At 40.9% G+C, this 1,153,433-nt stretch overlaps 2 protein-coding genes, 3 non-coding genes and 1 pseudogene across 7 annotated transcripts in view; 2 read left to right on the top strand and 4 right to left on the bottom strand.

The window, feature by feature from the left end:
• Klf5 (KLF transcription factor 5) overlaps positions 1-3,107 on the top strand; it is a 16,803-nt gene extending 13,696 nt beyond the window's left edge. Inside the window, exon 4 of the mRNA XM_057786182.1 lies at positions 1,307-3,107. Coding sequence (XP_057642165.1) covers positions 1,307-1,485 — 179 coding nt within the window. The 3' untranslated portion in view covers positions 1,486-3,107. The remainder of the gene's footprint in view (positions 1-1,306) is intronic.
• Positions 3,108-55,828: 52,721 nt separating this feature from the next.
• On the bottom strand, positions 55,829-55,987 carry LOC130885371 (U1 spliceosomal RNA). The gene has a single exon (XR_009058141.1). It is a non-coding gene; the product is annotated as a U1 spliceosomal RNA (small nuclear RNA).
• A 72,592-nt stretch (positions 55,988-128,579) lies between these two features.
• LOC130885213 (serpin B6-like) lies at positions 128,580-129,553 on the top strand (annotated as a pseudogene).
• Positions 129,554-316,133: 186,580 nt separating this feature from the next.
• On the bottom strand, positions 316,134-316,240 carry LOC130885376 (U6 spliceosomal RNA). The gene has a single exon (XR_009058145.1). It is a non-coding gene; the product is annotated as a U6 spliceosomal RNA (small nuclear RNA).
• Positions 316,241-353,765: 37,525 nt separating this feature from the next.
• Klf12 (KLF transcription factor 12) lies at positions 353,766-899,697 on the bottom strand. 3 transcript variants are annotated; one of them, XM_057785991.1, is made up of 10 exons: positions 899,429-899,697; positions 838,411-838,564; positions 741,579-741,668; positions 670,147-670,693; positions 629,960-630,095; positions 589,063-589,125; positions 550,574-550,731; positions 471,605-471,701; positions 354,194-354,290; positions 353,766-353,847 (listed from the first exon to the last, which is right to left on the bottom strand). In XM_057785991.1, the coding sequence occupies exons 3-9, from the start codon at positions 741,642-741,644 to the stop codon at positions 354,212-354,214; spliced, it is 1,146 nt and encodes a 381-aa protein (XP_057641974.1). In that variant the 5' UTR covers positions 741,645-741,668; positions 838,411-838,564; positions 899,429-899,697; the 3' UTR covers positions 353,766-353,847; positions 354,194-354,211. The 3 variants fall into 3 exon arrangements, with proteins under 3 accessions (XP_057641974.1, XP_057641972.1, XP_057641973.1); XM_057785989.1 differs by lacking the exons at positions 353,766-353,847; positions 354,194-354,290; positions 471,605-471,701 and adding an exon at positions 523,512-524,512; XM_057785990.1 differs by lacking the exons at positions 353,766-353,847; positions 354,194-354,290; positions 471,605-471,701; positions 899,429-899,697 and adding exons at positions 523,512-524,512; positions 899,172-899,312.
• Positions 428,489-428,676, bottom strand: LOC130885372 (U2 spliceosomal RNA). The gene has a single exon (XR_009058142.1). It is a non-coding gene; the product is annotated as a U2 spliceosomal RNA (small nuclear RNA).
• Positions 899,698-1,153,433: the final 253,736 nt, after the last annotated feature.

The following is a 1,153,433-nucleotide window of genomic DNA, read 5'->3' as shown; positions in this document are numbered from 1 at the left end:
GTCTCTGCCTCTTGAGTGCTGGGATTAAAGGTGTGTGCCACCTTGCAGAAAAAATTTTGATAACCTTAGTGGAACAACACCTAAGGCACAAGTTCAATAATCATGTCAGCAAATGCTAGGGTGTAGACAAGGGCTCAGTAGTGTGGCCCTTCCTTGCCTGCCATGCTGAAGGACACAGGTTCGAGTCTCAGCACTCAAAACAACAACAACAACAAACCTAAATGGTCTGACCCACCCGGTGATGGTGGTGCACCCCTTTAATCCCAGCACTAGGGAGGTAGAGGCAGGGAGATTTCTGAGTTTGAGGCCAGCTTGGTCTAAAGAGCAAGTTCCAGGACAGCCAGGGCTGCATAGAGAAACCACACACACACACACACACACAAAGAGAGAGAGAGAAGTTCTGACTACCAGTGCAAATTTATCAATACCAGATTCTGATTTGCTTAAAGAATTTATTAAATACCAAAAGCTTTTCTGGCTTGTTTTGCTTCAGCCTGCACAAAGCATATGCCAAGGTATGTGCTCGTGTGGACATGAAGACAGCATACTGAGGAGATCAGTGTGTTAGCACACTCCTGTAGTCCAAGCACTTGGGAGGTAGAGGCGGAAGCTTCAGGAGCTCCAGGTTATCCCCACCTAAGTAATTGGAAACCTATGAGATACTTCTAAAAAAGACACAGCCTGTGGGTCCCGGGCTCTACACTGAGAACCCAGGAGCAGGGGTAGGCTAAACGGTGGCACATGAGCTTCGTGGTGAAGGCGTGATCTGAGCAGCTGGCGCCCTCACTGGCATACGCCATTATTTTTGTTTGATCACAGAGAACCTTTATTTGTAAGATGACATCATCCAAAGGCACACACTCACTTTAAAAATGCATTGGTTAGCTACAGAGAAACCCTGTCTCGAAAAACTGAAGGAAAAAAAAAGTGTATTGGTTTAGGGGGGTACCCCAAATAGAGACACTGATTTATTTTGCCTTTGCCTAAAATTTCCATTTTTCAGCCTCCCTCCTCTTCACCTCCATCTCAGTAATGTATTGCTAGATTGCTTCCCACCTACTATGTAGACCAGGCTGGCACTGAGAGCTGCAAAAGGCAAGGTGGCCCACGCCCAGCTGATTCTCCAGCTTTTGAAAGACAGAGATTGTCCTTTTCTTGAGGGTTACAGGTGGCATCCTCCATGGAAGGACTTGAGGATACTCTGAGGGGCAGCACCCTTCAGTTCTCAGGGGCGTTCAGAGCGCGGGCTTTGCACTTGGTCTTATGGCAGACCCAGACCCTCACCTTGCCTTTCTCTTCCTTGCAGGTGAGAAGCCCTACAAGTGCACCTGGGAGGGCTGCGACTGGAGGTTTGCGCGGTCGGACGAGCTGACCCGCCACTACAGGAAGCACACGGGTGCCAAGCCGTTCCAGTGCGGGGTGTGCAACCGCAGCTTTTCCCGCTCTGACCACCTGGCGCTGCACATGAAGCGACATCAGAACTGAGCGCTGCGCCGACCGCCCGACGCCTCGCAGTCCGCTCTGCCACCCTTTAAACCGCAGACCTAACTTCATATATAAAAAGAGGAAAAGAAAAGAAAAAAAAACCAAAAGAACTGGAAATGTATATTTTGTATATTTGAGGCCACAGGGAATACATTGTATTCATACCAAAGTGTTTGGTTATTTTGAGAACCTGGAAGCTTGCTGTCATGCTCACTGCTGGCTTTAGTCCAGCAAACTTCATCTCCGGACAGGCAGCCACATCTCAGCATGGGGAACTGGTGGGGACGCACGGGGTGCGTATGCTGTTTCTCTGCAGATTGCACACGCTATCATTGGTGACATTGTTTAGTATAAACAAACCAGTTGACAGGCATCCGGACAGATTGTCAAGATTTTACTTGACATGGACTTGTTTTTTTTTTTTTTCTTTGAGATTAGATTATTTTCATAGGGGAGGTACGCAGTGTACCTGGCAATTCACAGATAGCCATTGAACAAATGTGTTTTGTTTTTGTTTTGTTTTTTTTTTATATGAGTTGCCTATATTTGCTATTCAAAATTTTGTAAATACACAAATCAGCTTTATAGGTTTATTACAAGTTTTTAAGGATTGTTTGGGGGGGGATATCACACTTCTTTTGAAAATAACTATGAATACATGTAAAGGTAGAATTTGTGGTTAAGATACCTCTCAAAAAAGTTACCAAATCCATTGCTTTGGGGAGGGAATAATCATTCGAATGAGTAAAATGCAAATTTCGCTCTCTGATTGAAATAAGATTGTTTATTTTAAATATGAAAGATTTTTTTATATGAATTTAAACTGAAGAGCTTAAAGATAGTTAGAATACACAGACATTAAAGGTCTTACCATAATTTAAACAGTATCATTGGAGTAGGTGAGGACTGGTGTGGCTGTCACACCTTGTTGACCTTCGGGCTCTGTTTGCACTTGGGAAAGCGTTGAATCTCTGGTGCAGTTCATGTTGACTGAGATGTTTGCTTCCTGCAGAACTGTTGGTTAAATGACAATTTATGTGGATTTTTGCATGTAATATCCAGTGAGACACAGTAATTTTTATTGAAATTACAGTGCTGTGTAGTTAATCTGTTAATACTGACTCGGTGTCTGCCTTTAATATCAGTGATATGTTGAAAGCTTAACAATATGCAATCTCATAGGAATGTGACGTTGATGCTGTTAACCAAAGGGCAGAAATCATAAGCAAAATGCCAAAAGCAGTCTTAATTGAAATTTTAATTCTTGTTTTTAAAATATTGTTTATCATTATTTATTTTGTGGTAATATAGTAAGTTTTTTTAGAAAACAATTTTCATAACTTGATAAATTATAGTTTTGTTTGTTAGAAAAGTTGCTTCACTGTGTAAATAGGTGACAAACGGTGTAAATAGTTTTGTAAGAGGCTTCGAGATGTTTATACGTGGACACACCTACATCAAAAGCGTAAATCGGCTGCTGTTTTGCTTCTTTGTCCCTTATTTTTGTATTGTGGTCATTTCCTATGCAAATATCGGAGCAAACAGCTGTATAGTTGTAGAATTTTTTGAGAGAATGAGATGTTTATATATTAACGACAATTTTTTTTTTTTGAAAATAAAAAGTGCCTAAAAGATTTCTGTGGTGCCTTCTTTACTTTCCATAGCAGAGAATGAGCATCCTAATCCTGGAAAGACGTAGAGGAAGCCCCCCGAGACCTGTTTGCAGGCCTGTAATCCCAGTCCCTCCAGGCTGAGTCAAGGACATAGTGAGGTGTCTGCAAAGGAAAAACCCTTTGAATCACGCCTCCTTAAAGACGTAGCAGCAGTTACTTAGGAATTGAAGTTTAGACTGGGTGTGTATCTTGGTTGATAGAGTGGATTGCCTAGCAAATGTGCCCAAAGCTTCAGGTTCCAGCCACAGCCCTGGGTTCCAGCCATAGCCCTGCGTCAGCCAGGCAATGAAGGTGCACACTCATGCAACTCTGGAGACAGGAGGATCTGAAGTTCAAAGTTAGCCTTTGCCACAAAATTCACAGCTGTCCTGAGCTACATGAGGTCCTGTATGAAAGCAAACAAAACCATACAAGGTGAACTCATTCATTTCTGAGCACCTCCCACACACTGAACCCTCAGCCTTGCCAGTTGGAGATGCTGCTTAAGCTCTTGCTACTTTGAGGGATTAAAGGTGTGCGCCACCACACCCAACGAGGAATTTTTTTTTTTTTTTTGGTTTTTCGAGACAGGGTTTCTCTGTGGTTTTGGAGCCTGTCCTGGAACTAGCTCTTGTAGACCAGGCTGGTCTCGAACTCACAGAGATCCGCCTGCCTCTGCCTCCCAAGTGCTGGGATTAAAGGCGTGCGCCACCACCGCCCGGCCCAACGAGGAATTTTTAACTTTTTTTTTCTACAGTGCTAGGGCTCCAACCTATAGCGTGATGCATACAGGTGTTGATAGTTGGGTGACAGTCATTGCTCTAACAGACTTATCCAGCAGCAGCAGTGAAGTGTTGATGCCTAATGTGAGCACTTGGGACTTCTTAGAGAAATGATAAACTCTAGGCCTGCCACAGAAAATAGCCAGCTGGGTCTATAGAGTTCCATAACGCAGGGTCTCGATGGAAGAAAACCCTCCATTGCAGGGCTGTGTCAGAGTAGCAACCTGGCTGTGCAATTCGGTTGTAACCCCAAGAGTAAAGCTCCCCATGTCCAGGCCTAGACCTAGTAGACAAAAGAATATGCAGAATAATTCATCGCGTAGTTACTCCATCTTTAAGAAGGGAACCCAGTGTACTCAAATGTAGTTTGCAAGACTGGCTTCCTTCTGTGAGGAAAGAAGGGCAGGGGATGTCTACAAGTGGAGAAATCTGTTGACACTACCTGGGCCAGGGGACCAAGTTCTACACCAGCAGTGATAAGTGATCGTGACCTGATAAAAATAAAACTTGCCCATGTTGTCTTAGGACATATATTTCCTATGTTATGAGAGGCAACAGGCAGCACCTATAAAATACTATTGAGGCCGGGTAACTCTGAGGCTATTGGTAAGGCCTGATATCCCAAATCAATGATGGAGTAAAGACTGAGGGAACTGGGCATGGTGGCCAGGTACCAGACTCAAAAATGAGGTAGAGGAAGGAAAGACCAAGGAAACCCACAAAATCTTCAGTGTGCCAGTGTTAGTTCATCCACTGATAATTGTATCAATTAATGTATACTTTTTATTGTTTCTTTTGTGTTCCTAATGTATACTTTTAATAATAAGGCAAAATGGGGGTAGGATTGTAAGAATTTTATTATCATTGTTAAAAATGTTTTGTCTTGAGACAAGGTCACTGTGTAGTTCTTGGTTGTCCTGGGACTGACTTTGTTGGCCTCAAACTCACAGAGATCTGCCTGCCTCTGCCTCCCAATGCTGGAATTAAAGGCCTGTGACACTATGCTTGAACACTATGCTTGAAGTATAAGGTGCTGGATCAAACCCAGCCTTGGACTTCAAGGGAAGCAATGGAGCAGCTATGATACTTTCCCCAGCCCTGGCCACTGGCTTCTGGGAACAAGGACGTGGGTAGTTAGTTGTAATTTATAATTGTATGAAGTAGCCCCCACCTTACACCTATGAACCTCGTTCTTGATTTGGTTCCCAGAACTCACTGGTATTGAAGTTCCTAGCATTGTAATACAACTTGTCCCTAAATGACAAAACAAGCCATTTCTGCTTCTTCCTGTCACTTACCTGTTCCTCTCTCCTCTTCATAGGCTGCTCTTAAGCGGGTCCTGATCCACACTGACTGACTCTTTCCCTTGTGCTAGCTACATGCTTGAATTCTTGTCCACCATTCTTGGCCACAATCCTGTTGTATTTAGAGACATACAACACTTTAGTATTTGAGTCATTGTTCCAACTTTGATTGGTAGTCTTTCCTGTATGTTTTCACCTTCAGATTTTCAATTTTTAAGATAACGTATTTATTCTTAGTGCGTTGGAGGGTATGTATGTCAGCTTGAGAATGTCAGGTCTTAGAACTACAGACAGTTGCGAGCTGCTGTGTTGGTACTGGGAATCAGACTTGGATCCTCTAGGAGAACATCCAGCTCTCTTAACTGCTGAGCCATCTCAACAGAACCCCCAGATTTTTAAATTTTTTGTTAGACCATTTCCACTTCATTGGAAGAATTTACCCATTCTTGTATTACTGCTCTTAATTAATAAAAAGCATTTAAAAAGATAATTACATCTCAGTGCTGTGTGAATTGGCTTAAATCAGTGCAGCAACTGAATAAGTCTACTGCTGGTCAGCTTTTTGTTTTGGGCTGTGTTATTGATATAGCCTTTGGTGTTGGATTTTTGATAAGGTGATAATGTGAAACTAGGGTTATAATGCAAGCAACACGTAATAGCCTGCTGATATTTAAGCTTTATTAGTCTTTAAGGGAAATATAATTTGCAACAGAAGTTCACTCAGTGAGTTTTCAAAGCTACAAGGAATTTAATTGCTGGTCACTGTTGGGTCCACTAAATGATTGTCTGGGCTCCAACATGTCCCAAGTGTTTCTTCTTAAACAAAGCACGGTCGTTTGATACACTTGTAACAGCACACCAGGTTCCAGTTGGCCAGGTGTGGCTATATGACTTGATTTCCAATGCATCAACCTCTGAGTTTTAACTGTCCGCTGCTCATTCTCCCTCCCTTGATGCCGAGTTGGGTCCTGTCATCTCCATTGGTTGTCGCCTTCTTCCCTTGTGTCTTGTAAGAAGGGTACCACTTCCTGGCCCCCATCATGGACTTCTTAAACGAGCAGTCCCTAGCTGCCCGTACAGAAACAGTTTATGCCAGCGAGACCATGTTTCCTCTCTCTAAGCCTGCTAGGTCTTTTGGATTCCTCGGGAGCCGTACCTCCATGAGATGAGGACTTTTTTTTTTTTTAAACCGTTATTTAGTCTGTTCTCTAGTTTGAAGGAAACTGGACTCCATCTTTGGTGAGGGGCAGTGCTCTAGTGTAATCTAATCAGTGGGAGACATGTTTTCTCCTTCCTTTCAGTTCCTCGGAGCTATGGGTGACAAAACATGGAACTTACTTCATGAACACGTTCACAGTGAGTACTAAGAAAAGCAACTGTGTACATGTTGGTGCGTGCCTGTGATCCCCACACATAGGAAGCAGAGACAGGAAGGTTATCAGGGTGTAGATGTTTTAGTCATTCGTTCAGTCATTCGTTTGTTTGTGGGTATCGGTTGGGGAGATATGGGTCATGGGGAGGTCAGGGGAAATCTTGCTGGAGTTGGTTTTCTCCACTAAAGGTGGATTCCAGGCATCCACGTCCACTCTCTCCTTTCACAATGACTTCCGGAGCTTGAACTCACGTCACAGGTGTAGCACGAATTCTAATTGGTCTCAATAAATAAAAATTCAGAGTCAGATGTTAGGGGGTGAAAGCTGAAAGATCAGAGAAGCAGTATAGCCAGTCACTAAAGAGACATTTCATTTCTACCAAATCCACGAATTGAAGGGATGCTCCTGTCTCTACCAATTCTCAGACTGCCCTGAGCTCCTAATTCCTCCCTCTTTATATTCCTCTCTCCGCCTAGCCATATTCCTTTCTGTCTCCACCTTCCTAGTGCTGGGGTTAAAAGCATGGGACTCTTAAGTACTGGGACTAAAGGTGTGAGCCTCCACCGCTTGGCCTCTGATGACTTAGCTCTGCACTTGGATCTTCAGGCAGGCTTTATTTGTTAAAACACAAATGAACTATCGCTACAATCAGGCTTGGCACCGAGCACATTCACCCGCTTAGTCGCGCCATTGGTTCCTATTCCTGCATATTTGAGGTCAGGCTACTTATTTAGTGATGGGCGCACTAGTGAAATCCTAGGGAAATTTTAAAAAAAATGGGAGGGGCTATAGAGAAAAAGAAGAGAAGGAAAGAAGGTCAGTCAGCAGGCTTAGCTGGTAAAAATCACGAGCTGTATGAATCTGACCACGGGAGGTTGAGCAGAAGGAAGGAACAGATCCTGGAGGTTCTCCTCTGCCTACACAAACACACACACACACACACACACACTATAATATGTGTAAAATAATTTTTAAAAGCATTACTAATGCCTTCAGATATTATAAAGCTATAACTGTGAAGCAATCAGAATACATGAAAGACAAAAGATTGTCATAGACACTATAAGGGCCGAAGGAAAAGAACATAAAGTCACAAATTTGCGAAGCCTCCGGAGAGGACAGTAATCGCAAGACTGAAAAACTTTCCAGATGTCCTTCACAAGCTGGTGTAGGATAGGCGTGTATCAGTGCGGGATTTTCTACTAATCCTGGGCCCAAGATGCTTTTACCCTTGCCAGAAAGCGAGGAAAAGTTCCCTGCGGAAGCAGCTCCTCTACTTCACACTTCTCATTCGAGATGGATGCTAGAATTGAGCGGACTGCAGAAATACTATCATTATTCTGAAGGCAAATGGTTAAAACTGCCTGAGCCGCCTTCCCAGCCTTACACACAGATCTTTAACTGAATCTCAACCCATTGTCAAAATCAGAGGTCACTTGAAGAATTAATAAAAATGTTCTATACATACATATGTACAGAGGTCAGCAAACTTTGTATGGGAGACAAATTGTAAATATACTGTGCCTTGTGAGCCACACAGAATTCCAATATACACATAAGTATTCATAAGTCAATGCAATTTTTAAGAATGGTGGGTGACGTCTGAAGGAACCCAAGGTTGACTGTCCTCTACACATGTCTACCTACACGTATGTGTGAACCTGTACGTGAATATTGCACACATACACAACAAAAGCCAAGCCATGGTGGAGCGCTTTTTCAGTCCTACCACTGGGGAGGCAGAGAGGCAGGTGGAGCCCTGAGTTCGAGGCCATCCTGGTCTACAGAGTGAGCTCTAGGACAACCAGGGCTATACAAAGAAACCCTGTCTCAAAAAAATAAAACAAAGCAACAGCAACAACAAAAAGCAAACAAGAAAAGAAAACCAATGAAAAGAGCCTTCTGCCTTCCCCTCCCAGGTGCAGGATCGCAGGTGTGTGCCGGCTCCCTGGGCTGGATCCCAGGAGCAGATGCATGCTGGGTAAGCGTCCTAACAGAGCCATGCGTATAACTACTATACACTCATGCGTCTCCAATTCTCTTTTGGTTGTTGTAAAAATCTCCTCCAAGTGAATTTTTCATAAAATTGAAAGAGCCAATGGAGCACTGAAGACGATCTTCTGATCAGCATTCCAATTATTTCTCTGTTGAAGAGGCTAAGTCTTCTGCCCGATAGTGGGGAGGCTTTGAAACTACTGGCAAAGTGAATAATGTTTTGACCAAGAATGAAATGAATGTTTTTTTTCCCCCAAGTTTCTTTTTTAAAAACCACTTATGATCCCAGTATGGCATCAGATCAGTTGGGTCTAAAGGAGTAAACATTACCAATAATACAAGTTAATCCAGCTCTTTGTGGATAAGAAGGATCAGTACTATGAGGTGCTAGCTGCCAATGGTCAGGCCTTTTCTGCACTTTATGAAGAATGTTTTCCTCAGAGAAATGATATTTTAGCAATGGTAGCTTTTTCTATTAGCTTAGAATTTCTTGGTGTCTAAAGGAAAAAAATGACCACATCATCTGTAGGGTCTCTATGCACAACAGTAAACAAGGGGATGGTGGCTGTGGCTGCAGGTGTTCTGCGATTTACAAGAAGCAGAAGGAATAGTATGGACATGGTTCAAACGTGACGTCACAAATCACGTTAAAGTGTTTCTCCAGTGAGATACCAAAGGGCTGTGCAGCCTCTGAGAGGTGTGGCCTATCGGGCAGTGGTTGGCCGCTGGAAGCAAGGCCTAAGACGTGACTGGTGTAGGTTTCTTAGTCAGCTTAAGAACGTCTAAACTAGTTTGTCCCCAGTCTGTGGCTTCCTCTGCTATTGTAATGCCTTCAGTCGTGAGCCCCACAGGAGCCGAACAGAAGCTGTCTCTTGAACTTCCAGAGCTGTGAACTAAACGGACATATATGGCACCTCATGTAACCCAGGCTAGCCTTGTTCTTACTATGAGGTGAAGGATAACTTTGAGCTTTTGATCCTCCTCCTAGATGTACACCATTATGCCCCCTGCTATATGGGGCTGGGAATAGACCCTAAGGCTTTGTGTGTGGTAAGCAAGAAGTTCACATGAACTTCTTTACAAAGTACCCAGTCTGAAACATTTTATTACAGCAACCGAAAATGAACAAATACTGCAAAAGAAACATTACTATAGTAAACACCGAATTCCATTTGTAGCCCCAGAACAACGCAAAACAAAGCCCAACAACCCAAAATAGACAAACACAGCTGAAGACCAAGAGACAATTTTAATGTTTTTATCCTTTATTATAATATTATCATTACTACTATTATTTTAGACAAGATCTCTGTATGTAACCGTGGTTGTCCTGGCCCTCACTATCTAGACGAGACTGACTTCAAACTCAGAGATCTGGCTACCTCTTTCTCCCGAGTTTAAGATTGAAGGCATGTGTCATCACATCCAGCTTCAACAAACATATTTAAATAGAATTCTGAAGAGGAAAGAAAATTCAAAGACCGTAAAAGAAGTCAGAGGAATGGGAACAAAAAACAAACAGTAAAACGAGTATCCTAAGTCTTCCCAAAGCAATATTATATTAAGCGGTAATGAAGAGACAAACAAGTTACAAGAAGGCTTTTTTTCGAGACAGGGTTTCCCTTTGTAACAGTTCTAGCTGTCCTGGAACTAGCTCTTGTAGACCAGGCTGGACTCGAACTCACAGGAATTTACCTGCCTCTGCCTCCCAAGTGCTGGGCTTAAAGGTGTGCACCACCACTGCCTGGTTCAAGTAGGCTTTTTAATGGTAAGTATTTAAGGTTTATTTTTATTCTTATTTGTGTGTGTGTGTGTGTGTGTGTGTGCATTCACGCCATTGAATAGAGGTTCGGAGTATGACTTAGATTCCTACAACCGTGTGTTGTTCCTCTCTTCCCATGGTGTGAGTCAGATTTGACAGTAAGCTTCTTCACCTGCTTAGTCTTTTTGCTGGCCCTAGTTTATTGTGTATTCTTTAACACCATCCCCCCCAAGTACCCATTAATTGCCATAGTTCCCTGGTAACAGAGAGGACCTCTTCCTCCCGTGAGCTCTTCCCCCATACAGGATGTAGTGGTGATAGGCCAGGTCTTGTACAGTCTTGTGAGGGTAACCATGACTGACGTGAGTTCCTGAATGTAATGGCTATGTCATGTCCACAGGACACGATTTTGCTGCACACCTCCCCAACTCCTGTTTCCTGCTCTTTCTGTGATGCTCACTGAGCCTTGGAGGGGATGATGCAGATGTCTTACTTAGGGCCACACCTACTGTCTCTACATTGACCCTTTGTGAATCTGTCTTAGCTGCCTCCAGCTTGAGAAGGAAGCTTCTCTGATGAAGGCTGAGAGCATCACTAATCTAGGAATATAAACATAAAGTCAGCTCAGCTTTTGAGTGCTTCCCTGCTTTTGTAGGGAGAACCTCCTCTGGAGAGCCCAGTTAATTACATGGATAATATTGCAAGAATATGCCCATGGTTCTAGAGGGAAACTGTGGAATTAGTCATCACTACTAATACGACCCTAGCTCAGGGACAGAGTCTTTATCAGAGCCAGACACCCGCGGGGTATTGAGTTGGAGGGGCTGGATTGTTGCGGAATCTGGTACCCCTGTCTCAGATCTTGGGATGATATGAAGTGGAGATGAAAGTGATGGAAACTTTCCTCTTTGAAAAGTCCAGCACTTGCTCCCCTTAACTCTGTCCCTAGATGTACTGTAGGAAGCACAGTCAACACCCAATTGCCACGGACAACAATGCACCATAGATCACACTGCACACTGTGATTTAGAAAAGCAAAGGGTTGTTAAAATTTGCAGAAAAAAAAAGACATTTTCCCCAAAACACTGGTCAAAATGAATGAGATGCCAGGCAGCGAGATACAATCTTGGCAGTTTGGTGATCACATGGGAAAACTGAGCAGTTTTCCAGATCTAACAATAATAGTGTGTGCTCTGAGCTCACCTTGTCATTTAACATCCATTACCTGCCTTCCCATAACCCTGCAATGTGCTTATGAGGATGATGGTGGAGATGATTATTTTACATTTTAGACACGATATCACTATGTGCCACAGGCAGGTCTTGGACTTGTACTCCTCCAGCCTTGGCCTCTGGAATGCTGGGATTACAAGTATGTGCCACTATAACTGACTATAATGTGTTGTTCTTTCTCTTTCCATTTTCATGTGTGTGTGTGTTGTGCATGAGTGTGTGTGTGCATGTTTTGTATGTATATGGTGCACTGTGTGCAGGCTCATGTGTTAATATGCTAGTCTTGCTTGTTAGCCTGCTATGAGGATCCTCTATATCCATTTCTGGGCTGCAATTACAGGTGAATGCTTTGCCTACCCAGAATTGTGTGGCAAGCCCTTCAACCCCTGAGCCAACTCTCCAGCCCAGTGTGTTTATTATTGCATTAATTTGATAAAAGAAGAAAGAAAATGCAAACCAGTTGAAATGACGTCCTAGTGGAAATGTAGCAATAGAAAGCCAAATATTCCAGGCCTTTGATCCAAGCACTTGGGTGCCAGAGACAGGCAGATCTCTGTGAGCTTGAAGACAGCCTGATCTATAGAGCGAGTTCCAGGACAGCCAGGACTACACAGAGAAATCCTGTCTTGAAAAATTACAAAGGGAGGAAGGAAGGAAGGAAGGAAGGAAGGAAGGAAGGAAGGAAGGAAGGAAGGAAGGAAGGAAGGAAGGAGAAAGAAAGGAGGCAGACAGCCAAGGGTTCCAACTTCAGCTCCACAATGTTTTACATGTATGGGTGTTCCCCCTTGCAGGGCATCCCATCATAACCAAGGAACTAAGGAGACTGGACCCAAAGTCAGTTTTCAGTTCCAGCACAGGCTCCCTCAGGCTCCCTCTGTGTTCAGGAAACCCTGGCCAGCTTATAGATAACATCCCCAAGAAGAGGATGGCAAGTGGATTCATCTGCTTAGCGAAGGAGCTGCAGATCCCAGCTCTCCCTCGAGGACCCATGGAGAGGACCTGAGCTGTCAGGCAAAGGAAGAGACCCCAGAGCTGGCATGGCCACCCAGGAAGTACTCTGTCCACCAATGGGGAAAACCTTGGAGCAACAGAATGGCAGGTAATGTTTCTGACGCTCATGGCAGAGAAAAGGCGCACGTGAAGGGGAAGGGAGAAATGTGCCCGGGGTCTTTGATCTGCTTTAGAGGTGACAGGCCCCCCTCCCCCACCTGAGACTTCCTGGGGCAGGAAGTGGTGATGTCACCTTGGTTTGTCCGCACTCTTGGGCTCTGAGTCATCACGTTGTTGGCATAGCGATCCCTCCGATTTCCAAGCTCTAACAATGACCAGCTCGCATCAGCCTTTAATTTACTTGTCTTTCCACCTGCCTCCTGCTCCCCAGCCTTTTATTATTTAAAGGTACATTTCAACCACTTTATTGTTTCATCCCCAACTATTTCAGTAGGGATGACAAGAGTTCTGCATAAAATATCACTACAGTGGGAAGCTCTCTGGCCTCTGCTTTGGGAACTGTAGGCTTTGCCTAATGCCTGCTTCTCAGTGGACCACCAGCCTTCCACTGAGTGCAGAATCCTTGAAGTGCTCGCTAAGCTTTGTCAGGCTTAGCCTGCATTTATTCCTTCTACGTTGGGAGTGGCGAGGTCATAAGCGTAGTGACTGAACACCAGTTCCCCGTACCCACAGCCTCGGTGTTAGATGTGATTATGGTTTCCAGCTATTAACTGTCACAATGCCATAAGAAAATCTGCTCTACTGCCAGGCGTGGTGGCGCGCGCCTTTAATCCCAGCACTCCGTAGGCAGAGGCAGGAGGATCTCTGGGAGTTCAACAACAGCCTGGTCTATAAGAGCTAGTTAGTTCCAGGACAGACTTCGAAGCTCCAGAGAAACCCTGTCTCGAAAAACAATAAATAGGTAGATAGCTAGCTAGATAAATCACTAGATGTGGAAGAGAGGCAGGCAGCACGGGTATAAACATTTATGGCTTTCAGTTTATATACTTAAAACATTTTTTTGTTATGAAAAACCTCAAACTATAAAAGGAGAATGGCATAATGAACACTTACCCTCTGTATGCAGCTTCAACAACGGCCAACTCACACCCAAGTTTAAGTTAGATGTCCCTCCACCTGCCCCCTGAGTCTTACCTACCCCTTTATTGTTTAATGCTCATCTCAGACACTTTGTTATTCCATTGGTAATTATTTAGGTAGCTATGGCAATGCTTCCTTTTAAAAGGTTATACATCAAAAAGCCACTTCTGCAGTGCGACACACAACTACCTCCACATGCAAAAATACTATTTATTTCTTTGTTTTGTTGGCCTCACGAATGATGTGTAGCTGAGGATAACCTTGAACTCCTGGTTGCATGCAGACATGTGCCAAATTTCCTGATTTTGCGCCTAGCTAAATCTTTTTTTTTTTCCTGCTTGCTTTGTTTGATTTTGGTTACAGATAATTATCAAGCCTCATTCACGCTCGACTGGCCCTCCACCACTTGGGCTACATTTATCCAATGTCTTAAGCAGAACATGGTGACACATGCCTGTAATCCTAACACTTAGGAGGCTGGGGCAGATTGGATGACATAGTGAGACCCTGTCTCGAAAAAGCAATCCTTATTATCAAACGTCATCTTAAGTCTGAACAGGTTCTCAGAAATGGTTCAAACCCAGCCCTGATTTATCCTTCCACCCACAACACTGCTCTTGAGGGCAGACTTCTGGAGAGAGGCGAAGTCCACAAGGAGAACTCACGCAAGCAATGTTTAGACGTAAAGCTGAGTAGAATTGTCACCGAAAGCCGGGCAGGCCCAGCCCTGGCTTGCTTGCTTTTAGCCCTGTGATAGCAGTCTTGAATAGCAGAGGACATCAAAAGGCAGCTGTGCCCGTCTCAGAATAAAACAGCTGAGCTAAACAACCAAATCCAAACAGCTGTACCGCCTTTGGACTAAGCATTGCATTTGGACTTAGCGCTACATTAAAATTAGATGTTTTCTGTCTCCAGATTTTTTTTTTCCTGGCAGAAAAAAAAAAAAAAAAACTCAAACAACTGAACATTTTCCTTCACCTAAAAATGTTATGTTTAAGTCATTTGCACACAGCCTGAAGTACAATGTTAGTTATTGTGGCAATCTGACGGATGAGTTGTCCGCTATAAACCCTACTGTTCTCATCATCCAGCGCTACTTCAATATTTATGATTTGCCTGTGCACTCTGAATGCCATATTTGGTCCAGGAGAGGAAGCCCGGTAGCAGATTTTGTGGATTATTTTTGTCAAAAGCACTAAAACACTACAAGGAATGACTGAAACTTTTCTTTTGGGCTCCCCCGACAAACTCTACCCCAAGTCCTTTGTGCATCCCGTTCTATTTGGTGACAGAATCTCACAAAATCTGCAAAGCTGGCATCCACCTGGAGAGCCTCCCCTTTCTGCCCTCAGAGCAGCTGAGGTCACAGGCGTGTGCCACTGTCACCTTCATATGGGACATTGGAGTCTCAAGAGGAAGAACTGAAAAGCCCTTTGTTCTATTTTTCAATAATTGAATTATTCACTTATTTAGGTTTTCTGAGATGGGATTTCACTCTGCAGTGCACACTGACCTGGGTCTTACTGTGTAGCCCAGGCTGGCCTTGAACACGTGACAACCCTCTTGCTGTTTGGTGCTGAGTTACAGGCAAGTGCTCCTATTTGTGGCTTGCTTTTTTTTTTCTTTTCTTTTCTTCCTTTCTTTTCTTTTTCCTGCTTGCTTTATTTAGTTTTGATTACTAGATAATTATCAAGTTCAGGAAGGGGTGGCACATGCCTTTAATCCCAACACTTGAAAAGCAGAGGCAGTTGGGTTTCTGTGAGTCTGAGGCCAGCCTAGTGTATGCAGAAATTTCGGAACCAGCCTGGGCTAGGTGATGATTAAATCCAGGGCCTCATGCATGCCAGACAAGTGCTCCACTTCCAGCCTATTTAGAAACTATTTTGTTATTTTGAGAGTATCTTTTTTTTTTTTTTTTTTTTTGGTTTTTCGAGACAGGGTTTCTCTGTGGCTTTGGAGCCTGTCCTGGAACTAGCTCTTGTAGACCAGGCTGGTCTGGAACTCACAGAGATCCGCCTGCCTCTGCCTCCCGGGTGCTGGGATTAAAGGCGTGTGCCACCACCGCCCGGCATTTTGAGAGTTTCTTGTTCTGTAGCCCTGGCTGGCTTTGTAGTCCAGAGGGACCTTGAGCTTCTTGAGCAATCCTGTGGCCTCCGCTTCCTGGCTACTGAGATTATGGTGTGTGCCACCATGATGGGGCTCTTTTTTGAGTCTAGTTCTCACTAAGTTGCCCAGGTTAGCATCAAGCTTGGGATCCTCTTGGACCCGCTACAGTAGTAAGAGTTGCAGGAGCCTCTGCCTTTCTAGGGCAAAGCTAATGGAGCCGAGTGTGGTGGTGCACACCCAGGACTGGAGGGAGCTTCTAAGGAGGTGGAGGTAGAGGGTCCTGAGGCGTTTCAGGTTGGTCTGGTCATTTATTTGAGATTTATTCTATCTCAGAGAAAGTTTACACTCTGTGCTAATTTTTTACACCCTGAGGTATTGTGTACATGCTATACAAAATACAGTGAAGATGAGCAAGGCAAAGAAAGACTCACGGTTCTACCACTTAGTTCTCAGATGCCAGGCTGCTACTCTTTGGCAGGGTCCCCTAGGAAAACCCCCGTCCCTGCTCTGCCACCCCTAAGCATCTTTTGCAGATTCATTGCTACCTGGGACACACTTTCTTAATCTGCTTTGTTCCCCACATACGTCATCATAACCTTCCTTTGTCATTAAGTATTTTCCTTAATTTTTTTTTTGTCTTGACACAGGATCTTGCTATGTAGCCCCAGGCTGGCCTCAGGCTCCAAATCCTCCTGCCTCTGACACCGAGTGCTGTCTTACAACTGAGCACCGCCATGTGTACTGTCACGGATGGCAATCCACAGAAGGGGTTTAGCCTTTTTCCTCTGTTCTATACAAGTGCTTTTTGGGTTGGGAGACTGGAGCCAGAAAGAGAAAAGACTTGAGACCAAAGCTTCTCAGTTCTCTAGGATAAAACACCAGTTCTCAAAGTTTCTAAAATGTTGTGTCGTGAGAGTTTTGGGGGAAAAAAAAAGAAAATTCTCTAATACAAATATTGTCAATAGAATATTAAATATTTTATAGAAGGGAATAAGGGTATGCAACCTTTTCTATTAGTAGAAGAGTTAACATAAAATTGCCTATGAAATTGACCTATAAGCTTGTGTTTATTCTCAATGAGTAGGACCCCTCTGGGACACTTGTTTACACCAGTTGGGAGTTCATCCCGACAGTAGACATTCTGATCTCTTTGATGACAATTAGTGCTGGAAAGGTTAAGCAATTAGCTGAATTTTCTAGTTGAGATTAGAGCCAATAAACTTGAGCTGTCCCTCATTTTTCCCCAAGAAGAAGGCCCAGGAGGGACCTGGGATGAGTTTCATGGAAGATCATGGTCTGCCTGTGAGATTATTCTACACATGATCGCGGTTCCATGTTAATACATTAGTGTAAGAGAAGACTGTCATTCCACCCTGCCTGCCGCACAAACAGGATTTCCACTCTTGTTTTCAGTAGGATCGGGTGTTTCCAGCACCATAAAGCATCCCTGAAACCAGAGACTAGACCATAATTCCAGCATTTCAGAGGCAGAGGCAGGAGTAGAGGTGCAAGTTTGGAGCAGGTCACGTGTGACACTTTGTCTCAAAGAAAACAAATGAGAAGGAGGAAGAGGAGGAGGAGAAGGAGATGGCAGGCAGTCATGGAGGTACGAGCTTGTAATCCCTCGCAGCACTTCGGAGACAGACACAGAAGGGTTGCAGCAAGTTTGAGGTCACCCTGGTTTACACAGTGAGTTCCAGGCCAGTTGGGCTACCAAGAGAAACACTGTCTTTAAAAAGTAGAATATAGAGTGGGCAGTGGTGGCGCACGCCTTTGATCCCAGCACTTGGGAGGCAGAGGCAGGTGGAGCTCAGTGAGTTTGAGGCCAACCCGTTCTACCAAGCGAGTTCCAGGGCAGTCAAGACTGATACACGGAGAAGCACTGCCTTAAAAAAACCAAAAGCCAATGAAACCAAACCAAACCAAACCAAAGCGGGATATAGTCTCAACAAAACAAAATAAAAGTGGGTATAATTAAGCTCCCGCGAGAATAGAACTTGATGAATGCTAGCATTGCGGGTCCTGCATGTGGACCACACCCAGGGTGGAATTTTAACTTCTGTGTCTGTCGTCTCCATAAACAAGATAATGAAGTCATCACCATAATCAAGATAGTGAATGCATCCAGTGCTCCAAAAGCCTCCTTAGGCCTCGAAGGAATTGTCAGAATTGTAGCCTTTGAAGATCCTGTCCCTTCCCCACTTCCAGGCAGGCTGTTTTCTGTCGGTATAATTTCGTTTTCCTTTTAAAGGATCTGTTGTCAATGGCATCATGCGATTTGCGCTCTTTCCTCCTGGCTTCTTAGAATCATTTTCAGTATTAGCGATTGTTTTTCAGATCTCGTCAAGTGCAGCCTAGACCCACACTTTATTCATCTGACTGCTGGCTGGGCTCCACGAAGTGCCTCCTCCACAGCTTTCATTTGTCTGGCTTGTTCCATGTTCTTGCTGTGCGACACAAAGCTTTTGTGAACGCTTGTATACACGTTTTTATGTCAACGCGAGCTTCCTTTTCTCTTGGTTTCGCACCAGGGAATAAGACGGCTGCCTCAATTCTACTTATTCTGCAGGGGAGTCAACACCTGACCAATCTTCCTGTTTGCAGTCATTCGGCTGGGCTAGAAGCAGGTTCTCAGTGGGCTCGCTGTGCCCTTCTCTACTGAGAAACGGTGGACTCTTGCCAGCTGCTTTTTAGCCACCATTGTTGATTCAAAAAAAAAAATCCATTCAAACCTTTTGCTCACTTACAATATTCTTTGGCCAGGAGTTCTGCTGCACACCTGTAATCCTAGCACTAGAGAGGGTGAGACAGGAGGATCACTTTTAGTGCATGGCCAGCCTAGGCCACAGTATGAGACCTTGTGAAAAACAAACCAAGGGACCAACAAGAGGACCCACCAGGTGAAGGCACTTGCTGCCGCCTGGCAACCAGAGTTCAATCCTTAGGCCCCACTTGGCAGAAGGAGAGAACTGATTGACACTGGATTTCTGCCTAGCCCACCTCCATGTGCGTCTACACATAAACGAAGTAAACAAGCAACATTTAAAACGAAGAAATAAGCAACAATAACTCAAACAAGAAAAAAAGACATTGTTTAAGAAAGAACTGTATTGCATCTGAGTTCTTCATGGGCTCAGATGTAACTCCGTTATCACATATGTACTTTGTAGGGTTTTATTCTCCCTCCCAATCAATAACCTTTCGATTTTGATGAATGGATTTGGAAAGCTGCCATTGACTCTAGGAGGCTAGCCACCGCTAGTGAGAAACCCAGGTCTAGAATGAGAGGGGAGAAAGGCAACAGAATTGATTAAGGCAGCTGTTGATAATGTCTTCCTTCATCACCTGGAGATGGGAGAGGAGGATCGGCTGGTGTGATGGAGGATGGAACACCTCTGACTGGTCTCAAGGCCAGAGACCACTGCAGGCCTCCTGACCTGTCTCACGATGTTGGTGTTAACCTCAGGAATGTAGGGAGATAAAAGGCAGAGAATGTATGTGCTGAAAGCAGAAGCTGAGAAACTCAGAATTCCTGAACTCTGCAGCGGTTTCTGACTGAGGATGTCTAGGCGGTAGATAGTTGGCCAGGGCTATCTTCACTGGATGTCGAGGAAGAGGGGCTGGCCGCCTCGTGGTTCTGCATACTAAAGGTATTGTCTCTTGACACCTGTAGTCACATGCACAAGGTTTCCACTCCACACTAGCGTAGCTTCAGAGTGAGGAGGCCTCTTGGGTGACCTGAAGAGTGAGCCAACCCGGTGGCATGTAGATGTCGAGTCTCGTGGTAACTCCTGTCCTTCTGCCCTCTCCCATACTCTTCCCAGGTAACTCCTGTCCTTCTGCCCTCTCCCATACTCTTCTCAGGTAACTCCTGTCCTTCTGCCCTGTCCCATACTCTTCCCAGGTAACTCCTGTCCTTCTGCCCTCTCCCATATTCTTCCCAGGCAACTGCACAGTCAAGTAGATGAGTTCCATTCAGAAGTCAGCAAGCCACTGTTATGTATGTGGGATCCTACCACCTTGGCATTCTTCATCTGCTGGACCAGAGGGTTGTTTGTTGGGCCCTGTCTCTGTGTTGTATGATCTTTGGCAGCATCCTTGGCCTTGGCCCACTAGAGGCTAGCAACTGGACTGTCACTGAGAACTCTTGGTCTAAGTCATGTTTGTTTTTGTTTTTCTTTTCATTTTTAGTTCCCCCAAGTGGCATGCCCCTGTAATCAGCCATAGGTGGTGGCGGCAGAAGAATTAGAAACTCAAGTTCAGCCTTGCTTGCAGAGGGAATGGAAGGCTACACTGGGCTACATAGTGAAACGCTAAGTCTGTCTCAGGAGGCTGCACTGTTTACTGGACTCCATTTCCCCAAAGTCTTGTTTATGTATGCATTCACTCAGTGTCATTTCTGTCCTGAACATTTGGGGCTCTGTCCCTTCTTTCTATTAATTTCTGTTCATGTGGGCCAGTGCCTAAATCTACTTATTAAGAACTGACCTAATCGGGAAAGCCAAGAAGTGACATGGCAAGAATTGTCGGGACACTAAGGTGTCAAAGCAAATGGAAATAACTTGGTTCAGCCTTCAGTTTGTGTTTGCACCTTACACAGGATAGTTATTAGATAACTCATTGAAGGAATCTTTAACAGAATTTGAAGCAGCGATGACACGTTCAGACAAATATGTGTAGAATGTAGGTATTTTTGTCCAGTGATTCCATTGTACAGCATTGGTCCTGGTCTGATCAAACCGTGGGTAAATCATCCTGCATTGTGAGTTGTAAGTCATTGCCTTCTCCTGTCTGCTGCACAATTTACAGAGGTAGGGAGGTAAGCAACACCTTACCACACAGCAAAGACACCGAGGAGCAGTATTCTTCCTTCAGGATCATTGGGACTGTGCAAAGAAGTCAGTCACATTAACTCCTGAGAATGGAGCTCAGCGCCGAAAAATGGTTCCAGAGCGTCAGCCGATGTTAGCTGCTCTTCAGATAGAAACTGAGTTCTGGTTTTGACAGAAGCACTGTGCAGAGGGATGGGTGGGATCTAAGGGAGCAGGCATGAAAGCTGTGTTAGGAATTACTCCTGCTGTGGTAGCCGTGGTTCCCATTTACTGTACCCATAGAGCTACCTGCTGGGGGCCTTGTCTTGATTCACTTGGCTGTCACAAAGCTCTTGCACAAATAGATCTTAAGGGCCTCACTTCATCGATCAGAAAATAGATAGTTCCTGCTCCTGCGGTAAGAGAGGGGACACTCAGTAGGTTCTCACACGTTTTGTCTTTCCTTTTCTTTAGCCCACATGGAGAACTCCATCTCACTCTTTAGTTTTAGCTCTAAAGCCACTTCTGTTGAGGATGTTCTAGCTAACCTTCACCCCAACCCCAGACATGCTTGGTCCTTCTTCAGCTGCCTAATACTGGAGTACACGATTGTACTCACAAGATCTTGTGCTATTGTGGTTATGATACTCAGATGCCATTTTTCATTTTTTAGGAAATTTTTTTAATCTTTTTGAAGGCAGGAACTCTGTTTTATTTCCCTGTGTTCTCAAGGCTCATCGCATTGCAAGAACCCAAAGAATATCTTTTTAAAAAGTTTCTATCCCAGCACTTGGGAAGCAGAGGAAGGCGGATCTCTGTGAGTTCGAGACCAGCCTGGTCTACAAGAGCTAGTTCCAGGACAGGCTCCAAAACCACAGAGAAACCCTGTCTTGAAAAAACCAAAAAAAAAAAAAAAAAAAAAAGTTTCTGCGGCCATGGGGTTCGAACCCACCATGTTGGGTGTGCTAAGTAAACATTCTACACACTATATTCCCAGGCCCCTAAATATATCTTGAGTAAAGGAGTAAGTGCAGAAAGGGATGCTGGGACAGCCTTGGCAAGTCATGATGTGCTTAAGTCCTAAAAGGAATCTAGACACCAAGTTTGCGTAAATCAGTCGTTTCTACAGTCTATACTAAGGAGCCATGGAATGTTTTTGAACATGAGCTACTACTCTTGGGTTCTGGGTTAAAGTCTGGAGGAAGGGCCAGATTTGGGGTTCCTAGGAGGTACTATAAAAACATGAAGAAGCCGGGCGGTGGTGGCGCACACCTTTAATCCCGGCACTCGGGAGGCAGAGGCAGGCGGATCTCTGTGAGTTCGAGGCCAGCCTGGTCTACAAGAGCTAGTTCCAGGATAGGAACCAAAAGCTACGGAGAAACCCTGTCTCGAAAAATCCAAAAAAAAAAAAAAAAATTAATAAATAAAAAAATAAAAACATGAAGAAAGGTCATGAAGACCTAAATTGGGCTATGCTGGAAAAATTATTAGGTTTTACTCATTTTATTTGTTAGCCTCTCTCCCAGCCCCCCTCACCCCCAAGGAAACCTAGAGCTTAAATTAAAAAGTCCAAGGTTCAGCCAGGCGGTGGTGGCACAGTCCTTTAATCCCAGCATTTGGGAGGCAGAGGCAGGTGGATCTCTGTGAGTTCTAAGCCAGACTGTTGTTCTACAAGAGCTAGTTCCAGGACTGCAACGCTGTTACAAAGAGAAACTCTGTCTTGAAAAACAAATAAACAAACAACAAACAAAATTCCAAGGTTCAATCTGACCGTGGTGGTTCACGCCTTTAATCCCAGGCAGGTGATCTGAGTTCAAGGCCAGCCTGGTCTACAGAGAGCTTCCACTACTGACTACTAGGAAACCCTACCTCAAAAAAGAAACAAAATCTAAAGTTCTAAAGTTCTCTTGGTGATCTTCTGTAAAAACAAAGACAAAAATCAAAATAAAACAAACAACAAAAGCATTCCATTGTTCCTAACTGGTAGCAGAGAAGTTCAGGATGCTTTTTCTCCAAAGGGATGAGACACAGTGAGCCTTGAAACAATGGCCCTGGAACAGAGCTCAGCCTACCGCTGAGGACTACAGCTAAGTGCGAAAAGTGCCCGCCTCTCAGCTTTGCGGTGCTCAGTCTAAGGTCTGTTTGTAATTACGTCTGTGTTCTTCAAACCCACCTCACTGTCCCCATTCAGAAAACAACAACAAATCCCTGAAGTCTCTCTTTCCGGTGCTTAAAATTCGGATGATGTCACTTATCCCACCAAAAGAAACCACTGAACATCCTTTAAAATCAGATTTAATTTATCCTAAGTTTAGTTTTTCCCACCTGACTTAGTATTTTTGTTTGATTGGTTGGTTTTCTTCCATGACAGAGTCTCAATGCAGTCCTGACTGTACTGATCATGCTACGTAACTAAGGATGGTCTTGAACTCCTGATTCCCCTACCTCCACCTTCCAGAGCTGGGTTTACAGGCATGAGCCAACAAGCCTGGTGCCCAGCTAAATTTAATTCCCTACCTTCTCCTCTTCCTATGCTTCTGAGCACCTACTACAAACCACCTTAGCTAGACCTAAAAGTTAAAGCTGTTAAGTTGTTCCTGGCCTGCGTGTGAGAGGATCCTCAGAGCAGGACAGTGTTACACTGTGTTTCAGACAAACTCTAAGTGTCCCAGGCTGATCTTGAACTCTTGTGTGGCCCCAAAGGACCTCATTTCAGTAAGCTTAACTCAGCTGGTAGACTCCATCACCACAGACAACTGGAGCTTGGCTTTTAAAATAAGTTGTGTTGAGTCGAAGACAAGTTGTTGGCTACTACTTCAAAGCCAACAATGTGAGACCCTATCTCAAAAAAAAAAAAAAAAATCCAGCCGGGCGGTGGTGGCACACGCCTTTAATCCCAGCACTTGGGAGGTAGAGGCAGGTGGATCTCTGTGAGTTTGAGACCAGCCTGGTCTACAAGAGCTAGTTCCAGGACAGGCTCCAAAAGCCACAGAGAAACCCTGTCTCAAAAAACAAACAAACAAACAAATCCATGCCTATCTAGGTCCTGTGTCTTAAATCTAGTGGGTGAGCTTCAAAGGCCTTAGGAATTTGGAATTCCAAGTGTTTTAGTCAAAACTCTTGGCTGTAAATTCTGGTGAAGACTGGGAGAAAGATCACGTGCTTTGCCCAACTCTGTCCTTCAGCCTTATCTATATCTATGCATTTTCTCTCCTATCTAGAGCTTCTGGGGGCTTACTCACAGATTGACACCGGTAGTCTAGGGTCTGTTCTATCATTTCTATCAAAAGCAAGAATTTCCAATTTGAATTCCTTTATCTTACAGTCTTGGAATTGCTATCAGCCTCAGAGGTCATTCCAAGGGACAAGAAACAGTCGTGGACTACCTTCAACAACCAGAGGGTAAGCAAGGATATCAAGATTAGCATTGCTCAGAATGGCCAGTAAAGGTCACATGTCCCCATGAGATACCCAAGGGGAGAGAGAAGGCTGAAGCGGGGGGGGGGGGGGGGGTTGGGGGGGAGCGCACACATGGGGACCCACCCCGGAAAAGTGGAGAGACATCAGAATGCATACGGAGAGGGGGGAAGGCAGGTGCGGGAGAGCCACACAGCACAGCACACTGCCCCGAAACAAGAGGGGCTCATTACTTCTTGGACAGCTATGACTCATCCTTTTGGAAGCCTGATCTGAAGCCAGCACTGTCCGGCACTCACAAGGCCTCAATCGAGTGGCAGGGCCAGATACACTTTACAATGGAGCGTCATAAATCTAACAATACAGGGAGGCCCCGAGAGTAACTTCACAATGTGTTGAAATATGTTAGCACCGGTGACGTTCGTTTATAATGACCCAAGGGTTTGTGGAGACCTTACACTTTTTAGAACTTAAAATTTTAAATTACATTCATCCATCCATTGTTTTTTGCTTCTGCATGGGGCTGGGGAGTGGAGAGCATGTGTCACGGTGCCCAAATGGAAGTTGCCAAAGGACAACTTGCAGGGATTGGTTCATTTCCTACTACCAAGTGGGCATGGGGCCCTAACTTGGGTGCTTAGGTTTGTCAGCAAGAGCTTCACCTGCTTAGCCAACTCACAGGCCCTCCTTTTTTTTTTTTTTTAATAGTTCAAGATACAAGTGTTAAGTGGAAATGCATGAGCTAAGCAGAAAGCCAGTTCTTTCTGAGTGCTGCTGTTAGTGTCAAGCAGATGTTTTCAGGTTGCTATGGTGAAGGATGTAATAGAGAGAAGCTGGGTGTGGGTACACATGACTGTAATCCTAGCACTTAGGGAGCGGAGGCAGGAGGATTGGCAGTCCCAAGTCATCCTCAACTTTACAGTACGTTTAAGAGTTCAAGACCAGCCTGGGCTAAAGAAACACAAGTTTTACGTTGAAGGAGAAAAGCCTTCTGTGAGCTGACTTGATGAATAAGTATGTGTAGTTAGTGCAACACATCAAAAGTACTTTTTTTGTTTTTGTTTTTTCGAGACAGGGTTTCTCTGTGGTTTTTGGAGCCTGTCCTGGAACTAGCTCTTGTAGACCAGGCTGGTCTCGAACTCCCAGAGATCCGCCTGCCTCTGCCTCCCGAGTGCTGGGATTAAAGGCGTGCGCCACCACCGCCCGGCTTTCAAAAGTACTTTGTAAATATCTAGGGAAAGGGGAGCACAAATTACTTTGTTTTGATGATGATGGGCTATATCGATTTACTGAGTTATGATGGGTTCCATATAATTGTGCATATAAAGTTAAAAGTGAAACTTAACTGCCAGGGAAATTACTCCTTTGGTAAAGGGGCTTTCTGAGAGGACGTCCGCCTGGCTCACTGACACTAGGTCAAAGGGGAAGGAAGAACCCACAGCACAAAGTTGTTCTCCGACCTCCATATGTGCTCTGTGGCACATGAACGCACATAAAAAAAAATAATGGAAAAGAATTGCTTACAAGAGGCAAAACAGGACCAACAGGCTAGCCAGGAGGGTGGGTGACTCATGCCTAGAGTTCCAGCACTGGGGAGACAGAGGCAGGAAGATCACTACAAGGTCCAGGCCAGTCTGCTCTACAAAGCGATTTCCAGGCCACCTAAGGAAGCTCAGTGAGATCTTGTCTCCAAAACAAAACAAAATACATAGGGATAAACACCCTTGGGGCTAAGATGAAATCTGCTCAGATTTCTTACATTTTTTTTTTTTTAATTGGCTGGAGAGATGGCTCAGTTGGCAACGTGCATACTGGACAACATGAGGACTCCTCTCCCAGAACCCAAGTAAGAAACCAGGCATGCTATTAGGAGCCTGTAAACACTAGTCTTGGGGGGAAGAACCGAAACAGGCAGATTCCCTGATGCCCTCTGGCCAGTTAGCCTAGCCAAACTGATGAGCTGCAGTTTCGGTGAGAGATCTTATCTCAAAAAAAATAAAAGTGAAAATGGGGCCCAGTGCACCTGCCTCTAAATCCAGGCGCTCAGGAAGTAGAGGCAGATGGATCTCTGTGAATTCAAGACCAGTCTGATCTACAGATGGGAATCCAGGCCAGCTATGGCTCCGCGGTGAGACCCTGTCTCAAAACCACAAACAGACAGTAACAACCAACCAACTCACCAAACACACACACACACACACACACACACACACACACACACACACACACAGTGCCTGAAAAATAACACAAAACATTTTTAACAGAGAGACAGCTGTAGTAAGCAACTATCATAGTTTAAACCTAGTGAGAGAAGAAAAGGAGCTGGCAGGGGTGGGGAGGGTGGGGGTGTTACAGGAAGTGTTGTAGGCGATGGCGCCACTGCAGGAAGCCAGAGATACTAAACTTCTCACAGTCTGTGAATAACAGCTAAATCAATTAAAAGTGCAGTAAGTTTTAGGTCGTCAATAATAAAGCTCACCTGAAGGATATCCAATACTTAAAATCCTATTTCAGTTCAGTGGAATGCAGATTCGGCGGGTAGCTTCAAATGCAATGTTAACAGTACTCCTGTTTTCCTCAGTAAGGTGCTTATTGCCGCAGAATTCTAAGCCATTCTTCGGAGCTTTTCATTGTTCGATGTGTGTTCTCTCCCTTTTTAGACACAGAACTTTATTGGGATCTCAACACCTAGAGCATGTATGTGGTGAGGGGTGGGTATGTGAAACGGAATCTCCCAAGTTTGAGCTAGCCTTAGCTCCTTCTGTAGCTGAGGCTGGACTTAAACTTCAGAGTCTCTGGAGAGTGTTGGGATTACAGGCTGCACCATCAGGCCCAGGCCTACAGTTTCTCATCGTTAACAATCAGGTTGCGTCTGGGCAGATTCAACTATTTGTAGCTGTTTTATAACTGAGACTTCTGTGATACCAGTCTTCCTTTCTCATTGTTTTCTGTTTCCAGTGAAAGCTAGGCATGTACTAGGCATTCAGAAAGTTCTTCTTGACTGATGACAACCAGGTCTCAATATGTGAAATCAAATAAATAATTTTGATGTCTTGTAGAAAGAAATTTAAAAAAGCAATTCAGTAATCCATCGCTATTTCTAAATATATATACATATATATGTATGTGCACACACACACACATCCAGGAAAATATCTTCTGAACAGATTTTCTCTGGTAAATTAAGATCCAAATTCACAGTTATTAGAATTCAAGCTCCAGACTTAGATTACAGGAGGATACAGGATACATGGGGTTTCAGCCAGGTAGCTGAAGATGGTTTCTGGAATGCATCAGTGGGACTCTGGAGTGTAGGTGGCTTGGCCTAGGCAGCCTGGTGAGCTAGGACTCTCTGCATGCAAACAGCAGCAAGGGGTGAGGCGATTGTACATACTGAAAATTCAGCTGCACGTGTATTTGCAAGTTGGATTCTGAGGGGGAAGCTTAAGCAAATCCTTTTGAAAATGAATCCCTCCGAGGAGTGAGGAATAAAGCAACAAGAAGAAAGGTGACAATCAAAAACCCGTTAAAATCTAATTTCCAGAGAAGATCCTGGGTGTCGAGTGACATTTCTGCTTTCATAGCAAGGTGTTTAACAGTCATCTCGTGTCAGCTGCTTCCTTCATAAATGCCACGAGGCAAGATTTTCAGCTCCCTATCCTTCGGAAATCACAGTGCCAACCATTCTGAAATGTTCGCCTCCTGGCACAATCTTTGCCCTTCTGCCTTTCTCTGTAGAAACCCACAATGACCGATTGGTCCCCATCACTAATACATGAAGCCAGCCACTGCCGGTCGTTCACTGGTTCATGATGCTCAGCTTTTATTCAGTTCTCAAATTCCTCAAAATTATGATCAAGGAAAGGCTAAGGCAATCCGTCATTTAAAGGCTTTAGAAGATGGTATAGCAATGAAACTGTGTCTAAAGAAAGACATTTAACTCACTTTTGGCCCACATTCCTGGATGCATCCCTAAGGCAGGGGTGTGTGTGTGTGTGTGTGTGTGTGTGTTTCTACTGTTACTTCCTCTGTCTTCTCTACTGATTTTACCCCATTTGTTCTGCTTCATTCTGAACCCCGTTTACTCTTTCAATCTCTCTTCTTGTATCCACTGATACAAGTGAGACAAAAGAGCCATAGCGACAAAGACTCAGAAACAGCACAAAGTTCGATCTTCCATTTTGGTCAGACTGTGAACATGAGGAGGGCTACAGGTGACCATGCTGTCCCCCTTCATCTTCACAGGTCAAGCAGCTCAGGGTTCAGTACCTTTCTTCCCCTCCAAGGAAAACAGAATGACTTAAATTGGGAAACCGTGAAATTGCCCAGTGTGAACATATCAACTGGTTTATGAAATACTCTGAAGTGGTCTTGTTACGACTGGGTTTAAACAGGGAGGTTGTGATTTTATTTGATTTCTATCGGATTCTATGAATTGTGGGCAGTGTCACCTGGTAAAAATAAATGCCCTCGAGAGATATGTTTTCTGAATGGACCACTAATGTTTGACTCGTGGGTTTCTGATTGGGTGCGCACACAGAGACCCCTCCTATGTAAATATATACATTCTAAATGTACCTGAGCATTTCAAGCAGCTCTTAACACCGTATGACAAGAGGAACATTTGTTATTCAGAGAAATTACAACCTATTCATACTTGCTGTTTGATTATTCCTTTGCTGACCTCTGAGGTCCCATTGTTGATTGAATTAGTTATAGTAACTTATATTTATTTTAGCAACCAGCTATTCTGAATGCAAACCCTTCTTATCACCAGATGATTGATAGGCACATTAAGAAGCTGTTGAACAGGTTGCTTGGTTTGAAGAAAGGCTTAAGTCCTGATAGATTACTTTCCCCCCTTCTTTTATCAGCCCAGACTGAAACTCAGCCCAGATAACTCCATAGTAACAAAAAATTTATTTCCAAAATAAAATGTTGTCATTTCTTTAAATTTGATTCTGCGGAGAGAAGACTGTATTGCATTCTAGAAGTATCCTTTTGTGGATGGAAATGTGTTTTGGGAAGGTGAAAGTGGCTGCTTTCTGGGTGTTGCCCAGAGAAGAGCTACTGGGAGATTATTGTGAAGCCCTCTGATGAAGCTGCTTACGGGACTGACTCATCAGAATTTTTTTTGTGTGTTTTCTTCTTTCTATTTTGTTTTGGTTTTGCATAAAGCCTCCATTTTATAAAGGCTCTCAAGCGAGCAGAGTGGCATAATTTAGCCTCACAAATGCCTGACATTTTTCCTGCTGGCATAAAGACTGTTTAGATTTTTTTCTTTATAAGAAAACATGAAGCACAGTAGAGTAAATTACCCATGGTTCTCTGATCGGCAAGTGAGCAACAGGGTTCGAAGCTTCTTTGTCAATTTAGTTTTTGACATACAGGCCCATGAGGGCTCGTTCGCCAGATCTGGTAATCATTTTGTTTCATTAATTTGTCTTCACGAGTACACAGGTATCGCAAGGTGCACAGAAAATGTCGTCACAATGAGTAAGTAAGAACTAATGACTGAAACGATTTGGAAGAAAGCTGAATAATGTTGCTAGAAAATTCTGTTGTGTAACCCTTCAGCTTCCAAACGGTGTCTGCTGCTGTGTAAGGGCATTTCAAAAGACCTCGAATGCTGAGAGGGAATTTTTATGTAGAGTGATCTTTTTGCCTCAGCTTCCCAAATGCAAGGATCACCATGCCTGGCTTTTATATAGAATGATATAATCTCAAATTAAAAAGAAATTATTATGATTATTGTATGTGTATGTATGTTTGTGTATGATGTGTGTGCGCACTGGAATGCATGCATGTGCTTGGTATTGCACACACGTGGATTTCAGAGGACAACCTTGTGAAATTGCTTCTGTTGTTCTACCTTTCATGAATTTTGGAAGTAGAATTCAGATCATCAGGTGTGCTTAGCAGGACCTGTTGAGCCTCCTCGGTGGGCCCGAATCGTACCATCTTATACACAAAGGGCAAACAACCCAGTGATACATCGCTGTGTATGGCAGAAACTGAGGAGCTGTAGAAGGGGAACAAGGGATGATGACTTCCATATCCTGAGGATGCAACTGGCCAAGATTCTTATAGGCTGCTGTGTGCATACCCTGAACCTTTCATCTGCTGGGGAAAGGATGGTGTGGATCGCAACAAGATGGTGGAGTCTAATTATTAATCGAGTCCCAGGCTCTTAGCTCTCTCCCCCTCTTCTATCTGTTTCCTTGGAGACAGCTCCTTGTCATTTTCTTGAATTACATTAATATTAAACTACAAGCTTGAATCAGAAAGAATGCAAAGTCTCTGAAGAGTAATATTTATATCTTCCACGTGACATTTTCATCATGTGGATCAATGCTTAAAAGATTCCTGAGAACATGGAAAAATAAGGAAACAGAGTTCAGAAATATAGAACTTGTTAGACTGGTTTCTGTTTAAAACTCGGTGGATTATAGCTCTTTGTTTCAAACCATCAGAAGAGCGATGATTAAATATCAGATTCCTCCCGGCCCCTGGTTCCTGCTGGAAAGTTTTGATGAAAGCTGTGTTTCTGAAGCGATGCTCGGCACCCAGCCCTCCTTCAACCTGTTGTTTCCCCCTGGTTTGCTTTCTCCATTACCTGACAGTTCCCAAGATTTTTGGGAAATCAACCCTTTCCTTTGGTCTTAACACACCACAGAAGGCAAGAGACAGTGTGACTCCTTCAAAGCAGGTGTCAGGGGACATGGCTTCCGTTTTTGACTCCGACATGTGACTTCAGATAAATCAATGAATTCATGTGTCTCAGTCTCCCTGGCCACATAATGGGAATAATAGTGTCTCTGAGTCCACCTACTTCACAGGGTGGTGGGTTTTCTGTACAGTTTAAAGGACTAATTAGTTAATGTTTGTGAACCTCTCTGGGCTCCTTTGATAAAACCCAAAGAGTCATTATTTATGACAGTAATAATAGTGTCTTGTACACGCAGGTTTCCTTTCATCCAAAGATTCCAAAGTACTTGAGCACTGGGATCGTAATTTACAGAGGGTTACTGTGTGGTGGTGGCTGGCTCTGGGTTTTCACAGGAGAGTAATTAAATCTCCTACTGATTTCTTTCATCATTTGCATAAACTTCGCAAGACCAAAAGACCAGCTCTCCTCAGAGATCTGGGAGAAACCAGCAGGTTTGTATCCCTTATCACTACTTCTGATTGAGTCTCAGGGATTAGGAATGTGGAAAGTCAGTGTTTCCAAACCCCTCAGTCCCAGAACAAGTTCCAAGGTAACTCAGAAACGGCAGTGTTTTCAATCCCCTGACCTATTCCTTGGAGGCTAGGTAATGCTTGGAATATTTAGACAACAGGTAAGTTAGGTTCAATTGAACTGTACATGTTCCAAGTGTGGGTTACTGGGGTGTACCCCTTATATACAAGTCCTGAGATCTCTCTTTGGTCATCTGCTTAGATTTTCAGCTACAGGACGAAGATGATGTAAGTGCCTATATCAGAAGCATGTCTAGCGTTACTAAGAAGGAAAGTCTAGCATGTGGTCCCCTACCTTCAAGTTACTTACAACCTATTTGAGGTAATGAAACTCAGACACAGGAGCCAATGAACAGAGGATGGAAGACAGGGTTTAATCAGAGGTAAACTGTGCTCAGACCCCAGGCCACGGAAGGAAGCTAGTGATGATTGTGGGTCCTGACAAGAGTTCTGAAAGCTTCTTCAGAAGGTGACCTTAATGTTTCCTGCAAGATCACTGGCCAAAGGACCCTGTGATTGTGTTAGGATGTGAAGTGGGTGAGACTCAGCAGGAAGACGGGAGTTTTGGTGACCCTGGGAGGGAAAAGGAAGTTCCCACAGGATAGGGACTTGTATAAGCAGGCAGAGGAGTTTAGACTTAATTCACTTAAAAAAATCATTATTATTAAGCCTTAGGTACCGAGGGACATAACGAAAGCTGTACTGTGGAATCCTTCTTTGGCAACTAGATGTAGCAATCACGGAAGCAGGAATAAGAGCGTGAGCCAGGAGCCTGGCTGGAATCGGATCCACTAATCCAGAGGGAGTGCGAATCTCTCCAGAAGGCTTGTGCTGGAGATGGACAGAATAGTGAGCACGGGTCTCTTGGTGAGCTCTTTCTGTGTGCTGGGGTGGTATCTCATCCTACAGCCACCCAAGGTGAGATCAGCATCAACCTGCATAGGTGTCAGTTTTCTGCTATGGTGCCTGTTAGACCCCCGACTGAGCAGTAGAAATCCTAATCTATCATTTAAACTTGATGTTTTTTTATTAATTATTTTTTTCCCCCAGACAAGTCTTACTACAGAGATCAGGCTAGCCTAGAACACGTGGTCCTTCTGCCTCAGCTCCTTGAGCACTGAGATTCAGGGGTTTGTAATTATACCGGGCTAAATACTGGTCATCATTATAAGTGTGCGTTGTGCGTGATCTGTGTGGGAGGGCAGTGCATGTATGGAGGTCATGTATGGAGCAGGCTCTCTAGGGAGTTCACCTGCCATCTCTTCAGCCTCTGAGCCTATTTATTTATTTATTTATTTATTTATTTTTCCCTTTGAGACAGGGGGCCCACGGATCTCTGGCCTCAAACTCATCAGTCTCAAAAACGACCTTGGCTTGATCCTTCTGGTTTTGCATCCCAAGTGCTGCGATTACAGGTGTGTGGGTTCATGCCTGACAAGATGGGATTAAAACACGTGAGCAGAGAAAGGCTATTCTGCCTAAAGAGGACGATGCTGGTTCTGCCTAGGATTAAAGCAGTTCGGCCCCTCTTCCAGCCTTATTGCGCTGCTGTACACAGTGCGCCTGCAGGATTCAGTATGAGGAGCACACATTCTTAATGGAGTGGCCACATTTGCAAAATACCCGCTTGGAGCCTTCCTTTGTCAGGAGAGCAAGGTCCAACCAAGATTGGGAATTCCAGGGGGAGCCAAACTGAGAGAGAGTATTCCATTTTCTACCAGAGCCTGGCAGTTAGGATCAAGATAAACAAGATCCGGATATGAAAGACACAGGCACGGGAGGCTGTCATTAGCCCGCCAGGCCAGGCTTAGAGACTGTTCGAGGAATCACACCCGGAAGGCTTTTAGGCTTCAGGCAAATTAGCTGAAGGACGACGTGATCCTCCCTCGCTCCCCTGCCTCAGTTTAGCTGATGTCGGTTTGCCCTGTCCCAAATTGAGTTTCTTAGAAGGCCAGGACTGAGCCAGGCACAATGGTGCATGTCTATAGTCCCAGAATTGGGATGCTTAGGAAGGAGGATTACGCCAAATTTGAGGCCAGCCTGGTCTACATTGCTGCATGATCAGTTCCACGCCAGCCTGGGTTACAGGTTGAGACTTGGTTGCAGAACAAAACAGACAGCAAAGACGGTCGATGCTCTTGGTGAAGATTTTAAAGAAAGGAAGGGGTTGAGCAGGGGCCCCAAAATTAGACTTCAGGCTGGAGGAAATTTGTTATTACCCTGGAAGTTTAGGGCTGTACCGCGTGCAATTCAGATTGATTCTGATGAGCACACAGGGGCTGGGGAAGAGGATTCTTGCTGCCCGCTCCTGCGGCTTTGCAGAGGGAAGAGGTTCCAGCTAAACTCCAGCTGAGGTTAAAAACCTAGGATTCCTTAAATGTTGGCTGGCTTAAAAATCCTGCCGCGCACGACCAGAGTGTTAGGCACCCGGGCTAAAGCTTGCAATTTGACTTAGGAGCCTACACACTGATTACATTTTGGAAGCATTCGGCAGCCAGAGTGGAACAGGAAATCATTACTGGATAAAAAGGGCCACACAGGAGGAAGTTTTTATTGGCAAATAGCAACTTATGTATTCACAGAATCCTATCATCATAGTACTAGAAAGAACTAACGCTGGCCTTAGATAGGCTTCTGCTAAAAGGTGCCCAAAGAGATAACCGTCTGTCTTCTAACGGCTGCCCTCGAAGATGGCTTCCAAAGCCATCATTGCTATCTTATTAGTTTAAATCCAGTTTTTTTTTTTTTTTGTTATCTCCTCTGTGAACAGGGAAAACAGTTATCATCTTTCTTTCAAAACCCTCTTCACATTTTAGAAGGCTATAATTACACCTCCTACAATTTTCTCAGCTTCAGATGGAATCATACACGGGGGTATTTCTGACATCTGTTGACTTTTGGGATTGTAAAGGGCACCAAGAGTGTCACATAAATTATCTTATTTAGCCCCGATGAAAGGCTGCAAATCGATGGTTTCTAGCCCCAATTTGAAGGATAAGGAAGTTGACACAGGGTTCAGAGGTTGACACTTCCCAAATAGTTGGAAAATTAGCAGAGCCAAGGCTTTAAACTGAAGTCCTTAATGGGAACACACAGACCAGGTTTTCCAGCCAAAGGGTTTGCTCTCCTTTCTCCTATGAGTCCCTTTGTCCCCAAGATCTCCTTTCTTTGCCCACCCAATTTCTTTGACTGTGCCCGATAAAAACCTATTATGGGCCAGGCAGTGGTGGTGAACGCCTTTAATCCCAGTACTTGGGAGGCAGAGGCAGGTGGATATCTGTGAGATATTTGATGTCTCACCATTCTTTGCTGGACTCACTTAAAATAGGCTGTCTGGAAGGGTGTGATGACCCAGTGGGTACAGGCCACTTCTGCCGAGCCTGAGGATCCGAGTCTGACACGGACACACCAGGGGAAGAATTGATCCCACAGACTTATAGCCACTGACTTCCACCTGTGTGCTGTGCCATACATACACACCCGCCCCCTAGAAATACACAAATGTAAACAATTTGAAATATATACTATTCCGGTCATTTACATGTCTTAGAGTATTCTAAGTGTCATACAGTTTTCTGCTCTCTTGCTCGCTAAGATAGAAATGTCTTGCACGTTGGAACTGTGACTTTTTAATGCTGATTTTATTTATTTATTTATTTATTTATTTATTTATTTATTTATTTATTTATTAATAATGTGAGACAAAAGCAGTCCTGTGAAGAGGAAGACGGGAATTTCCTGGCCAGAGCATTTCTCCCCACTCTGTGTCCTGAGTGCGTTGTGTGTCAACAAGCCATGAACTGCACGGGCCCAGAAAACTGGTGTTAGAATCCTGAGATTTGGGGGCCAGAGAGATGGCTCAGCAGTTAAGAGCACTTGCTGCTCTTCTAGGGGACCTGAGTTCAGTTCCCAGCATTCACATCAGGTAGCTTACTACCACCTGTAACTCCAGCTCCAGGATATCTGATGTCTCTGGCCACGATGGACACACATGCACATACCAACACATGCACACACAGAGACACATACGCACACTTACACAGATTAAAATAATAAAAATGTATATATATATATATACATACACATATATACGAAAACATATGTATATATGAAAATAAAAGCCTGAGATTTGCCAGTTAACCTGTCAAAGTTGCCGTCACTTTGCAGCCCCATCTTCTCTGTTAGCTGGGAGTGATATGAATATCTCATGGGGCTCTTAGGAGGACCAGGGAACATAATTAGGTGTCTGCTTTGCATAGATCTGGGCGTATGTAGTAGCTAGCATGACTATACCTCTTGTAACTATTCTGTTTGCTATAAATGTATCACCCCCCCCCCCACCCATATGCTGAGACAGGGTTTCGGGTTTCTCTGTGAAGCAGTTCTGCTGTCCTGAAACTCACTATGTAGACCAGGCTGGCCTCTAACTCTTATATATCCACCTGCCTCTCTGTGCACCAGCACTGCCCAGCCTGTAATAGGTTTGCATGGGATATTTTCACACATAGTTCAACTTGATCCATCCTCTTCCCTCCCAGCTCCTGTCTCCCTACTTCTACCAGCCATGTATTCTATTGTCTTCCCCATTCCCTGACACAAAACCCCTTCTTCCTCCTCCCATGGCCTATCTGCACACATATCCCCACTTAAGCACATGACCTTATTATTTATTTATTTATTTGGTTTTCCGAGATAGAGTTTCTCCGTAGCTTTGGAACCTGTCCTGGAATTCCCTCTATAGACCAGGCTGGCCTCAAACTCGCAGAGATCCGCCTGCCTCTGCCTCCCATGTGCTAGGATTAAAGGCGTGCGCCACCACCGCCTGACTGTGGTCCTATTTTTTTATACACACCTTTACTATGTAGCCCAGGCTTGCCTCAAACTCTTGGTAATCCTCCTGCCTTAGCCTCCTGAAGGCTAAGATTACAGACACGAGCCACTATACCTCACTTACATTCTCTCATCCTTCATGTTTATGATCACTGTGCTCCTGGGTCAGCCCAGTACCTGCTGTAGGGACCACGGGTCTACCTCTCTTCCTAGGGCTCATATTGAGGATAGCTTGCGGTTTCTGGCAAAACATCTCTGGCAAAACATCTCGTTTGTTCCTGTGCTCCCTCTGCCCCCATGGCAGTTAGCTATAGGACCGTGTAAACACTCCATCTTGGGCCTGGTAATTTCCCACCTGCCTGGGGGGATTTCCATTGCACAGCAGCTAGGTATATAAGTTTTTTCCTAAGCTTGAATAAATGGCCTTCAGCATTCTCTCCTCACGGATGACCCACGTCTCTCGTGTGTTCTTTTAATCTCCAGGTCCTTGCCTGGCTCACGAACGGTACAGTAGTGCGAACTTTACCGTAGAGAGTGATGTAAGCCTTACAAGTAGCCTTTAACCTCCGACCTCTCTTCCTTCTGTTGGCATCCCTGGCCCTCGGGCAGATGGGTGGGTGCCGCAGTGCACACCTCTGGTATCAATCCTTACCTCCCACCTTGTTTGAAATGGGGGCTTCTGTTGCCAAGCTCCCCCAAGCACAAGTACAAACCTCATAATGCTTCAAGAGCTGCAGATATTCCCAAATGCATACTAAAGTGTGGAAATGAGGAGAGGATTGTAATTTTGTTTCTAGAAATGATAATAAAGAGTTGGATGGTCATTTTTCTTTTTTTTTTTTTCTTTTTTTTGTTTTTTGTTTGTTTTGTTTTTTTGAGATAGGGTTTCTCTGTGGGATAGTCCTGACTGTACTGGAACTCATTCTGTATCCCAGGCTGGCCTCGAACTCACAGCGATCCACCTGCCTCTGCCTCCCTAGTGCTGGGATTAAAGGCGTGGACCGCCCGGCTGGATGGTCGTTTTGCAGAAGCACGAAGCTCATGGGCCTTAGAATGCAATGAGCCTGAGCGCTGTTGTATTTCACCTGGCAGTTACTCCATCCTCACAGACTCAGAGGCTTCTGCCCTCCATTTCTGCTTTTGCCGTTTGGACTGGCAGCCACTTCTTCGCCTCCGGTTTACTTGTCTTCCTACTGAGAACACGATTGTTGGCATTTTTGAGAGGCAGGAGTTAGCCAGCTAATGACTGTTTGTAATTATTACATGGGAAGAACTTTCACGAGAGCTCAAGGATGGGGGCTTCCGTTAAGGACGTTAACTGTGTGTGCAAGCTCATAGCTCTATTTGAATAAAAATAGAACCTTTAAAAATAAATTATAAAACTTGGGGGGCGGGTGGTGGTGGCACATTCCTTTAATCCCAGCACTCGGGAGGCAGAGGCAGGCGGATCTCTGTGAGTTCGAGACCAGCCTGGTCTACAAGAGCTAGTTCCAGGACAGGCTCCAAAACCACAGAGAAACCCTGTCTCGAAAAACCAAAAAAAAAAAAGGACTTTAACTGAGCACAGGCAGGTTTTATAAACTGTACTCTGCTCTAGGTCCTGACATGGGGCTCAAGTAAATGTTCCTTACACGTCCTTAAATCTCCTGGAAAGCCTAGGAATATATTCCTGTTTCTAGAATTTCATTTAGCTCCCTTTCAAACACAGACACTCCCCTCCCACGAGGTCCTGTCCTTGCTTTATGAATCCTCTTCTTTCTTGAGCTCTGAATTTAAAGTCCCTTTGTGTGTGTGTGTGTGTGTGTGTGTGTGTGTGTGTAGCCCAGGCTGGCCTCGAACTCACGATCCTCCTGCCTCTGCCTTCTTTAGCAAATCCTACCAGCGTGGCCACCACAACCGGCTTAAAGTTCCTTTCAAATTGTTCTAGTGTCCCAGGCTCTCATGTAGCTAATCTGTCCTTTACTTAGATTGGCACATTCTTCTCTCCGTAGGCATGTCAATTGCCTCTTTTTCATAGTAAAAAAAAATTATTATTTTTTTTGCTATATTTTTCATAGTAAACTCATCTTCAAGCGGGAAATGTCACAGGATGTGACAGTTTAGATGGGGGGGGGGTTTCCTGCTTGAGCTGTGATTCTTCAGGGAAAAAAAACAGATCAAGAGTGATGTCCCGAAAGATTTGACTGGGCAGGGAAAACACGCATTGAATATGTGACCCTACCTCCTGAGCTAGGGTTCCAGAAAAAGAGAAGGAGATGAGACTGCCACTGCTCATCGCACACTGCCTCCTCATTGCTCATGCCAAGTGACCAGATCCAGAGGGGCTGCTCTGCCTGGGTCCCGCCAGCTCCCCTCCCCCACCACGATAGCTTGCACCCCCACTTGGGAGTGCAGGCAAACCCTCCCTGAAGCTGACTTGGTCGAGTCTTTTGCTACAACAATGAGAAAAGTAACAAGCACATCTTCCCTCTGTTTTCTGGTCCTCTGGCAACAGTCCCTTATCAAATGTTCCGCTGATTCATTTGGAAGGTATGTGCATTTCAGTAGATAACCGTTGCAGGTTGTGGCTGCAGCCAGCCTTCTCGGCTGCTATCTGCCCACTTCCTGCTCTAGAACAGAACAGGATCTCCCTCGGACCATTCTCAAACTCCCACATGTCCCATCTCCTCACCTGTCCTACTCTATAATTTGCTCTAATCCTCAGCATCTCCCAAATTGGAACCTCGTGGCAAAGTGAATCTTATTACACCGGAGTTAGGTAGCAGACACAATTGTTTTCCCTTCTTCAACTATTTAGAAAAGGTCAGTTGAGGACATAACTGCCTTACTCTTACAGTGTAGTCCAGGCTGCCCTTTCACTTCTGGCTTAGCCCAGGCTGACTGCAGTCTTGCATCCATCTTCCTGCCTCAACCTCCTGGTGCTGGGATTGCGGCATGCATTCACTACCAACCATGCCTAGCTTCTTTGTGTGTGTGCACACATATGTGTGTGAGTGTGTGTACACACACATGCACTCTCACGTGTATGCATGTGTGTGTGAGGCCGTCATTTCCCTGGTCATTCTTTAGTTGTTGCGACAGGGTCTCTCACTGAACCCGGAGGTTTGTTGAACTCCAGGAATCCTCCTGTCTCTGCCCCTCCAGCTCTGGGGTTATAAAAGTGTGGTGCTGGGCCCAGCTTTTTATGTAGTAGGTGCTGGGATCTGAACTCGGGTCCTCATGGCATGTGGCGAGTACTTGACCCACTGAGTCACGCTCCCTTCCAGCCCCTTTACCCTGTTCCTCCATTTCTGGGTTTCCTCGGCTCTTGTCTACAGTGAGCTTCCCTGTGAGGACACTCCACGGCTTCAGAGAGTCTGTACCTTCTTGGACAAGTCTCTCTCTGGGGTCTCTGAAGCTGCCGTCAGAGTCTGTATTTCTAGAACACAACCATCAAGCTGAGCCTTCACAGTATTTCTTGTCCCTTTGGCATCTCCCTTGAGCTGACTGACTACACAGTCTCTGATCTTCTGTCTTGCCTGTCTCAGTTTGGTGGGGAGGCCTTCTTGCAGGAGCATCCTGAGCGGACCTCCATGGGTACAAACACAGCAGAACATCTCCAGACCTTTACACTCTAGCCATTCATCTTCCTGTCTGTTTTTACCATGAACCCCCGTTCTCTGCTATACCTGGGGTCCTCAGTTCAGGGACTCAGCATCTTTTTCATTTTGAGCATAAGTCTTCACTTTTCCGCCTGAGAGTGGCGAGGTGGAAAAGGCAGTAGCTTCCCCTTACAGGAGCAAGGGGCATCTTCTGGAGTGTGTGTGTATGGTGTTGACTTCTTTTAAACAGATTTTCAACGATTCTATTTCACTTTTATCCCTTTCTTGGCACCCACTGCCTGCACACTGATGTCAGGTCCGAGACTTCTCTCATGCTGGGCAGGGGCCCTCCACTGAGTAACACTCCAGGCGCATGCATGGTCACTTTTAAAGACGAAAGGAAATATTAGGTTCTGCTGCCCAGGGTGCAGCAACATTGGTTGCCCATGGGCTCTGTCAGTTGCTGGTCTTAGGAAGCAGCTCTCTCTGGCTTGGACGTCTTTCTTCATAATTCGCTGTCTCCAAACACACAAACGAAAAAAACAAAAGACAACTCGCTAATTTGATTTCTGCTTCTCATGGCTTCCTCTAGTGTTCTTGGATGTGTATTCTGCAGTCTTTGATGTCTGGAACTCAGTCAAGATTAACTTGGTTGTCTTTCCAGTGTGGACTAATCTAGAACCCCTGCCCCAATGGCACATCCAGATTGATATGTAACCCTAGAGTATGAACGAACACAAGAGAACCTCATTTCTTGACTAATTTCTGGTATATTTCCTAACATAGGCCTTATCACCACCACAGCTGCTGCTGCAGAACCGACCAATGCACAGCTGAAGGAGCCAGCACATTCGACACTGTTGGGCAAGTGCTACGGCTGAACCATGTCACTGATCCCTTATGTTTTACGGTATTGCTTGTGATTTTTGTCTTGTATATTTTTTCTTTCCTTTTCCTTTTCTTTCTTTCTTTCTTTCTTTCTTTCTTTCTTTCTTTCTTTCTTTCCTTCCTTCCTTCCTTCCTTCCTTCCTTCCTTCCTTCCTTCCTTCCTTCCTTTCTTTCTTTCTTTCTTTCTTTCTTTCTTTCTTTTTGGTTTTTCGAGACAGGGTTTCTCTGTAGATTTGGAGCCTGTCCTGGAGCTAGCTCTTGTAGACTAGGCTGGCCTCGAATTTACAGAGATCCGCCTGCCTCTGCCTCCCAAGTGCTGGGATTGAAGACGTGCGCCACCACCGTCCGGCTGACTTGTATATTTTTTCTTACAGAGGCAAAGAAGATGAATATTATAAAATCCCACTGTGACAGTCTTGGCTTTCTTTTACTTTTTTTCTGGCTCTCCAACCCCCTTGTCAGGTAGCTAAGCTTAGATAGCTGAGAAAATTAATGCCTGCAATACTGAAGTAATTAAAACATGATAAAGGGGCTAATTGGTAGAGTGATTGCCTAGCACACATGAGGTGCTGGGTCCCCAGCACAGCATAAAACTGAGTGTAGTACTTAATTGTAATCCTAGCCCTGGGGAGGTGGGATCAGAAGCTCAGGGTTATCCTTAGCTTTTTTTTTTTTTTTTTTTTTGGTTTTTCGAGACAGGGTTTCTCTGTGGCTTTGGAGCCTGTCCTGGAACTAGCTCTGTAGACCAGGCTGGTCTCGAACTCACAGAGATCCGCCTGCCTCTGCCTCCCAAGTGCTGGGATTAAAGGCGTGCGCCACCACCGCACGGCTATCCTTAGCTTTTATAGTGAATTCCAGGCTAGCCTGAGCTGCATGAGTCCTGGTCTGAAACATGGAAGGAAATAAAATACAGGCCGGGCAGTGGTAGGGTACATCTTTAATCCAAGCACTTGGGAGGCAGAGGCAAGTGGTCTTGATGAGTTCGAGACCAGCCTGGTCTACAGAGCAAGTTCCAGGACAGCTAGGGCTACACAGAGAAACGCTGTCTCGAAAAGCTAAAACCCAAACCAACCAACCAACCAAATCACAGTGTGTCGAGGAGAGAACTCTGAGACTGAAGAATTCTGCAAAGAGCCTCCTGTCTGAGGGTCTATCAGAGTGAGTTTCTCTCCCACTGAACCTTTTAATGAGGAAGTAGAGAACAGTGGCTTGGAACACACACACATACACACACACACACACACACAGCCACGGAGACTTGAATTTAGCGTACTTGCTAATGAGAATTCCTTACATAAGGTCGTTAGAAACTCACATCCCTCCCTTGTCGAGTAGGGAGAGTTAGACCTGCCCGGCAGCTTATTGTAAAGATTAAGTGTGATCGTGTATGGAAACACTGAAAACCAGGACTGGCCCCGAGGATGCTCTTCCAGGTAGTGACTGGTATTTATGAAGCCTTTTTCTTTCAAGATAACAAACATCTGGCATCCTCTGCATTCCAGAAGTTCCGATATTTTCTTGCTGATTGTATTGGGCAGTGAAAGACCTCTGACCCACATCTTAAGTATTATTTGGCAGCCTGGAAAGATTCGTTGACGATACAGACTTTTTGTTTAGCTGTTTGTTTTTTGACATGATGGGGGTGGAGGATGAGGATTGGAGAAGGCTTACTCTGTAGCCCAAGCTGGCCAGGAACTCACAACGTAGCTCAGGCTGGCCTCAAACTTCAGGCAGTTTTTCTACTTCAGTTCCTCAACTCCTAAGTGTGTGGATTACAGGTCCGAGTCACCACACACAGCTACAACAAAGAAACATCACAGGGTAAAACCCTGAGCAGCTGTTAAGATGCATATCCATACATAAGCCAGTATCTTTCCTCACCCCAAATGCATCCCCCTGCTCAAGATAACTTTCAATCGTCCGGGGGGCAAGAGCACAAAGATTAGAAATTCAAGGTCATCCTTGACTACTTAGAATTTGAGGCCAGTGTGGGGTACCAATTTAAAAAAAAAAAAAACGCAAGAAGGAAACCTATTAATTGTTCTCTTCGAAGACCTTTAAGAGAAAATGGAGGAAAACGTTTTTTTAGAAAACCAAGCAACTTAGTGCCAGGGCCTGTCAGATTCTCTTTATTATACCAATGGTTGTCTGTTGTCAGCTGTGTGTATTTTCGTGAAATATCACACACTGAAATGTCAAGCAGGTGCTTGAAGGGAGATAAATACACAAGCTGGCATCTTTCCTTCAAGACAGAAAAGTGGCCAGTATAATTCCATTATGTTGTTTTCTCTTTCAAACCCTCCCCCACCTCCTTGCTTATGAGGTGGGGTGGGACAGAAGGCCTTGAACAGCTAAATGAGGTAAGGCGGAAAGGCTGTGTTGGCCTAGTTTGCTTTAACTTCCCTACAGGACTCTGCTGTGCGGTAAGGACCTGGAAATACCTGTCCTGTCACTAACCTGTCATTTAAGGCAGTCACAAACGGCTTACTGGCGATTTAATCGCTCCTTCCCTCCTCCTAACATCAGAGTCTGCACTTGCTATCATGGCTTCTTATCAACGAGAGACACCAATAAATGCTTTTGACTCTCCCGTGCTTGGGAAACTCTTGGCATGTAGCTGCCTGAGGACCGAATCCACAGACCCGCATTCTTTCCACACACTTCCTGGAGGCGACAGGCGCTTGGTCGGCTAGCTGTCTCTGACCCAGTAGTGATGTCTTGTGCCCTGAGTCTCTGCTTCTGGGAATTAGGTTCCATCAGATCCAGTCATGTGGGCAGTAAGCTGTGCAAGGGAGACAGCTCAGGCCCACAAACAGCACTGGGGTTTTTCTGCAAGGCGCAACTCAAGAATGAAAAGCCCTTCTCCCTTCTCCCCCTTTAGCCCTTCATCCTGGCCCTGAAGAGAACCACAGGGCAGCGAATAGCTGGTCAGAGATTGCCTCTGACTTTCATCCTGACCCGCATGCCAAGTGACATCACTTTGTGTATCGGGCTAGGATAAAGTGGATGCTTTTCAAAACTCTCAAGTTAGAAATTAAGGCCAAGAATATAAAAGATAAACTTCTACTTTTCTTTCTCTTTGCTTCACAGAATGGGAAACACTAGCACTCTTTATTTAGTGTGTTTGTGGCTACAAACAAAATGATACTGAGTCGGGGAAAATTTATTCTTTTGTATGTGTGTCCGCCATTGTGTCCAGTTGAAAGATTTTGTTTTGAAAGAGCTGCTTTTCTTTTCTTTGCTCTTTCTTTTCTTCTTTCTTTCTTTTCTTTTCTGCCTTCCTGACGCTGGATCCTCACAACGCATGCCTGCCTGCCTTTGTTGTTTTCCTGGTATATAGGAAGAAGTCCCCTCTTTTCCTGTTTGATTACAAGCCATATGCTTCAGCCTCTCTGGTTTGGGACCTCTTGGTTTGATTCCTTCAGCTGTTTGCCCTGATTACCAATGGCAGTGCTATGGGGTCTGGGGACCTCGCCTGGGTCTTTCAAGTGCGCTCTGAGTCAGCAGGCTCTCCCGTCTCAGCATTTAATTTGGGGGCTGTAAGAACAATTCAATGCCCCAGTTTTGAAATTTGATGCCTGCTTCTAGTCACTGTCTTTGCCTCTCCCATGTGCCCTCCCTGAACTCTCCCATGACATGAAAAGGAGCCCTGCTGAGGGGACAAAACTTGCAGTCACAGGGACACTCTGTCAGCATTCTGAGTTCAAATTGGGATTCTGTTTTATAAGGCCGCGTCTTAGGTTCTGTTTTTCTTAGAGCCCAGCCCATTAATAAATTATACCAAGTGGAAAAGAAGAGCTAAGGAGAAACTGGTTGACTACATTACCAAAAACTGCCCAGCAAAAGATGGAGCAGTGGCTACTGTGACCTAGGCGTTCCTTCCAGGCATCTTGTTGTAAGGATACAGATGTTTTACTTGGTTTTTTTAAAAAAGAGAACTTAATGGTGTATGAAGAAATGATCATTCAAACCAAAAATGACTGGACTACATTTAAGAATTGTTACTATTCTTTATGCCCCCCCTTTCCTTTTCTTTCTTTCTTTCTTTCTTTCTTTCTTTCTTTCTTTCTTTCTTTCTTTCTTTCTTTCTTTTTTCCTTTTGGTTTTTCAAGATAGGGTTTCTTTGTGTAGCAGCTCTGGCTATCCTGGAACTTGCTTTGTAGCCCAGGGTGGTCTTGAGCTCACTGAGATACTCCTGCCCCTGCCTCTTACGAGTCCTGGGATTAAAGGTGTTTGCCACCACACCCAGCCTATTCTTTTTTTTTTTTAAATTTATTTATTTGTATTTCAAGTACACTGGTGTTTTGCCTGCATGTATGTCTGTATGAGTGTGTGAGGTCCCATGGAACAGGTGTTACAGACAGTTGTCATCTACGATGTGGGTGTTGGGAATTGAACTTAGGTCCTCTGGAAGAGCAGCCAGTGCTTTTAATGGCTGAGTCATCTCTCCAACCCGAGAATTGTTACTATTCTGTGGAAATTTTTTTTGATGTGCATGTGCATGTGTGTGTGCGCGTAAGCATGTGTGTGTGTGTGCACACGTGCGTATGTGTGCATATGTGTGTGTGTGTGTAGGCCAAAGGACGTCTTTGAGGAGATGGTTCTTTCCTTTCACTCTGTGCTCCAGAGATGGAACTCAGGTCACCGTGCTGCTGTGACAAGTACTGACACCTTCTGAGTCACGTCGATGCTTCCTCCTAGGCTGATGCTTTAAGCAAGAGCCCAGGGTTTAGATAAACACATTCTGGCTTAACTCACAGACAGCCATTGGAAAGAGAGAGAGGGAAAGCATTATCCTTTCCACTGAAAATAGCAGAGAGGGCATACGTTAGGATCTCTGAAGGAGAGAGCAGGAAGGGCTTGGGTGTGAGCTGTGGCCTTGATTCACCCCTCTCTATGTTCTTCCTCTCTTTAAAGGTCAGTTAAGTCGGATCACAGAGCATTATGTTCCCGCCCCAGGGGTCTGTGCTAGTGGCCTGTCTCTGCTTAGGTGAGAGTTTCATGCCAGGAGTCCTCAGTTTTCTCAGTCCTGAACTAGGATGTAAACTTTCTGTCCCGTGACTTTCTGTGTTTCTTCTTACGTCACCTTCAGAAGGATAACAAAACAAGTGAGTCCAGCACGGTTCTCAACCTGTGTTTTTGGGTTCCTGTTTTTGGACCATTGCTTGGTTTCTTTGGAGACAATTTCTCACTGTTAGGCCAATTTTTACAAAGTTATGGATATCTAATCACAACATGTAGTTAATATTCAGCTTTATTAGAATTTTTTTCAAAACAAAGTCTCAGCTGCAGAGCTGTGCTGGGAACATGTGACACTCACTGCCTTCCAACAAAGACTGCTTTAAAGGAGCAAAAAGCTGAAGTGTTCATAGTTAGTGATGGTGGTGCTCCTTCCCCACGGCCGCTGCTTGGTATAGAACTTTCTAGATTAAAAGCTAGATGGAAAAGAATCTGTGTTCAGTGGCAGAGTGTTTCCTTAGCATGTATGAAACCCTAGTTTAATTCCCAGCTTGCCAGCAAATAATCAGACAGATAAAGCTAAGTAAAGCAACACAAAACAAAAAACCCAAAATTTAAACACAAATGATGACAAGTACATGAATAAGAGAAATGTGCTTGCTATATAGAAATTCATTCAATCATGCCAAATATCAAAGCCATTTTGTAAAGGACTTTGCACACGGGCTGACTCAGAGGGTAAAGGCTCTTGCCTCCAAGCCTAAAATCCTGAGTTCGATCCCCACATAAGAGAAGGAGAGAGCAGACTCCTGAAAGTTTCCTCTGACTGCCACACACACGTTTGCCGTGGCGGGCAAATGTGTGCCTACACATGCTCTTAGTAAAATGTAAAATAGGACTTTGGGTGGGATTATTGTAAAATTTTGTTCTTGCAAACTGAATTCATTGTGTACCATCTCATTTTAAAAGTATATGTATATGTGTACATATGTGTATTATATGTAAGTATGTATATGCATATTTGGTTTTTTGAGTCAGGGTTTCTCTGTGTATCTTTGGCTGTCCTGGAACTCACTCCGTAGACCAGACTGGCCTTGAACTCACAAAGATTCACTGGCACCTACCTGAGTGTTGGGATTAAAGGCCTGCCCCAACATGCCCTTTTGCCTAGGGAGCATTGCTTTTTAATTTTTTTCCTTTCTCTCTTTCCTTCCCTTTTTATTTTTTTTGAGACAAAAACCTCACCGGCTTGGAAGTCCTAGCTCAGTCTTATTGTGTTGGACTCAACACGCATGTTGTTTACATGTTTCTAACTTCTGGACGTGTGTACATTTAAGGACTCTGTGGAGGCAAATGTTTGAAGGGGAAAAATGTGCTTTTAAATTTTGTTTCTTTTTTTCTTTTAAAAATAGTCTCAAAATAGCCCAGCCTGGTCTCAAGCTGTCTCCGTAGCTGATGATGGCCTTGAACCTCTGATCTTCACACTACTTCCTGAGTGCAGAGATTATAGATAGGTATCTGCCCTCACAGTTTATTTGTGTGAGCAGGGGACCAGACACAGGGCTTAGAGCATTCTAAGTAGGCACCCTAACAACGGAGTTGCACCTCCCCAGTCCTCTAATTTTTTTAATAAAAATGTTTCATAATTTTGGCTTGCTCATTTCTTTATAAAAATAACTCCCCAAACTGGAAATAAAAGTCATCTGACACTAAGACAGGAGACTTGATTTTCTTGGATGTTTGTTGATCTGCAGAGTTGGAAGGCTCTTTGAGAGGAGAGGTCCTGTAGACCTTTTCACTCCTGCACGGCTAGCCCTGTATGCGGCATAAGCTTTAGACATGCTTCGTTATTGGCCATGTATATATATATGGTATATATATATATATACTGTTTCCACATATATATGTGGAAACAGTACAGTGCTTTGGTGTAATGACTGCTGATTAATACAGACCGAAATAGTTTGAGCCCCATCTTCTGTCGCTATGCCTTATTGTATTTTCTTCCAGGCAATTGCCTGTCTGTTCCCCGCCTCCCCACCCCCCATACTGTGTAGTTGGAATGGATCCAAGACCCGGGTCAGAGGTTTTCAATTCCGGGCTGTTTTGCTAGCCCAGAGACCCCGTGCTGATAGGGCTGGTTTTGTAGGGTCTTAATGGCAAGTAGGGTTTCAGAAGCTGCAGCGGTTTGAATTCTGTAAATGCTGTACTATATATTTTCCACTTATGACATGGTTTCATTGCAAACCAGGGAACACCTGAATCTTTATTATTTGTTTAGTAATTTGTGTGTGTGTGTGTGTGTGTGTGTGTGTGTACCCATGGTGTGGAGGAGGGCACTCGTGCTGAGGCGTGTGTGTGTGGGTCAGAAGACAACTTCACAGGTTGATTCTTTCCTCTCACCTTACCTGGGTTTGGTGTATTGAAGACAGATCGCCAGGCTTGTACAATAAGCTCCTTTACTTGCTGGGCCATTTCACGTGCTTTTTTTCTACCCTGTTTAATGGTAAAGGCTCTGTGTAGCCTTCGTGAGGCCCTGGTTGGAGCCCAGCATTCCACCCATGTGCATTTAATACATTTATCTTACTAACGACCACCTATCAGAAACATGTTCAGAATGCTTGACTTTCCTGACAGTTGGGCACCACATTGTGTGTGTATGTACGTATGTACGCATGCATGTATGTATGCATGTACACGTATCACCCTTCAGATCCCTGTGTCAGGCAGAGATGGACAGGAGAGAGTCACGGCATGGTTTCCACTGAATAAAGATCACTTCTTTCTTTGGGTTGTGAGAAGTATAAGCCAAATCACTGTCTGTTGGGAATTGCCTCTATTTCAAATGGAGGACCCAATCAAATATACCTGTTACTCTGTTCCAGACTCGGAATGACTCAGACATAGAGTCCCATCAGGACACAAGTAGTAGGTAATCCCGCTTATCTCATGGATAGGGAGATTTCTCCACGTGAGATTGAGAAGGTGACAGTTGACGGGCTCCTAGATTAACTAGAGGGAAGGAACATAAAAACTGGCCTTTGTAGTAGTTAAGAACTGATAAGTAATCAATGCGCAGGTTGATCATTTAATGAACCGCTGATAGCTTATGGCTAAAGGGCATTGCTGGGATAATTTAATTATGTGTGATTTAAAAGAGAGGATAGATTTGAAATGACTGTGGTTTAGTGGCAGAGGAATAAAAAAGAGATGACAGCACATTTATAAAACAGTAAGGTGTCCTTGTGCGTGCAGGGTATTATGAAATCCTGTCTCCTGGACATGCCATGACCGTTGCACTCGCGAGCCACTGCGGCTATTGTTACCTGCCCCAGGCTGAGCCAAGACCAGATAACATTCCATAGGGCACACTTAACTGAACTCAGTACACACACACACACACACACACACACACACACACACACACACACACACAGGCTAGGGGTAGATATGACCACGGCACATTATATACATAGATGAAATTGCCAAAGAATGAAGAAAAGATGCTTTTCTTTTTCTTCTCGTTTTATTCTTCTTTGTTTGGTTTGGTTTTTCGACATAGGTTTTCTCTGTGTAACCCTGGCTGGCCTGGAACTCTGTAGACCAGGCTGGCCTCAGACTCACAGATCTACCTGTGCCTCTGCTTCCCTAGTACTGGGATTAAAGGTGTGCGCCACCACCGCCCAGCTAGAAAAGATAGTTTTAACGAATAAACCACCGGAATGCTTTGAAAATGCTTTTGTGGTTCTCTAGAAGGTGCAGAAGTGGTTTGGCCCTGGGTCCTCAGGGTCAGGGTCTGCATCCATCTGCTGGGTTCCTGATTATTGAATCCATCAATAACTTTTTATTAAAACACCGAGTGTTCTACTGGGATGTGTGTGCCTTACTTTTTCTGGCTTCTAAGGTGAATGACCAAGTTACCAGGGAACTCAGCTGAATTGATTGATGGCCTTCCATCAATATGTTTTCCCAGCCATGCTTGCCTGGCTTTGCCTTCCTTATTCAGCATCACACGGTGTGTTTCACACACGCAAATATCTTCATGGATGGCAGCCAGTTTCATCAGAGCAGCCTCGCTCTTTGCGAGAAGCACACCACTGGGTAATCCAGTACCTAATGGTCAGCCCTGCCTGACAACATACACACAAGTAACTGAGCAGGCTGTACTCACCTATTTAGGCCATGATTTTGAGAAAGAGCAAGGAGGAAGATAAGGGGGCATTTTGCAGGAAGAAAAGAAGAAACAATGTAACTATATCATAATCTCAAAAAATAAAAGAAAAGCCGTGGGGTGGTGGTGCATGCCTTTAATCCCAGCACTTGGGAGGCAGAGGCAGCCCGGTCTACAAGAGCTAGTTCCAGGACAAACTCCAAAGCTACAGAGAAACCCTGTCTCGAAAAACAAAAACAAAATAATAATAATAATAATAAAACATTTAGCATGTCAAGTTTAGCTAAGTGGTAACTATAAAGTTACTTTGGGTAAATTGAGTAGTTTTATATATATCCAAACAACCAATCAAATGAAAAATGCTCCAAGAGATAGCAAACAGAATTATACCCACTTGTCATTCATAATGTGAGGTTAGGACATTAAAAATGCTCACTCTTACGAACTTTCTATTTTTTGCCTGTTTAGGAGAAATGATGGTTGGTACAAATTTAGTTCCTGCTTTTCAACTGACGTGTTTTTCTTCACGTACTTAATTTTTCATGCAAAACGTATTAAATGTTCTTATGAAACCACCTTACAAAGCAGTGTGTGTCACACATGAAATTGCCCTTTTCTGAAATGTCACATCAGACATTCTCAACCCTCTTGTTCTTGATAAATACAAATAATTCCACCTATTTTAAGTTTCATGAGAGAGCAAATCACATATCTTGTTCTATAATTTAATGTTTTCACTTGGCTCGCTCTCTCTCTCTCTCTCTCTCTCTCTCTCTCTCTCTCTCTCTCTCTCTCTCTCTCTCTCTCTCAGTGGTAGTGTTAGGGATTGAACCCAGGGCCTTCTCCACACTCTGTAAGAGCTGTACCCCCAGGCCAAACCCTCAGCTGTTCTAAGCTGTTGCAAATTAGGTAGCCAATAGCATCCTACTCAATGCTTTCTTAAAAGTCATCTTCTGTCCTCCTGTGAATCCTTCTGCTTCCCCATTTTCCTGTTCTAATGGGCCTCCTGCCCACATTTCTTCACGTACTTCCCTTTCCTCTAATGAGTTACTTCTGGCACCTGCTGCCTGCTTGGAGTCTTTTGTGTTGACTGCCGAGGTTCGGAGGTGACACACCAAGGTTTTCCCTTGCCGTAAATCCTGGAGGACCACCAGCTCCAGTTGAGCTGCTGAGCTATCTCCATCGAGATTTCCTATGCGTGTGAGGGCCAGTGACAAGATGATGATGACAAGAAACTTGGAGATCCCCCGCTGACTAGCTCTCATCTTCAGAAGCCACACCTCCACTATAACCTGATCTAGCTCCAGCCTTGCAATCCCTGAGCAGTCAAACTTTGCCAAAGAGTAACGGCTGAACACTCAACCCCTGCGGTGTGGACCATGCCCCACCACAGCTGCAACTCGGCAAACAGCTCCTTCAAGGCCTTGTGGTTGTCACATTTTGGATAGATTTCAGGCCTTTCATTACCTACTTTCCGGGAAACACTCAAGAAATCTTAGGGATTCCCACTCCATTCTTCCCTTGCCCTGGGTCTCAGCATGCTTCTCTACCCATCAGCTCTGCTTGGGAAGAAACACAATTCAACTCAAATCTGGTCAAGCTAGGAGACTTCCTATGGTTCTATCTCAACCTGTTTCTGCAATTTTTTTTTTTTTTTTTGGCTTGGCTTGGCTTGGCTTTCCTCCTTGTGTGGGCTTCCTTCTCAGACTGGCAAGAGAGGGCTGAGTAAGACTATAGTTATCGGACGCCATCAGAAGGAAGGTGAAGTATTATTCCTAAGTATTATTCTGAAAAGATAGCAAAGAATTTATCTGGCTTCCTGTGATGCTTTACTTCTTTTTTCTTTTCTTTTTGAGATAAGGTCTCACTGTGTAGGTCCTGCTGGCCTTGGCCTTGCAAAGATTCACCTGCCTCTGCCTCCAGAATCTTGAGATTAAGGTACACATCAAAGAGGAAGCCTCAACTTCCTCTTTGAAGTCATCAACAGGGCTGTTCTGCTTTGGAAGCTCAAGGCCCCAAGAAGATAGGATTATGTAAAATAAGGAGAGGAAGAGAGCCAGAAGCCAGCTATGTTCAGAAATCACAACAGCATTCTTCCGTTTTTGTCTTTTTTTTTTTTTTTTGCTTGTTTGCTTTTGTTTATTGGTTATTTTTTTTTTTTTTTTGGTTTTTCGAGACAGGGTTTCTCTGTAGCTTTGGAGCCTGTCCTGGAACTAGCTCTTGTAGACCAGGCTGGCCTTGATCCGCCTGCCTCTGCCTCCCGAGTGCTGGGATTAAAGGCGTGCGCCACCACCGCCCGGCTTGGTTATTGTTTTGAGACTGAATTTCACTTTGCAACCCTGGCTGGCCTGAATTTGAATAGTATCTTTGCCTCCATCTGCCTCTGCCTCCTAAATGCTGGGATTATAAACACACACTAACAATACCCGTTTTGAAATTTTGTATTTAAAAAATTTCATTTATGCCTGGCCCTGTGTGAGTCTGGTACAATGCTGTGCTGTAACTAGGAAATATGTTGCGTGGCCAACAATAACAACAGAGTCGTGAGTCACCTAAAAGCCACGCAGCCAATTATTTCATATAAAACTTATTATTTTATTTTATTTTTTTTTGGTTTTTCGAGACAGGATTTCTCTGTGGTTTTGGAGCCTGTCCTGGAACTAGCTCTTGTAGACCAGGCTGGTCTCGAACTCACAGAGATCCACCTGCCTCTGCCTCCCAAGTGCTGGGATAAAAGGCGTGCGCTACCATAGCCCGGCAAAACTTATTTTTAAAACTTCATGACTGGCCCTCTTCAAAGACACGTCTCTTTGCCACAGAAACCATTACAGAAAACCACAATCTATCAGAATGGAGATGCGTGGAGCCCCGTCCCAAACGATACACCAATAAACACAACTTCTACATCGACAGCTCAGGAATCATTGTGGGAGAAGAGGGAGGGAGATGGTAGGGGCCCGAGGCACTGGAAGTTTGCTGTAAGATTCTGTCTCCTAGAAAAGTCAGAGAAGTCACAGCCATGAAATCTCACCAACATGGCTTCCTAAACAAGCCTGGAAGAAGGACAACACCGGCAGACATGCTAGGGTGGAAGGAGAAGACCTCAGTGAGGCTTCAACCCCAGGCAGAGTCACTGCTACCAAGGAAAGCTGTGAAGGGGAGAAACAGTCTTTCCCAGGAAAGAGCACGCCAATTGGTTATCCAATACCAAATGGTCAGCTCTGAAATAATCATATGCACACAAGTAACTTATACAGACCGAGCAGGCTGTATTTACGTGCGTTCATAAAAACAGTTAAAGAAAAAGAGGCCAGGGATTTGAAAGGTGGGACGTACATGGGACAACAGGAAAGAAGGGATGGGAAGGGAGAAGAGATGGAATGATATTATAATCCTTCAGAAAATAGTATTTAAAAAAACGAACCAGGTGTGATGGTCCTTTCTTTTCATCCAAGCAGGAAGCAAGCTGATCTCAGGGAGTTTGAGACCAGTCTGCTGTACATAGCAAGTTTCAGGACAACCAGGGCAACACACACACACACACACAGTGAGTCACGACTAGTTATTTGAAAAGCATTCCCTCTTGAGTTTCAGGGAAAAGAACTTCCTGTCTCAGAGGATAGAGCATCAGTAGCAAGGCAGACCCGTTTCCAAGCACTGAGCTTTTCCCTGCACATCTGCTCTGAACCCTTTTCTTGTGGGCTGGGGACATGGCTTCATCTTCACTTTCATGCAGAAGGCTGCAAAGCTCGGCCAGTCTGGAGGAGAAACATCATCCCTCATGAGCAGCCATTTTACGCTGGTCATGTTCCTTCCTTCCTTCCTTCCTTCCTTCCTTCCTTCCTTCCTTCCTTCCTTCCTTCCTTTCTTCCTTCCTTCCCTTCTGTCAGTTCTTGTCATGCTGAGTCTTTGTCATGTCATCTCTATTTCTGGATTGTTTTTACCATTCTCTTCTGACCCATATGTTCAACGCTTTGCTTTCTTCAAATAGATCCAAGGTCCCAAAAACATCTTCATACTTCCCAGCTAACTCATAGCTGTGTGCTTGCTGAACAGGCCTCACTATCCAGTCCCGGGGTGAAAGGAGAATGTTGACTCCCACAAGTTGTCCTCTGACCTCCCGACTTGCTCACTGTGGTGCTCACGCCACATCCACTCAGCCACACTCAAAACAAATGTAATGCCTAGTTTTTCATTTTAGTGTTCTCTGGCTGTTTTTCTTGGCCCCTCTTCTGCCCTTTTTTCTCAGTACAGGGTACAGAGTCTCCAGAAGGCCACCTTGCTTTCTTGTCCCATCACCTCGTATTATCCTGGAGCAATTCCTTCACTCAGACACCTGTGTATGCTTGCGTCTCTCAACTCCACAAGTCTAGTTCATGGAGTTCTCTCCTCTAGTCATGTTGGACATGACCTCATATCTATCCTACACACATCTCAGACTCCTTACAGCCCAAACTCAATTTGCCAACATAATCAAAAGGCCAGCGCATCGTCTTGAGTTCCCAAACCCAGGAAATGGAAATTCAAATATTATTTTCCAAGTCTTTTTAGTTTTTTAAGATTTATGTATTTTATTTTATATGTATGAGTGTTTTGCTTGCATGTCTATGCGCAACGCATGCGTGCCCAGTGCCTCGGGAAGTCAGAAGAGTGTGTTGGGTCCAGAAGTGGAATAACAGGTGGTTGGGATCATGTGGGTACCGGGAATTGAAACCGGGTCCTCGGCAAGACCAATAAGTGCTCTTAACCTCTTAGGCTACTCTCCAGCTTCAGCCTCCAAGTCCCTGACCTTGGAGCAATCATGGAGTCAGGTTGATCTAAGTCATTGACATTTCACATTGACTTGACAACCAGGGAGGAGTCTTTTCTCCCCATCCTCTCTTTCCGGTTCTCCTCTGCTTCTGTGTGATTTCTATGGTACACCACAGATGTTCTGTAAGACCATGTTGGTCGTTCCCTCCCTTCATAACTATAGGAATCTCATCTGTGGTTGTTAAAATGCCTCATTTTTAGTAGAGAACCTTGAACGCAGAGTTCATGACGTGTGAGATGTTATTGATGAGTCTTTGAAGTCTGAACACCAAGTAAGCCAGAATCATTTCCAGTCTTCTGAGGTCAAATGCTCTTCCTTGACAGACTTGGTATGCAGTTGCGGTGGGTGGAGTCTGTGGGAAAATGCCAGAAATTGTGCCCTACGGCTGTGAATGCCAGGTCAGGGCCAGGGTAAACAATTGGAAAGCAGGTCAGAGATCCACAGAGGGCTGGATAAATCGAGGAAGCTAAGGCAGGAAGCCAGTTGGGCTAGTGTTTGTATTTGTGAAGAGCCTGTCTGGAAAAAAAAAGTCTTGGTGTTAATCTCAGGTTCATGAAACATATTACAGGGTTTGTCCAGAAAGGGTGACACAATGTGTCAGATTCCCAAGCAGCTCAAAGAAAAAATAAAATGAATGTTTCCTAATGCCGTCAGCATGGGGTTTATTGGGGAGCAGATGTGTGGCAGAAATTTACTTTTTTGTTGCTTGTTTGCTTTTTGTTTTAGTTTTTGGAGATAGGGTTTCTCTGAGTAGCTTTGGAATTTGTCCCAGAGTTTTCTCTATAGACTAGGCTGGCCCTGAATTCATAGAGATCCACCTGCCTCTGCCCCTGAGTACTGGGATTAAAAGCATGTGCCACCACTGCCCAGCCAGAAATTTACATTTTAACGTTAAGTGACAATAAGTAAATGGACAGCATCTCTTTGGGGGAAATTTTGAAGATGCTGAGGTACTCCTAGTGGTGGGAAGTTGACTATTTTAGTTTTGATTTTTCTGCTGGTTTATTTTTATGGACAATACCCCCAATTTGGCATTTATTTCCACAAATATTTTCTGAAGCAAGTTGGTTTTTTTCTCTGTTCTGAAGGGTTCTGTGAACCATGGTTTCCCCTCCAAGACTCATAAGGCCAGTTACCCTAAACACATTTGGTAACTCAGTGCCAAATTCAGTGCTGTCGATATCAAGTGATTTCCTTTCTTCTACATATCAAGGATGATGTGTGGAAGACAGAGGTTGACTTGTGGGAGTCACTCTCCTTTGGGGTTCGGGTTGTTGAGTTTGGCAGCAAAGGACCTTTCCCTGTCTTTTCTCTTGAGAGGGACTTTTTTCCCTAAGAAGAGGGTGTGAACGCAGTCCCTCACTACCGCTAATGACGCTGTTGAGTTTCCGAAGGTGAGGAAATCACAGGGGCCACACATCCAGTGTGCAATGAATGAGCTTTGCCCTGGGAAAGCACCTTTGTGTTCACGGCATTTCCCCGGCCCAGTGAGTATGAGGTGACCTTTATACAGAGAAAGATTATTTTCAGAATTTAGTTCAAATATATGATAATTGATTTCAACATGTTAAAATTAAATTAATAATCTATATATCTAAATCATGAGATTTCAATTCCTGGTGTTGGGTAATTTTTTTTTTCTTTTTTCAAGATAGGGTTTCTCTGTAGCTTTTGGAGCAAGTCCTGGAACTCGCTCCGTAGACCAGGCTGGCCTGAAATTCACAGAGATCCTCCTGTCTCTGCCTCCTAAATGCCTGAATTACAGGTGTGCACCACCCAGCTTGTTTAAAACTTTTAATTGTTGTTCTTTCTTATTCCACCTATTATATATATATATATAATATATTCATATTTTATATATATATAATGTTTTTAATGCTGGGGTTTGAACTCAAGGCATTGCACATAGCTAACTACCACCAAGTTTACTGCATAGGCCTTTTGCTTGGGATCTTTCTGCTTCAGCCTTCCAAATACCTGGGATTACAGGCCTGTGCCACCAAGGCTGGCTGACGCAAAGCAAATCTTAACTTTAAATAAAAAATTTCTGTTTGTTTTTCTTAATATATGTCAAGAACATTCAAACTGTGAGCTGGATTATGCCATGTATACAATATACTTTGTGTATAATATACTTTGATCAAATTCTCTCTACTCTTTTTCTGTGCTTTATTTTTCTCATATGCATGTAGATCAAGTTGGCTTTGAACTTGCTGTGTATCTGAGTAGAGTATGTCCTTCAGCTTCTGATTCTCTTGCTTTTACTTCTTGAGTTTCTGCACCGTTATGCCTGGTTTTACACATTCTAGAGATGGAATCCAAGGCTTTATGCATACTAGATGAGCTCTCTTGCAACTGAGAATGTCCCCAACCTTACCCATTGCTCTTTTCTGTCCCCTCCTCTCCTCAATAATTGTTTTTTTTTTTTTTTTTTCCTGTGGTAGGGTTTCTCTGACGCTTTAGAGTCTGTCCTGGAACTAGCTCTTGTAGACCAGGCTGGCCTCGAACTCACAGAGATCCACCTGCCTCTGCCTCACAAGTGCTGGGATTAAAGACCCCTTTCTCAAAAAACTAATAATAATAATATTAACTTAAATATCTGGATGATCTTGCCATGGTGGGTATAATGCAAAAGGTCGGCAAACCTGAGACACGTACACAGCTGTATCCATCAATGCACTGTTCACAGACGCCTACTTATCGGTTGATGAGCAGATAAAGAATACGGGGTCTGTATACACAATATCCCTTGGCCATGTCAAGTCCCAAGACAGCCAGAACTGTAATACACAAAAACCCTGTCTTGAAAACAAAAACTTAAAAGGAAACAAACAAACAAAAAAACCCCAAAAGTAAAAAAATAAAACCAAAAATCAAATAGACAAACACAAATACAAAACAAACACATAAAACAGAACAGAAAACAAAAATGAAGTGAGTACTGAATGGTAGAAAGGCCTGGGTTTTGTCCCCAGCTCCGGGGACAAGACATTCAGATCGGCTCTGTTACCCTGAGTGTGTGCTTATGGGCTGTCCTGTCTGTGCACTTGAAGAGGCAGGGTTCCGTGTGGGCGGAGTGTAATACATAAATCTACTGTGTACCGTAATACAGCTGAGGCAGTTGTCGGGGGGCTGTGCCACATTTTCTAACACTGGTTAGATAGACTCCTTTCTGTGGGGAGAGGGTTCTGATTTTGTTCTACTGATTACTGAACGAGAGCCTTGGGGCTCCAACCCAAACTGTTGGTTTGGAAATTTCTCATTTCCATTTCTGGCAGGTTACTAATATGACCTGAAACTCCGTTGTTGGTACGGACACATTTTAGAGACGGATCTTCAGGGTTGAAAGTCTTCGTTACCCTGTAATGTGTCATTTTTACCTCTTGAGCTGTTTCTTGTCCTAACCTCTGCTTTGCGATTAATATGACTACTTCAGTTTTTTTTTTTTTTTTACATTTAACAGTTTAATGTGGCACAATATAGCCCTTTCTATTAAAAAAAAATTTAAAAAAAAGAAAATTAACCAAGAAAGCTGGGAGTTGGTAACACACATCTTTGATCCCAGTACTTGAGAGGCAGATGAAGGCTGATCTCTGGGTTTGAGTCCAGCCTGGGCTACAGAGTGAATTCCAGGACAGCCAGGACTACACAGAGAAACCCTATCTAAAAAAAAAAAAAAACAAAAAACAACTAGCTAACCAACTGATCAATCAACCAAACCAGCAAAGGAGTTCTTGAAATAAATAAAGCAATCTGTGATGATTTTATCAGCTAATTTATCTCTCCCAACAGAGTACAGTGCAAGCTGCATGAAAAGGAAGGCTAGCATTTCATTAATTAAGTATTTTATTTTGAAATAATTTCATAGCAAATTGTGGAACTGTACACTTGTAATCCCAATGGCTAAGGAGTTTGAGGCTGGTAGGTCATGAGTTGGAGGTTAGCCTGGGCTACATAGTTAGATCATAATTTGGAAAAAGGAGAAAGTTTAGGGTCATAAGAAGTACAACAATAAAAACAGTTTTATGTACTTTGTATCCAACTCTGTATTTTTCAAAGAATAACACTTTTACATAATTATCAAATATCACCAAATCCAGAAAATTAATATTGGTGCAATATCAGTCTATTACAGAACTGGACAGGACTTTTACCAGTTTGCACACACGTGTGCATGTGCAGATACACAAGTGTAGTTCTAGGAGCTTTTGCCCTGTGTGAGGACCCTTGGAACCACTGATAAGTTGAACTGTGTTTACTCAAGCTGCCTCTGCACACGCTTTAAGATTGTCCCAAAGTTGTTTCCATGTAGAGAGAATCATAACCTAATTGTAAGTGGACTGCATCAGTTAGCTAAGACAGCCAATCATATCAGCCGATCTCCTTCATCCACAGCCCGCCACTGGTCCTTGTTCTTGTCTTGTCAAATACCAGGCATCAACCAATGCAAATGGCCAATTAAGGTATTCAAAAGTACATTTGTTATAGCTTCCTCTTCGAATCCCACCACGACAAGGAATCAGGACTGTTCCATCAGTACCAAGACACAACTTTTCCCATTCGATTCTGAGGACCTGTCTGTTCTGTTCTCTCTTGCTGCCCCTCCCTCACCCCACAGTATCTGGTACCAACTAAGTTATTCGTGAATGTACCTGGTGGAGACCAGATATCACAGAGGGGTTTCCTAATTTGTTTGAAGACAGAGTATTAATTTGTTTGCTAGATTTCAGTTAATGAAGAGATATTTGAAGGAAAAAAGATATCATAAATTCTATCTCAAAGTGACTGAGTCACAGGAAACACAAAAAGTCTTTAGCTACTAAATCTCATAGCATACACCATGGATTATTTGAGTCATGTAATAGAATTTTGCCAATATACAAAGCCTCAAAAGCTTGACAGGAGGCCTCAGTACATACTCTATGTGTGTGTGTGCATCACACATGTATGTTTCAAAATTTGTGTGAAATGGCATTTTGACAGCCTCTGGGATCCAAACTGGCTTGACTGAGAACACTTCACCTGCTTCTGGCCTGGTTCTGTTCCTGGTTCCGATGACTCAGACTGTCCCAGGGTAAACAGAAACATGACCCTCCATAAACTAGCTTTTGACTGACTACAATAAAACCTCCCTTAATGGTACCAGGGGGGAAATTGACTACTCCTGAAAGATATTTGCACATTGTTGGAGTTTCTTGACCTTAAGATATCTTTTTTGGAAGCATTTAAAGAACTGAAGAAAAGAAATTGCCCTTTAAGTAGACCTTGTGACAGAAGTAGGCAGGAAAGAATCACACTGCATTCCAGCCCTTACCTTTGCACAGGATAACCCCATGACAAACGCTAAAGCAAACACGCTGTAAAAATGCCATAATATTCCTTCGCCTTCTTTCTGATAAGAAGGGCTTATGAATTTTTATATCTTGAAAGCCTTTGTTTTGCAGGGTTTGTTTGAACACGTTACATCGTACTGTGTGTGTGAGGAGACAGAATCATTTTAGAATCTGTTTACACGGGGTTTCGAGGCCTAGCGTTTAGTGGGTTTCGTGTAAGAATCCACAGGTAGGACCTGTTTCTGTAAATGATTTATTTCCATGGATCTGTTCCTTTAATTGATTTGATATTTACTTAAGAAAGTTCTTTTCTTTGCTTGCCCTGTCATCTCCCTGAAAGCTCTTGTAAAGTATGAGGCCCTGGCAGGAACTGCCTGGTTCCTTCTCACACGGCATTTCTCTGAGGGTCATATGTCCTCACAGGGGCCTGGCACCATTTCGTAAGGATCTTTCTTTAACGTTTCTTTCTTTTTCTTTCTGTGTTTGGTTTTGATGTTGCTGGCTGCAGTGGTACCGGAATCGAACTGAGGGCCTTAGGCATAGTAGTTAAGTACTCTCTAAGGGGAAAGAATTTAATTTCTCTTCTCTTTTTTGGATATAGACTGTGTCCTGGGAAGGTGTTAACATGTACCCAGCCAACTATACAATCCCCACAACAAGCGTAATAATAATCATAACACCCACCTTGGTGACTAATGTTCTTGATTTTATATAAATTATAAATAAAAGCATTCTTAAGGAAGCTTTGCTAGTTGTATCGATTTACGAATTTTATCTATAAGGAAAAAGTGATTATATGAAAATTTAACCTTTAATCTCAGCACTCGGGAGGCAGAGGCAGGTGGATCTCTCCAGCCTGGTCTACAAGAGCTAGTTCCAGGACAGGCTCCAAAGCTACAGAGAACCCTGTCTCAAAAAAACAAAAACAAAACCAGAAGACAAAACAAAAGAAAACAAACAAACAAACAAAAACCAACCAAAAAAGAGAACTTAACTTTGGCCTAACCTTCCAACCACACTATAATTCTGAACCTAGGCGGGACATAGACCGCAAAGCCAGGGCACCTGGGTTCTCCCTCTGTGTAACAGGAAGCCCAAGATCTTCAGGTGATTTGTTTCAGCTTGGTTCAGACTGTGGAAGAGAGGCAGGGGCAGAGCACTCTCCTTGCGTCCAATTTCCAGTTCAGTGGAGGAGCCCAGGTCCAGGGACTTGAACCTACCAACAAAACATCTGACCCCTTTCTCAGCAGCAGTGGGAGCTGTTCTGATCCTTTATTTGCACTGTTCTCCTGTTCTCTTTCTCTCTCTAATATGTAATGCATCATTGTGCACGAAGAAACTTCCAGAAGCTCCTTGTTAAAAAGGAAGCGTCATTTTTATATGGAGAAGCAGCTACAAGCTCTCCGGGTGAGCAGCACAGAAGATATCTAAGGAGGAGAACTTCCATGGCTTCCAGCCACCAGACTGAACTTGAGTTCAGAGCTCTTAGTGCAAGATCACTGCTCAGCCCGTCTGCGTTAGCCTTCCAGTTGGCCTTGAAGGGAATCATGGAATTCCACCCTTGCTTAGGAAAAACCACACTGCGGGGGAAAGCCTGTTTGGTGTCCAGGGGACTTCCAGGCGGCAGATTGGAGGCTGCATGCATCACTTGCCCGATGAGGCGTGCCTTCCAGACGGCTGTTCTGTTTTGCCCTTATCAAGGAGCCTGTTTGCCCACACGTTGTTTTCAGCCCAGGAGAGGCGACGAATGTTAGGGGGGTGGGGAGGGCAGAGAGCTGCTCGTTTTCCTGCATCATGGAAAAATATATGTGCAGGAAGCATACCCTTTCAACTGGCTTAAGCCTGTCCGTGAGGCTCATTTCTAGGTGCTCCATTGTACTCAGTCCTTGTGAGAGCACGGTAAAAATAGCACACCGAGGAGGCTGTGTCTATAGACCCAGAGTGAAAGGGAGAGTCGAGGCAATTGTCCAGATAATCCAAGCAAAAACAAAACCAAACAAAATAAAACCATCCACCGTTGAGAAAAACAGACACAGGAGCCCGAATGGTACAGCCCCGTTTTCTACATTGTTCAAATTCATCAGCTCTGCGTGTATTTACCTTTTTGACGTAGATGGGGCTTCAGTTGCTGAAGGATTTTTCTCCCCCAATATTATCTCAAGTACCAGCTCAAAATATGCTCGTGCTTTAAAGTATCCCTAGCTGCCCTATTTCCTTGTAAGAGAGCAAATTTTGTCATGGTCTTATGCATTAAAAAAAAAAATACTAGACAGGTGTATGGAGACGAAATGGTTCAGAAGTTGGGAGGGGGTTTCTCTCTTCATTCGGCTCTGTGTGTGAATGAACCCCCTCTAACAGGGAGCTGAGGGCTTGGGATGGTCTATCTGTATGCTCCCATGTGTTAGGCCTGTGGCTTTATGCTTGGTTAAGTGCCTGTCATGTGTGTTGGTTGCCGGTACAACAGCTTGGCTCATTTAGGAAGAAGGTAAGGAACCCAGTTTCCTTTGAGATAGCAGCTGGTAATATTCCACTGGAGCCAGCTGGCAGGGACTTTGTCACTTGGAGATGTTTGCTTGGCCAGGGACGCCCCCAAGAACTGGCTTTCCGGGTTGGGTGTCATTGGCTTGTCCCTTGCTCTTGTTCTCTTGCTTGTTTTGGGTTTGAGTTACCAAGGGTCCTACTGTGTGGCTGAGGTGGGTCTCGAACTTGCAATCTTCTAGCTAGCCTCAGGCTCCTCAGTGCTGTGATTACAAGTGTGCAGTGCCATGTTTGGCGACCTAGTTTTGAGAAGGGTGTGACTCTTGCTCACCATCCTTCATGCCTCTGATTGGTCCTTTAGCCTCTTTCCGACTATCACAGTTATCAAGAACCATGGATCTTTCTTTCCCGGGGTTTTCTTTATTCCAGTCTCACTTTTCCCATTCCTCAAGTTTGAATTCTTATTTTCTTATCCCTCTTAATAATCCCCTTGCTTTTTCTCAGTCTTGCTCATTTCTAATCCATCCTAAGTAAATGCCAGACAGCCTTCCCTGAAGCTTTGCTTAATTGAATTGTATTTCCTTGTACAAACATCTTCAATAACTCCCTGTGGCCTGAAAGATCTCACTCAAATTCCACAGGCTGGCATTTGAAAGCTTTTGTCAATTTGGTTCTGGTGACTTCCCAGCCTTGTGTGAACAGTCAGCTTCAGGAAGACAACTCGTTACCCTGCAGGAAGGGACCTTTATCTTCCGGCTCTGCAGTGCCTCTCCAGTTGTTGCCTAGTGCTAGAAGGGACACATTTATTCTTACAAGAACACTTTACAAATCATTTTAGAGAAAATGTGGCCCATCTTGGAAATGGAGTAAAGGAATTTCAGAGCTGAGAGACAGCTCAGAGACGGCTCAGTGATTGAGAGCACAGGCTTCTCTCCCAGAGGGCACAGGACTGTGTTGCATTCCCAGCGTGCAGGTTGGGCCCCTTAGAACTGATTATAACTCCAGCTACAGGACCCGAGGTCTCTGGTCTCCAAGGGCACCGGCACTCATGCATGCACATGTAAATGAACAATATATTTTCTTCTTGTTTTGGTTTTTCGAAGCAGGGTTTTTCTAGCTGTCCTGGAACTAGCTTTTGAAGACCAGGCTGGCCTCAAACTCACAGAGATCCCTCTGCCTCTGTTTCCTGACTGCTGAGATTAAAGGCGTGCGCCACCACCGCCCAGCTGGACATCATTTTTTTTTTTTTTTTTTTAAAAAAAAAACATCTTGGAAGACGCCAAATCCAACTTCTCGCCCCATAGCCCACCTTTGACTGCTGCTTGCTCATGGACAAGATGGGGAAACACACAGCAGCTCCTTGCTCTTTTTGACAGTTATTGACAAGAACGGACTCCCCCACACACCATACCATGAGATGGTCGCTCCATACTCTGTCTTTGATCTGTCTTTAAGAACAACAAACAAGCAGGGCGGTGGTGGTGCACTCTTTTAATCCCAGCACTTGGGAGGCAGAGACAGGTGAATCTCCTATGAGTTCAAGGCCAGCCTGGTCTACCAAGTAAATTCCAGGATAGGCTTCAAAATTACAGAGAAACCCTGTCTCAAAAAACCAGACCAAAAAAAAAAAAAAACAAAACAAACAAAAGTTCCCCCTTATCAATGGCCGCAGAACACATGATGGTCACTATCATAGCTATCTTGCTTTATCTGTGATTTGATTCTAACGTAAGTGTCATGGATTCTTGAATTTTAAAAAATACATTTAAAAGTTTAATTTTCTTTCGCACATATTGTGTTTTGCTTGAATGTGTGTCTGTGCACCACTTGTGCACTTGGTGCCCTTGGAGGTCAGAAGAAAGCATAGGATTCCCTGGGAGTGAAGTTTTAGACAGTTATCAGCTAGCACGTGGGCGCTAAGAGTAGAAGCTAAATCCTCTGGAAGAGCAGCCAGTGACCCTTTGTTTGTATTTTGTTTTCTTTATTTGTATTTTGTTCCAAGACAGGGTTTCTCAGTGTAGCCTTGGCTATTCTGGAACTCTCTCTGTAGGTCAGGCTGGCCTCGAACTCACAGAGATCGACCTACTTCAGCCTCTGAGTACTGGCATTAAAGGTGTGTACCACCACTGCCTGGTGCAGCCAGTGATTTTAACCATGTAACGATCTCCCCAATCTCTCTCTCTCTCTTCTCTCTCTCTTTTTTGTTTTGTTTTGTTTTGTTTTCTTTGGTTTTTCGAGACAGGGTTTCTCTGTGGCTTTGGAGCCTGTCCTGGAACTAGCTCTGTAGACCAGGCTGGTCTCGAACTCACAGAGATCCGCCTGCCTCTGCCTCCCAAGTGCTGGGATTAAAGGCGTGCGCCACCATCGCCCGACTCCCCAATCTCTTGAATTATTTCTCATATCAAAATGTTTTCTAAAAGTGGGACCCAAAATTCCACCACTTGGTAGGCGGAGACAGGAGGATTCCAAAATGCAGGTCGGTCTGGGTCACATAAAGGAAAACCTTGTCTTAGGAGGCTATGACTGTAGACCCAGAGCAAAATGGCAGTTGTCTAGATAATCCAAGCAAAGAGAAGACCAAGCAAAATAAAATCATAAATGAATAACAGTACTTGTGAGCTGAGACAGGAGGATTACCCAGTTCAAGGCTGGCTGCAGAGTAAAGTCCTTTCTAAAAACCAAAAACTTCCACCACCAAAACAGAACAAAAACTGTTTTAAAGAGAGCCTTTTAAGTGGCCATTTTGTCTGTGAGTAGTTTTCGAAGGTGTAATAGTAACCTTAAAATGTAGACACCAACAGGCTCCAAAGCCACAGAGAAACCCTGTCTCGAAAAACCAAAAAAAAAAAAAAAAAAAAAAAAAAAAAAAATGTAGACACCAGGCAAAACATGGCTTCCACGATCCACAGCTTTAATTTCCGAAAACCTGGGGTATTTGTATCACCTAATCTAGCTCATTATGCACCGTGGTATTTATAGTGGATTTTGTTTTGTTTCTCTTGATCAATGAAGGGAAGAGGGATGCTTTTCTGGGCCTCTGTGTTTTGTTTGTAAATATGGTAGCTCAGCCCCTAGAAAGCCAGGTCTCTGACTCACAGCCTGCTGTTCCTTCAAGGGAGCCCTGCTCCTCCTAGCAACACGTCACTGGATTTTGTCAACACTAACCTCAGGTTATGCTATGGGCGAGTGTGACATTCACTTGTCACCTCTCACATGATTTGATCTGTTGCTGACAGTACTGATGCTGGCGATTGCATCCTTTGGTTTCCATGACAGTCAACTTTGAAGGCTTGCTGTTCAACCTTTTCCATTTCCAGAAATTCTTTGTTTTCTTGGGTGTTGAAGATCTGGTGTACCTGAAAAAACTGGAAGGAACAGTTTTGTGATGGCTCATAGACATGGTCATTACAATTCAAGCCCTCTTGTAAGCCCTTCCTCATCGGGGTCTCCTCTAGTCTACGCTGCAGCTCTTAGCAGGACACTTAAACAGGGCTTAGGATGTTAGAAAAGTTCTCAATATAAAGTTGTCAAATGAATGACTGCATTATTATAGGTTTTTTTTTTTTTTTTTTTTTTTTTTTTTTTTTTTTTTTTTTTTTGGTTTTTCGAGACAGGGTTTCTCTGTGGTTTTGGAGCCTGTCCTGGAACTAGCTCTTGTAGACCAGGCTGGTCTCGAACTCACAGAGATCCGCCTGCCTCTGCCTCCCGAGTGCTGGGATTAAAGGCATGCGCCACCACCGCCCGGCTGCATTATTATAGTTTATTGTGATATGCTTCAAGGTATCTTTTTAGGCAAAGGGCAGAGGAAGCTCAGAAATGGTCAGGAGAAGAACCTAATATCTTGCTTTGCTATGTAGAATTGTAGCTATAAAGCAGAAGGAAACAGAACCAAATCCCCAAAATTGAACAACAAAAGAACGAAACTTAAGTTCACTGTGGCATTATGTAAACACAAGAAAAGTGACAGAGACATGCAGAGCCAACCAGTGAAGTATCTACTGAGCATCTACTGTGGACAAGGCTCTATTCTTTAGGGATGTATTCATCCTATATCCCTGTTTTCTAAGGAAGGACTGCATGAACTGCTCTGGGCAAGGTATTAAGTAATCACCTACCTCTGGGTGATGAAAAAGATTCCAACTCAATTCAAGAAGAAGGTTGCTCCATCACTGTTACATGTGAGTTGGAGCCAGCTGTCATTCATGGGCCAACTTGGGCCTTTTATGAGGAAATAAAGTCATGGATACTGCCAAGCAAAAGAAGTAACCAAATTTAACACCTTCTCTTCCAATAATTTCCAGAAATCTGTAAACGAAAGGCTTGGTGGCTAACAGGAGTGTAATACGAAATCATCTTCAAGATGTCATCATCATGTTGTTTCTTGTTTGCATGAAATATAGACCATAGGAATCATCCTCCGGAGCTAGGCATTGCAGTGTCTACCTGGAATTTCACACCCAGGAGGGTGAGGCAGGAGGGTTACAAATTCAAGGCCAGTTTGTGCTATGTAGTGAGATTCTGTTTTTGGTCCTCCCCACCCCCCCACATTTCTTGATGTTCAAAAAAAAGGAGCTAAGGAAGGGACAGATCTCTCTCTCTCTCTCTCTCTCTCTCTCTCTCTCTCTCTCTCTCTCTCTCTCTCTCTCTCTCTCAGCACTGGACAGGTACTGTGGAACACACCGAATTCTAACACATAGAAAACAGAAGTGGGAGGATCAGGAATTTAAAGTCATTCTAGGCAACATAGTGAGTTTGAGTCCAGCCTGGCTACAAGAGATAGTTTTGACTCAAACAAATAAGTGACCAAAAAAACCAAACAGCACCCCCACCCCAAATGAGATACTGCTGCCAGAGAAGGAATGGGTTCTACCCAGTATGGATGACCCTTCTTGCAATGAGCATCGACACGGGTGGGTCTGCACACTGCTTGATTTTTACCTTGGAAAAGGACAGAAAAGTTAAGGGGCTGCTGGGTGAGGTGGATAAAATATGTTAACACTCTGGCCAGGCAGAAGCCTGGAAGGTAAAGAGAATGCTGGACACCTACCTGAGAAGTCGTGACTGAGGAAGGTGGCTGTGCGCATGCGATGGGAACAGCACGGAGTCTGATGATATGGAAGATTTCTTTTACATGAGCTTAGAAAGCAGCTGCCACTCATGCTCAATAGAAACAAAAGGTTTGATGGTAACAGGGCGGTGCTGCTTAGGACCAGCTGACCCCTGTGTGGGCAATCACGGGAGAGGGAGAAGGGGGCCTAAAGAATAGCTCTAAAATCTTGGCTTAGGTGCGACTTGGAGAATCACCTTTGTTAATCAGTGGGAGTTGCCCAGGTCTTTCAAACTGTGGGTTGGGAGAGAATTTGGAGATCTCTGTGAGTACCCAGTATGCTAACTGTTTGGCTATTCTTCACACTATGTTTTTGGAAGCGAGTCCCATGTAACCCAGACTGGCCTTGAACTTGTTATATACTTGAGAACAACCTTGAACTTCTGATTCTCTTGCCTTCACCTTCCAAATGCTGATATTATAAGCATGTACCAATATTCACACCCCCCACACCTGTGTGTATATATATACACACACACATACATATATATACTCACACATACATGTATGGTTATAAAGATTGTGATTGATACTAATGACGTACAGATTATTAAAACGTGACTGAAGTCACAACACACACGCACATACACACGCAGACACACCCATCAGTCGTATGTGTGAGTGTGGTAAGAGTTCAGCAGAAAATGGCTATGGTGGTGCATGCCTGCAGGGCCAGCACAATTTCTTGAGTTTCTTGTCAGTGTGGGCTACAAACTTAAGACAGAAGTTTTGGAAACAGAAGGGCGAGGACCCTGGTCTGGTTCGGCATGTCCTTAGTTCTTTGTTCACTTTCCTGTGTCTTTACTGCTTCGAATGTTTATGTGTCTAAAACATTGAATGCTCCTGTAGAAATGGCACATGTCTTTCACTTTTTCCAGATCTGGTGAGACAAAATTGACATATAATTATATATATGGAGTACACGATGTGATGGCTTAATAGAAAAATTTCTCTCTTAAGAAATCCCTGGATCCGGGAGAACCAATGTGCAGTGTTGCAGCCGTAGATAACAATGCTATGTTTTATTGGGCGCTTGACATCTCCTGGGAGAGTGGATCTTAACCTAAACAAAATGAAGGACAAAAGGCAAAACTCTAAGGCTATTTCAAGATTGGAATTTGAAGAGTTTACATGTGTTTTCTCTTGGAAGATGAGAACACAAGCAGCAGGCAGACACAGAGGACGTGTTTTGAATGTTTGCTATGCTGGGGAAGCTGTGGACAAAGGCAAGCTGACTCATCTTCGAGAGGACTGGGGTTGGTCCTTGTGACTAATAATGTACCTATGTTCTCCCTCATGGCTGGCTTGTCCCTCTCCTTCCTGGATCAGCATGACTTTATCCCCTCTTAGTATTTAAGGATGTCACTGTATATATTTTTATAATGGCTTCTTTCATTTATATTGTTAATTTTACATTATTAAATTTCAGTTAAAACCACCCTTTCACCCTTTCCCCTTATTCCTGTATATTCAATGATTATCAATCTATCTTCTATCTATCAATTGTCTATCTATCTTATCTATCTGTCTGTCCTATCATCTATCTATCTATCTATCTATCTATCTATCTATCTATCTATCTATTATCTATCTATCTATCTATCTATCTATCTATCTATATCTTTTATTATCTATCTGCCATCTATCTATTCTATGATTCATTTTCATCCTTTGTGGCCAATTTCTGAATTTTCATCCTTGGAAAGAATGCTGTGATCTACAGTGCCATGGAGGCATGTGATCCCCTGCTCCAGGAATTATTCTTATGACAGCAGGCAGCTCAGTATCTTTGAGTGTTATATTCCCATCCTCTCTGCCATGAACTCAACATGAGCTCTGGAGTTGAGCATATGACTTAGGCACAGTTAGTAGTCATTTCTCAGCCACAAGGACGGGCTCAGTGATGAGCATGTGATCCACGCAGACCCAATGGCGTGCCTGGAGGGTTGAGCTGCAGGTTTACTTCTGAGAGACTGACACTTTGTCCTAGAAGGGTTTCCAAATAAGACATCTTAAAATTACTACTGGAAAAACCATCTTGTCCCCATAGGGTGCCTCAGAGTGACACCCATAAGGAAATCAGAATGGAACCAAAAGACAGAAGCAATAGAAAAACAAAGCAAGATGAGTTCTGGCAAGCTCATCAGAGCTCTGTGTCAGCCTCGTCTGCACCTGGTCATTTCATTAGCTGAATCAGTCCCGTACCACTCCATATAAGCACACGCAAACACCCATCTGTAGATGCATGCACACACACACACACACACACACACACACCCCATTCACTTTTGGGTCTGTTTCCACTCACTGTACAAGTATCTAGAAGGAGCCTGCTATTTTGTAATTGTCTGTTCTTGACTCTTCCATGAGTTCTTAGACTATAACACACATATGGAGTGAGTATTCACTGGTATGTACGAGGCCCCATCTTGCAGACTTTAAATAGGTGTCAACGGTTGTGTGAAGTAGCTTCTGTTACACCCGTCCATTTTTCACAGCACCAAACTGAAGAGTGACCTGAACAAAACATAAAATCTCTTATGTGACTGGTAAATGGAAGATTTGGGCCTTAGTCTTTGATTCCAGAGTCAAGGCGATATTACAACTCACTGTTTTGAGACTATTTATTTATAGTTTTTTGGTGTGTATTGTGTGAGTGTGTGTGATGTATTTGTGTGACTCACACTTGTGAATGTGCAGGTATGTACTTGGAAGGCAGAGAAAGATGTCAGGTGTCTTCCTCTACTTCCCTGCCAGGCCCTTTATTGCCTTGAGACAAGGTCTCCTACTGAAGGGGGAGCTCATTGTTTCAGCCAGCCTGGCTGACCAGTGAGCTCTTGGGACCTGCCTGTCTCTACCCCCGATGTTGAGGTCCCAAACATACAGAGCCACACTCCCAGTTTTCCCCTTCAGTGCTGGAGAGTCAAGATCAGGTTCTCGTGCAGAAGGAACAGATACACTATCCCTGAGCCAATTCTTCAGACCCCTTGTTGTGACTCTGAATTATCTTCATTCATTCTAAAAGTCCAAAATGTACTTGGTGGGGTATCAGAAAGTTCTGTAGTCTCAGTGGCAGACGACACCTGTAACCTTAATAGCACATACCTGTAATCTCAGTGATACACACCTGTAGTCTCAGTGGCACACACCTGAAGTGACAGTGGCACACACCTGTAATCCTAGTGGCATACACTTTGGAGGTGGAGGCAGGAGGTCAGAAGTTGAAAGTCATTTTTATCTGCATAGTGAGTTTGAAGCCAGTCAGAATCACATGACCCCCACCCCCCAGAACCCCCCTTCAAATTATTTCTAAAGCAGAATTTATTTTCTTTCATTTCAAAACTTCCCCTGTTTGATGTGGTGGCACATGCCTTTAATCTCAGGATCTAGGAGACAGAGGCAGGTAGATCTGTTAGTTAAATGCCAGCCAGGTCTACATAGTTCAGTCAGAGCTGCAGAGCAGGACTCTGTTTCAAAAAACTTCCAATCCCCCAAACCCAAACTAAAACCAACCAACCAACCAAACAAACAAACAAACAAACAGAATTCCTCTTAGCCATCTCTATCTCGGCTCGCAGTATTGCTGTCTTCTGTTGTCTACGTTGGAAACATCGGAGTCTTCTTGGCTCTTCCTTCGCTCTCCCTTTCCCTGTAGATCCAGCTCACAGTTCTGCTTGTCACTACGATACTGCCAGCCTGGTGCTGGGTACATGGGAGAGGAAGGTCTGGCTGAGCAGCTGTCACCAAGGCAGTAGCCCTGGAGCCTTGGGGCTGTGATGCCTACCTCTTCTAGAAAAGGAGTTGGGTGGCCAAGAGCTAAGACGGAAAATTTGTTTTGGCAGCCTGTCCTGCCAATAGCCATAGCCCTGCCAGAGCCAACAGGCATAGATTTCTGTCCTTTCTTCTCATCTCTAGTCTTACATATAAGATCGGTCACAGCATGGTGGAGTAGTTCTGGAGGAGAAGGCAACCATTACTGTTTTGTTGTCGTCGTTGCTGTTATTGCACTGGGGTTTGAACCAGCATCCTACAGCATGGCACTACATCACTGAGTTACACTCCCGCGCTCCCCCTCTTCTGATTTTTGATATACAGTCTTACCATATAAGACCCAGGAAGGCCTTGAGCTCACTATATACCCCAGGCTGGCCCTGATCTCAAGGTGATTCTCCTGCCTCAGCTTCCTGAGTGCTGGAATTATAGGCGCCTGTACTACAACGCTTGGCCTGAGGTTCAGAAATGGTTTCAATAAGTTGCCCAGCCTGGCCTTGAACTCATGGTCCTTCTGCCTCAGTCTCTTGAGTAGCCAACACTATAGGCATGTGCCATCGTGCCCAGCCCATTTGTACTTCTTGAAGAGTTATTTTTGCCATCTTCTTATGGGCAAAACTAGTTTTCAAAAGTGTTTAAAACATTCAAAATTGTGCAGGCCTGTAATCCCAGGTCCTTAGGTAACTGAGGCAGGAGGTTTAGTGTACTTAGGCTATAGCTACAGGGAAGGCTTTAGGCTAGCCTGTGTAATTCAATAAGACCCTATATCTCAAAAAAAAAAAAAGAAAAAGAAAAAAAGAAAAGAAAAGAGAAAGAAAGAAAGAAAAAAAGAAAGAAAGAAAGAAAGAAAGGAGTGTAGCTCAGTGGCAGTGAGCTACTTAGTTCAAGGTCTTGAGTTCAATCCATAGATGTGAAAAAGGAAGATTTTAATTGAGGATTTGAATCTGCTAGACTATATTAAGAGTGCGCCACACAGTCACACACAAGTATCCTGGAACGTTTTAGCCAGGCACACTGGCTTCTTTTTGGTATACAGTAAAGCCACAGAAGTTGGAAGTCACAAAAGAGCCTTAGTTTTCCTTTCACCGTGTTCCAAAGACAACTTATCTTTCCTGCTCAGTCACAGGAAAGGAGCCAAGAGACTTGAGCTTCGAGCAAGCACTTTGGTCTTCCAGGCCTCTGGAGTGAGGAAAACACTCCTCTCCACTGGAACCAGAGCTAGGTGGATCTCAGGCGCGAGGATTCTACCTGAGTAGATGCCTTGTCTGCACGGTAGAGGGTAGGTTTCAGTTCTGGCTTGCTCCTTGGGCCAAGTGCCTTTATACAATGCAGGAAAAGTCCACGGGCTCTGCTATTTCTTCCGGGTTTTAGCTATTACCCTGACATAAGTAAGTTGTGGGATTTCCCCTCTGCTCAAGGTTTCTGCAACATCGAAGGGTAAGCCCTGTTTCCGAAGCTAGGTACCAGAGCAGCAGTCTGGGCTCAGTCTTAGTCACAGTATGACTTTGAGCAAACCACCTCTTCTCTGTAGGTTGGGAAGCTGGAGATTTTCTAAGCCCCTCCTGGATGGAAAAGGCTTGGATGCTGCTCTGCTTCAGAAAGCCTCTGATGCAGGATCTTCAGGCTTTGCAGTGGGGTTTGCTTTTAACAGTCTGCCACTCTCTTCCTCCTTATTGAAACCCAGTCAATTAGGCAATTCCTCTGCTTTTTCATTTTGTTCTATTTGCCAAATGGAGATAAGAGATGCCTTAGAGGGGTCTGGGAGCATAAACTAATTAATGGTCATAAAGTCCCAGTGACTATGTGCCCGCTAAGTGATCATGACTCAAAATAGATATTTGGGGCTTCTTGGCTGCTATTTCCTGAGCACCAGACATCATCTTAGCATTATTTATAATCTTCCTCTCTTTCTCTCCCTTCCTTTCTCCATCCTTCTTTCTTTCTCCCTCCCTCCTTCCCTCCTTCCTTTCCTACCTCCCCCCCCCTTCTTTCTTCCATCAGACAGAACATCTAGGGTCAAAGGATGATGCGTACTTATAGTGACGACCAGAACACTGGCTGGGGGTAGTTGGAGATGGACTGAAAGCATGAGTTGAGGGAAGAGGCAAATGCATAGGACAGACATCTACGGAATAGAGATCAGGAGGGCAGAGCTCCTGGAAGTCGGTAGGATTAGGAGTGGCAGAAGCTTAGCCCAAGGCTAGCAGAGGCACACTCTGCCTGTTGTGATCCTCCTGGTTTAGGGGTCCGTGTTCTCTCCTCTTATTTACCAATGTGAGGGAAAGGTAGGATCACAGCTGTCAAGAAGTCAAAATACGCTTCCTTCAGTGTTCTTGCTGGGGCACTGAAGGTCCAGACCAACTCATTAAAAGTATCTATTTACTCTTTTGCTTCTTAATCTAAACTGTGCCCTGGGTAGTCCACAACTCCAGATCCTGGATAGCATATTTTAGAATAAAATGCAGGGAGGCTGAGAGCAAGGCTCACTGGGTAGAAACACTTGATATCCAAGCCTGAGGACCCGAGTTTAAGTTTCCAGGTCCCAAGAACTGAAAGCTGGGTGTGGCCTCACTTGTCTGCAACCCCAAAGTTTGAGGGCAGGGACAGGTAAAGAAGATGATGGAGATTTTGGATAGGCCATCCTGTGGCTTTGGGCTCACTGAGAGAGCCTGTCTCAAGAGATTAAAGCAGAGAACAACAGTGCAGGATATTCAACATCCTCCTCCGGTTTCCCTATGTGTGAGCAAGGTTAGACACCCTTTCCCCAATGCGAACAAGACATAAATATGAGCTGCTATCATGTCCACGTTTGGATTCTTCCTTGCAGCCTTTTTTAGATCTTCTCAGTGGAAATCAGCTCCTTCCTATTATCTCTGTGGTTCTCTGTGCCAAATGGAGCTTTCTAGATTGCCATACATTAGACACATAGAACCTTCCAGGCTCCCCAGTAAAGGCTGCCCAGTTGTTTGCTGAGCAGGAGCTGCTGGGGCTAGAATTTCTGTCCAGGGTTAAGATGTCCCAGGAAGAATGGCTCAACCTCTACCTATCTTGAGGAAGCGTCGAATTTTGGAATTCTCATGGGTCATGTGTTTTTCCATTGTGGCAGGAGTCTGGTTCCTACCATCCTGGTAGAACCTCCATAGTGGCAGCTTCACAAGTAGTAGTTTCTGCAGGGACTGGAGATCTGGCAGCAGAGGGAGTGGAGCTCCTACAGGCCCCATAGGTCTATGCTGCCCAGTGCCCTCTGTACCTTCTTGGGATCTCCTTACCTTACAGGTATGCGCTCCACTCCCAACTCCCACTTGGGCATGGTATGGTGTCTTTGAAGATCACTGCCTTCTTCGGGAAACCTCTGGCAACAGGTCCAGCTGGTAAGCCAGTATATTCTGGAACCTCAGACTGGGTGCCCAATCCTTGGCCTCTCTGTAAGCAATGTACAACTTAAGTGCCTCAAAGACAGGCAACGTACAACATTCATCTGCAAGGTCTTTACAAGTCTCAATAACACTTGGAGCATACGGTTTTCAATAGCTACTCAGAAAAACGGGTTGTACCACTTATTATGAGAAAGGAATATGGAGAATTTCAGGATGATTTTTCTTCTGCATTTATTATACCACTGTACTTTCTTGATGGAGCCTCTCTGTGAAGCCACAATTTTCCTTTTGACACAAAGGCATGGGATTAGCTTCTTTTATAACTTAGTTATGCCACCGGGGAAAGCAGATGGCAGCAACAAAAGAGGAAAAAGTGCAATGCAATTAGGTTTGTTTGGCGCAGGGGAGGGCCAGGTCCATTTACAATGGAAGGTGGTGAATAACCCGGCAGAACGACGGAACAATATGCCGTGTGAGTTGACCCTTGGGCAGATTTGAGTCTGTTCTCTGCCTCAGATGGGTCTTCTCATCTTCTCAGAAAGTCCCTGGCTGGGGAACAGCTGAAGTCCTTGGCCACATTATCTTACCAAGAACACAACAGTAAACAGTGATCTGTCCTCTGATTTGGTTGAACTTTGGCTAATGATGTGGTCGTCAGCAGATCGTTTGGCTGCAATTCTTACCATATAACCGGCTAAAGAATACTTACCTTTGCACTCCATGTCGAGTGTACTCCATGAACCCACACAGGGGAGGTATATGGCTGCGCTTTCATGCTTTTTAAGGGCGAAAGAGTGTACTGACCCCTGAGTCATGCGTTTTCAGCTTAATGTGGGAAAATATGTGGACTCAAAGAGCTGAAGCATTCTAGGTATGTCTTTGCTTCAAGAAGTTGTCACACCAAGTGTGGTAGCCCGTGACGGGAATCCCAGCATGCAAGAGGGAGAGACAGGAGTTTCAGGAAGCTAAGATCATCTTCAACTCCGTAGGAAGTTTAGGGGCTTCAGGAGACACTGTCTCTCAAACTGAAAACAAAACTGGAAAAGAAGCAGAAGCTGCCACATCCCCCTCTCCGCTCACAGGTGAAAATATGGCGGCAGGGAAGTTGGGATAATATTAGCTCAGGTTGATCTTGAACCGCCCATCCTCTTGTCTCCTCAGTGCTGGGCCATCACACCCTGCTAGAGGGAGCATTTCTGCTTCCACTTGGGTTTTGCTTCATTCTGTGTATCCTATGCATTACATCAAAGGAAATCATTACAGTTCCATTCAGCCTCGGCTGATTACTGGGATCTGTCCTGATGAGGTACCCACCATAGAGATGTGGGGCTCTTCCGGTGCTAGAGCCCATGGGTTCTAGAGTACATAGAGCCCATAAACTCTTAAAGGGTCTATCTTGGTAGAGGAGAGGATTTCTTAGAAGGGTTGAATCAAAAATATGAGATACCAACCCTTCATTGTTAGTATCTTGTCAGGAAGGAATGCTTCATGTTATAAGTATGCTGATTAGCTTCCTTAATTAACAGAGACAATTATCTCACAAGCAAGTGGCTGAGCAGACATTCAGTGATGTCCGTAGCATCCAAGTCTCTAACTTTCTGCTCTGTCACCCTCAGAGAATTAGCATGCAGGCTGATTGTCTCAAGGTGGCTGTTTTGTTACTAGGCAACCACAAGGAGGATAGGTCAGAACTAATGACATTTATTTATTTATCTTTCTTTTTCAAGGAGATACTTTGTTTTGGGAGCTTCTTTACCTCTTCCCTCCAACCTAGAGAGTTCTTACATATTTTCTTTCAGTCACATAGTTATGCGTGTCTGAAAGGGTACCAGAAAAATGCTTAAATAGCTTTTTAAGCTCTCAGATGAGAATGGACAGAAATAGTAAGTCAACCGAGGTTGATTATAACGCTGTTCAGGAATATGTGTATGAGCACATTCAGTGTTATTCTGTACTGATGTATTCTGTTTCATGGTTTTCTCCTTCTTCCTAGGTCACAGGGAAGGTTGCTCTGTGTAGAAGGCAAGAGAATTCACTGGTGTGGCAATGTAGCCATGTTGAGAGGAACATTAAAATTATAGGTTAAGTAGGCCAGTTGGCATCATAATATTGATGAAAATGGGTTCTTTGAGGAGAGAAAGCAGAGCAGAGTGGTTAAGGTCATGGGCGTTTGGAAGCAGGTTGTTTTAGATGTAGGTTCTGGCTCGGTCATTTCTTAACTGTGTAACTTTACCAAGTTACATAAGCTCTCCACATCTGTTTCCTCATGAGTTAATGAAGATAATGATACCTTATTCACGGAGTTGTGATGAGTTATATTTCTAAGTTCCCGAGCTTAGTCTCTTCTGGCTCATTGTAAGTGTTCAGTATGATGGTCATCATTATCCCCATCAGCACCATCATCAGCATCAGCATCATTCTCACCATGGTTATGTCACAGCCGTCATCCAAACGGGAAATGTTTGAATACAGACGTTAGGAGCTGAGTTAGAGTGAAAAGGAACAGCAGAGTCTGAGAGGTGAGAAAGGTTTAGTAGGAAAACAGGAAAATGCAAGAATAAATTGTGCAACAAATGTTCCTCAGTGGGAAGGCAGGTCCTCTTTTTATTGCTGTGATAAACACCAAGACCAAAAGCAACTTGGAGCCGGGTGGTGGTGGTGCACGCCTTTAATCCCAGCACTTGGGAGGCACAGGCAGGCAGATCTCTGTAAGTTCGAGGCCAGCCTGATCCACGAAAGCTAGTTACAGAACAGGTTCCAAAGCTACAGAGAAACACTGTCACGAAAAACATACAAGCAAAAGCAACTTGGAGAGGAAAGGGTTTACTTCAGCTTACAGACTATCAAGAAGGGAATTCAGGGTAGGAATTCAAGGAAGGGACCTGATGGCAGGAATTGGAGCAGAGGCCATGGAAGAATGCCCCTTACTGGCTTTCTCTCCCCATGGTCCATTCAGCTTGTGTTTCTAGATGACCCAGGACTACCTGCCCAGGGGTGGCCATGCTCACAGTGGATTAGGCCCTCACACATCAATCATTAATCAAAAAAATGCTCCACAGAGTTGCCTACTGAAGGCCAATCTTATTTACCTATTTAAATTAAAATGTTTCTATGTAATTTTCTCCTCCTCCCTTTCTTTCCTCCCTTGCTGACTCCCCCTTTTTTTGATTCCTGTCAAATTCATTGCCTCTTTTTGTTGTTGTTTTGTTTCTTGAGAAAGGGCTTCTCTGTGTATCCCTGGCTGTCCTGGAACTCAGAGATCCACCTTCCTCTACCTCCTGAGTGCTGGGATTAAACGTGTGTGCTACCAAGCCTGGCTTCATTGCCTCTTTTTAATCATTGTTATTGCACACACACACACACACACACACACAAATACAATTAATGAGTACATTTAGTGATGCTTGACTATATATTATTTCAAGACTGACCATGTGGTATTGGATAACCAAATAGGGCACTCATCTCTAAGGAAGACTAATTCTCCTGATCTCAGCATTCTCTAGTTGTCCTGTAGGCAAATCTGACTGAGGCATCTTATTTTATTTTTTTTTAAATTAAAGCTTCCAGTTCTCAAATAATCCTAGCTCATATCCAGTTGCCAAAAAAACTGACTAGCATGAAAAGCTAACTAGCACAGTGGGCTACCTCAATTAACGAGATGCTTACTCATATTTAATAATATGGATGAGTCATAAATGGAGATTTATTTTTAAACTTGTACCTTAAACATATCTCCTGGAAGGAGCCTGCTGATTCTAGGGTAGGGAGATAGAATGGCGGAAGGAAGAAATGCCTGACCTAAGTTTCTGGGGAGCAAGGATGGGGTGGGATTCTTCTGGCTGTGAATGTCAGGGTTAAGAGTCCCATAGATCTACCAGAACCCTTCACTATAAAAGCCCATGGAGCACTAGCTTCTCACTTTGATCTGCGCTGACCTGCTTTGATTGCATGTGTGGTATGATGTGTATAGGTGTGTATGTTCTGTGAGTCACTGGGGATGCCCATTAGCAGCTCTCATTTAGAGAACAGTAGCTCTAGCTTGGATAAGCATTCGGGTTCACTAGCTCATGTGAGCCTTAATCCACTGGGACTTGGGATTTCAGATGCCATAAAGGTGCAAAAGCAAAATCGAGATGTTTTTACTTCCCTAGGCTGAACAACAGCTAGCTACCAGGTAGAGGCCACTCACTATATCAACCGCTGCTGGTTGTCTATTATATGGATTTCTCTTCTCTTGGGAAGACATCACGTGGTGAAAACATTCAACATGTAGACCAGATGTTGTTAGTGATACTAACAACTCAGCCCACAGAACAGCCCAGGGAGTACGTTACAATGGTCAGTCCCACTTCCACAGAAGAGGAACCTGAGTCAAGCATCTTATAAATGCATAAAGAGAACTGCTTTGGGAAAGACATGGCTTGTTCTAAATGCGTGTGGCTGGACAGTGCCAAGAGCTATGATTTCAGAAAGGCTAGGCAGTTGGTTTCCTGGCATTGTACTTACAGAGAGCTTCCTTCTAAATTCTCCATAAAGAAATGGAGTTCGATGAAGAGCTAACCCTTCTCTCTCAGTGCTTACATTGAACGAGCAGCTCATGCAACACACTCCAAACAATTAAAAGCACAAATCCAGCTATGTACCAAAGACAGAGACAGTTATTGAAAAGGTGGCTTCCTGGGGAACTGACATTAGGATAAAGACTTAGATGGCCCTGACTAGGGAAGAAGAAACACGGGGAACATTCCAAGCAGAAGGAATTTTAAGAGGAAAGATGCTGGGACAGGAATAAGAGACCGGTGAGGACCGTAACCAGGGAGCATGGGACAGACAAGCGGCACTATACTGAACTAGTATTTCTGTTTATGATTCTAGGGTCAAGCTAACTCATTTGAAAACCTTTTAGAGCAGCTGGGCATTGCTGGAGCATGCCTTTAATCGTAGCACTTGGGAGGCAGAGACAGGAAGATTTCTGAGAGTTTGAGGGCGGCCTGGTCTACAGAGCGAGTTCTAGGACAGGCTTCAAAAGCTGCAGAGAAATCCTGTCTGCAGAAACAAAACAAAGAGACAAAAAATTGAAGCAACTGCTACTGCGAGCACATCTTTAGGGGAAATCCCCCTCCTCAAGCTTGCTTCACTGGGAGGCTGGAGAGAAGGCTCAGTGGTAAAGAGCATTTGTTCTTGCAGAGGACCTGGTTGGGTTCCTAACACCTACAAGGTAACTTGCAATCATCCATAACTCGAGTGTCAGGGGGGTACATGTGATTCCTCTGTTGAGAGTTCTCTGTTTAGGTCTGTACTCCATTTTTTTAAATTGGATTATGTGTCCTTTTCATGTCCAATTTCTTTTTTGTTTTTATTTTTTTTTTTTTGGTTTTTCGAGACAGGGTTTCTCTGTGGCTTTGGAGCCTGTCCTGGAACTAGCTCTGTAGACCAGGCTGGTCTCGAACTCACAGAGATCCGCCTGCCTCTGCCTCCCGAGTGCTGGGATTAAAGGCGTGCACAACCATCGCCCGGCTCATGTCCAATTTCTTGAGTTCTTTGTATATTTTGGAGATCAGACCTCTGTCTGACATAGGATTAATGAAGATCTTTTCCCCTTCTGTAGGCTGCCGTTTTGTCTTGTCGACCATGTATGTCCTTTGCTTTACAGAAGCTTTTCAGTTTCAGGAGGTCCCATTTATTAATTGTTTCTCTCAGTGTCTGTGCTGCTGGGGTTATATTTAAGAAGTGGTCTCCTGTGCCAATGTGTTCAAGTGTACTTCCCACTTTCTTTTCTATAAGATTCAGTGTGGCTGGCTTTATGTTGAGGTTTTGGATCCACAAAATAAATAATTCTTAAAAAAAAAGTTTGTTCACTGCATTTTCATTTTCAGAGTCTTGTTATGTAGCCCAGCCTTAAAAAGAAAGTAATTTCTCTAAAACTTAATATATATCGTCTGTCTCTATCAATATGTTTTTCTTAGTTATCACTTCTCTCAACTTTCTCCGTTTGATTTTCTTTTTTCCTTCTTTTTTTCTCTTTCTTTCTTTCTTTTTCTTTTTTTCTTTTTCTTTTTCTTTCTTTCTTTCTTTCTTTCTTTCTTGAGGTAGGGTCCCACTATGTAGCTCTGACTGGCTTGGAACTCACTATGTAGTCCATGCTGATCTCAGACTCACAGAGACCACCTGCCTCTCCCTCCCGCGTGCCGAGATGAAAGGTGTTCATCATCACACTTAGCTTTTGCAACTCCTAAAGAAACAACATCCATTTCTGGTGTATTAACGGCAACCTACAAGGGCGGGGGTTCGCTGCTGATTTTAAGTCCTTTGGCAGCCGTGAATAGTTTTTCTCTGGTTGTTAGTAATTAAAACAAACAAGCAGAAAGACTTATATTATTCTATCCCACTGCCAAATTGGCTATTGCTCAACTCAAAATTAAATGTACACACACCCATAAAACTAGCCAAACCGGCTATTAGAATTACATAAAGTTCCTTGTGTTCATTAGCAGGCAGCCTTTCATGGGTTTATCCTGTTTGGCATAAACATCAAAGTAACAGTCAGAGAGACTCCTAAAACAATTTGGAGCACGTAGAGGTGGAAGCATTTTTAAGATTTTTTGTTTGTTTGTTTGTTTCCAGTTTCTTTGGAAAAAGTAGATAGTGTTGTTATTGTGATACATAGCTTAAGGGCCAGGCATAAATTCTTGATATTTTGTCTAACTTGGTACTGTTAGGTCCAGGTAACCTTAAATGTGGCAGATTTGATGCAGCTTTGTGCATCTTGGGATTGTGTCAGAATATGATCCTTGGTCTCCCTGGCGACTGATTCGTTCTCTAACGAGCTTAGTTGTCTGAGGGACAGCCATGCTGGCCATTAATGCAGACTTTTAGAAGTTTCTTAGGTTCATGGCTCTCTGGACACATTCATTTGCACTCAGGCTAGCTTAGTGGCTCTGTGGATACTTCCGTTTGCACTCAGGAGGGTGGGTGCAGATCTTCTCTTCTTGATTCTTAGCAATTTTGCTTCAGCTACAAGAGCGACTGTCGTCCCCCCCCCCTCGCTCGCTCGCTCTCGCTCTCATGAGCCCAGGCTGGTCTCAAACTCATCACGTAGACAAGGATGACTTTGAATTCTTGATCCTCTTACCTCCTGAGTGCTGGTGTTATAGACATGTGTCACTGTGCATCGTTTCAGGTGATGTTGGGAGAGACAAATTTGGGATTCTGTATAGGTTAGGCACAAAATGAGCTGTACCTCCAGTCTAAAACACAGTTGTTTTCAAGGCATGGCCTCCTGTAGTCCAGGCTGGCCTCAAATATGATATATAGAAGAGGCTGGGCTTTAACTTCTGATCCTCCTACCTTTATCCCGCAAGTGCTGGGATTTCAGGCATGCATGCCCATACCCATCTTGGAACATTTTAATATAAGGCATTTAGAAACATTAAGGCAGGAAATCAGACTTATTGTCGTATGATTGCTTGTTGACATTTCTGTCCCTGCGAGTGGACTGTGAGCTTCTTGGAGGACAGCTTCCTTCACCTTTCTGTTCTCTTGTCTGGCTAGGGCCTTGTCCAGATGTTGGAAGTGATATGGTGGCCCAGATCTCCATGCCCCTGACACAGCTAGTTTCACCAACCAGTGAGAGAAGAGACAGTTATAGCACGGGGAAGGCATCGAGGAATTCCCTTTGCCCCATTCTCTCCTAAAGGAAGCAGTGCAGAGGGAGAGCCAAGCAGAGACAGTGCAGAATGACTGGATCCAGGGGAAGGTTAGGTTTCTACCCAGAGGCTACCCAGAGGCTTCTTTCACCTCACATTTGGTTGGGATGCCTGCTTGAATGTACAGAACAGGACAAAACCACAAAGGGAAAGGTCTGGGCTTGCCTCTGTCATGGGACCTACCCTCCCTATGGCCTCTTCTCACCCTCCTCCAGGCCTTGGTGCTTTGGAAACACTGGGGTGGAAAGTTTTGCCCACTTCGACTTCCCTCACTTTTTCACGTGGGTGTGCGTTGTGTGCCTGACTCGTCATGAGGCGCACAGGTCGCTGTACCTGCTGTTGAGTCTCAACACGGCGAGGCCTGTGCCTGTGGTTACAGGCCTGTGCTGGGAAAACTCGTCATACTGGATATGGAAATTGTTCAAGCAAAGTGGGTGGCTAGGTTGTCTTATTTTCATGCGGATGCTTAGGTTGCTTTCCTGGTGGAGAGCAGGACCACAGGGAAACCATTTGCATGGCTCACTCAGCTGGCAGATGTGGCGACCTCAGTCAAGAGCATCATCTTCACGGACCAAGGGCATTAGAACGGAATATCTCTGTTAAGAACCCACTGAGGGAGGAGAGAAGCAGAGGTGCTTTCCTGGCACCATATTACAGCTATAACCGCATCCTCTCCATTATAAACACTTTTCCAGCCTTTTCAGCCAATTTCTTTCACATTTTCTCCTTTTTGGCCTTAGTAGTTTGTCTCCTCCTTTCTCTCCTCTCCCTCTGCCCCTTCTCCACCCACCTCCTGGGTTTTTTGTTTGTTTGTTTTTGTTTGGCTTCTTTTTTTTTTGTTTGTTTTGTTTTGTTTTTTGTTTTTGTTTTTTTTTGTTTTGTTTTTTGAGACAGGGTTTCTCTGTGGTTTTGGTTCCTGTCCTGGAACTAGCTCTTGTAGACCAGGCTGGCCTCGAACTCACAGAGATCCGCCTGACTCTGCCTCCCAAGTGCTGGGATTAAAGGCATGCGCCACCACCGCCCAGCTTTGTTTGGCTTCTTGAGACGTGGTCTCGCCACGTAGCTCTGGTTGACCTGGAACACACTATATAGATGAGGCTAGCCTCGAAGTGACAGGTCCATCTGCTGGGAATAGGGTGTGTGCCTCCTCCTGCCTTCGTCCCTTTTACTCTCATCAGGATGGTCCTCTGACTTGTCCTCCATCCACAATTTTTGAAGAACTTACTTATTTAAGGCTCAGCACTGGCGTGAGACGAACCTATTGTAGGGAGCAGAACTGATTTCCCTAAAGCCCACACCTGCTCCTGTCAATGGACGGTGTTTTTTTCTGGTGTAATTACACAGGATTAATGATGAGCAAACACCGATGTTAGGACACTTGATTTGGCTAAACATTATACAGTGTGTCTACCTAATCGGAAGCTTTATCTCAGCCTTCGTTTTCTCTTTCTTTTCCTTGTGGCACGAAATTTCCAAGAACAGGTGGCTATGTGCTTCTTGGCTGATTTCCTTGTTCTGAGCCCATAGGACATCGTGAGACCAGCATTCTTGTGATACTTTGGTAACTTCCACTTCAGGTGAAACAAAGAGGAACTAGATACATGCAAATCTAAAAGCAAACCAGATATTCAGAGGGCTGACTTCATACCTGCCCTCTCCCCTCAAGGAAGTTTCTAGATCAGGTAGCAAAGGCTCATTATAGCCCTTTGTCTATGAGATCTTTTACCCTGGACCTCTCAGGTCTTTGGGAATCCATTTTTTTTTTTTTTTTTTGGTTTTCTGACATGTATATGAGACACACCTATGACACACACAAGGTTTTATAAATCTTCCCCAAAGAGCACGTGTGATCGGCAAAGAACCAGCCATTGTTTCTGGGCTCCCAGGGTGATTTCTAGCTTGCGTGACACAGTCTTGTGTCTTCATGCTGACTCCGTGGCAGCCAACATCCTGTATTCTGTTCCCGAATCTTATGATTTTTATCTACAGACAGGCTCATCAGGCTGCCCCATAAACACCAGAGAAAAGCAATTTGTTTTGTGAAGTTCTTATTTGGCTAGGTGATGAGAGACTTGATCAAGAAAGTACGGTTCCCGTTGGGGAAGACAGGTACACTCATTTTATGGTTTCTGGTGGTTGGCTATTTTCTTTATTCAAAAAAGAAAAAAAAAAAAAAAAAGAAAAAAAAACGCCTCTCTCCAGAAGCCCATCTGTTGTTACATTTCACGGGAATTACATGCACTAGAAAATACTGCTAAACACACTTCGTTCACATTTCCCCCACCTTTGGACTGATACCAGCCATAAAAACCTCATCTCGTATAGACAATCTGTTAAAGTGAGTTACTGAGAAACCCGTGCAGGTGTAAAGGTCACCATGAGTGTGAGCGACCTCCCGTTTTGCTGTGGTTATAACCAAACCCACACTGACTGAGCTGGTGTTTTATAGTCCGCGCTTTGCGTTATATGGCTGGCAGCCGATGCCAGCAAAATCCTGCTTCCGCCTCGGGAACGCTCGTGCGAGGTGGCACATAATGTCACGCTCTCATTTCGCTGAGAACCTCCGAGTTTGCAGACAGGTTGTTTTAAACATTACCATCTCCCCCAAGGTGTACGTTGGAAATAGATGAGCAAGGGGGAGTGAGCCAAAGGGGTGGGAGAAACAGGCCATAGAACAAGCTGGAAGGAACTGAGTTCCTGGAGAGGCCGAAAAAATGGTATTCCATGACAGGAAAGGCATGTAAGCTGAAAGCCTGAGCAATTGTACGAAAGGCCGCTCTCCTCTGTCTTTTTCTGGGCACTGTTGATGCACCATGCATTTTGTTCAGTTCAGGTCTTCACAGACATTATCTCATTTAATCCTTGTGGGTTTCAGCAGAACAAGCCCTTGGCATGAGCAAGGCCCGTGACTGGCTCAAGATCGAACAGTGAGGAATCATGTGACACAACATTCTAGTTGAGTGACATTTGACTATTAAGGCAGCTTGTGCTGGAAGTCACCCTTCCTATTCCTGGTCAGCCCCCTCACCCCTCCAGTTTTATGTGATAACAACAGGCAAACAGGAGTGTATGTTTAGATTTCACTTGTGTTTTCAATGAGCAGGTAAGAGTGCCGAAAACTTTGATGTTCTCTATAGACTCAACTAAGGCAAAGAGCTGTCGTTTTCATCTTGATAGAGAGAAAACACTCTGCGCATGCTCCTCTGGCCTCCCTCTGCTGCTGAGCAAAGGTGAATCATCAGTTTGATAAAGTCGGAGCTCACCTATTGTTTTTCCATGCGCAGAAACACCCATTATTGTTTCTCACAATCTACCCTTTATTTCTAATTTTTTATTGCATCTTGTGTGTGTGAGCATGCCACCAAGCAGATCTGATGCCAGAGTTCAGTTTGGGGAAGTAGATTCTCTCCTCCCATCCTGTGGGTCCTGGGGATCCAACTCAGGTCCTCTGACTTGGCAGCAAGCACCTTTCCTTCTGGTCTTGCTTATATTTGAAACAAGTCTTCACCCTTCTTCCCCTAGGAGTAGAAATGTTCCTTTTCTCCTCCAATCTTAAGCCTGAAGACAAAGGATTCTTCAGAACTTGACCTGAAACTGCTTTAGCCGCCCCTGGCTGTTTCTTTACCAATGCTCTGCTCTGACACTGCGTGTCTGAGATGTACCATCACTCCGTCACTTTCCGGAAGTCATCTGGGCTATTTTTTTTTTTTTTAATTTTGAGACAGGGTTTCTCTGTGTTGCTTTGGAGCCTGTCCTGGAACTAGCTCTGTAGACCACGGTGGCCTCAAACTCACAGAGATCCGCCTGCCTCTGCCTCCCGAGTGCAGGGATTAAAGGCATGCGCCATCACCGCCGGCCAGTTATTTATTTATTTTTTCTAGTTAGAAATTGGTCCCAGGTGGCTAGGGGAGCTGGCTCAGTCGGTAGTGCGCTTGCTTCCCAAGGATGAAGACCTGGGTTGGGATTCCCAGAACTCCCGTAAAAAGCTAGGCATGGTGGGACATCCCTGGCATCTTCAGTGAGACTGAGATGGGAAACAGAGAGGCAGAGCCCTGGAGACTTAGGGGTGTGAAGTACGCGGCCAAGTTCTGTATCAAACCTAAGAGAAATGGTGAGAGGCTCCTGAGAACTGACCCCAAGGCTGTCATCACCTGGCTCAGCTACATATGCCCCTCTCCACGGTAACACAGGGATATGAATGCATTTAGCTCCTCTCCTCCAAGCAAACTGGACCTGCAGGAGCATGGAGTTTAGTTGGGAATCATGCAAAGCCATATGGTTCTAATTATTGAACATGGAGGAGCAGAATGACTGCAAGCAGGAGTGTGTTTCGGTGGGGATGGGCCGGTGGGCTGGTTCTTCACCGCCACCTGGGAGAACTGGAGTGTGCGAGTAAGCCAACCTTTGCTCTAGATCTCGATGGAAGCAGGTGAATTGGGTTAGGTAAAAATGGGCGAGGAAGGAATTCCAGCACAGCAGACAGAATATAACAAGAGAAAAGCCCGAAGACAGGACTGAAGCTCACATGTAGAAGGGACATTAGGGGACGCTGGGAAAGATGAAGAATATATGCTTGCTGTCAATTGTTGGTGCTGAACTCTTGGTTTTCCTCAGCAAGAGTTTTCTAGGCTTGCTTGGTGAAAGAAAGGGGTCCCGGGAAGTCCACTAGCTGGCTACCAGCAAGCTGTGGAAAAAGGTGCATGTTCTTTCTCTCTCCCACTTCCTAGGTCTGAATGAAGGAATGTATGGATGGTTCTCCACACTCTTCTTGCTGAGCACAAAGTGGACAAAAGGAGCTGCGTATTCTGGAAAGATAACGTGACTAAGATGGAGACCTTCAGCAAAAGCATCTCGAGGTAGGAAATGATTGCCAGTTAGCCCTGAAGGTTTCTTTATGGTAATGTGAGGTCTGTCCTGTGAAGTGAAAGGTGATTTATTTGCACCCCGGCTGCCCACTGGATGCGAGGGGCATCTCCCACCCCTCTGAGACTGCCTCCACTTGGAAAAACCAAAAGCATCTCTAGATATTGCCCAGTACTCCCCTGAGTGATGGGGCAGCACCATGTCCACTCGAGACTCTCTGCTTTCGAGCAGGTAGAACAACCTACTAACAAGCGTGGTTTCTTTGCCTGGGGACTTGTTAGGTTGAAGTAAAAATCTACGACCTGAGAAAAGGCCTGGAACTTGAGAAGGCACTGATAGGCATTTTCTCTGAATCTTCTCCCTAGGGTCCAGCACACTTCTTCAAACCTAGAAAACAGTTGATAAGTGTTGAATAAATGTGTTTTCCTGTTTTGTTTTGTTTTCTTGCTTGGCGTCTCAGCCCGCCTCTTGTCCATAGAGGAGAAATCATACGGTCAGTGGCTATGTACTCGTAACTCTAACTCTCGCTGGCTTATTGTGTTCTATTCGAGAGTCGCTTTAATATTGCCCAGGTAACCAAGGATACCGGAATGATCACGTGAGCAGACATATGGGGAAAGAATAGAACAACAAATGTCACAAGGCCTGTTTTTCAGCTTTGTTGCAGAGCGTAGGGTTTGGAAGAGTGTATAGAAGAGGGCCGGAGCCTCTCTCAAACAGGATTTTATTTATAACACCCGACCTTGCTAATTATTAGGCTAACAATGTCTCTTGTCCTTGAACATTGTATTTTGTGCTGACCAGGGAAGGGCAGGGTTATTCTTCCCTGTCTAGGAGGCCGATCAGAAAGTCCGATTCAGAGACGTGCTGCTTCGTCTTACTCATTAATTTAATTTGGGACCGGGTCTCCCTTCATGGCCTCAAACTTAGAACCCTCCTGTGTTTAGTTCTCCAGTGCTGGGATCACAAGCACGAACCCACTACATCATGCTGGACTCCTAGCTTTTCAGTGAGGGGCTTGTCTAGGAGGGAGATACCAGCCTATGGGCAGTGAGCTTAGCTTGACAAGGATGTAGGTGACCATTGTCCTTCTGACCACAAAGTAAAAGATAGTGAAAGATAAAATCAAACAGGCTCACTTTTCTCCTCTCAGGGCTCTTTGGTTTCCCCTGACTTTCAATTTCTTTTCTTTTGTAAGTAGCGTGTTCTCTTTGTATTTAACATATTTCCTATGATTAACGATGAGACTAGAAGAATTCCCGTCAGAGGATTTAAGAGAGCTCCCTTTTGAGGCATTTATGTAAAAGATCTTCAGTGCTGTGTCCTCCGTGACAGGCAGCTTTCCGTGTATCCTCTGGGACAGCAAGGGCAGGGTCACTGGTTCCCGGATTCTCCCCTAGCATCTTCTGTATCCCAGACTCAAGAGCTGAGATGAAATCTCCACTATTGGCAAGCATCTCAGACATAACATATTTCACAACAAGTGATGGCCTACCTTGCCTCCAAACCCATTCCTGTGTCCTTATCCATCTCCTTCGAAGGCAATTTCCACTTTCCTGGTGGCTAAGGACAAACCTTCATTTTTGACCACATTCTTTCTCTCTCTCACTTGTCCCCTTACCATAACCAACCTTGGTGGCTTTACTTTAAAAGTGTTTTTAGGATCTAAATATTCTTTTGCCACTGTGTTGCTACCAGGTGGGTCTGAGTAACCAAAAACCTCCACATTGTAGCAAGATCATATTTGAAAGTGATAGTTAGATTTGTGCTCCTTCTCTGCTCAGAACTTCCCCCAGTTCTCTTATCTCATAGTTAAAGAACAAATTCCTCATGCATGGCACTGCCTCCCGTCCTTCTCTACTGTTGTTCTCTGCCCGCATCCCACCCTCCCCTTGCTGCTCCTAAGCCTTTGAGCTGCGTTCTGCTTACTCCTGACGGATGGCTTTCTCCAGGTAGTTGTGTGATTTAATTCGCCTCCTTTGGATCTTTCCGAATCATCCTGTCTTGATGATGCTACTTAAATCTATAGTTTTTCAGACTTAATTTTTATCCCTTGATATTTAAAAAATAGCAGAAGTTAACTCGTACTACTATTTCATTTCATGTTTGCTGCATTCGTCTTTTGTCTTGTTTGCTAACCTGGAAGCCTCACAAGGACGGGGATCTTTGTTTATCCAAAAGTCCACAGCATCTTCTGTATGGTGTGTGCTCATAATGCTGTGCTGTTCAATCAATACCTCTTTTGGAGCAGGCATGTTCTCACTTCATTTATTTAGTGTGCTGTCTTGACTCAAAAATGGCTACTGGAAAATTTTACATTGTCATGGTCAGTACCATTCTCACACAAAACTTCATCTGCCCTTATACAAGCTTCATAAGATTAGTATGAGAAGCCATTTGATAATACAATTGTAGAAACTAGGGAATGGGCTATATTTTATGTGCCTCCCTTCTCTTGTAATCAGCTCCATGGCTGGCACAGTAAGGGGTGAAGGAAGCATTTGCGACAGTAAACACCTAAATGGGTGGATTTCAGTACGACTAACCCAACCATTGGTTCACATGTCTAGCATAAAAGGTTTTATTTAGATTAAGATTTTATTTCATTTTTTAACCTGTTTATAAGTATGTCTCTGTGTGGGTATATGCGTGAGTGTGCAGTGCCCACAGTGACCAGAAGAGGGCATCAGATGGCCAGAGCTGAAGTTACAGACCCTCATGTGCTGTGTCTCTTGAGCCATGGGAACTAAACTTTGCAAGAACAATAAACACTCTTAACTACTGAACCATCTCTCCAGCCCTCTACTAAGCTTACTTATTTTTTAAACATTTTATTCATTAGGTTACAATTACTACCTTTCTTCTTTTTAAAAATAGATTCCTTCTATTCTCCTCCCCTCCCTCCCTTCTTCCCTCCCTTCCTTTCTCCCTCCTTCTCTTCCTTTCTATCCCTCTCTCCCTCCCTTCCTCCCTCCTTCCCTTCCCCTCCCTCCTTCCCTTCCTTTCCCTCTCTCCCTCCTTCTCTTCCTTTCTCCCTCCTTCTCTTCCTTTCCTTCCCTCTCTCCCTCGCTTCCTCCCTCTTTCTTTCTTTCTTTCTTTCTTTCTTTCTTTCTTTCTTTCTTTCTTTCTTTCTTTCTTTCTTTCTTTTTTCTAGACAGGGTTTCTCTGTGTAGTTTTGGCTGTCCTGGAACTTGCTTTCTAGACCAGGCTGGCTTCAAACTCACAGAGATCTGTCTGCCTCTGCCTTCCGAGTGCTGGGATTAAAGAACTTTGCCACCACCACTCTAGGATTTCTAGGTTGAGGGCAATGTGATGGGGTTCACCCAAGAGTTCACATATAGATCTATTTGCATTTTATTATATGCTTATTGAGATTGTGTGAGGATGGCATGATGTTCTATTACACTTCTAATCTATGAATAAGGATAAAGGTCAGAGCCATTTACCCTTTTCTCAGCAGTACCCTCCCCCACAGAGACAGAATTTCTCTGTTACCTGTCCTGGCTGTGCTGGCCCTTGCTCTGTAGACCAGGCTGGCCTCTGCCTCCTGAGTGCTGGGATTAAAGGTGTGCACCACCATGTGGGGCTTCTCAATAGATCAATTTTATTTTTTTATTTTTTATTTTTTGGTTTTTCGAGACAGGGTTTCTCTGTGTTGCTTTGAAGCCTTTGGAGCCTGTCCTGGGACTAATTCTTGTAGACCAGGCTGGCCTTGAACTCACAGAGATCTGCCTGCCTCTGCCTCCCGAGTGCTGGGATTGAAGGTATACGCCACCACTGCCCAGCTTCTCAGCAGTTCTTAATACATCATGCTGCTACAATGTACCATGAACATAAACTCATAACAAAGGCTGCAGAGCTGGATAAAGATTTTTCACAGCCTCTTTCTTATTTTGCTATATGGTGGTGTTACATGTGAGTTTTTCTAATGTTCTTGCCTTCAGCCATACCCTTTCTATCAAACCGATTTATTTTACCTTCTGTGTTTGTATTTATATGCTAGCTACATAAATATATTTGGTTTTTAGGCTTATTTAAATTTTTAAAAAATTATATGTATATTGTATGTGTCTGTGTTCATGTGAGCTTAGGTGCTCTCAGAGGTATTGGATCCCTTGGAGCTGGAATTACAGGCGGTTGTGAGACCCTGATGTGTGTACTGGGAACTGAACTTGGGTCTTCTGGAAGAGCAGTGCACACTTTTAGCCGCTAAGCCATCTTTGTAGCTCATCATAAATATATTTGAAATACCCACCTATGAGGGTTATTTATATTGGGCACAGCAAACTCTCTGAAATAAGTCTTGCAGGTTAAAACAAAAATGAAATCTGTAGCAACAAGGACTCGGAAGAGAATCCTCAGCTGTTTTGACTTCTACATCAGTGAAATCTAAGCTGGCTTCTAATTTCATCACTTAACTAATGTCGCAAAACTGTGCTCCGTTGGCCGACAGCGTGCTGACGACTCTGCCCTTCACATAGGCCCTGCTCCTGCTCACCGTCTGCAGCATTCCACAGGCTCACTTCCTCCCTGAAGCAGCCTCTGACTGGGGACTTGTGGGAGGTGCCATCCTCTTCTCCCCTCCCTGGCTATGCTGGCATCTGGCATCAATGCTTCCTATTTTCCTAAGCTCCGTCTTTGGCTACCTTCTTGCTTTATGTATTTATTGCCAGAAGCTAAGTTCATGCTTCACCCATATTTATGGGGTTCTAAGGGTCTGTATTTTCCATTTTGTATTGAGTTCCTGGCTCCTGATCCCCACTCCCAACAGTATCTTAGTATGGATCAAGCGGGGAGGGAGGGTCGTCTTTGAGTAGCCCTGTCTTCACTTTTCCAAAGCACATCTATATACTTGCTGCACACTTCCAGGATACTAGATCTCTGGTGTCTGAAACACCCGATGGTCTTTGGTTGAACAGTCTGTCTTTCTGTCAGAGGGGACATATTAACACCTCAGAAGGTTGGTGATGGCAAAGTCCATGCAATACTGATGAAAAAATCATCAATGTTAAACAATTATTCACTGTGTTGTGAACTTTCTGGTTTACTTCTGGGCATGTGCAAATGTGCAAAGCCGAGAGAGAGAGAGAGAGAGAGAGAGAGAGAGAGAGAGAGAGAGAGAGAGAGAGAGAGAGAGAGAGAGAATTATCTTTGCCTCTTCCACCTGTAGTGTTAGTGTTTACATCTTCACTCTGAATACAGGTGCCATGGTACGGGGTAACTAAAGACTGACTGCTGCTTGGTGCTTTGCCATCCAATAGCAGTAGATAGATGAGCGTCTGGCCTGAGGAAGCAGCCACTTGAACTAAAGCAGACAGACAGTTTGCTTATTCTGTTCCTGAGCATGACACACCTCTGCTCTCCAGTCTCTACAGATCTCACCCTCTAGAAAGCCTAAACAAAAGGTACACATGTTTTAAATCTTCATGAAGTTGGAAAACATCTTCATGGCATTTAAAGTGAGTATAGTCAAACTCAAGGTAGCATGCAGGTTGGAGGGTGTGTGTGTGTATGGACTTGTCTTAAATCCTTCCTGGAGTAAGGTAAGTAGGCATGAATCAGCCAAAGAGAGGAAAATGTGAAAACTCTTGATTTAAAGTTTTGACCATACATCTACTGTGATGAAATGATGAAAAAGAGTGGGTTGCTTTATGGCCTTGTGGCCAAGAATTAGTTGAAGAAAACCTTATAGTGAAATCTAGGTTCCCCTGGTGATGGGAAGGTCTGGCATTTTATGTACTAAGGCAAATGTATATGAGTGAAAGTTCTTGAAGGATGTTATTATCCAATGTTAAGTATGGATGCATTTAATAAAGTCCAAATATATACTATACCTCAAAAACTGTAACTGAGAGCCTTTTGCACGCTATATAATATGTGTTGTCAACACAGGTGTATAACTGTGGACAGGATGAAAAAACTTTTCCTTATGACCTAGAGGGCTCCCTATCTGCCATGTACTGTCTTTGTTTCTATGTATCCGAAGTTTGACAAACAGACAAAGCTTCATTTAGTGCACCCGTGGCATAGATTGTCATCATCTTTATCTCACGATGATAAAGATGGGGCACATGGGTCCTTAGAATATTGCCCAAGGTTCGTGCTGCTACCTGCAGAGCCAGCCAAGAGTTGTACTTAGTATTTTATCTGTTTCAAAGATGGCAAAAAACCTAGGCAATGGAAGCGTCAGTAGTGATGGTGAGTGTTTCTTCCTGGAATGTCAGTTCACGAGTGGTTTCTAGTTGTAGCTTATATATAAAGTTGCCAGTTAAAAATACCAGAAGTTATCATAAATGCTGTTGCTTGTTGTTTCTAGAGCTTGTTATCAGCTCAGTTATAACTGTCGAAGGAATGGATTCTTCCATTTGGATTTTTGAGGTAGCATCCTATACCACAACCCAGGCTGGCATAGAACTCACCCTGCAGGTTCAGGCTGGCCTCACATTCATAGTAAACCTCCTGCCTCAGCTTCTCAAGTGCTGAGATCACATGTATGAGTATCTTGCTCAGAAATTCTCTTGGATCCTTAGAGTCTTATATGCCATCTCTTAAAGACATAAATGGCTGAGATTTAGTTCAGTTTGTGGAGTGATTTCTAGCATCTACAAAGTCATGGACTTGCTCTCCAGGAGTGTGTGAACTAGGTGTGGTGGTGCATTTCTGTAACCCTAGCACGGGGATGGGGGTTGCAGAGGCAAGAGGATCAGAAATTCAAAGTCATTCTCAACTACATGGTGAGTTTGAGAATACACTGGACTCCATGAGACCTTGCTTCAACCCTTGTACTCTCTCAAAGACATATTAAAGTCCCAAAAAGGATTTGTACTTGCATTCAGAGTATAATAAATACATTATCTGTCACCACACTATATAGAATGCTCATACCTGATTAGATTTGTCTATTAAAATAAAGCTCAATGTGATGGCTGAATTGCACTGTAGACCAACATGCGGAAGCCCAGAGACCTGACGCACCACTGGGGAATGCTGCAGAGCACAGTTCTCGATAGTAATGTATGTCAGTGGCCTTTGAAGGAAATGTCACAGGTTTCACATCTGCAGTCCTCTCAGCTGAGACTCATGCTTGTATGCATCCTTAAGAAAGACCGACTTAATCCGTGAATAAATAACCCAGTAACTGAGATGACAGGGACGATGAGGTCACAAGCAGGCCAGTCAACTTTACTCCATGACTGGACACCACGCCCCTGTCCAGACTAGACCAGCCAGAAAGGTGATTGTGGACGGTGACTAGTGAAGATCCACACACCACTAGGAAAACAGTTTTGGTACTAGGGCAATAGCCACGTGTGGTGATCCTTTAGCATTCCCAGGGCTGAGGCAGGAGCATTGCCAAGAGAGTACCATGCTAACTTGGGCTACAGAATGAGATCCTGTCTTAAACAAGCCAAATGAACACACACCTTCATGATAAAACTAGCTCATTTATATATAGAAGACAAATTAATATAGTTCCAGAAACCTCAGAAATCCTCAGTTGTTATATGGTTTATGAAAAAAAAGCTTTTTAATGCTTTCAAGTCAACTTCTTTATTTGCTTATTCCAAGGTCAGACATGCTGATTTAGTTATATCTGAAGTCATGGTAGATTTCAACAAAATGTCTCAGGTAGGATTTTTTTTTAAAAGATATTTATTTTCTATTAGTTTTGTCCTAGTATGGAATCCAGGACTTTGTTTAGATTAAGCATGCATTTTAACACTTGTCTAAACATGGAGCCTCATGGGAATTGTTCTAACTTCCTCGTATACATTTCAAGATGTGAGACTATTAATATTGATAAACATAGCTTAGAATTATTCTAAAATCAGTCCCTCCTTTATTCTAGACAAACTGGTTAGTCTTATAAATAGAGACAAATTTTTTTGTGTGTCTGTATCTGTATGTCTGTCTGTCTGTGTACACATTTGTGGTTCCTAGAATCTCTTACCAATAGGGTCAACAAATAAAGAAAATAGGGATTTATCCAAAAAAGAATGGCAAGTTGGGCTGATGGACTATTGGTGCAGGTAAAATTAGGTCCTCCAAAAAGATGTGATCAATTTTTAACTTCTATTACCTATAGGTGTGACATCACTTAGAAATCAGAGCTTGTAGGAGTAATCAAGTAAGATGAAGCCATACTGGAGTAGTGTGAGTCCTAAATGTAGTATAGTTGGTTGCCCTGATGCAGAGAACACAGAGAAGAGATGCACACAAAGAGGAGAAAGCACATCCCACACCAGAGTGGGGGAGAGAAAAGCCACGGGAATTCACAAATGTGAGAGGCAGCTCTATGGTTGTCTAACTATAAACCAAAGAACAGCAGATTGCTGGCAACCTCTGGAATTGAGCAAGAGGCAAGACCGCATTCTTCCCTCGAGCCTTCAGGGAGAACATGACTTGGGATTTCTAAAACCTTCAGAGCTGTGAGCAGATCACTTAGGATTTCGAGCTTTCAGAACAGTGAGTGAAAGCATTTCTGTTGGCTTTGTCATGGCAGCCCTGAGAAACAAATACAGTGTGTATCAGTGAAGTGTGGATGAAAGAGGACACTGGGACAATCTCAGAACGAATCCTGAAGTGTCCGCTGCTATGAATATTCTAAGCACGTTCAGTTTTCTGGGCTAGCATAAGTCTATCCGAAGGCCTGCCTTTATTACCCATATAATGGTGCCTGTTTGGATTCCCTGAGTATGTGTGAGGGACCTGCCTGACATGCTCTTATAAACCCTAAGAGGGGGAGGTAAAGTGCTGTGAGCACTATTTTGACCTATTACTTCCACTATGGGGCACATCTGTAAATTCTGTCATTAGGATGGAGGGAGGCCAAGCCAGCAGGTTTCTCTGCTAAAAGGGCATTTTATAAGCGAGCAGTGACCACCAGCTGTCCCAGGATGAGTGAGGGCATCCTTATAGCTCTGCCTTTCTTGGCGGCCTTTCATAGGTAAGGGCTCGACTCTAGCTAGCCAAAGAGGGGGGGTTGTCTCTGAAAGTGGAGCTGACAGCTACAACCTGTTAACTGATCATACCCCTGTATCTAGGTAGCAGATTTCCTTTGTAGAGAGATTGGGTAGTGTTTGTCTCTGCTACAGGTGGTGGCCTCTTTGGATGACATGGGCCCTGAAGCATCTGAAGGATGTCGAGGAGAATCTTAGTATTAGAATTAGTAGGGAACCTATGAAGGAGTATTCTAGATGAAGAATATGGTCAGCTGTTAGGTAGATTGGTCATGTTGTACACAGGAGATAAAAATATAGTTTCTTTTCCCCAGAACCTTTTCTTTTGATGTGTACCATCTGATTTCCTTGGAGTATGGATGTGCACAGACAAAGAAAGCACCGGACAATTCAAAGTTAGCTATAAATTGGGATATCAGTGAATGGATTTGGAGAGCTAGAAGATCTCAGGTAAAACAAGGAAATAGAGATAGGCACCAAGAGATAAAACGGTTCTAACGTAGACATCTCCATCATTAGCTGAGTCTTGGAGAAAGCCTCACTCTGCTTCCTGTAACCATAGTGAAGTTCCTGAAATGGCGTTTTATAAGGAATCACAATTCATTTAGCTCATGGTCCGGGAGACTAGGAACCCAAGGCCGTAGTCCTGGCATTCATTTGTAAACTAAAGAGTGCTTCTGTTGCATCATAATATGGATAGCACAGTAGAGGGCGGAGCCAGTGTGCTAGCTCGTGCTCCTCCTCTTCTCGCCTTCCTCCTTCTCCTCCTCTAGCTCTTCATCCTCTCCGCTCCATCCCTGCCCCTCTTCCCCCCTCACTTTCTCCTCCTCCCTCCTCCTCTTCTTTCTCCTTCTCATCCTATTTCATTGTCAGTCTCCTTATACAACCCACACTGAACTCTTGCTTCCCACCTTCTGAGTGTTGGGATTGCTGAAGTATGCCTCCACAATGAGCTCTTCCTCATTCTATAATGCCCTTAAATGTCATTTGGGGGCCTTTGATGGTTTGAATAAGAAAGCCCCCATAGGTTCATCCCTTGTGAAGACTGAGTCTCCTTTCAACAATCACTAATTGCCTATAATTCTTCCATTAGGGGTGGAGCCTTGTTGGATATTTCCCATTCTCATTGGCATGTCAGCTGGTGTCATTATGTTCAGCCCTAAAAACACACATGTGAGCAACAGTAAATGGCCTCAGCAAGTTGTATTTGTATGTTGTTTCTATACACTTAACAATGATAATTAAAAAATAAGGCAACTAGCTAAGTTCATTAGCGATTTTGGAGGGAAACCTCAACATAGTTGCATGTTGGATTTCTAAAAGTAAAATGGAGTTGGGGTAAATGTGTTAGCAATGGAGGAAGGGTGGCTCAGAGTATGGCTTTCAAAGGCTCTCGTCTGAAGGCTGTGAAGTCTAATTATAATTGATTTATATGTATCTAGACACGAGTGAAAGGCTGTGAAGGAGTTGCACAAATATATAAACAAATACTTATATATGCAAATGTGTATAAATAAGCGTATCCTTTACAGCCACTCGTGTTTCAGTGCCCAGGAAGCAGGATAGGAGAACCCGGAATAAGGAAGAACATCTAAGTCAGCTAGAAATAACCTTCCTGCCAGGCTGAGAGCCCTACGTTCTATGTCCCATAGATGGAGCATGTAGCGTGTAGGTGTCACCAAGCTCCATTCCTGTGACTAGCTGGACATTGCAATTGACCATGGTACTTTTCATTGCTGGACTTAGGCGTGAACTCATCAAGTTTTCAGTATAATAGGATACTCTGGAAATGACTAATGATTATCTTGAAACATTTTATACTTTGTTCTAATCGTATTGAACTCTCCACAGCTTTCTATGACATCACGCTGGGATTCGGCCACTGAGATCAATAGAGTGGAATTTGCAGTTTGAAAGTTAAAATTCCAGTTTCCCACTCTCTCCTCTCTCTTCTTTCATTGTCTGCCCCTCTCTCTCTCTCTCTCTCTCTCTCTCTCTCTCTCTCTCTCTCTCTCTCTCTCTCTCTCCTCTCTCTCTCTTTCTTTCTTGACGCAGTCTCACTATTTAGCACAAACTGGCCCCAGAGGATCATAATTCTTACACATGTGCTTCCTGAGTGATGGGATTACAAGTCTAAACCACCACACCTGCCCCTTAGAATTTCAATTTCTCTTTCTCCTCTAAATTATGCCCAATGTCCCAGCCAGCAAGTCCTTTATCCTATGAACTAAGAGCCATATTGTCATATTTAGCCTTTAAGTACATATTTTAAAAGACATCCATGGCAGCAGGTCAAAGTGGCATATATTAATAATACTAGCATGAGGGATGTTTGAGGTAGGATTGCCTTGCTGTGGCCAGCCTGGGCTACAGAGTGAGATCCTGTTTCAGAAAACCAAAATGAAACCAAACCAAAAAGAAGAAAGAAGGCTGGAGATTTAGCTCAATGGGAAAGTAATTGCCCATTAAGAACACCGGGATCAATTCAGAGTACCACAGACTCAATAAAGTAGGGATAGGAAGGGGAATAGAGACAGAGAGACAAGAGATATAGAGACAGAGAGAGAGACAGATGGAGAAAGACAGAGAGAAACACACAGAATGACAGAGATAAACAAAGAAAGATAGAGACAGAGACAGAGAGATAGGTGAGAGAGACAGAGAAAAGAGGAGAGACACAATTGGCTTTCAGACTTAAAAACGAACAAAGAAGTTGAAGACAAGACCTCCATAAGTTGTTAAAGTTTATTTCTTCAAACCTTAGAGAACATTTGAACATCATTTGTACAGAGTTCTATCCTTACAGAAAGATTTGTCAGGGCTGGGTAGAGAGTTCTTTGGTGAAATTGCTAGGAAGGGAATCCAGGGTCTCACACATGTCAAACTCAAATTCTAAGCCTGCTCCTCGCTGGCCAGTAAAGTTTTCAGCAAACAGTGTGTTCACTTGAATAAGTATAACGTTTATTGAAGTCCAGTGAGCACACCCAGTAGTAGATCCAATTTTTACATCCTCAACCTATTGCTAAAAGATTTCCAAAGCCGATAGGCATTCCTTGGCTTTTCGGATCCGGGTAGGGTCTGTTACAGAAGAATTTTATTTGTAGCATGGCTGAAGAGAATGTATGCTACAGGGGAGTGTACTGATAATACCCTGTTTTGGTGCTGTCATTTTCTCAAGTTTGGAGATGTTATCTTTCTGGGTTTTGCAGCATGTTTGGAAGAAGGAAGGACAAGCTGTTCTCACCTCACAATGAAGTGGAGGTGAGCAGATGCTTGCTCTTGTTTAAGACAGATTCCCTGCAGACGTGATAGGAACCAGTTCCCTGGTACATTGTGATGCTCGGCCACTTCTTGTAAATCTCTTTTCTTGTCTCCAGTTAATGACTACAGTCTTGATTCCTGCTTATCTGCTCCAACGGAAAGAAGAAGATCAGGGCATCGTCTCCAGTGGTAGATGATACAAAAATACCTCGGATTTGGCCATGGAATATGTTTTTGTACTTGCGCTGGAACCTGGGTGTGTCTAGAAATTTATAGCATTCCAGTCCAACTGAAGAAACTATGCAAGGGGACCCAGGGTGGGGACTGTCTCTGTGCTCCTAGTTTCTCTCTCTTGTCTCCCAGACAACCCCCAGCCCCTCTCAATCTCCCTGTGTGGAGGTTAGGCCAGATGTGTTATCTCTGATTGGTGTGTCAAACCAACTGAAATAAATAACCTCGCCCTCCCAACCTCATTAAAATTATTCATTTTATCCTTTCTCTAAGAATGGGAGAAGTTGGTATCTTACATTAAAATATATTAATCATTTCTCTGGCTTCCCCCTACTTTTTCCTGTTGTGCTGGGGTTTGAATTCAGGGCCTTGTTTCCGCCACCCTACATGGGGTCCTACTCATGTTTTCTTTCTGTTGTGTATGAACAAATCCAGAAACGCTAACAAATTCGACACATAAGCACTTCAGTACTGAGTCAAGCAACCCAGCCCTATTCATAAGTTTTTTTTAAACTTTTAAGCTTTTTCTTCAGATTTTTAAAAATGTGTTTGCATGTGTGCCCTGTAAATATGGGTGCCCCGAAGGTCCGAAAAGAGTATTGCACACCCTGGAGCTGGAGTTGCAGGTGCTTCTGAGCCACCCGGCCTGTGTGTTGGACCTTAAATTCAGGTCCCTGGGAAGAACAACAAGTGCTCTTCACTGCTGAGTCATCTCTCCAGTCCCCCTTTCCATTTGTTTTAGATGATGCCAAAAGGAAAGTTAAAGCAAAATTTTCATAAATATATAATAAGAAGAATGTAAGAAAGACATTGAAGGTTGTGTGACTTCCAGGGAGTGAAGTGTACTCAAGACCTCAAAGGGAGGTGAAAATATTCTATTCTAAGTCTTATGATGAACGAGAATAAATTCCTTATTAAAATTTATTTGTACATTCATTCAAAAACCTAAGCCTTGCTTAACAGGTACTTGATGCCAGGAACTATTTATGACTAAGTTGATGACAGGAACTTGCACAGGAATCAACCCTAGGAGTTTAAAGTTAAAGTTGTTACATAAAAGCCAAAGAAGGCCATTGTTTTGGAGTAAGCTCCTGCACTAGCTTCAAAGAATAGGCTAAAAATCAAAATGGAGTCACTCACGCTAAAGATCCACGTCACCAGCTGGAACTAAGCTGTTTATCTGACCTTCCCAGAAGCCAGGATTAGTGAGATGTCATGGACTTTCCCAGTAGGGCACTTTCAGTAGTTGGGATAATCAAGTTCCCTTTGCAGTAAGATAAAAAGGCAAAACAGTAACCTGATGCTAACAGAACCTTACCTTTCTATTGTTCTGGCTCCCTGGGCTCATCCTACAAGGGAAGTAGTTTCAAAATGGCCAGTCTTTTTGTTTCTGCCTTTCCCCTAACCCTCTTCTCTTGTCAGCCACCTCTTCTTTTTGGATGGAACATTTACTTCAGGGGACAAAGTGTCACCTGTTCCTAGACTAGAAAGTAAAACCAATTAAAATACTAAATCATCATAATTTTGTCATTTGTTCAAAAGATAAATGGAGTAAAATGCATTGACCCCTGCCTATGGGTGTAGCATTTAAGAGACAATGAGCTCGAGGCCATTTCTGGTTACGTGTGAGTTCTGCATCATGTGCATGTGTGGAGTGCATGTGTTTACATGGGTGCATATGTGTGTGCATGAGCATGTGCATGTATGTGCATGAGCATGTGCATGTGTGTGCATGAGCATGTGCATGTGTGTGCATATGTGCAGAGTTCGGAGTGTATGTCATGTGGATTCCTCTTTAGTTCTCATTGCTGCCTTGAGATGGGGTCTCTTCTCATGGGATCGCCTCTTTCTGGCTTGGCTAGACCGAGTGGCTTTCAAACTCGTGCCCTCATGGTTGTAGAACCAACACTGTTACTCCCTGAGCCATCTCCCCGGCCCCCTATATCTAAATCATTATTTTTATTTTATTTTTTTTGGTTTTTCAAGACAGGGTTTCTCTGTGGCTTCGGAGCCTGTCCTGGAACTAGCTCTGTAGACCAGGCTGGTCTCGAACTCCCAGAGATCCACCTGCCTCTGCCTCCCGAGTGCTGGGATTAAAGGCGTGCGCCACCATTGCCCAGCTCTAAATCATTATTTTAGAGTATTTTTTTTTCTACTTGTACAAGTGGTTTACTATAAAATCCAATGCCATGCCATGCTGCCAGCAGCCTCCTGGAGCTCATGTTTGTGTACTGATAATGGATGATGATAGCACAATGAGAAAATCTCTTAACACATTGCACAGGGTATACACAGCCTTATCCATGCAACCAGGACTATGAATCTACTCTGTCACTTTGAAGTTTGAAAGCATCTTCTCCTGCCTTCATATTTAGTGTTTTGTTTTTGTTTTCTGTTTGTTTGTTTGTTTTTCTCTTCTCACAATGGTTTTCTGGGATGGGAATCAGATTCCTGGAGAATTTTTAACACTTTTTTTGGATTGGCGTACTATGTTGCCCAGGCTTCTTTTGAGCTTCCACCATATCTCCAAGAGCTGGTGTCCTGTGTGTACATCAAGATGCCTTGATCTTAATGGAATGTATTCATTTTTTGTTTGTTTCTTCCAATATTTTGCCTAAGAAGCTCAATGTCATGCTGACCGTTGATTCTTCATGTAAAATGTGTATTTCTTTTTCTCTTTAGAAAGTTGCAGGATCTGTTTCAGGTGTTAGTGGTTTGTAGTTTCACAGTGGCGCTGGACTGTACCATCCGCTGGGTTAGACATACAGACGTCTGGTCAGGAAGCCCTTGTCTTGCAGTTCAGGGCAATTTCTGTGGATATTGGGTGAGCAAGCTGTGGTGCATGCATTTTTCTCATTTTGGAAATTGCATTGTGTGGATGGTGGTGTCATGGAGAAGTCCTCTAACTTGCTGCAGATCTTCATTTTCTTTCTGCCCTCACTTTGCTTTTCTTTTGGGGTTACTAATTTCAGTGGGACTTGGCAATATTCTCTGGAGTTTTTTTTTTCTTCTTCTCTTTGTTTTACTTTTAGTTTCCAAAGGCTTTTAAAAATCCTCACCTCTTAAGACTTTTTTTTGTTCCCCCAGAGAGGATTTCTTAGCCCAGATTGCCCCCAAACTCTATCCCCCTGCCTCCACTCCACAAGTATTTTGCTGGTCTTCCAGACGACAGCTGACTCTCATTTTTTTCTTTGTTATTACTTCCCCACCCTGGAGATTTGTTTTCTTTTTTCTCCTTTCTCTTTCCACCATTTCTCCTTCCTTCCTTCCCTCCCTGCCCAGCTTTACTCTTCCCCTCCCCCCTTTCCTTGAAGCAAGGTAGTCCAGGCTAGCCTGGAACTCACAACCCTCTTGCCTCCACTTCCTAAGTGCTGAGCTTGCCACTCTGTAGCCCTCTGCCCCCTACCTCTCTCCCTGAGGCTATTCAGATCACTTTTGGCAAACGGAAACATTGGAATATCCTGGGTTACTTGAAAAGATGTTGCTTTCCTTACTGTGATACAATTTGTAAGTATATAATTCCTTTCCTTTGAAAACTTTCCCCTCATCAGGCAAAATATCTACCTCTCAAATGTTTTGAAAAAAATTATGGAGGGAAAAATATGTATGTGTGTGTGTATATATATATGTGTGTATGTGTGTTTATGTGTGTGTTTATGTATGTGTGTAGATATATGTGTATGTGTGTTTATGTATGTGTATGTATGTGTGTGTATGTGTGTTTGTGTGTTTATGTATGTGTGTAGGTATATGTATATGTGTGTTATGTGTGTGTATGTGTGTATATATGTGTGTATGTGCATTTATGTGTGTATGCCTGTATTGTGTGTTTATCTAATTTTATTTAGAAGCAGAGATGATAGCCTGTTTGCAGGAATCACTGGCACAGAATAGTTTTGAAGTTTAGCTTGATCATGTACCACGCCTTCTTTGGTGGCTATATCCTGTGGGTTTTCCTGTCCCTCTGGACACTGAGCTTTAGAAAGTTGCCATTCTTCCTACAGCACTGTGACAGTTACAGATTTACAGCTGAGTGACTTTTTAGCCCGCATCACTTTTCCTGAACTTTGGTATCGTCTTATTTAAGACAGTTTTCTGTCATTTCCATGGCTCTGTAATGATGCTTTTGCACTAAACTTCTCTTGAGATCAGTGTGAATGTTTTTTCCTAATATATGTTCAAACTTATTTCATTTGGCCAAACACGTATCCCCACATTTTTTTTTTCACGTAGACACTTCTATGTATGAATTAGAGTAAGGCATATGAGAAACAACTTTTGGATTTCTAGTAGATTTCTAGTAGACTTTGAGAATTCACCAAATTTAGAAACTTGTATATGTCTGTGGCCCATAAAGCTATGTGATCTATTCTTTGTTTTGTTTTGTTTTTAATTACATTACATTATAGTAGGGTAAAAGAAGATCACTTTTGGTACTATGTCAACTGGTAGCATTGTTTGTTTCCTTTTTGTTATGTCCGTGCTCTCTTGTCCTTTTGACACGTGTTTCAAGTGTCTGAAATCCTTGGTTGTCTCGCCATCTTTACCAATGGAAAAGCAGATTGGAATCTCAGAAGACATGGAACTTTCAGGGCCTCACATGTTGACGCTTTCCTTGTATCAGGAACTTCCATATGGTAGGAGGAGATCATGATAAGAAACTCAAAACCTTTAGAAACTAGCAGTATGTCAGCCGCAGTGGTGCCTGACTGTAATCCAGTCACTAGGGAAGCAAAGGCAGGAGGAGCTGCCTTGGTTGTTTATTAGGAACCTGTCATAAATAAATAAGCAAACAAGCAAACAGAACCTACACACACACACACACACACACACACACACACACACACACCATGTGTGCTGGTTAGTTTAAGGGCAAAAACGTCAGAGGATTAACACTTGGAGACTGGTTTTTATCGGACCTTCACATTGTAGACTGGTTCTTATCTGTCCTTTTCCTTGTTATTCAATGGTCCTGTGTCACCAGGATACCCCAAACCACAGATGCTCAAAGACCTTCGAGTAAACAGCAGAAACCCTGTGACCTATGTGCAGTTCCTTGTACACTTGTGTACCTACTCTCTAGATTACTTCTAATCTAACACAGTGCCCAGACTCTGTACATAGCTGTTACCCTAGATTGGGCAGGGGATAATGACAAGAATAACAAGTCTGTATGTTTCTAATTCAGTTTTTGGTCTGTGATAGTTGACTCTGCCAATACAAGTCCTGCATACGCAGAGGACCAGCGGGCCACTGAGACGTTCTCTCTCTTTTTTTCTTTCTTCTTCCTTCTTTCTCTTCTTCCTCCTCCTCCTCTTCCTCTTCTTGAGACAGAGTCTCTCTATGTGGTTCTGGAGCTCCTTAGGTAGACCAAGCTGGTCTTGAACTCATAGAGACTCTCTTGCCTCTACCTCTGGAGTGCTAGAAGTAAAGGCATACGCTACTGTGACTAATCCACAATTTCTTTTATATTTATTTAGTGACAGTCTTATGAGAGAAACCCCAAGCCCCAATTTATTTTTAACAGAAACTTGCTATCCAGTTAGGCTGGCCTCAGATTCACACCAATCTTAATGCCTCAACCTCCAGGATGTAGGATTGCAGGTTACAGGTGTGTGCTACCACACCCAGCTGGAGAGGTGTTACTGACCTGTCTTCTGAGGAGTAAAACACTTGCTATCAGTACGTTAGAGCTGCGAGAGAAGGCTTAGACAGAGTCTCTTGTACTTGGCACACATTCACTTAATCTCTTTATTTCCAGAATGGTCCCTCTTATGATTCGAGCATAAAATGTTCCCCCTGTACTCAAACGTTGGATACTTGGTTCCCAAATGGTGGTATAACTCGGAACCAGGAAGTAGGGCCTTATTGAAGGAAGTGGGTCACTGGGAGCATTGCTTTGAACATTTTACTGGTCCTCAGTCTCTCCTTCACCCTGCTTTCTGTCCACCATGAGGTAAACAGCTTCCATCTGCTCACGTCATCATGGAAATGAATGTCACTCAGTGACAAAACAAAGACTGTCCTCCCCTTCAGTTGTCAGGATTTCAGTCATGGCAACATTACAGCCACAGCTACCTAAACGGAGTGAATACAGTCCCATTGCTGTAGTAATAGGAGCGGCGGGGCTGCGTCCCCGGCACCTGGCTGCCCTCATGGCTTTACCCAAAATAATTACACGGAAACTGTATTCTTTTAATCACTGCCTGGCCCATTAGTTCCAGCCTCTTATTGGCTAGCCCTTACATATTGATCTAACCCATTTCTAATATTCTGTGCAGTACCACGAGCTGGCTTACAAGGAAAGATCTTAACCTGCGTCTGTCTGGAGTGGGAGAATCATGGCGACTCCCTGACTCAGCTTCTTTCTCCCAGCATTCTGTTCTGTTTACTCCACCCACCTAAGGGTTGGCCTATCAAATGGGCCTAGGAAGTTTCTTTATTAATTAACCAATGAAAGCAACAGATCAATACAAGACCCACCTCCATCACATTGCCCTTAATTTAGCTTGTGTCTCCTGGCTCATAGATCCTCTCCTTGTTCTCTCCAGAGAGCAATCCTCAGGGTTCTCCAGCAGTAAGGTGGGGAAGGGGGAGTTTGATGGTTCTTATTTTAATGAACATTTTCTTTTACTCTTGGAGATATATATTCCTTATACAATGTGTATTGATCTTGTCCCCCTAAGTCTCCTTTGTGCCCTCACCCCGTCTGCGTCCCATCTTTGTGTCCCTTTTTTATTTCTAAGTTTTGTTATCAGTATCCCTTAGTCCAATTAGTGCTGCCCATACACACAAGGATGTGTGGCCATCTAAGCTGTCTACTGCAGCCACATCCCCAAAGTAGAGTGAGCCTCCCTTTCTCAGCATCCATCCAAAGCCAACAGCTCCATGGATGGGGTGACCCAGCCATCATCCAGTCTGGGATGTTGATTGGCTTGATCTGGTGCAGGTCCTGTGTGGGAAAGCACAGCTGTTGTGAACCGAGGCCTGCAATATCCATGTCATGTCCAAAAGACAGCACCACTCCACTTCCCATCTGTTAGATTTAAATCACATGTTTTGACAATGTTTCAGGGATTTTTGTTTTGTTTTAGACTGCTTCACTTCCCATTTAAGAGTTACTTCATGTTGTCATTTCCCCCAAGTGTGGTGACTTTTATGGTATAATCTGTTTAGTTCTGGCTTTCCTCACTGCTTGTTTTCTGAGGGGGCTAAGTCACCCCCATCTTTCTGTTCTTTAGCTTCTAAAATCTATTAGCATTAACTTCTTTTTGTTGTCGTTTTGCTCTTGGATCTAAGCAGGCTCCTTTACTGCTATTCTTGTCGATAGTGGGGTTTGATCTACATCTCTAAAGTGATGCTTATAACAGTTGATAATTATTATTAGTCTGCTAACTGCATGATGCAGCGCTTCCTTAGGTATCCTACAACTCAGCGATTCATGGAGAGTCTCAAAGGAATATTTATTGCCCTAATAGTTGATGTGAGGGGAAGAGGCTAGTGCAGATGAACTTCTAAATAAGTCAATGGGTTTGGTGTAAGAATAATTGTATCTCTACACTCAGTTATCTAAGAATATATTAAAGTCTTTAAAATTGTTCTAAGTAAGGCCTGCACATTGAATAAAGAGTAATTTAAAAACAAGGCATAGCTTCTGAATATTTAGCATGCTTCTGTTGATAAAAGAGGATGTCTTTGACCCAGCAAAAGGAAGACTTCATAAGAGAAGCGGTCTTTATTACCCAGATAATATTTTCCCCGCAGTTCTTTGCCCAGAACTGTTTTCCTAGACAGTTAGATACTATATGCCATTTTAAGACAGAGTTGTGCTTTATGTTTCAGGCTGACCTTGAGTTTAGCTTGTAGCCAGATCAGCCTTGAGTTTAGACAATCCTCCTTCTACCTCTTGCCTTCTGGGATTGTAAACATGCACCATAATATGCCTGTTGATGGAAACATCAACAAGAAAGCACATGGATCACAGTATTCAAGACTTGGGAGAATCCTAGAATACCACTGAGAAGAGAAATGTGATATTAGTATGAGAATAATAGTTAGCCATCAGCATGAAGATCATAGGCATATTTGGAGAAAATAGTCCATCATTTATTCTACCTTGATGAGTTCAAAGCTCTGTACCTAATTTGCTTTCTATTATAACTAAACAAAATTTTAACTATAACTACCTAATCTTCAACTCCTTCAAAGACTCCAGAAGGATATGTTACTTGAGTAAACAGAAAGTGCATGCAGTATAAGTCATTTCCAAACCTATAGAAATGACAGACATCTGGTCACCAAGACAGTCATTCAAGGTTCTTCAGCAACGGGCATCCAATCTTCAGCTGATAGGCCTAGAACATCTGGCAGACTTTTATGAAGCAGGAATTTTGAAGGACTGTCCCGCCTTGTCTTGACAAAATTCAGCAGTCACTTTTTTGTGTGTCTTGTTTGTCCAATGTGGACAGCATCCTGTCAGCAGCCTGACAAGGGCAGCTTCCTACCCTTATGTGGAAATGTGTGCTCCATGACGGACATCATTAGTAAGTGGATTTTTGCCTGTACTGCCAACCAGTTCCCAAATCAGGACACAGAGACTTATTAATTATGAAAGCTTGACTGATAACTTTCTAACTAGCTCTTATAGCTTAAATTAACCCATGTCTTTTAATTCATGTTCTTTTACATGGCTCATTTACCTTAACTCTGTACTGCTCATGCTACTTCCCATCCATCTTGCTGGCAAATTTATCTTCCCTATTCTGAAAATCCCTGCCTAGCCATTGGCTGTTTACCGTTTTATTAAAGCAATTACAGTGACATATCTTCACACAATGTAAAGGAATATTCCACAACAATCAACAGTCCTCTCCCTTCCTCCTGCCTTCTGTTACTTTTCCTCTCATTTACATATACCCACCTTATCTCTACAAGCTCAGTTCTCTTTTTTGGCAGTCTGGATCTTTGCTTGGGGCTGGGGGAGGTAAGGGCAAGAGCAACACACCTAGAGATGGTTCTTGACTTAGTGACCTGAGAAACAAGAACTTCCTGTCTTGGCAGCAGCAGCAGAGAAATTCTGAGAATATTCCCAGTAGTCAGTTTTGCTTGATTCAGGTGTCTATTCTGGAGCCAATCAGTCAGTGACCAGGAGGAAGTGAGATGTCTTAGTGAGTCCCTTAAGACTGTTGTGGGGTTGGTAGCATCTGCCAACAAGAGGAGGAGAGCAGGGCATAAGTCTCAATGGTGGCTCACATGTCTAGCAGTCAGTGTGAAGTCATGGGTTCAAGCTATAGCATCCTCCCCAAAAGACTACAAATGAGATCAAAAGAGAAAATTATGGACTGAAAAAGTAATAGTGCCTGGAATCGTAATACGCTCCTGTAGTCTTAACACTTGGAAAGCAGTATATTTAACTCAGCAGAAACTGTTCTAGTTAAATAAAATCAATCTTCATAGTCACTGACATGCAATATAATCCTGTTTTTTTTAAGACTTTTTTTTCCTTTAAGTAACGAAGTGACTCATACGTTCAGAAAATATTTTCCGGTACAGGTAAGTCTGAGCTTAACATGAAATATTCTGAATATTTCTTCTCCTTTCAAGGTGACAATTTCCAAAACAGCAGCTCCTTCCTGGAAGGTGTAACTGCCTTTTGCTAGGAATGTTACAACTGACTGTCCTTTTGTGGAATGTGTTCCAAAGCAGCTAGAATATGCTTTTTCCTTTCTCTGTCAAAACCCTACTTGAACTGGGGCTCAGTTCAAGTATTGCCTCTTTAATCCAATTTCATTTTATTTTTAGACATTATCAGTCACCCATTTCACCTGTTTTAGAAAGGGTCTATATCTCACTTAATATATGCTATAGCCCAGATTAGCCTGGAACTCACCGTAGAGTAGGGACTGGCCTTGAACTGGGATTCCAGGCATGAGCTACCATGCCTGGTTTTCCCTTTGCAACCTAACAGTGTACTTTGTAAGTAATGAATGGGTGAGCATATTTAATTTCAATTATTTTTAAAGTTTAAATACATTTGAAGCATAATACATGATAGTAAGTTTTAAAAAAAAGGCCATAGAAGGCTTACAATGAAAACTAATATTTTCCACATTTTTCAACCAAATGCTTGCTTACAAGAGACAATAACATTTCATTTCCAATTATTTTTGTTGTATATTACTTTGTTTAAGTTAACTACATTTCACTGTACAGTATACTTAATTCTTATGAAATTTGAGATATTTTCTATAAATTTCTATGTATAGAACATGGCCATTAGGAAACACGAAGATTTGTTTTTCCAGTTCTTTCTTGTGTACGCCCTGCCTCCTCAGCTCAGACCAGAGAATCTTCTAAACCAGGTCTACCAACTTTATCTCATGCTTAAACTGCTTCTAGCTCTCAAAATTTTATCCAGTTCACGGAACCAAGAAGATATTCTTGGAGACTCTCTAGGAGCCCAAATTGCCAGCTGCAAACCGACTGACAGTTCCTCAAGGATGTCTTCGGGACTCCTTGTTCTAAATCTTGAACCTTCTTCCTTCTGGCTTTTCTCTTCCAGGCTTTGTGGGAATACCTTCGGAAACTTTCTAAGAATGATGGGGAGAAGGGAGCTGTTCTCCTGGATTTATTCTCGTTTTATAATTTTGTTGGAGAGAAGCTTCTGGTTGTGGGTGCTGCCCCTGAAATCTGCACTGGGGCGGCTCTCATTCCTTTGGAGATGGAAATCTCTGGAAGACTTTTCAATCCTCCCTTTATCCCTGGGGTTTGGAAATTTCCCAACGAAATGCTTTAGGTGAGGAGGACACTTTTAATTCATTCACCGGGTCCTCGAGGGACACTTTCCAAATAGAAGATTTCAGTTTTGGCTTTGATTTCCAGTCTTTGGAGATGCAGTTCGCATACTTTGCAATTCGTGTGTTTGGAGTGCATAATTCAAATTAAGTGTACACATCACAGAGCCACCACAACTGTGGCATTTTAGAAATGTTTTGTTAGCCCCGTTAGCACTCCCTAGTCATCTCCTCTTCCTTGTTGGAGTCTAGGAAGAGATGTCAGGGCCTCAAGCACACTAGGCAAATGCCTTACTGCTGTGCCACACCTCCAGTTCCTTAAAAACATTCATTTTGTAGACAGAGCTCTTGCTCAATTGCCCAGGCTAGCCTCAAATCCAGGTTCTCCCTAAACCTCAGCTTCCTGAGAAGCTGGGATTAAGGGCATGTGCCCCCATGCCTGGTATTGCAGTTCTATCTGTGATGGACTATTTCCTTCTATGGACATAACATATTGTGCTTATTCATCGTTTGGTGGAATTAAGTTGCCTCTACTTCATGGCTATTAATTAAATAGCCTTGAATAATATTGCTATGGACTACTTCTTTCCCACTTCCCTCTCTTCCCCTCTTGCCTCGCTACTTTCTCCTTGCCTCTCCTGTCTCTCTTGTCTCCTCCTTCTCTACTTTCTTCTCCCCCTTCCTACTCTTCTTCCTCTTGGGTCTGGGTCTCAAACCTAAGATTTTAAGCATGTTGGACAATTGCTCTAGCCCTGAGCATCATTTCCAACTCAGCAAGAATTCACACACACACACACACACACACACACACACACACACACACACACACACACATTTTAGAGTGCTTTTCTCTTGGGTATACACCTACTCAAGGACTGCTGGATCACACAGCTGGGGCTTATATGTTAATGCCTATTCATTCCATCACATTTTCTTAGTTCTTACTTTTCAGAAGATCTTACTTCCACTTTAGATTTTAATATATTCTTGAAAGGGAGAAAATGAATTCATTTCATTCATTAGCAATGTTTGATCTGGTTTCTGTTTCCCAGAAATCCAGGGAAATCTCCTGTTCACTGGTGTTCGTTCCCACCTCTTCTTCCTCTTATTCTTTTGAGCTTAAATTTGTAGATTTGTTTAGCAAAATTTTATCACCAATCCCTCATGTTGATTCGAACCAATAAAGGTTTCTTAAGTAATGATCCACATTGCTTCACAAAAAGTCCACATGTTGCCGGGCGGTGGTGGCGCACGCCTTTAATCCCAGCACTCGGGAGGCAGAGGCAGGTGGATCTCTGTGAGTTCGAGACCAGCCTGGTCTTCAGAGCTAGTTCCAGGACAGGCTCCAAAACCACAGAGAAACCCTGTCTCGAAAAAACCAAAAAAAAAAAAAAGTCCACATGTTGTCTTCCTGCCTATTTTTTATGTAATAACTACGGAATGCTTAATTAAGAACCTCAACTATTAGAGAGAGGGGGTAGAGCTCTGTGACAGGGTATATCCTCAGTGTGCACATGGTTATAGGCAGTTCCCAGTACTAAATATATAAAATATAAAAATCCAAAACTGTGGGAAATTAACATGGAGAGGAAACTACCATTATAATCATATGTGTGTTATCAACACCTAAGACTTTATTACCCTTAGTTGGGTATGGTCTTGTATGCGTTCCTAGTACTCAAGAGGCTGGGGTGGGAAGATTGCTGTGAATTCAATGCCAGTATGGGATCCATGGTGAATTTGGGCCAGGATTATATAGTAAGAGCCTGTCTTAAAGAAACAAAAGCCCCACCAACCACAAAAACACAGAAGAACTTATAACTCTAGACTTCTCCTTTGTCCTCAAAAGAGCAGCTGAAAACCTTCTAAGAATTTTGCAGGGAAAGACTGATTGTGGTTTGGATAGGGAATGGTCATCCCATAGTTTAGATGTCCTTATAAAGGTCTTGGTTCCCATCCCTGAGAGGTCTAATTTGATCATGAGGGTAATGATGTCATTGGAGGATCAATTAACCTGTCGGTAGCTTTAGAGCCAAATAGGCTGTTAGGAGGAGGAGCCTCACTTGGATTGTGAATCCTTAGAGTAAATCTCAACTCTTTACCCTTTCTCTGCCTCTCTGCTTCCTGGCTGCCATGGGGGCAAGTACCTGTGCCCTCCTATACCTTCTCTGCCATGATGCTTTGCCTGACCATTAGCCCAAGAGCAATGGGAAGAGTCTACCACTGTCAGAGACTGCTGGTACCATGAGTCTAAATAAACCCTTCCATCCGTAGGTTGTTTATCTCAGACATTTTATCACAAAGGTTATGAGTTGACTAACACACTGGGAATTGAACCCAAGCCCTTGAGTATTCTAGCCACATGCCCAATAAATGAGCCATGCCCCATTTTAAAAAAAAAATAAATAAGTAATGTATGTAGTCTATTCTTTGACAAATATATTTAATATATGTGGGCCATATTCACCCCATTAGGTTCTTATGCACCTTCTACAGAACCCCTTTTGTTTCCTAATGAGTTTTTTTTTTTTTTTTTGATTTTTCGAGACAGGGTTTCTCCGTAGCTTTTGGTTCCTGTCCTGGAACTAGCTCTTGTAGACCAGGCTGGCCTCGAACTCACAGAGATCTGCCTGCCTCTGCCTCCCGAGTGCTGGGATTAAAGGCGTGTACCACCACCGCCCGGCTCTGGTTTTTTTTTTTTTTTTTTTTTATTTAATCCATTGAGTTTAATCATGTGAATACGGGTCAGGGGTCATTTACTGGCAGCTACACCGCCATAGGAAATCACTCACCCTACCTAGTGATCAGTGACTGCCAATGACTATCCATGAAACGGTGGGGCATCCCCCACCCTGCCCTTACCCGTAATGGAATGCTGACAGGCAGAATCTTGAGCAGGTAGTCACAATTACTGTGACTTCGTGAATGGCTATGACAGGTCCGGAAGACTTTTTATTTGCACAGAATTTGCTACTAGTTCGACCATGACCAAAAATAAACCATTTGTTAACGGTTGGGAAATAATAAACAAGTCTATATGCAAACAAATCATGTAAACTAATATGTTTTTCCTATGTAGAGAAGTACACAAGTCTGTCATGTCCTTGCGCTCACTATCATGTCTTTTCTTAGGTGTAACACTCAGTAAACAAATGACAGCATGTCATACTGTTTGCCATGAGGGGAAGGTTTGCCCACTGATTCCTTGATATTTCATGGCTTGTGTTGCCACACAGCAGCATTGGTCAGTAAGCTACAAGGATAGAGTCCTTCCTGGAGTTAGTTGGGCTGGGTTACTTAGTGGCTGAATGCCCAGTGCTTACATGATACACTACTAGATTGGGCGTGCCCCAGAGGGTTTTCATATTGAATGGGTAAACGAGGCTGACGAATACAGTGTGATTTGTTTCCCCAAGGTTGAGCACATTTTCTGTAAGGAAGCTACATGGTTCTATGAGTGATCTTATTCATGTCAATTCCCTCATGGACAAACAGAGATCCTAGGGCAACTCATTAGAGTCATTGAGGATTGATGAAACAAGAAACCTCAGGAAAGAGTGCTGTGCATGACTGTATTGTTAAGACTACTGTGTTTTGGGGTGGTTCTCATGCACACACATGCGCACACACACACACACACACACACAGAGAGAGAGAGAGAGAGAGAGAGAGAGAGAGTTTTGGTGTGAGGCTTCATTCTTTTGCCAACCTTAATAGCTATCATTGCATTCCAGACTCTATGTTATTTAAATTGATAATGAGTTCCAGGCTTAAAATGACACACTATGAAATGACTCATTATGCACAGGCCTATTTCTATCATCTGAGTGGGCTTCTTTTAATTAGGGACTGGGGAAACGTAAGGGTATAGATTCGTCGGCCTTACCTCTTCAAGAACAGTCCTTCCTCGCGGTGGGCATTGAGTTGAGTCGCACATGAGGTCGGTTGTGGTTTTCCCCAGTGAGTCTCACTTCCTTTATTTCCGATATGGTGTTGTTTGATGGAGCTGCTGATTGCCATTTAAATAATCTTAAATTGTAAACTATAGTGACTTCCCAGGGGGACTCATCTGATTTCCTTATGTGTGAGTTCATCTAGAAAGTTTGGCTAGGAATAAAACTTGGGGGTGTGATATCTCAAGCCTCAAGTGCTTCTTGAGACAGAATTTCTTGGCAATCTTACTACTCAGCTTGACTTCTCCCACAGTCCTTTTAATAATTGCTTTCTGTTTTTTTTTTTTCTTGAAACTGCTCGTATGTGGCCCTTAAATGTATTTAAACCTCAGGATAGAAGGTGCTTTGCGGATCCTGTGGGTCACGTCCTGCCTGCAAACGAGAGCAGGCCACGTATGCATCTCACACCTGTATGGGCTTTCGTCTAATCTTTTTTTTTTTTTTTATGTGAATGTGTGTCTATGTGTGCTCTGGAATGTGTCTATGCATGCATATGGTGGTCAGAGGTTCGTGTCTCTGCTTCCCCCAGTGCTGCCATTGCAGGCATCTCATTTACATGTGAGGCCTAAGCATGGCATGCACATTAGTGACTGAATCATCTCTCTAATCCCTATTCATGTGTCTTATGGTGCATGTATGTGTGGTGTGTATATGTTTATATGTGCTTGTATTGTGTGTGTGTGGTGTGTATGAGGTGAGGGTGTGTATGTGTGTGTATGTGTTATGGTGTATGTGTCTATGTGTGTATGCTATGGTGTATGTGTATGTGCATGTTATGGTATGTGTGGTGTGAGTATATGGGAGTGCATATGTGTGTGTGTGTTATCATGTGTGTATGTGTGTATGTTATGGTGTGTGTGTATGTGTTATGCTATGTGTGTATGAGCGTGTTATGATGTGTGCATATGTATGTGCTATGGTATATGTGTGATTGTTACAGTGTGTGTGTGTACGCAGACCAGAAGTCAACATCAGGTGTCTTCAATCACTCACCATCTTTTTTTTAAAGCATGGTCTCTCACTGACTCTGGAGCCCACTTATCTGCCAGAGTGGGTAGCCAGGGAGTTCCAGCGATCCTCCTGTGTCTGCATCCAACGGCCTCTGCCGGTCCTTGCTTTTTAGGTGCGCGTTGGAGCAGTAGCTTTCTACACTGGGCTGGGGATCCTAATTCAGGTCCTCCTGCTTGCACAGCAGACACTTCACAGACCAAAGCATCCTCGAGTCTCTCTTTTTACAGTTTTGAGTTGGGAAATGATCCCCGCTGTAGGCTAAATTCTTAGACACCGCATGCATGTTGTCTATTAACCACTGAGTTTTAGTAGGGTTATGAGAGGGCAAAAATGATTGCTCTTATGAACTGGCTGGGGAAAAATAGCAGGACTCTAACTATGTTCATGGAGAAGCTTAAGGACTTGGACAAATTCAGCTCGGTAATTTCTCCCATATACACCCCTCGCCAAGGCTCCCAGCTACTGAGGTGTCCCACTTGAATTCTTTGGAGACCGTGTTGATAGTCCACATTATATCACTGTAACTTTGGTGCTTGGCAGGCAGGCATTTCTTTAAAGAAAAAATTTAATATTTGCTTGATTTCCTGATAAGAAGAATACTACAAAAGAATATTGCAAAACCTTGAAGGCTTGGCAGACTTTCCCATGTGGGTGGAAAAATGTTGTTCTGAAGCCAAGTTGGAATTGCTCGTGAAATATAACATAAAAAAGTACATTAAAAAAAAGAACATTGATCTCAGGGAAAAGACACAGATATAAATATATAAAACAACAAAGCTTGCAGGCTTTATCAGTGTGTGCCATACAGACACAAAGACAGAATGATGATGTTATGAAAATCGCAGCTCTCTGATATTAGAGATGATTGGAAGCTCTTTATTATGCTGATTTTAACCTCTATCAGATTCCCAATGTGTCTGGGATCTGGGTTTGGTATTGAAATCTTTCTGTCTTGCTCTACCCACATTCCTCCTCAACCTTTGTCATGTGACCTCTCACAGCACAGATCTCTTCTGAGCTGGAAAGTTGCTTAAAGCTGGAGGACTTGAGTAGATGCTGTTGGGTCACACTCTAATCCTACTGCTGAGAGGTGGAGACGTAAAGATCAGGAGTTCAAGACTAGATCGGGAGCTGAAGGCCAGCCTGGGCTACACCTGTCTAAAAAAATCAAAAGAAGAACAAAATTAATCATACAACCATACAACTTAAAAGCGACACTAGGTTTGCATTATTTTTGTCATGCTTCTAAAACTTCAAGAAAGGACATTTCTCAATTCCAGGACCAGAATTTTTCTCTCACGTTGGTTTTTCTCTTTGAACCCCTCTTCTGACCTCTTTCTTTCTTTCTTTCTTTCTTTCTTTCTTTCTTTCTTTCTTTCTTTCTTCCTTCCTTCCTTCCTTCCTTCCTTCCTTCCTTCCTTCCTTTCTTTCTTTCTTTCTTTCTTTCTTTCTTTCTTTCTTTCTTTCTCTCTCTCTTTCTCTCTTTCTTTTTTTGTTATTTTTTTCTTTCTTTTTCATTTTCTTTCTTTCCCTTTTTAATTTTTTCCTTTTTTGTAATACAGGCTTTTTTTTAAAAAGCTTTTTATAAAAAGAAAACAAACTATCTTTTCCCATACCCATTATACATATCCATCCCAGTTCCCATTCTCTCCCCTCCTCCCATCTGACTGAATTTCTGTCTTTGCCTTTTACTTACACTTAACCGCTTATAAAATCTCCAGCATTCTAATGCCCTCCGCTTTGTTCTAGCCTATGGATACATGGGACAAAGTGTACTACAAAAGATAACTAAAAGCTAGATGGTTGAATAAAAGTTTTGCAATTTTCCCTTGGAGATTTATTGTTGGCTTCATTTTTTAGTTCAAAGAATGTAGATTAAAATGTGTACCCAAAACATCATCCCATGGCCATTATCAGTCACTGGTCTTTCCCAACTTCTGTCCACCTGGTTTTACTACAGAATCCTGCTACACAATGGCTGTGGGTTTAGGAATTTTCTATGAAGAAAAGGTGGCTGACATCAGCCGCCACGTCTACCTTATCTTATCCTCCTTAACACAGTGTGTGTGTGTGAATGGTGTTTCCCTGAAATGCAAGTAACCATTTCTTGCTAAATAGGAGAGGGGAAAAAGCTGATGTCATGGGACAGGTTGGAGATTATTTCAAACAAAGGGTATACTGTAACTTAGGAAGAGAAGTGGGAGACTAGATGAACGGTACTTAATGAGTAATCAACAAAGTGCTCACCGAGTCCTTCCTTTATCCCCAAAGTGAACTAACTGGTATGAGAATCAATGCCGTAGTGTATTTCCATAAGAGGAAGTCATGATCTTATTAGGCAATGTGTGTTTTACATATTGCATGAAAGCAACATGTTTCATGGAACTGTCGGAAGCACAGGCAGAATGTGAAGAAGCCAGCTGCAGAGATACCTAGATAAGCAAGCAAAAGCTGAAGGAGGCTTATGATGGACACTGTGGAATTTTTGGTGGTCCTTTGAGCTTATTGGCTGGAGATCCAGCATGGATGGAGCTTAGTGGAGAGAATGTGCTTTGACGCGTGGGGGTATTTATGGGAAAGGAATGTGGAATCTTAGATGATTGAAGGCAGGTGTCTTTAACCTTGAAGTGAAGGGAAGTGATTGTGGGTTCCTAACCAAGTGCCCTCTGGGAAGCCCAACCCCTCAGCAGGGCACAGGGTGGAATGGCACAGGGTGTGCCGGAAGGTTCCAACTTCCTCAAAGTGTACTTATAAAAATGATTGGTTGGGCTGGGTCCAGGTAGTATGAAGCTGGTGATTTAAAAGTCAACAGACCAGTGGCATTGAACACATTCACAACATTACCCAGCTATCTCTGCTGTCCGGTTTCAAAGCATTTCCATTCCAAAGTGAGACTCTGTTCTAATGAAAGGATTGTCTCTCATAGTCTTTCTAGTCCCTGGCTTCATCAGTGTGCATCCAGCCTTTGCGGTTAGTTCATACAAGTGGGATCATATAATCTGTAATTTTTGTGTCTTTTTTTTTTCCAATGTAGTATGTATCAGGACTTCCTTATGTTTTGCATCTAAAAAATGTCCTGGAGATCTATTTTTAAATGTTTTAAAACAGTTTTTATTCTATTAATTTATTTTACTTTCTGTATATTTGTGTGTGTGCATAGATGCATCCATGCACACATTTGTGCACATCCATGACACGTATATGGAAGTCAGAGAGCAACACTCAGGAGTTGGTTATCTCCTTCCACCACATCATCAGAGGGATTGACCTCAAGTCAACAGGTCTGACAGCAAGTACTTTGCCAGCTGAGCCATCTAAGTAGCCCTGAAGACCTATTCCTGACCTGTGTGGAGACAGATGAACTGGTTCACCTAAACTGCATTTTGATACAGGGGATAATTGTTAAATCTTATAGTTCCATTGTGTATGTGTGTGTGTGTGTGTGTGTGTGTGTGTGTGTAAGGCAGCTATCTTGAGTAAATGTAGTTGGACAAGCCCTGTAGTGCAGGCCCAAGTCCCAGGTTGTTGAGAGGCTCAGTCAGGAGAATCACAAGTTAAAAGCTAGCTTGAGCTACTGAATGAGTTAAATCCTATAAATTCTCCTTGCCTGGAAAATTTAGCCTGTTGTTAATGAAATGTGACAATAAAGAGGTCGGAGAATACTTCAGCGGTAAAATATTTCCCCAGCATCCACGAAGTCTTAGTTTTAGTTTATAGTAACACATGCAAGTGTGTGCATGTTCACACACACACACACACACACACACACACACACACACGAATAGTCAAAGTGATTAATTTTAGGCACTAAAATCTGAAATGTAGTGTAAGAGCAAAATTTATTAGTAGTCACACTGGACAAAGGTCTCAAATTCAGAAAAGAAATAGATACTAGAGGTCTTTTTTCACATTTGAGTTCTTCTCTTAAGTTGAGACAGGGTCTCCTGTGGCCCAGACTGACCTCTAACTCTGTATGATGCTGAGACTGCTTTTGTATTTCTGTCCCTCTGTCCCCGACTTCCGAGTGCGGAGATTACAAGTGTGTGCCATTTGATGACTGAGCTCTGTTTTACAGAGGCCTCTTGTTCATTTCCTGGCTGCCCAGACTCCCAAAATAATCACACAGAAACCATATCATTTAAATCACTGCTTGGCCCATTAGCTCTAGCTTCTTAATTGCTAACTATTACATCTTAATTTAATCCATTTTTTAACATCTGCGTATCGCCACAGACTGTGGTTTACCAGGTAAATTTCCAACATCTCTCTCTCTCTAATTCATAGAGAAAAATAAGCCAATAACAGCAGCTCTTAGCTTTGAAGAAGGAATTTGCTCGTCTTAGAGTAATGTATTGCCTTTTCTTGAATCTTTATTTCCTTTTACTGTGTCGCTTCCTAGTTAGTTTTTTACGACTTCCTATATATAATTATTGCTTTTTGAAATATGTCTACCCCATTCCCAAGCCACAGCAGTGAAGGAATCTACTGCTGCATCTCCTCGGAATGACAGAAACCCCTTTCTGTCTAGTGACTCTTCCCTTATTTCCATCTAATGTGTTCGCCACTTAGGAGCTACAGCGAACTCTTGCAAGCTTGAGTTTTTCTTCAAACTCGTCACTGGGCTCTCTTCTTCTCAGAGTGAAATTCCCCAGAATCTACAGCCCCTTCATTGTAAGAGTTCTGGGGTGTAATTTCCCTTCCAGGTACGGAGATGGAGACGGGTTCCTGTGCACTCTTGAGCATCTCCTGTGCTTGAGTCCTACTAATGATTCAACAGTTCCTGCCCCTATTCCCACCGTAACCTGCTGGTTTCTGTTCAAGATGAGAGGGAAGAGACACCTCTCTTTTCATGGTTAATGTCAGTCTCCTGGCTCCATCCTTTATCAGCTGTGTGACCATGGGGAAGCTGTTCAGATCCTCTGTGTCTGTTAGCGCATGAGTTGCAAGCAATTACAGGAAGTGAAGTGCTTGCATCAGTACCTGGCAACAGAGTGGGCTTAAGAATAGTGGTAGCTAGGCTATAATCTCTTCTGTGTCTTTGTAGCACTGAGCATAAATGCAATGAGTGCATTATATAGATACCCTGGGGTTTCTAAAGTCTTACACAAATATTTGTTGAATAACTGCTCTTTCCTTTGTTTGGAATGTGTTTGCACTTACTCCCGTGTAGCCAGCAATATGTGTTCCTTGCTTAAACCTCAGCTCTGGGTTTAGTCCTATGGAAGGCCTCTCCTAGTTATGCCATCTCCATTAAAGCGGATTCATCTTCCTGCTGCTAGGTGCCCACAGGTCCCACATTGCTAGAACTTCCCGTTCTACTTATTAGCCCGTAAAATGGGTGAGAGCTGCTTGTTCAGAATGGTGTTGATTCAACCACTGATCATCTCATTGGTGTCCGGTGTCCTCAGGATCACTGTTCTGTCCTGGGGACTCTCTAGTAATTCACTGTAATTTCATACCTAGGAAATCCATCTGAAGTTTCCTAAGGAAAGCGAAATGGTTAAGATTCCCTCATGTGGGCCCAAAGAGGGATGCATGAGTTTCCCTTGGATGGGGGGGAATAATAGAAGAGATCTCCTGGTAAACTGGGGGAGGTGGTGGGTGAACGGGATCATGAGGAAGAGGGTTGGGTGGGCTGCGCAAGGGAGACGGGTTGGGGGCTGGATGGAGGGGGAGAATAACTTGATAGGGTTCATCATTTGTTGGGGGCAGGTTAGGGAGAAATCTGGTGCCAGGAAACCTTCCAGGAATCCACAAGGCTCCAACTAAAACTCCTAGCAAGAGAGGAGAGGATGCCTGAGCTGACCATGTACTGTAATCAGACTGGTGACTACCCGAATTGTCATCAGAGAGCTTTCAACCAGTATTTGCTGGAAGCAGATGCAGAGATCCATGGCCAAGCGCTAGGCTGAGCTCCTGGAGTCCTCCGGAAGAAAGCGAAGAGGTATTGATTGTAGGAGCCAGGGAGATCAAGGTCATGACCAGAGACCAGACACAGACAGCTGACCCGAGTTCATGGGAGCATATTGACTCTGGACCAACAGTTAGGGAGCCTGCAAAGGGCTAACCTAGGCCCTCTGCATGTGTGCGACAGGTGTGTAGGTTGGTCTATTTGTAAGGCTGCTAGCAATGAGATCAGGTTTTGTCCCTGGCACTTAACTGGCTTTTGGGAACCTGTTTCCCCATCCTGGATTACCTGGCCCAGCCTTGATGCCTGGGGAGGAGCTTGGTCCTGCCTCAACTTGAGTACCACATTTTGTTTGTTCAAGCCCATGGGAGGCCTGCCCCTTTCTGAAGGTATTGGTGGAGGAGTGGGTGGAAAAGGGGGGGGTAGATGGGAAGGGGGGTAGATGAACTTAAGGGAAGGGAGGAGCAGGAGAGGAGGAAGGAACGTTGTGGTCAGTCTGTAAAATAAATGAAAAAAATGTTAATAAAATAAAATAAAAAGATACCTTCATGTTATATTACTGTAGTTACAGACTTAGCACTCAGTGATAACAGGGTCTTGGAGCACAATAAAATAGAAATGTATTTGAAAACTTTTCTAGGTTGGAGAAGTTTAATGGGCAGGCCCTGTAAATACAATGTCTATATTCAAATACAATCACCCTGGGAACAGGTAGGGTAAGCTTCTTAAGGCTGTTTCCTCTTGAATACCTCAAGCTATTTTGTATGGTGTTGGAACACAATAAATGCTTAGAGATTTATGATGAGCACAAATTCACACCAGAAATGAAGAAAGCAGGAAAGCCGCAGGGGCACCTGATCAAAATCCATCATGGTGAATGAAAATTATCACTAGAAAGTTTCAAAATGAGTAAAAAAAAAAGATTTCTGTTTCTGAGCTATTATTTAAAAACCTAAGTGGTGGAGGCAGGAGCAGAGGTGATTCTCTAAGCTCAGACAGAGTATCAGTGGATGATCAGATTTCTAGGTCCCCTGCCCAAGCAGCAATGGGCCTTTTGTGGTTAAATGATTAAGTCCATTCAGACTTTCTAATGCTCTGGGATGACCAGCTCATTTCAGACCACACCTGACAGCCTAATTTACCTCCTTCTCAGCTCTGCCAAATCCCCAACCTCCTATGGAGACACGCAGGAGTCACACTCGAATTGGCCAGGTGAACTCTTGAAAATTATATATATTTAGGTTTACTCAGCCATAGAAAATCAGACTCAAATTATCGCCAAGTAAGACCAAAATAATTTGGAGCCATCTCTTAGTCATTTTCCATTGCTGTGGAGAGACTCCATGACCAAGGCAACTCTTAGGAAGGAAAGCATTTAATTGGGGACTTGCTTATAGTTTCAGGAATTTAGTCCGTTGTCGTTATGGTGGGGAGCATGGCTACAGGCAGGGAGGCACTGGAGTTGCAGCTGAGAACTAGGGTCTGATCCATAGGTGGGGGAAGAGGGGAGGGGAATGGAGAGTGGGGAGAGGGAGAGGAAGAGGGAGAATGCCCGGGGCTGGTATGAGCTCTTGAAACCTCTAAACCCCCCTCAGGATGCATACTTTTTCCAAGAAGGTCACACCCACTCCAACAAGGCTACACCTCCTAATCCTTCTAATTTTTCACCAGTTGTGCCACTGGCTGATGGCAAAGCATTCAAATACATGAGCCTATGGGAGTCACTCATTTTCTTTTCTTTTCTTTTCTTTTCTTTTCTTTTCTTTTCTTTTCTTTTCCTTTCCTTTCCTTTCCTTCCCTTCCCTTCCCTTCCCTTCCCTTCCCTTCCCTTCCCTTCCTTCCTTCCTTCCTTCCTTCCTTCCTTCCTTCCTTCCTTCCTTCCTTCCTTCTTCTGTTTTCTTTTTTCGAGACAGCTTTGGGGCCTGTCCTGAAACTAGCTCTTATAAACCAGGCTGGCCTCGAACTCACAGAGATCCTTCTGCCTCTGCCTCCTGCGTGCTGGTATTAAAGGTGTGCACCTCCACTGCCTGACTTTTTTTTTTTTATACAGGATTTCTCTATGTAGCCCTGGCTGTGCTGGAACTTACTGTTCAGACCAGGCTGGGCTCAAACACAGATATCCACTTGTCTCTACTTCCCAAGTGCTGGGATTAAAGACTTGTACCACTATTGTCTGGCAAGAATGGGAGGGCATTCTTATTCAAACCAACCTAGGTCATTTTTTTAACAGGCTACTTGTAGAATATACAAACTCAGGAAACAACAACCTTACATTTGTGGTACTGATATATCAAAAAAAAAAAAAGATGAAGAGACTAACCAAATTCTTGTTAGTAATATGATCTTTTATTTTGCAACTAGGTTACTAAGACAAAGTATGTATTCATGAAAACAAAAATAAAACAACTGAGAACCTTAAAAAATTCAATATAAAAAGTACACCTCCCATAGAAAGCAAATCTTGAGCGTTGAAACCTCTGTGTTTGTCTCATCTGCTGGAATGACAGAGGAGCAAACCATTGCTACTGGAGTTCTGCTTTCTGGTGAGCTCTCCGTGAGAACAGAGGTACTCACGTCATGCATGCTGACCCAACATGATGATGTCCAGCATTTGGGTTATGTCTGAAGGATGGAAACCGGTCTGCATAAGTGAGCGAGAGTTACAGCGTCGTGACTGTCATTTGGTGCAAGTGGGCCACTGCAGCCAGGTTACAGAGAACTTCCTTTCAGGGCAAGACCAGCCTGGTAGTGATGGTACCCAGAGGATAAAGAACATTTTTCGTGATAAGAGGCCGAGAACTTGACTTCTGAGAGTGCCAGTTCTCCCAGCAGGACGGCAAGGAGGCCATATTGAGCTTGATCTTCTTTGGAATACTTTAAAGGAGAATTTGTATCTACCTGAGGGGCTTAAACCTGATTGAACACCCTTGAGGTGTTCTCCTTGGTTACAGAACAAGAAGATTTAATTGGGCAAGATAATGGGGTCAATTTTGCTAATTCTTCAACTATTACCGTTTCTTCTCTTTCTCTGTCAGTTTAGGGGTAATTAGAAGCCAAAGAAAAAAAAGTCAAGTTTACAGACTGGAGTCTGTCCAAGCGATTTCAGTTCCGGGAAGGTGTGACTGGGTATCAGAAGGAAACCTCAAGGTAGAGAATCTTCACACAGTATTGAAAAAAAAATTCTTACACATTTCTCATTTAAATGCGAAGATCTACAAATTAACTTTTGTACAGTACTTAGCCAGTAATTTACTTTTGAGCACATGGATTCTTGAATCAGATTGTCAATTGTCACTGTGGAGTTTTGGCCCCATGATAAACTACAAAGTTGGTTCATCTCTCATTCTTTTGGATATATAAACAAAGGGATTTGTTTCTGTGTTGTTTATAATAGCAAGAAATTCGAGCCGGGCGATGGTGGTGCACGCCTTTAATCCCAGCACTCGGGAGGCGGAGGCAGAGGCAGGCGGATCTCTGTGAGTTCGAGACCAGCCTGGTCTACAGAGCTAGTTCCAGGACAGGCTCCAAAGCCACAGAGAAACCCTGTCTCGAAAAACCAAAAAAAAAAAAAAAAAAAAAAAAAGAAATTCAAACACTCCCATTACCCATCAATAGGCAGTTAATAAAACAAATTCATATAATCAAGTGGTTTAAGTATAAGATACCTACCATACGCTACCCATTAATCTCATTAATTCACTCAAATACTTGTCTTGGGTGTCAGTTACGTATATTCAAGGTGCTTCTGTAAAGGACTTGGAGAGAACTGGTTGGGGGTGGGAGGTGGGGGCTGTGTGTATGTAGTTCTGTTCACGTGGAGGCAGAAGCAGGAGGATTGTTTCTGCCAAGCAGTCAAGGGCAGCCTAGGCAAAATAGTTAGACACAGAAGGGAGGAGGAAGGAGGGGAGGAGAAGAGGAGGGAAGACAGGGAGGGTGGGAGGAGGAGAGCATGGATGAACAGAGACTCTAAGGATGGAGGCTTTGAAATGAATGGTTCTCATGGAGTTAAGGAATGGGAGAAGAATGAAGAAGATAACAAGAAAGATGATTTCAAATATTTGTGTTTTTAAAATCTAAAGCCAGGCAACAAGCAGCAGAGACTGACTTAGGCAAGGAAGGCCTGAGATGCAGCTCGGGTAGCAGGAGGACGGGCTGCAGGGTGGTTATTCCAGGCAAACAGAACTTAGGAAAGGATGCTCCCACGTGGCACAGTGCACGCATGAATGCTGCAGCCTATGCAGCTGGCTCCCCTTGAAGCTGGAGATGCTCAGGTGATCAGGTAGGACTTTGCAGGCCACACTGAAGAATTTATGTGGATCCATTGAGTGGATGGAGCCATCAGAGATCCAAGCTGCATGCTCTGAGAGATGGTATGCTGGGAACGGATGGATAGAAGAATGGACGCCGGACCACTCATGAAGTCTGAACTCCGAGCTTCAGTGAAAGAGGATGAGGGCTAGGACCACGATGCAGGCTTTGAGGGTGGAGAGTAGGGATTCATTCAGGTTTTCTTTCAGAAGATAGTGCTGTTCAGACGGGCGGTTTCTAGTCTCTTGATATGAACTTGGTTTAGCTTTGCAGTGGTTCTCAACCTTTCTGAAATTTCGACAATTTAATACAGTTCCTCATGTTGTAGTGGCCCCCACATTGAAAATTATTTTCATCGCTACTTCATAACCATAATTTGGTAATTGTGAGTATGTTTTGTAAATACAGTTGTCCCTTGGATACCAAAAGCTGAGGCTGTTCAAGTCCCTTATATCAAAGGCAGAATTTGCATGAAACTTCTTACACACATCCTGCAATATACTTTAACTTGTCTCTACCTTGCTTACATATACCACAAAATACAATGTAAATGCTCTGTAAATACTTGTTAGCTATACTGCGCAGGCAGGAACAGAAAAGCCTGGAGCTGGGGCTGGAGCTCAGGGGTAGAGTGATTGTGGAGCGTGGGTAAGGACCCAGGTTCTACCTGTAGCGCTGGGAAATAACCAATGGCCTGCACATGATTAGTTCTTGTGCATTTCTCTGCTGCCCACTTTGGAACCACAGTTGGCTGCGTAAGACATTTCCACAAATCCAGAGAGCTCCCGTAGGAAAATATCACCACAGTTGGAGTTTGGGGCTCCTTCCATTTCTAGTATCATAGGGGTAGTATTGCCCACTTCAGAGAAATTTGTCTAGACCTGTCTTCTTAATGAGAAGCAGATAAAATGTATCATGGTATGTCAGTCAAAGTAGACAAGGAGGTGGAACTGGCCAGGGGACAGACTGAATGAATAATGACGGGTTAATTGGCTAACACACTGCTGTATTAAGTGCTCCAAAGAATGAAGGAATCAAGTATTTCCCGGTCTATCTCTGTCGCACTGGTTAGTCTGGAGGGACTTCATGATGCCAAGATTCTCCAGGGCCTGGATTCCTTGCTTGTCAATCAGGACACTTTCTCTATTAAGCACTAGGGGAAAGGTTGGGAAGCGCCAGACGGTCAGGCGTTTAGTAATCACCGTGTTTCCTAATTGGGAACCGGCAACAGCCTTTGAGAAAATCCTTCACTCCTTGGGCACTTCATGAGAACCAGGAGTTGAGGGAGGGAGGGAGAGCATCTGTGTTAGCTGAGTTGTTGTGACATAAAATACACGGTGTGAAACAGAAGTCTGAATGGAGACAGCATGCCAACTCGCTTAGCAATTGTCGGGTTGCCTTCTAGCAGTGGATGCTGAATGATATTCAGTCTATGTTTTGCAAGTAGTATGGAGTGTGATCTGAAATACTCCTACACCCATGTTTGGGCCGAGGGCATAGAGAACGTATAGAAGAGGGACAGGTGCTTTGTTGCTGTTGTCTGCTTGTTTTTATTTTTTAAGATAGGTTTTATTTTAAGATAGGTCTTGTCAAGTAGCATAGGCTAGCATTGAACTCACAGTCTTTGCTTTCTACTTTATTTCTCATTATTATTATTAGTATATGGATTATGTAAATGTATGGGCTTGAGTGTCACAGTACACTTGTGGAGGTCAGAGGACAACTCTGTCAAGGCTGTTCCCCCCTTCCACCACATACCTAGATTCTAGGGATAAAACTTAGGTCGCTAGGGTTCACCAGATTTGGACAGCAAGTACCTTTACCAATCTATCTCACTTGACTCACAACTCTCCTTCAGCCCTCTCCAGCTCTGCTGTTACAGACATGAGCTGCTGTGTCTGGCTGTGGAGGGGGTCACGTAGTGAAAAATTCTCCTCTGAGTTATATCTTCTCTGGGGGTTCATATGAAGGAGCGGATAAGAAGGACATAAACTCTGCCTGCTCAGGGATGTTTTATAGATCCAGAGACCCCATTGTACATTTCTGTTGTGAAAACCTAGTTGATTGACAGTGACTTCGACCACTGGCATTGATTGTCTTTGAGTTCCATCTTTGCTTGGTTTCACTGTACCACTTGCCAGCTCTCTACCTTCAAGCACTGGCCCGTGAAGGTAGCTAACTTGCTGATGCCCAAGCTTGCTTTCTTAGGGGAAAAAATAAGCATTGCCCCTCCTGAAGATGTGTTCAATAATAATAAAATACTCTCTCTGAAAAGTAGACAGAAATGTTGCCACATGCCAATGTAGTTTTGGCTTCGTGCAATTCAAGGACCACTGAATATTTGCATCAGTACTGAACATGCAGACTCTGGGTAGTCTTTGGGAGCCTTTTTTTTTGTTCTACTATGTATTTTTAGCATGTGAGAAATAGCAACCTTCCATATAAAACAGATGTGAGCCTTGCACAGAATCAACAGACTTGGCCTTGTGAAGCAACATGGAAACAGTGACAGAGTATTGCAGCTAAAAGTTATTCTCTGCAGTGCTAACAAGTCAAGTGAGAAGAATGCTCTTTGCAAGCAAAAATATTGATTCATTAAGAAACGTATTGACATCTGCTCTGCTTGCTACTGGCTGGGGAACCCAGTGTCCCCAGATTGCCATCATGGATGGCACTGTTGCTGTAAACCTTTTGACAACACGGAGTAAAGAAAACATGAAAATATGTTTTCTCCTGCGAGGATCTCTTTAGCCCCGGCTGTAGGGATATAGCCCCACCCATTGGGGGCGTGTTCACCTTGGGCTAATGTTTACTGATAAATCTGCTGGGCGTGATCCCAGCAGCCCCTTTTTTTGCTCTGCCTTTCCTGTCCTCTGCAGGAATCTATGGTCCTGTAAGTCTATTTCCTTATTAAAGCTGTATATATTTTTATAATCTTTCTGCATTCATTTATGCCGCCACATTTTGGCGCCCAACGTGGGGCACGAACCCACGACCCTGAGATTAAGAGTCTTTCTGCATTCATTTACGCCGCCACACCTGGCCATAGTCTTTGTTGGGACAAAGAGAATCAATGCAAGCCAGAAGATCCAGGAACTTTCTCTGAATAAATGTAGTGGCGATGGAGATGGAGTTGTCCACCAAGGCTTCCAGTCACATCTCAGTACTTACTTGCTTGAAACAGCCAAAGTATCTTCAGGAAAAGACTTGTGATTGTTTAGCGTCTTTTAAATGTTTGTGCCTCAAGTTCTACCAAGCAGAGATGTGAGAGCTGGACTTTACCGGTGCTACAGAGCAGTTCTAAAACCACATCAATGCTCAGGTAGCCAAACAAACAGACAACTTAGAAGACAAGATCAAAGAGTTGCTGTCTTCAAGGATAGTGAATTCAGATACTCTGAATGCCATCTACTTCAGTGGAAACTGGGAGAAGCCGTTTAAAAAAGAGAACACTCAGGAGACGCCTTTCAAAGCCACCAAGAATGAGGATAAATATGTGCAGAGAAGGTTTAAGAAATCTACCATTAAGATGTCCTATGAGAGAACTATTACCCAAGGTTCTGTAGCTTCTCTATGTTGACCCTGAGCTAAATGAGATCATCATGCCTCCAGAAGAACATGTTGATCTGAAAATGGCGGGAGAGGAATAACTTAAGAGAAATTCATAGAGTGGACAGGGCTGGTCAAGATGCAGAAAGAAGAGGTGGAAGTTCTCCTCCTGGGTTTAAACTGGAGAGGAATTAAGACATGAAGGAAGCCCTGTGCACGCTGGGCATGTGATACCTTTGGGCATGGCAGGGCAGATTTTGGGGACTATCATCCACTAAGGCTTGTGTTTGTCCATAGTCGTACCTAAGTCCTCCGTGAAGGTCGGCGAAGAGGGCACAGAGGCTGCCCCCACTACAGCTGCCTTCATGACAATGAGGTACATGCAGTCCACTCCTCCTTCTGGGACAAACATCCTTCCATTCCTTCCTTCAGCATGTGAAGACCAATAGAAGTCTGTTTTCTGTCCAGTTCCCTTCTCCTTGAGGAAACAGTGATGCTGTGTCAGCCTTTTCCCCATTCTCTACAGCGTGCCTGTGACCCAAGCGACCTTATCTGTAAGTGCGACGAGAGTCTTGAAACTAAGTGTTTTATGGCTGCCCCCCAAAAGAAACATGTCGAAGCAGACTTGTTCATGAGTTATTATCACTCGTTCCCATACAAATATTTTCTGTTTAAACTCAAAGCAACATTCTAAGGGGAGAAATGTCTTTTTTTCATGTCCCATTTAACAATACAATAACTTTGTTTTCAAAATCTCATTTTATTCCAGCTGGATGATATATGATCTCATTGTACAAAGCCATATTATTGGAACATATAGCTCTGTGTTTCTGTAGAGAATGTGAGACATAACCTTTGTCTGTTTAGACTACGTGCTGCTCAGCAGAAACCTCATCTTGAGGAAGAGTCTCTAGAAATTATTTCAATAAAGCTATCAACAGCTCATATGTTACAACATTTGTAGCTTTTGACAGATATGTCATTTACATTCTTCCATAATGAGACTACTACACAATATTGTTAATTAGCAGTCAGTCCAACTGTGTGTGTTTGATAAAGAAATAAGGAAATGTAGAATTTGTGAGTAAAATTGCAAATGGGTTTTTGGAAAAGAGTGTGTCTAAGTTTTGACAGGTGACCCTTACAAAACCATGTGACGCGTAATTCCATCCAGTCACTTGCCTGAGACTCTGTGGGTATTAGCAGCGCAAACGCTTCTGGCAAAAGATATTCAGCAGCTGGGTCCTGGAGATGTTCTCCTTCTGAAATGCCCATTCTCTGCCATTCTGGAACCCAGTGCTTGTCAGTTACTTGCCTTAGATCTTGCCATAGATGCTCTTTCCCTGAGAATACCTGGAGCTCCCTAACCCTCCGAGCATTCCCAATTGGGTTGAGTTCTTTTCTTTGAATGCCACATCTTGGGCTTCTCCATTTCTATCACCTCACGAGCCTGCTATTTTTGTTGTTGTTGCTGCTGCTGCAACCCTTCAGGAAAAAGTTATCTTAATAGCTCCTTCCTTCCTCCTTCCTTCCTTCCTTTCTTCCTTCCTTCCTCCCTCCCTCCCTCCTTCCTTCCTCCTTCCTTCCTTCCTTCCTTCCTTCCTTCCTTCCTTCCTCCCTCCCTCCCTCCCTCCTTCCTCCTTCCTTCCTTCCTTCCTTCCTTCCTTCCTTCCTTCCTCCTTCCTTCCTTCCTTCCTTCCTCCCTCCCTCCCTCCCTCCCTCCCTCCTTCCTCCTTCCTTCCTTCCTTCCTTCCTTCCTTCCTTCCTTCCTCCTTCCTTCCTTCCTTCCTTCCTCCTTCCTTCCTTCCTCCCTCTCCCTCACTCCTTCTTTCTCTTCCTTCCTTCCTTCCTTCCTTCCTTCCTTCCTTCCTTCCTTCCTCCTTCCTTCCTTCCTCCTTCCTTCCTTCCTCCCTCTCCCTCACTCCTTCTTTCTCTTTCTTTCTTTCTTCCTTCCTTCCTTCCTTCCTTCCTCCCTCTCCCTCCCTCCTTCTTTTCCTTCCTTCCTTCCATTCATTCTTTCTTTCCTTTTGTTCCTCCCTCCCTTTCTTTATTTCTTTCCTTTTTTCTCATTTTCCCTTCCCCCCTTGTATATTAGTGTTTTGCCCATATTCTTATCTTTGCATGACACATGTCTGGTATCTGGGAAGACCAGAAAAGAGGGCATACAGATCATCTGTAGGAACACATGCTCTCAATGGCCCATCCATCCCTCCAGCCCCTTAGCTGACAGTTCTATGAGAGGGAAGGCAAAGAGTTCCATCAATGAGGACAGGAGCTTGTTACTTTATATTGGGAAGGGGCAGACCCAGGAAAAATAGATGACTACGCTATGCTTTTAAAATGTGGTTCACTTAAGTGTGGGTGAAAGTTTGTTTATGGGATCATGGGCACTTTACCAGTGGTTACATCACTGAAGAAAATGTTTCTTCCTCCCAGAAATATGGCTGGTGTAAGAGAATGGGAGGATGAAGATCAAGGGGAGGAACAGCAGGAATAAGAGGAAAAGGAAGAGTAGAAGAAGAGAAGGAGGAGAATGAAGAGAAGGAGAAGGAAGGAGGAAGGAGAAGAAGGAGGAGAAAAAGAAGGAACATACAATTATATACCTTTCAGTCCTTACTTGGTAACCACACTTTATAAAGATCCTACTTAATAGCAACAACTTTAGTAAAGTCTGTTTCTCATCTAGGGTGGGACCTGATTGAGGGTGCTGGATGCGTTTAGACTAATCAAATAGCTTAAGCAAAAGTTAGGTTTGCCTTTACCATTTCATGATTCATGTATAGACTGTTGGTGCCCACTCATCCACTCTCGCTCTTTCTTCTCAGTTATGTTAGCAGCGTTACTCCCCCCATTCACTTCCTCAGCTCAGTCTTGTTATCTTTTCCCATTAGGTTTGATACAACAACTTTATGTTCCATGTTATGACAGGAAGTAACCGAAGGTGACAGGGCTGTCCTCATGTCCATTTCCTAGCTGGGGGACCAGCGCTCCTCCACAAGCCAGCAGCCAGGCTGAAGTTACTCTTGTTACAACTCAAAACCTTTCTCCAGAATAGATGAGGCAGCTTTATGATGGGAAGTCAAGGGTCTCCTTCAATGCTGTTTGTTTTGCCCTTGTCTTTGCCAGAGAGTGAATTTAGAGTATCTTACGAGGTGCAACACTCCTGGGTTTTCAGCAAGTGTCTTTCAACCCGTCACAATCAAAGGGAAAGCTTGACTGTAGGAAAATTCCATGACTGCAGTGTGGCTCAGGCCAAGGTGGGTCTGAGTATGAGACCCTTTGTGAGAAAAAGTCAGCTCGAGTCAGTGAGGAAATCACGTTAATTGGAAGAACAAGGATTCCTATGGAACTTATTGGAAAGGATTGGGCTTCAGAGTTAGGCACAGTCACTGATGGGCTCTGAATCCCCCACTAGCTCCCTAGGAAGATGATGTGCACTCTTCTAAATAGGACCAGGAGGCTGATGAGGGAACTCAATGGCTGAACACTTGCTGAACCTGTGGGAAACCCTGGGTTCCATTGCTAGCACAACAAACACAAAACAAAAATCCATCCAGGACTGGGGAAGGTGGAGGCAGAGCCAGCAACAGGGGCTGGGAGGCTACTGGCTGGACTCAGGCCACGAAGCAGGCCGGGAAGCAGGAAGTTAGTTCTGAAAGGCACTGGGGTCTGGTAAGTTCCGGGAGGTTTGGTCACTAGCTACAGCACCCTCAGCTGCTCCACCCTGCCCAGGAGCCGCGGGAAGGCTCACAGTCATGTGCCTGCTCCTCGCTTAACCACAGACAACGGGAACAGGAGAAACCTGTGCGATGAAAAGGGCCAGCCCTGGTTTCGAACAAAGGGCTTTTTAACAAAACCACGAACTGGGTGAATCACTGCCCTTTCAGCTTTTCTTCTCCTGTGTAAATTTAAGCCTCCTGTTTGTCCGGGCCAATCTCATCATTGGTTCCTATTTGTCCAAACGAACTCAGATTCAGTAAAATATCAAACTAATTTCTGTCAATAGTAAACATATTCTTTCAGGTTTCCATATTAGACATATGTATGTTGCCGGTGGCAGCAATGAGAGGCTGCTCAGCCATGGAAAGACTCATGGATGCTCAGGACACTCCCAGGTGATTTTTCTTTGCGGCTTCTCGATGATAAGATCTGAAGTTTTGCATGGAAAACTTTGTGGGTGCAGTTATTGTATAGAAGAAAACTCTACAGTGATTAAATGTTTTACCTAAAGTGTTTTGACCATAGAGTCTGAGGAAGGGTGACAGACGTTGACTGGCTAGATTAGGACAGGATTGTCGCTCCTGAAAACATCCAGGCCACTAATTTAATTTGTTTATCAATTTTTTTCCAAATCCTCACTGACGGTGATATGGGTTGGGCAGATGGTATTTACTATATTGTCAATATGTGACATTAATTTAATCAGCAGTTGATGCTATATTTAAAGCTTGATGTGTGGTAAAGTGTATTTGCCCTGTATTAGTCGATACGGTAGACCTGGTGGAAGAAAGTGAAATTCTAGGTTTTACTATAGTACAGATGGAAGAAAGATGACTAAGCCTCCTTATTTGGAGTCCAGGAAGTGGTTGAGGACTGAGATCCAAAAAGTTAACTTTGTTTGATGTTGCCAGTGGTGACCCGCCTTGATGTGGCTTCCTGCGATGCAACTCGAACCAACAGTTGGGACATCTGAAGTGGTGGGAGAGTTTGAGGAACATGATTAATTAGAGCTTGTCACCTGAAATTTCAGCCTATGAGCTCACCATTCCCAGGGCGAGTGACTGGCCTTCTGCTGGCTGCATTTGTCAGATCTGAAGAACACGAAGAGTCGGTGCAGACCATGAGTGACTTGCAGCAGCTACCTTCTTAGGCTTCTTTCTGAGCTGTGAAATCTCTTTGTTTGGTGTCTGGTTCTTCACCCCATCCAGACAGCAATTCTGTTCTTCCTTCTCCTTGAGTGAATCCTGGGAAAGCAGCCTGAGGGGCCAATGTGTATCAGTCCCATCTGAGGTTTTAACTCCTGGTGTCAATGGGGCTCAGAGAATCTACTTGGAAACTGCATGGTTTTTCATAAACCTTAGAAACTAGGAGCTTATCATTTCTAGGATAGGACCCAAGACTGTATGCATGAGTATCTGCTGGTAGTAATTGTTTTTGTCTGCAGGCGCTTGTTTAAGAGACCTTTCTTGACTGTTTCTGCTTGCCTAAAGAATTCTTTTAAAGGAATGTGATAACTCTGGGTGAAAGAGGAAAACAGTATTTTAGTCATTTCATTAGCTCTCAGTTCACGAAGCGGGAAAGCTGACATGGAGTTCAGAGGATTGGTTTCTCCGAGGCCTCCTCCTTGGTGGTCAGGTATCCCCCTTTTAAGTAATCATCCCTTCTATCCACATGCACCCCTGTTCTCCTCTGTGTCCACATTTTCTCTTTATATGGACTCCAGGATGGTTAGATCAGAGACCACTCCACCACCTCATTGTAATAGACTCAATGGCTTAAAGGTCAGGTCTTCTAACATTCTGTGGAACTGGAGCTCAGGACTTTAGCATATGAATTCAGGGAAAACATGATATTATATTCCTCTCATAACATCGTATAATGCTGAGGTTGTCAACCTAGGGACCACACCCCGAGACCTGCTGTTCTCTACTTGGCTGACTACATGGGAAAATGTCTTCTGGCCAATAGCTTAGGCTTGTTACTATCTTTCTTTCTTTCGTTGTACTTTATGATCACGTGATCCTCATGTGACTGTCATTCAGCACTTTCCCACAAGCCTTTGCAATTAAGAGACTTAGGATGAGGCTTATTCCTCCTAACCTCATACTCTGCATCAGAGCTTCTTAGTCTTTTTTTGATTCGTAGTACCCCTTTGCTAGAGAAAAAGTTACATGACCCCAGGTATACAGACAGGTATGTAAGACAGATGCAGTAATATAGGTCTGTAATTCCATCCAACTGGACTTCGGCAGAAAGAGCCTAAGTCCAAGGCCAGCTTAGACAATATAAGGAGATTCTGTACTAAAAACAGAAAAAGAACAGAACATATCAGCAATTCACTTGTGAGTTTGCCAAATAATGCTTACATAGACACTGTATTCTAGACACTGTATTCTAGAAAGACACTGTATCCTAGAAAGACACTGTATTCCAGAAAGACACTGCATTCTAGATAGACACTGTGTTCTAGACAGACACTGTATTCTAGAAAGACACTGTATTCTAGAAAGACACTGTATTCTAGATAGTGTATTTCTATTAAGGGAACCCAGACTTCACTATACATTTAGAGTATTAGGAAAAAGCATTATTAAGTTTTCTATTGACTTTTGTTAGACTGTTCATGAAACTGTTGATTGCTTTTTCATGTTTTCTAGGCATCGTGAGCCCACACTCTCTCTTTGCAGTTGAGTTCTGGGTGCAGACATAGTTCTCACACTCATCTCGACTAAAGAGCATTTTCCATTTTATGTGACCCATTGATCCAGGTGCTCGAGATCTTGCTCGAGCCTGAATTTTGCATCTCCTCTGCATGTTTTTGTGGCCAGCTTCATTTTTTTTTCAGCTAACTTGACAACCTTTACTCCACACTCCCCAAGCACAACACTACTCAATTGGACGGACGTCTGGCCAGACACTGGTGACACTTGTCTTCTGGTGGACACAGACTCCTCAGGCAGAGCCCGCTCAAGCCAGCACTTGCCAACCAGGCCACATGTTCTTGTGCCCCTTTGGATGGCCTGTTTGATGGTTAATCTCCATCAATCTGATGAGCTCGGGAATCACCTGGGACATGGGTCTCTAGACAAACCTTGTCTTGATTGTGTTCATTGACAAGGCGAGTGGCACCACTCCCTGGCTGGGACCCTGGACTGTGTAAATGGAGAACAGATGCAGAAGGACAGCATGGCTTCATCGCAATGCTTCCCAAGTTTAGATGTGACATGACCTGCCAGGCGGCCTCCTTGCTAGTCACACTGCCCTCCTGGATGACAGCCCTGTCTTCTGATCACGATGGACTGTGTCTCTCTGGAACTGACAACCAAAACCACCCTTGTCCCTTAAGTTGCTTTTCTCAGAGTATTTCCTCCTATTCACTCTAAGAGTAAAGAAACTACTATGTTTTCCTTTTTAGACTACCCTAGATTTTTTTTTTCCATTTTCAAACTTTTGATCAGCTTAGTGGTTCTACCACGAAATGGTTTAATCTTCTCCTCAACCTTCTCAAACGCCAGATGGTAGTGTTTGGAGACTGCCTTTGTTGTTCCACGTGGGGAGGCGGTGTGGGTATCTGTCTTGTGGCTAGACATTCAAGGTTCTCCTAAGCCTCAGAAAGTGTATTGGACGAGCCTGCACCCCGAATAATTATCCAGAACAGCAGAGGGGCTCGTGTGGAGTCACCCTGTGTTAGACTGGCCACACAAGCTTAGGTTGACTTTGCAGAAGGGCGCGTCGTGTGATTAGCTGCATGCTAGTGGGAGGTTTCCCAGCTGCCGACTTTCCCTAGGATGAGTCCATCCACAGTCACTCCGCCTTGTTGCAGGAGAGGGCTCTTTCTAGTCCTGGCTCCCTTTCTGAGAGCAGAGGACTGCAGGTGAGTGAGCAGGTGACACTGTGGGCATAATGAAACTGACTCCCCAGACTCCAGCTGAAAATTAGTTTTATGAGTTTCTGGCTACGTACATACCCTATAAACATGTAGGGCTTTCTTTCCTTTCATTTATGGGTCCTTTCATAAGGATATCTGGAGAAAAAAGAGATCGTGTAGGTGAAGGGTTTTGAACTCGCTGGACGGGAAAATGACTGCAAAAGCATTCATTGCAATAATAATTAGTGGTGGCAGCCTGCTGCGTGGGGGAACAAAGGCCTGTGTATACAGCGCTTCCTACTCCAAAGAAAAGAACCAATTAAAGCAAACACGTTGTTCGGGTCTTAACTACTTTATATGGCCACAATTGGTACCCTAAACTCTGAATGTGTCTTCCCACTCGGACCTCAGGAGACCCTGCTGGGAGTCAGCCCCTGACTCATCACAGGTGCCCAAGTCTAAGTTGGTGAATGAGAAAAACAAGGAAACAAGCACCAATCTTGAAAGAGACACAAGTGCTTCGTATTACTGTTTAAGATGGCAAACTCTCTGGATGTAGGAAGCAGCCCTTTGAGAAGCTTAGCTCATTTCCCCTGTTTTCTTGCATGGCCTTAAGAGATTTTTATACATGTACACCTACTTAAGATATCTCTGAGCAGACACAGCATGGCTTGACCCAAGCATGTGTTCCTTTGGCACGCAAACTCCTGTCTCCATGCCACCTGCCTGCCTAACCGAGCATTTGTCTATGTCCTGTGGCTCTTGTGTGGTTGGCATCCACCCCCACGCTAGTGCGCCAGAAGAGAGAATGAACAATGGGATACCCTGGCACTGGCGGGTGTTCTAATAACTGTGGAAAATAAGGAATTTGCAGATGCATGATTCAAGTTCCCACTTCAAAGGTCCCCAAGAAAGCTCGTCCTGAGACTAGAAGCAGTGCTGCTGAACACAATGCCACCTTTTGCATGGCTGCCCAGCAGCGCTATAAATCTGCATGTGCCGGGCAGGCTTGGGAAAGTTACGTGACTGGGAGACAGATGCCCCACTTTCATCTGGAATTTGTGCACGCAACTCCATGGGCAACTTCTGCCAGGGAAATAGGAGCTATGGGACAGGAAGCAAATTTGCTTTCCATGGGCAGTCAAAACTCAAGACAGCTTGACTTGATTGACCGGGGAATTAACGCTACGTGGCTCTATCCTTCCCAGCCTGAATGGTTTCATGCTGGTCAAAAATGCCCTTTCTTTCCAAGCTTGAGACATCACCAAGAAAGTTTCTCATGTTTTAGTCATTTCTTGGTGTCTCCTACTTCCTTTGCTACTTGTCACTAGCCTTCCAGCATTTATGTTTTAGTGGATCTAGGTTCCCAGCCGTGTTCCCCTTGTGGACCTGTGTTACTATACCTATCAAATGTATCCTTCCTTTTATTAATGATTAGTCTCTCTCATCCACTGTTTGGCCCCTACTGCACCTCCTCATCTGTGGAGATGGCTTAGGGGCTAAAGTGCTTGCTGCCCAAGTGTGAGAACCTTAGTTAGACTTCTCCGGGACTGATGTTAACATAAAAGTTGAATGGGGCTGTGCATATCTAAACCCCTAGATCTGAGAATGAGGCAGTTGGTTATCTCTAACCCTATGGCTGGGTATGAGGCCACCACAGGCTGTCTCTGGGCACGCAACGGCCAACCAGTGTAATGGAAATGGTTCAGTGAGAGATCCTGTCTCTAAAAGCTAAGGTGTGCATTCATAGAGTAAGACATGTGATGTTGACCCCTGGGCTCCACACATCCATGCAAGGACACCCCTATCTGCCCCTCCGCATCTTATTTGTCCTTGATAGACATTTTTGTCTCTATTTTGCATATGAAAGAATGAACTCTATAGTCCTAGCTTGTCCAAGGTAATACAAATAGAGAACGACACATTTTAACCCAGATGTAAAGGCTGAACTCACCATGTGCTTCCCCTCCTCTATCTTTCCTTACGACTAGAATATGTATTCCCATTCGTTCAGATTACAGCCACAATACTATTTCACAAATCGCGTTTGTATTTTAGGATTTTCTCAGTGCCTGAATAGAAAGACCTGATTGTGAAAGTCGCCTTTTCCCACACTGTGGCAAGCACTGAAGGGCGGGCGGAGTCCTTTGATTGTCTACCAAAAATACCACCCAGATGAGGAGACCTGTGGTTTGCTAGCTTGATTCACACAGTTCATGATAGCGTTTCGTAACTGTTACAACCAGACACAATCAGTTCTGCCTAGTAATTAGCGCCTTTCTATTATTTTTCCATTTTTTGAGAGAGGGTCTTGCTATGTAGTGCAGGCTGGGCCTGAACTTGAAATACTCCAGCCTCTACTCTATCAGCTGCTAGGTTGAGATTACAGGTGTGTAGTGCTATACCCAGCAGGCATAGCAAGCCAGTCTTTTCCCATTTCTCTTTCTGAAAAACTAAGACCTTTAGGTCTTAGCTGTGTGTTTTTCTTCCTCCCTCCCTCCCTCTCCATCTTTCTTTCTTTCTTTCTTTCTTTCTTTCTTTCTTTCTTTCTTTCTTTCTTTCTTTCTTTCTTTCTTCCTTCCTTCCTTCCTTCCTTCCTTCCTTCCTTCCTTCCTTCCTTCCTTCCTTTCTTTCTTTCTTTCTTTCTTTCTTTCTTTCTTCCCCTCTCTCTTCTTTATAATTTTTGAGATCAGTGCCTTGAACTTGTGACACAACAGATGCTACTCCTGAACTTTTGATCTTCTTATTTTTACTTCTGGGGTGTTGCAGTGTTGGTATTATTGGTCTGTGCCCACATATTCAGCTCAAGTGTTTTTTCTAGTCACATTCTTTATTTTGAGACAGGGTCTTGATTCATAGTCCAGGTTGGCATTGAACCCAATCTGTATGCTGAATTGGCCTAGAACTTAAAGGAATCCTCTTGTCTCAGTCTGCCAGAGAAGAGAATGCAAGCAAGCAGCACCACACACAGATAGACACTTCTTCAATAATGTGTCTCTTTGAGACCAACACTATTGTGAACTCACAGCAATGAGAGGAGCCACAATGTGGTCCTCTCATCCTTGCTGGAAAGCATTCAAGAAAAGGATCATAGTTTTGCTTTTGAGAAAACTAAATGCAGAAACAACCCACTTTAGTGATCTCCCCATCTCTCCACCCAAAGTCAGAATATGGAAATGAATGTGGACTGGAGATTGCAATAGAAGCAAAAGTAGGAGTTTAGTTACGGTGGGTGGAACACAATTCATCACAATCTTACATGCTCCATAGTTACGAGCTGGGCAGTTATGCATGGCTGACTGTAGTAGAGATTGATGATTGTGCAGTTAAGGATCAAAGGAAATATCTTCCCGGGTCTCTACCCATTCATATTGTTTTCAGGAAAGCTAAAAAATTTCTGATTTTTCTTCTTGTTTTCTCCTTTGTCATGATAAGTGTAAGCCAAGAAAGCTCTGGAGTGTGACTTTGGGAGTCCCACAATATGTCAAGGCTACTGTTGTGTCTCCTGGAGCTCAAGGGAGACCGAAGTGGGCGAATGAAGCTAATAATCATGTTGTGTGCTTATTACAGATGATTTCCACCTTTCCTCCCATATTTTGAAAGTTGTAAGGAAGTATAATTGTCTTTAAACTTCTGCTTTGACAAAAAACATTGTTCTTCTGTATTTTTTAATAACTCCTGGCAAGACTTCCAGTGAATTCTATGAGTTATTCCCATTTTTTCCCCAGGTAGTGATGATTTACCCCAGGTATTCTTTTATGTGTGGTAAATATATATCAGCAAGTTATCACATCCCTACTCCATACAGCTGGATTAAGTTTTAGCATTTATTTTTGTATTTAAGGTCAGATTAGATTGTAGTGCAGTCCAAGAATGAAGTCTGTATGCCCAAATTCTCCAAAGCACAATGAGATGGACTTTAGGACGTGTCTTTTGTTTATTTTAATAAACTTCCCCTGTGTGTTTCAGAAAAGCATGTTTTCCCAAATGGTTTGATTTAGAGTTTTACATCTGTCCATTCATGAACTTCAGTGATTTGATTTTGTTCTTAAGATTTATGTTTTAAAAATAGTATTTGCTCATTTAGCTCATCAATAAGCAAGATGTCGCAATCCTTCCTTCCCCAGCTTGGACCTCACAATGGAGCTACAGCTGGCCTCAACTGCATAATCTCCCAGCCTCAGCATCCCACATGTAGAGTGACGGATGTGTTTTCCGGCCTCAGCCTTGAAAGCTTCTACTGTGATGACAGATAAACTAATTTGCCAGCTCATTTGATTTTGCTCATACATTTTCAGATTTATACTTTATCCTTGTAAACAAATTCAGAATTATTATAACATTCTGACTAATGTATATAAATCCATGTTATAGTAGACTCCATCTTTACTTTCAGTAATGAACTCCTCCTTCTCCTTCTCTTCTTCTTTTGTCTGTTCATAACACAGGGTCTCTCCATATAGCCCAGTCTGACCTCCGATGGAAGAGCTTCCTGCTTGGCTGTAGAGTGGAGTGTTGGGATTAGAGGGAAGTGCTTTAACCAGCTGCTTTCTTTAAAGTCTATTTTATCTCACGCTAATTTTATGGCCCTGTGTTTTTTGGGTTGGGTAGCATTGTCTACATAGTTCTCACTTTTGGTCTTTTTATATCTCTGTCTTGTGCAGTTGGAACTCTTGTGGAGAATGTCTTTATAACAATGGAGCAAAAGATCAGATAATCTTTGCCTTTCAATGGGTAAGTTCAATATTTTTTCTTTTTTTAAAAATATATATTCCATGTGATTGGGAGACATATTTTATCTTTTTCTTACCCCTCTGCTTTTACATATAATTAATTTTGTTTCTCATACCCTACCTTTATTCTTTTGGTAATAACACTTGAAAATTTCTATATTTTAAAAGATAATGATTTTTATGTTTGGAAGGATAATTTTCAAATGTTATGTATATGTATGGGTTTGGGCGATGCCTATAGAAGCCAGAGGTGTCAGAGCCCCTGAAGGTGGAGCTACAGACAGCTATGAGCACTTTGATATGGGTGCTGGGAGCAGAACTCAAGTCCTCTACTAGAGAAAATCATGCTCTTAAGTGCTGAGTCATCTCTCCAGACTCCCTCCATATTTATATTTTAATAAGTTTTAATATGCCACTGTGATTGTGATGCCAAAACGCATTGACAAATCTAGCATCATTATCATCTTCATCAACAACAACAATACATATTGAGGTCCTGATTGTTTCTTTAGCAAAAGCTTTAACTGGTGTGCAATAGAGCTAGATAAAACTGTATCTGTTCATAAGTGTTTCAATTAATTGAACAGCTCATATAAAGACCGTTTAGCTCAAGAAAGCAAACACAGCCGGCACCCAGCATTCTTTGCTACTCCAGTTGTACCTTCCTTCCCCAAAGTCGTTCTTACTCCAGCTTAGAGGATGGGGCTAGGTTCTCTGGCATCAGATGAAGCACTCATGAGCTCGGTCCACTCTACTTCAACACTAGTTTGACCTTTGTTTTCATTGCATTGTAACACTCCATCACGTGACTAGACAACTGTGTTTTAATATTACACTGTTGATAAGCCTTGTGTATATTTTCATTTTTATTTTCTGACAGGCTAGCTTTGAACTCAGTATATAGCGCAGGCTGACTTTGAATTCATGGCAATCCCCTTGGTTCAGCTTTCTGAGTGCTGGGATTTTATGTCTGTGTCACTACGCTTGACTTCTTGACTTCAGGATGTTTTATACTTTTACAATAGGAGTTTTAGTTCACTAGATTTATTTTTAGGAATTTGACTGTTTGGAATACAAATATAAACAAAATCATCTTGAATTTTTATTTCTGGTTGGTAGAAATCAAATCAGTTTTTATATTGATCTACTCATCAATTCTTAGAATATGACTTTGTACGTGACCTTGCTCAATCTTATTAATTCTAATAATTTGCATATTTTCTGTCCTTCCTGTGGCCTTCTTTCCTTCCTCTCACCTTACTGCCCAGGACATGTAGCAGTGTTAATAGAAGCAGTCACTGTGGCTAGCTTTGTCTTGCTCCAAATTCCAGGAGCATCTTGATTTCTAACACTGCTAGAACACAATCATTTATTAGTAATAACTGATGGATACTGGGCAGAAATTCTAAGCTTTTAAGTAGTTAGAACCTTGTATCATGATGTGTTTGTTAAATTATGAAAACGTAATCTCCCCTCAAGCTGACATGAGGACCCATTTCCTCTCCTTTCTTTTGCGGCACCATCTCACTGTTGAGCCCAGTCTGGATTTGAACTTGCAATCTCAGTCTCTTGATCAGCTGGTATGACACATGAGCATCACTGCATGCCTTTTTGTTTGTTTTATTTCTTGTTCACAATTTTTCCCCCTCTAAGCTTGGATTAGCTCCTGGATGCCCAGAGTTAAGAGAGCATGCAGTTTGTGAGCAAGACTACAGTCGCCTCTCCCATCTGTGACTTCACTATCACCGTCTTCTTACCAGCATTGAAGCAGCAGCCACAGCAATGTCACAGCCCTTAGGAACCAAAATGATGATGCAAAGTCGTTCAGGGGTTGGAGAGATAGGTCAATGATGAAGAGTACCTGCTGCTGCTCTCCCTGAGGACCTGTGTTCAATTCCCAGCACGCACATGGCAACTAACGACTGTCTGTAACTCCAGTTCTCAGGGATTTGGTACCTTGTTCTGACAGTCTTAGACACCAAGCAAGCATGTGATGCACATATACACATACAGGCAAAGCAACCATATGCATAAAATAAAATAAATTATTGAAAAATCATAGATAACAAATAAGGCAGAGCAAAGTTTGGAGACTTGTGTGGGGCTGTGGATGAGGGAGATTTTTTTTTCTCTCTTCAAGACAGTTTCTCTGTGTATCTGGGTATCCTAGAACTCATGTTGTAGACCAGGCTGGCCTTGACCTCAGAAATCTGCCTGCCTCTGCCTAAGTGCTGGGATTCAAGGCATGAACCACCACTGCCTGTCAAGATTTTTAAAGTTTATGGGAATTTTCATCATCAGAGACCAACATTATCACTGTACATCCTATCTTCTTCCTATTGCTTCATCTCCCAATGCTCTTTGATCTCCTACTTATTTACTGTGCTTCACACCCGACAAGTTACTCCTGGTCTGAAGAATCCCGTGTCACAGCTTAGTCAAGGGTTGCTCAGTGAGGTTATGAAATCAGTAAAACTTTCCATCGCTGACCAAGAAGCATGTTTTTAGAACTTGATGTGGGAACGAAAGGTTGAAGTTGTGAATGGAAAGGGGCCATGGGAAAAGATTTCTTTCCAGATACTCTTTCTGGAGCTGAAGTATTCAGAGACTGAAGCTCATCTACTTACCGTCGAGGTCTTATCAAATTCCTCTTTCATACTCATGACTATGCAATGCAATGCTGTTCTCTGTTGGTGAGCTGTAGTGCCAAATCTCCATATCAGCATCCGAACTTCCTACCTGTGGCCAAGTGCATCCTCAAGAGATGCGGTTGGCCTTTACCATGCACTGAAACAGGTTGTTAGAAGACAAGCGGGACTCCTGGGGCTTGGATACTAACACTGGTGAAGACCACTCTTGCTTACATCTATGGTCCTTGGGCTGTCTCCAATTATTTTGTTAGTTTTTGCTGCTTTGGGAACTCATCCTTTCAGGAGTCAGGGTTGGGCAGTGAGCGGACTGAGCAACTCATGACCTGAGTTTAATCTCTGGAGCCCACGTGAAGGTGGCAGGAGAGAACAGATTTGTTGTCCGTTGACTTCTACACTGCACACACATCCCTGTGCGTGGTTATGCAAGTGTGCACGTGCACAATCACACAATAATAATAATAATAATAATAATAATAATAATAATAATAATCACACTGATAAAGCAAAATAAAAAGTAAAAACTAGCTTTGGAAAATGAGGATGAGAATTAAACATACAGAACAGGCTGCTGTATACTAACGTGCGCACACTCACACAGGCTGCTGTATACTAACGTGCGCACACTCACACAGGCTGCTGGAGAAGGGCTAGCTTCTAACTGTGGGTGGACTTGGTCATAGCCCTAGAAAATAGAACCTGCAGTGAAATTTCTCCTTTTCTCACTGAAACGAATCGCACCGGGGCTGCAATTTTCTCAGTGGCAGTGATCCAGAAATAGGCACCAAGGGTTGAAGTTTTCTGTATGTAATTTGATGTGCACCCCCAAATTGTCTCTCCTTCTAATGCAGATTTTTATAAAAACATAGCATACACTTTGCTACTGTTCTTGATGGAATATAGTAGATATATTTATTTAACTTCTTCCAGATTGCTTGGGCCGTTATTAGGCATTTCGGTACTTTTCATCATAAACACACAATGCACACGGTGTTATTGAACCCTGTGGAGTTTTAGTCCTTAATGAAGAACTCTGAAGACTAGAGTTATGAGGTTTTCCTTACCTGATGCCCATTTATGTCTTGTGGCAAAAATGACATTTTTATTTTTAGTTCCTTCCCTAATTACCATGCATGATATTTACTGTTCAAGATGACAGATTGTGGGCCATTATAGAGCCTAGAAAATGTTTACACAATCCTTATCCTGTTCTTTCTACTTGGGTTATATTTGAGTACTTCCAGGGTAGATTAGATAGATCAGAGGAACAATTTAGCTAACAGAAGGCTTAAGGAAGATGGCCCTTCTTAAATATAGCTACAACAATCTTCTATCCCACATCATTTTCTTTTTTAAAAAATAAAAAAGAAGAAAGGGTTCATTTTGCTTCACAGTTTGAGGGTACAATCTGTCATGGTGGGAAAAGCACAGCAATAGGAGTGTGAGGTGTCTGGTTACCTGGTGTCCATAATCAGGAACTGGAAAGAGACAAATGTTGGTACTCAGCTCTCTTGATCCAGCCCATAGGATGGCACTAGCCACATTCATGATGTCCCCTGCTTATCGTCTGCTAATTCTTTGTAGACACCTTCACAAAGTCTTCCAGAGCTTTGTTTTGTATTTTAGAATGCTGGAGGGAGAAGATGAAGAAGGGGTTAAGTTCCACTATCCTTTCTTTTTTAAAATTTATTTTTTATTGTTTTTACCGAGCTATATATTTTTCTCCACTCCTCTTCCTTTCTCTCCCCTCCCCTCCTACCCTCTCCCATGGTCCCCATCCTCTCAATTTACTCAGGAGGTCTTGTCTTTTTCTACTTCCCATGTAGATTAGATCCATGTATGTCTCTCTTAGGGTCCTCATTGTTGTCTAGGTTCTCTGGGATTGTGAATTTTACTTTATGTATAAAAGCCACTTAGGAGTGAGTACATATATTTGTGTTTCTGGGTCTGGCTTACCTCACTCAATATGATGTTTTCTAGATCCATCCATTTGCTTGAAAATTTCAAGATGTCATTATTTTTTTCTGCTGTGTAGTACTCCATTGTGTAAATGTACCACATTTTCCTTATCCATTCTTCGGTCAAGGGACATTTAGGTTGTTTCCAGGTTGTGCTATGACAAACAGTGCTGCCATGACCCATGTCACCTTCTAACCCATGATGTGAAATCCCACCGAGAGATGGTCTATATTGAGAGGTGGGTTTTCCACCTTGTCCCCCTTCTTCTTGGACTGGTTTGTTATATGGAGGAAGTGATCCAGTTTGTCTTGAAAGGCAGGATAATTTGTGCTTTGTCATTCTTTTTGAGTCTCGGAGTATCAGGCAAGAGATCTGACTACACAGAGATGCTAACACCGTCAGGGAGCCCAGACAGCTCAGAGGGGACATGTGTAGGGTAGGCAATGTCTTCACTGAATTCCAGCTGCATGCTCCACTTTCTGCTACATGACTGGACACCCCTCCAGGTGATTCCTTCATTATCTTGTTATTTGTCTCTGAATCCTTTCTGAACCCCCTTCCCTCCAAGAGTTTTCCATGCTGAAGGCCTAGGCAATATGGAGATAATGGTCTCTCCATGATCCTTTCCAGATAACTGACCCGCTGTACAATAACTGGAGCAAGCCCTCGGGGGGCTCTTCTGAAATGGAGACTAAAGGTTTCAATTCATAATTTTTACACACTGTTCTGTGGTCTTATGGTTAAGGTTTTCCATTCTGAATTAGGTCTAGATTCAAATCCTGGGTCTAGCAGCTAGTCCATTCTAACCAAGTTCTTTGTCCTCCTTGAACTTCAACTTCCTTATCTAGAAAGCAGGGACAATCCTCATGTTCGGATATGGATTTGGGATGATAGCTCACTGGATTTAAAGGTTTTGGCAAGAGCCTAGCACAGGAGTGTCCGCTCCTGTAATCAGAATCTACTACCCTCTCTTCTTTCTCTCTGGTCTAACATCTCAATTCCTCCCAGTTACTGCACTCTTAATTCTCAGATATGTCTAGACAGTTGAGGCACACAGACAGATGTTACATTTCATTTCTGATAAAATTTGATCATGTCATTTTCATAACCCAAAACACGGAGGGAAAATAACTGTGTGTTTATACAGGAGAATAAGTTAGTGAGTGTAAATCTGAGGAAGGGAGTGAGCATGCCATCTACCCTTTATTAGTCTCCTGCCAGAGACAAAGAAGGTACTTGATAAATACTTTCTGTGACTTGTCATAGATCCTACTTATGTACTCTTTGTCTTTCAAAAATTCTGTGCATCAACTCATTATTTGTTTATTTTGGGGAAAAGTAGATGGAATTTCTTGCTGAGAAAAGTCTACCTACCCAAAGGCCTAAAATATAATAATTTCCTAACAATTTCCAAATAACTTAATTTTATTTAGGGTCATGAAAACACACAAAATATTAAGGTAATCATTTTTTATATATTTGTAGACCAAAACAATTTCCTTTGTGTAGTTGGGATATTGTGATAGATATTAAATTCTTTGAGAAGGGGTGAGGGCAATGCATTTAACACAACATGCTTCCAGTTCTAATTTTTGTGATTCAAAGGCCAAAAAATAATGAGTTAGTTTTGCAATTTAAATTAATTATAAGCTTAAACTTACTTCATAATTGCAAATCTCACCAAGGGAAGGCTCAATTTTCTTGTCACAACATACAGAACATGAATTAGAGTAGAAATTATGAACCATTGCAAGGGATTTTGCTATAATATAGTAACCCAATTTTTATAATACTTTTTTATTTTTTGAAATTACAATATAATTGCATCATTTTCCCTTCCTTTTCCTCCCTATAACCCTTCCATGTATTTCCCTTTTTTTTCAGATTTATGCCCTCTTTTTCTTTAATCATTGCTGTATGTATTTATACACATACATATAATACACACACACACACACACACACACACACACAAGTCCTGAATATTTAACTACAACCTGCTCATTCCTTTGGTTCTTTGTCTGTATATATTTTCAGGGTTGACCACTTGGTATTAGATAACCAATTGGGAAGCTCTTCCCTGGGGAAGATCATTTACCCTGCTCTAAAAATTCCTTAGTGACCTGCAGTTCTTTGTCACTTGTTGAGGCCTCATGAGCCAGCCACGTTTTCAAGTCTGTTGGTATTGTCATTGTTCAGGTCTTGTTTAAGCAGCCATGTTGATGAGACTTTATGAGTATAGGTCCTCTGACATTTTTAAGAGACACATTCTTATAACAAACTCCATGTTTTCCTGGTTCTTATTGCCCCCTTTTTTTCAAACAATCCCTGAGCCTTTGGGCAGGAATTGTGTTGTAGATGTATCAGACTGGGCACCATAATATCTCTTGTTTTCTACAGTTTAATTGGTTATGACTTTTTTTTTCTGTGATGGTCTCCATCTGTTGCAAAGAAACATTTCTTTGATGAGGGGTGAGAACCATTCCTATCTGTGGGCGTAAGGATAAATATTGAGAATGTCATTATGAATTATGCTGCTTTAGTAAAATGGTGGTTGTAGGTTCTAATCAAAAATCCCTGACTTTTCATCTGCATTGGTGGTATAGTGGTGAGCATAGCTGCCTTCCAAAATCCCTGACTTTTCTAGGCCCTCAGTAGTTGTTCAGGTTTCTAGTGCTAGGTATGATTTCTTGCCTTCTGAGTGGGCCTGGAGTCCAGCTATGGAGCAGTTCAGACATGCTGAATCTTTCCCAGTAAGCCACAGCCTCGTGGTGGCATACAGATTTTTAGAAATGGGTTGAATCAAGATGTGAGAGTTAGCCAATAAGAGGTTAGAACTAATGGGCCAGGCAGTGTTTAAAAGAATACAGTTTCTGTGTGATTATTTCTGGTGTAAGCTAGCAGGGTGGCTGGGAAGACAAGCAGCCCATTCATTCTTGTTACAGATTGGCTCAAAGCAGCCCTCTCCTCCGCAGCTTCTCACTCCACTTCACCTTCTTCCTCCCAGCATTCAGCTTAGTTTTCCCCACCTACCTAAGTTCTGCCCTATCAACAGGCCAAGGTGGTTTCTTTATTAACCAATGGTATTTACAACATACAGAGGGGAATCCCACATCACCTCCCTTTTTCTGTTTAGATAGAAATAAAGGTTTTAACTTTAACATAGTAAAATCACATATAACAAAATAGGTATCAAGTAAGAATTATAGTTACAATATTTATATCTACTTTATCTTTTATCATAATTAAGGAAAATTATAACTATCAATTCCTCAACTCCATCAAAGACTCCAGAAGGATATTCTGAAGGTCTCTGAAAGAATTGAAGAATACCTATCTATCTGATCTCTATATATCTAGAAAACCTAATTAACATGACTACAAGCTTGACTATTATAGATGATTATCTATTAACCTATATTTCTTAATTATGCATTATGTTTTTAAATGAGGTACATAAACACAATACCTTAATCAAGAGCAGAAATATACAAAAAACAAAATTGACATTAAATTTGTATCAATAAGACAAGATCTATACAAATACAAATTATTTATATCTATAGCATATCCCCCTTCAAATATAAACAAAATTTATAAACAATATTTGAGAATATAGGTGTAGTTCTTCCAAATTGCTTCCTGCTTTTTATTGGGTGAAGTAATTTTTTGAGGGGTGTTCAAGGCAACCTTTTAGGGGTTTGGTTCATCAAACCACATTAGTCTAGAAGAAATCCACAGGTCCTCATCTTCTGTGGAAACAAAAGAAGAACCACTTTTTCAAATCAACATATCCTTAAATCCATATTTTAAAATAAAAATACGTTTGAAGTACATATGTTGGTTACTTAGCTTCTTCACAGTCAAAAAATACAAAGAAAACACAATAATATACACAATCCAGACCCTGAATTTTCCATCTTTACATGGCTTATTTTTCTTTACTCCTTTTAATTTATGACAGTCTGTACTTTTTTTCTTCTCTCTCCCTAGCCTACATACATTTTAAAACATACTGGGTCTCATTTAGAGGTCTTTTTTATCTGGATTTGTCGTTATTGCATATCTATAATTATTTTCTGACCAGAAGCACTTCTTAAAATGCTAAATGCTTCTTAAGAATCTAAATGGCACCATTTCTAGGATATATATGGAACTTCCTGCTTGCTCTGCCCAGTCCAACATGGTGAAAGTTCACTTTGGTAAAATTCCATCAAGTGTCTGTCTCCTGCAGGGCTACATGACTTCTCACTCAATCTGCTTTCTTCCTCCCAACATTCAACTTAGCTTTTTTCGTCTACCTAAGCTCTGCCCTATCAACAGGTCAAGGCAGTTTCTTTATTAACCAATGGTATTTATAACATACAGAGGGGAATCCCACATCATGACACCTTCTGATTTTTTCAGACACATTTACCCCCTTCCTCCTTCTGTATTTATCTTCTCCTTCAATATCCCCCTTCAAATCACTGGTATCTTCCTACTGCCATTTCTATTGCTTCTCTCCTCCCATTGTCCCTTTTGACACTTTCCTACTTTCTGCTAAGCTCCCTGTTTTATATTTACATCTAAGAATTTTGAGTTAGAAACCACAGATAAGAGAGAATATGTTGTTTGGAGGGGGTAAGGGTCACCTTACTCAAGATGATCTTTTCTAGTTTAATCTATTTACTTGGAAAGAATATGACTCTATTTTTTAATAGCTGAATAATATTCCATAGTGTACATACACACCACATTTTCATTATCTACTGATTAGTCGAAGGACATATAGGCTGTTTCCATTTGCTAAATCTTGTGTGAATAGAGCAGCAGTGAAGATGGCTGAGCAGGTATCTGTGCAGTAGGATGTTGAGTCTTCTCTGCATATTGTGTGGTATTGCTGGGTCATATCATACATTTATTTTTCGCTTTTTGAAAGTTCTCTACTCTGATTTCCAGTGTGGTTGTAGCAATTTTAAATATCAGTAACAGTGAATGAAGGGTCGTTGTCCCTCCATCTTCTCTAGCATTTGTTGATTATTTTGCCATTCTTACTGGGGTAATATGAAATCTCAAAGTTATCTTGATTTGCATTTTCTTAATTACTAGGGACAAAGCATTTTGGGGGTATTTCTTAGCCATTTTTATTTCTTCTTTTGAGAACTCTCTGTTCAGAGTCCATGCTCATTGTTTGAATGAGTTGTATTGACTACTTGGTTTTTGAGTTCTTTATAAATATATATTAAAATTTGAATTCTTAGCCAGGCGGTGGTGGCGCACACCTTTAATCCCAACACTCTGGAGGCAGAGGCAGGCAGATCTCTGGGAGTTCGAGGCCAGCCTGGTCTACAAGAGCTAGTTCCGGGACAGGCACCAAAGCTACAGAGAGACCTTGTCTCGAAAAACCAAAAGAAAAAAAAATTGAGTTCTTTGTATATATTAATATTCTGGATATTAATCCTCTGTCAGATGTATAGCTATCAAAGATTTTCTCCCATTCTACAAGTTTTCTCTTCACTCTGTTGACTCTGTTTTTAGCTATGTAGAAGCCTCTTCATTTCCTGACAACCCTCTTGTCAATTGTTGACCTCAATCCCTGGACAAATGGAGTCCTGTTCAGAAAGTCCTTTCCTAGTTCTACATCCTGTGGGAACTGTTGATGTTTTCTTTTAGCAGTTTCGATGTTTCAGATGTCACATTTAAGGCTTTGATTCACTTGAGTCAGATTTGTACACATGAATCTAATTCCACTCTGCATATGGATATCCATATTTCCTACCACCATTGGTAAAAGGCACTGTTTTTAGTCCAGTGCACGCTCTCAGTATCTTTGTCTAATATTAGATGACTATAGTTAGGTATACTCATGCTTGGCTCTTTGGTTCTGTTCCATTGACCTACATGTCTATTTTTGAGCCAGTACCATATTGTTTTTACTGCTGTGACTCTGTATACCTTGAGGTCTGGATGGTAATCCCTCAAGCCTTGTTCTTTTTTGCTCAGAATTGTTTTTGGTCTTCTGAGGTTCTGAATTTCTAGCCTAGTTCTAAAGGAAATGCATCATTCTATTTTTATTTTATTTTGCATTTTTATGAAACAGGCTATGAGTTTTCTTCTAGGAGTTGAATATTAAAATATTTATTTATTTAGAGACAGGGTCTCACATATTCCACACTAGACTCAAATTCTCTATATACCCAAGTTGATCTTGAACTTCTGGTCCCCTTGCTTTCAACTTCTACATGCTAACTATAGGTGTATGCCACTATTCCAGGTTTATGTGGTGCAAGGAATGGAACCCAGGGATTTGTGCATTCTTGACAAGAGTTCTGAAAACTCAGCTGCCTTTTAAGCTCTAGATTTGTCATTTTTTAAAAGAGAACAGTATAAAGCCCATAAAGGTAAACTCCACTTCTCAAGATCCAAAGTTACTGTAACTTCTGTGTAGTGAAGAGCATGCTGTTTTAAGAACTCAAAATTTCATTTTCACATGAAATCCATTGTGGGTTAGGTGACCCGTTTGGCCTTGGGTTAACTGTGTTGATGATGACAAGGAAAGACAAGTAGAGAAACATCGATCCTGGGTGCTTCTGCTTAGCAACAACACTAACTACTTCTGTTTCATAATTCATTATCCAAGATAAGTTGAATAGCTGTGTTTCACTAGATTGGAAAGAGTCAACATCCTAAACAACCAGGAATGGGAGGAAGAAGAAAAATATTGGTGAGTATGTTCCAGCAAGGAAGATGATGGTTGTAAGGATCTGGTTTACTATTTTGGGGGGGAGGGAAGAGAAATTTAATTTTTGTTCCTTGAAAATAGCATTAAACAATGAACTCTTGTTTCCCAAGGTTATCAATGCAGCTTCAGGTTCGGTACAACTGGCTTCAGAACTAGAGGTAGCAGGTGGTGGTTTGGTGTTGGATTCTTTCCAAGGGGCAGATACACTTAGTGCTGGAATTGCCAAAGGGACTAGTTACAACATCTTCTTGCTGAGAATACAGTTCTGCAGTAGGGACCTAGAGGATGATCCTAGAGGGAGCCTCTCATTTAATTATCTCCCCAGGTGAGGCACTGGGAGTGAGATCTAGCTTGCAACGTAACCACAGACACTGAAGCAGCGTATTCCCGATTCCAGATCATGACTGTGCAGATTGAGTGTATCTGCCTTGCTTTTTTTTTTGGTTTTTCGAGACAGGGTTTCTCTGTGGCTTTGGAGCCTGTCCTGGAACTAGCTCTTGTAGACCAGGCTGGCCTCGAACTCACAGAGATCCGCCTGCCTCTGCCTCCCAAGTGCTGGGATTAAAGGCGTGCGCCACCATCGCCCGGCTGCCTTGCTTTTTCTAATAACTGCTAGTAACCATGTCTACTTCTTAGAGGTCTACTTTATTTCAGTATTTCTTGTGAATACTCAAAAGAATATAAAAATCAAACGGAAGCCTTATGAGAGCCAGTTGGCAAGGAGTGCAAATTCTGTATTTTCTTTGTCCTTCTCAAACGCATCCATGGTATATCATGTATTTGCTGCTTCTTGAAGACTGGATGGTATCTCTTTTCAGAATTTGCTACTCTTTCATCTGGCTCTTCGTCCATTCTTTCATGTCAGCAAAAGCTTTGCCTTCATGTCAACAAAAGATAAGGCCAGCTTTTGATGAGTAGGCTTTGGTCCATTGGGGTTTTGGTTTCCCCTTGACCCATCCTTGCCACTGAAATGCATCAAGGGGAAATCTTACCCTTTGTGTGGTTTCTATACCACAAACGGAACTGCACATGTTATCTCTTGGTGCACTGTTCCTCTCCTATTAACTCTGATTTAACTCCTGAGAGCGCTGGGGTGTAGGATGGTTGGCACTGTGTTGAAAATTCACGCGAGTACTCACACTAAGCAGCAGGCATTGAAGAAACAATCTAAGTCTGAGAAAACACTTGAGGTTTGGTACTGGTCCACATTTTCCATTGTTTCCTTATTACCACGTAAGCCATTTTGATTTCTAACATCATTTTGATAGTTTTCTGCTTTCCTATGAAACCAGGGTAGTGCCCTAAAGCATGGTTTCTTGGAATGGGAGTAAGGACAGTATCTGTTTAGCAGGTACCCAGACAGAGCACTGGTGTCAATATTGGGAGAAAGAGCATCAGTGTCCTGGCCCGAGGGCACTGTGGCATGGACTGTTCACTAGGGTGGTGGCCCTTTCTAGGACAGGGAAACCAGGGGAAGGTGTGTTTCAGTGAAAGCAATCTGTTGGCTGTACTCAGAGGAGAGGGTAATTAGAACTTTTTCTTAATCACGCTTGCAATTTCTTTCCCCAATGTGTGTTTTCTCAATCTACGCTCATCCAATACCGTACATAATTTTGACTTCCTTTTATCAGTCAACAATCACAGACTGATGGCTGGCTGCCGGACAAAAAAAGGTTAAGTAAAAGGACCAAGAAGCATGACCTAAGAGCGCTTGTTGTAATTAGGAAAGGCCCATAGGTGAAGCTTTAGAGATAGGGTAGAAAGGTAAATACCGTGAAGTGGGACCAATAAAAGGCCCTCTGTAAGCTTGTAGAAGACAGGGAGCCTGGAGGAGAATTACCCGAGGTCTCAGTGTTGAAGGAGAGGCTGAAGTAGATCAAAGGGGAATGTTGGCTTCAGGCCGGGGAAAGAGCTCAGAAACTTCAGTCCTCAGACTTTTGGGTGGTCAGCTGAGGAGAGATTGTGGCAGAAGGTGAAAATTGTGATCAACATCTGGAAGTCAACCCATGAACAGGACTCTGGTACCCTAGCAAGCAGTCTGGGACTTGGAACTTGATCCTAGAGGTGGTAGGATCCACTGAAAATTTGGGATGTGAGGGATTTGGATTCTAGTAACAGACTGTTCTTTCATTCCCGGCCACCCAGACCCAAATAATCACACAGAAACTATATTAATTACAACACTGCTTGGCCTATTAGCTCAGGCTTTTTATTAAGTAACTCTTACATCTTAAATTAACCCATTTCTGTTAATCTGTGTATCACCACGAGGTTGTGACCTACAGGTAAGGTTCTGGTGAGTCTACATGGTGCCTCCCTGATTCCACTTACTCTCTGTCTATATCTCTTCCAACCTGGCTATATTCTACCCTGCCATAGGCAGAAGCAACTTCTTTATTAACCAATGGTAATAAAACATATTCACAGAGAGTGATCAGGGACTGGGCAAGATACCTGAGAGGCTCAAACAGAAAAAAAAATTCTCCATGAAGCTGGACGTGATTGCTTATCCTTGTAATCCCGGCCTTTGGGAAATTGAGGCAGGAGGATCATGGCATATCTGAGGTCAGCTTGATGTCAATTGGTGCACGATCCTGTCTGAAAATAAGACAAGGAAACAAAACTTGACGACAGTGCTGTGGTTTGAATCTGAAGCCTCTCCCATAGGCTCGCGTGTGAACTCTTGGTCTTCAGCTAATGGTGATATGTTGGGGAGGTTGTGAGAACTAGGAGGTGGAGCCTTGTTGGAGGAAGCGGTAACTGAAAGCGATTCAAGATGTTATGGTTCAGCTCCACACCCCATCATCTCCCTTTCACCAATGTATTAGGTGGCGAGGAGACCCTGGTGGACAGCTCTGCTGTCAAGCCACGCCTCTCCCATAATGTACTGGGCCCTCAAACTGTAGGTCGTCTTTCCTAAAGTTGTTTCAGGGCAGATATGTGGTCAGAGCCACAGAAAAGGAGATAATGTTCACAACAGACTTCTCCACAAACTGGAGGAGGTGAGAGTGATTACAAGATACACCACCACTAGTGAATTTCCAAGATTATTTAAGAGAAAACAATGAGACTTCATAGTCACATACCTCTCTGGGTGCATTAACATGACTTAAAATCACCAGAATATACTTGTTTAACACAATTTTTTTAAAGTAGTTGTTAAAGATGCAATACCAAGCACAGGGCAGATGAGTGTTGACGAGATGAGGCTTCGGAATTTTCAGAGAGGTGACTGCCGCACAGTGATCTGTTTTGAGCCACCCGCTCCTGCCATTCCTGAACACCAGTGCCTTTCCTTGTGTAGTTTGTGAAGTGACAAGTGGAGGAAACACCATTGCCATGAGAATGTGCAGAAGCCTGGGTGTGGCCCTGTGCCCTAAACTCAACAGTCTGCAGTCCTGGGAACAGCTGGATTCCTTACCTGTGGGCAGGTGTGCATTTGGCCACTTGCCGCTCCGTGTTCAGCAAGACAATGTTCCTCAGTAGGTGACTCAGTGCTCTTGGATTTGGTCCTTCTGACTCAATAGCAACATATTTGCTTCTCTGTCACAACTTTTCCCTTTCTTTTCCCCCACCTCCTCCTACCTCCTTCTTCCCAGGAGGATCAGTTCCTAATTGGGGGAGTAGAAAGGGACTGTAGAGAGTGTTGCAGGCAGAAACGTGGCTTGCAGAGATGCCAGGGAAATCGGCAAAGAAAAATCTGGGGCCTGGTGCTCTTCTTGGTGTAAGTTCAAGTCAGGCCAAGAGGTTAAGCTGAGAATCACAGCAGAGAGGAAGCTAAGACTTTCATGACTATGTGGGTTGCAGTTAAACATGTGCAAACACACACACACACACACACACACACACACACACACACACACACAGAGGAAGATTGGGAAGAAAGACAGATAGAGAGAATGAGAGGGGGAGAAAGGAGAGAAAGAAAGAAAGTGGGAGAAGAGAGAGGGAAAAGAGAAAAGAGGAAAGGAGAGAGACAAGAACAGAGAGAGAGCAAGAGTGGGAGAGAGCAAGAGAGAGTGAGAGTGGAGAAGATAGATGATAGATAGATGATAGATGGATGGATGGATGGGCAGACAGATAGACAGACAGACACACAGAGAAATGCTTTGAAAACAGGGCACTGAAATAGCCGGGGAGAGAGGACTGCTTAGATTGTCTGTCTTCCTGAAGGGATCAGTGTGCACAGTGTCGGGAGCAGAAAGGCAGTTTAACCCAAGCACATGCTAGTGAGTACTTTTCACTCCATTTGTTGACAATAAACAGAACAAATAGAGGAACCAGCCAACAGGTGGTAGTGGGAGAGCTTTTGAGGAAGGGAGCCTTGGTGTTGGAGAGGAACAATTCCCTAACTTCTAATTTGCTGGGAAGAAACAGCTACTAGCTGACGTTTGAATCTGTAGCAGGTCCTCCATCCCACTCCAGCTGAATCATCTGCAGTGAACTAAACTTAAAGAGAGGTGTATTAGTTTGTGCTGGATGGGAAAGGCTTGTATTGGGAAGAATTCAATTTGCATCTCTTTCACTATTGTTGGCTGTGTATAACTGTCCTTGGATTTTAATCCGCTTTCTCCTGTGCTCTCCTCCATTCCTCCAACAACTCATATTAAATAGTCAGATTAGCCGAGTGATAAAAACTGCCTTCTATAAATCTTTTAAACAGGAGGTGGCTCGTAAATACATTCCAAGATAAGCACAAAGAGCAAATGTACCTACGCCATCTTAGATAGTGCAGGAGCAGTCTCTTCCTCTTTTCTGGAGAAGGGCTTGGCAGTGTTGGAGCTTTGAGACACAGGGGGGAAAGCATAACAGTTTCCCCGGCAGTGAAAGTGACAGCAAATACTCGGGTAAGCGACGCCCAGGTGGAGTCTGTGGCAGTGGAATCTCCAAGCGTGGAAGAAATTCTATTCTATAGCTGCAGACAGGAACCATCGAACAATATTTTTTATTCTTAATGGGAAAGTTTAAGTTTGTCTCCTTGAGTCCAGAGGTAGGCAAGCTGGGCTGCACTTTGGCGTCTGCCCAGTGTCACCAACCATTCAACTTTCATTTTTAGGGTTGCCAAGCAGCTGCTGGTGTGGCCAGCAATCACATTCTTGACTAAACTTCTGAACCTGTTAGCCAGCCCCAATTAAATGTTTTCCTTTACAAGAATTGCCATGGTCATGGTGTCTCTTCACAGCAATAGAAACTCCAAGACACACGTACAGCAGACACACACATGCACACACAGACACACACACACACACACACACACATGGCTAAGAAAGGTAATTTTCTGAACTCTGTACTTGCTTCTTTCTCCCGTAGTTAAACTGATAGGCAAGTAGGGAGAATAGTTATTCAGTAAGACCTTGTAGACTTTCTCATATGATGTGAAGTGGACAGCAGGGGAATTAGCAGCACTGAAGGAAAGCAAAACTTGTAGGTTTTCCCATTCCAGTGAGGGTCATGTGTTCAGACATCAGAATGAGAACATTGCTTTCTTTCTTAAGACAGGCTTGCTGTGCACACTAAGTGACCAGTAGCAGAACTTTGCATTGTGTCTACACATGGTCAACGATTACAGATTTGCACCTGGCTGATCTTACCATCTCATTGGTCTGTCCTGGTGTGAAGGTCACTGTCGTCTATGTTTTGGATGGGGTCTGAGAGCAAGGACGTGAATGCAGAGCTGGCTCCATGACTTTACGGGACGTTTTCAGAGAGCGCTCCACTATCCGGTTCTGCCTTCCTGCATCCCATTATAGGTCTTGTTTCACGCTCAATGGAACTAACCCAAGCGCAGAGGATAACCCTGCCCAGTTACCAGAGAGCACAGCCCAATCTGAGCTGCTTGTTGCTTCTGCTGACACAGTGACCTCAGGGTCTCTGGAGTGTTCGCTCTCCAAAGTCACTGCAGCTTTTCCAGTGGATGGTGACTGTGCCTTAAACTTTGGTTTATTTAAGGATGTGGCATTTGTACTGTAGGGAAATACAAACTTTGTGCATGTGTGTGTATGTGTGTGTGTGTCTGTATCTGTGTGTAGCAGTTTGAGTTAGTATAGTGGTCAAAGGAAACCTTCAGTGTAATTGCTCAGGCATCCTCCACCTTATTTTTGGAGACAGAATCCCTCAACGGCCTGGTGCTTGCCCATTTAACCAGGCTGGCTAGTCAGTAAACTCCGGGAATCCTCTGTCTTGTCTGCTACCAGGGGACTACAGGAGCACACCACCATGCTGCTGTTTTACCTCCTCCCCCTCTTCTCCTTTCTTTTTCTTTTCCTCCTCCTTCTCCTCCTCCTCCTCCTTCTTCTTTTTTAAGACAAGGTTTCATCATCTAGCCCTGGCTAGTATCAACCCACCAGGTCTGCCTTGGTTTTTTAACATTTAACTCATCAGGTCTCAGGTTCTTGGCTTTTTAACATTAGTTTAAGAATTGCTCTCAGGCCCTTGTACTGGCCTTGCTGACTGAGCTCTTTTCTCAGCACAGGAAATGCAGACTTCCCATGTAAATTCTGTCTTCTGGCAATCATTTTTCTCTCTTTTCACAAAATGATATACATATGCTTCCTGCCCCAAATAAACATATACTCAAAGACTTTATGAACATCCATTCGTGGGGCTGGAGAGATGACTCAGTGGTTCAAAGTTCTGGCTGCTCTTCCAGAGGACCTGAATTCAATTCCCAGCTCCCACATGTTGGCTCACAACCAACTGTAGCTCCAGCTCCAGGGATCAGATGCTTTCCTGGCTTCTGAGGGTATTAGGCATGGACATGGCACACAGATATACATGCAGGCAAAATACCCATGCATATAAAAGGAAATGAATTTGCTTTAAAAAGCAAAGTTAGTTCTAATATATATGTTCACGAATATATATATATGTATTCAAAATGCCCAAATGCCTTTAAGTTCAAGCCATACTGTAATTGCACCAAAGGACCATCAGGAGGCGCTATCAGCAGTGCACAACTCCGCGGCACCTCTTCTTTCTTGGGTACCCTCCGGAAGCAAAGAGTTGGGTTCTGCAAAGGCAGTTTCTCTAAGTGGTCTCAGCGGTCTAGAACATACCCCAGAAGAGCTGCTTAAACTGCAGCTCCCCAGGCGACTGCAGACAATCACCCAGCTTCGGTTAGTCCCACTGGGGATGAAAGAAGGTGCAGAATCCACTGTCCTTTCCCTTTCCGGGGGCACTTTATCCACAGCCATATGCCCGCCGGAAAAATAGAAATTACTCCCGATTCTCAAAGAGAAAACCAAAACAAGGAAGAACGACACCGAAGTGTGTGAACACGGAAGGAGGCAAAAGAAAGAAAATAATTCTATGATATTTGTTTTCCAACAAGGGCTTACATCTGTTTCTAATTCACACATTATTGACACATCTGGATGTTTGGCCTTAGAAGCTGTACGTTGCTGCGGTGGCATTTATGTTTGTGAATCAGCTCTCCAGACCACCCTGGAGCTTCAGCAGCTTGACTGGAGAGAAAGCTGAGGTCTTTTAAATAAAGTTACCTCCTGGCACTCCGTGACCACCGCAAACGCCATGCTGTCATCTTCGGTTTTATAAACGGTGCCTTTGCATTTTTGACACCTGCAGAAGAAAGGAAGACCAAAGCCAAAAGCTTAAACGGCTTTGACAGTGACAAATTATCATAGTCAGATCAAGCTATCAGGGGGACACTGGAGATGGGTGTAAGGTTAGCCACGATGGCTGACTGAGGCCGCCCTAGATTTCAGGAGAAACCGAATACCAAAGGGCTCATGATGAATGAAGAGGCGGCTCTAATGGGTTGCGATGGGAATGCGCCTTCTATCTCGGATGGCTAGAAAGGAGCTGTGATTAATAGTTTACCTCTTGGACTGATTCCTTTTGTAATCAGAGGTTAACTTTTCTCCCCATGTGGTCTGATTGCAGTAATTTATTCCAAGGGAACGAACAATAGGAAACTCTGGAGTTGGCCTTTAAGAAGTTTTTAGAGAACAGCAACGCTTCTTTTATGGCACGTATTTTCTCAAGTGAGTAGCATGGTTTTATTAAAAGCAACAGATGATCTACATCAAAAATCATATTGTAAATTGGCAAAACTCAAATAAAAGCCTCCTATAGTTACTTAGTCCGAAGGTACAATAGAAATAATTACGTGCAGAATGTGGCTTGATTAGCCTCTTTGGGGATCTCAGGGCAGGATTTTCTTTCTCTCATTTTCCTCTCCTGTCACAGCAAACCTCAAACTCCTCTCCTGTTGTTAATGGCGTTTCACTAGACTGGGCAATGTGGCATTGTGAACTGATGTATGAAAAGAATCACAGAGATATCTGACTTTAGAAGTCGTCAGAGACAATCACGCTATTCAGCTTTGAAAGGGGAGTGATCACATTTAGAGAAGATCTGCTCTGTCTTAGAGACAAACCCGTCAATGTTGCTGACGTTCCTGTCTTCATCATTGTGTTTTATCTGCTTTGTTACAGAGCAGATCTGCCCGGCGTATCAGTGCCCACGACAGACCTACGGTGGGAGTGCTAGGAACAAGGTGCATCTGCCTAAACCAGTATGTAATGGGCAGTGGAGTCTTCCTTCCAGAGTTTTAGTGGAGAAGACAGAGAGTGAATGAGAAAGATCCCACCTTGCACAAAAGAGTAATGTAATTAACAGTGTTCCTGACTGTTTCAGCTCGCTCTTCTATTTTAAGAGGCTATTAGGCATCCGTTGGGATCAATTAATGGCCATTGGGAATAGTTTTATTGCATCTAAATAGGGTGTTGTCATAGTATTATACAATGTTGACCTGGATAATTAAAAAAAAAATCACTTCTAATGTCACCCGTAGTCCTGTCATTTGCAAGCTTTTTAGTTCATGGATGTGAGTCACAAAGTTATCCTGAAAAGTGTAGTTGAGCCATAGCGTCCAGCTTTTGATCAAGGACCAATGGTCCTTGAGTAGATGCTTTGACAGTGGGAGAGAGGCATGGACATCTGCCTTCCACATAGAGGACAGCATCATGCCTGAGAGAGGCATGGCCGTTCTTCCAGCCAGACATGAATCCGAGGTATTTCCCAGGAAACAGTGATAGTGGCTAATGGTGGAGACGAGTGATCCCATGTCTTTAATGTCTGGTTTCTGAAAATGCTCATGGACACTAAAAGCGCCCCAGTGGTAGAACTGTGTCCCAGACCAGGGAAGGGTGCTATGAAGGAAGCAGAAGTCCTCTTCCCAGAAAGCTTCTTTCTGTGGCTAGGCTGCTCCACTAAACAGGTCCTCCTGGAGATGCATCTGAGGGGAACAGAATCAGGGCCCAGAGGAGATGGGATGCATCAAAAGCCAATTGAGAGAGAAGAACAAGGCGGGTGGTGGTGGTGGGGCGACGAGGGGCAGGAAGTTGATCTGTTTTCTCCAGTGTTCATGTCTATGCTGTGCTGTTCCACAAAGGCTTCCCTTCCTACCTCTAGCTTCTGACTGTAAACAGAGAGCTGGACACAGTCTTGGGGCACAGAGATGCCATTGGGTCCTTAGCACAACCCAACCCAAGAATGTTAGAGCTTAGATCCCCTTCCATCTTAATCTGTTTTTACAGTTATTTGCTTATGTGCATGCAAGTGTCATACATGGGGGTGGGATGGGGTGGCATACGTGCCACAGTTCACATCTTTGGGGGTCAAGGACAACATCCCAACATCAGTTCTCTGCCACCTGGTGGGTCTGGGGATTGAACTTAGACTTTTGAGGCTTGCATTTGAGCTCCTCCCTTCTACCCTCTCCATTCCACTGGCTTCTCCTTCCCTGTAATCTCGATGAGGGGTTGAGGCCCGGAATAGAAGACTCTCTAAGTGTAACCCAAGTGAACACGTGGGCTTTGGTTTTCTGATTTTGCCTAGAAGGAAATATTTACCTAAATGATCCTGATGATTTACTAATCTTTCTGTTGGCATTCCCTGGCTGCGCACAGCCTACCCCATGCTGATCTAGATGTGAAGGGCTGACCACATTCAGTTGGCAGATACTTTGACACCTACAAACCATGTGCTCAGCAATGGTATGAGCAAGACAGGACACGGATGTTCGAGATGTGACAGTGATTGCTTGTCATTCAAGAAACGAAAGGAGTTGTCCTTTGCAGCCTTCTGGCTTAACAAGCTGCCTGGACCTCACATAGGAATCACACCAAGCCTTTGCATTGGGGTGGGGGGGGGTCGGTCCATCGTGCACCCAGTGAAAAGGCTGTCCTCTGGTTGCCCGTGGTTCATTGAGCTGAAAGAGTTTTCTCCCCACAGTGACTCCAGAAGGCCTCTGTCAGCACAGTGGGAAGTCTTGAGAAGGCTGCTAATCTTCAGGAAGAACTCTCATTAGTAATATCATTATTTCCTCCTTCCTTCTTCTGTTTTCTCTTGATACCACAGTGGCTCGAGGCTTTCTAGAAGTTTTATTCTGATTTCAAAATCTTTTGTCCATGATCTTTCCTAATGTTTTCACTGACTGCTTGGATCGTATTCAACTTTCATCTTGGTTACCAGAAATTCCTTTTATTTTGACTCATTGATTTCCTTTCTCAGGAAATAGTATAAAAGGGCCACTATTTTATTAAGTACATAATCCTTAGAGTTTTTTTTTTTCCCTTTTCATCTCATCTTTATTAATTCATCTTTCCTGGTGCTTTTCTGGGTTAAGAGCGCTCTACTTCTTTGTTATTTTAGAAGTTGATGGTTGTTTATACTCTTCTTTATAGATTAATTTGTTACACAAATCATGAACATTCCCCCTTCAGCGTGTTAAACATTATGGTTCCTGGTAGCATTAGCGTTGTTGTACAGGAAACTTGAAGTACCGCTTTGTATTTCCAGGCTTGGTCTCTAACTATCTCTGATGAGAGAATATAGTCTCGGTATCCGAAAGGCACTGGTTGGGATCAACCTGTCCACGGAGGTTTGCCTCAATTTCTTTGCCCTCTGTCTTCCCAAATGTCTTAGGGAACTGAGGAAACAGTACACTGTTGTTGCTTCTCGGTCCCATTCACCAGTCCTGGGTTCTTCTTCTTCCAATCAGTTCCACTCATGGCGTACGCACAGCCTGTGCTGTCTTCTGTATCCGCCATGCACTCACACTGGACATTGCCCTAGTTCTTTTCTGCCCTCTAAGGTTGTGTGTAAGGAGATGCTCGCTGATGTTTCAGAGCAATGGGATTGTTTAGTTGAAAGAAGTTTAAAGTTAGGGTTGTTAAAATTAACTATATATTAGCTGAGTGTTGGTGTGTGCTTGGAATCTCAACACCCAGAAAGCTGAGGCAGGAGCATTGCCTGAGTTTAAGGTCAGCTTGGGCTACATAGTAAATTCAAGGCAAGCCTGGGCAACTTAGTGAGATCCTGTCCCCTAAACTGAAATTGCTTCTTAATTTACAATGGGCTTACATGTCAGTAAATTATAAATTGAATTATTATTATATTGGAATGCAATCACCGTACATTGTTGTATTGACTGGTTTTGTTTTAACTTGACAGAGGCTAGAGTCATCAGAGAGCAGGGAGTCTCAGTTGAGGAAATGCCTCCATGAGATCCAGCTGTAGGGCATTTTCTCAATTAGTGATTGATAGGTGAGGGCCCAGCTCATTGCGGGTGGTGCCATGCCTGGACTGGTGGTCCGGGGCTCTAAGAAAGCAGGCTGAGCAAGGCATGGGAAACAAACCAGTAAGCAGCACCCCTTCATAGCTTCTGCATCAGCCCCCACCTCCAGGATCCTGCCTTGTTTGAGCTCCTGTACTGACGTCCTTCAGTAATGAACAACAATGTTTAAGTGTAAGCCAGATAAACCCTTTCCTCCCCAGCTTGCTTTTTGGTCATGGTGTTTCATGGCAGCATCAGTAGAAACCTAACTAAGACAGCAGCCCATCTAGCTTCGTAGCTTAGCAGTGGTAACCTTCAGAGCATCATTTGTTGCTCTCTGTGACTGCATGACTGACAGTTGTGGCTCCCTCTCACCAAAAACTGATAGTTTAAGAAAAGAAAAAAACTCAAAACTTGACTTTTACTTTCTATTGATGTGTCAGGTGCAAAGCTGAACCATCACACATCATGTACTATCCGTGCTCCTCTTTGTTACAGCCCCCCACCCCACCTCATTTCTCTCTGGTCTCACTTCCATCTCCATGTCCTGTCTTGGCACCTCTTCTCTGAGTAAGTCCTGACTGCTTCCAGAGTGTCTCTTCTGAATCTCAGCTCACACCCAGTTCTTTCCCTACACATATTGCCAACGGAGACACAGCCCCCTTTCCACCAGGAAGTACTTTGTCCTCTGTTACAACATCTTCCAAGTAAGGTGAATTTAAATTGCAGAAAGCTCTTCCCCTTTTGAATTATACTCTGGTGTATCGTTTGCTTTTCTTTTGTTTTACAAGGCAGGACTTCTCTGCGGAGCTCCAACTGTACTGGTACTTGTTCCATAGATCAGGCTGGCCCCGAACTCAGAGATCTACCTGCCTTTGCTGGGATTAAGGGTGTATGTTACCATGCCTGGCTACTTTGGTGCATTCTTAGTATTTTGAATGCCTTGCCTCATCTTATTTGAGGAAAAGATTTTAAAATTATGTATACCTTACATAAAGAAATTCGCTGAAGGAATCATGGAAGTTATATCTGTTTTTAAATTGAAAGCAAAAGGGAACCATGTAAAAGTTGCTTGCCATTCATTATTTAAAAAAGACATTACCGTTGGAGCTGGGAATAGTCATGCTGAGTGAGGTAACCCAGAACCAGAGAGATAAAGTTTGTGTATTCTCTCCCATATGTCAATGTTAGCCTCCAATCTTTAGTTGCCTGTATGTTCTTGGGAATACCCACAGAATGAGGGGACTAGGAAGGACTCATGGGGGAGGGAAGTTTCCTTAAGAGAAGGGAGATTGAATTCTGTGGGATAAAGGAAGGAAAGAGAATAATAGAACCAAAAAGGTTAAATGGGATGAGAGATGGGGGGGAGGGAGGGCAGCATAGAGGAGGGAATAAGGAGAATAACTAAAGCTAGAATGTTTCAGACAAATTCATAAAGAAACTACCAGAGAAGATCCCTAAAATACATACACTTACATATCTAAAAACAGGTTAAATGGAGTTACCATATAATGTGGACACCACATAAAAATCCCAGTACTTCTTTATGAATTTTTGGACAGTGAGATCCTTCAGTCTCTTAAACATTAGAAGCTATTGTCATGACTCTTGGTAACCCTCCAGAAGATGACCGTAAGACCCTATTGCTGGAGACATCCCATACTGGAGTCATAGAACATAAAGAAAGCAAGCTGATCCTGACCTGCTTACTGGCTGGTTTCCACAGTCCTGAAAGGTGTTATGGAGGCTCCCAAGGAGAAAGGTAATCCTCAGTATTAACCAGCTGTGAGTTATAATAATGACTGTCCCAGAAAGACATGGCCTTTGTGGCATGACTGTCATGAAAGCAATCAACAACTTTCTGATTGGTTATGAGACCCACTTATGAGATGGAATCCATATCTGGCACAGTTATTAAAATCAAGAATCTCTGCTTAAATAGGCCAAAGACCCTAGAGGAGAGCCTTGCCACAATGACTCTGCTAAATGAACATGGCATGAAATCAACGCCTAATGATTTATAAGCATACCCATAGATTAATGCATCTCTCAGCCCTCAACAGAGAAGCTTGGCATAGACTCTCATTGCCACAGAGACACACAACTAATCAACATGTGGAGAACAGGAGACTTTGGCGTGCTCAGCCCTAAAGGGGACATCTAAATCAGACTCCTTCCCACAGAGTTCAGGAATCTTCATGGAAGAGGGGATAGAAAGATGTTAAGAGGTCAGAGATGGTGGATAACTACAAGAAAACAATGTCTGCTGGGCACAATAGAGCAGTTGCATGTATGAACTTAGGGTAATTTTGACACCATGCGTAAGGCCTGTTTAAGTGTAAGCCAGACAAAAGCCCAGCATGAGTGGACATGAGTGTGTTATCCCACCATTAGATGAGTATCTGTTGGTGATTGATAACTGTCAAGAGAGGAGAATCAGTTTTATTTAAGGATATGACCCATGGTATGTAGACCACATTCAAGAGCAGGCCTTGCTACCAACTATGGGCAAGACTAATTGGATTTGATGGTTTTAAAGAAAGAGAACAGGAAGTTGGTTGGGTATGGAGGTGTTTTGGAGGATCTGGAGGAGTTGGGGGGGGATGTCATCAAAATATTTATCATATGAGGTTCTCAAGGTATTAATAAAATACATTGTTTAAAATATTTTTTTTTACCTTCAAACTTAGTTTCCTTCTTCTAGTGATTTATAATTATATACTACGCTTCTACCTTTTTTGGTTAGGGCCATTCACACTTCTCTACTGACATTAAGAATTAATAATGGGTACTGCTTCAATTCCAATCTATTATTAATCTGAGGTTTTAGTTCCATATTCATGTTTTATAATATAATTTCAAAGACTTCTCATCTTTTCCAACTAGCGCGTCAAGTTTCACGATTTTATTAAAGCCATTGTTTGAAGTTAACTGTAGGATCTGCCATCTGCATCAATCAGAGCTCTTTCATTTATGGGACGTCTTTGCCTTTCTTGCATTCTTTATTTTAACACCTACTGTTTTATGTCTGCCTTGAGTTCCTAAAGCCCACAGGGCTGCCAGTTCCCCTTGCCTTGGCCAGCTCTGCCTTCTACACGTAGAAACCGCCAGTCATGCAATGGGAAATCTCCTTCTTGCTTGTGCAGCCTGACGCTGGATCTGAGGTCTAAACAGATTTGAGATCTGTTCCTCTCATACTGTGGCGCATCCTCATCTGTGGTTCTCACCTGATCTCAAGTCTTGGTCATATTTTCTGGAAGATGGAGCCACTGGGGTTCTCTGGAGGGTGGTTAGAGAGCCAACGCTTGACATCACAAGCACTATCCTTTATATTTGTTGGTGAGACAGGGGTCACTGTGTAGCCCAGGCTAGCCTCAAACCCAGATCCTCCTGGTTCCACCTTCTCAGCGCTGGAATTATCAGCATCCACAGCCACCTGTACTTTATCCTTGCTACAACTATGACGGTCTCCACCATTGTCTTCTTTCGCATCGTTACAGCAGCTACCAGCGTTAGGTTGTGCATTGACTCAGCACTCACATTGACACTTTTTGTTTTCCTCCACTTCTCTTTGATATGTGTGGATTGTTTTTCTCAGTGTGGGCTAAAACACATGCACATCTGGTCTTGTTCTTTTAGCCAAAGACACAAGGCATGGGATGTAAGTAAGCATACATGAGGATGACTCTCTAGGGCCTATGTCAGAATGGGTAAGAGCTCACAGTACAGCTTGTGAGATCTGATGGGTATCCAGGGGACAGTCCTGGAATGGAAAGAAAAGGGGATCTTTGTTTTGATGATATTTGCCCTTCCCCTCCTCCAAGATTCACCCACGCCTATCCAATTTCCTTCCTTCCTTCCTTCCTTCCTTCCTTCCTTCCTTCCTTCCTTCCTTCCTTCCTCCCTCCCTCCCTCCCTCCCTCCCTCCCTCCCTCCCTCCCTCTTTCTTTCTTTCTTTCTTTCTTTCTTTCTTTCTTTCTTTCTTTCTTTCTTTCTTTCTTTCATTTTCAACCCATCAAATCCAAGTAGTGTTGCCCAACTAATCCCTGTCTAACAAGCAGTGCATGGGATCTCAAGCGTTGGCTCACCAACCACCCTCCAGAGAACTCCTGCGCCTTTGTCCATGTAGAAAAGCCAGGTTGCCACTCCCTCACTGGTCACCACAAGAAGCTAGCTAAGTCCCTTAATTTCTCCAAGTCTTATTTCCAATTTTCTTGGGATAGAACACATTTTTTCATTAAGAATATGGAGAAATATAGAGAAGGATAAGAAGTCATTGTTACTAACTCGAAAGGCAAGATAAGCAACTTCAAATAAGAAAATCGGTGTCCAGTGTGACGAGCAATCACCCCTGTGAGGTTGGAGAAAGACATAAAATAGTAGCGGAGCAGAGCTGTTAACTGACATCAAATGAGTTCAGAAAAAATACACAGTCAAGTATTTGTTTGGATCTTTGCTCTTGGTTTTAGTGTAGCAGTGACCTACAAGGTTAGCAAGAGAGAGAAAGTAGAGTACTGGGGCAGGCAGGGTGGCCATCCAGGCAACTGGCCAGTGTTCACTAGCCATTGGATATGTGACATTTAGTCACCGAACCTACGCAATTCAGCCATCAGATGGATGGAGCCTTACCTCATTCAGTGTCTTCCATATGTCTCAAAATATTGACAGCCGGATGAAATAATGTGAAGGGTAAATAGGAGCGAGGAAGAGCGAGATTACTCAGGACAAACAAATGGATGGAGGCCAGCTGTTCTCCATTTTTTTCTTGAGGACAAATAGTTCCCTTCTGGGAACTGTCCCAGCACAGCTTCTTCTTCCACTCACTCAGCTCTTAATGTTTTGGATTGTGGCTCTTTGTGTAGGAGGCTCATCTTCTCTACTCAACCATACGCTGGACCCTTTCCGTCTTTGCAGCCCCTTGGGATAGGACATAGCACTTAACAGGAGCTCAGTGGCCATGCATTCAAGACACAAAAGGGCTCCCAGTGGCCATAGCAGGGACTCAGTCACATAGAGGAAAGGACTGTTTTCTCAAGGTTGTTCAGTCAGTGAATAATTTGCCGAGAAACCGTTATCTCCTCTAGTTATTTTTTTTCCTCCTTGTTCTTTCTTTGCTTTTTTTAAAAAAATATTTTTTTCTAAAGAAAAACATAATCTCATCAATTTGAAATGATTTAAATATGGTCTTGTGTGTGGCCATAGCATATGATCTGCCAAACTCCCAGGACTCCATCTGGAGCTCAGAGCTCTGATTCTGTGGTGAGATTTATCAGTATCTGTCATTTTCCTCTAGTCTCTTCTCCCTGCCCCTCAGGTTGCTCGAAGCCACATGAGAGTGATGAGCACATCTTAGGACTTCTGCACCCCTTCCTGAAAACTTAGACACATCTAGGCTGGGAATTGTTTGCTGAAACAAGGCCCAGGCTTCATCTGCCTCCAAGGTAAATCTCTATTTCAGAGACAAACATGATAGACAAAACACTTAGGAAGAAATCAGATGCTGGTCTGCACTCCTGGATCTGCTCTGGCAAAAATGGGGGCCATTCATAGAGTGAATATTGTTTGGATATGTGGTTCCCCCAATTCTGGCATGAAGATTTTCTTAAAAGTATCCAAGTTTCTCCAGTTGGCCATAGATGCTATCTCCTGTGCCAGCAATCATATGAAGAGTCCAGGGAGGGCCTCCCCCACACCCACCTGTGAATCTGTGGTACCCAGTGACCCAGTGACAAAAAAAGCTTTTGTGGAGGAGCAGCCATTCTCCATTTGACAGGGAAGCCATCTTTTGGTCTAGGGGCTTCCTTAGGAGAAGTTTGGCCTTCCAAGTTTAATTTTCAGACACTTTGGAACTGTGGAAAGTTTAATTTCTCATTCTGTTTAGACTCCAGAGAATCTTAATTTGTTTATATTTCTTAGAATTCCCCTTCAAAAGGAACAAAAAACCACAACGATAAAGAATGGATACCCTAGGTGCTTGGTCAAGATCAAGCTCTTTAGGGAAAGCGGAGCACAGTGGTTTGTAGTTGAACTACAGTGTCTGGGGTTCTTGCCCAGGCCATTCCTTGGTGTGTGGAGCCAGTAGTCACTCCTGCATCACTCCACTTCCTTGAGACCTCACAGCTCCACTGATGTCAGAGGTGTGCCCCAGAAATCAGGAAGGCATGTGGAGGCAGTCCCTTGGGGTCCCTGCAGGACTCACTGTTTTCTGGGAGTGTGTGGTGTGCAGATCCGTGTTCTATGCTATGACATCACTGGTCACACACAGCTATTGAGCACACGAAATGTGTGAAAGAACTGAGGTGTGCTTCACATATAAAATAAACAGACCAGTCTCAAAGACGTAGTGTGCAAATAGAGAAAACTGACTGGTGTGTTTTTTTTTTTTTTTAAATCAAGAATGTGTGGAAACGATAGTATTTTGGATATATCCAGTGAAATGTTATATGCTTTCAAGTGTTTTCTCTCCTCTTTCTGACTTTGTCTCTCTCTGTCTTCTCTCCTTTCCTTCTCCTGCTTCTTCCTCTTTCATTTATTTTCTTTTCAGTGTTGTTTTCTTTTTGAGGCAGGGTCTCCCTACGTTGTCCAGGCTTCTTTGGAACTTTCTATTATGTTTGTCTGTATGAGTGGGATGGTGCTGCTCTAGACATAGATTGAGTAGGAACAGGGTAGTTCTCACTGGATTTTTCTCTTCTGCTCTACTTCTTGTAAGCACGAGAAATGTCAGACTGGCAGCGTCACTCAGTCGCCCTGGGAGGTGGCCATGCCTTCTCCATGTGTTCCATGGTTGTTCTGATGAGATCATAAGTATTGGAGTCCCTAAACCATAGTGTCAACAACCCATAATAAGTGATAACCATTGAGTCAGGTGTAATGCTGGGTTGAAGATTTTGAAACTGAGTAAATCCTGGCCATGGCCTTGGGAGCCTTTTGTCTAGAGATAAGGCAGGGAAGGAGTCAGCTGGTACAAGTGCCATAGAGGACCGAGCACAGGCCCATGAGGTTCTCAGCACGGGCATTGGGACCTGGAGGAAGAGGCCTTCCGTTGAGCTACTTAGGTCTACAATCTCTCCATCACTACCCAATCATTTATATATATAAGTAGGTTTCTTATCACGTGAGTAAAATGTAGTTATTATTTTATAAAAAGGAAATAGCGATAAAGCAGAAAACGCAAACGTCATAGTTGACACTGTTAACATTTGGATACGATCATTTCCAGAACAAAGTTTGTCCAGAGTGAGGACCGAAACTCAGATTAGACACAGAAAAGGGCATTTCCAGCTTCCCAGTGGCTGTATCCAGAAAGGCAAACGATCACCATCTACCATCCCTTGATGGCTCCATCTTTCATGCTTGCTTTGTTCAGCCTGGTTTTATAGCCTCAGTCCCCATAGGCCCTGACTTTCTTCTCATTTGGAAATACAGACCCTGACAGTTCACAGTTACATCATCCATGTGCCTGAAATATTGAATGGGAGGGAAGAGGGGAAGAGAGGAAATGAGAATGGATCCCACTGGGTCAATCAAGGGCTAATCTGTGATTAATCCATTTAACACAATGGATTGTGAGGAAGAAAGACTAATCTGCATAGAGAGAGGAGTAGAAAAGGAATAAAAAAGATGCCTGTCTACTCCTACCTATTATATATCGATCTATTTATGTCTGGCATAATAAGCTATTTGGTGAGCTGAAGGGAATGGGAGAATGCCTAAAACCTACCTTGAAATGCAGGTTCATTTTATTGAAATGCACAGGAGCTAAGCCAGGCACCAGGATGTGTAGCTTTGACTCAGGGACATTAGACTCATGTTGGAGGAAGGCCTCTTGTTGTTTCCTGGCTGCCTGGCTAGCTTAGACCTGAAATAATCACAAAGAAACTATATTATTTAAATCACTGCTTAGCCCATTAGCTCTAGCTTCTTATTGGCTAACTCTTACATATTAATTTAACCCATCTCCATTAATCTGTGTATTGCCATGTGACAGTGGCTTACCAGCAAAGTTTCAGCATGTCTGGCTCTGGCAGTGGCTCCATGGTGTCCCTCTGACCCCACCTCCTTTCTCATAGTATTCAGTTTTGTCTTCCTCACCTACCTAAGTTCTACCCTGCTGTAGGTCCAAAGCAGTTTCTTTATTCATTAATGGTAATCACAGCATACAGAGGGAAACCCCACATCATCTCTACTTTTCTGTTTAAATAAAAAGGAAGGCTTTAATTTTAGTGTAGTAAAATTACATATAAGAAAACAGTTAACAAACAAGAATTACAGTTACAATATTTCTATTTACGTTATCTTTTATCATAACTAAGGAAAACTATAATTATAATTCTCTATCTATTCTTCAACTTCATCAAAGACTCCAGAAGGATATAACATTACCTAAGCAGTAAATAGGAAGTACATTGTAAGCAACTTCCCAAACTCTAGCATTAACAGAGGCATCTTGCTGCCTGGACAGTCACCCAAAGTTCTTCTGTACCATTGGGGCATCCATCTTTAGCCTACAGGGCCATAGTATCTAGCAGACTTTTCCATGATGCAGGAAATTTCAAAGACAGTTCCATCTATACTGGCAGTTTGTTAGTCACTTTTTTCTGTGTCCTACGGAATATCTAGCAGACTCTTTCATGAAGCAGGAAGCCTGAAGGATCATCTCACCTTTAGGCAAGTTCAGCAGTCTTCTCTCTGTGGGACCTGCATGTCCAGTTCATCAAACTGTCTAGGCAAGAGCAATTTCTTTATTCATTAACCAATAAAAGCAACACACTATGACAAGGGCAGTTTCTTGCCCAAATGGCTAACAAACTCTATAAGGAGCCTCTTTGATGCCCATCTTCCTTTTGAAGTAGCTTGGTGCTACCAGGATCAGATGTGTCTCACTATCATAAAAAGTCCTAATTTTTAAAAACGTTTAAATGCCATATTCTGATGGTCTCTGAAAGATTTGAAGAATACCTATCTAACTGAAGCATATCTCTAAACAACTAGAAAATCTAACTAATATGACTACAAGCTTGACTACTACAGATGACTATCTATTAACTTATATTTCTTAATTATACATTATATTTTAAATGAGCTACACAAACAAAATACCTTAATCATGATCAGAAATACATATACATATAACAAAATTGACCTTAAATTTATATCAATAAACCAAAATCCATACCAATGCAAAGTATTTTTTCCCCTTGAAAAACTTCATGGCTCCTCTTGGTGAGGCACACTTCCCTCTCCTTAGCTGACACTTTCAGGAAGGAAGCCAGGTGATGCTCTCAGAGTCTCCCTACTCATGTCATTTGGGAGGTGGCACTACATCTTCTCACTGTTTAACTTGGAGACTTCATGACATTAAGCTTGGAGGTGTCACTTGGTTTTGTAACATGCACAAAGTTAGAAACAGAACCTCCTGTGCTATTCCCCCTCCCACCCTCTGTATGTGTGTGTGTATGTGTACATGCATGTATGTAAATGCATGTATGCAGGCAAATATGTGTGCCTGTGCAGAGGTCAGAAGGCAATCTTAGCTGCCACTATTCAGGCACCATCCACCTTCAGGTATTGTGAGTGCACGTGTGTATACATGAGTGGGTGCACAGGCACATGTGCACATGTGTGTATGCATATGTGTGTTTGTGTAGAGGACTGGGTATCTTCTTTACTTGATCTCCATTTCAGGTTTTGAAATATGTTTTTTGATAAACCAAGCATTTGGCATTCCCGAGGATGTTCCTGCCTCTACCTCCCCTGAGCAGCATTACAGGCATGTGTGTCTGCATCCTGCTTATTACATTTTTGTTTGTTTGTTTGTTTTGGTTTTTCGAGACAGGGTTTCTCTGTGGTTTTGCAGCCTGTCCTGGAACTAGCTCTTGTAGACCAGGCTGGTCTCGAATTCACAGAGATCCGCCTGCCTCTGCCTCCCGAGTGCTGGGATTAAAGGCGTGCGCCACCACCGCCTGGCCTATTTATTTATTTATTTTTTTCCGAGACAAAGTTTCTCTGTAGCTTTAGAGCCCATCCTGGGACTCACTTTGTAGACCAACTGACCTGTAACTCACAGAGATGCTCCTGTCTTTACCTGCTGAGTGCTGGGATTAAAGGCGTGTGCCACTACTGCCTGGCTTCTCTGCCTTTTTTTTTTTTTTCAAAGGAAATGCGGCTAATGGCAATGAAACTTGGGGTTTTTAGCTTGAAAGAAAAGAACTTTTCTGTTAGAGCCACCCTCTAGTACCTCACATTGCTTGTTTGGGTTGTAATTAAATTATTTTGTTTATTTATTTTGTGTGTGGACATTCTGTGTGTTTGCATGTTGCGCATTATGGGTGTGCCTGGTGCCTGTGGATGCCAGAAGCAGGTTTTGGCTTTCCTAGGACTGGGGTTACAAATGACTGTGATCTGGCATGTGAGTGTCGGGAGTACATCCCTGGTCCCCTGCAAGAACAGCCAGTGCTCTTAGCTGCTGAGCCATCTCTAGAGTCCACACCATGGCTTTTTTCTGACAGCTTCTTCCACTGGCCAGGGCTTTATCAAGTGGGCGGGGCTGTCTGACCAGTAAGCCCCAAGAATTTTGCCTATTCTCACTCTCCCAGCATTGGGTTTATAAATGTGTACTGTTAGACTTGGCCTCATGGGCCCTGGGGGTAAAACTCGAGTCATCATGATTTCCAGGCAAGCACTTCATCAACTGACCCATTTCAGCATACCTAGTGTTGCAAATCTTAAAAAGAATCTGGAATGGGGCCCCCAGTTAAGGTTAAGACTCCTGTCAAGGCATCTGGAAAAAGACCGCTTAGGAGAAAAAGAACATTTTCAAGGGACAGAGTAGCTGCCCAAACTTAAGACTAACAGAGCTTTCTCTGAGGTCAAGGAACAATGTCATCCCTATAGTAATCTTGTTTGGGTTCCTTGTCCATTACGGTTTCAAGGTGGAGCTGACTCTGCAGTAACTACCACAGATTGTCACTGGATTGGCCATGTTCTGAAGAAAGAAAGGCCACACCTACCTCCATCTTCTTTGGGGATCAAATAGAGAATCGATGTCAACCTTGAGCAGAAAAAAAAATTCTAGAGACTCGTGTGGCAACAATGACCAAGAAGACTTCCAAATGTGGATGAAGGTACAAACAAATGTGGGCCTCTGACCCTCTTTTCTGCTGGAAGAATTAGTGACCTATACCTTCGGATGGAAGAACGGGACAGGTACTTTCATTTCGACACAATTCATGCATTGTTCGGGGGCCTTATTGTTGAGTGCTTTTCATACGGTGTGTTCCTAGGAAGATGGCTATCTCATCATGATATCTTACATGCGGTCAACCATTGACCGTATCATCATTATGTCGCACATGACTGTATATAATCCACGTCCCCTGGAAGTGTCAGGATGACTCTCCTGCACCTGCGTTGCACAACTGTGGTCGATGGGGTTCTCTCCTGCTTTGAGAGCTGGCAAGTTCTAGCAGAGAGGAATTAGGGTTCCTCCTCCCAAACATGAGTTCCTTAAACAGGGGCACAGCTCAGACCCTGATCAAGTGCTTGCCTGAAGGCACCGTGAAAAGGCAGCACCCTGCTTGGCACCAGACTCCTTCTGGCTCCTAATAAACCAGAGAGCTTGTGTTGACTGTACAAAGGTTAAAAGCTTACAAACAAATACTGGGTATTCACATGGTACAAAGAGTCACCTTTGCTCCTAAAATTGATATATTACTTCTTAATCTGATCATGTAGAACATGGCTTTTAAGCCAACACAGGACATGATAAAACCTGATACACAGAACAATGTACTTTGTAAAATAGATGATTGCAAAACACTTTGAATGTGTACAGCACTATATGGGTGCTTAATGATCACAGCAATTATTTTACAACTTAATTGTGGGAAAATTAAAGGAATAAAGTAGCTTAACAAGTTCAAGAATTTATCAGACTCTGGAGCACGAGGAAGATAAACTGGAGAGTTTGTAGCTTAGCATTGCCTCCTGCTACTGTTAGACCCACGGTTAGACTTCTTCGTAGTGTTAAAGCTGGAGACTGGGGACTGCATGCTCACTAGGCAAGCATTCTACCAACTGAAATGTATCTACAGCATGGTGGCGCCTTTTGTGTTGAGGATTTCTAAAACTGTAGTCATTGGATAACCGTGCTGGTCCTGGGCATTCTGTGAAGTGGACTGAAGGTAAGTGGATTTTGAGCTTTACTGTATTTGCCTGCCAAGTCTATTAAAGAAATAGCTTACCATACTGTTCAGTGAGAGTGCTTATGGCCTTGGGATTTTTATACCTTTGGTCTTTGGCTGCAATAGTTCATACATAATAAACTGAGATTAAAGGTGTTTCTTGTTATGAGATGAATAATATTTAACGCAAGGATTCCTGGTATCTACCTGGTAACCTTTGACTGAATCACTGGAATAATTTTTTTTTATTAGAATTTCATTCTTCTTGATGTGAGTTGATTCGCTGCCTCCAACTGAAGGTTTGAAACATGTGCTCAGGCAGAAGTGCCTGGCATAATTTACCGAAGGACAAAGCTTGAACTGGGTCTGGGGGCACAGGCCTGTGGACCCAATGCCTGGGGGAGACTGAACAAGAGAATGGAAGTGCAAGCTGTGCAGGTGTTTAGGCAGTTCAAGGCAAGAGCGAGTTCAAGACTAACCTAGGCTGAGTTGTCTCGCTATGTGCGTCTCTCACACACTGTCTTATAATAAAGATACTGCAACAGAAAGGCCGCTTGTTTGTCCCAGGCGCCCAGAACAGAAATAATCACACAGAAACTGTATTAATTAAATCACTGCTTGTCCCATTAGCTCTAGCTTCTTATTGGTTAACTCATATATTAATTTAACCCATCTCCATTAATCTGTGTATCGCCAGGTGACAGTGGCTTTCTGGCAAAGTTTCAGGGTGTTTGACTCTGGCGGGGCTACATGGCGTCTCTCTGATTCCTCCCTTCTTTCTCCCAGCATTCAGTCCAGTCCTCCCCGCCTAGCCCTGTTCTGCCCCACACTGCTCTGCTATAGGCTCAAAGCAGTTCTTTATTCATTAATGGTAACCAAGGCATATAGAGGGAAATCCCACATCAAGGTACAAAAAGGATTGGGGCCTTAGTTTTAATTTAATCTTCAGCAGGAATAAAAAGATACATAAAAAGTACCTCCCAAAAGATGATAATTAAATATTCCATCACATTTGGAGTTCAGATTTGCTGTCTCACAATCCTTTGCATTCATCCACCCAATGCGTATCCCTTTGAGGTAAAATCCCATATCATTTATCACTATTTATACACTAAAATTAAATGACTGAATTTACAGGACATTAGTTAAGAAAACATTTGATATTTCATCCAATCCCATGCATCTGTTTAGAAGTACGTTTGAGAGGCTGTGTTGATGGGCACTATTATCTAGTTAATGCACTCACTTCCTGCTTGCCCTGGAATTATAATTGCTAACTGTTGTTAGTTAATCTAACGAAAACCCTGGGCCTTTATCAGAAGCGTTAAGAGTTGGAGAGTGTTGGATGCCTTGAATTTCCTCACAGTCAAGCCTTGTGAAATTTAAACACACTTGGAAAAATCTGAATGTCTTGTGAAAGCCCACTAATAACCTGTAATGGAAGCTTGAATCTAGTAGAAAAAGAGGGAACCAGCTTTCAGAGTCAAAGAGTAAATATAAGAAAGTCTGGATGTAATAATGCCCTTTGGGGTGGCAGCTGCTAGTTCAAACTTGTACCCACAGCAGTGAAGAGTGTGAGTGTGAGTGTGTGTGTATGCCCATGTGTGTGACTGTAGCTATATGCATGTGTACACCATGTACACATGCAGATATTAGCTCGATGTGAGGCAGCTTTTTGGATTGTTCTGGAAGAGCGCTGTGTTGATTTTTTTTTTTTTATTTTTGTTTTTGTTTTTAACCAAGAATGCATGCATGCACAACACTCCTTGGAAACCCTTGTTTGAAGAGCCTCTTGCCTTATTCTGTTTACTCCCTCCTTCCTTGCTCCCAGGATTCTCCTAAATGCCCAGGCATTTCTTCCTTTGCCCATCTAAGCACACGGGAGCTGGTGCCCAGCACAAGCAGAGGCTAGGCAACAGCTGTTGCCAGGTGCACATTTGTGACAACCCCACCAGCTGAAGGAACAGAGTCACCTTAGAGATGTGCCATTGATAACCAAGGAACAATTATTGCCCCAGATGGCCAGCCAGCAGGAGGCTCTGTGTTTCTTTTCTGTTTGACCAGATGCCAGTGGGGAGCCAGCTGTGTCTGGAACAGGCTGCATTGCAAAATACAGCAGTGCCCCAATGGCATCTGAGGTTGCAGGACACTTGCAGCAAGAGTCGATCTAGGTGTCAGTGGGGTTGGTTTTCACACCCATACTTGAGGTAGATACTACATCTCAAACTTGACAGCCCTCACGAATGGACACCTATCAGGGGTTAAACACCCAGATCAATTCCATCTTGTTCCAGGATTCTGAAGGAAGGCATAGCCCCCAGAAGTCTCTGTTGTTAACTTCAGGACTTTGTAATGTGCAGGCAGCCAAGGGAACATTCTCATTTATTCCAGTTCTTTCTTGTAGCTCATGGATGTGTGGTTTGTGCATAGAAGCAACCCACTCAAATTCAGCAGCCAGGTATCAGAGAAGAGAGAGGTGGGCTGGACCTGAGGGAGCATGGTATGGTACCCTGAAGGCTAGGCTGGGGGTTACTGAAAGAGGCAAAAGGCTTGTTGCATATTGAGGTGCATGACTCTAATCCCAGCACTTGGTGGGAGGTGGCTGACATGAGTGGATTAAGAACTCAAAACCACGATGGGCTACAGGGTGAGACCTCGTTCCAAGAACAATAAAATCAACAACAGCAAAACTGGAATGAAAATGAAAAGAGTCAGTATTGACGAGGACCAGGACTGGGTCAGCTTGCTATGAAACTATTGCAGAGTTGTTTAGATAAAACTGTCTTTGCATTCAGGAGCATTTCCATGTTTCCAGACCCAATATCTGAAGGCTTACATAGCATGAAACTTTAGTAAGTGGAGGTACATAGGAGGATGTGTGCAGGTTATAGGCAAGCACCCACTTGGCCTACCCACAAGGGACCCGAATCTCTGAGGGTATTGATATATGGAGTCAGGGAGAGCTGGCACCAGTTCCCCATGGACACTGAGAAATTACTATGAATATATTTTATTATATGATACACCCTTCCATGAATTTTTTTTTTTTTTTTACAAATTCTGTTGAGGTACAAACTACATGTGGAGACCAGAGGATAACTGGACATTCTTTCTCTTCAGACACCACCACCTTGTCTTTAGAGACAGAGTCTCTCATTGGCTCACATCTCACTGTGGCCTGTGAGATCCAGGTTTCTGGTTGCTTCTGCTCCCCCAGCTGTGGGATCCTAAGAAGGGGCCACCAAGACTGGCTTCCTATGTGCACACTGGAGACTGAACTCAGGTCCTTATACTTGAATGGTGAGTGCTTTCCCTAGGCCCCCTATTGGCATCTTGGTTTGGGTTTCTCAGCCCTGAGAACTGCGAGAAATTGACTTCTAGTCTATTATCTTATAGTGAGCCAAATTATCTAAAAAAAAAACCATGGATGCTGAGGTATAATGGTCATTCTTACTGAGCATATTCTCGACAAAAGGCTTTGTCTCAGTGCCATTGAGAATAAACCACAATGTGATTTTGCAACTTTACACGTCGGATTGCTAGAAAAATCTCACAGACCAGCTTAGCTTTCTTCTAATTCCTGCTTCTTCCCCACCCTCTAGATACTCCGGGCCTCTCAAGACAGTCTCATCACTAAAGAGCCCGGCAGTGTTCAGTCTTGCCTTGCCTCTTCGTGACAGAACGTCCCTCTCCGAGAGTTGCCGCCTTGGTCAGGTTCCCCCTCACCCCCAAATCCCAGTCCGTTTGTACTAACAAATGTCAAGCTTGATTGAATTCTGAGAATAATCAGAAAAATGAAATTGGTGGAAGGGCATGGACTTTACCCATGACTTCCTTATGAGAATAAACCTTTACCTGTGAGGCCTATTCCTACCCCAACCATGGGATGGATAATGAGCACCCGACTGAAAATCCTTCTTATCAACTGAATGCCGTGTATTTTCATTTTATGCTATTTTTATTCCAAAAACCTCTCCCCATCCCCATCTGCACTGCTATAACCCTCATAAAGAAGGTTAAAAAAAAAAAAAAAAAAAACGGGTATCCAGAAGCCTCTCATTGTGAGAAGCACCAAGCCCTCACCGTTTCCTTGAACACATGCTGTATTTTCTAAGATGAACTTATAAGCATTTTTTAGTAGATTAAGACTTTTTTCTTTTGATTTGGAGGCACATAATTTTCTGTTTGGACGCATCCACTTTGCCCTACCTAACTTTCGAGTTGGAGATCCATGGAATCGGTTCTCAGAATGCTGCGGGATAATTTTCTTCTCTATTTTAGCCCATCTCCATCTGAGACAATTATCTTTGACGTCTGGAGCTGGAGTCCATCTTTGCTCAAGAGGACTAGCCCATCCTGGAGGAATTTTAAGTGTTCTGCTGGATACGACTTGTACCGACACATGTTTATTTCCACAGCGCACCTGTTCCTCCGGCAGTGGGACCTCTCTGCTCAAGCCAGCCTCAAGCACAGCCTAAGCACAGCCCCACGCCTCCTCCTTCAATAGAGCAAAAATAGCTGGCATGTACTAACAGCTTATCAAGAGCCCCAAACTATCCCAAGCGTTTTTATGTACATTGTCTCATCTCATCCCCACAGCAGCTTGGTAAAATAGCGGGAAGAGAAGCTTGAGGCTTGGAGAGACAAAGCCACTTGCTCGACATCACGCTGTGATGAAGCAGAGCAAGAAGGAAGCCTAGCCATCTAAGTCCAGGGGACTGAGTTCCTGCTTAAAGATGGCGACTGGTATTTGTGTGGTTTGAAGGAGTTGAGGGCATATGGATGAAATCAGGTCTTTATAACGGCCAAGGCCTTGATCATTTCTCTATTACTGTCTTCTCCGCAACAGTGAGGGGCTCACCATGCTAGGTTGTCTTCAACACCAATTACACAATGGCACTTCCATAAGGGGATATGATAGAACATAATGTGCTATAGAACCTTAAATCTATGACATCACCGGTATGATGTGTTTGCCTGCACACATCCATTCATGTCTATGTATCATTCATATGTATATGTTCATGTGCATGTATATACATATGAAGAAAATTAAATTTCATTCAGGGATCTATGAAACCAGATGTAAATGCTGTCTTTGAAGGGGGCAACTTCCTGATAAGACAGGATGCTCCTGACTGCACACTGCAAGTCCTCTGGGAATTTGTGTGTGTATGCATGTATGTGTGTGCACATTTCCACGAGATTAATTCTTTTTCTTTCTACTCACAGCACCGTCCTCACAAATCTGGGATTCACAGCAGGAATGCAGCCCGGAACTTCTGCTATGTAAGCAGCTGTAGATGCTTCGAATACCACTGGACATGTGATCCCGGGCTCACTATAAATTTACCCCTAAAAATAAAGCCACAAGTGACCGAACGGCACTAAGAATTCGTCACTGCAATGCGTGAATGGAATGTGCCAGGCTCTACCTCAAAATTCCCTTTATAAAAAGATGGTTATAATTAAAACCTGAAAGAAATACCTGAAGATGCTGTGTTGGAGTCAATGTGCTGGAATTTTTGTGAAAAGAATGCTATTGTTATTTTATAGGAGAGATAGACAGAGAAAGGACTTCCATCACTTCTATAGCATTGGAAATAGGGTGGCATTATTACATCACCGAGGACTGCATCCTATAACGGAATTTCAACTGGACTCAGGCTTGGTACTCAGGGAGGGTTTTGAAGGCCGAGAGGCTCTTGGTTAAGCTGTTTGCCATAGAGAGAAAGAAATTCACGTCTAAAATTTGCCTCACAGCTTGTGGCAGAGATTAGCTTGGCGATTCAGAACTGTAAATAACCTTGCAAGAGTGTCGTGCATCTCATGCTTCCAAAAGTCGGTGTCAACTATGAAACTCGTGAAAAAGCAAAAACCCAACGTAAGGGGAGAATATGGGAATCCTGAAGGCTGTAACTTTGTGTGACCTGCCCTTTCTTCTATGTCTGGAGCATGGAGTTCAAGTCCAAGGGCCACTTTCCCTGTAACAGTCTAACATGAACAAAAGAAGGAAAATGTGGAAGAGAGGAAGAGATGGAAAGGGAGAGGGAGATGAGAAGAGGGAGACTGAGGGGAGTGACAGAATGGGGACAAAAGAGAAGGAAGAAGAAAGGGAAAAAAGGGGAAAATAAACACTAATCAGCACTTCTAAAAGTGCCAAGCAGCACTTAAAGGCTTCCATGGTGCTGTTTGAGAAGAAGAAGGGGGCCAGTGGGAGTAGGATGGAGAAAAGGGAGGGAAATTGAAAGATAATTATCATCTAAATAGGTTAAATGCATGTATGAAAATATCTTTTTTGTACAATTAATACACACTTTAAAAAGAGAGAGAGAAACTTCCTGATTCTGAGTACACCCCAGGTAAAAAGCTCGGCCCATCAGAAAGAAAATTTGATTGAAGATCAATTTTTGGACATGGGAAAAGTGGGGAAGAGTTCTTAAAGCCACTTGTATTACTGGAGATGAAAGGTTAAAAGCCTTAAAGACCAAAGACTACATTAGCAACTGAACAGCAAACACCATCAACAGAAACTCGGAGAAATTAGCAGAACGAATGTTTAATCTCGAAGAGCAGGAAAAGGAATTCATTTCAGCGGCCCCAAAGATTTCCTTTTCTCTGTATTCCAAAATCAATTGTTTAGTAGATGAGAGTACTAATGGGTAGTTTCTATTCCGTTCTTTAAAACAAGCACACAAACCGCTGTGGGCTGCAAAGGGCAGAGATCAAAGCAGGTAGATTCTTGAGAAAGTTACCCAGAGCTCTGCACTGTGTCAGGAGGTGTGAGTGCTTCTACGAGGAATGGGGGTGCGCTCTGATCTGCATCTGCCTTAATCTCTCATGAATCAGGTTTAAAACCACATACCAGAAGTCTGGCTTCTGTGGCATTCTCTAGTTTCTAGTAGCTGTGCAGCAGGGTGAACCACTATAATGGTGAGAAGCCCAGGCGGTTATATTTATTAATCTAGCATTAAGGGGACCTTTCCAGGTAGTGAATGATACTCCTTTTCATTATGTCATTTGCAGGAAAAGGGAATGAAACCGGAGCTCATCGCATTACGTGAAATAAGCCTGATTCAGAGACATATGTTTTCTACCATATGCAGAACCCAGACTTAAAATATGTGTGTGCATAAGATATAAAAGTAAAAAAGGGGACTGTGCAGGGAAAGAAAGGGATCTAAAGTCAGCGGAGAGGGAAACAAATGAGGACGCGAGAGGGTAAAAGCACAGGCAAATATTGCATGTTCTATCTTACATTTTATACACACAAACACACTCCACGAGAGCAGGAGGACTGCTGTTTGAGGGGAGGAAGCCAAACAATGGGAGGGGGAAGGGCCAAGTTAATGTAAGGGATAAAGATTAGAAGGGCATGCCACACATACATGCAAATGCCATAAACCAATATTTTGTACATTTAATAAAAATTTTTAAACCATTATGTACTTTCTTGGCATCACAGAGTAAGAGGAGTATGGTTTAAACCTCTGTAAATTCCAGAGCTAACATGATACTTAGTGGTGGTAAAAATGAAGCGTTCTTTCTACAGTCAAATCAAGACGAAGATGCTCACTTTTTACCATGTCTATCCTGCTGCTGTTGGGAGTCTTCAGGACAAGTAGGTAAAAAGAAGAAAGAAAAGGCATCCCTCAAATGTAATAATTAATGATCAGATTTAGCAAAGTTGCCGTATCCAAAACTATTACTCAAAAGCAATTGTGTTTTTATGCACTAATAATGAATAATCAAAAGAAAACCAAGAACATGATCCCATTAAAGACAGCATGAGAAAGAATATAATACTTAGGAATCAACTTAGCTCAGAAGACAGAAGCATTTGATAAAACACTGCTGAAAGAAATCAGGGAAGTAACAGATGAAGACAATCCAAGTTCTCAGATCGAATTAGTTGGCATTGTTAAAATGTTCACACAGCCTGAGATAATACCAGTTTTCAAAGAGTCCCTCACAAGATGCATGTTTAAAGACATAGGAAACAGTCCTCAAGTTCATATAGAATCAATGGTCTTTATGTTAAGTGACCAAAACAAAACAAAACTGAGACCTCAATGCATCCTGATTTCAAAACTTACAAATAGACTATAATCCAAACAGTTCCATATTGGCAAAAAGGTGGGCGTGTAAGCCAGCAGCAGAAAAGCCCAGAAATAAACCCTTATGTATCAAGTTAAACGATTTTCAACAAAGGTATTCAGTCTACCCAAGGTAGAAAGAATGGTCTCCTTTACAACTGGTCCTGGGAAAATTAGAAATACGAAGTCAAATGAATACTATTTGTGCATACTACAGGAAAAGTATCTCAAACTATATTACAGTACTAAACTCAAGCTTTGAAATCACAAAGCTCCTAAGAGGAAGCAGTAGAAAAGATTCAGAACATTATAATCTTTTTGGAAAAGACACAGGCAACCACATCAAAAATAGACAAATGGGACTCTAGAAAACTTGAATCTGTGCAGCAAAGGAAACAATACAGAGGAAGCCAAGCTACTGAATATGGGAAAGCATTTGCAACCATGTATTGAATAAGGTCTTGTCTAGCATATAGGACAGGCTGTTATAACTCAACAACAGCAACAAATAAACAACAGCAACAAATAACTTCATACAGAGCTAGCAAACAAAATACAGCAAACTGATACAGCCATTTTTTTCTAGGAAGTCACACAAATGGAGTCTGAAAACATGGAAAGAAGCTGAGTTAATGAATGAGAAGGGAATTTGTATTCTGAGCATAATAGGACTGCTACACTCATGAACTCATGGTAGCCATGGCTGCCGGCACAAACCATGGTTGCCGGCAACAGATCAAGGCAATCAACACTCTAGTGGGGATTGAAGAGGGGCTTACAAAGTAAGGTGGAGACCCTTACTTGAGAAGCTATTGACAGTTGATGGGGGTCTGGTTAGTTTTCCTTAAGGGTGTGGCCCCTGGTAGGTTCACCAGGCTTCAGTGGATGGCCTCACACCAATAAAAATATGAATAGTACAAATTCAACCTGGTGGGTTAATCAAAAAGAAAAAAAGAAGAACACAAAGTTGGGAGTGAGTGAGCAGTAGACCTGGGAAGAGTTGAAGGTGGAGCTGGGAGTGGATGTAATAGAAATACATCATATGCATGTATGAAATGCACAAAGAATTAATAAAAGTATTGTATTTTTTATTTTTACATCTCAATCAAAGTTTCCTGTCCCTCTTCTCTTCCCAGTTCCTCCGCACTCCCTGTTACCCCTCCTCCCGTCATCCCCTTCTCCCCTCCTCCTCTCCTCCCCTCCTCCTCCACCGTGTCTCTGTCTGCGGATACAGGCGTCCCTCCCATGGACATAATTCAGCCATGGTACATCAAGTTGCTGTGAGACCAGGTACCTCCTCTCCTCCTAAGGCTGAATGAAGCCATCTGTAGGAGGAATGAGACCTAAAAGCAGGCATCAGAGTCAGAGACAAGCCCTGCTCTCACTGTTAGGAGTCCCATAGGAAGACCAAGTTATACATCTGTATGTATGTAGAAGACCTAGGTTGGTCCCATGCAGGATCCCTGGCTGACAGTTCCGTCTCTGTGAGTCCCTATGAGTCCAGGTTAGTGGTTTTGTGGGTTTCCTTGTAATGTCTTCGCCCCTCTGGCTCCCATAATCCTTGCTCCCCCTTGTCTGCAGGATTCCCTACCTTTGCCCAATGTTTGTCTGTGGGTCTCTACATCTGATCCTATTGTTGCTGGGTGCAGCCTCTCTGATGACAGTTGGGCTAGGCAGCAGTATTTGAGAGCAGCAGAATATCATTAGGAGTCATTTTATTGACTTTTTTGTCAGTTGTGTTGATCTGTAGCCTAGGTCTCTGGGGAACCCTGCATCTGGGTCCTGGCACCCAGGGGTGAGCTCCCTCTCAGGGTATGGGTCTCCAGCTGTGCCAGTCATTAGTAGGTTACCCCCACAATTTGTGCACCATCTTTACCCCAGCACATCTTCTAGGCAGGACAAATTGTAGGCCAAAGGTTATGTGGCTGAGTTGGTGTCCCATTCTCTCCCCTGGAGGTCTTGCTGGTCATAGGAGATGGTCAGTACAGGCTCCACATCCCTCGTTGCGAGGAGTCTTACTAGGGTTACCCGCACAGATCCCTGGGAGTTTCCATTGCTCTAGATTTCTTTCGAACTCACCCCATAGATGCCCTTGATTCCAGGTGTCTTTTCCAGTGTTCTCTCCCTTCATCCTCTCCCCTCCTGATCTCTCCTGTTTCCATCCTGCTTCCAGGTTGCTCTCCAATTCCACGGGCAATGTCCATTCTATTTCCCCTTTCACGGTGAGATTCATGTATTCACCACTTGAGCCTTCCTTGTCACTTAGCTTCTCTGGATCTGTGAGTTGTAGCATGGTTCTCCTTTACTTTATGGTTAATATTCACTTATGAGGGAATACATGCACATTTACTCCTTCTTGGGGCTGTTAGTTAGTGTTCTGACTTTTGCTGCTCTCTGGTTTCTAATCCTGTCCTAGTTAGAAAACAGTGTTTGGCTAAATGACCCGTACCTCTTACACATTTATGAGCGTGCATACAGCTGATGGCCTCTCAGTGGCCCACTTCCCTACTCATTCATATAAACACACTTCCGGGGCCTGCGATCATCAAATGCTTGGCCTTGCATCCTACATCGGATATTAATGAGCCTTCTGCAATTTTCCCAGAGAGTGAGGATACCTAATTAACCAGATAGTTGAGGACTGGCTCTTGCCTCAGGCCAGAGGAATTCACAGCTCCTTTTTTTTTTTTTTTTTTGACAAGACCTTTTTCATGTTTGACCTAACAAATGCAACAGTCCCAATTCAAAAAGACTTGTCACTACTCAGACACTGAAGCCTTTTATCCAACTTAGTGAGATACAGACTCTTAAGTTCTTGCTTTGTCCGCCATATTTGGATAGTGATGACTTCATTTCCTTTCTGGTAGATAGCATACCCTAACAAGTCACCTCTTCACTTTGTGAACTAGTTGAACTTGGCTTTTAACTTCCTTGTTACCTTTTCTTGATCTTGGTTTGCTTTACAGAGGCGAAGTTCTTAACGGTTGTTCAGAATCATAACATTTTTATTGTACAGAGAAGTTTGTTTTTTCAAATTATAGAAAGATCAGAGTGAAACACTATCCAAAAATATTTATAATCAAAACCACAAACTCCCCCGGTCCAGTCCTCAAGACCTGCTTTGCAGAGTCAATCACTGTTGGCCAACAACAGCTACGATTGTTTAAAAATTTTATGTATGGTTTCAGAGATACACAAGTTACATGCACTCATGAGAGAATACCATAAAGTCATTCTGTATTCTGCTTTCTTCACTGAAAACATTAGACATTGGATCTAAAGTTCCACAATGATCTATTTAATGGATAAAATAAATTAGTGTTCTTTTGATGTATATTAAGGTCGTTTGCATATTCTAGCTATCAGGGGCATTTAGAATGTAATTTAAAAAGAAATTTCACATATGACTCAAATGCATAAAACATATCGAGGAAGCAATATGTAAATTTATCCTCAAAATCTAAGTCAGATATATTGAAACCATTAAAATATAGAAACCCCTTCTTCGTTCTCCTCCTCTTTATCCTTCCTCTTTCTCATTTTCCCTCTTAACAGGGGTTCACTACATGGTCCCCAGATGCCCTCAAACTCAGCCAAGGCGGCTTTGAACTTTCAATCTTGTCTCAGTCACTTAAAAAAATGGGATTAGAGCCTGGACCCACTACACCAGCTGTTGGAACTAGCCTTTCTATATTGGGAGTTTGCATATTCATGACGCAGGTGATCTGGGCCCGGGGAGATGACTGTGACTCCTGTTGAGAATAAATGGTCCAAGAACAAAGTGTGGGCACCTGAACCAGCTTTAAAAAAAAAGACACAGAAAAATTGGTAAATGTATATACATTCAAGTATATGCAGAAAAATATTAGCAACAACTATTTGTAGGTTTGTATAGGGGAAATGAATTGGTTACAAATATGTGATTATGATTGATTTTTCTCACAATTTGCAAGCACTGAGAATGGGGGCTGAAGAACTAGCTCAGGGGTTAAGAATGCCTGCTGGTCTTGTGGAGAGCCTGGGTTCAGTTCCCAGCATCTACATGGTGCCTGCAACTCCAGTTCCAGGGGATCCAACATCTTTAACCTCGTGGCCTCCTCCAGGACCACGATACACCAGCATACACTCAGGCACACACACATACAGTAAAACAAACTTTGGCTGACACCTTGTAAGGACACTGGCCACAGCTGTGACCAGGTGGGACAGAAGAGGTTATTTTGTCGCAGCCAGTGTTTCCCTCTGCAGCACAGGAACCCCATCCTTGGAGCAGCGAGTTCAACATGTGACACCTTAGTCCCTCCTAGACTGGGGCTCAAATTGTGTGCATTTTAGAGCTAAAAGGGCGGATACTACATAAGGCCTTCATTATATAATTTTAAAAGTAGAATATAATTCTATTTTGACTCTTAAATTATGATTTAGAAGCATGAACTTTATAGATACGTTAAACAGAAAAATCTTCATTTCCCAAACAGAAATATCCTTGACGTCGTGGTAGAATGATTCTTCAAAGTCTTCTAAATGTTTATTTACTTGTTTATTTTTGGCTTTTATGTGGGTAAGACCATACTGTCTATGTAATTTTATTTCCTGCTCAGACAAGCCAATGGTACACTCACTCATCTGAGGCCTATGCTATAATAAAGATGCCAGGGGACCTGGACCATTATCATCATTAAGAGCTACAGGCAGCCCAAATAGCCATTCGAGTCCTCAGAAAGGGGGACCACAGATCACCAAAGGTCTGCTTTGAGAGTCTCATTGGATCTGTGGTTATAAAGGTTAAATATAGGGCTGTGGAGTGTTTAGCTTACTGTACGTGGTACTGTCTCAACTTGGGAGAGGGAGAAGGGAGACTAATAGTCACTTCCTTACTGTGCATTCTCTCAGCCAGAACTCTTATTGACCTGGTAGAGCTCCTCCAGGGAGGAAGAGTGTCTGCTCATCTGGTGTGGTAGACTCCAGTCAGGAATGTCCTGATTCCAAATGACAGAGAACTCAGCCAACAGTGGGTTAAATCAACAGAAACTTAGTTTTCTCGCATGGTAGATAAGACTTGTGGAGATGAGATTCTGCTGACTTTGTCGCAATGGCGGATAATGGTAGTGACAGCCCTTTTGGTCCTGCCTCTTAGCCAGGAGTGTATGGGCCCATGTGGAGGCCCAGAAATGTGAGCCTTTTCCCACATTGACCAAAGGTCAAGGAGTTGGAACTTACTTCTAGTTCCTTCAAGGTCATTATGCTTCTAACTCAAACAAAGGTCCCGTCCTAGAGGTAGGTCAGGGAGTTCTGCTCTCTCAAGGTTATTGTCAACAGGTGTGGCTAATAGCCAGCCCTTGTGCTCCAGGAATAGGGAAGCAGATTGCTCAAACCTCAAGCAGGAGCCCAAGGATCCAACTAAGTTCCAGACCCCTCTATGGAGATAACTTGGGATTCCACCAAGAGAGGTGGTTTGCCTACAGAATTGTTTTTTTGTTTGTTTGGTTTTTTTTTTTGTTGTTGAATCTTGGTTTATTGACACAAATTTAAGATCAACCTCTTCAATGCCCATCACCCTCTTGAAACAGATTGATGCTGCCAGGAGCAGATATCATGAAAAATCCTTAGTTCTTAAAACATTTTAAATACCATATTCGCCTACAGAATGTTTTGATCTAGTGTGTGTATGTATGTGACTTGTTTTGTTCTAGCAATAGAAGGTTTAACTGTGAATGTTGCCCGCGACCTTCAATTGGTCTGTTCATTTCCTTGTATCATGTTAATGCAGTCTTTTAGGGTCAGGGGTATTTTAAGCAAATGGAAATTAAGGCAGGCAAATTTTTAGCACTCACTGGAATTCCCTCCCGATACTATCCTATTTGTTTCTCTGTTTTATTATTTTCATTCGTGTCTTCATATTCTTTACTATATTTCTAAATCCTCACGCCTCTACCCTGGCCAGGGGTATTTTTGTCGAGGCTGGTCCCCGACAGTCCAAGAGCTATTTCTGATATAGATTTTTTTCTTTATGAAATTTAGAGCTCTCCCATAAGGCCTTCCCCAGCACCTGAATATTTCTTACTCACCTAGGTTGTAGGAAGAATGAGGAGAAAAATACTTGACTGGCTGAAATGTTGTATCACTCAAAAGACGGGTTCTATTCTGGAGGGAAAAGGGAAGGTTATATGCTGTGCAGATAACCCATGCTGTCTTCCCATAGGACAATGCTTATCGACCTCTGATGCTATTTTTTTCCAAAGGTGCTTCAGATAGGTCCTTCCTTAGTCTGTTGCCTTATGGCCAGGTACTGTTGACCAGCTTCACTGGGAGCCTTGAATGGCTTAAGGACAGGCTATTAAAGGAAAATGGACATTCTTATTGGCCTAGAGTCACTCATGTATTACTGACTCTCCAAAAAGACACCATTGTTTAGGGGAGTGGCCACTTCATGCCACACTGAGTCCATTTTACTCTTGTGTAAGGGCCTATTTATAGACTTGAGCATTCTGGAGGCCACTACGGTCATCATGAACAGCCACAGAAGAAAGCCATTTTCCTTCTCCTCACTCATCCTTTGTAGCCCAGCACCAGAGGAATAAGCTCTGGGGAAAAGAAGAGACTGTGATAAAAAGCAAAGTGTGCTCCTCATCCCCAGATCACGGAAGCTACAGAATAGACTGGGTGAGAGAGGCTTAGAGATTATATATAATTACATCAATGGGACCAAATCTCACAACCCCAAATGAAGATGAATGGATGCGTTGGAAAGCCTGATAACCTGTGGAATCAGACTGGGATCACTAAGGATGCTGTTAACTTGGTAATGCAAACCCTAAACCCTAATACTTGTCAATGTGACCATATTAGAATAGGGAGAAATTTAGCAAAAGCAGACAAGTTGACGTAAGTTATAGTGAATCAATACATTAGTTGTGTTTCTTATTGCTGTAGTAGAATACCGGCATTTTAAGGGATTGGGGGGGGGGGGTTGGCTCACATGTGAACATAGAAAGGAAGCCATGGTGGCAAGTGATAGGTTTAAACTCTAGACAAGTGGGTAACTGGGGTGCCTATTTAACACATCAGAGAGGACCTGGTCTTCACACTCTCCCAGCATCCCTCATAACCCATTACAGAGTCATCCTGGCTGGCATGCTCAGCCCCTTCCCCGGCTTCCTTCCTCCAGCTTCTCTGTTCCTATATAACCCAGTCATTTGCTACCCTGGTCTCTTGCTCTCTTGGCCGTTGCTCTTGGTTCCCAGTCTCCTGACCTCTTGACTTCTGGGTCTCCTCCCTGCATGACCTTGTTCAGTTTGCTGGCTGTGTTTACTTTGGACCCTTCTAGCTGGTTCTGGCTATGTTCTCCCTCATATCTACAACAAACCTTCTCCATCGTACCTAGGATTATCATACCCTCATTTCATTTTTGCAGTCATCAAGAACTTGGGGCAACTGGTCACACGGTAGCCCCTGTCGTGAAGCGGAAATATAAATGGTGATACTCTCCTTGTTTCTCATTATTTATTCAGTCCCAGACCTCAGGCCTTGGGATAGCCATACCAACATTCAAGGTGGCTCTTCCTATCTCAATTGACTCGATCTAGAAACTTCTTCACAGTTGTGCTCAGAGGTTTGTCTTTTAAGTGACTGTAGATTCTGTCAAGTTGTCAAACAACATTCACCCTCACAATGAAAGGAAACTCTAATCTGATATGCTTGGAGTCCTTACTGAGAGAAATAAAACGGGCCTAGGAATACACAGAAAGTATGATGTATAAAGACAGAAACTCTTGCCAAGGATTCAATGTATCCTACCATACACTAGGAAGGGGTGGGAATGTTTACATCTATGGTCTTAGAAAGAACATGACCTTGCAGACACTTCAACTTTGGACTTTCAGAGCCATAAGACACCAATTCATGATTTTAAGCTCCCCTTTACTTTGTTATAGCAGCTATAGCCAACTAATACAGCACAAATGAAACTTAGAAAGTTGTTTTACATATAGATTTTTAATGATGTGAGACTGTTTACTAGACAAATAAAGCATATAATAATTTGGGTAGGGGTGGGTCAATAGTTTTGCCATGCTATTTTCAGTGGCAGAGTCTTCTTTTTTATGTGGTTTACATAGGCAACTGTAGCACCCCTACTTCATCCGACTAGTAAATTAATTTGCATATCTGGCCATGAAGGGGGATGTGGGGCTTCACAGCACGTCTTGCTGTATGTATTATTTTATTTGGCGTTTTCTGACTAACCTTTTTTCCATATTTTGCAACATGACCCCCACAACTTACACAACTTTAATTTTTTCCCCTAAATGTTGTAAATCATATTTTGACAGAACAGAACTTGGCAGTTATCAGTGCTTTTGATGCTTTCCTCACATCTCCTTTTACTTTAGAGAATACTAAATCAAATTTTAGTAAATTGCTTTTGAATTCCTCCACAAATGCTATTTTTTTTTCATGGAAATGTGATGAATTCTTAAGTTATGGTGTCCCAAATATTTGGTTTTAAAGATTTAAAATCCTTGGTATTTCATTTGTTTAAAATAGTCTTCTAATTATATTGGTGTATTCATGCTTTAATGTCTATGTCAAGGCAATCTATTTGTTACTTTGAAGATGTTTGAGTTATTTTCTCCCATTGACATATTCTAATTGGCAAATATAAATAAATACTACCTGTTAAATTCCCAGTTCTTACAAAATTAAAGTTAATATTCAACACATGAAATGGAGTAAGAAATAGAGAAATTCTCACTGATAAGTTCTCACCATTAAATAGTGCTTTTAAAGTTTTCTGAACTTCATGTGAACCTTTCTTTTCATTCAAGTTCCATTAAGGAATTTGAAAGGGGAGTGGCAGAAGCGCACTTGAATTTGTCTCTAAAGCTACTTTAACCCTCTGAAAGTCTGCTCCAAGGCGAGGTAGTAAGCAGTGGCTCCTGGGAGGCAAAAGATGGGCTTCTGAGGCAGCTATTCCTCCTGGAATTTCTCCCTTCCCATAAGACAGCATAGCTTGAGGTACACAGGATCCCTGGGGACAGACTGAGTGGTGAGGTCTGTCAGCAAGCTGTGGAACACACAAGAAGAAAACCATGCGTTGTCTGACCTCCTGGCTCTTCCCTTCTCTCTGTGCTTGCACTGACCTGTGACCCCAATCACAAGCCTGGGAGAGTCTTGCATGATATTACCTCTGCCTGTCCCCCATGTCCGCTCTTCAGTTTCTGGGTGTGATGCTTCTTGCCTTGCATGTGTGACTTGGTCTCTTCTGCTATATCCTTTGGAATCCTTCACACAGACAATTACGACATATGCTTAAATGGCGTTCTCGCTTAGGCTTCACTCCTGCCACCTGATCTTCATGCCAATGCTAGCGAAATCCTATCCATTGTAAAGGAGATCATCTTGGGTTCAAAGGCTTCTCACAGTCTTTAGAATAAACCTTAAGCCCCAAAGCCCAGCCTTATTTTTCCCTCTGGTCATTTACATCTTCCCCCATCTCACTCTGTGTGATGCGGTCCCACGTACAACTATATGTAGGACTGTTCCCAGTATCTGTGTGGCGGAGGTTCTTTCTGCCCTAAATGCCCTTCTTTGCCCTGTCCTTTATGATGCAAACTTTCCTGAATGGGGCTCTTCTTTGAGTTGTATCTCTAGACTGCTTCTTATTTCTTTCATATACTCCACAGAACTCCAGTGTCGAGTGTTTGTTTCTCTGCTTCTCCACCCTTTTCCCCTCTCCCACCTCCCACTGATGCTGAAGAGCCCTGAAAAACAGAAGCTGCCGTATCTTTTTGGATGTTCAAGATACTGGATACCCATGCATTGCCTTGTGTAGCTGTATTTCTTTGTCGGGATTACCAGCCTGCAAATAATGACAGGGAGATATTATTAACTATGGAAGTTTGACCTTAGCTTAGGCTTGTGCTTGACTAGCTCTTATAACTTAAATCAACCCATTTATATTAACCTATGCTCCGCCACGTGGCTTTGACCTCTATCTCATTCTGTGTGTCCCATTTGTTCCTTGTCTGGCTGGCGTCTCTGCCTCTCCTCTTCCCAGAGTCCCCTCTGTGCTTGTAAGTCCTGCCTATACTTCCTGTCTAGTGACTGGTTATTTAACTCTTTATTCAATCAATCAGAAGGTGCCTTGGCAAAGGTGCATCTTCACAGTGTTCAAGAATATTCCACAACACCTAGGAGATAGAGGTGTTTGATATTTGGTATACATGGTCCAGGACTGAATGTGTCAGTGCAAGTGAAGTAAATTTGGCGTAGGCAATTCTGGTCTCACTGCTTGTACTGTTTCTTTGTGGATATTTTTTTTAGGTGCATTTCTTTCTGTGGTAGCCACCCTCCCATCCTAGTGGCATCTGGCTGTGCCCACGGTTTTCTGAGTGATTTGCCAATGACTTCTGTATCTAGCAGGAACTGGCTTTCCCCCAGAGCAAGTATTATCTGCTCTCTTGTATCTTATTTCCCTTCCATCAGTAGGGCATCAGCAGGCATACCATGGCTGCAGCGCAATTGGCAGCTGTCAGAGTCAAAACTCATTAATAAAAAAAAATGATAATGCTTCAAAGAACATTACATTACTCCTTCAAAGTCTTTGTGAACATTATCTTATTAATCATCACAATAGCTCAGGGGAAGATAAACATTGTTGGTTATCTTACCTCAGTCATATTTTGAAGAACCTTTTTTCCCCCTTCTTGTTATTGTTTGATTATGCTATGAAATCTGGGTAGCAATTTTCATACAGGCTATTTGGATATAATTTGATATGCTGATGTAAAATTTCCCTGGATCAGTAAGGTGGCTTTTATTTTTATTTTAGATGCCATACCAGAACTCTTGTAGAATTCTTTCCAACGAGCTGAGAATGGAATAACAAGCAAAAGACTCGGCTATTTCTACCCAAGGATTGAGATTTTCTGGATGGCTTGATCCTCATTAAACTATTGGTTCATGAAGTGACAATCAAGAGACAAATCATCCTAACACAGTAAATGTCTAAGTAATTGTCACATGACACACTGAGACATTAATTCATCATCTGGATATTTGAAGGGTGTGTTCAGACAGGAGAGGCAACATCACGGTCCAGGATGACTTTTATAAATACCAAATAGCTAAAGGAGACTCTTCTAGGAAAGGGATTGCAGCAAGAGGCTGGTTTGCTGAGCTTTTTGTTTTCTTGTTTGAAGTGCTGGAATGGTACCCAAGGAGCCTAGGTTTTAAAGCCCACTTCCCCGCCCCCCCATCCTCATTGTGCACCATCATTTTCTAGTTACTTTCCTCAGAGCACTCAACACATGCTCTAATGTGTTTGTTTACGACTTAGTGTCTCTCCTGTAGGAAGAACCACTGCTCTCTGTATACCTGACATATAAGGGAGCCTGACTGAATTGACAACCAACTAGAGAAGAAAAACTGAAAGGAACAGGCTGGAGACATGATGGCTCAGTGGTTAAGAGCATGTCCTGCTTTTACAGAGGACTGAAGTTCATTTTGTGGTGCTCTTGTTGGATGGCTCACAATTGCCCTATGATGCCAATGTCAAGGGATGCACTGACCTTTTCTGGCCTCCCAAGGCACCTGTTCTCATGTGCACATAGCCCCACTCGGACTCACATGCTGACACATAATTAAAAATAAAATGAAGTCTCTTTTTAAAAATTGAAAAGAGGATAGGTTCAATTTCCAAATTATACAAAGGGATTATTGGATGTCGGGTATCCTCAGTGTGCCTTCTGTGAAGACTTCGAAATCGCCCAGTGGCTTACAGCAAACCATGTGTTCTTTGGATGATACTCTTCATTTAAGAGGTGAGCAATGGCACATGACTGTAGCATTCTTTGTCCTCTATAGTGGGGGTCAAATTTTATGGGAGTGTTTAGGATAGAAGGAGTATCTAAGAACCTCTACCTAGTGTTGCTCAGTTGTGTGTTGGGGTAAGTCTCCCCGATCTTTACTTCAACCTCCTTTTTAAAAGATGTATTTTCTTCTTCTTCTTCTTCTTTTCTTCTTCTTCTTCTTCTTCTTCTTCTTCTTCTTCTTCTTCTTCTTCTTCTTCTTCTTCTTCTTCTTCTTCTTCTTCTTCCTCCTTCTTCCTCCTCCTTCTTCCTCCTCCTTCTCCCTCTTCTTCTCCCCCCTCTTCTTCTCCCCCCTCTTCTCCCTCCTCTTCTCCCTCCTCTCCTCCCTCCTCTCCTCCCTCCTCTCCTCCCTCTCCTCCTCCTCCTCCTCCTCCTCCTCCTCCTCCTCCTCCTCCTCCTCCTCCTCCTCCTCTTCTTCTTCTTCTTCTTCTTCTTCTTCTTCTTCTTCTTCTTCTTCTTCCTGTGCCCAACACATACTTTCTGAAAACTCCTACAGTGTGAAAACACTCTTGACCCATTGCTAAAAATGCTCAAGCAGGACCCATGGGTGTTTATATACTACTGTTTAGAATTGAAAGATATAGTACCTTTCTATTTTTAAAAGCTCTTGTCCACTCTATCTTTTCTCTTTCAGTAAGGAAGTGGATGCTGACATCCCTTTATAGAGCAAACATAGCTAGGAGAATTAAAAGTAGTTCTTGTGGCCTAATGGTCTAACTCTGCACACTAGGGGGAACAATCAGCCAATGGCATTATAGAAAAAAAATACATTATACAGAAACTGCAAATCCTTTGTAAGTGTATGTCCCTCAGCTTTGTGACCATGTTCATCTCAGCATCTGCTACATTCTTTCACAAAACAGCATTGTTTGGATGACAATGTGTGCTGTGGTGGTTCATGTTTTACACAGCAGTTTTAGATTGAGCATTGTCTTCATGATTGCCATCTCGAATGCTCCATTAAGCATGCATCTCTTAATGTGGAAACTCCTCTCTGGCATTTTGTATTGTGAAGAACTCTTTGTGAACTTGATATCCACTGGACTTTCTAAAGCAGCAAAGCTCTGTCTTCAAGAATGGTCTCAAGAGCAGGTCATGGTTTGGGTGAAGAAGCCCAGGATGTTGCTGATACCAGGTGGGGTAATCATCCCTGGCTTCTTTCCACTTGCATTCCCTCCTCTGGATGATGTAGCTTCTTTCCTGAGGTATGGAATATGTATCTGACCGTGAAGTCACATAATGCAGTGGCCCTACCAGGGTAGTTTGAAGGTATGACAAAGCTTCACCTCAGCCTTAAAAAAAAAAAATCACCCCATTCCAGATGTTCTGAAGTATTACCGCGAGAGACTCAAGTTTAAATATTATTCTCTCCAGCATGGTCCTTAGACAGATAACACATTAAGTCATTAACAAGTCATGTGAACTGTTTTCATTTTCTCCATGACGGTAAGACCTGGAGAAGTGGGAACGCTCTGTGGTAATGGGAATGAGGATCCATGGAAGGAAGGGGGGTTGAGCTGTTAATACCAAGCCAGAAATAATGTTTCCAGTATTAGATGCGTTTATGATCATGTGATCAGGTTCATCTTTGAGCACTTGGTCCTCAGTTTCTCTGCCTGCTGGGTCTCAGTGTCTGCCTGTGTAGGACATTGTGAAAACTGAATTTGAAATTGTGTAGTTAACTACTGTATACTAGGTCCTCACTAAATAGACCATTGCCTGTTATGTTATGATGGTGACCACAGCTGGATTTTGAGATCAAATGTTCCGCTCACCTGTTGGGAAACAAAGCTTGAATAGAAGTCCTGTATCCAGTGATAAGCAGACACCTTGCCACCTGAGGAAAGACTTGTTTTATCTCCATCTATGCCTGTGGCACAGTGGGGCACGGGTGCCAAGAAGTGCTTGTTTTCTGATCTTCACGCTGCCTCTGGTACCTTTGCCTGGTAGCTGTTTGGTACTGTCTTTCAATGTAGAAGTGGGAAAGGTCTTTTGAAATAGAAAACGCATGTTAGAAGCTCATTTGACTTTCTTCAGTGAGTAAAAACCATGTTTTTTGTTTGTATGGTTGTTTTGTTTCGATAGAGAGTTGGTTCTCTCTCTCCTCTCCTCTCTCTCTGTCTTCCATTAGAAAAGTCTTTTTTGACAGCTTGCACAGTTTATTTTGTGGAAATAAGAGTCTATTGTTCCATCAGGAGAAAAAAAAAAGATTCCTACCACAATGACCATTTAAGACAAGGAGAAGGAAGGAAAGTATTTTGGAGAAAAATAATTCTTTTCCCATATTTCTCTTAAGTTGTATATCTTGGAATGAGTTTTCCATTATCGGGACCTTGCCTTTTGTTTATTAAAAAAAAAGTCTCTGGAAAGACAAAACCCAGAGGATTTGTCTTTTTTTTTTAAGCTAATTTCAAGCACAATGTAGTCTCATCATCAGCAATCTCTGTTTGCTGTCCTTCCCAACAGAAAAATATTTCCGTAGGTGCTACAAAGTATGTTTAAAATATACACTAAAAAGCTCTATTTCAAAAGCCAACTTCCCTTTGAGAGGTTTAAAATCAGATTTTTAGAAGACTTTAATCTCAAATAGCAGGTGAGAACCTTCCTGGCAAAGGCTGGTTTGATCCGGCTCTCAGACAGTGAGATGAGGAGAGAGGAGAAAAGTCAGATGGTGCCACCAACTCGGGTTTTAGTCACAGCTCCCCCCTTCTGTTCACCGCAGAAAAGCTTAGATTCTTTGAAGACATTTTCTCCACTCAAGGGCTATTTGTAGAGAAGAACACCAGTTAACATCCCCCCCCCCCCCGTATGTTTCAGGTATGTTAGGGGATATTTTTCCCTCAGTAATGCATGCTAGGAGCTGGGAGACTATGCTTTGAAATTTCCCATGGTGCCTCTGTAGCGACCCCATAAATTCTAGTTGTCCTTTTATTGGTTATCTGTTAATCTGTAATGCACTCGAAAAGAAAAAAAAAAGAGGAGCTTGAGATGCTTTCTTTCAACTCAGTGAGCTTACAGGGAAGAATTTGGAAAAAGAAATATTCATTTGCTTCCCCGCCCCCAGTCCCCTTCCCTCCTGACTAGAAATCAACTATTTGCAAAGGAAGCCAAGATGGCGGAGCTTGATGATGCCGACCGCCATTCAATGAGAGGAACGAGTTGGTCAGGTGTTCTTGAATTGGACCTGCGATGGCATCTTCATTACACCCTCATTAGCCTGTAAAGCAGACAGATAGATGCAGCCCTCCAGTGCTCTCGGGTCATGCTTCCGTCTGGTAGAAGATAAGAATTGCCCGCGTGTTTCTCCTCTGTTGGCTCTGCTTGGATTCCACTCTGAAAGCAGGACCTAATCTCACATACTTATCAAGGTTAACTTGCAGCAGGCAGGACGGCAGATTCTCAGATCAGGCGCAGCATCTGACAATGAAGGACACTCAGAGAACTCACATGGTCTTTAAGGCCAAACAGCCAGCAGGGAGCAGGGTCAGGTGAGATTCAGGGCGATTCTGTGGTCAGGCTCTCACATCTGTTATCGTTGATAAAGAGATGCAGAAACCAGGGACATCTATTTTTCTGTTTTCTTCCTCCCTACTGAGATTGGCTTTTCCTTTTTGTATTGGGACCCATGTTGCTTCCGTCTGAGATGAAGACATAATGGTAACGAAAGCACTTGTTTCTTGTTCCTGCCTGCAACTCCGGGGCTTTAATGTGGAGAGGCAGGTAAAGACTTAGGCTTCTTAGCAGAAATTTTCCACATAAAGCTTGTTTTTGAGGTAAGGAGAGGGAAGAAAGGACGATTATGCGGAAAGATCAAAGAACAAGCGTCTACTGTTCTGTCCTCTCTAGCACGCGGTTGTAAGCGCCCGCTTTGTGCAGCCACGCACTCCCAGTTTGAAGGAGATGCATAAGAAGCAGGGGCCGAGGAAACCAGAGTGCAGGCTTGTTATTGTTCCCGTCGTCACAGTTTGAAAGGTGTGGCAGGAGAAAGCGAGCAGAGAATCTCAGACGAAACACAATATTGATCTTTGGCATGCTTGGATGATTTTCCACCCAAAGATATAAAATCACTTTACCCACACTAATTATGCCTCGCCACGAGGGCCAGGCCTTGGCGCAGCCTGAGAGTCGCCGGCATTGACTTTGGCACCTCTAACCCCCTTCTTTTCTTTTGGATGCCACTCTTAAGATTTATCAAAGCTGGCTCAGGGAGCATCTGCCAAAGAACTCTTGCCATCTGACATGAACGAGGTGGATTCCTGGGTCCTGTGCAGATCTACTGAGTCTGAATGTCCGTGAGTGGAGCCCAGCAATGTACATATTTAGCAACCCCTACCTGCTAAGACTTCATGAACCAGACTTTGGAAACCTCTGAGCTAATGATGATCAATACAGCCTCGAGAGAGACAGGTTCAAGAGAGATAGGTTCTATTGCACAAATTCATTCATTTAAAGGGCACATGGGGGTGGGTCATAGCACAGTTCACAGAATACTTGCTCAGCATGCTTGAAGCCCTGGGTTCAATTCCCGACCTAAACCTATTAAGCTAAAAGGAGGCATTTTGAGAAGTAATTTGTTGGATTCCTGCACTAACTCAATTCAGCAAGCCTGTACCATGGTTCCCCTAGCTGGCTGGGCGCTGGGAGCACACTACACAGCACAAAGGTGACAAGGATCTTCCTTGTCCTCGTGCTGTTTACACTCTGGCACGCTGATTCGCCCCTTTCCAGTCACCTGCATGGGCTACACCTGCGTCCTAAGGGAGTATTGCTATCAGAAGAGCCGCAGTTGGCCAGAGACAGTCGCAAAGCCAGCTGGGATAGGATACGAAGCCAGAAGGACTGGGGTTTATACGACCCTGCAGGCGCTCTGTGGATTCAGGCTTCAGTGATTTCTGGACACAATGATGTTTCTTTGGATATTAGATTTAAGTGCTTCTCAGGGAACTGATGGTTGACACATTGTGGGTAGGCACCATTGGGTCCTCAGGGCTGGAACAGAACCGGAAGGTAGAACAGGCTTGAGTGTGCTCTCCTACAGCCTGACTGCGGGAGCTGAGGGAGAGTCGGTCTTGTTCTGTGTTTGATGCTGTTGGTTCCCAGATATTCACAATTATGCCGAATCTACTAAATCCGCTGGTACACAGACCTTTGAATGACACCGTTTGTTCCCAACTTACCGGAGGCCGAAACGGACTTTGTAGCTTCATGACTGCTCGAGGCAACCCTTAGTGTAAATCTCTAGATCCATGTATCTGGGATATATAAACACAGCAGTGAGATTTAATCCAAGTAAATTTGAGACTAGCTGTCTAATACTGGTATCTACCATGTAAGAGAACATGGATTTTTCCCTATAGGTATTTAAACTCCCAGTGATTCTGGTGTAATCCCTACCATAAATATTCACTCATTAACTTAACAAAATAATATTTGAGGCAAACGATGGCAATATATGTATTGAAACCTCCCTTTCTATTATATCAGCATGAAGGAACTTAACATTTACAGTGACTCACTTATTCATTAACCAAATATTTATTTGGCATTTCTTGAGGGCCAAGAACTACCTATAATAAATATTATATTACCACGATATTGCTGTAGTTACAATACTTGATCAGAAAATGACTGGCAGGCACAGTTACTAGGAACTTATTACAAGTGCACATTGCTTAAGCTAATCTGAACTTTGTGCTACTACTGGTTTAGCTTTCTGAGACCGGAACTGACTGTGTGACCCATTGTGACTCACACCTGTCAACCTCCTGCCTCAGCGTTCTAAGTGCTGGGACCGTATACATGTACTCCACAATCATCTCCAAACTGATTTAGCATATGAGCTGTCTGCTCTTTTAGTGACTGTAATGGTGTGGAGACCTAGCGACCTAGCCACACCCCCACGACTGGGGTAAAGGTTGTCTTAAAGCGATAGAGTGTCTGACCGGATGTCGAACTGAATCTTATCTGATTCATTGGAGTATCATGAAAATACAATCGTCATTAGCCTTTTTCCAAGGACCTTCCAAACCCAGTTGCCGTGGGAACAGGCTGCCCATTGCCCCTCGAGCATCAAGGAACATTTTGAATCTTCCACACCGTGTTCCACAGAAGCCATAGAAACCACCCCTTCCTTATGCAGACATACATCCAACCTTGGTGTTCTGAGAGCTATTCATTGCTGACTGACTCACACACACACTTGAGCAAGCCTCGTCTTCCTCCCTAATCTGTCTGTTCTCAGGTAACTCGCAGACTCCCAAGCATCAGATCCAAGTGGGCAGAGGGAATGTTTTTAGCACCTTTTGGGCCTACTGATTCACAGTAACTGTCAGTTTTTAACAGTGCAGTTCGGTGACTCGAATTGCATTTAAATGTTAAGTAGAACAGCTTTTCCCAGTGATCATGCTGATGATAGCACATCCCAGGGACCATATCAACACAGCTGGTTTGAATATTGACAGATTCATTGCTGGCTGTGTAACCTCAAGCAAGCAGATCAGTCTCTCTCTCTCTCTCTCTCTCTCTCTCTCTCTCTCTCTCTCTCTCTCTCTCTCTCTTTCTCGGTGTGTGTCTCAGTTTTCTCATCTGTAAAATGGGCATGAAAATGGTTCTTATCTCCTTGTACACATCCCACACTGATGCTCTCAGAATACTAGTTATCCACTGGCTTCAGATCCTTGCTTAAGGGGGAACATGCACAAATTAATGCCTGTCCTGCGACACCCAGCTCGCTCCTATACAAAGACCCCGATGCGTGCGTCCCTCTGCATATGTTTTCCAAGTAGTTTACAGCTTCTGAACATTTGGGACTCACTGTAGAAAGTTGTAAGGCCTTTGAGTCTCTCAAACCAGCCTAAATGTCAACCCACTTTGAAGGGTCCATTAGCAATGCAAACGTGAAGCCAACAGTACTGTGACTAATTATAATCAAGAAAGCAATTACGGCCACTAAATGTCACTTGCAGGCCATTTGGGTTCCCTGAGCTGGGCATTGATGATTTTGAGCGGTGGGGGGGGGGCAGCAAAGAGAGCCACAGTTGACTGTTTCTAGGCAGACGGCACAGAAGTTCACAAGCGTTGCTTGTCTGAAGTCACTCAACACATCACTTTCTCCACAGTGATTCCAGCTAGCATTTGTTGATCAGTTACCAGATGCCGGTTCCTGCTTTCCTGCTAATCTTTCTGGAGACCTTATCTCACCTGACCTTTAGTGAGATCTAGTAAGAGCGGTGTTATTACTTCCAGTGAACTAATGAGGAAATTGTACATTGTCAGGCTCACACCGTGTGCCGAAATTCCTGGGTCTAGTCAGGGGGAGGGTCTGATGGCTGACCCTGGGAGTCTTGAATCCCACAGCCCAGGTTCTTAGCCTCACCTTTGGCAGCAACCACGTTCTGAGTGTTTATAATCCTTTGGTAGAGCTTTTGAAAACTCACTTTGGGTCACTTCTTTTCTTCCCTGCGTCTTCTTCTCCCCTGCCCCTCTAATCTGCTTTTTCCTTCCATTTACTTGAAATCCAGGTCTTATTACGAAGTCCTGGTTAACTTGAAGTTTCCTCTGTATGGCAGGCTGGGGCTTCAGACTTAAGATGGTCCTCTTGCCTCTGCCGTCCACGTGCTGGGATTACAGACATGCCCTTACTACAGCCAAGTAAAGTAAAACTTTGTATCACTCTATTCTATTCTAGCCTCTCTTATCCTATCCCATCCCAAACTTTTCTGTGTGTTCTCCCGGAGACCGAATCATAGCCTCATGGACACACAATGTGTCTTATTGTTGAGTTATAGCTTCAGCTTGGCATCAAATTTTATGAAGTAAAAATATTAAAATCGGGCATACATGGATGTCTATGTATGAGATGCAAGCATGTTAAAACCACAGTGAGTTTGACAAAGGCTCCTCCATTTTGGTGAGCGCAAGGATACCAGGGTTCTTCTTGTTGGCACTCCTGTCCTCTTCCTTTGCCTTCCTCTGCTAACGACCAGACAACTCTACTTTAGCCCTTCCTCTTTTCCTTTTCCCCTCTCCTCCCCTGGACTACTTCACACAAACACCTAAAGGGGCATGAGGCCGATGCTACCTCTTCTGGTAGACCGACCTGACCCTTGGATTGTCCCAGCGTTCCCGATTGTCCCAGCGTTCCCACATTGTGGCTGATTTGCTTGTGTCTTTTTTTTATTCCTAACAGAGCCTCACAGGGCTGTGATTCAAGCACACACGTTTGTTAAAGGAAGGGTGAGTTTGCCTTTCCGGTGCTGACTTGGTTCTCTTCCCCTTGATGAGTGTGAGCTCTCTGAATCAGCTCCCGTGCCCTCTGTGGGAGGCGTGTAACCCAGCACACATCTGTGTTGAGTCAGAGGTGCTTGGTGCTCACGTTTTGTTTCCTTGGGCTAGTGAACACATGAAAGTCTGTCACGCACGCTTTTTACTGAGGCCCCACAGCCTCTGCACCAGCAAGGGCTGGTTCCTGGGAAATGCCAGCAGGAGGACTCACCGGGAAAGGATTCACACAGGGAATCATCTGCAGTTAAAGGATTCTATTTCCTCTTAAGCGGTTTCATGTTTAAATACTGCTTGGGGGTAGGGGAGCCAATGGTGCTTTTGAAGGCAATTCTCTCTCTCTTTCTCTCTCTTTTTTTTCCTGCCAGAAGAGGTGATGCTGATGATACCCAGAGACCATGATTCTGATATGATCAGCAGAAACCGTGAATGACTAATTTGGATTCTGCTTGTTACAAGAACATCTGTGTGATTTCTTTTTCTGATAAGCACATCTGATTTTGAATATTCTAGAAGATTCTGAGCATTACATTTTCATGCTTCTGGTAGATGCTCGGTTAGTGTTTATGGAGAGCAAAGTTCTGACTAGATACTGGGGAGAGATGTTATTTAAAGAAAAGACACCTCGCCATGAATAAAGCAGAGGTTTGATCCTAGAAAGGGTGTATGACCTGCGGGAAGAGACAGCTCTCTCTCTCTCTCTCTCACACACACACACACACACACACACACCATAAGGCTGGGAAAGTAGAGTCTCCAGTGCAGGCTACATTTGTGAAGCTTGCCAATTCACTTGGCCACCTGGCGTGCTGAGGTTTGAATGATGGCTGCAGGCACATTGGATCTTTTAGAAATTATTTTATTATATTATGTAATATTGTGGGTGCATGTGTGTATCCGTGTAGGAATACACGGCAAAGCGTGCTTTTGAGGGTTAGAGAAAACCTTGCCGGAGTCAGCTCTATGCTTCCACCCACCCTCGGATCCTAAGGAGCACACTCATGCCATAAGGCTGGGTGGTGAGGGCCTTTACCCTTAACTCACATTCGTTCGTATCCGTATTCTTTCATGTCTGTTAATTTCTTGCATCCATTCAGAAATCACGCTTTATACACCAGTCTATGTGGGACTGATATTCTCAAGTTAACTGGAACCAATAAAAACGGGACGGATTGCTGGTTCTGTTCCCTAGGACTGGGGCTAGGTTAGTGTGCATCCTGTTGTGAGCAGTAGCTCCCTATGTCTTTCTTTCCCTTCTTCATGCCTCACTGGGAAGGTATGAGGGAGCTCCTAAACTCAGCATTAATGCAGGGGAGAAATAGAGCTGCTCCAGGGTTCACCATCACAAGGGAGAGAGACACTTTCTCGATACATCTCTATAGACTCTCAGGATCAAGAGGAAGTTTAGGGATCCAGCTGGATAGTCCTCCAATAAAAATTCTCCTTCTAATATCAGATAGTTGCTCGAATGGCCGCCAAAGCCTCAGTTACTTCACAAGGCTTCTAGATCTCTCTTTTGACATGTCCTAAACCCACTCTGGACAAGATCTTCTTAAATGCAAGTGGAGAAGGCTGATTAAGCATAGCGTAAGCAGAACTCGCATCTTTGCTTTTTGTAAGTGGGGAGACATTCCACATATTGTTGTTTGGTACCTTGCCTTTTTCTGTCTGTGGGCTCCTTTTCAGACATCTCCGGTTGTGACGTTTATAACTGCATGCGGTTACCAAGCTTTTGACTAGCCCATTCAGTGAGATCGTAGTGATAAACCAAAGTATTTTCCTTGAAAGTTGAGGTGGGGACCCCAGGGAGAGTTTAGTTGGACCATCTTGGGTGATGTGTCCATGTCTAAGTCAGGGAGATGGGTGGCGGGCCTGAAGGATCTGCTACGTCTCACTTGGACTGTAGTGATTTCAAACAGGGACAGAAATGTTTCCCAAGGCGTTTTCGTATCTCAATAAGCACGTTTACCACACATGTCTAACTCAACACAACTACAACCAAGTCCTCTGTCTCTATTTTTCAGCTTTGCTTGCATACGCAAGTGCGTGCGGAGGCCTGAGGCTCACCTCAGTGATTGCTCGGAAGCATCCGTCTTGGTTTTTCTGTTTGGCTTTGGAGACAGGTTTCTCATTCAGCCTCACAGTCACTGTTCTAACTAGACGGGATGGCCAGGAAGGTTCTGGGCCCCCCTTACCTCCGCCTTCCCAGTCCATGTCCCAGCGCTGTCTTTTTTATCTGACTTCTAGATATCCAGCTCAGGTCCTCTTCCTTGAGGGGTAAGCCTGTTACTCTCTGACCCATCTCCTTATCCCTGCCCCTGCTGTAATCAACAACACATTTACAATCTTTATGTTGTGTTAGCCAAACCAGAACCTAGGAACATTCTAGATTCCTTCCCAAACCTCTGTATTCATTCACCAAGTCTTTTTATTTTGACTTTACTTTCTCAAAGCCCTCTACTTCAGCCAGACTGGACTTTGTCATCCTCTCTGGATTTTCTCAGCCTTTTAACGGATCTCTTGGTTTAAAGGGCACTGTGCAACCTAAACTCACTCCTTCACAGCAAACAAAATGATGTCCTCAAAGCCTAAGTCTGATCATTTTGAGGCTATTCTGAATATTCTCTGTGGCCTTGTCCCTGCGTTTAAGATAAAACACAAAACTCTGTATGTCTAAAAAGGTCCCTTATGATTTGAACGTTGTATGCCCACAGAGCAGGAGCATAAGGTTTTGTTTTGCTTATCAATTCCTTTCGCAGTATTTTAGAATACTGGATACGCTACTGTTGTATCCGTGAGTTTAGGGGACCCATCTGAATAGTTTTCAGACAGAGTGATGGAAGGGGTAAGTGGTGCCCACAGGTGGCTTGCTCTCTTCTGCTAGGCAGGAAGATGACTTGCCTCCCTTAGGTTGGTGGTACTTTGCCTGCAGATGATATGTCAGATACAAAGGCTTCCAGAACACACAGCCTTTTTTGCCAAAGTAATTTACAATAGATCTAACAGCGACTTTTCCACAAGCTGGGGTTTTGGAGTATTAAGAACTCTAAGTGGACTCTCCAGGACACTTATGATGGGCAAGAAATAGAAGGTGGGAAAGAGAGTTCCAAAAGCACTTCAGCCAATGGTGGGGCTGTTTGCTGCCGAGGCATAAACTAGTCCATCACGCCTGAGGAAAGTAAGTCTCCCCGCCAGTTTCAAGAGTTAGTTTTATTTATTCTTGTTGTTGGAAGTTCAGCTAACTTTGGGAAGTATTGTTTGACGGCATTTAGTTTATGCTGTGTGGATATTAGGTGCTTGGTAGTATTTCTAGAAGTGAATTTGTTCTATCTTGAATGGACTAGATGGAGGCTCTTCTGAATTTAGGAAGCTGGGTTTCATACCCCTTTCTCTTAAGATAGGATTCCATGGAGACCTGCATAGTCTTGAACTCATTGTGTGGCTGGGGATGCCCTTGTGCCTCAGATGGCCTTGCCCCCCCCTTAAGTGCGGGAATTATAAGCATGTATCTTGACTACCATCATATATTTTCCTTTCCTGCCTTTCCGTACAGTGATGGCTGTGAGTGAGTTATTAAAACGACCAGCAAGTCACTATGTCTCTATATCTTCCTCCTCAAAAGGTAAATATTAAAATACACAACCATAACTTTAGCCTATCCACCTACTAGTTAGAAGTAAACATCACAGATCTTTTCTGAGTTCATATTACAAAGGCATGAGACATTTAATTTATCGCCTTTCAAAGTGTTTTTTTTCCCACGGTAGAAATTAGATATGGCCGACTCCGAGAAGACAGGAAAATGGCTGCCAGCAGACCTGTGCCTTACACACGCATTACAATGTCTGTGTTTGAAGTTAATCTTTCCCAGAACAGATTTAAGAGAGGCCTAAATGAGTGCTTGTAAATTTGAGTCAGTGTTGGGGAACAGTAAAAAATAAGCACGGAAGGAACAGATTTCCACAAGATAATCCTTTATTGCTATAAAATGACTATGTCCACCCCACCCCAAAGCTCATTGCAGTAGTCGGCTATGGGACTCATAAAAGACTAAAAACACTCACATTGCACTAAAGAAACCCTGAAATTAACAGTGCCAAGGCGGACCATAAAATTTCCAGGGGCCAGTCAAAACCTCTGCCCATCTCAATGAAGAGTTCACGCTGAGGTTGGTGTGCGTTTGTCCATGACAACTGAGCCTCCTCTAATTTTGCCTGATAATAAGTACACATTCATTCACGGAACACAGACTCAGGATTTCAGAGACAAATCTTTTTTCCTCATTGAGTGCAAGGATTTTTATCAGGAAAGGCCAAGTTCTGTAAGGATTTGAGTCTGCTTTTCATGTCGTTTCATTATCACTTTGTAATAAATGCCTTTTCAAAGAGTAATTCAGAGGCTGGGGAGAAACTCTGGGGGTAGCTTGCTTATTGCTCAAGCACAGGGACCTGAATTTGAACCCCTGACATCCATGTAGAAGATAGGTGTGGTGTCACATGTCTGTGACGTCGGAGCTGAAGCATGGATTCCAGCAGCCAGTGGCCAGCTAGCCAGACTAGTCTGAGAGGGCCGGGTTCAGTGAGAGACTCTGGCCCAACAGAGAAGGCACAGAGAATTAAAGGAGACCTCTAGTTTTACATGTGCTAGAATGGGAGATCACCACCCATGCAAAAACTATACATCACACACACACACACACACACACACACACACACACACAAGCAAAAACAAATGGCACAGTAAGCAATGCCTTGTTTAACTGTGTATAATTTTTATGTATAATTTTGATTATAGGGATGTTTAGTTTTAATTACTTTTTAATTTGTTTGGTGTATGCATGTATATGCTTTATGTGTGGGCACACTTATATGTAGTGGTCCAAGGACAATTTCCAGAAATCACCTTTCTCCTTCCACGACGTGGGACCCAGGGCTGGAACTCTGGTTGTTGGCCTTGGCCATCCTCATCTTTACCCACTGAGCTGTCTTGCTGGCCTGGCATGCTTGTATTGCATCATTTCATGAATAGAAATTTAGATCCAGAGCAAAGCACCCATTGCTGTTCATTTGCAGCAGGGGCTCCAAGCACAAGACTTTCCTTAAAAGAGCTCTCCCCATGAATTGGGACCACATCTAAGCTGACTAAGAGGACAAAGCCCGAAGCCTGTATCTCCTTCGTGCCCTTTCCCTATCTACATAGCCACACCTAGTGGATATATAGAAAGTCATTTTAACCTAAGTGATTTAGTGGATTATATACCATTAAGAAGGGGTGGTCACATGGTGGACTTTTCAGGAAGCTTGCAAGTTTTCTAAATAAAAATAGGCTTTTTGTTTTTCTTTGTAGTCTACCCAGCATGGCTTATGACATATTATCTTTACATCAAAATGACATTGTAGGGGCTTGAGAGACGATTCAGTGGTTCAGAACACTGGCTGCTCTTCCAGAGGATCCAGATTCAACTCCCAGCACCTTCATGGCGGCTTACAACCAACTGCAACTACAGTCCTAGGGGATCTGATGCCCTCTTCTGGCCTCCATGGGCATTGCACACTTGTGGTTCACAGACACATGCAAACCAACACTAGTACACACAAAACAAAAATGAATAAAATCTCAAAAATATTTTAAGTGACATTGTGAAGGCTCTTCAAGGCAATTATTTTCTGACCTTCAATTTCATAAAGTCTAATAAACATTTTAAGCGTCTTCATATTTTCAGGATTTTATTTATTTATTTTCAAGTGTGCATGTGTGTGTGTGCTTGCACAAGTTCATGAGTACCAATACTTGCAGGAGCCTATGGAGGTCAGAGGAGACACTGGCTTCTTCTGGAACTGGAGCTACAGATGGGTGTGAGTCATCACGCAGGTTCTGGGAATCAATCCCAGGTCTCCTTCAAGAGCAGTGCATGCTCTTAATCTCCAGGCCATGCCTCCAGCCCAACAGTCATATTTTTAAATTAAATAGATTATTCCCATGAAGCTTTCTCGGGTAACATAGGAGCCACTCATTTGAAGACTAAATTCTTATTACTTTAAGTTCCACAAGGGCTGAATTTCCACTGGTAATGGGAACAGGAGGTACTGCACATAGCATCTGGTTAGTATAGACACTGCCCATCTTTTTTTTTATTTATTTTTTAATTTTATTCATTTACATTCCAACCATAGTTTTCCCTCCCACCTCTCCTCCCATCCCCTCTTGCATTCCCCCCCACCACACCCACCTCCCATCCAGAGGATAAGGCCTCCCATGGGCAGTCCATAAAGCCTGGCACATTCAGCTGAGGTGGGACCAAACTGCAACAAGTTTGAGCAAGGCATCCAATCCATAGGGAATGAGCTCTAAAAAGCTACCCCGTACAACATGGATAGATCCTGGTCCCACTGCCAGAGGCCCCACAAACAGACCAAGCTATGCAACTGTCACCCACATGCAGAGGGCCTCGTTTGGTCCTATGCAGGCTCCGCAGCTGTTGGCCTAGAGTTCCTAAGTTCCCACGAGCTTGGTTCAGCTATCTCTGTAGATTTCCCCGCCATGTTCTTGACCCTCCTTGCTCACATAATGCCCCTTCCCTCGCTCCGACTGGATTCCTGGAGCTCAGCCTGGTATTGACATTGCCTGTCTTTTGCAATAGGATGGGGAGGTTCATAGACTGGAATGGTCTTGCATCAAGACAGGTAACCAGGGGCTTCAATGTCCGGAGAGATGTAAAGCTAAGTCCAAGACAGTCTGCTCTTTGTTCGGAACGTGGGCCAGCATTTCTAAGCTACTGTGGTAGTTTAGATTCCACTTCTTTGGGGTACGTATTTTCAAAGGGTTCCCCTCACCTGATCTTGGCAAGTGGATGCTTTGGAGCATACTTTCCGAATGCACTTATATTTTATTAAAAAAGTAATTTTTGCACTCTTGAATGAGCTATAATTTCAAAAAGTTAAATCATCTCCACAAAGGAACCAGCTTTGTCTTCAATGGGTGATGAGAGTCATTTGATGCCATCCTGGGCCCAGAAGGCTGAAGTCCTCAGGGGTGGCCTTTCAGTGGCGAAACAAGTCGTCACCATTCATCATCTTCGGTGTCCCTGCCCTGATCTTCTCTTCTGTTTCTGCCTTTCTCTGAGTGGAGACAATGGCACTTGTGAACTAAAGATAAGCGAAGGTAGCCGGCTTGGCCTGGGACTCTGTCCACAAAGAACACATGCCTGAGTAATTAAGATATCAATACATCATTTTTATAGTTCTCATAATGTGTTTGCCTGGGACATTGCTACAAATTATTCACAGTGTGTGATTTGGCTTCATTGAAGACATTGCGCCAACAATCATAACAATGTTCTTTCTCTCTTACAATTACCCCATCCTTTATTATGCCTCTTAATATTCTGGAACTGTGCAGGAAGACTGAAAGCAGTAGAGAGAGGGGTGTTTGGGATACATTTATTCCTCGTTTTTAAAAGAAAGGCAATGTTTTACGGCTGAAACGATTGCTTCTGGATCCACCATGCACTAATTATGCGGTAACTTTCAGAGAACACTCTTTAACCCCCCTGAACCCACACTTCCTAGCTGAATGGAGAGAGTGCTAATAGCTTACTTACTTTCCTGTGGGGTCCGCTGTGAAGGGCAAGAGAGACAGTGTGTGGGAAAGGGCTTTGAAAACTCTGAAGCTGAGTTTACAAACCGGAAAAAGTCCACAGGAGCCAAGAGGCGACCCTAGTGTGTGAATCAGGCTCAGCATAGCAATTAGAATGGGCGAGCCGGCAGTGGGGCTGGAGAGTGGGGGCCATGACGAAAGCCATCCAGTGTGCTTCTTTATTTCATAAAGTGTGCAGTCAAGCAAGGCAAGCTAAGTACCACTGATGGCTCTAAGAGTTACTTCGGCTGTATTTGCAGGGTATATGGTATGCTCAGATCCAGAAACACAAGGATGACTGAAGAATGGATTCAGATTAATATTAGGGAAAACTTCCCAAATAATTAAACATATTATCTATCATCTTATCAGCTTGACATTCAAATATGGTCCCAACTGTCCATTGGCAGAAAGTCCTATATTTTGTTCTGATCTCAAGAGGAACCGTGCATGGGTCAGGAGGTGAGAGAGAGGATGGATGGAAATTGGGACTCTTCTGGTCCACACTGTGTTTTGTCTTGTGGCAACAAGTCCTGTGCACTTCTGTCAGCCTTTATCCACAGGCCGTTTTGCTGTGTGCTGCCTGTCTCCACACCCTCTAAACATCTGAGAGGATCTACGCAGCCCAGGCTGGCTCCACAGAGGACTCAGGCTGCTGCTGGCTCTGCCACCCACGCTCTGGATTGCAGATACGTGCGACCATGCTCCGCTCATCCTTGACCAGCAGCCAGCAGTTGTGTTTTTCCACCGATAAACTCAACTATCTTTCCTTCATTTATAACTGAGTCAAGTACGGTGACTCTTAGGCAGAAGTTATCGAGACAGGGAAAGAATGCAGCGGCGAATGGGCAGGAAAGAGTCACCTGTGAGATAAGGAGGAGTCTTGGTGAAGGAAAGCACAGATGCAAGAATCCGAAGGTTTGTGTCTCCCATCCAAGTTCCCATGCTGAAGCTCGATCCCGGAAGTCGTGGGAGGAGATTTGGGCCTTTAGGACCTAACTAGGCCAGCAGGGCAGAGCCTCCGAGGGCGGGATTAATGTCCTTATAAAGACCTCAAATGTTTCTTGCCTCTTTGCCATTTGAGGACAGAGTGAGAAAACATCCTCCCGTGAGCTGGGGAGTTGGTCCTATGCAGACATGTTTCATCTTCTTTCATATGTGTATGAAATCAGCTTTGAACTGCTTTGTCCTCTTTGTTATACTGAGATTGATTCATATGTCTGTATTGTCTCTTGGCCCTGTGGAATCTTCAATGTGTAAACTTTGCTTTAGATTTCAAAGCCATTCACCTTCATTATTTCCTTCACTCTTTACAATGGCCCCTGCAAGAGGTATTTTATTCATAACACCCATCTTCCCTTTCAGACTAAAAACATTTTGACATTTGATAGTATGTTTTCTTTTTTCCTTCTTTTTTATTTATTTCTTTGTAGAATTTGTTCTGATTTTTGTTTGTCTGTGTGTTTTGGTTCTGTCTCAGTGCTGAAATCAAAGCCCCAGCCTCATGTGTGCTACTGCCATTACTCTATAGCATCAGCTGGACATTTTGTTAGCATTTTGATAAGAATGAGGAATATATACATACAAACACACACACACACATACACACGTATTCAAAGTGATGCTCACACTTTCAACTTTCTTTTCCTGTGCACAGGAAACCACCAATGGGGGCTGGAGAGATGGCTTACTGGTTAAGAGCACTGGCTGCTCTTCAGGGTACCTGTGCTCAGTTCCCAGCACTCACTTCAGGCAAGTCACAACCACCTGCAACTCCAACTCTAAGGGATACAGTGCCCTCTTCTGGCCTCCAGGGGAATACATACTCACTCGTGGCAAATACACATACATATATGCAGAAATGTAAATTAAAACTGAAAAGAAATAATTAGTTATATACTTAAAATAACTTCTTTCATTGGTATTATTGGAAGTTGTTTAGCTCTGTTTTGAGTTCCCTTAACACTGTCTATAACCCCTGAGTCATGGTGGTGGACAAATTCTACATGGCACAAATTCGGAATCTTTACATGATTTGACCAGTTTTGTTTTTCTTCAAAAATAGTTACCTTATTTCCTTTCAAGAACTGATACTCCTTACCTGAAACCCATTCTCTGACAAAGATGAAACAGATCCATGTACTTACAGATGACTCCAATTGCTGTTTTTAAAACTTCATACGTGAGTACATCATCTACATTCCTCCTGCCCCTTATCCCCAAGTCCTCCCATGTTGCCTTCCCAATTTATAACCTCTTCTCCTCTCTCTCTCTCTCTCCTCTCTCTCTCCCTCTCTCCCTCACACACACACATACATACACACACACACACATTCAACCTATTAAGTCCATTTAGCTTGCCCATGTGTACATATGTGTGTCTAGGATTGATCACTGGAATTAGGCAGCCTGTGTAGGAGCTCCTCCCTGGAGGAAACTGATTCTCCTCTCTCAGCAGTTGCTGATCATCTGCATAGCTCTCCACCTCCGGGTAGGACCATGTGCAACTTCCCCTTCCATATCGCCATGTCAACTGGTGTCATATGCCAGTCTTGCCTAGGTGACCATATTGCTGCGATTTCCTGAGGGCACTATTCTTGCTAAGCCTATGGGATGGTCTCCAGCAGTACAGTTTCTAGTCCTCTGTCTCTTACAATCATGCCATCCACTTTCCCATGGTTTTGTCTGAGCCAGAGTGTAGGACTTGCATTGCATACATATCAGTTAGGGTTGGGTCATTTATTCTCTGCATTTTGACCAGCTGTGAATCTCTTTAATCCTTTCCGTCTGTCGCACAAAGCAACTTCTGTGAAGAGGGGTGTGAGCTACCCTTATCTAGCTGGGTCAGTCACTAGCTGTGTCACTAGAGCTAGAGTTCCAGTTTTTTAGCCTCTTCTTGGTCTGTGAAGTATTATTACATGCAGTGATGTGGGTGCAATCTCATGTTAAGATGGGCTTCTTGGGCAGGATCTTTCTCAGCCTTGGGGCTAAGGGAGTGCCATCAGGGCTCCCTTACTTAGTTCTTGTTGTGGTTACTTTTGGGCCCAGCTGAGTAGCTGTACCCAGGATGCCTGTTGAAGCTATTTTTTTTCTTTACAATGAATTCAATATCCCCAGTACCACACTTTCCAAGTTGAATAGAGCAAGAGGATATGGATAGCACAAAATGATTTATTTAAAATCGAATGATAGAGGCTGGGGAGATGTCCCGGTAGTTAAGACACTTACTGATCTTGCAGAGAACCCACATTGGGTTCCCAGCATCCACTTTGGACAACTTACAACTGCCAATAATTCCACCTACAGGGGAGTTAGTGTCCTCTTTTGGCCTCTGTGGCACTACATACATTCACACACACACACCCCCTCTTTCTCACACACACACAAATAAAATGATAAAGACAACCTTTGACTATTTGATGAAAATTTTCCACATTTTGATCTTGTTTCTTTAGTAACTATAAAAATGAAGTTTCCAAATTTATTACTTCAAACTATGATTAGTGAAACTTCCAGAACAGCTAAATACACATGAATTGAATTGTGCTGTTAATTTGTTACTTCATGACAGTAAGTTCAGTTTTCTTCCAAAGTTCGCTATACTTCATGCCCTAGGTGGTCACGTCTTGACTTAGTAGCCCTCCCTTGCTCCAAACTCATCCAGATTTTCCTTCTTGGCATTGGAGTTTGTCTAAATAATGTTCCTTGATTGTTTTGTAAATCTCCACATAGCTGAAAACAAATTCATTATTTTTGCTTTATGATCCTCTGGTGGGCTCAGCCTTTCAAAGCAGAAAGTGTTCAGGCTGTATCCACCAGGAATGTTGGAGAATGCACTCTGCACCAGGGAGCTGCTGGGGTGAGCCTCTGATATCCTCCTAAATGCTTCAGATTTCGTGTCTGAGTGGTGTTTAAGGCTGAAACAACGAACCAAGGATGGCAGGCTCTTGCCTAAGCATCCTCCAGGTATTTTATGTCCATTATCTCTAATCCTCTAAACAATGTGGTGAGGTCGGTTGTATTATTCCTGGTCGACAAATGAGGTCATAGAGACTCAGGTTCATTTAATTAGTGCGTTGTTTATTGGGGATACAAAATTAGGTCATTTGGCTTTCGGAGTTTATAGTCCCTGTGGTATTTATACTAGGCACCTGCAGGATCCTGGGAAATTACCAAGATGTCAAAGGATACAGCTTAAAAGCAAAACGCATATAGGATCTGCATGTGAGAATTCCTTTGTTTTTACCTTGAGGCTTCCATCTAGATGTTCTCTCCTGGCCCAGGACTTAGGAAGGCTCTATTGTATTAGCATGGGAGATATTCGAGGTTCTGGTGTCATCAGCTGTCCAAGCAGTAACACGGGTCAGGAGATAGCCAATGGACAGCCAAGAGTATTGGCCTGTGCATAGGCTCCAGGACAGAAAGTGACCGTGGTACCAAGAAGGTCCTGTTTAGTGTCATTCTATACGTTCCTTATAAGCCCAAGCCATACTCGCTTTGCAAATACATTTCTGAATTTCTCATTAGGTTTTCCAGGGATGATTTTAGATGGCACTATCTTGGTTTTGCCTTATTAGGGGCATTAACTGGGCTCCATATGCACCTGGTCATTATCATTTAAGTTAGGAGGTCTCAAAAGAGACTTTACTGAATTTCAGGGAAGCACAATTCCAACATTCTAATTCTCTTTCTGGAAAACCAAATGAGACAGAGTTTATCACAAGAACAGACAATAGGCAAAAAAGAAAAGAAAATTCCTGAAGATAACAGATGTACTCAACCTATGATTTCTTTGCAAAGAAGAACACGTTCTCCTTTCAACGGCATTGAAAGAACACATTGCCTTTGAATGATGGAGGCCAATATCTGTTTTAACCTATCAGCTACACTTATTGTTTCATAATCTCAGTACATCATTTTATGTCTCTGAGCCTTTGTTCCTTGTCTGGTAAGCGAGCATAATCATTTTGGCCTTCCGCGGTGGCGTGAGCGAAAATGGAAGCTGCCTGTGAAACCTCTAACCCTATGCACGGCATCACATCCTTGGTAAATGCGTGGCTCCCTCCTTTCTCCTCTCCTTGAGCCCACACATTAGTCTAAGGAAAGGTCAAGGTTGAAGGTGAGAACTTCCACTCTTCCCACTCATTTGAGAGCATCACCTAATCCTCGGCTTTTAAGGACCAGGATTGTTTATTGCATGAGTTTTCAGAATAGCCATGCAGGAAACACAATTATAAAAGGATAATCTAGACATTTCCATGCGCGTGCTATGAAAGGGATGGAAATAAATACCAGGAAGTGACAAGGAGCGTCACACCGTATGTATTATTTATAAGCAGGGACACTTTCTACACTCGCACTGCAGGCACCCGTGACTTTGTACCTTGTATTTTCTTCCTTGGAGTGGGACAGCTTAAGTCAATGATGTGATTCATTCTCCTTGCAATGTTTTATTTATGTTTTCTTTTAAAGGGAAAAGAATAATCAAGAACAATGAGATGCTTATTTTTGTGTGGAATAAGAGAGGGAAGGATGTTTGCGTCTGTGTAAATTCTCCCATGATTTAGACTCAGGGTGACTTTTATCCATATCAGCTGCAGGCTTAGTTCTACAACCTTTTAGGTATGTTGAAGAAACTGAACTTAACATTATGCTAAGGACAGGAAATGGCAGCCCCCCCCCCAACAAGACAAACAACAAACAAAAACAAAACAAACCACACACAATCACCCCTAAAAAGCAAAGAACCCTCCTCCCCCCAGATCCATAGACTTATCTGCCGAGACCTAGCCTTCCCTCCTGCTTCCATTTGTTTACCTCTGGGGAATGTGCTGTTCCTTGGAACAAATCAGCTCTGAAGAAAATAAGAGAGGTTGGAAAGTTTAGGACTTGGAAAATATGTGGCATGTGCTCTCGAAGTAATGATTTGTATTTTTCTTTTGCAATAAATATGACCAATGACCCAGATAGGATGATGGCAATTACTTAATGAATCAAGCTTCAGAAACATAAAACCACTTCTCAATAAAAATGAAAGCAATAATAATAGGAAGCCAAGCTAAGTAAACAAGCCCAATGCTTCGTGTATCTATGAATGTACTTTTATAAAATTCCAAAGCTATGACTGTAGAGGGGTTTGCCATTCCAGGGACCCCAGTGTTCTTGGTTCTTCCTCCTTTTGGCCATGATGACGCACCGTGAGGACTTCCTGGGCTATCGGTGAGTCAGTTAGCTTGGGGTCACCTGTATGAGATTGCGAGTTAACAACCCCATGTCTCTGGCAATCATTGACTTTCCTGCAACTCACTTTTGGCCCTAATAGCCCCATGCATCTCAAGGGAAATCATTTCCAAATCTGGTATATCCACTGTAGAAATATCTCCTTTTGATTTTTAATTTGGTGGGTTTTCTTTTCTTTTTTTCTTCTTAGTTATGTATTTGAAATCTGCATGCCGTAAGAAGCTTTCCTCAATGAGGGACTGTTACCTTGTTCTGTGACATGGGACACATTCTCAAGCTTTAGAGAAGAGGAAAAAAAAGGTTTTGCCCCAGGAGTAGTTTAGGGAGGAGTAACTCTGGCTGGGGAAGATGTTTCAGGAGCATCTTTGTGGAGGCAGCAAGCTATAAACTCTTTATCTTTGAAAGGAAGGGTTTGTAGGCATTTACCCCAATGCTTATGTAAAGCCAGGGATAAGGAAAAAGTTGCATCTTGTCTTACAAAAAAAGAGATTGGATGCTGTGTAAATGCCTGTTCAGCCCAAAGACAGCACAAAAGCAGAAATGTTTTTGGTTTGGATGCTGTGTAATAGCCTGTTCAGTCCTAAAATCCCATGAAAGCAAGAAACGCTTTCAAGGACAAAGACTAATTTAGAAAACAGGAGTGCTGTAGTTGTTAACAGACAGCAACAGCCACCATCCCCCAGAAAAAGGCATCAACGGTAGCTTTGTTTGCCTCTCTGGTCTCCATGGAAATTGTAGTTGATAGGACATTAGGATTGGAGGGAATCGGATGACTCTGTCCACAGCCGCGGGCTCTTTCCTGTATGCTAATATTAATGTGCTGGTCACCTGGAAAGTCAGCCAAAAACACATTTGTAAACTTCTCAAACCTGGAGATTTGGATTCAGTAGAGGGAAGGTAGGCTCCCAAACCAGTCCCCTCCCTCCCTTCCTCCCTTCCTCTCTTCCTCCCCCTCCTTCTGTCTTCTCTCCCCCTGCTATTTCTCCCTTCTTTTCTATTTATATTTTCTTTAAAAGAGACTCACTCTGTATCCTCTTCAGCATTTGCCTACCAATATATGCAAAACACACTTCACATTTGGTATGTGTTTCTCCCCCCCTCTTTTCCTCTCTTTCTCTCTCTCTTTCTCTCTCTCTCTCTCCCTCCTCTCCTCTCTCTCTCTCTCTCTCTCTCTCCCTCTCTCCTCTCTTTCTCCTCTCTCCTCTCTCTCTCTCTCTCTCCCCTCTTCTCTCTCTCTCTCCTTCTTCCTCTCTCTCTCTCTCTCTCTCTCTCTCTCTCCTTTTGGAACTCTTTATGTGCTTAGGCTGTTCTTGAACTGGACCTACTGCTCGAAGCAGTGTCCATCAAGAACTAGAGTGGTAAAGACATCTCCGAAAATCCTAATGCAGGGGCAATGCATCACGAATTACTACAAATTGCAAGGGAAAAGAGGAATCTTTCCGTGTATTCTCCCAGTACTATGTAGCTAAGTGAGGGGAAGGAAGTCCCTTAACAGTCAGGCCTGGCTAGAGAGGCTTGACATTACAGCTGTAAAATCTATGGCCTTCCTTGTGTGGATTGAGGTTGAACCACTGCCAAATACCCTTGGTCAGTTTCAATGAGAAGCAGTAAACAAAGAAACCTATAGAGCAAATAACAGTTGGTAGGAAAGGAGCTCCAGTGTCCAATCCATTAGCAGAAAGGAGGGAATTAAATGGGAGAGCATGTAGAGTTCTTGCTACATTTCTAAACTGCAAAAGACATTTATTTGACACATTCTCGCCTTTAATTCGTATGGCTGATTGTGAGCAAAGAGGCAGAGTTCATTTGTAAATGGAGAACCCGAGGCTGATGGAGCCAGCAGTTATCAGCCAGCCCACACATTAGAATCGGTTAGAAGCAGGTAGGTGGGCTGTGGAAAATTGCTTTGGAGTGACCCACACCTCTGGAGACAATGCTTTTACTTACTACTTGAGCACTGATATCTTTAGAGAATCTTGGAAATGGACAGAGAGGGGTATCACGATTATCATCGGCCAAATTCATAGGATTAAAATGAGTGCCAAATCTCAGTGCGTGTCCTTAGAGTCACAAGGTGTCTAAGAGTTCACAAAATTCTAGCCAGTCTTTTGAGGTAGGACTGTTGTTTGAAGAACTGATATTTTAGAATATGCCTCACATCCTAGAGAAAAAATCCTCAAAGGAAAATTTTGCACACCAGACTGAGCCTACCTTGTTTGGTCCTTCCAGTGATATGGAAAGTCTTTCCTACAGGGCACAGATAGGCCGTGGGATCTTGTGGCTTTCTCATCTTCTTAGGACTAAATGCAGATTTAACTCAAGCTCGTAGAGGCTTTGGAGCCTATTAAACTTGGGTCCTGCAGCATCTTTATCTCAGAGTTATCTCAATTGAAATTAACTTAAAAGTAATTATACTTTAACTCCTCCAGGCAGTGAAAAACAAAAGATCTATTTCCAACCCCCATCCCAATAAAAATCCTCAACACATTACCTGCACTTATAGAAAGATTATTTAGGTTCCGGAAGGTCTCTTAGACATGAGCAATGGCACCAAATGTCTTTCGAGATACCATGATGATAAACAAACACATTTAAATTCTTCTGGGAAAAATCCATTTTACACAGAACATAAAGGAAGGGGAGATAATCTCTAGAATACACATTAGTATTATAACCACTTGTTAGTAATGAAATAAAAATTAATTTGTCAATTGATTTTAGAAGCAGGAACATGAAAAGTTAACACTTGCTTTCCTTCATGTATCCAATTTTCTTGTGAAGAAGCATCTAATGTCTTTTTTCTGATTTTTATTTCTTTTATTGAAAATAGCTTTTTATCTTATATAATGTATCCTGATTACAGCCTCCCCTCTTCAACTGTCCTTCCATCTAAATCCATTCTCTTTCTGTCTCTATTAGAAAACAAGCAGGCTTTTAGGAAATAATATTAATAAAATAAAATGTAGCAAGATAAAATAAAAACTGATACATCAGAATAGAAAAAAAGAAAATAGAAGAAAAAGAATCCAAGAAAAGGCGCATAAAACAGATAAAGACGCAGAGACCTCTTGTTTACACAGTCAGGAATTCCATAAAAACACTAAACTGGAAGCCTTAATATATATATATATATAAGAGACCTATAGAGTAAATATAGAGAAATATATACATAGTCTCTCTCTCTCCTCTTTTACTCTACAGTCTTCTTGGAGCTGTAGGACCCCATCTGGTACAGACCCACGCAGGCCCTGCCCATACTGCGTCAGTTTCTGTGAGTTCATATGTACATAGATACTGTTGGATTTCTAGGGCCTTGTTCCTTTTTTGTCCTCCATGCCCTCTGGCTCTTATACTCTTTCTGCCTCCTCTACTGCAGGGGTCCCTGAGCTCTGAGGGGGAGACATTCCACTTAGGGCTGAATCTTCCAAAGTCTCTCACCCTCTACATCATGACTGGCTGTGGGTCTCTGTATCTGTTCCCATCTGCACAGGAGGAAGCTTCTCTGGTGATGGAGGAGCAAGGCACTGATCTCTGAATATATCCGAATGTCAGTAGTAGTCATTTCACTGCTACAATTTTTTTGTTGTTGTTGGTGGTGGGAGGTGTTTTATTTTTTTTAAATGAAAACAAAAACAAAGAAAAACAAATAAAAAGCCAGTAGTGTTTGGTTTTACCTGGGCTATCTAGTCTCAGGTTCTTTGTCACCCAAGTAGTGTAGTGTATGGATTGTATCTTATAGAGTGGGCATTAAGTCAAATTAGATATTGGTTTGCTATCCTGTTGGAGGAGGGTCTTGTTGGTTCCCAGCCACTTAGCTCCAAAATAACCACACTGATACTGTATTAATTAAATCACTGCTTGGCCCATTAGCTCTAGCTTTTTATTGACTAACTCTTACATATTAATTTAACCCATTTCTATTCATCTGTATGTCACCATGAGGTCGTGGCCTACCAGCAAATTTTCAGCACATCTATCTCCTGTGGCGGAACCATGGCATCGCTTTCTCTGCCTTCTTTCTCCCAGCATTCAGTCCAGTTTTCCTCACCTACCTAAGTTCTGCCCTATCAACAGGCCAAGGCAGTTTCTTTATTCATTAACCAATAAAAGCAACATATGAACAGAAGGACCTCCCACACCACTCTTCCTTGTGCCTCTTTTGAACTAGCACATCTTGCAGGCAGGATACTATTGTAGATCAAAGGGTTTATGGCTGGTTTTGGTATTTACATTTCTCCTTTGGTAGCTGCAGAGTACCTTCAGGTGCCAAAGATACTAGCACATAGGGGTGAAGGGTTTATGTAGGCACCAGCTCATTTTCTTCATGTTTAATAAGCTGTCTTCAGCAATGGGGCCTTTCTGTAGTTTTGTGGAGAGCAATCTATAGTCTTGGCAACAACTTGTGTTGTTTGGGGATTCCCATGGAAACCCTTTGGCCAACAACTCAATTAGACATACCCCATTCTGGATACTGGAAGTTTCACTGGTAACAAGAGATGTCCAGTTGGGGCTGTCTTCCCCATTATTTGGAGATTTTATTTAAATTCCCTTAATTTATGTATATATTTTAGGAAGTGTCTACTGTATTAGGTTTCCATACTACCTCTCAAATGAACCTCAATTTTAGCTATCTCACCTTGTATCTCTCCTTTGCCCCCTTCTTCACTTCCTGTTTCCACTTGATCCTCCCATTCCAGTGCCCTCCGATTCATCCATAATTATCTATTCTATTTCCTGTTCCTAGGGAGACCTAGCTGTCAACCCATAGTCCCTTACCCTATACCCAGTCTCCGTTGTTCTATGCATTAGCTTGGTTATCATTGACTTATCAGCCAATATCTACATCAGATATTGTTTTGTCCTTCTGAGTCTGGGTTACCCCACTCAGAATGAATTTTTCTACTTCCATCTATTTACCTGTGGATTTAATTCTTTTTAATGGCAGAGTAATATACTATTGTGTAAATGTACCTCAATTTTTTAAAATCTACTCCTCAGTTGAGGGACATCTATGTTGTTTACAGTTTCTAAAATAGAGCAGTAATGAACATGGCTGAGGAAAATGTCTTTGTGTTAGAATGAGGCATCCTTTGGGTATATGCCTGAGTATTATAGCTGGATTTTGAGGTAGATCAATTTTTATCTTTTGGAGAAACCACTACACTGTTTTTCCTAGTGGGTGTAGGTGTATAAGTTTGCATTCCACCAGCAATGGAGGAGTGTTCCCCTTACTCCACATCCTTGTCAGCATGAGCTGTCACTTGTTTTATTGATCTTAGCCATTCTGTCAGGTGTAAGATGAAATCTCAAAGTACTTTTGATTTACATTTCCCTGGTGGCTAAGGATTTTGAACATTTCTTTAAGTGTTTCTCAGTCATTTCAATTTCCTCTTTTTGACAATTCTCTGTTTAAATATGTATTCCATTTTTTTTAATTGGGTCATTTGTTTTCCTGATGTCTAGTTTTTTTGAGTTCTTTAAGTACTTTTTGGATATTAGCTATCTACTGGATGTAGAGTGGGAAAAAAATCTCTTTCTATTCTGAAGGCCATCCCTTTGTCTAAATATTGGCACCCTTTGCCAAACAGAAGCTTCTTGGTTTAATGAGGTCCCATTTTTATTTATTTATTTATTTATTTATTTATTTATTTATTTATTTATTTATTTATTTTTTTGGTTTTTCGAGACAGGGTTTCTCTGTGGTTTTGGAGCCTGACCTGGAACTAGCTCTTGTAGACCAGGCTGGTCTCGAACTCGCAGAGATCCGCCTGCCTCTGCCTCCCAAGTGCTGGGATTAAAGGCGTGTGCCACCACCGCCCGGCGAGGTCCCATTTTTAATTGTTGATCTTAGTTCCTGTGCTAACATTGCTCTGTTTAGAAAGTCTTTTCCTGTGCCAAGGAGTTCAGGATAGTCTCTACATTTTCTTCTTTTTCAGTGTATCTACTTTATGTTGAGGTCTTGAACTATTTGGAGTTGAATTTTGTGCAGGGTGATAGGTATGGGTCTATTTGGAGTCTTCTACATGCAAACATCCAGCTTGACCAACGCTATTTGTTGAAGATGCTGTATTGTTTTCAGCATATGTTTTTGGCTTCTTTATCAAAGATCAGGGGTGCATAAGTGTTTGAATGTATATCTGGGTCTTCAATTCTATTGTATTGATTAAGGTGTCTATTTTTGTGCCAATACCATGGAGTTTTTATTAGTATAGCCCTGTTGTACAACTTTCAATAAGGAATGGTGATGCTTCTAGCAGCTCTTTTATTATTCAGGGTTGTTTTGTCTATCCTGGTCTTTCTGCATTACCATATGAAGCTGAAAATTGTTTTTTCAAGATTTGTGAAGAATGGTGTTGGAATTTTGATGAGGATTGCAATGAATCTGTAGATTGCTTTTTGGTAGGATGGACATTTTTATTATATTAATTCTATGGATTCATGAGCATGGGAAAGCTTTTCATATTCTGATATCTTCTTAAACTTCTTTCTTTAATGTCTTCATATTTTTATTACAGAATTATTTCACTTGCTTGGTTAGCATTACCCCAAGTTACTTTATATTATTTGTTAATTTTGTATTCATCTACTTGATGTGGGAAGTCCTTCTGTATATTTGTTGCTTTTATTGGTTAATGAATAAGGAATCTGTCTTGGGCCTGGCAGGGCAGAATAGAGGAATGCTGGGAGAAAGAAGGTGGAGTCAGAGAGAAGTATGTATCTGCGACAGGGGAAAGATGCAAGCTGCCAGCTGAAACATTGCCAGTAGGCCACAAGCCTCATGGAAAAATATGAAATAATGGAAATGGGTTAACCAAAGATATAAGAGCTAGCTAGCATTATGATTAAGTGATTGGCCAAGCAGTGATTTAAATAATATAGTTTATGAGTGATTATTTTAGGGGTCTGGGCAGCCGGGAACAAACAAGTAGCCTCCTACAACATCTACCTTGCTGAAGGTGTTTATTAACTGCAGGAGTTCTGTGGTAGAATTTTTAAGATCATTTATGTATACTATTATATCATCTACAGATAAAGATACTTTGACTTCTTCCTTTCCAATTTGTATCCCCTTGATTTCCTTTAGTTGCCTTATTGCTCTTGTTAAAACTTCAAGTGTTATATTGAATAGGTATGGAGAGAGTGCACAGCCTTGTCTTGTTCCTGATTTGAGTGGAATTGTTTTGAGTTTTTTCCATTTAAGTTGATGTTGTCTATTGGCTTGCTATCAATTTTCTCTATTGCTCTGAGGTCTGTTGCTTGTAACCCTAATCTCTCCAGGACTTTTATCATGAAGAGGTATTAGATTTTGTCAAAGGCATTTTCTGCATTTAGTGAGATAATCATATGGTTCTTGTCTTTCAGTTTGTTTATATTATGGACTACATTTATTGATTGACATATGTTTTGAACCATTCCTGCATATCTGAGATGAAGTCTGGTGGATGGTCTTTTTGATGTGTTCTTAGATTTGGTTTACAACTATCTTATTGAGAACTTTTGCATATATGTTCATAAGAGAAATTGGTCTGCAATTCTCTTTCTTTGTTGAATCTTTGTGTAGTTTCAGTATCAGGGTAATTGAGGCCTCATTAAATGAATTGGGCAATGTTACTTCTGTTTCTATTTTGTGGAACAATTTGAGAAGTATTGGTATTAACTCTTCTTTGAAAGTTTGGTAGAATTCTGTGATGAAACCATCTGACCCTTTGTTTCTTTTGGTTGATAGAGTTTTAATGATTACTATTTTGTTAGGGGTTCTGAGTCTGCTTAAATTATTTTTCTGATATAATACCGACTTAACTTTGGTAAGTGGCATATATAAGGAATATTATTCATTTTTATTGTCGCTGTTGTTTCATATTTTCCAATTTGGTTGAGACAGGTTTCTAAAATATGTCGTTATGATTCTCTGGATTTCCTCAGTTTTGTTGTCGTGTTTCCCTTTTCACCTCTAAATTTGTTAGTTTGAATATTCTCATTCTGTCTTTTAGTTAATTTGAATAAGGGTTTGTCAATCTTATTGATTTTCTCAAAGAAATAACTCTTTTTTTCAGTGATGTTTTTTGTGTATTTTGTTTGTTTGTTTCAATTTTATTGATTTCAGTCCCGATTTTATTTCTTTCCATTTATTCCTTTTAGATGTGATTTTTTTTTCTTTTTGTACTAAAATTTCAGGTGTGCCTTAAGTTACTAGTATGAGATCACTCCAGTTTTTCTTCTGTTGTCACTTAGTGCCATGAATCTAGTGTCTTCTTAATGATGGGATCCTAATTAGTTGTGTCTTTCAGGGAAAGAATGAGTAAGGTTTTCAGACAGGGGTGTTGGTGAGTTAGGGGCATTCCAAGCAGAAGAGTATGATCAGGAAGAGAACTAGTTACATACTATTGTAATATGGAGTATGTATGGGAGGGTGACAGGGCCTGTGGCTAGGAAGGTCAGCAGGCATGGATCCAAAGGGACATCACATCTCTGCCTTGCCTTTTAGATCTACAGATCCGCTACAGTAGCCAATAATAGTACGTGGAAATTGAGTTCCAGAAACGTGGTTATAGTAAAAATGAAATCATGCTGTTAAAATAAAAGACATTTATTTACTTTTGCTTCTTTGTTTGAGAAAGAGCTCTCTGTGTAGTTCTGAATGTCCTAGAAATTACTATGTTGAGCATGCTAACTTGGAACTCACAGAGCTCTGCCTGCCTCTGCCTCCAAAGTACTGCCTTCTAAGATCATGGGCTAGCACAACTGGCTGTTTATTTATTTCAGACTGCCTTGCAGATTAATGGTTTTCAGTATGGTCTCTTCATACATACGTATCATTATACATTGTTCTCATTTGTTCCCCTTTATACATTGATTTTCAAAAGTTAATATAAATCATGGTAAAATGTCTAGTACTATGATGTTTATTTTATATTCAGTGATACCTGTCATTGAAACAGTTCACTTTGTCACCATTTTTTAATGTAGCTGCTTGCAAACCTAGAATTACACCTGTGCCTTGCACTGACTTTCTGGTGGTCACGGCTGCTCCGGATCGGCTGTCAGCCCACTACAGCCTAGGCCTGGGCCTTGGAAACAGTTGGCTGATGTCGAGACTCTAGACCCATCCTACTCTAGTCATTGTCTGTGGGCCAGCTGTATGGATGTCACACAGGACTTTGTCATGAATGCAGGACTTGGGTCTCTATTCCATACCTACTGAGATAGAACTGTCATTTTAATAAGCTCCTGGGTGACCCAGACATGCAAGATGTAAGAGGGCATAAAGATCAACAGAAGTTATACGAGGAGATGACATATAGATGATTTTTTCTATGAAAATTCTTAGTCAAATTATAAAAGTATTTTGTAGTCATTTCGGTAAGAACATGAAAACTACTATTCTTGAAAAAAATTGGCTGAATTGCACTTTTGTCTGGGCAAAGTGAAGCCTGTATTAAAGAAACCAAGAACTGAGGATAGTGGTACAGACTTGTAACTCCTGGTCAGAGTTCTAAGTTCAAAGCCCCACATCCAAACTCTATCCCAAAAGTTGCTACACACCTACAGACATATACACATGCACACTCAGTGTTTCTGTATCTCTTAATGATTTTAAATGGTTTGGCTATCAGTGAACTACAGAAAGAAACATCAGCAGAGAGAGCTTTCCTGCAGAAGGCCCAGGGTCCACACTGCAACCATTGACAAGTAATCTTGGCTGAGATGTGGTTTCTGTGTGCAGTGTGACACCATCTGAGGCATATTAGAGAGTTTGTACAACAGGTCTGAGAATAACATATACAAACAATCATCAAGCTAAGAAAAGAATGCAGAACCAAACTGAACCCTAGCCTTGCCAGGGAGGAGACATCACAGCATTTTGATCTACCCTGGAGACTCAGAAAAGCAATAGACAGTAAGAGAAAACACCAGCTGGGACCCATGCTATAACTCAGTGGTAAAAGTGCTTGCTCTCGAAGCACTGTGGTGTGAGTTTGGTCCCTGGAACCTGCATAAATGTGAGAGGAGAGGACCAACTCCATGAAGTTATCATGAACCTTCTCAGGTATGCCACGAGACACAAAAACCCCAAGGCTTGTGCATACACCCCCCAAACAACAACGATAAATAATTGGAACAGGCCAGTAATTTTCAAAGCCATATTCTTGTTTTTGGCATTATAAGTCGATAGATACAGCTTTCTGTCTTCTAAATTCAACTTACACTGAGAGTAATTATGAAATTACAGAGTGTTTTAGTTTCAGCTCAGAAAACACTAACTCATAGTTTTGGTATTATCTGAAGATACTTTTCAGGTTAGTTTCTGAAATATCCTTGTTAACAGAATACAGAACATGGAGTTAAGTCAACACATTTTCTGTCAATTGATTTTCTCAAAGGAGCCAGGGACACATAGTGAAAAAGTACTCTTTTCATTGGGTATGTTGTAGAAAGTGGTTATCTGTTTGCAGAAGGATGAAGCTAACCTTCATATTTCACCACATACAAATTCTACTCAAAATGAATTAAGAACATGAATGTCAGATCCAAAATTATTTTAAAAAATTGCTAAAAGAAAATGGAAGCAGTTCTATATGGAATGGTGATAGGCAGGGGCTTTTTGAGTAAGACTTTGAATGCACGGACAACAAAACTAAAAACAGACGAATGAGATTACATTAAACTCAAAGGCTTTTGTACAACAAGCAAAGCAACAGGCTGAAGACAAAATCTAGAAAGCAGAAGAAAATATCCCTGTGTCTTATAAGGGTTCAATATCAAGATATATAAAGAACACAACTCAATAACATTAGCTCAACTACCACAAAAAACAAATAGGTAGGAAAAATGATCAAAAGACAATCTCAAAGCAAAATATCTTTATTATATTAACTTGCATTGAGATTTAACTGGAACATAATTCTAATATTTATTAAAACCCAGATATTTTACAAAATTACTGTTTTGTGATGTTGAATATTTCTAACTATGTATTTTTTGGTGTTTTAATGTAATGTAGCTTCCCCTTGTATTCCATATGAAAATGTTAATTTTCTTCCATCCAAAAGTAATACAAAATGGGAATGTCATTGAGGAATTGACATTTGCATATTCCACGATTTTTAAAATGCCCAACTTTACTACTAGCAATTATGGGAGCTCTGCCATATGCAAGGGATGCTGGGAGCTGTGGTATGTGTGAAAATTGCAGACTCTGGTTCCCTTGTCTCTGAGCTCTCACAGGGTGTAAACAGAGCCGGTAAGTACGTGAGCTGAAAAGCACTGTGAAGTAAGTCATTAGCAAGCAAACACCATCTTGCTTATTCCCTCAGTACCTTTGGCTAGACTCAGTTTCATCTTTCAATCAAGCATCTTAGTGTGCCTGAACTTTGGGCAGCTTGATGAAGAGTCAAAGTGTAAAATCAAAAAGAAGAAAGCAATCTATTGAAAAAAGCATAGTCTCGAGTCAGAACCTCTTTAGTGGGAAGAACTTTTTTTTTTTTAAAGCTATTTCCAGCAAGGTTCTAATTTTGAATAGAAGAATAGCTTTGAATGAAATATTGAGGAAAAAGATTATTCTAAAAATTCCAAACACATTGGTGTACATATATAATCCCAGCACCTGCGAGGTGGAGGAGAGCTGCATTTGAGGCCAGTCTAGGCTACATAGTAATACCTTATCTCATTTAAGAGAAAAGAAAAAGATTAATAAAGTAGGGCCTGGTTTCTGTCTCCAAGGGCAGTGTACTCCTTGCCACAAATTGCATGGCTGGGGAAGTACACAGCCCAGTGTCCTCAGGTCCCATGAGCATGGAGAACTCAGGGGAATATCAACTACTTAGACGTTGGATCTCAGTTTAGTTTACAGCCTTCGTATTTATGAAAAGCCTGAGGATCTGTGTCACGTAAGAGAGAAGATGATTTTACTTGGTTGGAAGAATTCAAACATCTGCTTATTTCCTCTGAATACCTTCTGATTTATGTGCCTGTACAAACTTGAGCACTATAAAACCAACTAGCAATGTAGTATTTGGAAATTATATTCTCTCTTTTGCTTTAGGGAGCTCCAGAACCTAGGAAGTGACTAATGATATTGCACACATAGATTAACTTAATTCTTTCATCATCAATTTTTGTTTGTGACTGCCTGGTAACGACTTCAAAAATAGAGACTAAGTGCTCGCTGCTTGGAACGATTCTGTTTTCTGTTCGCTTCAGGATGATGCAGCTATGTTCCACAATTTAAAGAACGTTTCTCTCTTCCCTTGGCATCACGATGACTCAGCAGTTTAGCCGTATGCCATGGAAGCAAAAGAAGAGAAGTGGACTATTTGGACTCTGGCTTAGTGGGTATGGGTGAGGGGCTCCCACACCACGCCAATTCAGTCTTTACACTCAATGCCACCCCTTCACTGACAGCTGCAAGATGTTTGAAGAATGGGTTCTAACCTGATAGTCACTGTTTTGTCTCCACAGTAGAGGATCTTAAAAGAGAAATCCTTCACTCTTTCTGCTCACGCAATGTCTTTAGCCTCTTGCCCTTATGGAAAGAATGGCTTCTATTTGTCCCCATGCTGGGACTTCAGTGACCTGCCTTGAAAAACCCTTCTTTCCATCTTGGATCTATTTTCCTCGTTAATTGTGAGTCCGGTGTTTCGTAAGGCTGGAACCTGATTGGAAGTCATTTCAGTAGCTATGATTTCCCCCATTCTTTCTGCCTGTCACCCTGTCTCTCGCTCTTTCCTTATTCATTCTGAGGTGGCTCCTATGGACTTTCTTTAGTTAAGCGATAATTTAAGTCTGATTTCATAAGCCCATTACTGTGGCCAGATGACAGAAGAGCCTCTCAAAGGGCACACTTAATACAGGAAGTGAGGTTAATGATTCAGTAGTCGAAACTCTGACTTGTGACTCACCGTAGTGTACCACCTAATAAAATGCCTTGGTCACAATGGAGCTTTAGTAAATGTTTGTGGACTGATTACTAGACCGCTGATAAATCCTGAGTGTCAGGAAAATGTCATGGAGAAATCATCTATTTCAGCCCTAAAGATTAAGACATAGAGATGGCAAAAATAAAACGGAGGGCCTGACACAGTATGTAAGGGGCTTCACCGTGGAAACAGTCCTATTAATGGCTCTACTTTATGTCTGTATGTGTCTTTTATGTGCCCCTGTCTTTCTTTCTCTTTTCTTTGAGATGCAGTCTCCGTATGTAGCTCAGATTAGCCCCAAACTCACAATTCCCCCCTGCAGCCTGCTGAGTTTGGTGGACATCCTAAAATTGTACAGACGTATTCAGTCCCAGCATTTTGCATATATTTCAGCAAGCTTTTGCCATATCTCCTGGTCTCTTTGTTGACACTCCATGTAACCATGGAGAGAAGCAGAACAAAAACCAAAAGTCTCTGGCTTAGAGAATCAGGGGACACATCTACCCTGGTATGCTGTTTGTTTGACTTTTCAGAGGAGAAGGGACCGTGTTGTTAAATCTTTAAGTCTATTTTATAGAACACCAGAGAAGCATTTTCTTTAAAACTTGAAAGTTTAAAACACTGTGAGTTTTGCCCTATCGGTATAATGTTCATGCTAGAACTTGCAATTTTTTTTCTTACTTTAGATGTGACTCATAAAGTTAGACTTCCATCAAGGTTCACATGATGATAATTAAGATCATTTCCAGTTCTAGAAATAAGAATTCAGGGAGTCTAAAAGATGGGAATGACTCTATTTGGAGAAGACAAAGACAGGAGAATCTGATGGGCTCAAAAATCTGATTATGTAAATAGGATTATACCAGAGTTCAAATGCAGCCACTTGATATTCCTATGGCTGGCTTTGTGCTCCATAGGCTGTGAGATGATTGTGGCAGAGACTGTGTAATAATGTAGAACTCAAAGTATTTTCACGTGGCTCTTAAGGAAAAGTATGTTGACCTTTGTTCTATAGTGTTCCAATTCCCAACTTCTCAGACTTAACATCATTGATATGTTGGTCTGGATAATCTTTCTTGGTGTTAGGAGACATCTTTTGTATGGTAGGATGCTGGCTTGTATCTCTGGTACCCATCAGATGTCAGAAGACGCACCCCTACCTTCATGGTGACAAGAAAAAAGGCATCTAATTATCTTCCTTCCTTCCTTCCTCCCTTCCTTCCTTCCTTCCTTCCGTCCTTCCTTCCTTCCTTCCTTCCTTCCTTCCTTCCTTCCTTCCTTCCTTCCTTCCTTCCTCCCTCCCTCCCTCCCTCCCTCCCTCCCTCCCTCCCTCCCTCCCTTCCTTCCTTCCTTCCTTCTTTCCTTTCTTCTTTCCTTCCTTCCTCCCTCCCTCCCTCCCTCCCTCCCTCCCTCCCTCCCTCCCTCCCTTCCTTCATTTCTTTCTGGTTTATTCGAGACAGGGTTTCTCTGTGTAACAGTCATGGCTGTCCTGAAACTCAGTTTTGTTGACCAGGGTGGCCTTGAACTCATTTAGATCCACCTGCCTCTGCCTCCCAAGTGCTGGGATTGAAGGTGTGCACCTCCACCGCCCGGCATCCTCTAGTTATTTCTAAATGTCTGCCTGGGCACTTCTATTCTACCTAGAGAGATGTACTTTGTATCTAGGAACCTAACTTCATGTCTTAAGCATCTCCTCTCCCATGAGGAAGCTCTTCATTTTCTTTCAAAGAGGAAAATAGTTTTTATTATGGTATCAACTCATTTCTCTTTCAACTTCTTGGTGAGCATGACCACATTCCCATCCTCTCTTTTAGATCTCAGTAAAGACGAATGTGGTCTGCTAACCTGAGTTCGATCCCTGGAACCCACATAAAGGCGGATGGAGAGAACCAACATCACCATGCTGTTCTCCAGTTTACCTGTGTGTGCTATGGCGTGCACACTCCCATCCTTCATTCATACACAGTAAGAAGTGGACATTTACAAGGTGCTCTAAAGCAGTAAGAACGCTACTGATTCTATCACTTGTATAGAGGTACCTTTGAAAACTTTATACTTGCTACAATACCAGACAGGTACCTATAGCTCAGATACAAAAAACAGTTGGGATTCTGTACTATAGACAAAGAAACGGTTGTGTAAAAGCAAGCTGTGCCACTCCCCTAGTTCCTCTGACTTAACTGACATAATTCCATTAAGAAACTGATCAGGGGACCAGAGAAATGGCACAGCAGTTTAATGTACATATTGCTTTTGCAGAAGGTCTGAGTTTGGTACTCAGCACTCATGTCAGACAGCTCACAACCTCTATAATTTCAGCTTTAGGGGTTCCTATGTCTCTGGTCTCTGAGGGCTCTGAGCGTTCTTGCATACACACAATTAAACACACAGATTTATCTTTTAAAAAATTTAATAAATTGAATAAGTGAGAACTATTGTGGACTGACACCCAATCATAGGAGCATCAGCCCCTAAGAATGCAAATGCACGCTTTCCGAAGCCTGCAATCAGCTTCTTCTGCTACCACGAGACCTGTCATGTAATATTGCAATTACTTTTCTTTTCATGTCATGTTTTTATGTCAAGGCCTTACTGATATGTGAAATTACAATGTCTCTTCCATTTTCTTTAAAACAAAGGACTAGCTTAGAAGGAAAACTGACTTTTTCTGTGTGATCTATATGTGTGGATAGTGTTCATATGTGTGTGTAGTTGCATGTACCTGTGTGTGTGTAGGCCAGGGAATTATGTTGTGAGTCCTCTGTTCCTTTTATATTATTCCTTTGGCACAGGGACTCTCACTAAACCTGCATCTCCCAATTTTTTCAGATAGGCTGGTGGGAGGCCAGTAAGTCTCAGTGCGTCTCCACTGTGCACCCCCACAGCTCTGGGGGTGAATGATGTGCATGGCTACTCCTGGTTTTCTTACCTGTATGTTGGGGATCTTAGTCCTCCTGCTTGGGCAGCAAGCACTCTTATCTGTAGAACTCTCTCCCCAGCCTTCTAAAAAACTAAGTTTAATCAAGTCGTTGTTGTTCTTTGTTTGTTATTTTAGAAGCTGCCATCGGAGGAGAAAAATCTATCTTTACTTTTAGGTAGATGAATTTTAACCACCTAGATAAACTTAATGACTCTGAGGCTACTCACACTTTTTGATCCAAGGAGATATCTGTTTTAATATTTATCGTGAGAAGATATAAGCAAACTGACTTTCGATATCTTGCTGAAACCAGACAAAAACCTTTTAGCTGTTCTGGAGTCTACTCTAAGACTGATGATGTGTTCATAGAGAAAATCAAGCTGTTTTATCAGTCCAGAATAGCTGACATGATGTATTACTGCAAGTAGGTTACAATGAGAAACCCACACACCTTGAAAACAACATGAAATTTAGAGGTCAGGGATGAATTTATGATTTGGAAAAATGAGAAGTGAGCTTAAAATGAATTCATTAACTCCTTGGCTTTCATGACCTGCAGCTATGATTCCTGCATCTTACCTGATGAGGTAAATATGACCTAATGTTCTCGAAGCGTGTTCGGTATGTGTGGCAATTGTGACGTCGCCATGGATTCAAGCAAAATATTGTTTCTTTGGCTAGGCTTCTGTGAGTACTGCTGTTATGTAAGCTTACTCATCAGAGCCTGGATTAGGGAGCCAGCAGAACTTGGTCAAGGTGATGTAAAATAATCCCGTGTTTCAGTTACCTTTCTGTGTAAAATTTTGTCGGGGGAGTTTTGATTCTTTTTTTTCCTTGGGTATAAGAAATCACTTTCAAAGTGTAGGGAAAACAAACATCCCATAATGTTTCCTCTGAGGCCAGTGCCAAGGGGATCAAAGTTCCTCATGACATCAAAGCTGGAAGCATGCGTTGTTTTCTTTGTTTTGTCCTTAGTGATACAAGGTGGTCTCCTTTCTTTCCTTTTGTTTAATTAATCAAATTTCCCATGCCGGAAACTATTACTGTTTCATACTTGGGTGGATAGTCACTCTGACCTTCTTACACAAAGAATTAAAAAAAAACGTTAAGTCAAACCCACAAACCATTGTTTTTATTTGGAAGAAAAACAAACTTTTTGTTTCCATGAAAAGAAAAAAAAATGAAAGAAAGAAAGGAAGGCAGACCATAGCAATTGCTTGCTATTCACGGTTATGGTGGTGATTATCCAATTACATGTGGTTTGTCCTGTATCATCTTGTCTGTATATCTTATGGGTGTTATTCTGTTTATTTTTGCTTTGATTATTTTAGAAGAAGTGCAACATAGAGGGTGCCTGAGAGTAGAAGCTACTTTCAGGCCCGATCTTGTCAATCTCTCCACCCCTTTCCTACAAAAGCTTCCAGAGGTCACATGAAGGGGGAGGAAAGGGTGGGACAGAGGGAGGGGGAGAGGGAAAGAGAGAGAGAGAGAGAGAGAGAGAGAGAGAGAAGAGAGAGAGAGAGGAGAGAAGAGAGGGAGAAAGGAGAAGAGAGAGAGAGGAGAGAAGAGAGAGGAGAGAAGAGAGAAGAGAGGGAGAGGAGAGAAGAGAGAGAGAGAGGAGAGAGAGAGAGAGAGGAGAGAAGAGAGAGAGGAGAGAAGAGAGGGAGAAAGGAGAAGAGAGAGAGAGGAGAGAAGAGAGAGAGAGGAGAGAAGAGAGGGAGAGGAGAGAAGAGAGAGAGAGAGAGAGAGAGAGAGAGAGAGAGAGAAAGAGAAATGGGGAAAGGAACAAATGGTTTAGACGGCCTCAGGGACAAGGGTAGCAGGCACACACACACACACATTGGCCATTCATCTTTGTCTTTATCGCAACAGCAGTACAATTTGCCTAAAAGATGAGACAGAGCGGGACAAGCAATATGTAGGCTTTCTCCTCCTGAGAGATGAATCTTTCTTTCTGGTGCTAGGGTCCTGCGGGTGGCCTCAGGATGATATTTCCTGTAGGAATCCCAAATCCTCGCACCTGTTCCAGGATCTGGGCCCCACTTTGACTGCTGTAGGGCACTGCACCTGGGAGTGGAAGGGCTAGCCTTCAGCGCGTCTGTCTAGGCCTTGGAGGAACGCTAGGGCTTTTTCACAACACCACACATTTCATCTCCCCGTCAACAATGGGCAAGGAGCCCAGGTTTTTCATGACTTTTCAAAAAATTTAAATAATAATCTTCCTAGTGGGTATGTCCACAAATTAATACAACTATTATTAGAATATGCTCATGTATTTCCATTATCTTAATATAATGTGGCTCTCTTGTTTCTGAGCACAGTTCTGAGGGTTCATCATAAAAAGAACTTTCTGGAGGAAAGTGCCTACAGTCGAAGCTCAGAGCCTGCTCAGGATACTTCTTGTGGTGGTACTTCTTGCCGTGAAATACAGCTCCTAGCATTCTGAAAGCATATGTAGTTTAGGACCATCTAGTCTTCGTCTGGATGGAAACTAAGTACTTACAGGGCATTCTGCGAAAAAAAAAATAGCAGTTGAGTTTGTGGGGTAAATTTGCAGGGTAAATCGGGAAATCATGGGTTCCTAATTTCTTTATGTGAATCACACCTCCATTTCCTGCTTAAAACACAAATCGGGGGTGGGTGACTCTAAAAACAATTAGCAGCAGCCCTCATAATTAAGTACAAACCTAAGGCGAAGAATGTCCTCCATCCACGCGCTGCTGGCAGAGGCAAGGGTCCAATCAGACAAGGGCTGAAGACAGCAACAGGAAGCTGCCGTCCTGCTCTCTTCCATCCTTTCTGGCTCATGAGATTTACTAACGAGGGAAAGAAAGCTGTGTTTTCCGTAAAATGTCCAATGCAAACAGAATTTTTAAAAATGGTTTCCTTTTCTCCCCTTCATTTAAGGTTTTTGACACTGCCAGAAAAATCACCTGGTTCTAGTACAACAAAGGTTTTCTGTTGCCCTATGTGTGCTGGGAGAACAGACTTTTTAGCCAAAGAGGGGGAAAGGGCATTTTATATATTTCATGCAGATTGCATTGAAAAAAAAATTTCCTAAAATTATTAAAAGTAGGGCTGAATATTTAATTCTGGGTAATTGCCTTCCAAGGGATGTTATTGGTAAACTTAGAATTTGCTTCAATTTTTAGGTGGATGCCCATGTGTCATGGATGAGAGAGAACTCAAGGTGGTTTGCATTAGAGAATGTTTAGTCTCATGATCCATACTTTTGAAATTTTATTTTCCTGTCTTGGCAATCAATATTTAATAAAAATGTAACTTTAAATTATAAGATGAATTGAATGCCTCACCAGTGTTTTAATTAAAATTAAAATCTTGTTTGAGAATCAAATAGTAGTCAAATCTCTGACTTTCAAAGGTGTAGCATCTTAATCAACCCATGTTAATCAAAAATCTTGTAAGCTGAAAGTGACTTTAATACATGCCAGCTACAGAATATCACAGCTTAGTCTGGTTGACCTTGGCTATACTCCCTGCACATATCTTAACCCCAGCTAACACAGAGTGGTCTATAGTAAAAGTGTGAGTCAGAAGAAGAAACATCTTAATTTAGACCTAGAAGTTTAGAGATATGTTCTGGTTTGCTTTCTCTGTGCTGTGTTAAGTACCCTAACCAAAAGTAACTTGGGAGGAAAGGATTTATTTCAGGTTACAGGTTACAGCGCATCACCAAAGGAAGCCAAGGCAGGAACTCAAGGCAGGAGACTGAAGCAGAAATCACAATGAAACGCTACTTTCTGGCTTACTCCCAGGCGTTTGCTCAGCTACCTACCCAGTAGGTACTGCCCAGTCCCACATGCCAAGGACTAGTACTACCCACAGTGGGCTGGGCCCACTATATCACTTAGGAATCAAGAAGATGCCACTCAGATGTGCAAACAAGCAATTCTGATTAAGGCAGTTGTTCAATTGAAGTTCCTTCTTCTTAGGTTTGTCAAGTTGTCAGCCAAGAATACCTATCAGAGGAGACAAAATGAAAATTTCCAAACTATTTAATATTATACAGAGGGCAGTATTTGAAGAGATTATCAAAAATTCCTTACGACCAAAGAAAAAGATGCTTATTTTTAGGTGCTATTTGTAGGGTCAAGATTGAGTCTTACAAGGTTATTTGCCTCTTAAGCAACTTAGACTCATCCTCTGTACCCAGAGTTGCTTTTCTATGGTGTAGGAGGTCCTTCTGTCTATGTGTTGATTTTATTGGTTAATGAATAAAGAAAACTGGCTTGGCCTATAGCATGGGAGGAAGAAGGCAGAGTTAGGAGAAGCCATGGAGCCACTGGAGATAGACGCTGTGAACTTTAGCAGGTAAGCCACTGTCATCTGGTGATACACAGATTAATAGAAATGAGTTAAATTAATATGTGAGAGATTAACCAATAAGAAGTTAGAGCCAATGGACCAAGTAGTGATTTGATTTATACAGTTTATGTGTGATTATTTTGTGTCTAAGCTAGACGGGCAGCCGGGAATGAACAAGCAGCCCTTCCTCCAGCATTTCTAGACTGAAGTATGCAGTCCATCTCTAGGCTCTTCAACTGCACTCACATGTGCCCTGTCTGTAGACTCCTGGTCTACTTCCCTCCAGAGGGGGGCTCCTGGAATGGCAAAGGTGATCCCTTGGAACAGCAGTTTCTTTGTTGGGTAGAGTTCAGTACTAGGCTTCTCAGTAGCCTTGCAGGAACAGTGAGTGATCCCTTCTGAGGACAGTGGAGATGAGATCTGACATCATTACATAGACAATTACAGGTTGTGACTACAGGTAGACATTTCTCCACACAATGAAACCAAAGTGCCCACTGATCTCCTCTGGCTGGTGCAGAGTATTTGGAAATGTCCATGGCTAAAATGTTGGAAAACGGATGGAAATTCAAGGAACCCTGTGTGAGAATGAGTATTTTTCAAAGTATAGTTTAGAGCTTTATTTCACTAATACCATCTACTGAGAGATGGACAGCTTGAACATCTTTGAGAACTTTCATATATTGTATGTTTTAAATTTATATTTTTATTGTCCGCTCTGAGCCCCCTGGTTTCTTACCGAAGCCTGAGTTTCCATCATCAGTCCGGGATGACGCATTCACCACAGTCCGCTTTTCCCGCCACTCACTCATCCCAAAGGCTTTGGGGGACAGTCTTGTACAGAGGTGTGTGTGTCTGTGTATATGTGTGTGTGTGGGGGGGGTGAGAATGTGGGAAAGATACTACTATTGAGACATTTTCTTTTGTATGGGAAGGAAGGAATTCTTGAGTTACACTTTTCTCAATGGCTTGTTAACCTTCTTGTCTCCATTTATTCAATATGTTTTGTTCTTGTCAAAGACTTATTTTAGGATTGTTTGCACATCTGTACTGCATCTCTGCTAATGATGTTGGACTTGATGCATTTCATTTCCTGTATTATTATAGTCATGAAAATTTCCCAGCTAATCCTGAACTATATAGGTTCAGGAGAGAGCTTCATTAAAAGGATGTTGAGTTAGAAAGATCAGGTGCCTCATAATGACCTGTCAAAGTATAACCTTATCTTTGTATGTTATATAAATAAGGATGTGGTCTCCAAGTAAAAGTGACTAAATAAATAATAACATGAAAACATTTTATTATTTGAATATATCACAGTCTAGGTATGTCCATGTGGACATTTTAATAAGTCATAGCTAATGACTCCAGAATACATTTAATTTAATGATGGAAGACACAGCTAATCTTGTATGAACCACTTCTGTGGTATTTGCCATGTGAGTATCTATCTATGAGGGTCCAACTGCTTTACAAGATGGCTTGTACAATAATAATAATTAATCAGGATAATGCCTTGTTGAATGTTCTCTATAACCATCCACTCTCTTATAAGGAGTCACATGTCTATGTTACTTGGTCCTTCCCATCACTGTGTAGGTGATGGGCTTTAGAATAATCTCTTTGTACACTGTATGAATATATGTCACTGTCATTGGTTTAATAAACAATCTGACTGGCCAAGAGCTGAACAGGATAAAGTTAGGCAGGAAAGCCAAACTGAGAGTGATAGAATGAGGAAGAGTGAAGTAAGAGGAGTCACTAGACTCAGAGGGAGCAGGGGATGAACATACCATGCTAATAAAGGTACTGTCACATGGCAGAGCATAAATAAGAAATATGTATTAATGTAGAATGTGAGAGCTAGTAATAATAAGCCTGAGTTATTGGCTGAGCAATTGTAATTAATATTAAGCCTCTGAGTGATTATTTGAGAGCAATTGCAGGGCAGGGAACTCCACCTATGGAGATGTCTATCATCACTGTCTTTCAAAGAAGGACACAGAAGTGTAGTGGCTTTTAAGGACTTGCTCATGGTCAGGCTTTGGGTGAGGAGTGGAGCTGGGCATTGAACTCACTTTTAGAATAAGTTTCTTGCCTGAGAATCCCCTAAAGGCACTCATATGTTGTAACCTTCCTTTCCTTTTCACCTTACAGAACACTTACTTTAACCTACATATGGAGTTCGGTCAGATATGTTTGATTCAGGCTTACCCCAAATCCATGCTGCCCATAAAGTTCCAGGATACCAGGATATGAAAGGAAGAAGAGAAAAGGTTTGCCTCCCCATTATGGAATATGTAAAAATAACAAAAGTTCACCAAGAAAAATAAGCTCTCTGTATACATTGACTTCTCCTATCCATTTTTTAAATATTTAAAGTTTGTTTAGAGTTTTTACAAGAGTCATGTACAGTTTTTAAAAGAATGGTGGGTTTTAAACTTAATAAAATTTGGCTAAGAAACTTCACAATATTTAAGAAGAAAAACTAATAAGTTTAAACTCTGTGTGTGTTTACATATACATAAAACATAGATTTGCATGCTAGGCAAGCACATCACACATCTAGACTCCCATTTATCGATTTTTTATGTAGTTGCCCATGCTTTTGAAATTTTCAGGAACAAAAACTATCACTACCAAATAATTCTTTCCTATATCACTGGGAAGTTTCTCTATATTTTCTTCTAGCAGTTTTATAATCTTGGGTATTATATTTAAGTTTCTAGTCCATTTTAAGTTGGTGTTATTTTTTTAAAAAGACACGATCAAAGAAGAACCACAGAGCAATATGGTTGTCAATATTAAATAAAAAACTCAGCAAAAAGCTAAATTAAAAACTACAAGGGTTATTTAGAGCCTTGAGTAGACATATGTAGAAACCCTCTCAACAACATGCTATAGTCCATACGTAAAGCACACAAAGCAAAGAAATAACATTAAAAGTTACAAGGGAAAAATCCCAACTCTTCTTGAGAGGCATACATTCCACAATGACATTGGATCTTTCTTTCATGTCCCTCACAGCCAGGGAAGCATGTTACGTTTCAAGTCCTAAAATAATTGAATGCCAACCAAGATGACTGTACCCAGTAAATTTATCTTTTAAAAGCAATGGAGAACTATGCTAGTGAGATGGCGTGCTGGGAAAAGGTGGGGGCCACACAAGTGTGGCCACACAAGCAAGGTCTCCAGAACACGTGTAAATAGGTGGGGAGAACAACTCTGCAAAGACAACCCTGTCTTTGGTGCAGAATTGTTCTCTAGCTTCTCCGTTTGTGCTGGCATATGCAACTCACACACATACATCTGCACACACATATATGCATGCCTACAATGCCGGGAAAAGAATTTTCAGATAAACACAAATGAAGGTGATTCATGACACCAAACCAGTTTGTGGAAAATAAAGGAATCCATGCACCAAAGAGGAAGAATGACTGTCTTAATCACGAGAAAGATTGAAGAAACTTCATGAGAGGAAGAGATGAAGAAAGGAAAGCCAAGAAGGAACCTGCCATGTCAGCATAGCAAGCTAGCAACCCACTGACCCTGATAGGGAGATGGTAAAGGACAAACAATCTAACTCCCATAAAAGCCATCAATGAAATTACAGGAATTAAAAATATATCTTAACAAATACCTTAACTGTAAATGGCTCAACTTACCAATAATGAGATTCAGACTGGCTCCCTGCATTAAAAAATTGAATACAGCTGTCTGTGTGCACAAGAAGTGCATCTCACTGATGAAGACACAGTCTGAGAACCGAAGGACGCATACCAATCAGGCATAGAAGCCAGAGCAAGTTGGTAAAGATGTCCTACATCTGATAAAATGAACTTCAAATAAAACTTAGTGAGGAATGATCAATAAAGCCACTGAATATTAGTAAATATTCATCCATCAAGAATATGTGAAAATATGTGATAATTATAAATAGATGTGCATTGACCATTGGGGCTTCTGGTTTCATAAAACAAACATTATGGTTCAGATAGATGCTGATAGATGCTGATACAATAATACTGTGATTTAAATACTCCACTCCCATTGTTATTAGAAAGGTCATCCAAACAGAAAGTCAACAAACCACAAAGTTCAACAAAACCATAGATCAAATGGACTTGATACAATAGTTCATTCAACTGACATAGAATGTATACTCTTCTTAGGAGTCCATGTACTTGTCTAAAACGTCACATTCTAAGCCATAAACCATGTCTTAGTGAATACAAAAGAATCAAAATAGTTTTTGTATCTGATCAGATCATAATGCCATAATCTAGAGATAAATAGCAAGACAGACTACATTAACTACAAAATACATGGAGACTGAAAAATACACTCTTGAATGCCCACAGGGTCTTTGAAGAAATAAGAAATTTAAAAATTTGTGCAAGCAAATGAAAATGAAAGCACAACTTACCAGGAACTTTGGAATATTGTTATGACAGAAGATCCCAAATAAATAACCTAATTATGCATCTCAATGTCCTAAGGGGGAAAAAAGAACAATTCAAGCTTCAAAGCAGTAAATGGCAAGAAATGAGAAATATCAGAGAGGAAATTAATAAAATGGTGACTAAAATCGCAATGCATTGGATTGGCCAAATAAAGAAGAGGTATTTCAAAGAAGAAATAGATAAGAGTCACCCTTTTCACAAATCTCTGTTTACTATTTACTCTTGTGTCTCATGGTTTCCTTTGGGATTGTTGTTTCTATCTTTGAGAAGCATCTTTACAAACTGCACTATAGTATGCTTATCAGAGATGAATTTTCTGGTGGTTTCTGGGTCTGAGAATGTTTTGAATGCCTCAGTGGAGTGTCTGGCTTAACAGTTCTCACTCTGTTTTCTTGCTTCCATTATCACCTCGATAAGTGAGCAGTTAAGGTAATTGCTGCTTTTCTGTAGGTAACAGAAAACAAAACAGGCATTGCCTGTTCTTTTCAGGATATCTGTGTTTACTCTTGTTCATTTTAAGGCTTTCCCACTGTCTTAGGTATTCTGTAGTTTAATTTTGATTCATCAAGGTATAGCTGTCTTTTTGTTTGCCATGCCTGGCATTTTTTGAACTTCTAACATCCAATTGTTTTTGTCTTTAATCTGTTCTGGAACGTTTCAGTCGTTTTTTTTTTTTTTTTTTTTTTTTTTCCCTCAGTTTATCTCATTGTAATCTGGGTAAGACTGTCTTCACCTCTAAAATAATATTTTCCTTACTCTGCTTAAAAAGCAAATGGTATTGTATCATTGTATTGTAAATATATTTATTGATGCTTACTGTTTACTCATTTATTAAATAGCATTATCTAACAATAACTCAATATTAATGTGTCAGATTCTCTTCAAGGTGCTGAACATGTTATCGAATAAAAAAGTTAGTGTGGTGCAGTGAGAGTGAGGGCAGTGAGCATTTCAGTTACCTCTTCCTGTAACCCACGTGTGCCTTCTGGGCAGTCTCAGGCAGAATCACGAATGCATACATTAAGATGATTTTAAATAACACAAAGAAAACAGAGACCTGTTTTACCAAGCCTCTTGACCTGTCTCAAAGTCTTACTATGCCTCCCAGGCTAGACCAGAATATGCTATCAGGCTCTTGGGAGCTGACTGTCCCAAACATGGGTTTTAACTTCCCTTTTTTAGAGGTTCTTTGTTCAGCCTCAACGCTGTTTTGCATATAATGAACAAATCTACCACATTTCTGAAATAACTTTAATGTTTTTCCTTTATTTTGAGTTCTTCTAAACAATGTTAGGATAGTTAAAACCACGAAGGGCAAAAACGTAATTGTGGACCTGATTTAAAGGCTGTAACAAAATCCATAATTGTGGTGTTTTGTCGAATATCTAATGGGAGATGAGAAAGTATATAAATGTGAAATTCTTTCTGTAATCCCTAAATCTTTTTCCTCCTGGTACTTGGGGAAAGGCACAAGTGGCCTCACACAGTGGTCTTTGAGCTAACCTAGGCTTTCCTTTGAAGATGAAATATTTGCCCTGTGTTATCTTAAGGAACAATGTGGAGATTTGCATGTGTGTCTCCTTTGAATCAGGCATGTATTGATGTGACCTGTTTGGCCCTTCCCAGCATGTGCAACCATGAAAAGATCACTGATTTATGACACCAGAACTTCAGGGGAGTCATTGGTCTTATCTATCAAACATTTAGCTGAGCAGTAATTTACACGAGAGACTAAGAAACAAAGCTATTTCTTTACGGGCACCTGGATTACATACTATGTTAACTATTTTTCTCATCTCCATGAGCAATTACCTAACAAGAAACAACTTAAAAAAGATAGGGCTTAATAAACCCCAGAGCTTATAATTTAATAAGGGAAACCGTCCATCACATTGGAGAACACATGGTGGCAGGAGCCTCATGTCACATCATAGCCACTGTAGGTACGTGAAAGATTGGGCAAGATACGGTACCTGGGTATCCAATGTCAAGACCTGACCCCTATGACTTCCTCCAGCAAGGCTCCTCTTTCCTAAGCATTCAACGCCCATCCCAAAGCAGTACCAGTAGATGGGGGCCACGTGGTCAAACACATGAACTAGAGGGGCAGCTCCTGGTTTCGGTCCACTCACATGATGCTAGTGAAGCAGAGCTTACATACAGTACATCTCAAGCACCTCCGTGCCGCACGTCTTGACAATCGCTTAAATCCTCTCTCTTCCTCCACCTCCTCCTCACTCTCCAATATAGTTATCAATTCAATTGGTTAGATGTTTTTGCAGGTCTCAGCTCCACCCCGTTCCTGTGACTTACTGTCCCGGAGCAGATCCCCACGTCTAACTTGGGTCGTTGCAGCACCCCTTATCTGCCTCCACTGCCTCTTCTTTTATCCTTCTCTGGTCTCCACCCTCCTGTTAGCATTATCTTTTTAAAGCCAAAATCTGATCCAGTACTTCGATCCTTAATCACCATTGTTTATGGGAGATATATGATCTTTGATCCCTAATCTGATTACATGAATCCCCTTAATCCCATTTTCCACTTCTTTCTCCATTCCTCTCTGAACTTCGTCAAGACACTGTTAACATGTTGTTCTCTGTCCCCATGTTCCATGCCTATTCTCCATGTCCTGGCTTACAATGCTTTTCCTCACTTCCTGAGTCTTAATTGTTATTAAAAAATACTTAATAAACTCAGATTTCTCCAGAAAGATTGAATAGCTTTCCCACGGTAACGTGTGTATCAAAGCGCTAGCTATTACCATAAAAATAAAATATATGTTCCCACATATCCCGCTATAGAGTATGAGCTTCTAAAGCAAGTGTCTGCAAACAGCCTTTAAGGGCCATGCAGGCCAGGTGGATCCCATTATGTAAACCTCTCAACTCAAGCATCACACCAAAAACATTCGTAAATTAAAAAAAGTAAAATTCACAGATAAGAAAGTAAGTGACAAAATCCTTGTTTCCACAAAAGCGTACAAATACGAACAGTTGACTGTAATATCATTTTTATATCATGACATAGTTCTCTTCTTTTCCTTTCCGTACAACCATTCAAAACCTTAAAATGATTCTTAGTTTATGGATCATGCAAACATGACCTTATTCTATGTTCTGCATTTTGATTGCCCCTTTCCAAATGACAGGGTTGTTTCATATTTGCCTCATGTTCATACTTCCTGCACCACTGGTAACTATCAACACATCCGGGACTAAATGAATGCCATGAAATTCAATGCATGGACCAAAATTGATCATTTTATTGTATCTTCCATCACCAGCTGTGGTGATGTGATAAATTAAAAGTATTAGTTAGAAAACCATTTTAAATTTTATTCCCTGTGCACAATCTTTCTGAAGTGTGTTATTCTGTCCTAGTAAGTAAGGCTTAGTGAATATATTTGATGATTTTAGTACAATGGCCCAGGTTATGATTAATGACAAGAATTCTTGTGTTGCCAGGTAACAAAGACGGAGAAGCTAGAGCAAACTGAACCCCAAATGCCTACAGATGGGTGACTACAGAAATTGCCTTTTCTGACGCAGAGTCTCTCTCTCTCTCTCTCTCTCTCTCTCTCTCTCTCTCTCTCTCTCTCTGTCTCTTGTGCTGCACAGGAACTGAATGAATACAGAAGAAAATAACTAATCTTATTGGCTGGCTCCAGGCCCACTGCTCCTAACTCAGGGGTCTGCACACTGGCGTTATAGATTTCTTTAATTTTCTCTCCTCACTCAACGGAGTCAAAACTGCACTGCTGGCCAAGGACAAAACCCTGGAAAAAGACAAATTTACAATATTAACTTTAAGGGGGAAAATGTAGATAGATGTGCTATGAATGTTTGGTTTAATGACTTAATTGAAGGTTTCTCTTAAACTCATATCAAAGTAAACATTCCAAAGTGCACCATACTAGATCCTTCTAGAAGTCTGTCCATGTGTCAGGAGCACAGAGCTTTTAGCTCCTTTTTTTTTCTTTCCTTCTAGTCATAGCAAAAAGTTTTCTTTTCTCAGCATGGTGCCATGGGAAGAGCATTCATCTAATCAGATAAGCTCAATTTCTATAAGATCTTTTAAAACTAAAGTTTTTATTCCCTCTTGGAAATTTTCATACAAGTATGCAGTGTATTTTGGTCACATGCACTCTTCGTTCTCTCCTTCCAACTCTCTTCCCCGGATACCCCAACCGGTCCCTCTCCCAACTTCTCATCCTCTCTTATAATAAAAACAATAATGATTATTAATAATAAACTTGAGTCCAACTCTTAGTGGTGACACACGCACATCGGTGTGGAACCATCCACAGGGGAATGAATGGCTTCCCAGCCACCACGGCCCTAAAAAAGAGTGACTCTCTCTCCCTCAGCAACCAACAATTGACAGCAACTCCTACTTTAAAGGTGGGGATTGGGGAGCCTCTCTCCAAAATGCAGGAACTTGACCATGCTTGGTCTTGCGCAGGTCTTAGGCAGTCAGGCACAGCTGTTGGTAGCTGATGTGTGCCATAGGCAGGCTATGTATCCGGAAGACAGCACTTCACGGCTCTGTTCCCACCCTCTGCTACTTACATTCTCTGTAATGGAAATTGTTAAAGAATGCTCATATGAATCCCACAATACTGCAGTAGATTTAGGCAACACACATTGGCTAGGTCTGCACAGATGGAGTGCTTAGCGGGATGAGCATAGCAACCTACTCTGGCATCTAGTTATCTACATGCGCAGAATATGGCTTCCTCTTTTACGTTTTTCGTTATTGTATTAAGGAAAGACCTCAGAAGATGATCTTGCTGCACCATTGCATTGTGCTTCTGTTTTTGTTTTGTATTTTTTTTTTTTTGTTTTTTTGTTTTTTTGTCAACTACATCTTTAGTGAGAGAAGAAAATTAAGCAAAGGGTCCTGTATGATTCTGTATTTGAAGCATTGGTTGCTGGATTCCCATCTTGCCATCTTGAGGGATCTGCTATTAACAGAAAAATCTGTTTGGTCAGTGAATTCTTGAACAAAATATATTCAGTGCAGGGGAGTTCTAGACAAGTGCAGGCCTGATCATGTGGAAGCTGCCTGCTGTTCACAGCACAGGGTGTGAAAACCCATCCCGATGGTCACCTGGGTAGCAGGCTTTGAGAGGCTGCTGATGGGTCCTTTGATAAACCCACCTTATCCTAAGTGCTACCGCATTTGAGATTTCATAGGAATTCAGCCTTCGGGGTTAAAGAGCCCTTACCGTACCGTGTGTTATATATTCACTCTCAGGCATCTATCGAGAGCCAGTGATGTGCAAAACAAACAAACAAACTCCGAAATAAAACTGCCTGAGCTATTATGGTGTCACTGGTCTCCCAGAGATGGAAAACTATTAATGGCAATACCAACTGACACTCATCATCCCTTAGATGCCATGCAGAGTAATTTGTAGGTATTTTCACCTGCTTAGCATAATAAACATAAATGACAAACATTAGGACCTACCTTACAGCTAGAAGCCTCGTCTCAAGAAGTGGACAATGTGTAAGGGAATGAGAACAGTTTTGGTTATGGAGTAAAGTTGGAGAATCAAAGATTTTGTAAAAATCAGCTAAGAGGCATGGGGCCTGTCCTTAAAAATGCTTTGTGAGACTCCATTGGATAAAACTGGTCTTTCATTTGGGAATGGTTACCAGCTGGGAATCCCCGGCTTAGGGGTGGGGCTGTGTCCATTCTCCTAACTGTGCTGTACCACATCTGCTGCAGACTTTTGCGGGTGCTGCACATTTTGCCAGTGTCTTTGTGAGTTCAAATGTGCATTGGACCTGCTGTGTTTGGAAGGCTTTGTTTGCTTAGTGTCTTCCATCCCTTCTGGCCCTTACAATCTTTCTGCCTCTTCTTCCTCAGGGTTCCAATCAATATCTGATTGCATTTAAGCCCCACTACCTGACAGGGAATCCATGCCCGACATTACTCAGCTGTCTAAGAATCTGAGACTAGATAGACCAGGGCCCTAGGGAAAACCCAAATACTACTGGTTTAGTAGAAACGTAGCAATACAATGACACCTGAAACATTCTGCTATATTCATAGATTAGTGCCTTGCTCAGTCATCACCAGAGAAGCTTCCTTCTACAGCAGATGGGAACAATACAGAGACCACCAGTCAGCAATGTGGAGAGAGAGAGAGACAGAGACAGAGAGACAGAGAGACAGACAGAGACAGAGAGACAGACAGAGACAGAGAGAGACAGAGAGACAGAGAGAGAGGAGACACCTGGAAATATCGAGATATTTGGGCCATGTTTGCCAGTTTTTGTTTTTACCTCATAGGTCTTTGTGTATTCCAGTTTTGAGTTTTTATGGGATAGCTATGTGTGTGAATGTGGGTTTCTGCATCTATGTTTTTCTTGTGCTTTTTCTTTACTCTTTTTCTTCTGTTTGATTTGTCTCATCCCAATTTGTTTTATCTTATTTTATTTCACTATTGTTTTCTGGGTGCCCATTTGTTTTCCAATGAGAGACAGAAAGATTCCAATGAGAGATTCAGACGGGAAGGGAAGTGGGAACAATATGGGAAGAGTTGGGGAGGGACCATAATCAGAACATTTTAGACAAAAATAATACATTTTCAATGAAAAACATAGAAGAAAAAAGTCATCTAAGAGTTACCTTAGTAATTGTTATTTGTTTTTTTTATTTTTATATTAATTGCATTAAATTGATTTGTGTGTGTGTGTGTGTGTGTGTGTATGTGTGTGGTCTTGCAAGCTATGGCACACGTGGAAGTCAAAGAACAGCTTGTCTGAGTCGGTCTTTCCTTCTACTTGTGAGTCCCGGAGACCAAGCTTAGATGAGCCAGGCTCCGCAGCAAGTGCCTTACCCCGCTGTGCCATTTCCCCACACAGTGGCCGCTGTTCTTCCTATTGCTTGCCATTTCTCCCCTTCTCACCAATTTCACGCTGTTGCAATGTTCCAGGGCATGGTCCTTATCTTCCCTTCTCTACTCTCTGTTTCTTCTTTGGTACGAACACTTGGTCCAAATTTTGGCATCTGAATACATCCTGACAGTTCCTACATTTGCTGGTCTTGCAAGACTTGTCTCCTAAATCCTAAAGGTACGTATTCAGTTCCATACTGGAAACTGCTTCTAGACCCAAATCATATGTGTTCACGCGGGAATTCCTCTCTGCCCCATTCCTGCATCTCTCACAATTGATAAATTCATAATTCCAGCTTTCATAATAAAATGCTTAAAGTCATTATTTGACTCCTCTTATTCTCTTGCTCCTCATATTTTAATTTGTCAAGAGATATTGGAAGCCAGCACTACCGGTTAACAAGTACATTGACATATTCTGCTGAGATGTATTGAAGACCTACAGAGTTTCCACAATTTCTTGCTAACCATCCTGTTCAATATCATGAGGAAATATAAAATAAATTCAAACTATTGAGCATGTTACAAAACACCTGACTGTTACTCATCGAAAGCGCCAGCCATGTGATGAGGAAATACTGAACATCCCTGTACACAGATTAGAGGAACTAAGGGGGCATGACCCCTAAAGTCTGTGTGAGATCCTGGAAGAGAAGCAGGTACTGGAGAAGTATACTGGGGGAAAACAGGGAACAAAGAGAATAATGTAAGTTAAAACTGGAGGAAAACCAAATATGATCTATAATTTATGTTTATGAGCATTATAAAATAGGTATAGCAGCTAATATGGGGGAAACTTGTGAAGGACTTGGCGAACTCTTTCTATATCTTGCTTGGAACATTTCTACGAAGCAAAAACCATTTCAACAACAAAAAGATATCTTGGGGGATCCTCCTTCACAATATATGTAGAATTAGACCATATATATCTTTTTTTTTTTTTTTTTTTTTTTTTTTTTTTTTTTTTTTGGTTTTTCGAGACAGGGTTTCTCTGTGGCTTTGGAGCCTGTCCTGGAACTAGCTCTGTAGACCAGGCTGGTCTCAAACTCACAGAGATCCGCCTGCCTCTGCCTCCCGAGTGCTGGGATTAAAGGCGTGCGCCACCATCGCCCGGCTAGACCATATATATCTTGATGACAACCAATTGGATTACGCTCCTAGTATCCATGAGGCCATTATAAGCTTGACTGCCATCTCTCAGAGGGATTTATCTGTCTCTTTGCCTAAAATTTCATCCACTGTCGTTCCTTGTCACTGGTCAACAAGCCAAGATTGATTTACGTGATACCCAAGGGGAGGTTTTCTGTAGAGAGCAAGATAGATCCATTTGGGCTCAAGAGAAGTGAGTTTGAGAATTGTCAGTATGTGTTGGTTTTTGTAACAAAGGTTGAATGTGTGCACCAAGTAGAAACTATGACAGAGAAGCGAAGAAAAAAGACTGAGTCATGCACACTGCAACCCAGTGATCTTCCTTTTCCCCTCATTACTTTCTCAGCTTCCAAGAAGCTGTCTACATTGTTTATTTGTCGCCACCACCACCATCTTTATGAGTGAACTCCTACAACTCACATGTGAACTTCAGCATGTAAGGGATTCACCCGGCTTTTTTTTTTCTGGCAGTGTATCCCTCGAGTTGAGACTACTTCTTGGCATAGTGTAGATGCTCTAGGAATACTTGCTGACATGTTGAATAAGAGGTTGGATAGATAAGAAGTGGGAAGTACTTTGGTAGGAAGAGGAAAGCAGATAGGGTGACTCCACAGCTGTGGACGCAGTGATAATGACCACACTGTAATCTATACAGAAAAACTAGATGGAAGGGAAGAGAGGTGGTGAAACTTCCTGTGAAGATGTTCAACGGTAAGTTCACTGCGTATCTCTGCAACTCAGAGGGTGTGTCAGGGATGGACAGAGAAAATTGAAGGTCTCTGGTATTTGTGGGCATGAGAAAAGTAACAAATGGAAAGCTGCTTACAATATATACTATATATATTCATGATTCATTCGTTCATAGTATATATGTGTATATATGTGTATATATGTATATATATGTATACATTTTTATCATGACAGGTGGAAGCGTGTGTAGGTGAACTCCTAGAAGACAGGGGATGGGGTGATTGAGGTGGGGGTGTTGATTAGGCTGTGATGGGCACAGTTTAGAAACGAGGTCACTGCATGTTAGATATGTACTATGGCTCCTTCAGAACCTGACAGAATGCTATCAGGCTTATGGGGAAAGGGAGGGAGGCTTAGAGAACACAGATATAGTTCCTCTTCGTGAAACAGAAGCGGGGTGGTGGAGCAGAAACTCAAATGCCAGTTCCATACAAATCAAAGCAGTCTTAACATAGGTGACATCATCCTATTGTACCTGGGGCAGGGGACGAGTGTGCCAATAGTGAGGCATAGGGACACTGGCCTCTTAATTTTGTGAATGCCAGCAGCTGAGGGGACACAGTGGCATTTCTGTTGGCCTTCCTGACTATCACCTTGTCCTTTCTTTGGCATGTAATTTTGTCATTACAGTTTGCGCTTGGCACCGATCTGATTCATCAGGGAAGGCAGAACTCTGTGTTTGCATGCTTTAAGGAGAGATGAAGTCTACTTTGGCAAGGCCCACAAGGAAAGAGAGAAAAGAAAATAAGAGCCATAAATCCTCTGGGGGCTAGGACTCAGGATTAAAGACACTCGATCTATTTTGGAGAGGACGCAGGCATGTGTTTACCCAGTGGCAGCTTCCTCTCCTTTCAGACTCTGGTCCAGTCCCTTTCCATCAGTTTGAAATGTGGAAGTGACATCTTACATGAGGGAGTGCTGTGGGGGATAGAGAAGACTCCGTTATTCCTCCGTGACCCTCCTGGGCCTCCTTGTGTTTAACTAGCTCCACCTTGGAGTCTTTCTCTTTCTCGTGTGTGTGTGTGTATGAGTGTATCTTCAGAAATAATAAACACTTGAGACTTAACCCCTGCTGCTCTGTGATAGACAGAATCAAGAAGGCAGGATTCCCTTCTTAAAACTGACCTGATCCTCTTGATGCCACCAATACCATGCTCCTGAAGTCTCGGTGAAAATCGTTTCTAAGGGAGCACACTTTTATAGAGGCCGAGACAATTCTTTTTAATGAATTCTGAGCTTTTAGATCTGTGTTCTCTGAGACTGAACTTTAGTGAACTTTTCTTCCCTTCGAGATCGCCTAAGAGCTGGTCTCCACCTCATCGTTAGTCACCTCGCTAGTTCTTTCTTGTTGGGTTTGTAATAAAATGCTGCTGATCAAGTCTGTGCTGTCGCTCTACATTCTGTGAAAAAAGAATATGTATTTTCCCAGTTAGACCTCAAGTTAGAACTGCAAGATTTACTTGTCATTTGCTCTTAAAGACAATTCTAGCAGGAACCGGGCCAGACAATACCGAGCTTTACTTCTCAGGGCTGGAAGGGTGTCTTACATGGATTCATCAATGCCCATTTGAAAAGGAAGGGGCTTGAAAAAGAGGACCAGAAAGATGGCTCCGTGGGTAAAGACACTCGCTACCCAAGCCTGGTGACTTAAGTTTAATCCCTGGAACCCACCTAAAGGTGAAAGGAGAGAACTGTCTCCACAGCGTTGTCATGTAACCTCTTCATACATTGTGACATGGGAGACACCCTCCCCATAGTGCACATGTGTGCACACACACACTCTATGAAAACATTTACTTATTTAGAGACAAGAAAGCGAGTCAATGTTTGGAGACCCTGAAACCCTTTATGCTGTAGTTGAACACAGTCAAAGGCAGTCTTCAAATAATGGCTTGCCAGTTACTTGTTTGCAATTAGAATGTGTTTACTCGGAGTGGGAGAAGGTGGCCAGGGCTTCATCTTCCAGTGTTTCCAGTGTGACGGTGTGACGATGCGGGGACTGAGGAGCTACATGAACCATGAGTAAATATTTGTGGAATGAGTACATCAGTAATTAGCCAAGGATGAAGCGTCTTATTGGATTCCAGGGACAAGGTGTGTTGGGGGGGGTCTTTCAAATGTGTTCCCCTATCGTTCACTGGAGCTGAGGTCATACTGATAGAGGAAACAGTGACAGGCCTACCCCCTGGAGATTCCTCAATCTATCACCAGTATGCGGACAGTGCCCCTGCCTCTTCTTGAACACTACTAAGAAAGAATCACAGTCCAGTTGGGAAGGGGACAGTTAAGGGTTACAACTGGGTTGTCTTTCTTGGATACTCAACCTTCCTTCTGGACCACAAACCTCATCTAGCATCTTACCAACTACCTACCGGAAGAGAGTCTCTATTAGCAGCCCCCCCCCCCCAAAAAAAAAAGTTTGTGTTAAAGTGTGAACTTCAGAGCATCTGAGGTTTGGAAGGGAAGGTAGTAGCAAAAAGGGGCAGAATTTTGTCTCCACTTTTTTATAGCTTACACAAGCAACATGGCATCCATTTTCAGACCTTTTAACGAGCTTGAAGTCTGCCCATCATCGTAGTGAAGCCTGGGATTCTAGTTAACCCCTTTAATTTCATGAGCTTCAGAGACAAAAGTTAAATCTCACTTGTGGTCCTGGTTCTAGTCATCCATGCCAGGCTCTGAGAAGCTTGCCTTGCTTGGACTTAGCCGTGCCTAAGTAAGTCAAAGACGTGGTTGGTGCTGCTGTTGTTTCGTGACTAAGCAGTGAGACTCACGTTTCTATGGTGCATTCGGTTACTTTGTGTCAAAGGGATTTATTGGCATGAGAAATTTTTGCAGCTGGAAATATAAATCGCATGCTTCAAGGTTGCATGTGGAATAAGGGATTTTTTTTTTTAAATTAAAGCTTCAGGGCAGATTGGATTCACAGACCATACATGCTAACAACAGTCAGCCCCGCAGCCTGTCATAAGGGGCTACAATCAAGAGTTGAGGTCAGTGGAAACCTGGGTTCCGAGGAGCCCTTGTGATGGCAGGCAGCTACCAGGCGTTAGTGCTGAATAAGCAGAAAACAGAAATCTGGTCCCTTTTTTCCCTCTCACGTGAACAGTCAAGTCTTGGGGTGGGGGGCGGGGCAGGGAGCAAAGCCTGAGAAGTCTACATGCAGTTTGAATCGTTACACTGGAAATCTGAGAAGATGAAAGGTGAGCGATTAAGGCGGTTTCGGTCTAAGCTGTTGTGAGTGTTCAGCCCTCTTTTTGGCACAGCTCGATTAGCCAGAATCGTTACACCCTTCCCCAGGCAGGGCTGGAGGCTGGAAGATTAAGGGCAGTGCAGGTCAAAGGTGAGCTACGGCGACTTCTCTTTTGGGAAAGTAGACAAAAGCCCTTGTTAACCTTGGCTTTTGGAGGCTGAGCTGTCAGTCCCTCGTGTTCACGATCACATTTTCATGTAGTAGTGTTTTCGAGCAGTCTAGTATCGAAATCAGATCTGTGTCTCTCAGGTAGAAACATGTTGCCGTGCACAGTGCCCACAAGTGCCCTTAATGCTATGTGCGCTGGCAGCTTCCTCCTGGAGATACCTATCATGTGAGCTATTCTTTTGTTCCTATAACTTTCGTTACTATTTTAGGAAAGAAGGTAATTTCTTTTTTATAAAAGATGGAGTGCAGCAAAAAGTATTTGATTAATTTTTAAATCCTTCTTTAATATTTTTAAAAAATTTTAACCTTTGGGCTCCCTAATGTTTTAGGGACATACCTATCCTCCTCTCTCCAAAGGCTGAGTGTCTTTTTCATATCGGGGGAACATAGCAACAGACCATTATTGTTTGCTGATTGCTTCTCCTATGAGCAGGCAAGCTGCCTTAATGACAGCTTATGCAACAACAGACCGTGATATATAGTACTTACCTGGATGTAGCAACAACTGTGCTGGAAGCCAAGAAGAAGGGGGGAGGGGGGTAGTCAGTCCCTTGTGCGTGAGAAGCTTGCAGATACCCCGAGGTGACTTCATATAATTCTAAAATAGCAGGTAGCTTCTTGCATAGCTAATCAAGGTATCAGTGCCTGGAGCAAGTGGAGGTGGCTGACAATGTACTTTGGTTTCAGATGCATTCAGCTCTTTTTGAGTGATATGAGCTTAATTCACATTCTAGTTTCTATACACTAAGAGTTCATGCATTCGGCTTTGGCAAAGGGCCTCCCCAGGAACTTGACAGCTCTGAGCTCTGACGAAGTGGCTGACCTTAATATCTTACCTGGTGTTTGTTCACTCTACGTGGAGGGAAGGGTGATAAAGCTCAATAAAGGAACATTTGGACTGTCTGTTTTGTTTTCTTCAGGTGTGTGTATGTGTGTGTATACATAGTTTTGCTTATTCTTTTTCTCTGTCTCCACCCTCTGGTTTGCACTCATTGCTGAGCAGGGGACATGGGTGGTTCACCTGAAGAACTCGAAATTCACACTCCAGGAAGGAAGAAAGAATTTAAAGAGAAAAAAAAATTCACTCTGCCTTGTAAAGCAGACAGATCATTCCTGGGGAAAGCAGTCCCCGGGTCAGAGTGAAGGTCACGGGCTGACAGCCATGGGTAGTTTCAGTTCCTGTATCTACAGATGACTTTTCTATTTTTTAAAAATCGTTTCTTTCTTTCTCTCTTTCATTTTCTTTTCACATATCCTGCTTTGCCTTAAGCTCTCTAGGTCATAAGAGGACAACTTTGAATTTCTGATCCTCCTGCCTCCGCTTCCTAAGTGCTGAGATTACAGGCATCTGGTTTCTGCAGTGCTGAGGATGGAATCCAGGCAAGCACTCTGCCAACTGAGTTATATTCCCCCTCCCAGGGCTGTCTCTCTGATTCTATGAGGCCCTCTGGCTATGGCACAAGGAAACAGTTTTTGTTAGGACCCTCTGCGTGAAGTATACCTGTCTGGTTAAATGGAAAGCTCCGAGTCCATTTACTGCCCTGGTGTTCAGGAACTAAGTTGAAAAACTCCATGTGCAAAGAGCCCATAATTTTACCCAACTAGATATTTAGCAGCTTATGAAAAATAACAAGGGCTGCATTCACCCAGGCGCCATCCAGGAAGATGCGGTGGGTATTTTACATTCCAGTCTACGAAAGGAAAAACATAATTTTTCATACTCTCCCAAGATATATGGATATTTTGGTATGCAAAACGATAGCACCTTGAAAGCTAAACCGAATTCGGCTCGGCCCAAAAGGATTTATTGCTGTCAGTATAATGCGGGCCAGTCAATCAAGGTGAATTTTTCTTCTGAATCAGTGGATGAGAGCTCGCTCAGGCAGCTACTTGCTTTCCTGCTTTGTTCATTCACACAGTGTTTGGTTTTCCTGTGCTTAGCTGACAGGCACGACACCCACCAAGGTGAACTCTCTACCTCATCTCTCTGTGCCTCTCTATTGCTTGCTCTACGGACCCTAACTCATCTCTATCTCGTCTCTCTGTGTTCCTTTCATGCTCATACTGCCGTCCCCCCTGGACAGTTTGAAGCTCTCATGGACTTCTTTTCCACACATTCAAAATTCACTGTGACTAAGCAGAATCCATCCTTTTTCCTCCTCCAATCTCAGACTCTGTCTGCCATGGAGTGACCTCCCCAGCCTGTATTGTCCACTTTCGATCCCTCTTTAGTGCCCTCTGTGCATCCAGATCAGATTACTGCCACATAAGCAGGAGTATAGGGCAGGGCTTCTCCCAGCAGGGGCTCATGCTCTGCAGTTAGCACCGGTGGGAGGCACATCCTTCTGACTTAGCACTTAGGGTGTGAGTTCTGTCACTACCCTGTAAGGCAGTGACAACGAGAGGACTTTCCTCGTGCGTCCAAACACAAAATGTACACACTCCTTGACTAACGATTGCTCAGTTCCTGTTCTGATGCTTCTCACTGATCTTCCTTCTCTTCCATCTTAACCCTCCCACAGTCAGTGCGGTTGTCTTCCTTGACCTAGGAATTCGTCCAGACCCTACATTCTTCAGCCATCATTGTCCTATCAGTGGAGGCCTTGGCACATACCCAAAGTCCCTCCTGACACCCTTCAGTCCCAGTCTCTGCAAGCATCTGTACCCTGCCGTCCACCCCAACAGACATCAGTGCTTCCCAGTCCGTGCTCATTACATCCCTGTGCCTTTGCTTTCTTTCTCTGCCCCTTGCTAAATTCCACCCATTCATTGAAGGCCTCGTCAAATGCCCTCACCTCCACGAAATGTTTCCATCTCAGTATGCTCCCGAGTCTTTCCTGGCTGTCTACATAGACTGAATTTCCTTTGACCACAAGTTTCCCCGTGCTTTGCTTGTGCATCTCGTTAGACTCATTTTATTGTATTTTGGAATAGAGTCTGTTGTTTGTATCTGCCTCCTTCGTGGAATTCTAAATAAGTTTAGGGAAAGAATTCTGGCTTAAAACAATTCAGCCTCCACTTAGTCTTATGCAATTGATAAATGTTTTAAAATTGAATTGAAATTGAGTACTAAATGCCTTTCAATATGGATGGCTGAGCTGGGGCCATTAGTCTGGGTACATGCATTATAGACTATAGTCAGCATGACTTTGGAAACATGATAGTTCAGGGAATGGAAAGAAAGGCATGTCCCAATCTCTTTGACCTACAACAACAGAAATGGTCCTTATCTGTCCCAGACTGTGATCATACACGGAGAGGATAGGAGTTTCCTTTTCTACCAAAAGGATGGAGAGAGATGTGGGAGAGAAGGGGAGAGATGCTAAATAATCCCCAAAATGTGGTGAAGATTCCTTTTGAGATTATAAGGAGTTTCCAGATTGTGCCAACATCATATGAGAAGGTTTGTTTTAGCACAGCGTGGAGCATACATTCTCATTAGCTGAAAAAACTGCCTAATTGTATAGATGAGGAAGGTGTGCAGAATGTCCATGGTGAGGATGCCTCTCAGCCACTAAAGCTACTTCCCCTCCCTTTCCCCCAGTAACAGTCATAGCTGAGATCTGATTGAGTGCCTAAGTTGACTATAGTTAATAGCTTCCCTTGCAGCTAGATCCTAGGGAAAACAACATCCTCAATGTATGTAACTTCCTGTTCACATATTAAAGAACAATTACTGATGCTAGAACTGCTTTTGCCTCTCTTCCTTTGACTTTGCTGAAAGTTGATACTGGATGCCAGTTGTGGAGTATGATGGATCTGTGTCTTGGCTCCCTGAACACCTGAGTAAAGGAAAGTTCTGTTGGAATTGGAACAGTGTCAGCCATTGCTTTGCATTTGTTTTTAGCAACTGCCATTTATTTGATATAGTGTCTGTCCCTTTTTCTTCCACATAAAACTAGCAATGAACGTCTATTGAACATTATCTTAAGCCCTGGGGATATAAAAACATGAATGAATGTGTCTCAGTCCCTGACCTTAAGGCGTTTATAGTCAGATTGAAGAGATAAGACACATAATCATAAAATGAACTTTACAAGGCAGGCTGTCACTCAAACCACAGAGAATCCATAACAGTGCAGAAAGGGTTCTTTAGGCTAACATGAGCAAAAAGGTCTCAAGAGGCAGTGAGTCTTGAGACAGAAGGAAAAGTATAAGGCTATTGGTTTAGAAGGAAAGAGCAGCATTTTTTGTTCATTTGTTTGTTTGCTGGGGGAAGGGGGTGCTTTGTTTGTTTTAGATACTGGGATAGGTAATAGTGAATTCATCCTAGTTCAGGATAAAACAGCTAGTTCACATCAGAACATGGTAGAGTGACCTCTGGGGAGGTTGTTGGGATATGTCAGAGGTGAGTCTTGAGAACCAGCCTGCCTAGGAAATGCATTTCTCTCTTCCAGACACTGGTGAGCTGTTTCAGGCAGCATTATTGGCTGCTGTTATGACTCTTCCATGAGAATGTAGCCTCCCAAGCAAATGTTGTTCAGAAATCTATTTCCCATGAGATGTTTGGCTTATAGACGTCTTTCTATAAACAGCTGATCCTTGGAGCAAAGGCATGAGGCCATCCTGCAGGACAAACTGCAGAGGGGCAAATACGTGGTTACGTGTGCCACAGGCTCAGCCTTTTTCTTTTAACCTCGCCTTTAAAGCAAACTTCCTCTCGTCTTCCTGGTCTCCCATTTTCTGTGCCAGTGAGTTCTCACTGTACCCATCTTTGTGTAATCACTTCTATAAAAAAGAGTGCAGGTAAACTCCGCACGTTTAAGCCTATTCTTCTTACCTCACTGACTGGCATTTATTGATTTCCTTGTCCCAGAAGTCATGCTCAGACTTGGTTCCTCCATAGTCAATCTCGTTTGTTTGTATTTATCAGCCACCTAGCAACACAGTCCTCGAGGGAGCTCCCCCAAACAATTGCTACCTACATGCATTTCTACCGTATTGTGGAGGTTTTTCCAGCTACACAAACTCCTCTCTCTTTCCATCCAGTGGCAATTATCACAAAAGTTGAGAAAGGACTATTGCCTCGTCTTTCGCCCCTGGGAGAACCAGGCCTGTGGAAAAGTTGCTGCTAGGTGTTTTTCCTTGTTTTCTCTCTCGGGTTAGACTTCTGTTGTCTGGAAAGGTGCAAAGGTTTGGATAAGGGACCTCAATTGCAGCTGGCAACATCTGAGTACTATCTTTCAACTTGGGCGGGCTGACATTAACTTCAGTGCATTCTCTCAACATGTGAGGTTGGAAGGCTAAGATGCCGGAACAGTTCTCTGTGACCCTTTGTCCTGGACTGATCTTTCCTGAGTTATTGAATCAGAGGAGGGAGCAAATTGTGTGAACAGAAGAAACCTTCCTGTCTTTGAAAGCTTGAGCTGTACACGATATTATTCCTGACAATGTCATGGAACATGTTGGATAAAGCTGCTTAGCAGCTCAGGACTGGAGACACCTTTTGGGATGTAGTGAAAGGACCTCATCTGGGAGCTGAAAGCCCAGTGCCTAAGTAATGAAGTAGTCTGGTTTAATCAAGAGAACTGTGGCAATAGTCCAGCAGGAGAGCTTCCTTTTTGTCTTCTCTGACAAGCTAGGTTTACATAGGTTGTGGAATAGTATCCTTTAAATGATACCCATATGTTTCCTACTTGTAGGACACATTCTATCAGTTTGAAAAATGGGCCTATATTGGTTTCCTGGGATATATGGAGGTGGAGTTATCAATTTCCCTATTTAGAGTTTGCCCAGACTCTTATGACATTTCTTGTGTTTTTCTATCTCTTCCTGTCAATTGCTATTGCTTCTTTAGCTTCTCTCATTTAGTCTTCCATTTTACTTCCCATAGTTCTTCCTTTGTGTTTGTGAAGTTTGCAGTTGGGGAAAGAAAGGATAAGTAATGTTAGATGGGAAAGAGATTGCTTTCCCATAGTTAAAAATACATTCTACAATTGACTACGGTGCTGTAGAAATACAGTAGATATTTCAGTGTCTTTGGTTCTACTTTCTGGGATTTCAGTCACCTGTAACCAAGCCAAGTATTGAGAGAAAATTCCAGAAATGCAGCTCATAAATTGTAAATTGTGAGCTATTCCAAGCTTTCTGATGAACCTCTAAGCCCTCTCTGCATTTTCAATTATCTTCTACCTCTCTGTCCATAATATATATGCTACCTGTCCACCTGACCCTTACTAGCCTTCATGGCTATCAGACTGACTGTTGCTATATGATAGTGCCTATATTCCAGTTGCCTTTATTTCTCTTAATGACTCAGGTGCAAGACCAAAAATGCTAGAAATTTGAATTTGCCAAAGCCATGGACAGAGTGCTTCCTTTAAGTGAAAATTCTGGGCTTAATAAAAAAGGAGGCAAGTGTATGTTAAAGTTTTTAAGATCTAGAGTAAACCAACTTTGAACTCTTAACTTGATTTGCTTTGTACATTAAACTGTGTCATGGCTATGACTACACAGGACAATTCATAGTATATAATACAGTGTTTGATAGTATCTTCAGTTTGGGTCATCTACTGGAGAACTTGGACTGTTCTCCTTCATGGAAAATAGTAAAATATCACCTATAACAAAAACTTAAAGGTACACTGTGTGAATTTTATTATACATATTTATTTATATGATAAATTATATATATATATTCAGAGTATATATTTATATAAATAACACATTATATGTTTATTATATATTTATAAAATAAAATTCACACATGTGTACCTTTAATTTTTTTAAAAATTGTTTTTATTGAGCTATATATTTTTCTCTGCTCTCCTCCCTTCCTCCCCCCTCCCCTCCATCCCTTTCCTATGGTCCCCATACTCCCAATTGACTCAGGAGATCTTGTCTTTTTCTACTTCACATGTAGATTAGATCCATGTATGTCTCTCTTAGGGTCCTCATTGTTTTTTTTTTTTTTTTTTTTTTTTTTTTTTTTGGTTTTTCGAGACAGGGTTTCTCTGTGGTTTTGGAGCCTGTCCTGGAACTAGCTCTTGTAGACCAGGCTGGTCTCGAACTCACAGAGATCTGCCTGCCTCTGCCTCCTGAGTGCTGGGATTAAAGGCGTGCACCACCACCGCCCGGCTAGGGTCCTCATTGTTATATAGGTTCTCTGTGATTGTGATTTGTAGGCTAGTTTTTCTTTGTTTTATGTCTATGAGTGAGTACATATTATATTTGTCTTTTTGGGTCTGGGTTACCTCACTCAATATGATATTTTCTAGATTCATCCATTTGCCTGCAAATTTCAAGATGTCATTTTTTTCTGCTGTGTAGTACTCATTGGGTAAATGTACCACATTTTCCTTATCCATTCTTTGGTTGAGGGACATTTAGGTTGCTTCCAGGTTCTGGCTATGATAAATAATGCTGCTATGACCGTAGTTGAGTACATGTCCTTATGGTATAATTGAGCATCCTTTGGATATATATCGAAAAATGGTATTGTTGGGTTCTGATGTAGGTTGTTTCCTAATTTTCTGAGAAATCGCCATACTGATACCCAAAGTGGCTGTACCGGTTTGTACTCCCACGAGCAGTGGAGGAGTGTATATTTAATTTTTAGTTTTAGGTGATAGTTTCCTATTTTCTATGAAGGAGAACAGTCCAAGTTCTCCAGTAGATGACCCAAGCTGAAGATTTATATCTATATGAAATTTGTTTCAGAACTTAAAGTTTAAGCTAGCTCCCAGGAGACATTTTCTGTTTTTGCGTGGCCAGCACAGCTTCTCATTGCTGTATTCAGAAGTTCATCATGATATGAGGTTGCCATTCTTTTTTAAAGATTTGTTTATTTTTAGTTTTACATATATAAACATTTTGCATACATGCATACATATATACATACATACACACACACACACATGCATACATGCTCAAGGGGGCCAGAACAGGGCATCAGCTCCTGTGAAACGGTCCTGAAGCACCATGTGCATCCTGGAATCGAACTACAATTGTCTTTAGTAGTTGCAGGTGCTCCAAGTCACTGAGGTGTCTCCACTGCCCCAAGATTTCTGTTTTTAATATCTTCCAGTTCTGCAGGTTTTATTCAGCCGTGCTAGAGACTTCCCCATGTGTAAGGGGGTATCCATTGTGTGACAGCATTGCCCACCAGGCAGCAATACCATGGCTATATTAACATTTAATAACAAATTTCTCTTATTTAGACCCAATTGACAATTTCTTTCATTATAAAATGAAACTTAATGGCTATAATGTTGAAGAGCTTGGGTGTTATTTTCCCTCACATTTGCACACATGTACCACTTCCAAAAAAAATAACTGAACCTGGCATGCATTTCATGAGGATGCTTTGGCAATGATCATTGCTTTGGGTCAGCACCTGTTGCTATTTAAAAGCAATGCTCTTTTTCATGCCTAGATCAAGTTCTAGCACTTCACAGAACATTTGATATGTTCTTTATCCCATTTCTCCAGTTATTGAATATTCATATCTTTCATAGGCAAGTCTATTACACAGAAATGTATTTTGGAACTTTTTTGATTTTGCTAATAAAAACTCAATGGGTCACATGGCTAATTTTTACCCAGGTGAGATAACTATCCTGTATTATTAGAATCAGATTCATTCCTGAGTTGGGTTGATGAAAGTTGAGATTCAGATAATAGCACAGTATTTAACATATCAAAGTTCCATTTTGTGGCCTTTCTGCTTCCATTATTGTATCCTGTCATCAGCATTAGCAATCCAATGAGGCGCCTCCTAGATCATTTGCTGTATACATATGAACAAATACGCAAGCTTGCAGAGGTTTTTGTTTCATTTTTGATAAACAGAATAATTTTATGTAGATAACTGAACTACCAGCCTCTTTGAACATACATACATACATACATACATATGCAGAATTACATCTTGAAACTGAGATATTTCTTTTAATGCCTTTGTTGTAATTGATGGTATGGAAAAGTCTTTCTTTATTTCCTTTCTCATCTTATTCTTTGGTGTGGGGACCCAAACCCAAGATCTCTTACGTACTGGATAAGCAACCTACCACTAAGCTACCTCAATCCTCCGTTGCTTCCTTAACCATTCTCCTTTGAAGGGTATTTAGATGTTGTGCTTTTTGCTCTAAAAGCCAATTCTCCTATTAATACCTTTCCTCCTGGATGCTCCTTTGCAAGCATTTCGAGACATGTATCTATTATGAAGACCTAAAAGGAACATTGCTTAGGCAAATAAAAATTATGCTAATGTTTGGATAGATGCACTGTAAGTGTTTTCTTAGCTTCCTCTGTTTCCAGTGACAGAGCTGTCACTTAGGTATCAGCAGCTGCATTCTTTGATTCTTATTAAAATCACAATAAAAGTATGAGAATAGAGGGGGAAAAGACCGACATGAGAACTAAAAAGAAACATGAAATGGCAAAAAAAAAGTCATGACATAAATGATATTGTTGCTTTCCAACTTTTTCTTTACTACTTTATTAATGCTTTGAGAACTTTATACAATGTGTTTTGGTCATATTTATCCCCCCAAGGTTGGAAGTGTGTGAAGTCCTAAGTGAATGTATATTATCGCACATGTGTATGGCCATATCCAGGACCCTGATGCCTCAGACCCACGGAACTGGAAAAGCTTTCCTTTGGGTGAGGCTCAGAGGGATGGCAAAGCCTTCCTCTGGCCTAGGTGCCAATGTTGAGCGTGTGTGCAGAAAATGTCCACCATAGCCACTTCTCTCTAAATGTTTGTGGGCTGGAGACTGCCCTCTGCAGAGATTGCTTTAGCAGAGATGAGCTAAGATGTGTATATTAACCCTGCCCCTTTGTTCATCTGTCTACAATAGTGCTGCCTCCTGTTCAGTCGTATGCATGAGCCCTGCCTCTCTGTTAAATGTACTTTAATAAACATGTTGAGCTCTCGGGAATGCTATGGCTTCTCTGTCAGTCTACCCAATCCCTGCTCCTCCATCTATGCGTGAATCTGTCATGTCTTTGTCCCCTTGGAACGTGAGTCAGGTCAATCCCTGAGACTGTACAAAGCCATGGCACCCTACTCTTCCCCTGGGTTTTACAATCCACCCAGCCCTGCCTCCCTGACACCCAACTTCATGTTTCTGTGTTTCTTTGTCTCAATTATCCACGGACTCCAATTTATGCTGCCTGCATGTTCCTGGGTATGGGGCCACCCAGTGGGATATGGCTGGCCCTACCATGAGTCACACCGTTAAAGAAAGCCATCAACTGTCAACAGCTCCCCAGGGATGGGGGACTCATGATCCCCTTCCCACTCCATGCTAGAATGCTGTCAATTGACATGATCTTGTATGATACTTTCTGTTCTTATCAGCCTTTCATGCAGATATGTCAAAATACACTCTGCTTTGATTCATTTGTCAGGTTCATCACGCACCATGCTGAGCAAGGCTTTGGCAATAGTGGTAAAGAAAGTAGAAAAAGACACAAAACAAACCACAAAACCTTATGTTTACAGGCTTGACCTTATAATGATTGAAACAAATAAACAAATATATTTTTTAAAATATTTAACACTAGCTCTGCTAATAAGGATGGAAGGAAAATATTGTAGAATTTGTCTAGGAAAGAGTCACGAGAGAAGTTGCTCTGAGAAGGCATCATTTCAGGCAAACCTGAATAATGGGAGAAACTCAGACATGAAGATTCACAGTGGGGCAAAGCAGTGCACTGTCGTCATACTTGCGATGGACAGTCACTAGGACACATGGAGTGGAGGCATACTGTAGCTAAATGTATAGCTTCAGAAGAAGATCCACAAACCAATCAGAACATTGTTAATATATTCTGCATTGGGGGGCAATGCTTGATCTTATTATGGTAAGAGCAGTAGAGATGCAAGAATTCTTGATTTGGGAGATATAGCCCAGTGCATGTATCTTTTATGTTTTCTGTTGCCTATCACTGTGGCATACACAACAGATGTCTTGCTGAATGAAGGTTTGCAAAGGACTGTTTGGGATGAAATATTTAAGCAACAACAAAGAGCCAGTGAAATATTGATCTTTGATGGCAGGAAATAAAGACTTTTACATTTAGGAATAGTAGAGTTCCGTTAGGTGTCATTGGGTTGTCAGAGCCTGTTATATCAGTAGAGATAAATCAAGGGTAATGCTTTTGTATGTCACTCTTCATCAGAAAGTGATGCTGAAAGAAAGACTTTCATCTGCAGTTAGAGAGATGGTGTAAGGGAGAGTTAGGGAGGGTTTGACTTTGATATCTATTACTGTGTCTCCTCACCCTGGTGCTGTTCAATGAGTTAAAACACCCTTTCTAAAATTCCTATACACAGCACATAGAGAGACACCATCCGTGGACTAATGTTCATTAGGGGCGCAGAAATGGACATTATATGATATAAGGTCTATTTTCTGAGCTATCCATTTCACTACTTAATACACAAAGAGGCCTCCAAATTCAAAGACAATCATTTTCCCTGTTTGGGTGTCTTCTTTCCTGGAAATTAACTGTGTCACATGAGGCCCAGGCATCTTTTCTGGGAAGCAGCTGGCATGGAAGGGAAAGAGCATGTCCACGAGATGTCAGTTTATATTCCAGTTCTGTTTCTTGAGCAAAACACATCTGGCTTCAGTGTTCTCAGCTACAGCATGATGGAGGAAATATACTACTTTAAAAACTAACTACAATGAGTGCTATTGAGGGGTGAGATATCTTACCAGAGGTAACTGGAAGAGCAACCTCTTTGCTCCTTCCCCCAGCCCCACTTCCTTTACTAAAAATGCACATAGCTGTCCGATATCATTTTACTGCCGGTCTGCATTCCTGTGTCATGAGCACAGAGGAGCCATGGGTTCTAGGCAAAGGCTCAGCATGGTGCTGAACTGGGTAGAGAGCGCTGGCTTTCCTGCAGGTCGTGCCCAGCTAGCTAAAGCAGCCAAGGATTAAGTGAACTGATGGGTTTCTGTGATTAAGTTAGACTCTCAACTAATGGTAAAGATATACGACCTGGGAAAATGAGCAAGCCAAAGCTAGCTGTGCTGGTGTATGATTGGACAAAGGCTGCTGAGAAAGGAAAGGGCCGGCTCTCTCTTCAGATGCGAGTGTTTGACTTGATTACATTTTGTTTCTACTCCAAGCTGACACTTGATTTTCAGCTTTCGAATGAAGAGCAGGCATTTGCTTTTGTGACGTGACAACTATGATCACTCTCTGGAAAAGGATTATGGAACTTTCTGTACCTAGTGTTTATGCATCTCACAAGCACAGTTGTTCCCAAGCACACTGAATACCTTTTTGTACTGGGACGTCTTTCTACCTCTGCATCTGAATTTTGTACCTCCGTGTCTGGGGAGCTTGCCTCTGTAGCTTCACAGAGAAATCTGACAAATGGTAGTAATTTGTTCTCAGTAGGGCAGAGATGGACAAGTCCCCCAGGAGCTTGGTGAACACACAACAACCACCTTGCTGTGAACCAGGGGTCTTTCTTTCCTAAGAAAAAGATTTGTAGAGGGGGAATGGTTCTTGGATCATACCAAACTCAGGTACAGGGAGATTCAGCCACAGCAACACATGCTGGAGGCTTTCTGTATCTAGTGTTTATGCCAATAGAGAAAGACCTGCATGTGAATTTGCACCTTTAACTGGACTTAAAGGTTTGAAGATGTTTTTGTATCAACAGTCAAATGATGTCATTGTAGAGGGCAATGGCAAGCAATGACTTGGTAATAAGACATGCCTAAGCTTTAAAAACCTAGGCATGAGCAGGAAAATGTCATGTGCAAAACAATGAGATTGGGGAGAAAAGCAAGAGACAGATGTCAAAGGGCTTGCTGGAACAGCCCCCAGGGCTTAACTGTGTTTGGAAGAAACTATTGGAAGTTGAGGAAACCATGGAGGGGAGGAATCAAACGGAGGATGTTAATTTTAGAGATTTAATTTAGAAAGGAGTCTACTGCTGGAATTCAGTGGAGGCTTGATTTTGAGCAGTGCAGTCTAAAGGTGGGGAGACTGGGTGAGGCTTCAAAGAAGACTCAAGGGGAGGAAAGAAATTGTGAATTAAGGCTGCCATACCAAAGTGGAGACTAAGCACAGCCTTGGGTGAATAGCAGATAGATGAAGAACAAGTAGCAGCATTATAACAATTATTAGAAGACACGATCAGTTTAGTCTCTTGGCCAATATGTCAGTCAATAGACTACTGATGACTACGCATGCACACACACCCAAGTGTACAGGGCTCTGTATGTGCCTATAGGTAAAGGCCAACGTTGATATCTTTTTCTTTTCTTTTTTATTAATTTAGCCTTACCACCTTACTTTTCTTGCTGAACCCAGGAGCTCACTAATTTAGCAAGACCAGCATCTGTGAGCACACACATATGTATACACCCACACAATATACATAAATAAAACAATATTATTTTGAACTGGGACTTTAATTAGCTTTAAAGAAATAAAATTGACAATTATCTCCAAGTTGGGAAATGAGAAAACAAAAGCCATTAGAAGGAACTTAGAATAACTTCTAGAATCGGTCTTTGGATATCTTCAGGAGCACACAAGAACAGCCAGTCTCATGTCTAGTACTGTGGGGTAGACGAAGGCATAGTAACAGTAACGTATCGGCAAAAGCATCAACATCTCATTGCAGAGTTTTAAAACAGATTAACAGAGCAATGACAAATTCAAGGTGGTTGGAGCTGAAGAGAAAGGCTGCGTTCCGTGATGAACTAGTCCATGAAGCAGCAGGAAAACTGGTGTTTCCTGAGCAATTTAAGTGGAGAAATTAGGAAGAAATGAATGGCAGTAAGACACAACACCATAAAATGTTTTGTCAAGCAGTATCCAGTGGGACTGGCTAAGAGTGCACTCAGAAAGGTTATAGAAGTGGCCCAGAGCAGAATAAACTCTTAAGTCACTCAATGAGAACATGACATGACAGTTTGTAAAGAGACAAGATGTCCAACATGTCAATATTTTATCTCCAAACACTCTCAGTTAGCTAATTGACCAACTGAACAAAATGTTGGACAGGACACTGTGAAGCGAAACTGCTGGCAAGCCAAAATAAATACTGTCACATGTGACATTTCCAAAAGACAAGGCTTCAAGAGGATAGGAGAGGAAGAAATCCACACCAGTGATGAATGGGACTAGAAACCCTGGGATCTTTAAGAAAGACAAGCAAATCCAGGTGGGGTGGCTCATGTCTTTAATCCCAGCACTAGGGAGGCAGAGGCAGGTTGAATCTCTGTGAGTTTGAGTCAGCCTGGTCTACAAGAGCTAGTTCCAGGACATGCTTCAAAGCTACAGAGAAACCCTGTCTTGAAAAACCAAAAGAAAAAACCAACCAAACAAAAAGGAAGGCAGAACTTACAGCAGTAGCGGTTTAGGGGCATGGATTGCATCTTAGAAAGCCTATCATTGTCTCATTCTTTCTGCCAGAAGCTCTAAGGCCATGCATGCCTGGCAGTTCGGGAGAAATCTGTTGCTTCAACTGCCATTAGGACCCAGACTGCATTTTCTCTTCTACAGAACACATGGACTGAAATAAATAAAGTAGATCAGTTCTAGGTTTGCATTTCTGTGACAACTAATGCTCAGGGAGATATTTTCATGTACGAACTTAGGCCCTGTCTACTATCAGAGAGGAGATTACTACTGCAGGGACCCTTGAGTTCCAGAGCTAATGGTTCTGTTGTGGTCTGTGGCAAGTCACTCACTCATGGCCTCAGTATCACATGTTACTTACATAAAATAATAAGTCAAGTGTTCATTAAGAGCTTTAGTATATATAATAATCTGTTGTATAGTGGGCCACCACACTGGGAACTGTCTAAATAATCACTCCCCCCACCTAAAAAAATATCCAGATACAGAATCAACTCTGTTGTGGGTGCCAGAGACTGGTTTATCTTCTAGAAAAGAAATGCTTCCCACAAGGAGATCTGATATCTAGCCGTGAACATGGCACCCAGTGGCTGCAGTAACAGGGCCTTGCAGGAGGAGGGGTTGTTGGCTTTTTGGGGTTGGCTGCCAGGTTGTTTCCATATGGTGTCCCTAATGCACAATGGATATTGTTGCTATGGTTGTATATAAGAGTGAACTTTTGGTTGGTTCCTTAAGTGGCCATGGTTTTCATGCATATTGGGGAGGCTTAATGATGGCTTTCCATACTTTTCAGAAAGAGTATATATATGTAAAAAGCCTTAAGGTCTTTACTATATATGCCAGTGGTTCCTTGAAGCTGTGGAACAACCAAACCTCACTTTCTTGGCCGATCACTGATTTATCTAGGATTTTGAGGAAGAATAAAGTATTTATAATATTAAGGTAAAGATGGATGCTGTAGCAAACACCACAATACACAATCATACAGTCACAGAGAAATTTCACCTCACTAATGTAATAGAGAAACTGGCATACAATTTTCCTCCACGGGACCTTTCAAGAACCATGTTATGGCTCTGTCATTTACAGTATAAGGTTTCTAATATTGTGGATGAAATCAACTGAAGTGGAAAGGGCCTAGAGAATTGTTTGAAAAACACTCTAGCAAAGTCATGAGTATCATTGACTAGTGTTCAATCACATAGTCCCATGAAACTGAAGACCAGGAAAGGTATCCTATCATAATAAAAAGAATAAAACAGGCTTGGGACAAGCCTTCTGTCTTTTAACAATATACAATAACTCAAATGTTATTAAGATATTATTTTCTATCTTAAGAAGTATATATATGATATAAGACACAAATTCACAGTTCTGAGTTGAACTGTAGGCAAAATTCAAAGAAAGTATTTAGATAGCTTCAGCTGCTTGGTACTTCTTATACTCAAGATCCTCAGGACTATGTAACCTGTGCTCCCTAGTTAAAGATTATGAAGGATCCAAATTCTGTATTGCTTCATTCATAGCAGGCATTCGTTGCATATGTTTTAAAAAAATAACTCAGCTAGTAATGTTTTGAAATGCCAAAAGTAAACCTTACTTGCTTGATTCACAGGAAGCAAATGAATATGTCAGAATGGTCTAGCTTCCTTCTGAAAATATTATCCTTGGGCCAGCTTTCAGGCTACCTGGTTTATTTTAGGAAGTCTTACTAAAAAGGTAATGTGTTATTAGCCATTAATAGCTCATCAAGTTTTAAATTTTAACTTAAGGGTGAAAATTGGCTAAATCAAGCCTTTGAAAGTGGAAAAAGTGGCGAGGTATCTAAAAGTAGCAGGCCTTAGGTGGTGTATTTGGACACCAAAATGTCAGTCTCCAACTCTAATTAAGCATGTAAATAGTGTTGATTCCATAGGTAAATTACCTGATTGGGTAATCCTGGGATGAGGCTAGGAGATTGCATTTTAACCGGCCCACTCCATGATTCTGCAGAATATGATCCAGGAAACATAGCCATGTAGCTGTATAAAGAATGCCCACCATACTGAGTTCTTGAAATTCTTAGTGAGTTCTCATCAAGTGGTCTTCCAATTTTCCTTCTGTTGCTGTAATAAAGTACCCTGACAGAAGGCAACATGAAGAAGACAGGATTTATTGTAGCTCATAAGGCCATGTTATAGCTGGTAATCACAGGTAAGTCAATGTTATGGGAAGCTGAACTAGCTAGTCACATCACATCTACAATCAAGAGCAAACAGAAACAAAGCTGGACATGCTTCTTAGTATGCTGCTTGCTCTTTGTACTTACACACTCTAAAAGCTTCAGCTCATTCAGATGAGTCTTCCCACATCAATAACGTAGTCAAGACAGTTTCTCATAGACATGCGTACATGACAATCAAGACAATTTTCCATAGATGTGCTTACAGGACAGATAATCTAGATATTCAGAAAGGTTCTTCTTCCCTTCACATCCCAGCAGGCTCTGCCTAGGCCTTTCAGTGTATAAAGGAAGCCAGCCATCTTGGTCCTCTAAAACTCTCTATACATAATCAGTTAAGTATCTATGAGCATTCCTTGGTGGACCATCTAGTTTATTCAAATTTGTGGCCTATTCTTATACAATGGTTGTTTTAAGCCCTTACTTTTTGGGTAGTTTGTTAGGTAGTTTGAGTTGCTCATTCAAGTAAAGTAGATTTGTCTTTGCATTTTGACAATGTGTTAGCATATAGGTGTTATTAAAGCTGTATATTTAACTATGGTATTAAAGCCGTGGAATTAAATAAGGTAACATGGTGAATGTAGATTAGGAGAGATGTAAACACTGAACTTGGCCTCTTGATCTTTAAAATGATGAAGGCCTAACCAAGGAGTGATCTGTGAGATCATAGGTGAACCAACGGGAAATTGAACCCCATAAGCCAAGAGAAACAAGCATCCTAAGGAAGGTGACAGGATCAGGTCTGTCAAATGGTACTGTTCAAAGGTAAATGGTAGCTGAGAGTTAGCTATTGGCGTTGGTAAAGTGGTTATTGATGATGCTGATAAAAGCAATTCCATGCTGTAGGGACAAGGGCGCTATTATGGTTTTGATTTCAAGTGTTCTCCTAAACCACATATGTTGAAGACTTAATTCCTCGCTGCTTGGGAGGTGGTAGACGTCTAGGAGGTGAGGCCTAGTGAAAGGAAGGTAGGTCTTTGGGCATGTGTTCTTAGAATCCAGGTCTTTTATCTATTTCCTTTTACTTCCTGGCTTTCCTGGAGAGCAGCTGTAGCCTACAGGACTGTGATCTTCTCCCTTGCTACTTCTGTAAAAACAGTGGGGCCGACTGACCGTGAACTAAGCTTCTGAAACCATCTACCAAAATTATTTTCTTCTTTTAAGTTGTTTACTTTGCGTATTTTTTTTTCCAGTGAGACAAAGATGACCCAGATCTGACTGGAGTAAGTTTAGGAGAGAATGGCAAATCAGAAAATCGAGGTGGGAATAAAAGACACCCTCTCAATGTCCTTTGCAGCAGTTACAGGAAACAGCAGCACAAGAGACACAGGGTCAAGAAGCTGTTGTTTTCTTGCTCAGTGGGAATGAGAATGAAGCAGTAGAGAGAAAGATTGAGATGGGATGCTATCAGGGAGTAAGAGACAAATAGGTAAGAAAAGTAATTTTGTTGTAATATGAGCGACAGGGCTGCGTCCCCAGCACCCAGCCGCCCACATGGCTAGCTTATGCCCCGAAATAATTACACGGAAACTGTATTCTTTTGAACACTGCCTAGCCCATTAGTTCCAGCCTTTTATTGGCTAGCTCTTACATATTGATCTAACCCATTTCTAATACTCTGTGTAGCACCATGAGCTGGCTTACCAGGAAAGATCTTAACCTGCGTCTGTCTGGAGTGGGAGAATCATGGTGACTCACTGACTCGGCTTTTTTCTCCCAGCATTCTGTTCTGTTTACTCCACCCACCTAAGGGTTGGCCTATCAAATGGGCCTAGGCAGTTTCTTTATTAATTAACCAATGAAAGCAACAGATTAATACAAGACCCACCTCCATCATAATTTCATATGAGGACAGATGTTGGGGGGAGATCCAAGGCGATATGTCTGAGAACAATGGGGTCCTGCTGTGAATGAGGGGGTGGGGTGTGAATGAGCCCTTTCTGAATGCTCAAGTTGAAAGTCAAAGACCTTTTCAATGAACAAGAGGGGTAGGGAGAAGAGAGTAGAGATGAGACAGAGGGGAAAGAGAAAGATAAAGTGGTCCCAGAGACCTTGGGCTGTGGGTGTCTGTGGAATGACGTTAGTGTGTACCCAGAGAAATGAAAACCCAAGGTACCCGGAGCTAGACAGTAACCAGCTTGCAGGTCTGAAAATTGTATAAAGATCAGGATAAGTTTAGATTTCATTGTAAATGCAAAGAGAATTCTCTGGAATATTTTAAGCAGGATAATGTTTTAATATGATCCTTAATAGCAGTGTTAATAAAATTGTAACATTTGTAGGTTGATCTCAAACTCTCTATGTAGCCAAAGATACCCTTGGACTACTGATTCCATTGCTCCCATCTCTCCAGGGCTATGACCATAGGTATTTACCACTGCACTTGGCTTCACCTTGTATTTTCCAAATACTTTACGGTAGACAAATGTTAATGTCATCAGGGAAAGTTTGCATTGCTCAACTCCTCTGCCCAGGCTCTGAACACAAACTCAGGCATCAAGCTCAGAGGTAAGCATGCAAACTCAGCTACATCACCTGCAAAGACAGTATCACTTCCCCCACTGGCTTGAGGAGGCTGCTCTTGTCGGCCCTTCTTCATATTCCCCACACCCTATTCATTCTCTCATTGCTGCTCCTCCACAGAGTCTCTCAACTGCTACCCAGTTTGCACTTTTGCATCCGAAGGGGCAAACGACTTTATTCCAGCTCTCTAGCTTTGTTTGCTGCATCTTTGCCATTGTTCTTTATTTTATATGATTATAATAATTTCTCAGCGGTGAAGGACTTTGCCTGTCTTATATATCTTTCAGTCAATCTTTGAACAAAATAGGTAATATATATTTGTTAGGTAAATGAAGTGATGTGTTTCAAAGGTCAAAGCATGTTCTCCTTTGAAACTATGAAATACCTCATTGATTTATTAGGAGTGATGTCAATAAAATAATAATAGTGGACACTGTTTTGGTATTTGAGATTTCTGATCAAAGTCATTCTGGATCTACTAGAGCATTGGTTTTCAACCTTCCCAATGCTGTGACCACTGCACTTGGCTTCACCTTGTCTTTTCCTCATGTTATGGTGACTCCAGTCAGAAAATTATTTTGTTGCTACTTCATAACCATAATTTTGCTACTGTTATGAATTATAAGTTGAATATCTGATATGCAGGATCTATGATATATGACTCAAATGGATCGAGACCCATAGATTGAGAACTGCTATACTAAAAGCTATTATGTGTGATTGGAGCAATTTTTTTAAGATGTGGAGAACATTTACTATTACCAAAACCTGTGAACTTTCAAACTTAATAGATTTCACCAGAAATCAGAAACATTTCCTCTGTACAATCGAAGGTACTTCAAATTATTTTTAATTTAGTCAGGCAGTGGTGGTACATGCCTTTAATCCCAATACTTGGGAGGCAGAAGTAGTCAGATTTCTGAGTTCCAAGAACAGCCTAGTTCACAGAGTGAGTTCTAGGACAGCCTGGGCTACACAGTGAAATCTTGTCTTGAAAAACCAATAAAATAATAGTACTAACTTATTACCATATGCACTGTGTGCCAGTGTGGTGGGTACCCATGTCACGGCACATATTTGGAGGTCAGAGGACAATGTTGTGGAGCCACTTCTCTCCTTTGACCCTTACATGGGTCCTGGGGATTGAACTTGTGTCCTCAGCCTTGCATGGCAGGCAAACACTTTACCCACTGAGCTTTCTCACCAGCACCCCCTCTCTCCCCAAAATTAATTTATTTTGAATGAGAAACTTACTTTTATTGATAACCGAGGACACAAATAAATTATCTAAAAACAAGTTGGATCAGGGATCTGTCAACTGTGCTGGTTGTAGTGACACATACCTGTACTCTCAGTCCTTGAGAGACTGAGGCAAGAAGATCACCATGAGTCCGAGGCTAGCCTGGTCTTTATGGCAAGGTCCTGTTTCAAAAAAAAAAAAGAAAGAAAGAAAGAAAACAAACAAACAAACACATAAAAAGATGAAAATCAATGAGATTTTTGATTCAACCACAATTCAATGAACAGGACTCTCAAAGTTTTTGAAACAGAGTATTTCCAATCTGAAGTCCATGTTTCAATCAGAAAGCAGATTAGAAGACTTTCATATTCATTTTATTCATTATTTCTGTTTGGAATTAGTCATGTATGAATTTTGCTTTGCAATCTAAAGAGCAATGCCTGTTCAATCAGCTTTGAAGATTGATATCACCATCTCAGAGGCATGGGGCTCATCTAAGGGAATGGGGACCAATTGTGAGAACTGTGCATTTTCTTTGTGGCTTTGGAACAACAGAATTTGTACCAGGCTGATGCAGAGAGTTAGCAACTAAAAATAGCCCATTGGTTTGAGTGTCCCTAACCTATTAAAAAAAGTAATAGCAAAAATGAGAAAATACAGTCTCTCCTACTTCCATTAAGGAAATAAGCTAATGTAAGTAAAATTTTGTTTTGTTTTGTTTATCAATATTTTGTTTACTTTCTATCAGCTACAGCGCCACAGGAGCAATGTTGCTGTCAATGTCCTATGCATTGCAGAAAAGTTTAAGTCATTCAAAAAATAGTATAAATAGAGCCATTTGTATTAAACTTAGTTCATAACTAAAGATCATGAGATTTTATTTTAGGTGGGGCATACACTTAGTGCAATGTTAGATACATTTATCTACAGCTCAATTTTTTCTACCTTATGTGAGAATAAGACCTTTTTTTTTTTTAGAATTTAAAAGCATCAAGAGGCAAAAGGGAACATCTCCCCCTAAAACTGAAATCATTTCCCTTGCAAAGGAAGATTAGTGCAGAAGCTTTCCTGTGTGCATTATCAAACCGAGGAGCTGCTTTGACAGTGAGTCAAGCAGCTAGATCATATTCTTATGCTATTAAATCCGAGTAACATAAAAGAATCTATCAGGAAATCTACCCATGATTCAACAGCAAACTGAGACTTGGAAATACTAAGGAGTACCCATCTGTATCAGTTTAACTTTAATTATGTAGATAAAATTAGTTTTTTTTTTTCCTCACTCAGTAGCCATTTATTTATTTCAGTTCAATATACTGAAGAACGGAGAGCCTGAGTCTTAGAAAGTGCAATTAGGCCCCCTTTGTAAGATGTGGGCCCTGTTCTCAGGTCTATGGTCTGAAATCAGGGAAAGGCAGGTAAGGACATATTAGACTAGTGCAGGTCTGGCTAATCCAAGAACTGGGAGCCGTGATGGCATAAAGGCAAGTAAGTGTCTTCTGTTTCACCAGAGGAGTCGGAAGACTTCAGAAAGTGTAATGTAACTTTCATAAACAGAGAACAAAGGGCTTTCCGAGAAGAGGCACATTAGGGTGGAACATATCACTGCAATACTTTAGAGTAGTAAAGAACTCTGTGTGTGTGTGTGTGTGTGCTCACGTGTACAGATGTATATGCGGTGCATGTATGGCGTGAGGCTAGTGAATCCGGGACAAGGTAATCATGCTAGGTTGATTGCATGGTGAGCCTGTCTTCATGTGCTGAGATTACATACATGCTCTTACACCCAAGTTTTTGTGAGCATGACTTTGGAAGATTGAACTAAGGTCACAGTGCTTGCTAGGCAAGTTGATCAGCTGAGCTAGCGATTCAATTTAGAGCCTTCCACAGTCACGTGAGGACTCTACCACTGAACGTGTTCTCAACCCAGCATGGCGTCTTGATAGGGGATAATTAGAAATAAATCTATATCAGATGACAGATTGGAAAAAAAGGTACTGGATCTGAGGATGTTTCTGAAGGCCAGGGAAGCCTTGACAGAGATGTGACCAACACAGGGTACTGACAGGAGGTGAGAGTGTTTTGTGACCTGGTTTCTGCCTTCATCGTGTCCTTTACCTGAAGTGGCCTCTGAGGACTTTCTCCTCACCTTTCAAACCTTAGCTCCAGAAATGCCTACAGGTGAAGCCCTCCACACCCTCTCTGAAGCCTCACTCAGAGCTGTCAGGCCTCAGGACTAACTTAAAGTTATAATCTTAAGAGAAAGCAGAATTCTTTGGCCATTTACAACGAATGAGCTGTTTCAGAAGGAATTTTTTTCCTAAAGGAAAAAGGGGTTAGAACTTTGCTGTTGTCATTTGCTGTCCCAAGTGTGACGGTTGGTTGACTGGTTGGTGTTTTTCCATTTGGTTTCTGCAGAACAGAGGACTGGTAGAAACTGTTGGGGAAGGGGGAGTTAGTTGTGAACCTCCCCCTAAACCCAAGACAGTACAGCGTAGGTCGGAGTAAGGCTAGGTCCTAAGAACACATCCCACCTGGAGCTCTCACGATCCCCCCTCCGCCTGCTTCGTACATGGGCAAGCATGTTCAAATGTCCTGTGCTGTCGGCGGGATACGCAATTGTAGCAAATCAACTATAATCTCGCCTCATCTTCAATCACTCAGAAAACTCAACAAGGTGCAACATCACAACGCTTGGCACTGAGTTTTCTTTCAGCCACACACCTCATGAGCTAGAAACTAGGGAAGGGGCTACACCTGAGCTGTGGGTTGGCCTCACACACTGTTGGAACACAACGGGGTTTTCGTGCCACAGCCATTTCAGGCTAAAGGAAGGAAAGGGCCTGTGAAACCTTGAGCTCATTTAGAATGTTCGATGAAGATATTGTTCAACCGAATGAGGTCTGAGAAGTGAGAATAATATGCTGGAAAAGGGAACCTGGGACAGGAGGGAGGGCTCTTTGGTTAAGAGTGCTTACAGCTTTTGTAGGGAACCTGAGGCGGCTCCCAGGACCATAGTTTGTGACTCAACTACCTGAAACCCCAGCTCTGGGAGCTCTGACATCTTTTTCCGGACACCTTAGAAACCAGTACACATGTGTATGTACCCTTGACCCACAGATACACAAGAAATGAGAGTGAGAGATATCTGAAGGAAAAAAGGAAGGAAGGAAGAAAAGTCTGGCTCATTGGACAAAACTTTGGGAGGATTTAGAAGATTAAGGACAGGACAAGGACTTGGAAGTCATGGCTGGGACAGAGGCTTGAGAGGGCCTGAGGGAACCCAGTAGGCAGCTGGTGGGCTCTGTTACTGTTCATTGTTGGGTGGTATGAAGTGAGGGCCAGAAAACAGAAGGAGGCCCAGGATTACAAGGTCCCTAAGAGCAATCTTCTGAACTCCGAACAACAGGGGACACAGGTACTTTCCCTCCCCTTTGTACCCCAGGAGTTTTTGAAAGCTTTGTGGCAAATGCATGGCCTTAAGTCTTTAAGTGCCATTCAGTCATCGGGGATTTTCCACAAGGCCTTACAAAAATGTAGATTGCACTGTAAAAAAAAAAATTCTTTTCAGTCCATAAAAGTTAGTTTGTACCGAGCAAATTTCTTTATGATGTTTAACTTTGGTTCAGGTCCCGATTCCGAGAAGTGAAGTTTGGTGGCGTGAGAAGGAAAAACAACACGGAAATAAGAAAAGACCCGCGATGGACGGCCATTTAGAACACAATGGGACCTTGTTTACTCAAGCTGGACTCCAGCATTCCCTTAAAAAATGCAAGTGATTAAGAAAATGCTTTGGGAACCTAATAATAGTCCCCTGAAACCCGAGAGCCACCTCTCATCTTTCTGACTCTCAGGAAAATGCTTAATAGGAATGTATGTTTTTCATACCCTGATTCTTAGCAACAATGTAGCTTTTAATGGGTACAAAAGTCAAATAAGACACTGTCCATTAGTGGGCACCACAGACAGCTTTTAGTGACGTGTACTGGCAGAGTTGTTTACATGTCGTCTCTGTAGCTGTGATTGAGTTTAGTGCCAGGTCACTTCTCTCTCTCTCTCTCTCTCTCTCTCTCTCTCTCTCTCTCTCTCTCTGTGTGTGTGTGTGTGCGTGCAAAATTCCTCTAAACAGTTGTTTCACAAGGCTTCTAAGTAGTGACTAAAACCAATGCACGATTCAAGAGTCAACAGTCTTCCTTGTAGGTGGACACAATGCATGTGACACTCGTTCAGGTAAGAAATGGTTCACTGTCTAGGGCATGATTTAATATTGTGTTCTAAAAATTGCTGGCTAAAGATACTGTCGGTAGCTTACAATTGCTGTGTCAAGGAAGATTCTCTCTCTCTGTCTCTCTCTCCCTCTCCCCCCACCTCTGTGTTGTATGCACACATATGAACAATATGCGGGCAAGTTCACGTGCATGTGTGTGGAAGCCAGAGGTCGTCTGGCACATCCTCCTCTATTGCTCTACTTTGTTCTGAGCCAGGGTCCCTCTCTGAACCTGAAAATCATCCATTTGGCTAGATTGGCTGACTGTTGAGCTCCCAGAATCATTTTTTCCTGCCCGATATTACAGGTACCGCCATGCCTAGCTTTTTCCTGGGTACTAAGGATTTGAACTAGGGTCTTTAAACTTGCATAGCAAGCAATTTGCCAGTTAAGTCATCTGTCCTGCCCCAAGAGAATGCCTTTTGAGTAAGATAAATAAAAATAAAATCCCAGGACTTGAAATAAGCCTGTGAGACCCAGTTGGATGGTATTTCACAAGATCAGATACAAATGACCCGACCAATCCTTTTCGGTTTTAGTGTTTCTAATTCCTCATGTTGAAACCTACAGTTTTCTGAGCTAGGAAATCAAGTCTTGGCAGAAGCGTGTAGTTTTTCTTGCATGACTGACTTGCCCAAAAGGAGGAGGACGTCCGAGAAAGAATGTCTGCCAGGTCCTACCACATCAATCTCAATCAAAATCATCTTGTCTGTACAGGTGTTGTAGCAAGAAGTTTGGGATGAAAAAGGATGCCAAAAATATGAGGCAATCTCACTCCATAACTATCTAAAACTGTTCTCCTTTCTTTGGGCAAAGCGTCAATAAAAGTGTGGACGTATTTCCCTGGCTCCTCACTGGATTCCAGGCAGCAGACAGACAGAGGCAGGGTCTTTTTAAAATATGTAGTTGTAATGATTTAAGGCTCTAAGATCTAGAGTATTTTGTTTGTCTGGATGTCTAATCACTACAAACCTTGGCCGTAATATTAAAATGGCAAATTCTATCCTTTGGCATTTGAAAGCACAACATACGTAATCCTTTATCTCACTCCGAGCTATTAGCTTCTTGGCCTTTGGCTGGCCGATGTATACAGTATCTATAGTTATTGCGTGCAAGGGCTCTCCACTGACTCCTAAGGTCTTTGATCAAACCAGCTAAACTTGATTTTCCAGATTGTTGAAGAGACAAGACCTACAACTATCAGCTTTTCAAGTCCTGGCAAGTAATGGAGACCCCTTGCTCCCTCGCCGGCTTTATCAGAATCTCGGTAAACAGGGGGCCCAGTTCTCATTCAAATACGTAGCATCAGGATCTTGCCTCTCACAGTCGTAGCAGCTCAAGACAAACAACAGTTGAAGTAAGAAAAAGGTTCCCTTGGCGGCAGATGCCAAACTAAATAATGACACCCAAAGCAAAAACATGCTTCACTGAAACCAGGCTTCAGTCCGTTCAGCCCTACTGAAAACAAAGCTTTTCTTGTGATTTCTAAAGTGAACATTGTACTTTGCCCTGGCAGCCATTTGTGTGTTTTTGAATGATCCGATTATGCACAAATCCCTGGCCTGTGGACCTTTCAGCACCTCATCTCAGGAGTGATTTGAAAACACGACTCAAAATTTCTGCACGCGAAGCTTGCAAGTTCCTTCCTCTTCTTCTCTTAAAACACAGCCTTTAGGTGACAATGTTTTGACACACGTTGCTGTTCTCTCTCCGTCGTCTCTCCCCTTTCCTCTTTCTCTCTCTGAGATATTTACAGGAGACAGAGAACTGCATTCCTTGTCCCCAGGACCTCACTTTTCCCTGGCCCACCATATTTTTGGGCACTGCTCTCTTTCTGTTGATTTCACCAAGGCACACTTAGTGGAGGACGTCTGCAGTCACCATCAGTGCAATTTGTGCCACCTATGCTGGGAAGGTAGCACACAAATTCCAGAGAGTTTGATCTGTTTTTGTACTTAGTTTTCTAATTGAACAATGGTATTTAGGCTTGGTTAGTAAGTAGACAATTAGAATAGCAGAGTATGAACAGTACCAGTTTGAGAATACATGAGCGTTGGGGAGAAGGTGGAAGCAGGTACCAATTTTCTCAGGCCCCTCTTCTTTGGGGGAAGTTCAGAGCTGACAATGCACACATAGTCCTTGGGAGAGGCAACACAAGGCAATAGCATATGATACATCTTGTGCCAGATCCCAGCATGACTTCCAATTGCTCTATATATTTTTTCAATCTAAAATTAGAGGGAAACTCCTATGTTTGGCTAAATTCCTAAGCATGCTATTGCATTCTCCATTTTGAAAGTTTCCAAGGATGTTAAGAAGGGAACTTCCTTCCCTTCTCTGAAGGCATCACCTGGTAGCTCTTGCCTGGTGCTACTCGGCAAGTTGGCTGGTGCGTGCCTCCTGCGTTAAGACAGAGCAGATGAGAGAAACAAGCATGAGGAACCCAGCAGTGACCTGTCTACTTGACAGATGCTGCTAACAGACTGTCAAGATTATGAGTAGATTCTCCAGAGACCACTATGGTGCCCAAGTACAACCATACATGCATCCAACGCTAGGTGAGGCTAATTCTATAACCATCACAAGACTCCCCTGAAAAGTCATCTGCATTAGGATCAAGCTTTAAGAAAGGCAGACAACTACATCAATGGGCAGAAAATTCAGGTAGGATTACTGCTTTGTTGCTTATTGAATCTACATTGAACCATCAATGTACCCCCCCCCCCCAATGTGTCTTTAGGACTGTACTCTGTTGTTTTCTCCTAGAGCTCTGATAACTTCTTGGTTTCCTTTGCCCGTAAGTCTCACTCTAGATGTTCTAGCTAGATAAGGTTGTTTACCAGTACAGTTTCAACTCCCTGTTCCGTGGCGGTGATTCTTTAGCTGGGATCTGGAGGCAAAACCCCAGGGTTTCAGTGTCCTTTATCCAACTCCATCTGCACTCCTCTCTCTCTCAGATAGCTCCTGCTCAAGCTGCACAACAGGGTCACGAGATTCACACCTCCCTGTGCTCCGTGACCTGTGACCTGCTGTGTGGGTAGCATCCCTTCTCGGCATTGTTTAAGGCATAGGCCTAAATGTTCTCTCCATCCCTCCTCTTCCACAAGCATCTAGTCAAAACAGCGGCTGGAGAGCCCCCCTCTCCCAAATCTCGTAGACCTGCTTGGATACAGGGCACACAGCTCAGCTCCACCTCTTGTTCTGTCTTCAAGAATGACCTTTCTGAGCTATGGCTTAACTCTCCATTCTCCTTCAAGCTATCCATGGCTTCCTCTTGTTCTTAGGATGGAATCTGAACTCTTGAGTGTTGCTTACAAAGCTTGTATGTTCCTGGATTCTTTACCTCGACCTTCTGTCTCTTTCAGCGGCTATCTTTTAGGTCTTTCAAACTCTCTTACTTTAGGATCTTCTGCATGCATGGCTACTGCTGTTGCTTTGGTCTGGTTATGGTTGCTTGTACTTAAACCTGGCTGGTACCTCTCCATCTGCAAGAAGCCCTGATGCTTGCCAGTCTAGTGATAATGCCTCCTATCCCCCCTTAACTATTCTATGTTACAGTACCTATTTCTGTGCATATGAACATCCCTCCAGGAATTTCTGTTTTCATCCTTCCATCAATTCTTTGAGGACAGTGGCTTGATAGTTATGTCACCATACATAAAAACTTAGGAAAAAAACCCACAGTGGTATACTTAAAGAGGTTATGCCTATCCTAAGCAAAGCCTGACTTAATGAATGAAATAGAGAATCTATCCTTTTCTCTCTATGTCTCCAAATGTAGTCCTTGTAAAATCATGTTTAATCAAATACAAAGAGATTGCAGAAATATTGGGACTTGAAAGACTCTTACAGACCACCTTTATTTTATGCACGAATAACCAAGGTCCAAGGAGAGAAAGTCACTTTGTCATCCTGCCCTAGGATAGTCCATAACCCTGCCCTAGAATGCAGGCTTTCTTCAGGCTTTTTAATTTTGGCTTCTTTGATGTTTGAGATTCTGTTCCACTTTTTTTTATCTCAATTTCTTTAGATGACTACTGGATAGAACAAATTTTTAATATTTAATAGCTACTTGACACTTATCTTTGTTCAGGTGACTCTAAAACCTTTATCAATTTATTGGATCATTTGCATCTCTCTTATATGTTTAGGAATTTCTTACATATTCTGTATATTAATACTTGGTCATTTGCACAACTTGTAAATTTCTATTGAATTTTTAGTCATCCAGGACCTAGAAATGCAGTCACCCTTGAGGGAAACACTCATCTTCAAGGAGGTATTTGACGATATTTCTTAGGAGTGCTGTTTGCAAAAGCACACAATTGGTAAGGCATAAATGTGTGTTTGTCTGCTCCAGTTTACCTAATCCTCAATGAGTCAGTAAATTATGGTATGGTCACATAATGGAAATAAGGGAGCATAAATGAACTAACTGGTTCTACATGTTCTCTACAGAGTTGGTGCCAGAAACTAGTGTGTTGCGTAGAAGGAAAGATCAACTGATACACACAGCATCTGATGTAGTCTGATGCTAATTTATATGTATGCGTAAATGCGCGTGAGCTAGAAGTGAAGGAAGAGTGGGCTAAGCAGCCTTGAGTGAATGCTGTCCAGCAGAGGATCCGATTTCAGTTCCCAGCACCTATGTCAGCCGGGTCGCAACCCTCTGCTACTCCACTGCCAGGAAAGCAGGGGCCTCTGGCATCCTTGGCATCCTGTACTCACTGCACACACCCCTCCCTTAGAGACAAATACACACAAACTTTAAAAACCAAAAAATAAAAACAATCCCCGCCCCCCCAAAAACCCATGACTGGAATAACATTCTTCCATCCTAGGGAGGAAGACAGGATCGAGGTAGGGAACTCAGTTTGGCCTGTGATAGGTCTCTTTAAAAGGGATTTGTGGGAAATGGAAAGACTCCAGCACACGGTAAGTGTGCGCATGAGCGAATGAATGCCTGTGCTCTTACTCTGTATTATTTGTGCGTGATTGAACTATCTCCTGCTTGAAGAAAAGATAAAAACATGGTGAACAAGGGATAACAAAACTTTCTTCCACTAACAGAATATGCACATGTTTGATACATATTTCACCAGAACATGTTTAAACAACTTGTAATAGAAGAGGTGGAGGCTCTAGCAATACAGGAAAGGATAGGATAGCAACACAGGGAAGGATAGAAGGGAAAGCCACGGGAGTGAAGGAGAAGGTACAGGAAGGGAATAGAGTTTTGGGGAAGGACAGATGGTTTTATAACTAGTTCATACTACTCTGCTACATAGCTTACTTTGGGAGGAGTTGGAGAAACACATCATCGTGAGTCACAATCTTTGATTAAACCTTTATAAACCATTTATATTGACATATTATAGAAACTGAAAAAAATTCATGTAGGCCAATGTGTCCTTCATGTTAGTCATAAGGCAATCAAGGCCCAGAAAAACTGGAAAAATAAGTCCTGGCATTTTATTTGAAACTATCTAGCTACCTACTCCAGTCTTTGAATATCAATGTGCTGGGTGACTTTTTAGTTGACGTGACATCGAATTCTAATATGGTTATTGTTTTAGACAGATGATTAGAAAGAATGCATACATTTTGATTAGGAAGCAAGGATATTGTTGTGACTACAGAAATGTCACAATACAGACTTCTGGGGATCCCCGCAGGTAACACCTGTAAAATGGGTGTAATTATGGAGACTTTCAAAGAGGGACACTAGAATTAAATTGCTGATACCTCCCACTTGTGCTCAGGGGTATCTTGCTTGCTAGCTGATCAATATCATTCTGATTACATCTGTCTTTTATGACTCTAATAAAGACTATCTCATTAGGTGGCCCAGGGCCAAGAGATAACTGTGAAGATCTTCCATGAAGTTCTTACAAAAGGTGGCCTCAGGTCACCATCACTTAGGTGAGTCACAAGGATTTTCCTCAGGGACTTTCTTCTAGTTATGGGCTAGTTGGGAGATCTGGAATGGACCAATAACGTTCTGTCTCTGGGTTGGTAACAGATGGAGATGACTTGGTGAGGAATGAACTTAATAAAGATAGAGAACGCAGCTGACTGAGACACAAAGTACCAGCCCATAGACTTTCCAGCCCTAAGGGGCCTCACATTGCCCAGCTAGAGATAAAAGTCTGCAGATGTGCCAGGCTTGCTATTACCTTTGACATGAGAAGAGGGTCTTCCAACCGTATCATCAGGTGCTTTCCCTCCAGCAGGCCAGCACTACAATCAGTTTCCTAGATTAGCTAATCCCATCTTCAAAGAGGAGTAGAGAGCCTTGTCCTCATGTGGTGACACAGAAGACTGGCAGGTTCAGTTTGCTAGGAGAAGGTAGACCCAATGAAATCAGTCCAAGAAACAAACATAAGAAACGTCAACTTCTGTTGGTCACCTCAAATTGTGGCATCGTCAGGTGATTTCATCCTGTCTCACGCCTTCTCAAGCACGTGTGCTTTCCTTTGTAATATTTGGGAAGGTTTTATTTAGATAGTCACCTCTGTGGTTGGTATTCATTTGTTTTTCTGGTTAAACTGTAAATCTCCTGAGACACGAGAGACTCCATCTCGTTGGTTATTTACCTCATCTCAGAGCCTCGCCAGGAATCTCGTTTGTGTTATTAAGTTCAGCACGGCCTTGTTGGCCGTGTTGTGAAGTGAGGGGATGATTGAGTGGGTGAGGATAAGAACAAAAGGAGTGAATGAAGAAGGACTGATCAATGAAGTGATGAATGAAGTAGAGATGAATGGGTGAATGAAGTAGAACACATTGAAAGGAGATGGGCTGTTGGTGGGAGACCATTGTTCAGCAATATAGACCAAGTTCTTTAAAGATGGCGGCCTAGTGGGCACAGTGTGATACTGATTAATAGCATAGTGCTGTGTGTGATGTCTATGTTCCCTCACTTATTATGTGACCTCAGGTAGCTAAGTTCCTCCCTGTTTTCCCCCTTTACACAATGAGAACAGGGAAGATGAAGCTTAGTTTTGAATAGACACGAGGACTAAAGGGTTTTATCGGGGTGGGGGGGATTACGTTAAACAACACTCAATTTTATTTATGGAAAAAAGTGGGTAGATCAGTGTTATCGTCGATGGCATCAACAGGAAAAACAGCTAGGGCAGAGCTGTATGGAACAAGGATGGGACTTACTCTTCAACTCACTGTCGAGAGCCGAGGCATGGAGCAGGCATGCCTGAGGCCCAGGAAGACGGTAGGGTAGTGGGTAGCCAAGACTTGTTTCTGGGTATGAAAGGAAGTCATGCCTGGACATGCTGCCAGGTACATACAGGAAATTTCTTTTTTTGTGGGTTGGTCACTTGTGAGTGACTCTGTAATGTCACTCCTCAAGCTCCAAAGACCTATCTAGGGAAAGACCTTGAAGTTGTCCCCTTTCAAATGGAGACAGTCAGGACAAGCTTTTCAGGTTTGGGATTCTCGTCGTCAAAGTTTCAACACAATTTCTGTTTTGTCGTTGGTACTGGCTTTTATGACCTAAGTGAACTGCTCTTGCCATGACTCAGGGTGGAAAGGCCTTGCATTCATATGGATATATGGATATATCTTCCCTCCCTCCCTGTAACCATTGGCTCTAGATGACCTATCCGAGAGGATATCACTTCCATTTCTCCATGATATTATAGTCTCACTTAATGCGATTTCCGGAACAGGGAGTAGAAAAAAATATCTATCATACAGAATTCTGTTGTCTGTTTGATCAGCAAGCTGTACTCTCTTCCCCTTGTAACCTCATAACTACATTCTACCCAGATAGAGATGTCTTACATGATATAAAATATTTTACATTTTGCTTGGGGTTGAGGAACAGAGATGATCACCTTTCATGGTGATCAGCACTGATACTTTCTTTACAACTTTAATTCCTTCTATGCTTCAGAAAAAAACTAAGAGCTCCTTGCTTCTTCATATGCACCCACTAAAGACATAGTTATAATCAGTCTTGATTTTTTTCTGTGGTAAGGGGATATAAGCGTTTGTTTTTCAAATGCAGTCTCCCCTTGGCTTCCTTTTACTTAAATTGGATGCACATGTAAGCAGCATGTACGTTTTCCTTCCTCTTTTTTGAAGAGATAATGACTTTATCTATTTGATTTTTTTGAGTCAGGGTTTCACTGTGTGGCCCTGACTGCCCTGGAACACACTCTATAGACCACGCTGACCTTGAACTCACAGAGATCTTCCTGCCTCTGCCTTCCGAGTGCCAGGATTAAAGCCATGAGTCACTACTGCCAGTTTCTAGAAAAATTAAGCAAGTTCAATAATTTCTCCCATTAAATTCACATTGTCTTACAGTTTGGTACAGTTGACAATGGAAGAGTATTAGCTAGTGTCTGTTTTCACATCCTGTCTCTCTCAGGGGCCTGCTTCTGTGGGTTTTGACAAAGGTATATCCTGTGTTCAGTATGAAAATCATATGCAAAAATTTCTCTGTCCGACAGATTTGTGTGCTACGCTTTGTTTCCTTCCTCCAGACCCCTCGCTGGAAAAATTTACAGCCACTGGGAATCCACACTATACTAATAAGCAGAACAATTTCAGAGATATGATCAAAACTAGTGGACCAGCTGTACTAATTTTCTTTCTATTATTATTTTCATCTTCTTATTTCTTCAAACTCTACTTCTGAAAGTACTTTGTTAAATAAAGATTATTGAATTACTCAAAACTTACCTGTTAAGCTTGTCTTTGTGACTGTGAGGTGTGTGTGTGTGTGTATTGTATCTGTGTAAGATGTTTGTGCTAGAGAATGTATCTGTGCCTGTGCATAGCTTACAGGAACACAACAGGTACCCAGCACTGCCACTCTCTGCCTTATGCCCTTGAGACAGTCTTTCACTGAACCTAGAATGAGACTGGTCAGGTCATCAGCAGCCACCAAGCTCTAGTGAGCCTCTGATGCAGTGATGGCGTTTCAGGCACAGGCAGCCATATCTGGTGTTTTTACATGGGTGCTGGGATTCAAACTCGGGTTTTCATGCTTCTCCAGTGTTGGAATGGCAGGTGGGCATCAACCTGCACACTGTTATTTTTGATCATTCACATTGCCAAGTGTTTTCACCATCTATTCATGTCTCTAGTATTGGAACTCTCCCTCAGCCCTGAAAAAAAAAATAGAAGTCTGGAATGAGAATAGACATTTTCTCTGTATTTCACATTCTTCCTTGAGATGGAGGTATCTATTGTCAGCTAAGGCTCATTTGTGGGTCATCCAATCAGAGTAAATGCTCCCGTGTTAGCTTCGCCGGCTTCAGCAGGGGCAGAAGCAGCATTAAGAGAAAGTTCTCGTCGTATGTGGCATTGTTTGGCCTGAGCTATCAGAAGGAGCTGGTTGATGGTGATTTTCTGGATCTCCGGGCCTTCCCCCAGAGCTTCTCCTGACTCCTGGGATTCGTTGTCACACAGGCAGGCTTAGGTTCCTGGAGTGGGTGTGCCTTTTCCCTGACATCACCGTAGTGTGTTGAAGAACTAAAGCTCGTGAAGACGATGGTACAAGGAGCTTCTCTTCATCCTCTACCAAGGGAATAGAAGCTTCCAGACCTACAGTTTCCTAAAACATCGCTTGCCTGACTTGCGTGACCATCACCTTTTCTAAATTTCATGACCTCCATGGCTTCTTTGAGGGGGCGATAGTTGGATCTTATTTTTTTTTCTTTTTAGTTAAGGAAAAAAAGAACACACTGAATACATTATGAAGGCCACTCTTCTAATTAATGAAAAGACTTGGCTGAGTTCAAAAACAAGTGACTCTTTTCATATCCAAGTTTCTTTTAGAAGCTTCTATAAATTATTACCTTCCTCTACATAAGAGGTGTCTTATGACTAAAGGCTGAGACAGCCTCCATCGTGCCCCTTAACAATGACTCCTATGTTTCTTTTGGTAAACTCATAATGTTAATTACACTCTGCAACAGATGGAGCGCCTTCCATCCAGCGCCTCAATGCACCTTGCAAATGTCATAAATCTTCAAAGCCCTTCCATAATGGAGGTAAGTGTCTATGGCCACAGTTTTATAGGCGAAGACTCACAAAGCAGGCAAGTGTTTTGTTTTTTTAAAGTGGAATATGCTTTGGTCAAAGGTTTAGTCATCATTAAGAAAGTACTGAAAACCCACGAATCCTTCCTGAAGGATAACCGAGTGATGTGTCTCACTGGCGAGCTCGACTTTTCCTGCAGGGGAGCACCTGGAGAGTATCATTTGAAAATCACATGTTAATCAATCAAAAATTATATGATGATAATTAACCAGCTTGAACAATGATTAATAGAGAGCGTAGATCCCGGACCTTCATAGTGAAACAGCAAATTCTGAAAATAGAAATGGCCAAACATCTTCTCGTTTCTTTCTCTTTTTTCTTCTTTTCTTTCTTTTTCTTCTTTTCCTCCTCTTATCCCTCCTCCTCCTTCTCAACCTACTGTTGTTATTTCTCTCTTTGTCTCTCTGTTTTATGGCGTCTGTGTGGGGAACATATATGGTGGTCAAAGGACAGCTTGGCAATTTTGGTTCTCTGCCTCCACCTTTACAGGGCATATGAATTGCATTTGTGCTGATGCACTGAAACAACCTACAACCAAAAGTCATTTAAGGAAGAAAAAGGTTTATTTTAGCTTTCAGGTTCAGAGGGATGGAGTTCATATGTCTGGGAAGACATGCCAGCTGTCAGAAGAAGCACAGTGACAGGAACTGGAAGCTAGCTGATTACAGGAAGTGGAGGGAGGCCATAAACTCTCAATGTCTACTCCTAGTGACGTCCTCTAACAAGGCTAAACCTTCTAAAGTTCCCATACCCTCCTCAAATAACAGCACCAGCTGGGGACCAAGTGTTGAATCATCAAATCACAGAGGCCATTTCCTATTAAAAACATAACCTGCTGGTTCCAAAGACTCATTTAGGTTGTCAGGCTGGCATCGTCAGGTAAAAGTGCCTTACTCACTGAACCATCTCATTGGTCCCCCAAACATTTTTTTTCACTTGATCTTTCCCAAAAGGCCAAGGAGTGATCCATAAACATTTTTATAATGTGTCACGGTAGCAATGCAATTTAGAGATGACTTCAGTGATTATCTAGTCAAGCATTTTCATAATTTAGATGAGAAAATTGGGATAGAGAAGGTTAATAAGTAACTTGCCTAAAATCACTCAGCTTTTCAAACCTTCATTTAATTTCTCTGTTCTCCCTTTTGATTGAGAAAGGGTTTAATTTGGCTTAGTCATTCAGTGGCATCAATGACTAAAATCGTGGCCCTTGACTCTCATCAACTCATCTTCCCAATGCATTACATTTTTTAAAGCATTCGTAGTTTGTGCCTTTTTACATCTTCGTATTATAAAATCCTAAGATGTGGGCATTGTGAAGAGCTGACTATTGTTATGCTTTTCTTTAGTTTCAGAGGAATCTGATACTTAGGGGGTTTAAGGGAATCACTTGAGGTACTATGGCTAGTAACCAGTACATAGAAGCTGAGACTCTCCACTTCCCCTTTCTTCCACAGAACTGACAGTTTCATTTGTTAACTAGGATCCCAGCAACTAAAACCATCAACAATTTTACTTTGACCTTTCAAAGTACGCTTTTATTAAAGACAAATTTAAAAAGACCAAGGTAATACTAAGGAATTAAACAAAATAAATGAAAAAAAACCAACTCCAGGGAATGCCATTAGATAAACAGTAATTGAAATTCTACTGTTTCTTTGACACGTGCTGAACCTGGAAACGTGATAATGGGTGCCAATTTATAAGGATACCGAGGAACTGCAAGATTCCAAAGTGCTTACTGATGTTTCAGAGCTCAAACCACCCAGGTTTCAGGAGTCTGCGTTGTGTTTATGATTAAAACTGTGATCTGCTTATAGTGGAATATTCTGATAGTCTTAGATATTCAAGAGACTGAGGCAGGAGGATTACTCAACTCAAGAGTTGGTAGAAGGAGATCTTGTCTCAAACAAAACTGCCGATCAAAGGAAAAACAAAAGGACAATAGGTAGGTTGGGAGAAAGGGAAGGAGGAATCAAGGGAGGGAGAGAAGGGAAGTTGGAGGGAGAACATTGAAGGTAATGTATGGTAATCCTCACTAAACAAGAACAATTAATAAAGGCAACACACCAATTTATTTGTTTGCTTATTTATTTATTTGCAATAGTGTTTCTCTATAGCTTTGGAGCCTGTTCTGGAACTTGCCCTGTAGACCAGGCTAGCCTCAAACTCACAGAGATCCACCTGCCTCTGCCTCCTGAGTGTTGGGATTAAAGGCATGTGCAACTGCCACCTGACTTTTTCTTTCCTTTCTTCTTCTTTTTTTAATACTAATTTTATACCAGTTAGGAACCTAGAGCTTATAGAATTTTTATGTATTTTGAGTGTGTCAACTCATTCTGTGACCACCTAATTAAAGAGAAGAATGCTCAAATCCATCTTCAAGATGCTTGCTCCTGTATTTTACATATCCTTCCTTCCTTCCTTTGGAAATTACCACAATAATATGCACTTTGGGCCATCTGGCCTCCTTTAAAGTTATAAAATAAAAGAGTTTATATTAAATAAATCTGATTATATGATGCCTTCCAGTTGTCCGGTGTTTAACCCTAGCTGGTAACTCACATGGCAGTCCTTTGGGTGTCACTGGAAGCTAGGAAACCTGTTTTCATATCACAGGAATGGTGGCGGGAAGGGCTGGAGTTGAACTGGGAGAGGGCAGAGGGGCTGGCCGAAGCTTTCCTCCTTGTCAAATACTCCTGGTAGGCTCTCAGTGTTAGTGGGAGACTAGCGGTCTGACCACCCTGGGTTCTGACCGTGCTGGGCTCCAACCCTGAAAGCACCTCTGGACTGACTTGTTCTTGTTAACATCTGTTCTGCTGCCTTTATATCTCCCAACCTTGCTCAGCTGAGCTCCGGTATGCTAATGATTTCTTGCCACTATTTGTAAAGGAAATTAACCGTGCAGCTCCACATTGGCATTGCCTTGTTTATCTCTGTGCGTACTGGGGTCTTTGAAAGGTTGTACTGTGGAATTTGTACTGTGAGTTGAATATTAATAAGATAAGAAGAAATGAGTTTCTCTTTTCTAAAGCCTCGGACTGGCAGCATGAGCAGGAAAGTCGGCTCACGCATCTGGGCCTAGAGGTCCTGGCCACCACGCTGGGTTTCCTGTTATTTCCTCATGGTCACTGAGAGATTAGTGTAGGACAGTTTGGAGTTAAGCAAAGTGTGAAAGAACTCGGAGAAATACTGAATTTTGACTTTCTTTATGCCTTGGCTTTGGAGTGAAGGGAAGGCTTAGGATGGCATTTAGCACAAGAAAAAAATTAAAGCATTTTAAGTTTCTTGAAGAGATACTTCAATAGGCTTTTTTTTTTTTTTTTCTATTCCTGGATATTCTCTGTACAAAGTCTCTCGCCTTCCTCTCCTGGTTTGCACAGGCAAAGGGTCCGTAGGTTGGTATGCAAGGGACACTTAAGCTAAACCTGAGCTGGTGGTGGCGCACACCTTTATTCCCAGCACTCAAGAGGCAGAGGCAGGCTGATTTCTCTACGTTTGAAGCCACCCTAGTCTACAGAGCAAGTACCAGGACAGGTAGGACTGTTACACACAGAAACCTTGTCTCAAAAAAGAAAAAAAAAATTGAGACGTGTAGGTTCACACTGTGAGATTTCTTTCTGTTCTTTCCTTCTGCTGATTGACAGGTAGATCCTGATGCAATTCTTTAATCATTTTGCACATTGCAATTGAAAGCCCCTTATCTGTGTTCTCTTCTCATTTGTTCCTATCTATGTGGCCCCCCTCAGTTTCTGTAAAAATAATACTGTAGAGTATTCCTATTTACTGTTTCATCATAATTCTTTATCACCCATGATTCAGAGTTGATAACCCATATAATTACTATGATTCTTACTCAGTAGATAAGAAGACCTGAAGTTGCTAAGAAGCTGTATGGTTTGCTCTGGCAAAAACAAGGATCTGCCCGGTTATTTTCCGTTTCACTGAGTGCCTTGCTTGAAGAAGAGCAATTGGAGCATCTGATGAAAAAAGCTGTAGAACATTTTATTGTCATACCATTGCAAAGAAGGGAAAGGAAACCACAGACACATTCCAGCCACCCACTTTCACTTTCTAGACAGTTTTGGGCACACAGAGACATAGCATCTTCAAATGTGGGCATGCCATGCCACCAGCTGTGTCCAGCAAATGTGATGCTTGTAGTAACTGTGTGAATGCCTCGTGAAGAGAATTTAGTCATTTTCTTACACATTTTCAGCGTCAATCATCTACTCACTGTTCCTGGCTTTGTAGGTCAGGCTTTGGTTGTTTGTTGGTTGTCAGATCCATTTCTGACTTGGTTTTGTTCATAATATCATCATTAGTTGGCGCTGGACACTGCATAGAGTCTGTGCCGAGCATACATATTTGCTGAACAAAGGAAGTAAATGATTGCTTCCATAGGATGGAGGGGCACCATTAGTAATGACACCGTTGACGTAAGATGCCCAGCTTGGTTGCTCTCTTTCCTCTTTTCCTTTGAAGTCCTTGGTGTCTAGGCCTGGGACTTTTTGTTTCTAGTGGCATAACTGGTAATTGGAAGCCTAACTAGACATTGGCCTCACACCTATGTCTCTCATAGTGGTATCCTAATTCCATCAGTGAAGGCAGAATAAAGGGGACAAGAAAGGGAGGAGAGGAAGAATTCCTTCAGAATTATTCCATTCCATTGGAAGGCCAGAGATTGCTCCAGAAGCTTTGCCTGCATCAAGTTATTTATTCCATTCAGTATCTTCAACAAACAAATCAGAGCAGAGCAATGTGTTCACTTCAGAGAGCTGGTAAGCGGCAAAGGCAGAATTCAAACCTACTGTTACCACTGTATCTCTTGACTCTTGATGGGGCTGCATGAAGCACCAGGAAAGATCAGGAAGGCAGAAGAAAAGGAGGAAACAGCGGTCACTCCTGGGGAATAGGTGACAACCGGGCAGTACTGTGGCAACAGTACTAGAGAAGAACAGAAATCCCAGATCCCAGCAAGACCTTTCCCTTCTGGGATAAATTTCATTTGATCTCTCTGACCTCCCTCTTCTAATCTGCTAGGTGGGTGAAACTATTCTAGATAAATCTCACTCAAATTGTGGTATAAGAACACATTTTGAAAGGATTACAAGTAAAGTACAATAAATTTTAAACTACATACTTTAATAACTCATATATGGCAAAATATATTTTATCACTTATTCTCAAAAATTCCTCATATGGCACCTATAATTAACTTTACTCAATTAAGTAGAAGTAGTAAATGAGTAATATCAGTCTCTATAGATTCAGTCCAAATACTACTGAATTAACTTCAGACACCATTAATATTATTATGGATATTATAGATACAATAGAATATAATCTATAATATATATGTACACACACACACACACATATATATAAAATCTATAATATATATGTACACACACACAAACCCATTATGAAGAATCTGAATCTGGTAGAGTTTCTTTTTAATAGCTGACATACCAGTATTATCCAATATCTCCCAATATAATGGTGGAGGAGGTGGAGCTAGGATGGGAGGGGTGGGTGGTAAACACGCAGTCAGAAGAAAGAGCTCCACCTATTGATTGCAGTGCCTCTTCCAACCACACCCCTGGAGGCCAGCCTAATTCATAGTGGATCACATACAATCTGTTCACATTGGAAAGCAAATATCATCATTACCCCCACTACCATCAGAACAAATGCCTGTCAACCCTCAAACCCTATAACTTATTGAGTACATGTTTTTCCATCTAATAATCTCAATTACAACTTTATTAGTGGTGGTTAAAATAGAGTCAAAATCTGAACCATTTCAGGAGTGTGGGAAATTTGGGTAATACCCTGAGTATTGAGCTTTTCATGTACAACTGAGTATATATATATATATTTAAAAAATGACTTCTGCCTCATTGAATGGTTATTAGGATTTGTCATGTCAATGTAAAGAATTTACTAAAAACAACTTGGTGTAAAAATAAGTAAATGTCAAATGCACACTCATAGGGAAGGAGAATGAACAGGAAATGCACAAATTGAGTGTCACAAAAATTGTCACGGAACTCTAGAGGAGCCAAGATAGCAGCTGACTACAGAAGACACCAATGCCTGTGCTCCTTGGCACTGAGTGGTATGTCTTCTTAGCATATAACCTATAATTATGACCCATGATCTAAAGGCATGGAGCGAGCTCATATTTGTAGGAATAATGGTGTGATATTTGAATAAAATCATTTAGTCTTTTTTGTGGTAATTCTTTTCTTGGTTTCTTAATCATTGCCTTCCCAACCCCTTAGGTTTGTCTAATTATTGCTACAAGAATTTTCATAAAGAATTGTGATAATGACTACAGATTATGATTCACCTAAGAGATTTCTCTTTGTACTTTGCTTGTTATTTTAAGAGTCCTCCCCAAGCAGATCTCACACTTTGGGGTTCTGTTTCAACATGATTACTAAAATCACTTGCTGAACTCTTGATACCAAGGTGTGCATGACAGTCGTAATCCATACTTGTAGCTGTTCTTGGGAGAGGTTGCCATCCAGAGAGACTGTAGAAAGCCTTCCTGATGCTGAGCGTCGTGTTCCTGCTGAGGCCATGACTTAGGAGTGTTGGAAGACTTGAATTGGGGTTGAAGGTGGGACCCCTTTGCTTGGGCTGGCGGATCATTTGTCCCTGAGAAAATCAAACAGTCTGAAAGTAGACAAGTTCTGAGCAGCAGTAATTTGAAGCTGAAGCTGAACGAGAGACAGAACCACAGAGGGGACACGCAGCATATTTCTTCACTCTCTTCCAGATGTGAACATATTGCAGGATGCAGTCTCAATTTCGTGACATGGGAGGTCAAATCCCTGACATCTGATTGACTCCTAATTAATTATATTAGTATTGTTTACATGGGACTTACAAAGTACATCAAGCAACTTGGGAGAAACAAAGATAATAAAAATGTTGGGAAATAAAAAAATATTAAAGCATTGTGGGAAATTTGACTAAGGGAAATAAAACAACTAGGGAGAACTGAAGTGTTTCCAATCCTATGGCATGCTATTTGTTGAAAAACTAGGTAGTTGGTCTTTGTTTCCATAGAGACCAGAAATAGAACTGGTCTGAAGTCCTCCTAAGGAATCTTATACTTACAGACCAGAAACAATGTCTTCATTAGACTGGAGAACTTGCCAAGTGTGAGCCTTTGCTCTGGGAACTCTGGAAACACTGAAGAAATAAGCCATAGGTAATCTGATGTGGTGTCGGGCTGAGGCAGACGGCTTAACTGGGATTCCTCTAGGCCTCATCAGGTACTTAGTTTCCATGATTGCATAAATAAGAATTTGGGCACAGAAGTAGGAATAGGAGCAGACGCACTGTCAGGCATGGCCCACTTAGCAAAGCAGTTGCTGGTCATGAGTACAGCTTATAGAAACATCTACCTCAGTGTGGAGTTACAATATGTAGCTACAGTCTTTTGAATACCTTGGAAGGTTGGTCAGGCATTCCTATTAAACCTTACTAACGGAGTGGTTCAAGCAGCAAAGGTTTGTGGGAATTCATGATCATTCTGGCTACATGTGTATATTTTTCTAAACATAATTCATTGAATAAGAAATAAATAAATCAGATGAATTTGTCAGAAATGGACATAGTCTAGTGAATTGAGAGTAGTTTTCTTATGCTATGTCTTAAATTGAAGTTAAGAAGCTAATATAATTTCATGGGATAGTTGATAATGTATCTCTCAGTGTTTTCAAACCATTATCTTCTTTTGTAGATGCTTGTTTTTTATTATTTTTAAATTATGTATATGAGTTTATGTTTCAGGGGTGCTTGTCAGCGGTATTGGATCCCCCAGAGCGAGAGTTACAGGTGGTTGTGAACCCTCAGACGTGAGTGCTGAGAATCAAACTCAAATTCTCTGAAAGTGCAGGACATCCTCTGAGTCACGTAATCAACATCCAGCCCTAAGGTCCGCATTTAGAAATTAATGGTCTGTTATGGTTTGAGACTGAAATGTACCCCATCACTTACTGTGTTGGAACCTTTGGTCCCTATGTAATAGTACTGTTCTGAAAGGCCATAGCACCTTTGGGGCATAGTGAGTTGGTGGCTGATGCAGGCCACTGGGGCAGGCCTTGAGGTTATATCTGCCCTAATTCCTCACTGAGCTCTCTGCTTCCAGATCTGTCAAGATGCAAGGAGCTTCTGCTGAAAGCCCCCAGCTCCACTGATGGAGCTGGCCAGACGCCAAGCCTTCCCCATCAAGATGCTTTGTACCCTGGATACTGAGTCCAGTAAACCCCCTTGAGTCACTTCTGATGGGTATCTTTTCACAAGGACAACAAAGATAACTAATACACTTCCCTTAACGCCATAATTAAACACTCTCACATCGTGGATATGACGCATCTAGGAAAAATGGAGAATTTGGGAATAATTGAGAATTCAGTGTACTCTGAGAATGAAAATCAGGAATATAACCCAGAATTTGACTGTGATTTTGTAACTCCGTATCTGCAATCCCAAAGATTTGCTTCTTTGCTTGATATGGAGAAAATCTGTTTTTACAAAAGTCATCAACTCTGGATGCAAAATCAGCAGAGTCAAGGAAAACAAAATGATCAGGGCAGACTTGGCAAGACTCTTTTGCTCGGTGAGCATCTCAAGCTGTTAAAGGTCCAACCAGTCCTTGTGTTCTGATCCATGCCTATGTTCCTCACAAAGCAATGTCAAGGTGATGACTTCCTTTCCAGAATGCTGGATGGCAGGTTTTCCGGTAAAATCATCCTCACCTTCTCAGTCACTGACTTTCCTGTTATAAATGGCTGATAGTTCAGTATCTGGGAACTGATACCGTGTAAACGTCACGTGTGATGCGTCATCCAATGGCACACTGCATTAGGCATCTGAATCTGCAGATTCATATCCTTGTATATTATTTGCATTATGGTGAAAGCAAACAAGTAGAGATTTGCTGACTAGCTCTCTCTCCAACTCCTAATTAAGTGGAAACAAAGTATGATTTAAAAATTAAAATACATTTTATTTATTTTTCTTGTGTGCACACATTTGGTGCTCAGAAGAAAACTTGTACAAGTTGGTTTTCTCCTTCTGTCACATGGGTCTTAGGGATGGGACTCAGGTCTCCAGGCTTCCTGGCAAGTACCTACTCAATGAACCATCTCAAAAGCCTCAAAACATGATTTTCAACACATTTATTCAATGATCATTTTTCCTACTCTCTTACAGACAAGTTTTCCCTCACTGCATTGGATGGCAGGAATAAGAATAACAGGTCAAGCCGTGGGGGAAGGAGGTACTGAGTGGCCCTTAGGCTGTCTAGCAGGGATAATTTTCATAGGAGAACAGGAGTGGGATTGATGACTCATGTCCAATAGCCACGTTTATCAGACACATTGTACGTCAATTGCTTTGAGATGTAATAACCCTTGTTGTACTCATTTGGACATACATTAGGAGTTTCCTGCATTGCTTTCCAGTACCCCAATACAGAGGCTTTGTCTAAATGACTGGAAATGATGCTATAAACTTCTATGGGTATTCCTGAATTGGTTTTAGATAGCAGTGGATTTCCTGATTCCTGGAGCAGTGCTCTGGTGAATCTCACCTCTCGCTGCTGTGACCTTATCAGATTTCATAAGCCGAGCAGGCTTTGTCTGGGGATGTTCGTGAGTGGCAGAGGTCCAAGGAAAACCAGGTGCTACAGGAAGTAGGGCTGGTGATTCAGTCAGGTACATTCTTTCTTATGATTCAGGCTGACCCACTCACTAATCACCGTGAGTGGGCATGCTGCTTTCATGGGTGCTCATGAATAAGATCTATGGTAAAAGTCTTAATCATTTCTGCTGACAGAAGAGCTTTCATGGAGATTTGCTCTACCTTACGTTGTTAGAGTTGCAACAGACAGGATCAATTCTGTTGTAGCAATAAACACTAAAGGTAATACCATTTTAGGTACGCTATATGGTCTGCTTCCTATCTTTGTTCAGCACGGCAGCATGGGATACATTGCTAAGCACCAGGACATTTTACTTCAGGGCTAAGTTGACATTTGACTGTAAATGTATTTTTTTTTTATTTTGTTAAATCTTTGGACATGGAAGTAATTTATGTGTATATACTTGTGCATTTCTGTATGTATCTATCTATAAGCCATAGATAGATGGCTTATATCATCTGTTTATATTTTCTCCAAAGGCTTTTAAAAAAAGGACTATCAAACAGAAGCAACAGCATAATGGATTAGAACCTGAAGCAAGAAGTAAACGCTATCAAGGAGGAAAGGCAGGATGGGAGCGAAGGAGCCTGTGTTTGCTAAGGCACCTAACTTTGCATGTTATAGCTAACATATAAAACATAATTATGATAAAACTATATTTTCTGCTTCATCTGAGAGGGCATAATAGTTAAGCTCTTGCTTTTTGACACTACACAGATCTAGATTTATTTTCAAGTGAATGCTACCTTAGGTCAATTGCTGGGGTGGGTGAGTGGAGAGAGGGAAGGAAGGAGGGAGGGAGAGAGGGAGGGAGGGAGGGAGGGAAGGAGGGAGGGAGGGAGGGAGGGAGGGAGGGAGGGAGGGAGGGAGAGGGAAACCACAACTGTGAGTTAGACAGTAGGTTGGTACCAACCCTCTGTAAACTACTTGTATTAAGGGAGATTGCCTATGTGTCATGTTCATCCTGACTCCTGGAACATAATAAAGTTTATCAAATGCTAACTAATTTTGCTATAAAAAGTATTGTTGTGATAATTTCTGTATAGTAAAGGTAGACCAGTAAGATGTTTTGCAACAGTTTTATTGAGCACAGTTGCCTTTAAAACTACAAGGCTTTGGGGTGCTTAGAGGGGCATTAAGTCCCACAGTCTGGGGAGCCGTTGGTCACCCATTTCTTCCCAGCTTGCAGGATGGGATCTCCCAATGCTTCTCTACTGCTGTGGCTGTAGCCAGGTGGAGCAGTCCCTCAGGCCTCTTTTATCCTCTTCATTCAGTTTTTCAAGGGTGATGTGCATGCGTCCTAAAGATTTACATGGTCAACACAGGAAAGAAGTAATCGGCTCTTCTTATTGGTGGTGGGAATGTATAGGCAATGTTGGGGCTTGACTTCACTCTGTAGGGTTTAGGACGACTCTTGTCTTGGCTTTGCCTCTCTGCCCAGAACCTGAAGAAAATAGAATCTTCCCAAGGCATTGACAAAGACCTTAAGGCGTTGACAAAGACCTTGTACAACCCGCTGAACTCCTCACTTAGTTCCAGGCCTATTCTTCCTGGTGGAGAGCATCTCCCAGTTCCCTGCCACAGGCACAGACACCCACTTGCTGGGGTGAGACTTTGATCCCACATTGCCAGTGTCATCTTAATGATTGCTCAGGGCAAGATCCCTGATGTTCCAGATATCAGAAAACAAAAATCTATTGAAGATACAGGGAAGTAGGTGTTAGCTGCAGGACGAAGGGAGGGAGGACAACTTGGTCCTTTCTAAAATGCTTTCTGATAGTAGAGGATAAACACTGATTTTAGGCCTTGTTCATTTCTGGAAAACCTTTACTATAAAAGAGCAGAAAACAAGCCTTCCATACCCTAATTTTAGATACTCCAGATTCTCTTTCCAGTGTCTGCTTAAAATGCAGGAAACTAGTATATCTGTGACTGGGTAATTTCAACACTAGCTAATCCATCGGTCTGAAAACAAATCAGCTTCTTTTTATGTGTTTGGGGGTGGGCATAGCAGTTTAGTTCATATTAGAAACAACTCTTCAAGAGTCCCTCCAAATGTCTCCAGCATCTTGTGAAACTTTGTCCCTTACAACCAGTTTGGTAAAGGAGCCAAATAGCTCAAATGCTATTTCCGAACTCTGTGTATTCATTCTAGTGAATTTGTACCTGGGTCGATTCTGAGTTTAGGTTTCAAATTTTCTATGGCCTCTGCACTTGTTCTCCTCTCAGATTAATTACTGAACGTGACTGCTCTGTGTGGGCTTTGGAATCAGGACGGGTGCAAATGCTGACCCCAAACTGACTGTTGTATGATTGTAAGCGGCCCATCCCATCTTTTAATACTGAATTTTCTCTTGACTAAGCTGAGTATTGATGATAATTTCATGAAGGTTAACATGAAAATCGATGAATACAATGTATGACGCGTACAATTTGTGTTAGATGCTACCATTCCTAGAGTCATTATTTTAACACTAAATGTTATTTTTAAGGGGCTTTAAGAGCTCACCAATTAGGAGTCCTGGCTGCCTTTCCAGAGGAGCCAACTTTGATGCTCAGCACCCATGTGGAGGCACACAACTATTTCTAACAGTTTCCAACAAATCTGATGCTTTCTTCTTGCCTCCAGTGGCCCTGGGCACACATGTGGTACCTAGACATGCAAGGAAGCTGAGTACCACATACATAAAATAATAATAAAAATGCAAAAAGTGTGACCATCCAAATCAATCCATTCAGACTATGCAAGGGAATACTTTACAAAGGAAAAATTCAAGACAGATACAAACTCTTTCAAAATGTAAGAAATGGATCCTAAACATTAACCAACACTTTTTGCCTAGAAAATGAGAAGAAGTAATCAAAACCAATAATCTATTTTGGAAAAATACAGTGAAGTAGAGAGATGCTTTCATAGCTGGAGGGTGAAACTTAAATACAGTGTAGCCTTTGGGAGCACAACTCAGTGTGTGTCAAGAGTTGAAAAGGATTTCATGTTCTTTGATTCGGTAGTATAGGAAGCGATATCTCTGAAGGGGATGGTCATCGAGGCAGTCTCTCCTCCCAAGCTTTTTTTTTTTTAATTAAGGAGTTACATGTAAATGTAAAAACAACACATGAAATTAGAAAATACAAAATTTTAAAACAATGTTTTCAATATTTAAGATTGAGAGAACTATTCTCAAGATGTTAGAAACTGAGTGGGGCATATCACTATATTTTATTTTTATATCCCTATTTGTGAAGTCTCAGATAACTCCATGAGGATGGCCTCTAGTCATTTTAGACATGGCCTTCCCATATCTCCAAGCCCATTCTTCTTTTATTATTTGTCGTCCTTGTTTGCATGTTTCTTGACACAGGGTCTTACTGTGTACTCTAGGCTATCCTGGAAACTGTGAAAGGGCTAAGTGCCAGCATATTGGTCTTGAGATGTTTCTGTTGGAGGAGGAATGACTGGGGAAAGAGAATGGGAGAGGAGGGAGGAGAAACTGCAGTGGGGTTGTAAAACAAATGAATAAATAAATAAATAGAATAAAAATATATTTCTGTTGTCGCTGATCACTTTTGGATCTCTATCCTTTAGAACAATTAGAACAATTTTATTCCATGATTTTTAAGATTCAAAATATTTTTCTTGAAAATTCTCATTTATCTGTCATAAACCCAAAAGAAACATCCATATCAATGATTTTGGCCCAGATAAATTTGATTGATTTAATTTTTGATTTGTATTTGTTTTCGCTTAAAATTTCCAAAATAATATCTTTATTCCCTGTCTTTATTACCAGGAAATAAACACAATAAACATTGCCCTTTCCTATTCTGACTCAGAAAGTGCTAGTTTTTGAGAGCCGAGTGAACTGTCCGGCTGTCTCTGTATTTCAGTTTGGGCCGTTCAGTAGGAAGGTTGGCTTCACAACGGACAAAGATCTTTGCTTTTCATTTCCTCTCATTTCCTTTTTGGGGACTAAATTATTGGGCATATTTTCTACATTTCAACATCCGAGTCAACAGCACGTGAGCAGGCGAGACCCTGCCCGTCCTATCAATGTCTTCCTGTTGTGATTGCTATGACAACAAGGACAATGACCACGCCATTGTCCAGGGATTTTGGCTTTGTGACCCCTACGTTTCTAGCAAATCCTATTCTAAGGTCGGTAGAGCTGTGCTCAGCAGAAGAAAACTAATGTCTATAGGTTAGTTCAGGTCCTTGGAACCTGGCCAGGTGGCTTTCCATCTTCTGGACCCTTTCCTTCCTTAGAAAAACTGCATGCAGAGCTGGTACTACTCCGTGTGATGAGGGAGAAACATGCCGAGCGTTTCAGAAACAGGACGAAGAGCGCATGGTCAGTACGAGGCAGTGCGAATCTGTCTGACTAGAGCGTCTATAACCTTCCTACCGTCTCAGATTACACTGTGGTTGTCTTCCCGGCAGTTATTTGTTTATTTCTACATCTATCTGCCCACGCCCACTTGAGAAAGGATTTGAAGCCGATGACTTGGTTACCAACCTCTGTGCTTCTACACTTAGCAAGCCCGAGGGGCTGAGGAGGTTGGTGTCAGCTGTAGGAAGACTGTGGGAGGAAGCTCTTCCTGTGCTCACTCATCCATCCTCTCAGTGTCACCCACCAACCTTGACAAACTTAGGACAGAAATGAGATGGGTCAGCTGGGACGGCGCTGTAGGGAGATCAGCTTAGCATGGGAAACTGAGGTTAGTGACTGTACTGGAGATGGGCTCTGGTCGAGAATTTTCATTAGTTCTTTTGTGTGATAATTTTCCTTCAGCAGTTTTTAAAATTCAGAACATTTTTTGGGAGTTTGCATACATGTATACAGTGTGTCTTATTATATCTTTCTGGCCACTCCCTCCCTCTAATTTTCTTTAGTCTCACATTTCCCTCCACACTTCTTGTTTTGCCCTCTCTAAAAAAAAAAAAAAAAAAAAAAAAAAAAAAAAAAAAAAAAAAAACACCCAAACCTTCTGAGTCCAGTTAGTGCTGCCGGTATGCACATGGGTGTGGGGCCATCCAGTGTGGCACGGGAAGCCCACCAGTGACCCTAGTAGCCATCAGCTGTATTTGGCAACTTTTGAGAAGTGTGTGTGTGTGTATGTGTGTGTGTGGTGTGTGTGTGTAATATTAGGTATGTCCTGATTCAAATTACTTTGTGAGGAAATTTTGTCAGTTTTAAAGAAGGGTTGTTGGTATTAGCTAACATCTGTGGAATAGCACTTTATCTTTAAATTTATCTTTCAGTTTTCCCAAATGTCTGCAGATAGATCTCATTATCCTTTTTCTATTGATGCAGAAATTGAGGCAGAGGGGAACAACTGAGTTGCTTAGATACCAGAATCCCAACATGATTCTATTGAACCTTAAAGTCTGTTTTCTTTCTCCTCCCTTCTGTACACACTCGGTTCTGCTGATTTGGGTAGGTGGGCTGTGGTTCTAACTATTGCAGTCGTGTAAAAACAAAAGCACCTAGTGTCGCTGGGAACAGGAGGCTGCTGAGGAGAATGGCGAGACTTCAGTCAAGTAGGGGAAGCTAGCCTTTCGCACAGGCTTTTCCTGTCAGCTGAGCACAGGCACGCTATGGTTTTGAATCTGATTTATTCCGAGGTCTGAAATTTGCTTCTACGAGACATTGGTATTCATCACTGAAATCAGCATTACTAAGGCACTTTGATGTATGAGCATCGAAAAAAGTTTAAATACTGGTTTGTCAAAGGCAGCCCGGGGGTTAACAAATCGGCTTTCTCAGCCCTGCTTCTTCGCTCAGCTGATCTGAGGTGGTAGGCTAGTAGTTCAAACTCCTTTATCTCAAATGGGATCTTCTAGAATTTGCTTGTCCTTGGGAAGACTCAAGTTCTCTTCTGCTGGCATTTCAGGGGCTGGAGAACAAACAAGTTCTGCCAGTGTTGGGAAACTGTGAGTCATCCCGGCTCTCATGCTTTCTGCCTCTGAATGAAGAGCGGCAATGTTCACATAGAAACCGTATAATTTGTCACGTTGAGAACAGGCTGATCTTGTCCTAACGCTCTTACAGAACTCCAGATACCCTTAGATGAGGAGAAAACTTCAGAAATTAATAAAACGAGGCTCAGCCTTAAGGAATATGACTAATACATCTGAAATGAGTGACTCAAAAACACTGTGTGTGTGGGGGGGTGCTTGTAATTTTACCATGAAACATTTTGGAGTTGCTTGAGGTTGGTTTTTTTTTTTTTTTTTTTTTTTGAATCACAGCAACATTGTGTTCACATATAAAACATGAGAGCATTTCCTCATTTCATAGATATAAAAGGAAATCAGCTGTTGGCTAGAAACAGAATAAAATTTAATCCCTAACGAGCGATATATTAGTATCTTGATGTCATTTTATCACCTAGAACAGAGCGAATATTTGATGCAGCTTTTGAATATGGATATTAATGTAGGATTTTAATCCAGTGATAATTTCACAATGCAATTTGCTGGTATCTGCATTTCCCTGAGTGTCTAGTGCCACTGTGTGTGTGCGCGTGTGTACGCGCACATCTCTCTCTCTCTCTCTCTCTCTCTCTGTGTGTGTGTGTGTGTGTGAGCATGTGATGAGTTATGCAGGCCAGTGGGGACAAGTGAACGCCCAAGGAGGTGTGTAGATAACAGTCAGGCCCTCGGGGATGTCAGCTGTTTTGAATGGTGGTAATGGGCAAGGTTCCATATTTGGTGGCTTTTGCCAATTGCAGAGTACAAATTGGCAAAGTGACTTTTATCATTCAGAATCAGCAATTTCGGACATAGAAGAAACACATAGCTTTCTAGTCAAATCCCCTTTTGTTTAGAGGAGCGAGCTAGGGGAATTCTTAGGAAGTAAAACTAGCCTCTCAGAACTACCCACCATCTTGTGGATACCAGGCTTCTCAGAACACATTGCCAACAAATAGTTCCTATCAGAATTTTCTTTAGAAGTTCACTGGTTTAGTGGATTGTGTAAGTAACAGGAAGGTTTGGGAGTGTTCTTTACTTTCTTCCTAATTTCTTGTCCTTCCTTTTAAATGAGCTAATCAATTTCTCTTTCTCTTTGATCCTTAAGCCTAGTTCCTGGAAACGTCACCTATTGTTGGCCGAGGAGGCCCTTTCTTCCCCTGTTTTCACCTCTTCCCCTAAGCTTAGCTGAGTAACTGGGAAAACAGTAATTTCTTCCTCGACACCACTTTGTCTGAACTTGCGGGAGGTTGTGAGTCACCCCACTCCCAAGACACAAAGTTTGCTCAAATATTTACTGCTCTGCTCTCTGATTTACTTAATATTAACACAATTGTCTGGGAGGCCTTATGCCTTTGGTACATATACTAAATCTATTCTTTGTCTTAGGTTCCAAACTACCTTAGAGTTTCTAAATATGTTAAATGAGGGATCCTTTCCGATTAAGGTTTTAGACAGAATGTAAAATACATTTTTATTTTTGCTCAGTGCTAGATTTTGTTTTAGACAAGGCCCATTTACTTCCTTATTCTCAGACGTTTCTAAGAATCTCACAGGGTAAGAGAGGTTTCGGCCACTGAATATTTTCTCCCGTCATACAAGGAATCTAAGCCTGTAAAGAAAGTTTCACAGCTGTGTTTAAAGTTGAGATTCATCTGATTCTATAGCTAAAATTCTCTGCATCATATTCAACACTCACATCTTCCCATCCCACAATCACGGAGAACATGAATCAGGGCTGGGGTGGTTTCTCCAAGGCCATGCTAAGAATGAAGCAAGAATGGGCAAAAATAAGAACAATGGGATGGCAAGATATTCTCAAAAATACTGCTGGTGGTGGCTGTCTCTGTAGTTACAGATGATTAAGACTTCCTTTTTAACCATGTGCTTTCTAAGTTTTCAAATGAAATAAACACATTATTGGTAGAGTTAGTAGTAGCACCTGTCTGCCCCCCCACCCCAAAGTCAGCTGATTGGTGGTGGGTGGATGGAATAGCCGTGAAAATGCTCGGCTTTGTATGTCAGCGCAGGCTGTGTCTGACAGCCCTGGGAAGGAAGAGACATCCTCAGGTGGAGATCCCAGGGTCCCTTCCATTGCAGCATCTGGGAACAGACTTCCCGGTAGCCCCAAACAAGCTCAAACTCCAAGTACAACAGGCTGTTTTATCCCAGAGGCAAGAGGAGCGAAGGACTGATGGAAAAATCATGTTTTGTTTTTCCCCTTCTACTTTTTCTACTTATTTCTTTCTGTTATAACACTGGGGAAGGGGAACAGAATAGAATTAAGTCCCTGATTGAGAACAAGGTCTTTTTTTTTTTTTTTTTTTTTTGGTTTTTCGAGACAGGGTTTCTCTGTGGTTTTGGAGCCTGTCCTGGAACTAGTTCTTGTAGACCAGGCTGGTCTCGAACTCACAGAGATCCGCCTGCCTTTGCCTCCCAAGTGCTGGGATTAAAGGCGTGCGCCACCACCGCCCGGCTCAAGGTCTGGTTTTTGAGGGCTTTCTCTCTGCCTTTCTGGGTTTGAACGCGCTCTCGTGGTGGGCCCCATTTTATGCCTCATTTGCATACACAGTCAGCCAATCAGGGCCCAATAGGCGCAGTATAAAAACGCACAGCACAAGTCTCCTCCCCCCACTACCAGACTCATTCTGAGCCGGAAGTCTGCTCCTCCAGGCTCGGGACAGCCATTTATCTCCCAGATCTTACTGGGGAAGGAGGAAAAGTTTGACTGCGACCTGCCAGACTCAGCTGCACCACTAGAGACCCTCCTCCGGCAGTGCAAGGCTGGCCGGCTCCCACTGCTCCTACTTGGAGAGCCACTGTTCCTGACTGGGGCCTTTGAGAGCTGCCAGCGCCAGCTGCTAGGCTAGTCTGTGACCAGCTCTGGGCACACCTCCTCTGTGGAGGACTACGGGTGTGGCAGCCACACTTCTCCGACTGTGACACTGGTCTGCAAGCACCTGAGTCCCCAGAGTTCAACTCTGTGCTGTTTGAGCTATCATAGCTCCTTGCTTTCACATTCAAGCATATACCCCCAGCTGACACACAAAAGCGACCTCTTGTTTGTTCACTGTCTGCTGTCGGTCGGTCTGTCTGCTCTGTTCTTGGAGGGAAGGCAAAGAGGCCTTTGTCTCAAACAAGAGAATAAACAAAATTAAAATTTAAGATGCAACGCAAAAGAAAGGTGTGTGCGTGTCATAGGGGTTTAGGGCACAGGGGCCGTTAACTGCATATGGAATGACGGAAAAAAAGATCCAGGAAGAGGACACGCAGGGTCCAAATTCTGTATCACAGATTGTGATAGCAAAATATGACATGCGGGATACCTCTAATGTCTTTACCAGGATTTCAAATTCTGATGTTTTTATTTTTTTAAAAAAATTTGAATTTATTTTCATTTTTGGTTTCATAGCTTTATACAAGCAGGGATTTATTATGTCTTACTTTAATGTTTATGTCTTAATAAGAGAATAAAATAATCTAAGACAACTAACTAACTTGACTAAGGCAACAGGATTATTAAGAACTGACCTGTGTGGTCATTAATTATACCAAGGGGGCAGACAATTTCTGTTCCATTACCTGCTAGGACTTTAGATCCTGGGGAGGCCTAGGGATCACAAGAGAACAAAGGAGAAAAACATTCTTGTACTGATCTCTCAAATCACTTGATAGAGTCACCAAGCCAAAAATGAAGGCTTATTTTTAATTTTTTTTATTATTACTATTATTATTGTGTGTATGTATTTGTATGTTCACAGCGTGTATGGGAAAACACGTGTCACGGCATGTGGAGGGCAGAGGGCAACTCTATGGAAGGTTCTCTCCTTCTACCCCTACATAGGTTCCAGGTTTGTGACATGCGACTTTACCCACAAAGCCACCTCATCAGCTCCAATCAGTACCTTTTAGTCTTTGCTCCAGGGTGGTGAGGACACTGGTTTTTCTTACCTTGGTTCAGAAGTGAATTCAGAGCAGTCAGGCTAGCTTAGTAACAGTGACCTGATGCTAAATGTATTCTCATACTCCACACTTTTAATAGTACTTGTTTCCTACAGTTATTTCTGAATACTGTCTGTGGCTTGTTTGTGGTTCATTTTTGACAGTATATAAATGAGTGCATGTATTCTGATGGTATTCACCCCCCACCGTCTGTTATCTTCTCCCACCTCCATCAGCCCTCTCCCTACAAGTCTCTTTTTTTTAATAGCCATTGTCCTTTTGTTTTGTGACACATTGAGTTTAAGATAGGGTATGTAACTATCCGCTGGAACCTGCAGGCTCATCAATAGGACACAACCAAAGACAATATTCTCCATCCCCTAGTATCCACTAATGACCAACATTTCCCCAAAGACGAATAAGACCCTCTCCAAATCCATCACTAACTGTTGACAGGCCCAGTTTAGCGTAGGCAACCACAGCGGCTTTGAGTTCATGATTGCAATAGCCACGCCACGTGCAGAAGGTGGTATTCCAAAGCAATTCTCTCTATCTCTTATAGCCCCAGCTCTTATAGTCTTCATTCTCCCTGTTTTGTGATGTTCCCCGGGCCTTAGAGGTGGGGATGTTGATATCCTGGTTAGAACTAAGCACCCTCTTATTCTTAACACCTTGTACAGAAGACTTACTGAGAGTCTATTTTGTAAGATTTACTGGGAAAAGATCTGGAAGGCTATTAATAGGCACATTGATACCGTGTTTCCTTTCCAGTGGAAGACAAAGGCAGGAACCTTTCAAGATTGGGATCACTATAAATTGGCTTGTTCACTCATTCCATCAAGGAAGATTTGTTAACTTTTCCTATGACGAATATATAAATTATTAGAATAAAGAGCAGCCAGTGATAATCCATTTAAAGGGCAGGCAGATTAAAGGGGTTAGGACAAAGTCACTGCAGTTTCAGAAGGATTCGGGAAAAGCTTTGTGGAGACCTCAATGCTGCCTCTGGATTTTGCTTTGGAAGGGATGGTGTCCTCAGGAAAGAACAGCCAAAGCAAATATAAGGAGGTGGGAGCAAGCCACAGAAAGTGGTGAGCGCCACTGGCGGGAAAGTAAAGAACGGAAGTGCACACAGCATCTGCAGATGGTTCCACTCCTGGAAGACAAGGACAGTGTTTGCTCTATAAGGGCTCAGTCTTCCCCGCAGGTGATACTCAAGTCTCAGAACCTCAGCAGTCCTTGGTGGTGCTGCTGACAGTTGTGGTGATGGTGGCAGCAATGACGAGAGAGGTAACAATGAGCGGAGTGATCTGAGGACAGAGGCAATAGAAGAAAGAGAAAGAAGACACTCAGTAGGCAAGGCAGGTTATTGGAGAGGGAAATGAGAAGCCACATTGTTCTTGTTTGTTTGCATTTTCATTTTCCATTCTGTGTGCCTGACTGTCTTGTATGCACGCATGCCTCTGCGTCATGGACATGCCTGCCCAGGGAGGCTAGAAGAGGACTTTGAGCCCCTCCAACCAGAGTTACAGGCAGCTAAAGGGCTGCTGTATGGGTGCTGGGAACTGAACCTTGGCCCTCTGGAACAGCAGCCATTTCTACATCACATCCTTGGTGAAACTTTATCTGGGTTCTATTTGATGAATACAGCAACACACAGATGGTCTCACATGCGATAACAGAACTGTTAACTCAGATTTAGTAGTTAGCTTAACTAATTCAAGAGGGCATGGAAATTAAGCGGGATTGAGGGAACTCTCTCTTTTTTTTTTTTTTTTTCTTGCTGATTTTTTTTATTAATTAATTAATTTAATTATTAAAGATTTCTGCCTCTTCCCCGCCACCACCTCCCATTCCCTCCCCCTCCCCCCAATCAAGTCTTCCTTCCTCCTCAGCCCAAAGAGCAAGCAGGTTTCTCTGCCCTGTGGGAGGTCCAAGGACCACCCACCTCCATCCAGGTCTATTAAGATGAGCATCCAAACTACCTGGGCTCCCACAAAGCCATTACATGCAATAGGATCAAGAACCCATTGCCATTGTTCTTCAGTTCTCAGTAGTCCTCATTGTCCATTATGTTCAGCGAGACCGGTTTTGTCCCATGCTTTTTCAGTCCCCGGCCAGCTGGCCTTGGTGAGTTCCCGATAGATCATCCCCATTGCCTCAGTGTGTGGGTGCACCCCTCGCCGTCCTGAGTTCCTTGCTCGTGCTCACTCTCCTTCTGCTCCTCCTTTGGATCGTGAGACTTCAGTCCAGTGCTCCAATGTTGGTCTCTGTCTCTGTCTTCTTTCATCGCCTGATGAAGGTTAATATTCAGGGGGATGCTTATATGTTTTTCTTTGGGTTCACCTTCTTATTTAGCTTCTCTAGAGTCACGAATTATAGTCTCAATGTCCTTTATTTATGGCTAGAAACCAAATATGAGTGAGTACATCCCATGTTCCTCTTTTTGGGTCTGGCTTACCTCACTCAGGATAGTGTTTTCAATTTCCGTCCATTTGTATGCAAAATTCAAGAAGTCATTGTTTTTTACTGCTGAGTAGTACTCTAATATGTATATATTCCATACTTTCTTCATCCATTCTTCCATTGAAGGACATCTAGGTTGTTTCCAGGTTCTGGCAATTACAAACAATGCTGCTATGAACATAGTTGAGCATATACTTTTGTTGTATGTTAGGGCATCTCTTGGGTATATTCCCAATAGTGGTATTGCTGGGTCAAGAGGTAGGTTGAACCCGACTTTCCTGAGAAACCGCCACACTGCTTTCCAAAGTGGTTGCACAAGTTTGCATTCCCACCAGCAATGGATGAGAGTGCCCCTTTCTCCACAACCTCTCCAGCAGAGGCTATCATTGGTGTTTTTGATTTTAGCCATTCTGACCGGTGTAAGATGGTATCTTAATGTTGTCTTGATTTGCATTTCCCTGATTGCTAAGGAAGTTGAGCATGATCTTAAGTGACTTTTGGCCATTTGAACTTCTTCTGTTGAAAAGTCTCTGTTCAGCTCAGTGCCCCATTTTATAATTGGATTGATTAACCTTTTACGGTCTAATTTCTTGAGTTCTTTGTATATTTTGGATATCAGACCTTTGTCAGTTGCGGGGTTGGTGAAGATCTTCTCCCAGTCAGTGGGTTGCCTTTCTGTCTTAGTGACAGTGTCCTTTGCTTTACAGAAGCTTCTCAGTCTCAGGAGGTCCCATTTATTCAAAGATGTCCTTAGTGTTTGTGCTGCTGGGGTTGTACGTAGGAAGTGTTCTCCTGTGCCCATGTGTTGTAGAGTACTTCCCACTTTCTCTTCTATCAGATTCAGTGTGTTTGGACTGATATTGAGGTCTTTAATCCATTTGGACTTGAGTTTTGTGCATGGTGATATATATGGATCTATTTTCATTCTTCTACAGATTGACTTCCAGTTTTGCCAGCACAATTTGTTGAAGATGCTCTCTTTTTTCCATTGTATACTTTTAGCTCCTTTATCGAAAATCAGGTGTTCATAGGTTTGTGGGCTAAAGTCAGGGTCTTCTATTCTATTCCATTGGTCAACTTCTCTGTTTTTATGCCAGTACCAAGCCGTTTTCAGTACTGTAGCTCTGTAATAGAGTTTGAAGTCAGGGATGGTAATGCCTCCAGACAATCCTTTATTGTATAAGATTGTTTTGGCTATCCTGGGTTTTTTGTTTTTCCATATAAAGTTGATTATTGTCTTCTCCAGATCTGTGAAGAATTTTGATGGGATTTTGATGGGGATTGCGTTGAATCTATAGATTGCTTTTGGTAGAATTGCCATTTTTACTATGTTGATCCTCCCAATCCAAGAGCAAGGGAGGTCCTTCCATTTTCTGGTGTCCTCTTCAATTTCTTTCTTCAAAGACTTAAAGTTCTTGCCAAATAGATCTTTCACTTCCTTGGTCAGAGTTACCCCAAGGTATTTTATGCTATTTGTGGCTATCGTGAAAGGTGATGCTTCTCTGATTTCCCTCTCTGCTTCCTTATCCTTAGTGTATAGGAAGGCAACTGATTTTTTGGAGTTGATTTTGTATCCTGCCACATTACCAAAGGTGTTTATCAGCTGTAGGAGTTCTTTGGTAGAGTTTTTGGGGTCGCTTATGTATACTATCATATCATCTGCAAATAATGAAAGCTTAACTTCTTCCTTTCCAATACGGATCCCCTTGATCCCCTTATGTTGTCTTATTGCTATTGCTAGAACTTCAAGCACTATATTGAAGAGGTATGGAGAGAGTGGACATCCTTGTCGTGTTCCTGATTTTAGTGGGATGGCTTTGAGTTTTTCTCCATTTAATTTAATGTTAGCTGTCGGCTTGCTGTAAATAGCTTTTATTATATTTAGGTATGCCCCTTGTATCCCTAATCTCTCCAAGACCTTTATCATAAAGGAGTGTTGTATTTTGTCGAATGCTTTTTCAGCATCTAATGAAATGATCATATGGTTTTTTTCTTTCAGTTTATTTATATGGTTGATTACATTGATAGATTTGCGTATGTTGAACCAGCCCTGCATCTCTGGAATGAAGCCTACTTGATCATAATGGATAACTTTTCTAATGTGTTCTTGGATTCGGTTTGCCAGTATTTTATTGAGAATTTTTGCGTCGATGTTCATGAGTGAGATAGGCCTGTAATTCTCTTTCTTGGTTGGGTCTTTGTGTGGTTTTGGTATCAGGGTAACTGTAGCTTCATAAAAGGAATTTGGCAATGACTCTTCTGTTTCTATATTGTGAAATACATTAAGAAGTATAGGTATTAGCTCTTCTTGGAAGTTCTGGTAGAATTCTGCATTGAAGCCGTCTGGACCTGGGCTTTTTTTGGAAGGGAGATTTTTGATAACTGTTTCTAATTCTTCGCGACTAACAGGTCTATTTAGATCGTTCACCTGGTCTTGGTTTAGGTTTGGTATATGGTACTTATCTAAAAAAGTGTCCATTTCTTTTGCATTTTCCAGTTTTGTGGCACACAGGCTTTTGTAGTAAGATCTAATGATTCTCTGAATTTCCTCTGTGTCTGTGGTTATGTCCCCCTTTTCATTTCTGATCTTATTTATTTGTGTGTTCTCTCTCTGTCGTTTAATTAGTTTGGATAGGGGTTTGTCAATCTTGTTGATTTTCTCCAAGAACCAACTTTTTGTTTCATTGATTCTTTGGACTGTTTTCTCTGTTTCTATTTTGTTGATTTCTGCCCTCAGTTTGATTATTTCCAGTCTTCTACTCCTCCTGGGCGCGTCTGCTTCTTTTTTTTCTAGAGCTTTCAGGTGTGCTGTTAAGTCCCCAATGTATGCTTTCTCCGTTTTCTTTAAGTGGGCACTTAGTGCTATGAACTTTCCTCTTAGCACTGCTTTCATCGTGTCCCATAGGTTTGAGTATGTTGTCTCTTTGTTTTCATTAAATTCAAGGAAGACTTTAATTTCTTTCTTAATTTCTTCCTTGACCCAGGTGTGGTTCAGTAGTTGACTGTTCAGTTTCCATGAGTTTGTCAGCTTTCTGGGGGTTGGTTTGTTGGTGGCTTCTAACTTTAATCCGTGGTGATCTGATAAGACACAGGTGGACACTGATATTTTTTTGTATCTGTGGAGGTTTCCTTTGTTTCCAAGTATGTGGTCAATTTTCGAGAAGGTTCCATGAGCTGCAGAGAAGAAGGTGTATTCTTTCCTATTTGGGTGGAGTGTTCTATAGATGTCTGTTAAGTCCATTTGATTCATTACCTCCAACAATTCTCTTAATTCTCTATTAGTTTTCTGTCTGATTGACCTGTCCATTGGTGAGAGAGGTGTGTTGAAGTCTCCTACTACTAGTGTGTGTGATTTGATGTCTGCCTTGAGTTTTAGCAGTATTTCTTTTACATAAGTGGGTGCTTTTATATTAGGGGCATAGATATTCAGGATTGAGACTTCATCCTGCTGAATCGTTCCTGTTATGAGTATAAAGTGTCCCTGTCGATCTCTTCTGATTGATTTTAGTTTGAAGTCAGTTTTGTTAGAAATTAGTATGGCCACACCTGCTTTTTTCTTAGGACCATTTGCTTGAAAAACCTTTTCCCAACCCTTTACTCTGAGTAGATGCCTGTCTTTGTGGTTGAGATGAGTTTCTTGCAAACAGCAGACTGTTGGATCCTGTTTTCGTATCCAATCTCTTAGCCTGTGCCTTTTTATTGGTGAATTGAGACCATTAATATTAAGTGATATTAATGACCAGTGGTTGTTAACTCCGGTTATTCTTACTGCTTTTGGTAGAAGAGTTTGTGTGTCTCCCTTCTTTGAGTTGTGCTGTTGAAGGGTCGCTAGATGCCTGGGTTATTGTAGGCAGTGTTGGCAATGTTGGATTAAAAATATGGAACGCTTCACGAATTTGCGTGTCATCCTTGCGCAGGGGCCATGCTAATCTTCTCTGTATCGTTCCAATTTTAGTATATGTGCTGCCGAAGCGAGCACTTGAGGGAACTCTCAAACAAAAGACTCAATTAAAGGCAGGTAACAGTGGCAGCAAGGAAATAACGTAAGATATATAATTAACCTGTTCATCTCAGCGCTACAGGATAGGATGGATGGGTAGCTTCTAGTTAACGTAGAACTGTAAGACTTAAACATTTATTACTTACATGAATAATCAACATTATGAGTAACTAATAGCCACAGAGATAAGAATCATTGTCCACTGTTAATATCATTTAAGATGCTGGAGTAAACATGTTGCTTTTCTGGAATTCAATGACTCTGCCAATCTTGCATTCTACAGCTTTGAGTTAATTAGGAGTCCCATGGATCCCACAGTGTGACGTCACTGAACCGAAACATGGAGTCGTCCTGACCCTTCACAGTCATCCTAGTGAGACTACAGTATTGCTCCGACGGCTTCCATTATGTCCTCAAGGAAATTTTCTTTTAACACAGTCTTTGCCAACTTCTAGCAGCTAGTATAATTAGGTCTTCCTTCCTTTCTCTATGAACCTGATGTATAACCTCAGCAGGTAGAAAGTCCCCACTTACATACACATGTCTTACAGATGCAGTATTTCTTCCTCTAATGGTTGCATCAAGTGTGAGAATTCTCTTTCCTTATATTTTCTACTCATGTGTCTTCGTCAGCTTGACAAATATTTTTGGGAGCGTAACACACATGTGCAGTTTTGAGCATAACCTGCTAGCAGAAAGTCTGGGAGCGATGGTGGAGAGAGCGATAGTTTCAGAAGACAATAACGAAGGTTTGGAGCTTGGTTCTGCTAAATGACAGATGGGAACCTTGAATAAGTTTATTAACCAGCTTGAGCGTCCCCCTTTGTTTGGACAATGGGACAGGAGGATGTCACGACCTTCCCTGCACTGCTCTTGTCAGATCACGAAGAGGTGGCTGCTCGTGTAAGGAACAAAACAAAACAAAGATACACTGGTCACTGTAGCCTTAGAGTTCTGCACCTCCTGAGAGAAGAGAAGCGAAGTCCCTCATCTCATCTCCATATGTGCTCCCCTGTTTCGTTTCCAGCTGCTTCACTTCCGGAGACCCGCATTCCTCCATTCTCTTTCTTGAGATTTGGCAGAAGAGAGACCATAGGATGTGTTGCACTGATGGACTCTGCAGGGCCTGATTATCCACGCTTTCTGACCCAGGATGCTGACCCTGTGGTCCACATACTGCTCAAGACAGCAACGGATGCAGAACGTGATCCAACACAAAACTGTAAATTCTGAAAAAACTCTGCCGTGTGTGTGTCCCGAAGCGTGGACTTTGTAGATAGCATCATGTTGTAATGCCAGCAAGCTGGGTACCACTTTCAGGTGTAAGCTATCATGAGCTGAGGCTATAGCATTCTGACAATAAGCTCAAATCAAGTCCTTCGGTACTCTTTAGAAAGAAGGAAACTGGTACTTTGTATTATCTAGTTTTACTCTGTGTGTGTGTGTGTGTGTGTGTGTGTGTGTATGCCCCTTTCTCAAACTATATAAAATATATAGGTATAACTAAGCAGAAATTTACCATTTCAGTGAGCTTCCCAGGGCATGCAAGTTCTTCAGCAGAATTTAAGACATCACTATCACAGTAGAAAAATTAGAGAATTTGAAAAAAAAATTACCTCTGAAGTTTGGTTAGGAATCTCAAAACAATTAAGAAAAATGACCCACGTTCCCTTTGTAAATTTCTCAAAATCATTGGGACTTGAGATTTTAACACTGCTTTTCATTATCTTTTATAATTTTGAGAAACTTGGACTTCTTCCAACCCAACCATAATGCAATGAGTCACATTTTTACTAAGAATTTTGGAGTAAATGAATAAAAAAACCTAGAAGCTGTTGAGCAAGAATTTTTATAAGACACAGTGGCAGACTTCATAAAAAGTCAGGATGTAGGCCAGAAGGGCATTAGCCTTTTAAACTACACGCTGAAACTCCTTATCCATTCAAAATAGAGACCTGTTCAAACAACGTAATGAAGTTACTATTTTAAAGAAATTAGTTATTTGCCTAGATTCAAATAAAAGTGTAATACACACTCCTTCCTGAGTGTTACTAGTCCTGCTTAATTTTGATAGTTATCTTATAAGCCAGGTACTTCGGCCATTGGTGCTTAACACTTGAGCAAATAGTCCAGGTGTGTTAGAGAAGGCATCTGTCTTCATATGTCCTAGAGTGGCTGAATCAGGAGGAACACAGCCAACTCCCCTCTAGAACTGTAATTCTAGAACATCCAGCCACAAGCAGCCATTATCTCTTTGGAGAAAAGTCTTTAGCCATGTAATTCCCCTCAAAACTGAGGGGAATGGGCCAGGAAGACGGTTCAGCAAGCATAGACACCAGCCCAAAGACCTGTCCAACTCCTGGGGCCTGATTTATGCAGCTGGATGTGGTGATGAATCCAGCACTCCAGCCTGTAGAGCAAAATCGGCTGGAGTCCCAGGGTCCAGCCAGCCTGGGGTGCACAGCATAGTGACAGAAACAAGAAAGACCCTTGCCGAACCTGTGAACCTGCCGTAGAACATGTGCATCAACACTAACACACACACACACACACACACACACACACACACACACGGGCCAGGGCCAGGGACGGGTCTCGCTATGGAGCTCTGACTGTCCTGGAACTCACTATGTAGACCAGACTGGCCTCAGACTCACAGAGATCCTCCTGCCTCTGCCTCCCAAGTGCTGGGATTAAAGGTGTGTACCACCATGCCAGGCAATAAATATTTTCAAAATGAGAGAAATAAGTTACTTTGAAAGATTTAAAATTGCTGAACAATTCTTCATAATCATTTTATGTTAGAATCACCTAAAATTGTCTATGAAAACTTTAACTGAATTTATTTATTTATTTTAAAATATTTATTTATTTATTTATTATGTATACAATATTCTGTCTGTGTATATGTCTGCAGGCCAGAAGAGGGCACCAGACCTCATTACCGATGGTTGTGAGCCACCATGTGGTTGCTGGCAATTGAACTCAGAACCTTTGGAAGAGCAGGCAATGCTCTTAACCACTGAGCCATCTCTCCAACCCCTTTAACTGAATTTAAAATTTAGTCTGTCTTCATAATTTGAAAAACAACTTAGCACTCAGTAAGTAGAAACACACACATATTAATACAGTACATGTGTACACAAATGTACAACATAAAACACACAGATATACACATATGTGTTCATTTTTGGACACTTCAAGTCACAGAACTCATTAAATTGTCTTCTTATTGCTTTTACAAAAGCTTTCTCCGAATTTAGTGGCCGGAAACAACATGAACTCTTAACTGGGAAGGTAGAAGCTTGAAATGGCTTTCCCTGGGCTAAAACCAGCATGTAGCCACAGCTGTGCTGCATTCCAAAGGAAGGATTGGTTAGAAGGGGGTCAGAAGATGCTAAAACCAGTGTGTATCCAGGGTTGCCTTATATTCTGAAGGACTGGCTGTGGCGGGGGTGGGAGCATGCATTTTATTGCCTCCCTACTCCCCAAACTTTCTTTGGCTCATTGGCCCGTTTCATGTTCAACGGAAGCAATTGCCATGTAAGTCTCAAAATGCCTTCCACCTCAATCTAATTCTTCTACTTGCTCATCATTTAAGGACCCCATAGAACCTCCAGACCATGCTGGATAGCTAAACTAGTCAAAGCAATGAGAGAGCTCAATATATATGGTAGAGAGCAATGGAGGAAGACATTCGCTGTCAACCTCAGGCCTCCATATTTGTGTATGCCATACACATGTACATCCACACACCTTCATTAACACACATGGGAACATACATGCACACACACCATATATATATATATCACAGAATGGGCCCCTGTCAATCTTTGGGGAGCATCCACATAATCCATGACGATTTCATTTTTGAGGTCAGTTGATTATCCATCCACCATACAATAGTGGATACATATTCATATACAGAAGTTCTGGAGATCAGCACATATACAGGTTTTCAGATGCCCCCACACAGGAACTTTTTCTTCTAATAAAATGTAGCCAGTTTTGGAATAAATATATTTAATTTTGCACATTCAAAGTGTTGGTGTTATAGTTTAGTGCATGCAATCCAGACTTATGGGCCAATTGGGTAGCTGAGGCATGCATTCATCCTCAGTACGCCAACTTTTGTGAATATCAATAAAAGCAAACGTGTTTCATGATTATGCTTTTAAATAGAGAAAACAATCTTTGAAATTCTTTGAGTTTTGGTCCCCAAAACTCAATATAAATGTTTTAGTTGATCATGTAAAAATCAGTGTTTGTGCATTCTTTGTGATACTTCACAGACTGACTTTATTTGATGCATTGGGGATGCTTTTATTAATGCTAAAGAGAAACTTGTTAGCTCTAATGTTTTCTACATGATTGAAATGAACACACATTCAGACATATACACACACATACACTCACACACACACACCCTCACACACAGGCACATACTCCCAGACACACGTACACAGACAAACACCCCCCCCCCACACACACACACTGCTCTATGGCTAATGGACTACGAGTTATAGTCATAAGGGAATACTTTGTCGTAAAGATATTAGCACACTAATCTCATAGATTATTGCTTCAAAGAGATACAGTGGAAGATAAAATAGCCTGCGCTTTCTGGGAAAATTAATCTGTAATCTTCTCCAAGTCTGCCTCCTTCCTTGATCCTCCCAACATGCACAGGGCTCCATTTCCTTTGTTTTGCTCAAGTCAGAATTGCAATTGTGGAGCTCTCTCTATTAGTGCCCCTTAAAAGTCAGTTGATACTTTGGAGCTTTTAAGTGGACCTAAATGGTTTGCAGGCATTTTCATTTCTACTTTGCCCTAACCAGGGAGCCCCTAAGGGTGTGTGTGTGTGGAGGGGGGAGCAAGCCTTCTTTGTAAGTCCTCGAAGCTCCTGTCTAGTCCATCATGGGCTTAGTTGGGTTTTCATTTTAACGTGAAAATACACTAGTTATCCACCACTTGCCTGTAAAAATGAACAGAAAATAAACATTGTTTGTTTGGGAGAATGGCACAAATTCCAAGTGATTTACGTCAAGTGTATACTTGCAAGCTCGTCTTTCACTTGAGAATCAGTATAGAAAGGTGAGAATTCTATAAGATAGCTCTTACCAGGGCAACTTTATTTAAAATTGGCAAAATTGTCTCCTTGACCCCAAGGGTTGCAGAATCAATAAAAATAAATTAGAGCCGAGCTATTAAACACTCATTCCCTCCCGCTCCCCAAGTAGCTAATTGTTTTCGGTGCCTGATTTAGTGTAAGCCAATAAAATATTATGTTTTCCTAAGCTGTAAATTAAAACAGGCAACTCAGGGAGCATGTGTGGGTTCTCCGTTTCCACACTTGGTGGAGCACCCTGAAATGGATGACACATCCCTTGAGGACCCAGCTCGCGAAGTCAATGAGCACGTTTGCTTCAGTCTGATCTCCTAATGAGCAGAAACAGAACATGCCTCATGCATGCGGCTGGGATTATTTTGGACAGCAGATGAAGGCACAAGCCCACACAAAATTCCTCTTCTATCATCAGCCAGATTCTGTGAGCGGTTGGCCAACTGTGAGCAGCAGTGAGAGCTGCCTGGCTCCATAGACATCCATCCCAAAGACAGAAGACACGTTATTCTGTTCTGCTCTTTCAATGTAATCATCTCTGAACTATCTGCTCTGAGCTCTACCGGTCTATGAATATAGGAGAGCTTTCAAGATTATGACAGGATGAAGAATTTAGTTTCTGAGGATTACGATTACTGATTTAATAATTAGTGAAATTTAAAATTATTTTGTTGTGTTTATGGCTCTCAATAGGTGAAAACACACTTAAAAATTCACCTAGAATGGGGCTGGGGAGATGGGTCACTCAGTAAAGCTCCTTCCCTGCAAGCACAAAGGCCTGAGTTGTGATCTTAAGCACTTAAGTGACAAGCTGGGCATGGCAGGGCAGTGCATCTGTAACCCAAGCACTGGTGATGGGGAGACACGGGACTCCTAAAGCTCCTTGGCCGGTCAGCCTCGAAATAACAATGAGTTCCAGATTCAGTGAGAAACCCCGTCTCAAAAAAAGAAGGTAAAAGTTTCAAGAAGAAACCACCAATGTCTATCTCTGGTATCTACACACGGTACACATGGTCAAACATGCATACCCACGTGTTTACATAAACACACACACACACATGAGTTACACAGAGACATACAAAGTATTATCAAGAAAATGTATAAGCAACTCAATAGAGGGAAATGCTAAAAATTGGGCAATTTTTAGAATACAGTTTCCAATTTATATAAAAATGGGCTAAAATATCTGTGCATATTCCCTTCTTTGTTTGTTTTGAGATGGGAGTCACACACATCTCACCTTGAATCCCCAGCAGCAAGGATGACCATGGCCATCTGATCCTCCTGCCTGTACCTCCAGAGTTCTGGAATTATACCTGCTCTACCACACCTGGCTTACTCAGTGCCTTAACTTGAATTCCACATATCAGATCTTATGGGAAATTTTATTGCAATGAAATTGCTTAAAAACTGAATGAAGGATACCTTGTTTAGCCTAGATTTAGGTGGGAGGACATTGGTCTTGTCCGAAGTGAAGTGCCAGGCTTTGTTGACTCCCCATGGGAAGTCTTACCCTTTCTGAGGAGTGGATGAGAGGTGTGAGGAAGGTGGGGGAAGCAGGAGGAAGGGAGGGAGGAATGGGGATAGATATGTAAAATGAGAAAAGATTGCGTTAAAAAATTCTTAATTAAAAACTGAATTTACAAAGTAAAATATTCTAAATGGTCTAAGTTCCCAATAATATGGATTTGTAGTAGTAGCTGATATCTTCTACAAAACAACAACCAACACTACATCATATAAGAGATGTACTGGGATAAGTGCCAATGAGGAAAGGGAGGGAGGGAGAGAGGAGAGAGAGGCATTAGCCCACAGTGCAGGTCTCACCTTGGTGGAAAAGAGGAAGGGGACAAGTTTGAATGAAGAGTCATAGCAGTGCAGTCCTAACAAAACATTGGGAGGATCAATAGAGTCCAAGCCAAAGTCACATACCAAGGAAGCCCTATGGCTCTCAGTGACACCCAATCAATGAATCTAAAACAAAAATTTAAGGAGATATTTTATTTTATCTTCTGAAAAAATAAATGATAGATATGTGGCAAATAAAATACCGAGGAGAAATACACGCATTGTTAATTACTCAGAGGGCATGTTATCTCATAAGAAGGGCAGGTGACTAATGAGATCAATGAGTAATGGCAGGGGTGACGAATACCAGTGTAAATCTTGATGGTTCTTGATCTGTCCAACCAATGCCTTACACGTAAAGATTACTCCTCCCCCACCTCCAAATTTGGAGCATGCATAAAAACAGGAAATCATGCTTTCCATGCCTGCTTTGTTTTGTTTCCATGTATGCATCTGTGAAACATAACATTCAGAGGTGATGGATAATTGTTGTGATAATGACCTTTGTATGGTGGCCAATTTGCAATTAGTCACTTCTGATCAAAAAATCGAAGCACTGTAGACACTGCCATACTGATGATATTTTTAAATGAGAGTCCTATGGTCCAGAAAATTTAGATATGGCTTCATATAGTTTCACCTTTACAGTGGTGGTTAGTCAATTAAAAAATATGAACAATCCTGCCGTAAAACTCCATTTTGTTAGGGACTGTGTTTCTAAAACAGAAAAGCATGGAATTTCTTTAGTGGTACCTTTAATTCCATGTGTTCATAAAATGAGGCTCTGTGGAGAGTATCATTTTGTTTTTGAGGCGCTCACATGCATGAACTCTGGCAGACGGGGCTCTAAGATGAGGGCATTTGACTATATACATGGTACACGCTCACAGCTGTTACAGTTGAACTACTTTACCATCTTTAGATACTGGTAGCTAAATTTGTGGAGACTCAAGTAAAACCATCCTAAATGACTACTTCGGAAATATACGAATTATCTGGTAGTGCACCAAAGGAGAAGCAAAAAAATAGATCTACCATCTCCTTCCTTCTTCAGCCACTGCACTGAAGGATGTATTCTGGGTGGCTGGGCTAAACACAAGCTTCCTCAAAGGGCTGCTTGGGAGAAGCAATGTCTTAGTTCACTTCTGAAGTGACTTACGGCTGTATTCCTTTTATTAGAGCCCATAATGGAATGCTACAAGGGTTATGTTGTTTTTCTCTTTGATGCTTTTCAAATTATAGTAGCGGCATCCATATAGCTGAGTGGAAAGAGATAAAGAGCAGGCACTTAAATATGTACTTTGGGGTGACTCTGGATTCTTCATCTCCTCAGAGGGACCGCGTGCAGCTGTACCCTCAGGTTCCCCCCGCCCCCTGCCTTGAACTAATTTGCTAGAAGATTAGGAATAGATTGATGTAGGGGTGTGCGGCCGGGGGTCAAACCATAGGCTCGCTGGCTCTCCCAGTTGTTGATGTTTTTGTTCAAGTTTCCAGTGATCTTGGTGCCTCATGTTTGAGTAAGAGATCCAAGAATGTGGCCAGGTTGCTGGACTGAACCCAACTCTACAAATTCTGAAGCTTTGCTGGGCTCGAACCAAGAAACACAGGTGGTCTCATGGAGCCACTTCGCTCTGGGCCCAGTCTTACAACAGCATCAAATACCTGGGTGTGTTATTATTCTCCAGCAAATATTTTTCCATTTATTTCATTTTTTTAAAACAACCGGAGACAAAGCTTATTCAGCTGTAAAAATGAATTTCTGTCCCGATTCAATTGACTTGCCTTTTGTATTTTCCTTTTCTTCTCAGTTTCAGAGAAAAAGAAAAAAGTGCCGGGAAAAGCAGTTACTTTCACAAGTGCAGCAATTAGAGAGCCCTTTAGTCTAACCTGGCATTTTTTTTTTTTTAAAGAGGTAGGGATCTCCTGCCTTGATCATTCCTGGACTTGTCTACAAAGACTCTCTGAATGTTTGTTTCCACAGAGATCTCTACAAACATTGAAGACTCATGAAGTGGAGTGAATTCCCTTAGTGAAAAGGCTATCCTCTGCCAAGAGTCAAAGGTTAGCCCAGTGGAGTGCCGTCCTCACGGTCAGCCACTACAGAGTATCTGGAACAGAGCGAGAACAAAACTGATCCTAGCTCGGTGCCCCCTGACTCTTACGGGAAGCATCCCAGTGAAAAGGCCACTGGGAATTCAGAAAACACATCGGGAGACTGGGAAAGGGCCAGGCCAAACAGACGAGAATGGCAATGGAGAGTCAATAAGATAAAGGAAATAAATGACTCAAAGAAGAGTTTTAAGCCAATATTTACACCCATATTGCCATATTTACAGCTTAAACACTATGCCCCGAACATGCAGGAAGTAAGTTTTTATGAGTCTCTTAATGAATGTTAAGTCAATAATATGGCAAACAATGGGCCCCCAGTGAGCTTTCCTCCCAAAGCCATAGAGGGACTTATTCGAACGGAGTCAGTCAGGCCGACGCAGCAACTTAAAGTTTTAGAAAAATAATTTTCAGATTAGCCAGTTCTATTGTGATATAAAAGCAAGCATGCCTGTTATTGTTGAAACTATGACACAGAAATAGAAGACGTACCTATATAGCAGCTTTTATTGTCTGTAGAAGCAGTGGTCAAAGGACAGTTGTCACCATGACTACCGTCACGAGGGAGCAATTGCACATGTGGACAAAGCTAATTAAAGGGCTAATTAACAAACTAATGTGCTCCCCTGTGAAGGCTGAGATAGCCAGTCAGTAAAAGGAATGCTGTCAAGGGGTTGATGCCACGGAGAAGTAACTGTCTTTTTAATGTCTCCTCTCACGTTGTTAGTTCATTTTTTAGGAGAAGGGGAAATCTCACAGGTATGTAACGTAGCACTTTGGACCGGTCCAGAGGAATCAGTAAGGCGCGAAAACTCTGATATGTAAAAGACATGTTCAGCAAAAACATCAGTTTGTGCTTTGATCTAAAGGAGATGCTCAAATGTGTTTTTGAAACTTTGTTTATTGTTCAGCGTTCCCAGACTACATTTACAAGTGTAATAGAAAATGACTTCCCTGCCATCCTTCCTAAAAAATGTCAACGGCCACGTAAAATGAACCTCATTCTGAACGAGTCCTGCCTTTGGATTCTGTGCCAGGCACTCAGCATGATGGGCTGGGCCTCATAATTTGAGAGCACTCATTCTTAGAACTAATGACTATGTTAAAGATACCTCAAAAAAAATCTCATCAAAAAAGTGAAGTGTTCTGGGGACTGGGGACAAGACTCAGTTGGGAGAGTGTCTGTTGCATAAGCTTGAAGGTCAGCTCTCCAGCACCCCCAAAGAGTTGGGAGTGGCAGCATACTCTTGGGATCCCAATGCCAGGGAGGAGGCTTACAGACTGGCTAGTCTCACTGAATTTGTGAGATCCAAGTTCAATGAGGGATCTTGTTTCTAAAAAACATTAACAAGTGGACAGCACCGAAAGAAGATGTCTGATACCAAACCCTGACCTACACACACACACACACACGCACACGCACACGCACACGCACACACATGATAATAAAAATTAAATAATAAAAGAAAAATCTTTTACTTATTAAAAAGGAGCCATGATTCTTTTGTTGTTGTTGGATTTTTATTTTGTTTGTTTTTTGTTTTCCAAGACAGGGTTTCACTGTGTAACAGCCCTAGCTATCCTGGAACTAGCTCTTGTAGACCAGGCTGGCCTTGAGCTCATAGAGATCTGCCTTTTTGCCTCCCAAGTGCTGGGATTAAAGGTGTGTGCCCAGCAATTCTTTTCTTAAAAGGAAAGTAATATAAATTATTTAGGTAGATGCTACTGTAAAGCTCTGTTACAGAATAAAACCACTTTGGTAAATATAGTTGTGACTATGAAGTATGAGGTGTTGTGCATGGCTAAGGTGCATAAATTTACCTTTGTGAACCTCAGTTTCGTCATTAGTAAAAATGATACAATATCTGCCTCATGGGGTTGTGGTAACAATGAGGTATGTGTATATTGCGATACCTTCATATTGGTGACTTTCCAAGACTCTGGGGACACCAAAATTTATGTGTGTGCTCAATTATCTTACACAAAGGTCAAAACATTTGCATGTAGCCAACCCCACTTGTCGTGCACTTTTGAACATTTTCAGATTACTTATAATCTCTTGTACAGTGCAAATGGCATAGAAATATTTGTAGATAAATATTTGTAGATATTTAGATATTATTTCCCCCAAATGTTTTCTATTTATAGATGGTCGCCATGGATATAAACCCTAGGGATGGAGACGGTCAACTGCATATGGCATCATGTAGCACATTGCCTGGGCTCTTTGAAAAATTGACTCCGGCAACTGATCCCGACCATCTTAGAGATTTACACTGAGAGGAACCCATGGTGGTTTTCCACGGCACACACTCAGAGAATTTGCATGAGAAACACAGGAAATAATGATTCTCAACACTGTCCTCTCAATGGTTTTGACCTTGGAGACTCATTAAGAGTCTAATGGTCCAGTTGAAGTAAGGGAGGAAAGACAATATAAGCAAAGAGGTCACGACCATGATGGGTTCACCCATTGAAACAGTCTACCAGAGCTAATGGGAGCTCACCAACTCCAGCCAGACAAGGAAGGAACAAGCATACGATAAATCTAGTCCCTCTGAATGTGGGTGAGAGTTGCATGGCTGGGGAAGACTGAGGGGCCACTGGCAGTGACACCAGAATTTATCCCTGCTGCTTGTACTGGCTTTTTCGGAAACTTTTCTCTTTGGATGGATACCTTGCTCAGTCTAGGTATAGTAGGGAGGGCCTTGGATCTTCTCCAAAGCAATGTACCTTACCTTCTCCCAGAAGTGGATGGGGCTGGGGTAAGGGGGGAGGGGAGGGAATGGGAGGAGGGAAGGGAGTGGGAACTTGGATTGGTATATACAATGAAAATAAGATAGTTTGCTTTCTTTTTTAAAAAAAATAAAAAGAAAAAAGGAAGGAAGAAAGGAAAGAAGGAAGGAAGGAAGGAAGGAAGGAAGGAAGAAAGAAAGAAAGAAAGAAAGAAAGAAAGAAAGAAAGAAAGAAAGAACTTGATGATCAGGGAGCAGCCTTAATAAAGTATTAAGATGGGGGAAAAACCCAAAGAAAAAGAAAGGAGAAATGAAGTCAAGTTCATTTGGAACTTTTTTTTAACCAAAATCTTCAGGCAAAATGTCTCATGGTGGGCAGCTGCCAAATCAGAGGTCATTGCTGAGGAAAGATGAAATAAACATTGATGATTCTCAGGAGGGCCAAGCAAGCTGGCAGCCTCAGACAGGTATTTTCCCCTTTAGCTCTATCCCTTTGTGGTTTTAATTCTAGCCTTTTCTATCGTGTTTTAAGGATACTCTTTGAAACTCCATTTTTACTAATGGGTTTGTGATTCTACACAGCCTGTTAGGAAAGTTTCATCTCTTCATGCTCTAGAGGCAAGAAGCTGGACCACAGGCCAACTCTGTTCTGGAGACACAAGAGATGAGTCATGTGATCTGAACTGAGGGCTTCGTTGGGCTATGCAGGAAGTGAGAGTTCAGCCAGGCATGGAACTCTGAGGGGTAAAATAATCCAGACAAGACCCACATAGGGCCGGAGCTGTATCAGCTCTGAAGAATTAGCTGCAGTCAGAAGGTTTTGCTGATTGTGGGATAAAGCAGGGATGATCTCAGGAAAACAGAAGTGTTGACCATAGTGATGAAAGGAAACATGGGTCCAACATTTGCTAGAGTGAAGAAGCTCCTGGGCCAAATTCAAATTCCAAGAGTCCAGTCTTGAGGAAAATATGTGACTAGAACATCTCAACCCACTATGATGCTAAGATCTCAATCACGAGAAACTAGATACCAAACAGCCCTCAAGAACCCCAACTGCTGTAGGATGTCACAGTATGAAAACCAATGGAAGGATTCAGTGGGTAAAATGTTTTCTTCACAATCATAAAGACCCGAGCTTGGATCTCCAGCACCGACATAAATGCAGGGTGACTGCTTATGATGCCAGGACATGGGAACAGAGGTGGGAGAGCCCCAAAGCAAGCTGCCTTGTTAGAGTAGGGGAACCGGTGCTCTCTGAGTCCAAGTGAATGACCTTGCATCGCTGTGAGAGTGGAGAGTGATGGAGGAGCGTGGTCAGACCTGCACCTGCGCACACGGGTATGCCTGCGAACGCTCAAAATCACAGCTTAATGAACTTGCAATCAACACTGGAATGTCCTCAATTTTTAAAGTATCTTTGTACTCAAGATGTTAAATTCAAATAATTCTCTTTTTCTTTTTTTTTCATTTGATATATATTCACCTTTGCCATTTTTTGTTTTTATTGAGCTATACATTTTTCTCTACTTTCCTTACTTCCTCCCCTCTCTCCTTCTGTCCTCTCCCGTGACCCCCATGCTCCCAGTTTACTCAGGAGATCTTGTCTTTTTCATCTTCCTACATAGATTCATGTATGTCTCTCTTAAGGTTCTCTTTGTTGTCTAGGTTCTCTGGGATTGTGAATTGTAGGCTGTTTTTTCTTCAGGTTTATGTCTAAAAGCCATTTATGAATGAATACATATTATATTTGTCTTTCTGGTCTGGGTTACCTCACTCAAAATATGGTACATTTACATAAAATGGTAAAAAAATAATGACATCTTGAAATTTGCAGGCAAATAGATGAATCTCAAAATGCAAATAATTCTTAAGCAAAAACTCTTACTATCATGTTATTTTTCTAAGAACAAGGTGCACGGGCATGCAATAGAAAAGAAGTATGCAGTGATGATTATATAACCAATTTTGAAGACTATGACATTGGTAGGTCAACTGTTTTAGTGGTTGGCTCTCATAGTTCTTTAAATAACAGTGTACGTGGGAAAACACATTTTGTTGATGTTAGTTCTCCAGGTGCTGATAAATGTTTCTTATTGGAGATTTTATTATTACAGAAGTTTGGAGAACAGTAGGTTCCTCTCAGAAGCTGCATTTCAATAAATACTCAAATAAAACAGTGTTTATCAAGAAATTATAAGAGGCTTACCCACAAGAAAATGTATCCAAACTTACTTGATTTGAGAAATTTAATTTCACATTTGTATTGTAAGACCTCATAGAGCTAGCAAAAGCATTTCAGAAATCCTGTCATGAGCCAATGGACAAAATCATAAGAATGTGCAGAAAATCTTTGCAACACCAAATCCGTGGGCTCTAAATGTGTGGACAGGAGTTTTTTTAGCATTAAGGAAAAATCAAAATGAAAGGTCAACGCAGTTGGCTTGTCACTTTCGCATTTTATTGCTTTTCAAAATGAAGCCCCACAAGAGTTCCCGTTGGAAGAACTGATAGGAGGATGTCAGGGTGGAAGTCGCCTTTTTCCAGCTCCCAAAGAGCAGGTGAGGGGAGCTTCAGTGCTGAAGAGGATGCTCTCATGGTGTGCTTGTGTTGTCATTTACCTGTACCTATGAGTACAGGGGAAAGTGGTAATTGCTATTGTCTGCAATTACCTAAATTCTTTTAGGTTCAGGCATGCACAGAGTTGGCAGGCTGTCTTGTCTTCCTTCCGTTGAGGGGTGGTCCTGAAGGTGCTGATATTATATCGGGTCCTCCTATCTTCTTCAGAGTTGGAGTTTGCTATTCTATTTGAAACAGTTAAAACCACCAGAATTTAAACGTATCTACAGTTAAATATAAGTCCCAAAACACTTTTCAAAGACAAATATACTTTTTTTGGGGGGGGGGGGAGCTTAATTTTCAACTGTCACATTTCCTGTTTACTGTCAAGAAAATTTAAGAACTGGTTTATTTGGATTTTGAGTATGTCCAACCATTACATCAACAATCAGTTAAGAAATTCATTTTTTCCATAATTAAATTAAATTGTTCTTAATTTTAAATGGCAATAATTAGTAAGGGGACATAGATTGAAGTGAAAAACACACATAAAATCTACAATTTGGTTATATTTTTGAGCCTGGTTACAGATTCTCAAGTGTCACACATTCCCAGCCTTGCCTTGTCTGAATTCCCTCCAGTTTTCTTGGATCAGAATTAATTCATACATTGCAATAACCGTGTGAATATGTTTTGTCCTAAAATAAATCCTCAGTTTATGATTCTGCTTTCTGGGATTCCCGGTAAAACACTACATGGAAAATCCTTGAAAAAAAAGTCTGTTTTGTTTTGAACATCTCTCCTAGTGCTGTGTTCAACACTCGCTCTTTGCCACCCCACTGCCTCAAACTTGAAGCCGTCTGCATTGAGATCACTGCCATGATGTTGCTTGTGACTAAATGGCCCTTACTTTCCTCAATAGCCCTTCAGTGTGGAATAGTGATGATGATTATGGTTTCATTGAAGTTGATTGCTATAACTTTTCTATTGTATTTAATATCCTCTTGCTGTGCCTGATTTATGATCTCAACTTTATCTTAGGCATATGTATATCTGGGAAAAGATACAGTTTATAGAAAATTTGGTACTTTTTTCTTGTGCCCGTTAGGACCTTGGATTACATCCTCTGTGGAGGACAGGATTGAGGTGGTGGGGGGAGCTCCTGTGTTAGAGACCCTCAGCTCCATAAAAGTCAAGGCTGTGGAAGAGGAAGAAAGGTTTAAGTCTAAACCCAATTACCAAGCTCGGAAAGTTAGCACAAAGGGTTCTTATCTTCTTTCAACAAGTGATAGCATTTCATTTTCTATATTTATATCCCTGAACACTTCCAGGCACAATGGAAGCTTTGTTGCACTATGTCTGGCCGAAGTTTTGCATCCGTTTATGACAGGCAGTAATTGCAGCTGGGATGTCATGTACCTGGGGTGCAGAGGTGCTGGCTCGTGGCCTTTCCTTCTGGGCAGTGTTCTAGCTGGCGCTGCTGCGTTTTCTCCTTCTCTACCCTTCCAAACTTCCTTCATTCAATGTCACTCTTATGTTTTATTTTATTCTGACCTAATATGTTTATGTGAGGCCTGTTCTAGAATACATAAAAGCCCATTGTGGAGCAGTAATTATAAACCATGGTTCTCCTAGCACCCCCTGTGGTCAGTTGATAAATGCATAGTCACCAGCAATGTGAAAACTCAGACCGAGAGGCCAGAGGATTTGCTTGTTTCACTCCACCCTCTGTGAGTCAGAGAAATGGATTGGATCGTAAACCAGAAACCAGTGCTCCAGCTTGAGGAGATTCATCCTCAGAGGCAAGTGTCACTGCATGTTGGAAGTTTATAAAATGTGATGATCTGCCTTAATTCGTTGGCACCAACATGGCAACATACTTTGTAAATTAAATAGCGATATGTTTTTAAAATCTCTCAGGATATGCTCATGCTATGATGTTCATGTGGACATAGGCAGGCATTTGCTTTCTTTCTTCTTTTCTATTTTTGCAAGGTTGGGGGTTGAACCCAGGGTATCACACATGCTAAACAAGTGCTTACTTTTCCAATGACAACATTCCCAACTCATAGACATTTCCATTATGCTTGAAACCGAGAATGGCTCAACCCACTGGGCATGCGCTAAACATTGAGAGAGAAGCCTGGCATGTTTTATCTTAAATAACTAGACTCTTCGTTGATGTTGAATTCTCAAGGCCACTGAGCACCAGTGTTCCCCTACCCCCAATAGTAATTCAGCAAACCTCTTTGATAGCTTGCTCCGACCTAGGCTGGGGTGAAGTATGGATCTGGTGGGGCTCTGAGGAACCCTGTCCCATTTCTCTCTCTTCTTTAATGCTTTCCAGCCCCCCACCAGTTATTCAAGATTTCCTCTTTCCTCGTCCATAAGAAGGTCCCTACTTTCTGGAGAATAAGCAAGACTGGGTGGGCCTTGGGACCGCAAGGCTGCCCTGCAGAGGGTCCCTTCCCCACCACTGGTGACCTGTAGCTAAAGTATACAAAGGCATATACAGTGTATAGAAATGAGTATATGGACGATTGGTTTTCATTTCTCGTCCTGAGAGTTTCGCTGGAATTATATTAAGAGTGCGGTGAGCCTCCTTTCCCGAGGTTATTTAAGGACCCGATGACTGCAATAAGCAGGGATTGGAACATGAAGTCACCCAAGACGGGCTTAAAATAATTTGATCCCGTGGAGACATTTTCTGACTCGTCTTACAAATAAACCCCGCTGAGAGTCATCTCCAAGGCAGGCTTTATCTTGGAGGTATCTGCTTATAACTTCGGTAATGACGTGTCTGAAGCAGACAGGATATGGCAGACTGGGGAGCTGGAGTTGTAATCAGGGGGCTTATTATCAAAAGATCTCACTTAATGTTACCCACGCACTGCAGATCGCTGCTCATATTCAGCTTAAGGTACATCTACAGGTTTGTTCCCAAGACTTGAAGGGAGAACAATGCATGGAGTACTGTGGGCATAGCCCCACGCTACGTGAGGACTGCGAGCAGACAGAGGGTTGGGTGGCCTAAAGCCCATTTTCTGACAGGTTCACGGGACAGAGCCTATGAGAGGAGGCTGTCGGCCCAGAGAAGCGCCTTTCTCATGGTTGCACAAAAGGTCTGAATGGGGTGGCTTAGGGCTAGCGTCCTCCTCTTGCAAGGGTGGTTGTTTGGAAATGCTTCTAGGCCAGGGGAAAAGGGAGTAGGTCTCACACAGCTGAAACTCAAGAAGATCTGTCTCACTGATAGTGGCGGACCAGTACCCAATCAGGATGGCATTCTTTCCACCCTGAAAGTTTAGGACAATCCCGCGAGCAATTCCGGGTTGTAGACTCACTTGAGTAGGGAGCGTGGCTGCTCCACTCTCTCTTCTGGAGAATTGTCAAGACCCAGGTTTTTCCCATAGCTAGGATCATTGCTTATCCCTGCTGGGAGAGCGCAGATTAAAGGCCCCAGAAGGCTGTCTCCTGCATTCTGACCCCCATCAGGGCTGATGTTTAAGTCTAGTTCAAGACGTTGCTAAAGCTTGGACTGCCAGTTTCTTTCTTGGGTTTCCTGTCACATGTTGCTTCCATGGAAGGAAGTTGGGTTCTATTAATTTATAGAATGTTCTATACCTTAACAAAATCTCCTTTTGATTGTGTGTGATATAACAGTATAACAAGCAAAAATTAGGACACTGCTCTAATCTACATGTCCTAGCTCAGGTACACACACACACACACACACACACGTGCGTGCATGCGCTATCCATAAAATTACATGGAAGAAACTATGAGAAAATGGATACAAAAGTATATAATTGAGACTTTTTTTGAAAGAGACAGGCAAATGGATTTTAAAATTCTCCTTCTCTGATTGAGCTCATTATAAAATGAAGACATCAATACTCTTGACATTGCCCATAGCACTTCAAGGGAAAATTCAGTAAAGGAAATATCTCTTCACTTCTTGCCCAAATGTAAATTATATGTGATCTTGAAGGATGCCCTTTATTTAATTTTAATGCATTTTAAACTTTAATAGGGATACTCTACATGAATCACTTGCTTTTCAATCCCATTAGCACATAAAACTTGAGAAAGATTCGATTTTCTGGTAATTCCAACTTTTTTTTAATGTGGTTTATCACATAAAATCATCTCTTTCAATGAAGAGGGATTTAATATTTGTTGAGAAAACTTCAGTAAGGTGTGTTAGCTGTGATCTACCATGATCAAGTAATGGCTTTCTCTGTTTCCAGCTAGAAAAGAGTCTCCCATTTCCATTCTCATCCCTAAAACAATCATTAGTTCACAATAAAAACAAGGCATAGTTGCTTTTTCAAAGAATATTTTGGCATTTCTCTGAAAGAACTTTGGGATCAAAGAGATTCAAATTTCCTAAGCAAATACATGTTATCCTATATATGTTTTAAAGTATGAGATTTTATATTTGAATACACTCAGTAATTAAGAACTCTGTATTTTTTAAAATTTATTTATTTATTAAAGATTTCTGCCTCCTCCCCGCCATCGCCTCCCATTTCCCTCCCCCTCCCCCAATCAAGTCCCCCTCCCTCATCAGCCCTAAGAGCAATCAGGGTTCCCTGCCCTGTGAGAAGTCCAAGGACCATCCACCTCCATCCAGGTCTAGTAAGGTGAGCATCCAAACTGCCTAGGCTCCCACAAAGCCAGTACGTGCAGTAGGATCAAAAACCCATTGCCATTTTTCTTGAGTTCTCAGTAGTCCTCATTGTCCGCTATGTTCAGTGAGTCCGGTTTTATCCCATGCTCTTTCAGACCCAGGCCAGCTGGCCTTGGTGAGTTCCCGATAGAACATCCCCATTGTCTCAGTGTGTGGGTGCACCCCTCGTGGTGCTGAGTTCCTTGCTCGTGCTCTGTCTCCTGCTCTTGATTTGGACCTTGAGATTTCAGTCCGGTGCTCCAATGTGGGTCTTTGTCTCTGTCTCCTTTCATCGCCTAAATGTTTTTCTTTGGGTTCACCTTCTTAATTAGCTTCTCTAGGATCACGAATTATAGGCTCAATATCCTTTATTTATGGCTAGAAACCAAATATGAGTGAGTACATCCCATGTTCCTCTTTTTGGGTCTGGCTTACCTCACTCAGGATAGTGTTTTCTATTTCCGTCCATTTGCATGCAAAATTCAAGAAGTCTCTGTATTTGATACTTGCAATATTTAAATTAAATTTAAAGCATGAGACCGACATACTCTTTCAAAGGGATTAGGGTTGTTGCTCAGTGGTTCAGTCTTAGAGCATTGTACATGAAGCCTTGACCCTGCAAAATAATAATAATAATAATAATAATATGCTTAGGTAATTATTTGAAGTATTTTTGACTTTTTGGAAAGAGAAAAAGAGAAATTCACTAGTAATTTTGGTGAAAGTTGCAACTTGAAAAATGCAGACAAGAGGTCCCCCAAATTGAGACAGAAGGAGAGAGAGCAAGGCTGAGGATGGAGGAAATATTCCATTATGGAGGAGAGCGATACACAGCATAATTTAAGGTAGAGTGGCAGGACGTCTGGGACACTGGGGGTAGCACAGGCTCATCCAGTTTGAGTAGAAAGGAAACTGCATGCGTGGAAGAATCAGGCTGCTGGTTAGGTGGGAGCCATGCTGGGAAAGGCTTTGCATTCTGCACATAGGCAGCAGCGTCCTGCCAAGGGTCAAGTAGATAGATACTGGGACCAGTAAAGAGCTGTCCAGACTCACAGTGTCCTGTGAGTTTCTGCCCCTCTGATGAAGCCACTGAAGGTAGACCTGGCAGAAATGATAACAATCTGCTATGGGGAATGAAGCCAAGTCAGCTCTACCTCACCAGTGCTGTTTGTTGAGCTCTAGGTAAGAACTGCAATGGGAAAAGACAAGGAGAGGAGGAAGGAGAAAGAGCAAAAGGAGAAGGAAAAAGAGGAGGAGGCAAACTAACACAAGTGCAAGGTAGACCCTGTGGATTGTCTCCCTTTAAGAATACATAGTGAGTGAAACTCGGAGACAGACACGGGAGAGGAGTACGAAGGAGATGAACCTGAGTGCATGTTGCATGTTGAAGAAACTGAAGGTCAGAGACTATGAAGGCCGAGGAAATGCTGCGAATTTGCAAGTGAAATAAATTGAGAGAACAGACTTAGGAACGTGGTAGGGATAAAAGTCAGAACAGATGAGATGAAGAATTGTGTCTGCAGTCTAGGAGTTCATGATTATTAGTGACGGCATCTGGTCATACTCAAATGAGGCCACCATCTAAATGAAACCCTACCTAGGTAATGAAAATAAACAAAGGGATTAGAGCACAGTTGCTAAGTGAACAATTCCATAACGAAGATTTCGGCTAACTTTCCACTGCACACCTTGTTTGGGACACCTCAGTGATTACCAAGCTTTTAGATTCTCTAATTGAATCTGTACATTCATAGGAAGTTTCAAAATTAATCTGTGAACAATTAGCTGGACATGTGAGCTAATATCTTTTTGTATAAATCTCTTAGGGAATTGAGAGAGTATGGATTAGTAACTACTGTGAGGCTGGATCTTTTTTCCTCTCTTTGCTCCATGAAGATTTAACAAATACAGTACATGATAGTTTGAATGAAAATGACCTGCATAGGCTCATATATATTTGTATAATTCTCCCAGTTGGTGAACTGTTTAGGAAGGATTAAGGGGTATGACCTTGTTGGAGGAGGAGTGTCTCTGGGGTTGGGCTTGAGGTTTCAAAAGCCCACACTAGGCCCAGCCTCCCTCCTTCCTTCCTTCCTTCCTTCTCCCCTTCTCCCTCTCTCTGCCTGCAGGTCAGGATGTAATGTTCCCCCTTGCTGCTCCAGGCCTATGCTTTGCCTGCTTCCGGTCATGATGGTCATGGAATAACTCTCTAAAACTGTAAGCAGGCTCCCAGTTAAATGCTTTCTGTGATAAGAGTTGTCTTGTTCATGTTGTTTCCCAAGAACAACATCACAGCAGGTAAGATACAATACAGCCAGTGACAGCTGAGTTTTAGATAAACTATCCTGAATTTTTAGTATAAGTGTGTCCCATACAACCTCTGGGATATACTTGTAAGTCTTAAGGGTTTGTCACTTAGTAGGGTCTGGAATCACAAAAGACAAGCCTCTGTGTATGACTGGGAGAGAATATCTTGATTAGGTTAATCAACTTGGGCTGTAAATAGATGGCCTCATTCCCTGAACTTGGACTGAAAAGAACTCTCTAACTGGATGTAGGCATTGGCCACTCTACTACTTGACTCAGAATGCAATGTGACAAAATGCCTCAGGCCCCTGCTGTCATAATTTCCCTGCTATGATGGTTATACCTTCAAACTGTGAGCCAAAATAAACCCTTTCTCCCCTAAATTGCTTTCAGCAGGCTGTTTTTTGTCAAAGCAACAAGTAACTAAGGTGATTCCCGTGCAATGTTTGGTCCTGCATGTTTACACACTAACTGCTGTAGGAAATCCTACCACCAGTAGCCTTTACGTTAACCGCCCACTTGGGTGTTGCCTCTTATACTATTTATGCTGTTGTAAAGGTGCAGCTGTCCTCTTTTCTGGCTGTGGGATTCGGTTGCTGTTCTCCGTTCCAGCAGAGGATATTGATTTGTGAGTCTACCCCTAAATAAATAACCCTCTATTATTCTCAATTCTGAGCTAGTGTGGGATTTCTTTTAAGTGTCCATTTTTGTGTAACTTTGACCAATTTTATACGCAGCACATTTTTTTTTTAATTCACAAACACCAAACTTGCTACATAATTTTCAGGGTCCAATGTAGAATAAAAATGTGTGGGTCTCCTTGTCCAAATACATTTTAAGTTAAAAGATGTTGACCTCAGAGCTCAATGAAGTTTGCAGTCCTTCTAATCATGGGACCTTGAGTGACAGCTCAGCTCATGCTCCTGTGAAGCTTGCCCTGTTCTTTCCATTCAGTATGGTTTATTTGGCTACATTGATCTATAAAATAAATGGGCACAAAGAGTGCGTTTCAAATGAGCTTTTCATGAAAGTGTCTGAAGTGGACATTGAGTGCGTCTTGAGTATAAAGTACACATGGGTAGAGTCTCCACATAAACGACTCTGTTTTTCTACCATGCCTACCATATGGAAATCAGTTTAAAAACATGAAGTGACTATCTCATAGGAACATGCATAGTATGCATTTTCCTTGAAGTGATACTAAAGTTAAAAAAGGTACATTTTAAACCAATTATAACTTTCATTTGAATCCTAAGAGATTAGGTGATTAAAGTGAATTGTAACAATGTATGTACTAGCAATGTTCTTGTTTCTGTATTATATAGCATCCATGTACCTTGTACATTTACATGTATTTCAAAATGCTCCAGGTGATGCATTTATGACCTCATTAATAGTAAATACCATTATCTTTATGTTTTGAGACAGTCTACAAATTGCAGACAGCTCCTATTTTGGTTTTCCACAGGGATAATCCCCATCTTTCTGCAAAGCCTTTTGAGGGGTTACTCACCATTCTTTAGATGTTGGAGGCTCTCTTATTCGTATTAGTCAATTCCTTTTGTCCTTGGAGTCCCAGAAGGAGAACCGATGATGGATGTTCCAATGCCAGAGGCTGTGTCTATCACCTTGTCCTTTTTTGACCACTGTGATGCTCTTGACTCTTGTCCCTGCTGTCATTCTCCAGACCAATGGCTCTAAAACTATGAGAAGGTCTTCCATGGTAGGATCCTATAGTATTGTGTTTTCTGTCTCCAGGGTACAATCGTTTCATTGATGTCTAGCAAAGAACTTGGGCATTCCAAGGATGAGGGTACTGGGTCATGGTGACCATCTCTAGCCCTCAGATTGCCAGATTGCCCGGGATTACATATGGAAATCAAGTGACATACTGTTTAGTTCAGGGTCCAGTCTTTCGCTCTCTAGTGGAGAAGAGGTATTGTTTCACACGCATTAGTCTAATTCTGAGCCCGATTAGGATCAGAATTTCCTTTTTTTTCTTTCTCTACAGTAATCACTAACCAATACAATGACCTTGGGAAGCAGTCAGGGGACATTATACTAGGGAACATAAGTTGTCAGCACAAAAAGGTGTGTGACAGGACACCCATCTTGACTGTGGAAGGAGGCCCTTTTAAAGATTGTAAAAGAGAAGACAGTCACAAACAGACTTCTTGACTGGTAGGGAGGGGATAACCAAAATTGCTTAGCAGATCTTGCGCTCCATGAAAATGAAGGATATTGTAGGCTGCTGCTTGGGTGACCCTGACTAGCCTATGATGGCTTCAGAGGTTTGTGTGTTCATTGTACACAGGCACATGTATATGTGGTAATGCACATTTTTTTTGATTCTTCCAAAACTAGTAAAGGATATCTTATGTAGCCCAGGCTGACCTAAAAACCTTGATCTTGTGGTTCCCTTGTTTCTATAAATTCTGGGATTTAGGCATGTACCACCATGACCAAAGAGATGCTTTGTCTCCTGACATGTGATTTATAAGTTGCTCAAACATCTAAAATCTACTTAAATGTTTTCACTTTATTTTATTTAACATGCTTAGAAACATACCACTAACGTGACATGGTTAGTCAATACCAGCTGAAATTAGTAGCAAAGTAACTCTTCTCTAAACCAAACCCATGATTTGCTGCAATTGTGGCAAAGTACCTGGTTCAAGCAATTTAAGGGGCAATCAGTTTATTTCAGCTTGTAGATTTAGAAGGCATATAGGCTACCTTTCCAGGCAGGGACATGAAGTAGTTGGTCATATTGCGTCCAAAGTTAGGATACATAAAGAGATAATGATAAGCTGACTTCAACTTTTGCCAGCTTTAATTCAGTCTGGAACCATAGCCAATTGGGTGTCACGGTCAACATTCGTGGTGGGTCTTCTTCCACTACAATCAACTGAATGGTATGGTCGTCATTCATGGTGGTCTTCTTCCACTACAGTAAATTGGGTGTCATGGTCAACATTTGTGGTGGTCTTCTTCCACCTCAATCAATTGGATGGCATGATCATCATTTATGGTGGGTCTTCCTCCACCACAGTCAATTGGATGCATGGTCAACATTCATGCTGGTCTTTTCCCATTACAGTCAATTGGGTGTCATGGTCAACATTCATGGTGGTCTTCTTCCACCACAGTCATTTGGGTGGCATGGTCAACCTTAAGTGTGGGTCTTCTTCCCTGCTCAGTTAAACTTCTCTGGGAACTTCATCACAGAATAATCCCAGATGGGTCTCATAAGTATTTCCAAACCTAATCAAGTTGACAGTGAAGATCAGTCAGTATCAATCCACCCCTAGTTAACTTGATACCTAAACATACATTTTTAATCCAGAAAATTCTATTGTTGCCTATCCTAAAGCCGATGGCCATTTTTATAATTCAAAATTTATCTTTAAGAGTGCCCCAAATATTGATAGTTCTATCATTATAAGAGCCCAAAGTTCTAATACTATCATTTTGTTAAATTGTAACACTGCCAACCCGCCTTCTAAGTATTTAAATTTTTATACCTGTGGACAAATGCTAGTGCTAGTCTTAATCAGGGGGCAAAGAAAGAATGCTAATAGCTGGAAGACATGGACTTGAAAGGCTGCAAATGCCATTGTCTGGGCATGGCACAGTCATTAGAGCCACAAACTCTTAAGAACTCCTGTAACAAAACTACTTGACAGAAAAAACGGAAAGTGGTGAATCATTTTATCTCATGGTTTTAGAAGGGGTGACGTCCACCATGACATAGAAGGCATGGAAGTGAGCATGAGGTGGTCCATTGTATCGAGAGAGAGAGAGAGAGAGAGAGAGAGAGAGAGAGAGAGAGAGAGAGAGAGAGGAGAGGAGAGAGAGAGAGAAATACTGGTGCCCATGTTGCTTTCTCCTTTCCCCTTTGATGCAGTCTGAGAATCCAGTGCATGGAATGGTGCTATACACATTCCTTCTTCAGTTAATCCTCTCTGGAAGCAAGTACCCTAATGACCAAGTTGATAATGAAGACTGAACATTATAACTGCTAAATTTTATATCATATGGTTTAAGCTTTTAAGGTCTAGATATTAGTGTATTATTGATTTTATTGCATTAATTATTTATTAATGTATGTATAATCTTTCCTACTCCTAAATATACACTAAGCTAAATGGTTGTAATTTTTAATAAGTGCTCAACCATGATGCCAATGCTAAGCAGCAGTTTTTCATAGCCCAGTAGAGTGTTTTTGACAAAAAAGTTGTGTCTCAGAAGTGACCAAGGACTCAGCTTATTTTTTAACCTGGATATACATCAGTAGATAATTTATAGACTCAAATAATGAAATTGAATTTCTAGGTTGTTTGAGCCTACAGTTGCCTTAGGAGAATGCTTCATTTCTATTTTTCCAAAGCAAAAGGATTTCATTCTTCTCAAGTTTCAGGTAGCAGGGTATGAGCAAAATAACACTAGCAGTTAATTGACCCTGAAGATCTCTAGTAAGTATCAACTGTGTGAGCTTGGATTTATTATTGATTTTCCTCTCTCTCTGTTACCTCTTTTGTAAATTCAATTGCTATAAGAATGTCTTTAGCAAGAGAGTGTGCTGTTGATTGAACAATTGGCTTTTCCTCAAATTTGTTTAAAAATATTTCACTCCTGTAAGCGTTACTTAGTCTTCTCCAGTGACTGCTAATTATTCCATATGTGATAACCAATAAATCTGAGGATCTAGCCAAAGAATACCAACTGAGACTCATTATGTCTAAATATTTGCAAATCAATACCAAGCTAACACACAGTAAGCTAAATATATCCTGTCTTACAACTTGATAGATCCCCTTCTCAATGGCTGGAAGTTATGCTTGAAATCAGAATTTTCAACATCTTTATTTGATGCAGTTGGGTAAGACAAGCTGGTCCAGCCTCTGGATCTTGGTCTGTGTATTTTCTCCTTCATCTCCAATAGCCATTTCCACTCTGAAGACTCTCAAGTATCTCTGGTACTCCAGTTTGTCTTTCCAGTCTTTTTTATATTTTCATGAAGAAAATATTAATTTTATTTTCTATTTTGTTACTTTATTATTCTGTTTATGGCAGTTGATCAGTGTGGATACCCGAGAGTGGGTACACATCATTCAGAGTGAGAGAGATCAGGTAAAGGAAGACACAGGAATTAGAAACAGATTTAGGGTCATCAAGGCAGCTACCTCATAGTATGTGAATACCCAGAGCATGGTCTAGATATTAGTAAGTTGGCCAGCCTCTTAATGGGCATGTTTCCCTTGATAGGCAAAATTTCCATTCTGTGGAGAAAGAACCATTTAAAGGAAAGTTAAGACAGAGACCTCCAGTGTTATTCATTGCCAGGCAGTATTTCTTGGTATGTATTTTGACATGGTAGTTAAAAGAAACAAACAAACAAACAAACAAACCCAAAACCAAACAAAAACAAAACAAAAAAAACTAATGATGCTATTAACTTTTTAAAAACAGGTTTTTAAATTTATTTTTAATTTGTGTTTTGGGTATTTTGCTTGTATGTGTATCTGTACACCACATGCATACATTGGCTATAGAGGTAAGAAGAGGGTGTTGGATTCTGTAGAACTTGAGTTACGAACAGTTGTTAGCGACCATCTGGGTGCTAGGAACCAAACCTGGGTCTGCTGGAAGAGAAAGTGCTCTGAACCGCTAACAATGTTATGGACTTTTAACATGGCAAAGCACATTGGAAAACTTTATGACATTTTGACCCATGGACCCGTGTGTTTGTGTGTTTGTGCTTGCGTTTGTGCATCCATTTGTGAAACACCTCCATCTGATGAAAGCTGCTGTAATTATGAGTGTCAGAAAGTGCTTACTCCTCTTCCTTCATTTGCCTCCGTTTTAAAAGATGTATTTTCTTCTTCTTCTTCTTTCTTCTTCTTTCTTCTTCTTTCTTCTTCTTCTTCTTCTTCTTCTTCTTCTTCTTCTTCTTCTTCTTCTTCTCTCTCTCTCTCTCTCTCTCTCTCTCTCTGTGTGTGTGTGTGTGTGTGTGTGTGCACATGCTGCTGAGGCTAAAATAAGGCATCAGATTCCCTGATGCTGTAGTTATAGATGATAGTGAGCTGCTCTCAGGAGCAGCCCAGTGTGGGTGCTAGCACCTGAGCTCAAAATGCCTAAGCCCTGTCTGTGTTTCTTTCTTGATATGCCTTTTCTCCAAATTGTCTCCAAACTTTGTTTACTGTATCTCCTTGATATTCCCCCACTCTCTAAGATTCATGTTTTTTTCCCCCCCAGGGCTATCGTTTCTTGCCTTTATTCTTTTATCTGTTTCCTCTAACATTTTAACAACGTGTGTGTGTGTGTGTGTGTGTGTGTGTGTGTTGCAATATATATTGTAATCAGAGCATTTTACTGAGGTTCTGGGGAGTGGGTACTGGACCTCATGCATGTTAAACTTACCCTTATTATTGAGCTATCTCTCTAATCTCAACTATATTCACTTATAAATGTAAGACATCTATAAGATCTATCTAAGTATTAATATGGAGACTATTTTAAGGCATATTCTAATGTTAAAAATAAAAGGTTAGGATAGAGTTAGAGTTCTCTTTAATATAAGAAAATAACGTAATAATTATATTTTCAATTGAAATAACTAATGAAAGGGTTACCTGTTTGTTGCAGAGATTGATAATAGTTGCCTGACGTGGGATTCCCTTCTGCATGCTGTGAATATGTTTTATTACCATTGGTTAATAGGAGAAGCTGCTTAGCCCTAAAGCAGGGCAGAATATAGCCAGGCGGAAAGAAATATATTTATATAGAGAGATAATAGGCAGAGTCACAGAGACACCATGTAGCTGCTAAAGAAGACATATACCTGATCCTTACCAGTAAGCCACAGCCTCGTGCCAATACATAGATTAATAGAAATGGGTTAATTTAAGATGTAAGAGTTAGTTAATAAGAAACCTAAGCTAATAGGCCAAGCAGTGTTGTAATTAGTATAGTTTCTGTGCTATTATTTGGGTCTGGGTGGCTGGGAAATCAATGAGCAGTCTTCACCCACAGATGGTTCAATCTGGGATAATTCATTGTGTAACCTTTTGATTGCTTTGATTTTTGAAAGTCTGAATTACTGGATTAAAAATCAAAATTACAAATTTATATAAAATGTAATCTATTTGAGATAATTATGTACTGTGATGTGCTTACCTGTTATAGTTTATTATGAAAAATTTAAAATCATAGTGTAAAATAATGGGCTAGGAACTTGGATCAGTCAGTTAAGTGTCTGCATACAGATGAGACCTGAGCTCAGATCTGCAGCACTCATAAAAAAAGCCAAACCCCGAGGTACATATCTCTAACCCCAATGCTGGGGATACAAACACAGGCATGTCTCTAGTGATCATTGGCCAGCCAGCTTAGCAAAACTGATGGTTCATCAAGAGACCTTGCCAAAAAATAAATTGGAGAGTGACTGAATAAGCCACTGGACTTTATATACTTTTATAGCCACATTCACATATGTACACACACATGAACACATGCACACACAACATACAGAAAGAGAGAGTAAAAATATCATGCATGTCTAATCACACCATTATTTTGCTCAAATTGTTTTTGAGCCTGCCACTGCTTTTTTTATACTTTTATGGTTTATCTTGATTCTTATCTTGGCAGGATCCCAGATCCTTGGAGACAAATCTCTGGACTTTTCTGTGAGAGATTACCTAGATGGAGTGAAGTGAGCAGAGAAACCCAAGTGTAAGCAGCACCATTCCCTGAGCTGCAATTCTAGCTTGCATGAAGAAAAGGAAGCTAACTGAGCACCAGTGTTGATGGATACCTGCATCCTGACTCTGCAATGTGGCCAGGCACCCATGTCCAGTTGCCAGTGTTCCTGTTATCCTTGGTGCTATAAGCCAAATTAAACCATTCTGTCTTTTGTCACAATAATGAGACAAGTCACCATCACAAGCACCAAGTAGGACCATTAGAATGACACACACTTGGGTGGGAACCAACTGCTCTCTAACTGGACTGAAGACCTGCTCAATAAGAGGGCAAACATACCTGGAACTGGAAACCTAGCTAACTACTCAGTGCTAGGGAAATCATAGTTATTGGAGGAGAATCTACAACCACTAATGGTCTAAACTAGAAAAATCCTTCAGAACAATCTATCAACATTTTCCCTTACGCCAGAGATAAGCACAGTCTGTTGTGGAATATTCCTTTTGTACACTGAAGATTTGTCACTCAGATCGGTTTCATAAAAAGCTAAATGGCCAATAGCTTGTCTGGATTTGCGTGGAGGGGAGAGGACACTGAGGGGAAGAAGGGTAGAGATGTGGAGAGTCACTAACCAGATGTGGAACAAGAAGGCCACACAAAATGGGATAGAGGTAACAGCCACATGGTAGAATGGAAATTAATAAAAATAGGTTCACTTAAGTTGTAAGAGCTAGTTAGTTACAAACCTAAACTATCGACTGAGCTTTCATAATTAATAATAAGTCTTTGTGTGGTTCTTTGGGAGTTGGAAGTTGGGACAGAAAAAGTCCCACTACAGTAGTCTTTACTCCTCATCAAGGAAACTTCTCTTTGCAACAGATGGAAACAGCCACAGAAAACCACAATCAATGAAGATGCAGAGTTGTGGATCTCAGTCCCAGTGGAAACCCTCCTTTTCAAAACACATTTCTGCAGACTCTAATGTGTTCTATGGTATGACTCTTACGCTCTGACTCTGAAATAGCCCGTTTGGGGAGCATGTAGGCACTTTAAGATGTTAGGCCTTGTTAGCAGAAGCAGGTCACTAAGGGTGGGCTTTTGGCGTTTATAGCCCAGCCTTTCTCCAATCTGGCTATGAGATTCATGACCCGCCTCCCCCCATGATGTGAAGGGTCTTCGCCAGATATTCCCCCTGCTGTGACCTCCACCATGACTTCCCTGCTGTGATGGTCAGAGAGACTCTTAAACTGAGTCAAAATATTTCTTTCCTCACTGAGGAGATTTTGGCCATGTTAAGAAGGTAATTGACACAGCCATAATGAATGCCCTAACAGTATTTTGGGCCTGCGTCTCTCCTATTTGCAATCCTTATCTGGTCTGACTAGATCCACCTGCTCATCATAACTCAGTCTCTAATATCTGACTCAAAATCTTTCTCCTAAGTTGAATTTTGGTTATCCTTTCTCCTTTTTAAAATCACTCTATAGTTGTCTTATTGGGACTATCTCTCTGGACTTCTATTACACATGATATGTGATCTGGGCTGTATACTCACTAATGATACCACTCTTCTGTATCCATTTCTGTATCTGAAGCATGCACAGGCCTGACACAGGACTGGTCCAGGTAATGGAAGGATAAATGGATGAACGTATGACTGATGTGTGCCGTATTTGAAATGTAACTATCTCACCTCTAGGACCATGACAGAGGCCCCGACAAAGCTCATGAAAAAACGTGGTTTTGCACCAGATAAGTCAGGGTACCAGAATAATAGAGACATGATTCAGGTGCAGCTTCTATACGTTCTCAGCTCTTCACATCCACATCAGGATTTCCCTCTGAGCCATGGTCCCACATGTTTCCTGCTTTTACCTGAAGAGTTCAATCATCATGTTTTCATTGTTGTCTGACTCTACGAAAAAGCATCAATTTTCCCAAAGACCTTTCCAAATTTTCCCTGGAGCAATTTCTGTGCAGGGAGATTACAAAACTCCCACCTCAGAGTCAGGGATCAGCCTTGGAATGGGAAGACACAGAAAGAGGGAAAAATGTGTGGTTTCTTAATAAATAATACTCATGTGCTGTGATCAAACACAGGGTTTCATACTCTACCTAAAGCTGCCAAAAGGAAGGGGAGGGCCGTTCATCATTCTGGGAACTGAGGTTTAAATCATTCCATACTTCACAGAACAAGTATTCATCTAAAATGGGGAATTTAAATTATTTTTGTCTTCTTGTGGTGTGGAGATCTTTTTTAAATTTTAAGAATGTGCCTTAATTGTTGTTGGAATGCACTTCCTTGCGGAGGCAGGGGGAGGGGTCCAAAAAAGTCTTACTTCCAGACTTACAGCTCCCTCCTAACCTCAACCTCTGAACTTGTCCAACGCTTCCAATAATGCCATCAAACTGTGAATCAGTGAGCTGATTAACCACTGTTTAGGTCAGAGCTTCAGGATTTAATCAGCCTTGAGGAGTTGATTCACCTGACGGGGACCAATAACTCATGAACCTTTTGTGTGCGGGGGTGGGGGGCGCTTGATATCCAAGCCATTCCATTTCTATTTTCAGAAATCTTTAAAACTGAATTATAGAATGTGGAGTCTGAAAAAAAAAAAACTGTGTATTTGAATTCCAGCTCACAGCTGAGCCATTTGCTCAAGCCCATATGGTATTAGAGTTTAGAAGTTTGGGATGAAATCTCCGTGTGCATTCCTGTTGCCATCAGACTTCAAACCCCCGCCCCTCCCTCAGGTATGTTATCTTCTCCTCCTTACCTCTGCTTGTGATGGCATGAGATGATTCTGTAAGGAAATACATATGCCTCTTCTTTGCAAGATTTGTTAGAGATTGACTATGAAATGTCTCTCATGAACTCATGTGTTGAGTGCTTAGTTACCAGTGGTTGGCAATATTTTTGGAGATGTACCTTCGAAGGTCATCCTTGCCTCTGGTCTTTGTCCCATCTCTTTTAAGTTACTGTCAGGTTTACTCATTCACACCATGATAAAACTCACACACTATCCCAACTTGCTGCCATCATAACTTTTTTATTTAGGGATTATTATTAAGTGCGATAAAGTCTGTTTGAACAACTGCTATTTTAACAGCTGGACGCTGAGCTGATTACAAATTAGCATGCAGGTCGTATATACAGAGTGGAACAGATTCACACCTCAGGCTTGGAGAGCCGGGTATCAGGAGGATCCATCTTTCTTTTCAGAGAACCACATGACTCAAAACCTATGAATTGCTTACATATATAATTGTTTTAGAATTGTAGCAAAGCATCCATTAGGGAGAACTATTAAATATAACAGAATCTTCTTTGTTAGCTGCTTTATACTGAGGAGAGAAAGCTAACTTTGTGCTTTTAAAAATGTCAGAGTTCTCAAGAATGTAACAGCCACAAAACCAGAAGCATCTCTTCTTCTGAAGGTTAAAGGGTCGTTTTAGGGGCTAGCGAGATGGCTCAGTGGAAGCACTGTCAAGCCTGAAAACCCAAGTTTGTCAGATGTCCTAGGTAGAGAAATGAGTTTGAAGGAGACAACCAAGGCTGTAGATTGTGCTCTGACTTCCACACATGCATCCTAGCATGCATGCACCCACCCACCCCCTCCCACAACATAAGAGAGGGTCATACAAAATGTCAAAGGGTGATTTTAATGCAGACGGTAATGCCACAAAGGGTGTCAGTCAAGCTTGATACTAGTTTAAAGCTGGGAAGTGATGCATCAGACGAGCACGGGCAGTGACCCACGCCTTCCATGTTTGCACCAGAGGTTTTTGGTTTCGACTGGAGCGTATGTGCCTACTTGAGTGTGTTTGGAATATTTTGGTACTGTCTGCTTGAAATACAATTTGTATTTCAACAAATGTGCATCATTTGGAGGAGGATTTGTGCCACAAAATAAACTAATTTTTAGTAGGAATTATAACTTGATCTTCCTGGCTACAGAAGCTGCAGCTACTGCTACAACAGGGTCTTCAGATTAAGATTTGTGGCAGAATGACTTAGTGGTATGAGCCTTCTAAATTTTAATAAAGGGGATCTGCTGTTAATCATATGTTAAATCAGTGAGCACTCATAAGTCTCCCATTATAGTAGCCCATTATAAACCTCACCTGTATCATCATGTGGGATTGTTTCTTGAAATGACCCTGTAAGAAAACATTTGCTGGTACTCTCTGGCTGGGTCTCCTGGGCTTGAGCGCCCTGGTCTTGGCTGTAATAGTGCCGCAGTTGGCCAAGAGAGCATGAGTTGGAAGAGGTGTAAATCTGACAGCCAGGAGCCAAGAGCAGAAGGGAAATGAGCAACAGTAATGGGTTTGTTTTGAAGGAAGATGGGAGTAGTCATAATGTGTCCTCGAAAGGACATTTACTTAGAAGCAGATTTGGAATCTGGCACGTGAGGCGTGTTCTCCAGTTAAATATAGCTTCATTGCATCATCCGCATGCGGATTTATTAGTTAGTTTTGAGAGCCTAATGAAAAACTCTCCATAAAACAGTTATTAGAATACAGAACCGTCAGTTTTCCCAAAGCATCCTACTGAATTATTTAGGCTGCATGTTGCGGCCCAGCAGTCTTCTATATGTTTAATAAACATTTGTCTAAGCACATTCAAGAGGCACCATTGATGCACTAGTACGAACATTTTCTAGTTTTGTTAATATCTAAAAGGTATCGTTCCAAATATAAGGCAGGATTCCATTTAAAATTGTACTTAAGAGGTTTAAAGCACATACAAATGTTTGATATTGTTCCCATGACATGAAGAGGACCAGGGACAATAAGCAAAGACAAGTTAGGAATGAAGAAATCTGAGGTAATCTTTCCCTAATGGTTGCCATGAAGGACATCGGGTGACTGAGTTCCCGAGCACTGTCCTAGAATCACGATAAAGGTAAATCATGGTCCACAAATAGGAGCCTCACAAAGAGACTTGGGCTTAGAATTATGATCTGGAGCCAACTTTTTGGTTGGGAGCCAATAGTCTTCTTGTTGGAAATGCCCATGACTTTCCCAAACCATTTGGCTCACCTCCTGACGTAATTGCATCTGAGAGACAAATATTTAAATGGACGGACTGAGGGTAATGGAAGGATTTCAATTACCAAAGAGCATACTGGATTACTTTAAGTGGCATAAATCGGCCTTAAGGCAAACTCAGAGACCAGGCGCAGCATAGTTTCCCAATGCAATATGCATCTCCCCTCTTTGAAGGTAACTTTCTGTGCTCTCAGGCAATGTAAAACAAAGGCTAGGGGTTGAGATGTAATTTGAGTGGAAATCTATTGGGAAACACACATCATAATTTCAAATATGGAGCAAGGCCAAAATGGTTGAGCATTGCTGAAATAACGGTCAAGGGGCTCTAGCTATGCCTGAAAATGATACAAACGGTTTTAAAAATTCATGCAAGTATAAATTGAAAATTGTTGTGGGGTACCCGCCGATGAGAAGCAGCGGTAAAGTTTTAGAGCAAAACATAATCTCTTATATATCATACCAATTCCAAAGAGCCAGTCTCTTTGTGTGTAAGAACTTAAGCAAAATAGAACAGAGCTGAAGACTAAATGTGGAGATGCTTTACTTCTTGTCTCTCACAGCTCTGGATGTGTGGGAGCAAAGCTGACTAAAGGCTTTGGTTGGATACATTTCCAGTCAGAGAGATGGTAGGAGCTGTGTGGGTTGAACTACGCCTTTCTCTTTCTCCGTTCTCTTCTTTCCATTGCAGCCTGCCCTTTTCTCGTTCTTCTGGTATGTTCGCTGTTCTGTTACATCTCTTCAAGACACAGTGGTTTCTTTCTTCTCGAACCTAAGCCTCCATATCTATTCCCTACACCAGCTTTCTTCATTAAAGCCCTTGCATTTTGCTCACCTGCCAAGGCCCCACTGTTCAGATGGGAGACTTTCAAATTTTCCCATGTTTCTTCTTGTGAGTTGGCTTATATTCTGTCTATCAGCATCCTTGCTGCCTGACCAAAAGCCAGGGAGGTAATGCAAATGTTTGAGAAATGATTTCTGAGTGAAAGTTGCTAAGAAAAGACCATTTTGAAACTTAGATCTGAAAAATAACAGTAAGTTTTAAAATCACACAAGTCAGGAATGAAACCAGGTGTATATCTTGATGGTAAAATAAGCCAGAAATAGAACCTAATACACTCTGAAATGTCACACAGCAAGTCATTATAGGTCACTTACTCTATGTAGGTCTCTAAAGTTGTTTCATCTTTTCTGTGACTGGTGAGAGACAGGGCTAGGTGTGAAGGAGCTGGAGGGTTAAATAACTTTCCCAAGCCAGCTTCACCAGCTAGTGCTACAGCTTGTACCAAATCCAGGCTGTCGGGCCCCAGAACCACATCTTAGCCTTTGTATCCTACCATCCGTCTCTCAAAGAAGAGAGAGATTTCATAAGCATTAAGGAAAACAGTTATTAACTAGTAAGTATTTGGGGTCTATCTAAGCTTACATTGTACTACACCATAAACAAAAAAGAGCCAGGAAAAGTGTTCAAATGCATTTTAAGCCATGGAAAAGCATTAGAAAACACAGTATATAATTGATGTCAACTCTGCAAGAATATTAATGTACCAACTACTGAGCAAGAGAAATTACTAGATAAAGTCTCACATTTATCAGCAATTTGCTAGCTAAAGTACTTTTAAAAATTCTTTTAGCCCTCAAAATACCAAGCCAAAAGTTTAAATACCAGCGGTGCCAGAAAATATTTTCAAAAACTATGATCAACAAAATCCATATCCACAATACATAGGGACTCTAATATTATATAATGCAGATGTGAAGATCTCAAATAGATAAACTGACAAAGATGATTCACAAAAGATGAAATATAAGTAATAGTAATAAATCAAGCAACACACATAATATGAAGGTTATTTTTCAACTAATCTTATTAAAAGAATCACAGAGAAAAACCACGGTACCTCACAGACCAGTTATAGTAAAGAATAGATTTCAAACAAGTTTCAGTGATGCATGAAGGAAAGAGATGTTGTTGGAGAAGTGGGGTCAGGAGGACAACAGAAGATGATGATGAACATGATGCCCAGGTACCCAGGTCTGGCTCATGGGAGCATCACACATGGAGCTGGGAAGAAAGCTCAGAACAAGGATGAGGCTTATGGTAGTGGCCATCACTGTACATTAAGGTACATGAAAATCTTACGAGCATTTCATAACAGAGAGACTGTTGTGGCCCATTTCCAGACTTCCACCCTGGCAAAGTCAGGACTGTGTCCTACCAACTGGGCACAGCTATAAGTGAATCTTATGTAATCTCAATGTTTCTAGGTAGGGCCTACCCTGGAAGAACTAGTGAGCCATAGAATTATTTGCTGATACAATAACTGAAGTCAGTAGTGTTGAAAAAAAGGTAAATAAAGACAAGGCGGTGAGGGTGGGATGGAGAGACAAAAACATAGTGGAAGGGGGTGTTGCAAAATAAAGGAGAATTTTCTTACCTTCTGCCCCCCAGAAGCTACCAAGCCAGAGAAGCTGATGGGGCAGAGTCAATTTCTGTAAATTTATGAGAATTATTCTGCTGCCTTGTCCTACCTCACTGGCAACAATTCTGACTGATAATGATCTACTAGAATCATCCTCCTTGGTCTTCATCTCTAACTAACCTACATTCTCTAACTTATGGGTTAGAGACTGTCTAATCCCCGCTCTTAGCATCCCACTGAAAACCTTCCAGTGAGTGAGTCTGTAACCTGCTCTGATTATACCCGTGGCATGCCAACAGCCTTTGGTAATTCCGTTCATAGCTGCAGTAGTTATCTTTTCTGTTGTTGGAATCAAACACATTTGTAGTATAGAGGCCACTTGTTGGTTCCCGACTGCTCAGCCCTGAAGTAATCACACAGAAACTTTATTAATCAAATCACTGCTTGGCCCATTAGCTCTAGCTTCTTACTGGCTAACTCTTATATCTTAATTTAACCCATCTTCATTAATCTGTGCATCACGAAGTAGTGGCCTACCAGCAAAGTTTCAGCGCATCTGTCTCCAGTGGTAGCTCCATGACTCCGCCCTTCTTTCTCCCAGCATTCACTTTATTTTTCCCTACCTAGATCTGTTTCCCTATAGCTCTGCTATAGGCCCAAAGCAGTTCCTTTATTAACCAATGATATTCACAGCATACAGAGGGGAATCCCACATCAAAGCATCTTAGACTGAACGAGAAAAGGAGTCATCGTGTAGTGAAGAGCACACACATCCCAGTAGTGGGAAGAAATTAGAAAAGCGTTGTGCCATAGAGGTCAAAACAAACAAAAACCTCTAAGCTTTTGTTCCCTTTTCATCTAGACAGTGTGAGCCACTGCCAGAATAACAAAATGGAGATAAAGGGAGGGCTGCTTTGGGACACGTAGTGCTCCTTACTGACCTGAGAAGACCTGCTTCTGATATTGAAGAGGATGGAGAGCAGAATTGGGATGAAGAAATGTGATGGTTAATCTTAAGGACTAACCTGATTGTACACAGTAAAGCGCGTCTCTGGGTGTGCCTGGAAGGGAATTCCCAAGAGCAATTAGATCATTGTTAGATCAGGGCTTCTGACCTAATAAATACATTAACCTTAGGAGGGATTCACAATGTGGTAACATTATTAGATGGAGTGAAAAGTAGTAGTAGGGACCTATTTGGAGGAAGTAGTCACTGGGGACATATCCTTGGGGGAATACATCTCGCCTTGGCTCTTTCCTACATTCCTGTGTTACGTTTTGTCCCATCTCTGGTTTGCCATGAGGTAAACAGTTTTGTCCACTCCACCCACCTACTGCCATATTCTACCTAAGCTCATGGGACCAAGCAACCATAGTCTAAAACCAAAAGCCCAAAATAAATCTTACCTTCTTTGGAGTCATTCTCTAGGGTATTCTTATTACAGCTACTAGCCAATACAGAAATGCAGGATAGTAACCATGGAAGATCACGAAAGAGGGGTTGCTGCAAAACAAGCCAGAAATCAAAACTAGAGGGAGAGAGGATTAAAGGGTCAATTTTCAAAGACTGGAGACAGTGGTGTCCGACTCACCTTTCTCCTGGGCGTTAAATTATAGGAATAAGTAAAGACTGGTTCTAAGTGAGCCCCCGAAGCTCAATTCAAAAAGGTTACTGAGCAAGGAGGGGTTAGTGCTAAAACAAGGAGAAAAGAGGAAGAACAGCCTCCTGGCACGCGTGGGGAAGGAGCGGTGGCTTTAGGTGAAGGAAGTAAAAGCTGTGGCTTCACAATGCTGCTGCATCACAACTTCAGGATGCTGAGAAAAGAGGGAGGACAAAGAAGCCTGGCTGAAGAGGGCGCTGTGACCTGATGGCAGAGATCGTCTACTGCCCTGTTTCTAACCAGGGACTAGGGACCCTTTTAAGGTTGCCACATTTACTGCCATTGGATTTTGGTTTTCCCTTTATCTTATTTTTTTTTTAAAGGCATCTCCAAATGAAATGTGTCTCAGGACTGCACCCTCTAACCCGTTCCAGGCACCTTGGGTCCACCCTTACCTGGAAAGCCGGGCTGGATGGAAAGACAGGGTGCTTCTGTTACTGTGAGAAAATGAAGAGGGCATTAAGAGAAAGGGGGCAGGAGAAAAGGAAATTTGTCAAGAAAATGATGGCAGAGGGTATCAATGTCCCAGGGGGACAGACAGGTTACAGTCTGCAGAGAAGCTGTGGAGCACAGAGCTGTGAGTTCTCTGCCTGGCCTCTTCTAGAAAGTTCTTCTTGAAATCAAGATGTACCGCCTCTGCTCCTTTCCTTCTAGAGAAGCTTTTCTGTTGCTCCAGAGTTTGAATGGACCGATATGAAAAGACGAAAGTAAAAATGAATTATGGATAGCTTCATGTCTCGGTGTCAGCAAAGATTTCTTAAGCAGGGAAGAGATATGCTAATCTAAAAGGAAAAATAGTAAGTTGATTTACATTAAAATTAATACAGGTTCACAAAAAGACACCCTTAGAAGGCAAAAATTCCAGCCAGAGTTTGCAAGAAGATTCAGTTTGCAAGATGATACTGACAAAGGACAGGTGCAAAGACTGTAAAAATGGGATAGATACACTCTTCACCGTGCCACAGTCTTGTCTCTATGTGGATGTTTCATTACTGCTTCTACTTTATTCATTTTGAGCATATTAATTTATACTTTTTTCTATCTCATACTTCTGCTTAATTGTGTATCACAATGGATTGAACCTTATATTTTGCTTGTGAACCTAGTCTTAAACGGGTGAGCATCTCTCCAGCCTTGGGCTAGACCTCATAAGCTACAGATAAAATAATTGAGGTAGGGTCTCATGGAGCCCAGGCTGGCCTTGAACTCATTAGATAGCTGAGGATGATCTTGAACTCTTGACCCATCTCCCTCTACCTCTCAAGTGCTTGTCTGAATATTTCTTACAGGGTCCTGAAGCTTTGAAGCGAATCGATCAGGAGTGCAAGACAAGGTGACCCAGCATCCTGTTTCTCCTCACCCTGATGGTCCTGAGGAGAGACAGTCCCGTGCTACTCCTTGGTCCTCATCCCAGGCTGAGCTCAGATGGGTGCCTGCTTTGCAAAAAACAAACAAAACAAAATGTATTTTTGAAAGTATGTTCCATGATTTCTCTTTCTAGCTCCCTTTTGGGGGTATCCAGATTCCTGTGGGGATGAAATTTTGATGAATTATAATATCCCTTTATCCCCAGGATAAAAAGGAAAGATACGTCAGGAGAAAGAAGGAAAGAGGAACATTTGCTGCTAAGAAGGTTCAGGTTGCAGCTTCTCTTGCTTATTTATTGAGGTTAAAAGTTAAACTGGATTAGGACAATCATATTTTTCTGACACGTTGACTTGCTTCTTAAGAAAACACATTTAGCTTTTTTCACGAACCATTTCTGTGGAAGAGCCAGGAGCTCTGGTCATGAGCTGCAGAGCAACCCCGAGGGCCCCTTTGTAACCGACCCAGCTAGCTGTGTGTGTTTATTTGGCTCAGGTCCCCCTCTAGGTTACATTTTGACTGAAATATTTGTACATGGAGCAGAAGGACAGGCATTTGGGCTCATTTTTGTAAACCCCCCAGATAAAAACAGCTCCAAATTTATGGGTCCAATGGCATTCTTCTAGCTGTGTCCTAGAAGGGTGGCTGTATTCATCACTTATTTCTTCTCTCCCATTTCCCTCCAACCCTCTTTCTCCTGAATGCCTAACATTGGCTCATTTCACACTGAAGACTAGGAAGTCATGGGTTGAGAAGCAAACCAAGAGCTGTTGGGGTGCTAAGCTCTGGGGTGTTAAGAAATAACCGTGCAGAAGGCTGGGCACTCCCCAGAGCTCTTCCACACAGTCGTAGGATAGAAGATCCTCATTTGAGTTACTGCCCTTTTCCTAATGAGATTTCTTATGAGAACTGGCCAACAACATCTAATATGGTACACACTTATGATTGCATTAGAATATAGATATATGGCTGTGTTTCTGCCCAGGGCATCAGATTTCAATCCTCTTAACTGAAAATCTGAAATTGGTCGTCAGGGCATTTCCCCTTTCATAATGGGAAATTGATGGGATAAGACTTTTATTGGTTTTATAGTGTTTATAAATAGTTTAGACATTATAGACTCACACAAAGGAGAAGTAAAAGTTCTACATAATCCTCTCACTGGGGTTTTATGTACAGCATTTCTGAAACTTTCTACTAGCTATGAACCATTTTTTTTGTAATCAACATTGTCTATTAAAAATATACAGTTTGAAAAAAGTTCTACACTTATTTTTATTTATGTGTGTATGTATATGTATGCATACATGACACATGTATGCAGTGCCCACCAAGACCCAGAGAGAGAGAGTCAACTGTCGTGGACCTGGAGCTCCAGGCAGATGTGAGCCCATCTGTATGAGGGCTGGGAACTGACCTTAAGGCACCTGCAGGAACAGGAAGCCTCCTGCCAACCGGGTCACACCTCCAGCTGCACACTGGCTTCACTGTATATCAATAAGCAGCATCTGCAACCTGAGTGAATGAAGGATAGTCCATAGACACATACACCATATTTGTTTAATAAATTTCATATTGATAGACAGCTGGGGTTCTTCCTATTTTCACAGAGCAATGAAACATTGTTGCAAAACATTTTATCCTATCCTGTGCCCATCCCCAATTCATATTCCACTATTCTCTCCAGAAAGCCCTTGCTGACTTAAACTCGCTGACAACAAATAAAATGTACTCATTTCCTTTCTATCCCCAGCATGGGCGTTACTGCTCTGAGAATCTCCCACCAGTCTACAAGTTGAAAATGTTGTGTTCCTAAAGCCAGCCACGCTGAACCTCATAGAAGAGAATGTGGGAAGTACTCTTGAACACATTGGCATAGGAGACCACTTCCTAAATATAACTCCAGTAGCACAGACACTGAGAGCAATAATAAATGGGACATCCTGAAACTGAAAAGCTTCTGTAAAGCAAAGGACATGGTCAACAAAACAAAATGGCAGCCTACAGAATGGGAAAAGATCTTCACATCAGAACAAAGAACTCAAGAAACTGGTCATCAAAAGAATAATAATCCAATAAAAAAATAGAGTACAGACCTACACAGGGAACTCTCAACAGAGGAACCTAAAATGGCTGAAAGACACTTAAGGAAATGCTCAACATCCTTAGTCATCAGGGAAATGTTAAATCATGTTTCTAATGAAAAAATGTAATTGACCATGAGACCTCAAGAACAGTATTTACCACGGTTACATTTATCCACCATAGATTTTGTATATTCTTTTCCATATGTTTGTTTCTAAGGAAGTATTTTTCTAGATTTCCTTCTGTTTTAGTCAAATCTAAACTTTTTCCTTACGACTTCTGTCCTTGGCTGATATGCTCAGAAAGACCTACAAACTGACATTTAAGATAGATAGAGACAAGAGTCTTTGCACATTAAGGCACAACAAAGAGAAAATGGAGTCCAAATTGTTAGAGGATTGTCAGGTAGTTTTTTGTTTGTTTTGTTTTGTTCTGTTTTTCAAGCACAGAACTGACAGAATTTACCCTTTTTGGGAGACCATGTATGCCGAGTCCATGAAAGACAAAATCTCCCATGATTCACGATCACTGAATGATTGTGTTTTCCTAGGAATCATTACACTCAAAGTTTTTCTTCTAGTGCCTGTCATTGATAGCCTTCTACTCTTTTTATGCCTGTGTTCCATGCCAAGACACCTATTTTTGTCTTTCCTGGTAAGCAAATGATATTAAGAAGCATAGTGTTTATAGTTCTGATTAACATGATACAGTGACATCATATCATGCTTCATAAGCTAATAATGGTTAAACTGACTAAATAATTTCTATAACTTACATAAGCTATTAAAACAAATTTAATTGAATAATCTCTTTATACTGGCAGAGTCATAGTCTCTGTTTCTCTTAATTCTTTGGAAGTATTGCAAATTGTGTGGGACCTACGGAGAAGAGGGAGAGGAGAGAATAGTCTTGTCTAGACACTGGGTTTGTTCCAAGCAGCATCAGCATTTAATTCTGTACAATGAACTCATCTCCAGCATCCAAGATTTCAGAGTGAGCTAACTGGTGAATTCCACTAGAAATTCAGGCAGGGAGGGCAGAGCTTCTAATAGTTTTATTTTTAAAACGGACCTTCAAATCAGCACCCCGTGTCATTGGAACATAATCTTAGCTACTAGAGAGGCCAAGGAAGACTGCAGGACCAAGGTTCTACCGGTCTACAAAGAGAACTCGAGGCTCATTCTGGAGAGTTAGCAAAACCCTGTTTCATAATGAAAGGCAGAAAGAATTGTGACGAAGTATCTCAGTGGCCCTGGTTCCATCTTTAACATAAATGAATGAATGATCTGAATGAATGAATGTCATTTTCTTGAAACCCAAATAAGTTCTCTTATTTTCTATTTGTAGCCATTTTATTTATTTAATAAAAGAAAGCAAACTATCTCTTTTTGTTATACATACCAATCCAAGTTCCTACTGCCTTCCCTCCTCCTATTCCCTCCACTTACCCCTTAGCCATTTTTTAAAAAGAGCAATACAAAAGTATTTAATGACAAATTTGACCATTTTCCTGTTCCCTGCTTACCAGTGAACCTGTTTCCTAGTGACCTGGCATATCCCCTCTTTGTACTTTGGTCAGCTCTCCGGTCTTGTATGTACTTCTGTCTTGAACTAGAGAGATGACTCAGTGGCCAAGAGACTGCTCTTATAGGGAACCTGGGTTTGATGTCCAGCACTCATATCAGGTGGCTCACAACCACCTGTAAGTCCAGTTACAGGATTGTGACCTCCCCAGGTATCTGCTCACACACAAGTGTACACACATAAACACATAAATAAAAATAGTTTCAACTAAAAATTTTTAACTTGTTTTCTCTTTAATTGCTATATTATAATCCACTAATACAATATGAACTTAGATTTTTCCTCCCTGAGATTCCCAGAGTCTTCTCATCAAGTCAGACAGTTCGCTGAGCTTGTTGATGAAGTCCTCAATGCCTTCTGCTGTGCTGTCTCCCCTGGCTTTTTAGGAACATGTAAGTGAAAACGGTTTCTCGCAAGCAGATGTGTTTGCCATTGAAACTGGCATGCCTTCCAAAGTGAAGAGACAGACGGATTATACCAAACATACCAGAATGGCAGGAACTAAATGGAAGTGCTCAGGCAAACGGAGGCAGAAGGCCATCCTAATAGGAACTTAAAATATCAGGTGGAAATATTATCATACTTGACTGTAAATGTTTCTTTGGAATGCTTGTGTAGGTTCAGAAGGGAGAGGACAGACTCCAAACTCACCTTTTTACCAGCGTTCTTTAGTTAATTTGAGACTTCCTTGCATGGTTTATACTTTTTAAAAATGTATCTTTTCTTGCTTTTGATAAATTGTGTAACATCTACAAGCCTTGAGTTAAGAGATTTGCTGGATTAGAACATAGTTTGTATACAGGAAATATAAAAAGCAGTAAGCTAAGTACCGGGATATGAGGAAGCAGAAACAGTAAAGCCTCTTCTTTTTATTTTATTTTATTTTATTTTATTTTATTTTTTTTTCTTGCTGATTTTTTTTATTAATTAATTAATTTAATTATTAAGATTTCTGCCTCTTCCCCGCCACCACCTAAAGCTCTTTCTTAAAGGCGCTATCATTATAAAAACCCTGGAATGTGCTATATTCCATTTTAACAGGAGAAACAGCTGAGGTTCATCAGCTTGATGATGGCTATGAAATGGCAATAAAGCAGAATCATTCATTGTCTGAATTTCACACCCAGACATTCACTATGAATGTTTTCTTTTGTTGAAGAGACTGGTATATTGTCTTTGTCTAATGTCTACCGTCATCTTCAATTTTCTCTGGGATGAATAAAGACCTATAATTACATCATGTATCTTTTTTCCCCCACAAAAATAAATCTGTTGTTTATATTGTCTGTGGAACAGGTTTCTTGGTCTACTGTTACAATTATTTGTTTGAACATTTTATCAGCATGGCTCACCAGAGTTATAGCAACCTTCTAAGGCAGACATGCTAATGACGGTATTTACTCAATCACTGTTTTGGATTTTATAATGAACTAAAACCATAATGCTTTCTTAACACAGATTGTATTCTGCTTGCTTTGCCTTTCAAGATGGCTCTTTGCTTTGGTAGCCAGTTTCAGAACCCATCTAACCCATCAGACCCGACAGTCTTAGCATCTGACTTCCCTCAGTCCTATTTAGATAACAATAGTAACAGGTGCCTGACGGCACTTGAAATGTTGCATGGGAATACACGTCTGAAGAAGGGTAAGGACACACCTAGGAGCATAAACAATGCTATTGATGATGCATAATAATGATAACTGCTCTAGAGAAACCCATGTCAGTGGTTTGAAACCACACAGAGGCTCAGTCTCCTGTAACAGAAGTGCCCAAGAATACTGGGAATGTCAGTGTTGGAAACCAGGTCTGTGAAGCCCATTTCCAAGAAGAGCAATAGGCAATCCACCTGGTGCTCCAGTCAAGAAGCCACTTGATCTTTGAGGCACTTGCGGTTCACCTTCCTGAGGCAAACATGGAGACTAATCACTAATAGTTTTTTTTCACTGTCCCAAGAAATTCTGCATGCAAGATTAATACATTGTTTACAACAGGTTTCAGTTTTTTTTTCTCTTTCCACTCTTTCTTTACTGGGTATCTCTGCCTGTCTTATTATACCATCACTCATAAAACAAGCAACATAAGTATCTATCATAAACATTATTATTATTGTCATTAATATTATTTTGGTTTTTCCAGACATGGTTTCTCTGTGTAGGCCTGACTGTCCAGGAACTTGCTTTTTATATCAGGCTGACATGGAACTCACAGAGATCCACCTGCCTCTGCCTCCTGAGTGCTGGGTTTAAAACGCATCCACCACCACCTTGCTAACATTAATTTTTTAAGCAATGTTTCTATCCAAATTCTTGCCTTGCTGCTACCTATTTAACTGGTGTTTTCATAATTTAACAAGTTCCTTTTAGTTTGGGAACCATCTGTGCTGACATGCTGTGTTCAGCCCCCTCACCCACGTAAAACCTGGGTGAAGTAGCATATGTTGGTAATGCCGGAGTTGAGGACTGAGAGACAAGATGACTCTGGGACTGTCTTGAAGTCAGTCTAGTCAAATCAGTGAGCACTGGGCTTCAGGGAGAGACCCTGCCTCAACTAATAAGGTAGGGACTAACTGAGGAAGACATCTCATGTTGATTTATGTCCTCAGCACACATATGTATATTTACTTATGCACACATTCTCACACACACAGGAACATTGACAAAATGCACAAATGAAATAAAATTTTTAAATAATAATTATTACTATTTAAAATTTGAAAATAACTAAAATATCTGGAAAATGAGCAAAGTACTATCATTTTTTTTTCTGCTGGAACTAAATGAGGGTAAACTACTTAGCATGACATGCCATCTCTCCCAAATATTTATATTTGAGCTAAGAGCTCAGTGTGTTTTCATCTTGTCTTCCTCACAGGTATGTCCCATACGCCATGTCCAGAGCTCTGTTATTGTAGCTGCCGAGTCTGGGAAGATGTGTATCTGCTCTCTATTACACAATAGCCAAGAATTCTTCAAAGAGACTGTCATGTTTTCTGGCATAATACTGCTAACCGCTCACTTTCTTTATCAACGACATATTTTTGCTCACCCTAGTTAGTGGCCTTTATTCTGTGCCTGTATAGAAGGGTCTCTGTGAAGATCACATGGGGCCACTTACTGTTCATCTCCAGTGCTCTTTTTTGCTACCCTTGACTGCCCTGGTTTCTTCACAGACTTGGCACTTGTAAACCTTCTTAGATTTTGTGAAACTCTGTCCTTGCATTCAGTCGTCTTTGTTTATTAAACAAACACAGACATGGTGAGCCCCTGCATATTTAGGCATTCTGGCAGGTATTGCATGCCAGACTGAATTCATTTTCTTCAACTGTCTCTGGATCATGTTACTATGTGCTCCTCCAGTATCTTAATGGCGTCTCTAAAACGAAGAACAAATGGTGCCGTATGGCTTTTACTGTCAGCTTGATAGAAACTAGGATCATCTGGAAAGAGGAAGCCTCCACTGAAGAATCGCCTCTATCAGATTGGCCTGTGAGAGATTTTCCTGAGTAATGATTGATGTGGGTGGGCTCGAAGCTCAGCCCACTGTGGGCAGCACCATCCTTGGGCAGACTAGCCTGGCTGTATCAGGACATGAACCAGATGATAAATAAGTGAGCCGCATTCTTCAATCCTTTCTGCTTTAATTCCTGCTTGACCTCCTGCCCTAGCTTCCCTCAAGGATGGGGTGTGTCCTAGAAAGAAAACGGAAGCTGAAATAAACTCTTTCAGCCCTTGAATTGCTTTGGGTCAGAAGGTTTTATCAAGCAACAGAAAACTAACAAGAACCCAAAATCTACTGTCTGTCACTCAGCATCCTGTGTCACAATAGATCGCCATCCTTACCGCCTTCATTGCTCACTTATACGTAAGATCCGTGATTTCTAATGTGCAGGGCAATGACCTCATACTCCAAGAAGCGAAATTATTATGCTAGAAAATCTATGAATATGTATGTATGTATCAGTATAAAATTAAATAAATGATATGCTTTATATATATAAATATCTAATGTCTATATTATTCAAATTCATGGTATATTTAAAGGCAGTTTGGAGTGACTTGATCTTCATGTGTTATAATCACTGAAGAATTACTTCACTAATTATCATGTTGAGCATGCAAAATTTTTTGCAAATTGTAAGTGAACCTATGTTTCCAAAAGTCTTAATTCTAAGAAAACTACATACTACTACCCCACCTACATTCCCTTCTCTAAAACTTGGCTAAACCAGCATCACCTGAAGAAATTTTTCCCAAGGTTTTTTGTTTGATTTGTTTGGTTAGTTGATTTTTGTTTGTTTGTTTTTGAGACAGGGTTTCTCTGTGTAGCCCCGTCTGTACCAGAACTTGTTGTGTAGACCAGACTAGCCTCGAACTCAGAAATCTGCCTGCTTCTTCTGCCTCTGCCTCCTGAGCCCAGGGATTAAGGGCGTGTGCCATCATCTTCTGGCACAAAGTTTGTGTTTTATTCTTCAGTTTGCTTTTAGTGTGTCTTCCTGTTGATTTTTCTTTTAGCACTGTCCATAAAGGTAGCTGACCTATTTCTACACATCAAAGACTGTGATTTCTTCCCCTTCTGTGTCCTGAAATACTATTTCAGTGGTAGCACACCAAATGATCAGAAAACTATTGTCAAAACTGTTCAAGTTGTCATAAAGAGACTTGGCAAGATGGCTCAGGAAATAAGGCCCTTGCCACCAAGTCTAATGTCCTGATTTTAATCTCTGGAGCCCTTATGGCAGAGGAAAAGAACACACTGCAACAAGCTGTTCTCAGACCTACACACACACAATGAAGAGATAAAAATAATGATGAAAATAAAATACCACAAGAATTCAAGAAAATACATTGACAGAAAGGTTGTCTTATGAATAATTGCTAACTACTAATGAAATCATAGGCATCTACATTAGAGCCAGTGGAAATGAAGTGGTAGGTTGCAAACAATTAGAAAAATGATTATGCAAATCCATCACTGTGCTCCCCCAGAGCTTCTAGAGCTCTGGAACTTGCCCTGCTTTCAAGCTATTTTTAGCCTTTACACCTATGAACAAGAAGCTGAGATAGCTCATGTTTATTTCATATGCAAAATTAATTTCCTCTGCTAGATGATTAATATAATGCTCCAACTATAAACAATATCAGCTGATGAACATATTTCCATGAAAAATTACCTTATGAGAGTGTGAGAAAGAGCACAGACTTAGAACCACACTGCGATACAAATCTTATTATCATTTCTTATGGGTCAACTCTAATTTTTTTAAGTTAACATAGTTAGGCATCTCTATTCCCTTTCTTAAAGAAGCCATGTAGAGATTTGCCGAACATGTGTTCAGAGAGGCTTCTACATGAACACACGCTGAGATCTGCAGCAGGAAGTGTTCTGTGCTGACCTTGATGTTGGACCAAGTTAAGTCAAACAATATCCTAAGTGATAATGACTTATAATCAAGGCCCCAAAAGTAAAATAACTTTCCATTTCTATTGAGGTAAATGGAAATATTTAATCCTCTTCTTCCACTTCTTTCTCTCACCTTATTCAAATTATATTTTATCTCATTTTTTCTGATAAAGTATCAAAATGATTTTAACTCATAACAGACATGTCCCTCCCTTGGGGAATCTGTATTCATCCAAACTAGACAGGACTTTCAGATCTGTTGTAGTTACAAAAGGGTGAGTCAGAGAAGAGAAAAATGCACCACAGCCTAGGATACTACTATGGCTTGAGCATTTATGATCTGACCCCAAGTTAAATGTTGAAATACAATTGCCGTTGAAGGTATAGGGCAATCTAGTCATATAGATGGGGAACTCAGAAGCAGGATGAGTATTCTTACGAGGGGTCTAAGAGACCAGAGCTCTTCCCTGCACAGAGTGTGAGGCAACTACCATAAAGCATCTTGAAATAAGGAACTGGGCTCCAATTAAACCCTGAATCTTACAGTGACTGGACCTCAAACCACTCAGCCTATGAACTATGAGAAATAATTTGCTGTCCTTCATGAACTCAGTCTATAATATTTTGCTCTGGCAGCCCAAAGAGACAGAAGAGAACTTCTATAAGTGCAGAACATAATCTTGGTGCATAAGCATCAGTCAGGGGAGGTTAGTAAATGAATGTTCAGAAACCCATTTCTACATTGCTTTGTAACTGTGACTTATAAAGCTAAACTATGACCGAGTCAGCTGTGGTTCAGGATACCACCTCTCTGCCAATGTAGAGAATAATAATTGCACTTTAACTGGAAGATTATCCCAATATTATCGGTAAAGTCTTCTCAGAGAGAACAGCCTCTTCTTGTTGTGATGCTAAGGGTGTACTAAGGAAAAATCTTAAAGGCTAAATTAAAAAAAAAAAGTACCCCCAGACATTTCCATGGTGCAGAAAGTCAAAAGCCAATGCTCTTTCCACAATGGTGGGGCTGATTCAAAGTCTTTTGGATGAAGAGCTGGAAACTATCGCAGAGCTGGGAACAAACTTGGGGAAATTGTAGAAGAGAGAAGTGGGACTCCCATCAGACTGGTGGCCATGCAGATTTGGAAACTAATGCCTCATAGCAAGTGATATTAGGAAATATTCCTGAAGGTCAATTGATCCTATCATCAGACAAGCTATTTTTAAAAGTGTTTATAAAACCCTCCATATAGTCGTCTAAGGGTGGGGCTCTAATTTCCTTCTTCCTTTATCTTGGCAGGACATTCCCATAATAGGTTTCCCAGAAGGAAGTGCCAAATCCCAACATCACACAGTTACACTCAGAGCAAATAAAAATCACTTAACATTTTCTTTTACCCAAGGACCAATGGTTATTACTTACCTATAATATTCATATAACTTCATTCAGTAGTATCAAACATTTTTAGGCACTTGACTAAATATTTTCAGAGCTCTTAGCTTTTGTAAAACCCAGACTGGAAAGGGTGAAGCTCAAATGCCAACAACGTGGTCCATTAGATGGACTTGAAATGCCACCAGGCCTTCTGAGAAAGGACAGTGTTTCAAGATAAAGCTGCCTCTCTTCAGTTCCTCCATGTCAAGTGTAGGCTGTGATTGATGATGGGCAAGATCGAGAGACCAAACATATGCCTGCCCTGGAGTCCCCTTTGGTGTTAATCACAACGACTGAGCACATGTTTGGAGATGACCATCTCTCAGATCGTCACGACTGATAGCCATGCTTTGAACTTCCTCTCCCTCAGAGAAACAAACAAGAAACAGAGCCCATCTAGAGCTATACATGTAAGGCATAGGCAGTCCGAACTTAACATGATCCACATAGCAATCTCCAAACCCCAGATAACATGTTACTTAGTACTTAACTATGATCCTAGGAAGTTGCTTTGATTTTTTTCTTAGTTGGTGCATGAGGGGAGGCCAAGGAAAACCCATTCTTCTTGGGTTTCACACTGAAGTATACTCCACATGTAGTGATCCCTATATTCTAAATGGCATGCATGTTTTTGGCTTTCTAGTTCTGTCTGCAGCAACAAGAAATAAGTAGAACTCATTTAGTCCTGTGCACAGAAGCTCAGTGCCATCAGCGTGTGTGTGGTAGCACCCTTGCAAGGGGGAAAAGGTGAAAGGACTATCAAGATGCTTGTTTTCTTAGTTTTCCTAAAGAAAAAAAAAATGCAATCAGCGATGTGGGTTTCTTGTCTAGTCGATGTATGGTCCTCGGTTTGATTCTTAGCATTGAAAAACAACCTCCAGATTCCGGAATGTCCCTGGTATTTATTATCCTTACTCCCATCGGGCTCACTGAGGAGAGTCATAATGATGGGCTAAGGAGGCGAGATGACCTCCTGTAGGTTTCATTCTATATTCCTAAAGCCCTCTGAAACCAAAGCATGAAGCATGCCATCATTAGTGGTTTCAAAGCATTGACAAGTTTCAACAGATTGGTGTAACAGTCATGGGTATTTTTTTTTTTTATGACAAATCACCATTTACTGAAATCCAAGTAAACATCTTCTGCTAACTTATGTCAAAACAAGGTGTTCATACGGTCCTTGATTCCTTAAGCGAATCACGTTAAACTTAAACAATGCCTCCCAGGGCTTGTACAGGAACACCTGTTTTCTTAAGCAGCATGCGCTCGCTGAGAAACCAATTCAAAGTAAATAAGGAGGACACGAAACCATTTCATAACTTGTGCCAAGGTAAAACCCAAAAGTACCTCCTAATTTGAGCCAAACAAAACCAGAAATATGTGACAGGTTTGTCTATGAATGTCCTCAGTGTTGTTAATTCCAGCCATCTCTATCTGATGTCATTTGATTTTTATCTCATCTTATAGAATGTATGCTGCTGAGTTGATGCCAAAGTCTACTTTGTGAAATGCTTCATACTTCATTTTTTTTTAATATTGGAAGACATTCAGACAGAAACTACACGTTAAGTCCATTAGTGTTTATTTTTATTTTCAGCTTGTTTATTTGGAGGGTGTTTTAGCAAATGACTATGGATCCAGAAAAGGCTAAATGTTAAGACAGGCACGTTTAACCTCTAATGTGATGCAGCTTCACTTTCAAAGCAGCGCCACATCTGTGCTCCTTAAGGGACTTGGTGTGTTCAGATTGTGTGCCTACATCCTGTGAACGAAGATCTGATCCACTCCTCTGAATCCTGCAACAGTAAAATCACCGGAAAGTCATTCCCAAGTTCTCTCTCTTAGGGTGTCCTCACGCTTGTGATTCTCTTATTATGGCCTTTTGATGCTGAGATTACAGGCAGGTACCACTTGCTCCCCGTTGGTCCAGTCCTTGTAAATGTCACACTGAAAGTGGTCGTCCACACCCAGTTTATACAATGCAGGGCTTTGTACAAGCTAGGCAAATCACTCTATGAAACAAGCCACACCCCCTAGCCCTCTCTGACCATCTTCTAGATGGTTCATTCTCGATAATTTGTGTGTGTGTGTGTATCTGCCTGTCTCAATGCTTTACATAGTATTTCGAATGTGGTAGGCATGATAAAGACTTGTTAAAAGTTTTCAGCCAATGAAAGAACTGATTGCTGTCTTCTTTCTGCAAAATTAAACTGAATTTTAAAATCCCACAAACAGAAACATAGCACCAGCATTTTTTGTATCATCATCTCCTAAAACTGAAAAGCATCTTCAATAGTTGAGAGATGCTATGTGTGTTTTCATAGACTGGAAGCTTCCTTGCTCCTTCTGACCCTTTCAAAAAGGATATCCAAAAGGATTTTTTTTAAAAAGCAAAATAATAAACTATAAATCCCAACAGGAATGCCGTCAAGTCATCGAGTTGATTGGTTTTGTTTTAAGATAATTGCTTTTGAATACACCGATGTAAGTAACCAGAAGACAAAAATACTTTTGTCCCTTATCAGTTTCCAAAGCTTGGTGGCATTGTTCATGTTCTGAGATGTGACCTTTGTTTTTATTGGTAGAGAATGGGCTGCAGGAACAGCACCATAAAAGCCTGCACGTGAGGGAAGAGGGAGAATCTGCAGGTATTTCAAATAAAGACCTTCAACCCCAGGTTTAGTAGTTTTCAAGACAAAGGTCTTCTATCAAAGAAAGTAGCAAGTTTTTCCTCTTCTTCCTCCTCCTTTTCAGTCTGGCACAGATGTCTGCATTCTTCGTGCTTGTGACTCCCTGTTAGGGAAGAAGTGCTTTTCATTGTTGAGAATTGTCTCTCTTGGGGGATGGGCGGCAGAGATGGCATGGGACAGTGGGGACTGTTGCTGAGGGATACCACAGTCAGAGTGACCAGAACACTAAAACTTAATTACACCATTTAAACATATTACCTCATGTTCAGGGAAAGCTTCTATAATGTCAGTCAGGGAATCCTTTTCTTCTTTTCTACACTCTCCTCTTCCTGCCTCCTTTCCTCGTGAAACTGGGTCTCCTCTGTACATCCTGCTGGCCCCACACTTGGCAATCCTCCTGCTTCAGCATCCTAAGTGTTGGATGGAGTCTTATGTGTTTACCATCACACCTATCTTGGGATAAAATAAATTATCAGAAAATAAATTAACTAAAGCTAGTCAATTATTTCCTAGTATTTTTTCCTGCTTTAAATACTGAAAAATATGTATTTCTTAGGCTAGGAAAGTCAAAAGGACAACTTGTGTAAAGAACACTATCCCAGGCTGGTTGGTAGTACACACTGGTGGTGGCCCTACCACTTGAAGTGTAACTGAAACAAACATCTGTATTTTTGCCTACTGATCAGTAATTTATTAAAGTTCTGTTTAATTTTTAAATCATTTGCTCTCTCTGGGCTTCAATTTGAGTAATTTAAACTGACTGGTAGTTTAGTGACCTGTATCTTTGCATTGTTTCATGTGATCACGATACTGTTTATTAATTTTTTATTTTTGTATAAAATCACCATGTACCATTTGTTTCATGCTTACCGGAGTGTTATACATTTGTGAAGATGGTGTGATGCCTGTCTGTGTTTACATGGCATGTGTGTGCAGGTCTACTCAGAGGCCAGAAGGGGGCCTTGGGTCCCCTGGAACTGACTATTTTTTTTATTGATTTGTTGAGCTACACATGTTTCTCTGCTCCCCTCCCTGTCTCACCCCTCCCCTCCAACCCTCTCCCTGGGTCCTCATTCTCCCAATTTACTCAGGAGATCTTGTCTTTATCTACTTCCCATGTAGATTAGATATGTCTCTCTTAGTGTCCTCATTGTTGTCTAGGTTCTCTGGGATTGTGATTTGTAGGTTGGTTTTCCTTGCTTTATGTTTAAAAACCACTTAAGAGTGAGTACATATGATAATTGTCTTTCTGGGTCTGGGTTACCTCACTCAAAATAATGTTTGCTAGCTCCACCCATTTGCCTGCAAATTTCAAGATGTCATTATTGTTTTCTGCTATGTAGTACTCCATTGTGTAAATGTACCACGTTTTCCTTATCCATTCTTTGGTCAGGGGGCATTTAGGTTGTTTCTAGATTCTGGCTATGACAAACAATGCTGCTATGAACATAGCTGAGCACATGTCCTTGTGGCACGATTGAGCATCCTTTGGATATATACCCAAAAGTGGTATTGCCGGGTCTTGAGGAGGTTGTTTCCTAATTGTCTGAGAAATCGCCATGCTGATATCCAAAGGGGCTGTACCAGCTTGCACTGTCACCAGCAATGCAGGAGTGTTCCCTTTACCCCAAAGCCTCTGCTGGAGCTGACTTTGCAGGCAGTAGTGAGCCACCTGACGTGGGTGCTAGGTGGTCCCCTAGAAAAGCAGCTGTGTGCTTCCCCACAGAGCCATCTCTCTGGTCCTGTACAGCATCAACATGAAAAAAAAAAGCAGAAAAACTTTATGCATTATATTTTTTAATATACTTCTTCTTTCTCTTTTAGACTTTTTGATCTTTTCTGAACTCTTCCATCTCTTCATTATCTTTTCGAAAGACCTTTAAATGTGTTTATTTTACAGACTTTGGCCACTCGTTTCAACACGTGAAGGGCCTGTAGGACTGTGTCTGATAGAACTGACCCTCAGTTATTAAAAACACCTTGTTTTTCTCACGGGTAGTACTTCTTGTAAGAGAAGCTTACACTAGGATGATTGGTGATCAAACCCTTTAAAGATTATGATTCTGCATTTCCTGTAAGAAGCAACGAGAGGTTTTTTAAGGTTCTTTTTAAAGCAGGCGGTTAAATTACTGTGGATTACCCTGAGCCTGTCAGTATTTAGTTTTAATTTGAGGTTCTTAGGATGAGTCTATTTCAGTTTTGATCTTTGTTCTGGGATGTGATTCCCTCTGTGAAGGTGTGGCCCTCTGGGGTTTTAGTGGAAAGTCCAAGATGTTCAAAGCCCTGTAAACTTACTGGGATTTGAATGCCAAATTCCATCTATCCAAAACCTGGATGTGTTGATCTCTCTGCAGGCTCTCCTTTCCCAAATTTGCTTTAAGTGATGTTATTGTAATCCTCCTTCTCGGTCACCATGTGGTTCGGGAGGAGCCATTACACTGAAAGCACTGGAGTCAGGGAGATGTGCTCGAGAGGGGGGATAGCTTCACCTACAGCCATTCTTCCCTCCTTAGCAGGTGCTCTGCTTCCCTGAGCCCCAACTTTGGAGGTTCTGGGAACAGAAGGACTTTTGTTCATTATCTAAGACCTGGTCTTCCTAGGTCACCTAGCCTCAGAGTACCCGAAAGAGAAAAGACAAGGGATGATGCATGCCATTCAATTTCTTTCTCTAATTTCAAGGACCGTAGAACCCTGTTTTCCAGGATGATTTCTGTTCCACTTTTACAACTCAGGCAGTAGTGCTTCTTAATTTTTCCAGAGTTTCCATGGCTGATGGCAGGGAGGTAACTCTGGTATACGTTTCTCTGTCACAACCCCAAACCATACATGTGCATCATCAGCATACTGGGTTATAAATGTTTATCAGTGAGAGGCTGTGACTGTTAAATTGCTGACATAGACTACAGCTGGCACAGGAAACCCTTCTTAATTATAAACCACCCTCCTTAGAGAAGCGATCTTACCAGAAGGACAGGGACAGAGAAGAAAACTATTGACAAGAAAATCATGGGACGGAAGTGGGGAGCTGCTCGAGCTCCTGAAGACCTGCTAGCACTTAGCTCCACACTCCCTAGAGCTGTCTTCTTACAGCCAGATGCTGCTTCTACAGAAGCTCCCCCAAAGTTGGCAAATGCAGAGCCAAGACTTCTAGCCCTGACCTGACCCTGCCGTGACTACAAGACTAATACTTCAGAAGGGAGCAAAATCAATTAAAAACCTCAAACTTAAGAAATTTAGACATGATTTTCTCCAGAAAAGTTGATAAAACTCACCGGAAGCCGATCATTTCAGCTGCTCCTACTTCACAAGCATGGAGACCATTGGTCACGTGAAATGTGTGACCTGTCACCTTCTCATGACATGCTGTCCGGTTGGAGACTCTAGTTGTCTTTAAAAACTACAACCTTGAGGAAAAGATATCATTCATATAAAATAAAAAAGACAACAGTTTTTTTTTAAAAAAGCACTGTTTATCAAATTCGAGCTGTAAGAATGCTATGCAATTTAACTAAAATAAAAATTTCTTCAGCTTTGTCTACTCATGACCCATTTTCATTCAAGATAATTTTTTCATGACCCTGGGTGTAAGATACAAAAATGGGTATATAACCCAAAATCTACCTGCCAGTAAATCACACACATTTATTTTAAAACAATTCTTTGATACGCACAGAGAGATGATAGATAGATAGATAGATAGATAGATAGATAGATAGATAGATGATAGATAGATAGATAGATGATAGATAGATAGATAGATGATAGATAGATAGATAGATAGATAGATAGATAGATAGATAGATAGATAGATGGGGAGGGAAGAGAGGGGAGGAGAGAAAGAATAAAATGTAGAAGAATTAATTTTATTTTGGCTGAAATGTAAAATAATTAATTAAATCTTGGCTGAATATATGATACGTCAGCATGTAGAGTATCTTCATTTCTCAGAGTTATTGAGAATTTGATTTTATAATTGTTGATACTCAGAATGCCTCAGTATAAATATGTACTAAAAGCAAGCAGAGACATTTTTAATGTGATTTTAGAAATTCTTGGAAGTTTTGTCTTAATCCCAAGCCCAAATATGTTGAATGATTTTTTTAAAAATGAAACTCAAGCCAGCAACTCTAACAATAATGCTTAATCAAACATTTTAACCCAAGAAATTCCAAAAATAAACAGATTGATACATGCTGAAGAATGATGGTAGGAAACTATTCCAAGTCTCTGTTTTCTGTAATTAAATCATTATGTTTCTATAGCAGCAGAAAAATTTGTTAAGTACAGTGAGTAAAACACATAGCGTACCATGGTTTCAAATCGATGCTGAGGTATTTCCGATGGTTTGCTTGTTACTTGCTGTTGTCTGGCTGGAGGGCGTGTGCAGTGCAAGGTGCCAGTGTTGTGTGGTTAAAACCAAGACCGTAGTGGAGTTGTGGGGTGCAACATGGACAAACACTGCCAGAAATATGTTGAGCTAAGTATTGCTTAATTCTGAATTAATTTTTAGTAGTTGTATGTTCAGAAACATGTTTTTCCTGTTGTCAACTCATTCATAACTGGATTTGTTTATGCAGTGGGGTAGTGACCCAGAGTATAAGAAGCTATGACAGAAAACACTAGCTTTGCTTTAAAAAAAAAAAAAACTATAAAATGGTGGGGATTCAGTTTCATGGCTAATACTTGCATTGAATCCACAAGGCCCTGGGTTTGTTGCTCAGCACTGAAAAAGGGAGGAGAAGGAAAGGGGGAGGCTGAGGGAGGAGAGAGAGGATGAGGAGGAGAAAGAGAAGGGAAGAGGAGAAAGAGGAGGAAGACGGTCTGTATTCTCAAGACAGTAGAAACGGAAAAGAGGATTATATAGAAAAGACTTTTTTAGGAAGCTCTCCAATTCCAAAAGCAGAAACTAATAGCAAAAGGGAAACCCCATCCAAATATGTGGAGAAATAAAACCAAACTTAAGAACTATTGAACTCAGCTAAATTAAACTGGGTGGTGCGTTCATGGTAGCTCATACCGTTGAGTTATTAGGTTGATGCATGTCAGGGCCGAGAGTCAAGTGTTTCGGGGAGGAGTTCAAGCCTGCCAATAAAGCCTTCCCCAAGTCTAGAAAACAGTATTCTTTAGAAATAAGCTTAATGGAAAAAGGATACTTGCTATTATAATACCATTATATATTTTACTTGGTAATAGTTTTGAAATGTTTCTTAATGAAAAAAAAGCTATACTCAGGCAACAGAGGAAGATGTGGGAGACAGATTCTACACTTAATGGAGGCTAAGTTACTATGAACATAATAGAGGTATTCATTATGTAGGAATATGAAGTGAAAGTCCTTTAGTACAGCACAATTTCTCCTGTGTGTACCTCCTTTAGGAACCTATTTCCACTCTGGTTCAGCCAGACACTTTCAAAAGATGTTTCATGAAGCACACACTGAAGTTCATCTAAAAGAGACACCTATGTTTTATATAGATGCATACAAGGAACTTTAAATCTAGACTCAGCATATGCGAGAAGTCTGGCTTAAGAGATTTTCTTAAAAGAACTACGTCTAAACTGTTCATTCTTACAGATACGATTTCATTTTTCTTTACGACTTCATAAAGCTCTGTTGCATGTACACACACATACACACACACACAATAGTTTTATTCATTCATCTGTTAATGGGCATCTAGCTTGGATTCATTTCTTGCTACTGTGTGCCTGCTTTTGGGTCTATAACCTCGAGTGCTATATCTGGGTCATACGGAAGATCTATTTTCAGGTTTTTTCCTTTTGGAACCCCTATGCTGATTTCCAATACCAGTTTACATTCCCAACAGCCAGGAACTGGGTCTCTTCTTCTCCCCATCTTTCCAGCATTTGTTGGATTCTCCATTTTATATACTGAATTGGATAAATTTGCCTTCCACTTACTCATTTACTCAGTCAACTTTTATGAATTGAGCATATGCAATGTGCGCTGATGCAGGCACTCCGGTTGTGAAGGCAAACTGAAGGATGAGCTTCTCTGTCCAAGGGACCAACTTTTTAGGGTCAGCTCTTAATCCCTTCTCTCTGCCTTCTTGAGGCCACAGCCCTGCTCCACTACCATTTCTTCAGACAGACACACAGACTAGTCACTTCTGTCTGAAATCTCAATTTGTCCGCCTTTTCTCCCTTGTCTCTGCTACTTCATTTTCTGCAGTATGGGAGAGATTTTCAGTATAAGCCCTAAGCATTGGAAGCTGTTCCTTTTATATACCTGCTCATTCACAGAACCATTCTAAGTTGGTTATACCTCCTAAGTGAGACTCAAGCCTAAGGCATGGTTGGGCATTGAGAAACATAAGCTAGAAGTTAAATTGTTTCACTTTGAGCACACCAGTGAAGATGCTGAAGAGGAGCTTTTGTGTGAAGATGTGCAAGTGTTTATTTTTATGGATATAAAATAATAGCAACCCTCATAATTTTGCTGCAGTCTAATTGATTGCTTTCTCTTTCATATTATCTCCTTTGTTAAAATCAAAGAACACCATAGCTCCCTCATAAATATTTAGTGTTGTTTCTGCTCTAAAGGAAGAATAAATAACATTAAAATGAATCCTAATGTTCTCCATCATTGGAAAATGAAATTTTGAGGTGTTTAGTGGTGGTGGTGGTGGTGGTGGTGGTGTGTGTGTGTTTTGTTCTATGACACCAACTTAAGATAGACTCCTAAACTCAGGAGCCCATCCTACTTAGATTTCCTAGTGTTTTAGTATATCAGTGATCCACATGTAGAGTCAAGACAAAGGGAGGGATGAGGTCTGGGCCCCAAAGAAGAGGAGAGAGCTTATGGGTTATGAGCTTTGCTCAATTGTAGCATGGTTTTTGGAATCAGTTTACCTGGTACCTACAAATCCAGTATCTCTTCATACCTCCTCTACCTTCTAGGCATATTTATTAAATGGACTCATGTTGTATTCATTAAGAAGATGCCAAACTTAACTCATTCAGTGAATTTTCTATTACAGTAGAAGCGAAATTTATTATGATAAAGAGAAAACTGAATATAATCTTCAGAAGGTTTACAAAAACGTTCCCTGACATAGTTGTTACACCAGCAAAAAGACTTACTAGAATGGAAAACTAGATTTCATGTTTATGCTTGGGTTTTAAAGGGAGGTCTACTATAAATCAAGAACAAATTCCAGAAACAACAGCAACAACTCTTGTCTAAGTAGGACATTTATCCTTTACTGAACTGTAGCTGATGGGAGGACGTTTTAATTTCTTTTTGGATCTTAATTTCACTTGTATGTACAGCACCTATTTTTAAAAAGCAGCTTGACTTGATGAAGTTATTTAGTAAAGGCAGAAGAATATGAAAGAGGAGTCGCTACTGGAAAGGCGAATGAGTGACTGGCAGAACCCTCCCATTCCTATTCTCTAATTCCAGAGCTCAGACCTGCTTCACCCGCTTGACTGTTATGTCTGAGGCCATAGGACACGAACTAGAACTGAGGACTATATCACTAGACTTTCTAATAGTTCCTTAGCAGAATATAATTCTTGATGTCTTTTATAACTGTTCAAAGTATTAAGTCAGTGGAGTTAGGAATGGGAATTTTAAGAACAGAATTAGGGTTTAGATAGGTAAGTACATTAGGTACACTGGGTTATTTGAGGTTCTTCCTCCGTGAGTCACTTTTGTGCCCCATCCGCCTACACACAGAGGCAGGTTTCCAATAGTCACCTTAATCTCTCCTGGTGAGGCTGGGAACAATGGGCCTCATCCATCCAGGTCTGGACCCCCAAATCAGCTGAGCCCAAGGGTCCCTAACTTGTCAGTTTTGAGGGGGATTAAGATATTTAAGTCTCATTCAGGGACGATAAAGAATGTTGTAAACTCTTGGAGCATCTTTCCTACCACGGAAACAGAGGGCTGAGAGGGAAAAAAATAAACCAACTGGGAAGATGGAAGACAAAGATCAGGAGAGTGGATTTTTTTTTTTTGTCACAGAGGACATGACACTCTACTCCATGTTTTTCCAATTGTATTTTAAGGAGCCCTCATGCCATGAATTTCCCTCTGCTGCCCGACAGATATACATGAGCTATACAGAGGTAGATGGGTGTCACAAAAGTATCGGTAGGGGTGCTGCTGTGCAGCTTTCCTGTGATTTCTTTTCTGTGAAAGGTGACTCTGTCGAGGGAGTGTTCATCTCTGCACACATTTAATTCTCTTATTCCCTTAGATGTCTATGTGTCTCCTAGCACTAACAGAAACAAGTATTTTCTTTTCCTTCTCATCTGCCTCAAGTCGATTTATAGTAGTCAAAGTCCAAAATACTCATGGGCAGATGACAAGTTAATAAATTGTATTAGTAAAACATAATTAAGTATATTTGAAGCAGCCATTCTTCAGTCAATGTCCCATTTCCTATTCAGACTGTGCACACGGATGTGTGTTTCATGTTTCAGGCTTATCGAGGCTGCTGCCCTCTGCCTCCAAACCTACAGAATCTGGGAGAAATTCAAATGTTCCAGAAAGCCATCAGAACTTTGTTGAGATTTTTCTGACTTCCTCTTATCTTTGCACTGAGAGGATTTCTGGTCTGAAGATGCTGCCTTACACTCATTTGAAATTGCCTTTTTTGCGTTTACTTGTTCTGGAGAGACTGTGAGTTATTTGCCACAGAGGAAATGACATTCTACTCCATGTTTTTCCAATTTTATTTTAAATAATCCTCAAACCATGTATTTCATACCTCTGCTCCCCTACAGATATATGTGAACTGTCTTTAGCGCATCCTAAGTGAGTCATGAAAATCCCAACTTTGTGACATGAGAAGAAAATACTTGGAAACTCCAACTCAAGTAAGAGTTGACAGTGGTGACACCTAGGCAGATAAGTATTCACCATGGGACATGCAACTCTGATGCCTTTCCTCACCGAGATCCCCATTTCTAGATGAGTAGTGTCTGAGGTCTAACTCAAATTCTTTTATGGGTAATGTATCCAGGTGTGTGGCCACAGAGTTCTAACTCAAGTTCTTTTATGGGTAATGTATCCCGGTGTGTGGCCACAGAGGCCCTTCCTTTTCAACAGAATGAAGTGAAGAGCTCTGGTAAAGCTTCGCTCCACAACTCGACTCACCAAAAGACATGGTAGAGGATAAGCTTGGCCAGAAGAACACACACTTTTAGAGACTCTCCAAGGTTCCTAAAAAGAACACTCCGAAATGTGTTACATTCTATTATACCATCTACTGTGAGTCATTAAAAAAAGCATCCCTTTCTCAAGCTACCTCTGTTGAATGATAGGTATGTTCAAAAACATTTTAAAAGTCATTGACAATGAGGGAGCACTGTAAACCCTGCCTAAGAGACAAGTCTAGTCAACCAGATGCATGCCAGAAACAGAAACACATCTCCTTTACTGAGTCCTAGATGCATCTGCTGGCAGACCCCAAAGCTACTGGTATGAGGACATGTTGGCAAATCTAAAATAAATACCTGGAGTAGGTTTGCTGCTCAGAAAAACCGCAGTGTGTTTACGTGAACACCTCTTCTCCTTGATCCCTCTGACCTGAGGACTTGAGGGAAACTCTGAGAGTTGCCAAGTTCCAGAGCTGGGAACAAACCCAGCCAGCAGGACTTTTCTTCTCCTTTAACCACCTGGACACATCACCTCCAGTAGAAATAGGTTAAAAATTTACAGTTTCATTTTTGCCAATTGATAGGGATTTGGGAGACGTTGAAGGCTGCATTTAGATTAGGAAGGACAAGCTCTTTTAGTCATGACTTACGAACAGAGTCAACTCAGTTAATTTTTTTTTTCTTTTTTGCTTTTTGTTACTTTACCCATATCCTTACCTTCTTAAGTCAGACTTTTGGGGGATTTTTATTTTGCTTATGTTTGTTACAGCTCATTTTCCCCTGTTAAATCTGTTTCTGCCTCAACTTAATGCCTACCAGTTATCTGGATAGGCAACTTGACAACTTGTATGGTCAAGTGACGAGAGGAACATCCAGAGAAGGGACGGGTTAGGCAGGCAAGTCAAAGAGAGGAAGGTGCGCTGTGTCATAGGAAGATGGAGAAGAGGAGGAGGGGCCATGTGCACAGATTGCCTCTCTCCAGTTACTCCTGGTTCTTTACTCATGTTGCCCTGAGATCATCTAGTCCTTTCTTGTCCTTCCTGGAGTACTCATAGAGTGCTGACCACCCTACCTCTAATTGCTCCTTCCAGTTTTATCCCGATACTCTCTGGTTTAGGAGCCTGGAAAGCACACATACCGGCCGTCTGTTCAGAAAGTAGGGAACTATTTTTAATTAATGGAATTAGTTCTTTGACAGTTTCTTACATGTACGTAGCACATTCTGATGACTCTCACCAAAACCTTCTTTTGTCTCCCCAAAACCTCTGTCAACTTGCCTCCTCCCTTTCCCACATCCAAGTCTCTTTCCTTTGCTACCCACTGAGTTTTACAGGGCTATCTGTGTGATCCCAGGGATGGAACTATCCAGTGAAGCTGGGATGGGCTACTGGCAAATCCAGTCCTGAAGAGGCGGATGCAGACAACTATCACTCGTGGGAGCTCATGGCTGCAGTGGCTGGGTCACGCCCAAGGACAGCGTCTCTCCACTCTCTCTCCTGTCTTCTGGCTCTTGCATTCTTTTTGCCACTTCTTCCATTGTATTCCCTGAGCAGTAGAGGGGGTGGTACAAATATGTAGTTTAGAGCTAAGCATCCACTCTATTGCTTGGTACTCATTCCAGAATTATAGACTTTATGGTTAATTACTCATCCAAAAGCTTGCCTATTCTACAGTCAAAGTTTTACACAAAGTGCCATCAAAGTTAATACAAAACCTTTTCACATCAGCCTACCATACCCCTCAAGCTGTAGAACACAAACAAAGTCTCTCAAAGACAATTCCTTGATGTGGGATTCCCCTCTGTATGCGGTGAATACCATTGGTTAATAAAGAAACTGCCTTGGCCTGTAATAGGGCGGAACTTAGGTAGGCAGGGAAAACTAAGCTGAATGTTGGGAGGAAGAAGGCAGAGTTAGAGAGAAGCCATGTAGCTCCTACCAGAGACTTTACCTGGTAAGCCACAGCCACATGGCAATACACAGATTAATAGAGATGGGTTAGTTTAGGATATGAGTTAGCCAGAAATACGCTTAAGCTATTGGCCAAACAGTATTGCAAATAATATCGCTTCTGTGTGATACTTTTTCGGGGCTGAGCAGTTGGGAATCAAAAAGTGGCTTCCTTTCAACAATTCCTCCTGCAGAATTTGGCCTCCAAATAGTCACCACTTGACTGCTGCCTTTTCCTTTTTGGCTCTTCTTATTTTATGAGATATCATGAAAATAGCATAAAATATGTACCTTACATATGACATACCTTTGGTTTAGAGTCACAATAAGATATCATAATTCACTTGCAAATACCATACCTTGAAATAACGTAAGCAAGAAAACATAATTTTAGTTTTATACACACACACACACACACACACACACACACTTGTTTTTCTTGTCTGTTTTGATTCCTCCTTAGATTCATTCATATAACTGGATTATTTCACTAGAAATATTTTTCCTCATTGCCTTTGTGATTGCCAAATTGTGTGAACGACTGACCCTTGTTTTGGTGAATGTTGGATTGGATTTTTTAAAGTAAAATTTGTCCTTGTAATATATTGTTGACATTATCATGCCTGTAATAACTTTTTCCCCACATGGGCCATTCTATTCTTTGTACTGAAAAGAACTAGTTTTCAGATGGTTGGAACTCTTGGAATGTTAAGTTTTAGTCTTTTAGAAATTCAAATAACCCAACTTTTGAATGCAAACAAAATACAGAGACTTGCAAATGTTTGTACCTAGTTATAGAAATGTAACCTTTCACCCAAGGAATTTTTCAGTGTTTGCAAAGTGCTGGTGAGAGTCCAAAATGGCAAAGTCATTTTGGAAGAAGTTTGGCAGTTTCTAACAAAACGAAACATGTTCTTATCATACCATCCAGCAATTCTACTCCATAGCATTAATGCAAATAATGAAAAACTTGCCCATGTAGAAAAGCCTGCACATTATTGTTCATTTTCACTGAAACTTGGAAGCAACTAAAACATCTTCAATAGATGAATGGATAAACAACTTGTGGTTTCTCTACATGATGGGATATTATGAAAATGCCTAATATATGACTCTCTGTAAAAATTCTAGGAAAGACAAAAACTTTGGAGGTCATGAAAGATCAGCACTGCCAATACTGATCATTAATTGTCACAAATGTCTCAAATCACAATAATGCAAATTGTTAACAGTAGGAGAAATTCAGTCAGGATAGCGGATAAAAGAGACTAGCAGGAATTTTTTCTGTGTATTCTGTCCATCTTCCTATGAATTTTAGACTTCTATAAAATGAGCAGTTCCTAATTTAAAACAAAATCAAACAAAAATTAACCTACTCCTCAAATGTAACAGTAAGAAATTCTAAACAGCTTTGAACATCACTTCTGGCTGTGGAAGCAGTAGTAGCCCTGTGGATAAAACAATTGTATCACATGTTGTGACGACCTGGGTTAGACCCCTCAGAACGTATGTAAAAACCTGATTGTTGGGGTACACATCTATAATCTCAGCACTAGGAAGGGAGAGAGTCAAGAGGATCCTTGGAGCTTGCTGGACAGTCAGCTTGGCTGAATCAGTGAGCTTCAGGTTCAGAGAGACTGTTATAGGGAGCGGGACCCCTTGTTCTGGCTGCCCTACTAGCTTACACCCAAGATAATCACACAGAAACTGTATTAATTAAAACACTGTTTGGTCATCAGCTCTATCCTCCTATTGGCTAACTCTCACATCTTGATTTAACCCATTTCTATTAGTCTGTGTTCACCACTAGGTTATGTCTTACCAGGAAAGATTTAGCATGTCTGACCTGGCATCTCCATAGCGGCTCTCTCTCTGACTCTGCTTTCTTCCTCCCAGAATTTAGTTCTGTCTTCTCCACCTACCTAAGTTCTGCCCCATCAGGCCAAGCAGTTTCTTTATTAATTAACCAATGAAAACAACACACAAGCAGAAGACCCTCCTACACCAAGAGACCCTGTTTCAAACAGTAGGTTGAGAATGAATGAGGAAAAGTACAGAAGGACATTGCATCCCCAACTCTACCCAAAAGAAAAAAAAAACATGGAGGAGTATACATCCAGTCACTTGCTGGCACTTAAGTAGAAAGAAGGCAGAGCAAACTCCCATCCTTGCTGCAGCTGGTGTTCTCAATGCATTGTCTCGGTGGAACATTATAACATTGGTATTATATGAGATGTTGCAGCTTAGAAAGATTAAGCAATTTGTCTCAGGCCATGGTGCCAGGAAACGGTACAGCCATGTTGCTACTGGAGAATCTTGGGTTCCCTCTTGTGAGTTCTTAGTCTAGTTAAGAAAACAGCTGAGAAATGGACTGGAAAGAAAGCGTAAGGACAATTTTATTAGTGTTTGAGAGGTAAGCAACTCAGTAGATAAGCTGGAAAAGCCTAATAGCTTCCTGAGAGGGGAAGAGAAAGAGAAAACCACGCCTTTTAAGTTAGCACGTAGGTCACAGAAAGAGCTCTCCCTGAGTGTCAGTGAAAGCACACTTAGGCTTTCAAATTGTATCCAAAAGAAAAAGAAAAAGACAAAAAAGTTGTACTCTTTTCAAAAACTCAGAAAAGTGGATAGGCTGCATGTATAAGTCTGTATAAGTGGCTGCACCAAGGGAAGGGTTTCTGGGAAGGGTATACACATTATTTCATTAAGGGATAATTATTCCTACCATCTCCTTTGCTTGTCTTCAGGTGAATCAGCTTTCCTGGGAAAGAGGAACTCCTGATTGATTGGCAGGCCTAGCCCCACTAACTCTGAACAGAGGGGTCATCAGTAGAAGTAATCTTAGGAGCAAATCAGATTGTCATGTCTCTACCCGGGGCCAGATATAACCCATTCCTTTGACCAGGAGGCCTATGAAGGAGCAGTTATAATGTTTTCTAGTGTTACCAGGGAGCTGGGGAGTGGAGTACAAAGCAGATAATGGGGGAGGGATGTATCTTCAATGGCCTCCAAGGTTACTAATAATCCCTGCCTAGCTACCTACCAGTGCTACAACTCAAGTCTTCTCAGTGGAAGGAAAAAGAAGGAAGAGGAGCATCAGGACTGCTGTCTACTTCTGAAGACGGTGTCTGGAGCAGAAAAGTAGAATAAGGAGTAGCTCTTCACTCTGCCTCAAAGAGCCCACCATGATTATACCTCTGTGGGCTCCCCCACTGGCAAAACCAATCCCCCACTGGCAAAACCCCTGACTCCACGGCAAGAGTTCCCTGCAAGAGCCAGGAGCTAGAATTTAGAGTCTCTCTCAGAGGTAGCTAAATCCCAACATCAGAGGGAAAACACAGTAGAAGAATAATTGTGTGGAAAGCCTGTGTGGATGATCGACCATTAATATTCTATAATATAGAAAACTCTTGCCACACTTGCAGCGTTCTTTATGGTCCTCTCAGGATATTTTTATTACAGTTACGAGCAATAGCTCTTGGAAGATCTGTTGGCAGCTCTCAGTTTTCTCGATCACCTACCATATTCTTTACTTCTGCTCTTACATTAAAAGGCGATGGGGAGAGGGGGGTGTTCGGAGCTCAGATATTACCTTTGCTAATTCTGAAAGAGGAAAACCTGCAGAATCAAAAGCTCAAATAGCTCACTTTAAAAGCACTTGAGAACAAGAGAAAGTTTTATGTGATTACATTAATAGCGGTGACAAATGCATGCGAAACACTTAACCATGGTGTGCGATGCAAAGAAAGCCCATTTAGGTGTCATTCATCTTTTCCACATTAGTACAATGAGTACTCTCTGCTGTCTCTTTTCAGGCAGCGCTTGATGAAGATGCTGCATTTTTCAGAAGCCCAGCTCCCCAACCTGTCCTCCTAGAGGCCTTTTACAGAAAAACGGTTAAAACCCCAAAGAGAAAACAAAATCTTTCTGAATCTCAAAATATCAAAAAGGGGGAAAAAAAAACCCTTCTAAAACTCAAAGTACAAAACAAAATCCCTCCCTCAATTCTACCTCTCCAAAACAATATTTTTGGAAACACTTTGGAAAATATCTTTGGAGGGACATGATTTTTGTTTACCAATTGGTTATCTCTAATGCTTTCTCTCCAAAGGAAATAGACTGAGCAAAATGAGCTAGGAGCCCTGATACGGCATTTCCAAGGTCAGCATCATGAAGAAGAGGGAAGAAATGTGGGATTATAAAGAAAATAGTGGCAGAGTACAGAGAAATGGGGGGGGGGGTGATAAGGAGACAGAAGAATTAGAAATGATGGCTCCCGTGACTGCAGACTGAGAAAGCTCTGAAACTCCAACAGAATTTTAGCAATGTTCTTCCGAGCCTATCTTCACCACAACTAAGTGTGCCAGGAGAGAGAATATGTATGGCATGAGAAGCAAAAAATATTGAGAATCAGACCGGTCTACATCTTACTAACTGTGGTCCTGGTGATTCACTGGGCTAACCCAGCCTCCCATTCCCACACTGGAAAGAGCTCAGGGGCCATGGAGCCCCTTTTCTCTTTAACTTTTCTCTGGAGAAGTAACTGACACAGCCTTAGAGCTAGCAGAGGCAGTTCAGAGGCCACATGGGGAGCCTCTTGAGAATCATTAAGCTTCCTTTTGTGGGATGGTATGTGACCAGGATTCATACACCAGTGTTGGCCCCCATCTGTCTGAGCTGCCCACTTTCTTCTAACCTCTTCACACTTTGGTTCTTTGTTTTCAGCTTTCCTGGGAAGATCAAGTTAGTCTGGCTAAGACATTCCAGCATTCACAGTTGCCTCGTTGTTACCATGAAAGGAGTCTAAGGAAGAACAGAGTTACTGATGGAAGAAATCAGGTAGCATTTCAGCAGAGCAGACAGGCAACCAGGCAGGTAGGGGCTTTGGAGAAGAGAGGTGACCCTTCCTCTCCAGGCCTGTCCCCCACAGTTGCACAGAGGGTTGTCATGGACATGAGGTCCAGTGTAGAATCGTCTCCTTTCTGTTCTCAAAACATGAATTTAAAGACTGCCAAAGGAATATTTCTCCACAAACTTGAGTTTCTGATGTGGAAGGAAGTGTTTCCAGATATATATATATATATATATATATATATATATATATATATATATATTAGAAAAAATATTACAAGTTTTAACATCACATAAAGGAAAAGAAAACACTTATATTTGAAGTTTTGAAAGGATATTGAATAAGAGAATTTTGGTTATGCCAGATATGGATGCCAGTACCATAGACAAGAACCTCATAAAACATATCTAGCCCAGGCAAAAATAAAACAGGCAAAAATAGAATATCATTTGAACCATAGCAGGTCCATAAATTCTGCTCCAAAATTTCAAGCCAACACACATACCATATTGTACAAGTGAGCCTCGAAGAAGGAAATTAGCAATAAAGAAAAAAGCTTTTAAAAGTAACAGGCTGAAGCAGAAAAAAAAAAAACGGCAAAGCTACAAAAGTCAGAATAAGTACTTATCTGGGAAGAAACATCGAGAAAATATGTGATTTTCCTTTTTGAAGATTCTGGATTGTGGAGCCCATCTGAGACAGAGCATGAGTCAATATGGGTGGGTAGGTTCAGCGTGTTGGACAAATAAGTTTTGCTTCTCATCAGGACATTTGGATACTACATAAATAGAAACCTTCTTTTCATCTTGAGAAGCATAAGGGAGTGCTTTCTCAGAGTGAATATTTTCCTCAAATCACTTGGAAAAGAGAGAGAACATTTATTTCCATGTTTCTCATATCTAGCAAACTCTATTGACCTCAGCTTGAACTTGTAAACACTGCTCTAATAAACCTACCTCTCTTTATCATCTGCCCATGGTCATAGAAGCATCGTCTTCCACAGCAGTTCCCACTTGAAACAACATGCTTCGGTTTGGTAAACCCCATCTGATACAAATGCCACTTTGTTAAATGAGGCACGTGCAACCAGAGGCAGCTGCCAACCACCCAACAAAGTTCTCCATTAGGGCCTAGGTTGTCCTCATGACTTGTTATGAGGTGTATTTGGTGTTAAAACTAAAAGTCTCAAGAAATCTAGTTATACAGCTCTTGATGTTACCTTTGAGTCCAGAATAGAAAATTATTCCAAACTAATAGCTTCAAATATTTTGCCCTAATCACACTAGAAGGTTGTGTTTATAGCTGGAAAGAGGAAATGACTATGAGGAAAGCCGGAAGTGAGGTACAGAAACTGCCTCATTGGTTGCTGCTATCTTTGAACATAGTTTGAACAATTGCCACTAGTCATTGGTCAGCTGATTGTTACAGCCTGTTGACACATGGAGTTAGATTGTAGAAGAGCACCATCTGTTTACACGGCAAGTTAGCTTGTAAGGAGAAACCATAGACCAAAATACATGGGAGGTACCATTAGTCTAAAAAAACAACAAACAACAACAAAAAAAACCCACAACCTCTGGGTAAGACACGTGTGGCTGCCATGAGAGCCACATTTTTTTTAAATCCATGTTGTTTTGCTGGATTGATTCTACAGCTCACATCTAGGAACTTGAGAAAATGAGAAGTCTTTTCTCTCTTGTGTGAATAGGTCCTGGAGCATGTGCCGTTGTTGCCAGAATGCTGTGTTTCTGGAACACTCAGCTACTCCCTTCCATTTCCAGTCCCTCTAGGAACCTGACTGTGGAGACAGCTCCAGGGCACCTAGTCACTCTGTCCTGTCTCCATGGCCCCAAAACTCTGTAGAGGTTTCAGGTGACACGCGGCTCTACAGACTCAACTTCTTATCTACAATGTTCCCTCAAAATTGAACATTCAAATTCGCCATTCACACCCAGAGCTATATTTGTTTACTTACAAGGTGTCTGGGAGGAATGCAAAGCATATATATGTATTCATGCTATAAAAAGGAAAAGGAATGGCCCCAAGTAAACTCATCAAGGGGTTACACTTCTCAATTCATCTGTTTCTTGGCTGCCATTCTTTTTGAATTTCTCTTATTTAGTCTCCAATCCCCTGTTTGAGCTAGAATAGAGATCATGATCCCTGGAAGGAAACGGAATAATTAAAGGTCATTCAATATACCGTCATTCTTTTATGTAACCTCCAAGAAAAAGGCCCTTAGTGCTCACAGTGTTTCACAGTTCAATTTGGTAAAAGTAGAATTATAATTGTAACCCTAGAACACTATGCTTTCTGCTCGTCAGAGGCAAAGGCACTGATTGTCCTTGCAAAATGCTTGTCTGTATGCTTATCTGCCAGGGTAGGCAACAGGATGAACATTCTTAAACATTGTATTTTATTAAAGAGCTGGTGTTGGGAAATCTCAAGTATTTATACTTAATTGATAAACATACATTTATATTTAATATCCAAAGGTATATTTAAGTGCTATATTTTTTTTTCTTTTCTTCTTTTTGATTTTTCAAGACAGGGTTTCTCTGTGGCTTTGGAGCCTGTCCTAGCTCTCTTGTAGACCAGGCTGCTATATTTTATCTAATTGTTAGGCATCTTTCTCTATCATTTTCAAAAAGTTTGGGTTGGTTTATCTTGTGCTTTCTTTTACAATGTTTTTATATTTATTGATTGATTTAATTAATTAATTTTGAGACAGGGTCTATGTGGCTCAAGTCGATTGGAGCTCACTATGTGACCAAAGGCTTTGAAATTCGGATCCACCTGCCTTTGAAGAGCAGGCCACCACAACCAACTCTGCTGTTTTCTTGCAGGTCAGATCTCAAATATAATACCATGCCATTTTATTATTATTTTTTATAAACTATAAGTCTATGGATATTAACAGTTCCAAGACTGTGCAATTGAACAGAGGCATGTCATGGAGTGTTTCACTGTACCCTTCATCCCTGCCTGGAAATATGCTGAGGAAAGTATATACAATGTTTTATCTACTGTGTGATGCCTGTCTGAAGGAGTGGCAAGATTTCTCTAGTTTGCAGCAAACATGTGATGGACAGGGGAGAAGCTGAGGATGTAATCTCCCCTAAACAATTCAGATGTTTTTCCCCTCCTGAGTTAGAGCATCAGAACTAGAAATGTTTGACTTTGTTACTTGCTGTTTTGTGTCCCAAGAACTTTTCACGTTATGATACTCAGAAAAGAAAACAAATGTATCATACGTGGATAGAGAACAGTATTTAGAGGGTAGCTTTGTGGTAGAGCAGTGTTGAGCATGTATGTAGCTGGGAATTCAATCCCAGAAGGGTGTGGACTATTGGTAACTGAGGCACACTTGTCTGGGGGGTGTTTGTAATCTAACTGAAGTTCCCCTGGGCTACCAATGATTTTCTCCAGGGCTTGTGCCACCTATACCATCTTTCCCTCGTGGCGCACCAATTAGAATCCATACCACAGTTCGAGTGCTCTGGCTAGGGAGGCTGTAAGCAGGAAAGTTTTGCATTTTCTATCTCCATCATTTTTCATTTGCCTTAATTATTGAAAAAAAAAACCAACCCAGAAGCATAGTCACTGGGCTCTAAAAATGTCTTACACATGGTAATCAGAGCTGTTAAAGACACGAAGGTTGCATAACTGGGTATGTTATGGTTATTTAAAGGTGTATCAAAGAAAAGTGGGTTCATTCTTTCCTCTTATGTCCAGTTACCTTATCTGTCTTCATATGATTCACGATTGGTGCTACCCCCAAATCACGCCTTTGTGAGCCCCGATAAAACATTCATTCTCAAGTAAAGCAATTCATGTTCAGCAGAGAATAAGTTTAATTCCATCTGTTTAAAAGCGTTTGTGACTATAAATCAGTCTTTATTTAATGGAAGCAATAAACCAACAGGCAGGCTTAATTTTCTCACAATCTCTCTAGGACTTCTGCTTTTGTTTATTTCATTTTCTGAGAGCAGATGTATCTAGGGAGGCCTTTTTTTTTTCTTTACCAAAAGAATTCTATGAGTTACCCTTTCTCATCTTCCCTAGAATTTTTCTCTTTCTGAATTGGGGGAGTGGGGTGGTGTGGGACGAGCCAGTGGATTTAGAGTGTGTATTTTCTCATGAGTAGTAGCTCAATTTTGAAAAACTGAAAACTAATTTTTATGACAAGTATTCTTTTTAACTCTTGTTAAAGTCTCTTGAGAAGTTTAATCTGGGGCTGGGATTGTAACTCAATGGTAATATACCCGCATAGAACATTCCAGGATCTTGGTTGATTTTGAGAGGGAGATGGACAGGGAGTGAGGGAGAATGGGGAAAAGAGAGATTTACTTTTCAACTTCCTAAGGTCTGAAGTCTCAGTTCAAGTTTGAGAACAGAATCTGACCACAATCTCATGAAGTTGAACCAGCTCAGTTTTTTTTAGAGCGAATGCTTGCCTGCTCCCTGGTGGGACCAATCCAGAGTTGGTGTCTTGAAGAAAGTTGCTCCACTCAACAGAGCACCAAAGAAAGAGTCTGAAGAGCAGGGGCAGCCTGAGACTGAATGGGTGATACTAGGTTGCAGTTTCTACAAGACGGTTCCTAGGCATCCATCCCTCCGTACGGCCGTACAGCTTTGAATTTTAGTTGAGATTATCAGATGTAATTCAGAATATCCTAGCCTCTCAAGTATCAGAGACATAAAGTAGGATTTATGACCACATTTAATCCGTACCCAAGATTGTACTGTCAAGCTATACTTCCCTAGGGAGCCAGGAATCCTACCAGACTGACTTCACCATGTGTTGAAACTGCTTTCTCAGAAGCAAAGCTTGGGTCAATGTTAGTCTTGTGGTGTCTCTGACCCTACTCATAAAGACTCAGCCTCTAGCCGCACTGCATGTTAGAATTCCATGTGGAACTTTTAAAAAGGGCAATAGTAAGACTCTTCAGAAATGGTCCAGGTTAGCATTAGGTAGTACTTTCTCATCTGATGCCTCAAGTGTTCCAGCCAGAGCAGACTGAAGATTTTTGATTTGGATAGGATGGAGAACATGGTTGTAATTCTAAGTGTTTCTTAGCTTGATCCTGAAAAGCCTTCTGACATTCAGGATCTTCGATCACTGAGGCAAGAGCAGAGATAAGGTATTTGGGGAGATAACTTCCTTTACAGGAAAAAAAATAATTAGATCCACGCCAAGCCAGTAATGGGAGGTATCTTCCTTTTTTGCCATGGGGCTTCCAGTTTTCCAAGTAGCTGTTGAATACCAGAGTACTGCAGTTTCTTGGTTTTTGTTTTCTTGAATAACATAACTCCAGAAGCTTCATTTAAGCTGATATCATTACGGACTTTGAAATCTCCTGCCTGCGTTTAGTTCCTTGATTTCTGAATTAAGAAGTACTTAGACGGTAATGACTTGCTTGGAGTGCCTGTTCTTTAATGGTGCCTGCAGAGCGGGGCTCTTACACCACTGCATCCAGAGGACATTTTCATCAAGTTGCAGTCAATTGTCTTAAAAAGCTGAGGCCAGAAAGAGGAATGTGAAAGCATTCAAATGATGGGAAGGAAATCAAGCTGTCTTGATTTCCAGTCTTCTCTATTAATTAAGGCAGATAATAAAACAGAGCAACCGCCTTCCCTGCAATGGTGAGATGCGCATCTTCTTTCTTTTACTAATGGTCTCTGATCATCTGTCAGGACTTTTCCTTCTGCTTCATCTGACGCAATTCTTTTTGCCAAGTTCAATCTAGCTTCTGCTTTCCCCCTGGCTTATTTAGAGCACCAAACACATGGAAATCCCTTTTTATACATACCGATGGCATGGTCCTCACTCATCTTCCCAGTAAACAAGGCTCAGACTAAATAAATGTTACTGCAAACAGCAGAGGCAGTATCTCTCTTGAAGTGGTTAGATCATTAGAACTGCCAGAAGAACTGTATAATAACTAAAAATTCAGACAAAAAAAAATGCTTCTGGTTTAGAGAACCACACAAGGAAGCTATCCATTTAGTTACCCAGATCCCAAGCCAAAGTCAAAGGACATCCTGTCCTGGTACTTCTCCCCAGGGTATTAATATTTATCATTATGATGGACTGATAACACATTGAGGTCAGATGTGACCAAGGAAGGAGTCAGGTACCTTTGGTTTGGGGCTAGAAATGCATGAAGGTGGTCAGGGTAACACACTTGCACTAGGTCAAACAGCAGAGCTAAACGCAAGGAGAACTTTGTGCCATCTAAGTTGTAGATGGAGACTGTGGCAGAAATCATGTAGGGTGTTCCCAAACACCACACTTCAGTAATTCAGAGTTAATTACTGGGTCTCTCTGCACAGTAGATTTCTTTATTCTACAACCATTTCTTGAGGACTGGGCACTTACTAGACACAGTACAGGCAGTGTATGGGCAGTGCAGTATCTGGTTAGGCAAGTGTGGCAACTCTGGTGAGCCGATCAGCTTAGTCTGGTATATACTGAGTTTAGCATGACTTCTTCATCCTGGTCCTGCTATTTGAAAGCTTCTTGAAAAGCCATCCCCTTATATAGGTATTTGACTTTTCCTACATGAGATTAATTTTTCCCGAATTATAATGCTTTAACTTTTCCTTCAGTCTGCAGTTACTAGTTCCTTCATTGATACATTTCCTTTATTTGGTATTAATTCTCTTTCTTATTAAAATTTCTAGGCCTATCAGCATATTATAATGATTGTCAGTTTATTGTTCTATATCATAAACTAAAACTATTAAGTGAAAAAAAGCAAGAGCAAAATAGCATCTCTGTTAGAGTGTTAATTGGATCATAGTGTTTATTCTGCCTATCTATGGAAGTGAGATGACAAAATATATCAGAATAGGCAATTAATTTTTATACTTCCACCTTTTGCAGGAATATTCTTATCAAGATTTAAAAAACATATTATCAAATAACTATCCTAAATGGGCAGAAGACCCAGGACGATGTCTAGATGGGGTTCAGCATAGTCTGCATACCCTTCAGTCTCAGGCTTCAGACCTAGGGAAGTTGACAGTGCTTTGATAACTGACGACATGTCACTAGGGTACATTACCAAAGCATTTAGGGGAAGTAATGAGAGCAACTTGTCCTTGGCAGAGCAGCCATTTTGAAAACAGCCATTCTCAAGAGAAATGAGATGTACTAAAAATTTATTGCAAGCATCAGTTGTGTCTCAAAGTCCTCCTTGGTCTAAATGTCACGCTGTGTTACATTAACATGAAAACTGCTGTCTGAATGATAGCATTTTGTTTGAACAGTGCCTTCCCTATGATCTGGAGTTTCTGCTAGGGTAGATTTTTCAGCCCTGGTCCAGTCAGGGAATTTCAAGGGCTCAAGATATATGCCAAAGCAAGAAAATTTGCTATGTCTAGAAGAGAAAAGGTGATCAGGGAACATGCACATAGATTTGCCACATAATCACATATATCCAACATATACATATATAAAGCACATGTAAAGCCCAATAGCATATGAGCATATATAAGGTCCTCTTATTATTATAAAACAAAGCTTTAAGAATTCATTCAATATTTACTAAGACAAGTGGAACAGTTTCAAGCCAATAGTTCTCAAACCATGAAATAAGGTTCATTCACTCATCAACTGATTTTGTGAGAGTCCTTGAGCAAGAACATCAAGTGTTTGTCACCATGTTCTATGTGGGATAATTGGAAACCAGGAAGAGAGGACCTCATTTTCTGCTCATTCACAATCTCCGTCATTACTTCTAGCCTGTGACCATAGAGGGCTTCATTCTGAACTAAGACAAATGGATTTTTAGAAGTGTTGTCTATCGTTGTGTGGCTTGGGCAGTTTGTGGGGCCATAGGCAGTAGGACCAGTACTTATCCCTAGTGCATGAACTGATGTTTGGAGCCCATTCCCTACAGAGGGATACCTTTGTCAACCTAGATACGGGAGGCCAGGGGGCGGGGGGAAGAACCTTGGTCCTGCCTCAAGTGACAGACTTTGTTGACTCCCAATGGAAGGCCTCACCCTCTCTAAGTATTAGATGGGGTGGGGTGGGGGGAGCAGGAGGAGGGGAGGGAATGGAATTGGAATTGGTATATAGAAAAAAAGATTGATAAAAGAAAATAAAAAAATAAAAAAGAAGTATTGATTATGCACCCCACCCCTCTCTCCACTCTGGATGGAGAGCTTTCAGATATGGCTAGAATCGGTAGCTGCCAATAGTGGCCCATGCCTTAGCCGTGGGCTTCCCTCCCAGCGTGTGCTATTTCCACATGACTCAGTCCTTCTGGCTCACCCCTTCCCATCTGTCAGCTAGTGGCTATGTTGCAATTTGGGACGTAGAAATTGTGGTTAAGAGTGATGTCTAGGAGCAACAGGGGACAGGAAGAAAAGGTCCTGATGTGCCCTCAGACACCACCGTCCCAGAACCAGGCAAGTTACAGGGAGTGTGATGAGCAAAGGGGAGGAATTGCAGATGCGGAGAGGCTTTTGATATGAGCACCTGGGGGATCATAGTGCCAGGAGCCAAAACAAAAACTAGAAGAATCGTGTAAGAAGGAGAGAGATGCAGTTCTGAACACGTTCAGTTGGAGGTATCTGAGCGATACCAAAGCGGAGAGGGCTTGAAGTATTTGGTTATACCCATCTGAAGTTATGAAAGAGATTGGAGCTACAGATACATATTTAGTTGTCATCAGCATACAGATGGGAACCAAGCCATTTGTGGGTGTGGAGGGAATTGCTTAAGACTGATTTGCAGTGTAAGATGATAAGTGGGGCCCCGCTAGAGCCCTAAGTAACCCAGAGTTTTCAGGGGCGGGTCGAGAAGGAAGGGCTGGTGCAGCGGCCAGCCACAGAGTTGGAAGAGGAAGTAGGATCGTCCCAAGCTCAGGCCGTCACCCTTCCTGGGACAGCCACCCTCCCTTCTCTGCACAGCAACTTACAAATGCTTCTTTTTGGTTTTTCAAAACAGGAGTTATCTGTAACTTTGAAGCCTGTCCTGGAACTATCTCTTGGAGATCAGGCTGGCCTTGAACTCACAGAGATCTGCCTGCCTCTGCCTTCCGAGTGCTGGGATTAAAGGAATGCGCCACCACCTGGCACACATGCTTCTTGAAAACAACTAGAGTGCCCAATACGAGGCAGCCCTTTTTTCTTTGCTGTTTGCTTTCCTTAATGTTTTACAGGTGTGTGTTGTATGTCAAGGATGTGTCCCCTCATGCAAGACAAACTTTCTTGAATAATACTTCACTTTCCAAGTGCCATCAAGATTTTTCTTCTATGCCCCAATAGTTCGGGGCAAAAGCAAAATGGCTTCATTTCTTGTCCCCATCCCAACCATTTTCTCAGCTAGTAGAGAATAAAGACAACACATGACTTCAATTGAACTGAGTTTCCTGGCAACAATCAGCACCCGGGTCAACAAGGATTGTGTTATTATTGTTGTTATTATTAATATGATTATTTGCTTGACAAAGAAAACTTTGTTCTTCATTCTGACAAGGAGGTCGTCTGGTGGGACACATCACTCAGTAAAATTTCTTTGTATTTTGAAAAGAACATAGTTTGCTTTATAAAGGATCTATTTTTTGGATATTATTGCAAGTCAATTAGTTTATTATTCACACCACACCTACTTCCACATAGAATTTGTGATAGCTTACAATGAGTCACACGAATAATTATGTCTTAAAAATCAGCACAAAAAGCATCATGCAGTGAGAAGAGATGATCACTTTGTCTGAGAGTTGCACCAAGAAAAGTTGCCGCAACTGAGTTTTAGATTGTCTTGTTCTTCTCCAAGGAGACCGAGAGATGATTTCCTCCATCTCCTCCTCTTGCCTTCTGCCTCCTCGTCATCGTCCCCCCCTTTCTGCTTCTCCTCTCTCCTATTTTTGAGAATCTTTTGGATGTTCAGAGGATGTCATTATTCAAGTGGTTCACAGGTCTCATGTGGCATAGGATAGAACACAGCTGAACACACTTATAATCTCCAATGTCATGTCACAATGTCAAGAGGATGGATATTCCTGACAGATTGATGTTCCCACACAGGCCTGCTACACATACCAGCTGAAATTCTACCAGGATTAATTATATTTTTCAGCAATACTGTATATTTGTTTTAAAGTAATCTGTATATATATATATTACAGCCAAATGCAAAAACAATAATATATTATTTATAGATATACATTTGCACACACAAAACAAACTCATTTGCAATAGAATAACTATTGTTGCAAGTGAGGATTATTTCCTAGGATCACAATATTTTATACTACATTATAATTTTATCTGTAATAATCTGTGCTTATTATAGAAAAAGACAATATGTTTAATATCCCTCAATCTTCTTCTAGCTATTAACATATGAATGTATGCTTGCAAGACATTGCAAATATCTATATAAGTTTACTTGCTCAGTAGAAAGACATTTTATGGTAGACACAAGTTTGAAATGTTCTCACAGTGGCTGAAAGTTTTGGGACCGGCAACTGGGAATCTTTAGGCTAGTTTGATGGATTTTCAAAGTTATTGTTGCAGATGATTTTTGTTTAATGGTAACATGTTTTAGCTTTTCACTCAAAGAAGTTCTGCGTCAAAGGTCAGCAAATCAGAAACCAAGATAAGCGCTGGTCTACCATTTGTAACATTTGAAACTAACGTAACATTAGTTTCGGCATAGCTGCCTGAATATCTCTGACGGCATTGCCATCTACCCAACAGTGGTAGAGTACAAAGGAGATTGATATAACAATTTCTTTAAAGAACATTATGTGCTTTTTGAAAAGTTTTGTTTGTCAATTTTGTGGTGTGAGCCCGAGTGAATATATGTACACCACGTCTAAAGAGGAGCCCTGAGAGGCCAGAAAAGGGCATCAGGTCCCCTGCCACAGAGACACAGACGGTGATGGTTGTGAGCACTGAGCCCTGAACCCGAGTCTTCTGCAAGAGCAGTAAACCATCTCTTTGGCCACTGGATCACTTTCATTTCTTAATGTTGGTTAAATACAGAGAATTTGAGAATCTCTAGGCATTGGAAGCTTGTACACATGCTAACAGGATATCACAGTTAAAATCACATACATGAAAGAAAGATGATCTCTCCTTCATCAGCCAGCATTTCTGAATCAGCTCTGAGTATCACTGTGGGCCATCTCCCAGACCCCAGATTACCCGCTTGTTGATTTCACATAGATTAGGCCCCTGAGAGTTTGCCACTGACTCAGGCTCCTGGAGGGCAGAGGCTGCTTCCTGCTGATCTTTGAAGCATTTGGCACAGTTAGAGCACAACCATATCCCAGCATAAAATAAGACGAGGGACTTCTTGCTGACCTCTGTAACCTTCCAACCTCACTCCCAAGCCCACCCTTGGCCAACTCTATTTCTATCATGTCTCTTCATGGCATGACCTTTTGAAAATGCTGCCATCTTTGAATGTCCATCCATTCCTTTGGTATGGCTTGATTGAACTCATCTTGTAAATCTATACATCTCAGCTTCTTTTTCCATATCAAATCTGGCTCAACCAGTCTTTGAAATGTGTCCCCATAACAATGGCTTTCATCAAGTGCTACTGTAACTAAGTTATAAAGGACAAGTGGCAGCCAGGACACATTGCTTTAGCCACCTGCATACCCTCAGGATTGTGGCTCCATGCCTGAGACTTAGGTATTCCATAAACCTTGGGTAAACAAGCATATGGAAGGTGTAGGAATACTCCCTCGAGCATCTTCTAGCATCTCTTCTGCAGCTGCAATGTCATTGTAGACACAGGGTACTGTTTAGGCAATTCATTGTATTTATAAAAACAACCATTGACCTTGATCACAGTGCTGGCCATACATCTGGGTCCAGTCTTGCAGAGGTATTCACATCATTGTGCAAAGGTGGAACCCTGGTTCCTAGCCTTTCCCAGAAGGAAGCCAAGTCAGCCTTGCTCACTTCCTTTCAGCTCCCTTTCTCCATGTGCTATGCCTTCGTTGGTGGGGGTGTGATCTTATTTGCATTTCTTCTACCCATATCAATTAATGACGTATTGTAGCCTTGCCATTTAGCCGCCCGACAGCCAGAATTCCACTAAAGGATACCATCATCCCTTAAACCAATAGCCAACAAATACCAAGTAGAGAATGGGTAAAGGGAAAACCCTTACACTCTGAGAATGCTTTTCAAGTTATAAATATGTATTGGCAAAATCCTTTGATCAAATCTCAATCTGTGCCATTCCTCATAGTAAGGAATCATCCCACTCTCGCTTAAAAAACAGATTGAGGCACACTTAGAGCCATCTGGAAGACGATGCGGGCTGATTAGGGTTCAATCTCGCTCCTTAGTGAACAGCTTACACAAAATTACACTGAATGGAGTTTCGGAATCAAGCTGCTTTTCCTTTTCCTCTTACAATATGTGCTTTCCAAATGCAGAGTGATCGCTCTTAAGACGCTTTTCTCTTTACTTCCTAGTCCCTTTCTGACAGCAGTTCTTTTCTTTGCAGAGGAATAAGGCTTTTTCTTTCATTGCCTCTATTCCCTTGATGACATGAAATGTTGAATCACAACCAATTTGCAGTTAATGTTGTGCTAGTTTCTGGTGCGTGTTTGTCGGTTTTGTCACCTGCGCCAGATTGCCGAATGCATGCCCTAGATACGGGTGCTCCCTCCATCAACAAGTTCCATCGTGTTTCTAAATGGAAAGGTTCTGGAGATTTTTCTCTTGCTAACCCCTAACCATCATCTTTTATTTTTCCTTGCCTGCACCCTTGTGTGATTGGAATTAGCTTTGCTTTGTGGGGCCAGGGCCTCTGCTCTCTAGATATTCTGATGGTAGAGGTAGCCCTGTTGTCAACTACTTATTCAATCGGTTTATAGAGTAGGTACCAAATTAATTCTGCAGATTGCTATATGTAGGTCATCAGCTAAGAAATGCAGACAGGAAAAGAACAAGGCAGGTCAGAGAAGGTGTAGGTGCTTTATCAGTAATGACGTTAGACCATAATACTGGTTTGGTGTAAGTTTTCAAAATGGTTCCCATTTTCCCTATAATGCAAGGAAGTGTGCAAATGCTTTGCCTTCCTACCAGGACTATCATAGAATTATTTTTCAGACTTTTCTAGTAATAGAGCTTAGTAAGCTGTGCTTGAAAGTATAGCGCATCCATAGCTAGAATAACTTAGGTTTGGGTCAAGAGAAGGATCAGTAGAATCGCATGCGAGCCATCTTGATTGCATAAATATTGGTGACCTAAATTATCAGGCTAAAAATAAATTGGAAGGTGAGAAGGCAGAGAGATGCACAAGAAAGACGTCTAACCTCTGCCTTTCTGCCCATGTATTTGTGTAGCCACTTACCTAGAAAGTTTTCAGGTGATGGTCCTGATCAAGTTCTATCTTAGTATTTAAAATTGTAATAAAAGCTTGTTTAAACTTATCCAAAATGGTCAAACTGGTTTTTCTGGAGAATTTCAGTATTAACACAGCAAAGGCATAATTCCCACATTCTTATTTCAATACAGTCATTCTATTGTGACAGGAATTTGGTACTGAGGACTTTTCACAAATTCTATTGTAGTCAATTTAAAAAAAAAACCAAATGGTACACTTACTATTATACACTGTATACACTGTATGACCAAGTGTATTTTTGACAAAAAGACAGCTTCTAATTCTCATCACTGAGTATTGAAATTTCTGTTTGTGGTTTTACTTGCTGTCTGTCACTAAGAATTTGCTCTGGGCTAGCTTCTTGTCTGTTTTGTCTACTTCCAGTTCTTTCCAGTGAGACACAACTTGATATAATATAAACTCCAGCATGCATACCTGTATGCCTGTACATCATAGTGCCACATGACATGGGAAAATGGTTCATGGGATTATTCTTGGAAGCTAATCCTATCATGAATCTGCTATGAATATAACTATACATGGTATTAGTTCAAAATCACCTGCAAAAGGACCCATTAAATCCACAATGTAAATGTCTCTGATTTAATCTTAACTCAACTGGAACCCCACAATACAATGGCCACTCTATGTCAAAAGCACACATAAGAAAGCATAATAAAAGCATTGGGAAGGAAAAGAGTTTCTTATTCCCATTGAGATTAAATTATCTGATTTCTCAAATATTATGAAAGTCCTTACTGCATGAACACAATGCTAGGCTCCTTGAAGAATCCCAGAAGGGTTTCACACAGATGAAGGAACATAAAGGTGAAGCCTGACTTGTGCCATGATGTATCAACCTTGATAAAAGAAAGTCTTATCTTCTGAAATATGGGATTCTGTACTCTGCTTTTGTCAGCTTTAAGATAAACAACCAATCTGTTAAATAAACCAAACTGCAAGCTTTAATTTCCTCATCTGATATTAATAATAACTTTTGACTTTTATTGTCCCTCTCCTGTATACTCTGAAGTATAAGGTCATTATTCTACATTTTGATATGGGCTTTATCAACATTATCTTTTGGGTGTGTGTGCGTGTGTCAGAGTTGCATTATATAGCTCTGGCTGACTTAGAACGTGTATGCTGTCCAGCCTGACATTGAACTCACAGGGATATGATGTGGGATTTCCCTCTGTATGCTGTGACTACCATTAATGAATAAAGAAATTGCTTTGGACCTATAGCAAAGCAGAACTTAGGCAGGGAAAACTAAACTGAATGCTGGGAGGAAAGATACAGAGTCAAGGAGAAGCCATGGAACTGCCGCCAGAGTCAGACATGCTGAAACTTTGCCAGTAAGCTACTGCCACGTGGCGATACATGGATTAAATAAATATGTAATTTGATTAATTTACATATGTTAATCATGTAAATAAATATGCAAATTAATTTAATATACATTAAATTAATATGTAAGCGTTAGCCAGTAAGAATCCAGAGCTAATGGGCCAAGCAGTGATTTAAATAATATAGTTTCTGTGTGGTTATTTTGGTTCTGGGCAGCTGGGACGAACAAGCAGCCCCCTGCAACAGAGTTACAACTGCATTTGTTTCCTGAGTGCTGGGATTAAAAGTGTGCACTACCATACTTAAAGTACTCCTTTTTCAGTTAAAGAAACCAACAACTTTCTTAGGATGTACTAATAATTACATCATAATAGTTCTTGTTCAGATAGTATAAAAGTAAAAGCATATATAGCTTTTTCACTTTGAAAATTTACATTACAAACAAGTCTCTACCAGCTATAGATGAGTGAAAATTTTGAGCTCCCTAGCAACTCAGGGCACCATGAACTGCCAATTATACTGAACAAGGCTAGTCTGTTTTCCTGTCCATCAAGACACCAGTGCGGTAGGAAGGACCATGGGCACCTGCACACAGTGGACTGCAATGCTTCCCACATTTCACTCAGCGTAAGAGTCATGAGGGAGGATTGGGCTCCAATATGACTTTTCCTGGGACTTAAGTCCACATGGGATCCAAGTCAAGGACAGAGACGCAGGGTCTGCTCTTCATTAAGCTTTTGGGTTGGTTTTGGTGGGGGAGTTCTAGAGTTTTAGATTAAGACCAGCAGCCCTGGCTCTTAAGGAAGAAAGCTACTTGCCAGTTTGCTATTATCTTAGGGTATTCATATCCAAACATCAACAGGAAAATGAATGAAGGAACATGATTTTTACATGGCATAGCTGCTGGTATTTCCAAGACTTTGATAGCCTTTGTACATTACCGAGTGGCTTTCAGATGCTTTCTTACAAGGTCAGGTTCGGACTAAGAAAGAGGGACAGCAGGCCACTTCAGTTGAGATTTACAAGGACACTCAGGGCATGGGACAGAGAGGATCAAGTCACCAATTTTTCACCTTACCTATGTACTATTATGCCAGGGAGTGACCAATGGCGACATACCACTTTATGAGGCAACTGTGGTCAGACACTGCAGGGGTTTGGTCAGCTTGGAATTCAGCTAAAGGAACAGGACGCTCTGACGTTTGTGAGTAATTATTGAGGTCTGAGCTTATAAAACAGATGAAAAGAAACCAGCAGATAAAAACTTTATTTTTTTAATTTCTCCCTAAATCCATTCATGTGTGTACCATGACCAGAAAATCCTGAGGTGCCCCAAACCTTAAGATTTAGTTGAAATCCAAATATTTCATAATCAAAGCAAATTTAGTTAAGCGCAGACCCCCTAATTCCTCTCCTTTTAAAAGACATGGTAAAATATCTTTTGTAAAGGTTCCAATATTAAAATTTTTTAGTTTTGTAAGCAATATATTCTTCACAACTTACGAGTCCTCTCTCCAGCTTCTCAAAACAGCCACTGGAAACAAATGTACAAAACAGCATGGCTAGGTTTCAGCAGCACTTATATTCGGGTCAGATTAGTCCCATGGGCGTCGTTTGGCAACACCTGAACTGTCTTACTGCTGACCTTCAGTCGCTGTCATTTGGGGTGACTATCACAAAATACGAGGATCGAAGAAGTTCACAGACAGTAGAGATTTATTTATTTCTGAAGTTCGAGACCAAGATACCAGCAGATTAGCCCTCCAGGAGAACCCAATTTTCATCCACAGAGGGTGCTTTCCAGCTGTGTTCTCGCATGGGAGAAACGGGCAGGCAAGCCCCTGGGGAGTGCTCTATGAAGCAGTCACCTAACTATGTTGCCCTGGCTCTACCCTCTGCCGTGGCCTGTTGGTGGTTTCAACAGGAAGCACTCACTTGGTGGGTACACACTTGTGACGTAGGGTCCCTGCTATGGACAGGACATGTTTTTTTCAGTTTATGGATCATTTTGCGGCCTGTGAATCTCTCTCTCTGCCTCTTTTCTGTAGTACTAAAAATGGAGCTCAGCTGTCCTCTTTTCGATGCTACAATCCTCTCAAGGCACCGTTTCTAACCACGAGAGTGCGTTGTCTTGTGTTTCCAGCATCTTTGGCACGCTCCAAGCAATTATATAATTCTTGGTTGACTCACCCTTTACAATGTGGTAAACAGGTTGTACCACCTCGTGCTGAAGGCAGTAGGAGCAGAACAGATGGGTGCTCAGTCAGTTTTTGGGGTGGGGTGCAGGGGACAGCTTGGGTTCTATATATTACTCTGAGCCAACACGTATCAGGCCGATGCCAGAGAACACTCTCGTGTGATGTGGACTATTACTTTAACTATGTAAAGATCTGTTACATTTGCTTGTGCTGGGGAATATTCCTTTAACTATGCAAAGGTGTGTTACATTTGTTTATGCTGCGTTTGTTTAGTTAGGCAGAGATGTGTTCTATTTGTTTATGTTGCATTTGTTTAATTATGTAAAAACGTGTTGCTCTCTCTCACCTGCAGGCCGTAAGGCACCTGATTGGTCTAATAAAGAGATGAACGAACGGTCAATAGCCAGGCAGTGGAGGGATAGGTGGGACTGGTGGATAGGATAAAAAGGAGGAGGAATCTGGACTTGAAAGAGGAGGGGAAAGAGAATGAGAGAGAAAGAGAGGGGGACACCTGGGGCCAGCCAGCTAGGCAGCCACAAGCCAGCCAGATACAGAGTGGGACATACAGAATGAAGGGAAGGTAAAAAGCCCCAAGATAAAACATAGATGAAATGAAACAGGCTAATTTAAGTTAAAGGAAAGAAGCTAGTCAGAAACGAGCATAAGTTAAGGCTGACCAGTCATCATAGTAATAAGTCTCCATGTCACGGTTTGGGAGCTGGTTGGTCGTCCAAAAGAGAGCCTGCTACAGTAATGTGTTAACAAATTGTCTTCAGGAATGGAGAAAGGGTGAGCTGTTCATTACACTCTGAATGCCAGTGCCCCACATCCTTTGCTAATTCAAATAAGTATCGCTTTAGCATCTCATTTTCTAAGGTTGAGAAGTCTAGGTGCCTTGACCTGGTCCCTGTCCAGTCTAGGGTCAGGGTTTACTTCATTATCTTGGGATTTATAAAGACCCAACATTCATGGACGACAAGAAGATAGAGAACAGCACAATTCCTCAAGTCTCACTCAAAGATGGGCAACATTCAGTTGTCCTAATATTTTTAGTCTTAAGTAACTTGGAGGGTCTACGAAAAGCTCCCTGTTTCACAGAACACCATCTTCCCGAAGCAGTTAGGGACCACTTTGGAATGATCTCTGATTTATGTCACTTATTCAAGTGGACCCTAGTTTTCTATTCAAAAAGAAATGAGTTTCCCTGGAACCTGGTTGTTTTTCCTGTCAAATTTAAAAACATCAGCCCTGCAAATATTTTCTTTGTTATGTGATCCAGGTTAATATTCTTCTCTGGCCCAGCATGCCAAGGGTTTACCTTGTCTGTCCATGGTAATGATTCATTTTATTTTAACTGAAGTTCACCAATCTTTGGGCTGGGTAGGTCATCTCTAGTTTCCTCTCCCTGCCATGTTCTGGTTAGGATCCCACTCCAACTAGCTTCATTCATCACTGACGTTTAGTCTTAGAAGGGAGATGGAATAACGACTTTTGTTTTTTCCTGAAGAGTTTATAGTGGTAAAAACTGATATGTTTTGATATTTTCACAGGCCATCTTACTGCATAAACATTAAGGTGCTATGTTGTAAAGCGTTTATGTTTTTATTCTAGCCTGTGGTTCTACGTTTGGTTCTTGTACTAAAAGTATCCAAACATTCTGGGAACTTGTTAATCACAAAAATTCTCCCTCTCCTCCCTAGATCTGCTGAAATAAGAGTTTTAGTAGTAGATCCAAAAATGTGCATTTCAAAGAGACCTCATGACCAAGTTGGAGAACCCTTGTTCTAGAACATAACATACTGTGCTTTGGATATGGCAGTCCACCAGAGAAAAGTCTATCATTTAGAGCTCACAATTCAGATTGATCCTTCGTCCCTTTTGTTTTCTTTCCATATGCTTCTTTGTGCTGTCTTGAAGCGCATACTCTGCCAAGGCTTTGATTGATGCCCTCTTGTGGCTGTGAGAATTTCTAAGTGGATAACAAAATCCTTTGACCTACTGTTTTCTTCCTGGCTTTTTATCACTCCATCATTCTGGGAAAACTCAATCTTAATGATCCGACGTTATTGGAAGCAATATTCATCATCTCGTCCTCCCCACACAAGCATTTCTTCCCTCCACTGCTGCTTATCATCACTGATCTTAGAGCAGGAATGGATCCAGCAGAAGCTGCATGAATCACTTACCTCACAGGCAACATTGAAGGGGGGCAGCAAAAATCTCAGGAACAGAATCATAACTTTAGTGAGATTAAACTTCATTAAATGTCATTTTTTAGTTAAATTTTGCATAAAATTATTCATGGTGAGCTAAGCAAAAATTTTCAAGTTACCACAAGAAGGCTCAGGGGTAACACGCTTGCGTGGAGAGACCTTAAGTTCAAACCCCAATACTGTCTCCCCACAGCACACCCCCAGACTCTAACAGCTTTGCCATGCCAGATCATGTTGGAGCTTTAGGCAAAAGAGAAAAATCACGGTACTAATGTTGTAAAACTTGTTTAAAATTTTAATTTTTTTTGTGTGTACTACTTGTATGCATACTACTCGAATGTTTTTACTTTTAGAAATGAATCAGTCTATTGGATTTCTGTGTGTTAACTGCTGTAGTGTTGGTACTCACTTTAATTGTGTTCATGAGGCAGTGTTCTTTTGCCAACTCTGAAAGTTAGGGCACAAAACTTGCTCATTTGCTCCATACACCAAAACAGTGCTTCACCAGGACCCCCTCCTTCCCCCGATCTCATAAGTCTTGCTAGATACAAGCAAGAAAATTGATAGTATAAAATGACTTGACAGGCATCAAGAAGAACCTGTCACCTGGCCCATGAAAACCCATCTTCTTCCTCTGCATTAGCTCCTAGGGCATAATTAATACGTTGACCAAAGAGAGAAAAAACACATCTGGGTTTCAAAGATGAAAAGTATGAATAGATGTATCACACTTACATCAGCTCAGTAAAGAGATGGTACTCTAGCAGAGTCAGTTTCCCAGATAGGAGGAAGACAGTCGTGGAAAAGAGGAGCTAGGAGAAAGATGAAGGACTACTGCTTGTCCCAGGGCTGGTGGTAATCTGATCATCTGGTCTTTAGCAAGAGCCTAGCACACCACGCAATCACTCTTGCTCATGTACAGCCTTGTCATTAGGGTCTGGATGGATCTCCAATTATATGCCTTTTGATTTCAGGATCTCTGTCTCTCTCTGTCTCTCTCTCTGTCTCTGTCTCTGTCTCTCTCTCTCTCTCTCTCTCACACACACACACACACACACACACACACACTTTTTCTTTCTCTCTCTCCCTCCCCCTTCCTCCCTCCCTTCTTTGAAGAACAAGAATTAGTCAGCCATTTTATAATCTATACTATAATTGACCTCCTTCGTCATCTTAGTCTTTTTATTCATTTCATAATACATTTGAGATGAAACAGAATTGCGTTGTCATTGAATAAACCAAAGCAGCATTTGAAAAAGTTAGAGGCCGAGTTGTCTTTGTAGTGTGTTAATTGGCCATAATCTCAGCTCTCCAGAAGCTTCTAAGGCTGGGAGATGGATACCTCAAATGCAGATACAAAGAACAGCACTTATAAAGCCACTCACACCACATCTATGCATCAAAACAAATTGACAGTTCAAACATGTTCTTAAGGCATAGTACTGTTTCTTTCATATATTTCCAAGCTAAATGCAGCATGCACCCGCAGCCAGACTCTCTGGTCTTTGAAGATGGGAGCACGCTGTGCACAAATTCACCTTTCATGCAAAAATTCCCAAACCCAGTCTACAAGCATGCCCTTCATAAATCACCAAACAGTCCCTTTGGTTGCAGAACTGCATGAATTAAAATTGTCAAGACTCTTTTCTTTTTATAGCAGTTGACTTGGTCTCTTTTAAACTCCTGAGAGCTGTCAGATTTCTAGAGTTTGAATGTCAATAAAGAAACTTATGATTTTCTTTGTATTTAGGGGTTTACAGCAGAGAACGTCAAGCTCCGACCTGTTTTGAAAGTCTTCTGAGCTGGCTGGGATTTTATTGCTGTAGTAATGTAGCAAGATAGAGGCTTTTAAGGATAATTCTTTTCTAAGATTTTTTTCAAGAGATTTCTGTTTGCCATTTGTGACCTGAGAGAAATATCTTGTGTAAATTTATGTGTTGTGAAATTATCTACCATCGGAATGTTTAATGTTTCAATTTTTTGTTTTTTTTTTTGTTTTTGCATTCTAAAATGATCTGTAAGTGCATTGAGCACAAAGAGGACAGTTTAGGGACACTTTTGCACCAGTGAAAGTTGTTTTGCTTCTGTGGAGATTTGTGTCAGTGAGTCCGTGAGTGTGCTGCCTGGGTCACCACCTGGCAGGGGGAACACTGCACCTATGTGTCCTGACTTAATTTGTACTCAGCTGATGAGTAGCTATGCGACATAGCAACCAGTAAGGAGAGAAACTAAGGCCCACAGTAGTGCATGTCACTGCTATTAACCTTACACTCACTCTACACACATAGTGCACAATTTCTAGGTCATTGGATAAGTGTCCCACCAAACCTCCTCCTGTGAACGCCAGGCACCATAGGAGAGGTAGGAGGCAAAGGATTCCTATTTTGATGTACCTTACAGAAAACTCAACGAAAGAGTTCTGAAGTGTCTGACCTCAGAGAGGTCCTACCACGACATTAGCACACACTCTCCAATTCTGTGGAGCCCACAAACAGTTGGAAAGTTTCCTCTAATCACATTACTGTCCTGGGCAACATGAGTCTTAGGAAGAAGATGCCAAAGTCTTTCAAATCACTTTGCACCCTAACATATATAAATAAATCATGAAGCAGCTGAGATTAATGGGAAGTTAACAGGAACTTTTTATTCTAAATGTTTGAAAATGAGTTCCAAGCACTCTCCTGGCAGAGATAGGAGAGGAACTTAATGTGTGCATGTTTGCATGCATACACAGGTTCTCTTTGGTTCTTGTCGGCTCCTCGGTCCTCCTAGAGATTGTCTGCTTCTGCATTACTTACTGCAGGTGAGGCCATTCTCATTCAGTCGGATACAAGTTGTGGCCCCATTATGTAGTCAAACGGCAACCAGAAGCAACCAGGTAGATTTCCCCCAGAGCTGCTGGTCCAGGCAAACCTGAAGCCTGTTTATTTTCATTTCAGTTGTCGTGATATTTCCTCAGTGACCTCACTGACCTGAATCGTTCTTCCTCAGTGTTTTATTTTTCTTTCTTTTTTCCCTGAGTGTCTGGAAGATTCAGACTTCGTCTTGTATGGAGGTACTCAAGGAAAAACCATGAACATATCTGGACGTAGCAGTTCTCACAAATGTTAGATGTGTACAGAATGCCCTGGAAGCTTCAGTCTATCGGAGTAGAACTGGGTGAGCCAGCTGGTCAAATAAATATTCGCTGGGTTTACTTACTTTTTCAAAAGAGGTATGCTTAGGTGGTCTCCCCATTTTACAAGTGTGGAAAAATACCTATAAATATTAAATGTGGGAGGGACACAGCACATATGACAAAGAAAAATAATGCTCTATGCACACTGCCATGGTGCCGATGAGAAGCGAGGAGACATGCAGCCGAGGAGAAGCAAAGAAACATGCGCGTCTTGTAAGGCTCTCAGTTTTACAGACTGTTTAGACACCCTCTTCCTCACGTTCATGGCAGTCAGACTGAGACTCACAGGAGTGGCAGCTACGTTTTTGGATGTACCATGGACAAGCATTAATCAGATCTGCACTATCTGCCCTTATGAAGCTATTTGGTACAATATTCTATCCTTCTTGATGATAAACGACAAAATTTTAGTAAACATTGAACAAAACACATGAACCAACCCCTGACGCGTAAACAGACAAGAGACATTTAGAATGTCACAACACAGCATACACAGTAAGAGATGAGGTGTGGCTGTTAGTAATAAGAAAAGAAATTATATAATTAGCTCTGATTGGTGGCTCCATGGCCAAGTCATTTCATACAATTAGCCTTTGGGGGAAAACATTAATGGAAAAGCAAATGATATGAATAATTATGGAAATAATCATTTTTTACATTAAGAATGTACAGAAATAATATTTTAAATTTCCTCTTAGTATTTGATCCTACCAAACCCTGCTACTGAATGGAGTTATTAACATGTTTCCAATGGAACTGTAGGCAAAGACAAGGGAAACCTCTATTCATTTTTACTATGTCCAACCTCCAAAAAAAAGAGTCAGGTTGGTCCTTCCTAAAAGTGGTGAGGGCGCATTGTTTGACATCAGATGGTCAGTTGTGTGACCTCTGCTCTGCTAATATTTAGGAAAGACCACAGGTTCCTGTGGCTGGAGGATCGTGGAGCTAGCCTATTGTCTGAGCATACTGAAGCTTTCTCTGGGAAATCTTGGCAACGGGAAGTACATTTGCATATTTATTTATAACAACTGTCATACTTCTTTTTTTTTGCTTTAAAGAAAATAAGTCTTTAATTTTCTATTGAACTTGTTCGGTTGACAGAAAATTTCTTATGCAGCAGCCTCATGTTTAAAACATGAAGCAGGAACAAGCTACCAGCACTATATGGAAATCGTTTGGAAGCAAGCTCCTTTTTGCTTTGAGTCATTTACATTGGAAACACAAACATGATCGCATTGAAAGAAGAGCTGTACGAACTGGGTGACTAAAATGATCTTTAAGCTTCCCCTCTTTGGAGTCCAGAGAATGCAGTAGGAAATTGAAATAGGCACATGGTGATAATTTTGAAAACGGGTTTGCAACCCAGTTGTGACTGTATTTTTTTCGTAACATCTTCTAGTGTGGTCTGTTTTCTAATACTGGAGAATACTAGAAGGGTTGTCTTAGTGCAGTTTGGTCTACATTATCCGCATGACTTTAGTAGATCGTATGCACATACATATATATACATATATGCCTATGTCTATGTGCATTTGAATTCTACCCTCTCTCTTTTTCCACCATTAGTATTTGAAGCTTTAGAATCCATTAGGCCAGAAAGCTCACAGTGACACCAGCAAGTCCTCTTACCCAATTCTTCTTTTGAGGAAATTCGAATGCTTCTTATCTTTCTTGTGCCTATTGTGTTGAGCCAATAGAGAAACTTGGTATTTTTAAAGTAGCCTGAAAAAAAATCACGTTTCAAAAGTGAGCTGGTATCTTTATTTAAAACTATATCCCCCCAAAATGGACTTAATGCTTGTGATATGTCCTGGTAGAACTCTCTGGAAGAAGAAGAAGTTAAAAAAGAAAAGACAATGCTTTGCTATTAATTTGTGTCCTGGTGGCAGAGGGGGATTTTCCATTTCCGTGTGCTTTTCCTCTGCCACGTGCTGAACTGGCCTAAAGTCATTTCATAGACAATATAGCGAATGCATTTTGTGTAAATGCCCTTTTCCTTCTAAATCAATCAAGTGTCTTTTATTGAGTAGCTTCTGTTGCTAAGCACTGTGTAAAGTACGCGGGGTTATACAAAGAGGTCCAGGACTAGATGTTCCATTTCAGCTCACAATACAGTTAACAAGACTGAATTAATGGAAGCTTAAAAAGCAATGTATTGAACTCTTACGTTTTTGTGAACCTAGCCTTTAACAGCTGAGCCATGGATCTAATCTACACGGGGAGTAGAAAAAGATAGGATCTCCTGAGTAAATTGGGAACGTGGGGAGCATGGGAGATGGTAGAAGGGGAGGGGGAGGAAGAGAGGGAAGCAGAGAAAAATATATAGCTCAATAAACAAGGAGAGAAAGAAAGACTGAAACAAACAAACAGACGAAAAGCAATGAATTGCTTAGCAAGATGTGAACTGTTGGAATAACAAGAAGATTGTAAGGACTGAGATAAGGAAGCATCCATCCATGAATGAAGTAACAGGGCTGCCTGCTGAAGGACACTCTGAACAGCCAATGATTGAAGGACAGATTTCTTTAAGGAGACAATAACCTTTGGCAAGGCATCACAAACTGAGAAGTAGTGAGAAGCCTATTTCACTCACTGTTATTCCATATTTGTAAATATGAGTGATGAGTGAAACACTTCACTCTAGATTAATTGTGCCAGCCATGTAAATTTTCTTCCAAGGCAATGTATTATTCTGGATATAAAACCCATCACTCGAAAATCAATCTTTTCCTCAGCTTCTCATTTTTTCCGAAAAGTAAGTGCTCTTTTTTTAATGATAAGGAAGTTGGTATGTTAATTGTATTAAACTTGGTGTTATAGTTCATCTTGACTTCAAATTCACTATAGAGCCTAAGCTAGCTTTAAACTCCTGATGCTCCTGCTTCAGCTTTCCAAGTGCTGGGATTACAGGGGGGCAGGCGAACACCACCCCCACCTTCTAAATAATTTTTAATGTCATTAAGTAGAGTGAGAATTTTAGTATGTAATCTTAACTAAACAGATTAACTAAACAAAACAGACTTGATATTTGGAAATTCACAGCACCAAAAATTTAATACCACGATGAAAAAGGAAATATACATATTGTTAATGTGTTGGAATAAACTACTTTAAAAGTACTTTAAGCTTCTCAGGCATCTACAGATCCAGGCAGGGACTTACGATGTAGCTGAAAGGTAGCGTCATGAAGTCCATCGTGTACCCACATGCCTATGTGTTAGCACTGCCTGGGTTTAGTAAAACCACAGCAATTTTCCTTTGGCCAGCAACCAGACTTTTATGTAGGAACTACTCCTACACAAGTAAAAAAAAAACTTGGCTCCCTGGAACTTTATTAGGATTGTAATTTCCATGAAATGTCACCAAGACTATCATATTGTCACACAGTTATGTAGAGCGTGAGAACCGCAGAGGTCATCACTCAACCCTGTCCCATGACAGTGAGGACTCTAAGGAGTGGCTCTGCTTCACAGAATCCTCTGACTACCCTGGGTCCCTCTCTGACCCTCTTGTCTGTAGATATCCTCAGGTCCTCACGCTTGTCATGCTTTGGGGTCCTGCCAAGGGCTGTCAGGACTTGGGGATTGGAGCTTTCTGTGACTCTGAAGGTAAGGACACTGACTTCTACAGTCCCTGGAGCTCCCAGGAGGTCAGCTCATGAGGGAGCTGCTTAAACAAATGGATGAATGAAAAGTGACCATGGCCAACGGAAACCAGATTAAGGACCATCTTCATTCTATTTTCATGGGAAGTTTAATCCTTTGATTAAAATTGAGGTTTTGAAAAGTACTTAGTAAATGCCGATATAGGTAAGCCTTATATGAAAGCTGCAAGCCACCATTCTCCCTTTAGAGACAGAGGCTAGTATTCATAGAGCAGATTGCATGAAATCCCACAATAAGTGTGTTTTCCATACAAAATAAAGCACACGAGTTCTTCTTAGTTCTTAAGCATAGGCCTAAACACAGAGAAATAAATTAGACTCAGATGTTTCAATCTAAAAGTGAAGTTTTCTGCTTGTTAATGAAGATAGAATACGTGTTTCAGCGATCGGGGCCAGCATTTCTTTCCCTTATGTCAAATTAGACTCTCTTACTGGGTTTATTATCGAGTAGCCCTGGAGAGCGATTTTTCAAAACATCCCTCATGGGAAGCTACAGTTATTTCTGTGTAGAGTTGGTCATCATCTGATCCTAGAGGGAAGGATAAATTTGGTCATGTTCAAGTAGGGTCGAGAGACTGCTGTATGCTCACAATGAATAGCTAGATTTGGAGAAAGGCGCTAAAGTTGGCTTGTCATCTGTGAGTCAGGCTCAGGCCAGACCGCACCTCTAACGGTAGACATTGTGGTTTCTCCTAAAAGCAGTGGATCAGCCACTGTCCATCTTCCCAGAAAGAGGTGGATCTTGGAACTGCAAGTAAGACCCTGCTTGGTTCTCCACTCTGGAAAAGGATGATGTCTTCTGTATCGGATACCTCCCGGGGTCCAAGGGAAGATGCTCTAGTGGACACACCTGCTGAGCAGATTGACTGTCTTCCACAGATGGCATCAGGCTAGGAAGAAGACAGAAACTACCATTCAGCGACACCTTCAAGGATGTTGTCCTGGCCTTAGGACTGAGGACTCTATGGTGTAACTTGTAATTTTTTTTTTCCTGGAGAGTTCCCCTTTGTTTCCAGAAAATGCCAATCAATATGGTAAGAAACCACCACTTGCAATTCCTCTGGGGAAAAGAGATGAATCTATTCCGAGGCCAAGGTCTGGGTTGTTCTGGGAACCACCAGTGGAGAAGAGCTGTGCTGTATCCAGCACTCACCTCCCTGAAGTCATCAGCAGAGACGCGGCAGTGTGCCAAGGAGAGGCACCCATGCAAGAAGCAGAAAAAGAGCAGCCCGAGCCCAGGTGTGAAAGCTCCTTTGTCTAACCTCAGAAATTTCCTGAAGACACTCTGAAGTTGACTGATTGGTGTAGAGTAAGTAGGTAGGACTCAGAGTGTTATTTCTAGAACTTTAAAGGTAGATGTTACCTTATTTTACAGTCATGTGTATCTGAGGCTTCAACATTTAATTACATATTTTTGTAAGAAGTACCAGAGACTGTTCATTCATACTGGGGAGCATAGGACATCATCACTTGACAGATCATGTTCCAGAATACCCTGAATGAGTTCCTTACACAAGGGCAAGGGGAGTACCTCCCAGCAGACCTTGTGTGCAGGTCTTTGTGACCTGCTGAGTTTGTATGGAAAACCTAGACACTTTGGAGAGAAGATTCTAGTTGCTGGTTACCTCTTCAGATGGGCTTTGATGAGCAGATTAAAGTTTGCAAGAAAGACATCAAAGGTTTGCAAATGCAGTGTAGCATGAGGGTTGTGATGGGAGCTGATTCTCAGACGGTACCACATGGAGGCTGCGTTTGCTGAAGAATTGCCTATATTAGATTCCCCTTCGGGTCCAGCTCTTCTGCTTCGTGCCTGAGTTTGGGAGTAAGGCGTGGACCTAGTTCACTCTGGTTGAGTACGAGGGGCTCATTTAAGGATGGCTATGGTTTTGTGAGATGCTGTAGGACTGTTTTCCATAATCACATTGTGTGAGGGCAAAGAGCAGAGAGGAATTTCAAGACCAAGTTTCTTCTCCTAAGGGACTCAGTAAGCCTTTAGCTTTTGAAACTTAACATTTCAACAAAGAGTCTGGATGTGTGGGAGGAGGATGTTTTCCAGGGTCCCCAGAGTGAGATACTGGACTTTCCACTAACAAGCCATTTGGACGCTTGTTGGAAACAGAAAAGCATATAGCCGCTTTGTACTTCTGGGTTGGTGAATCAGGGCACAAAACCTTCACGCTGTAAACCTAAAGGGAAATCACAATACTCGATTGTATAGGGCAACCTCTAAACATGTGACTACTTCTTCCTTACGGTTATTAATTTAAATAAGAGGCCCAGGAAGCCTTGGACTAGCAGAAACCCTGGAACCTTTTTTTAAAAAAGGGAGGGGCACATTTCTTGGTGTTCTATGAAATTCTTGCACTACTTAGTGGAGACTAACTCCTAAATCTTCCCTATGAGATATTATTAAGGGAAATCTTTAAAAAACAATCTGGTTAATTTGTCAATTTGCACCTTCTTATTTTATACTTAATTCAACATATTTGGTAAATTCGATGTCTTCATAAATCATAAGGCACTGTCATCTGTGCTATGTTATTCATGCCTCACAACACTGATGGATAACACTTGATGGACAGCGCTTGACTACTTGACCTATTTAATATATAAGAACACCAAGAGTCACAGCAATGAAATGCTATCACTATATAAATGGTTTTATGATGGATTAAATGTAAATAGCAGGTATTTAAGATGGTAATTTTCCAGTGAGGAAAACTGCCAAACACTACTCTAACCAAGTGACCAAGGTCGTCATCACCAATGAGGAAACAGATAAACGTTATGGATCTCCTGATACTATGCAATAAAGGACACATATCTGTTCTGTGGGATTGTGGCCAAAAACACATGGCCCTAATTAAAGGGTATTCTATTAAAGATTGTCTAGAAATACACAGACTATCAAGGCCATATAAAATAAAAATACCAAAGGACTCCCACAATTGCCACAGAGTTGGCTCAGCAATTAACAGTAAGTTTTGCTCTTACAGGGTATCCTGTGTCTTCTTCTGGCCTCTGAAGGCATCCACACACACAGTGTATAGAGGTATACAAACACATACGTATGTAAATATAAATAAATCCTAAGAGCAAAAAGAAATTGTCAGGTGGAAGAAGACAAAGAAATCATGGTGGTTAAACTCAGTTTGAGAACAAAATTCTGTCCTCTGTGAGGACATTGGCAAGACATGTAATAAAGTGCTGTTTGGTTTCAGTCAACTTGGTACAAGCAGGGCCGTCTGGGGAGAGGGAAGCCCATGACTCTGTCAGATTGGCCTGATATGGTGAGGCAATGACAAATTGAGTTGGTTGTTAATGATGTGGGAGGGTCCAGCCCATTTTGGACAGTGGCACCCCTGGGCAGGTGGTCCAGGTTTGTATAAGTCAGCAAGATGAGCAAGTTACAAAAAAACAAGCCAGCGAGCAGGGTTCCTCCGTGTTCTTGCCTTCAGTCGTCTCTGTGTCCAGGTTCCCGCGGCCATGATTTCCCTTAACAATGGCCTGCGATGGGAACGTGTAAGACGAAAGCTTTACTCCTAATGTTGCGTTGGGTGATGGTGTTTCGTCACAGTCATAGAAAGCAAACTAGAAGGATCAGGCAAGGGTGTTAGCACTGTCAGATGCTGACATTTGGCGAAACTGAGAAAGATACACGCGGGAGAACAAATGTACTGCATTTTTATACAAGCAATCACACTTAAAAATGAGAGGCAAAATAAACAATACCTTTTCTTCTAACAAAGACAGCTTTTATCTTCAATTGTAATTCATATACACTTCAAAACTGAGTGGTTAATCTGCAGAAATAAGGCATTATTTATTTAGATAAAAGATCCATTAATCATAATTGTCCTGATGCTTCTTCTGGCCTCTTCTGTGTCCTCCCGGAAGATTCCAAGGAGGGAAGGAATTTGGAGAGATCAGATTTTGAATCTCAGTTCTTCCATTTTCCAGCTAGATTCTCACCTTCTCTGAAATAGTGACATCTGAGGGCATGTGGGTCGTTTGGGGATGGAGAACATCAATGAGAACTAAGCCCTCAGTACAATGGTGGGTTCAGGTTTCAGGTTCCTATCTATCATCCACTCCAACTAGAAATGAGGGAGGCCAGTGAGATGGCTCAGTGAGTCATAGGCCTGGTGACCCGTGTTGAGTCCCCAGAACCCACATAAGGTGGATAAAGAGAACAGACCCAGCAAAGGTTTCTTCTGACCTCTGCCCGGATGCGGGAACATGAGCACCCTGCCCCCGCCCTCCAGTATACACAGACATACAGTTACACATTTAAAAAAAAAAAAATTAAAAGTGAGGTGAGAAAAGTACCCCTGTGGACAAGCTCACCCTTTCCTCAAATGGCAGTTAGACAGATATTTCAAGCAATTTAAGTGGACTCATTGACTCAGAAACTGCTTAGAAGATGCGCATTACGGGTTCATCAGGGAAAGAACACTATTTACACAAATTCTCCAGGGGTATTTGGAAGATGGCAAGTGACTTACAGTTATACACTTGCCATGGAAAACATCTCAGCTGTCACCACCACATCTGCACTCAGTTGTGTTCTGTCCTCTAATGAAGGAGAGAGAGAGGAGGGCTAAAGAGGCTCGGTCCAAAGCAGCACCACCCCCATAGCAGGGGGCAGAAAGGAAACCAGGATTGCAAGAAGGGTCCAGGGAGGCCTGCCCCGAGTGGGAGGAGAAGGCATTAAATACTTGGAAAGTCTCTTCAAAGAACAATTAAAAACAAGCTCCCGTGGTGGGAGGTGAGACTGCTGGGCAGCTCCTGCTTGCTTTCCCCAGGGTGAGATTCCCAGGCTTCTGGGTCTGCTGGAGCACCCTTGGCAGTACACACTAGTAGGCCGGTTCCTTTTCCATTTGCGGGGACTCAGAATCCTGCTTGGGAGCACCCGGGGTGAAGAACAGCTGCCCCTCCTGAAGCTGCAAAGGATTTCAAGTCAGCAGGTGGGGGTTGGAGGTTTGCGAAAATAGCAGGCTGAAGTTCACTTCGTGGACAGGCCTTGGCCACGGTGGCTCTTCATTTCCAGTGTTCTACTGCTGAGCTCCCGAGGGCTTGTTGCAGATGACTTAATAAACAAACACATACTAAGTTGCGTCCTGGGGATAAATGATGAGGCTGCGTGACTCTGGAGTCAGGTGTCAGAGGTAAGAAGCGAGCTGCAGCTGAGGACTTAGTAGAATAAACTAAATTCCAGGATACTCCCATTCTTGGCCAGAAGATCGAAGATAAATCCACCAACCAGGCACAAGTTTTCAGGCATCAAATTAATAAATTTAAAGAGTTATTGTGAACCAAGGACCACAAACAATCTTACAGAGCAGCCAACGTTCTTTAGGATGATGTGAAAAGATGGAATGGATATTTTGGAGATCTGGTATGATCTATAAAATGACTTCAATGTTTTAATAGTTCAATAATAAAATCCCAAATAACCATTTATTTGATCATCTCCTATACGTGTTTTATGTGCTTACTTTGAGCCAGAACTATACACAAGCCAGGATTTCAGTAGTTTATGGTAAATATTTTTCATGACCTCATAGTTTACCCTTTGTAAGAAAGGTTCTTACCAATATGAACACCAAGAGAACTCTTTCCCAATCCAAGAGCCAATCCTTAAATTTCATCTGAGTGACAATCCTGAGCACATGTGGACAGGATCTTGGTGAGGTGCAGGGGTAGCGACCCATTCCACGAATGTGTGAGTCATCAAGAGTGGGTTCTCACAGCAGCTTCGTCTGCACTGAGCAGCAGAAATGGAGGCTGCACATCCCCATCACACACATGGAACACAAGGATGCTAACATCCCTCTGTGAGGTCAATCCCTGGTGAGAACCTGGGAGGAGAAGGCAGCATCAGAAAGCAGGGACCCTACCATGACGATTGAATTCAATTGGTTAACATACAAGTCCAAGTTGACTGATGAAAAAGCATGTCCTAGCTCAGAGAAGCTATAACTGGAAGAGAAGAACGAGGGAAATGATATTTGAGAAAAACAAATTAGAGGTTGAAAGTCAGGAGAAAATGTAAATGTTATGGAAGGAAGGGGAAGCTCCCTCCTTTTCCTTCATTATCTCATCCAAGTGTGACTTGGTGATGTTTCTGGTATAAACTGACCTCTTTTGGGGATCACACCCTCTAATTCCTGAGCCCAGCATACATAGCTTCAGTTCCTAAGTAACAGTCTCTGTCTCTTTCTGTCTCTATCTCTGTCTTTCTCTCTTTCTGTGTGTGTGTGTGTGTGTATGTGTATGTTGTAGGCACATGAGTGCATACAGAGTCCAGATAAAGACACTTCATGTGTCTTTCTTTAATTCTGTCCCTAGCCTCACCTTGAGACCAGGTCTCTTACTGATCTAGAAGCTTGCCCTTTTGGCTGTGCTGTCTGGCCAGGGTGGTCTCTAGGTCAGCTCCATCTCCGATGATGGTGATCCCTGTGATATAAGCTGTACACGGCGCTGTTGTGTACTGCTAGGGATTTGAACTCAGGTCATCATGCTTGCAGAGCAACAGCTTGCATCCACTGACTCATCTTTCCAGCCCCAGGACTTGTTTCTCATGACGTCTCTGGGAGGCATTTACTATGATTCTTCCCTACCTTTATTATTAAACTTACCTGTCTGGATTTTCAGCTTCTCACAGTAGTTTTCCAGACCATACCACACTTCATTGTCACTGCTGAGGGCCTGATATTACCTTGCCCTGCTCACTGTACCCTCACAGAGATGCCTCCCTCCTCCTTGCCCTCATCTAACCCACAGATGTGCCCAGATCCTTCAAATGTTCTCCAGGTCACTTTCTGCTCCATGGTGAGGAAAACTGGACATAGTTGAGAACGAGCCCTTCTTTTCCCTCCCAAATACAAATCCTGCTCTCACGTTCCTTATCCTGGTGACTAGCTCACTGAAGGCTCCACCCAGTAACTCAGGTTAAGCCCTGGGCTTGGTACGCCCACCCTTCCCTCTCCTTTGCTGATCACAGGCGAACTTTAATATCCCCCAAACCTCAGTTTTCAGCTCCACCTTTTCTTGTGTCTCAGTTTAGATCCTGCTTATTGCCTTGATTTGGAATTTTAAGTAATAGTTTCCCATGTAACTTTTCGGCCATGATTCTTACATGCTGATAATTGATTATCCACACATCAGCCAGGGTGACTATTTAAAAATTCAAATCTAGTCTAATTACTTCTATACTTAAAGGCCCCTCGTCACTGGTAACTCATTGTTTAATAAGTTTGTGTACTACAGCATACCTGATGTGACCCACATCCTACAGAACTGCTACCCTCTTCCCCACCTGCTGCCGCAACCATGGCCTAGGTAAAAGCTCACATACTGGAGGAACAGTTCAAGTATAAGACCATACAGGATTTCACCATGGCTCAGAAGATAGCCTCAGATGGCCATGAGTAATTAGGTTTCCTGTTTCATTTTCCATCATCAGCATACAACTTGATTTATACATTGGGCGGAGTGTTGCCATCATTGGCTGTTCTTTTGATAGCCTATCTTATTTGTACCAGCTGTTGAGGTTCCTTGTGTTGATCTCATATCACATCTGATGCTTGTTCCCATGAGCAAAGAAGCCTGCCTTATGTTCTGACACAATGGAAGCGGTTAGTGTCACAACTCTAGGATGTGAGGGTCTCTAGCGATAGCACATGTCCGGAATCCCAGCCTTTGATGATGGAAGAAGTATGGAAAATTTCCATCTCCTTCTCCTTTGCAGGCTTTATAACTCTGCCAAGTTTGAGGCTCATTGGGATATTTACAAGCTCAATTTTGAGCTGTAGAGGAAAATAAATGCTCACTTCTTCAGCTGGGAGTTTATCAAGAGCATTCAAATATGGCAGAGTGGTGAGGGAGACAAAACACTGTATCCCCCCCTTCAAGCTTTTCCAGGAGCAAGGAGTATTGGTCAGGGACATATTCCTACACCTATCTGGGACCCAATTTCCTCATCTGTTCAACAAGATCCTTGGCCGATGACTAAACATACTTACAACACAAAAGCAAATAGACACAAACGATTATTTTACAGCTGGGTGACCATAGAACGCTTCCTTTTTATGTCAGACTAGAAGCCAAAGCAGCTTTTTTTTTTGTACTTTTTGAAATGAAGAAATTTTAGTTTGTTGCCAACAAGAGAAGTTATGGACATTTTACAATAGATACTGAAAAAAAGATTAGGATTCTTACTTTTCTCGCTAATGGATCTTGCTGATTAATCCCATTTCCTAAGTCCGGACCATCTACCAAAGAGATGAAGGGGGAGCCTTCTCTTCTGCCTGCTTCAAACAGATTTTAGCGGGAGAAAAAGAATGTGAAGTTACTTATGACTCTGAAGTTTGTGTTCCAGAATTATCAGTTTGAAGTTTATAACCAACTTGTGTCTGGTTCCTAGGTAGACAGACTTTGGGGCACCTTGAGACAGAGAAAGGACAGGTGCATGGCAGGTGACCTAGAGGGGTGATTTTTTTTTCTATAAAGAGTGTTTCCAAGTCATTGCAATATCCCCAGTCCCTCCACACTTCTCAGAAGAATGTGGATACTTTCTCTTTCCTTCCAGAAACATAGCAGATGTATAAAGTTTGGACTTGGATCAAGTAAGCCAATATTTCAGTCTCATCCAAATAGGAAATCATGATATTCTCTGGGTAACTGTGTTTTCTGAGTAAACCACACCTTGTGAATTGAGGATGGAAATATGTATGAATAAAAACCTCGATGTGGAAACAAGTACACAGAACCTATACGGGTGTACATATGGAAAAGGCAGATTAGAAAACGGAAATGAAAAGAAAAAGTCCATCCGCCACTATTTGTGGGAAGCATCCAAAGCAGCAAAGGAAGTTTTAACATTAAATGTTATGCTAGAATAAAAGTTAATGAGTTGGACGTTTAACTCAAGAAGTGATGTGTAAAACACAGCATAAAGCAAGGCAAGAAGAAACAAAAGAACAGAAATTATTGAAAATATATTTGCTGCCTTAGAGAAAAAAAATACCTGATCAACAGATTATTCTTGAAAAGCTAATAAAATAGATAAATCTTTGGTCAGATTTCTCAAGGAACAAAAATATTAGAAATATAAGAGAGGGGCCATATCTGTTGATGCAGCCTAGAGAGAAATAATAATAAGAGGCTGAGTAATTTTGTGTTCATAAATCTGCATACTTGAGTGAATAGGCAATTTCCTGGAGAAAATGGCTTATCAAAACCAACTTGTAAAAAATATAATACAGCTGAGTTGTACACACACACACACAAAACCAGGCACTGGCCAGACTATTTTGTAAATTCTCCCACATATCCCATGAGCTGGATCATCCTTTTCATATCTAACTGCTTCACTCAAAGCAAGACAACTCCTTAATGTTTAATTAGGATACATGTAAAACTTGAGACATCTGAGGTAGAGGAATATGACACCAAAAAGAGCAAATGTACTTCAATATCCTTTGCCCCCAGAAATATAAACTTCCCCTAAAAGCCAAGCCTAGCAAAGGATTTACTTCACTGTAGTTCCACATTCTAGATAAAAAAAGAAAAGTCATGTGATGATCCTAATGTTTATAGGAACAAAAGGGGGACAGACTTTAGTTGCTTCTGAGATGGTGAACAGTCTTGGAAAACCAGAAATGAGACAAATGTTAGTTGTCAGAACCCTGACTGCTCTTAGGGCTGATCAGAGTGGGGGAGTTGATTGAGGGAGGGATATGGGAGGTGGTGGCGGAGAAGAGACAGAAATCTTTAATAAATAAATAAATTAATTTAAAAAAAAGAAAAAAAAACAAAAAAAACCAAATATTTTCAAATAACTCAGAAATGATACCACACAATTATGGAAAAAGCTTAAACTATGCCCTTAAAATATGGAAATATGAAGCATTCAACAGTTGCCCATGAACCCCTCAAGATGGAGTCTCTTTTACCACAACATAGGGCAGTGAATAAATATCGAAAAAAGAGGAAACTGTTATCATTATGGATGGCAGGATTGAAAGAGAATCAGCAGAAAACTGGAAAAAATGAGCAGTTTAGAGAGTGTTGACATTTGAATATGATTTAAAACTCAGAAGGTACAATTCAAATAACAATGAATAACAACAAAAATATAAGTCATTCAGAAACAAACATAACAAAAGTATATAGAGCCCTTTCAGAAATAATTGCAACATCATAGAAAGATATTAAGGACATTATATTTCCTATGGAATATGTGTCTAGGATGAGAAAGATAATTCAAAAAATAATGTGAATTCTCATGCTGTAGTCACAACAATCCAGTGAAAGCTTGACACAGGATGTTATTCATTACATTGCAAACAAGCACTGGAACAAATGCTTGCTTTGTTATCTCTTCCACTTAAAATAGTATTCACAAGAGCCAAATTGGATTGTGTTCACTTTTTGATAAATATTTGTATTCATTCTTTGTAAATTTTATGGAGTATATTTGATAATACTCCTAACTCCTCTTGAATTCTTCTAAATCATCCCCCACTTCCTTTCCCTCAAATTTCTGTTCTCGCTTGTTTAATATTTTTTAATTCCAATTTGTACTGGTTATAGCCTAATGGGTATGGGTCCATCTATTGGAACAGATCAACCTATCAGGAGCCATTCCCTTCAAAAATCTGATTCTCCCCCAGAAGTCATCAACTGTCTACAATTCCTGAATTAGGGGTGGGGGAGGGTTCATAAATGCTTTCCCACCCCATGGTAGAGTGTTGACTGGCTTGAGCTTGTGCAGGTCTTGTGCCGGCAGCCATGGCTGCTGTGAGGTCATTAATACAGCAGCCCCATCATGACCAGAAGTCATTGTTCCAGCCCTTCCTATCCTCTGGTTATTACATCCTTTCTCTCTCTCTCTCTCTCTCTCTCTCTCTCTCTCTCTCTCTCTCTCTCTCTCTCTCTCTCTCCCTCTCTCCCTCCCTCCCTCCCTCCCTCTCTCTCTCTCTCTCTCTCTCTCTCTCTCTTTCTTTAATGGTCCCTGAGGTTTGAGGTGGAAATGTGATTGAGATGTCCCATAAGCAGCTGTTTACTCCAATAACATCCATGCCACTGTTGCACCCATGACATTTCTTGCTAGGCTGGTCATTATCGTAGCTCACAGGCTTTACAGCTGGATAAGAACATTGGTGCAAAAATACTCAATAAAATACTAGCAAATTGAATCCAAGAACACGTCAGAAAAACCATCAACTGTGACCAACTAGGCTAAATCCCAGAAATGCAGGGGTGGTTCAACATAAGAAAATTTGTCAATGTAATCCACCATGTAAGTAAACTGGAAAAAACCAACAACACATGATCATCTCATTAGAAGCTGAAAAAGTCTTTGACAAAATACAACATCCCTTCATGATAAAGGTTTTGGAGATAGCAGGGATACAAGGAACATACCTAAACATAATAAAGGCAATATACAGCAAGCCAACAGCCAACATCAAACTAAATGGAGAGAAACTCAAAGTGATCCCACTGAATTCAGGAACAAAATAAGGTTGTCCACTCTCTCCATAGCTATTCAATATAGTCTTCCATTTTTAAACATGACTCATTTTCCCTTCCCTTTGTCTCATTGGCATCAGAATAATACTTTCTGCCCATTATTCCCTTTTGCTCAGTTCTTTATCCTCACTCCATTTGTTAATTGTCCATATTCTGCTACCTCTTCTACCCTATTCTTCCCAGTTTCTCAGTATACTCGTTGTCTCTTCCAGCTTCCCTAGTTTTTCCTCTAGAAAAACATTCTAACATTCACCCTTCTACATCTTTCCCACTTCTCACCATATGACATCACCCAGACCATCATTCTTACAAAGAAATAGTCAAGCTCCCGGGGCAGTAGATGAGCACAACAGGTAAAAACCATCATCAGAATGCAGGGCTGTGCTCCTGCAATCTCCCAGCTTCCTCCTCTCTTGGCAAATGCATTTCTTTTATTTCTTTTATTTCTTTTTGTGTGTGTAGGCATATAACATTTCAGATAACACTCCAGAGATTAATTATCATGAATTAGACCAATTCAGTTTTTACTGCTATGTTTTTTATTATTTTAGAATTAAATATTGGCTTAGTTACAAATCCATAAACTCTCACCAGAATTCTGTATAAAACTTCCAGGAAGACTGGTATACAGATAATTAGGTCCTCATGGGTACTTAAGAGAATTCTCATTATCTCTGTGTCCTGACTGATCAGTTTGGAGAACAGTCTTTATCTTTGTGTATTTAGTGCCTAACGTGGTTCCTCATGGCAGTCACTTTAGACTCAAATATTAGTTTCCATTCAAAATATCTTTTGGGGGTCTGCAAATCTCTAACCTAGAGTAGAGCATATACATATGCCTACCTATTTCCATAACTACAACAGAGTATAAGTCTTGCATATAAAATATTAGCATGACTAAATTATTTCTTGGTATTTGCAAGCCATTTGGAATGTTGATTGTTCTGTTCTTGCTATTCATATTAAAAACTCTCTGGGAAAGGGAACTTAATGAGTATATTGGTGGAAAACCCAAGAATAAGGATATAAATCCTCCCAAATTTTCTGGAGCTTTTCAAACAAATTGGAAGAGGTAAAGGAAAATGATCTATTATACCATATAGTATGAATTTATCTTTTCTAACATGAACAAATGATATGAGCAGAAAAAAATTATTGGAGTGGCTTCCAGAGCCTTCTATGTTTGTATAATTCACTTAGGGAACCAGCTGGCTCAGAGTTCCCTACTAGATACAAGTAGACATATCTTTCTAGCTATGTCTTCCCTAAAGACAAAGCATCTTAGCAGTAAAGTTCACTGGAGACTCACTCACCCACTGTTAACTGCTGGAGTCAGCAGCAAATCAGAAACACAACAACTATTGTCTTAACTTGATTTTTTTCAACAAAAACATAACTTAGGAATCAGGAAAAGAAATACATTTTATGCTATAGTTTAGGACTTTTAAATAATTCAGAATTACACACAGCAGGACTTGTGGTAATGATGCCAGATCTCTAAAAGCTCACCCCAGGCAGGATCTGGTTACAAAGCTTGACAATTTGTTTTGGTTCCTTTCTAAAGAATTTACTGAAATGTTTGTGCAGAGATTCATACAATGAGAAAAGAGAACAGGTGAGGTACCCATGAAGAGGGATTTATAGCAGCCGAAAGCATTCATTTGACCCTCTGAATAATACACATGATCATTATAGCACAATTAAAAGAATGAAACACACACTGTATGAAATGGTGGATTCCAAAGCCAACCTTGCCCATAATTATACTGAAGACCATTCCAGACCCTTGGTGCTCTTCCCCTCACATGGCTGTTACAGTTTGGATCTCACAGGTTAGTCACCAGGTCTAGGTGTAGACACAGATGATTCAGGAGCAAGAGGACAGATAAGCGACACGAAGAACCATGCATGGCCTTTGGTGTCAGGCAGACTTCAATAAAAACAACTCTTTTTTTGAAGTCTTTAGTCCTGAAATAGAGGTAAGAATACCCATTTTATAGACTTTTTGAGATTAAGGAAATCAAACACATGAAGACCTAGAAAACTGGGGAAGCTTAGCTTAGCATTGTGAATATTGTCCAGTATGCCACCAGTAAGTTCACAGCTCAGTCACCTGGCTAAGATATCATCCATTTATTCAAACAGTAATCACTGAGCACTGCTGTGGCCTCAATATGAAATGTCGTCTGTAGGCCTATGCATTTGAAGAGTTGGTGTTGTTGCTTCAAAATGTTACAGAACTTGCTAGAAGTGGGTCACGGGGGGGAGGGGAGCAGGTGGGGGGAGTGGGTGGGACACCCTGTTTTATAGCTCAGCCCCATTTCCTAGACATTCATTGCTTCCTGTGTGTGGATGCAATGTGTCCAGCTGTCTGGAGTTCCTGTTGTTTTACATTCCCTGCCATGGAAGACTATGTGCTTTCAAACTGTAAGCCAAGACTCAACCCTTTGTCCCTTCTAGCACCTCTTGTCAGGTAACAGTAATAAGAAAAGTCACCCCTTTTGGCATCTGCCAGAAGCCACCCAGAGTGTTCAGTGCTAAAATTGGTTTCAGAATGTTCCTAAGGTGGAAGGAAATAAGAATAAAGGAAATATATTATTTTGTTTGATGAAAAAAGTTTGCCTTTATTAAAAGAGAAGTGGGGGGTTAAGGTTAAGGGAAAGAAAGGGGCATGAGCGCATAGGATTCTCAAGAGATTCAGGAAGGTATGAAATTGACTAAGAAGTTAATTCCATACCAGACGCAGTCAACGACTCCTGTTTCCTTAGAACGAATGAAAAAAAAAATGCAGTCTGCAATGGGAAGGAACAAGCAATAGGCTTTCCATTCCACACATGAGCAACTAATTACCAACCTCTTCCCAGCCATTTAAGTGCTAATGCAGGTTTTCTTAGGTTGCTCAGACCCCAGTGCTACACAAAGAGACCAGAAAGGAAAGAAAGCAAAGGGCTGTGGCCATGTCCCTCCCTTGTAGTGCAGGAAAATAGTTTCATTTTTTTTTCCGTTTTCATTTCCACTATAGAATTTCTTAAAAGACAAAAGTTTAGTTTAAATAAAAATGTGTGTGTGTCTACCCAAACAGCCAGAAATTCCACTTGTTAAAGGTTTCTTTAGGGTATGTATGTGTTCATGAATGTGTAGGTACATGCATGTGTGGATGTGGAGGCTAGAGGGGCACATGACGTGTCTTCCTCTATCACACACCACCTTGGTTCCTTGAGACAAGGTCTGTTACTAAACTGGAAGTCACCATTCACCTAGACTGGCAGACCAACTCTGCTGGATGTGACTGGCTCTGTCCCCAGGGTTACAGATGTGTACAGCCATGCCTGGCTCCTGGCCCTGACTGTCTCTGTCCCCAGAGTTACAGATGTGTACAGTCATGCCTGGCTCCTAGACCTGACTATCTCTGTCCCCAGGGTTACAGATGTGTACAGCCATGCCTGGCTCATAGACCTGGCTGTTTCTGTCCCCAGGGTTACAGATGTGTACAGCTATGCCTGATTGTTCACACAGGTGCTAGAATCTGAACAAAGGTTCTCCTCCTTATCCAGTAAGCCATCTCCAAAGTCCAAAGTTTCCTCTTTAAGAGCTATGATCCAATGCTACAATTAACTATAAACTGTATGGGCCAATGCAGCTTTACTGTGACTTAACACATTGTGTTCTTCATACTTCTCTTAGCCAGAATCTAAGAGGAAAGCTTTCTTTAGAGAGAATAGGCTTTATTTTCTATGGAAGCATAGAAAAGCTGAAGCTCTAGAACCTCGAGGTGGAATAAGAACCTTTAAAGGCATCCACACTCCAATACTAAGGACCCATGAATAAGCTACTTCACATGGCAAAACAACTTTTGCAGACATGGTTTTGAGAATGGGGAGACTATCCTAAGTTACATAAGTTATTCTAGGGTTACTTGAATCCTTAAAAATGGAGAACCTTTTTCAACCGTGACCAGAAAAAGAAAAGCAGCTATTGGGGAGGGGCCAGGAGGTGTAGTATCACTGGGCCTAGAGACTGCGGAAGAAGGCCATGAGCTAAAAAATTTGTCACTCTCTAGAAGCTGGGAAAGGCAAGAAGATGGATTCTTCCTACAGCCTTAGAAGGGATGTAGTTACGTCTTGACTATATGCCAGCAAATCATTATTAAAATAAATAAGTAAATAAACAAAAATTGTCAAAATTAATTGGATAAGAAATAGAAAACTCAGGCACCGGAGGATATTGGGCAGGGAGGGAGACGAGTCAATGCAGAGAAGTGGGAAGACAATCAGTTCAAAGCCCCAGATTGGTTCCGAGGCTCCACGGCATGGGGACCATGATGCTGTCAGTAGGCAACAGTGGGAAGCTAGGGTTGTGACACTAGGGATCAGGTATGTTTGTTTGCCCAGTTAAAAAGAGCAAAACAAAGTCCCACTCTGGGTGTTTCTTCTCTAACCCTGTCATCATCACATTAATGTTTATCAATCATCACCCTCTAACTTCTGATGCATGGGGTCTCACCACACTTGTCATTCTTTAGTCCACGTGAGAGCTGCAGTTCCTATTCCACATTAAAATGTGAGGTCCGAAAACAAAGGACCCACAGATGCTCATACATCACTGCCTCCTTGGTCTCACTGTAGAAATAACAGGGCCCTTTTCCAACTGCCTGCTTAGCCTGCATCGCTTGAGGCTCTACTGTCTTACCTGTGTGCCTACAGGTGTGACCCATAATGCATCTGTGCTGTGGAGGCAGGGACTGTGTTGTCTAGTCCTTTGTAGTCAAGGAATTGATTTTTTTTACAGTAGCTAAATGATTTATTAAAGTTCATTTGGCTTTGTTCATTGGGTTAACCTTAGTTTTCAGATATGTGCCCCAGAGAGACTTGACTTTGAACAAGATTATGGAACAATTTGAGAGTCACCATAGAAAGGATAAGAAAAATATCTGGTTTTATTCAGTGACTCTGCTTGATATACAAAGTCCTGAAAATTGCAAGAAAATTGGTCTTAAGGGGAGCCAAAGGCCGGTGGACTGGTCCAGCCAAAGGTCATTTATAAAAAGAATGGGTGGAGATGGACGACACACTGGGATTAATGACTTTAAGTCGAAAAGTTTTGGGGTTTTGATTTTTCCTTTTTGTTTTCCTTAGGCACCTTCCTTCCCCAGCAGGCTCATCTGAAAGCGGATAGGATCTTGACAAATCCTCTTATGTTTCATGTGTTTCGATATCTCTCCTTCTCTCCTCCCAAGACATAGCTCTACACTGATGAAACCAGGCAGAGAGATTTATGAGCCTGAGTTCTTCCACGTGCCAGCTGATCCAGGGGAGGCATAAAGGTTTCCTCCTTCATCAGCTTCCTCCTTTGTTTACCTGGAGCACGATGTCTGTCTCTCCTAGCATGATGCAGGAAGCCCCCCATAGGCCATTAAAACATGCCCACGGGAGTCAGATGTATATGTGAGACTTGCGTTTTTTGCCCTTTCTTTCTCCATCCTTTTTCTCCATTTTCTCTGTCTTTTGATTGGTGTCTCCTATTTGCCCTTGGACTGTGGGTCTGACATCTCCCTTAATTCACTTCTTGGCCTGTGTCTCTTCTAATACCCAGAGGCTGAATGGGACTTCCGAAACTGCTCCTCCCCTTGCTTCCTAGACAGGACTTGACACTCATTGCTGGCTTCCCAGCCGAGGAGCCGCCTGTCTCGAGTTTCAGTCTCATTTACTCAGCATGTGACGGGCTGCGTGTGCAACGATGCCTCTGCTTCCTGTCTGTTTTAACCTTCTGCGGTAATGAAGGGTGGAGTGCTCATCACTGAAAGTCCATCTTCTTTCCTTTTACGAAACTTTCTCCTTATAATGAGAATATCAAAGGGCAGTGGCCAACAGCTGGGTACATAGTGTTTAGCCAGTATAGCATCTGAGAACTCCAGGATGATGTCCACAACGATGTGGCTGCACCTCACACAACTGCACTTTGTGCCTAGCCATGGTGAAACTGCTTCTAAAGAATTATGTTTTACATCCTTTATTTACTTGCTTGTTGTTAAGGTCACCGAGGGTGTGTACCATATGAGGAGAAATCACATTGCCAGATCGACGAGTGGAATGAACATGCTCATTCCATCCTTTTCCTCCAAAAACCATTTAAGTTTTGTTTTTATCCTTGGACCAAGGACACAACACATGATAAATTGATAAGAACAAATAATACACTTGATCACAGCCAAAAGGCCAAGAAGTCAAGCATGCACTTCATTTTTCCCAAAGGTAGCTCCAGCCCTCATTCTCTCCTGGGTCCTGCTCTGTTTGCCACTTTGGGGGTTAAGTTGGTTGCTAAGCTTATAGGTATTTCTTCATTTTAACTCTCTCAGAAATAAACGCTACCACTTGTATGTGGTGGTATACACCTTTAATCCCAGCACTTGACAGAGGCAGGCAAGTCTCTGATTTCAAGGCCAACCTGGTCTACAGAGTGTGTTCCAAGAAAGCCACGACTACACAAAGGAACTCTGTCTCAAAAACAAAATTGAACAGAAAAGAAAGGGAAAAGAAAGAAAATGCTACCATTACACCCATGTTTGGGTAGCTGGGATTAAGATTTCCTACCTCAGAAGTCACATCCAGCCCTTTGGAGATTCATATACCATGAGCATTTGATGAACATCAACTAAACACTGCTGAACACTGGCAGAAATCCAAAGATGAATCATACATAAAGCATTTCTTCTTGAAGTTTATACTTCTAAACAATAACAACAGATCAGCCATTTACTAAGACCCTTCATGCTAGGAAGTATACTGTTACATACATATTATTTATCTCATTGACTTAACAGTTGGATAACGTAAGTCATTTTTCTCTAGCCTTTGGCAGTGATATATACTTATTTGGAAAGCAAGCTTGGGATTAAGCTCCACAAAAGTGGGACTGGTGTCTGCCGAGGCTTCTGTGCCAAACAGAGCGCCAAGGAACGCTGCACATGATGACCTGTCTTCATTTTAAAGATAAGGAATGAGGATCAGCCAGGTTTAAAGAATTTACAGAGACAGCTTAGCTAATAAGACACAGAAACAGTATTCGAAACTGAGGGCTGGTGGACTCACAGCTGTGTGAATCTTTCTACCACCTCCCAGAGCTGCCCTATACAACTGTGACACAGCTTGGAGCAAGGTTCGTGGTAGGAACTCTGCGTGTCATAGTGTTGGAGAAAAGGAGAGAGTTGGCTGTCTGGAGTTGGTCAGGTACAAAAAGAAATACAAGAAGGAGGTACAGGGTGAGCAATATGACAATTATGACCGTGGTACATAAATTCAGGAAAATACTGTTAGTCTCCGAAAGTGAATGCGGCACTGATGTGCTCTGTGCGTGGTGAGTGAGTGTAGAGGTAACTGGAATCTCTCAAGCAAGAAGCAGAGAAGCATGGATGAACGTTGAAGACGTGTAATCCATGAAATAAGCCAGATATAGAACAACATGTATTTCATGACTTCGCTTCCCTGAGGTGCTCACAGATGACAAAGCTGTAGAGACAGAAAGTAGAACAGAGGTTACCAAGGGCTGACCAAAGCTCTGGAAATAGATCATGGTAACGGCTGCAGCAATGTTGTGAGAGGCCTAATGTCACTGAACGGCACACTTAAATTGGAGGAACTGATAAATTTTATGTTAGGAATATTATGACGAAAAACTTAAAAAATTATTTAAACTATTTCTCAAAAGCTTTATATTCTCATTTTATAAATGCAGAAGCATTTAACACGAAGGCCGCCGGCCTGAGATGACTCCCGGGCCCTCAAAATACACTGGTGTTAATCAAAATGTCCTATGCATGCAAAATATATATTGGGTTTTGAAAGTTTACTAGTGAGTGTGTAAAATATTTCATTAATGATGTTTTATATTGGTAACAGTAAAAAGTGATGGCATTTCGGATATGCTAAGCCAATAAAATACATCATTATTTTTTAATAAAGGAAAAGGCAGAGAAAAGAGGCAGGGAAGAGGTTGAGATTGAGGGTTGGAGTGGGGATGGGAGAAGAGATCAAACTAGGCAGTCCATACAGTCCCCAAACTGTCAGGGGACTTGATATTTCTCTAGGTTGGATTTCAAGATCCACTGGGCAGACAACAACAAGATTTTGGAAACAAAAAAATTAAAAAAAAATTACAAGGCCAAAAGTTATGCTTTGATGTCCTTACCTAGACAAAGTCTATAAAATGAACTGGGGGAAGGTCAGGAGAGTGGACAGACAGATGGGTTAACTTTCACCCTTTTCTCCCTAGTTCTACCTCCTTTTATGTCAACATTGGTCTTGACATTGGAAATGTCCTCAACAAAATCTAGTACTCGGTGGCATACTTGCCTGGCGCTCTCCGTTTTTAAATAATTTAAATATGATATTATTTTACCTTTCTCCCCCTAATAGTCTGTAGGCTTAGAACACAATTTGAAGCTCATTTTCCAGAGAGGAATCCAATTTGGCTCTTCTTATTTCTTTTCAGATATTATATGATTTTATTTTTTATTGCAACTCTTTAGAATGGTTCACAGATGTTGCTGCTAAAATAGATCCTTCTGGAACTATTTGGTTTGAGAAAAATTTCTGTTGCCATGGATTAAACTAATAGGAGACCTCATGTTTAAAATTCAAGGCCACATTCATATTCGGAGACTAACAGAATTTTCTTGAATTTATGTAACACAGTCATGGGGGGTTGTGCTCTGTGCATACTAAAGGCCATCTCTCCTCAAATTAACCAGCCTAATTCTTTCATAAACAAAGACATAAATGCCTCTTCTTGGTTAACTATGTGGGAAAATATAACCACCAGGAAAATATGATTTAAATTTTACACACAAATATGCTGAAATTTAACAAAACATTATTAGAAATAATGTAACAAACTATTGTTAGATTTAAGTTTCTCCTGAGTTTTGTACAAAGTGCTGATATGTGGAGGAACATATAAATGTGTCCCTGGTTTATCTTCCAAGTCTTCTCTCTTTTAATAAGCCCAGCATAGCCACCAAGCTCGTCTTCACTGTCCCACATATGATGCTTGGGCAGCTAGCATCCTTGCACCTCCAACTATGACCCATCTCTTAAGATTCCATCCTTATCAATGTGTTTCCCACTTTCCAACCTGGAATCTGCGGTTCTAGCTGCTTAAACCAAACTGCCTGTTTTAGCCACAGCACCATTGCTCCAGATGTAGTGCCCAAAGTAGGATGTGTCCACCACCAGCTTCCAAATTATGTCCCTGGGATACTGAATCCTACAGAACCATGAGTTATAAAATGGATTTGTGACCTGGGAAATTTTACCTACCATATTGTATTTTGTTGGATACTTGCAATAGAAACCTTTAATAGTTCATGTACTCACTTACAGTGGAGTACGTGATCATTGATTATTTTGTTTAACTCTGTGTTTTATTGATGTTAACCCCCATCTTGCATAGCATCATTTAACACTCTGAAAAACTTGTTTGCAAAGCCACCTTCCTAATGACGACTATGGGGGATCTCTTCCCTCTTCTACCTGCTCCACAAGATGGATAGGCTCCTTGTGTAACAATACCAGAGAGAGTATCTTGAGGCAGGCCTCCAGACCTCACCGCCTCTCTGCACGTCGGTTGAAGATCACAGCAAGCACCAACCTGTCTCCTTCGTTCCCCAAGTTTTTGTGAGATTTGTAAGTTTGTTTTTCCTTAAAGCATTGTCAGAATGAAATGAAGTACTATATCCAAAGCACTTCCCATACTAATACCCAGGAGAAATTATCCTTCCAAGAGGTGTTTACTGTTGAGTGTAAGACATCTCTCAAACATTCATTGTTTCCTGCTGCCCTGAAACCTTCCACGATCAGGTACGCACCATCCCATTTTTCTCTTCACAACAGTAATCAGGAATTTGTACTCAGTAGCTCAGTTATTTGTAAATCTGCTCAGTGTTCTCTTGCCCATTATCCAATTAGCTCAGTAAGTACTTCATTTACTCTGTTCGCATGGTCTCCACTCTGCAATTCATTCGCCACACTGGCACTTAATTATTTTTAAACACAAATCTAATGATGCCATTCCCATGCTCAAGAACAGTTAATGATCTCCCATTATCTATGTAATAGAGGGAAGTAACTCCTTACCATGCAGACACACCCGAGTTCACACTTCCCATGATGCAGTTTTATAATTTAGGTACCCTGCAATACTCTTCCAATGTATAAAACGCAATGAGTTTTAAGAGCCCTGGGTTTTGTCGATACAAATTTTTTGATGCTATTGTTTTGGCATTTGCTTTGCCTTGAAAACTCTTTCTTGCCCCTTCCACTTGCTTAGAAAATAATTAATCCCTTTTTCAGGTCCATTTCATATTTTATCCGCTACATGAAACATGTTTCCAGTTTCAGACAGATAACAGTTTTCTCTTGATCTTAGTTTTAGAAATATATGTGGTATATATTTAGTATTACGCTATATTTTAAATAGTAACTTACATAGAGACAATTGCCTGCTTCGAATAGTGAGCCCCATGAAAGAGGATATTTTACTGGGTCATTTATGCTGTGCAAACAAAATACAAAATCTTGCATACAGTATGAACTCACATAGCTATTTATTAACTGCATTTACCTATACAGAAGGCTTTTTAGTACTGTTAACTCCTTAAGCCAGTAGTACACTTAAAAGTCAGTTGATTGCTAATATTCTCCTTGTCAAAGATCCTGCTCATTACCAAAGAATTCACAATAGGACTCCTAAAAAAAAAAAGAACATATTCTATATCTAAATAAAAACACTATCACATGGAAATCTTGCAACACACGCCTACAACACACCTGGACGCACAGACTTTCCCAGGAGTCGCTCTTGTACATCTATGCTCCTATAGTTACTATGTTTTTAGTGGGAACCCCTTAAACTAAACATGCAGGCCAACTAGTATCCTGGCCCTAGAAGAACATAGTATCTTCACTTTCCCGATGGAGATTTCCTGGTTGGTTCTCAGTGGGGTGTACTTGCGCTCCCTAATCTAAGTTCACTTGTAGGTCAGGTGTTGCAGTTTGCTTCTGATTCAATGACCTCATCTCCTTCATGGGAGTTACCTTCCCTTCAAAGAGCTGCTCTTGGAAAATCACGCAGGGGACATACCCACGGCAGAGCAAATTTTCCAGACCCAAAGGGCAGCGTCTCCGCTGTGCATTGTTCTCAACACCTCCTGTCCTGGCTGGGGACCAGTCTTCAAAACACTGGCTAGTAGGAGTAGGAATAACTCCTCCGCAGAATGCCTACTTTCCTACATCTAATTAATCAGTTTTCCGAAACTTAAGTGTTTACGCTTGAGGCAGGATTCTTTTGCTTTTTCTACTTGGTGAGTCTCACAAGACTTGTCAGATAGAAGTTAGCGAGGGCTCTGTGGCGTGATAATTTCAGCACAGCACCACCCAGCATTCTCTTTCCTCATCCTAATTTTCTTGATTCATAGGAGTTTTGCTCAATCTGATGCTTGGGACCTCTTTAGCTGGTCCTAGTTTCCATGACTTGGATAGACTGATTCCATTTTGTCAGTTAATAATAAACTATTATCTACCCCTGCTACACCTCTGCCAAGAGCTTTTTCCAGAAACTACTTTATAGTTATTATCTAATCTTTATAAAACCATGAAGGAAGTGTTCCCATCTAACAGATGGTAAATGATTAAGGAACAGAGAGTTACGGAACCTGCTCAAGGTGACAGGGCAGTTCAGTGATGAAATAATACCAAGTGTTCATTTTCCGTGGGTCAATCAGCAAGCCTCATACCATTGTCTGACTGGACATTTGTTCCACTTTTCTCACAAACAATTCAGTGGCTCAATAAAACCAAAGTGTTTATTTGTACGCAATAGAGTTAAAGAATGACTGTTCTGTAGAGAATTAGCTGCAGATCCTAGTTTTTAATCAGTCTTGTCATTGTACACAAATTCGTGAGACCATTGATAAATTATGAAGGTAATATTCATGAGTATAATTATATACATAGACATGAGGATTTTTATCTATGTATGAATTGCCCAAATAACTTTTAAAGGTTTATTTTTAACATTTTCAGTTAATTAAAAAATATTTCACTACAATGTGTTCATATTCATTTTATTGATATATGTTACTCTATATTAAGTATAATTTATTAGTAGTAGAAACTAGGTAGAAGAGACTGCATATTTTTACAATATTTTCAAATTTCACTTAACTCTTTTTTTGGTCATATTAATACTATGTGTATGTTATAAATAAATAATAAATACTAAATTTTTCGCTTTTCTTTCTATAAATTGAATTTTAATAAGATTCAATATACGTCCTTTTCCTAGAAGAATAAAATATTTATAGTAATTAGGTTCCCGTCTATTCTTCCAGTACTTAATAAAGTATGGTCACTCAGATAGATATTGGAATCAAACAGAATATAAGTTTCACAACACAATTTAGCCTCCAAGAAATCAGTAGGTATTACATAAATGTTTCCTCCAAAGGAAGGTGAGAAAACTATATGTACAGTTCTTTGGTGATAACCTATGTGCATCTGACTTTACAATTCAAGACACACATGTTGAGGATATGGAATTTTTAATTGTTGTCAGATGCATTTTTATACTCTCTAAATTTGTTACTGCTACACTCCCTATTCACCCTAGAAGGTTGCTTTGATGAAGTAAGGTCATTGTTCAGTTTTGGCTGTCTAAGAAGATTTGAAACACCCAAAGACTCAAAGACAGAGACACGGGTCATCCTTGAAGCAGGAATGCCCCCTTTATTGTGTACCACATCCGCTTTCATAGAGATCCTTAACTGATAGCCACACCCGAGCCAAATGCACCAGAAACCACTGCTGTGCCATCAGGAACTCCTGAAGGTCTCCCACTCAGAGCAGCTGCAGGCTGTCTCAGAGCAGAGGAAAAGAAGTTGTTTTCAGGATCTGGGGAGTTCACGGCTCCCAACAACAATGGAAAATATCATTTTGAGTGAGGTAACTTAGACCCAGAAAGACAGTCATCACATGTACTCACTCATTAAGTGGTTTTTAAACATAAAGCAAAGAAAACCAGCCCACAAATCACAACCCCAGAGAACTTAGACAAAAATGAGGACCCTAAGAGAGACATACATAGTTCTAATTTACATGGGAAGTAGAAAAAGCCAAGATCTCCTGAGTAAATTGGGAGCATTGGGACCTTGGGAGATGGTTGAAAGGGAAAGGAGAGGCAGGGAGGGGAGCAGAAAAATGTAGAGCTTAATAGAAATCAATAAAAAAAGAAAGGAAAAGTTATTGTGAAACAAAAGAACCTGAAACAGTCCAAGACTAATAGACTTTTCCTCTTTTTCACCCTCTTCATATTCTATGTCCAGTGACCTGATTTCAAAGTGTGTGGTGACTATGTTTTCCCTCTGTGTGTTTTGGACCCACCAAAAGACTATATTACAACCCTCTTTGATGGCATATGTGATTACTATAGCTGAATTTGAGGCAACAGAAAGTAAATTGAAGTACTATGTACCATTTTCAGGCCAAATTCTACAATATTTCATATAGCTTCCTCTTCTCAGGCATTTGGGATTAAACAAAGTGCAGGTGTGAAGCATGAATAATAAAAACTCAGAGAGAGAAATTGGGGCTCAACCTGAAGATCCCAAAAAGCAAAACAGCCAGTTACTGGCTCTTATCTTGAACTCATTCTGAAATGGCGATCCTGCCTCCAAGAATCTCAAAATGTGATTGTGTCTGAGAGCTGTTTCTTTCCATTTTAAAATCCTCTCTAGTGCTGGGATTAAAGGTGTGCACCACTGGGATTAAAGGCATGCACTGCCTGGTTTCTATGGCAACTAGTGTGGCTACTGGGATTAAAGGTGTGTGCCACCACTGCCTGGTCTATAAGGCTGACCAGTGGGGCTGTTTTACTCTGATCTTCAAGTAAGCTTTATTTATTAAAATAGGAATGAAATGCCACTACACAGGTGGACCTTGGAAACTATTTGCTAAGAATAGCAACAACAACAAAAAAAAAATAGCAAAAAAAAGTTAGACCATGTTGTTGAATTACTGTATATAGCAGAAGGCGGATTATCTTCCAAGGCAGCATCCATCAATTCCTTCCTTGCTTATAGGAAAATGCTGCTCCTCAGCAAGATAAGGGACCTATCTCCCCCTGACCCATGTTAAATCTGGATTGACCTTCTTGACCTGATTGTTCAACAGTTTTAAGTGCCATTCTGAAACTTCTTAGAGCTGTTATCTAGGCTTCCTAGAACTCTGCCACACCGCTGTATTAGGAATTCTCAGGAGTGGTGTTGAGTGAAGCCCGAAGGCCATATCCATTTATTAGACATACATGTCAACTATTCTAGAAGAATGTCACCCAGCCACGTATGAACTGCCCAGGTTCTGTCATTTAAAGGAGAGAGCTGCCCAACAGAACCTTTCCCAAGTTCCAAATAAAAAAAACTCCTGAACTATATTGAAATTAAGTATTATTCTAAACTACCAAGTTTTGGTCTAACTTAATAAGCACCAATATACCATATTATTTCTATCTAAACACCATTCTGAAATGCATATATGTTAGAAATAAGTAGATTTGTCTTGAGCCTACTTGTTTAAATTTAATCTTCATTATAGGAAATGGGAGATCTATGCTTTTCATTTTCAGTACAAGTGTTAGAAGAGGAAAATGGAGCAAAAACAGACTGATAAACCAATTACTGTGATCGTCCATCTCTGTATTAGAGTTCAAGGGTAAGGAAAGACTCTGAAGCCAGACTGAAGTCAGAAGGGCTCTGCCTGCTGCCCATTAGAATCTCAGGATCATTAGATTCCTCGCTTGCAGGACTGCCATCAGCATCTTTGAGCAAAGCACAGCATCATGTGCAGGGGTCGGGAACACACAAACAAGGCAGACTCAAGCCAAGAATGGAATGGCAAAGCCCTTAAGTTTCTCTGTGTTCTAGGAACAGGTATGGCACACATAAGAGTGAAGACACAGACATTTTGCTATGCTTTGGATAGAAAGTGTTCCCCCAAAACTCAATCGTTGGAGGCTTGGTTTACAATGCAGTAGTACTCAGTGATGATGGGCAGAGTCATAGCTCTTGGGCTATGGTGGAAGCCTGTGGGGAAGAATTAGCTTGCTGTAGGTACAAGTTTAAAGTGTGTGTCTTGTCCTTGGCCTCTTCGGCCCCCTTTTTCCATGCTTTGTAGCCATCATGCCATGCATGCACACTCAGGATGTTCTGCCTCATCCCAGGCCCAGAAACAGCAGGGTCACGTGACCATAAGCTGAAACCACAGAAACGATGAGCCCAAATAAACCTTTCCTGATTTAAAGTTGTTATCCATGAAGCCACAATGCAAAGAATTGGCTGGCATGGATTTGAAGCCACAACCATACTGTAAAACAAGTGAAAGCAACCATGTATTAAGATAGTACAGTTAGGGGCTGGAGAGATGGCTCAGTGGCTAAGAGCATTGCTTGCTCTTCCAAAGGTCCTGAGTTCAATTCCTGGCAACCACATGGTGGCTCACGACCATCTGTAATGAAGTCTGGTGCCCTCTTCTGGCCTGCAGACATATACACAGACAGAATATTGTATACATATTAAATAAATAAATATTAAAAAAAATAAGATAGTATAGTTAGGCTTCATCAAATTGAGAACCCAGTCTATAAACTATCTAAGCATTAACGCTTGACAGCAAAAAATCCAGGCTTTTCAGGGATACCAAACTAGAATCAACCAGTAATATGTCTGTTTTCAATATGTAAGCTAAGCCAGTTGTAAGCTAAGCCAGTGGAGGACTAAATCAGATCCGGTCTTTCCTTTGAGACCACGAAATCACTTGAGCCTTACATGGCTTTTTCCTGAAACTTCCCTTCAGGAAGCAAATGAGAGGCTAGCAAAAGGAGATTTTATGCACTTTATCCAAATGGTACAGAGAATTTGTCTGAAAAGACTGTAAATCGTTTGATATGAAAACACTCTCTTGGTCTAGAAATATGTCACTGTCTAGCACTGGGAGGACCTAGGGTGAAGATCAGATTAGTCCAAGTAAACAACAGCACAGATTTCTAAGCATTGGCGTGTACAGTGTGAGCACACCACCAGTGAATGCATGGATATATATTAGAATCACTTTTAGTTTCCAGATAAGCAAACCAGATTATTAAAGTGAGAAGTTTCTCTAAGACATCTTTTCAAACTAAAGGTGGTTTTGTTTGTTTGTTTGTTTCTGTGCTCTGTTGCCTCCTGTTCCCATGGTCTGTGTTTATTATTTTAATTGGGGTAAATCTGAGATATAAATGCTAAGCCTGGTTTTGAACTCTAAATGGAACCGTAGTGGGGGAGGGAGTAGAGGGAGAACAAATGGTATTGCCAAAGGATTTTTCAGAACACACACACACACACACACACACACCTGTACAGCAAATACATTCTTATGTATTTACACACATGGGCAAACACTGCAGAGTACCTGTGTATGCACAGCATTTTGTCATAATCTATAAAGAATTTATTTTGCATACCTGTCCTGTAGAAATCTGGACACCTGATGATTTTCGTTGGACTCAGGGTACTTCTTGTTCTTGTGCCTTATGGAAGAATGTTGATGTGAACTATGGCTTGTTTGTCAAATACTTTAGACAAGTGAGGCCACCACTTCTAGGTGGAAGTGAAGGGCTCTTGCCTTCTTCTTGGTGAAGCACATTAAGGCAGTTAAAAGGTTCAGTATGAGCTGAAAGAGAGGATCTGGGACCTACCTCTGGGAATCATAGCGTCAAACAGCCGTTAAAACTCATACGAAGAGATGGCTCAGAGTTTAGGAGCATTGACTGCTCTTCAAAAGGTCCTGAGTTAATTCCCAGCAACCATATAGTGGACAATAGAATAGATGTAGAGGTCCTGAGATGGGGAAAGCTTGGCACATTTAAACAGAAGTTCAGAGTAAAACGGATAAGAGACAATATAGAAGTGAGGTATAAAGGGTCATTGAATGCTACATCCTAAGGGGTTTGCATTTTGCAGTGTTGGGAATTGAACTTAGGACTCCACATGTGCTTGACAATTGCTCTGTCAGTTAAGTAAAATATCCCCAAGCTTCAAGAAGAGTCTTATAGGTTGCTCCTCAAGGGGCTTATAGGTCATGTGTCCCAATTATCTATTTACATATAATAGGCTGTCATTTAACATAATGGCTTAAAACACTAAGCCATTATGGCATTAATGGCATTAAAACACTAATCAAAACACTTATTTTTGATTTCATGATTGTATTTTTTTAAATAATTTTTAGAAGTAGTGTCTGTTTACTCTACATGTCAGGGGGAGTTTAACCAGGAGGTGGAATATCCACTTAGATGAAACTTCATCACATGACTTCCATATAATCTGGGACATCATCTAGAACTCTGAGACACAAGGCAAATTTCTTTTCTTTATAATCTTTCTATATGGTCTTGGGATTTATGACAAAGTGAAGCCTGGTTCCCAAGTATGATCTTTCCAAGAGCATAAAGAGGAAGCACATGGAAGCTATGTAACTAACCTCTAAAGTCGCAGTCCTGTGTCCTCTCCTGATTGCCAGTATGAGCATCACACAGAGAAAAGAAACACAAGCTATATTTCTTGGTTATAGAATGACAAAGCTCTAAAAAAAAAAAATACAAGAGACAGGAGGAGACATTCTGTGGCTCTCTTTGGAAAATACAATCTGCATTCCAAAATAAAGGCTTTGGAATTTCCTTCAGGTGCAATGAGTGGCAAGGGTGGTGGTCTGTGCAAGGAGTCACTTAAATTTCCAGTAGCTCATTCAGTTCCTTTTTAATGTTGAAAGTAGACTGCGAGAACAAAAATCAAAATGGGACCAAATGTTGAGTTTCTTTCTGTAACAGAGTGGAAAGTGAAGGTAATTTGTACCAGATTTGCTACAGAGGAGCTGATGCAGACCTGGGAGAATTCAAATATATTTTGAAGGTAAAGCCAAAAGTAGATTAGTAGTTGGGTATAGAATTTACAATGTATCTCCTTCCTGATGAGATTTTTATACCAAATGAGTGTTCTTCAAAAACTAACTTGAAAATTGAGCAAAACACAAATATAATACCTCTACGAAGGCAGAGGAAAGTTCCAATACTGCTATGAGCTGGGAATCCAAGTTGTTAAAAAATACAGGAAAGTAAACCAGTAACTTCATGTTTCCTTTCCCTTGGAGACGTTTTCTGGTTTATAAATAAGGCATATCTTAGAGCTAAGAAGCTGAGCAGAAACATGAGTTTAAATGGCAAAGGAGCCGCATGGCATTTTTTAGCAATTTCCAGGGACTAATGAGACCAGAGTTGGAGTTCAAGGCTACGTGAGTAGCCAAGATTAGAAGGAACAAGATCTCAAAGGATGAAAGTGCAAAAATCAGTTCTTTTTAAGAGATCTGATGTTTGATGTTGACTCCCTTTCAGGAACACTTCCAAAAGACCTATATACTGAGAAGACAGGCTAAAAATTCAGATAAACTCTCAATAGCGTTGCTCTTTGGATAGGCAAAATTTGAGGTCCAGAGGTTAACAGGGACAGGAGAGCTTGCCAACCACAAGGATTTACAGCAAGAGCCTGGAAGGTCTATACCCCAGTCTTAAAGGAAGACTGAGCCGGAGCCTTCACAAAGAAGGCACTCACCAGAGAATCATCTTGATGCCAATATGAATGAGCAAGATCTGATTCTATCCTTTTGCCTGCTAGAGGAAAAAACATCCTCCAAACACCCTATAAACAGCATTACAGTTTTGCATAAACACATCCCCAGTTGTGCCAGCTCCCTTGGGATATTGTTACCAATAGAAACGGTTTATGTGAGGAAGATTTATTTTGGCTTGGGATTTCAGAGGAATCCCAGCCCTTTGTGGTAGGAAAGACCTGGAGACTTCATGTTACGGGAACTTCTTACAGAGACTCCTTCCGTTACAGAGGACCAGGAAGCAGAGAGGGAAGGGTAGGTAGGACCAGAGATAAGCATAGCTCCTAAAGGCCCACCGCTAGAGACCTACTTGTACCAGCCAAAAGCCACTGAAATGACATCTCAGCTGAAACAAAATAACTATTAACCTAGAATTCTATGTCTTAAGCAAATGTTCCCTTAAGCGAGGGACTGGCACAGGAGTTAAGAACTGCTCTTTCTAGCTTCTGGTTATTACAAATAATGCTGCTATAAACATAGTTGAAAAAATGTTCTTCTTGTATGATTGAGCATCGTTTGATGCCCCTTAACTGAAGAATGGATAAAGAAAATGTGGCACATTTACACATTGGAGTATTACTCTGTGGTTAAAAAAAAAATGACATCTTGAAATTTTCAAGCAAATGGATGGAAATAGGAAAAAAAAAACATCCTGAGTGAGGTAACCCAGACCCAGAAAAATGAATATGGTATGTACTTACTCATAAGTGAATACTAGCTGTAAAACAAAAGATATTGAGACTATAGTCCATGATTCTAGAGAAGCTAAGTAACAAGGTGAATCCTCAAAAAAAAAAAAATACACAAATCCACCTGGAAAGGGGAAAGATTGCTTGACAAAATTAGGTGCATGGGGGTGGGGGAGAAGGGAAGGTAGAAGGAGAAGAAAAGGAGAGAAGGGGAGAGGGAGGAGAACTTGAGGGAATGGATTAGATGAGATGAAGGAAGGAGAGAGATGAGAGCAAGGAAAGAGATATTTTGATTGATGAAGCCATTATTGGGCTATTAAGAAACCTGGCTGTAGAGAAATTTCCAAAAATCCACAGGGATGACCCCAGCTAAGACTCTAAGCAATAGAGGAGATGATGCCCGAACTGGCCTTGCCCTATAGTCAGATTGATGACTATCTTAAATGTCACCATAGAACCTTCATCCAACAACAGATGGAAACAGAGGCAGAGACCCGCATCGGAGCCCTGGGCTGAGCTCCCAAAGTGCAGTTGAAGAGTGAGAGGAGTGAGAATATGAGCAAAGAGGTCAAGACCGTGATTGGGACACCCACTGAAGCAGTCTACCTGAGCTAATGGGAGCCCATCAACTCCAGCTGGACAGGAAAGCAACCAGCATAGGACCAAACTAGACCCTCTGAATGTGGGAGACAGTTATACAGCTGGGGCAGACTGTGTGACCACTGACAGCAGCACCAGGATTTAACCCTACTCCTTCTACTGGCTTTTAGAACCCATTCTCCTTGGATGGATACCTTGCTCAGTCTAGATATAGCAGGGAGGGCCTTGGTCCTTCTTCAAAGCAATGTGCCTTGCCCTCTCTGAGGAGTAGATGGGGGTGGAGTGGAGGGGGGTAGTTGGAGGGAATGAGAGGAGGGGAGGGAGTGGGAACTTGGATTGGTATGTATAATGAAAACAGTTTGTTTTTTTTAAAATAAAATAAAATAAATTGTTTTTTTTTTTAAAAAAAACCCTGCTCTTTTGTGGAAGCTGCATTCAGCTCCTGGCATCCACATTGGGCAGCTGTGTTCTAGCTCCTCTCTCCACCTCTGTAACACTGGTCACAACTCTTATTTATTGTTTTACATGCTTCTTGGGGATCTGAACACAAGTCTTCATGATTGTAAGACAAGCAATTTACTACTTAGGCTGTTTCCTGTCCCCAACTCTATTCTATGATCTCTACTAGGACTAGGACATAAGATTCCATACAAAATTGGGGGAGATGGTCACATATTAAAATTTGTTCATCATGTTAAGCACGGTAATGCTTCTTAAGAAAACACTTCCTTTCAAACCTAATCATGTCTTCAGTGGAGTTCAAGAGACCAAATAAAGAAGAAAAAGGCAAGTTGTGTGTGTGTGTGTGTGTGTGTTTGTATGCTGATCTTTCCAATTCACTAAAGAGTCTTCCACAACACACATTTGAATGACTGCTGGGTTCCCTGAAACTTATGTTTGCCCCAAAATCTTTGCTAATGAGCACTTGACTAAAGTATTTTCCATTGAATAATGCTTTAACAAATACGTCCACAACAGCAAGAATACAGACTTTAAAAGCACTTGCTGCCAAGTCTGATGGCCTAGGTCAGTCCCTGAGACTCACATGGTGGAAAGAAAGAATCAGTTCTTACAAGTGTCTTCTGACTACCAAAGCACCCAGCCATAGTCACACATGCATCCTTGGGCCTCTACAAAGGTATCTCCGCATCAAAAATATGCCATTTATAAATTCTAATCCTAGCCACTAGGCCACCAGGGAAATACATGCTTTTGGAGTCTAAAATAAAGTCCAGAAAAATCCTCAGAAAAGGGGTCTTTATTCACATTTCTCCAAGTGGCGAGTAAGTGGTTGCCATTTGGCGTCCACCAATGCCTGTATCACGTTCTGCTCTTTGCTAATTCAGATTTTTTTCACCAAATTTAAAGTTCTTCAAATTACAATATGGAGTTTTCATATTTCATTCATTCTTTTCAAATAACCGTACATCTGGACAATCTTAGATGCTCGCTAAGTTATATTGGCTACACTATGGCATGTTTGGATACATGGGCGCTGACTAGGCAGTTGTCTTTGAATCTGGCTCTATTCTTGAGCTCAGCTTCGCATTAGACCTCCTTTCCATTGATTCAGCCATTTCTACATACTGCATCATAGGTTGCATAAGTAATGTGACAAACTTTCATTTTGTTATTTTTGTTGTACAGTCCTCCAGAATAATTTTATTGCAAATATAATAAGCATGATTAAATAAACATTTCAGTTTATTTTTTACCATCCACATAAAAACATTTGCTTCAATTTGTGATAAACATAATTTGTCACGCTATGCAAGCACCATTCTCTTTAGTTTACTGACAGATTTTCAATTAAAAAATAATTCGTTTCATCAAAGGCATTTTAGCATTTGTATAGCAAATATGCTTCTCTTTCCTTCATCATTGCAATGTGGGAAATTCTAAACACACATATAATAACAATAATAACTATAGAATAGGGGTTGTAAATCCGAGAAGAGTTAAAGGGAGGGGATGAAGAATTATCAATATATAGTATTCATACATTAAATTATCAAAAATAATGAGATTTTGAAAGTTCCTAATGTTGAGCCCTCACTGAACTTCTAAAATAAATACTTTTAAAAACCCTAGTCTACTTTTTAATGCTCTAGTGAATTTGCTAACTTTTACTTCTGATTTTGTATTCTTGAGTCCCGGTTCCACTCCCTGTCTTCATCAAGTTAGTACACTATGCGAGTCACAAGTAATGGATGAACTAACAAGTCCATAGCTTTAGGTAACCTATAATAGTTTGAATACTAAAAACATAATTTATTATAAAAATATTTTTCTAATTCGTTACCACAGGGCCTCTGGGAAGAATGGAAGGTGAAATAATTATTTGGCCACTTTGTTGATTCCTTTTGTGGATATTTGTACTTTTGTTGTAGTGGTTTTAACTTTTCCCTGTTCCCACTTTTTCAGTTTATATATTTCTTAGTAAAATTATATATTTCATCAAATATTAAATAGATTAGCAGAGAATTATTACAGCATTGCTTTCTCATTTGTGTGTGGTTTCAGGACTAAAGCGAGACTTCATAGATTCCAGGTAGTCTATAGTTACTTCATGTTTTTATTTATGATGTCAAACATTTAGACTTTTAATTTTTTGTTTTTGTTGTTGTTGATTAGACAGACAGACTTTGCCACATGGTGGGTGGCACACACCTTTAATTCTAGCACTTGGGAGGCGGAGGAAGGCAGATCTCTGTGAGTACCAACAGAGCGAGTTCCATGACAGATTCCTAAGCTACCAAAAAACAAAATCAAAAAACCAAGAACAACGATTAAAAAAAAAAAAAAAACCCTAAAGAACAGGCTGGTGTCCTTTCCATCAATCTATATTTACAAGTACTTATTCATTGGTTATATGCACCTGAATTTGGCTCTCTAACTTCCATTTGATTTTACTTTGTTTTACTTTGTAGCAAGCTTTTTTTTTCAACATCTTGAATCTCAAATTATATTCAATTAATTTTTAAATTTATTTGATGGTGTTAGGAATTAACTCAGGGCCTTGCGTGTGTGTGTGTGTGTGTGTGTGTGTAAGAGAGAGAGAGAGAGAGAGAGAGAGAGAGAGAGAGAGAGGAAGAGAGAGAGTGTTAAGTTAGGCACATGCTCTGTTACTGAGCTTCAACCCCACTTTAATTTTTTTCAACTTTATCAAATAAAGTATTTAAATCTAAATAATCTAAATATGTATATATTGATTACGGCCTACGTGTATCCAACTTTTTTGAGACCTTATACACAAACAAGTTCAAATACCAGTTTTTGATAAATGCCTTAAAAAGTTCATATTCAGAAACTGTGACTGTACATCAACTTCGGAACAGCGGACAGTATGAGAGGAGGAATGGACCCAGAGAGTTGGCTTCTTGCAATTTTTATTTTTAAAGGAGTGGTTTTTCACAGAAGATATACACAATACTAAAAGATATCCAACAGATTACAGGGATTTTTACATACTGATTCTTTTCCTTACAAGAGGGATGGTTTTACTCCTTCCATTTTATAGCTCCAGACACATTTCATCATTTACAGAGGTTAGGGGAGAAAGTCATGGAGAGAGCACGGAGGTGTGCGGCTTGCTGTCTTGCTCTGCTTCCTGCGCAGTTAGCTTTTCTATACGACATCTACTTATAGATGCTGCTGCCCACAGTGCGATCAGCCCTCCACCATCAGCCATTAATTAAGACATGGCCACAGCTACCATTAATTAAGCCATTAATTAAGACACGGCTACAGCTTCCACTCAGCGCCAGGAGGGTGCTCTGTAGCACAGCCTCTTTTTTTTTTTTTTTTTGCTATTCTGGATTGGGACCTGACAGACCTTTTTTTCTGGTGACGCTGCTTACATATTGGTGTGTAATTATCATGCTTGTTAGGTGTTTTGTAAAGGTCACTCACATTGAAAAAGACTTCCAGATCCATGGCAAGATCATTAAATGATGGGACTGGCAAGATGGTTCCGCAGTTTAGCGCGCAGGCTGCAGCTATTCAGGAAGACCCAGATTTGATTTCCAGTACCCACTTGGTGGCTCACAACTCTCTATAACACCAGTTCCAGAGGATCCAACGTCCTCCTCAGGCCTCTAAGGGCACCAGTACACAATGTAGTACACTTGGAAATGTAGAAAAAACACCCAGATATATTGAAAAACTAAAAATAATGAAAACAAAATTTTAAAGTTACATTAATTTTAGTTTAGTATGTTTAGAAAATGCCAGTGTGTATCTACACAAGGACTGGAGTAATTTGCAAGGATATTTTTTGTCAAAAATTTCCATTTTATTCTTACTAATGTAGAAAAGATTTTATTTTCGGGGTATTACTAGAAATTTGGGAGAATCACAGCAGAGTCTCCGCATGTTACTGTGGAAATTAGGGTCTCCTGCATGGGGTTTTTGTCTTATAATTTTTCTTAAAATAATTTAAGAATGGACTCACAAGGAAACTTGGAATGATTCATAACAAACAAACATACAAACAAAAACAAAGAACACGAAGCTATAAATCTTGGCGGTTGTCCAGAAGAGGAAGAGAAAGAGCAATGATGTCTGAGCTCAGGCAGCATGGGGGTCAGTCACGTGGCAGACAAGTAGTCTTATGATGGACATTTAGAGAAAGAATAAAGAAAACCCAAAATCCCTGAGAAAGCACACATAGGTTCTGGCTAACATCCAAATGGAAAAGAGAAAAGACAAAGGAAACGTTACTACTTTTGGAGTAAGGATTGAGAAAGATAGGCAGACCCAACACAATCTCCTGATGGCCCTGGAGTAGCTACAGTAAGGGTAGAGATTCTGGGGAGGGAAAATATCCTATCTTATTTAAATAAATAATTATTTGTCATCTCTTTAGCATGACTTAAAGTGCATCAGTCACCTGGAAAGGTCATCATTTGGCCAAGTGATTGACTGGACCAATTGAATTAACTCTTTTTTTAATTTTTGTATTTTTTATTGAGCTGTATTTTTTCTGCTCCCGTCCCTTACTCTACCTTCCCCTTCTACTCTCTCCCATGGTCCCCATGCTCCCCAATTTACTCAGGATATCTTGTCTTTTTCTACTTTCATACAGATTAGATCCATGTATGTCTCCATTAGGCTTCTCTTTGTTGTCTAAGTTCTCTGGAATTGTGAACTGAAGTGTTTTTTTTTTTTGCTTTATCTCTAAAAGCTACTTATGAGTGAGGACATATTGTATTTGTCTTTCTGGGTTTGGATTACTTCACTCAATATGATGTTTTCTAGATCCATCCATTTGCCCACAAGTTTCAAGATTCCATTATTGTTTTTTCCTGTTGTGTAGTACTTTATTGTGTAAATGTATCACATCTTCTTTATCCATTCTTTGGTCAAGGGGCATTTAGGTTGTTTTCAGGTTCTATGACAAATCATGTTGCTATGAACATAGTTGAGCACATGTCATACCTTGTGGTATGATTGAGCCCAAAAGTGGTATTGTTGGGTTTTGAGGGAGGCTGATTCCTAATTTTCTGAGAAATCACCACACTGATATCCAAAGCAGCTGTTCCAGCTTGCACTCCTACCAGCAAAGGAGCATTCCCTTTACTCCACATCCTCTTCAGTATAAGTTGTCATCAGTGTTTTTGAACTTGGCCATTCTTACAGGTGTAAGATGGAATCTCAGAGTTGTTTTGATTTACTTTTCTCTGATGACTAAGGATGTTGAGCATTTCCTTAAGTGTCTTGCTAATACAGAGCAACAGTACTGAAAACAGCCTGGTACTGGCATAAAAACAGACAGAAGGACCAATGGAACTGAATCAAAAACCCAGATATTAATACACACACTTATGAACAACTTGATTTTTGACAAAGGAGCAAAAAATATAAAATGGAGAAAAAAAAGCATATTCAACAAATGATGCTAGTGTAACTGGATATCAACATGTTTAAGAATGAAAATAGATCCATATCTATTGCCATGCACAAAACTCAAGTCCAAATGGATCAAAGCCAATCACACCAAACCTTATAGAAGAGAAAGTGGGAAGTACACCTGAATGGATTGGCACAGAAGACCACTTCTTAAATATAACCACTGGTAGCACAGACACTGAGAGAAACAATTAATAAATGGTGGGACCTCCTGAAACTGAGAAGCTTCTGTAAAGCAAAAGACATGGTCAACAAGACAAAATGTCAGCATGCAGAATAGGAAAACATCTTCACTAATCCCACATCAGACAGAGGTCTGATCTCCAAAATGCACAAAGAATTCAGGAAATTGGTCATCAAAAGAACAAAAAGAAATGGGGTACAGACTTAAACAGAGAACTCTCGACAGATGAATCTAAAATGGCTGAATTAATTCTTAAGAAAGGAGACAATGACCTGTCTCCACCCACAGGTAGACTCCATTCTTTATTGTAATATGAGCATTTAAATTAAACCAATTGTACAGTATGTACCACGTATCAATACAAGTAAATGCCTACATCAACTGAGTACATAGTATTCTACTACTTTTTGCATATTCTCATCCTTCAGAAAAATAGGATGAGAAAGGCAATAATGAGAAGACAGAGTTATGATGGTTAAATCATAAAACAGTGAGTAGAAAAGTCAGAACTGAAGCCCCGGATGTTCAAGAGCCTTATTTTTAATTTCTATTACACTACCTACCAAAGGATTTAAAACTGTGAAGCCACAAAACCATGAGAAAAATATGTGCTGGCCCAGAGAACACGATCCAACAGTACTTTTAATGCTGCATCACCATCAGATGTAAGAAAGTGGTCCTCCTACCTCAAAACCCCAGGAAGATGGTCTAGGGCGCATTCTCTGCAATCCCAGGAGGAATTATGTCCATTGTCATACTTACTATGAAAACTAGTCGTGTATTTTCTCGCAAGTTATGTATCCATTTCCCTACTCAAAACAATCTAGTTTTAAGGACTCCATTAGTTGTTTTTCTCACTGCAGCAATAAGGAAAGGCACTCAAGGAAGAAAACATTTATTTTTGTCCACAGTGGGAGAGGAGACAGTCTATTGCAGAGGGAATACAGAGCGGCAGGAACTCCACATTGGCAGGAGTGTACCACATGACACACCTCCTTACATGTTGGTGCATCAGGTTGTGTCTTTAAAGAAGACAGGAAGTAGATCTAGGTTCTCAACCCTCATGGCCAGTGCATGTGACCAGCTTCTTCCACATCCTAAAATTCCATAAAGTATCAAAACTAGCCCCACATCTAGAGTCTAAGTGTGTAAACACTCACAGTGATGCGGGGTGTTTCCCACTCAAACCACAACAGAGCCCTTCCTTCAGAAGTACCCACACTTGAAAAAGAAGAGTGTGATGTCATTTGCCTGTGTTCTCAGTGTTGGGAAACAGGTGGACAGTCCCCAACAGGTTACAGGGTGTGCCCTCTACAGAGACCACCCCCAAAGGGTGTTTTCTTCATCTTCTATAAGTTTCTTCCAACTTGGCATGGCGTAGGAACTTGAGTTCTGCTCTTGGAGCATCCTTTGTTTCTTAAAAACCATTATTCATTTCTTCATTTTCTTTGTCAAATAAATAAATAAAAGAATAGAAATAATAATAACACTTGGCACTAACAATGAGAACCTAGGGAAAGATTAAAAGTGACACCAATTAAATTACTCCACTGAACGACTGCACACAAAAGGTACACTAAGAAAATTATTTTTGTGTGTCCAGAACCTCAAACTTTCCAGGTTTCATTCCTCCCTTTATTTTTCCTTTTAAGTTCATCATGCTTTTTTAAGAATTGGACAACAGAGATTCTTGTTTCAACTTTTTAAAGAATTGGACAACAGAGATTCTTGTTTTTGAATGGTTCATCAGATACTTTGAACAATATAGCTTTTTCTTTGCAGGAACCAAGCGTGTGGTATTTTCTATCCTGCTTTCCCCCTCCTTGGCCAGCACTTGTGACTTTCTCTTAGTTCTTGTGCTTGCGTGGTCACGCAGTGCCTTCTTTAAAAGGGAAAAATAAAAGGGCTCAAGTAAAACAAACAGTTGATATTGATCTAAGCTCACTACAAAGGAGAGTAATTAAAGGATGGATCATTATTTCTCTGATGTAATTTTCAATCGCCCCCACAATAAGTTCTCCACCCTGCTTATGTAGCTGAATTCAGAGATTTAGGCTATTGTGTTGGAGTTTTCATGCTGTATAGCTCAATTGAATCACCTCATGAATGTGGTTAAACCAGGTTTATTTGAGTCTTGTTTTAATAAGTACTATCTAGCCATAAGCTGGGTTTTATTTTTTTGCTGTTGTTGTTTGTTGTTTTTTGTTTTTTGCCTTTTGCTTTTTGAGATCCTGGACAAATAACTTGAATAACAAGAAAGAGTTTATAGAAACGTAGCTGCAACAACAAGAAAGAAGTTGCCATTGGCTGAGTCTAACTGGATCATGTATTTACGCCATTCAATTATAATAAAAGAGAACAAAGCCTTCAGCTGGAAGGTGCAGCTTACAGAGATTTCCTGCATTCCATGTGTACATCTGGTGTCTAGTGTCTATCCAGTAATGGTGCATCATCCCCACTACAGGTGAACAAAGTGAATAGTTCCAGTTGTGTTGAAAATAAATTAATTCTGTTTTACAGAGACAAGTCTTCAGAGCACATTCCTCAGTTAAGAAAAATGGGGAAAACATATAAATTATTATTTTGTTGAATTGATTTGACCTTTATTGAATTCTATTGAAAATATTGATCACCTCATGCTTTTGATATTTGATACAGGATGTAGTTCTTTAGATGTTCTGTCATTCTTCCATACACAAATTTTGCCTCTCTCTCTCTCTTTCTCTCTGTCTCTCTCTCCCTCCTTCTCCTTTTCTTCCTTTATCCTTTGTTCTTCCTTCCTCCTCTCTCTTTCCTTCCTTTATCTTTTGCCCTTTTTTCTTCCTTCTTCCTTTCTCTATCTTATTTTATTCCTTTTCTAAATACATGTCATATCATCTATATTTTTTTGATGTTTTGTCTCCTCGAACTGTAAGTTCCATGCAGAGACAGAGTGCATTCTCCTGTTTTGCATTTTTCCCCTTTAGCTCAGTCTTGTAAATTCAGTGGGTAGGTAAGAAATGCTTGTCACTAAGATTTGGAATCTGCTCAATGAAAGTTTAAGTGGAAAATATTAACATAATACATGTAAAGTATTATTGCAATAAAATATCAATTTAAGAAGCATGTGTGATTTATGAAGACCCTATGTGTGTACTGTATAACTTTACCAATAAGGGACATGTTTATTAGTTCTGCTCTTCATCTGTTAAGCTGGAGACTCTGTACATAGACTTGCTATATACATAGTGACATTGTTTCAAACAAAAATATAAATAATTTATATATATATATATATACATACATATGATAGCTAGATAAGTAGATGATAGATAAACAAACAATACAGAGGAGAAGGAATTCCCAGCAGACTTTGGTAGTTTGTTGGGGGTGGGGGGATAATGGCTCTACAGAACTAATGTGGCTCAGTGATAAATACCTGCATTGAATGCACAGTGCTCTGGATTTGATCCATAGAACTCCTTTCCCACTGCATACACGATTATACATTTATAATAAATATTGGTTGACTCCTCCTAGGAGTCAAAAGATTGGGAAGTTAGAAGGAGTTTTTTTATTTAATACACACTATATTTTATGGTCATATAAATGTTTTATAAGACGTTTCTTTAAAAAAGAAGAGACAAATAATACTGTCAGTTTCTTAAGAATCTCTTGAATTTGGAACTTGAACAATGTGTCTAATAACACTAGCAATCAAAAAGTAAGGTCTTACGTTTATCAGAAATCATATTTTGTTGCTTGGTGGTGGTGACACACACTTTTAACCCCATTACTCAGGGGTCATAGTCACATAGATCTTTGTGAGTTAGGGGACAGCATGGTCTTCAAAGTGAGTTCCAGGACAACCAGAGCTACACAGTAAAAGTCTGTACTGAAAAACCAACTCCGTCAAACAAACAATAACAACAAAAGAGAAAAAATGAAAAAGAAATCATAATTTATAAAGTATTTAGCACATGTCATATAATTTAGCCAAAATTTTGCAATGGTTTCCCCTTCTTTTAAATGTCTATTTATAGACAAAGAAATTTAATTTAAAGTTTTACCTCGGTCACAAAAATAATAGCTGGCCTGCTACGTTTTGACCCTAAGTTCAATGTTTTCACCATCTAAAAAATAAAAGGGATAAATAGTCCATAAAGATAAAGAAGAACATCTCTAGGTTGTTAGAATAAGGTAGAACAGATAAAACCCATGTCAAAAGAAAACTAATAATATTTCAAAAGATTGCTGATTCATATGTATTCAGAATAAGAAAAAAGCCATTCCGCAGACCTATCTGTTTGAAACACTATGGAGAGGCAAAATACTTGGTCATGTTCAAATTTGCCTTTATCATCTCTGTCAACCTGGTTGACTAGAAATAAGAAACACATTTAGGAAGAAGAACTGAAGCCCGAGATTAATTAGGAGACAAAAAGAGCGTATACAATTACTGTAATGAGCTTGAATCTCATTACCTGTACAGATCACATCCAGGATATGAAAAGAGCGTATGCTCATCCTTTGGACACAGACACAGAGCTGCTGGGAGGGTGAGCATATGTACATATCCAATCTTCAAAGGACTACAGAAAACATATCTCGGGAGCCACTGGCTATAAATGGAGCTTGATGGCTGTTCCAGGCATAAATCTAGACAAGAGGAACAAAGTAATGGCTTAGAACGCTTAAAACTGTCTTAGTCACAGAGTGGAGCCCATTTTCAAATGTTAGGTTTATTAGGGTTTCCCATATGCACGTATCACCAACTGGGTGGCTTAAGCAGTAAGAATCCATTTTTAAAATAATTCTGGAGACCAAAGTACGGAACAAAGCAAAGGCAACAGAAGAGTTCATTTTACCAGAGGCCTCTTCTCTCGGCTTAGAAATACCCATCTTTTGCCATGTCTTCACATAAACTACCTGTCACAATTTGCTTAAATTTCCTCTTGTTATATGGACACTAGTCAGTTGGATCAGCCTACACTTTATGAAATTATACTAACTATCGCCAAAGGCACATTTTGAAGTCAGAAGGGTTAGGCACGACTTTAATATAGAAATTTGAAATGATACAATGAAGCCCATAACTAACTGAGCCAGGTTCCTTCCTTCCTTCCCTTCCTCCCTCCCTTCTTCCCTCCCTCTTTCCTTCCTTCCTTCCTTCCTTTTTCCCTTCCTTCCTTCCTTTTCTTCTCTGTGATGCCAAATATTTTTTTCATCCATATTTCTTTAGATTCAGACCCTGCCTCTTAGCATGTCCTTGATGCCACATAGTTGTGATCGTGGGTGACCTCTCCAACCAGCCCTCTTGATCCATTGACATTCAGTTTCTTTTTCTTGCACCCATTGAAGTTGTCCTTGCTAATATTATTTTTCAGGTTCTATATTCTCACTAGACAATCACATCTAAGCATATAGCCCAACCAGTAACTAGTTACTAATACTTCTCAATTACCCCCATCAAAGAAGTTATTGTTCCTGAACTTCAAACAAGATTTTCCTGCTATGTACTTCACATGGACATCCAGAAGCATTTTGGATCTGACATCTATAAAATGGAATTAGTTACCTGAATCTTAGTTTCCCCCTTGCTCTTCTCTCTGCTTAGTGTTAGACAATAGAAATGGCTCCCGATTTCCATTCACCTGCAGATTGTTGTGAATGTTCTCTATCGCATATTCATAGTCAGTGACAAAGTTCTGTCATTTCTAAACCATCTGTTGAACCTGTCTATATTAGCTACACCTTTGTTAACTATGGTTTTATCTTGCCTTTTGCTAAGAACTTTCTGCACTGATTTTATTAGCTCAATCCCTATACTACAGTCCCAAAGAGCTTTCAAAAACATGTTGAGTGCTGTCACTACCTATGAGGGTCACTCACCCTAACCCTAATGTTAACAAACAAAATCTATGCAAGCTTCTGAAATAAGCCAACCTGGGTTACCTTGTCACTCAGCCGTCCTTCCCAAACTACACATTGTCCACAGGTCTCAGTGCTGTGGTCAGTCTTATCTTCTCTCAGTCTCTACAATGCCTCCTTTCTCATGTCCCATATTTTGATTTTTTTAAGAGGTCACTTCTTTTTTTACATTCTTCTGAGCTATCTCTTTTTCTTGAAGGGGTGCCCCTTCCTTGTCCCATGATACCCTACATAAAACTTCCTATTTGTAATAATTATTCTATATTCTCCTTGTCAATACAGTGGCCATTATCTTTCAAAGATCAAAAGCTTCATAGACTAATTTTCTCTATGCCGCAGCAACTATAATGCTGGAAATGAGTGACCCTCTCAAACTGTAGCCCTGGGAGACCCCCTGGCCCATTGTCGCCATCCTCATTACAGTCAACGTGCTTAGCTGATAATCTTGCATATCCCAACTTCTACCCTTGTTGGTATCAATAAGTTATAAAGCAGAGGTGGGGACAAGACTCTATAAAGAGGAAGAAGAATCCCATGGAGAAACCCAACATCAGCAAGTGGGTAGCACCAGTTCCACTCTCCAAAGACTGGACACACTGTGACCCACAGCCCTGACCATAGGGAAAGTTTGAAAAATATTGTACAAACTAAGTAAGAAAGTCAGAGGCAAGAGGTAATTTATCTAAGCAAAAAGAGGGCAACTTGCAACCTTATAGAAAATTGTTATCCCTTCCAAATCCAACATCCCTGTCTCATCCTCAGTTCTGTATCAGAACACTTGTTTCAACCTTTCCTGCCCCCTCTCATATCCTTTGGATTTCACTGATCTTCCTCTTCTAACCCTCCTTCCCTGACTTGTTGCTTTGCTCATGACACCAACCTCAGCATCTACCCTCTGATAACCCAAGCACTGCTCCTTCCAGGGCAACAAGTAGGGCTCTCCTACTGATTCTGAGGTCCAATCCCTCCAGGCTCATCGCCACCTCTGTAGCAGGAAGCCTTGTGTGGTCTCCCTTTCCTCTTTGACCCCACATCCAGTGGAGCACAAAGATCCCAAGACCCCCAGTTCCTTTCCATTATCCCAACCTCCAAACGGGAAGTCATTTACTGGGAATATACCAGCTAAACAGAAGAGGGAAACCATCACCACTCCCTCCTCCCCTCCAAACCCGATCCTCCAGGCTTGTCCTCAGCACTGCAACTGAATCTTTCCCCACAGCCAACATTTCCTGTGAATCCAATCACAATCCACTCTTATCCCCTCCCCTCCCCAAATTCAGCCACCGCATGCCAGAACCCAACTCCAGCAGACATCCCCTGCTAACCTACAGGCCATGCCTGCCAAAAAAAAACTAGGTACACTGGCTGTAGACCTCTTCTCTCTGTTCTCCCAGATCCATTGCCTGGTCTCATCCCCAGGTCTACAGCAGAACACCCTTGATAACCCTTCATTCCCCCTGCTCCCATCTAGTGCGGCTCTCACAGATCTCCACTAACCTCCCTCCCTCGGGTCATTGCTTTTTCCCAGCACCCAATCCCCGCAGACACCCTTTGCTAACTCAAGAACTGTTCCTTTCAGGACAACAAGAATGTTGAAGATAGACCCACACCTCTCCTACTGCTCCGGATTCTAATCCCATAAATCTCATCTCCAGCCCTGTAGCAGGAAACCCACTGTGATCTCCCTTTCCAGCCTGACTCCATCCTCAGGAGGAATCACAATACCCTTCTCTTCTAATCTTCCTTCCCCCAACTCATCTCAGTATCCTTGTCTCCATCACAATAAGTATTCTCTGGGAATACATCAGTTGAGTGGGCCAGGAAAGCAGGCAACACACAACCACCAGACTCTTCTAAAATCTAGACAAGAAACAGAAGCTAAAGAAAAAACACCCTCAAAGATAAATCCAGAAATCAGCACCTAAACAGTCAGTCATTCCAAAGCCAGATGCCTAGATACGAGTGCAAAAACACAATCAACAACAACCAGAGCAATATGTCTCCACTAGAGCCTAGCTATCTGAGCACAACAGGCCTTGAATATTCCAACATAATTGAAGCACAAGACAAGAAAAAGACCTAAAAATCAACTATATGGAGATGATAAAAATCACCAAAGAAAAAAATGAACAAATACTTTATAGAAATACAGGAAATCATAAACAAAAAATTGGAAGAAATGGAAAAATTCCCTAAAGAAATCCAAGAAAACAGAAATAATTGAAGGAAATGAATAAAAGTGGTCAAAATCTGAATGAAAATGGAATCAATAAAGTAAATAGAAATTGATGGAACTCTGGAAATAAAAAAATTAGGAATTCAAACAGGAACAACAAAAGAAACTTTCATCAACAGACTACAAGAGATGGAAGAGAGAATTTCATGCATTAAAGATAGATAGAAGAAATGGTTACACCAGTTAAAGAAGATGTTAAATCTAAAAAACTCCTGATACAAAATATCCATGAAAAATGGGACACTCTGAAAAGATCAAACCTATGAATAGTAGGAACAGAAGGAGGTGAAGAATCCCAGCTCAAAGGCCCAGAAAATATTTTTAACAAACTCATAGAAGAAAATTTTCCTAACATAAAGGAGATACCTATCAAGATATAAGAAGCATATAGAACACCAAATTTACTGCACCAAAAAAGAAAGTCCCCTTACCACATAATAATCAAAACATTAAACATACAGAACAAAGAAAGAATATTCAAAATTGCAAGGGAAAAAGACCAAATGACACATAAAGGCAGACCAAATAGAATTAAACCTGACTTCTCATAGAGATTCCAAAAGCCAAAAGAGCCTGGAGAGATGTGCTACAGGCCCTAGGAGACCACAAATGCCAGGCCAGACTACTATACTCAGTAAAATTTTCAATCACCATATATGAAGAAAATAAAATATTCCACAATAAAATAAGACTTAAACAATATCTGTCTACAAATACACCCATGGTGTTAAAAGGGAAATTCCAACTTAAGGAAGTTAAATACACCCATAAAAAACACAGAAAATAATCTCACACCAGCAAAACCAAAAGAAGGGACACACAGACATACCACTGCCAACACCAAAGTAATTATAAACAATAATCATTGATCATTGATAGCTCTCAATATCAATAATCTCTATTTTCCAGTATAAAAGGTCTCAGACTAACAGAATGGATCCAAAAATAGGATCCATCCTTCTACTGTATTCAAGAAACACACTCAACTTCAGGGATAGACATTATCTCAGGATAAAGGGTTAGAAAAAATATTCTAAGCAAATGGACCTAAGAAGCAAACTAATATATATAAATGGAGACAGCTTCTATTGTTTTCTGGCCACCCAGACCCAAATAATCACACAAAACTATATTAATTACAATAACGTTTGGCTGGTGGCTCAGGCATACTTATAGCTAGCTCTTATATCTCAAATAATTCATTTTATTATTTTATATTTTAACATGACACTCATGGTTTACTGCTAAGATTTTGGTGTCTTTCTCCTTTGGTAGCTACATAATGTCTCTATAATTCTGCCTACCCTCTCTTTCTATCTCTGTTTGGATTTCCTGTCTGGTTTTATTCTGCCTTGCCATAGGCCAAACCAGATTCTTTACTAACCAATAGTAATAAAACATATCCACAACATAGAGAGGGGAATACCACATCAGATATAGCCACTGTAATATGTAGCAAAATAGATTTCAAACCAAAATTAATCAAAAGAGATAGGAAAGTACACTACATATTTAATCATCAAAGGAAAAATATACCGAGATGACATCTCTGTTCTTAACATCTATTCCCCAAACACAAGGGCACCCAGTCTGTAAAAGAAACACTATTACAGCTTAAATCATATACTGACCCTCATACATCAATAGTGTAAATACTTCAGTATACCCCTCTTATGAAGGAACAGGTCATTCAGACAAAAATTAAACAGGGAAATACTTGAACTAACAGATATTATAAACCAAATGGAATTAACAGATATATACAGAATATTTAGGGCAAACAAACAAACAAACACATTTTTTTCTCTGTACTTCATGAAACTTTCTCCAAAACTGACTACATACTTGGACACAAAGCAAATCTCAACAGACAGAAGAAAATTGAAGAAACTCCCTGCATCCTATCAGACCACTATGGAAACAACAGAAAGCATACAAATTTGTGGAAGCCTAACAACTCCTTACTGAATGAAAAGGGGGTGGGGGTCAAGAAAGAAATAAAGATATTAAAGATATTCTAGAATTCAATAAAAATGAATACATGCATACCCAAACTTATGGAATACAATGAAAACAGTACTAAGAGGAGAATTCATAACACTAAGTGCCTATATTTTTAGAATCCACATCTTATCAATGGCTAATATCCAAAATATATTTTTAAAAAACTGAAGAAATTAGGTATCAACAAAGCAAATAAACCAACTAAAAATGGGGTACAGTTGTAAACAGAAAATTATCAACAGAAAAACTCAAATGGGAAAAAATATTTAAAGAAATGTTCATCATCCATAGCCATCAGGGAGATAACAAATTAAAACTCTTTTGAGATTCCTTTTTATATCTTTCCAAATGACTAAGATCAATGACACAAGTGACAGCTCATGTTGGCAACTATGTGGAGCAAGAAGAACACTCCTGCATTGCTGTGCAGATATAAACTTGTACAGCCACTGTGGAAATCAATATGATGCTTCCTTGGGGAGTTAGGAACTGATCTACCTCAAGAACCAGTTATATCTCTCAGGCATATATTCAAGAGCAATAGGGCTCCATTCAACCATAAAAACACTTGCTCAGCCATGTTCATTAAGGCTTTTTTCATAATAGCCAGAAACTAGAAACAACCTAAATGTTCCTTAACATTAGAATAAATAAAGAAAATGTGGCACACTTACTCAATGGAGTATTAGCCTGCTATTTTAAAAAAATGACATCATGAAATTTGCAAGCAAATAAATGGAACTAGAAAAGAAATCATTCTGAGTGAAATAACCAAACCACAAAAAGATAAATATGGTATGTATTCACTTATAAGTCATTAAGTAAATGATAACCAACCTACAGTCCATAGATCCAGAAAAGTTAAGAAAAGAGGAGGGTTCAGTGTAAAGGGGACACATATGGCTCTCCCTGGAGGGAGAAATAGAATAGATTTTTGTGAGCATACAAGGGGTAGGTGGGGTGGGAGTTGGGGGGGAGACAGGGTGGAAGAAGAGAATGTGGGGAAAGACTCCTGGAATTTGGGGCCTTTGGGGGAGTGGCATGGAGTCCTATGCAGTGCACACCTGCAATCTATGATGGTTATACTAAAGAGGACTCATAGTGATGGGGGATATGGAGTCTCAACAGTACATCTCTTGTCACCAAGCAAGGCTTCCAGAGGCAGGACTGAGTTGCATTCAACTGAGTAGCTGGCCAAGAGAACCCCATGGAAATCCCCAAAGAACCCAGGTTGTTGCTAAGACAAAGGGTTGGTTGTTCTCCAGAAATTGACAGTGGGGTCCTATTGTGAGGAACAACACCCCACAACCCATTGAACAGGAAGCAGTGGAGCTGGTAGCTAATGGAGCCCTCACCTCTATGTCTCTTTGATGAGGGAATGTAGTCTCTGAAGGATAGTGAAAAGGAAACATGGAAACCAGATATGCTGGAAACCAACCTGGGAACAAAAGCTGTTGACCTACAATCTATCCTGCCTACAAAATATGCTAGGGCAAGGGTGGCATAGAACTTGTGGGACTGGCCAAGTAATGTCTGACTTAATTTAAAAGTCCACTCCATTAAAAGTAACCCATACACAACACAAATAGGTAGCCCAAATACCTAGAATAAAACCAAACAGTGTTAGTCTAAAAAAAAAACCATAACATTCTGCTGTACTTATAGTCATCATCAGAGATTTCCTCCAGCAGCACAGGAGAAGAGATGCAAAAACCAACAGCCAGACATTATGCAGAGAGAGAGAGTGAGAGTCTAAATGAGAGTTCTCCATCCAACTCCTCCCCTCAGAGCTCAATGAATCTCGCAGAAGAGGGCGAGGAAAGACTGCAAGAGTCAGAGGGTAAAGAAGACACCAGGAGAATAAGGTCATCTGCATCAACTAAGTAAGCAACATAGGAGCTCACAGAGACTAAAAGAGCAAGCACAGGCCTACAGGGGTCTGCCTCAGACTGTCTGCATATGTATTACAGCAATCACTTAGTATTTTCATGGGACTCTTAATGGTGTGAACAGGCGGGTTTCCGACTCCTGTGCTTGCGCTTAGAACTCATTTCCTCCTGCTGCACTGCCGGTCCAACTTTGAGACGATTTGCTTCGTCTTCTATTTGATTCTGCTATGTTTGGTTGTTGTCTCCTGTAAGCCTATTCTTATCAAATGAGAGACAGAAAGGGAGTGGATTCTGTAGGGAGGGGAGGTGGAAAGGAGCTTGGAGGAAGATAGGGAGAGGAAAGTATAAATCAGGATATATTTCATGAGAAAAGGATCTACTCTCAATCAAAGGAAAAAAGTTCTAAAATAAAAAGAAAAAAATTGCTAAGCAAGTCCCAGGGTGGGAGGACGCCAGTAGAGAAGCAGCAGGAACCAGTTTATGTCCTAGCAAGCCAGGTGCATGACCACAGAGGACACAGTGTACCACACTGGCAGCTGGAATACTATGGCCTATGAGATTAAGTCAGTCCACATGCTATTTTTTAATCCCCTGTGAGTGAAAAGGATTTTTGTACTTTTCAAATACTGTAAAACAATAACAGGAAGATAAGCTTGCACTCGAAACCATAAAACGTTTACTCTCCTTCCCTTTACAGACCTTCTCTGTGCAGCCAAACCTATTCCTCCGACATTCAGAGTCATGCACAGAAGAGACCCCACTGGGATGCGGATGCTCTTATGACAGGATGATGGCTAACTTGGACCTCTCAATGTTAAGGATAACAAAGTAGACTTATTGTGCTGCTTCTGAGATGGTATTTGCAGAATGTCTCTGCATCACAGTGGGAAAAAAGCATAGTGTAAAGACTCAAAGGATTTGATTCCCAGGGACAACATCAAAACCAGCTGAGGATTCAGGCTGCTCCTATAGCCTCAGTGCAACCTAACATCCTAATCTGCAGAGCAAGGAGAACACCTTCCTGTCCTTCATGGTTGTTGTGAGGATCTGGTGAGATGACCTCAGAGTTGAAAGTGAGATACACATAGAGCTATTATTATACATGATGACATCATCAACCCTTAATTATGGCTGCTTTGGGGGAGGATGAAAGACATGGATGAATTAAATCATTAGTCATTAGTGGGGCTTTCTATGCATTTAAAAAAATCTTTCCTTATTAAGTCCTTAATGATACTGACAAGTGTCCAGATGGGTGCAAGTCAAGGCTTTTAATCTCTTAATTCCATAAGTTTACGTATTTGTTGACAGTACAGTTTGTGTCTAGTACCTTTGGGAGGGGAAGTTAGCAATGAAGAAAGGAGAAACAAAAACCAAGCCTAGAATCTTTACACATGGACACAAGCCACTCAACGCCACTAGGAAAACTTACTTCTTATTAAAAGTTTTTTCACTTTTCTTTTTCGTATTTATTTTGTGTTTTTCAATTTTGACACAAGTTCTATTGACTGGGTTGACTTAGAACTTGTCCACCTGAGCAAGCCACAAATTTCCAACTGTTGAAGTTGACGGGATCACAGACCTGCACCATCAGGCCTACGAAGCCCACTTCTTTAAAAGCTGCTTCAAATAGTTTTTCATTAGGACCAAAATTAAGAATGACCTCACTGGCCAGACCACAAACTCAAATACAGTCTTTGCATTCTTTTCTAGTCATAAACAAGGCAAGTTTTTGTTGTTGTTGTTATTGTTGCCTTTTGCCATAGCTCACAGAAAGACATCACTCCCCAGCATCCCTGACCATTACATTGGAACACATGACATCTTTCTGACCAATGAATTTAAGCAAAAGTGACGAGTCACGTCTGGGCCAAAAGGGTAAGAAAACAGAGGGAATTTTCTGTCCCCTTTGCTGCACTTATGGAGGCTTCATGTCAAGATGGTAGAATTAGAAATGGAAACAGCAGAGGGCTCTGGGCTGGATTTGGAAGCAGGTGCTTGGAGAAATTGTGTCTCCTCTGAATGAAGATGAATTTGCATTGTTTTATTTTCTTTTTACAACCAACTACTGAGATCTTCAGTATATTTGTTAAGGCCCCTTCTCTTTCCTATCTAAGTTATGATCCCTCCCAGCTGAGTATAGCAATCGGTGTTATTCTCGTAGCTGTTACTGCAGTCATAAGCAGTTATTCCTCTGCATTTGTATTCCTGTGTACTTTGTTTCTCTGTCTCCACTGTAACCCTTCAAACTAGACCCAATGAATCACAGGCATTCATGGGTAGGGCAATGTTTACTGATCACGTCTATGTTTCCCTTACTTTAGATCTTTACTTTTCTTCTGCTAAATGCTCCTCCTCCCAATGTCTCTGCATGGCTGCCTCTCTTATCTTCTTGGCCTCTCTGGTTAATGCTTATCCTTTCAGTTCATACTACTCTGATTATTCTAGATTGTAACCTATACCTGAACACAATTCAAATCTCTCCTGCCTTACTCCGATTTTACCTTGTTTTTCGTTTAGCAGATTCTACCCTCTAAGAAACTGCACAATAATTAAAAATATGTTTCCATTTAATATATCACACAGGTAGAAATGACCTCAGAGTACAAAATATTACTGATTTTTAGAGCTGATTTGTCATGGAGAAGACTCAGCTCCTAACAGCAAGGGCTATAAACATAGAGATCATTGCTTGAAGACACCAAGAGGATGTAACTTTTGTGTGTCTCATTCCTACCAAGCCGGCAAACCTCAGGAAGAAGCTTCAATTTGAGAAGTACCTTGTCAGTTAGGGCAATTCAACCTAGCCTGGATGTCTTCAATGGCAACCACCCTTCCAGGCTATGCTGGATGAATGAAAGAATGAGGCTAATGACTGTAGATGGGTCAGCACAAGTGCTGGAGTATTTGCTGTACACTCTGACCTGGTTGGCACTGTTTTGAGTTGATTTCTGGATGCCAGGTAGAATTCACTGATGAATCTTCAGAAGATAGTCAAAGTCATGTAGTTCCCACCTCAGCTCTAAATGACTAGACATACTTCAGTGACTCTTACCTAGAGTCCCTGCAGAGCCAGTAATCAGTCTGTTACCAACTTATTTTTACCCCAGAAAAACAAGGTTGGATTCCTTCCTTTCCAAGAAAGTCCAAAACATATGACTTATTTGGGAGGGGACTGTTGTGAGACATGGTCTCAATATGTAGCCATGGCCGACCTGGAACTCATTGTATAGACATGCTAAGAATCAAACTCTTAGAGATCTACCTGCTTCTGTCTCCCATATGTTGGGATTAAAGGTGCATACCACCAAGCCCACTCATCTATGCTTCTTTGAACACAAATAACAAAATAATAATATAATGAAATAATGTTTATGTACATGATGTATGCACATATAGGTGCATGATGTATATGAATGTCAGCATATGTGTGGGCATGTGTATATAACAGCTAGTGAGCAATCCCAGGCATCATAGCCAAGGTGCAGTTCAATCTTTTGTTAACACAAGGTATCCCACTGGACTGAAGCTTGACTAGTAGGCTTGGCTAACTGGTCAACCAGCTTTAAGGATTGATTTATTTCAATCTTCTCCAGTGACAAGACTTGATACCATACTTGGATTATTATTTACTTTTCTTTTTAAAACACATTTATTGAATTGTTTGAAGGTTTGCACATTTTAAAAATGTTTTCTGGGATATTGTATGTATGTGTACAGGGATGGAACTCAGGCCTTACGATTGCTACCAACTATGCTATCTCCTCATCCTCTGGTACAGGTTCTTTCTCCTTCAGGAACTGGATTGAAGTTGGATATTTTCCAACCTCACTGTGCATACAGTACATGTGATGTTTTGTTAAAATTTAGATTCCGATTATCAGTGGGTATAAGTTGGAGTGTGAGTTCTAGAAGATTCCTGGGTGATATGGATGTCACTGATCCAGTAATAATGCTTAAGGTAGAGAACTTCAGAAAGCTGAGTATCCAAGGAGCATCACAGACTCAAGCACTGAAAAATACACAGGACCTGGCACCAGCAGCTTTTCTTCCTCTAGTACAACAATGCCAGACTCATACTGGCCCAGTTTAGAAGCTGCTAATATTTCAGAAGAAGGGAGGACTATTTTTTTTTCAGATGTGACAATAAGAAGAAAAAAGCTCTTATGTCCTAAAGTATTTTTTTATTTAACAAAATAATCATTTGTTTTCATATTCATTATTCTTCACTATATTATTTCTGGTTAATCAAAATCCCACCAGTTACAGTAGGTCATAGTATGGTTGTGTTATTTAAGAATCAGAGTCTATTTTTTGTATTTTTTGCCTTTGTACCTGGACTTACTCTGGGATACTGTTGGTTGGTGGTTGAGACAAACTTGGACAGTGTTTTCTGTGCTCCTGTAGGTTGACAATTCCTACAATGTCTGCAGATATCAGTGTAGTTTCATACCCAGCACAACTAGCCCTTTCTACCTTCCCAAGCAAGTAGAATGAACTGCCTTCTAGCAGTAGATATTCATTGCTTTCTTTTCTTTCCCACATCTAATAAAATTTCATCCCTACTTTTTGGACAATTTTTGTTTTCACCACATCATTGTCAAGGGAATGACTTAACAACTGAGATGGTTTTAACACTAACTGATCAGAAAAAATGCCTATCCCTTTGAAAATGGTTATGTAATCCCCTAACCATTTTTGTATCAGTTTAAAGAGGCTTTTATTATGATACAAACCATACTCACAACATAATTAATCTACAGTCTCGGTATCTTTATTTTGTATTTGAAAACTAATAGTCACTTCTTAAACAAGGAATGTAGTATTTCACATTTGAAAGTATCTTGTTCTCATTTTAGAACAGCTCACCTAACCTTATCAAATTGTATATTTTATATTCTACAATAGCAAATCTTGATAAATACTCAATCCATTTTTTACAGCATCAACTTTATTATCACTCATATTTATACTTTGTGGGTTTATATAGTATTGACTTAGGTTAAACTGATATCAGGAAACTTCCAGAGGATGTTCTTTTATCCTTAAACATGGTATTGCTCAGAGATATGTGGTTAGTAACAAATAAAACAAAGTAATTTCTTGAGAAAGTGGGCCATAGCAAAGAGAGTTTAGTAGTTCAAATGCCCTCTCAGCAAAAAAGAGTTGATGTTTGGATGTCATATAACAAAGGGTCATTTGCATAGTCCAGGCCTTCTCACATGTGTGCTCTGTTACATGAAGTTTTACATACAACTTTGTGTTTCACACATCACATTTGCTTCTTAAATCTATTCTAGGGGTGTGCCTTTTAATATGGTGAGCATAGGCCCCCTTCAGACACCGGAGTGCCTCTGTACCTACCTGCTGGTGACCAGGTTTAATAGCATCAGAGAAGGGACCCCCCAGCCTTCCTCTTTGCCACTGGTTTCTTTCACACGTGCACTTAGTAGGTTGCTCAAGCCTTCCCTAGACCTCGCTCTCTGCCTTGCTCTCCTGTCTCAATATTATGATGAGGAACAGCTCAGCTACCATCAAACATTTGAAAGAAAAACAGTTCACCACGATGAACATGGTCCAGGTGATAGGGGAGAGGTTTATAGTTGTCTAAGCTCAATAGGTTATTAGCCTCACAGATTTAATTCATGAGGGGTGTTGATATGAAGTTGAAACCTGAAAATTCTGGCATGCCATTATTATTTTTTTTTTTTTTTGGTTTTTTCGAGGCAGGGTTTCTCTGTAGCTTTGGTGCCTGTCCCGGAACTAGCTCTTGTAGACCAGGCTGGCCTCGAACTCAGAGATCTGCCTGCCTCTGCCTCCCAAGTGCTGGGATTAAAGGCGTGCGCCACCACTGCCCGGCTCATGCCATTATTTTTTGACCCACAACATCGGCACCTTAATCGTTAATATGTTTGAACAAGCATATTTCATAGAATGATGAGAAGTTTGCCTGGTGGTCAGGTGTAGATCAGCTTTACTGGTTGAGGGTTTTCTTCTTCTTCTTCTTCTTCTTCTTCTTCTTCTTCTTCTTCTTCTTCTTCTTCTTCTTCTTCTTCTTCTTCTTTTGTCAAAACTTGATATATGATAGAGTGATCTGAGAAAATAAACCTAAACAGAGAAAATGCCTCTACTTGGATTATCTGTCAGTGAGACTACAGGGCATTTTCTTGCTTAATGGTTGATATAAGAATGCATAGCTCATTGTGGAGAGTGTTATCCCTAAGTAGGTGGTTCTGGGTATATCAGATTAAAGGTACACTCCTTAAGGGATCAAGCCAGTAAACAGTGTTCCTCCAGGGTCTCTGCTTGAGTCCTCGTGTTCAAGTTCTTGCCTTGAGTTCCTGTCCTGATTTCCTTGGGTGACGGGCTGTGATATGGAGATATAAATCAAATAAACTTGTTCTTCTCCAATTTGCTTTTGATAATTGTGTTTTATTATAGCAGTAGAAAACTTAAAGCAGCTTCTATAAACTATCCAAACAATGGAGGCATTTTCCAACACTGTACTTTCTCTTTATGGTTTAAGAACTGTGTTTAGCAGTTTCACTATTTTTACATTAAGCATTTTCTAAAAACATTTTTCTTCTCATTTCAAAAGGTCTCGCCCCTCCAAATGCTCTTTAAGTGAGTAATTTGGAAAACAACATACACCATACTAATCAGGGGGACTCAAAACATTCATTAGCATAGTAAAGGCATTGAGAAGTCCCTTAGCAAAAGCCTTTGTTTAGCTTTGTTTACCTTCAGGTTTCATAAATTTAGTTGACAAAAGTAACATCTAATCCCAAAGAGCTAATGTTTAATGAAACGAGAACACCTTGGCAAACACTACCCGAGCAGCATTAAGGAAAGTCTAGTCTGTCTTCTGAGTAGATTAAACAAACACCATGTTAATATCTGTTAGAAAGAGCACAATTTGTGCAGGTGTCCCAGAACACTATACAAATTTCATCCAGTGGCGAAATAACTAACAGGGAAGCCATAGGACAAAGAAGCACTCTGTCGCTTGCCAGAATACACACAAGACTGAGACATTCTGGAACCGAAGCTCACAAGTCCGGACAATGATTGCTAAGCTGTGTTTACAAACAGAACTGAACTGCAAACAGTTGTCAGGGGCCATTTCGAAGTGGACCATCTGCTTCAGAACTAAGGGCAAAGGTATCCTCCTGGAACCAGAAATAAAGGACCAGGATTTGGAGCTTGGGGACAAAGTAACACTGTGCTATGTCATGGCAGGTTATCATCATCAATAATTGAGAAGAACGCTCTGAAAATCTCCAGCGACAATGGCCATTCAAAGTCCTGCAGTCTCAGCTCAAAATCTCATGTAAAGGAAGAAGACACAAGGGCACAGCATTCTCTGCATGAGATTCTGCCCTTTAGACAATGACTCTCGGTTGGGTCTAAGGTTAAATAGATTTATGTATTCTGAAGCTTCGCAGAGTAATGGGTGTTTCCCAGCACTTTGGAGTTGCATTCTCCATGACGTGCTAACAACTTTCAGAGGTTACCTGTGTACCCTCTGCCAGGGGTGGGAGGCAGAAAGCGGTGATGTGAGGCTTAAGAGTCAGATTTATGGACTTCCTTGCTCCATCAGTGCTATCTTTGAATATGTTCCCAGTGCAGGACCTCGATGCTTCTGTCACAAACAATATCTGTTACTGCAGAACACTGCAAAGCTTACCTCAAGGCCAAGTGAGAGTTGTCAAATAAAGATGAAGAGCCTTTGGCAAAAAGAGTGCTCTTAAAATGTTTACCTTCTCATACCTAATGGTTTTAGATCATATCTTATTAGCCTAGGAGACCATTACATAAAGTACAATTAAGATCTCCTTGACATTTCTAGGCATTCCAATTCGGCTCTGCTAATAGCTATAACTTTATTGCTTTTTTTCCTTTCTTTTCTTTATTTTTTTTTTAAATGCAATGCCACAGAATGTTGGAAATGCAGTTTACGATAATGGGGACTACCCAGGGTGCACTTCAGCAATTAGATAGAATGTCAACTGCCTCTCAAGCAGTCCTGTGTTGATTGCTTTTAGGTGACACTCTCATTTGGGCAGCGTGTGGGAACGACACCTCTCCCTGCAGGCTTTTGCTTGTCTCGAGGAGTGTTCAAAAAGTATCCTTTAAATTTTGGATTTGATCTCTTCAACTGGTCTAATATCCCCCACTATTGAAAGGAATTAAAGCTAAGTTCAAGAATAGGATCCCAGTTACACACATGCTACTATACTGTCAACAATTGTTGGTTAAGAAATACCTACTCTTGGATTATCTCTGTTCTAGGCAGTGAGCACACAAAGCTTAGCAAGTCTGTTTGCGGTGTCTTTTGTATATTGAAATAGAATTAGGGCATCTTTCTGCCCAAAGGAGAATTTCTACACGGAAAAGAATTGAACCTTAAGCTTCTATCCCATAGTCTTGTTCCCTTTTAATTTTTCCCCTGTGAGCTCCTGCTTTCCAGACTGCCCATCATCAATAGTCTTTACAGGATACACAATTTGATAAATGAATATTACCTAAAATTTATATAATGTCTACTCCACCAAGCTCTATAACAGCCTAGTACATACATGAACTTATTCAATCCTCACCATGAAATGACACAGTAGCTATTCTTATCTTCATGTTGTATGAGAGGAAACTGAGGCATTGAGCGATTGGCTCATGGCTAATAAGTTAAGATTATGAAGTTTGAACCGTAGTTATTTACAGTCACGGCCCTAATATCGCTCTGTCCTTGGAGGGGAAGTCCTCACAAAGGATGGTGGTAAACGAAGTCAAACACTATAGAATACAAAACAAAACAGTGTACGTTGTAAAACCAGGAGGGCTCAGAAGAGAGGGGGTCTGGGAAGGAAAAAAAAGTAAAAACAGACATTTCTCTTAATTTTTTTCCCAAGAAGCATGGGAGGTAAAACAAGAACATCCTACATGTGATCTGTAATTAGCTTTAAAACATACAACACTCATGCTTAAGTTACCTGCCTAGTGTACGTGGGTTGATGTCACAAAAGGTAACAATCAGTTGAACTAACCAATTTTGTTCTGTCTCTAAATATTTTTCATTGTTACTAGAGACTGAATAGGTAAATTGCCTTCACTGTCACCAGATCACTGGTGAAGGAAGCAGCAGACCAGGAAGCCAGCATTTGTCACCACGTCTGGATGAACCAACCTCCTCCATTTAGTGCACATGACATATTATTTTGATAATTATTAAAAGGAGGAAGCTGAAAGAGAGCCTCACTGCATCACACCCTTGGCAGACTGGAGAGAGGACACATTCCTTGTGGAAGCATCTGACAGCAGTTGTGTGCTAGGTACCAGATAGGGGATCTGGAAAGAAGCAGGTAGCAAACAAGAAAGTTCATTGCTTTTGGTCATAGTGGATCTCAGAAAGTGCTACGTAAACACTGAGGGGTGTTCAAAATTATTACCCAGAGAGTGGCTTTCCTGCTGCCTAAGAAGCACAGCCATTCTCAAAGGCAACACTGCCAAGACTGGGTTTCCTTTGTACAGCACTGACTTGACTGGTTAAAGGACAAGTTTGGTGCTGTCCCTGGATTTCGTTAGGGTTAAAACATGAAAGACTGGAAAAAAAACAATAGTGTTTATTTGGTTGCATCCTGTTTCCATTCTCATTTTATCTGAAGAAAATGAATTGCATGTCATTTATGTTCTTCTCAAACTACTTACTCACCCCATTTTGTTCCAAGTTCAAATCCACCTGAGATCACCAAAACAAGCTCCAACTTCCTTCCTTCCTCTGTCTATCTATCTGTCTGTCTCTCTATCTATCCATCCATCCATCCACCCACCCACCCACCCACCCACCCACCCATCCATCCATCTATCTATCTATCTATCTATCTTCTATCTATCGCCTATCTATTAGCTATATTTATAGCCAATACTGGTCTGAAACTGGAGATCTTCTTGCCTCAGTCTCTCACACACTTGAACCAGAAGTTAAGACTTTTCTGGGGATCACTTTAAGCATTGTCGAACTGCAGGTTCTTGGTTATACAAGTTTCATACATTTCTGCAATTGTGTTGGCTCACAAACTGAATGTTCTATCATTGTCTCGAAAAGACTTACTAAAAACAGAGAGAAAACCTTGAGAAAATACAACACCCTTTCATGTTAAAAGTCTTGGAGGGATCAGGATTACAAAGAACATACCTAAATATAATAAAACAATATACAGCAACCAACAACCAACATCAAATTAACTGGGGGGAGAAGTTCAAAGCAATTTCACCAAGACAAGGCTGTCCAGTCTCTCCATATCTATTCAATATAGTGCTTGAAGTCTTAGCTAGAGCAAAAAGACAACAAAAATGAGATCAAGTGAATACAAATAGGAAAAGAAGAAGTAAAAGTATCATTGTTTGAAGATGACATAATAGTATGCATAAGCATCCCCAAAAATTCTACCAGGGAACTCTTACAGCTGAAGAATACCTTCAGCAAAGTGGCTGGATACAAGAATAACTGAAAAAAAATTAGTAGCCCTCTTATATACAAATGATAAAAGAACTGAGAAAGAAATCATGGGAAAAACACACTTCACAATAGCCATAATCAATATAAAATATCTTGGGGTAACTCTAACCAAGCTAGTGAAAGACCTGTATGACAAGAACTTCAAGTCTTTGAAGAAAGAAACTGGAGAATATATCAAAAGATGTAAAGATCTCCCATGTCCATTGATCAATCAGTAAGATATACATTGTAAAAATGGCCATTTTACCAAAAGCAATCTACAGATTTAACACAATTCCCATTAAAATTCTAACATAATTCTTTATAGAATTTGAAAGAACAATTCAACTTCATATAGAAAAACAAAATATCCTAGGATAGTTAAAACAACTTTGTACAAAACAAAGGTCATTCCTACTTTGCACAGGGTAGCAAACAAGCATCAATAGGTACAAAACAACCATGACACCTCTGAGATTAAAAAAAACCTACCTTTTGTGATAGGCACCAAGTCTGTTCCTACTGTGCAGAATTTCTATTGGTCCTTTAGACATCAGTTGTTCCACAGAGAGTTCCAGAAGTCTTGAATCTGAAGTGCAAATATCACAGTTTATTTTTACAAGGGTAGCTAGTTACTTCTATTAGGGAAGCCAGGAACATTCCAAATAGTCTTGTTTCTTGTGTGTTTGGACAGTAACAGCAGCTAGTATTAAATTATAGCCTACTATATGCTTAAGTACATAACCTTCTCAAGTAAGTAACAGACCTCATCTGATTTGACATTCTCCATAGGCTTCAGTGGGAGCTTTCTTTGATGTCCCCATTTGACTAATGAAGAAAACCAATGCTCCATGAAAAGAAATATCCACCAATGAACACACACTGAGTACCTACGCTGGGTTACACGCCCCAGCTGCTGGCTTTCAAAGCTTGCCATGCAACACAGCCTCCTGTGCTCCATCAAAAAGATGGGCATCATCATGGCTGTCCATGAAGTCTACACAAGGATTGCTTACATTATTGACTTTTCAGATAACTTTTAAGTTGACATCACTGTGCCCAAGTCCATTCTATTCTGGACTTAGTTCAACCTGCTTCATATCTTCTTTTGTTCTTCCATAGAGCAAACTTTTGTCAAAGAAAAAAATTCATTAATTGGATGTAATGAGGCCTGCCTGTGATCCTAGGATTTGGGAGGTGAAGGCAGAAGGACCTGAAGCTCAAGGCTAGCTGTGGGTACAAAATCAACTTGAAGCCAGCCTGGGCTACATAAGACTCTTTTTAATAGAGGAAGAAAGAAAGAGAGGGAAAGAGAGGGTGGAGGAGGGAGGAAGAAGAAAGAGGAAGAGGAAAAGGACAAGGAGGAAATGTTATGGGTCAGGGAGTGGGTACATGAAAGAGGAAAGACTGACAGATTAGAAGGTAGGATGGAAAGACACCTAACAAAATATTGCAGGGGACCGCTTGTTGGTTCCCGATCACTTAGCCTTGAAATAATCACACAAAAACTGTACTAATTAAATCACTGCTTGACCCATTAGCTCTAGCTTCTTATTGGCTGACTCTTACATATTAATTTAACCCGTCTCTATTAATCTGTGTTTCACCACGTGGCTGTGGCTTACCGGCTAAAGTTCTGGTGTCTGTCCCTGGCAGAGCTCCATGACTTCTCTCTGACTCCGCCCTTCTTTCTCCCAGAATTCCATTTACTTTTCCTTGTCTACCTCTGTTCCCTGCACAGGTCCAAGACAGTTTCTTTATTTATTAACCAGTAAAAGCAACACATAGACAGAAGGACCTTCCACACCAACAAAAGTTGCATAAGGCCACCTCTACAGTAAAACTAAGAGGCAATCTTTCTGGGTATTTGGATCCAACTTGAACCCATTGTCATTAAATATGCTAGAAATGCTTTTGTAGCTGGAAGGAACCTACCTTAAAAAAATCAGCTAAAATTTGAGTGGCATTACTTCTCTTTAGGTTAGAAAATGCAGGCCAGTCAGAAATTGTCCCACTCTGGAGCCCCATGGGAGAAACTCCACATTGTCAACTCAAAGGGTCCTGCTGCTGCCTTCTTAGCCTGAGGCAGAAGGGCAAAGCACACCACACCATCAGGTCCAAAAACTTGGCCTTTTGTGTGTGGAGGGGTGTTGATCATTCACCTCCAGGATTTCTTAAGAACTATTTATTCCCAAAATGGAGAGGTGGAAGTCAGCCAGTACTGCTGCGTCATGAGTCCATCTCCTGTAACTTTCCCACACTGGTAAATCTGATCAATGGTACTGTTGTTGAAGTCACACCAGTGAACCAAATATAAAATGGAATTTCCCCAAGCCCCCTCCCTCGTCTTTTTATATACTTTGGAGCCTGAGAGACATTTTCACGAGGAACCAAGCCTTTCCTTATAAGCTCCAGAGTGATATATGAAGAAACTCAAACACAGAAGTTCTTTAGAGCAACAGTTCTCCGCCTGTGGGTTGTGACCCCTTTGGGGGGTCACATGTCAGACATCTGCATATCAAATATTTACATTATGATTCATAACAGTAGCCAAATTAGAGTAATGAAGTAGCAATAAAATAAGTTTTTGGGTTCGCAACATAAGGAACTGTATTAAAGAGTTGCAGCATTAAGAAGGTTGAGAATCACTACTATAGAGGTTAAGAAAGAACAAAACTCGAGTCTGCCCCAGTGCAGAAGGAGGAAGCGTGGCCCTGCTCAGGACTATTATGGACTAAGCATAACAAGGAGATCCACATAGAAGCCCAGAGCACTTCTTCCCAGGCACCAAGGAGGAAATACAGGCTCGCTATGATGGTGAGCAAATGTACGGTATGGTATAGTATGGTACACTACGGTATGGTATGGTATGGTCTGATATGTCACAGGAGAGAGGAGAGGTTCATTTCCTGTGGACAGAGGCGAAAGCAGTGAGGGTCACACTGAGGTGGGTGGCTTGATTGCCACTCAGCGCCATGGTGATGTCTGGGCCTGAGCTGCCACTAGGGCCCACATCTATGTTCATGGCCCTGTTGTAGCCAAGGCCTGTGTTGATGTCCCTGGCTCCTCTTACCACTGAAGGCAGAAAGGAAAGGGTGGCAAAGTTGGCTCTGCCCCTTACTGGCTGCTCCACTAGGGAGAACTCCTCCTTCCCCTCACTGACTGCCACGCAAGGGAGAGTGGGTCCTACCTCTCCCCTGGGCAGCAGAATAGAGCCAATCCTGTTTGTTGGGACATGGATGAGAAGGCCCAGAGGGCATGAGCATGGGGGAGAGCGTGTCCAATCTCCCTTGGTTGCCATGAAATGTTGAAGGTGAGGAAAAGATACCCCTTTCCTCTTGCCCCTTGATTCCTGCAGAAGGCAGGGGCGGAAGTGTGGGGATAGCTTACCCAACCCCTCCCCAGCAGCAGAACTAAAGAGAACGGGCCTTGCACCTTGCCTGGGCAGCATCGTAGAGCTGGCTTTGCTGACAGGGTGTGGGTTAGCTTACACTGAGAACATTAGTATGGGAGATCTGGTACTGCCTCTCATCTGCCATAGGGTGGGCAGGGCAAGGGGAAGATGCCCTAACCTGGGCCTTGCCGCCTGCAGTGGGTGGGAGATTTGGTTCTGCCCCTAACCAACTGCAGAACTCAGGAGAGCAGGCCCTGAACCTCACCTGGGCAGCACAGTCGAGCCGACCATGTTGGTGGACACGACGGTGAACTGGCCCTGAAGGTGTGGGCATGTGAGAGTTGGCGGTGCTACTTTTCTGTCATGTGGTTGTGTGGGCAAGGGAGAAAAGTACTTCGTTGCCCCTCACCCTTCGCTGCCAGCACCAGGCAAGGGAGCCGACTCTCCCTGTTACCAGCTGCAGCTCTTGGGAAGGTGAGCCCTGTGCCTCACCTGGGCGGCAAAATAGAGCTGGCCCTGCTGTCAGGGGTGCGGGGACCTGAGGGCATAAGAGTGGGACAGCTGCCCGTACCCCCATTGCCACCCTCTTGGTGGTGAGGATGAGGGAAAGATGCCCCCCCTTTCCCACGCCATCTGCTCCCAGCAAGAGAGCTGACCCTCCTCCTTATCAGCTGCAGCCCTCGGGGAAAGTGGACCCAGCACCTCCTCTGAGAAGCACAGTAGCTGACCCTGACAGGGGTGTAGGTGAGCTGCCCCAGAACATGAGTTAGGAAGATCTGGCTCCGCCCTCATTTGGTGGTGTGAGTGAGGAAGAGATGCCCCCCACCCCCACCCCACCAGCTGCAGCACTTGTGAGTGTGGCCCCTGCATCTTGCCTGCATCAGCAACAAAGTAGAGGTGGTCCTGAGGCTGTAGGAGTGAGTGAGCCACCACTGACGACATGAAAGCAGGAGAGCAAGCCCCGAACCTTGCTCACTGCTTCATAGGATGAACCATCCAAGGCAATGCTGGAGAGCACACCCTAGTGGTGAGCACCGGGAAGAGCTGGCAGGCTGACCAGTCCTGAAACTCCCTAAGCCCCGAACGGGGATTGTGAGTTGGCCCACCTCAACATTTATCCCACCTACGATCTGCTGGAGCAAGCGAAGGGGCCAGTCCTGCAGATCCAAAACTGAAGGATCTTCACAACACAAGAATTTCCAGGGGGAATCCTAGTGAGGGCCCAGTATCGATGGTGGAGCAGAAACCAGAGACCTCAATCCAGACCAATGACTCTTTACAATGAACCCTTGCAAGAAAAGGCATTTGAACAAAAGGGTGTGCTGTGTGACTCACTGTGTCACACTACAGATTCCATGATTAGATATTTGGTTTTTTTTTCTTCTCTTAAATTGTATTTCATTTTATTGGGAGGAGGTGCAGATTGCAAGTGCGGAGGGTGGATATGAAAAGATGGGGAGATGAATGGGATCAGGGTGCATGATGTGAAATACACAAAGAAGAAGAAAGAAAGAGAGGAGGGAGGAAGAGAGGAAGAAAGGGAGGGAGGGAGGAAGGGAGGGAGGGAGGGAGGAAGGGAGGGAGGGAGGAAGAGAGGAAGGAAGCAAGGGAGGGAAGAAGGGAGGGAGGGAGGGAAGGAAGGAAGGGAGGGAGGAAGGATGGAGGGAAGGAAGGAGGGAGGGGAGGGAGGGAGGGAGGAAGGAAGGGAGGGAGGAAGGAAGGAAGAGAGGAAGGAAAGGAGGGAGGGAGGGAGGGAGGAAGGAAGGGAGGAAGAGAGGAAGGAAGGGAAAGAAAGAGAAGAAAGGAAAAGAAAGGAAAAGAGAAAGAAAGAGAAAAAGGAAGAAAGAAAAAGAGAGAAAGCGAGGGAAGGAAGGAAGGGAGGGGGAAGGAAGGGAGGGAGGAAGGAAGGAAGGAGGAAGGAAGGAAGGAAGGAAGGAAGGAAGGAAGGAAGGAAGGAAAAAACAAACTCTTGCATTCAAGGTTTACTCACGTGCTATGTACCTAATTTGGGCTTTCAATGGACAGAAAGGAGCAGAGGGTAGAGGTTTGTCTCCTGGCTTGAGGATCTTACAAGATATTTCACCCACTGCTCGCACCCTCAGATAAATACCACCCTCTCAGGTGGTAACATGGCACCTGAGAGAGGTTCACCTGCATTAATTGAGCTCTTGAAAGCTTATGTGGACAACAGAGTCCACTGCGCTTAGAGACTAACTTCCTGCTGAATCGGTGCTGACCAAAATAAGAACTTTCCCTACCCTCAGGAAACAAAATGCACTGGTTATCTAGGAGTTCTACTTAGTATTTCCATTTTGAAGCAAAGAGTGAATAAGCTCTCCAAACTTCTTTTCCGAGGTGATTTTTTTTCAAAGCCGTGTACCTGCATTTGAAGTTAAACTCGAGAAGATGAAAGTCATCAGAACCTCTCTTGCCTGTTTCATCTTTACTCAAAATTGCTTGATTTTTTCCATTTCAGTTTTGTTATGGAAATCAGCATAATCATGAGCACGTTGTGAGCACACATCTCAGTTTGCACTTTGAGACACTTGGCAAGTGATGTTTACATTCATTCATTGAATAGGAAAACTGTCTGAAAGCTAACTAAGATGTCACTGTGATGGTCTAGTGTGGGGTGCAGGTGCTTGGAGCCCCAGAATGTACCGAATTCTATTTTCCTCTCCATTTCTGGAGGCAATTGATTTCAAACTGAGGAAGAGCTTCCATGGAAGAGTAATCAACTTTTAAAGAACCCAGGAAAGCCCCTACACTCTCCTTATCATTACAACTGGACATTTTCCTCCTTTGTCTACAAGACAAATTTGCATAAAGGATATTTGGGTTTGCTGAGGTGGGATATTGGCTCTCCTGGTTATCTTAAATAGGGTTCAAGCACCTAGGTTTGGTTCCTGATGCAAGAAAACAAAGGTCAGATGTATGAATGAGTAATGAACAAAGTCGTCATCTAGTGCAATAATCACTGATTTAGTAAGTTAGATTTGACCTGGTTTTTTTTCTAATGAATAGCTATGTTAAGTGGAGGTTATTACTCCCATCAGAATCTTATAATTCTACACCAATGCCAGGTTAGGACAGTACTAGCTATAGTGGGGGCTTCTGCAACATGCCAGCCAAGGGTTGTGTCCCTTCCACAAACTGCCTTCCCATCACTCAGACCATCATGCAATGCTTTATGCTCCTTATAGAACTTATTGTTCTTTATAGAGGAGAGATTTTTATTACAAGAAGGCACTCATGTTTTATGCACATGGTGAATTTGGCCTGTGGAAAAGGATGAATAGAATAGAAGCAGAATAAATATAGTCTAAGATCCTGACATGTATAGATCCTGGCTTGGTAAATTACATGCAATTTTTAAACCTAGTGGAAGAGCAAAAACGAAATTATCGTGTAAACATGGAGATAGAGGCCATAGCAATCAAGTCATCCCCCTACTAGACCTAACCTGAGGATGAGAGGAATGGGAGAGCTCCCAGGATTGCTTAGACTCAACCCATTTACCATACATGGGGAGGAGGAGTGGTGGTATCTAAACAACAGCCTGTGCCCAGTGTCCTGTAATAGATACGGGGACCCAAGAGAGTTGCTCCCTATTTCCATGGAGATAGACAATACAACTATATCAATTTTTTCACTTATTTGGAACCCAGTTAACTAAAAGGTAAAATTTAAAAGGAACTTGTTATCTGTAACAAAGTACTACAGAATGGCTTGAACAACTGTCACTTAGGGTCTCACAGTCTGGAGTCTGAAAGTCCAAACAGGAGGTGCCAGGTGTCAACCTCATACATTTCCTCTCTTTAGTCTGTGCGTGGACATCTTGATACCAGTTCTTCAGATTAGTTCCCTTCTACTGGGTCTGCTCTTATGTCCAAGTCTCCCCTTTTTGTAAGGACACAAGTCATGGAAGAATTTATCCTAACATGCTCATTGTAGCTCAGCTTTTGGTCTTTGGTCTGAGGTGGGTGCAAGCTTCTGGATGTGTATGCAGCATCTTGCTTGCCACTTATGTTCAGGCTTTGTTGGTATCCAAACACTACAAAATGAGCAATTGTAATAGAAATGAAACATAGAGTACCTAAATCTAAGTGCCACAACCTGTGATATCAAAGCTCTCTCCTAGCTGGGAGGTGTGCTGCAAATTCCTTGTTTGTCTTCCTGGGTCTTCTACCAGGACCATGGACAAAGTGTATCCTTCTGCTCTGCAGCCGGGGTCAGGGGCTTCTATTGCTGTTACAGGAAGACTAGACCACTGCTTGGGGTGGGGGAGCTGAATTAGCTAGATGTTCCATGTGACAAGTGAATGCTGTAATATGTTTCTGCTTATCTTGGGGACAAACGATAAGGTAAGCTGTGCATTCCCTTTCCATAGAATGCTTTCCCCCATATTTCATCTCAATGGCTGGTGAAATAAGTAACTTTTATTACTATTTTGACCTATTAAGCAGACAGAAAGAAAAAGAGTCTTAGAGATTCCTTTAGTGGAGAGATATTCAGGTACAGATTTTCATCGAATCATTTCCAGTGTTCAAGGATGCAGATTTTGTTTAATAAGATTCAAATACTTACAAGAAAAGAGATAAGAAAGATCTCGGAGGCCAAGCTAGTGGTTAATGCTGCTTTCTTATCTCTGCTGATAGCACTCTTGGTGCTTATTGCAGAGTTAGGCTACAATTCAATGAAAGCAGAAGGGGATAAACCAGATGGAGGCTTTGCTTTATATTCACATACCATATACTCATGGACACATGTGAAACAGGAGGGGGAGAAAGAAAGAAGGAAGAGTGAGAGGAAGAGAAAGAGGGAAAGAGAGAGATTTGTCCAACTGAAAATAACCTGGTGCGTGTATGAAAAGAACAACCCAGAAGGATAGAAAATAAAAACTCCTTAGACAGTTTTAGACATTCATAGCCATTTCTCGGAATGGACAAACATTTGAGTACATATAATCTCTTAGGAGGCTGTAACTTATCATGATCTGTTTGGTTTTACTCTAAAATCCGAGAGACCATAATTATGAAGGGTAGGGGATTTCCTAGTAGTGAGATCTCAGGCACAGATGCCAAAATCCTCCAAGTTCTCACCTCTTACATGACATCATTTGTTGTATCAACTGTCTGAACAGACTTCACTTCCTTGTTATGGACAGGGAGAGTAACATTTCTGTTTAGGTTATATCCAACATAGTGGTAATGAGCACAATTAATTAAACTCCTAAAGACAAATTTGGGTTCAACATGAAGATCTGAAAAGCAAAACAGCCAGCCACTGGCTCTTACCTCGACCTCAATCTGAAATGGCAAATCTGCCTCCAGGAAACTCAGAATGAGACTGTACCTGAGAGCTGTTTCTTCCCATTTTATAATCTTCTATAGGGCTTGGATTAAAGGCATGAGCCACTGGGATTAAAGTCATGCACCACCCAGTTTCTATGACAACCCCATGGCCACTGGGATGAAAGGTGTATGTTACCACTGCCTGGTGTAATAATGACCAACGGGGTTGTTTTACTCTCTGATCTTCTGGCAAGCTTTATTTACTAAAATACAAGTGAATACCACTATATTTCCCTTTTGTCTAAAATAAAAATGAAGGCTATAACTAACATAAGAAAAACTGTATATAATAAGTACAATAACTATATATAATATATAGAGGAAATAAATACATCAACAATGTCTAGTCTATTTGCATTTGACAAATTCAGAGAAAATATTCCATATCTATCCTATCTTGGTGAGTCCAAAGTCTTGTACCTAATTTACTTTATATTATAACTTGCTTTCTGCGTCAGGTAAACAAGGAAATCTATAACTATCTATTCTTCAACTCCCTCAGAAACTCAAGAAGGAAATAATATTAACTGAGTAAGCAGGAAGGAAGTGCAAGTAAGGGACTTCCAAAAAATGTGAGTAACGACAAAAGCACCTGGCTGCCTCGACTGTCACCCAAAGTTCCTCTGCAATGTTGGGGCATCTATCTTCAGCCTACAGGCCTAGTGTATCCAGCAAACTTTTCTGTGAAGCAAGATATTTTGTGTCCTGCTTGTCTAATTAGGGTAGCATACTGTTAGTCGTCAAGGCAGGGGCATTTCCTTGCCCAGTGACTTACTTTTGCCACAAAGAAAGTAAACTCCATGTGGTGTTTCTTTGATGCTCATTATCTTCTCTGGAGTAGATTGATGCTGCCAGGAGCAGACATGTCTCATTGTCATAAAAGATAAGAGCCTAGGTTGTTAAAACATCTTAAATGCAATATGTTGTAGATCTCTGAAGTGTTTGAAGATGACCTATCTATCTAAAATATATCTTTGCTTGAACTTGGAAACATACCTAATGTAACTACAAGTTAGATTATACTAGGTGATAAACTACTAACCTATATTTCCTTATTATCCTAAACAGTTGGTAATAATAATTTTCAAGAAGGAGAGAGTTATAGTACATTATTAAATGAGCTGTATAGGTACAATTCCTTGAACAAGATTAGGAATGTATGTATAGTATGTTTTAACAAAATTAAACTCAAATTTGTGTCATTATACAAAATTTGTATACAATATATAAAAGTCCAATCCAATGTAGAATATTTAAAATTAATAGTTTTAATCTACTTTTTAAAAATAGATTCTATAATCTTCCTTTTTAATCTTATTCTATATCCTCTTTTTTTCTTTTTAGAATGTACTCAATAATTTGCCCTTTTATTCCATCATATCTGTACCCTCTTTTTCTTTTAAAAACAAGAACCTTGAATCTAATTTTCTTTGTTTAGATTTTTTTCCTGATCATTTGATGGAGGAAGGTCATTGGTTAAAAATAAAGAAACTGCTTGGCCCTCATAGGTTAGAACATAGGTGGGTGGAGTAAACAGAACAGAATGCTGGGAGGAAGAGGAAGTGAGCTCAGATGCAGGGCAGCTCCTCTGAGAGACAGCTGCCATGCTCTCTTCTCCAGAGCAGATGCGATGAAGGTCTGACCCAGGATGGACGTAGGCTAGAATCTTCCCAGTAAGCGCACCTTGGGGTGCTACACACATGAACAGAAATGGGCCAAACAGTGTTTAAATGAATAGAGTTTGTGTGTTGTTATTTTGGGGCATAAGCTAGCCAGACTACCAGAAGCTGGGGTGGCAGGAACACAGCCCGCAGCTCCCACTACAATCATTACCAATAATAACTTATAAATACAACCCCTAAGCAATGGCAAATATCCACAATCCATTCTTGGTGAATGTGGGCATAGTTTTCTAAGTTACTTCCTGCTGATTGGGGGCACTGATAATCCTATGGGGACCCAAAGAAAATTTAGCATTATCGTCAAGTCCTGACTGAAGTATTCTGTGAGGCTGGATCATTTCAGCCATCAGTCTTGAAGCCATTCTGTATATAGAACTCAGAGGAGACTACAAAAGAGGTACTCTAAAACGTTGGATCATCTGGGCCATTCACCCCCATCAAAGATATTTCAGGGTGTCTTCCTCGATCAAATCTTATTTTTCTTAACCCAGAAAAGAATAGTAGCCTCTTACTTCCTGTGGAAACAAAAGCAAAACCTCTTCTGCCAATTAGCATATCTTTTGACTTAAATTTTGAAGTCAAGGTATTTTCAAAATATATAGATTAAATTAATTCAGTAGCATTTATAACCAAACATCTTTTAACAGCTGTTGCTCCTTCCTCAGTAGTCAAACAATTCAAAGACAACACAATAACATACAGATTCTCTGTGTATTTTCTATCTTTACATGGAAGCTAAGCCAGGGTGGATGGGTGCTGGGAGCGATCATTTTTCTTCTGAACCTAAGTGACTAGGTTTGGGTCTGGCTCTGGAGTGAGCTGGTACCTAAAAAGCCTCAGGCAAATGACTTTTTTTGTAAATTTGTGCCACAAAAATTTGGGTGCCAAATGAAGCCTGATTAACAAAAACTCAGAGAGAGAAATTGGGGTTCAGCTGGAATTAACGGCATACACTCCCTGGTTTCTATGGCACTGGGATTAAAGGTGTGTGTTACTACTTCCTGGTGTAAAGCTGACCAGTGGAGCTGTCTTACTCTCTAAACTTCAGGCAAGCTTTATTTATTAAAATATAATTGAAATGCCACTACATGGTAAGACTTTTTCTTTGGGGAGATTTTTTCCCCCGAATCATGACAAAACACCACACAGTGACCTTTACATTCCCAGGAGCAATGCATGGACATTAGCAGCCACAGGCCTATTGCTACCTCATTGCCCGAATTCTGTCCTGCCCAAGCATCATGTTGTTGCAGACATGCATGATGTTGGCTTGCCTTTATTTGCTCCAAATATCTTGGGAAATAAGGCTTGCTAGCTGCCATAGGAGGAAGAGAAAATAGTTGATATTTGGATGGTATTCCTGTTTGATTTTTCTCTTCTTAGCTTAAAACACTGACCAAAATCAACTTGGGGGAGGGAGCAGTCTATTTTGTCTTAAAGCTCCTGGAACACAAGTCAGTACTGAGAGAGGGAAGGGCAGGAACTCAAGGAAGAAACACAAAGGCGAGAACCAAACTAAAAGCCATAGAGGAATGTTTGTTTCTTACAGGCTTGCCCCCACCATGGTTTGCTGAGTTTGCTTTCTGATGAGACACAAGACTACCATTGCAGGAGTGGCAATGCCTACAGTGGGCAGGACCCTCCAACATCAATTATTAAAAAAAATGCCCCCACAGAACTGCCTACATGCCAGCCCCTTGGGAGCAATTAAGGTTCCCACTCCCCAGATGACTCTAATTTGGATCACGTAGACACAAATGGATGCAAACGCAGCTGAGAATGTTCAAAACCCAGGTGTTGATGACTATAGAACCCAATGGTCAGACGCAAATGTCTATATTACTTTTATTATCTATCTGCCAACTACCCATGGCTGTCAAAACTTTGAGCAGACACAAGCCAGAGCACTCTTAACTGCTAAAGACCAGCCTCAACCCTTCTCTCTTACCAGACACGCCCACAGCTCAAGACACCTTATTTGAATTTGACTTTTCAAAACTGCAAAAGTCCTAGATGCTGGTGTTGCTCTGTTAGTCTTCGCATTTAATACAAAATAGAGCATTTCTATGTTTCAATTGATACATACCCACATGTTTTCCTCTCCCAAAAATGAATTAATCACTCATATTCCTTTTAAAAATATTTGAGAATGTCCCTGGAATAGTATTTGGTGAGAAAGAGTTCTATCACCCCAAATTTCTTACTGACAGGGTGAAAATGTTTTTCTCTGTAACCAATAATTTTGATTTCAGTGCTGTTTGGGGGTTTTTGTTTGTTTGTTTCTCTCTGTAAACTAACTTTCCACAGACTTGGTAGTAACATGAAATAAAGCCATTAGGTCTCTCTCTATTCAAATAGTATAATCCATGAGACACAGTGAGCAATAGTCAGCAATATGCTAAACCCATGCTTCATGGGCATTAATAGCACGCCTCTTTGCTGTGCTGTGATCTCCTATCCCTGCTCCTTACATGTGCTCTACAGAGGTTTGGTCATGCATTAAGGGAAGTGGTCACAAGGGTGTCAAAAGAGCACACATGTATCTCTCTATGCATATTTTATCTAATAGAGAAGAGCTTAATATTAAAAGGGGTAGTATTATTCATAAAGAGATTGTATATTAGATTTCCCAAAGGAGTATTACTGATAACACATCACATTCCGGATCTGGGCTCACAGCCCTGAAGATGGATCAAAGAAAGAAAGTCTGGCCACAAGCTGTGATGAGCTATATATACTGGATAAAAGCAAAATTTCCCAGAATTAAGTTTTCAACAATATGCAAAAATACAGAAAAACTTCCTAAAGGGAGAATGTAAGGGCTTACCAAAATAATTAATGCTGTCCTCTGAATTCCATTGGAACCAGAAATTTCTATTTAAGCAGAATATAGTCAATCTTATTCTTACCCAGTAAAGGTGGTGTTTTTGAGGATTTTTGAATTTATTTGAAATAGGACTTCCCTGTGTAGCCAGGTCTCTCCTCTCACTGTGTAGACTGAACTGGCCTTCAACTCAGAACAGTTCTCAAGGGCTGAGATTACAGTTGTGCATGTACACCCTCATGTCTTTCTGGCTATGTCACATTTTTCAAGTATTTGTTTTTACGAGTTATATATTTATATTTTATGTATGTGAGTATCTGGCCTGCATATATGTCTGCTCACCACGTGCATGCAGTGGTTGCAAAGGCCAGAAGGCATGAGATCCCCTGGAGCTGGAGTTGTAGATGGTTATGAGCCATCATGTGGATGCTGGGAATTGAACTCAGGCCCTCTGCAAGAACAGCAAGTACTCTTAATGACTGAGCCTTCTCTTTAGTAGTTTGTTTATTTGTTTGTGTGTGTATGTATCTGAGTTAGCATATACGCATGTTTATGTAAGTGTGCGCATCTGTGTGTGTGAACGCGTGCAAAAACACCAGAAGGGGGCTGCAGCATCTGCCTCTTTCACTGTTCACTTACTCTTTTCTGAGGCAGCATCTTTTTATGAAGCTAGGGTTTGCATTTTCTCAGGTGGACCAGAAACCAGCAAGCCCCTGAAAGCTCTGAACCACTCAGAACTGGGATCCCTGGTGTTCACTGGATACTGAGCTTGTTACATGAGTTTGGAATTTGAACTTGAGTCCTCACAAATGCACAACAAGTGCTCTTAATTGTTAATCCATGTCTCTAACCCCAGAAAAATTTTGATTTATAGATTTTCTTGTATTCACATCAAGTCATGTCACTTATTTATTATATAACAAAAGCCACTGCATCTTGTCCCTCAAGGGACCAACACAAGAATTTTAAAAAAGGCATAATGGTGTGAGAAGTCCTTCTGTGTAGGTTTTGCATTCATTGGTTTATGAATAAAGAAGCTGGCTTGGCCTCTGATAGGGTAAAATAGAGCTATGCAGGAAATAGTAAACTGAATGGTGGGAGAAAGAAGGTGGAGTCAGGAGAAGTCATATATCCCCACCAGAGACAGATGCCTATGGAACCTTGACTTTAAGCCACAGCCACATGGTGATAAACATATTAATAGAAATGGGTTAAATTAAGATTTAGGAGCTAGCCAATAAGAAGCTAGAGCTAACAGACCAAGCAGTGATTTAATTAATACAGTTTCTGTGTGGTTATTTAGGGGTTGAGCAGCCGGGATCATATTTTGAGTCTAGGCAGCTGGGAACGAACAAGCGGCTTCCTACAACAGCATAACAACTTTTAAAATATATGTTTTTCTGCTACAAAATTTCCTTTTTCCTCTACACATTATTTCTAAACCAGGTAGGGTGTTTTACATATGGTCTCCATGTTCCCAGAGGACCATCGTAACCAAGGACTTAGGTCTCAGACTGATGCTGTTGGGAGATAGCACCCTAAGAAGAGAGGGGCCGGGTGCTGGAGAGATGGCTCAACAGTTAAGAGCCTGCTCTTCCAAAGGTCCTGAGTTCAATTTTCAGCAACCACATGGTGCTCACAACCATCTGTAATGAGATCTGGCAACCTCCTCTGGCGTGAAGGCGTACATGCAGGCAGAATAGTATACATAATAAATAAATCTTAAAAAGAAACAAGGGGCCCCAGTGAGAGGGTCTTTGGGTCACTGATCGCAGGAGAAAAATTACATATGACTCCTTGGCAGTGTAGGTATAACTCTTGAAGACTGTCATGGACTCTAGCCTAATGTGGCTTTCCTTCTCTCTCCCTGTTGGATCTAGAACCATGTGTTTCCCCTACTCTCACAATAACAAGACAGCATCCCCCAGTCATCACCAGGAGTCAAATCACAGGGGTTCTATTAATCTTTTGACCTGTTGAATTCTACAAACTGCAGGCTCGATGAAATTTTCTCAGTGTAAGTTAGCAGCCTTGGGTATTTCATTAAAGCAAGGCGAAGGTAACTGCGAGCCAGCTTGCGATAAGACTCAAGTATTTCTTTACATCACTCGTGGCAAACCTGGCATCCCTAGATTTTTTAGTGCTCTCCTCAGAGGCACGTAATTTCAAAGCAAAATGTTCTGAAAATATTCAACAGAATGAGAATCCTAAAGAAGAATATTCGAAGCTAAAAGAAGAAAGAAGGGAAGTGATGGAGAATTATTGTCCCAGATAAGCCGATTTTTCCCCCTTAGAACATAATTTAAAATACTGGACTTAAGCTTGCTTGTGTAATAATCCGTGGAGCTGTAGAGTATGTAAGACTTTCTGGGTCCCAGGAGCACCTGTGCAAACTCTGGTGCTGATGAGACTATGCTCCCCAAACTTGAGCAGATCCTCCCAGGGAGACCCTGCACTACATAAAGTCTCTTATAATGAAAAGAGACTTCATTCTGGACCATGCTCCATACAGGTAAGCCAGAAACGTGTTACAGGAAAGTATAGTGGACTCATTTTCCAACTTTTGAGTTTCAAAAATGGACCTGCTTTTTGGGTTGGAAGTATCCATGGGAGACTGGTGGGGTCATTAGTGGCTGTACAACTGAAGGAATCCCTTTCTCCATAAATCTGTCAGTGGCAAATAGTTCAACAGTGATGGGATGGTGCCTTGAACCTCTACTCCACCCATGCCTGGCTGTTTCAATTCTTATGCAGACACAGCACAGGTATCTGTAGATTTCCTGGGGGAGAAAGTCATTGGGCTGTTATACCCATGTGTGAAATGGTCAAATAACAAAATTAATCAAGAGAAGAAGTAAAGGAAATGACCTGGCCTTGACACGATAGAGCGTTTCTGGAATGCCAGCACTTGGAAGGTAGAGACAGGCAAACAGTTCAAGGTCACCCTCAGCTACGAAGCAAGTCTGAGATTTAGACAAGTCGACCTGAAAACCTATCTCAAAAAAAAAAAAAACAAAAAAAAAAAAAACAAAAAAAAAAAAACAAAAAACAAGCGAAATATAGAAATTAGACGTCCGGTGAGATACTAACAAATTAACAATGCTGAGTATTTTAATTGTTTTGGTAGCTGTTTTAAATTAATTCCCACTGGGAACACCTACAAACCTTTCAAAGTTCCGTGGATGGCATTCAGTTGACAGGCCACAGTGGGCCCCAAGAAGAGTAGAGACGAGAAAGAAAACGCCTGTTTCTCAGGGGCGTTGTGAGCAGGGAGAGAAGCTCCATACTCACTATGTATCTCGTTGAGCAGACCTGCAGTAAGACGCTTCGTCCGCTGTGGAACTCTCACTGAAAAGATGAGAGAGAATTCGGAAGAAGGCATAGGCAAGCTGGGCAAAGTGCTGTGTACCTGTAACCCCAGGACGCTGGAGACAGAGAATGATCTGAAGTCAGTTTGGGCGACACAGCGAGACGTTACCTCAGCCAAAGAAAAAAGCAAAATGCATCCACAATCAAGCGACTTAAAAAAAAGTGTCCCAGCAGATAGAAACTGACTTTGTAATTGTTTGGCAGCAGTGAGAGTGGAGCCTCCGGCACGGCAGGCAAGGGCCCTAACACTTACATCCTTAGCCCTTTTCTTGACTTATCCCAGACAGGGTCTCCCTAAGCCCTCCAGGCAGGTCTAGAAATCACGATTCTCCAACCTCAGCCTCCCAAGTCACTGAGATGCCTGTGCCCCCTGGGTTCAGCTTATTTTTGATCATCCTCTATTCAGTGATGTAGAAGATAACTAAATCCAAGACCTTTGAAAAGTAATGAGAGGAACAAAGAAATCTCGCACAGTGTGACTTTGATAGCCACAAAACTTGAAGCGATGATTCAAGGAGCTGTGTTCTTCAGAGGCTGTTTAAAAAACTATCTGCTCAGCTCATTTTTTTTCTTTTTTTTTTATTGAAAAAAAAAATTTTCCGCCTCCTCCCCGCCTCCCATTTCCCTCCCCCTCCTCCCGCCCCTCTCCCCCTCTCCCTACTTCTCTTCTCCTCCCTCTCCAGTCCCAGGAGCAGTCAGGGTTCCCTGCCCTGTGGAAAGTCCAAGGTCCTCCCCACTCCATCCAGGTCTAGGAAGGTGAACATCCAAACTGTCTAGGCTCCCACAAAGCCAGAACATGAAGTAGGATCAAAACCCCATGCCATTGTCCTTGGCCTCTCGTCAGCTCTCATTGTCCGCCATGTTCAGAGAGTCCAGTTTTATCCCATGCTTTTTCAGTCACAGTCCAGCTGGCCTTGGTGAGCTCCCAATAGATCAGCCCCACTGTCTCAGTGGGTGGGTGTACCCCTCGTGGTCCTGACTTCGTTGTTCATGTTCTCCCTCCTTCTGCTCCTCATTAGGATCTTGGGAGCTCAGTCCAGTGCTCCAGTGTGGGTCTCTGTCTCTATCTCCATCCATCGCTAGATGAAGGTTCTATGGTGATATGCAAGATATTCATCAGTATGGCTATAGGATAGGTTCATTTCAGGTTCCCTATCCTCAGGTGCCCAAGGAACTAACTGGCGACATTGCCCTGGGCATCTGGTAGCCACTCCAAGTTCAAGTCTCTTGCCAACTCTTAGGTGGCTCCCTTAACTAAGATATGAGTTTCCCTGCTCCCCTATCCAACCTTCCTATATCCCCAATCATCCCGTTTCCCCAAGTTCCCCTCATCCTCTCCTTCATACTTTTCTCTCTCCATCTCCCCTTACCCCCATCCCACCCCACCCTCAAGATTCCAATTTTTTTGCCCCGCAATCTTGTCTATTTCCCATAGCCAGGAGGATAACTATATGTTTTTTCCTTGGGTTTGCCCTCTTGTTTAGCTTCTTTAGGACCACAAATTATAGACTCAGTGGCTCAGTTCATTTTGTGAATACTCTTCATACCCTTATGATTTAAAGACGAGGTTAGAGAAGATGACCTCTTGAGTTATTACCAACCCTAAATGACAAGAAAGGCAACCACAGTTGAGATTTATAGCCCAAACCGTGTAGAAGATAGGGACATAGGCAAATATTCAGCTGACCCTGGTAACAGTCATTAGTATGTTAAGGTAAAACAAAATCCTGCTTTAATATTGTTGATTTATTTTAGTAGGACCACTCACGGGAGACATATTACCCAGAGAAGGGTAAAATGGCTCACTCTGCCTGTGCCATTTAATCATCTAGGGATGATCAGACCATCTCGGCTGATGTAGATGTTGCTGTTGTCATCTGAATGGGTGTGCTGCAAATGCATGTTTAAAATCAAAGAGGCTTGCCAGAAGAAATCAGTGGACAACTGAACACGCTTTATATGAAAATTGAGAAGATGTTCGATTGTAATGTTTCTTTTTCAGAGGGCCTACATCTTTTGGCTGGATCTTATCGCTCCTATTCATTCAACAAGAGTTTATTGACATTTGCTGTGTACCAAAAGCTGTGGGCAGCGTCGGAGATTTGGTGGTGAACACATCTGACAAACAAAAACAAACAAAAAACCCTGTTTCAGATTTGTATCTTAATTAGGAGCTGTTCTAGTTTGCCTTCTGTTGCTATGATAAGCAGCCTGACAACACCACAAGCAGAGGGAAGGGGTTATCTAGTTTACACTTCCGGGCCGCAGTCCCTCATGGAAGGAAGTCAGGACAAGAGCTCAGAGCAAATAACTGGAGGGAGGAACGGAAGCCTGAGGAATGCTGCTTCTTGCTGGGTACCAGTCTCACACCATTTCCCGTTCTCACAGCCCTGGCCCATCTGCCTAGAGATGCTACTGTCCACTGTGGTCTGCATTTTCCTCTATCATTCAACAGTCAAGATAATGTCCCACAGATATAGTCCGGAGCCAGTCTAGTCCTGGCAATTCTTCAGTTGGGTTCTCTTTACTCATCACTGTAGGTCTGTGTACAGTTGACAGCTAAAACTTTGATAGGGACATTATTTCATAGCCTCATAGAATTAATGAAGAAAGTAAATAAGGGGTTTAATAGAGAGCATTTGGGTGGCCTTGAGGAGGCAGAGTTAGTAAGTTTCTTAATAATGTGCTCATGGATGGTCTGAATCAGAAACTGGGAAGGCTAGATGCTCACTAAACTGCCAGCAGCTAGCCGACTGTGCTTAGGCAAGGGACATGTGGGGACAGAGGATGTCTTACTGTCCATCAAAAAAGAGCATTCTTCTAAATACGTCTATCCCTAATTCTCGAAGCTTCTCAATATAAGGCATCATATAGATCATATACATCAAAGAATTTTCTAGATGTGATGTTATGAGTAATACTGCCTGGATAGGATCAATTTAATAACATCCTGAGTCTTATAAACACAGGCAGAAGACAGATATAGACAAGAGATGAAGCAGAGATCCAATGGGGAGGGAAGACCTGCATGGAGGAACATAGTCCTCCATTATGAAGAAGGACCACATGGAAAGAGTGTAAAAGAATGTGCACTGCCCAGAGACCAAAGCCTTGCCCTTAGTTAACACACGGGAACACACACACAAGGAGGAATTTACTTCTCAGTTCGAATGAACTCAAGAACAAATTCATTCTCAGATTTCCCAAAAGGGATGGAGCTCTGCCTACTCTTGAGTTCAGTTTCGTGTGACTCTGAGCAGGGAGTGCAGCTGAGATGATTGTGGGGAATAAATTGGTGTTGTTTTAAACTGCTCCGTGTGTAGCAATTTCCTTCGATCACAGAAGACTAATGCATCACCGCTGTCCAGGCATGGGAACCACCCGCTGGCCTTCCCTGTCTTCTGTATCACATAGCCTCCCACTCTCATCACCAAACAATAAACAATTGCTATCATTTTCCCCTCTAGAACATGTGTTATACTAATTTTTGGCTCTGTAGAATTCAACTTTGTCTCTGGCCAAACTGTTCCAAAACTTATTCCTCTATCCTGTCTTATTTGGTCTCCTGGCTTTCAGGCTATCTTCCAAGGAACTACTGATATCGTACTTTTCTAGGAAAACCTTATGACATCTCTCTATTTCAAACATTTCGAGGATTCCAAGGACCCAACAGATTAAAATCCGGCCCCTTTTTATATTATTGCTAACCCACATTAATAAAAACATGGCATTAGCTCCTGTCTAGATCTCAGACATTACAGCCCACCCTTTGCCTCTTTGCTCATTGTTGGCATGATGGAGAAGCAGAATTGGTCTCCAGTACCATTACTCTGTCAGGTGTCTGAGACGCCCCCAGCTCTGGTCTTTAGACAGGGTTGCAGCTAGTGCTTCTTGGTGGTTGTCACAGAGGACAAATCATGTAGCTAAGCAGAACAGCTTACTGAGAATGCAGATTTCAGCCCTGTGCTTCATGCTGAAGATGCCTGGCATCCCAGTCTCCTTGGGAAAGGGCCCAAAGCCTTTTCAACACTCTCGTAGGTCACTTCCCTAGTTTTATGCTCTGTAGGATCAGCAATACTTCTGGGCAGGACTGAGCAATATGGGCCAAAGGACAAATATTAGCAGCGTTTACAGAGATGTGGTTGGGCCGTGGAACCAGGCTTAGGAAAAGAGATGGTGGGTGTTTCTTTTGTTTGAGGTGCTATAACAAATACCACAGACCACGGAACTTAAACCACAAGCATTTATTGTTCACAGTTCCAGAGGCTGGGGCAGATCAAGGTGCCGGCAGATCTGTCTAAAAGGATAGTAGGTCCATCTCTGGAACTCCGCCCTCTCTCTGAAAGGCTCCATCTCTCAAGAACATTAAGAGTGATCCAAGGTACAAAATGCACATGTTGGAGGAACACAAATAGTCAACTCAACAGTGGGCCACAGCCTAACAGCTATCTCAAGCCTCCCCCGTCCCAAGTACATTTTGAGCCTCGAATTCCAGAAAGTTCTACTAAATTATAACCCAGCCTGCCAGAATCCTATGAAGATGTATTTGTCTAGGCGGGAGGACAAGCCATATTTTATGTAACAGTTTATGAACTTGGTTGACATTTTGTATTTAGGTTCAAGTCCACAGTGGCCATTCGTATTCTTTCCCTAATTTCCACAGATGTTAACAGAGAGCTTTCCTCCCGGAACGGCCTGGCTTCATCCCTGTGTTCTAGGTCCTTCCCGTCTTCTAGAAAGGCCCGCCACTATTCCTCACTTGGTTCAGGGCTCAGTTCAGTGCTTCTGTGTGCCAAGAAACCTTCGGTGACCAGTCTTCAATGTGCCCTCCCAATTCAACACATGCAAATAAGTCCGTGTTAACTGGGTCTCTTCTACACTGTCAGGGGAAAAAAAAAGAGAGCTCATTTTGTTCATTCTTCTGTCTAACTCCTGCGGTGTCTGGTCCATGTTATGGGTTTGATTAAAGTTTATAGAACTGAAAACCGCTAGCAAATGGTGAGTGTTTCATTCAGAATGCATTCCATAAGGGTTTAAGTTATAACAGCAAAAAGGGAAGGAAAAGAGTATCTGTGGATGGAAGAGAGTGGGCAGGTTGCTTATTCCAGGCCAAGCAAGAGTCATAGTTGGCCTGTCTTGACCAGAAACTACTTGCCAGAAGCTACAGCAATAATTGTGTCTGTGAGATATTTACTTCTCCTGATTTTATAAGACAGGAACTATCATGTCCATGTTGCGATAAATGAGTAAAGTAAGATATACAGGGATTGAAAAGTTTGCCTGAAGACCCAGAGTCAGCAGGGGACGGACAATAGAGAACTCCAAAGCCTCTGTGTCACTGCCCAACATCCTGCACATATAGCAGAGGAGCTGGAGCCCCAGCCCTTTGTGGGAAAAGGAGCCAGTACAAATATCACGCATTAGTTAGTAGACAGGGAGCTACACGCACTCGGGAGCAAATACAGGGCCATCCGAAATGTATAAACAATAAGACTGAAAACTGAGAAGAGCGATTTGGATTCAAATAAGAAAATGAGAATGTACTCAATTGACAGCAGGGGCGTGTCCCCAAGGAACCTGGGAGGTCTTCTCTGGAGGCCCTCACTACAACAAGAGTTTCTGGAAATTTCCTAGCACAGGATGTGAGAGGGGAATATATGGGGGCTGATTTGGTATTCAAATCCCAAACACAATACCAACATAAGTTTTACATTAAAATATTTTAAGGTATAAATTGTTCCTCACAACAGTTTTTCATTTGAAAGAAGAGTTACTATTTTGCCTAAAATGTTATTTAAAGCCGTTTTACATGTCAACTAATTGGAGCACATTATTTTTGAGTTGAATTCAGAAAAAAAAAGTAACTATTTTTCTATTTGGGAAAAATATATCCATGCCAAATAAACAGCAATTTGTGTGTAGTAGGCAAAAAGAACGTCTTTGTAAATGCTTATACAGGGAATTTCTTTATTTTAACTGAACTTCGTATTTATTTTCATGCCCCATGGAATCCAGTCTTGGAAGTTTGATTTCAGGTCCCACAGTGCCTTCTCCCACTGTCACCCACTCATTTCATTCCTCATGATTGGGTTTCCATTTGGGGCACTTACACAGTATCGAGGCCTGGACCGGGGCAGGAGGGAGGGAAGGAAGATGTTTACACGTCCCTCTCCATCTTCTAGCTCAGACCTCTCTTTGGCTCCATCACTATTTTGTTAGGGTCATTCTCTTTGAGCGCATAGGGTCATGCTGTCTTTTTCTGAGCAGAGGAGTGGGCAGGAGAACCCTGGGCCTGTCTAGCCCAGCACGCTCCTTGCTGTGCAGTCTGGGAATGATGGAGACTGAGAAGGTCACGGACCCAGGTCCCCACCAAGCCAACTGTGTCCTGGGTTCTGTGGCTCACACTTCCCCAGGCATTGGCTTCAGAGAAGTATGTCACAGGCCCCCTTCCCAGGAACTACAATGTCCAAATGCTGCTTCTGGTTTTTAAGATTCTCCCTCCTAAATCGCACATAGTCTTTTTCCTGGGGCAGAAATATTTTTCAACAAATTTTAATTAAAACACAGTTACGTCATTCTCCCCGTGAGCAATTGCTCCAGTCTTCTGCCTCAGTCCATGATCCAGGCTTATGAAACAACAATGCCAAAAACAGATTTTTTTTTTTGACTTTGCAATTTCTCCTCCTCCTTAATATTATGTAAAGAAGTTTCCAGGACTAAAGTACTATTTAGGAATAAAATGGAAGCACTGTAAAAAAATATTTGAAACACCAAGTTCTGGCCATAGTTCAGTGACAAGCAGCAGGGTGAATGCAGTTTCTCACAGTGCTAATCTCAGTACTTAGGAGGCTGAGATAGGAGTTTGATTAAGCCCAGAAGTTCAAGGACAGCCTGGGCAGCACAGTAAACTTAGCCTGAAATAAAAATAATATTTCATACTTGCATAAATACACACATTCTAGTTAGTAATACTAATAATTTTTTATTTTTGAAGAAAATTTTAGTTACTTTGTTACTAAAACTAGATTTTTTTTTCTGGGTTTTCTTTTGGCATAGATTTTATAGATCCCTGGCTTGAAAAGTCATTACAAACTCAAGGGATCATTTGTCTCTGTCATTTATGTTGTTGACATACTTTATCCAGTTTCAAATGCCACATTACAGCTCTTATGACATATAATAAGGCAGATAATCCTCCAATAAAAATTAAAGGTGGGTAAACTTTCCCCTGAAATGGACCAAGCTTTAAATAATATGTTTAGTATTGTTTACTTATAAGTACATGTATATATCTGTGTATAAGGTCATAGAGATGCCAGATTCCCTGGAGAGTGAGGAACAGGCAGCTGTGAACTGCTTAGTGTGGATGCTGGGAATCGAACTCAGGTCTTCTGCAAGTCCAATATGTACTCTTAACTACTCAGCCATTTTTCCAGCTCACTGGTTGTGTTTTTATTTTTATTTTTGATATGCTCTTCACTGTGTAATCTTGACCATAAAGAACATCTGAAAGTCCTGGAGTAATGTTCCATGGCTGGTCTTTGTCCTTCCTTGGTCAGAAGGGAAACTGAGAAAGAACAAAACAGATTGCAGCAGCTCAAATCTGGGCTGGCACTGCTAGCTTGCACTGTGGTTGGCACTCACAGGTGACCCTTGTCTTCTCCAAAAACTAGACTGTTTTTTTTAATGATCAGTTTAGTATATACTTTATAAAAGACATTTTGCAAAAGAATTAAAATGATGTTCTCAAAAACAGAAATCTGTTTCCAGAAATTATGGATCCTTTCCCATACAGTTTACAGTTATAAAAAGATAAATAGTTTCTAGTAAAATCTACGAAAGAGTCAGGCATCCTTTTGACCATGTGTCATAAAACTCAGGCATAAAACCCTCACCATGGGCAAACAGTGACTGACTTCCAAACACCGAGAGAAATGGTGATTGGTTTATCAATATCACACAATGTTCTCACCTGGTGTGACTCAAAGCCCATCTCTACTGCTTCCTGTGTCTCATCTTCTCTCTAGAAACCGTTGCTGTGCTGTCTTTGTAGCAGATGTAGTATCAAACACCGAGACCATGTTTTCAGTTACCAGACAGAATGAAAAGAAGATTCAAGGAAGAGTCTACTTCCGCTCTGATTTTAGTTACTCCTGGGACTTGGAGGAATTTCTTTAACTCCATTTGTCTTGAGTATAAGAAAGATGATTTCCAAGCATTCTATCGCCATTAAAATTCTTCATTCCGTACCTCCCCCCTTAGTTCTAAAACAGATGTAGAAGTATTTTTGCATTATCCATCTCAGACATTAATATGAAAATCAAAGGTTTTCTATCCTGTCATGTTGTGTATGTAATTATTTGCCTGACGCTGATTGTACCATTTGGTTCCAGAGGATGTCTCTGTGAAACTGTGGCAATATGAGAACCAAGGAGAGCTTGGGGCACACTAGTTTATTCCCACTGAATGAAAAACATCATCCTTGTATAGGGAAGCAGAAACGGAAGCTTCTTTCCTCTGCTTGCTCAGAAAAGCAAACTGGAAACACGTGGCCACATTTCTTCAAACTCGTTTTCTAGAAGAGAATGAAAGGCTGTTAACTGAAGCTGTGCCAGGTGAGGAACAAGACCAGCCACAGCGACACGGCTGGGATCTGGATAAAACACAAACCAAGATGCAGCAACAGGAATAGGGCGGGGCCAAGCAATCTGTGTGTCCACAGCTTTCTAGCTGACTCTGATAAACATCCAAGTTAGCAGTTCTGTCGTCACCAATCCTCCCTATATATCTTCTGCATGAGTTAATGCATACTCATTTACTTTTAGTCCAAAATGAAGTTCTCTTGCTTCATCTTAGAAAATCATAACACTAACAATTGCTAATGTTTCTTGAGCATTTCTGAACCCTCAAGGTCATGACTGTACTCCATAAGCCTTCAGGAATTTTTTTTTTTTTTTTTGGTTTCTCTGTAGTTTTGGAGCCTGTCCTGGAACTAGCTCTTGTAGACCAGGCTGGTCTCGAACTCACAGAGATCCGCCTGCCTCTGCCTCCCAAGTGCTGGGATTAAAGGCGTGCGCCACCACCGCCCGACCTTCAGGAAATTTTTGAACTAACACTCATTAATTTTATCTATTACAAAACCCAAGGTTTTATTGGTGCTTTTCCTGTTCAATGAGTGAATACTTTCAAGCACGGTAGCCCCATTTCAGAGCTGGGTTCCTCAGTAGGACATAGCACAGACTCCATGCCAAGTTTTGCACTGAAGGTAGACTCTGATATTTTGGATCCTAGTTGTACAGTGAGAGGCATGTATAAGCAAGCTGAGAAAACTGACTAGACTTCATATTAAGACGGATGAAGAAAGCAGCTTCTCAGGGAACTGGGAACGTGATATCTGACAGAGAAGTCAAATTTTTCATGAATAATATTCTCCAGGCCTCTTCTCATATAAGAGTGAAATTGTTGATGGTTATCTATATGAAGTTCATTTAGTGCCCAAATCTGTGATTATTTTCAGCTTGGCAGACTTCATACTAATCAATTGTTTCTGGAAACAATTACACAAAGGTATCAATTGTTCCTTCAGATTTATTTTTACCTCAGAAGCTCCTAGTATCTGAAAACTCATTAGTTGAAGCTAAATAAAACAAAAAAACAACAACGAAAACCTCAACTCTGATTTTGAATAATAAATGCAGTCAGCAAGGGAAATTGATAGAATTTAGTAAGTCCTCTGTCAGACAGAATATGGTGGTCTCTACCTCACCCCGTAACTTCTCTACCAAGCAGACTTACTTCTTTCAAAGACTTTTTTTTAAAAAATCGTTTCATGTCTTGCCTGCACAGATGTCTGTGCACCATAACTAAGCAGTGTCTGAGCAGTCTTCTGGCCAGATGAAGGTGTCAGGTTCCATGGAACTGGACTTACAGAAGATTGTGCGCTGCCACCTGTAGGTGCTGGGAAGCAAACTCAGGTCATCTGGAAAGGCAGCTAGTAAGCCCTTTCTCCAAGGCTCCCTAACAGACTTCTTAAATTGGAAGGAAGGAATGCACTATGAAGGGAAAGAATTTATCATCCTGAACTTAATTCACTTTCACATTTGAGGAACCTGAACTTAATTTCCTTCCACTTTGGAAGAATATGAGAAGCTCCAGGCTTCAGAAGGTTTGTAAAATAATCTAGAGATTATTTTAAGTTTATCCCGGGAGACATTTCAGAAAGTGAGAAATGAGCCCTACACCTAAGTACTCAGAATTTAGCCACACTGCGCCCATTCTTCCCCATTGCTTAGGGGAAGTCAGGTGGTTCCAGGAGTAGCATGTATGTGGCTCTCAGGGTCATCAGAAAAGACAGGACCTCAACAAGAGGGTCTGTGCAAAATGGTGCAGGACTAGAGGGCTGTAAGATTCCCTGCGGAACATAACCATCTGAAACCTGTCAGTGCTCCGTTTCTTCCTTTTACACCAGCATTGACGCTGGCTTGCCATTCCTTCCTCTTGAAATGCTCTTCATCCAGGCTCTAGTCCTGTCACCTGCCTCTTCTCCTAGTTCCTTGGTGTCTCATTTTCTCTGAAGCCTCCATGTCTATGTGGAAAGTTCCATGGCACAGACTTGTCCCCCCCCCGCCATTCTATCCACACATCTATGCATTCTCCCATTCACGTGGCTCAAATGCTACCGTGTCATAGAGGCTCATGCAAACCAGTCTGAAACAATAACTCTCATGATCTGCTTCCTTGTGCTCTGAGCTGCTTTCTCCTGAGGTTCTTATTACCACTTAACAGCCTACATATATGTCTTTACATCAATGTAAATACAAATATACCTGTGTGTTTCTGTGAAAGCACCAACTTTACCTTATTCAAGGCTATAGCTTGGAGCCTGAAACAGTGCCTGTCACATGACAAATAATATTTACTGAATGAATAAATAAAGGATCGATGTCAGAGCATCCAAAGCCCTCTTCATCCATAGTTGGTCAAATATGATGAACTCTGGGTAGAATGAAGAATTCCCCACTATTCTTCATGAGGATTGATTTCCATTCAAATGAAAACAAAGTCATTTGGAAAATTTGAGAATATTGACTTATGATTACAGAAAAACAATGAAGTTCATTTGAGGAACATACAGCACTGAATAGTTCTTAAGCTTCCTTTGTCACTCTCAACAGGTGTAATCTCCACAGTCAAATCACTAATTAAAAGTTCTCCCACAAAGAATATCCCAAAGCTGGACAGATTTGTTCCAAATTTTCTTCTTGGCTTTTTCCTATTGCACTGTTATGGCTAGTCTGGATCCTTTGAACTCATGTGTGTACACACACGACTGCCTAAAGGCTGAACTTTCCATATCTGTACCACACTCTTCCTCATGTGCTTTTCACAGAGGTGCCAGTCTTGTGGTTCGTTGGTGTTATGCTTCTGCTGATATCATGTGGTCATGGCAAATGAAACTCATCTCCTGTACCTCCTGCCATTTATCCTCCAAAGCCCCTGTTACTGTTAGTACGAACTGTCAAATTGAAAGGTCTAGAATCACCACTGTTAGTGTTAGCTGTCCAGTTGAAAGGTCTAGAACTGTTACTTTAGTGTGAAGTGTCAAATTGTGTGAACTGTCCAATTGAAAGGCTCTAGTTCCGTCCAGGAGACATCTTGCTTTCAAGAGCTACCTTGAAGACTTTATTGATGTAGAAACATATCTCATTGTTGGGCAGCACCCTTCCCTGGGCAGAACACTCAGAAATGTATAAAGTAGAGAGAGCAGGCTGAGCGTTGGCTTGCCTTCTTTCATTGCTCCCTTTTGACTGTGATGCAGTTTGACCAGATGCTTTGGGTTCCTGATGTCATGGCGTCTACATAATGATGGGGATGGACCACATGTCTCCTGCAACTCTAAGTCAAAAAAACTCTTTGCCCCTAAAATTGTCAGGGCACCTTTATCATAACAACAGAAAAGGGACTAGGGAAGGTACCTTCCCAGATCCCCTGTGTGGCTAGAGATGAAATACAGACTGCTTAGGAAGTCTTTCACACATGTATCAGTAGGCAAAGTTCCAGAAGTTGAAAACGAATTGCTATTAAAAGGCAAGACAGCATGGACTCTAGTTAACACTGCTATAACATTGTTTCCACTCCTTTGCTTTACTAGTCAGGGTGAAAATGGCTGTATATAGGAAGTGAACTGGATCCGTTCTTGGGAGAGGACCATGAGCCATATTCCTTATGGGCCAAAATAGCTGAGCATTCTGACAGACGGTTTTCTCTATTGTTTCCACTACACACTTGTTAAGCAAGTGCTCTCCCACCGAGCTACATCCCAGTTCTAAGTTTACTATTTTGAGTTCCTTGTTCTGAAGGATTTTGATAAAACGAAAGCAATAGGCTGACAGAGTGCCGGTGTGGCTTCTTGACTTGGAAGCAAAATGTTAACTTTTTACATGCTTTACAATTTCCTGATTATGTGAAGCCAAACGCAACATGAAAGTTCCCGTTTGAAGCAAACAACTTGAAATGATCATGTCTGTAATCCTATGGACTTCCTGAGGAGTGGAAATGACAGAGAGAACTGTTGGCCCAATAGCCAGCCCTGCTTCCGTCACCACCACTACCACCCACCCAAACACCACAGCCATCATCGCACTCCACAGGGCAGAAACTCGACAGCAGGCTAATCAGGGCCTTCGTTCAGTCTGCTCAGATTCAAGGGTCAACCAGTGCAGGAATCTCGTCTCACTGTTCCCATACGAGACGCTTGAACTAAACTTCATAGTTTGCTGGCATTGGGTTCCTTAGAACCCATGTTAAAACATTAGAATGTGCCACTTTGCCTCCTTAAGGCCACCAAGACTCTCTGAATTCTTTCACCGTCCTACCTAGGACAGCCTCTTTAACTTAGAGCGACACAATTAGGAACTTCAGTTCTGTCTGGAACTTCCAAGAAGTAACTTGGGTAACTCGCACCTTACTCAGGCAGAGAATCATGTCAGGGTAGAGAGAGCATTGGGGCCATCTTAGAACTGCACTATCTAAGTTCATATGCCACACCCATTTGCTGCTGATCCTGAGAAGCCAAGAATTCCTTTTCCAGTCTTTTAACTTGTGGTGGGGGGAAGTCATCTTCATGAAGCTGGTGCCAAGAGCAGCTCCAGTTCTTGCTGGCCGCTTGGATGCATTTCAAGCTGTAGGAAGTTGTTTTCTTCAACAGGCCTTTCTATCATAACCAACCCGTGGGAAGTTGTGTGGGAAAATTCAACTGGTTGGTTGCAAGGAATGGAGATCATGAAAGAGACTCCACAAGAAGAGGTCAAGGTACCATTAATTAAGAAAAGATTTTGTTGAGGAGCCAGTCACCTGGATGAAATTAAGTCCATTTCCTTGGCTACAAGGCGCCTGGTCTCCGACAACCCGTCTCTCCTAGGCTCCCTCTGTGCCTTTTCAGTAACCCACAGAAAATTTGGTACTCAATACTTTGAGCGCATAAATCCATTACAAAAATAAGAACACACATCACTCTCTGGGAGGTCTGTTTGTTCTAATGAGCAAAGACTAAAACAATTATCTCACACAATGCTGCAGGTGTAGCGTGTGGGCCCTTCCATAACTGTATGTGTAACTGATAATGGGCCTCCAGTGAGAGAAGATTTTGAGATCTCCCATTTCATGTAGTTTTCTTTTATTTTTTTATAGAGTGACTGGTGCCAAAACTAGCTCAATAGCTTTTTTTTGTGCTCTTCACAAATTGCAGCCGCATTATTGAATCTTTTGTTTAATGTATACTACCCATATGCAGCTGGCCAGCCTATTCACAGAGTTGAAACTGTTTGTCTACCCTTGGCAAAAGGCACCCGGCCTCAGTTTGAAGTCGGTAGGAGTGGCTTCTTACCCGGCCTCTGCCTCTGTCTCAGATTCATCTGCATGGGGTTCATTTAAAAAAAAATGCCAGTGTGGTTCCAAGTGTCAATGCGTGTTCCCTAAGGACATCTAGTTCTATTCACTGGTGACTGTGGAGGCCTGGGTTAGTCTCCATGAAAGCTTGTGGAGTAGCATCATTGTCAGATACATCTGTGTGTCATACGCTAGGACATGTGCAGAAAGGGTCACTTCACAAATGATTGTCCTTGTCACAGTTTACAAAATGCTCATTTCTGAATAAAACACAAATGACAACGGACTTGGTTCTGAACTTGAAACAAAATTTTTGAAAAAAGAATGCTAATTTTTAAAACTGGAAGCAGTTTTTATCAAACTAACTGATGCCTAAATTAGAAAACAATAAAATTAATTGGACATGCTCTTGAGTGCTAGACAAGATTTTGCAAACTCTTTCCCTTCCCTGTGCCACTTCAACAGATTCAGCTCCCTTCCCTAGGAAACAAACTGCTCCATGCAAAGATGTCTCGGCTGGACCTCCCAAACTTTTGCTGCAGACTTACCTGCAGGCGCTACAGAAAAACTTGGAGAGAGGGGCAATGAACGAATGTAGATTTCTATTCCCAGTCATTTTGCTCTTTTCCAGTGGAAGACATGCTCTCCTTTTGAATATGAAAAACTTCTGGAGACTGAGTCTTTTCCTGTGGTTGAGCCTCATGCACCACTGCCTGGGCCTGGCTTCAACTGTCAAACATACTGCTACGCTTCCGTCCTTGCCACATCACTCCATTTTCCATCATCAGGCAAGTAAGATTCGGTTATCTTTCTGTTCTTTGTATGTGCATTAATTTGTACACATACACGCACCATATGTATGCATGTATAAAAATGCATGTATGCTCTTATGTACATGAAAGTCACCATTTGTCAGACATTCTAACTGGTATGCCTGCTCTTGTAAGAAAGCTTCTGCCTTTTCTATCCCAAATGGTCCTATGCCAAGCCAATTAAAATAGAATGTTTAGGCTACTTCTTCCTTTGTTTTCAAATATTTATTTACTTTATGTGTATGTATAAACTACGGGAGGTGCACACATTTGATCTGTAAACAATGCGCATTTATTCCCTACTCTGTCTGTACCTGTTGTCTACCCTATCAGTGATAGAGAAAACTTCTGCTTCTTGTTTACTTGGCTGACAACTCTCAGACTTGTCTCTTTCCCTCATGCAGGTCTGCAAGTGGATTTCCCATCGTTCTCATTCTGATGTATCCCTTGATGAGGAGAAGGATGATTTTACATATTTGACTTTTTCTTCTCCACACCTCTTTTGTTCTGGTCATTCACATTCTACTCACATTTCTTGCTTATTTTTCTATTATTTTTGTATTGTTGGTAGTGATGTTTTTTGATTTTGTTTGCTTGTTTTTCACGATCTTTTCTAAAATGCACAGGCATAAATATTTGTCTTTTACAACCCTGACTTACAAGTGATACAGGTGCAATATATTTTATGTGACAATCTTTTGTTTTCCTCCAGTGTGTAGAAAAGTGTCTTCCCCCATATTGTTCATCATTTTGCATTCATTATACTACGATACTTTACCATACTTAATATAATTTGGCTGTAAAGCTTGGAGGTTTAATGGCAGTTTACAAAAGGACAACAAATCATTGCTCCCCAGCTTAAGTTTTAAAAATTATTGTATGTCATTGTACACATATTGTGCTATCAGAACCATAATCAAAAGTCTCAATTTGTGATGAAACATTAAATTGTTTTTAAAGGTTTTTATTTATTTTTGTGCATTTTCCATACATGTATATTTATGTGTGTGCGCAGTGTGCATACCTGGTGCCTGCAGAAGCCAAAAGAAGGTCTTGAGTCTACTGCAACTGGAGAGACAGATGGCTATGGATGAATCTGTGGGTGCTGGAAACTGAACCTGGATGCCCTGGAGAAGCAGCAACTGTTCTTACCCACTGAGCCACCTCCCCAGCCCCATGAAAGCATTTTTTTAGTACGTCAATCAGTTGTTAGTCTTTTAAATGTGTAGCTCTCTGGTGAAGATGACCGGGCTCAACCCCTGCAACTACTTGTGATAAGATTTTCTTCCCTAGAACTAGAAATGGACGTTGGCTAACATTTTGTTTGGTTTCCTTTTCTCTGTTAGATGTCAGCAGTGATTTGTGCAGTCTGATGAGAACACCATGCTAGGATGCTGTTTATAATTGCATCAAGCATGCAGACTAATTGACATCTTAGAGATCCCTGTGTCTTCTCTTCTTGAAAAGGAGGTGCTGCCCCATATATGTAGCTCTTCTTTTGTATTTTTTATAATGTTTTCAAAAGGTTTTCTAATTATCTTGCTTCACAACATTTTACTACATTTTCAAAATGTATTCCTTGTTATCTACTTGAAGATTTTGTTATTGTAAATTGGATCTTTTCATGACTTTACTTGATTATTGCTGATGATGTTGAAGAAAGCTGTTGGGTTTTATATGTTGCTACTTATCAAGTAATCTGGCAAACTTATTGTCTCTCTCTCACATGTCATGTGTTTCTATATATAATATCTTGCTAACTACAGCAACAGTTTTCCTTTTTAGTGACTGAATCCTTTTATCTCATTTCCTCCTTCTATGTGTACTAGCTATGATGTGATAATTGTGGGCATCCTTAAATTTTGCAGGCAACATCTCACTCTCGCAATCAGAGTGGTGGTTACAAAGCAGTAGAGGCTGTCATACATTTTTCAGTGTTCACAACCTGTTTAATAATTAACATATTACATTCCTATGTAAAGAAAGGGTATTGAACAGATTTAAGGTAGGTTGGAAAGAAAAAGGGAAGACAGAGATAAAGACTTGGGAGGCTAGGAAAAGAACAGCAGCAACAACCAGATTTGGAAAACAACAAATCCAAAGGTAAAGGGGGCATTGCTGTGTCAGTGGCCCCCTCCTTGTCCCACTGCCTTGAAAACCAATGATCCTCTGCTTAGAGCCCAGTGCTGTCCTCTTTTATTCAGCCTTATTTCTTTATAATCATGGTCTAGGAGTCAGTGTTTTTCCCCCGTGCTTGCTGCCAGAGGCCCATGAGTTTGGGCTTTGTAAGCAGGGTGGGGGCTCGTCCCTCACTAGGATTTTTGAAGACAGGCTCTCTCTACACAGTGGAGAACTCAAGTGCTGGCCTGCCAAAACCATGAAAAATATACAGGGTAGCTTCAAAATTTGTATGTGTTGATGGCAATGTGCTGGCAAACGTTTATCAGCTGGAGAAACGAACAATGGTGCGCAGCTTTCACCAGTTTCTCTCATGAACTGCTCCTGTGATGGCCTGTCCTGTTTCTGGCTGCTAGTTTAAGATATTTGCCCCAGAATCCTCTCTGAAGAGCTGGACTGAGCTCCCAGATGCCACTGCAGCAATGTGAGGACCATCGTAAGACAGCTCTCTCCTTTATAAAAGTGACAGGCGAGTGTATATTCCCCTTTCAGATGGTCCTTCCCTCATCATAAAAGGAGTGTTTCTACCTGCTACTGCCCCTGCCTTCCAATTGTGCATCTCACTTCCTTTGACTCTATCCAGCTGGGTGTACGATGTCTCTTTAGGCCCCAAGAGCTGGAGCCCCTGAACACATTCCTTCTGTTATTGTGCCCCATGGCTTTTTCACTGATACTTTGTGTCCACCACAAAATTCCTCTCAGAATCAGCAACAGCTTGTACTATTTTAGACTATACATTCTCTTCTTGGTCATCTCATCTTCTTCTAGTTTTTCATATTTATTTGTGTTCATTAATGTGTAGCATAGTCATGTGTACATGATTGCATGTCTGTTTGTGTGTGTGCGCATGTTGGCACTGAGCTTCCATACCTAAAGTGATCTCTCTCTCTCTTTCTCTTCACACACACACACACACACACACACACACACACGCACACGCACACGCACACATGCACGCACGCTCGCATGCTCGCATGCACACGGACTTAAAATTAAAAGTAAAAATCTAAAGAAAAGCTCCAAAACATGATACGAAAGAAGAGAGGACAGAGGGCTGGTTTGTAAATAACTGACCCATGAAAAAGAAATAATTGACCCAAATTGGAAGGATACTTAGGAGAGTTTTGGAAAGGAGCACCCTTTAGTTTGGGGTTGACTTGTAGCCCACAGCTATAAAATCATGCCTTTGTGTGCCGAATTCTGAGCCAGGACACATTAAGACAAGAAATGTTTATTTATAGGCATCCATAAAGTGAAGCCTTAAGCTTCAAGATCAGACTGGGCCGGTCAGGGGCAGCTAATTCCTGCAAATACCTTGTTACTCATTGAATGTAAATGATCTACTTCTCCGTTTTATCATGTTTGCACAGAGATATTTTGCAGTGGCTGGGTCCAGGTTTATGTGGAGTTTTAATCTGGGAAAGTCCAGAGTTTTTCACTCATATGCTAAAAGGTCAATGGCAAAACCAGGAACCAGCCTATATGCAAGTTTGATCAAGTGTGAGGTAACTGATTTCTATAGTTTCTTTAGACATATATTGTCTTTAGACAAGAAATGGTTTCTCGAGTTGCAACTAAAACAACGTGACACTTTGGTGAAGGAGACAGCAGTGAAAACCCCAGATCGTGTCCTCTGCTTTCATCAGAGCTGTCAAGGAAACACTTTGGAGACAGACAGGGTAAAAATGATAGAAATAACCAGAACCCCAAAGTCACATGGCATTTCGGTTCAATGTCCTATCACCCGGGAAGACGGCTACAAGCATTTATTTTACTTTACCAGTAAGATCCTGAATATCGGCAGATCTGACCTATTTACCTGACACAAACTAAGCCAGAAAGTTTCTCAGTTGGTCTCTGGATCTGGCTTATTCTCAGTTTGGTTGAATATTGAACTTTCTCTCCACAGGGCAAACTCATCTGTTTGTTGATTCTACAAAAGCAAGTTTGGCTTCTACTTTTTAGTGGTGATATATATATATATATATATATATATATATATATATATATATATATATCTTCAGTAAGGAAACTTACTCTCATGCCTAAGAGACCACCAGCCTTTCAGCAAGACAGAAAATGCTTATTGTTTTGCTACGTTTGTGTGCTACTAAAGTAAAACATCTTACTTGAGGCTTCTGAGTTCCTCAGTCCTACTTCATTTTTTTGTGTATATATGTATATATATACACATACATACATATGTGATTTTACACACACACACACACACACGTATATTAATCTTATAGCCTTACACCTGTAATTGATGAGTTCGTTAGCCTACATGGCTTAGAACATGAACTTGAGTACAGGACTACTTAGTAATCACTCGACCTCTGACAAATTTACTAAACTTGTGACATCAGCCTCCTAACAGATGGAATGGAATGATAGTGTAGCCTGATTGTTATTTTAAAGATTTTATTTTATTCTAGTTACATGTTTATGTGTGTGTGTGTCTGTGTGGGCCTGTGTAGGTTAGTTTAGGTATGCATGAGGCCAGAAGAGGGTGTTCAATAAATACCCTGGAGCTAAGGCTACAGGTGGTTGTGAGTTGCTAGATGTAGGTGCCAGGTACTGAACTTGGATGCCCTGCAAGAGCAGTGTGAGCTCTGAGCTGCAGAGCCATCTGTCCAGCCCCATTAGTGTGGTGGTTAAGTAGATAAACCCAACCACAGTGAGCAATGTAATTGCCAGTCTGAGTAGAGGGATTCCCAAATGGCCAAATATTTTTGTATGTGCGTGCTGTGACCCCAGGCTCTCAGGAAGGGGCTTCTGAAAAATGAAAACAGAACTCACAGGTCTCCTTGAGGAAACTGGCCATAACGAGAGGAAATTTTCCTTTAGGTAAGTGTTTTGTTTGATATAGAAAAGAGGCATTTGGCAGTACTAGGTTTTCTATGCCAAGAAGATATATGCTTTACATACCTGATAAAATATCATTAGCATGCACGGAATTTCTCCACCATAGAGATCTATCTGAGTTGGAACACACTGGTATTACAGCAAGCAGTCAACTCAAGATCAGGAAGAAAAATGTGTTCTCTAAAATGACAGAACTACCAAAGACACCAGATGACTTATTCAGCTCTACAAAAACTACTTTATCACACAGAACCCTCCACATAGATAGCCTGGCAAGACAACAGTAATTTTTTTTAAAAAGTTTTTGTTTGTATATCTATCAGCTTGATTGGTTTCTCACCAACATCCCGAGGGCAATTTATATTCTCCTAGAGCAAAGAACAGAATTTCACAGAATAAATGAAGTAGGACTGAGGAACTCAGAAGCCTCAAGTAAGATGTTTTACTTTAGCAGCACACAAACGTAGCAAAATGGAAAGCATTTTCCGTCTGGCTGAAAGGCTGGTGATCTCTTGGGCATGAGAGTAAGTTTCCTTACTGAAGAAAACACAGGCATTCCTGAAGCAAAACCAGAAATGAGCTGAAGATTGCTTTCCCCTGTGCGCTTATCTGTCCTTCAGGGCCTTTGCAAGTTCCCCTTTCTGTATCTTGACATCTCTGTAACAACTGCCAATGACCACACACAGATCATGGTCCCAGAAGCTGGTATCTCAGAGCTGTCTACATGCTTCCTTCTGATTCAAAGCTGCTTCTTACAACATGCTTACAGAGGCGTTCATCTTCATCTGCGACCCTTCATAGCTTCTGCAGCCAAGTGATAAGGAAGCTTAGACAAGTAAATAAAATCAAATGTGCAGTTTCAAACTCCAAGCAAATAAATAGAGAATAGAATTCCCAGGCAATGGTTAAAAATAAAACAAAACAGTAGCAACAGCAACAACAACCAAAAAACTTTTGGCGGTGACCAATGAGGAAAAGATTAGCTGTCGATCTATGTAGGTTAAAACCAGGTACCATCTCATACTTAAAGAGAAATGATATTCTTTGTCCCCAAATATCTTAAATCCCATTCACCAAGCAAACCGACACCCTTTCCTTTCTAGAAGACTGAAGGGGAAGTGGCTCTGAGGCCCCTGGAAGGTGATGGTGGTAAAAAGGCCTTTCTGTGGATCTGACTGAAGACTGATATTCCTATGCACTGGGTGCTCTAGGAGGACTGAGCAAGTACACACCCCTTCTCCACTGTGGTTAGCGGTAAAGTGTCCCTTGCTCTGTTGGGCGCACAGGGAGAGTGGTGATGAACCGGAGGAAGGCTGACCTTGCGCCAAGCATCCTTAGAGTGCAGCCTTCACCCACCTCCTATGGAGGTAGTATTACTACCTTCAGAGTTAGACACATTTCCTCAGGCAAGAGAGATTCTGGGATGGCTCTGGTGGCAAACCCAGTAACCAACCAATGGCTTCCATTTGGTTTGCTGTTTTTCCTTAATATTTACTTCATTTTAGGTGTGTGGGTGTTTCGCCTGCCATATGTGTGTGCCTGGTGCCCATGGAGGTTGGAAGAGGACATCCCCTGGAACTGGAGTTAGGAAAGGGTGTGAATGGTCATGTGAGTGGTGGGTATTGAACCCTGGCTGTCTGCAAAAACAATAGCTCATAGCAGTGGAGCTATATATCCATCCCCTTCATTAGTCTTAAGGTGAGTGTTAATGTTTTAAATCATAACCTTCTGCAACCAAACTCCGTATCCATCCACAGCCCTTATTTAGTTTTGCGTTAATCTCTACATCCCAGACACAGTTACAACATTTTGCCTAGCATACCTGGCATCATAGAAAAGAAACGATTTTCAAGTGGGGGCGTTCTTTTATCCCCTCTCAATAAGAAATTTAAAAATGTCCCAATCACACAATCATCCCCCCCCCCGAGTGAGTTCACCCTTGATCTTCTTTATGTTTACTTTGAAAACATCACATTTGTGAACTGATACCAACAGGGCAGGGGCATTTTCTTGGCTCTAAGGCAGAGGAAGCTCTCGACAGCAATACATCCTAAAGAAGAGGGGGTATGGTAGAGCCCCCTGACTGAACTGATAAGGAAGCCAAGAGAGGCAAAACAAGGGTGCGTGTTCAAGGCTTTACGGAGCAGTTAACCTTGGGACTCACCTGTGTGTACAGATAAAGCAGTGGCTTCTGGTCAGCACATTTATAGAGCTTTCCAAATCCCTGGGTTTCTTTCTCCATTTGTGCTTTTATCTCTCTGAACTTTATGCCCGGGTTCTGTCTGCTGATAGTCTTTACACACAGAGACTGCCACGAGATTAAACAGGGAGAAAGAAGTCTAAAGGTTCCCTTTGTCATCGTTGACGTCTGAAAGTCTTTAATAGAAGTGCATAGTTCCCACCAGCTACAGAGCATCAGAAAGTACCACCCCCCCCCCATGTGAGTGACAAACGCTTTACAAATCACAGCCTCCAGAGAAAGGACAAGAAACTGTCAAAGGTTCTGGTGGAAAATAACCAGCTCACAGTTAGGTGTTCATTACAAACTCAAAAAAAATCTCAACGCTTCATGGGATGCAGTCAGCAAGCTGGGGGCTCTAGCTGTATAGTTGCACGTCATAAAACACCAGTGTTACAGTTTTAGACAGAAGATGAAGAAGAAAACACAGGAAATGCAAACCTATTTTCGTCTCCCTCTGGGCGGAGGGATTTTAATACCACAGAACACTTCACAAAAGGCAGGAAATGACGATGCTACCGGTAAAAACCATTATATTGAAAGAAGAAAGCAAACAATACAAAGTCATAAGAGATGGCTTGCTCCCACTTGCCCAAGCTCTGAGGACTCACCTTGGGAACTCTGGTCTTTGTGTTCCTGGGTGCTCCGTGGCACAGGGGCAAGCTATCTGAATTCTCTGGGTCTGGAGAAGGCATTTCCAATTGGAACATTGACAGCCTTAGTTACTCAACAAGAGCTGTGCCCACATAGGTTTAAATTTTTTCTGTGAAGACTGTTTTCTGGCTGCAGTAATCCTGTATGCTAGCTGTGATCCTAGCTCTCACAGGTTCTTCAACTGATCAAATAATCAGGTGAAAGCCATTTCTAAACACTGATGTAGAGTGCGGGGCTCAATGCAGAGCTTTTCAAATGTGAGTTGCCATAAAGATGCTTCTTTTGAAAGATGTCAAAGGGTTAAAAATCAAGGAAATGAAATAGAGCTTCTTAATCAGCGTAGTAATGCGATGGAGTGGGAATGGGAAAGCCGTGTGATGTGGGCGAGAGCACTCGTAGAGAAAGCACACTTCCAGATAAAATGGTACCTTGACCTTTAGGATGTTTGAAATCTTTACATGGAGTACTTTGTCATCTTAATAAAAAGCCCAGCTTCTAATACTTATAAGTGAATTTTGAAGTTTATCATAGATTATATAGAGAAATTCCAATGAGTAACTAATTATTGCATTTCAATCACTTTCCTCCTCTGATGGTAATTCAGTATTAATATCATTAGTAATTAGTATTAGTGTTACTGTCAGCACTTAAGGGCCAGCGTACAGCTTCTCATGTCAAATTCATGCTGAGATCACTGAGCTACATCCCCAGCTTTGAATAAGTTTATAATGACCAATTGTTTTCTATACTTCTTCTTTAAGAAAAGAATCTATTGGAAAGTGCAGGGATGCATTTAAAGTCTAATTTAGCTTTTAAATTACTAGAACATTCTTTTTCAGCAATAACATCTTATTACTCTCCTCATTACCTAGAGGAAGTATGCGTCCAAGTTTTCTTTTCCTCTCCTCCTTATTAAAATCCTATCTCTAAATTGGATCATTTGCATAGCTATCAACTTTCATAGAAAATGAATTCTCACCACACATCAGGAGCTGTGGAATGAGAAATGAAGAAGAGACAGCCCTTGCTCTCAAACGGAACACAGCCTCACAAAGGAGATGATGTCGTAATGGTTCCTTAGCATCCTACAAGTGTAAGCCTTGAGATGTGCTCATAGCCTGAGTGCAGATATGGCTCCCCTTTTTGCATGATGGGTAAACAGTTCACAGAAGAACTCACAAAGAAGCTGGATGTTGGTGGCACATGCCTTTAATCCCTGCACTTGGAAGGCAGAGACAGGTGGATCTCTGAGAGTTTGAGGCCAGCCTGGTCTACAAAGTGAGGTTTTTTCTGTTACACAGAGAAACCTTATCTCGTGGGGGTGGGGGTGGGGGAGAACTCATGGGGAGAAAGCAAACAAACTATAATTCACCAAACAAAAGACACAACAGACAAGGGAGCAGTATGCTCTCAGGCACAAAAGTTCAAAACAGAAATGTGGGTGTATTACTCAAAGTTCTCTAAAAGAACAGAGCCTTCATAATGAATACATACCAAAAAGGGATGCATTAGTTTGGCTTACACAGTACATGTCAGACAGCTAAGACCCCAAGCAATAGTGCAGAGGGGACCTAAATTGGTCTTGCCCTGTAGTCAGACTAATGAATATCTTAAATGTCACTACAGAACCTTTATACAGCAACTGATGAAAACAGAGACAGAGACCCGCAGCAGAGCACTGGGCTGAGCTCCAAAGTTCAGTTGAAGAGTGGGAAGAGTGAGAATATGAGCAAAGAAGTCAAGACCATGATGGGGACACCCATTCTCTTTGGATGGATACCTTGCTCAGACTAGATATAGTAGAAAGGACCTTGGACCTTCCTCAAAGCAATGTGTTTTACTCTCTCTGAGGAGTGGATGGGGGTGGGGCAGAGGAGAAGATGAGGGAATGAGAGGAGAGTAGGAAGTGGGAACTGGGATTGGTATATATGAAAAAAGATAGTTTGTTTCCTTTTTTAAAAAATAAAATTAAAAAACAAAGGATCATGAAATGTAAAAACAAAAGGCATATTGGGTAGGTGTTCATTGGTGACTTGAGACTAAACAGAAAGTAATATAAATTACACTTATTACACTGCTGGGAGGAAAATAAATTAAATCCAGATAGCACAGGGACAAAATACAAACAAGCCATTGTGCTGAAGAAAACTATGCAACTTTGGTGGGAAGACAAGGAACTATGACGATGAAAACCCTCAGTGGGCACTGAGGACTGAACTAATTTTTCAGTGATATACCATATATATATACATATATATATATATATATCTTACATATATATCAGTACCAGAAAAACATATATCTGTGTATATATGAATCATATAATATCAATATATTCAGTACATACACTGAATACACACATGCTTGTGTGTATTAAATCCCCAAGGCATTCTAGCTGTAAGTGCCTTCTCTGCTTTTGACCACTCCATACTACTTGCTTCCTAGTCACCCAACTGGAGCCCATAATGAACAAGGAAGCCATCAGCATTTAGATTAAAAATCACAGGTGTGTTCCGACAGCGTGAGTCTAGCTGAGGCCTGAGGAAGTTACAGAATTTTCCATCTCCCAGGTAATCTCGGGCATTGAAATGTCCAGGAATTACCAGCCTAAGGAAATTTCCACACATAGATTACCTGGAGTAAAAACATCTCCTGATGTGTTTGGGGAAGACTTGTCTCCGCGTCCACGGGGATTGAAGCACAAACGAAAACAAAGCTAGAGAGATGGTTTAGCTGCTTGTACAGCCTGAAGAGAATTTTCTCTGGCTGCAAATTAGTCCAAGGATATATAAATCTAATATTCACCTTCCTATTTTATTAACAGACAATACCCAAAATGAAGTGGCCCAAATGGATTAGGGTCAGCTCTGCAAGTCCTTCCACTCTGCACAAAGAGCCCCAAAGATGGGATTTTTCCTTTACTGTTCTGTCTTACAAGGTCATTTTTAAAATTACCACCACTAAAAATATTGCCAAAAGAATTTAGCAAAACAAGACTGTTTGCATAGCTGGAAAGATGGTTCAGTAGTTAAGAGAGCTGACTACTCTTGCAGAAGACCCTCGCTTGTTTTCCTGTATCCACATGGTGGCTTACAACCATTGTAACTCCAGTTTCACGGGATCTGATGCTCTCATTTGATCTTCATGGGTACCAGGTACGCAGGTGGTGCACATACGTGAATGAATACAAAACACTCAGACACACAGATTAAAATAAATAATACTTTTTTTTCTTTTAAGTCGGACTGATTGGGACCACAGAGAATGGCTCAGCAGGTGAAAACATTTGCAGCACCTGCCTGGCAATGTAAGTTCAATTACCAGAAGTCACATGAACGCAATTGGAGAGAAGAGATGTCATAGATTTGTCTTCTTACCTTCATGTGCTCACATACACATAATATACCTGCCCATACCTATAGACAGACAGACAGACAGACAGACAGACAGACAGACAGACACACTTTTAAAATTCAACTGGTTACTGCATCAGATTTTAAGAACCATGTACTTTTAGTGATTTGTAAGACTGGAGTGTAATTCCCAGACAAACATCTAGAAGCTTTCAGTGGTAGATAAAGAGGCTTTTCCAGGACTCCTCAGTAATGTTTCAATGGGGTGAACTTGAGAGAGTCATGGCAGTGGTGAGCCAGCTTCTGCACAGGGTGAAAGAGGTGGGTTTTGATGCTGAAAGGGGGGGAAGGGACAGTTTGCAGGATTTGCCAATGTCCCAGAACTCACCATCCTTTCAAAAAGGATTTGAGGCAGTTATAGTAGGATCCAAAATCTCTCTGGAGCTCTGATTTTTCTTTGCTGAGTATGATGGATATTTTGATTGGCTTATTTTGTAGGGGAATAATCAAAGTTCTGTACTGAATGTTTCCTGATCACTGTTTTTCCTGATTCTCTCATCTCTCACTCCCTAACTACCACCTTTTCTACCTTTCTTGATGGCTAAGAAAACTGATCCCACAACCAGACTAACTGGAAATGCTGCTTAAACTGAGCTCTCACATTTTAATCTCCATCTCGTATCTATTAGAATATGGCTGGATTATAATTCAAGATTTTTTGGGATGAACACAAACTCTTGAGGGAGATGTTAGGTATGGTTTATAGTCACTTGCTTTATAGGATATATTTTTCTAGATCTTCAAGGGAAGCACACTAGGTCATAGGAAACAGATTTTTTCATGAATTTGTTTTAGCAATTATTTAAGGATAGTCTACTTATTATTGTTCTTATTTTCAAACCCCTCAATAATCCAGTTTTCTCAGAAACATAAAGTAATCAGCTACTCTTGGCATGTTCCATGGATCATTTTTATGACATACAAAGTCTGAAGAAATTTGTAGCTCATGGGATTCAATTTTGATCTCTCAGAGATGCGTCTTTTGTATCACACAGTATTTCTGGACCACCTTTGAATTCACTAATCATTAAAATACTAGGAATTTCTTTTTAGATGATCATTGTTTGCAAAATAAAACTCTCATTCTTTTTATAACACAGATTCTATCTTATCCTGGGTTTCAATTTACTATATGCAAGCAGAAAAACTTTTCTCAACAAAGGTTTAATTAGAATTGTTAATAGCTATGATTTCCAAAGTGTTTGAGTCAGCCTTAGTAATAATTAGGGAGTCTTGTTCCATACAAAATGCTTTATTTAACCTTCATGCCTTCATTCAGATAATTATACAAATGCATACAGATAAAGGTTTAAACTCTATTTCAGTTCACAGCTCAATTCATAGGAAAGTTGAATACAGAAAAGCAATGCACCAACAGAATATGTCTGAGACACCATTGAAAACGATAACACTTGTTCATTTAAATCTCTGAGAATAGAATGGAATACTCTTCTGAGAGAACCTCATTAGGAGAGTCTCCCTTTTCATTATCATAGGGCAAAAAAAATCACCATTTTACAGTAAAAGAAAAAGCTCTGAGTATATTTACAATACATACACTATACATAAATACAAGAACAACACTTACATAATATTAATAAACTCATAACAGGAGCTGCCTAAACACTACAGAGTATATAAATGCAGAGAAAACTACTGGGAAATTAGATATTTAAGCTGAAGAAATAAATTCATTTGCAATTAAAATTCAGAACAGAAGAGCCAAACAAAGATGTAAGAACTCAACACATTTGCTTGCCAGCATCATTGGGGGATTTCACCCTTTAATGTAGGCTCTCCTCTGGGCACTCTTAGCTCTCTGGATCATATGCCCAAGAGTTTTGTTGTAAGATTAGATCCATAATATGAATCAGAAGCAGCCCAGCTATTCACTTTGCTGTGCAGAGGCTTCTAGCCTAGAATAACCACTTTGCAAACTAAAGGACATTTTTTATATTTTTACACAGAACGATCTTGAGATCCAATGACCGTGTGTAATGAGCTAAGTGTTGAAGAAAAGCAAAGAGATGCCTGCTTGATTTGGCCAAAGATGATGTTTTCTTTGTTCTCATATGTTTTTCAGATACGACTGGGAGATTTACTCAAAGGAATATGACGTCTGCGCTGACTGACCCTCTCCACCAAGAGAAATGTCTAGACTACTACTAATTATAACTAAGTCATTTTAAGTGGCAGGTGGGTAGCTTAAAGGTGGTCTGCTCTCATCATTTCATAACACAGACAGTGCCTAGTACATCCTTCTATGGACAAACACGAATGTGCTGGTTTCTCTTTGTAAAAAGTGATCATGATACACATAATTGCATAATGAGGCAGGATGACATCATACATAAGACAATGTTTTCAAGCTGGTTTTGTTAAGGATTTATCTCAGATCCATCCACAGTTGGTTTGCCATGTGATGCAATGTGTCCCACATAGACATGAACAAAACAATACAACCACCACACCACCCCATGGAGGGGGAGACAGTGGTTTTCAAAAATGAACCTTCAAACACAACACATTGTACACAGACAAGTTGATAGGAAAGAGCCTTGTATGTAGGCACCAGTGCCCAGTTCAGGAACCCACTGAATGTAACAATCTGAGGAACAAAATATACTCTATAGTCTGGATACAACACAAAACTCTGTCATGAGAAGGCTAGAAAAGTAAGTAGGGGGAAAATATATTTTCTATTATGTTTTTTGTTGTATTTTTAGATAATGAAATGAGCAGAAAAGGAAGATGTCAAAATATCCCTAAAATAACTTAGTTTTTGATTGACTGGACACTTTTACTTGTAGAATTGGAGCTGAATTCTCTCCTATAAACCCTCATTTCTCAACAAAAATTAATCTTGGCTACCTTGCTTTTGAAAAAAGAATCACTGACAACAGGAGGCACTGAAACACTTCACATTTCTGGAGATGAAATGCAGAAAAAAGGTTACTGATGTGCCTGTCCCCACTATTCATTTCTTGTCAACCCACTTAGAGTGGTGGCATTGTCATCTGAGAAATAATTGTTGTTGAAACTCAATTAAGTGACAGGAGTCTAAGTCTACAGGAGATGGGAGACATAGACACTTGCTTTCAGCATGGAAGAAGTGCCTTACACAGCTTTTATCTCTTCCACCAGCCAACTAACAGGGAGAACGATCATAATTCAGGGGATTCATTTTCAGAAACTGAAACACTCTGAGAAATGGCATTCTTAATGTTCTCAAAGTCCATTAGCGCTGCCATGAATCAATACTGTCAGAGACTTCCTTCTATGCAGAAAGGGAAGGATTTTACGTCTCTGACGTTAGGCAGCTCCTCACATAAGACTCAAACTAACAATACTATAAGCAAATTACTTATAAGACTATTTAAAACATTCCAAGACAGTGCTGTTATGTGAGAACCTTGGAAAGGAACTGTCCACTGGTCATCTCAATGCTGACATTAACACCTTATGGACACCTGTTAGGAAGTACCTCTACAGAGGGGAGGGTTTTAGATACAGCCTTGCAGAGGTTATCACAGGTCTATGTTAGGAAAAAAAGAAATGACTACACATACAAAGAAATACGAAAATTGAGAAAAACTACCTGGGACTAAATTATAATAATAACTAAGAAGGGTTTCAAATATCTTGGGAGCTCTGGGCAAACACTTGGAAGAAATCAACAAGTTTAGGGAGGTCTGTGGTTCAATGTTTGTTTAGAATTACTGCCCATCAGTGAGTTTCCAGGAAGGGACGGATTTCAAATCCTCTGTACCATTGTCTGATGTAGCAGGTTCTTCTGTCTATGTGTTGCTTTTATTGGTTGAATAAAGAAACTGTCTTGGCCTTTTGATAGGGCAGCACTTAGGTAGGTAGAGTAGACAGAACTGAATGCTGGGAAGAAGGGCAATGTGGCAGACACCATAAAGCTCCTGCCCAAGACTGACGCTGGTTAAAATCTTTCTCCATAAGCCACGACCTCATGATGCTATACAGATTATTAAAAATGGGTTAGATCAAGATATGTAAGTTAGCCAATAAGAGGCTAAAACTAATGGGCCAGGCAGTAATTTAATTAATATAATTAGTTTCTGTGTGATTCTTTCAGGTGTAAGCTAGCAGGGCAGTCAAGACCAAAAACAGGCCCTCCTACAATTGTCAATTCATGTGCTAAATCATCTGCTAGATCATATTCCTACAGGGTTCTCATAACAAAACCAAGTTAGACACTGGGAACATGGCAGCCAGGACGAGGGAAGAAAGCTGTGTGCTATACTACAAAGAAGGCCCTCTTGACTTATTCTATGCCCCTGGATATCTCAGCTGTTCTCATTGTGCCTTGGTTTCCCATCCATGAAGGGGAGACCAGTTGTACAGACTGGAAGGACCGTGTTAAAATCCCTCAGCGTGAGCTTTGAACCTCCCAGGGTACTTCCGCACTTTCAGACAACACATGGGGAGGAAGAAGTCAGAATGTCTGATGTCAGCGCGACCAGGGAATAGAGTGGCTGTGCTGTGACATTAGCACCTGTTTGCTACTCTCTCTCTCTCTCCCTCTTGACGCATATGTCCTTCATCCCTCTTCTCTGAAACGGAGTAGGGTAAAGAGTAGATGGTCTTCTTGACCTGAGGTTGGGGCCTGGAGAATGCTGTCCACCGCAGTACCACACTATCTAAAGCCTGAAGACTTATTTCCGGCCATACATTGAGAACCATCATTACTGAGTGTTTGGCTCTAGTATAGCTTTGCCTCTAGTATAGTATAGCCTCGACAGCTTGTCTGGGCAAATTCACGCACTGAGATAGCAGGGGTGAAGAATACACTGAGTTCGTGTCTATGCCCTGTCTTATTGTTTATCTCTACCTATGACTCCACTTGTAGCCATAAAACAATTTGAGGAAAAAAACTTGTGAACTTCGGAATGTACACAATGAGGTAACTGCCAGGATTAACTAAATAACTGTCTGAAGATCTTTGCAAGTATCACAAGATTTTTTTCGGGGGGGGGGGGACTTGTCAGTGTTGACCTCCATATTCTCCTTGATGATATCAGGATTTATTGGGTGAAAAGAGAATGAAGCACAAAACATGAACTTGCACACTGATGTAAGTGGGTAAAACAAAGAAGACCAGTCTCTCGCTGTTTCGCACTAAGTGCATCAGTGTTTTGAACTGAGCAAGTCTTTCAGAGCTCTGTTATAAATGTGAGGTACACTTTATCTGAACATTGTAATTGTTCTACATCATCATGTACACTGAAGATAACTTTATTTCCCATATTCACCTGATCGTATTCAAGTAAGACAAAGAAAATTAAGAGATATTAATTGCAAATAGGGTTACTTATACTTCAAAGTGATAAAAGCCCTTTTCTGTGGGTTTGTGGGAACAGATCTAATTTACTATGTGCATATATTTACTCTGTGTGTGCTCAAACTGTGCAGGAAAAACTCGGTATGACGAAGAATTATTGCTGTGTGAAAGTATAGGAGTGTCTCATTGGTCATATTCATTGACAGGCACTTTCAGCGTTTAATTAATTTCTGGAAAAAAATGGGCATTAACTTTTTCCTATTGCCACTACAGAGTCTTTTAATATGTGGCTATATCAATACACTTAACCTCATCAATATGTACCTACATTGGAAAGCAACCTCTCTGAAGCTTAAACAAGAATTAACACCTGATTTTATTGTTTTCAATTGAGAACCACTCTGCTTAGAAAGATAACTGAGAAGAGAGAATGATTGCTAGGTGATTTTTCTAGAACAAGCACGTATGAAGAAATGACCTCATCTGAGTTTTAAACCATTCTGGCTAAGCTATGACAAGTGGCCACTCCGTTCTGACCAAGCACCAAGAACATCAACAAGAGGGACCATTTCTGGTGGCAACATCACCAATTGTGAGTACCATCCACACACAAGGCATAGCTGAATAAGTGGGTTTTTTTTTATTGTGATGAAAACTAGAAGCTTTCCCCCAACATATGTCATCAAACTATTTACAACCTCTGTAAAATTGGCGAGTTTGAAAATACTTTGTCCACTATCACATATGTTACGAATACAGTAAAATAGCTTCACTCTATTTTTTTTAAAGATGCACTACCCTTCCATTTTATTTTCTTATGAAAAATCTGAATTTCTATTGCAATTGCTCAGTATTTAGCATATTTAAAATACCAATGGGCATGGTTTGCTAAACAGACATTACTCTATAATGAAATTGTGAAAATATAGCATTTTGAATTTGTATATACATTTCTTAACTATAAAATGCAGGCAAAGTTACATAGTAGTATAAGCTGATTCTCTAGTCAGGTAATAACTTACATTTCTACATAGGGTGGATTATCACAAAGTATTTCTTTTACAAAAGTTCTTTGTTGATATTTAGTCGCCTGCCGGCTGCTGCATGTGCAGGTGTGTGCACACAGGTGCATGTGTTGGGGTGTCTCTCCAGGTAAGTGAAAGGCAGTGTGGGAGCGTCAAATCTCTTCCTGAGACTAAACCAAAACTGGTTTTTTCTGCGGGGAAACCAACCTCAGAACAAGTCAAGGAAGAGATTTGGCTGATGGCATTCATTTATGTGACAAACTTAATGAGAGTGGGGTATGAACTATGAGTATTAAGGCTTCCTGGGCCTGTGGTGCTTCATCATCATCAGTTCACATTTGATGCTTTCTAGGCAGACTGCATGGGTGCTGGTATTGCCACTGCTTCAGTTCTATGACTTCTCAATATAAAAGTGATACGACAGCCTTGGAACAACCTCTCAGCTACTTTTCTAGGCAGTCACAAGAAGAAAACAAAGGCATATTAATACTACTGAAGGCCTCACCTCACCCGATTTATTCAATTGCAGCTTTGGTACATATAATAAACAAAGTACAGACTAAGGAATACTGCGTCTTTTTATCCATATACAAGTTATCATTCTAATGAGCTGATCTCAAAGTGCAGACTTACATTTCCATTCAGAAACAATTGGCAATTTGGAGTTAAACAACTTGTATAAACATGAATACAGTCTTTGCATGAGCTATTCCAAATTTCCCTCATGACGAACATAGCTTTTCTAATCACCTAGAACTTTCATTTGTAAACAGTGAAGCGTTTTGAAAGACCCCGCCCCCAACTCATCTTCCTCTATCCCATTTAAACTTTAAAGTGATATTTAAAAGTGCTCATTTTACTCATGTAACTGACCCTCAACTTTTTGAAAACAAAAAGTGTATGCATTTTGTAAAGGCAGCAGTATAATTTCCATGGTAAAGCCATCAGGAACCTCTTTCTCAATGCTATAACAGAACTTAAAATCAAGCAGTGTCCAAAGCAATCGATAGCAGGAGGCTGGAGCTGAATGGGAAGGTTGGAATATAAGGGACTCTCTGTAAACCCTCAAGTAGCTCAATTCCCTTGTCATTAGTCTTCACATGGCAGGGAGACAATCATTTCTTCCTGCTTGTCACCAGGTATTACCAACCACACATGAGCTCCCTAGCTGCAAGCTGCACCACTTCAAATTTGAAACCCAAACTTGCTCTGTTTAGGGAACACCAAGAAGTCCTTCAGGATTCTTTCCCTTTTTCGATAGTTTCTCATAGACTGTGCTTTTCAAGAAGCTAGATATGCCCATAAAATGACTGGAGGATTTTCTGTGCCTAAGGTTATCATATTTCCTTCAGTCCCAAACCACCTGCCTTTATACAGGAAACACATCCAGGAAGTTCACCAAGGAGTACTTCTTACATCCCCTAGATGAGTTCCAAGTGAGTTTCAGTTCTTGGGCCAGATCAGAGTCAAGTTCACTTGTGCTTAGATCCTTTCTAAAAACATCACTGTGTCGAAAGGAGAGGGATGCTGTAACGATGGCAGATTTCATCAGTGATCTTACCATCTCAGTCTGCTTCCCACTGATGGAGAGTGAGTGGGGGAAGCTTGCTTCCCCAAGTCTTCCCTAAGCGGTTAGGTGCAACTCCTTTCGTTCTGTGCTAAATTTAAATCAAGATGTCACTCAGGAAGCTTTCCCTGCCTGTCAGTTCAATGAATTCTACCTGTAAAACTTGCAAGATGTCTCTCAGTGGGAAAAGGATTGGCTCTGATGAGAGCAGACAGAACGAAGCCAAATCTATCCTTCACTTGAGTGACTTCCCCTATACCTACCAACTAGACTCTGGGGCCAGCGCCTGAGGAGACCATGGTTGCTTGCTACTGTCTGAGTTCTTTGCACTGGCCAGTTACTAATGCTGGCATGCATCAGGAAGGCTGTTTTTATTCTGAATGATAACAGGCAATGAGAAGTAGGAAGTGCATACAGTACAGATTAAAAAAAAAAGTTCCAGTTGGTTGAAAAAAAAAATCCCACTGGCTGGTGGGTACCAGCCAGTGTAGCCGAAGCTATTTATCAATAGAACTGCAGCCCTTGTTAGAGGGAAATTGCCTGATGAGTTCTTCAGACCTGGCAAAAAAATATAGAGCACATATTTTTGAAACCAGGACTTGATCTGTAAATCATAATACTTTTGCCTGAACATTTATTAAAATTCCTTTAAAAGTGCTCCAACCCAAGCCGTTCTTCTAGTAGTGTTTATAGTACTTGCTTTGTCAGAATCCAATTCCCCAAATTAGAAACGGATACTGTAAAGGATAACTCTGTCACCAGACATCCTTTTAGAATGTGCAGACATTTAAAAATGAGCTAGGAATATTATGTGGTTAATTTGTGCAATTTCCCAAATCAAGCATCTGTCACTGAAATATATTGCAAAGGTCTTTGCTGGAGACCTTTTATAGTTAAGCTATAAAAAAATCTTAACAACAAAAATCTCACTAAGCCAGATTGCCACACAAAGCTGGGAAAACAACAGCTTTTAGTGGGGACAAAAATATGATACTATATTGGAAAGAGTGCTTGTTGGGGATGTATTGCTTTTCCTGTATATTTTTTGCTAGATACAAAAGGTTCTTCATTTGAGGGGGACAATGGAACCTGACTTTCTCGTCCTTCTCCCAGGATAAGCAGGTTATCTGTCCCTGTGGATGCCAATGGGGGAGCATGGGGATTCCGGGCCAGTTTAGAAAGTGAACCATGTAGAGAAGAATCTACAGGAGAGTCAGAATCTTGGCTCTCCGGGTTGAAGAAGCAGCACCAAGGTAGGCTTCCATGGGCCCCTCTTTCCAAGGACTCATGCCCAAGCTGAACAGCCCCACTGACTGAAGAGTTAACCTTCAGCTCTGCCTAGCTAGTCACCAAAGAACTGTTGCCCAACGAGAAACGGGGAGCATAATCCTTACTTGTGGTATTCGAGCAAGTAGGACGACAAAGAGCAGAAAGATGACCTCAGTGCTGTCACTAGGGCCTCTGAATGGAGCCAAGACATCTGAAATGCTGGGGTGTTTTTTACAATCCCTTTAGTAAGTATGAAAACTGGTAACGTGAGTCCTCAGTGGAGCGATTGTAGGAAAGTCCTTCTATTCATTATTGCTTTTCTCCTCCAGAGGAGCGATATTTCTACCTCTGCTTTGTCTCATTTTCATGCTCACTGACTTTGCATGGGCAGCCCCACCTCTTCCCTTGGAGCCGGTGTGTCTAAGAAAGCTCCCCTCCCCCTTGATTCCTTGTAATCAAACACGAACGGCAGGGGAGATGATGCCTTGGTGACAGAACACTGGAGTTTGAAGTGGGGCGGTCGTTATTATTATGACTATTGTCGTTATCGTTTTTTTTTTTTTTTTTTTTAGACAGGCTCTTCCTATTCAACTACAGAACGCCTCTGCCCGTCCATGCCAGGGCAGAGCAGGACTAGCCTTTGAGAAACTGCTCTGCCCCTCTGCTGGAACGGATGAACAAAACATGATCGAAACAGAACAAAAACAAGCAAAGACAAACAAATGAACAGACTCTTGGTTCTCTTCCGGGAGATGGCATGAAGACAAAGTGTGAGCGCTATCTAGGTCCGCCATGACTAGCATAGAGAGCTACTTCTGTGTGCCTTCTTTTGGGGTAACAGAGCTTCCCCAACAGCCCCTTCCTTTCTAGTTCATGCTGCTTGCTGGTAACAGACTGGATGTGTGTTCTGGCTTACTGAGATTGGAACTGAAATCTCGTCTAAAGGGTTTGGAGGTGGGGGAGGTGCCATGGAAGAATCATCCGAACTGAGGTCTTCTCTAACATAGATTTGCGGTAGATGACCTTTAAGGGACTGATAGCTGAGTATCCGGCCAGCTCGGGAAATGTACAAGCTACAAACATCTTTCCAAAGGCAGAGGACAGAGCATGGAAAAAACGATGCCTGTCTCTTCAGGACCTGAGGCGCTGAACCCCCAGGCCAGTGTGCTTGCAGCAGCTCTCCCGCGGGGTGATCATGATGGGGGGTTACCTTCAGGCTGAAAGGAGAAAGGTTCCTTCTTGTTCCTGCTCTGGTTTCAGGCACCGTGGGACGGCGGTGCTGTTGACGTTAACACTGTAGAGGGGGCTCAGCCCTGCTGAGTTAGTCGCTCCTTAAGAGACCCAGCTCTTATGCCCAGCTGGACGACGGGAGCCTTCCTCACACCAGCATGTGCCTCCTCCGGTGCAGGGCCAGGTGGTCTGACCTCGAGAAGCTGCGATCACAGTCCGCGCACTTGAATGGCTTCACTCCCGTGTGTTTGCGGTAATGCCTGGTCAGTTCATCCGAGCGGGCAAACTTCCAGGTGCAGCCTTCCCACGTGCATTTGTAGGGCTTCTCTCCTGGAAGAAACAAAGACACACAAGCTTTGGGGCTCCATCCTTTTTCTGTAATGACCCAGCCAGCCCTGAATGCTGGGAAAGCGTTGTCAATGGGTGTTCTATTTGGCAGGTCTCTGTGAGTAAACCTTAGCATCCCACCGGGGGCTTTGGGGACTGAGAGGTGAGTTTCAGTTTCCTGCTGTGACATCAGTGAAGACATCAGCTAACCTTTGGATGTCTGGCTGAGGAGTGATACTATAGGCACAAATGGGAAGGAGAGGCTTGCTCTTCACGCTGGTGGGCTAAAGGGGAGTATTAACACCCCCACAGAGTCTGATTCGGCTCTGTGGCCGGAAATCATAAACAACAGTAAAGGGTACTTAGCTCCATTTTAATAGGCCCCCTTCCCTTCAGAATATGCATCGCTTCAATGCTATAAGACTGTATAGGACAGAGTCCAGTTAGCTATCATTCAAGGTGTCCACATCACTTCATTACAAGGTAAAACAACCCATTCATTAAACATATGTTATTCACGAACATCTAATTTTGTTTGTCCCTTGGGAAGAAATCTTAGAGTAGCAGCGCCAATGTGAGTGTGTTTTTCAGGACTAGAGAACCAAATTGAGCCTGAGGAATCCTGAAGCGGGACTGAATGCTGAAAGTCCTTATAAAAAGCCCGAAGACGTGTGTAACTTGACCAGGCCCTCCAGTCTCCTTGTAAGGACAGTAAAATATCCAAAGCCTGTGCTGGGAAGAGATAGCCCAGCCATTGTCCAAATGGGCTCCCAGGGGGAGCGAGACAATAGCTGACCCAGGTGCACTGTTTTCCTAGCTCTCTTCCAAAGGGAAGCCCTGTCCCCATTCAACCCTGCAAAATTGATCTCTCCTGTCCCATCTGTCCAATGGGAGCCTCTAATGACAGCAGGGTAGGCAGCTCACGCTAACCCTGCACATGAAACTGAAAGGCAGCCCCCACTCCACGGGAAAGAAACTGTCCAGGGTGGCACCGTAAATTACTCAAGGCTCCAGGGAAGAAAATGTCCCTGGCCCTGAATCCAGCACCTTTCACTATGCTCCAGAGGAAAGGATAAACTTTATTACGTCCTCAGTACCCAGATTGGTACTCTAAATCTAGCTAAATCCTATTTCAGTTACGTCACTAACACAATGCACCACAAAGATCTTACCTTGGTGCCCGTCTCTTCTACCCCCAGAGCCTAGATTAGGTCCTAAACAAATTCAGCTGTTAAATTAGTGTTGGGTCTTAGGATCAAGTGGTTCATTCCCATGGAATCTAGAAATATGAGACACTAGTTGTGACTACAGGAAGCACCAGGATCTTCTAAAAGTACCCATTCAAGTGAAAGCATACTGACTGTATCGACAGTTTTTGTATTGACAAAAAAACCTCAACTTTGAATTCATTCCAGTTGCTTCAAGAAGACAGCATATGTGCTTGCATGGGCTTACTGACCAGTGTTCTAGAGAAACAAAGCAAGCACAAACCAGGTAAACGTCTAACTTACAAAGGTTGAAGATCTGTAACTGAATATATTCCTGACAATGAGTAGCATGTATTTACATGTTGAATACTGCTGTAGATTTTTTTTTTTATATTTTTATTTCTGTATGAGTTCTGGCAGTTAGCACAATATATACACAAATATATTTGCCCCGATGTTCTTCTGCCTTTGCTACCCTGAGTTGACTGGTTGTCACCTAGAGACATCTCCTAGCAGCAGCTTATGCTATGAAGAAATTGCCCAGAGAGAAAGTGTAGAAGCTGAGATAGGAAGGAGAAAGGGTCTTCTTCCCCCCTCCCCACATTATTGAAAATAATTTATTGAAAATAGCTTTCCTTTTAACATAATATATTTATGGCTTTCCATCCCTATACTCCTCCCAAATCTTCCTCACCTCTCCTCCCATCCAGATCCACCCCCCTTCTGTCAGGGATGATAAAATAAAGTTAGGTAAAAACAAAAACTAACACAGTGGCATAGGACAAAACAAACCAACAGTAGCAAAAAAGCCCAAGAAAAGACACAAGAAACAGATACAGCCACAGAGACCCATTCTTTACAAGCACTAAACTGGAAGCCATAATAGATACGCAAAGGACCTATATGATAAAAAGAAAGAAAAAATTTAAATAAATTAAAAAAGTAAGATAAAACTTAAAAAAAAAAAAAGAAAAGCTCTGACATGTCACTAGGAAACAAGGAACCTCCAAAGATGCTGATGCGTTCCCTCTGTTGGCCGTCTTCTGCTAGGCATTCCAATTTATCTCCCCAGTGAGACTCCCTTGGAGAAAATCACTTACAAATAAAAATTGCTTATCAATTGTAGATAGAGTCCATGTCAGAGCCATTTGCCCATTTCTCCTTTCGGCTCCCGTGCACCATCTCGTGCAGACCCTTGCTGGCCCTGTGCGTTTCTCCTCAGTCCCTGTGAGTTCATGTGCACTTGGTACTGCTGTGTTTAGAAGGCCATGTTTCCTCGGTGTCCTCCCTCCCCTCTGGCTCTTAGACTCTTTGCCTCTTCTTCAGCAGGGTTCCCTATGACCCAAGGAGGGGAGCGCTTTTTTGACAGAGACATTCCATCGAGGACTGAGTGTTCCATGGTGTCTCTCTTTCTGTCTGGCTGTGGTCTCTGTATTTGCTCCCATCTGCTGCAGGAGGAAGCCTCTCTGATGATGGCTGAACAAAAGACTGATACTATGAGTATAGCAGAATCATTATTTTGCTACATTTTTAAAAAAATAGAACATTAGTATTTGGTTTTGGACTATCCATGCTCAAGTTTGGGTTCCATTTGGTGGAGTGGGCCTTACATCAAATCAAATATTGACTGGTTACTCTCATGAAGTTTGTGCCCACTTTGCACGAGCATATCTTTCAGGCAGTACGCTATTGTCGATCAAAGCATTTGTGGCTGACTTGGTGTTTACACTTCTCCTTGGCTGACTGAAGAGTACCTTCCTTTCCATACCAAAGACACTAGCGTGAAGAGGTGAAGCTTAAGCAGTCACCAGCTTCTCTGTGCTTAATAGTTTGTCTTCAGCAATGAAGCCTTGATGTCAGTTTGGCTAGAGCAACTTATAGTCTTGGCAACAATCTAGGTTGTTTGGGGGTTCCCATAGAGACCCCTTTGGACAACAACCCTATTAGATATAAGCCAACCCCAGTGCTGGAAGCTACACTTGAGGACAAGAGATGTCTACTTGGGGCTCTGTCTCCTCTATTGTTTGACCTTCTAGGTCGCTGTCTTATATGTATGCATTTTACAAAGTTTTACTACTATATTTCATACTACCCCTCAAGTGGCCCTTAGTTTTTCCCTCCCTCAACCTCTTTCTTCCTGCTACTCCTTCGATTCTCCTGTTCCAGGCCCTCCCCATACATCCATAACTATTTATTTTATTTCTCTTTTTAAGCAAGATCTAAATGTCCCTCCAGTCACTTAGTCTATACCTAACCTCTGCGATTCTATGGATTATAGCTTGGTTATCATTGACTTAGCAGCTAATGGTCACATATAACCTTATTTGTTTTTCTAGATCTATGTTACCTCACTCAGGATGTTTTTTTTTTCCAGTTCCACCTATTTACCAGCAAACTTCACAGTTTCGTTTTTAATGGCTGAATAATATTCTATTGTATAAATGTTCCAAGTTTCTTTATCCATTCATCTGCTGAGGTTGTTTCCAATTTCTAGCTATTATGAATAGAAGAACAATGAACATATGTGAGCAGCTGTGTCTGTGGCAAGATACGGCATCCCTGGGGTGTATGTTCATGAGTGGTATCTGGAGGTGGATTGATTCCCGTCTTTCTGAGGAACTGTCTCGTTGATTTCCACAGTGGCTGTATGAGTTTGCACTCCCACCCGCCGCCATGTATGAGTTTTTCTCTGACTCTGCATCCTCACAAGCAAGAGCAGTCACCCGTTTTCATGATCTGTGTCATTCTAGCAGGTGTAAGGTGAAATCTCAAAGTAGTTTTGATTTTCATTTCCCTGAGGTAAAGGATATTGAACATTTACTTAAGTGTATCTTGGTCATTGGAGTTTCCTTTTTTAAGAATTCTCTGTTTAGAGCTGTACCCCATTTTCAAGCTGAGTTGTTTTATTGATATCCAGTTTTGTGAGTGTCTTATATATTTTGAATATTAGACCTCTACTGAATGGATATTTAAGTGGGCTCTGGGGATTGAATGCAGACCTCCAATCTTAAATAATGAGGTACTTTATCCACTGTGAAATATCACTTAATATACTTGAAATATACTTAATATTTTTTGCATTTATTTTCTGTGGCTCTGGGTATGTTGTGAGGCCCCGATGGCTAGAGGCTGAAGTCTAATATGGCCTAGCAGCTTTCTCCAAGCTCGGCAACATGAAGGACTCATCCTCAGCAAGGTTCCCTGCTTTCTACCTCCCCAGATTTGGAGGGTGTCTCTAAGCTTGGTTGCCTGACATAATTCCCTGCAAGCACTCATTCCCTGCTGACCATATAGTAATTTAGTAACATGTTCTAGCTATTTTCATAGGATTGTGCTTCCACTAACCCAGTTATATGATAGGAGTGTGCAAATTGTCCCCAGGTTTCCCAATGCTATATATTTCCTATACTCTGGAATAAAGTTGAGTTGTCTCATTGAAGTCATCTCCCAGAGGCCTATCTCCATCACCTCTGCAGCCATCTGAACCCTGTAGCCTGCCTCTGCTCTCATTACCTCCATGGATGGGTGACCAACAGTCCCAAAGAAGACCCACATGAGTGGATGTGGGTGTGCATATATGCAATTGCACACTTGAAGATGTTAAAAGACAACATGCCTTATTTCATTCTCTTCCTCCATGATGGGGGTTCCAGAGATCAATCTCAGGCTGTGAGGCTTGGTGGTAAGCCCCTTTGCCCAATGAGCTATATCCCATTGGCCAAAAATGTCATCTTAATCGATAGCCATAAGTTATCTATCTTTATTGTACACCATGTGGTATCTATATGTATGCACACACTGCGTAGTGTTTACATCAAGATAAACACATCTGACTAGACACTTATCATGCATTTATAGGAAAAACTTTTAGAATCCTTTCTTCTAAGTATTTGAAATACTGTTTATAGTCACTCAACTGTGTGTTAGCACACAACAGTCTATGCTCATCTAACTGTAACTTAGCACCAATTGTTCATCTGTCTCTTCCTCTTCTATTCCTATTCTTCTTTCTCTGCTATCCACTCCTCTGCTTCCATCTTTCTTTCATGTGATCAACTTCTTTTTGTCCCATTTATTAGCGAGATCACATAGTCATCGTTGTTTAGTGCCTGAATACATGTTTTTACATAACAAATAATTGAAATGGAGAGTTTTGCACAAAAGGAAATGATGGCCTATCTTGTAAGACTCATTCAACTCCATCAGACTTTAAAAGGTATCTTTAAGATCTCTTTTGATCATTAGGAAAGTATGGATACCTCACTTCTGAAGGTAAGGGTCAGAGTGGTAACAGGTGGGGGATACCTCTCTGGCTGCTAGCTGGTTACCAGAGATGAGAGTTCTGTGTAAGGATGGAAGTTCTGTTCCATCTGTAGCTCCTTTACAGACCGTGAAAAGTGGCCACTGTGAACTCTGATGATTGGCGACTCTACTGAGTCTACGAAGGGGTGACAACATGGAAAAGATCAGAGACTGGGACTTTAGATGTCAAACATCCTGTTCAAGATATATTTTTTTTTTAAAGAGAAGATGTCTTGGAATGTGACAACTGTCGTCAATTGTCTGATCCCATCAACGAGAGAGAAACTAACAGTACATGACTGAAAAGCAGTCTGTGAGGTACAGTAAGTAGTCATGAAGGACGAGGGAACAGGTGTCCGAAGGACTGGAGCAAACCCTCCCGGATTCCTACCAAAAGCCAATGAAAGTAACATAGATGCGTAATTAACTGGGAACCCTGCTGCAGGGAATTCGAAGCTGCCTGGGAAGGGGAAGGAAAGAAGAGCAGCACAGAGTGGGTATAATTAACCGAGTTTTCTTAAGAATTATTTTTTTTTACTCCACGAAAAGAAAATAATAATGATATACAAAATATTCATGGCTCCCTGCTCCAGTGTCGCATTAGCCATTCTTTCCACCTAATTTTAGCAACAGAAACAAAGGCAAAGACCTCCAATCACTCTTTAAACTTAAAGGCTCTGCTCTTAAGCATTGAGACTCTGGTTGGCCAGGCTACTCATTTCTGTCTTCTCTCAAAAGAGGAATGGGTGCCAGTTATATACACCCATAACAACTGTTTCATTAAAAATATCAATCAATTTCTCTTTGGACTGGCCAGGTTTTGGGAATGGATAAAAACAATTTTGGTAGTTACTGTACACTTAAAATGTGCGCTACATTTAAATTATTTTCCTGTTTTGTCTTCTTTCCTCTAAAAACTTAAGGTATTTCACTTTCACATCAAATGGCAATTGAACAGACCTGCAGAGTAACAATGCCGGGGGGTTCATGAAATCACAACCCTAGATGACTAAGCTATGGCCAATCAATGACTGCTGAGAGGGAGGGAGAATCCATTTTCTCCCAAGGCAAGTTTCCCAGAAGAATGCCCAGTATCACATGACCAGTTCTATTCAAGTGCACAGTCACACTAGTCACATACTAGTGTGTGTGTGTGTCTGTGTTTTTGTGTGTGTGTGTGTGTAACAAAAGTAATTAAAGAATAGGTCATACACATGAAGGGAGCAAGGACAAGGTTGGACAAAGTAGAAGAAAGGTGGAAATGGAGTAAAACAGTACTGGTGTACAAAATTCTCAAAAAATTAAAATGAAGAAAAATAAGTTCACTATGCCAAAATGAATGGTCCTTATTTTGTGTTGTTTGAAGAAGTTACCTTGCATAGCAAAATGCTCTAAAATCTAGTAGATAATGTGACGTGGACTAAGGTCCCATCCAGTTTTATGTTTTTGATAACCATGAGTTTTCAAAAAAAAAAAATCTAGTTCCTAGATACTTTCTCAGTATGTTAGAACTACAAAACACATTGTTGCTATAGGTCACTACTTTGAGTTTCTGGGTTTTTTTTTTAAATCACTTTTATTGTTCAAAGGAATTGTTAATGAATCAACAGGAAAATGAAAAAGAGATTTAAAGGTCTTTAAAAGTTGAGATGTTGATAATGTACATCTCAGTCAACAGGTCCATGCTATTGACTTATCATTTATAATGAACAGATTATGTATAATACTGGATCATCTGGTATGCAGTATGTTCCGGAACTTTAACAAAGCCCATAAGACTGTCAATACTGAATCCTGTTAATATCAGCCTTGCTTGCAATTGGGAGAGTCCTGATACTTTTGCAACTGGTTTGTTGATATCAAACAGGATTTATTTTCATTTATGCACATAAATCAAATGAGCATTTGACTTTAAAAGACAATTAGTGGCAAGAACCAAATGGTAAATGAATTCTACGCAAAATTGTTTCCATGGAAGATTTGACTAAGAGCTGGGACTGGTGGCTCAAACCTGGAATGCTCAGAATGCCACGTGGGAGGCTGTGGCAGGAGGACTTGTCCCACATTTGAGGGTATTATGGGACATAGAGAGAGTTCCAGATAGTCCATGGTACACAGTAAGGCTCTGTCTTAAAAAAAAAAAAGTGTAGGCAGTTTGTTACTCTTGCTTCTGTTTCTCACCAAGATGGGCACCGTTGCCAGTGGGAGAGTTCTGTTCATTTCTTTCTTTTTTTTGATTTTTCGAGACAGGGTTTCTCCGTAGCTTTTCGTTCCTGTCCTGGAACTAGCTCTTCTAGACCAGGCTGGCCTCGAACTCACAGAGATCCCCCTGTCTCTGTCTCCCGAGTGCTGGGATTAAAGGCGTGCGCCACCACCGCCCGGCTGTTCATTTCTTTAGATAGCGCAGGTTTCCCTTGAAATTGACTCTATTTGTTTCAGAATCCCACACACGTTATCTCAAACTGCTTTGCTGGGAAATATGATGAAAATAAAGATATTGTGCCTACCTTCTTTCTTAATTTTGTTTTTATGTGTAGGGATGTTTTGACTATGTGTATGTCTGTCCACCATATGTATGCCTGGTGCCAATGGAGACCAGAAGAGGGCACTGAATTCCCTGGGACTGGAGCTCCGTATTATGCCTGTGAGCCACCATGTGGGTGCCGGGAATCAAACAGTAGTACTCTGGACGAGTGGCTAGGGCTCTTATCCACTGAGCCATGGCTCCGGGCACCATACCTTCTTTATTCCTTTTAGACAAAAGGGTTAGGCAATGACCAAATATAAACATAAGCCTCTGCATGCAAAATCTTTCAAAAACTATTGAGCATTTTACAAAATATCTGGAAGTTGTGATTTCAATATCAGACCATCAGTGATTCCAATTTCTTACGTTAAATTCTAAAAAAAGAGAATGAAATTATTGGCAAAAGTTTGACATAGTATTTTAGCAGTAAGTCTTGCATGCGGTTTAATTTTACATAAAGTTAAAATGTAAAAAAAAAAAACAGAATATAATGTGAGGGATGGGTGGCTAGTTGGATGACATTATGTCACTCCTTTGGGGTACAGTTAGCTTCCTTTTAAATCATTTCTTTCATTGTTATAGTTCCTATTTTAATGAAACATTTTCAGCATAATCTTAAGCAAGTAAACATACCAGACTGGGGTGATGACATCTGGCACTGGGAAGGCAGCTCAGTGGCTACCTCTCTGGCACCCAGGCTGGTGTGGGAAGAGAGAATCAGCTCCAAAGACTGTCCTCTTCCTTCCTCAAGCACCCTGTGGCCTAAGCACCCCACCATCCCTCCTGCTACGTATACCCCATCATCAATAATAATAACTCTTAAAAAGTATCTTTTTGCTCTTGATCTAAAAGTTTCTGAACAACACTTTTGCATCTCATGTTGGATACAACTTCCTATGCACGTATGTACAGGCAGAATGCACGTGCATACTCCCAAGAGGTATTAATGAGGCCCTAGGAAAATAAGAACTCACATCAGAAACTTTTTTTTCCCTGACTCGAAACAGCCAACACAAACTGATTTATTACGAATTGCTTGTCTTTTGCCATTCTGGTTAGAGAAAAGGATTAAGACCAGCTCAGGGCATTTCCATGGCATTTACCCAGCAGAAGGTTCAACAAAGTCTAAAGAAAACATCAGCTATTGAATGGATTCGCGAAAACCTACCGAACAAAACTCACTTTTGCTGGGCCTCTGATTTCACCACCTGAAATGCTGAAAGGTAAATGTGGACTGAGACAAAGGGCAGGTGCTTTTTCATATGAAAATGACGTGCGAGCAATATGCTTAGAGGAACGCGCAGTTTCAAAAGGCCTGCGTTAAACAAAACACCCATGTTCTCAGCGACTCTGTTATTTTCTCAGGCAACTGAAAAGGAACACCTTGAGCAACAGGAAGCGCAGGCATTTGCTAGGTTCAGAAGTGCAGTTTTGAAATATGTCCCTGTTTAACTTTGCTGAAGCCACAGAGCCCAGACAGTGACAAATGAGCTGCATTACATTCAGGGCTCAGCGTAGTTGCTGTGACAATCTGCTTCACTTGAGGAATGGCATTTGCATATGAGGAGATGGGGGGGAGCCAGAATCAAGATTTTTATCTTGTCTTCTGGGTTCTGTTACAGTTAGTTCACAAAAGTTCACAGATTTATAGATCTGGAAGGAAATTAGGCGCTTTCAAGATGAGGAAATAGAAACCTGGCGACCAAGAAAAAGCTGGCATTACCAGCTTCTCTGAGTCAGCCAAGGATGGACAAGGCCACATTCCCTCTTGGGGTTTAAAGTAGCCAGCACTACCTGGAGCTCTAAAATCAGGCAAGATGGTCAAACATGGAGCTGGGCTACCGACCTGCACCTGGGCTCAAGGCTGCAGAATGCAGTTTCTGGAAGCGGTTTCCCCGTCTCTAGAACTCTGCGTTATCACCTTTCCTACAAGCTCTGAAACTCCAACTCGCACTCTATACAATATTTAATTCTATGGCTATGAAACTTAAGATATTCCCGTTTATTGTGAAGAAATAAAAATCAAACAATAAAGTTGGAAATACATCTTTTTTTGCTATCCTGTGAAACATGAAGATGTGTGTGTTATCAATTTTCTTCATGTGTGTAGCTGTGCTCACCCACACAAGCATATGTACACATGCAGATCAGAGAGGCTGACGTCAGGATGCCTTCACAGTTCATTCCCCACCTCGTATTTTGAGATACAATCTCTCCTTGGATCTGCAGCTCACTGATTTGGCTAGACTGACTTGCCACTGAATACCCAGGATCCTCCTGTCTCTGCCCTGTCCAGTGGCTGGGATGATGGAAGTGTGTCTTTAGGCTTGGCTCTCTCTCTCTCTCTCTCTCTCTCTCTCTCTCTCTCTCTCTCTCTCTCTCTCTCTCCTCTCCATAGGTACTAGACGTTCACAACTCAGGTCCTCTGGACCATCTCTTCAATTCTTCTTCTCTTTGCTATTCTAAAGGAACAAATTAAAGTTTTCGGCTAACTGGACGTCAATCCTGATTCTATCTCTTGAAAATATTTTAAGTACAAAACTGCCTGAACCAAGCAGACCAACCTATTGTATAGTATGTACAATCCATTTATTTGTCTTGATAATTCAATCAAATAGTCAGTGTGTTACTGGAATTCCCCTGAATGGTTTGGACTAACTTCTTCATTGTGTGTGAAAGCAACTAAGTGAGCTCCTTGTGTCTTCCCCATGCTGTTCTATAAAGGCAACCTTGATAACAACAGCAAATAAAATGTTTGCTAGAATATGGGAAACACTCCACACACCATGACCTTTTCTAAGCAATGTCATGATTTTAACACATCTGACCTTGGCAGCTTTGTAATCCAGCAGTGGCAGTGGCTAGCCCTGCTTCACTCGGGGATCCAGTTACTGTCAGCCACCTTAGCTGCCACTCCACCCTTGAAGTTACTGCTTTACGAAACCAGGTGATCTAGTCAGAACTGGCCTGGCAGACAAGGGCCTGAGTGACAACTTATTGGATATACGGTATTGCTAACACAAAGTCTAGCCTTCTCACCCAGAGAGCAAACAAGGAATGAAAATATTCTCTAATAAAATGGACTTCACAGAAAGTAAAAAGTTCAAGGTCAAAGGACATTGTTTTATTTGGCTGTTCCGAGTGTATATTGTGGTGCGGGTGACAACACTTATTTGCTATGTGTCTGGTTACCTTTTCTTAAGTTTCTTGTACAGAGAACTCTTCTCTAACCTGTCACATGAATGTGTGCCAAGACTTTGAGCTTTGCTTCTCACTTACGCAATCCCCTCATCCCCACACTCTCTGCTCCAGCCTCCCGGGGAATCCTAAGTGTGTGTGTACTTTCTAGCCTCCCTTCTACATACAGGGATGGTACAGACGAATTCAGCCGCGGCCTGAAAGCTGTCTCAGATGACCCAAATCTAATTCAGCACCTAACACCTCAACACCATGCCTCTCCTCCTGCATTGCTGTAGCAAAGGGGTAAGCTTATCTATACCCATCACAAGTTGTCCCAAACCTTTTTGGGTGGAGAGATTTTTTTTTTTTTGAGACTCTTCCGTACAGAAATAGGCGAGGCATTCCCTGCCTGCTCCACCATGATCATGGCAGGTGCCAGCTCTGTCTTTGAAATGCCTGTCCAGCAGTTCTCTCCCTTCGGCTACACAGAGGCAGTCTATCTTTCCTTGGGTTTTGCCACCATTTACCAGGGTCAGTTTTGATGGTTTCGTTATGGAGCACTATGTCCCGTCTCTTTCTGTTTGTTCTCTGCCCTGTATTGAACCATCCTGTAGAGAGCCCCCCCAGCAATATGACACCTAGCCAGTAGAGAAAACATCTGTAGAAAGGTGCCAGTGTGAGCTCTCCACAGCTGTCACTCAACCGTGAGCGACAGAGTCTGCTACAACAGGGCCTTTTGGTCGAGCTTTGGAAGGCAGTACAAACATGGGCAGTAGCCCATACTGTCTGAGATGGGAGTTGCACAGGAATCCGCAGGACCACAGTTCCAAAGGAGGTAGCCCATACCTAGCCCTGGGACTTTATTCGACAGTCTAAGGTGTCCCTAATTCAAGCTCCCATGGTGTACGCATCAGAGCACACTGCAGGAAGTTGCGGCAATAGTTTCCATGGCATCTTCACAAGTCTTCGGTATCCGCAGTTCTTCCTTATTCTGCCTCCTCTGCCATTTCTTCTTAGTCTTGGTTTTACTTAACACTTCCTGTCCCATCATTCTCCTTTCCATCTTCTTACCGCCTGCACTCTAGTTCTGCTCCTATGAAATCTCCCACATGCCCCCTTATTATTTTCTTGTTTTCTACAGGTGCTCAAATTTAAATACACGTAATTAAAGATTCAGCCACCTATGACAGAGAATATGTGGCATTCATCATTATGGGGCTGGCTTACCTCACTCAGTATAAAGTGTTCCAGCTCTGTTCATTAATCTAAGAATGTCATTTGTCTTTACAGCTGAACAATGTCATATTGTATACATGTACCTACCATATTTTCACTATTCATTCATCAGTTGCTGGACATAGAGACTGCTTCCACATCCTAGCTATTATGAGCAGAGCAGCAATAAACAAGGAGGAGAAAGCATTTGTGCTAGAATAGAAAGTCTTTGGGGGATTGCCCAGAAGTGGTACAGGTGGATCGTAGTGCAGGTATACTTCTAACTCTCTGGGGAACCACCATACTAATTTACATAGTGGCTACACCAACTTGCAGCCCCCCCAACAGTGAATACAGATTCCCCTTCCTTATGTGGATGTCAGCGTTTGCTGTCAATCGCCTTTTTGATCTTAGTCATTCTGATCAATAAGGTGAAATCTTATGAGAAAGATGAAATTTCAAAGTAGTTTTAATTAGCATTATCCTGATGGTTAAGGATGTTGAACATTTTAAACAATATTTCTTAGCCATTTTTGTTTATTCTTTTGTGAATTCTCTGTTTTGTTTCATGCCCCAGAATTTAACTGGATTGTTTGTTTTCTTGGTCCTTAGCTTTTTGAGTTCTCTATATATTCTAGATACTAACTCTCTGTCAGATGTAAATATCTTTTTTCTTATTCTAGAGACCATCTTGCTCCTCAAATGATGGTGTCCTTTGCCTAAGCTGGTGTTTATAACTATCTTCCCCTACTATCCATCCGGCATTTTTTCCATCCCAGAGGAGTGCCCTATACTTTTATTCCTTAAGGGTCTGTGCCCTTTGTTACCATGCATGGATTAGGTTGTTGTAATTTTCAATTGATGTTAATCACAGGATATGGGTGTCACCAAGAGCCTCTCCAAAGGATCTCCTGCACTTCAGTCTTTCAGAAAAGCAACCTAATTTCCCCCATAGTAATCTGAATCAATCACCACCCCCCAACACACACATACACCAGTACTGTTATTCCTTTCTTAGCCTGTTGCCTTAAGAGTATTAAAGCCCAAAGTGACCAGGGAGAAATCTGAGCTTCCAGTTGAATGGCATGTTTGCTGTGTCTCCTAGCAAGGATTCCCCCTCACTAGAACCAAAACTTCTAGAAGAGCAGATCTGAAGACCACAGGATCAGGAAGCAAAATTTTTCCTAGTGGGTCACCAGGAGTGAGGCTGACTGAACTATCCCCTCTTCACCCCTTGATTCCTGGACCCATGGATCCTGGCAATGGGAGAAAACAAACCATACATTGGACACTAATTCAAAGCATATACCACTTTCTGGAGAACACCACCCCAGTCCTCCAGGCTCTGTTCACTCTATTGGTGCTGTAGCTGATTCCTCAAGAGCCCATTCCATCTTTCTAGCCAGCTGCTTCAGACTGGAATGGTGGGGAACACGGTGAGACCAGTGGATTCCATGATTCTGGGTTCCTTGTCACACTTCCCTGGACATGAAGTGAGTTCCTTGGTCAGAAGCAATACTGTGTGGCTAACATGACGGCGAATAAGGTAGTGTGTAAGTCCACAGAGGGTAGTTTTCTAGAGGCATCTTATGCAGGAAAGGCAAATCCATAACCAGAATAAGTGTCTATTCCAGTAGGATCCAATGTAGTCAATCAGCCACTATGTCACTGGATGGTCGCCCCAGGGAATGGTGCCTTATTTGCGGCTTGGTGTTGTTTTCTCCTGCTGCAAGATACGCCTTTCAGTGATAGCTGTAACCATGTTAGCCTTGGTGAGCGGTAGCCTGTGTTTGTTCATGTGTTCATTGGGCAATGACAGGAATGACTGATTAACGAGGCTGTCTGGCCAAAGTCTGGGGCATCCTATTTATTTGATTATTGATCTCCTCCTCAGGTGAAGTGACCTTTTGATGAGCATTTACATGGGACACAAGAATCTTCCATTCTTCACTCATTTGGTGAGACCTATCCATGCACTACTTCCCCAGATGTCTTGGTCACCTAGTTCCATCATGTTCTTTCCAAGTTCCTGACCATCCAGCCAGTCCATTGTGTACAGGCCTGGAACCAGTGAACAATAATGGATTGGGCTATTTCTCCTACCAAACAAAATGTATGAGTATGTGCACTGCCCAAAGTTTTGTTCACTGTGAAGATTTCTCTTCGGTGGTGTCTTTCAGGGTTGCTCCAGAAGGGGGCTGTAATTCTGTGGCTGTCCACTTCTACGTCCTGCCTAAATAATGTGCAAAACCATCAGTGAACAGGCCCTAGTCTTCTTTTCCTTAGCCATCTGATCATATAGCACATTTCATGAGGCTATAGGTGAACACTTGGCAGAAGCTGACATTATAGCAGGAGTAGAAATCATTGACATGTGGGCTTTGGCTTTCTAGGATCTGATTGGGCCCGATCACATATATCCCACTTCCATTTGATAACAGATTGCTGCTGTCAATGTCCTACTTTATGGATTAATGATTCAGATAATGCTCAGCATTATCATGAGGAGCCTAGGTTGGCCCATTGAAAAAACTTCAGATTCTACTAAAGCCCAAAATAGCAGGACAAGAACTGTGTCTCAATGAGAGAATAGTTGTCAGCAGATGATAGTAGAGCCTTGTTCCCAAATCCCAAAGGTCTCTTCTCTGATTAACCTACAGGGGACTGCAAAAGGCTCCAAACAGCATCCCTATCTGCCACTGCCACCTCAAGCTCAATTGGGTATGCCGATCATATGGTCTAAGGCACAGCAGGCACCTACTGAAGAACCTTCTCTTCTGTTCCATGCCCTACTTAAAGCTGACAGCTTTCTGAGTCACTTGGTATATGGGGAGAATAATATGCCCAAGTCAGGGATGTGCTGTCTCTAGAATCCAAATAGACACACTAACCATTGTACCACTTTCTTGGTGGTGGGAGGAGCAATAATTTATCCTTCCTCTTAGAAGGAATATCACTGCATGGACCACACCATTGGACTCCTAAGAATTTTACTGAGGTAGAAGGTCCTTGAATTTTGGTTAGATTTATTTCCTATCTTCTAATGCTCATGTATGACCTACAAGTCCAAAGTAGTGACTACCTCCTGTTCACTTGGTCCAATCAGTATATTGCCATCAACATCGTGGACCAATGCAATATTTTGTGGAAGAGACAGATGATCAAGATCCTTTTGAACTATTTTATGACATATGGCTGGAAAAATAATATATCCTCAAAGCAAAACTTATATAGGTATACTGCTGGCCTTCCCAACTGAAATCAAATTGCTTCCAGTGGTTCTTATGGACGGGTACTGAAGGGGGGACATTTGCTAAGTTAGTAGCTACATACTCTGTACCAGATGTGTTAATCTGCTCAAGTCAGGGCACCACACCTGGTACAGCAGTTGTAATTGCGATCAGGACCTGACTAAGTCTTCAATAGTAAACAATACCAGGTTTTATGTTGAGGTCCTTTATCCACTGGAGGTCAGATTTGTAAAGGGTGAGAGACAGGGATCTGGGATTACCCTTCTGCATCTATCTACTCAGTCTTGTCAATACCAGCACTATTCATTGAAGATGCTGTCTTTTCTCCAAGGTCTCTTTGTCAAAAATCAGGTGGCTGTAGGAACATGGACTTATATCTGGGTTCTCGATCTTATTTTCTTGATTAATGCATCTGTTCATATGCCAGAATTATGCTGTCTTAGTACAGTGTTCTGCAATATAATTTGGAATCAGGATGGTGATACCTCCAGAAATGCTTTTGTTATTCAGGATTGTTTTGGTTATCCTAGGTCTTCTATATTTCCACATGAATTTGGAGATTTTCTTTTTGAGTTATAGTCAGGCTGACTTTGACCTGGTATTCCTCTCTTTGACCTGGCATCCGACCCTTAGACTGCTCAGATTATATGCATGCACTACAATGCCAGATTCCTCTAATAAAGTCTTTCTGAAAGACCACCACATCCTGGCAACGCTGGTTCTGTTTGCTCCAGTTTCTTTCAGAAGCTTCTTCATTTACTTGCCCCATAACAGTTTCACAAGATTTTTGATGTTGTTGTCCTCTCCTCTACACAGTTCTTCCCAGCCCACAGTATGTGAAGCACACCTGCATTGAGACTTTCCTCACTCTGCACTGATGGAAGCTTGTCCCATCTGAAATCCTATGAACTGAGCACTATGATACTTAACGTGGTGGGCCTGACACAGAGCCCTATGCTAATAATTAACCAAATGAAACGACTATAATACAAATGTAAAATCTAGATCATGCCAGAGTTAAAAAAGCAATCTATATCATTTTGTGAATATATTTGCTTGTGGTGTTTTCTCAATTGTTTTTCACCTGTCTTTTGAGAATATATTTTTTTGCTGTATTTATATGTATTTGTGTGCTTCTATGTGAGTTTATATGTACCACATGAATACAGAATCATGCAGAGGGCAGAAGAAGGCATCAGCCTCCCTGGAACTGGAGTCAAAAGCAGTTGTGAGCTGCCTCATGGGTGCTGAGAACTGAACCTAGATCCTCTTCAAGAGACGTAAGCACTCTTAACTGAACCTAGATCCTCTGCAAGAGACATAAGCACTGTTAACTGAACCTTGATCCTATGCGAGAGAAGTAAGCACTCTTAATTTCCAAGCCACCCCTCTCTTTGGGCCCTTCTCCACCTTAGTTTTTTGAGACAGAGACTCTCCTTGAACTTGAAGCTCACAGATTCAGCTAGACCAGCTAAGCAGGAGGCCACAGGGATCCTCAGTTTCTGCCTGTCTAGCACTGGATAATAGGCACGTGCCACTGCACTTGGCTTTTATATGGGCTCTGAGGCTAGAATTTGGGACCTCACGCTCCAATGAGCACATTACTCACTGGTATGTCTCCCTAGCTATGCATTCTTATTTAGATGAGCAGTATTATAATCTTTACAGTAATAAGCTTATTCTTAATTATAAAGGTTTAATTGAAATGAGCATCACAGACAAATCCTTTGCACATTCTTTCATAATGACTATATAGTCTTCCCAAACATCGTTCGTTATTACTCATATAGTAAATTCTATTTCAGTAACAAGTATTCCTACCAGTCAGGATAAGGAGATTAATAATCAAAATGTTTGATTCTCAGGTACAACATGAGAAAGTACAAAGACTGGGGATAAAATACTCCCCCATTCTTCTCTTCACATCGCTTTGATAAATGTAAAGATAAAACAGAGCTCGGAGTGAAATGAGGTCCATAAATACCTCACAGCAATTTTAACTTGATGATGTATGTGCTCACATAAATAAAAGTCAGAAGCAAGACTCACTTTGCAATGTGTTATTAAACAGAGACACTCATGGGCAGGTGGTTTTTACAGGTCTTTTAAGCATATGTAAAATATAACTCTAAGAACAATAATTCAGTAAGATATGGCTTTTAGCTTAAAATTCAATCAAATACGTACAATACAGGTATGGGCATTTGGATCATGGTGGATCTCAGGCACAATTTGATTGGAGGCAGTAACCCTCTGATGGGTCAAGAAAACTCCCTTCCCTTTAGTGAAAACAGGAAAATATTTGTAGTGCTTTCAGAGCATAGTGAGATAAATCTAGACTGGAAATAGATGCACGGTTTCCTCCTTCAAGGTGGCAGTGGGAAGATCTTGTTTGCAGGGGCAGATGCCCATCAGGATGGTCATAGGTCCTCCCTCTGTGCACAGACAGGCATTTTCTCCCTTTGCCAGTCTCTTCCCCATGGAAGATATTTGCCGATGTGGCTGTCTCACCCGCTGGATTTAGAACCTCCAGTCTTCATTTTTATATCTCATTCATTGGTATGCAAAGGGTTGTGTGCTGAGCAAGCACTCAAGAGCGGCTTGTCTGGTTTTATTTAGTGATTAATGCTCCTAGTCCATGTCTTCTCGCTGATTTTCTAACCAGTAAAATATTCATAGAGTGGGGAGAAAGGCCAGTCACCAGACACAGCACCAGTCACCTCGCCTTGTCACGCCAAAGCACCCCAGTAGCTAATACTAACTGGTAGGTACTTGCCATACAGGGCAGGCAAGAGATAGTGGCTCTATTGAAGAGATCAGTCTGGCAGGTTTGTGAACTCGTCAAGGACGGAGGGAAATGACAATGACACTGTCTCTAGAGCAGCTGCTTTCTCAGCTGGATCCCGGGTTAATATTGCCACCTGGCTCTGTTCCTGGGATTCACATAAGGGATGGAAAGTGTAACATACTTGCATAGCTTCATTGTTCGTGGACAGAGACATGTCAGCACCCATCCATGTGGGATCTCTGTGTGTTCAAGGATCCTGAGCACACATACTGGATATCCTCATCCTTCCTCTCCTTTATGCTCACATCTGGCCAGCCGTCATGAATGTTGTTCTATTTGTTTCAGTTTTTCCCACATGCCTTTCGACCATCCCATCTTAATATCATGCAGCACAGACTGGAGCTTGCTAGGGAATGGGGTAGGGGTCAAAGAGTTTCATAGGCTTGGTGGCATGAGGCATTTGTAGACATTATTGACTAAAGACTTAGGAAGAAAAGAGCCGGGTACCCAGGCCATTTCAGGTTGGAGCTGGATATATGCAGAATAAACCATATACACCCAGACTCATCTGGAGACCTAGGCACGGCTCCAGCTAGGACCAGAATGCCTGCACTGTGGCATGCTTGCTCTTTCATGGGTACCGTGTGAGTTATCTATGCTGCTTATGGGCAAACTCACCAAATATGGTTCAAGACTCTTTCTGCCCTTCTGAAATTCAGTCTATGGGAATGTAGGAAACGTTAATGCGTGAGTTCAATCTATGAACATGGCCTTTCAAATAGAAAACTGAAATGCCTTAGGAAGGATGTAAAGTATAGGCCTTAAATGACAGTTTTATTCACTATGGCAGCAACACACTGAGTTTACTAAATGACGATTAGCTTTACTGTCAAACAACTACGACCTACACATATTAAACCTATTAGAGTGCCAAGTAAAGGTATTTAATTATAGCCATATGCTCACAATGACATATACGTATAGCTGGATCCACTTTAGCAAGAAACTACTAAATGCCTATGGTATGGTATCACTGTATTTACTTGGGTTATAAAACTGATGTCCAGAGTCATACATATGTAATGAGACTTATCTGTGTATAAATCTAAATAAGAAAATCTAAGATTCCTACACCTTAGCTAGCTGCTCCAGGCTTACCAGTTATGGGCTAAAGATCAATGCAAACTTTGTTCTTGACTTCAAATTTCATTTCAATTTTATTTTTTTTTCTCAGTACACTTTGCTGTAGTCTGGGTATGATTTGCACCCTGACATTCTTAGAAACATCTGGAAAAACCAAACTCAGGCTGAAATCTAACCCTCACTATGAGGCATTAAGGGTAGAAGACTTAAGATCTTCTGAAAGTGTAGTCTACGGATGGGAATCGTGGTGAAGGCACCACATTAAGTGGGTCTTCTAAAATATCCAGTGTGGCTAAGTCTCTGACACATTCCTGGCTCCTGCCCAGTGCCAACCAATGCAGGACTCTGACACCAAGAAGACTACCATCTGATGTGGGCCTTCAACCTTGACCCAGCTACAATCGTGCTCAACCTCATTTTATCACAACTCGCCTAACCTATGAAATTGTACTATCAGCATCAGAAAACAGACCAAGACAGTTATACTGCTCATATTCAGGAAGGCTTTGGTCAGGACTTACAAGCTCCTTACTAAGAGAAGATCCACCCTGAAGATGCTCAGTGAGGACTCAGATGGACTCAGTATCTTCACCAGCCTTGTGCTTTATCTAAGAGTTAGTAGCTACTGGAGGGGGGATTGTTCTGAAGAACAGAGTTCAGTGTACCGTGAGCTATGCATTAGTGACACAAACATCGGAACAGGATTGCCATACATATCTGAAGGTAGACCCAACGGTCACCAGGACAAACAGCTGCCACCGGATCACCCCCAAGCCACTTTAGAATCTCATTCAGAAAAAAAAAAAATTAGAGAAGTCGATTTAGAAGAAAGAAATCCATGAATAGGAGGACGAACTGATGAGTCAAGGGAAAAGTGAGAAGCCGTGGAATCTGCAGCCACTTAGGACCACCGTGTGTGGGAGTGAGTGTGGAGCTGGAAGTGGCTCCCGAGTGCATCAGCACACGGAATTTATAAACAACAGATGATCCGGCCGCAGCACATGCTCCTTTCACCAGGGGAGGCATTATTAATTCGTGTACAGTTTCTTTTTAAAGATAAAGAAGAACAGATATCAGAGACTGTTGAGTCGGCGTTGGTTACCAGTTTCAAACATCCCTAAGGAACTCCTGATGAAGTCGGATAAATGAGAAATGTATTTCCCTCAAGTTCAGAAATGTACTTTTCATGTAAGTTTTAATGAACGTTAAGCAAGGCTGGCCTATTAAGCCCAGATTTATGAGAGAGGCACAGTATTAATTTATAGTGTGAAATATTTCAAATATCTCAACTTGTTTGAAAGAGAAAAATATATATATGCTAAAGTTACGTTTACAAGCTTGGCTTGCAGTTTAGCCCTGTCTTTCACTCATCACTAAACTGAAATGTTCTGTGAACAGAGATAGACATGTCTTATTTTTAGTACGTCACACACACTAGGACAGTCAAGTTTCCCACCTAGGGCAGCTGCAACAGCTGAGTCTAGTGCCCCATCTAGTGGTTGTAAGAATTACTGACACCTGTGTGTTAAAACCAACATTGTAGAAGTTACTATAGCATTTAAGCTTCCAGTGGCTCTCAGCCTTCCTAATGCTGCGACCCTTTAAAACAGTTTCCCATGTTGTAGTGACCTCCAACCATAAAAAGCATAGTTTTGTCACTGTCTTGAATCATAATGTAAATATCTGTTTTCTGATGGTATTAGGCAACCCCCGTGAAGGGTTCATTTGACCCTCCAAAGGGTCTTGAGAAACACTGCTTTAACCAATATGTGAGCATTCTAGATTATACCCGTATTTTCTTTTTAAAAATGCATGCTTAGATAATTTAATATACCATGCACTATCTTTAAATTAAGAAAATCTCCATTAATTTAAATCTTCTGCATTTTCATTAAATATACTGTGTACCTCACTGAGTGGGAGAAATATCCAATGCAGAGGAGAGGATATGAACAGCAGGAATGCTGGCGAAAGTGTGGCTCTTGAGCTACACTTTCTCTTTGTGATGCTTCTTTAACAGTGTAGTCTCCACAGGGGTTGCTACGGCATTTCCAAATACTTGCTAACATCCCTGTTAGTACCTAAGCTGCACAATAACAAACTACTTTTAAATTTAAATGCTCTCCTCCAAACACTTCTTTAACGGCGTGTTTATTGCTAGTATCTCAAAAGGGGCCTTTTTCTGCATCCCTACAAATGTTTACATCTTTAATTTAAGGAAATTTAATTAATTGAATTAAGGACACACACAACTGATCAGGCACTAACAAACTGCAGAAAGTTAAAGTATCAGCAGGAAAGTGATTGTGACTTCCTTAAAGAAAGTTTCTCACTGCAGCACGGTCCCCTCCCATAGCGTGCTTGGATTTCATAAGTCATCTGTTATAATCCCAAACTCCACATTAAGTATTATTGGTCACACATAAGGATCTTACTCAACATGCCTGAAGCAAAGGTAAGGCTAAGAAGATGTTTATTAAAAGCATGTGAGCCAGCCCGAATTTCTATAGAACCAGTGTTGATTACATTTTACTCACCAAGTTGTGAAATCTTGTGTATAATTATAAATTATAAGCTAGCCTGGGATCACTTGACACCAGTTTCAACAAGTTCACCAAATTTGATTCTTTCTCTCTATTGGACAATAATGCCACTTTTAACTGTCGGTTCAAGAGACTATGACTGCACAGACTAGAGTGGTCCCTTTAATACCAGGGAACTGGTTCTTGCCTCATCCCTAGCCCCTATGGATAACAAAACTCATGTTCAAGGCTTAAGACAGAAACCAGCGAGACATTTGCACGCAACCTCCACGCATCTTCTTGTATCCTTCCGATAAGATCTCGTTACTTAAGGTACCCGATACCATGCAAATACTTCCCACAGCTGTTAGACACACTGCTGAGGGAGCGCTGGCAAGAGAAGCCCACAGAAGTTGAGCACAGTCCAGGCCTAGTTGAATGCACAGAAGCAGACCCTTTGGATACAGAGGGCTGCTCTAAGTAATTCTGTGCTCAGTGAGTGAATGGATTCGATACATTGGGGGGTTTGACCAGAAATTTAGCAGAGAGATTTTGATGCACACTAGAGGCAGCATAGTGAGCTGTTTAAAAGACGTGACAGCCTGCCACATGAGGGTATTTTCTTTGCATTTGTCACGTTCAATCTGCCCACGATTAGCTGGCAAAGTTGGAGACACTGAAGAAGAGAGATGGGAGGGACCATTCAGATCTTTCTAGCTTATTGAATTCAACACGTTACAATCAAGTCACTATGGGGACTTATAATACTTGATTTCTAGATTGGAAAAAAACTATAGATAAACTCCACGCCCAACAATATTTTAGCAAGTTGTCCTTTGTCTCCAGATGTTGCCCCAGTATCACTCCCAAGGAAGTCATTTCAGGGATGGCTCCAGCATTCCAAGTCAAACATAAAGTGTTCCGTTTCTACTACAGTGGACACACTAGACCTAGTCGGCAGAACTCCTTGCTCCAGGTGGCCCTATGGAGTCAACTCACAGAAAGCTTCAGTGCAAATTGTTCACATTCAGAGGCGTTCATAAAGAAGGTCTCCTCCCCCAACACATAAGGACCACAATGTGTCCTTAAGTCAATGTGACAAGGTATGGCTGACAAAATGGGGAGTAAGCGAGATGGAGATCCAAAAGATGCTGTGGCTCACAGTAGAGTCGAGAAGACCTTTAGAGCCGGTCGAGGACAGCAAATGCGTGGTCACTCGAGGGAGCCCCATTCATCTGGGTGCTCCAAACTGCACCATAAGATATGGATGCACACTGACAAAGAACAGGCCTCTGTCTTTAAATTCCATAAAATGTCTTGCAGGCAAATAAGCCGCTAGTGCACATTTATAGGGAGAGGGGGGAGACCTAGCGTTGGTGCAGCCGTGTCTGTGTGAGAAAGATCTCAACAGCTGCAGCTACCAGGTCACCACGCAGTCTGAGCAAGACACAAGATACACAAGTGTGCAGAAACAGCAGAGTGGCGACTTGCTCCTGTGAGAGGTGACAGGCAAGGGCTCCCTCTAATTATGTGGTTATGTGAAAGGCCACTGTGACCTTCAAAGTCTATGAGGTCATCTTTTTAATAAGTCAAGCTCATTAATCCAGCTTCAGCATTCAAGGTTTACATTGCGTTGAATTGGGGTGAATACATGACATCACTTCTCCTCACTTGGTATGCATCAAAACTTGTAAGACGAAATCCAGCAGTGCTGGGGAAATATGTCCTTTAGCCACAAGTGATTAAAAACCCTCCCCTCTTTCATTGTGTATCACTGGATAAGCAGAGCAGGGGTGTCTATGTGGAAATGAAGCAAATATATGTTCCAGAAAACTCAAGGAAAATAGGAGTAGCCCAACATATGTGATGATCCACCGAGGGCAATTTGTGCATGTGTGTGTGTGTGTGTGTGTGTGTGTAGAAATTGCCCCACAACAATCGTGACACAGTCCCATCACACTTGCTGCTAATCACACTTGCTGCTATTATTTCTATTTTTCATCTGAAGGTGATTTAAAAACAGTCCAGTGGGCTGAGGGTGGAGCTCAGTGGCCCATCCCTTGGCAGCATGTGTGACGCTGTGGGTTCAGTTCCCAGAACTGCAGAAATAAATAAGCGGACCACAAAAGTAAAGTAGTGCCTGAGAAACAGGTGGAAAAGTCTCACGGGGAAGTTCGCAATTTAAGGATAGGGGAGAGCATGGAGTTAATTAGAAAGGGGAGGGGGTTGCGATCAGAGGCGAAGCATAGGACAGGCGATCAGAAACCACAGACTAGCAAAAACTCCAGTTCCAAGCAATGGATACTGGTCAGAAGGTTCCAAAAGACTGGTACAAAAGCATAGGCAATTGCCATTTCCCCAGCTGCCTCCCTGTTTGATTGGGGTTGCTCTCCATACAAAGATGCTACTTTTCTCTGAAGTCAAAGTCTGCCAAATATAAAGCCCAGCGCCAGGTATGGGAGGGACATTTTTCCCTGAGTTGATCAGGGGTGTCCCAGAGACCCCCTAAAACAATACAAGCTTTTGTCATTGTCCTTGGATACATACCAGCGCTTGGTGGTAAGACCCCATTGCTAAAGTCATCATAGACTTTGGTCACAGGGTATGGAGAAACTTAGTACTGACCAGGAAGCTTGCTTCCTTTTGGGTAGCTGTAATCATACTGAAAGGTGCAGTACCGGCTGATGGGGCTGAGTGAGTCATCAACAGTTTTACTCAGTTGTAAACCCTCTGAGCCTCAGCAACACCCAGCATGACAAGATACGTTCATGCGTGCAATAGTGGAATGATGAAACTCTGCTTAGACCCATAGGCTTACAGCCATTGCCAGCCCCTGTAGACAGCATGCACGATTAAGGCTTCTGATTCACGTCTTTGCAAACAGATGTAGCACCATAGGCTAAAGAAAATGCAAAGACGGCCCATTTCAATGATTTTACTACGTCACCTGGGAAGTGGTTGCCTGCATGGTTATCTTGATACGATGGAGAACACATTTACACAACCACATAGGAATCTGTTCCATTTGAAATTTCCCATGAGAGAACCATGCCGGCGTCTGCTCTGTGCCAGTGATAGACACTGGGCAGGACTTGCTTGATTGTGACCTGTGTCATCAGCAAAGCCTATGACTGTTTTCCTGTCTCATCTGCTTCTTTGGGTACCACTGACTCCTGTCACCCGTCACTTGTCTAGGGACGGCATAGTCACTGTGGTCCCTTCTGCTGTTTTCCGTGCCTCGCCAGTAGCTCCCATTGATGGTACTCAGAAGGCACCCAGGAGACGCCAGCTGAGGGCCACACAGCACACACACACACACACACACACACACACACACACACAAAGACCTTGTGGGCAGTGGCTGATAATGACCATCAGTGCTTTCTACACGGGTGGACCCCAGGTGTATGGAAGGATTAATAACTGAACTGTTGCAAACTTGCGAATTACTTGCATCAATTGCTTTTCTCCGCAAGTATTGGAAATCCCCTCCTAATGCAACAAGATTCTTTGGGGAGAATCAAACTGGATTTAACTGGTTTTAAAAAATACTGCAGTGCTTTGTGCATGCAAATTCTCAGGTTTATTTCTCTGATACTTAGGAGGAATAACACTGAAAACAGAACATATGTGACCTAACGATGGTGGTGGGTTAGATGTTTGCTCTAAGGTAGGGAAGGATTTTGTTCGGCTTGCTGTTTGAGGTGCGCTGTGGATATTTTTAAACTCAATAAATTACATAATTATTATGTGGCTAAGTTGATCACCAGAAAGATGATTAGCTCATTCTGTTCACAGCATTTAAGACGTGTACACAAGACAGAAGGAATGAACTAAATTCAAAATATGTCAGTCACCGACTAATGACCGGGTGAGTTGTCATTCCTCACTCCCCTGACCCCCACTGAGAAGCCCACGGGAGCTGTACCTGTGTGTGTTCTCCGGTGTGCCTTCAGGTGAGAACTTTTTGTGTATACTTTGTTGCATCCTTCAAAGTCACATCTGTGAATGCGCCGTTTCCTGGAGTCCGGGGATTCTGATCGTCTCTGGCGTCTTGTGCTCTCAATACTAAATGGTGAGATTGAACTGAAAAAGAAAGAGCGCCATTACAAGGAGAAGCACAGCCCTTCATCTGGGGGTTTAGCAGGCTGAGAACGTGGTCTTGGACTCTGTGCCCTCATGGTCGCCATGGCCATACACACCACCGTCATCTCCTGGATGTGTCTCAGTAGCTAAAGAAAGCAGCATAGCTACTATTGGTTAAAGAGTCCCAGGGAAAGAAAGGCAATGCGGACAACAGCAGACTAGACACAGTGATGTGGGTGTGTGATCTCAGCAGGGGAGAGACTGGGATAGAAGAAGCTGGAGGCCAGCATGGGCCACATTCTAAAACCTGTTTCAAAGAACCCCAAACCTACCAAGCCAACCTAATGGAACAAACCCAAGTGGAAGCAGAGGCAAGAACACAGATCTCCCTTATCAGTGCTGAATTAACAGCTCGGCTCTGAATGCTTTTCTAGAGAACGTTTTGGGAAGCTCTGCTCTTGATAACATCAATACCAACATATTTAATAAGAGGGGCACCTGAATTTGCATGCGGCATTATAAGACCATGAAGAACCACAGTGCACATTTCAAAACAACTGAGGTCAGGGTGAAAGGCATGGCATTAGTACATCAACACCGTGACTCATGACAGCAATTTCTGTACAGAGAAACGCACTTGAGATATAACTTTCCTACTTGGTGGGTTCTTTTTTTTTTTTTTTTTCTTTTTTGAGGTGAGGAGTAAAGTGCACTGTCTTTAAAGATTAGCTGTACTACTATTATGAGAAAAAGAGACTTTAACGACGAAGTTTGGCCCAGACTTGCATGCTGTTTCACTTTAATGCCCAGTAGAAAAACAGGATTAGTTTGTAATGTCAGGTAATTCATTTACATGTACCTTTTTCAAACCTTAATCTCTTTTGATTGAGACAGAAAGAACATGACTCATCTTTTTATTAGCAACCCATGAAGTTCTCTAAAATTATAAAGAAATAGGATAAAGAAGCAATCATCCCCGTGTCTTCAAGTCACATTTACTACCACTTTCATTCTCTCTCTCTCTCTCTCTCTCTCTCTCTCTCTCTCTCTCTCTCTCTTTCCCTTTCAGGTTTTTCCCTGTTTTTGTTTTGAGATGCATTTACTATTATGTGTCTATTATTAATTATTCTATATGGCTCTAAAAATCAAAATTAAAATTAATTTGTGGGGGAAGTCGGGGCAGTAAGATGACCTGGCAGGTCAAAGCTCTTGCTACTGAGCCTGAACCTTGGAGTTCACATGGTGAAAGGAGAGAACCTGCTCTTGTATGCTTCACTCTCGCTTCCATGAGCAAGCCACGGCACAGGAATGCACACCTATGCACGGACATCACCCCCACAGAAAATAAATGCAAGATGTTTTCATTAGCAAACCAGCTCTTTTAAGAGCTCAACACTACAGATAAAGAGGCCCCTTCCTTTGCTCTTGATTCTTTGTCCTCCTCCCAGAGAGAAGCCACTGTCCACTTTCTTTAGATTTTTCCAGTCTAAACGTTTTTGCTGTTATGCTTTCATTGTCAATGACACTGTGTCGCATAGGTTCCCCCTAAACACAGCTCTACACTGTGATGAGCACATCTCTCCTGCATCCACCTTCTCCTTAGTGTCTCACCCTCCTCTTGCTAGTGCCTCTGTTCCACTTCTTAGTATCATACATTCTTTCTAGTCATATATACTTAAATATATTACTATACATATATTCACAATCATAGAAATTTATAAGATGACTGTAGGATCTTAATACCTCGTAGGTCATGCCAATGACATCATTTTGCAAACTCTTCTATCTTTACCCTCAACCCTCCACCTTTTCAACAGGAAGCATTTGAGCTTAATCCATGCGGACACAATACTGTAGTTCATTTCAGTGAGATGCTCTCTGCCCTAACTTATCAATTCTCATGTGTGTTTCTCCACATTTGAAACTTAAAATGAAGCTGCTTCTTGCAACTGGTAGATTATTGCAGGATAGCTGGCATCATTTTATTAGAGGCACATAGAGTAATTGCAAATTTTACAGTGCCTATTTAATTTTAAAGAAGGATTGCTCAGCCTTTTCTGCAAAGGATTAGGTAGTAACTACTTTATTTCAAAGCTAAGGACCATAAAGTCTTATGCTGTGATTAATAAACTCTAAAATTCCCCCAGGAAAGCAGCTATAGACCATATGGTAACAAAGGAGCACAATTTCAATAAGGTTTTCTTGAGAAAAATAGTGTAATTGCCTGCATGTCATAGTCTGCTGGCTCCTCAATTATGGATTATAGAGATTGTTCAACAAACATGCGCCCCTACACTTTAAAACCCCATCTCTTCAGTGACAAACAGGGACCGTTTCCTGTACCGCATCCTTCTATTACGTTAGCCAACTGGTTTCCAATGTTTCCTTTTAACTATCTTCCTGATTATTTTTTTCAAAGTATTTTTTCTAGTCTACAAACAGGAGATTAGGCAGCCAAAGCTTCAGAGTCGTTAGGATCAAATATAAACGCTGTTTATTGAGCCTCAAACAGTTTAATTTGAGATCCACACTAGAGCGAAAGAACACAGGCTATGCTGGGGTGAGCCCCTTTCTAAAGCCTTCGTTATCAATCAGTGTAGATTTGTGGCTTTCCACGTCATTGATTCAGTTGCTGGGACAGGAGCCTATTGTAAAAAGAGTCAAAACAACAAGAAGGAATAGCTTTACTCAGTCCTCAGAGTGACTCCAGCCGGGAGCGCGATTCCTGTGCACAAGAAAGACTGGGCGTGCCCTGATATGGCGAAAGCAATTCATTTCTTGAATATGTAGCCATGAAAATAAACATAGATTTTGGCACTAGGAGCCGTATGGAAGAAAGTCCTTTATTGTGTTGTGTGATGTTTGACATCTTTCACAAACCAAGACAGTGATAGTGTTTGTTTCCATGAAGTTCAAGTGTAAGACCTAACTTTCTGGTTTATATGCTATTTCCTACACATTAACATACAGAATATTAATGTCACCCCACACCAACCCAGCCACATAGGTTTGCCTCTGGTTGACTTTAGTCAGTTATCTTGCTAAGAAATTGTGTATACCAGGAGAAATAAACATAAATCTGACACCAAACCAGCTACCAAATGGTCTTGAAGGGACAAGTGAAACGCGGCAGGGATACAATCCATCCACCCATTAACTGGGTGGCGGGCACAGAGGACAGAGGCTGCTGGGTGGGAGGAAACCACTTCATGGCAGCTTTGAATTTAATGAAGGCAAAGACTTTAAGTGGACGGCCTTCACCTTCAGCCCCTAAACTTTGGTTTTCCTCATTCTGAAGTATACTATTTTTTAAGCGTTATGAAGAACAGCCATGTAAAGGAATCGGTACAACAAAAACAAAGTATAAAGTGCTTTTGAAGGTATCTGATTGAGGGGTGGAATGTAGGAAAACTGGTTCTGAGGGTGTCCAGTGGCCCTTTCTTTGTCCCTCGTTCCCTGTTCTCAAGAGTGCAGGCTCTGTCAGCCCTTTAAGCTGACCCTTTCCTGCTACCAGATCTCCTTTGTAGGAAGGTAGTGGGACTGTGGCCGAAGAGGACCAAGCAGAATATAGACAGAACCTAGTTAGGACATCCCAGTGTTATGTAGGACTGGACTATCTGGAAGCCAGGGGGTAATCCACAGTTAGTGGGCACTGTATGTGGGCTAAAATGCGGGCAGGATTTGGCTGAGCCCATTCCATGACCAAATTCAGTACCATGTTGTCAAGGTACCGGTACCATGTAGTTTGACATTTATTTATACAGCCTAGGATGTTGTAACCTTTTAAGAAATGAATCATAAGAAAGGTATTCCTGCTTCATTTCACATATCATTTTGGGTGGAACAATGCTTGTTTGATTGTTATGTCTTCAGATAACAGACACCCGATTCTCACTCCTTTGCCTCCTTCCCGGAGCTTCATATTTTAAATGGGGCTGGATATCGGGGAATCAGGGTTAACTATCAACAAACGCATGCATGTAAATGTCACTGTTCATGACGCAGTTCAGGAACATGATGTCCTCAGATGCAGCCACACCCACTGTGAAATGTGTGTCTGAGACTGGTAAGAGAAAGGCAGGTTCTCTCCTGCTGGCATCCAGGTGAGCAGGCAGGGCTACACGGGTGACCCTGATCCCAGAGCACTGCCCTGTAGGATCTCATTCTGGGACTGCCTGTTATGGGGCCCAGCCATGATAATCTAGGTCTGGGTAGGTCTCCCAAAGGAAGTTCTTTACTTCCAACCATTATCACCTGGACTCTGGCCATCAATAAACTTAATAAACATCAATAAACACCACATGCTTAGATTACCTAAAGAGCAGACCATTCAAAGGAAATGCCTGACATTCCAACCACTGCAGATAGGATCACCTGCCAGCACACCTCACCAGGACACCTCTAGACAGATCTCAGCCAATCAGGGGTCCTGAACCTCAGAGACCCCTCACCCCCACTTCTACTACTATAAAAACCCTATTCTAATTGAGATCGGGGCTCTCTGTTTATTACAGTACGTTGGACATGCAGAGAGTCTGAGTTTGCAAACTTGATTAAAATAAAAGCTCTTTGCTTTTAGATATGGGACTCGGTCTCCTTTGTTGACTTTTGTGGGGACGCCACGGATTTGGGCATCACACCTGTAAGCAGGGGTGTCTGTCTCGCAGAAGGTTCTCAGTCCCCCCTCAGCATTTCCACTCTACACTTCATGTGCCTTATTCCAGAGCAATGCGCCCACCAGTTGGTTACACAGCATTGAGGCTCCCAGCCGACTTCCTGCTTCACAGGTCGGGTTTGTCTATTTAAGAATGTAAATGTACAAGCTACGACTGCATGGTAAATACAGGATTATTTCAGTTCTACTTAGCAATAATTTTTATGTTCAAAATTGCCAAGATAAGGCTGTTGGTTCTATGTTTGCAAATTCAGTACTAAATACATCAAGAACAGTGACGATAGCTGGCCAGATGGCTCAGTGGGTAAGGTTAGTTGCTGTGCAATCCCAGAGATCTGAGGTCAACACCTGAAACATACTTAAAGGTGAAAAGAGAGGCAATTCCACAAAGCTGTCCTTGAACCTCCACATGTATGTACTGGCATATGCACCCCCATACACATGTGCACATGCACACAACACACAAACACACACCACAATCAACAACAACCATAATAAATAATTATATATAAATAAATAAATATATTCAAAGCAATAATTCATGCCCTCTCCATTTCCCAGGAGGCTGGCACATTTAGAGCAATTGATGCATGCCTGAGGGGACTTTCAAGTGCCGTGTGGTAATTTTGGAACCTGAGAGAACAAATGAGCAAGTCATGCCTTCAGCGGCAGCACAATCCTACTTGGAGTGGCAAGTTAAATTAGAATTAAATCCGGAGAGGCAGGGAAAGTCACATTCAAAAACAGCTCCATTGAAACGGAAAGTGCGGCATGGCTGCTGTGAAAAAAATCAGGGTTAACTGTACTCAGCAGGTAATAATAGACCTTTTGTCAAGAGTGACCTCAGTGTGATGAGATGCCCTCCGCTGAAATTAAAGGAGCTAAAAAGAAAGAGAGGAAGGAAGGAAAAAGAAAGGAAGGAAGGAAGGAAGGAAGGAAGGAAAGGAAAGGAAAGGAAAGGAAAGAAAAGAATAAAAGGGGCCAGGACATCCTTTCTGTGCCAGGAGGAAGACACAAATATCAAGACATAAAAACTAGGAGGAAAAAACACTGGAACTGACAGCGCGCGCACACGCACACACACACCGTATCACTGCTGAGCACATTGGTAACAGTGTCTATTTACAGAACGCATAGAATGCTCTGCTCCGCAAGTTCCAAGCCATCCTGATGTTCACACCAGTAGTGTCCAATCTTGCACAGGAAGGAGCTGAGGCATCCAGAAGTGAAGCCAAAAAAAAAAAAAAAAAATGTCAGAGCACATGTCCGGCTGTGGGCCCCAGAAGCTGACTTTGGAGCACAATGCCAGCTGTTACTTCACACTTCAGGGGACAACGTCTTGAACATCACAAACCAGCATATGAGAAAACGTAAAAATAAATAAATAAATCAATGAAATATCACTAAAACAATAAAATAATACTTATCACTTAAAGTTTTGCTCATATCTGATTATGTGAAGCAGCAGCACACAGGACCATTTCTGAATGTTGCTTGCTCCAGTTGAGAACTAGAAGGCAGAATACTCTGGAAACACCACCAAGGAGGCATAGGGTACGTTGCCATTATTCTATTGAATAAAACACTTCAATGTTTTAACATTTATCTATTGGTTGATTATGTATGGGGGTGCATAGAGGGTGTACGTGTGGAGGTCAGAGGACAATTTGAGGGAGTTGATTCTTTCCTTCAACTATGTGGGTTCCAGGAATCAAACTCGGGACTTTGGGTGGGGTAGCAAGAACCTTACCCACAGAGTTATCTCTCTGACCCCAGAAAATACTTTATTCAAGTTGCAGTAAAGTGTCTATTCACTTCCAGGGACATGTTTTCTAAAGGCAGAGGCCTACGGAGGTGTGAATCAAGGACCAGTGATGAGTCCAGTCCTTCCCATCACTGCTGTCTTTCACAATGCTACCAAAAGGAAATCTGAGATGGACTGAAGCAAATGATAAAGTTGCCTTAAGGAAACTGGACATGTGCTTTAGAAAGGACATTTTCTACCACCTCCAGTTATATTGAATAAGACATTGAGAAAGTCAGAATTACGGTAGAAAAAAAGAACAACTTCCAAGTCATTGAACTAAATCACCACCTTGGTAACGCATTATCAAAGTCAGATGACCAAGACAAGGCTTTAAGCTAACCAGAATTTACATCTTACGAGAAGAGAACAACCCCCCCCCCTCTCACAAACACACACACACACACACACACACACACACACACACACACACACACAAACGAGGATCCTGACTTCTCCTTAGCCACAGATGTCTCTTCCACAATGTAGCAAATAGGCTTTGCTCCCACCAAACTGAGTCCATGCCTTTCCTGGGCTGTTAACTAGAAAAAGGTGTGATTTAGAGCCAGTCCCACCCCTTCTCCCCTCCATAGCACATCCAGTCCTACAAAGTCCTCTCCTTGCTGCCTGTAGTTCCCTAACCCATCCAAATTCTAAGATTTGAAGTTGTCACTGTTTCTAGTAGCTATGACTCAGAAATCATCCCACTTCATGTTAGAACCTGAATCTAATATTCTCCCAGAATGTGTATGTTCAGAATAACTCGAGGTCTAAATCATCAGGAAGCTCAGTCTCACAGTCGCAAACTGAACTCCTGGCATTTTTCCGGCTGAACAGAATATGCCTTGAATGTATTTCTAACTATTGTTTTCATTTAATAAACAGAATCTCTTACAAAATTGACAAGAAGACAATGGCTTTAGGCGTGAGTCCCTTGAGAAACTGAGGGACTGCGAGTCTATTCATAGTAGATCACGGTTGGCTTCACTGTGAAAGCTGCCATGAAGCACTTTCCCACACTCTTCTCTAGACCGTCTACTCGCTACAAGCTACCATTGGCCTAGCTCTCTGCTTTAGACCCTTCGTGTTTTAGCAAAGTAAGATAAAACTGTATCAAGAAATGAAATGCTTTAAAAAAAAGTGGATCAGTATGAGATGACGACCAGATATGATTATATTTGTTTCAGTAAACTTTGATGATCCAAATAGACTAACAGTTGAAATGATTGTTTCTGAACAACGAAAGGAAGATCTCTTTTAGACAGCATCTATTCAGCCAACAACTTCTGTGAAAACACTTCATGCACCACAAAGACTCTGCTCCCCAAATCACTTCATAACACTGAGTGAAACATCTGCTCCTGACTGCTATGAACTTTCAAGTGTGCAGGACACACCCCAGCATGGGAGACAGATAATCTGCTTAAATATTCAGAAGGGCGTTTCTACAGAGACTCTTCAGAAAGCAGAGACACTTTAGGCCAGGAGTTGTACCTTGGTGGATGGTGAGAACGCAAAAAAAAAAAAAAAAAAAAAAAGGAAAGAATCAAACCTTCAGGTCAATGTAGGATCACAGGTAATTAGGTAATTATTTTAATCCAGATGCCTTTAAGTCAAGCCCCACCCTATCCACCGTGACCTACATCCTACTGACTCCTGCTGCCTTATTTATTAACCCTCATTTATTTATTGTTAGGGATTCAATTCAGGGCCTCTTGTGTGGTAGACAAGTGTTTTACAACTGAATTACAGACCAACAGAAGAGCATGCCTTCATGTCTTTCTTACCCATGTAGTTTTTGAACACACCTGGTTTTCAGATCCTCCAGAACCACGATGGTTTAAGAGAATGAATTCTCTTGGGTTTGTGGTGATGGCTCACTGATTGAGAATGTATACTGCCCCTGCTGAGGACGTGGGTACAGTTCTCAGCACCTACACCGGGCAGCTCAGAACCATCTGTTAACTCGAGCTATTTGATGCCCTCTTCTGGTCTCTGAGGGCATATGTCCTTATCCCAAGCCCCATCATTTAAAATTACATCTAAAAAGATTTTCTTTACTTGGCTAAAGACGGCAGCTTAATTTTAAACTGTTTAAGCATGAAGACATGACTTCATACATATCTCTCTATTATCAACAGATGTTTGAAAGACCAAAGAAGAAAAGGAGGCAAGAAGGACTTTGGGGACCATCCTGTGAGCTGTGCCATCATCAGGTGTCTTAATGTAGGCCTATGTATGTATCCCAGGCCAAGACAGGATAGAATGATACCATGGTAAGCAAACACCCAGGACAGCCAAAACAATCCTGTACAATAAAAGAACTTCTGGAGGCATCACAATCCCTGACTTCAAACTCTGCTACAAAGCTACAGTACTGAAACAGCCTGGTACTGGCATAAAAACAGACAGGAAGACCAATGGAACCAAATCAAAGACCTGGATATTAATCCACACACCTTCAAACACCTGATTTTTGACAAAGAAGCAAAAAATATCAAATGGAAAAAAAGCATATTTAACAAATAGTGTTGGCATAACTGGATATCAACATGTAGAAGAATGAAAATCGACCCTTATCTATCACCATGCACAAAACTCAAGTCCAAATGGATCAAAGACCTCAACATAAAGCCAGCCACACCAAACCTTATAGAAGAGAAAGTGGGAAGTACACTTGAACACATTGGCACAGGAGACCACTTCCTAAATATAACCCCAGTAGCACAGACACTGAGAGAAACAATTAATAAATGGGACCTCCTGAAACTGAAAAGCTTCTGTTTTAAATAATAAAACAGATAGATCTTTCCTTCCAATGAGATACTTTAGCACAATCATAAACTAACACTTTTGACATGCCATTAAAACAGGCTTCTATCTATTTCATGCTGGTTGTTAACCAGGCCGATGTCCCACTAGAGATTTGTTTTATTGGAGAGTACTGACATTGTGGCAGCTAACTACCTCATACTTGGCTTACATAAATTATTGAAAAGCTTTTATTGCTCACGTGGGGCTACATAAATAACAAGACCAAGTAGGACTCCTTGGTAGTTTTCCACATGAGAGCTTTATCACTGAGATGACTGTCATATGTCACACGCACCTACTGCCCCTACCACAAAATTGCTACATATTTGAATTTCGAAGAAAAACAAAATTTCAAATCAGACAGGGAAGGATATTATACCTGCTCTTTTTTTTCCTTTCATGAAAACTTTAACCTTCAAATAACATGCCAAACTAACAGTGCTACGGTAGGATGGTATATCATTATGACCCAATTTCATAAGTGGAAGACATTTAGAAGATAAAGAAACCGAGGCTTTTTAAGATTAATCACTATCCTAAGAGCATATAGCTAACCAATGGCTGACCCATCTTCTTGATCTGTCCATACTAACACCCTTCTTAGTATCAAAAAAGAGCAGTTTAGTAACACTTGTTCTTTTTCATCAGATACTACTATAAACCTCACAAGTGTATATATATATGCAGATATATACATATAGACACAATGTATATATACACACATATATGTATGTGTACATGTATATGTATATGTATATGTATGTATGTATATATATATATATATATATATATATATATATATATATATATATAGTTTGGTTATTAGGAAACTCGGGCAAAATAGAACAGGGATTTTGTTTGGAACAAATACTAGAACGTTTTAATTTCTAGTATTAAGTTTTTATTAAGGATTTAGTTTATGTTTCGTGTATGTGCGTGTGTGTGCACTTACATGTATGTAGGTGGCCACACTTACATGTATGTAGGTGGCCGCAGTGGCCAGAAGAGGGCCGCAAATCTTCTGGAGCTAGAGTTGTAGGCTGTTGGGAGGCTACTGATCCCTGGTCAGCTGCGAACCTGCTGAGTCATGTCTCCAGCCTCTTACGGAGCAATTTCTTTCTTTCTTTTTTTTTTTTTTTAATATTTATTTATTTATTTATTATGTATACAATATTCTGTCAGTGTGTATGCCTGAAAACCAGAAGAGGGCACCAGACCCATCTACACATGGTTGTGAGCCACCATGTGGTTGCTGGGAATTGAACTCAGGACCTTTGGAAGAACAGGCAATGCTCTTAACCTCTGGGCCATCTCTCCAGCCCCACGGAGCAATTTCTAACTGTTTACATCATGAAATCATGATGTAAAAATCATGAAATAGTTGATTTATTAACAGACAAGAAAGCAAAAACAAAACAAAAATAAGGTACTCTTTAAAATAAAGGAGGAAAAAATATGAAGTGAAATGGAAAAATGGGAATTTTAAAGTTTAACTTGTGGGCCTCCAAAATGTTATGAGCTTTAAAAAAAACAAGAGTCTTGATTTGTGTGAGAGAAGCTGCACAGGACGTAATGTCTGAACACAAAGCCATGATGCAAGGCTCATAATTTATTAGCTAAGTTGTCTTTAATACTTCATCGCTGGTGTTCACATCCCCGTACTTCAACTTTTTATTTAATAGTGACTACTGCATAGACTTTAAAGTAGATTAACTTAGGGCTACGCAGTATTGATCCAATGTTCAATACGTGCTCTGCACTCCAAATTGTGAGCTCCTCCTCCCTGCTTCGATTATGGGAACATTGAGAAGACATAATTTACAAGCCCTAAAAGGCACTCTGCAGTATCACTAAGCACACTCCTGACATTGCACTATCAATTTGGTTCCAAAACATTGCCATCACCTTCAGAGAAAGCCCCACATGCATCAGGTTCCTTATCCAGCAAACTTACTTCATTTCTTGACATTGAACGTAAACAGAATAACACTATATGGCTTTTTATGTTTCTTTCATTTGGCACGGTTTTCTGAGTCCAACCATGTTTTAGTTTTTAGTGCTGGGGATTTAACACAGAGCCGTGTATACACTTGGATGACAGGTGATTGTTCTACCACTGAGCCCCATCTCTAGTCCAGTTTCAGCAAGTACCAACATTTCCTTTCTTTTGAAAGCCAATATGTACACCCACACAGACACACGCCTTAGCTGATGGGTGCTTCTGCTGTTTGGCATGTGTGAACACTGTACATGTTTTTATATCAAAATGTTTTCAGATCTCTTGGTTGTGTTCCCATGAGCAGGCCTTCTATGCCATCTGCTAAGACTGTATTTAATATATAAGGAGCTGATGACGGTGTCTCACAGTGGCTGCTGTGTGGCACTGCCAGAATGGTAAGGAAGTCCAACCCATTATTTCTGGAATGGTGTACGTGTTAGGCATGGCATTAAAGACGGCTCTGACTAACCTGGCATCTCAGAGATTCCTTCCTACTTTCTCTGAAAAGGTTTGCATCTTCAGCTCTTGCATTTAGATCTATAATCCATTTGGAGTCTATACATGGTGTAAGAAAGAAAGGAATCCAGGCTGGAGAGATAGCTCAGCTGTTAAAGGACAGTCTGACAACCAAAGTGACAAGAAAGAAATCCTATATGCTTTGTTACATGCAGATATCCTATCCCAGCGCTTTGTAGAAAATATCACTCTGCCCTCATTGATTTGACTCCTGTGGAAGCCTGTTGGCCATACATGGGAAGGCTTATTCGTGGAATCTGCTTGCATTACACAGATATGTATAACTGTCTCCATATAAAACTTTTAATTCTATAGTTTTGAGATAAGTTTTGAAAGGTGAGATATCAACTTCCTAAATTTAGTCCCCCTTTCCATATACGAAATCGGTGTTAACTAATTTCTACAGAAGAGTAAACAGATGCAGTCTGGATGGTGAATGCATTCAATCTGCAAACCAGTTTGTTTGTTGTTTATTTTCTGTGTATGGATATTTTGTTCATGTGGATGGCCATATGTACCTAGTGCCCATGGAGGCCAGAAGAGGGCAACAGATCCCCTGAAATCAGAGTTACTGTAAGCCATCATGTGGGGGCTGGCAACTGAACTTGAGCCCAGAGCCTTTGAAGAACAGTCAATTCCCTTAAGCACTGAGCCTTCTCTCCAGCTCTGCAGGTCAATTTTTAGAGTACATTAAAATTTTCAATCATGAACATGGGACTCTCTTCCCATAAATTTATATAAAAATATTAATTTTTATATTTATCTGTGTCTGAAGGGACACACCATGGTGAGGGTGGAGGCCAGGGACAACCCATGAGACTTGCCTTGCTCCTTCTGCCACGTAGACTCCTGGCATCTAACTTAGGTTGTCAGGCCCATTAACCAGAACCCTTGCCAGCTGAGCCATCCTCATCCCCACCCTCCACTGAAAATGTTTAAAATGATGCTTTGTGGTTCCTAATGTTCAAATTACACTTGGTTTGTTAAATGTACTGCTAGGTGTGTTTCTTCTAGCCTGGACTACTGTAGACGGAACCATTTCCTTACTTTCATTTTTGGACGGCCCATTGTTAGGGTACACAGATTTAATTGATTTTTGTGCATGATCTTGTCTTCTGCCATTTCGCTGAGCCTATTTGGTTAGCTCTAATCATTTTTCAGAGAACCCTTTAGGTTTTCCTACATATGATATCTCGCGTCAGTTGTGAATAGAGATAATCTGGATTTATTATTTATTTTTAATTGCCCTTGGCTAGACTGTTGCATGAAAGCGGTAAATGTGGACATCATTGTCTTGATCTTTCCAGTGTTTCATATATGTGGTCTCTTATCCTGTCATCCTGGCTGTTAGATGTGAGTCTTTCATACCCAGTCCTCCTGAGGATGGTGACATTCCCTTGGATTCTGACTGTGACATGTGTTTTTATCATGAAAGGATGTTAGATTTTATCAAGTGCATTTCTGCATAGAGAGAGCTAATCATGGTTTTTTTGTCTTTCTGTCTGCTAATCTTGTGTGTTGTGCTGGTTTTCATGCTAAGAGAGCCCCACTTCTGGGTTGATCCCACTCATTCTAGTCTACAATCCTCTACGAGTTGCTGCATTGGTTTACTAGGGTTTTGTTGGAGGCTCTGGAGTTTGTAGTCATGACGTATATTGGTGTAGTTTATTGTGATGTCTTTGGTTTTGGTGCTGAGGCAATGCTGTCCTCATAGGAGAAGCTGGGAAGTATTCTGCTCTCCTTAAAGTGCGAGTTCCGTGTTTTGTTTGCATCTTGACTCATTCCTTACTAGGTTGGCTGTACTCATTTGTGAATATTTGTCTGTCCTATTCAAATGCATTCTGCAACTACTCACTTCTACAGAGCTTCTCTTTCTGACATGCCTCTCCTCACCCAGAACATCTCCTTTTATTCAAGTTTTGGGGTCATCCTGCCTACCAAATTCACAGACCTGGCTACTCAGCTAAGAAAAAGTTCCATGTAAGCAGTTTTCAAGTTTTGAATGACTTTTTTATTATTGACTTTTTAAAATTCATTCTCCCCCATTACTGGTAAAAGACTGTCCATAGTTGTCAGGCTGAGAGTATTGTTAGATATTGCTTAATTTTTAACATGTGTTGAGCTGTTAACAGTATATTCAGTGTACACCATGACAAACTCGGGCAATGTAATAACGGCTGATATACATTTTGGAGTCTAACATAAAAATTATATAAAGATTGGTAGGGTGGATAAGTCTTATTAGCAGTCTTATAGGTGAGAAATAGGTAAGAAAGAGATTCTTAGAAATGCTAAGTACTTAGTGCATCTTACTAGCTCTAGCCCATACATTTCTTCCTATACCACATCTTTCCTATGGAAGGGATGGAAAATCTTCACTATAATAAGATGAAAACAGTAAGTACCATTTTTACCCATGATTAGTGTTTTATACCCTATTAATCTTTTAATCTGATCTTTTCATGCTAAGATAATCAGTAAGGCTGGAGTAAAATACTAGTTATAAGTATTTTTCAATTTAACTTACTCAATAAAACCGTTATTACCTGTGAGTTCACCACAGGAAAGAAGACGTCTATCTAAAGCAACATCAGAGAGTTTGTAAGCCAATGAGGTCAGTTGTCTACCTTAAATATCTAAAATATGACTCAAGTCTGTGCTAACATAGGCGGTCAGGCAGTGTGTGCATGTTCTCAGGGCTATCTCTGGAGCATTAATTCTCATGTTAAACCCATCACTTTCTTCAGTTGACATCTCCCAGACAACCACACAGCAGCCACAGTGTTGAGTGGCCTCTTTTCCCCCACCAGGCTGAGAAACTCTTGCAGCCTCCTCCTCTCTGCCTTGGGGCTTCCTCTATTTTTGAAATGTGTTTGGCTCCTCTGTGCTTTTGATGGTCCAACCCAGCCCCAAGCTCTCTTCGTTTTCTCAAGTGCTTTGCTTTTCATCACTTCTGTGGTTTCCCCCTCATCCCATGCCAAGTATAAGCGAGACGAAAACAACAAACTCCTTCCCTTGGCACGGGCAGCAGCTTTCCCTACCCATATCCTTGGAAGAAATGTCTCATTCAAGGGGAGCAGGGCTTCCGCTCACAGTCCACTGTTAAGCATGTCAGAAACACACTTTCTGCATCAAGAGCGTTGCCCTGGAGGAACCTGGCGCCAGCTGTGAAAATATCGCCATTTTCTCCAATTTACTGGGTATGCAAATCATAACTGTACAAGCTATAAAAGCAATGTGTGATAAAGAGCTGCGCAGTCAAGCGCCATGGGTGTCAAGGGAAGGAGACTCCTCCTTCTGTATGGGAAGAGCAGGGCAAGCTTAGTGGAGGACACCAAAGAATAAGTCATGACTCTTGGTGAGGGGATGCATCTGTGGTCAGCAGTGAATGAAAGAGAAGAGAGAATTGGTAATTATGAAGAAAAAACAACTTACATATTTCACCTGGACCCCCAAATTGTCTCATATACAGGATTCATATGGGAAGAATGGGTTGGGGAGAAACTAGTATATCCAGGACGACCAAGCCCAGCTCAAATGGACCTGAAGGGTTGCTTAATGATCCTCCGTTTCCCAGGCTCTGACAAAGCATCATGATTTTGTTTTTATCTTTACTTGTTGAGGTTCGGGAGGGACCTTCTGTCTTATAGAAGCAGGATTTGCCGGGGAAGGAGTGATCTAAGCTAAGGCTTTCATCAACGAGGGGGTACTACTGTTACCATGGAAGGACATGACTGAAGCAAAGTTGTGTCCTCCAATCTGAACCAGAGGGGCCAGTTTCCCAGGCTCTACAAGTCAACTGTCAGCTGTGGGTGATTGACTGGATAACAGGGAAGGAAAAGTGACTCAGGCCAGTTATCTTGGGTGACCAGGATAAAAGTAACTTCATTAGCTGGAGCCGCAGGGAATAAGACACCTTGGGAGAAGCTAACGAGAAAAGTTACCCCATATGTAAACAGTAGATTTATGTCTCCAAGACAATGGGGCAGCACTTGCTTTTCATCTTCCAGACAGGCAATAATTTAAGAGAGTCATCTAAACTAGGTAATAAAGAAGGATTTTCAGAGATAGCTTGAATGGGTTTTATCAAAGAAAACTCATAAAATAAACCTAATGGTAATGGAATTTCATTAAACACTATCCAGTGTATAGTTCTAAAGGCCAGGTACTTTGTAAAGAAAATTAGAGTAAAAACACGCACTTTTTGTTTATTCAGATAATTAACGTTCATTAAATTCTTCCAGGGATATTGCTGGGTTTATGGTTGGAAGTTTACAAACTTGATGAACTAGGTGATTGCTTTTCTGATTGGTTTTAATTATCGGAGTTTGTTTTCCAGCACCTCAGAGAGATGTACTTCTGTGTAGGGAAGGACATGGGGATGAAAGAAATGGGCTCAGAGCCTATGATGGCCTGAGGCAGGTGGCTGAGTGTTCTCTATGCCCCTCCACTTGAACTAGTGGGCAGTCAGGACAATGGGAACTAAGAAATACAAATACAGGATCGTGCTGGCACGTACTCAGTCATGTCTTAGAAGACTGTGAGCTCTTCTATGCTTTGGGTTCTTTTCACATATGACAATAATACCTAGTCCTTGTGGGGTCCTAGAAAGACTTAAGCAATCGTGTAAGTGGGTATGTGGGTACTTGGGAAAGGACAGATGTTCCTGTTTCATTTCATACTAATTATGCACCTCACTTAAACAGGGTAGGCAAGACCTGGAGCAATTCAAGCAACAAGTCCAAGCATACAGATATGGAGAGGTGGGTGCTGTGTTTCCAATATTTGTTTGCCCAAGCACCTAGACCACTGACTCACAGTTATCTGCTGACATTTTAGGAGATGCATTCCATGTTGGTGTAGCAGCCCCTCTCCTGACCTCTATGACACGTTTCCTTCCCTGAGTGGCCTTGTTCCTCATTCCTGGATTCTGTCCAGCAGGTGCCATAGTTTACCTTTCTAAGAGCATACTAGTGAGTCTCAAGACCTCTCTCTCCCAAATGAACGAGGCAGTGTTTAATCTGCCATTTTTGTGCATCAAGGAGGCAATTCTAATATAAAATGCCCAGGCCCAGATGTGGCGGCACACATCTACAGGCCCAGCACACAGGAGCCTGGGGCAGGTACACAACAAAAGTTCGCCTGGGTTAACTATCAAGACCCATCTATAGCAAAACACAAGCTCAATTTTGCTTCTTCAAGTTTTCTCCACTTCAGGAAATAACTGTTATTTTCCTGGCACTCTCAAACAAAAGCAGGCACCCTCTGTGATTATTATTGTTTTCTACCACTTCCGATTTGTCAACAGTGACTGTTTGGTCAACTCTCAAAATGTAGCTCAAATATGAGTACTTCTGATACACTCATTGTTTGTCTAGCTTCCTTCTACATTAACTGGAACTGAAGTTTCCACATACACCCAGTCTCTGGAGTTATTTTGGTGTGTCACTATACGATACACATTGCATAAAATCAAATTTGTAACCATTCGTAAGTGTACATTCCAGTGATGTTGAGGATATTTATGTGTCTGCCCAACCATCACCCATGTGTCAGCCTAAGACACTCCCTGGTATACTAGTTACTTACCCTTGCCTTTACCTCTGAGAATTTCTACTGCACTCACCATCTGCCTTCCCATCCTTCACTTCTGTTCCTACTCCTTTCTTCTCTTCTTCAATTCTGCTTTCTAACTCTTGTCTCTTTTAAATAGTCTCCCTATGCAGCCCGACTGACATCAGTGTCTCAGTGCTAGCCACTAGATTCCTACTCTATTGCACTGTCTGTCTCTATGAATTCACCTGCTCTAGACCCTGCATTCCTGGAATTAAATGTCGCATAGAATCGTGCAACATTTGTCACTTTGTTTATCCACCCATATTGTAGTACAAGTAAGAATTTCGCTTCTTTCCAAGTTCAAATAATGACCCTGTTTCATTGTTTTACTTACAGATTACATTTTACCCACCCATTAACCCATTGATGGGCACATAGACTGTTCCCACTACTTAGCTACTGAAAACAAAAAAACAAAACAAAACAAAACAAAAAAAACAACAACAACAAAAAAAAAACCTCTGTCATTATCACAGAGTCCCTAATTCTAAACCCAACTCCCTGCATAAGGTGGTGACCATCTAGCTTTGGGAGAAATCACCAGATTTTTCCACAGTAGATACAGAGTCTTACATTCCTATAAGCAAAGCACAAGGCATCTGCTGCTTCAATAGCCCATTTAAAAGTTGCTATTGACCATTTATGCTATTATAATAGCTATGATATCATTACCTATAGAGTCCTCAAGGAAACAAGTAATGTCTATCAAAAGAACAGTACTTTCCAACTCTACTTAGGAAGATCCCAGGCTTTACCATCATCTACAAGTCCAGAAGGAATCCAAGACAGCATCATGAGTCCTTCAGCTTCCTCTGCTCAGGCCCTTCACTCTTGCTAGTCTGTTACTCTGTCTCACATCATCAAGTGGCTTCTGCGTCACTCAACTTCACCTTGTTTCTGACCAAACATCACTTCTTCAAAAGAAACATCCTCAGGTCCCAATCTAAAGACATTATCCTGACACCTTCTCATCATCTATGGCTCTACCTTTCCTCCTCTCCCTTATCACTCCCAAGATGCTACAGGCATTTCCTGCTGACCACCAGTCTCTTTCAGTAGCATACCAGCACCACGTGGGGAGGGGGCTTAAATTCACTCACTTTTGTGTAGACTGTAAAGGCTATTATTAAGAAAGCATGACTTATAAGGTTACTGATTTTGTAGGATCATGTCTTAAAAAAAACTTCATTATTTTTGTAATTTTTCATTATAGATGCCCAAAGATTCTCTGATGATCAAATATAAAATAACTAATTGTCTTTCTTTGGGAGAAGGTATAGTTTGATAGCTTTATTGTCTGATTAAGCAATGATCTGCTGATATGCTGAATAATAGCAAGAGTATCATGAAGGATTCATTTGAACCTAGGAAATTGCTAGAAATTTAAGGCTCTTTATATATACTTTACACAAAATTCTGTAGAGTATTTGTTTGGTTTTTTTTTTTTTTTAGTTTGATTTTTTTGTATTCACTTTTGTCGGTGGTAGAAAAAGTCAGTGGACTCTTTATTATTACTGTGGGGTGGGGTTCAGGAGTTCTTGGTAGGGCAGGTCCATTTCCCCTTCACCACCACAGGCTTCTGCTTTTTCCAGATGGCACTGGCCATGCAGATGGCTGTTGGGGACAGATCAGGGTGGTATTTGTTTGTCTGAATGCATTTGCATTTTTAAGAGAAAAGAAAATTCAAGAACCCAGGAGAACAAACTGGCGAAGCTCACACAGCAAGCAGACAGTGAGATGCCTGTTCAAATGGAGCACTGTATGCATCCGAAGGCTTTCGCTCAGTTGCCTACGTCATTCTATAGAGATATCATCTTATTGCACAGAGGAGCCATCCAGAGTAATTTAGAGGCCACAGGCGACAACTGTCTCTTAACCTCAATCGTAACAAATATTCTTCAGTTAGTATTATGACAAGGCACAGTCACACAAGTGTCATTAAGAAGACATCAGTGAACTAACTGGGGACATTGCCCTGGGCTTCTGGTAGCCATTCCAGGTTCAAGTCTCTTGCCAACCCTTAGGTGGCTCCCTTAACTAAGATATGAGTTTCCCTGCTCCCCCATCCAACCTTCCTTTACCCCCAATCACCCCGATTCCCCCAGTTCCCCTCATCCTCTCCTTCACACTTTTCTCTCCCCATCTCCCCTCATCCCCATCCCACCCCACCCCCCAAGATTCCCATTTTTTGCCCATCAATCTTGTCTATTTCCCATAGCTGGGAGGATATCTATATGTTTTTCCTTGGGTTTACCCTCTTGTTTAGCTTCTTTAGGATCACAAATTATAGACTCAGTGGCCCCTATCCATGGCTAGAAACCAATTATGAGTGAGTACATCCCATGATCTTCTTTTTGGGTCTGGGTTACCTCACTCAGGATCGTATTTTCTATTTCCATCCATTTGCATGCAAAATTCGAGAAGTCATTGTTTTTTACCGCAGAGTAGTACTCTAATGTATATATATTCCACACTTTCTTCATCCATTCTTCTATTGAAGGGCATCTAGGTTTTTTCCAGGTTCTGGCTATTACAAATAATGCTGCTATGAACATAGTTGGACAAACAGAGACCCAATTTGGATCAACCGTCTGAGCTCTTAAGGTCCAAATGAGGAGCAGAAGGAGGGAGAACATGAGCAAGGAAATCAGGACCACGAGGGGTGCACCCACCCACTGTGACAGTGGAACTGATCTATTGGGAGCTCTCCAAGGCCAGCTGGACTGGGACTGAATAAGCATGGGTTGAAACTGGACTCTCTGAACAAGGCGGACAATGAAGGCTGATGAGAAGCCAAGGACAATGGCACTAGGTTTCGATCCTAATACATGAACTGGCTTTGTGGGAGCGTAGCCTGTTTGGATGCTCACCTTCCTGGACCTAGATAGAAGTGGGAGGACCTTGGTCTTCCTGTAGAGCAGGGAATTTGGACTGCTCTTCAGTATCGAGAGGGAGGGGGAGTGGACTAGGGGGAGGAAAAGTGGAGTGGGGATAGGGGGAGGGGAGCGGGGGGAGGGGGCAATATGTGGGAGGAGGGGGAGGGAAATGGGAAACGGGGAGCAGTTGGAAATTTTAAGTAAAAAAGAATAAAAAAAAAAAAGAAGACATCAGTGAATGTGATGTGGTGTCCCCATAGTTGTTTAAGGTCATTAGAGAGATGCAGAAGGAGGAGATACCTTTGAAAGTCTGAAGGGGACAGAAAGTCCCCCGAGGGAGGTGAGAGGAGCGAGTTCTGACTGGAGAGGAGAAGCTATATAAAGGGGGTGCTCAGAGAAAGAGGTGCCATCCTAGGCTCTATGGACCCCTGAGCGATGGTCTAAGGACCCAGGGGACTGAAAGGCACATGCTCAGTATGGTAGAGCAGTGCCCTTGAAATTGAGAAGACGGCTGGAGGAAGTGATGCGAAGGGTCACTAGCTGCTTTAGTGCCCACTTGGCATGTGATGCTAAGCCCCGAATTATCTGCTTTGTAAAGACCACCTCCCTAATTTTCAGGAAAACTGTCTGAGATGGATATTGTCCTGCATTGTTTATTTTTGCACTGTTGGGTGGAGACTGAATGTTTTACGTGCTAGGCAACGGCCCCACCACTTTTTTTACTTTGTATTCTGGGCCAATTTTTACTTTTTATTTCGAGTCAGATTCTCATTAAGTTGCCAGGCTGACTTTGAAGTCTTTCTGTAGCCCAAGCACACCTTGAACTTGATGTCTCTCTGCCTAAGCTGAGGCTGCAGTCCTGTTCCTACAGGTCCAGCTAAAACTAGGGGAGGGAGGGAGGCAGAGAGAGAGAGAGAGAGAGAGAGAGAGAGAGAGAGAGAGAGAGAGAGAGAGAGAGAGGAGAGAGAGAGAGAAGATTTTGGCTGCTGTGACAAATGCTTGTGTTTTGTTCTGAACATGCTCTTTTCTTTTTTCAACTGACTTGGGGTCTCACTGTAGGTTTTTGTCATTGTTAGTCGAGACAGGGTCACTCTACATAGACCTGGCTGTCTTAGAACTTACTATGTGGCCCAGACTGACCTCAGACTCACAGATCCACCCGTTTTTACCTTCTGAGTGTTGTGTTACAGTATCTTAACCAGTATAGGTGTCACCTAGCTGAAGAAGGCATTCACCATCACTTTCTCTAGTCGCATGCATATCACAATGAGTCCACTAGCCATTAAACATTCCTCATGAGATTGCCATTGTTCTAGTATTTCTACTGACCTAAATGCCCACGGTGGACCTCCATGCTCTTCTCTTGAAGGACTTACCTTCCAGACATTAAACTCCTATATTGGAACTCAAAGGGAAAATTATCAAGTTTGAGAGCTGTTCCACAGTCTAGTGACATTAATTAAAAAGCCTGGAGCGTCTATAAATTATCTTCTGTTCTTCCAACTCAGAGCTAATTATCAACATAATAAATACTTGATTCTTTCAGCTGCTAGCATGAACTACAGCACTTAGGAGGATCATGTCCTAAAAATCTTACCATTTTAAAACACTCCTACTCTTTTTCAAGTTTTTATAATATCAGATAGACATGCTAAAGGTCATATTTAAAGGATATGCAGAAACCTTATTTATGAATAAGTATTTATTTGCTGGGCTTACGTAGAAGGAAATGTACAAGTTTTATAATGCAAAACAGACCTCAGATAGCATCACAGGCATTGGCTGTCAGGTAGGTTGCTGACAGGAAGGACTGGTGGGGTATGTTGTGGTTAATTGTCTAAACGTGTTTAACATCATTAACGTAAGGCCAGGTCTATTCAGAGAATGGTAAGGTGGGAAAAGGAAGTATAAATATTTAGTGTGAAGCGGTGGCCAAGGCAGAAGTATTGCCAACAGACTCATTGCGTACTATCAGTGCTCTAACTAAAAACAAAGGCTGTGTATTTGAGGATCAGAGAAAACCCTTCCCCTATTTCTCTGACCAACACAAGGTATTTTTCTTCTGTCTTCTCTCCAGGGTAGCTGAGGGCAACTTCTGTGATGCTTCAAAAAGCTGCGAGCTCATAAACCTCTCGTATTGCCTGAGTGATCAATGCCCATAATTATTGGCAATGTGAGGAATCTTATTAAGTTTAATATCCTCCCATATCTCCGGCTATAACCTTAACCTTCCTCTGAATCATAAGCTGAAGGGAGTTTCACCCAGAGCTGTATTTATTTATTCTTCAGACTGACTTCATGAGCTATAGTGACAGCCTGTTTATAACATACTTCCAGAGTCCTTACTCATGAGTGTCGGCAATGGTGTGTGTGTGTGTGTGTGTGTGTGTGTGTGTGTGCATGAAGGCAGGGATGGGGGAGAGCATTCTTATCCAACCTTGGACAAAGCATTTAGCATGTCAAGATTCTAGTTCCTTCAATTCTAAAAGAAGAGAGTGAAATGAACTCGTTCTTCTTGGCTTTCTAATCCTATGTGTCTACAATCCTGCAATGCTTTAGACTAACATCAAATGCACAGGGAGCTTGCCTGTCAGGGTGGCTCCATGATCAAGAATGTTTTCAGATCTGCTTAAACTGCATTGATCAAATACAATTGTGACTGTAAAATCTTACTGGGTCATCCACAGCATGAAAATCTTGCTTTGAGAATCATAAAAAGAATTGCAAAGACTTCAGCAATCCACTGGATCCAGCTTTGTTCCATGGTCTTTAGACTAATACATTCTTTCTTATGTTCCTATGAAGAGATTTTAGACCGGATGCCATGGGCTCCCCAATCATCAAGGTGACAAGGTTAGTCCACAGACTCAGTTCTCTCCTGTGACCCCCAGTATACGTGTGTGTTTACCAGCACCTCCACTGCTCTTTGAAGCTGACTTTAAACAAACGAGATACTGCTTCTGAAAATTTCCCAATGAAGACAGAAATAAAGCTATAATTTCCCTCCGATCTTGGGACTGGTCATTCTTACATGAACTCCCAAGCAGTCACTGAGTACTTACTGTGTGCTGAGCACAGCACCAAACTCTAGGGAAACAGTCGTGGGTAAGAACGTAGACACGATTCCTGTTCCCATCAGCCATGAGTCTAACACAGACCACTGAGTGACAATTTCTTGCCAGTTTTACTTCCGTCAAACCTGATATGCAAAGACAAATGTATTGAATATCATTCTCAACTGAGAACTTCACAAATGGCTGTGTTTCTTTCATTTGAATGTTTTGATATTCAAAACACATGAGCTAACAAGGGCTAACAGTTACACACCAATTTCACATTTGCTAGCTACTATGTTAAATGTTTTACACGCCTCATTTTCTGAGTCTCCCAATACTAAGAGGCTGACATTATTATCTCTGTTTTACAGAGGAGAGAAATAAAGCTTAGGCAGATTAAGTGCCTTAAAGAGAATGAGGTCAGGCAGCAGATATTAGCAACATCAGCCCTGTCTGTCAGGAGAAGATGGCATGAGAGAGCGGCTACTTTCAAATGAGATACAATTTTAAGAAAACATTACACTGAAGGCCTATATATAAGTCAGTGGCAGAGCACTTGTCTAGCATGTATGTGGCTCTTGTTTGAGGTCTAGTGCCAGGGGCAGAAAAAAAGATATGACAGCTGGAAGACATATTCATCAACTATCCACGAAGAGCTGCAAGCAGACCCCCGCAGGTCCTTGGCACTTTCATAAGAGCAAAGCTGAGGGAAAGCCGTGGCTTCTGGCTCTCCTGGGCCCAAGGGAAAGAAGTTATGCTATCCCCCCTTCCTCTGGTCCTCTTAAGAAAATCTTGGCCGGGCGGTGGTGGCGCACGCCTTTAATCCCAGCACTCGGGACGCAGAGGCAGGCGGATCTCTGTGAGTTCGAGACCAGCCTGGTCTACAAGAGCTAGTTCCAGGACAGGCTCCAAAACCACAGAGAAACCCTTCCGACAGTTCCTCAACTTTAGGGAAAGTTGCCAAGTGAGGGGTGAGGAAGCAGTGTCAGCTTGGGGGCAGGTTTCTTCACACAGAGCCTTCGCTCAGCTCTAAACTGCACTGTATTCCACAAATGCAAACAAAACGTGAGGGAATTGGGAGGGATAAATTCAGCAGACACCTTTGTGAAGGCCAAAAACTATGTGTTATTCACCCAAAACAATGACAGCGCATTGCGTTGGGAACGCGTATTCTATGTGTGTGTGTATGGATGTGTGTGGTGCGTACGTGCGCGTCTGCATGCCTGCATGTGTGAATGTTGTATGTGAATGTGCAGTATCGGTGAGTGTGACCGTCCCAGGTTTGACACTGAGATGACTTCTCTAGTTGTTTTTCTTCCTTCTTTTTGAGACAGAGCCTCTCAGTGAACCCCACTAAACCTGATGATCAGCAAGATGGTGGGATCCATATATCCTTACCCTGCAGCCTAGAGAAACAGATGTGTGTCAGGAAGCCTGCCTGGCCTCCATGTGGGTGTTGAGAATTGGGACCCAGGCCCTCAGACCTGTGTACACATTAGCCCATTGACCCATCATAAAAATAAAGTGGGACCTTCAATTCTGCTGCTGAAGCAGTGCCATCTTCTATAAAACAGACGAAATTTTAAGATCCTGAAATCACAATAGATTATAAGTTTGCCTTGTGACTTGCGTAATTATCTAACAAATTGGATGTATCTAGACATCAGAGGGACAGCACTAGAAAAAGCATTCTCTCATTCAGTTATATTACATGGAAACTTCGTTCCCAATGGTTTCTGACCAGATGACAGGATTTACATTATACGGCATTCACAGCTCACAGGCTGTGCTAGTATTAGATAGATTTGGTAGAAGCTGATACAAGAATCAGGTTTTAAAACTCTGTTTTGATATGGGCATTGGCTTAGGATCACACATAACTACATAATAATCATTTTGTTTTTAAAAGCCTTGCAAGTTAACGAGGAGAAGGGCCAGGCTTTAAGAGAGCTATGGCTTCCAATGAAGGGAGAAAGTCGTAAGCGGAGAAGCACGTTGAGAGCCTTTATAACTCACTGGTTCCCCGAGGCAGGGCTGCATTTTAAGCAGTCTATGTGGAAGACATTAATTTGCAGCTTTAAGACCAGTCGAAATGACCTTTCAAGAACCTTAGTAATTTTTTACATTAGTCTGGAAATTTCTTTATGCATGTCAAGCCCTCCATATATATTTTTGTATACTTCAAAGAAACCCAAAAGCTGAGACCTGTCATACTACTGAACAGAAATATAACAGCTGGCTATGATTTTAAATTCTCTGGGTACAGATAAGAATAGCACCACAATATTGGGCACTTGGTGGGGGTTAGGAGATCCAGTACTAGGCTTGATAGTGATGTTCTGTCCAGTACCCTAGCGACAGACGACAGATGATTCCTCTATTTTGGACCTTCCCATCTATCACTGGTGACATATGGGTCAATGGGGATGTTCCCAAGATTAGTTGTGATTATCTCATGAGAGAATGTTAGAATCCATGGCTAGGAATGAGGAGCAGGAATATTCTGGAGCTTGTTCAGCTGTGTGGGTCTAGTGTGCCTTGATGCTGAGCCCCTCGGCCTCCAGATCTGGGAGTGCCTGTGGCTTAATGCACCCAGTCTACAGGATTTGGGTACGGCCCGTTGTACAATAACAAACGCACATAAATTTTAATCTGCTCAGCTCTGGCAAAAAGATATTTTTGTTATGTTTTCCTGCAGTGCAAATGCTGTAAAGAGGCTGGCGGTTTGTTCCAGGTCAACAGCAGACGGGAGCTGAAGTGGCCTCTCTTGACTTCAAAGCCTGCTCTTCAAGCCCTCAGTTGCTCAGTCTCTGGTTCTTTGTATGTATTCAAACCCAGGCAAGTTTTAAAGGCATTGAAATAATTATTGTAGAATAAAACAAAATCTGTGTTTATTACAGTCAAAGGCTCTTCTCCCTCTGTGTCCAATTATAACACTAGATTTTCTTGGATGGCCACTTCCTATAAACTGTCTTCCGTTTCTAGGCAATGCACAGGCCTTTGCACTGTGTTCCAGGGTCACGGGCATTCGTCTTGCTGGCATCCTGGCCTCTAGCTATTGGAAATATAAATAATTTGATACATTACATCATCACAGATTGACACTTATCTTTGTGCTGCGAATAATTCTGCACCTCGTGACTAGTCTGGTAGACTACAGAACGGACATGTTTGGTCTGTGAGAATGGCATGTGTATTCATCTGCCAAAGCCCTGGACCCAGCGTTGAGGTCCCGTTCCAAATCCTGCTTTCAGAGTTACCATGTCTGAGGGCATTTGTGCTTTGGGTGCCAAGACAATGAACACTAGGCGGTCAATTTTTGAATCCATTGATATGCACCACAAACAAATTCATTAAACTAATAAACAAGGACACAGAATATATTTTTCTAAAGATATACAACACCCTTCCAGTTGTATAAAGAATTTTCTTTATCAGACTAACTACAAGGAGATATAAAAGGCAAGCTTTTATTAATCAAGCTTGTTTTTACTCAGCCATGAAGAACTGCTGGGCAGAGAAAGAGCAAAGACACAGAACTTTCTTGTGCGAGCCCATGAATGAAACCCAGGGTCACGTGGAGAAACGGCGGGCTCCAAAAGTCAGGTGGGGTTAAGAGGTGAAGTCTGAATCTTTTGGAATCATAGTTGGCTTGTAGAAATGGGGAAAGAAAGGAAACATACCAAAGTTTTGCTTTGTTAAAGCATCCAAAAAGAAGGGCACACTTAAGAGAACAATAAGAAGAGACAAACCACACCATGGAGGTTTGCCTTCGGTGGCCTATGAAGTACTTTCCTACAGAGGCCCCTTCATTGGCATCAGACTATGCTTATAAATAAATAGGTAAGGGCAGGCATGATGATTCCATGGTGACCCACATTTTATAACTGGGGGGGGGGCAGGAGAGCAGGTGTCACACACACAGCCACACGTCTATTTCCCACTATACCCTTGCACGCTTGACACACTTCCTTCAGCTACTGCACTCTACACCCCATCCTTCGAGAAGCATCAGGACTGGAGAAAGATGTGTAAAGCCATACGTATTTTCTCGTTTGCTTCCCCCTCCTTCACATTTCCATGCCAGAGTGTTTGGCTGTACCTCTCAGAGTGGCACCTTCCCACAAACACGGTGAGAAACGTGTCCCTGGGGGTGTGCGACATGGCAGTCTCACAAAGAAGAGGACAGCGTGACAGTGCGAAGGTTCTGGCAGACTAGGTGTCATCACCTGGAAACATTTTCTTTTTAAAATGTCCCAACATCTGTTTTTTTTTTTTTAAAAAAATTGGAACCAAAATGGCAATGGCCCAAAGTGCGTTGCCTTAGAGGGAAACACTACATTTGGGTGCAGGGCTTTTTGTTGAATGGTTCGTTGTTGGTGCTGTATTTCTTTCTATTTTTAGCCTTTGAGACATTGTCTCATGTAGCACAGGCTAGCCTCAAACACCTGGATGTTCCTGCCTCTTTGACCAAATGCTAGGATTATGGCAAGTACTGCCACAGGCAGCTGCTTTGTAGGTTTTCACACAATTCGGATGAGGTTCAGGGCGCCCATCTCTTTGCCAGTGTTCCTAGGACTCTGCGCTCTCTCCACACAGGCTGCCCTTGCCTCCTTTCTGTTTGGGGAAGAAGTAAAAGTGCATGAACAACACTGAGATGAGAACCGAAGACGTCACTAGTGAAAATCCTGGGATGATATTTTCAAAGGACAGCTCGGAGTGTGGAAAAGACAATTTCCCCCAGCTTCCAAACAGCTCAGAATGCACCATGGCGGATGAAGACTTCCAGAGACTTACAACGGCAGAGAAAAGGCTGCAGACAGCAACAACGAAAAAAAAAAAAAAAAAACACCAGAGCCAGTAGAGTCTTATGAGGAATACTGGCCCAATTTTAATGGAGGCTTTAAGGGCAAATGGGTCCAGTCCTGTTTAGAGTCGGACACAAATCCCTAAACAGCATTTCAGTTTTAAGGTTGCAAGACATCAACGTCTTTACAGCATTCGCAGCAATATCCAATTTCACCTCTAGGTGGCAGCAACTCTCTTCCGTTCTTAACATGGCTGCCCGCCGCCTTTGTTTCCTCTCTCAAATGTAATTCCCTACTTTCTTGTCTTTCACAAGTAAATACTATGCGGGTTTGGGGAAGATTACTGTAAATCACTTTCACTGAAGGACATCGGTCCATTCTTGAGACAAGCTACAGGGTTCTGCAAACGGCACACAATAATTCTGGTCTAAAGTGACAAATACCAGTTGTGGTTTCTTTTCTCTCAAAGTAGTATTTCTCTTTCTTAACAGACTTTCGAGGAATGGTTAGAGGAATATGGGTAAAAAGATGGAATTAAAGAGATTTCTATTCTGCAAAAAATAGTAATGTCATCCTATGGGCGATTAAAGTCATTGCTGTTTTTACAGGATGTAAGTTGACAGGCCTGTTTATAAATGTTCTCCATGGTTTATAGCTCAGGAAATTAGCTCTAGTGTTCATAAAATGACGGGGAAACAGAGGATTCCCATTCTGGGGAAGCCGAAGTCAATGCTGTATTACTCCCTAGAAGTTCACTTTCTGCTTAAATGTGACACATGCCCTTGCTGGAACCCATATTTACGGACTGTATTGCACCAGACTCAGTCCTCAGCATACCTAGAGGCTCAGGATTCTAAATTGTTTGAATTAAGAAAGGCCCAAGAGAGCTGAAATAAATGATAGCCTCGTCGGGGCTGTAATGGATGCTAGGCATGTCAATGAATCAGCGCGGTGGTAGAAAAGAGATTGTTCTAGCATAAAGCTGAGATGGGACGGTGGCTAAAGATCTCTGTTTATAAACCACTTTTCTCCAAGGTGCTCCGAAGACATGTATGATCTCTTAAGGGCACTGCAAAGACAGCATTGCAATGGTTTGGGCCAGACATTCATTGACTGACATAAGGGAAGAACTAGAGTGCAGGGGTTGAAAGGCAATTGTACACCAAGCTTATGAACACATGCTTTCTGCACCTCACAGGAGGCTCTACTGTTGTCTGCCTCTTTTGCTACCAACACAATGTGTGTCGCCCATTTGGAAAAGGCATTCTTGAATATGGGATTCAAAGTCGGACACCAATGAGAAGGATTACGGGGATGAGGATGAAACACTCTGAGCGCAGAGAGACAGGATCTGTATGTACTTTGCCCGAGCATCCTTGCGTTCTGGCTATTGAATAATGGAGAACGACACTTGAGAAAGCAATTTACTTTAGCTATTGATGATAGAGTATCCTGGTACCATTGAAAAGATGAAAAACAGCAGACTCCAAGGGAAAGCATTCAAGTTAAAATCCCTAACTCCGAGAGCTTATTTCGTTCATGGCTGCTTCTAGTTTTGAACAGAAGGGGAAAATCGAAGGTGCTCCACTGTCAGGAGTCCTCTCTGTGGCTTGACAATGAGAGCTATATTTTCCTTTGGGGAAACAACAACTCTTTCCCTTCCTCTTCTCCTAGAATATAGAATAGTCTTAGTTCTGTCAATTCCCAGGCTCGTCTTTCCTTGGCCAAGGGTTGGACGCAACCAAGTGGGAAATCCATCACTCATAATGTGGCCTCCATTCTGGTGAGTTTGAGGGGCAATGTGAAGGATTTGCCACCAGGCTTTCTGGGTCGGATCCACCATTGTAAGCCCTTCTGTGGGACCTGAAATGCTTGCTGCTTGGATTCCCGTGTTCCTGATCTGCTTCCCCTTTCACTTTGTCCTCTTTCTTGTGCCCCCCCAGATTCCCCTTTGCTATGGCAGCAAGATTCTCTTAGTTGCCTTTACTTCTAATGGGAGATACCCATCTGATAAGGCAGGCTAAATGAGCGAAAACATAGAAAGAGATGCTGGCTGCCCCAGAACGGATAGTGGATTCCAGCAGAGTGGGCAGTGGATTACAGCAGAATAGGCAATGGATTCCAACAGACTGGGCAGGGGATTCCAACAGACTGGAGAGTGGATTCTAGCAGAATGGGTAGTTTATTAGCTGTGAATTTATATAACTGGTACCAATGATACTGAATTGCTATAAACATTTTGATAAACACATAATCTATTGCCATTTTAGGATATTAAAAGATACATATTATTATTAGGATGCTTCCTTTGCCAAGATACACAATAATTAGTTTTAAGGAAACAATCAAGGAATTCCATAAAGAAACCAGGGGTGAGATAAAACCACATCAATAATGTGAAAATGATTTTTTTTGTGAAGTGATTGATGATGACTTTGTCATGCTTATATCCTCGAAGAACCCTGTGTTTGTAAAAAGATGGTATTTCAAAAAGGCTTCTTAGATGCAAATCAAGACAAAATGTCTAGCACACAGAACTCCCTTACTGTTAAGCCTTTTGAAATTATTATTGCAAGCACTATTCCCTGCATATTCATAGACACATTAAGGGTTTTGATTGGCTTCCTATTTTAGTTATTTTTCTCTCAAATACTTACACAGGGCATAGCGTTACTTTGCTAGCAATGGCAAATGTTTTATGCAAATATATCTGTTGAATATTATGATGAGGGAGTAAGTTTCTCAGTCAGGTGTCATGGTGCACACTTGTAATCCCTGGACTTCACAGGAGGAAGAGATCAACTTCAAGGCAGCCTTCACTATGTCTGATCTAGGGTAGTCTGGGCTACCTGAGACCCTACCTCATACCTCCACTAAAAGTCATAAACATTGCTATTATATAGCGCATATACACATACATATTTTCATGTAGGAACACGCTGCTTTCCGCATAGTACATATGAATAACTCCACCTGCTCAGGTTTCATTGTTCAGATGTTCTTTATTGTAAAGTTTAACCTCTGAGCAAGTTTAAAACGGAAAGGATTCTGACAGAGGACAACAGTGTGATGTAATTTCTAATTCAGGAAGCAACGGCAGTTAAGGCAGCTTCTCCAGTGGGTTACGGTTGTGTGAAGACTAAGCACTCATTGCGATATAAGATGTACCTCCCAAATAACCATTATTGGAGAAGAGTCAATAATCATGAGAACTATACAAGCTGCTTTAGAGCACATAAATTACTGTCTTTTAGCTAGGCTCTAGCAGTGTGAGACAGATGTATTGTCTTGATAGTGCTATGCCTACTAATCCTTTATTGTGAGAGTCCTGTGCCTTGATAGTCCTCTACCTGATGGTTCTCTACCTGGCGGTCCTCTATCTGGTGGTCCTCTACTTGGTGGTCCTGTACCTGGTGGTCCTCTACCTGATAGTCCTATACACGGGAGTCCTGTACCTGGTAGTCCTATATGCTGAAGTTCTGTACCCTTATAGTCCTATACTTATACTGGCTACAGTACTGACCAAATGACATGAATTGACAGGATGGTGAGCATCCCCTGATGCGTGCTACATGTCTGTACAGTAGGTCTACAGTGTAATGTTTATGTATGCTTCTGAGCTGGAGGTTGATGAAAGCAAAACACTCACGCGTTTGTAATGGAAAAAAAATATCTTAGAATTGGTGACCTTCAGAGCTCAGCATGATCTTAGAGTCCCAATTCTCATATAATTAAGGAAATAACTAAAGAAAATGACCTCACTTAATTTCTTTCCCGCATCATCTTTATTGTGGCTAAGAAGATATTAGAGACCAAATCAGCTGACACAAACAGGAATGAGAACCTATTTGCTTCTTTTATCATGAAGGTCTCTTGCTGAAATGTTAGGTGCTAACGAATTTAAGGAAATTAGACCAAAGTTGCTGTTGTTCCTTTTCTTCTTCTTCTTCTTCTTCTTCTTCTTCTTCTTCTTCTTCTTCTTCTTCTTCTTCTTCTTCTTCTTCTTCTTCTTCTTCTTCTTCTTCTTCTTTTTAAATAAAGCCAGTTTTGAAGATAAAACACAGAATTTAACTACTTGCAGTGGTCACCAAGCTAACTTTGAAGAGATGCCAAAGTTAGCAGAGAATTAACGAAGTCAGATATGCTGGTGCACGCCGGTAACTCCAGCATTAGGAAAGCTGCTGCAGGAGGGTGGGGCTTCAAGGCCAGAGAGTCTGAGGTCAGCTTCTGGTCAAAATAATTAAGTCAACATAAAAAACTAGGCAAATAGAGATATATGATCCTGAATTGAAACTTTTTTGGGATTAGAGAGGTGCATTTGTGAGGGTCTAAGATGTAGTTTTCCATAGAGGCACCCCTTTCATTGGAATCAGGGTTAAAGTGCAAACAGGTTTGCCAGTGGCATCGCTATGGCCCACTTACAGGAGAAAGCTTTCTTCCAAGCCAAACTCAAAGACCTGTGACTTATTTACTAACACAACACCTATGGTTCGACAAAAAAAATCACAAGTGGCTATATGTTTATGGGACTGGATTGTAACATAATGGACTCTACACATAATGTCCTATGCTTTCGTTCTGTAAGTCAAGAAATAATGAAAAGAACTCAATCAATATTGCCCATCAGTATGGAATATGAAAAAAAAAAACCCAAGACGATGAGTCAAGGCTTTAGCAGGACTGTTTACTACTTGTCGCTCATGAGCAGCTATGGCTTTGTCGTCTCTACTTCTGCCAGCCCTGGCATCGCACTAGTGGGAATTTCCTAGACAAAGCCTTCTGCCAAGTTTGCAAGAAATGGATGTTACACAATGTTGAGGATTTCCCTCATTTTCAAATTGCTAGACAACTGCCACATGGTAGAAAGACTCCTGGACAGGTGTGTAGGGACTTGGGTTTATGCCTAGCTTTGCAATATCCCATGCCTATAGTGGGCCTCCCATTTCTTCATGGACAATGTGACCTGGTTCCCCTGAGCTGCAGATGCTTACAACTCAAGCTGCCATCTGCACATAGCCTGTCTCTCCTTAAATGGCGGTTCTACTCCACATTCCTGAGTGGTTTCTCCTAGCAACAGCCTCAGTGTCTTCCTCTATTATGGGAAAAGCATTAAAGAAGAAAACTCATCTTACTTTTATGGTCTAAAAGCACCGAGCTTCATCCCTCTCAGAGAATCTGCAAAGACAGTGGCCACATTCGCAGCTGCATGTGTGTAAATATTTAAGCTTAATACAGCCCATCGCCGACAGTAAAACATTCGAGTGAGAACAGGAACTTCCTGCCCTCTGCAAAAACTCGAGACATACACTTGTAGCCATTTAAATGTTAAATGTGATGGGATCCAGAATGCCTACTTTGGCTGGAGACTATTTAAACTGGGACTTGCCCATGTCTATACAATGTCAGGCATACCGGTAAGAGAGAAATCATAATTGAGACGGTGACAGCGACACCCCATAGAGAAAATTACATCTGCTTTTGTGAGGACAATTTCTATTTTAATGGGAAGAAATGCTTCATTTTCTATAGTAGCATAAAAACAACCATAAAGTCTCAGTGATGTGGCATCAAGCACCAAGGCAGGCAGTGACTCTTGGCACATGTGTCAGAGGCTCTGTTCACTGACTACCGTTCCCGAATAATAACAATGTGGAGGGAAAACAGAGGGAGAAGAAACTTGAAAAGTGACAGATGAAGATACACAGACGGTCAAGTAGTTGAGTACTTAGCCCACACCGACAGTAACTGCCACTCTAACCCAGCTCTGGGGTCTATTTGACAAATATCCCCACAGAACCCTACTGGTCCTGTTCTACCGTACACACCCACCCAAATCCAAAGATTCCAGATTTGAATTGTACCTTTGAAGACATAATGCTGGAAATCAGACTTGGAAATGGCCCCTCTCTTGTGAATTTGATAAAGTTTTCAGCAAAACTGTCTACAGTGAGTTAAAATCTAACTTCCCATTCAGTGTTTCCATTTGCCTGAACGATCGCAAAGTTTTTTTTTTCCTTGCATTACCTTTTCCAGGAAAGGAAATTAAATGTTCCAAAAGAAGATTTGTACAGTGAAAGGCAACAGACCAAGGTACCCTAAAACACAGCAGTTTGGCATAAGAATCCACGTGACACAGGCAGATGAAAAAATGCTGATACCTAAGAATCCACGTGACTCAAGGGAAATGAGAAGATGCAGATGCTGGCTGGAGAGCCTGTTAAGTACCTTAAGAGCATTTGCTATTCTCCCAGAGGATTTGAGTTTGGATCTCGTTACCCATGTGGGTGTCTCCCTGTAGCCTCTAAGTCCAGTTCCAAGGATCAGATAGTGTCTTCTGTTCTCTATGGGCAACTACACACACATACACACTTTCACACACATACATGTGAATGCGTGGGTGCATGTGCACAAACGCACACTACAAAGTGAAGTTTTCAAAAGCAGATACAAGAAAATCTAGATGTGCTCCCCATCTGCCCAGAAGAACAGGATTCATTTCTATGAGGAGAGACAACTTCTGGTAATCCAGGGATGACAATGTTGGAACCTACCTAAGCAGCCCTTCCCCTTGACCTAGAGTCCCCCACATACCTACCTTCCCATAACTTGCCATCCCTAGAAGCTCCACGTCTTCTTTCTTTGTCTCATCACCTCTCCAAAAACAAAACAAACAAACAAACAAACAAAAACCCCTCTGGTAAGATGCTATCAGTGCTACAAAAGCCTACGTTTCAACATCCACTCATTCAGAGACCCCTATTTGGGATTATTCCCCTATGAATGTGTGGCAGATGTGTTCAGGAACCTGTCTTTCCTTTTCTCATGATAGCCTCTCTGTTGTTTGCTAAGATAACAGGGTCTCAGCCTGTGAACCCAAGGGATAGTAAAAGGAAAATGGGTTTGTCTTCACCCCTAACAGGGGCACTAGAGAGACACAGAGTAGAGGTCCAATGTGTGATACTGATAAACTCACACGCCTACAGTCCAAGGGCTTAATGATCCCCAAGCCAACAGCCACTCCACAGTGTGGGGTCTGTGAGGAGGAGGTTGGAGCCTGTATCCAGATGAGGCCCCTTTCCTTGGTTGGTTCTTTATTAGATTAATCATCTAATGACCAGAGCTTCTTTACTGTATCCTTCCATTCTTGAAGGAGGTCTTTCTGCCATTCCGAAATTCCTGGGAGTTAACACACATTTCAGACCCTGCTGCATCCTCACACCTGCCATTGAACCCGGGAGCTCACCAGAAGTTCTACGACCCTCCCTGGCTATGGCATTTTCTTCTGGTTTGGGCAGATGCTGCTCTGTCCAAAAAGACATTTTTGCCCAGGTATTTCTTCACCTTCAGAGTACTGTTACCATGAAAGTGGCCAGTGGATGCTTCCTTGTGCCAGCATTATGCAGAGGAAAAAGCCACTTAAAAAATCTTAAGCTCAATTTACTCAATAACAGACACTGGCTGTGAGTCATGGCCATTGACTTCCAGAACCTACCACATAGAGCTAGATCTAATTCCACAAAGGAAGTTCAAGCCTTTTCATCACTGATGGATTTTAATTGCCTATTTGATGAACAGCTTTAGCTGACTGGAGCATTTGCTAACCCATCGCACACATTCACAGTTCTCAACTCCTATACGCACCATTTGAGGCTCTAACAGAAGCCAGCAACAAGTGAGTGATGAACTTGACATCGGATTCTACAAATGATCCCCAACTTCTATTTTGAGGAGAGCAAATATCTCCTGCTCCTTCTCACCACTGCTAGACAAGTAGTTAAACTCTCTGACTTTTTCATAGTCAATATTTCACAACCAAGTATCAACCATTTATCACTTCACAAGGAGTGGATGCTGGGTGATTCATGGCTTCCTCCTCGCAGCTGATTTATCCACACACCAGAGTCACAGTGTTTACCTAAAGAAGATTCAAGGCAGTATAGATCATAGACATGTTAGCTAGCGCCCGGCCAAACAAGTTTATGCAGGGGATCTATCAGTACTCCTGTTAGAATCAATTTAGAAATGTCTTCATTTTCTTTGGGTCGGATTTCATCGATAAAGGACTCGGTTGCTCATCTCTGTTTTTCCTACTAACAATATGTCTTTACTCCAGGGTTTTCTGCTCTGAGATCGATTCTCTTCCTTTGTTTTTGCAGCACTGAGAATCAAATCGAGAATGTGTGAGTGTGCTAGGCAAGAGGTCTAGCACTGGGCTGTAGTCTCAGGTTTTGGAACTGATTTTAGGCATTGTCCTTCCTATATATTTCCCCCCAGTAGCGCGTCTCTCCGGGTGCTCTTCAATAAAGGTGATAAGTGAGTCCGATGAACGCAGCACCGTGAATGCATGTCCACAGAGTATCGTCAACACTGCATTACAGAATCTCAGCTTAGCAAGCATGTCTGTGAGCCTGAATATGATACCAGCATAAAGGCCCAGGAAGCAGTTGGGAAAGTATCAGGAGTTAAGAGCGCTCTCTATGTGTCACACACACACACACACACACACACACACACACACACACCTCCCCTAGAAGACAGCCCTCTGAGGATAGAAACCTTGCTTTATTTATCTTTCTAATCTAGTGCTTGTAACAGTGCCTGGGACATAAATAAATGTTGTTAAATAAACATGAGTTGAATTTTCCCAGGGCTAGTAGTAAAATCCCTTTTGGTTATTTTCATGGATTACTTATTTAGAGATAAAAGTCTTTTAAACTTACCAACCAACTGACATGCTACAAATTCTGTAGGAACAAATTACCTTCATCTCTTGCATAGAAAGGAAAAGGGAGAGGAAGAAAATATATTATTTATTCAGTGTTTCTCATTCAGCCCTCTAGAGCAAAGGGGCAGAAACCGGACCTCAGGGCTGACAGTATTCCCTAGGACCTTTGGTTCATGTTGCTCGCTGGAGTATCTCATGTTCCCTCTTCATGGAGTAAAGTTTCTTCGGTATAACGTGCCTTCAACAAAGGAGGAGTACAAATTCTATGAACTCCAAACTGGACTCTAGCTTCTTCCTTGCTTTTCAGTCTGTATCTCCTGGCTTTGCTAGTCTCTCACCATTCAAAGGCTGACAGGGGAGAGCATGCTTTAATGCCTGAGAGTGCCTATCAGGGATGCCCAGCCTTTGGGCAGCCAAATAAAAGGCTTCCTCCTCTGGGCTCCTTTCCCTCTCTAAGATTTCACAAGAGCACCAGGCTATTGTGAGGGCTAATTAGACTTAATGGAGGCAGACTGATCAGGTAGTATTCAAAGTGCCGTTTGTATTCCTCAAATATAGTCCTGATTTAGAAATTAAATTAATATGGAAGTGGAATCTTTGGTACTCATCTTCCCACATCACAAAAAAATAAAACCCCAGATTTTTCTAAACAAAATCCTGTCCTAAGCATAATCTAAAAAAGTAAGACAGAGATCTATGCATTATTAGCCATTTTTGAAGTAACATAATACACGGCTCAATTCCTTCATTTTTCTTTATTTCTTTTATCTTCTTTTCCATGATGCATTATGAATTGGAAGGCTAATTTTGCGCAGTAACATAAAGAAGCAAAATGTGAACCAATACTAATCTATTTTCTTGGTTTCACATAAAACATTTTTGAAGTCCTTTAAGTTGTCTTGTCAAAGAATCATTTATCAAATGTGGTTGAAATAACTTCAAGGCATTTCTGGGCAGTCCCACTTAGCATTGTGTTCAAGAAGTTGTCACAGTTAAAGACCTTTGTATTGCTCCCCCCACCCCAAAAAGTCAATAGATATTTAAGGTTAAGGCTGAAGGGAGGGCATCTAAATATTAATATATTTTATTTATTAATTTTATAATAATTTCAATTTATTAATAAGTTAAAATTTTTCATTAGAAGCTGAAGGTGACACCTAAAGACATGTGGGTTAAATAAGACATGCTTTGAAAAGGAAGCACTGTTTTCAAAGACGAGTTGGGTGATCTTGGGAAGTTGGGTACATCTGTTAGGTGAAAGATGCTACCCAGAGCGTTTCTGGCGAATGAACAGTTTTAACTAAGAGGAACCCTGTCAGTGTTTCCTTGCTGGTTTATTCCAGGCTAGTCTGGGGATCCATGGGACACTGCTTCTCTAAACAAAACGAAACTTCTGCAACAATAAAAGATAACGATATTCCCAATTTAACTTGCGTACTCACCAAGCAAACTTCTGGTTATTCATTCGGTTTCCCCGGACCCTGGAAACTGGGGATGGATGGACCCTGTCAACAGACAAAAGGAAGTCAGGGATTGAGAAAACATAATTTTGACCACACATGGGAAGGCAGAAAGAATCTGCTCCATCAATAAACAAATGAAGTTCATTTGTTCTCTCTTGTGAACTTGACCATCTCTTAGTAAACAAATGCAATTAAATTCCTCTGCCTTCAACCCGAAGGCTTCTTTCTTTATCTCTCCCAAGGTAGCAAGGCATCCCGTGTCAACTGTAAAGGTCCCAAGTGAAGTACCACTGGTTTCAATGAACAGATGTACTCCTTCAGCAGAAGACACAGTTACTGAAGATGTAATCCTGGCCTGGGGGTAAGAGTGAGTAAAATAGCATGGAGGACATGATACCTGCCCTCATAGAGCTCTCGTATGTCTGTTGCCATAGAAACTGCACAAGGAAACAGTTAAATGACCACACTTTCAGTCAATTTCTAAATGTTAAAGTCAAGAAAACAGCAGGACCTCATCCAAGTGGCCAGAAACGGGCTGCGTGTAAACAGCGCAGGATGGAGGGGTGAATGGTTGGTTATTTGCAGGAGACAGGCTTTCTAAAATTGACGCTCTCTAGCTGAGTTGAGGAAGGAGTGATTTCATAACTATGGCAGGTAAAATAGTAAATAGATAGCTTTCCAAGCTTCCTAGGTTAGAGTCACGCAGGGTTTGAATTTAAAGCCTTCCGGTTGCTGCTGGTATCCTCCAACTGGGGCCGGTGGCTGGACACCCTCTGCTTTGAGAGTTACCAAGTGGCCAAGGAAGCTGTTTGGCTACTTCAGCTGCCTACCAGCTCACTTCTTGCTTTGGACTGCTTGCCTAGGAGTCCTGATCTAGCCATTCTTTGAGTTCGAATCATCATCACTCTTCACACATTGCTTTGATTCACAGGGAGGGAGGAAAGGAGAAGGGGAGAGAATCAAGGAAGGATGAAGGAAGGAAACAAAATTATCTTAATTGGCCCTAATGCCCTGTTAAAACAACAGCCCTAGGTCCATCCGCACTCCAGCCCCTCACTGCTACTCAGTGAAAAATAACATCAAAACAGATAGGGCAGGCCAGCCGTTTTGGGGGTGAGGGCAGGCGGGAACGCCATCTTTCCCGAACCTGAGTTGGGTGGCACTTTGTAGCTGATTTCCTCTGCCACCCCTTATTAGCATTCTTTTTCTCACAGCCTTCTCAGCGGTGGCTGCAGCTGAGTTGCTCAGCACAGATTTTCCGCTCTGCATGGGGGAGGGGGCGATAATTATGCAGAAAGATGGAAGGGGGCCAGGCAGCCCCTCTGCTGAACCGCCTCATTCAAACGCGGCCCACTTCCTGCTGTTCTGCAGCTACAAGGATCACCTGTTGGTCTTGGCATCTGTCCAAGCTGGGGCCTGGCGGAAATGACAGTGTCAGCTAGAAATGAAAGCCAGCTCATATTCCAGCACCTCAAGACACATAAGACACATACTTATCTCTCTCATAGATGTTTATACATATCAGACACACACACACACAAGACTTACATAAAAGGAAACAAAACTCATGTTCCCCGCCTCCTTCAAACAGAATTCTCAAGATGAACATTTGAGTCAAAAAATTTACTTCCTAGATGACCAGATAAGGCCACAGACCAAAGGGAAGCTGCAGGAGACCACCAGGAACTCCTCGCTGAGGCACTGGTCCTCAGAGTTAAGTACATTTCCAGAAGTCGTTTGTTCCAAGGATTCCCTCTTTACAGCACACCAAGTCCTTTAAACCCTTAACCCCTTTACCGTGCCCCCCTTAAGCATAACCGTACCCAGCATTTGTGTCTTCCACATGATCAACTCTAGCCGCTACTATAGCAACTGAAGTTGAAGGATCACAGTCTTATTGCCGCCCATTTCACACCCCAAGTGCACACAGGCAAGGGGCGCTGGGCTTCATCATTCCCTAATCACAAAACATTCTAGACACTGTTGTCATTGAGAAAAAAAATCGGTGAGCCTAGATGAAAACAAAAACAAAAACAAAAACATTCTCAATACATGGTTCCCATCATGGTTTATTAAATTTAGGGGGAAAATCCAAAAACAAAAAAACTTCTGATAATCTGTATGAGCAAATAACAGGAACAGTACTTAAACTCAACCTAGGAGTTGAGAAATATTTTCTTCCTCTGAGGGTACTTACTTCGCCCTGAAACGCAGACAACGATTACATGCCAGCTATCATTTAAATTTTTATTTCTTCAAAAGGACATGCCGCGTTCCGGGGAGTTCCAGTTTTAAATGGCAGCGCCTCTGCCGGCTACCAGCCTCTTTCCACATATAGCAGCCAGGCAGGTAGCAGAGTCAAACACCCAGTAGTATAAACTACTCCTGTCTAATCTGCATGTCATGCATTATTCATGACCCTCTGATTTCTGCACCTGCATCTCGGCAGGAAGCTTACTGGGTACATTCATTATTCTTCGCGCAGCCTCACGCAGGCTCCATTACTCCTGAGCCACTTTGTTCGGTAACTAAGGGTTCCAGGCCTTAGTGCTAACTGCTGGATGTGAGGAGAAAAGGACGCACCAGGCTGAAGCGAAGGATGATCTTGATGTTGTGTAACACAGTGGATCTGACAAGGTTCTCTACAGAGACTGATTGCTATGTGGGCTATTGCGGCTCACGCAGGGTGATTTACACTGAGCGCGCGGAAGAGACGGAAGTCGCACCACCGAGGCCCTGTGCACCAATTGTTCTATTTATACATACTGACTCATCTGGGATGGCAGCCTGTTTATAATTTCACTTAAAAAAAAAATCCTGCTACGTTTGAAACTTTTTGATATCTTACCATAAAGAGGTCACTTTCTTCTTCGGGTGCAAGTACTGAACCTACTTCCCAGATCCTGTGTTATAATGACTGCTGGAGTTAAGAGACCAGGACAGTCTGCTTTTGAGTGTCTCCAGGGAGTTATGCCAATGACTGGCAGGAAGAGGTGGGATGTGAAGTCTGGGTTCTGGACACACATTCTGAACCACGGAGGAGTTTTTGGAGTGCCGCTGTTCCACCCACCTACTAGGCACTGAAAGAGATGAAGCCAGACAGGGTGCAAACCGTATAACCAGCTTTCCTGGGGTTAGACCACAGCGCTGCAAGCTAATCACAGGGCCATCTAAGGCAAGTCACAGCATTGATCCATATCTCAGTATCCTCAGCTATGGAAGGGACATGGGTTCCACATGCAGGACCACAGTCTGGAGAGTGTAAGGGGGCTGAAATCACATCACAGCCACCATAGGGTCACATGGATCTATGATACTGGTGTCAGCAAACATACTTTGTTGTCATCAGCATCAACATTTATCACATACAACAATGTAGAGTGCACAGCATCCGACAGCAATGCACACTAACTGCCACACTGTTACAGTTACTTTAGAGGAGACTACCCCTGCTTGTGCTGTAAAACAAACCAAAAATCAACCTGTTCTCATCAGTACTGCGGATTGAAACCAGGACCTTATACATGCTAACCAAATACTCTACCACTAAGATATATACCCAGCTCCACTCTGACACACGTCACCATGCATCTGACATCTTATTTACCAAGTTCCCTGACTCAGATATCCATACCATGCCTGTTTTCAGATCTGGGGGTTGAGCTGCAATCTTCCAATCCCAGTGTCTGAATTTGTCCACCTGCACTTGGCCACTTTCTTAACTCAGCAGCGGTGACCATCTTCCTAACTTTTCTTTTCTCCCGTGCCCAGTTTGCCAGCCTGAACCACTAGTGTGTCTGGGGCCTCCTTCCTATGTTCTCCTCTCTCCCTTGTGGATGCTTATTCTGTTATTAGTTGAACATATTTCCATCATGGCTATGGTCACCATCTCACCACCTACACAGTGACTGTATCAGGTAGGCCTTGTGGGTTACACTCCAGCAATCTGTCACTCTTTTATCATGCCATTCTGGCCAATCACATTTCCAAGGAGGTGTCCCTGTGGCATGAAACCTAAGCATAAAAGTGGGCAATTGCCCTAGACTCTATAAACCTAGCTTTCTGAAGACTCCCCTGGTGCAGAAGCCTTAGATCAAGTCAGTATGCCACGCTTTCTTCTGGCTAACTTATGTTTTGTTATATGAATACCATCCAGCCCACAAATCCTCTCCATGGGTAAGAAAAGGGATACCTACCCCAACCACCCTAGTTACCTTCAGGCGTGGATCAGACAGGGTTTCTCAGTCCCACTGTTTCCCTGAGGGGACAGAAGGAAGGGGCAGTGTGACTAACAAGGCTGCCCTACGTAAGAGAACTTGCTTCCTACTGACAAAACAGGATAAGCTCTATACACCAACGAAATCTGAAAACAGAACACAACAAAACAAAATCCAACCAACCAACCAAGTAAATGAGCGCACTGAATGTCCAGTTCAAGTGCCCTGTATCAGAGACACTCTTCCTATTGAGGACGCCAGAATAAGCTACTTCACAGACCAAGAACATTTTCTGATAGGCTGCCGCCCTATGTACGTGATTAGTTATTTGATAACTCTTAAAAACTATTACATAGTTATGCTTGCTATTCTATTTATTTTTCTGTTATGTATCAGGCCATACTTTCATCTACGAGCTAAGCAAATGCTACAAAAGTCCTTTTAATAATTCATTTTACTGCTTTGTTGAGGACTTAGAAATAATTCCACAGTTATTATTAAATATAAACATGTTCTTATGCAAAACATATGAAATGATTTAGAATTGGATTTGCTTTAATTCTTACAGTCACAGCACTGGGAACAAATTCTCGTGAGCATTCAGGCTAGTCCAGATGTTATTCTAATAAATGCACTACACCTGGGCAAATAATGAGAATGCAAATCATCAGATAAAGTGGGTCCTTTTTATTCTTAGCAAAAAATTTGTATCTATGATTAGATGACCACCAGAAATATCATACACCAAAAGATATGAGAGTTCTCAGCAGTAGGGATTTTCATGAATAGGTGTGAGCCCTTGGTTTGTATTTTCACACCACTAAACAGAAGCAAAAATTTTATGTACAAGCACATATGTATATACACACACAATATACATATCTATGTTTCTTTTCGGACCTTTTTTGACATCCTTTCCTATGCAAGTGCATTAATATTTTTAGAGGTGTGGGGTGAAGTGAATCACCTCATGGAATTAATGTTATAATCATTGCTTTCCATGTTTAATGTAATACTTTTTCGGATGCTACAGACACTTAGGTAGGTTATGGTAAACAGTATAAAAAGTAGAGCTTGGGCTGGAGAGATGGCTAAGTTAGTAAAGGTCCTGACTCAAAAGTATGGGGGCCAAAGTTCAGATCCCCAGAAATCTAATAAAATTTGGGTGTGGCAGCATGGTCAGGGGGTCTCAGTACTGAAGGGCAGAGCCGGGTGACCCTAGCCACAGTTAAGTCCATGGTCTTCAGGTTCAGTGAGAGAGTTTGCCTCAAAAAGTCAGATGAGGAATGAGAGAGGAGCACATCTAATATTGAACTCTGACCTCCATATACACACTCAAACATGATATGCACCTGTAAACACATGACATGCCACATGCATGTAACACAACAAGAAGGGATACAGCGTATTGAAAGGAACGATGCATTTCTGCTGCATATTGACAGAGGCTGCAGATCTCACAGGAGAACATTTGAGACATCATCATCTCAAGGCATCAATTCATCCTAACGCCATCCCTCACTGCCTCTCTTGCCCTCAACGATGCGGTTACACTGAGGGTTCCTCCGCACACCTCCGGTATTGAATGTAGATGATGTGTGCTCCTCAGAGGTTACCCACAACATGTTCCTAGTTCTCACACGATGGGGTACCCTCCAGATGCTGAATGAAGGGTACATTTTGATGCACACTTAATTCATATTGTCTGTCTCTCCAACTCCACACGAATGCTTCAAGAAGGCATTCCTCTCTTTGTTCACAATTGCGTCTCCATGTAGAAACTCAACAAGAAGCAGTTGTATGGGGAGCCTTGCTCTCCTACCAAACTCTAACTTCTACAGTGAAAGAACAAAGGCTATACTTGTATAAGTCACCAATGCACCCTTGGGACTTGGCACACACAATGTCCAAGTACACAGTAACAAACGAAGACACAAAGCTTTCCGTTTTAAATGTGATCTATTTCACGGACTTACTGAACATTTATCTTCATATCTGGGACATCAGTAGATAAGTAATGAGTTCCATCCGGCAGGCATTGCTTAATGGCTGCCACGGGGAGGGCTGGCACTGAGGGCAGTGACCAACAGACTAGCTGAGGCCACCAAGTAGCTGCCAGAGGATTGGATGCGCAGGAATGAGGAGGAGTTCCAAAGTCATAGGAATAAAGAGAGAAGTGCTTCAAAGTGTAAACTGCCAAGATTGCATGAGAAAAAGACAGGATGGATGGGAGCCACAATTCCCAGAGACAGAACGGGACAGTAATAAGAAGACATTGAGAGAAGAGGTCACCTCAACAAGTGAACTGAAGTTGTGAGGTGAATCATTCCACCTTGTCAAAGTAGGGGTTTAGAGACATTCGAGACCTGAATGTGAAGATGGTGATAGAATATAGATGTTCCAATGAATGCCTAAAGCATTAGTAGTTAGGACAGGGAGCTGTAGGATGTCAGCTTTGCCTCCACTGCTCCGAGCTATGCATGGATCCTTTATTGCTTTGATTTAGCCATCACATACTGGAAGTCATTTACTTATACCTAAATGTAAATATTAACCGAGCATTTCCTGGACCAGGCAATGTCTTAGACCTCTAAATGGATGGTAGAAGCCGACGTGCTGTGACAGTTGGTTGCTCTTGACTTTGACAAGAACCCTGGTTTCAGGCTGCCCATCCTACAAAGTAAGTGCACAGAGACGAGAGTCCACACTGTACCCTGTGCTGAGTAGCGGCAGGGACAGTTAAACCACTGAGGGGGCAGGAATAAAGCTACGGAGTAGACAGAGACAGTTTTTGCCGATAGAGGAGGGGAATTTTAAAGGATACATTTTGCAGCTAGAGAAAGGGGAAAAGGAATTCACTCTGGAGACCCGGAAATACTCTGAAAGGTGGAAACAGACAACCAGAGCTGTGAACTATGGAGAGAGTGAGGCTAAGGGGGCTGGCAGGCTTAGAGAGGCCAAAGATTAAGGGTCTTGTGTAGTATGCTAAGTACTTGACTTAAAAGAATTAGAGGACAGCTACCAACGGATTTTGTGATTAGATATGCTACAATCAGGTTTATAAACAAGAAAAATCATCTTGGCAGCGGTGCCGAGCATGGCCTGGGGGGAAATGTGTGACTCATGAAGACCATTTGGAAGCTAAAGTAATAATGTCTCAGACGGCACAGGGGAACAGTGGTGGGCAGAGGAAGGAAGAGGAGGATAGATGCGTAATAAGCTAGGATTAACAGCAGGTGTGCCGTTTCACACCTGCAATCAGAGTTCACGGCCACAGAGGCTGAACGATTGCAAGCTTGAGATTGGGCTCGGCTATCCGGTGAGTTTAAGAATAGCCTTAACTGTGTAGGAAGATGTGTCTTGAAAATGCCAAGCATGGAGATATGCATGGCCAGCATATACGAGACTCAGGGTTAGACCCTCAACACAACACACCCACTTACAACCAACAAAACAGAAGAAGAAAGAGAAGTCAAACTAACCAACAATGGAGTATATCCATTATAACTCACTGTGTGAAAGTGTGGACCAGGCTACTGCAGTGTGATGTGGTTTAATCATAGACTATGGGCCCAAGAACTGTGAGCTTGTGCTGTTTGTAAAAACTCTGATGGTAGAGGGCTAATGCAAGGCTACTAGATAGCCTGTGTGGACTGGCTGTGAGGAGCCCCTGTGTGATTTCATGGGTATGATATAATCTGAAAGGAGATCCTGTCTTCCTCCCCCACCTGAGAACTGGAAGGGTACCGTGAGATATTCCTGTTGTATCCCAGCATCCTCTACAGCATCACGTCATCTCCTGGACAGCTACAACTAGATTTGGATGTTACTCATAAGGATTTCAATAAAACCTTGTGCAAACACACACACAGATACGCGTGCACACACACACACACAAACCAGTCTCTGAGATTTGGTGTAAGTGCAAGTGATGTGGCAAGGTGTGATACTGTAAGAAAGTTCAGGTAACAATGTATAGACAACACCTAAGGATCACCTAAGAGAAGTGAAGGAAGAAGCTGACACGCACCATAAAAAAAATTCCAAATTTAAAGAAAATTTCACAACAATGGCACAGGGCACTTGCTCTGCCTGCATGAGGAACTGAGTTAGAAGTCCCCTTATCCACGTAGAAAACAAGATTTCATGTTGCTGTAATTCTAGAAGACCGACAGAGAGATGGGAGGCCGAGAAAGGAGAATCCCCCGAAGCTCATTGCCAGCTACCCTGGTGCACCCTGAAGGCAACAGCCATCAACTAAGAGAAACCCTGCCTTAAAGAGGCAGAAGATGAGGGATGGACCTCAAGATTATCCTCTGATCTCCACATGTGTACTGGGTGTGAGTGTTCATGCTCATGTGTGAGTGCAAATGCACGTGCGTGCGTGTGTGCACACACACACATTTTGAAGTAAAGACATATTCATAGCGAGTTTCTGTCAGAGACACATAGAGGATAGACTTGAGCAGCGAATGCTGAGAAAGTTGGAAATGTGAGCATTCTTGCATTATCAATGTACTGCAATCGTCATGGAGGCCCAGTTAGGGCAGAGGAACAATACAACAGGCCCAGTATGCTGGTTGGAATAAAAATGTCCTGCCTCTGCAGACTTACAGGGAGTGACATTATCGGAAGCCTGATCATATTGGAGTAGATGTAGCCTTGTTGGAGGGAGTGTGTCATAGGGGGGTGGGCTTTGAGCTTTTAGAAGCTCAAGCCAGACCTACTGGCTCACTCTCTCTTTTGGCTGCTTGCAGATCCAAATATAGAATTTTCTCGTCTACTCTCTAGCACCCTGTGTCTTTCCGTGTACTGTCATGCTTCCTGCTATGCTGATGATGGACTAGACCTCTGAACTATAAGTCAGCTCCAATTAAATGCTTTTCATTATAACAGATGCTGTGGTCACGGCATCTCTTCACAGCAATAAAGTCCATAAGACACCCAGTATCTGTGACATCTTGGAACTCACAAGAAGTTATTTCAGTACTCAGCTTTGTCATCTCACAGGATTTCAGGTCCAACTCAAAGAGCAGTAGGAAATGATGCTCATCTGGCCTTTATCACGTGCCATTCAAGCCAAACCAAGAAAAAAAAAGCACTGAACTCATAGTGATTCTGTCAATAAATCCAGACATCTAGCAGAGGTCGCTGAGGGAACACCTTTTAGTCTTCCCAGTCACCAGAAGGTGCATGTGTCTCTGGTGCAACCTATGTTCTACTAACCCCCATTTCTACAGCTAAATCATTGTTTTTGTCCACCCCTCTCAACAACATTTTCTTGAAAAACACCCTGGCAATTCATTTCCTATACTATGAGCATAGTGAATTGCATAAAGATATCTATCTATACCTATATCTAATCATCTATATCTATATCAATATATCTTTTATCTTTTGAGATTATATATATATAATTTCACCCTTCCTTTTCCTCACTCCAAATCTTCCCCCTATATACACACCCTAGCATTCTTTCAATCTCATGGTCTTTTAAAAAATTAATTGTTGTTATGTACATACACAGGAAACATATATATCTCCAAATATATAAATACAATATGTTCACTATGTATGATGTGACTTACACGTATCTGTTTTCAGCATCCCTAGTTGCCTGTGTAGGGTTGAGGCCTTGAGAGCTTTTCTCCTTCCACACTAACAAGTCTACTGGTTCATCCTTGTTTATTTCAACTTTTGAAGTTACTAGGAGACATAATCTCATAGCAAACTCCCAGTTTCTCTGGATCTTATGGTCTTCCTTTCCTATCTTCTACAATGATGCCTAAGTCTTAGGTACAGGAACTGTATTTTAGATGTATCCATTGGAAATGGGATCTACAGCTCTACATTTTGATTGGCTGTGGTTTTCTAAAATGGTCTCCATCTGTTGCTAAAACAAGTTTCCTGAAAGAGAGGTGAGGATGATGCTCACCTGTGGGTATAAGGACAAACATTTGGAATGCTATTAAAGGTTCAGTAAGGTGTAGCTTCTCCTCCAAGATCATGACTTCACTAACCCCGGGGAGCTGGAGAGATTTCCAACACCGGGCATAACTTTCCTTCTGTTGAACAGGTCTTAAGTCCATTTAAGAGAGATGCTTGTTAGCATCAAGGTATGAATGCCACTGTGCACCCTTAGGATTATCATGCGATGCTGGTCATTGTTGTCGCTCATAGGCAGCATAACTGGGTAAGACTGTTAATTGTTTCATTCCTTGTCAGCTTGCATGGCACCTCAAGGAGGTGATATAGTTACATTTTTTTTTTAAAGAAAACTTATTTTTATTCTCTTGTTCCTTTAGTAATTTTCAGTGCTCTTGCAATACACCTAAGTCCCAACCTTGCCTAAAAGTCTGTCCAGGCCCTTATCCACTTCTCCAGCTTTCTCTTCTTTGCTACTCCACCTTTGTTCTCAGTTTCACTGACTCTGGCCACATTTTTCTTTTCTTCACTCCAGTGCCTCCGCAAAGTATCTTTCTTCACCCTTTTAATTCACCCCTACTTTTCTGAGAGCATCCATGCTAATTACCTTTCAGCTCTTCAGCTCAATTCCCCTTCTGTCTTCCCAATTCCTCCCATGAGATCTTACCTAACTGTCACAGACCCTATCAACTCCGTCCTTCATAACATTCATGCCTGTAATAGTCCATAACGTCCATATATGCAATTATTGGATGGGAATGATTTTCTCTTAGCTCATACTGCTTATGTAGTACTATGCCTTATTTTCTAGTATGGATCAGACTCATATTCAAGGATTGCTCACTCAGTGAAAATAAACATGGTAAGTCATAATGGTTCCCTTTTCATTTTTCAATTTATTTCTTGTAACAATCTATAAAAATAAGTCAAAGTTTAAGTGTTTGTATCCACATAGGTAAATATATGGGTATGTACATGCTATATAATAAACAGGGTGGATGAGAAGGTGAATCAAAGAGATATGGCCCAAAGGAAAGGTTTGGATGAGCGGGAGATGGTTTCCTTGAACCTGACTTAGGGCACAGCTGGCACCTGTGCCCAGGGGCCACACTGAGCACACACACATGTATTTCCTCAAACATGAAGGAATCTGTGGGCACTGTAGAATCCTAGTGGAATTCAGATGAGGTCTGTAGTTAGGTAACTGCTGAGGCAATTATAACTTCCTGCTTTGGTTAACTCGAGGTACGCAACATATCAAGTTTAGGGAAATTGAGCGATGGGTATATGCTAACTGTTATGTTCATTGGTACTTTGAAGTTCTAAAGTACCACCTAAGAAATCTTTTTTTTAGATGCCATGCATTTGCTGGGATAAGGGATTAATATAACTCTTCTAGGAATAATTTCTTACATGTTTATCTCAGTGATCCATCTTTTTCATTTTTCTCAACAGCTTGTACTATAAATAACATCCATTATATGTATGCTTATGAATATATTGGATATGTGAATAAAATAATGCAAGAGTATACATACTCTCTTTAATAATAAACTAATCAATCATATTAGACTACTTTCATGATTTTGTATGTAGTACAGAATAGCAAAAGTCATGCTGCAGATTGGTAGAGAAAAGAGAGTAAGACAACAAGGGATGAAGCCATTTTTAAAGGTTAATAAAAATAAGGCTGAGGGTTGAAGGAAGGAATTTTAGATCATATCTACAGAGTAACTCAAACTACATTATGGAACTGACCTTCATCTAGGTCACGCAGTTCCGAAATTCCTGCCCTGACCTGAGACAAACTGATAATTCCTTCAATTTTCCACTTGACTTTGCATGTGCATAATGTCTGACATTATTTTTCAGTGTTCGGTATATGGTGCATTAAGATTCCAGGCTTTTATTCTATGAGCCGAAATACTTTGATTTAGCCATTAGCACAGATTGAGTTGGAGAAAGTTCGTGAATTGGCAGACACCCTGGCTGGTAGTTATTCCATTACTCACTTGCACTACCTTTTCTTGATGTGGGCGTCCTGTGGGTTAAGAGGAGCTGGTAGTGGGGAGCTACTCCAGATGAGTTTGCTGTCTGGCTACATTAATTCTGAGAGGCCTCATTTGGGCTTAAAGAAGATCAAACAAAGTAGATAATTCTGGCATTTTGTGAGTGCAAAATGCAACCTATTCAAATTCAGCATTCTTTCAAAAAGGGGTTAAGCAATATTTTTTTCTTTTGAGTAGGACATAATTTTATATCATTTGGTTCACAGATATAATAGAAATGATATAAGCTGGATGCTAAAGATAAATCATCTCCACTCAGGGAAAATAGAGTTTACATTTTGCTTCCAATAAAATCTCAATGGCTAGAAACCCCCAATACGGCAATTAAATGTAATCATTCTCTTTATTTATGTATTTACAAAATGGGTTTTGACTGCATGTATGCTGTGCGTATTTATGTGTATGGAAATCTGATTCCTTGCTTGTTCTTATTTAAGTGAATTTGAAACAAATCAAAGGGAAAAGCACTGAGGAGTCGGTTTCAGTGCTGGGTCACAGAACTCAGAGCCATAGGAACTGTTTTGAAGGTCTTGTTGCTATCCATACTGGCAGTCAGGCTGCCTGAATTTCCTCTAAACTAAAGCTGCTAGCACCGTAAAAACCCACAAAACGCAGAGAGGCACTTTAGTATCAGAACTGGGTGTCTGATGTTAGGAGCTGCCAAGCACCTCAGTCACGTCCCATCCCCCACTGCACACACACAGGGCCTAAGGTGTATGTGAAAATTGGCCAGGAATACACGGAAACCCACAAGTCAGTCCACCAATAGGATGGAATAAACCCCGGTGGACTCCTCCACACATGTCTCCAAAATGAGACAGGATTTTAGCCATTGAGCAAAAGTGATAAGTCAGACAAATCTACCACATCCTGCTGTACTGGGCTTCCTAACCATACGTATTCTTCCCACTTGGCTTGGTACAACTCAATCCAAAGAGGATGGATCTGTCTTCAAGAAAAACATCCTGGATTTTATTTTACTTACCAAGTGACTAAGACAGAGTGATTAATGATTAATACTTTCTACGGTTCACTTCATCCAGTTCTGGTTGCTGATGAAGCACACTCTCACTGATATAATTAAAGGAAAACTAAACAGGAAGGAACTGATTAAAACAGATGAGACTGCTTTGTTCAATACACCCACCAATCAGATTATGTAACATTAATATAATTAATATGAGTCTTGACCTTAAAAATGACAACAGTTCATTTGTGTGAATACATGATAACAAATAACAGTTTAAGAAAGGATAAACAAAAATAAAGTTCAGAATATGTGGTTTTCTCAATAGTTAGTTCCAGGGAGTAGATAACCCAACAGTTAAGAACTAGTAGAAGGATGGCTAGAGATAAGAGGATGAATAACTACATCAGTTTTTTAAAGGGCAGGTTGTGACCCCATCTGGTTCAAGCAACTGAATAAGAAGGGTTGAAAAACACACAAGCAACAGTGAAAGACAACTCCGAGTACTTCAGAAGGGCAGGAGAGAAAAAGTCCCTTTAAGCTGATGGTGTGAGCTTAGCTCCGGGAATCATAGGATGCAGTTCTGATTAGACATGGGCAAACACCTAGGTGTTCTACTTGATGTGGGATTCCCCTCTGTGTGTTGTGAATATGTTTTATTTCCATTGGTTAATGAATAAAGCTGTTTTGGCCAAGGGCTTAGTAGCGAAAAGCAAGGCAGCAAATATGAACAGAGATATATTGAGAAAATAGGTGGAGTCAGAGAGGAACCATGTAGCTGCCAAAAGAGGCAGAGGTCATGGAGCTGCCCAAGAAACCATGAGCATCATGGTAAAATATAAAATAATAGAAATGGGTTAAATTAAGATGTAAGAGTTAGTTAATAAAAGCCTGAGCTAATAGGCCAAACAGTGTTGGAATTAATAAAGTTTCTGTGTGATTGCTCAGGTCTGGGTGGCTGGAAAATGAATGAGAAGTCTCCATCTCCATCTGCTGAAGAATGCATCAAGAGAAAAAGAGGAGGAAGAGGAACTTGTGAAGATGCAGCCCAGCAGTGTTAATGGCTGTGATGACCACAGACGAGGATTTTGGGGTGTTCTCTCCAGGGTGTACATGCCACTAGAAGATTCTGTAATATGAGGCAAGGATTCAGTAGCAATCTCTGTGCAGGTGAAGAGGCAAGTAAGCTGGGGTCAGGAGCCCACACAGGCAGTCTAATAATGGAGGAGTCAAGGAAATTGTGCATGCAATGAAAAGTGTCCAAACACACCGTGGCCAAAAATTAGTTCAAACTCAAACCTGAAATGAATACAAAGTGTTTCTGGCAGTCCTCATCTGTGCTGCATCATGGGAATTCCCTGCAGCCTTGGTTCTGGATAAACAGCATGCAGTTTGCACACCTCATGCCAGCATGCCAAACACAAGTGCGAAGCACCCAATGCACCCAGGCTCAGAGTCCACAAAGACTCCGGTCTGTTATGAACTGCAGTGCTTGCACTACAGACAAAGTATTCTTGTGCTATAGAAACAATGATTTGATTGTGAGAAACAAAGATTTTTATAGAATTTCCCACTGTCATTCATTGAAAGTAAATCTCAACTTGGTATTTTGAATTTTACGATGTCAGAATTTTTCACTTAAAAAAATTGCAATTTGAGTTACTGGCTTGAGTTTCTCATATAGTCAAATGAATTTTGATTTGGGATTAGGATAGAATTTATAGAATTTCTAAAACAGCCCAAACACAATTCTGACATTTTGTGTTCCATATTTATGTCAAGTGGTGTTCTCAACACTGGTGATAATAAAATCAAAATATGGATCAACTCTGAAAAACGTAAAAGATGCTCTACATTCTGCAGTATCAAACATTTGGCCAAGATTTAATTCTTTATGTAAAAATAAAGATGCACATCTCTTAGTTAGCTTCAGCTCTCAACAGGATACAGCCCAGGGTTATCCATGTGAGTGTCATCTGGGGTGTTGAATGGATCAGACTGACCTGTGGGCGTGTCTATATAAGGTCAAACTCACTATGGGCAAGGCAACCCCTGGGCAGTGGTCTTGACTTTTATAAAAAAAGAAAAAGGTGGCTGATCACTAGTCTTAAGGGAGACAATAAGCAACATTTCTTCAGAGTTTCTGCTTTAGTTTCCACCCTGATGGGCTGTTACCTATATTGGCTATGGTGTTTATCACAGCAATAGAAGGCAAACTAGGGCATCTATTACATTAGTATGAAAATATAATTTGGTCTTTAAGAAATAGTAAAGTTGAGGGAAATCTAGGTTGTTTTCAGGTTTTGGCTATTGCAAATAATATTGCTGTGAACATAGTTGAGCAAATGTCCTTGTAGTATGATTGAGCATCTTTTGGGTAGATGCCCAAGAGTGGTATGGCTGGGTCCTGAGGTAGGTTGATTCCCGGTTTCCTGAGAAACCACCATCTGATTTCCAGAGTGGTTGCACAAGTTTGCATTCCCACCAGCAATGGATGAGTGTTCCCCTTACTCCACATCCACTCCAGCATAAGCTATCATTGTTGTTTTTGATCTTAGTCATTCTGGCAGGTGTAAGATGGTATCTCGGAGTTGTTCTGATTTGCATTTCTCTAATGGCTAAAGATGTTGAACATTTCCTTAAGTGTCTTTCCCCATTTGAGAGTTTCCAGAGTTGGGTGCCTTAAAATAAACCAGTTGCCAGAAGAAAATACTTCCCCAGCTTCTGATACTGTATCAGGCCAATGACTGGCTTCAGTGAGGATTCAGCACCCCCTAACACACATACACATACCACCACCCTACATACATCATAGTTTAGCAGGCAGACATTTGGGTCAGTTGATGACTCCAGCAATATCTGGAACCTGTATCTTTGAACACTGAGCTCTTGGCTTGGGCAAACTAGGGGAGGTCAGCATCAAATGAATCAAATTGTTGAATACACTACTTATGTCAATACATTAGAAAATTGCTTTTTGGAGGGACAGATGATGACACAATTTATTATTCAAAGTCACATGTACTAAATTTTCATGATTTTCTTATGTCTTATATCCAAATGTGAGAATTATTCTTATGAAACCACTATCAACAACTGAGATTATAATTTTAAAGCATGGAAAATTTAACTATTAAATTTCTAAAATTTGTTTTTGTTGACACTCTTCTATCTAAAACACCAATATTAAAAACACAGACATATTAATAGTCTTAAAATACAATTAGGCAATATTTAAATCTACCAATATTGATAGTCAGTTTTAAGAATTTACAAAATATAATTAGTTGGTTTAAATGTGTAGTCTTTGATTAAATACAGATGGCTTGCAAAATAGACTAGTATGGAAATTGCCCTTTTTTTTTTTTGCTTTGGTCAAAAAGAAACAAGATTCTTCAGGAGTTGCTGAAATACATACAGAAATGTAAAAATAAGACAACATAATTGAACTGACTAAAAGTCTCTTTCTATCTATAAAATAAACAATAACACTTTTAAACCACAGGGAAAAATTGTATATTGGTAAATGCTTAACAGCTATATCAGAATTAAAAAATAATATTAAAATTAAAAAAAAAGAATCAGTTGATTCTTTCTGTTTTGTATTCCTGTCCTGGAAAATTAAGAAAGTAAATAATAAGTGTCATTATACAAGTGGAAAAATTATACCTCGGTGCCCAGGAAGAATGACTGAAGCATTTCTTACTCTCTACCAGGTCTAGAACTAGGGACTGGGGATTCTTAGACACCTACGATATTATCCCTGCTTGAAGAACTTTCAAGATAGAGAGTTCAAATGTCAGGAAATTTCAGGAAAGAGCTAGAAGGTGCTTTAGTAGGAGCAGACTCATAGACAGATACAGCAGCTCACTGCTGTAATAGTACATAGAATGCAGAGGTAGGAGGGTAAAAAGCTACTCTGGATTATACTTTGAGTTCTAGACTGAACAGTAACATAGAAGAATGCTATCTCAAACAACAACAATAACAACAAAACAACAAGCAAATAAAGCAACAACAATGTAGACCAGACAGCCTCAGTTCAAATCCAGGTTCTACCACTCCTGGACTCCATGGGCTATGAAGTCTACTCAGTTATGTTTCAATCTCCCTTCTTTACAGTAAGGAATTATTCCCTTATTCAGAAGAAGGCTTAGAGTGCTGTGGTAGGCAAGTCTTAGTTTGACAGTCTTGTCTTTGCCTATTAGAGTTTCCATGGTGTAGTAGTGGTGCCTTCTGCTTATTGTTACCCCATGACTCTGCTCCTTGCTACCCCATGAGCCAAGAACAATAATAGGCAAGACATCCTATATACCTCTGTATCCTGTCGTTGACTGCGCTAACCACTCAGAGGCTCCAGTGAAGACTATTTCAATACAGCTAGATACACACACACACACACACACACACACAAGGAAATTCACTACAAAATGTTTTCATGCTTCATTTTAGAAAAAAAAACTAACCAACATGTTGCAACATACTGCTAAATAGCTAGCAAACTTCTACCGCGGCAGCTATCCCTCTTAGAATTCCGCAGGAATACTAGATTACAGATAGAACTGTCTGCTGATTGGAGGAAAGCCCTTGAGGTTGCACTGTGACTTCAGTCGTAAGTCTGCCCATTTTCCTATTTGAGGCTGATTATGTATCCAGTGAGTAACTGGCAAGGGAGTCAAGGATGTTTATTAACTTTCTGTCTGAAGCTTTAATTTGCTATCTTCTAATCAGAGCTCGTGTTGACAAAAGCGTCATCAAATTGTCCAGGGAAAAAACGAGAGGGTCAGGAAGGCTGATTTACTGTGGTTTGAATGCAGAGCTGAAGAGCAGAGGCCTTGAAATCCTCTGCGGCTCACACATGAATCGTTACGCAAGCCTCCCCGCTTGCTAGAAACTTTACACCAAGCTGAGCATGTCTTGGACATATTACTGTCTAGCTCCTTTATGTAAATCAGCTCAGGGGCTGAATGGCAGGACACTTCTCTTTTCCTGGTATTAATTACTGTAGAGTGGCAGCTTTGTTTCATGAAGGGCTGTGTGGCTGTCCCTTGTACTAGGCTACAGCCACACAATCTGGAACCAGAGTTGTCCACTATTATATAATCGTGCCTACATTTTCATATCTTGAGTGTGTTGCTCTGTCAGCTGGATACATGTCTACCATAGACATGTTCTCATCCTGGCCTGGCAGGTTAAGTTCCTGTGGGGAATACTTTCGCTAACTCTAATCCACCCCCAACATCATCATCCTGCAAAACACTGTTGACTGCATTGAATGTCTCAACGGGAGCCTTTTTAGTTGGCATCAACATTTTTATTTTTGAAAAAAGGTGACTGATTTAAGCAATTTCTGTTATTAAGTTGTTTCTACTGGACTTCAGAAACATAAAGAATAAAAGAGATTAAACAAGATAAAGCCTTCTATAGTCATAGCCCAAGTTGCTTTCACGACTGAGCTTCTGAAGCTGTCTACGTGAGCCCAGTCTTGTACCACTCTCCATATCTGCTTCCATCTCCCTACATCAGTATTTTCCTCCCCTTTCCTTCCCACCCTGTTAGCACCGCTCTGTTAACTCTAAAGGAATGTGACATATACTTTAGTCCTCATTTTTAATTCAGTATAGACTTATCTCAATAAACTAGTTTTCTTGATTCACCCAGAGCTAAAACCAACACTTTTGGGGGTTCCTGTCTCCATTGCCCCATTCTTTTACCTGCTGGCCAACATCTAAGACAGCCACCACCTCCCTCTTTAGCTCCTGATTTTTTTTTTTATGTTTATTCTTCTTAGGCACTCTTTAAGGTGCTGGTCTCTCCCAAAGTTGTATATTTGGTTCAAATTTTGCACAAATTCTAATTTTTTACTTTCAGCCCCTTACCCAGTTAGATATCTTATTCTCTGTTCAAACTTAGTCTGTCTAAGACTCAAATTTGTGTTACATCCCCAGAGACTGTTGTAACTACAGTTAAATCTGTGTGTGAGCAAGCTGTCATCGGGCTAAAGCCTATAAATTCTGTTGGGCTTGTGAGACAGAGGGGATATGCAAGAAGGAGATCTTCCAGGAAGAGTGACAGCGGAGACTAGCCTTACTGGGGCATCTGGGAAGAGAGAGTGGTGTCACCTGCTGTCTGGAATTTCCACTACTGAGCAGGGAAAGGAAGAGGCATTGTGCCAGCTGTGTGATTTGACTTCTTTGGTTGGCACAGCAATATTTCATAACTCACTCTACCATAAATTTTAAGAGAAGATTCTATTAGCTGTAAAGTATGAACCATAAAACATTTGGCTAAACTACTTCCCTCATTTAATTCCTCATGTTCAGTTCCTGACCAAATACTGCCATAAGATGCTGCCTTTTGTAAAAATCTTCTCTTACTGTCCTGTGTTTTCCACTGTAGGCCTTCAGTTCCATCACCTCACCCAGGGAAACACCATTCTGATTGGTTCTCTGATAAAAGCACAGAATGAGCTTCATGGCAGACATAAACACATCCTTCATTGCCTGGGGGAACAACTAGCCTTTCTCATTCGCTCTTCTAAACACATCAGTACAGTACGATGCCAGGGAATGTGTTTACACACACACACACACACACACACACACACACACACACCCCAAATCTTTGTAATTTCATTCTTGAAGATTCTAAACACATCAAATCTTTGTAATTCTCATTCTTGAAGATTCTAAACTTTAAAATCCAGCTGTAACAACTACAAGTGTCCACTAACTTAATTGAGCATCTGTTATTTATGCAGATATTGAACTGGGTACTCCTCTCATCTCACTCCTCAAACAACCACACGACTGCCCTAAAAACAACCAAATATATCGATGATGGCATAGATGTGAGAAGTCATGTAGTTTACCCAACGGCATGTAGCTAGTAAGAGAAGTAAGACTCAGTCTCAGGTCAAACGTGAATATTGGTCTTAGGGTTATCATTGCTGTGATGAAACACCATGAGCAAAGCAACTTAGTGAGGAAAGGGTTTATTTGGTTTATACCTCCATATCACAGTTCATCGTCAAAGGAAGTCAAGACAGCAACTCAAACAGGAGCTGATGCTTACTGGCTGATGACTTGTGGCATGCTCAGCCTGTTTCCTTACAGAATCCAGGACCACCAGCCTAGGGGTGGCCTACACACTGGCCTCTCCACATCAATCATTAATCAAGAATTTGCTCTATAGGCTTCTCTGCAGCCTGATCTTATGGAGGCTTATTCTCTAAGATGTGCCAAGTTGACATAACACCAGGGAGCACACTACTCAACTGTATTCCTAGTAGGGTAAGTTATAGTCCTTTTACAAGATTGATGGTAGACGGACAGATAGATACTTTTCCGTAACTATGGATGAAGCATTCAGCACATTAATTTTTGAACTGCTCCTTTCTGGAGACCTTATTAGTTACCCTGATCTCTCCTAAATATTTCATGTTTATTGCTTTACTTAATCTGCTCAAGTGCTGCTGAGTTAAATTCTTCTCATTTTAAAGATGGAAAGCAGGCAAAGAAGAATCAGCTTAGAGAAACTGGGTGACTCATCATGATCAGAATTAGTTTCGTCATGATCAGAGTTAGTTCAGGGCAGGCTGGGAATCTTCTTTTCTTTCTTTTTTTTTTTTTTTTTTTTTGGTTTTTCGAGACAGGGTTTCTCTGTGGCTTTGGAGCCTGTCCTAAAACTAGCTCTGTAGACCAGGCTGGTCTCGAACTCACAGAGATCCACCTGCCTCTGCCTCCTGAGTGCTGGGATTAAAGGCGTGCGCCACCATCGCCCGGCTGGGAATTTCTTTACTGACGTTTGTCTGTATAGATTCATGTATGTATGAATTTTTAAAGACAGTGCCTCATGCTGCAGTTTCAGCTAGTGTTGAACTCAACTGTGTACCCCAGGATGACTTTAAACATACAGCAATCCTCCTGCCTCAAGCTGCCAAGAGCTGGGATGTCAAACAGGAGCCACTACGCCCAGATAGTTCTGAAATTTCTACTTATGCCTGCAGCTCTAGAGCATGGGCACTGAGGATTTCCATTCTCAGATATATAACATATGATGCACCTTGTCATAAGATTTTTTTTTAAATTTTATTTTAGGAAAAAATGAAGAAAATAAAAATGATTTGAAAAATAACCATTTCAGAGCATTTTATTATGAGACCAGTAACTATACAGCTACCATGACCACTTAAAAATTCATAGCTCCCTGGAGGTAGATCTCCCTGGTGACTTTAAATCTAAAAGGACATGAAACTATCTCAATGAGAGGAAGATGGCAAGTGACATCTCAGCCCTCTCCACACCAGTCCACGCTTATTTTATTTAACGAAATATTTGGGAAACTCTCTTATTTAGCGAAATAGCTGTTGCAATCTCTCAGTGTTTTTTTTTAGATCTATAATGTAGTTCTTTCTCTATTTACCTAACTTGTGATCTGTAAAATTACAGTTTGCTATGTATCTATTGGTTCCTCTAACACATTTTTGTTTTTTCCTGCTGAAAATGATCACTGGAGAAAATCTGCCAGGTGCAGACAATTACTTGTCTTTCAGGGACTCATTTGATTGAACTGGCTTTGAATCTTGAATTTCAGAATAAGCGATGGAGAACCACAGCAAAGAACAAGCTCAGCACGAAAGCACAGGTCCTTTCTGAGGGTGGCTTTGTCTCATTTCTTATTCTTTGCGTCATGATGGACCTCAATAAAGGGACTAAATGAGGGTCTGTAGAGAAAGCAACCATCTCCACATTTCAAATGCACAGGCAGGCAGATGTTGGTCCTGACTGCCAGATTCTGTAATGACCACTGTGCACGGTAGTTGGTCCACACAGGGGACAAGGAAACCCACTCTGTGCTCTAGGAGCAAACACATAGATTACTTTGTCCATATAATTTCTTTCTAATTTTTCATTAAATCACGGCTTGTGTCTTCTGCTAAGATGTCTTCATCTTATTTTGCATTTGGGTTTTAGAGCAAACATTTCTAATAGTTTCAACTACTTGAACGCAGATTGCTGGCACACAGTGGCCATTTGCATGTGTGAGGAAAAGACTTCCCACACATTGTCTGGTCTTCACAGAAGTCCCCAGCAGGATTAGAGGTCTTAATGACAACATTTGCATTATTAATGACCCCCTGATCCCTGAGGACCTGAGGGACTTGATAGATAGAAATGAGAATTTTGAGACAATTCAGTGCGGGTAAGCCACACAGCATTTATTGGGCTCTGAAAGGAGAATCTGACCATGTGGGGACTCACAGCATCCATATTCTTCTAGAGTGAAACAGAAAGAAGGTTCACAGCCAGCTGGGTAGGGCTAGGTTTGGGCCCTTGCTAAGTGCTCAATCTCTGATCCTGGACACGTTACTTAACCCTGTTCAACTTTGGGTTCTTCATCACAGAAGTCGGACATGATCATCTATTCTATGAGATTTCTGGCATCACAGGAAGCTGGGATGTACTGCATAACACCACTGTGTTACTCAGTTTATACGGAAGAATTACCGAAGGGCCATGCTTGGCCTCAGCATGGCTCTATTGGGTAGCGGTGGAGAATTTAGAAGTGGGGCCCAGTGAGAGGCCTTCAGCTTAGGGAGGCCATTCCCAGAGCCAGGTGTTATCCCAGCCTCTGGCCTCCATCTTCTGAAGCCCCCTCACCTGAGCCCATCAAACCTTGACCCCTCCCCAGGAAAGGTCAAGACCACTCCCAGAGGCTGCTTAAACTGCTCCCCAGAAAATAAACACATAGTCTTCCCTCTTCCTCTTCGGTGGTCCTGTGAGCTTTCCATCCACCCCCCTCAGGCCACCCTAGAGTACAGGCATCCAATTAAATCTGTATATCTTTCAATCTGGTTTGATTTGGTCTGATTGGAATTATCTGCATCGGTGGAGAGGCTAGTTTTTTAGGCATATTCCTAATACCAGCCGTAGTAGATTTTACTCCAACTCATGCTCCAACGCCATGTGCTACCACATGCCTCAAACACTGAGCCAAGTCTATCAAACTGTAGGCCAAGAGAACCCTCTTTATAATCTTGGGTGTCTGTTATGATTATAAAAAGCCAATAATGGAAGAGGGAAGGGGGGGGGAAAGGGATTGGAGAAAAATATATAGCTCAATAAAAACAACAACAAAAAAGAAAACAAAAAATTGAAGCCAATACAAGCACTTCCTCTCAAGTCTTGTCATGAAACAATTCAGAAATCCATAATATCTTAGAGATGTACATTTTAAACATCTTTGTTTCTTTCAGAAGTAATCTTTAATTTCTTTTAACCTAAGAACTCAAAGTTTTGATGACATTTAGACATTTAGATTATAATACTAGGCCAAATAATAAACCTTACTTTTCCTTTTGTAATTTTAGGTTTTAAAATATAAGTTAAAACTACACCATAATAAGACTTATAATTTATTATCTATAAAATTGAAGCATTTTAACACAAATAAATTATATTGTAGTGAATTTTAGAGTAATGTGCAAATTTTTTTTCTTGGAATTATAATTTTTCTGTCCGATTGACTGTCAGCCATTCTAACTACATTGTCAAGAAAGAAGGATATTTTGCCCGCCTATAGGCGAATATTGTAGGTATTCTCCAGGAGTCAAAACCTAAGAGATATTCTGTTCAGGGACCTATGAATGACACTTGCCTCCACAGCTTCTACTAAGGATGCAGAATTATACACCTTGCTGATCTAAGAACTAACACATCTCTATATTTATTCAAATCTCCTCACATTATTTTCTCTATACTTTGTTAACTTGTGTCTCAGTTACTGTTCTATTGCTGGGAAGAGACAACAGGACCAAGGCAATTCATAAAATAAAAGCATTTAATTGGGGCTGTTTACAGTTTCAGAGGGTAAGTACATGACCCTCATGGCAGGAAGCATGGCAGTGGGAAGGCAGGTGTGGTACTGGAGCAATACCTGAGAACTTACATCAGAGAGAGAGAGACAGAGACAGAGACAGAGACTGGGCCTAGCCTGGGCTCTGAAGCATCAAAGCCCACCCCAAGTGACAGACCTCCTCCAAGAAGGCTAGGCCTCTGCCTCTTATCCATCCTAAACAAAGCACCAATTGGGAACCAAACATTCCAATGAAAGCCTGTGGGGTTATTGTCATCCAAGCCACCACAGCTTCGCTGTTATTATTATTTTTTTTAGTTATGTTATATTGCATAGATTTATGTTAACCGATCTAAATCCCTTTGACATGGCAAAGGAGAGAAGCGAGAAGTGCAGTATTTCCTGCCATCGTCAGACCAAATGCCACGTCCGCTGGTCTGGGATTCTGAGCCTTGTGTCTGCCAGTCACACAGCAGTCACATGGAGCTAGAGTTCATTAGCAGCACCCCGGAGGCGATCAGAAACGATGCTCTGCAGCATGCTTCTGGCTTGGCAGAACATATAGAGGAGACAGAGACCGCAGGGCAGACGACCAGCTTATGCCACTCAGTTTCAACCACTTCGCTCTGTGGTCATTGTCATGTACTTCTTCCATGCATACCCACGACCTACAGATACCCATGTTCTGGAGGGAACGGGAAAGAGCTATGGATCATTTTTAAGTAGCATGTTTTATGCACAGTTGCAGAATTCCAAAGTACTGAAAGAGAGAAACAATACTCAGTTGTAGTAAATTTACTTTTGTGAATGAAAGTAGGGGAATGAATGAAAAGGAATTTTATGAATATAATAACAAAAGATGTGTTTAAATAGGCGTTATCATCTTAACAGTTTCATGGCAACATTCCCCTTTTCTTGCATTATGTTTTAATTGAAGATTATACATGATTCAGAATCCATTGCAACACCCCCCCCCACCCTGCGCTCCATGGAGACAGTATGGCACTCAGAGAAGCCTGTGCATATAAGAATAATACAGATTCCTGCCGAGTGGAAACTACTATAAGACTCCAGGTCATTACCGGGTAGTACAGCTAAAGACAAACTGATAAGTATAAAAATATTCTATATGTTAATCCATATGAGGGTCAACTCTGTGGCATACATGAAAATTAATGAAGCTGTTTATTTAAGATCTGTGTTGTATCTATAGACACTAGAGTACAGAGCAGATCTGGGGTTCAAAGCCAACAATTTCCAACAGAAATATGCACTGCTATTCATTATTGTAAACATTAGAAAGCAGCGACACAATGATTTCTCACACAGCATTTTAGCCGCACACGCCAGACCTTCACTTGCTGTTATCCACATGACTACGGGCGCTTGCCTCTGGCACGTGCTGACCACGCATGCCTCACTCTGCCTGACATTTAATTCAGTCTGGCACATGGGTGCTCCAGTAAGGTACTCAACTGGGCCGTTTTATGCGAGTGGACATGTGCGCGCCATAACTCGGGAAGGGCGAGTACAAGGTGACAGCCTCTCTCACCAGTGGGATGGAGTACCGAGTGGTGCCAGAGATCCGAGGCTGGACTGCGTTCTTGACATCACGCTGAGTCCTTACATTCGCTGCTTCAGGAATCTCATTTGTGGGGATTGTAAGCACATGCGCTAAAATGAGATCTGCTGTGATCTGTCTCCAGAAAGAAAATCTGAAAGTACAACTCAGTGTGCTTACTGCCTTGCAATTTATAAAACTGCAAGAAACTTGCATGTTTGCAGTTGTGCGATAAATGCAATTTCAAAAATAATTAAAATTTATCTGAATGAACCCGATACACTTCTGCAAAGCATAGGAGCCGACATCATACCTAAAACTTCACATTCTGAGAGTTTAGAGTTGGCAAAGACCTTTGTTTGCCCATAGTAATAATAGCTTGGAGCTGCAAGCCAACTTTCTGGAGCAGAATTCCCTCCCTGAACAATTGTGTTTATTATTAGCGTCATTTATTATTTATTATTGTGGCATGTTATTATTATGTGTACGCCACGGTGTGTGTGGAGGTCAGAGGACAACCCCGAGTCGGTTCTCTTCTTCTCTAATAGGTTCCAGGGATCCGAGTCAGGTCACCACGTGTACACAAGGACTTTACCTGCTGACTTATGCTGGTGCCCCTTATTGGTATTTCTCACACTTAAGTCTCTTGATGTTCTAACTGCCCCATTTAGGAATCACTGTTGACATTAAATATTCTGTGTCTACTTTATTTTATGACTAAATAAAACATTATATAATAGTTTAATTTTAGACACTAGCTTCTACAGTTCTTCACCCAAACTTCTGCATTATCGATTATTAAGGAACAAATGTATAAGTGTGGATCAAGCTGTGTCATAATGTCCACTCCCTGCCTAAAGGAAGCTATCATTTCCAAAGTCGCTGTACGTCATGTGAACAGATCAGAACACACCCGGACCACAGGAGCGAACTGCAAAGGAATTACATCTGCATCTGAATTGCCCCTTGGGAAGAGGTAGATCTTACAATTCTGTTCATGGGTCATTTCAAAATTACCAACATTGGTCTCTTAGAATGATTAGGTCTTCTACAAACAAAACGTGATGGTTGTGTATTTCTTTAAGCTCTACACTTGGGAGGCAGAGGCAGAAGGACCTCTGAACTCGAGACCAGTCTGGTCTACAGAGCAAATTCAAGGACATCCATAGCTACACAGACAAACCCTGTCTTGAAAAAACAAACAAACAAACAAAAAACAATCCCCCCAAATCAAAACAAACAACCAAAGCCAAAAAAAACAAAAAAACAAAACAAAACAAAAAAAAACACAAAAGCTTTGGTGGTGTTTGTTGCTGAGTCAGGACAATGTTTTTGCCGCATGCAACCCATAAACAGCAAAAAGCTGTCTTAAATTTTCTCTGTGTCCTTTTTAAGCCCTCTCAGGTTTTATGTGGAGTTCATTAGCACGTTGGGTGCCACTCTGTTGTAATAAGAGCGGCGGGGCTGCGTCTCTGGCACCCGGCCGCCCGTATGGCTAGCTTATGCCCCGAAATAATTACACGGAAACTGTATTTTTTTAATCACTGCCTGGCCCATTAGTTTTAGCCTCTTATTGGTTAGCTCTTACATATTGATCTAACCCATTTTTAATATTTTGTGTAGCACAACGAGTTGGCTTACCAGGGAAGATCTTAACCTGCGTCTGTCTGGAGTGGGAGAATCATGGCGACTACTGACTCGGCTTCTTTCTCCCAGCATTTTGTTTGTTTACTCCACCCACCTAAGGGCTGGCCTATAAATGGGCCAAGGCAGTTTTTTTATTAAATAAAAATAACTCCTCCATCAGGTGTTTCACCCCAAACTGGTTAGGCATTAAAGACACTCCTGACCCTCATTCTCACACCCATGGTCATGAGGGATTATGCCAACTTTCCACACTGGTAATTTCATCACACACCCTAGGTGCTGGATACATTTAGGAATGCTTCATGAAAGCAGAACTTACTGTAATGGTAAGAAAAAGTGTACCCTCGAACTTTGCTTTGAGGGTACACACCAAAGATATCTTAGTGAGCAACAGGAAAGCAATTCTAACATGTTAAATCATGCCCTCCACTTCACAACCTGGACACAGGGTCTCATGTAGGCAGATGCTCTGGAAGTGCCATGTGGATGACGGGAAACAACGGGGTGGATTTCTCTCTGCAGCTGGGTCACATTCCTGTGCTGAACAAAGAATCTCTCAGAGTAGCAAGTCCCCGGGTCCTTCAGCCATGTTGGTGTGGAATTTTGATTTCATACTGCTAATTCTATGCAATATGAACAACCAGGCAGTACCTACAGATATTAGAAGCACAGGAACCTGGAAGCTGCGTAAGAGACGAATTTCTCCCAGTGATAAAGACGGCGAGACTGGGGAGCTGTGAGGTGTGAGGAAGAAAGGACATGAAGGCCTGGGTACAGAAAGTCTCCATGTCTTCAGGAGAAAGCATGGTTCAGTCAACACCTTGGGTTTACAGCTCGCAAGTACTTGTTCACATTGGAAGTTAAAATATCACAGGAAGGTAAGACACTTTCAAAGTCTGTGTGGACAAGAAGACAAAGATGTTGGAGCTAGAACGAAAATCAAACAGAAGAGGAGGCTCAAACGGCTCTGGTAAATGTCAGTTCTATAATATCCTGATAGTTGACATTTTGGATGGAAAGACGTCATAATTTCTCTCTCCAGTAACATAATGGAGAGAAAAGGACAAGACAAATAAATTTATTCTGTATAGATAAAAGGATTTTTAACAATGTTCTTTGAAACACAATTATTTGAAGAACACCTTCCTTTGCCCTCTCTGTAGATGTTTCTGTCCTGCATGAATGACTGACACTCAGAGGCTGCCATTTTTTATTTTCTCGTCACCTCCACAGTTTGGTTTCCACACATGCTTTCAGATAACTTTAGTCTCCTACTTGGTTACCACTCACGATTCCTTCTTCTCAATCGGCGGCATACTGGTTTGTAAGCAAACAGTTGTAAGTAAATCCTTACTACACCTAGTGACTCTTTCTTGCTAAGTGGGACAAATCTCTCTCTTTCTACTTCAGAGGGATAGGATGTGTTTTCCTAGTCTTCTCTAAGCCTCTAATGTCCCCTGATTAAATATCCTTTCTGCTTCTGTGTCTTCCTTTCAGGGCTTCATTCAAAACAGATTCCTTGGCCTCTGTTTCTCTGACCTGAACAGAACCTTTGCTAGAGATACCTTACATGAAGATTGTTAGTACCAAATGTCATCAAAGATGCAGAACTGATGGAGCGTATGCATGCTGCTGGAGGGGTGTGGAGGGATGCAACACCTTTGCACCTGTTTCTTCCCCAAACTATCAATTCCTCTCTTTGGTATTGATCTAAGTGAAATGAACGCATATGCCCACTGTAGAGCTGCATACAAATGTCCATGCATTCATACATAAAGTCCCAAGTGGAAGGCGGCCCAGTGCTTATCAGAAGGGGAATGGACCAGTAGGTTGCACAAGAAGGATGATGAGTTCCAGCCAGCCAGAGTAATAGAGCAAATTCTGCCTCAAAACACATAAGTGGGCCACTGCGCTGGCTCAGAAGGTAAGGTGCTTACTGACAAGACTGGTTTGAGTTTGGTGCCTAGGACCAATAGAGTGGAAGAAGACCGTGTGTACCAACAACTTGCCTTTTGATCTACCTACCTACACACACACACACACACACACACGCACACACACAAATGCACGCACGAGCACACACACCACAAATAACTAAATGCAATTAAATGCTTTAAAATTAGTTTCATATTAGCAGTAGATACTAGATACCTTGACTATAACAATAAATTTCATTTTTGTCTCTTGCAATTGTGCTCATACACAAAAGACAAAACAGAAAGATTACTCTTTCCACCTGTAAAGTCGTGGAATTTTGCCAGAGAGATCTCTTCTTCAAAGACTTAGATAACAGGTTCAGTTTCATTTTTATTTATATTTTATTACTGTTATAGTCCGTAACTACATAAATCTTGAAGTCAGTGGAGGAGGGGGGGAGCCACAGCAGTTGATGGTGTTTTCTGTTGCTTGTTTACCAGGAGAGGTTAGTCAAGGTTAATTGGGACTTACAGATGGAAGTTAATTATGTTCCCCAGTCTTCACTCAGGCAGCTGAAATGGGTCTGTTGTCAGGCTCTTTACTAATTTCACTGTGTTATACTTAATGAAACATTTTCAAGAGTCTAAACCATGTCAGGACTTACAAGATGAAATCGAGACACAATAAAGACACCAGTTATTTTCGATCTTTAAAAATATATGTAACTGAAAAGTCTAGGGAGGGTTATGAGAGCCACTGGGACATTGAGCAGACAGTGTCAGGAGGATTTCTAAAACCTGAGAAACTAAATTAGGAAAAGGAGTAAGTCTGTTCACTGACTTGCTGCTCTTGTCTTTCAATCATTTTAGCATCTTTGCTACCCTTCTCCCGAGTCCCTTATCTACCTAGAAGGAAGAGATTTCTGCTCTCATTGGCTTGGCCATGAAATTTTATTCACGTGAAGAGTGGGGTCCCAATGCACACAGAACTTTTTGACTTACTCTACAGTTAAAAATCAGGTTGATTTAAAGAAACTACTTAGTTTCAAAAACCTAATTATATTCAAACTAATTTTCAAGTACACATAAGTTTTAATGTGCTATTGTGTTCTTCCACAGTGGGAGTAAAATAATACAATATTACAATTGGTACAAAATACACATTGGGTACTTTCTTGTTTTGTTTTGTTTTGAGATGGATTTTCTCTGACTATCCTGGACCTCGCGTTATAGACCAGGCTGGTTTCAAACTCACCGAGATTCACCTGCCTCTACCTCCCAAGCGTGGGATTAAAGTTGTGTGCCACCACCGCCCAGCTTGAATACTTTTAAAGCCAAAATTGGGAGCATTGCATTTTAATTTATGTTAATGTTTGGAATTCTTTTTCTCCTAGTAGTAATTTTAATTAGACTAATCTAAAAGAGTCTTAAATTTTGCAGACATTTCTACTATGCTAACTGAATGTGATCTGTAATCTAATTTCTACGATAAGTCAACATGTGGTAAGTTCAGGTAGCTGATGACCAGCAGCTAGGTGATCTTGAATAGCAGATGGAGAAGAGACCAAGTAAAATGCCAACCTGGTAAGACACACTCCTTTTCAACCTTCATTTTCATACATGCACACACACACACACACACACACACACACACACGTTCGCACGCGCGTATATACATACATACATGTTGAGTATTAGGCCATTCATGAAAATATATCTTTAGATCCTTTGCTTTCATTCTTTCATTTGATGCATGGAAATAAATGCATTCAATGGGGTTCAAGTGTGTGTCACAGTGATAAACACGAGATAAAGTTACAGTACCAGTACAACGGCTGTACCTCATGGGCAGCAGATAAAAAGGACACCAGGTCCAAAGCATTCAGAGACTGTGTCCTGGTGAACTCTGTCAATTTCAGCTGTGTTACTGTTTGGATTTGGCTATGTGCACTTTTGCTGAGTATACCAATAAATAGTGATGAATAGTTCTGGGAACTTCTAATGTGGCTTATTAATATTTAAACATTATTATTGAGTATTTGTGTCAACACACATAAAATGCATGAAAAATTATTACCTACGCTCTCTAGAGCCACTAAATAAGAGTATACATGTAAGTATAAGGTACCTAGTTTGAGTAAATGTGCACTGGGATTATAGATTGAACATAGTAGCAATAGAAAAACAACATGAAGCTCTCAAGTGCACTGGGAGCACATGAAACACCAATATATTTTAACTTGTGAGTGCTTAGAAATAAGCAACATATATCTATAAATTGTAAACAAATATTTATAAATTATAAACAGAGGTTAAAACAAATCACCGCTTATAAGCAAGTAAGACAATGAATTCTCAATTCTGTTATGTAATCTGTAATCTTGTCACCAAACAATTGAATGGAAGGCTCGAGAGATAGCTCATTGCTTAAAAATATATACTGCTCTTGCAGAGGACATGGGTTCAGTTACTGTACCCTCAGGGCTGCTCAAAACAATATGCAATAAATAAAATAAATAATAATAAATAAATAAAATAAATAAATAAATAAAATAAATAAAGAAATAAAATTAGGTATGTCATTTAAAATGTATTAACAGAATATATATACACTAGTGTGTGTGTGTACATATATATATATATATATGTACACACACACTTGTATGTCTGTTCATGCATTCATTCATCATTTTAAAGACAGACTCTCAATCAGCACGTAGCCCATGCTGATCGCAAGCTATGGGCAATCCATTTTTTCAGTCTCTCCTCCCAAGTGCTGTGACAATTGGCACTAACCACCTTACCCTGTCAAACACCTGTCTTTAGAATGCTTGATTTCTGTTAGTCTCGTTGGTACCCACCTTTAATTCTAGGATTTGGGATGCAGGGGCAGGCAGATTTCTGTGGTTTTTAAGATTAACCTGGTCCACATAATGAGTTCCAGGCAAGGCAAGTCTACACAGTGAAACCTTGTCTTGAAAAAAACAACAAAAGAGCCTTATATCAAATTGTTCACTGAAGAGTAATTAATTCACAGAAGAATAAGATAAGGCACAAAAAATAGAGTTCATCACTAGGCTAAGCAGGGAAGGTTAAATAAAGTTGAGGGATTTTTTTTTGGCACTTTGCAAAATATACAAAATGTCAATCATAGCAGCAAGATATACAAATCCCTCTTCATAACAGAACATATCTGTGGCAATTTTTAGGATAGTTTTTAAGCTTCACAATGACTCATACTCAGAAACTTCTGAAGATAAGCTACCCACTGGAACTAAAGCAGCATCTTCTTAGGAATAAAAGCACCTAATGGCTACTTGAGGATAAATAATCTATGAGCCACTCTGCAGGACTGCAGACAGCTTTGGCTCATTGGGGGAATCTTCGTACATTGCAGAAAATCAAATATAAGGTGGATCTTTTGAAAGAGTACCCTTAGGCAAATGTGTATTATTATTGTAATGACTAATGTTCATGATACTGGGGACATTTTTCCTTTCTTTGAAGCAACTTATATAAGTCTTTGAAGAAATGCCTACACGTGTATATAACCAGATTGCAAGATCCTTACCAAGGAAGCAGCACAAAGACAACCACACTTTGAAGAAGAAAATGTTTTGCATGATTTAGATGTGAATTTAAACAACTGGTTTACAGATTCCTTTAAGAGGACAGACCAACTTGGGGGCTGGGGATGGAGTGACAGAGAGTATAATGGCATAGAAAGGAAAGCTAGCATGAATGGAGACACTCTGGCATTCTCTCCTGATGGCACTACAGGAGCCGTAATGTTAGAACCATCAGCCAGCCTCCTGAGAACTCTGTTGCTTCTGTGAAATCAAGGAATTAGAGGTAGGTTCTTCATTTGGTCGCTGAAAATGACAGCTAGTCATTCCCCAACGCTTCTGCCTTAGGAGCTCTGTGCTTATTTCATGTCTCTTCTTTTAGCTTTCTGATGGCTTTGTCCTCACACCTTGTCCTCATTTATTTTCTTTCTCTTTCTATCTTTCTTTCTTGTTTTCTTTTTTGTCAACTTTACACAGGCCAGAGTCATTTGAGAAGAGGGGACATTGGTTGGGGAAATGCCCTCCAACATATTGGCCTGCTTTCAAGTTCACTGTGGGCAGTACTACTGGGTGGTCCTGGGTGTTACATGAAAGCAAGTTGAGCAAGCCATGAGGAGCAAGTCAATAAGCAGCATTCCTCCATGGTCCCTGTTTCAATTGATGCTTTCAGGTTCTGCTGAGTTCCTACCCTTGACTTCTCTCAGTAATAGGTTGAGACCATAGAGTTGTAAGCTGAAATTTAACACTTTTGTGACACTGATGTTTTACCCAGCAATAGAAACCCTGAGACATACCTTCTTCAGTAAACTAGGCAAAACATTATCTGAGATCTTCCCTGTATATCCTACATGAAACAATTACACAGCCTCCCACCTCCACACTGCAAGGCTACAAACTCTCTTTGCTATATCTGTCTAAGTTTCAACCACTTCAGCACTGTCTTCTCCTACCTTCTCCAGTCACAAGCAAGTGCCACAAAACGAGTGATTAGTGTACCCACAGCTTTTCTGTTGTTCAGAATACGACCTAACCAGGTACAATGTTAGTTCTGTCTATTGTCTATGCAAAGAAAGCTAAGATATATTGTCTTATTTCCACATATTAAAAATGGTGTGTGTGTGTGTGTGTGTATCTAATATACATAGAATTGATACATACATAGAATGAGACCCTGTGTCCAGTTTTGGAGGTTGTAATCTCCTAGGTTGTATAGTTCATATTTAAGGTGATATCTGTGAGACTTTTAGGGGTGCATAGTGCTCAGACTGTGCAATCACATCCAGTTTTCTTGAGATTGATGTCTGGAAAGCACATTGGTCATGTTACTATCATTAAAAAAAAATCCAGGGGCTGGAGAGATGGCTCAGAGGTTAAGAGCATTGTCTGCTCTTCCAAAGGTCCTGAGTTCAATTCCCAGCAACCACATGGTGGCTCACAGCCATTTGTAATGGGGTCTGGTGCCCTCTTCTGGCCTGCAGGCAGACAAACAGACAGAATATTGTATACATAATAAATAAATAAATATTTTTTTTAAAAAAAATCCAGTGGTGGCTCCCCACCATCAATGGTATGCATTCATCTTTCCCAAACTCATCCTTTCTCGTCCAGACTAACGCTTTCTCTCTCTAGGCAGCTCCATTGTCCATCTTGCCTCCTCACTCACTTTGGGCATCAGCCATGAAGAATTTCTGCATCCCACCCAGGGAAAGCTCTGTCATGCTCCAGTGCGACATAGGTGTAGCTAGTATATTCTCTCACGGCAGCACCTCAGTCTTCTGTTTCACTAGACTTTACCAGTCTCACATATGTGCACTGTGAGTTCTAAATAGTCAAAAGCTGAGTCATTCACTCTATGTCCCCACTAGGAGACAAAAGGTTGGAGAAATGAATGAATGAGCAAATGCCTCGCCTAACGAATACATGGTCTAATTTGGTAATCCATTAAACTATTCAAATGGTAAGTGATTAGACAAACTTCATTGCACTTTTTGTACTTAAAACTGTTCCAACAAAGCAGATAAATGGGACTTCAAGTGGACATATGGTCTCCATCTCCCTCTAAACAGTCAGAGAATGAGTTATGAAGTCATCACTGTTTTCTTTTCCAGTCGCAGCAGACTGGTGGGTTGATGCTAGCCAAGCATGGACTTTAGACTTTAGTCTGAGACCATGCTCAATAAATCAGGGCTTTTTAAAAAACTTTCTTCAAGAAAAGAGTTGTCATACCATGTCTCCTGCAGTGGGCTGGAGTGAATGCTTCCCCTCCTTCTACATCAGCATTGGCACACTAGACAAGATGGTTGTGGTCACTACTGACAGCTAGCTTTTTCTCTAAATGTCTCAGCCCAAATGTATTTCTTAGGTGGGATTGGGAAGTATTCTAAATCTTATTAGGCTTATGAAAAGAAAACATAGTTTTATAAAATACAGCCCGGGTCTGGAAGGATTCTGAGAGCGGAACTGAATAATCCAACCCTTGGCAAGTAGAAAGCAAGTGTGAGTTGGTGCTGGATTTTCTTCAGTCCCCAGTCAACCCACTCCTAGCAGAAGAGATGTCCAGATTCTGAAACCTCCCAGTGGGAAAAGAAAAGCAGAGGGTACCATACTATCATCCCTCATGCATTTCCCATCACAGCTCAGCAGAAAGCAATCCTAAAAAGAACATGATTTGGGGGGTCTTTCACACGTCAGCACATATGCTCCATGAAAACATACCTGAAATCACATTTCTTCCCAGCAGTAGCTTATATATAACTAAAATATAATAATGGTAATGTTTATTTTAAAAGCACTCTAATGTTTTACATTTTATTTCTTCATCTTTCAACATAACGCATGGTGCTGGAGACGATTAATCCTTTCACGATGTATCTGAGAACTTACCTGACAGAAGTCTTTCTTCCTTAATGATATTCTACTTAGAGTAAGAATGAGTTAGGAGAGAGAAAGTTAGATCCCTTGTGCTGGCTCCTACTGGAGTTAGAGTTCAACAGCACAGGTACATTAGGATAGCCACAGTAGAGAGCTGAAACCCAGAGCACAAAGCAAGCCTGCAACTGTCCCTTCCTACAGGAAGGTAGCAGGGCTGCAAAAGTCTTGATTTGACTAGGAACTCTGCAAATGACTTCCTGCAGGACCCTTAAGGGGGGGCACAAACCTCTCCGTGCTTCTGCTTTCTTCCTCGATGCAATAAAGGCAGTACCACAGGGCAGATGAAATGAAAACTGTAAGAATTCTTGGAGAATCTGCCAACTGTAAACTCTCATAATAGTTTTCGTTTCCTTTCCTTCCTCGTCTCTAGTGCTGTTCTCTGGTGTGATTTAAAAGACATTAACAGAACCATCAGGAGGAAATTAAGGCAAGCAAGGCTGTGTTAACTCTTTAACAAGTTTGGAATGAGAAAAAAAAATGAAGAAAAAAAGCAGCCTAAAAACACCAGCTAATGCTCTTTCTTGAATCATTAAACACAGTTTTATAAGAGGTAGAAAGGCATGTGGGCTGGCTATGGGGAAGTTGGAAGTAAGCATGCAACGTCTAAATGGACACTCTGATTTCTCTTTTGAAGTGCACTTAGGCAAAAGAAGTAGCAAACATAAGTTTGTTTTTCTGAAATCTCCAAGTTGGCTTCTCTAGGAAGAGACATTTCACAAAAGCAACTTAATAAGATGGGGCACAGGAGACATCGAAACGATGGAAGCAGTGTGAATGTAATGGACAAAAAGTCATTTAAAAATGGTTTTATTTTAACAGGGACAGATGTCAGGATGCCAGTAAAAAGCATCTTCATTTGCTTCCTCCAAAGCTTCGTCCTTCCCTCCTCACTCTGACAGAGACCGTTCTCTCAAATCCTGCTCTACTGGCTTGATCCTGGGTAGGATTAAAATTTCTTGGGGGTGGGCGCTCTCACATGCTGCTCACTCACCCTGGAGCTTATGAAACATGCCCATTCTGTGTACACTGGAAGGACCAAGAATGTTCAGAATTTAGAGAAAGAAGAAAAAAGAAGAAATGAGAGGTTCTGGACAACCAAACCTCAAACTCAAAAGTTCACTGTTTCAAAAACATCGGTGTTGGTATAGAATTACAGCTAATTATAACAATTTGCTCTAATAGTGTGCTATTACCTTTCTTCCTCTAAATACTTCTTTCAGTATTATGTTTGCCAAGCTATCAAGGTGAACGACCCTATTTTATCATGGTACAGGGCCTGAGTGTTGAGACCCAGACAGAACAGATGCTCTACAAATGGTGAAATTTGTCTCTGTCAGAATTACTGAATACACAGCTATGAACATCAAGAGAGTCTACAGGATAAAAACAAGAAGGAGCCCATCTCTGAGGCATGCCCTGGATGGTGTTTGCTACTTAGTTAAATTCACTGACTGAGCTGATGGGGGGGGTGGGTCAGGTTAGTTCATGGGATGGTTGAGGTGTTCTTTTCAAGAATATGGATCAGTGTCTTCCTGGTGTAAATCCCAGATAAATGGAGGCGACCGTGGTGTACTCCCTTTTATTTGAAGACACATCTGCATTTCTGTGGAGAAAATACATGCTGACCAACAACTTCTATATATCAGATCAAGAGAAACCACTTTTTAAATCCCAAAATTTAATTTAAAAATCTTCTTTAAAAAGCAGCAGAATGAATATTAAGGTTTATTCATTATATACAAATGCTAATAAAATAAAACATCACATTAAAAGTTAAGCTACACTGTCTGTGAATAAAAATTCCTGGAGAACCACACCTCACATTCAAGTGTCTGTGAGGCTGAATAACTCATTGGTCCTTTAGTGACTGCAGAGAGCTTGGAATGCTGTAAGTCTAGAGCCAAATCACTTTGAGCGAAACTTGACCCTTTCACCCTTAATGACAATTTATTGCTCTCTTCCATATGTGAGCTAACATTTTTGTGATCGATAGGCAAATCCTTTGGAATATGGAAACAGATCATGTTTCCACCAACCAAAAGGCTAAAAATGCTGTCACGTACCATCTGAGGGCAGCAGCTGAGATCTCCCAACTCTGCTTTAAACTGCCTACCTGTAGCCATCAATGCCCTTTGAAATTGCATTGATTCATGACTTCGTTCATTCTGTTACTATAAAACTTTAATCAACCTATTATCAAGTGGAACAGGGTGACTTGAAATCTTTCCTGGGCTAGGGTCTGTCATATTTGTCTAAAGAATGAACTGTGTCTTATCTTTTGTGAGATGGGATTTGTGTTTTTTTCTGTCTACATTGCAGTACACGACGCCACACTGCATCCAAATGAGTACATGAACTGTCTCGGTTTGCTTTCTATTTCTGTGACAAACATGACGGCCAAATGCACTTTGACAAGGATGGGGTTTATTTCAGCTTATAGCTTATAAGTCCATCATTGAGAGAAGTCAGGGAAGCTCAAGACAGGGTCCTGGAGGCAGGAACAGAAGTAGAGGCTATGGAGAAACACAGCTCTACTGACTTGCTCTTCATGACTTTCTCAGTCTTCTCTCTCACAGTACCATGGAACATGGGTAGCAGTTCTCCCAGAGAGCCTGGTCCTCTCATTTAAGCCATTTATCAAGAAAATATCCCTACAGACTTGCCTACGACAAATTGGATGGAGGCATGTTCTCATTTGCGGTTCTGCCTCTAAGATAACTTGAGCACTTGAGCTTGTGTCAAACTGACAAACAACTAAGCAAGCAGGACAGGGACAGAGAGCGTCCGTTGGACACATCTGCTCTGCAGTTCAGCCTAATACTATGAGTCTTCAACAAAAGTCTGACACATCCTAGTGTCAATCTTCCTGAATTCCCCCCCCCCCGCCTATCTTTCTGCTCTCACGGCCAACTCTACACTGCAGCTGAAAAAGGAGATGTGGGAAAACCATAGGGTGACCTTAGACCAGGGCGCCACTGCCCTATAACTGGAAAGACAAACCATGAACTCACTCCCTTACAGTTTAAAAGTCATCGTCTGCTCTGCAGAAAACTGATTTCACCATCTTCCTCCCTGCATGCTTCTCCACCCAATAATCCCAGAACAGGTCTACAAGCACAGAAAAAGGAAAGACCTTCAGGAATCCTCTGAAATCTTTTTATATGCTAAACTGGTGTTTTTAATAGTGTGAGTTAACACTGGGCATCAGCTGAAGAGCAAGAAGAAAGAGGTGAAAGAGAAAATAACAGTGAAAGAATTACATCAGGAGTTCAAGAGAAAACAAGAACGAGAAGACAAAGGCACAACAGAAGAAAAACATTGAAAGCTAATGCTAACCTAACCAAACCAGGGAACAGAATTTTCTGTAATTTGACATGGATTGTATAATTCTGACGGTGAAATTTTTTCTCTCTATTGCTAGAAGTTTGTAAACATCCCTATATTTGAGAGACTGCTTCACGACATTCTGGTTGTTTCACCCGAAGTATCTAAGTACTTTTAAATGCTTGCATGCAGACTCCGACTTGAAGATGGTGCATTAATCATTGATGATTCAGGTATTCTGCAGCTTTCTAGGTAATAGACGCTCAACATATGCTTTGCTAACCTTTTAATGAAAACACCAACAGGAATAATAAATTGAGCTCCGCTGAATATGCATACATGATTGTGAGAATATTTTCAAGGACTCGCATTCTTATACAAAATCTTGCAGCTTGAAACTGCATCTCCCAAGCAGATCAAAGAGTTACCACTAATTTGTGGAATTATACAAGTTGAATGTAGAAAAACAGAGCAGGGTAGTAGGTTACAAGAGATGGGATGCGGTGAGGAAAAATTTTCAATCAAAAGGTAAATTCATAATCTGGCATATCCCATGATAACTAAAGTTAACAACACTGTCCTGTATGTTTGACATTTGCTAAGAAATAGTTTGTGTGCTGGAAAGATAGCTCAGGGGTTAAGAGAACTTCCTGGTCTTACAGAGGACCTGGGTCCAATTCTAAACACCTATATGATGACTCACAACTATGTATAACTTCAGTTCCAAGGAATCAAATGTTGATCCCATCCTCTGAAGATATCAGGCACGTACATGATAGATGGACTACATTCATATATACATTCATATAGCAAAGTACCCATACACATAAAATAAAATACATAGATCTTAAAGATTCTGAAGAGGAGCAACAAAAAGGTACCTTGTAGAAGGATGGGAACATGAATTAGCTTGGTTATGGTGATCATTTCACTGTCCTGAAGCCTAATTGCATCCATAACTTTACATTTTACATAAACACAATTTTGTCAGTTCTATCTTTACAACGTTAAAGATGTTATTGTACACACAGGCAAGCACATGTTCTGTCCTAGACAGAACACAAATGCAGTTGTTACAGAACAATCTACTGAAAAGTACACAAGGACACCACAAGTTCCGGCCCACATGGAGACGACAACAATATAAATGAGTTGTTTTCTGCAAGCAAAGACTGATTTCTTATTCTGCGGTCCAAGTTAAAGAAAACAAAGAAGAAAAAACTCCATCACAAAGGTGCCTATGATTTCTGTTCTCCAGAGTCCTGACACAGCACCCTCCCAATTTAAATCTTCCATAAAGCTGTTCTGTAGTTTCCTATCAACGCAACATAAGGGGGGACTGGAGAGATGGCCCAGAGGTTAAAGGCAGTATGTGCTTTTAACCAGGGCTGGCTGTTCACACAGAACTGCTTGTAAAGTCACCTCCAGGGGATCTGATGACCTCTTCTGGCCTCCACAAGTACTGCAGTCACAAGCATACACACATACAATTAAAACTAAAAATTAAAAAGCATTGAAAAAAATCATAATAAATACCAATATAAGGATACTTGAAACATTCTAGTGCCCTTCACTTTGCAGGCAAGTAACTATGGTCATAATTGGACACTAATATTCAGAAAAGAACAATTTCTTTTCCAGAAGGGAAGGATACTAGGGGTGTTTGAAAGGATATGCAGAGCTCTTATGTCTAACAAACAAAACCCCCACTCTGTTGAGACATTCCATTCTTTGCTACAACCTGCTCCCAAAGCATGCAGGCAAAATGGACAGCCACAGCCACACATGCCAGGTGAGAGCCCGAATGCCGCGCCTGAGGAAGCAGAAAGGCTTCACGTCCCATTATCCACCGATCACCTTGCAACGCTCATTGCATTCTGGGAATGCGGTACTTACTCTTGAACTGCTCTGGCTATGGAAAGGGCCGTGGATCCAGTTTCATTAACGCTATCTAAGGTCACATTTGGCAGGTCATCATCATCACTGTCACTTTTACTTTGTCTGGGAGATAGGCCTCGGGGGTCCATTTGTGCTGGGAAAAAAAGGCATATATAACGAATTAAAATTAGTGTGCACAGCTGAACTCCATGTTGGACCAACGTCGAGCATTCCCACGAGCAGAATCCCGGAGACTCCTGGAATTAGTGTTTTATGCACTGACCGTTCACAGACATCTTTTCCTTGTGCCTGTGGTGAACACCTTCCTGCATTAGATCCCAAGAGTTCCCTGTATGGGCTAGAACAAAGGTCATCAATATCAGTAAATTGTTATATTGCTAACGTGGTGTGGTCAAAGCTAATTACAGAGCTCCTTAGCAAACTGTTCCACCCCCTGGTTTCTCCTGCTCTCTTCTGTTGACAGGCTTCCAGCCACACCAGTTTTCATTAGTGCTTTCCATAGAGGATACAGGGCATGAAGCAGAGAAGGTATTATTCACTTCACACTCTCAAAGTGGGCACGATCTTTTTTGTTTTTTCTTCAGTGACCTGTCATCTCGCAGTTTATCACTATCGCCAGTGGGGCAGAGCCTTGACGACATAAAAATGGCGGATGTGGAAGCTCCAAGCATTTCTAATATCTGTTTACATGTGTTGCAAAGTATGCTCTTGTCTCTATCATGGCTACAGTCTTTATGAAGATATTTCTCCATAAGATTCTCCTGCTGCAAACTTGTCAAGGTAAGATGTTGATCTCCTGCTCCTGGTGACCAAAGCCATCTGAGCATTTTGATGAATAATTCAGTCTAAAATAACCAATGAATTTTAAAATTAGATTTTCTGCCATTTTCCCCCTCTGTGAGTAGCTTTGCAAATCAGTGCCCGAAATTTCAAGTCTCACCTCCCTTAGATAGAAAGCACACCTCTTCATTTGAAAATTCCCTTATGCAAAAGTTAAAATACATGATTCCAATCCAGAAGTTTACTTCCCAATGGAAAACAGGGGCTTTCCAAAACCATCACTGTTAGCCAAGGAAAGCAAAATGTACTTTAAAACAAGGTGACGATGACATTTAGGGTACAAGTACATTTCAAATCAAGATTACAATGGAAGTTAGGTTCAAGCATATTTAAAAGTATGGTTAGAATGATATTTGGATACAATTGAGCAAAAGATACCTTTTATTTTTCAAATATCTTTTCTTGCAGCTATGCATTATGGACCCACAAATAAAGGCTGATATCTCATCATGTTTCATCCAGGAAGAGACAATTTGTGGTTGTCCACAATATTTACAGTGTGGCTGGAAAAAACTAACCCTAGAGTCTCCACAGGTTTTGAACTGAAGAAACTGGTATTCATTGCATCTGGTGGATGCTAGTGGAGATGACACACGTTCTCTCTCTAGGCCCATCCAAATAGAAAAGTGCTTTGTGAAATGATATTGCTTGTTAAATGTTATATGAATTAATTCAAACACTCTACAATAGTCATCTTTAAATGTGGATAAATTCCTTATTGGTCTGCCCCAGAGATTTTGAGAGAATATGGAAATACTTTTCCTGTCAAGTCTTGAGAGGTAGGGTGCTACTGGGGACATAAGACTGTTATTGTCATATTGTAGATAAGTCAAGGACATTGCTGAATAGTCTATAATACTCTGAACATTCAACCATCCACACTAAAGAATCTATCACTCTAAAATGTCAACAATGCAAAGACTGAAAATTTTACCCAGAGAGTTAAGAGTTTAGACAAATGGGGGTGTTCTGTGAATAACATGTATTCTCTGAATAATAAATGTTCAGTTGAAAAATGTGTCCGAGTTCCAAAGTCTCTGACAAGAAAATACTGATACACATTGGATTACCTATATTCTCTAGCTTTGTCCTCAAATATAGCAATTCATTCTCCTTAAATCAGAGGACAGAGTCAAAATTCGATTGGCCAGAATTAACCACAGAGTTTTTGGTGGACTAAGATTAGGATAGAGAAACACAGGGTGGAATCAAGAAGAGCTTAGATTCATTTGCAGGCCTTTTGATCTGCAGGTGTGGAGAGGCAGGTTCAGCTGATCGTTCTTCTGTTGTTCTTCGGATCTATCAGGTTTTAACCCCAATATCTGACTCCTGAGTTTTATTTAATAATAGAACGATATAAATAATCACTTCACCTGTGTCCAATGTGTGGCAAGATCAAGGGGTGCCTTTTAAAGCCACCATTTCTCCGAGCTGCTGCAGGTCACTGGCTTTTCTCAGTAGGGCCCTTTTGATGGAGGTGGGTCTTGTATTAATCTGTTGCTTTCGTTGGTTAATTAATAAAGAAACTGCTTGGCCTCTGATAGGGTAGAATTTAGATAGGTGGAGTAAACAGAACAGAATGCTGGGAGAAAGAAGCCGAGTCAGGAGTCGCCATGATTCTCCCACTTCAGACAGACGCAGGTTAAGATCTTTCCTGGTAAGCCAGCTCGTGATACTACACAGAATATTAGAAATGGGTTAGATCAATATATAAGAGCTAGCCAATAAGAGGCTGGAACTAATGGGCCAGGCAGGGTTCAAAAGAATACAGTTTCCGTGTAATTATTTCGGGGTAAAGCTAGCCCGGTGGCGGTGGGAAGCAGCCCTGCCGCTCATATTACAACAGAGTGGCACCCAACGTGCTAATGAACTCCACGTAAAACCTGAGAGGGCTTAAAAAGGACACAGAGAGAATTTAAGACAGCTTTTTGCTGTTTGTGGGTTGCGTGCGGCAAAGAAATTGTCCTGACTCAGCAGCAGGAAAAAACTGGCTGTTTTAAAATGCCGGCTTTCTGGGCTGTGCCGCCATCGCTATCTCTGTCTGGCTCCTGCGGGAGACAGAGTTTTTGAATGGAGCATTTGGACTAAAGTGCTACTGCTTGCTTGATGGCGATGTGGACTGCTGTGTGCCTGGAACTGTGTGTGGCTCAGGGGCACCAAATGGTTCTGAGGCAGGACAGGCTCCGCCATGCTGAACTGTGCTGGTCTCTGGCAGGAAGTACCATAATTACCATAATAACAGCGCAGTTAAGATTTAGACTGGCTGTAAACAGGCAGTACCGTATTACCCATACATGGTGCAACTTAAGTTTTTAAAAAGTGCTTAACATTTTAAGGAATGCTCCTGGATAGTAAAAAAATTACAGATTCACAATAGAACTGATTCAGACACTGTTGGATGAATGTACGTAGGCTTGAGAGAGAGAAATAATATATATATATATATATATATATATAAACAATAAAGTTAATGTCTTAAAAAAAAGGTAAAGTCTTTAAAGAGGCAGAGTACAGATAGTTATAGACTAAAAGAAATAAAGAAAAATAAGCCATGTAAAAATGGAAAATTCACAGAGAGTCTGGATTCTTTGTATTATTGTGTTTTCTTTAAAATTTTTGACTGTAAAGGAGCTAAGTGCAGAGAGACATTTCATTATATGGGCTGCCAAGCTAAACCAGAATGGATACAAGGGTGTTATGATTTCAGAGTATGGGTCTAAGGATATGATGCTTTGGAGAGGGTCTTCTTTTGTTTTCACAGAGGATGCGACCCTGTGGATTTCTTCTATCCCAATATGGTATGATAGACCACGCCCTCCTGAAAGGTTACTGTGAACACCCTCAAAAAATTACTTCACACAACTGCCAACCGAGATGACCCTGACACACAGGTTACACCATGAAAGACCTAATTAAGGACGCCCCCATTCAGCAGGAAGCAGTTTGGAGAGAAAAAACTGCGCCCATGTTCCCAAATATTGTTTATAAATGTTCTTTTACATTTAAAGGGGGATATGATATAGATATGAATAATTTGCTTTGGTGTGGATTTGAAGGTCAATTTTGTTATATGTATATGCATATTTCTAATCTTGATTAAGGTATTGTGATTGTATAGCTCATTTAAAAATGTAATGTATATAGGTTGTTAATGGATAATCATCAATAATTGTCAAGCTTTTAGTCATGTTAGTTAGATTTTCTAGATGTGCATAGATATATTTCAGCTAGGGATATATATTTCAGTTGGATAGGCATTCTTCATATCTTTCAAAGACTACAGAATATGGCATTTAATGTTTTAATAACTTAGGGCTTTTCATGATAATGAGACACGTCTGCTCCTGGCAGCACCAATCTACTTCAAGAGGAAGATGGGCATCGAAGAGGCTCCTTATGGAGTTTGATAGCCATTTGGGCAAGAAACTGTTCTTGCCTGGACTGTTGCATAAACTGGACACAAAGAACCTACAGAGAGAGGACTACTGAACTTGCCTAAAGGTGAGATGGTCTTTTGGGGTTCCTGACTCATGAAAGAGTCTGCGAGACATTCTGCAGGACACAGCAAAAAGTGACTGAACTGTCTTTGGAATTTCCTGCTTGATGAAAATGTCTGCTGGATACTATGGGCCTGTAGGCTGAAGATGGATGCACCAACGGTACAGAGGAACTTTGAGTGACTGTCCAGGCAGTGAAATGTCTCTGTCATTTCTAGAGTTTTGGATTTCTTGTTTACTTAGGTAATATTATATTCTTCTGGAGTCTTTGATGGAGTTGAAGAATGGATAGATAGTTATAGTTTTCCTTAATTATGATAAAGGATAAAATAGATATAAATATTGTAACTGTAATTCTTGCTTGATAACTGTTTTGTTATATGTAATTTTACTATGTCAAAGTGAACGCCTTTCTTTTTTGTTTAAACAGAAAAAGGGGAAATGATGGAGGTGGGTCTTGCATTAATCTGTTGCTTTCGTTGGTTAATTAATAAAGAAACTGCTTGGCCTCTGATAGGGTAGAATTTAGATAGGTGGAGTAAACAGAACAGAATGCTGGGAGAAAGAAGCCGAGTTAGGAGTCGCCATGATTCTCCCACTTCAGACAGACGCAGGTTAAGATCTTTCCTGGTAAGCCAGCTCGTGATACTACACAGAATATTAGAAATGGGTTAGATCAATATGTAAGATCTAGCCAATAAGAGGCTGGAACTAATGGGCCAGGCAGGGTTCAAAAGAATACAGTTTCCGTGTAATTATTTCGGGGTAAAGCTAGCCGGGTGGCAGTGGGAAGCAGCCCTGCCACTCCTATTACAACACCCTTTTCAGTATGTAGTCTCTTTAACAGCCATGCTTGGGTTGCACACCCCAGCCCCAAATCTGCGGTCGCAGCCTCCTGCAGGGTCTCTAACAGCCTGAGGCAGCTGCCCATTGCCAGCTCTGTCATCCAGGTAGCCTGTGCCCTTCCATGCTGTGTCCTAGCCTCATGGGCTCTTCCTACACCATCTCCCCATGCACTTCTCAGAGGGCTCACTTCTCCTTCACTTGTGCTAGAGCAGCTGCAGTTACCCTCAGCTTGGGTGTGTAGCACAACGAAGATCTTCTGCAACCCTGCTCTGGGCACCCTGCAGCACCCAAAGTCCCTGCTTGCACAGCTGAGCACTGTCATTGTAGCTGGCTACCCACACATACCTCCAATGTTAAAGCTATGGGAAAACTGAAAAGTCGGCAGAGCAAGTGAGACACCTGTGAATTCTTAGGGAGGCAATCAGGTTTTATTTCTTTTAAAAAATCTTTTGCAAATTAAGAATGGGAAACAATATCATGATGCAGGGAGTTAGGACTCCATATAGTTCCACAAAGGAAGGTTTGAAAATTGAAAAAGAAAATGAAGGGATAATCAACTTAGCTGGGATTGGCATAATATTGGTCAAATAAAGTAAAATAAAGTAAAAATAATATTTTTAACAAAGATTGACTTAAGCTGAAATAGAATGCTCGCAGATCAAGAATTTAGACAAATATTAATTTGATCTTTGCTAATTCAGAATGTAAAAGGTCAATTATTCCTTTAAAGGTAAGATCAGAACCAGTAGATGAATGGGTCCCAAATACTGATATTGGATCTCACACTTACGATTACTTTGATAGGAGAAGTGTTTTCTAAAAATTATAAGAAAAATCAAAAGGTCAATTGTCTTAATTGCAGCAAACAAGGTCATCAGAAAAGGGATTGTAGGCAAGACATTCTTAGAAACAATGTTCTTTTTTTTTTTTTTTTCCCCTAGAGATAATCCAAATACTAGTACTCAAACTCATGGAATCTGCAAACAGTGTTGCAAAAGCCAGTATTGGACTAACGAATACAGATTAGCATGGGACAGGCAAGGTAACCCTTTGCCAACAGGAAATGCCTTAAAGGGTCTCTCACAGACTCCAATTTGGTTCAATCATTCCTTGTCAGTATTGAGAAAACTCCTCCACAGAGCAATTAAAAGATTTAATGCCTGTTGTTAAAACCCATAATGGTCTAGATGACAGAACAGCTTCAGACAATAAAGTAAAATTTTCAGAAGAGACTATAAAACAAGTGTTTTGTCAAACTTCTATAAATGATCACAGACCAAAGCTAAATATATGAATAAATGGCATTGTACTTGAAGGTTTAATAGAAATTGGCACAGATATATCAATAATTTCATTAAAATCTTGGCCACCCGATTGTTCTCCTCAGGAAGCAAATATTCAGCTTCTAGTGATTGGAACTTTATCTCACATAAAACAAAGTACAAGGTGGGTCATATGTATAGGACTAGAAGGGCAGATAGGGAAAGTAAAGCCTTATGTGACTAGCATAGCAATAAGTTTATGATTTGTTACAGCAATGGAAAACACATACTAACATTTCTTCACTCATAAAATAAAGAGGGCTTCTGGGAGAAATTTTAAAAGATATTACCAAGAATAGCTATTGCCTGTTCAGGCTGAACATAGGCAGGGTAAAACAGTCGCTGATCTTTGAAAGGTTCCAACAGCACTACCTTTAAAATGGTTAACTGACAAAAGTGGCTGGATAGAACAACAGCCTTTGGCATCAAAAAATTACAGACATTAGAACACCTGGTGAGGGAGCAGCTAAAGGCTCAACATATTGAAGAACTGATCAGTCTTTGGAAGTCTCCTATATTTGTCATTAAAAAGAAGTTTGGAAAATAGAGAAAAATAATAGATATGAGAGCTATTGATCAGGTGATTCAGTCAATGGACTCTGTACAGCCTGGAATTCCCTTGCCTTTTTTTTTTTTTTATTACCTAAAGGCTGTCTACTATAGAAGACTGTTTTTTTTTAACTATACCTTTACAAGAACAGGATAGAGAAAAATTTGCTATCACAGAGCCTACTTATAATAATTTTCAGCCTGTTAAAACGTATCACTGGAAAAGTCTTCCAAAAATGATGTTAAACAGCCCTACCATTTGTCAATATTTTGTACAGCAACCATTCAAAATAATTCATAAACAGTTCCCTCAATCTATATTTTACCATAATATCTTTGTTGTTATTTCAAAAAAGCAGCATGAGAGAGAAAGATGCCATGTAACAGAACTCATGTGCAAGGGCGTTTTATTAGGGGTAAGGTAACATTAAAAAAAGGGAAGGGTAGGGGTGAAGGTGGGCTCTGGGGATAGGAACAGAAGAGAAGAGAAAGGCAAATAGAGAGAGAAAGAGAGAGAGAGACAGAGAGAGAGACAGAGAGACAGAGAGAGACAGAGACAGAGGCAGAAAAGCAGAGTGAGAAAAAGAGAGATGTGAGGTGGGCAGGGCCCCTTTAAAAGGGATCTTAGAGACTGCACATGGAAGGTGCTCTTAGTGGAGACAGCTGAGGACACAGCCTGTCAGAACCCCAAGGGGAGGCCAGTACAGATGCCTGACTGTTAACAATCTTTAGTTGATTCAGACACAGACACCTTAGAATAAATGTTTGATAAAGTAAAAGGAATTTTGTCTTGTTGTGTATTACAAATTGCTCCTGAAAAAATACAAAGAAAAGATTCTCTTAATTACCTAGGATATAAAAGAGGTTTACAGAAAATTCAACTACAGAAACAAATCAAGAGGAATAAATGATGAACTCTTAATGATTTTCAAATTGCTAGGAGATAATAACATGTTGTGATCAACAATCAAAATAACTACTCAAGAACTATGTAATTTATTTCAAAACTTAAAAGGTGATAAGGACTTAAATAGCCCAAGGAAATTATCAGCTGAGGCAGTGAGAGAATTGGCTTTTGTAAAAGAGAAATTACAGTATGCACACATGAGTTGCCTGTATCTAGAACTCGAATGAATCCAGGTCATACTACCTCCTACTCATTTTCCTTGAGTAATTTTTAGACAGAGAGAAGATAATACCTTAGGATGAATATTTTTACCACACAAACAGAGTAAAAAAAAATTAAAGTCCTGTGTAGGAAAGCTTTCTGAATTGATTCTGAAAGGAAAAATGAGACTCTATCAATTAATAGTACTAGACCAAACAGAAATTATGGTATCTTTTATTAATGCTGAAATATCCTCATTATGTGCAGAAAATGAACACTGGCAAAGAGCTTGCAGTAATTTATTGGGGGAAATTAACAATAAATATCCTGAAAACAAAAGATTTCAGTTTATAAAAAGAACCAGTTAATCCTCCCTCATAATGTGTGAGACACATAAATTTCCAGAGCCCCTACATTCTATACTCATAGAAATAAATCACAAATGGAGGTTATAAGTCAGGAAAAATAAGTAAAGTAGTTCAAAGCCCTATGGTTCTGTTCAAAAGTCAGAATTATATGATATTTTCATGGCTATATTAGATTTTCCCAGAAACTTTTAATACAATCACTGACCCTTGAGATGTAGAAAGAGTTGTTTTATATATTGAAACTGCTGGATTTATTCCAGATGATTTAGCATTAACACTGTTCTATATTTAATTATAAGAAATAACCAGAAATAGAAATAACCCCTTGTATAGAACACATATCAGATCCCATACGGGTCTACCCTCTAGCACAAGGTAATGAGGAAGCTGATTAGCTATTGTTACAAAACGTGCTAAAAGTTTTAGAACTTCATATTTAACACCATGTTGAAAACAAAGTTTTGAAGAAAGATTTTTCTATTATTTGTCAACAAGCCAAGGAAATTATAAGAAAATGTCCTACTTTTTCTTTGTAAAACTAAACTCCACTGCTTGCAGGAAGTAACCCAAAGGGTATGCAAAGAAATGAAATTTTGCAAATGGATGCGTTTCATTTTATGGAGTTTGGAAAATTAAAGTATGTGCACCATACCATAAATAAATATTCAGGATTTCGACAGGCAACAGATTTTAACTCTGAAAAGGCTGATTCTGTAATTGCACATTTATTAAAAGTCAATGCCATTATGGAAATACCCAAGCAACTTAAGATTTACAATGTTCCCGGGTATGTCTCTTGTAAAATGAATTTTTTTTTTTTTTTGCAAATTACAACATGAAAAACATCACAGGCATACCATACAATTATACAGGACAAGCAGTTATAAAAGATCCATGGTCAACAAGACAAAATGGTAGCCTACAGAATGGGAAAAGATCTTTACCAATCCCACGTCAGACAGAGGTCTGATCTCCAAAATATACAAAGAACTCAAAATATTGATCATCAGAAGAACAAATAATACAATAAAAAATGGAGTACACACTTAAACAGAGAACTCCCAACAAAGAAATCTAAAAGGGCTGAAAGACACTTAAGGAAATGCTTAGCATCTTTGGTCATCAGAGAAATGCATATCAAAACAACTCTGAGATTCCATCTTACACCTATAGGAATGATCAAGATCAAAAACACTGATGATAACTTATGCTGGAGAGGCTATGGGGAAAAGGAAACACTCCTGCATTGCTGGTGGGAATGCAAGCTGATACAACTCCTTTGGATGTCAGTGTAGTGATTTCTCAGAAAATTAGAAAACAACATTCCTCAAGACCCAATAATACCATTTTTGGGTATATATCCAAAGGATGCTCAACACTGGCACAAGGACATGTGCTCAACTATGTTCATAGCAGCATTGTTTGTCATAGCCAGAACCTGTAAACAACCTAAATGCCTCTCGACTAAAGAATGGATAAGAAAAATGTGGTACATATACACAATGGAATACTACACAGCAGAAAAAATAACAACATCTTGAAATTTGCAGGCAAATGGATAAAGCTAGAAAACATTATTTTGAGTGAGGTAACCCAGACTCAGAAAGACAATTATCATATGTATTCACTCATAAGTAGTTTTTAAACATAAAGCAAAGAAAATAAGCCTACAAATCACAATTCCAGAGAATAAATACAACAATGAGGACCCTAAGAGAGACATACATGGATCTAACTGTATAGGAAGTAGAAAAAGACAAGATCTCCTGAGTAAATTGAGAGCATGGGGACCATGGCAGAGGGTTGAAGGGAAGGGAAGAGAAAGGGAAAGGAGTAGAGAAAATGTAAATATCTCAATAAAATCAATAATATATATTAATAATAAAGAAATACGTTTACTAAACAAAAAGTAGCAATAGTGGTACTTAATTTTTTAATGCTAATGAGAAGGAAACAACAACTGTGAAGAGACATTAAATAGTAGAAAAAACTGCTGAATTAAAGCAGTGTGTATATTTCAAAGATGTGTTGATCTCAAAATGGAAACCAGGATATGTTCCATTGGGTAAGAGGTTTTGATCTTGTGTGCACAGGAGAAGAAAAGCTAAGGATAACATCATTATTGATAAAGATTAGATTCAAACAGAAGAGATCTTTTGATTAGGAGAGGTGATAGTTCATCAAACAGCATGACCATTTAATCTAAACTAATTTATGAGACTAACAAATGTCTTTCATTTGATCAGACATAACCTGTCAAAAAAGAGAACTCTCCAAAGTTAGGGTTGGAACAGATTTTGTTTTTGTTTTTCCAAGAGAATTAAAGCATCCAACTAATAAACATGAAGACCACTGGACAAATGAAACAGAAGAAGAAAAAGGAGGAGGAGGAGGAGGAGGAGGAGGAGGAGGAGGAGGAGGAGGAGGAGGAGGAGGATAAATCACCAAGAAAAATTTCTCAAGAAAGAACGTAAATTGGTCTAATGGCATATTACATTTCCGTCAGGAAAAAATTTCATAAACCTTCCCAAATGTTTGTTTCTGCTGTACTCTACAAACATATAAGGCAAATGATCTTTTTCTAGTCCCAATCCAATTAAAAATTAAAGATGGTTTTGAAGTTGTACTGTGGCTCTTTTATTGTCTACACACAAGCATTCTTGTTAAAGGAAAATCTAAAATTTCTGTCTCATTTCAGAATATCCACCTGGAAAGGGGCAGAAGAAAAACTAAAATTAAGGAATTGTTCTACTGCCACTAATCTCATAATCAGTTGGTTTTATTTAACTGTTACAACTTTTCTTAAGGCATAAATTTTATCTCAAAATTTATGTTTATTATCAATATATTTAAACTTTCTGTTGTAATATTAATGGTCATATAGAGTACTAAGTACTAGAAATAGGCTTTCTCTAGATTTTTGTACAAGACTTTGGGCTTCAGTCTGAAGCAGGTAACTAGGAAATAAGTTTGTGTATCTCAGATGTATTTTGATGTGGGATTCCCCTCTGAATGCTGTGGATACCACTGGTTAATAAAGTAACTGGCTTGACCTGATAAGGTAGAACAGAGCTAGGTGGGGAAAACTAAACTGAATGCTGAGAGAAAGAAGGGCAGAGTCAGAGAGAAGCCATGAAGTTCTACTGGAGCCAGGTGGAACTTTACCCAGTAAGCTGCAGCCATGTGGCAATACACAGATTACTAGAAATGGGTTAAACTAAGATGCAAGAGTTACCCAATAAGAAACTAGAGCTAATTGGCCAAGCAGTGGTTTAATTAATACAGTTTCTATGTGGTTAATTTGGGAGTCTGGGTGACCAGGAAACAAACAAGTGAACTCCTACAAACAGTATTTAATAAATTGTGGTCTTTTAACTTCTCCAAGATCTGCAGCATATAGCATTTAAAAAGTATATGCTCAACTATGTTCATAGCAGCACTGTTTGTAATAGCCAGAACCTGGAAACAACCTAGATGCCCTTCAATGGAAGAATGGATGAAGAAAGTATGGAATATATACATATTAGAGTACTACTCAGCAGTAAAAAACAATGACTTCCTGAATTTTGCAGGCAAATGGACGGAAATAGAAAACACTATCCTGAGTGAGGTGAGCCAGACCCAAAAAGAGGAACATGGGATGTACTCACTCATATTTGATTTCTAGCCATGAACAGGGGACGTTGAGCCTATTATGCGTGATTCTAGAGAAGCTAATTAAGAAGGTGAACCCAAAGAAAAACATTTAGGCGATGAAAGGAGACAGAGACAAAGACCCACCCACATTGGAGCACCAGACTGAAATCTCAAGGTCCAAATCAAGAGCAGGAGACAGAGCACGAGCAAGGAACTCAGGACCACGAGGGGTGCACCCACACACTGAGACAATGGGGATGTTCTATCAGGAACTCACCAAGGCCAGCTGGCCTGGGTCTGAAAAAGCATGGGATAAAACCAGACTTGCTGAACATAACGGACAATGAGGACTACTGAGAACTCAAGAACAATGGCAATGGGTTTTTGATCCTACTGCACGTACTGGCTTTGTGGGAGCCTAGGCAGTTTGGATGCTCACCTTACTAGACCTGGATGGAGGTGGGGGTCCGTGGACTTCCCACAGGGCAGGGAACCCGGATTACTCTTAGGGATGATGAGGGAGGGGGACTTGATGGGGGAGGAGGAGGGAAATGGGAGGTGGTGGCGGGGAGAAGGCAGAAATCTTTAATAAATAAATAGAAATAAAAAATTTTAAGTTTTCTGCAGTGAACCATGACCATTCCTAACAGCAACCTTTGAAGTATCCAAGAAATTGATGGGGCCCTGCAATCACAAATTGACTAGGATTGTGATTATGACATTAAACTGACAAACACCACCTAAAAATTAGCTTTGAACTACAAACTGCTCAGGATACATGTGCCTGTAAATGACAATGATAGACCATGAAAAGTTGATGAAACATTATGAACAATGATACCTTTGCCAAAGTATCAAATCATCAGCTAGCCAAAGAACAGATTATTCTTGTGGTGCTATTTTGTTAAAAGATAAAATAAAAAGGAGTTGTCAAAGACATCCCAGCTAGAGGAGGGCTTGGTTTGTTCTGCTAGAGGATAAAGGCCAAGCCTAAAGCTAACTGCCTGAGATATCCCAGGAAAGGCTGGAGCTCTTCTATGATCATCTGAATAATGTGGTGCTTACATAAACTTAAGGATAAAATATGCTAAGGAAGTTATCGGTTTGGATGTGCTTTTCAGGAGGATTCTACTTAAAGACTTCTTTCCAATATTTTCAATAAATATTATAAAATACATCTGCCATCATTCTGGGAAATTCCTCATATTCAAACCCTCAGCCAAACTAAGAAAATAATCATAAAGGTTTTTTAAAATTTGCATTGCTGATTAGGTCAGATGATTAGCTTATCTACATACTTGCATAATTCCACTCTGCTTTTAATAAATGTGGAATAGGGACATCTCATTCAGTTAACCTCCATTAGTCTTTGCACATCTGAGTCCATGTTAGGAAGGATCAATTTTCTTGGTACTCATTTTGGATAATGCAAAAGTTTCCAGGGCAACCAAAACACACATACCTCTCACACATTCAATCTCTCTTTCTTTTCCTCCCTCCCTCCCCCACCTCCCTCTCTCCCTCCCTCCCTCCCTCCCTCCCTCCCTCCCTCCCTCTCTCCCTCCCTCCTCCACCTCTCTCTCTCTCTCTCTCTCTCTCTCTCTCACACACACACACACACATTCACACATATACACACACAGAGTTCTGTAAAGTAAGAGAGCAGGAGATCATCTGTGGCTGCAAAGAATTTATCTTGGAGATTGGCACGGCAGTACATACCTTTAACATATTCTCAGGAGGTAGAACACAAAGATATCTCTGAGTTCAAGGCCAATCTAGTCTACCAAGTAATTTCTAAACCAGCAAGAGTTACTTAGTAAGATCCAGTCTCTCATTAAACACACACACATACACACGCGCGTAGATACATATACACACATATAAAACAGATATATGCCCATGCGCACACACATACACACAAAGCCTCCATATTTAAGATTTTATACATTTGAAAAGTGGAAAATGGATTGGGATGTTTGGAGAAACTCAGTTCTTGAATTTGGAGGTGTTCTGGACAAATTCGAGAAAGAAAACTACAGAATTCCAAAACATTTGAAACAGTTGAGCAGATAGGTTTTCAATTCCTAGTGACATAGTACCACTAAGAAGATTGTCCTGAGCAACATCCTTATCTGGCCACTCCTAACAGTGACTCTGCTGGACTCTATGGCCTGCTGTGGTTAAAATACAATGGAAGATACAACACAAGTGGGGACTTGAAAAGAAACTTGGGGCTCCTGTTCTGAGAAGTGGGTCACCCTGGGAAAGAGCTTGGACAGAGTTGGTTGGAAGAGATGCATTGCTTAGCTGGCCACCCATCCCAGATAGTAAGTTCGCCATATTTCATTAGCTGTTCTCATTCCAGTCACTAGAATACCACATCTATACCAGGGATTCCAGATGTGGCCAGTGTGAAAACTCTTTGTGTAAACCCATTCCAAATTCTGAACCGCAGAACTGTGATCTCACAAAGCACTTGCTATTTTAATCTAACTGATTTAGGAGTGATGTCTCCTCAGTGCAGTGGACAAATGACAGCCAGTCAGTCCACCCTCAGGCATTTTTGTTTGCCAAAGGCAGCCTTGCATTCAGTAACCAAAGCCCAAGTGGAATGCAACACCACGCGCTCTGTACTTTCTGCTTTTCAGTTACAAACCTTCCAGGTGCATTTACAGCTCTTTCCATGTGGGACGCGCCTGATTGACAGCCTCGACATCACGCAGGGGTATTCCCTCCCTCTATGGGGCAGAGGGCAGAAGTCCCTGCCAAAGCAAACCCTTGGCAGTTTCTTCTTTCTATTTTACACTTGATAGGAAGTCCATCAGGTGCCTCTTTTGAGGCCTGAGGATACCCAAAGCTTCATGCTCCTTTCAACACACTTAAACTCTTTTTCCTCCTGTGAACTAGTGGACAGATACTGATACATCACACCAGAGGACATGGCCCCTCAACATCCTCTCCAGCCTAGGCACTAGCAAAAAATGAAACAGTTCCACTGAAGATAACTGGCCCATTCTTGACTTTGCTTAAGAAGTTTTCCATAAATCATCTTATTAAATGTATGTGATAAAATGATTTCTGAACCTTAAAACATAAGGTCCTTTATGTCCTTTAAAAAGAAAGAGAGTTGGAAGGGAATGGTTCAGTGGGAAAGTTCTTGCTTAGCATTACTATGACCCTGGGTTTTCTTGTGAGCATTACATCAGAAGAAAAAGATCTTAGAAAGAGGTACAGAATCCCTTTCCTGCCTATCGGGGGAAAAAAAGAGAAGATGCTGAGAGCTGGCAGGAGTAGGAGGCCATTGAGCTGGGTGGGCAGCAGCCACAGTGCTGCGAGGCTGTATTTCCTCTTTCAGTGGCTCACACTGCCTGCCCTGTAAACTTCCAGGAGAGCTGCTGTTATGCCAGACAGAAGGGCAATAAAGGACCATGAATGCTTGGGAAGGATTATATTGTTGGAATGTCCATCTCTTGGGGCAGCAGGTCTAAGGAGGAGTTGTTCCCAAAGGGACTTGCAGAGCTGTAGCATGGAAACACAGCTCCTGCTTCAGAAAACAAGAGGGGACCCCTGACCTTGTCACTTGCAACCTGTTGATCTTAGGCAAATGATGTCACATTGCTCATTCTCTACCCCCCCCCCCCCACTGTGGCTTCTTGGAAGTTAAGGAGGTAATTAATATGTGCAACCCGATTAGTAGACCCTAGCCTGAATAGCCTGAAGCTCAGCAGTCTATCATCACACTGCTAACCCTGGCAGTGCTTGCAGTGCTTCTTCAACCATAGTAAGACATGCCACTTCTGTAGCCAAGGCTTCTTCATCTTCAGGAATAGTCAACCGAAATAAATTCGCTCTCCTCATTCCTAAACTGGCCAAACTTAAAGGAGGCAGAATGGACAGAAACGTTACCGATGGTGCCACATCTCTCGATCACAGCTACAGGGTACCGGGCATCTTTCAGAGTGTTGGCAAAAGTGTGGTGACCCAGGTCAATTACAGTAGCCCAGTGTCACACTGGTGGAGAGGATGGTAGTGATGATGGGACAGATGGTAAATAATATATATATAAGTGAGAAAATAACTGAACATTCTAGATCACCTAAGGGCCACAGAGCAGAAGGAAGCAATTGAGGATGTCATGGGTTGCTGAGAGCTAGAAAGACATCCTTAGTGATGGAGTAGCTAGGAATCTAGCCTGGGAACAATTACATAGGAGCGGGAACCTGGAGGAGTAGATAGAGGCTTGCACATGGGCTGGCTTGTTTTCATGTCGGGGTTGGGGGGAGGGTCATGATAAGGACAGTGAACAACAGATGCAAAGACTCTGAGCTGGCTGTGTGATCCAGATGCCTGGGATTCCTGCTGAGAGAAGGATGCAGCTGGAGCTAACAAAAGGAGAAAGAAGTGGACCAGGGAAGAGGGAATTTGTGTGTGTATTGGTGGTGGGGGGACCAAGAGTCACTGGAGTGTTCTAGCAGAATAAAGGCATGTCATGAATTATGGTCTCTGTGAAGAATCTAGTTTGATGTGCCTGCCTATCAAAGTGGAGACCCGCACACAGGAATCGTCAGGGCTAATAGTAGTGTTCTTGGAAAAACCGCATTAATTTTCTCTTGTTTTGTCACTACTTCATGATGGCTACGCAGTGCACCAGTTAAACTCAGAACACTTGTGTTGCTATGAAGTATGGTTTTCACGCTCCTTTTGTACAACTGACCTCTGCTTTCAAATTATGAGTTGTTCAATTACACGACTTCTTTTCCTAGACATCAAGATATATGACGAGAGAAACACCTGAAAGTAAGCAAAGCTTGGCTCATGCTAACAGTGGGCTCCAAGATCAGAACCAGCCCCCCAGGGCCCCGCCTACCTCCCAGGATCCTAGGGATCCCTGCCTCTCTCTCCCTTCACTTTTGCCTTTACAGAGCAGAAAGTGTAAGGTATGCATGGAAGCCCACGTGCGGACTTGAAATTTCCATCAGTTCTGCGGATCTTGAGATGCTGCTAAATATGGATATAATATGTAATTTTGTTCATTTTCTCCCTATCCCTATCTGTATACTTGACAGCATAATGGTTTCTGCTACCACTGTATTAAAAAATAATCTCATAATGTTTGTATAGTTCCCTAGTGCAGGGTCCACTTCTTTATGACAATGCTGTTGGTCCTCTGAATGACACTCAGCACAATTGCTTGCTCTGTGCAGTATTTTCAGTCCCAATTTCTTCTGTCAACCCTCTCCGTCCTGTGGCTTGAGGGATGGGCAAATTAAGGCATGGGGGAGTTGCCACTTGTTTTATGAATAACATTTCATTCATCCATTTTCGTTTTTAAATTTGGTCACTTTAGTACCATGATCTAAGCAGAGACTGTCACAAAATTCATGTGGTTTCTTATAAAACAAAAATGTCTTTTTTGAGACAGTTTCATTGGCTTTGCCATGCACTACTAAGCATTTGGGGGCTCTTTGTCCCTATGATTATCTGTCCTACATTTTCTGGGCCGTTCTGCAGAGTCCTCACTGTGTGATGGTTTGTCCTTTAGGCTCCGTTACCTGTTCCTTCTTCTCTCCATCTCTCTGTTGATAAGCTTCTCTACAGTGTCATACAATCTCAAGATTACTGGCTTTATGTGCTCAGTTGTGACTTCCCTCCATTCATCTTTCAAGCATCTCGCTGACTCTTTCACCACCGATACATTCAAAACCATCTCAAGCCCTACCCTTTCTTCATGTTTCTTAATTCCAATGGAGAAATTCCCTTACAGGTTCCACACTGACACTCACTTCAACATTCCCTCATCCCCTTCCCCCCAATTAGCTACTAACTCTTCTTGCTTTCACCAACTTTTCTTGGAATCCCTGTCCCCTTTTCTTGCCGAATATTCTCAAAATCCTGCTGCACCACTTTCCCCATAGAAGGTTTCTCTACAAAACAATAAGCACAAGCCTTTCCTAAAACGTTCCTCACTTTGAAATGCTTGAATGCTTCCCATCTTCTAATAAATAAGGTTTGACAGCACCCCGTGATCATTTCCCACTCTTACCATGAATATCCCGTACCCCATCTTTCCCATGATATTTACTTCAGTTTGTAGTTCCTCCAGTAAAACCCAACGTATCCTTTGGCATATCTGGTCCATCTTCCTCTAGCTAAATCTAATAACTCCTTGGATTTGTATATGTTTGTGGCACTCTATTTTCAACTCTAGTTGAGTACATGTGTATGTTATACCTTCTGTTATTCTACTTGAGAGGAGAGGGACCATACGAATAATAACCTCCCTTGTACCATAGAAAGTAATGTTTGCTGGAGAAGACTATAGGGTAAGTGCAAAATTGCAGCTAAAATGGTCACAGCAGTCTCATGTTGTCATAGGTTTCTGCCACAGAATGACAGAAGTAGTTCATTCGCATTTCCTTTCAAAAGTTACATCCTGGCTCCCACTCTAAAGTTAACATTTACTTATGGGAAGTTATAATTATTACATCTCTATGACTTTGTAAAGTCTTAGAATATTATATTTGGGGTTTACATAGACCATGGCATGACACAAGTGGTAATATCCATATTTTTATTTACTTTTTAGCTAGATTACATTTAGTATGGTTGTCTGTCCTTTCAGAAAATGATCTCTCTATATGCTGCAGTTCTTTCAAAGAAGCTACTGTCTAGAAATAGCAAAAAAAAAAAAAAAAAAGGATATCATCATTAAAATAAAACTTCAAAACTGGATTGTGTTGAGATCCTCAGAAAAGTGACAGGGTTTTCTCTTGTCTAACGAGGCATGACCAAGACAACTTATTTGTGGCTGGGGAAAAAATGAAAGCTGAGTCTCAACTGCCTGTGTTTCCTGGAAGTATATCTTAGAGAGGAAAGGCTTTTGTGATTCTAAAAGCATTCACAAAAATCCCCCTCAATAAGCAGACTTTTCCACTATGCACGGTACCTGCAAAGTCCAAGGGCTTCCGTACAACACTGTCCCATTCCTTCCTAAACACTTTGCACCTGGCAAGCCATTCCAGCTGCACCAAAGCCTACCCAGTCAGTTCCAACTGATTTACTTAAAACTGCATCCACTTCAGGCAGAGAAGAGTTACATTGGTAATAATAATGGGATTTTGAGGTGAGTGCAGGTGGGGGATAATAGTCTCCCCAAATTCATTTTCATCTGCAATACCCAGAGGACACTTCAGGAGTCATCAATCCGCGGCCTTTTCTTTCACTTTTCTCTTTTCATGTAGTTGCTCTTTCTCCTGTCTGTATTTTCTGGCTTATGGATGGGGTAATGTCAGATCTAAGACACTGACTGAGATCAAGAATCTTATTCCATTTTGACTGATTTTCAGGCATGTTAGATGCGAGAAATTCTTTAAAGGGAGCTTACAAAAAATAATAATAACCCTGATCTTAAGCTTGCTTCTCTTCTCAAAGTAGAACTCTGCATTTACCCCACAGTCTCCTTTAGCAAAAGTTAGCCCACCACACAATGTACACGTGGGCTAACTGACCATGACAGAAGCTTCCTATGGTGTTGCCCACCTGTAATCCTGGTGCTCGAGAGGCCGGAACAAGAGAACGTCCATGGGTTCAAGACCAGTCTGAACTATGTAGGAAGTACCAGGTCAGCAAAGCCTAGCTTTAACAAACAAACAAATAAACAGACCTACAGGGTGTACTTTAAAGGTAGAGATCTTGTCTATCAAGCCAGAGGTTCCATTCTCAAGACCCAATACCATGCACAATTTGAGATGGCGAGACCCACTTTTAGTCTGTGACCCACATTCTTGTGGCAACCTACATAAGGAACCTGCAAGAAAGGAGATCTCTATTTGCTTGCTTGGCCCTGTTCTCAGTGGCAAATCATTCCTTCGCTAGTACTAGAGTCTACCTCTTTAGGTTTCTGAGAAATACTTGAAGACCCTATAGGACATCTAGCCCCATGGACTGAATAACTATTGGATCCTTGGACTTTTTGTGTGGAGATAGTCATTATTGGACAAGTCAGACCACAGCCTGTAAGTCACTCTAATAAAAACATATATATGTATATATTCATTCTATCAGTTCTGTTTCTCCATGAAACCTTGACTAATAAAGATGTTTGCATGAGTGCCAGCTTGTACTGGATTCAAGTAGAACTGATCAGTTTAACCAACACCACCTCTGGAAACACCGTTGTTCCATATCATCTACTAGACCAGAGCAGAGCACAGCAGAGGAGGTACGCACCAGGTTTTCCCATTCTCCTGCATTCTCTCTTGGTTTATGTTAGCTTCTGTGCAAAGTTCATCTTGGTTTTGTAAGAGGAGTTTGTTTTTGAGGAAGACAGGGTAACAAGAGAAAATGCGGTTTTGGACTCTCCCAGGCCAATGCCTAGTACATCGTGTGCTGCTGTATTTGGATGGAAACCAGCCCATGACTTTGATCCTGTTTCCTTCTGCTGCAGTAATGAAGAAAAACGGAATTTTGCTTGGTAAAGAGTGGTGACATCCATGTGTGACTAACCTTTGCTACATAGACTGCTCTATATTCTCGACATTATCCAGTTATGATTTTTCAAACAAAGCTGCCAAGTTCCTCAGCACTAAACTCTGGCTGTTCCCGAGGCCAAACAGAAAGGATCTGAGAGCGTAGATGTCTTGTTATAATCCAAGTGGCTTCCCCTGCTGTCAGGAGCACAGATACGCTTCCTGTGAGCCTGTGTAGTAAAACCACCACATCCAAGGCCCTCTGGCTACAATGGTTCTGTACTATCTGGATGTCTCTTTAACTCAGTGGAGTAGTGAATCCAAATTATAAACAGCAACTTCTTCCCGTTATTCTCACATCTATCTATGCATGATATGAAAAACACACACAAAAAAAATAGTTTTACATGGACCTAAATACTTAACTCAGCTTCATACGTTCCATATGTACAAATCAAGGGCATCGATGCCATTTAACAAAGCATAAACAACATCATATTATAAATTTGCTTTATTTCACTCGCATAGCATGGCATGTGAGATCGGTTCAGACTTTTTGATTTCATTGTTTTCCTCTTCCGCAGTCTAATTGAACTATTTTTTTTTAATGGACCACTAGTATTTATCTATTTTCATAATGAAAATTAAGTTTTCAAAATATCCACCGCCAGCTATACTGTCACAAGCTGCTTCATGGAATATATCTGAAAATTATGATGTAGTTTAATTCATGCACATTGCCAAATTGTTCTCCAAAGTGGCTGAACCAATTTATATTTCCACTGATGTGTGCACACACTACAGCCACCGACGAGATTGATGTTGCCAGATTTAAACATCACTCTAATGCATACAGTCATTCTGTATTATCTAATCTCCCAAAGCACAAGATTTAGACTGCTTGGTATCTTGGGAAGCTGAGGAAGGAAGATCTCAAATATGAGGCCACAAGAGGAAGAAAAGAAAGCATATTTTTTATCCCTAAGCTTGACACATTTGTGTGAGTTATAACCAGAGACTATATATTTCTGAACAATTTTAAGATTTATGGTTTGTTGAACTTTATTTGAAGAGGAAACGCTACATTGTCATCCTGGCATGTGTTGTGCTGACAGGCTCTGCATAGAGCATCTCGGGAGGTTTCTTTATGCTTCGTGCTTGATGAAGTCTCCGCTCTGTTGTCAGCTGGGGATTTATGTTAGCCCGTCTACACTCGCGGACTCATCCTCTCCCTAAACGTTCACATATTTCTAGGGATCTTGGTGAGTATTGCAATGTAATCTGATCTGCTCTCGCGGGTGGATATATTGATATATTTTAGAATACTTCCATTCCTGTCTGTTTTATTTCTTGCTTTGACAACTTTTCCACTCAGTCTTGCTCCCTGGGTAAAGTTCCCAATGCAATCCTTCCACCCAATTATCCTTCCATTCAGCATTCTGGACACATTGCCATTTCCCAAAGAGAATGTAGGCAGGGTTCTAGATTCACATTTTTTTTTCTCACCGTTGAAATTCATTTGGCCAATAAATTCTACTTAATTGCTTTTGAAGTGACTACTGACCAGGCCTTCAGACAGTCCTGGCTGGTTTCCAGACATGACCTTTCTGCTGCTTCTGCTACATCTCACGGCCTCCACGGCCCCCATCCTTTCACATAGGATGCCAATGCTATCCTGTTCACTTCTACCCACTGCAGCCTTCTGTGAGTCCCTGAACTTGCAGTAAATGTCAGCCACCAAGCTTATCTCAATTTGTAGTTTCACTAATACACATCCCTGTCCTAACTACATATATAGTGTATAGACAGTACCCACAGCAAAGCCCACAGTGAAATGGATAAAGCACATCAAAGTCAACAAACAAACAAACAAACAAACAAACCTCCAAACAGAGTGAGACAAGTCTCAGAGACACAAGCATGGGCTTACGAAAACCGCATCCTTGAACGTGTCTCAAGCTTCATTTCCAGTTTTCCATATCCTCCATTTGATCATATCTGAGCATCCTTCTTCCTGTACAATCAATCTACTTCCCCATCAGGATGTACTATGGTAATCTGTAGTTCAGGGATTTGAACCTTTAAAACTGGTCTTGTCAATCTAGATGCTGTGACTAAATCTTTCCTCGGGAGCAGGCTTCTCCTGATGTCACCATCACCCTCTTCCACTTCTCCATCTTGTGACTTTCTTTGAGCACCACATCGGTCGGCCTATGCTTGGCTGTCTTGCGACTCATTTTACTGTTTCCCTGGCCATTTCATTGTGGGTCTGCTGAGGGTACCGTTTGTACACTATATGCTATATATGTGGTTAAAACAGGGATGCATGTTAGTGGAACTATCAATTGATGTGAATGGAAAGGAATGTAAACATTCTTGGTTAAGGCAAAAAGTTAAAAAAAAAATAAATATATTTAAGTCATGGATGGTGGTGTATGCCTGAAATCTCAGCTCTCAGAAGTCTGAGCTTGGGCACTGGTGCAACTTTGAGACCAGCCTGGGCTACAGAGAGTGTACCAGGCCAGATAGGACTATATAACGAGATTCTGTACCAAGTGGAAGGAAAGAAAACTAAAGACTTCTGAGTCTCGGTGTCTTAACTTGGAAGCTCTAATTTTCTTATAAGAAATGAATCTGATAGCGACCAAAACCATAACCTTGCGCTGCAGCCATCACATTTCTTGAAGTAACAGACAAATCTTTACATTTCTGACAGAACCTCATGTCCCAAAGGGAGATCTTGAGCTAAGCATATAGTTGAGAGTAGCCTTCAGCTCCTAATCCCCTTGCCTCTGTAACCAACCCTGGGAAGACAGATGTGCGCCAGGACCAGGCTCTCCTTTTCTCATTTAAATGGTACAATATAGGGCATAAATTGAAGAACTTTATAATGTCAGCTAACTCTTTAGTTTATAAAATATGTTTGTCTCCTTAAAATACTTCTAGATGAGCATATATATGTCAAATATGACTTAATGCATATGAGTATATTTACATTCATACATACAAGCCCAAAGAAGAAACAATATGAAGTCTCACGATAAGGATATTCTAACATGTCTAGGTACTTGATGGGCATTGCATTCTGGACTTTACAAACATGAGAGGCCTATCTAAGTAAACTGATTGGTTGAGCAGGCACACGACTGACAGTTCAGAAATGGATTGAACACTATCATGAGGCTGATTTTCCTTATGTCTCTTTTGGAATAAACTACGGCTGGCTCCCCAAAGTATGTGATAGCTCTCTCCTCTTGTTGCTAAGAACCACTGCATTTCCAGTGCTTATAATACAGATCAAAAAGCGGGAAAACAACAACAATTCACTGTGTTGCTGAGATCTATAAATGGAAAAGATGCAGCCTCCCATCAACATCAGATCAGACGGCATTATAGAGCTAAAACTTGCTTCACATTGTTATTGAAAGCGTGTTTGCTTTGAAATACCAAGGGGTTACGACGGTGATTAGCATTAAAAATAATCACAATTGGCCAAGGAAGGAAGAAAAATAGGCCTGCTAAGAGTTGTACTAGTTTCAAGGTGGATAATGAGATAATAAAACACATAATTGGAGGTTATACTACCTTGATTACTGCAGATTATACCAATGGGCACAATAATGCCACTAAAGAGTGCATCACCAACTGCCACCCAGTTGTTAGATGATAAGTGGGTTACACTCCATGAAAACGATGACTGGAAGAATATGATAAGATGTGGCACTGTGCAGGTGTGATGCCTGAGCACTGGACAGCAGGCTGCGTCTTTGACTTTGTGAGAAAAAATTGCCATGATATGTAGCAATGACATTGAAATCAGAACTGGAAGATGTCACTCCCTATTACGGGGCCAGCTAGTCTCTCTATGCAAACACACATGCTTGAGAATTTATTTTCCAATTTGAAGAAAACATTTCTAAACATCTGCTACACGAGCTTGGACGATTCTGAGTGTGTGATGCTCTAATGATGATTAGCTATTGGCTAGTGTTCAGGATTTTTATTGAACTCATTAATCTAAGAAAAATAAATATAATTGTACCAGTAACACAGTAACATTAAATGCTGGCTGTCTTTGTGGGTTTTTTTCCCTTGTGGGTTTTTGTTTTTATTATTTTTTTTGATAACCACAAACAGGATGAGGTAAGATACAACAGGCATGTTTGTGTTACATGTGTGTCCTTGTATCCATTTTCCTCCTCAAAAGACCTCCAGGCAGGGACCAGATATGTCTAAAAATGACACAGATGTCAGTCTCTGAAACCCAGTGAACCACACTGACAAAATTTTCCTGCACCTAGAAATGTTGACCTACAGCTCGGGGCTATTGCTCTGCTGCAAGATGTTGGGGGAAACTGAAGCCTTTAATATACCACACTCTAATGGCAATACTTAGCTGTACAGGATTACATCATAGCGTTCGTATGTGTGCAGCCACAGCTGAGGTTACACGGACATGTTTCATACCTCATGAATTTTAAACCTGAACCAAAAGCACAGGTGATTTTAAAATGTGAAGATTTCATGTTCAGTTAAACAACACCATATGGGGGGGGGAATACAGGGTTGGGGTGTTAACAATGACAAATTCTTTCAATATTTTAAGCTTATTGGTTAAGCACCAAGCCAAAATAAGGGGAAATGATTCTGAAGTAATTTGAAATCTGATTTAATTCTAGGTGCTACCCCTTATAGACTGAACCTTTAAGGAGTAGAACCACAGAGGTCTTTATTTTCTAACCTATGAAAAATGGACAGCAATGTCTATATTGTAATTTTGAGGGGATTTAAGGATAAAATATATACACCAGAAAGAACATACAGTCAACAAAGGTTATTGTTGAAATAGTTTCAACAAATACATTTATAAGATTTACTACATACTTTGTTGACTTCCTCAAACAGACTTGACAGCTATTTATCATTCTTTTGTTACTAATGGTCATTATTTCAAAGGCAATTATGATGCTCTTGGTTAGTATTACCTCCAAGGACATAGGCGTAGGTTGTGTAACCCTATTTACTCTCATCCAGGAACCCCTTCTGGTGAATCAAGCTTTTACTTGGATAATTATGTTGACATCTCATCTTCCCGCCACCTTTGGTCCTGAGAGTCCCAAAAGATAAAAGCCAATTTCCTAATTTGTGCATCAGTTTCAAATAAAATAATCAGAACAGAACCTGAGTGAACTGATAATTCAAAATCTGTAGAAACATTTTCTTACTGCAAGGAAGCCCATAGAAAGCGAAGTGCTACAATTTCTTAGGGCTACTGGGAATACCTAAAAATCTACTGAGGATGTTAAAACACGTCCAAGGGCCCAAGCAATAAAAATAAGAATGGCAAAATATACCTTTCTCTTACTTCTCCTTCGCCTTTTTTATTTACTTTGTTGAGTCTAGGCATAGCTAGAGATTTATAGTCACAAAGAGCACGAGAAGCAAGTCTAATGTAAGAATTGAAAGCCTTGAGAGCTGTGATGAGCTCAGGTATTTCCTGGGGGGACAGGGCAGTACACATCACACATGCATGTTTTATAACACATGCAGCCAGCACATGTATGGGAAAACGCATGAAAACAGATACCGCAGCAGAATTATACACCTTCTGTTGTGTATCTGCCTTCCGTTTCCTCCGTGGTCTGACATATTCCTACCCACTGATGCTGGAGTTTTATGCTTCCTCATCTTTCCCCTCAAACATCACCTCTTCCACCTTCATTAGCCCATTCTGACTTCTTCCTCTGTGAGGATTTACAAGTGAGGGTCCCAGAAGGTTCCCTCTGTTTCAAAGGTCCCCGTGTTTATAGAGGATTGATTGAAAGCATTCACTTGCGACAAAGGCCATAGCAGAGATGATTAGGGAAGCCTTTTGATTCAGCACAGAGAAGACAAAAATGCAATCAAGAATCTGACAATGACTTCTGAGCACAGAAAGGTTCCAGACAATTCCCACAAAGCTGTCCGAGATTTGAGTTTTTGTTTAATACACCTTTAAGGCCAGAGATCTGAACCGGAGAAACAAATCTCCCTTTTATGGCCTCAACAAATGGGCTGGCCATTGTAAATACATCATTGGTTCTCTCTCACAAAGAGATACTTAAATGCAGGGCTCAAGAGAGAGGAGCAATTTCCTTCGACTTTAGGTTTGTTAAAGGAAATTCATGTTTTTAACATGCACCGCAAACACGGAAAAACTGATTGTACCATCATCAGCGTTTAAATCAAAACAGCTTGCTATCTGGTAAAGACAGGCATAGCGGTCGATTTATTTCATAAAACTTTATGTACAAAGAGACAGTGTCTATGAACTTAATGGAGAGAATATTGAGTCTGGAAGGGTAATTTTTATTACAGTTTATGGTGGATTATCCATACTCCACAGTTTCCAGATTTTATGGTAGTGCCGTGCTGATGTAGCTAACTGTAGCGGGGGGGGGGGGGGGGCTAATTTCTTTCACCCTCAGTGGGAGATGAAATTGGCATGACTACTATATATATTTATATAAGACACATCACTGATTCTATTAATTATATGGATCCAATTAAAGCCATTTTATCCTATGTCCACAGGTAAAATATTTTACTAAGCAAAATAACTAAGCAAAAGAAGAGGTGAGGACTGACTATAATTTCCACACAATGTAGTCTTTTTATTGTGACTCTTTTGAAACCTTCAGAATATTGCTCACTCACAGGAGTTCAACTCTAGAAACCATTAAACCTGTATTATATTAATGATCTATAATATAACATCAAATACTACTTGGTAATTCTAAGCACTGTGGAATTAAAGAGAGTCAAGGGTAGTGAAGATACTATATCCTCAAGAACCCAGAGGATTCCAGATACTTCACTGGTAAAAGCAGTAAAAGCCTTGAGGATGGCAGGCGTGTATTCTGCAAATACTCGAGAGTTTTCAGTGTCCCACAGAACAGATAAGGCCTTGAGACCCAGAGAGAAGACGTTATGGAGAGCGAACGGGATTATTGAGCTGTACATTTGGTGTGTACCTCCATAGAAAAGGCATTGCTGAACCAAGGCTTTTGCACAAGACCCTTTCTGCAAGGACAAAGGCCATGTGGCATCACAAAAAGCCACGACATGTTACTGGGCTATGAGGAGTGTTTAGTGGAGGGCTAAGCACTGGGTTGGGAGAGGCTGACTGGCATTTACGTTGAGTTTTCTTCTACTTCATAATACAAGGAAGATTTCTCTTTGGTTTGGAGTTTGAAGTCTGGGACTGTAGGTCAGTACTGGCCACAGAATTCCTTCATACCTCATCACACCATATACTGCAAGTTCTACCGATTCATTCTGACGCTCATATATCCTTTTATAAATCTCTACTGAGGCTTTGCCTTTCTATGAAGAATTTTGTTAGATACCTTTCCCAATGTCTGATATCATAACAATGAGGAGTCATCTGAAAGACAAATTATAATTTATAAACTATATAATTACCAACAGAAGAACTTATTTTTATCAGTGGTCATACTACTTGGTCCATTTTTTCTTTAGGGAAATGGGGAACTGGTATCCATCATATGGTTACCCTAAATTTTATCTACCCTCCAGCAAACTTTTCAGTCCTGAGCTGTAAAAGAGTTTCTCTGTTGTGTTCTTCGGGCTACTCTTATTTTTCTTGGGCACACCAAACTTACCCTCTGTCTTCCTAAAGACATAACTCTTTGTTTTCTTTTATCTTCTCTACGATGATGACTTCATGCCCAATGGGTTTATGTCTCAATGGAACTTTCTAATGGCATACAAGTTGGCAAACACATGCTTTCATATGGGGAAAATTTGAAGGTATACCTTCCAAATGCATAGCAGTAAAACAGAACATTTTAATTTTACTAAGCAAAGGATAACAGTGTATAGAATAGAAAAGTAGGGTAAGTGTGCAGAAATCACACCTTTTCTTCTGAACTAAATTAAATAAGGTCTTTAATGTATTAGATAAATATATTGTCAAGTTCAAGTTTGAAGTTTTTTTTTTTTCTATTCAAGATGGGTGGCTTGAGACAGGGAGGGTCTCAGGCAGCTTAGGGTTGGTTTCTAATTTTGTATGTAACTAAAGTTGACCTTTGGCTCCTGCCTCCTTTGCCCTCAGTTTCATTTCTAGGATTATAGATGTGCACCATCAAACTAAGAATGTTTTCTTAGAAGGGATATATTGTACTTGTTTTGACTCTGAAGGAGTTGGCAAAAGCCAGGGGCCAACCCCAGTAGGAAAAGTGTCTTGGGTAATATAGTGCCCTTGAGTCTTTCTTCGTACATTTTCTTTGTTTTTAATTTATTTTTTGAAAACAATCTTTTCTCATTTTGCATACCTATCCCAGTTCCCACTCCCTCCCCTCCTTCTGCCACTCCACCTTCCCCTCACCCCAGCTCCCATCTACTCCTCAAAGAGGGTAAGGCTTCCCTTGGGGAGTCAACAAAGTCTGACACATCACTTTGAGGCAGGACCAAGGCCCTCCCCCCACTAGGCTGAGCAAAGTATCCCTCCAAAAAGAATGTGCTCCCAAAAGCCAGTTCAAGCACGAGGGATAAATCCTGGTCCCACTGCCAGTGACCTCACAGACTGACTGCCCAAGGCACACATCTGTCACCCACATTCAGAGGGCCTAGTTTCTAAATACGCTTTTTTCTAAGATGCTACCACTAGATGGCAGCACAAAGACTCTGATACTAAAGGTAAGTCTCAATTCCATAAGACTTCTGGGGCAGAAGATTTGGTGAGATATGCCAGAGAAAGAGAAATTGAGCCTCAGGGGGAAAAAGTACGATAGCCAGGTATGATGGGACAGGCCTGTAATCTCAGCACCCAGGAGGTGGAGTCAGAAGGATTAGCAGTTCAAGGCTGCTTCTGTTACATGAAGAGCTTGTAGCCAATAGCTAGTTTAGGCTACAGGAGACATTGTTTCACGCCCACACCCAATCTCAAATGGATAGAATGGTGAAGAATGGAGGCAAGTATAAAGAACTAAGAAAAAGAAAATAGAGAAAAGTCACCAAGAAGTCTCTTTTAAATGATGGTACAATAGCAAGATAAGCATATTTCAGCATGGACTGGATCACCTACAACTTCAGCCTGCCTCAGTAATTCTCTCTCTCTCTCTCTCTCTCTCTCTCTCTCTCTCTCTCTCTCTCTCTCTCTCTCTCTCTCTCTCTCTCCCTCTCTCTCTCTCACACACACACACATAAACCTGAGGTCCCAATACTACACACACACATGCCTGTAAATAGATAGGTTAATTAGCACATTTCATCAATTATATTTATTTTGGATATGGTCTCAGATTAATTTCTCACTCATTCCATTCTATTTTACTTTAGAGTAACCAATTTCCAGTTTATTTCAAGTTTCCCCAACAGTAAGTGTTCACAATGTGAACAACACTTTTGCATCGTAGGATAAACTGCAACCAGCATTGCAGGGGTTCATTTAGTTTTAAATGAACTTTCCTTGTTAGTAGTGAAGGACGCTGGTACCATATAAGTGGTATATAAAACATTTGTTGAATACATAAGCTAATATTCAGGTGAACGGAAGACGGCAAAGCCATAATTGGCCAATGATCAAAGTAACATTCACCTGACACCATGCTGGCTGGAGACTGAAGGAAGCATGTGATCATGGCTTGGTAATTTGCTACTGCTCCTTTCACGAATAGGTGGACTGGTATCAATCATAATTTTTCTAAAGAATAGAATTAATATATCACTTCATCAATTGTCCCTTAAGAATAGGAAACTGAATGAAAGAGCTTAGACAATAGTAACATAGCTTAGAACAGAATTACTAAGGGAGCCAGAAAGGTGACAAGCACAAAGCAGCCCCAGCGAGTTTTCAATTATTAAAAAGCTAATTTAAAACATTGTGGTGATTCTCAGAGCGAGTCCTCCTCTTGGATAGTACAGTCTCCTGCTCGGGTTTCTTCTTAGAAGGCCTTATATGTCACTGAGTCAACTGCTTGCCAAACATTTGTCTGTTTGCCAAATAATAAATATATTTCTATAATGGTAGAGATGCCCAAATATTAAAATAGTTCTATAAATAATGACATCTGATGTTGGAAATAGAATTCTTCTAGTATAGCACTACTCAGACTATGTAAAATCAGAAGATTATATTTCAGAATATTGTCTTATAAAAATTGAGTGTCTAATATTCTGTACTCTAAATGTCAGAGAAAACTTAGGTGGAAGAGAAACAAAGATTCCATCTGAATACTATATTAGTATAATGTGACATTATAGGCAGGAATCTATTTAAACATGAATTAGAACCCTTTTTCATGAGAGAAACTTGTTCTGGGCAAATGAATATCACATGTGAGGCTATTTTATTCAATACCTCTTAATAACCCATTCTAACGGAATGAATAGAGCCTACTTTGCCAACCTCCAGCTTGAGCTACTTTACCTAACAAGTAGGTTCATCTCCATCCTCAATCCTTGAGCAACAGCCACCTCTTCAAGCAAACCACCCTGAGGAACTTCCTCTTCCTTTCTATCTTGTCTTTGGTGCTTATATTGTTGAATTAACTCAGAGAACTGGAAAGCCAATCAAAACCATTTGCTCGCATCATACAGTGTGCAGGGGCCCCCCACAGGTTGATCTTTTCTACCAATCTCTAGAAGCGACACAGACAGCTTATAGAGCCTTCCAGAGCCACTTACGATCTTGACTCTCCTAGAACCGAGCCAGCCTGAGCACGATGAAGCGGTGGAACTGACAGATTGGAGCAGTTTCAGATAAACAAGAGCACAAGATGCCAATTTTTTGGTGGAATCTATTCAACCTTATGTGCATCCCCAGAAGTTAAAAAAAATAGTTAAGTTTCTAATCAGCGTTGAAACTCAGGTTTAAAAAGAGCAACAAATCACCGGTTTATCCAAAGAGAATCAAGCATCCTGAACTCCGAGTTAAATTTTTCATGAACACTGACTCCCTCTTGTCCCCTCACTATTTACTAAGTTCTGGCCTTTATTTGACACTGGTGAGAGAGAAACACTCCAGTTTTTGTCAAAGTCTCCATTTAAGAATAATAAACCAAAGAGCAGCAAGACTCCAGACACATTTTCCAATAAAGAACATTAAAACCCAAGCTGAAGGACAAAACTACTGGGTCTATCCACACAAATCTAGTTCCCAGTTAACGTATAAGTGCTTACTTTAAAGTATAAGTCTCTACCTGTTAGCTACTATATATAAATAGAGTAAGCAGAAGACATTTACCAAATGAGGAGGTAACAGCGGTCACTCAGAAGCCAACTGTACACATAAGCACAGGTCAGCTGCCCGGGACTATTCTGGTCCTATGGACAGATGACAGCAGGGTTCCAGTGCACAGTGAACTGAAAGATGACAGTCCTGTGTAAGGTGGACAGGAGAAGCGCATGTAGGGCAGGAACTATGGCCTGAGACAAGGAAGCAGTGTCAACAGGTGGCTAGCTGACAGCAGAAAACACAATGTAGCGAAAGCATGAACTGTGACCTGGGGAGTACTCAGTGTGCTGGGACCTGGGCTCAGCTCTCCCGCCAAGCTTTACAGTCATGCCTTGGATGACCAGATGCCATTCCACAAATGTAAATGGCAGAAGACTAAAAATAAACCCGTGGCTTCCTCCTGTAGGTTGCTGAGAAAGGCAACAGCCTGCAGAAAGAAACTGGGGGATGGGGGTGGGGTGGGAGATGAGTATCACAGATTTTTCTGTGACTATCTGAAAGCCCTGAATGGTCTCTAGGAACATAAGTAGTATTTGGGGGCGGGGGTTCTTCAGTTTCTCCACATCTAAGTAGAATGATCAAAGAAGAAAATGCACATCCAAACCGGCGTGCTTTCTTAATGGCAGAATCGACTTGCTCTGGTCAGCTATTTCAGGAAGATATATTTTATTCTCAACGATCTGATACTGTGTTTGAGATCATAAGTAATGTACTTATTGACCACATTAAGTTATATTACCAAATAGCATACTATTTCAGCAATAAATCCTGAATGGAATAAAAATATTTTGTATAATTCCGATAGATTTTGGTGTTGCTTTCGAATGGGTTATAGGCAAATGGCATTGGACTCCTTCCCTGTGTGTGACCTCTTCCTCATTGTCACATTGTGCTGCGCAAGGCTAAGGAGGAAATGATAATGTGGAGGTCGCACACAGAAATATCTGGGAATCTTTGTAAGATAATGAAGAAGGTCAAAGTCCGTAGGATATGAAAGAGTCTACCTATGACACAGACTCACACGCCAGGCCAGATCCCAGGTGCACTGGGCCTCTTCAGGACCTGTTGCTTTCAAAGCTACTGGCCAATCACACCCTTCTCTATTCTTGGGCATCAAGGTCACCTGCTCCTTTCGTAAGAAGGAGAAAAGACCAACTCAGATAATGAATGTTGGACAAAATCTGTGTTCTTTAGAGCGTTAACTGGATTTATGAAACTGGGCATGGCATTTTCCTTTAATTTTCTTGAATTCTAAAATGTAGTTACGTATTAATATCAAAATGTTAAAAAATGCCTTTCAGAAATTAGAATATGTTTTGGAGGGTTTATTGCCTATTTTGAACTACTATATGTACTCCAATGAGTGGTTATGAGAATATTTGATCTCTATTTATATTGGTTCTAATATCATTTTCATAATTAGCAATAGAGAACAAAGTTTATGAAAATTTTGTTTGCTTTATATTAAACATACCAGATCATTGTTTTGGGTCTTCTTTCCAATTACAATTATTAGTGGAACCTGTATTTTACTTCACATTTACTGTTATGCTGTTCCTTGTCACCTGCTTTTAAATTTCCTCTCATTTTCATTATGCATCTTTGTCCCAACAGTTTTATCAATACAATGAATCAATGCTAGAATACAAATTAATTACTATGAAATACAGGTTACTCCACAAAACAATAGAAGCCCTCACACGCAACTAAAGACTTCGTTCCTATCGTTCTCCCTGCCACAGAATGAACCACAATTATCTGTCTTAAACTCTCTAGTGGATTATTCTTGAGAGCACACAGATATGCTATTCTCTGCCTACCTTGTAAGTCTCCTCATGCAGAGAGGGGATGCCTCACCAAGTATCATTGCCTATCTCCACAGCTCTTCAGGGAAAATCTCTGTAGATTGAATCTCACTTTCCTTATTTCCCCTCTGAACAAGAACCTGTTTCAGTCCTTCATCTTCTCACTTCATGGGCACACTCCTCATCATCAGCAAGGAACTCGCCCACCTTCAAACCACAGCTCTCAGATCCCCTTTCACCTAGCTACATTTAGTAGTAAGGGAATGCCCCTCGTCCAATGTTCTCCTTTTGACATGTTGTCCTTGATGTCATATCTTTCCTCAAAGCTCTCTAGCAGATTGGGCATTGCTGGATCTCTCTTCCCTTTCTGACTTCTCAGGGATGTCTCCCTAGCTCTCCCTCTGAAGTGTGTCTAACTTGCATCCCCGGGTTGTTAGTTATATGGGTGGCCCAACATATTTGCAGATTACAGTGCCACATCACAATGTCCAAAGGCTGGATAAATGCTGGAAGATGGCTCAGTTGACAAGCCCTTGTCACAAAAAAATGAAGAGCAAAGGTTGGATACTTAGAGGTCATCTACATAAAAACCTGTAGTTTTGGCAGAGAGGAAGAGACAGGAGACCCATGGAGCAACCTGGCTATTTAGACTTGCTAGAATCTGTTAGCACTGGGTTCAGTGAGAGATCCTACCTTAATAAATAAGGTGAAGAGTGGTCGAGGAAGACATTTGGTATCAGCTTTGGGACCCCACACTCAAATGCACGCACAGAACACACGTAGGCACTCCTAATACACACACATACATGGGTCAAAGATTAAAGTTTGGATACATGCCTGTCCTTCTGTTTTGGCTCCCATCCAAGATGACCCATGGAAGCCATTATTAAGCAACAAATACCTCCACTACTCTAATGGATCCCCCCAGTGCATTTTCTCAAACTGCCTCCTCCTTAGGAACCCCAGGCTCCCATCTCCAGCTACCCTCCCTAGTGTTCTAGTCAAAGATAGAACAGGCCTGTTATGCCAATAGAGTGCACCCTAAAGGAACTCCCTTCTCATGTACACCCCTCCTATCTCTAACACTTTCCACCGCTTGTCCACTCTAGCCAACAGTCCTCTTTGTCCCTCGTCACACGGGTGGCACCCGATTGAACTCGCAGATCCTTTGGGAATTGTCTTTTGCAGATCTTATGTGCACAGGTGATCTCTCAGACGGCTTCCTTGATTATACCCAATAGCGTTCCCTTCCCTTGCTAACGTTGTCACGTCCTGGTGTTTCTCTGTAGCACTTATGCTGCCTGACACAAGCTCATCCCCTTTCCTAGTGCAATGGAATATTCAGGGCAGCAGGGCCTTGCTCACCTTGGAGCCGCAGCTCTCAGCACTGTGTCTGGCCTATAGGAAATACACATTGCATAGCAGATGGGAGGAGCGTGCTACACTCCCTGTCATTCGTTCTCATCAGGCTGCTGACGGAACCAAGCACTCTCTTGCCTCTGGTTTACTCTGTGCTACATGGGCTTCTGCCACAAGTAGCTAAGCTACAACAAATCAAAACAAAATGAGGAAAATTCCACGACAAACATACCACAACTTTTCATAGGCTGCACTGAAATCCCCAGAGGTATCATTTAGAGGTAGGAACAACACCTCAAGGGTTGCAGCTTCTACAGTACCAAGACTCTCTCCTGCATGGGTGAGTTGTGCATCCCTCAGCGTACACTGGAGCCTACATGCCGTGTGTCCTCAGTCGACCTCTCCGTCCTTGCTCTCACAGCGCTAGTCCAAATTATGTTCATGTATTGTACCTCTCAGAGCGTTTTCCTAGGTTTCTTCCTATTTCCCGTTCTGTTCCATGCCCCACTGTGATTCTGCCATACTCCGGGCCAGCTAACACCTTTCATTCCTCAAGGCCAATGTTCTTTCTTCTTGGATGAGTTGTGGCTCTTGCTTCATCAGAGCAAGTTATTAAAGCATTTGTGGTGGGAATTTTGTCTCATCCCTTCCTCAAAGCATGACCTCCATTCTATTATAGAGAATCCCAGGCATTTCTTCTTTCCCTATATAACTGTGCTATATGACAATATTTTTGTCAAATACAACTTCATTTACTGATAATTCTAATTATCTTCTTACTGGAAAAGTCAATGGCTGACATTATGGAAATATTTGTCCACTCTAACCAAAATTAATGAGTATTCATTTCTAAGATTTCTTTAATTTGATATTGTCCATTAGACTTGCAGTTATGCCCAGCCTGTTGGCTCTCCAATGCGATGCTGTCTTCTATGAAATTCATGCTCAAGGATACGTAATTTAGTGACAAAGAAATTGCAAACAACATCTCAAGGTTTTAAGTATGCTTCCAGTTTTGTGTTGGGCTGCATTCCCAGCTGCCCTCAGCAACACGTGGTCCACAGGCTTCAGGATGATAGGCCAGGAAGCCGTGTGAGAGAGAAGCAGTATCAGCTCTGTTAATCACTATATCTTCAGTGGCAACAATGTCTACTGCTGAGAGATGCTTAATAGACGCCCAAATGACCACATGACTTGAGCTACATGATATATGAGTTTAGATGTGGTCATATACATTCCCAGTCCTTTGTGTCACATGATGTGTAGGCTCATCTACTTCTCTATCACAAAACATATATGGCATAACAATATCAAAAGCAATTAGCCAGTAAATTCACCTAATTTATATGAGTGATATTTTATACCTTTCATATTAGCATTTTGGAAAACCAACCCCCTTAGGGTATTTTTCTTTTGCACAGCCATCGCAAGCAGACAAGCCCTAAGTGGAAAGGTAAGTAGGAGCCCCCTTTACTGTTCAGCCATTTTGCTGTGTTCAGTACCCAGCTGCATGTGTGTAAAATGAAGATTTGAAGAATTACCCAAATGCCCTTTCCTTTCCTCATTCTGTGAGGTAGGCAAGCCTTTTCACTCGACACTTTTACTGTCTTCCAGTTAATCAGTTAAACAATAAAAGGTTATAAAATGCTATAGCAATATTTGTAGAATATGGTGATTATAAAAACTTAATATGAAGTAATAAAATTCAAAAATGAGATGTTTCCAGGCAATTTCTCATACTGATCTCTCATCCCTTATCTTTGATGTGTTAGCAGCTTTGAGAAGTTGTACCCATCCCACTTCCTGGGGTTGACTTTAATTCAACAAGTTCTATTCCTGAAACCACTGTCAATATCAACTTTCTGTTGTATGGAAGGAAGGAAAGGAAGTGTTGATTATTGCTTGCAATATTTAGGAGAAGAGTAATAATGATAAAAATGCAAATGTTTACAGATACTTGGTCACTCCATGGTATCTGTACTATGTCCTTCCATGAAATCCTAAGATAGATCATGTTACTAGTTCCATTTTTCACTGATAAAAATGAGGACTGAGACAATAATTTTCTACATTTATAAGTGAGAGAAGCAGCATTTTTACTTCACATGTCTATGATCTTAAAAATCTGTAGAATGGTTGTTCACTGGGTTTATGATTAAGTACATTTTTATTTATGACATAAAAACTACCAAATGAAACTAATACATACCTTACATAGAGAACAAATAACAGCATTGTAGGAGACTCACAGGGCTCCTACAATACACATTTTCCAGAAAATTAAGTTTCAGCTATATATATATATATATCATATGTTATATCCCCCAATTATAAGAAGCATCTGCCATAAAATGATAATGAGAAATAATAGGTATCTCTTTTGCTCATTTATTAGTGATTCGAAATTGTATAAAAGTCTCATGATCAACATAAACATATTTACTAATTAGCTTAATAAAGAAAGTGATATTTCTGTTAAGTAGCATAGGCAGAATGTGGGCACAAATATAGGATCATAAAACTTCCGGAACACTGGAGTCTACACACATATAGGATTATACTATATTTATATATATAATACTATACATATTATATATAATGATATGCTTCACTACCTGTAAAATGTTAATTCTTAAAAATTTATAACTATATGTCTCAATAATAGGCAAAACAAATATCTGATTTAGTACCCAGTTAGGTTATTATTATTCAAAGAGACTTGTTCACTGTACTCAGAGTCATGAGCAATAGCAAAGGGTGCAGCAGGAAAACAATCCATTGAAAATCACCTTACTCCCTTTTCCCTCCACTTTCCGAGTCCAGAGTGTGGCTGAGATATGTTTTCTGTTCTGTGATAGCAGATGGCACATAATGTGTGGAGCAGAGAAAGCCCCTGAGTGAGTGGCCATGAAGTCTGAGATGGACACAAACATGTTAGAGAGCAACCAACTCATGGGAAACTGGCTAAGCTGTTACCCATATGGGCTTGGCTCTAGATGAATGGCTAGGCTTTCCTCAGGGAGTATGAGTATGCATGTTTATGAAAAATTGATCAGTATGTACAGACTCGCAGCCGTGGCTTCCTCCTCCCAGATGTCTACAGACAGAGCCTGCCCACTTAGAGAGACTACCGAGTCTAACCATCCCTGGGATCATATCTAATAAACATGCTGAGGTCCAGGTTGGTAGTGGTAGGAAACCCCAACCTGATTCCAGCTTCGCCGTGTGAGCGCATGCATGTTTGCCTTTTCTTTAATCCCTCCACACCCCGGGGCTGGGTACCAGAACCAAGCCACATGGGCCTTGGCAGCGACATTGTTACATAAAGCAGGAAATGTCTATTCTCAAACTTGCAAACTGAAATTCCTGAATCAGGAGATTTTTAATTTTGCTCAAAGAGGGAAGGTGAGACTTAGTTGAGTTCCATGAAGAAATTTCATATTGATGAAATAATAATTTCCAGGGGTGAACACACAGCTCTATATGGATGTTTATAAACATTCTGCCAAGTTTTCAATCATATATCATTTCTCAATATTGAATCCTACCTTTTACCAGAAGCAAAACAACTGTGTTGCCTAGCATTTTATGAGAAGACAGTGGTTTATGCATTCATCGATCATGTTTTAATCATGGGCCTCAGTAGTAACACAGTGTCAAAGCAAAAAGCAATATCAGGAAAGTCTGATCCTAGCATTGTGTTTGGCCTCTGAATACACAAATATGCACTCAATTTCCCAGGGAATAAGTCAATAATATGAGATTTTATGTTTGCAGAGAGGGTGGCTTAGTGCTTAGATTTGTATGTGAGAGACATGGAATTTACAGTTTCTTCTGCTAAAACTCTGCATAAAGCAGTAACTTATAAGTAGAAGGCATCTCCATATACAGGTGCCTAACTACCACAATTAATGAAATAACTCAATATTATCACATGAGTATGTGACAAAATACCTTTTTACCTCCTACATCTGAGAGATCCTTAATAATGTATTTTGAAATATTTCCATATTTGAAATATTTCCAAATTTGAAATATTTCTAACTTACCCTGTTCTTTAAAAACCATAGGTAACTGAATTAGAATATGGCCAAAGTTAAATGAAATTTTATAGATACACATCTATTCTTATTACAGGTTATGATGGTCTGATAGAGAATGGCTTCTATAGGCTCATATATTTGAATGCATAGTCACCAGGCCGTGGAACTGTTTGAGTAGGATTAGATGGATTAGGAGGTGTGGCCTTGCTGGAGAGGGTTTGTTGCTGGAAATGGGCCTTCTCATTCTCTCTCTCTCTCTGCTGCCTGTGGATCAGGATATAAAGCTCTCAGCTACTGCTCAGGTGCCATTCCTGTTGTATGCTTCCTGTTGTAATGTTCATGGAGTAACCCTCTGAAACTGTGAGAAAGTCCTCAGTTATATGTCTGTCTTTATATGTTGCCTTGGTCAAGATATGTCTTCACCATGAAGAACAGAACAGTAAATAAAGACAGGCTCTCAGTATGTAACATTGGCTTACCTGGAAATCTTTTTATATATATCAGACTGGCCTCCAAATCTTAGTGGTCCACCTATCTCTGCCTCCTAAGTGCTGTGATTAAAGGGACATTCCACCATGCCTGGGTTAATCATTTTCATATCAACCTAATTTAAAAGGTACTCAAAAATAAGTGTCTAGATCCTACGCAATCCATCTTCATGGCATTTTATATTATTCATCTAAAAATGTCAAGTTTGAACACATACAAAAGAAATCCTTACTTACTTTAAAATACACATAATGACCAATGTCCATAGGGATTTATAAACTTCCATGTCATATATAATTCTACTGTCCATGGGTTGCCCCTCCCATTTTACCACGTAAGGAAAGCATTATTTTATAAATTAAAATATCAAAACTCTTGACATCAAATGACTCAATAAATAAGTATATGTAACTGCTTTCAATCAGTGTGGCCAATCAGGTGATCTGCATGGCTCAACACAGAGTGCCTTTGAACATAGTGTCTGCACACAATCTAGGTACCAGTCAATGGAAAAAAAGGAAAAGAAAAGAAAAGAAAAGAAAAGAAAAGAAAAGAAAGAAAACCACATCTTTTCTCTAGTGCTGAAACATGGTGAGGTTTTGTGTCTCTTACCTTTGCCATGGCTTCTCCCATCCTCCAGGAGCGGCACAACGATAGTGTTGTTCACATTTCCAGGTGACCGTACGGCTGTGTAGACAACCGGCACCGACTGTACCACCACAGGGATGCGATGGACATGACTGAGTTTGTTAGACTGTAAGTTCATGGGACTGGAAGGTGGGACAGGATGGATGATGTGTAAAAACTGTTGGCCGCCCACGCCAGAGGCAGAGGCAACGAGGGGTCCTGGAGATAACACTGTTGACGAAGACGATGCTGAAGATACTGATGTTATAACGGTGGGGGATGAGGCTGGACGGCTAGAAGATGAGGAGGAGGTTGAAGTTGAAGAAGGTGAGGAGGCAGACGCTGTCATGGAGACTGGGGAGGATGAGACGGCAGTAGGGGAGGTCCTGGCTTTGTTGATTGACAAGTCCACTGGCTCAGTTTGTGTCTGGAAGTGATCTACAGGCAATGAGTCCTCTGGGGGCTCCCCTTTCACATTATTTAGCAACAGGGGAACAGCTTCCATATCGGGGTAGTTGTGGACGTTTGGAGACTGCAAGAAGAAAATGGAACAGATTCATCATTATTAATGATATATTTCAATAGATGCATGATTTCTTATTTGAAAGTGTATTAATTTTCCCTTATTGCAATGGGGCATTCGTTTATTCACTCAAACATTCACAAAAATTTCATTAAGCCACCATGATGGACATTTCCATTCCGCTGGGAGGACAAATACACAACCTCTTAAGCTAAATTCCCTGTTTATACAAGAGGCCACTGGAATTTTTTAAATGATCAGTAAATTCATGTTGAATTTTCGAAAGACAAGCTCAGGGTGTAAAGCTTCATCTTAGAATTGTATAAACAAGACTGGTTTAATTAAAACATCCCCTTTGTTCTTCTGGGGACCCCCCCACACACACTGGGGGTGGTTTTCAGTGCTTTCTTAGGAAGGAACTGGGAGTTTTCATCAGATGAGCTGAAACAGCTCTGGCTGTGGAGTTGTGCAATGTCATGAATGATTCTCCCCTTGTGCAACATGATCCGGAGCTAGAGCCAAAACATCATCCAGCAGCAATCTTGGGAAACTTGCTGTGACCTTTCTACATTCGTGTTGGGCACCAGCGCTCCTAAGCCATGCTCATTGAGAGACACCACAAGAATTCTCTAGTCTCCCAGGACTGCTCGTCAAGTTAGCAATCATCTGACATCGTTGAATTATAACTCTCAGTGCCCGACAAGGTGTTTTTTCCATTAAGATCTCACTCATAATTATGACACTGAATCCTGAGGAAAGTTTTCAAAAAAAAATCCTACATAAGAAAGTTTAAATTGTCTTTTGACTTTTTGTCTAACTTAAAATGATAATTTTGTTTAAGTTCATTTGTATTCTTTACGTTTTAATGAGAAAAATTTAATAATAAACACTACTGTTCTCAGCATAGTATTAATGGGCATGAATACACTTTTCTTAATTCCTAAGTTGGAAAAGTATTTATGAAATTCACCCTTCCGGGACCAAGGGGATCATGTTCTACTGGAGTGTGTCAGTAGAGCTTCGACAGAGAGAACCAGCCCACAGCAGATTATTTTGTTATATCTAATTTAACCAAGGCAACACTCATATTAGTATTATTCTGTTAGATGAAAACCCCAAATCACTATTTTCAGCTATTTTGTGGTTTCAGAACAACAGTTATGTTAAATTGGTCATTTTATTCTTCATTTCAGGAAATATTTTCATCCGCTATTCTTCCTGAAAGAATAGAAATGCATTTAAAGGTTTTTTTTTTTAAAAAAAAAAACATTCTTCTTAAAAACTTTCATTACAGAATATAAATTTTAGTTCTATTCAAAACTTATAATAGGCAGTAGTGTGGGGGCGTTGTATTCAGCCACAGTGAAAAGAGAGAGAAAACAAATCAACAGTGGTACCAGGGCACGTAAAAGGAAAATGGGCTGATGTTTTAATGCCTTTTCCCTATTCTTGGCTGCCCACAAAAGCACATGAATTAGAAACATAAAGGCTGAATGATCTATAATGCTTCCTGTATGGAATCCTAACTAGGATTTGCACTTTAGGTATTAAAGCAAGGAACAGTTTTATAAGCCATCCCAAACACATTAGGAAACAAACAAACACCCAAACACCATAAATTATACCACTCGTGTGCAAGTTTGTCGACATTATCACTCCTATTAGAGCGGTATGGTTAGTTTATTCCTAGATCATCATTAAGGCTTTGTTCTAAAAGAATAATGTAAGTTGTCTCTGCACAGTATTTTATACATGCACAGAAAAGTCCTTGATATTGTTTTCCTCCCAGTTAGTAACCGATTCATAATCCAAAAGTTAAATCATTAAACACACTATTATTAAACAGTACCAATCTCTTTGGGTGGTTACATAGTAGACAAACTAGAGACTTTTACTTTGGAGACAACGGTTATTTCTACCTTATGTAGGAACAGACCTTTACAAATAGAAGGTTGAGGAGCAGTTCGTCCCTGTAGAAACAGTTCCTAAAGAAAATGAAATCGCCCAATGGCAGATGATGACAAGGGGATCGGGACACATGGAGTTTATGTAAAGAGGTGGCTTCCAAGGCATTAGTGCGCTTTATGAGATACCCCGACTGCTCTGTATTGTGAACAAGAACTCACCACTAGCGTGGCACCGTCTATTTCTCAACTGAGGAAGACACTTCTTCCATAACCACAGTACAGCACCAGATAAGAACTTCCTCTCAGTCCTATTGGATAGACTAGAACATTATAAAGACAAAACACACAGAACCCCTAACTCCTCCCAGATGCCCAAGAATTCAACAGCTATTCTCCTGTGTTCTGAATCTTTGAATCAAACAGTAGGGGCCTTGGAAAATCATGCATGAATTTTTACATGTTGGCTACTTTCTAACATACAGCAGTTAAAATAAAGCCAGTATATTAACTAATTATGCTCCATCAATATCAAAACAATGAAATCCTTATTTTACCCTTCATCTGCTTTCAGTGTCAACAGGGCATCTTATCCCAAATACTTTTTCTAGTCTCTTGAGACACACAACGTGGCAGGTAAAGCTGTTCACACTTCCAGCTTTGGGCAGCACAAACCTATTTGAAAATCAGCAGTGTTACAAGATAAGGTCTCTAAATAGTTATGACACCTCTCCTTCCTCCTTTGAAGAAATTGGAAAGACTCCCAAGGCTCAAACTTGGAATCATCATGCGGAATTCATTTCTTTGCTTCCCAAAAGTGGAAAATTGAAATGCATTCATTCTGAGGTTGAGATCTCTGTGTGGGAAGCTGGAAGGGGCTTCTGGGAACACAGTTGGATGCCGAGAGGGAAAAGAAGGTGAGGGAAATAGAGAAGATGGAGAGAATGCTGAAGGAGTCAGGGGAGCAAAGGAAGAATGGAAGGTGGGCAGGCCTGGAAGGGGAAGGAGCACCAAGGAGGCAGCAGAAATGAACAAAGATGGGAAGCACTACAGGCGATGCTTCTGACAAGAGAACAAAGAAAGGATTGCATGGTGGAATTTCATCCTTCAGCAACTGTTCACATCCATAGACATATACAGCAGTACCAACTAAGTGGTTTTTGTGGTCCTCCAGTGCCCAAAGATGATGGCTTGGGAAGCTGTCATATAAGCTGAATTTCACTATTGATTGCCTTGGTATGGAAGATGGAATTCTTCCTATGTTCTCACTGGAGAACAAAAACCAACTTCCTAATGCCAATGGGGCTGTATGGGAGTAGTGAATTTTTGTCAAAGAGGAATGTAATTTCATTTTCCAGAAAGTTATATAACGCCCCTCGGAAGGATCCACCATAAAATTTCAACTTTTTAATAATGTTCTAGGAAATTTAAGATGTAAGAGCTAGTTAGGAATATGCCTAAGAAATTTGCCAAAAAATGTTGTAATTAATCTAGTTTCTGAAACAAAGGGGAGGTGACACCAATACCTAAGGTTGTTCTATAAAGTCCACATCTCATCATGCCATGAATGCATGTATATACACACACAGTACACTACAGTGGTGGGTGTAAGACCCTACAAAAGGTGAGGCAGCACCACCTTTCCCCGCTTGTCCCTAGAAAAATGCCTCAGGTAACAGTGCCAGCCTTTTCAGAAGCTCCAGCAATGTGTCATGTCACCTTATTACAAACATCAGGAAAATTCTTTCATATAAACAAATATTTGAGCCTCCCTTTTTTGGCTGCCAGGTAATATAAGTTCAGATTTATACAAGTTTAGGGATCAGAGAGGGTGATATTGTTTCAACTTTAAAAGCTATCTTTTCCACATGTATTTATTTATGTATTTATTATTGATTTATTTTAAGTGTACGTATGTGTTGTATGCATGCATGTGACCGTGCACGTGTGTGTGTGCTTGTGTGTATGCTTGCAGTGCTTCTGGATATCAGAAGACAAGTAAGGACTCCTTCTCTTTTGTTGGTTCTGGGGATTAAGTGCTTTTACTTGCTGAGCCATCTCACCGGGGAAGTAGGAGTCTTGAGTGTTGTGATGCCATATTTGGCTTATAGTAGCCACAGGGCACACAGTTGCACATGATCAACACTGTACATAGAATGATACCCTACTCCCTGCATCCATGTAAGAACACAGTCAGTAGACCAGACTGGAGTCCAGGGAAGAAAGAAGCAATAGAAACACAGTAAGAAAGTACAGCTGTATCCCATCGCGAAGAATTTGTTTAATCAGGTGTAGCTTACAATGAAGGAGGCAACCTCCCCTCGCTGTTCCTCTTGGCTAAAACACTTTATAGAAGAAGGACTGTGAAATGCCAACAGCAGGATAGCTTGATAGTTGTCAGTAAAGTACTTGATGGACATGTAGGTATCAGATGTTCACTTATAATCTTAGCACTGAAGGAACAGAAACAGGTAGCTCTCTGGGCCTTCTGGAGCAGCCAGCCTGACTGCTCAGTGAGTCCCTGTCCAGTGAGAAAATCCGTTTCATAAAAGTGGATTAGGTGGATACTGCATGAGGAATTGAGGTTGCCCTTGGGCCTTGACATACATTAGCAAACACGTGTGCAAGCATATATGCACCAGTATACACACACACACACACACACACACACACACACACACTAACAGCAATGCTAACAAGGAAATTTAAAACACTGTTGTGTTGCAGGATGAGAGTCTAAATGGAGACAGACATACTATCAAACTAGCTTGCAAAAGTCTTAGTACACATGTAAATATTTCTGAAGCATCTAGTTCATGCCATTTTCCTCTCTATTCCCTCTCCTACTCTTTTAAGCACAAAGGAAGTGACTTTACATTCATAGGTCATTCTAAATATAAAAATACAATATTGTTTGGACTTGACACCCTCAAACTAATTCCATTGTGGACTTTAAAGTCTTACCAGTGAGAATATGTTTTTAAAACTAAATATAAATGCACAAAACAAAACAACAACAGAGAAAAGTTGAGGTCAAGGGAAGACAGCAGATTCAGTCAGAAAACTCCTAGAATGAGCCCAAGGGGTCAGGTAACACCACTGTCAAGAAGCTTTTTAAAGAGAGCTGGTGTGTTTGGAAGAAAACACATACGGCAATCTTTTAAATTTCACACATATAACTGTTTTAGGTTGATTTGAGAGAAAATTTGAAAGCTATAATGCCTACTGATTTCAACAGAGTCTATATTGATATGTGACGTTGCTTTTATTGGTTGATGAATAAAGCTGTTTGGGCTAATGGCTTAACAGAGAAAAGCCAGGTAAGAAATCAAAACAGATATATACAGAGAGAGTAGGCAGAGTCAAGGAGACGCCACGTAGTGCCAAAGTAAAAAGATGCCAGAATCTTACCAGTAGGCCACAGAGTGGTACATTCCTGCCAAGTTGGTTGGATGGTTTACAAAGCCATCCAGGGAAGCACTCACATTAAAGTTGGGCATTAGAACGGATCAGGTGGGGCTGGAGAGGCAGTTTAGCAGTTAAAGTACTCTGGTTGCATTTCTGAGGACCCAGGTTCAATTCCCAGCATCCACATGTCCTCTAACAACTCTGTCTCGCTCCTATTCCAATGGCCTCTTCTGGCCTCTGGGGCACTGCATGCACATGGTACACGGACTTCTACGCAGGTAAAATACTCACATACACAAAATAAAAATAATGTTTTTTTAAACATTAAAAACTAAATTTCTAAAATTTAGAAAACAGTAGTTTAATATTTATGTACTATTATACATAGAACATGATTTCTTAATTTGTTTAGTAACAAATACGTCAAAAGTCTATAACTATTTGGGTAAAATATTGACAAATTTTTATGTTTATTATGGTTATAAGTCTTTCTTCCTGGGAAAACAGGGGGCAAAGTAAATGAGTTCAAGGAATTATATTTGGACATTTGCGTCAATTTAGATTTTGACAAAAAACGAATAGTGGTGAAAAGCACAGTAAATGGCTAGGCACAAAAACAGGAGGCAGCAAACAGTGACAGCTTTAATGTAGGTAAGTGTACCAGCACTCTGGCAATCAGCATAGGTTTTAAGCAATCACTTGTCACCAGTGACTGGGGAAGTCTGAGGTATAACACTGAACGCCACTGGAAACTGTTTTAGATAGTGCTAAGTGGAAGGAACTGTTAGTGGACAAAAGTGAACCCAAAGAAGAAATTTTGTCCACAGAAAATATTTTGTTCACAAATGAAAATAAGGAAAAGGTCAGGAAAAATTCTAGCTTAATGGAGTTTCCATTAAGAGAAATTATATTTCATCTTAAACTCTTTTGCTCCATTTATTAATACAATTTTATATATTTATATTTTCTATTTATTTTTATTTATATTTTGCTATATTTATATACAAACTATTAAATATATTTATATATCTTTATATTTTCTAAAGGGAATCTATGTCACTTTAAGATAAAAAGAAATGCTGTTTTATTTTTCAGAAAGTATTGAAAACAACTCCTATGAAATACATTTGTGTTTACTCCTAATGGACCCTCTTTTACCTAAATCCTAATCTCAATATTTTTTGTTAATACAAAATATACTTTAAGGGGAAAAAAATCTAAATCCATAGGTCAGTGCTTCATAATTTTTACGTTAATTTTGGTGTGTGTGTTCTTAGCTTCCATAGCATCGTTAGAGGAAAGAAAAAAACATATTATGATGAGAGAAATCACAAACCTCATTGAAGCTCAATTTGCCATAGAAGTTACTACCATCAGATTTTACTGGTAGCATGAATATTCTATGGAAATTAGTGTGTGCATCCATCTATCATCTGAAATTAAGCTACACAAGTGAGCTAAATATAATTTATCACTGCCGGCATGCAATTCTGTAACTACAGCGGGTTAAAACCGTGGTTCTCAGTAAACAGCATCTTTGTATTTGAGAAAGTACTGTCACCATTCCTCTACCAGGTATCAGTACGACAAAGCCTTTCCTGTCTTGATGGAAAGCATTCACACACAGCTGCTAAGTGTTTGGTCAACGTTATAAATGTATAGTATTAACTATAACTAATTTCACTATAGTTCATCTAAAGATGTGGTAAAAGAAGTAAGCCTCTTCCATCCCCGAAGATTCAGTGGCATTTGCATCACCTTATAGAGACCTAAAAAAAAATAAATGAATGAATGAATGAATGAATAATGAAGCGTGTTTCAACCCTACATTCTATAAAAACAAGTGTCCTCCGTTGCACGGTGGCTTATGCCTGCAATCCCAGCTCTCTGGTTGCAGTGGCAGGAAAATTGTTATAAGTGCTAGGGCAGCCTAGTCTACATAGTGAGCCCAGTCCAGGCAGGGCTGCCTAATGTGAATCTGTCTAAAAACAAACAAACAGAAGGCAGGAATGTTGAGATTACTCAATTAGAAAAGTCACCTGTTTCCAGCCTGAAGACCTACATTCATAAGTTCATTCCTAGGGTGGTGCACTGAACATTTAAGCAAGGGGTGGCAGTGTGTATATTTTGTGAGAACATGTATAAAAATCCTTTGAAATTATGACCTGTCTATACATATATATCTGTGTGTTCATATGTCTTCATTTCTTGTGTAGTTTTCCGATTTGTGCTGTAAATACAGGTGTGTGTGCATGTGTGTGTGTGGGGGGGGGGTCTGTGTGGTCTGTGTTAATCAAGAAGCATGTTTGGGACTGAAAAGGACCAAGTCACAAATTCTCCAGGCAGTCTTCAAAACACTTAGAATCTGCCTATTCAGTGAAAATTCTGAACATAAGCTTATGAAATGTCTAGTGTCCCACAACTCCTAGGCACGCCCAAGAACTTCTTTCACAGGGACAACACCTTGCACGCATAACATGCATAGCAATGTACTGCTTACAGTTTACAGCACCTCGATGCAGAAAACTGGGTTAGGTGTATAGTTGATGAATGGAAAGAGACATGGAAAGTTTAAGAAACGTGTCAATGGTTCTATAGGTAGACACTTTTCAAATAGCCTTCAGTGAATTCTGACCATGAAATCCATGGCTGTATTATAAATGCGATGCCGGCTCCCACGTCTGATCTATAATGTATGTATTCCTATCAGAATGAGGTGATGTCACTGCTCTCACTTTTACAAGATATTTATCAGTTGTTCCATGCAACTCAATGACCATGGTGTCATTTCATAGAAAAGAAGGAGGCCAAAGGTTAAGCGAAAGCTCTCAGACACGGCACAAACATTTTTTAGTATGATTACTTTTCCACTAACAGTTTCCCTTCTATCTCTCAAACAACATCTGCATGGTATTTGATTGTTTATTAGTGAATAAACAGAAAAAGAAGAGGCAGACCCATCCATCACATCTCTCATCCAAATAAAAGGAGCCCAGTTCCCATGAGATAAAGTTACTCTGCGTTATGGCTTTAAATGATTCCTGTGATGAAATCTCAAATTAATTACTGAGTAAATAAGCAAACTCCTCTTTACATGCTTCATTTTCTCCTTAACGTCAGAACTTCCACTTGCAGTAAAATAGCCCACATTCAATTATCTACAGTCATAGAGGCGATCATGGCGTAAGTAATCCCTAGTGACAGATAATCCAAAAAGCATTTATGTAGGGGTTTCAATTCATTATATGATTCTTGCAGATTTATCATCATAATTGTATTTTCCCCCCACAGGCTCGTATTAAAATCCATTTGTAGTTCTTGAACATAGGCCAATCAACAGCGGGAAGGCATGCTCCAGACACGTGCTGGATGAGCAAGGGAAGCTGATTTGTTAGGAGCATTGCTTTCCTTACAGAGAATCCACAGGGAGATGAGATGATCAGGAGTTGATAGGGAATCAGTGGCGTGCATTTACTAAGCATATAAGAGATCTAACTGAGGTGATGTGTGACTGCCATTTAGTGGAAGAACTAAGAAAAATGTGTAAGACTTCTGTCAGTGTGGATGGCTCTGCCTTCAATCTGTGATTATGGGAAAATTTCTTAGCGCTCTGGATTTCATATCCTTGTGCTTAGGGAAATATGGTGCTGACAATATTAGTTACATGGTGGCAGTGTTCAGAAGAAAATTGTTAAATGCACAGTGCTTAAGTCATGTTGGAGCTTCACTGCAGCTTTATTATTATTATTATTACTACTATTATTATTATTATGACTATTATCTATTTTACTCTAGAGCTGAAACTACAAAGATTATTAAATCTGGTAATGTATATTCATTTCGTTCCCACAAACTGAGAAGAGCTCTGACTACTGAATAAACTAGGGTTTACATGTTGGATTATGCTCAAAGGCTAGTCTAGCGACTGCTAACCATCAAAACTAAATACTGGAAGACATGGTTCCTTGTTTTAAACTGATGGTGTCAATTGTTTCAGAATGCACACTTCCGAGGATACTGTTTGGTTGGACTCTCTAGCTCACTCCTACTTGATGGGAAAGTGCCATTCCTCTCTCTCCAAACCCCACCCTCTCAGAGAATCTCCCACAGAGAAAAGGAGCCACAAAGCCCAGTTCTGCATTCTTGGCAGTTGCAAAGGCTCCTTCCTTGAAGTTGCCAGTAGCTAAGACTCCACCTAAAGCAGTGAGGTTTTGACCACACTTGGACACAAGCCCAGCTTATGGTGGACATGCCATCAGAGTATATAAACTCTCTGCTTTAGCTTGGGCATGTGACTTCTCCAGCTTGATTTCTGTGGCTGGCAGATTCACCTGGGAGTTGCTTTGCTCAAATAAACCTGTTTTTCTTGTCTTTTTTCAGTTTCGCTTAATGTGGTTTACTGCATAGGGGATGGAAAAGCCTATTATCATGATAGAGAAAACTTAATAGATACATTGCCTGGGGTAGTGGTTGATCCCTACACAAAGACAAAGAGGACTGGCATATTGTGTATGATCAAGTCCAACAACCCAAGTTAGTTCTGGTGAAACTAACTCTCTAGAATTCTAAGGATTTTAGAATTAGTCATATATTGTGGAAATTGATTAAATGGGATGATACTATTAATGTCAATTACATGGTCTTCATCCATACTGTACGAGACATCACACCATTATAAAACAAGATATTTAAGGAAGTAAAATCTTCCCTTTTTCACAAATGACCCTGGGTCATGTTTTGTACATGAAACTCTGAGCTCAAGGGACTATTCCTCAGTCCTACAGGAGACTGAAGATGTCTTGTTTTATATAGTGGTGGCATTATCCCTTTACCTTCACTTTATACTTAGCAAATAATTTCTTTTGTGTCCTTGGCTCAATAGTGAGCTGGAGTATAATATTATAATGTTATCTGTGATAGCCTGTGAATTTCCTCTATGCCTTTACCAGTCAGTGTGATAAAAAAAAAAAAAGAGGAACTGATTCTTTGAGAAAAAAAAAAAGATCGCTGGTTTATAATTTATTTTCTAACAAAAACACACAAATTACACTATATTATTGAGAATAGATCTTAATGAGGATAGGCCTGGTGGCATTCTCTTTTAATCCAAGCAATTGTGTTGTAGAGGTTGGCTGATCTCTAGGAGTTCAAGGCCAGCCTGGTCTACAGAGTGAGTTCCAGAAAAGCTAGGCTACATAGGGGGATTCAGTCCCTAAATAAATAAACAAACAAACAAAAAAATGGAAGGAAGGAAGGAAGGAAGAAAAGGAAGAAGGAAGGAAAGAAAGAAGGAAGGAAAGAAGGAAGGAAGGAAGGAAGGAAGGAAGGAAGGAAGGAAGGAAAAAAGGAAGGAAAGAAGGAAGGAAGTTAGAAAACATAGCCCACAATGAAGTAGAGGGCAGAACACAGATATTCATTTGTTAAAGACCGAAATATGGGATTTATATACTCACTAAATATACATAAGTGAGGGAAACATTAGTGATCAACTACTGTCTGAAGTGGTATGGGATGTCCTATATATGTGTTGCTTTTATTGGTTAATGAATAAAGCTGCTTTCAGCCAATGGCTTAACAGAGTAAACCTAGGCAGGAAATCCAAACAAATAAGGAGAGAGAGAGAGAGAGAGAGAGAGAGAGAGAGAGAGAGAGAGAGAGAGAGAGAAGGTGGAGTCAGAGAGAAGTTAGGTAGCCACACCAGGAGACAGATGCTTACGCTGGAGCCCCAAAACTTTGCTGGTAGGCCATGACCTCCACAGATTAATGGAGATGGGTTAGTTCAGGATAAAAGAGCTAGCTAGAAATATGCCTAAGCTAATAGACCAAGCAGTGACTTAATTAATGCAGTTTCTGTGTGCTTATTTTGGGTCTTGGCAGCTGGGAATGAAAAAGCAGCATCAGACTACACTGAAGTGTCTTAAATCACAAAAGAATCAGAAGTTAGTACAGTGACTAGACCAGGCCAGACTGAAAATCCTTTTTTATCAGAAGCTACCAATTCATGGTAAGTTTGTCACTCAGTGTCAGTACTGGGAAGGTAGAGGCAGACAGATTCCTAGGATCACCCTGCTGGTCAGCCTGGCCCACTTAATGAACTTTATGGGAATGAGAAAGACTGTCTCAGAAAAGAAATAGATGGTGTCTGGGGTTGAGCTCTGATATCCACACACATGTACACCTATACAAATATCCCCTACACATATACATACACACGCACAGATATTCACACATATCCACACACATGTACACCTATACAAATATCCCCTACACATATACATACACATGCACAGATATTCACACATATACACACACATGTACACCTATACAAATATCCCCTACACATATACATACACATGCACAGATATTCACACATATACACACACAAGAGAGGGAGACACACACAGAGACAGACACACACACAGAGACACAAGGACAGAGATACTTGTACACACATACAGACAAAAGTGTTTATCACTCAGGAATGTCTGACATGATAAACACAGTGAAATCAAGGAAGACATGGGCAATGGACTATTAAATGAAACCATAAAAATAAAGATTTTTCAAAAGGACTTAATCCTGTCCACTTGGAATAAGAGCTTCTAATCAAATTAAAAATTAAGGAATAATAGTTTTTGAAGCTGCAGTTTTCCTAGCATAGGACTAAGGGTAAACCCAATGGAAATACCCAATGGAGATGTACACAATCATGTAATTCAAAACCTGTGAAACTGAAGAGCTCCCTCCAAAAGGAGGAGTTTTCACAAAATGAGCTGATTATAAGGGCCTTATTCATTGCCTCCAACGAAGCACTGAACTCATGGTTCATGCTATTAAGGTAGAAAAACTAATATCTGAAAAGCTCTATATATGAGATTATCCCATTTTTGAACCACACATATTTTTTACCCTTGTTTTAAAGCCTTCATTAAACTGGAAATTTTTCTCATGATATGCTTCATGGAAGAGATTCAAGGTAATGAAATGGAAAATAATCTGAAATAACCTGGAAAAAACAGCAGGTGAAATGTGGAAAAGACAAGACTAAGATTCAACGCAGCATTGCGATTTGGAACCGGGTTGTGGGACACTGTATAGTATTTTCATAAATGGTTGACATGATGATTGCACTCCAAGGAAAATCACAGAGACGACTACTCTGTTTCTGCTACATGCTTCACTTAATCTTGGCTGTTCGAGGCCTGGTTGTCCTACTTGATCTCTAACATAAGTGTCGGGAGGCAGAGATAGATGGAAGCAACCACAAAGGTGTGGCAGTTATTACAATACACAGCATTACAAGGTTGAGTTAGCAGGCAGCGAGCGCAGCTGCATCAATAGCAATAATGTGAGAGCAGGGAATTCCCCATCTCTGCTTCTTCAGTGGTGCTCATATGGATGCAAGGTAGACCAGTCCAACCCCATCCCTATCCCTTCAATAGATTCCTAAGAATTTAATTCTACATTACATTTCTGACATCTTAGAACCCCTGGAGTGGTCTGTTTCCTATATGTTTGCTGAGTTACATAATTTTAGGAAGAAAAACTATGGATATAGATGCTTTGAAAAGAAATGTAATGGAGAGAAGTGGAATTCAGACAGGTCATCACCCAGCAACCACTGTGGGTTCCTGAGCAGAGTACAGGCAGAGTTCTACTGTCCGAAATTCCCCCTCATATTCCTCTACCAATGATATATGCAGGTTCTCCCTTACTTTCCAGGCACTTTAGAGTTTTTCACACCTTGTTACCTCTGCACATTAGTCCCTCTTGGCCATTTCATTCCCAATACTCAAAATGTTCCTAATGCAAATGCATCTTTGAGATAGATGTGTCTCAGTCTCTCTGCCATGAAGCACTCTGTTAGTTTAGTTTAATTAGGATAGGAGCTTTCCTCTGAAATTTTACATATATATATATATATATATATATATATATCCAACTTTTCCACTTGTCATGATATATTAAAACTATCTATCTATCTATCTATCTATCTATCTATCTATCTATCTATCTATTCATCCATCCATCCATCCATCCATCCATCTTTCAATCTATTTATCTATCCTTCAATCTATCCTCTATCTATCATCTATCTATCTATCTATCTATCTATCTATCTATCTATCTATCAATGAATGAAGACCATAAACATAGTTAGCTCAGCAGTTTGGGAAGACATATAATAAGCATTCAACCAATGAATAAACAAGGAATGATTCTCTAATTTTTCCTTGTTCATTTGCTTGAAGTAACTAGTCACATGCGTTTAAAAGAATAAGTGCCTGTGTTTAATATTTTAGAACTTTTAAATCCCATTAAGTCTTTTATACAAGGTTTTCTTATTCTTAATTTAAGTCATATCTTTTAGGATGAAAAAAATCTGAGTGCTTAGTCTTGTTCTCTATATAACAGAAACTGAAATAGTCTACTCATTACGAGTCATAGAATAGTTACTCTGAATTTTCTCATATGTCTGGCTATTCCAATGTAAACAGATTTCAAACTTTAATATGAAATTAAATTAATTAGACTGTGGACATTTCTGTAGGGAGGTGACATGATTGGCATTTGATACAGGAGGTCCCAGCCTACTGTGGGCAGCACCATTTCCTGGGCATAAGCAGCTTTCCTCAGTTTCTGCTTCAAGTTCCTGCCCTGGCTTCCCTCAAAGATGAATGTAATTCAAATAGACCCTTTCTTCTTCTAGGTTGTTCTGGGTCATGGTATTTCTTGTAGCAACAGAAATAAGAACACATGGTTAAAAAAAATAAAAAAAAAACAGTTTCATTTGGTATTATAATATCCAGAGTTTTGGATATGGTTAGACAGTTTGCATTACTTAAATTTTGAACTAGGAATGGGGGTAAGGAGAGCTTCAAGAAAGGAAGCTGGCAGGAGAGCCCAGTCCTTGCTCAGAATAGAATAGAAAACTTTGTTCCCACTGATCAAATGATCTACATAAGAGAAGAAGTAAATTGTTCAGCTCAGAAGAAGCCGTCACTGGTCATAATGGGTCATAAGCCATTGATGGCCTCAGTCCTCCGTGGCTGGTTCAATCTACCTGCATTTATCTAAATCCTTTCCTACCCCAATTTACTAAAATGTCCTCCTGAGGTCCACTGTGCACCCTATTTTTCCCCTGGGGGCTGGGGAACAGAACCTGTGTCTTTATGCTTGTTCAGCAAGCTCTGTTATCCACTGAACCATTTTCTCAGCTCTGGATGCTTCCCCTCTGTCTGCCCATTCCTCTCTTAACTATTTCTTTGAACACTCCTGTCCCTGTTTCATCTGCTGTGCTGTTATAGTTTTGAGCCCGGAGGAAGAATCTTTATTATGTCAGGCGAGTGTGTGTGATAATAAATGGTAAGGAGAATCACATCAAGACTTAAAGTGAAAACTGATTACATCATTTTATCCTCAAATGTTCTAATGGATTCAGCCACAGATCTAAATGACTATTTTTATTACCTGGGCCATTTGTTAATGGCCTGTTAAAACAAGCTAATCAATGATCAATTTACCAATTCCATCCTCACCTCTGCCTCTCTTTTAAATGAGAATTCAGTGAGTAGTAAAAGAAATCACTTTAGCAGATGCAACTTCTAAAAATAAGCAGGCAGGAGAAAACTGGAATCATGAATAAGCTTGTGGAATCACCTGTCAGATCACTGAAAGAGGATTTCTTCTCTGAGATGTATTACCGGTAGTTCAGATGGCCATCACTTCCTCGTTGGTCTGATTGTAAACTGACTGACATTCTCAAACCTCTGTTTTCTGTTGACAAAAGGTAGTTATAGCATGGCTCTTGTAATTCATTAGAACTCATATGCTTCTCATCTAAATGCCTAGAATCATCTGGGTAGCACAACCTAACAGGCCATAATGACGTCATATCATGAAGGCACTGGGAATGTGTTGGAGGAGGTGGCTTGTTCATTTCTCGGCGGCCCAGACGCAAAATAATCACACAGGAACTGTACTATTTGCAATACTGTTTAGCCAATAGCAAAAGCATTTTTCTAGCTAGCTCTTACATCTTAAATTAACTCATTTTTATTATTTTATATTTTACCACAAGGCTGTGGTTTATTGGCAAGGTTCCAGCACATCTGTCTCCTGTGGCAGCTTCAGGGCATCTCCTTGACTCCGTCTACTCTCTCTATATATCTTTTCCAGTCTGGCTGTATTTTGTTAAGCCATTGACCGAAAGTAGCTTCTTTATTAACCAATGGCCATAAAACATATTCATAGCATACAGAGGAGAATCCCACATCAGGAATAATTTTCTTTTTTTTTGTTTTTGTTTTTTCAAGATAGGGTTTCTAGGTATAGTTTTAAAGCTTGCCCTGAAACCCACTCTGTAGACCAAGCTGGCCTTGAACTCACAGAGAACCCATGCTTTCGCCTCCCTACTACTGGGATTAAAAGACATGTACCACCACTGCATGGCAAGAGAGGGAACAAGTTTCTAAAGCCCCACTTTATTGTTTTATATGTTTATATTGTTATACATGTTCATATTTATTTTGTGGGTTTTTCTGAAAGCTACATAAAGCTTTACTGAGTTGAAATGGTTATCAATTATTGTGTCTAAAAATCAAGTGAACTTGTTTTCTATTTGTGTTTCAGGACAAATAGATAAGGTATGAAAATATTCTATACACTGTTTTGAGAGGAAGAAAACATTGAGTTTCAACTATGAGAAATTACATTGCTTCTAAATATCTAAAGATAATTGGTATTGGTGATGAATTCAAAAGCCCAACTCTGGTGTTTAAGAAGGCCCAGGCCCAGGGCATTCTTCATTTGAACAGTAGACATATGGTACCACTCAAAAAAAGCACCGGAGCAAATAATTCACTAACTATGCAAATGAATACAAGTGAACTTGCTTGGAAAAAGCAAGTCAGGGAACCAAAGGGTAGCCCGGCAGTGAAGGGGTAAGGCTGAGGGCTGCTCACGGGGGAGCATAAAGACGGGGTCAAGAGCAGCCCACAGAGCTGCAGGCTCCTCATTATGGATGTGCCAGTTCTGAATTTTTATTGCTGAGCTTTGGCTCACGCTATGATGATTTCAGATAAGGTATTTATGGAATGTCTGAATATTTGACCTTGGTACTTTATGGACACTAGATGGATTGCTTTTTATGGAAAACGTAGGCAATTCTATATGGGTATATTTTTCATATTTTCAGCAAAGAAAGAAAGCTGGGACAGGACTGGGGGAGGAGAATAGGGACACTTCTCCTGTGAAACATTTTGTGGATGCTCAGTAAATTGAAGCAATTATGCATTTAATAAACCAGAACAGATTGTAAATCAATTAGTGAATCTTTCTAGAAATTCATATACTTATATAGAATAAATCATATGGATGCTCTTTTTATGATGAAGTTCAACTTTGGTAAACCCAGTTATTTAGAAAAATGTCAGGGGACTGATGTCAACCTATTGTAAATTAAAATAAGTTCAAAACGGGAGTTTTATTATCTTAATCAGAAAGCAATGTATTTGAAACAAAAAGAGAAAGAAAGAAAAGAAAAGCAAGGACTTAAAGAATGAGTCTCAGTCAAACATGTGCCTTTATATTATACCACTCAATATCAGACGTAGAAACCTTCATTGACTTATAGCGCCAAATGTTAATCGTTCATATCACCAAAACTAAGCTATATGAGAAAATGGACCATCACCTTTATAACTAGTTTGTTATTAGTAGTGTGATACTTCTAAACTTTTCAGTGATTGGTTTAAAATCTCAGTAAAATGTTTCTCTCAGTTAAATTGAAATATGGAATATTAAGACTCTTCAAGTTGGACCCAGGAACCTGAGGTTGAGTCAGGAGATCATGTGAGATTAGGAGTCTGAGATGTTTGGAAAATACAACAAGACTCAGAGAATGAATGAATGAATGAATGAATGAATTAGCTCTTAGTTTTTATGAAGTTCCAACTATCTGGAACCACTATTAAATATTTATTTTATTTAAGTACTTGAATCATTAGATTAATAATAAAACTAACAATATTTGAATGCTGCTTATTTCTTAGTTTCAATCATGGCCATTGAAAGATTTAAATAAACAAAGCCATTGCCCTAACTAGAAAGATCCCTAACCACTGGATATTTTTAAGAGAATGTCGCTAGACTTATGTTTGCAGAATTTGATATCTAGAAAAGAACATGACTGACAGAAGTAAGTTTTATAGTGCAATAAATGGCCACAGTTAGCATTTTTCTGATAGCTAATATTTCCTTTTTATCAAAACTATTTTTATGACACCCAATAAAATTCGATAGATATTTTATATTGTTCTATATTTTCAAGTTTTCCATTATAATTTTTTATCTGCCCTAGAAGTAATTTCTAAAGTTGTTAAATTTCCGTGTAAGGTTTTTAATAGCACTGTCTGCTTGTTAAATGCTGTAGGTAAGTGTGGTGTGACAGGAATGTTTAGAACATTAGTGACGTTTACTTTCTGGTATATATTTTGGCCTAGTTTTACAACTTTGAAAGGATACTTTTTTCTAAGCTATTTGATGTAGGGTTCTGTGTATGTTTATTCTGCCTTTGTCACTAATTTTTATCAGCCTTTCTTCCTGAGCTCAGTAGCTGATAATAAGAAATTAAATCTACTGCCATATGGGAGAAGGAATTTTAGTTCTTCCTGTTCATCCACTCTTGCCTTTTGTTTTCTTTCTATTTTTCTTAGTTGTTCATAAGGTTCAATCTCTACGTCTTCCTGATAAATGACGGTGAAATATCTCTCCCTCTGCAATGATGCCTTTTGTAGTAATATATGAATGTTCCACAACCAGAGGATGACTCTGCCAAGCCTGGTCACTGATCTTCCACCTTCAACTCATGGTCCTGTATTTGGATGTTTTTACATGAAAACTACATATAATTAGTTTAAAATTTTCCAAACCTCAGCCATTTGTCTTTTGTGCTTAGTTTTCCATTACTGTAAGACAAATTATAACATTCCTATTGACTTAATAAAACAGAAAGAATTTTATCTCACAGAATCCAGGAAAGAATTCTTGAGCTACCCTTTCAACCTGATTAGTCTCTGCTCTTAAGGTGCTCCAGGCTCATCTCACTATAATGGTCTAGGATTCTACATTCTAAGATTTGACTTTTTATAGCCTTTCCATTTGAAGACATTTCCTGTGACTAGTCTGGGAAGACTTGTCTTTTAGAAGGCAGATTCAGGCTTTTCTTAAAGGCAGCTGTGCTTTTGAACATAATTTACCCAGAGGTATAACATCCAGCAGATATACAGTTCCAGTGACTGCAAGGCATGTGCCCTGGGCTCAAGCAGACAGACTCTCAGGGCTCACCCAGAACCCTGCTTATCAGTGATACTGTCATTCACTTCTGCTACCCCCCCCCCTTTTTTGTGCTTCTGCTCATTTTTTTTCCATTTCTGAGTTAAGAAACGAAAAATAAGGAGACTTGCTTTTGTTTTTCACCATACTAATTCTGGCACATGTGTGTTGTACCCTTTAGTGTTTAACGCCCACCGTAAAGTTTCGTACTTTAGTGCTCTCCTTCTAAAGAAAACAACTGAATCAAATGTCAGCCAAGCAGTAAAAGTCTATTTAAAAAGAAATTACGTGTGTGAATTTATGAAATATGTGCCAACTATTTGTCAGCGTTCTCTTTACTTTGCAGATTGCCCTTTGGGAACAATTACTTTTCTTGAAGTGTAATATTTTAGAAGTGTTTTGTGTGTATGTGTGTGTGCGTGTGTGTGTATTTGTGTGTGCATGTGTTTGTGTGTGCATGTATGTGTGTGTGTGCTGATGCCCTTGTTTATGTGCTTGTGTACGTGTGTGGGCACAACTACACTTACTCCTACATTTGTAAATAAATCTTATTATTTTCTAATTTAAACTTTTTATCCACTTTACATACCAACCACAGTTTCCCCTTCCTCCTTTCCTCCTGTTCCCTCTCCTCACCTCTTTTCCACCCCCCTCCCTACCTGCTCCTCAGAAAGTGTAAGGCCTCCCGTGGGGAGTCAACAAAACCTGGCATATCAAGTTGAGGCAGGACTAAACTCCTCCCCTACTGTATCAAGACTGAGCAAGGCATCCCATCATAGGGAAAAGATTCCAAAAAGCCAGACCATATGCCAGGGAAAGATCCTGGTCTCACTTAAAGTCTTAGGACAACAATACCTCAAAATCCGCTTGCCTTCATGCCTACCCCTAGCCTGGGAATTACAGATGTGATACCATGCTCACCTTTTATGTGGCCACTGGGATCTGACTCATGCTGTCATACTTGCACAGTGAGCACACACTTACACAACTCAACCCCCTCCCTGCTGTCCTAGAGTCTCTCAGAATGAATTGCCTTTACTTTAAGTCTCAGTTTCTGTCTATTCTAAAAAGTCCTATGCTGAGCCTGGTAAGGCAGACCCGAACCCAGCTACCTGGGAGTCTGATTCAGGAGGTCCATAAGACCAGTCTGAGAAACCTAGTGAGATACTGCTTCAAGATAAACAGTACGAGGCTAGACATGTGGCTCGGTGCTAGAGTGTTTATCTAGTAAGTAAAAGGCCTAGCAACTCCTCATAGTGTCCAAAGAAGGAAGCAAGTTCTTACTTTCCCCATACTTTGAGAGACATTGCCAGGATTATAATACAGCTGCATTTTTAACTTTCAACATCAGGAAGCTTTATTCTCCTGCTCGTTTCTCATTGTTGATATTAAGATGATGGGTTTCCTTTTGGTATTTTCCTTTTAATCCCATGTCTTTTTTTTGCAATGAGTCTTTAACTTCTTTGCCCTAACATTTTTGCTTATTTTGCTTGCTTTTGTTGTTCCATCTGTGTAGTTTAAGTATTCAGCCAACCCTATTTTAGTTATAAAAGTACAAGGTGACTTTATTTTTTTAGGATTTCCTTTATTTTATGCATATGGCTGTGGTGCTTACAATGTGTGTCTGTGAACCACCTGTGTACAGTACCGGAAGGGGACCAGAAGAGGGCATCGGAACCCCCAGAGCTACCATGCTAGTGTTGAGAGCTGAACACCCACTTTTTGGAAAACCAACAAGTACTCTTAACCACTGAACAAGTTCTCCAGCTCATATATGACTCTCGATCTCAATCAGCACAGTATCTTGGGGTAATTTGAATTCATAGCTTTTTAATAAGGTATATGTGTATGCCTATGTGAGCTTTTGTTAACTGGGGGTAAATTAATATGTAGGCAGTATAGCAGCATCTAGAGACCTCCACTGTTCTTCTGTTGCAAGGTAGCTTTAAGGGGTTCCTGGTCTTCCATTTGCTAAGGTAGCACTCTTATAAAGAACAACCGACCAAACTATCGTGATTTGTTATCAATGCTTTTTACTGTGTCTTTCCAACAGTTACTGATATTATCACAAATTACACCACAAACAAAACAATTTCCCACAATGTTGTTACCGCCCACATTTTGAATAAAGTGCATTCTACCCACAATACCTACCATAACTGGTAGGGACTCTAGTAGACATGAGCAGAGTAGATTTTTTTTTAAGTATGCATTTATATAATGTAAGCAACAAAACTGGTAAAAAGAAATTCCCTTTGTTCCTCAGAGGGATGCTGTAATATTTTCTTCCAAATAATTCTTTATCACATTACATTCAATAATATATGGGTGAATATCTCAGTTTTCTGAGTGCTGGGATCATAGGTATACCCAACTAAAGATAAAAGAAACATTGCCAAGTGTTCACGGAATAATAACCATGAACACCCTTGTGACTGTTTAGTTTAGCATCTCCTTATCTTTATCTAGTGATGCTCACACCTTACCCTGATTCACAGTGGCATCTATGGCACACACAATAAATACCCAACCCAAACAGCTATCCTATATTCGCTCCTGAATCAGGAGATTCCCCTCTCACCAAAGAGATGCTTAGATGGTACCACAACTGCATTCCATGCACTACAGCTGCTACTTCGCTTACTATTTTAGTGCCCACAAAGAACCTCAATAGTACTAGACACAAGAGCACTAACTGCATTGGCATTTCCCTTGACCTTCAAATCTAGACCAGTTTTAATGGGTAGCTCTCATGAATCTTCGGGTCTTAATGGGTCATCAGAATTATACTGACTTTATGTCCGGTTTTGGAAAAGCATGAACTTGAAGTAAGTTGAACTGAACTACCGATTTCACATTCTCCATTCACAACAGAAAATGGCATTCTATATGGATGACCACATAAAATTATACAGAGGTTAATAAAAACGAGAAAAAAAATCTTTTTTTCTCCTACAGGAGTCATATAGACATAAAATTTAACCTTAAAATTTTAGTAGTTCTTCCATAAAAGAATGCTTTTGCACTTGGACAGGACATGGAACTGTCTTAAGTAGGTAAAATGAAAAAGGAATGAAGAAAAAAGAAAGTAAATTATTTTGAAGTGTTTTTTCAGGTCTAAATTACCCAGAAAGCATTTGTTTTGTATGTCGCTGATAATCCCTTAGCCTTGGTCTAGTTATTTTATGAGTTGGCCCTTGCAATCTTACTTCCATAGTAACACCAGATTTACGTGTGTGTGTGTGTGTGTGTTCATATGTGCACGTGTGAGCATATGTGGAGACAAGTGAAGTGACCAGAGGTCAATGTTAGGTATTTTCTTGAACTGTTTTCCATGTTTACTTCTTTCCAGAGGGTCTCTCACTGAGACAGAAGAGTGACAGTTTGGCTGAACTGACTGCCCAGTGAGACCCAGGTATCCGGCTGTTTCCCCCTTCCAAGAGTTAAGATTACAGGTATGTAACTCCAAGTCTGGCTTTGTCTGCTTCAACATGGGTTCTAGAGATCAAACTCAGATACTCTCTCTTGTGCCTGCCTATATGGCAAGTACGTTGCTGACTGAACCGTCTTCCCAGCTTCTAGATTTATTGTTCTATAGGAGGAGTTATATCACAAGGTAAGGAGCCCCAGAGTGACAAGCAATATACCAATTGGAATGGGGTGTTCACAGACAGATTTAGTCTAACCCTAAATAAAGCATATTTGGTATTCTTTGAAAAAGCAGAACTCTCAGCTCTCTGGGGGGCAGCCTGGGCATTCATGAGCAATTCCAAAGAGATCCATGCCGCCGGTAAGTTCTTTGTTCATTACAGTGTAAGTATTCACTTACACTCAACGGAACATCAGATTCCCAAGAATGGGAGTGTTTTGTGGATTTAGCATTTATTTTCCAAATGTAAACACTAAATCTAAATACTAAACTTTTAAATTGTAAATAATAATTACTGAATATATTTTCCAAACATAAATGCTAAACTTTTCAAGATGTTCATTTAGGGTATAGGCCCAAACTAAGACTGAATTAAGAGTCTAGAATGAATGTTTCTTTATTTTCCTATGCCTGCCTTCTGCTTCCTGTCAGGTGGTTACATTGATTTACCCATAACCTGCTGAACTTGCTGTTTCAGGATTACTAAGAAGGAGGAAAGGGTACCAAGTGTGTGGGAAAACAGTAACCTGAGAGTACAGGGGAGCAGCTTTGAGGGCCTGGGCTTTCCTTTCACAGGCCCCTGAGCAGGACTGCCCTCTTAGGATAATTTCCCCAAGTTCCAGCTTCTTGGTTGTGTTCTAAAAGGGGGAAGGTCTTCCAGTTTTGGTTTTCTTTGGCTTTGTTTGTTTGTTGAATCACAACTTTAGATGAACTATTATGGGATGGAAAACTACTGTGATCTAATTACAGGAAAAATATATAGTTCTCCTGATTTTATAGAATAAATAGACAATATAATTAACAGATACTCTAGCTTAACATTACCATGAAAACAAAGCATGCATCTCATTTTAATTAAGCTTGATATGTAAAAAATGTTCGTGTCCAAAATAGATTAGGGTCTATTAATCTACTGACAATCAGTAATGCCCTTAAATACTCTCTTTGTAAAAAGTAAAATTTGGAGTCATTGCAATGTCAAAATTCAACAGAAATTCAGCATGTTGAGGAAATGAAAGGGGAGATTTACACCATCTGTAATTCCCAGATTCATAAGTCATAATTTACAAAGATATAAAATCTATGTTTCTTTTAGTTCATTACATTATAACTAGCATTCTCTGTAGAATATTATATAAAATGTTTTCTTTAAAAGTTCCACAAAGCTTAAACCAGCAAAATAGTTATTTTATCTCTTTAATACAACAATTAATGATAATTGCCAAAACAAATTATAACCAATTTACTCCACGACAGAACATAGCCAGAAATACCCTGTGACAAGACCCATAAAAATTGTAATTTACCAATATGTCTGTAAAGTTCCTGACAACAACCCCAACAATGCACGTCTTCTGCATCTCAGTTCAGTGCACTTCAGAAATCTGGTCCTGACGCTAGCCCAAGATCAGGGATGCTCTTTTAGTCTGTACTTAGGAACGATGGGCAGTAGAAAAACAAACCACCAACACGTTACTTTCTCATTATGCCACTAAAGAAATAAACATGGAACTGGATCTTTTTTTAGCACAACCTGAAATAAACAACTTGTTTAGCCTAGAAAGTGATAGTAGCCTTAAGTTCAAGACTTGCTGGACTTTGGAGCAGCACACATTTTGCCAGTCTTGAGAGAACCGAGAAGTAGCAGATCAGTTTGGACCCATGGGCTACACAAAGATAATGCCTTAGAAAGCAAAACAGGAAAGCCAAACAAAATTTCTTGGAAAGTGCAGTGGGTTGAAAGATAATGGCCCCCAAAGGGATTGGCAGTATTAGGACGTGTGGCTTTGTTGGAGTAGGTTTGGCCTTGTTAGAAGAAGCATGTCACTCTGGAGGTGGGCATTGACGTCTCAATATGTTGAAGATACCATTCAGTGTCTCGGACTACTTCCAGTTGCCTTCGGATCAAGATATAAGGACTTTCCGCTCCAGCACCATGCCTGCTGCATGCCTTCTTGCTTCCCGTAATGATGATAATAGACTAAACCTCTGAAAATGTAGGCGAACCACCCAATTAAAGGTTTTCCTTTATAAGAGTTGCTGTGGTCATGGTGTCTCTTCACAGCAATAGAAACCCTAAGACAGAAACTAAGGACTTGATGGCATTTCATCTTTGCTTCTCAATACTTTAAAGGACAAGATTCTGGGGCGTCGGGATTCAGGCTGATGTGTAATAATAGCTCAGCTCCCTCTGTCGTACCTGGCTAGCTGGCTTTTCTGAGGCTGGATAGGCAGATCACTGGCCCTTCAAATAAACTTCTGCTGACAGACCCTTAACTTAAAAGCACTATAATATTTCAAAGACACTTTTTCCCCCCACCAGTTTTCAGAACTTGATCTAAATCACTTTTATTCTTACTATGTTTTACCTTCATGTGTTTGACATGTCAGACAAACTACGGACTCATAAGACGAGAGTGGCGAAGAGACTGGAACGGGACTACCAATAAAGCAGCCACGTGGACTTGGACCTTAAGAATGATGTTATAGCAACAAATGTACTTGGGTGGACAGAATTAAATCCCAATTGCCAAGCAAGTAAGTGAATTTAGTAAATGATACAGAAATGCATCTCAAACTACACGGTGAGATCTCTTGTTTTAAAAATGTCTGTTTGAAGTAGATCACACATAGAACTTGACATTACAGTTTAGATTGTTTACTAGAAGAAAGGACACATAAGTGATTTCATATCATCCTTTAAGAGCGTAGTGAGCATAGGACATTTACAGCAAAATTTGGGTTTTTGGAACCAGTGGGCCCTATGCTAAAGATCTAAAAGTCAACGTTTTCCACATGTTTTACCTTGTAAGGGTATTTCTAAATTTTAAACTAGAAGCAAAGTTTTCCACATTAACACAACTCACCGTTTACATATTATAAAGCAGAAGTGGAAGGAGGCCAAGGCCACGCCCCAGTAGCCTGGCTCCAGGAACCACCCCAGGTCTTTCTGCATGAGTCACACCAACACTTTAGCTTTCTCTCCCCCGGACTGCAGACTGCTTCTCCAAAGAAGGAGCATGGGCAACTTTAGTGCTATATCACTCTCTATTTAACTCATGCTAAAGTTTGTAGATAGCTATTAAATATTAAAAATATTTTGCTTTATGGCGCATCATTTTTATCAATAAGCAACTTCGATAAGGAAACCAGTTAACTCATTAAGAAATAAATGTAATTTGCATGAGGAATAAAGATAGTAAGTCTACCAAAGCCTTCAAAGTCTCTCTCTCTCTTTTAAAATGACATTTTTTTGCATCTTTTAATTTTTCGGATGCTGTGGTCATTAGTTTTCTTTAATATTTATTTCATTTGTAATTGTGTATGTGGGTCTGTGGATGTGAGTGCAGGTGACAGTGTCGGCCGGCCGGAAGAAGCTGGCACATCTCCTCTGGAGGTACAGGTGATGCTGGCCTCTGAGGGCTGGGAACTGAGCTCAGGCCCTTCCACAGGGCACTATGCTCTCTGAACCGCTGAGTCATCTTCCCAGCCCCCAATGCCTTTCTTTTTAAAGCCCTGGTGCTTATTGCCTGAACCTTTGGAAGGAGTGCAACAGCGCCGTAAAAGTCAAAACAAATGGCCTTGCCAAATTACTACCTCACCTAACTTTCATAAACAGGATGACATTTCGTTGGAAAGACCGTAAAGGAGTACGGTTAAAACTTTATTAGTTTATATTTGCGCACTGAAGAAATATGACAGGGAACGACACTGTAATATCAAATAAAAAAAAAAAAAGAAAAAAGAAAACAGACCCAGGAATGCTGCTGACTTGAAGATTCTGCAGCAGAGACGTAGGTCTTAATTCAGCCCCACCTGTGTCTGCTTGGTGCCTAATAACTTGTAAAACTGAAAAGAGAATGGCAGCATAAGGCAGAGATACACTCGTCCTTCCACTCTCTGATAACCCAGAGTGAAAACAGCCAAGGATGTAACTGAATTGTAACAAACAATGGGATGAAGGAAGGTGTTTGATGCAGTTAATGAAATTATCAGCTCATTCCGGCGTGTTGTTTGGAAAGCATTTCTTATCGACTGTTAAATTTGGGCATGTGTTCTGTGACAATATCTGAGCTGAACCGCTGCTTCTTCTGCACTAAACTGCTATTCTACTCCAGACAACAAAGCCTGCTGCAGGACTGGGAACCCCAAATGGGAACACAGTTGGGTGTGGGGAGTCTTTGCCTGGTCACTAGTATAAGACCTTAGCCTCCCTACTTCGTTTCTAGAGGTCTAGAAAACAGTCCAGCTATCTGTCTCTTTTCTCAACTGAACTCTTTTCTCGGGCGAGGAAAATGAAGATCGTACCTCCAGTGACGTGTTAACGGTATTCTGAGGATTAAACGTACTGTATCCAACACGCTGTTTCGTTATTATTCTCTTTCCTCAGCTGAAGGATTTATCAGTAACTCCTTGTGGATCTGAGCTATTTTCATTGTCAGGCTATAGAGACAGGGCTGCTGGCTAAGAAAAATTTTGCTAGACTCCACAAGCCTTCACGATCCTGGTCCTTTGACTTTCTGTAGGAGGCCCCAAGGAGAAGAACTAAGCTTCATGCTCAATAATTAATAATAGTAACAACAATAATTTGTGATAGTCACTCTCAGTCTGCAAAACCAGAGCTCTCTAGACCCTCTCTCCACTGCTCTGCTAGTGATCCACTCTTCAGCTGGTCAGCTCCCACACAGGATTATTGCATATCAGCATACCGAATCACTGCCTGCAAAGGTCCTCCGGTCCTCTTTCTTGACTAGGCCCTTTGGTTGGAAAAAGGAGTCTGAGATGACAAAGGAAGATAGATCCACACAGAGCTGTGCCTGCCGTGTGCAGGTTCACTATCCCATAACCATTCTGCAACACAGAATGAAATGTTCCCCTTCTTTGCCGTTCAGCAGATTAGACAGTAACTCATGTGGCTTCCAGTATACTTGAAGAAGGATAGGTGTGACTGGGAGTTTTCCAATAATTTGAATTAGTACAAATTTAACTTGAACAGCCACGTGTGGCTAGTGGCCACAACACTGACCACAGAAAATCCTCTTGTTAATGCCACTCAAGGCCTCCTGATAATCAATGTTTCATTTTTTTTTCTGATGTTCAGTAATGTCTGATACCGCTAACAGTCACTTCCTCCTTAAACAGCTTCTTTCTTTTAGTCACAGAACCACCATTTCTTGTTTTCTGATGAAATCTCCAACTCTATACCTGGTATTTGTTGACTCTACCTGTTGTGTTCATGCTCCCTGACCTGAAATGCCCCAGGATCTTCCCACTTCACTCTCTAAGCTCATCTTCGGACTCTGTGTCAATCACAACGAAATATCTCCAAACACAGATTCCCAGGGCCAAAGGGGCGACTGCAGTCTCTACTCAGTTCCCACCTTAGGACCTAACAAGCCCAAAGCAACACACTTCACTCCTCAGCTCTGCAAAAATCCTTTTCTTCTCAGTCTTCCCATGGCATCAGTGGCATCTATGTTCACCTAAGCTCATCGCAAAATTAGGCAGCTCTCTTTGAATCCTTCTGCCTTCCATCTCATCCTTTACTCTAGGTAGGCACAGAAGCAAGGGTCCTAAACCGGGACTGAAAAGGAATGTTTAAGGGAAATCGAAAGGTGGCAAGAAGTTTCAGGTTTGGGAGGCAAAGCTGCTATTGGGGAAAATAATTTGAAAGCGGTTACAGTGGTGTTTAGAGAGGCCAGGTGGAAGGTATAGTGAAGATTGCATGAGCGATTCTGGAGGTGGAAATCAGGCAAAAACATGTAGAGGGTATCACGATGATGGAGGAAGGTCATTGGCTAATAAAGAAACTGCCTTGGCCCATTTAATTGGCCAGCCTTTAGGTGGGTGGAGTAAACAGAACAGAATGCTGGGAGGAAGAGGAAGTGAGCTCATACGCCTTAGCTCTGCTCTCTGGGGAGATGCGATGAAGCTCCGACCCAGGATGGACATAGGCTAGAATCTTCCCGGTAAGCGCACCTTGGGGTGCTACACAGATTATTAGAGGTGGTCTGAATTAATACGTGAGAATTAGCCAAGAAGAGGCTAGATATAATGGGCCAAGCAGTGTTTAAAAGAATACAATTTGTGTGTTGTTATTTCGGGGCATGGGCTGGCCAGGCAGCTGGGAGCTGGGTGGCAGGAACGCAGCCCGCAGCTCCTACTACATCACGAAGTTGGGGAAGGAAGATGATACCTGTGATTTGACCTTAAGAAACTATGTGAAAGTCAGTATCCCTCCAGAGGGGTGTACTAACTAGGGTTGGGGTTGTGTGAAGCTCGGGGTCTGAGGGCTGGTTGAAGTCTGTTTCCCCCTGAGTTTGATTCCTTAGTAAGGCCTATAAAACAAGCAAAGCACTCTCTTAATCCTTCCTATCATGCCCACCTGTAAGATTAACTATCCACATCTCGAACAATAGCCTTATCATCAGCATGGTGGTGCCACATGCATGCCTGAGCAAGCACAAGTGCCAGGTATGAATCGTGACCAAATATTTTAAGTCAGAGACAGCACTGAAAACCAGGCGAGAAATGAAAATTAGCAGCACTAATAAGAAAAGTGCCTTTATGCTTTTACAAGGTTAATTTTTCTTTGTGTTTCAAGGAAATTATTATCTATCTTCTCTTCTAAAGGGACTTTAATATCCTTGTTAGGCTCTGGAAAAATATTATCTCACAGTATCTGAATTTTATTCCAATGAATAATCTGACTTCTAAAAGAGCTCTCCCACAGCATGACAGGCAATTGCAGTATTTAACACTAACCTTTGTAAACTGATTTCATTTATATGTGAGGCCCACTCATGACTGATCATTGTCTTTATGTGTCTCATGAAAAATACTCTATAATTTTTAGAGAAAAATAACTCAGATTAAAATGACTTTCGGACACTTTGGATACTTTCATGATTATAATAGTTCTCTTAAGTCATTGAGACTGTATTGTAATTGCAAAAGCTTTGGGAGAAACTGCATTTTGCTGCCATTCACAGCACTAAAGAAAGACATCTCTCACATTAAGCATAATTCTTTCTTTCACTATTTCATACACAGTTTGATCAGTAGAACAATACGCTTTGTCTTCTATATTGGTTAAAAAGATGCAATTATACCTTAGTATCTTAAAAACAATGCGGTAAGTGATTGTTTAAACAAAAAAAGGAAGGGATGGGGATATGCGTGTCTCATTTGTAGAATTATAAGGAACCATTCTGCATAAAACAATGTTTTCTTTGGCCTCATGAACTTTTCTTTCTGTCTCATTTGAAATAAAAGAAATCTCCTCAAATTCTGGAGGACTTCTGGGTATGGAAAACTTGATTCTTTGCTGTGTCTTGTCAAACTTCGTGTCTTTCTTTTATGTCCACACAGCTTAACTATAAAGGTTCCTGAATTTGAAAAAGTCACCTAGGAAATATGGTCAGCACTAAACTACTCCAAAAAGCTCTGCAACTGTGTACAAACCCTCCAGCAGGATAGTAAAGACATCAAAACAGGACTCTATACATTATTTTAGTGCCATACCTCTCTGTTTAGATTTGCTCTTGTCTTTTTGACATGTTTAGTCTCTAGCAGAGCTCGTGACAACTTCGTGATAGTTAGCTAGCGGTGTTTTTTGTTTGTCTACTGCACAGTGGCTCATATAGCACAGAGACACCTAAAGTTCAGAATATACGAGAAGCCATGAGAGCACTGTCCCCGGATACTTGGCCTGGTACTTGCAGTATGATATTAATTGATGTCCACCAATGAATAGGGTTCACATATTAAAAAAAATGGAAAATCTAAAAGGCCAATTTTCCCTTAAGAATCATAAAAATTGAGAAACCGAGGGACAGTTCTTTCTTTATTTCAATAACAAAGTACTGGGACTTTAACTCTCGTATACTAAAGCGTGTCTGTAAAGAATCCAGTGATAAATGTGTTGTGGTAATTAAAACTTTCAAATTTGGAAGACTACCTTTTAGTCAAAAGGAGTTAAAAACATCATTAAATTTCTGAAGCATTTTATAGATGTGAAAAATATCAACAAAATATTGTAAAGCTTAGTAAGTAAAAAACAAATCCAGATGTCAAATCAAAAGCAAAGTGTACTTTTAAATATTTAATTATAATACCAATGTGCTCCACATTTTACATAACAAAAGGCTTATTTTTGTAGAAAGATTATTAACTATAATCAACTGCTATTTTTCATAGTAAGAGGCACTAAGTATAACTTTCCAAACAGCTTGTAAAGGTGCCTTTTGTAAATAAGTGTGGGTATTTTTATTCGCATGACAAACAGCAATGTATTTCCAGATGATTTCTTTATGAGATGTCTTCAAAGTAAATAAATTAAAAGTTATTGCCATTTGATTTATGAGGCATATCTTAATGTTAAGTATATCTGTAGCCGAGAACACACAAGCACGTGATCTTTGACCATGACCATAGTTGGACCGTATCTCTTCTTATTTCTAGCTATTCACCATCAGATGAACAATGATTGTGAATCACTTCCACCCATTAAATTGTTTTCCTTATCTTCTACCTCACTTAAGAATCCAAGGTCATGGGTTTCACAAGCTTTACTTTGGGCTGTATTTCAAAATATTCCAAGCAAAATCCCTCTTTCTAACACTGAGCAATGTAAGCCAATCTTACTAAGTTCCTTAAATGTTTGCCATTAAAATGACAAAGGAATTCATTTATTAACTCAGTTTTCATCTAAGCAAAGAAGCTTTTTATTCTTATCTTTCTTTAAAGTCAGTTTAGATAGTTATGAGTAGAGTTGCCTTATATAATTTTAAACATTGCAGTAGAAGAAATGCAGATTTTATTTTTTTTATGAACACTTTAAAAATGATAACAGACACTTTAACGGCTTTTCCAATTCTAAACAGTCTTCATGGAAGGTAACGGTGTTGTTGGTCTTGCTTCCCACAGGCCCACAGCAGAACGGAACAAAGAGAAATAGAGTCACTGATCTAAAAGGTGTCATCAACTTTGAACACAGTCGGACTGTCAAAATGCAAGAGGTTCTTGTCACATCAGACAGATACATAGGAGCGTCTCTCCTTTTTAACCCATTAGGGGAAGGAACTTTGCCATGGCTCCTCTACTTTCTGTTCTATTTTTGTTTCTGTCAGCCCTTTGTGGTCTAGAAAGCCAACTGTTACTGCTCACTTCCTAACAATACAAACCCCATTCTCTCCCAAATACATGGCCTCTAAAATTAATCTTCTCGGTTGGTGTAGTGTTTCCTGCATGTATGTTTTCAGGGTTGACTACTTGACACTGGACAACCAACTAGTGTGCTCTTCCTTGGAGAAGACCAAACGGTGTCCCTCCAATAAGGACTTCCCTTCCACCCCCGAGGGCAAGCAAGGACAACAGCAAAAGGCTGTATTTTGGGGGAGTTTCTTGGATGGTCTGCTGGTCAACAACTCAAAATTTTGCGGTATGGAGAATTGATTAGCGCTGGCATTACATGTCAGAGCCAATTCAAATTCTGAAAGTAAATTTAAAAGCTTACTCCTTCACAGCCCACAGAGACAGAATTCAAAAGAAACCAGTAGTTTCTGTACTTGCTACTTCAGTGCCATTTTAGCACTAGAAAGTACTCAAGCCCATCATAAACGTCTCAGAGAGTGCACTTCAGCATTTTAGCTGGTGTTCTAAAGTATAGAATGACTTTTGCTAGACTGTCCCAATACCTTATAATAAAATTAAAATTAAAATTAAAAAGCATGGGATTAAAAAGACAAAAGCACAGACATATTTCCTTCAGGAAGCTAAAAGCAAATCTTCTACCAGAGCATTCTTCTTTTTCCGAAGACACAACCACACATGCAGTTGACTTTCATGAGTCTGGGCAGGTGTGTTGACTAGCTTCACAAGTTAGTTTGCTACAATCTAAAGCCAACTTGGAAGATAGTATCAGTTGAGGAGCTGCTCAAGGCAGGCTAGCCTGAGGGCACACTCATGAGGACTACGTTAAATATTACATGATGTAAGAAAACCAAGTCCATTAACGGGTGGCATTTCGTGTGCTGAATTCGTGTCTGTAAGAAAGATAACCGAGTCCCAAGCAGGAGCAAGCAAACATCACTCATTCTCTCTGCTCTTGAGTGCAGCTATGATGTGACTAGATCCTTGGAGTCTGCCTTGACTTACCTCAAATAATGAACTGCATTCTAGAACTGGGAGAGAAAATAAACCCATGCTCACCTACGCTGCATTGGGGAAGGTGTCTTATCACAGCATCAGCAACAAAACATGGTAGCAGGTGGGAAACAACACAATTAAATAATAAACATCGACCAAAAGACATTTTGAAATTAAACGTTAAATGCTGTTTAAAACATAGTTTCACATAACTCAGGAAGAATGACTGCCTCTCAAAATATTGCTATGCAGAGGAAGTTGTCTCACTCGTCTAGAATGACCAGGAGCCAGACTCCTCTGGGCTTCTCTTCTCTGAACACATGAATACATTAGCACTGGGGCAAATGAAGGCCATTCCAGCTTTTTTAATATTCATATATTCAACAATGAAATTACTTCTGCCTCAAAAATGAAACGTAAAACTGGACTAAAAATACATGTTTTAAAAAAAGAATTTGTGAAATGATGTGTTCCAGACGAATGAATTTTCAAAACAATTATAATCAGAGACCCTGTGTGAAGAAGGCAATCTTCCGGCCATCTTAACAAAAATGGGGGCCTATACAATCGCTCTTCCTGTTCATAGTCCTCAGCTAGAGTGTCCGTATAAACTGCCAGGCGGGAATTGATTGTTGTCCTGTAACTTTTATGTCTAAAGCAGTCTCTGTGGGGGTTAAGAGATGGCTCTCACTGTTTAAGAGCACTTATCACTTTTGCAGAGGACCTGGGTTTAGTTACAGGTGGAACTTACAGCCATCTGTAACTCAAGTTCTAAATTACCTACATCTTCTAGCCTCCACGGACACTGTATGTATATGGTACACAGACATACATGCAGGCAAGAACATCCACATACATGAAATACAAAAATAATCTTACAAACAAAGAACACATGAAAATGACACACACAGAAGACAGACTCAGGAAAGTGCTCAGGCAATCTTACAGCCTAAAGTCAATGGATGGCATTTCTGTGCTGAAGTTAAGGAAGTCTTACTAATGATTTTAAGATACAATAAATCATTATCAGCATAAATATTCAGGTACCTAAATAAAACAAAATACTCCGACCTTTTGGGCAAAAAATACCTCAAACCCTATTCCGGTTGCATAAAGTTGACTGATAGCTTCTCGGATAAAAGCCACTATCAGCTATTCAGTTTCTGTTGACAAGGAATCTAAGTAGATATTCCCATGATAGCTACGACAACCCAACAACAGTCACAAACAGTCACAGAGTTGGGGACAGGTAGAGAACAAGTCTAAGTAAGTCTTTTTAAGAAAAGGGACTGAAAACCAGTTTTGGTGGCAACACACAGTTAAATATTCTTAAAACACTCTCAGACCAATATCTCAGTTTCAACAAGGCATCACCCTGGTTACATTTGTAAAACAGGTGTGTTGACTACTATCAGTTAGCCACAATCTAAATTTTTCTCAGCATAAGATCATATTGTTTTTTGTTTTTGTTTTTGTTTTGCCAATATCAGAACACAAATAGAAATTCACACTTGTAAGGGCAAGGCAAGTTTGTTCAGACAGTACACCTTGTTCAGAACTTTTAAAGTCAACATTGTAAGGCATTCTGCTTTTTCTCTTCTTCTGCTCACTGAGAACCAGCTTTTCAGGTTGAGTCTCTAAGTTCTTATGTTGAAATGGCAGTCTTCCTCCAATCCCTGACCCACACTTCTCTGGGCGTCTCCAATTAGCATGGGGTCAGAGAAGGGAGCACATCCTCGTTTCTTCTCTAATGACTAGATAAACACAATCCATGGGATCTAATTTAATTATGCATAGCGTGAGGATCCTCTCATTAGCTGTAGTTGACTGAACGTCTGCAATTCATTTGATCCATTCTTCCTTTCTCCCAACTTCATAGTTTTAGAAAACACACAGTCAATGATATTGAGTGACTATTTATTATGTGCCAGCCATTGGCCTCTAGAGATTTTCTCAAATAAAGAAAAAAGACAATCAGAGGCTGTGCAATTCCGTGTTAAAAAATAACAAGTGCCTTGTTGTGTATTTCAATATAAAAAAATGTAATGAAACTGGTTACAGAGCTGGAAAGTCAAAACAGAAATGGAAACCATGTTGGCAAGAAGAAAAAGCAAAGCAAACCAACAATAAAATATTCCCACCAAACAAACCTAATTCACGTGTTCTTCTTTTTGTGTCACATTTCATACATCTATAAACTGAATTTTAGTTGTTTATACCCCCCACATCCCCCACTCCCCTTCCTTACACCCTCCTTTTCTTGATGGAAGTCTTCTCAGCAAGACCCTCCCACTTGTGCAGCAACCCCTTTACACAGACTGAGCCGTCCCCAGCCTGTCTAGTACTTTCGGCTTATAGCTCATGTGTCCACCAAGAAAATCACTTAGAAATAAAATGAAAATAATTTGTGCAAGCTTGTTGTTTATTATTTCCCTTTAATGTTTATTTTTAGTTTAGTGTCTTTTACTTTTCATTATGCACACTGATTGGAAAAAATACACATTCTGATATTAGTAAGTTTTTAATTTTTTTAAAGGAATGGCTATTAAATGCTATGAAATTTTTTTGACAGGATTAGAAAGAGATTTTCTTTTCATTCTTTCTTTCAAATCCTTTTCCTCTTGATGCACCCACACTTCCTAGTTTATATGTATGATTTCCTGTGTGTATACAATATATTATGCATATATATGGTATATTATGCAGCCAGCCAGTACAAGTCTTTCTTTGCTCTGTGGCCACCACCCTTCCCCGCTGCCCTTTGTGAGCCACACAACTGCAGTCGGGCTGGAATCTGAGCTCCGTGCATCTCTGGCAGGATTCCATCCCTGTGGGTGCTGGACAGTGCTTCTTGTGATGCCAAAGCCTCACTTTTACCACGGTTCCAGGTTCAGAGTTTTTCTAGATGGCTCATGCAATTGCAAGTTTAACATCTGCATAATAAACCAAAATGTCTTGCACGTTCTTAGGACCCCAGAGTCCTGAAAAGATTGGAAAACATTTGCTCTTGTGACCCACTTAAAACAAACCACCTAAAACCCAGAGAGTTGTGATTTCTCCAGTGGTGTGCTGGAAGGGTCATGGGATGGGAGACAAGCCCTAATCCTAAACACCAGGTGCTATTTTTCACAGACCCAAACTCTCCTCTTACACATTTGGTTTATACAATGGAAATTTTCACTTGTGAATTTATATTTAAACCTTGAAACATTAGAAAAGGAAAGTAGGTGCTTTGATCTCTGCCAGCTGCCCCAGTGACTTCAGTGTGGGTGGTTAGATGTGTTGACACTGAAGAGAAAGGTTACGGCATGAATTAGGAGCCATGTGTCAAATCCAGAATGGACGGCGGTAGATGTAGCCAGGGGTGTCGGGGACACACCAGGGACGAATGAATGACAGCAAACAATGAAAGCCCGACTTAAGTGGAACAGGGGAAATGGAAAAGATGCAGGTTGCTGTTGGGTTCCCAAAGTCTGCGGTCCTAGATGAGAGCTTCAGCTGAGAAGAGACAGTCGGTGAGGATAAAACCATGTTCTGACAGCTACCAGTGGAGAGAAGTTGCCTCACAGTTGTAGCAGACAGTGCTCTGGTCTCATAAGCAGAAAGAATGCAAAGCATACATCAGAAGATAAGTGTTTGAAGGATCAGGTCCCGAGCACACTCCACAAGTGGGCCTCACATTCACAGGAAAGATTGAATATCATACTTATTTGCTAGATAACGAGCCACCCCCTCTAAGCTCACGATCACTCAAATTGCAAGTTATATTAACAAGTGGTTTCCAACTCAGCGATTTAAAATTTTCCCCTGAGAAACTGTTTCTGAGGAAATCAAATTATCATTCTGAGAACTGTATTTTTTTTCCCTCTGATAAAGAGCAATGTGAATGTGAAGGAAGACCATTGGCGTGTTCTGAAAGTTCAGTATGGGTCACGAAACACACTAAGAATGACTGGTGGTCCCTCGCACCACATCAGGTGACCACCGAATCTTTTAAAAACATTACAGAAACTGACTGTGAAAGCAGGCCAATTTCAGCTTCCCCATGCACCAGAGCTTAAAGCAAAGGTCACCAGAATGTCACAGGCTGAGACTGATAAGTGTCTTCATTTTCACTCACCCAGATCTTCGTGGAGCAGCTTTAATGTCTGGGCGTCTAGGAGAATAAGTCTGGATCTAAGTGCTCATTTTCAGAGTTATCAATTCTCTCCACATTTTCTTTGCTTTCTCCAAAGACCTATTGTCTTTTTGGTCTGTACATATAGAGTCACTTATTCCATACGTATGGGTCCTAAATGACACCCCCACACCCCACGCTGTGAAACAAGTATTCATTGTGGTTTTCCATGGAGGGATTATCTGGACTATTTAAATCATCCCATCATCAGTTCTATGATTCATCAATTTAAAACACAAAGCTCATAGAAGTTGTTCTAGGCAAACACTTTCCCTCCTCCCATATTTTATATCTGGTCCTAAATGGCAATAGTACCACCTTAAATACTGCCAAAATACATTGAAATCTGGAGCGGCACATTTCCATACATTCAAAATTCCACCCTAAATTTCTTTCCCTTGGCAAAAATAACTTTTTTGCTCTCTGAGTGATGGTGAAGAGATGCAACAGTGCCAAACATGATGTAGATCAAGAACATTCAGTCAGTCATCATGATGGGAGAAGGACACGAACCCAATGGAAACTCTTGACTTAGCTGATTCAAAGAGACATCAATGTATCCAGGTCCCCTTTATCTTTCCCAGCTGAGCTAACCAACTGCATTGTAACAAATTCATCTTTCTAAGCACAATACACTTCTGAAGGACAGATATTCAAAAATGCTTACTTAGCATCCCTAGGTTTCATCTCCTCTCACATGGCACTGCCCACCATTTACATCATCCTAATAGAGCTTTCCAACGATGGTTTCTATTGCTGTGGTAAAACGGTACAGCTAAAAGAAACTTGGAAAAGAAAGCTTATTTCATCTGACACTCCCGCATCACAGCCCATCATTAAAGGAAGCCAAGGCAGAAGCACAAGGCAGGAACCTGGAGGCAGGAACCGAAGTAGAAGTCGTAGAGGAGTGATTCTTAGTGGCTTGTTCCTTATGGCTTTATCAGCCTGCTTTCTTTGTACCATCCATGACCACTTGCCCAGACGTAACTGCACCAACAGTGAGTGGGCTGGCCCCTTCCACATCAATCATGTACCAAGAATATACACAGGCTGGCCCATAGACTGATCTTACAGGGGCATTTGCTCAACTGAGGTTCCGTCCTCTAAGATCACTCCAGCTTAAGTTAAGTTTAGTATCCATTAAACTGATACTAAAATCCAGCCAGGACAGCCACTAACCCAAGGATATGATGGCAATATGCCACTTCTATGTAAAGAACACTGCAAATATAGAGGGCCAGGACATTTGTTCAGGACTCTTTCAAGTGTGAGAAGAAAGGATCTGCTCCTCAGAACAGTTGTGTAGTTCCTACTCTATTGTTAATCCACCAGGGGGGAAAAACACTAGGGAAGAAAACAACAGTCCTAGTGTCCTATGTCACCTGCGTGGGTGAGGGGTACGGAGCTGATCAGGTGTTCATTCTAAACAGTAAACAAGATGGCCTACACTCGACTCTATCACAAACATGACAACACCTGGAAAGGAAAAGTACTGTCTCTGTCCTTAGCCAAGCATCGCCTAAGCAGCAGTGCCCAGTGATTACATCTGAAAGGTGAAAGGAGAAGGTGGAGACCCACAAATAAAAAGCGGGTTTGGGCTTAGAGCATAGCACTCTTGTCTGATTATGATGACTTAATAATGCTCTGGATTTGGATCAATACAGAGAGAAGACTGGCTTATGGCAGATTTATTACAAGGCAGATGATGTAGAAAGAGGACACAGGGTAAGATTTGATGTTAACACTCCAAGAAGATACGTGGGAAAAGGGCACAGTGGAACAAATATCTGGCAGCTACATGGTGGGGCAGCTCAGAAGTCCACTCTGTAGGGACCCTGTCCAGATGGGGGTGGAGGGTGGAGGCAGGGGCCACTGGCTGACTAAGAGGAAACCCAACTGCCTGGCTCTGGCAGGTTCAGAAAGCAGAGTAAAAGGTGACATCATCTTTATGAAGGTGGTGACATCACTAAGCCACAGGTGAAGAATTAGTCCAAGACATCAGTCTTAAAGGGATTTCCGTTGTGGCCTCCTTTCCCCGTCCCTACCTGTTCACCTACTAAAAAGAAGGAAAGGATATGCCCCCAAGTCATTCCTCCCTCAGGCTCCTGAAACAGATTCCACAGTGTACGAACTCTAAGGGATGATAAGTCCCTTCTCAGAGTCACTAGGGCTGAAAATTTACATGTGACACCAAACCTAACGCTTCTTTTTGTTTTCTGGTTAATAATCTGAGATCACTAATAAGATACAGAAAATATTTGAGAAGTTAAAAACGGAAATAGGTATTTAGTGAAGTCAGAAAATATATGAAATCATAACTTAATGAAATGGCCCAATAAATTGATTAGAGATGGTTAGTAAAGACATTCAGCCAACATGCGAAAATAAAACTCTCTCAACAATGAAATGGCTTCCCAGAATACAGCAGGCATATGCTGAGATAGGCCCTCATGTGTGAAGAGAAAAGTACCCACATACGCCGCTCTGCAGTGCTCAATGTGGGAAGCCATTTTGTTCAACAGTGTTTAAGTAGGGGTACTTGGTAGCTGCCGTAACTACCCGGACAAATGTCAACAAAGCATAGGAACAGGCTAAACCTTTAAGATTTTTCAGTCTAATGGATGACAGCACAACTTTAACCTTCAGTGGCATTCTTTCATTCTCCATTACTTGTGCTAAAGGAATGATTCTATGGCTTCCAAAGGAGTTTTTATATCGCAGTATTGCTCATGAGAAATCACACTATGTCTACAGAACACCGAGTGTGAAACATAGTTTCCAAGTACCTAGAAAAATTAATTATATAGTGAAAAATGAGGCCCATGCAGCATAGCGACTAAGTCATATACTTTTACATAGGGAGAAGTAAAGATTTTGCTTCCCAAATCAGGCAAATGTCTACATGTTCTTTCTTTAGTAACAAGACTATATTGGCTTATTAGATGGGTTGTTTGTGACTATTAATTCAACCAGCAAAATACCCACACACACTTCAATCAGAATGAGATTTCTGTTGGCTCATCTGCCTTAAATTTGATGCCAAGAACCAGGAAGAAAATTTTGGAAGTTCTAAGTTCTAGCTGTAAATCAGAAGATAAATGTGATTCATAGGCTTTGTGTATGGAGAACCCCGCAGCAGAGACAACCCGATTCACTCAAGCCTGTTTGGATCGGAGTGCCCTTTCCCCTAACGAAAATCCCAGAGGTCCCTAACCGAGCAAGTGAATATATACTAAAATCACACAGCAGATTGTGTTGCTGTTTATATGAAGTGCTCACAAATGCCAGCCATATTCAATAAACACCCTGTACTTAGCTACAGCTTCACCTGTAGAGAAAAGAAGAATGTCTCTTAATATTCCTTGAGAATTTATTTCCCAGTTGTGCTAAGGAAATCAGTCAGAAAGCTCTAGCCCAGCAGTCCACCCACGTTCAAGCACCTTCCCATACCTAATGATAATTACACTCTGGGGAACAGGCAGCCTCTAATAAATATCATCACCCTTACAAGATAAAGATCTGGAGGGGCCTCTCTGTTGCCATGGAAATATCTTCAGGCCACCTTGTCCTCAATACAAAACATCACCCTTGTGTTAACCTGCTGAGAAAGAGGGGGGGCATGTGTTAGCCCAAATTATAGGATAAGTTACTCTGTCCTGATAAATGCCATGTTGCCCCTAGTTCTAGAACAGTCCCAACAATAGGGAACATGAATCTCAGTGTCAGCAGCTTCTCACTAATGTCCTTGGTTTTCATGGGGCACACCCCCACCTCACCCCTGCCAATGCAGCAGAACAATAAAGCCAGCAAAGACATCACCATATTCAGATTCCCTTTTTCCTTTCTACGCTCTGGGGTCTGGGGCTTCTGAAAATACTGGTATGATTAGCAAATGCTAGACAGGGAAACAAGTCTCTGCAGGTCGACTCAACAGAAACAGAATCTTAATAATCATTCATGATGAATGGCAGGTAAAGGGCTTATGTCAGGTGTTCTGCAAAGAGAGCTGTGTAAGGGATCAAGGAGCTTCCTCGAGGCATTTACTAGCTAAGTAATGCCAGTTCAGAACTCATAAAGACTGTGGCAGCATGTTTACAAATGCCTGTAGAAGCTCAAGTTAGACAAAAATCCTAGAATGGAGAATGGGAAGTGAATAAGAAGACCCCTTCGTCAAGAAGCGATTGACACTTGATTGCTTCTGGGAGCGAAAATCAATACTCTTCAATGGAGTGACACCTGATTTAGAGAATAGAGCCTAGGGCAGGCCCCTAAGCCTAGGGAAGAGAAGGAGAGAGAAACAAGGAGAAAATGGAGTTGGGTGAGTAGGGAGGTAGGGAGGATCTGGAAGGAGCTGGGGAAGAGGAGATGACTATGATCAAAAAATATTAAATGGAATTCTTAAAGCATAAATAAAAACATTAGTTTAAAAACATATGTTTATTTAATATAGCTGCAAATACTCTCAGTGGACATCAAACGCAGACTGGGACTGCAGGTACCAAATATAAGTCGGTCGGTCAGATATAAAATACTGACAACTTATGTGTAATTTATACTTTATGCTTCTTTTTAGAGGCTACTTAAACATAAAGCTATCATTGCAAATCAAAGCTTAAAAATTAACACGATGGAAGTATAGTTATTTGGATTTTCACTATCCCAAAATGCTTACGGTATGCAGAGGGAAATTTAAGACAGTGGATAGGAACCTGGACACTGTTTAGTGATCTACTTTTTGAGGGTGGCCCTGGGTTTCTAACTTATCTACCTATTGTGTTTCACTCAGACTGACAGGCAACCCAACTGGCATATAGACTTCACATGGATACTCCCCATTAGAAGATGAAGCGACTTCATCAGCTTCACAGAGTGTTCTTTGCAGGAGTTCACGACAGCATTACTTTACATCTTGGTTAAAGCATTACTCTAGGTCGTCATTTAATAGTTAACTATCCAGCATAAAGGCATCAATCACTATTAAATCAGGAGTCTAAAGCATCTTTTCCTTCTGGTTTCCCAAAGATGTTCTTAAACACACTTGCTAATATACATGTCCTAAGGATCCCACTTTTAATGAGGTGGCTATAAAAAATGAGGAGGCATTCACTGACATGCGGTAGAATATATTACTTTCCACGGAATGGAGAAATACAAAGAGAACCCCTAAGATAGGTCCAGCCTCACAACATGACGTTGTACGTTCAACAGCACTTTTTTTTTGGAGGGCTGTACCCATCTGCACACCCTCTTTATCATAATAGGACATAGCGGCTTTGCTCAGCTCAGCTTTCTCACACAGACAACAAGCAAATCCTAAGTTTTTCAACAACAAAATACTGACCCACAAATTGAGAATTTATATTCCTTCAGCTGTGTTAACACAGGTTTACTAAATAGCATACTTTGAAAGGAAATGTCTCATTGACACAGGAATTTTAAAAACAATACCATACTTTCTAGAGACACTGTCTGAGCATGGCATCAGTGTATGTTAGAATATGCAGAGATATGATGAAGGTCACACACCAAGAGATAGGCGATAAACACTAAAATTAACCACATAGTCTGAACTTTTATTATTTGTGGCATTCCACAAATACATTAGGCAGGAAGTAAGTGGTACAAAACATTAATAAAAGAAAGAGTAAAACAATTGACTTGCTATTTGAAAAGAGGATAGCAATCTGGGCAGTCTTTGCAAGCAAGCATTATCATTCAGAGTAAGTAACTGCCTCCTGAAGCCAGTTTCAAGATGGGATTATGCAATTACTTCTGAAACGTTCTTCGAATATCAAGTCATACATTTCTCAAAGGGGCTGAGTTTAACACTGGGATGTGGGGAAGAGCTGCTTCGTGAGTTTCAAACTCTCCCGCTGTTCTTGAGCTTAATCTACAAGAGAAGTCACGATATACTAGTGAATATAGCAAAAGAGACCACAGTCAAACATTTTTAATGACTATTACAAAATGGGCAATGCAAAAGTAAGCAAAAACAAAACACCAACCAACCAACAAGCAAAAACCACTACAAAAACAGATGAAATAGGAAGTATGTAATCGGAATCTTCAACCACAGCCAACAGACAACAGGAGTAAACTGTTATTTATTGCCATTAACGGTCAGTGACAGAGTCTAGGACTTCATACCTCAATACATTGTTTTCTGTGATATGGCAAGTTGATTTCCATAAAATCCTTTGCCTCAAATTACTAAAATTCTGTTTTCTTGGATTAAAAATAGGTTTTAGTGAATACAATTTTTCTGCTGAAGGCAGAATAATATACGAATTTCTTGATAGGGTCATTTGTTCTGTATTTTTTAAATGATTTTTAAACTGACTCAGTTCATTCAACTTTGATTGTATTAGCTTACAGCAAAAATTTTACGTCCAAAAGGTCAAAAAATATAAAATAAAAAATACTAGGTATCATTAGGAAAACATTGACTATTCATTATAGTGATAATATGGAAAAAATAATATAACTATAACTCGGATCATATTAACATGGAAAATCACCACGTGATTTTATTCCCTGAGTTTGTTACAGGGTTTGTAACAATGTGCAAAGATTTAATTGTTGTAACAAAAGATCTAAAAGCACAACTGAAGGTTGAAAGTATTTGGTTTGGCTCTCAAAGGTTCCAGAGGACTATGGCCCATCGTGGCAGAGAGGCTTGATGCTAAGAACCCAGCCTACTGCCTACACTGCATCTTCAACCAGGAAGCAGAATTGAGTACCACTACTCAGCTGCCTTTCCCTTTTTTCTTCATTCCTGGACTCCAGCCTGATGTGGGAGTCCCCTCCTTGTGCTGTGAGTCCCATTAATGAATGAAGAAACTGCCTTGGCCTGCTGATAGGGCAGAACTTAGGTAGGTGGGGAGGACTGGACTGAATGCTGGGAGAAAGAAGGGCAGGGTCAAAGACACCATGGATGGATCCTCTGCGTGAGACAGATGCTGGCTACAATCTTTGCTAGTAAGCCACTGCCACGTGGAGATATACAAATTAATAGAAAGGGGCTAAATTAATATGAGTTAGCCAATAAGAAGCTAGAGCTAATGGATCAAGAACTGTTTTAATTAATATAGTTTTCTGTGTGGTTATTTCAGTTCTAGGCAGTCGGACAAAGAAGTAGTCCCGGGCCCTCCTTCTACACCAGCCCATGTGATGCATGCTGACCACGTTCACAGTAGGTCTTCTGACCTCAGCCAACTCTCTCTGGAAATGCCCTCAAACAGCTCCTGACTAATGCCATAGTTGTTACTAATCTAATCAAGCAGAGAGTGAACATTAACCATCCCTCCCTCCCTCCCTCCCTCCCTCCCTCCTTCCCTCCTTCCTTCCTTCCTTCCTTCCTTCTTTTCTTTCTTTTTGTTTCTTTCTTCATTTCTTTTTTTTTCTTTTTTGCAATTACTAGTGTTCTGAGTCTATAGTCCACACATTCAAGGCAAGTTCTTTACCAAATGAGCTATATACCCTGCCTTTCTTCCAATTTTCTTAAATGACTTAATTTACCAAATACATTTTCCCCTTTTGGCTTTTCCTTGATCATACACAAAATGTCTTTCAGTTTTTAAAATAAAATTAGTTTATACTTGTGAAATTCAGTATAAATAATTATTTAGTCTTAAGTTTTAAGCTTTTAAAATTTATTTCCTTGGATATACTCAACAATTTAACCACATGAGTAGAAATTAGAGCTGGGCGGTGGTGAAGTATGTCTTTAATCCCATCACTCAGGTGGCAATGATAAGTGGACCTCTGAGTTCAAAGTCAGCCTAGTCTACTACAGAGGGAGTTCCAAGACAGCCAGCTCTACACAGAGAATCACTGTGTTAGAATACCAACCAAATTAACAAAGAAGGAAATTATCAGCCCCTCCTGTAAATGAGTAAGCAGGAGGATACAGAGGTTGTGGCAAAAATAAGGACTGTGGCTTGAACTTAATTCCAAGCTTGCATAAATCTGTTTGTCATGTACTGCTCTTCTAACCTGGGCACAGAATCAACCTTCTTCTTCTGGCTGTATCTATCCGTACTGGTGAAAATTAATACAACACATTTCACAGTATTTTGCATATTTATTATTTGATATTAACAATAACATCGTCTAGTTTTTAAAAATCCAAATCTGAGTCCCATAGTCAAGGTTCAACATTTGAGAGAACTAAAAACAGACCTCACCCTACTTCTAGAACAATACCAAAGTATATTAGAGAAAATTCTATTATCAAAAATGAATGCAAAATTACACAATCAAGTGAAACTTGGGATTCTTCTGGTGTTGACCTTTATTAAATTAATTGATTCTTATCAACAAGTTTTAGTGAGTGGGAATATTGAATTATGCCGTGATGAATTTAATATCTCAACTCCTCAAAAATAGACAATTTCATGAAATAGTTAAGATACCTGATGGTGAGGAGGTAGGGAGTTGTTGATCAGAGGCTTAAAAAAAAAAACTGCAATGGTTAAGAAAAATGTGACTATAATCAAGAAAATGTACTATACATTTTAAAATAACCAAGAATAAATTTCAAATGTTTCATTACCAAAATTGGCAAGTGACGTGACTGATTTAGTAATTAAACTTGCTTAATTATTTTAGATGTTAAGTACATAAGAAGCATCATATTGTTTTCTTCAATGAATACATTTGAACTTTGTCAGTCAATCATGGCATTAAGTAGCAAGCTTTATAATGAAAGGTAAGAGGATAAGATATGGGCTTAAATGAATTGATGAGAATATTTTTTTATTTCTCATAACTTATTCAAACAAAAATGTTACTTTGGAAATGCGTTTGGGGTTTTGTCGCTACAAATAAAGAAGGGCTTCTCCAGGCAAACGGTATAAACTGGGTGAAACTGCTGGACAGTTGGGGAATGCGCTGCAGGTCCTGGCTCAGTACTGAGGCCCAGCAGGCAGACCCAACCCTAGAGTCAGAAACGAAAACAGTCACGCATGGCCTGGAAGTTCACAGTCACAGCCCTGAAGAAATATGCACACGGTACATTCCTGTGAATATAAGATACACAGAAATCATTCAAACTGAGAAAGTCTGTGTATATTTTAATGCACCTGCAATATCATACAACTGCACAAGGAACTACAGAAACAAGCAAAAGACGTAAGAAGAAGACAACAGGTCAATCACAGCTTGCATTCCTGTTTCAACATAGAAATGCCCATTGTCTTCGTACCTAACTTCTGGGCTTCTATTAGGAAATGCAACCTTTTAACTAAAACTCGGCCTTGTAGGCTGGAGGCCAGGACACTCGCACTGGTTTTTGCCCCTTTATGCTCCGATGCAGTATAATGCTTTAGCACAAGGTGTGTCCACCCTCGCCACAAAGCCCTGTTGCAGGTCAACCTACTTCCATCTCTCTCACAATAACTCTACACAAAAGTGCTTGCTAATGAGCTTTTCATAGCACCACAGACAAACGCTACTGATTGTTCCTGAATGAGGGGGCTAGAGTGATTTGTGTTTGCTGTTCATTATGTTCCTGCTTCCCCTTTTCCTTCCACGGACCACTTTTAAAAATTACCTTGGTTTTGCAGCCCATCGTTTAAGTTCCCGCTGGGTGACCTTCCTTGAAGCAACTCTGAGACGAAAATAGAAATGTTAATTCTCTTTTAAGGACACTGCTTTGGGTTGGATTGTATCCCTAGGAGTGATCAGCAGAAGTCTGAGTACCCAATTTCTCAGAAGACCGTATTTGGTACTGGTCATTGCAAGTCCAATACAAAGGTCATTCTGACCAACCTGACCAGTGTCCTTAAACAAGAACAAGAGACGCATGGCGACACGCAGTCCAGGAGCAAAAGGCACTGTGGACTTTAGGGAAATGCTAAAAAACAAAGACCAACAGCTCCTCTAGAGCAAGGCAGTTTCTGTCAGCATTTTAATGTGATGGGCATATTTCTGTTGTTTTAAAATGCCGAGAAATCTTTCTTCAGGGTCTATAAGATAAGGGTACACCTCCTCCCTTATTAAGGAACTTTTTCTTTGTAATAGACAGAGGCCATTACAGAAAGTAACAGTCAATCAAATGCAGAGTGGTGGAGCCCAGCCCTCCCAGATATATCTGCAACCCATCTCCTGCACCTATGGCTTAGGAAGCATGGAGGAAGAGAGGGCAAAACAATGGCAAGAGCTGGAGGAAGAGGAACTTTTCCTTGTAGTCGTGTCTCCTAGAAGCCACACATATAAAGTTTTACCAATATAACTGCCTAAACACGAAAAACACCAATACAATTTACAGTGATGGAAGGAGGTAAGCTCAGGAGGCTTCAGCCTACACAAGGAACCACAGGCAACTAAGGGGTGCTGAGAGGGGGGAAAAATAGTTTTCCCCAGGAAAGAGCACACCAGTTAGTTATCTGATAACTAAAGGTCATCCCTGAAAACATACACACTAATAACATTATGCGCACAGAGCAGGTTGTATTTATATATTTAGGGATATATAAGTATTTAGAAGTATTATATATAGATATACATATGTATAACAACAATTAAAGAGACAAGAGACCATGAATTTAAAAAGAACATGGCAGAGGGTCCATGGTAGTGTTTGGAATGAGAAAAGGTAAAGAGGAAATATATAATTATAATCTTAAAAAAAGTTAAAAATAAAATAACATACCAGGTGTGTGGTAATTGGTTAACGTATTCCAGAAAACTAATATGCATCTAATCCAAGCTTCACTATGGTTTCTTTGTTCTCTTTTTTTCTTTTCTTTTCCTTTTTGAGAAAGGGTTTACTTTATTGCAAAACCAGCTAGAATCCTTGGAAACCTCCTTGCCTCAGCCTAGTCCACGGTGGGATTATAGGATGATCCACTATGCAGTTTACAGTTTTTTCTTTCATGTACATATGCATATGAGGTTCTTGTCCAGAACCTTCCTTGACCACTCTTCCACCTCATTCTTTGGGGCAGAGTCTATCTTCCTCGTAGGTTTGTTCCTGGGCTCCCAACTCTCTGCCTTCAGAGGCTGGAGTTATGGGAGTGTCACCACGGTCACTCTCCCTGGCATTTCCTTGAGTCCCAGGGGTCCTAACTCCTGTCCTCTTCTTTGCATGGCAAACGCTTTAACACTGAGCCATGTCCCAGAGCCCGACAATTCTATCTCAATCTTTGAACCGGTTCTTCAACTTTACCTTCCACGCTAGCGTCCAGCAGTTTACTCAAATCCTACTATGCCTTCACTCTCTCACACCCTTTCCCAGCTTCCTTGGGTCATTAATGTATGTCCTTGTCTTAGCTCACTCATTGAGTTCTCTCAGGAACCATCCTGAAGCCCAGCTTCCTTATGGGCCAGGGTCTGTGTAAGCTTCCGCTTCCAGATCCCAGTATGCACTGTTGTGGCCCGTGTCCTTCTGTCCCACAGCCTGGGTGCTCTTCCAGCACAGTTCCTGTCCCTGCCCACTATATCCCTGGGACTGAATGTCACACAGAGGAGCACAGTGCTGGTGACATAACTGAATTACTCCCATTTTGTCTTTTCCTTTCTTCATCTGCTCTTTTTCTGTCTTTCAACAACTCATTTTTTATTCACTGATTTAGGAGAGAGCAGCTTTGGAATTTCCAACCGTTGTGAAATTCTTGGAAAACCAACTAGCAGAGCCATGGAGAGGCACAGCCCACCTGTGGGAATCCAGGCTTTTCTTCAGATTCGCCCTGTTTCTCTCATCAGGTGAAAGCGAAGAGCCACACTCCATTTAGCCCAGGTGGTGAGCAGTCAGGCTGCTGGAGCAGCACTCTGAGGACTGGCCATAAGGAAGGCAAGTAATTCCTTCCTACCACCTAAGTGAAAAATAGAAAACCTGCCCTCCCCACAATATTGGCAAAGCAGAGAGAGAGAGAGACAGAGCGAAGGACTCGGATGTAGCTACCACATGAAAAAAAGCATTAATGTTGGCAGTGACCACAGGAACTGATTCGTACTTGGCAGAAAGAATATGCCTTTTATACATTTTAAATAAAAGTTTTTCCATTTTAATTATATTTGGAGAGCAACTTTACGCATAAATATTACCTCGAGTGGATTTTCGGCTATTACCTTTTTAAGCGAGGACTTTAAAACAACATTCTAAACAGCGTATGCCAAATTGCTAACTACAGCCCTGTGAATCTCTGCTAATTGCATTGAAAACAGCTTTATAAGTATTTCTCTGCTAGAAATAAAGAGTAGCAGTGGGTGTGGTGGCACATGCTTGTCATCCCAGAACTTGAAAGCTGGGAGGCGGAGGAGCAGACGTTTAAAGCCAGCCTCAATCACAGAGCAAGTTTGAGGCTTGCCTTAAAAAAACAAATAAAAATAACAAATCAATTCAAGAGGAAGATGACAGCCAACCATTTTGTAAGAAATCTTTGATACTTGCTGCATAGCTAAGCATTAAATGAATTTAATTTTGGTCTCTGCTGCTCTGTGGTCAAGCCCTCGCTGATTCTCACAACTGACTGGCTTCCTTCTGCCCACGTCAATCAATGTTCTCCACTTTTTACCTTCAGCAAAATACGCTACATGCTCATTGTCAACATCTTGACAAAAATGGCCCAGTGTACTCTCGTTTGCCAAAACTCTTTCTGGTTAGGTCCTGGAATGGGCTGCTAGGGTGCAGGACTCCTGAGTTTAGCGATCATCGGAGCTGGTGGTGTTTTTGCTTTTTTATTTTTAATAGTGTTATTACTTCATAAATAACTTGGCTTGTTATAAAAGCCTTGGTTCATACTTAAATTCTTAAAGGTCTGTATTGTAGCTTTTTCTGCATTTCCCCTTTGAGATATCCAATGCCAATCTAATCACCTTGGCCTTATAAATTTTCTCTTCTTGTTTGGTCTAAGGGATCTGCATACACATTATTCTGAAGTTTCAAAGAGCAGATATTTGAGACACTGTATGCCTCATGTGTTCTCTCCATGCATTCCCTGCTTTATAACTGGTTTTTAAGGAAAGGGAGACCAGACCTAAGAGAGGTGGCTCAGAACTTAAGAGCGCATCTTGCAGACGACCTGGACAAGTTCCCAGTAGCACAAGGCAGCTACCAGCTGTCTGTCTCAGGTTTTTCATCCCTGATTCCAGGGATCCACTTTCCTCTTCTGGCCTACACAGGTACTATATATACACAGTATATGAAATAATATGCCAGCAACACACACACACATAAAATACAAATAAATAAATCATCTAAAATGTAGAAACCAATCTTTTAGTTGCAGAGTATATAGGTTGACAGCCTTGATTGAAAGTCATAGAATTTTTTTAATCTTTAAATTTCTTTATTATTGCTTGACCCTGTCTCAAAGCTTATCATTCTTTCAAGTATAATGTATACTTGAATGTATATATTTTAAAAGTCTATGATGCCTACTCTCTGGTACATGCAATATATGTACTGATTAATTTTTTAAAAATTCAGAAAATAGTTATACATTCTCTGGCCATCTTAGATATTTGGAAATATGCACACACAAATCTTTAAATTCAATCAGCATTTTCTTGGTATGACTTGAAAATATTAGTTACAGTTAACTGGTTATTTTTGCCTAGTAGTTCCACATACATGGGTATCAAATATTTTTCTTTCATCTCCACAACTGTTAGAATGTCTTAACCTTTTTACTATGGGATTTCAGAAACTTGTTTAGTTGACAGTATTTCATTGGCTTTCTTTATTAAGATTTTCTTCTAACCATTCCTTCCTTTTTATTTATTTATTTGTTTGTTTGCTTGTTTGATTGTTTGTTTATTAAATATTTCTGCCTCCTCCCTGCCACCGCCTCCCATTTCCCTCCCCCTCCCCCAATCAACTCCCAGTCCCTCATCAGCCCTAAGAGCAGTCAGGGTTCCCTGCCCTGTGGGAAGTCCAAGGACCTCCCACCTCCTTCCAGGTCTAGTAAAGTGAGCATCCAAACAGCCTAGGCTCCCACAAAGCCAGTACATGCAGTAGGATCAAAACCCAGTGGCATTGTTCTTGACTTCTCAGCAGCCCTCATTGTCTGCTATGTTCAGCGAGTCCGGTTTTATATCTTATCATTTAGTCTTGATTGCTTACAATTCTATCTATTTTGTGATTTCCCCCTAAGATCAAATAAATTTTGGTTATTTCTTCCTCTTTTAAGTCTATTTCTACTCTTAAATTTCAAATGTAGAAGTTCCTCACTCCCACCCTCAGCCTTCCCAGACAACTGAAAATCAGGATGGACTTTGCCTTTTAGGGGATTTGAGCTCCATTATACTTCTCTTTTCAACCATATTTTTCCCACAGAAATCTAGCTTTCTCCAAGGACGAATGAAGCAACCTTGAGAAATCCTTCACCTGGCAACCATCGCTTACCCTTCCACATGCAACTAACTTGACTTACAGCGTTCTCTGCTCCCATTAAGCCTGTGTTTGATACCTTTCTTATAGAGTTGCATATATTCTATGGCATCTAAAATGTTTTAGTTATCACCATTTAAAAAAAAATATGTGCTGTGGGAAAGAGGCAAATGAACAGTATTCTGGGTTGGAGAAGAGCTGATCCACACATATGTACATATCCCATACAAAGGTTTAAGAGTTAATCATTTTAAACGATGGCTAAAATCTTGTATATTTATAGTACTAGTCAAGATAACACCTCATAAAGCCCCATACATTGTTGTGTAATATTTTTACACAGTGTAAAAATGCATTTTTGTGATTGGTTTAAAAAAGATCTGAATGGCCAATAGTTAAGCAGGGAGGATAGATAGGTGAGACTTCCAGGCAAAGAGAGAGGAAGTAGGAGATGAAATTAGGCACTAAAAAGATGCCAGGAGCCATGGAAGAAACGGGATGGGTACGTGACTGAACATAGATAAATAAGACTGGATTATTTTAAGTTAATTTAATTTAAGTTATAAGAGTTAGTTAAAAATAACCAAAGCTAAGGCCAAGCTTTCACACTTAATAACAAGTCTCTGTGTCATTATTTCGGAGCTGACTGGCGCGACAGAAAGACACTCGTTACAATACATTGAATGAATCCAAGAATTCGATCACAAGAAACAAGCACACCAACTTCTAGTGACTAAAATCTTGTTATGCATAGAAACAATAGCCCATTATAAGCAAATATTTATTGAGCAAAACTAGTTGGAATTCAAGGTCCAAAGCTAAGAGGCATCTGAGGAACATGAGTGTGGTTGTAGTAGAAACGCCCAGGTCATTTCCTTTGCCCATACCTACCCTTCAGCTGCCTTCAATCCGACAATAGAAAACCATGGAGGATAAATTAATGCACTATGTTGAATGCAATATTCAGCACATAGTGCTTGATAAAGCCAATGCAAACAAATGCTGCCCATGCCTTTGCTTCCTATTCTCTGCCTATCATAATATTTAAGTGGAACCTTCTATTTTCTAAGTGGAGGCTTAAGTGGTATTATTTAACTTTGATGGGTTGGATGATGAAGCAGAAGCTTCCGTGGCAAGCAGTGACCATACAAATTAATATATTAATATTTAACAAAGAAATGGGAGATGAGGAATAGGAAGATTTGCATCTTGGCATTAGTATTCCAGGCTATAAATGGGTGAATGTCTACAAGCTCCTATGACAACACTGCCATTTATATTTAACTGAACTTCACATAATTAGATATAGAGTATATTTACAAAATGGTGACATGTGGCCAGCAATTAGAGTAAAGACTCACAGAGGATTCCTTGGCTACTCTTTTATCCAACTATGTCAAACAATAACCATCTCTTTGATTAGACTCTGTCTCTACTGATAAAGTTTAAATGAGATTCAAAAATGTATACTACTTAATGCACGCATGGATTGTGTGCCTGGGATGTGATAAGAGAAAACTCTATTTTTCTTGTGTGTTCCAATTACTTATCTGCCTCAGCATGAATGTAAGTGATACTCTGATATTCAACCTGAAATACTTTCACCATGAAATCTATACACGCCCCACTAATGAGTCTTCACACTGCTCCTGGACCTGTACTGCAGGCTGACAACGATCCATCCTTAGACGAGCTTTTTCCACGGTCAACATGAGTTGTTATTGCCCTGGCCCTTCTTAGATTCAGACATAATGGCTCCATGCACAAAATCCTTTGAAAAATCTGTTTTTGAACTTGCCTCTACTATGTCTAATGTACATATTAGGACAACATGAAGTCACTTGTTTTAAGAGCCAGGATCTTGGTTTATGCTTGGTGTTAAACTGGACTTTGTCATTTATTTGTAGCTACCACTTTAATGGTTTCTTTCTATAGTCCCAGGTTTGTTTTTTAAAAGAGAAAAAGGACATACAAGAGGTAAATTACAAGATCTATTCAAAAGAAATAAGTCTGTTAGTAGTGTTCAATCAAACAAATATGCCATAAACATTAAACAATAAACAATTTTATTCTCTTGTGCAAACCCAGACAAGTTTTCTGAGTGCAGATTCTCTGTGTGTCAGAAATAATTGTATTGTTTGGTATATTAGCATCTAGCACCCAAGGTCTTGAACATTAATATCCATAAGGCATTATCAAAACCAAAACTAAGATGTGAATAGAGCGCAGCAGAACATAACTAGCCTATTCAAATGCCTAGGAGTGATCCTTGTTCCCGTATAATCGGTGTTAATTAATAAAAATAAAATTAAATTAAAATCCTAATCAAACAATATCTATTGAGCTCATCCTCTATGAGGGTACAGTAGGAAATGAAAACAGCATCATTTCTAATAGGCCAGTAAGTGTTCAGTTGAGTTAGATAAGTTAGTCCCCTAACAAGGCAGTAAATTATTAAGTGCTTAATCCAATTAAATTTATTATTGTTTTATGCAGGTCATTCTCAACATTGAGCGCAAAGGACTAACAGAATAGTTTCCAAGTAAATGGTGACTTAGGGTACAAAATGAAAACTGATAAAACTTAAAACCTTAAAACTAACTTAGTTCCCCTTCAATCATTTCCCCCTAATATAACTTCTAATTTGTAAGTTTTCTTCCTCCTACACAGTCTTGTTTCCATGGCAATATTGCCACCTTGATCTCTCTCTCTCTCTCTCTCTCTCTCTCTCTCTCTCTCTCTCTCTGTGTGTGTGTGTGTGTGTGTGAGCTGCTACTAGAATAATCCAACCTTTCAGCTGATGACGCAGAGAAGCTACATAAATATTTCCATCCTTGAGGCACATTCTCACCATCTTCCTGTACTCTACACAAATTCCTACACAGATCTATTTTAGGTTCATTTAAAAATACTTCCTCACAAAGGACAGACTGATAAAGCATTAGACGCGATTCTAGGTCAATGGGATACAAGCTCTTAATATAAAACCAACTTTGAGTGAGTTGCCTGCTCCAGAAAAGACAGAAGGCCCAGTTACCCAGCAAGGATTTCCTTCCTACCTGCGGTTCTGCATTTGGCTCCACGCTCAATTTCTCCAGTCAGATCCCTTGGATTGCTAAAAGAACTCTAACCCTGAGAATTTTAGACTGAGGGGTCCCCAGCCCTGCTACTGCTTGGCTTTTTAATTCTGCCTCATTTGTTTCCAGTTCCCGCTTTTAGTTTTGCTGCCAAACTCCCAGGGGTTGAGCACACAGTAAAGACCTCAGAATGAACAGGTTTCAAGAACAATCGGATTATGAAGAGAAGTTGACAAATATCACAAGCTGATCAGGTACCAACATGTAAGCCCTGTGCTCAGGAGAGGCCACTCATGATGCAGGAGGTCCCCATGCTTTCTAAGGACAAGTAAAAACTAAGAAGCACATTCATAAATTGAGTTCTGGTGTTTCTGCAGTGAATTCTAAGGATTTGCCCAAGGATTAGCATGGATCTTTCTAGAATGTTTATTAGCACATCAGATCAATATGAGGTGGGGGCTAGCACAATAGCAGAATGTACCAAGACAGTATGTTAAAGATATCCTGGTATGCTTTTCTAGTTCTTTGTAGATTGCACACAAATAGCCTGCACTTCCCCTGTTGACTCATCTTGATATAATAAAGGAATAAAGAAAGATGACTTACTCTAAATTCCAAACCCAGAATGAAAAAAGTAAAATTTAAACAACAATAACGGCAACGAAAACCCACTCGAAAAAACAAGAAAAGATTAAATTAACTCCCTTCAACAGCTAGTCCAAGATGACTGGCGGCATCATTTCAGAATTGATCCTCACAGGTGAGATGCTGTTTAATTGTTGGTGCAGCATTATTGACTCTTGATTCCTAGCTATATTATCAACAGAGGATAATATGCCAAAATCCCATACTGTCATAAAGCAGTTCTTAACATTTCATTTGAATGTGTCCAGATATCTGGAGAGTAGAATCAACACTTGAGTTGAAACACCTTCAAGTGGGCTGAAATGCTGGACGGCACTGTTTTCGCTTCCCAGGTGAAGGAGATTCGGTAAACAAAGGATGCTGGCCAACAGTCTCGGCTAAACCCTTCCATGCTGTATCCTTATAGAGGTGATAGGCAAGCAGGTCACTATTACCACTGACTTCGGTTTTAACCCCCTCAGTTTCCCTAGCTTATGGAAAGACAGTCTACGAGAATCAGCAGCAGCTACCGTTTCTACTGAAGGTCTAAACTATCCATCAACCACAGCTGTTTAGAAAATCCATTCTGAGTGATACAGCATTCTCAGTACTGTGAGAAAAGTGTTTGCTGTTTGTGCGTCCAGAATTATTTATGTGCAAATATTCCAACATATATATGAATTATCTGATATATATATATATGTGCATGCATATGTATAGGTATTGGAAACATGTACATAAAATATGCACAAAGAACAAATATATTTATGTATGCAAATCTGTAATTACACCCAGAAAAGCAAATACATATGTATATGCAGTCTGCATCTGCTGGTAAATTTATTTTAATATACAGATTACCAACTAAGTGTGGGCAAGCAGCCTTCTGGGTGAACCACATCTGTAATTTGTTCAAAGAAAGGCCAGTCCAGTATTTAAAAAGCAGTTTTGGTGTATAGTCAAATCTCTCAGCAAAACAGTCAGAACTAAGATGTAGCTGTAGTGAATAATGCTTGAAAATCTGCTTTTCTCCCTTTCCCAATCAAAAGCATTTGGCAGATTTGTCTGTATACTCAGCTTTTTAATTCTCTCTCCAAAGTTGTCACAGTGCGTAATGATTCATGTGATCAATTCCCCCGATGGTTGTCTCCACACTTGCTCTCAAATTTAAAGACAAACACTCCCCCATCCCGCAAAGAATTCTCCATCCATTCCAGAATAAATGTAAGCAGGCTTCCTTGATGGTTATGTCTAGCTGCTCATTGCATGTCATCTTTCTCCCCCAGACCAATGTGAGCACAGCTAAGACATACGACAAACAAGTTGATAGAACGTAAAGGCTAAGAACCCTCTCTCATTAGTATGACTTATATTACTTCTTATCTTTATGTCTAGTAGAAAATTGACCCAAACTCGTCTTTTCCATTGTGTGTATACACTGGAAAGGAATTTTCAAAGCTTTGGTTCAGACAGAAACTTACAAATTCTAAGAATGAATTCTTCAGCTAGAAATACAGCTACAATAAAAGCCAAGTGCAGTGGTCTCTGTTAAAGAACCTCAACAAACCTTGGTTGTAAACATTGGTCTCTGTTACCCCGCTACTTTCAGAAGCGTCTCCAAACACCAGAAAGGAGGAAATAAACTCCCAAGCTGTTCAGGATCAAAAGAGATATCTCCATTACTAGACGTAGTGGTTATCACTAGGATTGCACCGAACGATTATACAGGGAAACATAGCCTCAAAACTAATGAACTTTCTATGTATGTGCTTAAGACACCACGACATGGAGTGATTTTAATTGCATACAATCAGCCCTTCCTTCTCCATCCCGTTTCTTTCTCACACGTGCAAACATTCTCAGGAAATCACGGTTACTGAGCAACACAAAATCTGGGGGTTTTCGACTGCCAGTAGACTAGATTCATGCTGGGCCCATTTGATTGAGGCCACGTAAGGTCTACTTTCAGCAGGTCTGTTTTCTCTTTTCCATGTGATCCTTTCCAAGGATAGCCTTGTGACCAGGGCTTGCATGAAGGACCCTGGAATCTTTCTCACTGTTTTTATTGTGCAGACAACGCAGGATCGGAACCCATCTTTTCTTACAACCATAGAAGCTGACTCTGATCAGTTTTGCCAGAGGGGACAGAAACAATGGAGTAAAAAAATTACTCCATTGTCACCCATAGATCCTGTGTCACAGAAACACAGCTTTAGATTTCAAGGAGGGAAAAAAAAACAAACAAACACCGCTTGAAAACTCATACATTTGTTCCAGATACGGTCTAAGACATCAAGTAGCATAACCCTCCCTAAAAACTTTAAAACTTAGAAATCAGACATCTTCATATTATACCCCAGAAAATCCTGTGCTCAGGTTCTGACTGGTCCAGGGAGCACAGGTTGAATAGTAACCCTCATACCCTCCACAGGGTAGCTTTGAGTCAAGTACCACAGTCCTGCAGAGAGGTTTTTGGCAATGACTTCCAGCACTGATCCGCTCCCTCCAATAGCTGCTCTCCTGCTATACAAAAGATGTGCAATCTTTGCAGACATAATTTAAATGCCAATTTTCAGGTTTCCTCTTCCAAGTTATGGCACTTAGAACATCAATATTTTAAGCAGTTCAAGTATTTTTTTTTACTTCCAAATGAGTCATTCACTCTCTTAGCAGAGAAGAGGTAAAATAAAATGTCAATGACAAAGGAAAAAAAATAGGAACGAAGGCTTCAAAGACAAGCATGGAGCTTTGGATCCACTGGTAATCGCCTCGGAGAGCGGAGTACAATGCTGGTCAGGACAATGGTAATTCAGAGTCTCTGTAGGAACTCAAATGCTGCTGGAGAAGGTGGCACCGTCCTCCCTCTGTCACACTTAATGCAGCACTTAGGCTGCAATTTCTTCATGACTCTCACCCAGATTTAAAGGTATCATGTGTGATATTCAGGAATTTACATGCATCTATTAAATAATTTCAGATACAATGAAAAAAGAAAAACCTCGCAAAAGGCATTTCAGTATTGCTGTGCTCACTGGCTGCTCTACCAGCATGAGACCTGAAGCCAGGGCAGACTTGCCCGGAAGCCACAAGTGGGTGTCAAACCTTCCACTGGTTCTTTACCAAAGAGGCTCTGTGACTTTTGCTAGTGGCACCTAAGAAGTCACTGGGGCCGAAAGCAAATGATCCAGGGCCCACATTCCATCTTTCTGTAATGGGATCAGCAAGAGGACTCAAGCATAGGAACCACCCGGAAGCCATGTGAACACAGATAGCACTCAGAGAGAATAGAGGTATTTTATCACAGCCAAATGTGAACGACCATGGTCCAGGCACACAGATTCTGGTAACTCCAAATGCCATGTTCCAGTGTCATAACATGTTTACAATAATTTTATACTGAAAAAAGAAACTCGTAAATAAGAAGGGGTTTTTTAATGCACTGGTGGGCAGAGACTCTCCGGTAAATCCAGGGTAGAACCTAGAACACCAGGCAGTCACTTCCAGCTGCCCATATCTTGATAAGCACTGTACTTCATTCCTCAGGTTTCAATTGCTCGGACTGACACCTCTTCCCACCAATGTAACCAGGAGATGCCCTAATCATCAACCCCACCGGAGAACACCAGCATGGGGACCATTCAGTACAAATGATCACTAAACTGTATTCCACCTGGGTTCAGCAAAATTTCCATTTTCTTTTATGAAAGATGATCACAATATCTGATAAGACTCCAGCCCTAGCCACTCAAAGAATGAATATAAGCGTTCTATGATGATATTCCAGGAGGTGTTCAGAAACACGCATTGTACATAGAAATGTGCAGATGACTCTCAGGAACAGTGTGGTAAACTCTTCCATTGTGTTTTGCCAGTGCATAATGTTCATAATGGGTTTCACTCTGACATTCTCATCCATGCATATAACGTATTTTAGTCATGTTTTTTCTGTGCCATTTCCCTCTCATCTACTTGTCCTGCCAGCTGATCCCCTTCCTTTCCCATAGTGCTCCATTCCTTTGTCTGTTTATTGACCTAATTAATACATTTCATTTCAGTTTCATTCTTAAGCATGGAGTGGAGCCTGTTTATGGGAACATGGATTCTTTAACCATGGCTAAGCCACTGAAGAGGATGTCTCTCTTGCTCATCAGTGGTTAACTGGCTACAGACCTTCAGGGAGGTGTGAAGTAACATAGCCAACTCTAAATAAGAAATTATGTAGTAAACTATAACATTGTGAGGCTGAACTATACACACAGTTTCCAGGGTTTTCAAGGCTAACATTTTTGTGTTTGCTTCAATGTTCATTTAGCACATTTTAACAACTACGTAACAAGAAATCTAAGGCAATATACATAATGATATACAATATACATAACAATAACTTACTGTGCAGAGTGAGTATAACTCCACCCTTTGAGCTCATAATCCACAAACACAGAGTTAACAGTGTGGGCTTAGGCACATGTGATTTCTGTGCTTGAATTAGTCAAACAGATGCAGTTATAGGGGATCAGGCGAACCTCAGGGCACAGCTACAGCTCCAATGGACTTGTGTTAAACAGAGTCTGTAGACCCACTCTCCCGGTTTTGGAAGTCATCTGAAAACCTCATAAAATAGCATCCAACTCTTTGGTTCCATAAGATCCATGGCCCAGGGAAAGCCCCTAGCCTCTTCCCAAACCATCTATACAGAATTGTATCGAAGTTGCGTGGACAAATGGGATGGCATAAGGAGCCCAAAAGGGAACGGACCATGAAGTGCAAAGGTCTAACCATTTAACGATAGCACAGCTTTTCTGTGAATGAATACCAATAATCCCAATTTCATCTAAATGAATTCTCAACTAGCTGAACAGGCGTGAGAATTCAGAAGTCAAGAGCTACACACCTAGGAATACAGGGAAGAGGAGGGTGGGCGGGGCACAGGGAAGGATCAGTTTGCCAGTATTGTGGAGGGTCTTCCGAGAGACACGGAAAATGACCACTCTCATGGCAATCACTCAAAATCAATACTGGGCCAACATTTTTCTTCTACATTATAAAACACAGAATTCTACAGTCAAAACAAAAGAAGAAAGACTGGAGAAATGGCAAACAGGTTAAGAGGATCGGCAGTTCTTCCGGGACCCAGGTTCAATTCCCACCATCCACAAGGCAGTTCACAACCATCTGTAACTCCAGGCCCAGTGAAGACAATGTCCTCTTCTGGCCTTCATGACGACTGCATGCATTTGATGTATAGACATATGTGCAGGCAAAACACCCAAGCACATAAAAGAAAACAATAACAAGTGATTTAGAAAAACAAAGAATATCTATCATCTCTTAGTAAAACATGTCTGTTATCAGATTGGAGGCCATGGGTAAGGACAGGTCATGTGTCCACAGATGGACATTCATTTGTGTGCCACTTCTACACCATCAAGACAGTCCTTTCTTCTCTTCATGACATCTGTCTAAACTCTTACCAGTAAGACTCAGTTCCATTTCTACTTAAATCATGCATCAGCACTAATTCAAGCCAGGAGCTCATCTACTCGTCCACTCATAGTCCTGTGGAAAATCCTAATGTATAGATGCACTAGCATTTCAAATGTAGAGGTAGCTAACCCCTTCAGATTGTGGCTAAGGGCTCTAGGTCTTAGTTGCAGTCACTGTGCATCCATGGGCTTCCGGGGACTGATTTCATTATTTTCTCGATTTGTTCTGTACCGACTCATACTCCTAATACCCTGCCTATCTGCTTCATGAGTCAAGGGCATGAGTCCAAAGGCTGCCAGTTTTTTCTTTATGCTACAAGTTCAGAAGTCAGAAGAAGTATTTTCAGCACCAAAGAAAGTAGACTAGCTTAAGCATTTTCAGAAAATTAATTAACAGATAACATGATTTCAACAGGCATTTCTGAGAAAAAAACAATTATGGGAATGATTCTTCAAAGTCTAAAATTAAAAAAATATCAGCATGTGCCTCTATCACTGGGGTCTTTCCAGAATTTGCTAAACAGTGGCTTAGTATCATGGAGAAGCATCAACAAGATAGAACACAGCTGGTTGTGACGCCAAACTTGCATGGCCATTGTTAGTGACAAATGTCACCCTAGTGGCAGTGTGATTGCAGCAAGAAGACTAAGTGTGTCTGATGGCCAAGAACACAGAAGCAAGCACCCACGGCATCCTTTATGCACCTTCTAGTATTCTTACTGAGACATTAATGTGAAGATGGTCCCTGGATAAATCATAGACCTCCATTAAATCAGACTCATGCCTAACAACATGTTCTACTTCTGAGACTTGGTAAATAAATCGAACCGAAACCAAACTAAAAAGAGTTAATGGACTCAAGACAGAATTGAGCTCAATTAACTGCAAAATTACTGGGTAGTGAGTTCAGGTAAGATTCACTAATGGAATTGCTTTGTAGAAGAAGGCGTTTGTGTTGGAGCTTGTCATCTAAAAGACTGCAGTAAAAGAACAGAGAATAGCCAGGGCATTGCAGGCTGAAAGAACAGTCAGCATCTGTTTTTATTATGTATATAAACTCTTGACATAAGCTCTTTTCTCTTCCTAGGAGCTTTATGAGCTAGCTACTATTATCAGACCTATTTTAGAATAGAAGACATTGAAGCAGAAGGATTAAGCAGCTTGCTCATGACATAAGGATGACCTTACTTTCTCTGCATTAGCAATTTTACAGAATTATAACCTGGCACAGCTTTCTGAAAAGCGAAGATACATAGGTATAGATTATACTACCCACATATACCATATTCACTTTATAAACAACAGAATCCACCATGATCAGCTTCAGCGCAGAGACTGTGTGAGTGTATGCACATGAATGTGCATGTTTGTGTATTTGAAAATTTGCTTGGTATTTCCAAGAATGAGATTTAAATACTACACATCCAAGAATAACATGACTTACCTCTTTGGAGGGATTTTTAGAAATGCTGTCCTGTGCTAAGTATTATGCATATTAATTACATCTGTTCCAGATAGACACTGCATCTTTTCCTACACCTAGATTTCAATTCCCCTCTCCATGCTGTTCTTCATTCAATCACCCTTGGACATTCCACAGTGCCTCATTATTGCACACATTTAAACAGGTCAAAGACAAACGTTGTCATGTTCTTAGTTATGTGTATATTGTATGAGTAGAGGTATGTGCACAGTGCACACAGGGTCCAGATGAGGATTCCAGATGCCCTGGAAGTGGACAGGTATGAGCTGACAAGAAGGGTACTGGGAACTTGGGACCTCTGGAAGAACAATATGCCCTCTTAACTGCTGTACAATCTCCATCGCCTCAAACGCTTTTTAAGTATTTGTTTGTAGTTAACCCAAATATGTCATTTCAGGTGCACATTTTCTTGCCTAGATCCAAATTCCTTTTCCTTTCAATTTTATGTATATATGTTTGTCTGTATCGAGGTTTGCACACATCAGTGCTGCAGTGCCTCTGGAGGCCAGAAGAGGGCATCAGATGCTGGAGATAGAGTTACATGGGACTTGGAAAACAGGTTTTGGTTGTCTGTAACAGCAGTATGCATTCTTAATCACCAAGCCATCTCCCCAGGCTCCTAAATTCTATTCTAACATCCTTTTACCTCTGCTTGAAGAAGTTTCTATTCCAAATGGTATTCAGTAAGAAGTCTGATTTCTGTTCCTTTGAATAAAGGTGGTGTGTTTCCCCACTCTGAATGCTTTTCTGTTTTTTTGCTTTGTTCAGTTTGGTTTGATTATGGTTGTGAAAGACTCTTGATTCAAACTAGGTATGTAGCAAGGGACACCCCTGCACTCCACATGCTCCTGCCTCCACTTACCCAAGATGGGATCACAGGCATGCCCTGCCACGCTCTCCCTTTCTCTCCCTGCCTTTAAGACTTCCCCTCACTTGTCAACAGCAAGTGGATAGAGGGTTTGCTGGGATTTCTTCTGCTTGGGTTTCTCTTAATTTTTTGAGATCTGTAGATTTATAGTTTCCGCTGTTCTTGAACAATGCTTTTGGTGTTGGCTCGCTTTTTCAAAGACCCGGAAAGACCAGCTGCACCTGCCTTAGACAACTTCATGTATTCCTTGAGCAAGGCTGTGTTTTGTTTGCAAGCTTTTGTCCTCTCTGGGCTTCATTTTCGAGAGTTTCTTTTGCTATGTATATATAGTCAATATTCTTTTATTTCCTGTAATATGTTATGCTTAAAAATTCAGATGTTTCCATTTTGATTCATTTAAATCATTTTTTATTTTTTTCATCTTCAAATATTCATATTTTCCTTAAAATCTTCGAGCATATTTATGAGATGATACAGATGTTTTAAGGTCCTGGACTGTGAAGGTCACTAATGTTAATTTTAGATAACATTAACCCAACCCATGTTTGCATTTGGGGTGTCTATCTGTGTTTCCTCCTCCTTTAAATATGTACCAATTTTGACTGAATGCCAGACACTGTGGTTTTCAGTTTATTTAGTGCGACAGTTTCGTGGCTTCCTCTGGAGTGATTTCTGTTCTGGAACAAGGCTGAAGATCATACAGATGGGTCTGATCTTTCCATGGCTGATTCCAGACTGATCATAGCAGACACAAATCTGCTGATTTGAGGACTAGCTAGCCCCAAACCCAACATTAAGCTGGGTATCTCTGGCCTCTCCTGGGATCCATGTTCTCAGGAGGCCTCTTCTTTTTGCTTCATATAGACACAGGTGCTCTAAGCATCGTTTGGCTCTGGCCTTCTAGATAGACATGTGCCTTTCTTCTCTGGCAGAAAGCTAATAAGCCAGCCAAAACCTTTGATGACTGCTGAGAAGACACTCTGCAACAACTTCATCTCTTCTTTCAATCTCCCCCTCAAAGCAGCTGACTGGACCTCTCCAAGTTCCATTCTCTGCTTAACATAGAGACATGGCATGCCCTGGTGAGTAATGTCCCCCTGCTCTGCGGCCCTCGCGCTACCTCCAGACACAGGGAGGTCACAACACAGCTCCTCTGGGTTTATTCTTCTCCTGAGGGTCACCGCCTCCTGCACGATAGGTGGAAAATAGGATTCCTGTGTTTGTTTGTCTAGGTGTTTTTGTCGGGAAGTCAATTCCCAATAGTAACTAACCCTTCTGGGTCTGAAGATCAATTCCTGCAAGGGTTAAGTAGGATATTTTTGTGAGGCACTTAATAAACCATATCAGCGGGCAAATGTCAGCCCAAGGAAGCCTATTTAGACAGAGAGAAATACACGCTTCGCAACATAAATATGCCTACAGCTACAGCAAACTGGACCATGATCTCAGGCAAGCTCAAAATTCTGTGAAGGTTAATTTGCCCCTACTCGAAATCCTGAAATTACTCAAAGCACGTCATTTCTTTAAGAAACATTCCTTTTCTAATGCACTGACCCTATAAAATGCAAATATCTCTCGGAAAGGATCACGTTTTCTGCCCCCTTCATCTAATGAGTGAGACCTGGTCACCTGCAGGAACCTGGGGAATCTGGAGGCTCCATAGCATCGCTGGAGGTGGGGCTCAGGACTGGGTGTGACAAAGGAGTAAATCTGAAGGAGAAAGACCCTAGCAAGAGGGATGGGGGACGAACAGAATTACCAACTCATTCTGTGCACAGGGCAGGCCCTGAGGGAGAGGATTTGCGCTTCAGTTATATTTCCCCTGGGCACTATCTGTAATTACTATCACAGCTCATTGATTTTCAATTCTTTCTATTAATATATTTATTGGCCATTCTGACATTATTAAATTCAGACCAACTCTGCATCTTTAGTAGATGATATCTCTTCCCTAAAATCATGAATTCTATGAATGTAGCTTCCTCCCACGCCTGCATCTCACATTAACAAGATCACAGCTTCCGTGTGTGCCCTGCTTTGATACTGTTACTAAAACACCAATATTGCATGACAGATCAAACCATCTCCGCTGCAGGTCATCAGAGGATATGAAATGATAAGCAAATTCATACCTCTAAGATAATTTTCCCAATTTACCAGCAATGCCAGCTCCTGTGCCACAGTGGGAGGGGAAATAATGAGGCCCTGTTAAAGGGCAACATGAGTGGCGTTTTTAATAAACGCCTCCTTCTCACATCTGACAAAGTCATTAAAGTAACCATATCTAACTAAGCTGTCCCACACAGACATACATTAAAGATTTAATGTAAAATTAAACAAAGACATTAACCAAGGGGGAAAAAGTGGGCCTTGTTGGTTTTTGTTCCGTACTGCTGCTGAATCACAATGTAACGGCCTTCCTTAAATAAGTGTTCCATAGCTCGTCTTCAGGCTTAGCTATAGGACTTGCGTCTGTCTGTATTTCTTGAGGAAGTGTAAGAGTTGAGATCTCTTTCAGAACAGCACTGATCTCCACAGCCTCTGCTTTGTGCAGCATCGCACACAGGCACACCTACAACAGTGTCTGAATGAATCACTGTCTCTCCAGCCCTGCTTATTCATGAGCTCCTGGGCTGAGATGATGGGGAATAATGAGTACCATAAAGCAAGAGGTCTCCTGCATTACAGCTGCTGCACCGCGCTCATCGGGTCTTTGCATACAGAAACTCCCGCAGCCCTGGGCTATGAGTGTCCGGCAGAATGTTCTGTAAAAGTTCCTGCAAGCTGTCAAGACTCCGTTGTCCTTTTTTCTCCGTGTGTCTAGATCCCATGCATCTCGACTACTCAAGCTCAAAGGACCTTGGCCCTGAGCAATGCTGGGGCTTCAGGCCTGTCATCCGGGCTATTCTGAAGCCAGAAAGTTCAAGACCTACCTGAGTTCATGTGAGTTTGGACTACTTAGCATGACCTTGGAAATAAAAAGAAAATAAAAAGCAAAAATAGGATTGAGGATATTGCTAGCTTGGAGGGCCATTGCTTAGCTTGATATTATAAAAAGTAATGTCAAAAGTAGGAAGGAGGCAGGCAATTTGAGATTTACCTTAAATTCATGTGTTGAATTACAGAGTAACTAAGATGTTGAGGTTTCTACTAAAAACAGACAAAACCTCAGGAAAATTACATCATCTGCACTGGAAGCATTGGGATTTTTCTTTTCTTCACAGGGAGGGGTTTATTAAGTGCCCCCCAGAGGCAGGCAGGCGGGTAGGTGGGCGATTGAGATGCTGGGCGGTAGACCACATCCCAGCTGAGGGACCGATACCGAGGGAGGCTGAACATGCTGGACATGACTGGCACCTGGTGGAGTCAGCATCGGGACTCACACAGGGCTCGCTTTAATGTCTGTCTTTGGCTTCCACACATAAGTAGCTTCGTTTGGAGTACGGCAGTTAAATCTCCCACCAGAAATGTTTCCCCTTACCCCTTGACCTTCTCAGATCATAGGATATCAGAGGAAGCCTGGGAAGCGGGATCTCCCCGCAGCACCCCGACTACACAGATGAGAACAGACAAGTCCAGAGATGAGAAGGAAGCGCTTAAAGCCACTCAGGCTGGTAAACTTCGGGGCCAGGAATAAAGTCACATTTTATGTCTTTGAGGGAGTCCCTTTCTCCGCACTCAGCCTCCCCTCTAGCGTGGTAGTTCTAGAACTCTCTTCCTGCTGTCCTCCTTTGCTTAATAACATGTTAGAACATCCAAAGGCTGAGAGCTTCCCTAATGCTCTCCTAACAGCGGGGTGTGCACACCAAGGTCACAGACGGGCAAAGTCATTCCCTCATTCCTGGATGTGCCCCTGAAGTGCATCAGAAGAGCACACTCCCTTGTCACAGACCACTCAGCAGCATGTTCTGTCTCAGGGCAAGCTTGAGGGAAGCTGACGTCCCAGGACAATGGGCTGATCTTCAACATCACTGAAAGGAACTCAGAACAGAGGGAGCTAGTGCCTATAGGTGGCTGTTCCTATCCAGTTCATATGGCCACAAGACAAAGACCTCGGCTACTTCTGAGAATATGAGTGTTCAATATTTGTAATTCCATGTTAATGTTCACTATACCATATGAAGTAGATAAAGAAGGCTAGCAAACCATTGACTGGCGATAGATACATGACATGCTGGCTTGCAAAGGTAGGCAGTGGATAAATGACATATTAATTGAGCACATGTCATGCACTGGGAAACATTAAGAGATATGAAAAGGAAAGAGAAGAAATAGCCCCTGCCCTCTAGGAGCTTCTATTCTGACCCCAAAACAAAATCAAAATTTACACATATAATTCTTTAAGTGAATGGCAGACAGAACTTCCCAGGGGAAATAGTTAATCATAGTCAATTTTGTTATTTGATATTCTGAGGTCTGAAAAGGAGAAGAAGAGAGAAAAAGAGCATTTTGAATGTCAAACACCCATCAAACTGCTTTTCTGTGAAGGTAAGATGTAAAGACACGAAGGTGAGTCAGATGCTGATCTCAGGGGCTTTTCCAGCCAGGTACCAGGCCTGCCAATCATGCTCTGTCTCCCACAGCCCAGTTATCCACCACATCTTCCTTTGGGCCCTTGAAGTGTGCTCACCAAGTCCCAAGAGGGACGGGAGACAGGCAGGGGCCAGCGAATAGCAGGAGAACACCTAAGGGACTGTTTACAACAACAGGAGAGAAATAAGATAGCCAGCCTCGGTACACGAAGCAGAATTTATATGTTGAGTGTCTAACATGTTGCCTAGAGAAAAACAAAATGAAACAAAATCCACTTTCTTCCTTAAAAGACTTAAAACCGATGTGTTTATCTTTTTTAAATGATTTTTTTTAAATTTCATTTTACATTCCAACCAGAGCGGAGTCTCCCTCCCACCCCTCCTCCTGCCTACCTCTTCTACCCCTCATCCATTCCCCACCCATTCCTTCCAAAGGGTAAGGGAGTCAACAAAGCCTGGCCCATTAAGTTGAGGCATGGCCAAGCCTGCTGCATTACGACTGAGCACAGCATCCCAACATAGGGGATGAGCTCTGGCAAGCTAGTTCATGCACCAAGGATAGATCCTGGTCCTACCTGCAGAATCCCTCAGCTAGACCGTGTTACACATGCAGAGGGCCTAGTTGGGTCCTTCGGAGGCTCTACAACTGCTGGTCTAGAGTTCCTGAGCGCCCATGAGCTTGGTCCAACTGTCCTTCCTCTGTAATTAGATTGGTGACTACCTCAACTATCATCACAGGGCCTTCATCCAGTAAAAGATGGAGCCAGATGCAGAGATCCACAGCCAAGCACCAGACTGAGCTCTGGGAATCCATTTGAAAAGAGGGACAAAGGAACATATGAACAAGGGAGGCCAAAATCATGAACAGGAAATTAAAAATTCGATGAAGGTACCAACTTTAGGCTTCCTTATCCATTGCTACCATATAGAAGAGTTTCCTCAGTGTTTGTTCTCAGTAACTAATAAATGTTGAAATGTTGACATTTTCAAGACCCCATAACCACATGGGCAAGCAGTCATTCACTTAAAGTTTTCTAGCATGTTTATATTTTATGATTAAAAGTCAACTGACTTTTAATCAAGAATATTTAGGAAATCTTCAAAATTCTAACTTTCTTTCTCTAAATTTATATCTGTGATGTGGATGTCCTTCTGTATACATTTTGCTTTTATGATTAGTGAATAAAGCTGTTTTGGCCAGTGGTTTGGCAGAGTAAGTCAGGTGGGAAATCTGAACAGAGATATATATGGAGAATAAGTGGAGTCAAAGAGACATCATCTAGCTGCCAAAGGAGACAGACACTGAAATCTTACAGGTAGGTCACAGCCTCATGATAATGCACAGATTAATGGAAAATAGGTTAATTGAAGATGTAAGAACTACCTAGCAATATGCCTAAGTTATTGGCCAAATAATGTTGTAATTAATATAGTTTCTGTGTGAGTATTTGGGTCTGGGCAGCTGGGAACAAAAGAGCAGTCTCTGTTTACATATCTGGGATTCAGAAATCATACAGTATACATACAATTCCTCCCCTGATAGCTGGTGAAAAATACAGTAACATGTTCAAAAATAAAATCACTAAAATTTTACATTTTATTTCTTTTTTTGTTTGCTTGTTTGGTTTTGATACAAGATTTCTCTGTATAGTCTTTACTGGAACTCACTCCGTAGACCAGGCTGGCCTTGAATTCAGAGACCTGCCTGCCTCTGCCTCCTGAGAGCTCAGATTAAAGGCATGATCCACCACCGCCCAGCTGATGTAATCTGTTTCTGAGGAGATTTAAAGTACTACAAAGTATTGTATTGCAGTCAAAATCATGTCACTAAACACTATTGGCTGTTTCTCTTGAGACTTTCCACAGAAGAAGAGGATTATGCCAGCCATATAACTCAGAAATACATACAGAGCTAAAGAAAAGTGATGTTTCTTTCCCTCCACCACGTGCAGTCTAAATTAGTGTTAGGGGAGCAACATCAGCTCCACTCACAAAGAGAAAATTGATTTTAAAGGAACCAGCAAGTTTTTTTCTGTCCATATTTAAGGGCAAACAGAACTTTCTATAAATCATGTGACGTGCAATTGCTCCTCAGTATAAAACTCTGTGGATACAGGCCTTCATTTCCTGAAAACCCAGAGTCTTTCACGCAAAGCTTACCTTGAAGTGAAAAATGACCAAAAAGTAGAATGAAGTCCCTGGATATTGTTATAGATTATTGGGCTGGTGACAATGACCCCCGGTCCACACCATGGCTTATGAGTTTCTGTAGGTTTTTGCTTTCTCTTACATGTATGGTTTCAATAGATTTATTGCTGTTCATGTTGAAGAAAGTTTGGTGATATAAAAGAGACGCCGGGAAATACTCTCTTACCTACATTATGATATGGAGGGATCACACAGAGATTAATTTCACTAGACTCGTGACAAGAGTTAAGATTTTATGAAATGAATTTAGACGGCAGACTGCTAAAGAAACAGGGCAACACCTCCCTGCTGTTAGGTTAGTTAATCAAGGTTAGAATTGACTGCACATGTTGGACGTTCAGGAAGGTTGGCCTATTGAGCCTGAGTGCAAAGCACAGATGAGCACAGGAATGCTTGTCTACGAGCACTGACGACTGTGTCTTCTTTTCCTCTCATGATGCTCTACTCTCTCAGCATCGAGAAGTCCCTATTCTAGCATAGAGTGCGGGAGTTGTAAGGGTTGGACATTCTTTACACATTTCCTTTCAGACTTAACAAAAATCAATGCCAGATATGAAGATGAAGTGCCACCCTCTGCCGGAATAGAGACCTGTTTTAAACACAGGCTTGCGCTGAGAAGGAGAAATAACACTGTGATGCCACAGATGGCCAGGAAATGCAAAGGAATGTGGAAGTGACTGAAAAGAACTCAGGGGCTACTACAGGTGCATAGCCTCTGTAGCCATTACAAAGACAATGAAACATGAAGACATTAAGACCCAGGGGAATCCCAGATGGACTTACTCACACTGATTTCTATCCTATATTTCTGGGATGCTAATTTACATTAAAAGTTTCTTTGGATCCCTCAATTACAAAATTACTGATGTTTAGTATTGATTTCTTATATTAGGACAGACTTTACTAAGGCAGAATATGGACTGATTTTTGTTCTTCGGTTAGCTTTTCATGCTGCTTAAGTGGCTTCAACGTTATAAGGTATGTAGCCAGTGTGTACACAGGGAAACAGTGATTTCTTCTTTAAATACCATGGTCGGACACCACTATAATCGCTATACTGGATTTGTGTTTTTGATTATTGCAGCTTTAAATGTTATCAGTAATAGCCTATGTACCCTCCCACAAAATCTCTGCTCCTAGACACTCTGCTATTGTATCCATACATTCATTCATGAGTTTAGCTGTGATTTGTTAAATCATGTTCTTTTTGCTTTTGGGTATTTTCACAATAACTGTCCCAATTTTACCAGCCATCTCTTAGAACTAGTAAAATTATAACAATGGGGTGGAGAACTAGATACAAATACAAAAAAAAAAATCCGTTTAACCAATAATAATGTTCCCGTGCCTGTTCTCAGTCATCTCCTAACTTAGAATTTCACATAGAGAAATTCTATTCCCATCTCATTTTAAACATTTTCTCCTTACTTTTGTCTCAGTAGCTTTCCAGCAGCACTTTTAACTCTGCCATGGGTGTCTCCTAAGGTCAGCAAGAAGTCTTAGTTTCAGAACATTATCCCCTCCAAAGGGGAGGCTGACGTCTAAGGTTGCATGAGGGTGAGAATCAATTCCTTAGGTGAGGGACAGAGAAAAAACGCTGCTCTGGAAGTGAGTGGCCCAGACATGGGGAGGCTGGGGGCATCTATGGAGATCTCTGCTTACCCCTTGTTCAGATTCCAACAGCTCTGTTTTGACTCTGACGGCCGGCATCCCATCAAGCATTAGCATTCTGTTCTCAAGGGTGTGGAGATTCTGAGAAGAGAAGAGAGAGGAAGATTCAGTTCTGAAGGACCAGAAGAGGACACTCACAGGTGGTCTGCCTTCATTGCCATGCTTTCAGTACGGCTAACCTAATTCTCTAAGAATGAAACATAATTAAATGTGAATATCAGCATAACCAATTATCCCCCTATGTGAACTTCCATTTGAAATAATGACCAGGACATTGACTGAATCAATGTGACTCTCTGACCTCTGGGTTGGAGGTCAGGCTGTAATAAACTGCAGTGTGGAAACATTACATTAATTTATATGGGGCTGGAAAATTTATAGCTCCTTCTCAATAGTGGGAGGAAATACAAGGCAAGCTTCTTTCTCTCGTCCTCAGTTCTGTAGGCTGCATTGTGTACAGGCATCCATAAATGAAAAGTGCAGATAAAAATAATCTTTATACTCTTGAAGTCTCAATAATCTAAAGACAAAGCAATACAATCCTAGACTTGCTTAATTTTTATACCATGCCAGTTCTGAGAAAATGAAAATCTCTACATATCGACTCCCAAGGAACTATTTTAAAACAGCCAAGTCTTAATTTAAAAGTGAATAGCTAAGAGTCACCAATAGGAAAGATTTTGTTATCATTCTTATAGATGTTGTGCACAGTTTACTGCCTCTGAAAGGGAAGTCACTGAAACGGTGGCTCCAGAGATTCTTGAGTGTTGATGAGAAGATGAAATCAAGTTTATATTTTACCAGTTCTCTCTGCTCTAGGCATATTCTGAATCAGCCATCTACAAAGGCAACACATAGTCACACACGCAGGGCCCAGATAAGATGCATTATAAAATACATATCGAATCCGTCAACTTCAACTTGATACATTGGCTAAACTCAGAAGCTGATGTGACTGAACCTGAAGCTGTGTAGTCATTGTGCTCAATGGCCTTACAGAGGTGACAGGACACTAAAGATCTTACAAAGTGGGCATCCATATATGTACGGGTGTGCGGGTAATAAAAGCATTATAGATGTACATGTATAAGTGTAGATTATACAAATATAAAAACATACTCTCACATGTATGTATAACTTGTTTTTTATGGGTGAATATTATCAATTAGTGGAAAATGTACCATAAAATTTGTTATTTGGCTATTATGCCAAAATTTCTGTGTGTGTGTGTATGTGTGTGTGTGTATATATATATATATATACATATATATATACATATATATGTATATATATGTATATTTCTAAATATTTGTCTAAGGGGTGACAAGGGTTAGTATAATTTCCAGAGTTTGATGCTAGTACTTTTCAGGCAGCTGATTTTCATGAAAACAGTTCAACAGAATCTCCAACAAATCCCTGTTGGCTATTTTATTAGCAACTGCCACAGCACGGTTCGTGAAGCACTCCTGACTTCAGTTCTTGACTCTCTAGGAGAGCCTCTAAGAAGCAGAACTTAGAGGTCCTCTCTTATGCAAATCTTTTCTCTGAGAAATCAACAAGAAAAAAAATCATACACTATTTTTCATAATTAGTCATAAGAAACATTGAAAAGTTCACGTTCTCTAGACTATTACAAATTCCTGTCCTATCTTCCCCTTGAAAATGAACATTGTCCGTATTGGTGGGGGGTATTTCTCATCCTAACAGATCCGAACAAGAGCAGCTACAATATTGCCAAGCGTTGCTGGTGAACTCAATTAACTTCCTCCAGACTTACAATCTCTTCTCCAAGGCCTGAGATTGTTAACGCACCAGTGAGGCACCATCCTCAGACTTGTCACTTGTCCCCTGCTTGCTACCGCGGCTCTGGGGGAAGTCTCCCTGCAGCTCGGCAGCTCTCCACCTCTCAGACAGAGAGCTCTGGGACTCTCCCTTCACAAAGCCTCCCAAGGCTGCTGGGTTGGTAGACAGTGAGGGGTGAGCAGGCACTGCTTCCCACCCTGGAGCAGGTCTTGCCCAGATGAGGAGGCGAGAGGAAGCCTGAGTCAGGACGGGAGAGGACAGGGAGCTGCAGGAAAGGGAGGTTTTATGAACTGTTCGAATCTGATTAGGGGCTAATGTCCCTTCTAGTGCTCCGGACCAATTTACAGATGGTATACCCTGACTACTGTCCCACTAGCTGGGACAAACTCACGAGTTTAAGAAAAGCAAGCTAGATCTCTGTGAGTTCGAGACCAGCCTGGTCTACAGAGCTAGTTCCAGGACAGGCTCCAAAGCCACAGAGAAACCCTGTCTCGAAAAACCAAAAAAAAAAAAAAAAAAAAAAAAAAAAAAGAAAAGCAAGCTAGCCAGAGTTTTGAAGTTAAAAGCTGGTGAGTTATAAAAACCTGACTGGGACCAATGGTTCATTTAGCACATTTAAATCACTATATTTTCACAATTTTTTTTTCCATTGTTGATCTTGAAATTCTACAAATATTCAAGTCAAACTGTGCATTTTAGCTTCATGTAAGTGAAAAACTAGCCACGGTTTATTATTATTTTTTAATGAAGTTGTTTTCCTTGGGAACAGTCCCACCCTGCTTTCCCAGGAGCATACCCAGCCTCAGCCATAAGAGACACCCTGAGCTGCAATGTGAACAGCTGGGGAACAATGCCTCCGCAGCCAAGTTCTTTCCATCGGTGCAGTAATTGATAATTAGGGCAGATACATTGCAGCACACACACATGAAGCCTGTTAACCTCTGCACGCAGGAGTCTAACCCTACTCAATAGACGTAGAAGCCCTGAGAGTCCCAGCGTCTTCGACCATCAGGGAGGCATTGGGGGAGGTGATGCGGTACGTCATCAGACAGCACTGGCAATATTTCCCTGCAAAAACACTCACAGATTTATTCAGTGCATAAGAAACATAAGGAAGTCAGCTGACTGTAGATTTTAAATACGTAATAAGCTCTGGCAATCTGAAGTTGCTGTCAAACACGTCTTGCTGTGATCGCACTGAAGACGTATTTGCTATGGATCGATAGTTCCATTGATTCCCAAGAGGTAAATAAAATTATACCATCACCGATCTTGGTGTTGTGGTGCAACTTCCATTGTAATCAACATTGGAATATTATAAATTCATCACTATTATATTTTATACTGTTCATATATATATATATATATGTACTCATACACAATGTATACAACTTATTTCCTTTGAGTGAATTTTATCAATTAATGCAAAAAGTGTCACAAAATTTGTTAGTTGACTCCTATAGAAATCTAAGTGAACTTAATAAGAATGTGCCTTAGGTTATTTCTACATGCCAAGTACAACCGGTGACATAGTACTCCAATGAATAGTTATTGCGGCCAGAAGTCATATGACTACAGAGGTGACTGGTCTAAACACCTCACAATACTCAGAATTGAGGTGCAGCAGGAAGGACTTTATCTTCAGTGACAGTGTTGAAGACACTCGTGCAGTGGAGGTAACTGGGTCATCTTCTACAACCTGCAGCAGGATGTCCTCCCACTTCCATCATTTTGCTCAGCTTAAATATTAAAGATGCTTCTGGCTCCAGGGCTGCGACTCTTCTGATGTCACTACAGCATCCGTACCTGACAGGTGCTTTCATTTCTCATACAGAAGATTCAGAATAGAAGTAACACAGAAACGTGTGTTTGGGATCATAACATATCTTCATACTAGACTTTAAAATATCCAACACTCAATAAGTTCTCAGCCAATAATTATTAAACCAATGAAAGAAACCATAAATTAAAACCATAAGATCAACTAATTCTGCTGCGACCCTTTAATAGAGTTCCTCATGGTGTGATGATTCCCAACCATAAAGTGAACTCATTGCTTCTTCATAACTGCAGTTTTTCTGCTGCTATGAATCATAACGTAAACAGCTGATGTGCAATGCCACAGTGGTTGCGACACAGGGTAGGAAAGTCGTCTTATCTATCCGAGATGATAAATCCATTGCTCTCAGGTGGGAAAAGCATAGGGGAAATCCTGCAGCTAGAGAATTCTCTCTATTTTTGAAGAATAAATATAATTTAGTAACAACAAAAGGCTAGCAAGGATGTAGACAGAAAGAACCCTTATTAGTGATAATCTATTTTTACCTTATCCCCAATATCAACCTCTTTTGTGTGCACTTTTTGAAAATATTTTCGTTTTTCAATTATGTAGGTGTGCATGTCTGTATGCATGTATCTCTGTGTGTGTGTATTGTGTATCTCTGTCTGTGTGTGTCTGTGCACATGTGTGTGAATGCCTAGAGGCCAGAAGAGGTTATGGGATCCCACGGATCTGGAGTTACAGGCCATTGTGAGCGACCAGGCATGAGTACAGGGAACTGAACTCAGTCCTCTGTATGACTGTTAAAACTTCTCATGGACTGTTGAACTACCTCTCCAGTCCTGCTACCATTTTTTGTCCTCCAGCCCATGTCAAGAACCCTAGGTCAGATCATTGTTCAACCGCATGTATACCTGAACTAATGGAAGCAACAGAAGGTTGGACAAGAGCAGGACTGGTCATAAAGAAGCTTTGGAAAGTCTTCATCTTACACAAGAAGATTTTACCATGTTCCCATGATGTCTAGAGTGATGCTTTTGTGGAAGAGGAGGAGAAAGGAAATGGGAGTCCACGTTAAATGACAAGCTCAAAAGTGAAGCAGACATGAATCCAGCCCTCGAGAGGCAGAGGCAGGTGGATCTCTGTGAGTTCGAGGCCAGCCTGGTCTACAAGAGTGAGTTCCAGGACAGGCTCTAAAGTTACAGAGAAACTCTGTCTTGAAAAAAAAAAGTAGAGCCGACAGATGTGGACTGATAGCTTTGTTTTGACATATTTTCTCACTTTATTTTTGTTGTGGTTTATACAAACTGTATTTATTATCTGTGTAATTAAAAGAAATATATGATAGTTTAGAATTTGATGTATAAAAAAATTAAGCAGCTTTTTTTTATTAAAGGAAAAACAAATGAAGAGATTAGAAATGCAATTTTCCATCAGGTTGACACTCACGAAGTATAGGAGAATCACTTCCATTCCTTAGGCAGAATGAGCAATGTCACAAACACTCCCTGGCAGGTACACACGTTACTATTAAAATTTAAGGAAGACAAGCCTAAAACCTCTGCAGGGGAAGATCCAGGCGTTTAACTGTCTACATTACACTTGCAACTGACGCACTGATTCTGCTAGACTGCTTCAAGCTGACTCTCCATGAATGATTTCAGTTATTATGGTGATGCAGAGGTAGGTGCAGTGATGTCTAATCTGGGCCTGACATAAGCTTTCCATGTATTAGAAGATTCTAGAGATACTTACACTAAAGTATTTACCATTCTGCCAGACAAGAAAGCAACGGCCAAATATATTTCTCTCTACTGCCAACTAGTCAACGACTGTATTTCAAATATTTCATTAGTATGAAAAAATCAATCTTTGCCATTCTCTGGGGAAATATATATATATACATTGATATATCATGTATTTATATATGATTGACACCTGTCAGATTTTTTTAAATGACACTTTCTGATAATGATTATAATTAGAATCTTGGCTTTTGTACAAATGTTTCATTACTCTGGGTCTTTGATCATAAAGCCAATTTCTCAGATTATATATAAAAAACTCTATATGAGAAAACTGCTAGAGTTACTAGAAAAAAAAACTAGGTTCTCACCAATGATCATTTTGGAAGAACCAAAATATCCTATGGGACTTGTGGCATATGTGAAGCTTAGAGGTCTCCGCAGCTCTTAACAAAAACAAGGAGGGAATGAGGGGGGAATAAGACAAAAAATCAACTCCTCTTCTTCCATTTATCAGCACAAGGTCATATGGCCCTAGAATTACAATGATGGGAGGGACACAGAACAGAGATATCTTTGGGGACCAGGGTCCTCTCCCTCTCCTACCTAGGCAGGAAAATCAGAATGTCATTGTTCAATTTGCAGGCATTACTCAGTTAGAAGATCCACAGAGACTAAGGCACATGGGATTCCACACATTCCTACATTGAGATCGGCATGTTTTATAAGATAAGTGTTCAGGTTTAAGAAAAGGAATTTTGTCAAGGGTATTTAAGGGCAAAAAACCCGAACAGACACCCTACTCAAGATAACACATATAGCAAGTGAGCATGTAAAAAAAATGCTTACCATCTCACATGGATAGAAAAACAAAATTAAAATAAAAAGAAACACTTAGGAGACTGATCAAAATCTAAAGCCATCATATTGATAACCACCACCTCATGCACACAAGTAGCAGAGGTGTTTTGATTTATTACAGGTAGAAATGGACACACTTTGAAGATAGTTTAGCTGCTTCATACAAAATTGAACAATATGGTCAATAAATTCTGCTATCACACTCTTTGTAATCACCCAAATAACATTTGGATTATGTTGCCCATAACTGACCAAATCAGAACTGGAAAGCAACCAAGACTGCCTTCCATCTGCAAGTAGACAGACTGTGACACTTCCAGCCAGAAGAATACCACTCTGCCCTAGAAAGATATCAAGTAGGTTAGTGAGATAGCCTAAGGGATAATGACATTTGTTGCCAAGTCTAACAGTTTGAGCTCTATTCCCAGACTCCACACGGTGGAAGGAGAAATAACAGTTGTCGTCTGAGAGTGACATGTGCACACACACAAACACACAAACACATGCGCGTGCTCACACACACACATTAGATAGATAGATAGATGATAGATAGATAGATAGATAGATAGATAGATAGATAGATAGATAGATAGAACACAGGGGACCTGAGGGCAGTCTTGTGTCAAAACTGATATATCCCTTGAAACGTACATGAAGAATGACACTTGACACAAGCCACAGACTCGGCATGCTGATGGTGTACCCGTCCGGGGTCACCAGTCCTCACAATACAACACACAGTGCACATGTATCACCGAGGAGAACTGCAGGTGTGGGCAACAGGCAGGCGGATGGGCGTTGCAAAGTCTGCTCTGTTTTGCTGTGCATCTCTGAAAACAGCTTATTAATTTAAAATGATCCTCTCTTGTAAACTTAATTTGAAGTTCCATTGGAAAGAATTTAAAAGAATACATTCTGTACAGTGATTCCCCAAAGTCTGATTTAAAAACTAGATAGAGTTATGGTTCTTACTGTACTCAAACTGAAATAAAATGGGAGAGTACTATTTCCTAAAAATAAGCACTATCATCAAGTCTACAAAACCAATCAAAGTAGGAGATATGGCCACAGAGTTGTAAGTAGACCCCTCTCACACTATTTCATCCCATTTAAATGTTTTGTGTTATATTTATCTATTGCTGGTGGGAGTGCAAACTTGCCTCTTTGGAAATCAGTATGGTGGTTTCTCAGAAAATTAGAAAACAAGACCAAGCAATACCACTTCTGGGTATATACCCATAAAAAACTCAAACATAACACAAGAACTAGTTGACTATGTTCATAGCAGCACTATTTGCAATAGTCAGAACCTGGAAACAACCTAGATGCCCCTCAACTGAAGAATGGATAAGGAAAATGTGGTTCGGTTATACAATGGAGTACTGCACAGTAGATAAAAATAATGATATATTGAAATTTGCAGGCAAATGGATAGATCTAGAAAAACAACATTGAATGAGGTAACCCAGACAGAAAAGCAAACACAGTATGTACTCATTCGTAAGTGACTTTTAGACATAAAACAAAGAAAAACCAGCCTACAACCCCAGTCCACAACTCCAGAGAACTTAGACAACAAAGAGGACCCTAAGAGAGACATATATGGATCTACATAGGAAGGAGAAAAAGACAAAATCTCGTAGTAAAAGTACATTTTCCTCAGCCAGCAATTCTGTCAAATACTTACATAAGATCAATGACTTTAGGAAAAGGTATTTGTGTTTCAGTTAAGATGTTTTATGTTAAAAGTATTCCCTATTTTTGGTGGCCTATTTCTTCATCTTTCCATAAAAAGTAGATTAATCCATTTCTCTATCTAAAATAGGTAAGAATTCTATCCTCTGATAACATCACTACGATGCTTCGGTAAAACAAGCGACTGACACTGTTCCCTATCCAGAGAACTTGTGCTTTGTCCCTATGGCGACCCTCACACTGTGGACGGTCCTGGCAAGAACAATGTAGAGGGTGACTACCCCCAAGGCAGGAGACACAGAGTCTCACATTTGATTGCACACTCCTCTGGAACTCCTGTTTCGTTTTTGCACTGCTTCTATTCACAGGTAAGCATCTTCAAATTTTCAAACCCCATAAAAGGCCTAGCGTGAGTGGGATATCATCAGAGGCTATTAACCCACTGTTCCAGCAGGTTTTTAAGCTGGAAAATATAATCTCATGCCAATGAGCTACCTCTCCGAGCCATTCTATGGCTACAATGTAGTTAGAGCAAGCTACCCTCCTGCTAAGTTAGTGGAGTTGTTGATGCAGGCAGTTTGGCAGAATCTATCAAAAACCATGAAAATATATATGCCTTTTGTCCTAGAGAATTCAACTCTTGGAACTTATCCTAGAAGATAAGCAAGGATGTGCAGAATCATATTTATTTTCCCACTGTTCATAGTTAGTAAATATGGGAATACAGATCCCCAAACAGAACAATGATTAATAAAATCATCATGAGCCCATGTAGTTAAAACATCACAAATGCTCACTTCAAATGACAGAAATGTGCTCATTAACCTATAACAATGGCTACTTTCGATAGGCAGACATCAATTTCCAAAATACCGCATATTTTGTACAAAAGTCTATTATATCCTATATATTTTTAAATATGAAAATATGGATCCAGATAGAAGGTAAGTAGTTAAATTTCATCCTGTGTGCAAGTATGGAAGCAGGCTTGCTTTTCTTGCCTCAGATGTCTCTAACGAGTATAAAATGAACATTTATTACTTCGACAAAAAAAAATACCACAAGTGAATAAAAAGTGTTTTTTTTTGTTTGTTTGTTTTTTTTTTTTAAAAGAAACCATCTGAAAGAAGAAGGATTAGAAAGGGGATTGAGGAGGCACTCCTTCCAAGTGTCACAGCGAGGCTCTGAAATGCACAGTCCACAGAGGTCACAGAATCTGTTTGCCAGGGAGATTGTGAGGAAAGGGGAAGCGGCCTCTCCTTTTGAGCACAGCTTGAATGCCATCTTGACCTCCATGACCTCCTGCCGCTCATGTGGAAAGAAGACTAAGCCAAAATACAATTTTCACTCACTGACACAAAAGGTAGTCAATTCCTTAGACTGCCCTGATCCCCTGCAATCCTTCACCCTCCACCAGGGAAAGTAATCCAGACATCTCCCACCCTGCTCTGCAAGCTGATGACCTTGGCTGTATGCTCCCAGCAACTTACTTGAGCATTAACCATAAATATCACTGAATATTTGTTCACGGTGTGCAATGCATTTACTCCAATTGTATCTAACTGATTGTTCCATGAAAATAAAGCTTGTACAGGCTGAAGAGATGGCTCTGGGGATAATACGTTTGCTACACAAGTATGGAGACAGGGATTTAGATTCCCAGAACTTACACAAAAGTTGGATTGGCTCGGTGGCACACCTTTGATCCTCACACTTGAGAAATAGAGACAAGAGATACCCATGGCAATCTGGCCAGCTAGACTACACAAATTTGGAATTCCAAGTTCATCAAGAGACTAGATGCATGGAAATTAAAGTTGAAAGTAATTGAGGAAAATATCAGACATCAACCTGTTGCCTCCACACGCAGGTGCATATGCATACACATAGACATGTATCTGCATGTATCTATACATATACATGTGCAACCACACATACAAGCATACATGCACACAATACACAGGAAGGAGGGAAATTATAACAAATTTCAGCCACTTAAGTGTACCCATCATAAGACAAAGGAAATGGTGGCACCTATTAAAATCTTATGCATGCTTACCTGTAAATTTTACAGGTAACAACTAACAGTGACAAAGTGATTAAAATTATTATTGGAAAACTTTAAAGAAAAATTAAGATGTTCAGTTCTTTTGCTATGAAATGATAACTAAAACCTGCTTTCTTGTCTCCCCTGTGAGCACATATGTAATATTGTGTGGGGATATAATTAAATGCATTTTTTTGAAATAGTGTTCCTAGCCTCGACCAAAGGAAGAGATGATGACAGGCTTGTGTGAGAGTAGAAGCAGCTGAATCAAGATGCCAGGTTACAATAACTGCCCCCAGGTATTAAAACTGAGAAGCTGAGTTGGAGTCAATGAAGAGAGCCATAGAGATGCTAAAGAGAAGGATCCAGTCTGGACGGCAGAATGTGATGGAAAAGTAAAAATAATGCATGGTAGTTTCAAAGCCAGAGGGCCAGGGGTTGGTTGTGTGGAACGGGCACTTTAGGGACCATGTTCCAAGATGTAGTTTCTTCTTTGGGTTTTTGTTTTGTTTTTGGTGTGTTTTGGGAGGCAGACATAGACATTGAAAGTCTTCCTCAATGGCTCTTCATCCTGGCATTTTAGGACAGGTATCTTTCACTGATTTACCTGAACAGGCTGGACCAGCCCAAGGGGTCCTCTCACCTCCTCTCCACATCAGTGGAAGGAAAAATGCACCCCACTGTGCGAGGAATTTGCCTGGGTGCTGACATCAACTCAAGTCACCATGTTTGCATAGTAAACATTTTCCCAAACATTCTTCCCAGCCCCAACCAAAACACAGTTTGAAGCATCTAAAGGTCTTCTTCCAGACAGTTGGCTTTCTAATATGGAAAAACCTTGGCCATGAGCTTCATAAGCAAGGCACATGACATAGAAAAGCAATTTTTAAGGTATTTTATTCTCTGCACCAAACAGCAAAGTCTTGTGATTTTGATGAAGCAGTAATCTGGCCGCAAAGGACATCTCTGCCTTCATCAGAAGGTCATACTTGAATAGTATTCTTAGATGATTTTAGAATTGGGTTTCCTGAGTGGGTGAACAGTTTGTTCTTTTCATTGCAAATTTAAAGTGGGATAAGAATAATCTGAATGAAAATAGTCCTACTCTATTTTATCTACGAGGTAAAGGACATAGGTTGACATTTTCTTGATGATTCAGGCTACCAATTAGGAACATGAATGACCAAGCAATGCTGCATATAGAGATAAGTTCAGGACGCACTGAGGTGTGTCTACACTAAATGACCTGAAACTACTGGACTTCACGTTGCCATCGTATTAGAGGATGTCAGGCTGTGACATCTTAATCTGTTCCCGCTCTTTTTATAGATGCTGTTCTGTCCAAAGGTGGACTCGATGGCAGACTGTGACGTATGGGGATCTAGGTTGATCGGTCGTAGCTGAATGAACTTGGATATATCATTTAGCATCTTTGGACTGAAGGTAAAGAATTTCAGCCAGGTGACTCCTGGGGCCCTTTCTTCATGTTTCTTCTCATCTGTTGTGTAACTTGGAAACTAAAAGAGCAACCTACGTGGATTTGCGTAGAAAAAAATAAAGCAAAAACAAAGGAAATACACACATGCAGTATATTGCCTTGTAACAAGACTATGGCCTTGGCATTTCTGTATTTTTTACAGAGGCCTTACTTATGTAATTCTTAGTTGTTTGTAGGTCATTTCTGAGTCACTCAGAACTTTTCATTTCTCTTTGGTCTCCTGTCTTTTCCTTTCAGATACTGCCCAGAACCTAGTGTATCTTTTCTGGTAGCAGAGTATTCCTCCTTGTTTCTTTAAGGCTCCCCTCCCAACAATGAGGCTGCTTGTCCAACATGTGGCTGAATTCCATGCTAGTATAAGTCAAATGCCACAGCTTTTTCTCTTGCCCATCTCTACCTTCCTCTTTTGGGCAGCTGCTGAGATTTATCTTTATCTCACAAGAAACACTGTGCAAATATGTTTTTGCTATGTTTGCAGGCAGAAGTGCCTGACTTGAGTGCTGGGAACCGAATTCAAGACAACTGGCAGGTGATCTTCACCAATGAGCCATCCCTCCAGCCCAGGCTACGGTATTATATTTGGACAACAAGAACTTACGAATGGTCCTGACTACTTTATAATCAGCTTAAGTTCTGCTTTCATGGGATTGCGGCTGCGAGGGATCCTCACAGGCTCCCCCAGGCTTCTTAATCCATTAAGGACAGACTGAGGAAACTCCTTGCTAACTATATGTAGCCAAGTGGGTGGGGCCAACTTCTGCCAGTTCTAACATATGTCAACTGACTGTACATCGGAGCATCTAATGCTATCGACTCCTAGTACACAGGCCCACTTCCACCCCCGCGAGGTACCAGACTGTTGGACAACTTGGCCGCTAGCCTATGGAAATGTGGAAACACTAAAGAAACATTAGCCAACAGAAGACACACTGGCAGCTGAATCAAATGTTTAGGCCCCGAGATGTAACCAAATAAACTGCTTGTGTATTCTAACAAATGTTTTCTTTGGAAGGCATTTCTCAGTGCAGACGCTGTCAAACGTACCCAGATTTTATGGGTTAAATCAAGAGCTGGGAACAGCAAGATGGTGAGAGGTGTTTTGGAAAAAAAATTGCATATGTTGCAAAAAGAAAAAAAGTCAATGTTGACTGAAGGATGGTGTCCTTAAAAAATAGGAAAGTTGTTGAGGGCTCTGAAGACAACATTTTTATAAAGAGCTATTTCAAAAAGCATAAATTATAGATTTCAAGAAACTTATCTGAACTTAGCAAGATATAAAAATGTGGTCTAGTTTTACAGCATGTGTGGATCATATCATACCAAAGGCAGATATGAAAAACTGTAGCAAAGAGGGAACGAAGGACTAGGAGATCATAAATCAAGCTGTTCAGTAGTCAGAACATTTTTAATAAATCATCAATCACAAACATATTCAAGGTTTTTAGTTGGTTTGTTTTTTCAGAAGGCAGTAATTTGAGGGAAGAGTCAAAATGCTATCCAAACATATGACTCTCCTCATTAAAATAAACTCCAGTGCATTTTCTAAACAGAGCATCTGATCCAGCAACCACCTCTAGTGGGTCCATAATACCCGAAAATCTACTGATCCCTGTCTCAGAGCTGTGATGTGTGATAACCCTCGCTGTGTTCATCGCTCTTCCAGGGCAGTATTTTTTAAGACAGGAAAAGTTATTCATCTACAAACCATAAGCCTAATTCCTCTGAGACCCCTGGATAAGAATCATCTGGTGAATATTTCTCCCAGGGCTTTAAATGAGGAAACTCTGTCATAATCTTAGGCAGTTTCCACACAACCAATAGAGCTTCTGCATGACTATGGTTAACAATGAAAATACACACTACATTCTCAGGGTAATATGAAGTATGAATAAAGAGAACTAATAGAATTTTTAGCTGAACATACAAAATGACTCAAGGAGGGAGGATAAAGAGGGATTGTTTTTAAATGATTTTGTTTGCTTTTTCTCCCTTACAGACTGAGTAGGAGTACAACTCAATGGAATGAACCAATTGGAAGGGTTTGCTAAATCAAACAAAAAGGACCAAATCAGAGGGCAAAAAAAAAAAAAAAAACAAGACAGTTATAAAATCCTGGAATGTTTTGAGAAAGGAGAAAAGTTAATATGCTTGAACATAAAATCACATTACCCTCCTAAAGTAATTACTACATGAGAGTTTGAAGATTATTTTACCAACTCAGGATTAGATTCATCAGGATTAAGAAATGAACAAAACACAAACACAAGGCTTTTCTGCTTTGTAAATGTTGCTCCTGCCATAAATGTTTCATTGAAGACTCCTCTAAGGTCTTTAAAAAATGGGTTCAGAGTTAAATGTTTAATAATTAATCCAATAAATGAAATTATTGACAGGCTGAATAATAATTTACGACAGTAGAGTGGCGGGATCCACAGCTAGGCTCAGTCTGTCTACACACACACTGTAAACACAATTTTCTTCCTCAGTCATCTCAGAAGTGTTGGGGGTTACACCACCAGCATGGATAGGTAAACACTCTAAGCCCACTCCAAGATCGATGTCAAGTTTCCTGTAAACTTATAAATTTCCATTTAATCGTCTTATCCCATGTGTCTCTGGTAGAGCTCACAGTGATCACAGCTGCGGTGGATCAACAACACAGATGAAACAAATAACTGGCAAATCGATAGGAGTTGACCCCCTCCCAGCTGAAATCTTACTGTAGCGTGACCCCCTACTGTTCTTCTGCTCTCTGAATGTATCAAGAGTGTGGTTCACACCTCTATATTTGCCCAAGTGAGAGCTAGATTTATCTCAGTACCAATGACCATTCTGCCACTGGGAGAGCATGGAAAAAAACCTGAGGTTGTCACAAGGCTCTGGCCAAAGGGGCTCTTGCGGGTGTTTACTTCTGGTATAAATATCACATCATTTTGAACAGCTCAAGGAGGGACAATTTCAGCCAGAGGCCCTTTATGGTTATTTGTTTCTGGGTCAGCTCTGCAATAGCCAATTCAAAAAGGAGACTAGAAAGCTCTTCTTGTTTTCTGGATGATTTTGCCGTAGGAAATGTGTAAAATAACTTTGACGATGCTCCTATGGGATACAAGGTGATTTTAAATACTTAATTCCTGTCTGAGGAACATTCCATTTCAGAAAAAATCTCTAAGCAATGGGGCTCACAGCGGTAAAGAGAAAACCACAGGAGGAAACACTAAAGGACCAGGCAAACTTGAGCAACTTTAGGACACTCAGGTATTGTAAGTAGCACTTACATTCAAGAGCTTCTTTCGATGGAAGCCGCACTTGGCCAAAAATGGGGAAGAGACAAGGAACACATGGGCATGGCTTGCAGCGAAGCTAAACCTGTGGCAAATATGTCCACATCCACAGGACTGAAGGGAAGTAAGAAAGGCCGCGAAGAAAAAGAGAACACTCACGTCAGTGAGATGTAGAAGGAGAAAGTTCCATTATAAAGAAGGATTGAAGCATCAGGACAAAAAAACAGGAGCCAAAGACAGGCTAGTGAACATGCTTTGCCCTGTAAGCCAGACAGGGAGAGGTCAATCCCTAGGCAATATATAAAAGTACTCTGTTATTTTACACTGAAGACAGGGCACACAATTTCCAAATGTCTCATTGAAGAATCCTGTGAGGTTCCATTTCAATTATTCCTTCTAATGTATTTCTTGGTCTGCTAGATTTCACTCTGAAGTACCTTTCAGAAAAAAAAAATCACTTAAATCTTCATAAAGTGGGCAAGGAGAACTGCTTCCCAAAAGGTATCTCCTGGCCTTCACACAGCAATAATATTGATACATAAAATTAAAAGTTAAAACTTAAAAGACACATAGATGATCAGTGAACATGGACTCAAAGATAAGATAAAATAAGTAAAGGACTTTGCAAAGTCAATTAAATATATGGAACACATTTGTCTATTTAGAAGTTAAAAATAAAATGAAAACAATAACAAAATGAGAACACATGACTGAAATACAGAGAAATGATTAAAAACTGAATGTGTGTATCTGTGTGAGAGAGAGATAGGAGAAAAAGAAGAAGGAGAAGGAGAAAAGAGGCAGATAGGAGGAAAGGTCAGTGCAACTTGAATGAAAAGTGAATTATTAAGGTAGAATAAAGACTTAATTCAATTCCAATGAATGCAAAGAAGAAAGACAAATACACTCTTCTTTTTTTATGGAGAAAAGTTTAAGAGGCATAAGCAAAGCTGGGAAAGTGCTATTATTAAAGAGAGAAATGCAAAACCTACACAGAGAAATACATTTGAAATGATAATAGTGTGAACTTTCCCCTAGCATGAAGAACAGATGGAAATAACAGAGAGCCTCAAGAAAAACTAATGAGGAGTGGATGTCTCAAAGGGAGCCGTATACCCTGAGTTCACTAAATTTCGAGGCAAAGGAAAAATCCTGCAGGTCTTCAGAGGCGGAATTTCCTTCACTGGGGGGACTCAGGATGCCCCCTCTTTCTATCAGCAACAGTTGGTGTTGTAAGAAATGACACCATGTGGATTCTAAGTTGGACTCAAGAATCTTAGAACTAGGCAAAATATCCGAGAAATAAATAGACATTTAGACATGCAAGGAGTCAGAGGATGGTTGTGGAAGTGGAGGACCTTTATAAGGTGAGCTATTTAATAGTGAAAACCAAACAAAGGAACCATTGACATAAAAAATGTAACCCAAAGACTCTACACTGTCACTAAATTTCCAGAATGTTTGAGCGAAGATGCAATCCAGTTCCTTCATCATTAAGCCAGTCTGACCCGAGAATGTGAAAGCATTGAGTGTGCACGGAAACACAAAGTATCTCAGAGAATGAAGAACTGTGGGATTTTCCCGAGAGGTGAAGTCATAGGGAAATCTAGTTGGCCAAGAAATACATGAAAAGAAGCCATTTTAATGGAAAGAAACAGGGATGTGCAATCAAATTGACTTAAATATAAATAGGCTGGGTGGTGGTGGCGAACCTTTAATTTAAAAGCACTCGCACTTGGGATGCAGAGGTAGGCAGAGCTCTGTAAGTTCGAGGTCAGCCTGGTTCCAGGACACCTAGGGCTGTTACGCAGAGAAAGCCTTTCTCGAACAGCATATATATGAAGTGAGGACTTTTTCACAGGATCAAATTATATATTTTATGCTAGCAGTTAATTAGTACATGTATTAATCTCTCAACAAATCATTAAAAGGAAACTGTAAAATTTAAGAACTACTGCTGTTTCCCACACGCAGAGGGCCTAGTTCAGGCCCATGGAGGCTCCACAGCTGTCAGTCTAGAGTTCATAAATTCCTATAAACTTGATTCAGCTGTCTCTGTGGATTTAACCTTGATCTTGACCTCCCTTGCTCACATATTCCCTCCTCCCTCTCTTTGACTAGATTCCCGGTGTTGCTTGGTCTATCTGAGGGACACCTGGCAGTAGGACCAGGATTTATCCCTCGTGCATCAGCTAGCTTGTTGGAGCCCATTTTCTATGATGGGATGCCATGTTCAACCTTAATGCAGAAGGGAGGGGTCTGGTCCTGCCTCAACCTAATGGGCCAGGCTTTGTTGACTCCCCATGGGAGGCCTTACCTTTGGGAGAAGTGGATGGGGAGTGGGCTGGGGAGTGGGCAAGGTGGGGTGGCAGGAGGAAAGGAAGGGAGAACTGTGCTTGGAATGCAAAGTGGAATTTGAAAAATTCCAGAAGCTTTGCTGTTCAGAACAAAGGTTTAAAAACTTGCCCCACACGTTGCAAGGCTGGTTGCCCAGATATACAGCCATACCTCAAAATTCTTTTCAACATTTCTGGCTTCTATCCTACATGTGTTAAATAACTAACTCTTCACTTAGTTCGTCTCCTAGATACGCTCCTCATTGATGCATTTCTCTGCACTATGTAAGTCAGTCTAGATCCACTGAAGACATGAACATCCATCCCCCACCTGGCAACCCTTATTTCATATTCCAATTATTTTTACACATCCTTGACTCCAAATGCAATAGCATCTTGTCGATGTTTTTCTAGAAATTTCATCAAAAGATACTCACTGTGCATAAACTACATATCAAACTTCTCTTTTGAAATGTAAGAATTTTTTCCTAGTCCTCAACCGGGCTATGATTTCTTTCTCATCTATGTTTTTATGTATACCACCTACCCTTTCTCTGATTTATCTCTTTAAACCTTTAAATCTCAGCTTAAGTTTCCTTTTCTTTGTAACATCTTCATGTTAGCTTAAGGCTAATTCTTCAAGTCTGGGTTGGGTGCATCTACAACGTGTTATCCCAGAGCCAGGCACACTGACATAAGACATAACGGGACGAAGTTCTGAGATGCGTGATCTTGGGTGATAACACTGTTATACAAACATCATCCAATATCCGTATGCATACCTACATAGTACTGTCTGTTGCACCCACAAAAAGTTTATTTCAGACGCAAATCCAACAGTCTATTTCTCCTGGTATCACAATGAACCAAACAGCACAAAATTAGATCCAGAACAGGAGACAATGATGCAATCACGAGTCTGGTGATCGCCTGAGGGTGTGTGAGGTACAAGTCATACCATAAGTCATTACAGTCCCAAGTCGTGATAAAGTGCAAAATTCAGTAAGTACATAAACAAGTACTGTTTCCCTTACCACCATTATCAAACACATCCTGCTTAAGTCAGAGTGTTAGGGAGTGGCAGCGCAGTGGGTTCCTTTATACTAGTGTTTAACCATGAGGACATGAGCAATATATTGGGATGTGGTATTAGCACAGCGTCAATATCTCTGGGATACAAGGATGCTCTTGCCTTAGTCTAATCTTGTAGATGGGCTGACTTGTCATGCAACACCTAGCTGTATTTGTCTTACCAAAACTCTTCCTACCCTGTAGGAATAAGTAACTTGCATTCATCAGTGATTACCACAAAACTCAGCTCAAAGACACAGAGAAAACAACAAATTCAGTGTTGGAAGCCAAGCAAAAGGTTTTTATGTGATTTTCTCAGTTACTGGGTGGGCTTGGATAGTTGTCTCACAAATACGTATCACCACATCTGTCAAAATCCTTTCCTGGAAATATATAATGGTTTTCTCTTCTGTCTGTATCAGGTGCTGAGGCACTGAGCCAAGTCAACCCCACCTCACATGGCAAAACTTAATGGAATATAAAAACAAAGACTAAATTATTCAAATAATGATTAAAAATCGTAGGATTCTGGCAAGCATGATGGCTCAGTGAGAAAAATTGTTTGCTTCCATGACCTATGTTTGATTCCCAGAATGCACTTACATATATGGTAGGAGAAGAGAACCAATTCTTATATATACATATATGTGTGTATCTTTTATATAATAAAATATATATGTATATAAATTATATATATATATAACTTTACATGATGTATGTATGTGATGATTAATTCTTATTTTCTCCAAAGCAGAAGACATTAAAACTATTCTTAAGCTAGTGACATACTTTTGGAATCTAATTACTGGGGAGGCTGAGACAGGAGAATTAGCAGTTTGAAGTCAACCAGCAAGAGAATAAAATCAAGAAATATCTGCCTCAACTCTATTGTAAAATACTGTCTCAAGAAAAACAAATAGCAAAATGAAATAAAGCTTCAGAGACATTCTGAAAAATCAATGCAGTGGATACAAAATGAACCGGGGAGCATAGCTCCCTAGTACTTCAAACTTGATAAACGACCATTTCAAGACTCCTCAAGGTGGAACTGAGGAGTTCATCATTTGCACATATCCCCCTTTCATGCCACCCTCGACATTCTAGACCACATTTGTTGCTTCTCCCCTGGAAACGTGATGAGCTTCCTTATGTCTATGTCAGAAGCTAACATACCAAGCCAAGCCAGCCCAACCTCACACTACATATATTTACATAGAATATAAAAGTAAAGACTACATTATGTCAGTGATGATAGAAAACAAAACAAAACGTAGGATCCTGCAGACAAAATGGCTAGTGAGTAAAGCTGACCCCTACCAAGTCTAATAACCTATGTTTGAGCCTCTGGTGGAAGGAGAGAAACAGTCCCCACAAACTGTCTTCTGATGTTCGTACATAAGCCATGCCGTCATACCAACACCCCTTTCTATACCAAAGTAAATAAATTAAATTTAAAAATTAAAAAATCACAGGATTTCACCAAATTAATTGGTTTAAAGCATGAAAGTATATATGGAAAGGCAAAAGGACCAGAATAATTAACCCAATATTAAAAAGCAACCAACCACTTAGGAGACTAACAACTACCCTTCACAAACTACTTGACATAAAGCTACAGACTGTGTGTTATCAACTAACTAAACTTTATAATAAATAAACCAAATGAAACTAAAGAAATAAGTACAAAACAAGGATTCATAGCAGAGCCCCCTGTGATTGACCTATATAATATAGGCAAATTAGCTTTGAAAGAGAAAAAGGAAAGTATCAGGACAGAGAGAAACCAAGCTGGGGCTGAGCCAGAAGGGTCCTCCTTGCTGGCTATTACTCACAGTGCAGGAGGATGCTATGAGGGTTGTTTGGGGAAAAACCCATTACAATTACACCCAAGCAAAGACTGTACAATATTGAACTATCTGGTAACATAGTGCAATAGAGGGTGTGAACCAACCACTTCCATACCAGATTTAAGGCTCACACGCAGGACGGAATACATACCTGGCACTATAAAAATGATACCAGTCAATGGCTATTCAAGTTACAGACCCCATGGGGGAATATACTACTGATGTTTTTCCAAATAGACATGTAATTCAACCATTTTCTAAATAGTCCAGTCTATGCACATGCACTAGTAAAGATCAGCCTTGGTCGGAGAAGTCTCTTTTCCATAGTAGGTGGTGGTAAGACTAAAGACGCAGAACAGGATAGGTATGTGACTGCCATTCCAAGCCTAGGGAACATGGTAGATGGGGACAGAAGAGGACTGTGGGAGTTAGAGAGCGGGAAGAGTGTGGTAGGGCACTTTCTTCTCTATACGACCAGGCTATGGTAATCATGAACAAACAGAAGTTATGCCTACACCCAGTGGGTTAGGAAAGGAGAGAGGGGAGAAGGCAGGAATGGAGGAGGGAAGGGAAAAGGCAAGGGAGGAAGTGGGGAAAGATGAAAAGTAGAAAAGAAAAGAATAGGGGGAGATAGGAGGGTGACTCATTGGGGAGTAAGAAGAGGAGGCTGCTGAGAGAGGGCAGGGAGATCACAGAATACCATATGCATATATAATAGTAACACAGATTTAAAACCTTTTAAAGAAATAAAAATAATACGATGAAAAAAGATGATCATTTCAAAAAGTGTGCTTAAAAACTTGGGCAGCCACAAGTAAACAATGAAGGGAGGGAGAGAGGGAGAAAGAAAATCAAGGAAAGAGAGAGGGAAATGGAAAGGAAAGAGGAATAGCAGAGGGAGGGAGGAAGAGGAAAGAGAGGGCAGATGGACAGGAAGTTGGAGGGGGAGAAAGAGGGAAGGAAGAATATCTAGATAACATGTATGACACTCAAAAAAGTTAACTCAAAGTGGATCACAGATCCCAATGCAAACACAAACCCACATGATCCCAAGGAAACACTTGAGCTCTTCTGCAATCCTGGAAGCAAAAGCACTTCAATTACTTTTGTCATTGGTATCTGCCTTATAGCTCACAAACCACATACATACACTCCTTCTGCTTCTATCAAATAGCTTATACAAAACACTGACTCTTGCTTCTTCAACAACAATGACTTATTCTGTTGATTGGTAAGTGAAGGATTTTCAAAATTTTTGATCTTGGAAAATGTATGACTTAGTTAGGATAAAGACTATATTCACCAAACAATACAGGCAAATATTTTATTATTAAGGCAAGGATCAAAGGTTAATTGACAATTCCAAAACCTAAGAAAAAGTGAGGTGCAGGAAATCCAGGGAGTGGTCAATTTAGGAAACAAAGTTCTATTTAAAATGAACGTCCTCTTAGCCAGACAAAGGAGAATTGTCAATAAGCACATCCTGTCTTTAAAACAAATAGACCCCTGGGTTCCAGAGATCCTCCTGGGCCTCCTAAACAGAGAGACTGCTAGGAAGTAGTGACAACCTAGTCTTGTTTACCTGCTCTCTTTCACTCTGCCCGTCTGATTCATTCAAATACCCATTAAAAAGATGTGCATGAGGCACCTTTATTTGAAGAAAAACTGATTCACAAGCACGTAAGAATTAAGCTTGCTTGCTCAAATACAACCATTCCCCGTCTGTGCCTTTTTCTCTATCAAACGCATCAACCTAGAGTGCAGCAGATGTATCTATGAGCCATGAGTTCCATTTTTATTAATATTGATTGATTCTCTACCATTTTAACATCAGACTGAATGAGATAATTCTTATCTTACAACTCCAGTTTTCTACATTTTGAACATGTATGCTCAGAATCCCCACTATGGAGAAAAAACTCTGGGCAACTGTTGTTCTTCAGACCCAGACAATCGCATGCACACAGCCAGTCTCTAAACCAGAATATGCTACCCCTTCATAAAAAGGGCAGTCAGTAACAGTCCGTTTGCAGTGAGTTCCCATCACCCCACATACAGTGTGGGAAGAGTAAGAGTTCTGCCCAGGATTTCCTGCTGGGAATTTTATAGCATGCAGTCCATAGATACGAAGCCATGCTCCAAGACAGTTTATTATCGAAAAGTATGAGGGAGTTTTCTACTATAATTAACAAACATTGCCTTCTTTGGAATGAGAGGTAAATAGTTCTTGAATAGTTCTGCAGAACAAGCAAGAGAAGAGAGAGATCAAGTCTCATTCTTAGCTCCAACACAGAAATCCTGAAGACTTTTCTCTTTGTCTCTGACTGTTTCTAGGCGGTGGAGTCAACTTACAGATATTAGATATTTCATCTGTCTGTGATCTCTATGACAAGTGAGAGGCAAGATGGAGTTGCAACCATCACCAAAGACAAATTAGGATTTCAGAGGCATGTGAGGCTTACTCTAGAACCGAGAGAGCAATAAGAATGAACCTACCACCCAGGTCCATTGAAAGAACAAACTGTGCCCACCACGTCGCTACCAGTTGTTGCTCGATTCTCCCCCTCCCCCTTGACTTCTCTGTTGGCGGTTTGTTCAGCCTCCAAGAACTTTTAAAAACATTATGTAGACATAATGTCATAGAGTGGAGATTAGATATTCACCTTTTTGTTGTAACTCCTGTGCAACCCTGTGCCAGCCCGGATGTACTCCAGAGACTGAAAAAGCCAGTTACCAGTGGAATAACAAACGTGGACAGCAGCCAGCACCTCGAACCTTCCCCCTTCCAGAATGAATGTCGTAGCGAATAGAAAGGAACTCATCGTCACAAACACAGCAAGCTCTACAAGTAGCAAGCTTGCATTTTTCTACCTCCAGTTTCAATGTTCCCCATTTGAAAGAACTAAACTTACAGCAAAAAGTACCGTGTAAAAGTGTCCTCATCTTTGGGTTCCTAGTGTTAGAAAAGCATGAGTCATTTGACTTCTGTTTCAAATTAACTTAGTAATTGTAGAAAGTGAAAAGAGGAAGACCCAAGAAGTATGCACCTACAAACTAGGCATGTGCATGCTTGCCTCCCCACCCACCCACGGTCCACCCATTCAGTAAGTTACTAAATGCATAAAGATATAAATATAATCCGATACTCTTAATTTACCTAAGTGACAGATTAGAGCCAAATCCTTTCTGCAGAAAGTGGTGTAGGGTTCCATGTTGTTAATGCCGCATTCTTTTCTTTTTTTTGGAAGGATGTTGAGAAACAGTCTTTAGGGTCTCTAGGTAGCCCGGACATGTTTCAGACTCACTATGAAGCCCAAGAGGGCCTTTAACTCTTCATCCTACTACATACACCTCCTAGTATTAGGATTGCAGGTACTTGGCTGTGCCTGCCTAGTCGAATTGCTTGCTATACAGCCTTTCCTGCATGCCTACGGGAAAGAGTGCACAGTCCATGTATACTGCCTTAGTCTTCATCAAATCGTTCCTTTATCTTTGTATGTCTACAATAGGCATTCATACAATATACTAGTCCTAGGCCACAATGTGACCCAAACACCCGGGAAACTTCCAAAAGATATAGGAGTAGTCAAGGGAGGTAGGAAGTCCTTGGTCATCCCAGCCCTCTTCTAGACAGCTACCCCAGGCCATCATTCTTAAGTCAGACACACTTCAGCTTCAAGCGTGTTGCTGGTGTGACCCTCAAGTCCCCCCATTTGGGAGATCATCTCTCCAGCATTGGTGCCATTTTGTTTAGTGACTTCCAGTCAGAATGCCACCGGCGTCTATACTAGATGCCCCCAGCAAATGCATCATCTCAGCTCTTCCCCGACCACCCTGCCTCAACTCTACAGCTGTGGGCCCTGATTGCCTCTCCTACTCTTGACAACAGACTTCTAATATCATTGCTGCTCATACCCTGACTCTAAATTTTATCAGTCTGATAAACACATAATGCTGAGATTGCTAGTATGTTTCCATTGTGCACAAATTCAATCTGCCTCTTCTCAATATGCATGCTCTCAAACACAACTCCCTGCATCCATGTTGCATCGGAATAGCCTACAGCATCATAGGATAGAGGAGGAAGATCCAAAGTCCAAGGGAAAGGGTAACCTCCATGACTAGAGGTGGCAATGTATGAAGTAATGTCAAGCATGAAGTACCTCAAAAAAGAAGAGGCCTCTAAGATCCTTGTTCTTGTAATGAATTAGAAGCATAAATTGTGCCTAGGAAGACAGATTTCCATGGTAGGTTAGCCATTGTCATGAAAGGATGCTCATTTAGGTGGCAATGGAGTTGTCTCTGTTGCAAGCTGGATCGTGGGCCAGGGGCTTCAAGTCTTCAGGTAGGAATGCGAAGATCAGTGGAAAATAGCAAGGATAAAACCTGTCTAAAAACTATAATCTCCAGGTAGGAAAGAAGGTAGAGAGGGAGCACTCAACACCAGAGAGAAGGGAAGGAAGGAAGACATAGCATAGGGTATGCAAGTAAACACCAAGGATTTCAAAACAGCCAAGCTCTAGCCACACTCTCCAGAGTCCTTTCTCTGCACAGTTCCACAGTTCCCGAGTTTGAGGAGCCAGTCTGTTGAGATACAGCAAGCAAAACTGAAGCAGTAGCCTTGTGTTCTTCTGCCAAGGTCTTGGGTACAGCTTACAACATACTGTCATTAAAATATCACTCCCCAAGCTGAGGCAGGGAAGGATCAGGTCATAGTGCCTGCAGCCACATGGAGTTCCCTTCATCAGCTTATCTGGCCCTTAGGCCAAAATGTGTTTCATTCACTGAAAGGCACTTGCTTACCTGGCAGTACCCAGTTATCACCAAGGTTATAAAATGACCAACACTGAGCAGTCCCTGTGTTCAGTCTGCTGTAGAGTATTAGTTGAAGATGTGTTACATTTGTTTATGCTGTGAAAGATTTGTTTAACGATGCACAGATGTGTTGCATTCTTTTATGTTGCATGTGTTCAACTATGTGAAGCTGTGTTACTTTGCCTGTCTAAAACACACGATTGGTCTAATAAAGAGCTGAATGGTCAATAGTGAGGCAGGAGAAAGGACAGGTGGGGCTGGCAGGTGGAAGAATATATAGGAAGAGAAATCTGGGGAGAGAAGATTAAGAAGTGAAAGGGGAAAGGAGACAAGGACATAAAGGGCCAGCCACCCAGCTAACATCAAGCCATGGAGTAAAAAGTGAAGAAAGGTATATTGAATAGAGGAAGTTGAAAGCCAAGTGGCAAAGGCAGTTTAAGTTATTAAGGTAGATAATTTAAGATAAGAAAAGCTGTCTACAGCTAAGCCAAGTTAAAGCTGGGGATTCACAAGAATATATCTCTCTGTGTTTATTTGGGAGCCTGGTGGCAGGCCCCCCAAAAGGGTAAAGACTAAAAAAACAACTACATCAGCCATCCTTCATCTCCATGATTTTCTCATCCTTTCTTCCTAGCTGCCTGTGCTGCAGACTTCAGTCTGCTCCCAATACATACTGGTAACAGCCATTCATATTTCCAGTAGCTGCCGTTATGGTAAAGAGATAAATATTATCCCAAATTCTACTTATTTCCATGTTTGATTCTCTCTTATAAAATCCTAAGAATAATTTGGTACAAGAGCTGGTTCCATGGAAAATGATCTTAAGGATCTCCCCAGTTTAAAGAGGAAAGGACTGACAGTATTTTCTAGAAATCTCAATAATATTCCCAGTTCCAAGTACTTTTTCAAACGTCAACAAGTTCCCAAGACCACCCTTCCTCCCCAAAGAAAATTAAAGGTCAAGACTATATATGACGGATTAAATAATAGAATAGGGGACAATCAAATTAGCCTGACTTGTCAAGGTGACATGGCTTCCCTCCAGTGTTCTCTGACTTCCAGCTACTTTTCGAGCACGTGGAGACTCAAGCCGCATGAAAGGAAGAAGCCTCCAGACCCAGATGAGGCCACTGGAGAGAGCCAGTGTCTATGTCAGCGCATCCATGGATTGTCATATATATTCCCGACTGAGCCACCTCAGCAGCCACTTAGTGGACCAACGAAAGTTATCTCCACCCAGAGCTGCGTAAGCAGCAACTTCAAGAGCAAAGGGAGCATTGATCTTCGGATGCCAAGGCAGGAGTGATGTGCAGAACTAGGGGGTGATATGATGGGATGTCACAAGGTATCTGAGTTCCAAGTGGGTAAGAAAGGACTCCCCTGGCCCCTGGGAGTCTTCGACCTGGGGGCTTAGTGACCAGTGTACAGACTGGTTTGCAGCAATACAGTTCAGAGTGGCCAGCAGTGGTTATCAGTGTGTGCAATGGGAGACAAAAGCTATCAACAAAGTCTGAGCACCAGACTCTACCCTTGAAACTGTGGCCTTTTTATTCATTAAGATCCTAACACTGTTATCTTTCGAGAAACATGTTTTGATCAGTCAGTCTTTCTTTGGGAGGTAATGTTTAATTTTCCCCCTAATGTTGTCTTTTAAATAAGTTAATTTTGCAAAATGAAGGTCTGACTGTGACCCAAACTCCCTCTCACAGACATTGCTCCCAACTGGAACTGTCGCTCTGTGGGGACAGATTTTAAAAGCAACATAGAACCTCCCCATACATTTAGAATGGTTTCTTTCTATCTCACGTGAGGGAAGCATCTTTGATATCTAAAAGCTCTCACTAATCTGAAAGAGGCCCTAGCCCCCAAATACCTGTTATCTCTTGTGGACAGCTGCTGAACCAAGGGTTAATGGAACTTCACTCATGGCTCCTGGGTGATTTATAGTTTGTCTCGGGATGAATTACGCTATATCACCATGGAACTGGTCACAGTAGCCCCTCATGAAGCTAGCATTAAGTCTATCCTGCATGCCACACCATACAGAAAGAAGATGGCCAGGCTCCAAGGTCTGATGAATTCTACACAAAGCTCACCTGTCCTGGAAGGGACCAGGAACTAGACCTATGGCCATGAGAGACTGTGGGAGACAACTTGGACATTTAGATTTCTTACTATTCTACTGAATATTCCTTTTAATTTCATGAAAACAAAAAATTACGTATATTTTTATAATATGAAATGTGAACAGTATCAATTACTTCACATATAGATAAGTCAAAATGATTTAAATGAAATTTTTTCTCCAGTTATTGGGACTTTCCCCCCATTTTTCATTCCAAATCTATTTAAATTGTCATGAACTTGATCAATTTGTGAATATTAGTGCAAATAGTAAGTGAATTTTCTCCCAAAATTTCAAATACACATGAATACACACACATACACACACACACATACACACAAGTGACATGTAATCTAGGTACAGTGACCTGATACTTGTGGTGTAATTTCAACACTTGTGTGTAGCATGAATAGGAAAATGACAATATGTGGTCCATTCTGGTTATAAAATAAGATCAGTCTCAATCACGAATGTACTGTACAGCCTGATATTGGAAGGACAAAGGTCCTTAAGATGTGAAGTTCCTAAAGGTATTAGAAGCTCTTCTTGTGTTAGAGTACATGGCAGACGGGCATGGCAATGCCCGTAGAAACAGGCTGCTAATTTTCGGACTGTAAAGTAAAGCGGTTGTGTATCACTTTGGTAAATCCAGAGACAAGCCAGTGGTCATCTTCACAGAGGTGAGGAAGAGGAACAAAGCCAGGAGGACTCAGTGGAAGTGAGCCCAGTACAGCTAGCTGAGAAAATGCAGAAAAAGACCCAAAGAATGCAGACTGTCTCAGAAGCTGTAAATGAAAGGATTCATGTATGGAGTTTCCAGAAAAGAACCTTCCAGTGTCCTAATGCATCTCTGTAAGACCATTTGAGGCCATCTGAGGCCTCTGATTACCATAATCCCGGGATAATAAATCCGTGATCTTTTTAAATCAGTGTATGGTGACACAGTCCCACAGAAAACAACTCGCCGAACAAATTTGCTTTGGCATGGATTTGACTGCACCTGTAGAAGAGGGAGCATGGTGAAGACTGGCAATGGACTGGCTCTGAGGCTGGAATATGTGTAAGCCTGATCTCCGCTATCCTGGGAAGTTCACTGAATCACTGAGTCAACACAGAAGCTAACGGGCTACACCCAATGCTTCAGTTAATTGTTGTCCGTGTTCTGTTAACAAGGGGCTCCTGAAGAGAATAGTGAGATTCTCACTAGCATCAACCTGTGCAAAGAAAGCTATTTTAATCATCATTCTGCTAGGGCTCAGGAGCCAGAGGGAGAAAGAGCCGAAGTTCCAAGCCTTCCTGGGCTACACAGTAAGAGTCTACAAAGTCCTTCTATTAATGTCTACCTTCCCCCAAGAGCCCACATTTGAAAGACATTAAGCTTCAATACACATCTTTAATAATATTTTGCTTTACCACTACAATGTTCTCATTAAATAAAAACAACTTAATTGAAATGCTTAGATATAAAAAGACAAGCCCATATAATCTTTATAATTGCTCTTCAAATACTCTGGCACTAACTATAGACTATGGGTCAGGTACTCCACATGATGACATAAAGGGAAGCTGATGGACATCTCTTATCAGGTGCATGGAAACAACCCTATGTATGAGTGAAGCCGAATGAGGAGAAAGGAAGAAAGCGGTTAAGGTTTTTGAAAGATGCTGGCTGGCCTACTTAATGTCATCTCTAAATGAGACTTGCGTCCTTGATTCTAACAGATAACTGCTGTGTGACTGACGTGGTGTCAAGATGCTTTCCAGACACAAGCGCTACTCAGCCTTAATTGTCAAAGTCTCCTTCCAGGGAGCAGCGGTTAATGCAGACTCATGGCTGCACAAGGTGCTAAGAGGAGGTGAGGAAGTGCTTGGCTTGGAATAGGGCGTTCATGTCCCTCCTCTAAAGCTCCAGGGACATTGTACAAGAGCGTACAGAAAGAACATAAGAGCAGTAAGACTGGGAGAAGGGATTCAAAATGTCATCTCCTGGATAAGACGCAGCTACCATAATCATGATCTCAGAGACCCTGTGGTGGTTTGAATGAAAACACCCCCCATAGGCTCACAGGGAGTGGCACCTTAAGGAGGTATAGTCTTGTTGGAATAGGGGTGGCGTTTTTGGAGGAAGTATGTTACTGTGGGGTAGGCTTTGAGGTTTCAGACACTCAAGCTAGGCCCAGTGTCTCTCTGTTCTTGCGGCCTGGCAATCCAGATGTAGAACTCTCAGCTCTTCCAGTACCATGTGTGCATGTGTGCCACCATGCTCTCTGCCGTGATGATAATGGACTAAACCTCTGAACTATAAGCTAGCCCCAGTTAAATGCCTTCCCTTATAAAAGTTGCTGTGGTCATGGCATCTCTTCACAATAACAGAACACTAAGACAGACTCCAAGAATGCATGCACTGAGTTGCACAAGATGGGCCCATCAACAGTCACGCATGAAAGAAAGGGGGGCCTCAACCTTCAATGCTGAACGAGTTATCAACTGAGAGGTTCAGGGAGAGAAGAAAGCATTGTCATTAAACATGTACACACTCTTGATTCCACCAGGGTCCAGTGCACAGTCCAAAGACAATGGTCACACAGAGCCCTGGTGAAACAAAACAGGTCATGCAAATAGAAACCAAAGCCATGGATGCAGGAAAGTGACTCGCTGCAATGAAGAGGAGCTGATATAGGAGGGAGATAAGAGGACGGGTAGGAGAGAATAATCAGAATACAGTATATATACATGATGTAGATGCATGCAGTTGCCAAATAACGAATTCAATGAAAAGGCTGTCTTTATTACTGAAAAAAATTGAATAACATATGTGCTATCATTGTAGCATCTCCAGGAATATGATTTCCATTAAGAGAAACACAAGTATATGTGCTCTTTCTCAGCAGGGCACAGCACCTTTTTACTCTTCAGGAAAAGAAACAGCTAAGAAAAGCCACCATAATAGTAGGGCAGCCAGTTCACCCAATCCCAGCTCGTTCATTAGTAATCAGAAGACAAAATACAAATGCAGGCCTGAAGAGCAATTTTTTTTCTAAAGCCAACTTAACTATGGAAAAAAAAACCACTCACAACTTAGGGTAATAATTTTTTAATGTAAAAACTTTTGAGAATTTCATACATGTGCACGGTATTGAAGATGACTATATGCTTAAATGTTAGTAGCTACCAACCAGGAAGTGTACATGGCTTTTATTTTTCCATTGCTGTTGGTTTAGCTTGTTTTTATTATTTTTTAACTGTGATAATCTCATTGTGCTCCCCAGTCTGGTCTTGAACTCCTGCTTTCAATGATCTTCTGGGTTTAACCTCTGAACAGCTGGACTTCCCAAGCTTCTGTTCCTTTAACTTTCAAAACACTTAAACAGTGGGCATTATTTTAGTCATTAGCTTCACTTCACAGGAGCAGCAACTAACTGAGAAAAAGAGACAAGGTGGGATGCAGTCACACGAGCCTTTAGTCCCAGGATTCAGGAGACAGAGCCAGGTGGATCTCTAGGAGTTCAAGGCCAGCCTAGTCTACAGAGTGAGTACCATCACAGCCAGAACTACGTAATAAGACTCTACAATTCCAGCACCCTGGGGGCAGAGACAGAGGCTCCTTAGAGCTTGCTATCCAGGCCATGTCGCTGAATCAGAGAACTCTAGGTTCTGTGAGACTCTGCCTCTAAAAACATACATGAAAAAAGACTTCTGCCACCAATACCTATCTGGCTTCTACATGTACACACATACACATACATATACACTCCCCCACAAACTATGTGCATGTGCACATACAAAATAAAAATTCCATTTCTACTGAAAGCCTAAAAAGAGACAAACCGACTGACAAGTTGTATGAAATCTGAAGTGCCCTCGAGCACTGACACACACCTGCTCAGGCCTTGAGAAAAACAGAAACTCCTAAAAATACAAATTGCGGCTATGGAAGCGCTACCCAGTGCGTCTCCAATTAGAGCACACATCTGGCAACATGGGATGAACACAGATCTGTAGTTCAGAAAACCAGAAGCAGTGGCATGGACGTTTCAGGGGACCCTCCCAGTCTACCAAGAGAATGTCTTGGGAGCTCCATTGAACGGCCTCAAAGGCTTTGCTATCCAGAGAATTTGGAAGAGACGTCTTCATCTAGATTACACCAACAATAACAAACTGAAATCAAAGATCTGAACGATTCAGTTCCAGTCCCAACCACCGCTGCCCCTTCTCACTCCGTCCTTTGACAAATATTGTCCTTTGTATAGATGTGTGATAGTCAGGTGGTAGGCACAGGGGAACAGTCTATAAAAGCTGTAAATATCAAAATCAAGAAAGACAAAAACAGAAGATCAGGAAAGAATAAACATAGAAGGGGAATGGTCCAGGCTAACGTTGAAAAATTTTCGACAAATAACGTTCTTTATGCACACACGGGCATCCACACAAGATAAATGATTCTTTCTTAAAAAGTCCAAGAAGCTGGTTGATGTGTAGACTCAGGAAGGAGTACATGGGTTCACGCAAAAAAGAAGGTAACTCAAAAAGATAAGAAGGCAAGCTCAAAGAGCCATGAACTGCTCCAGGGATGAAAAGCCACTTTGGGAGTAAAAAAAAATCACTTGACTGAAAACACAAAGAAAAGAAGTGCTCATTGGACAAGCACATGAAGGGAACGAAGGAAGGTAAGGGACAAAGCACAGTGTAAAATCAAGGGAAGTGCTAGATATTCTCACACGGCCAAGGGATGGGGTGGGAGAAAGGGACTTCTTAAAATGAAACTACCTCTTGCCAAACTGACTCTGCTTCGAGAGGTCAAAGGTCAAGGGGAAACGATGCAAAGTCATACATCTAAGAAACAACCTATGAAGCTATGGAATTCCTAGGGTAGGAAGAGTTCTTGGACATCCTGGTTGGGAATTTAGAAAAGAAATAAATGAAAAAACAGAAGTGGGGAGGTGAGTTTATTCTGTGTTCCAGCCTCCACAATCTGCAGTGCCCTGCATGTTACAGGACTGCTGAGGGCTTCAGCCCTGAGAATGTTTGGTGGGGAGAAGTGAAGTCGCTAACTCATGGTACAAAAGGCAACATCAGTCAACACCAGTCAGAAATCCATAGGTTCACATCTTTGTCAGGAATGGTTTTGTTCGTTTGTTTTTTCATTTCTTTCTTTTTATTTCCAGTAGGGTCATATGTGTCCCAGGCTGGCCTCAAACTTGCTGTGATGCCTTGAATTTCTGATCCTTTTGTCTCCACTGCCACAGTTCTGAGAGGGCAGGCAAACACCACATACCAGTTTTATAGGGTTTTTTTTTTGTTTTGTTTGTTTTGTTTTTTACCAGGATTAAACACAGGAGTGGGGCATAGAAGACACATACTCTATTAATTCAGCATTATATTCCCACTCTGTAAAATAAACTTTTAAAAAAATACATAGGTCAACTGGTACTACTTCTACTTTGTGGAAGAGACATTTTAAATTAACAAAGGGGCAATCCAAGATCACATGAGAGAATGGTAGAGTCGAGATTTGCCATTTTCTGATTCTACATTCACAGACTAGGTAGCTGCCCTGAAGATGGTTAGCACAGGTTAGCCTGAGGCCCTGGGTCATTCTTATTTCCTGTGGCTTCCTGAGCATCTAGAGCCACCAACTTTGGATTTCACCATCAACCTTTGTCCTGTGTGAAGTTCAAGCCTGGGGACATGACGAAGAGGATATTAGCCACACTGCACATTTCCATCGCCGTGACAGGACTAGTTAGTTTGCACTGAAAGGAGAAAGACTGGCTACTGTCTTCTTGATACCCACAATCAATATATCCACGGCACCTAGCGCTCATGCTGGATAGTGTAAACAGCTGTTGATCAAATGCATATAGTTTAACCTGGACTCCAAGAAGCTGAAATAATGTGTACCCAAGTCTGTGTTTTAAACATCTGCTTTAAGCCAGCTTCTGAGAAACAGCCAGCAAACCTGACATCCTGGAAAATACAAGAGGCAGGGAATCACATCCCCAGAAGCAACCTTGCTCACTGTGAGAGCTACCATGGAAGCACATTCATGAGTAAACACCAAGTTGATAGCCATATTTGTGAGCCTGACACAAGGGCTGGCTGGTATCTTTGAAATTTATTTGATGTTTTCTAGTGACCCATGGTAGAGGGAAAACCTCAAGTTCAATGAGGTTGGATATGGAAAGGAATTTAATGGGAATGTATAATTTTTTTTTTAATGAGAAAGCAGATGAAAGCCAATTTTGAAAGGATGATTCCTGGACACAACAGATACTGTATAAATCCCAAGAAGGCTACTCGCACTTTAGAGCTGAGGACAAGAGCTTGCTATTTTGTGGCTCTTGGAGAGACATTGTCGTCACTGGTAAGCTGGGACTATAGAAAAGTACTAGAGAAGCCACATTCAGATCCCTTTGCAATTATGCAGACAGCAGAAATGCTGCTTCAACAAATGATAATTTTAAAAACCTGGTCCTAATAGTCTCTTTGTCAATATATTTAAAATACAAAATAATAGATAAATAAAATTTCAAACATTGGGATTTTCTTCCTGAATCGACTGTTCTTAAAGTAGCCACAGCTTTCATATGAACCTAAAGATGAGCATCAGTGTGTTCTCTATCCACAGGGAACTGTTATTGAAAGTATGGTTGAAAACCATTATTCAAAATACACAGAAAAATACAGCCAAGGATGATATCAAATGCATGCTTTTCCTGCCTTCCCATCCTGATTGCTGTACTAGCGGAGTCACAACCCCCAGCTTATGGAGTCCTGGAAAAATCTCAGGGCCTTGGGCACAGTCAGGAGACACTCTAGCAACAGACTTCACTCCCAGAAACCTGCCCATAAAAAAAAAGAAAAAGAAAAAACAATAATCCAGCACTCATTGCCCCTTCCCCCGACAAAGACTTTGGAACTCATGAATAATGAGCAAGAAGGTGTGGTCATTCGGAAAGAATCTCATACAGCATGTCACAGCCAATCATATTTTCTCTTCACCCTCAGGCCAAGTAATGACAGGACGATTGGCTCTGTCATCATCTTCAGTTGTCATCATAAAATTAGAGACAGAACAGGGACACTGCCAAAAATTATAAACTTACAAAGCTGACCCTGATCCATTCAAATATCAAAAATATACGTAGATATCTGTATATACACATATATCTACAAATATATATGTCAATGATATATCCGTGCAGGGTGAAGGATCGCCAGGTAAACTGACTAGTTCTATCCCAGTACTCTCAAGGAATAATTTTAACTTACGCATAGAAATGGAATTACAAATGATGTGCTAGACTCAGCCCATCACCAGCTCATAAAATGCAACTGCTAAGTTCTAAGGCATTACCCAGCTGGGACCCTACCAAAGCCAACCACAGGGAAAGTTTTTACACTGTGAAAATTGAAAAACAACAAAAAAAGGACAAGAAAAAGAAAAATGAGGCCCTCCTCTTCCCACCCTTTACACAAAAGGACATGGGCACTATTATCCCCAGCAAGCAAATGTGTCCACACCAGCAATAATGAGACTATGAAAAAGGACATGGTCAAATCTCCCCATCAGTTGTCTGGCTACTAGCTCTGATTCCTTAACCCTTTAGTGAAAACTTTGCAGACACAAATAGTAGAAAGGAAAAGAAAAATAATGGTGAGGGTGGAAGAAGTCTAATTTAAAGAGGGATATCTAATACAGAAAATCATTTATAAGAACCCAAGATGAAGGTCTGGCAGAAAAAGCCACCCCAAGACATAAACTATGTGGAAGAAGACGAACAATGAAGCGTGTGTGTCATAGAGCCACATGGTGAGCTCAGGGCACAAACTTCTGTGCTGGCTCAGCTTATTTCTTAAGTCTTAGAGGATGAAGATTATTTAATATACTCTAATTTTTCTTGTTACCTAGCAGGAAGTACCAGAAAAGCTCATATAACTACTACAAACAAAATAAGACGCATGCTGGAATAACACTGAAACTCACAGATTTTGACCTTCCTCTTATTAGGCTACATGTCTATTTAGAAAATCAAATACACTCACGGGAGAAAGACAACAGTATCTGACCACGGTCATGCACTATGTTTACAATAGACTTATAGGGACTTTTGCACATTAAGTAAAATCTGGGGCTCTCTCTCTCTCTCTCTTTCTCTCTCTCTCTCTCTTTAAAAATTTTTTCAAAGATCTATCATTTTCAACTGTTTTTCATTTTCAATATTCCTCAAAAATTTGATGCTTAAAAGTTTGATGGCTGGAGATTCAGTTCAGGATTTATGGAGCTGGCTTAGACTGCATGAAGTGTTGAGCTCAAGCACTAGCATTGTGAACAAAATACACTGGCATCCTCCTGCAACCTCAGCACCAGGGTGATGAAAGAGCATCTCAGGGTCATGCTCAGTACACAGTGAGTGTGAAGTCAAAATGTGCAGAATTATCAAAAAAATTAAGTCTGGAAAATATTGATAGCAAGCTTGTACCAGAGAAAAAGGCTTGTATATCTACCAGTTTCTTTCGGTTTAAAGGGACGGAAAGAACTACACTCTCCGTATAGTGACTGGATGTGCTGACTGGACTCTATCTCATTCAGGCAAAGTGATGCATTAGCGACTGCCAAGAGCACTACTCAACAGAATGGTAATGCAGAGTCCGGTGCAGTCACATCAAGCAACCGACCTTCATGAATTTCCTCTTCCTATGGATGTTCATCCATCCATCTGTTTCTAGAGTCACACTGATCCTGTGAGGAAAACATACCAGAAGCTATTGCAGGAGTAAATTCGATGTGATAATGTTCTTTATTGGAAAACAGGGTGGGTGGGTGGGACTCATCTGAGACAATAATGTCCTAGCTGAAGGAGGGAAGAAGGGATGCGGTGGAGAGAAGCAGGCAATTAGAGGAGAAAATGGCAAACACTGGGTGAGGTGTGAGCTGACTCTATGTGAAGAACTCACAGGTGCCTAAACTAGAGCCTCAAGTTCATCATTTAGAGTAAGGGAGACATTTTAAAGAAATGCTATTTTACTACAGAAAAGAACGCTTCCCCTTTAATCAGTGACAAGAATATTTGGAATGATTAATATGGCTAAATTTGAGAATCTATAGGTTAGTCAATAACCAAATCACTTTTTAAAAAAACATTAAGTTGAAGCACGTCACTTCTTAAAATCATGTAAACAAAAAATTTAGATTTATGTGGTTTGTAAAACTTCTGAAATCTCCAGGACACCTGGGTTTCATCAAATAAAGCACCATTCCTGGACTGGAAAAGCTGAACCCGACAGGCCATCTACCCCATTTGGCTCTATCTTAGATCTCTTTCTATTTATTCGCTCACAATTACATAACCTGCTTAAGAATTTTCATTTCATGAGACAAATTTTCTTTGGCATTCAGTGGAGCCAGCTTATTAGGCACCGTTGTCTTTCCTTTTGGGGGTTGGGAATTACACCCAAGAGGGGCCCTGCCTTGCAGTTAACACCATCCAGTCTATGCCAAAGCTTCTGAACTGTGGCAAAGGCCTGGCTTCCTGGGTGTGTTTCTGTACATCTGGACAGAATGAGAACGCACTCAGTGCTGAAGTCCTCAGTGAAGCGTTAGCAACTGCATGTTCTGCAGTCTCAGCTGGTGACGTCAGCCAGCTTTCATCTCCCCTCCCCATCTCTGGTGTCTCAAGACATACCCTTAAGGTGTACTGCAGCTAACTCCACTAGCAGACATGCTACGGAAATAGTATTGCAATATTTTAATATTAATGAAAGTCTAGATATATTTTTATTCAATTCAGAGTAAAATGCTACTTTGCATTACAGAGACATAATAAGTTATCCTATGAGATACCCCGAGAGTCATCCACTATGATATGTTGCCATCAAGAATATCTTGTCCATTGCAGTGTTTGGAAAAGCGCATCTATTGCAAGCAGGTCCAATTTCTTTTGAGAATGGGCAAGATTCTTCAACACCAATTGCAACTGTGTACCTTTCAAGACATGGTCCTGTATCTTTTTCACATTTTAATCCATATTTGTACCTATGCACTGCCAGCTCCATAACCATGGACTCAATCCACTGATGATCACAAATATTCTGGAGGAAAACAACTGTATCTGCACTGAGCGTGTACAGATGGCTTTTCTTGTCATTTCCTCTAACAATGCAGTATATAACTTGTCCACAGAACACTGACATGGTCTTAGCTATTACAAGTGACATATGGGTGACTTAAAGTACACAGGAGGGGGATCACACAGGCTATGTGCAAACAGTTTTATAACAGAAACTTGGGCATCCTTAAATTCTAGCATATAGTAGGAGATCCAGAAGCAAAACTCTGACTACCTTAAAGTAGCTATATACCAGGAAACTTTCCAGTGATTTAAAACATACTAGTGATTCATCTGAAATCGTCAACACTTCATTGGAGCAGTGAACCCATTGTTTTTCACTCCCTAATTCTGGTTAAGTGTTTTGTTTTTTTTTTTTTTTTTTTTCAAATCACTAATAATGCTAAAACATCCTTACATGTAAGTCTTCTATGAACCAAGACCTCTGTTAGTCTGAATGTAATTACACCAATTACTTTTGGTGTAATAGGTAAAAATGTTCCCACTACCCCCAGGACAGACATGAGGCAACTTTATCCAGGAAGGAGAACTGTCAAGGGGACCTTAACGGCCACTATCCTCATCCCGCACCACTGATCTCTGTATCCCCACAGGGACAAGAAGGAAGAGCTGCTATGCTACCGCCTAACAGAGAGCGCAGAGAGAATTTTAAAAGGTCAGTGAATGCTTATAAAATGACGGAATGAAGGAAGCTAACACATAAAGCCAAAAGAGAAATCACCTAAAGAAATGTTCTGTTTATTGAGTCAGTAGGCTACTCAAGCAATTTATGTCCTAATTACATAATCTATACCTCAGTCTGCAGACTTAAACATTAAAATCTGTTAACTACATATAACACAATACCATACCTTCCCACAGAATTTGGTAATTTCATACAGAATCCCGATGTTTTAGTTGAGCACATGAACTACTTTAAGTTCCACTTGACCTGCCAGGCAGTGGTTGTGCACACCTTTAACCCTAGCAAGCCTTTCTCTCTGAGTTTGATGCCAGTCTGGTCTTCAGAGTGGGTTCCCAAACAGCCAGGGTTACACAGCGAAACCCTGTCTCAAAAAACAAACAAACAAACAAACAAAAACCGGAACAAAACCCCCCAAATATTCCCTTGACTACGATGAAACTGAATTGACCATATATCTTTGTATCCAATAAAACAACTTAGATAATTTCAGGGTTACTGGGAACCTGACAAGATTGTCACAAGTTGCAGTGTGCAATACTTGGTGGTTTACTCTTAACCACCTACACTATAGGTTTAATGCAGACTTTGAGATGTTTTATTGTTTTTTTTTTTTTTTTTTTTTCGAGACAGGGTTTCTCTGTGGCTTTGGAGCCTGTCCTGGAACTAGCTCTGTAGACCAGGCTGGTCTCGAACTCACAGAGATCCGCCTGCCTCTGCCTCCCGAGTGCTGGGATTAAAGGCGTGCGCCACCACCGCCCGGCTTTGAGATGTTTTAAAGATGGAGGTAAAATACAATAGGAATTTTACTTCTCTCCAACTCAAACTCCTGATCCATCTCTGCCTGTGAGGGTCCACACCATACTTTAAATAGCATGCGTGAAGGGGAGAAAATGAAGACTCGTGTAGAGGTAAAAGGTGGGTCTCTACTCTCAGCATCGTCATCCGCTGGCAGCATGCCCTTCAAAAACTCATCTGTATCATGAGGTCCAATTTTCTTTTCCACAGAGGCAAGGATGATAAAAATAATTTCTCCTCTGCCTCCCAGGCCGACCCTAACTGAAGTAATGTTTACATAGCAACCTATAAAATCTTAAGTGCCGTACACATAAGAATTGGCACTCTTTAATCACTGCCTGAAATATTTAACAGAAAAAATGAAAAAGATTTTGTTCCATGGAAGCCATGTGAGAGAACAGATGAGTCTCAGATTTTATTCACGCTAAGGGACCTCTATGCTGCTTCTCAAATCCCTTTAAGAACCAAAGCAAGATATGAAATACAAAAATGGCGCATTTCCAGCAGCTATTAATCTCTCATCAACTTCTCAATCACATTCACTTGTCTCTGCCAAATAGATTTCTGAAATTATCCAGTAAATCTTTCCAAAGAAGAGATATTTCGAGTACCAATAGCCACACCAAAAAACTCAGGCAAGTGATAGCATATTCCTAGTTGGATGTTACTGTCATTGGTGTCCTCTTTTATGAAGGTGTTGTAGAGCCAACTCTTTAAAGTTGTGTGCTAATCCTGTGCTAGATAGTTGTCTACTGCTAATTTATGATGTACCAATTACTGGTATTAGTATCCAGGACATAGGCTTTGGATTTGTGTTTCTCTGCTAGTAATACAATTGTGTACATTCACTGCTCAGCATCCTTAGCAGACTGATACGAGATGTGTTGTTACAAGTGGAGCTCTGGGTATTCTTCTCTGAAGAAGCTCACAGAAACTTCAGAGATGGTTCCCACGGTAGAGTCCTGACAAAACTATTCAGTAGAATGACCGTAGAACATGGCTTACAAACTGGTTATCGGGATTCACATAAATCTGCCAGAAAATCTTTTCTTTGATTTTTTTTTCAGTAGCCCACTGGGAACAGTAATATTATCAAGTTGAAAATGAAGGACAATAAGAGAAATAGCCATTTATAATTCATCATCTTAAACCAGCACTGTCTCATGTGATTCTCTACTTTACCGGACAAAGTTGTATTGGATGAGTGCAACTAAGGGAGCCATCTTAGAGTTGGCAAGAGACTTGACTCTAGAGGGGTTCGCAGGTGTCCAGGGAGATGTCCCCAGCTGGTACCTTGGGCAACTGAGGAGAGGGATCCTGAAATGACCCTATCCTATACTGATGAATATCTTACATATCACCTTAGAACCTTCATCTGGTGATGGATTGAGGTAGAGACAGAGACTCAATTTGGAGCAACGGTCTGAGCTCTTAAGGTCCAAATGAGGAGCAGAAGGAGGGAGAACATGAGAAAGGAAATCAGGACCACGAGGGATGCACCCACCCACTGTGACAGTGGATCTGATTTATTGGGAGCCCACCAAGGCCAGCTCGTCTGGGACTGAATAAGCATGGGTTGAAACTGGACTCTCTGAGCATGGCAGACAATGAAGGCTGATGAGAAGCCAAGGACAATGGCACTAGGTTTCGATCCTAATACATGAACTGGCTTTGTGGGAGCTTAGCCTGTTTAGACGCTCACCTTCCTGGACGTAGATAGAAGACCTTCGTCTTCCCGCAGGGCGGAGAATTTGGACTGTTCTTCAGTATTGAGAGGGAGGGGGAATGGTGTGGGGGGTGGAGAAGAGGAGTGGGGATAGGGGGAGGGGAGTGGGGGGAGGGGGCAATATTTGGGAGGAGGGGAGGGAAATGGGAAACGGGGACCAAGTGGAAATATTAATTAAAAAAGAATAAAAAAAATTAAAAAAAGGAAAAAAAGGCTCAATATGCATGTATCTAATGTGTTGCTAACACACTTCTTTCTGCAGTAATTTAAAAGTAAAGCTAAATTTTATAAAAGAGAAAATAAATTTAAAAGAAAAATCTGTGGGCTCAGGAGATGGCTCAGTGGTTAAAAGAGCTTACTGTTCTTTGCAGAGAACCCAAATTCAGTTGCCAACATCCAAGTTTTAGGTAGTTCACAACCACCTGTATCATCGGCTCCAGATGAATCTGATGTCTCTGGCCTCCTTGAGGCACCTAGACACATGTGTACACTCTCGTGTATGTGTGTGTGTGTGTGTTTGCATACTTCAGTAATAACAAATCCTTATAGAGACTTTTTTTGAAAAACTCATTACATACCATTGTGACACTCACTGGCCTGGTTCTTTTGTCATTAGACAAAGGACAGCAAAGTATGCTCTCAGAAATACAAACATGAGAAAGTGGAAAGCACGTGGAAAGAATATTACATTTGTTTTCAACCAAAATGGTGCTGCCAGGAACCATGGATGAAATGTGTGCTGGGGACAGGAAGAGGAGGAGAAAGAAGTGTGCCCCCTTTTTTCAGTAAGTATAAACATCAGAGAAGCCTCTGACACCATCTATTTTCCTTCCTTTTTTTTTTTTTCTCTCTATCTTAGCATTTCCACACCTGATCATCCAGCTTCCTTTAGAATTCAAAGATTTTACACCATGGACTACAGAAATAACCTTGGTTATCACACAAAAAAAGGATATTCTCCACAAATAAGGAGTCAGTTTGGACCACACTCGAAGGTCCAGACATGATGTTTCTCTGCACTTCCAGGCTGTTCCCTCTCCATCACCTCTCAAATCTATTCGGTACTCAGTCTTTAAAAGTAGCAGCTTAATACATTTAAGCACTTCAGGACCAACTGTCCACTTGTTGTTATATATCCTGAAAGTCTTTTTGCATCTGCTCGAATGGAGACAGAAAAACACATTTTGGATGTGTTTATGGACATCTGACGAGTAAGGGCATTCTACTCTCTGCGCAAAGGTAATTTAGTTGTTTCGTTTCAAGCAAATTGAATTGTGGTACTGCTCCAGCAAGCCTATTTGGAATTGAGTTGTCGAGACTGCGCTTTATAACTGACTGTTTCTTTACTTGTAGGCTTGTGTTTTCCAGTCGTGATGAAAAGAAATCAAGTAATAAAGGTTTATATCCATATTCCATTCAGTTACCATAAGTTGAACAGCTGATGAGGGAATCTGGCAGGCAGCTTCTGTGCATGTAAATCTGATATACTGTATAATAGGTCCCAATTTATACTTGGAGCATTAGCGTTTCCAGCATGTAAGTGGAGTTTTTATTATTTAAATTTATTTCTGTTTCATCTGTCACAGTGAGTATCCAGGGAAACTAAAAATATTAGAAGTTCAATCTAAATATTTCTGGAGAGAAATGCAAATCTAAGTGGTATGTTTTAGAGCTATTTTGACTTAAAGGAATACTGGATATAAAGTAGAATCCCCATTGCTAAGTGACAGGTGACAGCTACTGTATCTCCTCTGAACTCCTGTACATTAGAACCTAGAAATACCTACTATTAGAAGAAGAAGAAGAAGAAGAAGAAGAAGAAGAAGAAGAAGAAGAAGAAGAAGAAGAAGAAGAAGAAGAAGAAGAAGAAGAAGAAGAAGAAGAAGAAGCCGACGACAAGTAGATTTCCCTGGGACACATGCCATTCTCTATAGTGAAGCAAATAAGTGTTTGGGTCATTTTAAGCACAGATGACAGGTGATCATATCCATGTGAAGAGAGATCTCTTCATAACAGGAAAAAATAAAACTTTATCTCTCTGCTGAGTAGAAATGCTAATACTATAAAGCAAAATAAAGGTCACTCAGGCATATTTTATAATTACTCGCTTACTTTATAATATTCTGTCCTTTCCTTTACACACACACACACACACACACACACATCCATGCACAAAGCTTCAGCCCCTTTCCTGACCATTGAACAATCCAATTACAATATGAAAATTGCAAGAACTCTATTTGATACAGAATTTCAGAATTTCAGAAATGAATGCATGTTCCCCGTGACAAGTGCTATGTAGCATCACCGGAAATGTCCACATAGATAAGCAAAGCAGAAAGCATCATCTTTAAACACTTTCGGGGAGTATGACAAGCCATTTACCATTCATATGCCACCCTTTCCTTGGCCCTTCCCTCACAACACAAACTTGATTTGGGTTTTGTTTTATTGTAAACTGAAAATGAGACAGTCTGCAATATGTACAGAAGGCTGAGTAGTCTGTACTACATATTCCATAAATGCCAGCTGCACCTTTACTGCCAGTATCCATGACCAAGTACACCATGTCCTATGTACATGTCAAGCTTCCTGCAAACTAGAGTACCAAGTCACCTTATTCAAAGTTCGTGAATGTGACTTTTACCTATGACTCTGTGTTTCCTCTAGACAACACCTGTGGATGCTGGGGAATAAGGTGGCCACCCTATGATGTGGGATTCCTTTCTGTATGCTGTGATTACCATTAACGAATAAAGAAAACTGGCTTGGCCTGATAGGGTAGAAAAGAGCTAGGTGGGGAAAACTAAACTGAATGCTTGAAGAAGGAAGGTAGAGTTGAGAGAAGCCATGGAGCAACCACCAGAGGCAGACATGTTGAAACCTTCCCCTTAGGCCACGACCCTCATGGTAAAATATAAAATAATAGAGATGGGTTCATTCTAGATGTAAGAGCTAGCTAGCAATATGCTCAAGTAATGGGTCAAGCAGTGATTTAAATAATATAGTTTCTGTATGATTATTTTGGGAGTCTGGATGGCCGGAAAATGAACAAGCAACCTCCCTACAACAACCCTACACTTTTTGAGGTATGCATAATTCAATCACTAAGACATTTCAGAGATTGGATGGATAATAGCATGAAAAGAAGCCGAATGCTAAGGTCATGGATAACCATATTCAATAATGATCCTTGGAATTGTAACTCCCTATACATTGGTTGGGAATTCTCTGTGTGTATACACCTTTTTGTTATTTTTTTCCCTGAAATTTTGTCACGTAAGAAGAGTGAACTATTTTTTAAATGATGATAGCAACACAGACAGTCAAACGTATTTCAAGAAATAAAGTGCCACTGAGAAGTAAGTCAGTTGCGCAACTGTTAGAAACAAGGTTGACTTGTGAAGATCGCGTGCAAAGGGCACGGGTGAGCCAGAGCAGGGACAGGGACACAGAAACACTTGTTTTCCAAATTCCGTTCTACTGCTCTTCATTGTGCCACGAGCCCAGAGAACAAACAAACCCCTAAGAAAAAGCCACCATAGCAAATGAATTAAGTCCTTCTTTTTACATATATTGTGCTCAATATAACAGTCTGCAAAGTAATTTAGGCTCTGCCTATATTCAAGGATAATTGCCATTTTATCGGTGTATTGCACAGTCCAAACTCTGATTTGCATTGAAAAGGACTGACAGGGTGATTACACTCAGCCCTTGTGTGTCTAATTCGTGTGATTTAGGTTGTGACAAAATGAGAGCATGTGGTGTTTGTCCCGCCATATAAGACCATGAGAGCTACCCCATGTGTTACTACATCCTGCCTGCACCCGCAAACTGAAGAAAACAAAACCCTGGCCACACACGAGTCTGCACTCAAGGGTAAAGAATACTGACATCCTGTCCTTGATTCTCTCTGCCAAGAGGTGATTTAGGTATAATGCAAAAGGAATTAAAACCTTTGGAGTCTTAAGGAGACTGGTGGAGGTAAGTGGAGATTAGGGCTCCCAGCCATGATTGCAGTCTCTAGGTTCCCTTCCGACCCATACACAATTAAAATATGGTGGTGAGATATTGCTATCACAGAAAAGCAAACAACATTCAGAAAGCCAATTAAAATAGTCATGAGCACATAATTCATACCAATTATGGAATACTTAGTCCTTATGAAATACAGCATAAGGCTTGTATACTAATTCGCTTGAGTGGGAGGAAGCAGAAGCGGGTGAACAGTTCAAACTTTTATACACAGAACATCTATGGCATACCCAAGTGAAGTAAGTCCCCTCACTCAATATGCAGCAGGCACGCTTGCCCTTCCCATTGATTGTTGCCTTGTGTGCTTTCTCTGCCCACACTAAGTAAGATAAAGCCCATGCAAATGCATAGTAAACAGTTTGCTTACAGAGTAAAATTTTCTGGCCCATCACAATGGCCGACTAAAATACATTGCTCTTATCCACTTCTGAATTAATTCATGAGAAGTTAAACAAATATTTAACAAATTGTGGGGAAACATTCCATCAAACTGAAAGACATGAATAGAAAAACAAATGACATGCTTAATTATGGTTGACATTTAAACGAAATTGACATTCTTACATTCTTTAGCAATAATTAGAAATTATCAGATGCAGCAATTTAAAATATGTGTACATTTAACCTCTCCACACCTCTGAACCCAAGGAAGATTAAACAAAGTTATTTAGGAAATAAAGTGGCTGATAGATGAAGAAACTGAATGATGTGTTCTGGTACCATTTTGACCCAGTGATACAGAAACGGGAGGACTTTGCGTTTGTAGTGAATTTCTCTTGGGTACTCATGGCATACTGGCTGAACACATCATTCCAGTGTGTGGAAAATAAACACCAGCATCTCTGTCCTATGCAGCTCATAATCTTGTCTTCAATAGAACGCTAGCACAATGGAAACAAAACCAATGGACATTTCTCAATGATGAGCAAAATAATACACTGACAAATGCATGGCTTAACTCCATCCTTCTCTCAAAGCTAATTATACTACAAAATCAAAATATATTTGCTGAGAAAGTGAAATGATTTCTGAAAGTTTATTCTTGTTTATAAGGGCTAAAAAAGATCCTCATGCAAGCTGAAAAGCCCTGAAATTAGAGGATGAACTCAAACATATCCTAGTTGCTGACATGAAGCAGGAGATAAAAGTCATTCTCACAATCACCTAGATTGGATGGCAAGTACATTGCTATTCATTCATCCCTATAGGCCAGGAATAGTTCCAGGTTCATTTCTGTCACTGTAAGAAAATGCCCTCATGGAAAGCAGCTTAGGGTTGAAAGGGCTTAACAAACTTATCTAGGACCAAATCACTGCACATCAGGGGAGAGAGTTGAGGCAGAAGCTCCAAGTCAGGGAGCTAGTCATGCAGTCTCTACAATCGAGAGCAGAGAAAAATATATACAGTCATGTTGCTTGCTTGCTTTCTCCTCTCCATTCAGAAATCTCAGCCTTGGAAATGATTCCACCCACAGAGACCTGGGTACCCCACATCAATAGGCAATCAAGGCCACTTCTCACAGATATGGCCACAAGGTGAATCTAATCTAGGCAATTCCTCAATGAAGACCTTCTTTCTAGGTAATTCTAATCTGTGTCAGAAAAATAGTTAAAAGCTAGACATCATAGGAATCAAGAACATTAAGAATAACTTGCCACAACACCTGGTTTGAAGACACTTCTTGTCAACAAAGGTGAGCCAAATACAGAAAAGTGAAACAGTTATAATAACATCTACCATCTTTTGAGTGACTGTTATTATACATTTGATAGTCACTAGACTGATCCATGTGCTTCACTTAATTAAATGGTGCATAAAACAATTATTTGGTTAATTAAAATGCATATGCATATTTTACAGAGAAAATAACTGATTCTCTTAAATAATCAGCTCTGTCAAAATGCTATATCATGGGAACTCCAGAGAAATAACAGAATATGGGAAGGAAAAGAAACTAGAGGGGCTTCAAAGAGGAAGTCGATCAAAGACAAACGGTGAAGAGATGGTTCTTGAGGCCAAGGGGACAGGTTGGGTACCAGAAGATTTGATCTGATTTGGAGAACAGACACATGTATGTTGATTAATTCACAAAGAACATATTTGTAGACATGCACTCATGCACACGTACTATGAATAACCTATAAGGTATTGTTTAAAGCACTCATGCTATCCCACCAAAGGACAGAATCTAAAATAGGAAAAATTTGTTTCAAACAAAAAAGAAAAAGTCTGGTCTGATCCCCAATATAATTAGGTATACTATTATTTTATATCAAAATTATGAAAAAAATATGCTGAATATAACCAGAAGAATTATGAACGTTGACTTAATGCTTTTTATAGATTGTTATGTTCCATATTATTCTTGATATTTCTACCGTCATCAGATAAAAAACTTGAAGTTTATGGCTCAAATATACTTCATTGGAAACAAGTCTGCAGCCAAGTGCACTAGTTTGTGTGCTCAAAGAGCCAAGCAATGTTGACAAACTTGGATGAGAGATGAAATCCAAAGGATATATAAATTACAGAAGTTTGTCTTAGGGTTCTCAGGAGTAAAATAAAGTGATTTTGAAAATGTAGGATTCCCCTCTGCATGCTGTGAACATGTTTTGTTACCATTGGTTAATAAAGAAGTTGTTTCAGCCAATGGTTTTGCAGAATAAAGTCAGGCAGGAAATCTAAACAGATATATACAGAAAGAGTAGGAGGAGCTGGAGCGATGCCTTGTAGCTGTCACAGAAGAAGCACGCCAGAACCTACCAGTAGGCCACAGACTCATGGTGATACATAGATTAATAGAAATGGATTAATTTAAGATGTAAGAATTAGTTAATAAGAAGCCTGAGCTAATAGACAAAACGGTGTTGTAATTAATATATTTTCTTTGTGATTATCCGGGTTTGGGCAGCCAGGAACGAAGGAGCGGTCTCCGCATACAAGCCTGGGAGCATAAAAAGCATCAATAAAAGCAATCTCTAATTTTGCACCAAGAGATTCTTGTAAACATAGAATGGATAAGTGTTTCAGTTTCTCCATCATCTTCAGCAATGATGGAGCTTAAAGACACTGTGGAAGGTAGGATAAGCTGGGCATGGAAGGACAACTATCAAATATTCTCACTCATCTATGTAAACTGAAAATGTTGATCTGAGGTAGAGAATGAAATAGTGATGGGTGGGTTAGGAAGTGGAGGGGCAACATGATGGAAATCTCTATTGGTTTCAGGATGCAAAAATGTAATTTGGAATCATTAGTTCTGGTTTTCTGAAAGACAACTGCATAAATAAAGCGTGTAACAATCTTATGTCTCAAATAGCTACAAGAATCCAGAATTTCCTGCTGGGGTTTGGATCTGGTTTGATTGTATGCCTCTGCTTCAGTGTTAGAAGCATGGTCCTTAGCTCAGTAATGTTGGGAGGCAGCGGAGTCTTTAAGAGATGGGATGTAGTCCCATGTAAGATGGGACGCTGCTGTTGGAAGAGACTGATGCAGCTTCCATAGACCTTGAGTTTCCTAGAAAGAAACTGTTACAAATGAGTAAGACTGTCTACTCCTGCTCTGATGCTTCCAGCTGTGCCTTGTGATCTCATCATGACTCCATCTGTGGTGATGTAACCAACAGGACCACACCACAAGTACGGAGATGACAAAGTCGTAGTCTTTAACCTCCTGAATTGAGCTGCATGGGATTCTCTTTCTTACGAATTAGTTAACTTCAGCTGTTCTCTTACAGCAACAACAACAACAACAACAAAAAACTAAGACAAATTCTCACACCATAGAAATTATAAATTCCTAAGGAAGCATAAATGGCAATTCTCCTAAATTGGTCACTGTGCAAATGTCACCAAATCATTAGTATACAACAAATATTGCATTGTTTTTAAAAATGGAATTCCCAACAGTTGGTTTAAAAATCTATTAAGGTTACTTTAAAAACTGAAACCCTAAAACTCAAGATTAGACATACACAAAGGTATCATGTAGGTTACTTTCTACCCTGATCTTTACAAAATTATTATAACTGAAATACGCTTCTGGGTATTGCTGGGAGCAAGCCTCTGAAGAACCCCTATGCATGTCTTCAGCAACACAGAGAGTATATATTTTCTTCTTTTAAGTATAGGATCATAGAAAAAACACACTGGGATTTTCAGGAATTCTTTAAACACAGCTAAATAGAGTCACTGGAAACACTAGACAGAAAACCCGTTAGCCACACAACTCAGCTCAAATTGTTCACTGATTGGGATGCCACCAACTCTCAGTAGCAGAAGCTATAGCAATGATTGTCCCGCATCAGGGGCTTAACACAAATCCACCAGGTGTCAGGACATTGTACAAATCCAGCTGCATATTGATTTACATCATTGCAATGTATGAAGAGGTAGCCAATTAATATTCTCGGTTTATAGATCTGGAAGCACGGAGAAATAGCATAACAAAGGACAAAGTCATCCCAACTTTGAGTACTAACCTGTGACAATTCTGAGAGATACATTTAGATTAACCTCTTCATGGGAGACACAACAGTGAGACATATTTATGAAAATATTGATAAAACAGGCCAATCTCAGCAACCCTGCATGTGCTTCACTTTTGATAAGCCCAAAGAAAATAGTTCTGAGCTAAACACTTAATCTCGGTAAAAACAATTTCCAGTAAAAAGTGAACCATATTGCAAATCTTTGATCATTTGAAACTCTCTCAACAGTAGGTAAAGCTCATGCCTTGAAAGCAATTTTATTATGCTTATTATGAAACTAATTCTATCCTTAAGTCATTGTGTCTGTGCTCAAAGGTCTTCCTGAGACTCTAGAATGTCTCTATAAATTCCCTCACAAAACCAGAAATTTATGAATTTCAGGAAAGCCGCCTTCTGCTTGGCCTCGGAAGCATTTGGCAACATTCAGATATATGTACAGGCACAAATGTCATTTGACTTTTCATATCACAAATAAATGGCCATCTTTATATAAGAGGCTAAATACACATTTCAAAAAAGCCCCTCTTCTCTGTATTTGAAACAGCTGCTATGGTGGCTAATTTAAGGACATAATTTCAAAAAGTGGCCTGTCATAAATGTTGCAGAATGCTTCCCTGGGCTCAGAGTGTATATAACAACTAAATAACATTCATTCCTTTCTTCATTTTTGAGGAAATCACATGAATAGCACATTTAACTCTCTTAGTAAATTAATAAAATAATGAATGTACATGTCATAAGCAAAGCTCAACAGAAAGAGTTCATGCTTCTCAAGAGTCAACATTGGAAAAGGAATTGGAAAATATGGAAATTTGCAAAGATTAGCTGATTCTCGCCAATGCACATGAGAAACGAGGTTAAAGTTTAAAATAGTTTCACCGTGTTACATTCAGCCAAGGATTTCTCGTTACTGTTCATTTCCAGTTCAGTATAATTTCTTTCCAGCATTCAGCAAAATTTTGAAATTCTCCTTCCTTCCTCGGGGAGAGGTTTTGTCTCTGACTCCTGTCAAATTATCTGTCATTATCTCCTCACCAAGCCACAAAAACAGCACCAAAGGGGGAAAAAAATCCAAGCTGTGCATGGTGGCTCACTTCCCATAATCTCAGTTCTTAGGAAGCTAGAACTAGAAGCTAAAAACATGAAGGCCATGCCAGGATAGAGGTTTTTGTTTAGTGCAAGGCCATTCTGGGTTCTAAGTAGGGAAGAACCTCTCCAAACCCAACCAAATAGACAACAAAAACAAACAAAACACTCCACCTTTAAAAGAAATGGAATGGTTTTTAAGATTCGCCACTAGATATGGTCTACAGTGCAATGTGTAACCAGCACTCTGGCCTTCATGCAACACTCATTAGCGCCGTGTTTAATGATGACAGAATGAAAGATTTCCCTAAGGAAATTAAAAGAAACAAAGACAAAAATAATTATTGTCATTATCCCAACTCAGCTCTTGCAGGAGGCTTACCCAGTGTTATAAAACATAAATAATAAAATAGATTATGGAAAACTAAATTCACCATTCTTAGAAAACATGATAAACATGATTATGTGATCAGAAGCATGCAGACTCTAAAGTAATAGTATTATAGTTAAAATATCAATTGAGAAAAGTTATTAAACACAAATTAAAAATACAAAAAAATCAACATACCAGACAATAAACCAAATTTTACAAATTTAAAAGCCTGAAAAGTAGAACTAAGAAATTAAATGCAAAAATTAAACCTAATAAAATATGTTCAAAACATCTATACCAAGAAAGCAAACACTGCTGAGAGAAATTAAATACATGTTATAACATGTTGAAAAGTGGGAAGGCTCTGAATTAAAATGCAAACTCTCCTGAGGTCGATTTGCAAATTCGTTATAAACCCAACCCCAAATCCCAGGTGGGTGGGAAGAGGTAGAGAAGTATGTTTTGCTGTAGAGATGTTGGAAAAAAGTATTTCAAATTGAAAATAGAAAGAAGGGAAACTGAGAACAGCCAAGCTATCTTCAAGAAAAAGAACAAAGCTGGGGGACACTAGCTCTCAAATGGCCACGTCCTTCATAATATCCTCAGGACCCCAAATTGGGAATTAACACACAAATCTAGAGAAGCCCATCAGGGCATCTACATATAACCACGATCACAGCCCCCAGTGTCTGATAGAGCAGACAGTGTCATACAGCTAAGTAGCCCTTGGGAGCAAGGGTGAATTTAACTCACAAACGTGTAATCCAGGAGGACACAGATGTAATCTGAAGGGTAAATCAGTCAACTAGTAAAACAGAAAAAAGGAACACCCATTCATGATGTTTGTGGAAGTTCATGAAATGAGACACAAAGAAGACTTGCCAAAAGTAACACTTAATAAAACAATATCTCAATGAAGCACAAGGGCTGGGGCTGGGGTTCCATGTTGTAGCGCATGCTCGCACAGGCTCACACACAAGGTCCTGGGATCAATTCCCAGGACAACAGGGAGAAAGTTTAACGTTATTTTCTTGTAACTGTGCATGAGTTTGGTATTTACCAAGTCAGTACATGCAAGAATATAATAGTTAACATGATGTGAATTGTCAAAGCCCTGCAAACAGCCCAGTGCCCAGGGGTAGGACAGTCAGCTGGCTTCTCACACACTATACTAATGAACGCTGCTCAGCAGAGAGAAGCACTTAAGGCCACACAGTGAGAAAACACAGACATGTTTCATAGAATCAAAAGCAGGCAAAGCAAACAGAAGGCAAAGTAGGGGTTTGTTACATTGAGTGTTGCATTTACTGACAGTAATGACAGGGACAAGACTCTTAGGATGAGAATGTGTTGATCTGTTGTTTTTGTTTTTCGAGACAGGGTTTCTCTGTAGCTTTTGGGGCCTGTCCTGGAACAGGCTTTGTAGGCCAGGCTTGAATACACAGAGATGTGCCTGTCTCTGCCTCCCAAGTGCTGGGATTAAAGGTGTGTACCACCACCACTCGCCCATGTTGCTTTTTTTCCACATATGTGTGGTTGGTATGTAGATGTACTTAATTGTGAAATTTCACCAAAGAGCACACATTTTAGCCATTTTACACATTTGTTTTTAATTTTGGACATTTGAACAGATTCATAATTTTAATCACATTTCCAAAATTACAGGGTGATGTCTAGAGCAAGAGTCACGTCAAAGTGACATACTCTGTCACAGTGCAAAAGAAAAAAAAAAAAACAAGCATTCCAAAGGGGACCCAATTACCTAGGGACAAGTGGATAACAAGTGGCTGAGAGCCACAATTAATCACAAGAGGACAAGTGCCCTGAAAGCCGTCTTGCATTCCAGCTCATTCCAAAAGCTCTTTTCACTGCACAGCATCCTTTAAGACTGACAGGTTTGGGGTTCCTGCTTCCGTAATACTGGATAGCTACAAAGAGTGTAATTTGATTAATGAAACTAAAGTCAAGGTTGCTGGAGACCAAACAAATAAACAGATAGCCATTCCTCCTTAGTTATCCCTGTGCCAACTGTTAAACCTTCTAGGTCTCAGCTACCTATACAATTAAGGGACTCAAGACCTTTTAATCTCCTTACATTTATGAAGTGTGGACTCTGATGCCACATTCTTTTTCAATGCACAAATCTGCTAGGAATATGCATTGAGCAGAAATAAATTAATGTTAATCAGCAGAGTAAGTTTTAATTCTGCATGTGTGAATTCATTAAATTAAACCCCATGCCATTCCCAGTAGTTCCAAACCAGCTCTGGATAGAAATATCATGTGTGTAACTATTGAGTCAACAGCAAACTCTCATGTCTCCTTACTCATATTGGCAACATGAGGACATAAACATAAGGCCGTGGAGGGCAACATTGTGCTTATTTCCCAGAAAAGCCTGAGATTACAGCAGGGACTGAACGATCTTCTCAAACAGTAAAGGATGCACTTGTGGCTGCGGATAATTCCAAGGACAGGGATTCCTTTCCTGCACCGTTCAATAAAGCACAGCACTATAGCAGAGTTTATCTAGAACTATAAACAATTCCATCCCCTACAGTTTTACCACAGCCACTTGAAGTAGCTCAGAAATGCGTCTGTCATATTGTCTTGTGTGATTTAAAGGAGTTGACTGTTTACAGTAGTATCTCAGCAGTGAAAACACAATCCATAAATCAGGGGGTTGCCAGGCAGTGTGGTGAGTGCTTTATGAGAATTATCTTAAGTAATCCTCATGGCAACCTTGTGAAGAAGGGATATTAACCTCCACTTCACGGGTGAAGAAATGGAATTTGACAGCTCTCAAGCCTCAGAGCACATATTGCAAGTTGCTTGCTTTCTGTTTGATCCCAAAGTGCATTCTCTCTTCCCTCTTCCCGCTTCATCTCGCTGGAAGCTGAAGGCTCTGAGCTGCATAAGTGTACTATGTCTGATGGCTAGGGACTTGACCAGGGTGGGCGAGAAAGAACAACAGAACAGACAGACAAAGAGACAGACAAAGAAGAAATGTGCTTTAATTTTATGTGGTGTGTTCTGAATAATTGGATTCATTGATTGATCCATTGATTGATTGATTGATTGATTGATTGATAGGCAGTCCCTAGTATTGATTCCAGAGTGCTCTACTTTTTAGCCACACTTTTATCCCAGCCAGGTGTTTTTGTGGGATTAGTTTGATTGTACTCTGACACTCTGGAGACTGCCAATAAAGTTAAATCTTGAATCAGAGGGTAGAGTCAAGATGCAGCTGGCAAGAATTAATCACAGTTTTTGGCCAACCCAGATTAGGATAGAGAGACATAGGAAGGAACGGGGAGGGGTTTAGAAAGATTCTCAGGCATTTTCCATCTGAAAGGTGGAGAGGAAGAGCTAGCTGATCATTTTTCCAGCACTCTATGGATCTATCATGTTTGTATCCCAATATCTGACTCTGGAGTTTTATTTAATAATAGAACAATAAAAGTAACCACTTCAAGAGGTCACTGATGTGTACAGCAATGTAAAGATGTATGACAAACAAATAAAGTTATGGGTGTGACAGATCTCATGGGTGCTACAGGGCACTCAAATGATGTGAATCTTTACCTGAATCAAGGATTCAACCTAGACCCCTGCTGAGGACCAAGAACCCACGACTGATTCAACTTTGTTTTTGTGGGGGCATCAGGCCTCTGGATATGGAGTGAAGGGTACATGAAAGTATAAGGGAGTTGTACTGCTTATTGTCTGTAATGGGGCTCCCCCCTCAGAAGCACTACTGAAGAACCCCCAAGCATGCGTGAACATTCCCATAAGCAAGCTCCCACAAGTACCACCGTCTCACATAATACTGCAAAACATTGTCTTGTTTCTAAGAGTAGAGCTCCTCAGAAGCAATTACACGTACTTACACTTTCTTGTTCTCTGGATATTGCGTCAAATCTGGCCTTTTTCAGTGCTGAATTAAAAATCTATTCTGTCTACAGCCAAGTTCGATGGCCTTAGTCACAGTCCCTGTAAATTTTAATGTTCCCTGTCCCCAGCATGGATAGATTAATACCTGTCTCACAGTGAGCCGGCCATGTCTAGAGAATCTTAAGTGATGCAACTTGCCAAAAGCATTTAGTAAAACTGCTTAACTTAGTTCATTTTGGTCTTTAACACGGGGAACTAAGAACACTCGTAGGTTATAGGATCTGCTCATGTCCAAGATCAGTAAAGATGCCCCCAAAGCCTGTCTCCAGCTTAAATCATGCTCAGTAAAGAAAGGAGAAGAGTAACTATATTTCTAAAAAACAGGGACTAACAGGTCACACTAGAAATAGAAGCCACTGAAGACTGGCTCACTTGTTTTCAATCAACACGATGAGAATCAATTAAGTACACAAGGGTAAAGAACCCTCTGGAAAGCCTCAGTCAGCGCTCCTGCTCAGAAAGATTTTTAGGCTGATTTTAACTAATTTAAACTATCCCAGAATGGGCTTTGATTTTCTGTGACTTCTCCACTCTGTTCCGTGGCCTCGCAGAGATAATCATTTTGGCTTCCTTAACAAGTGAATCATGCCTTGATTGCTTTTACCATAAACTTCAGTCTTTTCTCCACCAAACCAGACACTTCAACTCCTTCCTTCTCGTTCCATTTAAATCCAGTCTAGTTTATTTTAATTGCTAGATTTCAGAAAGTACATCAAATTTTGCTCAGATTTTGCAAATATTTGAATCAGAGCATAGGCAATGTTGACGACAGCACTAAGAAAGATCAGTTTACTACCTGTGGCTACTTCAGTGGCCAGTGAGTCCACAGAGCCCTGGTAATGTGCCCATTTTAATGACATTGCTTTGCAAGAATTTGCATTTTCAGGATCTTGTAGAAAAATAATTTTTAGTATTTCATTTATGCTTAGAGCATGTTGAAACTAGAGTCTGTACATACTGAAATAAGTGTAGCATGCTATTAAATGACTTTTCATTTTATTTTGTGTTTTTAATGGGCAATAGGGACTCTCAAATTGTGTAATCTGTTTGATTTACATGTTCATCAGACAGTTCTGATGAAGGAAGGATCCCCACTTCACCTCACTGTACCACACACTGGGAATCCCCTTGGTCTTTTATACTTTGTGTAGTAGCCCTTAATGACATGTCTGCTTTGTCCACTGAAGTCTCAAATGGCCTGTTTTCTTGTTTAATCTAGCATTTAATGTATCTGGATGTAAACGTATCATAACATGTACTGTTAATTTAGCGCAGGCTTCTGCCCCTTGGAGAGCTGTAACTGCCCGAAATGTATTAGACGCTTGCTGGTACTAGATTTTTATCTCACTAGATTATCAATCATTAGTTCTTCGAAAACTCTTACAAAGTGATCTCAGAAGTGGTGCATGCATCTTCCAAATCAGGCTCATTCATGCACAGCCATGCCTGAAGAGAAGTGTCAAGGACTTTCTATAATCCTCATAGCCTATTAAAACCAAACGAGTCCCAGAGGGCCCAAAATAGAACCCAGCATCCACTCCCAGGCTCACTGTTAAGTCCTGCGGCATAGCCATGCTTCAATTGGTACAATAAAACGTAACCTATTCTGCATCACACAGCCACTCCACGGCTAATGGGAAATGCACTGGGCAATATATATATCATTAACTTGAACACAGCCAGGAATATTATATTACAGTTCTGTGCGGAAGCTCCAGCCAGACAGTCCCCCTAATTTCAAAATGTCAAGTCTACTGATGATAGCACCATCATCACCTCTATCAACTACTTAATGCTACTCCTTCTTTGACACTCCCTGAATGTATTCTAAGGGAACAAGCGGATTGACATAGTACATGATGTTCATAAAGCAGAAACGTCAGTAAAGAATGTACTGTATGCTTAGGACACTTTGAGACTTTTCCATAGCAGTGTTTCAGAATCAACCCCATATTGCTGCTCTCATCAGTCCCCCCATAGAGAACAACATATGGACAAGGCTGTCAAATAGACAAGGTCTTTTCAGTACCCTGCTGTACTTGGCTAGGACACTCACAAGCAAGCAGCAGCCATCTCAACCATCTTTTCCAGACAAGATAAGAGCCCAGAAGACCACCTACTGATGAATCCAGATCTGGAAAGTCGGCATAAGGGCCTATGCAGTAGAGAACATTCAGAATGACTTTCCAGATCTGCCAAAGGGCCTTTACAATGTCTCTGTTCTCAAGGCCTGAGAGGTGGCTCAATAAATGAGAACACTGACTGTTCTTCCAGAGGACACAAGTTCAATCCCCAACACCGTGTGACAGCTCATGACTGCCTGTATCTCTGATTTTAGGAGATTTGATGCCCTGTTCGGGCCTCTGCAGGCAATAGTCCTGCCTGTGGAGAGTACAAATGCACAGGCCAAATAACCCTAAACCTACAGCTAAAAAACATTAAATAAATCTTATGTTCTTTAAATTGACTGTTCTCCATGGCTTGATGCTTACTACAGAGACACTCCTGGTTAAGATGATTCTCTGAACCTGCACATTTGGGACTGCATGGGGTACCAAGTCACACGTGAATTTACTTGATGCCCCTACACTCTTCACACTGTTCCCAGCTGCCTAAGGAGATCAGCACCCTGCACACCTCATTTGCATGCTGTAGGCAGACTGACCTGGAAGCTGCAAATCGCAATACTCACAGAAGGTGGAAAGCTAAAACAAATGAGTACAAATAGTCAAGTGAGCTGGGGAGAGGCAAGAGTGACAAATGTCCCTTGGAGGAGGTCACTGTATCTGACAACCACTGCTCTGGAATTATGTCAGAACAGAATGAAGAATCCATACCCATTGACAAAAACTCCAATTTTTATTACAAACAGTTGTACACTAAGAACATGCCATAGGTTGCAAAGCAGCAAGTTCATTACATGGATTGTATGGTTCTGACAAACGGGGACAAAGCAACCGCACGCTACAGACTCCAGATTTACCTTCATCTGTGCACTGCGGCATCAAGAGGAACATAAAATCCCGGTGTTTCTTCCTGCACCATCAATTGTCTCTGTTTAAGAACTTATATTGAACTAAGAATTAGATTATGAACACAACCTTGAGATCACATGATTTTTTTGCCGGGGTGGGGGAGGGGGTTCGAGACAGGGTTTCTCTGTAGCATTGAAGCCTGTCCTTGAACTTGTTCTTGTAGACCAGGCTGGCCTCAAACTCACAGAGATCCACCTGCCTCTGTCTCCTGAGTGCAGGGATTAGAGGCGTGAGCCACCACCGCCCAACTAAAATCACATGATTTATAGTAAAACAGGAGATTCAAACTAAAACCCCATACAGCAGGCTGTTTTCAACCACACAATTAGAATACTTTTCTTTTCCTAAGAAAAGGTTCTTGGGGGGAAAAAACTCAGAGGATATAAGAACCTTTTAAATTAGCATAGTTCTGGAAAAAAAAATGGTTTTCAAGGCATCTTCACCACGTGGAGTTCTTGTCGGCTCCGGACCATTTAGATGACTATTCAAGAATTACTTGTACTTTCAAAATGTTCTAGAAGGGCAGGGAACATTGTATTCCACCAGTTCAGGCATGCCATACCAGTGGAGGGACGGACCAGAACAAACACCACCCAAGATCTGCCCGGTCCCCATTCACGAGCAGTTTCCACTGAGTGCCCTGCGTTTGTTTACTGGCAATGAATAAAACATTAAAATTGCCATTTAGAATATAAAGTACCTTAGTTCTTGCAAAAGGTAAAGTTATTCCACCTTTAATGTAAGCTACCAAGCCTGTTATTTATAGAATAGAACCCATTATCACTACTCAAATATTGAACAAGAATAGTTTGTATTCAAAGATAAAATTGCCACAGGGGACTATTGATACAGGAAATGTGGCTGGAGAGATATGGAATGCATATTAAAATTTATATACCGAAGAGGGGAAATGTAGTTACCAGATGTGTTTAATATTCCAGCAGCATTGACTGCAATTGTTAAAAGTTATATTTGCTGACATTTCAATTATAACCTTCTATTTTCAGTGCCTTCAGTTCAACCCAGAACTTTCCTATGGGTCCAAAATTATGTGCCTTACAAGGTCTCAGAGTGCAATGATTTTTTTTTTATTTGCTTTGTTTTGTTAGTGTTCATCAGGCTGAAACGTCCTGGAAAAGGTCAAAGGTAAATGTGTATTTGCTTCTCTCGTAGGACCACCAAACTCTGAGGTGAGAACGGGGGGCGGGGAGGGGGCTAAGACAGTTTTTCCACAGTCACGTCAAGATGTTGAACTGTCAGCACTATAGAAACAGCCAATGGTGGAGTCAGAAAGAATGATTTTGAGTCCAAAATATATGACCATAAATTTTGATTGCTAATTTTCTTTATATTTTAATTGGCCTCAAATGTGCTTAGATATAATAAAATATATATTGTACTATTATAATATATGGTTCATTATGTTATATATACATGTGTAAATATACATATATATGTATATACATATGTATATGATTTCATAAAAAACTCGAAAAATATTTCTAGCATTGCTTCCAAGATTTTACAGCTTGGCTGGAACTGTGTACAGATAAATACCTAACTTAATGCTGTTATAACTCTCAAGACATTTTATATGTGCCGTCCCTTGTGAGATGGCGCTCCATATTAAATTCAAAGCATAAAGCATAAAGGTACTGCAAGCTTTATTGAAGTTACTTGGCCACTCTGTAAGCCAGGCTGAGAAGGCCAGCTCTGCCAATGAGCTATACTGTCCATCTCTGATGTTTTCTTTCTTTCTTATTTTGTTTTGTTTGAGACAGGATCTCATTAAATATCTCCAGTTTGCCCAGAATTTACTATGCAGCTAAGGCTTACCTCTTAATGTAGACAGATCCTCCTGCTTCCGCCTTCTAGATTTTAGAATGACACGTAGAGACCACCACACCCAATTTATATGCAAATCTTTTATAATTTCTAATAACATTTGTCCTTTGGAGACTTTCAAATTCCACACTAAGAATGAGAGTAGACTTGCATGGGTAAACCAACACTGTTAGTTTCTGCTAATTCCTGGGAGGCATGTTCCATTCTGAGAGCTGTCCTAACAAAGTTCTACAAACTAACAGCTCAAGAGGCTTCAAGCCCAAACTCAAAGTGACAGACGGGCTCGGAAGATAGTAGAAACGCTGTCCCAAGTACTTCTCTCAGTTTCTAGCACTGTTGTCAATCATTGGTGTTCTGTGACTTGTGTGGACATCACTCCAAATTCGGCCTCATCACGTGATACAATTCTTCTGTGAGTCAGTGAGACTACAGCCATATGGGATCAAAAGCCCATATTCCAGTACGGCCTCATCACAACTCATTGAGCTGCTAAAGACCCTGCATTTCTAAGCCATATGACACTCACAGATTCCAAGAACGAAAGGAGTTATGTGGTGTTCCTACTGAGCCAGGTAGAGCAGGAAAGGGGGTGGAGGGCATCAATTACAGTTAGAAGCAAAACTGTTGATACTGAATGGGGACCATTGGGCAGATTTCCACAGACCTCAGAGAAAAAGGAAAGAGTAGGTGAAACGGCTAAAGTTCCAAATGGTCCCATGAGAGCTTATGGCTATTAATGTCCCTGCTCCAACCTCAGACTCTGAACTACAAAGAAACGTATGTCTAAGAATTTTCAAACACTTACTTGTGTTGTCAGAGCTCTGGTTGTATCCCTAAGGATTCAAGTAGAAATTCAAACATTCCTCTGCATGCATGTCACATACCAAACTACAGTTTAGCGGCAGTACAATTTCTAACAGTTGGCTTTATAGAATAAATGAGCTCTGTCTAACACATACTCAGTTAACCATATTTCAACCAACAATTTTGAATTACAACTTCACATTCTAACATGTAACCAGAAACACCATCAAGGCACCGGGGTTCTGTACCTTGGATTCTGAACCCAAGGGAACAGGTCTACACACTTGTGCAAAATTGAAATAGTAAGAGCTTTTGCTTCCAGTAATCAAAAAGAATTGGTCAGGATATAGGTCTCTGTGTCGTGCTCACAAATTTCTTTCTGATGCACAAGAAACCCCTAGTAAAGAGTAGCAACCAGCTCCCAGAACCTAAGCCCAAACATCATGAAACATTGACTGGAAAGCAACTTTTTTTCCCCGACACAGGGTTTCTCTGTAGCTTTGGAGCCTGTCCTGGAATTAGCTCTTGTAGACCAGGCTGGCCTCAAACTCACAGCAATCTGCCTGCCTCTTCCTCCTGAGTGCTAGGATTAAAGGCGTGCACCACCACTGCCCAGCCCTAGAAAACATTTTTATCAAAATTGATAAATTCATGGGCACATAATATACAAGTTCTCCTGATTGGTTTCATCTTCTTTGGCCATAAGAATCCTAAATACTGACACACCACTGTTATATAGACAATATTTTAGGAGGACAGACAAATCATCTGATTGAGTCAAACCTGGTCCTGATGGATGCAAATGTACCCAGGACAGACAGTTGGGCGAAAACATACAAAACAGCAAGGAAATTCTCACCATCGCATTAATTTTTATTAGTTCTTCCAGCTTCAGAAGAATTCAAACGTTTGAGAGTCTACAGAAAATAACACTTACTACCTCTCTGACTCTTCTCAGATCTTAATAATCCAGTGTTTTCCTAGACACGCTAACTTCTAAACATAAATAAAGCTCCCATTATAACATTGCACAAAATATGTCGTCTGTTTACTGAGCTGACAACTTTCTTTGATCTCTTGCGAACTCGTTCAGGTAACAATTTCTATAGAGCAGAGTTGAAAGTAAGCAAACTCCTTTGGGAATTTCAAAATCCTCAGAAGTCCTAAGTGAATGCAAACACACTGGAAACGGAGCAGCTGCCTCTCCCTTTCCTGCCCTTGCCTTCTTGTTTGACAGCAATGTTTTAAAGCCAAGTGAGGAAATAGATCCTTCAATTTGGGAAGAATCTTAAAACAGTTTAGTAAGAGGGTAAGATGAACCCATACTTAAAAAAAAGGGGGGGGGCTGGAGAGATGGCTCAGTGGTTAAGAGCATTGCCTGCTCTTCCAAAGGTCCTGAGTTCAATTCCCAGCAACCACATGGTGGCTCACAACCATCTGTAAAGAGGTCTGGCGCCCTCTTCTGGCCTACAGGCATACACACAGACAGAATATTGTATACATAATAAAAAAAAATAAAAAACCTCCAGGTGGCAAAGGAGACGCTTTAATGCAAATATCATCCCTCCCTAATTACATCTATTTTCCAAGACATGGGCTCCTTCGCTAATCTACTGAGATAAAGGGTCCAATTGCTACCTCCAACACCTGTCTCCTGCCACAGTTTTAAGGCCATTTAGAATATACTTCATTGTGCTAAAAATTACTAACACATATTGGTAAATTCTCACATCTTAGATGACTGGGACTTTTCAGAGTTATTTTTGAAAATCAATAAATGCTGAATTTAAAGACCCAGATATCAATCTACACACCCACAAACAGCTGATTTTCAACAAAAAAGCAAAAAATATAAAATGGAGAAAAGGAAGTATATTCAACAAATGGTGCTGGCATAACTGGATATCAATATGTAGAAGAATGAAAATAGATCCATATCTATCACTATGCACAAAACTCAAGTTCACATGGATCAAAGACTTCCACATAAAGCCAGTCACACTGAACCTCATAGGAGAGAAAGTGGGAAGTGAACTTGAACACATTGGCACAGGAGACCACTTACTATATGTACAACCCCAGTAGTACAGACACTGAGAGCAACAATAAATACATTGCCCTCATGACTGAGAAGCTTCTGTAAAGTAAAGGACATGGTCAACAAGACAAAACGGCAGCCTTCAATATGGGAAAAGATCTTCACCAACCCCACATCAGACAGAGGGATGATCTCCAAAATATACAAAGAACTCGAGAAATTGGTCATCAAAAGAACAAATAATCCAATAAAAAAAAATGGGATACAGACCTAAATAGAGAACTCTCAACAGACGAATCTAAAATGGCTGAAAGACAAGAAAATTCTCAACATCTTTAGCCATCAGAGAAATGCAAATCAAAACAACTCCAAGATTCAGTCTTACTCCTGCAAGAATGGCCAAGATCATTAACACTGATGACAACTTATGCTAGAGAGGATGTGAGGTAAAGAGAACACTACTGCATTGCTGGCGCAAGTGGAAGCTGGTACAATCCCTTAGGATATCAGTATGGTGATATTTCAGAAAATTAGGAAACAACCTTCCTCAAGACCCAGCATTACCAATTTTGGGCATATACCCGAAGGATGCTCAATGGTACCACAAGGAAATGCCCTCAACTATGTTCATAGCAGCATTGTTTGCCATAGCCAGAACCTGGAAAAAAGCTAAATGCCCCTTGAAGGAAGAACGGATAAGGAAAATGTGGTACATTTACACAATGGAGAACTATACAGCAGAAAAAAATAATGGTATCTTGAAATTTGCAGGTAAATGGATGGATCTAGGAAACATCATATTGCATGAAGTAACCCAGACCCATAAAGAGAGATATAATATTTACTTACTCATAAGTGACTTTTAGACAATGCAAAAAGGCAGCCTACAATTCATAATCCCATAGAACCTAGACAACAATGAGAGACATACATGGATCTAATCTACATGGGAAGTAGAAAAAGACAAGTTCTTTTGAATAAATTGGGAGCATGGGGACAATGGGAAAGGGTAGAAAGGAAGGATAGATAAAGGGAGGGGAGTGGAGAAAAATGTATAGCTCAATAAAAAAATATAAATGATATAAATAAATAAGCACTCCAACTTGATACAAAGCTTTTGTCACTTTGTGGGCACAGAGCTGCTCAATGCAAAACTGTCATTTACTAACATTCCAGTCATAAATGGACCCATAGGAATTCAGACTAACCCCGGAAGGCAGAAGGACTGTGGCCAGGGTACATAATATGTGCATATATAAAACTAGCGCACGTGCGCGCACACACACACACACACATTCCACACGCACACACATATATACACACACACACACAAAACAAAACCTGTTATTTTCTTCAATATATTGATAAAGTGCTTTTTAAAAGTAAAAGATTTCCTAACATTTCTGAAAGGAACTGCCACAAATACAAAGCAATATGGATTTCATCAATTCATAAAGCTAAATAAAAAGCATTTGATTCAATAGATGACAAGGTCAAGTGCCTGCAGAATCAGCTAAATTATCAACCCAGGTATATACAAAGGCATCTGCTTTTCAGACATTATATTTATCAAATAGCCAATCATCTGTAGAGATTCCATAGTAGAGCTGAAAACATTATTTGGTGAACTGTTATAGTATTTCCTTAAATAATTTAATGTTTCTAAGATTTTTCTAATAAAACTTTTGAATATTTAATACTTTTAACTCAGAAGTTTAATTTTTTTTGACAACCATAATTCAGTCTCGACTATACCCGCAATTATCAATTTCCTAACAGCTCATCACGAATGATTGCACTGGATTGAAAATTAATTTTATGAGGGAATATGAAATGTCTTTCCATCATGACCTTGAGAGGGGCAAAAACAAAAAAGAAAGATCTGGGGGCTGGAGAGAGGTTCAGCGGTTAGGAGACTGGCTGCTCTTCCAGGGAAACATACTTCAATTTCAAGCACCCATATGGCAGCTCACAACTGTCTGCAATTCTCATTCCAGGGGACCCGAGACCCATGGCAAAAGAGCAATGCACATAAAATAAAAATAAATAAATTTTATAAAGAAAGAAAGATCTGGGCATGAGAGAGAAAAATAATTTTTTTAAATCTTGGCATTATCCCAATAAACAAAACATACACATGGCAAACAAAGAAGGGTTGAAGACACCTGTGTGGGGGGAGGTCCCACCATTTCCAGTTTCTCAGGGAATGAAAGCTCCACAGCCAGCTCGCTCTCTGCTTTAGGATTCCCTAAAAGCTGGATCAAAGTCCCCTTCAGTCTTGAGTTGCATAAATAAAAATTGTCTTGCACTGAACACTTAAAATGTTAAAATGATAAATTTCACATCCTGTTCCACCATAATTAAAAGAAATACAATGATAGTTAGAGGGAACACACTTGGTGAAAAATTATCATCTTCAAAGTTTACATAGACACGTGTATATTCTCAAGTTGGATACATTTATAGGAAATATATAGATTTAACTACGTTTTGCTTTTTGAATACCAAATTCAGCTCTACTCATCTTGAACTTCCACAGTTTTCTTCTCCATGAAAAACAATACCTGCTCGATGATGTTTTTAAAATAAAGAAATAAATATGCAGAAAATAAAAAGAAAAGGCAATCTTTGTTTGAAAATTGTACAGCAACTCCAGAAAAACCAAACACCATCTGGAACTTAATTATTTATTAATGCCATTCACAATGGCCTGTGTGGAGGGGAACCCGAGCTGCTCTTCACTCTGTTGCCTCCCCTCTGGAATGCCACTACAGCAATCCTTCCGGTCCCCAACCACCCTTCCTCAATTCCTGTCCCCAACCACCCTTCCTCAGAACCACAGCTGGCCCAAAGGCACCAGGAGAGTAAAGCTTTCACCTATGCACTGAGTTGGTCAGTCATTCCCACAGGGCAGCCTTGTACCCCATGCAGGTTTGCTGGGTTTTTTCCTGTGTGAAAATCCAAGGCTAGCTCGGGGTTAGTAAGAGAAAAGGATGCCCCTGTGCTTATCTTCACACTGTGGGAAGGAAAGCTTGGGGTTGAAGGCAGCAGCAGCAGCAGGGTAAAAAGAACCCACAACAAATCAGATAATATTTTTAATATTAAAATAGAAGAAAGAAGTGGAATAAAAAAGGACCACAGAGAAAGGATGCAGGTTGATTCTTAGCAAAAGCGCAATCAATCATACAATGAGTAACATATCAGTAAACCGCATGAGACCAAGCTACCCGCAGCTTACAAAAGACTGCATGCAGAATGAAAAAGAGAACTCGGGATTTCCTTCCCCACATTTCTCCCTTCTTCCTTAATCTCCTCTTGCCTGTCGCCTCTTGAACTCTCATGGCACTTGTTCCACTATAAACACATTTCCCTTCCAACATCGAATGTTGCATCTTGAAGCTATGCCCTCGTTTGCATGTCTGTTTTCTAAATGGTCCTACAGTTTGTCTTGGCGGGAAAGGTCAGGAGTACGTTGCGTATAAAAGTGTTTTAGAACCATTAAGACAGGTCCTACAAAGGAGGTAAAAGAGAGACAGAACTGTGAAGGAAGACCTGTGGCTTTATAAAACTTAAGGTAGGACTGGGGATGTGCTCACTGAGTAAAATGCACAAATACCCAACACCCATAGATAAAGAAGGTGTGGTGGCATGCACCTGCACCCATGGATAAAGAAGGTGTGGTGGCATGCACCTTCAATACTAGTGCTGTTGAGTCGGAGAACAATGGATCAGAGAAGTTCCCTGGTCCACCAGCCTAGATCAGCGAGTTCCACATTCAGTGAGAGACCGTCTCAACATATTAAGAGAAGCACAATAAAGAAAGATACTATATACATTGACATTCAGTCTCTCTGTCTACCAGAATGCACATGTACACACACACACACACACACACACACACACACACACAATATACATGTGATGGAGGAAAGTCATTGGTTAAATAATAAAGAAACTGCCTAGGCCCATTTATAGGCCAGCCCTTAGGTGGGTGGAGTAAACAGACAGAATGCTGGGAGAAAGAAGCCGAGTCAAGGAGTCGCCATGATTCTCCCACTCCAGACAGACGCAGGTTAAGATTCTCCCTGGTAAGCCAGCTCGTGGTACTACACAGAATATTAGAAATGGGTTAGATCAATATGAAAGAGCTAGCCAATAAGAGGCTGGAACTAATGGGCCAGACAGGGTTCAAAAGAATACAGTTTCCGTGTAATTATTTCGGGGCATAAGCTAGCCATGCGGGCGGCCGGGTGCCGGGGACGCAGCCCTGCTGCTCTTATTACACCATACATGTGCACAGGTACACAGCACACAAGCAAACAAACAAAAGAAACCTTAAGGAACAGATTTTCCTAAAGCTATTTTTAAGTGTTCATAAAAACAATAAAGCAGTGACTTCTTATTCTACCTTGAAGAGTTGGGTTTCAAATAGTGAGAGATTGAAGAAAATGTTATTTCAAGTAATGGGTGATTGAACATAAAATGCAGAAATATATTTTTGAAGATTTTTGTCCTTTCTATTTTTACTTCCAAAGCATCAGCATTGGTGAACATTCTTCCAAAGGGTGAACAGATAACATGGGAATCAGGACACAGCTCAGGGGTAGAGTTCATATTTAGCATATGCAAAGCCCTGAATTCAGTCCTCAACACCAGAAAGTAAAAGTCAGTAAGATGCATTAATGAGTTCTTCCTCTAAGGCAATTCTAAACATATAGGAATTACAACTCTATTAATAGCTCAAGATAATCCCAAGACATAATCATCTCCTTGCTTCAATTCTCCATTGATATACTTAGTATCTGTCACAAGGCCATTTCTCTCTCTTTTTCTCTATGTAAGACTGACTTTAATATTTATTTATGTGTGTGCATGTGTACCTGTTTGTCTATCTATCTGTCTGTCTGTCTGTCTGAGTCTCACAAGTGTGTGCCACATGCATGCAGAGGTACCCATGGAGGCCAGAAGAGAGCATCAGGTCCTGTGAAGCAAAGTTACAGGTCTTTGTGAGACACTTGAGGCACTGGGAATAGAATTTGGGTCCTCTGCAAGAAGAGCAATTCTTCAACTGGTCTTTTTGTCTTTTAAAGAAAGATACATACAAAAATGTGATGAAACTTTGCAAAATTAACTCACTCTTCACAACTAATACTCTTCCTGCCATCGCTACAAAATGACAAACGACCCTCACTCATCTCCCTCTGGCATTGTCAATGATCACAACTGTGTTTGAAAAGATCAAGAAAAAAAATCAAAGAACATTGATAACCTTTGACTTCATAATTATATTCATGAATTAATTTTACAATAAACAGAAAAACATAAAAGCCATCTCACTGACGGACCATCTGTCACATAAAAACTATAAAGTAATCCCTTTTAAGAAAATATGTGATTTAATTATGGTTTTTATATAACGTAATGCACTGTTATATAGCTATGATGAACCACATTTAAGAAAAATGAGGAAAACTGCTTATCATTGGCTATAAGTAAAAATTCTGTGCATCTGAAGAAGGAATGAAGCACACAAAGTCATCTGCTGCTTAACTATGGCATAGTGGTTTGAATAAGATTTTTTTAACCTTCTTAATTGCATGTTACAGTATTATAATTTTTGAAAGACTTGAAGATACATTCCATATATATACATTTATATATAGTTATATTTATATATCTCTATCTATGTACCTATGTATCTAGCTATCTATGTATCTAGCTGTGTATCTATCTCTCTATATATCTATCTATGTATCAATGTATCTATGTATCTATCTATCTATCTATCTATCTATCTATCTATCTATCTATCCACAAACTTGCTCTCCCTTGCTCCTCTCATCCTTGTTTATTCCCCTTCTAATTAACTATATTTTTAGAAGCAGATAATCGCCATCAATTGTTAATATTCAGGACACTCAGCATCACTTAGTCTAAAACAGAGGTTCTCAACATGGAGTCCCAACCCCTTTGAGATCTAATGACTTTTTCATGGGAGACACCTAAGACCACTGGAAAATACAGGGATTTGCATTATGAGTCATAGCAATGGCAAAGTTATAGTTATGAAGTAGCAATGAAAATAATTTTATGGTTGGGGTCATCACAACATGAGGAACTGTATTAAGGGCCGCGGCATTAGGGAGGTTGAGAATCACTGCTCTAGAGGCTTATAGCAGCTTGTAAAGAATACCTTTGAAGGTTAAAGCCGCCAAGACAGTTCTGGCACGTTTCCGTGTACTAGGGTAACATTGAAGACAACATTGCTAAAAGCTCCACAAGATTCACTAACATTATAAACTCTCACGTAGGTAAAAACATCACCTTCGGGTGAGAAATTTTCATTTAGGAGGTAATGATCTTGAATAACATCACAGCATGGAAGCAAACCTGAAACCAGGAGTCAAGCTGGAATCTCATGAAAAGCATCAAATATTCAAAGGCTTCTTCCTTTATACTCTATTTATCTGAATTTTCAATTAACTTATCTGTCTGTTGGAAGTGGGACACGCAGACCATGATGCCCATGTGGAGGGGAGTGGACGCCCTAAGGAGTCAGCACCCTGACAACCTGTGGATCTCTGACATTGAATTCAAGTTTTCCTTCTTGGCAGACAGAACTCATACTCACCAAGCCATTTCCATGGTCATAAAGTCTGATTCATACTTAGACTATCTAAGGTACATTTTATTCAAAGGATAATTGTGTATCTGTTATGTCCAAGGTACTGTGTATAGCCTGGTATTAGAAATATTAATCATGTTAGACCTTGTAAGCCAATCGATGGTGTCCAAGGGTCAGTCCCTCCTATACAGCAAGCTGGTGTAGATCCACCACTCCCCACTTATGTGTTCTTTCAACTTTCCCATACATTTTTCTAATAATGTTTTCCTTTAATTATTGTTTTTTTCCTCTAATTATTGTTTTTGTGTGATTTACAACTTATTTCTGTGATTTATAACTTTGTGTGTTTGAATCACTCTGCACATCATTAGATTTTCACTTAACATACAGATTGTGTCTGCTTCATTCTAAATCACTGGTTATACTTAACAATGTGCTGTACATTGATTATCACATAGATTATTCAGATCAGCTAGAGATGGGCAATCTCACACTCAAAGAACTAGATGGATTTTAATTCTAAGCTTATGAGAAAGCATCATCATAAGTCCCTTTTATTTTTTTAGTGGTGTACAGTGCCAATAATAATTGCCTTTTTCTGCATTTCAACAGATGAAATATACTTTTTTTGTATTCCTGAGACAGGGTTTCTCTGTAGCTTTGGTGCCTAGGTTTTGTATAGCAGGCTGGCCTCGAACTCACAGAGATCTGCCTGCCTCTGCCTCCTGAGTGCTGGGATCAAAGGCATGCACCACAATCGCCTGACTATTATATTTTATTCTTATTAAGCAGCTATCAAAAATTGACTTAATCTCAGGTGTTGCCAGAGAAGGGAAACAGAACTAACTAGTCTGTTGGAGAGCAGGACTTGGCAGTGCATGATCTGGGCACCATGAATTATTGAAAAGCTTAGACAAAATGTAGACATATAAGTCTGAGTGATGAGTCTAGGGATCTGACTCAGGCTCAGGGAAGTACATGTGTAATTGGGTAAACAACAGAGAGAGAAGTGAGAGGCTGACAGGCATGAGCTGACATAGGGAGTATCTTAGGGTGGGGAAAATCATCCTCCAATACCCTGAGCTGAGGTAAACTGGAGCAGAGAGGGAGCAGGAGGCCCAAGCCGTGTATTAGGTGTTGTCTGCTTGTGCTGGAGCATAGCAGAAAGTGAGCTCAGATTACACAGAGAATAACCACTAAGAAGCATTTCTGTTGAAAATTTTGCAGATGAATTCACATATGTATAAAGACCTTCTCAATGATTTAATTATATTGGTTTACTGAAAGGTTCCTTTTAGTGCCTATAGAAGATTTAAGGAAAGAAACATATATATTATACGTATATTTATGCAGGTACATGTATATTTTTATGTTCTTGTACTTGTCTGCCCATGTCTGTAGAGGGCAAAAGTTGATAATCCTCAATTGCTCTCTACTTTATTATTTACTTATTTAGTTAGTTAGTTACAACAGGATTTTGATGTGGGAAGTCCTTCTGTAAATGTATTGCTTTTATTGGTTAATGAATAAATAAGCTGCTTTGGCCTGTGATAGGGCACAATATAGCTAGGCAGGAAAACTAAACTGAATGCTGGGAGAAAGAAGGCAGAGTCAGTGAGATGCCATATAACCATCACAGGGGTCAGATGTGCCAGAATCTTGCTGGTAAATCACAAGCCTCATGGTAAAATATAAAATAAGGGAAATATGTTAATTTAAGATATAAGAGTTAGCCAGAAATATGCTTAAGATATTGGTCAAACAGTACTGCAATTAATACAGTTTCTGTGTGGTTATTACAGGTCTAAGTGGCTGGGAAACAAACAAGCTGCCTCCGACTACAGGGTTTCTTTGTGTAGTTCTGGCTGTCCTAGAACTAGCTCTGTACACCAGACTGGCCTCAAACTCACAGAAACCCACTTGTTTTTGCTTTCCAGGTGATAGGATTAATGCCTCGATCTGGGTTTTATACAGCATAGTGTTACCAAGATGTGCTCAGTTTCTTAAGAGCGAAAGGACCTCAGACCTGACAAACTGTGCCACCTAGGCAGGCCATGGGAACTAAAGCAACACAGAGGAGGCATCAGTTCCTAGTGTAGATGACTCTCAAAACACTTAGCATGAAAGCCATCGTGATGGTCACTACGTCAGCACTTAATTCCTCTCCGGATTCATGCACTTCTCTTGACTTTCCAGTTTTGGTTATATTCTAGTTTACTTCATATTTGCATATGAATATTACTTCCTCTAGAAAGTCAGTCTTGTCAGGTCCATGTATAAATGCTCCTTGTATTTTCCCTTCTCTTCAGCAGCAAATCTCGGATACTCCCTGGTTTGTGACATAGTTAAATCGTAAGGAGACAATATTGCATGATGAAAGTGCACGCAGCGTATTTCAGCCTGCAAATGCCCTAGTTTGCAACATCTCATACTCGATCCACAAGCAGCTGTTTCCCTTCACACTGTGGCAGCTGCTTGGGAACTGAGGTCCACAGCCATCACACAGCCTCACCAGAGAGCATGACATTGCAACAGGCATATGGATAGGCCAGGAAAAGACCAAACCTCAACTTGTGGTTTCAGTCATGTCATCTGCACACAACTGGAGAGTTGAAACATTGTGAGTGCAACTATCGCAAGCTGGGGATGCCTGAACATTAGGATGCTGTGATTTTCTGCAGCATGGGGAGATGTTGGTCCTTTTAAATCCCTGTTGTAGGACACAACTAAAAGACATTAAAAACATATAAGAGAAGAGAAGTAAAAAAAAAGGAGAGTGTGGTTGGTCTGAGCTACAGTGTTGTTACTTGATTTCATTTGTTTTCTAAGCAAAATAGTCTACATAAAGCCAAACAAAAGCCGTAACATAGTTCTGTGAAAGCAACCAATCCACCCCTCACTAAGTTTTAGAAAAGCTAAAAATTCATTCCCAAGGTGATGGATGGAGAATGCATTTGTCATCCTAACATAGTTCACTACATTCTTTTTAAGAGTACTTAAAAAGGCAGTCGGAGAGATGGTTCAGTGGTTAACAGCACTGACTGCTCTTTCAGAAGACCTGGGTTAGAGTTCCACCACCAACATGGCAGCCCACAACAGTCTCTAACTCCAATTCCAGGGGAGCTGATGCCCTCTTCTGGCTGCCTCGGATACCAGGCAAGCACATGGTGCATAAATACACATGCAGACAAAAGACTCATGAACACAAACAAAATTTTTATTGATTATACTTAGTTGTGTGCTTGTCGAGGAGCACATACATGTATCATGATTCTCATGTGGAGATCAGAGAATAACTTGCAGTACTCTGCTCTCAGTCAGTGCTCACCCATGGATCCCAGGGACTGAACTCAGGTCATGAGACATAAGGTCAAGCACCTGTATCACCTACATCATCCAGCCATCTCACCAGCCTTGGTACTTTGTCGCCTCTCACTTCCTCCCTCTAGCTCCCTCCCTCTCCTTCCTCCTTTCTTCTTTCTGTCTCTTTTCCTGCATGCCTTGCATATGTGTGCGCATGTGTGTATATGTGTGTGTACAGCACATGTATGCGTGTATGTGTGTGCATGTGTGTATATGTGTGTACATACATGTGTATGTATGTACATGTGTGTGTGTGTGTGTGCATATGTGTGTGTGTAGAGTATACAACAACCATAATGTTGAACCTCATCCACGGGATCCCTATGAAAAAAGGAAGGAGAACCCTCTCCTCTCATTGGTCTGCAGCTCACCTATCAGGCTAGGCTTGCTGGCTAGCTAGCAAAATCCCAGGGATCCTCCTGTGTGTACCTCCCCAGTAGGGGGATTACAAAGGCTGGCCATCATACCCAGTCAAGTCAAGGCAAGTACTTTGTCAACTGAAACATCCTCCAAGCCCCCCATTTCACATTCTTGAAAATGCCTAAGATCAACATCTCCTCAGAAGCTTTCCAGTTTGAAAAAAAAACTTTACAAAACAAATTCTGAAATTCAAAATTTAAACTGTTTAGACTGGTAATCAAAAGAAGAAAATTCCAATCCTTGCAGAGTTTTGCAGCTGGGGAACATTCTGACAATTATTACCTCTTTAAAATAAACTAACATGTCTTTTATGTCAGGTAGGAGCTCGTACATTGAGAACGAAGTTGACTTGAACTAGCAAATCTAGGAGGGCTGACTGGCCCTCCTGTCCGCCCCTCCCCAGCAGCTCCATGGCAGCCCAGCCCTCTGAACAAGCTCTCTCTCAGCGGCCCCTGCAACAGCAGCTCCACCTCTGTGATTTGGACAAAGTGCTCTCTTTCTCGGTATTTATATATAGTGCTTCACCCTGGCCTGTCATTTGGCATTAAGGGGAAAATTCTTTCTTGCCCACTGGCTAAATCCTCTAAAAAGACTGTTAGTTTCAGAAAGATAAAGACTTTTCAAACAAGTCCTGCAGCACCTAATAGAAGAGTTAAAAATTGATTGTTAACACGCTGGAACAGGGAGGTTATGTTCCCCAAGTGAAAAACAAGCTATTTTTAAAGGCCACGCCTGACACTTACCCAGACTCCTGGTCCCCACACCCACCCACAGACTCCCAGATCCACTCCGAACACAGGAACAGGACCCAGGGACAGAGGGTTCTCAAGATGGGCTGAACCTGAGGAGCTGGCAGACTTTTCCTATCCAGAGGATGGGTGAGTGTGTCTGGATACTTTTCTCTGTATAACAGGTTTATCTTGTTCCTTTGGAAAAAAAAAAAAAAACAGCTATGCAGTGGGAGGGGACCATCCTTTCAGAGCCCAGGCTAAAATCCCCAAGACCTTCCTCACCTGATGCAAGTGAGAGGGGCAGAAGGAGAGACCTGCCATGCCGCCCCCTCCTCACCAAGTCAAGTCTCGCCTTGATGCATTTATATCCTGTGCAAACTGACATGTCTATTTTTATCTGTGTGACACGGAAGTTACATTTTTAAAAACTTAACAATTTCCTCCAGGAAAAACTGGAGGCACCTCCCCTTGCCATCTGCGTTAAGTTCTTGCTGTGTCAATGGGCATATCTGTAGCCCTGGATGCTGTCTAAGGGGTGGGTGTCCTTATGTCACACAGTCACCTAGTCAGACAGTCCTGGGCCTACAGCATGCCTCCAGCTAAACGGCTAGGTTATACAAATGCAGTCCCCAAGCATACAGAATCAAATTCACTGAACACTCTAATCCAAGTTTCCACTTATAAGATCACTTCCATCAAATGCACCTGCCAGATTTATGTCAGTAATAACATGAGTATTGGGTTGTTTTTGTTTTGATATTTTTGCTCTCTTCTTTTAACACTCTACTGATGTTCTGTAATGCCATGCTTCTCCATAATAAGTACGGTAGGGGCTGCAAGCTGTGATTCATGGGACTGGGCTCTCCTTATGATAACATCAGCAATCCTAGCCCCAAGCATCAAGCCTCTAAGATTCTTTTTGTCTCCCGTTATTTTAAAATTATTCACTTTATATGTTCATCATACATGGCACTGTGCTACATAGGACGCAACAGACAAGCACACATTGTACACTGAGCACACTCCAACCCCCATGTAGAAAACCAGTTTGGTTCAGAGGTCAACAGCAAACCAGATAATGGTCAACAAATGCAATCGTTGCTTTCTCTTTCTTCATGTAAATATCTTCCGCATGTCACAGTTTAAAGGCAAGGTGCAAAGGTAAAACTGCTATAAACTTGGTTTAAGGGTAAGGAAAAACGTTTGTAAAGAATGGCCCAACAAAGCCTGGAATAAATGGAGGCTTTAGACATAAACCCTACATGTGGATTCTGGCATTCATACAAATTTATAAACATTGAAACCTAAATTTTTTGCCCTGGCAATGCTGAAGCATGCATGGGCAGCCTGTATATGGTGGCTCTGTTGAACTTGTCCATATTGGGTTTCATGGTCTAAGTTGATGAGGATGACTGACCAGGTCTCTTCCTCAGATCTCATTACAGAGGTTGTGAATTATCATGTGGTGGCTGCTGGGAATTGAACTTGGAACCTTTGGAAGAGCAGGCAGTGCTCTCAACCACTGAGCCATCTCTCCACCCCATACAAATTTATACTTGAAATAAACTTGCAGTGAACTGCATGTACACACACACACACACACACAAATGGAGGGATTTGTAAAACTAGTGAGATCTGAATAAACTGCATAGATGGTACCAGTGCCAGTGTGTTGGGTTTGATCTCGGACTCTGTTCATGTGAGACATCAGCAGTGAGATTAGCTAGGAAAGGAAAGGGTAAGGGATCTGGGTGTTCCTGAGTTTGGGAGAGGCAGGCCCAAGTCACTTCTGTGAACCTGGATTTCAAAGTTACTTCGAAAACAGACTCTTTGCTTGCTATCACTGATTGCTAAACACAGATACACTTAGGCCTCCATATAGTCAGAATTTATTAGGCACACACTCTTGCCTGGCACCTACCTACATACCGAGATGACAGACACACAGCAGTGTATCACGATGCAGTCATCCAACACCAGAGTCAGCAGAGCGAGGAAAAGAAGGCACGGGTGTACTCTACATGGGGAAATAATGACTGACCATCTGCAGAAGATCTACAGTCAGACTCTGAAGAAAACACACTGCCAATTACCACCCTGTTTACATTCACAAAACCCATGATGATACCTGACTATCACAAAAGAGTCATGTTAACCTGAGGTTGACATCATTAAAATGTCTGCTCTGGGGAGAAGATTTTGCTCAAGTTGTTCTGACATAAAGACAAAGAACAGCAATCGACTCTACATAAGAAAGGGAGATGCATTTGACTGAAACGCTCAGTGTTTCTTTAAAATTGTATTTTGATATATATCTAAGAAATATTAAATTCTTCAAAATGAAATTACAACATAGTTCAAAATAGTATATATTACAGGTAAAGACAGCCCAGGGGGACAGGGAGTTTTACTAGCAAAAATTTCACTAGTAAGAATATTAACCTGGAACAGGTATTATGTTTCAAATATCTAGGTATGGATCTATTTTGCATGATCTGTGCTTTCCTGGGAAGGTGTTCAATAAGCAAATAATTTAATTTCAGACTCGTATGCACTCCTATCAAAAGGCACTTTCTCTTTACTTCTGATTAATTTATAATTCACAATATTATGATGATTCAATTGTATGCCAAGTTGTTCTAGTCAGTTCTTTGGGATTCATATCTCTAGCATAATATATAAAATGTATTATTGGAAAAATAACTATGATAAAATTTTTCAATAGCAAATAATAGAGTTATTATGCTTTGGGCTCATTAAAGATTTATTGCTCAAATAATTTTGTTTTGAAATGGAGGAGACAGAATTAAAGTACTCAGCTTCAAAATAATACATTAAGATAAACATAATATTTCTACCTACATCCTTATCCTCAGCTCAGATGCTCATGGTTCTGAAGATGACAGAGACAAAGGTGGACAAATTGCCTCCGCCAACTGGTAGATGGATTCACAAGACCACGTTACAATGCCAATCAGATTTACTCATAAGCTATGGTCCGAGCACTTCACATCAAACAGTGTCTCCCACTGTAGATGTGTGCAATGTGGCTTGTGTAAACAAGCTCGTGGATGTTTAAGAGTGAGTGCTCTATAAACAGACATTCTCCCAGAAAGGATTCAACCACATGTAATGACTTGACTAATAAATGAGTTATATAGGCAGGACTTTAGAGCCCAGTATTCTCTAATAAACAAGTCATTAGAACAGCCCTAAAAACTGTATTTTCTAGGTCAAAAGTTATCTACCACACTAGAACCATAACTCATCAGCAATTCACATTTTTTTTAAGTCAACAAGGCGCTACCCTAATACTAAATGCCAGGGCAAATATCATCTGAAGCAGACAAAATTTGTGCTATACCATGAAGACCATCTCTATGAAAGAGAAAAGGTATGGCCCACACTAGCTGTATGTGGGAAACAGATCATACAATATGGCCACTTACAATTCCTGAAAAAGACTGAAGGAAGGTAGAGCATCTGAGGTCCTGGCCCAAGTTCTTCATCCCTTGGACCTGGTAAAAACCTCCATTGTGCCCAAAAATAGACTTCTAGACTGCGGACTGGATGCCAGCACTGACACACACACGCAAACTCGTATTTTACACTTCACACCCTCTAAAGACTCCCTAGTGCAATGAATAAAGAATAAACAGGAAAACGGGCCACCTTCTTCAGGGAGTATCCGCAATTCTCCAGTACATAACTACACGCAATGTCAAGTTGTGTGAGTCAGGTTTCCAAAAGCTGAGGTCATCAAAAACACCCATACTCAGTGTCACAACAAAGTGGACCAAAAGAAAAAAAAAAGAAAGAAAACAGGCCACTCCATTTCTATGCACTCTCCTCCATTCAAAAGCTTTCCATTGACCTTGACCCCTTCTCCACTCAGATCGTTCCCATTCTAAGAGTTGTTACCAGGTCCCATAAATTTCAGCTGAGAACGATTCCTGGAGCCATCACCTTTCCATCTGCATTGCCTTTACTATTGTCCAGAGTCGCATTAAATAAAATCCCCACTAAAACTTCATGCATGCCTCTAAAATCATTTCCCCCAATATGCTCGCATATATCTTCCGGAACAATCACAGCAAACCACGAGAGCAGGCTTTTTCCTCCTCTGCACCCATGCTCACAGCATCCCTTTGATTGCTTTGAACAGAAATCCATCTCCTTTATAACATAGCTCAAAAGCAGTTTCCCAGGAGAAATCCCATCCTATTTCTCTGCTGTTCCTGAGCCCCGCAGATTTTGCATCATTCACATGCTTTGGAATGTAAGTATGCCTTTAGTATAATTAATTACTGATGAAAGTATTTATCAGAGTAGTATTCATAGAAAAGAAAGTGTATTTCATTACACCATAACAAGATATGGGTTAATAAGTACGTACTAAAAGGCATTGACATTATTCTTAAGACACTGACTTATTATCAAAGGAATAACTATAAAAGAGTTCATTCAATAGTTGACTTATTTACAGGAATCATTCTAATACTCATTATCAAAATTCCTCAAATTAATAAAAGAGGAATCCTAAACTAAAGCCATAGTGCTTCAGATCTCCTGGTCACCAACTTCAATACATACAAGCACATTTACAATCGCAGATTCCCAAAGAAGAAAATAATCTACAGAGCTGACCTCTACAGAGGTTTTAGAGAGAGATTTTTGAGTCAAAATGCTATAGCCTAACTTTGCCTTCACTGTTCACTGAATGAATGTATATAAGTACATATTTCTCTATGCCTCAATCTCGTCATTAGAAAAATGGCAGCATTGATGTTACCTTGAGCATATAAAATGTGCACATTAAAGATATGTAGTTTAAGTGTTTGAAACTATTTTCTGTAAAATTTGTGATTTTATTCTCAACGTCAGCATTAAGAATGATGGTATCTATTAGCTTAATTCTTAATTCTTTTCTTTTTTCTTTCTTCTTCAAGACAGGGTTTCTCTGTGTAGTCCTGGCTGTCCTGGAACTCACTCTGTAGACCAAGCTGTCCTCAACCACAGTGATTCCCCTGCCTCTGCAGAGATTAGTAACTTAATTCCTAACAGCTAAGATTTCAAGTGCTATTAGCATGAAGACAATCCTGAAAACACATATCTGACCTAGTAGCCTCCCGCTTCTACCCTGTTAAGAAATACTTCCTGTCGTTACACTAATAAAGATGCCAAGTGGTCAGAGTATCCCAAATATTGCTAAGAAGAAGGAAAGCAAGAACACCTCCGATTCTACTCTATATTGAACATTTTTATGAATTGGGCTACTCTATACTGAACATTTTATGAATTGGGCTCTGAGACTCTTAGTTCTGCCATGGTCTGAGTGAACTGAAAGATTTAACGGATTGCTGAGTGTGAACATCAATTAAGTAAGACCTGATAAGTATGTCTAAAGGGTAATAAAGTAATTCAGAAGGGCCTTATAAATATGTAGTGTTAAATATTTGCAATGTGTCATTCACTCAAACAGATAAGACCCATGCTTCATAGAACAGGAGCACATAAGCAGTTAAATGAATATGAAGAAGGCATTTACTGAGTCACAGATTAAAACTGAGACAGCACAATGAATCTTGATGAGTAGGAAACCCTTCTAGGGCGGAGACAGAATAGGAATGTGATCAGCAAACAAGAGAGTCAAGGGGGAGCAAGATCTTTCACCTCATTATCCAAATCCCAAATCAAAAGAGAATGGAAGAAAGGAAAAAAGAAAAAAAGGGAAGGAAGGGAAAAGAGGGGAAGAGGGATGGAGGGAGGAAGAGAGGGGAAGATAGTGAGGAGGAGAGAGAGAAATAAGAGAGGGCAGGAGCAAAAAAAAAAAAAAATCGCTGAGCAAGGAGGCACATGGCTGAGATCTGAACATGCAGAAGATGGACAGATAACTATCAGGTGTTTAAAGCAGCCTGAACTAAAGGCTGGGAGAGGGAAATAAGAGATTTGATTTCTAAAGGCTCCGCACATGATAAGTAAGGTCTGTCTAACTGACTGGAAAAGCTCTTCACAAGGCTGAACTGGGAATCCGTCCATGAGATATTAGTTTTCATTAAGTCTGTAAACTTGAAAGATTGGAGGAAATGAGGGGCTCTGTCTGCTCAAGCTTTCCTAACTACTCCACAAATGGCCAGAAGGAAAATAAAATTAAGATCTTCATCTTTTGACAGACTGAATTGTTTCAAACATCAAAAATTAACACATTCAAATGCTTCAAAGGAGTAGAATGTAGTTACTGCTGATGGAAATCGTGGATGGGGAGGAGGAAAGGGAATTCCTACTGGTTTGACTTGATGTCATTCTGTTGGCAGGAACACAGAAGTGAGGAAACTTGAAGAACTAGGAAACCGACTCTATGGTGGTTAGAATGAGAAATGTTCCTCACAGTCTCAGGCATTCAAACACAAGGTCCCCGTCAGTGGTTCTGTTTCAGGAGGTTTGGAGGTGTGGGCGTGTTGGAGGGAATGTATCATTGGGGCATGGCTTTGAGAGTTTAAACACTTGAGCCACTTTTCGTCCACTCTCTCAGCTGTGTTTGCTGCTCAAGATGTGAGCTCTCAGCACCCTGCTCTAGCCATCTTACCTGTCCTGATGGAAGGCTGGAGGGAAAGAATCTGTCTGCATGAGAGAAATAGAAACACAGAGAGAGAGAGAGAGAGAGTAGGAGAGAGAGAGGGGGAGAGCAAAGAAGGAGAAGGGAGAAGGAAAGGGGAGGTGAGGGAGACAGAAAGAGAAGGGGAGGGAGAGTGAATTGCTGTGCTCCGTTAATTAGCTCTAAGGGATAAAAACAGTCTACTCAACATCTGAGTGTAAATCCCTCCCTTAGAAAGAGCTTCTTGATGAAAGTGTGTATTTCTCTATTCAAGGTAATATTTATGCTTTCAAGAGAGATTTAATTGCTAAAACATTGGACAATGGGTCTCGTTTGAACACATTAGACAGATCCCCACCGCAATGGCTGCGTGGGACGGAAGATGTGTGGGAGAGCACTAAACGCGTTAAACAGAAAGCATGCTGTCTTTACTTAAAGGACAATTGTGCAGTCAAGTCTGCATTTATTCTTACTGCCAACACCAATATGCAGCACCCTGCAACGCATCACGTTTAACTGCTGTGCCTCTTGGACAAAAGAGAGAGAGCGAGGATATGTGCAATCAATAAATAACTTCTCCAGCCAGTGTTAATGAATCTTCCCTCACATTTTGCCCCGAAATGAGTAACTCTGCAGAGGGGGCCCAGGAAGATAAACCACCTTGCAAAACTCCCAGGTGGAGAAAGAAGAGGCTGCGGAGAAATGGGAGGGGGGGTCCAGCTGTCAGAAAGCCTGGGTGGCCCTCATCATATACCGATGAAAACCATATCTCCTCTTCCTGGATTAGACATGCTACTTAAGCATGTCTCATTCTGCATCTGTCAATCAGTATAGCAAAACAAAAACAAACAAACAAACAAACAACAACAACAAAAAACACATGCCTTGCAACACCCAGCCACAGTAGGCACACCCCACACTGGGATCTCGGGGTTCTAATACCACCATTCTCAAATAAGAGAAGCCTCAGCTGCTTGCAGAAACTGCTGATGCCAGGGCTAGGGGAAAGAGGCACGAGAGATGAGTATGGAGTGTATTCGAGCATCCAAAAGAACAATACCAGTATCATCTAAAAAGTACTTTTAAAAAGCACACAGCAGTGGCAGTAAGTCAATACATAAGGATGCTGGATTACAGTCTACGAAAAAGAAATACAGGAGCTCATATTGACACACAAAACAGGTAGAAAAAAACAAAATAGGAAAATATCCAACAAATCCAAATTCAGCAGGCAACAGAGGCAAGGCATTCTGCCCTAAAATATGGCCCTCCTCCTGTAAACCCATAGCCCAGACTTAATCATGCAATGAGCATCCAGGCCATCCCAACTGAGAGGCACTGTACGAAGTACCTGACCAGAGGTCCTCACACTGGTCATCAAACACAGGACAGTCTACTGTCAGAGCAGGAGCATCAAAGAGACCGAACCACGGAGGTTACATGATGCACCAAGTGAGGCTATTTAACAGAAATAAGAATTTCAAGGCAAAAGTTGAAGCGATCTGAATGAAAGATGAACTTTAGTTAAAAGATTTACTACCTAGGACAAATATAGAATCCCAGTCAAAGATGCCAGGGGCAGGACAAACTAAGCAGCGTTCAGGAGAACTCACTCGAGTTCTATTGCATTGTTTCTACTGCAGTTCTTTCTATGGTTCTACAAAGGGGAGGGACTTATTTCTCAGGCCAAGCCCAGCTGTGGTGCATTAAAAACAAACAGGTATATTTTGCAAAAGCAACATATTGTATTTCTGTTTTGGAAGCTATTGGAGGTATGTCTTGCCATTTAAAAAAGAAAGAAAAAAAAACTGGTGAAAACTTTGTCAGTAGGTGAGTGCCTTCAAGGAACTTTGTTGAAAGTGGTCACAAATTCGAAGGACAGGTTGGCAGCTAGCTTATAGGTAACAGCACATGTGCGAGTATGAAGACCTGAGTTCAAATCCTGAGCACTCATATGAAAACACAGTATCAGAACATGTCCACAGCCTTAGAATTGGATGACAGTGACTGACAGCTCTTGTTCGCTCCCTGGTCAGGTACCCTAGCTGAAATAGAGACCTTCTGCTTCAGTGAGGGATTATAAAGGAGTAAATAGGAGAGAAACAGAAGGGGAGGCTTTGTGTGTGGATGTGCACTCATGCACATGTGCACATACATGCACACATGTGTGTGCACACACATACACACACCCGAGTTCGAAATGAATGCTGTAAGATTGTTTTCTCACTTGTGGTTGAAACCATTTTCTCAGGTACACATTACCCTCTTGAACAGACATGCTCAGTTCCCACTAATTGAATTGCTCTTAATTCAGAACACATGATTTTCTAACCATGGGTATTTTTATTTGATCATTTTACTGCCCACGTTTACAAGAAGAAAATTTCACTCACAGTTAATAATTAACTTTGCTTACTGTTTTGCTCTGTTATTTATCATTTACTTCTTTGTGATTATTGATTCACATAAATTATTCATTTTAACATTAATTGCTTTGGATAGAAATAATTACTAAAACATGAAGAAATGTATCAAAAATTAACATATATATTGTTTTTTAAATCAGTAAGATGAAGTACAACAAATTCACACTACATAACTGGATGCAGATCTATATGTCTTGCTATTTTCTTTTCCAACACAATCCTCTTCCTTCCCATATAAACTCTGGTCTAGCTGATGTCACTGTTAATATGTCACTTCTTTCTATGTTATCAGTGGGCACAGCAGTCTGTCTATCTCCCTGCCACCCTGACAGAACTCAGGAAAGGGTGAGCAAGCCAATTGTAAGTCATCAGAAAAGTAGCTGTTCGTTCCCCGACAGCAGAGTCTCCACTGTGGAAATTGGAGGCAGCTGGTAGCTGCACTGCTGCCATGTTCTGATACTGCAGAGCAAAGCAGAGAGAATCAGCAAAGCTGGAAGAAAAGGAGACCAAGAAACACGCAGGGCGATAAGCAAACTGCAGAATGCAGGGTCCTAAAAACATATTCACCTCTGGAATATTCCAGTTCCACAAAACCATAAACCACAAGCACACTTTTCACCCCTCATGCCTGAGCTGACTACAGGGATTAGGGTCAGCTGGCTATGTCAACTGCGGTGTGGCTGAAGTAGCTGTCTGTCAGCATGCATGGTGAGCTAGTCTAGTCCAGGGCAATCATGGAGGCTGGACAGCTCGACCATTCTTGGACTTGGGCATGTTCCTCGGGAATCAACACACTGGGTTTGACCTCCAACAATTGTGTCTCCATTGCATACAGTAGAAATTGAGAAAGGATGAGATGGAGCCAAAGGAGTGATTTGTCAGATGACTTTTTACAATCAAATTCTTTTTTCTATATGTAAAACAGCACACCATTCATGAGATAAGAAAACTCAGTGCATAAGAACTAGGTTATATCCACTTTCTGTATAAAATGTTGTACTATATACAGCAACAGAGACTCAAAGAAACTTGAAAAAAACTAAAATCTGTGGTTGGCAAAAGCACCAATGGCAAAATAGGTTAGTTGATGGTGTTTATGTGCACCAGATGACCTTAAAGATGAGCTCACATGTGTTCAACATCCAATTCTGATCTCAGCAGCTCGAACTTACTTGTCTACATCTCAAGAAGAGACAGTGGCATCTTTACCATGGAATCCATGTATCATCTACAGCCACAAAGACCCTAACAGGTAGAAACCCTATAATGAATAAGAGAGGTCAGAATAGTTAGTGGGAGACAACCTGCCTGGAGCAGCTTGGTTTGTATATTTCCAAGCAAAACAGCTAATATTAATCAAATGCTCCATAGTAACCATTATTTCAATGACTGATTTTTTTAACACCAGAACTGCAAGGCATTTAATCACTTATGATATTCATGTTCTAAGAGCATCCTATACGAATGGGACTTATATAGACACCAGCCATAGTGACACCCTGCAATGCTTGGAAATCTTTGGGAGTAGAGCTTTATCATGTGGTCCAATGTTGCAAGTATGGTGATATACATCTATGAATGAATTAAAAGATCTAGAGGTTGGAGGAGCAAACAATACACCCAACCGAAAAGAATATGGATAAATAATTGACAGGAAAGCAAACTCAGAAGGCCAGCAGGGACATGGCTGGCATCCGAGCAAAGAGCAAGCGGAGTATAAACATTGACTTTCACCCTCTCGCCAGGTCAAATACAAGAGCAGGTAACAGATCTCTGTTCAAGTTGAGAGTGAGAAATGGCTCAATACAATCAAAATTGTTTTTGGAAAAGAAAAAGGAAGGCAGATGGATGAAAGGTAAATAAATGATTTGGGGACCCTAAGAAGCTGAACGAGACTAAGTTGACCATGGGAGAAATTGAAAATAACATAACTTACTTACCAAAATGTACCAGAATCTGGGCAACTGTCAGCCATGTCTGACTCGAGAAACGGAGGAAAGGGTTAGCTAAAATCGAGGAGATTTATTGACAAACCAGCTAAAAAAGAAAACGTTCCCCATGCTAATAAACTCACCGAAAGAACTGCTTTTCCAAGCCCCAGGAGACCAGAAGCTTGTTTTGCGCATAGAGTAAAATACAGACCTCCCCTGAGCAATCACCTTCCCAGAGAAGGGAATGAAAGGGACTGGGAATTGAGTGAAAGGTGGCAGGACCTTAGAATCCAGGCATTTCCATCCTGTCTACACACTGCCCTCTAGGTGGTTCTATAAAGAAGACAATCAGAGGTAGATGACCTAAACATGCCTCCTGCCTTAACAAACCGCTGCCTTGCCTATGGGCCCTCTGAGAAGCCCTCAGACACACTCGGGAAAACCAGAAGCTGATTGGTAGCCCAGGCAGTGACAGCACTCAACAGTGACAGAGGATGCTCTTAGGACAAGGATTCTTCTCAAACTAAGTGTTCCCAGAATTTAAGAATGACAATGAGAAAATGGATCAGAAGACAGCAACACCTTCATTTTTGTTTGCGTTTGTTCAGGAAGAAAGCAACAGATGCTAAAAGGAGGGAAATAATTAGAATGAAAACAGAACTCTTGTACCACATATCCAACACTGGAGTATGAAATTAGAAGGGAAACAAGAATGGAGAAGAGGAAGGCAAGACATAGACAGGACCTCCTTGTTCCCTATGCTCTCGTTACTCAGACTAGAGAGCTCTAATCGCTATGAGATCTTCAGACTGAAAGAGAGAAAATTCCTATCTCATTCTGCCTTATATTCCTCTCTAGTGCTGGGATCAAAGGTGTGCTCCAGCACCGCCTGACTCTACGGATAACTAGTCTGGCTGCTGGGATTAAAGGTGTGTGCTACCACTGCCTGGCCTGTATAGCTGACAACTATGGCTGTTTTGCGTTCTTATCTTCAGGCAAGCTTTATTTATTAAAATACAAATGAAATAGCACCACACCACTTAGTACTTTACAAAGCCTGGTGCAAACAACCACATTTTCTCTCAAACCAACATACTTTTTTTTTTTTGACAAAACTACTTATATCTCATCTTTCAATTGAAAATAAAGGATGGATGTTAATATTCTTTTTTTTTTTAAAAAAAAAAAAAGTCGTACATGAGATCCAGCCAGATCACTCATCAAGTAAAAACTCTTGGCACTCCACAATGCAAGCCTGAAAACTTGGATTAGAATCCAAGAACCCACAGTAAATGTAGGACAGAACTGACTCCAAAGTCATCTTCTAACACACATACACACACACACACACGCACACACACGTACACGCATGCACGCATGCGCGCACGTACTTTAAGATCTAGTCTAAAAATCATACGTGAGCTTAACTGTCTTCATTTGCACTTCTATCCTCACTTCAAATTCCTGAACACCAAGGTATGAAAGCAACACAAAATGCATTAGCTGTTTGCATTCTGTGATAATGACACACTGGGTCCCAAACACCAATATGGAGTGTCACATTCCAAAGCCTCTCCATGAAGGAAAGGGGAGACAGTGGTACAGACCGCAAAATCAAAACAGTCAAGGCACGTGTCATATTCAAGAGCATTTGGCATCCAATTCAGGATACAACTCCTCAAGTCTCAAGGCATCAGCCCTTGCCAGCACAGCTAAGTATCTTAGAAAGAATCAAAAACAAACCCACCAAAAGAGAAAGCCCACTTCAAGTTTTAATATGTCAAGTTCTGCCCTTTATAGCCTCAGCGAAATGATTTGTAGCCTATCATCAAATAAATTAGCAATTTAGATTTCTATTTCTCAAACCCACCCCCACTGATTTATAGTCTCTTAAAGGCAAAAAAAAAAAAAAAATACTCTTGCAGCATATAATTCACCAGAAGAAAAAACAATGATGGCTATAATATGAAATAAATACCAAAATGTATTTAACCAGGCACTATGGAGCATACTTTGCAATCCCAGCACTCTGGTGACTGAGACAGGAGAATGGCTGAGAATATGAGTCCAGGATGGGTTACAGAATGATTTCTAAGCCGCAATATCGGCTACATGGTGTTGGGTTATACAATGATGGTTTTCATATTATGGGTGACATAGTGAAATCTTACTTCAAAAGATTAACAAAAAACATAAGAAAAAGCAAGTCAGCCATACATTTGCAGTGTCTTCAAGTATCTGAGGATGTTACCAGATACACTTCATGCTTCTCTTCAAAATGGGGCAGAAAGCAGCCCAGTCCCTACACCTTGTCTGATGTCTAGCCACTGCACATGTAACACACATCATCCATGGAGTGCAGAAACAAACCGTAGGTACAGTCAGTGTTCTTTTACCTACTTTCTTGGGTGTTCTTACAAGATGGCTTTTCTAGTCTGAGCTTCTCTGTAGCCTAAAATCACAGTGGCCCAGACCAGAAAGGGCCAGACTATATTCCTATTTCCCCTTGGGTATAGGAAAGGAAGGGTAAGCAATAGTGGGAGCTGAGGCTTTGATCAGAATCATTTTAGCCAAACCCTGGATTGTTCCCAAGTGCATGTGGTTAGCAAGCTATGGGTAACAGTGCTGGAGTTGCAGGAAACGGATGTACAAGATGAAGCCTAGAAAGGACTCAGAGAAGGCATGGATGGAGAATCAAATGTTATCAGTACTAGCTCTGTACAGATGGGCAGCAAATGCAGGCAGAAGAGGAATATGGAGAGCCAAGTTTGGGTTTGGTGTGCCAACACTTTCCAAATAACCTGGGAGTGCAGGAAAGAAGGGCAGGGCTGAGACTGGGGTTAACCTGGGAGATCAGGGACAAAAGGCGGGGCTGAGGCTGGGGTTATTTATACCTGCGGATATCTCCCTAAGAAAAGAAGGAAGTTAGAGCCAAGGTGCTCCCAATCATAGGTAACTTTATGAGTGGGAAGTTGAGGGAAGAGAGAGCAAGGGAGTGAAGGAGGGACAGAAGACAGGAAGAGAACATGTCAACAGGAAGAGTGGGGGACAGAAGCTGGAGGAGGACTGGCCTACAGGAAGAGTGGGGGACAGATGATGGAGGAGGACAGGCCAACAGGAAGAATGGGGGACAGATGATGGAGGAGGACAGGCCAACAGGAAGAGTGGGGGACAGACAATGGAGGAGGACAGGCCAACAGGAAGAGTGGGGGACAGATGATGGAGGAGGACAGGCCAACAGGAAGAGTGGGGGACAGATGATGGAGGAGGACAGGCCAACAGGAAGAGTGGGGGAGGGGGAGATGGTAAGGCTGCCAGAGAAGACAGTCATGATTTGAAAAGCAAGGGCACAGAGAGAAGCATCAGTTATGTGACACACATGTAACCCAAATTCCACCGACATGCCCTTCCCTTCTTTTTGTTACACATTAGGAAATTTGGTGTTGAGTGCTCGCAGGACGTTCACAAGGCCTGCTTTTTGTTGCTCACTTATCCTTAACACTAACTACATAAGGTGCGTACAGTACATGATGAATAAAAAACTGCACTTCCACCACACAAGCTGTAAAACCATGCAGTAGGCTGCCTTGAGTGTGTAAGAACTCGGTTCAACAGAAAGAGCTCCTGGCACAAAGAGAGGATGTGAAATCTCCCTATTTCCCAGGCACTGCTCTATGAACAGACTTAGAAAAAAATGTGTGAAAATGAAAATTGTGTTTCCAATGCTACTGTCAAGCTCAAATAATGTATTTTTTTTCAAAACTTACAACAAACTTCAAGTCACCTAAAATCCACTGGACTGAAACATTACATCTACCATAATTGGATTTGGCTTCAATTCTGTGTGCAAAAGAAGAATGGAAAAATATTTAGAATCCATGGCTGCCTTCTGTGAGAGAAAGGAGGGTGAAATTCATCTCAATGGAAAAACAAATCTGCATTCTTGCACCTCCCTGGTGAGGCCCAGAGTAGGAGAAGAAGTGAAGATCTGGGGAAAATATTAATAACGGGTGTCTAGATGAGCCAAAGAGGCCCAGAGCTGGATCTGAGCTCAGGGCCAGAGAAAGCTGTGTGTGGTGTGAAGTCAAGAACACAGATTTTTTTTTTTAAAGGTACAAAATTGGAGAGGGAGAAGACTGAATGACCACAGTGACCTACCAGGCATGAGCTGGATCCTGATGAGGCAGGCACCTTTAAAAACTCCTGCTCTAATATTTGATTGCATTTTTGTTTCTGAACTGTTCACTTTCCCTTATCATAAAGTTTACTCAACACAGTCTTAAATAGAAAAGGAGAGGAGGGAGAGCAGGAGAAAGAATGAACCAAAAGGAAGGGAAGGGAAGGATAGGAATGGGACAGAAAGGGAAGGGAAAGAAAGGGAGCTGTGCCGATGTTATGTTGGCAGGTAGGTACAAAGTGCAAGCCAACCAGCCAAGCAGAGGTCAAGGCAGGGCAAACTCTAGCTGCCTACTCCAGCAACCTGGATGTGGCTCACTCACAGGTTCCCCCAAAGAAACTTGCCCTGCATGGGCTGCGACTCGGTGGTTCATGCTTCACCCTCACTAAGCCCTAGGTTCTGTTCCCTGCACTACATAAAACTGGGTGTGGCGATGCAGACCTGAAATCCCAGCCAGGAGGAGGCTGAAGAGTTCAAAGTTCTCGAATACAGCAACCGAAGGCCAGACTTAGCTGTGTGAGTCCCTGTCTCAAAAAGAAAAGAGTGAGGAAAGGAAAGGGGTCTAGGGCCATAGTTCCATGGGTAGTTGTGGATGTACAACTCGGATAAGCCAGACGTGATAATGCCAGGAGGATTAGAAGTCCAGTCATCCTCAACTGCACAGCAAAGTGGAGGCCAGCGTAGGATAGATAAGGCCCCGGATCCCCCCAAAAAGGAAGTGAATGAGGGCTATTTAACACTCTGAGAAGCAAATGTAAAAGTGAATAGATGGCAACCAGACACTATTCTTCCTCACTGGGCCAGGAGATGGGGGAGTGGACCAAGGCAGCCTTCACTGCCACAGAGCTCCATTGGTACCTTTGGGACCTGCTGAAGCTAGAGGACTAAGCCCAAGGAGAAACGCTACAAATGAGAAATCGGCAAGATGTATACCAATGAGTTACTTCAACTCCCAGTGTGGATCAAGTTATTTGTTTTTTAGCTACTTTACTTATTTGTACCTCGTCCTTGAGACATAGAAAAGGTGAATTAAATTCACAGGCCAGAGACTGATAATAGTATAAAGTGGTCAGAAATGAATGCCGGAATTAAAAAGAAAAATACTATCTTATTACATTGAACATTAAATAGAATCAATAAATAATATTAGGGACAATATATTTTGTTCATTTATTTGTTTGGTGTCATAAGCCACCTTTTTGGGTGACTTTTGCTGCAATTCTAGCCGTGGCGGGTTCATACATTCCAGGGTAGGGGTGTGAGGATTAGGATTGTTAGGTAGGAGGAACAGAGATAAGAAAGAAATAAGAGACAGAAATATAGAACAGCATTGGGAGGAACATTCGGTGAATACTGCATACTGAATTCACCCATGTTTATTTTCCTTACACTTTTATACCCCAAGGGAGGAAGAAGGCAAAAGACTGCTTTAACTTGACACAAAGTACAACCAGAACAGTTACTGGCTTCAATACTTGAGACATCAAGCCATTATTTCCCGTGTAAAGTATTTGATGTTTGGGCAGGAATGCGCAGTGAACACACTAAGTATCCTGTAGGCAGCCATTTCTGATATCAAGTCTCTGGTTTTAAATGAGGGAGCACAGGAGTGTGCTTGAATTCTCTGACCTTTGATCAGCATGGGACAGATTCACCTCTCTGAGCCATCTTAATGTCCAAAATGCCAAGTAATCACATCCTAGGTCAGGATATCTTATTTTGTAGCCACACCTGTTGTCAGCAACTCTGGAAGAGCAAAACTAAGTGCAAACTCTCTGACCTTCAGACAAGGTGGAACAGGCTCACATCTGGGTGTGTTTGACAGTTTGGTGGCTTCAGGGGCTAACCCAGGCTGTCAGTAATACTGGGCACATGCTTTGCTACTGAGCTACGTCACTCTGGCCCCTTTCTTGGGTTGAGACAGGGTCTCACAAGGTTACCAAAGCTGGCCTTGAACTCACCCTGCAATGTAAGAGAGCCTTGAACTTTCAATCCTTCTGCCTTCACCTCCCAAATAGATAGGTTTGCATGGCGCCCACTCCATCCAAGATGACAGCAACTTCTCAAAAGTTGCTTTTGCAATATATAATCAGGCAAGAAACCTGAACGGGAGGATGGTGACACTTCAGAAGGAAAGGAGAGAAGATGGAGTGAAGAATCAGGCAAAGACAGGGAAAAAAACAAAAAGGAAATCCCAAATCAATCCAACAACTATGTTTTAACTTTGTAATCTTTGGTGATATTCTCAAAACTTGTGTTCTCTCAGCAGCAAAAGGAGTATAAAGAAATTTCCCTAATAATCTTACCTTTTAAATAATGCACAGAATACCTCCCACACATAGAAACAGAGTACAAGGCATAGCGAGACCGCCCAGTGCAATATGGTCACAAGTAGGCTGCCACTATGAGCTTGCTCCCGCTTCTTGCCTTGCTCCCGCTTCTTGCTCTTTGAGATGCTCACTGCCCTCTAGCCCAGCTTTTCACTCTGAATCTTGCTCCTTCCTGCAGCCTCTCACAAGGGAAATTAGTTTACAGTACACGGAGTGAGAAGAACAGCTCCATCCCATGAGCTGAATGTATGTATACCTTGGTGCAGGTTTTCTGCAGTGTTCCCACGCTTTCAAACAAAGAAAACACCTATTGTTGAAGCAGGACCACGACACTACCAACAGAGCAACACTCTTCTTGGGCCTGGAGAGCTGGCCTCGCAGTTAAGAGTGATGATTGCTCCTGCATCCAGTTTCTAGTACTCACAGGGCAGCTTACAACTGTCTGCAACTCCAGTTCCAACAGCCTCTTCCAGCCCTGTTAGGCACCAGGCACGCATGTGATACATACACAGACTTGCACACAAAACACCGAGTCACATGAAATAGAAGAAACTCTGTTCCTCAGAACAACAGTTCACACTGAGTTACTTCTTTTTAGGCACCATGGACCACGCCAGGCATTTCGGACCAACTTCTTCGGAACTTCTCAAGGATGCTGTTAGGTAAGCACTGCCATTCAGTCACGCTACAGGTAAGGGGACTGAGGGCCTGGTATGATAAGCAACTTGTCTCAGTCACACAGCAAGAGTGGAGTTGGCTTTCTGTGATAAATACACAGTTCTAAATCCCAGGTTTTAACTACCTCTGAAGAACCTAGTATCTACAAGAACCTTAGAAACACCAGGAAAGGAAGAAATCCGGTCTAGGAAAACTGAAAGATAAGTAAGTGCCTTCGACTGTTCCAAATTCCTCTCCACAAAGTGACGAGCCAGTTACTGAACAGTCTCAATTAGAATTTGCTGAATCAAATTCTCATGGTGCGTGGACTCTGGGAACAAAAAGATGAAAAGATGCCCTGGGGCCTCAGTTTCTTCATCTGTAGTTTTCAAATCCACAAATTCTACCTTGACTCTAATCAGTTGATATAACATTACTCCACAAGTGAAGCAAATCCCCAAACTCTTCTAATCTCTTTCTGGCCAGAACAAATTGGTGACCTCTGAATAAATGTCCTGTGGTCTAGTTTGAAGGAAGTTATACGCAAAAATTACATTCCCGTAAACGCACGATCCTGTTACATTGGTGCCGTAGCTACCTGGCCAGTTCAAACAAAGCCATTACTGAGCATGTACTGTCCTGTACTGTGCATTGGTACTATAGCTACAAAACCGTGTGCCCATTGATCCTGCGACTTTATCTGACAGCTTGATGATTGCTAAGCATCGTTGAATAAGAGATGGAAAGGCTGTGTCTTCCTAACTGTAGATTTTAATCGGCCAACGGAAGACGATTCAAACGCTTATAGGAAACAACTAGGCTTCATTTGGGGGTTTTGTTTTATTTTGTCTGGCACTTGAGATTGCTATACAGGATGAAAGTACCTTCAGAACCTTGCCCATTGTCTGAGTTGCTGGCTGTCTTGTCCTATTTGTAAAACACAAGACAGCTTCCTATCCCTGCCTTGTCATTTCAGAATCAGGGCTGATCCTGGCGGCTCTCGCTGCCCTGACCCCGCCATGTTCTGCCACCTAAGGGCTGCATGCCTCGTTCTGTACCGTAAGAAGCTTCTCGTCCAAGAGCACACCCTGCTTCTGGAACAGAAATATTTCCTGCGGTGGAGCTGAAAAGGAGTTAATTTCTTACACTCAGAAGTCGATCTCATTATCTCTAAATTTATCTCTGTTTGGTTGATGTTTCTGGACTTTTTTTCCACATTTCTAAAGGGCTGAAGCTGTGCCTACAGTTTTAGATGATGTCACCAGTGGTTAAAACAGCATCCAGCAGAGGAATCTGCAATCTGGCAAATAGTTATTTATGCTTTTTTCTTAAAGACTGTTGATGACGAAGTCCACAGGCATAACTTATAGAAAATTCAAATGAATTTCAGGTTACAAAACATGTTTTTAAAAGAGATTTTTTATAAGGATTTAAAAATACAATTTTCCAATACTTCTTGCTACTTTTGGGTTCTTGTATAGTGATTCAGTGTTCATCGTAGTATTCAATTTGGTTTGAATATACAGACAAATTTTATATATATATATATATATAATACATATGTATTTATGTATGTGTGCATGTATAATTTTTCTTTATTTTCTCATGCTTTCCCGTAGAGTTGGGTCAGCAAGCTTGTACTCCTGACCTTGTGTAGTTAAGAAACAGAAAAACAAAGCAAAGGAAAACCTCACAATAGTGTGTGTCTAGGGGTGTGGTTCACTGGCAAAGTACTTGTCTAGCCTGGACAAAGATCTGGGTTTGGTCACCAGACCAAGCATGATGGTACATGGTTGTAATTCTTGCACTTGGTAGGGGAGGCAGAAACAGGACATTTAGATATTACAGGGCATCCTCAGCTACATAGCAAGTTCAGGGCAGCCTAGGACACGTGAGACCCTGTCTCAGATAATAATAACAACAGCATCTTGTCTTCAGCTTCTCACCATCACCAAGTTGGTAACCCATGTATCCTGTCATGTTGGACAGGGCCGGTCACTCTTCGGAGAAGAACCTGGAGGTTTCCCATAAGGGTTGGGTTTAGAGCCAGCCCACACCACCATCCCTACCTGGGCCATTAGAGGTGCCAAAGGTCACTAGGTGTGAAGCAGGGATGGTGTCAGTCAGCAGGGACATTTTCCACCTCTCAACATTTCTCCCTTCTTCCCTGTGCTGCACCCCCGGCTGCCTCTCCGCCCGCTGTGTCAGGATTAAAATAGCTCCGGCTTGGTGACTTCACTGGTTCTCACAAACGGGCCAGTTGGCAGAAGGCAAGTGCTCCCTGCTCCTGAAGGGAGGATTTCTTTTTGGTTGTTTGTCTCTTTCCATATTACTCCCTAACGTGAATACTTGGTTTCATTTTGAGTCTGAAAGACACTTCCTTTCTGAGGTTCAGTTCAGCACAAACGTCATGCAAATCTCTCCAAATACCTTTAAAGGGCTCAAGCTAAAAGGAGGTCACTGGAAGGCAACACTGAGCATCCAGAGTGTATTATAATTTCTGAGGTGAAACTTCAAGGACACCGAAACCACCGGGTAAGTTAACCTTACATAACACATCAACGTTTCGTTTATTAGAGGGCCAGATACCTACATCAAAAATACTAGTGATGCTTGATAATCAGCCACAATTTTTAATGTCTCATTTCTCATGCGTTCTCTGGTACCACAAGTGAAGATGTCAACACAAAGTACAAAGAGCTGATCAGAGTGAGATGGCAGAGGGCTTTAGAAGATCCCTTTTCACCATCCCAGCTCAGGTAAACTGTAAAACTGAAAGGGAAATTGGCATACAGCATTCATGTAATGAAAACAGCACACTTTGCAATCAAATAGCCGAATCTTATCTTAGCATTTAGAGTATTAGCGTTTTCTGCTTCCTTTTATAACACACCACATATTAGTAAGAGAATATTCTACAAAAAAGCAAGCCTTTCTTATTATGTTCCACACTAATAACTCAGTGCTATGTCCGCACTGCATTTTGAGTCGAAGAGAGCATTTAGATTAACTGCATCAGTGCCCTATGGACACGAGATTTATATGCGGAGAGAAGACTTCCATATGACTCTGGGGAGATGGAGCTAATGAAATAATGTGGTTCACTGGCTAAGGACGGCCGCTCTGAAAGGGTACAATCGTCATCCCGAAGAGTGGAAGAAAGTTTCCATTATTATCTTCACAGCACACCGCCATTCTTCTCAGCTATCCTGGGATCCTAAGCATCTAAGCAGTGATGGCCCCTTATAGCCACTGTGATGAGAAGCCATCTTACCCCGCCTATGCCAATCAAGACGTCATGGAACTTTGCCGTGACTATGAAAACATCTAGACAACAGGGCATTTTAAAATCCCACTACGATGTATTCATTACACAAGTATATGCTGAATATCTCATGTGCAGCGAGAACGGTGGATGTACTGTCCACAGGGATAAAGTGGGTACCAAAAACGGCCTTTCCCAACATGACCTAGGACCTGAAAAGAGATGGCTCAGTCTGTGAAGTGCAAGCTGCCCAAGCCTGAGAAACTGAGCTCAATGGCTAGAACTCATGTAAAAATGCCAGGTATGATTTCCAACCCTGGGAGATGGGGAGAGGCTGACCAGCCAGTTGGCACAGACTAATCAGAGGCACAGGGCATGGAGAGACCCGGCTCAAGAAACAACTGGGATGCTGTGATGGTTTGAAAGAGAATGGCCCCCATAGGGAGTGGCACTATTTGTTAGGAGGTGTGGCTTTGATGGAAGAAGTGTGTCAATGTGGGGGCGGCAGGCTTTGAGGCCTCTTTTGCTCAAGGTTTCCTCAATGTAGCCATCAATCAACTTCCTGTGGCCTGTAAGCCAAGATGTAGCCAGTACCACATCCGCCTGCATGCTGCCATGCTCCCTGACATGATGATAAAGGACTGAACCTTTGAAATATAAGTGTGTCACCCCAATTAAATATTTCTTTATAAGAATTGTTATGGTTGTGGTGTCTCTTCACAGCAATATCATACCCTAACTATGACAGATGACTTCTAAGTATTTATACCCAAGGCCCACCTCTGGTATTTCCACACTTGCACATACAAGTGTGTAACACACAAGACACACAGACAAAGAGACAATGAATTTCACTGAGTCCTTCTTTTAGGCACTGTACAGCTGCATAGCTTTGGCCCTGTGACTGCTGCCATCATAGTATGTGTGTGAGCCAGAGGTCAGTCTTTTCCTCTATCCCTCTCCATCTTATTCTTTGGAAAAGGCTCTCTCGCTGAGACTGGAGCTTGCCATCTGGCTACATTGTTGTCCTTCAAGCTCTGGAGCTCTTTCTGTGCCTGCTGTCCTGTTCCCTGCCATCTTAGGGATACAGACACAATCTACCACATCCATCATTTTCTGCTGGTGCTGGAAAACCCAACTGCATGGAACATGCTAGCGCGGTAGGAACTTTACTGACAGCCATTTCCTCACCCCCTGCAATCCTGTTATCCTAGTGTATTGGGATGCTTACTTTTCATTATCAATTAGACTAGATTTAGAATCACTCAGGAAAAAAAGTCTCTGGGTGTGTCTATGAGTTTCCAGACTGAGCAAGGAAGGCCCCTCCCTGAAAGTAGGTGACTCCCTTCAATGGGGTGGCTTTTCAGAATGAAAGGAAAAGGCAAACAGCACCGGTAGTCATTTTTCATTGCTTCCTGACTTTGAATCCCATGTGACCAAGCATCATATACCCCTGCCTTCATGTTTTTCTACTATGATAGGCTATGTTCCTTTTTAAAATATAAACCAAAATGTCCTTTTTTCCATACATTGCTTGTTGTAAGGTATTTGTTCATAGCAAAGAGAACAGTAATCAGCATACTGATGAAAATCACTGAGAAGAGGTTGGCTATAGTTTTGGAAGAACACTTGTGAGATTTAAGTTATCATACCTAGCTCCAGAAGCTAAAAAAGTGTTGGGGTTAATGTGAGCATTGAAAGTCAACTATAAGATAATATTAAAATAAATCCATTCACACCGTGACAGAATAAACTGAGTAATCAGTGATGGTAACTTCAACAAGCATCAAATTTTAGAACCATAAAAGACCCACAGTAGACTTAAAAATTTCACCTTTTACTAATAAAACCTATTATTTACAAATAAAACCTATTTGAGTGGTTCCTAACAAATTACAAAGCCACATAGGTAAAAAATTACATCTCGAATTAACACTAAGCTTTATTTACCCTGCCTTTCCCCTGCTATTCCAATTCAGATGCACACATCCATATATGTTATTCTATATCTGATTTCTACTCTAACCCACTTATACAGATAAAACTTGTCTCACACACTTCCAATATTACATTAGTGTCTGCTCCATATACATGCAATCTTCCAACCCACTCCCACATAATATACACACCCAATATTCTGTTAGTGGTGGAATCACAGGTATACAACTGTATGCATACCCTCCTGTTGGATACATCCACAACTCACATATCTGTTCTTTATTATTCTGTATCTGATTTGTCCATCCATAAATACGTTTCTCATTTATATGTATATTTCTATTGACATATTTCTATTGTATACATATAAAGAAGCTTAATATATGTTTGTAAAATAATAAATACAAATGTAACCAAACCATGCATAAAACCATAGGAGCATTATAGCATATTTCAGTTAATTTACCTGGACTTATTTACATCGATGACTTCCCACAGACATGAGGAGTATGAAACCAATGAGAAGTATGGACTCTTGATAGGGATCCAAGTGCACGAAGACTTCTAGTTCTTAGTTCATGCTGAGGATAAGGTGGTGTTGGTATTGTATTCTTTTCACGCTGCAGGGCGGGTAAGGGATAGAAAGAGAAACCATGGTTAGATCTATGTTTTTATCCTAGGATGAAATCCCAGTTTCTGAACCCATACGGTACAGGATATGAATGAGCAACAGCATTTGGGATGCTGGCTACAGAGCATGACCTGAAGAACTGCTTCCCCCTACACGGGAGCTGACAATCCAGGAGTGTTGGATGACATCTTTTGACGTACGAAACTGGGCTTGTTACAGGCTCTACAAGGGTCAGTGGTAAGACTCTCTGAAGGTTAAGTTCTTAGACACAGATACATTCAGGGAGACCTAGAATGAAGCTAGAAGTCCTACAGGAGCAGGGAGGAGCATTAACAGATTACAGTGTATGGTCAGTAGGGCGGTGGTGACCTTTAATCCCAGCACTCGGGAGGCAGAGGCAGGCAGATCTGTGTGAGTTCGAGGCCAGCCTGGTCTACAAGAGCTAGTTCCAGGACAGGAACCAAAAGCTACAGAGAAACCCTGTCTCGAAAATCCAAAAAAAAAAAAAAAAGAGAGAGAGAGAGAGATGCAACACCCAATGGCTACAGTTGCCAACTGTACAGTGGAAATTTCTGGAGTCTACCAAACCATATAGTCAGTACTGTGGACTTGTGCTTTCTTCTTTAAGCTACGCGTACTACAAGATTAGTCTACTTTTACTTAACCATAAATAATTCCACCTTATCATTAAGTATGAGCATTACCAGCTCATATATGCATTATACGGAAAGGTCTTTTCTGTAGCCAAACCATGAGGCATCATTTTAAGATCCTCTGGGTAATGTTCTCCTTGTTTTAATGAGGATATATAAACACAAAGTGTAGTGAGATGTACTAGGCTGAATATGCACATCTTGTGTTTCTTGGGTAAAGCTGACAGTTACTCCTTTTGTCTTGGAAGGTACTAACCTCTCTGGCCTTGAAAGACTGCTGTAAAGGTCTCTTGAAAATGAGGCATTATTTCTCAAAGTTAAAGGCTCTAGGCAAATAAACCACAGGTACTTTGAAGTCCATTTTAAAGAGCTTATTCATTGTCTAAGATGAGGATCAAGAAGAGCAGGCTCTGGACAGAAGTTTAGGGGACAGAGCAAGCAAGGTCAGCAAGTCAGTGACCACAAACTGCAGTGTGAATCTAGCATGGTAGCATAATTGATAGGTAGAAACAGGAGGAATATGAGTTCAAGGCCATCTTTGGTTACATAGCTACTTGACAGGGCTAAATCAGATCCTGTCTCCTCAACATCATAAATAAAATCAAAAAACACAAGGAAAACTTCTAAGTTTAATGGGCCAACTACAAACTAATAATCAGGCTTGCCAAGAAATAATTTGAGCAACCATGCGAAGTGCTCCAAAATCAATTAGAAAAAAATGTCGCTTCATTAAATAAAGGCCAAAAAAATAAAGTAATTTTTTTTTTGCAAAATAAAAAAAGAGTATGCGTTTAAAGTAGAATGATGGTTTTCTTGATCTTTACAGCAACAAAAACTCTAACTAAAACAGCATCTTTTACTATCAGTCTAACAAATATGCTAGAGGTAACATCCACTTAGTCAACTGTCTAGATGAAGCAGTGATCTCCAGTCCCTTCTTAAATCATTCTGGCCAATGTGCTTAGAATGCTTCCAAGGAGGTGGCTTTTTGGGGCAGACTAAAAACCTCTGCTCCCATCAGTGGAGGCTTACCATAATTAAAGTAGTTTTCCTCTTAAATCTGTTTATTAAGTAATACCATATTGTAATGATAGGATTACTAAAACCTGAGAGATAAGAATATGAAAAGTAGCAGAGCATCTATGGAAAAAAAAAAAGATCACGGCTGAGAAAATGCTCCTAGATGAGCCTCCGATAATATAGTATTTCTCCTGTTTTGAACAGGGTGTGGATATTTGTAGAACAATAAAAACTAAAGCAATTACAAATAGCTTCACCTTTACTTCATTTTTAAGAAATGAACCCAGGTGCAATTCAGAGGAGATTGATTTTAGTGAAGAATGATAAACACTAGATCCAATTTGCTTTGATGTTACTATGACAAGCATTGACCAAAGGCAACTTGGAAAGGAAAGGATTCATCTTATCTCGTGGAGTATAGTCCATCATTTAAGAAAACAAGGGAAGGAGCTCAAGGCCGGAACATGGAGAGAGAAACTGAAGCATAAACCACAGAAGAATTCTGCTTACTGACTTGCTTAATTTGGTCTCTTACACAACTCAGAAACACCTGCCCGGGGTGAGCCATCCACTCTGCGCAAGACATTAGACCCAGGACTATAGATAGAAAGAGTAGCAAGTTAATCTGTTCACTTCCAAGTACAGTCAGTCAGTACTGTAAATAAGAGGCAGTGCCAACCACGGAGAAGAACATGCTTCTCTCTGGATTTGGTGGGGTGCTATGACAGTAGCAAGATTTTAGAGGAAACCTAGAGAGAGCCCATGCAAGTCTGAAATAAGTAGAAAACAAGAACAACATTATGAAATGTAAAATCAACAGGATTTAGCGGTAGAGAAGATATAAAAGATATGGGATAAAAATGACAAACACAATCAGCAAGTTTGGGAATTTTATATACTAGGAAAAAAAGATAAAGAATGTAGTTGGGACTATGAGTCTGAAATGTTATACATTATATCCATCGGGAAATATGTAACTAACAGTTGACTATCTACATCCAAGCCCCAAGGAGAATGAAGGTGACTATTTAAGATGGAATTTGAGCCTGAAGGCAAAAATGAGCGTGCTCATGGAAGCAAAGCAAACGACAGGGGGTGCGGGGAAGACTGGGAAACACCAGTTCTAGAGGCAAGAAAGGAGAACGGACTCCCTCAGTACACAATGATGTGTGGTAGATGGAAAAGAAGCAAGGGATCTCAGAAAAGAGCTTCTATGGAAAGAGTCAAACAGACATTGCCATGACCTGATGTCTATTTGTAGTGGCCCCTTTCCTAATTTTCTACAGTATGCCTAAGGCATTGATAGTCATGGTTTTGATCTTTCTGCTCATAAACCCTAGATGAATGTGTGTTCTCCACCAAATATCTAAGGGGCCTTCACCTCCAAAGGGATGGCAGATGAGGTATTGCAATGCGACTGTGTAGTACAGGATTATGCCCTTTATGAAGGGGATCCTGAAGGTAGGGCTGTAGGTTAGTCGTAGAGAGCAGGCAAAGTCCTCCATCAATCCCAAATATGAGAGAGACACAGTGTGAGTGACAGACACAGGGAAAGGCAGAGATTGACAGGCCCCCAAGAATTCCTTCGTTTTCCTTCTGCCATATGAGGAGACGAGGAGACTTTCGCCATCTGCAGCCAAGAAAACAGCCTGTCACAGAGGACCTGGCCACACTGGGGCTCTGATCTTAAATTAGAAAAAAAAAAGTGAGCCACAAAGATCTTATAGGACAGTGGATGGGAGAAGAGAGAGTGTGGGCAAGACAGATGGAAGGAGAGAGGAAGCAGCAGCGAGGAAAAGTGTACGCGGACCAAGAGAAGGAAACTGAGACTTAAGTAGTAAATTAGTCAAATAAAAAGCGACATCAAGTGTGACATCATGAAAACACAGCAGGCAGCCGTTTGGGAAACCATGGGCCAAGTGTGAGCTACCCAATAGGAGTGCAGCACTCAGGTACTGGGGTTGAGAGCAAGTGGAGGGCCAGAAAGCAGAGAGAAGCTCTTTAAGGAGCTCTCCTTCAGCTGAGGAGAAAGCAGAGAGTAGGGGTCTTTCCTAGAGGAAGAAACAAAGTAAATGAGGACTCTTCCAAGTATATAACAAGAACCTGCCTGGCCTACACAGCAAAATCCTGTCTCACAACTAACAGACAGGAAGCTGACAGAGATTCAGACATTTTCATCTGGAGAAAGCCCAGGCAGTAGATCAGAAGCAATGCTGTAAGCAACAGCCTGAGACCTGAAGAAATGGCTCTCCTCAGGGCGAGAAGGGAGGAGGGAGACAGTGCCTGGCGAAGGGAAGGAAGAAAGACTAACTGAAGGAGTAACTGAGGGAGTTCCTGGATCCCAGAGAGATGTTCAAAGTGTGATCCTACTCCTTCCTGTGGGGGAGCCTTGTTCCTGCAGGAGTGTGTGGTACTCAGGCAGCCCCTCTCCCTCCACCCCAGGATTTATAGCAAGTCATATATCAATGAGTAAAGGACGCTAGCTTTAGTTTATAGAATCACAGGTGGCAAGGTTATTAATAAGCCAAAGGACAGGCTGAAGCGATGGCTCAGTGGGTAAGAGCATTTTTCTTCGCAAGTGTGCACGTGAATCCCAGCATCCACATTAAAAGCTGCCTATGGCCACATCTGCTATTAACCCCAGGGCTGTGGGAAACAAGGAGGTTGGCTGGGACCTGATGGCTGCCGGTCCAGCTCTCATTGCAGTGAGATACCCTTTCTTAAAAGGATAAGGTAGAAAATGATAGAGGAGGCCTCCTGACATCATCCTCAGGCCTCCACCCATATGCCATATATGGGCTTGTACCCAAACAACACACATATATTTACCATACTCAGATACTCTACACACACACACCCTACACACACACAAATAAGTAAATATAAATCAACAACAACAAAACAGCAGGAGTTCAACAGTCACTAGAAGCAACTCATGCAAGCTATCAATTTAATATATTCTTAGCGTGCACATATACACACTAATGAAATATAGGCATCAGAAAATAAAGCATACACCATAACCCTTATGGAACTATGATGCTGATGATAATGTTAGCCATCATATCATACTGTGATAAAGATTATAGTTACTAATCTTTATATAGTTACTAATCAAGCTGGACATCCCTATATAAAAATAACACAAGGTTCATGAGTCTAAACCATGCCAAACAATTGTGGACTCCTAATTGCCACCTGCCTGTTACCCCAGGAGCATGTCACTATACCTGAGGAAAATATAAATTTTAAAAAGGGAATTAATCATTATTTTACATGGCTAGTGGGGAATGTTGTCAGCAACAGCCTCAAGCTGTAATCTGTAAGGCTAAACTTTGTTAGAGTTCATTAAGTTTTAATAAGTGGATGAATGATGAGCTAAAATGGATCTGACAACAAATAGTTAAAAGAAATTGAGATCCAGGCCCCATCATAGCGGTCCAAGAGACAAGACTCTGTGACTGTCCATGGTGCAGCCCTGTATGGTGATTGTTACTGTTTTAAATTGATGCTGATGGGGAAAGACTGAGCCATTCTCTACACAGGGAGAGGAAAGCATAAAGCACCATGTCACAAATCAGCAACATCTCTTAGATGTTCGTTCCTCCAGGAAGAGTCGGATAATCTTCCATAGGAACTTAGCACAGAAGACAGAGGGCAGGGCTAGGGTTCGGGCTTCATGATGAACCCTCCCGGACCCCATCAACTTTTCTCCACAGAAGATGCCTAAATGGAAATGTGTTTGCACAGACCAATAACAGGAGTTCTGCCATTCACTTTTATCCCAGATTATAAACCCCTTTACCAACGAGCCAAGCACACATCTTTTCTCTACTTCTGAAAGTTTCATACATATATAGAATGCATTGGGATCATATGCAAACCCCCTCATTAACCTCCAGTTTCATCCTTCTTTTCCTTCTGAACCCCTTCTTCTTTCCACTTTGTCCCCTGTCCCCGCCGTCCCGTGGTTACACCATTAGAGAGGACGAACCTTCTCCAGCACCATCAAGAGTCCTTAGCTCAGTAAACACCCCCTTCATCCAGCACAGAAAATCAGAGGGCCCAATCTCAGGTACCCACGCTTGTGTGTTCGTGGCCCCAACAGTGATGTCAGAACTGGATGGCAGCCTTTCCTGATGCTCTTCCCCATCCTTTAGCTCTAAAATTCCTACTGCCCTCTCTTCTAAGATGCTCCCTGGGCCTTGGAGAGGTGGAGATGGGCTAACACATATGTCCAGTTGAAGGTCAAGTGTTCATCAGCCCCTGATTCTCAGATGAGTGCCTGGCCATCATACGTCGTTTGGGAGTGGGGAGTAGGGGTACCAACAGTCTTGATTGGTCACAACGGTAAAGGAATAGGGTGAACATATCAATTAGGAAAGTGTCCATAGAAGCCATTGCTGCATCTGGCTGAAATCTTTTAGTGTGCTTGTACATAGATAATACATGCTAATTAAATGAAATTAAAGAGGAAAATTAATGAAAATATGAGGATCGTGAAACAGGCACAAATGGATTTCTGTAAGTCCCTAAATCTTTAATATTTGTAACATCTTTATAGAATGTATAAAAATTATATCAAAGATAGTAAATACAAGAAATTGACATTCATCAGAAATAACATATAAAAAGAGAAAAGGAAGTAATACAATCTCTATAGTATCCCCCACAATTTTTGAAGCTTAATTTTCTTAAATTAGCTGATTTCATATTGCCTCATCTTAACACTGTTCAAGATTATCTATAAGCAGGTGTTATGACCATATAATATAATTCACTATTTCCATTTGGAGTTTTTTTGTTTTTGTTTGTTTTTTGTGCATGTGAATATGCATGTGTGTCTAAAGGATGTAAACAATAGGTGAAGAGCTGGTACCTTTTAAATATAAGATTCTTTTACCAAGCTGGCAGTGCCTGAAAGCTTCGTCTCCACTGACTAGCTCTCACAGCTGGAAGGTGCTATTTATGTCCCAGAGGAGAAAAGGAATCATTATTCTGATCTGGTTACAGATGCAGTGAGCTCCAATAAAAATGGTCCTGACAGGATACACCCACAGTTGCGATAAAGGCACAAATGTCATGGGAGTAACTGCTTTTTGATTGAATTTAAGGCCCGTTCCATGAGACTGAACCCATACCCAGCAATCACCAGGGCCAAGTGCCTATGGCTAGACAGGTCATGGTCCCTCAGGAAGAGCCAGTGCTAAATTCTGCTAAATGGATATAGCATTAACATGATTCCTAATGACTTAGCGGTAAGCCCTTAAATTAATGCATATCTCCACTCTCATCAGAGAAACTTCTTTTTGAAGCAGTTATCAGTTAGCAGAGACCCATAGCTGGTCAACATTCAGAGCATAGAGACTGGGGAGCAACCAGCTTAAATAGGGTGTCAATATCACCCCCTCTTCATAAAGCTCAGAAACTATTGTGGGAAAGGGGGTGGGAAGATTATGTGCCTGAGGGAGGAGAATACTAAACCAGACCAGTGTTTTCAGGACACAAAGAGAGAGCTACACCTGTGAACTTCCAGCATCTGTGACAGCATGGACAGGGCATGCACAAGAAGAATGGGACCCTATGGGATAAACACTTAGCTTACGTACCAAGGACAGAAAGATAAATTGGGCAGCAAGAGATTTAAAGTGGTGGTGGCCGATGGTTTAATCTGGACTCATTTCCCATTTCTTAAGCTGGCTTTTGATTTAATAAATCACTTTTCTTGACAGATCAAGTCACAAAAGGGATAAACCAGCTTAGGGGAAAAAAAGCTTCAAGTTTTTATAACTTTTTAAAAATCTTTTTGAGACAAGATTTGTGCTTGTTTGGTTGGTTTTGGTTTTTTGTATCCCAAACTGCACTCAGACTTAGTACAGATGTAACAATGGCCTTGGATTTCTGATCTACCCTCCTCCAGCTCCGGAATGGCAGGATTATAAGCATTACCTCCACCCACCATTCCTATATGTAGTGCTGAGGACTGAACCCAGAGTTTCAGGAATGCAAGACACTCTACTGAGTTACACCCTCAACCCCAGTGGTTACAAACTCAGCTCCCGTGCTAGCTATGAATGAATTAGCAGAACAAACTTCACGTTATCATTTTCTGGTCATTATCTGTTGCGGATCCAATAATCCGAGGCATAAATTTAACCTGTATTTAAGGGCCACTTGCACACTTATCTTCTCACCACACTGTGTAAAACTCAGACAGGACCCGTGTCTCCTTCCCGAGAACTCCAAGCAGCAGAAGAAATCCAACAGCACGAAAAGAGACGCGTGTCCACACAGGCACTCCTGACAGGAAACCTGTCCAGCCCAGCGGCAGAAACCGTCTCGAAAGGTCTGAGAAATAATCGCACTGTGATGAAAGGCTGGCAAACGCAGCTCTGACACTAATTGAAAGATTTTGTTATAATTGCCCACACTTTGAAATTCTTCTCTTTGTAGCCCCAAACCAAAAACAGGCCAGATGCACCTGAATACCACATAAACATTTTAAAGGAATGTTTCTGAATGCTTTAAAATTAATTATGCTGTTGCCCAATTCTGTGACTATACAAAAAATGACAAGATTATGGGTTTGGACTAGGTGAATGATCTCTTAATCTATTCACTGTATAGTATAAAGTTTTGCAGTTCTGTTGTTCAACTGTATTGAAAACGCAAGTGTTCTACTTTGCTTCTCTGTCGTGCTAAAACATTGTTTAAAAGCCACTTGGGGAGGAAGGGATTCACTTGAGTGTAGGTTATAATCCATCTTCAATATGAGTCAAGAAAGAAACTCAAGGCAGGAACCTAAAAGCAAGGAATGAAGGAGAGACTGTGGGGGTTACTGCTCACTGCCTCACTTTCCATGACTAATTCATCTTGCTTATAGCCCAGGGCCACTGCCCACAATACACTAGCACAATACCCTATGAGTTGTTAATCTGCAGAACGTCCACAGACATGCTTATCGGCCTGTCTGATAGAAGTAATTCTTCAATTGAGGTCTCCTCTTCTTTGATGACTCTAGTCTATCTCCAGTTGACAAAAACCAATGAGAACTGCAAGTATTTTCACAGTTGTATTCCTAGTCTAAGCTGCTATAACAAATTATCTGATTCAGAGCAATTTATAATAAACAGAAAGGTAATAGCTTACTGCAAGATGCTGCAAGTCCATGACCAAGCCACTGGCAGATTCAGTAGACTATATTCTCCGCTTGCAAGATGCCCCACCCCCTCCGTGACTGCATCCTCAGAAGAGAGACCTGCTGTGTCTTCAGGGGGTGAGGCAATAGAGGACCAAGCAAGCAGAGCATGGAGAGAGGTCTCTGTTGGGGTCCATAATTTCACCTCATTGAGAGACAGTCCTCAAAACCTAACCATCCCTTCATGGCTCTGTTTCCCAAAAGCCATCAACACTACTTCAACACCAGAGTTTTGAAGGAGACACAGTCAAACATGGGCTAGATGTATTCCCCAAAACAGTCATATAAATCAGTTTTAAATTCCTCACATTTAATTCTTCTAATGTCAAGAGTGTATTCCATACCGAGAGAATTTTGGCTTCTGCCACTTTTAAACACCACTAATCTACATACAAAAATTTGGAAAGTATGCGAATGTGCATTAAAATGCTGTCATTAATGATGCCACAGTTGGTAAGCAGAGGTCGGTATGTGATTCAGCCAAGTCATCCTGGAATGTGAAGCACTAGACACTGATGGGGGCCCAAGAGATAGAAAGTTCTGATACCAGTTCCCACCACCTCCTTTGAGGTGAACATGCCTTGGTAAGTTACTCAAAATAGCTATCAAGATGGACATCGCAAGTTCAGGATGAAAAATAAAGAAAAGCAATGTGCAAGAAACCACATGATTATTGTCTGGTGATTTAAAAAATAATAACAACAAAAGGAATGAATTTCCGAAGATTAATTTCTCTAAGAATCTCAAAAACTCAGTTAGTCACCCACTTTTGCTTACAGTACTAAACTGCTTAACATTTCCTGTGTATTTTCTCTTACACAAAGTGCCTATTTGTCTTTCGCCAATTATTAAACTCAGAAATAAAGCCTGGCTGCCGCATCTCTTTCCCCTGCCCTTTAGACTAAAGAAACAACAAATTATTTTGTAACCTTCCCATCAACACTGTGGGATTCAGCATGACTCCTTTCCTTATTTTGGAGGCAATGTAGCTCAGTATGGTCTTGAACTCTTCATCGAGCTGAGGCTAGCCTTCAATTTCTCATCCTCCTGCTTCCAAGCACTGGGATTACATGAGCCACCATGCCTAGCTCAGCATTATAATTTTGTTTGTTTTGTGTTGTTTGGGGTGGGAGTCTTGGAGAAAAAGAATAGTTACAGAAAAGCCCAGGAGGTCTGACACCCTGAAAAGCAAAGTAGTGAGTGCTTCTTATGAGGAAGTACCTGAAATTGTGGGAGTTTTCTTGTTTTTCTTAGCACATCAGTGCACAAAGTTTCCACGCATAAACATAACATCCTGTGATCATATCCACCCTACTTTAACACATTGGTGGGACCCTTCTACTTTCGCCACCTGTTCCCTTTTCATATCCCCTGATGATCTCCCTTTTATTTTCAGATCTTTACACATACGAGAGAAGACAAGCTGCACGTGTCTCTCTGAGGCCAGCTTTTCTCAGGGAATGTAGTGAGCTCTCGTTCCATTAATTTTTCTGCAGTGACAATTTTATTCTTTACTACATAACAACTTGGTGTATACCTGCCATGTGTTTTATATTCATCCACTAACAGGCACCTAGGTTGAGTCCATATCTTGACTATTTTGAATAATGATCCCATATACATAGGTTTGGAGTTTTCCCTTTAAATATGCTAACTGATTCCTTAAGGTGTATACTCAGAAATGATAGATAGATGAGTCATATGGTAGTTAATTGTTTCATGAACATCCATACTGATATCCACAGTGGCTCTACTAATTTATACCCCTATCAAAACTACACATCCCCTTTCCTCACATCCTTGCCAGCCAACATTTGCAGTTTATTTGATTTTTCTTGTAACCATTTTCACTGACAAGAGACAGGATTTCAATGTATCATTCATCTGCAGTTCCTAATAGTTAATGCATTTATTGTTTTCATATATTTATTGACCATTTGTGTTTTTGCATTTGATAAGCATCTAATGGTAATTTGATCATTAATTCATTGGACTGTTTGTTTATTTGGTGTCTATTTTTAATGTATATGACTGCTTTGCTTTTATGTAAATAAGCTTGTGCGCACTAGGAGAGGCCAGAAAAAAAATCAGTGAGTCCCCTGGAACTGTAGTTACAGAAAGTTGTGAGCTCACATTTGGGTACTGGGATCTGAGCCCAAGATCTCTGTAAGAGCAGTGAACATGCTTAGCTGTTGAGCCATCTCTCTAGGCCCCTAGTGTTTACTTTTTGAGATCTCTATGCATACAGCATACTAACCCTTTATTGGATAGAGTCCTCCCATTGTCTAGACTGTCTCTTGGCTCTCATTTACTGTGAGGGTTTTGTTTCTTTAAATCTGATGCAATCCTGTTTTTCAATCTTTGCTACTATGCTCTGGGCTACTAAGGCCCTATTCTGAGAAATCTTGGCATGATTCCTTGAATTTTCATCTAACTGTCTCAAAGTGTCAGGACTTACATTAAAGCCTGATCTGTTTAGAGTTGAACCGCGTGCAGAGTGAAAGATGGGATCTAGCCTTTCACAAATGGCTTTACTGTTTTCCTAGCAACCATCAACCCAAAAGACACAACCACATTGCTACCACATCTTTCCATCCTGGAGACGGAAGATGTCGGCTAGGTCACATGTTCAGCAAACTTGATGAAGCATTGCTTAAAGCCAAAGAAGATATGACTGTAAATCATAGTGCGTTTAATACTGACTCAGTTACACCATCCCTTTTGTAAGGATCGTTATGTTAAATCCTCCTCACCATTTTACAATGGAAACACACATATACCCACAGGTGCGAGCCTCTCGGCTGTAATTAATGATGTACTTTTATTCTCTATTATTGTGTGGAAAACATTCTGGTGCAAGCTAAATGAAGTAGAATCGTTCAGAGTGATGATTCCAATGCACTGATTGATGATGCCATATAGCTCTACGTTCCTCGGTTAAATTAAAACACTTACAGTCTGGAAAGCGTAAGGGTACCCTGACATTGATGTTTTCCCACTAATCATTTTTCCCTTCACAAAAAGCACCTTATCTACCTTCACTGGAAGTAAATTCTTTGAAATCATCAAGTATACCATACTCTATGTCTAAGTAAAACCCAAAACCTATGTCACAGTTTTGTTCTTTGAAGCATCATTTAGCTATCAGGCAAAGCTAAATTCCCTTTGATGATAGAGGGGAAAGGCGAGGAAAACATCCTCTGTAAAGGTCTATCAAAGAAAAATTTTTAGTGCTGGGGACACGCCCCAGCAGTTAAGAATACTTGTTGTTCTTGCAGAGGACCCAACTTTGTTTCCCAGCACCCAGAGGGCAGCTCACAACTGGGTGGAACTTCATTTCTGGGGAAACTAATGCCTCTTCTAGTCTCTGTATGTGGTACACATAAACTCACACAGCTATGAACACGTATGATTAATAATAATAATAATAATAATAATTTAACGAAATATATTGAAGTGTCTCACAAGGTACTTTCTATTGCAATTTAACCAAGCACAAAAATATCATATAGTTTGGCTAGTGGAACATTCTAGAATGGTAACATTCATAGCAACCGAAAGTAGAAAAGTGATTGACAGGAGCTGGAGGGAATAAGGAGTTCCTGGTTAAACAGTTGCAGAGTTTCACTTTTGCAAGATGAAAAGGAGTCGGGAGATGAGCGATGGTAATGGTACAATGTGGGAATGAGGACATGAAAGGGTTCCCTGCATCCCTCCCCAGTAACCAGTTCCTCCGCTCCTGCCAGAGATCGTCAGAAAGGGAGTCCTCTTCATTATTAAAATGACCGATTTCAACTGGATAGACTGCAGTGCCTCATTCCCAGCGCCCTTAGTGAGTCAGTCTGAAAATTAAGTGTCTAGACATACCTGAAAGCTTGCAAATGGTGAAGGCTGAGAAGGCAACAAGTTTCATTAAACATGGCTAAACTGTGCCTTCACAAACAAATTCACATAGACAAGAACATCTTGACACATGTTGTTCTAACACACGTACATCCACATGTTCAGAGATTGGGCTGCCTTTCCAAAGTCAAATTATTTCCAGCTTGGCCAAATGTGTAAGTGAGCTAAAAACTGAATCTTAAAAGAAATTAAGCTGTATTATCAGTATGTAGGAAACATTTTTACGTATTAATTTAAACAGTGTGCCACTAAAGGGAAAACTCACCTTTCTCCATTCGTCTGGCACCATACATCCTGAAACTCTGTGGAGCCCTAGGCATTGCCTACCCTTCCACCCTGAGGATCCCACACTGGGAGCTGATTTTCCCTCCGCAAGAAGGACCCAAATGCAGGTCTTCTGAGCAACTCTGACTGTGTCCATGTTTTTGCCTAAGATGAGAATCTGGTTTGCTATTTCTGGCGAAAGGGCAGAGAACATCCAAGGTTGTGAGTGTAACTTCTGTCTCCTGTGATTGACCAGGCCCGTCTGCAAGCACAGCATCCAGCTTCAAAAGAAGGAAAGGAGTTTTCCTTTTCCAGGATTAAGCAAACAAAAGTCTGGGGTGGGAACATACTCACAGACCTTGGGGCGACAGTTAGGTGGATGTTTAAAGAAAGAAATGAATTAAGAGCACAATAGAACTATTATTGTTAAAGAAAGGAAAGCCAAATAGGACAAGAACCTACAAAGGATATAAAAACTGTTTCAACAAAAATGACACAGAAGAAAACTACCCTGTGAAGATCGGTGGCTTAAAAGGAAGAGGTTTACCACTGGCTAGTTCATGATTCTGAGATGTTTAGGCAAACTATACCAATATACATAAAGCACTCAAATGCCCCAGCTTAAAAAGTCTCCAGAGTGCACATGCCTTCCCAAGTGCCTTTTGGAGTTCCATAAGGAGGAATAGTAATTTGTATAAACCTACTTGAACTTCTTGCAACGGGAATAAACGGGATGTGTTTTTATATGTAAAAGTCTCTCCATGCCCTAGCATGAGAAGATCCTTCCCCTAATACCTCCCAGATCTACCCCATGCCTTCCCATATTTCCCAACATTGACAACTTCTAAGAGATGGTGGCATCTGAAGTAGCATGACCATCTGAGAGTTGGCATCACTGAAGGAGAAAATGCAAGGTGGTGGTTGGGACTAGTAATGGAAGGGTTGGAGATGGAGAAAATCATGAACATAAGCAGAAGATCTTAAAGTGTAGAACGGACATGGCAGAAATCATCTTCTTCATATGAAAGAAGTATATGAAGTTCATTAATAATTTAGACAGCTCAGTAATTGATATTATATCTTAGAACCCAGGAAATATTTAGGATACTGATTGTCCTAGTTTTCTTTCTGTTGCTATGATGTGAAAAAAGCATTCTTACCAAAACACAGCCTAGGAGAGGAGAGGGTTTATATGGTCTATGCTACCAGGCCACAGTCCATCACTGAGGGAAGTCAACACAGGCACCCAAACCAGAACATGATGCAAAAACCATAGCGGAAAGGTGTTCACAGGCTCATGCTTAGCTAGATTTCTTATACAGTCTACAGCCACCTGCCCAGGGAATGGTTACACCCATGGTGGGCTAGACCCTTCTATATCAACCAACAATCAAAAAATTCCCTACAGACATTCCCACAGGTCAGCCTAAACCAAGCAATTCCTCCACTGTGACTCCCTCCTCAAGTGACTGACCCTAAGGTATGTCACATTGACAGTCAAAGCTGACTAGGACACGAGGAAATATTAAACACTTTCTGATAAAATATAATGGGAAAATGAACTAAGACCATCAATCTTCTCTTCGTTGTAAAAGGACTATACTTTATTAACTCTATATTAGTCTTAATAGATAGCATTATAAGTCCTCATTATATTAAAGAGACAAGTAGACTAGCTACCAGACATAGTTCTAATCAGTGATGAGCTCTCCCACTACTACTGTATTAATGGCTATTTAGCTACCTTAGGCTTTAGAGAACTCCCCGTTAGGGACTGGAGAGATGGTTCAGAGGATAAGAGCACTGATGTTTCCTCCATAGGACCCTGGCTCAATCCCCAGCAACCATCTGTAATTCTAGGTCTAGAGGATCTGATGCCTTCTTCTGGATTCTGCAGGCACTGCACACACATGCTGCACAGATATACATGCAGGCAAAAGACCCCTACACATAAAATAAATAAATAAATATATCTTTACAAAGAAAGGAAGAAAATTCCCCCATTAAATTTTAAGGTTGGGCTTGGGGTGTGGATCATTTGGTGAGGTGCTTGCCTAGCCTGTGCCAAGCCCTGGGTTCCATCACCAATACAGTACAACATGGAGCACAGACCCAGACCCGCACTCGGAAGGTGGAGGCAGTACCATCAGATCATCTGTCTAAACGGTGAGCTCAGAGTTCAAGGTCAACTTTGCCTCCATGAGACTCTGTTTCAAAAATAGTCTTTTTCAAAATCAAGGTCTTCCCATCATTTTTTTTTTTAAAAAAAACAGATGATGGTGACAAGTGACCACCCCACAGGTACTAAGATTTAGGCCACTAGAACTCTTGAATGGCTTGTGGGAACATTGGCCTGTGCCTCGTTATAAAGATGGCAATGTAGGCAACACATTATCCTTAGATTGCTAGCAGTGTCCCGTGTAAGTTTGGGACAGTATTTAAATAGCTAGTCAAGGAAACAATAAAGCTTCCCAAAATACTCTAGGTGTCGTCCAAACTTAGACTAAGTAGGAAATATCAGGGGAATTTTATCTTCTCTATCAAACAATAAACTCTCAGAACTAGTGATACACAGAGCCAGAAAGTGGGGGATGGGAACTTTGTTCTCTTACTGGAGAGTCAATGTGCTAATAAAAACATTCATCAAAGGGCTAGTAAGGCTTTGCAGTATTGTTTTTTGCAAGACCATTTTTTTAAAGAATAATGTTAAACAATGTGGTAGTTATTGGCCCAAAGTAATAGACTATACTTAAATATCATGACCAATTAAACCATAAAAGCAGAGAAAAGGTAAAGTTAGAAGCCAAAGATCCAAACACCAAAGAAGGTAAAATAAATAAATAACAAGCTAAACAAAACAACCTAGAAAGAGAAAGACAGAGACAAATATGGAGGAGGGGGTGGGGTAGCAAAGATTAATAGTCTATCTATCTGCTAGTTCCTTCAAAGTATTTTGCTAAAGAATTCTGTATACCTGGAGTTACCTCATGATTTTTCCCAAGGGTTGCATAAAGTAATATTTGGGGCTAAACATAAAATGCATAGTCCAGAGATTGGAAGACGGCTCAGTGGAGAAGAGCTCTGGCTGTGCAAGAAGCATGAAGTCCCGAGTTCAAATCCCTAGCACCCGTGTCAAAGGTCAGGCATGGCCACCTTGCACCTGTAATCCCAATGCTGTGGATGACAAAGAAAAGAGGACCGCTGGGGCTTGTTGGCCAGGCAGACTAATTAAAAATTTGAAATAAAATCTGTCAGCTCCAGATTCAGGGAAAAACAAAAAAACAAAAAACAAAAAAAAAACAACTGTCTCAAAGGAATAAGACAGAGTGATACAACAGGACACCCAATGTCCTCATCTCGCCTTCACAGCCAGGTCCCGGAAATGCACATGTGTAGGTATGCAAATAACACATACACACACACCAATCAAACAAAATGCAGTCCAGAATTTCTTGCCCAGGTAAGTTCCATGGCAGCGCTAAGGCCCTTCAAGGATGTCACTAGCACCTCAACAAGGCTGCCACAAGTGCCCTGCCCAGACCATCTCAAAAGCACCGGCTATACACCACGTGACACCAATGGGCGTGACTTCCCACACCTCCTTGATGCTGCTAATGAGAGTGTCGCTCCCATTTCCAGATATAAACATCTTTACAGAGGCCATAGACACGCCCTTAAAGTGACAGCGGGGACTGAGCCTGGACCTTCAGAGTCAGGACTGAGGTACCAGCCGATAGCCACTGCATGTCTGACATCGAAGTCTGCCAAAATTCAAAGAAAAACTTGACAAAGTGCCAAATCCTGGCACTATCTTCATAGAGCCTGCTTTAGCTCTCTGGGACTAGGTACAGGGCTCCGCATTCTAACACATATTTTAGGCAATTCTAGTGCATATTGTCAGTATGACACTAAGAAATCCATAGTAAATTTGCCTTTTGAGAAAAAGTGTAATTACTGGATTAGAAATTTCTTAACGTTTAACTTAGGCATATGATTATCTCCAAAAAGTAATAATCATAGGAAATTATTAATTTTTTTCTTTTAGACTGTTTTATATCTTTATATATAGTTATAGAGACAATTGAAAAAATATACTTTTAAATGTTTCATATACATATAAAATGGTGGCTTAACATTTTGGAAACCATTTTTTTTAAGATTTTTCCCAATCACTAATATTTTCACCTTGAGGGAGGCTTATGACTCTCAGCTAGCATTTTTTTTTTTGAAGTTTTAGTCTGTCCTCTGTACCTTTCGAACATGGATTGTCTAGAATCTTACAATTATATGTCACTGAGGATGAGGGGACACTGTACCAGGATAGTGAGAAAGTCCAGAGTTCATTCTGACAATGCATTCTGCTGTGCAGAGAAAAAAAAAAAAGCAAAACCCAAGGAGGCAGTTTCAGGGAAGCTTCAAGAGTTACATGATTTGGGGCATCAGAAGCACATGGATGAGAACCTCAGGTACTACTAAAAACACGTGACTAAGTCAACTTGGGTCTTTGTCACAGGTGTAGGTAAGAGACAAGGCAACAAAATGGCTGTAAAGATCTCTCACCCATGAGAGTAGCTGAGGCTCAGCTGGCCCAATGAGAAGGAGGTAGACTGAAAGCACACAGCCTACTCTTCAAGTAGATTCACGATACCATGAATTCATGGCTTTAGCTGGATACTATGTACCAAAGATGCAACATCTATTCAACATAATATCTGGGATCCAATTATGTGCTAACATGTGTCTGATACTGGGCTAATACATACTGAGGTGTGATCATAATATCTGAACTCCATGCGTCTGATACTGGGCTAGTATATACTGAGGTGTGATCACAATATCTGAACTCCAATTATATGCTGACATTTGTGCCTAACACAGGCAGAGGTATGCTCTCTGTACCCAAGGAGTTTTCAGCATTTCAGGACAGACAAGTTGTGCCACCTCCTAATCAGGTGTCTCCTAAAAACACAGCCAAGTTCCTGAAACTCTGGGGTGGTGGTGGTAAATTTTAAATTAGAGAAAGTGACAAATTCTTCAACTGTGCCATCAAATGAGAGCATCTCCGAAGACTAAGACACTAACACACGATGTAGTGGCATTCCTTGGTGTCTTTTGGAAGGATAACTAGAAGTGGGCTCTCCATAAATCCCTATCAACACACAAATAGTTGGAGCAGAAAGAGATGGAGCCATGACTTAGGGCACTTAAGTGCATGATTGGAGAGGGCAGTGCTGATGAGGGGCATGACCTATGAGAGGATTTGCTGTAGTCTCTTATTCCCAGAAGTATGACATGGGTAAGTGATTGGAGGAAGGGAGTGGTACCCAACAGACCAGAGAGTAAAAGCATGGACTGTGCTCTCCCAGCATCATTGGTTCCCTAAGAGATGAAAGTCTTTGAAAGGTACATGTTGAGCTGGGTCCAAATATCTCCAGTTCTTACTGCCTAGCAAACATGCTAATGATAAAGACCATTCTTGAAGGCATTTAATAAGCCACTGAAACAACTACACTGGTTAAAACAGAGAAGCTGGAGGACTGCCTTCTTTCAACCCTTGCATACTAAAAACCAAAGGAGAAAAAGAATTATTTGGAAATCCTATGGAGTCAGAAGGTACTTCAAAGTATAAATATGTACTGATTTGCACAACCAAATGCAGGGTGCCATATTAAGGATCAAATATATTTTCTACCGCTAGATAGATCTACAAGAGGTTTTTCAATACCCAGATTTGACTTCTGGCAAGTTGAGATAGTAACATTAATACTACAAATCTTGTTTTATAGAGATTTGAGGTTGACGAGAATGGACCATGAGTGCAAGAACATACTGAAATGTTAAAATCCCTCATGAAGAATCATGATTGCTCTCATTGGCTTCTCTACTGATAGTTTACAACTTTGACCAAAAGCAACTTGCAGAGGAAATGGGTGATTTCTTCTCTTAACTTCCAAGTGACAGTCCACCACTGAGTGAAGCCAAGAAAAAAACGTAGAGGCAGGAATTGAGGCAGAGACCATGGAAGAGTGCTACTTACTTGCTTGCCCCCAGGTTCATGCTCACTTTCTATTCTTATATATCCCAGGCACACCTCTTGCCCAGGGATGGCACTGTGCCCCTCATCATGTACTGGGCCCTCCTCTATCAATTAGCAATCAATGAAATTCCCCACAGACAACCCCACAGGCCAATTCAATTGAGCTTTATAATAGGAAGCAAAATAGGATAAAGACACCACAAGAAAACCATTTCTCTTATTAATGTAGATAGAAAAATATTCTAAAATCATAATCAAACTGGCTTATACACTAAATCCAGCAACATTCAAAAATAATTGTGAACTATGATCAGGTGGGACATATCCTAACAATGAAAGGTTGACTTATTGTCTGAATAATAGTCAGTTAATACCTTTTTCATTTCAAGAGGGGCAATAAGATCATTTGACAAGATTCAAATGTCTTGATAAAACCATTCTCTTTGCCGGGCGGTGGTGGCGCACGCCTTTAATCCCAGCACTTGGGAGGCAGAGGCAGGTGGATCTCTGTGAGTTCGAGACCAGCCTGGTCTACAAGAGCTAGTTCCAGGACAGGCTCCAAAGCCACAGAGAAACCCTGTCTCGAAAAACAAACAAAAACAAAAAACAAAAAAACAAACAAACAAACAAAAAAAAAAAAAACATTCTCTTTACACTAGGAATGGGAAAACAGGATTTAAAAATCTACAAAGACACCTACCATTGCAATGAATGACAAAAGACTACATGGTCTCTCTGCACCTGGGAAAAGGGACAACAAAGGATTACTTGTTTGAAAACAAAGCGTTTCTTGTTTCTATCACTCAATTTACCAGTATAATGGAAACTCTATCAAGGACATTGGATTGGATGGGGAAAATAAAACTACTGTTGACAACCTTATGATCCTGTAAACAAAACTGTTAAGGAATCAAGCAGACATTTCAATCCAGGTGATAAGTGCATTTGGCAAGGCTTCTGAATACAAGATCAATATACAAAAGGTAACTGCATTTCCATACACTTACAATGAGTGCCCAAAAGTAAAATTAAGAAAATAACTATTTACAGTAGCTTCAAAAACAAACAGGTGCAAATCCACTAAAGAAAGTACACATTCTGTTTCCTGGCAACTATAAATCATTCAAAGAAGCTAAGATTTGTGTAAATGAAAAAAGTAGTATATTGTTGGATTGGGTGATTAATGCTGTAAGATGTCAATATTTCCTCTAAACTGAGCTCCAGATTCAGTGTAACTGTACCAGAAACCCAGCTGATTCTCCGTAGAAACTGGCACACTCAGGTGGTGGTTATCCACGGTACCAGCTCCAAAGAAGGGGAAGAAATGGAATAAGGGTGAGAAAGGAAGGGAGAGAAGCTGATCCTCAGATTCTTATAGAGCTGCAGGGGTTCCAGAAAATTAAAACTATCTTCAAAAATAAGAACTAATGAGGGCTCAAATGAACTAGTTTAAAACCTGTAAGAGATCAGTGTAGTGGCACAGGTGAGACAGCAAGCAGAAATACAGTGAGTTCAAGACCTGCATGATCCAGAAATTCGGGTCAGTATAGGATACAAGACCCCATCTTAAAAACAATTGAAAAAATAAATAACTTACAAGAAAAAACTGGCAAATAAGAATGTGTGGAGTTAACATGAAGATAAACAGCAGTGGACCAGAAATAAAAGTCTTGAAGTAATATCAAGTGCTGACAGTCAACAGATTTTTGAACAAGTGTCAAGCTAATGAGATAGAAAAAGAACAGCTTGGGACCCCTTTAGCCTTATCTCAAGCTTTAATGTTTAAGATTGAATCCAAGGCCTCCATGCTGTACCCACAACCCACAAATTAATGGTGCTGGGGAAGATGGATATTCATATGCAAAGCATGATTACAGTGGGTGTTTATCTCGAACAATTTATACAGATTTTATTAAAACAGATCAAAAGCCCAAGTGTAAAAGCTAAGACAAATTATTGTTAGCCAAAATATTGGGAATCCACTTTCATGACCTCATATCTGGCAATGGTTTCTAAGTCTGACATCCAATCCACAGCTAACACCAAAAAAGCATGACATGATCGTGTCTGCAATGCTGCCTTTGGAGATGATCACACAGTGAGTCATACTGCCTTTTCAGAATGGTCCCTTTCCATCGAACAACATGGATGCAAGTTTCCTCCATGTCTCATCAGGTTGACAGCCCGTTCTTTGCTCTGACACTTTATTATCTATCAACATTGACTTATGCATTCATATAACACAGGAGGCTTGGGTTGCTTCCAAGCTCTGGCAATGATGAATGCAGATATAAATAGATAAATGGCTCCCAAAATGCTGGGAAAGAGAAAGAAATAAATAGACAGACAGAATGCAAAATCTTCTTAGGCAATGAAAAGGTACTGTATGACACTCACAGCAGATGCATCTCACCATAAATTTGTCCAAAGTCTTGAGAAACACAACACCAAAGTCTCAAATATTTACTTTGTGTAATAAGGATGCACCCAGGCATGCTCACTGACTGCAGCCATTGTACAGTTCTTTTGGAACATGCTGACAGCAGGAAAGACCATGCATAAATGTGAACAGGGAATCCGAGAACTCTCTGTGTATTTCCAACTATTTTCCAGTGACCCAGAAGCGACTCTGAAACAAATCAGGCCTTGGAAATAAAGGTGAATTAGGTTTCATCAAAGTTAACTTCTGTAGAGATACTATACCATCAGGTGACCTTCAGAATAAAAGAAAGCATTTCAAAACCGCCTCTCTGAAAGAGCTTAGCACTGAAAATATATAAAGAACTCCTTAACCTCAGCAACAAAAGGCAAACAACCCAATAAAAAGCAAAGGGATTAGACAGACACTTAGCCCTAGAGGATACTCAAATAGCTACACATGAAAAAAGGATCAACTTAACTAGTCACCAGGGAAATGCAAATGACAACCATTGGGATGGTCCTTATAACTACTAGGACGGCTATAATAAAAAAAAGAAGAAGATAACAATTAAACAAGCATTGACAAGGAAGAGGAAAAACTAGGACCTTCCACAGGCTTCTCATCCAGATGAGGATAGCAGAACCTCTTTGGAAACCAGGATGACAGCTACTCAAGAGCATCCACACAGATTTATCACATGATGTAGAAAGTTGATTGCTCAACATAGACCCAACTAATTGAAAAGAGGTGTTCACGCAAAACTTGTATACATACAGTCACAGCTGCATGATTCACAATAGGCAAAAGATGGAAGCAATCCAAATATCTATCAACACATGAAGGGAAACAAAATATTAGTGAGTAAATGGAGCAGAAAAATAATCTTAGAGGCAGCAGTCCTGAAAATAGCTGTTTTTAAAGAATGGAAAGCTATATCATCCCTACATGCTGGATAGTGTCTCAAAGCTTCACCCAGAAGTTTATGCACAAGTTTTTAATTTTATTTTCAAACTCAAATATTTTACCTAAACCCTACTTCTTCTGTGAATCTGACAGTCTGAGTATACTACTCAAAATAAAATATAAAGAAATGAAATGTCAAACTCATAGATATGCCAACACAAGGGTTCTAGTTGATTAAAAAGAATTCCTTTGTAAGTTATAAGCAACAACAATAGTTATAATTTGTGAAAAACATGCAACAATTATTTAGTTATATTAAACTATAAAAATACTTCAGTGCTGATTCTAGACTTTAAGGAATATATACAAAACATAAGTAAGGAACTGACTATTAATTAAATACGTGTGTATTGTATATGAATATATGTACCATGTACACATATGAAGAGAATGTGCAGAAGAGCATAATCAGTATAACAAATGAATAAAATGGAGTAAACACTGTTTTGATTTAAATACCAACCAAACATTCTGATTTCAAACTAGTTTACTTATTGAACAATGTAAAAAGTCCCTCACTCCTGAGAAAATGACTGCTTTCCCCAAAGATTTCAGAGCTTGCTTGGCACACTAGTACAAAACTATGGGGGGGAGGAAGGCTAGAAGATATTTTAATTAAGTTATTCAACTATGCATTCAAATATTTAAATCAATATATAGCAAACACATGATTCTGAGTGTGTGATTGTATACACCCACCTTTGGGATATATATACTATATTCATAAATATCTATCTCTCTCTTATATGTACACACAGAGAGAAATTTGTAGAGAGACAGGAGAATAAGTTTATAACCTTATCCATGCATCCAAATTGGCTGTACTTTAATGTTATTTCCAGGGAAATGAAAAAAAAGAGGGGACAGTGGTTTTATTAAAAGGAGAAAGGAATGTTACAATCTGGAGAGTTTTAGAGATGATTTTATTTGATTTTGAGACTCATATGTGCAAAAGAAAAGACAGAAAAAGAAAGAAAAAACAGATGGTATAATAGGCTTCCACGGTATTTCCATGTATTTCCCCATATAAGTCGGAGAATATACATCCATTTGTCTGCTGTCCGCACACTTCCTGTAATGGTGAAGAGACTGGACAGAGAATCCCCAAAAGCAATGTCTGCCACACAGGAATTTCTCGTCCCATGTTTGCTTCCCACAAGCGCACTCTCTCAATCCATCATTACTCTGAGTGCATTTGTGAAGTTAGGTATTTTCCAAGTCAGATGGTTCCCAGAAGCAGCCCGGTCCACTTCTCACTGCTCACGCTTGTCCTTTCTCTCCCCATTGTAGGCTGGCTTTCAATTTCCATGGGTAAACTCAATTCCAGTACAGATTTCTGAGATTTGATAATAAAGTCTGCACTTTGTGGACTCTCATCACGTACCCTCTCAACTGTGAAGTTCACAGTCGTCAAGTCTGAGTAGAACAAAGTATCAATCCATTTCTTTCTTTCCAGATCCCGGTCTTTTTTGAGATAAGATTTAAAACCCCACGTGGGACTCCAGGATAGAAACTTCAGCAGGTTTTTGACAATAAATCTGTACTCGGTGAATCTTAGTATGCCATCATCTGAGATGAGGGAATTTTTGTCATAGGGAAAGTTTCCAGGGCTGTATGATTTTGTAGAGAAATGTCGATATGTCACATTCCATCTTGCCAATGGCTTACAGATATTATATGGTTCTCACTCGCTGTGGCTGTCACTTTTGACATTGGGTATTATGAGAAGCTGTATCTCTCCAGCCTCAGATCTGATTCCAGAAGGAGCCCGAGAATTCTGGGTTGTAATAGGAGGGTGTCGCTCTGATATTGCCAAGGGCATAGAGTTCCACAGGCGAACACACGCCCAGGAACTCTCATGCCTCCGTGGGATCTTCTCAGGATCCAGAGTCCCCACCACTTCCATGATGTCATGCACTGTTTCAGTCCTGATGAAATTCAGCTTTTATATACACCCTAGACAATACCTTTCTCTCGTGTTCATTTTCTGCCGAATGATCAGAGCTTACTTGTGAAGGTTTTCTTTTTTTCCATTTAGTTACAAAAGCTCAGCTTCCATGTAAATTGATAACTGTAAAAAGTATCAGGTTCAAACAAGTCCAAAAGTTCTCTATAGAATGAATAAGAAGAGTTCATCGCTAAACTATTCTTTGCAGCCACTGGCCCTTTCGTTGGCACTGGGCACAGTTCTCACAAAATCATAGATTGGATAGCTAGGTTACACACACACACTCACACACACAAAGACAGACAGACAGACAGACAGTCAGTCAGTCATAAAGTTTTCTCCTAAAGATGAGGGCTAGGATGCAGCTCAGTTGCACAGCTGCTTGCCTGAGATGTACAAGGCCCTAGGGTCTCTCCAGTGAGATATAAAGAGGGTAGGGAGATAAGGAGATGAGGGGGCGCCAGATGAGAAGATGGGGAGGTGGTCAAGGAAGAAGGGAAAAGGGATAGGGATGCGAAGGAGAAGGAAGTAGGGAAGGTAGAGGGAAGTCAAAGATTATCAGGAGAGATTGCAGCTGTGATGAGCATGTATCCAACCTTTATAGAACCTCTTGCCAGGCAAGGTTATTCTAAACAAAACGTACTCACTCAAGATTCAATTATTTAACCTAATATCTTCCAAGAAATTATTTTAGTGACTGAAACAAGGGCTTAGTGTTTCCCTTAGCTTTTTTTTTTTTTTAAATGTCTATTTGTAAATCTTGCTTCTGTTTCCGAGGAAACTGAGGAGGTAACACCTGAAGCAGGAAGCCGCTCCCAGTTTCTTTTCCATCCCTGGCTGACACACGTGGTCACTGCTTATTAGCAGAAAAAATTACCTTCTAGTGTCATTGGATGTCACACAAATAAGAAAAAAGAGAAAATGTCAATGCCTTTGGCTGCCTCTTCTAACAGCAGAATAAACAAAATAAAAACCCGCACAGGGCTCCAGACAGGGAGCGTGGCTCCGCTTCAGAAATGGCCAACACAATACATGGTCATTTTGAGGCAAAAAGAGTTTAACAGTTAGATTTGTTAGTGAGACGTTTCTGCATTCAAATTCCACATCTCTCCCCCTTGGGTAAGTTAGTTCAGCTCTCTGAACCACAGTTCACAACTTTTAAAATTCATATTTTGAAGCCTTGTGTGCTCAAGGCTTTTGGGGTTGATAGCCAGCCTTGGGGAAGACTGCGGAAATAAAAACACAAATGAATGCAAAACATTGAGTTCAGAACGAATTTTATCCCTACAGAGAATCTAAAGAGCTATGCTCAGAGATGGGAAAACTGCCTCGGCAGATTTTAATGAGTTTCTGATGAGTATAAAGTAAGTAAGTTTTCATTTTGAGCCTTCATCGGCAGGGTTTACATGGAGAAATGGCATTCTCAAAAGCTCAGGAGAGTGTCCCCTCCAGAAACTCTGCCTGTGACTGGGAACACCGAGATGGGACAGTCTTGTGTACTTTACCCATGCTGAGACCCTGTGCCTAAAAGTGCTGAGCTTCAAGCAGTACCAAATGCAGAAGGACTACTGAGCCACTGTCATAGCATGTGTGAGGAACATGTGTGCACAGAGGTTGCTTAAAGAGCATCCACTCTTTTATAATCCATTATTATCTAACCATTGCAAGCTATCCAGCACCCCATTCTTGGACTGAAGGGTCCGAAGACTTTAAACAGAAGCTGTTGAGTTTTGCTGGCTAGCCTGTCCCAGACACTCTATCCCATTTGTTTCTCTGTCTCTCTGTCTCTCTCTGTTCCTGTCTTTGTCTCTCTGTCTCTCTATCTCTTTCTCTCTGTCTGTCTGTCTCTCTCTTCCTCTCTCTCTTTGTATGAGGGTGTGAGGTGTGTTTGTGTGTCTTCATGGGTATAAGTGTATATATGCACATGCATGTATAGATGGGTGTGCTTTTGTGTGTGTATGGACTTCAGAGATTGGCATGAGCTTCTTTCTTAGTTGGACTTGACAATACCAGCCAGAGAAATGTCTTACCTTATATTCTGAGACAGACTTCTCACTGAGCCTGGAACTCATCAATTCAGCTATGCTGGCTGGCCAATGTGTTGATGGATCTTCCCGCCTCAGCCCTCCCCAACACTAGATTATAAACATGCTACTATACCTAGTTTTTACATGAATAATGGAGATCTGAGATCAGGGCTGCATGTGGGTATACCAGACACTTTACTGACTGAGCAATCATTCCAGAAACATTTTTTGCATATTTTAAAGTTCAAGTATTTTCCCAAACATGTATCTCTGCATATGATTTAAAATATATAAACAATATACACATATTCATGTGTTTTTATGATATAAGCATCTGTTATAGCACAGCAGGTTTTTCAATCAGCAACTAATTACTTCCCATATTACAGACTTTCAATGCAACAAACTGAGCTTTTTTGTTATCATTATTATTTTTTTACTTACAGGTACATATAATGCCCTGACACACAGATACACAGAAAATCAGAATTCAACTTTGTATTCTCTCCAAATAATACATAAAAATTTTTAAAAAGTAAAGAGAGTTTAAAAACAAAACAAAGCAACCACCACCACCACAACAACAGCAACACACACACAAAAAAAACTTGACAACAACCAACCAGAAAAATGTTTTCTTCCAAGTTACAGTTAGCTTCTACCACCAGATAAACACAGAGTCATAGGAGCCATTATTACTATAAGGTAGCGCTTCTGTAGCTTGCTGCCTACCCCAATGCAAACAAAACAAAACAAAACAAAGCAAAAAAAAAAAAAAAGCCAAAACCAATCCAGAAATACTGATTCTAGAAAAATTAGCATTACAGGCAGAATACTGAAGACAATTTGGTTTCTATTTATCATACATTAGTGTTGAACTCAAATCTCATGAATTTCAGGGAGGGGACAGTGCACACACTTTTATTAAAGTCTGAGAAAGGTCCTCACAATTATTAAGTGCCACTACTGCTTCTGGAGACAATCTAGTGCTGGACGACGCTAGACTAATTGCATACCAGCAATCATAGAGATCATCAAGATCACTAAACCCAGAAGCACCGGGATGCTGTGTGGAGATCTTTACTTAGAGCAGGAGAATTCAACTCTCAGCTAGGTTCCATCTCTACTGGACCCAAGCTCGAAGACCATGTTCCTTCAAACTGAATTGTCTAAACCACTCTCAAGTTTCCAAAATTCTTTCTGTCCAATGCCCTAAAGATCTGTCTATGAAATAATAAATGGTTTCACCAAACCTCATGTGTCTATTTTAATACAGGGCAAGAATGTATTTCTCAGATACTTGGCCAACCCTCCAAGAAAGAGTCAAAGACACTAGTAGCCTTTGTGTTCAAGTTTTGAAATCCACTCAGTAGGCACTAAAAAGTGTTTGGATAGCTAGTTTATGCAGTCCAAAATCATTACACAGCAATCACATATTAACTGGAAACAAGTCTAAGCAAACAAGCAAACATGTTTGTATGCAACACTTAGTGCATTCAGAGTCTTAAAGTTCTGACATACTAGATGCTATAGGTCTTTAAAAAGAAGTCAATGTTTTTAGACTAGATTAGTTGTGTGAATATTAGCGATATTTTATGATACATTTTTGATAATAGACTTAATACATAGTTGTTGAGTCATTTTTTTATAAAATTTATTTCCTTATTCTTTGATGACTTCATACATGTATATTCTAATTTTTTGGTTATTTTCACCAACATCTTCACTACTTTCTCTCCTTCCTGCTACCCCTGAAGTTGCCCTTCTCAACAATCTCCCCATCAATTTGATGTGATTTTTTTTCTTTTTTTGAGTCACTGGATTTAATTATGGCTGTCACATGAGTTGGGGGTTACTTATCAGCAACTATACCACCAAAGAAATTGTTTCAATAATTTTCAAAAATAACTTTGTCCTGCTATCAATTGCCTTAAGTTTATGAAACTTTTACAATACAAAAATCCTTCAACTTAGAAAACACAGCCTATTACTCCCCAACCAGAAGAAGACTTTTACCATCTTATTGAATTGCTAGAGATACGTGCGGAATCCCCAACTCTTCAGGCATTCCTTTCAGCTGGTCCTATACCTAGACACATTCATAAAGACGCTGGCAGCCTCTCAAGGCCTGTCAGTTGAATGGTTGGAATCCCGTGCTCTTCTTATTCGAGCAGATTCAAATAAGGGAAAACTGACATAATGTCTAAAGGTTGTTCATCAATGTTCCAGTGAGAGTCACAATGAAACAGAAGGCAATGTAACAGTGCAAACATGATGAAATACTAATAATTAAGGCACTCTTGCAATTAATTTCTTATCAACTTAAAATTACTTCGCAGTAAGAGATTTGAAAAATTATCTCACAGTTTTTATGCCAAGGCTACAGGACATGGTATAATTTCATCCAGCTGTTAAAAAGCAATCCAAACGTCTTCTTTTAATTAATTAAATGGTTGTACCATTTGAGCAGATCACGAAGGATTTTCTTCCACAGTGGCCACTTAAAATGATGAATTGTTCTAAAAAGCTTTGTGGTCAAAGATGTTAGCTGGGTACCGAGAAGCATTGTCAACAGCGCAGCTAGAAAACATATATTCCATGGTGGTGCACTTCTACACAGAAAAAAAAAATCCAGGAGAAAGTGAGTACTAGCCAAGTGGTTAGTAACAGATGGCATCCCAAGTAGCCCAGGATAGCCCACAGGGGATTCTGAAGAACTAAGTATATACATGTGGGGGAAATGTACCTACAGAATAATAAGGTATTTCTATGACTTGGTAGATTTTGAAAAAAATAAATAAATAAACCAACTGATTTGAAATTAATCAGACACCGTCAACCTTTAACTCCAACTCTCAGGAGGTGGGAAAAGAAGAGTCTGGATTAAGAGGTCAGTCTGGGCTACACAGCAGCTCAAAGACTAGTTGATCTTAGCTGCACAATGAAACTGTCACTCTCAAAAAAAAAAATACAGAACTAAACAACAACAACAAAAAGCCAGGCACACTAGTAGTGTACACATGTAATATCAACTGCTAGCAGGGAAAGAACAAGAGAAGGTCAAGGCCTATGTTTTAGGCAAGCCTGAGCTACCAGAAACATTATCTCAGAAAGAGAAAGACAACTCCAAAGTAACTATTAATACCTAGTGGTGAACCACTGTATAACTGTGCCTAATTCCAAAGGCTTGGTCTACTGTGTCTATTATGGTCTAATACTATAAAAGAAACTTCAGAAATTGCATATAACTCACGAACACAGTACACAGGGTGTCACTTTAGATAATGACTCAGAAACAAATGGTCTCTCATTAGAAGCACACGAGGTTATGTAAAATTCAATAATGTAAGAGACTCTAAGAAGTAAATTCAATCTTAGAAAGGTGAGAACAATTTTCCAAGTGTTTACAATTATCTCTTCAAAATGGATCGTAAGGCTTCTTTTGTCCTTACGAAACTCCAATCACACATCCCATACAGAACAACAAAATAGAGATGCACGCGGAAATTTACCAGATGACATCCTCTAAGGGCCTCTGAGTCATCGCAATTGAGCACATTTTTAGTACATCATTTCGGTGATTTGTACATTTTGTTTCTAGACAGTGTCAAGTGGGGCAGCATTATTTCTCTGAGGACAGGTAGACGGCTTGATGAGTGATTAAATTCCAACTTTGCAATGGCCAATGTTTATTCAAGCATAACTTTGCAGTCTGATATTTCTATATACTCACGTAAATTGAGATCCATGAAAATGCGTAAGACATTCAATTTTCCCAGCACTGTCCTCGGAACCAGTCTGCGGTCGGGGCTATTTAATGGACAATACAGGTTAGAGAGCTCACCCCAAGTTTTCAGTGACTGAGACCCAACTTTCTTGAGGGAGCCTGATGACATGCTTCCTGTGTGTATTGCTAGTGTCCTGAAATTTCTCTGTGAATAATATCACCATTTTGCCTGCCTTCCACACTGAAAATACATCACGGTCAGTAAATTTCTCTCAAGAAACCTTTTTCCAAGAGGGGTACCATGATGGATAACCGTAATCTAACACATGACTTGGGAAGGAGAAACATGAGGATCAGAACTCTAAAGTCGGTCTCAGTTACAAGGCAAGTTTGAAAACATCCTCAGGTACATGAGTCTAACCTCCAAATTTTTTTCTTTACTATTAGAATTTAAGTTCATAAATATGTGTATATTCGCATACACATAGTGTCCATACTTAAATCAAACAACTTCTAAGTTTGCAGCAAAGCAACAACAACAATAAAAATGACTTTTTAATAATCTTCTAAACCCAAAGAGAAGTAATAAGAAGACAGAATGCACAGAGTGCATATTTTAGGAATATTTAGAAATGGGCTAGGTCCTCTCCCTTTTTCGTTTTTTATCCCCTGAACATTTGCTCAATGGCAGGATGTGCTTTTTCATCTAACTCCTCACCCATTCACATTAATGTTTGCTTTGAATTCTTAGAGTTTGTATTTGTCAAGGCTGCAAGTTGCACAAGTAATCCACAGTGGGCTGGGTCACCCCTTATTCTCCGGCCACTCTCCAGGCCCAGGCATGGCAAAAGCTAATTGACTGTTGTTTGACTAATAAGAAAAAACTGCTCTTTCTCTAAATAAACCAATGCATGTAAAGTGATAATGAACCCAGTTGGTGGGAGCAGGACGATTCCCTAATGCAGGGTTAGCCTGGGCAGCACAGTGACATTCAAACCAGGCTGATCTGTGTAGGGAAATGCTACAGAAAATAAGTATATAAATAGTAAATAAAAATAAGATAGGTTTCTCAAGTAATTATAGTCCTATACCTTTAAGCAAGTTGTAAATAATTAATTATACAGTTGTGATGAACATATACCACCTAAGGAAAGAACTAATATGTTTAGTAGTTTCAGAATTCTAAAAGTAGAACTATTCCTAGGAATAGAGTCAAGAGTTTTATATATCCAAAAGAGAGGACTGCTTTGTTTCGGTCCATCTCTAACTAGACTATAGATTATTTGTTTATTTTTTTAATACCTAACTTATTAATGAAGAAAGATAAAAAGCAAGGCCGAAGCAAACATAATTACATTTTTATTATATGGGATACAATGGAGTCAACAACATTACACAAAACATGAAATAGTTTGACAAACTACATCCCTTTGTTCACAGAGTATATGTTCAAAGTCTCTGATATATGCCTGAAACAAAGTTTGCACATAAAAAGCCTTTGGGACACTTATAGTACTGACTATGAATATAAGAATATTGAGAGTTTTAAATCATGGGAAATGGTAACTTTTACTAAAACTCATATAAAGTTGAGAGTAAAAGGGAAGTACATGGCTGTTTCTATAGAAACAATATAATTCTAGATGCCATATGCAAGAATTAATGGCAATAGCTGGGGCAATTTTTCAAAGAGGTTTGGGGTGAAAGCAGGAGGATTGGGTGTTCAAGGTCATCTTTAGCTTGGTTTAGCTAAACCAAGTTTAGTCCAACATGGGTAACATGAGACTCTGTCTCTAATAAACAAACAGGTAAATAAATGAAAACAGGAAAGAGTCTAACAACATTTTAAAACCTTTAGGTCGTGGTCCCTAAAATGACTAAGGACTAAGACTGGAAAGCTTCCACCTACCCTTATAATATTCATACATTTTCAAAAGAAATTGGAAATTAAGGGTTTTAAAGGTAGATATTCCGTGAGTCTCTGGAGGCTTAAACCTCTGAAAGCACTGCCTGTTTCTGAAGCATTTCTGTGGGTTAAACTAGCCAGAGTGAACCTCTGGCTGGCTCACACCCAGCACTTCCTGCCTCACCCTCAGTTCAAGTTGCTTCCTGTGTCTGGACAGCCCTTCCTCTCCTCCACCCATGCAAGTGGAACCCACCCTTCAAAGGGCGGCTCATTGGCCATCCCTCTACAGAGCATCCGTGGGACCTCTCGTAGGGATTTTCAAAGGTGTCCAATTTCCAGTGATACAATTCTCACCACAGCCTGACTTCAGAAGTAAGCATGTACTCTATCCCCAGCTCTGGGGTGGAGGAAAGAAACTGAGTCCCCTGATAACACCAGCTACCAGCTCTTGGCCTTGCAGTATGCCAAGCCCTGACATGGTCCTTTGTACAAGCAAATAGAATGGCTTAGAAAATACAAAATCTCTGTCATCTCCATTTTACAAACGATGAGGTGCCCAGAGGATTAAATAGCCAACTAAACAAATCCTAGGAAAACAAGATTCTAAATCCTTTTTCCCCAGCCTCACCGACGATGTTGTAATCTGTTGGTCTCAGCTTAGTTGAATGAACTGGGATCTTGCTGGAGAGGCCAGGGAGGTGAGAGACATGGCTAAAATAAGAATAAGCCTCAGGGTAGAGGGGCAAGGATCTGTCATCTACAAATAGAACATGAGAGAACCACAGGAAGACACTGGCTGCTAAGGATTCCAGCCCTGCATCTCAGATAGATTTCAATGACCTAACTTCCCTCCAAAATGACTTTTTGCTTTAGCAAATTTTTACAGATTTTCTAATTCCATGGACAGTGAGAGTGGGGCACAAATGAGAAAAGTTCTGTACTTTGAAGAGAAGTCTGAAGAAGTATTCCAAAAATTCTCTACATGTGAAACTCAGCATACAGTTTTTCATAACAGACAACTTACATTTGTTTTATGGGAATTAAACCATACTATAACATCCTTTGCTAAAAAAAAATTAAACGAATGAGCTTTCTTTGAGATCTATACACCAACTCATCTTCGAAGGATTTTTTGTTGTTTTTGTTTTGTTTTTTCAAGACAAGGTTTCTCTGTATAGTTTTGGCTGTTCTGGAATTCACTCTGTAGACCAGGCTGGCCTTAAACTCACAGAGTACTGCCTCTGCGTACCGAGTGCTGTGATCATAGGTGTATGTCACCACTGCCCAGTGAAAGAATTTTAAATAATACTGTAGACCTTGCTAGTACCATCTATTTTCAAGTGAAAGAGTCCATGATCCTCTAAGTTTTCAGAGGTTCCAGGAGCAGGATCCAAAGAGAGACAAGAAAATCTATCCTATTGACGTTTCTATGGCCTTGATAAAATGCCATGAACAAAAGCAACTTGGAGAAGAAAGGGTTTCTTCTATCTTAACACTCTCAGGTCACAATCCATCGCTAAGGGAAGTCAGGGCAGGAACCTGGAGTCAGGAACTGAAGCAGAAGCCATGAAGGAATGATGCTGTCCAATTTGCTTTCATGCCTTACTCGACTTGTTTTCTTATACAGGTCAGGGCTACCTACCTGTCCAGGGGTGGGATCACCCACAGTAAGTTGGGCCCTTCCACATCAATAATTAATCAAGAGAATACCCATAGATTTTTCCAGTAGACCAGGCTTATGAAGGTATTTTCTTAATTAAGATTCCCTCTCTCCAGATATGTGTCAAGTTGACAAAAACCAACCAGCACATAATCTAACAACAAAGCGCTCTGATGATCTGTGATAGTCTGGAAGTGTCCAATTAACCACTCACCCCAATGAACACAATTTTGTTGAAGGGTTTCCAAACATTCATCAAAATGCGGTGCACAGAGAAACTTCTGTGTCTCCACAGTGCTCGAAGTCACCAAACCAGGAACAAATTCTATGGAGAAGGCTAGAGAAAGCCTGTGCCCTACGTCCTCTCTTTTACTGAGATAAGCCTCCTGAAGAACCTCTGATCCAGAAGACAAAAATACTTTTTCTGAAAACCTAAGCATTTTTTTTTCTAGTTCTAATTTGTTCAATACTGAAGACTTTAATCAATCCTACCTGGGTGAGATTTTAAATTATTTGTAAGTAATACTTGTTCTTTTCAGTAGCAACACATGCTTTCTACAAAAGTGAAAAGCTATCCCTAATTTAATATGTTATCATAGGATAGGATACACATAAACTTCAGCCCATGGACCACATGGACCCCATAACCTGTTCATAAAGCCTGGACCATAGGAATGGTTTTTTTACACTGCAAGGATTCTAAATAACCAGAGAGAGACAGAGGGAAAGAGAGACAACATTTGGCCCTCTCTATCTGTGGTCTCTATATCCTATAATCCAGCCAACCATGGATGGGAACTAACATGGATTGATGCTAACTATGTACAGATAGTTTTTATTATAGTTACTGCATCAACCTGCAACACCCACACTGTATAATGGATCATAAGATACTGTAGATGATGTAACAAACAGAGGGAGACATGTATAGATACTATCAGAGTCTGAGATCCACCTCCTCAAAGATTTCAAGAGACAACTCTGCATATAACGTGTCTGTGGAATCTTTACATGGCAAACCCTAAAACACCACTGTGGGGCACATCTGGAACAGCCTGTTGAGTTCACCACCGAAACAGAGCTGTTTGTTTGACATTGTGGTGTCTGAGTCATACTGTACTCCATGTGGCCAGAAGGACTCAAAGAAACCAAGGAGCAAGTGGATAGATATAAAATTTCTTGACTGGTATTCACTGTAGAGCCAGCGCCCCTGTCTGAGATGTCAGCATCCCGTCAACTGTCTTCAAGAACTGCTCTACTCTCAGGAGGTGAAGACACGGGTTCAGGTAGACAGATGCTCATGTCACCGCAGGGTAAAGGTACAAAGACTTCCCCACCTAGATCCCCTTTGTTCAGGACACTCATCCTCACTCAATCCTGTAGACACAGTGTTCCTTCCTGGATGCCTCCTTTAGTCCTCCACAATAACAAGGCTGGCCCCACCCTGCAATGCTTTCAGAGTAATCTATACAAAATGTTACTACCCAAATTACTGTATGGATTTGAGATGTTTTTGATTCCTTTTCAGAAATTAGAATTTCAAGGAAATGTTTCACCCTGGGTAGCCATCATCCAGCAGAATGCCTTCTTCTTCCTTGTGGTGGATTCAGGAGTCTCCTTTGACTGCCCAGAAAAATTCCCACAATCTTGGTGGCTAATAAGAGGAATTATCCTATCGCCAGAGAACATCAGCAAGGCCATATTTCTTCTGGAAGCCCCATGAAAAATCTACTCCTCTTTGTGTTAGTTTCTGCCAGCCATAGGCACTCCTTGGCACTCTATGGCCTGTGACCGCATCACTCCAAGCTGTCCCTCTATGTACCCATGGATTTTGCCTTCTAACTCTAAAAGATGCTTGATATTGAACTTTTCCTGGACTGAAAAATCCAGAACATTCTCCTCCCAAGATTCTTAATTATATACAGAGATTTTCTCTACTCCCCAAAATAAGGGGGCACTCACATGCTTCATGAATTTAGGCACAGACATATCTCTGTAAGGATCTTGTGAGTATTCAGTAACCATTTCTAATCTTGAATCTAAATTAAGTAAACTTACCTTACAGAAAAACTGAAAAGTAAGGAAAATTGAAAAAATGAAAAAGGAGACCTCACTTTATTTCTTTCAGATATTCTGTTTTGAAAGGGACTACTAAGGTATAGAGAGAGTGTTTCCACAGCATTTTCTAGTTAAGAGCTAGGAATGACTGCAACAACACTCTACAACAGACCCATGGAGACGGTCCCTTGGTCCTAGAGGCAGGAGTCTGGGTGTATGTTCTTCCTCGCAAAGGAACACTCTCATTCACATTTATTTTGTCAAGATATGTTCCAAGTGAGTTTTTGATCTCTCTAAATGCTTTCTACATGGTCATGAATGTTTACAGTATGTGAACTTCTACTTGAGGGGTAGAAACTCAAACTATAAGGACTCACCCTTACAGAAAAATGTTACCCAAATGTTAAAGTTGTATTTCTCAAAATTTTTGGCTCTTAGTGGCACACACTCCATGCATTCCAAGGGAATTAGCTGGTTCCCATGTCTGTGATTGCCCCTCCTACAGAACTATAAACCAAAGCCACCACAGGATTCCCACTATGTACTTCACGTCAGATGGCCATTGTCATCGAGTGTTAGAAACCAAGATACAATTTCAAAGCTTGGTTAAACTATCATGAGAGCTGAATATTTTCTTCTGCTCAAAGTTCACAGTAACTCCAAAACCAATGAACTCTTAGTATTAAAATATCCATCAAATTACAAAATAGTGCTGGCAATAACATGTATTTGGAGAGTACATTGAGAATGCCAGCCCTCATTTCAAACCATAGCAGGGCACCAAGATAGCAACAACTGACAAAATAATGAGACCAGAATAATGCTGTCTTCAAGGCAGGGTAAAACACTGCATTTCCTACTTGAATTTTAGCATGCTAACTTACGAATGATCTGCATCACTAATCGAAGTGGGCATTCCTTGCAAAGAAAATTCTTAGTATTTTCTTTATTCATCAGTTTATCAAAAACAAACAAATAAATAAATGAAAGAACTTACTATTTTTTTAGCATCTGCAATCAACAGTAAGAACAACACCCAATTGTAGTAAGCAGCGAGAACACTGGCACCCAGACACTCACTTCTAAATATCATCATTCAATGAAATGAGCCAAAGACTGCAAAACAACAACAGCTGATTTGCTGGCAGGGAAATACACAACCTGCCCAGAGAATTGTGTGATGCAAGTGGGAATGTGCTCAGTAGAGAACAGAAAAGATTATTATAAGGAAATAAACCCCAAAAGGAAAAATCGGGGTAATAAAATAAACTATACGTTAGATGATAAATCCATTCATGTCTATACTAACGTGGATTTTTAAAGTGGATAATTGGAAGATAAAGGCCTATAGAATTCCAAATATCATCTGTAGTTACTACCTAACCCCCACTCGTGTCTATAAAGAGGGTCAGACTGACAGCATGGAAAGGTGACAAGAAGCAAGCCTGCAAGAACTACTCAACACAGTCCTCAAGGTTAAAGTCACAAAAGGCACCTTGAGGATATCATGCTAGGAAGCTGGTATGTTGACACTCTAAAAGGAGTCACTGAGAAGAGTGCTGCCCTTCTACAGCATGGTTTCTAGAACCCCATAATCCAGTTTAATCATGAGGAAAAACATTAGAGAAACTAAAATCAAAGAACAAATATCCTATTAAAAATGACTACTGAGCTCTTTGTTCAAAATAGTTAAGGTATTAGAAGTAAGAAACTATAAAATGATAACACACACACACACAGTGGAGGAGGGGAGCAAACAAGACAGTTCCATGCAATGTAGAACTTCATTTGTATCCTAAGTAATGGAAGAAGTGTTGAAAGCTGCATAATGAACTATTATCAGTGCTGGCTTCTTAGCTTTGACATAGATGTCTGGTCTGGACACACATACCTGGTAGTTCCATAAGGAGGGCTTCTCCTTGAAGTCCTCATCTGCAAAAGTGATCTAATGAGATTTCTGTGCATAAAATTAGACGAAGACTGAAAGTAGCTTTGTCAGGAAAGTTGTAAGATGCCCCAAAAGGGTGAAAAATGAATAAGGCAGAGGATGTATCAAATAAGGGTTATTAACATAGTTGTCACACAAGTAAATACTCTCCCACATATATGCACAGGCATGTTCGCATCCATGAGCATGTCATGCACACACTCCTAAAAAACAAAGGGAAACTAATTTATAGACATTTCTGAAGGAAGAAAGATGAATAAAAGAAAGGAAAAGAAGGTGAAAGAGAAAAGAGAAGGAAAGGGGGGATACAGTACCTGAAACACAAAGGCAGGTCAAAAGTACTGTTAAAAAAAAAAAAAAAAGTAGAAAGAAAAAAAGAAGAAGAAAGAGACAAGAAAAAGTATTTTTTTTTAAATTGCCTGTGCTACTAAAGATGTGGCTAAGTGACAAAGCACTTACTGCCATGGTCAAGGTCCTGGGTACCACAACGAGAAAAAAAAATGTTTGATCTGAAGAAAGAGTTTCTAAAGATTTAAAGAGTCACCAAGGAATAAAGAGGTTTAATGAGAAACATACATAAATTTATACCCCAAAAAAACTCCTAAATTCTCAAGGTAATTAAAAACAAACAAACAAAAGAGACTTTCCAAATCAAAGCTATCATTACAGCCATTAGAAACGCATCAACTCCAAATGAAAACCAACTTAACCACAATGTTTTAAATAGGGATTTATTTTTCTTGAGGTCGGTGATCCCAATGGTTCAGCTATTCAAGGCTACCATTGAACCAATTCTTTTTCCTTTTTGTATTATTCCTGCTAAAAATGGATTTCCTTTGGTTGTTCCTAAACTCATTGTTGCACAGAACAATTTTAAAGATTAAGTCTATCATTCTTAAGTATCTGTCTCACGTTTTCAAAAAAGAAAATGAAAAATTTCCCACAACTCTCTGCATTTCCTTGGATGAAAATTGTTGGACAGGTCATCCAGCAATGCCATTGGGCAGGCCAGCAAAGGTAAGGTTGATAGGAAGGAGCAAAGAAGAAACAAGGAAAGAGATATGTCTACATAATACAAAGAAAACAAATGGAATAGCAGCAAACTTATTATTACAAGTAAGGGGCCAGGGAGATATTGAAACAGTCCAGAGCAGTGGCTCTCAGCCTATTGATCACGACTCCTTGGGGGTTGAATAACCCTTTATGGGTGTCATGTATCAGATATCCTGCATATCAGAGATTCACATTACAATTCATAACAGTGGCAAGATTACAGTTATAGCAACAGAAATGATTTTATGGTGTGTGTGTGGTGGGGGGGGGGGTCACCACAACATGAGGAAATGTTTTAGTGCGCTATGACATTTAAGATTGAGAACCACTGTTCTAGGGTGACTTGGGTGCAAAAGGAAATGGAACCGAAGTACAACTCACTGATCTGAGAAATATTTGAGACCACTTGAGGAAGCAAGGATTTGGTGATAATTATACTAGCCAAGTTTTCCTAATATAAATACTGAATCATTCTAACCAAATAGCAAGTGAATCAGAGTGGCAATGGCACTTCAGCGAAGGACGCATGAGAAAAGGAAGCAGTAGGAAGTAAGCCATTATGTAAATATCAAAAAGAGATTGCCTAGGTATGGCAGAAAAAGCTCTGGAGACTGAAGAAAAGAGATAAAAATGTCACCAAAAATGAATCAAGACAAATAAAGACAACGAAGAGGAGCCAAAAGTGCTCAAAGGGATCTAATGGTTAAAAGAGAAGAAAGAAGAAAGGGAAAAACCTCCAGGGTTCTCACTGGGTAAACTTTTTAAGAGTTACACAGAAACATGCATCTAAACAGCAGCGGACGTGTATATATTGGGCCATTTAAGATACTTATGAACAAGGAGGCCTGTTATAGTTAACTGTGACTGTCAACTTGGTGGGATTTAATATCATAGACCAACCTCTAGGTATGTCTATGAGGGTATGACTCGAAAGGTTAAGTGAAGAGAGAAACTCCACACTGATGGAGTCAACCCTGCACCATGGACCATGTTCCTGGATCAAATAAAATATGAACACATGATGCCTCCAGACATGGTCATGTATGTAGCAGAGTCTGGTTTGTCTTCCAGAAAGACGAGAATCATGTAGGAACTATTTGTTCAATCTCTTTAGGATAACCAAGAAAAATTAGAGAAATAAATGACTCATTAGAAAAGTCATAATTAGAAAAGCAAAGAGACATGATTATACTCAAAATCTTTCTCTCTTCCATGTGATTTACTGTTGAAAGCAAATCAGTACTTTATGGATGTAGTTTATTCATTTGTGTGTATGTGCACATATGTGCATGTCTGTATGCAGGTACATATGCACTTGGGGACAAAAGTTCACATGAGGTGTTTTCCTCCACTGTCGATCTTATTTTTTGATATGAGGTGTATCACCCAAGATGGAAATCAGCAGCTCAGAAAGACTAGCTGGCTTGAAAGCCACATAATCCAACTTTCCTTGCTCCCCAAGGCTAGGGTCACAGGCATGTACCACCATATCTGTCTCTTTACAGGGATGTTAGGGATCGAACTCATGCCTTCACACTTACACAGCAAGTATGTCACTCATGGAGCCACCATTCCAGCCCCCGTAATTTATAAAATATAAGTAAAGACGCGAAGAAAACAACACTAAAAGGGAAAAACGGAAAAACCCTGTTATAAGATCCTAATACCATAGAAGAAGAAATAATTGAAAATAATTGGTGATATATAGTATAAACTCTTCCTAAGATTGCAAATAACCCAAGGGTAGTAAAATAGAATAAACACAAACAAACAAAAATCTTCAGCTGAAGAAGGTAAGAAAAGCTTGAAGAAGAGAAAAAAAGTGAGGCAAACAGGACGCAAGTGCCAGGTTACAAGTATGAACTGATCACATGAAAAACACATTAATGTAAGGGCTGAAGCAGGCTACATAGAACACAGCAGGTACTGTGTTGGGAAAGTAGCTCAGCAATAGAGTGCTTGCTTAGCATACCTCGAGGGTCTGGGTTCGAACCCCAGAACCACCAAAAAATTTTTAAAGGATCAAACTGTTAAAGGTAGATTCTTAAATGTATATAGTAGATTTCTCAACAAGGACAAAGAAGTATACTACGTGATGACAAAGAGGTCAAGTTTTCAAGAAAATGTTAACAACTCTATTACTATGTACATACAACAGCTTTGAAATGCATAAAGCTAAGGCTGATGGGATTTAAAACAGGATCCTCCAAATTCAGAACACTTAAGTCCTCCTTCCTAACAGCTCAAAACAGAAGGGTCACAATATCAGCAATACTATAGAGCACAAAAATAATACAGAATACTATAGAGCATAGAACACAGTCTAAGCAAATGGACCGACACACACACATACTTGCAAACACAGGCGTATATGTTCGCCCACACACATGTATGCACACACACGCACACACTGTGACCCACAAACAAATTTCAGTCAAAGTTTTAAAGGATTATAGCTATACAGAGTATGTTTCCTTAAAAAAAAAAAAAAAACTTAAAGGAACCAGTAAAAAATAAATTAACAAGAGGCAGATATGATTAAAAAAAAAAGAATCCTAAAATGTCTGAATTCTGACATCATGATCCAGGATCTAAGATAAAATCACAGTGTAAATTAGCAGATATAGTGAATGAAATTTAAAATAGTCACACTCAGAGGAGAATTTTCAACTATATTATCACACAGGTCCTCAAATCAACCTTCTTAGCCATTTCAACAAACCATAAAAATGATTAATTAAACATGTAAGGACAGAAAGAAGAAAATAAAAAAAAAATCAATGTAATGTAAATAGAAAAAAATATTTAAAAAAATAAATCAATGAAACCAATTCCAATAAAACTGACAAATTTTAGCCAGATTAATCAAGAGGAGGGGGGAGAAAACTCCTCAGACACTATTACAAGTGACAGAGAGAGAGACAGAGTCAGACATGGGTATCATTGATAGCCCTATACACATTAATAGAAAAATAAGGAGGCATTGACATGCATCGATAACTTCTACAATGTAAATTGAAAATTTCTTACCTTCTAAGCCACAAGCTAAGAAGGCTCAGCTAAGAAACAACGTCAATCAACTGTACAAACTGAATTCATAGTTTAAAATTGTCTGTGTATCAATCAAACCGTGTGCACAAATGTGTGTGGGTGTGTGTATGCAAATGCAGGTGCCCATACAAGCCAGAAGAGGTGGTTGGATCCCAAGGATCCAGAGCTACAGATGGAAAAATCTTGTGGATTTTGTGACGTGAACTCAGGTCCTCTACATCAGCGGCTACTGAACCATCTCTTAGTACCAAATAGAACACTTAAATAAAGAAATACAACCTAAGATGGATTTGTTGATGAATTTTCCCATTTTTAAGGGAAAAACTATCAATTTTACAAAAAGTGCATTCCAAAAACTAGCAAATAGAAAACTAAAAGTAATTCACCAAGTGAATCAACTAAAAACGAAAACTATATATTACCATGTACACAATGTTAAAAAAAAAAACCTGTAACAGTTTTAGAAATAAATTTTATTAAAGGAGAAATGACCATCACAAGTAAAATTCTAAAACAGTTTTCAAGTCTAAAAAAATAAAACATGAGCAAACAGAGAGGCATTAGCATTTTTAATCAGGATAGTATAGTGAACTATAAAGAACATTAAAATGTTTACAGTCTTGGATTATATACAGTTAAATGCAATTTATTTTTAATCATAACAGGTAAGTTTTGTTGTTATTTGATTTGGAGAATTTCTTGCCACAGGGAGGCAAGAAGAAGAGTTAAATATTCTTTGTACTTTAAGTACATTTCTGGGAGCAGCTAAGAAAATTCTTTGTGGAAGAATGCCAGCACAAGAGAATACAAGAGAACATACGATATGACAGATGTGGAGTTTAGATGCTCGAGGGAAAGGACTCAGAAACTCAAAACTGATGACACAATAGTAGCTTTGCACTAGAAATAAAAACAGATCCCTGCTCTTATATAACATACAAGTTCAAAGAGAGCACACGAATCAACAGTTGAAGTTAATATAGATGTGAATGACATGTCTATTTCACCAATGGAGAAGACCCTGAGATAAATAGGGTACCAGGCAAAGATAGAAATAATTCACATAAAAATATTAAATGTTTTATTAACGAAACAGAAGAGAAATGATGAGTTTTTGAAAAATTATTTGCAACGCAGGTATCAGACAGATATATAACAAATCTCCACAAAAGGAAACTTACCAAGGGAATCAAAATGGGCAAAGCCTATAAAAGCATTTATCAGGACAATCTCAAATTGCCTACAATGGAATATGTTCAATGTCACTAGCCATTGGGAAGCACTAACTGAATTCCAAAGCACATACCACTATCCCGACTACCAGAATGGAAGAAAATCCATTTCTGCTAAAGAGGTGTCAAGGCAGAGATACTTGCCTGTACTGCTGGTAAGATGAGAACTCTAGATCCTTTTCAAAGCAATGCCATAGCTCTCAAGAGAACCAAAGTCACGTGTAGAGTTTGAGTGGATAACACCTCTATGATGTTCAGTCTTAGCTGGCAGCCTGATGAGTTCTATAGTCATTTGTGGTGTGGCCTCTGGGCCTGTCCACAGAGGGCTGGGGATTATCTTGATTGTGTTACTTGAGATACGATGTCTCACCAACTGTGGGTGGTACCATTCTCTAAGCTGTGATGCTGTACTGTGTAAAAGGACAAAGTTAACTGAACCCATCTACCTCTCCTTCTAACTGTGGTTAGTATATGACCAGCTGCACCATTTTTGGCTATGATGAACTACAGCCTACTGGGAGCCCAAAGACACTGTTTTCCCCATAGGTTGCTTTTGTTGAAGTATTCTAGCACAGCAATAGAAAAAAGAAACTAAGACACTTTCCCTGATAATCTACCCCATAGGACTAGAAGGGCACAATCCTCTAAAGACATTTCAACACTGGCTTTTATGACAAGAACTCGATACAAAATGTTGCCAATTTGTAAATGAATAAGAGAGGATACAGAGGATGAACCACTCATTTAAATGCCATACCACAGTCTGGTAATTGGGTTAGTTTTGTAGCAGTTTAATTGCATTAAACAATTTCCCTTGGGTAGTATTCAGTGAAAAAATACAGAAGAGTTGAAAAAAGATCTCATTGTTACAAGCAGAGACCAAAATCATTTGTACATGTTCTTATCACCTACAGACTTAAAGAAAATGATGGGGAGACACACAGTGTTTTATGACCTGACTTACAGACAAAAGGGATACTACTGTTGGGTGGAAAGGAGACGCAAGCTAAGTCAAACAGAAAGAAACTAAAAAAAAAAAAAAAATACTTTAAAGTCTCCATACATGCACACACATTTTAAATGTGTATCTCTGTGTGTGTGCGCGCTCACACGCGTGTGACCACATGTGCACACACATGGGTACTTGAGAAGGCCAGAAGAGGACACTGGATCCCCTGAACCTAAAGTGACTAGCAGTCATGAGCCATATGACATAGGTGCTAGGGTTCTCTTCAAGAGCAGCAAACATTCTCAATCACTGAAACATCTCTCCAGCCCTACAAACACACACAGTTGTGAGAGAGACATATTTTAAGTTTTAATACTCCCATGAAGATGAGCTTCTATGAAACAAAGCTTTCTGAGTATGTTGAGTTGTGTTGCTTTATTGTTTGTTTGATTTTGGTTTTTGTTTTCCTGAAACAAGATTTCTCTGTGTAGCTTTTGAGCCTATCCTAGTACTTACTCAGTAGGTCAGGCTGACCTTGAACTCAAAGAGATCCACCTGCCTCTGCTCCTGTGACTGGGATTAAAGGTGTGCTCCACCGAAAGGAGTACACTCATTCAAACTTGTGCAACCACTTTGGAGAGCAGTATGGCGGTTTCTCAGGAAATTTGGGATCAACCCACCCCTGGACCCAGCAATACCACCCTTGGGAATATACCCAAGAGATGCCCTATCATACAACAAAAGTATACTTTTGCTATGAACATAGCATACTCAACTATGTTCATAGCAGCACTGTTTGTAATAGCCAGAACCTGGAAACAACCTAGATGCCCTTCAATGGAAGAATGGATGAAGAAAGTATGGAATATATACATATTAGAGTACTACTCAGCAGTAAAAAACAATGACTTCTTGAATTTTGCATACAAATGGACGGAAATAGAAAGCACTATCCTGAGTGAGGTAAGCCAGTCCCAAAAAGAGGATCATGGGATGTACTCACTCATATTTGGTTTCTAGCCATAAATAAAGGACATTGAGCATATAATTCGTGATCTTAGAGAAGCTAAATAAGAAGGTGAACCCAAAGAAAAACATATAAGCATCCTCCTGAATATTAACCGTCATCAGGCGATGAAAGGAGACAGAGACAGAGACCCACATTGGAGCACCAGACTGAAATCTCAAGGTCCAAATAAGGAACAAAAGGAGAGAGAGCACGAGCAAGAAACTCAGGAACGCGAGGGGTGCACCCACACACTGAGACAATGGGGATGTTCTATCAAGAACTCATTAAGGCCAGCTGGCCCGGGTCTGAAAAAGCATGGGATAAAACTGGACTCACTGAACATGGCGGGCAATGAGGACTACTGAGAACTCAAGAACAATGGCAATAGGTTTTTGTTCCTACTGCACGTACTGGCTTTGTGGGAGCCTAGGCAGTGTGGATGCTCACCTCACTAGACCTGGATGGAGGTGGGTGATCCTTGGACTTCCCACAGGGCAAGGAACCCTGATTGCTCTTTGGGCTGATGAGGGAGGGGGACTTGATTGGGGAGGGGGGAGGGAAATGGGAGGCGTTGGCAGGGAAGAGGCAGAAATCTTTAAGAAATAAATTAATTAATTAAAAAAAAAGGTGTGCTCCACCACTGCCCAGCCATGAAGTACCAGTCCTAGAAGAATAAATCTCATTTAAAGACCTGATAAATTATCAATCTGTGGCTTAGAAACAGGACATTAAAATGGTAGCATAAACACTAACAAAAAATATATAAAATATGCCTAAAACAAAACAAAACCAAACAAGATAAGATGGAACTTTTAAAAGGCTGAAACATTAAACTTAAAATATCTGGAATACATTTTAGGCACATTGATGATCTAAAGAAAGAAGGCAATCTGCCTTAGAATGTGCTAACTTGGCCTTTTCTGTGGACTGAGCTACACAGCTGTTTTGCAGATCATCTGTCCTTAGGATGAAGCTCATGTTCTAGGGACCTTCATAGAGTAGGCACTCAGCAGTAACCCTGGTAAGGGGCAATGACATACTCTCTACCCAGTCACCTTAAGTTGTTCTTTTGTTTTTCTATATGGAGTTTCCATAGGATGCAATTCAGAAGGGGATGCAAATGACTATTAGGGAATATTCCTTTACGCTGTGTGAAGATATGCCACTGTGATTGGTTTAATAAAACACTAAATAGCCAATAGTTAGGCAGGAAATAGAGCAGGATTTCTGGACAGAGAGAGATCTGGAAAGAAGAAAGGAAGATTCCAATTCATCAGCCAGATGGAAAGGAAGCAGGATGGGCAATACAGAGTAAAGGTAAGTGAGCCACATAAAAGAATGTAGATTTTAAAATATGGGTTAATAAGCTATAAGAGCTAGTTAAAAACAAGCCCAAGCTAAAGTCAAACTTTTATAATTAAAAATTAGTCTCCATGTCATTTTTTGTGAGCTGCTGGCTCAAAGAAAAATCTATGTACACATGGTACCCAATGTCCAGCCACATATATCCACAAAAGGCCTATGAAAATGTTTTTGGAAAGTTCAGAATATGGAGTTAAACATGGCTTTCTGTTGATCACAGTTTCTCAGGTAGCCTCCGAGGTATACATAGAGCTTGCACCCGGCTGCTGCCTGTGGTCTGGAGTCAGCCACCAGTGCCATGCACCAGCATCTCATACACTAAGCTGAGCTGCACCATCAGCTGACATACACAAATTACAAGACAGATAATATACAATTTACCTGCTCAAACATAAAACAACAAAAAAAAATCACCTTTGGCTGTCAGGTGTACAATGCATAGTCCATATTTGTGTTAATCCAGATATGTATGTTACTTTTGAAAGTTTGTGTGTTTTCGGAGCAAAGGGACCAGACACCAATGAAAATGGGTGACCAAGGTGATTCAGCCTCTCAGAGTACCTCTCTTGCAGTTTCCTAGAGTTCTACATCCATAACAACTTTGAGGCTGCTGGCTGACATGGCTCAGCTTCACAAACTACTCCAGTCATACTTCAGATGAGACCTACATTTTCCCATCACACCAAGACAACAGCTAGCTTTCCCAGAAGTTGACCATAATCTTAATTTCTCAGGTCCTCAAAAGATGCTAGCACACTAGACAACAGGAATTAAGCTAGAGAGTACAACACCTGCATTCCCAAGAGGTGGGTTTTGGTCATTCAGTGGGTTATGGATGTTTGTTATTATTTGGGGGCTACATTCAGGAATTTCTTTCTGAAGGAATGAAAGGGGGATATCGTATAGAAATGATGGGATAAAAGGGTAGATTGTTGAGTCTACTTTTAAGCAACCATTAGTCTCAAATATTTTACATTGGTATGGATTTCTGCATACTGATACAAAATTGAGGCAATTTATTTTACAACATAATATATATATATATATATATATATATATATTTCTACTTTTATCTAAAGTATTGTACCTATGGAGTTCATTTTAAAATGTAATGTAAATTTCTAGTCCTTGAAAGTCATTATTACACATTATTTAGGATAATTAAGAAATACAGGTTAGTAATTAGTCATCTATAACAAACTTGTAATCATGTTAAATATGTTTGCAAGGTCTTACAGAGATATATTTTAGATAGCAGATCTTCAGACACTTAACAACCTACATATGGCATTTAAAATGTTTTAATAATATAAGGTTTTTCATGACAGCAAAACATGTTGACTCCTGGCAGCAACAATTTGGAGCTTGATTTCTTTGTGGCAAAATTAGCTATTTGGGAAAAAGGCTGTCCTTGCCTTGACTGCTGACAGTATGCTGTCCAAACTGGACAAGCAGGATGCAAAAGAAAGAGACTGCCAAACTTTGCCAAAGCAAAGTAGGACAGTCCTTCAAAACTCCTGCTTCACAGAAAAATCTGTCAGACACTCTAGGGCCATAGACCAAAGATCAATGGCCCAACATTATAGAAGAAACCTGGGGTGACTGGGCAGCCAGCTGTCTGTCATTTCATAGTTTTAGAAGTCGTTTGCTTTGTAGTTCCTATTTGCTCAGGTAATATCATTATTGGGTCTCTGATGGAGTTAACGACTAGATGGTTAAAGTTACACATTCCCTTAGTCATAACAGAAAATAAATTAGGTATAAAACTTTGTACTCATTAAGAGAAGATGGATAATGGATTATTTTCTTTAAATTTGCCAAATACTAATGGATTGGACCTTGTAAATGTATTCCTTAGTTGGTAATCATTCTTAATGTTTATAGTTCTGCATTGTTAGAGTTAAGCTTTTCCGTTTTTATTTAGACAAAAGGAAAAAATGCTATGGAATATTCCTCTACACTGTGTGAAGATGTCACTGTGTTTGGTTTAATGAAAAACTAAATAGCCTATAGCTAGGTAGGAGGCATAGCAGGAACCTATGGACAGAAAGAGTGCTAAAAAAAAAGAAAGGCAGAGTCGTGAGCCACATGGAGAGGAAGCAGGATGGGCCATCCAGAGTAAAGGCAATAGTCACATAAAAGAATGTAGATTAAAAGATAGGGGTTAAGTTATAAGAGCTAGTTATAAACAAGCCTAAACTATTGATGGAGCTTTCATAATGACCAATAAGTTTCCATGTAAGTTTTTATAAGTTGATAGTCCAAAGAAAAATTCATGTACATAAGACTGCATCTCAAACTGAGGGTACATCTCACATGCACCACAGAGTAGCTGGTAAGACCTATTTTGTGCAAGGTGGTCTTTCCAAAGTTTAACTTCTTGAGGCCAAAAAATTATAAAGAAGATAGTTTTGGGATAAAATGAAAATTGAAAAAAAGAAAACCTGCATTAAAACCCACTTATGCTGGTCTTGGTAATCACAGTTACAGTTCAGGATTTGCTGCCTTCTGGTTTATTTTACCCCTTTCTTTTCTTAATAGCTGCATCAATAAAATGGATACCTTGTGCTCCTTCCATCTTACAGGACTATCAAGACCAAACCAAACCATTTGATAAACCACCAAGCACTAAGCATTTTGTAAGAGCCCATACTTCTCAACTATTCTCAACTCTCTTAATTTCTGAGCTGCCTAAATACAACAACAGTCAGTCATGTCTTCAGCTTAAAGATTTAGCTTATAATGGAATATACCACACTAACTAACCCATGCTCTGCAGAGCTCAGTATACAAAATCCGCGGAGGCTCATCAAAAGCTTAATTATTTCATTGTATACTGTCTTAAGATGAAATATTTGATGATTATGTGAGCTTTCTGTATCAACACTTGAGCAGAATGGTGATATATATTCAAAGAATATGACCTCTGAACTGTCCATTCACCTGAAACTTCTTTCTAAACACCCTTTCCAGCCATACTTGCTCCATTGCAATGCATTGTGACTCCCTGTAATTTTTGCAAGTCCTTCCTTCTACAGTTCCTACCCTTCCAAAGAATCCTTTATTCCTACATTTATAACATATTTTTCAGGGATAATGGTGTAGGAGGTTCTTCTTTCTATGTGTTGCTTTCATTGGTTGAATAAAGAGACTGTCTTGGCCTTTTGATAGGGCAGCCCTTAGGTGGGCAGAGTAGACAGAACAGAATTCTGGGGGAAAGAAGGTAGGCAGAGAGAGCCACCATGAAGCCAGCCACCAGGTCAGACATGTTGAATCTTTCCTGGTAAGCCATGACCCATGGTAACATACAGATTATTAGAAATGTGTTGAATCAAGATGTGAGAGTTAGCCAATAAGAGGCTAGATATAATGGGCCAGGCAGTGTTTTAATTAATACAATTTCTGTGTGGTTATTTGGGGTGTAAGTTAGCTGGGCAACAGACACAGCCCGCCACTCCTCCCTTCTACAGGATAAAAGTTGTATTATTGTTTTTTTTTAAATATATGCCTGATGTTTTAACTATTATAGTAGATTTTCATAAAGGATATAGGTTTGGATAAACTATGGTTTTTAAATTGTATCAGTCATTGTTAATTTTGGTTTGTTTTCATAGCTCAAAGAAGATTTTCCTAAATTCATTAGGACCATATATGTCCTACTGGCTAAGCACATGCTAGGAAATTCTAATTTTGGAAAAGAAAAATTTCTGGTGGATTGCAAAGCAAAGACATTTGCCAAAACACAATAAATACATCATCTCTGAAAGATAGGAGACAAAGCACCACAGCTGCCAAATGTATTTTTGGGTTGCGTACATCATGTACATATTTACTTTCTCTATTGAATAAAAAAATAAACGTGGATTGGTGAGCTGGCTCACTGGGTAAAGGCACTTGCCATCAAAGCTGATGACTTAATTCTGAGCCTCAGGACCCACCTAGTCAGAGAAAGATGGTGCCCCCAAGTTGCTCTTTGACCTCCAAGTATAGCTGAGATGATCCTTTGGGGTTCCTGCTTCATGAAAGAGTCTGCTAGACATTCTACAGAACATAAAAGAAAATGACTGTCAAACTGCCAATATAGGTAAAATTGTCTTTAAAATTTCCTGCTTCATGGAAAAGTCTGCTGGATACTACGGACCTGTAGGCTAAAGATGGGTGCCCCAATGATACAAAAGAACTGTAGATGACTGTCCAGGTAGCAAGATGTCAATTCTAGAGTTTTGGAAGTTGCTTACAATGCATTTCTTGTTTACATAGGTAATATTACGTCCTTCTGGAGACTTTGATGGAGTTGAAGAATTTATAGTTATAGTTATTATAGTCTTCCTTAGTTATGATAAAAATAAAGTAGATATAAATATTATAACTGTAATTATTACTTGACAATAATTGTTATATGGAATTTTACTGTGTTAAAGTTAAAACCTTCCTTTTTATTTAAACAGAAAAGGGGAGGTGATGTGGTATTCCCCTCTGTATGCTGTGATTGCCATTAATGAATAAAGAAAACTGCCTTGGCCTGTTGATAGGGCAGAACTTAGGTAGGTGGAGAAAACTAAACTGAAGTCTGGAAGAAAGGAGGCAGAGTCAGGGAGAATCCATGTAAGCTACTGCCATGTAGCAATACACAGATTAGTAAAAGTGGGTTAAATTAAGATGTAAGATCTAGTTGAAAAGAAGTTAGAGCTAATAGGCCAAGCAGTGATTTAAATAATGTAGTTTCTGTGTGATTATTTCGAGGCTGAGCAGCCGGGAACCAACAAGCGGCCTCCTCTTCCTCCAACATGGAGGTACCTATGGTATGTGCCTCCCAAGACACAAACACCCAAAGTTCACACATTAATAAACACAATTTTTAATTTAAAAAAGTAAATAAATAAATAATCCTTTTATAAAATGAGTTTCAGTACACACCTACTAAATCCTTAAAGTCTTTGATTTTCCAGCAAGCAACAATCTTCTTGTGTTCTTCATTCAAGCAACTTATACCTCAAAAATCTTCTTCTGTAATTTTCTACACAAGCTTTACTTCCCTAGCCAGATTTTCACCTCATAAATGATAATATTAAACTCATTATGCTGCCTGCTTACATATACAAGGGAGCTTTAAAAGAGAGTAAGAGAGAGAGGTCAAATGAGGATTGGAACATTTCTTATAAAAATAATGTTTTGTTTTGTTTTTATTATGCCTCCTGCTTTAATAGCCTTATCTACTAGCAGAATGGACATTTGCCAGAATTTATTGTTTTACCACTATCGCTATCATGGAGCTTTCTGCAGAAGCTTTTTTTCTAAAGTAACTGTTTTGGGTTAGGCCTTGTGATTTGCTTTAGTGTGTGTATCAGCAAACCCCTGACTTCTCTGCTGGGTAAAATGCTGTAGCCAACGTGGTAAACCAAAACGATCTATAGCCAATAAAACAACAGAGTCTGTAAACAGTATTTATTTGTATAATATTCCCATTATTGCCCTCTTCTATGAGACTAGCTCTGAAATGTCACATTAAGTGCTTATGGGAGCCAAGAGTAGCAAGACCAAAGTTCAAGGGGCAGTCTCAGGTTCAAATCTCTGCTCAACAGCTAATTGGCTATTGACTATAACTACATTGCTTAACTCTGGTTATAATTTGCTAACAACTCTATGAAACAACATCATTGCATAGAACTTAGTTCCAGCTCCTTGGGGGGCTGAAGCAAGAGGATTGTTAGATGCCAGGAGCTCTGGGCTGTAGCAGCCTCTGCTGATGTGGGGACAGTACCAAGTTCAGCATCAATATGATGCATGCCCAGGAGCTGGGAACCACCAGGCTTTGTAATAGGAGTGGAACCAATTCAGGTTGGAAAGAGAACAACTCATGATATCAGATATATAGTAAGATAGAAATCATTGCACAACATCCATAGCAAAATAGAAATAACATAATACAAATAGCTCATATCTACTATATGTCATATTCTATGGCATAAACACAGATGAAATATCAATGAATATTTGGTCACTAAAGGAAGAAATTTCTGCTTTAGAATCAAAACTTAAAAAAAAAAAAAAAAAAAAAAACCTCAAATATGTAAAGGTCCAGGGAACAAATTTAGATTTGAATGATCCAGTCCCATGTACAAAAGAAAACGGCAAAATACATAATTATACAGTAATTAAAAATGCAACATTCTTTATGTTCTTTAACTTTAGTCTTTATCACATTCGTCAGCTACTGCCGTCATTCCCATTCACTAAAGATATATCACTCTCTGCACTTAACGATTGCTGAACCCACTGCATATCAAAATAACAAGCCCCACTGCTCATAACTGGAAGTGGTGCCTTGAGTTTCCTCCTTTATATTTATTTTGTTAAAGTAAAAGTTTCAAAATCGCTTTTTGGATCTATTGTCCACAGTGGCAAAGTCAGCGGGAGAAGGGATGCTATTTGGCATAAGAGCGCCTTCCACAGCCCAAAAGACTCATCCTTCAAAGGTCAGCAAGTCAAAGCCAGTGTGCTAAAGGAAACTTTCCAGTAGTCATCCCATAACCAGGTGTGGGCTGATCGCTAAAGAATCAATCTTTTAGGAAGCCTGGTGCAACTAGTTTGCCAAGAGAATAATTACATAAGCTGACATACGTAAAACCTAAGGCCTAACCTGTGCATTATAGCGGATGAACCGTGAAAAGGAGTCCCTTTAATTTTCTGTCGTGTCTTAATTAGGGTTTCTATTGCTATGATGAAACAGCATGACCCAAACTTTGGGGAGGAAAGCGTTATTTGGCTTACACTTCCACACTGTAGCCCATCATGGAAGGAAACCAAGACAGGAACTCAAGTTGGGCAGGAACCTGGAGGCAGGAGCTGATGCAGAAGTCACGGAGGAGCACTGCTTACTGCCTTACTTTTCACGGCCCATTCAACCCAATTTCTTATTAAATTTGGGACCAGCAGCCTGGGAATAGCACCACACAAATCAGTCTGGATCCTCCCGATCCATCACTAATGAAGAAAATGCCTTCCAGCTGGATCCTATGGAGGCATTTTCTCAAGTGAGGTTCCCCCCTTTCCAGTGTGTCAAGAGAATGTAAAACTGGCCAGCACACTTAGGATTCACCTGCAAAGGCATCAGGAGCACAAGCATTTACCAAACACTAAGCATACGTGAAATCTCCCACTGGATGCTCTCTGTATATTTTGATCCTCAAGCCCACTCTGTTGAGATCATTTGTTGTGGGTTTTTACAGACGAGTAAAAGGAGAGGAAAGGATTCTCTTCCCTGGTCCAACAGCACAAAACTAGGGAGTTAGATGCTTTACATCCTATCCAGTTTGACCCTAGCACACTTTAGTGTTTCTTGGAACAAGAAGAAATTTTTGTTTAAGCTCAGGAAAATACGGTGAATAGCCGACTGACTAGCAGCTGCTGGAGCTGAATGCTTGCAGCTGGAGAGGAGCAGGTAGATTAGGAGGGAAAAGACTCTGGTAGGGATGTTTGACTGCTGAATGGGCTGTGGTCCGGATGGCAGAGGGACTCCCCTCAAGCCCGTTCTCTCAATGAGAGTTTCAGTATTTACATGGTAGTCATCACTGTAGGCTTTGTGTGAGAACCCGGCAGAGTATTCATTCAGGAGTAGTAGACTCTTTCCCCTCTCCAGGTGCTTGTTACTGGAGAAAAAGAAAGCAAACGAGCCACAGACATCCTATATACAGGACCAGCGAGCACAAACTGGAATCCAGTGAGTTCTCAAACAGCAGGTTGGAACTAAAGCAGAATCCCTCAGAACAGGAGAGTGGTAATCACTATAGCTTTTACCCACAGGAGAGAGCCCAGATGAGTTAGATCGGGAGGTCCTTTGAGCCTGCTTCTCTGGTCTCATAGGATGCTAGCTAGGGTTTAGGGAGATTAAATTGGCTTTGTTGTTGTTTTCTTAAATTGATCAAATATAGCTGGGGAGAAATGCCAATCAGGGGTCTTCGTACTCTCAAATTTGAATGAAACATGCATGGTAGGAAAATGTGGCTATAAGTAAAACACGCAATAAATTTTCACCAACCACCCCACTGCTCCCCATTTCTCTTCAGTGCGTGCTCTAAGCCATGTATGAGACACTGTTTAGTCCCTATAACAGGCGGAGACAGGCAGTTCTATTCTACAATGAATTGCAAACAAGAGCAAGATTCTTCTCTAAATAGGATAACCAACTAATAGAAACTCCAGGAAACTCCTTAAAAAATTCTAAAGATTTTCTATTTTAATTTTATTTTTACAATTTGAGTATATGTGAATGTGGTTTTGTTTTGTTTTGTTGTTGTTATGTTGTTTTGTGAGAGAGGGTCTCGAGCTCACTGATTGACTAGACTGACATGCCAGTAAGTTCCCAAGATTCACCCACGTCCTCCCCTCTATCTTCGGGGTTATGGATATGTTAGTGCGGGGATCTGAACTCAGGTCCTCAAGCTTGTACCGCAGGCACTTCACAAACTGAGCCATCTCCTCAGCAGCAAAGTATTCACTGTACAATTAATCATTGCTGGTTATCACTCTCAGTTTTCTCTAAATGTTCATTCAAGCAAGTCTTGCAAATTTTTGTTTTGAAAAGCTGAAACAGGTCACCTAGATGACCTACATGCTAACAGTGGCATACTTTCACGTCAGTTCCCTACAAACTTCTTTTTAAGACTGGACTTTTTCAAGGTCACACAGCAAATCTCTGGTAGGGATGATAAGGGATGGAATTTATGAACTTTGGCAGGCAGCAGTTTTCTACTAACCCTTGGAAACTCCTTCCCCTTGTGTGTTAACTCATTTACTTTGAGAAGCTGGAATGTCCATTTCTTTTCTTTAGTGGGGAGGGATGAGTGGAGGACCAGAATTGTCATCAAATTGGTCACAGCCCCAGCGCTTTATAATTCTCCAGAGTAACTTTTATCCACATTACCTCATGTAACCCTCACCGTGGCTCAAAAAATTGACCAAGGTCATCTTGTCAGTAGGCAAGAAAAACAGACTCAAATTGAGATGTGTCTGCTAACAAAATGTGCTCTCTTTCCAGGGTGCTCGCTGGTAGGGGGCACTCAACACAAAAATGAGCACTTTGCTCTTTGGTTCTCTGTTTTATATTATTTGTCTGGATTGTCTTCAGGAAAAAGCACACAAAGAAATTTACAATAATTTATCTTGATTGTTTCCTTGGAGAAAGGGTGGGGTTTATGTTTTCTTATGAATTACGTTATATTCTCGTATGAATTAGCTTGTTAATCGTATCGTAAAATTAGCTTTTTGGTAAATGCAGAGTCTGATTAAACAGAATTGCTGAATATTTCCTCTGCGTGTGGTCACATTTTACTATAATTGTTGGCCATAATGTCCATGGTGTGAGAGGGTAAGACAACAGAGCAGACAGAGAATATGGAAACACATACGTAAATATAAGTACTATTTCTTATGCATATAGGAAACATATACATGTGTAATATATACATGTGCATCATCACAAAAAATTGTGAGAAGGTACATACTCTGAAAATCATAGTAACTTGTACCTTGGACATAATTTCTATCAAAGCCAGTAAGCAGTAATCATGACCTTCAGCAGGCAAGCAAAGTGTCACTGAACACTCCAAAATATTTGTTCTTGCACTTTCCACGTAGCAGGACCACCACAAAAGTTCTCAGGTACACTCTCGGTATGTAGACAGCAATACTCTTTGGACTAGTTCAATAAGCATGCAAGTGAATATGCAAAAGCATGTACTACACAGGCAGCAAGGACCTGCAACGAGTAAGTGAGTGTGTTTAGCACTATCTGGAATATCTACATCACAACCTGCCCACCCATGCGACCCATGGCATGGGACACTAAGGAAGAGCGGGTAGAAAGAAGGGAAGAGTGATAAGCAGTAAAGTCATCTGAACATGGCATCAATAGCTCTTCCCCTTGCTAATTCATTGCAGCTGTGTTTACCAGTACAAGACTTGTACAAGGTCAAGCCAATAAGATCAGTTAACATTGCTGCATAAAGAAGTAATAAGAATATTGCGCACACGCACACACACACACACACACACATACACGGCGAACATGAACATAAGAAGGGGTGTGTCTATGGGAAGAAGGAAGAGAGAGCTGGTGTGGATAGAAATCTTTAAGACACACCCTATACATGTATGAAATTGTGAAAAAAGACACATTATATCTATATAGGAAATTGTGAAAATATAAAAGCTCTTCTAAAAATAACAAAATAAATAAACCGGGTAGGTCTGTAAATCTGTAACTATGATTTTAAAAAGGCTTTAAAGTAAATGAAAAGAAGAAAGACCATATCAGAGCACAACTCTTTCAGTGGATATCCTCTGATCTGCTGCCAGACCAAAGCATATTTTACAGGGCAGTATAATTACTCAAGAAGCCACTTTGTGACAATAAACACCCCAAACCGAGAAATCCTTCTGTAACCTAATTACTGAGAATATATAGAGAAAGCAACCATTTAGTCCCGAACATGTGTCTACCACAGGCACTCAGTAGCTGACTCCAGAATGGGTGTGGTTCATGTAGGCCCCCAAGAAGGAATTCTCATGGATTGAAGTCACTCAGAGTTAGAACCCAAGCAGGGCTGACAGAGCCACAGGCAGCTGACCTTCCAGGCATGGGGCGAAGCCCATCTGTCAGCTCCCAGTCTACATCTGGGAGTGGAGTGGGTGTGGTTGGTGAGTTAAGACTGTGTGGTTAGAGGGCGTTGCCAGGGACTTCATTGCAAGATTTTTCACCCTTACATTTTATACACATTTAAAACCAAAGGCTGTGCCTAACCCAAAAGCTAAAAAATGAAAAAGTTTTCATTTTGTTTTACCTTTTAGGAAAATAGACTGGGTGTGGGGGCACATGCCTGTCCTGTACCCAGAAGGTGGAGCCAGAAGGACCAGGAGTTCAAGGGCAGTTACAGGGTGAGTTAAAGCCCTGCCAGGATTACATGAAAAGAGAGAGAGAGAGAGAGAGAGAGAGAGAGAGAGAGAGAGAGAGAGAGAATCAAAACTGCAGGTACTTCCAGTCTTCCTTTGTTCTGAGTTTTAAAATGTAAACGGCACAGTCAAGAGCTGCAGTCCATTTCAGAACTCATAAAAATGAAAGTTACTCCCCAAACAAGAAGGCGGCGGTGCTGCTAATTTGGAGATTCTTAGCTCTTGGTCATTAGTCAGCGAGCCCAATGGGGACAATGCCAATACTACTACTACTAGTAATAATAATAGTGTTTGCGCCATTACTACTTTTGCACAATTCTGTGTATTAACACACTTCAACTATATTTATAAACCCAAAACACTTAAGAATGCCTTTTTAAAATATAAGCAAATCCTCTGGCCTCCCAATTTTATAGAATTGTTTTAATGTTATTTAGCTTATATAAATGTGAAATTCCATACTTTTTAAATCTTGTATTGATTAGAATAAATACCCAGGACAATGACATATTGTCAGTTATTTGAAAGTATCACCTTGCTGGATGAGGTTTCTCCCAACACCAAATTAACCAACTCTTCGCACTTGAAATGCCCTACGTACAGGCCTGGAGGACCCAGTAGTTACATTGCCTTTCTAGGATAAAACTCACCCAGGTTTACAATAAGTCATTTCACTATGTTGCTAACAGACGGCTTCTTGGCATGACCTCTAACTCTCAGAGATGTAGAAAATGTGTTTTCCCTTCCTTTACAAAAAAAAAAAAAAAAAAAAAAGCCAAAAGAGAAATTTCTGGCTGATCAAAACACTATCGACTAGGCATGAGCCTGCTCCGAGGACTGAACAGCAAGCGCCCTGGGAGAAAGGGTGCTTACACCACCTTCTCTGTTGGAACACAGGGAGGCAGCAGCTGGAGTGAACAACCGGCCCAGAGTTGCTGAGGTCAAGGTCTCAACAGCAAGACCAAGACCATTTCCGCCCAGATGACAGGGTTTCTTGAAAAGGACTTTCTAGTAGGAGACAACCATTTTCCGTTAAGAAACAGTCATACGAAACATTCCCCAATAAAGTTGAACTGACCAAAGTTTCCTTGAAATATGCCTATGTAGGAGACACATAACTAAAAGTCCTCAGCAATCAAGAGAAATCCTCAAGAGTATTCTATTTACCTGGACACAGCTGTATTAGTTAAGTTGATGCCGCTCACAAACTATTAAATTTTCATGTGAAAATATTTTAGTTGTGCTGGTTTAAGTGTATTTCATATTAACTATGAGTTTGCATAATAAACCTTTTTTTTCTCCTAAATGCATTAAATGTTCTTGCCAATTTTTAAATGCTCAGATTGCTCTCTCCCAGACCCAGATGAGCTTAGTCTACTCAGTCTAGTATCAACATTGAGCAGGCGGCACTGATGGAGATGTGACTTAGGCAATAGAAATGTCTGTCTTCCAACATCCTATTCCTAACAAGAGTCTACGGTTAAATTTTTTCAAGCCTAAAAATATACTCTTTACGTAACCAATCTCTACCTGTTTCTCTCTCTCTCTCTCTCTCTCTCTCTCTCTCTCTCTCTCTCTCTCTCTCTCTCTTTAAATGTAATCAACATTCAGATGAAGACCCACTAATAAACCAGGCTTTTTTTTCTAAGGGAGGAGGGGTCCCTCTGTAGTAATTAAATGCCAGTCTTAAAAGGATGTCTTGGATGACGGTTTATTTTCTCATCAAAGTGACCAATCCTATTCACATCAGAAGCTGCTGCTTGTGAAAAGCCACCAAATGTCTTTCAAAGCATTCCCTTATCCAAACAACTCTCTCCTCCACTAAGAAAGAGGCATGAAGGCTTCGAGGTGGATTTGCAGGATGACGTGTATTTGATTGGCAGATGTCTAAGACGCAACTAGATGCACAGGCACTAAATGTAAATAGGTCCTCTGCCTGTCTTTCCGGTGTTAGAGGGAAACAGAATATTAACGCCAAGTTAAAATACCTTAGTGCTCGCTCGAGAATTCTATTAACCAGTAGTAGAAGAATTTAAAACAATCTATACAGAACAGAAACTTAAGCCATCTGTACAGTTAAATTAGAGAGCTGGCAACACTAAACACAGAAACTGTTTATCCAGATTACACATTCCGTCGTACTAATACTCTTTAACGCAACAAAGTCAGCTTTTGTCAGCCGAATTAGGGCAATTACTAGAAAAGTATGCAAAACTAGAAGACCAGGGGAAGGGGGCTGGGAAGCTACAGGACACCTAACAAAGGAACTGGTACTTTTCCTCCAAGCATTTGCCTCAAACGCACGGAGAAACAAAACTGTTGAGTGCACCCCACCCTTTCCCCCAAAGATAAAAGTTTGCAAAGTTCTGGGAGGCAGTTCTCTAACCAACAAAAGCAGGGTTGATTCTCCCAGTAGGAGAGCATCTAACGTGAACACCTACTAACGTCGCGGAGGTCAAGTCCTAGCCCTCTTAGCTTTGCGTCTAAGGTCAGAAGTGGCTCCAAGGCCAGTTCTGCCGGCTTCTCGGCCCAGGTGGCCTTACAAAGTTGTCCCTTGTCAACTCCAGCCAGGTCCTTCGTAATTGAAAATAAGAGCCACAGGCCAGCCCCTGGCTACTCCCATGGACCAGGCACAGTAGCAAGTGACAGTTCCACATCATTACGACCAGAGACAATAATGAATGTAGCGCCAGGACCACTATTCATGCCAGCAATGTTATCGCCTCCTTAACCCCTTCCGCTCCACTCTTCAGTGCTCATACACTGCCCACACAGCCCCGGTGCGGCTATTCATCCAGCCCATACATTTCTGGGGACCAACTACTTCCACGACCCCCTCCCTCCCCCGCGCGCCCCTTTCAGCCCTGGGGATTTATTTCTCATCCTTGGCAACTGTCAGGCAAACACTGCAACCAACAATTCCAGTCGGGGGAGCAAAGCATTTGCTTAATTTACGTTACTTGCTAAGTTCTTTTAAAAATGTTTAGGGAGTGGGACAAGTAACCACCCTCTTTCTTCTCCGCGAATCCGACCGCCGCTCCTGGCTCGGCAATAGCAGCGCCCTTCCCCGGCCCCCTCCCGCTTCCCAACACTTTCCCCCCATTTAAGAACACAGACCAGCCAAAATGATTTAACTTGAGCAGATGACAGAAGGAAAATAAAACACGTTAAGAGAATACGATCTGATTTGGGATGGCAAAAAAAAAAAAAAAGGAGGGGGTTGTTTATTTTTATAAAAAACGGAATCGGCACAGACCTGAACAGAAGCTGCAGAGCAGGAGAAATTGTTTTCTTTCCCTCACACAGAGTCCCCCTCTCTCTCGCCCTTTCTCTCTCTCTCACACGCGCGCGCACACACTCGCACACACACACACACACACGCACACACACACACTCACGGCGTCACCCGCGCACACTCACACGCACAAGCAGAGCCTCTCAGCTGCTCTCTGCAGTTCTCAGGAAATGAATGGGGGGCAACCCAGGGAACTGTTGTACTTGCAAATGACTTACCCAGATCACATGATGCGCTAAATGTAGGGTGGGCCGGTGGGTGGAGGCTGTCGAGACGCGAGCCCAGGTCTAACGTGGGGAGCCTCGCCAGGCCCGCATCGAATTACCCCGGGGCCCAGCCGAGGGGGTTGCAAGAAGCCGCTCTCCTCCCTTTGCAGCCCGCAGCTCAGGAAATCCGAGAGGCGCGGGGGTTGGGGCGGGGTGGGGTGAGGTTGGGGTGTGTGTAGGGTGGGGTGGGGGTGAAAACAGAAAACCCCCAAACAAAAGAGCTCCGGGTCCTCCTCCCCAGAAACAAAGCCCCGCCGCTGCGGGCGAGCCCTGGGGTGGGGCCGAGGGCGGGGGCGGCGGCGGGGAGGGGCTCGCTCAGCAGGCGCTAAGTCGCTTTATTGCCATAAAATGGGGCCCCGAGCCGCTCCGCCGGAGGATTAGGAGGCGGGCTCTGAGTGTGATGGTTGAAATCCCCTGTGGGAAACTAACCCCTCCCCGATCGCAGAGGTAAAACGCAACACCCACTGCCCAGCCCTCGTCTTGCCAGGCTGGCCAGCGGCAGGGGGTGGGTCCTCGGAGCCACCACCCCGCCCCACCTCGCCCCACCCCTGCCCCCGCCCCTGGCCCTGGGCCTTTGCCGCGCCACCCTGTCACCTGCACCACCTCTCTCTGCGGCACCCTAAATAACCCACACATGGCCCCTGCGACTCTTATAGCCGCAACCTAAGGGAAATTCTAGGGGTCGTGGAGAGAAGAACCCCCTGAATGCAACTCTCGGGGCGAGACTCTTGCTGAGCTGCCACCAAGTCCCCCTCTTTTGTGTCACCACGCGCCTAGGCAGTCTTGGGGAAAGAATTAGAAGCCGATTAAAGCGGTCAGCCCGCGTGGCCCTCGCCCACTCCCCACCGCAGCCTAGGTGGGTGGGGGCGAACGAGGAGGGGGCCCCGCGGCCGAACTGTCCCCGCGGCTCACCCGCAGCTAACTTAGAAAGGTGTGGGCGGAGCCGGCCGAGTCTGCAGGGTCCGCCCCCGGGCGGCCGGAGGCTTGGGCAACAATGGGGTCCCGGCGGGGGCTACCCCGCGGGTGGCGCGGGCGGACAGACTCGATTAACGACAGGGGGATCATTGTTTGGGTCCGAGTGCACTGCACGTAGCAGGAAAGGCAGGGGCGCTCCGCTGGCCGTGATTCACCTTGGCGGGATGAATGGGGGCGAGGTGCGGGTGTGTGCCTCTCTGAGCAGCGCTGGCACACCGGGGCGCCAGACCGCGCGGGTTATTTAGAAAAGCAGTAAAGTCGACGCCGTAGGGAGGAAAGGAGACTCAAACTGAGCTGGGACCCCAGCCAGGGCGCCGGGGACATGAGCAGGGGACAGATCGGTGCTCGGTCCTCGGAGGGGAGCCCGGCGCTGGACGCCATCCCGGGCGGCCCCGCCTGCGCGCACCGGGCAGAGGCTCCGCGAGATTCTGGGCAGGGAGAGGGAGGAGGCGGCTCCTCTCTTCCCGCCGCGGCTGGGGGGGACTCGGGGTCAGGTCGTCCGGGAGGGTGGGCGGGGGCGGCTAGCGGAGGAAGCGGAAAGGGCCCGGCGGGGTGCAGGAGTAGGGCTGGCCCCGGGCGGTCGCAGGAGGTCAGGGGACTTTGGGTACCACTTTCTTGAAACCTAGGTGAGCTCCTGGGGCCTGACACCCCTACTCCGTGCCTCTGAGCAGGCCCTGCGTGGGAAACCGCCCTGAAGGTGGGAGGCTGGAAGGGGAAGTTTGGGTTAAAGAAAAAAATTGCAGTTCTGTGGAGTGGAATGGGGTGGGAAGAAAAACCTTGGGGAGCCCGAGAAACAGGAAATGAGAGCGAAGGAGCAAATGCGAGCCAGGAAAAGCCAGCTTCTCCATCAGTGTGGCACCGTGGCATTTGCTGAGTACTTAAGGCCCAGGTGTGCTGTTAAAGAAAACAAAGGCGGGGCACCGGCTGGCTGGGGTTTGCCCTTGCTATGTTTCCTGCAGGAGGCAGTAACTGTGAAGGGTGGTCCATCCAGAAGAGGACCGGAGCAGCCCTTTCCTAAGGAAGAACGGGATGAATCAACGGGCCCAGAGTCCTCTTAGCACTAGAACAGGACTGAGCGAGGCAGTGTGTCCCAGTGTTAAGGTTTCTAAGAAGAACAAATGAGATAAGTGTGAAAGTCTCTGAAATTTGTGTAGCACACTCTTCCAGAGAAGTAGATCTAAATAAGAAAACAGTGGGAGAAGGGAGGTGTGTGACTCGGGACCCCAGAGGTTTCACTGCTACAACGGGGGTCTCTGTTCCAAGAACCGACAGCTGCAAAACCTCGACCTGATCTGATCTTGGGTCCGGGGACAATGTCCCTCTCCACTCTCCTACATGTGGACAGGAAAAAAATGCTGCCAACTCGAAAAATTGCAGAATAGCAACACATGTGCACTATTTAAAGGGAAATCGCTCCTCTACTGGAATCGCCGTAAAATTTCTCTGTAGGTGGGGCTGGGATAGGCAGAGAGTAAATTTAACTAAGGATGGAAGGATGCTCTGAGAAATTATGTCATTTTGGCAGTTCTTGTGCTAACAGCTTTCTCAAAGAGCGGAGTGCCGAAGCAGATCATCAATAGACTGTATAGTGAATGCTTCTATGCGCGGGAAAACAAGATGCCTCCTCCCTGTGGCTACAGCCATGGGCGTGTTAGCCAAAAGATGACGTTTGAAACTAATCTGCAGGAATTCAGTCCAGAGGCAGAAGGAAATTAAGGGCAGGTCAAGGTTAATGTCTAGAGTCTGAGTAGAGCTCATGCTTAAGAGAAGGAAGTACACCAAGTTTTAGGGAAAATGCTAGTAGGATTTAAAAAATAATTTAAAATCGAGATTAGAAATATTAAAATATGTCAACTCCGCAGCTATAAAGGGTGGGGATGAAAAGGAAGCTACAGGCTTGGAAGGGAGAGTCACTTATCCTGAAGACAGGGATGGGTGTGGGAAAGCAAACACGAAGAATTTTAAAGGGATGAAGGGAACTCTACAGTTGTTTGTGTGTGTGTGTGTGTGTGTGTGTGTGTGTTCACGTGCACACTCGCGCTAAAGCATTTGCTTCTCGTGGAGTGTCTATCATTCTTTCTCAGTACAGAACTTAAAACCTGGAGTGTGGACAGAAGGAAATGAGGCAAGGAAAAATGTCCTGCCTGAGAAGGATGGGTATAATTTTTGTTGTTAGACCTTTCTACTTTACTCCGTGTTTCAGAGGTATGGAAAATCAGAATAAATAAAAATAGAAAAGTTGTTTTGTCAAAAGCATATAATTCTCGCAATGTAGAGAAAAATTCTGAATCTTATAATTTTAGGGCTGAAACCATGAAATTTAATCCCATAAGAAACTTCAATACAATTTAAAGGCAAATGCTTTGGGCCAAGGATAATGACCCATTCTCTGAATTACTTGGTTTTTAACTTGAAGAAAAATGAATTATCAGAAAAAGTAAAAGGTGTTATTTTGAGCTACAGATGATAAACACGTTGGATTTTATTTATGTAACACTATATTCAGAAAATAAGAGAAAGCACAAAAATTCCTCCTAGGCACAGAATATAAGTGATTGAATATCAGTTATAGAGCAAAACTAAAACTGGAGGTCTTTAAATAATGGGAAAGCAGATATTACTACCCACAATCCCCCCTTTTAAATCTCATACTTAACTAACGGTACTTTACAGAAAAGTTAGTATACCAGGATGGACATTGTTCACAGTATAAAGGGGTTTAAACCTGTGCCACACCCCAAGTGCTGTATGGTAAAAATTCTATTCAATGTGTATTAAAAGTAATTAGTCCTTTGGATTAAAGAGGACAGAAATTGCAGGGCTGTTTTAACACTAGCTGTGGGTGGAGCTGGGGGGGGGCGGGACACTGAATCTATTTCAGAAGTCAGTGCGTTGCTGAAAGATTAGAATTGGGTGGTGGTGGTCGCGCGCCTTTAATCTCAGCACTCGGGAGGCAGAGGCAGGCGGATCCCTGTGAGTTCGAGACCAGCCTGGTCTACAAGAACTAGTTCCAGGACAGGCTCCAAAACCACAGAGAAACCCTGTCTCAAAAACAAAAAAAAAAAAAAAGGAAAATGAAAGCTTAGAATCAACTGGAAGTGAAAATAAAAGTGATTCCCGTAGCTCTAAATGAAGTTTAAAAAGAAACTCTACTCGTTCCAAGGGCTAAACATGTATATGAACAGATAGGTTTTCCCTGATTATATTTTTTAACATGCATTTTGGCAATAATGTGCAGCATAGGGGGATTCTGTTCCAGCGTGAGAAAGACACGTTTAGAATCTTTGGGACAAATGCAGGCGGCAGGTGATAGTGTGTGATGGCGGAACAAGCAGTATGTTTTCATTTGGATAGTGAACTGTCTGAAATTAGGAGAGAAAGATTCCGTTTTATAATTTGGTCACAATCATCACACCTTTGGGCTTTTCTAGTTTAAATACCATGTATTAGAGATCCACTTTTCCAAGTTCCTCCCACACTGTCCTCAGGCCTCGCAGCCTTGGTGCAGTCAACATAAGAGCCTCTTCAGATTCCCCCACCCCTTCCGCCCTGCTCTATACTTCCGGCCTCTTATTTGGTCTGTTTGACTCTTCCCTAAGCAAAGTCTGAATTACGTTTTATATAGCCAACTTGGAGTAGACACACTGTACATCATCCGGGCATGTAAGAATCTTGTGAATCTTGTTTTGTGATTCTGAGATACCATCTTACACCAGTCAGAATGGCTAAAATAAAAACCACCAATGCAAATATATGTTTGAGAGGATGTGGAGTAAGGGGAACACTTCTCCATTGCTGGTGGAAGGGCAAACTTGCACAACCACTATTGAAATCGGTATGGCGGTTTCTCCAAACAGGGAGTCAAATCTACCACTCTTGGGCATATACCCAAAGGATGAACACTTACACCACAGGACACTTGTTCAACCATGTTCATAGCAGCGTTATTTGTAATAGCCAGAAACTGGAAACAACCTAGATGCCCTCTGCTGAAGAATGAGTAAAGAAAATGTGGTACATTTACACAACAGAGTACTTAACTACTCAGTGGTTAAAAAAAAGAAAAAAAAATGACATCTTGAAATTTGCAGGCAAATGGATGAAACTAGAAAAAACAATCATCCTGAGTGAGGTAACCCAGACCCAGAAAGATAAACATGATAAATACTCACTCAAAAGTGGATATTAGATACAAAGCAAAAGGTAACCAGCCTATAGTCCACAACTCCAGAGCCGAGAGAAGCTAGGTAACAAGGGGAACCCTAAGAGAGACATACATGGATCTCCCTGGGAAGGGGAAATAGACAAGATCTTTTGAGAAAATTGGGAGCATGTGGGAGGGAGGGGGAGAAGGGGAGAATAACATGAGAGAATGTGATGATTGAGATGGAGGAAGGCAGAGAGGAAGAGCAAAGAATGATATCTTGATTGAGGGCACCCTTATGGGGCTAGCAAGAAACCTGGCACTGAGGAAATTCCCAGGAATCCAGAAGGATGACCCCAACTGAGACCCTAAGCAATAGTGGAGAGGTGCCCGAACTGCCCTTCCCCTACAATCAGGTTGATGACTACCTTAATTGTCATCATAGTGACTGATAGAAGCAGATGCAGAGATTCACAGCTAAGCACTGGGCTGAGCTCCCAGAGTCTAGTTGAAAGAAGGAGGAGCGATAATATGAGCAAAGGGGTCAAGACCGTGATAGGGATACCCACAGAAACGCCTGATTTGATTTAGTGGCAGCTCACTGACTCCAGACTGAAAGTGGAGGAACCTGCATAGGACCAAATTAGGCCTTCTGAATGTGGGTGACAGATAGGTGCCTGGGACAGTCTGTGGTGCCACTAGCAATGGGGCTAGGACTTATCCCTAGTGCTTGAAGTGGCTTCTTGAAGTCCATTCCTTTTGGAGGAATACCTCACTCATCATAGATATAGGGGATGGGGAGGGCCTTGGTCCTGACTCGAAGTGATGTGGCAGACTTTGTTAGACTCCCCATGCAAAGCTTGACTCTCTCTGAGAAGTGGATGGGGGCTGGAGTGGGGGAAAGGTGGGAGAAGCGGGAGTAGGGAAGGGAGTGGGAACTAGGATCGATATGAGAGAAGTTTATTTTAAAATAAATTAAAAAGAGAAATCCTAAAACAGAATAAAAATAAAAATCTTGCTTTGACTTTCTTATCTCATATTCTCTCTCTCTTGCCCAAGGAGTCAATATACTGTGGCCCAGCCACCCTGAGTGCCTTTACCAAGTAGATCTCCTCTCTCCTCCCATTGAATCCTCCAAACATGGTTGCATGATACCCCATATACATGTGGGCGAGGCCTATCCAGTCATCAAAAACATTCTTTCTCTCCCTTCTTAGAACTTTTTTTTAGTATAGTGCAAAGACTATCTCAATCCCTAACTAGTGATAGTGTGTGTGTGTTTAGGGGAGTCAAAATTTTTCCACCTTCTTAAATATTTCCATTGTACTGAAAGTCAACACCCATGAGAGTCTTTTCCCTGCATGTATTTCCACGCATTGCATGTATGCTTGCCATCATGTTGTCTTAGGGTCTGCCTTTCTAGACACTGTTTAGTTCGAGATACAGAATTGCCTCAAACTCTTTCTAAGCAACCCAATGGTCCTTTCTTGTTGCATTCCTCTCCAGTCCATACAATAATTACTTTCTGAACTATTGTTTATCTTTTTCCTGCAACTTTTATTAATGTTTGTAACTTGCCTTCAGGCCTTTGCTGTCCTTCCTAATAAGAGATTGCCATTACTCACCTAATGTATCATCCCCACAACATTAGAATGCTTTCCCAAAATGTTGCATTTGCGCTTAACTTATATTTTTGGTTGTGAGTTCGGCCCTTAACAACTGAGCCATCCATCCAGCCCAGCTGTGCAGACTTCATGACAAGCATTTGAGCCTCTCAAATAGAAGGGATATAAACAAATCTGGTCAGTGGCCTTCTCTGTTAAATTGCTGAGGTAGTTTTCAATTTTGTTTTTGCTAATTAAATTTGCTGCTGGATGATTTTACACATTAGCATAGTGCAGACTGGACACTTTCACTCCCACCTTCTTCCACGCCCACCCCAACACACACCTGCCTTGCTGCCTCCTCCCTGAAAATCTCTTTCTCACAGTCATGTCTGTCTGTTTGGTTTCATGCCCCTCCAAATTTAACTGGAACCATCTCTATGACCATGAGTGCCAAGCTATCCTTTGGAGACTGGTGGGCTCAGGGGTGGCTACAAAACTGAAAGCAATGCCCATCCCCCCCAGCAGGAAATAGCCAATATTTTATCACAAAACCCGCCTGCCCTGCCACTTCGGTGACTGATAAGGCAAAAATGTTTCTTAACTGTTGTGGAAACATAGTGCAAACTATTTTCAGAAATGCCTTATTACTTTGCAGTGACACCATCATATTTTGAGTACCGTGTTTCTTTTATTCTTGATAATAGTGAGATACTTAAAGAAAAAAAAGCTTAAGGCACTAAACAAGAATGGCTTGAGGTTTGAGTCTTTGAACTCTAGGAATATAAATGAGACACTGTTGAGCTTGGGCTGTGTGGACCTGCTACTGCCGTAGTCTGGTGAATAAATCATGGAGCTTTGAAGAAAAGTTCCGGCAGAAAATGAAGGTTACAACAGCCTAAAAGATCTCACAAATTCATTCCTAATACTCAGCAACTTGTTCTGGGGAAGGTGTACATGGAAAAGGGAGGAGAGGCCAACGCTCATATTTCAAGCCTTAATTCAGAAGCTTTTAGTTGGTTTTATTTTTGATACAGTGAGAAAGATCTAAATAGATCTACCAGAATGGAAGCTAACATTAATTAGATAATGGATTGCAAAGATGTAAAGCAAGAAGAGAAGGAAACAAAGCTAAGGGCATACTTATGCATAGTTCCGCAGAAGTCTCACTCCATCAACTGCTTCTATTTCATTATTCAGAGGAAGAATAATGGAATAGTAAATAAGTAACAGAACTGGAATCACATGGTTTCTGCAGCCAATCACAAGGAAGTGGGCATGGTGAAGGGCCTCTTGGGTAGAATTGGAGATTACGAACTGTGTCTAGATTTTGCTATATAATTTACATAATGTTTTGTGTCTTAAACTGGAAACCATTGTATTATCACAATCCTCTAATGAATTCTTGATAGGAGACAACAAAAAGAAAGATTACAAGTTATTGCTGTCATCATTTTAAGGACGTTAATTCATACCTATATTTTAAGCTATTTTATGGTGGTATATTAATATACACATTTCATACTATATGTTCAATAAATTATTAAAGTCTACAAAACCATAATGTAGTCAATTTTGAATTAATTCATGTGTGATTTACTGAAGGCAAAATATGAATAGTGCTTTGCTTCACCAATTTATACAGTCTGGTTATAGTCCCTCTTTCCACAGCATTGATTTACATGCCTTTGAAAGAGCAAACATTACTTTTTAAAGGGTGAATAAGCAAGTCATAATTAGAAAGGTAAATCCATGTCTTCTAGAATATTAACTGCACTTCAGATTCAGATATTCGTAAGGCAACGTTGTATGAAGTAGTGCCCAAGAGCCAGAAGGTGTCAAACCAAGTCCAGATTTCGCTGCTTGAGTGTGACACCTTTGACACAGTTCTTGCTTTCATTTGACTTCCAGGTACAAGTGGGGGTTACACCTTCTCTGCCAGGATGTGAAAATCTAACGATGTCTTATATGTCTTCATTTACAAGGCTAAGCTGCAAGCATCCAACATGCAAACCTTCAAAACCCTTTGACAGGCAAATAAAAATCATTTTTTCAAAGACCAACGATGTTGTACATGCCCCTAAAATTATTTTTCTTTCACTTTTGTTTCTTTGGTGCAGGCCTCCCTTTGTTTCAACAGGATAGGCTATGAAACCACAAGGGAAGTGTTCCTGCCTCCAAGTGCTGAGGTGACAAGCATGTACCTCCAAACCCAGCTACTATTCCTTTTTAGTCTTAAAATCATTAGGGCTTTCCAATATGAATGTCCATTGTTTACTATTAAAATATATATGTCTGTAAAACCCTCTACTAAAATTATAGTGATGTCTGTCATGAGATGTAATTCAAAGAAGTTTATATTTCTATACTTTAGTTCTGAAACACATTTTTAGCGAGTCAGTTAAATTCAGAGTTGGCACACATCTGGCTTTAATTGACCCAACTTCCAATTAACATACACATAGAGTTAAATTAACATCAGCGGCATAAGACAACATTGGGCTTAAAATAGACTTTTTTCTTTCCTTGTCTTTTTTTCTTCTAATTCTACTTTTTCTTGTTCTTCCTCCACTTCCTGTCCTTGCCCCACGCCTGTTGCCTGTCCCCAAACCTTCTTCCTTACCACAGGGACAGATTATGGTTAATTCATCCATGACAGTTTTGATCTGCCAGGTCTTCACTCAGGTCATAAATAATCTTGGTGTAAGCACAGAATTAACTTCAACCCCAAAGGAAAACCATGACCAAGAGAGGAGACTCACAGTAGGGAAAACAAACAAACAAATAAGTAAACACTAGAAAGCCTTCCTTGAAACAGCTATTGATGTCACTGACTTCCTCTATTTTATCTAGTATTTCTTGTCTTTTACTACATGCCACATGCTACGTGAAGCATTTGACAGCTCCCCTTCTCTGTGAGTCTCCCCAGCTGTGGAAACTCACGGAAACCACAAGATTCCCTGCTCTTCTGTCCTTTCATCTTCATCTATGCAGTATTTATCATCACCTAATATACAATGTCATGATGGCTGCATACAATCTTTCTGTCTCTCTGCAGTTCACTGCCGGGATGAGGAGCCCCAGAAGGACAATTTTTCTATCACGTTCCCTACCGAAGCCTACTGTGCAGAAATCAACCTAGCGTGAAGTAGGCACACAAGGATGATGTGGGAATAAACACGCTCGGAATGCGTGTGTGTGGAAACTGGAGTCCTTGATGTTTCCCTGTAACTGTCTTCAAAATGACAATTATAAAAGTCAGTCTGAGTGGTGAGTTGCTGCAGTCCTTGTGCTAGAGGGAAGGAGATGGAAGGGAACTTGGAACTCACTGGCCACTAGGCTAGCTGGATCATTCAGTGAGTTCCAAGTTGGAGAGAGTCTCAGAAAACAACGTGAAGGGCTCCTAAGGTACGACATCTGAGACTGACCCCTGACCTTACATGTACATACCATTAACGAATAAAGAAACTGCTTTGGACATATAGCAGGGCATAACTTAGCTAGGCAGGGAAAACTAAGCTAAATGCTGGAAGGAAGAAGGACAGAGTCAGAGAGACACCATGTAGCCCAGCCAGAGACAGACGCCAGAACTTTAGCTGGTAAGCCACAGCCACATGGTGATACACAGATTAATAAAAATGGGTTAAATTAATATATAAGAGTTAGCCAATAAGAAGCTAGAGCTAATGGGACAAGCAGTGATTTAATTAATACAGTTTCTGTGTGATTATTTTGGGTCTGAGCTTGCCTGGTGGCCGGGAACCAACAAGTGACCTCTCTCCAACAATAAACAATTCCATGTGTTGCTTGTTGGTGTGAGCCTAATAACCTTAACAGTCTTAGCAGTTGACTGCACATCTCAGGAACTTAACTGGCAGCTACAAGATGGCAACAGAGATGAAAGCTCCACCCCAAATAGTAATAAAACCAAGACAAGAGCAATCGAGCATGGGGCCGTCAATCACCACTACAGTATGTCCACATTTGTGTATTGTTTGTTCTGAAACAAACTACAAAATCATTTTTAAGATAAAACATAGTGCCACTCCTTCCTTCTTCTCACATAATGGTCACTGTGTGTTTGTAGTCTATAAGGCATTTTAAGTCCTTGAAACTTGCACCATGTAATGTGGAAAACACTGCATTTTTAACTCACTGAGAGACAAATTAGAGAGAATCATATTTCCATTCTCATTCTATGACTGGTGCTTTTCTGCCTCAATATGAAGATGATAGGTGCTAAGGAAAGTATGAATAACTATAGCAGGGGAGCCTGCTCGGTGACTTTAAGCTGTTTTATTGAAATACTGTCTTGTTTACAATTCTCAACTCCACAAATCCTCATCAATTATTCAATATTTTTCTCCTTGTTGAATTAAATGGGCTAACTATTTTCTTTGGAGAAAGTGTCTGGTGAAATGCGAAACTTGCTTTTAACCTACATAAATTTTTCTCTATGATCCCGGTTCTCCAGCTTCTCAATACTTACTCCAAGCTCACACTAGAGAAAGGTGTATATTCTATTTACTACATAACAAAAAAGTGACTTCAAATCCTATTTCTTATTTCTGTAGATGCTGCAAGTGGCTCTTTATCATTGGAATAAAACAAAAGCCAGCAGAATATTTCACAGATTTTTAACCACTGTCTATCAGACAGGGTTAGGCTTGAGCTTGTCCTCTCATCTATAAAGAGGTTCTCATAAATCTAGGTAGAAAGAAACAAAGAATGAACATTGCTATAACATCCTACAGCATGAAAGTATACAGTCTTTCACAACTGATGAATATATTAGCATATGGTATTCGCTTATTTAAATTGCTCATTAAAGAAGCCTAATATTCTTCATTATATTGACCTAGTTTACTTTAACTTTACCTCTTTGTTTCATTATGAGTCATGTTCAATGTTTATATGACTTCTTCCCTGCTAGAACTTTCATGCACATGCGTGAATTCAATGGGCAGCCACTGAGACAAGAAACACATGGCCGGGTCTGCTGTGAAAATCTAGACATTAAGGGGAGTAATTCTATCTCTTTGTGTGCGTGTATGCGGACTTCATTCATGCACATTCACACTGTATCTCTTATCTGTATCTCTTACAATCATTGGCTGATAAAGATGTTTATATTAACCCCAGCATTGCTTACAAATATCATTTTTTAAAAAATTTCATAGCATGTAATTAAGCCACCAAAATATATTTGGCTATTTTATCTAGCAACCTCAAAGTTAAAGAGGAAATACATAATTCACTACAGATTTGGCAATCAAGCCTGAACCTTCTTTTCCTCCTAGTTCTGAGCATAGTCTCGGTTCAGGGTCCAAGGTTAATAACAGACATCCCCAAACACATTTGAAACATGTGAAAAAATATAATTTAGCTCTTTTCCTTAGCACACACAAATGCATGAATTGTGTCTTATGACAAGCAAGCAAACAAAATTCCTTGAAATTTCAATTCAAAAGGAAGGTTTTATTTTTAACATGAACATGCTTTCCCCCCCATTTTGAAAAAGCAATTGCTATAATTATCTTGGAATTTTGTCAAAGTACGACTCTTTGAAAATTGTTAGGTCCAGATTGTAACATGAGTATAAAGAAGGTACTTAAAAGGCTTTAATAGTCGGCAAAACATGTCTAAGTTAAAAGGGGAGAGGTTTAAGTGGTCAGAGACCTTTAAATAAAAAAGAGCATTAAGCAAACATCTTAACCACAGAGTTATAAATATGTCAGACGGACAGACTTTTCCCCCTGCTCGACAGGCGCAGTGATTGGGCCACAAAGTGGACCTCCACTAACGTCAGTTAACCTCCCTGTAACCCTGCAGTTCCTGACGGGAGCCATACCTGCTCACAAAGGAAATGCTAGCTCTCAGATCTAAAACAGGGTGTCATCAGTATTATTATCCCCAGCAGAGAAGGCATTCTTTTCTACCACGATACAGCACAAGCTTGATAAACCTGTAATGGGAACGCCTGTCAAAATACCAGGAGAAGAAAAACAGATTAGCAGTACTGGCTTTGAAAGACTTAAGAAGCAGTGGATTAGAATCTAATTTAATTTTCATTTCTAGGCTATTAATGAAGAGCCCATGCTGGTTTTTATAATTTCATGTAGGTTTCCCTTTAAAAGTACTATTTCCTATCAGTTATCCCATTCTCTTGTTACAATGTATGTATAAAACTCAAGGCACCTTCCCCTCTTCCCCTACTCCTATGCTCCCAATTTTCTCAGGAGATCTTGTCTATTTCCCCTTCCCTAGGGATCTATTTATGTTTCTCTTAGGGTTCCCCTTGCTTCTCTGGGCTCATGGACTATAGGTTCCTTATCCCATTTTTTACATCTAGTATTCACCTTTGAGTGAATGGTTCATCTTTCTGGGTCTGGGTTACCTTACTCAGGATGGTTTCTTCTGGCTCCATCCATCTGCATGTAAATTTCAAGATGTCATTGTTTTATTTTTTTACCTCTGAGTGGTAGGTGCTCCATTGTGTAAACGTACTACATTTTATTGTTTCCAGGTTCTGGCTATTATAAATAATGCTGCTATAAACATAGTTGAACAAATATGGCTGAGCATCCTTTGGGTATATGCCCAAGAGTGGTATTGTTGGGTCTTATGGTAGGTTGATCCCCAGTTTTCTGAGAAACCACCATACTGTTTTCTAGAGTGGTTGTACAAGTTTGCATTCCCACCAGAAATAGAGGAAGGGGAGGATGAGGGGGAAAATGGAGGGGGGAGGGGAACCAGAGTGAACAGAATGGTCCAGATGGGGGAAGGACAGAGACAAAGAACAAGGAAAGAGATATCTTGATTGAAGGAGCCATTATGGGGTTAGCAACAAACCAGGCACTAGAGAAATTCCCAGGAATCCACAACGATGATCCCAGCTAAGACCTTAAGCAATAGTGGAGAGGGTGCCTGAACTGGCCTTGCCCTATAATCAGATTGATAACTATCTTAAATGTCACCATAGAACCTTCATCCAACAACTGATGGAACAATTGTAGAGCATTGGGCTGAGCTCCCAAAGTCCAGTCAAAGAGAGGGAGGAGTGAGAATATGAGCAAAGAGGTCAAGACCATGATAGGGACATCCACTGAAACAATCTACCTGAGCTAATGGAAGCCTTCCAGTTTCGACCTGACAGCAAAGGAACCAGCATAGGACCAAACTAGGATCTCTGAATGTGGGTGACAGTTGTATGGCTGGGGCAGACTGTGAGAATACTGGCAGTGAGACCAGGATTTATCCCTACTGCTTGTTCTGGCCTTTTGGAACCCATCCTCTCTGAAGTTGCCTTCTCCACTCTCTGCATGAGACTCCTTATTTTTTCACAGATCCGTGGATTTTAGTTCGGTAATAGTTCCCTCGATTCTGTATCACCAGTGTCTTGTTCTCCACTGAACCACACCCTGCAGCATGCAGCAGAATTTACTCAGCCCTAGATGCTAAATGCAAAAGCCATTCTCTTGACCACAGGGCCTCTTTCAGCTCCCACCCATTTCTGTTCTTCGTAATAATGAAACTGCGCCCCAAATAGAACTTTCTTACCTGTACCACACAAATTCTCTTGAAACCAGTTCAGTATGACTTTCATCCCTGCTTATGTGCTAACTCAGCACGGATTCGGCTCATGAGGAAACCTAGAGCACAGTTTAACCTGCAGGGAATGTTCCCTCTTTGTTATCCTGTCCCATTGCGGCTCCTAGCTCTGATAGGTCAAGAAGATAAAACCAACACTGACTGGTAATTAAACAGACTTTTTAATACCTTCTTTCTTGATTTCCAGAACATTCCTTCTACCTCCTCCTCCCTCTTTTCTGGTTAAGAAGACCAGGAGGTCCCGGAACTTCTCAATTTACACATCCCCTGCTTTGGTTTCTGGGCAGCTGAGATAACAAGTGTATCACAGAGATTAGCTGTCTGGTTTTTTAATGGTAGTGTGAGCATGGTTATTACTGAACCTCTTAACTATCTCTCTCACCCTCTCAGTGATCTTATAGAGTCCTGGTGGCCTTAGATGTCTTCATAGTCTCTTTTTTTAAAATCTTATAGAAATTCCTTCTCATCTCATTAAGGTCCATGATTACGCACAAACTTTAATATCACCCATGGCTCGTTCTTCTGTGGCCACTGAACAGGCCCTGATGACTTCCACCTTCAGCTTGTATTCATAATCTAATATTCGCTCACCTCCCCTGTTACAGAGCCCTTCTTCCACTTGGATCACTGGCAAAGCCTTTAAATATGACTTCAGTTGCAGACCCTCTTCAGGGAGGTACCCAGAGGCAGCCTCTTACAATGTGCATCAGAGCTTATCTCGTCATTGTCCCTCTGTTTGTGCCCTCACAGGGGGGAGTCTCCTCACTGTATGGGCAATGTCTGCTCCAGTCCTCAAGTCGGAACCAAACAGGGGTCCTTGGAGCATCTCTACCCCTATTTGCTATCTCCTGCCCTCCTGTTTTCTATCCCCACTTGTCTCCAGGCATTTCTCGAACAACAGTCCTCTCACCTTGCTCTTTCTGCTTGCTGGGTCATTCTGACACTACATGAATGTCTATTACACCTGTTCCCCCTTTGGTATCTGTTCACCCCATCAGCAAGGGTTTTCTGGACGATTGTGAGAAAGGAAGAGCTTCTTCCCTTCATCCTATGTTAGGGTTGGTGTTCTGTTGCTATGACAAAACACCCAAGACTTGGGGGATGCGTAGAAGAGCGCCATATTTGGGCTTACACTTCCCAAACAGGATGCCATCATCTGCTTGGCTTCCAATGAGGGCCTCACGCTTCTTCAACTCATAGAGAAAAATAGGAGGAAAAGCAGGAGATGGGTATCCCCACTTTCTGACAACCTGCTCTCAAGGTAATTAATCTGACCCCGTGAAAATTAAACCCACCCTTCAGGAAATACATTGAGTTTTAATAAGCTATTGGATTATTAAAAGGTCATCCTTGTTCCAATGTCAATAAAATTTCAGCCTGAGTTTCCAAAGGGAAAAGATCATAGCCTGGTATCTTAATCTACCTTTTCTTTTCTTTTCTTTTCTTTTCTTTTTCTTTCTTTTCCTTCCTTCCTCTGTTCCTTCGTTCCTTCATTCCTTTCTTTCTGTCCTTCTTTCTTCCTTTCTTGTTCAGTTTACCAACATAAATAATCAAACTAATTTGTTTACATTTTTCTGTGATCTATTAAAGACAAATACTTTGCTTATTTTTGCTCTACCATACAATACATTCCCATAATACACAAGAGTGCCTGGAATATCTACTGAACAAATGCATTTTTTCTATCTTTCTCACTGTTCATGTATGTACATGTACATGCACATGTGTTCTTTCTCCAGGGGCCACCCACTTCAGTTTTAGAGATAAGGTCTCTCTTACTGGACACGGGCTAGATAAGTAAGCTCGGTTACTTGGCCAGTGAGCCCCAAGAGTCTGGCTAGCTCTGCCCCCCAGCATGGGGATTACAAGCACATCCCACCCTGAGCCTTTTGTCATGGGTTCTGATAATCAGGCTTAGGTCTTCCTGTTTATGTGGCAAATGCTAACTGAACTATTGCCTCAACGTCCCTCCACACTACCCACAGACTAAACTCTGACTTGTACTCCTCCTGATTCAGCTTCCTCAGTGCAGAAATAACAGGCTTATGCCATCATTCCTGGCATCAATTTAGTCTTGAATAAATGAATGAGCACCTACTATATATTCAAGTATCCTTTCAGCCCATAAGATCACGTTCTTATTCATAGAACGTTAGTGTTTTCAGTATGAGAGATCTCTTCCTGCAAATTAAAAAACAGAACTCCTACTGGTAGTAACAATAGGAACCTGTAATTCCAGCACTTGGACTAAGAAAGGATGGTTGTGATTTCAAAGCCAGTCTGTGCTAGATAGTTCCAGGCCATTCTGGAGTACAAAGTATGATCTTGTTTCACACACAAAAATAAAATAAAATTCCATTGCCATTGTTAGTCTTAATAAAATATTTTAGGATTTAAGATTTATAATAGGTGTGAAATTGTTTGTGGTTGTTTATATAATTATAAACTCATTTAAATAATTATAAGTGTGGACTGAGAACTGGTTTTCAAATACTGAGAGAAAACTTCAGAGCAATCACTGTGAATGATGGATCTCAAGATAGCATGAAAGAGAATATATTTTAAAGAACTCTATGCTTTCATATTTATATTTTGTTTTCAGGTCCTGGGAATGGAACCCAGGGTCTTGTATATGGTAGTCAAACTTCTGTTATTGAAATACTGAGTTACCATCCAGGCCTTGAAGGAGACGTTCCATAGTACCGATTTCTACTTTACACTCCTAATAACTAAGCAGCTAAAAATAAACTATGATTAGATATTTAGCATGGAGACAAAATCCTGTAAAGTTCAAACTAAGAAGAGTCTCTGCAACTAGGGAGAGTCAAAGGAAACGAAGAGATTTCCAGTAGGAAATGATTAAAGTTGTGAGTACTCAAATCAGAAAAGCCATTTGACAGAAGCTACCAACCGCCAATGCGTTTAGAGCATAATAGAGTAATGAAATAAAGTGTAAAGCTATATCCCTACATGATGGTGCAGTACTATTAGGGGTACAAATGGCTCTAACTAGTTAACACCAAGTTATAAATATCTGTTGAAAAGAGTGATAGGGTGGATTATTGCAAAGTAAAGACCAGTGCATTCTAGTAGAATGAAAAGGACTGGTTAATAATGTAAGACGATTCATGTTTGGCAGTATGCTTCAGGCAAGAGGTTGGCCTGACTTTAGAATATAAATTGATGCCCTTGACGGCGCAAGTCCATTAGTGGAGGAAAGCAATACAACCAGGCTCCCACCAAAGTGAAAGCAATGTGCAAGATCACCGGACATTGACTCAGGTCCTTGTTTTACTGAGCTGCTTGGAAGAATTTGATTTCTCAAAACAGGTTGTTCAGCACGCATCTTAAGCAATATTTCTCATTATTTATTTGCCAATTTGGTCAAATAATTTATGCACATTTTAGGGCCCGAATGAGATTTTTTTTTTTTTAAGGAAAATCATAACCCAAGTACATTTTTCGAGAATGTTCCCTACAGAGACATTAGCCTAGACCTTCAGAAATTTACCCACCCACACTCCCACAGCTACGTTGCTGAGAATCAAAGATATTTTTTGCCGGTGTTTTTTGTGTGACCTGATTAACTGGCAACACATTTGAAAATGTCTGCTTTTAAAGGAATTCTTAAGACCTAAACCCCAAGTTCAAGTTCAAGAAAGATATATTATTAATAATCATGGGCAGCTATCATTTATTAAATGCTTGCTTCATGCCCGCCAGTCTTTTCATGGCATTAATTTCTATATCTCGGTCTGTCTTACCTTCTCCTGCCTCTGCCCTCTCTCCCTTTCTCTTCCTTCCTCTGAGCATTTTGGTCAGATCTCATGAAAGATGACTTTTTTCGACACTTCCTTCCTTTTCTGTGCTGTCAATACCTGTTCACTGCTCTTAACAGTACGACTTGAGGGTCCAAACATCCCTCTCTAGGGATCATGGCTGTGACTTGCTCCAAGTCCTGTCTGCGGTTTGAGTTAGCTCATGGTGCAAGCTTGTTTGGCATGAAGGTACCCTGAAATCACGTGTGTGCTTCCACACATTGTGGTTTAAATTTTATAGTCCATGCCCTAGGTGCTCAAAATTCTAACACTGTTTATTTCTCTACATGTGAAATTAAGTCAGTTTCACAGGTCACATGTTTAAGGTGACAGAAAGACAGAATGAGTGACTCAAGGTGACAGTCAAAGGCAGTTCTGTTGGTGGGCCATTCCTGTATTAATTTTCTTATGGCAAAACATGCAAAAAAAAAAAAAACAACTCATGAAAGGAAAAGGGTTTAATTTTTAGTTTTTGTTTTTTTACGTGTGTGTGTGTTTGTACATGCATATGTGTAGGAGCATGCTTGTATACATACAGAGGCTAGAGAAAGATGCCAGGAGATCCATTCTATCACACTTATTCCTTTGTGATAAGGCCTCTCCCTGTACCTGGAGTTTGTGTGTTTTAGGCTGGCATGGCACCCAGCAACTCACAGTGATGCTTTTGTCTCTAAGTCCCCAAAGTGCCAGAGTTAGAGCCGTGTGTTTCCACACCTAGAATTTTATGACACCCAAGTTCAAGCCTTCATGCCATACAGCAAGCCCTCCTACCCACTGAGAAATTTCTCAAGCCTCAGGAAGCATTTATTTTAGCTCATAATTTGAGAGTAAATTCAGTCATGGTGGGGATGGTATAGCTGCTGGAATGTTAGGGAACTTGCCAGTCACATTGCATCCTTAAGCAGGAAGCATAGAGATGCGTGACAGTGCTTTACCAGCTTCTCCAAGGCCCAAGTTCACAGAATGGTGCCTGCCACTAACGTGTAGGGTTGTCATCTCAATTGACATTATCGAGAAAATTCTTCCTTGATATGTCCAAGGTCTTATTTCCTCAGTAATTCTAGGTCCTCTCAAATTGACAACATCAGCAACACCATTCCCATCTTTCTTACTCTGCTGGAATAACCTGCTTTAGTTTGGTTATTGTTGCTATTGTGTTATCCTGGCATTAGGAAGAGATTTTGGCCTGAAGACTTTCTCCTGCAGTTTTTGTCTCCAGTAAGGCAAAGTATAACTTTGGTAGTCCCTGCAGTGGGGCCACGAGTTCTACTGCTGATTGCACTGTCTCCATGGCCTCTTTTCTTAGGAATACACTCTTTGTTGTGTCATATCTGGAATCATGGGAGTGATTTGTCTGTTGTTATTTTAATGGACACTTTCCCAACTCCTTCTTTTCTCTGCTTTGATTGCTGTATTGAAACCTACTCTAACTACATTCCTCAAAAATCTGTCTCAGAAAACAATATTATAGAGTATCTTATTCTGAGAAGCTCACTCAAATGAAGAATCGGTGTTACTTTTTCTTCCCCTTCAGAATGTTCTTTGCAAATTTATGCAAAAATCTAGGCATTTGTATGATGTAGTCATGTTCTTTCTAAATCAGTTCATTGTTGTAAAATATTAGTTTAATATGTGTCACATTCATTTACACTTTGGAATATTTGTTTAATGATGCAAAGATGTACTGCATTCTTTTATGTTTCATTTTTTTAAGTCTGCAAAGCTGTTACTTTGCCTGTTTAAAACTCCTGATTGTCTAATAAAGAAATGACCAACCAATAGTTAGGAGAAAGGGATAGCTGGGGCTGCCAGGCAGAGAGAATAAATACAAGGAGAAATCTAGGCTCAAAAGAGGAGCAAGGAGAGAAAAGAAGGGGAGGAGGACAAGGGCCAGTCACACAGTCACATAGCCAGCCATGGAGTAAGAAGAGAAGAAAGAAGTATATAACAAAGAAAGATATTTTTAAAACCCAGAGGCAAAGTAAAATTAAAAAGAAACAGGATAATTTAAGTTAGGAAAGCTGGCTAGAAACAGATCAAGGTAAGGACAAACATTCATAAGCAAGAATAAGTCTCTGTGTATTTATTTGAGAGTTGGGCAGTGGGCACTCCAAAAGAATTAAAAAAACAACTACATGTTTGTACCCAATGTGGGGCTCAAATATCCACCTAGGACCTGAGAAAGCTTAAAAAAAAATGTTCAGCTCCGTTAAAAATCTTTGGGAGAGAGGTTATGTTTTCATTTCCACAGCAAACACAAGACTGTGAATTCCTTTAGGATTAATATGGATCAGGTTTGATTGGGGGAGGCGTTCTGAATCTTGACTGATGATATCTATCAATAAAAATCATGGCTAATCCTCTGAGGACTTGGTCATTATCTCAATTTTCTCAGGGATCCCTAAAGATGCCTTTGCCCAGACATCAGCATTCTAGAGAACAAAATCCCCACATTCCCATGTGGTGGGGTGGATGGTTATTGGTTATTTGGTGGGTTATGTATATTTGTTAAAATATAGGAGAATATAGGATAAAAGACAACTACTATTCTTAGATATTTTGCATTGGTGTGGATTTTAGTATATTAATATGAATGAAAAGTTATTTTTATTAAACTGTATGTATTTTTCTACTCTTATTTAAAGAAATTTTACCTATGCAAATTTAAGATTATTTTTGTTATAATGTATTATCTATATGTTTTTTCTCTTGTTTAAAGGATTTTTGTATATTGATACAAATTTAAGGTTATTTTTGTTACAGCATCCTGTATATTTGTTTCTATACTTGTTTAAGCTATTGTACTTAAGAAGTGCATTTAAGAATGTAAGGTAAAATTCTAGTTTTTGAAAGCTATTATTATAAATTATGTAGGATAATCAAGAAACAGAAGTTAGCAGTTAGTTATCTATAACATTCAAATTTGTAGATATTGTAGGTATGTTTTCAAGATCATACGGAGATAGATAGATGGTCTTCAAACACTTTAAAGACCTATAGAATATAACATTTAAAATATTCACCACCAGTGAATGAGAAAGATGTGTTGCAGGTGGAAGAGAACAGATCAGAAAGCATTATTTAAGGGGTATTTGTGTCAGATCTGTCTGCAAAGGTGGACGAGTTTAGAAGCCCTTAAATCTGGAACTGAGTGAAAAAGTTGGAGGTATAGACGATGCCAAGGTTCCCATGAGTGAGACAGATAAGTGAGACCAAAAGGTCTGTAATTCTTAGTGTCCTAGTAACTCAGAGAGGTTCGATTCCGAGAAAGCACAGGTTGCTCAATGATTCATCAAACAGAACCAAGCTTGAGAGAGCCATGGTTGCCTGATAACCAGAACTTGACAAGGCCGAAAGATGAGAAACCACACTTGAGAGATGAGTCCTCAGCCATGGAAAATGGCCAGAGGTGAAGAGGGAGCTCACCAAACATGTTGGTATTGAACAGAGGAGCCCAGTGATCTGTTAGTTGGAAAAGTGAGGCTGTCATACGTGGACCAGGTTCCAGGGTCCTGGTTTGTCTCCAACTGTCAGCAGGCAGGAATAAGCACCAGGAGGCCTTGCCAAGACTCATGGCACCAATATTATAATTTAAGAAAACCGTGAGAGAGAGAGAGTCACATCATCACACGACAGACTCACATTGGAAGAGGACAGAGAAGCGGGCAGAGAGGGGGACAGAGACTGTTTTCTGGGGACAAGACAGAGAGGGAGAGAGAGAGAGAGAGAGAGAGAGAGAGAGAGAGAGAGAGAGAGAGAGAGAGAGAGAGAGGAGAAGGAGAGAGAGATGGGAGGTGGGCAAGGCCCACTTTTTCAAAGGGAATGTAGCGAATGTGCAGAGGAGGTGCTCTTAGTTTCTGCAGCTGAGGACATAACCTGTTAGGACCCCAAGGCCAGGCCAGTACAGATACCTGAATACAAAAAAAAAAAAAAAATCCCTCTTTCTACTGTCACATCCTGAACAGAGGGCCTGAGGATGTATTTCAGTTGGTAAAATATTTGCTTTACATAAAAAATAGCTTGGGTTTGAGACCTCACTGCAGAAAGCTAGCATGGTGGCACACACCTATAATCTCAGCACTGGGAGGTTGGGGCAGGAGGATCAGAAGTTCAAATGTATCCTCCCCTATGTAGTAAATATGAGCTCTGCTTCGGCCACTTGAGACTTTACTTAGAAAAAATATGAAGAGAGAATGTCAGCCGGCTTGGAGAGGCCAACTCATTATCTTTAAGGAGTTTGTGGTGTGGACTTTGGGTTGTCTCAGGTCTTGTCATATATCTGAAAGGACAAGTTCACAGAGTCAGCAATTATTCTGTGCTCATCTCTGTGTGGGGCGCTGTCTCTTCTGTGACACTTTGTTGGCTTGTTCTGATTCAGTTGAAAATATCACCACACTTAAAGCCCTGTTTTTCTTTAACATTTCTTTCTTTATGATCTTGGTGGAGTAAACAAGGTACAGCTTGAGCAGGAGTGGAAGAGAGCACGCGAGGCCTGTTGAGGACTTCAGTAAGGGCCCCGTGGGTGGTCTGGGAGGTTAGCATCCAGAGGTCAGTGTGTTGGCAGTGATCTGTGAAGGCTGAAGTTTGTGGCTTCTGTGTGAAGCCGCATGTGTGGCTAAAGGATGTTTGACTTGATTCCTTCCCAGTCACACTGTAGGGGATTCTCATGGGGTGTAAGGTGGCGGTCTGGGTTCTTGGGATTAATGGTAGCCAATGGCAGCTCAGAGAATGCAGAAGGAAGGGCGAGTGTGCTGCAGATGTGGGCAGCTGGAGTTCAGGTGAGCAGAGGCTCACAGGACCCCTTACTCACCCCCTGCCTCCCTTGGTGGGATCTGCTCCTCTGAACTGGAGAACTCGGAGTGCAGAAACAGTAGGCAGGTTACTTTCAGAGGGGAAAAAACAGCAAAATCAGTGAGTCCTACCCAAATAAAATTTGGGGCAATCAAATCATAAGCAGAGGAAATGTTGAAAAGGGATTGATTTTAAAGAGATGATTAGATGACTAGCGGGCAAAGATTGCTCGCAGTAGTAGAACCTAGGATTCTGGGAGGGGATGGAATCAATGAAAAGGAATATACAGAAAGCAAGTTCAGCAGGGGTGAGCGAGCTTCTCATAGGAACCTTGACTGGCACAGGGTGTTTGCAGTGAAAGGCCTCTGAATGATTGCATAGGAGACTACCAGAGAGAGGGTTTTGCTCATTTGTTTTCTAAACTGGTTTACTGAGTTTATTGGAAAACGCAGTCATGAAAAAGCCAAAAAAGAAAAAAATCCTCGATGAATCAATGGCTGATTTGGTGTTTTGTTTGTTCATTTCTGTTTTTTGTTACTATTGGTCATGGAACTCAGGGCCTCACACAGCTAGGCAAGTGTCCTCCTGCAGGGGCTTGTCCCTAGCCCACCAAGTTTAATTTTCAATTCATGAAGATTTTGCTTGAAAATTGGAATCAAAAGAGCTTCAAGAGTTGATGGGAAAGATTGGGAAGTAAACCCATCCAAGTTTTGGATTACCTTAGTATGAAGAAACAGGCATGAGCTTCCCGCCCTTCAGATTCCCAGAGAAGAGTTGAGCCCTGAGCCCACTGCACACACGGGAGAACAGTGACAGCGAGAAGTCAGGAACTGGAGGAAGCTCCATGATCTCCTCAGCACATCTGAGGGCAACAGGAAGTGTTTTGTTCTACATGGTGATTGAAACTGCAAGACAGAAAAGTTGCTTTAACTATTTCATTACGTGAGAAACGTTTACTTGCCAGTGTGGGTAATTTGTCGGCACATGTATGTCTGTACATCGTGTGTATGTGTGGTGCCTGTGGGGGCAGGAAGAGGTTTGGGATCACCTGGGAGGAGATTAACAGTTGTAAGCCACCATGTGGGTACTAAGCATTGAACCGAGTAGCAGTCAGTGCTCTTTCCTGCTGAGTCGTCTCTCCAATCCAAGTGAATTTATGTGTACTATATGGGTACATATGGAAGAGGGAGTCAGGTCTCCGGGAAGTGGAGCTACAGGAGGTTGTGAGCATCCATGCAGGCGCCAGAACATAAACTGAAGTTCTCTAACAGAGCAGCAAGGAATTCTTACGTCTGAGTCATCTCCCAACCCCACCTTAGGCCAGTGTCGTCTCATTAAGGTAGCATCTACTTAAATTTTGCTTTGAGATTCAGATAAATATCTCTATTGAGATTTTTTTTTCTCCCAAACCAAGACAGAGTTTCTCTGTATCACAGCTTTAGCTGTCTTGAAACTTACGGTTATAGACCAGCCTGGCCTCAAATTTACAGAGATCCGCCTGCTTCTATCTCCAGAGTGCTTGGATTAAAACGTGCGGCTGAGAAGGAAAATTTTAAGGCTTTAAAATTAAACTATCTTAGATTTGGAGTAGGCTCTAAATAAATAAATCTTTATAAAGATACATAAGTAGTGTGTGCTTATCATCCTTATCATTTGATATTAGTATTTCGGTAGAGGAATATTTATGCACACAGTGCCGTACAGAGGAAGAAGACTGTGTTGAGATGAAGCCAGTTGGGCATGTTGATGGTACAAGGAAAGGAATGCCAGCAGTTGCCAGGAACCGCCACAAGTTAGGAAAGGGTAGAACAAGTTCCACTACCTAGAAAGAGAAGAAGCAAGCCTCTGACACTGTCCTAGCGGGGGTCACAATTGCTGTGTGGAATACCAGGACCCAAACAGCTCGGGTGGGGGGAAAGGGTTTATTTGGCTTACATATCTACATCCTAGTTGTTCATGGAAGGAACTCAGGGCAGGAATTCAAACAGGGAGGGAAGCTGGAGACAGGAGCTGATGCCAAGATCAGGGGAGAATGCTGTTGACTGTCTTGCTCCTCATGGCTTGCTTGCTGTGCTTTCTTAGAGCATCTAGGACCACCAGCCCAGGCACGGTCCACTCACAATGGACTGGGCCCTCCTACATCAACCACGAATTAAGAATTTGCCCTATATACTCGCCTACAGTTCAGTCTTACTGGAGGTATTTTCGTAACTGAGGCCTTCTCCTCTCTTATAACTCTACCTTGCGTCCAATCGACTTTAACTAACCAGCACAGACGCCTTTGTTTTAGACTTCTGAACTGTGCACTGAGAAAAAAAATACATTTTTTGTTATTTTAACTTACTAAAGTTGCAGCAATAAATTATTACACAGCACAGAGGAAACAGATATATAACTCACTTTTTTCAATTTTTGTTCTAGCCCAGGGTTGTCTATATAAATAAGGACTGTGTATTTATTATTAATCAATTGAATTGAGATTTTTGTTGTCTTCTTTATTTTAAAGTAGCTATTTATTTATCACTGTATGTATGTCCCAGTGTGTGTGTGTGTGTGTCTGTGTATGTGTGTGTGCCCATATGCAGGTCAGAGGGAATCATTTTTCCTACCATGTGGGTTGAAGAAAGTGAACTCAGGTTAACTGAATTGGCAGCAAGTACCTTTACCTGCTGAGTCATATTGCAGGCCCTACTTTGCTGAGAGACAGGGTGTCACAAGGTAGCTGGGCTGACCCCACTCACTCCTGCCTCCAGCTCCTGGGTGCTGGCACTGACTAGGTGAGGGAGCTCAGGAACTCTTCAACTGAAGTTGATTTACACTTGGCCTCACCTGTTTTCCCTCTAGACTCCACATGCATAAACACCCCACATGCCTTTAAGATCTTATGGTTCAAGAGTCAAAAGTTAGGGGGAGCCATAAGAAATGCTCAAAATACTTAATTCTTTTCTTTCCCTGATTAACCCAGAGACAGTGTGCTTAAATCTTTCTATATTAAACACACATACAATTATAATATATATGCAATACATAATTGTTATCATTTTCTCAACTTTTTAAAACTTGTCTTTATTTTTACTGCATATATGCTTTGTGAGTGTGTCTGTATACATGCGCATGCACATGTGAGCTCCATGTGTGTATAGGGGCACATGTGGTTATGGGACTGCTAAGTGGAGTTTCTTCTCTCTATTCACCTTTACCTTGATGAGAGGATCGCGCTCAGATCTCCAGGATTGCACACCAAGCCTGAGTCATCTTCACCCACTGAGCCTTCTCAACATTCTCCTACCTATTTGTAGACAGTGTCATGTGCAGCCCATGCTGGCCTTGAACTCACAACGTAGCCAAGGCTGGCTTTAACCTGAACTTGTGCTTCTGTGTCTGCAGTTGCTGGAATGACGGTCATGTGCCACCATATCCAGGTTTTGACAACGTCTTTTAAAGGAAATATTCTAACTCTTCAAGTTCATTGTAGACAAATGCCACGAAGGGTGGAGCACAGAGACGGGATCAGCAACAGAGAATCCATCTGTCTTTATCTAGAACTCAAATCTGGAGAGGTCACTCTTACTTCTAAAAGAAGTTAGTTTTGACTACAGAATCATCAGCCAAGACTATGACTGCCAAACAAAACCAAGACACCTTTTTGTAAACACAGCTATTAATCCCGCAAAAACATTGTTGCCCTAGTCCTGGTTGCTAGGCTTGTTTTTCTCATCAGGCATCCTAGATGAGCAGTGCCACAAAAATATCCCCTTGTTTGGCAACACTGGCTGCTCGGCCTGGGACACCTTGACCAACACCTCTGGGTCTTGCTCTTCTAGCTCAGGTACTTTCTATTCTCCCAGCGGGATCTGATATGAGAGAGTCATATGAGCCTAGAAGTTAAAAGACTCCATCCTGAGTGACATAGCAAGGACACATTTCAAACACCACCACCACCACCAACAACATCAACAAAATATTTTTCTCAATTTTCTATCAATATATTTTCTGCCCATATATTTCCTTCTAATATTTATCTTTAATCTTATTTTTACACAAATTCCCCCTCCACAACACACTTTTTGGTTTGTACATTGATTTTCATTTTTGTTAGATTATTTATATCCTTTGATTTGTTATATTTAATGCACATCACAATGAGTACACGCACAAAAGAATCTAAAGATACATCAGGGAGCCCTGCACATCCAGGATTATTATGGCATTGTTCACAAAATGAAGAATGGAGTCAGCCTAGCTGTCTATTCACAGATGAATGGATAAATAAAAAGCTTTCTTCTATCATAAAGAAGAATTAAATTATGTCATTTTTCTTTCAGGACCTGGGTAAAAATGAAGAGTATCATGCTAAGTGAAATAAAATAAAATCAGAGAAACAAATACCACCAAGTTGTTTCTCTCACATGTAGAATCTAAATAAAATATACACATGTACATCCATACACAAGCATATTCATACATACATGAAATAAGAATCGAAGGGACTATTTGGGGGAGAGGAAGGAGATTAAGAGAAAAGAAAATGAGGATAATGAGGTATGGATTTGATATATGTGATATATACATATATATAATATATTTATACACACATATATGTATATGAAAATGTCAAAATGCAGAGAATAATTGAACATAACATACAGAGCCACAACTGATACATCTACATTACCTTTATACCCAAGGCTTAGAGGACATTGTGAACAAGTAGGCAGAAAAGCTGCAAGAACTGCCTGACCAGAAGACTGCTGCTGGATAGTATCTGCTAGGCATATCAGGGATGCTGCACTCGGACATGTCTCTAAAATGTGCTTGCCTAAACAAGACCAGCACAATGGCAACACCCACTGACACACTAACTCAATAGGGGAAATTTCTCAAGACTCCAGTCCAGGTACAGAGGTATAGGCAGTGACTATTGAGAGAGTAAGAGTGTGTCTTCTCTAGAAACAAGCCCCCAAGGCAGAAGAAGTCATGAACTTGGAAGGGAGTGGGAGGATACTGCGCGAGTTGGGGGAAGGAGGAGTGGAAAGGATGCTAACACAGGATTCAGGTATGAAATTCTCAGAAATAGTTAAGGAAAAATGAAATGTTATATTGAAATGCACCATTGTATAGGTTAAATTTAAAAATTAATAAAAATAAAATGCATTTAAAAATAAAGGAGAAATGAATAAATGCAGAGCAGGAGAATTAGATGTTTAAAGAATGCATTGACAATCTTCCATTCTTTCCCTTTAAACTCCTTCAGTGTATGCACAAAGCAATTATTTCTTTTTTCCCCTCCACTTCTCCAAAACTGTTATCTTGTTGATTTGCACTCTCTGGGCTCCTATCTTTTCTTCCTTGCTAAACACAGACATTTCCATTTTTTCAATCTCACTCTTCAGAGATATTTGTGGCTAATGTTGTACCTTTGTAATTATGCAGAAGTCAGTGCGCACAAGCAAAACCATATTTTCTTTGTTTATCAAACGAGCCCTGTGTATCGATCCATTTCTTTGCTCACCTTAGCCCCTTTTATTTTAATAAATTTCAATGTCTACCTCCACATTTGGATGCTCTTGACTTTGAACATTATTCTTTTTCTTTTGTTTTTACTTTTTATTTGGCCTCTGACTTCATATATAGTTGCTTCAGTAAAGAGTGCTTCTGAGTAGGGGTAAATGTTCCTCTTTACCACATGTCTCTTTGGGATAAGGCAATCTTTGGAACATCTGGTAAACCTCCTTCCCTTGCTTGAAGAAAGTCAATAGGATAGGATAAAAGTCTAAAGATCTGGTAATTTGTCCATGGGAACCCACATAACGTTCAAAGGAAACACTTCCTTTTTCCAGGGGCTGTTTCTAACTAGAGTTATGACAATAAAGAAAGTACACCAGAACCTGTCAGTGTTTAAAATAGCACACTACTTGATCACCTGTCTATTTTTCCCTGTGTCATAGCAAGGTTGACAGGATTTAAAGTGAAAGCTGCAAATTTGGTGGAGTCTGAGACACATGAAGTGACAAAGTCAACTTGAGAGTTAAGAATGCATTTCTGAAAAGGAAATGAATATTAATCAAATTAGCTAAAATATACCAGGTACTGTGACTTTATTCTTAATCTTATTTTTTAATTTAGTTCTTGGTTGAATTTCACCTTTCACTGCATCTCATTGCTTCTGGTATTTGTATAAAAAGATTATAACACATATTTTCTTCTTATTATCAACATATCAATGCCTTTTAAAGTAGGTACAAACAGGGTATTTTCCAATTTGCTTAATATACAAATCATTTCTGAAAATACATAGGAATTCCAGATACTCAATAAGAAATACATTTAATGATTTATCTCCAGAGGAATCATAAGCACATATTAAGCTATATGAGTTAAAACAGAATTACTTTAGGCGGGAAGTAATTTGGGGGTGAATGTAGAGTATCAAGAATGTTAGCCAAGTAGTCTACTATTAAGATACATCCCCTGTACCCTAAGTCAATTAAAAAACTACCAAAATTCAAACCTTTCTAAAATTGATTTAAGTGGTTATACCAAAATTGAACTGCATATTTTTACCTGTGTAAATTGAGGTGAGTTTACTATTACTAAGTGAATTAGTTTGCATCTTGTGAACTTTTATTTGCTTTTACCAGATAACACATCAGGACTGGAATATTAGCCAGGTCATCTCTGACTAGAGTAAAAGGTGCTTGGGATATGCTGTCTATTGTTCTTCCTGCAGTTAGTCCAACATGAGCAGCTTTAGCAGAGAACAGTATTTCAGCTGCCGTGTTTCTGTCATGTCTTGTCTGAGCCCAGTCTGAACGTGGGTACTGGGCCTTATCATCTCTGGTGATTTGAATGAAAATGGCCCCTATAGTCTCATAAGGAGCAGCATTATTGGAGGTGTGGCCTTTTTGGAGTAGGTGTGACCTTGGAGGAAATGTGTCACTGAGGGGTAGGCATTGAGGTTTCAGAAACTCAAGCCAGACCTAGTGGCTGACTGCTTCTTCATGCTGTCTCTGAGTTCAGATGTAGAACTCGCGACTACCTCCTCAGCACCATTGCCTGCCTGTTCGCTGCCATGTTTCCTGTGATAACAACAATGGACTGAAACTCTGAAACTCTAAGCCAGCTCCAATCAAATGCCTTCCTTTACAAGAGTTGCTATATTCATGGCTCTTATTCATAGCAATAAAACTCTAAGATATCATCTGCCTAGGTTACAGCTTTCTGATGGCACAAGCATCCTAGCTTGGGGGTGGGGCACTTACAAACACTTAAGAGTTTTAACCACTGCCTGGTCTTCCTGTCAACCCGAGTGCAACAACTCATGCAATAATCTAATGGTTACATTCGACATGGGAAAAGATCAAAGCTCTCACCACACCAGACCTCGCTCAGTCTGAAAAAGCTGGGTTGTGTCAGCAAACAGTGTCTACGGGGTGTAAGCTTTCCCAAGGCCATTGCTGGCCACTTAAAGTGAGGTGTGCCACCAGTGGCCATTGCTCACAACAAAGAACCAGCACATTAGGAATCTGCTAAAGTGCTTGTTTTCAAGTAAATCTCCTAAAAAAATATCCAGAGGATAACCAGATGGATCTGGGGTAAATCAAAGAGTGTGTGCACTCGCAGTAGAGGCTCTGATGTGCAGGTTTTAGGAGTTGACGCTAACAGTCATGTAGCATGGTGACTGCTGTGCACTGCCGGCCCCAATAGAGCTCAGACCAATCACTCCCGGAAAAGGCCATGCTTTTGGCTCATTTAGTCACCTTTGGGTGGTTCTGCAGAATAAATTCTGGAAGGCTTTACAGCTTATTCCTAAGGATAGGACTGGCGTTAGGGAATACCTGATAAAACCAATGGTATCTGCTAATTCCAATTATGGGCCAATGTGTTATTAAAGGAAAATATGACCAAAGAAAATATTTTAATAGATAGTAATTGTTGCTTTCAATGGTACTGTAGCATCTGAATGTGAAATGTATAATACTTGTGACTGTAAGGATTCTGTTCAGATAATGTAATTATCAGCAGCTGCTATTTTGTATCTATAACATGCCTGGCATTGTAAAAGGCACTTTACACGTTTTCTAGTTCATTAAGATAAATCGTTGTTAATTCACAGGTGAGCTCATTAGTTTATGCAGACATTGTATGATTTGTTCCATGGGTGGTGATGTACACAAGTGATCCCAGGACTCCAGAAGATGAAAGACTTCAAGTTTGAGTTCAGAAGACAATTTCATCAGTTCCAAGTCAAATGGGCTACACTGAGACACAACCCCCGGAAAACAACAATAAAACTAAGCAAGTTATCTAAGCATCCATGGCTAAGAAGCAGAACCTGAATTCTAATCTAGGTTTATCTCCTTCAATTGAATGGTGAGTGAGGATGAATACACAGTAGTATTCATGAGGATCACATGCAATAGTATGAACAAACTCTATGCTTTAAAGTAACGTCATTACGTGGTTGGCAGGCTGTGTGGTGAGCTACCAGTCTTTGCCCTTGGAGAGCATCTGAGGGAATTGAAGCACGTTCTTCACACATCACATCCTTAGACTGTATAAATGAAGCCAGGGAGAAGGAGATGCAGACAAGAATATACTCGTGGACCACTGAGTGGATTACAGTGTCAGAACCAAAGATGGTGTTGAGCCGTGTGGAGCAAGCAGAGACCGGGGACTCTGAAGGCTGTCTGAAGGGTAAAGAAATCACTTGGGGGAAGTCAGCTTGCCTCAGGTTCGGCTTTGCTAATTATTTTTACAGAAAACCAGCTGTGCTACCCTGCCTAAGGGGTCAAGAGCTGTACATTCTTCATCCCACCTTTATGAGAATCAAATTGTTTAACTGAAAACATATACTGGTGACTTTTTAAAGAAAGCGTGCGACAGACTTGTTGTTACCAGGCTGTCTATCCACCCTTATGTGCGACATAATTTTTTTCACATGCATATTTTATGGCTAAAGACTCTGATTGATGCCATTGATGTTTATGATGATCTCGCAAATCCCTTCTAAAAATGGAATTATGCCCTATATGATCTTTCCCAAAGGACAGCAAAGTAAATATGTGTTACAGAGATGCCTTCCACTAAAGATGTAAAAATGTTAATTCTATCTGGTTTTGACCGCAGTGTCTGAACATATGTGTTATTAAGATGTAGAAGTTAGCTTCTATTCTGAGAATTTACAATTACTACTGAAGCTATTAAACAATAATCTAAAGTAAATAAAGATTTTAATATATTTAATGTGTGAGCCTATGATTTGTGTACTGTAAGTTAGAAGGTCAGAATTATTTTGGAAGTTTAGAAATTATATACATTGTCAGAGAAACCTACGTAAATTCTCTTTAGTGTAAACTGCATATATGCAACCCCATTTTACCCTTCACGCCTTGGTTCTAGAAACCACAAACTCTAAACTATGGAAGAAATTTGGCCAATATTCTAGTTTGCTTTCTGTTGCTGTAATCAACACCATGACCCAAAGGAACTTGTGGGGAAGAAAGCATTTATTTGGCTTGTATTTCTGTCACAGCCCACATTGAGAAAAGTCAGGACAGGAACTCAAGCCGGAATGTGGAATGGGGAACTGGAGGCTAATCATGGAGAAAGGCTGTTTGGTAGTTTGCTTTCCTGCTCAACTACCTTTCTTATGTAGCCCAGGTCCACCTGGCTGGGAATGGTACCATCCACAATGGGAATAGAACTTCCCACACCAACAGCAATGACTAAATGCCCCAGAGACATGCCCAGAACCCAACCAGATGGAGGTAATTCCTCAGTTGAGGCTCACTCTTCTCAGGCCTGTCAAGTAGACAAGAGAGAATGACATTGTAGCCAACCCATCAGTCACCATTCTGATCTTCCCCTTTTGTCTTATACACCTCAAATGATCACTGAATATATTATTTTCCAAATCAATTTACACATTCAAAAGAGGGCAGTATGGGAAGATAAAAAATGAACAAAGTATTTGACTGTTTTGCTTTAAATATAGGGATAAGCAAAGCTATATGAATTCAAGTGACCCAATTGAATTCAATGTCACCTGCCTTTAATTTTTGTTTTAAGTTACTTGGGGTAGGGGAAGCAGGGCCAGGCAGCACGATTTGAGTGCTGTGCAAGCATGGTCCACTTACGGAGATCCTGTCCAATGACAAACTTATAAAGAGACAGTCATGGGAGGGGTGAGGGAGGTTTATCGCTGGTTCTGGAATAAATCCCTAGAACTGGAGGCTGAAAAGTTCTTAAGTGCTAAAGCTGAAGCTTCTGCTCAAGTTTTTATTATAAAACCCATGTTATTTTCAGGATGTTCCATATCTCGAGAATAAAATGAGCAAATTAATGTCTTGCCTTGAGAGCAACTCTTTTGTGCTCTTGCTCCTACTGACTTCTTAAGGGTTCACAAAGGAAGAGAGATGAAGGCCAGTTCTTGGCATTCCCAATGGCCCACATATTTATCCAGGAGATTGGCCTTTGGAAGGGAGATGTGCTAGGCAGGTAAAGTGATGGGAGGTTCCCTGAAACATGAAGAAGCCCGCTGTGTGCAGTCCCTTCTGTCTCTTTCTGGATGAGAGAAAAAATCGCTTCCTTCCAAACAGTCCATGTTTCTTAGCCTGTTGAAACGCTGCAGCAGCTGCTGCCCGGCTCTCCCTGCAGCTCAGCATGAATTTTTCTCTTTGTTGGAAGCATGATATAAAAAGTCAATGCATTATTTATAGTAGTTATTTTCATCATTACATATTCACAATAATTGAAAGGTGGAAGCGGAGTATAAAAGAATAGAATGGGAAGAAAATTATCTGCGATGACTTCAGAAACATCCATAGGAAATGTTCAGTTGCTAAAAAAGCTAACAAAAAGCCAAATTCCCAAACAACACTGATCCTAAAATACTGTGTAAGCCACCCACATCTGCAAGTCTCTATTTATGCTTCTATTTATCTGTCCAAAGCAATAGCTGCTATACAATAGAACCTGAAGGAACATTCTCAATCCCTTCTAGTTGCAGGCCTTCCTTTTAGAGTCAGTCCTCTGATGGTTACCCCACCATCCTAAGGAGGTCAACATAGTGGTTTCTCTGACATGATCACAACCTGCATCATAACCAAGCATACATGACTGACACTAGTTATTAAACATGTGGACTGAGTTGCACACAATGTACATGGATCAATTTAAACATATTACCATCATGAAACAGACTCACACACACACTATCCTTGATGCTATGTTAGATTACAAAGGATTTTGTATGTGTGTGTGCACTCGCATGTGTGTGTGTGTGTGTGTGTGTGTACTTATCAGTTATAAAACACTCTCTATTTTCTAAGAAGAGATACTAAACCTCAGATCCCCTGTGTATAAAGTCTTCGGTTTGAATAGTATAACACTGAGTTTTTATTAATATTAGTCAAGTGGTTACAATGATTTGAATGTGCTCCCCAAAGTTGATATATTGGAATTTAAATTCTTTAATCCCTAGTAAAAATGTAATTCCTCGTCGGTACCATTTGTGTGTGTCTGTGTGTGTGTGTGTGAAGTACTATTGGGAGTAGAGAGAAGAGGAGAGCAGGTGTCTATGTCCATTGTACACTGCCATGAAACAAGATGTCTAACCCAGTTGGAAGCTCTCCATTTGACTATGATGGCTGGCTAGTGAGATTTTGGAATCCAGTCAGCTTCCTTAGACTTTGCTTATGCATCCACGCCTGGCTTTTCACATGGGTGTTGGAGACCCAGACTGATCCTAGTGCTTACAGCACAAGTGTTCTTTTCATTTAACTATCTCTCGGGCTCCACCCCTTGGGACGTTTAAGAGGTCATTAAATCATGAGTATTTGTCCTCACGGTTAGATTAATGTTATTGTGGTATTGGAGTTTAATCACAAGAATGCATTTCCCCAGTGAGTGAGCTTGGCTATTTTGCTTTGAAATGCTGGATGAGACATCAAAAAGCCCCATTGTTAAAAATAACACTCTCAGTCCTGGGCTTCCAAATCTCCAAAAGTATATGAAGTAATATATGTTAGTCTGCACATTATTTGATTTGTAGTATTGTGTTATACTGAGTCAAAATAGACTAGGACAGAGACTTTCAATTAAAAGTGATAGTGAACATGACTCAAATTGCTATAATCAGTAATCAAAACGGGTCATTGTACATAGTAAGAAATCTACAGGTTCTTATCGACTGACTCTAAGGCAGTTGCTAATGTTTTAAAGATACAGCTACAACCTTCATGTTCCGTCTTGCTCTCTCTCTTCTCTCTCTCTCTCTCTCTGTCTCTGTTTCTGTCTCTGTCTCTCTCTCTCTCTCTCTCCTTCTCTCTTTCTCTCATCTGTGCCCTTCAGTCCACTCCAGATACCATTTAGTCACCCGTGTTGTCAAATTTCTGGATCTTGTATACATGTACAACAATCACGTAGAAAAAGCAGACGGATTTCTATGAATCTTTTTTTCATTCATAGGAAATTCTTTGCTAAAGTCATTCAGTGGATCTCCCCTACTTTTCATGACTAGAATTTCATAACATGCTGTTTTTCTCTACCATAGGCAAAGTAAGGGAGGTAGCTGATGTGGAATTCCCCTCTGTATGCTGTGAATGCAATTGGTTAATTAATAATGAAAACTGTCTTGGCCTGTTGATAGGGCAGAACTTAGGTAGGCAGGGAAAACTGAACTGAATGCTGGGAGGAAGAAGGGTGGAATGAGAGAGAAGTCATGTAGTCCCACCAGAGACAGACACCAGAACTTTAGCTAGTAAGCCACAGCCACATGGAGATTTATAGATTAATAGAAATCGGTTAAATTAATATGTAAGAGTTAGCCAATAAGAATCTAGAGCTAATGGGCCAAGCAGTGATTTAATTAATACAGTTTCTGCGTGATTATTTCAGGGCTAAGCGGCCAGGAACTAACTAGTGGCCTCCTTACTACAGGTAGCAAGTTTTGATGAAGCATAATTAAGAAGAATATAATAGGTCACCTGAGCAAAATGTTAATTCTGCCTAAAAAGCAGAAGCAGGGAATTGATGTTGTATAGCAATCAAGAGCAACCTTTTAGGGTCACTCTTGATTCAACAAACTCCCAAATTTATGTGCAGCTTTTTCCACTTATATTTGTTCAAACCTTCTCTCATCTCATAAAATGTCCCCATGCCTTCTTAAAAGAAGGTGACACAGACACATGAGTTGACATCCAATTTCACACTGGACATGTCTTGTCCTTTATTTTTCATTTCTGCCATCACAGTCTGGGAATATGTCACTCAGAACACAGTTTCCTTGTCAGTCTTTCCAATACACACTGGAACAACTGGACTTGTCAACTGTGATTCTGCAAGGGGGCACTAGGAAGTACCCCAAACCCAGTGCTTCACAGCACTGTGCCCTGGTGGATGGGATGAGAGCTTTCTGCCCTGGCATTAGAGAGAGGGATGTGAACTTAGACTGAACCACCGTACAGTCTAAGTTCCTACCAAGAGTAGACGGACTTTTTTTCTCCAGGGCCAGAAATAGTTACGTGCCTTTTAATACTTCCTTCTTCCCTGGGACCCAGGGAAGCCACTTTTTTAGACTTCCCTGAACTTGGTTCTAACTACAGAAGCTGAGTTGTGTTTCCTTGGACATTAGTGGAAGTGTCATGTGTCACTCGCTGGCTGGGCCCATAACACCAGCAATTTGTATTTACCACCCCTCCACACACACTTCTAGTGAGATACTGGTTGGTTTAAAACATGCCAATTCAGCCTAAGTTCCCAAATTACTACCTGGATGATTACTGTATCATCCAACTTCATACTGTTCTGTTATGTAATTGAGAATTAAATTCTTGTTAGGTTTTTGATACTTAAACACGGGATCAGTTTGTTTCGGCAGTTACCATACCCACAGCAATATAACTTTCCTTCATGTAAAAGACTGGAGATGAATACAGGAGAAAATGGACTTTCCAGGGTTATACAGCCTTCAGTTGTTTACAAACTGTTGGTGAAAATTTAGGAGATGAGGGAATTGCCAATATCCCGGTGGTCACAGGCCACTGTTTTTTAACCTTGGGCTTACTTTGGTAATACAATTCCTGTAAGAACCCAGTAGGCTTCAGGTGTTTCCAGTCAATTCCATGGTTAATAACACAGCCAATGATCTTTTCTAGAAATAGACTGTGAGTCTGAGAATTCCTGACTCCATGCCAGGGGCTTCTACATGATGCTGGTCCTCCTAGACCTTAGATTAATGACCTCTGCCCTGAGGCAATTTAAAACAATAACCTTGGGTGGGAAGGCAATACCCATAATCCAATCTTTTCCAGCTGGGTTTCTTTCTTTTTCTGGCAGAAACAACTTAATAAAAATTGTTTAAGACAGGCCTGGAAGATTAAGCTTGTCTCTCCATTCACATTTATCAGTTGTTGCTAATCTCATGCTTTCATTCTTCCGTATTTTTTTCAACTTTTTTATTTAATTGTTCATTCATCCATTTATTTACTTGTATATGTATGTGTGTGGTCAAGCAGGACACCCTCAGGAATGACTTACAGCAGTCAGATTTCTCCTTCCGTATTGTTCCCAGAGAGCTAACTCATACTTACATGGGAAGTATGTGCCTCTTCAAGTCAAGCCCTTTTTAAGATAGCCCTCCTCTTTCCAGGAAATCCCACTAGAATGCATCCATTGATATTTCTACCTTCTCTGCTCAAAAATAACAGAGGACTTAACTGATTGCTCTACAACTTCCCAGCCAGTGAGAATGGCCGCTCCCTCTCCCTCCTCTTGCTATGCTCCAAGAATCACATCGGAGCTTCTCATCGTCCTGCCTCTACCTCCCCAGTGCTAGGATTATAAGCATACATCACCACACCTAGTTTATGTAGTGTTAGAAGTTGAACTCAGGGCTTCCTGCAGGCTAGGCAAGCCCTAGGTCAATAGAACCACATGCCCAGCCCAAGGTCTGTATTTATTTTAACTCATATAGGTAAAATAGGAACTGTCTGGGTTAGTATAGTAACTCAGAGGGAATTCGGAGAGAATGAGGATTTCTTACTGTCCTTTTAGCAGTTTGAAATTATACTTTCAAAACTACTATACTCTAACATAAACTTAAGAGCTGAAATACACGCTAATCCATTAATGAACAATTTTCTCTTATTCTTTTTCTGGCTTTTATCTCTGATTGAAGCTGACAGGATCATCCCGAAGATGAGATCCATTCAAGGCTTGGCAGCCTCCTTGAAGGTTTCCAGAAGGAGGTAGAAATCTGGAGGCAATGGAATTCTAACTTGAATCCACCAGGGTTAGACATGCTATAAAAACTTTTTACAAGGTTTACATGCAAGCTCAGAGCAAAGGACATAGAAGAATAACATCATTTTTCTTAAGACACACTTGTAGTGCAGCCTGAGCCAGCCTCCACAGCTCTTATCCCTGGTATTCTGTTGAGCCCTGATACCACCCAACTCCCCTGTGCCTCACAAGCTGTCATCTGTGCCTGAAAGATAACTTCTCTGGCTATCGGTTCTTGCTGTATTTTTCTGCCAAGGATTTTCTGTACTTCTTTGTTCCTGGCTAGACTCCTATTACCCAATACTCTTCCAATATTTTACATCTTCATGAACTCTCAATAATAAAAAATATTCCATCATCTTCATAGAAGACTCATTATACTTTGTTTAAAAAAATATTAGTTCCTTTAAAATTTCAAACAATGTATTTTGATTATATTTATCCCTTTGCCAGCTTACCCTAGATCTACCCATATTTATGGTGGTGGTTTGGATGGGAATGATCCCTAAAGGCTCGTAAGGATAAGGATGTCAGCCCTGGTATTATGCTCACCTACCTACCTGCTGCCATGCTTTCTGCAGTGATGGTCATGGACTCGCCCTCAGCAATGATAAACCCTAATAAACTCATACTTCTATAAATTGCTTTGGTCATGGGTATCTTATCACAGCAATAAAAAGATCACTAAAGACAGCTTCCTTTCTCTACCTAGTCAACTTTGCGTCCTTTTTAAATTTTTTTTCGCTTTTATGGCTGTCAAGTCCAATTTGGGCTGCCCATATATTTTTTGGATGTGTGGCCTCTCCTTGGAGCGAGGTTGACTTTGTGGGGGCTGTACTCTTCAGGAAAATGTATTTCCCTCTCTCAGCGGCTACCCACTGCAAATAACATCACTGCAAAGCTAGGGCTTCAGATCCACCCACATCACTACAGTTTCCCAGAAGTAATTTCAGCCTCACAATTTCTCAAGAGAAGAACAGTTTCCTTGACCATTTAAATTAAAAGAAATCTTTCTTCTTTTTCTCATATTAGACTGTGGTGCATGTGTACGAGTGAATGGAGGGAGAGGAAATATCCTGGGCTGCTTCCAATGTTCTCCCATCGCTATGTAAGTACCTATATCCCAGGATGGTCGAAGTCTTCAGGTCTGCTACGCTTTATGACTTGTCACAGACAGTGTATTAGAAACACATAGAGTTCTTCATTTGCTGTTTCCTGTTGTAACGAAGTGGCTGGCAAAAGCAACTTAAGGGAGAAGGGGTTTATTTTGGCTTCCAGTTCAAAGCTACCATTTACAGCATGGAGAAGGTCCTGGGAGCAGGGGTCCATTGCATCTGCAGTCGGGAGACAGAGAGTGGTACCTGCTAATGATGATCAGTCCCCCTTCTCCTTTATACTGAGCCCATGGGTTGGGCTTCCTAAATTAAGGTGCATCCTGCCACCTCCTTACACCTAATGTAGACACTTCTTCATAGGTATGAGCAGAGATTAACCTCCTCTAGCTAATGCTCACAGATCCTACCAGCAGCCAACTGAATCTAGATAACACTTCACAGGCGTGCCCAGAGCCTTGCCTCCAAGAGTGTCAAGTTGATAATTAATACCAACTATCATTCTTTGAGCCTTGCTGTTCACCTCAAATCTGGTTGTCATTTTGGAAGCCTTGCCTGCTTAAGGGAGCAGATGACTAACATTCTAACCTCATGGATTCTGGGCTCCCTCGCCAACTCTAATTCTCAGCTCTCGCTGCACTCTGAACCTGCAGTTGCTCAGTGGACTTTCTTTCCCCCCTGCCCCGTGCCTTGGACATTAAATCCTTCAACTCACATTTCCCATTCTAAACCATGACCTGCTGTCTGTCCTGCATTTTCACACACTGCGTTCATAACACTGATTGGTTGGCTGTATTGAGGCATTCGGTTGCTTTATCTTTTATTGTCCTCTTAGTTTTGTTAGTCCTAGGGTTTTCTCACTTTCTCTTTTGTTTAACCTAAAACCAGGAGTTTGATAATACATTTCCTTTCCTTTAGTGTTAAGTCTCTTGCACATCTAACCTGTCTCATTTCCTGTCTCCTAAGTCTCCTGGATTGTTCTTACTTTAACAACTCCACTAAGATGCACATATTAGGTACACAATAAATAGGAAGTTAACCTGGTTGCATTTGTTGCATTGGGCGGGTATTACCACTGTCTCTGAACACTGTACAGCTGAACGGTTCAGGTTACGAGGCATCTGCAACAATCAGTTTCCAATTATAGCCTCTTCTAAAGGAACTTCCTTGCTCTCCGACTGCGTTATAATCAGTGTGCAGCTATCTGGAACCTGAACCTATCTGATGTGATCTGAGTGAAGGTATGAATAATTCTCCTCGGCAGTTTTGAAACTTTTCTTGTCTAGCATATGAGCGTGAGACACAAAATACAAAATGTGTTGTCTATGTTACTAGACCCAGCCAGGGCTCATACCACTGCAGCTGAGTTGGAGCTCTGAACAGAGGGCCTACTGGGGAAGGGGGTGTACAGAAATAGTCAGCAAAAATGATATGCAAAGGAAGGGTGTTTGAAAAAGTGTGGTATGTCTGAGATACATTTTATGAATGACTGCTTTTGCTTAGTCCGGACTATGTGAAGCACTCTACATACATTACTGAGGTAACAGTTCAGTGAACTTGAAAACACACAACACAGGAGACAAGGTACCACAAAACTGAAGAACCGGCGTGCTCAAGACTCCTATCGATTGTCGATGAAATGCAAAGATTTTAGCTTGACTTCTTCAAGGTTATTAGCAGCACTTTAGGTTTCTAAATGAGAGATGATGTGACCACATGAAAGCACACTTTAAGAAGATGACTGGGGACATAAAATAGGAAAATCCCAAGCTGATGACATGAGCTAATCTAGGCCAGCATGGCTCTCCACCTAGAATCCTCTCTTGTGTGAGACATCCAGTAAAGAAATGATGGCTATGTAAAGTGGTGTGTAAGACTGAAAGAAGAAAGAGGACCTTTGTAACAGTCCACTAGCTCTAGGCTGCGATGGGCAGATGGAGGAGGAGATCAGAAAAGCTGGGCTCGTGTGGTGCAAGACACAGAAAAACAGTCTAGATAACTACAAGATCTTATGCTAGCCACTTTCTCCAGATCTTGATCTAGTAATTTGTACTTCAGAAAACATTTTACATCATCAAATGTTAATTAGCATATAGATATGCACCATGGTATATTAATAAATGAAATATACTTGGGTATTATATTGATAAATAACAGACACTTCTGAAACTGAGTATTAAATGCCTTAGGAGCTGTATTTTCTCACCTGGAAAGCATCTGGAGTTTCCTGACTCTGAATGAAGTATGGTGACTGGCCGGCTTATTTGTGGGGGCTTCAGTGAGAATGGCCCCCATAAGTTAGTTCACTTATTTGAATGCTGGGTCTGAAGTTGTGGAAATTGTTTGCAAAGAATTAGGCATTGTGGCCTTCTTGGAAGAGGTATGCCACTGGGGTCATGCTCGGAAGATTAAAACCCTCTTACGAAATTTCCAGTTAGCCCTCTCTGCTTCTCTCTTTCTCTCATCCTTACCATGTCACCATGTTTGTTCTCAGCTTCTTCTCCAGCACAAGGCCTCCGGGCCTGCTGCCATGCTCATTGCCGCGACGGTCATAGACTCAGCCTCTGAAACGTTAAGCAAGCCTGAATTAAATGCTTCTTTTCATAAGTTGTCTTGGTCATGATGTCTCTTGACAGCAGGAGAACAGGGATTGAGACACCACTGCTTCTGCTTTGCCTTCCCTATCTGTTGCCCTGTTTTTCCAACCATTATGGGATGATCCTCTCAAACAGGAAGCCAGAATAAACACGCTCTCCCTAAATGTGTCTGGTGTCAGGTGACGCATGACTAGCTCCAGGACTCTACAGTAGTGCTGAGGAGTCATTTCCTTCTGATCTCAGCTTTGCCATTTTTATTAATGTGTGGGTCTTGCTTCATGGTCACCGGCTCATGAGCATATGGGAAGAAGCATCCTCGTGAATGATGGCAGGAAGGACCGAAGGACGAAGAAGCTGCAGTGGCTGGTCCTGCGCCTTGTGAAGTGTTTCCCAGAGCTCTGCCCAGAGGGCCCAGGGGTCTTTACAGAATCCTCTGATGCAGATACGGCTGGGAAGGTTTTTTTGGGGGGGGGTTCCCCCTCCATTATATCCATGAAAGCTAGAAAAAGAAATCCGGAGTTCTCTTAACAAGCAAAAGAGGCTGAAATAGTATCTCTTAGCAGTGTTTGCCACAAGAGTGAAGAGAGAAGTGAGAGTATCCCTTAATAATTTGAACAGTCTCTGTTTTGGAAGTACCAGAGCTTTCGCTTGTTTTCTTTGTGGTGTTCCTGAGATAGAGGATGCATGTAGAGTTACAGTTATCTTAGCTCTCAGAGGCACAGTTTTCTTTTTTGTTGATATGTCTCAGTCTGTTGAGACTAAAGTAGAGACTGGACTATCCGCAGTGTTAGGAAGCGTTCTTTTGGTTAACCTTTTCCAGGTGCAGAGTGTTGATGTATCTGCTTCAGTAGGAACCCACCCTCAGGTTTATTAACAGGTAATGATCTGTCCCTTTTCAAGTTTACAGTTTTTCTTTAGTTTTGAACCTATAACTTCTGTCTTCTTTCAAGATTTATTTTTATTTAAGTGTATTGTCAGTCCCTTGGGAACTACAGGGATGCCAGAAGAGGGTATCGGATCTCCTCTAGCTGGAGTTACAGATGTGAACCATTTGACCTGGGTGCTGGGAAGCAAACCTGGGGTTTTGAGAAGAGCAGAGAATCCTCTACCTAAGGCATCTCCCCAGTCCTGTCAACCTAAGCTCAAAAAGTGAGTTTATGGGTATTGGACAGTCAGTTGCTTGCCACTGTGCCTACTTTGCCTTCAATAAATGTCTCTAGACCTTGGTTTTTCTTTCCCTTTGAAAAAGTACACATCTAGACTGCCAGCTTGAACTGTCCGATCTGTCACTCAGTCCTTCCTTTCAAAGGCTGTAGATTTCACGACCCATGTCTGTGGCTAAACAAAAGAGAGAGAGGCAAGAAGTCCTCATATGCATAGCGAGAGGTCATTGGACAGTCCCAGGGGCTGAGAAATGCCTCTTAGCAGAGATGAATTTAAATCTTGTGGCACAGGACTCATAGGCTTAATATGATTGGTTGACTTGTCCTTTAGGAAAGAGGGCTGCTTCTCTGCCTACGCCAATCTGTCAAGGCAGGTGCTGTTACTGATTACTGCCATTTTCAAATACTGGTGCTACATCTCACCTGTGTTCCTTTCAGTGTGAAGAAAGATGGAGAAACAAGATGATTTAGATAAGTGGCACCATCATTTTCCTGGGAGATGTACTGAAAGATGAGGCTGCCTGCCCAGAGAAAGAATCTTTTTGTTCATTTAGTCAGCAATTGAAAGTCTCACTGACCTTCATTTTATGACATATTGACACCGTGGTTCTTCCACAAGCTGGTTAAATTCTAGTTTTTCAGGGGTTCATCACACTAAGGTTGCTTTATCAGAATCAACCCTGGAAAACAGTATAAACTCACGACACCGAAAAATTGACAGTGTTGCCCTTCTTTGTGCTTTCAGTGGGTGGACTTTAACTCAAAATTACTCGAGCAGGTTCTAAGAAGAGAGATTGTAGGTGTATAGCTTTTTCCTTCCAAACTGCCCCTCCAATCATCACCTGGCAGTGTTGAATGGCTGCCTAAGTTGTTTGTATGGAAAGGGAAGAGATCTCCCTTACTTCTGAGGGAAAAAGTCAGGGAGGAGGGCTCTCTCAGGTTGATAACATGAGGAGGGAATATGGCCATAGCAAACCAGGAAGACAATGGCATCACTATATTCACATGTCATTTTCACATTCACTTGAGAATTTCTGGCACGTCCCTTGGCTTCAGGTAGGGCTTTGGCTAACGGGGTTGTGGAGTTATACAATGTACAGAAGACAATTCCAACCTACAAATCAGAACTGAACTAACAGCTGGTGTTAAGCATTCTTGATCGGACAAAGGGCCTTAATGACTTGCAAAGAACATATCAACAGGCAAATTGAGTTGGTGTGCTGAAGGTAGGGGAATTGTTCTAACAGCCAATCAATTGGAATTCCTGCAATTGAAAGACAGTGGTCCCAATCCTCCTTACAGTTCATCCTTCCTTTCTCATTGCTTTGAAATAATCAGAAGTCATCGTCTTTGCCAGCAAAGTGAGTCATGTAGTTGTTTTCAAAGCAGAAGGGGCTAGTGGTGCACCCTTTGTGAGGATCTCATCCTGCTTCTGAAAACACTCTGGCTTTATTTCATTGAGTTTCTTTGCAGTCACGACACGTGCAAGACTGAAACACACACAGACACTGGATTTGTGAGGTCACATGGCACTCATTAATATTTTATCTTTTGTGTTTCAGTTAAAAGTATCTTTAACTAATAATAAAAATAAAAAGAGCAGACATCTCGAGACAACAGTTAGGTTTTTTGAAAACATATCATTGTAGGGCACTATGGTTCTCATAACAGGAAGTTTGGGATTATTATACCTGGGAATCAGACAAAGAGATTTGGAGCCCTTCAGCCATAGGCATGACAAATTCTATGAGCATGTAATTATAGAATATATTTATTGTTTAGAAATGATGATTTCTAAACTTTCATTTCTTTTCCCCCAAAAAATAAATAGTCAAGGTCAAAAAGCAACATTCAAAAATAGAAGTTTGAAATACCTGGTTTGCTTAATTTTTTTTATGGACTCTGCCAAAACTTGGTATAGTAATATCCTGCTATTTAAGTGCTTTATTTGAGATCACAGCAAAGAATCCAGAGTTAAAATGGCATAGTGTCTGTAGGTTGGTCGAAAGTAACCTAGGAAACAAGACAGTGATGGAGGAGGTGGGTGAAAACGGAGAAGGGTCGCTCGACTGATGAGCTGCAAGACAGTTTCACATGCTGATTCCTGCTTGCGTCTGTACTTCACAGATGTCCACAATGAAAGCTCAACTCTCCATTCCATACTTCAGAAATAAACAATTGAAAATGGCTTCCTTTTCACCGGGCAGCGGTGGCACACATCTTTAATCCCAGCACTCTTCAGGCAGAGGCAGGTGGATCTCTGAGTGCAAGGCTAGCTTGCTCTACAGAGCGATTTCTAGGACAGGCTCCAAAGCTACAGAGAAACCTTGTCTCAACTCCCTTCCCCACAAACTGACTTTCTTTTCTTTTGGCATTTCTAAAAAGAATTTTTTCTTAGAGCTACACACATAAAACCAAAGTCATTTTTTTGTTCAGGGTTGACCTTTTCTGCCCTGCCTAAGTTTTCAGAGAGGACGACACACTGACCTCAACGATGTAGTACTGGTTTTGAATTCATTCACTCAGTCCCTTATCCCTGTACATATGCTGCAGGCAGAGGAAATGCTAGGGGATGGGCCCGGAGTTGCTTCCTCTTGTTACTTCTACAAAGATGGAAAGATGAAATCCTGGGACCAGGCTCCCTCTCTTGTTATTGCTAGTTGCTGACGGAAGCCAGAAGTCTCCTGTAATCACTGTGTATGGTATGAAGGAGAAAGAAGAGTAGTTCCATTTGCTGGGAGAACTTTCCAGGGAGAGGAATGTTCTCGGCTCTCTCACACTACCATTTACTTAAGGAAACAAAGCATCACTTTTGCAAAGCACTAATGGCCACTCCTCCTAGCATGAGAAGTGGGGGCATGTTAGATATGCTGAGGCCTCCTTAGGCATGCATGCCTTCAACATCTCTCAATTTCCCCAAGGCATGCCCACAGGTTGTAAAACTGTCTTTCCCAAACTCTGCAGCAATCCTCGGGTGAGACTGGTATTTCTGGAAACACGTTTTGGAAAATGGTGTCCACGAAGAAGTTATTTTCAAGTCAAACACCAAGTGAGCAACACCTCAGCCCGCCCTTTTTGTGTGACTACCATGATCATGTTGAAGTTTCCCTGTGCATTTGTCTGTCAAACAGCAATGATTCACTGAGTGTCCCCTGTAGGCTTCCGTTTGATTTAGCAGAAAAAAGCACAAAGGAGAATGAGATGTATCCCTTCTCTCATAAAGCTTGCACACACACACACACACGCATGCACGTTTGCACACACACACAGACACACTGCACACAGTCAGAATAAGTATTCATAAGCCATATGAACAACTGGCTCCACCCTATAGTTCAGTAAAGATGAAGGACAGGTCCTCTTACTTCTTCTTGGACTTTTTTCTCGCCGTTGGCACTGTCTCTGAGGCTGACTGCCCCAGAAAAGGTTGAGTTAACATGTACGCCTATGAACAAGTTTACATCCTAAAGCAATGACTTACTGGCTCGAGCCCATCTAGAATGAATCTCAGGTATTGTGCCTGCAATGTTGCAATTATGAATTTTTACCTCATGTAATTCTGCAGCCTTTTCTACTGCTTTGAGTAAAGATAACTTGTAAAAACAAAAGAAAACAAACCAGCCAGAAAACAAAACAGAACAAATAAACTGTTGAAGACAGAAGAGGATGGGGCTGTAGACATTACAAAGAATGAAACCAAGTAAGACATTTAAACCAAAGACTACGGTGCCCAACCTACCTTGGCAACTTTTAAATCTGGGTAACACATTTTCTTCATTGCCTAAGAAGGTTTGAGTCTGGTTTTCTGTTTCTTATGCCTGAAACATTGTATGGAAGGTATTTCCCTCTCCCACGCCAGCCACCTTTCCCCTCATGGAAGGTCTACTAACATTTGGCTATTCCCCTCCTGCTGAATCCACAGTGCTTTGCCCTCCGTAAGTTTTTGCACAGTCTCCACGTATCCCTTGTCTATGTCCGCACTGAAGCATGTGCAGTTATATATGCATTCACGTGGATGGGGAAGTCTTGTTTTCAAAAACAGGTTATCAATACATTCAAAGTGGAATTTCTTCTCATCAGATATCATGCGCTGCACCTTTCGGCCAATGCTTTGCTTTGGCATCATGTGCATTTCCTGCAGTTCACACCACGGTGCCTGTTGAGCAGCAAGGCTGCAGCCAGCGTCCACCTGTTATGTCTCAGTTGTCATGCTATTTTGACATCTTCCTTAATTCCTCTCAAGGATCACACCCCCTCCTGCATACTCATGACATCACCATGCTTATGACACCGTAGCTGTCACCTATTGTATCTCTTCTCTCCCTGTTAGACTTTAGGGAGAGAGTACATTTTTCAATCTTTGTTTACCCAGCACATTATCAGACACACAGTAGAAACCCAACAGACCTCATTAAGCACAACAATACGTTCAGATGTTTTCTGCTTCTTTAATTGGTACTGAAATGGATGTACAATTCCAAGTGATACAATAATTCATTCTTTGTGCAAAAGTTACAAATGAATATAGCTGGCCAAGTGGTAAAATTACCTTTAGATACTCTCCCCATGCACACATGGAAAAATCATATCAGTTCAAGTATAATCTCATCAGAAAAAAAATTAGGTTTAGTTTTAGTGCTCATAAATGGTCATTTCTGTAGGCCACAGTGGTGTATACTTTTAATATCGTCATCACTCTGAGTTCAGCGTCTATTTGGGCTACATAACAAGTTCTAGGACCTCCAGGACTAAATAGAGACACCCGTCTCAAACAAAACAAAACAACAGTTAACATTTCTGGGTGACCTCCTATACCACCACCACCTGCCTCACTATGAGCAAACAAATTTTATCAAAGAATCTCTACATGAGGTCCAAGAGTAATGATGTTAGTGAATTCTGTTAGAGCATCCTGGGCCTTGGATAAATATTGAATTAACCTGCTGTACTAACTGGATTACCAAACACTTTAACAGATTTGCCCTCGCAGATAAAATGCACTGAAAGGAGCTAAAGGTACAGCCTTCTGCATGTCTTCCTCCAGCCCAGACTTCTTGATTTGCCATGGATTTGTTATCGATACAAATCTCAGTCATCAGGTTTTTTGGTCTTCAAGGAGGTTTCCATTTGTACTTGTGTAGATATTCTAAAACACTTCTCTATTTTAAATGCCCCATTACCAACAACGTTATTCTCAGTCAATTCCCATTGGTGAAAATCCAGGAGCAACTTCAATGGTCTTTAATTTTGTTCCAAGTTGTTGATTAAACTTGTCAATCTACTTCCTTAAATCCAAAAGGGTGTTTTTTCTGGCTATAGAAATATTATCATGAACATCAAACTATGCACTAATTTACCACTTTGGGGTAATTAAGAAAGAAAAGAGGGGCTGGAGAGATGATTTCCTGATGGTTCACAGCCTTTGGCAACCCCAGTTCCAGAGGATCAGACACCGTATGCTATATTCTGTGGGCACTGCACACACATGATGAACTTACATACATTCAGACAAAACACTCAGAGACATAAAATAAAAATAAGATAAATTTTTTTTTAAAAAAAAGAATTCCACCCATATGAAAATTATAAAAATTTTAGAAGAATTTATATGCATACTAATAACTTTTCAGAAGCAGATTTAAATATATACCATACTGTTCAAGATGCATTCAATGTTCTATCAGTCTAAGCAACACTTACAGGGCTGATCACAATAATGATTTTCATATGATACTTTAGCCTTTCTGAACCCAAATGTCCATTTATTTCCAGATGACTTCTATGTGTGATAATGCTTAAAAAACATTAAATGAAAGCAATATTTTTTTGTGTGTATATATGTGCTTGCATGTTTTTATGTGCATTCAGGAGCCCCTAGAAGCCAGAAGAGGACATTTAGTCACCTGGAACTGGAGTAACAGGTGGTTGGAAGCTACTGTGTGATGCTGGGAACTGAACCCAGATCCTCTTCAAGAAAAACAAGCACACATAACAGCTGAGCCATCTCTCTAGTCACCAGTATCAGTGTTGAAACACAAACATGCTTTTCGTAGCATGCTGGTAGTTATTTTTTCTTCATGTTGTGCTTTCCAAGATCTTCCATGAAAATCCTTCATATTTTTTTTTTCAAAAAATAACTAAAATGTGGTCTCAGTCAGTCCAGAGCTCACTGAGTTGTAAGGATTAAAAACCTCTATGAGAGCCTAGAAATGCATGTGGCTAACTGAAATGTAGTAAATCAACATGCTGGTCTTCCCAACCTATGTTAAAAAAAAAAAAAAAAGGTTGGATACCATATTCTCACTTGATCAATTTCCAAACATTCAACATTGTTATTTATGGAACACTGGGCCATGCACTGAGAAATAACTGTGTGACCAACATTTTTGCAAATCATGTTTTGATGAGAACTTTCTCCAGCAAATACTTTTCCCATTATGAAACATCTTGAAGTTTGCTCAGATAAGCTGTAATTATGGGAGACTTCGCAATCATGCATGCAAGTGTACTGCGAGCCACACTGGCCTTGGATTGCAGTCACAGGAGAATTCAGCAATGTCCTGAGGCCAAGAGGTCCAACACCCACTAACATAGAGCCAATAGAATTGTACTGACCAGTAGGCCTCAACAGAAGTAAAGTTAATTTACTCACAATTTTAACTAATTCATTTTTTGTGCAGTTTTATCTACATTTTTATTTAAACTATAGTATTCATCTAAAAGCAGAATAATTTGTTAGTTTAGTAAGAGAGACATTAGACATTTTTCTATTGGAATACAAAGATGGGGCTCATTTTATGATGTGGGATTTCACTGTGTATGCTGTGAATATATTTTAAGACCGCTGGTTAATAAAGATTCTTCTTTGGGCTTATAGCAGGGCACAATATAGCCAAGTGGGAACATCTGATATATATAGAGAATAGATGGAGTCAGACAGATGCCAAGTAGCCAGCTGAAGGAGACAGACACCAGGGACCCTTACCAATAAACTATGAACCTCGTGGTAAAATATAAAATAATAGGAATGGGTTAATTTAAATTTAAGAGTTAATTAATAAGAAGTCAAAACTAAGAGGTCAAGCAGTGTTGTAATTAACATAGTTTCTGTGTGTTTATTTTGGGTCTGGGCAGCGGGCAAATGAATGAGCAGCCTCCACCTGCAATTTTACATTGCTGTTTGATGTAAACTCTTCACGTTCACGAAATGTACTTTCAAGCATCTCTCTATACTAGGTACCAGTGATGTCAGTAGAGATGGCCGTATTACCTAGGAATTTGCTTTCTCTCTAATGTTTACAGTATTTTATTCTAGTGTTTGTCAGGCAAGAGAGAGCCAAGGATCCCAATAGAATTTGTACATTTGCTGATATTTTCTTTGAGTTGTTTTAAGAAAGCTATAGCAAGTGAATATCCATTCACTATCTAATAATGATAGATTAAGAAATCCTTTGCTCAGATCCCTCTATCTCATCTCCAAGTGCTCCTAAGTGGAGTGAAGTCTGTAATAAGAGGCTGTAGACACGGCGGAGGCCTCGGAAACAATGGAAATGGTGTGAGATGCTGCATTGTAAAACAACCAGGTGGTCAATAAACAGCATTGTGAGTAAATATAACCATTTCTGACTCCATCATCAACAGTTTGGCACTGTGACTTTTTCTGGCAGGTAGTACATGGTGAGTCAACAGGTTCAGTGTGGTTGAGGGCCATAGAAACTTGGACTGATGCAGAGAATAGTGGGCAAGGGCAGAAGGGGTCAAGTCATCATCTTGGAACTTTTAACTCAGAATGGGAATGGTGCTAACATTGGTCAGGTAATGACTATGACCTCTTGAGTTCTCTGTAGGTTACTTGAATGCTCTAATAAGCACTAAGATGTGCTGGGTATTTACAGTGACCAGTGATTAAGGAAGCATTTTTAGAGTACAGAGGTTTTTATATATACTTGCTGATAATGGATCCTTTAAAAAAAAATCACAAAGCAGTTATGAGGTTTCCAGAAAAAGAAAATAACAATCTTAAGGACTTGTTCTTCCAAGGTTTGCTCTAATAGTTGTCTTCCCTTCCCCAGCTCCTGCTTAAGGAGACTGAAAGCATCTTTTCTTCTGTGGTTGTTTTAGTTAGGGCTACTATTGCTGTGAAGAGGCATCATGACCATGGCAACTCTTATAAATAAAAGCATTTCATTGAGATAGCTTGCTCACACATTCAGAGTTTTAGTCCATTATCATCAGGATGGGGAGCACAGCAGCATATCACATGAACATCAAAAGATAAAATACTGTGGTGTTGGAATTTAGAGTACTATATCTTGACTCAGAGGCAACAGGAAGTCGACTGAGTGTCACAGAATGAAGCTTGACCTCAAAGCCTGTGCCCACAGTGACACACTTCCTCCAGCAAGGTTTCACCTCCTATAGTGCTACACTCTCTGGAGGCCTTTTCTTTTAAACCAACGCAATCCCACTCCCTGGACCCCAAGGGCTTATAGTCATATGATAATACAAAAATTTCATTCAATGGAACTTCAAAAGTCCCTGTAGACTCTAACAGTCTCAAACTTATTTCAAAATCCAAATTCTAAAGCCTTTTCTGAGATACATGATAATCTCTTAACTGAAATCACCTGTAAAAACCAAAATAAAACAATAGGTCACAGTCTTCCAACGTGTAATATAACAGGATACACTTCACCATTCCAAAATTCATGAAAGGGAGCAGAGCAAGGAAATACTGGACCACAGCAAGACTGAAAACCAGCTGGACAAACTCCAAACTTTGCATCTCCACATCTGATGTCAAAACACTCTTCAGGTCTTCAATTCTGTTCAGATTTGTTTGTTGTGACACACTTATTTCTCCTGGGCTGGTTCCCTGTTAGCAGCTCTTCTCAGCAGATCTCCCACAGCTCTGTCATCTCTAACATCTCAGGGCTTCCAAGACAATCCAGGCCTAAATTCAGAGTTTCATGCAAGGGCCTCTCTACTAGGCCTGTATTCAGGGTCATTGCTGACACATGTCTGGCCTTAGTGGCTTTCTTTAGGCACTGAGGCAATTTCCACAGCCCATTTCTTCTATCCTTAACTCTAAAGCTAGAAGCGTGTGGCCAAAGCTGCCACATTCTGCCACTTGCTGGGGCTGGAACATCACTCCCTTGTTTAGTTTTATCTTCAACAGCTTTCTGTTTTCCTTCATTGGCTGTCCTTGAACTTGCTCTGTAGACCTTGCTTGCCTCAAACTCAGAGACCTCCCAGCCACTGCCTTCACAGTGCTAGGATTGAAGGTGTGCACCACCACACCAGGCTCTAACTTTTTTCTTTAGTTCCTTTTCACAAGTTGGAAATTTACCTGGGGGGGATTTTGCCCTGAAGTCACCACTCCCTTTATTCCATTTCTTAATCGGTTTAACTCCCTGAACACATAATTTAGATTTATTCCACTTTCTGTTCTCCTTTTTCTCCTAAAAATTTACTTTTTGTAATTTGCCCTGCTCATCTTGCTCTTTTTAATTATAAATCTTCATTACAGTTACCACTAATACCCACGTGGCAGAGTCTATACTAGGCTATTTTGAGATATCTTTTGCCAACAGAATTAACTCTTCACTTTATCCCCAGGCAGACTCTTTGGACAAGAGCAAAAGGCAGCCACTTTCTTCACCAAAATATCACAGCAATGATTCCTAGGCAATATTCTAAAATTCTTCTCTGAAACCTCTTGTGCTAGCTCCCAACATTTCAACTCATTATCAGCACTATTGTTGCTCATTCTACCACTAGTATGACTGCATTAAGCAGTGTTTAACTCTTGCTACTGTTTTCCCAACCCAAAGTACCAAAGTACATCTTACTCTAAACAAAAGCATGGTCCGGTCTATCCACAGCAATACCAAAGTCCCTGGTACCAACTTCAGTCTTAGGGTTTTTATGGCTGTAAAGAGACACCAAGATCCGTGGAAACTCGCATAAATAAAACCATTTAATTGGGGTGTATCTCTTACAGTTTCAGCGTTCAGGCCATTATCATCAGGATGAGGAGCATAGCAGCATGTAGGCAGAGGTGGCGCTGGAGCTGAGAGTCCTACGTCTTGACTCAGAGGTAACAGAAAGTTGACTGTCCCACTGAATGAAGCTTGAGAAAGGAGACCTCCAAGACTGCCTCTGCAGAGAGACACTCTTCAAACAAGGCCACACCTTCTAATAATGCTACTCCCTTTGGGAGCCATTTTCTTTCAAACCACGAGAGCAGTCTCATTTGAATCATTGGCAATTGTAACAAGCTCCACTTAAAAGTTTATGAGGCTCAAGTCCTTTTATTTAGTCCCTGGCCCCTTCCGATATGTATTCTTGTTACGAACAATGAAGACAACAGAATTTGACTTTCAGATGATGGGACGAATAGCTGAGGCCTGGGCCGGAGTCTTCCTCATCGAGAGAACACACAGTAGCCCTGGAAGCTATGCCAGTTTGGAACCAGGTTCCAAAGAGTATGTTCTCCAAAGGGTATGGAGGATGCCTTCATAGAGACCAAATGTATATGAAGATGCAGATGTATAATTCAGGTAGAGAGCTACTATTCATTATCAAGTGCATAACATCCCCAGGTATGGTCGGGGACTTTAATTTTCCTCCGATCCTTTCGTTTCTTTCTACAGTCTTTCCCCAGAAAGTGCCTTTTGCTTTTTAGTTTACCTACATTCTACTTAAGTTAAAAGAACCGTTAAAACATGCAATGTAACTCTGTGCCAGCTATGGCCCACGTCTTCTGTTTATATAACAAGTCACTGAATAACCGTGACTGGGAAAGGCAGGCCCTGCCCTCTTTTCAGGTAAGGCTAGAGAAGCATAGAGAAGTAAAGACATTAACTCTGGGTCATAGCCATGGCCAGGAAATGACTGAGTTGAAATTTAACCACCAGTTTAGCTAAGACAAATCTGTGCTTTTAGGTTTTACTGTTTCCTCACTGATTTACTAAACCAAAAATAAAATGTATGAGCTGCCCAGAGAAAGTGCTCCCCAAACCTTACCTATTCTTGTGTTAGAATATTGATGAGAATGCTTTCTTTGAGAAAGGCAGAGTCCATTATTGCTTAAAGGTAAAGGCTGTTGGCTCAGGGATTTCCTAATCTGCATTTAATATCATGCCATCCATATACCCAGAAGATTCTAGATCACACCACAGAGATACTGGTTCATTCATGTTTATTCCTTCTGTGTTTACAGAAATGAAGAAGTCAAACCAGCTCAGTTGTCTATCAAGATTAATTGGCAATGATGAATGATAAATAGAAGGTGGGTGGAGGTCAGGGAATGAACCAGAAAGGGGATCATGAGAGCGGAAAAAGAGGCTTGAAAGATTGGAAGTGGGAGTCATAGACATAGTCATAGACCTGAGACACAAATACAGAAAGAACACTGGAGTACTGGGAACACAGCGTACAAGCAGGTGTGGGAGACGGGAGAGGAGAAGGGGAGGAGGCTCAGCTGAAAGAAAGCATGCATGAAAAAGCCATAATTAAAGTTGCTGCCCCATATATTAACAAAAAAATTGAAAGAAACCCTGTTCTCTCTCATTAGCAATGTGCCAGCGAACTAGCTGTAGCCCCTCACTGCCCTTTGTTGCCTGGACTGGAACATGTGAAACTGAGAGCAGCCATCAGAAAGATGCTTATGACTGGGTGAGACATCACAGAAAGACATCATCTTCCCAGTTCTGTGGACATGGGAACACTCGCTGCATTCTGCTGGTGGTATCTGGGAGCCTATATGGGATGATTTAATCCACAGAACTCCATGGGAGAACATAGTAGGCACTTAGTAAATATTTAACAAACGACTGAGTGGAACCATGACCTAATTAATGTGCACACGTTTGATTTGTCTCCGGGATGACTGGGGGCCAGAGATGTTGTATAATGTTTTCCTGTCCCCTAAAAGATGCAGGATGACTCAGCAAACCCTCATTCTGGCACCTGACCCTGACATGCTAAGCTGCTTGGGCACTGTCTGACTCTGACAGGATTCCAAGTCTGACACATTTTATGATTTTTGGATCCTGACAAACATAAGCCAGGTCAGTCCCAGGGTTCTGAGAGTCATTGCAAAGTCGTCATAGCTAGAGGAATGTGCTTATGAAGTTATTAAAACTACTCATTGCAAGTAACATGACAATCTAATGATCAGAATTTGCTAACTGACTGCTCCTACTTTTAAAAAGTTGTGTCTATAAAAAAGACTGAGTAAACGGTGCTGCTCTGTTGATGTGTGAGAGAGTCAGAGAGTGCATTTGAAGTTAGAAGAAAAGGGGTTGAATGAAGCTTTTATGTTTTATGTACCTGATTTTAGATTTTATTAAATACATTAGGGTGTTCTATTTATTCTGTGAGTCATCTAATAGCTATTATCTCCTGCATACTAGAGGCTAGGTCCTGTTCCAGAAGTTGCAAACACACTATGTTTGATACAAAACATATCAACTTCACAGCAACTAGCCAGGATGTGCCATAGATTCTTTATAACAGAACAGCATTATAATAGGAGTTTTCTGAAAATCCAAGGAATTAGAATTTCCATCAGTCCAGTGAAAAGCCCAACACAGGCTAACTTTATAGATAAAAAGAATTCCTGCTTGGGTCACTACCGAGTGATAAGACACCACGAACCCAGGCAACCTATAGAAGTATAAGTTTATTGGGGATCATAGTTTTTGAGGGTGAGTCCATGACCATCATGGCAGGGACTATGGGGCAAGAGCCAGGTAGGCAGGTACAACCCTGGAACGTACATCATTCTAATCCTATAGGGACCATTGCCATCCAAATCACCACAGTGGATGCGGGTAGACCTAGGAGGAGCTGTGGAAAGGGATAAATATGATCAAAATACATCGCAAAAAATTCTAAATGAACTGTTCTGAAGAAACTGTAATGAGTCTTCTATTATGACGACAGAATTGCTCTTTATTATGAAAGGAGATTTCATGAAGATGTAAACTATTTGGAGAGTAAAGTGGTAAGAGTTTGGCTAGGAATAAAGAAGTGTAGAAAATTTCAGAGGGTGAGTCCTACTAACAGCTTGTGTGTATGTGTGTGGGGGAGTTATTGAAAATGTTAGCTTAGAGGAACTAGCTGTCTTTAATCATGCCAGGTTTACTGTCATGTTTCCCAAGGTATTATGACTGACTCACGCCATAAAAGTTTTTTAAATGACACATGGCATGCTTTAGTAGTGTTATTAGCTAATTAAAGGATTTCAAATCATGGAACTTTGGGTTCTTGAGTTTTGCGTATCGATTTCACAGCATGCTACATTAAATATGATTTTTGACTCTCTCCCAGAGATCTGTGCGCCAAAAGCTCTCTCCCAAGATTGGAACCCTTAAGAGAAGAAGCAGTCTGAGGGAGGTCTTTGAGCTATTGTGGAGCACGCTCTCTCTGAAGAGAGATAAACGTAGCCCATGGGTGAACTCTTGTGGCTCTCCTATGCCTGCAAGCGGTTAGCATGGAGCAACCTGGCTTTCCTGTCTCTCCTTTCTAGTTCAAATGTGCGGCTTCTCCCACACGCACTCCCATCTGCCGAGGTGCCCTCTTTAGAGCCTTCGTGGTGAAGTTCGCATGCAGAGCGTCCCAGACAATAACTGTGGGGATCTGAATGAGAATGGCATCCATAGGCTCATATATTTGAATACTTGGTCCCCAGCTACTGAAACTCTTTGGAAGACTTTGAGGTTTTCGAAAGCCCTCTCCACGTCTACTTAGCTCTTGGCCTCATACTTGTGGATAAGACGCGAACTCTCAGCTAGTGCCCTGGCACCGTGCCCACGTTTTCAGATTAAAAAACAAAAATGACTTTCCTCCTTCGAAAAAATGCTCCTTTCCTCATGAATATTCATGTGTGAAAATGATACTCGGGGTTTGCAAACCTTTAACTGTGGAACTCCCTAACAGGATTTCTGTAAAATTATTGGTTCCCCCAAACACACATTTGGAAGAAAATGTTTGCCAAGCTGATTCTATAATTTATTTGCCATGCATAGAAGAATTACAGTCAGTGGCAGTCTGGTAAGAAAAAAAAAAGGATGAAAAACAGATTTATCATCTGCTTTTGTAAGGTCAGCAACAGGACCTCCCAAATGCATCTTAAATTAACAACTTCCTTCCCTCCGCAGTGTCCAGATCTGCCTCCTGTCCTTCCTGGTGAAGAGAACACAGGGATGCCTGCGCCTTTCGCTTGATGGCGATAACACATGCGCCTTCCTGACCTCATGTGTCTGACTTTAGACACAGAAGGATCGGTCTTCACTCAACATCCCCCATTCAGCATCTCCCAGGGTCCCCCTCTTCCATTTCTAGCCTTTGTTGAGGGCACTGACTTGGTGAGCAATGAGTTTGCTCTGATTTGGGAACAGATTGCATTCACAGGCTTCCAGCTGCAACATTTGCAAAGAGTGAAACACCTTCCCTTTAGTACTGCAGCCGTGCAGCTCAACGGGGCTGTTAAGTTCTGGTGCAGCTTTTCAGGCCTTTTTAAGATTTTTCTGGAAATAACACACACCCATATATATTGATTTATCCACTCTTATATCCATAATATATTTCCTCGCTGTTTTCTCTTGTTGCACCGTGTTTATATGAAAATATTTTCTACACTGTCTTTAAAAACCTTCAGGATTCTTTTCTATTAATTCCCTTATTCTTTTCTCCCATTTTTGTCTTTTGTTCCCTTCCTTTCTCTCTCTCCTTCCCTCCTGTCCTTGCCCCTCCTTTCCCATCTTTGCCCTACCCTCTCTTTTCCCTTTTTTGTTGTTCCAGGATCAAACTCACTGCTGACGCCAACACACAGTAGGTGCACTCTGCTGGTGGCCTATCACTTCCCCATGTATGCAAAGTATTCCGTTAAGCGAAGGTTCTGTAACTTACTTAATGACTGCACTATCAAAGAATAATACTGCTTCCAATATTTTCCTAATGCAAAGATTTTCATAGAGAAAAATCTTGTCACATATATCGTTTCCTATATTAAAGCATATACTTTTAGTAGGAATTCATGCAGTGGATTTAATGAGCTTAAGAGTATGTGTTTTTTCATAGGAATTGTGAAATTTACCTCCAGAAATATGCATTCCCATCAAAAATATATACAATTGCCTCTTTTAGTCCTACCCAGGGCATCATTGAACCACACTTTTTGAAGTTTACAAATGTAATAGGTGGAAAACAATATCTTAATGTAGCTCATATCTGAAGGTTTGTCTCTTGCACAAACATTGTATTTCTTATTATTTTTCAAAGTTAAAACAGAATATTTTCTTTTATTTTTGTGGTGTGTGTAAGGATTGACCTCAAGGTCAATATTTCAGCATTCTTAACATAGTCTTTGCCATTGAAATATAATTCCAGCTTAATTTTTTAAACTTATAAAATGCTTACTGAAATCATTTAGGAATATGTTGCACATTTTCCTTGCCTTCTATGGCTTACCTCAAAGTTACTCATCGTTTTTACCTAGCAGACATTAACTTTGTGCTGTAGTGCCTTGTCGTCTTTGAGGGGTAGTGGTGAATGGGCTCCTTTTGCTATGAGAGAGATGATGTTCTGAACACTTACTGCATTGCTCTGGCTAATTTCTTTTTGCTGATATTTCTTATGCAGGTAGCATCTCTATGGTTTAAGATCTGTTTCCTTATTAATACATTAAGATGTAAAAGAAAAGCTTATAAGATATTCTTAAAGTCTTCCAAATAAATATAGTCAGTCACTCCCATTGATCCATAGACTTCCACACTTCAGGTAGATGCAAACGTATGTCAGCTATCAAATCTTCAGAGACTGTAAATTCTGTCATGTTTACATTTTCCTGATGAAGCAATTAAGGTTACCAGTAGTTTTGAAAGTGAAGAGCTAAAGTTCAATGTTCCAATGTTCCCTTCCTTTAGAAGAAAGGGCACGAGTGTTGTTCTTGTGTTGTGATAGTTGTTTGCTTATGGTCCAAAGACCGTTCCCTCTGGGTATGTTTGGCTTTCCAGATGTGGGCTGGGGTCTAAGGTTATGCTCCTGTGACCTCTGGGAGCACAGAGCACAGCTCACATCACCTGACACCCGGTGTGCTTCTGAAGTCAGAAACTCGGGTATCTTCATGTTCACTGAAGTCACTAGAATGCCAGGTCAGCAGTTATCGGAGCAATAAATGTCTGCTTCATTACAGTGTGAATGCTCTCGCTCCCCAAGGACGCCTTTTCTCACAGGGTTTTATGGGAAGCATGGGACAAGCAGTCTCTTCTGTTTCAGAGTGAGCTCGGGAATTTCAAAGGGCTTGGCATCTGTGGCACCACACACAGGTGGCTGATTTATCGTTTCCTCCCCGGCTCAGCCAGACCTGAAGCTTTTGTACTGTTGTTTCGTCACAAGGCACAGTGTTCCTTCTTGACCACCCTTAGTGTCCTAAGAATGCAAATGTCCAAGGCCCTGAAACATCTTTGTGTTTTGCTGAGACAAATTCTCTTTCTTTTCCTTTCTGTGTAACAAACAGGCTTCGACGTATTCTAACACAATCAATTTTCCCTCCTACATGCTAGCATCGAGTGATGTTAATGAGAACCATATGCTCCTTCATGAAAGATTCTGCTTGCTCTCTCTCTTTTTCATTCTCTCTCTCCCTCCCTCCTCCCCTCCCTCTTTCCTCCTTCCTTCCTTCCTTCCTTCCTTCTTCCTTCCTTCCTTCCTTCCTTCCTTCCTTCCTTTCTTTCTTTCTTTCTTTCTTTCTTTCTTTCTTTCTTTCTTTCTTTCTTTCATTGTGGAGTAGTAGTGGTAATGAGTGTGTGTGTGTGGTTAGAGGTTGATACTGGAAGGTCATTTTCAATTCTCCACTTTATAAATTTTCAATAAAAAGCATGTCTGTGCATGTGTGTGGTGTGCAAGTGTGTGCACACATTGTGTAGTGAGGACAACTAGCAAGCATGGATTTTCCCCTGTCGTGTGTGCTCTGGGGACTGCACTCAAGTCCTCTGCTCAGCAGCAAATATCTTTATGTAGTGAACTATCTCAGAGACCATGCTTTGTTTTTATAGATAGAGTCTCTCACTGAACCTGGATCTCATGTTTTGACTAGGCTGACTGGCCAGGGAGTAAGGATCCTCCTACCTCCATTCCCTTGCAGTGGGGTTACAGTGGGAGATGCCACAAGCAACTTTTGATGTTGGAACTGGGATCCATACCATGGTGCTTGTTTTTACTGAGCAAACCCTTGACCTTCTAAGCTGAAGGCCCTGTCTTGAGGTTTCTTAGGCTAAGGAATGCAGGGTTAGGAGTGTTCCTGGCATCTTCCTGAAGCAGTCTTCAGTGCTGGTTGGACAGCTTTTGTAGACAGTCCTATTTAGAAAATGTGTCAAGAGGTAAGGAGCACTTGAATCACAAAGCCAGGTCATTCCATAAAGTCCCTGGAGGTCACTCTTCAAGCACTGGAAAGGCTAATTCAGTGGGAGGTGCTTGCTATGTATCTGCTGTGAAACTTTCTGTAGCATATTATTCTCATTCAATGTGTGTGTGTGTTTCTTCAGCAGTTCTGTTTTAAAAACGCAAATGATTTAACTTCTACTCTCAAAATGTCAAGACGCTCGTTTTTTAAAGGGAATGGTGATGGATTGAGAATTTTCTTTTTTTCAATTCATATCACCGGTGTTGACTATCAATGGCTTTTAGGTTTCTGAGTCATTTTAAAACTCCAACAGACATTCAAGCTTGTGATAATTAAACCTTGTAGAAAGAAAAAAAAAAGGCAGCGGGCAGAGGGCTCTGGAGAAATTTTTCTTTCCCCAAAGAGCTGAACAAATCAAGACACTTGCTTTTGAATAGGACCCAGATTTCCTTCCTTCCTTCCTTCCTTCCTTCCTTCCTTCCTTCCTTCCTTCCTTCCTTCCTTCCTTCCTTCCTTTCTTCCCTCTTTTCCTCCTTCTTCTCCCCACCTCCACCTCTGAGAAGAGTAACAAATCACCAGCACTTGACTTCCATGGAATGGAAGCTTGCCAAGCAGTCTGAGAGCTCCTATACAGTCTATACCTGGTTGTTCCAGCTCAGTTCCTTTGACAGACTGCGTGGTCTGGTTACTGATTGTAAAAAGCCACAGGTTGTCAAATCTCTAGAAGAAATAGTTTAAACTGGTCTAGATTTCATGATTTTCCCTTACTAAATTTACTATAGCCCCTGGATTTACCTTAAAAGAGGCAAAACAAAGCACCTTCATGGTATCAAAAGACCACCCAAAGATATTAGGAATTTGAAAAGGTGTCATGGCTCTACAATGTGATTTATGAATGTTTAGTACAGTTTGGTTTCGCAAAGTGTTAGATGTGATTACAAGGTAATGAAACGGGTTTTTGTATGTGGCATGAGAAATCGGGTTCATTGCTTTGTGTTTAGGTAGTTTGACACGCACGGTTTCAAAAACAGGAGCAAGTTGCCTGTTGAATGGCATTGTTACAGTTGGCATTTGATGGTTTATATAAAGGAAAAGGCACTAGTAGTAATTATTTTTGTGCCAGAGATATTTGGGACAGTCACATGAGATAAACAAATAGATTTGAATGTATTTTTCATATCTTAAAATACATAGTTTCAAGAAAACCTATTATGCTGACATATGATTTATTCACCAGTCCTTCTTCTCGCCACTGCTTTTTGTTACCTCTCAAATTGGCTCCACGCAGGAAGTAAGTTGAAAGGGCTTCCTTCTGAGAAAGGATTTTGCTTTTAAGAGGTACTAAATGCTCGCTCATGTGCCTGGCCCTTTAAGGTTTTGTTCACTCTAAGACAGCAGTCTCAACCTGTGGGTCATGACCCCTTTGGCAAACCTCTACCTCTAAAATATTTGTGTTATGATTCATAACAGTTGCAAAATTATAGTTATGAAGCAGAAATGAAAATAATGTTATGGTTGTGGCTGCCACAACATGAGGAACTATTTTACAAGGTCGCAGTGTTAGGAAGGTTGAAAAACCTCTGCTATAAGAGGTCAAATCACACAATACAAAGAAATGGGGCCACACACCCCTGCATTTATCCCTCTAGTTTCTCTCTCTCTGTCTCTTTCTCTCATTTCTCTCTCTCTTTCTTAGAGTTAAAAACTGTGGTTTCGCAGATTCTACTTTATGTTCCTACTCCCTGACTCCCCACAGTCTTTGTCACATGGGCTCTGTTGAGCTAAACCCTCGGGCACATCACTCCCCACCAGCCCTGAAAGGATAGAAAGGTCAGATATTCCCCTTTGTTTGGAAGAGTTCTCTGAAGACAACTTTCTTTTCTTCCCTCCAGTCCATTATCCTGTCCACCAGCCCACCCATATTAGTTATTAGCAGCTCCCTGTCTTATTTTTACTTTAAGGTATTCGCCTTGTTGAAGCTCTTCTCTAGGCTTCAGGGGCATTTCTCTTGAAGACCCCTCATATTGTTTTCCATATTATTTATGTGTTTTTCTAATGCTCTCCCACTTCAATCAATAGTAATGGATCACATGGTCTAGAAACCCTAATTTTGCACCATCTCTTTTCTTGAACCAACCCATCTACTCTATCTATCTATCTATCTATCTATCTATCTATCTATCTATCTATCTATCTAACATCTATCTATCTGTAAAGTTGTGGAAGAATGGAGCATCATGTGCCTAGCTCTTGCTTCCTCTCCCAGCTTCCATCCCTTTCTCAACAGACCCTCAGAGGGGCTCTTCTCACTCTGCTCTGACCCAGCTCTCAGGAAGAAAGTGCTGATGCTCATGAGTTTACCTTTAGTTCATACTTCATCAGGCATGTATGTTTGTGCTCTTTAACTTTGACTTCTCATCTTTTATGGTGGTCTTTCAGAGAGAGCGACTTTAGGTGGATAGCGATCTTTTGCTTGACTATGTGTTCGTGGACAGGTGTTCATATACCCGGTTTATGATGGATAATGTCTCCTAAATTGCATTTGCAATCCCTAGCCCAGTTGAACATCATTGTTCAGCCTGTTCTACCTTAAAGAACACTTACGCTGGCCCACATTAGCTGAGCAAAAACTCATTTGGTAGAAGGCTATGCTATAAAAAGTTGAATATCAAGTAATTTATTGCATGTGGTATAGAAGCAAAAGACACCGTGATTCATTGAGAGAGGTTTTTACATTATTTTAAAGTTAAAACTCTCTAGTTAACAGTCATAAGTCAGGGAATGTCTAAATATGTTTGTTGTGAGGGAAATGCTTCAGTTTTATTTCCTTAAGGAGGCATAATTGATGGAGTTGGGACAACCTGGGAAAGAAGAGAGAAGGGAGGGTGAAGGAAGAGGGACTAAAAGAAACACAGTGATGGTCATGCATCCTTTTGAACCCACACACTAATAAAACTGTTTTGAAGGCTAGGGGTGGGAAAATTGCAGGCAAGTTTTGTTTGTAGAGAAGAATTTTCATGACTCAGGAATTACAGTGAAGTGAACACATCTGAAATTAATTGGAAAGATCATTATTGCCTGATTTGTTAATGGATACTGTCTTACTCAGCTTGTGCTGATGGCACCAAATGCCTGAGACTGATTAAATTATAAAGAACATAAATTTACTTGCCCACAGTTCTAGAGACTGGGAAGTCAAAGATCAATACACTGGCAGGTTTAGTTGCTTGACGAGGGCTGCATCATCCCAAGGGAACTGGGGTTGTGGCGGTAGGAAGGGGAATGTCATGACCTCAGGAAATAGCCGTCCAAAGAGCAAGCCAGGCACACTTCTTTTTAAACACTTGTACAAGGCACCTCATCTCAATCACAGAAACTGAAACATTCAGGACCGAATTTCCTTTTATCAATCTCACACCCTGCTACGATCTAATATTATGCTTTCTTTTGTTTAAGTATATTTTTATCCAGCATTAACAAGAGAAACTAGTAAAGCTCACAAACACAAATCTTATTTGTGATGCTGACTACTTTGAAAATAAGGACCTTGAATTCATTTCTGTGTTTTATGTCCCAACTTGCAAGCAATCTGAAGGTTGAAAATTTGAAAAGAATATCAAAATTGTACATGTGCAATTTAATTTCCTTCTTATTCCTTCATTTTGTTTCCTTTAAAATATTTTACAACCATCTTTATGTTGCTAGACATTTTATCATATGTTTAGAGTTTTCCTAACCAAACACATTAATTACACAAACCATTTGTTGAAGACACGTGTAATTCAGTATCTAAATCCATTGTGTCCAACACTTTGGTTTGTAAGACACATCTTCAAACCACAATAAACGTGAAGTCTCTGTTAAATCCCAAGGACAAAAGCAAGACTTAATTTTTGCTAATTTTATAGAACTAGGATGGTTTGCAGAATCTTTGAGATGACCTGAAAGTCAGACGTTTAGGAATTCTCTTGACTCCAAAGCCTGGCTGGACAAGGACTTAGGAGTCCACAAAGAATTTCTGAGTTGAGGCCAGAGACTGCCCCTCTCTGATCCCTGTCTAGCATGAAAGGGCTCTGTCTTGTGCTTCAGACACTCACTGGGAAAAAAAAGCGGCGTACACCTTTAATCCCAGCACTCGGGAGGCAGAGGCAGGCGGATCTCTGTGAGTTCGAGACCAGCCTGGTCTACAGAGCTAGTTCCAGGACAGGCTCCAAAGCCACAGAGAGAAACCCTGTCTCGAAAAACCAAAAAAAAAAAAAAAAAAAAAAAAAAAAAGAAAGCTCAGATGCAGTTTTCTTCTTCCAAACCCAGTCTTATTTGGTGAGTCGGATTGGTTTACTCAACACGGCATGCCTGAGCTCGTTAATCTCAATCTTGCTTTCTATTTTAGGAATGAAGAATCAGAAGGGGAAAACGTCATAAACTTAAAAGAGGAATTTGTAACTGGCTGCTTCAAATATGACGTCCATATAACAAAGTTATGTCTAGCTCTTCTAATATATAATGGGACTGCCGAAAAAGAGTGCTTAGTATTGTCTTAATTAGGTTTCTATTGATAGAACACCATGAGCAAAAGCAATTGGGGCGAAAAGGGTGTATGTCATCTTACAACTATTCTCAGGCCACTGTAGCAGGCTTTCCCAGCTCGCCACGCCACAAATCATGACAGGGAGACTTAATATTAGTTACGAATGCTTGGCCTTAGTTTACCCTTGTCCAGCAAGCTCTTATAACTTGTTTTCATTCGTCAGCACTTTGCCTTGGGGCTTTTATACCTTTCTTTCATTCTGCATGTCCTTCCTCCATGTCTGGCTGGCTGCTTGGCTGTCACCCGCCTCTTCCCTCCCCATGTCTCCTATTTCTCCATTGTTCTCTCTCTCTCTCTCTCTCTCTCTCTCTCTCTCTCTCTCTCTCTCTTACCTGTATTCCTCCTCCTACTTACTCTTTATGCCAGACAGCCCCACCTATCCCTTCTCTGCCTAGACTGGCTGTTCAGCTTTTTATTCGGCCAATCAGGTGCCTTAGGCAGGTAAGGTGATACAGCACAACTTTACGTAGTTAAAAAACGCAGCATAAACAAAAGTAACACATCTTTACACAGTTAAACAAATGCAGCATAAATACCTTTACAAAGTTAGAGTAATGCTCCACAATAGGTCACACTTGAAAGGAGATCAGGATCTCAAGGAGGGAGCTTGAAGGCAGGAAGTGAAACGGAAACCATAGAGGAACACTGCTTACCAGCTTGCTCTCCAAAACCTGTTCAGCTGTCTTATATAACTCAAGACTATGTACCCAAGGTAAACTGGGCCGTCTCTCATCAGTCATTAATTTAGGAAATGCTTGTAGACTAACTTATAGGACTATCTTAGAAAGTTTTGAGGTTATAATTTAGTTCCAACATTTCTCACCTCCTCCCAAACCTTCCCCTATATATCTTCCAACTCTCCTTCAGATTCATGGCCCTCTTTCATTCACTGTTATTATATACATATTCTAAATATAGCCTGTCTAGTCTGTATGATATTTCTTGTGTGTTTGTTTTCCCCAGGGAAGACTTCTTCTCGGAGTTTTTCTCAGTTGCCTGACGCAGGCCAGTCTTAGGGACACATCTTCTCAACTGAAAGTCCCTTTTCTCAAATGACCTTAATTTGTGACAAATTGACAGAAAACAAATTATCACAACTATTGTTTCCATGAATATTATTAAAAAGTATGGAAAATGTTTTACTCTTAATATATACATATTTGCTTTATTATGTTTTTGAAGGTAATGTCAGTTTCAAAGAGCATATATGCCACTGTGGGTAATCTCTGAGCAGAAGCTGTCAGAAGACACATTGATCACATTACCTTTCCAGCTTCTCTCCTCCATTCCCATTTTCCTCTGGAAACTGGGACTCTGACCTACATCTAAGTAGGCTTCTTTAGTCGCTTGGTGGAGGTGGACTCTGCCAGCACGAAACACCAGCTGGAGAGCAGAAAGAGGAAGCAGAGTGAAAGGCCGGCTGTTTACTCTCCAGGCCCTTTCCTGGCAGGACAGCGGACTTCAGGTTGGCAGCAGCCCTTGACCAAAAGTCACAGGTGCTGTCGGAAGGGACAAAGCAGTGAGTGTTGGGAAAGAGCACTGTACTCAATGTCATTTAAAATGTTTTCTGGATGTGTGACAGAACGGTGTATTTTTTTAGCTGGGTTTCCTCATTTGAAGTTTTCCTCACCCTGTGATATTGTCTCGGCGGCCCTTTGGGTCTAAGGGGCAAACAGTGCTGCTCTGTGATGCAGCCCCATCTTCTGCAAGTTCTTCACAGTCCCAGCAGTGACCCATTCATTAACGTCCCCCGAGCTCTAGAGTGTGAGAATGCCACTGACTTGGTGCGATACCCCAGGAGTGTTTTTAAAACATATTATAGGACACAGCAATATCTGCTCAGCATTAACAAGCTGTATGCACTTAGTACTTTTAAAAGTAATATAGATTAATTTTAAAATTTATATACTTAGAGGGGTAATATGCACAATAGAAGCTCACTCTCAATAATTAACTAATTTAATGACTATTTATCTTGCATCTTCAACATCCTTGCCTCTTAGCCAAACTTTCAAAATATGAGATGAATGTGACGTGTGTCTAGCTTTAAGCTTTAAGGAGTAAGGCTTAAATAGAATTTTTTGTTTTAACAGCTACTCCCTAATAAATGATAAGTATTGGAATGGAAATGATGACAAAACTAATTAGATTGTTATAGCAAACAAAAGGAAAATATACAAAAGCTGTCTAGATTTTTTTGCTTTGGGGGTGTTATTTTGAATCGCATAATACAATTTTTCAGGCATTATTTAGAATTTATAGTTTTTTTGAAATATAAAAATGTTGAGAATTTTCTCCTTGCAAGCCAGTTTTTGTGAAGACATAGTAAAAGCTAATTGCTATTGATGTTAAAATGCCAGGGGTAAAATAAAGATCATTCATTTAAAAACTAATTCCCCTCTAGATGTTTACGTGTACATCTAATAGTAGGTGAAAAAGAGAGGATGGGGGAGGGGACTCTTAAAATTTACCTCTTTTTTTTTACAGCGCGGATATTATTTTTGACTCTCCCCATAAAGAAATATAACAAGGACACTCTTCCTGTCTCATGCTGATATAGGTGTACAGTAAAGGAATATGTAAAGGCTTCCACCAAAATGACCATTTTATGTAATTATCAAGCAAGTCTAATGCAATACTGATGCAAAGTCATAAAAGCCTTCCTAATTATTCTATTTTTATTACCAAAATTTTAGTGTAATAGGCGTTTTATGAAATATTTTCATATCCCGTAAATTCTTTCTGCCTCTGAGGCTCTCCACCCATTTTGTCAATGGCAGTCCTCCCTCTGGGAGGAGGGCGGATACCAAGAGAAACAAAGAGGGCATTGATCAGCCCTGACTTTCAAAGCCAACTTAGAAAAAATGTTTCTAGTAGGAGCTAAGCTTTTTCCAGAGTGAGTTTTTTTTTTTTTTTTTTAAATGTTGGTAAGGGGAGGATGAAAGAAGGGAAGGAGAGAGAGAGAGAGAGAGAGAGAGAGAGAGAGAGAGAGAGAGAGAGAGAGCTTCCCTATCCAAATATCAAAAACACAGATCAGAAATTGATCCTTAAATTGTGAAGAGGCAGGGAGTAAGAGAGACCAAGGTAAAAGTGTGTGTGTGTGTGTCCTGCTTTTACCTCAAGGCTAAAGTCTTGGGGTGTGGCACCAAGCACCGCTAGGTGTGGCAGTCAGAGGCTGTTAAGAAACTTCAGACTTCTGCAGTAGTAATGCTTGCTCTTGCCAGCTCTGGGCATTGCCCAGGGGAAGTGTTCAGCCCAGGAGGGCACACTCTAGGCCTGACACTCCCCTGCCATCCTGTTGTAAGATAATTTAACCCACACAGCGAGAAGTTCCGAAATGGACAATCAGCTTCTAGACATTTCTAGAGCAACTCGATAGGCCAGATTCATCTTCTTTGAATCCGTATGCTTTGAGAAAGTGGGATTTGTACTGTGTATTATTTTGGTCTTTCTAGTAATTGGCTTTTACTGCGTTTTATAAAATTTTGTAAAAAATATTGATTCAATGAATTTGTAGGAGAGAAGATTCAACATAAACTACCTGAGGAATGAGGTTCTGGAGAATATATTCCAAATGGCCTGCCGAGGGATCAGACCTGGTAGGTCTCAGAAACGTGGGACAAAGGCTAACTGAGGTGCCTTTAACTTACCAAAGTGGAGGTGGGCAGCTTTCCCAGCCTCACTCAGTACCCATGGCTCCTCCCAGTTCTCTCAGCATCATCACTCAGCCCTGCTGACTGCTCCTCCCAGCATTCCTTGTGCTGCCCATTAACCAAAATCTCTTCTCCCCAGGGGGTGCGTTTCCACTTCCCTTCCCCCAGCCTTATCCCTATGTGACTTAGCCTTTCTTAGTTGGTCATGTCTCTGTCTTTCAACATACACCCCTGGCTCATTCACATGAGAGGGATTCACAGTCTACGGGTGACAAGCAGGAGACATGCGAAGTTGTAGGATGGAGCACTCACGAGCTAGCAGTGTGCCCAAGTCAGAAGGACCCCTGACGCAGTCTGGATGACCGAAGCCAGTGCTAGAGGACAGAGTTACTGGCTGAAAGGACATGGCAGACACTCAGGCCTACAGTTCATAGGACAACCGAGGTGCGGCGGAACCAGTACGAAAGCCCATGAAACTTCTTCAACAGTGCAAGTTTATATAGGACGGAAAACTGGGGACTGCCAGCCTGACGTCAAACTAGATAGAGGCCAGTGAGGACAAGCGGCAGTCTGTTCCTGAGGCTTGGGTATGACTCCAAGATGCCTCTTTTTCTGCACCTCATATTCATGAAAGTTCTCCATAATTCTAAGAACCAACGTGGGAATACAGGTGAAGAAAAATGGAAAAGGCTGGATTTACTCCAGAACCAAAGAAATTACATAAACCATTTCCTAGCTATGCTGTTCACCATTACTCACAAGTGTGGGCGCTTGAAGGCAAAATTAGATTAAATGTACAAACTAAAGAAAGTACATTTTCTTTGACTATTACCAGGCAGGGCATACATTGTTGACCCTGACACACTGGCAATAAATTGTGACAATGAACATTATGCCTGGCATACAGAATGAGGCTTTCTGAAGTGTTGAAGGGAACTTTTGCAATGTTACATTTCTTAAAGGGGCAGGCAACCAGACTTGGCTTGTGTCGGAGCTGTATAGGCTCTCTTCACCAGGGTGCAGCCCCCACAGTCTAACAGAGGAGTCAATTGATGGCAAAGTCCTGAGCAAGTGGACAGGCAGGAGCGCTTTTTGGTGGTCCTCTGAGCCATTTAACTAAGACATTAAGGGTTCCTGTAAGAACCCTAAGTATATATGCCTGTGAGCAACTGTAGCAGGCTCAGTAGCGCATGAAACCATTCCTTTGGTCTGTCGCTTATGCTCGACCTTGGAAAACCAGATATTTGTTCCTCTCCCATAAGGAAAAAGCGTGCTTCTTAAGTGTCATGACATAGACTGAAGGACAAATAATTGGTCTGGTTTCTGATTTAGATAGACTGTTTTGAAGGTTTCATGTTAGTTTGATAGAAAGAAGGGTAGGGAAATAATAGATAAAAGAATGGAGGACATGCTTGTGAAAGACCGGGTAGAGAGCTGGTAGTGGGAACCATCTGTGCCCAGAGCAGACTCACTAAAGTCTCTCTAGTGGAAAAAGAAAGAAAAGATGATGACTCATGCAAATTGGACATTGGAACGCTCAAGATTAGTTAGCCTGATAGATGTCGGATACATTCTCTATCAGAGAAATGTTCCCATTCTTGCTGTGGACTTGGCTTTTCTTGCTCCCTCTTTGTGGTCCAGCACTATCTTGTTGGTTGTCCTACATCTTGGATGATCTGTCACTTATTGCCATTGTCATCACTGAGCTGGGCTCTCCTAGACTGGCCATTCTTATGGTCTCATTAGAGTTTGGGAGCTCAAAGGAGTAGCCCATGCATTTCGGACTTCACTTGCTATTTCTAGAAATGTCATAGCAGCTAACATGCTCCTGTTGCATGTAGGAACGATAGACTTATATGACCCAGTTTTTTTTTTGAGTAGGTGGGCCCTCTCACTGCATTCAAATCCTACCGAGAGAACGCTGCATCCCTAAGACTTGACATTGGTTTTAATGATTATGAGATGGCTTATCAGTCAAGCAAAGATGCAGCTAGAACAGCTGGGTAAGATGCTAGGAGCTAAGTGTTCCGACACCTTTGTCTTTTGCTTTGTTTGTCACTCCTTTTACACATTGACCATTGTTTATCTACTTCTTCACCAGAGATGACTGAATCATACTGAACCACATGAATCTTTGTACCCATGTGAGAGAACTCTCTGGAGAGAATTGACCAAGGAGTTCTGTATACAGATTCTGTCTCCCAAACTATTATTTGGGAAAGGTTGTCTGCTTACTGCCTCACTCAGTCTGCCATGGTCCTTTGAGAAACTCACTCATCTGCAGGTGTGCTGCTATCAAGTCTAATCTGGCTATCTGCCTTAGGCATGAGTTTGGGTTGTAAAGTGTCAGGATGTAGAATGTCTTTCTAAATGAAGCTGGTACTTCTCCTCCTTCCCCTTTACTTTCTCATCCCAAGCTTAGAGTAAATCTCTTTAGAGCTACTCAAACCAACTTGTTGGTTAAGCAAATGGAAAATTCTTGTCGGTGTATTCTTGTGATGCCTTCTGCCCACTCTGAAGACAGCACCTCTAATTTCTTCCTGACATACTCCTTTTTCAAACCTATGCTCTCAGTTTTCACATCCCTGGATCTAATGGTGCGTTTGAATTCTTGTGATTGGTTTGTACCTCATTTCACTTGTGCGGGAAGCAGATAAATGCAGAGATGTAATTCAGAGGGACCCAAGAGTGGAGAAAGCTAGGCTCCTCTGGCTCCTCTCAGATGGCTCCAATTGCTCGTGTGACAGCCTTTGCCAAACACAGCATTAATTTTAACCGTAGAAACTTGGCAAGTCCGACGATTCCGCTTGACGTTGCAGTTCAGCAGTGGGAACTATTAGTTTTGGATCTGATTTTAAGTGGTCTCCGAATACTGGTTACAGACAGAAAGGGCTTCCTGAAGCCAAGTCATATGGTGGCCCTATGTTTCCTTATCTGCTTTCGGCCAGGCTACCTGGGACCAGAACATGTGCTCCTCCGCTGTCGCCTGTCTAATCGTGGTGGAGGCAGCCTGCCAGCTCTGCTGCTTGTGAATCCCATTGGCTGTCACTCCTTACCCTTCTGACTGCTCTCTCCTCCTTGCTCCTCTTTCTCCTTGCTCCTCTTTCTCCTCTCCCTCTTCCTTCTTCCCCCACTTCCTCTTCTTCTTGTCTTTTCACTTTTTTCTTTCTTGTCTTTTTTTAATCTCCAAATTAGCACATGTACATTATTGAAAATAAAGCAAGAAAAGTAAAAAGGATGAGGATGAGGAGGTGGGGGCTGGGGAAGAGACAGAGGCTAGAAGCAGAAGAAGAGGAAATTGAGTCCTGTGAAAGAGCACAAAAGTTTCCTTTGCTTCTATTATGCAAATAATAGTGTGAAGCCTTTCCTTTCAAACAGGTGTAAGAGTACACATGTGTGTCTGTGTATGTGTGTGTATACATGTGTATGTGTGTGCACATATTCTAGGAGTTATCTGAATTACTTCGTATTGTCGCTGTGGTAGAAGCAATACTGAGACAAAACCAAATTGTGGAAAAAAGGGTTTTTGTTGACTCTCAGATCCACAATGTAGTCCATCATTGTGGCGGTTCTGAAAACACCTCAATGTAAGAGACTTTTGCTAGACCTCATTGCCAGAGTTAATAACACACCTTGAGGTCACATAAGAGTGTTAGCTACCTTCGTATTCCAACTGTTTGTTTGCTTTTCTTTAAGAGAACAATGCTAACAATCAACCTTGCTTGCCTTGAATTTCCCATGAAATCAACTTTCACAGTCTAAGCCAATGCATAGCTACAAGCTTAAAATTATGTATTTTTCCATGTCCCTAACTGAGACAATGTATGGGTATCATTTGCTGAAATCAGCAAACACAGAATTTGAAAGCAACATCCTAAAATCTACCATAAAGGTTAAAAGCAACCACTTATGGATACTGGTTGATAAACAGCGATGTTTATTATCTGGGTCAGTTGAGATCAGTTGGAGCTAGTGACTTAATCTCTTGGAAAATGGTAAATTTTCTTTTTGCATTCCTTCCCCCATGTGATGCTTTCTATGCTGTTTAATAAATACAGAGGAAGGGTTTCCTTAGGTACATACACTACACTACACTACAGCACACACATACTCACACGCAGTTCATACGCAGATAGACACACAAAGACACAAGGACAAACAGACTCACAGAACAGCCTTTAGGCAGGCACAGAGTCAAGCTCACAAAGGAGACAGAGGAGGGAAGACAAAGGGAGCATATAGCAGAGAATTCAAATGGGAGCTCATTCTTGGTGAAATGACTCTGAGAGGAGGTGCTTTTATTTCTTTCCTTCATGTGACACCAATGCATTCTTAGTGACTTGGAGTTAAAGGTTAACACCTATAAACAATTCACCTCTGGGCAGGGGAAACACTGCAGCAGGAGCTTGAGGCAGCTGCTCACATTCCGTTAACAGGGGGGAAGCAGAGAGATGAACTATGCTCAGCTCACTTTGTCCTTGCTGTCTAGTCCGGAGGTGCCACTCAGAATGGGTGGATCTTCCCACTTGGATTCCTCTAAGGAAGACAATACCCATCAGGCTCACCCAGAGGACCATTTGTCTATCTCTACAGTGATTCCAGGTCTCGTCATGTTGACAGTCAAATTAAGCATCACAGAGGCATACATTTCTTCTTTCCTTAGAATTGCTCCAAAGTCAAACCACCAAAGGTCTGCACTGTTGGAATGACAGCCACTCTACCCATGTAGCACACTAATATTATTATTATTATTTTGGTTTTTCGAGACAAGGTTTCTCTGTGGTTTTGGAGCCTGTACTGGAACTAGCTCTTGTAGACCAGGCTGGTCTCGAACTCACAGAGATCCGCCTGCCTCTGCCTCCCGAGTGCTGGGATTAAAGGCGTGCGCCACCACCGCCCGGCTCGCACACTAATATTATTATTCCATCTGGAAAGAGTTACTTAATCTTCCATAATCTGATAAATTCTAAGGCACATCCATTTAAGGCACGGGGCCTTCAAGGCTACCCTCAACATCTTTGCTAGCCATAACTTTCTGGTTGCACCACATAAAAAATAACATTAATAAAAGCAACCCCATTACTGTGCATATGTGGACCATACTTGCTGTCATTAGCTTTCCTGTTCTTCAACACCTGTAAAGGCCCAATTGTCTCCCTATGATTCTCGCACAAAATTCTTGCTTCCATCCAGTAAGCCTTCTCTGATCTCTACTTTCTCAGTCCTGGTCTCTCTCCCCAACTTCTTCTCTCTGTCTAAGGTAAGAAGGACCTGCTAACATGTGACATCGATATAAGCCAGACTTTTGAAGTCTGTTCATGCTTCTTTTCATTATTGTCAGCAAAGAGCATGTCAGAAAAGAAATAGCAAAGAGAGGGAAGAAAGGAATTTGAAAGCTGGAGAAAACGGCTCAAGGGTACAGTGTTTGTTTGCCATGTACAATGCCCTTGGAATTTGAAAGGAAGTTCTTTAGGTGGTTAAAATAATGGGATACAATATTGTGGTGAGCTCTTAAATTCCTAGATTTCTGGTAAAGATGACTGCGTTAGGTAGGGACCTACGAGGAGACATAAATGTCAAAGAAGTGGTGGCTCATTTTGTATTTTTCCCCACTGAGCATATTTAGTTTGAAGACTGTGGGGCATCTAAGGGATAATATCTCTTTGTAAATATTAACATAAGCTTAGAACTAACATAAGCTTAGAACTAAAGGTGGAAATATAGCAGCAGAAATTATATGGGCTGCACATCTCAATCTACTGCACAGGAATGCTGGCTGTCTTCCTTGGAATAAGATCTACTAGAAGCAGATGGTAGCGAGTTGAAGTTGGATATTTCCTCTTACCGTATTTCTAGATGAATAGCAATGGTAGTGAAAAATCAAGCGTTGGTGCCTGTGTAATATTGTTAAAAAGACCAGTATGATTCAGTGTGATTACTGATGGACGAGACAATTGAAAGCAAGGTCAGTGGATGGTAGCTGCCATCAAAATATGCAAATTCAGGTAAGGTTATAGTTTTATTTCATGTACAAATGTGTACATGTCAGCTTACTGTTCCTGGAAAAGAGAGTTTAAAATGAAGTGAATTCCAACAGAAAACATGGTAGACGAGGAGACCAATGCTCAGGTTACGGAGGCAAAAAGCTAACTAACAACCTAACACTCAGCTTTTTCAGGGACCAATACAAGAAACAAGTTGCCAATATGTAAATGAGCTTTATGGATATGTAGTCCTTGAAGACTCTTCTGAATTGTACCTCAAGAGCCTCAGAAAGAGCAATGTTTGAATAATTAGATGTATTGCATGGATAACCTCTTTTCTTAAAAGCTTAAGGTGGAAACTCAAAAGGAACATGGGACAATGGGGTGTTAACAGGGATTTTGTAGGCACTCTCCCCTTTCCCCAGCGCCTTCAGCAACACTGCTGTGGAATGGACCCAGAAATGACAAAGGTCATGGTTTAGATTCTAGTTTTACTGCTTTTGTCAAGTTCAACTTCATCTATAAAGTAGGGATGCTGCTGTGTACGCACAAACTGATGTGTTGGTTGCCGGGCACTTGGCATAGGAAAGCTATTGAAGCGTTTGCAGTTCTTAGGTCAAAACTATTTTCTTAGCAAATGCGAAAAAATACCTTAAGGGATTCTTTTTGTTTCCCTTATATGCATTTCCCCTTATGTTTGATAACACCAAAATCCTTAGACTTTTGCATTTAATTTACCCTACCGAAAAAAAAATACAAAACAGCAACAACAACAAAACAAAACAAAATTACCCTACTGGCTGAGAGGAATTCCAATTTCAAGGCACCATCAGATATGGAAATATGCTGGTGATCTCTGGATGTGAATCTGGTTCTTATCTGGACAATTCAGAGACCCACGTTTCTGGGGTGGACTCCAGGAATTGAGGTTGCTTGGATGACTGCACACAGTTGTTGTGTGCTGGGGAGTTTAGGGACCACTTAGGGTGGTGTAGCTTCTTGCTAGCAACTGGTTCTCTAGCTTACTCCTCCTACTGGAAACTGCAAGATGTCTCCAGTCCTTTGTATAAAGAGTTTTCTGCAAAGTCAGAAGCTAGTCGAAAGCAAATTATCATGCACATGTGGACTCAGAGAGTGGCATCAGAGCTGTCTTTCCACTTACTTTTCAGTGTTGTATTTGAAGAGTCAGCTTCTCTTAATCTTGACATGGTTTTGAATAAGGGTTTTGAATAAGTGTGTGTGTCTGTGTGTCTGTGTGTGTGTTGATTTGAATGAGAATATCCTCTTCCTAGGCTCATATATTTGAGTGCTTGCTCTCCAGCTAGTAGAACTACTTGGGAAGGACTAGGAGGTGTGGCCATGTTGGAGGAGGTGTGTCATCACGGGCAGGTTTTGAGATTTCAGTCAATGCCATCCCTGGTTCGTTCTCTTTCTGCTGTGTGCTTGTGTCTTAAGATTTAAGCTCCCAACTATTGTTTTAGCACCATGCCTATCTGCTTGTTGTCATGTTTCCTACCACGATAGTCATAGAGTCACCTTCTGAAGCTGTAAATCCCCAATAAATTCTTTTTTCTGTCAGTTGCATTGGTCATGGTCTTACTGGAGTAATTGAAAATCAATTGAAGCAATAGTATCCTTATTTACATTTTTAAGCTGTAGATATCTGAGTATCCTTTTGGTCTAGTGTTTACTTTCACTAGTTAGAGGGTATATTTCATAAAGACATAGACTAACAGCAAATTCACCTATACTTCTCTAACTATACTTTGATGCATTAAACCGACAGAGCATTTTACTGAGAACAGACAGCCAGTCTCTGCTGCAGCAAAATGTGCTCTGATAGTCTTTGTGACTAAAGTTGGAATATGAGAAAGCGTTTGTTCTCCCAACTCCACTGTCTTTATTCTTTCCCTGGACTAGCTGAAGAAGCAGAATGAATAATGGTCATGAGATATGCATCCAGGCGCATAAGCATGGATATATGTCGCCTTTTTGTAATTCAAATGTATAAAGAGAAAAAGCTATATATTACAGTGATGATATTTAGCTCAACTTATGAACATACACAACTTGGTGACCACATAAAGTTGAATAATGAACCTCTGGCACTCTTTGCCTTGAGGATACAGAGAATGACTGGGATTATTGCAGGAGAGGTGCTTGTTCAACCCGGCTGTCCTGAACAGAAATAATCACACAGAAATTCTATTAATTAAATCAATTAGCTCTAGCTTCTTATTGGCTAACTCTTACATTTTAATTTAATCCATTTCTATTAATCTGTATATCATCACGAGGTCATGGCCTACCAGCAAAGTTTCAGCATGTCTATCTCAGGCAACTGATCCATGACATCCCCTGACTCCCAGCATTCAGTCCAGTCCTCCCTGCCTACCTAAGTTCTGCCCTATCAATGGGCCAAGGCAGTTTCTTTATTTATTAATGATAATCACAGCAAATAGAGGGGACTCCCACATCATGGGCTCTTTCTGCATTATTTATTAAACAAAACAAAGCAAAACTAGAGTCAGATGAAACAAACACAGGTGGGCACTGGAGATCCTTTCTGGGCAGGGAAGTTGAGGAAAGCCTTAGGTGGATTTTGAGGCAGCAGGGAAGTTCAGGGTAGATTCTAAAGAGAGCACTCCTTAACAGATAGTAGGGAATTTAGGAGTCTAATGAGGAAGGGAAACAGTCAAGTGCCAACTGCTGCTCATAATTAAGAGCTTGTCAATGAGGTAAACTCACTCGCTAGCTGTCTCATTGGTAATATCTGATATTGAGATACAATTATGGATATGACAGCTGAATCAAATTCTTTCTGGTCTGCTCTTTCTACTTTTTATGTGCTTGTGTGTGTATTGTATGTTCATATGTATGCAGGGGCACATATGTGTGCAGGTAGGTGTTGATGTGTGCACAAGTATGTTAGCCAGAAGACAACCTCAGATGTCATTCTCTGGAAGGCTGTTCACCTCCTTTGAGACAGGGTCTGTCATTGCCCAGAGCTCACTAGTTTACCTGGACTGATGAACTAACAAGCCACAGGGATGCCTCTGTGGCCCCTCCCAGTGCTGGAATTACAGGCAGGTGCTGCCGTATCCGGCATTTTTATTTTTATTTGTGTGTGTGTGTGTGTGTGTGTGCACTCATGCGCTGGGGCCCTCAGAGACCAGCAGAGTGTGAAGGATTCTTTGAAACTGGGGTCACAAACAGTTCTAAGATAGTATATTGGATGCTGGGAACTAAACTCGGGTCCTCTGGAAAAGCAAAAGTGCTCTTCGGAGCCATCTCTGCAGCCTCAGGACTATCATTTTCATAGGGCTCTGAGGTATAACTCAGGGCCCCATGTTTCTAAAACAAACATTTCCCCAACAGATCCACCTGGGCCCCGTTTTCTATCTCTGATCAGAGTCCATTTTCACTAATACGGACTACAATTTTTAACCATTGTACCCAACCAGAATCCAGTCCAGGGATGTAATTTTTAAGGAAAGCACCAGACAAACAAATGTTTTGATTACTTATTTATTACAGACCATTCTTATTTTAGCATGCATTAAAATGTGGACAATAGCTGGTTCATAAAATGTCCTTCCCAACACCAACTACAATAATTATCTCTTCTGTGTCTTTGAAGGGGTGTATGCAACTCTGGTTATTTTCCTTACAGAAATATTGACTTTACCTAGAGGCTGTGAACTTCTTAAATGTGTTTAAACGTTATTAAACAATGGACTCCTTCAGTTTTAAACAATGACCTCAGGCTCTCATTCCCCACGTTCCAGACAACGATTTGTGAGTGGCCCATTTGTCTCTGGCTACTCTGGTATTTCCCTTCTCTTCCTTTCTTTGTCTTCTCATTCACTCATAGGAGTTGGGTAATCTGTACAAATTATCCCTTCCCTCCATTCACTGATCCAAGGGATATGAACTGCATTGCTAATTTTCTACCAAGCAAAATGAGAAGTGTGTTGACTCTAGAATGAGAATGAATGAGGCTACAGTGAGAATTGGCAGTATGAGCCACACTGCGCTTTCCTTGCCGGCAGCCTGCTCGCCAGCCACACACAGGATTATGGACAACAAAACAAAGCGGCACCCAGCATGCTGACAATTCATTTAATCCCGAGCATTAGCACAAACCCCAGAACGGTTATGAGCTACAAGCCGGTCTGCAAGTTTCTAAACGTTTGGCATCTGCCTTCTCTCCAGTAATATACTAATTAGCCTTTTTGTTCTGCTCCACTTGCCTTATCTAAGTCATGCACAGCGTGGCATATGAGACAGGAAAACATAATAGCACTCATTCCTCAGGACAGAAATCGAAGGTCACATATGTGGCAGAAGGAGGGGTCCATCCATCCTCAGATCAAGTGACAGCCCATTCTTTTTTCAAATCACTAGGGCATATGCTGATTTGACTGTTCCCTCTTTGTCTTACCATTGTCTCTTAAATCAGCACAAACCGTTTACCACCTGAACCGATGGTGATGAATAGGAAATGCGAGTGCTGGGATGCTACTCTCTTGCCCCTTCCCCCAAAAGAAGCAAAATTTAAGCAATCTTCTGAACTCAAAGTAGACTCTAAGCACCTTTAAAGAAGGGTTTGATTCATTATTAAATTAAAGTGTTTGTGTGTGTTTGTGTGTGTGTGTGTGTGTGTGTGTGTGTGAGAGAGAGAGAGAGAGAGAGAGAGAGAGAGAGAGAGAGAGAGAGAGAGAGAGAGAAATGCAGTACTGAATCTAAGACTTTGTACATTCTAGGCTAGCACTGAGTTAGAACTGTCTGGGACATGGATTTGTCTTTTAGGACAGAGTCTCCCTGTAGAGTCTAGAATGACTTTGGACCTGCTTTCCTTCTGTTTAGCCTTCTGTGTGCTATGGTTACTGTTGTGAGTCACCGCCTGCCCAGATATTTTTGAGGCTTCATTGTTGTATTCCAAAGATTCAGATTAACGAATTTGTAGAACAAAGAATAAGAAGGTGATTAAAACTTTTAAGTTCATGCAAGTTAATTTTATTTTTGGTATCATGAATGTTCATAAATTCAAGATCGTAGTTTATTGGTTCAAAAGGTGTAGAATATTGAAATAATATTTCTACATTAATAATGTGAATGTTCAAAGTTCATTTCTTAGAATCAAACACATTGAAGAGATTATCTCTTCTCTGTGAAACCTGTCTAAACTCTGTATTTGAAATCCCGAGAGAGAAGTGATCCTCAAGCCTTCCAACATGACCTTGACCATAGGCAATTCAGAATGTTACAATTTGATGTCTGAGGGATTTGAATTTTGGTGGTCAATCCATTACTAATTACATGTAATTAAAGAAAGAAAAACACAGTACCACAAAATTGAAAGCATATGGATAAAAAAAAGCATACTCAGTAGGGTGATGGTGGCACATGCCTTTAATCCCAGCACTCGGGAGGCAGAGATGGGTGGATCTCTATGAGTTCGAGGCTAGCCTGGTGTACAGAGCAAGTTCCAGAAAGGCTCCTAAGCTACAGAGAAACCGTGTCTTAAATAAACAAGAAACATATTCGTATCTTCTCAGAGAATTTTGTTAATGTGTTACAGAAGAAATTGTGTATTACTGTGTTGAAAGGCAGATTCTGACTACATAAACCCAGGAGACAGTATTTCCTGACTCATCTTTTGTATTATAGTATGTAACCAGAATTGCTCTTGAATGTTTAAACAACACATTTCAACCAAATGTGAATACTTGTGAGAATCCAGGAAACAGACAGTATTAAAAAGCCTACAAAAGTGTACAATCTGGCACACACCTGCAATCCCAGCACTCAGGAGGTAGAGGCAGCAGAGCCATGGGTTTGAACACAGCCTGGGCTATTCAGTAAGTTCCAATTACCCAGGCTACATAGCAAGACCCTGCCTCAACGATGGCACAAAACAGAACCGACAGAAACTAATGTATGAGCAGCAGGGCTGAGATGCTCAGTCGTACAATATTCTTGCATTTCACACTCAAGGTCTGGGTGTGATCGCCGTGATTTCAAGTGAATAGATCAACAAAAGGTAAAAACATGTGACACTCTTGGAGAAAGAGGGAGCCAAGCTCTATTCTGTGCTGGGAATGAGAGTAGTAAATGCACTGTTGATCTTTTTAGGGGCCTGAGTGCTGTGAGAGAGGAGAAATGCCCAGAAGATTTCATGAATGAGTGCTGAGTGCAGAACAAAGATTACATCTCAATTCAGGTCAATACAATGTTGAGTGGCACAACAGTGTCCAGGTTGTGTGGCAAAAAAGAACTATTTATAAAATAATCTCTACACCTAAGGAATCTGCAATCTCATCACTTAGACAAACATATTAAAACTCCTTCCCAGTCAGGGATAATGACAGAAAGCCCATTGGTATTCAGCAGGTGCCAGGCAGGATCTGCTCTTCTCTGTGTCAACTCCCATCTGTAAACTATAGTAAGAACCACTTAATTTCCTTCCTATGACACATGAATTTCCTAGGTTAGCACTGGGTGCCAAGTGCCCAATCCTCTTTGCTTTTTCAATTAAAAAGTTGTCATTTCACTTAATGAGCTTAACAATGTCATGTCTCACCATGATTACTGGAGCAGTCGCCTAACAACTCAAGGTTCCCAATGTTGCTTCACGACCAGTCACAGCAGCAAACTGGGGGAGCAGGAAACAAGAAGTCATGCAGAGGGAGTTGGGGTGGGGTGTGGACATGATTGTCTTTCATCTTGTGTGTTTTTTTCTCAAGAATAAGGAGAAAAATTAAAAAAACAAAGAGTTGTCATTTCAGTTCTAAAATAATCACTATATTAATATTGAATTTGAATATAAAACATTCAGGCTATAAAGTCAGTGCACAGTTTTTTTTTCATTCTTTGATCAAATATGCAAAATTGATTCATATCTTTAAAAGATGCCCTGAACTAGATATTTTATGGAAGATGATAGTCAAGAACTTGTGCTAAAACTTACTCTTTTTCTCGATCATCACTTGAAGACTGTGGCAATATTCTAAACCAGAACAAAGTAAGAACAAAGGAAAAGAATCAAAGGCTCCCACTACCACCAAATCTAGGTCCTGAACTAACATCACATGTACCTCCTTAAGTTCAATCAAGCCAAAGGAGGTTACATTCTCCAAGAATCCTCTGTGTGGTCCCCAAACCTTCAGAGTCAGTAACTGACACATATTCCCTTAATGATGGTGGTTAGTGAAGGAGCTTGTTAGAGGTCCTAACCAGTACAAAATTATGCTCCTTCTCACCGCAGTCTCTACTCGCAAGCCGGGCTCCAGGACTCCAAAACCTGCCTGATCTTAGAATCCATTTTTAGTGAATGCCCCACAAATGTCCTGGTAAGCTTTGTAATGAATTCTTATCAGCCTATTTACAAAGTTAAACTGTGATACCATACTATTTCCCTCATCGATATGTCCTCCAATATCATAAAGTCTGAATTGCTATCCTCAACTCAAGACCTGAACATTCTGAGGTTGCTTGCTTGCTTGCTTGCTTCCTTCCTTCCTTCTTTCCTTCCTTCCTCTCCCTCCCTCCCTTCTTTCAAAAATTATGTGCATAGATATTTTGTCTGCATGAACACCTGTTCGAGGCTATCATACCCCCAGAGCTGGAGTTATGCACAGTTGTGAGCTGCCATGTGGGTTCTGGGAATTGAACCCAGGTCCTCTGGAAGATCAGCCAATGCTCTTAACCACTGAGCCAACTCTCAGCCCTGAGCTCTTTCTAAAGTATGAAGCATCTATAGCTTAGATATCTTTGTTTTGTTTTTTTATTGTTTATGATCTAAAATTAATTTGTTATTTCAGGCATGGAACCCAGTGATCCATATGCTTTCTTAGGCTTCCCCAATAAGTTACTTCTGTTGTGATCCAGTTCTCCCTCAGTTTCCTGCTAAGGGACTGTCACCCCAAAGCCTTAGCTGTCTAATAATGAATGTGATGTTTTTAGCTTATTTAATCTTGTTTGTTTGTTTAAAAAGTGAAAGGTCAAATGTATACTGGGCTGGCCTTAAATCACCCTGCATAAACCTGTTGCTTTCTGCCTCCTCATCTTGGATGCTGGGGTTATAAATGGGACACTAATGCCCAGTTTTAGCCTGACTTTTGCAATTCTTTACACTGAAGTTAGATAGGTAATCAATGAAGTTAAGAAGGAAAAGGGGACTCTTCATTGCCTCATCCTGTATTGTATCTGTATTCATTTATCTCCCACCTCCAGGTTGTAGATATGCATGTTTTCTATAGCTTTGTTTCACTGTCTTAAAAAGGTACATGCATACGTGGGTTGCCACATTTAAGATGAAAAAATACATGCATTTAGTAAATAAAATAATATGGCAATTGTTTTAGATAAATAAATAACGGACATAATAATACCCCCAAATTACATGCAACTTATTTATAATAAAAATTATTTGTTGTTTATTTATTTAAATTTAATTGTACACAGTGCACTTTATCTAGGAACCCTAATATATGCATGCACACAATATCATTTTTCCTGTTTTCCCACAGTATACTGTTCACCCCAATACAGTTAAGTTCTGTATAGTATTTTACTTAATCACACCTACATAAATAATGGTGTCTACTAATATTAGCTCACATAGTGACATCATAGCCATCCTAGTTTTAGCACAATGTCAAAATCACCAAATAATTCATTTCTTGAATTCTAAGCTTATCATTTTCATTAGGTGGTATACAGTCTAGATAGTGTACATACATTGGTATAAACATCAAAAAGTATCTTACAAAGCAGATATTGAAAATAGCTCTCCACGTTTCTGACTATGATATTCCCCCTTTCCTCTGTTTCTTCTGCTTAAATTTTTGGGCATTTATCTTTTCATATTCTATGTTGTTATTTCTTAAATTTCCTATTTCTTTTAGTTATCTTACATTGCATTCTTATAAAGTGAGGATTAACATTTTTGCTTTATTACCATCTATTTCCTATTCTTTCAAAATTATGTTTTATAGTAGTTTTGCTGAGTTGATAATTGGTATTTATGTTACTATATCCAAAGCAATATATTATAATTTCTATCTTGCAAAATATTGCATTTTGGCTATCAGAACTGTAATTCCTTTATTTCTGTTCCTAAGTTGACATCCCATGATGATTGTGTCACATTCTTTAATAAGGACAACTAAATCCTCTTTGAGTTAAAGTGTACAGTGCTTGGCCAATGACTGCTTCTTCATCCCCAGCCACCCATGACTCCATTCCAAGCGAGGAGTCATGCCTTCTGGAGCCTTCTATGCCCCTGCTGCTCAACAGACTAGTTTGCTTCAGAGGTATTATATGGCTCTTCTGGACCCCTATTCCTTAATTCTGGGTTTCTTTTCAAAGCATCGGCGTCTTCTGATTCAGGACACATAGTCATGTTCAGAAACTTCTTGAGATAATGAACATGCGTGATCATAATTTTTAGGGAAGGTTTTCATGCTTGAAAATATCTTCATATGCTACTATACTTCATTTCTGTTCACCATCAATTGTTGGATGGTTTGGTTGAGGGTAGTATTTGTTTGAACGCACATTTCCTTAGAGAATTTGAAGACAATATCTCTTCATCTCTCAGCTTCAAACTTTGTTGTAGAATTGTCTGGTGATTATCTTGTTTTACATTCTGTCCTTCACACTCCATTTCTCTTTGCAAGCATTGATTGCATCGCCTTACATCCACTGCTCTGAAATTTCATAGGGATCTGTGCTGAAACAGGCATTTCCCCAGTTACTGGGTCAAGATCTTCCCAGGTGCTGGAATCATAGCCTCCAGCCTCCTTTATATTCTCTCTCTTCAACTCTGATTTCCTATGTATTCTATCTGTTGAATTAATTTAATTACCTTAAATATTTTTGGGGTGTTCACAGTTCTAGAATTGTGTCCCTTTATTCTGCTTTCTGCTAGTGTTCTTCCTTTATCTCTTTACATTGACATTTTAATTTTAATCATTTTTGTTTTTATTTCTCAATTACAGTAGAATCATTCTCTTAATATTCCTTTATTGTATCCTGTAATAATTTTATCCAGCAATACCTATTTTTAAGTCCCCAAGGATAATTATTTTGACTTTTCTTTGCTTTGGCTTTTTTTAGATATTGCTTTTCTGAGGTCTTTTTTTATTTGAACTTTGCAGGAACTGAAAGTTGAGTTGTTTGCTTAGATCTTACCTTATTTTGAGACTGAATGCTTTCCTTGAATTTTGACATTTTTAATCTAGCAAGGTCATGGCACTGATGGAATCTCAGTGTGTGTGGATGTTCCCTGGATGGTTCTTTTGAGGATCTGGCCACTTAATTGTCAAATTCTCCTTTTCCTCCTATGCCACTCCCTATATATGATTTTTCTGAATGAGAAATCTAGAAAACAGTGTCCTCTCCAAGTCTCTTCTTGGAGACACATGCTTGGCCTGGTAGGAATAAGGGAACCCCAAAAGACTGGAAGAAATGTGGTCTCAGTACACTGAGTATAGGCTTTCAGTTCTCTCTTTATCTTGCCAGTGGGTTTTCCCTCCATGCTGTGTTTCTGGTGCCAAAGAGTGAAGGGACTTTTTCTGGGTCAGCATCAGAAGCCATCAGGAATTCCAGCATGTAGGACAGAACTTAACACCCAATGCCTCTGGAAGCCATCAGGAGTTCCAGCACGTGGGCCAGGACTCAGCACCCAATGCCTCCTCATACTTGTTTACTGGCGTGACACCCAGAGCCCAGTCTAGTCCCCCTGTGGGGAAGCATACATCCCTAGCAAGCTAAATGTCTGGTATTGTCCACAGTTTGTGTTGGCCTTGGTGATGTGGGATTCCCCTCTGTATGCTATGAATATCATTGGTTAATAAAGAAACTGTCTTGAGCTTATAGCAGAGCAGGGCAGAACAGAGCTGGGTAGGGAAAACTAACCTGAATGCTGGGAGAAAGAAGGCAGAGTTTACAAGAAGCCATGGAACCACCACCAGAGACAGACATGCTGGAACCTTGCTGGTAAGCCACGAGCCTTGTGATAAAATATAAAATACTGAAAATGGGTTAATACTAGATATAAGAGCTAACTAGCAATACACTTAAGTGATTGGCCAAGCAATGATTTAAATAATATAGTTTCTGTGTGATTATTTCAGGAGTCTGGGAAGCCAGGAAACAAACAAGTAGCCTCTTATAACACATTGGTATTTAGTATTCTAAACCTCCAGCAACTCCTTCAAATTCTACTTCTTCTTCAATAAAGTTTGATATTTTTCAACATTGAGTCATTGTTTATATGTACTTATGTTTTTAAAGCCCAATTAACTTTGCTTCAGTGACACTAGTGCTAAAAATGCATTCCCTTTTTCATGTCTAAATGAAAATTTAAAATGTAGATTTGGTCAAATGTATCAACATATCAAGCTTTTATGGTCTCTTTCTTACTCCTCTCTCTGTATGTATGTTTAATTTTTTATGTATTTTAAACACAAATTTGGAAATATTTATGAGATTTTTATCAATATACTGTACAAAAAAGAGCATAGAATAATCTTGCTTGTGATGTTATATAGATTTCAAATATATGTAATATGCAAGTATATATTACCCAGGTCTTTTCAAATAGATTTTAATAAATACTGAGCACATATATTTATGAGTGTTGTGTATGTGCAAGTTCTTAATAAATATCACTAGAATAGAGGAACAAAATTCATGCATTATACTAATTTGTTCTAAAAATTAGGAGAAAAATAATTAGCCCTAGAAAGACACTAGATATTTTATATGACACCTGATCCTACAATTACTATAAGATTTGGAAACCCCATTTCATTTGGAAGACAAGATTATTTAGAAATTCCTGATGATATATCCCCCAAAAGTGTTCTACTACAAGGACACTTGCTCAACCATATTCATAGCAGCTTTATTCATAGTAGCCAGAAGCTGGAAACAACTTAGCTGTCCCTCAACTGAAGAATGCATAAAGAAATGTGGTACATTTACATAGTGGATTATTACACAATGGAGTAACTCAGCTGTTAAAAACAATGACATCATGAAATTTGAAGGCAAATGAATTGAACTAGAATAGATCATCCCAGTGAGGTAGCCCAGAGGCAGAAAGACAAACATAGAACGTTTTCACTCATAAGTGGATATTAGTTGTTAAGTAAAGGATAACCATTCTACAATCCGCAGACCCAGAGAGGCTATATAATAAGGAGGTATCTGTGGGACTCATGGATTTCCCTGGAAAGGGAAAAGAGAATAGACTTTGCAGCTGGACTGGGTGCAGGTGTGAATGGAAACAGGTGGGGTCAGATTAGCATGGGGAGAGATGGAATGAGAGAGTACTGAGAGAGATTTGGAGGGAAATTTAGAGGGTTTATGTGGAAACCCAGTGTACTGGAATCTTTCTGAAATCTATGAGAGTAACCGTAGAGAAATCTAGTAAAGCAAGATACGGAACCCAAGAACTGGCAATGAATGCTTCTAGCTGTGGAATTGGGACACCAACCCCATCAAAAACAAAACAAAACAAAACAAAAAACCTTTGACCGCAAAACAGACCTTAGATCTGTCCTGCCTGTAAGGCCTGCTGGGACAATGGTTGCATAGAGCTTGTGGGAGTGGCTAACTTGAGGTTCACACCTTGAGAGGGAGTTCAAGCCTGACATCTCCTTAATTGCTAGAAACCAGAGACTGGAAAGCCCAGAGATTCAGGATGGAACCAATCACGACTGACAAAAACAAAACAAAACCCCAAAACCAAAAACAGAAAACAAAAAATACCCCCCAAATTCAATAAAGTGTCTTAATGATATTCTGTTATATTCATAGATCAATGTCTAACCCAGTTGCTATCAAAGGGGCATCATCCACCAACTGACGGGAAGAGATTTAGAGAGCCACAGTCAAACACTATGCAGATCCAGGGGAATCCCTCAGAAGAGGGAAAGAAATGATTGTGACAGGCAGAGGGGTTCAGTCAGGACACCATGAGAGCATGACCCACAGAATCACCTGAGCAGGGCTCACAGGGACTCAGAGAAACTGAAACGACATGAGTATAGCTAGGTCTTCTGCTTATACCTTATGGTCGTGTAGCTTGATGCTCTGCTGGGTCCCAACAATAGGAGTGAGGTTGTCCATGACTCTTTTGCCTGCACTTGGGACTCTTTCTCCTCCTGGGTTGCCATAAAAAGCCATGATATGAGGGTTTGTGTCCATGCTAATTGTATCTTGTTAGGTCATGTTTGGTGGATACAATTGGGAGGTCTATTTTGTGTGTGTGTGTGTGTGTTTTTTAATTTTTATTTTTATTTATTTATTTTTATTTTCAAGACAGGGTTTCTCCATATCTTTTTTGGTTCCTGTCCTGGAACTAGCTTTTGTAGACCAGGATGGCCTCAAACTCACAGAGATCCGCCTGCCTCTGCCTCCTGAGTGCTAGGATTAAAAGCATGCGCCACCACCGCCCGACTGTGTGTTTGTTTTGAATGGAAGAAGAGGAGTTGATCTGGGGAAAAGGGAAGTGAAGGGGGATCGGGGGAGGGAAAATTGGTTAGGATGCAATGTATGAGAGAAGAATAAAATTGATAAAAAATAAAGTAAAAAAAAATAATTTCTAATCATTAAAAAAATAAGAGAAGAGAAATTGCTGATGACTTCTGCCCCTGTGCAATTCAGCAGGTTTGGGTCCAGCAGCACATAAAGGAGAAGCGGATGGAGGGGAGAGCTATTGAGTGTATCTGAGTCCATACATTTTCCCAACTGGGTCAAATCTAAGAAGAAGAGTGGAGGGTGCCGACTATGCAGATCATGAGAAGAAAATCATCCCTGGGAATGCAGCACCATGCAAGCCCAGCTGAGCCTAAGAGGATGCTGTTTCTTTGCAGCATTGACTTTGATTTCTAACGGGAATGGATCCCAAGACATAATGAAGAAAATGACATGAAAAGAGGCTCCTGTTTCCCATGTTTGTCTGGCATGATACAGACAACATGTGTCTTAGACTGACCGAAAAACCTATTGCTTTCTTGTCTTCTGAGGACTGAGAAATAGAAACGTGTCACCAAGCCCAGCTTTCAAACTTTTGAAATTAGAGGGTTATATAACTTTTAAGTTCCTGACAATGAAGAAGAATAGTACCAATAAATTCAGTGTGTGTGTGTGTGTGTGTGTGTGTGACTCAGTGGTAGAACACTTGCCTAACACACACAGAGCCTGGGTTGGAGTCTCAGTAATACACACACACACACACACACACACACACACACACACCCCACAAAATTGTATGGAGATGATTGGCTTCAATCAACCAGGCTTGTTTCTAGAACTATATGTTCTTCCTAATTAAAACCTTGTGCAGCAAGCAGTTGTACACATTTCTGACAGGAAAGAGTTTAAAAACGAATATAATCTTTGTTCTCTCTGAAAATGTATGGCTTCATATTAATTATTAAAACTGGTCTATAGGAAAAATATTGAAAACTATTTTATTTACCATGTTTTTCCATGTTCCTCAGGAGGAAATATTCAGAGATTTGTAAAACATTAAGAGGAGAAGCAAAACCCATAAATTTTGGGGAGGTTATTTATTTTTTCCTTGGTTATCAGAATGTTAAACATTAATAGAATTTTTTTGGTAAGGTCTGGGAGTATAGCCATTGTAAAAATACAACATGTCTTCCACAAGATGAAGGGAACAGACACATCGTTCATTGCAAACACAGAGGCCCAGGATAGGTGGCAAGAGACTCACTGCGAATGCCCTGAGACTTCCTCTCTTTCTGTTGTATGTGCGCTCTAAATATACTTTCCAGAATCCTCTGAAACGCTCGCTTAGAATTTTCCATAGTACATCATTTACAGTGATGTGTTGGAATGTATAACCTCAACTTTTCCATATATTCCAACTAAACAGTCCAACAAGCTGCTTAAATTCCTCCCATGATTCCGGCTGTAAATCGGCAGTGATATATTTGGATTGGAATGAAGCGCTAGACTTACGAGGCAGGCTCTCTATTAGACAAACTCCAAAAATTGTTACAAGACTTTTCTTGCTGCAAAGTCTGGAGGTAAAATAGCAGGCTTGAAAAATAATTGCAAGATTAAATCTCCTTTTGGTGGTTCGTACCCTAACTGGAAAAGAAACGGAATACCTTGTTGTGGTATTAGACTGTGGATTGGTCGACCTCTAGTTTTTGAGTCTATATAAAAAAAAAGTTTTAAAGATTTTTTTTTTTATATTATTTAAGTTGTGTGTATGTGTGTAGGTACGTGCCCATGCTGCAGGTACCCAAGGAAGCCAGAGACATTGTATCCACCTGGAGCTGGGGTTACAGATCTATGTGAACCAACAGATAGTGATGCTGGGACCGGAATTCTGGTCTCCTGGGAGAACAGCCCAGTCTTTTATCTCCCCCCAGCAAATTCTCATTGTTTCGTGAGAATGAAAATAAAACGAAATATTTCAGGCCAGAAGCAGGTGAGATCACCAGGCGAGGACGGGTTAAGAAGGACTGAGAAACGACTCTTATTGGGCACAGCTTGAGTTTTATTTGACTTTAACAAACAAGGCCAGCCTGATCTACAAGAGCTAGTTCCAGGATAGGAACCAAAAAGCTACGGAGAAACCCTGTCTCGAAAAAAAAAAAAAAAAAAAAAACCAAAACAAATCCCGGGAACTTCGGTGGTCTGAGGAAAAAAAGCAAACGTCCCGTTTTCAAAGAGAATGAGATATGAGGCAGTGTGCATGGGGAAGTGAGATATTGCTCCCCATTGTTTATGCTCATCCAGTCTGAGCTTATTTTTTCCCCCATTTCCAGGCTTTGAAAGAGCCATGAAATGCCTCTTGCCATGCGACTCCGGTAGACTAGTGAGCCTGGCTCCTTGGGGGACTAGACAGTCCACAGGAGAGTTGCAGTGTCTTTTGTGGAGAGCTTATTCTTCTATGTGGGAAACAGTTCCCAGGGAGACTTCCTTCACGCCACTGCATCACTAAATAAAATGACAGTCCTAAACATGATGGGGGCTGCAAAGCTGTACTGTGTGGTAGGAAAGTCTCAGCAAATAAGGGCTTACCCAGGAACTCGGCCTCCGGATGAACCATCGCTATGGGAAGGAACACAAAAGCTGAGGTTGGGACACGGCTCAACAGTAAGAGCACATGGCTTCCAAGCTCTTCTGACTCTCCTCTGTCCTTTTCTGGCCTCTCTCAGTCCCCACACTTAGACTCAAAAATACACACATTCACAAATAAAAATAAAACAACAAATATTTTTAAGAAGAACAAAAATAAAACAAAGCCCATGGAACCTCACACTGTCCTGCACCCCAGGAAAAAAGGGTCGTGTGTTCTCATCTGAACTTTCTTGAGTATGGAGACTACCTAAATAAAATCTATACTTTTAAACTCATATTGGATCAAATGAAGCATGCTATTTCCTAACATGTTTTGTCTTTTACTACTTACAACATTGAAACCATATTTATATGAGTACAAAGGACCTTTATAATCTTTCTTACGTAAATCATGAATGCATCATTTTTGATTTCAATAATCCTCTATTGACACACATTTCCCATGCTTCGAAGAGTTTTATGGATCATTCAGTAAATAACCAGAAATACATTGAAACTACATCTTTTATTGCTTGCTCTATTATTTATTTGAAACAAATTACTAGGATTGAATTATAAGAGCTATGACTTGAGGGACTGGAGAGATGGCTCAGAGGTTGAGAGCACTGCCTGCTCTTCCAAAGGTCCTGAGTTCAATTCCCAGCAACCACATGGTGGCTTACAATCATCTGTAATGAGGTCTGGTGCCCTCTTCTGGCATGCAGGCATACACACAGACAGAATATTGTATACATAATAAATAAATAAATATAAAAAAAGAACTATGACTTGAGTACATTTAATGTAAAAAATATCTTAAAATTCCTTAGTTTTATTAATACTTTGTCATTGAAAATGCCTTTATTTAATCCCTTTTCTTGTCTCCAAACTGAATAAAGTTATTTAGCATATAAATTTTATTTTTGGATGAAAATCATCTTTAGTGCTCCATGTATGGAAACTTTCTTCTTGGATGCTATTTCTGTTTTGTAGACTCTAGGTCATGCCACTGAAGAAAAGACTCCACCATCTTTAAGGTTGATGGTGAAAATCTGATTCCTGGTGCAGTTTTTGTTCTTCGGAGGTGTCTATTGTTGTTGGTTGCTTTTAACAGTCCTTTGTCTCTTCTTCTCCACAGTTGCATTAAAATATATCAAACGGTGAAATCTCTTTAATGTTAACAAACTTCACCAGTTTTGGAGTACAGTCATCAATTATTGCTCCTGCACTGACTCTTCTGGAATCCTCGTGGTGTTATTTCTGTGTTCCTTTGTTCTATACTTTTGGTTTCTCTGATAATTCCTTTTGATGAATCTTCTGGAATATTGATTGCTTCTCACTTTAAAACCAAATTAAATTTAACTTAACTCCCTCTATGTGCATTTTCTTCCTTCCTCCCCTCCTTCTCCTTCCTTCCTTCCTTCCTTCCTTCCTTCCTTCCTTCCTTCCTTCCTTCCTTCCTTTCTTTCTTTCTTTCTTTCTTTCTTTCTTTCTTTCTTTCTTTCTTTCTTTCTTTCTTTCTTTCTTTCTTTCTTTCTTGTGGTTCTGAGGACAGAACCAAAGGTTCTCTGTTTATCAGGTAAATGGTGTACCACTGACCTACATCTCCACATCTATCTGAGTTTTAAAATTAAGATTATATGCTCTGGTTCTAATATTTTGTTTCTTTGTTTTTGTTGTTTTGTATAATTTTTAGCTCCACCAACCTCTTGAGGTCACATTATCAAAGTGTGCTATACATATCACTTCCCCCTTCCTTTGCTGGTGTATTCTCATAATTGGTAACACATTTCTTTTTCCTACATATTGTTGGATTCAGATTATATGACCTGGCCCTATATGTCAATTCAGTCAGCATGACATCAGAAAGGAAGTGGTTTTATCTGCTGGTGCTATTAATTCAAGGTGGCATGTTTTGGAGAACAGTTTGTTCTTTCGGGAAACCTTCCTACCTGAGTCTATTCTGAAGATCTGATCCTTTCTTGTGAAGGCACATAACTCGCAGAGACAGGGATGGAGAAAAAGCTCATGGCCAATCACACAGCTCTCAAGTCATTTCGCTGGAACTTGTCTCTGCTCAATTAACTCTAATTTTAGGTTCCCTCCTCTCCGTGCAGGGACCTTCATACAGGATATTTATCAAACACCAACTCGGTTGAGAAGAGATAGCTGACAAATACATTTCCTAGGTTTCAGTTATCTTCTTGCTGCCTGTGTGTGAGCTGACCTTCATGCTTTCCTCCCCAACCACTATCACGGTTCTTGCAAGTCCAACTTAATAATTGGTTTAACATAATGAGCAATCTAATTTTACTTTAGAGAAATTTATAAATTAGCCAAGATTTGAAGGGCAGCAAGTTGGCATTTGGACTTTTCTTTGGCATTAGAACAAATTCCTGTGTTCTGTGGATTGGCCTTGAAATGTTTCTCAGAGGCCCAAGTGTTAAAGAATTGGTCTCAGTGTGGGGTTTTTAGTAGGCACAGAAGGTTTGGAGAAGTGGAGCCTGCTGGGAAGGGGTTGGTCCTGCAGCCTGACATTAAGGGGATATTGGGATTCCAGACCCTCCACTTTTTCACTCCCTTCCTTCCAGGCTGCCAAAAGGTCAATAGCACACTCTACTGCAAGCTTCTGTCATGATTACTTCCTCACCATAAACCCTCAAAACCATGCAACTAAGCCTAGACTGAGGCTTTCAAACTGCAGCTTACTCTTTTAAAATTATTATTTGGAGTACTTTGCTGCAACAACAGAACTCTGACTAAAATTACTTATTTTCTTCTTCTTAAGCCCTCTGAATGTGAGTGATAATTATATGGCTTGATCTGTTGGGCTGGGGGGCGGGGTCTCCTGGCAATGGGACCAGGGCTTATCCAGGGAGCATGAACTGGCTTTTTCAGAGCCCATTCCCTATGGTGGGATGCCTTGCTCAGCCTTGATACAGGGGAGAGGGACTTGGTCCTTTCTCAACTTGGTATACAAGACTTTGCTGACTCCATAGAGGAGACATTGCCTCCTCTGAGGAGAGGATCGGGGGGTATGAAGAGAAGTCTGATGGACAGGAGAAGGAGAGGTAGGGGGAAGTTGGGCTAGTATGCAAAATTAAATTTTTTGTTTGTTTGTTTGTTTTTCGAGACAGGGTTTCTCTGTGGCTTTGGAGCCTGTCCTGGAACTAGCTCTTGTAGACCAGGCTGGTCTCGAACTCACAGAGATCCGCCTGCCTCTGCCTCCCAAGTGCTGGGATTAAAGGCATGCGCCACCACCGCCCGGCTTAAAATATTTTTAAATAAAAAATAATTTATGTTTTTGATTTTTCAGATGTTTTGTTAAATTTCATTGGCGGGAACTGAGTAAATGCTTGAATTTCTCTGTTTTGTCAAAGTGTGTAAATCTGTTTCTGAAGTCATTTCATTGATTTGACCATCAGGACCTGCACGGCTACACCAATACTGTGTTTTTAAATAATATATTTTGATCAATTCTTGGGGAATTTCATCAATGTACTTTATATATTCACCCAAACACCGCTCTACCTAACCTAACTCCTCCCATTTCCCCACATCCTCTTTGAAAGTTTATTTCTGTTTTTTTTTTTTGTTTTGCCTTCTTCTGAAAGTTTATTAATTTCATGAAAGCTTTAGTAAGAAAAGCACATGTGTTTCTTTGTAAAGACAAGCAGGTGTTTGCTACGTGTGAAAGCATTGTTAGTACTGAGATCAGTGTTCCTTTTCTCAGTACAAGCTTTACTTTTTATTCTTTTTTAATTAAAATTTCCACCTGCTCCCCGTTTCCCATTTCCCTCCCCTCCTCCCAAATATTGCCCCCTCCCCCCACTCCTCTCCCCCATCCCCACTCCTCTTCTCCTCCCCCCACACCATTCCCCCTTCCTCTCGATACTGAAGAGCAGTCCAAATTCTCTGCCCTGTGGGAAGACGAAGTCCACATACGAAGTCCACATACTAAGTCACTAAGTCACTAAGTCCACATATTCATTGGCACAGGGCCATTCAAAACACTTTGGTCTCTCTACCTGGGACCATTCCCCTAAAAAAAGAAATTTTTCCCCAGGAGCCATTAGCTGTAGTGATCATGTAGACTTTATTCCTTAAATTGCCCTAGAGTCTAACACAGTGCTTGGCATATATTACAAACTAAAAAAAAATGAATTAAAAACAACTGAATAAAAATAAATATTTTTATTTTTTAGAAATTTCTTCATTGTTCTTTAAGAATTAGAAAATAAACTGTCAACTCTGGTTTATTTAACAAAGAAGAAAAAATACTTTGTCTTGTATGTTGCAGGATATCAATTATATGAATCGTGTGTTGCACTGTGAACCCCAAGATTGCATAATTTGTAGATGAACCTGTTTCTCATTATTGTGTGGCTCAGCCCTAGTACACACCTTTGCTTCAAGTGCTTTCTGCTTGGATATTGTAAACAGATTAGATAAATCAACCAAAGCTTGAGAGGCAGAGCAAGCAACCCATTGACAGGAAGTGAACAAGACAAAGCCATAGAGATTAAGAGGGAGGGAGGAGGAGGGATAGAGAGATGCACAGGAAGTCCACAAGAGGGACATTCAATTTGAGCGTCTTGTTTCAGATGGTAGGAGAGAGGAGGTTCCTGGGAAGTTGACTGAGGAGGAAGGTCAGCTGGATGCTTCCTCTGACTCTCTGAGCCAGTAAGTTTTGACCCCAGAATGTGGCTCCTGAGTCTTTATTGGTGAAATCAAACGATTGAGATTTTGTTAAAAACGGCAACCATACAAACCAAGGAAAGAAGATAAGAGGCATCTAAGCCCACTCCCTTCTGTGTACACCTGTGTCATTTTGCAGACTTGTACACATTTCAAAAGAGGTTCGCTCATCTGGCTATGGTGTGCTAGATGGCAAGGAGGGAAGAAGGGTGAGGTATGAGTGAGAAATAGTGTCTTAAATAGTGCAGTCCCCTTCAGTTATGGTTTAAAGCATACATAGTGGAACCCTTCCACTTACAGCGCATGACTTTGTTCAAGGGTGATAAAAGTAAGTATTTTGCAAATGATATTTAAGCATTTGTAGGTAGAGATTCTATCACAACTTATGAAAATACCAATCTAATTATTTCTTGAGGAAAGTTCACAATACGTATCCTAGGCTGGCCTAGACTTCGTGAGTTTCCTGTTTCATCCTCTATGTACTGGGAGCAGATGTGCTCCAGAACTCTCAGCTTTTCATTTAATATTGTAGACTGTGTATTATAATTTTTGAACCCAAATATAGTTATTATTAAGCATTTGCATTTATTTATTCCAGATCCCTCAGCTCTTACCCAACACAACATTCAAATGATAGGAAAGTCTCTTACACTAAGGATTCAGGGCTCAAGATTTTACCATTGAACCATGCGTGGCACCCAGAAAGGCTTTACCAAATCTATCACTTGAGTGGAACAGGAATTAAAGAGAGACATCCCTCTGGACCAGAATGACTGGAACAGTTGTCTCCTATTTGTGTGTTGACAAATATAAGCTGCACTGCATCAATGTCCGTACATTCCAATACGGAGCAATCCAGGTCAATTTTCTGTTTGTCATTAAGGGTGGGGTTTTGTCTCTATGCTGCTGATTCTGCCATGGGGGCTTGAGCTGTGCATGTGTGTTCAGGGCCTCCAGAGTCAGAGGGAGATGACAGTCACTAATTCTATATTGCGCTTACTCATGTATTTCAAGTGCTTTACTATTCTTGAGTTTTGCCATCTGTATGGGAGGGAACATGAAACCCACAACATCTTGTCTCTCAGTGGACTTTTTCATACATTGTACTCATGATTACTTAAGGGAGGTTTAGCTCAGTAGATCTTCCAGTACTTGGTTATTACAGGATGACTTCATAGAATAAATAGCTGAAAGGTCAGGCACCCCTTCTCTCTCATATTTTTTATTTCTGTGCATTTCTGACAAAGGTTAACTTTGCCTTTCACTGAAGATAAATATTCCTGTATATAAATGAGGTAAGTTCCCACCAATATTTTACTCACAGCTCGATTTGCAATAATCCAGATTATATATAAACAAATGATGTTTCAGAGTTATCAACATTTCTAAATGGGTTCCGGGGACTCACCACAGCTGTATTTCCTTATTCATGTGCTCACTGAAACAAGAATCAATAGCAGGCCCTGGACTACCACTGGGATAATAGAAAGCTCTCTTTTCTAGACTCTCAAGTCTCTCATTATAGGGTTTCTCATATCCAGTCCCAGGGTTTTTATAAAATCCAGTATCCGTTAGTTTTCTTTAAGTCATTCAATCACTGAGATTGTCATATGGCACAATTGATATAAAATAATAGAGATTTTAAAAGTGGAAATGTTTACTCTTCTACTCCCATTTCAAGTTTTTTTTCTTTTGCTTTATTTTGCATAAGATTCATGACACTTTGCAGTGTGAAACTGATGGGAATTGGTAGCTTTGAATTAGTATTAAGTAATTGGGAATGCAATGTACAAACTAGAAGTGCTTTCTTGTTTCGAGTTGTGAATTTCTCCCCCCCCCCACCCAATCATTTTACCACTGCCTCTTACGATCTGCTACAAGGAAAAAATATTATGAGGAATAAGTTGAATTTCAGAGGCATATTGCTGTAATTTTATCAAACATGCCAAGATGTGAATTTAATTTATCAGGAAAACAAATTTTCCCCCAAGAATTGTCAGATAAGTTGAATCACAATTTCACTTGCTGAAATGAAGGAGAAAAGGAAGAAATTGGCATAAAATAGGAAAGACAGAACTGAATATTGGTGTTTTCTTCAACTTTGTCTTTCATTTGAGCACAATACTCAGGAAAACTGGGAATTTCAGCCAACTAAAAACATCCCTGGGATCAAATGACTTTCTTCTTGATTGTACATGAATCAGAGACTATCAGTGATGAAACATGTCAGAATAAAGAGGTTAACACATATGATAGTGAACAAAGAGGAGGATGTTTTAGCTGTGTCATCCTCAGAAAGAATTTGAGGACAATATGGACTATGTATGTAGTTTTCTCTCTTGACACCAGATCCCTTGATACCCTCACTCTTTTCCAAAGTTTCAGTTACCTCCTCTACCAGGGAGAAAGCCAAGCTTAGAGTGGATAGTGTCCCTAATTTCACTTCCATAGTAGACTTTGGATTTCACACTACCATAAATACATTAGTTAATATCTTTCTTCTTTCTTTTTCTCCTGTCAAAGCTGTGTTGGTTACAAGGGCATAGTTATATTTTCTTTCAAAACAATCCTTCCAGATGATTCTGAATTCTTACTTCTTCATCATTAAAGTATTGTGCATCGCCCTGGCATGTATTGTGATTTTTTCTAAAGGGTAATTACTTATTTGTACAGTATCCAGAAGTGATAATCAGTCATTCACTTATTGAACACATGCCATTTACCAGGCTAATTAGAGACACAGGAAATAGAAAGGTCAATGGAATCAGTCCCCTACCCTTGAGAGTTTTGTTGTCTATTAAAAGACCTCTGATGCATAAACAGGTGAAGCTGTAATAAAATTAGGGTGCTGTGGGTGAAAGGTAGGAAAAATATATGTTATCAATATTGGGGGAAAGTTCTATCATAGAAAACTAAGGAAAATTGATTTTTTTCTTATATCTAGAAGGATGAAGAGGTATTTAAATTTAGAAAAAGGAAAATTCCCATTTTAAAAATATTCCACATGCATACAAAAAGCATTATGAACTTCTTATCCTATTTCCACACTTTATGCTCATCTCTTCCCTCTGACCTCATCTTCTTCTGAACTATACCCTTTTCTTCTATCATACTTCACAAAAATTCCTTTTGATTCACTGATTTTGATTCAAGTTTCTAATGGCACCTTGGAGAAGGGATCATATGACGGAGTACACACAGCAGACAGACCGATGTTCGCAACACTGAAGGACATCCAACACCCCCCCCCCATTTGGTAATTATTAACTTGGAGTAGCCTCTCAGAAAAGAGTGGAGCCTCGTGGGTACTTCACCACCGATGTAAAACAGTGTTAAGTGTCAAGTCTTGTGCAGGCCTTGTTTAGGCATTCATAGCTGCTATGCATTTGTGTTCACAATGACCTTGTTGGATTCTGGTGGCAGTAAAGGAAATTTCAAGACAGAGTGATAGTATGGACAGTGGTCAAAGACAGAAGTTGCTCAAGGTCATCTATGTGGAATATGATCAGAAGCTTAATGCAACTTGAGCTGAGGGTATGATGAGCAGCTTATATAGTCCAGTCACATGTCCTTTCATGCTATATTTGTGAATTTGTCTTTTCCCCTGTGCAATACGTAGATATCTGAACATGCAAGCAGATGAGTAATAGAACCCTATTTCTATTTTGTTTTTAAAGGAAGACAACTTTGGAATTGATCTTGTATCCTGCAACGCTACTAAAGGTGTTTATCAGCTGAAGGAGTTCTTTGCTGGAGTTTTTGGGGTCGCTTATGTACACTATCATATCGTCTGCAAATAATGAAAGTTTAACTTCTTCCTTTCCGATTTGAATCCCTTTGATCCCCTTATGTTGTCTTATTGCTATTGCTAGAATTTCAAGCACTATATTAAAGAGGTATGGAGAGAGTGGACAACCTTGTCGTGTTCCTGATTTTAGTGGAATAGCTTTGAGTTTCTCTCCATTTAATTTGATGTTAGCTGATGGCTTGCTATAAAAAACAATGACTTCTCGAATTTTGCGTGCAAATGGATGGAAATAGAAAACACTATCCTGAGTGAGGTATCCCAGACTCAAAAAGAGGAACATGGGATGTACTCACTCATAATCGGTTTCTAGCCATAAAATAAAAGACATTAAGCATATAATGTGTGATCCTATAGAAGCTAAATAAGAAAGTGAACCCAAAGAAAATCATATAGTCATCCGCATGGAGAGGGGGAAGTAGACAAGATCCCAGGGCAAAAACTGGGAATTTGCGGGTGAGGTGGCATGGGGCAAAGGGGAAATGGGATGAGAAATATGAGAAGGGGAGGATGGGAGGAGCTCGGAGGATTGGGATGGTTGGGATATAGGAAGGATGGATACGGGAGCAGCGAAGTATATATCCTATCTAAGGGAGCCATCTTAGGGTTGGCAAGAGACTTGACTCTTGAGGGGTTCGCAGGTGTCCAGGAATATGTCCCCAGCTGGTACCTTGGGCAACTAAGGAGAGGGAACCTGAAATGACCCTATCCTATACTGATGAATATCTTGCATATCACCTTAGAACCTTCATCTGGCGATGGATCGAGGTAGAGACAGAGTCTCAATTTGGAGCAACGGTCTGAGCTCTTAAGGTCCAAATGAGGAGCAGAAGGAGGGAGAACATGAACAAAAAATCAGGACCACGAGGGATGCACCCACCCACTGTGACAGTGGAACTGATTTATTGGGAGCCCACCAAGGCCAGCTGGTCTGGGACTGAATAAGCATGGGTTGATTCCGGACTCTCTGAGCATGGCGGTCAATGAAGACTGATGAGAGCCAAGGACAATGGCACTAGGTTTCAATCCTAATACATGAACTGGCTTTGTGGGAGCTTAGCCTGTTTGGACGCTCACCTTTCTGGACGTAGATAGAAGGACCTTGGTCTTCCCGCAGGGCAGGGAATTTGGACTGCTCTTCAGTAACGAGAGGGAGGGGGAATGGAGTGGGGGGAGGAGAAGAGGAGTGGGGATAGGGGAAGGGAAGTGGGGGGAGGGCAATATTTGGGAGGAGGGGAGGGAAATGGGAAATGGGGAGCAGGTGGAAATTTTAATTAAAAAAGAATAAAAATAAAAAAAAAAAAAAGGAAGACAACTTTGTAATCTGTGTGGCTGATGCTTCATGTGCAGGAAGCAGTAGGATCGGAGGACCTGTGCAGCCATTTAGTTGATAGTTGATAGAGTCGTGGAATTAGATAAGCCTGTGAATTGGAAGAATAGTCTTAAGAAGAACTCCCGAGCAAGAGTGATCATCATCAGGACATGCTAATTATCAGATAGAGGGTTTCCAGATAAAGAGGTAATCATTGTAATTTGGAACATTTTTGACTTGGAAAGAAAGATGTGGAAAATGGCAGGCAGGTGAGAGAATAGTTTATCAGAAAGAAGGAGGATTTAATGGTGGATGTGTTTATTCAACAGGTGTGTGGAACAGCCATGTGAATGTGAATGTGTTCAGCAGGCTGCACAAAATATGATGTCTGCTTGATAGATTAGGCTTGGTATTCAGGGAATCCTTAACAAACAAACCACAATAAATGTCAGTGAAAGCACAAACAACGATATAACCCTGAATGCTCAGGTACCAGCAGTCTGATCAGTGTTCCCTTTCTATCACTGCATAATGCCCCAAGTCAGCGTGTTTGCAGTTTACATTACATCAAAATTCTCAGAAATGAGCTGGCTTGACTTATTTTTTTTCCTCTCTAAATTAAAGCCTCATGCTTCTTCTAGTGTTGTTACACAATAATGATAGATACATTCTTAATACCTCCTTATATATTTTTCTCCTTAACAATGTAGTATCTCATATGTTAACACAATGTCATTTGTTGCATCAATTTCAATTCTCTTACTAAAGTTCTTCTCTCTCTCTCTCTCTCTCTCTCTCTCTATATATATATATATATATATATATATATATATATATATAGTGACTGCTGTGAAGAGGTCCATCACACAGGTTTTTTTTCCCTTCATAGCCAACACCAACAATGGTGGAAATCACTATTTACAGAATCAACTTCTCATTGCTCTTACTTTCTCATTAAGAATGAACACTATTAGGAGAAAGGGGGTAAGTCATGGACATTAATATTTCATTCTGATAATGAACACATAGTCATGCAGTTAGAAAAAACATTCCTTTAGAATTCCCTAGTCTCTGGGAAAATAAACTATACATATTGCAAACAAATGAGATTTAGTCTGATACCTCAGGATAATAGAGAATCTGGCCTTTAAAAAAACAGTCTTCTCTTTGATAAAAGACATATAGCCAGTTTCTATGGACCTTAGACAGAAGCAAAGATCAGTGTGTTGAAGTTAATCAGTAACTTGAACTATCTTTTTCCTGTGTTTGGAAGGGAGAAAAAGAGACAGACTGCCATGAAAGTATGTTATTTCTGCAGAAGAACTTGCATCTTTGCCGAATTTTAAGGTCATTTTTCTTTCTCCTGTGACTTTGTATAAAATTCTGAATGCTCCATGCTTGCCACTTTTTACTGTAGCACACGCAGCCACACACTGTGAGTTTTATACTAAAGCTTGTAAGCTAATGTTGTACAGTTGGAATGATTCAAGGCTTAGACAAGAGACATAACTTAGACTGGGGTGAAGATAATGTATTCTAGAGGAGCAATCCAGCATGAGGTACACAATGTTTTCTAAAGCAATGAATTGATTCCTGGCATATTATGTATTTATCTCTTCCCATTAAACATATCACATATCTGTATGATTTGGGGATGTCATATGATTTTTTGGGATACCCTAGATCAATTGTATCCATTTATGGATTAGGAAATATTAAGGGGAGAAGGGTCAAGTTTCTTTTCCAAGGTCACATAGGAATCAACAATAGGATTTATATGGTAACTTAAGTTTTCTGATTCCAGACAAGAGACTTGTTTTCTTCATATTGCATCATCTATATTGTTTGAATTCAAAACTTCCACATGCATAATGAGTCTGTTTTAAATCAAATAGAAACAAGGGGGCATGTGTCAAAAATCAAACTTTTCTTCCAAATTGGAACTCTTGATACCTAAGATACAAGTATGCTTACATTTCTGCTTGTTTATAACTGTATTTTCTAATGTGAAGATTATATTCTAGTATTCTGTCAAGATTTAAAGCCTTCTTAAAGTTGACAAAGGATAAAAATGAAAAAAGTCAAATACTAGTGCTTAATATCCTTCATAAAATACTGAGAATCCTTAGTACATGGAATCGATCAAAGATAAAAGCAGCGCTAGGCATGTAGCTCAGTGCTAAAGTGCTGGCCTAGTATGGACAAGTATAGGTTCATTCACCAGTACTATAATATGTACACACACATACATATGTGCACACACCCTTACACAGAGGCTGTGTATGCTTCTCTCTCTCTCTCTCTCTCTCTCTCTCTCTCTCTCTCTCTCTCTCTCTCTCTGTGTGTGTGTGTGTGTGTGTGTGAAAGGGGGGGGTAGATCAGAAGAGAAGATATTTATATTCTTCAATTTGGCATACTAAAACATGCATTGATGCAAGTTTTATCTGTCTCCATAAGAAAAAAAAACCACAAGTGAACAAATAATCCTTTAAATTTGCCCATTGGGGACTGTTACCACTTATATACTTCCAAAAGAGGCTTAGTCTTGCACAATCAGAGCTTTGAACACAGGCAAAAGCATGCAATTAGAACAATTTTTGCATCATACAAAGAATCTATTCTTTATATATAAAATCCTGCCCTTCCCAAATGTCTTCCAGTTCTGGATTCATTGGTTGTGGTTTTGAATATTCGGTGCATCTACCTATAGCAAAAGAATTTTGTGCTTTCCCATTGCATTTACAGCTGCTTGTAAGAAGTAAAGAAATTTGGGAGAAGTTGATACATGGCAAGAAAAAAAGCCATTCTTTTCAGACTTGAAAGCATAAGAGCTTGGAAGAGGTAAGCATTTGTGATGATTATCTTAAAGAAAATTAGTTACTCAAACTAACACTTGAGGAGTCATCTAAAATAATACGTACTTCTTTGATACTCTCAAGATTAAAGGTAAGTTGGCTTGTTTTCCTTAGGTCTTGAAGGGCAGACCAGGAGATGTTAACTACTAAAAGCTGAGCCTGAGAAAAACCACAAGGGTTGGCTAAAAGGCTGGAAACATCTCACTGAAATGAATTCTCTTCTGTTTCCTATACATACTGTTTGAGCTGTGTCTTGGTAGCCTTTGTAGTCCTGTGTCTCATCATCTGAAAACAGATTTAACTTGATGGCCTTACGGTACAATGGAACATGAGGGTCTAAGTCTCCTTTTGACCCTTTGATATGAAGATGGATGGGTAGTTATACCATTCAATTATTTTAAGCATCACTTTTCTCATCTTTGGAATGAGATGCTGCCATCTTTATTCATTTAATTCTGGCTAAGATTAAATATGGCAGTCACAGGGTAGGTACTCAGTAAGCGTGAGTTTTACTTTTGTATGTTTCACCTGTTCAAATGCAAGACTAGTTTACCCCAGACCTTTTGGGGGCTATTTTGTGCCTCTTGTACTCTTGGTCAAATTGGTATCAGCTGCTTTTGCATAGAAGTGAAATTAAACGAAATAGAATGAGCTGCATTTCTTCCCCGTTCTTCACACTCAGGTGAAATCTTACTCTAAGCCACATTTCTGTTGGTCCAAACTCAGGGCATGTGCCCATCATTGCTGCCAGGGATGATTGCATAAACCACACCTCCTCTTGTTTCGTACTTTCATTTCCTCTTGCCCTCTCTCTCAACTATTCCCCAGAATTAGCTTTCTTCTGTGTACCTGTTGATTCTATTGCTTTGGTTTCTGTCACGAGGATACCAATTCCTTTTAGCATGGGTTTTTACCCATACAGGAATCAGCTGTCAATCCTACTCTTGGCTGAGTTCTCATCACTTTCATTACTGCTACCCTTGCTCACCACACTGAGTTCTTACCTGAGATGATACAACTGTGTGGAAACCAAGTAGGACTCGTCCTGTTTCTACTGATAAGTGCACTCAAAATAGCTCTCAGATACGTCACCCTGGGATGATTTTAAGTCAGGGCTCTTGTGACCCTCTTTGTGTGTCCCCAGTGTTTTTCATAGAAATGTGGTAACTCACTAAATATATTTTTAAGCAAGTAAAACTAAAAGAAAGAAAGAAAAAAGGAAGAGGAAGAAGAAAAGGACGAGGAGAAGAAGGAGAAAAAGAAGATGAAGGAGAAGGAGGAGGAGGAAAAGGAGGAAGAGGAGGAGAAGAAGAAATGTGCTAATTTCCCTTACCCTTTGACTATCTTAACAATGCTTTGTGTGATTCTTAATGTCATATAATCTTATTTAGTAAAACTTCCCTATTGAATTTTAGGCCAGATGTTTAAGCTGAGGTTCATAAATAAAGGTATATTTCCAAAGTTGCTATGTTAATGTGATTCAAGACTTGGACTTGAATCCAGCCTTCCTCCCACAGCTTCTTTTTATTGTTATGTAGTATTTTATTTATATTTTAGGGGTATCTGAACCTGCTTGTCTCATCCAAAGGTATAGGTCATAATGTTTGATGCTTTGGGGACTGTCTTCTCAGAAGGCCGATCTTTAACACCGTAGCCAGCCATAGGTGATTTGAGAATGTGCCAGGCATCCTAAATATGTGAAGAGCTTGCTTCCTTCGTTCTGTCGTTCAGGACACATCATTCATCACAGAACCAGAGACAATGAACTCTGGCCACATAGCTTTCAAACAGCTCAAATAAAGTTTTAATGTTGGGAATGTGAAAAGCCTATTGTCTTACATCTGTCTTTGATATTGCTTTTCTTATTACACTGTCTGGTAGTCTGTACAAAAATTGATAGAAGCATATAACTTTTTGAAATTAGATACTCAAAGGTATTTAATTGCTTATCTGAATTATTAATGATACAATGCATTGAGGTCAAAAGTCTAGAAGTTGTTAGATGAATTCATGGCGTAATAAAAATCTAGGAATCACATAAATATAAATTTGTCATCCCTTATAAATAGTCATCTTCTTTCAGACTCTTGATAACAAAAGAAGAATTAGCAAGAAAATTAGGAAGGAGAAGAGGCACACCGTTAATTTTCTGCTTCCTAGAGAATGGGTTCAGCAGTAAAGAGTCATTGCAATAGCAGTGAGAATGCATGCAGAAGATCACACGCAGTAGAAGTATATTTCCAGATACTATTTTTATTCCTAAACTGACCATGTATATCAACTAGACTTATGTGTTTCTTTGTAACTGACTCTTTTATGCCTCTTCTTCTAACAGGTTTTGCTACATAAAGGTGTTTATAATTTTTCCTATTTATTTATTTACTCTACTTATTTTGTCCTTATTGGTCTGCAAGATCCCAAACCTTTAGGCACCTGCCCAAACGAAAGATGATCAGCAGAAAGTTTGGAACCACGAGGGGTGATGTGTGGGTAGACTGAGACAGGAGGATACAAGTGGGAGGCTAATTTGGGCTGTGTATGGACAGCCTATCTAAAACAAACAAACAACAAACCAAGATGAATGTCCAAACTAACAAAACTGTACTTTTGAGAGATTAACTGTACATATAAAAAGAATATTGTGATCTAGGTTTGAAGGTTTCTAGCCTCTGAAGATTCTGCAGCAAAACATATGTTTTAACAGTATTTGAAAAATTTTAAAAATTATACACATCCCTTGAATGCCATCAAAATTTTATTTTTTCTGTTCCATGTAGGTCGACAAAAATTAGAAGAGATTGTTTACCATTGCAAGAAGAGATTTCAAAAACAGAATACATAGTCTCCCTATAGCAAACAACAGTGGCTCTCCTTTTTAGAGTATGAGAAAACTTTGATTCTATTGTTCTTATCTGGACCACTGTGAACCACACCTATAAACAAGGATAACCAGCTAAATAAGACAAATGGACAAACAAATAAGGGGTTCACAACTTGAGGAAACTACTCCTCTGAAATACATGGATTTTATATGATCAGCTACAGCCATCAATGTAGTGAGAGTCTTTTGCATGAGGCATCCAACTTGTCCATTTCCATTCCATGGCCTGCAGCTCTCAAATCTCTCTGCAGTGGGTAGCTTTGCCAGAGGAAGCTTATATCACATATCCATGCCCAAACACACTGAGTGCCCTGGGGACGGTATTGTGTAAGTAATGATAAAAGGTGTTATTGGTAGATCTCCCCAAAGTACATTTGCTCATTCATACTCATCATCTATAGTAATAAAGCCCAATTTCTTTGTTTCCAACTATGTAGGGTTGAAAATTTTTAATTAAAAATAACTTGTAAAATAAATGTATAGAAATATGTCACCTAGTAAATAGTCTATTTAAAGATAAATAAGGACGGTGTCCTTTGCTTTACAGAAGCTTTTCAGTTTCAGGAGGTCCCACTTATTGTTTCTCTCAGTGTCTGTGCTACTGGGGTTATATTTAGGAAGTGGTCTCCTGTGTCAATATGTTCAAGTGTACTTCCCACTTTCTCTTAAGGATGCTTAATCATACCACAAGGACACGTGTTCAGCTATGTTTATAGCAGCATTGTTTGTCTTAGCCAGAAAATGGAAACAACCTAAATGCTCCTCAACTGAAGAATGGATAAGGAAAATGTGGTACATTTACACACTGCAGTACTACACAGTAGAAAAAAAAGCCATGACATCTTGCAATTTGCAAGCAGATGTATGGATCTAGAAAACATCATACTGAGGGAGGTAACCCAGACCCAGAAAGGCAAATATCATATGTACTCACTAATGAGTGGCTTTTAGACATAAAGCAAAGAAAACCGACTACAATTCACAATCCCAGAGAACCTAGACAACAATGAGGACCCTAAGAGAGACATACATAGATCTAATGTACATAGAAAGTAGAAAAAGACAAGATCTCCTGAGTAAATTGGGAGCATGGGGACCATGGGAGAGGGTTGAAGGGGAGGAGAGAGGAAGGGAGAAGAGGAGAGAAAAATATAGAGCTCAATAAAATAAAATAAAAAGGAAAAAAGATAAATAAGGAAAATAATTTTACTATGAGTTCTAAAATATAATATATGGAATTAAGAGCTGAAAATTCTTTAGTAGGGAAGCTGCCACCTTCTGGGAACTCTCAGATGGTCTATGAGAAAAGATGTGTTATAATGTTAAAGCATATTTTCCTAGTAAGTGAGAGCAAAATTTCCTAGTAAGTGAGAGTACATAGGATAGATATTAAAAGATTAAGTACTTTTGTTATATGTTAAAAATGAGCGTATTTCATCTGAATTAAAAAGCATCATACCAACAAGATTAGCAATGATGAAAGGATATTCGTCTTCATACATCTATGTATGTATTACTCGGCATGCATAGTTACTGTATCAGTAGAACTGCAAGCCTCCGATAAACTATTGTTTATGGACTATGCCTTATAGCCGATGTGCCAGATGAATGCAACAGGGAATGTAGGGGCCAGAGAGGATGTACAGGAACTCTCTGAACGCAGTTTATTATTATTATTTTTTTTTTAGTAATACTTGTGACCACCTCAAGTATAGAGACTATTAAGAATAAGTATCGTTTAAGGGATATGTATACACACAGGATAGTGTTCGAGTAAGCATAGCCCATAGATAGCAATCATCCCAAGATTCAGTACAGCACACATGGAGACTCTCTGCAGAAAAGCAGAATACAGTGAGCCCGATCCAGCTTTGTAAATGAGGCAGATCTGGATCAAAATCAGAACTCGGCAATTGACAAGAGTGGACTGAATCCAAACAAGTGGCTTTAATTTTTTTCCTGGACCTTATTTTTATCATCTGTAAAGCAGGGATGACAACACTTGCATCATTTAAATGTGATTATGACGGCAATTCACGTAAACACCGTGTGACAGCGTAAATGTCTGCTAATGGGCAATATCCAATCCTTAATGTACGAAGCCACACGGAAGCATTGTCCTCATTTCGAAGGTGACAGAATGAAGCACAAAGCGAGACAGGCTATGGGAAGAAATAAAATGTCTTTCTACAGGAAAGGGAAATGTGGCTCATTTGTTTGGCTACATGTACATTCAAAGGCCGTTTACTGACTGTTACTAGTGTTAAAGGTTTTATTTTTAAAGATTTGTTTTAGTTTGAATTCTGTGTGTGTGTGTGTGTGTGTGTGTGTGTGTGTGTGTGTGTGTGCATGCACGCATGTGAGTGGAGGTGTCTGAGGAGGCCACGAGAGGGCATCAGATCCCCTAGAGTTGGAGTGGCAGCTAGTTGTGAGTTGAAGACATAAGTGCTGGTACTGAATTCAGATCTTCTAGAAGAGGAGCAAGCATTCAGAATGGCTGAGCCATCTTCTCCAGTCTCAACATTACAGTTTTTACTACTCTCATTTGTCATTGAAAGTTATTTTATGCAAATTTATTTCCCTTGCTCACGCTTAGTACATATGCATACACAGATGTGCATATATTTTCATATTTTATACTACATTTGAAATAGCTTTTTCTTTTGTTTAAACTTTATGTAAAGGTTTACTTTTACAAATAAGGACACACACACACATGTTCGCATATACATACACAAATATACATAATAGTTCCACTCTAAAACTCTAACACATTCTGGATGCAAAAAGTGAACCAACACATCTCCAGGGTTATTACACCACTGGTTTTCTTAACACAGCCACTGAGAATACTCTACCACTCATGAAAGCACACACGTCACAGAACTTTGAGGGGGACAGAAGATGTTTTCAGTCCATCCATTAAAATGAGTACTGCACTTTAATTTCTCTTGTGTCTATATACTTTCCTCAAGTCACTAAGGCATTAGACTGGGGTGCTGGCAAGGAAACAGGAAGTTCTGTTTCTGCTTGAGCAGTTAGTGTCTGTTCAGTTGCCAGGGTATCAAAATCCATGAATGGGCTGGGACTATAGCTCAGTTGGTAGAGTGCTGGGTTAGCATGACTATGGCCCCAAGATCGTCTCCCAGTATGACTTAAACAAGTAGATCAAGTCTGCAATCCTAGCACTCAGGAAGTGGAGACAGGATCGTCAGAAGTTCAAAGTCATTCTTGACTATTGGGACTTTTGAGAGAACAGACTGCGATACATAAGACCTTAAGAAAAGAATAAAAACAAGGCACATTTATATTTGTATCGTTAAGTACTGTCCTAGATTTAGCTTTAAGTTAAAATTTTAAAAACAGAAATAAAGGCTATTTAATGGAAGGTCAGTGGTTGAGTTTGGAAATTCACATATCTACTTTGATTTTCAGCCTCCAGTTCTCTAAAGAGGAAATGCAGATGCATGCTGGTGGTGTACTGAGCACAGGGGTCTTGTACTTAGTAAACATATGCTTGATTATTGAGATGTATCCCCAACCCTAAAGCCCCATATAATCTTTTCTTCTTCTCTGGTGCCAGGTTCAAGTTCAGAGTCTTGGGATATTTATACAGTCTTTTACCACGAAGATAATCCCTAACCTCTTCCCAGCCTGTAGAAGAAATATTAAAACTTCTTCTGTTCACTCTGTAAAATGTTATTAGGGAATTAAATTTAAAAAAAATTGTATATTTGCAAATTGCTTCTTAATATCCCTCCAAATATAAATGTTTGCTAATGATATTAGCACTTATGGGAAATAAATATTTTAGTTGTAGAGACAAATTTATAGAAGGCACATCTAATCTTACAGCATGGATATTGTTATGAAATGAGCTTTTGTGTCCTTGTGTGTTTGATAGATCAGAATAGTATAGTAGGTTTCTTTGAGAATTTTATTCTGTAGCATGTTCATCCAATAAGTTCTCACTTTCTTAGTATGTGCCAGGCCCTGGGCAGGATGCTAAGGATACGGAGTAGTCTATCTTTGAGCAGCTATCTATCTTTGAGGAATTCACAGTTTAAAATAGAGGTGTTGATTTGAAAAAAATTGTATTACAGTGAATTGAGTCTATCTATCAGACAATGTGTGCACAGAAGTTCTGGACATGTGGAGATGGAACTTGCTTCTGCAACTGGATTGAGTGACAATGACATAGGAAGGCATCTTCGGTTGGTGTTTTGAAATACGCAATACATTAAGGGTCCCCATCTGGAATAGGTCTGCAGCGTTAGCTATTCTGTAAGCATTGTAACCAGAATACACATTCAGCATGTAAGATGCCTGAAACTAGTGCAGAAGCTTGATCATGGGCTCTCAGTGTCTATACCATAACATATGGTGATCTATCTTACTTTAAATTTCTAAATGTTGAGGTTAAAAAAATATAAATGTGCTTTCATTAACCCAGAGTATCTGAAAGATTGAACTACAGGATGTTCACCAAATGAATCATTATCACAGTTCCTTTCATGGCTGAATTGTTTTGCTTTTAATACCAACCCTTGAGAGTAAAATGTGTGGTTCATATTCCCATGGTTGACTTGTTGGTAATTGTTAGGAATTTCACATTTTATCAGGAGGGCCTGGAGTTTGCCTTTCACTTACACCACTCTTTCATAGAGGTGCCACAATGTAGGCCAGAGCTTTTATGTCTAAATGACAGGTAGTTTTATCACTCTTTTATCTAAAATACCTTGGGGCTCCCCACTGCTAAAGAGGGATAAGTCTTATTTTGATATATGATGTTCCTCATGGCATAGCCCATTGAATAATTATTTCAAGCCTCATTCTAAATGCCTCATTTTCCTACTTCCAACCAAATTCACCAAGGTTATGTCACAGATGACTCGGTACCATCACATACCATACTCTGTGATGAGTAAGATACCATATCTTCTCCTCTTGCACTTTTATGCATGGCTCCCAGTAGATTGAGATAAAGGTAACTTCCCAGAGTTGAAGCCCTGAGTGGGACAGGAATGGAAGAAGAGGACGAAGCAGTGACATCATAGTGTGGACCAGAAGATGAATTACAAACGCTCCACTAAGAAGACTTGCTTTCCATCTTACTTCTCTAAATAAGGCAAAAGCAGAGGAAGAACATCCTTGACCATGGGTTTGGGAGCATGGCCTAAAGTGAACTATTACAAGTGAAAATTCTATTTGGCATCTCCCTGTAGGATGTTTATAATTCTACCCTACATTCCTACATTCTCTTAGTAGTGTTCGTTAAAGCAATATTGTGAATGCTGGCATCAAGTGAAGTTGGAATGTGATTACTCTGGGTGTTCAGTTATTCCGGCTTACTACCAGGTTTCCTGGAAAATGGATGACCACACGGAGAAGTATCTGTAGGTGATGCAGTGACGCTAGGGTATGTCAGAGGTACTGGCAGCAATAAAATTGGATTAAGTGTATTTTTTAAAATAAAAATTATCATCATGTATGTGGCTATTAAAATCATAAAATTGGACTTTAGAAAACTCATACTTGTACTAGTCCGGATGATAGGATAAGGGCATTAGGACAGAAGAAGAATGAAGCCCAGTTATCAACTGACTGCTTAGAAGGCATTTCAAGGGAAACTCCCCATTCTTGGTTTAAAAAAGGACATGGGATTGGGATAGAGAAGTCAATTCATTATAGCAACCACTTAAAACCCTCAGAAGAATTAACTGGTGTTCTGTCTTTAATTTTATAGAGACTATTTAAGTTGAAACAAATGATCTTTATAAATATACTTTATATAATCTATACTGATATATACATATCTATCATACAACATATGTCATGTGGGGAGAAACAAGGAAGCCCAAAAGAAGCAGTGTTCATTCAAAACACTGCAAAAGAGGGTGAATGGGGGCCAACAGATAAGAATTTCATCTTTGTAGGGAAAGCTATCTAAACTGAGTCCCATAGGTGAATTTAGGTTTATGCTTTATGAACACAAGGTAATACCTTCCTATGATTTCAAGCTCCCAAGTCTCTCTGAGGATTTGGCCTCCTGAAAAGGAATAACTGCTTATGACAGTTCTAACTTTGGGGACTTTGTGGTGGGAATGATGTAATTGAGTTGTGGTTTTATATATGTGTTTGCTTGTTTGATTAATTTAAGCACTGCCTTCACTACACTGACAGTATTTGGATTCTGATGCTATGCTATTTAGTGTTGGTTGATAGCTCCATAAGACTTACAATCACCTGGGAATAATATCTTAATGAGTAATTATGTACATCAGGCTGGCCTGGCAGGTATATAGGGAACTGTCCCGATTGTAAAGTGATGTGGGAAGACTCAACCTATTATGGGTGGCACCATTCCCTAAACTGAATTCCGGAAGGCAAGAAATCTCCTTGAGCTCACTGTTTATAGGTTTGCGGTCCATTACAAGATATAAAGTATGGGAAAATGCTCAGTCCGGGAAGGTAGGATCTTGCAGTGGGGCCTTCTCACATCTTGGTGCACCCCAAACGAGAAGGCCATCAGGAACCAAGGACTGAGCTATAGCCCTTCAAAGTTCAACCCTAGCTACCTTAGTCTGTCATTCAGGCCCCATTGTATACAGGGCCCATGGCCTCCCTCCAGTGTGTCCCAGGCTGACGGACAAGAGTTTAAAGCACAGGCCTCTGAAATCCATTTCCAATTTGATCCCTCATAATCACTGATGGTCAAATACTCATGAAGGAGACCTAGCACAGCGAACTCGACCTGACTAGCTGGCTGTGACATGGGGGTTAGTTAGGGCACCTGAAATGTAATATTCTTCCTGGCATGCAGGCTTCTGTTGACCTCCAAGCTCAATGACTTCAGACGGAGCTGGGCACTGTCCAGACCCCGCTTGCAGTAAGCAGAGGCGAAGCTCCTCATTCTGCTAGGTCAGGTTACTGATTGGTCCTCAGATGGGAGTGGCTGAGAACCCAGATGGCAGGTAATCATGAGGGGAGGCTGGCATGCGGCTAGGCCTGGCTGCAATTGACAGCTGTGGCTGTGATTCACTCCAACAAGCATCCATTTCACCACCAAGGACCTTACAAGCTGCATCCTCTTGTGCCAAGGTTTTGTTTGTCCCTCTGGGTTTCCTTCTTTATCTTTAGCCCTTACATACTAACAAACCTTATTAGACAAGGCATTATAGTGCTATTTTTCAAAGGATTTTAGACTATTAGCCCAGATCTCTTGTTTTCCCTGGCATGATTCTTATGTCTGGGCTCTGTTTTTCCAGAGAACTTCAGCTGGGGCTAGCAGCAGAGCTAGATGATATTTCCCTTTCTCTTCTGACATCATTTGGGCTGTGATGGGCCCTGCAGGGCTTGCCACAGGAGTGTGATGCACCCTGGGCTTAGCCTCTCCTTCCGACAGGACACTGTCTCTGCTGATCCTAGATTCAGTATTGCCTGCAGTACTTGGCTAGGTAGGTTCCTAACACACCAATCTCAATCAGATATTACATCAGTTAACATCAGACATCTCAGAGACTGGTAGTGTTTCACAGTGTGTAGATTCCACCAGAAAATGAGGATGAGCTGGAAAGGATGATGTAGAGGGTAACTATACTGATGCTGCTATTCACTGAGACATTGTTACCGCTTTCTTCAGGCACTGAGGTCAGGAGTCCTAACACAAAACATTCATCTATAGTAATGTTTGTATATGATAACGTCTTCCTAATAAAATCGGAAACATCCTAATCAAATGAAAAATTAACTACGAGCTCTTGTTCTTGCCTTATTTTTAGACTTTGCTTATTTTCTTAGAATTTATATGCATCTATTGTGCCTAGGTGAGATTATATGCACCATGTGAGTGCAGGTGCCAAGACATGCCATAGGGTATCTGTTTGTGGAGGCTGCTTATTTGTTTCCCAGCCTCTTAGACCCAAAATGATCACTCAGAAACTATATTATTCAAATCACTGCTTGGTCAATTGTGTAAGCGTATTGCTAGCTAGCTCTTACATCTTTGGTTAACCCATTTCTATTATTTTATATTTTACCACGAGGCTTATGGCCTATTAGCAAGGTTCCAGTTGGCAGCGTCTTTTTCCTCTGGCTACTCTATGGTGTCTCCTTGACTCTGCCTTCTTTCTCCCAGCATTCAGTTTAGTTTTCCTGCCTAGCTGTATTCTGCTAAGCCACTGACCAAAACAGATTTATTCATTAACCAATAAAAGCAACAGATAGACAGGACTTCCATACCATTTTCAGGTATTACATTAATTGTCCATTTAAGGTATGGAATATGCTGAGTATTTGTTACTTCTTTTTAGTATGAAAAAAGTAAAAAAGAAGATCTTAATAACACAACTTCCCCAAGGGTTGCAGATATTTATAAGTTTCAGTCTGTGTAGATATGCTGCAGAGCTGGGATTTGAACTGATTTCTAGATGGCCTCAAAGCCTGAGATCTTATAAGTCCTGGAGTGTGCTCCCAAACTATTCAGGTTTCAAGGTGGCCAAGTCCATGTGGAATGAGGCAAGGGCCTGGCAGACAGATGACTCCCTAAACATCTATGTGTTAAGCCATGCTATCTTGTCATCTTGTGCTGTGCTTATGGGATTCTTTTCTCCTTTTAGTATTATTTATTAATTAAATAACTACATGTAAGTGCTCAGGTTTTTACCTTGTCTATAAATAAGTAAAGAAAAGAGACGATGGCCACAAATGCATAAAAACAAGAAGGAGGAACCTCCCACTCAGAATCCGGAGCATCAGTCAGAGGTGCTTGGGGAGAGCGGGAGAGCAGAAGAGACTAGCAAGGTGTTCGTTATAATGTCTATAATTTACTATAGAAATATTGCGTGGAAGCATTACATCTATGGAAATACTTCTTAGTATTTCATATTATCTCTTCTAGACCTTCACAATGCTCAGCATCGTCACTTGTCCCTAGTAGAGACTCAATACATATTAAGCAACAATGGAGTATAATTGTGTCTCTAGGTTATTGAGGGAGAGATACTTGGGTGCCAATTCTCATATTGCCAGAGTTGATTTCTGGTACTGACGATGAAGGATCACATTATTGTTTTTGAAGGACACTCATTTGCTGAAGGTATAAAATGAGCAGGGATTTTAGATGCTTATCAATTAAATGACATTTAGCCTTTTATGTTGCATCATTTAGCAGCAGGCTACTAATCAGAAATTCATTCAGTTCTCAATTGCTTGATATAGTGAGACTGAAAATAGATATCATTTCAGGAAGTTGCTTTACCAAATTATTTTTGACCTGAGAAGGATATCCACCAAGCACTGACTTGTAGAGTCTATTATGTTGAATGGCTTCTACTTAATTAAAATTGTGTTTGTAGCCTAGAAATTATCTCTTAGGAAATGTTATGAGATTGTTACATAAGAAGAACTAACTTTATCCACTGACTGCTGCTGTTTACTGAGGGAACAAATATACTTCCATAAAATTGAAATAACATGTTCTTGGGTTCCCATCGAATGCCATCATCTATTGAAATGATGCCTGATCCTCTTTAAAAGGTCAAGAAAAAACAGCTTCAAGCTGCAAAGAAACACATCTTGGATAATGGCTAACACTGGGATCAGGACGGACCAACGGATAAAATATAAGAAAAAAACTCAAGCAAAAAAGAACACTTAACATAGCTTAAATAAATCCACCTGCCCTTCAGCCCCAGCTGGTTTTCAGTTGTGCTCTGTGGGTCTCTATTCCTGCTCATTACAGATCAAGAGGCTGGAACTCGTTCTCATTGTTATGAGGGTGAAGAGTTCCCAAGTACCGTGCAGGTCTGGGAGGGACCGTGTGAAAGATTGGTGCAGTAAAACAATCATAATGAAATGGCCAGCAGGGGACATATACATCAGCAGGTAAATTACTGCGGGTGGGATAATGCTGCTTGTACCCTCCCTGTGGATCAGCGGAGCAGAGCCAACGCTTCGGCTCCTCGGCGGTGCCGCTGCCGGTGCCGCGAGTTTATTTGGATTAAGCTTTGCTTTTATTAGTGGAAGGTTCTGGGCAGGGCTTCTCTAATATTTCATGATTGTTGTCATGCAATTTTGGAAATGATTTGTATTTGCACAGACTCACTGCCATCTACCATTCCGTTTTTAATCACATTTTGATCTTATATTACACACGCAATGGTAGAAAGATAATTAAACTTTGTCTCACCGTCCTTTGAGGCATATTTTCACATATTAATTGTTGATTAACCTGCTTTTTGGTCTAGCAGCTGTTAATCCATGCCACCTTCTCGATTTAAGCAGCTAGTATTTGAAGCATTGAAAAATGAAGAAAATGTCCAAAATCTGGCTTTGGGGACTCTCAGAAGTTGGGGTCAAAACTCAAGCCAAGATTCGGAAGAATATATAATTACCCCGCATTAGTCTTCATAATCATACAGTTGTACTTTAGGGAAGTATGTGGCCTGGGGGGAGTGGGATCGCTAGAGGTTAGCTGCTCCCTGGGAGCCCCCCTGTGTGTGCTCTAGCCGGAGTCCTGGGCTAGCAGTGACTGCAAATGCAAGGCCCAATAGAGACCAGCACAGGGTTTCTTTAGCAGGGACTAGGCAAGCAGCAAGATTTCTGGGATTTTCCATGGTGCAAGAACTGATGAAATGTCACGACTGACCTCTAGACAAGCTGATCTGCCTCTGTTCTGAAGCTCCCTTCCTGCCCAATGCATCAGAGGTTAGGGCAGGCTCACCACATACAAACACGACACAGAAAGTCAGCAGATCGTATAAAGCCGAAGTTATCATTTGATTATGAAATATCCCAACAAGCTCATGTACTTGAATGTTTGGTTTCCAGTTGGTGGTGCTTTGGAAGGTGGAGCCTAGCTATAGGAAGTAGACTGCTGGAGGATGAGCTTTGAGGTTTATAGCCTGGCTATGCTTGTGCCAATGTGGCCTCCTAGGCCAGCCTGATGCAAGCAAAGTCCCACCAGCATGGCTGCAAACTGTTTCTGTGCCTATGCCTTTCCCACACAGTGGATGGTATCTTCTCAAATCACCACCCAGAATCAATCTTTTCTCCCCTCATCTGGTTCCTGTTAGGAATTTCATCAGATCAATGTGACAAGTAGCTTAAGAAACACACTGTGAATCAAACAAGGGAGGGAAATTGAATGAACCAAGGACCAAGATCCAAAGTTCATCATTACTGACATATCACAAGACCTTCCTGAAACTTAGATGCACCGCGGAACATTGGGATTTGGTAGATATTAGGTTTTGTCACCTTAGAGACTGTGAGCTTCCTGGGGAAATTAATTTCAGTTATACAGCAATAAAAAAACAATGCACTTTTACACATCTGATTTGTGGACACAAATTAGTTTCCGTAACTCAACTGAATTAATATTCATGGGATGCTGATGCAACATTAGCTGTCTTTGCTGTGGTTTTCTAGAGGCATGCAGCTCTAATATGCCTTCCCTGGTCTTAGTTTCAATTCTCAACTCCAGTGAATGCTTTTCCTCATAGCACCTAGCAGCAATTCTTTGTATTAATTTAGTAGTTTTGTCTGCATTAATAGTAAATAACAAAGGTCACCTAGCTTCATGCCTTGTCAGCACAGAGGGTACTGAACTGCATCTTTTACACTTATTTCTAAAACACCATGATTTTAGGATTTTTAAGTTATGACTTTCCAGTCTAGAATCTGCTCTTTTGAAAGAAAGTGGATGGGTTCCGGGTGATACGGCTGTTGATAAGCCTGTAGCCCATCGATTTATAATGTGGTGGATAACGAAAGAGTGGTACCTATGCAGAATGGCATTTTATTGAGCTGTAAATAAAATAAAATTATAAAATTTGCAGGTAAATGGAACTGGAAAATATTGTACTGAGTGAGGTAACACAGATCCAGAATGAAAAATGTCTCAAGTTCTCACTGATGTGTGGATCTTAGCATATAACCTTCAAATATCTGTGTGTGTGTGTGTGTGTGTGTGTGTGTGTGTGTGTGTTTAATTTGGACCTATAGAATACAGGCAACTAGATTTTGGTTCGGGATTCAGAAAAGAGGGTGTCAAGGGAGAGAATATAGGAAAACACAGGTGATATCAAGTGTGTGGGGGAACTAATAGGAGGGAGGGTTGGAGAGGGAAAGAAATGGGAGACAAATGCAGAAGAGAAGGTTGCTGGAGGCATGACTAATATTAAGGACGTTTGAAAAAAGTTATGTGGAACAACTTTCTTCATATAACCTAATTCTCCTTATGCACCTATTACATCTACAGGTCAGATATTAGGGCACGAGTGTCTTTGGGGTTCTTATGAAACTGCATCAAAGCTTTCCTATAAGATGCTAAGTTAGAGATGAAGAAAAACCTCCCACTCTCTAATTGTTACGAGGATAACTTCCTTTACTTTCTCTAGGCTGTTGCCATATCTACATGAGTATACACTGATAATAAAGCATCAATCCCCTATTCTTCTTGAGCGTTTTTCCTCTGTTGGCAGATAGCTGGGGCAGGTGCACAGAACAGAACCTGGGAAAATGGCTTTTTCCCCTAGGCCTCTATTTGCCCTCCATGTGCTTTGGTTGGAGTTGTGTCTTTTCTCTGAACCTTAGCTCTGTTGTGCATAAAAAGAGGATTCAAGTAGGTGACGTTGGGTCTTTATTCATACAGAGCTGTCTTGGTCACATGGGTTTTCCTTCATTGTGAGAAGTAAATCAAAAGTTCCTGAAGACCAGTGGCTAGGGCCCAGGTATGGGAAATGTACTAAAGGTTATATTTCTGTTATATTTCTGCAAAAGTCAATATAGGACAGTGCTTGTTTCTGTTATCAGTGCAGTGCATAAGGAAAGCAGTGGATGAACCGAGGCAGTTTCGAAGCCACATTTTTCTTATCAAGGGCACATTGATACGTATGGTGATGCCCAGTTGTTGCAGAGATTGACCTCTCAACAAGTGAATGTCCCTCCATCGCCACCTTCAAACCCCCTTTATTCTTCCCCAGTTTCCCCGATAAGTATCCTGCGCAGACTAGGCTATTGCAGAAACAGATCCCAAGACAAGGCTTGATGAGAACAGCTTATTCGAACATGAGAGAGAATGGAGAAGAAAGATAACAGGATTCTGTGAGTGAGTGGTGTTGCTGCTGCTGGAAACACCTGGCAGGCTGCACTAAGCATGCTCCACAGATGCTTTCCTTTGTTGGGGCAACACAACTGAGGCATCAGTATCCTGCTTCCCATCTCTCTCTTGTTAATGGAGTAAGTGCTCCCAGATTATAGCCTGTGCCCCAGATAGGCCAGGCATGCTTCTGTGGCCAGGGAAAGCCCAAGGCTGGAATGTCACAGATGCTTGTGGTAGGTAGCAGGTGGTGTGTATGGAAATGGGTATGGAGATGCCAAGGGGATTTGGGCAGGACACCAAGAGCATCTGCCATACTACCCTACTCCAAGTCCGAATGTAGCTGTGCAAAGAATGCTCTTCTAGCCTCAATGTCCTCTGATTCTCATTTCTTATATCCTTCCCTTATAGGAAACATTCCCTTCCATGTAAAGGTCCTTTCAAGTCTTCTCGTCTCTATACATCATAAGAGGTGACCCATCAGATTTCTTTTTATAAGACAAGACACACAGTTTTGCTCCTGGCCTTTGCTAAGCTGGTCCTTCTATGTGTGATCCATTCTTCAGTCATTTTAAAGAGTCCATGCTCTTTTTGCTACATGGAGTTTCATCACAGAGAACACAGTTGATGTGTTGATGGTTTTCCAGATCAGTTACGTGTTTTTCACAGGTTATTCTTTTCAAAGACTGTACTCACACATGTAGAGTAATGCTTTAGACAATTTCCACTCAGTTACTGTGTTCTTCCTACTTTTGCCACTAATCTTCTTTCAGTAAAGATACACATACTCCACCCAGAAGCCTTTTCTAATACCCCTGATTGGGTTAGATTTTCTTGCTACCTGTTCCCAAAGCCTGATGCGTGACCTTGCTTGAGTTCAGCACATCAGTGATTACCACCCTTCCAGGGTTTATTTGAAATCATGATTTTGTTGCACTATTAAGCCTTGGTTGGTTGACTGGCACATGAGCATCTGCTGAAATTTCGTGTGAGCACACTATGGCACCTGAGCTGATTTAGAATTTAATGAAGAGTTTCTATTTCTGTTTCTGAGCATGTTTTTACCTAAAGAGTTAGTAATATATAAAAGATGGAGCCTTTCTCTTGCATCTCCTATAGTGTTTTCTATTCAATGTACCTAAAATGGTAGTAGCTTAAAAATGATTGTAAATTAAATCAACTTGGTAACTCCAAGGCCCCAAATCACAAGCTTTGATAATTTTGGATCACAGAGGTAGATTTTTCCTTCCTAGGTGAATTATAACAACAATTCAAGTAGAGCACATTAATTGCTCAAGAGAAGCTAATCAATAAAGTTGGGCTCAAATACAAAACAAGGAATAAATAATCTCAAACCATGAATAGTAATAAACGTACTGAAACACTTGGATATTATTCATAAAAGTACAAAGAAAAGTTGAAATATTAAAATATTAGTAAATAGTTTAGTTGGGTTAAATAATAACTCAAATAAATAAAAGTGTGGAAAATAAATGAAAAACCCCCTACACACAAAAATTGGTGTAAAGAGCAAAGCAAGCATACTATTTTGTGGCGATTAATAGTCCAAAGAAGATGACAGAAAAGGAAACAAAAATTTCATGAGGATAAAAATGTTCTTCAGTGAAGATCAAGACATATTAAAAGAGATTGCAATTTCCAATGTAGATTTTTTTCTAAATGGAGGAATAGAAAGAAAACATCACAAAATATAAATTTCTTTAATTGAAACATTCAATAGGAAATCTTACTCATCTCATTCTTCAAACAAAAATGTATAAAAAGGAAATAGCTTTTCTTTAACATTGTTTTTAAAAAAGATCAAAATTGGTTGTCATCAAGTAACAAACTATGAAGCAATTGGGCATATTTATAACTTTTCTTGAAAACATACAAACATAAACATACACACGTAAACAATTTATCTAAATATAATGTATATTTTTAGGTTTCCTACAGGTATCTAAAATCCATGCTATCAAGGACACAGATGTCTAGCTGTACACCATTTCTTTCTGAAGCACTCATTGGCAAAGGTTCTATTTCTAAGACATATTCCTGAAAAATGAATGAATACAATGAATATAGTAACAATCACACTGCAAAATGAACTGGGAAGCAATGTTTGTCAAGTGTGCCTTTTTTTTTTTTTTTTTTTTTGGTTTTTCAAGACAGCGTTTCTCTGTGTAACAGTCTTGGCTGTCCTAGAATTCACTCTGTAGACCAACTTGGCATCAAACTCTCAGAGATCTATCTGTCTCTGCTTCCCAGGTGTTAATATTAAATGTGTGCGCCTCTGTGCCTGGCTGCCAGGTACTTATACACTTTTTGCCGATGAGGGCTGCACAGTTCTATGACTTTAGACACGAACCAGTGAGCATTAGCACAGCATGTATCACTGTTCTATACTGTCCCATTCCTTGTTGAGTGTGTGCTGTTCACTGCTGGCAGGTTCCTTTTGTATTACACTGTGTGGAGACACCGGTCTCCAGTTCTGAACAATTGTGGATAGCGTGTATGTATTAGCAATTAGCTGGTAAGGACAGGAAAGTTATCTCAGTTGGTGATAAAAATGCATGTTTATGTATATTTTTTAAAGAACTGGTCAAGTGTTGTTGAATGAATGATAGAGAACATTTTTCTTTTATGCCTTAGCAGTGTGAGAGGCATAGTGAACCCACAGCTGAGAATGGTAGAACAATGTTAATTTGATGATGACTGGAAGGTCCTGAGACATGATTCAACTCCATGGGATTCGAAGAAAATGGAAAAACAATTGCAAAATGTAAGTGCTAAGGAACTATTTATAAACAATATATTCATGATCCAGGTTCACTTCTAATAAGTTCTAAGATTGTGAACCCTCTGGATGAAAGCATGCGAATGATAGCCTTGCAAGTATTGATGGCAAATATTCATTCATATTAATTTTATTTTATTTTTGTTTACATAGGATTTCTCTTTGTAGGTTTGGAGCCTGTCCTGGCACTAGTTCTGAAGAGCAGGTTGGCTTTGAACTCACATAGATCCGTCTGCCTCTGCCTGCTAAGTGCTGGGATTAAAGGCATGTGCCACCACGACCCGGCCACAGTAATTTTATAAGACAAACAACTAGCTACAGAGCCAGTGAGCTCTTAATAATGACAAATTAAAATATTGATATATGAATCATTAAATCACTGAATAAACAACAAAGACATTTCCATTTATAAAAGAGAATCAGTATTAAAATATGTTCTTCAGAGTTCCGATTAAAAAACTTTTTATTTCTAAATCATAAAACTGCTCAAAATATAATCAGGGTCTGGAAAGTTGACTGTGATTAAGAGCACTGGCTGCTCTAAGAGAAGATCCAGATTTAATTACAAGCCCCCACATGGCAGCTCACAACAATTCATGTTTCCAGTTCTGTGACGTCTGGTGCTTTCTTCTGGTATTCCTGGGCACTGCACACACATGGTACACAGATATATAAGGATAAAACACACTTACACCTAAAAAATAATGCTTCATACCTATGTTTTTGCTTTTATTATCCACAAGAAAACTAGAGAGCTTTTTACTTGTTCAAATCCATCCAAAATTCAGGAAAATTGAATAATTTTAAGAATTTGGTTTTACGGTCATGTCTTTTCTGTGTGCAAGGGATTACTATGAAGTAAAGGTTGACCTCTGCGAGTTCGCTTAGTATAGGCCATGGAGAAGGAAGTTGGGATCATTACTTTCCTAAATATCTGATGATGTCCTTTTAGCCTACGTTTTACTTGTCTGAGACTTTGGCATGAATATCCATCTTTATCTAGTTCGCATTCTACATTTCTTATGGAACCCAGTTTTATACTGTCCATTCTTTTTAAGAGAGCTGATGAATGATGAAGCTGCATAGAAGTTTCTTTTGCCCCATCACCTCAGTTCTGGTCATGTAGCTCCATAATCGGTTCACCCGTGCACCATGGCTTATTGCTCATTTTAATGTCCTGGGCCTTACTCACTCTATTGATTCCAGAGTACTCAATATATATCCTCTAGCTAATTTGAGTTCTTTCCTTGTGATCACTGTATATCATCCTTGGACATCCAGTACCTTTACTAGCTTGGATGTACTCTCTCTCTCTCTCTCTCTCTCTCTCTCTCTCTCTCTGTGTGTGTGTGTGTGTGTGTGTGGTCTTTCAGAAAGTGAGAGTCTGGTTTGTACCTGGCATAATTGGAATTACAGGCAGAGAGAACGTCATCATGCCCATGAAGGACAAATGACAGACGGTGGTGGGTGGTTAGACTTTTCTGTCATCACTTGGAATCCATCACGCACTACGAGAAGGCTTTGGGTATCAGCTTGCTGCTGGGGAATAACAGCTGGAGATATTCAAGTGTTGGGGGAGGAACTGCTTCAAACCACACTGGGTGGCCTTAAGAAAAAAGAGAAATACGGTATTCTTAATTTAAAAACCTTTACCTGGAGGCCTTTGACTGGTTGTATTGGTAGAATTTTTGGATGCTAACGGTTATACCAGAGAGAGCTAAGAAACAAAGGAAAGGCTGGTCATGGGCTGCCAAGCCAGCGCATTGCTTAGTCTATCTTCTTTCCAAGTCTCTGGGAGAAATATTGAAGTATTAAATGGGACAAAATGAGACACAGAATATTGAATGAGGGATAGCTGGAAATGTCTGAATGTTTTAAATAGTTGTGGATGCCAAAAAAATCTCTTAACTTCCTTTTCTTTGTCTTAGAGAACCATTCTTCCCTTGGTGGAGTTGGACCTCTGTCCTTCATGTTCATCTCAAATCAATAACTAGATTTGGATTTCAGCAGAGTCAATTATGATGACAATCTTTATAATAGGTTTATGTAACAATACAAATCCATCTTCCAATTTATGTAATAAAATACCTAATAAAATAGATGGTACTAAAATCTGAACCTGCTCAATCAAAGAGCAGAGAAAAATACATTTAGTTTAGTCTAATCCTTTTTTCTTGTTAAACATAGTCATGAGGCCACTATCTGAATTCATGAAGGCAAGGCAGTTGGGATGATTTGAAGGAGAAGTCAGCCCATATACTCAGGAACCTGGACACACGGTTCTTAGTTGGTGGTGCTGTTTGGGGGAGGTATAGGAGGGCTGCAGGAGGAAGTATGTCTGTTGGGGAGGGCTCTGAGATTACATGACTTTGCCTTCACTTCCAAGTCTGTCTCTGCTTCGTGCTGGTGGTAATGGATGTATTTTTGCAGCTTTCAGCTGAAGCTTCTTGCCTTCTCACCACAATATTCTTATGGAAGTATAGCCTAAGTAAACTCTCTTCTGTAAGTTGCCTTGGCCATGGTGTTTATCAAAACAACAGAAAAACAATGGATAAAGTAGTTTTGGTGCTTAGGTAGATTAAATACCCGAAAACGCTTCTGAAATATGATCAGTCTAACAAAAGTTAAGCTGACATAAATTGTTTTTCATAATATACAGAGATGAATTGAAAGACATCATTTGTAATATAAATCTTACATTTTTCCTGTGTTTCAGAAACGGACACAGAAGACAACCCTTCATTAAAACTTTGAGAAATGCCTCAGTGATGGAACCAGAGAAATCATTATTCCATGTGGTTAGGGCTCCTGTTTGGTATGTTCAGGCAAACACTGATGTTGAGGTGTCCTTCCTCCTTTCACTGGAAATGGGAAAGATCCTGTGGGGAAGGAAGGCAGGGGCAGAGGTGGCCCGGCAGTCAGCCTCTAGGGGCTCTGTATTTCTGCTTTCCCTAACCTTGACTTATCGATCTTGCAACCTACAGATGGGAAGTGTGTGGGAAACTCACAGGACTGCTTAAAATTTCTAATAGATTCTCCATATCTAAAGAGAAGCTTACACAGATAGGAGACAGATGCACAGTATTTTCTGGCTTGTCGTCGTATTGGAGTCTATATATATGCTGAAAACTGGAGCGCAAGCAAGCTTGTCACCTGTTTTTGGAATTGACTACAAAGTAAATAATTTTTGTCAAAGAAGAAAATCATTTTTTTTATGGTCAGAGTCAAAGCTTATGATGGATGATGGTCTGATGATAAATGGAATCTTGACCCAAGTCCACATCAGGCACAGTGGGTTCTCCAGATACATTTTCACTTCCTCTCTACTTTCTGCATGTATTCTAGGAAAAGGCATTCCGGGCAACTGGCCATTACTCCCAAGTATTTCCTTCTTTATAAATAATATTATCTTCAAGGAAAGTACCAGAAGGGTCACTTTTCTAGAGCAACACAGCCTTTCTATAAGGTCCCACCGATTTATTCTAGGAAGAATGGCTGGCATGACAAGGAGTGGTCATTCCCATCACTGTTTTGTTTAACTTCCCAATTAGACTGATGCAGAAGACAGATGGGTCTTGGAGAATGAGAGTAGATTATCATAAGCTTAATTAGGTGGTGTTTCCAGGAGCAGCTGCTGTTCCAGATGTTGTCTCCTGACTAGCTCTAATCAATACAGCCCCTGGCAATCAGTCCAGGCTGCAGCACAATACCTCTACCTGGCAGTCCATAGGAACCAGTAGGGCCAATGAAACTCGAACAGTTGGTAGCAGATTGGGATGTTTTATGGAGCCCCAGTAGCAAATTCATAGTCAAGATACCAAATATTATTCTTATAATAAAATCTAAAGGCTCTCCAGCAAACTATTTTCTCTTCCTTCCTTCTTTTCTTTCCTTCCTTCCTTCCTTCCTTCCTTCCTTCCTTCCTTCCTTCCTTCCTTCTTTCCTTCCTTTGTTCATTCGTTCCTTCCTTCTTTATCTTCCTTCCTTCCTTCCTTCCTTCCTTCCTTCCTTCCTTCCTTCCTTCCTTCCTTCCTTTCCTTCCTTCCTTCAAACATTTCTTGAATTGTGCTTTACGTTCATAGGAATTGTATGTCTGGCTTTGTGAATTTAGTTTCCTATAATTTACTTACCTTGGGATTATTTACCAAAAGTGATAAATAAGCAGGATATACATAGAATTATATTTCTATCAAAACCGAATTCATCTGCAGGAATGAATCCAGTACAATTTTCAGGGCATAAGCTAAACGGAACAGGTTTGCTTGCTCTCCGCAAACGTCTTTACACTACATAGGTGCTTTCTTGTAAAACATTAAAAATGTACTTATGGAGATGTTCTAGTGGTCAGCCAGAACAATATATAACTGCCAGTAGCCTGAGGAGCAAATATATAGAAAAAAATCAAGATAGACAGGCAGGTTGGTAGATGATAGGCACACAGGTTCATAGAATGTCTGGTTTATAAACACTTCTTGTGAATTTTCTGGGACCAACGTTAGTGTATTTATGCACCTTTATGGTCTGCTCAATCCAGTGTTGGTCCTAAAAGGAGGCATATCTTGTCTATATCTCTGGGGAAAAGTAAGTGAAGAATTGACTTAAATACTGAATAAAACAGTGAGTAAAGTTAATAGTTTGATCAGGTGATTGGAAATCTGGAGGTATAATACTTTGGGCTTGAGAATAGTAGATAGCCTTCTGGGAATGTACAAACAAGTTGAAAAGTGTTGCTAGGGCTTGGGGGGCATAGCTTAATCAACAAAGTATGCAAAGGCAGAGCAAAGACCAGAACTTGAGCCCTATCCCAAAGTAATGCACACTTGCAAACCATCACTAGGGAGGTGGAGACAAAGGACCCTAGGGCTTATTTATCAGTCACCCTATTGTGTTGTTGAGCTGTAGTCTAATGAGAGACCTGGTCTCAAAAAAGAAAGAAAGAAATTAAAAGAAAGCAAGAAAGCAAGAAGAAAGCAAGCAAGCCAGAAAGAAAGAAAGAAAGAAAGAAAGAAAGAAAGAAAGAAAGAAAGAAAGAAAGAAAGAAAGAAAGAAAGAGAAGGAAAAGGAAAAAAGTGAATGACACCCAAGGTTGTCTTCTGACCTCGCCATGCAGGCATGCACATGTAGATGTATACCCACATGTGCATGAACTGCAGCAGATACATGGACATAAGCATGTAAATACACACACTAAAGACATGAGGTTGGATAACAGTGGCAACATGGAGGAGAAATGAGATCAGTTTCATGATTTTGCAGGACTCTCTATATTAACCAACCTGCTTACCTTGGTGCCTACCTACATATTTATATATTTAACTCACTTTTAATGGACTGTTTACTTATACCACTATCATTTTTAGGACATAGATTGGAAAATAAATGATTTTTAATAGAATGGAGACGACAATTAAAGGAGTGATAGACACTGCTACCAGACTGGAGACCTTTGGTTCGAGTTATACTGACTTTGGCTGATCCTCTAGTTGCATGACTTAAAAAGCAGGCATTCGTTATATAAGTTATATAGAAGCTGATAACATGATATCTTACATAAGCACATTTTTGGGGAGAACGGAATACTGTGTTGTATGGATTGTAATTAGTGGAGGAGTTATGTGTTGGGAAATTGTCATGGTTTGGCTGCTATGGACCCAGTTTCTTATTATAGGAATCCCATTAGTTCAGGCAGAAGTCTCAGTAAGAAACCTGAGAAAGATAAATGTTCCTCTTTTTCTGTGAGATAAGGACGTGCCATGACCTATATATTTGGATGCAGTGGGCTGTTCATGCCTAGGACTTTTGGATCTAGGAGAAGCCATATAAATAGGGTAGCATGTGTCCAGTCAGGAGGGAGATGGCAGGGCCGTCACTGTGCAGCACATTTTATCTATAGTGAGGTAGTCAGTGGAGGCTCCACGGAGCACTACGGAGATGGCTAATGTTTTTAGATAGCCATTCCAGTAGAAAGGTCTTGGTTCTAACTCCTTCTTGTTGATTTCTTGAGTCTGATTCCTATGTATTATTTACCATAAAATCTGATTAGCTACTGGCCTGGCTGGGAACCTAGAAACCCTGGAAATTTTCTATGTAAGTATTTTTTTTGTCATAGTGGGATCCTTAGAACATTCCAGATAGTTATGCTAATATGATAGCTTATGGCTGACCTTTTTATACTAACTCAGGAGAATCTTGGCTATGCCAAAAGACCAAATATATAATTAGAAAAATAAATTGATACCAGTCCAATCTACTTACCTCCTGTGAGGAAAGGGAAGCTAGCAATTTAGTTCTATTATGTGACCAGTAATTTAACCACAGACTACACAAGGGAAACCTCACCAAAAATTTACACACAAAGTGTAAGTGAACTTAGCTGCATGGTAACCACATGTAAGCATGTAGGGAGAACGACAGTCTAAAATCATGGAGCCTTTGCGTTTGAGACATCCTCAGACCTCCCTTAGATATCTCTTCATTTCATGGGTCCTCGTTTATATTCTTTAGGTTTTTTATTATTATTGAATATAGATTTTCTTTTTTCACAACATATTCTGAATCCAGTTTTCCTCCCCACCCTACTACTATCAGATCCTACCTGTTTATCCATCAACCCAAATCTACACCCTTTCTTTCTCTCATTAGAAAACAAATAGGCATCTAAATTAATAAAATAAAAACCAGAACAACACATTTTGTCTTTAAAATAAACAACTCACTGTAAACATAACACTGTCTTGAGTTCTTATAGTAAATTACTGAATGAGTTGTTATAGTAAACTATTGATCCTGAAAGGATAATGATAAGATATAGTTATGGTTTGAAGTATAACGTGCCCCATAGACTTGTATATTTGAACATGGAATAACATGTTTCTGGGATGTTTTGGAAACTTTACAAGGTGGGTTCAGCCTGTAGGAAATGAGTCATCACATAGGGGAGAGGTGATGGCCTTGAGAATGGTAGCCCATATCTGCATCCTGTCCTTATCCTTCTGCTTTTCAGTTTGAGGAGAGATGAGCAAGCAGTCTCACTCTACCATTGGTGTGTGTTTCCACCATGATGGACTATATCCTTTCAAACCATGAATCAAAATGCATCCTTAAATTACTTTTTATCAAGTATTTGTCCATAGCACTATGAAAAGAGATCGATGCAGATATTCGAAAGGCCTGGGAACCCTGGAACCTATAGGTTATTGTCTATACTCAGTGACTTATGAAGTACTCAATCCTTCATATGGGAAATCTGACCTCACTCTGGGTAGGAAGGATCAAAATTGCATTCTGTCTAACCTGCCTTTCAATTTGGAGGGTTATTGAGTATTGCCACAGGAAATCCCTCCTTTGCTTAGGTTAGGACACCTTTCTGTTATTTGTAGTTAACATAAAGCAAAGTAGATTAAAGAATAAAAGAGCAAAACTCTTAAATTTTAGTAGGAACCAAAAGTAAGTTTTGGACATTTATAAAAGATCACTAATCATACATTTTTAAAAGCAAACTCATGTTAATAAAAATGTCAAAAACTCAAGTTAATAAAAATGTCAAACAATGATAAAGTAATTTTGCATTTTCATATCATAGTGAATAGATACTTATGGAATAGAAGAACCTCTTGAGAAAAAATGAGCCACATATGTATGACAATATGATGCGTGCTTCAGTACTGGACTGCAATTTCTAAAATATCTTTGTTTAAAACTTCATATTACAGTGTTTTCTTCCAACTCTATCAGTGAAAAAGATGTGGGGCTGTTGGTCATGGAAACCTAAATATCAATGGCATTAAAAGCGCCCAAATTTGCTCTTAAATAAAAGAAACAGTGGTAGGAAGCCTTGCACATTATCTGCAATAGTAATAGCAATCAAGGCTCTCAGGTTTATTTTTTCCCCAAACATTTGATACTGTCTTCATGATTTGAAGATGGCTGCACCCTGATGGACAGGCTGACTTGACCCGAGAAAGGAAGGAGGCTGAAGTGAAAGAGGAAGAAATCATGTATGTGGATCCAATCCTTTCTAAAAGCTTGTATGGAAGCCTCTTCAGTGAGTTCCATTTACATTTGAATGGCCACAATTGGCCTTTGCAAGTCCTAGATGCCAGGGAGTTTGAGAATATAGTCTATCATTTGATGTATACCTTGCATCACAAAAAAAGCAGAGTTGGCAAGGAAATTGATGTATTTATTTTTATTGATTTTATTGAACTATACATTTTTCTCTGCTCCCCTCCCTGTCTCTCCCCTCCCTTTCAACCCTCTCCCATGGTCCCCATGCTCCCAGTTTACTCAGGAGATCTTGTCTTTATCTACTTCCCATGTAGATTAGACTCATGTGTGTCTCTCTTAGGGTCCTCATTGTTGTCTGTGTTCTCCGGGATTGTGATTTGTAGGCTGGTTTCTTTTGCTTTATCGTATGTACTCACTCATAAGTGATTTTTAAAAATAAAGTTGGTGTATTTTTTAACTTCTAGTAAACTCTTTATGGTGACTTTTGCCATAAAAACTGCAGTTTAACCTAAGACTTATTTTTTATTTCTAACAATATAGCAGGTTTTTAATACATGTATATTCATTTTAATAGCTATTCATGTAATGGCCAAGTAGTCATGCAGGATGAAATTAAGATTCCTATCACATTCCTGTGGTATAAATTTACTCTTTGGGACCATCACTAAAGACCACATTAAAACTTCCTGGAAGACGGTGCTACAGTATTATGAATAGAAAGACGGGGAAACCATCAAGCTATTGAGTAAGACTTCCTTGTATAAATTGTGAATATGAAGCATATCAAGTCATTGTTTTGAAGAAGAGAATGTGTCTACCTACACACAAGAATCTGAAAACATAACTATAGACATTGAATGTGAAGACCTGGGAAGAAAAATAGAAGTGTCATGTGACCCTGTGAGGGGACAGAGACAGGACACTATGCGACACTTGCAGATCAAGTTCTGAAAGAAACAAGAAAAATAAATTTTCTCTTTAATCTCCCAGATGGGCAAGAATGAGGAAGAATTTGGAGAATACAGCCATAAATATTTAGCGATAGGCTTTGTGTCCAGAAGAAAGAGGGAGTGATCCCCACAATATTGTCAGAATGAGTTCAGGCAGTTGGGAGGAACATTTCTCTGAAGCCAAGAGAGTGGTAGGATGTGTGGACTGAGAAGTCCTTGATCACTGAGCAAGGACTGGATCACTGAGCAAGGCAGACCAGGGGATGGCCAAGAAGTAAAGCAAAGGGGAATTTTGACAAAGATAGATCATCTGGAAAGGTCAGGACATCAGGAGCGACTGCGCATTGCCATCACGTAGACTAGACAAACTAGGTCAAACGAGCCTGGGAAAGCACAGACGGGGAGGCTCCTTTCCTCTTGGAAGGGGTGTGTTCAATGGCTTTCTCTCAAGTGGGGCTTGTTTTAGTTTGGTTTTTTTTCCCTGCTTGGAAAAATCTGAAGATACAAATAATCAGTGAGAGTCATTACAGAATTAATTTTTTTTTTTGTGACCCACACTTCTGTACACTTCTCTGCTGTTCCTGGAGGAACAATGCCAGATTGTGTTTGTTTGAAAAATGAGAATATTTGAAGTTTATTAAATATGAAAATATGATTCTTTAAGTTGTAAATAATGCAGTAATATTCTTTCTATTTTCCAAATGAGCAATTTATAGTCTTTCTCCTTGGGTTCATTTTTTCCCTTGGTAAATATATCTTGCTGCCTTGAAAACATGATTAGAATTGACTGAATGTTAATCTATCCCTGTAACACGCTTTCAATATCCAGCTTTTTTTTCTTGAGCGTATACAAATCTTTTCCTTGTATTTGTGAATATTTCTTTCATGTCAGAACTTCACAATGGTTGTGTCCAGTTCTATTAAACGGTAATAAGATTGTGCCCAATAATTTTTATGAGCACAGTCTTTAGTGCTGGGTAAAAATATCCCAACAACAGTATTATTCACAAGAAGCATAAATGAGTTGTACTCTAGGAACAGGGGAGTGGAACATGAATATCTTTGACTTCTAGGAAGGCTAATGAATTGGTTTCAGACTCACAGCTTTCTGGAATAGCTAAAATCACCCAGAGGGTCTCAAATACTATTGTGGTTATGTCACGCATGGCAGCTGCTAGGTTGACAGACTTTTCTCCTTCTATTTCACTAAGACATCTACTTCATTTGGACAGAGCAAAAGGTAATTCCATGTTGTTCTAATGAGCTGGGATCAAAATTACTCTCTTGTGAGCACCTATCACATGGTACACAAACGCACTGATCAAACATTATAGGACAATTTAAAATAGACGACTGTGAACTTGAGACCAAACCATGCCTCTCTAGACATGTCCCCAAATCATCCTAATTTGAAGAAAATCTGTTCTGTAGCAAAGGCCTGTAGGGAATGTGATTGGATGTCCCCTTCTTTGCCTGGTATCCATGTTTGCAAATCTTCTTGTAGTGAAATACTTCCTTATATTTCATCAAAATCCCTGTGTGGAAGCTTAAGCCCAGTGCTTCGTCTTATAGATGTACTTAAGACATGATGCAGTTGCCACTAGCAGATGGCCCTCAAAACACACTCACACACACACACTCACACACACAAACACCTTGGGCTCATTTAGAGATAGCCAGCTTCTCCAGTCTTTGCCTCTCCACCCTATCAGCAAGAAGAAAATGCTTTACCTCATACCCCCTTTACCCTCTTACCTTGAACATTACTCTCTTATTATATCTTTAGGGCTGAATCTCTCCACTTGCCTCTAATTATTTCCTTATGACTAATGTCCAGAACTAAAATTCCAAGGCTGAAAGGTGCTTACATTTTAAATATTTTATTTTTTAACTCATGTTGCCCCCTTACTCTTGACAAGCATTGCTCTTTGTACAGCAGCTGGTTGTGTGGGGAAAGAAGCTTTCCTAACTCGTCTTCTTTTCTGTGAGACGGGATACTTTTACACATATTGGCCATTTGTCTTCACACATGAGCAAGAATTTTATTTGCCCTTTTTATCCATATTTGTGTTGTTATTTCCATTATATGGAATAGAGGTTATTTTTATTTTAAAGAAATTAACCTTTACTGAGAGCGTATTATCTTTATGACTCTTCCAGCTGTTGCTGGCTATTTAAGTCCAGTCATATTTGAAACACGCAGAAGTTTTTCATGTTTATGTTGCTAAATTTATAAGTTGGCAGTCTGTGAGTCAGAGAGGGGGTGGGGAAGGTGCTTACACCAATTTATATCCTCACTATGCTCCCTTTCTTGCTTCCTTTTTGTTATTGTGATGGAGCAAGGCTAGCTTGACGAGGTGACACTTGGCCAAAGTTCTCAAGGAGATGCACACATGTGGGGGCACAGGGACCCCCAGTGTGAAAACCGCATGCCCGGAGTTTTTCTGTATTGTCTGAATTTCAGCATATGCGCCAATGTGTTTGGGGCATAATGCCACAAGATGAGACCAATATGAAATGAATTCAGAAGAAAATATGGCTTAGGTTATATAGGGCCTTCAAGGCAGATTAGATCCTTTACTATAAGAGACAGGAAACGTGAGAGCTTCAAGCAGAGGAGGTATGTGACCTTGCTTTCATTTTAACAAGAAAATTCTCTATTGTTTGAAATAGTGTAATCATTCTCTTCAAGTTATTTGCCGAATTATCTATTTTTACAGAACTGTAAGCCCACTTTAATGATATAGAACATATAAATTATAAAATTTTTATTTACCCCCAAGTTTAATTTCTGAATTTTCACTTTTTTGTTTTAGTTTCTTCTTGCATAAGTATAACACTGTTTTAATCACTGAACTTTACAGATATTTAAAATATAGTTGGATAGATTCCTTTATTTCACTCTTTTCTCAAAATATTTACCTGTGCACTTTTTTCTTTATATGTTTAAAAAATTTCATTGGCTTATGATTTCTGTAAATTAACAAAGTTGTGTTGAAAATGAATTAAAAGGCTGTGCTGTACAACTTAGTGGTCCAGTCCTTAATATCCTCTGGTAAGGATTTATTATGTTTTACATATCACTTCTTATTTTTTTTTTTTCGGTTTATCTTGTGGCTTTAAGATACCATGATGCTTCTCTTAACCTGATTACAGTGTTATAAAGATTACACACCTTATATTAAATAATTCTAAGGAGGGCTTATGCTCTCCTGTTTCTCTTGCCACTTGCTCTTTATACACAAGAGCTTCTTCATATGTGGGAATGAGACTTTGGTTTTGGACACATCTGGACTTCAGTTCCAGTTCCGGCACATGCCTTGCTTGGATGTCTGTTTAATGTGCTGCGTTTGAGCCTCAGGTTCTTAGATAGCAGGATGCTAATCATCTCTCTTTTGTTTTGTTTTGTTTTTGGAGATGAAATGAGGTGAGCTATGTAAGCTGCAGCACAAGGTCACAACTCAATATTTTCTCCTTCCCTGACATCGTTAACAATTTGTTTTTCCAGGAAGTCTGGAAATCTATACTTAACCCTCCATGTCAGATCCACAGTAACACACAAAAACCAGATGACATTTCCAAATGGGGTTTAAACATTTTTATTAAATTTATCATTATTATTATTATTAATTTAAATTTTGGGTTTTTGAGACAGATTTCTCTATGCAGCCCTGGCTGTTCTTAAGCTTGTCATATAGACCAGGCTGGCCTGAAACTCAGAGACCCTACTGCCTCTGTTTCTTGAGTACTGGAATCTAAGGTCTGCACAACCAACCACAGCTGACAGTTTATTTTTTTCCATTTTCTCAGTCTTATATAACCTTGTTCTTCCTAAATTAGTTGAAAGTGTTGATAAATAATAACGTAAAAATGATCTTTTGCAATAGAAAGCAATTTTTAAACTCAGGCGTTCCCGCCGTCTGTCCTGCTACTCCATTTACAGAACCTTTCACTTCTACCCACTGGGGAAATTGAGGGCTATTCCCTCAGAAGATCACACTGCTTTGAAACGATAGCCTCACTTCTCCCGGGTAGCATTGGTTTCAGTGTGGTGAAAGGGTCAGCCATTTGAATGAAGAAAACAAGACTTACAACAAGGTTGGGGGTTTGGGGTATCAAAGGTATACAGGATAGTTAACTATTAATCTTATTTAACCCAGTTAGTTTGACTCAGCTAAACCCATCTGTCAGGTTATTCTTTTTGCTTTGGTTTCTTTTTATTAGAGTCTGATGTTCGTGTTCCTTGATTTCTGCCTTTAACTCCTACTGTGAGGGTAAGCTAATTCTCAAGCTTGTAAAAGCTGATGATCAGAGAAGCAAAGTCCTTTTCTATCAGCAATAGGAATTCACTGCAGACTTCAGACAGACACTGCTCTCTTCTGATTTGACAGCTTTCTTCCGATGATGCAAACAGTACTGCCCGGGTGAGCCTCTGATGTGTTTCTCATCTACTTTCCTCCAAAAACCTTCATCTGTTTCTGTCTCAGGACCTGTCAGCAGTCTGATGGACTTGGCATTTCCCAGTCTCATTATGGCTACCCTCCCACTCTCTATTCTCATTTACTACAAGATGTAGCACCTGGCTCCACATTGCCACCCGCAGAATGGTCACATCTTTCATTTATGAAGCCAATGGGGCTTTAGCTGTATATCTTCCTCCTCCTGCTATTATCTTTCTTGAACTCTGTTAGTCCAAATAAGCAGTTGATACAATAATACTGGTCTTATTTGGCTGTATCATGCATGACTAGGCTTGTGAAGTATTCTTGTTCTACTCAACAATATGTGGTTTCTCTTTTCTCATAATCATGTAACTATATATTTGTCCCTAAGTAAGTGTGGAATTCTTCCTTGTATGATGCAACATACACTTAAGCATGACATAAGCACCAGAATAGGTATTGGGAGTGCAAAACTGAGCAAGGCAGAGTTGCTGTCACCAGGAATGCCAGCGTAGATGGACAGGCATGTAAAGCAACTATGAGTAGCCTATTGAAAAAATTACAGCTATCAAGTAACTGTAAATTATTTCCAGAGATCCTTCAAATGCATGTAATAAAGTTATTCTCTTCCCTTGAAAGAACTCACGACTTTAAAAACTCACTTGCCCAAACCAGCAAAGGAAAAGGGACCATTGAGTAGGGATAGAGAGGCTTAAGGCAGGAGAAATGAACAGCGGGAATGAGAAAAATGGGGATGAAGAGGAGGTAAATACAGAAAGAAAGGGATGGAGGAGGGATGAATTATGCAAAGGATATTTGAGCAACTCTTCAGTGATTACATTATTTTATAATTACCTAAACTATATATGATACATATAAGTATTTCTACATATACATCTTAAATGAAGTTATGCCACTTAGGCTGATAAGGCTCCCCCAAATAGCCATAGACTATGTAACAGAATCCCCAGTTCCTAGAACAAGAAAACGAAATAAAAAAAGCTTCCATTTGAATTGTTGGGCAAGATAGTCTAAGTGACTCCCACGACAATGTATGTTATTGCTGTTGCAGTTGACTGCAGGTAAGTCCCTTTGGATCTGTGTATGTTGGACACAGGAGGAAAATCCTCTAGCAACTATCTGAAACTATCAAGTTCATGAATCCTAAAGAAGAACTTGCTACTGCAATTTTATTAGGACAGCATAATTTCTAACTGCATTATAAAACTTGTATTTATACCCACAGGTAAATGTACTTTTGACTCTTATTTTAAAAATCATCTCTTTGCATCAAATGGAAACTATTACAAAAAACCACATGTGGTCATAATGAAGAGATCAACTTATTGTGTGGCACCTACTTGCAATCTATGGTCTAAAATTAGAATTCAACAGCAACACTAATTTCAGAAAGCCCACAGACACACAGAAATTAAACAGTGCTCCATTGAACTGCCCCTAGGTCAAGGAAGAAAGAAAGAAACAAATTAAAGACTTCCTAGAAGCCGGGCGGTGGTGACACACGCCTTTAATCCCAGTACTTGGGAGGCAGAGGCAGGCAGATCTCTGTGAGTTCGAGACCAGCCTGGTCTACAAGAGCTAGTTCCAGGAAAGGCTCCAAAACCACAGAGAAACCCTGTCTCAAAAAACCAAAAAAAAAAAAAAAAAAAAAAAGACTTCCTAGAATTCCATGAAAATGAAGACATGACCTACCCAAACCTATGGGACACTATGAAAGCTGTGTTAAGAGGAAAGTTCGTAGCTCTAAGTGCCTACATAAAGGATGTGGAGAGAGCACACACTAGTGTCTTAACAGCACACCTGAAAGCTCTAGAACAAAAAGAAGCAGACTCACCCAGGAGGAGAAGAAGACAGAAAATAATCAATTCAAGGGTGGAATCAATAAAATAGAAAGAAAACAATACAGAGAATCAATGAAACAAAGAGCTGGTTATTTGAGAAAATCAACAAGATAGACAAACCCTTATCCAAACTAATCAAAAGACAGAGAGAGAACATCCAAATTAACAAGATTAGAAATGAAAGGGGGAACATAACAACAATGAGGAAATCCAGAGAATCATTAGATCTTACTACAAAAACCTGTACTCCACAAAATTGGAAAATGTAAAAGAAATGGACAGTTTTCTGGATAGGTACCACATGCCAAAAATAAATCAAGACCAGGTGGACAGTTTAAATAGACCTATAACCTGCAAGAAAATAGAAGCTGTTATCAAAAGCTTCTCAACCAAAAATTCCCAGGGCCGGATGGTTTCAGTGCATAATTCTAGCAGAACTTCAAAGAAGAGCTAATACCTATACTCCTCAAAGTGTTCCACATAATAGAAACAGAAGGAACACTGCCAAACTGTTTTTATAAGGCTACAGCTACCCTGATACCAAAAACACACAGAGAGTCAACCAAGAAAGAGAATTACAGACCAATCTCACTCATGTACATAAATGCAGAAATATTGAATAAAATACTGGCAACCTAAATTGAAGAGCACATTGAAAAAGTCACCTACCATGATCAAATCAGCTTCCAGTGATCAGAGATAGTTCAACATATGAAAATCTACCAATGTAATCCATACTATAAATAAACTGAAAGAAAAACACCATATGATCTTATCATTAGATGCTGAAAAAGCATTTGACAAAGTCCAACACCCCTTCATGTTAAAGCTCTTGGAGAGATCAGGGATACAGGGATCATATCTAAACAAAAGCAATATACAGCAAGCCGACATCCAACATCAATTTAAATGTAGAGAAACTCAAAGTTATCCGACTAAAATCAGGAACAAGACTTCTAGCGATGCCTCCAAAAGTTCCTTTATTATACAGGATTGTTTGGCTATTCTGGGTTTTTTGTTTTTCCATATGAAGTTGAGTATTGTTCTTTCAATGTCTGTGAAGAATTGGGATTTTGATGGTATTGCATTGAATCTATAGATTGCTTTTGGTAGGGTTGACATTTTTACTATCTTGATCCTACTTATCCAAGAGCATGGGAGATCTTTCCCTTTTCTGGTTTCTTCTTCAATTTCTTTCTTCAAACATTTAAAGTTCTTGTCAAACAGGTCTTTCACTTTTTTTGGCAAGATATTTTATGTTATTTGTGGCTACTGTGAAAGGTGATATTTCTCTGATTTCTTTTTCAGCTTCTTTATCATTTATATATAGGAGGGCTACTGATTTATTTTTAGTAGATCTTGGATCCTGCCACCTTACTGAATGTATTTATCAGCTGTAGAAGTTCCCTAGAAAAGTTTTTGGGGTCACTTATGTATACTATCATATTATCAGCAAATAAAGAAAGTTTGACTTCTTCTTTTCCAATTTGAACCCTCAATCTCCCTTTGTTGTTTTATTTCTCTAGCCAGAACTTCAAAAACTATGTTGAATACAAATGGAGAGAGTAGACAGCGCCATCTCTGATATCAAGTTCTATTACAGAGAGCTACAGAAATGAAAACAACTTGGTATTGGCATAAAAACAGAGAAGTACACCAATAGAATTGAATCAAAAACCCAGATATTAATCCACACACCTATGAACACCTGATTTTTGACAAACTAAAATTATACAATGGAGAAAAGAAAATATCTTCAAAAATGGTGCTGGTATAACTGAATGTCAACACGTAGAAGAATGGAAATAGGTTCCTATTAATCATAATTCCAAACTGGTGTGGAATTGTTTGTGACTTACGCCTTCATAAGTGGATACTAGTTATAAAGCAAAGTATATTGAGCCTATAGTTAATGATCCTAGAGAAGCTAAGTAACAAGGTGAACCCTACGAAAAACATGCATAGATCTACCTGGAAAGGGGAAGTAGATAAAATCACTTGACAAAATTTTGAGCGTGGAGGTGGCGGGAGTAGGGAGGGTGGAAGGGGAAGGCAAGGGAAGAAAGGGAAAGGAGAGAAGAACTTGAGGTAAGAGGATAGTCAAGATGGAGGAAGGACAGATATGAGAGCAAAGAAAGAGATATCTTGATTGAGGGAGCCATTATGTGACTAGCTAGAAACCTGGCACCTAGAGAAATTCCCAGGAAACCACAAGGATGACCCCAGCTAAGATCATAAGCAAAGAAAAGAGGTTTCCTGAACTGACCTTGCCCTGTAGTCAGACTGATGAATATCTTAAATATCGCCATAGACTTTTCATCTAGCAACTGATGGAAACAGAGACACAGACCAGCAGTAGAGCAACGGACTGAGCTCCCAAAGTCCAATTGAAGAGTGGGAGGAGTGAGAATGTGAGCAAAGAGGTTAAGAGCTTGCTGGGTTCACCCACTGACACAGTTTTCCTGAGCTAATAGGAACTCACCAACTCCAGCTGGAGAGGGAAGGAAACAGCATAGGTCCAAACTAGTCCCTCTGAATGTGTGTGACAATTGTATGGCTGGGGCAGACTGTGGGGTCACTGGCAGTGGCACCAGGATTGATTCCTACTGCTTGCACTGGATTTTTGGAACCTATTCTCTTTGGATGGATACCTTACTCAGCCTAGATATAGTAGTAAATGCCTTGTACCTTTTCCAAAGTAATGTGCCTTACCCTCTTTGAGGAATGGATGAGGGTGGACTTGGTAGAGGGAATGAGAGGAGGGAAGAGAATGGGAACTGGGTTTGGTATGTAAAAACAAAAAAAAAAATGTTTGTTTTCTTTTTTTAAAAAAAGAAATTTTTTTTTAAAATGAAATATACATTAAAAAGAAATATTTCTTTTCTTCTCTTCTCTCCAAGAAGAGCTGCTCATGTGAATTCACGGAGAGAAACAGGAAATAGCCCTTAGATGCATCCCGTGTACTAATAGATTATACTCTCAAAAGGAGATGTGAACCAGGGTCTCTTAGTCCATGAGGTCACAGTGTGATCCCATCTGAGGTCATTTAAATCAATGCGGGGTTGTAAAACATTGAGCAACCTTAAAAGGTTCTGATTGTGCAATGACCAAAAGCACAATTCAAAATCAAATCCATAATGAATCTGAGGTGAATCTAGCTATGCTTGCTCGTATTTCATCTCATGACTCCACTGTAGCCTAGGTTTTAAACACACAGCATGTGCATTTTATATACACATGCCATCACGCCTCACAATGCCAACGAATGCTGCCCAAAACACCATGGCTCAGATTCAAGTCTGATGTATGCTATGAATTATAATTTTTTACTGTACATTTAAAGTTTCTGCTGTTACACACATAATGGTTTAATTATTGAGGACTGGGACTTTTAATAACCATCACTCCCCAGCATGTAAGCATTAGCATCATATTAATACGTATTGAAATTGTATAGAATGTTTGCTTTTTTTGGAAAATTGTTGTTTGAGTTTTTGACTTGTTTTTATCAGAAATCATGAAGTCAATTTTGTTTTGGGATTGGGAGAGAATTTCCCACAACTTTAGAAATGGTTTTAAATATACTTCTACCATCTTGTATTATTTATTTATGCAAACCAGAATTTTCGACATTGGTGATAAAAATATCAATCATTTCTGAAAATGCTGAAGGTGTCTTACGTCTTTAAATAGTGAATATTCAGCCAAGATTTACTTCTTTATTTGAAAGCAAATAAGCATATCTACCTCACTATTATGTAAATTTGCCTTTATATTTAATAAGGAAAGAAATTATTCGTAAGTCAAAAATTGTTTTAAAATAAAATTCCTATGTCTTTATCGGTATATTTTATTTGTAAACCCATTTTATGTAAGTATATATCCAAAGTCATCTAAAAAATTTGGGGGTATTAAGTGGGAAAACATTAAAGATCTCCATTTTGGACAATCTTTTACCTCTTGGAATGATCCATCCCTTAAATCGCCTAAAGGAGAAAGTCTTCTGGGACAGCACTGGGATTGTCAACCCTAAGTGGAGGTAGGAAGAGCCACTGTGCTCTGCAGACTATATTTGTCTCCCGCCTCTGAGCTCAGACTCTTGGCTGCCTAGAAGTGATGTTAATGAACTTCTGAAACCAAACATCTCACATTGTAAAGTATAACCTGATTTTAGTGGGTAAGAAAAGGAAAAAAAGGCAAAAAAACCCAAAAAAACAAAAAAACAAAAAACCAAACCTACTTTTCTGCAGTGCAATTTGGCATGTTTCACAATAGATTGAAATGAACAGAGATTTTGTTGACTTTCCCTTTAGTCCTAAGTGCTCTTTGAGGAGGGTAATTAAAGCGCAGAGCTTAATTCAGCATGGTATGCACAGTAATGGGAACATTAGGTCTCTAACCAATGTTCGCAAAAGGTGGAGACATTCCAGACTGAGAGTTCAGCTGGAACAAAAACGCAAAGCAGAGGAAAGTACATTAAGGGGACTGTCTGGCCCCTCACCCGACCCTGAGCTCAAAGAGAGAGAGCCCGGGGAACATAACGGGCATGGGTAAGTGTTATTAAGATGGTTTAGTCTGGGGTTTTTAAAGATCCTCAAATTCCTTACAAAAAGCTTAGATGCCATACAAGAGCAGGCAGGACAAAGATAACGAAAAGCTTGGGCAGATGCATAGGGACAGAGAAAGGTCTGAATTCTAGAGAATGCAGGAGGACCTTAAGCAGAGGGCCCTGGGGTGTTGAATGTGTTAATGCCCTCAGTCTGATCTATGGGAGGAGGAATGGATTTGAGCAATTAAGCTCTGTGCTGTCAGCCACTGTGGGTATCTCTAGCAGGGCAATGGGCTCTTGGATCTTCCTTTCTAAGCCCATGCTGGGGGTTGGTGAGCATATTCATACTCCTTGTTGTATACTAAGTCGGTACTGTGCCAAGTGAAGAATCACCCACCCTCATGACGACACTCCAAATGTGGCTCTTACTTTCTCCTCATTTGGGAGCTGAGGTACACACAGAAGTTAACAAATCTGCCCAGCTTTCCAAGAGTATGATTGAAAACTGACAACATCTAATGTTTATTTCTGTAGACAGTCTAATGACTGGCTTCTTTTCTCATTCCCCAAAGCAAGGTGCCTGGAACCGCTGGAAACATCATACATTTAAAATCAGTTCCCTCAATTACCAATAAAAGGTCTGGTGAGGGAAGTGAGCTTCCCTTATGATCTGATTTAACCCTAAGAGATACAGAGAATATATGCATGGAATTGAGGAGCACGTAAGCATTGAAGCCCACCACAACGAGCACTGTAGCTTTGGGTGTCAGGGGAAAGCCAACGAATGAGACATTTGCTGGGAATCACTCTGGGGTTCAAACATTATCTCTGCTCAGATTCTGTATTTTTTGCAAGTTGTTAGTAGAAAGCACCCTAATGGATAGCTACTAGTGGGAGCTTTTGGTTCACAGTCACCCTTTGAAGGTCACAAAGCACCCTATTCTGTGTCATCTGTACTTCCCTCCAAGAGGCTTCTGGAAAGTATAGCTGTGGTTGAAGCCACACTCAAAGGTTTTGGCTAAATATTAGACCTATAAAAACCATGTGAAACAGCACTCGGGAGGCAGAGGCAGGCGGATCTCTGTGAGTTCGAAAGCCACAGAGAAACCCTGTCTCGAAAAACCAAAAAAAAAAAAAAAAAACATGTGAAAAAGATCTTAGGAAAGCAAACTCAAGGATATGCTCATCTTCTTCAGCTGCTACATAGTGTGGCTGGAGCTCGGGCCTGTGACTCATTCTTACGGAGGGAGTCTCTGTTGGTAGTCCATTACTAACCCGACATTAGGTTTGCTCTGGACCCTACTTCCCACCATAGGTCTTACATGCCTATGCTTCATGATAGTTTGTGCTGCCCATTCTTCTTTGCTTTTAAGTTTTCATTTATAAATAAAAAATTAAACGTGTTTTTCTGTGTTTTAAAGGGTACCAGTCAGGTGTGGCGGTATCTGACTGGATTCCCAGCCCACGAAGGCAGAGGCAAGAGAACTAGTGAGTTCTGGGTCAATCTGGGCTGCAGAGTTAGAGCGAGACGCTGTTTCATACAAAATGCCCAGATAACAAAACAGGTAGCAACAACACCCTCTTCCCAACTAATTCAAAAGGTATCGTCTCAGCCCACATGGGTGCTGCTTCTGGTTATACCCCGTGGAACATTTGAGTGGAAATTGTGTTTGCTGTGGACGCCATTTACTTTGATTGTAGGATGATAAAGTGGCTGTCTTAGTCTTTCTATTTCTTGATAGAAGACTATGACCTAAATTTATTTGAGGAGAAAGGGGTTTAATTCATTTATATTTCCAAGTAGCCTTCCATTCAAACAGAGTAGGGGCCTAGAAGCAGTAGCTGATGCAGAGGCCATAGAAGGGTGCTGCTACCTGGCTCCCTCATCATGACTTGCTCAGCTTGCCTTCTTTTTTTTTTTTTTTTTTTTTTTTTATTTTCGAGACAGAGTTTCTCCATAGCTTTTGGTTCCTGTCCTGGAACTAGCTCTTCTAGACCAGGCTGGCCTCGAACTCACAGAGATCCGCCTGCCTCTGCCTCCCGAGTGCTGGGATTAAAGGCGTGTGCCACCACCACCTGGCTCAGCTTGCCTTCTTATAGCACACAGGCAACAGCCATGCTCAGCTGGACCCTCCCCCATGCATCCTCCATCAGTCAATCAAGAAAACGAACCTTGGGCTTTCCCACTGTCCATCTGGTGGGGACACTTTCTCCGCTGAGGACGCCTGCTTCTAAAGTGACTCCGCATTGTGTCAAACTGACAGAAATCTAGCCACCGTGGTAGTTTTGCCGTGATTGTCACCGAGGAGTGGTTAAAGTTACTGGGTCCTGTCTCTCCTTCCGAACCTTGAGAAGGTTCTGCCACGACAGGACAGAGAAAGACATATCCACATATTGGACGTGATGTATAGTTATTAATCAGAGATCATATAAACAAAAATAAAGTACTAGGATATTTATATATGTATATGCATGTATATTAAACAAAACTATAACTTTGTTTGAAAATTAGCCAGAAGCCAAATTTAGGAGCAGACAACTATTTACTTCTGTCAAGGTAATGGAATCAGGCTATAAGATGAAGAACACTGAAATATGTACAAGTTGTGTGGCTCACATGAATCCATTTTTGATCTATGTGCTTGGTTACAAGACACTCTCCATTTCAGGAGATTGTTGCAATCTTCTTGGTAGGTAGGATATATATTTTTTCCTGCACGATAATTCAATATTTCGCACAGCAGTTTGAAATAAATGGAAACTTGGTTGACATCTCTTCGGGCAGACATAGAATTGTCAGTGCTAACAGTGCTAGCTTCTGCACCGAGGTTTGCCTTGGAAATGTTTGACCGACGAGGCTCTCTTTTGCCTTTTGAAGACCGTTTCCCTGAACATACCTTTAAAAGTCCAGCGCAGCCTGCGAAGACCTGGGACTACCTCAGCCCGGTCAGCCTTAGAAGGTCAGCCAAGAAGCCGGTGAGGCTGAAGGAGACTGGGGAGGGAACTTGTACATGCACCATACACCTCGCATGGATGACTCAATTTCTGGCAGCCACAAGCTCAAAGCTCCTCGTGGGGCAGCTTCATAATTAAATGTTAAAATGAAAGTGTGCTTCTGTGAAGGAGCACACACTGATTTCCAAAGCCTAATTTAATATTCGTCTTCAGAGCTCAAAGCTTAGTAGAAAATTCAGCCTTAAGATTCTGCACACTCAAGCAGGTAGGGTGTGATTAAGAGAGTGCCCGACTTTCCAGACACTGAATGCCCGGGCTCTGCTTTGGCACACTGTGGTTTATGGATATTCGCACGCAACTGGATTCGTGGATTTTTCTCTATGCTGATGAAACATTGCCAGTGTTTCCTGGGGGAGTCGCCATGCAGAGATGGGGACCAAGGTCAAGCGAAGCTTGTTAGAAGCTGAAAGTTCCCCAAGACAAAATACAGTGGTGATGATTAGGTCTTTGCACGCACAACAGCCTGGCCTGAGTGTGAAGGAGGTGCCCCTCCCGAGACTCTGTGTTATGCCAAGACCCATATGACTGACTGAAAAATAGCATGGGTGTGTGTGTGTATGTGTATGTGTGTGTGTGGAAATATTAACTCCATGGGGTAAGAAACAGGAAAGCAAAGCAAAGAAATGAAGCAAAGAGCCCCAAAATGCAAAGAAAGGATAATGGAATAAGTCAGGTTTGAGGTTGGGGACTGTCCTTTTGTTGATGCTGTATGACTTAGGGAAACTTAACTTCTGTTCTCAGTTTCCCACTGTGGATGCATTTATATAATTCATGGAACGGTTTATAATTCCAGCAGCCTAGAATTCTATTTTCTCACTTTAATTTTCAGTATGTTGTTTGACTTTATTACAGCAAAATAAAAATGTCTTATTTTTTTGACAAAGTGTGGTGGGTTAGCAAGAGTATTCGTTTTGGAAGTACCCAAAGTCTCCAGATATACAATTCCCCAACCTACCACACAGTCTGCATAGTCTCCTTAGCCATTGAATTAGAGAAAATAGAGGAGGTGAAGAAAGCACCCAGCATGGGAAATCCGTCCCTATGCGACATTCTAGACACCCCTTTCGCTCACTCTCTCTCTGCATCTGTTAAAAATGAATAACTGGGATAATGGAATATTGAACTAGGAATGTTTTTAAATGGCAGAACAGCTGCCCAACATTCGTGAGGACTGAGTTAAATGCCACTACCTCAAAACAATAATAAAATTATGTTTTGTCTATGATCTTGTATGATCTTTATTTAAAATCAGTGTATTACATTTGATTGACTGACTGCCTGGATTGGTAGGCATGTACATGCCGTAGCCTGATCCTAGTCCTGGTGTGTCTACTGTAGGGAACTTGGGGATCAACTTAGTCATCAGGCTTGGAGGGAGGCTCCTTTCCTTTCATGTTTATGCCTCTCATTAGAACTAGCTTCACGTTTTATAATCTCAGCTTACTCAGATCACAGATACTCTAGAATCCCACTGACACCAGATAAAATTATGAATTCAGCAAATCTTTTAAAAAAATCCTCAGAAACATAGATTTGGACAAGGATATAAACACCCCTCAAAATTTAGCATTCAGGAGCTCTGGAACAAGCCCCTCTCCTTAAAGAATAACCTTGAGCTGCTGTCTGTAGAACCCAGGACTCCTTGGGATAATCAAGCAAACTGTCACATTCTGCCAGGGACACCTCTTCATTAGATGCAGAGCTGGGCTTTCCTGGATTCTCACTCCCTGCTCTTGGCTGGGCCAGGTGAAGATGGTTTCATTCCTGCCTTAGAGAGAGGCAAAGTGGGCTTGAAGATGGAGGGAGATGGCAGCTTTGGGGTACAATAGATCCTTGTCTTGGGAGTATCACCGGAGGAAGGACAGACAAGGGCATTTCCGCAGAGCTCCCATGTTCTCAGATCTCAAAAATGCTAAGGAGTTTGTAGACTATATTCAGAATATGTCACCGAATCATGACACCTTTCTTATTTTGTCATCATCCCCTATCCCATTTGACAGTAGAAATATGTTTTTCATTCATATTGAATACGGTCTTTTGGGCAAGTCTGAGCGTTCTGGAATGACAGCCAATAAACTCCATGGGCACAGAACATTTCTCTCAACTCACCAAGTTTCTCTCTATATGAGGAAGTAAAAGGAGCTCTATATAATTCATGGGGCTCATGGTTTTCTTTGTGGGAATGTGAAATTAACTTGGACCACTTAAGTTTTTTTCTTTGTGAGATCAAATGCACATAGCTACTCTTGCCTGATTTTTTTTTTCACTCTATGGAAAAAAAAATGGCTTCCTGTTAATTGTATGTGTATTCTCAAAGCTCTTTATAGACTCTTTCATAAGTGATATTAATAGTAATGGTAGATTTTTTATTAATAATACATAATAACAATAGCTCTCATTAAAACCACATCAGTTAAGTGATTAGAGAAACAGTGAGAGTTGCGTCAGAAAACAGTCCTATGGCCACCATCTATCCTGCTGAAGTCGTTCATTTATTTGTTTTTTTTCTTATCAAACAGAGACACTTATAATGACCGATTAAGAGCTTAATAAAATTCTGCCCTAATTGCATAACCGCGGACTGGGAATTTTGTTTGTGGGAATGTCTTTTGTGGTATCTTAGGATGAGGTTTCCCCAGGAGAAAGAACAAAAGACAAAGCATCATTTGCAAGATGTTCCTGAGTGCTCCACGGTTTCCTTTTTCCTTCCTGTGCTGTGGTTACCATCAGTAGTGAAAATGAGCAGGCTCCCGGCTTTCATTCCCAGCCGTGTTATGCAGGTGACCCTATGACAATGACTCTGAGGCTTGGCTTCTCCAATGAATCACACGAAGATATGTCTACTTGGTGGAAATTTTATTTTGATCATGGAGAATGAGTTCTCTCTAGTGTTCTACCAAGTGGCCTCTGAGCGCTTCCCTGGCCATGCTGACCTTCGTCCTGAGGCTCTCGTTTTCAGGGTTATTACTCAGCTTATGGACCTTCTCACACATGGGGAGGCCTCCTGTGGGCAGACAGGCTGGGCTTAGAGTTCCTGTCCTTCAACCACTTCTTGGCTCTCACTCTCCATCCGCCCCCAGACAACTGATGACAAGCAAGAACAATAAATTCATCATCAGATGAATGCTGGGAAAGCCAGGCAGGCTCTGGGTTCTTTCTTCCCTGTTACTTTCTTCTTATACATGAATGTATACAAAAACAGGTATAAAGCCATTTATACACTAAGAAGCCATATATATGGTAAGATATTAAAATTCTAAAATATGCAAGGTAGAGTGTCATGATGAAAAACAATGTAATAAAAGTATGGTAGAAAGTCCACTGAAATTCAGGGTGAAAATTTTTAAACACTGAGCTTGCAGGCAGACAAAAGAAAGGGGGGATGGGGACAGTAAAAGTATTTAGGTGAGAGCTCACCCAAGATGCAACTCCTAGGGATAGAGATTATAGATACATATACACATATATGATAAAAATTACATATTCATATGTAATCAGGTGTATAAATTATGAAGTTAATAATATCAATGCATTTTTTTTTTTTTGGTTTTTCGAGACAGGGTTTCTCTGTGGTTTTGGAGCCTGTCCTGGAACTAGCTCTTGTAGACCAGGCTGGTCTCGAACTCACAGAGATCCACCTGCCTCTGCTTCCCAAGTGCTGGGATTAAAGGCGTGTGCCACCACCGCCCGGCTTGCAGGTTTTTTTTTTTTTAAAAGTGAAGCTGTGTCTTCATATGGCTTTGCCAAAAAAGTATTAAGCACTAATAAAATATGAGCTGACCTAATTTATCCTGAGGCTCTTGGGAAGCATGCAATTTTGAAGTTCACCCTGATCTTACCCTTGACAAAGTTGGCATCTATGTGGTTATTTAGGCAGGAAGCTGACCTAGTGGGCAGGGACCAGAATGCTTGTCTGCACTTGCTTTGGTTTGCCATGTGCATTTTCCCGCTCCTGGACCAGTGTGCCCTGCTGAGGTTCCTCTCCATGACTTCTGGTATTTGGAATGGTGACTTCTAAATGGAGACAGGTGTCTGGGGGAGAATGAACCAGAATCTGTTTGTCTTCAGCTAAGTTTCAGCCTTCATAGATAACTTCCCTTGGAAGGAGAGAGCACATATCGACTCTCAAAACATATTAGGAAAAGAAGCTTCATTAATCATTACATGGCCATTCCTTAGCCTTAGTCCCAAAGGTGTGGTAAGCTCTAAGTCCTTAGTGACACCTGCTGGGAAGACCTTTGCCCTTATTGCAGTATTCCATCAGCCTGCCTCTTCTTCAACAAGCAAAGCTGCTGGCCAGGAGGTGAGTGTCTGGCTGCAGGCTGCTCAGCTGCTAGCCAGTTTCCTCTTTGCTCCTTCAGGTGACCCTTGCCTGTGCAGCAGATTCTTGGGGGCCCTGCTTTCCCAGCTGCCTAGGCCCCAGAAGTCAAATAGAGAGCAGTTAAGGCAAAGATGGAAGTGGGTGCTGGGGAGGGAAGAGAGAGAGAGGGAGGGAGAGGTGGAGAGAGCAGGGACAGGCAGAGAGACCAGGAGACAGGGAGATAAGAGAAAGATTCAACATTAGATACCCCTCTGCCCAGCCTTAAGTTACTAAACTGCTTCTTTGTCTGTAAACTCTGGGGTGAACGATGCCACTTCAGCCGTATGTTTTGCTCAAGCACAAACCAAATTATGCTATACTAGCGTATATCTGAACATATTGGTTTATCTTACATAGAGTTTAATTGATGCAAACTTGAACTTCAGTATGTTAGATTTTCAGGGAAAACACCATCCTGCAATTTAGAATCGCTATGTTTTTCTTCGAACAAAGAAGAAAACATAAAAAGAGCAAGGCAATTAAAACCCTGCTTCCTTAATTTGGTCCACACTCTCCGAATACTACAGAAATCGCATTTAACCTCTTGTAGTGTGACTTCTTCTGTCCTTTCCTGTCCAGTGGCAAAATTTCTCTCTGAGCCAGCATCCGCATCCTTGGACAGATGTACTGGTGGGCAGAGTCCGTGTTAGCTGATCAAGCATGGCATTGTTTGCACTTATTCATTGCTCACCCAGCACTGTGGAAGTGGTTTTGCATATTAACGAAGTGCACAGTAACCTTTCTTTACCTCCTTCGAGCTCCACCCCCTCCCACCCGCCGGGGGAAATCAACACTGTTACTCGCTGAGGAAGCTGCCAAGAGGTTGCCATGGCAACTGTTCAGCTTTCAGCAGCTACTTTTCTGGTTTGAAGGGGAGGGGAAAAAAGGAGGGGGTAAAAAAAAAAAAAACACCACACACCCAACAAACTGAGGAGAACTAGGCAGTTTTCTGATCAGAGTTCAGATAAGGAAGGTCACAGTAATTTGTGGGCACGGACTAAAATAACCCCAGGGATGGGAGAGTTACCACACGAGAAGCAAACTGAAAAGGTAAGTGCGCTGCAAAGGCAGTAATTAAGTTATTCAGTAGTGGTCACGAGCTGGAGCATTTCAAATTTTATCAGCCTGTGTCATCTAAGATGTTATCTCGTGAGTCTTTTCGTTTTCATCCCGAGCCAAACAATGAAAAATTTTTACAGGATTCCAAATGTCAGGGAAGGAGTGCAGGAGGGCAAACCAGCCCTAGAGGGGGACGCTCACATCTGAAAGTCATTTTCCAAAACTTCATTCAGCACAGGAACAATGCAGCATTCAGACACAAGGAGTTGGAACTCTGTGCGGTGCCAGGTCAAAACACAGCCTCCCAGCTCCTCTCAGTGGGGTGGCTGGCTAGGTGTGCCAGGAAACAGTCTGATTTCAAAGGACAGGCTGGGTAGGGTTAGGCAGGAAAGGGGCAGAGAGTCAAGAAATGGAAGTTAAGAAACCAAATGCCGACGGGTTTCAGAGACACACAAGGCTGTTTTAAATAGAGTCCAGACTCCCAGATCCTCCACAAAGAGTATCTAACAGCTCAAGCTGACTCTTGACAGAGAGAAGAGGGTGGGGCAGGGTGGGGCCCTTAGCACCAGGAGGGAAGTACTTGGAAACTGTGTCTCACCCTTTCTCTAGTCTGTCTCTCAGTAACACCTGCTCCCGCTGGTCAGCCAGCTTCCCAGCATCCTCTGCCTTCAACCTTCTCCTGCATTATTGAGCCTCTTTAAGAAACAACATAAGAAAGCAGACTGCAGCTGACATTCTTACACAGGCTACCTCCTGAATGCTGTACATGTTTTTCAAAACCTAGCCGCAGCTAGAGTGTCCAGATACATTTAAAGGAACTAATTATAACACAGAGAAAAGAATCAAACCAAACAAACCAACCAACCAAACAAACAAAAACACGGAGGGGACTGAGCTAAGAGTAAACAGATGCAATTACAGCCCCCCAACACACACACATGCACACACACACACACACACACACACACACGCACACACACACACACACATACTGCTACTGCTACTTGTTTTCTTTTATATTTTATTTAATTTTTATGAATTTTTAACTGTGGTCCTGGCAGGGTAGTGCAGTAGCATGGTGCTCTCAGATGCCAGGACCTGTTAAAGAGGTCACCTTTCAATACCACTATAAGGCATCAACGTTTGGCTAAATGATAGTTGGTTCTTTGGTTGCACCAACTCGTGTCCTGACTCAAAATACAGCTATCTTTCCCGAAACTTCCACTTCCTGTGGATGTTGCCCACTTGCATTTTGAGTTGATTCTGACAAGCAGAGAAAGGTTGGGATAGGAAAGAAGAGGTGGAAAAGACCAGGAAAGAAATGTCCATAAATACAGAAACCATTCAGTGATGCAAACATCGTCATGGTGGAGTGCAAAAGTTTACATGATTTTGAAGATGAAGGGTATTCCCAGATGACAAGGGACCATGAGACAGAAGTGTTGTCAAAAAAAAAAAAAAAAGACCAAGAACCTATAGGCATTTATTCTGGCAAAGTTGTGCAAAGTCCTAGAGACCAAGAAGAGCAATAGGTAAGGTGAAAAAAAAAATCTAGCCTCTATGCTGGACGTTTCTGTGTGAAGCTGAAAGTTCCAAGAGTTAAAAGCCAGAGTGGAGACTCCCCTATGTGACTGATGTAGCTAGAGGCGCCGGCTTACATAACTGTCATGGACATAGAATGACAGTTTCTTCAGCCTACAGTAAATGGGATGAGATTAGCTCATCAGCCTTGTTCTCCTGAGGATTTCTACCATTCCAGAAAACCATCTGTTAATAAGACCTGTCTGCTAGACCCCCACACAGCACAGGGCATTGGTATTAGTATTCAAAGACATTCCTCCCTCCGGTGATTGTTGGAGGCCCACCAAGTTTCGTCTCTGCAGCCAGTGGAGGCCAGGAATGAGATGTGGAGCAATAATAACGAGGAAGGAATGAGAGAGAGCAAAGACACAATTCAGAGATGTGTTGTGACTCAGCCATAGATTCTTTCGACTGACCTGATCTAATTCCAGCAGCGACGCTGTCTGTGAAGCCCTGCCACAGCCAAATTTATTTTTATTTTGCTTGCTCAAAGGCAGTATACAGGGAATGCAAGAGCTCATCACCTTCAGGGAAAGGACTGCAGAGGGTATTACTCACTGCCACCCCCTCCACCCTGTGTGGAAAGGTTAATTTGAATAAGGCTGCTGCTTCCACAAATAGAACAGTAACGGCGCACACAGGGATGGCCAATGAGAATGGCTTTCAGTGATGTCATACTTATACCTGCTTCTTAGTATTTGCTGAATGCTAACAAAGTGTTCCTTGAATCTCACATTTCATTGGTTAAGAGCCCTGCCATTCTGAGTACTTCTGGAGAGTTTTAGGCACTGCAGTTTCTTTACAGGCTCAGTTTTTTTTTTTCTTTCAGTTTTTGTGTCCCCATAAACTGCTGGAGAGTCACCACTTTAAACATCTGAAAACAAATATAGCAGATTCTATAGTTGAGACCTGACTTACGGGGTCCTTGGTACTAGGTTCATTTAACCAGCAGGAGCAGGCTGAGAAAGGATGCTTCGTTGGTGTGCCAACTGAAAGAATACCTTGCCTCACTCAGTGCTGTCCCACCAGGCTATCAGGAAACAAACTTAAGCTGTCTGGTTTACAATGTCATCTTCTGCAGAGCAGCGCTTTCTTCAAAGAACTAAATGCAAGCTGTCCTACTGCGTGAGATTGGGGTCACCGGAGGAAGGGAGACCTACATGGTTTATTTTTGTCTTAAGTAGCTTTGATTTTTAAATCAATTAAGCTTTATGTCATTATAATTTTGCCTCAGGTCACTCAGGTCCCTGGGCTTTTCCAGCGAAACTGCTGCAAATAAGCTTAGGAAAAGGCACACTGCCTTGATGAGACGGTAAATTAGTTCTTCATGAGCTAAGAATTAGCCAGCCCACTGAAGGAATGAGAGGAAGCCTCTGGTCAGCATGAGCCCCGAGTGTGACTGGGAGGCCAGGGGGTGAATAATGGTGCTCAAGGATCTCCGAGGCTGTGGTAGTGAGGGAGGGGCAGGCCAAGGCTCTCCAGGCAAAGTCAGGTCCTCAGAGGAAGAGCAGACAAAGATGAGCTGTCCATACTCAGCTGCTGAGGCAGGAAGCAGACAGCAGGCTAATCCACTGCATTTTCAGGACAGAGTATTAAATGCTCCAGTGAGGAGGGCAGGGCATGAGAGGACCAGTTAGCTGGCAATGGGCACAAAGCAAGGCAAGGGGTTCTTCGGGAGGAGGAGAAAATGCTTGCGTATGCCTACAGCAGTCATCCCTGACTGGATGGATATACATACATACATACGTATGTGTATATATATATATATATATATATATACATATATATATGTATATGTATATATATGAAAGTTGGGGGAGAAACAGGTGCACAAATTAGCAAAGATGACTCAAATTGGGAAGAACTAGAAAATACCAAGTGTTTTGATTGGCTTTGAAATGCCTGCCTGCAAGTTTGTGTGTTTGAATAGTTAATCCCCAAACACTGCTGTATGGGGAGAGCATTGAGCCTTAGGGCTGTGGAGTCCAGTTGGCAGACGCAAGCTGACACACGCAGGCCTTTGAAGGTCGTGTTCACCGCTGGTTTTAGTCTGGCCTTGTATCTGAGCTCAATATGTGAAGAAGCCATGCCATAAGCTCTCGCCATAGAGAACAGGGCTGCCTCAGCTGCCAGGCCTTCTCTGCTGTTAGCAACTGTACCCCTGAAACAATGAACCAAATGAAACTCTGCTTCCTCAAGCTGCTTTTTTCAGGTGTTGTGTCTCAGTCACAAGAGAAGTAACTAGCAGACAAAACACATTGAATGTCTACATCTGGAAACAGCTAACATCAATGAGGTTTGAAATTGAAGGTCTGTAGCTACCTATGCCTTTACTCACTGTTTTCAGGGTCTGGTGAGATGGTATCTGGATGGCACCAAATCGTGATTTTCATCTACAACTCCACCCTTACACCTAAAGCTCAGAGACTACCAGAGGAGGGAGGAGGGAGAGCCGGAGGACCGTGACTAGACAATTGTGCCTTCTAGCTGTGACTGGGAAGATATGCCTGTGAAATCACAACATATGGCTGCCTAAGTATGCCACGCACAAGTGAGAGCTTCACTTGACAGGCAAAGATGGATGGGGAACTTGCATAAGCTTCACTCTGAGGTGAGGGGGTACTAATGATAACGAAGAGAGGTAGAGTCAGCCTTCTCCAGGGACAAACCTCCTGATAAGTTGTCCAGTCCCACGTGATTAGTTCCAAACACATACACATAGGAACAAACGAAATGGATGCATGCTATGCTTACACGTGCACATCAATGAAGAAGAAGCCATGCATTCGGGAAAGGTGGTGGGGATGATGGTAGGTGTTGGGTTGAAGGATGGAGGAAGAGGGGAGAAAATGATGGACATACAGTTCTCATATATGTTATTCTAAAAAAAAGCCCTTTTTAATTTTTTTTAGTTTCTTGTACCATAAATAAATGCATGTATGAATATTGCATACTTACTGAGTCCATACTCTGGCAAGAATATGAAAATAGAAAAACATTCAAGACTTTTCTCATGAAATTATGCTGAATTTTTTCGAACAGCTTTTTTCCATGTGTTGTTGAAATCATCATATGTTTCTGTCCTTAAAGCTACTTCTATGATGCTTTGCATTCATTGGCTTGGGTATGTTAGAGCAACCTTGTATATATGTGATGAAATTGACTTCGTCATGAGTATGACTTTTTTTTAAGATGACATCTCCCTCTGTAGCCCTGTCTAGCGAAGAACTGACTATTCACTGGATCTGCTTCCACAGTGTGGGCATGCAGGGCAAATGTGATTTTCTGAATATGTTCCTAAATTCAGTCCAAAAACATTTTGTTGAGAAAATTGCATCTGTGTTTATTAGAAAAAAAATTTCTGTAATTTTGGGGGGTGTTTTGATGTGTACAGTCTTGGCTTTTTTTCCTTACAGAATGAGTTTGGTAGTATTCCATTACTTAATCAATTAATTTGTGGAACGGTTTGAGAAAAATGAAATTAGAGGCCCCTTCATTACCTCACAAAATCAATTCAAAACAAATCAAAGACGTGAATTTACCATCTGAAACATGGGTGTCAGAAACTTGAGGTGTCAGGTGGGGAAAGGATGGAAGGAGAGAATATTGGGAGAGACAGCGAGAATCAGGGATCATCTTGGGGATGAGCTAGAAACCTAGTGCAATGGAAACTTCCGGGAATCTACAAAGATGACCCCAGATAATGACTCCTAGTAATGGGGGATATGGAGCCCTAACTGGTCATCTTCTGTGAGCGGGAAAGACTTCCTGTGAAGAGGCTGGGACACCTAAACAGTTACCTTAAAATTTGTCCTTCCTACAAGAAGTGCTGGGGCAAAGGTGGCACAGAATCATGAGAGTGCGAGAACTGTGTAACTGGCTCAATTTGAGACCCATGACACGAGCGGAGGCCCATCCCTGACACCGCCTGCAGGACCAGGGCGCAGAGGCTGCACAGCCATCAGAACAAGTATACAACCAAACAGAATGACCAAAGCGAAATGAAACAAAACAGCCAGTGCTATGCTCATAGACTGGTGCCAGGCCAGTTGTCATCAGAGAGGCTTCATCCAGCAACTGGTGGAAACATGCTGACTCCCAGCCAAACGTCAGGTGGAGCTGCAAGAATCCTGTGAAAGAGGGGGAGGAAGGATTGCAGGAGACAGAGGGGCCAAGGACACCACAAGAAAACCCATAGAATCAACTAACCTGGGCCCATTGTGGCTCACAGAGACTGAACCAACAACCAGGGAGCCTTCCTGAGACTGACATAGGCCCTCTGCATATATCTGACAGTTGTGTAGCTTGGTCTTCTTGTGGGACACCTAACAGTGGAAGCAAGGGCTTTCTCTGATTTTTTTTTTACTCTCTTTTATTGGATCTTGGGACTCTACTCCTTGTACTAGGTTGCCTTGTCCAACATTAATATGAGGGGAGGTGCCTAGTCTTACTGCAACTTGATAACATGGTATCGTTTGGTTGATATCCAAGGATTATCCTTTTCCTAAGAGAAAAGGTGGAGGAGTGGATATGAGGAGAGAGGAGGGAGGGGAAACTGTCTGGGATATAAAATAATAGTAATAATAGCAATATTAATAACAACAATAATAAAGCCTGAAACATTAGAACTGGAGGAGTAAAATACTCCCTCACATTAGCACAGCAAGAATTTTCTGGACAGGACGTGTGATAGCTTAGCAAAGAATTCCAAGATTGACAAATGAGATTGCTGGAAAGTAAAAAGCCCCCCGTACAGCAAAGAAAAATACCAGCAAAAGGAAAAGGCAGACGACAGAGTGGGAAAAATCTTTGTCAGCTATATTTCAGACAGGGAGGCTAATATCTAGAAATACAGAAAGAACTACAAAAATCACACACACACACACACACACACACCTGCCCATGAATAACTGAGTTAATGAACTAACTAGGGGATTCTCCACAGAAGAAATAAATCTTTAAAAACATATTCAACTTCCATAGTCACCAAGAAAGTGCAAATGAGAACTACTTTGGAGTTCCATGTTACCCCCACCAGAATGGCTAAGAGAAACAAGACACAACTGGTCACAAATGGTGTTGAGGATTTGAGGAAAAGGAACATTTATTTCCTGCTACTGAGATGACACGATGCAGCCATCATGGAAACCAGTACAGTGGTTCCTCAAAAAACTAGAAACAGATATGATAAATCTGACCATGTGACCCAACCCTTCCACTCCTAGGGACATACCCAAAGGACTCTGCATCCCACAGCAGAGATGCTTACACCCGTGCTTGTCACTGCTAGAGTCACTGTAGCCAGGAAGCAGTTTCAAATCAGATTTCCATGGATAGAAAAGAACATAATGGAAATGGAATCCATGAACATGGAACTTGATTTAGTGATAAGCAAAAGAGAAATTATTAAATTACTAGGGAAATGGATGTATCTGGATATTATTATAATGGGTAAGAGAACTCAGATTCAGAAGGACAAATGTTTTATGTTGTCGCTCATATGCAGTTACTAGCTTCTAATTTTTAAATATGTGTGTAATCGGGATTGGTAGTGCATGTCTTTAATCCCAGTACTCGGGAGGCAGAGTCAGGTGGATCTCATGAGTTTGAGGCCAGCCTGGTCTATACAGCTTTCTAAGCTAGCCAGCACTATATAGAGATACCCTATCTCAAAAACCAAAGACCAACCAAACAACAACAAAAGGTGCATAAATAAGTATATATGTGTATGTATGGGCGTGACTTTGGATACAGGTCATGAAACTAGATAGGGCGGGAAGAGGAAATCACATATACATGATATGAGTGTAGAAAGGAGACTTGTGGAAGTGGTAGTGTACATGTGAGAGGGTTGGGAACAGGAGTGAGGGACGAGGAAGGAAGATCTAATCAAAACAAACTTGCATGAAAATGCCTTGACAACATCTATTCCTCTATAGACCATAAAGAAACACGTGAAATGAAATTGAAAATTATGAATTTTAATTTTGGGAGAGAGTGAAGAAAAATTTTACCATTCTGTTAAATTTAGAAGCCCCTGGAACTTCACAGTAGTTTCGCCATCGAAGTGTGTGTACATTCTGATACGAGGATTTACTTATAGTAACAGCACAAAAGTGAATATAATGGCCTCATGTGAGACAGCTTCTAGTAGCCGTGAACTTGGCCATGGTAGTGAATCTCTCCGAGTTTCAAGGTTCTTGAAAGATGATTATAATGCCAACATATGTCAGTGTTGAGAGGCTTAGACTGAGGAGTACATATAGCATCTACCTCAGTATATAGAAGATTTATTTGTTATCCTATCATCATGAGCCAGAGGATTTTTAAGGACTCATGTGATTTGCCTCCAGCCTCACCGTTTTCTCTGTATTCCGCTTATTCTTCTCTTGGCAAATGGGCCTTGCTGATACTCTCCAAACATGTCTGTTGTCCTCGTGTCTGAAGAACATTGTCCTGCCAGTTCCTCTTGTTTGGAATTCTCTGCCTACTAACCGTACTTTCATTACTTCATTCAATTCTCAGTTCAAATACCAATACTATGGGCTGACTTGACACGTGTTGAAAATGTTACTCCTGGTGCTTCCTTTCCTATACATCCCTATCCTGCTTCTTTATTACCAATCTTTTCTACTTGACATTTCTTTATTGCTATACATTTTGATTTGTTTGTTTTCCGTGGTAACACATGTATGTGACAGAGTAACTAACAAGGGGATCTGAATTTGCCTGCCTTGTTTAAGAGGTAAACAATCTTTTCTTCTTGATGTAAGACTTTGCCTATCATAAATGCAGATCAAATTACAGGGTCATGGGACTATATACTCTGAATATTCTTGTACAAAGGGAGTTAGTGTTCCTAAGAGTAGATGAGGAAGGGAAATTGGACCAGTGGTTTACAGGGGCTTGCAGATCATCCCTGAGTGGAAACTGGTGTGTCAACCACATAACTGGTGTGTCCTGTCTGAGTCCTTCTTGTTTTGTTTTCCTCCCCCCTCCCCCCCATAAAACACACACCTAGTAGCTCTAATTTTCAGGAATGGTGGGATCGTATCCAGGAAAGCTAAATCAATAAGAGAGACAGATAGCAAATCCAGAAAGCAATAGTACATTCAAGAATGATAGGCACACTCAACACACACATACAAATTTACTGGAGAGAAGAATGCAAGTTTCGAAGAGTATTTAAAGAGTCTCCTATTTTCCACTCCTCTCTGAGTCAATTGTTATGATAAAATGGACTCATGTATTTCTCTTTGCCCAGAAAAGCAGGGTCATGATAAGACGATGTAGAAATCAAGCATCATCTCTGCTGATGTTCCAAAAGGACAGTTCAAATGTCATTGAGTCGGCTTGGACTCCTTGCTCTTCCTTACAGTACCAAATCTGAAGGACCATCTGTCCTTCTGTCTCAGCTATGTTAGCACCGACAGCTGCCCTTTCTCGAATACCCCCATTCCAGTGTCCAGCACTGGAGGCTGAATGCAGGGCCTTGTGCCTGCCAGGCAAGGGCCCTATGTCTGAGTTAATTGTCCTTAGGAACTTCTTAACATGATGGTAAAATCATGACCCACCAGAATGCTTTTGAAAGCTTAGAGGTTTGTGGTTCAAAATTAAAACCCACCTCTATATGATACTCACTTTTAGTTCCTTTAGGTAAGTGCTGGTTAAACTGGAGAGTGTATACAAACATCCAGAAGTCATGGGATCCTTTAAAAATCAGATTGTTGGGCTGGAGAGATGACTCAATGGTTAAGAGCACTGGTCCTGAGTTCAATTCCCAGCACCCACAGGGTGGCTTATACCCATCTTTAACTGTTGTCTGATTCCCTCTTCTGGTGTGCAAATGTACATACAGACAAAACACACACACATATATAAAATACATAAATAAATAAATCTAAAAAAATCGGATTGTTTTAGGATAACTGAAGAGGAAGGATTTCAGTTTCCAGCCATGTCCCAGGTGATGCCATGCACTGAGCTGTCCACTGTGCTCAGAACAGTAGGAATTTAGAATTTAGAGACATAACACCTCAGTTGGTTCTGCTGTTTCAAATCTGGAGCAGGATCTTGAACATAGCTCTTGTGATTCTTCCCCATCCATCTCATTGCATCTGAGATCAGAGATCCCACTCAGAGCAATGTTCATTACTAACTGGTAAGCAAACGCCTTTGAGAGCACCTCTTAGACACTGTCACTTTACAAGAGCTGACCCCTACTTGCAGGAGCTGCTTTAGCTGAGAACTCTCTGACCCTTTCCTGCAAAGCTACCATGACCTTCAACTCACACCCTAAGCCCTGCCCTTACATCTTATATTCTGTTACCTTATTTTCTTTTAATATAGTACTTTTGGTGAGGTCATTCCTTTGATTAAAGACCCCCGCTGGTTCTCTTGCTTAAAATAGAGGTTAGGTTGGCATATAGACCCAGTGGCCAGACACAGTTGGGCTCCAATCCAAACAGCTCCAATTTCTTGGTATGTGACCTTGGACAAGCTGCTTAGCTTGCGCAAGGCACACTTTTCTTATCCTTAAGACAGGGGTAGTACTGTTACTCATTTCAGAGGGTTCCATATGCTATAGATGAAAACACAGATAACTAAATCACCTAGTGTCGTGCCAATCACAGCGGATGTTTAACAACTTATCTACCTTGTCATTTTCTTTCCTGTATGGTGGGTTTTGCTTTTGAATATTATATGGCCCCTCTTGAATTTCCTCCTTCCTGTTATAGCCTAAACACATTCATTCTTCACCTAATCTGATCATCTCAATTTCTGATTGATCTATTGAAAGACCTTTCCCATCATTGATCCAATGAATTCCAAAGGATTCGGCTTCTCTTTTCATCCTAAAAAGTGCACATTGGTACTGGGGGAACATGTACCATTCTTACTCTCCTTCCTTTTTAAAGTCTTTCCTGACCATTGTGATAATAGCTCTGTGTATTATACTTGCTGTGCTGTGCTCTTATGACATGGCATGCTGTATGCTCAGATAGCACACACTTTTAATCCTAGCGCTTGGGAGACAGAGGCAGGTGGATTCCTGAGTTTAAAGCCAGCCTTGTCTATAGAGAGAATCCTAGGACAGTCCAGTCTACACAGAGAAATTCCATCTCAAAAAATAAAAATAAATAAATGCATCATCGTTTTTTGTATATATAAAAATAACTCTGAGAGTTTCCTTAGAACATTCCCAGTAGTTTCGTCTACAAATTCTTCCTTTCTAGCCAATTTTAGTTATTTTTTCAGGACTCATTTGGAATGTTTGCTATAGACTACTCCATGTTATTCTGTTGACCACTTTTTGTTGTAAGTATTATAACTATGTATTCCATAGACTGATAGCTTAGAAGTTTATATATCATGGCTCCAAATGTATAATTGTAACAACAAGCATTGGGACATGTGTTTTTCCTTTGTTAACATCTCTTTTTCACAGAGTACAAGCTTATGAAATTTGTTGCTTTAGTCCGGTTACAATATCTTCCTTAATATAGAGGAAAGTGTGAGGAGAGATCTTGCCTAGGGAAGAATTTATGAGGCAGACAATGGCAATCTCTTGCAGGCATCATATATTCAAGTTGTTTGGAGCAATCAGTACAGAGATAAAGATAGCTCTGAACTGTACAATTCTAAACTCTGGACACCCAGTAAATCCTTTCATTTTTACTCATTATTTGTTTGGAAGACACCACACAGCAATCTTGCCTCCAAAGAAAACTGTTTTATGGGTACATTTTTAACTTTTAACGTTCCTTTCCAGTTTCAGCACACAATTGTTTCATCGGAGATTCTGACACAGACAAGTCGCTAGACCAAATCACACAGAAGAGCTCGTCCTTCTAGACCAAGGGGAAAGAAACCAAGCTAAAGACAAGGCAGATCCTGCAGACATCTCTGTGCTGTCCCATCGTGGGATCTGCTGCTTTACCATGCCGTATAAGTCTTTTCATCAGGGAACTTTGGTCCACAACCGCCTACAGTTACAGGGAATAATTCTATACCTAACGGCGTCTGTAGTTGACACATTTGTAGCTGGTTAAACAGCTGGGATTAAAAACTTCTTGAGACTTCTTGGTCAACCAACTGTAAATGTTTAGAAATAATTTTAAGTAGGACTCTGAAAAAAAAACGCTGGGATTAACATTAATTTTTCAGTCATCCATTTTTTGGGGGGGGTTAAATTTTAGTTTTTGAGAACTTTGCTCATGAGTGCATCATTACCCAATCACCCCTACCCTTCCCCTCCCCCATACCCCTCCCATGGCTCTCTCCCAAAGTCACGGCCTCTTCTTTAATTATTATGTATACATGTATTTATATGCCCACATGTATATAAAACCTACAGAGTCCATTTATCTTTGTTGATATATATGTGCATGTGTACAGGATTAACTGCCTGGTTTTTGGCATCCTGTGTGAGTGATTGTCTCTAGAGGAAAATAATTATCTCCTCTCAGTAGTCGTTGGCCACCTGTAGCCTTCATCCAACGGTGGGACCATATATAATTTCCCTGTCATGTTGGCATGACAACCAGTGTCACCATTATATTGATCTTGTTTAGGCAACCATAGACTTAGATTTCATGGGCACATTTTCCATGCCTCACACAGGACACACTATCATCTAACAACAGATATTCTGAGTCTCTGGTTCTTATAGTGTTTTTGCCACCCCCCAGAAGAACTCAAATTATCCCCATTTGCAGGTAATATAGTATATGTAAACTTCCTTAAAATTCCATCAGAAAACTTCTAGAAATGATCAACGCTTTTAGCAAAGTGACAGGAAAAAAATTAACTTAAAAAATCAGCAGCCTTCCTACAAGCATGCTGAGAAAGAGATCATGAAAATGCTCCTATTGATAATAGCCTCAAAATATCTAAGAATAATCCTAATCCAGAAGGTAAAAGACCTATGAAATGAAAATTTGAAATCTCTGAAAATGAGTTTGAGATACTAGAAGACAGAGAGAACTCCCTTGTTCACAGATTGGAAAAATTAATATTGTGAAGATGACCATCCTACCAAAAGCAAATGATGGATTCAATATAACAACCCCAAATCTCCATCACATTCTTTACAGAAATAAGAAAAATATCATTTATTTTCCTAATCATCTCTTGGAAACCTCTCAAACCCAAAGATATCTAGCATTCCAGCCGAACTGCAGGATTTACGTAGACGATATTGAGATTTAGAATATGCTAGACTATTTGGAAATAGGGCATTGTTTCCCAGGGATAGCTTAAGGCCTAGACAGGGGCACACACTCCACAGATAAACACTGAGTTTAAAAGAACCAATCAGTGTCTTCGCTACTAGATCCTGGATCCTGACTCTCCTGGGAGAGTGGGGTTGCTGTATTTTCAATTTGTTTTGTAAAAGGAGAATCCCACAGTATCTGCAGGCACAAATGCAAATGTGTACAGAAGCAAACAGACATGTCTTTGCAGGCTGTAGCGCTCTGTGCATCTGTAGCTTGTCCCTTGGGCTTTCCATGGGTGTTGGCTAGCTGGAGGCTAACATCCTACTCACTTGCATAAACTATTGTAGCATCCTTGTGCAGACTGTATGTGCCGAGCAGTGGAGACAGAAGTCTACCTCCAAATACAAAGAATCACAGATAAATAAAACTTGACTATGACTCACTAGGCTGACAGATTTCTATAAATAAATATAAAGAGAAAAATTTAAAAGATAAAACATTCTACATAGCGTCCTACACAACTTGTTGAGTGAATTTTCTTGTCTGAGCTTAATATTTTATATTTTATTCAGGGTTAAGATGGTTAATTTTCAAGTAATGTAAAATTATCACAAGTAGTAACACTGATAGAAATGGGAAAATTTAAATGTTATATACTCAAACATTTGTGATATTTTACCAATCAAGTTATCAAGAGTCCTGTGTCACTGTGTGGAAATCATGCATCTTAAGTACTTTTGCATGTGGTCAAGTAGGATTAAACTAAATTTGATCTATTTTCTTAACAGCAGAAGCACTGTAGATGTCTGTATGTTAACACGTTCTCGTTCTCTTCTATTCTTGGTAAACCTGTCTCCTCTCTCTCTACATATCTAAGGGTTACATTTCATATTCTTATGTGATATGTGAATGCTTTCTGAGAAAATTTCAGTAAACGCACTGAGAGTAATAAATGATGTGTCCAAGTAAAGCAAAGGACACGGGCTTGCTTGTGCAGGTTAATGTTGATTATAAAATTGAGCCGGAACCACACGCTCTTTTGCCTGTCTTTCTTCAGCTGGACTAGGGACGCTTCAAATGGATCACATGGCGCCTGGTTTCAGTATGGAACGTGTCCGTGTGGACCATCTCTACCACCGTGGAAAGTTTGATTAGAAGCAGTGTTGACATACGAGTTTCACACCTAGGAGTCTGGTAACTGGAAGTGGGTAAGAGGAGAGAGTCTGAGGCTTTGCCAGTAAAGGGTTAGTTTGTGAAGTTACTAAAGACGAAGAAGTATGATGTCCTGAATTCACTGGAATTTTAGAGCTCTTGGTAAAAAGAATTTTATGCTTAATAAAAACAAAGCATAAAAATGCGGCGATAGAGGGGAAATTATGTTAATCGGTTAACCTCCAGTTCTGTATCAAGTGTATTTTTGCTGCTCAGCTTAGCACTGTTAATGGGCCTGCGTGTTTCACAGTGTATCATTTACATAGCTAATAACATCAAGAACTTCTCTGTTCACATGGCCTCATAACAGTTCATTTTCAAGAGAGCCATTGGTACACTGTGTCCCCCCCCCCGCGCCCGTGCAAAGATGAGAATGAAGGCAAACCAAAGGAAAAGAACCCCTGTAGGGAAAGAAAAAGTAGTATGGTGGTTCAAGCTGGGACCAGGACAGAGAGACGGTAGAGCTATGCATTGAGAGTATTGAGTGTGTATTGTTAGTGACTTTAGGGACACGAAAAGGCAGTGAGAAAATATTAATTCCCATTAAACTAAAAAAATATGGAATTATATTAAAAATAAAACAATAGCACTATGTTATTATTGTACAACTCTACTTCTAGGTGTACAACACAAGAAGTGAAATCAGAGCCCATGGGCAATGGTGCATGCCTTGAATCCCAGCATTTGGGAGGCAGAGGCAGGTGGATATCTCAGTTCGAGACCATACTGGTCTACAGTGCAACTTCCAGGACAGCCAAAGCTGTTACACTAAGAACCCTTGTCTCTCTCTCACGCGCGCACCCACACACCCACCCACACACACAAAAGTGAAATCAGTATATTGAAATGGCGATTGCAGGGCTTGGTGAGTAAGGTCACTCTCTGCTCTTTCAGAGGACCTGGGTTCGATTCCTAGCACCCATATGGCATTGTACAACTATCTGTAACATCTGTTTCAGAGGATTGGATATCTTCTGGCCTCTGGGGACCTCCGGAATGCATGTTGTGCACAGAATCACATAAAGAGAAACAGCAATACACATGTATATAAATAAATAAAAATTAAACACAAAAAAGGTAGCTGTTCTATATCTGTTGAAAATAATAATAGTAGAATAATAGAAACTACCTGAATGTCAGTCAGTAAGATAAACCAGGCACATCAAAGCACAGTCTGCATGATCACACTCATTGGTGGAATCTAAAGAAGTGCTCTTTTAAAGGTAGAGAGCAGAATAAAGACGAGGGAGGGCCGAGAAGGAGGACGGGGATGATTAATGTCTTATAGGACTGCAGGAATAATGGAGCCATTAGATGGGGGTGTAAAGCTCCTGTTCTGTTCATAGGAAAGTTACTGTGGCTCACAATATTGTAGTGACTACTTCAAGAGAGCTACAAGAAAAGCATTTGAATCTTCTGAACATCATTCTGATCTGAATGCTGAATATTCTTACAGCACGGTTTCACAATGTGCATGTATACGAAAACAGCGTGCTGTCACCCACAAATATATTCAGATTTATAACAGAAATAAAGAGAGGGATGACTATAATATTTGGTGCAGTAGTCAGGGAAAATGCAAGAGGAAACCAATAACAAAGAATGATTGGACCAGAGTTTGCTGGGAATACCCCCGGTTACTACCTTTTTATTCTTTTTCTTTAGCAAGAAAACAGAGAGAACAGTATGTATAATAACAAAGTTTAATAGTAAAAAAATTATGTTGAGAAAGTTATCACATTGGTATATAATTTTAAATATGAAAAAGTTCAAAGTTAACATTTTAGTGTTAAAAATATCTAATTACGACTTTGCTGATTTCAAATTTGGGAACAGTGTCAAGTACAATCTTTTTATGAAGATGCGAAAATTAAGAGATCTTAGAAATCTAAATTTACCTTAGTATTGGAAATTTGGAGGATAATTATTCAACAAATACTTGCTGAGTTCTGTCTTTGTGCTGAACGTTGCTGTGGACACTGGGGAAAGAAGAGTGATCTGTGCCAAGCTCGTGGGTGAAGTTTACTTTCCAGTGGGAAGACAGACAATAAACTAATCAGCAGCACATCAGCAAATATATAGATGCTTAGATGTTTTTATGTGTTCTGGAATAAATAATGAAGTCTAAAGAGACCTAGAGTATTGGGAATAGCAAGTATTGATAATTTATCATGGAGGCTGCTATGTTTTGCAACGTTGAGAAGAACTAACTGAACACATGATGTTGCACCACAGAACTGAAGGAACCTAGGAGTCTGGATGTCGTCATCTGGATGAACTCTGTTCTGGGCATACAAGTTAGTTTATGCAAGGGTCCTCTGGCTGATGCATGCTTTGACTGTCTGAGAAACAGCAAGTCTTGTGTGGCTGGAATTAAGTAAATAAAAAAGGAAGAAAATGCTGAGATCTTACAGAAAGGTGAAGCAGAGAACAAATGATAGTCTCAGCCTTTGTAAGGAGTTGGGGTTTTGAGAAAGGATGTGCAGACAATGGCCAATTCTGAATGGAAAGAGAATGCAATCTGGCCCAGGCTTAGCAGGTATCTTCCTGCCCTTCTGAGAATCTATCCTGCCTTATTTCTGAGAATCTTTTATTTGTTTGCCTCATAAATGCTAATGGGCTATCCAGCTTTATTAACTACTGTGGTATTCATCCAGATTTTAGACACACTTAATCAAATGTAGAATTTCAATTGTGTTCTCTGAGTAGAGTTACTTTATCTCGCTGAGTGTTGCATGTGTGCAACTAGACATGCATGCATGTGGATGTTTCCTCGTGTATATGGAGGCTAGAGGTTGAGTCTGGGTGCTTTTCTCAGTTGCTCTGGGCTTCATTTCTGGGAGAAGATCTGCTACCGAGTCTTGCTAAAGGACCTCCAGGCACCGTCTTCTCCCAAGTTCCCTAGCACTGGAATGGGAGGTGCCTACTCACATGTCTGTTTTCACATGAATTCTGGAGAGCAAACTTGGGTCTCATGTTTGCATGACAAGTTCTTTACCAACTGAGCCGTCTCCCCAGCCCCCTCACTTTGTCTTTAATTATATGATTATCATAAACCAAGGGATGCAAGTGTTTTTACACGTCCAGTACTTGTTCACTTTAAAATAATTATCTCAGTGTTAATGCTGGTAAAAGAAATGGCATGGATGGTTTTGGTGTGTGTATTAGAGTAGAGCTGAAGGATTGTTCTCTTCTCTCTCTCTCTCTCTCTCTCTCTCTCTCTCTCTCTCTTTAGGCTCAGGTGTGAATAGACCAAAGGAGGACCCCAGAAGCCAGGGCGTGCCACATCCCTATCTCTTGTTCAAAAAAAGTGAGAGAAAGAAGTAACTAGAAAGAGAGGATGGGATTCCAGAGTCTGAACAAAATCAGCAGCTGCAGAAAAACTCATGGCTCTCCCTTTCCCAGCCTGGGGAGTATACAGTTCAGACTCGGGATGCAAGAAGAATCGCTCACTAGAAAGAAATGTCTGTAAGAAGATCCCACTGTACACCTCTCCAAAACAGAAATCATTACAGATAGCTGAATGAAGACAGTGATACAAGCCTTTAAAATATATATTTTAGAGTGAATGGAAAATTTGAAAAGGAGGCTGATGAACAAAAATGGTACCATGCTTTATAGCACTATATCAAAGAAATGTTTATTTCATTGTTCTTCCAGACAAGCAGGTCTACCTCTGTTTTAGAGCTTGTTTCTGTTTGTGATATATGACGTTCTTTAGGTCTACAGTCTAGCCTCTATTTTATTCATAGAGGCATGTATACAACCAGGACTGTCAAATACAGCCTCTAAGGTGAAGTTCAAAGAGACTGTGGGGAGGGGTAAAACAAGAACAAATATGGGAAATTCATGCTCAAGGTGGTGTTGGTGGGACTGCAGACACTTCATCTTGTTCCTTGGTTTCTGCTTAAGACTCTGCCTGAGATGGTTTCCTTTAGAGATAAAGGCCACCATCCTTTCCCAACAACGTACCTTAAAGCTGAAGAGCAGGAGGCATTATGCCCTTACTGAGAATCGTTGTCATTTCTCATTGCTTGTCATTTAAAATTCATTTTTGGTGGCTTGAGATTCTTTCTGTTTGCTATGTGCTATTAATATTGAAACATTAGATTGGAAAGATTTTTAGTCATCATGTCCAATAAAGAAATGCAAATCTCCGACTTAACTCTGGGTAGAGGTTTATAGAGAAGCATGTTTCATGGGTTCTTGGGGCAGGACTGAAAATTCTGACAAGCTTCGAGGCTCAGAACCTTCGTGCTTCCTCAGATATGTTGCTGCCCACCAGCAGCGGGCTTCCTGGGTCACCGTTTGTCTCAGGACAGGGATAAAACAAATGATGTCCTGAGAGGAAAACCTCAGTCAGGTTTCAGGATGCTGCAGAATGACTGTCACATGTATTTCCAAGTGACAGGGAGTTTTTTTAAAATGCAGTTTGGCTAACTCTACTGTGTTAAAAATAAACATTTTGGCTCACCTAGCTTTTTATTTTTTGGTTGGATTCTTCACATACCTGCTTACTTTTGCAGTGAATGATATGAACCCAGAAAACCCCCTAAAAGGAAATCTTAACCGGATTCCCAGTTCTGAGTGCTGTCCATAAAGTCTACTCAAAATAACCCAGTACCACGTAGTGATGATAATCCTCCCCAATCCACGGATTGTTATTGTCTCTTTCAGGCACCTGAATTCTTCCCACTCGCTGTCATGCCTCCAGATAACAGCCACATGGAGATGAAATGTGATTTGAAATGAACGTGTACATGTCTCTCCGTTTTATTTCTGTTTTTACTCTTTTTATTTTCATTTTTGGCCAGACTAGTGATGATAGGTTATTCTCTGAAAGATTTAGCCAGTGAAATGCATAGCAGATAACTCACAACCTTGCGATCAGACACAGAAAGAGCGAACGAGAAAAATGGAGAAAACATCCCATCGGGCTGCAGCGTTTGAGTGTATGTAGGGATGATGTCATTTGTTTTCACAAAACCCGGTTTAATTTTGTTCCTGCCTTTCCAGAACTGCAGCACGGAGCATCTGTGGAGACTTCTGCAGACTATATTTCAGGCGTTCGAGAGTGCGCGCTGCATCAAAATCCAACCAATAGCAAGGTGGAGCCTTGCCCTCCCTAGCCTGTGTTTGTTCCCCCTGCCTTTAGCTAGGGTGTGCTGCAGCTGCGAGGTGAACGCCCAGCGCCCTCCAGGCCCCTCCTGCCCTGCTCCAATTGAAGCATGAAGGCAAGCTTCAAATGGTTTAAAGGCGAACTTTGCCAAAACCAGGGCTGACTTCGGGCCACCCTCACATGTTCCTTTCACTGGCAGGTAACCTCCAAGGGAAGGCGTGTCTGGAAAGGACGATTTGGTTTGGGAGTTTTACATTCAAACTTAGCTATTTATTTTGCAGCCCCTGCACAACAGCGGAACCATCCTGGGACGTGAGAAAGAAGGAGACAGACATCCTGGGCTCCTGGACCCTCGGTGGCGGAAAGAGAGCCTCTGAATTCTATAGCTGTAATAATGACCTTTCAAAAAGTAAACCCATTTCCGGGTGTATATTTGTAGAGGACAATTGGGAAATATGCACTGGAGAAAGATCACTAGTGCAATCACAAAAATCGATGGGTTAGATACAGAGTGGAAACGAAATTGCTGAGTGGTACATCACCTTTCTGTCCCTGAGTTCTTTCCCTCCAAAAAGAAACACAGGCTATTGGCAATAGATTTAGGGTGGGTTCTTCAGTTGGCACAGCAGAAACTGAACTCTGGCTCGTCTCTTACTGAAAGCCTATGAGGACCTTTACAGAAGAAAAGGAGGGAGACTGAAGAAAGCGACCCACAGACGATGGGCCAGGCCATGTCAGGGTCTTTATAGCTACCCACGTCAGTTGTCATTGCTAGATGGACAGATGTCCACCTTCCTATTGTTTCTCTTCTCATCATACCCAAGCGACCTGGGTCTCATCAGCGTGTCCCTTTGTCAATGGGCACATGCCTATAAGGTTTTGAAAAAAATGGAGTCCTCAATTTGCTGATTCACAGAGCCACCTGGCAGAGGGAGAAGGGACATAATGCTCTCATGGGAGGTGATAGTACTGCTTCTAAAAGAACAGGGAGACCAGAAGGTCTTTCTCCTCCATTGGTATGTCTATTGCTGTGGATCTTCCCACTGTAGTCCTCTTGCCTGGGTTGGTCATCAACCCTTTTAACTTAGTAATTTTCAGTACTGTGGCTGGAACCCAGGGCCTCGTGTATGCCAAGGAAGTACTCTACCTCTGTGCTGTATCTCAGATCCTCATCTCCTTTCAAAATTTATCTTTGGGAGATGTGCAGACAGGACTTGGACTTTCAAACTTTCAAAAAGTCTTCCAAGTTGCTGGGATTGCAGGCATGTGCCACCGTATCAGGCTAAGTCAAATGTACACCCTTGTTTGCCGTGGCTACACATTTGAGAAGGTCAAATAAACGTTTGAAGCAGAAATGGTATTGAATGATACCAGGACAAGAGGCTTGGGCTTTGGCAATCCTTGCCAACTAAGGTGTGTGAATCTGCTTTTCTTTTTCATAATTGTGCTTTCTCAGACTTGATCAATATAAGGAAAGCCAAATGTTTTTCAAATAATGAAAAAGGCCACCTTCTTCTGTCCCCAGCATCTCTTTTGTGCTTGGCATGGTATGTAACTTTTGGACCATTTCTATGGAATTATCATTCAATACAATTATTAAACTCCTACGATTCTCTCTCATCCCTAGTTTTCAATGTGCCTGAGGAGTATGCTATCCCCAATCTCATTGTGGGGATATAGGTAACTCCTTTTTCTCTTTACTTACTATTGTTTTCTTTTAAGGGTATTGCCAACTTGATTACCTTAGCATTGTATAAATGGATAAAGAATTAAATGATCCCAAACACTTCTATTTATGGAAATTACTGTGACTTAATGAAGAAAAGACATTTCAGTGAACAGAAAGGTGAAATATTTATGTATTTTAAAAGATTGGGGCCAGGCGGTGGTGGCGCATGCCTTTAATCCCAGCACTTGGGAGGCAGAGGCAGGCAGATCTCTGTGAGTTCGAGACTAGCCTGGTCTACAAGAGCTAGTTCCAGGACAGGCTCCAAAACCACAGAGAAACCCTGTCTTGAAAAACCAAAAAAAAATAAATAATAATAATAATAATAAAAATAAAAATAATAATAAAAAAAAAGATTGGTATCTGTTCAAAGACCTTTAAACAACAACACTTAAATTCAGGGTGGCCTTTACAACACATCTTTTTATGAAATAGAGGACGACAAAAATATATCATTATTAGACAGTAGCTCATTTCATGTGCTGTGGATTTTGTCAATCTACATATCTCTAGCTGGTCTTCTAGAGATACAACCTTCAGATTTCAAAACCACTAAGTTGGGCTATTACCTTCTCAGCCAGTGTTCTCAGCCTTCCTAATGCTGCAGCCCTTTAATACAGATCCTCATGTTGTGGTGACCACCAACCATAAAGTTATTTTGTTGTTACTTCATAACTGCAATTTTACTACTTTTATGAATAGTAGTATACATATCTGCTATGACGATATCAGATCTACGTCTCCTCTGGGGTTTGCAGTCCACCAATCGGGAACTAGTAAAAGAGATGTGCCTTGAGTTACACTGTCTGGGGCCCACTGTGTCCTCAGGATTAGTCACAGGGATTTGTAATGGGTCCCAGCCAGTGTCAGGGTATGCTTTCAGATCGTCACTCCAACAATGTCTTCCTTCAATAGCAGTGATTACTGGAATTCCTGAATTTTCCCGCCCCGTTGCATCTGAGAGTAAAGACCAAAGAGGCTTCTTAGATCAAGCAGAGCCACCATCATACGCCTCTCAGACATATGTGAAGAGCAACTTAAGAGACTAGCGAGTTGTGCTTACTCCAGGCTCATTCCTCTTTTGCTTCCTGCCAGGAACTGCGGGCACTGGGAGTCCGAGTCTAATGAGCCATAGGTGGATGCACTGCAGCTCTGTGATAAAGGCGCAAGTGCAGACGAACACGCTGAGGACAAACGGCACCTGCATCAGAAAAGCAGGTCGTCCCATAATGTGGGGATTGTCACGGCTCCCCCACCTTCTCCACACTAATTTCCATCGGTGGAAATGCTTTTCCTATCAGTCTTTCTAAAGCGCCACTCCCTCATCCCCTGCTTCCAAGGACATTGCAACTCTCCTTGCAATGTGATGTTGTCCCATTCAAAACTCCTCAAGTGGAAAGCAAAGTGCAGGATGTTACTGAAATATAGTTTTACCTTTTAAGGTTCTACAAGAACCAATCATTCCATTAAAGCAATGATATGGAAAATTGTGGTCATAAAAGAAAAAGGAGTCATATTTACATTATGCTGGCTAATATTTTTAATTTAAATTGGATTTATTTTAGAACAGAAACTATAAGACATCAGGATTATTAATTTGAGATAAAAATGTGTTAACTGTGGCATAATGACAATACTAATTTGCTGTAAGGGGGAGAGTGGCTTGGAACACTCTAGAAAGTACGGGAGGGAAATGACCAACTCGACTGCAATGCAGAGTGAAAGAACAGATGTGAAGCGGTCAGCGGTGAGCTCTTGACTAACTCATCAGAGCAGGTCCCCTTCCGAGCCAGAAAGTAGATTTCTGTGCAGCAACACATGCTAGTGCCAAATGAACACGAGCGTCTCTGAAACCCACATTTCTTGTGCTGTCTATTATGACAAATGATATTTCAACGTACTCTGAGTGTAGGTGCACTTCTCTGAGTCTGAGGGTCTGCCTTAAGGGGAAACCTGAGTATAATCCAGATATTTCCATGAGTAGAGTTGGAAATTCATAGCTAAGTATCTTTCTCCTGCCCAGTGATCATGTCCTTAGTGCCAGTAGGCCCTAAAGCATTGCGTTCTCAGTTCAGTGCTATTTGAGTGACTGTTTCCAGTTGTCCACCTTTCCAGGACGGACACTGGCCTGACTGATATTAATAACAGTTTAAAATCCTCGTATCTTCAGAGTGTCATGGAACGAAAAGGAAAAGCTGCCTCTTCATTCGTCGTGTTTGTTATATAGTTCAGATTTTTAAAATGTTGTGTAAAATCGAAAAGTTGCTCCCATACCCGTCACATACACAGCATGAATTAGGGATGGACTACTTGCTTCTATTTAACTTTTCTTTTCTCTTATTGCCATACATCCACAAGACCACCAAGGTTCCCAAAAGACTTACCTTTATTTTCAAACTGTTTTTAACCTAATTAAAAACTGAAAAGAAATAGTCTTCTTTCAGGCTTAAACTCTATGAAGATGAGGCACACGTACCGTCTATTTCTAATAAATATTGAAACTTTACTGCTACTAGTGCAATGGAATTCACTCAATGATATCAGGCACATTCAGAGTCAACCCTTCAAAAGGAATCCCTTCCATCTGACTGGAAAGATCTCTGTAGTAAAACTTGTTTGCTAAACGACAGATGCTCCTTTAACAAATAAAACATCACAGTGTTTGTTGCTCTTTTTCTCTGACGTGGTGATGAATTGCCGAGGAGTGAAAGCCTTCAGACTAATAACAGAGGAAAATTGACTCTAAGATCCCATCATTTTGTTTACCAGCTGTCTTTACAATTCTGTAATAACCCAGCCCACGGTTAAAAAAAATGTTCAGGGATAGAAAAATAGACCAGAAACAAACGATCTCCCTGCTGGAATTAGTTTCTGCATGGGAGCAGGCTGGAAAGAAAAACAGGATTCAGAAACTTACCTAGCTCTCAGGCATGAGACCCGGTGACCACATACTCCGGCTGAAGCACAACTCGGGAGCATTACATCATCGTGACAAACTTTCATTGGCTGCAGAAACCCCAAGGATAGCACAGGCTTGGAAGGTGCAGTGTGAAAGCCCCCGGTGGCTTTCTTTATCAAGGTTACAGCTAGACTCTCCCTTCAATAATCCTGTCCTGGCCAACCTGACAAGACGCTGTTAACCATTTCCTAACATGTTTATCCTCACTTTAGCCATTAGTTTTAGTTCACTCTAACCTGTGAGGAAATGTTTCTCATGCTAAAATTTTCTTTTAAAAAATCTTTTTTAGCATCAGCTTGTTTTGCCTAAGGTGTTCTGGCATCATTCAGTATGATGGCAGAGGTCCCTGATTAATCTCGAGGCTATCCTTATTATTTTAAATACCTTATTTAAACCAATGGATTCATTTCCTCTCTGTGACTTAGTTTGTCCTTATTTTCTCTAAGAGGAGGGACAGGTACTCACACACATATTTATTTATTTATAGCAATCTGAATGGAAGCAATACATGTAAGCCCCCACTTCCCAATCAATCATTTTCATTGTCAGAATTCCCCCTCTATTGAACTATAGAAGTTATTCATTTCATGTCATTGCCATAGTGAATTACAAACTGCAAGCATGTGCATAATCTGAAGCAGGGAGGAGTGGGTGGGGTAAGGGGTGCTTCTGTTACCCCATCCGCACTCCGCATCCATCCTCACTGCCTCTGGGGGAAGTATTTACTAAAGGAGAAACTACTACCCCAAAAGATGGAATGATTGGATAGTCCAATCTATCATTTAGGAAGCAAGAGGAACACGACATCACTAGTTACTCTCAATTTCCATGCCCTCTCTGAGGATTGCCCGTCTCTGTTTGCTCCTCTCTTTCTCTGTGTCTGCCTCCATCTTACACTCACGGGAGAAGGGAAGGGATGGACTTCAGGCCAGAGGAAATTGGCTTTTTTACTTTTGGATTTTTCTTCTTCAGAAAGGGTCTCTCTGTGCAACCCTGTCTGTTCTGAAAGTCTCTGTGTAGACCAGGCTATTCTTGAGCTCACGGAGATCTGTTTGCCTCTGATTCCTAAGTGCTGGGATTAAAGCCACGTGCTATGATATGCTCAGTTCAACTTATTTTTTTTAAAGTGTTAATATTATCTTCTCCTTACTATTTGATTCTCTAGTCCCTTGAAGGCAAGCAAATACTGCACCCACACTAATACTGCATAAGTTCTAGGAGACGAGAACTAAGAGATACATTTCTAATGTTTGTCTGGGCCTCAGCATCTTTGTATGGTATCTTTGTCATCCCCACAGACTTCCATTCTCATCTATATCTTGAAGGAGACCAACTGGGTTGCTTTTGCAAGAACCATAGTTATTGCAAATTTTCAAGACATCTTTCTGTTACTGGTCCTCAGTCTCTGGATTGCACATGCTAACTAGTGATCATTTTCTGAAAGAATATTCAGGAGTCAGAGGCCTCCATTTGAGATTTGAGGGTTTTTTTTTTTTTAATCTTTTTTTCCTTTACGTACCAATCCCCGTTCCCACTCCCTCCCCTGTTCCTGCTCTTTCCATCTTCTTCACCCCAGTCCTCTATCAACTCCTCAGAGAGGGTGTGGCCTCCTAGGGAGAGTCAACAAAGTGTATCATATCACTTGAGGCAGGACCAAGGTCCTTCTCCCTGGATCTAGGCTGTGCAAAGTATCCCTCCATAGGGAATGGGCTCTAAAAAGCCAGTTCATGCTAGGGTTAAATTCTGATCGCACTGCCCCACAAACTGCCCAAGCCACAGAACTCTCACCTACATCCAGAGGCCTCCATTGGCCCCATGCAGGTTCCCCAGCTGTCAGTCTGGTATCAAGAACACCCACTAGCTTGGATCAAACTTTTATATACTTGAGAATGGAAGATGGAGGATCGGTAGAAACAGAGGAAAAGAAAGAAAGGAGGAGAGAAAAATATTTTTATTTTGAAGTGGAGGCAAACAAGCACTAGTTCCTGATCCTTGCCAAAGTCAGATAAAAATTAAAAAATATAACAGTTGCATATACCCATGGGTGAGGGTTTATCACAACAAGGGGTAATTGAGTTTACGTTTGGAGAAGTAAGAGTTGCTTAGCCAAAGAGAAAAAAATTCTACAAAGAGAAAGAGAACAGAACACAAAACATGGGATCGGGTGTGGGTGGGACAGGTAATACATAATATTTGCTTGAAAAACAGAAGAGAATTTTTTATTTATTAAAGAGAAGATGGAGAAGGTAAGACCAGATCTGTAGATTTGGAGGACTTGTCAGATAAAAGAGACAGGAGCTTTAACTGCAAAGCTGCTTTAGATTGCCCCTGGCCCCCAGTCAGATTTGTGACTGTCTTAGTCTAGCCTAGCCTGGAACTGACGGGAGTGGGTGGGCCCAGGAGCACGAGTTGCTTATGTCTCAGTTCGAGTCGTGGTAGGAAGCAGATGGCACTATTTAAAGACTGAACTAAACAGAGAGGGATCTAAAAGGACCGTGCCCATGGGTGGGGACGGGAGAAGAAAATGAACAAAGGATGGTAAAACAGCCACCACACCACAAACCAAAGAAGCTGTTATTGCCCTAGGCTCATGCCCAAAAACTGATCTCAGTGTGAGGTCACAGAAGAGGAAATGTGGATGTTACAGTTAAAAATGTGTAGCTACTTGAGGCAAAGAGAATCATCAGGAGATGTAGACAAAGTGGAGAAGGTAGATGAGGCAGACTCAGTGATACTGGTATGCTTGTGGGCGGGGGAGAGGGAGAGAAGGAGGGAGGGAGAAGGAACGAAAGATGGTGAAATGAAACAAAATGTTCCTATTGTTTTCTATAGAATAGAAGTCATTGGTAACAAATGAACAGTTTGAACTAAGGGGTTAAACTACTGCTCAGGAGCCTCATCTGGCTTGCCCATTTTTTATTTGTAACTAATGTTTTGTTGTTGTTATATTTTTAGGTGGTTGGAAAAAGAAACAAAGGTAAATTATAGCTTTCTATTAGTGAAAATTACTTTAAATGTCAATTCAATGACCATAGAGGTATATTTACATAGAGCTAATATCAGCTATTTACGTTTGTTTATGGGATCTCATAAGAAAGCTTACCAGTTGCAGCAGAGGTCCTGTCTATCTGAAATACCTCCGAACTCTATAGAAGCAGTTTGCTGCCCCCTTGTTGGTAAAAGAGCACTGCAGATGCCAAGTTACAAGGTGTTGATGGGTGTGGATCCATTGCATTCTTCTACTTGTTGACATCCAGTTATGCCAGCACCATTTGTTTAAGATGCTTTAATTGTACAGTTTTTGCTTCTTTATCAAAAATTAGGTATTCATAGGTATGTGGATTAATGTCAGGGTCTTCAGTTGATCCATGTGTCTGTTTTTTATGCCAGTACCAAGCTGTTTTTCTTTTTTGGAATTACTATAGCTCTAGAGTAGAGTTTGAAATCAGGGACTGCTGATGCTTCGGAAAGTTCCTTTCTTGTACAGGATTACTTTGGCTATCCTGTTTTTTGTTTGTTTGTTTCTTTGTTTTTCCATCTATAGTTGAGTGTTGGTTTTTTGAGGTCTGTGAAGAATTGTGTTGGACAGCAGGAATGTGAAGTGATGGCAAACTTGTGTGATTTTCTTCAGGAGCATTTGGCAGGATAATCACTGGAGAGGAGACAAGAAGCAGGGGCATCTGTTACGGTCTGGGGTTTTTGTAGAGCAATGACAGTGGGTAAAACATGAAGCATGCTCCATTAAAGAAAGTGGTGAGGGCTTGTGAACAGAGACGACCATAAGTTTTACCTTGATTTTTTTCCTTGAGAATGGTGTGATGGCTTGAATCATTGGCCTGGGATTTGTCAGGTAGGCTTGGCTGGGTAGCTAGTGAGTCCCAGGGATTCCCTTGTCTTCACCACTGGAATTATAAGCATGTGACATTCTACCCAGCACAGTTATTGGTATTACTGTTGATTTGCTGAGTTCTAGGTATTGAACTCTGGTCCTCATGCTTACAAGTAGGAAAATTTACCAACTGAACTTCCTAGGCCTCTAAAGTTTCTTTTGCAGGGTCCATAGTCTCACCAATGAGAAACCGAACCCAAACAATATGCTTGTCCTTTTATTCACAGAGGTCAGGTGGCTTATTGTAAGGTGAGACAGTTATCATCGTAAACTTTTCTCATCCCACATTCTTATGTGTTCATGACCCTTGTTTTTAAAACTACTCAAAATATCAATGGGGTTGTCCCTCAAGATAGTAGAGTCTCTAAATGAAAAAAAAAATGTCACCAGGGCTGCATGAAACAGGTGACATGAAACACAGTAAATTCTCATGCTTTGGTAATAATCCTAATACCATACTTTGGTACATGAGTGTTTGGCTATGCCCAAAATGTACAGTAATATTTCAAAATAAGATTAACGATATTCAATTTAATTAATTAATATCACAACAGAGAAATCATTTGTATGTATATTTTTGTGTTGAAAGTTTTCACAACATTATCTGTTTTTACTAAGTTATCCATGAGTTTAATTGTTAGAAGACGGGGAATAAACTGTTCAAGTACGGAGGAGAAATAACTTCTTCACTGAAGGCTGAGTTTTGAGCATCGCAGCAGTTGGTTTTTAAGCAGCTTTCCATCTTCTTCAATTTCTCCAGCCATCTCTGCTCAATTTAGATTCAGATGTCAACTCTTTTTAGAATCATGGAACACAGAAGGATATTAATTCCTCACCAGGAATTATTCAAAATGAGTTTTCATACATTGAAACTGGAATTTGTTCTTTGAATTTGCCTCAGCATTCATGTTCTGGGGAGGAAGTCTTATCATTTCTGAATTTAGGGTGAATGTTTCAAAGCAGGTATTCCTTATGGACCAAATTTCTAGTTTTCACCAAAGAGGATTGCCTGGCTCCCTAATAGGGATGCAATGTTCCCACTGTGCCCTTCAGAAATAGTTAACATACATATGTATTCTATTTTTCAGGTACAGATACAATCAACATAAGAAAAGCAAGAATCTTCAGAGGTTCAAATGTCAGCACAGCAAGGGAGCACATAAAATTGAGATCACTTCATTCCTGGGGATTATCTCTCATTGATGACTAATGGACATTCTTTCTTCATTTAGGAACTAAGGTATTATATGCACATATGTGGTCTGTTTATCTGTCACAAGTACAGTCAGAGTTCATTTCCAGTGCTCACATCTTTTGTCAGAAAGGGATTTCTGATATTTATTTGAAAGTGCAATGCTTTCTCATGACACATCAAACAAACACCACATCCTCCCTCACACAGCATCCATCAAACAACAGTAGTCCAGAAAAGAAAAAAGAAGGGGGAAAGAGAGACACATCCCACATACCCAGCAGTCTGCTTAAATGAGGCTCACATCACCATGGACAGAATGGGCTATTCTAAACAACCAGGAAGGGTGATTTCCACTAATAACTGAGGGTAATTTATTTCCTAAAACTTTGTGGTTTAATAGAATATGTCCTGGTTTATTTATTGAGCATAATAAATGGAGCTCTTGCTATACATATTATGAATAATTACATTAAAAAATGCTTGACCTGGAAGAAAACACAGCATATAAATGATCTCAGAAATTACCTGGAGGCAGTGTGCTTCAGTTTCTAATAACTCCTTATTTATTTATACCAAAATATCAATGAAAAAGTAGTCTATAATATGACGACTAATTAGATGAATACAAATTAGACTTTTGACATTTAGAAACTTGCATAGCTGTGATACTGTAATTACTGACCGTGGGTAATATACAGGGTCCTATGGAAGTGAAGCAACAGCACAGATGAGCCCTCTCCTGTTAGAATCCTATCTAATGCTGCTCATTTGGGTTAATTTCACTTACATATTGACTATAGGACTTTGAATGACTAACTGTAGACTTATTTCTGGGCATCATTTCCAAGTGTGGTTGTACATTGAGCTTCCATCAGATATTACTATTCTAGTACATGTGATATCCAACAAGGCATGAGCTGTTTCTCTTCTTATTTTAGTTCTAAGACCCTGGAGTAGTTGCTTTGTTACATGAAATAAGATTTTTGACTTTCTAGATTGAACGAATTTATCCCAGATTATATGAGGTCACAAGAATCTAAGATGATAAATATTGGAGAAAGATCATATATTCTAAAAATATAATAGTTTTTATTAGAACTGAGTGACCATGGAAATTTATTATTATATTAATAATACTATTTTCTTATTAGAGTCAGAGTTATGTAAAAGCATGCTATGTGGGTAAAACAAATCTTCCATGTTCTGTTATGGTCGCTGATGCTTATCTTGGTGGAAATAAGCGGAGGGGTGACATGAAATGCATATTGCGCTTGAGTTAGTGCTCGGAGTCTGTAGAGCACATCAGCTCTGTCAATGCTCTTAGCACAAGTGGGCACAGAGGACGTGCGGATTGCTCAGAGTGAAGTACCAGGAATTCCTCGTGTCTCTTCTATAAAAGCTCAACGGCAATGCTCCTTGGTTGAAACATACCCCCACACCACTGGGTAGACTATGAAGCTCGGTAGAAGCTCAACCAAATGCTTCCCTTTTCATTTTAGAATAGTCCAAGCAGGGGTGATTAGGAAAGGAACACAGCCAACTGGCTGAGTGTACATAGTATGCTTCTTTTTATGGATCCTGTTTCATCTCATTGTATTAGGAGATTTATTTACTATTCTCCAAAAAAGCAAGTACAGTTATGGTGAGCATATATATATATATGCCAAAGTACTTGGCTCTAAAGGGGCCAGCATGAAATGCACAAAAATTTATTATTCGCTATAACCCTGCTTCCAGTGCATGAATTTCTCCAACCCTTAATCTTTTGACTTGTCTGAAGTTCTTTCTGTAGATGCCTATGACAACTCAGGGCTTTATTTCTCCTGTGTTCCTTTGTAACTTGTTTTATTTTAAAAAAAAATCTTTCACTTCTAATCATCTTTTCTTCCTTCCATAGTCTCACAGCTATTAGATAGAACATTCTTACAGCATTTGGTTTTAGTATTTATGGTCGAAAATCCAAATACCTATGTATTAACGAGTGATATTATTTTTGTTGCCGCAATTCTAGATATATACTATCAATATGTCTCTACTTAAAATTTCTACTACATAATTAATGTGCGCATATGTCACTTGCACATGTGTAGGTCAGAGGACTACTTATGGAAGTTGGTCTCCTCCCTACATAGGATAGATCTTAGGGATCAAATCAGGTTGTTAGGCCATCTTGCCTGCCTTCTGTCTTTCTTTAAGACCTATCTCTCTTAATTGATGATTTGTCGGCTTGACACAGCTATTTATTGTTAATTACTAATAAGATTCTACTGTGGATGTTCTAGAAGAAAGTTAACTGCTCATCGATGTGTGAGTCTGATAAAGCTTGTTGCTACTTACTGGCCAAGGTAATCATAAAGGGAATAAATTATAATTCAAGTCAGAATTAGGTTAAGGCACATATTATGACAGGAATGCCTGATAATTTTTTCTTCATATGATCAAATCACATCACATATTAACTAAAATAATCACTGTCCTTAGCAGTTCAAAATGTGTATCCAACCTTTATCCATTCAATGGTAGTTTAAGCTTAAACATTTCCAACACATACCTGTTAGTTGCTGATCTCACCATCCCTCAACATTCCTCATAATCTTATGAAACCTAATCCTCCAGAAAGCATTCACTACCCAGGTCCCAGGTACACTGCTTAGTCCCAGGTCTCAATCCCAAGGGTTATGTTAAAATAACTGCGTAACGCATTGGATTGATAATACACTTTATTTTAAATCAAGTGCAGGTCTGTGGTTTCTTTCTCCATTAAGTACACAATTTCCCAGGAAGAGATGACGTCTATACTTCTTTAAATTCTCTAGTCTTTTCTGTAAGCTAATCTTTCAGTAACTATTTGTGGGTTAACTTATGTCGTATCAAAGATCAGAGAATCAATTCCAGCTACAGCTTGGTGAGCAACGACCATACAGATAACTAAACACAATCTTCCCTTCACTAAATAATACAAAACCAAAAACCTTTCCTCTAGGCTCAGTTGCTATACAATTTTTAAAAATGTTTTCCGGTTCCTCCACACTACCAGTATCACTGGTTTTGTAGATCTTTGTTTTTGCTAATATATACATTAACTTAATTCTTAACATTCTCTTCTGAAACATTTTCATCCTTGTATCAATATTACATTGTTTTAATTACCACGGCTTCATTGGAAAACTCATAATTCTCTACGTTTGATTTTCTTTTTTAAGAACATGAGTTAGTCTTCATAATTTAGGAAATGTTTTTAAATTTTTATAAAATATATTTTCTGACTTCTTGGGGGAAGCTTATCCTGTTAAACCAATGTGGAGATAATTGCTGGTGAGTCTTGCGAAATAAGAACATGGTGTATACCTCTATCTGGGTATAATTTAATTTCTCTTAAATATTTTATAGCGTTTGTGTAAATATATTACTTTTAAAATTAGATTTATTACTGTGTTTTATGTTTCATGTTGCTGTAATAAATGTATCATTTCTTAAGTTTATTCTCTACATATTTGTTGATGTTATTTTCAAATATTTTATTTATATCCTCATCTATATTTAAAACAACTTTAAAAATTTGATGCTACAATACTCTTCATTTTATCCAGAAGAAAACTAAGGCAGAGAGAATTGAACTAATTTGTATTTCACCACATCATCAGGGTCAGAACCATGATAATCTCACAAGTCTGCACACAAAGTCTATTATCCTATAGTGGAGCTATAGAATTGGAGGTAAATTGAAAATGTTGATCCTGAATATATCTGTCGTATTTGCAATACTATTACTGTTTATTATACTATTCTGATCTTGGTAGGGAAACTTAGAGCCAGAAAAGATGAGAAATCATATAAATCTTCAGAATTTATAAATGTCAGAATAGTAGCTGGAACTCAGGACTTTATGAGTTCAGTGAGATATGGTACCTATGAACACACAAGTGTCTGAAAAAAATGCCCAAAATTATATTATGCTGCAACAGACTATACAATATGCTTAGTAAGTACAGCTTTTGTTTGTAGCATGTTCCCATGAGTACTATTACATAAGAATTTATGAGATAAAAGATAAAAAGCTTTTGGATTATACACATACACAGGCACATATACAAGCACACATACACACATAAACATATACACACATACACACACAAACATATACACACATACACACTCATATATACACTCTCATATATATTTTACTGAATGTATATGTTGTTAAGAAAATAATACTTTGATTTACTAAGTGATATCCCTTTTTAGTTTTGAGACCTAACTATATCTTGATTTATTCTGTTCTTTATGACCCATCTTTCTAGTTATTGTACTCACCTGATCCTTCTATGTGTTGCTAACTCAGTTGCCTTTCAATCTGAGTAATTATTTACTCTCTATTTTCCAGTGCAGGAGTTCTCTTTTCAGCCGTGTCTACTTATATAAAATATATCCCTTTAAGGTTTTTATTCAAGTGTTTGAAGGCTGTAATTGGAGACTGGTTTATTAGAATTTAAAACCTGGAATATTAATATTTGACAGCACTAGTAGTATACACGAGGGTAAATTATTTTTTAATGAATTTTGACTGAAATTATTTAATCTTTTTAGTTAGAGCAGTTCTGAGAGCCAAAATTCCTGTTTGGCTCTGACTTTATTAGGTTTCAGTTAGAAAATTCTATATTATCTTAGTTTATTTTTATATTTTCTTGAAGTAAAACAAATGCTTTTCTACTATTTTTTTATTCCTCAGTCAAGGAAATAGTATCAACAACTAACCTCACACTGAAAGAAGAAATGTCATATTTGTATTTTCTTAACTTCTGTCTTAGTTGGTACTAGATTAAAGGAGTGAATGAATGAATGGAGTGAGCTGTTATTCAGGACAAAAGATGGAAACATCATTCAGATTTTTAGATGCTGTGGAATTTTCATTTACATTGTGTGAATACATGTCGCTGTGATTGGTTTGATAAAGAAGCTGACTGGCCAATAGCTGAACAGAAATAAAGTTAAGCAGGAGAGCCAGACCAGGAGAATGCTGGGAGGAGCAAGGGCAGAGTCTCGAGTTGCCAACCACACACAGAGGAAGAAAGATGAACACACTGTACTAAGAAAAGGTAACACCACATGGCAGAGCATAAATAAAGAATACGGGCTAATTTAAAATGTAAGAGCTAGTTAGTAATAAACCTCAGCTATTAGCTGAGATTTTGTGATTAATATTAAGCCTCTGAGTGATTATTTGAGAGCAGCTGCTGGGCAGGAAAACTCAGCCTTCACTTAGTGCGCCACAATATAGAGCCCAGCAACAGCTACTTTAAGCACTGGGGACTCTGCGTTACTGCATTATTATGCGCATCCTCATCATTGAGGGCAGTCTTGGTGCACTTCTCAGTAAAGAGTATGACAAGAGAGTTACTGTGCAAACCTTTCTTCTGCTGAACTTTCAAAGCATCAATTCTGGGAGCTGTGGGGAAACTGGCATTGATAATAAACACCAAGGTTTTTTAGTTCATAAGAAGATGTATAAGAATGGAGTGCTGCTTAACTCTCTGTGGAAGAATAGTTCTCTTGGATCGTAGCCTGTGACAGAATCTTTTATTCAGGGTGATTTGGGTGTCTTCAACATAATTTTACCACCATAATTATCATTTCTTGATAAAGACCATTGTAGAAGTAGACGCTCTACCCTAAGCTGTTAGGTTTTCTATTTGTAACAATGGAGGACACAAATAGCAGTTAATTTGTTCCAGAGCCTTCTTTAAATCTTTATATTCATTAAGTAGTTTTATCTGTATGGGCACACAAGAGAGTATAAAAAAAGAAGATGTTTCTTAAAATTGTACATGTAGACACAAAAAAATGTATAAGGGATTCCTGAAAACTTTGAATACTATTTAATATCCTATAATAATATAACTATCGCCACTCAGACATTTTGAAAAGTAGCCTCATTTATAAGAAAAATGAAGACTGTTTCTTTATACTAGATAATTAGTTTTAAAGAAGGAACTTGAGAGAATAATAAAGAGAAACATCTTGGAAGTGAATCATCAGATCAGTAATGAAATATTTTTTCCCATGGGTTTAAAGCAAGTATCATAGCTGTTTGAAGTGGTCTTTTGGTTCTTGTGGTCTAACGTCTGTGGAAGAATGACGCCAAATAAAAGCTACAGAATCACTCTTCTATGAGGGGACTGACCATGGTGTGTGAGCGCTTCTTCTGGATCAATGATTTACGCATCTTCCAATCACAGATAAATGAACTGTCTATCAACCCGATTTCTTGCCAGAATCCACCCAGCTTCCCACTGCTGCCTGCCTATGAAAATACAAAAGCTTTCTGGCCTTTTGGCTCTTCTACTGGATAATTCCAAAGCTTAAGTAGAGCACATGCAGATGGTTCGCAAATGGACACCACATTATGCCAGAAGGATGGTCAAAAGAAGCAGACTCCTACTGTGTAGAGTGGCCAGCTTCATCATATAAATGGAATTTTTTTTTAAAAGCTGAGGGGCAATGCGATGACTAAATACCAATACTATGTCTTTAACAATGAAATATGCTAAATGAGAATGATTTCAAAATAATCAGAAAATTATTTTCAAATCTCTAGGCAACATTCAAGTATATCACCTCACCAAGTGAATAACCTCATTTTTATTGGTGAACATGGAAAATGTTATAATTATCGAGAGAATATGTATATATTCTCTTACATGTATGCGTTTTCATATAACATATGAAGACCCCATTTATAATATGATGAAAAAATTCAACTTTCTTCCTACTCAAAATGATTACAGTTGTGCTTATCTTTTTCAAACATCATCTAAATTGGTTAACATTTTTAAGGTGCTTTAAGGGAAACTTTATGTGGCTGTATTCTTAATATGTCCTGACAGATGATCCAATATGAATAACTCAGTGTTCCTTTGTAAATACAGTAAAAACCTTCTTCCTTTTTTTAAATAAAAGATTTATTATTTTAATTTTATGCATATGAGAGTTTTGCCTTTGCGGGTAAATATACCATGTGTGTGGTACCTATAGAGACCAGAAAAGGGCATCAGATCTCCTTGGAACTGCCTTTACAGATTGTTATACTACCTTGTAGGTGCTGGCAACCACACCCAGGTCCTCTGCAGGAACAGCAAGAGCTCTTAACCACTGAGTCAATATCTCCAGGTCATTATACTTATTTATTTAGGTAGAAAAAATATTCTGGGAATACTGAAGGAAGTAGCAATACACTGGTTCTGTGATTTAAAAAGAAAGAATAAAAAACTTTCAATTTTCAAGTTGCATAGAAGCCAATAAAATTTTCTCTAAAAGTGATCATTTATATGAAAGTTGTATTCAATTAGGTTAGTAACTACAATACATATAAAACATGGTATAGCTTTGGAAGATAATATTTGGATGTAGAATTTTATTTGTTATAATTAATAGGAAAATGTAGCACTAACTTCATTTGGGATGACTTATTGAGGTAACTCAAATATAGATTAGGTATTTAAATTATTGTATTTCTCTAGAGGTTGTTGAAAGTCAAGACAAAATATATTTTTGTTCAAATAAAGTTAGTATAAGTTATGCTATTATAGCAAACACTCCTAGGCTGTTACTGGCTTTCAGTCACAAATGTTTGTTTCTTATTTTGATGACCTGCAGAACACAGATTTTACTGGAGACCCTCATTTGTGTGCTATCATTTTATGGCTGAAGGCAATGCAGCAAACACTGTTTTAGAGTTTGTTGTTGACCAATATAGGTGGAAAGAACATGTAAATTTTGTAATATATGTATACTATTGACAGAAGTTTCTGTCCTGTCTAGCCCCACAGCCATTCTCTCCCAAAGAAACACACAGAGGTCTACATTTAATCATAAACTGGCTGGTCTGTTGGCTCAGGCTTCTTATTAACTCTTACCTCCTACATTAACCCATAAGTCTTGTCTGTGTCAGTTATGTGGCTTGGTGTCTTTTATCAGTAAGACATTCTCATATTGCTTCCTCTGCATCTGGGTGACTACTGAAGACTGAGGGTTTCCTATTCCCAGAATTCTCCTGTTCTGGTTGCCCTGCCTATACTTCCTGCCTGACTACCAACCAATCAGCATTTTATTAAACCAGTACAACTGACAAATCTTTACAGGGTGCAATATACTATATAACAAAATCTACATATATATATTACAGAATTTACATATATATACTATATATATTATATATTTTTCTTTTGACCCAGAATGACCTAACACTCTGTATAGCCAAGGATGTCCTTGCATTTCTTATTATCCTTCTGTTTCTACCTTACAAGGACTACAATTACAGATACATGCCACCATAGTCTGTTTATGTAGTGTTGGAAATCAAATGATTTCTAATATGTATGCAATACAATTTACACATTGCTACTTATTAAATGATTCTGAGCCCCAGAGTGATTTGTGTCTTTCTTCTAGGAATTCAGACCTAGGGTTTCATCAGTATTCAGGTCCCTTACATGTAAGGATACCATGATAGAGAAAGTTACAAAACCCCCTTACTCTACAAACATTTTATTGGGACTTAGGTGAGGTGTGATCAATTTGTTTGCAGAATTTCTTCATAATTGTTGTAAAAGAGAACATCTATTTCTTTATCATTCATGAAAGTAATATCATTAGCAGTGTATGGCATGCAAGGACTAGCATATTAAACACTTAAGTAGAACATGACATCAGGTACAGCCCATACCTATAGAATACAAAGGTAACACACATGAAATTGAAAATGTTCCAGGGCATTTGCAGTCTGGAAATCTCTAGCCTTGGAAAAGACAATCATAGAAAGTTGCCAACAACTACCCTAGCTACTTTAATAAGAATAATCAAGAAAGCCAGTTTTTTCTATCCCGAATACTATCACAGGGTAAATTTTAATAACGAAAATTCATAGTTGCATATTGTTTCTGTCTAGAATAACAATGACTGAAATTCCAAATCACTTTCATTCACATGTTTGCCATTATGTATCATCTCTATTAAAATCAAACTTGAGTGGAGAAAGAAAAAAATGAATGGCAAATCATACATAGAAATCAAATTGGTTCAGCACATAAAAATATTCCATTTTCAAATGCCTGGCATTATAAATGAAGTAGACTGAGTAGTGCCATTTTAGAGGTGATCTTCGCTCAGCATTGATGATGAGCCTTCTAGAAACCAGGAGGAACACTCAGCTTTTATTCAGATGCTCCCAGAACTTTTTACTGAGAGGACTTGCAGAAACTTCTTTAAAAAGTAATACTAAAGAATTCCATGTCAGAATTATATATTGTTTGGTCACTCTTGCATCTTGAAGACTTGAACTTAGAGTCTTGACTTTTGAAACTGTATGAGTGAATTGCAGGATATTAGCAAGTTTATTTTGAGGAGAAGTAAGCAATTTGAACATTAAGTAGATATGGCAACTAATATATTCAATCAAATATTAGATAAACTCAGCGTATTATTTCCAGTGTCATACAAATATTTAACATTGCTAAATGAACTCATAAAGAACAAGAGTGATGCCTCAGTGGTTAAGAAACCTTGTTGCTCTTGCAGAGAATCTAGGTTTGATTCCAAGAACTCACATGGTGGTTTACAACCATCTGTAACTAGGGTTTCAGGTGGCCCGATGACCCCTTCTGACCTTTGCAGGCATGAAGCATGCATGTGGCACACATACATACATGGGGTCAAAAACACTCACACATAAAATGAAATCAACAAATCTAATAAGTAATTAAGTGACCTCATGTATATTTGTTGCACAGTTTTGCCTCAGGTGCAATAAAATTCAGTATAGAAATAGATTATAATCCTTGTCAAATGGAAGCCTTTTGTCAAATTGGGAAAACAAATTTAATAAAATCTTTTGTGGTGAAGAACAAATTTTAAAATCTATAGTTTGTGAGGTTGGGCAGCACACTGAAAACCTTAGGGCTCTTGGAGGCTTGCCTGATTTGGGTCTTAATAGGAATGTGGTTGAGGCAGGTGGTGGTGGTACAACCTTTAATCCCAGCACTTGGGAGGCAGAGGCAGGCAGATATCTATTAATTAAATGCCAGCTTGGTCTACAAAGCAAGTTTCAGCATGCCCAGGATTTTGCACAGAGAAACACTTTCTTGAATCCCACCCTCTCTACAAAAGGGGGTGTGATTTGTAAGGAGAATGAGGAAGACAGGGTATGATAGAGCTGTGAAATGAGATAGCATAGGAAGTAGTGAATGAGAAGTGTGTCTTCTTCACATAGTCATTCACTTTGTAACACCCTAAGAGAAGCTCGTGGTTAAGCTGCATATTAGTATTTAACAATAGTTCACTATAAAGTGTAGTTGATAATGAGTTGATTACTATAATTGATCAAAGAACTTATGAATAATGTGCTAAATTCAAATGCTTTTGGAGAAATAGATTTGGTGCACCCATGACGGATTATTTAACCTGTTTGAACTTCAGTTTCTTCAGTACATGGTGCCAAACTCCTTCCTTTCCGTATTCATTTAGAAGACTAGACTATTAGCTATGCCAAATTCAAACCTACTTAGAATAATCTGATACAGTGTAGCATATATATATTACAATATATTATTATATAATACATAATAATATAATAAGTATGTTATAGATTTAATTATATTAATACACACACACAACACACACACACACACACATATATATATATATATATCACATACAGATGTCGCTGAGAGGCTTTCAAGGTCCTTTAGGTCACCCCCTTTTTTATAGTGACTCATTCTTTGAATATTTCCTATAATTCTCAACTTCGTTCCTTCATGTCTTTACATATGAAATCCCTCTTTTGAGGGTCACATACAACTGCTTAGAGTACACAATTGCTGCATGAGAAAACAGTCTATCACAATTACTGTAATTTTCTAGAACATGCGAAGATGATTCAAAGAAGTTAAATATTCAAATTGAGGAAGACACAAATTTGCTGTGTCAGGGAGAAAAACAAATTCTTCCTGCTTAGTTCTCCTAGAAACTTGTGTTATAAAGGATGTAATTTGTTCAAAACAACGTTTTGCATCTAGAGATAGAAGTTTGCTTGTACTGCCTATAACAAGTCAAATAAGACTTGTAAAAACAAGAGTGTAATATGTTGGTAAATCACAATTAGGCACAATTTGGGAAATTAAGAATTTGAAAATTAAAAGCCATGAATATTGAAAAAGAGGGTTTCATACAGTTATTTTAAAAAAGGAAGAGTACTAGCATTATTTTGTCGAGAGAAATGGTCTCTCTCGTATTTGTCCAGGAAGGGAAATATTTACACAGTGACTTGATGCAGCTAGTATTAGGGACTGCATATTGATGCCTCAGAGAACAATAGTGAAAAACAACGCCCTCTGATTATTCATCACAGAGATCATAAAATGCTGGCATGAGAAACTCATAATAACTCCGCATTGTGAGTAATCAAATGTGTATGTTTCAAGGGTGATTTACACCAACACCCCGGCTAGGAGGTAATAGTGAGGTAGCTGGCATAGTGGAATTAAAACAGAAGAAAGTAGAATCACCTGAAGCTGGTTTCATCCTACTGGCCTGGACTCTGATAAGATCTACGGTCACTGCACGTTTATGTTGGATCCTACAGTGTATTTTCCCCCTTATCCTGGCCTTAGGACTGTACGGCTGTGACCATGCTTCATTGTGTCTTTGCCACTTGGAGTAACATTTTGGCTACTAGAGTTAATGGAAATTTAGCAGCGATCATCGCCCCACACTTTAATACTCCCTTCCTCTCTATTTTATGGAAAAGAGGCAAATCCCTGGTCTGGCTTGCTTCAAGCGGATTAGGATACCATGATGCGGTTAGAAGTCAGAGAAAACATGAGTCTGTGAAGTCAGAGAGAACCTGAGTCTGTGAATGACTTGCTAGAGCCAGGCTGATTTGGAAGTTTGCATTGGCCTACACATAGGACGGGGGAAAAAATTATGCTGTACTTATAGCTGTGAATTACTTATTCCTTTTTCCAGTCCATTTAGGTTTTACCCTAATTATTAAAAATTTTTGCTTATGATTATTAGAAAATTCAGATGATTGATAATCAGAAAAATCTAATGGAATTTTTTAAAAAACATAAATAATAAATTATGAACTTCATCTGTTTTGTAAAGGTGTCAGTTAATTTCAGTTATTTATGTCACATATGCTGCATGTATGTATGTGCACACGCATGCATGGTGTCTGTAAAAGTCCAAAGAGGTTATTCTATTCCCTGGAACTGGAGTTACAGAAGTTTTTGAGCCACCGTGTGGAGTATTGGGAAACCAGCCCTCTGCAAGGGCAACAAATGCTCTTAACCACTGAGCTTCCCTTCAGCCTCTGGTAACCGACCAGTAACTTACAAGAACCATTTGAATCATTTCTCTTGTTGGAGAAATGTTCACAAGAAATGATGATCCACTACAGTTTTACATATTTTTAACCCCAAGTGATATATATATAGTACTGAGAGAAGGCTAAAGGATAAATGAATAAATGGGTAATAAAGTTTCTGATTTTATTTTGAGGGAACCTTTAATGAGTCATGTGAGCCCATAACCCACTTCCTCTTTGAATAGGGGAAGAGTGGTGTGAAGATATTGACTGCGGGACACAGTGGACCATGTTTGAGTTAGATCATATTAGACTGTCTCAGCAGGCTGCAGTGGAAATTCTGCTGGCTTCGAATACACAAAATGTTATGACCCAAGTTGTCTATAGTGGGGAGGATGTGGCAGTGACCTTTTGTAATGACTTCCCCAACGTAAGAGTCCCCTTCTACTGACAGCTAGGAAGAACTAGCTCAGGTTACTCAGCTTCAGAAAATGAATTCTCTGTTCTGGCTAACCAATTAGGGGCTCTTCCCTGAAAGAGGTTAATTCTCCATTTCTTAGCAGTTATTAGTTATATTTAATATTTTGTGTAGGGTGGGGAAGCATACAAAATTTCTCCCTTTCATGTCAGCACATGTATTGATATTGTCATTGTTCCATCTTGTTTTGGCATTGACTTTTCAACCATCCTGTGCAGGTCTTGACTGCTGGACTTGGGATCTGAGGACTGCAAGGAGGGGGAGATTCCGGTCTCATGCTGTAGACCACCCTGCCTCAGCTTCAGTGGACTTCTATACACAAATGAAACCAAGAAAGCAATGACATAAGGAAAGCTGTTTGAATTCCGGGAAACATGATTAGGAAAACATGAAAACAATGCCAGTAAGCATACACTAAATATTAGCAGATCAGCCCTTTCCCAGAACTGTCTCAAGACAGACCAATTTAAACACAGCTGCCTGACTGACACACCCTATAGGCTTTAGCAGGGAAAGCACAAAAGCAAGGCATTAGGCTGTATGTAGCATACACCGACCAGATTGGGTTCTACAGGTATTTTCTGATGTCCAAAAAAAATAAGCATGTCTCGTAGATCGAATGCATAGTTTTGCAACAGGAAGCAGAATTCACGTCCATGAACAATGTAGGGAGCAAAATACACTGGCGTGTGAAAGGCCTGCTGCATTTTTTCCTTGAGCATTTCCCACAGTTCTCCACAGCATTATTCACCAGGCACCATTCTTTGGAGCGCGTTCTGGCATTCTGGCAGTCATGGTGTTAAGGTATCATAAGTATAACTCCCCTGTCTAGGAAACACAATGTTATAGCAGTCTTTATGGTATTTTGACTTTTACAGTCTTTCCATTTATCTTCAATGATGTTCCCTGAGGCTTAGGTGCAGGAGTTCACTTGTATTGAAACCCAAGCCATATTAAAAGGACTCAGAGATTGCACGTATATATTTACATAAGTATATCTAACAGGAGCGACAAAGTGGGCCATCATTTAGAGAGAGAATGGGTGGGATATGGGAGCTGTTGAAGAAAGGAAATGGAAGAGGAAATAGTGGAATCAAATTTAATTTAAAAATTTACTTAAAAAAAAGAAAGAAAATAAATTCTCAGAACAACCAGGATGGATGTGACTTTAATTCTTCCTTACCGATGTTTTCTAATGCAAGCATTTCCAGCCATTGCCTTGATAGCAACCTCTCAGAAGGCTCAGCTAAGCTGAGCCTGACGCCCGATGACAGACACAGACACCACCAGGCGACAAATAGCTGTGCGTGAACCGACATTGCCAGAATTGTGATAAAATTTTATACAGCGTTGAAAAACAATGTACCCGCGCTGCTGTATTTTATGAGAGCAAAGGCAAAAGAGAAAATAATACAAAACACAAAATGCTACACCAATCCAAACTACTGCCTAACAAATCCCCTTTTGTATCTAGATCACTAAAATTGCTCCTCATGCCCTTGCAGTTACTGTCCTAGAGTGTCGGGGTAAAAAACAAGGAAAACATCCTCTCAAAAAATTGAATTATACAGCAGAGATAATAACTAACAGCTCCTCTCCATTTGGTTACCTAATTTAAATGATAAGATTCTTTTAATTACTCTTAAAAAAATAATCATCTGTACAGCAGAATTATTTTGACCTGTTTTGCTTGCTCTTTTAAGTTAGCTATTGCCCTTTGATACAGATCACTGTAATAGTAAGCACAAGAAAAAATGAACAATTTTTGGCCTGAGAAAAACTCTTTTTCACAATTTTTAGAAGTTACTTTTTAAGGCTTGGAAGAGGTATTTATCTTAAGAAATTGTGGACATAAAACATTTATAATTGGATGTACTTAAACTTTGAAAATGTCTCAATAAATTAACAACCTGTAGCCTTGAGGGTTAGAGCATTATTAATTTGGTAACATTAAGAAAATGTTTCCCTTGGTAAATACCCAAACTCATTCTCCTCTAAGGGTGTGTCTAATAATAGGGAAAGTTTCTTCTGACGCAATGTAAATGGGAATAAACACAAGTGTAATTTTTTTAACAAGAAAGCTATTAACTCTGATGGTAGATTTTATTCCTCAGTTCTTAAATTCAATCTCTGTTACCAGAGACTCTGATTTAGTGGGTCCCCATAGCTTCAGAAATGAGGGCAGAGAAAGACGAAACAACTTTGACTCTGAGGTTTTATTAAGCCTCCCTGCAGATTCTGAGAGACTCTCCAGTCTGAGAGCAACTGTCTTATTTAATCTCAGCTCAGTAGGTCTGCTGTAAAATCCGAAGCTTTCTGGTGCCTCTGGAGTGACAAGAACCTGTGTCCTATTATCTTGCAAAGGAATTTGCTGCTGCACATGACTGGAATTCTCAATAATCCATAATCATCTCTCTGATTAGTAGGTCATTGTCTCTCCTATCAATCACTGAAGTTGCCTGGAAGTAGAAGTAAGAGACTGAAAGGGGGTGGTTAAATATTTGAGTATTTGAGTGCTTGTGAGTGTCTGGATAAGAAACAGAAGATGGGTCGTTGGCTGGAGGGGAAGCAATATCTCTGTCTTGCCATCTAGCACGTACTCACTTAGTCTTCCAGGTTCAGGTTCACAATCCCAATCCCTGTGAAACCCTCTCCTTCCTCACCCTTACACTGCCCTGTTAACACCGTTTTAGTGGGTTATGCTGAGACACGGGGAAGTAGAGGCTTCACCCATGGTACCTTAGTGCTACAGAATGCGACATGAACCCATTTTCAATACGTGCCAGAAACAGGAATGTGTTAGTTATGGAGAGAAATGAAGTTGAGAGATATGTAAGAGCAAAGAAAGGGGCTCTGGGTAATATAAACTTAAATGCTTTAACTGTATTCTTAATTTACAGTTTTTTCCCCTGGCTCCTTTTATATTGCCATCAGTCATTGTATTCCTCTTGCTTATCTTTTTTATGTTAATGATGAAGCATCCCTTTGTGTTGCCCCATGGTGACAAAGTTACCGATATTATTCTTGATGTTCGAAAAGCTGAAGAAAATATCACCACAAGCATAATTATATTCCTTAGTCTTTTATCTAATAATAAAAGTGTCCAGGCATTATGGTATGTAGCTTAGGTCTCAGCATTCAAGAGACAGGGACAAGGTGAATCTCTGTGAGTTTGAAGTCACTTTCATTTACATAGTGGGTTTCAGATTAGCCAGGCATTCACAGTGAGATCTTTCTGGGGAAAAATGTAGATTTAATTATGTTCCTAAGGTGGACATAGAGAAATGAGAGAAGGAATTATCCTAAGAGGGCAAGGAAATCGATCATCTGTAAAGCTTCTATTAGGACCTATACACTAGAGTAGAAAACTTTATTTAGGTTATTTCATGTAATTTTTGCATCAACCTTTGGGGTATGTATTATTTCCTACAAAGAACTAATCAGTAATAGATTATAAAATTTTACAGAGAATTATAGTGGTTGAACATTTGTATTAAAATTTAAAAGCAGGCATTCACTACCAAATTCTTGTACCCTGATGCCTCTTCACTGACTTCATTTGAAAAGGTTAGAGCAGTCTCTGTAGAGGGATATTTAGCAGTATGTGTATGACAGAGGATGGCATTGGGGGCCATTCTTCAGTTGTCATGTGTCTTACTTGAAGGGATATTTTGGTTGTGTTTTAACAAATAAAGCTTGCCTGAAGATCAGAGTGCTGAAGTAAGCCACTAAAGGTCAGGCAAGGGTTGCACACACCATTCATTCCAGGACTCAGGAGATAGAGGCAGAGGGATCTCTGTTAATTCAAGGTCACCCTGGTCTACATGGAATTGATCTAGTCTATAAGGGAAATTGAGCTCACACAAAGGTGATCCCAGCACTTGGGGCCCCATTCCTTTAACCACAACACCAGCGAGGTGGAGACAGGAATGATATGGCTGGAAAGAGAGAGGAATATAAGGTGGGAGGAGACAGGAGCTCACTGAAGTCTGAGGATGCAGTCAGAAGACACAATCACCCTTTTTTGCTCTGAAGATTCAGTAGAGGTAAAAGATCTCTTTAGTGGCTGGCTACACTGTTTGATCTCTCAGCATTCACCCCCTAATATCTGACACTGGGTTTTCATTATTAATACCTGTTGGAATATATGCTACATTTACTGGTCTGGAACTTACCAATCAGGCTAATACCAACTGTCTCTCTTTGCTCCCCAGGGCTGAGATTACAGGTGTGTGTCACCACAGCTGATTTTTCTCAGTGTGGATTGGGGTGTTGAGTTAGGGTCCTCACTCTTTCACAATAAGCACTCTGTCAGATGACCGATGTCCTCATTCCCCATACTAACCTTTTAACACAGCAGCACTTGCACCGGCTGCTGGAAAGGTTGGTCCCTAACTTAGATATTTAGTTTTGCAATATTTTGAACATTTTAGCACATTTTTATTTCTAGAGCACTTACCACCTTATACCAAGTGATCATCCCAAGTCCTTGAGACCAAGCAGCTTCTCATTTCTAAATTTGTACCATATTAAACAGCAATTATTAGAATATTTTTGCCAACTTTGTAAAAATATGCTAATACAGCGATGCTTCAGGATTCCATCTCAAAAGTAATTTGTATTAATATACATGATTTACCTGCATATGAAGATTTATTTTATGCACACTCATCTATTTTCATTTCCCTTCATCAATGATTTTTAACTTTTGAGATAAACCTCACTAATTTCTGCTCTCCAAAGAACTTGAGTGGGTGTTTTGGTCTCCATGTCCTTGATCATCCCCTTTTCTAGAGCAACCTTCTTTCTGTATTTATCTATTTCTAAACATTATCCATCTTTCTAGTACCACGTAGACATGCTAACTACTGTGCATTGAGTAAATATTGTCAAGAAAAGATACTGAAACATGATAGCAATCTTACCTTCTATAGTACAGGAGAGAGATGATATATTAAACTGGTAGGCAAGCAGAAATTGTCCAAGACCTATTGTCTTCACACATGTTCAAACTTCGTATGTTTTCATTAGGGTGCAGGAAATTTTACCCACATGGTAGTTGATTTACATCCTTGAAGTCTAGTGGGCTTGCATCCTTTTGGGGAAGTACTTGAAGTAAAGCAAGACCCTTGCCAAAAGCATGGAAACAGAGATATAATTCATCTTTTTGGAAAAAGTACTTGCTAATACTTAGTTGTCTTTCAGTTCATAGTTAATAGACAAGATTAAGTGTCAACTCTCTAGCATATAAAGGAACTGAAATGCAAGGAAGTATAGCCAAAAGACAAATAATGGAGAAAATTGAGATGTAAGTCTAGCCTCAGGGACAAGAGTTGAATAGGAAAGCTGGAACTAAAAGATCAAACTAACCAATATCTAGTTTGTATATTAATTGAGTCACCAATCCACCTATTGCACTTATTGCTCATATTTGTGTATAAGAAACTATCCCAGAAAAAATAAATACATTATTAGAGCAAGGAAGAAGGAGAAACTTTCCAAATGTAAGTTCAACACTTTTACTTGCTATTGTTCAACAAAAAGCAATTGAATGAATTTCACTGGCACTTCTATCTTATGAGACTTCAGATCACATGTACCATGCCTTTCTAAAGGAACAAGGAAACTTCATCTTTCTGATTTCACTTTTTTGATTATAGTTCCTTTTATAGAGGAAATGGCTCTGAGAAGCTTGTCTGAGTTATGTGCCAATGTGATTTCCATGTGAGTTATGGGGAAGTTTTGGCAAGATGGGTGCAGATGAAAAAGATTGGAGGACTTCTGGGATACAGTAGAAATTAAAAAGACTTAATCCATAAATTAACTGATTTTTATATCCAGATTCTGACATATTTCATTCCTGAATTAATGGATTCGTAGGTTGACCATCAGTCACTTACACTGGAGAAGTACGTGTGAACCGGAAGGGTCTCTAAGATGAGGAAAATGGAGCAGGAGGGTTGGGGGGCAGCAGGAATAAATGTCTCTTGTTCTTGCTCAGCTCCATGCCGTGTGATCATCATTTTGTACACTATGAAGATGCGTCTGTGCTTAAGGTGTCTTCAGATTGGTTTAATAAAGAGCTGAATGTCAAATAACAAGGGAGGAGAGAATAGGTGGGACTTCCTGGCAGAGAAAGGATTTTGGGAAGAATTTGAGGCGTGTGGGGTTAAGTCAGCCATACACAAAGGGAGTAAAGAGCCACATGGCAGAACGTAGATTAATAGGAAGAGGGTAATTTAAGTTATAAGATCTAGTTGGGAACATGCCTAAACTAAGACCAAGCTTTTATAATTAATAGGTTTCCATGTCGTTATTTGGGGCCGACAATCCATAGGAAGCCTAGCTACAACTCCACCTTCATTTCGAAACAGTTCCTTCTTGCTTTAACCTCAGCTTCCAAACAGGCTATATATTGTTTCCTTTGCTCAGAAAACATGTCCTGCAAAACACTTCTCACATTTTTGCATTTAGTTTGCAAGACAGTTCTCTGTGGGAGTATGAACTCTGCTGTTTTGTTCACTTGCATTTTCTTAGTGTTTACAGCTGTGTCTGGCATATGAAGGTATTCCACAAATTCTGATTGAATAATTACATGCCTGAGATGCATCTGTCTATCAAGACATGCCAAGGCTGAGCCTACCTCCTTGTTATTTGATACTTTTTAGTGTTGTCCTAGGAATCTAAGAGGACTGAGTCTGCTTTGAAGGGTTGCTGATGGCAGGGCACACTCTTGAGTGATCAAGATTATTAAAGACAGGAGAAATAAGGGGGAGGTGCATGGTGCATATTTTATGTTAATCACTCAACTTTATTCCTGATATGACTATATCATAAACCCTTTGAAGTTGCTTCATCCCACACCATAATAAAAAGTAACCCAAAATTGGCCACATATAGATATTTAATGGCATTTATGAACAAATGGGACATTTGATGTTGGAATGACAGAACACATAGTTGAATACAATAAAATAAGAATGTTTATAATGATTTTTGTAAAATACAGTTCAAATTCTCATTAATTATAAAATGGAGTATAATATTATAAAATCTTTGTTTTAATCTGAATCACAAACCTAAATGAATTTCATTTAGAATCTAGAACTGTGTTGTAGGATATACAAAAATTTAATAAATATGACCTATTCAATAACTTTTTTTGTAATATGGTTCTTAGAATTAAGAAAATTGACAATAAAACAGGGTAGGCTACTTAACATTTCTTCTTCATTTATCTAGAACACCATGTTTTGATTTAAGATTCCTGAAAGTCTGTCTTGCATTATCTGAAGAATTTGGCTTTTTTGACTTGTAATTAGAAAGTAGATTAGGAATTAGTAGGAGAATGTCCCTCGCCATATTAAGTCCCAGCTGTGTCACTGACTCTTCTTTACTTTGGGCATCCTTGTCCTATAATAACTTGGCTGCAGAGCAGGTTGCAGAGTCTGTATTTGGGTCTCCGTCTCCCCATCCCCATTAGCGGTAGAGTCACAGGGAGGTCTGCGGGCCATCTGTGGAGCAATTTCTTTCTGCATAAAATGAACACAATAATCTAAGTGCTCTTGAAGGCTTGTTGTGAGATGAAAATGGGGTAATGTATGTATAAGTGATTTGTAAGCTGTCAAATGCTGTACAATTATGAGGTGATACATGAGTCATAAATCAACAACGATTTATTGATTAAAGCTACAGTGAGTGACTAATTTCATCACTACCTGAGGCATTTAGCAAGTTATATTTGAATAGTTTTTTCACAATTGACAGTACCTGACTCAGAATACCTTGATGAATAATTACTGTGGGAAAATGATCTGTATGGTCCCTTATGTTCATTTATCTCAAGTCTGACATTTAGATTTTTTTATTTGTGCTTTATTTACGATTTTTGGAATTTCTGCTTATGTAATAGTAACATTAAGGATACCTACTAGCTTGTGGTTTAGTTCTACCCCTTACTTGAGAGCTCTGATGGAGAACTTATTACTCACTTCAGTGAGGAATACTGCAAAAGTATGTTTTGATCCTTTATGAGAGCTCTTAAAGGCCGAGGTCAACCAAATAATCTGTGGTAGCCACCTCAGCTACAGTCACTTCAGGAACACCAGAATGTCACCACAGGTGGGGAGCTCAGGTGTCAGAGGATTTAGAAGTAATAGAATGATTTTGTTATCCACAAATTTTAAACTATCATGTAAGAAATTAAAAATAAAATAATCCTACACTTCTACAACAAAGCAAGAACCAGGACAACATTGATTTGGTAAACATGGGAGCAAATGCTAATAAAGCTTTAGGGCCCATTTCTCTTCCTTTCCTTCTTTCTTTGCTCTTCCGTTCCTCCTTCTCTCTGACTCCCCTCTCCCCTTTTTGCCTTTGAGGCAGGTAGTCTTGAATACCATTTTTTCTTCCACACCATCCCATGTAGATGTGGGATTCCCCTCTGTATGCTGTGAATACCATTGGTTAATAAAGAAAAGTGGCTTGTCCTAATAGGGTAGAACAGAGCTAGGTCAGGAAAACTAAACTGAATGCTGGAAGGAAGAAGGCAGAGTCAGAGAGAAGCCATGTAGCCCCACTGGAGACAAATGCCAGAATTTTACCCGGTAAGCCACAGTCACGTGGCAATACATAGATTACTGGAGATAGGTTAAATTAATATGTAAGAGTTAGCCAATAAGAAGCTAGAGCTAATTGGCCAAGAAGTGATTTAATTAATAAAGTTTATGTGTGACTATTTCAGGGCTGAGCAGTTGGGAATGAAACAAGCAGCCTCCTTACAACACTGTGTGCTGGACAACAGATCTGCACCACCATGCCCTGAATTGGCACATATGTATTTTTCTCTCATCTGCTGTAGCTTATTTATAAAGTTCCCTTTTAATATAAGAGTTAATATATACCAAATTATGTATTTGATCATCATTAAGTGAGATTTCTTAATACATCATTTCAGTGCAAAGAATCACATACTACTGGAAGAGAATTATGATCCATGAAAATATAAGTATTTATATTCCAAAATGTAAGAATTAAGTAATTACATTAAATGCTTTTAATGAACAACTTCAGAAACACACAAAATATAAAATTACTTCAATTACAAAATGAACTTGAAAGTAACTACTACTCAAGTTTCAAAATTACCAGGACATTTTCATTCATATAACCTTAGACTTCCCATTTCTATACTGTTTCACAGTTAAAATTCTAATAGTACAGAGCAAAGAAAGAATACTTAAAATTCAAGGAGACATTCTGAATAACTTACAAAATTAGACTTATCGGGAACATGGCATACTTAGTAGAAACCCTACCAAAAAAAGGAAAGCTTAGTTTTATATATTTTATGGATTGAAACAAATGAATTATCAAGTAAGGTTACTATCACTAGGAAAGTTACCCTTCAAAAGAAAAAGAAAAGCCTTTTGTGATAAACATACACTAAACCAATAAGCAAATGTCTTAGAAGATACTCAAAGGACTACTGAACACAAAATAGGAATAAAGTTATACACTATCTGGAGAGACTGGAAAAACCAATCTCATTGCTAGGATAGCTAAACAAATGAGAGTTTCAATGAATCAACATTAATTGAAATATATTTAAATTAATTATTTGAAAATTCTTTATATGCATATAATGTTTCAATTTTCAGCTCTTCTTCGAATTCTTCCCAGATCCATCACTCACCCATATTTTTTCCCAATTCCATTAAATTTTTTCCTATATTCCAGTGAATCCAATTTGTGCTGCTCACATATACATGTGGATGGGCCTCTCAACTGGACCATGATAGAAATCCTTTAATATGAAAAAAGGGAAACCCAGAAAATACATTTCATAAAATAATGCAAACCTGAAAAGATCTTCATTTTCTAATAAAAATGAGGATTGATTTAGTGGATTAAAAAAATTCAAAAATCAAATTATTTGCAAGAAACTTATCTTATTGGAAAAGATATGCAAATTGAAAACAAAAGAGAAAAAATGGTATTCTAAGTGAATGGTGTGTCATGTAGGATTCCCTTCTGTATGCTGTGAATATTATTGGTTAATAAAGGAACTGCTTTGGGCCTATATCAGAGCTATAGGGGAACAGAGCTAGGTGGGGAAAACTAAACTGAATGCTGGGAGAAAGTAGGGTGGAATCAGGGAGAAGCCATGGAACCTCCACCAGAGACAGAGGTGCTGAAACTTTGCTGGTAGGCCATGCCCTTTTGGTGATGCACAGATTAATGGAAATGGGAGAAATTAAGATGCACGAGTTAGCAAATAAGAAGCTAGAGCTAATAGGCTAAGCGGCAGTTTAAATCTGTGTGATTATTTTGGGTCTGAACTGCTGGTTGGATGGGAAACAAACAAGCGGCCTCCCATCAACAGGTGTTTATGATCAAACAAATAAAGCTTCTTGTAGAGTTAGTCACACTAGTTAGCCATAGAGTCCAGGCAGTGGTGGAATATACCTTTAATCCCAGTGCTTGGGAGAGAGAAGCAGAAAGGCCTATGTTACTTCAAGGCCACTCTGAGCTACAAGAAATTGAAATATAAAAAAGAAACAGAGTCAAGTAGTGATGGCTCACACCTTTAATGCCAGTATTTGGGAGTCACACACCTTTAATCCCAGCACTAAGGAGGTGGAAACTGGAAGGGATATGGCTGAACAGAGAGAGGAATGGAAGGCAGGAGGAGACAGGGGCTCGTGGCAGTCAGTCTGAGGATGCATTCTGAGGAGGCACTTTGAGGACAGGATCATCTCCTTTTTCTGAGCATTGGTAGAGGTAAGAACTCTAGTGATTGGCCACGCTGTTTCTCTGATCCTTCAGCTTTCACCCCTGATAGCTGACACTGAGTTTTTATTAGTAAGACAAACTAGAATTCATGCTACAGAATGGAATCCCCAAACAGGCAGGAATAGTTAAGTTTACACCTGACAACGCAAACTTCAAGACAAAATTCACAAGTATGAAGAAGGTCACTGCACACTGATAAAGGCAACAATTTATCATAAGCACATGGCAGTTATAAATACAGATGCATCTGTTTCAGAGAATTTTGAAAAAGCTAATACTGTTGGATAAATAAAATTCACAAATTAACATATAATATTAGAGCATCATTTCAATAGTCTATTCTCATTAACAGATCATGGAGACAAAAAACACCTGTTTCAGAGTAAAATTACTTATAGGTCAAATATATAGAACATTCTATTCAACAAGTAGTTGAATACATAATATTTTCTATATATAGGGAAATTTTCAAGTCAGGCCACACTTTAGGAAACAAAAAATTCATAATCCGAGAAGGAAAATAATTTATTGTGCCTCATAACAGTGTAAAAGTAGAAATCATCAGTAAGAGAAAATACAGAAGCTGTTCAAGCACGTTCATATTGAATACTAAAAGGCCAGTATAAAAGTCATAAAGAAGTGAAGACTGGAAATGCCATTCCTCGGTGTAAAACAAAATTATAGCTAATATGATACTAGATAGAGAAGTTTTGGAAGTATTTCCTCTAAAATAACAAATTAGAGAGGAAAAAGGTATTGCTCATGATCTCTTTTCTTATTCAATACCTGTTCTTGAATTCTGAGGCTAAAAAATAAGAAAAGAAAAAGAAATAAAGAGCTACAAATAGGAAATGGGGCAACAGAAATATCTCTGTTTTCACATGATAAGAGCCAGACATCCTCTGAAGACTCTATAGAAAGCTTAGACTTGATCAACACTTTCAACAAAGCAACAGAATACAAACTAACATGAAAATCAGTAGGTTTGCTATATATTTTTAATGAATATTCTGAGAAACAAATCTGGTTGAGTAATCAAACTCAGAATAGCCTAAAACAAAGAAACAAATTTAGGAACAAGTATAAGGATGCTAAAGATCTCTACACTGAAATCCCCCCCCCCAAAAAAAAAAAGAAAAAGAAAAAAAATGAACTAGATACTAAAATAACAAAAAGATCTCCCACATACATGGGTCAACAGAATCAGTATTGTATTGCTGTCTTATATACAAGAAACAGCAGTGTCAATATTGAATATTACTGAAAGTTATATAAATGCAATTCCAATAAAAATTTCAAGGACATGCTTGTAGGAAAGAAAGTCCTACAAGAAGAAGGCACAAAACTACCCAAAAGTTACAGTGATTTTAAGTATAAGAGCAATATTGGTAGTGCCACAATCCTTACTTTCACATTGTACCACACAGTCATAGTGATGAAAACAGCAGGCTATTCAAAAACAGCTAATGGAACAATTAAAATAAGACATCCAGTAATAGATGTATGCAGCCTCAACTACTCGATTTTGAGAAGCATTTGAGAAAACACAGACTCTTCTACAAATGTAACAACAAAGCTAGACATCCTTATATAAAAGTATAAAAGGGAGATCCTTAACTCTTTCACCTTGGAAAAAAATTAGTTCCAAGTCAATTGAAATCTTGCATTGCACAATGCCTGTCTGTGCTCTATGCGCTACCATACAGTTAGCGAGGTCAGGCAGGCAGCTGGAGGTTGAAACACACAAACACACACAGACAGAGAGACAGAGATACAGACCTCTAGTCACTGGTAAAAAGCCCTTTATTCAATAGCACCACAGAGGTTTATATACCCAACAGTCAAGTTGGCCAACAGGTGAAAACCTTATCCTCTGATCCTCAAGGCCAAGGCAACACGTGCCTGTGAAGCAGAGCTGGTAAACAACTTTGACATAGCCTTTAGTATCTCAAATCAGAAGGAAAGTAAAGATCTCTAGCAGGAAAGAGAAGCTGGAGGCCAGGACTCCAAATGATCTCAACAAAATCCTTTACATAAGACCCGATACTCTGAAAATACTAGAGGAAAATGCAGGAAAAATACTTGAAGATTTTGCCCAGGTGATGAGCCTTTCTGAACAGGACTCTAAAAGCACTGGCAGTGATAGTGAGAAGACAAACAGGATGAATGGAGTAGGAAAGCTTCTGAACTACAAAGAAATAGTCAACAGTGAAAGTGTGCCGGGCGGGGTGGGGAACTCTTTGCCAGGTATTCCTTCAATGGGGTATTGATATCCAAAAAGAATTCTAAACCAGCAAACAAGCAATTACGAAAAGAACAAACAATCTAGTCAGCAAATGGACACATGAACTGGACAGATACTTCTCAAAAGAAGGAAATACCAGCTACACATGTAAGAAACTTGTCCACTTGTCCATATTGGGTTTCATGGTCTGAGTTGATGAGGGCAACTGACAAGGTCTCCTCTTCCTGTGGTAGCTTTTAGCTGACTAGCTGAACCTCTTTACACCTACATGCTAAATTCCCCAGGTTCTCAGAGGACCTAGCTGATCGTTTCCAGTATCACCATCGAGGAAGCAGTGAACTTTGTCTACCTGGGAGGAATCCTCAGTTAAAGGAGGCAATTATTTCAAAAGTCAAGAAACACATAGCAAGAGCGAGGGCTGAATTCCAGGCACTAGGAAAGGTTTGGTCAGTAAGAGACGTAACAACAACAAAATTACAAGTCTTTGAGACCCTTGTCTTGAACTGCATTCTTTTTTTTTCTCATTTTTTTTATTCTTTTTTAATTAAAATTTCCAACTGCTCCCCGTTTCCCATTTCCCTCCCCCTCCTCCCACATATTGCCCCCTCCCCCCGCTCCCCTCCCCCTATCCCCACCCACTCCACTTCTCCTCCTCCCAGTCCACTCCCCCTCCCTCTCGATACTGAAGAGCAGTCCAAATTCCCTGCTCTACAGGAAGACCAAGGTCCTCCCACTTCTATCTAGGTCCAGGAAGGTGAACATCCAAACAGGCTACGCTCCCACAAAGCCAGTTCATGTATTAGGATCGAAACCTAGTGCCATTGTCCTTGGCTTCTCATCAGCCTTCATTGTCCGCCATGTTCAGAGAGTCCAGTTTCAACCCATGCTTATTCAGTCCCAGTCCTTTACAACCCCGAAACCTGGACAATGAAACACTCCTTATAACAGTGGCTGATGTGTCTGAGATGCCATGTCTCAGGAGGATTCTAGGTGTCACATGAAAAGCTAGGCTACACAAAAATGACATTAAGAAACATCTCCATCTACAGAAGGAAGTCAACTACAGGATACAATGACACTTGAGATACTTTGGCCATGTTAGGAGAATGGGTGATATCAGAAACCCAAAGATAGCACTGCTTGGAGGAGTGCACAGGATAAGGCAAAGAGGAAGGTCCAAAAAACTCAGGATAAAGGAAGACTGTGGAACCTTGGATACGACAATAACACAAGCATCTAAGACTGTCCAGGAGAGGAACAACTGGAGAACTGCCACAAATGGACGGCCCATGCATGCAGAAACATTGCTGGGACATAAATGATGATAAATGATGAAATGATGTAAGAAACACATTGAACATATTAATCTGTCAATGGAATTGTAAATCAGAATTAGATTGAGATTATGTGCCACCCAATCTGATTGGCTACCACGAAGGAAACAAAAACAAGTACTGACAGGAAGGAGAGAGGAAGGAGCTTGATATACTGTTGAGAATATAAATTATTGTAATCAATATGGAATTAATTTAAAAAAACTAACCAATCAAACAAACAAAACTGCCACATGATCCTGCTATATGACTTCCAAGGTAGATAGTCTGAAGAATCGATATCGGCACACAACAGGGATGCCTGCACACCCTATGTGTTGCTACAGCATTCAAAACAGTCAAAGAATGGGCTCGGCCCTGCTGTTTATCAAATGGATACACAGTAAACGTGGAACAGGTACACATAGGGAAGCAGTATTCAGACTGACAGAGGAGGGAATCAAGTCGTTTGTGGGCAATGAATAGAACTGGAGAGCACAGTGCTAAGTCAAACAAGTCAGATCCAGGAAGAGAAACATTCTATGTGTCTCTCTCGTATGTGGTATCTAGATTTAAAAAAAGGAAAAAGAAGACAGTTGAAGCAGTACTATTTATGAAGAAAACTGGGATCAGCAGATCAGGGGACAGGAACAAAAGAGGGTAATATGGGAGTGAATAAACTCAAACTATCTTAATTATATTCCATATACTTATATATATTATATATTTACCTTTTAATCATTGTGGATGTCTCTTTTCAGTTTAAGAATATTATTTGATTTTAGTTTTTCTTTCAATGTTTTCTTTAGCAAAGTTTAGATACCTTGCTTTAAAAACTGTCTCAGAGGTAACTCTATATACTTCTAGGCAGAGCTGGTTTGTTCCTCTGACATACTAAAAAGCATTTTCTAGAATTTATGCCATAGTCTGTCCAACCAGCCCCCTCCCTGGAAATCTGGATTGCCTCCATTCTTTTGTCATTATGCGTAATGTCACAATAAATAGCTGCATGCATTTGTCACTGTATTTTTTTTCTAGTGTATTTTTCTTCCCCTTTGTAAAGTAAGAAAAATAAAAAGTATCTTATAGATGTGTTGTGAAGAGGATGTGATAAGGAACCTGATCATTTGGGTGCTGTGTCTGTCACATAGTTGTTGTGACTGCGAGTCATTAGTTATGTCAGTGGGAGACAATTCATTCCAGTGTATTATGAGAGCTTCATCGAGTGGTGTGTGAGCTAATGTGGACTGAATACAGTAACTGAGAGGGAATGACACTAAGAAAAGTGATATTTCACTTGAGGCTATTTGGGTTACAAAACGATGTTTGGGGTAAGTGGGAGGTTTTGTAAAGATCAGATTAAGAATGAGCAGAACTATTCTAAAGGGCAGTAAGTAGATCTCGGGGCATAAAGGAGAAAGTGACAGTGATGGCCTGATTGGGAGGGGTTAGCAAGTGGCAGATCCTGAAAAGATTTCTCTGTTATTTTCATGCCCAATTTTGGAGAGTTGGTGAAGGATTTATGGCAAAGAGGGACATAAATATGATTTACAAATGAACAAACCATTTATGCCATGACTGTCTGACAAATCAGGCAAAAATATGAGGAACCAGCTATAACTATGATCAAGCATTTTAAACACTGGTAATAACATATGCTATATCGTCAGCTCCATTTTATCTAAGAGGAAATAAGATTTAAAAGAGTAACTTAATTTGCTCATAAACTAGCAAAAGGAAAAGCCAAGACTATGTTACCACAGTTAAAAGCTTATGTCTTTAATGTCTCATAATTTCCAAAATTCAAGCCCTGTAAGATGAAAAACCAATGTGAGGGGTGACATGAGGAAGTCAGTGTGCGTTGGTTATGTAGGCATGACTTTGGGGAGATTTGGGGCATGTTACTCTCAGATGAGGCACTGGGACACTGAGAAAACAGTAGAAATAGGAGGCCATGGCCACTTTTCCCTTCCATCTTCCCCTGAAGCATGGTATAAGATTGTCATTCCAGAACTGTCCTCCAAATACCTGAAAAGTTCAGGGACTAGAGAATACACAGCACAGGGATACTGATCAAATACGTCTCCAGAGGTTCTCTCTGGTTAGTTTACCTTTAGGTCATAATTCTCTGTGATGGCCCTCTTCATCATCAGGCCTATCACAAGAAACATGTTGACTTCCCTCTGGCTTTTGGGCTTCATATCTGCCCTCTCTGGTATCATGTCATGTAAAAAGTATACACATTTTGCCAGGTTCTCTCTTGCTAATCTGTCTTTTGATCTGGACCCTTCTGACAGACTCAAGGACTCAGTGATACACTGGAGGAACCAGAGATTTTCTAATTGTCTTTTAAAAATAAGACTTTCTTAGATTAAAAACACCAAAAGAGGGGAGGTCATAATCTCCAGAGGGAACTATGCAGACTTTAAAACTGGACACATTTCTCCAGTAAATTTATTAATGACTTCCTTTTTTGTTTTCATTACGTGACAAGATAAAAGTGATCTGGCATGTCTACATTCGAGAGGACAAGGAAATAGAAGCAGAGTGGACAAAAGTTGGTGGTAATCCACCCCTGCTAGAGAAGGCCTTGTGTGCCTGCTGAGAGTGGCGTGGGAATTTGTGGAGAAAGAAAACATCACTTACCACCAGCCAGCTACTGGTGGCAAAGCCATGGAAATACCAGCTCCTAGGATCAGATTCATGCTTTCAATAATGACTTTTAAGACGCCTTAAAAATATCCCTGTTGGGAACTGAAAACTCAGGCTAATAATCAATATGCCCCTGTTTGGTTGGAACTGTACGTGAAAGTCATACATTTTTAAATTTCTACTGTTCCAATAAAATTGCAATTGATGTGCTCTGTCACTTGTCTGCAGAAGGAAGTTTTAACCTGCTCGGATTTGCAGGTGCTCCCTGAGGTGCTGTGGCTACTGCTCAGAAGGTGCTTTCTGAGGTAGGACTTTCAGGTCCTCTGTGAGGTAGTGTGGCTGCCGCCATTGTGTTTCCTGAAAGGCCCAAACTAATGTGCACGCAGGAGAACAAGTCTGCCTGGGACCCAGCCAAGAACTGGCTGTTCTTGAGCTGTGCCACAGGTCACTCAAATTCTTATTTAAATTGAAGGGGTAAATTATCTGTAAAGGCTTCTCAGTTCATTAAATTATTTGGACTTAATATCATTTATGTGAAGCCCTTGGAAGTGGAGAAGACAGTGGCAGCACTGTCATATATAGAAAACTTTACTGACAGGGAAAAAAGAGGAAGTGTTCCAGTATTAAAAGCTAGGTCAGTTTTCTGACACTAAACGTGGCGGAGGGTAGCCTAGTTTTGAAAAGTGGAGGAAGAGTGTGTTCCTGTGGTGGGGTTGGGGGTGGGGATGACCAAGGATGGAATGGGGAAAGGGAAGTGGGGGAGGGGAATGAGAATGAATTAGTCTTCAGGAAAGACTAGTCAGACACTTTCAGAGTCTTCAAAGCACTTGAGACTGATTTTGGGGCAACTACTGTTGACTTCTGCCAGAGCCCAGGGAGGGCATTCTCCATCTAATGGAAAAGAGAACAATGGTTGGTCTAGAATCGCGTTTCTCAGCATGTGGGTTGAGACCCCCTGAGTCAAATGACCCTTTCATGGGAGTCACCAAAGACCATCAGGAAACACAAATAGTTACATTACAATTGAGTAGCCAAATTATTGTTATGGTGTGGCAGGGAAATAATTTTATGGTTCATGGTCACTAAAACATGAAGAATGTTATTTAAGGGTCACAGCATTAGGAAGGTTGAGAACCACTGTTCTGAGAAGATTGAGTTTAGCCAAAGTCTTAATAAGGAAGGATGTGTTGTTATGCAGCCAGTGGCTACACGAGACAGAGCTCCAGCACACTGGATGGAAAAACAAGACCACGAAAAGAGTGTGGGGAGCGAGTTGTCGGCTGCTCACTGCTGAGATCAAGGAACCCACAATCTGCATCCCTGTCCTTTTAAGCACAGCTTCCAACAGCCACCCAACACCATGGGAAGATTGTACTGGTCCAGAAGGAATCAAGGAACGAATCGTGACCCATTTGAGCTCAGAGCACACACACGGTCTTTCCCCTAGAGAAAAACCTGTCTGTGTCCCTGTCTGATGCAGAGTAATGGGGGTGAGGTAGTTAAAATTTCCAGGGAAGCCCTGAGTTTCATAACCTCAGATACGCTACCACACCTTTTATGCCAGAAACAAGCAGAGCTGCAGAATGCTTTACCTTAATGTTTAACAGATTGAACTTGTTTCTTTGGTCTGGCTATTATCGGATCCGAAACGAAACGTTTCTACGGACTGAAGCAGACAGGAAAAGCTGTGAGATCCTCCTGTGACTTATTCTGAGAGGTAAACCCAACAAATCCACAGCGAAGGCTTAGAAGGATTTCCTAGAAGGCAAACCCCACAAATCTTAGTTGTTAAGCATGATTATTTCATACCAACCACAGGCACACATTGTTGTACATTATCAGAAAACACAGTCACACATGATGATCCAGGAAAATGGCGGTGCAGGATGGGGCACACTGTCTGAATTAAATATCATAAAGACCCGGAACAATTCTTCATTTATCCTCTCATTTCTTTCACATGTGTCTTTTTACAAGTATATAGTTTCCAGCCTTTGGGATGTTTTTAGTTTCGTTCGGTTGTATGAAATTCCATTCACATGGGACTGTATAGGGAAAAAATGTTCCTGTGAGTGAGTCCGAAAGCTCACCCCTACCAACATCGCCATCACATTTCTTGCCAGGTTGATCAATTAGAAAGTAGAGAAATTCCCAATTAATGTGAAGTTCTCATGCAGTGACGGCATCTGGTGCTAGATCTTGAGCCACGTTAGTTATTTTGTGGGAAGGGATATTTTGTGACTCCAGACAAAAATGAATACACTATAAAATTCAAAATGAACTCTCCTGTTCAGTAATTTTCAGTGGGATATAACAGTGCCCATATGTCAGTATTTTTATACATGTGTTGAAGTGTTATAACAATCACTCAATTGGTAAAATACATAAAATAAGGGTATTAATGAATTGCCATGATTATAATGTTCTCTGTAATCCTTCAATCCCTCAGGTTTTCTACATCTTTGCATATTCATCTCTTTCTTTATTTTTTTCATTCAGAGGAATGAATTTTTGTTCCTGTGCTGCAAATCACATCTTCCCTCCAGTCTGATGCTGCCTTGTAAGGCTGGAACCTGCAGGAATGGCTCTGGCATGAGACTCGGCTCTCAGGAGCTGTGTGCTGGGTAGCCTGACTGCTGCCTGCCTAGTTGAGGTTTGGCTGCCATTGTCAGAGAAATGCTGCTGACACACCCTCAACAGCGAGGGCCAGGCTGAGAAAACCTCTGAACAGGTACATCATGCTTGAAACTGTGCTTAGGTGCTGAAGAAAAAAAAATGGCAATAGACAGTCACTGAAAAAAATAATTAAGAAATAATGTCTTTAAAGAAAGAGTAAAGTAATATAAAAAAGAGTGAGTCACATAGGGTGGGAAATATGAAGGGCATCTGGATCCTCTATGGTGCTTTGTTGACTTTGAATTTTTGAATGCTGATGAGTGAAGGGCTAACACGGCTTAGAGACATTGGCTTGTAGAAAAAACTGCTAAATTATGCCAGCCTATACATTTTAAGGCTACCTTAACTTTAGAGAGAAAGTTAGGAAATGTGTTGGTATTGGGGGAGAGCTATGGACTTCTTCAAAATTAATAAAAATCAGATTTGTTCCACAGAGACACCAGCAAGACATGGAGGGGCTCAGACACACAGAATAGAGGAGAGATAAATGACCATGTGGCAGAATGAAAGTTAATAGAATCAGATGAGTTGAAGTTATAAGAGCTAGCTGGGAACAAGCCTAAGCTAACGGTCAAGAATTCATAATTAATAATGTCTTCATGTAATTATCTGGGAGCTGGCAGTCCCCAAAGGAAGTGCAACAAGAAAGTGCAACAACACACACAGGTGGGAAATTTAGTCCTGTCTGGACCATTGACCATATTATAATGAGGAAATGGGAGCATGAGGTTTCCCTGCACAGGAGGACACTGGTCTAATCACTTCATCTTTCCTTTAGATGACGTTATGGTACCCTTCACTCTCTCACATCTTTCTCCTGCCACTCCTCCCTTCACCCTCTGACAATCTGGGCATCTTCCTTCTCCCCTCTCCTCTTCCACTTCACTGTGTACAGATCTCTCTGATTCACCGTATACATAATTCTTAGAGATTCCACTAAAATCTAGGTACTAGAGCTTCACAAACGTGCACCTCCTGTCAACACTTCTTTGGACTTCAAACTACATAAAAATCCCTTTTCTTTGGATGCGTCTGCTATAAAAGTAATATTCTCTGAATTTGAGATGTCTGAAATGAGACACTTTACTTTCTCTAACTGTAATATTAAATGACCTTTAGCTTCTCTATTAACTACTGAATAACACTGAAGATAATGAAAACTGGGTGACAACCTTTCTCTTCCCCCATTAAATATATCAACCCCTAAATAGTAATTTAAAAGATTTCACAGATTTAATATTTCATAATTTTTCAGTAATTTTTTCTTGCTTTATGACAACATTGGTTACCTACTACATTCTGTTCTTATAACTCATAAACAGATACAAACCCTCATACCTGATTTATTATGTTATATATAAGACTATACCCATTCTCTAATGATTTTGTCAATACTCTTAGCTAAAGAAAGCATATGTAGGGATAGAAAATAAATACATACATGGTTAATTCTGACAAATATTAATCTAGGCTTAGTGCTTGACACAGAGTAGTATTCAGTTAAATTTGTATTGCCAATGCTAGTTTTAATATTTTTATTTCAGCTTTATTATTTCCAGTGATTTGCTATAAAAATATAAATGAATACAATTTTTAAAATGGGCATGATAATATGCTTGATCAGTTATTTAATTTCTTGCAGTCTATAAAGAAGGGATCTATGATTTGAAATAATTTATGCATAGGAAGTAGTCTTATTAGCAAAAGTGCAAGTTTGAGAATTAATTTTACAATGGGCACCATTGCTTAAGGAAAAAGTTATGGGACATCTCTCTTTCTTTGTGCCTCTAACCCTTCTCCCTCTTTGTGCTGACCTCATTCTGTGGAGATATTTTATCCACATGGTTTAGGTAATGTTTCCTGCAAACCTTTACCACATTCACATAATTAGGCAATCTCAACATAAAAAAAAGTCTGTCTCCCCTGGCAGGTGCAGCAACAAAGTCTCAGACCACCCTCCAAGTCACTGCTCATGGAATCAAGGACTATTTCTGAACCATCGCCGTGCAGTGAGATGAATTCCTCTGATTGGCCAGCTTGGTGTGGTTGCCATTTGGGGGAATGGGGCTGAGGTGAAGGGTAGGTTAGACTACATCATCACATTGGACACTTAATGCAAAGAGAAGCAGGTTGTGAGAGGGGCAAAGATGAAAATGAAGCCAGCTCTTCCATGTATCTGCATATATAAACATACTCCCCCATATATTTATGTCAGGTAACCACAGTTATTTATTCAAACGTTCATTATATTGTTGCTTATATTAGACAATATTAACAATTTCTTGTTGAAGAATAATATGAGTAAGTAGTAATGTATCAATAAGATTTGATGATATACAAGTAATGAAACATATCTTCAAATAATAAATGTTCCTGATATTCTAGTATGAAGCTGATTTCTTGTCAGCTTTACTATGCCAGAGAATTCTCTGATATCTGGTCAAATACTCTGGATGTTTATGTGAGGATGTTTGTAGATAAGATTAATATTTAAATTTGTAGATTGAATAAAACAGATTGAGTTTCCTAGCATGCCTGGGATTCACCAGTCCATTGAAGGACCGATGAGAACAATTGAGAATCGTGTCTCTAGATTGCTGTTCATAGCTCTTTTCTTCTGTCCTTGACTTCAGCCTCAACCCAAATCTCTGTCTGGGATTCTGAGGGGGAAATGGAGGAGGAGTGAATCCTGGGGATAGGGAAGGTGGAGGGCGGGACTGGGAGGAATAGAGTGAGGGGAAATCACACTTGGGATGTGATGTATGAGAAAAGAATAAACTGAAAAATAAATCACGGACTGCAAATTGTACTGTATGTCTTTACTTTTTACTTAAACTTTTAACCTAAAAATAATGTGCTTGCCCATTATCCACTAAAGAAAATGAAGAGCCCGAAATGATCAAGCACAATGCTTGATCATTATTATTATTATTATTAAATCATCATTATTTTTCTTCATATATAAATCTCCTAACACTGTAGAGACAATATTTATTATTTACATGAGAGCAGCTGAAACCGGAAGTGTAGCAGGACTGCTTTCTGTGCAGTGGGCCGTATGGTCACTTCAACTCCTGTGACAGTTGTCTGTTTCTTAGGGGAAACTCTGGTGCAGCTGCAGAGATTTTGAACCCTGGCCACACCGCTATTTCTAAATACAGGCTCACGGAGTCTTCATCACTTGGCTCCCAGAGGCTTGGGTGTGACCATCCAGAAAATTTGTGGGCTATGCCTGGAAATGAGGCACTCATGCTCACCAGCATTCCCCTGGCAAGGGCTCAGTGGCTTGGCCACATCTAAATCCAACGGTGGCTTCTGATTGTGGCCCACTAAGTGTTCAGGAAGAATGCGAAAATGACCCAACAGCTGTCACCCAGTGGTAGTCCACAGATAAAAGCTAAAATGTGTAGAATACAGGTTACGTATTTACAAAAACATGTCAAAATATTGACTCAGGAGAAATAAAACTACAGATTTCTCCTGTGCTTTGTTGTTTCATCAGCACGATATTGTGGCACTTCTAATAAAAGAGAAACAAATCTGCTAAATGAAATTTATTATTATTATTATTTAGAAATTGAAAGTAATTCCTAGAGGTTTTCATCACATATTTTTCTGAGGACTCTTTTGTCTGACCTCACTTTGTTTAACAGCTTGCTATGGTAATAATAAGAAAACAGGCTTTAGAGGTAAAAGACCTGATTCACAATACCAATTTCCATTTATGTGATGTCAGATGTGGAAGAAATTATCAAGACCTTCAGAGCCTCTGTTTGCATCCCTGAAAAGAGAGAGGCAGGAGCCTCTATCTCTGACTTATCACAAGAAGTCATTAAGTTGAGTGCTCAACATGTAACCAGCAGTTCAGACCTGGCCATGTAAAGCGACATTCGTCTCTTTCTTGTAGAGTGCTTGCCTTCTGTGGGATATACTTCAGTAACTGGGATTGCAGGCAAACTACCTCTCACTCTAATTAATAAAACACACCAGCTAGAAATAAATCATATTATCTGGAAGTACACAAAATGTGGTTGCTAAAGTGTTTGCAAAAATCATTTTCCAAGTGCAGTTAAAAAATGATTTAGTGTAACAAATGACATCACACAATGAGTTTATTATTCAAACGATTTCTGAGATTAGTGCAGGTTTGCCAGTGCAAACACCAGTTCTTACCACAAGCTGGATGTAGTTTTTCATGAGAGGAATGAAGAAAAGTTTTTAAGAAACTGCTACGCCTTAAAAGATGGATGAGAGTGAAGAATGTAGAAATAAATGGGCACTTACATAGGTTAGCACATTTGAGCAAATGTGTGTGAATGCTCATTTATGTCCATAGTTGGGTGTGTATTATATGCATAAGTACACAATTTATTCGTATGTGTGTTCATGAGAGTGTGCAAGTGCATGCATGTACAGAAGTGGTTGTTCTATCTTGTTTAAACATAAGTATGACCACATGAATGTGTTGGTATTTGCACAAGTTCATTCATGTGTGTGTGCTCATGGCAGTACATGAGTTTGTTTTCATTTTATTATTTGTATATGTATCTGTATATATCTGCACATGAATTTATATATGTGTACATATGCATTTGTGTATGCAAGTTTTGGCTATGCATGTCTGCAGGTAGGTCCACTTCTGTCAATGACTATGTGCATGTTGCATGTTGTGTGAGTGTGCACTTGTATAAGGATGTACACATGTATATGTGGGTTTGGGCCCATGTGTGCAGGTCTAATGAATCAATTGTTGAATATGAGCATATGCAAGTGTGCTAGTACATTAGAGTATGTGTGTGTGTGTATCTGTGTGACTATGAGTGCATGTCTGTGTGTTTTGTATTTTGTGTGCATGCACCTATATACATGCAATTGCCAGACTACGTGTGTGTGTGTTTTCTTTGTTTGTTTGTGTGCCCACATGTTTGCACATGTCTGTCGGGGTCAAGAATAAGTCAGATGTACTGTATATTATTTTTTGAAATGGGGCTTACTAAGCTTGAATCCCCCTCTGTTCCTCATTCTTGCACAGTCAAGTACCTTGTTGACTACAACCATCAGCTCTGTTTGTGAATTTCAAAGGTACTCACAGGATTTTTTGGGGTGGTTCTAGACAGGATTTCTCCGTGTAACAGCCCTAACTGTCCTGGGTCTTGCTCTGTAGATTGTTCTGTCCTCTAACTCATAGAGATCTGTCTTCCTCTGTCTCCTGAGTGCTGGGATTAAAGGCATTCACCACCATTGCCTGGCCTGCCTGCCTGCCTGCCTTCCTGCCTTCCTTCCTTCCTTCCTTCCTTCCTTCCTTCCTTCCTTCCTTCCTACCTACCTACCTTCCTTTTTGCCTCCATCCATCCATCCATCCATCCATCCATCCATCCATCCATCCATCCATCTATCCATCCACCCATCCATCCATTCCCCCCCTCTTCTTTTCTTTTTTAAATAAAGACTTGCTACGTAATCTAGCAGTCCCCTTTCTGCCTTGGCTGCCTGAATTCTTGGGTAGCACGCATTCACTACCATGTTGATCCATTGAAATTACTTTTTTAAACAATGCCGCCAAACCACATGAAAGCCAGAGAAATCAAGATAAGCTGCTAAATCAGAGCACGTTGTCCAAAAGATCAGTTTCTCTCCCAAAGGCTAAGAATGTGTTCATTTGTTAGAACCTTGAATGAGATCATCTGAAGTCATAGTTGAGTAATTTTCAAAGTATAGTCAACAATGAATCTTGCTTTTAAAGGCACAAAGAGCCCCAGCTATAAGGCTACACATGTCACCACTTCTTAGCATCTCCATCTGGATAATTTAATATAGTATTGAGTGAACAATCTCATTCCAAGATTTGGTTTTATTAACGATGCGAGGAAAGAATCACCTTGGACTGAAGTAAACATGGGTCATCTTTTAAAGATTCCTGTCTCCTTCTCAATGTTCAGCAACCTCAGTGTCATTGCAGGCGCACCCTGTTGTCCCATGATGGTCATTGCTGCTTTTTTTGTGTAAACTTTCTATGCATCAGTAACTTCATATTTCTAGGTCTCATTTATTAGGTTCAAGATACAAAATCGGCATTCTGATGAATGAATCTAGAGGAGACATTAAGAGTAAAGATTAGAGAGGTAGTTTTGTGTGGTGAATGTATCTTACCTGAGACATTAAGATCAGCTTACAAAAACATGGCCAGCAATTTTGGTTTGCATAAAAAACTATAATTTTAATTGCGTGCAGATTTTTTTCTTCCTGGTAGTTGTGCCCTTTATATAAACCTTTTCCTTTGGGTGAACCAAACTTGTTTTCCTTTGTGGCAAGGGAAAAATGTTGAACTGCTTTGATCAGTCTAGTGGCTCTCTGCTTCTAACTTTGGAAAGAGTAACAGTAAAAAAAAATTGTGGTGTGGTACAGGCACATCAATCCCATTTTTAGTGCCCTTTAAATTCAAAGTGATATTTAAAGAAATTATAGGAAAGTTGTGAAAGACTCCCCTAAGTTTCGTAGCCAAAATTCATTTGCTTGATCAAACAATTATGGAATAAAGATCTAAGGTTTTTAAGTGAGTCATTTTTCTAGAGGGGAGCAGTTCTTGTAGAAAGACTAAAATATCTGCAATCTGTCCTTCAGGTCATTGGAAGTGCTCATGAAGACGAATGATTCGGAGGAGGAATAGTCCATAGAAATGTTGATGTTACCAATTTCACACTTTTCTTTCTTTGCAGCTAATGTAGGCCTACTTTTCACACCTCGGCCTGGGGCATCTCCAGTGAGGTTAAGGCAGAGCTTGGAACATCAAGGCAAAAGGAATTTTAGCTAAATGCTTATGTTTCTTGTGCAGTTGTGGCATGCAGAAAATATTTATAGAGGTTATACAAATACTATTTGGCTTCATGATTAAGTCTTTTCCATGTATTGTCATATGTGTCTTATCCCAGTCTAGGGATCTTACTTTCCTAAGGTAAAACTGAAGTTGATTCCATCATGAAAATTGATTCCACGATGTGTGTGATGGCTATTTTTGTCAACTTGACTATATCTGGAATTAACTAGAATGAGTTAATTCCAACCTTTTTTTTTTTTTTTTTTTTTTTTTTTGGTTTTTCGAGACAGGGTTTCTCTGTGGTTTTGGAGCCTGTCCTGGAACTAGCTCTTGTAGACCAGGCTGGTCTCGAACTCACAGAGATCCGCCTGCCTCTGCCTCCTGAGTGCTGGGATTAAAGGCGTGCGCCACCACCGCCTGGCAATTCCAATGTTTTTAAAAATGAAAAAAGTTTTTATTTTACTTTTGTGAAGGAAAATGAAATCTACATTATGGAAAGAACATTGTGATATGAGAGAAGGTCTCATGTAGACAAAATAGGACAGTTGATAAAATTTTGTACTTTGGTATAAGGCAGACACAGTGAGTACAGGCAGAAGCCTCTATAGTAAATTCTTCATTAAAAAATACATCTGTTTAGCTTTCCTGTAAAATTTAAAATACAACTTTTCATATTTGGGATCAACTGAATGGTGCTTATGGCTCAGTACTGGAACAACTCAGTACAGATGTGTGTGATAGCTAGTTTTGTCAACTTGACTACATCTGGAGTTAGCTAAACCCCAAGCATCTGGGTACACCTGTGAGGAATTATGTCTTCTTAATGAAATAATTTGAAATGGGAACACTTTTAATCCAGATCTTTTGAGGTGGGAAGATAAACCTTTAAGTTGGGCCATATCTTCTGCTGGGCTGTTTCTATCAAGAGCATGGAAAAAGGAATCTCTCTCTCTCTCTCTCTCTCTCTCTCTCTCTCTGTCTGTCTCTCTCTCTCTCTCTGTCTCTCTCTGTCTCACTCTCTCTCTGTCTCTCTGTCTCTCTCTCCTCCTATTTGCTCTCACTCTTGCTGGTAAGTTCATTCATTCACTGTCATAATAAATAAATTTCTTCAGGATTCTCACATAAACTGAAGACCAACTGAAACATCCAACCTCATCGACCAAAAAGCTCCTGGGTTCTAGAACTTTCTGTTAGTAGACAGATATTGATGGAGTTGCTGGACTACAACCTATAAACCATTCTAATAAATCCCCTTTCTCTCTATATGTTGATTCATTCTGTAATTTCTGCTCCTCTAAAGAACCTACTATTTCAATGTGTGAATGGAGTTTCAAAGTTGTTCTAACTCAGCACTAGGACTAGTTCCTGAGCATATTCTTACTGCAGATTCTCAGAAGTCTGTGTTGGTGGGGTTTTTGCTGGAGTAAATTTTCCTAAGTAGGATTTTAAATATGATAGCTGAAGACAATATTTACAATATACCTTTGTGTTTATCTAGTATGGATATTTCAACTTTGTCTTATAGTTATAAAAACATCAACTGTAGTCAAACATGGTGTTTCCAAAATTAGATTTCTGCAACCACAGTGTCATATTTTATACGATTATCTGTGCTCAGTTAACTATAATGGGAGTTAAATTTTTCTCTGAGAAAGGGAGTTGGGATTTGGAGGAAGTAGAATGTGTATACTTGATTAACAACAGGGGCTGGCAAGCATCAAACCCTGCCAACCACCTGTTCTTAGAATGAACATTTCATTGGACTATGACCACACTCATTTCTTCATGTCCCACATGTGATTGTTTGCCTGCTGTATTGGACTGGGTGTGACAGAGATCCTATGGATGCACCATATTGTTCTTTACACTATGGATTGGTACACCTCTTTGAATTAGTTCAGTTTCAAATGATGGAACAATATTATATATTATTGTAACATATTGGTGAATAGCAAAATACTCCAAAACTTAGTGACTTAAAAATAATCCTTCAGGGGCCGGGCAGTGGTGGCACACATGTTTAATCCAAGCATTTGGGAGGCAGAGGCAGGAAGATCTCTGTGAGTTTGAGGCCATCCTGGTCTACATCCAGGACAGGTTCCAAAGCTACAGAGAAGCCCTGTCTCAAAAAAATACCAAAATAATAATGATGATGATAACAATTATAATAGTATTAATAATCCAGGTTCCTAGGATAGTACACAGCCTAGAAGGGTTTTTTTTTCAAAGATTCATTTAAAAGATAATATTGTAATACCATCAAAATCAACACTGGTTTACCTAATGTCTGTTGTCTGGTGTCTGGTGTATGTGTTTGTGTTTGTGTGTGTGTGTGTGGTTAGCATTAACCATGATTGAGCTGCCACATCTGACAGGATCTTTTGGTTTGCTGAAGTAGACCATAGGTTGTGTATCTTGTTAACCAGTGGATTCTTGACATGCTACAGGTTCTATTGTGCTTGGGAGCCACTAAGGGCTTCTCATCAACCCTTGAGTTGAGTCAATGACAAGATTTTTCCTTGAAGCAAAATTTTCTCACTCTCTTTCCTCCTCAGCCCCTTGGCTCTTGTTTCCTGAGATAAATCACTTTCTTTTTTTTTCCTAAAGCAAAATGAAAGGGGCAATTATACCCTTGGTGATTCTTAATGTTCCCAATTAACTAAGTCAGTTTCTAGAGTCTGAGCTGAAAATGGAGCTTTGAGTGAACCTTCAATAAATGGAATTTGTTATGTCAACTTGAGGCTTTTCTTTCTTTAAGCTAAGCCAACTACTTGAATACTGAACTGTGGACACAGTACTGCTGTCCTAATTTAGTGTAGAGTAAAAACAATGTTATTTCTGTAGCAACCTCCCTTTAAATTAATCAAAGGAAACAAACCAAATCAAAACAAGCTAAAAACAATACTGAGTTTCTATCTATTGATCTACTTGTTTAACATTTATCTATCTGTCTGTCTATATATCTGTCTATCTCTCCTTATATCATCTATGTATTTCAATAACTAGATCTGAGGAAAAGAAATGTAAATAGTGACACCTATTTTACAATAATAAAGCATTTAGTATTATTGTTTGTATCTTTATTATTATTTATTTATTCCTACTACATTGTGAATCCACAGAAAACAGGTTCCTTTAGTTTTGCACCTTCTCTTTCTCAGAGTGGGCTTCTTTGAGCTGACTGAGGTTTTAGTGAACTCAGATTTCTCTAACTGGCTTCCTTCTTCTGCTAATGATATTCTTTCATAGATTTGCAGGCACCTTCTTGAGTCTGAGAGCATTTAATATGCATTATCTGCACATCAGTTCTTTTACAAGGAATCAGTCCTTTACTATCTTTGTTTCTAGCGATGTCAACAGCACACCTGGGGATGCTGTAGAGTCAGTTTCACTATGATTTCCTTGCAGGCCATCACCTAGTCCTCCTCTTCTTAACAGTTTATCCCCTTGAGATCTAGTATGCTGTCTTTTTCTTAGGTCTACAACTTCATATTTTATAAAGAGCCTGAAAGTATAACAGCATGTCCTTTCTCTCCTTTATCATTTTTGCATGTCGCTGGAAAATGGTGTCACTCACCCGAACGCTTAAAGATTTCTCAGTTGAAAAGCTAACTTTCTTTCCTGTATCTTCTTTTAAATGTTAAATTGGCATTATCCCTTCAATTTACACAAATTTGCTTGCCAGGATTAGTATGTAAAATGATTAGAAATAGTGACATAAAAACAACGAGTTTCCACATTTATGCATCTCATTCGTTCCCTCTAATCATTGTTAATCTAGTAATCTATTTTGAATTTGACAATTTTACAAATACTGGTCAATTATGCTACAAAGAGCATCTTCCTGTTGTTTTGGCTGATGTTTTCCCATGTGCGGCATATGCTGCCCGTTCTCATTGAATATCCATTACTACCACAGACACCCATGTTATCAGGCTGGACATGAAATCAGTATGTTGTCCTCTAAAGCTTATTAAAGTTGATAATTTCACTGAAATATTATCTGCCAGATTTTTCCTTCAAGAAATTGCCGCTTTCATTTTTTCAATATTGTGGGGTTGAATTTTTGTTTGTTTGTTTGTTTGCAATTTCTTTAATGGTGGGAAACCGAGTTTTCATCATCAGAGTGTATTTACCTATTTGTCCAATTAGTAGGCATGTTCCTTATTAAAAACAGATTTACGAATCAGAATGCTTTATTGCTGAACGCTTACGCATTTGGTCTTTTTAAAATTAAGTTTTACTCATGTGTACAAGTGTGTGCCTGCTTGTCTTTATGTGGACCATATGCATAAAGACTTAATGAGGCCGGAGGAGTATGCTGGATCATCCCAGAAGTGGAGTTCTCGGCAGTTGGGAGCCACTGGATGAGGGTGCTGGGAAACAAATCTGGGTTCTCTGTGGGAACAGCAAGTGCTCTTAACCATCTCTAGCGTCATGTGTTCAGTCTTATGATCTACAAGCCAGGTATGACTTTTCAAAATTATTTAGTGAGTTTTTTCCTCTTTACTCCTTTCAGTGTGGTGTGCTGCCCATATTCAAGGTGATCGTCACTATTTTTTCTGTTTTGCATCTAATATCCAATACTATGGTTTTGATTATTTCTAAATTTTTAATAATTTTAACTATAAAGTGGTTTTAATTTGTTGTTGCGCGAGGTTTTATTTTGCTTCAGATAACCAAAGCTATCTATGAAAATATACTAAAGGAAGTATTAAAATAGGAAGATTCTTGTGTTTCCTCACAGTTGGCATTTTTTGAGTAAGAAAGCCAGAACCTGGATTAAAAGATCAACCTAGAAATTTCAGGACATTAGACCTAGATCCGCTCGTTATCATTGGTGAGCAATAAACCTCTGCCCGGAGGCAACCGCTTGCCTTTCAAGCTGAGATATTTCTCCTTTATATTCCAGCTGGAGTTCATTTATATTATATATTATATTTTATTACTTGTAGTTTTTTTATTTTAATACAGAGTTACAGTTTCCCCTATGGCTTATCCATACATTTTTTTTTGTTTTGTTGATGTCCTACACTTCTTAACACATTTTCTAGTTGCATCAGTTTGTCTGTAAATTTCAGAATTTCCTTTCAGCTGAATAGAGTTCCATTGTGTATGTGCTCTACATTTTTATTAGTCACTCATCTGTTGGTGGAAATCTAAACTAATTGCATTCTCCTGCTTCTTTTGAGTAGATAACCAATAAATGTGGATGTACAAATATCATTGTGGTAGGAAACAGAGTTCTTGATTTGTTTCTGAAAAACATCTTATAAATATTTATTTATTTGCTTGTTTATTTATTTCTTTAATTTTTTTTATTACAAAAGACAGTTCTTTCCTCCCATGATGTGAGAGCTGGGGTTCAAACTCAGGTCATTAGCTTTGATGGCAAGTGCCGTTACCCTCTGGCCTAGTAAGCCAACCCCTGAATAATCTTTAAGAAAAATATAATATGTATGTTTCAGAAAGTCTTACATGAAACAGAAACTCATTCTATGATGTCAGAAAGACAGAATTGTTGCCGGGCGGTGGTGGCGCACGCCTTTAATCCCAGCACTTGGAAGGCAGAGGCAGGCGGATCTCTGTGAGTTCGAGACCAGCCTGGTCTACAGAGCTAGTTCCAGGACAGGCTCCAAAACCACAGAGAAACCCTGTCTCGAAAAACCAAAAAAAAAAAAAGACAGAATTGTTACCTTGATACTAAAATTGGATAAAGAACTAAAAAAAAACAAACTGCAGAGCAATTGTCCAAATGAACATAGAAGTCTAGCTCCTCAACAAAATCTTTACAGAGCAAGTTCAGGAACACAAAAAGAAGATCAGACACTTTGGCCAAGTTAGTTTCATTCCTGATATGCAAAGCTGGCAGGTAATGTTGCTCCATCCTCATCTCCACCCACATTTTACATTTGATCTGGTGCTTCCTGCCTAACTGCTACTGGCCTAGAACCTCTTTAGCTTCTGCTTTATATTTTCTGTATTTATTTTACAAAAAGGATGTTATGTATATTATTTGAACATAATAGCATTCATGATACAATGTAGCTATTACAATGCTCACTTATCTAAAGTGTATGTTTTAGTATATGTATAGAATTGTATAAATATTTCCACAAGCAATTACTGACTGTTTCTCAGTGCCCCTGTCCTAACTATAGGTAATGACTAGTTTGTATATTTTTGTATGACTGACTGTGTGTATGTACTTATGTCTTCAAGGTTCATTCATGTTGTGACATAGATCAGTATTTTATTCCTGTCAACTGGATAATATTTCATTGTATTGCTATACCATGTTTTATTTCTCCACTCATCATTTGATGGGTAGTTTGGCTGTTTAATTTCTACATCAAGTCTGCTCTAAACAATGGTGCTGTACACATTTGTAATTAGGGCTCATGTGAAGATAAGTGAGATTGTTTTTGGAGGCATGATTGTAGTGGACTTGTTAGGTCATTTGACAACTCGATATGATATTCAACCATTAGAAAAATTAGCATACTGTTTTGCTTTTTGCAAGACAACTGCATCTTTTTTACATTCTCTTTAACATTGTGGAAGTTTTCCAGTTTCTCCACATTCTTACTACTCTGTTATTCTTTTTTATGCTCTGACCATGTTAACATCTTTTATCTATCTATTTGTATGTTTGTCTTTCGGTCTGTCTATCTATCTATGTATCTATGTATGTATGTATGTATCTATCTATCTATCTATCTATCATCTATCTATCTATCTACAATATGTACATATATACTGTATATATACACATGGATATATATATATATACAGATATATACATATACACATATACATTATATATAAAGTATGTATATGTATGTATGAATATATATATACACAAAGTGTAGAATCCTATGCATATTCTTCTGTAATTTGCTTTTTTCTTCTCTACACTATATCCTGAAAATAGGATTTTCATCCTTTTTATAGTAGCATAACACTCCACTGTTTAAATAGATCATAATTTATATAGCCAGTATCCTAGTACAGACACTTGTTTTATTTTCACTATCTTTCATACAAAATTAGCAAAATAAACTCTGAAAGCATGCTTTTGTCAGATTTTTGGAAGAATCATATCAGATTATATTTCTAGAAGTTGCATTGCTAAAACAAAAGGTAAATATATACCTGGTTTTGTTAAATCTTGCCAGTTTTTTTTTTTTTTTCGGTTGTTTGTTTTTTGAGACAGGGTTTCCCTGTGTAGCCACAGCTGTCCTGGAACTTGTTGTATAGACCTAGCTGGCCTTGAACTCACAGAGATCTACCTGCTTCTGCTTCCTGAGCATTAAGTTTAAAGGAGGGCACGACCACTGCCTGGCTAGTCTTGCCAACAATTCTCACTCTCAGAGAGACCTAGAAACATGAGCTGTGTTTGAAAGTGCCTGCTTCTCCAGTGGCACTGAAGGATGTGCTGTTGTTCCTTGACTTCTTCCAATCTGAGACAGTAGAAAGGACATCTTGGTGTTTTCATCCACACCATGCTTATTCTAGTGAAACTGGGTACTTTCATGATTTCTCAACCTTTTCTAATCTTTTGAGTTAAAAATTTTGTTCCATTTAAACAACATTAACAAATACCAACTAGTTCCACTGACTAACGTTTGTTGTTTCTAGCATCCTGTTTCCCATCTTGTGTCCTTTCTCTTTCATTCCAAGGAACTTCCTGCAACATTTTTCTTCACACAGTTCTCGTGACACTATGTCTTCTCAGCTTCCTAAAACTGTATTCACTTTTTTTTTTCTGACAGGTATTTTTGTTAGATATAGAAATCTAGCTTGTTGAGTATATCACCTGTCTCTGCCTCATGCTCATTTTGACAAGAAATATCCAGGCATTGTTTCCATGCCTGTTTCTAGCCTTGAGAGTTAAATTCTGTGCCCCTTTCAGAGCCTCTGGCAAAGAGTGTTCTGGGGACACAGTCTTACATTCTGTCTGCACTTCCTAAAAGCTTTTATCCAGAGTCCTCAAATGTGTGGGAACAAATGTGATGTTGAACATTCTGTCCACATAACTGTGGGGGTTGGAGGGTTTTCTCCCCTTCCGTGGTGTGGGGCTCAGAGGAGTTATAAGTATATAAGAAAGAGGGAGTGTGTTATAACCGCAGATTAGAAACAACTACACTGCTGGCAGGATCGAGAAAGGTCAGAGAAACAAAGGACAAACTCTATTTCAAAGACTGAAAGAGGGGGAAAGACATCAGAAAGCCCAGAAGAGATCCTAGGATAATGGAAAAACTCAGAGAAATAGGCTAAACAACAAAACGGGGGAACAAGCCCACTCAGCTCCCAGGCAGGAGAGAGGAAGCTAAAGCCTACGCAAGGTAAGCCATGTGGTCCGTGTTTAAAAAGAGGCTACCAGGCACTCGTAGCTGTAGGAAAGTCCCACAAGCCTTGTCTGCAGGGGCTCTTAGATACGTGGTTCATTTGTGACACATTATCATTGGCAAAGGCTGTTTGATACATCCAAGTTCTGTCTTAAAAGAAGGTGTGTGTCTCTAAGCTATTTTGAGAGCCTCAAAACAACCAATAACCTAAAGTCAGGGAGCCTGAGTGCTCTTGGGTGTGAGACAGCTCCACATGGTAGTTGTCAGTCATTAGGAAAAGCTGAGCTAGATCCGATAATGGCAGAATTTGGTGCCTCTGCAGCGTGCCCTGCAGCCGAGCTTACTCAGGAAACACCACTTCACTTAGCCATCAGCCAGGGCTTGGCTTATAAACTGTGGAGTCTCTGGACCAAGTGGGAACATGCTCTGCCTCAGAGCTGCACAAGGCTGTGAGAAGGGGGCTCTGATAAGAGAAGAGCTACAGCCGCAGTGACTGCAGCTGCCTCCCTGATATGCGCCCACTTGCAGCTCGCTCCAGTTTGAACAGGCTGAAAGGAAGACTCTCCAAGGCCCTCAGCTACCCCTTCCACCTAGCACTGAGAGCTCATGAAGACACGGCCTCTGTATGAGTTCTATGTCTATACTTTTTTTTTTTGCCCCCTTGTGATTTCTCCCTTGCCCTACTTTATTATCTTCATGTCATTTTCAAGAGAAACTTATATGCCTTATATCTGTTTTCTTTATGTTCCTAAAATTTGCTTATGCATTTTTCATTTTTCAAAAATCTTTTGTTTTCATTCCATTTTTCTATGATTATTCCACCTTTTGCTTTTTTCTAATTTAACATTTTATTGATTCTTTGTGGATTTTTTCACATCATGTATCTCTATATCATTTACCTCCCTGTACCCCCCCCACCTCCACCCTCCTGCAACCTATCCCCCAATAAAACAAAACAATAGGAAGGGCATTTTTCCTTCGCCCACACTCTCACATGGCAGACAGGGTGGTGAAGCCCGTTCTCCAACTCTCACACACTCGGGGCCAGCTCAACTACTCTCCGCCTTCTGTGGTAACAGGAGCCAGGGACATCTTTAAAGGCTGCAGCTACTGCCAGACCATGGGCCCAGTCATATCCCTTTGCAGCAGCCCAGGCCTGGATATTACCATAGCCCAGAATGGCAAGCAGGTCACACACCTCAGCCCATGCTCTCCTCTGCCTTTACCTCATCAGATCTACCTCTCTCTACAGGATATGAACCATGTTCTCTCTATCTCTCTCTTCTATATCCCACCATAATAGTGCACGGCCATCCAGTTTGCCAAGCAGACCCATGTTTTCTCTCTGCCCAGGGAAGACAGTGTGGGCAGCTATTCTGTCTTCTGCTTTTTAATAATTTTACTTAACCTAGACTTTTCTTTCTCTCCCCCATGCCTGCCCCTTTCCTTTTATTAATTCACTTATTATCTTTATCTTTCTCTAAGAAATTTGGAACTTCATAGCTACTGTATATGGGGTCTGTCATCTTATTGATGGTAATTAAAGGTTGAGCAGTAGGCTTTAATCAACAAAATGCATTCCTGTTGCTGGTTTAAATTGATGTTGCTGTTCTAGGGCTTATCTCCACTTTTCTCATAAGCACTAGAGACTGAGTCCTGGGGTTAGGACTTAGAGCTTATCACTATGAAGACTCCCACATAAAACTAGAAGAAAAATACACTCCAGTAGACATACAAACTGTGGTACAATACAGAGATAGAAGAAACATGGCAAAGCCATGCAGCATGATCCCTCCAAAAGATTTGAACTTTTCAAATAGAACAAAAGCATTGAATGCCGAAAGTGCCAGATGTTGTATGCAAAAGATTGCTGATAAAACTGTAACTTCGGTAAGGATATGAAGAATCAGAGGAATGAAATCATGAAGTCAAATTGAGCTTTAGGGAAGAAGCTCAGCAACACAGATGAAAAAGTCACCAAGGATTGAAATTTTGGGGGAAAAAAACAGAAATGTTAGAACTGAGGAATTCAATGATCTACATAAAAGGACACAGTGGAAAGTATCATCAATAAAACAGAGTGAACAGAAGATCACGTCAGCTGTGGAAAACAAGTTTGAAAAAATACCACATTCAGACATGACTGAAAGACAAAAGTACACATGATAACAGCTTCTAAACTCTCTATAGAATGACCAGCAAACCAAACTAAGAATCCATGTGGTCAAAAAAAGAGCTTGGACAAGACTAAATTCATAGAAAATTGTTTAATTTTTTTTGAGAAATGTTCCTAAACCTGGGAATGGGGAAGGAATCCAAGTGTAAGAGACACTTTGAACCCTAACTAGACATAACCAATGAAGAAACTCTCCATGACACAGAATTATAGACAAGATCCCTAAACTATAAGACAAAGAGAAAGTACAAAAAGTTGCAAGAGAAAAAAAAATGCCAACACATTTACCCACTTACCAAGTCAAACAGAAGAGATAAAAGAAATAAATTAAAATCAGACATTCTAATACAAAGCAATCTAAAAACATGCTAATTTGATAGTTACATACTAAAGAATGATGTTAAGGAAATATTTTCTTTGTTTTCTGTAATTAGACATCTTGTATCTGTAAACGCAAAAAAGATGGAGTGTACAAAAGAAGCTCTGTGATTCAGAAACACAGTCATTCTGAATCTGCACGGTATCTCAAGCAGTGCTTGTTGTCAGTGGTTGGTTTGCATGTACAGAAGCAAGAATATATTATATAGATTACAGGGTGCAGTACAGCAGTTGCTGCCATAAAACTTCAGATTCATTACATATTTGACTTTGAAGTAATTGTTGGTGGTGAGGTGTTCAGAAACCTTTTACTATCACCATTTTTTTTTTTTTTTTTTTTTTTTTTTGTAAATCCTTGACATTCAGTCACGTGAGTCCATCTGTGGTCAAAACCCACACTTTAAGAGGATCCTAGATCACAAGTAAAGGAACTCTTGGTTTAAAGTCACCACTGCTTTCAAAAAAGTGGTGTGTGTGTGTGTGTATGTGTATGCATGTGTGTGTGTAAAAGTATTTTTAATGAATGTTTATGCAATTGCCTTCATCATTTACCATAATTTTTTTCAGGCAAATTAAATTTTTTGTGTGTTGTTAATTTGACTCATTATCTAATACAGTTCAGTACAAGGTAAAGCTCAAATAGATGATCCAGGTTTCTTTAAAGGAATTATTTCTTAGATTTTGCTTATTTACCTATTTCGATGAAGAATTTCATGGCTTTCTGGCTTGTCTAAAAATTGTAAAACAATTCTACCAAATGACCATAGCGGCATATCATGATGATCTGAAATGTTTCTAGATGACTCTCAAATATCCCAAGTTTACCCTTATGTGTTTTACCTCATAAAATAGTATAGCTGTCATATTTTGTCTTTGATTAACTGAGTATAAAATTTTTCCAAAATAAAGGCAAAATAAATTTTAGTCTACATTTTGAAAATGTATTGAGTTTTCCAGTGAAAGGAATATTGAATATCGGCTTGAAACATTTGCCTGTTTGTGTCCTTGATGACTCTTAATGTCTCTCTTTATTGTCTTCCGAGGTCTATCTGACACAGGTACCAAGACAACCCTAGCTTGTATAAATTTATTGCCTAAAAAAACATTTCTCATAACTAAGAGAAGGCACACTGCATTGAAAAGTTAAAAAAGAGATAATTTAGTTTTAAATATAATTAATCCCTGTTAATGGTCACATTTAATGATAGCTGTAGGTAATGCCAAATTTCTTGCAATGGTTTTCATCCAAATTCCAAAATACTATCTAAGTATAGGAAATTAGACATGGGTGACATATCTAAGTCCTTAAATGGCAAGTATTTAGATTAATTTTCATATCTTGTTCATGTAGATATTTGTTTGTAGTTTATTCTATTTAATTGTTAATAATAAAACATTGTTGGAAATAAATGTATTTGCTGAAGAACATGGTCTCCTGGAACTATCACATTGAAAGTTTGACAACTTAGTATAAGATTGTTTGTTTAAAGGATTTTATGGACACTTCTCAGAGTTTGTAGGAGATTTAGTTTAGGTTGGATACTATATTAATTCCTTTGCAGCTTCAAAACCTATTTATATAAAATTGAAATTTAAAGTAAGGAGCAACCTGTCTCAGAGTAGAAAATGACCTTGACATCTATCCAGTTATTTAACAAGATGCATGCAGATAGCAAAGCTGATTGGTTCTACACACCTGCACTAGATTAAAAACACTCCTCTGGTATTTTTCTTTTCCTTGCTTTCTTTTTCCTTCCTTCCTTCCTTCCTTCCTTCCTTCCTTCCTTCCTTCCTTCCTTCCTTCCTTCCTTCCTTTCTGTTTTGTAAGTGATGAAGGAAAAAGATAGTAAGAAAAGCCAAGAGAGAAAATTACTTTTAATATTTATCTTTAAAAGATTTTAGCAAGAATCTTTCTTTCTTTCTTTCTTTCTTTCTTTCTTTCTTTCTTTCTTTCTTTCTTTCTTTCTTTCTTTCTTTCTTTCTTTCTTTTCAAGACGGGGTTTCTCTGCAACTTTGGAGCAGACCAAGCTGGCCTCAAAATCGCAGAGATCCACCTGCCTCTGCCTCCCAAGGAGTGCTGGGATTAAAGGCCTACGCCACCACTGCCTGGCGCAAGAACCTTTCTTAAACTTAAATCCAACTGATGTAAGACCCAGAAGGACTCACCCCTAACTGGATCAAAGGATTATGTCACGTATTTTTTTAACCCTATATTACAATGGATCTTCAGCCTCTAAATTACTTTATACCATGTCTATTCTTCCAAGAAAATATTTTATTAGTGACGTTTAGACAATATGCAATGTGGTTATAATGAAAGACCTAGTCCTTAACTGCAAGGAATTTGAAACAATAGGAACATAGCATGAAACTAAAGAGAGAAGACTGAGTTTATGGTTAAAGATGGAAGTGCTCTGGTCTAGGGAGCAATGTGGGGCATAATCTGTATTTTATAGGAAGGGCTGGCATTATATAAATGAAGGCAGGGAAGTAGAAGTTGTTCTAGGCAAAAACAATTGATTAGGTAGAGAAATGAAAGAAAGTGCATACTCCATGACAGGAAGAAGCTCTATCAGAAGAGGATAATATAGAACATCTTCTGTTTTAATGACCTCTAAACTTAAACCTTAGCTAGTCCACTGTTGCTCCATCATTCACGTTCATGCAACTTGTAACACAGACATATTTCTTCCTGTCATTCATTTTTACTTTGAACCTGTTTATTTTCTTATTTCTGTTCCCATCTTTTAACTTTATTTATAGCCCAATACAGGCTGAGCTGGTGTGTTCTTAGACATGTGTTTATAAAAAGCTCTTGAGTACCATATACCAACACGAAGACAACAAGAACTGGCAGCGGGGAGATTGTTAGTGATGGTAGAATATCTTCTGAATGAAGTACTCAACTTTAAGCATATGTTCATTTCTTCAAAAGAAGCATTTATTGTTAAGGTTTACACTACTAATAGTATGTTATAAGTCTTTATATCATATGGCAAAAAATGATGCCTTTTTGAAAGACCACTTAAAGACCACCAAATGTCATAATAAATAATCAAGGAAAATAAATTTTGAATATAATTTCACCCTTAAAATTGACACTTTATACTATGTAGTGTTATAATTAAGTCATAATTATTATTACAAATAAATAATTTATTAATATTATGAATTAATAATAAGTCATAACGTGACTGTGAATTGATACTAAGTGTACTGTCTTATGCTAGTGTTACCATCTTTCTTTTTCCAAGGCTGGGATCAAAGCCAGAACTTTTTGCATGCTAAGCAATAACTGAGTCATACTACCAGCCCCAGGACATTATCTTCATATTCTGTTTCATAATTAGTGAAGTTATGGGTCAGTTGTCCTGAGGATCCATTTTACGCCTCTATTAAGCCTTAGTTACTATTATTACTTTAAAAAATCATTCTGTCTGTAATCTCTAGACTTTTGTAAGTCTAAATTTTCCAAAGTCAATTTATATTGCTGTCTTCTAATTTTAATTTCAATTTGTAGATAATTGTATAGTGTTATCAGGTGTTCCAAATTAATGAGAGACAGAGTTCACAGTCACCCAGGTAATGATATCAGTGGACCAGTTAATGTTTGAAGACTGGGTGACTTTTGCTGTTGTATGCACCACCAGGCAAAAGTGCTCCCTTACAACACACACACACACACACGGCTTATACATCCACGCTTCTGACTAAGCATAGAAGCTCCCATATATACTTGGCTTCACTTTATAGTTCGTGGGTGTCTCCAGAGTCTTGTTTGCTTGGAGATGTAGTATTCATGCAGAGAGAGCTTGAGCTGAGGGATACTTTAGTCATAGGACTGATGCGTTCTTTACTTAGTTCTGACTAATGACAAGCTGGTCAAATGGTTAAGAGGATGGATAGCTTAGCTGTGCATGAGGAGTGTGCTCATTATTTAGAAAAATAAAAATCAGAATTTGTCTCGTTTACTTATTCAGCTGAAAAATAAATATTACATATGTTACCATGATTCATGATTTTAAAAAAACATATGTACATCGTATAGAATAAGCCTGAGCTAAATAATATTTATATTACACTATATATCCTATAAAACAAAACAAGAAATTTGGGAGAAAGGAAAGACTGAAAAAGTAAGAATGCATGTAGAAAATACAAATATAATTTTATCCAGCTTCCAAAAGAAAATTAAATTGTAATACTCATTATTATACATAATTTACCATCAGAAGCTTCTTTTTTCGTTTAAGAATCAAATAATTTTATGATTGTCTTAAGTGACTTCTCAAGGTTAGGGAACAGAGTGAGGGACGTCGTCGAAGCATCTTTGCAAGTGTGTCAGCACACATTGTTCTTGTTAGTGCCACTCCCAACTGCCTCCCCTCAATCTCTGCTCATCCTCTCCTGGTTTACCACCTTCCTCTAGTTGGCCTTCCCATTTGCTTTTTTATAAAATGTTTTGAGATGGAAAAAATAGTCTATTATGCATGATTCACTTTCATCTTGGGATTATTTTTAAAGACATGTTGTTTTCTTTGTAAATCAAATTGATCTAAAATGTCTAAACCCCTCTTGCCTCAGATTCTAAAACGCTGATATTATAGCTGTTTGCTATCATACCTGATTTTTATAGTTTTTATGATAGCCCAAAAGGTGTACTTCTGTGGAACAATGGTTTTATACTCTGTAAAGTTTTGTAAGTTGTACTGGTTTAATAAAATGCTGATGGGCCAGTAACCAGTCAGGAAGTACAGGCGGAGTGACCAGAATAGGAGAATTCTGGGAAAAGGAAAGATTCAGTCTGCATCGACACAGAGAAAGCTAAACATGGAGGAAGCCTGATAAAAATGTCTCACTGGTAAGAAGTACAAAGTCATGTGGCTAACACAGACAAAATTATGGACTAATTTAAGATGTCAGAGTTAATAAAAAGCCTAAGCTAATAGGCAATCAGTTTATAATTAATGTAGGCCTTTGTGTGTTTATTTGGGACTGAACGGCTGTGGGACCAAGCAGGACAGAAACCTCTGTAAACTGTGTACTTTACTTAAAATACTGACAGAAGTCAGATCCTATAATAGTGTTATTCTCCTATTGAATAGCATCAGCTTCCTTCCTTCTTTTCTTCCTTTCTTCCTTTCTTCCTTTCTTCCTTTCTTCCTTTCTTCCTTCCTTCCTTCCTTCCTTCCTTCCTTCCTTCCTTCCTTCCTTCCTTCCTTCCTTCCTTCCTTCTTTCTTTCTTCCATCTAGACAGTGTCTCATTATGTAGCTCAAGCTGACCTGGAACTCGGTATGCAAAACAAGCTTGCCTTGAACTCACAAAGATCCCCCTGCCTTTACCTCCAAATGCTGGGATTAAAGATATTCGTCACTATGCAGGGTTTTTCTGTTTCAGATTTTCAAAAATCTGCCAATTATGGAACTTTTAAAAGAAATTCTTTATTTGAAAACATCAATAGTATTTTTGTTATTTGTTACAAATACAATAGTATTTGTATATTTGTTATATTACTATAAGGAATGTAAAGAACTGGCACATGCCCTTAGTCAAATCCCAGTACTCAGAAAACAGAGGCAGGCAGATCCCTGTTAGTTCAAAGTCAGCCTGGTCTACAAAGTGAATTTCCAAACAGCCTGGACTACACAGATAAACCCTGTCTTTAGAAAAAACCAAAAAACAAACAAACAAGAAGAATATAAAGCACTCATGAAGGAGGAAAAAGATGTCTCTAAGCAACTGTAAACAACTACTGACATTCTGATATTTCCACTTATTTTTTTCTCTGATGAAACAACTTTATGGATTTCAAGTCGAGCTATACATTTGATTTTGCTCTCTCCATTTTCTCTTTACAGTGGGGAGTGATCTTTAAAAGCTCTGTAGTGGAGTGAATGTTTAGTATTTGCAGACCAATGTATGTGTGGAATCAAAGCAAGAACCCCAATCTGAATCTGGGGAATGGACACCAGGGGAAAATCCCAGAGAAGTCAACTGCCAGAAAATTTTCTGATGAGAGTGGTGGAGAGGAGCTGGATCAGAGACCTCATGTGTCACAGGCAAATGAGAATGAGTACAGAAGCTGGGAAAGCAATTGAGTAAAAATAATGGAAGAAACGCCAGCCCGATGCTTCTGGTCATCAGTTTCCTGGCAATGTCATTAGCAGGTACCCTGTACAGATCAGGGAAGGGACGATGCAGAAAGCATTGTCAGATAATGGAAAGAAGCTGTACTCTAATGCTGTGTACGTACAAGCAAAGTTTCTGTATTGTTTCATAATATCAAGTTTAACCAGAAAATAGAGAGTAGGTAAATGTTTTGATGCATGTTTGTAGTTTTATTTAATCTATTTGATCATGTGATGGATTTAGCTTCCTTTTCCTCAGTGTACTATAGTAGTGGTAGGATCTTTATTATGAGATATTATAAAATATGTGTCATTCAAGTTTTGTGTGCTGCCCAGTGATGTGCTGGTAAACAACGGGCTACATATTCTCAAGCCCCCATCTAAGATTATACACCCTGCTGTATGGCAACTCTTACACAGACTCATGAAGAGTGCAGTTACCAAATGTATCTTATAGAGTTATCAAATGAATCATAAACTCCCATTAGAGAGGCAGCAATGGAAAAAAAAGGGAACCCATTTCATGTGAAGATGACTCAAGGCAACCAAAAATGAATATTTCTTACTTGAGTTGAATAACTCAGTAGTCACAGTGATGCATGAAGCTCTTTCCATACAGCCCCAATACCACGGTCATGCCTTTAACCTGCACAATAAACACTTCTATAATTAACCTCTAGTGTAACATTAGAGTCATGTCTGAGACAAACTCTCCCGCTCTCAGTCTTTGCCTCTCTTCTGTGGAATTGCTGAAGGTCCATGAATTAGCATGCCACAGGGAATAATCTAACAGGAAGGGGATTTATTAGCACGTGCCTGTATATTTCTTGTTATCATTTGAAAGTCTTAATGATAAGCATTCACTTCAAGTTTTATAGGTTGTAATCTGACACATGTAAATAAAACTTAGAATTCTTGAAACAAAATCATAAAAGTAGCATATTGCAATCAAAGAGCAGATGTTTGTGGCATCAGGCTGAATAGAGATGGCCTCACTTTAAGAAAATGACAATGTAACACAAATTACGTAAGTATCTAAAGAGGGTAATTTCATTAAAAAGATGTCGAAAATATGGCTTTATAAGAAAACTAAAAAAAAAATGAAAGAGATATTTACCTCCTAGGAAAGAATCTATTCGTGTATGAATTAGAAAGTTCTATTATGTGGGATTCCCCTCTATATGCTGTGAATATCATTGGTTAATAAAGCATCTGTCTTGGGCCTGGCAGGGTAGAATAGAGGTAGGCAGGGAAAACTAAACTGAATGCTGGAAGAACGAAGGTAGAGTCAGGGATAAGTCATGTAGCCCTGCCAGAGACAGACACCGGACGGAATCTTGCTGGTAAGTCACAGCCATGTGGTGATACAAGGATTAATAGAAATGGGATAAATTAAGATATAAGAGCTAGCCAATAAGAAACTAGAGCTGATGGGAAAAGCAGTGATTTAATTAATACACTTTCTATATGGTTATTTCAGGGATGAGCAGTTGGAAGCAAACAAGAGGCCCCCTACAACAGTTCTACAATATAATAAAGAGTTTTGGGTTACTTGGCTGTATTAGTTTTCCTTTTGTCATGCCAACATATATTGACAAAAGCTGTTTAAGGGAGAGGGGGATTGTTTGGGCTACAGTTTGAGGATACAGTCTATTATGGATAAGAAGTCTTAACTATGGGAGCATAAAATAGTTGGTCACAGTGAAACTATTGTGGAGAAACAGACAGAGTAATGTTGGAACTCAGCTAACTTTCTCCTTTGTTTGCAGTCCAGAACCTATTTTAACCTAATCACTGTGATTAACTTAATCACCATAATCACTTACAGGCCTACCCAGAAGCTAATTTAACCTAGAGTATTCCTTACTGGCATCCACAGAGGCTAACCTAATCTATACCATCCCTCATAGGCACACCCAGAGGCCAATTTAAGTTAGATAATTCTTTGCTGGAATGTACTGAGCATAATCTAATCTAGACGATCTTTCTCAGATTAGGCAGAAGCTATTCTATTCTACAAGTTTATCTATAATGTGATTCTAAATCCTGTCAAGTTGATATCGATTTTTAATCACCACAGAAGTGTTAATGTAGCAGCAACTAGATAGTTATTTCTTAATTAGTTTCCTTTTTTTCCCTTTTGTATGTACAACTTTACTTGCAAGTATTCTTTGCAGATAGTCATTGGTCTGGTTCAGGACCTCTGATTTCTGCTGCCTTATTGATGCTGGGCCCTCACTGGGACTCCTCTTTGAGTTCCTGTTGTTGCCCTGGGTCTTGCAGATCCTGCAGCTTGGATTTGTGGGAATGTCTCCTTCACTGACTCCCACAGATCATAAATGGGGTGGCCATTGTGGTGGACCAACTCATAACCCTACTTCTAGGCCTGGTCAGTACATCAGCCCTCCCTGTCCTCACTCCCAGAGTGAGTTCTCCAGCATTGCCCAGCCTAGTTCACCCCGTGCAGCAATGAGCAAAGGGTGGGGCCTGTTGTCTTTTCATGTCCCCAAGATTGACTCTCCCATATCTTGACCACTAGCGATAGCTCTACAGTGTTTCCCAGGCGAGGTGCAGAAGCCATTCTTCTAAGCACTGAAGCTAGTGAGGGGCAGGAACAGCTGTTTTGCTCTTATGACCACAAAGCTATCTCTCTCACCCTCCATAAGTGTCAAGGTAGAAGGAAGGAGGGCATCTCTCCCCTGCCCACACCACCATATGGGCCAAATCTCCCACACTCATGTTTCCTGGGTAGTTCACTTATATCCATGTCAATAGGGTCAGCTCTATTGTGCTTCTCAGGCAAGGTATGGGGTCCACTTTCCTGCAGCTGGTAGGTGGGAGGGTCAGCTCCCTTGCTCACCACAGGTGGCAGAGGCAAGGGGAAAGGCATCTTCCCTGCTTTCACCACCACATGACAGACAAGAGCGGGTTGGCCAGAAGTCTATGTCTATATCACCCCCAACTCACCCGATCTCATCTGTGTTAATCAGATTCTTCATGACTTCAACTTACCTACCGTGGAAAAGCTTACTAACTGTTTGGTTTTTAGTAAGTCTAATCACCAACTAACGTAACATTAATAACTAAATTTAAAACAAAATGTTAATCTAGCAAACCTAATATTTGTCAGTATCTGGAGAGCTTGCAATTTATTTTGAATATTTTGTAAAAACTCTGTCTCATCTTTCTGATGAGACTAAAAGGATATTAGTAGCCATCAGCTTTTTCTTTTGTGACAATATATATACTCATGATTTAATATGACAATAGATAAGTACCATCTAAACACTTGAACAGAACTTGAACCTCATACAATATACCTGTTACATTATTATTCTTTCTTCTTGAGAACTTTTCATTGATATGTTACTTTAATCCATTTTAAAGAGCTCTATCTCATTTATAAATTTACTAACTTAAAATAATTTCAATTTAGTTCTCGTTATATGACACATATGGTTCTAAGAAATAGAGGCTCACAGTGACATCACAAATGTAATACCTGTAGAATTTATATACCTTTGTAAGTTTAAGTTAAGTTCTGTCTCCAATGTTTCTATTTTTAAATTGGTTCTCATAATTTTTATTTTATATCAACAATTATTTGTAGACTACAGGATCTTTTGTTAAATAATCTCTAATGAAAGAATGGTATGTGTGTATGTGTTTGTGCATGTGCACATATGTGTGGGTATATATGTGTATGCATGTGTGCACATGTATGTGCATGTATGTATGTATGTGCACGTGCACTCATGCTTATGCAGGTACCCATGTAGTCCAGATAGAGTCTTTGGAGGTATGTAGAGTTACTGGCAGTTGTGGGCATTCTAATATGGATGCTTGTAGCTTCTGAAAGTCTGCATTGCAGACTTCTGAGGAGTAGCAGGGACTCTTGGTTCTACACCATCCCTGTGTCCCTACAATGTTTAGAACTAATCTGAAAAAAAATTCAAAAACTTTTAAGACAAAAATCTGAACCATCAGTGCCCTAGATCTCACTCAAAATATTTCAGCAAAAAGCATTTACAATCCTGATTTGTCAAAAGACAATGCACCAAATTTTTTTCTAGTTTTCTTCCTCTTAATCTATGTTGCTGTGTTTGCTTTGTTAAAGCTCAGTGGATAAAATGACTGACATATAAACTGGTGGAAGTGTGGGTGTGAGAATCCATCCGTGGGCATCTCCTTTGGAAAGGAACTCAGTTCTGTAAATATAGTGATTACTCAGTGTTGAGAATCTCACATGGAAAGCATTTTATTCATAGAGCTGTTTTATTAATGTCCTATAGTTGTCAATGTTATTTTATGAAAATGACATAAACTAAGCATTAATTATCTGTATGCTGCATAAGAAAAGAATTTAGCATGTAATCCCATGAACAGCAGACCAATTATTCTTTGAATCAATAGTGGAAAGCCAGCTGGTTCTTTTCTTAATTGGCTATGAATACATTGACAGGTTAGAGTCATCATCTTCTGTATGTCTTTTAACTCTTTGTTTTCATATTTATCCTGAATTGTTAATTTTGACCAAGGATATTTTATTGACTTATTATTAAGTTCAAAACATTTTGTCTAAATGTATTGCCTTCACAAAATATATAGAATATTAATGAATTTATTCTAAAAGGGTTTATTTTAGGTCTGTTTCATATTTTATATGGATTATAAGTCTCATTTTAGTACTTTGGAGTGCTATATCAATCATGGTAAAATAACAAAGTTGTTATAGTTTTCATGGTACAGAATATCCCAACATGATTTATGCAGTATAGCATAAAACTTTGCTACCAATTCTATGGTACTAAACATGTTTCGGTTGAAAAATCAGTGTATTTTCATTACAGTGATTATGCTACTGGTTTCTGACAAGAAAAATCTAGAATTAGTTTGACATGATTTTTGGTCCTGGAATAGGATAGGCTATGATTAATTAGAAATTTAAGTCAATGACGGAAGGAAACACAGTGAATAGAGTGGCTTCAATGCATTTCAGACCTAAGTAGGGAATAGCAACCAGAGTTCTGTGTTCTGAAATGACTCTTTAGTAGCAAGCATATTGATACTTCTAGTGCTCAAAATTTAACAATGCTATTATTTCTTGAAATTAGTACCTCCACCCCAAAAGAAATTAGTCCCTCCCACTTGTAAATGTTACAAAATTAGTAAGTTCATATCTTAGGGTTAGACTTCCTTTTATTGGTACAATTTAAGAATCATTTTTTTGAATGGTAGCGTAATGATTTTCAATCTTTATTTCAGTCATGGTATTCTGAAAAAATAAATATATTGGACTTAGAAAAGCATGCATGCATGCACACAGACACACACACACACAGACACAGACACACACACACACACACACCTAAATGGTTTCTGACCTGCAACTGTGATTCCCTTTGGGGATAGTCTATACTGAGAATCTCTAACACTAGATAAGAAGGCTATGGTTTTTTATCAAAGTAGTCTGTGTCAGGTATTATAACAAGCACTTTATATGCACTCTTGTATTTAGTCCTTACAATAACCCTGTGAGGCAGTTTTATTGTCAGCATTTTTCAAATGAGCTGCTTGAACATCAGTGATCTGTCCACAGTTAAGCAAGTTAGAAGTGAAAAGCTCAGAATATTTATTAGTCTGCTCCCAGGCACATACTCTTGTATTTTCTTACATTCTTCAGTGTGTTTTCCACCTTGTAAAGCTACTACTCCACACTGAGCACTGAACATCCCCAGTTCTTAGTTCCCCAGGTTCTGATTTCACTCCACACTCTCACTCAGCATGTATTACTTATTCCAGTCTTCCTGTTGGTTGCTGCTATAATGCTTCATGACCTCTGTGACGTGCAACTGTTACTCTTTCCAGACATCTAAATTTGGCTCTCCTGACTTATAACCCTCATGAACTCAAGTATTCCCCATTCCACAAATTATCCCACAAGCTTATTTCATATTCGCCCCTGTGTTAACACAGAAGAAGAAGGCTAATGTTGATGTTGAAGTTAAAGAATCCAGCCATTGTAATATGATCAATTGGATACTACATATCCACTGGGTACTTTATATCTGTCCCTTAGTTGATTCTAGATATGCTGCCATAAATTGGCATTTATGACCGAACATGATTGCATCTATCAATGTTCTGGTTGTCCAGCAGTAGAACTATAGTAAGGAAAAAATGCTGCCAGTGTTAATCTTACTGTACTCAAAATATTAATGATCCAGTGGTCACAGCTTTGAGGCTCAGATACTTGTCTTTCCAAGAGTTGTGTCGTTCTTGTATGGCAGTTTCAAGCTATTGTAGGCAAAACACACAATGCTATGAATGTACTCAAAAGAAGGGTGTTCCTCCAAGCAAGTGGATGTGTCTCATACTATCTTCCTCTAATGCCATTAAACTATTCTGATATCAAATTACCTTTCTACAATCCTATGCTTATTTAGTTACCATCAAATTATAGTTTGATTTTCCACTTAGCTCTTCCTACAGGCTAACATCTGCTGCTAATGTAGATGATAAATATCATTGATATTTGTACAATGATTTTTCAAATCACCAAATAGAGTAGCCTTTGGGTGTTATTTGGTATTTCCTTTGCTTCCTTTCTTTGTTCTCTCATTTATTTCTCACTATCACTCCTTCCTCCGCATCTTTCTCCTCCCTCTCCAAGTCATTGTCCCCCTTTATCCTTATTTTTCCCTTGGTGGTTTGAACATGGTTTTACTGTACAGCCCATTGTGTGTGTGACCATCCTGCCTCAGCTTCACAAATGCTTGGATTACAGGTATGTACTTCCATGCCTGGGTAATTTGACTTTTATGTTTCTTAAATATATTTTTATTAATTCAAACATTTTTAAATTTTAAATATATTGTGATTATGCTCTCCCTCCGTATTTATCCAGATCTTCTCCTTCTCTTTATTCATCCAATATTTTCTTTCTCAATAAACAAACCAAAAACCCAATGCACCAAAAATGCCCCAAACCTAGAAAACAAAATCAACATCATCCAAAAAGCAAAGCAAACAAAAAGCAACCTCCCTTCAAATTGCAACCAAATAAAAGCACACCCCCAAAACCTGTGTAGTACATTATTTGATGGTTGGGTACTTCTGAGTATAAGATCTACCCTGGAGTGGTTGATGTACCAAGTGCCATTCCATTGGAGAAACCTAATTTTTCTTCTCTCAGCAGGTAAAATCACAGTTATGTTGTTAACCTTTACCTTAATGGCTAGCTTTACATTCATTCTTTAAAATATAGCAAAGCAAAATGTAAGGTAAAACAAAAGCAATCACATAGAAGTCAGACAAGACAGACCAACCAAAGGAAAAGGGCACAAGAGAAGGCACAGAGTCAGAGACCCACACTTTCACACTCTCAGCAATCTCATAAAACCACTAAACTGGAAGCCATAATTTAATCACAGAGGACCTGATGAATGCCTGTGAAGGTCTTTTGCATGCTTCTTCAGTCCTTGATAGTTTATATGAGCTTACTCATGTTGAGTTAGAGGATCTGGTTTTCTTAGTGGTCTCCATTCACTCTGGCACCTATTCTTTCCTCCTTCCCAAGTTCTGAGGGAAGGGATTTGATGGTGATACCCCAATTAGGGCTGAGTGTTCCACAGTTTCTCATTCTTTGCACATTGTCTTTCTGTGGGTCTCTATATCTGTTCCCATTGGATGCAGAGGGAAACTTCTCTGTTGATGGTTGAACAAGATACTGACTTAGGAATATAGCAGAATATCATTACCAGTCATTTTATCACTGCATTTCTTTCTTATTTTTTGACTAGTATCATTTGGTCTTACTTGAGGCTATATAGTCTTAGGTTCATGGTCGCCCAAGCAGTGTTGGGTATGGATTCTATCTAATGGAGTGAGCTTGAAGTTAAATCAGTTATTGGTTGGTTACTTCCATAAGCTTTAAGTTGCCATTGCTGTAGTATATCTTGCAGATCATACGCCATTGTAGATAAATGGTTTGTAGCTGGTTTGGTGTTTATGTTTCTCTTTTAATAATGTATAGAGTACCTCCCTATAACAAAGACTCTAGTACATGGGGTGAAGATTCTGCATAGGTACCAGCTTGACTTCTACATGTTCAATGAGTTGTGCTGCTTTTCTCTTCAGCAATGGGGTCTTGCTGTCAGATTTTGGAGAGCAATATATTGTCTTAGAAACAGCCTGGATTAGTGGGAATTCTGATGAGGCCCCTTTGGCCAACAACTCAATTAGATGCAATCAAAGCCAGTCCTGGAAGCTTTGTTTGGTGACAAGAGATGGCCAATTTGGTCTCTGTCTCACCATTATTTGGTGATTTCATTTGAATTGCCTTTACGTATGTATTCAGAATTATGTATTTATACTGTATTATCTTTCCATACTACCTCTCAAATGTCCCTTGATTTTAGCTTTCTCTCCCCATATTCCTTCCCACTTGGTAATTTGGCTGTTCCTAAATCACTCTACACATTAATATTTGCTGATATACATTTTCTACCCAGCACAGCAGTTACACTAAAATTATAAATTTGAATTAGCATGCCTTCCCTGCATGCAAGGTGGGGATCTTTAATTCTCTGATGATCCGTTTTCCTGACCACTATGAATAACTTGAATGTTTCGAGTTGCATGCAGTTTTTTGTTTTGTTTTGTTTTTGTAAATGTCATATTGACAAATGGTCTGGATCCTAAATACCTGCTGCGTGTGTGTGTGTGGTGTTTGTGTGTGTGTGTATATGTGTGAGAGAGTGCATATATGGTTATGAAATTAGAAAGAGAATCATGATGGAAAAAGGAGATATAAGATATAAGGTAGATGGTACAAAGGGAAGGAAAAGAAAAGAGAAAGGATAATGGGCTGTATGGTACATGATGGCAGAAGCAGGTCTATTGTAGAGAATAAGAAAAGAAGTCCAGAAAGAGGAGGCTGAGGAATAAGGGAAGTGGACATGAATACAAGCAAAGTACATAATTAAAATACTGCAATGAAACATTACTTTGCATGCTACTTGAGAAACACAATTGAAGTGGAGAGCACATATTTCTTATACAGAGCAGAGCCTCTGAAGTGAATCCCCTAATTGAGAACTTCCTCTAACATTTATTCTCTTCTCTTTGTGGCACCAGGAATAATTGAATCTTTCTAGATCCAATTTTACTTTACCTGCTTTAAGAAAAGACTGAGCTTCTCTTTGTTACACATTCTTGAGTTGAACTTTTTCTTTGGTCTACTATGTACCTACTACCCACCCTAAATGATTGTCATTATTTGGATGTCATTCTGAAGCCTAGAAACAAAGCTTATCTAAATTAACTGACCACATAGCTGGTTCTTGGACTGCGTGACAGCTCTACTTTGTCCTATGCCTTTGGACTTTTGATTGAGGGATTTGATAGAGAAAGAAACACTGTAAATGACATCTCTTGACTATCTTGGATGTGACAGGTCTCTGAATGTGCTTCTCTGGTGTCCCATATTGCTAGAAATACATGTAATATTGTATTCTAGTCATACTTTGGTGTATGGCTGAAATCTCCACATCTTTTGAAAAATGTTTCCTGTACTATTTTCTCATCCTCACTCATGTGTACAGTTAGATTCACTTTTGTAGCATTTTTACTTTTTATGTATGCTCCTATTTCTTTTCCCATTCTAGTGGCCCTATATTCAAGATCATTAATTTTAGTGGAGAAAGAAGTTAACTTAAGGTATGTCAAGTCAGCAAAAGAATCTATACCACTTAAGATCAATAAAGAAAAGGATAAAAATGAATTGAAAAGGGAAAGGGAGGGCATTTTAATCAATGGACAAATAATTAAAACAGTGCTTAACAACCTGAATTATGAGCAACCACTTGGCTCCATAATTAAGTTAACTGGCTCATAATGGAGTTCATTTATTTGCTTATTTTTGAGGCAACATTTATCCTACTACACAAGAGCTGAGTATTTGCAACTGAAGCCAGATAGCATGTAAACTATAAAACATTTACTATGTGGCATCTTATTGAGGATGGAGAATGGAGTTAAGTGAATAGTGAAAGAGAAGAAAGAAGGATCACTGAAAAATTTTATAGAAAATTTCCAATAAATATTTGGCAGGTTTATATGTCCAAATCCATTCAATATTTGGAATAGTTTTCTACTTTGAGCTCCAAAGTAAATGTCAAGGAAAAACAACCATATTTTAGTCTTCAAATTTGCTAAGTAATATATTCCTTTCAACATATTGCTTGAGATGGCTAATATTGACTATCAACTTGAGAAGATCTGGAACTACCCACGGAAAACATCTGTGTTCACTTGGGAAATATATTCTTGACTATATTAATTGAAATATAAAGAGCCTTCTGAAATGGAGGTGGCACTTTCAGCAGGGCCAAGATATCATAAAGCCCTAGGGAAAAGTCTCTTTTCTTTGCTTGGTTTCCTATGGTTTGCTGCTGGTTCATTGATTCTTCAGCCATTGCAGCCACTGTTGCCACTGTTACTTTCATCCTTTTCTGATAACAGAACCCAGATTATTCATGTTTGCCCCCCCCCTAGCATCATTGAGATTCTAGACAACATTCTGATCAGTCATATAAATTCACCGATGAATTACCTCATTGCTTGTCTATTTCAGCACTAAAAACAATAAACAAAAAGAAATCTCATCTCATCTCAGCTTTTTTTTTTTTGTGGAGGACATACCTTTAATCCTTTCCTTAAATAATGAAAAGAGCCTTGAAGCTGACTAAGAGTTTCTTTTTATGACCTATTGAGAACTGTTTTTCCAATAAGAATAAAATGCCTTTATCAATATTAATTTTCTCTCTTATTGATGATCATATGAACAATTTATTATTGTAATGAATATAAATATTTTGAGGACACAGAGAAGCTTCTGACATGCATGCTGAGGGAAAAGGGCCTATCCAGAATATTTAACAACTGGCTCAGAAAGCTGTTCACAAAGTCTACAAGTTTGCTTTTTGTGAGTTGATTTAATAGCACATTTACTAGAAAGATGTAGTACATCTTAAAATGACATGCAGTGTACATGTTTTGATAAATTATTAAGATAAGAATTTGTGTGTGTCTTTGTGTACTGTGCTGACGGCTAGAGAATTCACAGGCATGTATTAGCAAGTAAGTATCTTGGTGGATGTAGAGGTTTATTCTTTTGAATAGGAGACCCAAGAAATACATAAGCCAGTTTTCATCAAACTAAATGAAAAGATGCTGGAATTGAGATGTTTTCCTTTTCCTTTCTTCTACTTAGGTGCATATTTCAGGTATATAATTATTACCCAAATGAGCTACATTACATGGCTGATTTCTGTTGGCCAAACAAAAAGAATTTTATACTTCAAAGTTCAGTTGGAATAGGCAATGGCAATTTATGTCTTTTCTGCTAGGGAAACAAGGAGATTTAGGAAGAATATTAGATGGAATGATAGCTTAAAATCTTTCAATATTACTAATAAAATTGTCAACATTGAAAACTAAGATGGGAAGTAAGGGAATTTCATAAAATACATAAGACTGGAGTTCATAATTTTTTTCTACCTTAGCAAATTCATTGCTTCTATTTTCTTTATCAGGTTTGTTTTGTAGAAATTTTTTATCCCTCTTTTGATGTGGGAGAAGGGGAATCCTCTATATGCCATGAATATATTTTATTTCCATTGGTTAATAAGAAACTGCTGTGGCCAATGTCTTAACAGAATATAGCCAGGCTGTAAAAGATATAGAGAGAAAGATGCAGGGTCAGTGAGAAGCCATGTAGCCACTGCTGGAGACAGACCTCCTCAGGAGCCCACCGAAATTTTGCTGGTAGGCCATGACCTTGTGGTGATGCACAGATTAATGGAGATGGGTTAGTTTAGAATATAAGAGTTGGCCAATAAGAAGCTAGAGATAATAGGCCAAGCCGTAATTTAATTGATACAGTTTCTCTGTGGTTATTTTGGGCCTGGCCAGCCGGGAGCAAATGAGCAGCCTTTTGACTATACTTTCTCTTCTTTATTTCTTTATCTCTAGATTCCCTACCTTCTTTAACACAAGTGAAATTTACTGACTGTTATATGCATGCACTATGACCGCTTTTTAGACAATAATATGACAATGCAGCATTTGGATATGGATGGTAAGCAAATGCTATTTTAGTCTTGCTGTTTCTCTTGTTTTCTAGTCTCATAGCAGATTTTGCATCTTCAACAATTTAATCCGTGATCCTCCAAATAGCACTCTCAGCTCAGGAGTTGGGTATTATTGTTATTTGAAGACTTGGGGGTTCAGTATTATGCATGAAGAAATTGGTACTTCTTAGCACTTCTTTAGTTCTATACAGAAGAAGAAATGAAGGAAGTAAAGAGTTCTCATTTAAAACAGAGGGACAAGTGATGAAACAATACCCAGATAGACTCCAGTGGAAAAATATTATATTACAGTGGGCAGCCAAGTGAATTACTATAATAGAGACATTATTATCAAATGTTGACTATATTAAGTGTTTTTCAGGCTAGCTTCTAGAAAGTTAAAAACATCCAACAAGTCTAGATGTAAGGTTCTGGTCTCTGTGTCACCATTAACTCTACAGAAACATTTTACCACTGTTTATTTAAAAAAAGGTAAATCTCGGCTGTATTTTTTATTTTTAATTAATTTTTATTTTATGTGTATGTGTTTTGTCTATATACACGTGTGTGCACCACGTGTATGCCTGATGCTCGGAAAGGCCAGAAAAGGGGGTGATATCTTCTATAATTGAAAACACAATTAGTTGTAAGCCTCTATGTGGGCACTGGGAATGGAACTTGAGTCTTCTGCAAGAACAACCAATACTTATAACCATTGAGCCATCTCTCCAGATGCATGCTTGAGTATTTAAAGATATTATCAATTGCTTACCGAACACTTAAAATATTGTTGCAATACATCTGGGGTCGTGTTTAACAGGAATATAGAAAAAAAAAAAAAAACAAATAGAAAAGCCCTCTTTGCCTTTCTGGCACTATCATGCGGAGGATCAAATGAACTCAAGTAAATTATCAAAACAATCTTCAATGGGCAAATGAAATGTAGCTAAGAATTAAGGAAATAAGTGCAGTGAATTAATGCCGATGTGCTAGACTCAGGAGCACTGGGAAGGTGATGTCAAACCTTAGAGCAGAAGAAAAGATAGGAATTAGGATGCAGGCAGAGAACTCCAGAAAGAGAAGAGCTGTGTGCAAAGCCAGAGGTAGAAGCAGCACCAGGTTATCCAGGCTCTCAGGCTAGGCTGACAATTTGATTCATTTTCCTTGTGAAAGTATTGAAACAATTTAATTGGGCTATTAGAAGGTTAAATGACCAGTTTTCATTAATCTAACTGTTAGACAGAAAATGGATTGGAAAGCCATAAAAATATGCACAGATTTTAAATAGCATGGGAACGGCGCAAATCCTAGGTGGAAAGATGGAGTCAGGGACTTGTTTGAGGTATGCCTATGTCCCCACTGAAGTGACTGCTTGATGGGCAAGTGGTTATGCAAGAACTATCCATGAACAAAGGGGTAAGTACCCTCCAGGATGGTTTTAGCTTTCAGAGATAATGATACCTAAGAGAAATGTCAATTATTCTTGAGTCCATACTGGTTTCCTAGAACTGTGGTAACAAAGTCTAACAAACCAGGTGGCTTAAAGAATGGAACTGTGGAACCAGGTGGAGGTGGCGCCCGCCTTTAATCCCAGCACTCGGGAGGCAGAGGCAGGAGGATCTCTGTGAGTTTGAGGTCAGCCTGGTCTACAAGAGCTAGTTCCAGGACAGGAACCAAAAGCTACAGAGAAACCCTGTCTCAAAAAACCTAAAAAAAGAAAAAAATGGTACTGTGTTCTTGAACAGTTGCAGAAACATTAAATTAAATACTATCACACGCAATGGAGAAAGATTGGCTTCTTTTGCAGACTGTGAGGAGGAATACACTCCATGCTATTGTTCAGTTTGCTGTAGTTTATGGCCACTTTTGTTGCTTCATTGCTTCTGGAAGCATTTCTAGGATGACTTCCTTTCTCTTCTCAGGGTATTTTCACTCTTTGACTTTACAGACTTCTTTCTGTTTATGTCTCTGTATGTAAATATCCCCTTTGATAAGGACAGTAGTCATGGTGGAATTTGGACCCATACTCTGGAATGAGCCCATTCGAATTAATTTCAAACGTAACAATTCTGTTTCCATAATCTGAAATTCTGTTGGTTAAAGCTTCAACACAGAAATTTTTAGAGAAACACAAAGTCAACCCATTAAAAAGCCCTCCATTCTTCCATTCTTCTTAGAATGTGAATCATGTTATCTTATGCAGCAGATTGACTAATAACCAAACCCTGGGTGCTCTAACCTGTTGTGGAAACTGACAGCAGGATGCTATCACCCTCCCTTGCAGACTTTTCTTTTTTTTTTTTCTTGCTGATTTTTTTTATTAATTAATTAATTTAATTATTAAAGATTTCTGCCTCTTCCCCGCCACCACCTCCCATTCCCCCCCCTCCCCCAATCAAGTCTTCCTTCCTCCTCAGCCCAAAGAGCAAGTAGGTTTCTCTGCCCTGTGGGAGGTCCAAGGACCACCCACCTCCATCCAGGTCTATTAAGGTGAGCATCCAAACTACCTGGGCTCCCACAAAGCCATTACATGCAATAGGATCAAGAACCCATTGCCATTGTTCTTCAGTTCTCAGTAGTCCTCATTGTCCATTATGTTCAGCGAGACCGGTTTTGTCCCATGCTTTTTCAGTCCCCGGCCAGCTGGCCTTGGTGAGTTCTCGATAGATCATCCCCATTGCCTCAGTGTGTGGGTGCACCCCTCGCCGTCCTGAGTTCCTTGCTCGTGCTCACTCTCCTTCTGCTCCTCCTTTGGATCGTAAAAGTATGGAATATATACATATTAGAGTACTACTCAGCAGTAAAAAACAATGACTTCTTGAATTTTGCATACAAATGGACGGAAATTGAAAACACTATCCTGAGTGAGGTAAGCCAGACCCAAAAAGAGGAACATGGGATGTACTCACTCATATTTGGTTTCTAGCCATAAATAAAGGACATTGAGACTATAATTCGTGACTCTAGAGAAGCTAAATAAGAAGGTGAACCCAAAGAAAAACATATAAGCATCCCCCTGAATATTAACCTTCATCAGGCGATGAAAGAAGACAGAGACAGAGATCAACATTGGAGCACTGGACTGAAGTCCCTTGCAGACTTTTCAAATGGCGATAAGTGACCAGAAACGTCCCATTACATCATATTGGTTGTCTTTCTCCCAATAACTTTTCTGCTCCATCTTGAGTTGTCAAAAAATTGCAGGCTCTTTTTAAAATATGTAGAGAACAATTGCCAGACCTCTCTTTAAAGGGATTCAGACAATTTCCTTAACGTATTTAGGAAAGCCGGGCGGTGGTGGCGCATGCCTTTAATCCCAGCATTTGGGAGGCAGAGGCAGGCGGATCTCTGTGAGTTCGAGACCAGCCTGGTCTACAAGAGCTAGTTCCAGGACAGGCTCCAAAACCACAGAGAAACCCTGTCTCGAAAAACCAAAAAAAAAAAAAAAAAAAAAAAAAATATTCAGGAAAAACCTATTCCTGAAAGAAAAATGTGATGACTTTTGCCATTTTCCCCCTCAAACTTATAGCAATTTATATAGTATCAAGTTTACATCAGTCAGCACAAGTAATCTAGAGATTCTTCAAGTATCCTTGACACTATGCATAGCGTCTATGAAAATGCTAAGCCATTTTACATAAGAACCTTACACATCTATTAGTTTGGAAACTTCAATGAGAGGGGCAGCTTCTGGAATCAATTTGCCATGGATACTAAGGGAACAATGTGTAAGTATAAAGTATAAAATAAGCCATAATTCCACTACCTAAAATAACTAACATATACAATGAAGTCAAACGTATTAAAAGCAAAGGTCATGGGCATGGAAAGATAGCACAGCTGTTAAATGAACGTACTGCTCTGGCAGAGGACTTGCGTTCTGTTCCCAGCACCCATCTCAACTGTAACTCCAACTCCAGGGAATCAGACACATACTTCTGCCCTCTTTGATAACCTGCACTCACACAGGCTTGCATCTCTCCCATATATATAATTGCATATACCATAAATCTTAAAAATAAAATCCTCTGTATAAACAGTTTATATTTTGTCTTTTCAGCTGAATGCTGTTATGAATCTTCTAAGATACAACAACATGTTTCAATACTATGTGTTTTTTTTTCAGAGACTAAACGTATGATATCTTGTTACCAGATAGCTTATAATTCATGTAGTCATTTTCTTGGGTTGACGTGGATGATTTCTATGTTCATATTAAATTAGACACAAGGACTTTTGTGCATAAATCTCATGTACTGCTCTAATTATTTCTGTGTACATTCCTAGAGGTAGGACTGCAGGCCATATTTCTAAAGCTGTTGATATTTACTGCAAATATAAGTCCCCTAAAGGGTGATTTATGTGATGCCCGGTGTCAAATAATACTTATTTTGCTGATCCCTTGTCGACATGGAACAGACAGAACATAAATTCTAAATTGGAGGGCAGAATATTTCTTTGCTTATTTTATTTGTTTTTCTTTTTCTGAACCTTTAGGAAATGCTCTCTTTGTGGTTTTAGCAAATTGTACTTCATATTTCATGTCTATTTTAAAATAATGTCTTTATCTTATTTTTTGTTGATTTATAAAAGTTCTTTATCAATTCCTTATGACACAATTTGTGTTTTTCCAGAAAGTCCTATGCCTTTTAATTTTGCTCATAGTTTGTTTTTTAAATACAGAAACTTAATTCTTATGCTGTTTAATGTGTGAGTCATTTTAAAAAATGGTTTTTATCTTTGATTATTTGTCTTATAACTGCTTTATCGAACCTAAACCTGTTAAATCATTTTATTACTTTTTGTTGTTAATTTCCTTCTGAAATCACACATTTAACTTCTTAGGCTGCCTAGCAATCATGTTTGCATACAGAATAAGGAAGGGAACATCTTTATTGCATTCACATAAAGGTTTAGACAACAAGCATATCTAAAGTTTATATCACATGATCATTCTCCTGTCTGAAAGCCTGTTTTTCTCATAAACTAGTTATTTTAAAATATTTTAAATTTCATATATGTGTATGTCTATGTGTGAAATGGACATGTCAGTGCAGGTTATGTGAGTTCAGAAGATCAGATGCCCTGGAACAGGAGTTGCAGGTGATTATCAGCAGCCTAATGTAGCTGCTGAGGACTGAACTTGGCTCCTCTGAAAGAGTACTGTGTCTTCTTGACCACTAAGGCATCTCTACAGCCCGAACACATATGGACCCTTCAAGTAATAGATTTGGGTTACACTCTCAGGGAAGGACCTTCCACATCTTTCATCTTTATGATCGTCAGCTTTACATTTATTGTAGCTTCTAGCTGCTGATAAACATTCCTTCTTGTTCTTTGTAGGTAATTTAATTTAAAAAACCCAGTTAATAGTAAGTTCAATAGAATTGACTTATTTCGTTCAGATGGCTCAATGCTCACACACCCCTGTAAGAATTCTGGTACAAAACTGTATTTTGACCCTGGAAATGGCTACAAGTTGAGAGCCCGGAAATGGTCAATTTGACAGAATGCAAACAGAATGGTCATAGGCTGTAGAAAATCAGCCACCAACCAAGGAATCATTGATTTGCTTTTTATTCTTACCAGGTACGAGGAGGTTGAACAGAATCCAAGAATGATGTTCCTCTCCTGAAGACTCTCTTGTTAGTATATGGTCTAAAGAATGCCCGTAGTTGCTGTAGAATTTTAATAGCATTTGCATGGTTTGACATTGGTTCATTCATTGAACATTACTGCCACTGTTTTCTCAATGGCAAATAATTCTAAGAACCCTTAGTTAGATGATGGTTAGTTCTTCTTTTTGATTTTGTTTTCGTTTTTGTTGTTTTTCGATACAGGGTTTCTCTGTAGCTTTGGAGCCTGTCCTGGGAACTCACTCTGTAGAACAAACTGGCCTCAAGCTCACTGAGATCCCCCCGCCTCTGACTCCTGAGTGGTGAGATTAAAGGCATGTGCCACCACTGCCCAGCAGAGGATGGTTTCTAACATAGGAGCTTAAC

This window comes from Chionomys nivalis, chromosome 12, assembly GCF_950005125.1.
Source record: "Chionomys nivalis chromosome 12, mChiNiv1.1, whole genome shotgun sequence".
Taxonomy (NCBI): domain Eukaryota; kingdom Metazoa; phylum Chordata; class Mammalia; order Rodentia; family Cricetidae; genus Chionomys; species Chionomys nivalis.
This window is presented reverse-complemented; position numbering and strand designations above follow the sequence as displayed.

Excerpts from the sequence above, each read along its gene's own strand:
- Klf12 (XM_057785989.1), bottom strand. The coding sequence starts at position 741,644 with ATGCTAATGCTTGATGGGATGCCGGCCGTCAGAGTCAAAACAGAGCTG. Across the intron at positions 550,732-589,062 it reads AATAACCAGAAGTTTGCTTG|TTCAATCTCACCATTTAGTA; the intron begins GTGAGTACGCAA and ends TTTCTTTTTCAG. Across the intron at positions 524,513-550,573 it reads ACACCGGAGAACACACACAG|GAGAGAAGCCCTACAAATGC; the intron begins GTACAGCTCCCG and ends TGTTTCTTCCAG.